This window comes from Mesocricetus auratus, unplaced genomic scaffold, assembly GCF_017639785.1.
Source record: "Mesocricetus auratus isolate SY011 unplaced genomic scaffold, BCM_Maur_2.0 Super-Scaffold_100031, whole genome shotgun sequence".
NCBI classification, from domain to species: Eukaryota; Metazoa; Chordata; class Mammalia; order Rodentia; family Cricetidae; genus Mesocricetus; species Mesocricetus auratus.
The window spans coordinates 4,561,847-5,489,997 of record NW_024429212.1 but is presented as its reverse complement, the minus strand read 5'-3'; the positions used below and the strand labels follow the sequence as shown (position 1 = coordinate 5,489,997).

The window sequence follows — 928,151 nt, the reverse complement described above, 5'->3', positions numbered from 1 at the left end:
ATACTCAGGAAATTCATCTGGTATGGGGATATCAAGTGTCCCAGAGTGAGCTTTGAGAAAACAGAGCACTAATCTGGTCACATTCATAAGTTTATATGAATCCAAACTTGTTTTACTTGTTTTCTGTTTTTCAGCCTTCAAGATGACTGATATATGTGATTTTTTTTAAATGTAAACTCAGATCTAAGAAGGATCTTGTTAGGACAAGACAACATCACAAATGCTCTGCTCTGCTCCCTATCCTCAAGTGTGTCAGACCTAAATGAGAAATGCTGGTGGGGGAATTTCAGGTTTTCTGTAGAAATGCCATTCCACAAAACCTATTTTTTCTAGACAATGGGATGCTATGTGTGTATTAGAAATTGCTATTGCAGAATATCACATTCTGATTCCATTGCTGTGGAAATGAGACAAGTAAGCAGAACAGAGGTTAGGAAGAGGTGGCCTTTCTTCTTCCCAGTGATGTCTGTAGCGGGTCATGAGGTAGACAGGCCCTTCAACCACTACCTGACCTTTGACAATAGCCCTGTGCAGCTGGACCAAGTCTGTCTATCAGAGGTTTCATGCTAGGAGAGTTAAGCCCTGGCTAGCAGAAGTGTTCAGAGCCACTACAGTGCCCTTTTAGCCACAGCAGGCAAAGTATTTGTAGCTAGTACTTGTTGGCATCCAACTGATGGTGAAGTTTAAGGCTACACAGGCAAATCACTGTTGTTGACGAAGGGACAGGACAAGCTCAGGTTTTTAAGGTCCTGGATAGGATATTGGGAACATCCATGATTATTCACCAGGAGCATCTGAGCTCCCATCCAAAGAGAATACCGGGGCTGTAGCTATTGCTTGGGTGGTTTATCATGCCATATCTTCATCTGCATCCTTATTTCTTAATCTTTTTGTTTTTTTTTTTTGACAGGGTTTCTCTGTATTGTTTTGGAGGCTGTCCTGGAACTCACTCTGTAGACCAGGCTGGCCTCGAACTCAGAGATCTGCCTGCCACTGCCTCCCGAGTGCTGGGATTAAAGGCGTGAACCACCAACACCTGGCTTATTTCTTAATTATTTTTACTGTGATAAAATTCATTCCTTTGTCCATTCATGGCTGCTATAACAAAATACTATAGACTTGGGAGCTATTGACATTTTACTTTTCACAGTCCTGGACACATAAGTGCAATGTCAAGGGACCAGGTGTTCTATGGCTGGTGTGATCTAATTGTTGTTCCCTAGACAACATTTTATTAATGTTTTCTCACATGGGGGAAGGTCTTTACTCCTTCATAAAGGCAGTAAGCTAATCATAAGGTTACAACCCTCTTACTTCCAAATCACCCCAAAGAACCTGTCCCCCCAGTCTTACTTGAGGGTAAGAGGTCAACATAAGAATACTTATGAATAGACACAATTAGGCTGCAACAATACAGATAACATACAATTGGCCAATTGTAGGATACACACACACACACACACACACACACACACGACAGGTTGTGTTTTGTCCATGGTTTCTGACTCCTAACCCCTACAGCTCTGGTTATTTGCTAAATGACTAGAACAATCCGTGCATCTTTGTTAAAGCATTTGCCTTTTGCCCTTGGTTTCTGAAGCAGCTCTGGAAGGCTTAAGCAATCAAGGTCAAAGTGTTTTGTGATCATGCTTGGATTGTTGCAGTCCCAGAAAGCAAAGTTCTCCCTTAACATCTTTTTTCTCCCAATTCTGCTCTCTTTTGAGAGCAGTTATACACTCCTGTTTTATCCCACCTTCTGTCTTGGGACTAGCCATAAAGAAATTCTCTGACCTACTTGGAATATAGCATATCACAAGACCCTATTTCATAGGCTCCTGCCTCAAACATAGGAGGCAGAAATGCTGGGCAGAGGTCAAGAATCTGAACAGACAGGACTTTCTGGGTCTTTCCACTCAGTTGGTTTAAAGCAACACCCTTTTGCACAATAACTGTTCTACACATCTATCCATGAAGAGTCTGTAACCTCAATGGAATATCTATGAAGATCTGGGCATTGAACACATGGAGGCTCTCAGGAGGCGAGCAAGAACTTATTCATGCATCAGGAGGGTTATGATATCCTGGGTGATAGAAGTGCCTGTGCTCAGGACTCTTCTAGATGGGTACCCATGTGTCTCTTCAGCTGTTTGATTTGTATCTTTCACAGTGCCTTTCATAATAAATGAGGAAGCATGTTTCTTTGAGTTCTATGACCAGGTCTAGCAAATTAATCTGACCTGAAGAGGAGTTGTGGAAAGCCTAACTGATAGTTGGTAAATCAGAAGTTCTGGAGGCCTGGCTTTGCAATTGGTCCTGAGCCAGAGGCCATCTGGAGGCCCGAACCATGCTGTGGTATCTGACTGCCTCCTGGAAGCATCAAACTAGGACTGACTTGGAGGCTGCCTTGCTGGCCTTTGCCAAGAACTGGTTACCCACTGATTTGTAGGGAAACACACACACACACACACACACACACACACACACACACACACACACACACACACACACGTTGTTCCTTAGAAGGAACTGAGCTTGTGAGCATGTCTTACTGTATGTCCTCAGACTGCCTACCTGTTGACGTGCAAGTTCGTGGCATTGTAAACAGTCATGTAGCTGTGAAGTTGTCCCTATCATCCATCACCATCATTGCCAGGACTTTCTCACTGCCCAAAGCACAGAGTCCCTACTCTTCTCTCCTAGGCTCTGGCATTCCTGTTCTATTTTCCGTCTCCGTGAGTTCAGTACATGAAAATCCAGAGGCTTCACACCTTCGAATACCTTTCTTTGGGTGTGACAAGACCTTGTTGATTCAAGCCTTCTGGTAAACTTGGCTCTGATGGATTTTGCTTGTTTTCCAGATGCTTCTGTGGAGCCGGTGGTTGAGGTGACGACTCTTCCATATCGCTGCCCGGCTTCCGAAGCATGCAGATTCATTTGTCCTCGTAGACGTTCCTTTTTTTTTTTTTTCCTCTCTCAGTTTTTTAAAAATTTAAATTAGAAACAAGGATGTTTTACATGTCAATTCCAGTTCCCTATCCCTTCCCTCCTCCTCTGACCCCCACCAACCCCCTATCCCATCCCCTTTCTGCTCCCCATAGAGGGTGAGGCCTTCCATGGGGGATCTTCAAAGTCTGTCATATCATCTGGAGCAGGGCCTAGGATCTCTCCCATGTGTCTAAGCTGAGAGAGTATCCCTTCATGTGGGACGGGCTCCTAAAGTCCATTGGTATCCTAGGGACAATACTGATCCACTGCCAGAGGTCCCATAGATTGCCTAGGCTTCCTATCTGACACCCACGATCGGGGTCTGGGTTGGGCCTGTGTTGGTTTCCCAGCTATCAGTCTGGAGTCCATGAGTTCTCTTTTGTTCAGGTCAGCTGTTTCTGTGGGTTTCTCTAGCCTGGTCTTGATCCCTTTGCTCATCACTCCTCCCTCTCTGCAACTGGATTCCAGGAGTTCAACTCAGTGTTTAGCTGTGTGTGTTTGCTTCTGCTTCCTTAAGCTACTGGATGAAGACTCTAGGGTGACATATAAGGTAGTCATCAATCTCATTATCAGGGAAGGGCATTTAAGGTGGCCTCTCCACTATTGCTTAGATTGTTAGTTGGGGTCATCCTTGTAGATCTCTGGACATTTCCCTAGTGCCTGATTTCTCTTTAAACATACAATGGCTCCCTCTGTTATGGTATCTCTTTTCTTGCTCTCCTGTATTCTTCTCCAGACTCAACCTTCCTGCTCCCTCATGTCCTTCTCTCTCCTCCTCTTCTCTTTCTTCTAGCTCCCTTTCCCCTCCCCCCATGCTTCCAATTTGCTCAGGAGATCTTGTCTCTTTCCCCTTGTCCAGGGGACCATGCATGTCTCTCTTAGGGTCCTCCTTATTTCCTAGCTTCTCTGGTGGTGTGGATTGCAGGCTGGTAATCCTTTGCTCTATGTCTAAAATCCATATATGAGTGAGTACCTACCATGTTTGTCCTTTTGTGACTGGGTTGCCTTGCTCAGAATGGTTTCTTCTAGTTCCATTCATTTGCCTACCAATTTCAACATTCCATTGTTCTCTGGTGTGGACCATGGAGGCCAGGATGCTGAAAACTCATACAATGGTTGCACCACACTGAGCCATGCTTACCGCCACCACACCGACTCGGGTTTCCCTGACTGCACATTACTGGCGCAAGCCAGTATGTTTCACTGCCACAGGGACAGCAGTTCTCAATTCCCCATATTAAGCACTTAAGACATATTTTTCCCTCTTTAATGAAGCCATACCACTTCTTTCTGGGAGGAACAAGTGCACAGCTCCAAGGAATGCCAGCGTCTGTCCGGATGGGCAAGATGAGATATGTTTGCAACAGAAACAGGGAGGGAAGCTTGAAGGTCGGATGTCCTTGAAGTTGTAGACGCAGCAGGCCCAAGGCCACTGGGAGGCAGGCAAGATTAGTGCTGAGTGCATTCCGGGGAAGTGACTGGAAAAGGCTGGCATCCCTTTGATGAGGCAGAGGGTGGGAGAGAAACATGGGGCAGGGCGTGCCAACATGAAGCGGAGCAAAGGTGACCGATTCAGGAAGTAGCTGTGCAAGGAAAGAAACCAGGATGCTACTGTGAGGACCTCACGAGGGAGGGGCACTGGACAGAACACCCTCTTTCCGGAGAAAGGACTGGGAGAGTGCGAGGCGGAGGCAGAGTCTCAGGGACCACTTCTTTTCAGGTTCATTCAGGGACAGATGCCCTGCAGTCCTCCAGGTAGTAAGGGGAGACGGGTGTGGAAAGAAAGCGGGATTATAAATCGAAGGTGACCCTGATATAGAAGGGCAGAAGGGAGAGGGGACACTGGTGAGGGGACTCTAGGATAGGAGCCATGGCTCAGAAGGGGTAGAGGGAGAGGCCTGAGGAACAGCAGGAAGGCTGGTGCTGAGTCAAGCAGGGACACTGATGGAGAAGCCCGGCTCAGTTCCAGGCTTTTCCTGCCGTCCTGCATCTGTGCAGCTCAGCTCAGTAAGTCCGCATGATGTGTCCTGTGTAAATGTGGAGACAAAAGCCCTTAGCAGGCAGAGAGAGGCTTCCTGGCATGAGGTGCTGTCCATGAGGCTGCAGAACTCCCAGGGACTGAGTATCAAACCAGGACAGTGCCCTTGTATTGGTGGAGGCTGGGGAAGCTCTGCCAAGCTGCAGGCTACCTCCAGGCTTGTCAGTGCAGTGGAATCGGGCTTTCTCTGAGCTGTGAAGACTCTATATTGTGTGACTGAAACTCCCCCAATCTACTACCAAGAGATGTACAAAATAAACCATTTTTCTAAAGTAGAGATTCATTCCTTCTTAAAAATCTCCTCTCTCTCTCTCTCTCTCTCTCTCTCTCTCTCTCTCTCTCTCTCTCTCTCTCTCTCTCTCTCTCTCTCTCTCTCTCCCTCCCCCCTCTCTCCCTCTCTTTCTTTCAACTTAGTTGGTTTTGATCTGGAGAGAGAGGAGGGCTGGGACTGAAGGATGTGCTAGGGGAGGTATAAACTTTATGCTCATGACACATTTGGAATAAAATCACAAACACAACAGGTTCCAATACTTGCTCTTAGGATGGCAGGGTGAGTACCTCAGGAAAATGGGTCTCGGCTATGGACCAACTGTTTGACAAGATAACCAGTGTCACCCCATGGTTTTATTTACCCCTTTACTCAGGCCTGCTTCCACAAATGGAAGAAATCTTTGCAAATTGCTGTGTTTTAGTATTCACTTACCTGAGCTAAATGAGTTATTTCCATCTGATTTCCAGTTTGTGATTAAAATGAGATGGCGATGAATGAAGTCTGAAATCAGTTAACTATGATAACCGAGACATAGCTAGGACACTATTTAGAAAATGAATTGGAGCCTCATTATATACCCAAAGTGTGTTTGAAGTTCAAAATATTCCCAAAATGAAAGAACATTTTTCACTAGGCATAGTAACAAAATGAGGTAGATGTCAAATATGTTGGTCTTCTTATGTCGGAAAATTTATGCATGACAAGTTAAGTTTCATATGTGTAGACAGAAGTTTTAAAATTAGGGTGTTAATATCCCTGAGACACAATGCATTTAAAGGGAATTAGTATGCAAAGTTGTATGTGTCTTAAAATTATAGTCAGAACTGATGAGTGAAAGGATACAGAACACACCTACTGGAAATCGCTGTAAAGTCCTCCTCTGTCTGAGTTTCTCTGTACCTTCCTTATTTCTTAGTTTCCTTGTCTATAGGGATACCACAGCTGGGTCAGGCTTAAAAGGCATGTTGAGTTGGCTTTTTTTTTTATTCTTTTGCTCTTGCTTTCTGGACAGGGGATTTAGATACAGCAAGGGCTACAGTGGCCTTGTTCTTGCTGTGTATCTCAAGCCAGCTAGAAGCTCAAGGTCCCTCTCCCTCAGCCCAGAGAACTGGGGGTGTGCCACCATACCTGGCTTTGCTCTTTTGGCAATGCTTATCAGTTCCAACAGTGAAACACGTGTTAATTGTGAGACACTTCTACTATTTTATTTTCCCTGCAGCCAAATCCACCCACTCAGTGTTCTTTGGCAGGGAATTACAGACTCCATCAAGGATTTATTTCATACCAGTGATGAACACAGTACACTAAGGATCTTGTACCAGGGGATTAATATTTCAACTTTCCCAAAGTTCACAAAAATTCAGGTCCCTTGCACGGTTACTCTGACTCAGAGAAGACCAGGCATAGAGAGGCTGTTGTCTTACATTTGAGTGTGTCATAAATGGGTATCTGTAGGAAACAGGAATTACTCAAGAGTGCTGGGGAACTTCCTAAGTCAAGATGTTGGAGGCTTCAGCCTCAATGCTTTTTCCAGGGTGTGGGGTTTCAGTCAGTCCGTGGATCCTGGGTATTTCTAGTGTTAGCCTGACTCAGCCGTGTGTAGATCTTACAGAGGGAGGACAGTAGTTATGGGAGGGGCACTGATGGGGGATGTCCTTCTGTATATATGTTTCTCTTATTGGTTGATGATTTGCAAGTGGCCAGGCAAGAAGTATAGGCAGGGCTACCAGAGGAGGAGAATGCCGGGGAAAGGATGCAGGGAGAGGCCACCAGGAGACGCCATGTACAGGCAGAAGGAGTAACATGCTGGGCCATCACCGGGCAAGCTAAGAGCATGTGGGAATACTCAGATGAACAGAACTGGGGCTACAGTGCACCTCTGGAGTGAACAAAGTGAACATTGTGAACAGTCTCCCCAAATAGAGGTTCTAGAATTGCTACACAATTGACATTGACCAAGGCCTTCCAAGGCAGTTCCGTCAATATCTGAAGAGTGGTGTGTTTTGGTGCCTGGGCAGGCTGGCAATGACACACTGTATACCCTTGAAAACCCATGGGACAACCTAATGTATGTGTGTCATCTACCCCCAGTCCTGCTAGCACAGCAGGGCTCCTGTGAGCATCTTGCAACCCTCCTGGGGGATGGAGCTTGAGGAGCAACCCTGGGGAGCAACTCATTTATTTCCTAGGAGCATGGGACCAGTCCTTTCAGAAGAGAATGCCAAGCCTTTTCTCACTGAGTCAACGCCAGGGGTACAGATCCATGGTTATGCAGGCTTTTGGTTTCTCAGTTCCAAAGCTGGGTTAACATTTGCACTATGGCATTCTCTTCATGCCTGCTTTTGCATATGTCTACACCTGACATTTTGTCAGGTTTGTCAGGTTATCAGGAGGACAATGTCAAAACTGCCAGTAGATAGTGTTGTTGTTGTTTTTTTGTTTTGTTTTGTTTCGAGACAGGGTTTCTCTGTGACTTTGGAGTCTCTCCTGGAACTAGCGCTTGTAGACCAGGCTAGTCTCGAACCCACAGAGATCTGTCTGCCTCTGCCTCCCAAGTGATGGGATTAAAGGCGTGCGCCCCCAACAGCAGGCTAGTAGATAGTGTTTGTGTCCCTTCCACGGATCAGTTCAGTGCGGATGAAAACCCTGATTTGTCATCTCATGTTTTCCCAGAAGATTAATCAGAACATAGGGAAGGGTGGCCACTTGAAAGTCACACACTCATTTCTGCTCTGAGCTTGAAAGCACGGTAGACTGAGGTCAATTAATCTACGATGATGGTCCTTTATCATAGGTAAAAGTCAGATCATAGCCAGCCCACCCAGCCAAGCATGGTCTGTAAAGGGAGGACTCATGGGACGACTGAAGCTTAGCCCGGAATGGGTGACAGCCATGATCTCAGGGGTAGCGGAAATCTTAGCTCTGATTTGCCTCACAGGACAACTGCATCAGAGTCTTGGGTTTCAGAGTTATTAGCTAACAATGCAGCTCAACTCAACACCACCTAGATCCTACGGTGCCCCTCCACCCTTTATCCCCTCCTCCACCCTTTATCCCTCCATCGTGTCCTCGGTTCTCCCTCCTCAGTTGCATCTGACCAGCCGTGATCATTCTTTTGACTCAGTGCTCTCTGATAGATGCCAACTCCTGGGTGGCAGAGATTCCCAAGGTTATCCCGCTGGTCCACATGCTGGCCATGTAATGAGGATCAGATGCCTGTATGGACGCCAGTTCCAAAGGCTTGTTCTTGAAAGGTTGAGCAAGTGTCCTGAGTGGCCAGGAGTGACACACTTATCCCATTGCTTGGTGAGAATTCAGTGGAATGGCAGAGAAGGCACTGGTGGGCACCTGTGTTTAGTAGAGAACTGCATTTCAGCCTTGGTTGGAACAATTCATTACAGATTCTCAAGTCCTGTTTTCTGTCAGTCTTTAAGAAACTCGCTGCAGCCTTATGCAATAGAGAAGATAAGTGTATCGTCTTCATTAATTGCTGATATTTTAGAGGACCTGACTGCTACTTTGTTTTTTAAAATATCATTATTTTATTTTTTCATAGGTGTGCATGTCTGATGTGCATATATGCACAAGAATCCAGGTGTCTGAGGAGACCAGAGGCCTTAAAGCCCCTGGAACTGCAATTTTAGATGGCTGTGAGCTGCCTGATGTGGATGCTGAGGACTGAACTCAGGTCCTCTGGAAGAGCAGCCAGTGCTCTTAACCACTGAACCATCTCTCCACTCTTGACTGTTGTTAGAAGTTGCAGGGGATAAACACTGGTTCCACTGCTAGAGAGGTCCCACAGACTGCCCTGGCCTCCCAACTGACACCCACGTTCAGGGGGTCAGGTTCGGCCTTATGCTGGTTTCCCAGCTGTCAAACTGGGGTCCGTGTGCTCCCACTTGCTCAGGTCTGCTGTTTCTATGGTGGGAAGGGGGTGGGATGGGGGGCTGGTGGGGGGCATGTGAGGACAGGAGGGAGAGGGAACTAGGATTGGTATGGAAAATAAGATTGTTTTTAACTTAAATAAAGACAAATAAAAAAGAAGCTGCTGGGGAAGACTCTTTCTCATTTTTAATGTAGTGCCATGCTTTTCAATGCTTGGCTTCACACATACCCAGAAGTGTGTACTAGGACACAATTATAAATCCCATTGTTTTTCTGGTAATCTTTCCATATGGGCAACTTAGATTATATTGGATATTAAACTCAAGGTAAAATTAAGAAAATTGGTGACCTGGAAAGTATAGTCATACTGATCCCCATGGTTTCACTGTATCTACATGCTGGCCTAGCATGAACCTTTCTAATGTTTAGTTTTCATATTTGTTTGGCAGTATGAACCTGAGGTAGAAGAGACGGCGTTAACTATGAAACCAATCCCTTGTGTTACTCCAAGAGTTCTCTTACAGCTGCTGCTGTTGGATCTGGGGTTGGGCAAAAACTCAAGACTGTTTCAGTCAAAACATTCTTGCTACTACTTTGGACAACTCTACAGAGCACTAATCTAGAGCTGGAAAGAGTTCAAGGGCAGAGTTTAAGTCGGGAGGAAAGAAGGGAAGCAGGGAGGGGAAGACAGAAACCACGAGAGCAGGCAAGTGTGCAAACACTCAGATGGAGGAACAAAGATTAAGGACTGATCCAGTCGCCTCAGCTCAAAAGTTGCCAATCCTCCATCCCAGTCCTCCGATTTTACAGAAAAGTGAGACTCGCAAGTGACATGGACTTTGCATGGGGGATAGCTGTCTCCACATGGGTTATGGGTTTTTGCCTCTCCTGTCCCACGGTACCGTAACTGAACTATCATAGGGTCACACTTGGCGGGACCACTTGAGTGTGTCACAAATGGGTATCTGTAGGAAACAGGAAGTACTCAAGAGTGCCGGGGAACTTCCTAAGCCAAGACGTTCCCTGGGTGCCAGAAATGTGGGACACTATCAAGACACAACTGGTGACCCAAGTGTAGTGGGGTAACCTAAAGAGAGAGGAGAGAAAGAGCAAGGACAGGTGTGATGAAAAGATTAGTCCACAGTACAAAGAAGCTCAGCAAATCCAACCCCAACGAAAGCAAAAAGACACAGGTAAAACGCAGAAAGCAAAGAAGAAAATCCCGGGCACCATTGTGAGAAACAGGCATTCACAGGCAGAGGAGTGGGAGGCCCCAGCATCCGGCAAGCATCTCACACCCACCACAGTCACCTGTCCAGTAACGACCCTCAGACAAACACAGACAGAGAATGTGCAGTCGGCTGGTTCACTCACATGGGGAGAAGGGTGTGCCTCATGCCGGAAACATGTGGTTCCAGGGCACAACTTAAACTTGGGGTACAAGCACAGGGAGCAGGAGAAGACAGCCTTATTGCACTGAGCAAAGGAGCTAGACCAGTGGTTCTCAACTTGGGGGTCGTGACCCCTTGGAGGGTTAGACAACCCTCTCACGGGGGTGGCACATCAGATATCCTGCATATCAGCTATTTACACTATGATTCATAACAATAGCAAAATTACAGTTATTCAGGAGCAATGGAGTAATTTTATGGTTGGGGGTCACCATAATATGAAGAACTGTATTAAAGGGTCTCAGCACTAGGAAGGTTGAGAACCATTGGTCTAGTTCATGTCCTGAAGCTATGGGAATGAAAAGAATCAGAAACCCTCAGTGACAACAATGGCATGACAAATTTCATAAAGATACACCTGCCTGGCTTTTGAATTTCATCATCTTTCAAAAACATAAGATTATACAAAGCTATAATTACAACAAAAATAGATATACCAAACTCCTTAATATTTAGACTTCCATTGCAAATAGTACCATTAGCAAACTAAGAAAGCAACCTACAGGGTAGGATAAACTATGAATGGCAACCAAGTCCTGTAAACAGTCGGCAGCGCTTTCAGGGCTCTATTTCACTAATCATTAAAGACGTACAGTCAAAATCACAGTAAGGTTCCACTTCAAGTTACTGGCTGGCTGCAATGCAAAAGAGAGAATATTAAGTGTTGGCAGGGATGTGGAGAAACTGAACTTCTGAGATGAAGAACTGGTAAGAATGATAAATACCACTGATGAGGGAGTTCTGGATACAGTCTAATTACATCCAGGAAGTAAGCATGGAGTGGTTGTGTGCTCATCCAACACTCCTTGGTAGAGATTCTAGAAGTGTAAATGTTCATAGCAGCATGGTCGCTAAATTATAAAAAACAAAGGCAACCCAGATGCTTATTCCCCAAAGAAGGACAACTAAAACACATTATGGTCACAACCAAAATATTACGTAGTCATAGAGGGCACTGATTTACTTACCCAAAGAAACCTTGAAGCCTTCTCCTGAATGACAGGAACTAGGTATGCCAAGTCACATGCGTATCTGACCCTAATTATACGACATGCCCAGAGAAGATGAATCTATGAAGAAATTGGAAAAGGGTGGATGGGTTTGGGCAGCTGGCGATGCTTAAGCTGCACTGAATTTCTTCTGCACAATAGACAAGGTCCATCATTCACTGTGGTCATAGTTGCATGGCTCTGTAAATGTGCTAAATGACCTTGAACTTGACAATCTGAGTGGACTTTATGGTGAGCTAGACATACCTCGATACAGGCGTATGAATAACAATCGAAGTGGGGCTCAGGCAGCTTTAGACAGGATCTTAGTTTCACAACATCAAATATATCTGGACCTGCTTCAAATGGTGCCAGATGTTAATCCCGTTTCTAAAGGTCTCAGGACTCCTTGGCCTGTTCTGTCAGCCTGGTGGGAATAAGTGTCCTGCTGATATACTTCCTGTAACAAAGTGTACCTTTTACCTTGGGCTAAGAACACATTCCCTGCCTCCAATGGCTTGTGTCAGAAATACCATTTAAAAAAATGCTCTGCAGCCTTGTCTACAAGAGCTAGTTCCAGAACAGCCTCAAAAGCCACAAGAGAAACTGTCTCGAAAAACCAAAAAAAAAAAAAGCTCTGTATTTTTGTGTCTCAGAAAGTAACATATTGTTTATTGTTTCCACACAGTGTATAGTCTGCCTAGAAGAGAGTTTTCCCTCAGCTTTTAGTCGTATACAGTAGCAAATGTGCTCCGTGTGCCACTGCCTCCTTCTCTCTGTATAAATCCTCCAAGTGGGAGAGCCGTTTCTAGAGGCTTGTTCAGCTTGTCTCAAAGAACGCGTATGCATTCGCCACACAGGTGCGTTTAGTGTTTAGTATGTGAACCGCCTGTAACTCTGAACTTGCGGAGGGAAGCCTGTCTCCTGAGCTTGCTCAGGGTGTACCAGAGTACCCCGACAGCTTTGTCAGTCCTGCTAACTCCGTGAGTCTTCCCACCAAGTGGGCAAAGGCGGTGAGAGAAGCCACGCAGGGTGCTGCTTGGGTTTCTGGTGAATGTGTGTCTGAGGCATTTTGAGATTGGCTACAGTTGGCTAAAAAAAAAAAAAGCCCCCTGCATGCACGAAGGATTGCAGAGTGCTGTGGGCAGTGTGGTTCACTGCTGGAACTTCATGCGTGCGTCCCTGTCCAGAGGACTGAAGACGGTGTGGTGATAGCGGCTCATAGGATTTCACCATCTCAGACACTGCAGTCGTCCTCACCGGTAAGTCTGGGAGCTGAAGACTCCCCTTCTGTTCTCCGTGTTTGTCAGCTGTATCACGTGGCAGTGGCTGGGAGTATGGAGAGGCAGGTCTGTTGTGGAATATTACCTTAAGGGTGTGCTACATTTGTCTATGCTGTGGAATATTTGTTTTAACGATGCAGAGATGTGTTGCATTCCTTTACGTTGCTTTTGTTTAACTCTGTGAAGCTGTGAGCACCAGAGTGACAGGTAGGGTGGTGTAGCAGTGTGGTACGAGCCCTAACAGCCAAAGCTGCATATGTGTATCTCCTGGCTTCTGATGGTTTTCTCTATGAATTGCAATGTACGTCTCCAGTTTATAGGTGGAGAGAAACAGAAATTTCTCTCCCTAGTTCTAGTCAAGACTATGCATAAACTAGATCTTTTTATAAATTCCCCTCTCATGGCTTTTTTGGTAAAGTGACAAGCACTGGACCTGGGATTCCAGTTGCAGGAATGTTATTGGATAGTTGGTGCCATGGTTCTCAGGAATCGAGTACAACGGCCGAAGTCAGCATTTAGTCACTAAGTCCTGTGGAGCCGTAGCCTACTGGGTCTCTTACTCAACTGTAAAAAACAGGACTGGCCCTCTGGGATTGATGGATACAGACCCGGTGCAGAGCATGCTTGTCAACAGTGTCCTCATCAGAGGTATGGCTCTGCCTATGTGCCCATGTCCTGCATGAGGGCTGGCCTCTGTTCAGGTGACGTCTTTATATATCCCTGGCATCACAGAAAGGAGACAGCAAGTAGCTTTAGCTGTTAGAAAAGTTATCAGAGCTGTGGGATGATGTGTTTACAGAGAGAGGGTCTTCCTCTGGGGGCTCCTCTGGCTTCAGCTCATTCTTCTCCAGTGTGGAATTTTCTAGAGAAAGTTTGTTTCGTTTTGTAATTTAGGACTCCTATCACACCACTACACCGCCATACCTGTCCCTCTGTTGCTCATAGCACAGAAATCCGGCCCACCATGTAGGTAGAAGTTGTGCAAGGCCCATGCCGTGTATCATCAGGTGTTTTAGACAGGCAGAGAATCACAGTTTCACTGCCTGGCCATGGGGCCAGGGCATGGGAACCTGAAGCCACATGGCCAGAGGATGCACATGGAGAACAAGCAGAATCAAGCTCTTCATCGTCACGTCACCATTTAGTGGGGTGCGAGCAATGTCCAGGGCGGGACGAACGGACATCCGGAGCAAGCCGGTGCTCAGCAGAGCTTTGCCCTGCCTCCTTCGCCACATACCTCCTGGCCCAAGTTCAAGAACCCGATGTCCTACTGTCATGGGTTGAGTTGTGTCCTTTCTACAAGGGACATGTGGGAATTCTAGCCCACACTCTCCCAGAATGTGACCCAGATATCTCTACAGAGCTCATCAATGTAAAATGAAGATGTTATTGTGGGCCCTGATCCAAAGGGATTGGTATCCTTGTGTCTTTCTAGAAGGAGGAGGAAGAAGAGGAGGAAGATGGGGAGGGGGAGGGGATGGCGGTAGTGGAGAAGGAGAATGGCAGGGATGTGCCACAGAAATGCCACAGGAGGGGGCAAAAGGAAAGCCAGAAAGGGTGACTTTAGGAGGAAAGCAGCCCCACCTATATCCTCAGCTTCCTGTTCCAGGACACGGGAAGACAGATTTTTCTTGTAGAATCTATCTACTTCGTGGTATTTTTCTACAGCTTCCCTGGCACACCACAGAATGCAGGAATGCTAAGTTCTTCGGAGCATGGAGGATGGCACTAGTAGCTGAGTGATGTGTTTGCTCTGTGCCTTGTGTAGCAGCAAGGCTTTTCTGACATCCCAGTACAAGGCTCTTACAAGGCAGCTCTGTAATAACTCTACCTCCTGTGACTTCTTCAGCGTACAAAGGCATCCGGAGCAATTACGTTCTCCGATGAGCAAATAAGGTGGCTGATCCAGCCAGAGGCAGCTCCCCTGCCAAAGTTAGGCATCGTGTGAGAACACCACATAGAAAGGGAGGGTGCGTGGAACAAGGGAGGGGCGTTCTCCACAGTACCCAGTACACAAGCCAAGGTTCCTACGCGTCACCTTCTGATCGTTACCCCAGTTAAGATCATAGCTCTACCTTACACCACCTGACTTCAGGTCAGCTTGCAGCATGGTGATGGACCGGGGTCAGAAGGCCACCTGGGGTGCCAATAAAACTTGGAGATGGACTCTAACTGTATGCCCAGGAAGCTGAGAAATAGCGCATTCTGCCTTCAACTAGGATTTGGTCACCGCATACCTATCTCTTGTCCCAGTGCAAGAGAGGCAATCCAGTGTTTTCCCTAACACCGAATTTAGCTAAAGATTTAGGACATTTGCACAGTATTCAGCACCTTGATCAGGGCCACGGTATTTCTTCCAGATAAGCACACAGTAAATTGAGCACAAACCACTGTTTGCTCTCAGCCCAATCATAGAGTGGTTAAACAGGAAAAACATTTTCTTTTCGGTAACATAAATTCCCAGTCCAAACAGAGGGGCATGAGCCATGGTGGTAACGCAGTACTGGATGGGAACACGAAGTCCTTGTAGTGGGGTGGAGTCTGCCGTGGTCCCTAGGCCAGCCAGGTCCCTAGGTCAGCCACAGGTCCCTAGGTCAGCCACAGGTCCCTAGGTCAGCCACAGGTCCCTAGGTCACAGGTCCCTAGGTCAGCCACAGGTCCCTAGGTCAGCCAGGTCCCTAGGTCAGCCAGGTCCCTAGGTCACAGGTCCCTAGGTCAGCCACAGGACCCTAGGTCACAGGTCCCTAGGTCACAGGTCCCTAGGTCACAGGTCCCTAGGTCACAGGTCCCTAGGTCAGCCACAGGTCCCTAGGTCAGCCACAGGACCCTAGGTCACAGGTCCCTAGGTCACAGGACCCTAGGTCAGCCAGGACCCTTCTGCTAGTGACCTTTTGGCTGTGCTTTCTTTCCAGTGTCCAACCTGACTTTTGGAAAGCCCTCCTGGGAAACACTCTGAGAGCAGTCACAACCACTGTAATCCATAGTCGGCTACAGTCAGAATCCAACACCACGCTGAGCTTTAAGGAAGCTCCTGGGGTGACTCGAGCTGGGTTGGTTTTTTTTTTTTTTTTATCCTTCTTGGGTACTTCCTTCTTTGCCCTGTTTCAGACCTGTTTCCCTCTTTTTTTTTTTTTTTTTTTTTTTTTTTTGGTTTTTGAGACAGGGTTTCTCTGTGGCTTTGAAGCCTGTCCTGGAACTAGCTCTTGTAGACCAGGCTGGCCTCGAACTCACAGAGATCCGCCTGCCTCTGCCTCCCGAGTGCTGGGATTAAAGGCGTGCCCCACCAACGCCCGGCTCCCTTTTATCAATAAACTTATCATTAGCTAAAACAATTAGGCTTGGGCGGGTGGGGCACAGGGCATATCCACAGGCTTTTCTTTCAATTTATAACCTTTATTTTTTTTAATTATCAAATTAAGAAAAAAAGCATTATGCTAACCAGACCCAAAATCTATACCACTCCATCTTAACTTGATTTTTACCCTGGAATACTGTTTCCCTGCGCTGTGAACCCTGGAAGTCCACATCAGTAAAGGCCTTTCAAGTCTTGCTCCGCTAAGGGATTCTGTTTTTAGACAGGGGAGTCCTGGAAGCCTGTAGATGTGGTTCCCCATTTTTGTTGAGTAACCTGTTACCATGACAATGGGCTGCACCCTGGGCCTCACCAAATCTTGGCCGAGCCCTGGTCTTGTAGGCCCCTCTATTGCCTTCCCAGTGAGTCAGCTGTGGGTTCACCAGGTATTTTGCCACTGACTGAGCTAACCAGTCTTCTTATACCCAGCTGCCCAAAGCTGTCAGTAGTCTGCGTTCCAGGTTTTCTGGAGTAGCTTGCCACTTCCGAATACTAATTCCTTGGGTCCGGCTACATGGTCTGTCAGATCCCAACTTGCATCTTAGCTGCAGTTTCGGGGGATGACAGGAGCACCTGGAGGGAGGGGTCCTGCTTCTAGACTCATTCACGTTGTCTGTCATTGGACTGACTATGGCCAGCATTTTCTAAACCCCAGAACACAGTGCAGGGAAGCTTGTATGTGTGTGTTTTTAATTAATTTTTCGAGACTGGGTTTCTCTGTGGAGCTTTGGAGCCTGTCCTGGAACTCACTCTGTAGATCAGGTTGGCCTGGAACTCATAGAGATCCGCCTGCCTCTGCTTCCCGAGAGCTGGGATTAAAGGTGTGTGAGTCTTGATGGGCAGCGTCTTTCCCTCTTACTGGTTACGGCTTTATCACATGGTCTTAACACACTGCAAGGAAACTGGGAACATTCTGGTTGTGTTGTGTGCCATGGAGACAGGGAGAATTTGGTGAGTAGCTGGCCGTTTCTGCCGCTGGTGAGCATGTGGGGTATCCAGGACTCAAATTTAGTCCTCAGGTGTGAGGACATATAGCCAGGGTATTCCTTGTCACAAAGACAAGGTTTGCTGTGGACATCTGGGTGTTGGGTAACACTCAGGTGCATCGTATTGCTGAAGGCAGTGACTCAGCAAGCGTGTGGAGAATTTGCATTCCTAACCTGCTTCGAAATTCTCACCAGTAGGTTTTCTGGAAGGGTTGGGTCTGAAGAGAAGCTGGTGGACTGAAGCAATGAATTGACGCAATGAGCTATCTGACGTTGTTCTCCAGCAATGAACTGTTTGCACACAGATACATGGTAGTTGTCAGGCTGTGTGGACACGACTTGGGGGCAGCAGTTGCCTCCTGTTTAAGGAGCGGCAGAGGTCACTGCAGCTGAATATTTAAGCAGTACTCTGTTTCAAGAACCCAAAATCGCTGGGTGTGGTTGCCCACGCTTTTAATTGCAGCACTCCAGAAGCAGAGGCAGGCAGATCTCTGAGATGGAGGCCAGCCTGGTCTACAGAGAAAGTTCTAGGCCAACCAGAGCTACATAGTGAGACCCTGTCTCAACAAACAAACGGACAAGAAACACAATGAAGCAGACGCCTCAAACATGCTCTCGCATTTTGAAATGCGTTCTCTTTGATTGTTCTCCAGGGTCACTGGCCTGCAAGCTCCTTCAGCCTCAGCACTGATCCCTGGGTCAGGTCTCTGCTCTCGCCTGGCCCTCACATGCACATCACAAAAGCTAAAGCGCTCCCAGAGGCTCCTTCTCCGGTCAATATGCCTTGCTCTGGGTCTAACTCATTTTCTTCAGAGTCTGGCACACTCTGGAATGTACATGTGGGGGCCGATTCATGTTTATAGGATTTCCCTACTCCTGCTCTTATGAAAACACCAAAGCCAAGGAATAGGCATCAGCAAGATGCTGCTCTGACAGAGATGGAGACCCCTTGGGAAAGGGACTCACATCTGTATGTATTGATTCAACAGTAGCGCTGAGTTCTAACTCACCTCATGTGTGCAGACCCACCTGCTCCTTCCAAACCCTTCAAACGTTATCTCTGGTTGGGAGTTTCTCATGCATCCTCATTCCCTTTGTGGATAATTAAGACATGGAAGGATAAGGGGCTAGTCACATACTGCTGGGTAGAGAGGTCTCAATTCTCCTACCCTTATGCCTGGATGCGCCCAGTCGCTCAAGCCCTAAGATAGGCTGATATAACACAGACAACACTGTTCACATCTAAGAGGCTCACATTACCTGGAGACAGAACTGGACTTTTCTTTTTCTTTTTTTTTTTTTTTTGGTTTTATGAAACAGGGTTTCTCTGTATTGTTTTGGAGGCTGTCGGACCAGCCTGGCCTCGAACTCACAGATATCCACCTGCCTCTGCCTCCCGAGTGCTGGGATTAAAGGCATGCGCCACCATCGCCCAGCCAGAACTGGATTTTTTTTTCAGTCTGTATACAATGTGGATGGGGATGGGTTATAGAGTTGTTCCAATTAGATTCTGACATCATCCAGTAAACTCTTGAGATAGTTGACATTTTTTTAAAATTGAGTTTTGTTTCAACGAAACTTCAAAGCCTGTTCCTTTAGGGAGAATGAGTATTTGGAGGAATGTTTGAAACTCAGCAAAGTGCTCCAGTTCACCTCCTCAGCCTAGTGGGGGTTTGTGTGGGCTCTGCCCTTGAAGAACATCCCAAACACACGAGACTTCTCAGTCACCAGGCAGCGGACATAGAGGACAAAGCGTTTACTCCACTTACTAATGCACATTCCCCCTACTGTAAAATGACGGGGAATCTTTCTGAGCCAACTATGCTTGCTTTTCAAAATTTCTCCAACTAATTATTTCAAAGGCAAAGTCCTCAGCTTGGTTTGGGCCTTCCTTGGTTGGCTGCCTCAATGAACAAGATGCACAACCTCGAATGATGTTCCCTGCCTGGATGGGTGCCCCTCCGTGGCTAACTATAAGCTGCGTTGCCAGAGTCTCGTTTTCAAGCTTAAAAATAAAACCAAAGTATTACTTAGGAAACTGAAAGGAAGCAGAATCACACTTCTGACTCTGGAAGGCTTTCATTGGCTTGGTGACGGTTAATAGCATGTACTCTGATGTGTGCTTCCTAGGATGCTGCACTCATTCGGGTCTACAAATCCTTCTTCAAAGGTTATCCCAATTGTGGTCAGTGACAGTCTCTACTGCACAAGGAAAACTGTGTTATGTCTGAATTTGTTTAACTCCTATGCATAAAGGCAGCTCTCCCATGCCTTGTTGGCGCTGGCTCCATCACCTTCTGGAATCTTCTCCATCTACTGACACTCTGTTTTCTCCATGTTTCCCCCAACACATCATCTCTGAGAAGCCTACAGAAGTCCAGCAGATGAAGCGCCTCTGCTCAACAGCCTCTCTTGTAATATCTCCTCCTCTTTACCTCAGAGGATTATCCCTTTCTCCATCATCCACTAGGACAGGCCCGGGAGCTGTTGCCTTGAGACACTCCTGATTCGGGGTTGGGAATACTCCTGGGAACCGGGAACCCAAGGTCAGCTCTCATCCTTGGCACCATGGGTGTTTTGTGGTCTGACTCTTGTGTTCTTGCTTCCTGACTCCGGAGTAGGCTGACATCAGGTGAGAGAAACAAAAGGAAAGGCCAGAGAGAAAGTTGCAGAGCTGGTAAGACCCGAGTATCTCCAGCTTCCAGCTGAGACCGTTACCCTGGTTTTACACCATATTATCAATGTCAAGCTAGGTTTGTGTTGGAGTCTTCTGTCTGTGAGATGTAACTTTGCAATACTTTGAATTATCATGTTGTTCAGGTGGATACCACTCTCAGGGTCTGCGCATGGGTGAGATGTGTTGACCCAACTTTCTTGGCTCTGGGCTGTTTTTGAATTTCCTCCATCTCCTGTATTCAGTGACTGTACTGTGAAGTCCAGTGGAGACATGGAGATACTTCAATTCTTCTTCCGAGTGTTTGGCATTATCGGTCTGAAACAACAGCTATTATCAAAAATCATCATAACCCATTTACTTTTTCGCAGGTGCTTAATTAAAATCTCCCTAAACTATTATGAGATTCAGCTAGGTGAAGTCCATGCTGACTCAAACTAGTTTTAGCATATTACAAGCCAGAATGATTTGAGCAGAACTTACAGAGCATTTCAAATGCTCTAATTAAAAAGGAGGAAAAAAAATAAAATTCTTTTCTTATGTTTTTAGGGCAATTCTCCACAAACTGGAAGGAAGAAAATCTTATCTAAAATAACTAGAAGAGACCTAGAAAAGCTTCCTGGCTCTCTCAAGGACTAAGGTTTTTCTAAATTGACATTTAACAAAATACAGACCTGAAACCAGCTTCAGGTAGAGCTTTTCACACCATGATAAGAACAGCATGTGAGGGCTGTGGGTCCGCTGCTACCAGTACTGCAGGCAAAACCTGAAGTCACTGAATTACCTCTCAAGAATGACTTTCCAGAAGTTCCAAGAGCAGAGCCTGGCTCCAAACACTCTGCCTTGCTGAGAAAACACCATGGTCCTCTGTCAACGCTTAACCAGGATGGAAGGCAGCAGAGTCTCAGATTGCCTACCCCCAACCGAGCCTCCATGATCCCCAGAGTTGCCCATCTGAGCCTCTCCATTGTGACGGCTTGAATGAGAATGGCCCTATAGACTCACATATTTGAATACTTGGTACCCATTTAGGGGAACTGTTTGGGAAGGACCAGGAGGGTGTGGCCTTGTGGGAAGAGGTGTGTCACTAGGGGTAGACCTAGAGTTTTCAAAAGGCTTGTGCCATCCCTAGTTTCTCTCTGTCTTTTACTTGTGGGTCAAGATGTGAGCTGTGTTACTGCTCCAATTCCCTGCCTTCCCCTGCCTTCCCTTGCCTGCCTGCCTCTGCCTTCCTGCCTGCCTGCCTGCCCCTGCCTGCCTGCCGCCATGCTCCCTGTCATGATGATCATAGATTCTAACCCTTTGAAACTAAACCAATTCTTTTTCTTTTATAAGCTGCCTTGGACATGGACTTTTATCATAGTGGTAGAAAAGTAGCTAAGACAGACACGTTAGGCTGTTACTCTCCTCACATTTAGGGCGGAAACCAAAGCTCAGGTCTGAAGAGATGGGCTGGTTACAGCAGGCCTAGTGTGCACACGGGATGGAGGCTTACATGCTACACACCCTCTGAAGGAGTTGTGCATTTATCGTTGTTCTTGATGGGTAGGATGCTTTCCAATTCCCAAGGCACCTTAGCTCTAAGGAAGTTGTCACAACCACTAGTTATGACCACTTTTCATAATGAAGATGTGTGGTTACAAGTAAACACTAATCCATACCCATTCTAAACTCAATAACACACTTGGGGGGGGAGGGGCTGTCAAGTCAGGAGCCTAAATTCCTTTGAAAAGGAGGTCACATGAGCTTGAGACCTGCATGGAGACTAAGGATTGAGATGCTACCCACACCTGCATCCACAGATGCCTCAGTGAGCATGCCCCTTCTCCAAGGATTGCTATTAACTAACAAGCTGCTATACCTCAACATTAGCTCATTTTCCCAGTCACCAGAAAACTAAGAAAGTTACTACCGAATCAGTTTGCTCAAAATTACTTTTGTACTGGAGAAATGGTTCAGCTGTTGAAAGCCATGGTTAACCACCAAAATGTCAAAAATTCCTCTTTCTCCATCGATGGGAAACCTAGACTGTTATTTTCCTCCTGGAATGACATGAGCAGGACTAACTCCAGTGTTTGTTTCATCTTACGTTATTTTGAGTATTGTCAATCACTCATACTGACCTTCAGTGTGACATTTTAACACATGAATATTCACTGATGAAATCCAGACACTTCCTACCCACTCGTAAGCCCCCTCCTGTGTTAGCCGCATTTTTCATTGCTGGCACAAAGTGCCTAACGGACACACCTTGGGGATATTTCGGCTCATGGTTTTGAAGGGTTCTGTCCATCATGGAGGAGCCACGGTGGCAAGAGTTAGAGGCAGTTGTCCAAATTGCATTTGCGTATCCCCTGCATCTGTACCAGTCTGTCTCATTTAACATCACCACCGTCCCCACGTAATTATCTCTGGAGGGGTGTAATAGGAATGGAAATTATTTGACTTTCCTCGACAAGGATGAAGCCATGTTTTAGGCTTAGGATAAGAAGCTAAGTGTCTTGTCCTGCCTCAAAGGAGACATGAGGGCTAAATGGGATTGCTGTGAAAAAGGCGAAAGCTGTTAGCATCAGGACCTGGGCTCTGTCAGAAACCAGCAGAGAATGTTCTGCACAGGCCATTTTCCCCCAGCTGCTATGCTGGCCAGTGGCCTCTGGACTAGGAGGCCCTCCTCGCTCACTGGGTGAGCTTGTTCAGCATCAGAGATAACATGGTTGCACCATGGGGCACATGATCAAGTGACCATCATGTAGTAGGGGCCTCAGGTAAAATACTCTCCGACTAGATGTCACGTCAAGGCGGGCCTGGGAAATTAATTACAGCACAGCTCAGGGCAACCTCAGCTTACCAGAGCAATAGACCAGCTAGAGGCCTCTGAGGGGACTGGGTCTTGAAGGCACCAAGGAACAAAGTCCAGTGAGAAAGCAGTGACGTCATTCAGGGACCAGGTAAGAGAGGGAAAGAGCCAGGAAGAGGGGAAAAGGCGCCAAGAGCAGTGCGTCCACTCCAAACAGGGGGCAGTTTTAGCTTGTGCTGCCAAGAGGTAAACATACCTGGAGGTGGCAATGTGAGCCTAGGGAGAGAGAGGCCTGGAGATTCGGGCCACTAAACACACAGAGTCCTGATTCCTTCCCACCTGATGCTTTTTTCTCAGCCTCTTCCAGAGCTTTGGACTGAACTCTCTCCCCAAAGCATCGTGGCTGGGACTCTGAGCCTCAAGAGGCCGACAGAGGATGTATATGAGAGCCAAACAGGACACAGGACTTCAGTCCTACAATCACAGGCGTGGATGGAAGCAGCCACGCTCTGTCTTGTTAGTCTTCTTAGGACCCTCAAGCAGAGTACCTAGTCTAGCTGTGGCCAGACCTGACCTGCAGACACTGTGCGGTACAAAGCAGTGCTGTCTCGAGCGGTGTTTTTGGTTGTTTGTTAGCGGAAGAGGAGTTGCAGCTCTACTCTGCTAACAGGCTCTGGGAGGTGAGCTGTAAAGCCCCCTTGAAACTGCAAAGGACTGACTCTGTGTGGCTGAAGTTTGCATGCGTGTGCTCCAGGCAAACTTGGAGCAGGAGAAATGCATTTGTCAGGGTTTCAGGATACAGTGCTCTGGAAGCATACTCAGGGTTAGGTGGAGGACGACTCAGAACGGATCAGGTGGTAATAGTGTGTGGGGAGCTCAGCACAGCTCATCTGTGCAACCAGCAGCGCTGGGCACCAGCACAGTTAGGGAGGCGTCTCCACCAGCTGTCACTGCTCCAGTTTGTAGCAAATGACACCAAAAGCAATCAGCTTAGGAAACACTCCCGCCCCTTTTGTAGGATAACCATCATTAGCAATCTCTCAAGACTTCCCTATATTCTTAAGAGCTCGCTTTTCTTTGTCTTCGCAAAGGTTTGCGGAGATTAAGAGGGCTGTAGGCACAGTTTGCAACACCGTGGGAGAGAAACTGATCTCATTACTATTGACTTCAATCATAGCAGGATAAACAGATTAGCCGTGGTTATCGGAATGTAGTACAGGCGAGCTCTGCTTCTACATATCTTTCCGTTTGAAATACATTTCTATGCGAAGTTATGAGTTACGATCATCGCACCTGTCCCCACCCCATTTCACTCTCCCCTGCTCCAAACGGATGTGTGACCCTACATAGGTGCCTGAAGAAACAACTGGCGGGCGCCAGGAAAGAAGTCATCAAAGCTGCCTCATCTTGAATTGGAGATGCTCCCTAGGCATTACCAAGGATAAATGCTGCTTAGACTAAAACTGAGAATCAAGCGTGTGAAGTCACAAGCAAGATGGGCATTATGCACAGAAGAGACGGAGGCTAGAATGAACCCACGGCTAAAGACTAGACCCAAGTGTACTGACTCCAGCTCTCCATTCTTTCCTGTCATTCCAAGTTTGTTCTAAAAGGTAGCACAAAGTGTGGGGAATAACAGAGTCATATGACGTTTACATACGTGTATATCCTGTACCTTGGTCTTCCTCGGGACCTGTGTGTTTAAGTGACTAACCCTTTAGAGTTCACCATTTAAACACTGGTGGCTATTCCCTTGACATAAAGAAAGACAAAACGCCGGGCGGTGGTGGTGCACACCTCTAATCCCAGCCCTCGGGAGGCAGAGGCAGGCGGATCTCTGTGAGTTCGAGGCCGGGCTGGGCTGACAGCCTCAAAAACAATACAGAGAAACCCTGTCTCGTAAAACCAAAAAAAAAAAAAAAAAAAAAAAAAAAAGAAAGACAAAACAAGAAAGGCAGATTCTTTATACTACTTCTAACGTAGATAAGAGGTAAGAGAGTAAGTTCAGCAAGAACCGAACTATTTAAACTTCTTGGTACCCATGTAGAACTTGTATTGTTTTGTGTGTGTGTGCATGTGCATGTATTGTGAGTGTGGGTACATATACACCACACTGGACAGGGAATAACTCCCAGCGGGCTCTTGCCTTCCTCTTTGTTGAGGCAGGGTAGGGTCTCTGTGTCTCCGAGGCTGCACTGCACTGCAGACTTCCGGCCAGCTGGCTGGGGAACCTGCAGGAAATCCTCCCATCTCCACCTCCATCTTGCTATAGGCATGCTGGGATTACAGGTATGTGCCACGTGAGTCCACAGCAACAGCCCTGGGTCTTAGGGATTGAACTCCAGGCATCACTTGCACAGCTAGCGTTCTTACACACCGAGTTACCGCCCTCGGCATTAAGATTTTATAACAAATAGGATAACTTCAAACTACACTGTTTATCTAATAAAATGTCCATTTTTAATTTGACAGGCATTAGAAAAAATCAGGTTTTATGTAGTAATTAAATATATCTGTGATGGTAAGCAAGTGAAAGCACTTCTATTTTACCCCGATTTCTCCCTTATTACCTTACCTACAATACACAAACACAGAAATAAATAATAAGGTAGAAATGTCTTCAATGTCTCCAGTTTGAGTCACAAAGTAAATAAATCTTTATGTACAAGAATGAAGTCTCAGTTCGTGTCATATTTGTATTTCACATCTTCTTGTTAAGCAGTAGATAGCTCTTCTTAAAGACACAATGCTTTATTCGCTGTTTTGTTTTTCAGGAAGAATATGTGTGATCCAATAATTAAAAAAAGCTGAGATTACTCTGGCATGGTCTGTAAGGAAAAACAAAAACAGAACAAACAAAGAAAAAAATGAAATCATAAATAATAGTAACTATTTTATAGGTTTTAGCCCTTGGGCCCAGAGAATACCCTGAAGCAATCTAATAAAATGCCATCTTGGTTTAAAAATAAGTTGACAGTGATACAATGCAAATGAAAATAAAAAGGAAAATAGAAGTTCGTGTCAAGGAAAGAAATAGAATCCTAAGTGGTGTGTACCAGGAGTTGCACAGCCTTTGGCTTTCATGATGGCAATGCTGTGTCAGGACACCAGAACTCAGCCAAGGGGACAAAGTAAATTTCCAACATCACCTCCACCCTCCAGTCCCTTCCTAAGGGGACTGCAGCCCGAGACAGTACATCTCCATCTCCAACATCACCTGCCAGCCTACAGTCTCTTCCTAGGGAGTCAAGACTTTTCTCCAACATCAGGTTTTACAGCCACACTGCGCTGCATGTGAGTCACATCTGGAGTTTGGTTTAGGATGGTTGTACTTCTCAAGTTCACAGCTACAGAGAATACAAGATAACCCTAAGCCTGGAGGTAGAGGGTGGGGGCAGAGGGGACCCCTCCCCAGGTCTGGCAAACTCCAGGGCTGCCGTTGATGTGGCCCGTCTGATGCTTTATTTCTTAGCCATGTAGCATACAGTATCCAGGAGCCCGTGATGAGGTGGGGTGTCCAAGTTCCCCTTTATTTCTTAGCCATGTAGCATACAGTATCCAGGAGCCCGTACTGAGGTGGGGTGTCCAAGTTCCCCTTTATTTCTTAGCCATGTAGCATACAGTATCCAGGAGCCCGTGCTGAGGTGGGGTGTCCAAGTTCCCCTTTATTTCACACAGCCCTCTGAGATTCTCCTAATGCTTTATTATTATTATTATTGCCCAGGGACAAGGTGTTTGACCTCTCGGTCTCTGTTTTCTCTGTTGGGATAATGCAAGGAAGCTCCACACAGGGAACACAGGGGAGTTCAGTGCAGACATCCCTATCTCGTCGTAAGTGTCTGAGTGTGACAGAGGTCAGCTCAGCAAATGGCAGCCAGACTCATAAAGGGGTCTGTGACAACAACGGAACAAGGGAGTGTGAGTCTGAGCTTTCCTTAGCACCCATGTGGTCCCCACACCCTGAGGGCAGTGAGTCAGTGAAAGGTGTCTGAGCTCCTTTTCAGCGGGGGCCGCTGTGAGCTCGAAGAGAGAAGATAACGCGGGCAGGACACATGTGCCTGCTTTTACGTTCAGAGCCCTGGGCTGACGGACACAGCTACTAGACTCCACAAACTCACTTATGAAGAATAAAACCCAATCCCAAAGAGTGGCAGAGGCCACCTCTCCTTAGGTAACCCTGGTATTTAAGAATTTCACGTTTCATGGTTTGTGAAACTGTTCCACAAAATAGCTTGACACAGAAACCATTTTAAGTGCATCTCCTACCGTGTGCTTTGAGGAAACCCGTGTTACAGAAACAGGCTCATGTATAAGATTCAGCTCTATCAACTGCTTGTGGCAAATGTGTCTGAAATCTAATCTGTTCAATAACCTTAAGGCAGAACCAGTGGCCCCCCACAATTCAGAGTCTCCCCTTGTGTACACCCCAGATGTGTCTCAGGATATATACCTGAAGGTCTTATGTGCCACAACAGGACAATCTCATAAGAAGTTCCCATTAGTCTAACGGAATAAAACTAGTTTTACACAGTTTGTTTTTAAAAACAGTTTTGGAGTGTATGCGTGTGTGTATGGTGTGGTGTGGTTATGTGGTGTAGTATGTGTGATTATGTGGCATGTGGTGTGGTGTGGTGTGTGTGATTATGTGGTATGGTGTGCAGTTATGTGGTGTGATATGTGTGGTATGTGGTGTGGTATGTGTGGTGTGTTATGTGTGGTGTGTTGTGTGGTTGTGTGGTGTGGTGTGTGTGGTGTGGTGTGTTATGTGTGGTATGTATTGTGTGGTGTGGTGTGTGGTTGTGTGGTGTGGTGTGTGTGGCATGTGGTGTGTTATGTGTGGTATGTATGGTGTGGCGTAGTATGTGTGGTCCTGTGCATGCAGAAGCTAAAGGAAGATTTCAGGCATCTTCTATGGTTTCCCATCTTATTAAGATAACCCTCTTACTGAAATGGAAGCTCACCATTGGATAGGCCTGCTGGCCAGTGATCTGGGACCTACGTGTCTCTGCACTGTGCTGCTGGAGACACAGGCACATGTGTTCATTCCTTTTCTGAGTGGGGACAGGGATTCACATTTGGGCCCCCATGCATATATAGTGAGTGCTCATATCCTCTGAGCCATTTTCTTAACTTTGATTAAAAAAATAAAACCCTTGCAGTTTGGCATAAGACCTTAATGGGTGTTTAAATTTGTCAAATACTTAATACGGTAGGCATGATAAGGGCAACTAGGTGCGAGCCTGTTAGGTGGCGGTCCTTGCTTTCAGGAGAGCATCTGAGTTTTCTTTTTCCACGATGCACACCCGTGCTTCCCACGAGCTTCTTTGGCCCCACTGCCTTCTTCGGTTTCTTTCCCCATGTGTCCTCTGGCCTGGCTTGTTGCAGGTCGTCTTTGCTCAAGTCTCTCATGATTCCTTATTCATCGTCATAAAGAAGCCTCTGTCCTCTACCTTCCCTCAGCTCTATCCAGGCGACCACTGACCCTCAGACTCCTCCAGAGTCCATCCAGGCGACCACTGACCCTCATCCTTCTCCGTCTCTTCTGGACAAACCCTGGGCCCCTAACAGGACCACACACCACGCTTGATATACACATACTACAGTTTGCATGCAGTAGGGAACCAAAAATGATTGGAGAAGTGAAAAAGGAAAGACCACTATAGTAACCCAATACTCTTTCTAACTGTTCCCACAGTGAGATTTTAATAAGGCACCAAGATCTTTGGAAGACAGAAAACTTTACCCTCTACCAAATCAGCAGAGAAAGGAGGAAAAAAGAATTATTTCACGTCCAATTAAACATAGAGGCCTTTTAACTCAAAGACCAAAAATAGGACGACGAGCATTTTTGCATATATTACGAGGCATCTTTTTATGCCAACCAGAAGCATGCAGAGCCCCTTTCTCTGAGGGTTCTATTCCTCTGGGTCTTTTGAATATCTTTTTATGCTCAGGTCTGGGGGACATCCTTGAGCAGACATTGTGGTACTTACCAGGGGGCATTGCACAGTGCTCTGGGAACACCTCCAGAGCGCTCCGCAGTCTTTCGGAGTCCTGCAGAAGCAGCAGAGTTTTCATGTGGTCCAGAATGAGCACATCGGAGGCAGGCATGCGCCGAGACTCAAGGAGGTGAAGCAGCTCTTCAGCTGTTTCTATACACACAGCCGGATCGAAGCCTTTGGAAGTATCTGAAACAAGTCCCACAGAATCTGAGTTTCAAGATGAACTTTCACTTCTTTAAGAGTCCTCAGATACACATTCCTCTGGTGATGAGGGATATGGAATATAACAAGCTCCCAGGAGATACCTGGAATAGAACTATGGAAAGACAATAATATGCCACCATTGGAACGACACGGGAAAGTTGGCTTGTGTGTGTCTGATCTTCTAACACCTTCCAAGCATAACACAGTGCTTGGAGTCAGACACAACATCAGGAAGACACAGACAAGGAAACAAAACTAAAAGGCATGCTATAGGTCTTTAAAAACATCAGCAACAGAGCAAGAGTTCTGGCTGTTTAGCACAAATCAAGAAAGCCCACCCAAGAGGCCAGCTTTGCTCCCCGAAAGGTTCACTGGTCTAGGTGCCTGTCTTGGAAAGATAGTAAGGTCTTTTTTCTTTGGCTCTTTTAAAGATCCTTTAAGCTTTCCATTTATTTACTTATTACTTTTAGTTAGCATACAAAGTATTGGATTTCACTTCATTTCCACATGTATACCTGGATCTTATGTGCCTCCCCACTGCCTTTGCCGGCTGCCATCACCACTCTTTCTGGTCCTTAACTGGTCCCTCCTTCTGCTTCTCTGTCACATGCTTTCATACCCTCTGTTGTCCCTCCCTCCCCACTATCTTTGCATCTCTTCCTCCATCTCATGGCCCTAATTCCATGTCCTGGACACACATACACACACACACACACACACACACACACACACACACACACGCACGCACGCACGCACGCACGCACGCACGCACGCACGCACGAGCACACACACAAATTAAAATTTAGATTTCCTGTATATCCAAGTCTGTCTTGTTTCGCTGAACATCATGATGATCTCAGCTCCAGTTTCCTGCAAGGGTCACAGCTTCAATCTTTTTGCATCTGGATACAATTCCACTGCAGTGTGTACCACATTTTCTTTGTCACCAGCCTTTTGTGGTTGATGCTATGCTTACATGTGATGTGGTCTGTGTTAGTCCTTGTGGAAGTTTGAATAAGAATGGCCAACACCGGCTCAGAGAGTTGAATGCTTAGCCACCAGGCTATTAGGAGACCTGACTTTGCTGTAATAGGTGGGCTTTGAGGTTTCAGAAACTTAAGCCAGGTCAAGCGTCTCTCTCTTCCTGCTGCCTGCAGATCAAACTATAGAACTCTCAGCTCCTCCAGCACTATGTCTGGCCATGTTTCAGCATGCTCTCTCCTCCATGACAATACTGGACTAAACCTCTGAAGCTGTAAGCCAGCCCCAATGACATGTTTCCTTTCTAAGAGTTGTTGTGGTCATGATGTCTCTTCACAGCAATAGAAACCCTAACAAGACAGAGCTGCTGGCGTATGTATGTCCTTCATGCTGAAAAGTTCAGCTATCATCTCCAGAAACAGCTCCTGTAGTGTCTACCCTCTTCCTGAACTATGGTCGTCTGAGTGTTAGACCTCCTGCTGTGTCGGTGCATTTCACACACAAATCTGGAATGTTTTTACATTAGTGTAAACAGTTACTTCTCACATGACTATATACTTCTCAGTTGTACTCTTAAGAACATTTAATATCAGGCTGAAATCTGCATCTACCCAATTTGATTCCCCAGTGATGCCATCCAAATGGGGGAGCAAACTCTCAGAGCATCTCTTTCTGAATGTGATCATGGGGATCCTGACTGGCACTCGCTCCTTCTGGTCCTTAGGCCAATTACTAATGAAATAGTATGAAAATGAACGATTGTCAACCATGAGAATAAATTTTTTCACATCCTATATAAGCATATATACAGTTACTCAAAAATGCTTGCAGAAAACTCAAGCCAGCAAGTTGTCTCTGAGAAATAAAAGTGAACCTCCAGGAAAAAGCCGCGGCTCTTCTATTTCTCTGGTAGTTAATAAAAACAAGCTGCCGGTCAAAGCTGCCAGCTGGAATGGTCTTCATTTGGAAACACAGCCTTGAACACCAACATACCCCAAAGCCTGACTTTGGGAAGCACCTACTTGAAGAGGGAGCACCCACTTCATGGCGGGAGCCCCAACTTCATGGCGGGAGCCCGACTTTACTGAGGGCGCACTGACTTCACGGCACTGGCTGCTGTTTCCCACAAGGTGCACAGGAGAGATAACATGTAGGCGCCATGGGCTAATGCAGTTTCATGTTAGAAAGAATTGAAATAGTCTGGGTTTTGGCTCGAAACTTACTGTTAACTTGGAACACTGTGATGGCCAGTCCCAATTGTCAACTAGAATCAGCTGTGAGACTGTGCACAGTGGATTATACCAGATAGGGCTAGTTAAAATGGGAAGCTCCACCGCTGTGGGTGGGCACTGTTTCAGACTGGGATCCCGGAATGTACAAACGGGAAAAAGAGATAGGAGGACAAACGGCACTGCTCCCTTCTTCCTGATTGCGGATGCCAAAGGACCAGCAGCCTAAAGCTTCCCAGCCCCGATTTCCCCACCATGATGAACTTACGCTATTTTAAACATAGGAATACCAACAGTCCCTCTTCTTCCCTAAGTTACTCTCTTGTCAGATATGACTTACACTTTAAAGTGTTTTATACAGTAACAGGAAGTATTTTACTACACTTTGTTATTCTTCCTAATACTAAGTAGACATTACTATCCAAAGGAAAACATGGGTAGGGACACCTACCATCATAAAAATAAATTTCTTGTGTTGACTTGAGAAAACTCAGGACGCTGTCTGCCTTGCTGTTGGCAAGTTCAGTGTCTTCCTGGGTGGTGCCTGTGGCGGAGCCCATCTGGTCACCTTTGGCCTCTCCTCCTGTGACATCGTCCGCATCTGCCTCGCTGCTGCTCTCAGGCTGGTACATGAAACTGACCCCAAACGTCTTCGTCACTAAGCCGGCCGCTTTCTTCCTCCTTAGCTGCAGCTTCTTTTTGAGCTTCCTTCTTTTGTTTTTGCTCATCGTGGGGGCATCTGCATGCATCTTCTCCTGTAAAGGACCTGGCTGTGCCTCTAATTCTGCTTGCTTTATCACAACATCATTGAGGTTTTTAATATTTTTCTTGGATTTGTGCCTTCTACTTCGTCTCCTTTTTGGTTGATCATGAAGATCTGGCTCTGCTAAAAAATTCAAATGTAGTAATTTTTAGTATGATAGAACCATAACAACCATATTTAACTTACATACATCTTCTACCAGGATTTTTATAGTTTCAGTACAAAAGGAATTTAAATAACTTACTTCAGTGAGTTTTAACCTTACCTTAAGTGATCATACCACTTAAACCTTAGTATAAACCTGAATTCAAATAAATATCCTTATTCCTTGCAAAAAATATACACACTCACAGATACTAGAATTGTAACATCTAGTTTGTGTTTTTAGGGATATAACTGTTGTTTTATTAGTGCAAAATGTAACCTCCCATGGCCTGGAATAAAAGCACATGAACTAGTCTTATTTGCTTACTTATTTTGCTTGAGACAGGGGCTTTCTAGATAGCTGGGACTAGGCTGGTTTTAAATATGAGATTGTTTTGTCTCAGTCTCTGGATGTCTGCCTTCAGAATGTGAGTGCTCAGGTAGGGAGTAGACATTTACGGTTGACTGCAGGAGCTAGTATGAGCAACCCACCAATGAGACATGCAGAACGATCTTAGGACAGTACAGCTCTACACAGATCAACAGGGGAAGAAATACTACACATGGGGTCAGGTGGGAGACTCTTGAGACTGTATATGAAGACTGTGAAAAATATGATGAAAAATTCTGCATTCCATCACACATATATCCAACAGGTTTGAAGGTCACTAAGCACACAGGCCCCTCATGTGGCATTCTTCTCATCCCAGGTAACTATGGGTCCTGACTGAACAGATGTACAACTGCAAAGTGTGCCTGTGTCTTGTGCTTTGGTTTTCAGACTGTTTGAGATTTCTGAGCTATTGCCTCTTGAGAAATCAAGTTGAACCAAAGTGCAGCTACCGACCTCACAGGAAACTGCCCAGCAGGACCCTTTCTGTTTGCACACTGAGTCCTCATGTGCAGCCAACTCCCATGGTGATGTGTGAGCAGTCCCAGCATCCCAGCACTTTATCCACCGTGGAAATACACCAGATTTGTCTTTTAGTGAGCGTGAACCCTCCTCTCTTTCACCTGGCACAGGTCATCCCAGCTCTGTGCCCTTGACGGATCAGATGCTGTGTTGTGGGAATGGTGAGCAATCCCATTGCTATTTTTGAATGAAAGTTCTCAGTTTTCTCCTGACACACTTAGCAACGGTATCTATGAATCCTACTGCTACCTCAAACTTGACACGAGGCCAAAACTGTGCCTCATGAAATCATGGTATTAGATTATGGTCTAGCTCATAAATTACTTTCCTTAATCGCTGGTAGATTTTTGAATAGAGTATTTTGTCATTTTACTCCCAAGTATGAATTGATATCAGAGGCCTGCTAAGTGTGGCTGACAGATCAATGCTGATTTCAAGTATCTTTGACTTCCTGATCATGAAATGGCCTATTAAATATTCATGGCCCCAAAGTGACTACTGTTTGTGGAACTGTTTTTCTCGAGTTCATTTCACAATAGAAAAAGATATTCTTACTGGCATCTTTAGAAATAGTTAATGTTAGTAATTTGGAGAACAGAATCTACAGAGATTTTATCATCTCAAAGGAAGGGCGCATCTGGAAGGCAGTGTGACAAGTCGCTGATGTGTAAGTCCTGATTGCTCACCAAGGAGGGTGGGCAGAGGCTATTTGTGAACACCTCCCTCCCTGCTGGAAGACACTTCCAGGACTACATCTAGTTGCCAACTTTGTTCTTTGTGGTTCACTCCATTTTCAAGTGGTCATACCATAATATGAACAGCTGTCACATTGAGAATGATTACAGTACTGTTCTGCTAATTAAGACTATAAAGTAGTCGTTTTAAAAGGTGGCAGTAGCCAAACAGCTCTCAAATGATGTATTTACCATACTTTTTTCAAATAAATATATTTGTGCTAATGAAAAGGAAAACTTAAAAAAAAAGTGACTGTTAACCCAGACCTGAAGTCCACTATGGTCACTTTGGAAGAGAAGAGTGCAGACTGCTTTTATCCTGCTGTAATTATCTGATGTCTATGTTCACAATATTGAACATGTAGTGCCTTATAATGAGGAAAACTTATTTTAAACTTGAAATTATGACATCTCAAAGTATACAGGCTACCACTAAGTCCTTCTTTGATGTATACATTAATCATGACAAGAGGAAAGAAAACCAAGAGTAAGCCTTTGTCTTAAGTAGGCAGAGGTCTAGGGATACAAATCTGTGGACAGGATTATAGCTCAGTGGCTAAGTATGTGTTTAATATAAAGGAGGCTCTGGGCTATCACCAGCCCTGAAAAGCAAAATGAACAACAAATATATATATTGTGTATGTTTACACATATACACACACGTATGTATGTATATGGCTGTCTCTCCACTGGTATGAATCCCTGCAACCCTTTAGTCTATTTCTTAATCTATTTACCTCCTTGAACACAGGACTAAGCTCCAGTCCACTTCCTGGTGCTCCTTTCATCCTCAGCCTCTCCTTTTCATTATAAATCTTTGTAAGCATGGACACCAGTAGCCACACACCAGAGTCTATACTTTGCTGTTGGGAGATTTCCTCTGCCAATGGAATTTGTCCAAATCTCTTCACTTTAGCCTCAGGCAGACTTACAAGGGCAAAAGAGCAGTCACATGCCTCATCAAAATATCACAAGACAGTTTCTAGGCCACATATTAGCATTCTTGTCCTCTGAAACCCTTTGAGGCAGCCTCCATGGTTCAAATCTTCCATGCTCCTACTATTACGGCTCATTAAGCAGTCCTTAAAGCATTCAGCTGCTTTTCTAATCCATGGTCCCAAGGTCCACATTCCTTCAACCAAAAACATGGTCAGGTCTCTCATGGCAACACCTCAGTTCCTGGCACAACTTCTGTCTTAGTTAGGGTTTCTAGTGCTGTAAAGAGACACCATGACCACAGCAACTTTTTTTTGAAGATTTTATTTATTATGTATTATGTTCTGTCTGCATGTATGCCTACATGCCAGAAGAGGGCACCAGATCTCAGTATAGATGGTTGTGAGCCACCATGTGGCTGCTGGGAATTGGAACTCAGGACCTCTGGAGAGCAGTCAATGCTCTTAACCTCTGAGCCATCTCTCCAGGCCCACAGCAGCTCTCATAAAGGAAAACATTCAACTGTGCTGGCTTATAGTTTAAAGGGTAATCCATTAGCATCATGGTGTGAAACAAGGCAGCATGCAGGCAGACATGGTGCTACAGAAGGAGCTGAGAGTTCTACATCTTGATCCACAGGCAACAGGAAGTAAACTGTCACACTGGTGTAGCTTTAGCATAGGAGACCTCAAAGCCTACCCTCCTCTAACAAGGCCACACCTACTTCAACAAAGACAAACCTCCTAATAGTGCCACTCCCTTTGGGGGATATTTTCCTTCAAACCACCACAGCTCTACTGGAAGTACTAGGACCAGGATTAAAAGACAGAAGGCTGAGTTGGGCCTTCTCCAGTTGGCAGAATCAAGGTTCGGGTCTTCACAGGGTGTGAGAGGACTTGTGAGGGATAGTTTATTTAGACCTTTGACGGTGACTTTAGGAGTGACACATTGTACCTTGGCTTCTGCATGGTCCTCTGGTCTCACAGGATTGCAGCACACATTTCATGTGTCAGTATATACTAAGAGAAGCTGAGGAAGTGGATGAGCTCTCGAGGGGAGCCCAATGATGTGGTGCCATCTTTTACAGTTGCTGTGGCTATGCACACCTAGGCTGTAGAGCTTCCCAGGTTTGAAGAGCACAACACACTGTATAAAATATATTACATGTACATTCATACAGGATAACTGTAGCCTCTATCTTATGTAAAACACGTGCCTATGGCAGTATGGCTTACACATATATTTGGCAACTGAGAAAATAAGATGTGTTGTGCATAATTTTCATATATTAGCTAAAGGGGACACATTTCCTTGGGATTTGGGAATCTCAGAAAGTCTTTTTTTTTTTTTTTTTTTTTTTTTTGGTTTTTACGAGACAGGGTCTCTGTATTGTTTTGGGGGCTGTTGGTTGAGCCCGGCCTCAAACTCACAGAGATCCGCCTGCCTCTGCCTCCCGAATGCTGGGATTAAAGGTGTGCGCCACCACCGTCCGGCTCTCAGAAAGTCTTTAAGGGTAAAAAAATATATATAAGCATGATGGCAAAGATGTCTTTGACAACAGTCAGTGTCATGAGAAACACAGTTCACTCATCCTGAAGGTACTGACCTTCAGTCTATTTGTACAAGCCTATTATCTTAGCACCATGATTTTTCATTTTCCATGGTGACCTTGAAGACACTCCTTAAACAGAAGTCATGTTTTCACCATGGTGGAAAAGCCCTTTGGCAAAGATTCTGTGCTTGGCAGATTCCAGGCAGTCTCTTGACCCTCCTCCAGAGCCCGCCTGCAAATGTTTACCTAAAATCCAGTCCAAGCAAGGCCTCTGCTAGGCTGGATTGGCGATAACTCATACCTGCTCACCTTGTTATCTGCTTTCTACAACTCCAAGGTGATGTCTGCTCACTTGCCTTCCTTCAGCAAGAAGCCTGGTAGGTTAGTTTGACCACAGTCCCCAGCTATGCTGGACAGGTTGATGGGTAAAACCACATGCAGCGGTGTTCTGGGACAGTAGCTAGAGTTTTGAGTAGAGACCAAAAGTAAGCGTTGGAAAAAGAATTGTGTCACCCATGAAGGATTAACTTTCACTAAAGCACGTGAGAAGCCAAGTGCATTGCTTACTTCTGTGTCCCTGTAACACTGCCACCGACGCCACCAACAGCTTAGAGCAGAGACGTGGGCTCCTGCGGAGCATCGTGGTGTGGAGCGTGTGGCGGAAGCTGCTCTTCACTTCTTGGCAGGCAGTATGCAAAGGAAGGCTGGCGGCACTGGAAGGTGTCACGGTAAGACACTATCCCAAGGGTGCCCCCCCATAGCAAGGCCACACCTCCCACCTGTCTCCAGCTCCCAATAATACCATCATAAGAACCAGTCAAAGGATTAATCAATGGGTTAGCTCAGAGTCCTTCGGCCCTGTGTCTGGAAACCCCTTCACAGACACACCCAGAGGTTTGACTAACACCCTAGGCATTTCTTAATCCAGCTAGGATGATAATACAAATAAGCCATCACACAATATAAATCTCAGTGAATTCACAAACTGAAATGTGAATTTCCAACCCCTCCGTCCCAGCACTGGGGCAAGGAAAACAACCAATGCACACAGAACCCTGGACAGGAAGCCTGGGACAGTGGTCACCAGGACTCTGACCACAGAGGAGACGGAATTATAGCCCACCTCACTTAACTACAGGCCTTTTAAGGCAAAGTTGATGGCATACTTCTTTTTTTAAAGTAATGATAGATTGGGATTCCTTGATAGTTGGGACATTTTGACCTTGAGTTTCTGAATGGGGTTGGGTTCTTTCCCACCAGACTTTTCATGATGTGGGTAGAAAAGGTGTGTGTGTGGGGGGGGAAGGAGGTTAGTTTCTGGTTAAACCAAAGATGGCCCCGTCTGAGACAAGATAGAGGAAACTTTGCTCTGTCACATCTCCCAGTCACTGTGGGTAGGCAGGGGACTAACTTTCACAGTGGCCAGCTGGCATACAAGGCTGTCCTTACTTGATGTATGCAGGGATGCAGAGGCCCCAGGGTCACTCCCCACCCTAGGTCTATGGCGCCCATGCTTGTGCCTCCCCCTTCCTCCTATTAAATCTCCAGTTGTCTGAACAGAAATCAAGAATCTCAACTATTTCCTCTACTCTGAGCACCTAATGCTTCCAGTGCTTTAACTAAAACTGGCGTGCTTATAGGCCCCCGGTGGCCAAACTCCTAGGTCCCAACGGAATCTCGCCATTCAGATGGAAGTACACATGAAGAGACGAACACCAGCTGCTCACACCAGCAGAGCAAGTGCCCAGACAGCTGAGGCTCAGTGTCCCGGTGTCTGCAAGCCAGTGTTCACCTTGAGTGCAACGCACATCTGGATTTCTGTGGCAAGCCATCTTTTCTGAAGGTTTTTTTTTTTGAAATGGTCATTTGGCTTATTGTTTATACATCACAGGTAAAAGCTATAAAATCAATTGTGTGTCTAACTGGGATATAGAGATTTGCTTGTTAGTGCCAGCATAGAAAATGATTAGAAAATATTTATTATCATGAAAAAAGGGCCATTTCATAGAATTTGCAAACTTCTACGTGGTGTTTCCTCTCAGTCTGAATGTAAAAATAGGTTCTAGAATTTTTTTTGGAAGTCCTAATCAAAACTGTTAAATATCTGAGTGTCCCCCACCTCATGGCAAGTTGCACACATCTCTTTTAAAAAGACCATCTGAGAAATGCTCAGCTTTGAGGATGGGGAGCTGGGCCAGTAGACTTATGATGGGGACCAAATAGTGGCTCTGCTGCAGTTCACAGGCTAACATCAGATGACTCTATTCTGGGCTAACAAATTGCATTTCTTTATCTACAATGACAAAGTGATAAAAACATTCATTTAGTATTGAGCACGATCATGCAGATGACACAGAAAAGAAACAACATTAATCAAATACATGGAGACTGTTTAAAAAACAGAGCAGCAGAGAGGATAAAATAAACAGAAATAAAAGACCTCATTTTATAAATTACATCACTGAATTCAATTTTCATCCTTAAACACTTGCCTCGGTGACTAATGTTGCTGAGTTCCTGATGAAAAAGTAGTGACTTGGAGGTCTCAAACACAGCCCAGAAAGGCACAGTGCCCCACCATGTCACAGGATGAGTACGCAGGTCTGCACAGACAGTGACAGTGATCCACTATACTCTCTCTTTGTTATGGTTTGAATGTCAAATTTCCCCTCAACAGGCTCATACTTAAACATTTTTTCCCATATTTGGTGGCACTGTGTTGTGAGGTCGCTGGCCTTTTGTGCAAGGGCTATGACCGGTGGAGGTAGTCCCTGATGGCAGGACTTGAAGAGCTGTAGCCCATCTGGCTTCTGGGCAGAGCTTTCTGTCCCCTGGTTGGTGCCATTTGAGAAGCAGCCACTGCAAGCTTGAGCAGACTATGTGACCCACCCCTGCTGCTATGCTTTTCCACACGATGGACTGCACCCTCTCAACTGTAAGCCAAAAGAACTCCGTCTTCCTTTAAGTTGCATCTTTCAGGTCTCTGGTCATGGTGACAAGAAAAGCAGCTAATATACTATCCCTGACCAGGACTACAGGGGCATCTGGGAGTTATTCTCCTTGGAGCTTACAGAATTCCCGGGATATGCACTTGACTGTGGCCAAGGGTCTAGCACCAGTTCTGGATGGAGGAGGAAAAGCATGTTGTCAGGGTCCTGGAAACCGGTGTCTGAACGCTCCTTTATCATGCTCTGGTGTGTGTGTGTGTGTGTGTGTGTGTGTGTCTATGTGTGTGTGTGTGTGTCTGTATATGTGTGTCTGTGTGTGTGTCTGTGTGTGTATGTGTGTGTGTGTGTCTGTGTGTGTGTGTCTGTGTGTGTGTGTGTCTGTGTGTGTGTGTCTGTGTGTCTGTGTATGTGTGTCTGTGTGTGTGTGTCTGTGTATGTATGTGTGTGTATGTGTGTGTGTCTGTGTATATATGTGTGTGTGTATGTGTGTGTATGTATGTGTGTGTGTCTGTGTGTGTGTATATGTGTGTGTATGTGTATGTGTGTGTGTGTGTGCGTGTGTGTGTGTGTGTGTGTGTGTGTGTGTGTGTGTGTGTGTGTGTGTATTTTTTGGTACCGTTGCCCATACACTCCTTACCTCATCTCCATTTTGCTCATCCTGCTTCCTCTGCATCCAGCTGATGACTCCCTCTTTCTTTTTCCCAGACCTATCTCTGTCTTGAAGGCCACAATAGGGCACTAGATGTAGACAGCAAAAAACATTGCGGAGGGTAAAACTATCACTACTGGATTTAATGCATACTGACTTTTGAAACCCTAAATGTAAATAGGCAAACACAATGTTAGCTAGGACCTGGTGTGACACTCAGTGGAGGGCTGCTTTTCTTGCCTTGTGAAGTCCTGGGCTTGCTCTTTAGTTCCTCAAAACAAAACAATCCCCAGTGTTTATTTATACAAGTTCCCCTCCCCCATTTTGAGACCTTGTGTACTATGATGCTCCATCTGGCCTTGAACTTGAGATCCCCTCCTATTTTGTCTTCAGGATGCTGTTGGGTTAGTTCGCGTGTATTAGTGCAAAACTTAAAATTACCGTAACACTCTCTATTTTATGTATGGCCTTCTTAAATATAGTATTATTTAAAAAATCATATGTACATCATCTATGAATTTTTCTAGTAAAACTTTAAACCAAAACTTAGAAAAAAAGTAATAGGATAATAAATAAAATAAACTCCAAATGATGTGAATGTATCCCCAAGGTTTCTGTATTGGAAACTTAACCCCCAGCACAACAATATAGAGGCTGGGCCTTTGGGAAGAGGTCAGGCCATGAGAATCTCACCTTTGTGAGTAGGTTTGGCCTTTATGGATGGAGCAGCTCCTACTGAAAGGAGTCTAGTCTTTTCCTCCTCCTGGCCATCTTGCCTTGCATTCCACCACAACACAGATGCCTTTATCAGGTGTGGTCTCTTGATCCTAAGAGTTCCCAGGCTGGCTGCCCTTCCACAGGTCCTCAGGTCAATTCCCAGCAACCACAGGGTTGCTCACAACCATCTATAATGAGATAGGATGCCCTCTTCTGGTGTGTAGGCATACATGGAGCATATAATCGGTAAATCTTAAAAAAAAGAAAAGAGTTCCCTAGGCTCCAGAAACATGAGGCAAACACAGAGCTGTTCATTATAAACTACACAGCCTCTGGCATTCCTTATGGCAGAAAAAAAACCAAAGCCCATTTGATAAAATATATTATGGAAATAGAAAAATCATTGTATTTGATTGCTAAAATGGAGGGATGAATCCATGGTAACCATCTCAAGGGCTCTATGAAATAGGCCTGGGCTTCTGAACTTCTGCTTTTCCACCAAGAGAACACTCACAGGAGTTCTCAAGCTAACGCCATACAAGTGAAGACCCAGATGTAGACACACTTGCTAGAAGGTTCTCAGAGCTCCTGGGAGTTATGGACCGCCTCTCAAGGACAGGGTGGGCAGAGGCAGGTGAGCACACTGCACGCAGAAGACCTCACGAGACTAGGAAGCTGGTTACGCTGTGCGTCTGAATCCACAGGGGCAGTCAGTACACACCAATGCTAAGGCCAAGCCATTTCTGGCTCTGGTCCTATTACTCTCTGCAACCCACTCCTATTGCCAAGATGGGATGGTATGCTTTCTCACCATGGAAATAGCTGTTCTCACCAACTGTATGATAAACAAACCCCCAGAAGTCAGGCACATCATTCACCAGAGGTCACAGAGGGCTGGACAAGTCACACTTTCTGTCTGCACACAGAGGTGGACAAGATGACCTGTGCTATGAGTCGGCTCTTCCTGTTGTCTTTATGACAAGTGCTCAGAGGCGGTGACTACAGAAAGTCAGCTGGGCCTTGGCTGCACAGGATCCCCACTGGAGCCTTTTCCATAAAAGCAGAGTAGAAAGCCATGCCTTACTCTAGTGCTGAGTCTCAGGTGCGGGCTGTGTTGTAAACGTATCAGTTGGGTCAGGCACCCCACAATTAGTTTCTCTCTGCATTTTGACCAGGAGTGGCTTTCTGTAATGGTCTCCATTAAGACAGACATTCTTGATCCCTACTGCAGCTGCCTAAGCTTTGCCAATGCAGTCAAGCTGACATGAATGAAGGAAAATCATCCAAGACTCCATTTTCCAGATGCCAGGAAGGTCAAAGCAGAGAGCAAGGAGAATCAAGGTGATAAAAACTAACAGTTACATAAGCAACTTAGGAAACTCTACCAGTACTTCTTTTCTCCTGTCTAAGAGATGCAGGCCCTTGGGCTGTGCCAAGTAGCCTTTATGGCTTGCCTTCTTAGGAGATTTTTACCTACACGTCCACTCAAAGTTCCAAAGGTCCATGATCCGACCCTCTGCACACGAGACAAATAAAAGCTGTAAAAAAATATGCATGAGAGGGAACCAGAGAGGCTTGGCTATTTATAACTTCTGAAGCATGAAGTTTGAAACGATGCAATCCCCAAGACATGCCTCTCAAGACCTTATAATTAAAAAAATAATAATCTGAATTTGCTGAAATTCTCTTAGCTGCTGTTTGGCACCTACATTCTGGATACACTGCTGCAGTGGAACTAGGTACTAAAAATAACCATCGCTTTCTGATGAATTCTCACAGCTTACTTTAAAACGGCCTTGAGTTACGGGACATGGTTCAATCTGAATGACAATGAAAGAATACATGAGATACAGAAAGGGAGAGGGACCTTCTTATGATTTTAAATGCTAATGCCTGATAATTATTAGACACTGTTCTGGTTAATTATCTTTGCTGTTGACTTGACTCTGCTGGGAAGGAGGAGCCTGAGTTGGAGAACTGTCCATCAGATGGCTTGTGGGTGTATCTATGGGGCATTTTCTCAGTTGCTCATTGATGCAGAAAGGCCCAGCCCACCGTGGGCGGTGTCAGCCCCAGGCATGTGAGCCTGGGCTGCATAAGGAAGGCAGCTGAGACAGCCAGGGGAAAGGAGCAAGTGAGTGGCACTCCTCCAGGCTTTCTGCCTCAGCTCCTGGGACCAGATCCCTCTGCTCACTTCCCTCTCTGGCTTCCCTTGACGGGGAACTGTAACCTGTAAGCAAACAAACCCCTTCCTCTCCAACTTGGTTTTATCACAGCAGTAAGAAACCTAACTATGACAGATGCCATCTAAGGAAACACCCACTTTAGCTCTTAATAAAGAAGAAAGACACTTTCATTGTTAAACTACATGCTTACTTCATCAACACTTGATAAGCATGAGGACAAACATGTACTATTTAACTACTTTTAATAATATTAATTCATGCATTCCTTCCTGAAAAAACTATGGTACACTGAGGTAAGGTCCAGTTTTTCTAGGTTAATATTTATATAAACATCTTAATTCTCTGTGTGTGAAGTTTATACCAGACGAATCCCATGACAGAGAAGGACAAATGGGTACCAAGTCCCATTCCTAACCAAGAAGCTATTTACAACCAGGAGCTCCTGGGAGGATGAAAACCAGTTTTCTTCAATGGTCAAAACCTTCAAAAGGTTAAGAGGTCAAAAATACACACAAGGGCTTCAGCAACTGGTGCCGGGAGTGGCACTGGACAAACCAACCAGGACAGAGCACATGCGCAGGGACATTCGGCCAACACAAACCAGACTGTGTCTGTTGCTTTCCATTTGTTTTGGAGTTTCCTTTTCTTTCTTCTTTTTTTAAGAGAAAGAATATGAAGATAGGTAGATGAGGAGAGGATCTGGAAGGGGTTGGGGAGGGGAAAGAAAAACTGAAAACAATAAAAAAGAAGAGAAGGCTGTATGGTGGCTGTTCAAGAAGCACTTATCAAATGCCCAAATAAAAGCGTGTGTGTGGAGCCAGGTGGTGGTGGCGCACGCCTTTAATCCCAGCAGTCAGGAGGCAGAGGCAGGCGGATCTCTGTGAGTTCAAGGCCAGCCTGGTCTACAGAGCGAGTTCCAGGACAGCCTCCAAGACAATACAGAGCAACCCTGTCTCGAAAAACCAAAACAAAAAAACCAAAACAAAAAAACCAAAAAACAAAAAACAAAAAAAGTGTGTGTGTGTGTGTGTGTGTTTTCTGTGGTGCCCATATTTGTTACTGTGAGTGTGTATGCGTGAGTGTGAGGTAGGTACAGAAGCCAGAGGTTGATAATAGATGCCGTTCCTCAATTGCTCTTTATCTGTTTCTGTGCCCTTGAGTCAGGGTCTCTCATGGAACCTAACATTCATTGAAAACGGCCAGACCAAAATGAACCTAACCACGGAGGGGAAAGATCTCTACAAAGAAAACTTCAAACCTCTGAAGACAGAGAAGGAGAAGAACACTAAAAATGGAATGACCTCTCACACTCAGGGATTGGTAGGCTCACTATTGTAAACTGGTACAAAAGTAGTTTACAGAATCAATGCAATTCCAACCAAAATACTGACAGCATTCTTCACAGAAGGAAAAAAAATCCCTAAATTCACATGGGACCAGAAAAGACCCCAATACTGAGTAACAGACTCAGTCCTGAGGAAAATGGTTACCACCAGAGGGATTGCCATTGTAGACTCCAGCTGGGTCCTGAGAACCAGAAGGCGGTATGATGAAGAAAGGACAGACACACAGATAAATATCTGAACAGAAAACCTGGCATTGGGTGACTACGTGCTCTGATGGAGAGGCACTAACGCCTGGAAACTCAGCACACTCATTCAGGACTTCATCCACTCCCTACAATAGACCCATCATGAAATAAAAATGTGGTACTGTTACAAAAACAGATATGTAGAAAGCAGAATAAAAAAGAAGACCCAAATATTAGTATACACCACTACAACCACTTGATGTTCAAGAAAGAGGTCAAAAATACACACAACAGCTTTAGCGACAGGTTCCGGGAGAACTGGATGTCTCCATGCTGGAGAATTTAGGTTCATATCTATCTCCCTACATAAAAACTAGCTCAACTGGGTCAAAGCCCTCCCTCAGAAACCTGCTGGAAGGAAACACAGGCCGTATCCGATAAAATGGAGGTATAGGAAAGGACCTTCCGAGCAGGGTCGCAAGAGGCAGGAATGAAGACCAACAATGGAAAAGTGGGAGCCTCATAAAAGCAAAAGGATTCTGCACAGCTAAGGAAACAATCAATCACCCGGAGAAGGAACAAAACGAGAAAGAATCTTCTGTCAGTATAAAGCTGTCAGAGGATTAACATCCTGAATGCACAAAAGAAACAGAGTCAAGGGAACAAACGATCCAATTAAAAAGGAGCAGGGGATCTAAACAACACTCTCAATAGAAGAAATAAAAACCGCTAAGCAACACCTTCAAAAGCATTCATCACCCTCAGCAATTAGGCAAATGCAAATTGAGATCTCATCTCATCACAGTCAAAATGGATAAGATGAACAAAACAGCTGGTAGTAAACCCTGACCGGGGAATGGGGAAGAGGAAGCCCTCGTTCAGTGCTGGTGGGAACACACTTGTCCAGTCACCTGGGAAGTCGGTAGGGAGAGCCCTCAAAAGACTAAAATAAACCTAACCTTACGACCCACCTATTCCATGTTCAATATGCACAATAGCCAGGGAAAGGACACAACCCAAATGCCCTTCAACAGAAGAATGGATGACGAAAATGTGGTACATATACCCATTCAGCTGTGAAGAAAAAGGAACTCAGGAAATTTGCAGTTAAGTGCATGGACCTAGAAAAGGTTATACTGAGTGAAGTAACCTAGACCCAGAAAGACAAACACTGCATGCTCTCTCTCATCTGTGGTTTCTGGTTCCAAGTCTTCAGATGTGAGCTTATAACCTGGAGTAAGTGCAGAAACCAGGAAAGCAAAGGGCAGACAGGGGTGGGGGGAGGCAACAGAGAGAGGACGGATGGATACAAGTGACATAAAGTGGGAATGGAAAAATGGGAAGGGGGCTCCAAATCGGGATGGGGGAGGGAGGTCACAGAAGAATGAGGAAGGAATAGGGACAGATAACACCAGTGGCAGTGGTTTTAACTGGGCGTTTGTGGCGCACGCCTTTAATCCCAGCACTCGGAAGCAGAGGCTGGTGGATCTCTGTGAGTTTGGGGCCAGCCTGGTCTACAGAGCGAATGATCTCCATGTTAGAATACTTGGTCCCTAGTTAGTGGGAATGTTTGGGAGGGGCTAGGAAGTGTGGCATTGTGGGAGGAGGTGTGTCACAGGGGAGGGGGTAAGGGGGGACATGACGACAGGTTTTGAGGCTTCAGATGGTGTGTGTCATTCTGCCTCCTGTCTGTGGTTTGAGATGTAAGGGGTCAGCGGGCCCTGCCACCACGCCTTTCTTCCACTGCTGTGGACTCTGGGACCGTAAGCCACGACTCTCATCTCTGGAGTATGAGGCTGTGCAGCTGCCATGCTGGAACCCTGCCTATTGCTGCTGCGCTGGAGGTGGAAACGCCCATACCCCAGAACAGCGGAGGTGATGTCCGCACCCTAGGACACACTGCAGCTGCTCAGGCACCTCTTCTCAACCCCAGAGACAACTTCAAGATTCTCCCACCGTACCCATTTTTCTGGGAGGATGTGACTACCACCTTTAGCTGCTCATCAATTGCGGGCTTAAAGTATACTTCAGCTATTCAATTGCCAAGCTGCACTTCCCCCTCTTCCTGGGAGCAAACAGAACCAACTAATTTATCAGAAATAACATCTAGTCCTCAAGGCCCTTCCGGATTTTGTGCTGTTCCTGACTCTCATACTCCATCTTTTTAGTGTGGAGGTCTGACACTAATTACTGTAGGAAAAACCAAGTGTCCTAGACGTACGCCTGTGTCCACCCTTCTCACAAAGTGCTATCTTTTTGCCAGGTGCTCAGAAATTATTTCTCTAGAGAGAAATTTTTAATAATTGCTTCCTAAGTTTAACATTTTGGTGCTATTTACTCTGAAGAGCTCCTCATTAATTTAGACATGTGGTTTATGGCTCTTCAGTACACAGTCTTTTATGTTTACATATGACACGTACCCCATGTCAAGACCCATTTATCATCTTCTTTGGTGTTGAATATTACATTGTCAAGCAAAACTCATATTACACACATAAGCATTATTTTTTAAATAATAGTTTACAAATTCTTTTAAATTTATTTTTTTTAAAATATGGTTTTGGACTGAGTCATATGTACCATGACCTCTTCTTGACAAAGGAAGATAATTTACAGGCTTGGAGACATGCCAAGCTTGACACTTCTGAACAGTTTTCACTCCAAACGAGGCATCACTCACAACTATTTGCTTACTACCTAAACCCAAACCATTCCTCTCACTTACTCACCAATTTCTTACCTGCGCAGCTGGAGCTTAAAACTTAAGTCCTTCATACAACCTGTCTGGACTCCCCAACGCTGACCTCTTGTTGCTTGTCTGTATTAGTGATAAAGTGTGTTGTTTTTCCTGAGTACTGACTACGAGCTCTCTACTAGGAAGGATCTGGTCATAGGTGTTTCCAACATCTGCATGGGAGGGTCTCAGTTTTAATTTTAGATGAGGCAGAAAAAAAAAAAAAGAGCACATGGGAGAATCCCTGAAAGTCAAATACAGGATAGACTTGTTTATCCTCATAAACACCAGCCAATGACTTCTGGAGCCCAAATTAGTAAGCTGGGTGTCAGTGTTACTCCTTGGTGTCTGTCACCAAAAAGAGTCTCTAACTCAGGCTTTCTCCCTTTCCCAATCAGGAAGATTAGGGTGAGTTTAAATCGGAACCCTGGTTCTTCTTGATTTTAACTAAGGTTCCCTGAGCTGTCAGTTAATCCATATCAACACAGCCAGTGGCTTGTACAACCCAAGAGGACAGGTGAGTCCCAAGATTCCTTGGCTGAACAGTTCATTGGGTACAGGCATGACAACCACACAACCAGGCAGGACATTTGTGTAGAAAGTTCTGAAACAGAAATCTTGCAAAAAAAAAAAAAAATACTTTCATGACTCAAGCCCTGTGACTTCTGAATTGGAAACCAAGGAGTTAAGTCCCAGGCGCCATGGTCAAAGGAGGGCAAGAGAGACACCTGGTGGAGGTGGACTGTAAGGCCCCTTGCACAGTCGTCTGGGCAAACTCAAGGCCAGCGGCTGGTTCACAGCCACAGGGTTTTAAAGAACAGCAGTGTTCCTGGCTCAGCTGAAAGTAAGACAGGCGGGGCCCATGGAGACAGTGGAGCCATCATACTCCAAGTTCATACACCATCATTTTGATCCCCTCTTTTACAGGTCTTCGGAATCTTAAGCTACGCTCACACTGTGGCCCTGCTTCCGCACTGTGTCTATGTTGATAAGGACCAAATATATACACTTTCCCTCCATATTTCATGGAAAATGTTTAGTAATAATGCATAGTGCAGGCAAGATGGCCCGATGCATAAAGATGCTCGCCGTTAAGCTAGACTGCCCGAGTTTGAGCCTCAGAAGCCAGAGGCGGGGAGAACCAACTCTACAGAGTTGTCCTCTCACCTCTGTACACCACGGTAGGTGGTGACAGGAGGGCTGGAAATGGTGAGCATCTTTTAAAACCTCAAAGTGACACACCTCCTCTAATAAGGCCATACCTTCTAATCCTTCTCAAATAGTTCTACTAACTAGAGACCAAGTATTAAAACATATGAGCCTATGGGAGCCATCCATTCAAACCACCACATGATTTCATTGGGGATGTCTCCATCTGTAGCCTCATGCATGGCCATCTCACCTCATTTGAGGGAGAAGCCAGGCATGAATAGAGTTACATGTTTTGTCTTGTGTCCACACACAATACAAATGAACCATTCTCATACCCTGGGCATGTACAGTGTCTAGGAATGTGACCCCTGTCCAATCCAGGGCTTTGCTGGGCCTGGCTGGGCCTGGGCAAACTGACCTTTCTACCGACCTGTTGAATGGTCACACAATACCCAGAGGCCTGGCTCAGACTCTCCTCAGCAAAGACAAGAAGTGGAGCAGAGGCCAGAGAACCAGTAATACGATTTGAAACCTGTCAGTCTTGAAACGAAGGCTGATTCTGTCTAAACATATCTAAAAGATGGATGGCTGCCTCTCAAAGAATACACACAGGGAATGTGCATTGTTCCTGCTTCCAGCTAGGCAGCCAACAACCTACCTTACCTGGCAATTGCTTCTGGAATAAGAACCACAGGAACCAACTGTTAGAGCATACGGAAAAGACTCCTTCCAAAGACTTGTCTGTCAGTCACAAAGACCGAGGTTTTCACATCTACAGTGTCAACACAGGCTTTCTATGTAATGTTGATGTGTTAGGGCTTGGTCTGGTTCTGCCACCAGGCGGGGCTGTGTCCTCATTAGACCACTCAGAAGCCACAGCCATGGTGGTGGGTCAGGAGCCTTGCTCTAGAACCACAAGAGCTTCCCACCCTCACAAACACTTGTCAGTTTACTCTGTTTCAAGTGACACATCCTTGCTAATGAGAGGAGAACATCTGAAAGCAGAAAAGGGATATGAGAGAGCTAATGGAAATACTTTATCTGGGGAAATGGAGATTGAATTGGAGAATGTGGTGGTTGACAGGTGTGTTTGCAACCAGGTGAATCCACTCCAGACATCACCCAGTGGTATTTTCAGTAACGCACATGCAAGACAGCAGGCTCCTTGGATGCCTGGGGCTCACTGTAGAGCTGGGACTGAGATTGAGAGCATAGTGACAATACTGTTTCTACGGAGACGGGGCAAGGCATCAGGCTTGTTGCTATCTGCTGCGAAGCTGCATCCTTGGCTCAGCTATTTGAGTGGTTAGCAAATGCAGGGCATGAGAATCAGAAACTGAGCCATCAGTATTCAACAGTGAAAGGTGGATTTCTCAAAAACACTAATGCGACACAAGGTCAACATGTTCTTACTGGGACGAGTAGTTAGGCAACATGGATCAACACGGATCAATGCCAGAGAACACAAGAAATCTACAAAAGAGACATGAAGAGATATTTCAATTTTGAACAAAATACATTTTACCAGTGTTGTTCTGTCTTCAAGAAAACTGTGATTTGGCCCACAGTGACAGTTTAATTGGCACGCTGCATTCTGTCTTATAAGAACTTCAAGATTGGCTTTGGACTTGAACATGCTCACCTAGCTCCTTGAATACTCCAGTACATGCCTATTCTGACTGATGAGTAGACATCTATATGGAAGTTACCGTGTCATGCTGATGCTATACTGAGTGTGAGCAGCTCAAGGCTGACATTTGGTGTGTGGGGGGGGAGGAGTGGCAAACACCACATGACTGACACCCCAAAACGGGAGGGAAAGGAACAGGTTTTCAAACACTGTGAGGGATCTCAGAGGAAGGAGCCAAAGGCTAGCGTCAGGTCAGGAGATCAACCCCCACAACAGATACAATGTCACCACATGAAATATGAATGTCTTACCCGTCAGGTCAGGAGACCAACCCCCACAACAGATACAACGTCACCACATGAAATATGAATGTCTTACCTGTCAGGGTTGGTCTCATAATCCTTGGGATATGTTAGATGTTCTGGCTCCAGATAATTTACAAGGCTTTCAATACTCCCTACCCTAACTGTTGAAAGTCTTCTGGCTGTCACTGTGTCAGACACCCTATCGTTTTGAATACCTTTAAATGCTCATTTTATGGAATTTATGATGAAAGTATACTTAAAAGTTGATAGAAAAAAATCCAAACATTGGGGTATAAGTTATAAGCTGAGATACCAACTTCCTGGCTGAATCAGATCCATGAGTTGTTTCAAGACATCCTGAGAAACTGGAGTGGTGTTTTTAATTCATGTTGACTCATGATAGACAAACAGGCCCTCTAGCAAGCAGCAGCGGTCTCGTCCCTGGAAGATCCTCTGCAGGCGGGGCTGGGTGTCAGGGCAGAGGGGGCATTGGGTTAGAGAAATGGAGGCCCCATGTGAGAACTGGGAGGGGGCTGGGCATGGTAGTAGACCCCTATAATCCCAGCTCCTAGATAGTCTGAGGAGACAGGTTGTGAGCTTGACGCTAGCTTGGATGAAAAAGCAAGACTCTCCCCTCAAAAAACAAGTGAACAACATCAACAGCAAATTAGCTGGGGACTCAGAGGGTCCTGGCCTGCTCTAAACACCCATGTTCCTGGCCTACTTGCTCCAGGGTAGGTGTGATTTTTCACCCACATTTTTGTCTATAAAGAAGGTGACTATATTTACCTCACAGAAGACAGGAAGCAGAGAAGAAAATGAGTAGCAGAAACACTTTGACTAACAATTAACTAAAAATGTAACTTGTAAGAGCTATTTAAAGCTACAGTAACACCGTCGACTGTGTCTAATTGCCATTGTAGTTTCAGTGGAACGAATCCTAATGCAGATTTCAGAACTCACTGAACTTTGTTTTCACCAGGCTACAAGAGTTTCCAGCATCCTGCCTGTAGAAGATAGCAATAGCTGTAGGCCACAGGAAGAGGGTAACTATTTAAGGACCCAGGGACACTAATCATACAGAAAAACCTTTGTAAAAAGACGTATTTGTCAACCTGGCACCAACGTGTTTCTGAAGTGAGGCTTTCTTAATTAACACAGTTCCTTGCATTAGGCCACCCTCAGGAATATCAGCATTGGAGCCAATTGAATACACCGAGACCAAACAACTTCGTACAACGGCAGTGTGTGAGTGCACTGATTATGTAACAACAGCATGTGAGAACCAAATGTGTATAAAAACACATGAGAGATAACTGTACTCAACATCACAAAAAATGACAGCAAACTTTATACAGAGACATGTGAGAGCTGAATGTATGCAGGGGTTAGTGAGAGCTAACTCCATACAATGATACGTGAATGCGAACTGGATGTACGTGATGCCAACAGCAGGTGAATGAGAGCCAGCTCGATGCGATGGTGTCTGAGTGAGAGTCACCCGGGTAGCAAAGAAGCTCAGGAGAGCCACGGTAAGCAGCAGCACCTGAATCAACCACACAGAATGAAATAGCTGCACATGAAGGCATGCCAGTGAATGAACTGTATACAGGGATGCATAAATTAGAGCAGGCTGCATGCAGCAGCTTATGAATGAACCCAACACACTTTCTCATGAAACACATTAAGTTCACAATGACATATATTCAACAAAACAATTCATCTCCATAAGCACACAGTTAAATTTCCTAAGTAAATTATTTATCCGATAATTAATCTTTCAAAGATTTTTCAACAGGGCTTGAAACAATGACTATATGACTCTGAGTTATTCCAATTCTAGTTTTACAGTTTCTGATTTTTTAAATTAGGAAACCAGAAAGATCAATGTGTTAGAAAAAACACAATTTCTTGGTAGTCAAACTAACTAAGATTTAGAGTACAGACTTTCTATATACTTGCTAGGAATCATCTCGGGGTGGGTGGTGAGTGGGGGATCTTTATTCAAAACTATAAGTTCCTGTTTTAAAAGTTTTCAAACTGAATATTCAAAAGGAAAACCAATCATTTTCAGCATTAAAATAAAAACATTTGGAAATACTAGTACTTCTATATTAAATGAACTGTGTAAGTATTAGAATACTCTCTTTCAATAAGACATTCAACAATAAATGCAATTTTAATAGGCTAATATTTTCCTTAAAGAGACACAGAACATGTTAATTCCTTGATTTTATAATTTTTAGAAAATTTGGAAAGCGTAGAAAATCACGCAGAGGAGTGCCTGCAGATCGCCTGGGAACTGCACAGAGCTCCCAATCCCGGCGGGAGCCAAGCACCCCAGACTCCAGATCTTCTCTCCCACCATCGAGACCAGGAAACGAGAGGAGCCTGGGAGCCCAGGGAAGTAGCTATCCCCCTGGCAGCATCAGGTAAACAGGCCGGCTTCCCGGCCTGTGTTCCAGTGCCTGCAGATCGCCTGGGAACTGCACAGAGCTCCCAATCCCGGCGGGAGCCAAGCAGCCCAGACTCCAGATCTTCTCTCCCACCAACGAGACCAGGAAACCAGAGGAGCCAGTGAGACCAGGGGAGTAGCTGTTCCGGATCAGGTACAACAGGACCCAGCATAGGATCCAGGGGACCAAGTAGGAGGCTAAGTGCCCCAGATTCCTGTTCTTCTTCTCCACCCACGGTCCAGCATTTGGACAAGGAATAGAAGAACCACCAGATTATTGGACTTGCTAGCACCCACCAAAAGGGAACTCTGGTCCCCAGACCAGTAAGGGGCTCTTTCTGCACCCACTAGAAGAAGAGATGGGAAAGAGACAATACAAAAACACAGTCAGCAACAGAAAAACAAATATGACACCGCCAGATTCTAGAGACTCCACACCAGCAAGACCCCAACACTCCAATGCGAACGAAGCAGAAGAGAACGACCTTAAAAGCACTTTCATGAAAATGATAGAGGCCCTAAAAGAGGATATTGGAAAATCCCTCAAAGAAATGGAAGAAAAAACAAAGCAAAAAATGCAAGAAATGGAAGAAAAAACAAACCAAAAAATGCAAGAATTGGATGAAAAAACAAACCAAAAAAGGCAGGAAATGGAAGAAGAAATGAAGCAAAAAATGCAAGAAATGGAAGAAAAAAAACAAAGCAAAAAATGCAAGAATTGGAAGAAGAAATATACCAAAAAAGGAAGGAAATGGAAGAAGAAACAAAGCAAAAAATGCAAGAAATGGTAGAAAAAACAAAGCAAAAAAAAAAAAGGAAAAAAATGGAAGAAGAAACAAACCAAAAAAGGCAGGAAATGGAAGAAGAAACAAAGCACAAAATGCGACACATGGAACAAAAAGCAAACCAAAAAATGCAAGAAATGGAAGAAAGAACAAACCAAAAAATTTATAAAAGGCAACAAACGGACGAACAAACAAACAGAAAATTGCAAGAAGCAATGCAAACACTGCAAGGGTTGAAAACTGAAATAGAGACATTAAAAAAAAACAATCTGAAGAAAGGCAGAAAATAGAAAAGCTGGACAAACAGTCAGGCACTACCAATACAAGCATTACCAACAGAATAGAAGAGATGGAAGAAAGAATCTCAAGTGTTGAAGATACACTAGGAGAAATGGATTTATCAACCAAAGAAAACCTTAAATCCAACAAATCCTTAACACAAAACATCCAGGAAATATGGGACACCATGAAAAGACCAAACCTAAGAATAATAGGTATAGAAGAAGGAGAAGAAATCCACCTCAAAGGGGCAGAAGGCATATTCAACAAAATCATAGAAGAAAACTTTCCCAACCTTAAGAAAGACATGCCAATGAAGGTACAAGAAGCCTACAGAACACCAAATAGAGTGGACCACAAAAAAATCCCTCGCCACATAATAATCAAGACCCCAAACATACAGAATAAAGAAAGAATATTAAGAGCAGCTAAGGAAAAAGGTCAAGTAACATATAAAGGCAGACCTATCAGAATTACACCTGATTTCTCCATGGAAACTCTGAAAGCCAGAAGGTCCTGGATAGATATTCTACCTACACTAAGAGACCATGGATGCAAGCCCAGACTACTATACCCGGCAAAGCTCTCAATCACTATAGACGGAGAAAACAAGATATTCCATGACAAAACTAGATTCAAGCAATATGTGTCCACTAACCCAGCCCTACAGAAAATTTTGGAAGGAAAACTCCAACCCAAGGAAGCTAACTACAACCAGAAAAACATAACCATTAGAGAATCCCTCTCTACCAACAGCCAAAAGAACAAAGGGGTGAAATTCCACATATAATTCCACCAACAACAACCATCGCAAATCGAAGAAGGATGAGCAATCAATGGTCATTAATATCCCTCAATATTAAAGGCCTTAACTCACCCATAAAAAGACACAGACTAGCAGAATGGATTCGAAGACAGAACCCTTCCTTCTGCTGCATACAAGAAACACACCTCACCCTCAAAGACAGACATTACCTGAGAGTTAAAGGTTGGGAAAAAATTTTTCAATCAAATGGACCCAAGAAACAAGCAGGGGTAGCAATCCTAATATCTAACAAACTAGACTTTAAAATAAAATCAATCAAAAGAGATGAAGGAGGTCATTACATACTCATCACAGGTGAAACCCACCAAGATGAAGTGTCTATCCTGAACATTTATGCCCCCAATACAAAGGCATCCACATTCGTTAAAGAAACATTATTAGAACTTAAATCTCATCTAAAGCCCCACACAGTTATAGTGGGAGATTTCAACACACCACTCTCACCACTAGACAGGAATACCAGACAGAAACTCAACAAAGAAGCAAAGGGTCTAATAGAAGTAATGACCCAACTGGGATTAACAGATATCTATAGAACATTTCATCCACATAAAAAAGAATATACCTTCTTCTCACCACCACATGGAACCTTCTCAAAAATCGACCACATACTTGGCAACATATCAAACCTCAGCAGCTACAAAAAAATTGGAATAACTCCATGCATCTTATCAGACCACCATGCCTTAAAATTAGAATTCAACAACAACACAAATTGCAGAAAACCTACAAACTCATGGAAATTGAATAATGCTCAACTGCACCATCCCTGGGTCAAAGAGGAAATAAAAAAAGAAATTAAAGACTTCCTCGAATTCAATGAAAATGAAGACACAACATACCCAAACCTATGGGACACTTTGAAAGCAGTGCTACGGGGGAAGTTCATAGCACTAAGTGCTCACATGAAGAAACAGGAGAACAGTTATACCAGAGAATTAACATCACAGCTAAAAGCTCTAGAACACAAAGAAGCAAACTCCCCAGGAGGAGTAGACGCCAGGAAATAATCAAATTGAGGGCTGAAATCAATAAAGTAGAAACCAGGAAAACAATACAAAGAATCAATGCAATGAAGAGTTGGTTCTTTGAGAAAATCAACAAGATAGACAAACCTTTGTCCAAACTTACCAAACAGCAGAGAGTGAACACGCAAATTAACAAAATCAGAAATGAAAAGGGGGACATAACAACAGACTCTGAGGAAATCCAGAGAATCATTAGGTCATACTTTGAAAACCTGTACTCCACAAAATTCGAAAATTTAAAGGAAATGGATGACTTCCTGGACAGCTATCATTTGCCAAAACTAAATCAAGAACAGATAAGCAATTTAAATAGACCTATAACCCCTATGGAAATAGAAGCTGTCATCAAAAGTCTCCCAACCAAAAAAAGTCCAGGTCCAGATGGCAGAATTCTACCAGAAATTCAAAGAACAGCTTATATCAATTCTTCTCAAAGTATTCCACACAATAGAAGCAGAAGGGTCTTTGCCAAACTCTTTCTATGAGGCTTCAATAACCTTGATCCCCAAGCCACACAAAGATACAACTAAGAAAGAGAACTTCAGACCAATATCCCTCATGAACATTGATGCAAAAATACTCAATAAAATACTGGCAAATCGCATCCAAGAACACATCAAAACAATCATTCACCACGATCAAGTAGGTTTCATCCCAGGGATGCAGGGATGGTTCAACATATGAAAATCCATCAAGGTGATCCACCATATAAACAAGCTGAAAAACAAAAATCACATGATCATCTCACTAGATGCTGAAAAAGCCTTTGACAAAATCCAACACCCCTTCATGATAAAGGTCTTGGAGAGACCTGGGATAACAGGGACATACTTAAACATAATAAAAGCTATATACAGTAAACCAACAGCCAACATCAAACTAAATGGACAGAAACTCAACGCGATTCCTCTAAAATCAGGAACAAAACAAGGCTGTCCACTCTCTCCATACCTTTTCAACATGGTACTTGAAGTTCTAGCTATTGCCATACGACAACAAAGGGGGATCAAGGGGATACAAATTGGGAAGGAAGAGGTCAAACTTTCACTGTTTGCAGACGATATGATAGTTTACATCAATGACCCAAAGAACTCTACCAGGGAACTCTTACAGCTGATTAACACCTTCAGCAAAGTGGCAGGCTACAAGATCAACTCAAGAAAATCAGTAGTCCTACTATATACAGATGATAAAAGGGCTGAAAGAGAAATCAGAGAAACATCACCCTTTACAATTGCCACAAACAACATAAAATACCTTGGGGTAACGCTAACCAAACAAGTGAAAGACCTGTATCGTAAGAACTTTGAATCTTTAAAGAAAGAAATTAAAGAAGCCCTCAGAAAATGGAAAGATCTCCCATGCTCTTGGATAGGTAGGATCAATGTAGTAAAAATGGCAATCCTGCCAAAAGCAATCTACAGATTCAATGCAATCCCTATTAAAATCCCAGCACAATTCTTCACAGACCTTGAAAGAACAATAATCAATTTTGTATGGAAAAACAAAAGACCCAGGATAGCCAAAACAACCCTGTTCAACAAGGCAACGTCTGGAGGCATCACCATCCCTGACCTCAAGCTCTATTACAGAGCTATAGTCCTGCAAACAGCTTGGTATTGGCACAAAAATAGACAGGTAGACCAATGGAATCGAATTGAAAATCTGGGTATTAACCCACACACGTACGAACATCTGATCTTTGACAAAGAAGCTAAAAATATACAATGGAATAAAGAAAGCATCTTCAACAAATGGTGCTGGCATAATTGGAGACTGGCATGTAGAAGAATGCGGATCGATCCATGTTTATCGCCATGCACAAAACTTAAGTCCAAATGGATCAAAGACCTCAACATAAATCCAGCCACACTGAACCTCTTAGAAGAGAAAGTAGGTGGTACCCTTGAACAAATTGGTACAGGAGACAGCTTCCTGAACATAACACCAGTAGCACACACAGTGAGATCAACAATTAATAAATGGGACCTACTGAAACTGAGAAGCTTCTGTAAGGCAAAGGACACAGTCAGCAAGACAAAAAGGCAGCCCACAGAATGGGAAAAATATTCATTAATCCCACATCTGACAGAGGGTTGATCTCCAAAATTTACAAAGAACTCAAGAAGCAAGTCTCCAAAACAGCAAAGGACCCAATTAAAAAGTGGGCTGCAGAACTAAATAGAGAGTTTTCAATAGAGGAGTCTAAAATGGCTGAGAGGCACTTGAGAAAGTGCTCAACATCCTTAGCCATCCGGGAAATGCAAATCAAAACAACTCTGAGATACCATCTCACTCCTGTCAGAATGGCTAAAATCAAAAACACCAATGACAATTTATGCTGGAGAGGATGTGGTGAAAGGGGAACACTCCTCCATTGCTGGTGGGAGTGCCAACTGGTTCAACCACTTTGGAAATCAGTATGGAGATTCCTCAGAAAAATGGGAATAAACCTACCACAAGACCCAGCAACTCCACTCTTAGGCATATATCCAAAAGATGCCCATTCATACAACAAAGATGTCTGTTCCACTATGTTCATAGCAGCTTTATTTGTAATAGCCAGAACTTGGAAGCAACCTAGATGTCCCTCACCCGAAGAGTGGATAGAGAAAATGTGGTACATCTACACTATGGAGTACTATTCAGCAGAAAAAATAATGGAATCATGAGATTCGCAGGCAAATGGATGACACTAGAAGAAACCATCCTGAGTGAGGTAACCCAGTCACAAAAAGAGAACCATGGCATGTACTCTCTCATATATGGATTTTAGACATAGATCTGGGGAGTGCCAGCCTACAATCCTATGGCCAGAGAGTCTGGGAAACAGAAACGTCATTTAGTGGCTGGTTAAGTACTGAGCTGAACTCAAGAAAGCCAGTAACAGAGAGGGAGGACTGATGATCAAAGGGATTAAGACTGGGCTGGTTTAACCCCCAGAAACAGCTGACCAGACAAAGGTTAACTCTTGAATCCCAGGCATCAGCCTGGGAATCCAGCATGGGACTGATCAATACCCCCCTGAATTTGGGTGTCAGTGAGGAGGCCTAGGGAACCTATTGAGCCTTGGGCAGCAGATCAGTACCCATCCCAAGTATACACACGGACTTTGGACTCCCATAGAACAATGTGAGGTGCACTCTCACCCTGAACTCTTGGGGAAGGGTCTAGGCCCTGCCCTATATGAAATGACAGACTATGGACACCCCCATGGAGGGCCTCACCCTCCCTGGAATGAGGGGATAACGGGGGGGGGGGTTGGGGGAAGGGCACAGAGGAGGGGAGGGAATGGGAGAGGGACCTGGAACTGACTTGTGAAGCAACCTCGTTTCTTATCTAAATTTAAACTGGAAAAAAAAGTAAGTTATTTGAAAAAAAAAAGATTCTCATAAAAAAAAAAGAAAATCACGCAGAGTTGTATTAAACCAAGCATCAGCATTGTAATGCACTTGGTTCCAGATTGCTCAGGCAGTACCCAGTATGTTCATAAGCTTTCCAGACTTTAACTCCGCATCCCAAGTTCTCTTCTGTTATTACAAGTTTCTAATTTTTTTAAATGGCTGCAAAATATCTATCAGCTTTCTATATGGTTGATTATGCAATAATATGCTTACCCATGTCCATCAAATTATAAGTTTAGAAGCTAACTTACGAGACTGAAAAATGATGTAATACAAGAAAATAATGCTAGAAACAATACTCAATTTTCCCTGCCCAGACTTTTTACCTTCTGTGTCGCCACCACTGGAAGCATTTTCAGAATTCACACAGCTGGTAGATTCTGGAAAACTAGGAACATACCCTGGAGGAGGCAAACTCACAGTGTAGAGTCGACGCTCAGGCTGGGTCTTAATGTCACCATCTGCAGAGAAAAGGGGTACGGCATGCACTAGTAAATACTACATAATAGAAGCAGACAGTTATTGGCCCTGATTACATTAGCGCTGTTTCTCCAATAAAATTCAGCAAAGACAAGAAAATCAAGTAATTCAATAACACCAAATCACTGTCATAAACACTGAATTTAAAAAGCCAAGTATTTTTTTTCAGTAAAGCAAGTCAGCTATATGACCAGTCATGACAAGTGAAATATCTACAATTACTTAAATTCACATTAAGTTAGTCAAAATGTAAACTCGTGAGTTTTTGTAAGATGATATGAAATATAAATCAGGAATGTGAGACAGAAAATGTAAACAGTGCAAACAACATACTCCTTATTATCATATCATGAATTTTCCAACATTTCTGTACCAAGCTCCCCCTGTTTTCTCTGTAACATGTACACAGAATGTGGTTATATTTTCCTCAGATTTAGAACACACACCCACAAATCTACAGACACACACATGCATGCACAGACATAACCATGTATAGAAACAGACATGGACATCCCTTTCAGATCAACATGTGCACACACAGCTTGTATTTCTACTTCACAAGTACATGCAGATATGCAGACATGCAGAATTCAGGACAGTGATTACAAGATCAATTATACATGTAATATCCTTTTGACATTACACAATACACAATTCATATGGAGTATATTTATTACATGAGCATTTAAAATTGAGTATAATATCATAAAATAACAGCACATTATATAGGATTTTAACCAACAAACGCTTTCAATATAGTACAAAATAGTCTATGCTATGGACAAATTATAATTTATCTTTTAATCAGTGTCCTGAATTCTGTGTGTGTGGGGTGGCTGGTTTTGAATGGCCACTGTTATGAACAGTGGCTACGGCCATCTGCATCAGTCACTTTCTTCACTCCTGTAAATGAGTACCTGACAAGTATCTTAAGCAAAGAAGTGTTTATTTTGGCTCACAGCTAAAAGCGTTAGTCCATAATGGCTGGAAACATGGAGGAGTAGCTTCATGTCTGTAGAAGGACAGTAAGGCTACCCACACACATCTCCAAGAGCAAGAAGCAGAAACAGGACAGAGAGAAACAAGGCTACAGACTTCAAGGTCTATCACCCAGAAATCTACTGCCTCCAGCCAGCCCAGCCTCTCAAAGCTTCTACAGGGTCCCTACAGTGCCATTAGGTGACGGCCAGGAAAACACATGAACCTGTATTAGACAACCGAATGATAATTCCACCCTGCTCCTTATTCCTTTGTGTGCTCGGCCATTTCATTTCTTCTGATAAATTCTTGGAAATGGAATTGCTGATTTGAAAAGTCTGAACCTTTCGCTGTGTTTTTATATTTACAAACCAGATAAGGGATTTTCTCTCCCACACACTCTAATATTTCCTATCAATCCTCTTAAGTTTTGTATTTCCATTGATAACACGTTAAAGTGATTCTCATATACATGGCAAACACAAACGGATTTCCCCGCTGGTCTTTCACAGAATAACTAACATTTTACTTTAAACCAATAACTAGCAATTTATTTTAAACTAATGATCGAGACGGAATAAAATAACACAGTGAAGACGTGCTTTTTAAGACATTTAAATGCAAAAACCATGAAACCTTTTCAAATTCCTCTGCCATCAATATATTTCACTCTCTGAAGACTAAGTATTCAGAACGTTGCCAGAATTCTGGTTGTTCTGTTAATTTGATTCACTCGGTTGATTAATTACTACACCATTCCCTGCTAGAATCAAGGGCAGATGGAGATATGCTTCTATGTATACTAATCCTATCGTGCAACATCAACACTTGATCATTTTTCACAGGGTACTTTTGGAAGCCTTTAACCACTAAATCTTTCTTAATAAGAAAGTTAAACAGAACTTAGAAATGTCACTGTTCACTTAAATTATTGAAATGGATAAAGGAAGCATCATGGAAGTTGAAGGATGGAATGAGTCAAACAATGAAAATAATGCCATGTCTAAGAGCAGATTTGGACATGCCAGGAGACAGTCTTCCTCTGGTTGGAAGGCTCCTGTCTTATACACCTCTCTAGTGCTGGGATTAAAGGTGTGCACTACCACTGCCTGGCCTCTATGGCTGAGGCTAGCTTTGCATTCTGATCTTCAGGCAAGCTTTATTAGATCATGAAAAATATATGCTGTGGTGAATATGCAAACAGAAGGACACACTACCCCCGTCTTATTCTCTGTAGTGGATCTGATGGTAAACTCATTGTCTCTTACCTTTCCACCTGATAACACATATTCACTTTCATTCTAGTGTGGTGCACTAGAATGACTTTTGAAGAGAGCACAACCTCCCAGGAAACAAATGTGCCACAAATCATTTAATCAACTATCCACCCTCGTTCCTACCCCAGGGATGGTGAGAAAACTTAGCAGGTAAAAGTGCTTTTGCCAAACCTGACAACTTGCGTTCAATCACAGAACACACAGTGGGCAGAGCTGACAGCTCTTTCTCTCTCTCCCCCCCCCCGCAAAAATACATGAATAAATGTCAAAAGGTTTGAACTGGCCTCCAGTGTGAAAATTCAGACTTCTAATCTCTCTTTGCTCTGAACAATGCCATAGTTAATAACTTGGAGCAGTTCACAGGGAGACGGGCTAGATTAGAACTTCTGGACCCAGGTGGGTGTATTTGGAGCTGACTACAACCTCTTTCTGCCTTTAGTCATGACAGCCAGGCTTGCACGCCTGACAAAGGACATGCATTGATGACTCCAGGACAATAGGATAGATGAAAAAGGGCTCACAATTCACTTTTATGTTTCTGTCATTAGTAGAAGAGGATGCCCTGTCTTTCTTTGGTGCTGAGAGCGTTGCATGTTTGCTTTGTGAAATGCCAATGTCCCTGTTTTGTCTACTTGCCCCTGATGTATTTATCCTTTTCTTTTCTTTTTTTTTTTTTAAAACTAACACATGAGCTTTTTATATATTAAATAAATGAATTCTCTGTCCATGTTATCAGTTGCCATTGTTTTCTTAGTTCATTGTTTGTTTTCTGACTTCACATGTAGCAATTCTGGCAATGTGTACTTTTGAGTCTTATAAAGTACAACCAACATTTTTTTATGATCCTGGGCCATATGTATAATTTTATAGAAAAAGAATTTTCCTATGTTGTCTATATTTTCACGTTCAGTTTTAAATTCTGCATGCTTCTGGAATTTAGTGAGTTCATCTTTTCCTTAGCTATGCAGGTGGTCTCAATAAAATATAAAAAATCACAACCCACTAACTCATCAGGCCCACTGTGCTCTGTGGTTTAGAGGAGAACATGTTGCTCTGAGAAACATGCCTACATCTGAGTGTTCATTGCCTCACTTGCCATTCCAGGTGGCCGGGGAATGCTGGACACACAGCTAGCACAACAGAAAAGAGAATCTTTAATTTAAACTAAATACAGTTTCAACATAAAACATTTGAATACAGACAAAGGCTGGTGTCAGTAATTAACCAGCCGAACAAAGGAAAGACTAGAGCACGTTGCCTCACTGGGTGAGGGTCTGTCTCACTGTCCCTGGCCTCAGTGGTCTGTCTTGCTTATACATTCATCCTGGGTGTCTACACTGCCCCTCCTCCTTCTTTATACGTCACACCATGTTCTTCATAACCGTAATGACTGCACAGAGGTCCTGCAGTTGAGAACGGTCCTCACAGTATCCCCTCACTGTAGAGTCTGCTCCTGGACCTCAGTGCCTACTACATTTAAGATGCACCTCTGTGGCTGTCTGCTGTGTTATGATCTCTTCAATTTCCTCTTTGCAGGAACTATGGAAATATTTGTAGCCAACCATACTCTGGGCACAGTTTTATTGCAAATTTTCATATTTTCTATTATTTATTCACAGGTTTGATCATGTCCCTCAGTAAAGTGTGAGCTTAAGCTTGGCAGAATGTGTCTGTTTTGCTATTCTACAATTTACAATCATCATAAATATGATGATGAGAGAGATTGTTGCCTGATTGCTAATTCCTAATGTTGCTTCTGTAACACAGTGATGGATTTCAGGCTCTCTGATTCTGGAGCTCTACAGCTCTACCAGAGCTGCTCAGGATTTATGAATCTAGGAACTATAGCACCCTTTTTAGGGCAGCAAAAACATTTGTTGGGCCCGGTATGATTTTAAGCACTAACATCATAGCTTGGTTAGGATAGGGCTCATCGTAACTAGCCATGTAGTCTGAGCCCCAGTTTTCCCATTTGTGGAGTAAGTGTCTCCTTGAAAAGACCATTGGAAAACTGCATCATGTGCACACCAGTGGCTCAGCAGCAAAGAGAGCTCTTTAGACAGAGGCCAGGACCAAGGACAGCACCACAGGATGGGGCAGCACCTAGGACAGCACCCGGAATCCCGTAGGCTGGAGTCAGCACCAAGGACAGCATCCTCATGCTGGTGGTAGAGCCGAGGACTGAATTAACTCACTACAAACAACACAAAGAAGGCCTTCAGGAGGACATTAGTAATGACATCTGAGTATGTGAAGACTCAGGGGAGCTGTCACTCTCTGTTGCTGCTGCTGCAAGCTCACACTGGGTGTCCCTTTGTTCTATAGATGCTTGTATTTCCCCAGACAAATTCACGTGCCAGTTACTGAATACACTAATGAAGCAATCAATACCTCCTTTGCCAGGGGTCTAGGGAAGACCATAAGGATCAGGACAGTCAAGAGTTCCACAACACAGACTCCAATTCCTCAATAATGAGCGTGTACACTGACCTATAGAGCAAGGTGACCTGATCCAATGTAGCAACAGAAGGCTGTGGGACTCTCTGTGAGGTGTTAATGCTGACGTAGGTATGACTTAGTGTAGTTTCAGGGAGGATTCCTAAACCCCAAGTGATAAGTGATGCATGTGTCTACAGGACAATGAAACTCTTACATGTATCCTGCAGTTACTTTTCCAATGGAGTATCCTTAATGGACACTTGAAGGGATTTGGTGATTTGAAGACCTTACAACATTCGTCTAAATGAACATACATTTAATTTCTTTACTTCCTATTCATGACAATGGTAAGAAGACTTAGCAAGGATTATTCAAGACAATTTTAAAAGCAGTTTTGGAATCCAACACCCCTTCATAATAAAGGTCTTGGAGAGATCAGGTAACAGGAACATACCTAAAAATCATAAAAGCTATATACAACAAACCAACACCCAACATCAAACTAAATGGACAGAAACTCAACGTGATTCCTCTAAAATCAGGAACAAAACAAGGCTGTCCACTCTCTCCATGCCTCTTCAGTATTGTACTTGAAGTTCTAGCTAGAGCAATAAGACAACAAAAAGAGATCAAGGGGATACAAATTGGAAAGGAAGAGGTCAAACTTTCACTATTTGCAGATGATATGATAGTTTACATGAGTGACCCAAAAAAACTCTACCAGGGAACTCCTACAGCTGATAAATACTTTCAGCAAAGTGGCAGGATACAAGATCAACTCAAGAAAATCAGTAGCCCTACTATATACAGATGATAAAAGGGCTGAGAAAGAAATCAGGAAAAACAACACCCTTTACAATTGCCACAAACAACATAAAATACTTTGGGGTAACGCTAACCAAACAAGTGAAAGACCTGTATTGCAAGAACTTTGAGTCTTTAAAGAAAGAAATTAAAGAGGACACCAGAAAATGGAAAGATCTCCTATGCTCTTGGATAGGTAGGATCAACGTGGTAAAAATGGCAATCCTGCCAAAAGCAATCTACAGATTCAATGCAATCTCCATTAAAATCCCAGCACAATTCTTCACAGACCTTGAAAGAACAACAATAATAAACTTTATATGGAAAAACAAAAGACCCAGGATAGCCAAAACAACCCAGTACAAAAAAGGAACTTCCAGAGGCATTACCATCCCTGATTTCAAACTCTATTATAGAGCTATAGTCCTGAAAACAGCTTGGTATTGGCACAAAAATAGACAGGTAGATTAATGGAATTGAATTGAATTGAACATCTGATCTTCTGGCATAACTGGATGCTGGCATGCAGAAGAATGGGGATAGACCCATGGCTATCACCATGCACAAAACTTAAGTCCAAATGGATCAAAGATCTTAACATAAATCCAGCCACACTGAACTCTTTAGAAGACAAAGTGGGAGGTACCTTTGAATGAATTGGTACAGGAGACTGCTTCCTGAATATAACACCAGTAGTACAGATACTCTGGTCAATAATCAATACATGGGACCTCCCGAAACTGAGAAGCTTCTGTAAGGCAAAGGACACAGTCAACAAGACAAAACAGCAGCCCACAGAATGGGAAAAGATATTCACTAATCACACATCTGACAGAGGGCTGATCTCTAAAGTTTACAAGGAACTCAAGAAGCAAGTCTCCAAAACACCAAAGGATCCAATTAAAAAGTGGCCTACAGAACTAAATAGAGAATTCTCAATAGAGGAGTTTAAAATGGATGAGAGGTACTTAAAAAAGTGCTCAATATCCCTAGCCATCAGGGAAATACAAATCAAAACAACTCTGAGATACCATCTTACTCCTGTCAGAATGGCTAAAATCAAAAACGCCAATGACAATTTATGCTGGAGGGGATGTGGAGAAAGGGGAACACTCTTCCACTGCTGGTGGGAGTGCCAACTCGTACAGCCACTTTGGAAATCAGTATGGAGATTCCTCAGGAAAATGGGAATCAGTCTACCACAAGATCCAGCAATTCCACTTTCAGGCATATATCCAAAAGATACAACAACAAGGACATCTATCTGTTCCACTATGTTCATAGCAGCATTATTTGTAATAGCCAGAACCTGGAAGCAACCTAGATGCCCCTCAACTGAAGAGTGGATAGAGACAATGTGGTACATTTACACAATGGAGTACTATTCAGTGGGGAAAAACAATGGAATCTTGAAATTTGCAGGCAAATGGATAGTACTAGAAGAAATCATCCTGAGTGAGGTATTCCAGTCACAAAAAGACAAGCATGGTATGTACTCACTCATATATGGATTTTAGACATGGATCAGGGGAGTGTCAGCCTACAATCCCACTGCCAGAGAGTCTGGGAAACAGAACCTCCAACCAATTACTGATGGAAGCAGAAGCAGACACCCACAGCTAAGCACTGAGAAGAACTCAAGGAACCCAGTGACAGAGAGGGAGGACTGATGAGCATAGGGGTCAAGACTGGGCTTATTTAACCCACAGAAACAGCTGACCTGAACAAGGGGGAGCTCTTGAACTCCAGCTTGGGAATCCAGCATGGGACTGATCCAGACACCCTGAATGTGAGTGTCAGTAAGGAGGCCTAGGAAATCTATGGGACCTTGGGTAGTAGATCAGTATTTATCCCTGGCATACAAATGGACTTTGGGTGCCCATCCCACAATGAGAGATGCTCTCTCAGCCTGGACTCTTGGGGGAGGGTCTAGGCCCTCTCCTGGATGAAATGACTATGGGTACCCTCCCTGGAGTGGGTATTGGGGGAGAGAAGACAGGAATGGACCTGGGATTGACATGTCAAGCAACCTTGTTTCTAATTTAAATTTAAAAATCAATTCCTAAAAAAAAGCAGTTTTGGGTTTTTCCTCATAGTTATATTTTTAGATTCCTAAAACAGTTTCAGTTAGCACACATACTTTCATATATATAGATCATTGTACCCTGCCCCTAATTCACTCCTGCTGTCTTCCCCATACCTTCTCCCCTTGATAGAGCCCTTCCTCCCACTTTGCTCCCATACCACATATTATACACACATGTGCAATTACATGTACCTTTGCATACGATAAAATGTGCAACATCATGTCTCTCTCCCCCAACATTACCCTCTTTTGTATTTCTCTAGTGGCTGAGGACCAGGCTTTTGTACCTTAAGAAACAATAATAACAATGAAAATTCTAGATGTTACAGCAAGCATGGCCATTAGTCAAGGAAAAGAGTTAACAATTTTCATAGTTCCATCAATAAAACAGCCACTGTTAAAACTCAATAGAATATTTAAAATCAGAATTTGTTTACATGGCTGGAATGCATTTCTCTCCTATCAAGTAATACCACTTAATAGCCTGACTTTAATGCATGAAAACATTTCCTCCTATGAATATACCACAGAGAACCAATTTCAGATGTTGAGTACTCAGATTTATAACTTGAAGCTCAAATGAGAATAGCCTGATACAGGTTTTTCCCCCTCCCACATCTTAGAGAATGAGGAAAAGTTGGCTCAGGCTCCCAACTGCAAGATCCATGACAGTCAAAAGCCCACCTACAAGATGCAAAACACCCCCAGGCAACACTTTCTCATCAACTGCCCCGTCCCTGGCTACAGGAGCTGTTCCTCATTTGTACTTTGTCAGTCCAGATGCCAATCGCCACTTGGAAGAGTGGAGTGATTTTAATGGGAAGCTGTGGAGTAGGTGTCAGATCATATCCTACTCAGTCTTTGCATTTATGGTTTCCCAGTCCGTTCCTCCTGCATCTTGTTAAATTGTCCAAACATTTAAAATAATGTGCTCCTACCAAGATTCACACCCTCAGCCACTCCAACAAGTATACCACTTAAGGGGAAAACCAGTTCCAGTTCAGAGTTTCCCATGACAAGAGGCCGGAATGAGGTACGCAGACAGTGGTACCCGTGGTTTGTGATGGAATGTGAAACGTGACTGATAGTCTGGGCATGAGCAATGGATCCAAAAGATGTATGATGACCAACACAGACTACAGTACCAGCTACCAACCATAGTTATAGGAGAAAGGAAAACTTTCCCTGACACAAACAACCTTAAGAAGTTACATCCTACAGGCCAAACCTAAAGAAAATACAGGATGCAGTATGTTGGGCTGAAGAGAGAAATGACTATAGCTAAGAAGATGTAGAAAGAAAAAAAAAACTATAATTACTAACACACAAAGTACCACTGAGAACACAAACAACACTGCATTAGCTGTGCCCATGAGTATGTGTAATTTATCTAGTGTTTGACAAAGATGCCCATAGCATGCACGGAGAAGACAGCATCTTCAGCTAATGGTGTGGGAGAAATTAGACAAGGTTTTATCATCTTGCACAAAAACTAACTCCAGATAGAGCAAAACCTAATGTGAAACCTGGAACATCGAAACCTGTAGAAGTAAAGATAGTGCATCACAGGATGATAGGACATAGGAAAGGGTTTTCTGAATAGGGCCCCATTTACCTAGGAATTAAGCCAAAAACTGACAAGTGGGGCTTCATAAAACTGAAAAGCTTCTGTACAGTTAAAGAAATAATTGAATGAAGAAGCTCACAAAACAGTAATCTTTCCCAGCTGTCTATCTGACAGAGGATTAATATCCAGAATGCACAAAGAGCTCAAACAATAAAGAGCAACAGAGACAAATGGCCCCACCAAGAAAAAAAGGGGGGGCTTTGGAGCTAAAGAGAGAGAGCTCAATAGAAGAAATAAAAATGGCTTAGAAATAGCTCAGAAAATGTTCATCATCCCTAACAATCAGAAGAATGCAAATCAAAACCATCTTACTCCAGTCAGAGTGGCAAAGATCAACAAAACAACAGACGAGGAATGCTGAAAAGGATAGAGAGGAAAGGGAGCCTTGACTCACTGTTGGTGGGGAATGGAAACTGGAGTAGGCACTCTGGAAACTGGAGTATGGAGAACCCTCAAAAAAAGCCAGAGATAAATCTACCACAGTACCCAGATGTACCACTCCTTGGCATATGTCCAAAGGACTTGACATAGCGATCTATGTTCATTACTTCTCCATTCAAAATAGCTAGGTAATGAAATTTCAACAGAAGGATGGATAATGAAAAGGTGGTATATGTATATACACAATGAATTAATATTTAGCTATAAGGAAAAATGATACCATGAAATTTGCAGTTAAATACCTAGAACTGGAAACGATTACATTGAGTGAAGTAACTCAGACTCAGAAAGACAAATGCTGAGTGCCCTCTCTCATCTGTGGCTCCTGACTCCAAGTCTTCAACTGTGAGCACATAACCTGGAGTAACTTCAAAACCCAGGACAGCAGACGGGGAGCAGTAGAGCTGGGAAAGCAAAGTACCAGTGATTTTAAGGGGGAAATAGGAGAAGGGGAAACTTGAGGGGGGGGCTTTAATGATAGAGAGGAGGGAAATTAATACAGATGGTGACAGTGTAGTAAAATAACTGTAAGGATGTCTGAAAAAGTATAAGGAATCATATCTACTTAACTAAAATTACATGTATTACATGTAAGTCTGTACACACACACACACACATATATATGTATATATATTTATATTTATATAGTTCAAATGAAACCTCATCTGGGCTGATAATGCTCCGCCAAGATCCAAGGACTATCTATCAAAACCCACAACACCAGGTATGAGAAGCCCTCTTCTGAATTGTTGACTGGGGTTGCCCAAGAGACTCCTAAAACATTATAGGCCACCGCTACAACCCTTGATTGCCTCCTTGAAGTGGTAGGTTAAGTCTCAATTGCTGAAGACACCATACACTTTGGGACATAGAACCCAAAAGACCTGAGCTGGAACTGACCAGAAAGCCTCCTCCCTGAAGACCAGCTTTCATGGTACCAGAAGGATTGATGCAAGCTTCCAAGGGAGGAAGGCAACCAATAGTCTGGCCCAGCTATGACACCTATGAACCACATCAACCACCATGGCACTATAATCGTAAGGGTGCACTAACAGCACACACGCCTTGGTGGTAACGAACAGCCCTCTAATTGGTCTTAAGACCCACTCAATAAAAGGGAGACCTACCCAACTCTCTGGTGCAAGAGAAGTCATGGATCTTGGAGAATAACCTACAACTACCACTTTACTAAATCAGCATAATCCCTAGCCATATTCTAAATATTTATCCTTATACTCATAGATAAGTGCAATTCACACATTTGATCAAGGAAACTTCTGTTTGTAATAGATGGAAACCATTACAGAAAACCATAACTGGTCAAAATGCAGAGGCTAAGAGATCAAGATATTGTGTGGTACCCAGTCTCAGCTGAAACATCTATAACAATTCTTGCACCTAAGGCTCAGGAATCATCGCACAAGAGGAGTCAGAAACAGTGTAATAGCTATAGAAACAGGATGTGTGTTAAGACTATATCTCCTAGAAATGTCAAAGAAGATACACCCATGAAATCTCATCAACATGTTGCCTAAAGAAGGCCTGAACAATGACGACATGCTAACATGCCAGGAGGAAAGCTTACAAGGCCTTGACCCTAGACAAAGAACTACAGACAACTAAGGGATGATGGAGTGGAAGAAATAGTCTTCTTCAAGGGAGAGCATCCTCCCCTGCCTCCAATTGGTTAACCAATGCCAAATGGTCAGCCCTGAAATCACACACACACACACACACACACACACACACACACACGTAACAGCATATGGACTAAACACACACATACACACACACTTATAGACACACACATACACACACATTTATACAGAGGTAACACACACACACACACACACCAACCCCACATGGAAGAACACTGAAAGAAAAGAGATCATGAATTTGAGAGCAAGAAGTGGTGTACATGGGAGGGGTTGGAGGAAGGAAAGAGAGGGGAAGAAATGGTTTAATTATAATTTCAAAAAATTAAAATTATATAAAAATTGACGAAGTGATATTAAAAAATTCCTAAGTCCAACATTAGTGAGGGACACAGGAGTTTCACCCTCTGGGCCTGTACATCGTGTGGTCCAGGCACACGACTTTTGATGAAATGTCCCCTAGGGTGACACACTAAAGTGCTTGGGAACTGGAATCGTTGGGGCTCTCACAACAGGCTTCCCTGCTGCCCACTTCTCCAGGATAAATATTTGCCAAAGAGTAATGCACAAGGAGCATCAGCCGCTCTTCCTGGATGAACAGAAGCCAAACTGGTACCAAAGAGGCTGTCAGGAATCAACGTGTTGACCGTGGGTAAGTGACAGTGGCAGAGGCTACTGTCCTCACTGTAGCTGAGCCCAGACCACTCACACGTCCAGTCACCCCCGTAAGAGCACAACATGAAATGAACCCAACAAAACCACAGGGCGGCCTCCGCGGCTGGGAATGTCCTCCATCAAGTCAGCTGACTCACACTGTACGTGTAGAGAATGAGGCAGTCCTGCCAGTTACCACTTGAAGTGTGTTCTGCACAGAAGGCCCAGTCTAAGGGGACACACACCCGGCATTAAGTGTCGAGGAACACTGACACCTGCAACCCGTCCTTACCTGCCAGCCTGTGACCATGCGTGTGCTCGACTGCCTCCGGGGTCACATTCTTGGGCGGTGTCTCCAAAGCAGTGGTCTGAGGCGTCCCCTTATCGTGTCCACTCGAAACATTAGGGAAAAGTCTCTTCAGCACTTTTTCAGTAAACACTACAAAGGCAACAGATTAACAATAGGGATGATTTACATTTACTTAAATTACATATGACTTTCATTCAAAGCAAAGGTGTACTTACTACCCAAAAGCCAAGCGGCAGGTTCTAATGCTGGTCAAACTAGTCCTCCAAGAGACGCCCGAGGTGCATGCTCTCAGGCCACTATGCTGACACTGTTGGCAGATGACCTCCCAGAGACCGCTCTTCAAATGGACTCCCATGACCTCTGCCCCTCAAATGACTCCACACAGGCCCCACCGCTTAGAGCATGATCCACTTTGTGTTTTCTGGCCTTCTCAAGGCACACACTTGCAGGTAGCGGAGATCATCAGCCTGCCAGGGATGAAGAGCGCTCAGGGCGTCACCTGTTACTGCACCTGCAGGAGGCATCTGTGCTACATGACCCTGCATTTCCCTGATGGAGGTCCATCTTACATTGCAGTTTTTCCTACACTGAGAGTCAATGAGTCACCACACAGTGGAATTGGCACTAGGTTCCAGAAACCAGCTAGACTGGACAGTCCATGCGTAGGTTGTATGTCTCCTATAGCCTGAGGTGTGGCAGGTTAGCTATGAGGAGAGCAGCATGGCATGGAAGGGCAATACATTCTGTCTAGGTGGAAGCTAGATGACCATCTCCGCTCTCACTCCAGACCTCGCCCCTCCAAAAGCCACCAAAGGTCAGCTCCTCCCCCAGAGATGCTCAAGACCATGCCTGCAGGGTATTTAAACAGCCTCTTAAGGAAAGGCCATGTAGTTTCCCTTCTTTCCCAAGACCACCAGGGGATGCTTTGCTCAGATTAAAACCTGGACTTTAACACGGTGTGATTTGGCCTGATCTGATATATTACATAGGTGTAGTTGCCCTACAGCTTTGAATGTGGAAATTCTTCACTTTATTTTCTAGCTTCATTCTCATGATGCCTAAGGATCCTAGAACCTTTAGGGAGACAGTGGAAGATGTAGAATCAAGACACCTGAAGACAGTGATTTCCAGTATCAGAACTAAGAGAAAGGACATTGAGTGGCTGTAGATGAAGCAGATGAGATTTCCTTGGTCATTCACAGAAACACTCTAGCTATAAAAGGATCACACTCTCAGATAATGTGTGCTGGGTAACCCCTTTTAATGTGCGTTTCAGTGGTAGCAAATACATTTTTTTTGTACTTGATAGTCTTTCTTCTACAAGTTTCTGTTTCAGGCCTAACATTGAGATCTTTAATCAGTCTGGAATTCCACATTTCATTCTTTCACATGTAAATGTCCAGGCTTCCCCACACAGAGAAAGATGCTGTCTTTCCTTCCAATGTGTATTCTTGGCGTCCTTATCAAAAATCAGGTGGCTGCACTTAGACTTGGGTCCTTAGTTCATTCCCTTGATCAAGGAGTCTGCTTCTGTGCAGGCATCATGCCATCCTACTACTAAGACTCTGTGGTTTTAAAATCTGGGATGGGTATCTCCAGCAGTGTTCTTAATGCTCGACATGGTTTTGGCTATCTGGGGTCTCTCATGTCTCCATGTGAATTTAAGATTTTTTTCCAATTTCTGTTTAGAATTGTGTTACAAATTTGATAAATTGCACTGAATTTGCACACTGTTTTTGATAGGAAGCCATTTTCACAATATTAATCCTACCAATCAATGCATGCGCATGGGGGTCTCTCCATCCACTGGGGTCTTCTTCAACTGTGTCTTCAGTGTTTTAAAGTTTTCATTGTATAAATCTTCTACTTTCTTGGTTTGTTTTATACCCCTCTCTCCCTTCCCCTTTGTGTGTGTGTGTGTGTGTGTGTGTGTGTGTATTTTGTTTGTTTTAGTGAATAGAACTGAGGTGGGATAATGCTCTTGTACACTGTAAAGATGTGTCACTTGTATAATTTTATATGCTGTCACTTTATCATGTGAGACCATGGGGCTGTGAGGTCCTGGCAATAAGAGATTTTCTACATATTATTATTACATAGCATTTTGGACCCTGACAAAGTGTGGGTCTCATATAATCTGTTGATGATGAGCAGAACCAAGACGCTTGTATAGAAGGACCATGTGTGGGACAACCCATGTGGAATACACCTTAGTATCCACACAAGCTGCAAATGACATCTTGGGCTATGGGGAAGAGCCAGATAGCCTGTGAAACATTTCTAACAATATACTATAACGTATTTAAAAAGAAAGCTTAAATTTTCACATAAAACCAAATTGTCATGGGTATTTTTTCCAAATGGTAATGGAGCAAATATCTTATTCCAAATGAATATGGTGGGTATTCCTAGGAGAAACAAAAGACAGATATACATTTACAAATGGTCTATGAACAAGTATTTTCATGAACTATAACAAATTCTAGTACAAAGTTGTAACTAAAGACTCTGTTTTATGAAGAAGGACAGAGAAGTTCCAAGTTTAAAAGACTTGTGGAGAAAAAGCAATACCACCACGGAGCTGAGACCACCTCCAAGCCACAGCCTCTGGTACGTGTGCATGTGTGTCTGCTCAGGCATGGAAAGATGAAAATACTGGGAAGAAATGCCACATAATAGTCAGGGCCAAGCAATGCAATGGAAGCCGGTGGCTAAGCGGCTACCCAAAGCAAAAGGATGCCAAAAAGAAAGAAAAAACAATCCCAAAGGTGAACACCCGCATAGAAGAAATCAGGCCATCTCTGGGACACACTGAACTTCACCCCAGAGTCTTATTAAACAAGAAAGCTGATGTTTAAATACATGCACATGTGTGAGCGTATGTACACACACACACACCACCCACCCACACACCCCCATACACACCCACCCACCACCCTACCACACACACACACACACCACCCACCACACACACACACACACACACCACCACCACCTACCCACTACCCACACACACACACACACACACACACACACACACACAAAACCAGGTACAGACTGAAGTATGAGAGCTCCAGATCAATGTCTGCCAAGGTTTTCCAATAGAGATTTCCAGGTAAACACAAGCAACACAGTAAGAATGTACCGAAGAACAAAGATTAGGAAGTATTTTCCACAGAATTTAATTAATGGCAGTTTTGTGACAAAACTATTAAATGCTCCAAGTGAAAATAATTAATACAGATGTACCAACCTCATGGGAACTTTAAAGTAAGGTAAAAGGAAGGGGCCAGTCCATGATTGGCAGTGGGCATTTCTTTGAAAAGCAGGCTACGGCTCGGCCTCCTCAGCACAGAAGAGAGAGGGGGACGAACAGCAAGCAATCTGCAACCGTGCCCTGCAGGACTCAAAGTCAAGGATGAATCTGTTATCACAGTCAGCCAAGACCGGAGAATTGTAAGGCCTCCCGGATTCTCCACCCACTTTATTTCTCACTCTTACCCGCGGGACTTCTGCAGGTGGCTGCACCTTTTCTAGGGGTTTAGAAAGATGGTTCTTATCTCAGGAAAAACTTCCAGGCAGGTAGGGGGTGGTCTGCGCCATCCATGAGACCCTGGAAGAGCTCCCAAGTGCCAAGAGTCTCCTCATTACTCCGTCACTCTTGGTCTGTCTGTCTGTCTGACTGCCCTCCCCCATCATAAGTGGGAGGATGCTCTTGGATCTGCCAGTGTTCCTTCCTCCTTTCTATATGTTCCGCCTGCCTGATTCCTCACATGGCCTGACCATCTCCTCAAAGGGTGAAGCTGTCTCTAGCTTGTCTATTTCTAGACCTGTTTCTAACAGCCTGCTGAATAACCACACCTCTCAGCCTCCTTTCTCTCTGGTACTTTAACAACCAAGCCTCAACTTACCTTCCCTTCTTCAAACCTTGTGCCTTCCTACGCTAGTTTCTCTTTGGCTAAGACACTGCTGGATCCCCGTGGTCTGGAGACCTCAGCCCGCACTGTCCCCCATGTCTTTAACAGGAACCCTGGCCAATGCAGCCACCATGCTGTCTGTTCAGGTCTTCACTAACCAGTCATTCCATCTGACCATAAAGAAATCTTCAAGAGCTGATTTGCTTTCCACTTTCCAGTACAAAACCATGGACAACAGAGAAGCCATGCGTACCCTTCAGAGTCCCCTGAGATTAACTTCTTACGTGACATGGAGCAACTGTCACCACTGGCCGGTGCTGGTACAGGCTCAGCAGCATCTTACCAATGGCACAATCAGTTCTAACACCTCTCCTAGCCCCCATTTCTTCCCACATCCTATAAACCAGTGTTCACTTCTCCCGTTTGCCTCGCTGTTTATGTTCTTGATGCATTTTGAAGATCAGTGTCAGATATTGTTTAGACTAGTCCTAATTTTGGTCTGTCTGATATCAGACTCAGGTTCTTTTAATTGGACAGCACCGTTATTTATGGGGAGATGTTTTCAACACATCAACTTGGTTGAGAGTGTTAGCCTGTCTCCTTTCTGCTGACATGAGCCTCCACCACGCCTGGGTAAGTTTGCTGGTTAGGATTTCTTCCTGCAAAGTTACTGTGTTTCCTTCCCAGTATATCTCAGGAGAGAGATTTTGGGACTTCACGCCTCTTCTCCACTAAGTCAGTTAAATCAACTATGAGTCCTGCTTATGGCACAAATGGTCGAGGGACTCAATGTTGGCTTCGATTCTCTCATTCCTTCTAGATTTATTCTATGGGATCCTTCTTTAAGGAAGCTATTTACATTTTCACAGTTTATGGATTATTACTTTTTATTACTCATTCATTTATGCATTAATAGATATCCATTTATTCTGAGGGTTATAGCTCTGTACTATATTCATGTGTTTTCTGGCTCAGATTGCTCTGTTGGTAGCAGTTTGCTCCTTCAGGGTGAGCCAGTCCTGTCTGGTCTGTTCCACTGCAGTGAACACAGTCACTAGCATGCTCCACAGGCTACAGTCTGGATCTGTAGTCAGCACCTTCTCTGCCACCAGGATCAGGGGATATAATTGCTCAATGCTCATTTAGTAATACAAGTCTATTTCTGTTTATCCTTTGCTTAACAACAGCTGACTGCTTTGCAGGAATAAGCAGTTACAGGTCACAGAAAGCCATGTCTAGTCTCTGAAGCAAACTAGGACAGTGAGATGGCTCAGAGGGTAGAGGGGCTTGCTGCCAAGCCTGACCTCCTTAGTGAGATCACCGGAATACAGTAGGAGGAGACAGGGCTCCCATAAGTGTTGCTGGTGGTGTTGTTATGTGGGTGCATCTAAGTTTGTGCACACATAATAAACAATTGAACGAATGCAAAAGAAAAGAGTCTTTGGATAGTAAACTGAGGCAGCACAGACATAACTAACAGCAAAAATGCTAATGCTTTAAAAAAGGCACTTCTATGTCATACGTATCTTCATCATTAGACATGTAAGATGGCAGAACGAGTATCAACAGTAATGGCTTGGACTATCAAGAAGACCATAGAAGGACTTATGAATGCAGGAAAATGGGTTTGCATTTTCAAAATAAATATACACAATTTAAGTATGAAAATCCTTAAAGTTTATATCTCAACTTTTTATATAGAAGACAGGAATGGTAAAAAATGTCATAAAACTTCAAGTATGCAAGAGTCAAGATATCTTCTAAACATAAATTAACCAAACAGGACTGAGGGGCAATCTTCCTTTATGAATCGAAAGTGAACAGTGTTCAAACAAAACAAGATAAAAATAAAAGAGGAAACCTTCCATTATCCCAAACTATTCCAGCAAGTGCTTTGTAAACCCACATGGCCACTCACAAGCTTATCTTTGGTTTCCAGTCACTTCTCTGCACGAGGACATGGTCTGTAAGTGACAAGCATTCTGGAAATCCATCTCCGCCACCACCCTGCTGTGAACAGTGTGGCAGAATGAACATTTAACACAGGAGTTAGGCACGATGCTCATACTAAATATTGGTAGATGGTGGCGTTGAGTCCTACTGTCTGTAATGGTCAACTCTCATGTTCAACATGACTAAATTCAGAATCACCTAGGACACACATGTCTGCCATGTCCATGGAGGGTTAAGTGAGGGGGGGAGGATCCACCCTCAATGTCTGGGTACCATCCATCTGTGGGATGGATCACAAACTAAATAACAAGGGGGGAAAAATGAGACAACAAACGGAACATCAGTGTTCACTTCTCCCTGATCCCTGAAGAATTGAATTTGACCAGCTGCCTCATCCTGCAGCTGTAACTCCCACACAGTGATGAACGGCACTCTCAAACTAGGAAACAAAATAAACCCTTCCTTTTAAAGTTGCTTTTAGCAAGCATTTTCTCACAGAAATGAAGAAAGTTACTAATGCAAAAAACTGGTATCAGAAGTGGGGCTTCTGCTGTGACAAACCTGATTATGTGGTTCATAGGCCTGAGGAACAGGTTTGTGGGGAGGGTGTCGGGGTTTGGTGCTCTGGGTTAGAGAAGTCTGAAGGTGCTATAAGTAGAGCTTAAATGGCCATTCCTGTAGTTCAAGAAAACAGAATGCTAAGAGAAATGCAGATACTGGAGGTCCAGGCCATGAGGGTTCAGAGGGGAACAAGGTCTCTTTTGTAACAAGGCTAGATCCCACTGTGTTATATTCTGATGAAGAATCTGGCTGCTTTCTGCCCATGTCCTGTTAATCGAGCGATGCTACATTAAAAGTTAATAGACTAAGTTGGTTAATAGGTGAAATTTCAAAACAGCATAACATCCATGTTATAGCATGGTTACTGCTTACTACTCTTAGTTAGATCTTGAGTGAGAGAACACACAAACACACACACACACACACACACACACACACACACGCACACACACACGTGCGCGCAGTTTGGTAAGGAAGAGAGAGAGAGCATGGACGACTTTAAAGGTGCAAATAGGGCAGGTGAAGAAAGCAGACATTAAACAGAAATCTAGATACTATGCACTGAGCAAACAAGATAATGGATCCTGAGGAAAGACCTCACTCATTAAGGGATCCAACTTCTAAATGAATGTTTATTTCAAGGAGCCTGAAATGAAAATATGGATGAAGGGATTAACTGCAAAAACAAACAAACAAACTGCCTGGGGGCAGTCCCAGGGTCATATACAGAGGCCATTACAGCTATGACAGGAGGCCAGATTACAACTAAAATGACAGAACTTGACAGGATTTTCCACATGGTGCCAGTTTTGCAAGCATGCAAAATGCAAGAGTTATGGGCTTATGCAGGCTTGTACCAGGGTTCTGGAAAGCAGCTGAGGACAAACCATGTGGGTAGGGTTGAGTTTCCTACAAGGAAAGCCTCAGAGGTCACTGAATACTAAGAAACTAAAGTCTAAGATGCAATGGCAACTCCAGGATGTCAGAAATGCCAAGATCATAGAAGTCTAACATGGAAAGGTACAGATACATTCTAGAAATCCAAAGACAGGTGGCAAAACTGGAGGGGCAGCGATGCCCAAGGCTGTTAGAGGCCAGATGATGCCCCTGCAGGTCTCAGATGCTAGATATGGAGCTATAATAGCATTTGGCATTTGTCCTCTTGGGTTTGTGTTTTTGCTTGGGTCCTGTCTTCCCTTGATATTTTCCCATTATTCCCGTTTAGAATAGAGATGCTGAGTTTATGCCACTACATTGGAAATATGCAATGCTATCCCCTTGAGATTGTCTTGAGTCAGAAGAGAGTTTGTACTTTTGAGCAATGTTGAGACTTACAGATATAGGGACTTGGAGAGTGGAGAGATGGCTCAGAGGTCATGAGCACTGGCTGCTCTTGCAGAGGACCCAGGTTTGATTCTCAACACCCACATGGCAGCTCACAACCATCTGTAACTCCAGTTTCAGGAGAGCCAATGCCTTCTTCTGGCCTCTGCATGCATCAGGCATGCATATGGTACACAAACATACAAGCAGGCAAAACATTCATATGCAGAAAATAAAAATAAATCAATTAAAGAATATGGGGACTTTTGAAGTTGGAATGAATATATGTTACAAAATAGCCATAAGCCTATAGGGCCAGAAGGGCAATGGTATCATTTCAAGCTTATGTGTAGGGCTGGAGAGATGGTTCAGCAGTTCAGAGCACTGGCTGCTCTTGCAGAGGACCTGGATTCAATTCCCAGCATCCACATGGCAGCTTGCAACTGTCTGTAATTCCAGTTCCAGGTGATCTAACACCCATGGCAAAACACCAATGCCACCTAAAATAAAAATAAGTAAATGGAAGCTGACGTGTTTGGGCATCAAACTGACAAGGAGTGAACATGTGGTTATCGACGTTCATTGTCAGAAGTACCTAGGAGGCTCACACGTGTGGTTTGTCTGTGAGAGGATTATCTGAGTGGGAGGAAGGACAGACCCTGGTTGTGGACAGTACTTGCCATCCCATGGGCTGGGATCTCGGAACGAATGAAAAGAAGCAAGAGAATGTGAACTATGCAACAGCAGCCATTTATTTCTCCACGCTTCCTAAACCCAGCTGCATCCTGACCAACCATCCCTACTCAAGCTGCACCCGGCCTCTTCTCATGCTGTGCCTTCCTTGTCAGACTCAAACTGCGACCCAAGACACCCTCCCTCATGCAGGTTTTTCTGCTACTTATTTTGTCATAGTGAGGGGAGAAGCAGCTAACACACCATTTTTCATGTATTATTTATGAAGTAAATCTGTGAATAAGTACAGATGCAGATGTCTCAAAGGGATGTCAAAAGGGTTTATCACTACTAAATGGGATGTTTTTGTCTTTAACATTAAGTTTAACTAATACATATTAATCCAATTTAATCCCAATATCTTGACATCTAAAATAACTTTGCCAGCAAGTGCCTAAATATTTCCAACTGCCGCAATATAAAGCATAAAGTATCTTCTGATAATAGTGTGATCTTAATTTGCAAATCACTTGCAAAAGAGCAAAGCTTATAGAGCAAAATTAAAATATCATTAATTACTTTCTGCCAAACTCTTGCTGGAGGGTTTACTCGTGGGCTTTACTTTAATCCTTGAATTTGAGATCACAGGGTGGATGCTCAAACTGCGGATACTGAACCTGCTACCTAAAAACCTGTCCTCTAAAACAGAACACTGTACACCCCTGTTGGTTTCCTCTCTCCCTACAGTGCTTAAGAAAACAGTAAACAGAATCCCTAAAGATTTATAAGGGGAGGGACGCAGCTACAATGCATCAGGCTGGCACGCACAGTCTACAAATGTGAGCGAAAAGAATAGCTTTCCTGTCACTAACAGCATTTGGGCCCCTAACTTAAGACAGCATCATTAGCTATTTTAGATCATCAATTTGTATTGACACTTTAGTGCTCACTGCTAACACTGAGCCTCCAGGTTAAAACAAAACTTGTAAACTGCTTGACCATTTCCTATAAACAATGTATGTTTTCTAATTGATCAACTTACTTTTTTGATTAATATTAAAAACAGACATGAATGGATGCTATTCTTTTTTTGAAGGCTGGTCCACGGTGTACATATAATAAAGTATTAGACAGGGCAGGTTGCCTACCTAGCACACCCAAAGCTCTCAATTTAACTCCCAGCACTACTTAAAACCAGGCACAATGGTGCATACCTATAACCCTGGCACTTAGGAAATGGAGGCAACATTATCAGAAATTCAAGGTCATCCTTGACTATAAATCGACTTCAAGGCTAGCCTGTAATATATGAGACTCTGTCTCAAAAAAAAAACGTATTTATTATTAAACTTCTTGAAATACTTCTTTTTGACTGGGCATGTTTGTTGGGTATATGTGTGTATATGTATATGTGTGTACGTGTGTATTTATGTGTTTACATACTGTAAATATGGGCCTACAAATTAAGTCAATGTTAAGAATCTCTCTCAATTCTAATGTGCATTTAAAAGGTTAAAGTCCCCCACAAAGGTGGAGCTGGATGACCTACCTAGTCCCTGGGAGGCAGGCTCCTTCCTGCCCCAGGACCCAGGAGGCTCAAAGCTCTGAGAAGTCAGGTGAGCGAAACAAAATTGCTTCCTGGCTGTGGTAGATGCTTCTAAGCCTCTGCTAGGAACCAGAGGCCAGCCTGCCTTGTCTCCTGCTCACACCTCATCAACTTGCTCCTTTTCTAGAAATGGGAACAAGTTTTAACTTGAACCTCTAGAGTCTGTCAAAAAGCAATCACAAGGAAATGAAGGGCAGGGGATGGGTGTTTAATACCAACTTGAAAAAAAAACCAACAACAAAAAAAACCAGCCTGCAGGGAGGAAAAAAACCCAAAAAACCCCACAATTACCAAGCTGACCGGGCAATCAGAAGCGGGAAATGATAGATACAGAAAAAGGCCAATGTGAAAGAAAACATCCCAGTCAAAATTAATATGTTCCAGCGCCAAGCACAGAAATTAAGTCTCCTTCCCACAGGGGAATTGAGTTATTTCGATATAATTTTCAGAAAGAACTAAAGGCTCTCTATGTTTCTATTTCAACTTAAAGGCAGAAACCAAATGAAAATAAACCTCCCTAGCTGAATGTTCTTAGGAAATTAGAAACTTAGGAGAGCTGTTAAGTACATGTATTTCAGCTAGAGGAATAGGAACCCTGATTGCTGTGACAAACCTATGGAAATAAGCTCTCGCTCAATGTAGTTACTTGGTTTAAAGCACTAATGGCTGCCATAAAAACCAAACATCTCCCCCATTGTTAACTAAGGTGTTAATGGCAGCATTCAAGGAATTTGTTTTTTCTAGTTACCTGAGGTGCTAGTACAGACATCAAATGTCTAACAGCAGTTCTCAACCTGTGGGTCGTGACTCCTTTGGGGGGGGGGAATGAATGACCCTTTCAAAGGGGTCGCATGTTAGATATCCTGCACATCAGATATTTACACTACAATTCACAACCGCAGCAAAACTACAGTCACGAAGCAGCGAAGAAAAGAATGTTATGCCGGGCGTTGGTGGCGCAGGCCTTTAATCCCAGCACTCGGGAGTCAGAGGCAGGCGGATCTCTGTGAGTTCGAGGCCAGGCTGGACCAATAGCCTCCGAAACAATACAGAGAAACCCTGTCTCATAAAAACCAAAAAAAAAAAAAAAAAAAAAAAAAGAAAAGAAAAGAATTTTATGTTGGGGGGGTCTCCGAGACACGAGTAACTGTATTAAAGGGTCACAGATTAGGAAGGTTGAGAGCCCCCTGATCTAACAAGTTCCCCCAGGAAAGAAGAGTCAATACCAATTGTCACACTGCTCTGTGATGTTTCACAGCCCAGTACACATTTTTATTAAAATTAAAAACAGAATATGATTGCAGAACGTCCCTCTCATTTTATTTATCCTTTTACCTTACACATAATGGCTGCATGTCTATGGGGAACACTGCAACACTTCAATGCATATAAATAGATAATAGTCAAATCACAGTAAATATCTTCATGTTACTACTCCTTTGTGTTTGGGGTCTTTGAGTGAACCCCTTGTTCTTCATGAAGGACATAATATGTTATAAAATTTACAATGCAAAGAAAACCACAGCTATCCTGCTGTGTCAGAAAATAGATTTTATTCTTCCTGAGGCTGGAGGGTTGGCTCGGTAGTTGAGTATGTACTGCCCTTGCAAAGGACCCAAGTTCAGAACTGCCTATAACTCGCAGGGACATGGCTTCCACATCCATCTGACATGGCTTCCGCACATACGGGACATGGCTTCCACATACACGGGGCATGGCTTCCACATGCACTGCAATCACATGCTCACACCTACACTCAGACACACACTCACATACACACTTGAAAATAAAGTAACCCTAAAAGTGATCTCTTCTTCCTCCCGGTTGCATTTTGATACCTACTGTGTAACCTGGACACCTTCCGGTCTCTTCCTCTCTTCCATCCCTGGTCACAAATGACCACTATTCGACTCTCCTGTGAAGGATTTAAACTTTTATTTTTTGAGACAGGGTTTCTCTGTGTAGCTCTGGAGCCTATCCTCCCACTCGCTCTGTAGACCAGGCTGGCCTAGAACTCCCAGAGATCCACCTGCCTCTGCCTCCCGAGTGCTGGGATTAAAGGAGTGCGCCACCAACTCCCAGCCTTAACAGTCCCACTTTTACGACTGAATTTAGGTGTCAGTTCTCTGAGAGGGGCAAACAGGTGTCTCTCCCAACAAAGGGCCATTTATCAACCAATTACATTCAGGGACCAGTGAGTGAGAGAGCATGAACAAGGCCTGAGCTAGCCCCACAGTGTCTCAAGGACAGTTCCTGCAATCCCCTGAAGAGTTACCTTAGGGAGAGATCTTAGGTACCTGCACCGCTGACCACGAGGGGGAAGGAGGCGGGAAGGAGGCGTGTGTTCTCTTGGGGCTGCGATCATGGTCAGAGATCAGAGGGCGCTGACCCCGGTTCTCGGCTTCTCATGTAAGTGACCTCTCTCTCTCTCTCTCTCTCTCTCTCTCTCTCTCTCTCTCTCTCTCTCTCTCTCTCTCTCTCTCTCTCTAAGTATCGTACAACCCCCCCCCCTTCCCGGCATCTTTGATGTGGCTCGTTTTCCATCTACACTTACCCAAGTATGTCCAAAGATAAAACCTCAGCCAATTAAAAGGATACTAATACAACTACTGCTTGCTTGACCAATTATGTTTGAGATGAACTAACCATCCCTGAAATTCCCCTAGCTGTGCTTAGAAGGAACCTGCACACTTCCCTCGGGGTTGTTGTCATTTTGTACAGGTGTTGACCTCTGCATGCTGGAATGGTAATCAGTGCTCTCTGTTCTTGTATACTATGTAGGTATGGGGGTTTCCTTCAGCATTTTCTTAGTCCCTTACATTAACTTTTTCAGATGTCACAAGTGAGTGAAAACACATGCATATGTGTCTGTGCTTGGCTTATTGTACTTAGGACAATGTACTCCACTTCCAAACATGATGCTTCCAGTGGCAGGATTTCACTGATCATAAGAATGTATGTACTTCTAATTTGAAAAGCTCTTATGTAAAAACAAAACAAATATATAAATAAAAATTTTTCTTTTATACTATTGTTTTCTGCAAAAGGAAAAATGAAAGCTATGACAGAAAAATGGATTCTGCAATCTTCAAGACAACCAAATCTTACCCTATATATTCAATGAATTTTTCAAAAAAATATTTTGGTCAGAAAAATATTCATTTGCCCCTTATTATCTGTGTGTATAATATGCCTTAATTAAAATTAGAATGCATAAATTTCAATTTATTGACCACATACCATACATCTGGAAAGTAGAAGTGATGGAAGGCTTTATTAGTTAGGGTTTCTGCTGCAATGAGACACCATGACCATGGCAACTCTTATAATGGAAAACATTTAACTGAGGTGACAGCTTACAGTTCAGAGCTTCAGTCCATTATCATCATGGCAGGGAGCATGGTGGCGTGCAGGCAGACATGGTGCTGGCCACATCTTAATCAGAAGACAACGGTGGCAACTGAGGCATTGGACATGGCTTGGGCATATACAGTGACCTCAGGGCTCACTCCCACAGTTCAGCAAGAGTTATTTCAAAATGGAATGTTCATGGAAAGCTGCAACACTGACAGAGTCATACCCTCCCAGAAATTACACTGGAGTGAACGAGACTGACAGCAACAACCAGCCTTTAAAATGTAACTTCTTGGTCTTGCATCTGCAGGGAAAACCACACAGAACGAATGGGTTTATGACAGGACCTTTGCACTTAATATAGATCTGTGACGGGGAACAGGGGCCGTCGGGCTTTTAACCATCAGAACTGACCAGAAGTAGAATCTTCCACTGCAGTCTGACAGCGACCCCTTCTCACCTCACTCTGTTGTATGAAGAAAAGGCTCTCCAAATATTACTACTCAAACTATGATGTAAAAACAAATGACCAGTTTAAGCTCTGAAAAGTTCCTACACTTTAGGAAACATCAGCTTTCGTTATTCTCTTTTTCTTTGTAATATATGTACGTACACACACACACACACACACGAGCTGTAATATACGTATGCACACATACACATGCACACACACACCCAACTCTTCATTTTATTGGACACATTAATTTTTCCATGTCTGTTGTAGTTTATGGAAATCTGATACTTTGAATTTTCTTTTCAGTAAAAAACTGGTTTAAATGTGCTGACTGAATGTATGCCAGCTCTACACAGAGTTCTTGAAAATGATAGTTTTTCCCCCATTTTATTCCTATGAAAAGCCAAAATATTTAACCTTTGCCTATAATCTAGAAAAAAGAGAATAAACTAATTGCATTGTCACTTTACAAGTTCACTGCAGTATATTAATTTAATAAATGATAGAATTAGAAGTAGAAAAAATGATTAGCTGAGATTTAAGCAAGAGTTGGCAAGCTTTGTGGAATATTAATTAAAAGTAAACAGTATTCCAAATAAGATTCAAATGGAACATGGTTAGAATCTCTAAGTAGCAGAAATACACCAGAGAGCCAGGCATTGTGGCACATGCTTGCAACTTGGTAATCCAAGGCTGAGATCGAAGATTGTGGGTTTTAAGACTCTAATCATGTTCAAGGCCAGTCTGGACGATGCAACAAAACCCTGCCTCAGAAACAAACAAATACCAAAAATCCATTTACAAAAACTTTAGTCCTGAAGAAAATGTTTTAGGCACACTTCGTTCAAAGTCTTTGCCCTTAGAGGGTTTTAACAGCACTTGTCACACAATTAACTCCCTATAAACAGGTTAAGTCCCAGGTAAGGATGCAAATGTTTGCATTAACACTGGTAAGTAAGCTGTAGCAGGGAGATTGCAAAGGGAACTTCCAGGAGGATGGGCTGCTTCTGTCACAACACCATCCTGGGACCTTTACCAACAGCTCAGCTCACAGTGCTCACCGCCATCTTACTGAAACAGACGGAGTAATGCCAGTTGCTACTCTGAGGGCAAGTCAGTAAGCTATGTTTATTAGAAACCGAAGAAATGAGACAAATTACAATTACATTATAATTTTATACCAATAATTCTAGTTTTTATTAGACATATTTTCAGTTCCACATAAGGAAGCAGCAACTGGAAAAGATCTAGACCAGTGCTTCTCAACCTATGGATCGCAACTCCTTGGGGTCCAGTGACCCTTTCGAAGGAATCACTTAAGACCACTGTAAAATTACAGTTATGAAAATAATTTTGTAGTGGGGGGGGTCACCACAACACAAGGGACGACTGTGTTAAAGCGTGGTAGCGTTAGGAAGGTTGAGAACCACTTATTTTCACACGGGGGTCCTGTCGGCTCAGCAGGTGGGAAGGCTATCAGCGGGAGGGGAGGCTGCTGGTAGTGTCACTTTCCAACATCTACATTGTCCCGTAGACTTGGACTTCCTAGGCTGTGACTTTAGGGCAGGACTTTAGAGTATTTTTCTGGCACTCTGTAGTAGTCTTGTCCCTCAAACCCATAGTCGTCTCCCGCATTTTACACCAGGTAGCACAGAAGGCTCGCACACTTGGTGTCTTTTGTCACCAGCTCTGTACTGCTCTTTAGAGGAGCCTGCTGCTCCTTCTGCATCCTGAGAAATGCACTGTGTACTAACCTGCTATAGACCCCCACATCACGCAGGTTACCAGACTGGTCCTCATCATGTACAAGGGGCAGGGGGTGGATTTCATGCAATACCCCTAATGCCCGAGGCAGCTTACATTAGCACTGGATGCTCTACGAACACTAGCTGAATGGATGCTGGCTCAGCGCTCTGACGTATCCTGCTTCTATGTACATAGAACAGTCCAGCATCTTTGCCCACCACCTCAGCACTTGGGGGACCGAGGCAGAAGGATCCCTGTGAGTTCAAGACCAGCCTGGGCCACAGAATAAGATGCTATCTTTAAAGGTAAAAACACCTATTGCCTCTCCTCATCACTGAGATCCACTGTCCTTGAGGAACAGCTGGACCTGAACTATGAGTGACACCAGTGACAACATCTCCACCTGCCAGGCCTAAACACAAGGTGGGGGGGGGGCAGGGCCAGCAAATGATAGGCTGGAGACAGATCAGCTCTGGTTCCACGCTTCTGCTTTAACAAATTGCAAGTGCTTAGCATTTTTTTATTCCAACTCAAGTCTCCAATATTCCTCAGAGCTTGTTTCCCAGCTTCAGGACTCCTTAGGTGGTCGTTTTTAGAAAAGAAGTTAAACTTTTGACTTCTATTACATTATAAATATACACACACATATAAAATATATATGTAAATATATGTATGTTTATATATTACATGTATGGGTGTTTTACCTGTATGTATATCTGTGTAATATGTGTGTCTGGTGCACGTGGATGCCAGATTTGCAGATCCCCTGTAACTGGGGTTACAGAAAGTTGGGAGTCACCATGTGGGTATTGGAGACGCAACAAGGGTCCTCTGGGAGAGCAGCCACTGCTCTTAACCACTGGTTCACGTCTCCAGCCTCTCCTACCTACACTTTGTACTTTTAAGATTTTTCAATCTATCCTCATCTCCCCAAACACAATATTCTTAAACTGCTTACATTTTACCTGGTAATTTTGTCCTATATTCTTTCCAATAGAAACAGAGACTATTTCCATGGGGTAGTTTAGTGACTGATGAAAACAACAAAAAACTTCCCTTCATTTTATTTGAATTTAGTGAGGTCATAAAGGTTTGTAAAGTTGGCCGGATGCTCTGCTTTGCTCAGGAAAAGGCATTTAACGCCAGGTTTAGGCGCATCTTAGACACAGGAGGGAATGCAAGGAGAGGAAGCATGGGGTGTGGTACCAACCCAGAACGCAGGAGACAGCTGAGCATAGACAAACCAATAGTGTTTGGACTCTTCCACTGCAAGACTGCTTATAACAAGGTTTTGCTACACGATAAAGAACGTTTATGTTCATTTTGGAATCCCACAACTGATTGACTGGAAATGGCTATGTCTTTTCTAATACCTGAGATGGTCTTACTTGGGGTGTTGGGGGGAGCAGGGAATTAGGTGAAAGTGGAAACTCACTGGGGCCGAAGTGGGAGGCCACTAGTGCAGTTTTCTACACAGAAACAAAACGACACAGAATGGGGATTATTATTATTTTTTTTACTACCTCCTTCATGGTTCTCTTGCTCACTGAGAAATTAGCTTCCTACTTTTTAAGCATATACTTACTAACGATATGTGGTTGACATGGGCTCCCCCTCCCTTTTCATTTCATAAGGGAGAAGCGTGATTTAGACACAGAAAAGTATGATAATGTTTACTCCCATCACAAGACCTGCATTTCCGGGACCCCCAGACGCTAACCCACACATGAGGGCCATAGGAAGGGCCGGCTGGCCTGGCTGCCCTGGGTGGGCGCCAGCTCCGCCCCAGTGCTATCCCAGGGACAGGAGGACTCTGCTCCACCAGTGCGGTGGCAGGGACAACGAAGACCCCTGAGAGGCTGCGACAGCCGCTCGACCCGGCCAGCAGCAGGAGGCACTCACCACACGAAACGGGGGTCGCCAAGGAGCGTCACAACGCTCGGGCCCCGCAAACTCCACGTCCCCACAGACCCCGGGTACCCTCAGGGCCCATCATGCCCCGCCCTGCCCTAGACACTTAAGGCTCCAGAAATCCCACGACCCCCCATCAGTCTACCACGCCCACTGGTCACAACATGAGGACACCCTCCACCCCTGGGGTTCTCAGACCCGGTTTCCGCTCACATTCCGCGCTTCCTGCTTACCGTGCTTCCGATGAGCAGACATCCCCGACCCCAGCCGGGATCCTGGGCCCCAGGCGCCGCCAGATGCGCGGCGCTTCCGGATTCCTCTCTCTTAGGCCCGCCCACAACATTAGGAGTGTCTAATCCGGACCCGAATTCCCCGCCGCCGGGTGCCAATCACCTCTATCCGGCGGTTTATTGGTTCGCATGGGGCCCGGGGGTGTGGCTTAAGCTCGGCCTCTAGGAGCCTGGCTGTGGAGTCTGCGCGGAAGGCGAGTGGCCCGGTAGCGCCGCTCCTCCGTTTGCCGGTCTGATGGTTTTGGGCCAAGACACAACTAGGGTCTATACCGGCTCTGCACACTCGCGGAACTTGGGGTGCAAGCTGGAGAAAGGTTGGTGAGGAGAGAAGGAAGATCTGGAAGCTTGAGGCAAGACCAGGCCCCTCTCGGCGCAGACACCGGCATCCGTTCCGCGCGCCCCCTCTTTACTTCAGCGGGCAGGACTGGTGCGCTCGCACACCAGCGGGGCCCACCGACAGCGCCTCCCCTCTGCTTCGCGTCTACCGGTCCCTCTTTTCGTTTTGTCTTTCACCCGAGCCACGTTGTTTTCAGCCCGGCCCTGGGACCCTTGTGCCCTGTTGATACTGACTTTTCGTCCTTGAACCGTTTCTTCAGAGACATGACTGCCGAGTGTCTGCACGACCTGCAAGTTGGAAACCACGTTCATGAAAGGTCGGACAAGAGAGGTGCATGGCGAAGAAGACTGTGAGGACCATATACCAAAGAGAGGAGCTCTTTGAAGAGAAGTAACGCAGGGAGCAGGGTTCTAAGCAGAGAGCTTAAAACCAAGGACACAAAGTAGATGCCTTTGGTTACTGGAGGTTAACAAGCACGGACTTGCGGAGACGGAAGAGGAAGGCCTGATGTTATGAAGACAATACTCAAAAAAGAAAAGAAGACAAACGGTTCGAGTAAAGTGCCTGTGTCTGCAGAGCTAAGGCGGGTTGGGATCAGGGAGGAGGGAAGGCTTGGCCTCGGGCGGTTCGAGACTCTTTGGAATCTGTCAGAGTGGTAGAGTAGAGGTGTTACTGATGGCCTCAAGCCAGGATACTTCCTGGAAGGCCTCGGTTGGGATCCAGTTTGTATTAGCATTTTATAACCTTGCCCACAAGGTGGGGTGGACAAGCAATCGAAATTTTACAGAAGCCTAAGTGGCAGTCTGCAGGTTGTTAAGGGCAGCATGACCCAATGTTTCCACTGTTTTCCCTGGTCATGGTCATTCTGTCCCAGGTAGCAAGTGAAGACAGGCTTGGCAAATATGTAGAACAAGCGGTGCTTTCAGCAAATCATGAAAAAAAAATCAGTAAGTCAGCACCTAATAATTGGTCTTTGCTGCCTTATTCTACTTCACCGGTGACAATCATGGAAGAAGCAACATCGAACTTTCCACGGAGATGTGGAAAACTGATCCGTTTTGGGTCTAGAAGTGAAACGATCCGATGTAAATGTTAGAGGTGGCTCCAGCTTCTCTATTGAGAGTAAGCTGCATTGGGGTGAAGCAAGAGACCACTGAGTTCCAGTTGCAATAAGGACAATGTTGGTAGTTAGCAACGTTGAGCTATAACATTGAAGAACGGTAGGAAGAAATGGTCAAGGTGTGGATTCATTTGAAGGCAAAGTAAAAGAGATGCTCTGACTCGTCAGATTCGTCTGTGATAGAATAGGGGAAGTCTAGAATGGGTTCAGAACCTGAAAAGTTGGGGTATAAGGCTGATACGGGGATCCTCTGGGAAGCCCTTCACTATGTAGTGTTGAACAGCTTTTGACACATGGACACAGGTGACGGTGGAGGGAATGAATGTGTGGCCAGAGAAGTGGCTAAGAAAGGGCTGAGCCACACAGCTTCTAACCTTTGTAAAATTGAGAGATGAGGAGGCTCCAACTCTGACCCAAGAGGAAGAGTGACCAGAGAGGACAAGGAATGACAACCGTCCCGCAGCCAAGTCAAAGGAGAGTTTACTTGTTGGAATGCACAGTTGAATTTGTCAAGGGCTGGTCTTTAGGCTCTTTGGTCATCGTTAATTTCATTGGAACACAAGATACAAACATGTGATGGTTCAAGAAAACAGAAGGTCCTGTGTAGGTGTCTGGTCTGTGAACCTGTAAAGTGGCCACACCCCTTTAGGTGTGGCTTCAGGTGGACAGAAGAGGAAGGAGGGCAGCTTGAGGTGTGCTTTCTGTTTGCACACTCTTTCTGGTGGGTCAGCCGATCTGGTAGGAAGGGCAGAGAAGCGCTCCCTTGGTTCTTTGTATTTTTCTGTGTAAGTGTTCCCCAATAAACATCCATTTATCATTTGTCTTGGGTCTAGTGAAGTCCTTACATCCTCACCTTCAGTCCTGGATGCAGACCTGTGCCGGCTTCTGCTACACTCCCCAAGGCCTCCAGCAAACAGGGGCACCCCTGTATCTTTTTCTGTGGGCCACAAGCACCATCCCCTCTGCTGCCAGGCTACTCTTGGGAAACAGTTTCTTCTCTCTTCCTTTCCCACAGACCTGTCCAGAAAGATCACATCTAATTCGTGTCCTGTCTCTCATGGGGATTCCATTTGAAAGTTGACCTCTCCCCAACTCCTACTGCTGTTTCCCAACTCTTAGCCCAATACCATGCCACCTCTTCTGTCCATAGCAACAAAAAAAAAACTTTTTAAAAATCTGAAATAATCACTCTGGGGCCAGAGAGATGGCTCAGTGGTTAAGAACTCTCACTGTTTTTTGCACGGAACCCGGGTTCAGTTTCCTGCACTCACATGGTGGTTCACAACCATCCAGAACTGCAGTTCCAGGAGATCTAACACCTCTGCCTGCCGTCTGAGAGCACCAGGCACACACACTATTGCACATACATACATTCAGGAAAAATACTCATGCACATAAAATAAAAGACATTTTAAAAACTCACTGTAGCCCATCTCAGGACCATAATAAAGAGAACAAAAACAAAAATAGAGAAAGCATTTGACCAAATCTAACACTTGTTCATGATTTATAAAAACAACAAACAAAAACCTCTCAGTCAACACTAAATAAAAGGTCATTTATTCAACTTGATAAAGAACGTTTACAAAAAATTTTTGCAAATATCATTATCAAGGGAAAAAAATTAGAAGCTGTCCTACAAAGATCAGGAACAAGACAAAGATATTCCCTCTAACCATTGATTTTCAAAATCATACTAGAAATCCTAGCTAATGTAATGAGACAAGAAAAGGAAATAAGAAGACCATATATTGGGAAGAAAGAAATAAACTTGTCTTTGTCTGCAAGTGACATGAAGAAAATCCTAATGTCCTGGTTAAAATCCCACATAAGAGTACACTGTGTATAAGACATAATTCCAAGTCCTTTAAACGTGTTACAAAACCTCCCAACACATAGTCTGTCAGTTCACATTCATGATGGTCTCTCAGTTCCTAATCTAACTAGTCATTTAGAAGAAAAGGCAAGTCTCTCATTGTCTCTGAGTCTTCAGGCCTGTTTTTCCTACTGTCAGAACTTCCCCCAACCTCACTGCCTCACCCCTACCCCCAAGCCCTGTTCCTCTTGGGATGTTTGGTAGAAGCCAACCTCTGACTTCGCCTCATCCATATCACCCTCTGAAGATGGCTTCCTTTGACATTATCAAAGATGCTCAGTAGGGGAAGTAGAGGGGAGGGGAGGATGGAAGTAGGTACCTCATACTGTTCCTCAAGGAATCTTCAATGGGATAGCCCCAGTTGCCTGAAGGAAAGATCACCCCGATGACACGCCCTTTACTAACTTTCCTTCCCTTTCCTGCCTTCCTATTCTTGTTTAGTTCCCAGAGACAAGGGGTACAAATAAATTACATAATTCAAGCGCGGTCTTGGGACCTACTGTGGGGCAAACCCAGAGGAGGATTTAATGTAACGACACCCTTATAATATTTCCTCAGTATCACAAACTATCTGCTGTCCTTTTCATTTTCCAGTAACACAGTATATTTCCCTTGTAGAAGCAAGTGTAATCCAGGGTTATACTCCCTGTAACTTTAGTGTGACTCCATCCCAAGACTGGATGTGTGCCCGGTGACAATCTTTTCTTCTGTTTTGTTCACACGTCCACAACACAGAAGAACTCACTGTAAGTGCCACTTGGGTTTCTGTCACTCCTGCCATTGCGTGAGATAGCAAATAAATGAATGGAAGATGGGATACACGTGGGGAAGAAAAGAGAAAATGGATATTAGAATTTTTAAACTTGATATGCAATCTAGATTTTGGTTTGAGGTTTGAAACGTCATATTTCAAATCAGTGAAACACAACTTTCCACCGAAACCAATTGGAATATGCTGAAAACACTAAGAGGAAGGTCGGTCAGATTCTTTGATTCATTAATATATCTCTCACACAATTTGTATTTTGCTTTCAAAGTACTCTACGGTTGTTGATTATCTGAAAAACATTTTATGGAGATTGTTTTTGTGTAAAGATCTTGGAATTTGGAAAATGTTGGGTTGTTCGCATGCCTCCTTTCTGTTCTATAACTATTCATCTTTCTGTAAACATTCACCTCGCTGATTAAGTTTTGGTCCCATTTAAACTTCTTAACAAAGGAGACAAAAGCCCCCTTGTGCATTCACATTTAAATGGAGCCTGGTGACATGCCCAATGATAGAGCCCCAGAGCCCAGTGTCAAACTGTCTTTAGTAGCCAGGGCATTTGACTCTAGGCCACAGTAATTTTTCTTCCTGGCTGGCAGACAGATCTGAGGAGGACAATTCCCATGAATCTAACTAGGCTCCCGTCACAACGTGGTAAATTAGCTAAATTTGCCAGACTGTTCTCAGTTGTCTTCCAGACTTCCCTGAGATAAAAGGATAAATTATTATTATTGTTATTATTATTATTACTATTATTATCTTCCACTTCCACACTTCATGCGTCTACATGCTGCTGCAGCAGAAATATGTCTGACACCATCTCAATGCTGGACCAGGTTTATTAATGAAGACTGCTGTTCGAGGTGAGCTCGGTGAGGGGTGTGGGGTGCCCCCGGGGGATCCTCGATTCCTCTGAGCACAGCTCCCAGCAGTTTACTGGGGGAGGTAACAGGTGGCAACAGAAAGGTTGTATTTCACAGCGCCCAGAGAAGCCGTGGTGTGCACTCTCTCAGCGGCCATGGGGAGCCTTGTTTTCTAATGCTCCCTCTCTCTGACCTGAGAACCCAATAGATGTGGAGGACTTCACCCCGCAGAGTTCTGTGTCCCACCGCCGTCTCTAGACCTCACATCTCCGTTCAGATTGAGCTAGACCTTTCCAGGCGCATTGGCTTGTGTGTGGTTCCCACGCTGACCTACAAACACGCCGAGCACTTGCGGGGTGGGACCTCTCCGTTCCCCCGCCCGCCCGGTACCTTCACTGTCCTCGAGTGACCCAATGCTCTGCGCGCAACAGTTGGGACCTGCTGTGCGCGGGCTCCCGGGCCATGCGCGCCATACGATCTCCGGGCCAGGCTTGCCATTGGCAGTCGCACAGGGGCCTGAGCGCTCCCCCCTAGGCGCGCGGCTCTGGGTCCTTCCTCAGATGGAGCCACGCACCGGCCGCCCCCCCAGTGCGCCGGTGCCTCCCCGGGCGCCGAGTGCGCAGGCGCCGGCCGTGAGGACCGACCGTGCGCCGGGCTCGAACGGGGTTGGAGCGCGCGGCGGCGGCAGCAGCGGCGGTGGCGGCGGCGGCGGTGGTGGACAGACAGACTGCGGATCGACGCACGGACCCAAGGATTCTTGATCCTGGGAGCTGGCGGCAGTGCCGTGCGCGCCGCCTGGCCTGACGAGTGGCCACCTTGCCATGTCGCTCAGCATCTTCTGAACTAGGAAAGCCCAAGGATGTCCGCTCTGAGGAAGGTGCGAGACGCGCGGGGCCGCGGGGACTGCGATGCGGGGACCTGGGCGCTAAGTGGCTAGAGCCGTCGGGGCAGGGAGGGGGCGGTGCTGCGAGACCGACCCGCGTAGGCCCTGCCTAGGTGGCTGCTTTGGGGGGTAGGAGGCTACTAGGAACACGCTCCGGGAGTGGGAGATAACCTTAGGGGGGGCCCGTGCTCCGGGGTCCGCCGCTGGGGTCCTTCTGGGCTGCAGAGCCCCGTGGCTGGCACACGGGCTCCCGGACTACAGGAGCGAGGCGGAGGTGTGAAATTCCCCGCTCCGCGAGGCCGGGAAAGGGGGTGCAGTCTGGGGCGCTGGCCAGAGAGGGGCTGGTGGGGCAGTGGGCAGCGACCTGTGTTCCCCCTCCCCCAAGCGCAGGTGGCCACGGGGACTCAGATTGGGAATGAATAGAAGACGCTTGGAGCCGGTGCTCCAGAGCGCTGGGGTCGCGGAGGCGGGGAGGGGCCACTTGTGCCCTTTGCTGCAGCCGTCGCGACGAGCAGGGCCTGGGCCTAGGGGTTGGGAGGGGGTAGCCGCTGCTGGGCTCTCCAAGTGCGAGCCAGGGAGCACAGGGGCTTTTTTAGGGGTGGTTGCTAAGCGAAGCGCTACCCAGCGCAGCGTTTTGTAACTAAGCCTCCCCCGGCAGCTGCTGTTGCTGTTCTCGGGCTCTTTCCTTAACGATCGCAGAAGAAATAATGAGGATGTAATTATTACAGCCCTGCGCGGCGAAGGAGTGGGGGGACGGCAGGCACCGGCTCCTCTGCTCGGCACCGGCCAGGTGGGGCCGGGCGGGGCAGGGATTCCTCTCCCATCCACCCGTAGCGACTGGGTGGCTTGAGGTGCTCCGCTGGGACCCGAGACCCGGGCTGGGCATCTATACCGAGTTGGAAGAGGTGGGTGGGCAAGGGCAGCAGGCGGCGTCTAGGCGGGTGCAGAGTGTCGCAGGTGGAGGGGAACCCGGAGCGCCAGGGCTGTTTAGCGATTCGCACCCGAAACTCACAACACCCGGTGTGGTGCTCCTCCACTTCGGGAATGTGGTGCCAGCCGCCCGCGGGTCGCTTTTCTTTCAAATGGATGTCGATTCCGGCCCGGGTCGAAATCCAGATGCGTGACTGACTTATTCAGCATCAGCTGTGTTGTATCGATGAGAAAATAAAGCCACCGGCAGCGAATTCGCCTTGGGTGTTGATGAACTCTACCAGACCAGGCTGTGGGCGGTTCAGAGCTGGAGATTAAAGCCCAGCAGTTCTTCCTGGCGTCTCAGACTTGGCGGCGGGAGGGAGCTATCTGGACTCGGAGCCTTCGGATTGCTGTTAGTGGCCAGTGTGGGTACATCAGCCTCCAACCTTGAGAGCTGACCGTTACCTTGGATCCCAGTCACCTGTGTTTTTGTAGAAGCATCTTATTGTACAGTCCACGAACTAATTGCGTTTGTAATGAGAAAACAACCTGTAATGAGTCTCAACGTGGTCCAAAGTAGTCCACAACCGGCTCAAGGCAGTGTACAAGTCCGAAGCTGCCTTACTGAATGCAACCTCCTTAACAATATATCGACTTAAAGTGCATTATAACATGATTTTCATTTTCACATTCTCTGCTGGAGGTGCTACATAGCCACCCCCCCAAACCCAACAGAAAACTGGTGATATGATGAAAAAAATAATTTTTGGCAGGTCAGGTTGTTACTCTGTTGTTTTAAGAATGCCATTAATCAGGGTTTTCCAGTCGCCAAATCGTCTTGTGCAGGCTGTTGGGTGACTCACACAGATTTGGCTTCCATGGTAATTGTAGAGTGTGCGCGCATACCACTTCCTTTTAGACGATGTGACTTTTTCATTACTTAGAAGAGAACAAATCAGAATATTTTATGCCCCGCATCTGGCTGCATGACTGGCAGGCCGCAGGGAGTCCTCTGCTCAAACACATCTGGGAGAAACACAAACCTATTGGAAGAAGATGCAGGGCAGTCCCCTCCAGTCACTCCATAGACGTGAGCTAGTAAATGTGGGGTTTGTTTTCTGAGATGACCTGTTATGAGCTGGCTGTGGTACGCCTGTTCTACTCCCTTCTGAAACCATCTCTTCAGTGAAGTCGGTAGGCCATCTGTCTGTTCCTGCTCTGCCCCGTAAATACCTTGTATTTTAGGTCAAAGGGCAATATACCAAATGGTGAGTGCTATGCCAAATAACACAAAAGGAGTATAATTAAAATTGCCCTCTCCTGGAACTTTCGTTTTTTTCCCTAGAGAACCCTCCCAGGCTGAGCAGTGAGGAGCTTTGTTTCCTCTGCTGCCTTCAACCTTCTGCAGTCACAGTGAAGTTAGCCTGAGCAGTGCCCCTGGAGGAGGCAGGGGACTCAGATGCAGACATCTGATGCGCTGTGCCCGAGGGCACCTGTGATTCAGGCAGTTCAATAGCAGTGTTGCTACTTCTCCAGAGTGATGTAAGCATGCTCCTCTATGGCAATCTGTTGCTTCTCATGTTTTTGTCCACTTCATTTTTGACAGTGATAGAAATTCCGGATTTAATTAGAAGCAAAAAAAATTCCGCTTCTTAGAATTTAATTCATGTATCAAGAACATGATCAATTGCAAAACTAAAAAGTTCTAGTATTTTATTAAGTGTTACAGGATTTTTAATGCTATAATATTCTTTTATAATTATATTTGAGGGGGGAACCCCCATCTCAGTTGCCCAAGGAGTAGAATGATATATATTTCGATTATGGAATTTATGAGGAAGTTAATTAAATATTATTTATTGACCCTTGGAATGGGTATGCCATGATCATGCATTGGCTACAATAAAAATAGCTGTGATTCATCATTTTGGCCAGATGGGAGTCATATTTAGAGCATTGCAGTATGTTGGCTATAAAAGAATTAGAGCTTTACCACACAGGAAGTTCGTGGGCAAAACATTCTATGCAGTTAAAACTGCTCTTAATCAACCGTAGTTTTAACTAGCCTTTGTTCTCCATCTTGTAAGCACTTGCATTTTATTAGCGTCTACTGAAATATGTTCAGTTGTCGGTGCTTGTGTGTGGAAATCTGGAGCATGGCAATTTGCTTGTATTGGTAACAAGCATTCAGGGTTTTCAGGGGGCCAAGTGTCTGGGCTTGATCCTGATGAGGTGTGGGATTGCAGGTTTCCATGCTGGTGTAAATCCTGCAGCTGCCCTTGGTCAGCTCTGCCTTCCAGGGCTTCGGAGCAGTGGCAGACAATATATATTGTTCTTAATTAATCTCTTTGGCAAAGGCAATGGGAATTAACCAGCTGATTTTCCTTGATCCTGCCATTTTCTCTGAAAATGAGAAGTCCTCTCCATTAGTAGCTCAGGGTTTCTTTCTTTTAAAAAAATAAATTTGTTTGTTCATTTTACATCTCATTTGCAGTTTCCCCTCCCTCCTCTCCTCCAAGTCCCACCCCCATCCTTCCTCTGTTCTCACCAGCCAGTCCCTTTTTTCACTTCTGTTTAGTAAAGGGCAGGTCTCCCATGAGTATCAACAAACCATGACATAACAAGTTGCAGTAAGCACCTCCCCTTGTGTTAAGGTTGGGCGAGGTGACCCAGTATGAGGAGTAGGGTCCCAAAAGCCAGTAAAGAGTCAGAGACAGCCCCTGTTCCCGCTGTTAGGAGTACCATAAGGGAGCCAAGCTACACAACTGTAACATATACACAGGGTGCCTAGGTCAGTCCCATGCAGGCTCCCTGGTTGTCAGTTCAGTCTCTGTGAGCCCCTATGAGCCCAGGTTAGTTGATTCTGTGAGTGTCCTTGACTCCTCTCGCTCCTACAATCCTTTCTCTCCCTCTTCTGCAGGATTCCTCACACTCAGGCCTGATGTTTGGCTGTGGTTCTGCATCTGTTTCTATCAGTTGCTGGATGACACCTGTCTGATGACAATTGGGCTAGGCACCAATCTAGACACAGCAGATGGCCAGTTCAGGCTACCAATCTGCTATTGCTAGGAGTCTAAGCTGGGGTCATCCTTGTAGATTCCTGGGAGATTCCCTTGCTCCAGGTTTTTGCCTGGCTCCCCAAAGGCCCCCATTTCCAGTAGTCTCTTTCAGTAGTCTCTTTCAGTACTCCCCCCAAGAGGAGAGAGAGGGGGCAGAGACCAGTTACTGGGAGCAAGAGTGGTGGAAGAGAGAGAGAGAGAGAGAGAGAGAGAAGGGAGGAAGGGAGGGAAGGAAGGAGGGAGAGAGAAGGTGGGCAGGGACCTTTTAAAAGGGGTCATAGTGAATGTGCACAGGTGGTGCTCTTAGTGTCTGCAGCTGAGGGCGTATCCTGTCAAAACCCCAAGGGCAGGCTAGTGCAGATGCCAGAATACTAATCACCACTTGCCCTCAGTCCATTCATGAAATCTCTTCTATTTCCCCTTCCTAGGGAGATTTGGGTTACCTAGTTACCTCCTTGTTACCTTGTCTTTCTGAGTCTGTGGATTGTAGCATAGTTATCCTTTATTTTACAGCTAATATTCTCTTATGAATGAGTATATACCATGTTTCTCTTTATTGATCTGAGTTACCTCACTCAGGATGTTTATTTCTAGTTCTGTCCTTTTGCCTTCAAATTTCCTGGTGTTTTTGTTTTTAACAGTTGAGTAATACTCTCTTGTGTAACTGTACCACATTTTCTTTATCCTCTCCTTGGTTGAGGATATCAAAGAACACATCAAGAAGATCATTCACTATGACCAAGTAGGCTTCCTCCCAGAGATGCAGGGATGGTTCAACACTGTCAATGTCAATGTAACCCATCATATAATAAACTGAAAGAAAAAAAGATCATCTCCATAGATGGTAAAAAAGCCTTTGACAAAATCCAACACCCCTTCACAAGAACTTCAAGTCTTTGAAAAAAGAAATTGAAGAGGATACCGGAAGACAAAAAGATCTCCCATGCTCATGGATTGGCAGGGTTGACAGAGTAAAAATGGCCATTTTACCAAAAGCAATCTACAGGTTTTTTTCTATAGTGTCACTTTTGATAGGCTCGGGAGAACAGCTGCTGCTTGTCTTTCCAGGGGCACTGGAAAGATGGGACCCTGTAAGAGCTTTTGCATCTGGTGTTGCTGGGGGAGGTTTTCCTGCTTGTGTGATAAAAGTCAGCACTTTAACATACAGCCTTTTTTGAATGACCTTTCAAGAATTAGTGACCTTATTGAGTGCCAGTATATCAGACATGCAGTGTGAATTTATTCCCTTATGCTTTGGTGATTATTCTCATGTTCAGGGTGTAGCTGTGGTGGGCCACCTCTGTCCAGCTCTGGGACAAATGAATGGCTGGGCCTGTCACAGGTTATAGGACTTTGTCAGGTTGTTGGACCATTAAAGAACACGGAACTCTACTCAAAACTAAAATTTTATGTGACTCTTAAGGAAAGAGACAATTTAGGAAGTAAGAATGGAAAGATAGAAGACTTGAAGTTGCTGTCACCAACCTACAACTTCTCTAAAAACTTAGCCTGTGTCCCTCAGCCCCTATCTGAGGAGGAGAGGGGGGCAAGGTTATTTGAGAGAACCATTTAACCTATTGCTTCCGATATGTAAATGTGAAAATTCTCCTTCTAAATTGTGCCTTCTTTCCCTGAAAATCAAGATGTATAGGTAGGTCTTTAGTTTATTTGGAGACTGACAAGTAAAAACTTTTATCCTGGAGCAAGATTTGTTCATTATTAGGTGATGGTTTTTGTCTGGTATACTTCTTGTATGTTTCTGCTAGAACAAAAAGAAAAAAATTAACCATTTATTTCTTAAAAGTAATAGACAATTGGAAACACTCCATCAATAAAACTATAGCCAAAAAAATAGAGTAACTTTGTATATATAATTAGTCATTGGTTTAAAAATGATACCCCACGCTGTGCATATGGAGAGAGGCTGAATTAACAGGCACCAAAATCCAGCTGGAAAATAAAAGAATGGAAGTATCCCTTAGAGCCAATTGAGTAGTCAGGCAATATGGAAATGTAGGCTGCTGTGCTTAATGGACATTCGCTGTGCTGTTTCTGCCCAAGGTGACAAATGGCATTTCATCTTGTTAGTGTAAAGGGTGACTGAGTGAAGGCCTGTCTATGCAACTGAGTGGCATTTAGCAATCTGGTCGGCCTTGCTGTGTTTTAGCTACCCTCTACCAAAAGGGAGATAATGTACTATTAACTTGGTGGGATGACCACATGGATTAAATGAATTGATGGTGGTAGCATTGTATCAGGAGTGGTATAGAAGGTTCAGTATGTCTTGACTCTTTCAACTGCATAGAAACAAAGCCAGTATCAGCTCAGTTTGAGCCACCAGTGCTGGAAGTTGTCAAATTACCCCAAGGGTACTGTATTGCTTGTGTGTGTGTGTGTGTGTGTGTGTGTGTGTGTGTATGTGTGTGTATGTGAATCCTTTAAGAAACAAATCTGAGTGAACTTAACTAACAAAAGCATGGAAGAAATGTTAATAAAATAGAGAGGGCCAACAAGGTGACAACCAGTAGTAGGAGAAGTTTTTGAATGTTACATTTGACTAGGAGTTCTCTAGGAGTCATATCAAGAAAACCTAAAATTCATAAACCCTTCCCTGGTTATCTTGTTGAGTGGACATCACAAATACACCAAAAAGTTTTCCCTAGTGATAAATCATGAAGGCTCTTTATCAAGCAGATAATATACAGAAGAGTTGGGGGTGTAATAAAGTAACTATTTTTTTCCAAGACAGGGTTTCTTCTGTATTGCTTTGAAACCTGTCCTAGCACTCACTCTGTAGACCAGGCTTGCCTTGAACTTACAGAGATTCACCTGCCTCTGCCTTTCAAGTGCTGGGATTAAAGGCATGTGCCACCAACACCCAGCTCCTGATTGTGTCTTATGACACACTAAGATGGAAACCAAAGACAAAAAACCCACAAGTCCACCCTAGAAGAGGGCATGTGTGTTTATGCATTAATCATACATTATCTCAATGACAAGATGGTAAAACAAGGCCGGGTCTTCACGCTTTCGCATCATTCACAAATATATTATAGCTAATGTTAAAGATACATGTGAACCAATACTATGGAGAACTCAAGTTATTGAGTTTTATGTATCTATGTATTTCCTAAAGTCCTGGTACATTGTGTTTTATTGTAAGATAAATGGCCATAACATGTTGACAGTAACAGCATGCAGAAAGAGTCCTTATGCTTAACAAGTGCTGCTAAAATTAAGACGAGCCCACCACCTGCACACTCTTCATTAACTGAAGGTACCAGAAAGCCAGACATACATTTAATACATCTAGCAAATGTGATAGATTAGCCTTGCCTGATTTAAATGTGCTCAAAACACTGACATTAGCCTATAGATGGGCAAAATTATCTAACAAAAAGCCTATTTTTACAGTTGGGTGTATCATAGCTCATCCAGTAGCTGTACTGGAAGCAAAAAATGGAAGGGTTGCATGGGTGCCCTTCTGTATCTTCGAGAATTTGAAAACTTGTAAGCCCAGCCAGCGTCGATTAGAGACCAGCTTTGTCATCACCGACTCATCTCTGGCTTGTTGGCACTTCTCCTTGCTCTCCCGTCTCACCCGTCAAAACTTAGGAGGTGTTCGTCTCAAAAAATCTCCCCTGGGCCAGCATGTATCCCCTGGCATGCCTTACACTGTGGTCTTTTCCAAAGATGCTAAAATAGTAGCTTTGTGAGCAAGAGTCTTTTGTCTTAATCACTCACTGCTAGTGGCCAAGAAAGGTCTGTTGAATCCATGAGTAAGCCCAGGAGTTGCATTCTACTCAGAACAGGGCCAGGATTTTCCTAGCTCAGACTTGGAAATTGTTTTTGTTCTTCTGTTACCATTCTATATTTTGTGGTAGTTAAAGTTCCCCCACCCTGGACCATTCCATCTTGTAACTCTGTGTTGTTCTTTGTCCCTGATTTGGCCATAGGTATTTTTTTTTTTACCATACTTAATAATGTTTTCTTTTAAAAAATATTTTTGTATGTGTTTTACCTGTATGTATGTGTATGCCATGTGCATGTCTGGTGCCTTTGGAGCCAGAAGAGGAAAATCAGATCCTTGGGAACAATTGGAGTTGAAGACAGTTGTGGCAGCCACATGGGTCCCCTGGGAGAAGAGGAAGTGTTCTTAACCATTGAGCAATCTCCTCAGCCCCTAATAATGTTTTAGTTTCCATCTTTCATACTTGCTATTCCAGACCTAGTTGAACACGGCTTCCTTATGGCATATTTCCCAGGCCTGATGCCAGATGAAGTCATCCTCATAGTCCTTGCTTTGTACTCTAGGAGGGCACAGACCATGGAAAACACACACAGCGGGATGCCTGGGACATTCGCTGTCCTTGGTGCTGGAGAGACAGCAATGAAAGGGTCAGAACTGCCAGTCCTCAATATCTGCCATCGTGCTGTGGACCTTGTTGCTCAATAAACATCGGAATGATAAGTAAATCCATAGCCATTGACCTAACTATATAGCCACCATGGGGCCTTCATTCAGGCCATCGGTTGCTTCTCTGAGTTGTGTGCATATAAGTGAGATACGAAACTTTATTATCACATCAGTGGGTTTGTGTGTACCTGTTTACTTGCTTTTAATGTGAAGCTTTTGACTCTTTAAAATAACATATTTTATGATACTATGTCATTTTGACAGTTTCTGGACAAATGTCTTTTACTATTTCCTGATAAAAGCTTAGTGTATAATCTATATTATTGACAATGTAGAGATTTTCATAAGTAGTTGAAAGTTTCAAGATTATATTGGGGCCATTTTAGTGTATTACATTTCTGAATCTAAAACAAAATGTTCTGGTTTATCACTATAATTAGAATTAAAGTTTTATTTTCGTTGTGAAAGATGAGTTTATACAGTTTTTTTTCAGGCATCCAAACAGTAGAAGTACTTAGGAAATTTCTTCAATTTCCCCTTTTTCTTGTTTCTATAATGGTACTTCTTAAACATCAACAACACTCAATCAAAAGGAAACTTTCTTCGCACATAGTTAGTTTTGGGATGTTCACTTCTGGGAGCTTATCTTAAGGAAATAACCAGCAAGACTAGTTAATCAGTCACTCACTGCAGCTTTGTTTCCTGGAATAATACTGGAACAAAGGAAAACAAGAGCGAGATAGGGTAAATATGTGACAGCGCAGCCACAGTATAAAAATGTACAGCCATAAAAAGATGGAACGTAAATATTTAATGGTACAATATGATCTCCCTATGCTGGGAAGGAAAGGAAATAGAGGGTAAGAGGGCTCGCTCCACACCTTCACATCTCAGAGCTCCTGTCCTTGGACCTGAAAGGGAGAGTGGAGAGTGTTCTGCAACCTAAGCAAGGATTCATCTCCCTGAGGCCCATCCCCCGACAGTTCATCAGGGGTCTACACCGCCAACAGCCATTATCACTGTTGCCCTTAGCACTTCCCTCTGCCACCGCAGCCTCCCTGCTAGTCAGCACCCATGGCTACATCCATAGACAGGGGCTTCACACCAACAGCCGGCCACACTCCCAGATCATCCTCAGTCGGGAGCTTAACACCAAAGGTGTGCCACATGCAGTGACCTCCCTCTGCCCCGTGTCTCCTTCCCTCCTACACTTGCGCCTCTTAGCAAGGTCAAGTGAAAGCCAAAGCTTTGGGTCCTTCTTCCTTGCTGCTTTCTTTTATGCCGTGTAACTTATTTATTTCTAACATTTGCCTAATCGTGGGCAAGTACTCTAAATGCTACAAGTTACCAGTATTAATTTTTGCAGAGTACTGTGAAGTCAGTGGTGATGCCATCTGCATGCTGCTGAATAAGAAGCTGAGGAAGAAAGAATGTATTATATTTTTGTGGGTCATTGACATAGTCTGGCATACCATGGCGTGGTGGGCTGGCTCCACAGCATCTTGTTGGGACAAATGCCCTAACAGGGCAGAGGTTTCATTTAGCTTGGCCACTGCTGAAGCCCAAACACCGAACACATTCTGGGGTATGAGTCAGTGTTTGTTGAATGAGTGAAGTGATGAATGAATAGATTCAGATAGAAATTTTTGCCATGCATTTACAAATGCTGGACTGATAGCAATTCATATTTTTTTGGTCTGTATCAAAAATACAGTTGGCTTCATGTATAGAAAAATCACACAAAAATAACTTGCGTAAGAGTACTTGTTAGCTTTTGATAGGTAGGGCTGTTGCAAAGTATCATCAAGGATGGTCTGACCTGTGGTGTCTTCCATGGCCTTGGTGTCGTCCCCACTGAAAAGCGTGACAACAGCCAGCAGCAGCGTTTGACCCATGGGGTTTTCAAGTGTTGTAACCAACCTGAGCTGATGCCAACACGATGCAGCCTCTGGTTCTGTTAAACTTTCATAGGGCTCCCCAGGCCTGTCTCTGTGGGGGTGTCTTTTCCCAGAGTGCACATTCTGTACTCCATCATTTGTGGCTTGTGGCTCTGGCATGGTCAGGAGAGGTCTCCACAGGCATCTAGCATACCCTCAGCAGGGGAAGAGAGCAGCAGAGAGTGGTGCGGGGAGAAAGAATGCTCAGACTTCTCATTTCTGCCAGCCTCTGACTTCCTCACACTGAGGAGCATGTGTGGAGACCTGAGCAGACCCAGAAAGGTCAGAAGAGTTTGGCCATGCCACTGGAAAGTCTCCTTGTCTGGCCTTTGCAGGGAAGAAAGCTTGATAATAATCTCTAAAGTCTTTGTTTCACATTCCACACCCATACCTGGTATTGCCAAGAGCAGGAGCCACTGTTTGGGGGCTTTGATTAATCTTGATCTGCTTCCAGGTTCAGCTGTCCCTCAGTCCCCTATTACTTTGTTGAGGACAGATCCCTGGGGAAAACTGGGCTCCCTTAGCATCAGCAAGACCAGGGAGTGGTCCCAACTAGCAGCCCCTGATGCACTTCTGAATGAACCTCCCACCTATGGCAAGTGATGGGTCTGTAATTTAAAGAGGTCTTACATGGCTTTGTGTATGCAATTTTTAAAGGAGAATTTCTTTTATTTTCTTAATTTAAATTAGAAACAAGATTGTTTTACATGTCAGTCCCAGTTCCCTCTCCCTCCCCTCCTCCCCTGCCCAGCACTGACACCCCCATCCCATCCTCTTTCTGCTCCCAGGAAGGGTGAGGCCTTCCATGGGGGATCTTCAAAGCCTGTCATATCATTTGGAGCAGGGCCTAGGCCCTCCCCATGTGTCTAGGCTGAGAAAGCATCCCTCTAGGTGGAGTGGGCTCCCAAAGTTCATCTGTGTACTACTGATAAATACTGATCCACCACCAGAGGCACAATAGATTTCCCAGACCTCCTAACTGACACCTACGATCAGGTGGTCTGGATCAGTCTCATGCTGGCCTCTCAGCCATCAGTCTGGGGTCCATGAGCTCCCCCTTGTTCAGGTCAGCTGTTTTTATGGGTTTCTCCAGCCTGGTCTTGACCCCTTTGCTCATCACTCCTCCCTCTCTGCAACTGGATTCCAGGAGTTCAGCTCAGTGTTTAGCTGTGGGTGTCTGCTTCTGCTTCCATCAGCTACTGAATGAAGGCTCTAGGGTGACATATAAGGTAGTCATCAATCTCATTATTGGAGAAGGGCATTTAAGGTAGCCTCTCCACTATTGCTTAGATTGTTAGTTGATGTCATCCTTGTAGATCTCGGGACATTTCCCTAGTGCTAGATTTCTCTTCAAATGTATAACGACTCCCTCTATTATGGTATCTATTATTTTGCTCTCTATTCTTCCCTGACTCAATCTCCCTGCTCCCTCATGCCCTCCTCTCCCCTCCTCTTCTCCCCTTTTCTTTCTCCTAACTCGCTCTCCCCTCCCCATGCTTCAAATTTGCTCAGGAGATCTTGACCCTTTCCTCTTCTCCAAGGTCCTCTTTATTTCCTAGCTTCTTTAGCAGTTTGGATTGTAGGCTGGTAATCCTTTGCTCTATGTCTAAAATCAGCATATGAGTGAGTACATACCATGTTCGTCTTTTTGTGGCTCGGTTACCTCACTCAGGATAGTTTCTTCTAGTTCTATTTATTTGCCTGTGAATTTCAAGATTCCTTTGTTTTTTCCCCCTCTGAGTAGTAATCCATTGTGTAAATGTACCGCATTTTCTTTATCCATTCTTCTTCAGTTGAGGGGCATCTAGGTTGCTTCTAGGTTCTGGCTATTACAAATAATGCTGCTATGAACATAGTTGAACATATGTCCTTGTTGTATGAATGTGCATCTTTTGGGTATAGGCCTAAGGAATTGCTGTGTCTTGTGGTAGATTGATTCCCATGTTCCTGAGGATCTCCATACTGATTTCCATAGTGGCTGTACAAGTTGTCACTCCCACCAGCAGTGAAGGAGTGTTCCCCACTCTCCACATCCTCTCCAGCATTAACTGTCATTGGTGTTTTTGATTTTAGCCATTCTGACAGGAGTAAGATGGTATCTCAGAATTGTTTTTGATTTGTATTTCCCTGATGACTAAGGATGTTGCGCACTTTCTTATGTGTCTTTCATATACTTTAGATTCCTCTATTGAGAATTCTCTATTTAGTTCCTAAATAGAGAATTCTCTATTTAGTACGCCACTTAAAAAAAGATTTATTTATTATGTATACAATATTCTGCCTGTATGTATCCCTGCTGGCCAGAAGAGGGCACCAAACTTCAATACAGATGGTTGTGAGGCAACATGTGGTTGCTGGGAATTGAACTCAGGACATCTGGAAGAACAGGCAGTGCTCTTAATTCCTGAGCTGTCTCTCTAGCCCTGTACCCCACCTTTTAATTGGATTATTTGATGTTTCGGTGACTAGCTTCTTGAGTTCTTTGTATATTTTGGAAATCAGCCCTCTGTCAGATGCGGGGTTGGTGAATATCTTTTCCCATTCTGTGGGCTGTCATTTTGTCTTGCTGACTGTGTCCTTGCCTTACAGAAGCTTCTCAGTTTCAGGAGGTCCCATTTATCATGTCGATCTCAGTGTCTGTGCTACTGGTGTTATGTTCAGGAAGCAGTCTCTTGTACTAATTTGTTCGAGGGTATGTCCTACTTTCTCTTCTAAGAGGTTCAGTGTGGCTGGATTTATGTTGAGGTCTTTGATTCATTTAGACTCAAGTTTTATGCACAACAATAGATATGGATCTATCTGCAGTCTTCTACACGCCAGCATCCAGTTATGCCAGCACCATTTGTTGAAGATTATTTCTTTTTTTTCTATTGTATATTTTTAGCTTCTTTGTATTCCCAAGTGTGTGGGTCCATATCAGGGTTTTCAATTCAATTCTGTTGGTCTATCTGTCTATTTTTGTGCCAATATCAAGCTGTTTTTAAGACTATAGCTTTACAATAGAGCTTGAAGTCAGGGATGGTGATGCCTCCGGAAGTTCCTTTATTGCACAGGGTTGTTTTGGCTATCATGGGTCTTTTGTTTTTCCACATAAAGTTGACTATTGTTCTTTCAAAGTCTGTGAAGAATTTTGCTGGGATTTTGCTGGTCATTGCATTGAGTCTGTGTAGAGTGTAGTTTTTTCCTTGCCAGTCTCCTGGGCCCGCCGTGCTGTCTGAACCCCCAAATAACACACAGGGATGCTATATTAATTACAAGCTGTTGGCTGTTTGCTTCTTTCTTACTGGCTTGGAGCATAGATGTTCATAATTGAGACTTCATCTTGATGGATTTCTCCTGTGATAAATATGAAATGACCTCCTTCATCTCTTTTGACGGTTTTTAGTTTAAAGTCTATTTGTTAGATATTAGGATTGCTATACCTGCTTGTTTCTTGGGCCCATTTGATTGGAAAATCTTTTCCCAATCCTTAACTCTGAGGTACCATCTATGTTTGAATCTGAGGTGTGTTTCTTGTATGCAGCAGAAGGATGGATTCTGTCTTCGTATTCATTCTGTTACCCTGTGTCTTTTTATAGGCTAGTTAAGACAATTCATATTGGGGGATATTAATGACTATTTATTGTTTATTCTTGTTTGTTTTGTATCTGTTGTTGTTGGTGGTATTGTGTGTGGATTTCCACTCCTTTTTTCTTTTGGCTGTCGGTAAAGTGGGATCATCTATTGCCTATGTTTTTGTGGGTGTAGTTAACTTCCTTGGGTTAGGGTTTTCCTTCCAGAACTCTCTGTAGGGCTGGATTAGTGGATATGTTTCTGTCATGGATTATCTTGTTTGCACCATCTACAGTGATTGAAATCTTTGCTGGGCATAGTAGTCTGTGCTGGCATCCATGGTCTCTTAGTGTTGGTAGAATATCTATCCAGGACCTTCTGGCTTTCAGAGTTTCCATGGAGACGTCAGGTGTAATTCGGATAAGTTTGCCTTTATATGCTCTTGGCCATTTTCCTTTGCTGCTCTTAATATCATTTCTTTATTCTGTATGTTTGGGGTTTTGATTATTATGTGGCAAGGGGCCTTTTTTGTGGTCCACTATATTTGGTGTTCTGTAAGCTGGTCTGGTCTCAGTCTTTTCAACTTTTATTGCTTTCAGTGGTGAGGAGTGGCCTAGTGAATCTGCTTAGTTTCAGGGACTTCCTGTAGCTCTTTTGAGTTGTTCACCTTCAGGCTTCCTTGCTGGATGGACTGTTGCAATATCAGAGAAAACTGTTAACACAATAGCCACATATTGTATTCTGTTTTTAAGGAGTGCAGGAAATCCTGGGTTGAGGGAAGAGAACCATTTACACAGGAAGGAGGGAGGGAGGGAGGGAGGAAGGGAGGGGAGGATAAGGGCGGGGAGAGCTGTTACTTCTCTTCCTTTGCAGAGCACTGGAGTCCAGACAACAAAAGAGGCAAGAAATGCTTATTGAGTGTTTGTGTGTTTTATGTGCATGTACATGCTTGCGTGTGTACATGTAGATTCATTTCCTTTTATGTGCATATGTGTGTGGATGTCAGAGGTTAATGTTGGGTGTCTTCCTCAGTACCCATCTGTTCTGTGGAGAAAGGGTTTCTCACTGAGCCCGAAGCTCACTCACTGATTAGACCAGTAGGCCCGCCAACTTTAGGGGTCTGCCTGTCTCAGCCCTCACCGGGGCTCGACTCACGGATGTGTCGCCTACTACCCTCAACTTTTTACATAGGTGATGAGGATCCAACCTCGGGTCCCCTAATGTTCATGGCAGGCATTTCACTGATTGAACCATTTCACCAGCCCCGAGATCCTTGCCTTGCATTATCTTGAAACAGTGAAGTTTAAAAGGAAATGCTTAAGTGTGCCCTGGGTAAAGTCCAGATTCTTGGTGATATGAGCTTGCTAATAGCATCGCCAATGGACATCTAAGGTATTAATCACCTGCTGTGTGTGTTTCCCTCAGTTCTGCCTAGGAATGCTTGCTCCGTTTCTTTAAATCTTTCTTCTGCAATACATTTAGGCTCCTCTTTGAAATGCATTTGTATGTTTCAAGGGAGCAAGAATAGGGAGAACCCAGAGGTCAGTATTTTATTATACAACTTGGTAATGCATTTCCTTAGCTGCCAGATCTTTATTCCTTGTTAGATTTTTGTCATGCTGTCTTTTCAGGGTCCTCTGTCCTCTGAAGTATTTTGTTCTTACCCTTCTCTGGAGATGGGATCATTTGGGCTATTTCCATGCATTTTATTTTTTTTCGTTCCCTAATCTGTTAAATATTTATAGAAGCATAAATTAATGTGTTAATAGTCACTATTAATTCTGTGGCCTAGAAATAAGTATAATCAGTTTCTTGGTATACTTCTTTACAATTATCTCCTTGATTTTTAAATAAAAGTTGATAACTATGTTTTTTTAAAATACTTTTTTTTGCTAAGTACTTGACCTAAAATATTGTTGACAGTTTGGTTTAAGCCTATGATTAATATTCTAGTATGTAAGATAGCCCAACTCTTTCTTTTTTTTTGTTCAAATTTAAGTTACTTTACCAAAACTGGCTTTTGCTTTGCTATTCTTTTGATTACTTTCTGAAACTCTAGATAATCTTCCTCTAGTAAATCAGTTAGGAGTGTATTTAGCTCATGAGGCTGCTATAATAAATTGCCAGCAAATTGGTGGCTTATAATGACATAAACATGTTGTCTCACAGTTCTGGCTGCATGGAGTCTATCCAGACGTTTGAAAGCTGTGGTCTGTCCAGTCTCTTATGTCTGGTGGCTTCAGCTATTCTGTGGCTTGTGGCCACATCAATCTAACCTCCCAAGTCTCTGTCTCATGTGACTTTTCCTCTTGGATCTATAGATCTCTGTGCCACAGGGTGCTTCAAGTCTGCCTAGGGCCCTCACATTTAACCCAGGACTGACTACATATCAGAAAGTCCTCGATGTATATATCCATGGAGACTTTTTTTCCAAATAAAGCATTTGGGGGTTCCAGGAATTTGATATGAACTCACTGGGGACAATTTTGGTCCTCTCCTAAGAATCTTAAAAGCATTGCCTAACCGTGTCTTAGGCCAGCAATTCCCACAGCTGAATGCTCATTTTGTTACAGTCTCTGCAGTCACAGAGATAACAGAGGCCAATATGAGTATAGGCAAGGAACCTCATAAGCGTCATAGGCAGCCCAAGCTCTAAACAACAAAGGCTCAGGAGAGGTGATAGGATATTTAGAACGTCTTTGTGCTGGACCAGACAAGGTCATAATGTGTGTGATCCCTGAAGCACCACCCTTACCCTTAGAAGGAGAACTGGGCTTTATATATCAATAAAGGATCAAAGATTTTAAATCGACAGGTAGGGAAAGAGCTGGTGAGCATTTGGGAAAGGTCTGAGCCAGAAAGGAATGGCAGCAGAGGCAGGTTAAAGAGCTACTTTGTCTCAACTATCAAATGAGTTGTCTTTTAAAATCATGGCCACGTGTTTTTATTAATGTTTGGTTTTCGAGGTGACTAGGGCTGGAGTCCCTTGGTTAATTTGCCTGGAGCCTTCCCTTCTCTCCGGATCCACGAGTGTCTGCCAACTGTGTGCACCTTGCGGCGTCTCCTCCTGTGCCTCCAGCTGATCAGAGAACGCTGTGTTCTGTTTTGTAATGGAATGCAGACTTCCTCTATGAAAGGACTTAATGGGATACATTTTAAAAAATAATTCAAGCTGGCTAAATTTAGTTTCTGAACAGTGTCCAGTCTGGAAATAAACCTATTTTGAAATCTTCATTCCAGGGCCCAGTCTTCCACCTGGGAAGGTGCCCTGGCCAGATGGTTGGTAGCTCTTAGTTTCTTCCCTTTCTCCTCTGCCAGCAACAGGTAGACCCAGCCCCCAGACAGCTCCTGCTACTTATAAATGGCCTGAATCCTGCTCTACCCTCTGAGTGTTTGCAACGGTGGTCCTCTTTCCCTCCTGGCTAAGTCCTGCTCTACCCTCTGAGTGTTTGCAACGGTGGTCCTCTTTCCCTCCTGGCTAAACCCTGCTCTACCCTCTGAGTGTTTGCAACGGTGGTCCTCTTTCCCTCCTGGCTACCTTCTGACTCTCTCACCACTTTTTGGCATCCTTTGCTTGAGGACATCACAAGGTGTTGCTAGAAGGCTGTGAGGGATCAACCTTTTCAGTGCTGGGCTTTGTCTTCCCACTGACCTTTAAGTTTCTGTTACATCCATCCAGGACTTCTTTTCCCTCAGGCTCATTTTTTTCTCTCATGAAGAATTAGTCACTTACTGTCGGTATATCAGAGGGATACCATCTATATCTCTATACGTAGCACCGGAGTGAGTCCTAGGCTCTGGATTAAATGTTTTTTATCTTCCTGCCACTTCAGGTGGGGCACGTGGTGTGTCCTATACTCTCCCACAGTATTGCATCCTTGGCGGTCCATGTGTCTCCTTGACAACTTGTGTTACTGTGGGCAGGCTGTTTCCGGTTGCTCTGCTGTAGAATCAAGAGCTGAGCCTTGGCTCACCTTCGACTTCCTGTTGCAACCAGTGGGCTGATGAACAGTGAACCCTGTTGCTTTGGGCTTGTCCCTTGTACCCCTTGGATGCGGAGGTACCTAGAGGGTTCACATGCCAGCGATTAGAAAACCAATCAGGCTCAATCCCTGGCCCGAACATTCCATGGTCAGGTGAGAAGTATAGGTATGAAGTACAGTGCGTGGCCAGCAGAGAGGTGGGGCCTGCAGGCTTGATTGGGAGCAGAGCCAAGAGAACCAGCCTGGCGCTGTTGCTGTACAAGCTCAGTATGGGCATCAATGCTTCTGCGTGGGAGGCAGCACTGAGGAGCCCTGTCCTCCTGGCTGCAAACTTCTGACCGTGTGTTCTGTGCTGAGTGTAGTGAGTTCTGTCAAGGAGGTGCAGGTCTTGGATTCTCCTTTGAAATTTACAAATGAGGATCTGGAAATGGTAGCCAGGAGTATTGGAGTAAGGTGATCTGGGAGCTTAGGCCTATGCCCATTGAGACCCTTCATAGACAGCATGGCTGGACAGACAGCAATCACCCGCTGTATCCTCTGCACCCTGCCACTTCTTAAATGAGGATGCTAGTCTTGTATCCCAAGATACCATGTCCCTCAAGTGTTTTACTGATTTTATGTCATTTCCTAAATGGTGCTCATCAAGTATTTCATTGACTGAGCCATCTCCCTAACCTAAGATGTGCTTCTCATAGGGGTTTTCATGCTGACAATCATGGTACAGCAGATGCGTGAGGAACAAGTGGGTGGGGGCACTGAATTTGACTGGCACCTTGTAATTGTAATTGAGGCAGGAGAGGGTGACGGGTAAATATGAGAATATACTCATATTAATCCCTATTCCCAGTTGTTAAGATTGTTTCTTCTATGCTTTTATTGCCTTAAAAGAGCAAGCAGTATGGACACCCCCAGGGAGGGCCTCACCCTCCCTGGGGAAATGAGGGGATATTGGGGGGGTTGGTGGGAGGGCACGGGAGGAGGGGAGGGAAACGGAGAGGGACCTGGAATTGACATGTGAAGCAACCTTGTTTCTAATTTAAATTTAAAAATAATATATATTATAAAATAATAATAAAAGAGCAAGCAGTTACAAACTAAGGGAGACTTTGAACTTGGTGGACTTAAGTCAGGGATGGCCGTCTCTCTTTTGCAGATAAGAACACAGATGCATTGAAAATGCAGTCCTTATGTTGGGACATGAACCTGAAAATTCATACCTGGTGTAACAATATGGCATAGATCTTATTACTTCCCTACAGAGAATGGATGAGGCTTGTTTCCCTGCAGAGTTGCTGCTATGTACCTGGGAAGAATAACTTAAAAATGCTTCAGAAAATCATCTCATTTAGGGGAAGCTGGTTTGTTTCCTTCTCTGTATTTTGGTTAATACAGTCATGATTTATTTACACCAAGGTCCTGTGGATGGGGAGATCAGGGAATTCAGTCAATAGGAAGAACAGAAACTATTGAAATCACAGTTATGCTCAGTTTAAATGTTTACTTAGGGAAAGAATTGAGAGAATTACCATAAGGTAAGGGGGCCCAGAAGGTGTTGAGCCTGGGGCAGGCAATGAGGGTGAGATACCGAGGAAGTGGGAATCCCGGGGGCATTGGGCGGAGGCACAGAAGGGACCAGCTTAGGAGCCGCTATGAATTCTTCAGTGTTCATCAGCTCAGACATCATGGTGTGTCAGTTCACTAGGCTAGTCATGGACTACTGATGTTTGGATGTCTCACACTGCTGTTATTTTGGAACTTTCACCAGAAGACTGTAGTTCTGAATTTTTAAGCTGACGATGGTCTGAGCAGCACATCCAGGCTTACGCTGTGTGCATGTCACAAATCATGTTAGGAGCTGGTAGGTACCATGGTGTTAGATAGTCAGGGTGTGTGGGGTTCAGATTAACACACACAGGTTTCACCTATGCTTGGAGTTTGCATCAGGGCTCAGGGAAATTGAGGGTCATCACTGAATTTTAATCATTACTGAGGGGTTAGGCTGATTCTGGGCTCGGGAGAGCCAGTGAGTTAGTGCTTCTTGTGTGTGTGGTGTATGTGTGTGTACATGCTTATGTGTGTGTGGTGTATATGTGTGTGTGCATGCTTATGTGTGTGTGTGATGTATGTATGTGTGATGTATGTGTGTGTACATGCTTATGTGTATGTGTGATGTATATGTGTGTACATGCTTATGTGTGTGTGATGTATGTGTGTGTACATGCTTATGTGTGTGTGATGTATGTGTGTGTACATGCTTATGTGTGTGTGTGATGTATGTGTGTGTACATGCTTATGTGTGCGGTCAGGTGCATGCACATACAGAGCCAGAAGTCAATGTTGGATATCTTCCTCAGTCACTCCCAAATTATTTATTCGTTTGTTTCTATTTATTTAATTATTTTTACTTTATGTGCATTGTCGTTTTGCCTGCATGCATGTCTGTGTGAAGGTGTCAGATCTTGGAGTTATAGACAGTTGTGAGCTGCCATGTGGTGCTGGGAATTGAACCCTGGAAAAGCAGCCAGTGTCTTTAACTGCTGAGCCGTCTCTCCATCCATCCATCCATCCATCCATCCATCCATACATACATACATACATACATACAGTGTGTGTGTGTGTGTGTACATGGGCCAGGGTATATGTGTGGATTGGAACGACTTGTAGGAATTAGTCCTCTCTTACAATGTGGGCCCTGAGGGTCACATTCAGCTCATCAGACTTAGCAGCAAGAGCCTTTACCTGCTGATCCACCTTGCCTGCCCAGTTTTGATTTTTGAAGCAGGCTAGGCTCGCTGGTCATTGAGCTCCATGGCTCTGCCTGTGTCTGCATGCCCAGCATCAGTACTACAGGCATATGCTGCCTTGATTGGTTTTTTTGTGGGTGCTGGGGACATGAGCTCAGGTTCTCAGGCTTTCCCATCAAGTACTTCACCAAGCCTCTCCTTAACCCAAGATGTGCTTCTTGTGGGGTTTTCATGCTGATGATCATGAGGAGTTCTCGCTGGTACAGCTGGACTTCCATGTTAGTGGGTGTGTGAGGAACAAGTGGGTGGGGGCACTGAGGTCTAGGAGATGAGTGGCACCTTTGTGGGTGACGCTTGTGAATGAGGTGGGAGAGGGTGATGGATGAGCACCCTGTAGGAAATGACGTGGTTGCTCTAAGATGGGGAGGAGGCACAGGGTGGCGATCACTCCAGAGCTTTCTGGTCTCTGCCTGTAAGAGGAGGGTGGGCAGTCATCACCTCCTCCTTGAGAATGTTCTCTACTGTTTTTATTTGGTGTGGTGCGATCTTGTATATTTGAGATTTTAAGATGTAATAAAAAATGCATGAACTTTAGTTTGCCAAAGCAGGCCTTGATGTTAAGGTGTGAAATTGAGACTTTGTTTCTTCTCCCTGATCTGATTGATATTCATGCTCAGCTCATCAGGAGATTTTCCTGAGATTTCCTGAGCCCTTGCTGGGCCGGGCCTCACATTTTACAGGCAGGGAAACTGAGGCCGGATCCCAGAATTCCTTGCTCTGCCACCCAGGCTCTGTGCCCGACCACGCCTCCCCACACTGTGCTTGAATTAGGAGAGCATTTCTTTCAGCAGATCTCCCCGCCTCCAGTCTCTCTCGGCTTGAAACCATCCTACACACAGCTGCTGGGATAATCTTTCTAAAGCCATTTTTATCATGTCACTTCTCGGCACGATGTTTTCTGTTGCCTTTTGTCACATCCAGATTTCTTCTCTCTGGCTCTCAGGGCTTTCTGCAAAATGTCCTCTTTCCTGGGGTTCACTATGAGCCTTCATGGGAAGCTGTCCCATACCGCGGCTCTGTGTGATTCCCTGCGACTCTTGATGTTTCCCACTGCTGGGCCATTGTGTGAGTGAGCCTTGTTCCCTCCTGAAATGTTCTGTAACAGCCTGTCTTGTGTGACTTTTCTTCACCCTTCCATGTCCTTCCCTGCCTCTGAGCCTCTTCCTTCCTTGAATTCAATGTTACAGATTTCCCCTCACTCTAGCGGTTCCTTTACCTTGTGGCCCTCTTTAGCGATTTGTTGCTCTGCTTATAGAATCTTATATAAAATATAATAACCCAGAAAACCTGTGGTCGTATGACTACTGACATTGAAACAGACAAACAACAAAAACCACACTCGCTCAACAGAACACCACTGTGCAGTTGCTTTGGAAAGTGGTTTCCGACGTGTGCTGGTAATTGTGTAGTCACACCATGGCCGTTTGTCTCACCAGTGCTTTAAGGAAGGGTGCCTTGCGGTTAAGCTGCACCCACGCCTCACCGGCTGGTAGCATATTCCTGAGATTCCCAGGAATGACATCTCACCACGGCAAATCCTTCCTCTGGGTCAATGGACGCTCCCATCAACATCACACACCGGTCCCAGCAGCCAGTTCATGGTGCTGAGTCACCGCGAGTGGTCCACAGGCAGAAAGGAGTTTGGAGTCACACCGTTCTGCATCTGAGCTCAGATGGCTCTGCTGTAAAGGCCATGTGTCTTTCATTTTCTTCTTTTGGATTCATGACTTTAGCAAAAATCTGCGTGGTGGTGAGGTTGGGTTTGCGTTGCCCAGATCTCTGCATCAGAGTCACTGAGATGAGACCCAGTCTGTCTGCCGTTTGTTTAGTAAGTAAGTACTAGGAGCCTGTGGACCAGGTGTCCTCAAGTGTCTTACTTGTTTGTGAGTTCGCGGGTATGACTGCATGGTGTGATGCGGATTCTGGCTGTGCTGTTTAATGTGTCGGGGCTACAGTTATTTTATCTGTAAAGTGGGCACCAGGATTGTCTTGCTTTCTGCACACATGGTTGTTACAAGGATTAATGTCAAGCTGAAGTTACTGAGGCCTGTGGAGGTTGGAGGAAGCTAGAGGGATTTGAGGTTTCCTTGCTGTGGGGGCTGTTCTTAGCAGTGTCCACTCTGCACTTCAGTGCATAGTGTATTTATGATTCTTGTTTTCAGGTGCCCGATGACAGAGCTTTGCAAGCCACGAGGAGCTGCATTTAGAAGGCAGTCATGGAAATCTTTCATTCATAGAGAAGGAAGTTTCTTTTCTTTTTCTTTTTTTGCTTTCCAGTTGCTCTTTGTGTAAATCTAGCCACCTCTGTGAGTGACATGCTCTTTTATGGTTTTGAGTCTTTGTATTTTGCTACTAAAATCAGGACTAGGGCTGGGAGGCAGCTCAGGAAGTCAAGACTTCACTTTGATTCTTAGAACCTAATGTAAAGGGGGGGGTGGAGACCAGGCATGGTGGCGTGTGCTTGTAATCCCAGTACTGGGGAGGCAGGAACGGGAGAACCCCTGGGCTTGCCAGCAGGTTTGCCTTGTTTACTTGAGTTCTAGGTCAGTGAGAGACCTTGTCCAAAAATAAAAACTAAGGTCAATGACACCCGAAGAAGTGGCGGCTGAGATGCAGTCTGGCCCTCACATGTATTGTACATACATGTATACTCACACTGAATGGATACACACACACACACACACACACACACACACACACACTGCAAACATATGCATGTAAAACATAAATGGTGAAGGAACTATCAGCCAGTGCATCTGAAGTATGAACACAAGGTGGAGAAATCTCAGCCAGCGTATCTGAAGTGTTACCAGGGGGTGGATACACCTTTCCAAAATGTGCCTGTGCCAGAGGGGTTTTGAAGTTCGGTTTTGTTTTTTTCAGATTTGGGGATATTTACATAAGTATAAAGAGGTACTGCGAAGTGAGACCTATGTTTAAGTTTACGTACAGGATGCATTTATGGCCTCATTATGCGTAACCTGAAGTAATGATTTTGTCACATTTTTAATACAGGTGAATTTTGATTCTGTGTTGTCATGTGAGGTCAGGTGTGGATTCCAGAATGTTGGGTTGGGAACACTCAATCTATACATGGGTTTCCCAGAGGTTTTCAAAACACATGCACTCTCAGTTATCTCTTAAATCTGGATCGCTAAGTGCTATGCTTATGGCTGGCTAATAACCTCTCCATCTAGATCTGGGGAGACAGTGAGCAGACCAGGGTCCCCTCTGCTTCTGCACCTGAGTCTGATGAGTGTTCCAGTTTGGTGTCTGTCTCAGCCAGGGTGTCTATCGCTGTGAAGAGACACCTCGGCCATGGTGAAACTTATAAAGGAGAACATTTAATTGGGGCTGGCTTACAGTTGAGAGGGGCAGTCTGACATGGCGGCACACAGGCAGACATGGTGCTGGAGAAGGAGCTAGAAGCTCTTCATCTCGATCCACAGGCAGCTTGAGCTTAGGAGCCCTCAGAGCCTGCCCCCACAGTGACACACTTCCTCCCACAGGGCCACAGCTTCTGATAGCGCCACTCCCTATGGGCCTACAGGGGCCATTTCTTTCAAACCACCATGGTGTCTATTAGTTCCAGTGTCTCTCTTTCCCAACTGTACCCCAGACAAGGGTGGCCCAGGATGTGTCCTATTGTACTTCACATCACTGAGACCCTTTAGTGTTCATGCTGTTTCTCTTCCCATGTGCGTGATAACCTGCATTTCCTGAGGACAGGTTGTTTTACCAAGTCACGCCCATCAGCATGTGGGTGACTGAGACAGTAGACACATTAGCATTCTCACTTCCTTTTAGGATGGCCTCTCCCCCGAAGAGCCATAGTTATCCTCAAGTCAGCCTCACCTTGGGGTACTTGTTTCCTGTGCAGAAGCAGAAAGAACTGGATTAGCTGAGGCCTGCGGTTACTCTCAGTTCTAAACACCAGTTTCTCTCATACATTCTGGGATTTAATTGTTCAGTGAAACTGTCTCTGGTTTGCTTTTCCTGTGATGAAGTTGCTTTCAGATGCCATACATTTAACAAGTGAGCGCACAGGCCTGCTGCTCGAGGCTATAGATATGGCATCTCCCCGTTTCCCAGCTCTTTTTGAAGTAGTTCATCAGCCTGGGTCACAGAAGGGGCCGCCAAAGCCCCAGGGCAGTGACTACTGGGTTCTGAGCTGGTTAGTGGACCAGGTGATCTGCCCCACTGGAGGGGTCATTAAGCATCCTGCTGTCAGGAAGCATCTGAATGCTGTAGGCCTTATTATTACTTCCTTGCTAAAAACTCAGCAGAGCGTCTTTAGTGCCTCCTGTACAAACTCCAAAACAATAGTAGACGCGGGAGATAAAAAAAAAAAACTTAGCTCTTATTTTCCTACTGTTTAATTTTAGGTGTGTTGAACGCAGGAGTTTAAAGACAACATGATATACATAATTGTGTGTTTTGCGAGAGTTTTAGCTATTTGAAAAAGTGCAATAGTGCACAAGGAATTACAGTGGAAAGGGCGAATGCCTTGCTCTGCTTCTCTGCCATCCCCAGGTGGATGGGTACCATTTTTTTTCAAGTAAAAACTTTTAGGACAGTTCTCATTTCACAGCATAACAGAGTGGACTCCCCCACCTCCACAGTGGACAACCCCTCCTGCATTGTCTCTACCCCCTTCCCCCCAGAGTCTTCCAGTGACAGCTTCACCAGCCGGAACCCAAGGCTTATGTAGTGTGCTGGCTAGTTCTGTGTCACCTTGACACAGACTAGAGTCAGCTGAGAGGAGGTTAGGCTCTGGGCAAGCCTATAGGACATTTTCTTCTTTAGTGATTGATGGGGGAGGGCCCAGCCCATTGTGGGTGGAGCCACTTCTGGGCTGGTGGTCCTGGGTTCTATAGGAAAGCAAGCCAGGAAAAGCAAGCCAGTAAGCAGCACCCTCCATGGCCCCTGCATCAGCTCCCGCCTCTGGACCCCTGCTTAAGTTCCTGTCCTGACTTTCCTGACTTCCCTTGATGGTGAGCAGTGATGGGGAAGTGTAAGCCAGATTAACCCCTTCCTCCCCAAATCGCTTTTCTTCATGGTGTTTCATCACAGCAAGAATAGCCCTAACTGGGAGGACTATTTACTGTTGCTGCGTTACTTGTTTTATGGGCTTGGACAGATATCCAGTGGTGTGTGCCCATACTCCGGGGTCAGCCGGGTATGCGCCCTGCCTGGCTTTCTGGTGACTGAGTGAGCTGGTGTCAGCGGCTTGTCGTGTAATTGGACTGTTGTTTTTAGTTCTGCCCTTTGCTAACTCATTAGCCCTGGCAGTGAGTTGTACTTTTATTTCTCATCCTGTCAACTCTAGGTAGTATCACCTGACACCCAGCCAGTGTGTAAAGAGACGCCAGCCCCTCTGAGCTCACTTCCTGTGTCTCTTCGCGGTGCCGTCATTCACCGCGGCCAGTGATACGAGTGTTATGTTTAGCGGGCGTGGTTCATTTTGGTGCTTTCGCTATAGGCTGAATATCAGAAATAAGTAGATACGTTTACCTGGTAACTCATTGTACCTGGCGGCACCACCCAGTTGGTAAGGGCTGTTTTCTCTTTCAGATGGATCCCCGGAGTCCCCGAAGGTGTTTCCTTCTTCTCTTCCTCCACCATCTCCCCATCCATCCCTTCTCACTGTGAGTCCCCAGGTTGGTCCTGAACTCATGGTCCTCCTGCTTCAGCCTCCTCACCACTGAGGTTACACGTGTGTCGCTCTGCTCAGCCTCTTGCATTTCTTGCCCGTAAAAGTTATCCCGGAGGCTCAGGGGATAATTTATACGCCTCACATACGACTTCCTCACGTTTCTGCCCTTCCTGAATGACAAATCACGGAGTTTTGGAGGCCTGAGCTTTTTTAGTACCTCATGTCTTTTCTGGTCATATCTTCTGAAACGTTATTTAAAATTTTATTTTTCATTTTACATACCAATCTCAGTTTCCACTCCCTCCCCTTCTCCCTCCCCCATATCCCCCCTGCTTTGCCCCATCTAGTCCTCAGAGGGGGTAAGGCCTTCCTTGGGAAGTCAAACAGAGTCTAGCATACCAAGTTGGGCGGGACCAAGCCCTTCCCCATTGAATACAGGCTGAGCAAGGTATCCCACCCATAGGGAATGAACTGGAAAAAGCCAGTCCATGCCCCTAGGATAGGTTCTGGTGCCACTGCCTGCCCCCCTCCAACAAATCAAGTCAGTTAACTGTCACCCACGTTCAGAGGGTCTAGGTCAGTGCCATGCAACTTCCCCAGCTGTCAGTCCACAGTCCATGAGCTGGGGTCAGCGGTCTGTGTGGTTTTCCCCATCAGGGGCTTGTCTGGTCATAGCTTTTAACTTCTTGAGTTCGCCTTTCTCTGTCTTCATTTCCCTCCTCACTTTGCGGGTGTGAATCAGCAATGTCGTCCAACAGTGAGAGTAGAAGGCGCCATTTCTGATCTTGCCAGTAGGAAGCTCTACTCTCTATGCTAGAAAGTCTAATTGAGTTATCAAACTCTGAGATCACTCTCCCTTTGTCTCAGTGTCCCCTCTGGAGAGTCTGTGACAGTCCTTTGATGGAACTTCCAGCCTCTCTTCTTCATGTCAGGCATGCTCACCGTCCTGAGTGTGGCATGTGAGCTTCCTGATGTGTCATGTGCCACGGAGACATTTCCACTGTGCCTTTCCCTATTTCCCGACAGATTTTGTTGACATTATCTTCCAACACTCCAATTAAAATTTCAATCTCAACTATTTTATTTACATTTCCAACATGCCTCCCCATGTCTTTTTAAGGCGACACAATATCTTCTCAGCACCAATGAGTTTTTTCACTTGTATGTTTATTTGCTTTTATTCTAATCAAAACTCTTAAGGCTATCTACATCTTTACACCAAAGATATAGATGTTGTGTTCACTCCGGCTCTAGCTGTGTGTTGTCCTGTGGACTAGTTTGTAAGGTTTTTGGGCAAACAGCAGACCATGTTGCTATAGAGCCTAAACCTCAAACTCGTCTTTGTTTAGAGTGAATTGCCATTGTTTTAGAAGGGAAGGAGAGTCTAGCCCTATGGGAGGTGGGAGGGGCCTGGCAATGGGTGTTTTGGGTGAGCGTTGGTAGGTATTCTGTGAATGCTTGTGAGCGAGGTTCTGTTCCCACCTGTGTGTTATTTCCCCCACTCAGGCTCTCCACCTGCTGGTCACGCTCTCGAGTGACCAGGGCTGGCATCCACGCATCTGCACGGTTACTTCAGGGCTGGCATCCATGCATCTGCACAGTTACTTCAGGGCTGGCATCCACGCATCTGCACGGTTACTTCAGGGCTGGCATCCACGCATCTGCACGGTTACTTCAGGGCTGGCATCCACGCATCTGCACGGTTACTTCAGGGCTGGCATCCACGCATCTGCGCGGTTACTTCAGGGCTGGCATCCACGCATCTGCGCGGTTACTTCAGGGCTGGCATCCACGCATCTGCGCGGTTACTTCAGGGCTGGCATCCACGCATCTGCGCGGTTACTTCAGGGCTGGCATCCACGCATCTGCACGGTTACTTCTCCCCCCCCTCTGTCTTGTTCCTTCATCACCTCACAGATCTCCTCAATTTTAACCTGCCGCTTGACATTCCCTGCAGATTAGTTGAATTTACCGATGCTGTATGTCCTGCCCATTCCTGTTCGTTCATCCCCATGGTTTGTTTTCTTTTTAAACTCCTTTACTGTCACTTAATTTGCTCTCAGAAGGAAGAGAAGGTAAATTTATATGGCCACTCTGCCACCTCCAATGAGAAACAGAGTAGACTTTTATTTTATCATGGCTTTGGGGGTTTAAATGTAATCTAGTTTTGTGACATTATTCAAATGATAATAGCCAGACAGTGTGTTAGATTATGGGCTTTTCTATCTCCACCTGGCGCTGAAAGTAGGCTGTGGGTTTTATCATTGCATAAATGAACACGGACCGCCGAGAAGTCGGTGTGCGATGGCCCTGACTGGGATGAGCAGCAGGCGTTTGTACACACGCTTCCCTCTGTGGGCATTGTCTGATAGTGGAAAAGAAACACATCTGAAGGCGCAGTGTAGAATTATTTCTGTGTGTATAAGACAGGCCACAGTGAAGCCTATGACAAAACGCCCATTTTCTCTCCTCCCTGAGACTAGCGCTTGAGAAAGTGCCCGAGGCGAGCCTCCTCCCCTTTCCTCCCTCGGTCTGTCTGCTTGCTTTGCTCACAGGAACCTGGAAGAACCTCACAAGGTGCTGGGGGAGCTTTGGGACTTCTTTAGAAGGTCAGGTGATTCTAGGTTCTTGGTTCGTAGGACACCAAAGGCAGGTCTAAATAAGGCTGTCAGTGGAGGACCGTTAATAATTACGAGCATGAGCTCAGTGAGTTTTACCTTGTAATTTCAGGGAGCCAGAGGTCTGAGAGGCATTTCTATAACAAAGCTACATCTGGCACCATTTATGTGAAAAGGACCTCCCATGCTTATATCTGGAAAAACACAATAAATGCCCCATGCCTGTAATGCCAGCTCAGGCAGAAGAATCAAGAGTTTGAGGCCAGCCTGGGCTACAGACTTGATGTCAAAACAAACAAACAAACACAGTCTAGAAGCAATGCTGAGACCTGCTCAGTCTGACAAGGAGTAGCGTTCACCAAGGATTCATGGGGGACAGGGTGCTTTTCATCTGTTGGGTGATAATATTTCTGTTCTGTGATTCAGTTACTAATGTGGTGTTGAGTACTATTACAGCTGTGCATTTGGAAGGCACCTGCTGGAGTTTCCAGGCTCTTAGGCCTCTGTACAGTGAACTGCCCAGCGATACATGGATAGTTACGGGGAGGGAGATAGTTTATTGAGGGAGAACTCTAAATCAGCTCTGAGGTGTACCAGATATGTTCTGTGGCCTGGCCTAGGCAACAGAGAGCAAAGGACAGGCATTGGGGTAGGGTGGGCATGTGTGAGGGATATTTGCAAATTAGTATGGCTCATTTACTTCATAGGCATCTCTTCCCAGCTCGTATAGTGAAGGCTATTTCTGAGCATGCTCCCTCGGTTGAAGGAAGCCCAGGTGAGCTAGGGCTGTCCCAGTCTCCCATTGCTGTCACTGTTCATATGCTAACCTCTGGAATGTTCTTCTCCATCCTATTCATTACTGTCTCTTTCAGTAGCTGTGTAAAATACCTTGAGCCCATGATGTAGGTATTAAATCATGGCTTCTTAATCCACATGTGTGCGTGTGTTGCAGAAAAGTATAAGATGATGACCCAGAAATCTTAGGCATGTAAAGCTTCATCTGAGGATGCCTTTCTTCAGAGGAAATGAGTGGAGTTAAGGACTGAAGCAGAGGTGCTGGAGAGATACCTCAGGGGTTAAGAGCATTGACTGCTCTTTCGGGAGACCCTGGTTCAATTCCCAGCACCGACACAGTGGCTCCAGTTCTGGGGTACCTGGCACCCTCACATAGACATACATGCAGGCAAAGCACCAATGCACATTTTAAAAAAAGAGCTGAAGTAGAGTAAAAGAAAGAAGTGTAAAATTTATAACCAAAGACTTGCATTCATAGCTGCTGCCCTGAGGATCCCTAGAGCTCAGCATCCCCTTGCAGGACAGAATAACCGTGGGACTAGTTCCAAGGATGGGGCCATCAGTGGAGGGCCCTTTACAGGGTATTGGGAGAAATTAAGTGAGCAAAGCAGTAGTTTTATTTAAAATGTCAGTAATTGCAAGATACTAGTATGCAATTCACTTGCCAGGTTTTACCGGTTCCCCACAATTCTTCTGAGGGTGGTGACTTAGCAGTGTGAAGTAGACAGAGTGGGAACCAGTCTGATGGCTTACAGCATGAGGGATTCAGAGACCTGGGAACTTTGAAAGCCTGGGGAAAACAGTGCAAAGGACACTGGAAACCCCAAGCCAGCTGTTGCGCATCAGAAGGAATGTGAGGCTCAAAACAGGGCCGACAAAGAGTGGTGTGGCTGGCTTTGCAGGAGGCTTGCGCTGACCCTGCGTTTATCTCTGCATGCTGCTTAGGAAGTTCATTTTAAAGGAGTCAGTTGTACGTCAGCAAAGGGCAGTGCTGCTGTTTCCTAGCGACAGTGTCAGGATGGCTAATCCTCTGCTCAGACAGGGGATGCGAATGCTATAGTCCCCTGGGACCTCGGTGGACACCCGAGAGCATACCTGTCCAAGGGGGGGTGTAGATAAGAGGGTGTGTGAGCGTGTCCGACATGCAGTTTGTTCGTTATATAACTCCCTTTCCAGAAACCATACCTGGTTCAATTTGCTGGAAGGTTTTCTTCAGAATAGGAGATATGGAGTTATAAATTGTAATTATAGAAATACCCGATGAATGACAGGAGCAATTGGAGCAGAGGGACAGATGGAGCAATGGGACGTATGTGGATCTTGCTTAGAGAAGTACAGAGGGCTTGGCACGCCTCTCCTCTCGAGGCCCACCAGATTCTCACAGGGAAATGCCCTGGATTTCAATATTCATGCAGTGGACCACAGTGTCAGGCATACAAGCTGGGCACAGGAGGGTGGTGCATGCTTGCTGAGTCAGAAGCCCAAAGGACTCTGGGAAACCACGAAATGGAAAGTGCTAACTCCAGCTTAAGCCTCATCTGATGCTTTCTTACTTTAAGGCATGTTTAGAATTACACAAAGCCAGTGTCTGGAGGTGGCCCAGGGGCAGCAGAGTGCCAGGTGCTTTGCATCTCTGGTTATGCTTCCAGGATTTCAATTGGAGAGCCTCATTTGGGGACGGTAGTTTGTTCCCATGGGGTGTTTATGTCTCATGGGCGCCTAGTCTATAACCAGATTTAGTTTTTATGGTTTAACTGTGTCGGTGAGGTGCTGAGTCACGGTTTCTTCCTCCAGAAGGCGTGACTCTCTGCCCAAGTGCGGGATCCAGGGTGTGCCCTGCTGTGCGGGTTGCTGCCACCACTGTTGGTTCATTTTGACAAAGAGCAGGCATGGGTGTGGGCTCAGCTCGCACAGTTGCTAAGGCTTTCTCGCCTCACAAAGAGGAGGAACATGTGGAGCAACATTTTTATTTTTGTTCCAATTTAGAGGAATTGCTTCCATCACCAATCTTTTTTATTTAATTTTTAAAATTAAAATATAATTACAGCATTTCCCCCTTCCCTTTATTCCCTCCAAACCCTCCCACATACCCCTTGACATGATCTCTCTCAAATTCATGGCATCTTTTTCTTTAATGTTGATATATATCTATGTCTATATCTAGATCTATCTATATATATATCCTGCTTAGTTCACATACAGTTGATTGTTTGTGTATGATTTCAGATGGATAATCAATTGGAGTGTTCTTCCCTGAGGAAAACTGTTTCTTGAGTTGTTGTGTTTGTTTGTCTGAGGTGGAGGCCCCACGAGATTTCCCTCTTTTATGTTACATACCTGTTGGTGCCATCATTCAGGTTTTGTTTAGGCAGCCATGGCTGTTGAGACTTCATGGGTATAACTCCCTGGTATTTCTTGGAGACACAACCGCACAGCTGTTTTCTCTGCATCTTACAATCTTTCTGCTCTCTCTTGTGCAGTGTTCCCTGAGCTGTAGGAGCATGAGTTATGTTGTAAATGCGTCCTCTGGGGCTGGGTACCACACAATCGGTTGCTCTCCGCATCTTGATCAGTTGTGATTTTCTGTAATGGTCTTTATCTTTTGCATAGGGAAATTTCCTTGATGAGAGGTGAGGACTACACTTACCTGTAAGCACAGGGATAAAGCTTTACAGTGTTCTTAGAACTTATGCTGGTTGAGGAAAGCAGCACCTCCAGCTTCTCCTCAAAGATCCATGGCCTCATTAGCCCATGCCCGGGACTAGGCTGGTTTCCCTTCCATTAGTGGCCTTTAAGTCCACTTAGAGATGTGACTGTTGGTGACCACTAGGATATTTATGCCACTATTGCACCCTTAGGGTGATCATGCCATGCTCACCAATGCTATAGTTCATATATGTTGTAGCTGGGTAGAATTATTGGTTGCTTCCCTTCTTTGGAAGCTTGCATGGGGTCTTATGGTATCAGGAAAGCTAGGACTCAGGAGGTAGTTTTCAGGTCAGATCCAGCTCAGATTTTCTGGATGGTGCTCACCACCATATTTTCAAAGCCTCTGCTCAGCTATTGTCTTACTTCCTATGAATGGTTCCATCTATCTGGGAGAAGAAAGGAGATCAAACTTGCAAACACGCATACATTGCTTATTCAGTACGTTTGTCATGTCATTACAGAAGAGCACCCAGTTTCTTCTAAAACCTTCTGGTGTGTCTTTGGAAAGAACAACACTAGTGGTTGTCATTGCAGAGTCCTTGTGCCGCTGTCACCGTCGTCTTCGGTCACCCAGGATTCATATTGCTGACATTGTGTTAAGTGGTGAGAGGTCCCACACATTGCTAGGTGATTAGTTTTGCAGTTCTAGACACACCCAAGACCTGTCTGTAAGAACCGTGGCACGGGGCTGTGCTGCAGTGATGAAGTGTGAGCTGCCTTCAGAATGACCCCCACGGATGGAAGCCGACCCTGGACAAAGAGCAGTAGTGTTCTCCCAAATACTAGCCATGAGACTTACGACACAAAACTATCAAAATTTACCCGGGAGTCCAGATACATAACCCACCTGAAGCCAAGTAAAAGTCTAGAGATAGTTACCTCAGTGACCAGAATAGAGTCAGTAGAGCGTGGACTCTCACGAATGTGATCTGACAGTATAGCTAGTACTAGCAGTGGTACTCACACTTCATGAGAAAGCGTAGCCAGCAAGGCAGAGGGTTTCAAAGAGAGCTTGAACATCTTACAGGAGCTCGGAGATTTAGGAAGCCCAGACGAGTCGGGACCAATCCTCTCCTGACTTCTGGACTCCAGTTGTGGCTTCTCAGCTTTCTCCTGCCCTTCACACAGGTGCTTTATACACAAGTGCATTTGCAATATAAACTCGTTGCAAAAACATGGTAACATGAACTGTGTGATTTCCAAAGACTCATGCTGGGTTTTATAGTGGCTTGGTAATCTCTATACATTTTCCTAAAAAAATTTAATAAGTTACATTAATTTGTGTATATGATTACATGTACACACATATGTCACACCACGGCACATGTGTGGAGGTCAAAGGACAGCTGTGGGAGTTGGTTTTCTCCTTCCATCCCGTGGGTCTCTGGGGTGGAACTCAGGTCATCAGGCTGAGTGGCAAGCTCCTTTACCCACCAAGCCACCCCAACAGCCCGGTTTATGCAGTTTGGGTTCTCTGCCCAGGAGAGCTTTGGTTTTCCTTTGTGTCTGTGTGTGCTGAGAACATCCTTAGGCCTGTCATGCTGTGAATGGAAAATTTTACAACAGGAATTCTCCACTAAGTGATTCCTGCAGTGTGGGTGCCACATGCTGGCAGAGGCAATTTCTGTCCGTTTGTTATATCGGGAACAAAGCAGGTACTTGCCAAGGATGTGGCATTTGACTTTACTCACTTAAATGACATTAATACACGGCAGTTTTTAAGGTATGCAAGAATGAGTCTGTAGTGTATTCTATGCAGCATACCCCAGAGAAGGGCAGAAATAACAGCAACTTAATTAAGGGAGAGACTGTTTCTGTAATATAAACAAGTACCCAAGCTAGGCCTAGGGCTGTGTGGTACTCCTCACCACTGGGGGTTTGGACTTCATCTTGTTGCTAGCCTATCTTTAACTTTGGTGATCCATATTGTTGGCCAAAAAGGATGCAATGGCTTCAATCATCTCAGCTGTTTCCTAGCTGTCTGGAGGGAGGATAGAGAACAGTGCTCTCCCCATTGCTACACATATGTGTTAGGAGTCACATGTCCCATTGCTACTAACCTTCGGCCATCCAGAATTCAGGAAAACGGTTACTCCGAGTCTCAAAGAGAACGGGAAGATGTCTTTATCGTAGAGCTGGTGTATGCCGGCTTTTCTGCAGAGGGCCAGATAAGAGGTATTCTAGGTATGGGTCCCACAATCTTTGGTATGGTGGTTCTGCTCTGCCACAGCGGTGGGAGAGCAGCCACTGACAGTACAGTCTCCCCATGGTCACTGAAGTTTGACCTGAGTTCCATATAATTTCCACAAATCATATAGTATTGGTTTTTTTTGTGACCCAACAGTGAAAATCCATTTAGTTTGTGGGCCATATAAAAATGGGTAGCGGCATTTGAATGATCTGTTTGAATTTGCCAACCCCTACTCCAGTGCTCCTAGAAAGTTTGCCTAAGCTTGAGGGTTCCAGAAAAGACCTTATATAGTAACACAAAAGTCTAACCCATCCAGATGATACAGTAACCCCAGACATGTAGGCTTCTCTAACAGAGCTGAGAAGTATATGAAAAAAGATCGGACAGAATTGGGGGGAGAAATAAAGAATTGCACAGTAACCATTGGGATTTTAATCACCTATTTTCAGTAGCAGAACAACCAGATAGAAAATCAATAAGGGGACAGAGGACTTCAACCAGGCAGACCCAAGAGATACAGAATGACCCACCTAGTGAGGCAGCCACACGATTGTCTTAAGGGCATGCATCCTTTCGGACTATGCCATCATAAGACTAAAGTTTAACAAATTTTTAAACACTTAAAAGATATGATGTGTCCTTTCTGAGGACAGTGGAATGAAAATAGAAATTATTTTAGCAGAAGAAAAAAATGGTAAGACCACAAATATATAGAAATCGAATAGTGTGTGTGTGTGTGTGTGTGTGTGTGTGTAGCTAGGGTTAGAAGCTTTGACCTTTATTCATGCTACGCAGGTGCTCTCTCTTCCCACATCAACGGTCTACTTGTAAATAACCAACAGATCAAAATAGAAACTGTGAAGGAAATGCCATGACCAGCAGACAATAAGGCTTAGGGATGCAGCTCGAGGAGAAAACTCCTAGCTGTGCACCCCTGCATCGAAACAAGAAAGGTCTCAAACCAGTATACTCTAGAAGTAGGAAGGAGCGTGCGAGCTCAGCTTAAGTCAGAAGAAGGAAGGGAGGTAAAGATTAGAGGTAAGGAAATAGTGTTGAAGGGGTGGCTTAGCAGATAAGGGCACTCGTCACCAAACATGATGACCTGAGTTGATCCCTGGGCTCCGTGTGGTGGAAGGAGAGACGGCCCTCTGACCTCCACAGACATGCTGCCCTGACAGGTGTGAACCCACCCATTCAGCTACATATACACACAACACACACAACATAACATAATAATAAACTTATTTAAATTTATAATGGGAAATATAATGATACATTTTTAAAAATTAAGCAGAAAACGATAGACAAAAGTGAACAAACCCAAAGGTGTTTTTTTATTTTTAGAAAAAATTAACTTATTGGACAGATTGCTATCGAGTGCAATTGAGAAAAAAAAGTTTATTTAAATTACTTCAGTAAAATATGACAGTATTACCTATTGGTGATAGAAGCAGATAGGGCTGTAAGACAATGTTGTGAATAGTGGCCTGTCACCAAACTGGAAAACCTGAAATGCCTAGAGATACATCAACATTGAATGTGAAAAGGATGTTTACATCTGAAGAGCCTAGTAGTCATTAAGAAGATTAAGTAGTAATCAAAAACTTCTACCCAAAGGGCCTAGGATCCCATGGTAACTCTGGATAAACTCCACACATGTAATGGAATTGATTTGCCTTCCCCAAACTGCTAGCACTGAGGAGGAGGCCAGTGCACGTGTGTATTGACAGGTACCCACCATAAAAGTAGGGAATTTATTTTTATTTTCTACCTTTATGTCCTATAAGCACGCATGCACACACACACACACACACACACATACACACACACACACACACACACGAGGTAAAACATGGGCTATCTGCCTTATTAGTTTATACCCGTGATACTACTTCTGAATGTGTGCCTGAAAGACTCCAAGCCAGCACATCACAGAGACTCTGAAATGTCATGGTTATTGCTGTCCCGTTTGTAATAACCAAGATAAGCAACCAGCCTTGGCGCTCAGCAACAGATGAATGGATAAAGGAAGTGGTACTCGCACACAATGGGATTTTATTCAGCTGCAAAGAATGAATCATGACTCAGAAAGGAAACTCTCGAGAAGAAAGGGTGCCGAGAAGACTGTGCAGCACATGGGAGGAAGCATCTAGGAACTGCATGTGATATAGATTTAATGCGCCGAATGTAGAAATGACCCTCACAGCTCAACAGCAAAGGGGCAGACAGCTCGACTGAAATGAGCAAAGGACATGAATAGACATTTCCTCCAAAGCGAGGTCCAAATGGCACTGTGCTCGTGGCCACCTGCCCAGGGCCATCGGTCATCAGGTAAATGAAAACAAAATGACAACAGGTGCCGTTCCACACCTACTCCAGCAGCTGCTGAGATGGCAGAAGCTGCAAGTCCTGACTGGGAGGCCAACTACTGAGCAGCGCCCCCACGGGATTTGGTCCTAGCGATGCAGCGGGTGTTTTCACGGCAGTGTCACAGCTGCTTTAGTCACAGATCCAGAAGACAGAATCCACTCAAGTGCCCATCAGTGGATGAGACCTCAAGCCGTAGGCATAGTGTAGTAAATGCAGGTCAAGGAATACTATTCAGCCAGAAAAAGAATGCCATTCTGGCACATGTTGTAGCACACATAAACCTTGAAGGTATTATGCAGATGAAGGGAGCCAGACACAAAAGGACAAATATTAAATAGATAGATAAGTTTTTTCAAAAGAGAGTGTAATGGAGATTACCAGAAACCGGGAATGGAGGCATGAGGAATTCCTGTTGCCTGGGAATTTATAAATTCCTATTTCTGAAGGAACTTTGTAAGTAGATGCCGTGACTGTACAACGTCACAAGCCACGCTAATGATATTAAGATGACAGAATCACTCTTGGTGTTCTTGTTTGCTTTGAGAGTCTCAGAAAGCTGAGGCTGGCCCTGAACTCCCATTCTCCTGCTTCCACTTCCTAATGCTGGGATTACCTGTGGACCCTAAGTCGTGTGACTCTGCCCTTTTTACTTGCCACCACCACAAAAAGAAGGGAGAGGATGTCAGGGGGAACCTTCAAAGTCTTGGGGTTTCTGAAGTCTGCAGCTTGCTGGTAAGGTCGGCCCTGTGTGTATTCGTTTGGACTAACGTGTGTAATGTGAACTCTGAAAACAACCTGTTATTCCCGTGTTAAAGACTTTAGATGTTGAGTAACGACAGATAGTCTATTCTTTGGTTACTTGTCAGAGAACCTAAATGTCTCATTACTTTCCCAACTGCCTGCCCCCCTCCTCCCTCCTTCCCTTTCTTCCTTCTCTCTATTTCTTCCTTTTTCTTCCCTTCCTCCTCATCTTCCTCATTCTCTTCCTTTTCTCCTTCTGTTTTTTAAGGTTCTAGTGATGGCAGGTGTCCCAGAGGCTCCTAGCAGGGCTGCAGGTGGTCACCTCTGGCCTTTGTGGTGTTGCTAGACTCTTTCCCTCCTTTTTTTGAAAGAGAAAGCGTGTTCACATATAAACCGTGTGGGTCCAAGTGTGGTGTGAACACAGTGTCCAATGTGAATATTGTTACATTGATGGCATGCGTGTGAACGGGCACCCAGACCTCCTAAGGAGACAGTGGATAGAAATCTAACCATCTCTAAGGGGGTGGCATGAATGCAGATGGATGCCCATCTCTCTAAGGGGACAGCGTGCGTGTGGATGGGCACCCAGCCCTGTCTCTCTAAGGGGACAGCATGTGTGTAGATGGAAACACAGCCTCTCTAAGGGAACCATGAAGGAACCAGGCACAGGAAATGTAGTCTGGGCAACACCAAGTGAATCTGGTTACCCACCTTCAAGAACATAAACCATTTGCCGGCACAGTTGATGTATCCTGGGCTTCTGTTCTCAGCGTAAACTTCTTGAGTTCAGATTATAGCATTCACCTCTTCGTCACGGAGATACAATCTGAGGAGGTTCCATGTGTGTAACCCTGGAGTTACAAACACTGGGCAGTACAAGACATTGTAGAATGTAGGTTGCTCTTGGTGAGTGAACTTGGGGTACCTGTCTTTGCGGAATGTAGGTTGCTCTTGGTGAATGAGTGATTAACTGTTGTGAGATGTGACTGCGTTACTGTGGAATTTATAAGCACTTGACACATAGCTATGCTCTATGTGTAAAGCACGAATTTAAAAATAAATTAGCCTTAGATTTCTGTAATTGTAAGTATCTTAAATAAATTATTTGTGATAAAACAGCCTTAATTATAAACACATTGTTTACAGTTGTCCAATGTTTTTTCTTCATCTCCTTATCCTACAAGGAAGTTTTTTTTAATTATTTTTGTGTTTACTTCTTTAGCCTTTTCTTAATAACTAAGACATACACACTTCCACCAATCTGGGTTACATAAGTCAGGGTCACCAGTGTCCCTGGGTCCCACCTCTGTGTCCTGTCCTGTAGGGGGGCCTTCAGACAGCAACATGCAGGACATGTTTACCTCCTGTTGACAACACTGGGTTATGAGTTTCCTGTGGGACATGCCCAGGTTCCTCTTGAAGCTGGACCAACTGTTCTTTCCAGAAATATGCCACTTTCTGCTTGCTTCATTTTTGTTTCTGAATGGATTGGTTGGCCGCAGACAGTGCACCAGAAGTGTTCCTCTCTGTACTGAGATCTTTCGCTTGTTGGGTTCGTGTTTCTAATTTACAAGGAACTTTTTGAGAACTGTAAAAACTGCTAAACTTATGGATTGGGGGGATCTCCTTTTTCTTTTCCTGTACTTCCCCCCCACCTCTCTTTCATCTGTACATTCCTGTTGCAGCCCCATTGTTACCTTCTTGAACCAGTCACATATATGATACATTACTGACAGAAGCAGCCTGTTCAGTGCTCAATTGTATGCTACAATGCTGTTGATATCACTATATAAAGGTGCCATCTTTAATGTATACCATTAAAATATATCACACTTCTAGACATGTATTAAGCATTTTGGAAAATGCCTAGTTGATTATTCCTACTAAATGATAACTTATTTTCTGAATTATTTTTGGAACATGCTTGTTTTATTTCTGTGTTTGTTTAGTGGATCAAACCCAGGGCCTCAGAACCTGGGTTCCACCTCTGAGGTACACCCTTGCCATTTAACGAATACTTACCATATCAAGATCATATGGTCAGCTTATAGGGTCAGGTGATTTTTCAGACCTTACATTCTGTCTCCTCTAGTCTGAGGAAGCCCAGCTCCTACATCAAGATGGTTTCATTTTAGGGATCCTCAAAAACTCTTTGCCTGTTGTGTTAGTTAGGGTGACTATTGCTTTGCTGAAGTACCAGGACCCAGCAACTTGTGGAGGAAAGGGTTCATTTCAACCACATCTTTATATAACAGTTAATCATCAAAAGCAGTCAGGACAGGAACTCATACTGGACAGGAACCTGGAGGCAGGAGCTGATGCAGAGGCCATGGAGGGGTGCTACTTACTGGCTTGTGCCCCTTGGCTTGCTCAGCCTGCTGTCTATAGAATCCAGGACCACTAGCCCAGGGATAGCACCACCCACCATGGGGTTGGCCCTCCCTCATCAATAGCTAATTAAGAAAATGCTCTACAGACTTGCGTACAGCCCAATCTTGCAGAAGCATTTTCTCAACTGAGGTTCTCTTCTCTCTGGTGACTGGTTTGTGCCAAGTTGACATAAAACTAGCCAGTAAACTTGTCTTGTTTTCTACGGTCTACACTGATGACTCGTCCTTGGCAGGAGCGAATCATGAGTTAACTGCATAGAGATGGCGTCTGTGCGCGTTTGTGCCAGGGATGGCTTGACCGTGAATGATGTTGGCATGTGACTTTGGGACCCAAAACTCAAGGGGAGGGAGAGGGGAACTGGGGTTGACATGTGGAGCAAGCTATTTAAAATTAAATTAATAAAAAGACAAAACTCAAGTGTCATATGTGAAGTCTCTGCGCGTCTAGCCATTGATAACTAAAGCCGTTTTTGAGAAGCAGAGGAAGCTCACGACAAAGCCATATGGAAAGTGATACGGTGCTAAGCAAAATGAGACCGCCACAAAAAAGACCACGTGGCTGTGTTCACATGAGTTCTCTGAAGTAGGCGTGCACACTCATGGAAGTAGGGTGGTGTGGTGGCTGCCAGGGGCGTGGGATGAACTTTCATCAGTAAGTAATCTGCCGCTTAGCGCTGTGCCTGGGGAGGCTCTGTGCAAATCCAGGAGGGCGGGTCTCAGGCTGTGTTCCTACAGAAGTGGCATTCGTACATACTGCACTTGGGTGAATCTGCCTTTCCATGACCGGTTTTGTCTTTTTCCGCTTTTAACGTGCTATCAGTTGTTACCAGTCAGCTCTTTCTAAGTTGACACATAGTTGCTTGTACTTTGTAGTGATCTTGGCTAGATGGGTGAAGGGGGGCAGATTTTCATTGCCCAGCGCTGCCTTCCTACTATGTATGGGCTGTTCTGGGGAGGCTGCCTTCCTACTATGTATGGGCTGTTCTGGGGAGGCTTGTGCAGGGGCATTGCACAGTTAAGGGCGGCTGCAGTGTGGCAAGTGTGCTGTTGGCGCCCTCTGCTGCCTGAAAGCATCTTTCCACTTACCACCAGGGTAGGGGGGTTGTGGGTTGGGGTGCGGACTTCCAACTGCTCTTGGCAACTGGTTTCCACCTATCACCACATAAGCATGCTGTTCTTAATGTTTCAAGTATCTCTGGCTTTTGTTGGTCCAAAGACAGAAGTTTGTTTTCAAATGACTTTTGGCTTTGGCTATCAATTTGGGCACATTTAATTAAAAATTAATAATAGAGAAAATGAGGACAAAACTGATTTTTTAAATTAAAATTTTACTTTGAATTAAAAAGTTTACTTTCTCTTCATTGCTTTTTTTTTTTTTTTTTTTTTTTTTGTGACCGCACTGGGAGCTGAACCGAGGACATCGGTTACTCTAGGCAATTACTTTCACACTGAGTTACAGCCCCAATTCTATTTATTATTATTATTTTTGTTCTTAGTACCCAATCAATGGAACCAGACAGACTTGTCATGAAGGCTATGCCATGTAAAGGAAATCTAATTATTTTTCTTTTTACACTAGACATTTGTTACTTGTAGCCTGGGGAACTACATGCCTGACATTAAGGTGTGGCGGGGCCAGCAACTGTTCCCCTTGTGGTCCCAGTTAATCCCCGTTATGTCTTTAAAGGCTTTATCTCAAATGTGGTGACTCGGCAGAGAGAGATTCTGGGAGACCTAGTGGAGTCCACACACTGGTGAACAGACACGAGGTTTCCACAGATGAAAAGGTTTCTGTGCTCATTTGTGGAGAAGAACCAGGTGTGTTCACCATCACTGTGGATTCTGGGCAGAACCAGGTGTGAGGTGTGTTTGCCATCGCTGTGGATTTCTGTGCTTTAGTGGAGTTGTTCACAAGGCAAGGGTACATGCGCTGGAGTTAAAACAGGTCATGGCTTCATTTTGTTTTTTTAAAGTTTCTTTTATTGGGATTTTATTGTCTTTATAACAAGATCAGCTTAGAACTGGATCACTTGGCCCTTTGTTTTCTTGTCGCCTCCCAGTTCAAAATGCTTGCATCTCTTCCTAGCCAGCATCCTCTTAGATCTGCAGTTGGACTCAACACACTCAAGTCTCAGCACACTCTTCTTTGTAGTTTTAGTCTTTTTTCCAAAAGCAGGCTTCGTCTGCCCACAGTAGCCACTCTGTTCCCTGTCACAGCGCTGTTTCCCTGGGCACACACAGAGTCCTTGCCCTTCTCATACCGTGTCACTTCATGGGGCTTGCCATATTTCTTGCAGAATGTCGGCGGGTCTTAGGAATGTTCACCGTGTTGGCGGGAGTGATATCCGCACAGAAAGTGGTAAGGCCAGCGATGGAAGTCGTTTCTTAACATTTTTTTTTGTCTAGAGAAATCAGTCGAGTTGTTTTGAGCCTCATGCCAGTGGCTGCAAAGCTATAGGGGAGTTGCTAGAAATAGTTCATGTCTACATGAACATGTCTCTGGGCCTAAACTGAGCCTCTTTTCCTGGACACGGAGCCTGAATTTGGGTGTGAGACTATGTAATGGAGTATGTTCTCTTGTAACCTATTTCCTAAGAAGGGTCATTTCCTTTCTTCTTTCTCTCTAGGTGTTTTTTCTTGTCCAATATCATGTACTGTGGTATTTTTATTTGTGCATTGGTCTGTTTTAAAACGTGAAAGTATAAGATCCCATTGAAGCATAAAGTTAGTAGTAGAAATACTGAGACCAGGGTGACTCCTTGTCACCTGTGATGTTTCTCTCTCCTTGTGGTGGCTCTTCATGTGTCTTAGTGCTAGGTACCAAAGAGGCCCTGAAGGGCTCCTGATGGGAGGGAAGGTTGTCACAACCACTGGTTTCCAAGGAGACTAGCTACAGTCACGTCATTGGTTCTTGATGCTTCTCAGCTCATAGACTGTGACTCAAGGGCACAGTCTACGGAAAGGCTGGATACATGGTTCTACACAAAGAACACAAAACACCATCATTGGAAGATGCGTTTGTTTATTCTGTCTCTAATAAGAAGGGACCTGTGAATTCACAGGCAATCAACCTCTCAAAACCATCAGATTCTCGGTAATCTCATGTTGAAAGTTGACTAGTCAATTTTCAAGCCGTCCTTATGTCCTCAGTGTGTGGTGTCTTCAGCAATGTGCCTACCTCCTACCTCTGAGTGGAAAGCGAGGGCTACACTGATAGTCTATGCTGTTTTGGGAGTCACTGAGCTACCCTGGCCAGTGAAAGGAAGTTTCTTCTTCCTGGTTCTTGTAGGGAACATTGTCAGTCCAAGTGGTTTAACTTCCTTTAACACCACACACACACACACACACACACACACACACACACACACACAGTCACTCACTATTGTATACAATATAGAGATCAGCAGATTGTGAAGAGGAGCACAGCTCCAACAGATAATGTCTGCGTTGCCCCTAAATCTATAGTCCTGAAAAGGAGCAAAGAGATTGTAAGAGCCAGTATACCAGGAAGTCTGCAGTGAAACAGTCTGCCCTGGAAATGACTGCATGGACAAGATTGGAAAAATGGCTATATCAATGGATATATTAACATGGGAGGGGACAATTTTCAGGGGTCCCACCCCAGACAAAGAACTGCTGGTAAAGGAGAATAATCCTCTTCCAGAGTCGAACCCTGACACTGATTGTCCAATGCTGAGTGGCCATCCCTGAAGCCAGTTTCATTCAAACAACAGAAAGCAGACTCAGCAGGTTATATTTATATGTTTATGCACACACACACATGCATATATGTAGCAATAATAAAGAAAAAGAGGCTATAAACTTGACAGTGTGTAAGGGTACAAGGGCGGGTTTGGAGGGAGCTGGGAGAGGTAGAGCGAGGAAAGTTATGTAATTCTATTTTGATTAAAAACAATTAAAAATTGAATAGCAAATTATAAATTCTGTAGATTCACATGTGTGTGTCTCTAGCAGTAGGACTGTGACGGTTTGCAGAGGGTCCTGGGGGTCCCTCATTCCTTCCACTTGCTTCCGTCTCTAAGTCCTGTTGTGGAAATGGGCCATGCTATCCCTTCTCTGAGACACTGCTAGTTTTTTTTTACAGCTTATTCTCACTGTTGTCTGGCTTTACCTGGTGTCTGATTTGACAGACTTTTTGCTAGCTGTCTGTCAATGGTTGGAGGTATGACTTTGTATTTCATTGGGTCTAATTCTGGGTTTCCCACTTTTTCCATCGGTGGGAATATGTTCCTCTTTCTCTGGATCATTCAGTAATAACCCACCATCTTTCAGGGATGTCTAAAGAGGTAGACTGGCCGTCACACTCATCTTCATGACCAGATTATGGTGTGCAGTATTTTTTTAAAGAGCCCAGTATGCAGGTTGTGATCATTTGGAGGGATAGCAAGGACTCCTTGACAGAGGCCTGACCTAGGGACATAGTTGGGGAAAGAATCACAGAGCTAGGAACAGCTAACCCAGGATCCAGGCTAATTATGGAATGTGAAGGAGGTTCTTGTGACTTCTTTAGGAGGTCTCTGGAGAAATACGAATTTGAGGTTCATTAAAACTAGCAGCTGGAACCCTAAGAGAGAATCAAGAAGACCCATTATCGTCTATTCAGTGTGGGATTCCAGGGAGCAAATGCCAGGAGTGATCCCTCAGGGGGCAGGGGTTTATCCTTGCACCAGGCAGAGCCTAATGCTGCCTCCCCTCAGAGCCCAGAGCATCTGGCTCTACTCCCTGCTGTGGGAAACTCTGGGGACTTGGGGCACTACAGCAAGCAGGCATCGGGCTTGTGAGAACATTTGGAATTGAGAAAGTCCCAAGAACACCCAGGGCAGCATTGTTTTTGGACCTCTGTCAGAGAGAACTATGACAAAGGTCTCTTTGTAGAATTCAGAAGTCATCCTGCTCTACGGAAAGAGAGTAGGAAAGCCGAGATATGGAATAGTAAGGTGACTTTCATCCTTTGCCACATGGAATATGGCAGGGAAGTGGGGGCTGTCTCATTTTGGTCCTAAAAGGCTGGGCTTCCTGGTTTCACAAGGACAGAGGACAGGCGAAGATGTGTCCCTTCCAAATGGTGCCCGGATGGTGAGTGTGAGGTGCTGTGGTGGGGGAGGGGATTTCGAAGCCTGTCTGTTCAGGTGGAGCCCCGAGTCAGGCTGATCATTAGTTGTTTGAGTCTGGTACCATCCCCACCCCTAAATAGCCTTCTCTGAGATGAGAGGAGTTACAGGGTGTGTGACACTACCTGCCTTAGGTGGAGCCAGAGGAAGGACAGAGTACATTTCTGCAGGAAAAGCCACCCCCCCCACTGCAGTTCCAACCTAGTGCAACGTTAAGAGGTGCTTGGAGCTTGTGTTGGACTGTCTGCAATCACCTCTTGAGCGGTGTGACCCATGCCAGGGCCTGGTTCATAGAGAGCCGGCGCCCTTGTGTGTGTCTTCTTGTGGCTCTTGCCTCTCCTCAGCCAGCAGAAAGCCACACCCTGAACGTGATTGTGGCACTTGTGCGGCGAGTTTGTGACTTAAGGTTGACTTACGTCTGGAATGGCTTTCCCTACAGAATGAATGAATGGATAGATGGATGGGTGGATGGATGGATGAATGAATTGAGATATTCCCTCATGGCTGGTGACTCACTGAATTGAATAGGAAAGGCTAATTGGTGAACTCTAGGAAGCTGCCTGTCCTCACGTCCCTGGTGCTGAGATGACAAACCATTACTGCTACCATGTCTAGTTTTATTTATTTTTTAAATGTGGGCTGCAGGGATTGGGTTACATCTTCATGTTGCATGGCCAGAACCATGCCCCAAATTGTGTTTGAGACTGAAGGTGTGCGTTGTTGCTCATCGCAGAGAGCCGTGTGCTCTGTGGTACCACGGGGCTAGCGGTGTTTCCCGTTGGCTCGGAGCCTCATCTGAATGTGAGTGTTTCACCCTCTTGGTGCTGGTCTCCTGTTGACAGTGAGGAGTTCTTTGCTAATTTGGCTGTGTGGGAACATAGACTATGTGACAGATTCAAGGGCTTGTGTGCTTTGTAAGCTGAATTGGAGATGGGCTGGGCTCAAGCACACAGGGCAGGATGGTTTTTAATCCCTCTTCTGGGATCAGACATGACATTCCTAAGTCCAACTTAGAAACAACAGGCTCTGCAAAGTGGAAGGGCTCTCTCACCAGATGGAGCACTTTGCTTTTCTAGAATTGTCTTGTCCTGGCTCCCTGGCCAAAATAGAGGCTCTTGAATGCTGTCCTCAGTGGTGCTTCATCTTGGGAAGCTTTGTACGAAGACATTAAAAGTGTTATCAGAGGAGTATCAATGACACAATGTAGCAGTGCTGTTGGGCGATGTGGGCCATGGGCATTCTCTCTGCTCCTGCTCCTCTTGTGTAGCAATTGGGATTCAGCAGAAACGGCAAAATCAATTTATATTGGCAATTGTATAAGTCTCCACAAACTCTAAACTTTACATCATGTTTATTTCGACTTTGCTGGCCAAAATCACCTGCAATCGCTGCAGGGGATTTTTGAAAATGCTCAAAACCCAAAGGTCAAGTTCTTAATTCCAGCTGTAAAATGCTTTTCTTTTTTCATGACTCCGAGGACCTGGCTGACAACCAAATTAACATACATTCTGTAGATCTCTCTCCGAGTGGATGGAAATGCCCCTGGAAGCCCTTACAGACTCATTAACAGGTCTGGGCCATCCCTAGTTATCCAAAAGCCCACAGCCTACAGTAGCAGCATTTAAACCAGGCCTACAAGCTTTGCTCAGACTCCAATTTATCAACTACAGGGATAACATTGGTCCAAGATAAAAGCCTGCCAGTGCTGGTTAACTGTGTGGTTCAGACACTTGACAGTGACATGCTTCTCTCTGCTGCCCGCCCGGTGTGACACAGTGATGGTCTCTGCGGGATCTGTCCCAGCGTTGACTGAAACAGAATCACCTTCAGAAGTTCCCTCTATTAAAAGCTGCTAGGTTTAACCATGATGAGAGAGGGGCTGGGGTGTAGCCCAGTGAATTTATTTATTAAAAATAGGGTTCTGGTTTCCATCTCTAGCATGCAAAAATACTTATGAAAGCAATTAATATTCAGCATAAAAGTTAACAAAAGCACATGAAACCACAGACCAAAGCATGAGAAAATCTTCTGAGAGAGCACTGCTGTTAACAGCCCGCTGAGTGCCTCTAGTCCTGACACCATCAGAAACACAGTTTCAGGCACTTATCAATTTTAAGATTGCTGATTTCCAAAGTTAAGATAAGCAGTTTAAGTCACATATTTTATTCAGGCCAATATATTTAAAATGTCATCTGTGTCACTATAAAAATACTAATAAAGTTTATTCCATTTTTCTGTACTAACTTCATTTTGCATATTCTTATTTTTACTTTTTGTTTTTAGTTAAAAATTTTTAATAGCATTTCATACAAGAATGCAGTATTGTCATTTTGGGGCCCCTCCCCTTTCAATGCCCTTACTCTCTCTGTAATTGAAGACCTCTCCTCTTCCTCTTTAGTTATTATTGGTACACCCCCCCACACCCTATTGAATTCATTTAGTGTCGCTCATGTGCTCATGTGTTTTGGGCTGATCATCTGACCACTTGGGACTGGATAACCCATCAGGGAACTCATGCTTGGAGAAAACCGATTCTCCTCCTCACAGCTATCGATTGTCTGTAGATCATCATCAAGGGGTGTGGCCTGATGGAATTTTCCACATCCGGGTTGGCAGGCCAACTGGTGCTGTCATCATACAGGTCTTGTTCAGGCAACCACATGGTGATTGTGCAGGTTCAGCTTTCCCGTCGTGTCTAGGTGTAGGCGTCCCCGATCCTTTGGCTCTTACAATCATCCTATTCCCTCTTCCCCCGTTTTCCCTTAGGTTTAGCGTTGCATTGTAGATGTATATCAGTCACATCAGAGCCCCCCTGAAGCCACTTCTTCTCTGCATGTGGACCAGCTGTGGGTCTCTGTAACAGCCCCCATCTGCTACAAAGAGAAGTGTCTTTGGTGAGAGGTGAGAGTCACACTTACCTGTGGGCATGAGGGTTAGAATTTAGAATGCAGTTAGAAATTATATTGGCTTAGGAAAATGGCAGTTGTAGCATCTCCTCCAGGACCCATGACCCCCCCCCCCAGCCATGCGTAGTTGCCTAGGTTTCCAGTAGTAGACACAGAGATTCTCATGTTGCAGGCACTGAGTCCAATTAGATAGCTGCTGTTTAACGCCCAAATAAAAGTACCATATCAGTCTTTCCTCCCAACTCTGCACACTGTACCACACTTCTGTCTCTCGGCCTAGTTCCAATCCAGGCTTCACTTTCCACAGCTTCATGTAATGGTCTCTCTGGCCGCCCGTCCAGGGACTCCCCTGCCACACAGACCTGGCCTGGATGGATCTCAGATCACTGTGTCTAAGGTATTTAGGCAGGGTGGCAAGCTGCCTTGTAAGAAAGGGATTAAACAACTTAGTATTTGGGAGGCAGGTCCCAGGAGGGGAGCGGGAGCAGGAACAAGGGAAAGGAAGGGGTTGGGTTCGTGTGACCCCATGGCTGTGAGACGTGGATGCGCCACCGTGAAAACCACAGTGCTTAGCATGTGAACTATTGGATGTGGTGAGCTTGAGCCTGGTGGGGTTGCAGTGCATTCTGGGAAGGAATCACTGATGCACAGTGTCAGGGTGGTACCCGGAAGTACAGGAGATGGAATCAGATCTCTTAATGTCCTCTTGGCTTAGTAACTTGAGATACTTCAATCTGCTTGTGTTTGATTTTAATTTTCCTAAAACATTTGTTATCAGTTATCAGTTTATTGCTCGGAGTAGTACCACAGCACCACATTTATAAAGTGTTATATTAACTAGATATTAAGTTTTTTGTTGTTCAGAGTTTTTGCTTCTGTCTTCTCCATTGGTTATTGTGACCTTTTTGTTATTATTAATTGAAGTTGTCAACAAGAAGTCTTGGGATTGAATAAGAAGTTATTGAGTTGCCAATAAGAGTTACTTCCTAATAATATTGATGGAAGGGAAAGAACCTTAAAGAAAATAAGTACTGTTTTCTCATGGTTAAGAAATATTGACAGGTAGCACACACCTTTAATCCCAGTACTCAAGAGGAACAGACAGGTGAATCTCTGAGTTCAAGAGCAGCCTGGTCTACAGAGTGAGTTCCAGGACAGTCAAAGCTACACAGAGAAACCCTGTCTGGAAAGCAACAGAAAAATTAATTGATTAAAAATGCAAACGGTGTATGAAAACACTAAAGCACTTGGACACATAGTACAACCTCAAGTGCTGGAACCAGATCTGGTATTTGGAGCCCTGTTAGTGAAGTGCTATTAATGGGCCTGTCAGGGCTGAGTGGCTGAAGATGAAGGGATTTGGAGCTTGAACACTGTCAGCAGAAAAGAGAAGATATCCGTGTGATATGGCTGTGCTGGACACTCAGTAGTATGCAGAGGAATTCATCTCAGAGCCACACAGACTCTCACACGGAATCCATCTAATGGCCCTGAGATAGTTGCTATGGGAACCATGGCTTCATTTCTTGACATAAGTTTGTCAGAATTTTCTGCAACAACAATTATTTAACCCAAGGTTTGTGTTATATTATTTTTTGTTTCTTTTTCTAAAGAAATAAGAAGTTGGATGCATTTAGGAGATAATATTGCTATTGTTCCGGTGATGGGAAGGCGCCAGTTCTACTTGCTGAACGCCACGGTTCCAAAGATCCAGAAGCAGCTGACAGGATTGCTCCCTGAATGTTTCCTGTAAGCCATGCATGATTGCCGGCTGCCTGGAACTCATGACAGATGATATTAATAAATATCCTATACCACTAGACTGTCAGTTATTTATGAATAAATACGATACTAAGATACTGTATCATTTAATGAGTCAATGTTTAAGGTCAGTTGTCCTCAATTATCTTCCAGTCTCTATGCATCAATTAATTTTGAATATTTGCTAAAATATTTTATGATTTCTTGATAGAATAATGAGAGTTGAGAGACAATTTGGGTTAAATTATTGCTGTGGGCAATTCAAATCCGCATATGTGAAGAGAAATGGAGCCAGAGACTATATATGGGGATGAGGGCCAGCCCTTCCTCATCATGGTCAACATGTAGCAACAAGGTAATGAGGGCCTCAAACAGCCCATCCTTCAGCCCATTTTATTGGCTATCATCTGATGGATGGCATCTGCCCGATGTGCTGTTCATAATGTGCACCCAAGAATCCCTCATCTCTCAATCCTATTCCTGCCTCACAACATTTTCACACACAGAGATCTTACACGGTCACCATCTCTATCTAGGTCCCCTTCAGTGTCTGCCCTGAGGTCAGTTGATAAGCCATGTTGCACATCATCACAGCGCCATGTTGGAGCTCAGAAACAGTGTTTGTTTTCACTGCATAAAAGGAGAGGAGAATGAAGAGGGCCTTGGGTCCGAAGCTCCTGAGGGAGTCTGTCCTTGCACCTGGAAACTACATACAGTTCTCCAAAGTTCCAGGAGAGAAGCCACCTCTTGGAAACCATTCCACGGTGACAGAATCATCCAGCTGGTGCAGGTTTTCACCAGTTACATATTCCCTGTGACCCCCTGACCTCTTGAGAGAAGTCCAGTGTTCACAGAAGCTGAGAGTTTGATCAAACCTACACTTGTTCAGACACAATACAGAAGGTGATTTGCCTGCACTTCTGTTCCCTTGGAAACTTGTTTTAAAGAGAGCAAGGCTAAGGGCATCAAAATATACGCCAACATTTCTTTCATTCATCTTAGCTTAGTGTTGTTTTAGGATGTTAGAAGGAATCTGGCAATGTTATAGATGTTGTGAAATGTTTCATACGACTCCTTACTGAGCCTTAACCACTGTGTGCAAAAGACAAATGCAGTTTTCCAGGTGCCATGTGCGAAGGACATTATTACTTGTTGTAACAGCTGTCTTTGGACTGTGGTGCTCCTGTGTCAGTGGAAAGTCGGGGTCTTTGTGAAGTCCATGCACTTCTTCCTAGAGGGCTGATTGGGGAAATGACTGAGCTGAGCTCCAGCATCTTCTCCTTGCTGAGAGGAAGGAATGAGGCTGTCACCTCACCTGGACCTCACCAGGGTGGCCTGGGTGCAGATGTGTCAAGGAAAGGGCAGCTCGAAGTGTGGTTTTGCTGTTCACGGGTTCAAGGTCGAGGAACATTAAGAACTTATTGTTGGCCTCCAATTTCATGCTTTCAACGTACATAAAGTGATCAGCTTATCATAAATATATATATATATTTATTTATTTCTCAGGGAGTTTCAAAAACAAATTCTGTCACTGCAGAGCTGAAAAGCCTGGATGTGGTACTCGGTGGTGTCTACTGGTCATTCTTAACTCTCACCTGGACACACCTAGAACGACCCGGTGTCTTAGTGAGTTCTCTAGATCAGGTTGGCCTGTGTGCATGCCTGTGGTGGACTGTCTTATGAGGTAGAACAACCCACCCTTGATGTAGCTGGTGTCACTTCATGGGCTGGGCCTTGAACTAATAGTAAAGAAAACTTGTGGGCCCCAAGCAACAAGTAAACAAAGAAACCAGCAGGCAGTGAGGACACACAGCGTCTCTCTGCTCTTGACTGTGGATGTGGTGTGAGCAGCTGTCTTGAGCCCCAGCGAAGACAGACCTTGACTTGGAGTTGTAAACCAGATTAGTCCTTTCCTTCCTGTGTTGCTTCTGGTCAGGGCATTTTATCACAGTGACAGGAATGGAAGCAGGACAGTTTCCTTCCATTCAACGTTTGCCCATGAAAATATTAATGATCTGGGTTGAGTCTCCATTTCATTATGAGATATTTCTCTAACTCAACTTTTGTAGTTATACTTGATGCTTATTATTCAGGATGTATAACATTATATTAAAGGATCATCTTTAAGAGTAAGTTAGAGATTATTTCTTTTTGTATTGTACACCACCTTTGTCCTAGAAAGTTAAAAAATGCGTTCTTGCTGTTATTTCCTCTCTCTCTGTGTATAACACACACACACACACACACATACATACACACACACACACAGAATATGGACATGAACAAAAATAAGACTGGAGATTAAACCCCAAAGCTCAAGAATATGTTGGGTGGAAAACATCTCTGTGGGGTTAAGAGATATAAGGAGAAAGAAAAAGTTTAGGGAGAGAACTGAACACTGTAATGTTCAGGGCCATATATAAGAGTCCTATTTATGTTTTTAAAATGGAGACAGCATTTGATACAGTGTTTAGATCCCAGAGGATACTTTTTAAAGGATTATATAACAGTTGCATCTGAAAATGTCAAGTGAATTTTATACAAGTTTTCATATCTTTTAAAGTTATGAAAAATAATTTAACTTTTACCCCAAACTGGGTTAGAAACGAATACAATTTTTCTCCTAGATCCTGAATAAAGCATGTGTTGGGTAAATGTCTGGGAAAGCCAGTGCCACCTGTATTCCTAAACACACACACACACACACACACACACACACACACACACACACACCACTCTCTCTCACACACACACTCATGCACACACACTTTCACACATACACACACACAGAGATAGAGACAGAGAGAGAGAGAGAGAGAGTCAGAGAGATAGAGAGAAATACCTAGGTGGGGAGGAATAGCAACACGTAGGATCATAGTGTTTGTTTTAATTTGGAAACTTGATTTAAGGGGTTGGTGGGAAATTGAAGACCTTTCCTTCCACTCCTGCTGTAGCCTTCTCAGCCTCCTTTGCTCTCCCTGGTGGGCCTGCCCTCTAGGCCTCCTTGAGTGGTCAGTAGATGTGTGTGCAGGATGCTTGGGCTTTCTAGCCAATGGTGGCATTCGGTGTTTGTGGAGTTTCAGTTCCACTGTGATATTGACACTCTAAATGCTGAGGGAACCATTGTTCTAATTAGTTGTCATAATGTACCCACTCATAAGTTTGGCTCTGTGAGGAAGGCTTCTTAAAGATATTTCTTGCCAGCCACGGAGGCACATGTCTGTCTTAAAAACAGACAGACAGACTGGCAGACAGAAACATACCAACAGTACTCTCCTTTGGTGATCCCCCTTTTCACTGTTCTAGCCAAGGAAGGTGGGTTCTGCCTGGTCAAAGATTTCTCCGTCTTCCTGATGCCTGCACAGGCTTCACTTGCCATCTACATCATGTCTTTGAAGAAAGTGATTTAAAACTTTTGCCCATTTTTGAAGGTCAGGCTGTCTGTCGGCTTCATGTTCTTTGTCTGCATGATGCCCCTGGACTTTCCTTTGCTGCCACTCCCCAGACCCGGGAACTTGGCTTTCATTTTCTTAACTGACTTTTGTGAAGACGCATGTGCAGGTTGTGGTCACATGAACGTTTAGTTAGAAAATGCCCACTCCTTCACAGGAGAAGCGCGAGTACACAATCTGTTTACGTCCTTCACAGGAAACACGCGAGCACGGACTCTGTTTACGTCCTTCACAGGAAACACGTGAGCACGCACTCTGTTTATGCCAAGCAGAAGGTGCTACTGCTTCCAGTGTGTTTGGAGCCTTCGGAAGTCATCCATTACATATAGAGTAGAACCAGACCCAGCCTGCTGTGGTACAGGGCAACGCCCCGTGCTTGACAGAACACTGCTCGCTGGCTCCTCCAAAGTTGTGGTTGTAAGAGCTGGACACATGAAGTCAGTTCGCACCTTAGCTGCCCCGCAGAACCACATTCTTACTTCTGAGATCTTTTTATTTCTCTGCAGGGAGTAAGAAGTTTCTTGCCTCACTTGGACTGTTGTGAAGGTCATTGAATTGGCAGGATGGGTTAGTGTGGCATGTGTGATATGAATTTTATCTCTCTTCTTCTTCTCCTTCCTAGAGCCGGCCCAGAAATTACTTGAGGAGTGAAAGGGAGGACCTTAGGGGAGTGTGGACTCTCTGGGGGCCTTGGAGAAGATGAGGCGAGGCAGCCTCAGAGGCTAGAACCATCAGGAGTACTTCAAGACAAGAATGGGGAGGTCTCTCTGGGAGGGGGAGGCGGAGTGTGTGACCAGCGACAGTAATGGCCAAGGGTGTGTCCAGAATGAAGTGGTTTTAATATCCCAAACTTAGTTCCAGTTCTTTGGCACTTGGGCGCTGTGGTCTGCGTGTGCGATGACCGCCATAGGTCAGGCGTTCTCGACATCTGGACTCAGGTGGTGCTGTTTTGGAAGACTTTGGGACCGTTAGGTGGGGACTCACAGGAGGAAGCAGGTCACTGGAGACAGATCTTGGGTTTCACAGCCTGCTCTGCTTCCTCCCTGCTGTGTCCCCTGTCTCGAGACTCAGTGTGTGACCAGCCTCACTCCCACTTGTGCCTCCCTTCCGGTGGCTGCCACATCCTGCTACGAGGGACTTGGTCTGTCTTCCTCACACTGCTTTTCGTAAGGTAATTTGGCCACAGCAATGGGAAGAGCAACAAATACAATTGTGCAGCAGCGTATTTTTGGATGCTCCTTTGTCGTTTTCATTTATGGAGAGTATTTCATTAAAAAGTCGAAACATAAATAACATCCGGGCGCACTGAACCCTGTGTCAGAGACAGAAAGACAGAAATCGGTGGCCCACATGTCACCTTATTTTCATTTCCCGTGTGAAATTGGGACAGATAAGTGACACTTGATTGCTGAGGAGAACTCCGTATCTGGTCACCTGATCTTATTCCTTCTTCCCGGGGGTTAACAAAACCTGCCTGTCCGTTTTTACCCTCACCTTCTTTTGACACTTCCATTTTCCAGGGTTGGGCATCAAACACAGGGTCTCGTGCTGCTTAGTTGATGTGGTTTTTATTTATTTATTTAAATCAGAAACAAGCTTGCTTCACATGTCAACCTCAGCTCTCTCTCCCTCCAATCCCTCCCTCACCAGGCCCCCAGCCCCCCCTCCCAACCCCCACTCCAATCCCCAGGGAGGGTGAGGCCCTCCATGGGGGAATCTCCAGGGTCTGTCATTTCACCCAGGGCATTGATGTGATTTTGAATTAACCTTTGTTGTTCTTTTTTTAAAAATTAATTTATTTTACATGCTGGTCAAAGTTTCCCCCTCCCACCTCTCCTCCCAGTCCCTCCCCCTCATCCTCCTCTGATCCTACCCCCAACCTTTACTGCTCTTAACATTAGAGTTTTTGCTAATTTGTACTTTATCTTCTACCTCATTTTCAAAGGAATGTACACACATTATGGAAAGTTTAGAAAGTGTTGGAAAGAAAGGGAAAATCGGGATAGACAGTGTTGATGTTTCTGGGTTACAGTCTTCAACTAAACTTTGTTACACTCCTAATTTTTTGTCTTATTTTATAAGTTAGAGCATACAGCCTTGTGCTGCATACTAAAATTAACCACGAATGCCCATTTGCTTATGGTGGTAATAAAAAATGATTTCCATCCTTCTTCACAGGGTGATTAATGCAGTGATAAGGTGAATGGTTTTCCATCGCATTAAATACATTTCCCTTTAATATCTGTTTACAAATTATTCAGAAGATGATGCTGGGCTCCTCAGGCGCTTATTCAGTAACCCCTCTAAATGTGCTTTCTTTTCTGTGTATTTAAATAAAATGATGGCTAATGTCAACTGAGTGCTCTTATTTTATAGCCATGACATGTCACTTTAATTCACCACCAGACTGTTTGCTAGTGTTTTATTGACAGGTTTTGCATCTTGTGATGACGGAGAGTGTGTTGTAAGCTCAGCAGCTCTTCATTCTACTTTTCCTGTCTGTGTCCTGCCTTGACGACACTCTTCCCTGCCCTGTGTGGGAACATGAGCTGCTTGCAGGGTATGTGGCTGGCCTGTGCCGCTCTCAGTGACTTGGAGTTAGTTATATCTTACTGTCCCTCCCTTCATCTTCCCAACACTGGCTCATCTCCCGTGTCTTCCTGGTTAAGTTTAGTTTTTCTCTTCATTTCTCTGATGTCTGTCTTCCAGAGTTTCTTTGTTAACATCTGTGGGTGGGTAAGCATTCAGAATCCTTGGATGTCTAAAAATATGTGATTCTCACATGAAATCTAATTTTACTGAGTGCTGGAATCTCAGTTCACAGCCATTTCCCTCAAAGCTGCGGGCCCCCAGCGAGGGGAAGCTTCCTCCTAGCCACCCTGTCCTTCCCTGTGGGTAGCCCATCCGCTCCCATCCTTCAGCCTGGTTAAGGCCCTTGTGCGTCTTTGCCTGTCTACCCGTGTGGTCCTCTGTGGACGCCTCCCTTACACTCGTCTCTCTTTAGTTTTGGGAATTTTCTCCTTTGACACTGACTTTTCCCTGAAACTGTGTGATGGGCCTTGACACGCTGGTATTTCCTTTTGCATTTGTGACACATTTCTCTTTCATGGGATTTATTTGGTCAAAAGCTTGTGTCAGACCTGCACTCTCTCCGTGTTCTTGTGTGGCTTGTTGCCCTGTTCCACTTTCTAGTCTTAACTGTTACCCCTGCACGGCTCCCTTCACAGAGTCCAAAGTAGCAGCAGCGTAGAGCTCTCCTCAGGCGTGCGTGTGTGTCATGTTTGTGGTCTGTAGAACATAGAGTTCCTCTCAGGCGTGCGTGTGTGTCATGTTTGAGGTCTGTAGAGCAGAGCTCCCCTCAGGTGTGCGTGTGTGTTGTGTTTGTGGTCTGTAGAGCAGAGTTCCTCTCAGGTGTGTGCGTCTGTTGTGTTTGTGGTCTGTAGCTATGCTTCCTTCACAGAGGTGCTTTCCTCAATGGTTGGATGGTTGTGTTGCTTCATTCTGATGACCTCCCGTTGTCCTGATGGCAGATGATGTTTACAGGGTTTTAGTGACCTGTCCTGAGGTGTGGCCTTCCACATCTCTAAGGGAAAGGAGGGGTCAGCTGATGTTCATCATTGCTGCTCTATCTTCAATGCCTTTCTTGGCCTGGAAAGAAACTGGCATATTGTGACTTCTAGCCTGTGTATCCTAGGGGGAATCCAATAATTTAATGGTTGATGCTCTTTTTCTACTTTCTCTGGTAACCTGACTAACAGTGTAGTGTTTCCATGATTAGAATCATATGCCAAATTAGTATGTGAATTCTGAAGTGCAGAATACTGAACTTTACTTACTTGGCAAAGACAGGATCGGGTTCCTCAGAGTCCGTATCATCTCTGCTAAATAGTCAATATATAGGATTATTTTTGCTTAAGATACTTGGCCTCATAGCTCTTTTTACAGTACTAGTTTTGTTAGCTTCAGATGAGGTTTGGCACACCAGGGCTGGTATAGACCATTACAGATACCTGGTCTAACATTATCTGTAGTTGATTTGCTAGCTTTGAACTTGGAGCCAGAGCACCACTGTTCCCGCAGAGTGAAGCGTCCCCATCACAACTTTCTGTCTATGTGGCTATGGCACCGCTGCACTTGGGGACATTAGACACACCTAGGCACCACACTTGGCCATCTGAAACAGTACCACCGCCAGCAGGAAGCACAGAGGGCAGTGGTGTGGCCCTGAGTGGAGCAGAAGGGACACTGCTTTCTAGCACCAGAGTTAAAACAGGGAGGTGAGTGTCACCTTGTTCAGCCTTGGCTGGGAGATGCTTGTCAGGGACCACAAGTTTCCATCATGTCTCTGTGCATGTGTGTCTAGTGGGAGAGTTGAGTTAGGTTATAAGTAACTTTGCTGAGGAAGTAAGTTAGAAGAGAACCCACAGATGACAAGGCTAGAGCATGTCAGAATGTTCTAGCACTTCGTCCTTCCTGTTCTAAGCATGCCTGTCTTTCTGAACGCCTGCTCCTGGGAAGTGGTTTGATCCAGGGCCTGCCATCTGCCCTGTTTGTGCCAGCTTCACAGGAATCACTTGAGACTCCTGTATGTTTGACTGCCGTCCTCTTCCCATCATCCTTTACTGTTCCCTCCATCCCTTCTCTTTGTGCTGTTCTTTAAAAAGTGCTCTATAATGTCTGGAGATTTGGGGCTAGAGAAGAGGCCAAGGCCTCTCGCATCAGCGCTCCATCATCCCTGCAGCATTATTTGTAATAGCTAGATTCTGGAAGCAACCTAGATGCCCCTCAACTGAAGAGTGGATAGAGAAAATGTGGTACATTTACAAAGATGCACCCTGCAGAGACAGATACTCACAGCTAAACACTGAACTGACCCCCTGGAACCCAGTGACAGAGATGGAGGACTGATGAGGAAAGGGGTCAAGACCGTGCTGGTGAAACCCACAAAGACAGGTGACAAGGCAAAGGGGAGCTCTTGAACCCCAGACTGATGGCTAAGAGGCCAATAGGGGACTGATCCAGACTCCATGTCAGTGAGGAGGCCTCAGAAACCTCTGGGGCCTTGGGTAGTAGATCAGTGTTCACCATGGCATACAAATGAACTCTGGGAGCCCATTCCACATGGAGGGATGCTCTCTCAGCCTGGACACATGGGGAAGGGCCTAGGTCCTGCCCTGGATGAAATGACAGATCTGGAGATACTCCCAAGGAGGGCCTTACCCTCCCTGGGGAGTGATGTGGGGATTGGGCTGGGGGTGGGGGGATGGGGGTGGGGCTGGTGGAGGGACAAGGTGGGGGAGCTGGGATTGACATTTGAAGCATGCATGTTTCTAATTTAAATAAAAAAAGATGCACCCAGAGCCAGGCAGACAACACATGTACGTTTGGCAACTCCAGACACAAATTGCATTGGGCACTGTCAAGCATTCTTGCCTATTTCTTGAAAAAAAATGGTTTCTTACACTAAGTATGTTTGCCAGTTTTCTTAAATCCAGTGCAATATTTTGAAGTTTATTGATACTCTCGGCATATATCAGTTGTTGCTTTTATTTTACTGCTGATTAATACCCGGTGAGTGAGCTCAGGATAAAATAGTTTGTGGGGTTTTCTTCTGGTTGATGGGTTCCTGGCAGCACGAAATTTTGGCTTCTGTGAGTAACAAACACTGTGGGAATGCTTGTTCAGGTCTTTTGTGGACATGTAATGGTTTTTGGGTAAATACAGAGGAGTGGGATTTCTGTGCCATGGATGTGTGTGTGCAAAGTCATACCTTTTAAAGAAACGGGAAGCTGTCCACTACAGTGGTTGTCTTTCCTTATGTTCCTGTTACTGATGCAGGGGACTGTCTGGAGCTCCAGTTCTCACTACCATTCAGAAGCTTGCGTCTATTTATTTTATCTACTTGAGAAGACCCGAGAAGTCATGTTTCGAGCAATCATGTTCCAATGAAGTTGTTTGCATGTAGTTTTTCTTTTTTTTTAATTTAAATTAGAAACAAGCTTACTTCACATGTCAATCCCAGTTCCTTCTCCCTCCCCTCCTCCTCCACTCATCATCAGCTCCTCACCCTCATGTCTCATCCCCCCCTCCGCTCCCCAGGGAGGGTGAGGCCTTCCATGGGGGATCTTCAAAGTCTGTCACATCATCCCCAGCAGGGCCTAGGCTGAGAGAACATCCCTCCATGAGGAATGGGTTCCTAAAATCCATTTGTATGCCAGGGATAAATACTGATCTACTAACTGAGACCCCATAGATTGCTGAGGCCTCTTCACTGACACCCACTTTCAGAGGTTCTGGATCAGTCCCAGGCTGGCCTCTCAGTCACCAATCTGGGGTCCATGAGCTCCCCCTTGTTCAGGTCAGCTGCTTCTGTGGATTTAACTAGTCAGGTCTTGATTCCTTTGCTCATCATTCCTCCCTCTTTGCAACTGGATTCCAGGAGTTCAATTCAGTGTTTAGCTGTGGGTGTCTGCTTCCTTCAGCCACTGGATGAAGGCTCTAGGATGGCATATAAGGTGGTCATCAATCTCATTATCAGGGAAGGGAATTTAAGGTAGCCTCAATGCCACTTGGTGTCATCCTTGTAGATCTCTGAAAATCTCACTGGTGCCAGATCTCTCCTCAAACCTATAATGGCTCCCTCTATTATGGTAACTCTCATCCTGCTCTCCTCTATTCTTTCTCCAACTCAACCTTCCTGCTCCTCCATGTCCTCTCTTTCTCCCAGCTTCCTCTCCCCTCCCTTCCACCCATGCACCCAATCTGCTCTGAGATCCTGTCCCTTTCTCCTTCTCCAGGATACCATGCATGTCTCTCTTAGGGTCCTCCCTGTTTCCCAGACTCTCTGGCAGTGGGATTGTATGCTGGCAATCCCCTACTCAAAGTCTAAAATCCATATATGAGTGAGTACATACCATGCTTGTCTTTTTGTGACTGGGTTACCTCACTCAGGATGGTTTCTTCTAGTGCCATCCATTTGCCTGTGAATTTCAAGATTCCTTTGTTTTTTTCCCCTAAGTAGTACTCCATTGTGTAAATGTACCATATTTTCTCTATCCACTCTTCAGTTCAGGGGAATCTAGGTTGCTCCCAGGTTCTGAGTATTACAAATAGTACTGCTATGAACATAGTGAACAGATGTCCTTGTTGTATGAATGTGCATCCTTTGGGTGTATGTCTAAGAGTGGAATTGCTGGATCTTGTGGTAGACTGATTCCTGAGGAACCACCATACTGATTTCCAAAGTTGGCACTCCCGCCAGCAGTGGAGGAATGTTCCCCTTTCTACACATTCTCTCCAACATAAATTGTCATTGGTGTTTTTGATTTTAGTCATTCTGACAGGAACAAGATGGTATCTCAGAGTTGTTTTGATTGACATTTCCATGTTGGCTAAGGATGTTGAGCACTTTCTTATGTGTCTTTCAGCCATTTTAGATTCCTCTAATGAGAATTCTCTATTTTGTTTTGTAGATCACTTTTTTAATTGGACTACTTGGTGTTTTGGTGACTAGCTTCTTGAGTTCTTTGTAAATTTTGGACATCAGCCCTCTGTCAGATGTGGGGTTGGTGAATATCTTTTCCCATTCTTTGTGCTGCTGTTTTGTCTTGCTGACTGTGTCCTTTGCCTTACAGAAGCTTTTCAATTTCAGGAGGTCTCATTTATTAATTGTCGATCTCAGTGTCTGTGCTACTAGTGTTAAGTTCAGGAAGCAGTCTCCTGTACCAATTTGTTCAAGGGTATTTCCCACTTTCTCTTCTAACAGGTTCAGTGTGGCTGGATTTATGTTGAGGTCTTTGATCCATTTGAACTTAAATTTTGTGCATGGTGATAGATATCGATCTATCTACAATCTTCTACATTCCATCATCCAGTTATGCCAGCACCATTTGTTGAAGATGCTTTCTTTTTTCCATTGTATATTTTTAGCTTCTTTGTCAAAGATCAGGTGCTCATAGGTGTGGGTTAATATCAGGGTCTTCAATTCAATTCCATTGGTCAACCTGCCTATTTTTGTGCTAATACTAAGGTGGTTTCAGGACTACAGCTCTATAATAGAGCTTGAAGTCAGGGATGATGATGCCTCCTGAAGTTCCTTTATTGTACAGGGTTGTTTTCGATATCCTGGGTTTTTTGTTTTTCCATATAAAGTTGAGAATTGGCCTTTCAAGGTCTGTGAAGAACTGTGCTGGGATTTTGATTGGGATTGCATTGAATCTGTAGATTTGGTAAGATTGGCATTTTTACTTTGTTGATCCTACCTATCCAAGAGCTTGGAAGATCTTTCCATTTTCTGGTATCTTCTTTAATTTCTTTCTTTAAAGACTCAAAGTTCTTGTCATACAGGTCTTTCACCTGTTTGGTTAGAGTTACCCCAAGATATTTTATGCTTTTTGTGGATATTGTATAGGGTGATGCTTCTCTGATTTCTTTCTTAGTCCCTTTATTGTCTATATATATAGTAGAGCCACTGATTTTTTTTTAAGTTAATCTTGTATCCTGCCACTTTGGTGAAGGTGTTTATCAGCTGTAGGAGTTCCCTTCTTCGGGTCATTTACATAGACTATCATATCATCTGCAAATAGTGAAAGTTTTACGTCTTCCTTTCCAATTTGTATTCACTTGATCTCCTTTTGTTGTCTTATTGCTCTAGCAAGAACTTTAAGTACAATTTGAAGAGATATGGAGAGAGTGGACAGCCTTGTCTTGTTCCTGATTTTAGAGGAATCATTTTGAGTTTCTCTCCATTTAGTTTGATGTTGGATGTTGGTTTGCTGTATATTGCCTTTATTATGTTTAGGTATGTTCCTGCTATTCCTGATCTCTCCAAGACCTTCCTCATGAAGGGGTATTGGATTTTGTCAAAGGCTTTTTCAGTATCTAGTGAGATGATCATGTGGTTTTCTTTTTCAGTTTGGTTATATGGTAGATTACATTGATGGATTTTTGTATGTTGAATTGTTCCTGCATCCTTGGGATGAAGCATACTTGATCATGATGTATGATTTTTCTGATGTGTTCTTGGATTTGATTTCCCAGTATTTTATTGAGTATTTTTGAATCAATGTTCATGAGTGAGATTGGTTTGTAGTTCCCTATCTTAGTTGTATCTTTGTGTGGTTTGGGTACTAAGGTAGCCTAGTATAAAGAGTTTGGTATTGATCCTTCTGCTTCTATTGTGTGGAACAATTTGAAGAGCATTGGTATTAGCTCTTCTTTGAATTTCTGGTAGAATTCTGCACTGAAATCATCTGACCCTGGACTTTTTTTGGTTGGAAGAATTTTGATGGCTGCTTCTATTTCTTTAGGTGTTATAGGTCTATTTAAATTGTTTTTCTGTTCCTGATTTAATTTTGGTAAGTGATAATCTATACAGAAAATCATCCATTTCCTTTACATTTTCCAATTTTGTGGAGTATAGGTTTTCAAAGTATGACCTGATAATTCTCTGGATTTCCTCAGTGTCTATTGTTATGTCTCCCTTTTCATTTCTGATTTTGTTAATTAACATGTTCTCTCACTGCTTTTTGGCTAGGTTGGATAATGGTTTGTCTATCTTGTTGACTTTCTCAAAGAACCAGCTCTTTGATTCATTGATTCTTTGTATTGTTTTCTTTGTTTCTACTTTATTGATTTCAGCTCTCAATTTGATTATTTCCTGGAATCTAATCCTCTTGGGTGAGTTTGCTTCTTTTTTTTCTAGAAGCTTTCAGGTGTTCTGCTAATTCTCTAGCGTGGCTATTCGCTAGTTTTTTTTTATGTGGGTACTTAGTGCTATGAACTTTCCTCTTAGAACTGCTTTCAGAGTGTCCCATAGGTTTGGGTATGTTGTGCCTTCATTTTTATTGAATTCTAGGAAGTCTTTGATTTCTTTCTTAATTTCTTCCTTTACCCAGGAGTGGTGCAATTGAACATTGTTCAATTTCCATGAGCTTGTGGGGTTTCTGCAATTTGTGTTGTTGAATTCTAATTTGAAGCCATGGTGGTCTGTCAAGATACAGGGGGTTATTCCAATTTTTTTGTATCTGTTAAGGTTTGCTTTATTGTCAAGTATGTGGTCGATTTTAGAGAAAGTTCCATGTGGTGCTGAGAAGGTATATTCTTTTGTGTTTGGATGGAATATTCTATAGATGTCTGTTAAAACTAATTGGGTCATAACTTCTGTTAGTTCCTTTGTTTCTTTGTTAAGTTTCTGTCTCGTGGTCCTGTCTAGTGGTGAGAGTGGGGTGTTGAAGTTTTCCACTATAAGTGTGTGGGGTTTAATGTGTCATTTGAGTTTTAGTAATGTTTGTTTTACAAATGTGGGTACCTTTGTGTTTGGAGCATAGATGTTCAGAACTGAGACTTCATCCTGATGGATTTTTCCTGTGATGAATATGAAATGCCCTTCTTCATTTCTTTTGATTAATTTTAGTTTGAAGTCTAATTTGTTAGATATTAGCATAGCTACATCTGCTTTCTTCTTAGGTCCATTTGATTGAAAAATCTTTTCCCATCCCTTAACTCTGAGGTGCCATCTGTCTTTGAAGTTGAGGTGTGTTTCTTGTTTGTGGCAGAAGGATGGATTCTATCTTCCTATCCATTCTGTTAGCCTGTGTCTTTTTATAGGTGAATTAAGACCATTGATATTGATAGATATTAATGACCATTGATTGTTAATTCTTGTTTGTTTTGGATTCGTTTTTGGCGGTGGTATTGTATGTGAGTTTTCCCCCTATTTCTGGCTTTTAGTAAAGTGAGATTATTTATTTCCTCTGTTATTGTGAGTGTAGTTAACTTCCTTGGGTTGGAGTTTTCCTTCTAGAACTTTCTGTAGGGCTTGGTTTGTGGATATGTATTGTGTAAATCTGGTTTTGTAAGGGAATATCTTGTTTTCTCCATCTATAGTGATTGAGAGTTTTGTTGGGTATAGTAGTCTGGGCTGGAATCTGTGGTCTCTTAGTGTTTGTAGAACATCTATCCAGGACCTTCTGGCTTTCAGAATTTCCATGGAAAAATCAGGTGTAATTCCAATAGGTCTGCCTTTATATATTACTTGGTCTTTTTCCTTTGCTGTTCTTAATATTCTTTTTTTTATTTTGTAGTTTTGGTGTTTTGAGTATTATGTGGCAAAGTAACTGTTTTTTTTTGGTCCAGTCTACTTGATGTTTGGTAAGCTTCTTGTACTTTCATAGGCATGTTCTTCTTCAGGGTGGGAAAGTTTTCTTCTATGGTTTTGTTGGATATGTTTTCTGCACCTTTGAGCTGGGCTTCTTCACCTTCTTCTATACCTATTATTCTTAGGTTTGGTCTTTACACAGTGTCCCATATTTCCTGGATATTTTGTGTTAAGGATTTATTGGACTTAAGATTTCCTTTGGTCGATGAATCTATTTCCTCTAGTTTATCTTCAGTGCCTGAGATTCTGTCTTCCATCTCTTGGATTCTGTTGGTTATCCTTGCATCTGTAGTTCCTGATCATTTACTCAGCTTTTCTATTTCCAGCATTCCCTCAGGTTGTGTTTTCTTTGTTGTCTCCATTTCAGTTTTCAGATCTTGAACTGTTGAATTGTTTCCTTCATCTGTTTGATAGTTTTTTTCTTGACTTTCCTTGCTTTTTTAAGAGATTTGTTGATTTCTTGCACTTTTTTCTTTGTTTTTCTTCCATTTCTTTAAGGGATTTTCCCATATCCTCTTTGCGGGCCCCAATCATTTTCATGAGGTTGTTTTTAAGGCCATTCTCTTCTGTTTCAGCTGCTTTGGGATGTTCAGGTCTTGCTGGTGTAGAGTTCCTAGATTCTGGTGGTGTCCTATAAGTCTGTTGTTGGATGTGTTCTTAAACTGGTGTCTTCCCATCTCTTCTTCCAGTGGGTATAGGCGGAGTCTCTCCCTTTCCTTTCTACCAGCAGATAGAGGAGCAAGCCGGAATGGTGGCTGATGATGCTCGCTGCTTTTTTTCTGTCTCCAGGTCCCTTTTCGGGGTTCCGTGGCAGGAAGGGTCTGGCAGTCGCGGGTCAGGGAATTTGAAGAAGGGGAGGTAGTCTAGAAGAGGCCCTGGGATTCACCTCTCTACTGGCGGATAGAAGGGCAAGCCCAGAATCTGCATGTAGTTTTTCATCGTCAGCCCCCAGACTACCTAAACAGGGACAGTTCTGTTTTTCCTTGACTTTAGCACCATTGTGCTGAACACCTGGCCACACATATCTGATGCTGAGCATGTGATAGGTGCTGTTTTCTGTGGCCCCAAAGTGTTTATTGCTAATCTTTCCTCTGGGTGCTGTTCTTAGGACCTGACTCTCGGCTTTGGACCCAAATGACTGGAGTAGGTGGCTATGCATTGGGTTAAAGAGGTCTCCCACTGCCTGTCACCCCTTGCATGTTCAGCAATGACTTGTTCTGAGTTAGCTGGTTTCCTCTCTGAGGTGTATGAGTCCTTGGGGAGCTGGACTCAGAAAAACAACCTCAGACCCTTTCCCTGCATATTCAGAAAGTGCCATATGAAGTATGGCTGCGGTTACCTTGTGTCCTCTGCCAAGGGAGGAGGAGGGGGGGAGGAGGCGGCAGCAGTGGTGGCGACAGAGGTGGTGTTGGAGGCACAGTGGCATATTGTTGAGTGAGTCCAAATAGTTGTTGAGCACAAAGAAGATCCCTTGGGACCTGAGGCTGTGCAGCCAGCCTGGCTCCAGTCTAGCGTAGGACTGGCTGTGCATGCCTGTGTGCAAGCACAGCAACGAGGCATCTTCTGCAAAAGAGCACTTTGCCAGTGATACGTATCAAGTGATCGATACTGACTGTGAGCTCACTTGAATTATTAAAGGGAGTTAAATATTTCAAATGACTGCTGTAATTATGACGATTGGAGGAGCTCTCCCACATGCCTTAATTAAAGCTATTGCGATCTCAGACAGAGAGGGCCGCGAAAACTTTGGGATGTTATTAACAACCTGCATGGTGGGCCCCTTTCCTAGAGGAAATCACCTCCTGCTGCTGTTTGTGTCCTTTGCAGGATCCTATCCACACAGGTGCCGAGCAGGTCTGGAGGTGCAGAGGTGGCGTTTGGGTTGGAGCCTCTTCAGCACCTCCGCACCCAGAGGATTTTGCACATGCAATATTTTAAAAAGCGTCTGAGTTGTTTAGCTATGTGTTAAAGATGCCCAGGACGGTGTTTTCCAAAGGCACGAAGGCCTGTGCGTAGAGGCTCATTGAAGAAGCTCTGTGACATTTGCCCACGATTGCCTGGCTTGGGAGAGCTGGGCTGCAGCTGTACTGTGCTTTTAGTCAACTGGAAAGCAAGAACACATGGTTGTGACTAGGGGACACAGGCATTGGCTTTTAGCTCTTGCAGTGGCATGGCCTTCATCCTCAATGGAAATTGTCAACCCTGGCTGGGTAGGGCCCAAGTCCTCCTGCTTTGGAAACCGAATAGGAAACCTTGTCCGTGAATGAAAACTTTGTGTTGGGGGAGGGGGGCAGGGTCTTTGTGTACCTGTGTTCACATATGCATATGTACTTGTATGTTTGTGTGTCTGATTACATGTGTGTTCTATTTGGGAGTGGCATATTTTGGAAGGAGGGTGGAATCCACAGTCCTACCTCTTCTGTGTGATGCTCTCCTCAGCCTGGCCTTGCCACTGACCTTGCTTCCCCTGGAGTGCTGCCTACTCTTCCTGCCTGGTGGCCTCCTGAATGCCTGTCACCTGCCTGCCGCTGGGTGTCTTTTGAAGGTGCCATCTCTCTAGGCTTACTGCTCTCACGAGTCCCTTTGACAATGGTCTTCTCTGTTTGTATGCACAGATACCAAGCAAGAGGCAGCATCTGGTACCTCCTCTCTGGGCTCTTTCTTCTCATGACACAAAATTCTAGACATGTATTATTTACCACTCTACAGTCAGCAGAACCTGGGAGAATGGAGCCTAAACATGAGGCAGACTGAAGTCTCATGCCACAGCCAGCGTTATTCAGAGCCTCAGTCAGTTTAAGCTCCGAGGGTTAAGAAGAGTCACATGGGTAGCGTTCTATGAGTTCAAGCTGTGTATAGTCACAAGGACAAGCTGCACATGACAAAAAAAAAACACGTTTTTCCATAGAGCCATATAAACAAGTAACAACACCCAGTTGTGATGAATAATCTGAAATAAACTCATTGCTATCCACTATACCTAGGAGGGGCATGGAAAACACATTCCAAGAATAGTTCTGCGTTTTTCAAGAAACTGAGGTCACAGGACTCTTGTCTTGTTTTCTTGGAGTTTCTCACAAGCATACAGAATTCCTCTTGCAGAACTTCATCCCTTGGACCATGTTCTGACAATGTGTGATCCTCCTGCCTCAGCTTCCTGAATGCTGAAGTTATAGACACGTGGTATCATGTCTGGTACCTCATAAGCCCCAAAGCAGTAATTATTATTAGTGTTTACCAGTAAACTTTATTTACACATCTGGAGTTTACAGTACAATATCACGATCTCAAGGAAAGGTTACTGTAAGCAGTACATTAGCATAGCCACCATTTCATGGAGAGAAGCTACAATCTACCTATGAACAGTCTGGCAAGGTACAGAATTACTGGCTGAAGATGAGACAGTCTCCAAGGCTACCACTTGCTTGGCTGCTCCTATGGGGGATGCATTGGTTCTGAGAACCTGGGTCCCCTTAGCTGCTGAAACTCCAGCCAATGCGGTGTTGCCAGGGGGTGCCCTCTGGAAAGACTTTGCAATATCCACAGCCAGAGAATTGTTTTCCTTGCTGTCAGTGGCCAATTTCTTCTTTCCTAAAGCGCGATCCTGCAAAATTCATTTTATATCAATTTTCTCGGGACTTCAGCCTTGCCCAGAAATATAAACGCTCGGGTCAAAGGGACTACATTCTCAATTAGCCAGAGAAATATACCATCCCTTGGACTTTGCCATCCTGCTGAAATTATGAGCATAATGAATGAGCGCATTAAGTTTGTGCTGTATTATTGATTAAAAATTAACAGTTTTTTTTTTTGCTAGCACCAGGAAGGAAATGCAATTCAAGAACTTTGGGATTTCATGAGAAATTTGACATTAGATTGCGGATCTTAAAAAAGACAGGCCTGCTAAATACATTCCACCTGCAGCAGCCTCTGTGAGAAGGAGCTGCACTTCGGTTGCTAGGGTAGAAAGAGGCACGTGCTGCGAATTTAAACCGCAGCAAGTGGGATATTGGCTGCTGTGGAGAGCAGCATCCTGACCACATGGCTGTGATGGTCAGGCGTGCTCACAGAGGGCTGTGGGAAGGCCTCCCATGTGTTTGCTATTACTGCCTCGCTCCGGGGGCCCGAGTTCCTGAAGGTCTGCTTTAGCTGGACAGTGGTTTTGACTTTGAGAGAAGCCGTCTTCTTTGCCTCCTTGCTGCTCAGGTGTTAATCTCCTTACCTTATCTGAGGGAGAAGCTAATCTGGGTGGGCACCGCGCGGCTCTAAAGAATCACACGTTTGTTAGCCTTTTTGCCTGTCAGCTTTGCGTGTGATCTGGAGAGCTGAGCCGGCTCTGTGGGCCAAGGCTGACCTCTGCTTCTCCCCCTCCCGCCCCAGTCTTGTCAGTGACGGGAGACATGGCTGACGTTTTGCAGTTTGTTCTGTAATTTCCACTTTGTGCTCATTTGAGGAATTCAGGGCTGGCTTCAGCAGCCTGCTCTTTGACCAGGGAAATGTTAACATATGAACACGAGAGGAAATAAATTTAATTATTTCTTCTCCCTTCCCCAAGAATGTTCGGAAATTTCTTAAGCCATTTTTTTTTTAAATTCAGCTCTAATATCCAGAACGAGTCCTGGCTGTTCTCTACAGATTTTTTTTTCAAGTCGTTTTCCTTTCTGGAGAAGTCCAGCTTCTGGCCTGGGAAGTTTTGGATCATGGTGATTCGCCCCCAGCAAATGACGACCGCCTAACAGAAGGTTGGTTTTTTTTTTTTTCTCCCTGTCCAGAATAATGAAGAGTAGGTGTGTCCGTGGTAGAGACTTGAGAAGGCTACTCCAGCTCCCCACGTGCTCCTCCCCACACCCCTCCTATGTGCTCCAATTTCTTCCAGGGGGTCTCTTCCTCAGAAACCATCCTCACAGGCGCTGGTACAGCTGTCGCCGTCTGTGCTGAGCGCTGTCTCTGGGGCTCGGGTTCTCTGACGCAGCTTCTAAGCCTCTGACCCACTCTTAGATGCTCCCTTACTGTTCTCTCAGCCCTTCTCCAAACTGCAGCCCACACCCCTTATGGCTTCCTGCTCACATCGGAGTCGTTGTTTCAGAATGTCCTTCAGTGTACCTGGTTTTGAATTCCCACAAGAAATCTCTGTACCCGTTTATGACCATCATTGCCAAATGTGCTGTGGACATCCTGTTGTAACCTTGTTTGCTTGTGATCTGGCCTGGGCACATAACCTACACTTACAATCATGTTTCTACGGGAAATAAAACTACACTAAAGATTTCGGCGTGGTCTGTTACTTTCTGTTGTGTTTACCATGCTAGCTTTTCCCTCGTAAGGAAGAAAATGGTAGAATGCAGTGGCCTGCTGATTTGTTTATCATGAGACACTAGCCAAGACCATTTGGAAACCCCATGGAAAGCTGGGTATGGTAATACCTTACAGTCAAGGAAGGCACAGGGCAATGTTGATTGGGCTATAACAAGCATGTCCAGGCAGCTAGGATTAATTTGGGTGGATATGATGGAGACCCAGATCACTTTGGCTTGTGAGAGCTTGTTTGGAGGGTTCAGCAGGGGAGCACAGCTACTCCTTCCTATGCCCCTAACTGAGGACCCATCCTCCTCTATTCCAGGAAGGTGGCCCTCTTTGATCTAGCATGCGTCTTTGGGAGGGACACCCATGGAGCAGTTGTGGAGGAAGGGGACACCCTCCTAGCCAGCCAGATCGGCAGAGTCAATCCTGGTGATCAATGAGGTGACAGATGTCGCAGCCTCACGTCCTCAGTTTGGCTTATAAATGCAGACGGTGTTTGCAGGTGCAGGGCCTGAAGGCTCAAGCGATGTGGTACGGGGGTGGTTCTCCTACTCCTCCCGGTACCGTGCTCCGTCAGGGCCTGCGACTTTCACCCAAGTGACCGTCACACGGGAGCCTGTGGCAGCTGATGCTTCCAATATCTTCACAGTTTTCCCAGTAGAAACCACACTGTTGGCTGTCCTTAAGTCACCATGTGATGTGTACAGCTTAGAAAAGTCCCTGTGGATGAAGGATAGGCCACACCAAATGTCTGGTTCTGGATCATATGAACATGGCAAATCCCCCAGAGGTGGAGTAGGGGTTTCAAGGATGCCTGAGTGACGGAGGCTCAGGAGGAGGGTTTGATTCTGCAGGGGGTGGCTGTTGGTGGGGTGACACCCATGCCAGCAATCTCTACTGCTGTGTAGTTATTTAATGAGGTCTTTGCGCTAAGTTTTGGAGTGTGGGTTGGCATGTCAGAGCTCAGTGTTATTCCTCTGGTGTATTTTTTTAAAGTTCCATGCAGGGAAAGCATGATTGATGGGGCAGTTTCACTCCAGGACCGTGATTAAGTGAAACTGTAGACTTTCCTACTTTTCTATGTAATTCTCAATGCAACATCAATCTTCTTGCTTAAGAGGTTATAGATATTAGAGAATAATACCCGAAAGAACAGATACTAAGTTATCATCTGGATGTGTAAGCACAAGATTGACAGCAGTGGAAAAAAATGACACTTAACCTGCATCATCAAGGTTGGGATTGTAGCATCGTGCTCTCTGCAGAGGGTGCCCTGAGTGTGGTCTCCTCCTGTCATCAGTGAGAAACTTCAAGTCATTCTCTTTTCTTTCACTAGTTTTGTGTGTGTTTGAGAGAGAGAGAGGAGGTAGAAGGGGGAGGGAGGGATGGAGAAAGGGGAGGGAGGGGGGAAAGGGAGAGGGGAACAGGGAGGGGGAGAGGGAGGGGAAAGGGAAGGGGAGGGGGAGGCTGACATGACTGACCAGGCACATGTGGGGGTCAGAGGACAACTTTAAGGAGTCAGCTCTCTATTTCCACCATGGATTCTGGGGTTGAACTCAGAGTGCTTTTATGCTCTGTGCCTTCTCTCTGGTCCCCAAACAGTTCTGGGTGAAAAGATGATTGCTGTGTGAAGCCTTTTGCTGTCTCCTCTCTGTTCAGCTTCGAAGGAAGACAGATGAAATCCTTGTCATCCTCATCTCCCCTCTCCCTCTCATTTGTCTTAGGTTTGTCAGAGGCATACACTCTGAGGTTTCTAGGCCACTTGACTTCGTTTTTCTACATCTTTTGTGCTGAGGTTTCTTTTGAAATGGACCAGTTTCATATCACAAGGAGGAAAGAGAGAGGCCAGTGAGTACTCTCTTGAAGCAGGAGGACCAAAGGCTTGATGGGTTTGTGATCACATGGGGGAGAGGAAGCTCAGTCACTGAACAACGGAGGCTCTTCACGGAGCCAAGTAGCCAGCCAGAGGTGGCGCTCTGGTTTGGAATCCTGCTAATTAGTGTCATTTTATGTAAGTCAGTCCCATGCTCACCTGACCATGGCAGATGCGGTGCCTTTCCCTTAGGCTTGTTGTAACCCTGGGAGAAGATGCTGTACTTTTCTTAGTTACAACGAGGCACAAAGGTTGCCACATCTGATTCCTCTTGGGCTGTTACACACGGGTGACATGACTGTGGTTTCAGCAGGGGTGGGTTTGAGAGAGTAGAGATGAGTCTGTGTACAGGTTTGCAGGGGGATGCTCTGGACCCTGCTAGATGTGTGGAAAAAAGGAGGAGGTGGAGGGGGTGAGAAGAACAACCCCCCAGACTGTGGCGTACAGTTATTCTACGTCTTTTTGTTGTTGATGGTCAGCATGACTCTGTGCCTGCTGAGGTTTTAAAAAAGCCTACCTCTTTGTGGGAGAATTCAGGACCCAGAAAGATATGTCACCAAGGGACCTCTGGGGAGAGGGCAGCCACAAGAGACCAGAAGAGCTACAAATGAGAGTCTGCGCCTTCCAGGAGGATGAGGTGGCCTGTGATCTATACTAGACGAGTCCTGTTGGGTAAATGGTGCAGCAGGGCTTCTGCCCATACAGATATAACACAGGGTTCCATGTACACGGCATGCAGCTGTGTCTAAGGTGGCCTAGAGCCATCACTCACTGGCACACTTGCAGTAGTCTTGTGCTCCATGCTGGAGACCTGACCAGGGGTTGTGGCAACAACTCTTTCAGAGAAACACCACAGGCATTCAGCAATGATGTTTGTATTTTGGCAGTTTATCTAGCTGGTAAAGTCCAGCTTTATCCCCTTGTGGTCAGATAGAGCAAGATGTTATTTCAATTTCCCTATATTTTAAAAGGCTTGCTTTGTATCTTAAAATGAGGCCTGTTTTGGAGAATATTTCATGTGCTGTTGGTTTTAGAAGAATGCATATTTTCAGGGTTTGGTGGGATGCTCTATAGATATATGTTAGGTTTGTTTAATTTATGACATCATTTAACTTCATCGTTTCTGTTTAGTTTTTATCCCAATGACCTGTTTATTGTTAATAATGGAGTACTGAAGTCACCCACCATCCCTGTGTTAAATTTACTGGTGTTTGATTCATGAAAGGAGCTATGCCTATGTTTGGGGTATATATACTGAAGACATCCGCTTGGTGGATTTTGGCCTTGAGTGTGAAATTTTGTCAGATATCAGAAAGAATATCTGTGCCTGCTTGTTTCCTAGCTCTATTTGATTGGAATACCTTGTCTTCTCTTGGTGCCGACTGTTCCGGTAGGTGAGCCTGGAGGGGAGGGGACCTTTCTCACTCGAGTCACCAATGCATTCCCTGGTCTCTCCTGACTCATGGCCATATCATGGTGGAAAAGAATGCATTTACTTTAACTTTGAAAGTCTCTGTAGACTTTACCAGTCAAAATCGTTTGAAAGTCAGAAGGCAAAAGTATCTTCTGAGACTCAAAGCAATCCTCCAACTGTGATTTCCCTTGGAAATTACAACCAAAACAAGCCAAATTACAACCGACATACAATGGCACATAATATATATTCCCATTTTGACAGGGATAAATCGGGTAGTGAGGGAATCCTGGATCAAAGCAAGACTGAAGCCCAGCAGACAAATACCAAATCCTGTTGGCCTATGTTCGATGGCTGAGTTTAGATGACCCACTCAGCTGCCAATGACCTCTCTCTCTCTCTCTCTCTCTCTCTCTCTCTCTCTCTCTCTCTCTCTCTCTCTCTCTTAAGCTGGTTCTACTTCCTGTATGCAGTTCTCCTTGACAGATATTTCATGGCTCTGGCATCTACAACATCTTGGGGTTTCCAGTGAAACCCAGACTTTATTTTAAGAGCCTTATGCCTTGGCTTCTTGTGGCCTGCTGTTCTCCCAGTGGGGTCTCTCTGGGGACCCCCCACATTCACATTGGGCACAGTGTTTTGCTTAAACTGCACCTTCATATCATTTTCATGTTTCCAAAGCCAGTATCAGGGCCCGTGTCACATGTATGGACAGCAGTGTCAAGTTCAGCCGCCAGCTTGGAATGGACCCTTGTTCCATTTGGCCACACTAGCAGCAACTTTCTGAGGTTGAAGCCTTTGATTTCCAGGAGCTAACAACTCCTGAGGCTCTTTAGTTTCACTTGTGGGAAGCTTGTTCGGGTGGAGCTTTCCCTCGGGTCACCCTTCCCATCAATCAGGAAAGTTCTTAAAGTTACCTTTAGGGACAACCTCTCTTTCAGCACAGGCCTCGGCTGTAACGTTAAGCCTCACAGTGTTCTTCTCTTCTTCAACACTGCATTTTGTGTTTCTTTTTGCCCTGCTTGACCATCTTTTTAAAAATGTGGACCTGCATAAAAAAGTTATCAGTGATAACTACGCCAAATCTTCAGTGTTATGTCGTATTGAAATATCCTCTAACAAAAATGTTAGTCCATTGCCTTTTAAATCTGACCCTTAGATCAGTACTTTTATCTAGCCTCGGGGGTTGTCAGGACACAAGGAGAAGGTTTCCAGGCTTCTTTGCAAAGTATCTCAAGTGGCCTCTAGCCTAATTGCTGTTAGAGTCCTTGATTCCCTGTGACACTGCATGAGCTAGCCTCTACCATCTTCATTTCTCTCAGTATCTCTGTCTGCCAGGTTCTTCCTAGAACCACCCACTAAACTCTGCTCACAGCATCCATCTGCTTGCTAGTTCAGAGTTCCAGAGTCTTCCACAGTCTTCCAAACAAACACAACAACAACAATAGCGAAAAGATGGATCTTGGTTTTTTTTTTTTACCCAATCGGTTAGTCTTTTTTTTTAAACTGTATCTTTGAGACATTTAATATTAGGGTTATTACTGAAGGATGTGAGCCAGGCAGTGGTGGCCAACACCTTTAATGCCAGCATTTGGGAGGTAGAGGCAGGTGAATTTCAGTGAGCTCAAGGCCAGCCTGGTCTACAGAGCCAGTTCTGGGACAGGTAGGACTACACAAAGAAGAAACCCTGTTTCTCTCTGTGTGTTTATTAATTCTTGCTGTTCTGATCATTTTTGTAGCATTTTTCTGGGACATCTTTTGATTAACTGCCCTCATACTGTTTACTCCCCCTGTGGCTTCTGTGGGTGTGTTTATCCCTTTGTTAACTCTGCAACATTTCTTTCAGTATGTCCTGTAGAGCTGTCTTAGATTCCTTTAGTCTGTTTTTATCATGGATGGTTTTCTTCTCTCATAAAGGATAGATTTGCTGGGTATAACATTCTAGGTTGTTAATTGTGGCCTTTATATGTGACTTTGGCCTTCTTCCCTGTAGCTGTAAGCATTGTGCATTTTTAGTGCTTTTAACTATATAACTATAGTGTTAACTGCAGTGCTAACTATAACAGCATTTCTTTGGTAGTCCTGTCTTTTCACGGTTCTGAGGTCTCTTGTGCCTATATGTTTTCTCAAATTTGGGAAGTTTTTTTTTTCAGGATCTTATTGAAAATATTTTCTGCACCTCCTCTTTTTATGTCATAATTCTTCATTTCTTCCTGGTCTTTTCACGGTGTTCCAAAGACCACAAGTGTTCTGTTTGTGTATTTTAAAAAGAAATAATTACCATTTTCTCTGACTGACTCATCCAAATCCTCTACCTTGTGTTCCAAGCCCCGATGCTCTATTTCCCCATAATGCATTCTGTTGGTGAGACTTTTCAGTGATCTTTTTATTTAACAAATTAAACAGTTCATGTCCATCTTCATTTCAGCTTGTGTTTTCCTCAGCATTTCTCTTTATTGAATTCTATTTTACTATTATGAATTGCCCTCCTAACTTCATTTAGCTGTTGGTGTTTCCTCGGGATTTAATCAGTTTATTCTTGCCTCTCTCAGCTCATTTGGATGCTCCTTTGTGTCTTCTTTGAATTCTCTGAACATATTTATAATTATTCCTTTGAATTCCATATCTTGAATTTTATCTAAATTGTCATTGAGGACCATTATTAGTATGGGATTAGTTTCTTTTTCTTCTTTTTTTGGGGGGGGTATTGTTTTAGTTTTTCATATTGCTTTTGTTTTTCTAATGAGACCTGACCATCTGGAGTTGGGTTTTGGTTGAGTCTTTTGCTATGTGTTTGCAGCCCACCATGCCAGAGACTGGAGGTGAGCATTGGATTGGGTGGGTAGGGGAGGAAAAGGAGGTGCAGAGATGATTTTGGATGAGGGGCTTGCTAGAGGGTAAAGAGGGCTCTTGAAGGGGGGGTGGAGGAACTCAGGGTAGAGGGGCTGTCTTACAGGTCATCGGTCCATGAGCCAAGTTGAGTGAGGATTTCCAGGGCTGGAAGGGTTGTAGGCTGGCAGTGTTAGAGAGACTGCCTGTCTTGGTCCAAAGCAGTTTGGCTGGAGTGGGCATCCAGGATTTCTGTATTTGAAATTTTAATCAGTCTGCTGACCTTTGCTTAGAACATTTATTTTCATGTTAGTTTTATTGCTAAGGAACTGTCACTAGTAACTTTCTGGAGGCTTGTAACCCCCATTTCTCTGCTTCTCTTTGTCATTTGTGTATCTCTTCCTCCCTGTTTCCCTTTGTGTCCCTCTTTCTGCTTCTCTTCATACCTTCCCCTCTCTGTCCCTCACTGTTTTTGGCAGCTATTTCATGTAGCCCTAGTCTTTGGGACTCTTGGCTGGCACTGGTTTGGCGTGATCCTGTCTAGATCATGGTGGCTCCTTGATGATGCCACACTGGGTGTGGGGGAAATGAAATATCTTCTCTTTATTCTAAGAATCTGTTTCCAGTGTGGCCCTATCTCCTCAGGAAGAAACAGGCTCTTCCCATTCCCCAAGGAGAGGGAGAGCCCACGGTTCTGTATTTCCTTGTCTGCCTCGTTCTCTGTAGTGTGATTCATCCAGGAAGCAATGCCAGGTGTCTGTCTGACTTGCTCCAGAGCCCTCAGGGCTGGCATGCCTGGCTCATGAAGTCTTGAAGTCCTGAGTCTAGGACTGACTCACAGCTGACCCAGCGTGTGTGTGGGAACACTTGTTCTCCCAGGCATCAGTGTATCCAGAGAGGGGGCTGGGGCCCGACCTTCTCTCACACCCCTTTTATCAAGCTGTTCAGGATCTGTAGCACTTACAATGTTGGATCTGCCTTATTTTCTCTGTGAAGTGCGTGGTCTTCCCACCAGGAACCCATCTTCACCTTCGTTTCCACAGCTCAAACCTTGTCTTCTAAATTCCTCTAGTTCTATTTCACGTTGTCATTTGATTTTGTTCAAATTCACATTATACCGAAATGCTGTTTGTTATGTTTTCCAGTCATTAGTTAAAGTATTTGGCAAAACATAGTGCAGCCAATCTGGTATGAACCATTGCATGTCTATGCTAATGGCAGTGTGGCACTTACGGAACAGTTGGAGGTATGAAGTGATAGGCAACCAGTCTCTTACAAGTGGATTTCACACAAGTCTCTTTGCCACCTCTTGGTTTTGAAGCATGTTCTATGAATGAAAACCTCACTGCGCCCTGAATTGTTTTTCTATATCCTTATTTATGGCACATGACATCCTGTAATTTTTCCTAACCTTTGTCTGCTAAGTTTCATTGGTATTTTCAATAGGCCAATCAACGGCAAAGGGGGCATAATTGAGTTTTCTCATACAATTTGTTTATCAATGGCTTTTAAAACTGTGGACAGAGGAGGAAGAAAAATGGCTCCTAGCAACTTGTGAATCAATTTTCTCATGTCACTGTTTGTGTGGGTCTTCTTACTGTGCCAACAGGTGCCTGAACTCAATTCTCATATATGGGGAGGTAGTTGTATTAAGTAGGGACACATGTTTACATGTCAATGATGAGGTAATCTTCATCCTTTTTAACATCTAGGGGTATTGTATTTGTGAGGTCTGTCTATGGCTGTTTGACCTGTCAAAGCATGTACTTGTGAAGCTAGTAGGAGACCCTGTGCCATCCTCCAGACATTCGTCTGCTGGCTGTCCTTATTACTGTTGGATTGCCCACAGCTGTCTGTACTCTTGTCTCCATGTTGCCAGGCACTTTGGAGAAAACTGGCTGCACCATTGGCCATGGGGTACATACTAAGTACAAAGCCTTTGACATGGGATAGACAAGGTCTCTTCTTATCCCCAAGGCAATTTATGATCATGCAAATTTCATGATGACACTCTTTGGAAAACAGCAAACAAAGCCAGACAAAAACCCAAAACATTGCAATTTGGGGTCAGTCCTCCTGCCACCTTGGGGCATGACTAGCACCCAGCTGAGGACAGTCTGTGGGAAGAGGTGAGGAGAACCCAACAGCATCACTAAGTGACTGAATCAGACTGCCCTGGGCTGTAGACTTGGGCAGTTACAGAGTCAGTTAATCAATTTAACAGTCATCAAGAGCTTGAGTTAATTTTTCTGTCACTTATAGTTCATCTTAAGGATCTGGAAGGACCACAGGGAGTGGTTTCTCCAGATGTCTGCCATTGTCTTTGTCAGCCAAGGTTCCCCAAAGGACTGAGCTGAATAAGATGTACATCTGTTTCTATATCTGCTGAGAGAACAGAGGCAAAAGAGAGACTCATCACGAGGAGGCGACTCTTGGTGTCACATGCCGGAGTCTAAAATCTGCATGGAGGAGCTCCAGGAGACCAGCGAGTTGTGGATGCTGCAGTTTGATGCACTGGCTGACTTCCCCATGACCTTGTGTGGTCCATCCCATGTGAGGACATGAGAGGCCTGAACTTACTGTCAGTTGCCACAGAAGCCTCTGCCTTCCAGTGTCCTCAGAGGACATCCTCTGTCCCAGTCTCCCAGCTACTTGGAAGTAATTATTCCCATAGGAAACAGGGTTTTCAGCAGCGGAGGAAAAAGGTGTTTCAGTGCAGGCAGAGAAGTCTCTTGTCATTAAAGACATGGGGTCATTGGAGAGTGATGCTATTGTACATAATTAGCACATTTCCAGTGAGATCTATGGCTAAAAGAATAGCATGCCACAAACTAATCAGCCAGCAAACAGAATTAAGTTGGTTAGAGAGCTTTGCACTGGTTCTATGGTAAAGTTGGATTAACAGGTTAGCAATCAGCAGCCATGAAGAAATGAATCGCAAAGTCGGACCCATGTTGTGATGGCCGACTTTGGGTGATGACTACTGAACTCAAGACAAAATATTGATCATGCTAATAAACCTTTAGTAAAATTGCTATTTAAACCATATTGGTTCAGTTTAATGATGATTTTGAATACATGTATATGTTTGCAAAGTCATTAGGGATTTTCTTACCCTCAAAACATGGGAGCATCACACAAAATTAGGAGTTCTAAGGTGATGCCTGGGGAAACTGTGTTATTAAAGAAATAACTTCTTGTCACCCATGGCTTCAGAAAATCCTCAGACTGGATAAGACCAAAAGAACAAAACTGATAGGAATTTTACCAGGGCCTTGAGATAATTTGTAGGGATTATTTGGCAGGAAATTTCAAAGTCAGGGTGAAATGGTTGGCTTCTTACTGACTGAAAGTGATGAGCACCAGCTAACATTAATGGGCCAGAGATGCAGGTTATCATAGGTTTGCTTATAAAGTCGCCATCTCGTGATTCATATATTCTACATGAGATTTCATCAATTGATAATTTTATGTTATTTAAACTTTCCTCATTGTCTTTTAGTTATTTCAAAACTGGGTAAATGTAGCAGAAGAAGGGTCATCTCACTTAAGAGTGTGGATACTATTTTAAGAATACGAGCTAATTCAATCCATCTAGATGTGAAATACGAGTGAGTAGGTTTTGCTCTATAAATATTGCTCCAGTAGTGAGATCTTGGTTATCATAATGCATGAAGTGAGCATATTACAGAAAAAACATAATTATATCAAGGTGATGGAAGACATTGGTACAGTATAATAGCCATTTCAAATGAATATAAGTGACATGAATGGATGTAGTATCTGGTGGGTGTAGAAAATGCCCCTGACACGAACAGGAGTGTAGTTCAGTAGGGAGTTTAGCAGTGCTGTGGAGTGCCCGAGGAAATTTAGGACTACTTCTGTAAACCCATAGGATTCCAGGACATGCGTCGGTTTGGAAAAATACATGAGGCTAGGTTACTACTAATCAAGTGGAAGGTAGAAGTCTATATAAGATCTATTTGATGATAGGATCTTTGGTAAATGCAGCATCACTAGATAAAAATCACCAATGGCATTGCACATGGTAAAGAAACGGGAAACTGGGACCCGTGCCAGAAACCATAGCCTCACAAAATGCCTTGGGATGAAAAAGGAGTAACTGGGAGACTTGGAAGGGCCATAAACTATGACCGATACTTGGTACAGAGAGGTGTTTAAATGGCAAATTTATTGTGAACTCATGTTACTTCTGAGGGTTGTTTATTGTATGAAGTTTTACTCCTTTTACTCTTTGGCCTTTTTGGTCTTTTTGAGGGGCCCGCCATCCAGCTCACAAATAAACCACACATGGAGGCTTAGTCTTAGTTATGAATGCCTGGCCTTAGCTTGGTTAGTTTCTGGTCAGCTTATCTTATTTCATCTACCTTTTGCCTCTGGGCTTTTATCTTTATTTCTGTATACCTTACTTTACTTCTTACTCCGTGACTGGCTGGGTGGCTGGGTGGCTGGGCTGGCCCCTAAGGTTCTCCTTTCATTGTTCTCTTGCTGTCCCCTGTTTTCTTTGTTTGTCCTTGTATTTATCCTCTCCCCCTGCCAGCCCTGTCAGCCTTGGCTCCTGCCTTGCTATTGGCCCTTCAACTCTCTATTAGCCCATCAGGTGTTTTAGACGGGCACAGTAACACAGCTTCACTGAATTAAACAGATGCATCATAAACAACCGTCACACACCTTAAAATAATATTCTACCACAGGTGTTTGTCTGTCTGCACGTGTGCAGGCTCGTGTGCATGTATATGAGTTAGTTCACAGCAGCTTAGTTTCCCGTTTGGAGCGACAGTGAAAGTGCGTAAGGTAAGAGGTGACTTGATTTAGGGGACCTAAACTAACTCATGAGAATACTTTGTAAGATTGTTTAGCAAAGAGTTTAAAAAATATGAATTGTAGGTTCAGTTCTAGGAGAAACATGAATGCTACAGGGAATGAATACATCTGTGAATTTTTTTATATGAATGGTACTTTCAAATTAAGAAAATATAGATGTTTCTTCAGTAAAATTTCTCAGATAGTTGGTTGTCTACTGGAGAGAAAATATAACTAATTTCCAATTCACAACTTAAAAATTTAAGCACATTACACATAATGATCATTAAAATAGTTATAGAAGTTTTATTTTTTTGCTTAAAATTTACTGTTTTAATTTTAAATCGTTATGTTTGTAGTTAGTTGAAACCCTGGTAAATGGATCTGTAGGAAGCAAAGTCAAGGACAAGGAATGGCCAGTGTGAATAAGGAAGAGTGTGTAAAATATGTGCTCGAGACAGAGTACGTCTTAGCAACTGTGACTCATGCTGAGATCCTTCGGGTGAATGCCGTCCCCTCCCCCCTCCCTTTGATGATCGTGTCTTTTCCTGTCATTTGTGCTGCATATGTAGACATTCATAAGATTTAGTTGTGCCTCTCCTTGAAGCCTGGCTTGCTTTGCCCAACCTTTTGTTTGTCGGAGTCACCCACATTGCGGTTTGAAGCTTTCAATGAGTCAAAATATTACTATATCATTCATTTCAATGATTTAACACACAGTAGAATGTTTTTTTTCTGCCATAGTTGAGATAAATATGTTCTCCTAGTTTCTCTTTTTTTTTTAGATAGTTGTTGGATTTTAAGAGAGGGGGAGAAGAGGAAGAGAGAGTAGGTCATGGGGGAACAGGAAAATTCAGTGGGGGGTAGAATAGGGGGAAGAGGGAATCACAGGTTAGAAGACAGATCAGGCACCAGTGAGACCTCTAGTGATCTAAAGGGATGACACCAACTGGCAAGCTAAGCAATAGTGGAGAGACCACCTCGAATGCCCATTCCTGATAATGAACTTGATGTCTATAACCATCCTGGAACCTTCATCCAGTGACTGATGGAAGCAGAGGCAAACACCCACAGTTAAACACTGAACTGAACCCAAGGAACCCAGTGACAGAGAGAGGAGTGATGAGCAAATTGGCAAAGAATGGGCTGGCAAAACCAGCAGAGACAGCTGATCTGAACAGGGGAGAGCTCTTGGACCCCAGACGGACAGCGGGGAGTCCAGCATGGGACTGATCTGGATCCCCTGAATGTGAGAGTCAGTGAGGAGGCCTGGGCTACCTATGGGGTCCTGAGCAGTGGATCAGTGTTTATCCCTGGCATACAAACGGACTTCGTGTGTCCATAACACAAAGAGGGATGCACTCTCAGCCTGGACTCTTAGGGGAGTGCATGGCCCCTGCCCTGAGTGAAATGACAGACTCTAGATATCCCCTATTAGGAAGGAAGATAGGGTGGGAGGCTGGGGGGAGGGATGGTAGGGGGGTGAGGGAGGAGGGGAGGGAGAGGGAACTGGGATTGACATATGAAGCAAGCTATTTAAAATTAAAATAATAAAATAAAAAAGAATAAAAAACACTGCCACAGTATACTATCAAACTAAAATAGTTATAGAAGTTTTAAAAGAAAATTTAAGGGCTGGATATATAGCTCAGCAGTGAAGAGCTGAGTTCAGTTCCCAGCACTGATGTCTGGTGGCTCATAACCACCACCAAGTCCTGCTCCAGGGGATCTGATAGACTTAGACACTCAAGTAAGTATTATGTTTTCAGTTGTTGAAAAATTACCATTAAGGAACCCAGTAGGTTGAGGGCAAATTTAAAGAAAACATTTGCCTGAGAACTTTGGCTCCATATCATACTAGAAAATATGATGTTCTTTGTCTCACATTGAACTGAAGAGATAGCTCAGTGGATACAATGTTTCCTATACAAGCACAATGACTAGAATTTGGATCTGCAAACACTAATGCAAATGCTGGTGGGCATGGCAACCTGCCTGTAACCCCATTGTAATCCTAGCACAGAAATCCCAGCACCTAGCAGAGATGGGGGATCTCCAGAGCAAGCTGGCTTGCTAGACTACCTGAGTTCTGGATTTAAGTGAGAGGCCCTCCATAGAGGAGGACAGGCATCAGTCTCAGTCTTCCATAGGCACAGGCATGCATACACACACACACACACACACACGTTTGTGGGGTACACATGTGTGCCACTATATATGAATACACACACATGTTTGTGGGGTACACATATGTGCCACTATATATGAATGCACACACACGTTTGTGGGGTACACATGTGTGCCACTATATATGAATACACACACACACATGTTTGTGGGGTACACATGTGTGCCACTATATATGAACGCACAAACACCACACACACACACTAAAAGGTAGACATTTACTATTGATAGTAATGGTCTGACATATATAAAGATATCCTACACAGTAGTTAAAACTCTACACCCTGAAAGAAAACCAAAGGAACACAGTTTGCACAAGAAGACACTTGCTTAATAACCAATTAAATGACTTCCAGACTCCATGGAAATAGCAAGAAACTTTCTGTTTCCACCAGAGGTAAAAAACCCCAAAGGTTTATAATATGTGACTGTGTAAATTGAGACTCACATTGGTAGAATGCTATGCGAAATTTGTACGTATCTCTTTACTCCGCAGTGGTATTTCTAGAGATCTGTTCTGGGCAAACAAAACTGAAAAACATACAAAAATTTCTGCACAGTTCTTAGCAATTGGGATAACTGGACACAGCACAGTAACTAAGAATTTTGGACTTACAGGGTCAGTTATGATGTGCACTCTCTCTCCCCTCTCTGGGCATACATGGGTGTGTATGTTCACATCAGTGTAAGCATGCATGGAGAATGAATGAATATCAGACACAGCCTCATGTGTTGGTCCTTCTGCTTTGTTTGAGATGGAGGTCTCTTGTTTGTCATTGAATATGCCAGACTACCTGGTCCATGACCCTCCAGGGATATTCCTGTCTCTGTTTCCCATCTCTCTGTAGGAGTGTTATAATTAGAGACACATCATGACATGTCCAGCTCTGTGTAGGTTCTGGGAAATCCTAGCTCAGGTCCTCACACTGGTACAGTAAGTGTTTGTCCCACTGAACCATCTTCCCAGCCCAACTGTGACCCTTCAGTACCAGAAAAAGACCCAAATTGCTCTTTACTCACAAATGTGGAGAGAGGTGGATAGGACAAGTAAATGTCCTATTCTAACAAGGTTCTGATGGTTGATGTCTAGACGAGAATTTGCGTGGATAGGCAACCGTGGAAGGTTTGTGTAAACTGGTAAGGAGAAATGAGTAAAACTGACTCTGAGTTTGTATATTATGTAATGAATATGTTCCAAATGTACTTGTTAAGAGATTCATATCCTCGGCTTCTTAGCATTGTACATTTACAAGTATTTACTTGGCACTTAGTGACCCGTCATCAAACTGGTGTTTGTCCAAGATATAGGTGACAAAATAGTTTTCAGAAGACACTGTCACACTACACAGCATTCATAAATTTCAGGAGAATAATGTGCCATGGTTGTGACTTTGAAGGGTCACATACAGTGCATATAGGAGAGCGTTTTGTGATTCTGCCAGTTCAATGTGAGACAAAGAACATCATATTTTCTAGTATGATATGGAGCCAAGGTTCTCGGTCATCTGGTTCCTACTTGGTCAAATGGTGATTTCATGTGTTAGTATTTAAGGGATGAAAAAAGTAACGCGTTTTGAAGTCTGTCAGACACATGGATTAACACTTAAAGTCAGCATGACCTTCAGTGCTGTCCGGGGTTATAGTCCTTTCATATGTCTAACACTTGGTATCACTTCCGTCTCCCAGTGTGCCTGGCTTGTGTTTTACACCAAGTTACAGAAGGAGTTACAGATCTTGATTTAAGGCATAGTTTTTCTCTTTCTCTCTGTTTGGTATTTGAAGGCGGTTAAACACATTTATCATTTCAAACCCTGCTTTAAAACTGAGGTATTTTTCACAACTATGCATGCTGCGTGCACCTAGTGTGGCACTCTCTATTGCTGTTCTTAATCTACTTAATCTTTACCGGTTGTTTATTTTTAATGTATACTCCATGTTTTTCCCCCCCGGGGGAGGTTATTTACCCTTTTTTATCATCTTTCCCCATTTCTATCCATTCCTCATCTTAGGGTTCCCCACCATCTGAGGCCCGGCCATAGTACTGCGTGATTGCACAGCAGCTCGCGAACCCCAGCCTGCACCCTGCCAGCCATAATGGGGACGGCTCAGGTACCGTGCCATCTCTCTGTTCCTTCTGTCCTTCCTGTGTTTGTTCACTCTCAACTATTTTCTCACCGCCCTCTGTGATAGGGCCTCTGTCCCAGGAGGGGGGAAAAGGGTGATGGAGCAGAGTCCAGCGGCTAAAGGACCCTAGGAAACTGGTGAGGAGTCGGTGAGCCAAGGATGTCTGTAATGATAGTGTACCATGCCCTAAACCCTCCAGGTGCTTCAGGGCAGTGTTTCTCTAGTCCAGTTGAGGTGTATTAATAACATTCTCAGAAACTTGGTGTGTGTGTGTGTGTGTGTGTGTGTGTGTGTATGTATGTGTGTGTGTGTGTGTGTGTGTGTGTGTGTGAACGTGTGCACACATGTGTAAGGTGAGTGGAGTTCTGCATCTGTGGTCCAGCAGGAAAACAGCTCTCACATGATAGCATCCTTCCTGCTGCTGCTGACCTTAGTGACCCATTGTGGGTCAACCCAAGGAACCTCTAGGAACATGACCTGTGGAATGTCATCTAGGGTGGAGTTGTAACTTTCTTGGCTTCCTTTTCAAAGCGAAGTGAGGATTATGCATAATGTAATTTTATTTCTTTATTCCAGATGAAAAATGTCCCGCATTTGGATGGGTCCTAGTTGCCACTACTATTCTGACTGATGGTCTCTTTCCTTTTCTCTGGTGGCAGACATTCATGACTCATGGGTTCAAGTGATTTCCTTACTGATTTCATAGTCTCAGAGGAAGCTGGGGTGGACATAGGCCAGTCTCCACAGCTAAAACACTCTGCTCGGTGCCGCTGCTGGGGTCTTGGCAGGTTTGCACAGAGGCTTGGTTGTGTGTCTGCTTCCCTCCCTCCCTCCCTCCCTCCCTCCCTCCCTCCCTCCCTCCCTCCCTCCCTCCCTCCCTCCCTCCCTCCCTCCCTCCTTCCCTCCCTCCTTCCCTCCCTCTATGCTGCCAAAACCAACAATAGCTCTTCAGTAAGGCTTCCCAATACTAAACAAAATTCGTCAGCTGGTTTAGCCAGAAAAGGAACTCATTAAAAGGAAACCGGCATTCTGTGCATCACCCACAACAGCAGATAAAATAGCTCAGCATGGAGCTTAGTCTTAGGCTTGCTTACCTGTGGGAAAGGCACATGGGAGATAGGATAGTCGATGCCTGCCTCCAGCTTCCAGAAAGGCTGGAAAAACCTTTCTGTTGTCCACATTTATTTTTTATCATACCCTGTGAGGGGTTTACAGGCAGTATGGGGGAAGCCCTCAGTGGTATAGAGATGAATAAAACAAATAAAAAAGAAAAAGAGGCTTAGGGGTGGCTTAGAAGAGCAGGCAGCCACTAGGCACATGACCTTGAGATCACTGAAGGCTGTGTGTCTCCCGACGCCCTCTGTCTTCCTCAGGCTTTCAAGTAGCTTCCATTGTCTTCACGTGGGCTTCCCAAGTGGTACTGATTCTAGTCCTGGTAAACGGCTGGGGGGTGGGGTGGACAGGATCATCTTTCTTCTCCTGAAAGTGTTGTCACTGATGCCATTGGGAAACAGGGCACACATCAGCTTAGTTTTCATGAATGAATGTAGGTGTGACACAGCATACAGATGGCCCAGAGAGCTAGAGTTGCTGAGGTCTCTTCTGGTGCTGTGATACCCTTGGTCTGTTTTTTTTTTTTGGGGGGGGTGGTGGTGGTGGTGAACTTTAATGGTAAACCATTTTGTTGTTGTTTGTGTTTAGTTTTTGGGACCCTCGTGTCCTGTGGGTCCTGCAGCTGGACCTCAGCTCCAGGCCAGCTGGAAGCAGTGGGGTTCCAGAATATTTTCCTCCTTGGAAATTCAGAATTGAAACGGGGTGGGGCAGGGGGGACAGCAATCTGAAGATTCTGTCTGTCTTTTGGTTCCCAGGTCCCTTCTTCCTGCTGTCTGAGAAATAGCTCCGTTCTATAGGCTTCTAAGAACGGTTGTTAGCACTTGATAGACATCTGACTTGGCAAGGAACTGCTAGGGTTGCCCCTCTTCTGAGGGCCATGGAATGGCCTGGTAGGTCCCACCGTGGCTGTAGCAGATTGGGATGGCCCATGGTAGGATTCTCAGCCTATCGTTGACCTGCTTCCTGGCCTCATGTAGGATCAAGATGTCCTGTTAGAGCCAGCAAGTGATCATTAAGATGAAGGGTCAGTATCCTTTCTACACATGTGGATCAGGGTTATGGGACTTTTCTGACAGCAGACTATCCCCCTAGGGTCAGTATCTGGTCTACATATGTGGATCAGGTTTATGGGACTTTTCTGACAGCAGACTATCCCCCTGGCATCCCTGTTCTCTCACAAGTCTGGCTTCTGTTGGGCTGGGAAGACCGGGGTGGGAAGACATTGCCAGGCCTCTGATTCGCTGGGAAACATCATCGTCAGTGAGAAGTTGCCTATGATTTTCCCTGGTTCTGCCCTTACTGCCTGTGGCATCTATGATGACATTACTCTCCAATTCTGTGTGCTGGTGATGTGGATCTCCCCTCCCTGTCCTTCATTCTGGGGATTAATGAATCTTTGTCTTCCCAATGAACCAGCTCTCATTCCATTGATTTTCACTGTTGATTTTATATTCTCTGCTCAACTGACGCTGGCCTTTATTCATTCCAGTCTTCTACTTAACTTTAGTTTTAATTCATCCTTCACTTAAAAGGATTTTGAAGGTTAAGAATTCAGTAATTGATTTGGATCTTCTTTTCCAAAGAGGCCCCAAGTTCTGTAGACTTATCTTTGGTTTTCTACTTTGTTGGGTGCTAGATATTTTTGTATTTCCATAAATACTTTGGAGAGGTGGCAAAGCTGCTTGGAAACAGTCTCTTCTCTTTGCATTTTGTGGGGTAGGATCTGCTGGAACCCTTCTGGTTCCCTGCGATGCTGCTGGCCCTCACCCCCTCAGCATCCATCCAGGCTCTAGGATGTAGGCTTCACTTAGTTACTGTGACTCCATCTGTTTTCTGATGGAGGTGACCCTACTTCTTATTGGATATTCTCATTTTCCATCCATGTTTGGGGCCTATCCTTATTTTAAAGCCTCACCCCTTTGCACAGTTTTGAGGAGAGCAAGCTGAGACAATTGTCCTATTGTCCTGTGTCCAGCCTGCCTTTCTCATCAAATGCTTTCCTAGAAAGACCTGGCTCTTTCTCGTTAGAGGGGATATCTTTCAGAACCGGTGACACGATTGCTCCAGGTGTTCATTTTTTTTTCTTATTGTAGTGATTCTCAAATAGAAGTAGTTTTTTTCCCCCTCCAGGTAGCACTGGTATGTGTTTAGAGACATTTGTGGTTGGTGCTCTGGAGAGAGTTCACTACTGGTGTCCTGTAGGTAGAGGTCAGGGATGCCAAGGACAGCCTGTGGCATGCAGGATGGCCCTAGAGCAGAGAGTTACCAGGACCAAAATGTCAAAGACACATTGCTTTGTACCTATGACTGAACCTCCGATTTTCAGGTGTTCCCCGGGCCTAGCTAAGGACAACAAGGAAATAATGTAATCCTGGCAGAGAATTGTTTATCTTCAGTGTTGGCATTCTCTTCCCCCCTGATAATGACAGTGTAGCAATTTTGCATGCAGGGTCATTTAAATTGATCATAATTAAAATGCACATTTGAATCATCCACCGAGACTGGTTAATACGTTTGTGGGCTCACACTGCAGACCCCCACCAGTGATGACATAGTCACATCCTTATGGGGGGGGGGTGGGTTGGGGTGTAAACTCTGCTGTGCTTACACAATTGGGTTTTCATCTCATTTAGAGTAAGATATTACAGACAGGGTCCCCAACATTGGCCACAGGCCGAATCACAAAGAGCCCTGAGTAGATTTTGTAAATGTTGTATCTCGTCTTCAAGGTAAATCTGAATAGAGTTGTGCTGATCAGAGATGGCCTAGGAAGAGAAGCCAAACAGGACTCGTTTATTATCCCAAATGTGCAGTTGCACTAGATCCAAGTTCAAGAAAGCCATGTCCAGGACATAGCTTTGTTTGTTTCCATTGGGTGAAAAAAAATCATTGGTTTTGTTGCTGTAGTTATTGTTAGGGTTTAGAGAAAACTCCTCATTTTAACTCTGGCGAACTTGGTTGTTTTCTTTGTTGATCTCTTATCCAGTTTGGCAGCCCTGGTCAAACAGGGGAAACTGGCAGTACCTTACCTGTGCATCTCCTAATGGAAACCTGGCAGGCTCAGCTGTAGCTGGTGCACTGGCAAGGGGCTTCTGGCAGCTCAGTGGGGTGCGGGGGATGTAGACCTGACCAGTGCTTGATCAGCATGTGGAGACCCAGGATCGAAGATAGGTCCCTCGGCATCTCCGTTTGATGATGGCAAAACTTGCACCATCATGTTCTCGCATGTCTGCGTGTTGCGAGGAGACCTGACCTTGGCTTCCACTCTTTTCTGCCCTCAGATTTATATTGTCTCATTACAAGTCTCTCTGGGCTACAGGACAATAACACCATTGCTTTCACAGTCAAACAGTCCCAACGCTACCCTGCAGCCAGTCAGGAAGTACATGTCCATCTAGAAAAGAAAATATACAACTCACCTACAAGAGTGCCTTCTGATTCAGGCTTTCCTTGTAGAGTTGTAAAACTCACTAGGAACCTGCACGTTGCTTGCTCACTGTTGAGCGTGGTCTGGAGAGATGGCTCAGTGGTTAAGAGGACAAAACTCTTCCAGAGAACCTGAGTTTAGTTCCTGGTACCTATGTCAGGTTACTCGTTGTCACTTGTAACTTCAACTCTAGGGAATCTCACACCCTTTTTTGGCCTCAGAGGGGACCCACATGCACGTGGCCGACACAAGGGCACACAAGTGAGAATGAATTAAACCTTTAAACAAAAACAAACACACCCGAAACAACAACAAAAAAATCTCATATGCCTCACTGTAGAAAAGTTACCCAACAAGAAAAGCACAGAGGTGGTATTTATGACATTTTGGCTATTTTTCATCTGTTATTTCCTAGTTTATATTGGTAAAACTGCACATGTTGTTACAATAACATGTTTGACAAGTTAATAACGTGTATTATATAACTTTAAAAAGTATTTTGGCTGAGTTGAAGACAGTGCAAGTACATGTTCAAGTGGGTGTGTGCACATGCGTGTACCTGAGGGGGCAGAGATTGGCACTGGATATTTTCCTAAATTGCTCTCCACCTTATTTTTTGATATAGGATCTCTCATTGAACCTGGAGTTCACCAGCTGTCTAGCTGGCCAGGGAGCTCCAGTGATATGCCTGTTTCTATCCCTACGCCCTAGCACAGGCTTTAGACATGTACTGTCACACGTGAGTTTTACATGGGTGCTGGAGATCCAAAACCAGGTCTTCATGCTTGCACGGCACACATTACTGATGGAACCATCTCCCTAGCCCCCTTTGTCCATTTCTTTGATTTTTGAGACAGGCTCTACTGTAGCCCAGGCTGCCTTCAAAATCACTATGTAGCAGAGGATATCCTTAAACTTGTCATCTTCCTGCCTCAACCTCCCTGGGGCCAAGATTGCAGGCAAGCAGCACTATGTGTGGTTTATGTGGAGATAAAACCTAGGATCTTGTGCCTGTTAGGCAAGTAGCATCTCCAGCCCCTGAGTAACTCTTCTTGACAACAAAATCAAAATGTCTTCAAGCTGTCAAGTGCGCTGTTGTGTGAACCTACTCCAGCCGTGTGCCATGTCTGAGTCTGGGGTAAAGGATCCTTCACAAGTTCCCGCCCTTTGGCTATGTAAGTATTTTAGAAAGTATGACAATTTAAAGGATTTTTCAGTGTATTTTTCCTTACAGTTTCCAGCAAAATGTGCCTCATTGCCATTGTCCTCCAACTGAGACTGATGTGTAGCCTTTCTCCTGGGTTCTGTTTGTGACTTGTAGTCCATCTGTGACTTGTGAGGGTCCATCATCCATTCTCCTGAGACGCAAGAGGGTACTTCCTGCTTTTCCTCGTCTTCAGTGTGTGAGTTGTATAGCATGGTCTTCTAGCTCATCTCAACATTGTTAGGATGTTTTTTTCTTTTCCGATTGTGATTGGATTTCCACTTTGTCATTTCTATACATAATGAATAAGTCTTTTAAGTCATGTCTAGAGATCTGTTTGCAACTTCTGATGTTGATGCTATGCTTCAGAACCCTTTCTTTGAAAACCAAACGCAAGACCTACACATTCAGCTTTCACATCTTTGTTAGTTTTTGGTGTCTGCAGACTTCCTGTGCTCGTACATAGATAGAAAGGAGGGCTTCTGCTGATCCTCCCACCAACTCTGTTGGCCGTCTATCATCACATCATCGATTAGGGGTGGTGCTGTGACATTTTATAGTTTGCTAATTGAGCCCATGTTTTCCTTCATCCTGTTTCCTTCCATTGACTTTTTTGGGTAAACATTTTTTTGAAAGCACTAGTAGAGGTAGCACCAGCCATTATATTAATCTAGACTTAAAAATTTACATAGCTACAAGGACATCTGGTCAGCTCCTTGAGAAAACACCTTGTCTTTCTAGCCACGGGCATGGGGTGACATGCCTACTTGCACATGTATGGTGATGGGTGCTTCAGTGGTTCCTGTGTGATGTGTGCAGGTATCTGTTGAGAGGCCAGGGAGGCTTGGACACCGCCACACCCTGGGAGGGCCCCCTTGGGGAGGGGTAGCAGCTAAGTGAACTCTTCACTCAGGCCTTGTTGTGATGTTCCCACGAGTCCCTGGTGACCATTAATTCACTATGCCGTTGTCTCTGTTCTGCAGCTCGGGCCAGTTTGGGGCATGTGGGATGAAATCAAGGTGTCTACAGGGCTGCTTCCTCCTGGAAGGCTTTGCTTTGTGCATTTACCTCATCTGGGACATTTTGCCTGCAAACCTCAGAGACTTTCTGTCACATGTTCCCTTGTGTTCCCTTAGGGACACTCTAGGTTGAGTCACCTCTATCTCCTGATCCTTTACCACACCTTCAAAGTCTTTATCATGTCTCTTTATCACAGGTCTCCAGGCTCCAGGAACTTAGATAATAAAGGATAAATGTAATGGATAATAATGACACTTTGGTGTCATTATTCTGCTCCCACAGTCCCTCCCTGCCTTCTAAAACCACATTTAGCTTTCATCTTTGGGTATTTTGTTTTTACTGTAGATTTGAACAAAATTTTTATATTTCTTGGGTGAATATTTACTTTTGATCTTTCTCCATATTTTAGAAGAGATAGGTAGGGTTAGCTCTTTTGGACTTTCAAAGCAATGAAAAGATAGGGGTTATTCATAGACACCAGTGAGATGTTCCTGGATCTGCATGTTTGCTGTCGGTACAATGAACACACCATCTTACTGGACACATACGGACATAATGAGAATGCCTCCTGCTTCAGTCAGTAGCCATTGAATAGAATCCAGGAAGGCAGACACAGAAGCCCAGTGGGGCCACATACTCAGCAGCTTGGGATGAACAGGCAGGTGTGACTGCCCAAATGAAGGTATGATTACATTCAATCATCTTGCAGCTCCACCTCGGAAGGAAGCCGTCTGGAGTGAAGCCCGGACAGGGCAGTTCACTGAGGGACACAGTGTTTCCCCGGGGTCCGTGTACTTACCACCCACACCGGAGTGCAGCAGCTTCAGTGTGAGCCGTGAGTGTGAAAAGTGGACTGGCTGGGAGTCAGCCAGCAGTCCTGGGAAGGTTGTGGTGGTGTGGGTGGAGCTAGCGTGGGCTGAGGTGGCCATTCTCCCATCCCAGGAGCACATGATTCTATACATGTCTTAGTGAATAGAATGAACAATTTTTAGTTTAAAAAATTGTAAATTTCAATTCATTGCCATGCTCTACTTACTGACCTTTTAACCCATGCCTCTTTAGTATACTCACATCTTTCTACCTTAAAAACAGCTATGAATAAGAAATTAAAAGTATTTTTTTATTCACAACATTCCTTTTACATTGAAGGTGAAAAAGAAAGATTTTTTATACTAAAGGTGAAAAAAGCCTTTACCGATCGTTGTGAGGAAACAGCCTGAGTTGCAGGGCTTGGATATGATCCCCTTTGGCTGGATTCTCCTAAGGGTGTGGCTTGGAATGTTCTCTTCTGCCCATTTATTTGTTGATTCTCCCTGTAATGCAGGATGGCTTTCTGTACCTGTTTCCAGCTGCTGTAAAAAGAAGCCTCTTTGATAAATGGTGAGAACCATATATGTGAATATAAGGCTATGTATTGTAATTGTTTTAGGAAAGAGACAGTAGGTAGTATGTTCTCCTCCAAGATCCATGACCTCACGTATATACAGTGTATCTCGATCAAATTGGCCCATTGTCCCCCTTGGGCTTCCCTAAGCCCCTCATCACATTTATTTTTAAACAGCTGAATCTAAAATTGAAGAACAAGCATGAGTTCATCACCCATGCCATGTGTCTGCACACAGGCATGTCTGTCTGTCTGTGTCTGAATGTGTTTGCATGTGTGTGGTCCTGTGATACTTTCTCATTGGATGGCATTTATCTCCACTCAGATCATGGGTTCAGCTGGATTCAAACAGAAATAAGGAATGGATCATAGTCTGAACTATTATCTGCCATTTGAAACATTTGCATTTACATATTCAAATGTATCTTCCAGTACTTAGACTATTACCTGCTTTTCTTCAGCAAGTTCTTTATCTTAAACCTCCAAAGTCAACCCCTGACATTTGAAACACTTTCTTTGGAGACCTACAGAAACAGACCTAGAAAGCATGCTGCCATGGGTCAGGCACTGATTCCATAATCCGCCTGCTGGTGTCACACATCTCCCCAGCTTGCTCATTTCTTACCCTTCCTCCGTCAAGCAAGTGACTAGTTCTTAAAGCCTTAGTGTTTTGTAGCAGTTTTGCAGCTTAGAGGCCAGGTGTTTTCTGGCCACCCAGGGTAAGAGCCTAGAGACTCCCATCTTGCAGTCATCATGTACTTGATGAAGAGCTGCACAGAGCAAGTTCCTTCAGTGAACTTCAGGCCTTTTGTGTTTTTAAGAGTCGGGCTCATACTGTGTCTAATGCTCCCACCGAGTCCCCTGAGTTGTGGATGGCAGGTGTGTACAGTCCTGTGCACACCAAGGTTTGCTGGTCAACCTGGAATTGCTATGCATTCTTCCATGCAGGGTCAACTCCTCAGGCTTTTGAATACTTAGAAAATGTTACTGTCATTAGCTTGTGCTTCTGATTGTGGTGATATCTTCTAATTATTTCACAACTCACATCACCACCCCTTTATATGTCTTTGGGCCAGTTGGCCTCAGGTACCATGGCACCTCCATAGTTTTTTCAGTCTCCTCTTGGCCCCTGCCCCAGCAGTCTTTATTGCTTGAGTTTATCAAAAATGGGCATTTTCTAGTATCCCGAGGCATGTGCTTGTGTATGAGGATTTCGTTTGCTGAGGCCTTTGTCTCTACGGGCTGAGTAGACCTTACACTGCAAAACCAGCAGCCAGTTTGGAACCCATGTGCATCTGTAGAGCACAGCAGTAGCATGGCAGCCATGTTGTCCAGAAGGCTCTTCCTCTGGGCCTGGTTCAGATATGGAAAGTAGATGGCCTGGGATGCAGCATTGCTTCCAGGACTCTCTGGATCTGAGAGGGGCACAGGGACTGTGTCTGCAGGGACCTTCCTTCTTGTGAAACTGTTGTGTCTGCTGTGCGGCCTGTGTCCGGAGGGTGTCGGGGATTGACAACACAGAGACTCGTTCAACGATGTAAAGAAAACTTTAAGCAGGCTCCAAAAAGGTTCAAGAAAACTTCCCAAGAAAAGCTCCCACCAGAGAAGCTTCTGCTCTCTCCTCTACCCTGGCTGGTTCTGCTCTGACCCCAGAAACTGATCTGGGCGTGGCAGAAGAGGTGGTTAGTCTTTGGACAAGGTCGAGGTCAGGGTGGTTTCTGTGGGCAGGCCTTTTCCAGGAACTTAATGCCCCCAGGCATTGTATTGTTTTTAGTAAACATTGTCTTACAGCTGCCTACTCCCAGGCAGAAGGGGAAGTGGGTCTCGAAGGTCTGGTGTTCCCACAATTCACCCCTTTTTATTTTTAAATGAGGCACTCCTGGCTTAGGTCAAGTAGGGTCACCCTCCCTTTCCCGTCCTTGGGGGACCTTGAACCCCTGTCTTAGGCGGGAGGGGTCTTCCCCACAAGTTGCCCGTCGTCGGAGACACCCCAACTTTAAATCATCTGTAACCAACCTTCATGGCTATCGGGATTGCCATGGGCTAAGCTAAGCAATACTTGGTTACGGATTTCTTGCTTCTGGAACAAGGCACGTTTGTGCTCGGCATAAAGCCAGAATGCCTGCCGCCACTGCCACCATTTCCAGGACCCCCATTGACATAGCGCCTCTCCATCACCGTACCCATCACCAGATCTGGGCCATAACATTCTACCAGCCTTCGTCTGTTACAAGGGTAACCCACACGTGATTTACATTCTGTTACAAGGGTAACCCGCATGTGATTTACATTTACAATTTGATAAAGTTTACAATTGTTCCAAGATCTGCTCAGGAAAGCATTTAGAAAGTGCACTTGCACAGATACATAAGGTACAATCATTGATGTTACACATGTAGCATTATGAAAAATATGAACAATAGGCTTGTTGCACTATCCACAGAGCACCAATTTGTTCCTGTGGTGATGCAGTTTGTTGATTTAACGTCAGCTGATTATGCGACTTGAGTCAAAGTCTCCTTTTTGTCACATTAGGACAAGTTGCATTTCTCCAGAAAAATACACTGGCCTAGGCACGATTCCAGAAACAGGAACCACCAAGTCGGATATTTCAAGTGACCATGTCCTGTTCAATTACTGAAAAGAGGCTTTTGCCCCTCATCACAGTCCATACCAATGTCCAAATGTTTTAAATAGGTCCTTTTTTCTCTATTGGCTTCAAGATGAAAACTCATGGGTCCGGAAGGTTGATGCAGCAGGTCTGTTGAGAAACTGGAAATCTCGAACTGACTGTTTTCTTTCTTTCTTGGGCTCTAGATTCGATGACAGCAAGGGTCAGGAACACTGATTTAGGAGATCTCACTCAAACTGGCTTAGGTAGGCTCCCATGGTCTCAGGTCCAGTTTTTCTCTGCTCCATGCCGAAGCTTTTATTCTTTTCCTACAAGAAAACACAAACATGCCCTCGACCCCAAATTAGGGTCTTCTCCACTGTTTAGTGCATGGATGTCTCCATTTGACCTGAGCAATGGTTGCTCAAGTTCCATCATGCCAGAATCTGTCTGAAGCTCACTGGCATTCACATTATAAAATTTTTAAATGAGGAGTGTATTATTTGATGAGTCATATGGGGACTGGGGACATTATTCCCCCTTTTTTATTTTCTAAAAAAATGTTTTTTGAACTGTTGAAGCTGGACCATAATAGTAGAAGGATTTGTCTACCCTCCTTGGTTGACTATCTAGGTAAATTGGGATTACTACTTAGATTATTTGTAGATGCCCATTAAAAAGGACATATCCATTAAATATTTCCCAAAAACTTCTGAAAATCACTCAAAGATTGCAAACTATACTGTGTCTAAATAACTTTTGAAAATTATTTGAAGTCTGTGAGCAGTCTTTCCAAATCTAACCTGTAGAGCTCTCACTAGCTGACAAGGCCTCGTTTGCATCTTAAATTTTTCTGTTAAAACATTAACAGACTGGCTGGATGTTCCTTTTGTCTATATTTAAAGCAATCTAGGTAGCTTCTTAACTATTTTTGAAGGGATTTAAGTATCCTTTTAATCATATAAGCAGTTCACACTCACGCATTCACAATCACATTTCATACAAACCGGTGTGGCCACACCATACATTCAGAACATACATGCATCTTTCAGTCATCCTTTTTCCCTAGGTCATGATTAGTCTGTTGCAATGAAGCTTCCTTAATTGAAATCTATGTAAAAGAACAACTCCAGCCAATCTTTGAACTAAAAGGGTTAAAAAGTCCTGTATGTTCTTTATCATTCCTCCATTTGAGCTACAGTCATGGGGTACAGCCGTACCTACTCCTTGTAACTGTAGATGCAAGGTGGAGAGGCCAAGCTTTTGGCCAAAAGTTTTTAGAGATGACTCACAAAATAGAATTTAAATGTAAACAACAATTTTTCATTCCATATACCTTTTTCTTTTTCTTTTTCTTTACTTAATACCAGTACCTCTTTACTGTTACAAAATTTTTTTCCCATTTTTTTTTAAGTCAGGGTTTCTTTGTATTGTTTGAGGCTGTCAGTCCAGCCTGGCCTCGAACTCACAGAGATACGCCTGCCTCTGCCTCCCCAAGTGCTGGGATTAAAGGCGTGTGCCACCACCGCCCAGCTTGTTACCAATTTTTTTTTCCTCTGTATTATTTGGAGGCTGTCTTGGAACTTGCTCTGTAAACCAGGCTGGCCTTGAACTCAAGAGATCTGCCCGCCTGTGTCTCCCGAGTACTGGGATTAAAGGCGTGTGCTGCCAACGCCCGGCTATTCACCCATTTTCAATCCAACTTTCAACTCAGGATATTCCCTCATGCAAAAAGCCTTAAGATTTACAACAATCCACCCTCCAATTGAGGGCCATCTCTCAGGGTCCCCTTACTTTCCTGACCTTTGTCAGGCGAAGGCCTGGAGATTTAATCCGGTACCCCTAGCTTGGTACCCCTTTTTAACACATCCACATAGCCTTACTGGCTAGCCTTTTAGAACCCTCAGTTCCCCTTTACTTTCCTGACCTCAGTGGATCAGGCGAAAGACTGGAGATTTTTTATTTTATTTCTTATTTTACCCTTTTTTTTTTCTTTTTTGAGACTGGGTTTCTCTCTATCCTTTTGGAGGCTGTCCTGGAACTTGCTCTATAGACTAGGATGGGCCTCATTCCTTCCTATCTCTGCCTCCCGAGTGTTGGAATTAAAGGCGTATGCCACCAACACCCGGCTCTCTGAATATCATAGCAAACATCCTCCCAATCTGGGACATTTAAGCCTTCCCCAGTAATGAACCATGGACTTGCACATTCAATCCATTTTAGAAAGCCTTCCATGGTTGTAGTCCCCTGTTCTTCAAGTAACTTTTTTACGTGATACTGTAATTTAAACTTCCAGGGACTATTTCCTATCGTTTCTTTTCCTATTTTCCTCCATCTGTCCCTGGCTGGCAAAAAGGACCACCCCGTCCACTTACCTCGCTTTCACGATCTCGGTAGGACCTCCAATTGTCGCGTCTGCTGCGCGGCCTGTGTCCGGAGGGTGTCGGGGATTGACAACACAGAGACTCGTTCAACGATGTAAAGAAAACTTTAAGCAGGCTCCAAAAAGGTTCAAGAAAACTTCCCAAGAAAAGCCCCCACCAGAGAAGCTTCTGCTCTCTCCTCTACCCTGGCTGGTTCTGCTCTGACCCCAGAAACTGATCTGGGCGTGGCAGAAGAGGTGGTTAGTCTTTGGACAAGGTCGAGGTCAGGGTGGTTTCTGTGGGCAGGCCTTTTCCAGGAACTTAATGCCCCCAGGCATTGTATTGTTTTTAGTAAACATTGTCTTACAGCTGCCTACTCCCAGGCAGAAGGGGAAGTGGGTCTCTGCTCAAGGTCTGGTGTTCCCACAGAAACAAATAATATGCCATTACTTGTTGTTGTGACCCTTTATCAGGAGCCACCAATGCATTTTAAGGTCACCTTGACACTCACACAACTGGAATTACAATGGTGTAAGATTCTGTTTGTCACAGTGTGTGAGGTTTAGCCAGCTGTGGAGCATGGACCTGTCAGATCACATGCTGGGTTGGGAGAATCGGTAGTTGGTCATCGTTGCCAAAGAGAGATCGAGTAGGAAATGGAGGAATTTCGGAGAACAAGGTTAGCTTGCATATTTTGTGTGAACAAGAACATCTCTACCTAGTGCCTACACAAGTCAGTTTCTTTTTGAGCAATGAACACTTGTCCTTAGTGGTGCTCAAAGACTTCTTTAACGCTGATGAGAAGTCATGAAGGAACAGGAAGCCTGTCTAACCAAAGGGTGGACCTACTCAGGTGGGATTCTGTGAAAATAGTTCCCTGTTGTGTTCATCTTCTGGGGTCCCAGAAAGAAATCATAGCTGTTTGGCTGGGTTGGTAGCTCCCATCTGTAATCCTAACACTCAGGAGGGCGAGGTAAGAGAATTGCTGTGAGGTCTGAGCCTTAGCGACAGAATAGTTTCAAACAACAAACAAACTGCACAACTTGGTGACTTATGAAGAAACACTGTCTTCAGGCTGCAAGGCTGAAAGGCCAGCAGTGAGGTATGGCAGGGCTTCTTCTTTGAGCCACACCCTTGGCCTGCCTGTACCCCACATCCTCTGGGTACCCACAGAATTCTTCTGAGGGCTCACACCCAGATCTTGAAGTCTACCCAATGTGGAGCTCTGAGTTTGACACTCACAGAGGCAGCCTATGGATGTCCTTTCTGGAGAAGGACCTATGGACAGGTTCTAGATTAGGAGGGTTTGTGAGACGCCATGGAATGGGAAAGCTTGCAGGTGATGACAGAAGACAGTGTTTTAGGGGGGCCCTGGAAAGCAAAAGGCCCAGAGATGGGCAAACTGGGCAGATCTAGCTACTTCCTCTACTTCAGAATCAAGGTCCAGGCTGCCCCGCCACTCAAGGGAGGCAGGTGCCACTATGATGAGCAAATGTGTGGTGGAGTGGTGGGAAGGACAGAACAATATAGCGTTATGTGTGATGTGGAGAGAGACAGTAGACATGACCATGGTGGCAGGCCTGAGGGAGAGCCGAGGTCGTCAGGGGGGGCATGTCATTGCCCAAGGGGGTCAGGCCTGTAGTGTGCAGCAGCCTGGAGCCTATGCAATACAGACTAAGTCCCCCAAACATGAGCCCCCCAAACATGATACCAGGCTGCTGGATCGCCCTGGCTGGGCAACAGCAGAGGCTTGAAATGATTCACTTTCTGGGTTGGCCCTTTTGAAAGAGCCACTGTGGTCCATGACATTGTCAGAGGCCATGCAGGTGTCTGTGGTCCAAGCTGCTACCCCAGGCCATGATGGAGTCTGAGATCCATGTTGATGTCCACAGGCTGTGCTGCCTCAGATGGCCATACCCTACCACTTGATGGAGGTGATGTCTGGGTCCATGCTGTCCCTGAGGGCCACATCTGAGGCCATGGTTTTATTACAACCAGGGTCTGTGCACAAGTCTGTGGTCTGTATTGCCACCTAAGGCCATGCAGATGTCTGTGGTTTGTGGTGCAGCATGAAGCCATGTTGGTGTCCATGGGCCATGCTGCCACCGGGGGTCATATTGATGTAAGTGGCCTGCCCTACCACCTGAGGTCATAGTGATCTCCATGGTCCTACTGTAGCCTAAAGCAGTGTTTGTGATCTGCGATGTCCCCAGAAACCATGTGTAAACCCATGATTTGTGCTCCCACTCACTGTAAAGAGCAAGGAAGCTACTTTGCAGTGGTGTCAGTGACTGCAGATGCATAGGTGAGAAGGAGGGACACGGAGGGCTTCTATGACAACCTCTACTCCCATCTAAAACCCCTTCCCATGCCTCAAATAATAAAAAAGCAGCAGCCTAAACAGGAAGCCATGGAAGAAAATTCTTAAAAAAAAATAAAAACAAAACCAAGGTCCAACGGCTCTGTTTCCTTGTTGCCATGGCATCCAGCTGTTCTGGAGACAACTGAGAGGGGCAGAGTCCCTCAAAGCCTGAGATACACAGTTTGGTTTTTAGAAAAAGCACACTGTTCCCTGTCTAGAAGGCTTATGGATAAATTGTACTGGAGGAAATACTGCCTCTCAATAATGCCATTCATGGAGGCCTTGGTCTTCTGTTGATTGATTCCTCCATAGTGTCCTGATGATGCTTCAGGGAGTGGCTCCTGGTATAGCCATGTTGGACAGGTCATATCCAACCCCAGGTCCTGTGTGCTGGCCTTACCATAGGGTAAGGATATGGGGCGTGTTCAGGGTTGACACAGGAAAGCATCTGCAATCTAGGCTGCTCTTTCGTGTTTCTGGGGCAAATTCAAGCTCAGCTTCTTTACTTGGGCCGTGGTCATAGAGAAGGGGGGGATTTTGAGAGCTTTTACCCCATTTGTTTGACTAAATAGTGCTGAGTTAGAAACACAGATCTGATGAGTTTTTCCTAGGCTTGCATCTCTCCACAAGGTAATTTCTTCATCCCAGTCTCTGCTGTGTAAATTTCCTCTTGAGATTGAAACCTTTTATCCTGCAGGGAAGCTTCTTAAGCAGGAAGGTAAACAACTAATAACAGTTTCAGGAAGCCCCTGAAACTGACCAGATGTACTAGACCCCTCCCTGACAGAGTAAGCAATAAAAGCTGAGTGTTCCTCTCAGACAAGTCAAGCTGCAAAGAAAGTTCTAAGGTCCAACCAGCTGCTTGGAAGAAGCAAAAACCTGCCTAGTTGCCTGGAAGAGGGTTAGACGTATAGAGTCACCTAGAAAGGACACTCTTCAAGCCTGTTGAGCTGGAAGAGGGTTAGACGTATAGAGTCACCTAGAAAGGACACTCTTCAAGCCTGTTGAGCTGGAAGAGGGTTAGACGTATAGAGTCACCTAGAAAGGACACTCTTCAAGCCTGTTGAGCTGGAAGAGGGTTAGACGTATAGAGTCACCTAGAAAGGACACTCTTCAAGCCTGTTGAGCTGGAAGAGGGTTAGACGTATAGAGTCACCTAGAAAGGACACTCTTCAAGCCTGTTGAGCTGGAAGAGGGTTAGACGTATAGAGTCACCTAGAAAGGACACTCTTCAAGCCTGTTGAGCTGCTTGCCCACTGTGCAGTCTGCTCCAGGGTTCCAGCTTTGTGACCTGTCACCCGTGCTGGGGTGGGCCTTAGTGATGCAACCCATATCCCTGCAAATAACTCATGGTTCATTGGGTTTGACTTTGACGACATCTGTGCTCTGGTCTGTCATGGGCTCACTATCTTGGCTGAGTAGACATGTGACTAAGCTCTCCCCAGGAAAAGTTTTGTCATACGGCAGCCTCTATGCGGTGGAAGTGGTTTTATCTACATTGCAGAGAATCAGATAGGTTAACATGATCAAGTCAATCTGTCATGTGCCAGGTGTATTACTCCCCTTGTAGCCTGTGGTGAGGGAGCCGCTGCTGCTTCCTGCAAGTTGAGTGTGGTACTTTAAGGCTAGGGATGGACTTGGCTCATCTTTTTACTTTTGGCATCGTCCTTGTGATGATATGTCAATAATTCTGTGCACTGACTTCGTTAAGTTTTTGACCAGTACCCTAGACTCAAACTCAGTGATGGAATGTTAGTTAATGCAATTTTCTTTCTTAATTTCTGAGGATTCTCCTGTTCAAAATTGGGAACAGCCACATTCCCTATCACCACTTCCTCAGTCAACCACAGTGTGTGATTTGATTTCATTTGGCTACTGGACTTGAACGTGATGTTTACTTTGTGAGACCCGGAAGGCCAGGCTCCCTGCCTGTCTTCTGATTGGTAGTCAGAATCATCACAATGCTGATGTGTGCAAATCCAGTGAGTATTTACTGAACGAGTGTTGACTGGGTACCTCTGATGTATGTACTACGTTGTAGGAAATGACAGAAACTGAAGTAAATGCCTGTGTCCTCATGAATGCATTGTAAATATATTTTAAAAACCCAGTCATATTCGTGTTCTTCATTTGTATTTTTCTCTTCCTCGCTTTCTGGCTTCTCTTTCCTTCTTCCTGCCCTATCTTCCTTCCTTCTTCCTTTTCCTGTTGTTCTCCTCTAACTGAAGTATAGTCCTTAAAATGAAAGTTTTCTGTTGGTTATAGTTACTTGTTGACTTGTTAAAAAATGAGACGTGATCTGAATCTTCCACCTTCAGTGTGGATGAATGGTCCTTAGCCCCTATGCTGTGTAGGAATCCTGGGGTGGGGAGGGAGGGCTGTTGTTCTATTTGTCAAAGTTTAAAAACCAGAAAAAAGGCGAAGGGCGCGAGATGGAACCGGGACCGGCATGATGGAGCCCGAGCCACAGGGAGCGCGAGCCATAGTTTATTACAGTGGTGGGAGAGCCAGAGGGGGAGAGATGAGAGAGAGAGGGAGAGACGAGAGAGAGAGAGGGAGAGGGAGAGAGGGAGAGAGGAACAGCATGGAGAGAGAAGAGTGAAGAGAGGTAATACTGAAGAGAGAGTGTAAGTGGGCGGGGTCTTTCTTTTGAAGGGGTCTTATACCCCTGCGTGCAAGCTGTACTCATGGAACCCTGGGCTGACCAGAGTGCTGCCTGAGTGCCTTCTGCCAGGTAACAGGGCAGGCTAGTACAATGCCTGAACCTTTCAGGGGAGGGGGGAGGGGAGGGAGAAATAAAGGTAATTTCCAATGTTCCATCTGCACAAAGGTGATCTGCTTGTCCTGGGGTTTTCATCCAGCATCATTTTTCATTTTGAAAAACACTTCCTTAAGTATCATAGGGCATGGGCAGGCCTGTGAGCCAGCACTGTGTGTTAACAGGAATGTGTACATTACAGGGCATGGCCAGGTCTGTGAGTCATCATTGTGTGTTAACAGTAATGTGTATGTTTTTGGGATTCAATCTATAGGATGTGTGCTTGATTATCAGTCTCGGACTGCTTGGCCCATGCTCTCTGAGGCCAGGAAAAGAAGCGAGGCTTTGCTTACCCCTTGGCTTTCTCTGAAATATTGTCTTGTCAATGCAGTGGGACTGTGACCTCAGCCTGGTTCTTTGAGGCTGAGAAGAGCTGGCATGAAAGACTTTCCTTGCTGGGAGGAAAAGGCTTCTCGTCTGTGCCTTTCTTGGGGGGGGAAGCAGATGGATGTGAGTGGGGCAGTGACAGCCTCTGCCCCAGCATCAAGAGAGAAGAGTGATGCTGCTAATGCTGGTGTCTTCAGGGTGAGGATCAGCTCCCAGCCCACTGTGAGTACAGGGTGAGGATCAGCTCCCAGCCCACTATGAGTACAGGGTGAGGATCAGCTCCCAGCCCACTATGAGTACAGGGTGAGGATCAGCTCCCAGCCCACTGTGAGTACAGGGTGAGGATCAGCTCCCAGCCCACTATGAGTACAGGGTGAGGATCAGCTCCCAGCCCACTATGAGTACAGGGTGAGGATCAGCTCCCAGCCCACTGTGAGTACAGGGTGAGGATCAGCTCCCAGCCCACTATGAGTACAGGGTGAGGATCAGCTCCCAGCCCACTATGAGTACAGGGTGAGGATCAGCTCCCAGCCCACTATGAGTACAGGGTGAGGATCAGCTCCCAGCCCACTATGAGTACAGGGTGAGGATCAGCTCCCAGCCCACTATGAGTACAGGGTCCCTTAGTAAGTAGATGCTCCGAGCATTTACTGGTGAGCTCACTCAGTATTTTGCTAAATCAAAAAGTTTTAATTCAATTATGGAGTCGCCCACCCATCGAAAAGGCTGTTGTTAAAGCTCAGAGGTCGGTGAGGAGGTGTAGGAATGGGGCCTGGAAGCGCTCCTGGTGGGGTGTAGCTTGGCACAGCTATCATAGAAATGCCATGGGTCTCCCTACAAAGCAAAACTAAAGTGGAAATCGGAATATCCAAAGACGACAGGGTCAGTGCATGGAAGAGACATCTGTGCTTCCATGGGTATTCATTTGTAGCAACATCCGCACCAACTATGATATGGAATCGACCTGTGGTCCTCAGCTACAGATGAGTGAATGCGGGATGTATCACACAGTGTCCTCTGCCCATCATCCAGTCATAAAGAGCCAAATGGTTGCTCTCTTGGTGAGATCTATCCACGTTGGTCCCACAGAAGCATAGGGAGGGGCTTGAGTTTCCAGGTTGGAGAAGGGAGATGTTGGTCAACGGACACAAAGTTTTAGGTGTGAGACGGAATGAGTTCTGAGAGCCAAGGTGCAACACAAGGTGACAGCTGAGAGGAAACCCTGGCAGCTCACACCCTGTTCATGGACCACACTACAGCTTGCTTCTCTGTGGTTATGTGATCATCAACGGGAGTAGTTTTATGATAGTAAAACTGAAATACACAGGTGACATCAACCCTAAGTACTGAGAGTGACAGATTTAAAGATACAAATTGAAAGGTAGAGGAGATAAATGTGTATTAAGGAGAATACTTTTTGAACATTTATGTGTGTATGTGTGTGTCTCTGTGTCTGACGTAATAAGTGTGGGTGCCTTCGGAGATAAGGGTGTTGGATTCCTCAGAGCTAGGATTATTGTTCTTTACTCATGGCTGCTAGGAACTGAACTCACATCCTCCTGGAGAGCAGCAAGTGCTCCTAATTCCTACGTTAACTCTCTAGCCCCTAGGAAGTACTTTTGTGATTGTACTTGACCCAGAGATGGGGCATCGATATGATGCTTCATACCAACCAGAGGACATCACCTAACTCTGCCCAGAAAGTTGTTGCCTCGTATGTCACACTGATGTTTCATGTCTCTCCATAGTTTCTTCACCCTACTGTGCAGCTCCAGGGTCTGACACATGAATATTTCCTTCCACTGAAGCATTTTTAAGCACATGACAGCATCCCCCTGTCTAGCTCTTCTCCCCCTGGCCTTTGGCCTGCACACTTACAGTCTTGTATCTGTTGTTTCTGCCTTTACACGACTCCACTTTGCTTCTCTGTCTTTGTGTCCTGTGTGTTGTCAGCTGTGTTGAGAGACACACATTGGTTACCACACATCCTATTGGACAGGTCTGAGTGGTGGGAGGCATTTCCCTTGCTGTGATGAGGTGTTGTTGGTCAATGTGCTTACACCCACTAGTTCCCTGGGGTAAAGGTATAATTGATTTTTGTCTGTGCTTTATAACTTGAAAGTTAAGATTGTATGAGATGTGCCTTCACCTAGTTCATCATCAGGTGGAAACCCTTCACACAGGAAAGCCAGTGTTCTTCCCTTATATTAACATGTGTCGAATAATTCCTAACCACCTCCCAAAAGATTAGCAGTACATTAAAAATATTCTAGCTGGCCATGATGGCACATGCCTACAGTACCAGCGCTCAGGCTGAGATGGGGAGTTTGTGATGAAGGCTAACCTCAGCTGTGGAACTGAGACCTGGTCTCCTAGGAGACTGTTAGACACTCATGGTTCAATGAAGCAGCTGTTTTTGAACCACACTGTTGTTTTTAACCACGTAGAGCTTCAGAGGGTTCTTTGTCATCAACCAGTGTGACCTCTTCTCTTTGCCCTTGAATCCTTCTCACTTCTGAATTTGTAACAAGCTGTTCCAGACCTGCTGACTTCCAGGGAGGGAAGCAAAGTGACTATCTAATCCTGCTTCTTTCTGTCCCTTATCCCTAGCGGGAGCTGGAGGCAAGGAGAGAACAAGGAGAGAAACTTCCTAAGAACAGCTTCCATGGAGGAGCAGATGAGACTTCCTATTTGGCTTGCTTTTGTTAAGATCGTTTAATCCATTTTCTTTCAATGTGTTAGCTTCTAATTTAAATTGCTTTTATTTTGTTGGGATTTACTCCTAAATTTAATCCAGATACATGGAGTGAAATGTGCAGTGGTACTTTGTAGACTGTGAGATCATTTTTGTACAGTTGAATTTTAAGATAAATACCTATAGTTTTATATATAAATAAGGAAATAAATATATTTCAGTTGGGATTTTTAAAGAGGCACTTTAAATCTTGTGGTAGAATTTGTCATTGAAAGCACTATGTAAAGGTATAGAATTTATAGGTGCAGGACTATAGAATTCCCAGATTTCTTGTTTATTCTCAAGATACATCAGGAAAAAATTGATTATCTAAACCCCTATCTTGGTTTTCAAAGTTATGGGTAGATCACTGTGCTTCTTAGAGTGTTGAGGCAAGCTGACGTTCATATCATTTTAAATTGCTTTCCATTTTATTACTATTGCTTTGCAGTAAAACCTTCTAGGTTTTAATTGAAATTAAGTAACCTTATAGCAACAGATTAATGGGGTAATATTTCCATGACTCCCTTTCTGCCTGTGTAAGGCTGGCCAGAATTTCACCATCAGTTTACATGTTGGTTCCTCTCTACCATGTATGTTTTTTATTTAATTTGTTTTTTATCTTCATTACACCTTCCCTTACTTGCTTTATGATGGTCAATGATTATTTTTCTAGATTTTTAGGTTGCATGCTTAATTTTGCTTGTTTATTCACTATCTTGTTATTTTAACTGGATGGGAGTATGACCTAATGTGTGTTGTTACTTGGATGGTCTCTGCCATTCAGATATAGTGTCTGTGTTTTCTGTGAGTTTGGACTTGTTCTTCAGAGCTCAGTGCTTTGTATTTTTCCCTGCATGCTCACACACACACACACACACACACACACTTACACTCCCATAGATTCACACACAGACTTACAGTCACAACTCTCACATGTGAATTCATACAGAGCCACACCCATAGACTCACAGATTTATATTACCACTCACATAGCCTCATTAATATGCACACACACATACTTACATACACAGCCACAGACACTCACAGACATACATTTTTACACATTCCCACAGTTTAAATCTAGATTCTATATATTAAGTATCAAGTATTTCAATTAAAACAATGATGTCCAACTCCAACCTTTTCCCCCTCTGTAAATATCTTAAGTTCATTTTCTTTATTGTTGGATAAAACTCCATTGAGTATATATGTCACGTTTTTTGATCCATTTTCTGTTGATGGATATCTAGTCTGGTTCCATTTCTGAACTATCAAGAACAATTTGACAGTAAACATGGCTGCGAAAGTTTCTCTATGATATGCTGACTTAGGGTATTTTGGGTGTGTACCCAGGAGTTGATAAAGCTGGTCGTTCGGTAGCTGTCATTCCATTTTTTGGAGGAACTTCCTTACTGAGTTCCCCAGTGTCTGCTCCAGTTTTTGTTCTCACCAATAGCGACTAAGGGTTCCTTCTCCCCTGCATTTCTTACCAGTGTTTGCACTAGATTTTTGCTGCTTTACTGTCTTGGACTCGATGGATTCCTTATTACTTCTCCTTCGATTTCCTAGTATTTTCATGAAGTTTGTTATTTCCTGTGCTCTTGTGATGGAGACTACTTTTGTTTCTCTTCCATATTTTTTATTCCTTGGAGTATTTCTGCAGTGCTGGCTTGAGTGTCACAAATTGCCTTAGTTTGTATGTGCCGCATAATGTTCTGAAAGGTAACTTTTAGGGTTCGGCAGTAGTGGTTGGCAGCTGTTTACTTTCGGGGTTGACATATGTCATGCCACGCTCTCTTGACTTTAGAACTGCTAGTGAGACATCTGATACCATTCAGATATATTTGCCTTTGTAGTTAAGTGGATATTTTTTCCTTACAGCTTTTTTTTTAAAATTGAAAATAGATTCTTCTCTCGTACAATACATCTCAACCAATTTCTCCTCCTTCTACTCCTTCCAGCTCCTTCCATCTTATCTCTCTTCCAGATCTACTATCCATCCATTTCTTCAGAAAACAGCAGGCCTCTTCAGTAAGATGAAGCAAAAGCCCTTGTATTGAGACTGGGCAATCCAATAGAAGGAAAAGAGTCCCAAGAGCAGGCAAAAGAGTCAGAAATATGCCTGTTCCCACTGTTAGGAGACCCACAAAACACCAAGTTAACTGCCATAACATATATGCAGAGGACCTGCTGCAGATCCCAGCAGGCCCTGTGCTTCAGTCTCTTGAGTCCCTGAGAGTCCTGCTTAGCTGACTTAGTGGGCCATGTTTTCCTGGTGTCTGCCATCCTCTCGGATTCCTGCAATCTTTCTGCTCCCTGTTCCCTGGGATTCCCCCAATCTCTGGGAGAGGGACCCAATGGAGACCTCCAATTTAGATTCTCTCTCCGCATATCTGGATGTGGGTCTCTGTACCCACTCCCATCTGCTGCTGAAGGAAGCCTTTCTGATGATGACTGGACAAGGCACAACTTTTTTCCCCACTGTAGATTCTTAAGTTTAATCTCTTAAACAGGTTTCACAGTTCTTAGGATTCTTGGTCATGTTTGGTCACGTTCATTTTTCTTTTTCATTATATTCATCTGAATGTGTTACTTCAGTCATGTTCTTCATATTCTTTCTACTGATGATCTTATTTGTTTCTTTAATTAAAGCAATATTTTTTAAAAATGGTTTTATTAACTCTTTGTGAATTTTGTATAATGGACTTTGATCATATTCATCCCCTCCCCCAACTCCTCCCAGATGCACCCCTTTTTCCCTACCCACTCAACTTTCTGTTCTCTTTGCTTTTATTTATTTCTTATTTATTTTTAACACCCATTGAGTCCAACTTGTTCTGTCCTTATTCTTGGTTGTGTGGTCTTCTGCTGTAGAGTGGTTGACTTACCATGGCCTACACTCTTGAAGAAAACTGATTCTCCCTCTGCCAGCAGCTGTGAATTCCTACAGACTCCTTACATAGGAGTGTGACTCTGTTCCCACTTCCCCTCTTTGTGCTGGAATGTTTTCTGGCGTGGGCATGCACTCTGAGTTCTGTATGCATTTACTCTTTGTGCATGGAGTGTATTGTTCCTTACAGTCATCCACTCCCTCTGCTCTCTTTCTTTTCTTTTGATTTTTTTTTGAGACAGAGTTTTTCTGTGTAATAGCCTTAGTTGTCTTGGAACTAGATCTCTTTGTCTTTCCGTCTCTGCCTCTGTCTCTGTCTCTCTTTCTGTGTGTGTGTGTGTGTGCATATGCACACACGTGCGCACGTACATGCCACACGTGTGTTTACATTAGGCAGCTTCTACAGTAATAGGTTTCCATGACTTTAAAAAATGTGTTTAGTGTTATTTATTTCTTCCCATATTCCCTCCCCTCCCCTACCTTAAATTCACCACCCCAATTTAATCTTTTCTTCCTGTTCCATTATTCCCCTTTAAGTCTTTATACCACTGCATTCTAACTCTCCTCCCTTGAGAACTCAGTCCCTTACTGATTTCCTGGCCTCTGTGTGTATGCCAAGTGGTACACAAATATCTGAAGACCCAAAGCTAGCATCCACAAATGAGTGAAAACATGCAATATTTGTCTTTCAGAGTCTGGTTACCTCACTCCAGATTGCTTCCTGCTCCATCCATTCATCTGTGAATTTCAGGATTTTGTTTTTCTTGATGTAATATTTCCATTACATAAATGTGCCATATTTTCAATATCCATTCACTAGTTGATGGACATCTAGGTTGTTTCCATTTCCTGGCTATAGAATTAAATATTTAAAGGGTAGAGCCAGAGGAGATGGAGGACACCAAGGACATGGGGCCCTCTAAATCAACAAGATTGAAGCAACATCTGAGCTCTCAGAGATGGAGGCAGCAGGCACAGGGCCTACCAGGGTCTGCACACATGCAGTCCTAGAGCTGAAAGAAGTGGAAATAGGCCCCCACCCATAACCCAGAAGCTATTTCCAATTTATGTCCACTTGCAAATGAAAATTTAGTATTTCTCCAAGGCTGTCTCACTGGGGAAACCAGCTATTCTTAAGGGTAGACAGCATGCCCAACAATAGATGCCAACAGAAAATAAACTCAGTAGCATCTTTGGAGGTTCCTTGTCTCAAAATGTCATATCACAGTTTTTCCTTTCTTTTAAAAATTATCTTATTATCTTTAAATATATATTAAAATATATGTCATCTGTCTGTCTATCTGCTTTCTTTTTACCCTACAGGTCCTTTGCATGTACATCTTGGGTTCCAGTTTAGTGTTTTTATGGGATTTCTGAGTGTGGGAATGAGCGGGTCTCTGTTTCTGGTGCCTTCTCTTGGGCTCTTTTCCTTCTGTTTGTTTTTTCCACTTCTGATGTGTTAGGCTTTATTGAAATTTTATCCCTTAGAAGCCTGTTTGTTTTCTAATGAGAGACAAAGAGGGGATGGGGGAACTGGGAGGAGGAGAGAGGGGACAAACCATAATCAGGATATAAATGTGAGAAAAAGTCCATTTCAATAAAAAGAAAAATGAAATGAAAACTTTTAAGACATTGACAAAAGAGACTGAAGAAGATGGAAAGACCCCTCATGGATCAACAGACTTAATAATGTGAAAATAGCCATTATGCAGGCAGTCTACAGATTCTATGCAATCTCCATCAAAATCCCACTGCAATTCTTCGCAGAAACTGAAAAAAAAACTGTTAAGTTTCAGCTAGAAACACAAAAGACCTAGGAGAGACAAAGAATCTTATTATTTACTGGTGGGCTCCCCACTGCCCTTTTGTCTGATTGATTGATCCATTGCCAATATTCCCTTCTTGTTCTTTTTTCAGAATTCCAGGTTCCTTGCTTTTCTTTAAGTAAGAATTTTTAAATTAATTATTTCCTTTAAAAACTTTTATCTTCCATTTGCTTGCCTTTTAATTGATTTTTTAAAAACTTTCTTATCTAGGTCTTGTATTGATTTTCTTACTTTACTCATCTGCTTGTTGGGAGTCTTCTGTGTGGTCATTGATCCAGTTAGTAAGACACAAACATTTTGTTAGCTTTTCAGCTCTCCTCTTTGGTTTCCAGTATTGGGTAGTTGTGAGTTTCTGGAAGTATCATAGTTGCTTATTGTGTCATGGTATTTGTTTGTGGGCCTCTCTCCCTCTCTCTCTCTCTCTCTCTCTCTCTCTCTCTCTCTCTCTCTGTCTCTCTCTCTGTCTCTCTCTCTGTCTCTCTCTGTCTCTCTCTGTCTTGCATATCTGTTAGGATGGATGTGTCCCCTGTTTTTATTTTACTCTCTTTTCCTACTCCTTTTGTTTGTTTGTTTGTTTTCCTTTTGTTTGTTTTATGTGACACATTTCTGATTGATTATCTTCGCTTGAGTACATGTTCTGCTTTACTACCCTGGGTGAGTGACTGCAGTGATGTATACAATTTGAGATCGGACCCAGAGTTTCTTTGCACTGTGGGATAGTTGTGTATCTCACTTGTGTTCCAATAGGCCTTGGAAGACAAGAGCACTAGGGCACTGCTTGGGGAAACGTAGCTCATAGATTTTTAGACCGGAGGGTATCAATAAGGAGAAACACAAATAGGAAGAAATAGGGAAAGGAAAACAGAGGGGAGGTAATGAGGGGCAGGTGAGTGACTTAAGAGTCCTGCAATTGACAGAGAAAGTACAGAATGGGGTAAAATGAAAGAGTTACAAAGCCTATTTAGAGAAGTTGTGAGCTAAAATAAAACAAGTAAACAACTGAAATACAAGAGCACAAACAAACAAGAAGCAGGAAATAAACCATCCAGTACTCTGACAGGAATGGACACACGTGCCTCCTCCTGGCGCCACCTGTTCCTCAGCAACGAGTTCTGAAGTTGAAGGGAAGGCAAGTCTTAGTGACTCAAGCAGGTCTAAGTGGGAATGTCCTCCCAGTTGAGAGGCATTTCCATGTGGGCCCCAGCCTTCCATCTGAGGCCCTGCCTGCCAGCCTTCTCTCTGGGATGCTGGGAACTGGACTTGCAGTGTGAAGCTTCCTGCTCCTGGAGGCTGTGAGCAGTGGGAGTGGAAGGCTGGGGCCTGGCTGTCCTTACCAGTACCACACAGGGATCTGGCGGCTTTCACCTCAGCCTCTCAGCTCTTGCCTGAGAGTAGTGCTTGTGTCTGTCTGTGAGAGAGACTGCCATGTTCAGCACTTTCCCCAGGTTCTCATGCTGTCACAGTTGGGACGGTGGCTTCCAGATATTCTTCAGACTAGTCGCTTAGGGACTCCCTGGGAGAGTCTTGGCTTCTGGCTCCTAGGATCCCTGACTTATGTATAATACATGGATCCAGTAGCCTCGCAGTCACCCAGACTCTAAGGTGTGTGGTTTGCTATATGCTAGGGTCCATTCCTGGTGCTGTACATTCATTTTATGGGTTTGGGCAAATGTCAAGGTATTTCTGACATGTTTTCACAATGACAAATGTAACGTCAGGGAATACTCCATGCAGTGTTTATGTGGCCCAGAGTTGTCACCGCCTTTAGTAAGAGAATGTTGAGTCTTGTAACTGCTAGACTGTGTCTTAGGTCCTTTTCAGCATTTGCTGCTGGCACCGTCTGGGTGGTTGGACATGTTTTTTTATAGATTCAATAGAGATTTAATTGATATTTCCCTGTTGACATAGGATATGGTATAACTTCTCCCATGCTTATATACCATCTGCATTTAAAAATATTTTTTGGTGATGTGTTTGAAAGGGCCTTGATGTTTTTTTTTTTTTTTTGATCAGGTTGTTTGTTTTCACACTGTTAAATGTTAGCATTTTCTTGTAAATTTTGAGAACCTGTCCTCTCCCAGATGTGCCTTTCCCCCCTCATTCTACTTTTCATTCTTTTGATATTTATGTATTGGAAATTATCCAGGTACTTTCTGATCTTGTAGAGACTCTGCTTCTTCCTGACATATTAGTATGTTCAAACAATCTAAAAGTTGCCCTCTCCTTAATGTTTGTCTGTAATAGAAGGTTCAATCAGCGTGTCTCGCCTGCTATACTGCTCGAAGAGAATGTTCATTAATTATTCATGGATTCTTTCATTTGTAGGAGATTTGTCTGAGATGAGGACTGATTACTCAGTTTTTATTTAATTTAATACTCAGTTTTTAATACGCTTATTAAATAATTGATTTTTATTTTATCATTAACCGGTCAACCTTTGCCATGCATTTTATGCATGGTTAATAAAAGGATTATGCATTTCATGGAGAAAACATTTGCAAACATTTAACTGCCAATTAAAGCACTCAGCAATTTGTTAACACTTAATTCGTAGTTCTCATGGAAGAGATTCTCTTAGCACTGTATTCTGAATTTACAAATATAGGCAAAAATGATATAGCGCCTTTCGTGCTGGCGGAGATCATAAAGGAGGGAATTGCATTATCTACTGCTTTCTTAGTTCTGTCCCTATGGGCCTGGGACTCAATCCGGCACTAGCAGAACAATGGAAGACAACTTCACGTGGGTTTCTAACTCAAAGCAGCAGCTGGAGCTTCAGGACCCAGATTCCTAAATAGAGGGGCTCAGGGTAGATAGAGGGCCCTGTTGGAAGAAACAGGGAGGCGGCAATGTTCGTGTCTGCACATGCCTATGTGGTGTTTCTGTGTCCTCTGTATTCCCGAGCTACCCCGGAGAGGTTCCTGTGCTGACCCTTTCCACATCTGTCCTGAGGTCGTCTCCACGGGATGTTTATAGCTTTGTCAGAAGTTTTATCACTTACAGAGGAGAAGTTCCACATCAGGTTTCTTTCTGCCATGGTATGTGTAAGCTGTGTCCAGCTTCGGAAACCTTCTTACCAGCAGCTCTGGGTTTCAGAGCATCTCTGTGAACAAAGATGTGGGATGCCACACCATTGGTCAGACAACAGCTCTCTCTCTCTCTGTCTCTCTCTCTGTCTCTCTCTCTGTCTCTCTCTCTGTCTCTCTCTCTGTCTCTCTCTCTTTCTCTGTCTATCTCTGTGTCTCTGTCACTGTCTCTCTCTGTCTCTTGTCTCTCTCTTTCTCTGTCTCTGTCTCTCTCTTTCTGTCTCTGTCTCTGTCTCTGTGTCTGTGTCTCTGTCTGCCTGTATCTCTCTGTCTCTGTCTCTCTGTCTCTCTGTCTGTCTCTGTCTCTCTGTCTCTGTCTCTGTCTCTCTGTCTCTGTCTCTCTGTCTCTCTGTCTGTCTCTGTCTCTGTCTCTCTGTCTCTCTCTCTCTGTCTCTCTCTCTGTCTCTGTCTCTCTGTCTCTCTGTCTGTCTCTGTCTCTCTGTCTCTGTCTCTCTGTCTCTCTGTCTGTCTCTGTCTCTGTCTCTCTGTCTCTGTCTCTCTGTCTCTCTCTCTGTCTCTGTCTCTCTGTCTCTCTCTCTGTCTCTGTCTCTCTGTCTCTCTGTCTGTCTCTGTCTCTGTCTCTCTGTCTCTCTGTCTCTCTCTTTCTCTCTCTCTGTCTCTGTCTCTCTGTCTCTCTCTCTGTCTCTGTCTCTGTCTCTCTGTCTCTCTCTCTCTCTCTTTCTCTTTCTCTGTCTCTCTCTCTTTCTTGAGTACTCCCCTTTTACAGCCTGTCAGGACTTTGGAGGTGGGGCACTTGTGCTTTGGTCACAATGCTGGAGACTTAAGCTTGCTCAGGAACTATGCTGTCTCCAAAGGACTTACTTGCAGGGTGGGTGGTGACCAGTTTATAGGTGAAGGACCTCCTGTGTTGGATTAATTCATATGTGTAGCCAACCTGGTGTTCACTATGTGAGAGTTTCGTCTTCCTGATAGTAGATGCTTGGATTTTTTTGTTTTTGATTTTGTTTTCTGTAGGGGGTTGGTGGTACTGGTGGTGGTTATTTGCATGTCCTGTGTTTACTACAAAGTTTTGATGTGGTCTGCTAACATGACCTGCTAACATGACCAGAACAGTTTTTTTTAACACTATTGGGGTTAGACAGATGTCTCAGTGGTTAAGAGGAACTGGCTGCTCTTCTAGAGGACCTGGGGTTCCATTTCCAGCACCTCTAGATTGCCTCACAATTGTGTGAAACTCTGGTTCCAGGGAATGTGATGCCCTCTTCTGGCCTCTGCAGGCACTGCATGCATAGTACCCAGACATAACTGTAGGCAAGTACTCATACACATAAAACAATAATAAAACTTAAGAGCTGTGTTGCAGCAGGGTATCTTTCTGGAAGTTTATCTCCCAAGAATTAGGGATAGAGTTAGTGTGGTTAGCTTCCCTCTATTAACCAGTTATTCTCTGTCCCATCTACCAGCTCCCACATAACCACACGGAGACTTCTTACTAATTATGAAAGTTTGGTCTTAGCTTAGGCTTGCTTCTAACCAGTTCTTAGAGCTTAAATTAGCCCATATCTTTCAATCTACATTCTTACACCTGCTTGTCTCTTCATCCCCACTATGACCATCCTGGCTATTCCACATGTGGCTCCACCCTTTTCCTCCCCAGAGCAGTCTCTGTGCAGAGGTCCCGCCTATACCTCCTGCCTAACTATTGGCCGTTTAGCTCTTTATTAAGCTAATCACAGTGGCACGTATTCACACAGCGTAAAGGAACATTCCACAACAAACCTCTTCTATAATTTTGTTCCGGTGTGTCGATTTAGAGGGTGCCTCCTTCTGTGACAGCTGGTGACTGTCGCCTTACTGTCACTCATTATTAACACTGACTGGTGTTTTAATTATGCACAGCTATGGGGTACATTGCGATAGTTTAGTACACATGTACGGGATGCGGTGCTGGGCTGGCCCTCCATCTGGTCAGATGTGTGACACCTGGAGCTGCTGATGCTCTCTGTGCTAGCGTGCCTCCCCCTTTTTCAAAATGCCTCTCAAAACTTTACTCCCAGTTTCTGCTTTACCAAGATAGAAATAAGAAAGTAATTTTAATTTCTGTGCAACCTAATGTTACCAGAAGAATTGCCCCATAATATTATATATGGGGTAATTCAATGTGTGTGCGTGTGTGTATGTGTATGTGTGTGTGTGTGTGTGTGTGTGTGTGTGTGTGTGTGTGAATAAGTGGACATTTGGTCCCGTTTGTCCTCAGGATTTCAGTTGTGTGTTTCTTAAAGCACCCTCCTGTTCTTCTCACTGGGATGCCGTGAGGAACTCAAGCTATTGTAAAGAACTGACCCCTTCCTGGCTGGCCTCACGTTGCTGCCCTCTGTCTTCAATGTATTACCTGCCCTCCACAGCATCCCCTCCCAACCAACCCTCCGGAGCTACCTCGTTCTCCATGCTGCCTGACCTTGCAGCAGGTTCTGGCCTTTGGTAACAGCTGGATGTTTTGTGTCTGTTTCTGTTTCTTCTTCCCCAATTTAACACCCCAATAAGGGAGGGAAGGCTGGTGCAGTGGTAGGGACATGATCCATCGTGGCCGAACGGACTGTGTGCAGAGAGGTAGAAGGTGGCTGGGAAGACATGGACCATCGGGCGTTTGCTGTTGCCTGCTTGTGCTTTGATATTCTTCTGGTGTGTAAAGCCTTCCTCCTGCAGTTTCTACAGTAACTTGTTTAATACCTTGTGTGTCAAAACTTTGGGGATCTGACTCTGCAGCAGGGAGACGTATAGCCTGGAGTTGGTGTAGTGGTTACAGTGTCAGGTGGTTCAACATCCCCTAAATGTTGTGTCTAGGATCTGGGTGGATTGGTGGCGGGGGATAAGATGGCAAATTTGTTAACCTGCTATGTCTGATACTAAGAGAAGGAATAAGTTCTTCAAGATTATTGTTGTTGCGTGTGTGTTATGTGCCTGTGGGTATGTGTGCTTAATGCCACACACGGAGTGCATGTGGAGGTTGGTTCTCTTCTCCTCCTGTCTTCACACGGATTCTGAGGACCAAAGCCGGCTCTGTCAGGCATGTGTGGTAAGTGCTTTTACCCTCTGAGCCATCTTTCTGGCCCCTGGAAAATTCATTCTTAAGTTATGCTATTTTCTTTTCATTAACCCACCACACTTTGCTGTTTCACAGAAATTGTTATGCATTTCATATGAAGATGTTGGCATGTATTTTAACAGTTCAGGTTGGTTTCTGCCTGTGTGTACACACGCCGTTGATGTGTGTGGGGAGTGGGGCTATGGCTTGCATAACCCAGTTGGATATACCATGCTGTGTTTTATCTGTGTGACAGAATCGGGCCAGAAGAAACAACACACACATTGTTGGCCGTTGTGTGCTCTGTAATTGTTTTACAGTAGTGTGGAAATTTAATTCAAATTATTTTACAATTATTTGTGTGTGTGTGTGTGTGTATGAGAGAGAGAGAGAGAGAGAGAGAGAGAGAGAGAGACAGAAACAGAGACAGAGAGAAAGAGAGAGAGGGGAGAGAGAGACAATGCTTGAGAATGTGTTTGTGCTCTGGTGAGCAGGCAGAGGTCAGAAGACGACTGAGCCTGCTCTGGGAATTGAACTCAGGTTTGTCCGGCTTGGCAGCAAGTGTCTTTACCCATTAAGCCATCTCACTGGCCCAATAATGTAAAATCAATCTGACTACTTTTAGCCTCCCTCTGAAAATATGCCATGTGTTTAATTTGCTGTAATTTTTCTCAGTGACACTAGAGACCAAGTTAAGAGTGATTTTTTTTCCTGCCTGAACAGCCCAGAGAAAAGCTAATGAAACCAAGCCACAATTTTCCTCATATAATACCCCTTGCCCTATGTTTTCATCCGTGTGGTAGCTAAGAGTCATGAATGCCTTGCAGAAGCGCTGCGGGGCTGTGCCCTCAGTCCTGAGGGGCAGGCAGATGGAGAAGGTTTACCTCCACTCTCCCGGGTCCCTCGCCTCAGTGTCACACTCTGTCCTTTGTTAACCTTTGCTTCCTTCTCCGCAGATGCTTCCCTCCCAGAGCTGACCACCGGGGAAGCTCTGAAAATGTTTCTTTTATTGTGTTAAAGCCCAGAGGTTTTCTTTGCATTATATATTTCCAGTCTTATTTTAATTTTATTAATTCTTATCTTCCACCTTAATAAAGGAAATGTCAGTGGATGAGACGTTGTCACGCAGTTGTGGCTTCCAGCTATGAGACACTTGTAAATACCTTAATTAAAAATAATCCCCGTGATCAAAGTTGGCTGGTATCCATAGAGATACCTGCACACCTCCGTTCATTGCACGCTTCACAAAAAAGTCAAGCTATGCAGTCAGCCTGAGTGCCCATCAAGTACTATTGGTTTATGTACGCAATGGAAGCTTACTCAGCAGCCTTTGAAGAGATAAAAATAATTTTTTACATGACACATCCATGTGGAAGATCTGAATAATCTATTGGCAAACTAGATTAAGTGCCACATTGGCTGGGCACTGAATCAGCAGACTTCTACATGGTATGTATGGCCAGAGAGTTTTTATATCCCATTCACAACATGGGATGGAGCCAAGACATGTTGTTAAGTGCAAACCCAGCAAAATCTGCACAAAGACTAGTAGAGAACTCAACAGAACATCATCTAGATGTTGAGGACACACAGGCTTGTGGAGACGTACACAGTACTGGTACCATGGAAACTGAGTGCCAAGTCACCTGTCTTCACTGATGGAGCTCTCCATCCAAGGGCAGCAGACTCAAAACTCCTGATGTGTTTTGGGGCCTGGAACCAGGTACAGAAACTTGCAGATGGACCAGAATTCAACAGTGTTTGTTAAGCAAAGCACAGAAGTGTCCTGAGTCCCCGGTCTGACTTAGGTCTCAGTTTTGTGAGTCTTATTTTCACTGGGCGCTGAGGCTGCCTTATCTTGAGAACCACTGCGCTGGGGACTTGGGAACCATTGCACTGGGGACTTGCATGGTGGTCTCCAGAGACACACAAGAAAATTCATTCCAGTGCAGCTCATAACCAGGAGCTTTGTAAACAAAGGAAGGAGTGGGCTGCATCACACAGCTGTGTATCTGTTAGACATTTAAAATAAATGCGCCCTTATGACCGTGCACATCTAATGTGCATGCTCGAAGCCTCCACAGTCTCCATAGAAGCAGAAGTAGCCACCTGTCTGCAGAAACATGCATGGGAATGTCTAGAAGCTAACACTTATTCCAGGTCAGTTCCATGGTAGGAATTAGGTAACAGGGTTGAGAAGACAGAAGATCTGCATGTCTACAAAATACCTTGTGTCTTGGGGAAACAAACTTCATTTAGACTTACTGTAAGAAGTCAGTTTAGACAAGCCCAGTCTTGACCCCTATGCTCATCAGTCCTCCCTCTCTGTCTCTGGGTTCCTTGAGTTCAGCTCAGTGTTTAGCTGTGGCTGTCAAGACTGGGCTTGTTTAACCCACAGAAACAGCTGACCTGACAAGGGTTAGCTCTTGAACCCCAGACTGATGGCTGGGAATCCAGCATGGGACTGATCAAGGCCCCCTGAACGTAGGTGTCAGTGAGGAGGCCTAGGCAATCTATGGGGCCTTGGGTAGTAGATCAGTATTTATCCCTGGCATACAAACGGACTTTGGATGCCCATCCCACAATGAGAGATGCTCTCTCATACTGAACTCTTGGGGGAGGGCCTAGGCTCTGCCCTGGATGAAATGACAGACTATGGACACCCCCCATGGAGGGTCTCACTCTCTCTGGGGAAAGGAGTGGGGGTTGGGGGAGGGGATGGGGGGCTGATGGGAGGAGGGGAGGGAGCTGGGATTAACATGTGAAGCAACCTTGTTTCTAATTTAAATAAAAAAAGGAGCCAGTTTAGGGTCATTTTTCTTCTCGAGTGTGTACTTGGAATATTTTAAAGCAAAGAGAGGAAAACAGTACGGCATGCTGTGTAAGAGTTAAGTACACACTAGCAAGTGGGTCTTTTACAGGAGCATTTTGTCACGTGAGCTTGAGTCAGGACACTGATGCCCTTTATCGTTTGTGCGGCTGCTAACCTCAGTCTTTGACCCCACATAGGCACAGCTGGGTCAGGTGTAGAACAGCCACTAGCTAAGCAGGTTTGAATCCTCAGAACTTAGAGGAGTTAATGATAGGGGGAAAGGGGGTGGGTGCATAGCCTGGGTGCAACCCACTGAAGCTCCTTGTGGAAAACGATGGCAAGGTGGGAAGGAGGTCTGTGGGTCAGGTGACCAGGTGTGGACACAGCGGTGAGCATCACAGGAGACACCCCCCACCCAGAGTCAGTCAGGTGAGGGAATCCCTGCCTTCCAGGTGTGACTGTCCTCCACCTTCTACACTGAGGCTGCTCTGTGGGGCGCTTCTCTGTGGCCGTGTCTATTTAACTTTCCACACACTCATCAGAATGGTAAAGGGATAGGGGGAGGTCAGGCAGTGTGCTCCTGGCAGAGAGCTGCCAAGGCAAGAAGGAAACTTATCTCTCCAGCAGTACCCAGGAAGGGCTGTTCTGTGTGGCCCCAGCCTCCCCACCCCCTCAGCCGCAGCAGCTGCTCTTCAGTCTGCACACCAGCTCCCCTCTGGGTGGCATGCTCTCTTGCTGCGGCGGAGTTTCCGGAGCTCATCCTAGGACCATTGAGGTCTCTTGTCAGATGCGTTCTGCATCGCTAAGATGAGGCTCCAGTCTCCCACCCTCCTAATCCTCCTTCCCTCAGCTACATTACAGTTTGTGCGACACCATTTTGCCATCTGTCCGCTGAGCCCTGGCCGGTCTCAGCAGCTGTGCTGTGCACGGCGGGCAGGCAGCCTTACCTCCTTGCTCCCATCATCGGCCATCACGCGTGAGGATGCGGTGATAAACGAGGATGGGACAGATGAGTGTACAAAAGAAGACATATGTACTGTCTTTATAGTTCTGCCAGGAAGCAAAAGGAGGAAAACGACTTAAATACAATGCCACAGGTCTGAGATTGGAGGAGAGTAACGTGGTGGTCGGTGAGAGCTTGCCTTCATCTCCCATGAGCAGAACACAGGGCTGGAACCGTGTGAGGAAGCCAGTCCCTCCTGTTCTCCACACCCTTGCGAAGTCACCTGGTGCATGACAAAACATGCACACTATCCGCATGGCAAAGGAGGTGCAGGGCCATGACAAAACATGCACACTATCCGCATGGCAAAGGAGATGGAGGGCCGGTGACCTCTGGAAAGGTCTTTGGAGAACAAGGCTGTTTCAGAGTGACAGCAAACAGACAGGTGGCGCAGTTTGATTACATCAGCCGCCAGTAATGACCAGTTATTGGTAATCAGTGATTTCTGTAAAAACCAGAAGCTGTCCCCAGATGCCACTCTCACCAGTACACTTGGGAAATTACACAACAAAGATCATACTTGAAATGCTGTGGTAGTGTCGTCACAGAAACTGGTGAAATCTTGTAGGACAAAAAGACCAGAAACGTGGAAAGACTTGCCCTTCCTTGTTTCCTCATTGTGGAAGCAACCGTCCTCCTCCTTCAGAGAGCTGGGAGAACTCCCACGCCCTCTGACAAGCAGCCAGTCGGGAGTGTGCCCCGCCCCTGCCTCTGTCACATTTTTCTCATGCTGACCCTCCCGGAGCAAGCTGCACCCTGTGTCTCCCCAGGAGAATTTCCAGTGCTCAGGGCTGACTGGATCCCACCAAGGGAAAAGGGGCAGAGATGCCAAAGTAGTGACAGACAGCTTTACTCTATCTTAATTGAAGAGCCCTATCCACTGTGTGGCAGCATCTGTGCTGTAGCTGTCTACCTGTTGCAGAGGAAGGATGACACAATGGTAAAGGGAAAGTAGTCGAATTCCATGCTAAGGAAGGGAAGCCATAGTTTTGAGTCTCCCAAGACCACACTGAGACTCGTTGGTATTTGGTGCATTTTGTAGCCTTTATGACAATGATTAAGTAGCCAAGGTGCTCACATGGCGTTAGGTAAAATAATCAGTGCAGAGACTGTTTGCTGAGAGCATAATACTCTGTGTTCAATTTCCATTACAGCTTCCAAGGCTGAAGGGTGTCAATTTGCTTATTCACTGCAAGCAGACAGTTGATTAAGCTGGCGGGAGAAAGATGGGAATGCTTTTCTGGAGTTTGAGTAGAATCAAGCTGGTAATTCATTAAAATTTACAGCCGAGAACTCTGCCAGACACTTAAAGAACAACTAATAGCGGCGTTCCTCAGATTGCTCCATAAAATAGTTTCTGTGAAGCCAGTATTAGTGAAACCCGATGAAGTCGCAATGACAAAAACTAAAGATAAATAACTTTGGTGAAGGGGGTAGATGCAAAATTTCTCAATAAAATACTTGCAAATTGATTCAACAACAGTTAAAAAATCATACACTGGAATCAAGTTGTTTCATTTCATGATCCAAGGATAGTTCAAAAATATGCAAATCCATAAGCATTATGCAACGTTTACATAGAATAAATTTCAAAACTCATGATCATCTTGATATGTGCAGAAAAAGCCTTTGATAGAATTCACCACTCCATTCATGATAAAAACTCTGAGCAAACTGGACAGAGAGGGAACATATGTCAACATAATAAATACTATATAAACAAACCCATACCAGCACTGTGCGGAAACCTACGCTGTTGGTAGGCATGTGAATTAGCATGGCCACCACGGGGATGAGAGTGAAAGTACCTAACAAACAAACAAACATAAAGCTACTATGTGATCCAGCTGTCCTACTCATGGGTAGTCATTTGTCCTGTGATAAAACATGGACAAGGCAGCTTATAATAGAAAATGATTAATCTGGCTTACAGTTTCAAAGAATTACAGCCCGTGATGACAGAGTGAAGTAATGTCAGATTGATTACACCTTGAACCACAGCCACAAGGGGCAGGGAAAGAGAAAGATAGAGACAGAGAGACAGAGACAGAGACAACTGCGAATCTAGTGAGTCTCTGGAAATCTCAGAGCCCACCCCTAGGGATACACCTCCTTCAACAAGGCCTCACCTGGTAGTCTTTCCCAAATGTTTCCATGAACTGGGGACCAAGTTTTCCCATATGTGAGCTGATGGGGCCGGTTTTCCATCAGAACACCAAAGTGTCTAAGGAAGGGAAGTCAGCCCGACAGTGACATCAGAACACCAAAGTGTCTGAGGAAGTGAAGTCAGCGTCTGACAGTGACATCAGAACACCAAAGTGTCTAAGGAAGTGAAGTCAGCCCAACAGTGACATCAGAACACCAAAGGGTCTAAGGAAGTGAAGTCAGCGTCCGACAGTGACATCAGAACACCAAAGGGTCTAAGGAAGTGAAGTCCGTGTCTGACAGTGACATCTGCGTAGCCACGTTTATCATTGTACTATTCACAATGGCAGTTGGGAGTCAGCCTAGATGCCCATCAATGGATAATTTTGTACATACATTATATATAATCATTATACATTATATGGCTACACAGTGCACACAATGGAGTTTCATTCCGACAAAAAGAGTAGAATTATGTTTTTTTCTTTAGGAAATTGAGTGGAAATGGAAATATTAGGCAAAATAAGCCCAGACTTGGAAGGAGAAATACACATAGCATCTCACAAATGTGAATGGTAGAATTAGAAAATGGACTGAAAGTAGAGAGGGAGGGGACAACTGGAGCAGAGAGAGATGGCAAGGGAGATGGTAAAATGGTGAGACAGGATGTGTGGCAGTGTCATGGTGAACCCGTCAGTATGGACAGACAGCATGTATGAGTGATTGTAATGATCTGTAGCAATAGAAGTATTGCTCAACAGACATGAAAATGACTACTACTGATTTAGATATTATCTCACTATCCTTTTTAAGAGCAGTATTTAGGAGTATGATCCTTATGAATAAAAGTTTATCATGAAAAAAGCTTTACACACTCACACACACACACACCTCACACACCTCACACAATGATCAACTTACCTGGCTTTCCAGAATACTAAGAAATGAGTATAAGGAGCTGACCTCTGACAATTCCAGGCAGCTTCCTTTGGAGCCCAGATAGAGGAAGTCAGGGACTGAGTCCAATGAAACACACTGAAGTGGGCAGGAGGAACACCTGCCCCTCTTTGTGCCAGGCAAACATCTTGCCTGTTTTATATTTACTTTATTCATTTATTTAGGAGAGCTGGTTTGTTAAGTATATTGCAAGAGGGTAGCCAGCCAATCGGTGACTACAGTGGTGCATTCTCACGTGTTCATTTTAGACACTGAGCTGGCTGGGGTTGTGCATTGCCAACTTGAGCAGATAGCACCCTGGGAACTGTCCTCGGGTGCCGAGATTCACAAGGAAATTGATTCTACATGCTTTGCAGACCTGAAAGCCAATCATACATGAAGTGAGCGTAGTGTGACAGCCCCTGTGAGCACCTTGACAGTATGCCACTGGTCTCCTCGGTTATCTATCTTGAATTTCATGTTGTTAGAAATGAATTGAAGTCCTAGGATGGTGAGTGATTTGAATAACACAAATTACTAGGCAGAGGATGAAGGTCAGGGACTTGATTCATGAAATCCTAATGAAATCCAACGCACCCAAAATCACAAAGCTGTGAGCTCAGGTTTCTAGGGAAATTTATATTGATGCTAGAAAAAATATTGGTTATGGGTTTCACTAAATGAATAATTCTGACTCAATGACATGTATTTCCTAAGAATCTATGGACAGTCAAAGCTGTTGGAAACAATGTTAAAAACATGGTGGTACAACCTTTTTTTTTAGTGTGTGCTTAATAGTTCACTGATGAACCTGATTAGCAACACTATCTACTCCTGTAAATGTTGCTACAGATAAAATGTTCCCACTGTTTTGGAAACAGCCTGTATTACTTGGTCTACAGAGAACTTAAAAAACAAAAGAAATGAACTAACCATCCAGCCAGCCTACCAACCAACCCTCTGTCTCTTTAGGGTACCACATCACTGGTTGGGAGGGATGGAACTGATTCAGCTTCTGTAAATACTTTGGAATAATTGTCTGTGTAAGACAGCTCTTATAACCACCCATGCTGTATAAAAAACCGCAAGGAATTCAGGTTGTCACTGAAAGCAGAAAAAGGTCATTGGAATAGTGTTATAACACTGGAATTGTCACTGGCTTTGTAATGACAAGCTTTAGCCCAAACACCAGGATTTTGTTTTTCATTGACACATTGTAACCATGCAAAATACATTTAATTGTGAGACATTATTAAATGCCTAACATCATTTGATCATTTTTGTCATTGACTCTCTTGTTACTATTCTCTGTCCCCAGGTTTTTCCCTTTTCCTGGTTTTCTATGTCTTTCCCCCTAGATTTCACATATGAGAGAACACATGCAGTATCTGTGGTTTTGATGATCTCTAGTTGCATCCATTTTCCTGCAAACAACATGTTTTCTTCATGGGTGACTGAAACCTCATTGCATTACACTTTCTTTATACATCTGTTGAAGGTCAAGGCTCCTCCCACACCCAGGCTGTTGTGGAGAGTGCACATATTTCTGTAATGTGCTGGCTTAGATTCCATGTTTGCAGTTGTGTACTTGTAATGTTGGCTAGTTTCCTTTCTTATTCTTGGTACACACATGCTGAGAGGAGATGTTGGCCCTGCTCTGATATCTATGCACACAGATTATATTAGAGCCATGAGATCAGGACTTGTATGGGTGCAGGCAGAATTTGCAAACAAAGCAATCTTTGCATCCAAAATCAACTTACAACAGAAATGTAAAACAAGATAAGAATTTGAAAACTAGAGTTTGATTCATCTGTTGCATGGCTTGGAGTTTCTGTGATTCTCATTTGGTGGCTGTGTGTCTAGTACTTGGATAAGGAGCCTAGAGCTTTAAAGAACATGTTTGGGATCTGTAGCATCTCTCATTGCCCTTTGTAGGTATTTTTGGCACTGTCATAGATATTGCTGTTAACACTGCTATGGGTATGGTAGATATTTGTGATGGTATTATAAGTATTGCTTTAGATAATTTTGTACACACTGATGAAGTCATTGTAAGCCTTACTATAGATATTTCTGTAGACATTAGAGAAGGTATTGCAGGCATTACTATATATATTACTTTAGACACTGCTGAAGGCATTATAGGTATTATAGATACTGCTGTAAGTTTTCCCAAAGGTATAGACACCACTATAGATATTGTAGGCATCACCGTAGACATTATTGTAAGCATTGTTGTAGGCCTTGTTGAGTAAGAGAATAAATATATTTATGACAAACAATTCAAGGTGAATATATAAAGTTGATATAGAAAGATGAAATTCAAGCTAAACAGGTATAATACTAATGATATTCTATTATAGATTCATTTTAGTTAAGTGCTTTTTATTATAATCAGTAACTTTTCAACTTTATTACTTTTAGTAGAAAACCAATCTAGAACTTTAAGGCAGGTGAGGACATATTCAGAAAATAGCAGAACATGCGCTTGACAGCTCTAGTCATGTCTGTTGTTTGCAGAAGTACTGGAATATGCACACTGACTCCAACAGATGAAGAGGTGTTGTCATGACTGTCATTGTATAAGTAGGGCACATCTGGCTTCTAGAAGACTACTGCTGGACACTTTGCTGTCTATGTGTCTGCTGGTGGTTCACATGGTGTTTTATTCTCCAGGTAGTTATATGTGCCTCAGTGTAAATAAACTAAATTGCCTTCTTTGAAATCATTAGGACATTATTGGAAAAAGAAGCTCTGTGTAAATTCTCATCCCACTCCAGCCTTCTGCACCAGTGTATTCAATATAGTGTTCCATAGTTCTTCTGAGATGTATGTATAAATAATAATTACATTTTTGAAGATTTTATTGTGATTGTAGCTCTGCTCTGCCAGTAGGTCCAAATATAATTGAATTTGAAATAAATTAAAATATTTAAAAGTACTATTTGAGCTGTGGAACTGTATGACATAGTAATAATAGAACTCTTCAGAAATTGGCCAGCGTATGTCTGTCTGCAGCAGGAATGTGGAGGCCTTGAACTCTGGGCAGCAGAGACCTCTGAGCCTACATAGAAGAGGGAGTAAATCCTATGCTAAGTTGTCCACTGAGGCAGAGGCTGTGTTTGTCACCGACTGCCCACTTGTAGGTTATCTAGGAGTAAATACAGAGAGATTGATGACATTAAAGTCAAGGTTTACTCTAGAAGTAGCTGTTAAGTCTGAGAAATTCACAGGTTCTATGTTAGCCTCAGTTTCTGTACCTGGTGAACCGGAGAATCAGAACAGGCCATGCCCATTGTCTCTGTGACAATGTGTTTTTGAGGTACACATGTAAATGATGCTATCTGAAGCCCCAGCTTTAAAACATCATTTTGATTGGCTCATAGTCATTGTATATATTTTTGGAGGACAGTGTGACACTTCAAGGAATGTGGACAGTGGGTAATAGGGGGGCAATAATTGTCATCTCAGATATTTGCCATGTCCTTTATTGAGAGTACTTAAGCATCTGCTTAACAAGTTCGTTGAGCTATTCGACTGTTTGTGGTGATATTAGTTACCCCTCAGTGCTATAAAAACGAGAAGTCATTCCCTTGTCTGGCTGCCTTCCTGTCTATAACTGTTCTCTCTGTACCCCTGATGTCTACACCATGTCTCTGGGAACCGCAGCTCTACTCTCCCCTGTTCTGAAGTCTCTGGATTGTAAATGGTGTCTCTGGAGGTGAACTCGGAGACTCAGAAAGTCAAACACCCCACGTGCTCGTGTACAGCAATGTAAATAAAGTAGCAGTAAAGGCTGAAGGCCCGTATGTGGTCTGGACTCTGGAGTCTTCCATTTTCTAAGTTCATTTGCTTATGTGTGCACCATCCTCCCTGGGTGCGTAGACCATATGGAGTTTACTTAACACACATTATTCTTGCTCACAGCTACTCAGTTGTGAAGTCGGCGAGCGCTAGGATCTTATCCTCCTTTACCTGTACCAAAGGTGCTTTTGACGCCAGTGGCATCGTTCTCCGGCTACAGTGACCCAGAGCTTTAACAAGCCCTGGCATTGATGGAGTGGCTGATGGTCCTCCACACAAATAGCAATTAAGTCTCTGGTATTTCAGGGTTGATGTCCTTGGCCTGGGATATAGATGACTGTGCAGTCTTCTTTCAATGTAGACCGACACAGAGTCTGTTCTTTGTTTATTTATTTTGGTAGTTGGTGGGGTCCTAAATCTTTATGAATTAAAATTCTGGGTTTCTAGAGTATCTTTGGGGCAGCAAAACTTCTGAGATCGAACTAACCATTGCAGAGGAGGCTTGGCAGTTTATCTAGAAATTTCTGTGGCAGTGGTTTCCAACCTTCCTAATGCTGCAACCTTTTCATACAGTTCCTCGTGCTTTGGTGACCCCACCCCCACAACCATGAAATAATTTCATTGCTACTTCATAACTGTAATTTTGCTAGTGTTATGGATTGTAATGTAAATTTCTGATATGCGGGATATCTAGTTTGCTACCTCTGTGAAAGGGTCATCCGACCCCACCCTCCCCAAGGTTGAGAGCCGCTGCTCTATGGTATGTTAAATTTTAACTTATTTTCCTCTGAATGAAGATACCTTCACTCATTGGAAATTAGAAATATAAGTAATAACTATCAAAACATAGTCACAAAGTACTTCCTGGATATTGTCATACATTTGACCCGTTGGTAGGAAGTCTGCTGTCAGGCTCTACCATTCATTAACATCAGTAGTATGTTTTTCCTCCAAGGGATTATTTAAAATGCTAAAGCATTGTAAAGTGACAATTAGTATTTATACCAGTCAGTATTGTCATTATTGGGGAAGTTGGATAACTTTTTTTTTAGACCTCTTCTCTCTCTTCTCTTTCTTGTTTATAGGACAGTTGGACAGTGGGTTGATTCCCTGACACTTTAAAATTGAATGCAGTCTCTCCATCCTCACAGGTTTTTCAGTGTTCAGGGACCAGATAAGCCCTCATGTACACCCAACCAAGATACGCCTGCCCAGTAGCTTTGACCTTCATGGATGTACCTCACCCATCAGCATGGTCCTGGCATGGAAATTTCCTCCAGTGGCTCTCCTGCTTGTCTCTCTTGGAGCCCAGCTAATGCAGAGCGCCTCAGAGCAGAGTTATTGCTGCCCTGAAAATGCTGGTCCCGTGCTGTGAGCTAATGCTTTTATATTGGCTCCTGGAGGCGGTGATTGATTCTAAGATTGCACTTTAGCACGGGACGTTGGGGGCTTACCTTGATTTACAGAGCTGGTCCACCCTTCAAGTCCCTCTTAAGCTTTGTGCTGGTCTCTGCCCTGATGTGATTCTGTAACATGCCCGGAGCCAGGTTTACCGTGGATGTGGTGGTGTGCTCGCCATGATCAATAACTCTCCATCTGCCTTTTCGACCCGCCCCTCCCATGCTCTGCTTCTACTGCACACGAGTATTCATGCCGTTTTACTTGTTAGAAAGAAGTACCGGCCGATTGTAGCTTGAAGATAGTGGTAGCATCTGACACCAACAATTGCTCCTCTTTTCGTAAAATTACCTCTGACCTGCTTGGGTATCTGGTCTTGAGTCCTTTCCTTTCTAGTGGGGCTGAGATTTCCTAGACATTATCACACATCTGGTAGGTCTGCCTAGATTGCTGCCTTCCAGGCTTATTTCTTCAAAGACACAGTAAGTCAGGCTATCTAACGGGCTTACTTAAAATAAGAACATTGGTTTCCTTCTGACCCCCCCCCCCCCCCCGTGAATCTATGCTAAAAGTAGGCTAAGTGGGATGCTTAATGGGCACAGTAGTTCGTTCGTTTTTCATTTCTGCAATGAATTACGGGAGGTAGATTAAGTTGATGAGCAGAAAGGTTTACTTAGCCCAGAGGCTCCAGGCCATCATTGTTAGTGTCAGCTCTGCTTTGGCGAGGGGCTCCTGGCAATGGCAGTGTGAGCGTGAGAATGTGAGAATGTGAGAGTGTGGGTAAGCCTTGTGACACGGCACTCCCAGGGTTTTCTCCTAAATTTGTACAGAACAAAAGAAACGTGTTCTTAGAATAGCATGTGCTTTTAGGGTTCATCGCATTTGACTGTTTTAGGACAGGACAGTGATGGGCCCTCAGCTTCCTGTACTCTGTAGCATTCTGGCTTATAGCTCCTGACGCCTCTCCAAATAGTGTGGTTTTTCTTTCGTCTTGGGGAGATTGCAAACCTGCTACCTCTTGCACAGTGTCCCAGGCTTAGCAGGAGCTTTGCAGACAGGTCTGTTTTCTCTTCTGGGAGCCTCTGTGGCCGCCTGCTGTGTGAAAGGTGAGGACAGATGTGGCTTTATAGGCTTAGGATTGTCTGTGAGAAGGCAGGGCAGTTTGTTCAAAGGTATGCTTCTCATACATCAGTTTAAATCCCAGTTGCCTGGGCTTTTATTGTTCCCTTCACCTTGGGAAGAACTGGCTCTCAAAGGCCTTGTTTACTGGTTTATTTGGAAACAGTAATATGAGGAACAGGATCATAGCACCGAGAGTGTTGTACTTGATACAGCACAGGGCTTGATTGTGCTGGTCCAACCTGTCTAAGAGGACAAGTGCCACCCAGTTGTGACATTCCTCAGCTGAGCTGGTGGCAGCTTCTGGTGGACATGTTCAACTGTTTCCAAGCATTCTATGCAGACTTTCATTAATGGCGAACATCAGAGAGTTGAGGTCATCCATTCCTAAAAGCAACCTGTTCATCCCTTCATTCTCTGTTCCTTCTCCTGCTGGGTGTGACTGTTCCTGCATGGTGTGACTGTTCCTGCTGGGTGTGACTGTTCCTGCTGGGTGTGACTGTTCCTGCTCTGTGGGATGGTTGTTCCTCCATGTGCTGAGTACAGGCTCAGGGACATCACAGGTGCCTGTAGGATTCAGATTTGGGCTCTCATGACTGTGATCAGCCACACTGACATTAGCTGTGACTTAGCAACATACTTACTGAAAGGTGTCTGTATGAGTCAGGGTTCTCTGTGGCAACCTTTCTAAATGCTGTGACCCTTCTAATATAGTTCCTCACATTGTCGCAACCCCAACCATAAAATTATTTCACTACTACTTCATAACTGTAATTTTGCTGCTGTTATGAATTATAATGTAAATATCTGATATGCAGGATAGCTGATATTCAATCCCCGTGAAAGAATCCTTTGATCCCTCAAAGGGATCACAACTCACAGGTTGAGAACCACCACTCTAGAAGAATATATCCAATAGGATAGAAATATATTATCAAGGGAATTTACTGCACTGACTCATATGATAGGGGACAGTGAGTTCAGCGATGACCAGCTGCACATTGGAGAGGCTGAGAACTCGGTAGCTTCTCAGTAGTTGAGGCTGGAGCCCTCAGCAGTCCAAGTCTGGTGCTATGGCCTGGAAGATCCCCAAAGAGCCCCTGGTCTTCAGTACAGATGGGAAGCTGAAATCTTATGTCAGTGGAGGACAGTCATGGCTACAAAGTAGACTCAGTAGCAAGGTAAGTCAAACAGCTGTGCCTTTCCCTCTTTGTAGCTGGGCTCCTGGTAGAAGGTCCTGCGCATCCTCAGGGAAGGCTTTGCTTCATCTGATGACCCCTGCAGATGCCCTCGTAGTCCTGTCCAGAGGCACGCCTCTCAGTGGCACAGTCAAGATCCCTTATCTCGGCATCACTGTTAACTGAGCCTCTATACCTCACATTGTGGTAACTATTCCCGGTTTTCTGAACACAGGTCTCAGTTCTGCAGGTTGATGGGTAAAGGAAGAGCAGGGTGGGTCCTGGGAGTAAAACTGTGGGTAAAACTCAGTGTTCTGAGATACGAGGCCAGTGTTGTTCACACGGTGCCTTGGCTATACTCAAGTGTTTACGGCGAACGTACCTCATCAGCTTTTTTGTGGTAATTGTACTAATTCTGGAAAGCTTTGTTTACATCTTAGATGGTGCCTTTTGAAAATGCACAGTATTTCCCAACAGGTTGGCTGCTTCGGATGTAAATACGTGGGAACTATTTATACATGCCAGTGTTGGAAGTGATCGTATGCCTTGTTTTTATGCACTTAAGATGGTTTTGCATTCTGCCCCTTAATTACGTTTATGGAGTATGATCAACCTGTGGGCACAGTGAGGAAAGTACAGAGCAGAGGAAGAGGGTTGCTTTTGCTTATCCTTAGATGCTTGGTTATGCATGTGCATCCTTACAAGGCCCCACACCAGCCAGTGACATGTGGTGTCTTGCAGTAAGGACAGCTGTAGGCCTGGCTCACTGTAAGGAGATCCATATTGTGATTGCTGTTGAATTGTCACATGCTATGCTCATATGACCAGGTACTCTTGTCATTAAGTCACTTATGACTCAGAACACACTCTGTGAGTCCAGAAGAAGTTGGTCTGTAGCGACGCCTGGTATGCCCTAGGCACAAGGCCCACGGGGGAGTGTCTCCCTGTGCCAGGGTTACTCATTAGTGTATTGGCATGCATTCCCATAGTTATGGGAGTGGGGGCTTCCATCATGAGAGTGGCACCCTCCCTTCAAATCCTTTGTCTCATAAGATCCATGTCTAGTCCTTTTTCTCTGACCAAGAGATTGGTGGGATTTTTTGTTTGTTTGTTTTTGTAAAGAAACTTTGGTTTATATTTGTATTCTGAGAGCTTGAAAGTAATTAAAATAGATGTTTCTTAATTTCCCTCTCTGGGAATGCTGGTCAGTCACAGTTAATTGTGAGGAGCAGTAGTCTCAGTCAGGAAAAGACTTCTTAATTGCCCAAGCAACAACAACCACCACCATCGCCACCACCACTACCCTCCCTCCCCACCCCGGGCTCTCTGCATTAGGGATGAATGTGCACAGCTTTTGGCTCCTGTCGGGGGCATTCTGGAGACTTTCAGAAGTTTCCTTCCTGAATCCACTTTGCTGTATCTGGCTATGTGGCTATGTGTGATGTGTGGTGAGGTGAGGTGAACTCTGACGGGCCCCCAGCAGCCTCCACATCTGGATTACATGGACTCTGATCCCCAAAGGGGAAGAATCCGGGACTTTGGAACAAGGGGCACCTCGGAGGTAGAAGGTCGAGTGTAACCTGAAAAAGGTGTCATGACTAATTTACAGGTGATCGGATGCTGATTTCAGGTTTTCATTTCATATCCATGGAGCTAGCTACTTTTTAGTGTTGTCCCCCATCCTTCCGTAATACATTTTGCCCCTTCCGTGGATGCTGCCTTTCTTGCTCTCCAACGTGTGGATATTTTCAGAGTACCTATATCTTTGGATATTTCAGAATATACAAACCTGTGCCTCTGGACATTGGCTTGCTGGATCCTCGCACTTTCACAGTCTGTGCTGTAACGTGTGTTTCTGGGCTGGGCTCCCTGGATCCTGGCGCTTCCACAGTCTGAGACATCCCATCTTTACGGATGATGGGCATCTGCTTCTGACCCAACATCTATGACAATGCCAGCCTTTCCCAGGGACCTCTGAAGCGCCTCCCATTTAGTTTACCTGACCCAACATCTATGACAATGCCAGCCTTTCCCAGGGACCCATTTAGTGTACCTGCCATCGCTTTCTGATGCCATCAGCCACCTCCTTGTGCTGATTGAACTGCTTCTTGGTCCCTAAAATTGCTATGGATTTCCTGTATCCCCTGCTCCTGTCTCCATCATCTCCGGCTGCCCAGATCCTCCACAGGAGCCTCACATTTTTAGCCTGTCATCACTGTGTCCCATGCATCATCTTTTTGGTCTCTGCTTCTTGGTGTGAGGTTCTAGAACCATCTCCACATCCCAGCACTACTGCTGACTTGCAAGTTCTGAGGTGGAATGCCACAAGCTCTTTCCTGGTGCTGTGGTGTCAGAATAGGAAGGGAAAGGAAGAAGTTGAAGGAAGGCCTGGGGTTTATATCCTACTTGGAATTTAGAGATATCTGAGAATGGTTTCATGGTTACCAGTGGGGCCCCAACAGTCACCCTACAGTCATTTCTGCGGTTCTGTGACAGGAGCAGACATGCTGGGCATCCAAGCCTAGTATTATTTTCCCCTTGATTCTCAGGGTGAATGATTTGCTCTATGCTGCTAGACAGTGGCAAAATACTTGGATAACTAAAGACATCTCATGGCTCCAGCATCAGGATGTGACAATGTAGGCTTGCATGTTGGCATCTATGGCACGGTCCCTTCTTTCTTCACTGAAGTAAGGGAAGTTACACCCCTGGGGAAACCACAAGGATCCACTATATATTTCTTCTTTAATTGGTGCTCCTGTTGTCTCCCACCTGAGTTAGAATTCACTGATTAGACTGTTTTCTGTCCAAACTGTGAGCTTTAGAAGGAACCTTAGCAGAAAGTCCAATTCCATTTTGGGTTTTCCTTATTTCTGCATTTCCTTTTCCTCTCATTTCTAAAGCAGCACCATGCCCTTTTAAGAACGAGCTTTATATTTACAGAATAATCCTCCATATTAATCTATCTCTCCTCATTTCCTTATATGTTTATTCATCAACATAAAGTTCAGAGTCAACATATTATGCTGGGAACCTGGTTGCGTTGTGCTGTTTTTAGTTGGAAAGACCTGGTCATACAAATTTTGCATGGGAGTGACTTGGTCTCACTGTGCCTTCACATGTCTGTCGGGGCATTGTAGTCTTCCTTCGTGCCTGAGGGAATGCTGTCTGCTTGCTGCCACACATCTGGGAGCTGAGTGGTGCAACCCACCTCTCTGTGCTCTGTGTCGCCTTCCTACGTCTTCCACAGGTCTTGCCTCAGCCATTTCAGCACACCTAGATTAATGGTCAATCTATTGGCGTTTGCTATTTACCAATTATGAAATTTCTTTCCCTTGTTTGACAATTTTACTCAGAAATCTAGGCTCTTCAAGATAATACCACAACTCTGTCTGGGACTGTTTATTTTGGAAACATTAAAGTTGGATCTTAGTTTTTGGCACACCGTATCTTTTCCTTCTGAGTGATTTCGTCCTATTTAATGTCTGATTATAGTTATATATCCTGAGTTGTTTCTTATCAAATTTGTGCCATTGTCTTTGTGGCTTGAAAACTTTTAAAAAATTTATGTATGTACTGAGTGTATTTTTTTTTCATATCACGCTTCAGGAATTTGGAAAACAGCTTTTCTAATATATAAACTTTATTTTGAGTAAAATAAGTAAACGTATCTTTGATGAATTTCAAACTTAGAAGGAATAGTACACAAATGTTTTAACCACAAACTCATTTCCATTGAGGAAGGTTAGAATGGGGTGCACGCACTTTATAAAGGCAATAAAAAGCACAGTCCCCGGCCCCCAGTATGTTCCAGTGTTTAGCCACCCCCACAGACAGCTTGAAATCTTTATTTCCTAAGAGCGAGCCAGGGTCCTTTGGCTGAGTTCCTATCTTCGTATTCTCTGTGGCCCTCTGTGTCTGTCAGCGGCATGCCTCTGTGTCGTGGTTTCTCCTCTTATGCTTGGAGTGTGAATGAAGTCCTGTGACCTGTGATCTTGGTGTTGGGGAGCACAAGTATATTTCTGATTGCCGTATACCTCTTTTGGGTTGACTGACGTGGCCGTCTTTGTTTCTAGCTGCATTTCTTGGTTCAGAGTGTATTCTGGCTGTTGTCAGTATAGTCATCCACTTTTCTTCTGTTTATTCTTTTCATGTGACCATACTGTCTTCCATTTTACTTTAAATCCATGTTTCTTTTCTGTAGTACTCTTCTGGGTACTATGGAAATCTGGCCTTTGGATTTTTTTTTTCAAATCTAGTCTGGCAGTCTCTTCCTTTTGGCTGCATTATTAATCCATTTATATTCAATGTGTCGGTCCAGCAGAGATGTATTGAACCTGCTTTTAACACATCCTAGGGGCTTATATCTTTTTCACTCTTTTGTTCTCCCTATTTTTTTGTACTAGGTTAAAGGCAATTACTGTTGAGTATTTTTGTGTTTAGCTAGGATTCACTATGTATATCTTAACCTGTTAGCAATTACTTTAGGCTTGTGCTAGCTTAATTTTAGTCATATTTAGAAACACTACTCCTACATATCTCTGTGTTTTTACCTTTTGTAGTATTTTTATATGCCTATTTACATATCTTTATGTTATAAACCCAGTGGTACCTTGTTAAAATTTCACTTTGCCATCTGTTCTCATTTCCGCAGTAAATCAGCATTGCCTGTATTCATGCCCTTTGTGCTGATATCGGCAAAATGTCACACATTCATCTCTTTGTGTTACAGGCTTAGCAATATTTACACAATATTTGATACAATTTTATTTTATATCCATTATGAGATGAGAAGAGACACAAATACTCCTATTCTCTTTGTAATTAACTAACTACCAGCTCTCTTCTCTGTCCACATGGACTTAAATTACCTACAGGGTCCTTTTGCTTCTGCGTGAAGAATTTCCTTCAGAGAGTCCTGGGAGACACATCAGCTAACATGCATTGCGTGTTTGCTTTCTCAGGAGTTGCTTTATTTTGTCTTCAGTTTTGAAGGAAAGCTTTTCCTTGGGACTCTCAGTCGGTAGCTTTAGTTTTGTTGCTCTGGGCACTTTGAACACTCCTGTCACCTGTTTTTGTTGTTACTATCTCCTCCGTTGGTTCTTCTGAGAAGCCAGACATTAGCTTGATTAGGTTTCCCTTGACAGCAGCAAGACATTTTTCTCATGCAGCTTTCATGATTGTCTCCTATTCTTACTTCTGTGGTATCACATATTTGTAGACCTCTTTGCCTGTATTTTCCTTGGAAAAATCTGAAGTTTCTGAGTCAGCATACTGTGACATGTTCACCAAGTTGGGAATATGCACAAAGGAGCTACAGTAATATAAGAGCAGGCATCAGAGACTATGACAAGGGATAATAGCTGAAGATCTAAACTTATGGAACATAAAACCACACAGAGGCACCCAGAACACACAGAATTAGGGAATTGTGGGTGAGTTACACACAAGTGCCCTGAATTTATGAAGCCAAGGATCATGGAAGATTACACGCAGGTGCTCTGAATCTAAGAGTGGATAGGTTACATATAGGCACCCTGAACATGAGGTTCACAACTGAGGGGGTGCTGAGAGGTACATTTCCAGGAAGGTTTTGGGGTTAATGCTTCTGAGGCATGCCTCAGTCCTCCCAAGTGATACATGGAGTCCTAGGGTTAGGGTGGTCTTATTCCTACATTGCTTTTGATCAGCGCTGACTCAGGCGTGTGAAAAGCTCCACTATCCTTTTATGTTCAGTCCTTGTGCTAATGGAATGTCTAGAACTTTACCAGGGACTAGAAGCTATTGGGTTGACCAGTTTATTCCCAAAGTGACAACCAAAGTGATTCCCAGTTAGATCGGGCAGAGGAGGACTCTGTTCATCCAGTGATTCCGAAGCCCCATCAGTCCACTGTGAGTTTGGAGAAAATACTTGTTGCTCTTAGACGTTGACTCTGGTGGTATGCTGTGCTGGAAGAACATTGGGTACTTGAGGGTAGAGACCTGATACACTAAGGCAGATGCTATGGGTGGGTAAGTACTCCATCTATAGATCTCCCAGAGTGGAGCTCAGCTGGGCCATGCCTCCTGTCTCTTGCTACATAAGACACCTGTCCCCCTGAATTTGCCACTGGAAGGACATTTTACCATGGAACCTGGGTCTTCTCTTGCTTTTGTTTCTAAGAGTTATAGCTTGCAAACAGATCTGCAACTGGAGCACCTTTGTGTGCTCATCCATAGAAACAAGTGTGAATGAACATGGATTCTTAGCCCCTTCTCACCCTCACATCTCTCCTTTGTTCCCAGCAGTAAACTGTGAACTGTGACAGAGAAGACATTACCCACCACTGCCTGGTATGGTTCAGTTGATTCATTTGGAAATCTGGATGCCTCCACATGTAGACTTGTCACTGAGTCACGTGCAGCTTTCCAAAGGGGGAATGAGAACCTACTGGCTTGTGCCCTGTCTGTCTTTCCAGTACCTAAGGATGCTGAGAATGAACTGTGAGAGCCACAGAAAACAAAGATCACCTCAGCGTGTAGCAGATTTGCAGCTCATCTCCACCGTCACCTGCCACCTCTCCGTGGACTTGTTTCCCCAGATCTTATTCTCTGCCTGGGACCTTGTTCCTTATGGCTGCTACTCTGGGCGTTCCGTTGTGGCAATGCTTCTGGTGCAGTCTCTGCTCATTCAGCGCATGGGTAACTGCTCAGATTATCCTAGGGTACTCCATGCTTGGGGATACCACTGCTGCTGCTCCCTCCTCCATGCAGGTGCCTTGACTGGTAACCTTGTCTTCCTGGGTCTCAGTGTTCTCTGCCTTTGGATCAGTCACCTGTCTGAGCAGGGCTTGCTGGGTTCCTAGCATAGGTTCTGTCCTGTTTCTCCTTATGGAAGAATAGCTGTCAATCATGGTTTGAGCAGCTGTCTCCCATCTTGGTGACTGTGATTCCTTACCACCCGTGGGGGTCATTGTTCTATAGGGTCATACTATCTTGCTTGGGTTCTATGCCTGCGCTGAAGTCTAGAGTAAGGTCCCTGTGCACTTAGGCTCTGATATAAGCCATTAGGAAAAGCCGTCCAGGCTTACGTACACATAGCTTGATGTTTGTACAGGATTGTTCAGTCTGATGTGTGGGTGGATGGCCATCACACTGCAGCAGTCAGTGCTCTAGTGTACTGTTCATTCTTTTCCGCCATCTGCCTGGGACCCACCGCTGTCTCTGCACCCAAATAACACACGGGACACTACAATAATTATAAAGTTGTTGGACATTTGCTATGGTTTCTTAATGGCTAGCTCTGACTTAATTATTAACCCATAATTACTAATATATATTTTTATAAGGTCTTATCTTACCGAGGATGCCAGACTTGCACCCTCTCCTCCCGGGATCACATGGCGACTCTCTACTCTTGACTACATTTCCCGGAATCTTCCTTGACTCCTAGTCCCACCTATCTTGCTTCCCTATTGGCCAACAGTGCTTTATCTATCAACCAATAGGACAGCACATATGAGGAAGGACTTCCCATCACTCTAACTTCTCTGAGCCCTTCACTGTTGCTTTTCCGGGAATCCCAGGCACACTCTTCTCTCCCTTCTCCCCAGCAGTGCGTCATCGCGTCTTACGCCAGTCTCCAGGGAGTCCCCCCAGCGTCGCTCTCGCTTCTCTACCCCCAACCCCTGTGATTCTTAGACAGATCAGCTTCTGCTGTTCCACCATGAATTCCTTCACAGCTTCTCCAAATGAGACGTCAACAGTGTCTTCTCCCACAACCCCCAGACTCTGCCACCACAGTCTTTCTCCTATAAAGATATCCTTGGTAGATGAACTAGAATTGTTGATGGTTCAAGGTGACCCTGAGGGTCCTTACTCCTTCCCGAGGCCCTGAACAGTATGCTCCATGGGGCGTTTCTTCCTCTTCCTCCCGACAGTCTGTCTGTTATTGGGTTTGCAGGCTGCTACACTAGTACTCCCCACTCTAGCTCCCTACTATGGGCTGGAGGGATCACGTGACTTTGAGTCTCCACATTCTAATGAACTACTTCCCCCCATGCTTTTGAAGTGTAAGCTACTCCTGTCCAGAGCTGACATGTGATTGAGACACAATTCCTGTGCCCAGGCCGGCTGTTTGTTAGGGACACAGTTCACAGCCAGCTGTGGGTGATAACATTTGACAGTTGAGGGTGTTGAGGACCATGGGGCAGGAGAGGTGAGGGAGGGCTCCTTGTTTCTCCTAATTTTGTACAGTGCTCAAGAGTTCTATGAAAAGTGGGGCAAAGGTCCTGTGTGGGACTAAAACGACAAGCAGCTAGTGGCCACTGGCATGTAAGCAGAGTACAATGCAGCCATTAATCAGATGAGTGTGTGGCAGGAAGACAAAGGGGTTCCCTGTTGTCTGGAAGTGTTATTGGTGTTCCTCAGCTGGTGCCTATCACGGCTTCCTTTCTCCACTTGTGAGCTGGGGTATGATATGGGGCTGGGCCCGGGGTGGGGGGAGGTATGGGCGGTGAAGCGGAATGTCTGTGGGGAGTCAAGGCTGGCCTGTGTCCCAGCAGTCTAGAAGGCTGGTGTGGACAGCTGAGGGACCTCAGAGGTGTCCAGTTGGGAGCAGGAAAATTATAAGGACTGTGTCTACAGTAGTAATAAAAAAGAATTCGTATAATACAGGGGCCATGCTACAATGAGAATTCTAAACTATATCCTGGAACAGATAGTATCTTGATGTTCGTTGGCCAGCTTAGGAATGCAGAGGCCTGGGAGCGTCCTGAAGGCTCTAAGATGGGCGACGGGAGGGCCTGGCCCGACAGCATGTCATGTCATGACAAAAGATGTGCTTTCCTGTGAGCATGTAAGTGTGCACTTGAGAGGGCTGACAGATATCATTTCATACCTCATGGGAGAACTGCCCCCTCCTAAATGAAACAAAACAAAAACCACACAGCAAGTTGGGGATGGGCCTCAGTGGGGTAAGCCAGTCACACAAGGGTAAGTGTTGCCCGGGTTCTTAGAATCATTAGACTTGTAGCTACGTAGAGTGGAATGATGGGTATCAGGGAAAAACAGGGGGACGGGGGGGGCACAGGGGAATGTAAAGCAGTAAATCTAGAAATGACATTTGCTTACAGAGAGAGGAATTGCCAACCTGTCACCCAGGACAGCTAGCTGCCTGAATTCCCTCAAAACCCAGCTTGCTTCTCTAGTGCAGAAGGAACATGACTGTCCTGTCAAGGACCTGAGCACAGGTCACAGGCTGTGCACACGTGGGGTTGCAGTTTTAACCGTGTTTGTGGTGGAGTAGGTAGTTGCTTCCCAGAGCCTCCAGGCTGCACAACGGTGAAGTGTGTGACAGTTCTGTGTACCTGTGGTTGGTCAGTGTTTAGTCTTTGACAAGCCTCCCATACTTTTGCCTCTTACAATGACCTGAGGCAAGATGTCTTTGGATGGCAGGAGCAGAGCCCTGCGCATTGCCGTATCTGAGGCCTACCACACTTTACAGCTGAACACGTGGTCTCGGGTCGCACGGCGCCTTGGCCATTTTCCTGTGAGTGCGATGATGGTGCTCCATAAATCCTTACTCTAGGCTCTCCATTTCTTGTCCCCCCCCGCCCCCGCCCCCACTCAGGAGGAAGGAGACTACCAGTAGTCACCAGCCTGGAGACTCTTGCCAAGATGATCGATTTCACTCAGGACGCACTTGTGATTTATCCTGGGCATTTATTCTTTGTGCATCGGGTTTTCTTGCTGCCAATAAATTTAATTAGATTTAATTAAATAGATGGAGCAAATGTGCTCTGCTTTTTCTACTGCAGAAAAGCAGGACGTGTCAGTGGAGGGGAAGGCACAGGGAAGGCCATGTGCTCCGAGGGCAAAAGGCATCTGCCCTTCTGCTACCTTGAGTCTTTCTAGTAGGGGAACCTCCTAGGGGTGGGGCGTGGCACTGTGGGTTCATGGCAGGGCACAGAGCCTGCTCTGTGTCTGTTCTCTGTTCTTTTGAGTAGCATTTGTAGAGCATAGACTCTGTTCTGCTCTCCCAGACTCTAAGAGGTGGTGGTGGTGGGTGGGGGTGAGGGGGGGGCTGGTGGTCCTGGGTTCTGTAAGAGAACAGGCTGAGTAATTCATGAGGAGTAAGCCAGCAAGCGGCATCCCTCCATGACCTTGGCATCAGCTCTTGCCTCCATGTTCCTACCCTGTTTGAGTTCCTGTCCTGAATTTCTTTATTGATGACCAGGGATGTGGCAGTATAAGACAAATAAACCCTTTACTTCCCAACTCGCTTTTGGGCATGATGTGTTTCATCGCAGCAATAGAAGCCCTAACTAGGACAAAGGCTGTGATGATGTGGTACCCAGATGTCCTAGAGTGTGGGGTTCCCATGGAAACTGACAAGCCAAGGGAGATGCAGGCATCTACTGTGGAGGCTAGGCATCTCCTTATTAGAGAGTCAGCTTTTGAAGCACAGACCCACAGTGTATTTGCTCCAGAGGCTGTAGGTGCCCTCTGTGGCTCCCCATTCTCTTCCGATGCAGCCTGTAGGGTGGCTCTTCTTTCTCATGACTTGGAATATCATGTCCTTGTATATGAGTCTTAGGTGCTACCACGTGGTCTGAGACTCCTTTGAGCCTTCCCTCTCCTTTGGAGATCCAGGCTAGGACACTGTGGTTCATCCCCACCTGGGCTGAGGATGGCAACTTGCAATGAGATGACACAGAGCTCCATCTCCCAGGCTGGGGCACTGACTGCTGCTGCAGTGTGCTGAGACCCTTCCAGGGTTAACAGTCCTGGGTCTGTGGAAGAGCATTTAATGGGCCACAGGAACACAAACAAAAACAAGGGAGTGGGGGAGATGACTCAGTTGGTCAGGTGTCTGCCATGCAAACACGAGGATCTCAGTTTGGATCTCCTGAGCCCATGGAGCAGCCAGGAACTGTGGCATGAGTCTGCAATCCTGGTGTTAAAGGAACAGAAACAGGGAGATCCCAGGCACTTACCAGCCAGCCGGCCTAGCGTATTAGGGAGCTCCAGGGTTCAGCAAGCAGCCCTGACTTAAAAGATAAGGTGAAGGGGCCTGAGAGATGGCTCAGTGGTTAAGAATACTCACTTCTCTTCCAGAGATTTGGGTTCAGCTCCCAGACAAGGCCCTGGCTTCACAGAGCTCCCATTTATGCAGGGGGAGATAGAAAAAACAAGAATGTCAAGGACAGACCAAGTTAATAAGAGGGGGGAGTCTCTGAAGTGCCCTGTGTGAGCTGAGGTGTCCTGTGGAGTCTTCCCAGATGAAGAATGTCTTCTTCAAAGAACACGAGGTCATACATGTGATATGTGCAAGGTCATACATGTGATATGTGCAAGGTCTTACATGTGATATGTGCAAAGAACAGTGGAGAACTGGTGCAACAGAACTTGAGCAGGGCCATATGTGATTGGCAGCCCTGACTATATCATGTCTGGCCTTTTGGCTCTTTAAGGACTAAATGCTCTGGGGAGTTGTTAGGGGGCTTTGGACAAAAGACCAGTAGAACATGACTTCCGGATGGAGAGACTGTTCTAGTTCTGTTCGTATCACCACAATCAAAAGCAATGTATGAGAGAGAAGAGTGTGTCTGGCTTACAGTTCCAGATTACAGTTCATCTTTGCTGGGAAGTCAAGTCATGAACTTATTGAATCAAACGCAACATTAAGAGCAGAGAGAATAAACACGTGGGTCTGCGCTTGCTTGGAGCTTCTGCTCAACTGGCTTTCTTCACTTACACAGTCCACGGCCCAGCTCAGTGAACTAGCACTGCTGGTATTCATCATGAACGTGTAGATCTCTCCTGTCAATTAACTACCACAACAGCACCCGCCCCCGCCCCTGCCCCATGTCTCTGAACCAATCTGGTCTATGTCATTCTTCAGCGGGGGCTCTGCTCTCAGGTGACTCTAAGGTGTGGTAAGTTGATGATTCAAACTCCTCATAAGATGCTAACTTGGGCACCTCTCTGAAGACTAGATGGCAAGAGCTGTGGAGGCTCTTCAAGGTGCGGGAGGAAAGGAAGTTGGCTGGGTAGCAGAGGTGGATGCATAATACTTATTTGGTTTGAGGATTTGCTGCTGGGCTCTGTGGGCTGAGGGCTGGCATGGGGAGGAGACAGGTAGGATTGAGGAACCGGACACAGAGGCTGGGATGAGGCAGCATAGTAAGACATATAATTTGGGAGTCAGTTACATGGGACATGTTCTGAAAACATCCGAAGTCCCCTAAGAGATCCAAATTTGCTTTCTGAAGGGCGTCTTCACCCATGACTCACTGTGGGGACTTGTCTGCTTCATGTTTTAGTGCTGTCTGGTTCATACATGTGCATACTGTAAGCATCGATTGTCCTCAGAGCCTGGCAGTACACTCTCTGTCTGTTCAGGAATTGCTTCCACACACTCTTCAACCCGGCCTCACCTTGTGTTCTGGATGATCCAGTGTTTAAAGGTCTCCCCCATTCTCTTCCAGGCTGCCTTTGTCCTGAATGACTTTCCAATCACTCTTGTCTCTTCAGCCTAGGCTTTCCTTCTCTCTTTTCCCTGTATGATGGGGCAGGGTGCTCTCCACGTGCCTCCTGATAGCAGAGACGAGGCGTTGTGCGAAGCCCTGGCTCTCACTTGATGCGTCCAATGCTGTCTTCTGCTGTGGAGAGCCTGCATGGGAGATGCTGCTTCTTGCTTTGCAAAGCACTGCTCCTCCACTCTTTGCTTCCTGGCTTCCCGTTCTTCGCTGTGGTTGTGTTTGGAGCCTCCCTTCTAGCCAGCTTTGTCACCGCAGTGTACTGGGTCAGTTACTGAGCTGTGGCTGGGCATTCTGTGGCCTTCTAGAGTCTGTTCCTGTGTGTCTGTGGGTTCAGGCTAGCTTTCTTGGCTCATCTGCCATTGTCTTCATGGGTCTCTTGCATAGCTCTCCTATTGTGAGGTAGAAAGCTCCAGAACTAAGTTTCTGGTTTTTTTTCCCTCTCTGTCAATCCTTAGTATGTTTTGCTTTTTATGTTCTGAGATATAATGTTTTGAATCTATTTTTTTTAGCATTTAATTGAAATGCTCGTTGACCCTGACTTCCAAAGGGTCTCCCTCTTGGGTTCTGCTTCTGTGAGTGTGGCATCTTACCTTCTAGTCAGACATAAATATCTAGTGTTGCTAGGCATGGAGCCTTGCTTCTGTTCTAATCCCAGCATTTGGGAATTGGAGGCAGGAGGGTCATGAGTTCAAGGTTAGCTTGGGCTACACAATGAGGCCCTGTCTCAACATCATCATCCATGCCATCTCTATAATTCTGAAATGTTGATAGTCATTGATTTTAAATGTCCTATTTCTTACAGAAATTCTTTTTTAATTAAATTAAATTTTATTTTTAATTTAAATTAGAAACAAGCTTGCTTCCCATGTCAATCCCAGCTCCCTCTCCCTCTCCTTCTCCCCCACCCCCTCCAACCCTCTCCCAACCACCCACCCAACCCTCACTCCACTCTCCAAGGAGGGTGAGGCCTTTCATTGGGGATCTCCAAAGTGTGCCATATCATCTGGGGCAGGGCCTAGGCCCTCCCCCATGTGTCCAGGCTGAGACAGCACCCCTCCACATGGAATGGGCTCCCAAAGTCCATCTGGATGCTAGAGATAAATGCTGATCTATTGCCAGAGGCCCCAAAGAATGCTGAGGCCTCCTCACTGACACCCACATTCAGGGGATCTGGATGAGTCCCATGCTGGCCTCTCAGCCATCAATATGGGGCCCATGAGCTCCACCTTGTTCAGGTCAGCTGTTTCTGTGGGTTTCACCTGCCAAGTCTTAACCCCTTTGCTCATCGCTCCTCCCTCTCTGCAGCTGGGTTCCAGGAGTTCAGTGTTTAGCTGTGGGTGTCTGCCTCTGCTTCTTTCAGCCACTGAATGAATGCTCTAGGATGGCGTACAAGGAAGTCGTCAATCATGTTATCAGGGAAGAGCATGTAAGGTAGTCTCTCCACTATTGCTTAGATTGCCAGTTGGTGTCATCCTTGTAGATCTCTGGAAATCTCATTAGTGCCAGATCTCTCTTGAAACCTATAATGGCTCCTTCTACTATGGTATCTCTCTCATCCTGCTCTCCTCTATTCTTCCCCCAACTTTACTTTCCTGCTCCCCCATGTCCTCCTCTCCTCTCGTCTTCACTCCCTTTCTTTCTCTCAGCTTCCTCTCCTATCAGTGCAGAAATTCTTTTTTTGTTGTAATTTTGGTCTTTCTCACAGTGGAAGCTTTTTGTTAATATTTAGTGATCCTTGAATGCCCTCACTAACTGTGAGGCTCTGAAAGGCTCATGGGAGTCACCTGTCAGTAATTGGGGCTTGCTGACAGCAGAGGGGGGGTTTTAGCTGGAAAACTGGTGTTTGTAGGAGGTGTTTTGTTTAAAGTGGTTTGAGAGAAGGGCATTTCATATCTCTTGTTTTTGATGGGAGAAGGATGAGGCAGGTGAATGCCGGTGGTTGCTCATTCTAGGAATGCTGGCTTTGGTGGAGGGTGGCCCTGCCGAGTGTGCGACCTGATGATATCCATGTGTGTTTGCATCCTTGGGTTCTATTATGTTCATGTGTGTGTGCATCCTTGGGCTCTATGATGCTCATGTGTGTTTGCATCCTTGGGCTCTATGGTGCTCATGTGTGTTTGCATCCTTCGGTTCTATGGTGCTCATGTGTGTTTGCATCCTTGGGATCTATGGTGCTCATGTGTGTTTGCATCCTTGGGCTCTATGGTGCTCATATGCTTGAGTCTTTGAGTTCTATGCCCAAACCTGTATGTGTTGTGTTGGTTCCTCCCATTAGTATCCTGGATATTTTTAGGACTGCTTTTCTTTATAGCACGCATATGCAAGAACCAGAGATGATGAGAACCTAACAGGACCATATCAGCATAGCCAGCCTAGGTCTTGAGGAGTCAGATTAGGCTTTCCATATGTAGAGGGGTTGGTACTGATGCTAGTGAGGGTCCTGGCAGGTGACCTAGGCCTAGATGTAGATTTTTAATTGTCTGCATCACTCCTGCCCTCTGAGATACCATGTGCTCCTAAGCTAAGGGTCGTCAGTGCAGTCTTCTCTGGAAATACTCCAGGTCCATGTTTCCAGCTCCCCTGAGTAGCCCTCCATCTTCATGTTCTTCATGTTGTGAAAGCACATGGAGATTGATTTCTCTGCACAGTTCTGCTGTCCATCCTCCGTCAGCCCCCCTGTCAGCTTGACACGATGTTTCTATTGCATGAACACTAATGGGACAGTTGATGGATGAGAAGTGGATGGATGGGTGTTGCTTGTGGTTCTCAAACTGTCTCCTGGATCATTGCTGCGGCATCTCCAGGGTACATGAAATTCAGTTCCGCGCCCCACTCACCAGGATGCCATGTGAGTGATCCCTGTGTGTGTAAGTAGCACTGGTATAGGCTGAGGCTTGAGTCTGTCATGGTGGGTTGCATTCACTACTGACTCATGGAGCATAATTCCCTTAAGTTTCTGATGTGGCCGCATTTTCACAGATGACACAGATGAGGATTTTGGTGACAGCTTGTCCAGTGTCAGGTCCTAATCTGTGGTCTAGACTCTGGCTTTGATTGTCATGACACCCTGCATGAGAACCACGAAATAGGTGACGTCCAGTGCTGACTCTGGCACTGGACCCCAGCTGTCATTTTTGTTCCACTCCTCTTTTCCCTTAGTCTGCTTCGAAGGAGTGTTTTCACCCTGAGCTGGGCGCTGAGGCTGAGCATAAAGCAGGCAGGTGGAAATGCACAGGGAAATCCTGAGGTGTGCACCTGTCCTTCCTGTCCGTGACTGGCCTTTGGTGTGTATACTCACTATTGTCAACACCACAAGGAGAAGGCAGGAGTAGAGGAGGCCCAGCTCATATGAAGCTCAGCATCTCCAGATACTGTGGAAGTCAGGTGCTGCTGAGTGTCCTCTCTTGAGAGGCATGGGATACCACATTTTCTAGAAGAAATCTAAGGCCGTTTCTTCACGTTTCAATTGGTTGGGAAAAGTTAATTGAATACTTACTAATGTTCTTGACACTCTAAAAAATGTGTGTATGTCTCTGGGGCCTGTGTCCTCTAAGAAGCGTGTCAGACTGTGTAATGTCACTTCAAATTTTTAAATGCCACAGTGCTGATCTCTTGTACAAACTGCAAAAACTCAGATTGGCAGGAATGCCCAAGTATTGTAGCTTATTGGGCCCAGCATCTTGCTGCCCAAGAAGTAAGGGCATCAAGGCTGAGAGAGAGAAGGGGAGGGGGAAGAATGATTTGTAAGACCTTATACTTGCAAATAGGTTAAAAAGCAGGACAAAATGCCATATACACTAGACCTCTCAAAGGCCCCAAGGCCACATCCTTTTACCTCTGAGGTTAACTCTGTAATTTAGAGAGCTGGTAATCTTTGATGGCTGTTTTTGCCCTCCCTTGTGGCTATAGTAGTCTTGAGGAGAGGCTGCATTGGTACCTGTCTCTCCATCATTCACTTACTCCAGACTGGGAATGTGTGATGTTGGTTTGACCCCTGTATTAACAGTTTTGGGTATCAGATGATAACACATAGACCTTGATATTAAGCAAGCTGGGTGGCCATGGAGCATCAGCTTCTATAGCCATAATGTCACCAAGAATAGAAACTGTGCCAAAAGTATGGGAACCATCAGGGGCACAGGGGAGTGAAGAGCCAGAGCCAAGTGACATAAAGGAAAATCTCCAAGAAATAACAGTGAATGGACAGACCTGAGATGCTCACTAGAGGGTTGGAACATAAAGCAGAGAGAATTTTATGAACATGTACCAAAAAGGCAGAGGAACAGAGTGGAAACGGTGACTAGACCCGCTCATCCCTGCTCCTAAATAATGGGATTTCCAGGAAGAGGAAACAGAAAAGAAATACCAAAGTTCCTGAGAATTGGAGGGTACGAGTCTCCATCGTCACTCAGGTAGACCCAGAGTGTGGGTCCATCAGGCACACAGGTTTACATTACAGGGTAAATCCCTCACCTGGTGCATGCTAGCTATACTTCAGAGTGAGTGCCTCATCTTCTCTATGAATAGGAAGTAGACTGTTTCTTTGCTGAGGAATAGAGTGAGTGTCATTGTTCGGAAGACAATAGACCCTGGTGTGTGGGAGAACGGGGCAATGGTCTCAGGGAGGGGATGAATCAGGTCATCATTGATCACCAGGATTAGATTCAGCTTAGAGAGCTACTCTACAAGGTTTGGGAGAGAACACAGAGACATTATGGAGCAGACGTTTAGGTTTTTGGAATGGGGTCTAATGAGCATATGGAGGACCCCAATCCTTTTTATTTTTGAGACTGATCACCCTCACATAGTGCTGTCTTTTGACATAGGGACATCTGACTCAGGTCAGGGTGGTCACAAGCGTCACACATGCACCATGCCCTCAGTGCTCCAGTGCCTTGTTCCCAGTTCACAAAGGGGAACAGAATCCTGCTGGTGTTTTGCTGAGCCCCACGGCCCAATTTGGAGCTAGTCTAGAGACTCCTTGAGAGTCTCCAGGAGTAGTGAGAGCTTGGCAGGAGGAAGCCTGACCAGAGGAATGATGTAAGGAGGCAGGGAGCCCCTTATCTCCATTGGAGACTTTCTTGTGATGGTCATCTGAAGAAACTCTAACACCCTGTGGTTATTTAGATGGCGAATGAGGGTTCAGGGGAAAGTGGATGGTCAGGAATGTCCTGGTTCCAGCATGCGGCCAAGATGCTATGCCTGACCAACTGTTGCCAGAACCATTGTCTTCTCTCAGGCTCTACTCAGCACATACCCAATGCATGTGACTTCCGAGTCCCCAGAACACACCCTACACCCGCTCATGGAGTTTTCTGTTCAATGTGGGGGCTCAGCATGGTTGGGACAGCTTGAAGGTAAATATAAGCTCAAACCAGCAGTTGTAGGTAGAATGGCCCAGAAGCTGGGGAAAGGGACAGATCTAGGAACATGAGACTTTGTTGCAGGGGGACACAGGGAAAGGATGTCAAGCCTAGGCTATGCTCAGTTCCAGAATGAGTGAGCTGCCACCCCAAAGGTCATTGTGAAGGGAAAACATGGAGATTGGGAAGAGAGAACAAGGAGCTTGTTAGAGAGTAATGTGATGGCGAGAACACAAAGACTCCTGGTAGCCAGGGGAGTCCAAGCTACATTTTGAAGAAGCTCTGGGCTTATTATCTCGTGGCAAATTCAAGGCCAGAGAACTCCAAGACTGGAACTCCCTACCTGCAGTGTCTTTCCATATTATGGGTTGAATTCTGTTTCCCCTATATACCTCAGAATATGCCCCAATTTGGATACAGCGTCCTAGAAGTCTTTACCAAGGTAGATGAGGCAAGGGCGGGCTCTAATTGAATTGGACTCTCCATTTGCAAAAAGGACACATGGGCACATGCTGGAGAGGAAAAGATGGTGTAGTTGGGCATGTATGTGAAGGTAAGACCCAATAGGTGTTAACACACATGTATGGAGAAAAGACCGTGCGGGTGTGGACACACATGTGTGGAAGACCATGTGAGGGTGAACACACATGTGTGGCGAGAAGGCCATGGGGATGTGGGCACACATGTATGGAAGGAAGACCGTGTGGGTGCCTGTGAATGGAGGGAGGATCACGGGCAAGTGTGAATAGTGGGTCACACTAGTGTTTACATGCAGAGAGAAGATTTGCTGACATACTTGTGGAGGGAAGCCCATGTAGAGAGATAGGGAAAAGGCCGCGTGGACACGGTGGAGACTGGTGGGATGTGGTGATAAGCCAGGGTGCCAGGAGCCACAGGAGTAGAGAGTCATGAGCAGCCATTCTTGGAGTATACATCGGTTTTGGACTTCAGGCCTGCAGACTTTGTGGCAAAATGATTAAAATGAGAATTTTCCCAGATCACATGGACTTCAAACAGATGAACTGTTATGTTCCCCACTTCAGAGGTGAGAGGTGATGGGAGGGTCAAAGATCAGAGGACCACAGAGTCCCTAAGGATGTCAGTGGGGGTGCAGAGGAAAGTGTATTTTCTGGGTATCTAGGGACAGGCAGCGGCTACTGTCACCTGGGACCTGAGGAGGATGAGATGAGACTAGCCAGAGGTAGTGTGTGGATGACCAGAGCCCTGAGTCTTCCCTGGGTGTAGGAGGAGACTTTAGGACTTATGGATGTGCTGTAGCCACGCCCAAAGTGGGTGTGGTTAGCGGTGGGGTTCACCGCCCTTTCTTTACCACATCAGTTTGCGCCTCTAGTGCACCACATGGCTAGCAGGCTAGCAGTGCTAAAGTCTCCTCCTACACCTGGGCCTTCGCGTCACCTCCCCATAGAAAAGATGAGTTCGGTGTCCACACTGTTAAGCATCAGGTCTTGGCTAGTGTAGCCTGGATCATGTGAAATACACCAGAGCTGCCAGATACATGAATCCTAAACTGTCTTCAGCTAATACTGTAGCAGCGTCGGTTTCCCTGGTATGTTTTCAACTTTGATCTAAGAAGGTGGTACCTCGAGAGCAAGGAGGATTCAGACAACTGAGTCGTTGGAGTTCTTGTTTAGGAAGAGGATCTCCAGTTGAAAGAATCTGACCCTACAATCATAGTTACCAATAGGGGTCTTCTCAGAACGATGGACATCCCCAGACCTTGGGTGGTACTGATGGAGTCTCTGGGGGTCTTTGAATTTGTGGGTCCCTCTCTCCTGACTCTGAAGAAGAGCAGAGCACAGTGTCTCCAATTACCTTCAGCAGTTAAATGCTCTCAAAGAATAGGCAGGTTTGAACTTTTTAAAGTGCCTTTGGGCAGGCGAGATAATTTCATTCTCCCTTTTGCTGCCTTCTGTAAATCCTTCAGAGAGAAGGAAATAAACCCATTACGGTCCCACCTGGTTGTTCCCTTAAGCTGGCTGCGAGGAGGTGATGTGTGCCTGGCATTTGAGAGGCTGTGGCTGTATTCAAGATTTAGTGCACGTGTCTTCCCCGGGACCACGGCTGGGAGGAGACTGTCAGGATTAGATATGGGCGTTGTTTTTGAACACAAATCGTCTGTCGTTGGGAAAGTCAAGGTGAATTCTACCATGGACTGTTTACGACTTCTTATGGCTCCTTATATTTTCCTGTTTGGGACCAGATGAAAGCTACCTGGCATGTTCAAAAAAAAAAAAAAAAAGAAAAGAAAAGAAAAAAGATTTGCGGTTGTGGCAGGGAGGGAGTGCCGCTTCAGAGGGTTCATAAGTGAGATACCTGGATTGTCGAGTGGATTTTGTGGGTAGCAGCAGCTTGGGGAAACTCTGAGGAGAAGAAGGAAGCTTGAGTATGAAGTCACCAGTGTTCCAGAACCGCGTGTCTACCTGGCTGGATCCGGAGAGCTTGACTCAGAGTGGCTGCCCTTGGAAGGGTTGATCAGTCTTTAAGGTCACATGCCACACAGACTGACATTCTGTTCCTCAACCTAGTAGTCCACAGGTTAGACCTTCCCATGGACACCATGACCTTCAGGATCTGGCTTCAGCTTCCCAATGGGAGGGCCATGGTCCATGAGAAATTGCCCCTTGTAACTCTATGTTCCTGCATCCTGAGCATTGAATGTTCAGGTCTGTTGTTGGGAGGAGTCAGAAACAAACAGGGGTGGTCCTGGTTGATGGAGACCATGAACACCAAATACTCTAGATCAGAGGCCAGAGTTGGCACTGTGGTTTTTGTCATGCTCTTGAAGATGAATTTAATGAGGTTTTCACAAACTGTGGTTTGTGTCCCAATGCAGTAGTCAAAAATCAGAATATGTTTTTTTGAGTTCTCATTCCATATTTCCCATAGCATTTGCGAGATATCGATTTGCTTATTGATTTATTTTATTTGATTCTTGTTGTTAACAGATTTTACCAGAGTAAAAAAAAACTCTCCATGCTGTTATGTGTAGCCAATTATATTTAGGATAAACAAAAATGTTCTTTGTCGTACACAAGGTAGTCTGGAAAAGTGCAGGAAGTAAGATCGGCTGAAACGGGGAGTGATTCATCTGAGTCCACAAGGGTGGGTGTAAGGTTCCTGGTATTTCCTGGGATACCTCTGTCCCCTGTACGGAGCTTGCTGCTCTGAAGTAACAGAGCCTTCCTGGCTGGCAGCTCTGGACAGCTGCCACTGCTGACTGAGGGCCCACCGTGCCTGGTCTTGTGGAGCAGGTAGAGATTGGCTTTGCTCTGAGCAGCTTAGGAAGCAGCAGCGTAAGTTTCCTGTCGAGAATCCCCACTGCAGATTTTTTCTGTGCTCTGCAGAAGCTTTTCATTGTAGAATTTCCTTGACAAAACCAGATTCTGTTATTTCCACCCTCAAATCCAATGAGGCGCTTCCTTCACCTTTTGCTACCAAGGTTAGATTCTAAACACAGCTTTTTGTTTTACATTTTTCTCCCAAATCCTTTGGATGAGGTATGAGAGAGCAGCTGAGCTTAGCTCCCCAGTGAAGACCCAGCATAATGTCCCAGCAAGGCTCCATTGTCAGGCTCTAAATGCACCTAATATTTTAAAAGCCACCAGGAAAATTGGTGTGCCCATTTCCCTACACACAGCAGTCCCTCCAGAGTCGTGTTCCAGATCTCTTAGGGACCATCAGGGTGTGCATTACCCAGTGACAGCCACATCCCAGGAGAGCCATATACAATCAACACACTTACTTGATTAACCTTTTTGATGAAAACTGTATGTCATCAGCATTTTCTGTACGGGTTGATTATTGAGACCATCTTGGCCGCAATGACTTTGTACAACATTGAATGATCGTATTAGAGAAGTCCTTCACCGCAGTTAATGAGATGCCTCACCTCTGCTTGAATAACAACCGAGTGCTTTTTATTTATTTGTTTTGAAACAGGTTCTGCCCGGCATCCTGCAGAAACATTGCTGCATCTTACCAGACAGGAACACAGGTAAGATCTACCTTCTCCTGGTCTGAGGCCACAGGTTGTGTGTCAGTGACACAAAGAAACTTGACGGTAGATGTTGTGGAGGCTTTTTGCAGGTGTGTGTGAGTGATTATTTGATAACTGAAAGAAGTTCTGTGTTGAGTTGCAAGCCGAGTTAAAATTTCTGTTTTTACTGACCAAAGAAATGGATTCGGATGCTTATAATCTTGGATTTTTATGGGAAATTGCCTGTTTTTCTTGAATCAGGTTGAATATATCATCTCCAAAGCTGTTTTTTTGGTTGTTATACTTATTTACTAAAAAGAGTACTGTTTTTTTCTGGCTGGTTTGGGGTATACATTGGCAACATAGGGTGGGAGTTAGCCATATGCATGTTCTTCAGGCTTTGGGCGAGTCAAGAAGACTAGGGATATTGCAGTGGGCACTTGTGTTGTCCTGCAGCTTTGTATCCTGGATGGATGGTGTGGGCAGAGCATAAGTGCTCTGCGTTGCTTCTAAGGAAATGCGATGGGGAGAAAGAGGTCTAAAAGCCACTTTGGAACTTGGTTGCTTTAAACATTAACGATGAGATATAAGGTGTGCTATCTTGCGGATCTGTGCTTTGATTATTCCATGAAGATAGCCTCTCACTGAAGTTGTTTTCATTAAAATGACAATCTCAGAATCCGAGGAGCCGACAGTGGATGTGGTGATGTCTACGAAGGGTTTTGTAGAGCTTGCACATCCCTAAAACCTATAGTGTCTCCACAGACACAAGTGCATGCTCCTGGATATATTTGTTTGGTTTTTGAGATAGGGTTTCTCTGTATAACAGCCTTGCCTGTTCTGGAAGTCACTCTGTAGTGCAGGCTGGCCTTGCACTCAGGTATCTGCCTGCCTCTGCCTCTCAAGTGCTGGGATTAAAGGTTTGCACCACCACTCCTGGCTCGTTCCAGGATATTTTGCTTTGGGTATGAAACAGAGGTTTCCAGATAGTTTGTTTGCCTTTATGAGGATACACAGGGGCCTGCTCTGGTGAGATTTTCACTGCCACACTATGCATATAAATAGGCATCATCACTGAGGGGTGAAGAGTCATGTTTATGTTGCATATTCTGTGTAAATACAAAGATTTGGGGGGCATGCATTTTCAGTTTTTAATTAAGAAATGTGAATATATTATGTTACTGATGTCATCCTTTTTCAAAGTGTTTCTTGCCACTGAGACATATTTGTATCTTATTTACTATATTTATAGAGAAACATAATTATAACACAGTTGGATAGTTTTTAAGCCTGCATTTTCTGGCAGGCATGGTCAGTGGTGGAAACGCAGGACACGTACTGTGAAGAAGCACAGTAATGAGGTGTGAGAAGGACCATGGGCCAAGGCACTTCTGCTGTCCTATAAGCATCATCAAGGCAATGAAAACAAGCTGAGCATGATGTCAGTGGACTGTGAGGACTGAAATGAGTTTTGGGTATTTTGAGACTCTTTGCTGTATGCAAAGCTTCAAGTGAGTTCGGAAGATGTTGTCATCTCAAGAATTTTTCTTTTTTTCATTTCCTGAGAATGTTGCTTGTTGGCTCCTAGACCCAGGAAGACTGCCTACACTGAGCTCGGTGTTTCTGAATTAAACATGACTTGTTTTGAAATAATGTATATCATTGGTTTGCCCTAACCTCTTTGCTTGTGTTAATTTTGGTGAATGAGGTAAAAAGATAGATGAGTTCATTAACCACTTTTCTCTTTGCTACCTCGTTTTGGAGTTTGTTTACAAAAGAACTGAAGCACCAGTTGAGCAATCTTTTCTGGCCTTTGATGTTTTGTGATGGGAAACCATGGGTGTGAGGCTTTTTGAAGCACAAAGGTAAATGCAACATATCTTTTCCAGAACACAGCTGAGGTGTGGCATGGTGGTAGAGTTTTCAGTATGTTTGCAGCCCTGAGTTTAATTCAGTTTTTCACTTTGAGACACTTTTTGCTTTTATCCACTTTCAGTGATTTTAGTAATGAGACCTTTATTTTGCCTCTAGATTAAGATCTGTGTACCTTGTAAACCCAGCCAAACAGCTGTGTGCACTGGACCATGGCAGCTACCCCAGGTGGTCAGAGCCCAACAGCTGTGTGCAGTGGACCATGGCAGCTGCCCCAGGTGGTCAGAGCCCAACATCTGTGTGCCCTGGACCATGGCAGCTGCCCCAGGTGGTTAGAGCCCAACATCTGTGTGCCCTGGACCATGGCAGCTACCCCAGGTGGTCAGAGCCCAACAGCTGTGTGCACTGGACCATGGCAGCTTCCCCAGGTGGTCAGAGCCCAACATCTGTATGCACTGGACCATGGCAGCTGCCCTAGGTGGACAGAGCCCAACAGCTGTGTGCACTGGACCATGGCAGCTACCCAGGTGGTCAGAGCCCAACAGTTGTGTCCACTGGACCATGGCAGCTACCCCAGGTGGTTAGAGCCCAACAGCTGTGTGCACTGGACCACGGTAGCTTCCCAGGTGGTCAGAGCCCAACAGCTGTATGCACTGGACCATGGCAGCTGCCCTAGGTGGTCAGAGCCCAACAGTTGTGTGCAGTGGACCATGGCAGCTGCCCTAGGTGGACAGAGCCCAACATCTGTGTGCACTGGACCATGGCAGCTACCCTAGGTGGTCAGAGCCCAACAGCTGTGTGCCCTGGACCATGGTAGCTGCCCATGTGGTCAGGGGCATCTCTGTTGATACCTATGATTCCAGTTGCTGCCTCTGGCTCAAATATAGCCACCTTTTGTTCTAATTTGCTGCCAAAATAGTACAGTTGGGTCTCTCCTACCTGAAACCCATTTTTGGTAAAAGGATTACTAACTAGAGATGCCACAACTTCTGGGGTACCACCTTTGTTTCACTCAGGGTTGGTGGGTTATAGATGGATGGAGAACTGCAGAGCAAGCTGACTCCTGGGTGAATTTAGAAACTTTTCTAAACATCAGCTTCTGCACATACATCATTTGATGATAGCCAATGATTTTCACGATAAAAGCTAACCTGTCTTTGCAGTTTTACAGGCAGTCCGGTCTTACCACTCTAAGCCATGGTTATCTCTTGTATTGCTTCAACATTTTATGCCCTTAACTTTGGTGATACGGGAACTTCTGTTCCTGATATAAAATGTAGCGCACAGTAAAAACTATTTAGTCTTCCTCTGCTCTTCTTTGTAAGATGTGTGCATGGATTGCATATAGGGAAGACTAGGGAAGCTATCAGTGGCAACCAACGGGGCGTGTTTCGCTCTCAGTGGCGAGACGCAGACAGTGCAGGTGTTGGCAGCTGTTTGGATCTCATGGCTGGGTTCTCGTCGTGTTTGTGAGCCATTTGTCTCAGTGCGGTCACATGCTTTAGAGAAGTCTAGGGTGCTGTCAGCTGGGCTGTCACTTGACTCTGGCGTGGCTGCCTCAGGGTGCTTGTCTGTGTCCATCAGGAGACAGCCTGTTCCGCCACCAAGAATGAAGACATTTTGGGAACAGATTCATCTTGTAAAAGGGAACATCATTCATTCTCCACAGGCCTTGACAACAGCAAAGTGACAGGCCCTACGCAGACTACACTCACAGGGAGATCCAGCTTTGGGCTGTATTTCATGCCAAAGTCACAGAAAGGTGACTGTGAAACGTGTTCCTATTGAAGCTGAAGAGGGAGACTTTTATGATCTTCATGTGTGTGACCGCGATTCTTTGCCGGTTCACAGCGGCATTCCTGGAACACCCGAGCATTCCAGTCTCTGAGGTTGCCTGGCTGCCGGGGTTAGTCAACCGGCTTTCCTCACTGGGGTGACACTGGTGAGATGGGAACCCAAGGCTTCTAGGGTTTACCAGGTTCTGTGTTGCAAATTCTCCTTCCAGCTCTGCTATAAAGGTCCTGAGAAGAGCTGGGAGATGCCCTGCTCTGATCAGTCCCCAGGCAGGTGGAGGGAGGCTCTCATCTTTGGTGCAACCTTCCCAGGGTACTGTGTTTGAACACTGTCTCTATGTGGTGCAAATTGCTTATTGCATTTGGGCTGAATGGAATCCTGGATTAAAAATCTAATGTCTGAAATTGGATCTCTAATTTTACAGTATCCACATGGGTTGAACAGATAGTTCTAAACATGCAGATATATAGTATATATGCATTATTCCATAGGACTTTAGAGGCCTACAGGGCAGTCAACTTAAATTATGCATCATCAAGCCATCCAAGGAACAGGAGGGCTGTTGAAATTAGATTCACTGCTAGTGAACTTGCATATTTAGTTCAGAAGACAGAGGGGATGGGCATCTTTGTTCAGATGGCAGGAAAGGGTGGTAATTTTTTCATCTTCTGGGTTCCTCCTGAGCCGGAGGTTTTCAACAGCGCGTAATTTTACCGTGAAGAAATAAGGGGAAACCAATGAGTCAGCTTCTTCTTTTCCCACAGCCTGTCTGCAGGGACATGGCTTGAAGTGACTGGCAGCAGGGCCAGTGCACCTGGCTCACCCAGATGTGGCAGTAATGCTGTTCCCTGGTGTTGTGGTGGATACCCTGCATGGTGGTCTTGCAGTCCTCTGCTTTAGAGTTTTCACTTTAGCTTTGACAAGGACATAGACCCCAGTTCCTGGCCTTCTCCTCTGCATAACTTCTGAACATTTTGTGACAGCTTACACAGCATCTCACTCTGTGCTGCTCTGTGATGCTACAGGGACCTCGGGAAATCCTTACTACCCGCGCGCTGCTTTCTGATCAAGTGCAGGACAAAATGATGTGGATGAGGGATGATGTTGCCAGTGTGCGACAAGAGGGTCTGAGGGTGACAGGTGAAACTCTTAGGATGAGTGCAGCAAGGACTGTGCACGGAAGTGTCCTGGAAGGACGCACAATGTACAGGGTGGACACACATACACAGAGAGCCAAGTAATGGCGTTTTATTTATTTATTTTTCAAGACAGGGTTTCTCTGTGTAACAGTCCTGGCTGTCCTGGGACTCACTTTGTAGACCAGGCTTGGCCTCGATCTCATTAAGGTCTACCTGTCTCTGCCTCCCAAGTACCAGGACTAAAGGCATGCACCACCATGTTATCTGTTGAAGGTTTATTCTTTGAAAGGCCAACTGCTTCAAGTGACCTCTTTTTTTTTTTTACCCAGTTACTGCAATTATTTATACTACCTTTTCCTTTTCAAAAAGGAATTGAGGTTGTACAAATAGAATGCCATATGATATGATTCATAAACTAAGAATAACGAGCACTGAACTAAATGGAGAAAGTAAATGCTGTAAGCTGTGGAGATTTGCCTTCTCTTCTCCCATGACACTCTGTGCCGTCGCTGAGTGAGCAGAGCATCCGTTTTCCTGCTTTCCTTCTGTTTGTCTGATAGCCAAAGACAGAGGAAAGCCCTCCAGTGCATCCAAGGGCTTAATTTCATAAACTGAAAATGACTTTATTAGAAAATTGCCTGTGCTACAAAATTACTGCCAGAATATACGGCTATAGGTCAATAGTTTTAGAAGCAAAATTGCTTTATGTAACGTGGCCTTGCTTCACCTGTAGGGTCTCATTGTGTATTAGATGACAGTTTTTCATTGAAGTGGAGAACTGTGTATCCCAACAGAAATGCAGCCCAGAGTGAACTGTGTTCACCTCCATCCCCGCAATGGTCTCCTGTATGGAGCCTGGGATGTTGATCCCACGGATCTGCACACTCTTCCCTTAGGTACCTTGGTATAGAGGTGAGAAGCCATGAGGCAAGAGGTTTGTCGGGGCAGTCCTTGTAGTTGGATGCTCTAAAGTCCACTCTGGGGCTGACAGATTTCCTCCAGGACACTCAGCCCTGTTCCCTCTGTGCTCTGTTTAGAGCTCCTAATACCTCTGCTGTCTTAGGAAGATCTCTGCTCCAGCGAGAGCTGGGAGTGGCTCAGGTCAGCGCTGCACAGCCCACCCACCCCCCACCCCACTGGCATCTGGTGCCAGTGTGGCCGACACACAAGTCACTTCTGGGTAAACGGTAAACATGCGCTCCACATGCCTTGTCTGTAGTTTCTCTGCGTCTGCCGGGATCTGCGTCACCCGCTGCTGTCCCTCTCTGTCCATGGAACTTTAACCATCTCTTGTCTCACGAAACAACACTTAGTCTTCTTCCTTGCTGCACCATATTTCTCCCACCCGCTCATTCATAAGCTACCTCAAACCACGCTGGTGTAAGTCAAGACCATGCACATGCGTACCTACTCAAAACTGATGACAGAAGGGAAGGGTGACACCCGTGTTGTGGCAGACCACTGAGCTTAGCCAACCTCTAAGTCACCAAAGATGAGGGGCAGCCTTAGGCTAAGTGCCCCCTACTGTTTTTTTTAATTTAAATCAGAAACAAGCTTGTTTTACATGATAATTCCAGTTCCTTCTCCTTTCCCTCCTCTCCTGCCCTCTACAGACCAATCCCTTATCCCATCCCCTTTCTGCTCCCCAGGGAGGGTGAGGCCTTCCATGTGGGATTTTCAAAGTCTATCATATCATTTAGAGCAGGGTCTAGGCTGAGAGAGTATCCCTCTATGTGGAATGGGCTCCCAAAGTCCATTTGTGTACTAGGGATGAATACTGATCCTTTACCCGAGGCTCCATAGATTGCCTAGGCCTCCTAACTGACACCCATGTTCAGGGGTTCTGGGTCTGTGCTATGTTGGTTTCCCAGCTATCAGTCTGGGGTCCATGAGCTCCCCCTTGTTCAGGTCAGCTGTTTCTGTGGGTCTCTCCAGCCTGGTCTTGACTCCTTTGCTCATTACTCCTCCCACTTAGGAACTGGATTCCAGGAGTTCAGCTTAGTGTTTAGCTGTGGGTGTCTGCTTCTGCTTCCATCAGCTACTGGATAAAGGCTCTAAGATGGCATATAAGGTAGTCATCAATCTCATTACATGGGATGCATGTTTAAGGTAGCCTCTCCACTATTGCTTAGATTGTTAGTTGGGTTCATCCTTGTAGATCTCTGGACATTTCCCTAGTGCCAGATTTCTCTTTAAACCTATAATGGCTTCCTCTATCATGGTATCTCTTTTCTTGCTCTCCTCTATTCTTCCCCTGACTCAATCTTCCTGCTCCCTCATGTCCTCCTCTCCCCTCCTCTTCTGCCCTTCTCTTTCTCTTAATGTCCTCTACCCTCCCACCATGCTCGCTATTAGCTCAGGAGATCTTGTCACTTTCCCCTTCTCCAGGGGGATCATGTTTGTCTTTTTCGGTCCTCCTTGTTTCCTAGCTTCTCTGGTGTATGGATTGTAGGCTGGTAATCCTTTGCTCTATGTCTAAAATCAGTATATGAGTGAGTACATACCATGTTCATCTTTTTGTGGCTTGGTTACCTCACTCAGGATGGTTTCTTCTAGTTCTATCCATTTGCCTGTGAATTTCAAGATTCCTTTGTCCCCCCGCCCCTAGTAGTACTCCATTGTGTAAATGTACAACATTTTCTCTATCCACTTTTAAGTTGAGGGGCATCTAGGTTGCTTCCAGATTCTGGCTATTATAAATAATGCTGCTGTGAACATAGTTGAACATATCTCCTTGTTGTATGAATGTGCATCTTTTGGGTATAGGCATAAGAGTGGAATTGCTGGGTCTTGTGATAGACTGATTGCCATTTTCCTGAGGAACTGCCATACTGATTTCCAAAGTGGGTGTACGAGTTGGCATTCCCACCAGCAGTGGAGGAGTGTTTCCCTCTCTCCACATCCTCTCCAGCATAAATTGTCATTGGTGTTTTTTATTTTAGCCATTCTGACAGGAGTAAGATGGCATCTCAGAGTTGTTTTGAGCTATAGTCCTGAAAACAGCTTGGTATTGGTACAAAAATAGACAGGTAGACCAATGGAATCAAATTGAAAACCCTGATTTTAACCTACACACCTACGAACACTTGATTTTTGACACAGAAGCTAAAATTATACAATGGAAAAAAGAAAGCATCTTCAACAAATGGTGCTGGCATAACTGGATATTGACATGCAGAAGACTGCAGATAGATCCATGTCTATTGCCTTGCACAAAACTTAAGTCCAAATGTATCAAAGACCTCAACATAAATCCAGCCACACTGAATCTGTTAGAAGAGAAAGTGGGAGATACTCTTCAACGAATTGGTACAGGAGACTGCTTCTTGAACATAACACCAGTAGCACAGATACTGAGATTGACAATTAATAAATGGTCCTCCTGAAACTAAGAAGCTTCTGTAAGGCAAAGGGCACAGTCAACAAGACAAAAAGGCAATCCACAGAATGGGAAAAGATCTTCACTAACCACATATCTGACAGAGGGCTGATCTCCAAAAATTTACAAAGAACTCAAGAAGCGAGTCTCCAAAACACCAAAGGATGCAATTAAAAAGTGGGGTACAGAACTATATAGAGAATTCTCAATAGAGGAGTCTAAAATGGCTGAGAGACACTTGAGAAAATGCTCAACATCCTTAGCCATAAGGGAAATGCAAATCAAAACATATCAGCGTTTTCAATTTGATTCCATTGGTCTGTCTATTTTTTGTGCCAATACCAAGTTGTTTTCAGGACTATAGCTTTACAATAGAGCTTGAAATCAGGGATGGTGATGCCTCCAGAAGTTCCTTTATTGTACAGGGTTGTTTTGGCTATCTTGGGCCTTTTGTTTTTCCATACAAAGTTGACTATTGTTCTTTCAAGGTCTGTGAAGAATTGTGTTGGGATTTTGATAGGGATTACATTGAATCTGTAGATTGCTTTTGGTAAGATTACCATTTTTACTATGTTGACCCTACCTATCCAAGCACATGGGAGATCTTTCCATTTTCTTGTATGTTATTTAATTTCTTTCTTTAAAGACTCAAAGTTCTTGTTATACAGGTCTTTCACTTGTTTGGTTACCATTACCCCAAGATATTTTATGTTGTTTGTGGCTATTGTAAAGGGTGATGTTTCTCTGATTTCTTTCTCAGGGAGTTTATCATCTGTATATAGTAGGGCTACTGATTTTTTTTTAGTTAATCTTGTATCCTGCCACTTTGCTGAAGGTGTTTATCAGCTGTAGGAGCTCCCTGGTAGAATTTTTTGGGTCACTTATATAAACTATCATATCATCTGCAAATAGTGAAAGTTTGACTTCTTTTCCAATTTGTGTCCCCTTGATCTCCTTTTGCTGTCTTCTTGCTCTCGCTAGAACTTCAAGTACAGTATTGAAGAGATATGGAGTGAGTCGAAAGTCTTGCCTTGTTTCTGATTTTAGAGGAATCGTGTTGAGTTTCTCTCATTCCCCAGACCTGCCCCTCATTGTTATAAGAGAAATGTTGGTCTTCCAATGAGTGGATATGAAATGAAAACCTAGCAGATCTCTCCTCTCTCTCACCTCTTAATTGGGTTTGGCCAAGCTCCCAGAGAGCTGGATTAGTCAGCTTATACACATGTGACTCAAGTGGCCCATCCTAGGATTTAGTCACATTCCTTATCAGGACAAGGAGGGGCCATGCTTTATGATGTGGCTACTGTGGCAGAGAAGGGCTGAGAGGAGTTGTGGGGGTCTTCATGGGCTTTCAGAATTTCTAGATGCTCCTAGCTTGTCCCTGAAGTAAGAGTCAGAAGCATGCGTCCCCATATGTTTGGATGTGGAACACAGAAGTTAGAAAATGGCGTCAAATTACTGCTAAGAATTTGGGGGTTTGTATGTGGGTATGATTTCCAGAGTTGCTCCTGAGGATAGGGAGTAGGCATGAAGCAGAAGAGAAGTGTGTGGACCCAGGATGGGTTAAGATGTCTCTGACTTTTGTGATGCTGTCTGTAGCTATGGCATGGCTTCCATACCCTGGACTGAGCCTCTTCATGCTCAGATAAATCAATGTTCCTTCTATTGGTTAATGTAATAATGAAATGCTAGAGGTTGCTCAGTCTTGGTTCCAAGTCTCTCCAGATATAGAGTCCCCTTAAAGCTAAGGGGGGCCTTCCTCATAGGACACACATACTTAGAAGCTTTGAGCTATTACAGCTCTTCCCATGGATAGATAGGGTCTTTTTCCCTTGGGATTTGCTTCAGTATGTTGAACAGGGCAGCAATATCCTACCCTAGTGGAGCAAAGCTCGCAAATGTGGTACTTGAAGGTATCTAGATTGGCCTTGTAGGCATAAAATTATATAGAGAGGGGGTATGTGTGGTAAAATGTGAATGACATAATCATGAACCTCACAGAGTCCCCATGAATGTACCATGCAGAAGACAGCAACATAGAACCCTGCCTGCTAACTATGTAAGATGTTTGAGAAACCATCCTGTGATGTAGGATTAGGTGGCTATGGATGTGTGAAGATGCCTCAGTCGGCATTTGCCTAAGTCTCTGTTTCTTTGTGTTGGTACTTATGGCTCTCACACCCTCTTACTGGGTCCTCAGCTTCCAAGCCAGTTCCTGTACCCCTCAAAATGTGTTCTCCTAGGAAACTTTATTTCTCACCCGGATTCTCTCTCTAAACTGTTCTTACAGGACAGCCCCCGGGAGTGCAAGGCCTTTGTGAACAAGCACAGTCTAATTAGCATTGTGTGTGCTCTGTCTTTGTGACACATTGAATCTTGACTTTGTGAAGAGTCCAGTACTGAGATTGTATGTCTCTGACTATAGATGAGATGTTGAGGTATTTTGTTCTGCCGTTTATATGGTCTATATTGAAACATTTTTGAAATGATTGTGTCTATTGCTTTCCCAAATCTGGAATAACAATCTTTCCTGAGTGCTGAGAACATTTTTATTGTCATTGTCAATTGTGCATAAGTGTGCATTCGTGTGCACTTGCTGAAAATTCAAAGATTTTAGATACAGGCTCCTGCTTTCAAATGTTCCTGTTATTTGTTGAAGTCAGTTAAAATCCCCCTAAAATGATGAGTTGTGGTGATAGCTAAGCCTGTAATAGCAACATGGTCGACCATTTGTCTTAACAATCTGGCTCAATTCACAGGCATTTGAACAGTACACATAGAGTTCTAACACTTCCTGCCTGTGCTGCTGGTTAGAGCACAGATCTTTCCAAGAGACTTCAAGTCTACCTCACACCTAACTTGATCTCCAAAGGGTAACCTGGCTGTTGGCCTTGCTCTCCTGCAAACAAAAACTGGGAGATGCCCATGAATAGTGTGGTAGTTGCTGAGGTTTACTTTAGAGGGTGATGGTATTCAGTTCCTACTAGTTCTTACCTAAGGAAGGACTGGCCCATTCTTTGATTATTTTTTATAGCTTTTAGATATAACATATTTGTGTTGAGGTAAATTATTTGAATGGATGATAAACTGTTCCAGTATGAGTTATTGAAAATTTTGAACAATGTTATTTTAAAATTTTTATTGTAATCAGTACATAAGCTGGACTTCAGAAGCCACTTACTGAGAGTAAAGGGTCTTGGCATATAAGAATGAATTATTTGGGATGGAACTTGAAGAAACAGTGCTGAATGAGGTAACACAGCCACAAAAAGATGAACATGGTATGTACTCACTCATGTATGGATTTTAAATATAGAGCAAAGGATTACCAACCTACAATCCATACCACCGGAGGACCCTAAGAGAGACATACATGGTCCCCTGGAGAAGGGGAAAGGGACAAGATCTCCTGAGCTAATAGGGAGCATGGGGGCAGGGTTGAGGGAGTTAGGAGAAACAGAAGGGAAGAAGAGGAGGGTAGAGGAGGACATGAGGGAGCAGGAAGATTGAGTCAGGAGAATAATAGGGGAAATCAAGAAAGAGATGTCATAATAGAGGGAGTCATTATAGGTTTAAAGAGAAATCTGGCACTAGGGAAATGTCCAGAGATCTACGAGGATGAACCCAACTAACAATCCAAGTAATAGTGGAAAGGCTACCTTAAATGCCCTTCTCCAATAATGAGATTGATGGCTACCTTATATGCCATCCTAGAGCCTTTATCCAGTAGCTGATGGAAGCAGAAGCAGACACCCACAGCTAAATACTGAGCTGAACTCCTGGAATCCATTTGCAGAGAGGGAGGAGTAATGAGCAAAGGAGTCAAGACCAGGCTGGAGAGACCCACAGAAACAGTTGACTTGAACAAGTGGGAGCTCATGGACCCCAGAATGATAGCTGGGAAACCAGCATAGACAGACCCAGACCCCCTGATCGTGGGTGTCAATTAGGAGGCCTGGGCAATCTATGGGCCTCTAGTAGTGGATCAGTATTCATCCCTAGTACACAAATGGACTTTGGGAGCCCATTCCACATAAAGGGATACTCTCTCAGTCTAGAAACATGGGAGAGGCTCTAGGCCCTGCTCCAAATGTTATGACAGATTTTGAAGATCCCCCATGGAAGGCCTCACCCTCCCTGGGGAGCAGAATGGAGATGGGATAGGAGGTTGGTGGGTTGCAGGGGAGAAGAGGACGGAGAGGGAACAGGGATTGACATGCAAAACAAGCTTGTTTCTAATTTCAATAAAAAGTATGAATTATTTGGTATGAAATTGACAGCCAAAGATACAGGGTTGAAACAGTGTGTGTGGGGAGTAATCTAGATAATAGGGTAGAGGAGGTGGTAATATCAAGGACTCTGCCCCAAATGGTTTTAGCTCCTTGATTGTGGAGTTCTGGGATGGGAAGTACACTCTAGATCCTTTGGTACATGTTGAGTGCTACCTGAAAAGAGGGAAGGAAGCAAGAAGGGGCTCAGCTGAGCCTGCCCTGCCCAGGGAATCAAAGACATCGATGTCCTGCACATGGATGTGCACATCCTCTGCCAACACGTGCCAGGTTACAGTTGTGCCCATCTTGGGACAGAAACATCGTATTGGTATGGCCCTTGTCACTGGGGGAAATGTAGAGGAAGTGTCAGACATATCTAGGGTCCTGCACAGAGTCACACACCTGACTTCTTCTGATGGGCACAGGCTCCTGGAGTGTGATCCACCTGGACCACCAGCTTCCCTTCTTGCCATGGAGAGCATCCCCTGTGCTAAGGGCTGACTTAATAGGGGATTGTCCCTTAACACTTGCAGATGAGCTCGGTGGAGGTCTGCCTGTTCACACACACAGTGTTTTTGCTGTTTGTTCAGGTCCTGTCATGTACCATGAGACAGCTGTTGATAACAGTTTCCCCCAAGACTGAGGCATTTCATTCTGCAGGGTGGCTCTTAAGTAGGACGATAAACATTTCAAAACAGCTTCAGAAAGTTCCTGAAGCTGACCATATTTATTAGACCTCTCCTTTCCAGGGTAAGAAGTAAAATCTGAGAGCTCCTCTCAGCCTAGCAAAACTGAGCTTCGCAGGAGACTCTTGGACAAACTGCGCACTGAAGAAGAAGATTCTGAGACCAGACCAGCTGCCTGCAGGGAGCAGAAACCAGCTGAGCTGCTGGGAAGAATTTTAGAGCAATGAATTCACCTAAAGGATACTCTTCCACCTGTTGAGCTGCCTGCTGGCTGCTGTGTGAACTGTCACCCATGCTAGGGAGGACCTTGGTGATACAGCTATGTAATTCTTACTTCTACCCCTGTAAATAATTCCAGTAAAACTCACGCATCACCAAATTGGATTTGGTGGTGGCACTTTGGTCTGCTGTGGGCTCCCTCTCTGGGGTGAGTAGGTATGTCTCCCCAGGAAACTTTCTTTGTCACACAATACCACCACACTATCTAGTTTTCTATAGCACAGCTTTCCCCTTTGTACCTTCTCTCCATGCCTTGGCTCAGGTTTATGAAGCCCCCCGTTCTCTTGTGTCCCTCTGTTCTTTCTTCAGGCACCTCTCCTGGGTCTGCAGTGTTGGGTCACAGCCAGCGTTCTTCACGTTTCCCGCAGATTCGGGAGGTCTCTGGGGTTCGTTGTCAGAAGCAGGGGATGCACATTGCACAGGCTGTCAGTTCCGGTGTTGCCCAGGACTGAATGTGGCCACTGTGTGCACATTTGTCCATAGTGTATGCAGGCCCGTGTCGCATGTAGCCTTTCATGGGACATTTATGGGTTTCCTGGCGCTCCACTAGTGTTTTCTGTTGTTCATAAGACAGAACATGTGTGATGTCTGTGTTTCTGGTCACCTGTGTGACAGTGGGACCTGCTCCTGTACCTGCTTCACTGTCCCCAGTTATTGTTTGTCAAGGGCCTGGGCCTGGCTGGTGTCTCTGCATGATGCTTGGTTGTTTTGGTAGGGAGATGGAGTAGGTGTTCTTATCTCTCTTGCTAGGGTGCAGGACACTCTGAGCTGTTGAAGCACAGTTCTTCCTACTTCTCCTGGGCTCTTCTGGAGTGAGCTTGTCACTCTCCCTCTCTCTTCCTGAGAATGTCATCCTCCCTGCCCCCACAGTGGACACCGAGGACTTTTTCTGGGAGAACTTGAGGGGATGTTACCTCGTAACCACGTGTTCTTGGTGGAAGCAGGTCTGGGGTTGTGCCAGTGGAGGTTGAGAGAAGGGTAGCAGAGCGACCTGTGAGACACTGTATGTCGGGAACACTGTGGTGCAGGTTTTTTGGAGATGACCAGGTTATTGTAGCATGAAACCATCTGTCTTTGTGGTGGTGCTGTTTTTTATTAGCCGAAGTGAGAGCCATGCCTCCTGGAATTGAGCACAGCCGCCTTCCCCACCCTTGAGCGGCCTTCATGGGCAGGTCCCTCCCACTCGTGTTCTGTCAAGAGCGCGTTAGTGTCATGGAGGACTCTTTCCGAAGTTCTGACAATCTGAAGGGAGTCGTCACGTGAAAGCCACTGAATTCCTTCTTTTGAGATTGGGAAGTTCGAATATTGTCAAAGAACCCCAACCCAAACATTTTATAATGCCAGGGAAGCATTTTATGCTAAAAACACTGTACTAAATGAAAAGTTTTAAAAAGTATAACTTGGTTTGATTTTTGGTGAAACCAAGTATTGATTAGGATTTTAAAAATATTTTTATTATTTTTTAAAATTATGTGTGTGCACATGTGTCTGTGTATGGATGTATACATGTGAGTACAGGTGCCTACAGAAGACAGAGGCAGTGGGTCCCCTGCAGCCAGCCACAGGTGCTCTATGTGAGGTGCTAGGAATCTAACTTGGGTCCTCTGTGAGCCCAGTAAGTGTTCTTAGCCGCTTAACCATCACTCTAGTCCCCTTGACTGAGCTTATAGATAAGTTTAAGATGCCCCTAGGTACCACCTGGTGTAGGTACCCTGGTGGCCACTGTGTAGATGCCTTGGTTGGTAAAACCTTGCTTCCCATACTATGACCACACCCAGCTTGGCCTGCTGAGCTTCCCTCCCACACAGCTGAGCGGCAGTTTCATGGAAAGACAGTGATGGATTTCCCACTGGGGTTGGCTTATTTAATAGCACAGTCTCATTGCTCAACAGTTTTCATGCAGCGTATAAATCATGCTCAAACCACTTGATTTATAGCAGCCATTTCCTCAGGTAGGAGTTGGGGTTAATTTGCAGAGATATTAAGGACTGATGCACAAATAATGAAATTGAGAAAGGAAAATGTTTCTCATGGCAACGTGAAGCTGAGAATTTTGAAGTTAAAAGACAATGGGCCTGGTTTGGGCACTAGAAGCCTGGGGTCTAGTACATGTGGTAACTGTGTGGCATATTGCCACAAATCTTCTATGTGACAAATACAATATTGTGGCACAGACTGGAAGAAATTGTAAGCCCTCTCTCATGTGTCCTATAGACTGGGTTTTGTCTGTATCTGTATTGGCAGACAGCCTTTTCTGGAGCTGTTGCAACAGTTGGATGTCTCTGGAGAGTTTAGAAAGGGACCTGGAGGAGAATATTCACTCCAGGCACAGGATGGTTCACTGATGTCAGGAACTTCCCGTTTCATCACTTGGTACCTTTCACCCAGGATGTGGCAGTGCCCAAGGGCTTTTCCTTACTCAGAATGAAGTCTCTACCTGAAGTCCCAGGTTCTGATGGCGGTTATGTGGCTGTGTGGGATGTTTTCTAGGAGGAGACAGCTGGTGGCACTCAAGTGTGTCTCGGAAAAGTCTCAAGCAGGGTTTCCACAGTTGGGAGGCATCTTACTAATGTGTATGGCCTCGGGAGGTGTGCGTGTTAGGAGGTGTTAAAGCGTTTTAAAGGAGCCACGTAGAACAGGTGCTTGTGACAGAGGCCTAGGGCTTGATGCTAGAGTAGCGTGTGGGAGAAAAGTGAACTAATTATGGGAAAGCACTGTAGAGAGGGCCTTGGAGATAACAAAAGCAGTCCGGGATGGCCAGGGTCAGGAGCCTGTTAGATGCTGCGGAGTGAAGTGGTGGCTGTCGGGTTGGCCCTATATTTCAGATCAGATCAGAAAAAAATGTTCTCTTCTAAAGAGAGCGGGGTTACCTCGTGTTCTCAGATGGAATGAGCGGCACCAGTGATGCTGCTTGGGATCTGCAGCTGCCATAGTGTGTCACCGCCGAGCATCAGTTGCAGTTAGTGCCTCAGATGTGGGAACTGACGAGAATGTGCCCCAGGGAGGGAGCAGGGCTCAGAGTAAGATCTCTTGGCCTTGCTTCCTTCAGGAATACACTCCTGGTTGGATTAGCTGTGTCATGTAGTAATTCTAGCTTTAGGCTTTTGAGGAACCTCCAGACTGATTTCCACGGTGTGTCCAACAGTTTGCATCCCCACCAGTAGCAAGTAAAGACTACTCTTTGCCTGCTGGCCAGAATTTGCTCCTCGTTTTCTTGATCACGCCATCCCGATTGCTTGCGATGGCATCTTGCTTCCCTGATGGCTGAAGGCATGGAACACTATTTCCGTGTATACCTTGGCCACCTGTACTTCTGAACTAGAAAAGTGTTCAGTTCATTTACCCATCTAATAATTGGACTACCTGTTCTTTTGTTATTACATGGTTCTTAGTTCTTTTTATATCTAGCTATTAGTCCTCTGTTGGGTGAATGGCTGGCAATAATTTTTTTTCCTGTTCCATCAATGTCTCTTTGTTCTGCTGATTCTTTTGTTGTAAGGAAGGATTTCAATTTGGTGAAAAATCATTTGTCAGCCCTTGCTATGGTTTTGTGAGCTATCAGAGTCCTATTCATTCGGCAAGTCACCATTCCCGTTGTATATTGAAGTGTCTCAGTAGAGACACCTGCATACTGATGTTTATGGCTTCACTGTTCACAATAGCCACGGTCGTGGAATCCAGTCTTAGGTGTCTGTCAGTGGGAGAATGAATGAAAAACACGGTATATATACACAATAGACCATTACTTGGCCATAAAGAGGAACTAAATCATGTCATTTACAGGAAAATGGATGTGACTGGGGACAATCATGTTAAGTGAAATCACAAAGACTCAGAAAGAGAAGTACCACATGTTTTTCCATAATCTCTGCATAGAGAACGAAAGATGAGGTAGGAACACTTTCCTAGTTCAGAAGTACAGATGGCCAAGGTATACACGGGTGAGAAGATCAGTGGGAGGTGGCCGGGAAAACGGGTATCCCAGGGATGGGAACGAGCAAGTGCATACAAAGGCACCAGCGAAACCTTAGCACCGTCAGGGTGTAGTCACTGGCAAGAAGAAAGAGCCTCTCTGTGTCATATACGGGGGACGGCCCCTGGGGGCCATGCTAGCCCTGGCGTGGTGAACTGTCTGATGGTGGATGCTCTGCAGAGTTAACCCCAGATGTGGGACCCCGTGAGACTCCATCCTGGCGGTTGTATGCCATAGTGAGACCTTTGTACCAGTGCCTGTGACTATGGGTGCTGTCCCGAGATGTGACCGAGAGCCCTGCATGCAGACATGCGTGGAGGAAGTCAGGGTGCACTTGTAGGGTCTGGGTTGTCGTCAGAGTTAAGGATGAACAACAGCCAAGTGTGATGGAGCCAACTGGGAACACTTGCCAAGGTGTTCATCAGTGAACCCACTAGGTGTATCTTGTAGGCCCCAGGAAGGTCTCTGTTCGTTACATTTGGGCTCCTGTGAGCTGTTTTTGCTTCTTTATGGTGATGGAGTGGCAGGGGCATGCTGGCCTTGGCAGCATGCAGCAGTGTAGGTGGCTGTGCCTTTTATATTTACGTGTCAGTGGGCAGCGATCTGGCATGAGGCGCACCGGCTGAGGCAGGGAGCTGTCATGTGGGATGCTGGGAGAGATGTCACTAGGGAGACCAGGGGCTCTGCACAGCCCTGTGGATCCGGTAGGCAGAGCCCCATGAGGAGCCCGGGATGTCCACATGGTAGGGAGGGTTACCCTGTGACTTTCTTCGGAAGTGTGTTGGTCAGAATTCTTGAGAAAAGTAGAGCAGCCAAGGTTGTGTGTGAGCACACGTTTCACACGTGTAGTGGAAGCACATGGGGTGTGTGTGCCTATGTAGGTCTGTGTGTGACATGCCTGTGTGCACAGCCTGGAGGGAGCAAGGGGTTGGCCTCTGGCACCGTTGCAGCCACAGTGCACGCCCAGCTCAGCAGAGGGTACTTTGAACTTGCGTCTTGAGATACTAGGCAGTGAAGAACACCTTGTAACATGCCTTTAATCTTCTGTTTCTAATGCTTTTAGGCCCAGAGCCTTGCTGATTCTGGGGTGGCCTCATCCTGGGCCAGCCAGTTCCCAGAGATTCCCAATGGACTGTCTGCAGTGTTGTCTTTCATAGCAACACCCCTAGCCAGGACACTCACCTCTTCCCTGTGGGGTACCCTGGGGTTTACTGACTAATTGTCCCATGGTGCTCATCCTGCCCTCCCTCTAGGTCCTGTACTTCTCTGTCCGGGTCCCTCATATCTCTTTGAGACTATTAGACTATCTAGTCCTTCCTGCCTGCCAGCCTTGCTGTACCACTCCTTCCCGGGCAGCCAGGGCCAAGGCTCTTACTGGCATTTCCCTTCTCTTTGTGATCTCCCAGGACAGGAAAACTTGTCAGGAGTTTCGCTGTGCACAAACAGGAAGTCATGGTGGGCTATCTGGCCAGTGACCAGGAGCCTGGATCAGAGCTGAGCAGTGGGCAGGATGAGGCAGACTAGCCATGTGGTGGTGGAGTCAGTGAGCCTGTCGGGAAGACCATTCACCCATGGTGCTGGCATGTGGGGCAAGTGTGGTAACGAGGCTTGGCATCAAAGGAAAGAAGATACCGTCCTCCTCAGCCAGGCTGGCTATAGGCTGCATAACAGCCCAGGAAGCTCCACACACATGGTGAGGAACCTGCATGATGTAGGGGGTCCAGCACTTTCCCTAGAAGGGCTGAATGAGAAACGGGAAGTGGTGTTTACTACAGCAAAAGCTGTTCTGTGTAAGCTGAGTGAAGAACCCAGTATCAAGGGTTCCTAGACTAGGAAAGAACAGCCAGGGATGATGGAAATCCTCGGGGGCAGGATGGCAGAGGAAGGCGGACGCTCTGCGTGAGTGTCCTCTTGGAGGTTAGCACATTGCTTTCAGAAGGAACCCACTGTAGGGAATTCTTACAGACTGAAAACGCCAGTGAAATGGTGATATTATTCAGCTCAGTAGGTTCTGTTGCTGCAGCAAATCTTTTGTTACCTGTGTTAATTGGATGGCTGGAAGTAGCTCAGACTGCTAAGGATCAGGCCCTCAGGTTCTTGAGTCTGCTTGCATTCAGGAAAAGTGATGTTCAGGACGACACAGGGTAGCTGGCTCAGTCTCTGAGTAGCAGGGGGCTGACTCGAATGCTCCCCCCGGGGCGGGGGACAACAGATCCTTGCATGAGGTTTTAACCTCTGCAGCTGAGGTTTCCTTCTAAGTGAATGTAATAGCAAGGAGTTGTTGTTATTGTTGTGGTCATCATCATCATCTCCTCTTCCTCTTCCTCCTCCTCCTCCTCTTCCTCCTCCTCCTCTTTCTCCTCCTCTTTCTCCTCCTCCTCCTCCTTTTTCTTCTTCCTTTTCCTCCTCCTTCTATTCTTCTCTTATACATCATATCCCAACTACTGCCTCCCCTCCCTCCATTCCTCCCAACCTGCCTTCACCTCCCCTCTCCCCCAGATCTGCCCCTCCTCTGTTTCCCTTCAAAAAAGGAGCAGGCCTCCTAAAAGTATCAACCAAACATGGCATGCCATATTATAATAAGTCTAGACACAAACCCTCATACAAAAGCTGAGCAAGGCAACCCAGTAGGAAGAAAAGTATCCCAAAAGCAGGAAGAAGAGTCATAAAGAAACACCCCCATCCCCACTGTTAGGAGTCCTACTTGAACACCAAGCCACACAACCATAACGGATATGCCAAGGCCTAGGTCAGACCCATACCGGCTCCCTGATTGTCACGCCAGTCTCTCTGAGCCCTATGAGCCCTACTTGGTTGATGCTGTGAGCAGTGTTCTCATGATGCCCTGACCCCTCTGGCTCCTACAATCCTTCCTGCATTTCTTCCTTGGGGTTCCCTGAGCTCCACCTAGTGTTTGGCTGTGGGTCTCTGTGTCTGCTCCCATCAGTTGCTGGATGAAGCCGCTCTGCCCTGATGGGGTCTGTAGACGGCCATATTGTGTGCTTCTAGATGTGTGGCAAGTGTAGGAGGTGTTCTTGGGACGGTAGTCCTGTGATCAGGACTTCGAGGGGACTGATCTTGGAGAACCAGGGTCATGAGCGCTGCAGTGGCTGGCTTCCATACAAGCCCCAGGGAAGGCCTGTCCTGGCAGAAGTTTCTAAATGTGAAAAGATGAAGCCTGTAGACACCAGGCAAGGTGTGGGTCTGTTAGATGTTGGCCTGCTGAGCGAGGGTCCTTTGCAACACTCCCTGGGATGCTTTTTCTGAAGGATTTGAGTGAGGGATTTGATGTCACTTGTCATATGCATTCACAGGCAGGCCTTCCTTCAAGGGAAAACCCCATCTCACTTTGGGGGGTTCTCACTGCAAAGGTCTCATTGTGTAGCTCTGGGAGGCCTTGAACTTGCTGCCCAAGCCTCCCAAGGGCTAGGGTTACAGGCTTCAGTGGGCACTCCTGCTTGGTCTGTTTGGATTTTTTTTCTTTAATTTCTGAGATATTTAAACAATGGGGACGGTGTGGGTTGTGGGGGTGGATGTCTGGATGAGTGTCTGCTGATCCCTGAGAATGAAGGGAAAGACATTTTGTCAGGTTTTTTATAGATTAAAACCAAGTTGAAGTGTTGACCACAGGGGAAAGTGTTTCCTGTGGTGTGCCAGGGAGGGCTTCAGTCAGCCACTTTAACCCTCCTGGACAGTCTGCCAGCCTCTCCCCTGTGCAGGGGTGGAGCATGGTCGATACTGCCCTTTCTAAATGCCTGCCCATTTACATTTTCTGCAGGACTCTGCAAGAGTGTGGTTTCTCCCGCGTGCAGAGTGCATTTATTATTGCCTTTGAAAGGTGTGCTCATAGATCCCAGCAAGGATGTCACAGGAGGCCCGACTTGGTCTGTGTAGGGCCCCTCCTAACTCTGTTCTTGAGTCCAGCACAGTCCACTTGAGGTGGGTGCTGATGCCTGGTTATTCTGGGAAAACACTGCCACTGAGGAAGGCCCCTGACTCGTGGGAAGAGTCGCATGTTCACATACAGATGGGGATGCATTTAAGGTGCCTCTCCCACACCATTCTTCATTGCCTTGTAGCACTTAGACAGCTCTGCGCTGTGGTGAAGCTTGGCTTGAGACAGGAAATTAGCATGGGATTGGAATTGCTTTGTTCTGTCCCAGGATCTGGGAGTAATACATGGTCCTGCTTCAAAGAGCTCCGGGCCTCTGGGGACAAACAGTGGCAGCTCCTACTGTGATGAGCACATGGGAGAGGCAGATTGTGTGACACGTAGTGCCCTGTGCCGTTTCTACTTGGACAGGAACTTCCCATGGATCAACCAGGCTTCGAGAGTGAATGCAAGTTTTCTGGAGAAACAAAGGGAGAGCAACTCCAATCTGGAGAGCACAAGGGCGTTAAGCTTCAGGTGGGTTCTCAGCTTATGGGGAAAGGACACCCTGAGGCTAGAGGTGAGGCCTTGAGTATGGCCCTGGGTCCTTATAGCTCTCCTTCAATGACCATGGGCCCAAGTGAGTAGGCATGTAGGGTAAACCCAAGCCCCACACCTGCCTCTCATCTTCTGCAAGGAGCCAGGGAAGGGATTTGGGAGATGTTAAGGAAAACACACTGGAGACCCATTGACCTTTATGTAGAATCTAAGGGCAGTGTGAAGACACGATCAAGGTGTAACACAATGCAAGTCTGTTCTGGGTGTAGCAATATTCATGTTTGGTAGCTTCTGCAGTATATCTTTGCTACTGTCAGGGGCGCCCTAGGTTAAGGATGCCCTGTGCAGAGGAAGGGACTCAGGTACTCCCAGTCTGGGTTGTGGTCCTGATGTGGAAGGGCATCTGTGGGTGCTGACACGTGTTCATCTGTGCTCATCAGCGCACAGCCCCAGGCCGAAAGGGATACAGAAATCGCAGAGTACAAGGGAGTCAGGCTCATCTTTATGACCAAAATGCTGTTGGCAGCTCCTTAGCAACTGAGGTTCATGGAATGTAAATGAAGGCTGCAGAAGCTTAGAGACCCTGGGACTCTGGGCCGGGGAGACGTGGCTCAGTGTGTGAAGTCTGCTACTTGTATGACATTTTCTTGCACTCTCCTGAGTTTTCATTTTGCCTTTAGAGTTGGGTTAATAATGGCAGGGTCAGGAGATGACTGAGCATCATCAAAGGGAGGAGTGCATAGAGCAGTTCTCACACTGGAAGGCAGCCTGGGTGGCTGGGAGGAGGCTCAGGGAGCTGGGAGCAGAAGCAGAATGTGTGGGGGCATCTTGTGAGTCAGTAGTGAGTCAGACCCAGCTGCACCCTGTGGTGTTACCCTGGGTAGCATTTACCTCATGGAGCTCAGATGCCTTCATCGTCAGCATGGGATCTTTGCCACTTGATCTTTGAGAGTCCCACTGACTCTAGAGTTTCATCAACCATATCAACACATGGTCTATACTGTGCAGGTACATAGGTAGTAGTTACACAGTGTCTGGAAAGGGGGTCACATGGGATAACATTAGGGAGGCCAGGAGAGGTGCCATAGTCCACTTTCTGATGTTCTCACCATAATCCAGGATCACACACGTGAGGGACCTAGGGCATCACACATTCTGCCTAGAGTACTGGGCTCTCAGAAAGGAAGTGTCGCCGGGCGTTGGTGGTGCACGCCTTTAATCCCAGTACTCGGGAGGCAGAGGCAGGCAGATCTCTGTGAGTTCGAGGCCAGGCTGGACCGATAGCCTCTGAAACAATACAGAGAAACCCTGTCTCTTAAAAACCAAAAACAAAACAAAAAAAAAAAAAGAAAGGCAGTGTCAATCCTGCCCCACGTCCTTAGCATTTAGTTCTAGTGAGTGGCGGGTGTAAAACTTGATGTTAGTATAGGAAGCCTTTTGCCAAATCCCCACCTGCTACTTGCTTCCCCAGCCCATTGCATCAAGTCCTCTCCGACCAGGCTGGGGAAACGAGCCTGCTAGCCACCGAGCTTTGCTTTACAAGTCCCAGAGTCCTTCTCCCAAGTTGTAGTTATTATTTAACTTCAGATAGAGGCTCTGTTGCTCAGTCTGGCCTTGAACTCCTGGCAGTCCTCCTGCCTCAGCCTCCTGAATGCTAGGATTATGGGCATTTCCCCATCATTCCTGGCTATAAATTGTTAGGGAAATTTTCACTTTTTTATCCCTGGCTCCAGGCATTGATTTAGGCAAGGCCTGGCTCCTAGGACCACAATGCTTTGTTGTGGCATCCAGGAGACATGCTGAGGGACTCCACCCGGGGGAGTCTAGAAGCAGTCTCTGGTGCTGGTTACTCTCAGCCCAGCAGGGTCTCCCACTGAGGTCCTCCTTTGGGTGCCTTGGCCGGTGGTCATCGATGAGTTCAGACCCTGGTTTGAGAAGGCAGCCTGCGGGAGACAGACTTGTCCATCCACTGCACGTGTTGATGTCTGCTGATGCTGTGTGGGCAGAAAGGAACAGCCACATCTCCTTCTGTGGTCAGGTATGACCAGTGTGGTGATATTTTGTTTATGATCTAATAAAACTTGCCTGAAGATCAGAATGCAAAGCTAGCCATACCAGGCAGTGGTGGTGCACGCCTTTAATCCCAGCCCTAGAGAGGAATATAAGACAGGAGCTCAGCGCAGTCTCAGAGAGCAATCTGAGGTTTTTGGTGGAGAGCACTGCAGACTCCGTGAGGCTGAGCAGCAGTGCAGCTGGGGGCAGTCTGAGGACAGGATCGACCCTTCGGTCTGAGCATTGGTAAGAGGTGAGACCTCTCTGGTGGCTGGCTGCTTTGCTTTTTTGATCTCAGGCAAGCTTTATTAGATCATAATAAAAGTTATCACCACAGACCATAGGTTCCATGACTACTGGAAAGTTGGTAGGGAGTGACAGCCTCGTGAGCAACTGGAAAGCAGAGTCCTCCCTCCCCATGACCCAGAGTCCTCCCTGCCCTTGATCCTCCCCCTGATTTTCATATGCCAGCCCTTCATTACCAGAAAAGTTTTCCCCATTCTATTGTCCTAACTCTAGATGTTTTCTGCCCCATTTTCAGGCCTTTCATCAGAAAAGATTATGTGCAAAGCAGGGAAAGAAAGCACCATTAGGAGATTGGATTTTCATGTGACCTAGCCACACACAGATACATATGATGCTTAGGAGTGGAGCAGAATAGCTGGATGCTGTTTGTGCACACCTTTAATCCCAACACCGGGGAGGCAGAGGCAGGTAGATCTCTGTGAGTTCAAGGCCAGCCTGGTATATAGAGTAAGTTCCAGGACAGCCAGAGTGATTACACAGAGAAACCCTGTCTTCAAAAAACCAAGACAGATATGCATGGTATCCTGGAGAAGGAGAATTGGACGGGATCTCCTGAGCAGATTGGGAGCATGGATGGAAGGGAGGGGAGAGGAAGCTGGGAGAAAGAGAGGGAGAGAAGATGAGGGGAGAGGATATGAGCTACCAGGAAGGTTGAGTCAGGGGAAGTATAGAGGAGAGCAGGATGAGAGATACCTTAATAGAAGGAACCATTATAGGTTTGCGGAGAGATCTGGCACTAGTGAGATTACCAGAGAACTACAAGGAAGAGACCAACTGGCAAACTAAGCAATAGTGGAGAGGCTACCTTAAATGCCCTCCCCTGATAATGAGATTGATGACTACCTTATATGCCATCCCAGAGCCTTCATCCAGTGGCTGTTGGAAGCAGAGGAAGACACCCACAGCTAAACACTAAACTGAACTCCTGGAATCCAGTTACAGAGAGGGAGGAGGGATGAGCAAAGGAGTCAAGACCAGGCTGGTGAAACCCACAGAAACAGCTGACCTGAACAAGGGGGAGCTCATGAACCCCAGAATGATGTTCAGCATGGGACTGATCCAGACCCCCTAAATTTGGATGTCAGTGAGGAGGCCTTGGCAATCTATGGGACATCGGATAGTAGATCAGTATTTATTCCTGGTATGCAAATGTTCTTTGGGAGCCCATTCCACATGGAGGGATGCTGTCTCATCCTGGGCACATGGGGGAGGACCTAGCCCCTGTGTGGGATGATATGACAGACTTTGGAGATCCCCCATGGAGGGCCCCTCTTTCCATGGGTAGCAGAAGGGGCGTGGGGTGAAGGGTTGGGAGTGTTGGTGGAGGCCAGGGGAGGAGGGGAGGGAGAGGGAGCTGGGATTGACAGGTGAAGAAAGCTTGTTTCTAATTTAAATTAAAAAGTAGGAAAAAAAAGGAAAAAGTGGAAGAACTAGACCAGCATGAGCCTTGACTCTTCACAAATAGTCAAAATGCCGTTTTTCATGCCTCTCAGCTCATCTTTGAACTGATCATTTAGCCAGTGAACAGTCAGAAAAGACCTGAAGGGACCACAACAGATCAGAGCTTTCCTGGTTGCTATGGGTGAACTGAATACACCCAACGGTGGCAGCAGAAGGTCAGTGGGCAGTGTTCCTGCAGCAGTGGGCAGTGTTCCTGCAGCAGCGGGCAGTGGTCCTGGAGCAGTGGGCAGTGATCCTGCAGCAGTGGGCAGTGATCCTGGAGCAGTGGGCAGTGTTTCTGCAGCAGCGGGCAGTGTTCCTGCAGCAGCAGGCAGTGTTCCTGCAGCAGCGGGCAGTGTTCCTGCAGCAGTGGGCAGTGTTCCTGCAGCAGCGGGCAGTGGTCCTGCAGCAGCAGGCAGTGTTCCTGCAGCAGCGGGCAGTGTTCCTGCAGCAGTGGGCAGTGGTCCTGTAGCAGTGGATAGACCAAGTCTGGTCTGCAGGGTTGGTTAGTAGAATGACAGAAGTCCTGTCAGGAAGCTGGCTAACCCTGAGGGTGAGTGTGGCCACGATGAGCCAGTCTCCATGCTCTTACTGGGCACCCTCTGAGGCACTGCTTAGCTCTCCGCTAACTTGCCTGCTTCAAGCTGGATGCTGGATGTATGGAGTGGAGCTTTTTTTTTTTAGCTTGGCAAAGCCAGTGTTGAGACTGGAACTGCTCATGGCAGACACTACCAGGTGTTAGCAGAGTGAGGTCTGGGTGTTTTGGATCTGTGGGTCCAAGGGACTTTGGGAAATGCATGGCACTTTTCTTGGAACACAGCTGAGGCTGGCTGCAGCAGCACTGGACAGTGTGTCCTGAGCTGAGGTCACAGCAAAGGCTTCCTTGAGAGCCTTCCATTTGTCAGTCTGATGCTCTACACTGCGCAATTGAAAATAAGCACACCGGGCCAGAAAAGCACGGGCTTCTAGGAACTGGAGATCTGATTTCACCAGAGCTCATTAGCAGCTGAAAGCTGCACTTGACAACTCCAAAGACAGTGGTCTCCATCTGGAGACTACAGTTTTGCAGACTCAACAGGGAAAAATAGCCGGTATAGCAGCTCTGGGGATTTGTCCTCCTTCCAGTTCTCAAGGAGCTTAAATCTTAGTATGCCGCCAGTGACAGGCACAAGATATGGAGTCTGCCATTGCTTTCTTTTTGCAGACTTTCCTTGGTTTGGATGAGTCCTCCAGCACTCGTAGAGTTGGAAGCACATGGCATTTATATTGGTTTCATCTTACATTTTGATTAAATAGCCACAAAACAAAATTTTCAAATTTCCCTCATTTTCCCTCCCCTTGTTGTCCTTTTATCCAAACGTGTGGTATTGACTTTAGGTTTTACAAGGTCAGTTTGACTGCTCTGAGTAAGTGGCTGGAACTTCAAACATCAACTGCAGGGTTTTTCTTCCTCTTGTGTCTGTCTGTCTATCATCTATCTGTCTACCATCTGTGTGTGTGTGTATGTATGTATGTATGTATGTATGTATGTATGTATCTATCTATCTATCTATCTAAATTGAGGGGCTTGTTCCAGACCATGTGACCCAGCTTAACCTTTAGTCTTCTTACTAGAAAGATATGGTCACACACATCTTCAGTAGTTTTGGTAGACCCCAAACTCAGTTGAGGAATGTTTAGGTTCCTTCTCCAATGACTTGAAGGAGAAACTACCAAAGGTACCACATACTATCTGGGATGGTCAAGTCTAGGTACTCACAGGACCCACTCCCCTGGTTTGGATCTGTCATTTTCAAGCATCAGAAATGGCTTTGCTGCTTTTAGTAGGTGGCAGCTCAGCTCTTGTTTCATACCATGAATGATATCTATTGTTTACATTCATACCCATCATCCTTTTTACCAAATGTTACTCCCACAGCTCAGCAACTCAGCGTCCCATCAAACTGAGATCAGTCATAGCTCAGGTGATTACTAGAAGAGCTTGTGAGGCCATGTGTGGACAGGAAAGCCAGCCTGGGAATAGGTGCATGAACCAAGTCCGGAGAAGCCAGGAGGCTCTCCTCGAAGTGGTCCATGGGCAGTTCCAGAGCCTCAGCAAGGAGTTGTCACTGCACAAGTCTTAAGGAGGTCAGTTGAACCTGAGCCTTGGAACGTGGGATACTGTTAGAATTGCCATGTGTGTACATTTGAATTACCAGGAAGAAAGTCAGTGTCCCCCATTCACCATGTTTAAAGAATGTCTTATGTCCTCTCTTACGATGGGGAACTATTCATTTATTAGTCAAGTCCTTGTCCTCTAGCAGAGCTGAATTTTTCAAGTGGCCTTTGTTTCACAGAGGTTCTTATGCTGTTTCTTGTTTGTTGGCTTTTTTAGCATTTGAGATGGTGTCTCTCCATTTGCCCAACCCAAATGTACCCCTGATTAGTATCAAACTCAAAATCCTCCTTCCCCCAGTCTCCCAAGTGCCAGACTGAAGGTGTGTGCTGCCATGCCCACTGTAAGTGTTGTTTTTTCCCCTATGACTTGTGATCAAGAGAGAAATGGAAGATAATACTTGGCAGGTGTTTTTATCATTGCTCATCTTTGGAATTCTATGTGTGTCTTCATTATGCAATATCACAGCTTGGAGAAGCCACATGTCAAGTGTGCTACCGTGGCTGCATGTGGACTGTAAAGTACAGCTGTAGGGTGAGTGTTTCCCAACAGAAAACACTTCCATGTGAGCTTCGAGGACCACTTTGTGAGAGTATGCGAAAGAACTAAAAATGCACAGTTAACAAAAAAAGTCTAGTGAGAAATTATAGATTAGGTTGGCAATGGTTGGAAGTCGATGGGAATGTTTGAACCGAGTGTCTAAATTTAGCATGTTGAACTCCAGGAAGTCACCCCTAGTCTCGAAGAGTGGGCTCAGAATCTACACTGATGGCAGCAGAGAAAGCAGCAAAAGCTTCCCAGTGCAACTAAGCAGATGATTCACTCTGAGCTTACAAATATAAACAAGGCTTTGTTTGTCTACACCTGCGACCTGTTTGGACGTCGATTCCATTTGGCGTCTAACTATACAGAGTCAGTTCTCCCCATCTCAGAGTGATGCGTGGAATTACTCTGCCCATCAGAAAGCACTTTTCTTCTCGTTTGTGGGTGGTGAGGACCCTCATGGCAGCATGCTGGGGTGGCCGATCCTTCCTCGGTGTTTGTCTGACACACCTGTGTGCACGGATCCAGCAAAGTCGAGAGCAATCTGTTCTGTCCTTCAAGCTTTCTTTGTGGTAGTTTCTTCAGGGGAGCTGCTGTGATAGGTGCTCACGCCAGAGACAGTGAGGAAGGGTGCTCAGAAATTCCCATTTCTGGTTTTAATTTTTCCCCTGACTGGTTGATGAAAGGCATGACTAGTATTGTAGAACCATGACATCAGCCACTGTTTGTTGCTGTTTGGTTCCTGTTCCCAACTTCCTGTAGCTAGACAAGCTTCCTCCTTCTGGTGCCTGAACCTGCAGGCCTTTCTGTGGCCTACTGTGGGCCATCTCTCCTCTTGAGTCATGGGTTTGGGGAGGGTGTCTCTCTTTTCTGTGTGCTTTAGCTGATCCTGATCACACACATATGCTTTAACCAACCCTGACCACACACTTGCTTTATGCCTATGCACACATATATGTGTATACATCCATATTCCTAAAGACATAATTTAAGCAAGGCACTGATGGTGAGGGTGAGGGCAGACATACACAGCTCAGTATTTCCCGTGGCTGTCTGAAGGACTGTGGATCTTGGCAATGCTTACCTGCCCCGAGATTTTCTCTTGGGCCCTGGGATGCTTTGTAACTACAGCTGAGGTCCTTGGAGCTAGATAGAAGGTTGGACAAAGCCTGCTTCAGCTCTGGGCTTCCAGACTCATCCTGGCTGATGTTAATTTGTGATCACAGTACAATTCCTGATAACAGATTTCCCAAAAGATCCAAGGAAGTGGAGTGCAGCCTTTTATTTGCTGAGTATGGTGTACTCAGCAGGAACACAGGAGCATGTGACCCACAGATGTGTACGTGAAGGGCAGATCTCAGATCTCAGAGTGGAGACTGGATAGCAGATACAGCACAGGCTCCAATTAAACCCAAAAGCTCAAGGGGAATGCACCAGCTATGGTTTCTCATGTGACAAAGCTATAAAGGAATTCTAGGGGAGCAGTTGGACAAAATGCATGAGTCTGGAAGGCGGGCTGGGGAAGGAAAGGTGGATGACTAGGGAATTGCAGCAGGGCCAATCCAGGAAACCACTGGGTGGTACCTTATTTCCAGTTGCTTAGACACGCAGATATGGGTTCATTTTTGTCTGAGGCTTAACTAGGTAAAGGATAAGATCTAAACATTCTCAACTTTTCAGAGGGTCTTCCTTTCTCGCCAAGGGCTTAACAGGGTGAAGGCTTTTAAAGAGAGGCAAGTAAAAGCACTCCAAAAGTCTCCTTTTCAAGGCTTAGCAGCTAGAGCCTCTTGTACCCAGGAGCGCTTGATCAGTATGGGTGTGAAAGAGTATAAGGAGTTTTAACGTTGCTCCCCAGCAGGTCTCTGGGTGATGAGAGCTCAGTAGCCTGTGGCATGTATGAGCTTGCCCCATGAGGCTGCCCCGAGAGCCTCTGAGACGACCTTCTGAGTCACTGGCTTCCTTGGGTAATCCTTTCCAGTTCAGTGCACAGACATTTCGTTTTTGTGTTGCTCAACATGAGATGAGTCTTTTCACTATCTCTCTCTGGCTCAGAGCCCTCCTCTGGGTCATAAGTAGTAAGCCATTGCTTTTTCATTCATCAGGTTTCATTGAGTTTGTATCTGGCACACCATGACCTCCCCTCCTCCTCCAAACCGACTTATCCTCAAGTCATTGAAAATAAGACTCTTCCCGCATCTTCTTTATGCCGGGTTCTTTACCACCCAGACCAGCTTATGAGGGGGGCATCTCTCCTGAGGCCACTACACACTTGTGTGCGACGCATTTGTAATGCATTCTGTGGTTTGGCTTGATACTTCTCCCTCTTTCTTTCTGCTCAGAAAAAAACAGAGGCTTTCCTCACCTACTCATCCTTCCAGATTAAATTGTGAACGACCATCCCAACTTCCTTAGAGGCTCCTGTTTGGATTTTTACCTGGTATTGCATTGATTTTACAGTCTCAGGGAGAGTTGTCATCAACTATACCTGACCTCATCACTCACGGGCTCTAGGCTTTGTGCATATGGCTAGCTCCCTGTCTGGTATGTATCTATCCAGAAAGTCTGTGGAAATGGAAACTAGCAGCACACACAGCCATGGGTGAAGACATGGGTGACCAATATAGACCTGCTTTAAGCTTCTGGGTTTCTTGGCCCTCGTTTCCCACTGTCTTCCTCATCTCCCTGGCCCACAAAATGGGGTCAGTGGTAGAAGTAAACACATGGACAGGAAACTCTTTGCAGGGTTGTTTTGAGGATGCTGTAGATGCAGGTTGTATTTTTGTGTCAGTATGGACTGGGTGCACAGGGCCTGTGACGTGTGCAGGACCAGTGGTCTGGTCAGCCTGCTCTAACAAGCTTCGGTCCCTATGCTGTGCAGCTGTGCATCTGTGCAGCTGTGCAGCTGTGATGCTACAGCCTCGTGCAGTGTTCATGTGACCGTAAGGGATACACAGCATGCTGGCTTCTCCTCCCCTTCTCAAAGTCCTAGCTGCTGTCGTACAGATCCAGGCTGAGGCCACAGAGGTGGTGATCCCAGGACAGATAGCAGTAATTGGCAAGTGAATGGTATTGACAGCAGGCTCATGATGAGTGTTGGAGGGGAGAGACTTGGACATTTTGGACAAAGGTAGCCAGGGATGGCTAAATGAACCTTATCCTTTCTACTCTAAGGAGTGATTTGTCCTCCTGCTTGTCTCTAACATGGATAGAGACCATGGGCACATAGAGTGTACACAGGAGCCATAAGACCATGACACTGTCCCTTACAGCTGATGTTGTAGACTCCTATGTTTGATTTATATAAACACAAACACTGCATATACAAATTTAATTCATGATTTTGCAAACAAAATTCAAACATTGCAAAAATCATAGTGTCTATGACAGGAGGGGTTCTTTCCTATCTCTCCTGAGATAAAATCATTACTGAAGTTTATGTTTTTTTAAAGTATATATCTGTGCACATACATTGTTATCTAAGCACTATTTCAGGGAAAGTAGGTTATCATATGAAAGGTGGCCTATAACTTGCTTTTGCCACTTAGACATTTCTATGAGTAAATGAACTTTGATTTTTGTAAATTAGTACATATTGATTATGCATAGCATTGGGGTTCCATTGTTGTTTTTAATCTTTTACACATGGTTGTATTTGAATCTTTTTGTATTTCCTTCCTGTTCTCTGAAGTCTGTTGCTCTCCATTGTTCAGGCCGATGTGAGCAGAGCATCACTACTGCCAGACATCTGACTGTGATTCCAAGCGAGCTCAGATGGTTTGTTGTGGGGTCCCCTCTTTCCTCACATCCTATTGGCCACCAGTCTGTGAAGACAACGGGGCAGAATCAGTGATAGAGAGTCTTGTGCAGCTTGTGAACATGGCAGAAATAGCCTTCCAGGAGACAGTTTCAGTGAGACAGCTCAACTTCATTCCAGAGTAAGGGGAGTATAAAGGATGTGGACAGAGACTGGGCATCACCTAATTTTCATTAAACCACACATTCCTATTACAAAGCTCCTAGCACAAGTCCAATTACCATATGGGCAGCAGGGGGGGGGGGGGGAAGTATAGGGGCCTTTGTCAAGGGTCACACTTGAGATCAGCCAGGCATCTGGGCCCAGAGACATTCTCCAGGTAAGGTCAGGTAGACAGCAGGAAGCCCTCACTGGTGAGAAGGAGTCTTCTGGGTTGCCAATCTTGGAGAGGGCTGTCAGGCCATGATAGACTGCAACCACTGACCAGAAGTGGGGGGGGGCATGGGGAGAAGAATCAGAGTCTCTGGGAAGAGGAGGGAGTGAGTCTCTGTCCAGCTCTGGGAAGGGACTTTGGGGCCTGACTCTTGTCAGCAAAAAGGCCAAGGTTTCTGGTGGGAGCTGGATATGATTACTTGGATGGTGGAGCCTCTGTAGGCCATGGAGAGAGCCTTGGCCCAGGTCTGAGTGGAAGAAGCCAGAGTTGTCATTTCAAATCTAGGGATGACACTGTAGGGTGAGTGGAGGTTTCTATAGGATTCAGAAATCCTTGGACAGGAGCTGGGGAAACATGGGGTCTCCCACTGACCCCGTGGATTTAGGGGCTAACACTTGTCATTCCATAGATTTATAGATTATTCAGAGATGCTGTGGTCTAGAAACTGGGACTAAAAGGCATTTCATCTGCAGCCCATCTCTGTAACCAGAATGATCTCACATCCAGAGGTGCCAGCCACAATATCCTGTTGTGGAATCTGGTTACCGTTGATGAGTATTTGGGTTGTTTCCACTTTGTGACATTACAAACAGTACATCAGTGAGCATCTCCGTGCATTTCTTTGGGATAAATTCCATAGCGTTTAAATACTGAAATGGCGACAAGAGCAGTTTTTAACACGATTGTTATCAGTAACTCAATCCTCTCTAACTTTCGTATTCAGACACACTTGCCATTCAGGAAGTCTTCTCTTTCTTCCCGGCAGAAGAGAAGCATTTTAAAGAAGATGTAGGCTGATAATTACACGCATCTAACTAGCCTTATTAGCAGAGGAGATTATGTGCATGAATATACTTATTATTTTCAAAATGATTTTATGGTGGAGAAATACATAGAACCCAACATTTGCCATCCTACCTGCTTTAGAGTAAACAATTCAGCGACCTTACATGTTTTCCCAGGGTGGCATAAGATCACTCCTGTTTATTCCTTAACTTTCTATTGTCCCTAGCAGAAAATTCACATCAAACAGTTACTCATAGTTCCTTCCTGTGGCTCTGATAAGCTCTGTTTCTGCTTTGTTCTTCAATGGATCTTCCGGCTCTTTTTACTTCATATAAGCGGAATCATCATAACACCTGTGTTTTTGTCCAGCTTATTTGATGTGGTATTTCCAAGGGCCTTCTGTGCAGGGAGGAGCTTCCCTCAGGGTTGTGTTTTTTCATTTATTATCTGTTCATCTGCTGATGGGTATTTAGGTTGCTTTCGTCATTGTTTTCTTTTTTTTTTTGTGCACAGCACAGCAATGGCCTTCGGCATGCCAGCGTGCCTTTGAGCTTTTGTTGTTGCTTCTTTTGAATGCATAGCAAGGAGTGGGCTACTCATTCATGGTACAGTCCCGGCTCAGGGTCTGTGTGCACCAGGGGAACCTGCTGCAGTGTACTCTGGTGTTTTTTCTCGGATTGTAGGCTTTTAGTTATTAAAATAATCATAATGTGATTAATTATGAGAGCAAAACTTCAGACATCTTCCCAGAGATATTACCAGTAAGAGAGATATAAGAAAAACAAAGCCGCGTATGTGTAGGCTTGTCTGTATATCTGACATGTGCCAAATCTAAGTGGAGTGTCAGGAGTGTAGTTGAGCTAGGACCTTGTAGAATCTGGAACATGGACGGGATGAGTGGGAGAGGAAGGGCAGCACAGCATAATGCTGCTGGTAGTGGGGATTTTGCTGAGCATGGGAGACTTGGTACTGTCGCAGATCTCCCTATTCCAGCGATGAACCAATATTGGTAAGCTATGCAGTAAAAGTACACAGTAGCTCCGCATGGCTTTGTTTCTTATCAAATAAAGTTTGAAAGTAGATACTTTGGTGGAAAGCTTTTGACATATCGATGGTGCAGCTGGCATATCAACAAGAACATGGTTCTGTGTGCACATCATAAATTCAGTCAAGACCGGGGTAGGGGTAATATCTTCGCACATTCGAATCCCAGCTTTCCAGGGGGATGCTTGCATATGACCCCATACTAATAAGGAGTATGCAAAATGGTTACCGTTATTGGCAGGATAGTTAGATAGAAACACTATTTCTTGCATACATTTTCTGAGCTGTCTTCAGAGGGACAGATGGACAGGAAACCCTTTTCAGAGGAAAGGGCAGCAGTCGGTGGCATGATTCCTGGCCATGTTCAGATTTTCCTGTTACTTTCTGCTGAGATACCCATGGAGCCCTGTGCTGGCATGGAGGAATGTTCAATGTCTGGTCAAAATTGCCCCTCACCTGTTTGTTACTGGCAGCCTTATATTTGGGGGTGCCTCGATGAGCTTACTCTTTGTTAGAAAACAATGTTTAAGAGCCTGAAGGCCCTTTTCTAAAATTATGCTGAGGAAGCAACCTAGAAGAACCAGGGCCATTGAGTCTTTTGTTATGAGTCTGGCTTCCTTGTAGGAAACTTGGCCATCATGCCAGAATGAGTTCCTTGAACTCAAGTGCTTTTGATCAGGGAAGGCTCTATGATGAGCCATCATGTGATATTACAGGTATTACTTGGATTGCAGGGGATGAAATATATGTGATTTGACTGGATTAAGGGCAAGTAATTCATCCATGCAGTACTTATTTTTATTTTAGAATAATTACTATATTACTACATAAAACATCATTCTCAAGTTGTTAAAAGATTGACTTCCATATCTGTATATGATATATTTTTAAAAACTCATTTCCAGGCAAATAGTTGAGTAAACAGTTCTCTCAGGATGGACTTAAGCAGTACAGAGAGGGTTTTGCAATGGGATGGTGTAGAACTAGTACATTTTCTCTAGTGTCATAAGTGGTCATTTGGGGATTACTTCCCACTCTAGGTTCAAGAAAATGAAGCCATTGATTCTAAGTGTTTGCTAGGTAGACTGTGACTTGACAGGCTGAAGGCATCAGGACCATACATGGATCAAAATCACGTCCCTGAAGATGTCTCACCTCCCTGTGTTGGGACACTGGATACCATCTTCAAGTAGTTCTAGAAGGTCATGCATCATATTTCATTGACTTCTATGTGCTATGTAATCTTCAAGTGTGTCTTTGTGACCACTGTCTCTAACAATTATTCATGATGAAAAAAAGCTGTCCTCACTGTGAGAGCAGACCATGACCAGTGTTGAGTAAGCATGTCTACCTGACAGGGACAGACATTGGGTAGTTTGGATTCATCCATGATCCCCAAGAGTGATGCTACAGTCACTGCTCCTTTGCCATACCACTGATGTTCTGATTTGGGGAAGGAGCTCTGAGCAAAAACCATTCTGATTTCGGCTCAGTGGGGACACTCTGCTTCATTTGTGAACTTTGGCCTTACTGTCCCACGAGTCCAGGTAGGTTTACTTTGAGTGTTTCTGCAGATACCTGGAGAGGGGACAGTTAGTATCCATTTGCCTCTTGGTATAGGCATCACCCAGTCAGGCAGAATTTGGGTTGATGACATCCTAGACTTTGTATTAGGCTAATTGGTGATTCCAGAGTGAGTGCTCAGGAGAATAAAGTCTGTGAGCCCATTTTTGTTATGAAATTTGACTCCAATTTGTCCTGCTACAGTGGGTTTTCTTTCTCAGGTTTCTAGATCCTAGAGCTAGTTTACAACAGAGAGACATTGTTTTTGTGTTCTTTAGGCTTCAACTTAATCCCAGTGGTGGTACTGTTTCTGGGGGCTTCTGAGACTCACTTCTGATGTGATAGGTGGTCCCCACTGTCAGTTATTAAATGAGATTTTTGTTTACTTGCTTATACTGAACATTCCTATTTATTAAGGCATTAGATGAGAGTTGGGGCTATAGTTCATTTGGCAGAGGGCCCACCTTGCCTGGATGCGTCTGTGGATTTGATTCTCAGAATCACCAAAAAGGGAAAGAAACATTAACATGAACACAACTTCTAGGTAACAATTAAGCATCTCAAGATTAGCGGAATAGAAGAAAGAAGAATTTTATGCTGACAGTCTGATATTGCTACGGCTACATATTTTACTTGTTCAACATGTTATTGATTCCCAATAGAGAAAAGGCTAGACCCTCCTTGATGCTACAAAAATCATGACAGCCTGCAGGCTCAGAGAGGGCCCTGGTAAATGGTGCCAGCCGAGCTGGTCAACACCTGTGGACTTTCTTCTGGAATCATCACAAACTGGCTTGCTGCTCCTCACAAAAAAGATTTGATTGTTAGAGATAAACAGTAGTTAGGATGAGTGCAATTTAGACATGCATGTTAATGAGATTTCTAAGTTTAATACTTGCAAAAAGCATTTCTTTTGAATTCTCATTGTAATAGCCATCATATTTGTGTCCCCTGAAAGTTCATTATCTTGTCATTTACAGCAGTTTCTCTTGGGATATTTTTACTGAATTCTAAGGGATTAGGTGGAACAAAGTGACAGAGAAGCAGTTTCATGTCATTATGTGAAATTAGAAGTGGGCAGAAGAGCTTGAGAAGTAGACAGGGAAATGAGGTAAAGGCTTCCTTCTGGACCCAGACAAGTGGAATGTTACTGGAGTAGTCTGTCTCGTCTTCATCACTGACTGTTGGAAATAATCCCAGACCATCAGTTGCCTTTTGGAAGACATCTGTCTCTGAAGTTGAAGCATCCATGAACTCTAATCCCGTCCTTGGGTCTTAGAGTACATATGCTGTGCGAGCCCCTAACGGGGTGTCTTGGTTAGAGTTTCAGTTGCTGGGAAGAGACACTGCGACTGTGGCAACTCTTATAAAGGAAACCATTCAACTGGGGCTGGTTTACAGTGTAGAGCTTTAGTCAGTTATCATCATGGTGAGGAGCATGGTGGCATGCAGGCAGAGATGGTGCTGGAGAGGGAGACAAGAGTTCTGTGTCTGGATCCGCAGGCAGCAGGAAGGGACAGTGACACTGGGCCTGGCTTGAGCATCTGAAACCTCAAAGCCCACCCCCAGTGACATACTTCCTCCAACAAGGCCACACCTCACAATAGTGCCACTGTCTATGAGTCTATGGGGGCCAATTTCATTCAAACCACTACATGAGGTTCACTTTGGAGTGCCCCCTGGTTCTATAGAGTGGTCACAGTTATTCCAGTAGGACAGCCGTAGCTCCTGTGGTGGGAATGTTCAACCTTCCCCATGTGCAACAAAGAACATTTGACCATGGTTGTGAGCCATTCAGAGTCTTGCAAACCTGAGACAAAGGTTTCTAGGTCCATGTGCCAACAGTTTTCCTACAAGTCCTGGCAAATATCTCTGGAGGCACACAGGGCCATTGCATAGAGGAACTATCCCTGCTCACATGGCTGGGATTCAGGGTTGCTTTACTGTACAGTTACCTTGGAATGGAGGGCCACTGAGAGGAAGACTCTAAAAGAGCGCCATAATTGTGTATCCCTTCTTCAATAAGCAACTGGGCAGACTCTGTGGCTAGTTGCCATCCATAGGGAGGCAGTGGGCAATGCTCACAGGGTGCCTGGGGAATGGCATAATGCCAAACACAAGGTTTGATCCTGGGAGAAAGGGACCATCAGGGACTATGGAGGGATGGTCACAAGTGTAGGCAGAAGCTTCTGGATATCAGGGATGCTACAGGCTTACTTTTTTCCAGCTTAGTTCAGACACAATGTACCTGAAAATGAGTGTTTTAAAACACTCCATCAGTACAAGAAAAAGTGGCCCTTACAAAGGCTTGCAAGGCAATGCCTAGGCTTCTGCAGGAAGTCTCCCTGATGCCTGAACAGCACCTCCTCCTGGCCTTCTGAAGCAACAACTCTCCTTTTGTACATGTGCACAAATAGGCACTTATGTGTGCTTTTTGTTTATCAATTTTATTATACCCCCTTTCTTCCATCCCTGTTCCCTCCCTCCCTCCCTCCCTCCCTTCCTCCCTCCCTCCCTTTCTTTTTTTGAGATCAGATATTACGTAGTCCAGCTCTTGAACTTGCTCTGTAGCTGAGAGGAACCTTGAGCTCCTGCTTCTCCGGCTTTCACCTCCCAAGTGCTAGGGTTGCAGCCATGTGCTACTACACCAAGTATATCACAGCTTTTATGTGTTTTTTCTTGTACATTTAAAAACCATTCACATAGTTAGGTGACAATATTATTTAACGTAAGCTTTAAAAATGTAATTGCTCTTAACATATTGTAGGCAAGGATAATCACATTCATTTTGTCATCTTAATTGGAACTATACACAGAGAAAATTTAAGCAGTAAAAATTGTGGTTGGCAATCTAGTACCTTTCTCTGTCTCTCTCTTTCACACTGTGAATTTTAATTCACTTAAAATAGTTTAAGGTAACCAAAGATTTCACATTCATTAACTTGGTGATCCTTCAAGATTGCTTCAAGATTTAATATCACTGATGGACCCTAGGACTTCTATGTTAATGAGAGAGCAGCACCACCAGTACAAGCTTTGGAAGTGTGACACAGCAATGGCAATTTAGTCATTGCACAATCATGGTGAGTATAAAATCCAGCCCAGATGCTCGGAAACATTGTGTTGTGCTCAAAGGAACCTTTCTTTCTTTCTCTATCTAAAGATTGTTCACTTAATTCAATTTAGTGTTTATCTTATAACCTCATTTTAACCAAGCTATGCAGAAAAGTTCAGAGGTTCATGGGTCTATTAGAAACCCAAGTCAAGCTTTGTCAAGCATTGTCAAGCCTTGTATAAAATAAAACATGGGCTTGGGTCTTATTCTACTTAAGAAGACACAACTGTTCTTAAACTCCAAATTTTCAAGCCAGCCTTATGTGTTTAGGGCTTGCATTAATTTGAGGTGTGTGGTTTATGTCTGGATACATGCAACCTTGAAGATGAACCAGGGCATTGGGGGTGGTAGTGGTTCTGATTCAGACATGCTCAGGACACCCTTCATCTCTCCTTAGTTCTCCAAGTGTACTGTCCTGACTTCAGAGCACCAAAAGAGATGCTTTTCTCCACATTCCCTGCCTGGAAACTCTTCCCACACCCTACACAGAGTCCATCTTTATCAGGGTTTTTAATGCAACACTTACCATGTGTCAAAGACATCACTTCCTAGCGTGCTTGACAGGATCTCAAAGTTTAGATGTTCATTGGAAATGCCAATTCAAGCATTCAAAAATTATTCTGAAGTATTTACCCTTCCCTATGGACAAGAAATGCAAGGTCATGGGAGGTTCTCTTGTTCGTTGAGTTTTCGCCTCTGGCTGAGTCTTGTCATAGCTTTCACATGCTGCCTCTCTGCCTCCCACCCTTCTCTGGTACTTTTTTCCCTCCACACTCACTGTCCTCCACTTCCCTCTCACCACCCAGAGTCATATATTGTCCTCTTGCTCTATGCCTCTGGCCTTACTTTGAGCTAGAAGTTCAGATACAGGACCCATGTGTCTTCAGGGTGATGCTTGGCCCTGCCTGTGGATGAGACATATACTGGTGTGCTCTCCTCTAACCATTCTGACAGCTCTGATGCTCATACCCAGAGAAGTCAAGGTCACAGCTCCAGGCGGCACTGGATTCTTTTCCTCTTTTACCCACACTCAAGTGTGGAGAGCGAGCTGGTGGGTTTTCAGCTCCACTGCCCTCTCCTTGTATGTGAAGGTCCTTTGCTACTTGATATCATGGAGAAAGAGCATTTCTTCGTGCCTCCTGGCTGTCAGAAGCCAGAAGAAAAGCATTTCCATGGGGGAAATCTTGTCTGCCAGTCTCTTGATGTTACCATTTTCACAAAAGAAGTAATTTAATCACATACTTGGAAGCAGAGTCAGGCATCTTCTGTGGGTCCGTGGCAGCAAGGGGCAGCATACATAGATGCCTATGGACCTTGTGGTGTCTGGACTCCACAAAGAGGCTGGCAGTAGAGTAATGCTCATTGTTTAGGGGCTGACCGTGGGCAGTGCAGTGGGGTGATGTAGTGAGACTCAGACCATCTGGGAGAGCAGGTGCTGTGCGGGGCACACCTCACTATGACAAATGCTTCTAACATTTATCATTGAGGAAGCTGGACCCTCACCCCAGCATCCGAGGTAAGTTCAGGAGCTAATCAGACATCCTTTCTTGTACTTAACAATCCTAAAGAAATCTGTTTGGTCTGTGAAGATGACTTCAGTGGTTTTAGTTAAGTATTTTTAAACGATTTAATTACTCTAATTACACAGAAAATTGCATGCTTGTTGTAGATAATTCATTCAGGAAATAGTGATCGCCACATGGAAGATAATGAGGCTCTACAGAAGATAACACTATCAGGATTTAGCTTATGGTCTAACAAATGTAAGAAACAGAAATGGGCAAGAAAGTATTTTTGATGAGGCTGAACAATATATGCTTCATCATAGCATTTTCCCTACTAAGACTATATAGCAGGTGTCTGTTTTTTATTCCTTTGCCTATATTCTTATGACTGGTAAGGGTCTGTTTGTGTGTGGTTCTGGGGATTTGAACCTAGGACTTCATGTAGACAAGTGATCTACCACTGAACTACATCCTTATACCATACTTTTCCTTTATTTGAGTCAAGGTCTTTAGTAATGGCTTAGACTAGCCTCAAACTTTCTCTGTACTTAGGCAGACCTTCATTCTTATGAGTAGTTGGGATTAAAGGACAACACCATGAGTCCCATCTTTAAGCTCTGATGTTTTTTGAGACCATGTATAAATAAACCATTTGGGAGAGTCATGATTCAGCTAAAACAAAAACAAAAAAGCCCACAGCATTCACAAGTTAATGAAACCAGGCTTTTACTTCTACAGTTACATCGGCTGTTAACTTAATGAAACACCTACCGAGGTTCCTGTCTGACCTGCACTCATTGTTGGAACTTTGCTGAGTCAGCAGCTAGCCAGCCTCCTTACTCAGAGACACTGTTTACACTGCCACAGCAAGATACTATGCAGAGAGAGAGACAGAGACAGAGACAGAGACAGAGAGAGATGGAGACAGAGAGAGAGAGACAGAGAGAGTTTAATTGGAGGTCTCCATTGGGTCCCTCCCCTTGGAACTTGGGGAATCCCATGGAAGAGGGGACAGAAAGATTTTAGGAATTACAGGGTGTGGAGAACTTGGCCCACTGAATCAACTAAGCACACTCATATGGATTCACAGAGACTGAAGCAGCATGCACAGGGGCCTGCAGGGGTCTTTGCCAGGTCCTCTGCATATGTTGTGGCTGTTAGCTTGATGCTTTTGTGGAACTCGGAACTGTGCGAGCAGGTGTGTCTTTGACCTCGTTTGCCTGCTCATGGGACTCTCTTCCTCCTGTCGGGTTGCCTTGCCTAGCCTTGATGTGAGGGCTTTTGCCTTTTCCTCTTGTATTTTGTTTTGTCATGTTTGGTTGTTGTCTCTTAGATGCCTGCTCATTTTGGAAGGCAGGCAGAGGGGAAGTGGATAAGTGTGTGTGGGGGGGGGAGCTGGGAGGAGTAGAGAGAGGAGAAACTGTGCTAGGGATATATTGTATTAGAAGAAAAATCTTTGCAATTAAATAAAAAAGAAATGATAGTGACAGTGTGCAAGAAACATTCATCACACTGATGCTGTAGATACATTATATATTGAATAAAGAACAAAGTGACACATTTCTGTGCTGTGAGTTCTTTGCAACATGAATGCTCACTGTGAAGACCCATAAGCACCCTCATCCAAATGCACATGTCAACATGTCAGCACACCAGTGCTCAGAACATGAGCCATGACTTAGCAACACATCTGAAATGTGTACTGAACTGCCCATCTGTCAGACCAAAAAAGGATAGCAGGGCTTTGTTAGCAACTGTCTCTTTGCTAACAGTACAGAATTTAAATGCTTATACAATCCCTTTAGAATCCAAGTGGTAGAAGTATAAACATAACTGAAAATGCACAGCTGCTCCTACATCCAGCAGAGAAGCAAAGCTCGGAGAAAAATTGTTGTCCTGACCTGTGATGGAACGAACCCTGGGGCCAGAGCTTGGGAAGAGCAAGCACAGCTGGGAACATCTGGATCTAAGGGATTATGGCCGGTAAAGCACACGGCTGGAACATGGACTGGCCACAAAGGGGAGACTCTAGCAACCTTCTCCACCTGGGCCCATCTCACATACAGGAGCCCATGGAGGCTTAGGAGGACATGCTCAGCTGCAAATATCCAGCGATTTCTGTTGTTCTGAATAAACATGGCCTGCTGTCATGTCCACATGGTCCATCCTGTGTGTTTACAAAAGATAAGTGGAATGGAGGGAAAGACTTTCCCCTATGAGGAAAGAAGCACATCACTCATGTGAACAGCACAACCCAGAGCATAGGCTCACTGAAGGACTTGAGATACCGCTATAGCATTATTGGATAGTTAGCTTTCCCCATACCTTACAGATACACCCCAGTGTTCCTATCTGGATACTGGAAATTAGAGCTGAAGGGGTTACTGCTAATTTAAACTTGGTTTGTGGAAGAGTCTTTAAGTGATAAAAAAGATAATGGGAGAGACAGAATGACCCCAGAGGAGGTTTTAGCTTCTTAACCTAACATTACAGCAAACATTAAACACAGCTTGATTTCTGCACATCTAAATGTAGAACCACACACAAAAGGACTGTTTAACTCAGTGCTCATTATATCCAGTGTACAACAAAACAATGCAAGACTCACTGAGAGGAAACAGACCTCCAAAACCAAAACTCAAATATTGGAATAGGCTGGGAGATGGCAGAATCTTTGGAACTGTCAGAAGAGAAACGCTAAGGTAAGGATGCTGGTGGAAAGGGGGCGTGGCTGTTAGGACAGGCAGGAGATGGACATTCCAAGAGTATGCAGGGGGAGGTGTGCTGCAAAGCCCCCCACAATGGAAATGAGAAGAGGCCCCGATACCTCATCAGCATAGCAGACACAGTCAAGGAGAGAACCAGGGGCTTGAGGAGTGCCTGTAGACACTTCCAAACCAGAGAGCAGAGAAAATGAGATTGGAAGAAGTAGGACAGATAATCAAAGAGCAGTGAGGGAATTACAGAGTGTGTAGCATAGGTAACAGGGATAGCAGGTGGAGAAGAGAGAAAGAAAGGCATAACAGAAGTGTTTGCTATGAAAGTGGTGTACGCTAACCCATGGACCAGGAAGCCAGGTGGGGGTGCATCAGAGTCCAACTGTGGAAAATCAGATACAACCATGGAAGAGGCACAGTGATGAGGCAGCAGCAGAAGGCTGACCATCGCAGAAGTCTAGTCTCCAAAAGCCACGCCAGTGGGAAAGAGCAGAATGAAAGTAATTTAAAGTGTTAGAAGAAAACTGTCAGTGTAGAATTTGTATAGAGATGGCTCTGTCTAACTGCAGAATCTGTTCCCCTATACTCACAGGGGCTGCTCATCAAGACAGACCGCACATGTCTCAACAAGATAAAAAAAAAGTGTGGCTACATGGTATCTGCTCTAAGACCACAACAGAATTGAACCAACCAGAAATCAATAACAGAAAGACAGAAACTCCCAAATGTGTGGATACTAAATCAAATACTTCTAAATAACATGTCAAATGGAGGTTGGAATCTCAATATAAGCTTTAAAAATCTTTTGAGCTAGATTAAAAAAAAACAGAGAACCAATCAAAATTTGTGAGATGCCCAGAAAGCACTGACAGGAGAAGAATTATATAACATCCAACACATATATAAGATTTGAAGAAAGGGAGGGGAAACTGGTCAGGATGGAAAATAAATAAAAAATTAATTAAAAAAAGTATCGAAAGATCCAAACCTTGGCCTCAGGAAGTTAGGGAAAATATCAAATTAGATTCAGAATAAACATAAGAAAATAAATAATGCAAGTTAAGAAAAATCAAACCCAAATCAAGAAGTCAACAAAGGAAAAAAGTGAAGCCAAGAGCTTGCTTTTTGAAAAGAGGGAAAGTTTTCATAAACCTCTAGCTATAGTAAGAAGAAAAGAGAGAAGGTGAGAATTACTAATGTCAGAGATGAAAGAAAGCTGCCCTCAATCTCACAAACATTAAAAACATGTTAGCAGGTGTTACGAATAACCCTGAGCCCAGATACGTAATGAGAGAAATGAAATGGGTGAATTCCTTGAAAGACAATTCTACTAAACTCAGGCAAGGAAAAAAAGATAATCAGAATAGGCATATACCTATTAAAGAGATCAAATTAATAATTAATAACCTTTCAGAATAGTCTGTACCAAGCCAAGATGGGTTCACTGTTGAATTCTATCAAATATTTGAAGAAGGAAATTATTGCAGTATTGTGCCATCTATTTGAGAAGACAGAGCAGAAGGAAGTCTCCTTCCTACATCCTGTGAGGTCAGCATTACCCTAACCCCAAGCCTTGACAAAGATGTTACATGGCAGGAGGAATATGAGCAATTCTTACCTCTCATGAGCACAGAGATGAGCACTTCAACATATCATAAGTAAATCAATTCTAGGAATTCCTACATCATGACCAAATTGATTTATCCTAGATATTTGGGGCTGGCTCCCCATCTGCAAGTCATTTGATGTAATTACATAAACAAATCGAAGTATTAAAGATATACCAATACATTCATAAAATCATTAAACAAAAATTCAATACTCATCCATCATTAGTAGTCTGCAAAGGAGGAGTAGAGGAACTTGTTCACATTGACAAACTTTTTCAAATACCTACAAATTCCCTACATCTGGGACTGGAGTGATGGTTAAGAGTGTTGGCTGCTCTTCCAGAGGACCCAGTTTTGATCCACAAACACTTCTTCAGCAACTTTAGACTTTATGCTAAGAAATGAAGAGATTTCCTGTAATATCAGAAACTAATCATTCCTATTTACTATTACATTGTAAATGCTATATAGTACAATGAAACAAGGTAAGGCATGGACAGTATACATCTTTTTTCATAGTTAATGTGATTGTTCATGTATATTTCTCAAAAAAATATAAAAGCATTATCCCATACTTACTATGCAGTAATAGCAAAGTAATAGCAGTAATAGCAAGGCAAGATGCAAATCAGTTGCTGTTGTGAACAACAGCAGTGGAATATTAGACTTTGAAATTAAAGACACAAGATCAACATCAAAACTTAAATGAACTATTTAAGAATAAACCTAAGGTAATAATCCAAGTTCCTTAAGAGTAAAACTATACAACTCATGTGAAAGGAATCAAGGCTCCAAATAAATGGATCAATATTCTATGTTGGAGTCAATGTTTGTAATATGGCACTTTTTATGTAGATTTATGTAGATTAAAAGGAATTTCAGTCAAAATTCAGTAAGTTATTTTGTGGATATTGAGAAACTGGTTTAAAATTTAAAAGAATGGGAAAAGATAATAGCCCAGTAATAAGTAGCAAAAATTGAAAAGCTATACTATGACAAGTCTTAGACTGCTTTAAAGCTACAGTAACCAAGCATAGTAGTATGGGTGATGTAGACAAGAGGTCAACGAAGTACAATGGAGAGCTGGAAATAGACCCGAAAAAGGAGCAATGCAGGGGAGACAGATGGTCTTCAAACAGTGCTGAAATAGCTGGACTTCTGCAGGCAAAAGTGAATCTAGATATAGACCTTCAACCTTTTTGTATCTGTTGAGGTTTGCTATGTGGTCGAGTATGTGGTCATTTTTAGAGAAGCTTCCATGCAATGAGAAGAAGGTATATTCTTTTATGTTTGGATGGAATGTTCTATAGATGTCTGTTAATCCCAATTGGGTCATAACTTCTGTTAGTTCCTTTGTTTCTTTGCTAAGTTTCTGTCTGGTGGTCCTGTCTAGTAGTGAGAATGGGTGTTGAAGTCTCCTGCTATTAGTGTGTGAGGTTTTATGTGTGATTTGAACTTTAGTAATGTTTCTTTTACAAATGTGGGTACCTTCATGTTTAGTACATAGAGCCTCAGAACTGAGACTTCATCTTGATGGACTTTTTCTGTGATGAATATGAAATGCCCTTCTTCATCTCTTTTGATTGATTTTAGTTTGAAGTCTAATTTGTTAGATACTAGGATTGCTACAACAGCTTGTTTCTTGGGTCAATTTCATTGGAAAATCTTTTCCCAAACCTTTACTCTGAGGTAACGTCTGTCTTTGATGTTGAGATGTGTTTCTTGTGTGCAGCAGAAGGATGGATTCTGTCTTCATATTCATTCTGTTAGCCTGTATTTTTTTTATAGGCATGTTAAGACCATTGACATTCAGGGATATTAATGACCATTGATTGTTGATTCTTGTTTGTTTTGGATTTGTTGGTGGTGGTGTCATGTGTAAATTTCGCCCCTTTTTTTCTTTTGGTGTTTGGTAAAGTGAGATTATCTATTGCCTATGTTTTTGTGAGTGTAGTTATCTTCACAGGAGTTTTCCTTCCAGTACTTTCTGTAGGGCTGGATTTGTGGATATGTATTGTTTAAATCTGGTTTTGTCATGGAATATCTTGTTTCCTCCATCTACAGTGATTGAAAGATTTTCTGGGTACTGTAGTCTGGGCTGGCATCCATGTTCCCTTAGTGTTTGTAGAACATCTATCCAGGACCTTTTGGCTTTCATAGTTTTCATTGAGAAGTCGGGTGTAATTTGGATAGGTCTGCCTTTATATGTTACTTGGTCTTTTTCTTTTGCTGCTCTTGGGACAGACATTCATGGCGAATAGTGAAGGTTTTAACTCAAGCTCAAGAAAGTAAGAAATTGTTTTTTATGAAATATTCTGATTAAAAAGTACTGGGAGAGCCTGTTGAATCTTGGGAAGTGGAGACCTCTTTGGGACAGAATGGGGGACTAGAGTATTTGTCTTGCTTATAACCCAGTCATTGTCCTTACCACAGGCTTTCAAAGGTAGAATTTTTGCCTGGTGGTGGTGGTGCACTTCTTTAATCCCAGTACTCGGGAGGCAGAGGCAGGTGGATCTCTGTGAGTTCGAGGTCAGCCTGGTCTACAGATTGAGATCCAGTACAGCTAAGGCTACACAGAGAAACCCTGTTTCTCTAAAAACCAAAACAATAAATAAATAAATTAAATAAAGGTGGAACTTTTCTCCTTTAATGAAAAAGCCTTTGGAAACAGATCAACTTTTGGTGTACTTGACAAAATGAGCTTTCTTTGCACTTTTTAAGATAAAAATGCCACTGATTCCAGATGCTGGTAGCCAAAAGTGTGCAAAATACCTTTTAACAAAAATAACTGTACCCCTCCCACTCTCATGATGACTGTGCCTCTCATTCACCAGTGTGAATCGCCTTACAGAAATACCCCCCAAGGTTCTGTTTAGGGAGCTGAGTCACACTCTAGATAGAGCACCCCTGTTGTTTGAACTCTGAAAGGAGTCTGTGGATGCCACCCCTGGTTATTAGTAGAATTTTTCCATCTGGGGTGATAGCTACTCTTAAATCCAGATGAATTCAGCATTATTGCCATCCTTCAAAAGCAGTCAAAATCACTCCTCAGAGAATTGTAATGACAGCGAGAATCACTTCTAATGGGATTATAATGGCAAAATAATAAAAATGTTAGCAAGTGCAAATTACAGCATTAAATATGCTGATATCCAGATAGTTGGAAAATGCAAGAATACCACTGAATATCCTTCTACCACATGTATAAATGTGTGAATGATTGGGCCTGGTAGAGGAGCAATGATAAATGGTTTGTAATTTTTTTCTTTTTCAGAAAATGTGCCTTGTATAAGGTTATAGCTGACACATTCCTCTTTATGCACATGAGCATGGGGATGGAGAAAGACACATAATTTAGTGATAGAGTTGTGTTTGAAAAAAAACATGCTGATTGTTGCTATGTGGTTAATTTTTCTCATCAGAAAACACACAACTCTACATTGAAAGGTGCAACCCCTAGCTCCAGGAAGGACTGGGGTTCTTGGACATATTTCTGTGGTGTGAGTCTCATTATCTACACCAGAGGTTAACATCTTTTCTACAACCTTCTAATAGGTCCCTCATGCTGTGATGACCTCCAACCATAAAATTATTTTCGTTGCTACTTCATAACTGTAATTTTGCTGTTGTTATGAATTGTAAATATCTGCTATGCAGCTGCTGTGAAAGGGTTGTTTGACCATAAAGGGGTTGTGACCAACAGGTTGAGAACCACTGATCTGCACACAAGGACTCACTATCTTCAGGCTGGTGTGCAGCCTTGCTCAGATGCATTCCTAATGAAGGGAGCACTATGGGATTCGAGATGTGATACCTGGCACATGGCGACCCAAGCAGTGCTTACTGCCTGGGACTAGAGCACTTTGCAAGGAGTCAACAGTATCATCACTCTGGCTGCTCTTGTGTGTTTCATATTATTGCTCTGGAGAATGGGCAGACCTTGATCCCACAGGCTACCTATTCCAGCAGCTGGATATACAGGCTGTCTGGAGAGTGGCTGGGAGGAAGAGATGCAGGAGAGTAGAGATCCTGAGGACTGTGTTGATGTTTGTCTGAGGGACACTACATCTGATCTCAAGCAGGTGTGGTGACATTGTGGCCTTAGCAATTGGGAAAGGACAATACCCTGCGTGGGATACCATCATCACTGAAGCTGAAGCTGAAGCTCTGAAAGAAGAGCAACTAGCAGACCTCAGCCCAGATGGGGCCCAGGATCCACAGGTGGCCATTGACTGTGACTCTGCAGCATGGCTGGAAGGGGAGATGGGCGGCCTGTCCTCAGGAGAGGGAGAGTCGGCTGCATCTTGGGACATTGATGCATTCTGATTCATGACCCTGAAAACAGTGCATTAGAGTATGGAGGACAGAGGAACCAGACTAAAACAATGCCACCCTAAGTAGTGAAGGTGTTTTTAAAACACAGAAGTGATTGTGGAGATTGATTCCCATCAGTATACCCAAGTGAACCAGATTATTCACTTGGCAACAATTTTTAGTTCATTGAAAAGGTATAATCAGCCTTGTGCGGATCATGCCTTGTTTTAAACAGCAGTTTCCTGGTTATTTGTTGACACTTGGGTCTCATTTATATATTAGAAGGATTTGTGGCCCACCACATGAGGTGGGATAAAAGAATCAGCCCTCTGATTGGAAAGGCTCCCTGCTTTCACTGCAGTCAAAGTCATTAGACTTGCATCTGTTAAAGCCCAACACCATTGTGATTCCACAAACTCTACACCCAGGCCATTCCACTCACCAACCTTTCCCCTAGGAGATGTACAACAACATTGGTAGATACACACATATCCAGAAATTCTGGGTAAAAACCCCACTGGTCATTGAACTCAGATTCTCAGATCCAGGGTTGAAACAGAATTCAGACCTACAGGAGCTGGGCAGCAAAATTAGAGTTGTAAAGCAGAAAGCTAAAGAAAATAAGATTTAAATGGATCATCTGTAGTACCTAAGGAAGAAGCAATGTCAAGAAAATTGATTTGAATCTAGTAATGGCAGAGTTTTTTTAAATGGTCTTTTATTGTCTAATCAACAAATGTAGATAATCCCCAGTTGGGAATAACTGGAAGGGCAGAAGTCAAATCCCACCACTGGGACTTGCCCTCACTCTGCTTCTCTTTGCTGTGGGTGTCTGCACAGGACAACTATTGTTATTCAGGGAAAAATAGTGAAGGTTTGACTACTCCAAGAAGCACCCAAAGCAGAAAAGAGATGCCTCTGGAAAATAGATAAGTTGGCAGAATTTCATTAGTGTTTTTTGATGACAGCACTGACCTTGTTGCCAGCTATGCCTAAATCCTCCACTAATGTAATTTCCATTCTTGTCATGCAAAAGTAGGAAAATATCCAAGAAAATGAGAGTATTTTGCATGAAGGAAAACCTCACCTTTGAAGCTCCCTTGGAAGGGTGAACTCAGGAGATCTCACATGTCATAGGGACGGTTTTTATAAACATCACGATTATTCTGTGAGGTACATATCAGTAGGCAACCTACAGTATTTTCTCTCACTGTTCAAATTGAAAAGAAATGATCTCAAGAGGGGCTATAAAGGTGTTCAGTGACTAAAAGAGCCTACAGTTCTATCAGATGCCCTTAGTTGGATTCCCAGCATCCATGTCTGGAAGCTCATAACTGCTTATAATTCCAGACCTAGGGGATCTAACATTGTCTTCTGCATTCCATGGGCATCTGCACTGATATGCACGTACCCACACACAGACACTTACATACACATGTAACAAAAATAAAGTATTTCTCCAAAGAATTAATTTCAAGAGATTTAAGAATTCGGTGAAAATTCACAATGATCCAATATTTTCCTTGTTTTTTTCCTTCAGAAAAATTTCATTGTTTATGCCTTTTTGCTTTTATAATAAAACAGTTTCCCCTAGAGATGGATGCTTACAGTAATCATCCACTTTTATTACATTAAGTCTGCATGGCATGTCAAATATCACGAATAATGTATATGAATGAGCATTAGCATTGTACGCCATCAGGCTGGCAGGATGCATGACTTTAATGCATGTGTAGATGGAAAGAAGCAAGAGATACTCAGTGCTAACCCTGAAAGCTAATTATTGTGTAATTTCATACTACTCCCGTCTGTTCTCTGAAATCCAAGTTAACCATGTCTTCTGCTCTTGCTCACATACTCTGATTAGTACTGTGCAGGGCCCTGCTTGTCAACAGTCCCCCATGCATGTTTGCAACATTTATGTAACAGTACCACCTCATGCTGTCTATAAATGTTCATTAGAGAATTAATTATGTCAATACTTAGGAAAAATGCCTTAAGGAAAGGAAGAGGCATTGGTCTTGTCTTGACTGACAGGAAGTTGGTTGATGTCTGTATATTTTTGTTAGTGAAGGCAGCACACCTCTTATCCGAAGTGATGGACTCTCTGCAGGCCACCAAAGCCAGAATCTGAGAGATGTGTGGCTGAAGATATGATCTCTCAGCTTCCCGCTCTGGTGGCCTGCAGAGAGTCTAACGCTGTGGACTCTCCTATCAGAGCTGTAAGCTCCCAAGTAAATTTTTTCCTTAAATGTTTCTTGGTAAACATCCTTTGTTCATAGTGTTTTACTAGAGCAACAGAGAAGTAACTAAGGAAACCAAGTCTTTCCGTCATGTCATCCCCACAAACAGAAGCCCTGTACCTGTCCAAGTGATCCCTGTGCTTCGTACCCTGAGATGCACTGTGAATAATCCCATGACTCCTGCTGGTGTGGGTCTCTACTGTGAGGGAACTTTACAGCATTTGTAAATTGGCACAGTTTCCAAGGAACTCTCCCGAAGGTTGAGTAGCGTTTGATTGCATGTGTGCGCTCTGTTTATCCCCCCACCTCTAAGTGATGGTTGCCACTGGCTGTTGTGAGTCTACAGCTATGAACACCAGGCTTTCAGCCTCCTTCTAGGCTTGGGTTCAGCTGGTCCAGCAGTGACTCTGTATGTATTTAACTTTTGGAGCATCGGCCACTGTTTTCTGTGGTGGATGACGTGGTCATGTTGCGCTCTATTCCGAGTAAGTGAGGCCTCTTATCCTCCACATCCTCACCAACTCTTTTAGCTTCCATCTTTTTTATTTTTATTTTTTTGTCCCCACAACAGGCATTGCAAGAGTGTGTGTCTTGGCTGTGCATTTCCCTAATGGCTGGTGATGCTGTAGTGGTTTGTGGGCTCATTGAACACCTGTGTGTGTCTGGAGAAACGTGTGCTCAAGTGCTTTGTCTATTTTTGAATCGAGTGGTCTGTCATTTGCTCCCGGGTGCTCTTTGTATATTGTGAGTAGCAATCTCGGGTCTGTGCTTTGAGAACATTTCCTTCCCCTTTGTGGGTTGCCTTTTCATGAGATGTGTTAAGCATTGACCTTAAGTCTGAATCCAGGAGTCTTGAAACCTGTTTCTGCTCTACTTGTCTTTTCAGGCAGACTAAACGCAGTGTTCCTTGTTTCTTCCACCACGCCGTGGCAGCGTTTGGCTGTGTGCACAGTAGGGGGTTGGCCTCGTGTACAGCAGGTGCACACTCCCCAGCTTATGCCATGGTTCCTTTAGTGCTTAGCTTAATCTGTGGTCAGCATGCTGGCATAGGCCCTCTAGAGTGAGAAACTCTATCTTAGTTTCCACAGTCAGATTGGGGGGTGGTACCCTACCTGCTCATAGCGTGATTGTTCCAGTTAATGATCTAGTGCAGATAAATCCCTCAGCCTCAGACTTGCCGTTCAGGAAGCACTCAGGACCTGCTGCTACTTTTACTATTTTTGTTTCCTGCTGGGCTGAAGAGTGCTCGGTATTTCATGGCTTCTTTTATCCGATTCCCTTTTCTGCGACTACAAGGAACTGCTCCTAAGTCAAGCAGGGCTTCAAATGATGGCTCAGTGCCTCGCAACACACTGTGAATTTTCCGGAGAGAGCCTGTAAAGACTTTTTATGAAGTGAGAGAAACTGTTTCTTTGTAAGGAAAAAAATACAGCCTAATAAAGAAAACCGATTGTACTTCTGACGGATGTGGAAGTGGGTAAGTTTGGGAAAGTGCGGGTTCTCTGCTGTGACATAAAAACTCCCCCAACAGAATTCACCGAGTTGAATAGTTCTGGGTCTGATACCCCCGTGAATGTACACGGCCCACTGGCTGGCTACTTCAAAGGCTCAGTGTGCACACAGGAGGCCTCCTCCAAGCCCCATGATGGCTGCTGGCCACAGCTGGTTGCAATTGTGCTGAGCTCAGTGTGTTAGTGATCCCTCCACTTTGATTGGCATTCAGATGCAGTGAGACTTTAAAAAGGAGGAATTGTTTTCTTTTGCATTCAGATTCCTCCCTGAGTTCCTACACAGACTCATTGCCTTTACAATGCCTCCCCCCCAAATGAATGCAGTGTTTTTCTATTTCTGACCTCTTTTTAGATAGTAAGTCCTTTGGAAAATCAAAGAATAAAAATCATTGTTCATTTCTAACGGGACCCAGCGTCCCTGTGTGGGGGCTTAAGCGTCTGACTGGTTAGTCACACAGTTAAGGGTTGACATTCAGATTTTATTCACTTTAAAAGTCAGACACTGAGGTTGGGGAGGTGGCTCTGTTGACAAAGTACTTACTGAATAGGTTCGAGGGCCGAGGCTTGACCCTGTACTCACTCACGTTAAAACTTGGGTGGCGGGATGCATATGTAATCCCAGCCCCGGGCAGGAAGAAGCAGGCAATCCCTGGTACTCGGGACTCACTCAGTGAGTTCCAGGTCAGTGAGAGAGCCTGCCTTAAAAACACAAGTCCATACATGTGTATGCATGCTTACACGTATGTGAACACAAATAAAAATAAGACATGGATGACTCCATGAATTTATGTATGGAGGTCCTCTTGTTCCCTGATTCCTGTATCATACACATCTAGAATATGAGTGCCAAGGTCCAGACATCTCAGGGGCTCACACCCTTGCATGGTGGGAAAGTATAGCTAGCAGTAGGTGGCACTTGTAATCCCTGGAGCGGTGCCTGCCATACGAAGGCATTTTCCCTCCTGGTGTCTTTGCCTAATAGAGTCTCTGCAGAAGATGTCAGATGTATAGAACCTATATCAGTGGTCCTTTGGATGGCTTTGTGCAGTGTCTGACATACAGAAATTATGTATTTGTTCCCATTACATCAGGAAGCCATCCACAGGGTTTCCAAAGGTGTGCCATTGAGAAATCCTAGCAGAATGGCCCTTAGAGATGTGGGCATACTGGCTTGTAGCCTAGTTTTGTCACTGTCCAACCTTGAACTGATGGCAACTTTGTTCCCCCATGTTCTCGGAATTAAGTGAGTTGACTGGGCAGGATGGTTGGAAACTCTCATGCATGTGTCCCTGAGTCCCAGGCTGCACCTGCTTTCTGGTCACTTTCTGAGCATTGTTTAGCAAATGCTTTCAACCCTGCAACTTAAGAGCACTTAGAGTGCCTGCTGCAGTTCAGCCTGGCTAGTGCTGGGGGGTTTCATTCCCAGGGAGCCTCTGGCCGCTCATCCCACGGCACTTGTTCAAGTATACAGGCCAAAACCACTGGCATTGGACCGACATCTTGCTTTTGAAGATCCACTGAGGAAGGACCAAAAGTGTTAGTGAAGATGACTCCAAAAAGTCTGTCATTGCCCAGGAGCAAAAGCAGGAGGTGCACAGCATCCCACTCAGAGTGCGGACCCCACAAAGCACGGCCTGATGATGTGCGTTGAAATACATAGCTACCATCACCATGCCATGCCCGTGTTTATAACCGTGTAGTTCCTTCTGTGTCTTCCTTGTAAGCCATCAGTGAGAGTAACAAATGGAAGTAGTGTCCACAGCGCACTTGACTCTTCTCTCGTCACAGAACAGGGATGGCCCATGTCTTTTTACACACGCCTTGGCCTCTGTTTGCTCATCTTAATAGGACGGGCCGAGATAATGGAGAATTCCTCGGAATAATTGCTTCCTGTGCACCCCCATCTGAGTGGAAAGCTCAGCTGAAGCAGAGGCTGTGCGGATGAGACCTGCTTTCAAATAAATCACAACAGGGAAGTCAAAGCAAATATTTGCGAAGGGTTTCACAGTCTGTACTGTGTTTCCACATATTTGTGTCTTGATGGTTTCTATGCAGACTCGGGCCCAACGACTCCTTTGCCCTTGGCTCCTAGCACCATCACCACGAAGGCCACTAGGAAGAAAAACATATCTGTGGGTGCGACTCAAGGTTAGGAACCTAGTGTGACTGTCACTTCTGCAATCTGCAGCTGACAGCCTCTGGAGCTCACCTCTACCTGACTCATGAACTCAATATCAGAAATGTGCTAGGATCGGAGATAACGGGCAGGGTGGTGTCAGCATCTCCTCAGAACTTTGTTCCCACAGCTATGAGATGGGCAGGAATCCTGAACCCATAGCATTGTTGGGATTAAGTAAAAATGACCCTTACTTACAAGTAGTCTGGAAGACACATCTTTCCCAGTTCTTCAAAGTCTATGTGATTAGTAGAGAGATACTTGAAGCAGAGAAGACTGATCTAATTAATACAGGATTTTCACAATACTGTAAATAAAATCCTTTAAAATTCAATCAATATCTAAGAAAAGGGCATCCTTTGTAATATAACCCCCAATGGTCCTTGGTCAATAGAAAATATTTTAAGACAACTGATGTCTGCCCTTTGGAGTCTCCTGCTTCCCCAAATTTGTAGACGTGGTATGGGGTTAGACAAGTACCCTTGGCTCATCCTTGGATATCCTGATGCCGGTTCCCAAGCCCTATGTGCCTTGGTAAACCCTGTCTCCTTGGGGTGCCCTGTAGGGTACAGAGTATTTCTAAGAAGATACTCTTCTAGGGGCAACATCTGACTGATAGAGCTTGGGAGCTTAGCCCCAGAGGCTCCAGGCCAGCACAATGTAGCAGACTGGCCTCTGCGTCCCTGGCTGTGTGCGCGGTCCTACTGTGCAAATGAGAGCCACATTAACCATGGCCCTGGAGACGTCAGTGTCTTGTTGGATGGTTCCTGGTTGTTATCTAGTCTTGACTGCTGAATACATTATCATTTCTGACTTAAGGGGAAGAAAACACTATGAAAACAAACTCTGATGCCCAGAAGAAGCAGGGGCTTCAGTTAGAAGTCTGAACAGCAGACAGCGTGGCTGAGGTGGCTTGAAGGAAGAGCTGTGTGCCCACTACCTGCCGAGCGCCACATTGGGCATGTAATGATGCATGCTATGCAGTGGACACCACAATCCACCAGGAGGCAGTTTGTCATTATGTAGCAACTGTGGAAATCACGTTCGAATTCTGATTTTGTTCTGAATCAAGGCAGGCTTTTTTACATCACTTCTTTGGACTTCCCCTGTTGTTCCACAATTCTTTGCTAGTTTTTTATCTACTCAGTTGCTGCCGCTGAAAGTTGGGTTGTGATGGTGCCAGACAGCTCCCTGGCTACATGAAAGCCACTGACGTTGCTAATGGTCAGTGCCCAAAGGGACCACAGGGACCTGGAAGGCCCCTGAGCAGCAATGGTTGCTATTACTCAAGCTCTTGGAGGCCCATCATTCAGTTGCTTTCTGTGGGCCTATGGGTGGGAGTAGAATTATAGAGTCCTGCTCTAAGGCTGGCTTTTATACCCACAGAAATCTTGCTGAAGGACTATGGTTGCCTCTTCTGTCACCCCTCCTGTGGGTGGCTCAGGTCACTTCTGACTGTGTGATAACAAGATGATCCTAGATGGTTCTGCCAGGTGTTTGGTCACCCTCAGGGTTCTTGCTCTATACCGGGTCCTATAGGTGCTAGCGAGAGTTACATTTTCCTCCATGGTCTCCCCAGTCTCATTTTTTCACTGACTGGCCCTCTTTTGAGTTCACTACAGGAAGCAGGTCCCAATCTGTGCCCCCTCCAGATGCAAAACGGGTTTTTAAGGTGTGTATGTTGAAGGAGCATATTGATTTTCGTTCGGGACTCCTAGAACTAGGAAGTTCCAATAACTGCAAACCTGAGGCTGGTGAGACCCTTGGAAGAGTGTGGCTTTTCATTCTACTCTCTGACGCTTTGGATAAACTTTAAATTCGTGAGAGTTTCTTTTTCCTTTTTCCTCCTCTTAAATCGTTTTATTACCTGCCTAACTTCATTTCCTTGGCTATTCATTTTACAGAAAGGACAAGAAATGTGATTTCTTTCTTTGTGGAACATGTCTCTGGTGGCAGCAGGTGGCCTTCCCACACCTTTCTGTAGGCTTTGATCTAAGTGGCTCTGTAGGGCTGGCCTTCCCCCAGCCCTCCCCCTCGCCCTGCCCCCATGCCCCTGGTTCTGCTGAGCCCAACACCTGGCCAGGAGAGCTCTGCTTGGTTCTCCCATCTCTCCACCCTGCTGCTGTAGAATTTTTACAACAAGCTCTGACCCTATTGCACCATCTTCTCCCTTCCTGGTCTCTCACTAGATCCAAGGTTTAATTCTAACTGAGTCAAAAGTTTTAACATTCAGGAGCCATCACTTGTTTAGACTTCCTCATCATCCAGAGCAGAATCCTGTTGGAAAAAACAAGGAGATCCTGTGGGGTAAATTTTAAAAAAAAGTTATCCATTATTTTCCTCATCTTTTCATACCTGAATTTTGATTCACATGCAATGACATGGCCTTTGAGTGCATGCGGATGGATAATGAGGAAAGTGCTTTTGGCCCCCTGCCATCCTCTCCTCTTCCTGGTTTCCTGCAGATAGTGTTCTGGTTCTGTCTGCATGGAGGAGCAATGTTCACTGTAGTGCTACATGCGTGGACCAGCCTCCATGACCCATCTTCTCTTAGGTGACAATTTGGTCGTAAACTGACTGCTTATTACTTGTGTTGGTATTATTTCTTTATTGTTGGAGTATGCCTTGCTTTTGCAGCCTGGGTGCCCACATCATCCAGCCTTGGAAAGCAACCTTTGATAGCTTTTGCATAAATTCACTCAGGCCCCATGCTTAGACTGATGTGGCTGTCCCAAGCTTGGCTTCCTACTGCTGGAGGGTCTCATGCCTCAAGCTCATCTCTGCTCATATTTCATGCCCTCATTGCTATTGCAAATCCCTTTATTAAGCTCTCTTTCAGGGAGCTTCTGAAGCTCTTCCCATGGGGAGAAACACACGTCTGACAAAGCCACGGGCAAAGCATACACTACACTACATAATATCTCAGACCTCAGCAAGCTGGATTTTGTTTTACTCTGGCTGAGGACAGTCTAGTTCCTTAGATGACCTGTCCCTGGCCAGAATTTTCTTTCAATTTCTCAGAGCTGGCTCCAAGCAGCAGGTTGAGTCTGGGGTGACACTTCGGTGTGACTTGTAGAGGAGACTTGGTAGAAAGACAGAACATGACAGAGCTGCCTGTCATATCCACTCTCTTGTAGCATGATAGATAATCCTTAGAAGACTGGACTGGTCCATACTCCCATGGCTTTAGAGTATTATTGGGGCTGGTTGTAATTCACTGCAGCACACAGAGTCATTAGGATCATTAATGGGGAGTGATGGGGTGTCAGTAGACACTCACTGCCTTGACCTAGGCTTTCCTCTGGTGACTAGCTATCTCAGAGAATCTTCCTAGGTTCCACAGCCTTAGAGGACTATGGTCCTGTCACACTATTCCTTGTCTTGGGTATTTTCACATCTGGCTAGAACTCTGTCCCATAGGAGTTGTACTTCTGGCTGGATTCTGTCCTGTGGCTGCACATGGGCTGGAATGTTACACCTGGCTGGATTCTGCCCTGTGTGCCTAGGTGGAGCTGCTCTGTCCCATAGGCACTGTGCACCTGGAGATGTGCCACCCGGACAGGACAAAACTGTATGCTTAGTTGGGTTCTGCCCTGTAGCTATATTCATATCGAGAGATTTATGCCCAGCTGACATGGGCTATGACCCACTGCCATTGCATAGGGCGTCATCTGGAACATTGGAGTTGCAGGGAGCCGGGATACTTTTAGCTCAGGCCAGTCACTTCATGGGTGGAGAAACAAATCCCAAAAGTGTGATTCAAGTTATATATACCCGCAGACTAGGAAGCCATTCTATTTTAATCCATAGACACCAGTTCATCCTGTATTTGAGTGCATTTTGCCTAATGACTTAGGAAATAGAGTGTGTACGCTGTACCAGACAGCAGGATCGAAGCTGGTTCACACAGTCATATCACGTGGGTAGTCCCTGAAATAGATGTGTAGGGCTTACCTATCAGAGGCCTGAAATAGATCCAATGCTTCTCTGCTCAGTGCAGGAATCTCTTAAGTCCACGAGCCTGTCTGTGAGTGGATTCAGAAAATGAGCAAGGACACATAAAATTAAAGCCATGTGTCTTTATTGTTGTAGGTGTCATTTTATTTGGGCAATTGGAACAATTCAGATTTACTGTATAAAACAATTTAGGAATAAGCAGCTGACACACAGCATGGAGTCATCTCTTCTTCATGCATTTTTAATGATATTGAGAAGTTAAAATGAAGCTGTATTTGATAAAACATTTCCTATTGGATATCAGTTAAACTTTATAGAAACCCACACTTAAATAACTTACTTATTGGGAGAATTTTCTAATTAACAACATGTGCATTCTTTGCAATTAGATGCCCATATTTCATTCTGATTTAGTGCATGCTTTTTTCTTTTGGTTACCATTGATACTTTGCATTATTTCTACCATGTATATGCATAGTTGTGACCTTACACCTCTATTTAAGACTTGAAGTGAGTATCGAGCACATATATAGAAACAGGATTGCCTGGCTGCTTGCCAATACTCACTGTTTTAGAAAGGAGCATGCCACCATGACTGAGACCCCTACAATGAGCTCAGCTAATGGTCATAAAATGGGGTTCCCCCTGGTTTAGAGATAATGCAACGAGAATAATGTGAGCCCTTTGTTTTTCAGAGCAGGGAGATACAGCTGCTCTGGCAAGCAGCAAGAGACAGACAGGTGTCCCACATGGTTGGGGGACCTTTCTATGGGCTCTAGGATGGAGCGACACCAGGGAGGGGTGGGGTGTTTATTTTCTCTGCTATGCCAAGGGCTCCACTGGCCTTCGACTCTGTTGTTCCAAGGTAGGTGGAGGTAGGTGGGTGGTCCACAGACAGTTAACTATCATTGGCAAGTGCCTTACGCCTGTTATGTGAGTTCTTCAGGCCCAGGGGGTCACCTCATCCTAATCTTCATTTCCCTGGGGCCAGAACCCTCAGGAAACAGGAACATCAGGATGGGACACAGGCTTTGGTGCCAGTAACTTAGCTCTTTCTCCTTTGACTGGGGAAATGGCAAATGTGTGCTCCTCACCACAGACCACCTAGGGGTGCTTTGGGGGCTCATTCATGTTGCTTTGGAGTTCATATTTCTTCCAGCAGTGAAGCCTCACCCATAGAGAGAGAAGAAACTCTCCGATGTGGTACAGAATGGCTTTGGTAGAATATGCTTTCACGAGAGTGCTTAAGGCTGTTTGTCTTGGTTGTCAGCTCCATGCTGGAAGAATGCCGTTAGGATAGAGTGTCCAAAAGTGTGGTGTACGGTAAGATGCGGAGGTGACATGTCGGTGCACTGTCTTCTCTGTGAGAGTGTTCTGCGTTTCCTGATGAAACGCAAGCTTTGTTATAAGCCCTGCAAGATTCCAAAGTGGTTAGAAGAAGAGTTGTTCCCATGGTCTCCCGACAGTAAACTTACCTTTAACACATCCTACTGATGAGACTGTACATGGGGTGGGCGTAACATGCTGCCCCTTTCACTTCTGAAGTGTGTGCTGGTTATTAGCATAGACCACAGCTATGTGAAGGAAGCGCTGTCTATAGGGTGTGTGTACTCGGCAATCTATCCGAGCATGAATGCTGCTGGTTTGTTGTCAAAAAAACATCCCAGGATATGCACAGGTAGATAATTGCTGTCACCTCTCCATGACTCATGTTTCACACCATACTTTTTCCAATACCTGTCAACCATGCCTCCTCCCTGAAAGTCCATCTGTAGCCCTCTACAGGACTGGATTAGGTGGGCTGCTTTTTGCATGCTCGGGTGGTATTCGTCCTTAGCACTTGTAAGGTTATCATGGTTCTGCAGACATAGCATAGGCTAACCGCACCCTCTTACCTTCTGTCTCCATGGTTTTTTCTTTTTAGAAGATACACACTTGAGGCTTAAATGCGTAAGTCAGGATATCTTTTGATATTGGTTCAGTTTATTTGAATTACAGTGTGTCATTTCTAGCTGTGGTTTTGCTATCTTCTCTTTGGCAGAGCTGCTCCCTCCTGTGAGTCTTTGGAGTATCCCATCTTTGGACTGTCTTTTATTTTGATATCACGTGTGGCATTTTCTTCTGTAGACTCCTCAGCTATCCTTCTTCCATCCATCGTTTCTGACTAACCTCCCCTCTGAGTTTGGCGTGATTGCCTTGCATGATCTTCGTGGATCTGCGTCCACCCGTGCCTGTCTGACAGCGGCTCTGACCCTCCTCTTGCTGGCCTGGTGGTGTCTTGGCTCTTGTCTTAGCTCCTTCCTCCGAAGGTCCCTTTCCACCTACATTATCACCTTAGCTTTAAGCTCTTGCTCTCTGGGGTGCATGCGCTTGCCAAGGCTTCTCTCTGAGGAAGGCCAAGGTGGTGACTGCTGTGTCCTACTCCGGCATCGAGGTGTATTTCTGCATATGTGTCTGATGTCCTCATTAGAACGTTGTGTTTTTATTTCGGGGCTCTCCTGCTTTACTTGGGCTTACGCCTTTCAGTCTCTCTGTGTGCTGGGACACGGCTCCGTTCTGCCCTGAGTTCTGCTGCGGTATGCTGTTCTCCATGTTAGTCTTCTTCCTGGAAGACATGGTAGCTGGAGGAATGGGGAAGGAACAGTGGACCTGAGCAGACCTCCCGTGCTTCCTGTTTCCTAGAGACACATGCTGGTAGTTTGGAGGGTAAGGAAAGTGAAGGAAGGGGTGAGAAAAAGACTCGAGGCTCCTGCTTTGCTCTTCAGTGTGCAACTCACGGTGCTAATCCTATAGACTCATGTTTTCCAGCAGCCCCGGTTGCTCCTTGGCCCCAGTGTTCTCTATCTTTTTAAACTAGACTATGGTGCTGAGAATTGCAATATGCTGGACACAGTCATTTCCTTTTCTGAGGACGGGGCAGAATTGGCACCAGTACAGATTCCCCACCCTTCCTTCCGATAGCAGCCTTTCCCAGAAGCGGGTGTTTCCTTTGATGCTTGCTAATTTGTATCTCTTTGGGGGATTAGATTCCACTCTGTGGTACCCACTTTATGATGGAATACCTGTGCACTCTATAGGGATGTCCTGTGTGTAGTTTGTCTCCACAATACCCAGAAGCCTGGGCAATTGGCAGATTTTTTTTTATAGAAGCCTGACAGGCACTTTCTGCACACAGACATGTTTTCATGTTTATTTCCATCTTTTTTTCTTCTAATGTTTACTCTTTTTAGGCTAGCCTTTTGATACAGTTTAACCAGAATCTATAATTCGCCAAACTTTTCACCTAGAAAAGTCACTGTGATGTGAAATTACTACACTGTTCAAGCACTTACGAAGTTAAGTTCTGTAACATCAGTAAATATCCCGAGTCCCCGCGAGGAACCATCTGCAGGATGCTGTGGAGACTTGAGAGGAGGGAGGGGGTTGCTCCCTGGTACAACCTGGAGGTAGGGTTTTCAAATTAAAACTGAAGCCTTCTTTTAGCTTAAGCATTCTGTAATGTTATCGTAGCTCCAAATTACTAAGGATTAGGAGTTTGTCAGCTGTGATTTATCTTTTCCAGCAATGCTCTAGAGTGTTTGCAAACTCAAGCCCCTCCCAAGACTCTGGTTACAAGTTGAAGATGAAGACCCAGGAAGAGATTCTGTAATTGACAACTTTATAGGTATCAAGTAGAGAGCTGGGAACTCTTTTGCAGATGTTCCAAGGCCCAAAACATGTTTCGTTCAGAGAGCAGATGCCATAAACAGCTTTGTGAACTTGAAAAGCAGGGATGTAAACAGGTGGGTTATCTGAAAGAGTCTAACTTTCCTGTGCAACTCAGCCAGGCCACTGTCTTCTAGGACTTAACGATGGCCACACTTAGATCTTAATTTCCACCCATCAGAGCCTCCTGCTGTCCTTGTCTCATTTTTCAGATGGAGAACCTAGGTGCTTGGGGTAAAGCCCAATGGTGGTTCCACATCTGGAGCAGGGTGGCTGGGAGGCAGGGGCCTGCTCTCTGGTGTCCACAGCAGGGGCTCTATTGTTTCCCATCCTGTTTGAGCAAAGATAGTGCTTTATGGACAGGATTTTCTTGAGCTGTTTTTCAAAGGAGCTTTTCATCATGGTCCTTTGACCTCATCTATAATTAAAGGGCAAGAGAGCTAATTGAGATCACCACGTTTAACTTGCTTAACTAACTGCACGCTGAGAAAAGGGTAAGAAATGGACAGTTTGTTACTTAAAAAGAGGCAAGCTTAAAGAGAAGGCTAGGTTTTAATGAGAAGATTAGTCAGTGAAATGTCCTTTGGTGATTACCGCAGAGCCTCTCATATGTGGAGCCTAGTGAGCCTAGCAATACCTGGAGCGACTGCAGGCTTTCCATTTGTGTACATGCCTTCCTTCCCTTCTGGGTGGATGAGGTATTAGAGGCATCGAGAACGGAGGCTGATCTGAGACTTAAAGACAACGATACGTAACGTGGAGCCTGGGTCCGGTATCCAACACAGGTCTAAGAAGCCATGAGTGACTCATGGGCAGGAAGGGCCAGTGCACTGGGGAAAACCCCTTCCTCACACCTGGGCCATTGTCAGATGTGACTATGCCCCGTTGCGTGGGAATAGCTGGGCTGTGGAGAAGTCATGTCTGCACTCAATTAGAAGGTCTTCCTGATAGTCTTAGAATGTGACCTTGTATCACTGTCTCCTGTGTTCCATGGAGAAGATCCAGTGTGGATTTGGGGGTTCAAAGACCCCTGAACCACCAGCAAGGACTCTCCCTGTCTATCTAGCTTTACCTCTTCCTACCTGTAGAGACAGCTACTTCACAGGTTCATACTTACTCCTTCCTCCCTTGCCCCTAGGCAGGGTGTATGGGGACACGGCTTGATGGACTTACCAATGGTAGACCTCTGGGCTGCCTCTACTATCCCTGGTATTGTAGTGGCCACAGACTATTTTCAGAGCATGTGTTGGCCTCATAGGAGGTATGCCGCCTCCTGACATGTTCATAAAGCTGTCCCCATTGTGATGTTATCATTGGGCATCTATCTATGACTTCTAGCTTTGATGGGTAGTCTAGAAGAGTCTACAGGAGTCTCTCTGTCATCCCTCTGTCAGAGTGAGGCCCAGGGAACCTGGACTCTGTTGTCCATGTCCCTGTTTGAAGAATGGTGATGGACAGATTTGTAGGTAGATGTACTTCTTTTTCTTCTTCTAGTGTTTTCCTAATAATCTGTCCACTTGGCTATCTACCCCTACTCCTGGGTGCAAACTACATTATACTTTTGGCTTAGAATGGTCACCCCTGCCCATCATTTCTCATGGCAGAGGGCTAACTGGGGTCTGGTGATATCAGGTGATCACGTGTGGGGCTGGGAGATGCCTCACTGTGGCTCAGAGCTACTCTGGGGCTCCTGACTGGCTCCCTTATTCTCTCTCATATGGCTTCTTCAACCAGCCTGCATTAGTGTGTAGACTGGTTGGAAACAGGAGTGACTGAGTTCAAGGTCACACAGCTTCTATGAAAATATCATATCGAGGGGAATGGTGACTTCTCACTTCTTATCACTACAGTTTATCATATTTTGATTTTAAAAGCCCTTTCTGCTAGAATGACACTTATTTCAACTCTAATGAACCATTTTTCCCTTTTCCCAGCGTGGTGCCTGGCATAGAATGAGTATCTGCTATTAGGACAGAATCGACAGCTAAGATGTCTTCATTTTGTAACTTTAAAATATTGAAGCAAGATTTAATTTCTGAAAGCTTTTCCTGCATTAGTTAATGTTCCCCTGGAATTGTTCCCAGAGGGGAACTGCAGCTCAGGTGTGCAGATGGATTACACTCCAGACTCACTCACTGGGCTACCCGGAGCTCATGCAGATTCACGTTGGCATTGGCAAACACAGTGACCTAATCTGCATTTGGATATTTCAATTTTGTCTTTTATTGTCACAATTTTGATAGTCTAAAATGACATTTCATTATGCCTTAATATGGATTCTGAGATTATTGTCACTGGCCGTAGGAGGTAGGTAAGCGCTGGGCTTACGAAATGCATAAGCAGTTTGTATTTTTATTAGAAATGTTGAGTTGAGTGTATTTTGGATTGGACAAGACATAAGAGCATTCCCAAGTCCCCTGATAATTACCTTCTGACTATCTGTACGTGTAGTTGTAGATTAGTGTTGCTCCCAGCCTTAGATACATTTCTGTATCTAATACAGAGACCAGTAACTAGTCAGAGTGCTAGAGTAAGTGACTGTTGGGTGTTAATAGGAAAACTATACCTCTGCTCCATGCATAGGGGTCAGGAAACAGAAGAATATGCGAGCTTGAGAATGGGAAGGAGTGCTGAGACACTGTCATTGCGCATGACATGACTGTTGCACTCCTGAACTCACAGCCGTGGTTACTGACACAGACTGGGTCCATCAATATTCTGTTGTGAATGGGCATAGAGGTCATGAGGCCCACGCTTCCCTGAGGAGCTGTTGACAGATAATTGCTGTGGAGGCAGCCTCTCCCCTCCCCATCTCCAGTGACCACACCCATCTTCTCCTCCTAAGTTTCCCTCATTCATTGTTTTACTCCCTCCCTCAACTCCAACAGGCATCTCCTGGGAGGGCCAGGCCGCTCCAGCCATGAAGGTAGGCTAACTGGAGGTCTTCACCTCTCCCTCTGTCCCTCTCAGTCCAATTCCCGAATCTCATGCATGAGCTCCAGCAGACTACTCATCACGACCTGTGTGGATTCTCAGTCAAGGAAAATGTTAAAATGAAGAAAATAAGTAAATACTGGGAGGGGCACTAAGGTCAACAATTAATAAGTGAGACCTCACGACACTGAAAAGCTTCTGCATGGCAAAAGACACTGTCATTACAACAAAGCAGCAGCCTACATAATGGGAAAGATTTTTTACCTACTACACATCTGATAGAGAGCTAATATCAAAAATATATAAAGAACTCAGAAACCTAGATATGAAAAACCAAATAACCCAATTTAAAAATGGGGTACAGATCTAAACAGAGAATTCGCAATAGAGGAAATGCAAGTGGCTGAGGAACACTGAAATAAATATTCAATATCCTTTGTCATCAGGGAAATGCAAATCAAAGCTACTTTGAGATTTCATCTTGCACCCATCAGAATGGCTAAGGTCAATAAAACAAGTGACAGCTCATGCTGGCAAAGACATAGTAGAGTAAGAGGGACACTCATCCATTGCTGTTGGGAGTGCAAGCTTGTACAGTTACTATAGAAATCAGATCTGCCTCAAAACTCGTCTACACAACCCTTGAACATATATTCAAAGGATATCTCATCTGACCTCAAGGATACTTGTTCAACCATGTTCATTGCTGCTGAATTTATAAAAGCCACGAATTAGAAATAACCTAGATATTCTTCAACAGGAGAAAGGATAAAGAAAATGTGGTATATTTACACAGTGGAGAATTACACAGTCATTAAAAAGTGAAATCATGAAATTTGCAGGTAAATGGATGGACCTAGAAAAAAAAATCATCCTGAGTGAAGTGATATTAAGTGAATGATAATGAAGCTAAGATCCACAGAACCGCTGGGCGTTGGTGGCCCACGCCTTTAATCCCAGCACTCGGGAGGCAGAGGCAGGCGGATCTCTGAGTTTGAGGCCAGCCTGGTCTACAAAGTGAGTTCCAGGACAGCCTCCAAAGCCACAGAGAAACCCTGTCTCGAAAAACAAAAAACAAAAAAAAAATCCACAGAACCTCAGAGGTTACACATAGAGTAAGAGAATAGAGGAGACAGATAAACCTTCCTCAGAAAGGAAAATGGGATAGATAATTATATCTGCATATGGGGGACTGGAATAGGAGGATCAAGTATGCAGAGGGAGGGGAGAGGGGATGCGGGAGGGAATACAAGTGGAGACAGTTTTTAAAAGGTAGTATGGAAACCTAATGCAGTAAAAGCCTCCTAAAATATAAACATACATGAAGTTGAAATTGCCAGATAATGAGGGAGACAGTGTCCCAACTGGCCATCTCTTGTCACCAAATGAAACTTCCTATATTGGGATTGGGTTACATCTAATTGAGTTTTTGGATAGATGGGTCCCATGGAAGTCCCCAAACAATTCAGACTCTTGCCAAGACTATAGATTAATCTCTACAAACTGGGAGCAAGGCCCCATTGCTGAAGACAACACCTACACAACTCCCTGAATATGGAGATGACAGATGATGAGCTGGTGTCTACTAGAGCCTTCACTCCTATGTTCTGGCATCTTTGATATAGGAAGGTACTCTCCCCATTACCAAAAAAGAAATGAAAACACCAAGCTAGCTAGAAACCCTTTATCTACAATGGTGTACCACTTGCAAGGTATGTTAGGGCAATGGTGGCGCAAAGCTTTTAGGAGTAACCAACTAATATCTGATTTGACTTAAGACCCACTCCAGGAGATAAAACCCATACCTGACACTGCTTGGGTGACAAGAACCCGAGACTAGATAGACCAGGGACCCAGGGAAAACCAAATACCACCATTTCAGAAAAATAAAATCATAGTAATAAAATGACTCCTAATGATATTCTGCTATACTCATAGCTCAGCCCTCTCTCTACTATCATCAGAGGCTTCTTGCAGCAGATGGGAACTAATAGAGACCCACAGGCAGACAATGTGGAGAGGGTGAGAGATCTTGGAATACTCAGCCATAAATGGGATGTCTCCATCATATCCTTCCTCTAAGTGATTAGGGAACCCTTCAGAAGAGGAGGCAGAAAGGGTGTGAGAGCCAGAGGGATGGAGGACACCAAGGAAACAAGGCCATCGAAACACAGCAGGACGTAGGCACATATGAACGCTCAGTGACTATGGCAGCATGCACCAGGTTGGGTCCTAGAGCTAAGAGAAATGGACACATGTCCCCATTCCTAACCTAGAAGCTATCTTCAATTAATAACTACTTGCAAATAAAAACATAGTTTTCTTTGAAAGAATCCCACTGGGGAGACAAACTACTTTCAAGGTAGGTCCCATGCCCAGTGCTAGATGGCCAACACAAAATGAATTCAACTGTATCCTTAGAAGTTCTTTGTCTCATAATGTTGTGGTCAGGGCTTTAAAAAACCAACTTGAAGGATATATACATATCCTTCATGTATATATATATTTATTTCTTCCTGATTTTGTATTTTAATGAGATTCCTGTTTGTACAAATGTGTATGTCTTCTGTTTGCTTTGTCCTATTCTGACTTGTTTTGTTTTATTTTATTATTATTCATTAGATGCCTGTTTTCTAATGAGACAGAAAGGGTGTGGATCAGGATGGGAGGGGAAGAAGAAGAGAAAGAATTGTGGGAGGGGGAACTGTAATCAGACTATATTGTATAAAAAACACTTTCAATGCATGAACAATGGTAAAGAGCATCTACAGTGGGGAGAGATGTGCCCATTCCGTGGAGAGGCGCTGGCATGTATGTGAGGGGCACCCGCCACATGTTCCACGATGTGTTCCTCACTGTGACAAGCTGGAGGCCAGAAGACCTGGACTCCACAGGCTAGAAAAAGATTTCAAGCATTTTCTATCTTTTCATCAAAAGTAATTAACAAGGCAAGATCCTGATACATCTTGCCATTTGGACATAATCTATTTTTGAAATTAGGATGTATTTTAAAGATTATGATTTTGATTAAAATAATAAATGTCAGTCGTTATTACTTAGAACAATTGCTGAAACAAAAAAGGTCATTTGAAAATTGGATTCTCATAGATGTTATTAAGAAGTTAAATATTTCTGACTCTCATGTGTTCATTTCTGTTATAGTTCATGTTCAAGGCATCTGTGTGAGCTGGTTGTGAGTAGTGAAAATGCTACAGTTCTGTGATGACTTTGAACATAATTGTGGCTGTATTCCAGGACTACGCAACTCCATTAGAGAAAAATTTATTTTCTTTGAAAGGGAATGATATAAATATGTGTGTATGAAGTCACATTTTCCTCTTGTGCAGTACACTTTCACAAGTCAGTCTACACAGGGGAGAGCAGTCTACACAGGGGGTAGCATATATAAAATATGATTCAAAGACCTCAGATGCAAAGACCTGTTTGTGGATTCCTGGGTCCCTTTGGTTGTTTTCAATTGACCATTCACTAGTTCATGGAAAATAAGCCCTGTTAAAGGAGTGTGTGTGTGTGTGTGTGTGTGTGTGTGTGTCTGTGTGCACACACATGCGTGCACCTGCACAGAATCCAACCTACAGCCATTTTGCCCCGCTTCATTGTCCCACAAGAGTGAGACCTTGGGTGTGGGGGACAGTGTCATGGATTCCTCTTCCTTGAGGACTTCCTCTCACATTTTCCTGGCAGGATGAGTTGTACTGCTGTGGACCAGCCAGTGTGAGACTCATAGCCCTAGCCTCAGCTTCTGCCTACTGTGCAGATGGTGTAACTAACTACAGTTGACCTGCAGTCACGTGTCTGACTCGTTAACTCCTAACTCAAGGTGCCTACTCCATAGTTGCTTCCTCACAGGACTCTCTTTTCCTTCTCCAGTGTGTTGGATTTGCTCCTGTCACCATGTGAGCTGGGCAGCACTCTGCGCACTCCTTAGGAACTTTAATGGATGGTGTCGGGCTGCTTGTGAATCAACACCAGATCCTTGCACGGTGGCCCCTGTGGCCTGGGGAACAAGTTACACATTTTGAAGGAGTTCCGAATATTAGGAAATTAGATTGTGATTCAAGGTTCATGCCCTGGAACAGACCTTAATGATGTCTACTGTGGACAGAGGGGTAGAAGCTCCAGGCTCCTGTGAAAGCATTAGCCTCACATCTTTCATGTTGGATGCACTCTTTCAGCTATAACAGCATATTATGGAAGTGGATGGAGGGAAATAATTATATCCCATGTCAGTGGGAGACAAATCTGTGAGCTAGACTTCCATTCAAGGTTAGCAGTTGCTCTTCTAGGAATTTGCATTGTAAATGACGGCAGATTTATCCCCTTCATTTCAACTTGTCTGTGTGCAAAGTGACGTACCTCCCACCAGCCTTAAAAATGCTTCTCCTTGTACACATTGCCCTGGTGCTTGCAAAGAAAACAGGAAGTCATTTTGTTTTAAATTGTTATCTAAGTTATGGGAATCGCCAGATTCCCTTTAATATACCTGCCTGGACAACTGTGTTTGAAGTTGGTTTTCCCTGAGCTGGTTTAAGTGTTTGTTTTTGCTAACTTTGCTCTGTGCAGCTGAGGAGAGGATGCACAGTTGCATATCTGTGGGCTCCCAGGCATGGTGTTGTGTCAAAAGGGACAGGAATGCATCACCGCTTTTGTGTCATGGTTACTGTCAGTGAGCAGAATGCTTGCTCATTTCATCAAACTTCCAAAAATACTCCTTAATTGGCTAATCGCAGACTATTTAAAACATGTATGCATGCAGACACGCACAGGTTACAGACAGCAGTGGGAGAGCTGGTGACCCTCAGCTGCGCTCTGCTAATGAAGTTGGCAATGGTTTAGATTGTATTTATTAATCTGTGACTGGGAAGGCTCCATATTATTCATTGAGATTAGAGGTTTTATGTGCACATGGTACAGTTGGGAGGCTGTGAACCTTTGGGAGATGGGCCTGGCAGAATGTCCTTAGGCTGTTACGAACACAGCCTGGAAGAGGTCGGTGGGTCAGTCCTTTGCCTCTGCTTCCTGGCTTGGACTTAAGCACCCCCTCCATCTTGAGCATTACCGATACAGTCAGTCTGCCATTGGCTTTTTTGCTTTTTGTCTTTTGGAGGTAGAGTATGTTTATTATTTAAAAATAAAGCTCCATAGGGATTATTAACGAGGAAAGGAATATTTTGTGGGGAGGAAACATGCTATGATACAAATTCACAAATATTTTCACTTCAGACCAGACCTGCTCCCACTTACTCCACGATCCAAGTAGAAGGAGACAGTCAAAACAGACAGGAGATTCCTTAAAGTTGGACTTAGATTTGATTAAAATCTAAACTTGCTTTGATTTTAAATAGTTATATCAAAAGGCCTACTTAGTGACACACTAGTCCCAATTGACTTCAAACCTCTAAAACCATGGGCTTCAGGACTTGACTGGTTTTGAGTCAGCTGTTTTAGCTATTTCTCAGTGACACAGGGCTAGTTGACACATGTCAAATGCAGGTTGCTGGGACTAGTGGTGTCTGCCGAGTGGGTGTGGCATGGGTCCTCGACAATCCCCTCATAGCAGGACGTGAAGGCCCAGCAGAGGAACTGCTGCTGTTTTCCTGCGCTTCACTTCCGCTTTCTCCTTTAGTAATTAATTCCAGGTGGTCTCTGAAGGCCTGTTGATCTCAAGAGTTACTAGTTGTATAAGTGCTGAGATATGGGGTCCTTGATTGGTGGCATAGGAGACCAGACTCCAGCCATGCTGTATGGTGTACAAGGTCCTTCCTTTTGCCTGCTGTGTTCACACACAGGAGCATCCAGAACTCAGGTAGCTCCTGCCAGGCTTAGGTGCAGACCTGCTTGGAAATAAAGGGTCTTTGAACTATCTATCTGGGCTCTTCAGGCAGAGGCCAGCATATGAGGAACAGCGCATACCTTCTCTTTCATGTGACTTTGGTCTATGATGTCCTGGGCATTTTTTTAACCAGTGTTTTTTCCTTTATGGTCATCCTTGCTCTGCTGACACTCAAGTTCCCTGCTTGCTGTCTGCCCCTCACTAACGTAAAGCCGTCTTGCCTTCTTATAGACCCATCCATTGCAGGAATTTCCAACAACGATGAAAATGCTCCCGGAAACCTGTAGCACATAGGTGCCTCTGTGACACAGAGCACACAGCACAAGACCTCCTCTGACACCAAGGTGGGGCTCCAGGGAGGAAGTCACCAGTCTGTCAGTTGTTGTGTCTGCAGGGACTGTATTCTGTGGCTGGTTCCACCCACCCCATGTGGCAGATCTCTTGGCCGCCTCTCAATGCTACATGCTCCAGGAGAACCACAGTGACTTAGTGTGCTCATTATGAGCCTGAATTTCTAGCAGGCAAATGCTCACTCAATCTCATTATCACAGAGGATGTCCCTGCATCCTCATCCTGGTTCTGTGAAGGAGAAAGTCTAACCGCCGGGCTAGCCAGGCATTTTCCACCTTCTGTGTGTAATAAATGTAGGGCTCCAGTGTCCTTCCTAATTTTCAATGGTGTTTTTTTCCTGGTTCTACAGTTATGCCTTGAGAAGACCATGCTACCATCTGTTATCATGAGGCTGAGTAGTGAGAAGCTATCTATAAAATGATACCACCCCAGTATCTGGGGTTTTGTTTTCTTGGTTTTAGTTTCCTATGGTCAACTACTCTGTAAATGTTAGATGAGGAAAATTCCAGAAATAAACAGTTCATACATTTTAGCCTGAATAGTAGAATAGTCATCACCTCTGCACCCTGCCTAGAGTATCTGTCCACCATGCACAGATCACTGGCTGTTCCAGGGTTAGTCCAGTTACTGGGAACTATGGTGGATCAGGATGCTTGAGTTCAAGCATCCTTTAGTTTATTTAATGGCCCCAAAGCATAAGAATAGCTATGAAATCATCACAGCATTATAGCATATTGTTTTAACTGTCCTATTTTCATAAGTTCTCATTAATCTTTTGGTGCCTCATTTATAAGTTAAAATTTCTTGTGAATGTTTATATGTAGGAAAATCCATATGCACAGGGTCTATACCATCTGTAGGGTTGTGGGTTATATCACCAGAGACTAAGGGGTTGCTGTAAATTTGACCTTTTGAGCTAAATTGTTGATATGAGAGAGTCAAGGACCTTTAATTAGACACTGGGATGTCCTGGTGTCTGTGCAGGTTTCATAAGCACACGGAGCCCCGAGTCATGGGAGCTGGTGGGAAGAAGCCACATAAACAGGAGGGGCGGGAGAAAGGAGAGCGGCTCGCACTGGCTTGTTGTGACTGTGGTTCTGCGGTCTGCACCGAGAGACCCAAACACTGGATCTTAAAGGAGGTGTGTGGATCATGCTGCCAGGTGAGGAGTGAGGAGTGGGCTTTCTAGGTGGGGTGGGGACACAGTATGAAGCAGTACCCAAGGCCATGCGGTGGCAACCCTGTTCTTCAATGCAGATGCCCCTGGACCCTGGATAAGTGCCTCTCTGGTCTTATCTCACTAGCTCTGGAAAGTCAAGACATGGTCTCATGTTTCCAAATAGTCAGGACTTGTCTTTTCCTAGAGCTGACCTAGGTTTGTTCATTGTGTGAGTACACTTGGTTATGAGGAAGAAATGTGAATAATTAACTTGACCCCAGCGTGTCATGGGGTAAGGAAAGCCCCTAGCCTCCAGCTCTCCTGTGAACACATCCACTGTCAATCAGCCATCGCTGATGATGGCTGTGGTCCCGTCACTTGTCCCTGCCTGACATCCTTGTGTCAAGGATGAAACATCGGGAGTGAGTCCTATTACTGCAGTTGGTCCCTGGCTTTTCTGGAGCTGGTTTTGACAGGGACACTGAGCTGTTTTAGAGGACAGTTGTTAACTGCCTACAACTCAGAGGCTGTGAGCATGCGCCTCACTGGCCAACACACAAACCTCTGTCCTTCAACTGATGCTTGCTGACTTCTGCTCCGAGTAAAGGTTCCTGCCTAGGAGCCTGCAGAATGTTTCTAACACATCGCCTCACTCAGCTCTACAGTTGGATAATGTACATGAGATAACTGACTCAGTGTTGGCTTATTTGGCGTGATGGGGGACACTATTAGTGTCTTTGGGACAGCTGGCATTAGCTGACCATTCTGGCCACGCTGGGGAAACGTGATCCTCTGGTCTGAGGAACCTCTAAGTTTTTAGGAACAAAACCCAGACAAACTGTTGTGCAAGGCACAGAGGTGGTCATCTGGGTAACAGGAGAGTCTTGTAGAATGGAGGAACTAGGGTGCAGGAGTTTGGCCAGCCAGTTCTGGAGCCAGGGCATCTGAGGACAAGTTTCCAGAGGCCAAGGAATGTCTGGACACCTAGGGTTCCTGAGGGAGTCCAGTTGGCTCAGTTAGGCCAGACTAGCCTCTCCTCCCTCATCTGCATGGTTCTCATTCAGGTCTTTGAGAGCAGGTGTCTTAGTCACTGTTCTATTTCTGTGAAGAGACATCACGGCAACTCCTATAAAGGGAAACATTTAATTGAGGCTTGCTTGCAGTTTCAGAGGTTTAGAACATTATCATCATGGTGGGAAGCATGCTGGCATGCAGGCAGACATGGTGCTGGGGGAGGAGCTCAGAGTTCTACATCAGGCCTGGCAGGCAGCAGGAAGTGACTTCCTTCAACAAGGCCACACTCCCCGTGGGCCCATGGGGGCCATTTTTTATTCAGACTAATCACAGCAGGCGAAGTGAGTAGTCTGTGGTGGTGGGGGGTAGCATGGTGTGCGTGTTTCAAAGAAGAGGAAGCAAAAGGAAGATATCCATAATGGCAGCTGAGGTCTCACTTTTTTTGTTGTTGTTGTTTTTGGTTTTACGAGACAGGGTTTCTCTGTATTGTTTTGAAGGCTATCGGTCCAGCCCAGCCTCGAACTCACAGAGATCCGCCTGCCTCTGCCTCCCGAGTGCTGGGATTAAAGGCGTGCGCCACCACCGCCCGGCACTGAGGTCTCACTTTTAAGAACGGGGTGGAAACCCAAGTTCTGTGCAGCCTGGATCTAGTCACAAAGAGTACATACTAACAGATGGCAGCCCCATCGTGGGGATATGACTTAACTACCTAAGACTTACCTTGCCATTAGCACAGGGTGGATCCCAGTGCACGGATTTCTCCGTTTTTTAGGATGTAGTAATTATAAACTGTTATCCAAAATATGATATATTTGGGGTGATGTTCAGAGAAGCAGTGCTGGGCCCACTTGCTTTGTTCCCCAATGACAGTGTGTGTGAGGAACTAGAAACTATCAAGGTGGACTATGCCTTGTTCCTGTTTGACTTCAAGTAGAAAGGTCATTTCCAGGAGGGCAGTTAGCCACATTGGTCTCAGCTGATGCTTTTGGACTAGCTGATGGAGGCATTTCCCATCCCACGGACCAGCCAATTACAGACAGGGAGGACTAGAGAGGGGAAGGTAGTGTTTGTTTTCTGTGGTAGGTTGGGGTCTGCCAAGTACTTGCTTCAGGGGGAAGAGAGATGGCTAACTCCTCTTCTGTCCCTAAAGGCTGCTTTGGGCATGTCTTCCCCAAGTCCTGGGAGGATTTCCTGCTTGAGTTTAGTACTGAGATCATCATGGTTCATACAGGTTTCATCGTAAGCAAAGCAATGGTCAGATAGAAGGGAAGACTTGTACAAGTTATAGTCACAATAGACTGGATGCCACAGCAAGGAGGGCAGGGGACAAAGTCAGACAACCCAAGAAGCCTTCTCAGGATAGTCACCCCAGACTGGGAATGGAGAGTCATGTTTGTTACTGTGGGAACCCTTATCTTCAGCATCCACACTGACCTGAGGATGCTCCCTGTGTCCAAAGTGGTAAATTATAGTGAGAAACAGCATGCTAAGTAACTGTCAATCTCAGAGGCTACAGTGTAAGCCTGGAGCCCTGTGTGGGTGGGTTCATCCTGTAGCAGCCTAGTCGGGGAGGTCTTTCAAAAAGTCCATTGAGGTTGAGGGTCCACAATCCTTCCCTTCCCCCAACATTAGAATGGAGTTGATTTTCTAACAGATACAATGTTGCTTATGGAAATACTTTTCTTGTCCACTGCCCAGGCAGAGGAGATAGAAACCCTGATTGGTTATTGCCACAGAGTCTGGGATGGACAGCTTTCTCAGAGAGTCATCACTCAGGAATGATGGCTCTACAAATGTCAGATAAAGTCCTTGTAAAGACTCAGAAATTCTCTCTCTGGTCTTGTCTGTTATAGGGGGATCGTTGTATGCTCTAATGTGGGAGTCAGAGCCTGGGTTATGGCATCAGCTCACACTTCTTTTAGTGAGGGTAGCCTGAAAACAGCTCAATGTGGAGTCTAAAATGAGAGTTTTCTCCTGTGTGCACATGTTTGTGTGCTCATGTTTCTGAGGTTTGAGATCATATTCCTTGGCTTTGTTAGGGTTTCTATTGCTGTGAAGAGACACCATGACCATGGCAACTCTTACAAAGGAAAGCATTTAATTGGGGTGGCTTACAGTTTAGAGGTTCAGTCCATTATCATCACGGCAGGACATGGTGGCATGCAGGCACACATGGTGCTGGAGAGGCAGCTGAGAGTTCTGTATCTTGATCCGCAGGCTGCAGAAGGAGACTCTGAACCACACTGGGCATAGCTTGAGCATATGAGACCTCAAAGCCCTCCCTCACAGTGACATACACTTCCTCCAAGAAGGCCACTCCTCCTAATAGTGCTACTCCCTATGGGACAAACATTCAAAGGCATGAGTCTATGGGTGACATACCCACTCAAACCACACACCCTCTCTTTTCTTCTGTGTGAGGGCCTAGAGATGGCTTCCAGTCACACATGGCTCCAAATCAGCTTGCTGTCCTCAGTCCATGTTAGCGGCTTGGTTGAAGGCTAGCCAGTCTTGGTGCCCTTGTGTGTAGGCCTGGCTCCTGTCATCTTCACTGTGCTGTGGCAGACCCAACTCAGTCCTACCTTAGCTGCTCTGTCTAGATGGTGTTGACTCTTCCATCACGAAGTGTCCAAACTTGAGACGTAGTTTTTGTGAGTAATCTCTCCACCACTTTGAATCTGGCTGCCTGGTTTATCAGAAGGAGGTTTGCTTATGATCATCTCCTGCCCTGGTTCTTACCTTGTCTTTCTACCTTTGGTGTCTCTGGGCAGCTCTCTGTTACGGTACCATGTGCTGTGGCCAAGTGTATGTGCTTGAAGCTCTACCCATAGTAAGTACCACTGGCTTATGATCCCAGTGACCCCGGGAGGGCCTTGGAAGCTCTAGTATTATGGATATACGATACTGTTTCGTTTGTGCCTTCTATGGTATGGGTGCCTCATAGGATTCCCCATTGCTGTTGTCGAACCTTGGGGCCCATACAGAGGAAAGAAGCCAGCAGACCCTCTTGAGTCCTGAAGCCTTGAGCCCAGGAGGTATGCATGCAGACTTGTTTCCTTTGCTCATGAAGAACCACAGACATGCTACTTGAGAGGCTGAGGTAAGATTGCTTGGGCCCAGGAGACTGAGGCTAGAGCTTGTGCCTTGCACATTGAGACCCCAGCTGCAGGCACTCTGTCAGGTGAAGTGACAGCCCTGTGCCTGAGGTGGCTCTCATCTTGGTTTTGTGTCTGCTCACAAATCACTGTGATCTTGCAACACAGCAGTCTCTGAGAGAACAGACTAGTGTGTGTCCACTCCCGGGGAATGTACTGTGTGCTTAGAAAGGGACATGAAGAAAATAATCTCAGTGTGGAGGAAACAAATGCTATGAAAGAACCGTAAGAAGAATTTCCTGACGGCTGCATAGCAAATGCTCTTTCTTTATTTAAGTGACTGATGTGCCAGGAAAAGGCCAAGAGTGAATGTGCAGAATTCTAGCCTTGTAGACAAATGCCTTGTCTTCCCTGAGCTCCCACTGGTCATGTGGTAAGGTCCTAATCTCCTAATTTAGCCTCGCCCCAGCCTCAGTGTTAGCAGGGAGTAGCTGAGTATTCAGAGGGAGCAACTGCAGAGCTTGTACAGGACAAGGGCATGGCATGCTGCTCTTCATGGATGAGGCCTCTGGGAACAAGGACTAGGGAATGCCTTGGTAAGTTGGGCAGTGACAGTGACATTCCTGCAGAAAACACAGGCAGGTCAGGCAACTCTGGATCATCTGAGGCCATATCTGTTTAATCATGGCCATATCGAGGGAGCTGGAACTGCTTTGGGCCAGTGAGATCAGCCAGGGCACTGTGGGCATGTGTGTCGGGTCAGCATCGGCTCACTTAGGGCCACTTGGTGTCATTCGTGCCGCCAGAGGCCATTTGGCATCCTTATGCGTTGTGCATCTCACCTTTATCTCACACAAGCTGTGAGGAAGCCAGCCAGCCGTGCACTGGGGGTGGCGGCCACAGACCCTGGATCAGTGTGTGGGTTCCTTTGCATTTCTTATGTATTGTGCATCTCATCTTTGCCTCCCACAAGCTGGTGTGGAAAAGCCAGGCGGCTGTGAGCTGGTCCTGGTGGCCATAGGTCATGTAGATCAATCAGGGTGTGGGTTTCAGGGCCTCACAAGGATGACGGCTGTCTGCTGTCACACCTCCAGCACCTGCCACTAAGCCCCAAGGTGTGGCTGATGCCCTCCCATGGCTCTGCTGCTTCTCCTCTAGCACCAAGGTGACCTCAAGCAGCAGGATAGCAAAGCATAGGGTCGTGGTTGACACTGTTCTGTTTGCATTTGAGGCTCCATGCATACAGAGATACATACAGTTTGGCAGACAGCGTGTGCCCTCCTGGAACATTTCTAAGGATTTTTTTTTCTGTCAGAGGACATCTTACATTGAAAAGACTTATTTTCTCTATATTTATCTCATGTCTAGAAACCAACTTCATTCACAATAGCTGAAAAAAAAACAATAGTTACTTTTTAGATATTTTTGAATGGAAGACGTGGAAGACTGAAGTGAACATAAAACATATTGGGCATGACCTATATTTTACTTCAGTAAAATAAGGCTAATTTATGCTATGGCTTATATAAAAACTTTTTTTTAAAAGTACCCACAAAGTTAATGGCAAGTTTTAAAATGATCCTGTAATTGACCCCCGATGGATACATTCAGATGTCCTCTTTTCTTATATATGCTAATCCTGCAAATTGTTAAGCCACTTTGCATTGTGTGCTTAAATTGTAACCAAATAAGGATCACGCTCTAGCAGCTAGAAGTAATTACCCTGTTCTCCCATGACATCTGCGGTGTCCACGTCTGAGTCCAGAATCTAGTTAAGCTTTCCCAATTTCACAGTTACTAACTTAGCGTGTTGTGTGCTCAGCTTTAATTAATCAGTTAGTGCTCACCCAGAATCTGTTTATAGCAGGATGCTAGGGATGCAGTGTTTGTGAGGTCGCCCTGGGCTTCAGAAACTGAAGTGTATGTAGCGACTGAGGAACTTGAAGTCAATGTGGGTGATGTCTTTCTCCCCTGTTGGCCACCGGGAGTTCTAGAGTACGGAAGGGCCTTGAGCGACCAAGGGTGTTAAATCTAAAGTTCACATGTCTTACTGCAGCGCCTCTGCCCAGAGAGGGACCACCCTCTGTGTCGGTCCATTCCTGAATGAATGGCCTAAGCCACCATGTAGCACCACCACAAAATGCCACAAGGCTAAGTGGGAACTGACAGCGTGGTAAGGCCTGTGTGTGTGTGTGTGTGTGTGTGTGTGTGTGTGTGTGTGTGTGTGCCTGCATGTGCATGTGTTTCTATTTCCTATTATGGTCTATTATATGCTGGAAGTGTTTAATCTGTCCTAAAACTAAGATGTTGGCTGTGGCCAAGAAGGAAAGTTCAAGAATACTCTCATGTTATTCTTCACCTTAAGCGCATGGTCTTGATGGTACACTTAACTTACTGCTAGGGTAGGGTAAGATCTTGGTCTTTGGGCATATGTGACATGTTTTGACATGTGTGTCTGCAGTGCTCCTTATCGAAAGAGTGTCACAGAGCTAAGGAGGCGTAGGGTTAAGATCTAGTGCTCCAATGTAGAGGAAAGCCTTGTTCACAGAGCTGTGTTAGCAGGGCAGTTCTCGTGACATTTAAAGCATTACTGTGCCTTCATCTGTCACCATGTGCTCTGCTCAGCAGCTGTGTGCTGGTGTCCTGTGCACATGGTGACTTTGGATAGCTAGTATGTGACCCATTTGTGGTACTATGAGCATGGGAGCTAGCACAGCTCTGATGCAGTGAGGTGTAGAGGATTTGGAGCATCTGTCTGTCTATCTATCATTTATCTATCATCTGTCTATCTATCATCATTTATCTCTTATCTATCATCTACCTACCCATGTATATCTCTGTGTGTGATTCTATGTTCATCTCATGTGTCTTTTTGTGCATCTCTTTTCTTTGTATGTCTGTGTCTTTCTCTATAAACACTCTGTATCTGCATCTTTGTATTTACTCTTTCTGTCTCAGTCTTTCTCTCTGTGTCTGTCTATGACTCTGGCTCTGTTTGTATCTTTGTGTTTCTGTCTTCCTCTGTATGTCTCTGTGTTCAGAAAAATACCTGGTGTGGCTGACCACATGCCAGGGTTTCTGTTGCTGTGATGAAACACCATGACCAAAAGGCAACTCATGAAGGAAATGGTCTATTTGGCTTATACTTCTACATCATCGTCTATCATTGAAGGGAGTCAGGGCAGGAACTCAAGGCAGGACTCTAGAAGCCATGGAGGAACATTGCTCACTGACTTGTTCCTCTTGGCTTGCTCAGCCTGCTTTCTTATACACTTCAAGACCACATTCCCAGGGATGGAACCACCCTCCTTGTAGGTTGGTCCTACCCGCATCAATCATTAAACAACAACAACAAAACATCCCCAGATTTGCCCATGGGCAATCTGATGAAGACATTTTTTCTATTGAGTTTCCTCTTCCCAGCTTTCTATCTGGTTGACAAAAAACCGACTGGCACACACGGCATGAATGACCATTGTGTAGACTGAGGTTTGTGCTATGGAGTAGAGCTGTCCATCATAGAATGACCATGGGCATTAGCAGGAGGTTGGGGAAGCTCCTCAACCCTTGTTTCTCTTAGCAGCCACAGGTTGGCATCTTAATTCATTTTAGGGAGGAAGAAAAGGAGGCTAATTCAGACTCAGGGAAGGTTGCACTTAGCCAAACTCAGGCTGGGTGGCTTTGGTTCCAAGTGGCCTGAGTCAAGGATAGCTCAAAAGAGTGGATAGCTCTGTTTTGAGAATGAAGACAGCTCACTGAGAAGCATGGCAGAAAGAAATGTTTGGGTTGGTGACTCACTAGTAACCCCAAGATGGGCCCTTGTGGGCACGATGGAGATATGAACACCTGGATGTTAATCGCTGAAAGTGTGACCAGGGACAAAGTCAGTCTGTGCCAGAGTAGATGTGCCCTGTGTTCCTGGAGAGGGTAGTATGTGAGCCTGCATTTGGAAATGTGGCTCTAGGCACAGGGGGAGGTTGGAATGAAAGAGGATGCCAAAAGCTGGGCAACCAGCACGGCAGTGGCATGCTCAGAATTCCCAGTGCCCCAACACAGCAGGAAGCCATGACTTGTCTCAGTTTCCTCCTGAGAAATAAGCTGCCTTTCTGGTCATGGGTGCACGCAGTCACCTTCTGCTGGTCCTGGCTGGGAGTCAGAGATCATCTCCCTCTAAGGAAGCTAGCAACTGCTGAGGTCTCCAGAAATCCAACAACAGCCTAAGTTTTCTCGTGTGTCCTGATTGAATCAAGCAGGGAAAGTGCTCTCATGATGGTAAGCTTGCCAGGTGCCTGGCAATATTCCAGCTTCGCTATAGTAGAGGCAGAGAGAGGCATGCTGTACCCCAGCCCCTGCATCCCATAGCTGGGGGTGTGGGTGTGGCTTTGGCTCAGATGCTTCCTATGAGCCCAACCCTTTATGCCCTCCTTCCTTGTGTGTGGTTCACTGTTTGTTTATACACATCTATCATCCTATGCTCAAGCCTTGGCCTAACCCCAAAGGATCCTTCCGTTTCAGTCCTTCCTACACCCTCAGTGGATCTAGCTGTCCTTTCCCTGGTCCTAGTTTCCCTAAGTGATAGCTGACTATCAGCTTATTGAAGCCTTTCCTATATTTCTGGAGCAGAGCCCAGCAGAATTTGGCCGTGTGTACATAAGAGAACAGAGTACCTCATGTCTAAGATGGAACCAGGATAATAGCATCAGCTCTGGGCCCCCAGATCACATGCACACTAACCTCAAAGGGATTGTGTGCGAGTGCTTCTCATCTCTACACAGCAAGACTTTATTTTCCACCTGCAGTTGTCAGAAGGGTGAGGGTTGCTTGTGAGCCGCCTTTCCCAATCTGGGTACTTTACCAGATAGAAAGGTTCATCTGTGTTTCTACTGTGCTCACTTTTTCTTTTTCTTTTTCTTTTTTCTTTTTTCTTTTTTCTTTTTTCTTTTTTTTTTTTTTTTTGGTTTTTACGAGACAGGGTTTCTCTGTATTGTTTTGGAGGCTATAGGTCCAGCCCGGCCTCGATCTCACAGAGATCCGCCTGCCTCTGCCTCCCGAGTGCTGGGATTAAAGGCATGCGCCACCACTGCCCGGCTGTGCTCACTTCTAAGGTCACTGTGAACTCAGCCAAATGGTGTCCTCTCAGGGTTGTTTTCAGATTTACCAGGTCCAGGCAGGAGTTTGAGAACCAAGGATCTGAGCAACAGCTTTGTGGACAGGAAAGAGGGTAGGCTGCCCATGTGTAGTGAGAGATGTTCATTCAGAGTCCAGGAAAGCCCAGAAAGATGCTCGAACCACTGGAAGCTGTTCCCCATGAGCGTGCACATTCCAGTATATCAGGTGTGCTGTATATCCTGTGAGCATGTTCCCAACCATGTTAGGGACCTGAAGAAGAGCTCAGATGTGTCGCCCAGGCATCTGTGTTACTGTAAGAACCCCAAAGACCTCAGGCAGGCCCTCTGATCCTGTGGTTTTTATTCCCTGTGCATACTGTTGGACTCAGTGGATAGTTCAGTCCAAGGTTGATTGCGGGACCTGAGTGCGAGTCACTCAGACACCAGAGGAGGCTGCTCCCAAAGCTGAGGGGTAGAAATGTGTGGTGCTGGCACCCAACAGAGCCTGCCAGACATGAAAGTGGGGACCTAGTGCAGGAGGAGGAACTCTTGAATGACATTTTAGGGACCATGGTTAAATGGCAAATGTTAGTGGCGGCACTTAAGAAATAGCCCCATTCTGAATCTGTAAATTGAGATCAGCTGTAAAAGCCCTTTTGAGTTTATCGTTTAATTTCTGTTTTCTTCCCTGTGGTTTGTATTTCTGAAAAAGAGATGTGTAAAACTTGGACTCAAGGCATAGAAGGACTCAAACGAAACGTGACATGGTTGAGGTGGTAAGGGGTCTGTGAATGTGGTAGGCTCCTACATACGTGGTTCAGGGGCTTCGCCACAATGAAACCAAACTGCTGAGAACCGCATATGACCCTGCACTGTGCAGCTTGAGATTTTGGCAGTTTTCCCAGAGTGTCTGTGCATTCAAGTCAGGGTGTGTATGTTCTCTGGGTTACGTTCAGCTTCAGTGACATCACCTGTACAAGGCCCTAGCATGCAGCCATCTTCTGTGATTTTTTTTACATCACAAATTCAGCTCCAAGCACCTTCCCTCTACTGCTGCCTGGAAGTGAGACTCATGTGAAGAAATCCTCAAGGAAGGTTTTGTTGCTTCCATGACCAATTCCAAGATGAGGGCCCCCTTATGTGGGAAGAAATTTCTCCTGGTGACCTGCTCTGACATAGCTTATGCTTGATAGCTCATGTGCTCTTGTTTTGATGAGTACAGCATGGTCCCATGAGTCAGTCTATGGGACACTCCCAGACTTCTGCTGTAGGCACACTTGAGTCCCACTGCAAGGGTCCAATAGTCACTACTGAATCCAGAGATGCTGTGGAATTTTCTTCTCTTTCCTGAGGGGCAACATGTATCCTGGCCCTGGATAGGATGGGTTTAAATATAATTTAAAGCTGAAATAGATGTGTGAGTTAACTTAAGTTGTCCCAAGTGAGAAAGGGCTAAGTGCCTCACTCACCTGATATTTCGAGGAAGGAAAACCTTCTTACTCATGTCTCCAAGTTCAGCAAGTCAGAATCCTCTTATTTCCGCTGTTGTTATTCCGGGAGGCATAGAAGGCTAGGAGTTTTGTCTTGTTATCGTGTGAGCCAAAGTCCAGAGCCAAGTATCTGACCAGAGAGGTGGTGCCGTTCTCACACCCCATCCTACACCCTGCCCCACCAGTAGGGCATAGCTACAAGGGCTTGGCGTGTGCAACACACAGATAGGAAACTCAGAGCCTACAATCTACACAGGAAGTAGATATCCCTTCCTTCGTTCCCCAGGGAAGTCATTCACAGTTTCTTGTTTAAATGACACTGGGCCACAGATACATAATTTGTTTGTTTATGTAGATGTGTATGTCCACATGTGTAGAGGCAAAGTTCAGCTGTCAGTCTTCAGATACTATGTAGACAGGTCTCTTACTCGTTTAAAGTTTGCTAATTAGTCAAGGCTTTCTGGCCAAGGAGCCCCAGAGATCTGCCTATTTCTACTCCACCCTCAGTGTTAGGATTAAAGTCATGGACCACCCTACCAGGGTGTTTTTTTTAACCTGGGAATGGAATTGAACTCAGGTACTCAAGCTTGTATGGTAAGCACTTTACCAATTGAGCTACTACAACCCAGATCACACAAAACTTGAGGTGGGTCCTTCAGTTACTTCTAGGGGCTGATGTCTGACCTTGAGAGCTCCACTATGTGGCCTTGTGTGTCTGCTCTCAAATCTGACTCCCCACTCCCATTTTCACATTATAGTTTGCTGTCCATGCGCCAAGTTTCCTGGCCACTTTTTATGTTCCAATGAATTTAAAACCAGCTTGACAAAGAGCATCTTGTGAATATATGAGTAAATCTTGATTGAAACTAATCAGAATTATGGATAGAGAGATGGGAACCTACATTCCCATCTACTTCTGGGGCTTTCTTCTTGAGTCAGGAGCCATGGTCTGGATTATGTGTGCATCTCCGTGTCCATAAGCCTGAGACACTTGTAAGGGAGTGAAAGACCTCTGAAAGTTATTGTATTAGTCACTTTACTGCTGCAGCAAGGAACCATGACTGAGGCAATTCATTAAAAAGTTTTTAATTGGGCTTAGGGTTCCTGTAGGTCAGAATATCCGATAGTGGAGTAAAGGCATGGCAGCAGGAGCAACTGAGAGCTCACATCTTTTGACAAAACCGTGAGGCAGAGAGGTAGCCATGGGAGATGAAATCAGGCTTTGGAAAGTGCAAAACCCATGCTCAGTAACACACTTCCTTCAACAAGGCAACACCTCCTAGTCCTTCTCAAACAGTTCCACCAGCTGGGGACTGAGCATTAAAACAGCTGAGCGCATGGGGACCACTCTCATTCAAGTCACCACAGCTGCGTTGCCGGAGGTGATGATGTAGATACTGCCTCTCTGTGACCGTGGAGCTGTGTTCTGCCGTGTTCTCTTCTGCTGTCCCCAGTGGGAGCTCTCCAAGGTCTCAGCTGGATTCTGCTAGGAGGAGGATGACAGATGATTTCTGTAATCTGTTCTCTGAGGCTCTAGGTAACCCTAGGCCTTTCCGAGTGTTAGCTGTTGGAGTGGCTTTGTCCCCTAGATGGAGCCATGCGCCCACATTGCAAGGCAGAGACAGCAGAGGTTCTGCACACACTGGGGCAAGAGAACAAGAATGTAATCCGTTTTGGCTTGGTGTGGGAAATCCTTCACTATCTGCACAGTTGCAGTGAGTTGGTACCAACTTTCTCGTGGGAACTGTTTCCTTCTCAGGTGCACAGGGACAGAGAGAAAGGAGCTGTCCTTGCCTCAAAGCAGAGGCAGCACCAGTCTAGAGCGTGATGTGTCTCAAGATCATGGCTCCCATGGTAGAAAATCCGTACCGTGGCTCCTGCAGATCTGAGAACAACTCTTAGAGGTGTCAGGAAAGACATACAATGGCCCAGAGCTTTCATAGAGTTCAATTTTTGGCACTTTAATTTCTGGCAAAAAAATCACTTATTATCTTGTAAACATGAGCTCTCGAAGGACGGCCTCAGGCTTGTCCCAGTTTCCTCAAGGGGCTTGTGGCTGGTGGTGGGAGCAAAGGCGTGGGGCCGAGCTCAGGGGAGTAAGGTTGCATCTGTGCAAGTATTTGCTGCGGCAGTACCAGTTGGGGTCCCCGGGAGATGGAGGCTGGGAGTATGTGGGCTCTCATCAAGGCGGGGGCTGGATACAGTAGCAAACCTGCATCCTCATCACAGCACTTGACAGTACACATTAAGACATGAAATTCAGAAAGAAGGGAAGACATGGGGATGCTGTCTGAGAGGAGTGACGACAGTTTGGTAAAGGATTGTCTCTCCGGGATCTTGAAGGATCTGCAGCCACTTCCTGGACTGACAAAGCAGGGGCAAGGGGACCAGCAAATAGCTGTGCATCATATGTCCCAGAAGAAGCTGGTATCTGGGCATCTGTTGGTGCTGAAGGTCACGGTGGCACCATTGTGACAGCTTACCTGCTGATGGGGACCGGTGAGGAAGAAGCTAGTGGAGTGACTTTGCTGGTGGCTCCTGTGGAAAGTCAGTGCTTGTGGGTGAAACTGATCTCCAGGAATTGATTAATGCTGGAGAGAAGTGGAGGCCGGCAGGAAGACCACAGGAAACAAAGGAATGGAGAGGACAGGTAAGACCCTTGGATGACTGTGGCCGGCTGAAGTGGGTATAGATCAGGTGTGAGAGGAGGGACATCTAGGTACGTTGGGTTGCAAATAGTGAGGTGAGCAAACCTTCCTGAGGCATAGATCGCCAGTGATTTGGGTTCCAAGAGGAAGAAAAACGCCTCTTGGTCTCTTTTTGGAAAGCTACAGTATAGAACAGGACACTTAGAAACGGGGCTGTGCTTACGGGCTGCTTCTGTGACAGCCAAAAGCTGCAAGTGCAGAGAAAGAATGCTTAGGTTCAGCAAGCATAGGAGCTGCTTGCAGTGTCACTGCTGGTATTAGGTCTCATAGTTTCTGTGCAGTCCAAGGAGGCTTCCTGGAGGAAGGAGTCAGTCCATGAACATCTTCCCGCACAGAGGCCCATTGCTCCTTGGGTGACCAGAGTGCAGGCTCTGTCCTCTGGTGTTCAGCTCCAGAAGAAAAGACTTGGCACTCCATTCCTTCATTCTGCTTCCTCACACATCCCTGTGTCGGGACGAGGTTCTTTCTCTGTGAGAAGAGCGACAGTCCTAAATGGTCTCCTTGCCGTGGTGAACCTGTCACTCATACAAATGAAGGACACGTGCAAGACTACAAAGGACGGGAAGACAGACAAGGTCTCCACTGGGCTCTGCTTGCAATATTCATGTGGCAAACCAGCCCTCACTCAGCCTGTACCTCGACCGCTCTACACTTGGGTATTTGCCCCTGGAGGATGGCGCACAACTCATAGCGAGCGGACAAGACAGTTCACGGTGAAGGGAGGGATCATAGCTCACAATAAGGTCACAGGACATAGTCCGCGGATGGGGACACAGGACAGCTCACAGTGAAGCCCAGAACAGAGTCCACAGTGAGGGGATGGAACGCAGGTCATTGTGAACAGACAGGACAGGCCAGCCCACGGTGACAGATGGACAACTCAAAGTGGAGTCTCCACGTGTGCACAGGAGGAGCTCACACCAGGTAGAGTGCGTCATGCATGTGTGTGAAAACCTCCAGAGTTCCTCAGCGAGTAGACAGAGGGCCTTGTGGCATAGAAACATTCAGAGGCAGCAACTCTTTGGGTGTCTGAACTTGTATGTTCCACCTCAGTATTTTTAATGTGCATATCTATTATTTTATGGATTTCACTAAGAATGGTGTTTCATGCAATATAAACTCGTTGCACAGTTGACAACCAAGGTGATGTATGGCAGTAGGCTTCAGAACTGTGTCTCTGTGCATGTGGTTTGTCTGTGCTGGCTATTACACTTGTGTGCAGATTATCTGAGTGTTTGACTTGCCAGTGTACAGTTGACTCAAGTCTACGTTGTCACGCCAAGTAGCCTAGGCAATGCTCTGCTATGGTTTACTGTCTCATAAGTGTCCTAATTTTAACTGTAAGGAAGTGCTATTTAACTCACTGTTAAACTGCCTCATGAGTTTTTCTGTGACTTTGACACTCAGGGCTTACTCCTTGCAGATTGTGATCTTTCTTTCGGGATTTCAGAATGCAGGATTTTGTTTGCCAGGACCATTGCCCTTGATTCCAGAACCATCAGGCAGGCTAGTGTCCCTTTCCTGTCCTGGATCCAGGTCTCAGCACTGAGTCTCAAACTCAAATGGAATCTGATCGTCATGTCATGCTACTGAAAACCAACAACAGTCAGGGGGGAGTGTCCACAGCACTGCACTCTGTGTCTCCCTCTCTGCCCGTGTCACAGCTGGCCCCTGTCCATCACCATGCAGTTACTGCCCAGTCCTCACCTGCATGCTTCCTTCAGCTCCCTTGTGGATGACGTTTCCCTGGCCTGCATTGTAACTCAGCAATGAGCTTTCCCTTATCTTTATAACCCTCTCGCTGTGCCTCCTCTGCCCCCCTCCTATTCTCCCCCCCTACTCTTTCATTTCTGCAGTCCTGTGTCTGTGGCCGTCTGTTCCATGATCCTGTCCTCTGGGGTCACCAGTGGCCTTCTGTGCGAAACCAGAGTGGGCCCTGGGATGGATCACTGCCTGGCTGTGTGACACTCCTTGACCTCCAGACTCTCCTGTGCTCCACTCCTTTCTGGTCGTTTCTTGCCACTCAGCTGCCAGCTCCCCAGGGTCTTGATCTCCGTGTTTATACAGTCTCTCTCCACTTAGCTGCCATCCCTGGTGAGATGAGTCCCCACGTCAGGGCTTTAAATGTAACTTTTCACCTCTGCCCAGCCCTTGCTCCAAGCTCCTCTTTCTACATGTTCCTCTCTAATTCCTGGGAGGCTGGCCACATTCAACTGGCCCAAGCTGGAACCTGCTTTGGGTCCCCTTGTGTTCTCCTTCAGGATCTGGGTATCATAGAGTCCATGCCTTCCCTACCCACAAATCCTGCTGGGTCTAGTTTAAAACACATTCTAGGCCAGATCCCGCCTGCCTACTGTGGCAGCATGTGGCTTCAGTATGAGCCATGTGTGAGCCACTGGGATTTCCCGGTTTCCTCCTGTGGGTCATACTCTCCTATTCAGTCCTTCCTTTTCTCAACCAGCAACAGCTCCAAGTAACCTTTGAAGACGTGACATGTGTCATGTCACTTCTAAGAGCCAAACAAAGCAGTGACCTCTTTTCCCCCTCAGGAAAGACAGAACCATCTAGTACGGTGCCTGCTGAGCTTCCAGATAACTGTCTTCCCTGGCTCTGTGCTCAGCAGCTGAGGCACCAGCTGAACCAAGTGTCAGTGCAGCTCAACCACCGGGCTTCTTCCGAGCTTAACACCTTTCTCAGCACAGCCCTGGGCGTCTGCTGTACCACAGCCCAATACTATTCCAGCTCCTGTGTGTTAGTTAGCCCTGACGTTTTTTCCCACGCTGCTTTTTCTCATTTTCCTAGCTAGAACGTTGTCTCCGTGGGTCAGGGGTTTTGTTTTGTTTTTACTCTGATGCAATGTTCACCTATTAATTGGGCAACATCAGTAGTACTTAGTAATACTTTTGTGTCTTCCACTGTCACTAAAAATTTTAGTTATAATAATTTCAATAAGCCATTTAGCTTTCATAGTTGTAAGTAAATCTGGCTTTATTACATAGCTCACATAATGCAGTGTAAACTCTGCATAGATGAATCAGTCACAAGAGAGTCATGATATATTTTATATATCATGATATATATATATTATATTCATAAAATACGGAGTATGGATGGATCTACCCTCATATGGTCTTACTTACCCTTCCCGGAGAAGCACAGTAGGATCAGCCAAGCCCAGCTCATTCTCTGAGTTTTCCAAGCCAGTATACTACCCTCAATCTTTTCTTCTGCACACTGGCGTCTCTGTTTCTAAGGTGACAGGAGTTGTCTCGATGTGGAGGTCAGCTGCTTGAGTCCGTTTTTCACAGAGCTTAGCTTCTTGTGAGCTTGTATCATTTCTAAATCTATTTAGAAATCTAGTTGTCAAATCCAAATTGCAGATTATTTATGTTATTCAGCGTATTTTGAAAGATGGGCGCACTGTGAAATGTCTGTATTGAAATTATCAACATGCGTTGCTTATGTATTTGCTGTTTTTGTGTGATGAGAACATCAGATTAATTCTCAGTGACTTTTCAACATACGGCAATCACTGTGAACCAAGGCGTGCTGCATATCGAAGCTAATCTCTTGAGAATATTCCTCCTAATGGGAGCCTTATGCCCCTTAATAGACATCAGCCCGGCCCCCACCCACTGCTGACAATGCCTGCTGCATCCTCCCGAGAGCCCCTGTTTCAGATAGTCCTCTCTAACGGGATGTGTGCGTGTTGTTGTTCATGTTTGAGTGTGAGTGACCAGAAGAGTGACCTCCACATAGAAAGTCCTCAGTAGGACCAGGGAGATGGTTCAGTGGGTAAATGGACTTCCCGCCAAACCAGACAGCCTGTGATCAATCCCCGGGATACAGACTGTGGAAGGAGAGAACTGACTCCTACACAGGGATGTCTGACCTCTTCAGCGTGTACCACACACAGAGATACACACCCTAAGTGAATAAACATCAACTATTAACAAAGAAAGCTCAGTAAGCACCCACCACAAGGATCAAGTGAGATGCCCCAGTACTCTGCCGGCAGACCCCAGTGGCTAGGATTTCTGCAGGTCTGAGTGTCAAACCCAGACTTCATAGGGCTTGGGGCAGTTATTTCAAACTGAAGAGAAGTGAGGATCATTATATTTTTGGTTCATAATAGTTAAGGAGAGGTGGATGGGGAATGCTAGGAATGTGCTATTTGATTTTATTGAAGATTTTTCTATTAAAAAACTCCTGAAAAGCGGGCTAGCAGAGAAGCGCTGTCCATTCAGCACTCATTAGTGGCAAATAGAATAAAGTCGGACTGTTATTAAAAGAACATTATTTTTGAAGCATAATGTGAGTTTAATTACCTCTATTTTCCAACTGCTGTCATTTTGTTCACTGTAAATGCAGTCTCTAATTCAGCATGATGGAATCCATACATTTCCTTTGGGACTTTTTCTGTGAAGAGGATACGTTACCAAGGTGCACATTTTACATGCGTTCAGTTTGTTCTTCTGACTTGAGTTTATGTCTTAAACCCTCCTACCAAACCCCAGACACATGCGTTATTTTGCAGATAGAGATGTATAGTAGAGAATGGGTGGTTCAGGTCTCTTCCTGCTGGAGGAGAGAGAGACAGAGACAGAGAGACACACGCCCGTGCGCACACACGCACACACACACACACACAGAGCAAACTAATGAGGGCCCAAGCAATGGCAGACATAGGGTTTTGAAACCTTCTTACATGGTATATGTGTGAGTTCTTGGTGCCGATAGCCTGAAAAGGCTGCCAAGATATGTGAGTGCCCGTGGGTGTACAAATAGTAACCCAGTTCTGTCTACCATCACTGCTTGCTTGGGTAGCCTAAAGCCATCTGGCAAATGGCAATACTGTAATCTCCATCCAGCTTTCTATTAACAGAGTTGCTTATAGAATGAGAAATCTGGTCTGTTAAACTCGCTGCTGAAGGTGGGGTTCATCTCATACTCCTGTTTGTTTCTGCCCAGCCCTCCTCCCCAGATATGGCTTTGTTCACAGTAAGTGCTGATAAATGTGCAGAGGGCTTCAGAGGCCTGGTGTGCACCTGATTTCTGTCTCTATTATGTGATGGCATGAGTTGGTTTTGAAAATACATTTTTGAGATTAATTCACATAATACAAAATTGTTTTAAATATCAAACTCGGTGCTTTTCTAAAAGTGTATTTACAATGTTGGGCAACCATCTGCACTAACAAATGACAGATTTGATCACTATTTTTGTTAGCTTCAAAAGAAATCTGGGGCCCGTTAGCAGTCAGTCACTGCTGCTCTCTCTGCCCAGCAACTCTGGCAGGCAAATATACTTCCTGTATCTACAGAGGAACACATTTTGGATACTCTGTGTTGGATGAGTCCTATAATAAACGGTCTTTGGTTGTGGCTTCTTTCACTCAGAAGATAATTGTGCAGTAACTAATGCCTTAAGATACAATCATAGTTGCTTATTTTCAGGTACTAATGCACCATGCTTATTTACTCATTCATCAGCCAGTGGATATTTTTTGTTTCTTTTCCCCCACCCCAGTTTTCCACAGTGCTTGTCTAAGCATCCTATACACGCTTTAATTTTTCGTAGATATATAACCAGGAGAGGGATCTTTGGAGTTATGATGCAATTCTGCTTTGCTCGTCAGTTTCCAGGTTGCTTTCCATTGCTGCTGCACCAGTTTTGTTCATATTGGTCATAGATGGAGTTGCATTTCTTTATGCCCTAATAGCACAGGTTAGTGTGTGTCTTTTGTATTAGAGGCGCCCTAGACAGAGTAAGGTACTTTGCTGCTGTTTTAGCTTGCCTCTCTCTAATGTCTCTTTATGTTGACTGTCTTCCCTCTTTTTTATTGAAATTAGAAACAAGCTTGCTTCACATGTCAATCCCAGCTCCCTCTCCCTCCCCTCCTCCCCCACCCCCCCACTAATCCCCCCAATGCCCCACCCAATCCTTTCTCCACTCTCCAGGGAGGGTGAGGTCCTCTCATAAACTTATTGGAGATTGGTTTATCATCTCTGGAGATATGACTTCAATCTTTTACTCCATTTGAAAATGATTGCCTTTTTTATTGAGTTGTAAACACTTAAATATTCTGGATATAAGTCCTTTATTCTTTATAGGATTTTCAAATATTTTCTCCCCTGTTGTGGGTTTTCCTTTTGTTTTCTTGATGGCGTTTTTGCAGCATGAGAATTTTGAATTTGCTGAAGCCTAGTTCCCTTATGCTTGCTTTTAGTTCTCAGTGCTTGGAGTGCCATGTGTGAGAGCTCCCTGTCTAACCTCTGTCCACAAGGGGCAGCCCTTGTGCTGTGTTCTGAACCCTGCAGCTCTTACACCTAAAGCTAAGTTCTTTTTTTTTAAACAATAAGTTATAATGTGAGGTTGGGATGCAGCCTTCTTGTCCTCCTATGCTTCTCTAGTTGACCCATAAGGGCTTGTTGGAAAGAACGGTCTCTTCCCATTGGATTGTTTTGACATCTGTCTTAGTTCACTCTGCTTGCTGTGATGGAATTCCAGACTGCCTGGCTGTAGGAAAAGCACGTACATGCTTTTCACAGTTCTGGAGGCTGGGAGTCCTAGATCAGGGCACAAAAAGGTCCAGTGTCTAGAGAGGCCTGCTTCCTGGTTCATAACAATGTCTTCTTGCCTTCTTCATGAGGTGGAAGGGATGAGGAAACATTCTCCCCATCCTCAAGGCTCTCCCCTCAGCCCCATCACCTTTTCTCAATCACTTTGGGGATTAAGTTCTGCTGTTTAACTCTGGGAAGTATAGGTGTTCAACACATGTCAGCTTTGATGACTTACTATTTATTTATTTATTTATTTATTTATTCATTCATTCATTCATTCATTCATTCATTCATATATTTTGCCTCTGGGTTTTATCCCACAAATCTCTATGATCTGTGTAAGGGGAAGCAATTTTGTTTTTCTTCTGTGCTTAAAAATCGTAGGCCAACACCCGGTGGTGGTGGTGCATGCCTTTAATCCCAGCACTTGGGAGGCAAACACAAGTGGATCTCTAAGTTTGAGACTATCCTGGTCTATAAGAACTAGTTCCAGGACAGACTCCAAAACTACACAGAGAAACCCTGTCTCAAAAAACCAAAAATCATAGACCATATGGGCAGATTGTGACACTCTGACTTGATGGTGGTGCAGAGGCCAGTCTGCAGGGATGTGAGTTCACTTAGAAACTGACTTTGAGCAAGTTGTTCAGCTTCTGTGGCCTGGTGTCCTTCCTCTGAAGAGTCAGACATCTTTTAACTCAAAGGGGGGAGTGTAACTATACCATGGATGCCAAAGCTCATGGAAATTGTTCAGTGGTCTTAGCTGCAGCAAGAGAATAAAGGAGGTAGGGTTAGAATCTGTTTCTACTTACAAAGCCTGTCTTCTTCTTCTTCTTCTTCTTCTTCTTCTTCTTCTTCTTCTTCTTCTTCTTCTTCTTCTTCTTCTTCTTCTTCTTCTTCTTCTTCTTCTTCTCCTCCTCCTCCTCCTCCTCCTCCTTCTCCTCCTCCTCCTTCTCCTCCTCCTCCTCCTCCTCCTTCTCCTCCTCCTCCTTCTTCTTCTTCTCCTCCTCCTCCTTCTTCTTCCTCTTCTTCCTCCTCCTCCTCTTCCTTCTTCTCCTCCTCCTCATTTTCCTTATTTTTAAGACAGGGTGTCTCTGTGTTGCTTCGGAGCCTGTCCTGGAACTAGCTCTTATAGACCAGCTTGTCTCAAACTCACAGAGAACCGCCTGCCTCTGCCTCCCAAGTGCTGGGATTGAAGGCATGCACCACCACCACCTGGCTATCCTTGGTGCTTCTTGTCCTGGTGATGGTACCTATGTTTTTGCTTCTTACCACCGTGTCAGGAACATTGACCGAGTCTCTTGTGAAGTCTCCAAAGTTTTCCCTCTTCCCCTCGGAAGCTCCTATGTTCTCTGGCAGCATCCTGAGCATCCTGCCTCTTTCAGTGATTCCAGCTAATGGAATGTAGTAGTTAATCCATTCTGACTTACCTGGCTGAACAGCTTAGATATAGCAAGTGCGAAGCAATGAGGTGCTGCTGCCTAACAGGGAGAGATCACATGACTCCGGGCCTGGATGGGACACCAGCTATTTCTGCCAGGTCTACAGTTATGCATCCATGATGGGAGATCTGGGAATGAATTATTTCGCCTCATGCGTCTCTCTTTTTCTCTATAAAATAAGGAACTTGTTAGATGTTCTCTGGAGGACTCTGTGACTTTAAAATTCAATATGCCTATAAATATGACTAAGTGATTTTTCACAACTATATTTAAAACTACAAGAGCAGACTAAAGGGTAGGAAAACAGCTATAATTCTACTGTTGGAGTCATAATTGAAGCTGAGTTTCAAGAAGCGTGGTGGGTTGCAGAATATCCAGATATCATTGATAAGAGACTGATAAAGTTGAATGTTACTGACAAATTCCTTCTCACTGTTGGATGAATTCCCAAAATATATACCAAAAGGTATACCATAAACTGATTAAAGGGTGAAGATTAGGAGACTACGTGATACACCCCATTGGGTACAGACTAGGTATATTCCTGTTTCTACTACATGGGTCTTTATAGTTTTCATCTGTTAAATCACCTAGGCAAAGCAGTTTCTTTCTTTTTATTCATTTTACATACCAACTACAGTTCTCCCTCCCTCTCCTCCTCCAGCTCCCTCTTCCTTTCCCCAAACCCATTCCCATCCTCTCCTCAGAAAGGGTACAGTCTCCCTTGGGGTATCAGCAAAGCCTGGCACATTCAGTTGAGGCAGGACCAAGTCCCTCCCCCCACTCCAGCATCAAGATAGAGCAAGGCATCCCACCATATGGAATGGGCTTCAAACAGCCAGCTCATGCATCAGGGAATAGATCTTGGTCCCACTGCCAGTGGTCTTTCAAACAGACCATATGCAGAAGGTCTAGTTCAGTCCTATGCAGGCTCCCCAGCTGTCAGTTTAGAGTCCATGAGCCCCACAAGATCTGGTCAGCTATCTCTGGGTTTCCCCATCATGATCTTGACCTCCCCTTACTCATATAATCCCTCCTCCCTCTCTTTGACTGAACTCCTGAAGGTCTCCTGTAGCTCAGCCTGGTACTTGGATGTGGATGAGATCTCCTGGGTAAACCAGGGTCAGGGGGGGCAGTAAAGGGGAGGGGATGGTGTATGACAACGTGAGGGAAACTGGATGGTTCTCGTTGGGAGAGGGATGGAGTAGGAGAGCAATGAAAGAGATATCTCAATAGAGGGAGCCATTAAGGGGCTAGGGAGAAACCCGATGCTAGGGAAATTCCCAGGAATCCACAAGGATGACCTCAGCTAAGACCCCTAGCATTAGGGGAGAGGGTGGCTGAATTGGCCTTCCTCTGCAATCAGATTGGTGACTACCATAACTGTCATCATAGAACCTCCATCAAGTAACTGACAGAAGCAGAGCAGTTTGTAATGAATTGTGAGAAGTATTAAAAATGTAAGTGTGGAAATGGAAGCATTTCTCCTGCTTTAATGTCTTCAGAGGTATAGCCCTCTCTTCTGGGCATTTTCTCCTGGGACTTGCTCGATAGGGTTCCCTCAGCTGAGGCATCCTGATATACTCCAGTGTGTGATCGCAAAACAGCTTGAATGTCTCTTTCGAAGCACTCTCCATAGCTCACCATGGATATAAAACAGTCTTCCTTCCCTCATTTGTAAAAACCAAATTTGTTTTTTCTAGTTATGTAAATATTCTTTCGTTTATAAGGATCAGATATGCAGAAAAAGAAAATACTTGTATATATTCTACCATGGCAAAATAGCCTCGAGAGGCAGTTTGCTAGATTTAATTTCAGAATTAAAAAGAAAACAGGCACACACATGAGTGCAGATATATGTGCACACAGACACATGAACATGAACACACAAACACATGAATATGGGCATGTACTAAGATGCATATGCATAAACTTTATGCAAGACACATGAATGCAGATATATGTATACAGAGACAAATACATGAACGTAAATGTGTAAGTAAAGTCATATGATCACAGAGACATTTGCATAAGCATGAGTACAAGAACAGACAAATGCAGAAGTGTGTAAACACAGAAGCATACATGAGCATTAACATGTATACATGACTACATACATATACACAGATCCATATATGCATGAACATTGACATAACTTGTGTGAATGCAGGTACTTGCAAGAATATAGACACAGGCACATAAATGCAAACATAAATGGACATAGACACAGGGAGTATGAATAAGTACATGAATGTAGATATAGGCACATGCCTACTCAAACACTGGGATAGGCCACATGAATGTAGACATGTGTATGAATATAGTTACAGACACATGAATACACATGTGTGCATATAGATACATATACAATGAACACTGAACATGCCCATATGCATGTAGACCAATCATAGGCACATACATGCACAAATACTAATATATGGCACATGAATGTAGACATATTTGCACAAATAAGGTCATATGTGTGACACAAATGCACACATGATGACCCATGTGCACATAGACACATGACCATGAGCACACAAATGCAGACATGAATACAAACACTCTTATATGCATAAATACAGACATGTGCACACATGAATGCAGACCTGTGCATATACACATAAATGCAGATGCACACACACACACACACACACACAAATATTGGTGCACAAACCCACATGCATGTTTATTTCAGAGAACAAAGAAGCTAATGGTTTGTGTACAGTTTTGGGTAAGTTTTAAAAATTACCCTTAATTTTTACATATACAAATGCAATTTTTCTCATGCTTCCTCTACATGAAGTTAGTGGTTATGTAGTACTCATTGTACATGGTATAATTTTTAGAACCAGACTTCTTGGTATTCAGGTCATTTCCATCTTAACCCTCTTAAGTCATCCTAGGGATTTTTGTGTTGAACCAGCTCACTGTCAGGCCTTTCACTGAATATCTGTGGTGATATGGCATGAGTTTGTGTTTTCTCTTGTTTCTTAGTGGTGTATGTTGTGGGAAGCCTGTGAAGAGAGGTGAGATCTGGCAACAGAGGGTCACTGTGCATGTTCAGTGCTCCAAGCACTCTGAAGCTCTGTAGGGGTACTTCACCCAGGTGAGGGTTTTGCTCTGATCGAATGTGTGCTTATGCTTCTGGGCTAGTCATAGTGCCATTCTTGCTTTCAGCATGCCAGAGGAAGGAGGTCTCCATCAGTCCACCCCAAGCCTGTCTTGTTTTTGGTTGGTGTCTGCAATCAGGTACCCTCAGTTACACTACCATCACAGAACGTTTCCCCTGTCCCTTTACTTAGCATACTCAAATGTTTCTTTTTTTATTTCCCCCAAAGCTAAGCACTTACTTTTTGTAAGGAATAAATAACATTGAGTGCCATCAATATTCATGGCTAAATGTCCTGCAACCTACACCCTAGAACATAGTGAGAGAGAAATAACATAGGTAATTTTAATGCAAGGCAGGCAGCACTGTAAATGGGTGGTGTTTTCCCAGAGATTTAGGAAAAGAAATGGGGAAAGAAAGGACAGTGGTATTTTCAATAAATTTTACATTGTAGGCATTGTGTGGAAGAGGTCATTGTAATGAACAGTCACAGGACCAAGGCAGAGAAGACATTCTAACTTGGACTTGGAGGATGAATGCATGAAAGAAGATGGCATGGGTATTTCCTGACCTTTTGTGACTGATCTGGTAATTTGAGTAATTTACCTAGGTAATTACAGGGAGGCCTCTCAGGACTTGTTATGTATAGTAGGCTTGTTTATAAATGTGATAAGGCTTGTTCCAGGGTGTGTAAGAGTTATGAAAGAGCCTAAAACACACTGAACAATAGTAGAGCCTGTCAGGAAGCAGTGACTAGTTATAATTAATTCATAGTTGTAATGTTTGGAATCATTTTCTTTCCCCAAGTGCCTGTCTATTCAGAAGCCTAGCAATGAGCAGGTTAAACAAATGTGTGAATCAACATGATCAATTTAAGTATAGTCCTAATTAACCTATTTCCTAACATTTTGTATCATTGTAAAGGTAATTGATGTTCACACCTACACTTCAATTAATATGTATATATATATTTACAAACAAGAAAATATGTAATTTATCTATATTAAAGTGATAGTATAGTATGTGCTTTCTGATTTAAGGTTGCTTGAAAGAATCATGATGGGAATGGATACTATGGAGCCTGATGGGCTGGTTGTACCTGGAACTGTGTCTTGTTGCAGACTGGCTGACCGATTTGCAAAAATTGCTACTCAGTATTTGATTCCTTTGGGTTTCTAATATGTGAATACCTTCTCTGTAAAATTGCTGTGAACTGAAGTTTGAGTAACAGGCTGTAAAGTATCTCCTATATGCGCAAAGTAAGGGAGTCATGAACTTAGAAGAAAGCATTGTGGGAAGAGTCAAGGTCCCCAAAGGAAGAATCTGCAAGGAGGGGTTCCTTAAATCTTGTTCTGGTCTCAGGCAGCTGGGAATCTTTGAGGGCAGTCATTGTAAAATACAGGAAATGGAAGGAAAGTCTTTGTGTAATTCACAGAGAAAAGGACTCAATATTGATGGTTTGTTTGGTCTTGGAAAATCTCTAAACAGAGACATGATAGCCATAGAAATTTGGTGACTGTGTATGATACCAAGAAACCATATAGTTCCTGTATGTAATTGTCAGGAACCACAGTCTCACAGCCTCAGATGCTAGATACTCACAGTGTGTTGCTATAGCAACAAAACATGTAGCTGTAGCAGGATAGTAAGCAGCATAGGAAATTATTATAATATTTAAGAACTCAAACTTGAATGTTTCATTTCTGTTTCACTTTTACTTTTAGGACCAATGCTGTTGGGTTTATGTTTTTCAAAAGAAGGATTTTTTGTAATTTTACTTTTGGGGACCTTTTTGTGGAATAAACTGTGTGGTAAGTTCATCAGCAAAGTTGGCTTGGCTCTTGCTCCTCCTCTTGGTCACTTGATATTAATGACTGCTTAGAGCTGTCCACCATCGAAGTACTGAAAGTGTAGCTCAAGATGAGCACTGCTGTTTCTGGGAAAACTCCCTTACTGGTGCACATTTTGTGTTACGGGCAGGAGCAGATACAAATTAAGAGTCAAGATCACACACTCAAATATATGCATCAATGTTTTAGTCACGTGTTCAAACCCAGTAGTTGTTAGAAAGTTTTATCTCTTTAAAATCTGTATTAAATGAGTTGCCTTAGACTTATAGGTAGAAGAATAGGTTACAGTTCTTTCATATATTCATTCCATGAATTTCTTTCTCGGTATGTAATTAAATAGATAGCACACAGCATTCATTATTCCCTTCTCCCTCTTTTGCTCTGAAATGATTAGATAATGGTTAAATGCTCAATTTAAGTGTATTTTTAGAAAACGCACTATTGTCAGCAGAAATGAAATTATTATGAATATTTGGGTTTTCTGACATTTATAGTGCTATTCTGCTGATGTATTGGTCAAGTTTAATAACTTCTCTGGGTACCAAGAGTGAGCTGCTTCCAAATGACCAAGTTACAGAGAAGCATCATTTACCTAGACTTTTTATTATCAAGTTAATGCTTTTATTTGCTTTAGAAAAAGTATCGGGACAAAATAATAACATCCTTCTTAGCCAATAACACATGAAAATAGTTTTCTCTTCACTAAACAATAATTGTACTTACAAAATTAAATATAGTTTGGCTCCTATAGCAACAAATGTTGAGGTCACATGCTCAGAAAATATTACTGATGAACATTTCATATGTTTACAATTTTTGATCTCCCCAAACATTTTGTGCTAAGAATGAACCCCATGAAATAGATATTTTAGCAAAATCAGACCATCCCAGCATGTGTTACTTGATCACAATATGCATTTTACAGCATACAACAGAGACAAATTCATTAAAAATTTTATCTTCATCTGGGTGGTGGTGGCACATGCTTTTAATCCCAGCACTCAGGAAGCAGGTGATTCTCTGTGAGTTCAAAGCCAACCTGATCTACAAATCAAGTTCCAGGACAGCCAGGGTTCTTACACAGAGAAACTCTGACTTGAAAACAAAGAAGAAGAAAACTAATTTTGTTTTTAACATGTTGAAACAGCAAACTGGCTTATGTTTCCACCTTAGCTCAGCACAGTAATATGGAACCCCCCAGTGCCTTTCTGATGTAGGGAGTAACAATTTGTCTATGTAAAAGGGATGTGTGGTCATGTTGGCAGGCTCTGGGGTGGGTGGAGTCGTAATTGGTGTACCTGAGGAATCCCACTTCCTTAGTCTGTGCCTTCTGGCCAGGTCAGGCTGGGTATTAAGTTTGTCCTTGCTGGACAATAGCTCCACAAGTGTCATATTTCCCCACACAGCTCTGATTTTCTCCTTGTAGAAGAGTACTGTCTACCCATATTTCCTTTTGAAGAAACTGAAGAGAGATAGTATTTAGTAATCCTAAGAACTTGTAGACTCACACTCAGGTTGACAAACCCTACCCTAAGTTACTCATTTTACTGTAGGAAAATACCTTGGAGCTATGCAGCCATCATTGTGAAGCTGTATGCTTAGAACCTTTGAAGGTCCTTAATATGAGAATAATCTTGATACTAGGATACTCATATTCCTCATTATATATGCATGAAGTTAAGATAAATTGAACTAGCCATTAGCCATTGCTATTAACGTAAGAGATTATGAAATACAAATAAAAAATTAAAAAGTACTCTAATAATCACAGGTAAAGTTGACTTATATATGCAGCTTATGTTAACCAAATATTTAAATGCTGTATGTATTTTCAAGATCACTGTATTATTATTTATTACCCATTTAATTGTATGTAAATAAGGGGATAAATCTTAATTGGTTAATTATTCTCTCCCTGTATAGATCTAAATGGTGTTGCCCTGAGAACCATGTAGTTGATTTATTGTTTGTAATTTGCTGCTTGTGCTGTCTCTTGATTTCTCATATCTGTTTCTGAAAAAAGCTGAGGAATCTCAACTCTGAGCATCAGTGCTGGCTTCCTGTCTATGCAAACAGGGATCAGGAAAACCAGACCCTCTGGGGCCATTTGCTCCCAGTGAGATTTATTTGTAAGCAGCTTGTGGCCTTTCATCTTTGAAAATTGTGACTATATATTGATACCAACAGGAGAGGGTAAAATGTGTTGCCAGAAAAACAAAAAAGCAGCTAATCTTTAATTTAATGTAGCAAAACAAAGCACTTGTTGAGACTTGGTTGCTTAGGGCTACAGAAATGAGAAAGGTGTTGATATTCCAACTCTCTTGTTTACCAGTTTGTAAATCCTTCATTCTGGATTAGAAACCAGACACCAGCGGTTGCATAAAACATGAGCACACACTCTCCTTTCCTTGTGGTTCTGTGTGAATCTCGGAATGTGAAAAGTCTACTGATAGCAAGCTTCAAGGAACTCACTGGTTCTTAAGGCTGGATGTTTCGTGCCCTTGTTCAGTATCCAAGGAGGATTGGTTGGTTGGTTTGTGACCTAATTTACCAGCAGCGGGTGTTGGCTTTTCATTTTGCCTTTCCTCCTGGGAATAAGAAATTAACATGGGTGCTTCACAAGGAGGTTGTCACTTGGGCTGAGCTGAAAGAAGTGGCTGAATTCTTGATGAAACTTCCCCTGCCCCCATGTCACAGCAGTCCACATTAGGGTCGACTTCGTCACCTAACACCCTGCTCCAGAGCTCACTGTGAGCAGTGAAACCCATGCATGGAATACTGAGAGTAGCTTTGTGCAGCCCTTAACAGTGATTTCCAAACCAGTCTTGGGTGAAGTTTCAACAATCTGGAGAGTTAGGTCAGCAAAGGGCAGAAAAGGGAATTTACTTGGGTGGTCATACTGGCTTCTTAAAGTTAGCTAACAATTTCAGTCATCAAGCGAACTGGCTGTTTAACTGGTCATTGATGAGCTTGCCCATACTAGAGTTGTTGTGAGTCACATCCAAGAGAGACAGGCTAAAACCCTAGCTATTCCTTGGTGATACTTAAGCACATACCTGCAGTGGCTTTGGGCAGATTTCCAAACAGCTTTGTCAGTTTCCCTGACAGAAATGTGCACTTGTGTCTGCCTCAAAAGAGGCAGCGAAACACTGCCATCCAAAAGCATGGAAGATATCTGGCAAATCTTTGTTGAGTGTCTCGTAGTTATAGCTGGACTAGATTGCTAGTGAGAAAGGGAGTGTCTGTCTGAGAAGTTGTGGGCAGAGCTCCTAGTAGAGGGACAAGCCAAGGAGGTCTCAGAACTCCCCACCATGTCCCCATTAGCAAGTTTATATACACCTGACTTGGTCTTCTAGGAGCCCAACTTAAGCAATGCATAATTCTTCTCAGTTGTGCCTGATTGGTCCTGCATATGCCAGGTACCCCAAGACACCCTCGTTACAACAATTTCCTAATCTGCCTCTCTAGAAGAATCTGGTTGTTTACCAGGCCTAGTGTGCTGCTGATCACCCTGGTCTGTTTTCTGTATGAGACGGTGTATTGGACAGGAGCATATTAGTTCTAGGGCCACTTCTGATCCAGGTGGCTCAAGTGCCTTGGTTTCTTCTGCTGCGGCACTATCCTCTAGGCTATCGGGAGGCAAATGAGCAAACCTCACAGTCCAGGGGACCCCTTAGTACAAGGTGCGTGTTCCTCTTCCTCCTGGATAGACGTTCCCCTTCCTTAGAACATTTGCTCTCATCTCTTCCCCACCACCTGATAGGTAGACAGCCTGCTGAGTATTAAGGCAGCGATGCTACATCCTGTTTCCTGACCCACATCTTATCCTACAGTGTCATCCTTGCCCTGTATGCCTTCCAATGTCATTCTTATCCCAGGCCTCCCCTTCCTGTGCCAGCTTTACACAAGGTGGTACCCTTCCCATCCCATCACTACCTCAGACCCCACCTTCCTATTCATGTGTCACACCAGGGCCCACTCTCTACTGTCATCCTTAACCAAGACCTCAAGCCTCACCCTCTGTTTCATTGTAACCTGGGATCCCATTCCCTTCTCCTCATTATCTGAGACTCTACCCTGCGGTTTCAGTATTATCTGGAATCCCTTCCACTCATGGAAAAACTGATGAATGGACCCATTACCTGCAGATTCTGGGCAATGGTGAGTGCCAGGAGAAAGTGAGTCCACAAAGCTGACAAATGCTCCACCAGTCAGCAGGGCATGGAGAACCATGGGGTCAGAGCACTGCCACTTTCTTTGGACCTTGAGTCAGTTGTTTAATGACTGGAGACTAATCTTGTGGTCTTCAGTGAACCAGGAGGCATCTAAACAACAAGGAGCCACTGACAAGACATTGTAGGGAATGAAGAGCTGGCTCTTGGATCTGAGTCTTGAATACTTTCTCTGGGATGTCATCATAGCGTGCCCCAGAGCCAGGGGCAGACTGCTGAGTGCTCCGGAGGGAACAGCACCATAGCTGTGATCAAGACAGCGGGTGCTAATTCTCCCTTGACTCTAGAGGTCAGGCTCTGAGGTGTAGGCTGAGGGACTGGCTTATTCTGCCAGTTCTTGGGGTCCATCCCATGCCTCTTTTCAGAACCCGGCGGTGACTGGAAATCTTGACGACCTTTGGCTGTAGACCCATCAGTCTAGTGGTCAGTTTGCCTGTCTTCACATTTATGTCACTGTTCTGGGATGCCTGTCATTGGTCTTTGCTAATTAGAGAGTGAGCTCATCTCACGATCCAAAAGTATTTCTACAAAGACCTATTTCCAATATCACTTTCGGGGGATCCAAATATACATAGATTTGCAGGGTGGGGGTGGGGGAAGGCATTTAACCCACTCCAGTGGTTGAGGCAACATCCTTGCTGAGGGACATCCGCACACCCTCTGGCAGGCAGTCTGCTTTCCCAAAAGAGGTCTTCAGTGTCCTCTGAGAGGAAGTACATATACTTATCCCTTCCAATAACCTGGTCTGATGGTGAGACAAACTGAAGGCATCTGGATTGCTTTACTGTTTTTATTTGAATATTAAAGTGGGGTTTTGTGAGCTGTAAGCAGACTTCTCGGCCCCAAGTAACCACAACACATCTTCCTAATGGGCCCCAAAGCAAATTCACTCAGACCAGTGGCAGCACACTACAACTTTGCAGCTTAAGTCATTGGACCTAAAAGTACCTTGCAGGAGCAGGCGAGTCTAAGTGCGTGTAAACACGGTGTGTCTTGTACAATGCCAGCCTTATGAACAGTGAGTTGTTTGGTAGGATCCCTTCCTTTTCCACATGAGCTGCCTGGGCGCTGGAGTAGTTCCTGGAGGTTATGCGGGGGTGGGGGGTAGGACTAGGACAGTGCTTGTGAATGCCTCCAGCAGTATTTGCACAGCGGCCAGGCTTAACAGCTGCTCTCTGATACTTGGTCTTCACCAGCCGCTGTCTCTGTAGACCTGGTAGTGCAGGAATCCAAAACTATAATAACCAAACTCTTTGGTTATTCTGCAGGTGGTTCTAAGAGAAGGCTACTTTGCTAAAAGTGAGGTTTTAGGCATAGTAATTTGGCTATCCATGAAACACATAAGACTCTCATCACCTTTACCAGATCAACGCCCCCCCCCACCCCATCTTCATTTTAGGAGTCTTGTGTATAGTGTTTGCCTCCTGGGGTTGAGTTTCTATACCACAGAGAACAGCAATAACTAAAGGGCCAGACCTTTGTTCCTGATAAAAACCATTATTTTCTACCAGGATGCCTTCAATCAAGGCAGGTATGGGGATGTATAGATGCCAGGGGGCTCTGACCTGACCTCATATTTCCTCCCCTTGCCCAGAGTTGGCTCTTGTCTCTGTCAGCATACTGAAAGACTAGAATGGAAGGCTTTCCTCTTTCCCTGCAACTTTTCAGATGTCAGGGAGCGCAGAGTCTTCCCATGAGCTGCTCATGTGGATGGGCCTCTCCGAACACTCTGCCCACTCACTTTTATGAAGACCTGTGTCGTCAGCTCCGTGACGCTCCGTAGGAAGTTGCCCATTTATGGCTCCTAGAGCAAATGATATCATCACAATAGGTGGCTCCTGTCTAAATAGGGATCGTTTGTGAAATGAGATTATAGGCATTTATCTGAAAGAGCAGGAGACAGAGCACCTGCTCTTGGTAATTGATGTCCCGGGGGACAACACTGCACTCTAATCAAGGCGTCCATCTCCATGGCTAATTTTGTTAGGAGCAGAGAGCTTGCTTTTTCCGTTCGGTGCCAGGCAGCCCCCATATCCACATGGAATCCACTCCAGATCCATGTTTTCTATTACGCTTGAATATATAGGACATGCACAGCGATCCCATGCCTGCCACCGTGCTGCAGTGTGCCTGTTTTGCAGAGTGCTGTGGCAGCCTAGTCCAAGCTGAGGCTGCCTGGAGCAGTGACCACTCACTTGGTCACCCTGGCCTCCTCCTTCCTTTGCAGAGAGGTTGAAGTGCCTCTGCATACACAGCTCCCCATCTGCTGAGGGGCTGCCGGCGCTTCACATTTGGACGCTGCAAACCGTGCAGCAGGAGTCTTGCTTCGGTAAGTCAAGGATGACTCATTTCTTACTTTTTGTGTCTTGGATGTATACTTTACTAGTGCCGTGGCCTCTGGGAAATGATACTTAACTGATCAGCACTCGACCAGCTAACCCAATAGCTGCTTTCCTCTCTGTACTTTGCAGCATGTTTTTTTTTCTTTCTTTCTTTCATTGCCCTGTTTCATAGACATAGGTTGCCTTGCTTTCATAAGTAAAATACTCATGTCTTGGTAGACAGTAGTGGCAGCCAGGAGACTAGCATCACTGCAATCCAAGGAGCATCTTTCCTGCCCTGGGGGACTTGGGGGAGGTGGTCTTGCAGAGATATCCAGGACTACAGTACTGTCATTACAGAAAGACAAGTTCTGTCTTCTTTCCAATTAATGGTCATTCCGATAATCATCAAATACGGGATCAGTCTGTAATGCAAGCACTGATTTGGCTGTCTCTCCTTTTCATTTCGGCAAAGATGTGGCAACCGGGCTGTGGGTTCTGTGATCCCCTGGGAATGAGTAAATCCCGGGACCAGAGGTTATTAACCCTGTGTTTAATAGGCTAGCCAGAGAGAGAAGCCTGCCTGCGGAGAGGGCTTCCTTTGTGTGTTGCTGAGTGCACTGAGGGGTTCTGAGCTGCATTGAATAGGATGAAAGGGAAGAGAGAGGTGCCGGGATGGTGCCTGCTGGGAAGTGCTGTCTGTGCCTGGCTCTAGAGCCAAAGCCCCTGCCAAAGCACTAATTTAGTGGTTACAACAAGTAACCCTCCTCTGCTTTGTGGGAGGAGACGGTGTGCAGGTGTCATGGAATTGCTGAGGCTTTGGACCAAGCATGCTTTGGAGTGCACGGTGTGAACAAGGAGCCCCGAGGACCCACCATCCAGGAAGGATTCTTTTCCCAGTGAGGAACTGGGTAACTGGCACAGCTGATGTGGCTGGTCACCAGCCGTGGGTGAGTGAGCCACGGGGATGGAGGCGAGGTATTCCTGGCGTAGTCTTTCCCTCCCCACACGCTCCGTTCTCACTATGCTCCGTTGACGTGTTTCGTTTTGTTTTTGGCTCTTCCTTGGGAAAAGACACACGCCTCTCTAAATAGAACTGCCGCATCTGGCCCCCTTCCACTAAAGAGACGTGTTGTTGCCTCCGCATCTGGGTAATCACTGGCTGTACAAATTTCTGTTATAAATGGCCGAGTTGTCACAGGGAGGGCTTACACTCTGCGGAGGGACTGAGCATGTCCGGAGAGAGGCTGCCATTGGCTTCTCCGTTTCCAGGTGGATATTGACCGCTTCATTCATAATTTCTTCCCCGGAGCTCAGGTCTGTCATCCTGCAGGAGCTTAATGTCCAAAGGCGATTTTGTAGCCTTAAGTCTATTCACCTACTAGGACCAGTCCCTTGGACTCTGCCCAGCCTTGTGAATCAGGCTTTATCGAGCAACAAGTATTTCATTACCCATAATCACCCGTCACCCTTGCCCTTCATCCAAGGGGGCTTAGGATAGAATGTGCATCCCAGAACCGCATGGATGTCCCAGCCTTTGGTTGGATTTGTAGCTTAAGTTAGAGAGTGCTGCTGGAGTGAGCATGGAGCGATGTTTAAATGACAGCACACACACTTAGACCTCTGCCCCAGAGGCAGGCCACAGTCTCTCTCACTAACTTTAAACCCTGCCTTTACGTGCGGTGGTTATTCCACACGAAGTGTCTGTATCTAACGAGTACTGTTTTACCCCAAAGCACTTCAATATGTTTAAATCAAGAGGTGGGAGGGTGGAAAGGGAGTGCTGCATTGTAACAGTGCTCATTGGCAAACACAGCCACCAGATGTGCACGGAGGTCTCTCATGTGACTGCTGGCCGGGGTTTCACAGCCGAGGTCATTGCATATTCTGTGGACGAACTTTAGTTCACTCTCAGTCTATCATATGTGACTTCAGATATCACGTGTGTTTTTTTTTCTGGAATAGTGTCACTTTAAATAAAATGCAGTTTTTGTTTTTATTTTTAATTTTTGGAATTTATTTAGCAGTGTGTTTGTGTGGAGTTGTGTGTGTGTGTGTGTGTGTGTGTGTGTGTGTGTGTGTGTGTGTGTGTGTGTGTAGGTCAGAGGGTGACTTTGGGGAATGGGTTTTTGCCTTTTGCCTCATTAAGTCAAGGTCTGTCCTGTGTCTGTCAGGGCATGGGGTGCTCCAGACTAGCTAGCCTATGACCTTCTGACTGATTTTCCCATCTCCACATTCTGTCTCCCTGCAGGAGTGCTGGCATTACATATGCATGCTCATCCAGCTTTTTTTTAGAGGTTCCAGGTATTGAACTCAGGGTCATTAGGCTTGTGTGGCAAGCGCTTTTTTCTCCTGAGCCTTCTTTCTTGCCCTAGTTTTATTTTTTATTTCTACTTCAGCGAGTGGGTCTGTGTATCAGTGAAATACACTGTATTTGGTGAAGGATTCAATCAGTGCCGGCCACTGGACTCCTAATACCCTTGACTGTAGGTGGGGGTGGAGGGAGAGACAGAACTCTGCAGTCCTCTATACTGGGCTAGAAATATGGTCTCTCTAGCATCATTTTTCTTATCTCCCTTCAAACTGCCAGAAGCATGCCCCGCACGCCTCACCATACACATACCTGGTCCCCAACGTCCCACGGAGACAGTCTGTGACAAGAGCCAGGAAGGCTTGTGAGGAAAGCTACAGATGTCAAAGGAGGGGAAGAGACAGTCAAGAGAGGATGCTGGCAGTACCGTCGGTATTGAGCCTTGAGATTAAACCAGACACCTACACACTGTGTGTTTCCAGCCAGTGTACAGTGTGTGGGATATTTCTGAATCAATCACACCTCCACATGCTAATGGTGCACCTCCTTTATGTACCCAACAGCTGAAAACAGTCGTCTGCCCCAGGCTGCGTGCTCACTGTACTCATTCACTTCATCCTGCGCTTCCAATCAGGAAGTTGCTTATGGAATGCAGCTGTTACCTGAAATTGGCTTATTAGATCATTATTTTATTCGTGACTGGTAGTAAAAATTAGCATTTTTCATATGACTAGCATGGAGGGTAAAAGTCATAACGTTTCTTTGTGAAGAATGGCTATTGTGAAATTGCTTTCTTGTCTTCCTATGTTGGTTAAGAGTAAACTGGTAAGGCGTGAATGAGAATAAAACAGTTCTGCAGGAGCTTTCTCTTTTGTGGAGAAGCACTGTGCATCTTGTTTTGTGTCTTTGGAATTTGACTTGGCTTGGACATTGGCCTCTGAGTTGCAATTGTGTGCCTTGAGGCTGTGCCTTGGTATTGATCACAAAACTGCAGAGATGTGCACGCGCAGATCATAGGCGCCAATAGGAGGGAGCATTTGCTCATGTCTTCCTTCTAATTCAGTATCTCACAGGCATGCACAACCTTCCCAGATTATCAACGGCTGTGGACCGCCATTCCCCTCATTCATTCAAATTCTCCTCCAGTAACAGAGATGGAGAAACCTGATTGCTAGGGCCCACAGGCTAGGGCTGGTGCTAAGACTATGGATAAAGGCACTGAGTTTGATACTTGGGACCCAGAAGGTATAAGGAAAGAACTAACTCTTGAAAATTGTCACCTGACCTCCACCTGACCTCTACCTGTGAGCTGTGGCGCACAGACAGACACACACACACACACACACACTAAATATAGTAGTATACACTAGTATATCTGAAAAACTTGAACTCTAGGAATTCAAAGGTATCTTTGTAAGCCATTTGTGATTTTTGTCTAAGAGGTAACACTGGATAGAGCTCTAGTGAGCATGCAGAGGCCTCCTTGGACCTTTCCTGAGTCCCTTGGCCCAGTACTACACCAAAGGGTGTGACTTCACACATAGATGATATTCCTGAAGTACAGTCTCTTAGACCTGGGTGACTCACTGGTCAATGTGCATGGTGAATTAATAAGGGTGACTCCCTCCACCTGCTATGCTCTTGGCGATTGGTCTCTGCTTCTGAGCTGAGAAGAGAGTTAATCATCAGGAAGAAGGCAATAAGGTGTTCCCAGAGTGAATACTAGTGGGATGTGTTTCAGCAAGGCCTGTCTTAGGGTTTCTGTTGCCACGATAATCCCCATGACCAAAAGCAACTGGAGGAGGTCAGGGTGTATTGTAGGTCATTCCATTACTGAAGGAATTGAGGGCAGGAACTCAAGCTGTAGGGACTTACAGGCAGGAACTGAAACAAAGGCCGTGGAGGGATGCTGCTTACTGGCTTACTCCTCATGACTTTCTTAGCCTGCTTTCTTATACAAGCAAGGACCATCTTCCCAGAGATGATATATCCCACAATGGGTTGGGTTCTTCTACATCAATAATTAATCAAGAAAATGCCCCACAAGTCAATCAGGTGGGGGCACTTTCTCAGTTGAGGTTCACTCTTCCAAAATGACTCTAGCTTGTGTCAAGTTGACAAAAACTGGACAGCACTGGGCCTCAGTCACACCCCCAAATAATCACCAACACACACATTTCTTTTCTCTGTCCTCCCTGGCTTCTTGACCACTAATGTAGTGTCCTAGAACCCTTGGAGTCTTGGTCTGGATCCTTCCTGCTCTAGAGTCTGTATAGATGACCAGTTCTGCTTTGCTGTGCTAGATTTTTGTGGGTGAAGGGTACATATCTTGATCTTGATTCCTTTCTTTGTATTCACAGGGTAGAAGGCACCAGAGCTGGGCTTCTTCCTTCATTCTGAGGGCTGGGCATTGTGTGGCCACCTGTTGGCCACATGTGCTACCTGGCGCATGTACTTCTGGCTTGAGTCAAACCCTTATTAACTTCCCAGGACACTAGCTCATTTCTTTCTAGTGCTGAGCAATACTCTACTTGCTATATGGATGTCACTCTGTCATCCATCCACTAAAGGATGGTCATTTATGAGTGAAGCCCAGCCATAACATCTTGTGTTCTGGGCATGTTCAGTTTTGTAAGGATCTTCCAAATTGTCCCTCAGAGCGACCACAGCCGTCTGCATCCTCCCGAGCTAAGAATAGAGTTCCTGCTTCCACGCATACTCCCTAGCGTCTAGCAGCTCCACATCCTCAGATTGGACCCATCTCGTGGTTGTGTGGTCACAGACAGCAGTGTTTCCATGTTCTTTTCTTGGGCAGTGTTTTCCTCACACTAGAGGGGAAATTGTAGTGCAAGGAAATGCGGGAAGGAAGCCAGAGGAGGAGATGAAAAAAGGGGAAGGGGAGAGACCCAGTGAAGTGGCTGCAGCACCCCCATCCGTGTCCCCACCCTGGGATCTTACCCCTGGGCACAGTGACTGCCACTGCTCCTCCTGACAGCATACCTCCCTAGTGTTCAATGGCAGCACTCCAGGACTGGCGCTTTTGAAGTGTGTCTAAAGCAACGGGACCACACAGCTCACAGTGCCAGGGCTCCACATGGGTTGGAGCCTGCTACAGGTTTTTCAACTCTTGGCTGGGTCCAGTCCTTGAAAGACTCACAGAATATGCCTAATGGGAATAAAGTTCTGCTAACAGAAACAAACCCTAGCAACGCCCCACTAGAGTATGACGGATAGCACTGCTCTGCACTGCAGACACACACATTTGTTGCAGCTGACACGGTGACAACATTTTTAGTTGCTGGAAGACCGATGCAGCCCAGACGGATATTTCTGGAGGAGCGACTGGTCCCCAAATCACATTTGCTAGGGCAGTCTTCTTGAAAGGACTGGCTGGAGGGCAGGTGAGGGTCAGCAGAGCAGAGATAGACACATGTTGGGAAAGAGGAAGCTGCTGAATTCCACATCTGGACCCCATGAGGAGAAAAACAAACTCATATACTAGGTCCTACCACCCTGCCCGTGAACCGGCAGTTCTCAACCAGTGGGTCACAATCCCTTTCACTGGAGTCACATATCACATATCCTGCATATCAGATACTTATATTACGATTAAAATAGCAAAATTATCGTTATGGAGTAGCAACAGAAATAATTTTATGGTTGAGGGGCCATCACAACGTGAGGAACTGTAAAGGATCGCAGCGTTAGGAAGTTTGGAGAACCATTGCATTAAACTGCAACAATGGTACCTTGATGTAAAAAACAAGGCAAAGGAAACCAAAGGCATAACTATTATCGTTTTGTTTTGTTTTGTTTTTTTCTGTGCTTTCTGGGAAGAATGGTGGAGAGAGACTTAGTCATACATTTTTCTTGTCACCTTCCCCATTGTTTACAATCTCCTACACTTCTAAAGTCAACAATGGAGGGGAAGACATCATTTGACCCCTTTTCCTAGCTTGCGAAATGAGTGGCTATGTGAATGAAGCTGCCCTTCTGTGCACACGGACCGCACCGCTGTTCTGTGAGGGACACCACTGCTCTGTGAGGGACACCACTGCTCTGGCTGTGCCCATGCACCACCACTCCACAGTGAGCCCCATGACAGTCCCAGAGCACCAGAATGGACCCAGGTGCAGGGTGATCGATCCTTCTTTGGGCACAGCTCTTGATTATGTTGAGAGGACACCTTTGACAACCATTTAGGGACAGTCTGGGGAAGGTAGACCTCACCATCAGCAGTCTGTCCTGTGGGCTGAGGCCCCATGCTTAAGAAGCAGGTCACAGTTCCAAAGGGACTACTCCTGCTGGGTATACTGTGCTGATTTCTTATTGATTGCACCCTGATGTAGTTTAGGGGACAGAAGGAGAGAATCTAGGTGCTCTTCTCTGGTTCTCACTTTTGCTTGATAATAGAAATGCCCCCTTGTAGATGTCCCCAGAACCAAACTAAAGCCACCACTGCATGTCCTCGTGGGTCACAGCCTGCTCCCAGCTCACAAGATGCCCAAAGAAATCTAGCAGGAATGCCCACCTGGGGTCCCTTCTGCTGGTGACTTTCAAGGTGGCTTCTTGGGTGTCAGCAAGATTACTCCACAGTCACTTGTATCCAGGTGCAGCTGTAAGTGGTGGTGCAGGCGGCTCTCTTCATCTCTGGCTTAGGGAGTGTTCGGTCAGTGCACTCTGATGTCCTTCCAAATCACGCACACAGGACTCCGTGCTTCCTCTATGCTCGCACTTGCTTGCACTAATTTCCCCCTTCCCGTTAGCCTGGCTTACTCAGGAATTCCAATCCTTAGAGGTGAACTGTGAGCATATGCGAACATTTCTCTTTTCCCTCAGTCTGCACTGTGCTGTCCATGGTGTGCAGTTTAATGTTTGTAGTAAGTGTACGTCAGTGTGTGGGTGTAATTGTCAATGAAATGAGTATAAATATGTTTGAATTTTATGTAGCCTGTTTGATTCTCAGTGAAATAAAGATCTTTGATCACCTAGGCTTTTTTGGTCAGGGAAGGATCTTTTCAGAACAGGAGTATGCTTTTCTAACATGACCCCAAAAGATAAGCAGGGTCACCTGGTACAGACTTCCAGGACCCCACTGTGAGCTTGTTTGGGAAGAATACTGGTAGACTTTTTGGTGTGTGTGTGTGATGTCCTACCAGCCTGCTGTCTTTTGGTCAGTTATGCTGTCTGGGTGTTGGGGGCAGAATATGTGCTGGATGTCCCACAGATCTGGAATCAGATCTTTCTGGAGACAGTGTCTCATTCTAGTTCAGACACACTCAGAGTTAGTCCTTACACCCAGCACCTAGAAGCACGTGCGAAAGGAAGACGTGGTAGACTGAAGTAAGCTTCTGATGTGAGAAACCATCATTGCAGAGACTGTGAGGTAGTCCCCACACCTCTTGCCTTGATGGTGTTCTGAACCTGAAACACAGCACGTGTTCTTCTCACGTCTCCACTTCTGTGAGGACTGTTGGAGAGGAGTGGAAACTTCCATTCACTCATTCTTCATCTATACCATTCATGAATTTTCACCTGTTACCTATGGGATTAGCCCATGGAAACTCAACAAGATGTTTATTGAACTGTTCCTTTGGTGTCCTTGGATGTGAGAAAGATCTTTGAAACATAGAAGCTGAATCCTCATTAAGATATTCCAGAAACTTGAACCCCTGTAAACTTCTCTCCATGTCTACTATAGAGCCCAATTCTGTTTCCCTGGGCATTCGGTGCTTGTCAGATAGATGGATCCATAGTGAAGTTTGACCTTGCTCTTTTAGTAACATGAAACCAGGCAAATCTTTTAGCTATCACACTCTCTTGGCAGAAGATATGGCTCCTATTAAGCACATTGTCATTATATATGCCTTTGTCTCCAGTGGGCTTTATGTAGGACAGAGAATTGCAATTTCTGATGTTACACCAGGGGCTTCTGATACAGCCATACTGCGTCAGAAAACTCAAGTAGAGCTGGGTCTCATATTGTGGACTTCGTGTTCCCAAGGTTTCCATGTGGATTGCAGTTGAGATTATTTCCCAGGGAATGCTGCTATCGTCTGGGCTCGAGGAATTTCTTGGTGGTGTGTCAGAGGGTTTGCCCTCAGCCCCTGACTTTTCTATCACATGTCAACCTATGGTGGGAAAAGCCGTGGATAGCAAGCCACAGCATTATTTTGAATTGAGGTAATTTCTAAACCGAGGTGCATATTCAACCTTCTAGAGCAACCAATGCATTGGAAGCCATCCTCACTACCTTCATTTATATTTCCTTTTACAATTTAAACACTAGAATTTTAAAGTTGGATATGATATGGTAAACTCATTTGCTTTATTAAACCAAATTGTGCTATAAAGCTTCATAGATAACATGATTAATAAATGGTCATTCTGTGTTTCTTTTTCCCCTGACAGTCACTTAAGTGCTAAGGCCTTTGTTGTAAAGATTGTGTTAACAGTATCTTTATGAGTGTTACAGTGTTGGCGCGGGCACAGAACTCATAACAACACTGATATTAGCTCATGATCTGAGAATGGACAAAAAGTGATGTAAATGAAATAGAACGTGTACCCTTCTCAAAGAACACTTGTGTAGAGGTCAGAGGATAACTCCCTGTAGTTGTTCTCTCTTTTGACATATGGATCCTGGGGATTAAATTCAATTGTGAGCAGGAAATATTTATTACCCATCACAACATGTCACTAGCCTCAAACCACTAATGTCTAATTATCTCTGTAGCTTTGCTTTACCCAGAATGTCACCTGTCAGAATCAAATTGTGAGTGGCCTTTTTATGTTGACATCTTTTACTTAGCAGTATGTATTGAAGGTTCCTTTGTGTCCTTTCTTAGATCTGTGGCTTGTTCCATTCTCTCCATGGCTAGTGTTTTGTTTATAATTGTATTAGTTATTTTTTCTTTTTACTGTCACCAAATGCCCGTCAAACAAAACTTAAGTGGGGTAGATTTATTTTGAGGCTACAGCACCTCATGGTGGGAAGGCTGGTGGCAGGTGTCCCCATGGTAGTGTAAGTATGGAATTGCTTGCTCACATCTCAGCTTGCTCACATCTCTGGTGCGCAGGTGTCTTTCTCTCTCTTTCCTTTAGTTCAGGACCCAGGACAGGGCATGCTGCTGTGTGTGCTAAGGTAGTGGTCTTCTCTTCACAGTTAATAACCTTTGGAAATGCTCTAACGTCAAGTTGACTGTATATGGAGGATTCTGTCCTGCCCTGTCCTGCAGCCCAAATAAACACACATAGGCTAATAATACTTACAAGCTGCATGGCCAATGGCTCAGGATTCTTATTGGCTAGTTCACTCTTAATTATTAATCCATTTCTATTCATCTTTGTAACTCCATGTGGTGTTGGCTTACTGGTGATGCCCGTACCTCTTTCTTCCTCAGCCGCTACATGACGTCTCTCTCCTGACTTACTCTCCATATTCCTCTTCCCAGAATTCTCCTAGTCTGGTAGCCCTGCCTATACTTCCTGCCTGGCTATATCCTGCCTATCCATTGGCCGAAACAGCCTTATTCAGCAACCAATAAGAGAAACACATATTCACAGCATACAGAAGGACACCCCCCATCAACTGACAGTGCAGATTAACCACCACACCTATATACCCATGTAAAGTAGATTACAAATTTGAACAATTATAGATAAAGCAAATTTAAACATCAGTTCATAGGCTTTTCTGTAGACTACCATGGTCAACCTGTTTGGGTCAAATGTTTTCAGTTACCTTGAGTAAATGTCAAGGAACATGACTGCTGGATAATATGGCAAGAGTATGCTTAATTTTTTAAGAGCTATTTATTTTATTTTATATGGGTGCTTTTCTTGCATGCATGTCTGTGTACTGTATGTTACTGGAGCCAGTCAGAGCCAGAAGAAGATGTAAGACTCCCTGTGACTGGAGTTATATATGGCTACAAACTACCATATGAGTACTGGGACTCAAATGCAGGTCTTCAGCAAAAGCAGCCAGTACTCTTAACTTCTGAGCCACCTCTCTGGTCCTGTAGGTGGAATCTTGATACCAGTGTGAGAGACATCTCACTGCAATCATGGCATTGTGGAGGAACACCTACTGTTATAATTTTTAAGAAGCAGTGTGAGAGAGAAAGACACCATGCGACATGGTTCAAGCAGAGGAGTTTTTACTAGGGAAAGGGGTCATAAAAAAGGGAAAGGGGAAGGGGGAGACTGGCCTCTGGGGACACAAGCAGCAGAGCAGAGGAAAGGGGGCAGAGAGAGAAAGACAGATAGACAGAGGGAGAGAAAGACAAAGGAGTATGGGAGATGAGCAAGGCCCTTTTAAAAGGGAACACAGTGAATGTACACAGGTGATGCTGTTAGAGGCTGCAGATCAGGCTTATCCTGTCAGAACTCCAAGGGCAGGGCAGTACAAATGCCTAACTACTAAACCTAGCCATTCTTTCTCATAGTTCTGAGCTCTTCCTCTTTTGATTCTGCAGATGAATGTGTGGATTTCTGAGATGGAATGTGTGGCCTCTGGCAGGAAGGATGGACTGAAGTGCATGCTAAGAGCCCAAGGCAGGAAGTGTTGTTATGATCGGCACATGAGGTTCTTATGCTGAGCTAGGACAAAAGCACCCTTGAAAGGTGAAGGCTTTTTGATGAGAACTCTTTGGGTCTTCACGTTCCATGTGTCCAGCTTGCAGTCCGGCAGACAGTGGTCCCAGGTCGTCTGTCATTCTGAGCATTGCTGTGTGCCGATTTCTCCATGACACTCTTCTCTCTCAAGTGTCCCGACAAGGCTCCCACAGCCACTTACCTTTAGGACTCTTGTGAAGGATGTGCTTCAGGGAGGGACTAGAGCCGATTAGGAAAAATGCCAGCCGCTCTGGGGCTTTGTGCTGAGTCTGAAGTAGAGCTGGCTTTCTGAGACGAGAGAAACAGGATGAGGAGGGAACTCTGTCCCCTGTGCTGAACACACAGTGGTTCCTGCTGAAGGGGGTGGTGACCGACACTCTCAATGGGCTCCATACACCTACCTTTGACTAGCTCCCTCCTGACAAGTATGAATCATGCATGTTATTTCTTCTTCTTTCTTTTCAAAATTCTTCAAGAGGCAAATTTATGCAGGGCAAAACTGGGACAAATTCACGGAGATAGTATTCTGAAGAGTTATCCAGTTTGATTGTTTGGGTTCTTTTGTTCTGAAATTCTACTGCATTAAATTTTGCTTTAAAGGAATAATAAATTGCCTATGGTTCTTAGACCCTAAATATGAAGATGGAGAAGGCATCACTTTCCAGATAGGTATACAATATAAAGTGACACACACATTATTTCATCAACATGCAAGTGTTATGCTTGGTATTAATTCATTTAAATTTAAAATAAATGCTGGGCATGAGCCCGTGTTTCTCGATACTCAAGAAGCTGATGCAGTAGAATCAAAAATTCAAGGCCAACTGTGTAGTGTATATAGTGTGGTGCTATCTCAAGAAAGATCATTAAAATGTGAGATGGTAGCTCTGTAGCACTGAGCACTTGCCTAACATGTACAGGGTTGCACAATCCACCCAAGTACCACAATGACTAGATAGATAAGTCAATCAATAAGATATGATTCATTTAGTGATCACACACTAAATTTTCAGTAAGAGAGTGTTGTTGATTGAGGTCAATGCAATATGGTATCCCACTTCTGACACCAGCTGTTGATTGAGGTCAATGCAATATGAAATATATTTATTTACCAAAATAAGAACTTACACACAAAAGGCTGGGGAGTCAGAAGTGTGGCAGTCTTCCAGAGGAAGAGAGGAGAAGAGGGATTCATTTCTCTTTCACGTCCTTTTATCTTCACCTGTCCCAAATTTCCTTATCCCTGCCCTTAGGGCAGATAGCTTTGTGGGGCTCACCCCTACAGAATGTTTCATTTTTTTTTTTACAATTTATGTAATTTCATCCAAACTTGCCACATTTCTGAATATGTGATAGTTTCTGAAATAATGATGATGCTATTAATGAGAATACTATATTGTGGACAGGGTTGAATATGTGAGATTTGCAGAGATTCGTATATATGGCACAGCTGCATAAATATGCATCCTTAATCATTGTTCTTACTTAAAATCTTAAGTTTTTGCTTCATAGTACTTTGAGTTTTAAAAGAGAAATGCGCCGGGTGGTGGTGGCGCACGCCTTTAATCCCAGCACTTGGGAGGCAGAGGCAGGTGGATCTCTGTGAGTTCGAGGCCAGGCTGGACCGATAGCCTCCAAAACAATATAGAGAAACCCTGTCTCGTAAAAACCAAAAAAAAAAAAAAAAAAAAAGAAAATGCCTACAGTTTCCTACTCTTTTGGGTCAGTCATTCCACTTATTCATTGTTTACTGAATCTTTCCTTTATGGAGGGTGTTCATTGTACCAGAACTTTGTAATGTTAGGAACATTCTCTAAGCCTAATGTCATCCATAGTGTCAACGAGACAATGCCCAGCAAGCATGCTGTGGCCTCTGTGGAGTGAATGGACATTAAGGCTGTTTCTGTATCTTGTTTCTAGTCATACAACCCTCCTCAAGTATGGGAGGAGAATAACCACTGCCCAGTGACTAAGTGAGAATACCACTTCCCTGTCAGTGAGGAGAACACCCACCGCCCTGTTAAGTTACATCAGAAGAGGAAGCCAGAGACAGAGATGGTGGGTGACCACATAATTACCACTGCGATCTGTGTAGCTCCTTTGCCCTCTTCTGTGGACAGTGCATGCGGTTTAGACAAACATCCTCTTGTCCTTGATCAAAACAAACAAACATGTTCTTAGGAACTATCTCTGAAATGGTAGATTGGAAACCCCATGTGAAGTGTGTTGGTGTGAAAACAGTATCCTTGTTTTTAAACAAAAACAGGAAAAGTGTTTTTCAAACATGTTGTTTCTCTGCCTTCTTTTGCTTCAGCTCATACATTAGAAAAATCCTTATTTCAGGCCTACGTGTGCTTGTGAGGCAGAAACAGGAAGTGTGCAACTTGGAGATCATCCTGAGTCTCATAGAAAGACCATATCTCTGTAAACCAAAAGTAAAACTAGGTCTAGGGGTTAATCATTTCATTCTAGCTGAGGAATGGTGACTCTGGGACACCCATGGAGAAAAGCTTATGTCTACTATGAGGAAGCTGTGGAGGGAGATGTAACAACACTCTCACAGGCAATTAAATCCCAAAGAAGATGCACCTGTCCTGAAAGACTGCTTGCCAAGGAGCCAGCTTTTGGCACGAGAACCTGAGAACCTGAGCACAGCATAGCCCCAAGTGGTGTCGGGCTGTCTTGCCTGGCATTCCATCTCTAGGTTCATATCTATGGGGTGCTGTGAGGCCAAGTACTGGGGACAGAGGTAGGACTGGTGATTTCTCTCTTCCAAATTGTTGTCTAGCTGCAAAAGCCGGGTAGGACAAACACATCTCTTCAGTGGAGCTCATCAATGTAGCTGATTTGATCTGGAAGAAAGTGAAATTAAGACAGACTGTTGCTGAAGCCATTGAGTTGGGTATGGTGAGACTGAGGTATTTTTCCTAGTTTTCTTCACTTATACAAAGTGGGGCTTGAAGGATGTTGAAACAGGAAGATAAGTCAGTGTTCACTAGAAAGGAAGAACTCTTGAGTTCCAACTGTCAGTCAAGCCCCCAAGAGAAAATACCTTTCTTTCAAAAAGAGCCACTTTAGACAGGAGCATGCTCATTTTAAAAGGAATTTTCCTCCTAAGACCCAACTCAGGATACTGGGAGACACACATCATTCTATAGCAAGGACTGAACCATCTGCTTCTACTGACCAAGGCTGGAGTGCAATGATCTGAGGTGATTCTTTGTAGAGTCTAAATGCAAATGTCACTCTTCAAGTCTAATTGGTTTATGAAATAGCAGATATCATGGGAGACATGGAAGTCATTATTTTTATGACGCCTGAGTTGATATCATCATTTTAACCATAATTTTTCTAATCTGAATGTTTTGATTAAGCTCATTCATTCCATGAAGTGCATTTTTTGCAAACATGTAAGGTTTGAGTTCAGTGATGACTTTTCCCTCTTAATTGTACTGAAATCATAAATAGGGAAAATTGGGATGAATGGTGAGTTGAGCTGGAGCAGTTTATAGTGTAGTGTTATGAAGTAGTCACCAATAAAGTTTGAAGAGTTAATTTCCTATGCAAAGCACCAGCACATGACTCCACAGTTACACAGTGTTAAAATAGTTAGACACCAAAGCCATGAATTTGCCTCCATAAGAAAAGGAAGTTTTGTTTTTCACACAGTGGGTTATTTTCTTAGTATAAAAGGTAACTCACGTGCCTAAGGGGCTGATAAATGTCTCTCCTCCAAGTCTGTCCAAGCATGGTTCCAGCACATGATGGAAGTGTCTATTTTTAATGACAAAATAAAACAATCTTTCTATATCATGGAAATTCATTGGAATTACCAAGGACAGAAAAACCCATTAAACACTGGGAGCTTTCAACATGTTATAGGCAGGAATTTCCACCTGTGTTAGTTATTTTTCCATTGCTGTGATTAAACACCACGACCAAGGAAGGGTTTACTTGAGATTATCATTCCAGAGGGACAAGACTCTGTCATGTCAGGGAAGCAGTGAGCATGGTGGCTGGAGTAGCAAGCGGAGGGCTCACATCGTGAGTGGGAACAGGAAGCAGAGAGAAAACTGGGAGGAGCATGAAACCTTAAGTTCCCAAAGCCTCCAGTGGCATGCTTTCTCCAGCAAGGCCAGACCTCCTAAACCTATGCAGAGAGTGCCACCAAGTAGAGATTGACTATTCAAGATGTTTGCAACTGTGCAGGACAGTTACCTCTTAAACTACCACATGACCCACCGTAGCATGAAATCATTCAGTGTGTAGACATATCTTTCCCAGACAGTGCTCAGGTCTGGCAGTCTTCTATGTCAACATTCTCATCTGCCATTGGGGGCTTCATAAGTCACCCCATCTTTGCAATCTCAACCTCTGCTCTGCTTGCCTCCTGCCTCTTGCTGAGTACATGACTATTCTCAAAACCTGCCCTGAAGTCCATCCATTCTGATCCTTTCTTCTCTCGGCCTTGTTGTCCAAGCAACCCCCATTTCTTCCATTCTTTTGACCCCATATGAGGTAAGCCGCCCACTGTCTCTTCTGTTCCCAGCCTTTGTTTTTAGGGGCACGGCTTCATCTCATGTGATTTCTGTCAGATACTTGTTTAGTTATTCAATCAGCCACATGTATCACTTCTCTTCATCTTTTTTATTCCCAAATGAACACTTTCCAATGTCCTCTTGTTGTCTTTGTCTTTTGTGTTTTCTTTCATCTGATCTCATTTCTCCAGCTGTCACCTCAATGACTTTCATTCCCCAAAGCAGGACACTAACCTCAACGTGTCTGCGTACTGTCAGCTTCCTTCCAGCGTCTGTGGAAGTTTTCACCTTTACTATCCATCATCACATGAACACATTGCTCTAGGCAGCGCCCACAGCCTCCTTCTTCAGCCCTCCACAGTCTGTCCTCTTCTCTTGGGTACCACCTGCAGATGCTCAGGCTGGGAGCCCTGGGTCCTTCTTGCCCGCCCTCTGTCCTCCAACATTCCAGCCTATCACTGTGGTCTGTCCTTCAGGCTCCTGCTGATGGGCTGCCTGTGTCCTGTCACCCCCTTCTGTTGCTGTTCCTGTCTCACAGGTCTGGTTGTTTCTGTTAGATCGCTGCCTTCACATTGCTCCCACAAACCAGCTCTCTGCAGTAAGCTTTTTCTAGCAGCCTGGTTCCAACATCACTAGAAGCACTACCCTTCTTACCTCCCAGGAGGCCTTGTGACTCTTGCACCCTCCACGCGGTCTCTAGAAAATGCCTTGTCCTCTAAACTCTGTGGTCCCGACAGCTTTCATATCTGCCATGAAGAGGTAACCTATATTGTCTGTCTATAAGGATTGGGAGTAGTCACAGGGCTAGAAGATTGTATGAAACTTCATAAGCCAGATTAGACAGTGTTTTCCTCTCTCTGTACGGTTGACTTCTGCCACCATCTTTGGGAGTTAAGTTATGAAGCTGTCAGAAGCAAGGTAACCGCTGGTTGCTGAGTCTGTGTGTCTGTTTCTGTGCTTGTGAAAGAGTCTAGGCAGTGAGATTGATGTGGGTGTCCACACAGACTGAAAGAACTCGAGATGCAGCCTTTTGGGACTCTCTTGGGACAAATAAGCTGGAGCCTGTGCCTTCCTCCCCATCTTTCCCAACAGTTTCTACAGTTGCTGCAGTCAAACTGGTCAGCGCTAAACCAAAAGTCACACCCCTAGGTCTTACCTACTTTAAGACTGCTTTTCGTTTCACAGGCATGTCAGCTTGCCAAGAAATGACTTCTTTCCCTAACCGGCAGCCGCCTGCTGGTTCTCCCTGAGGAGTGGATGATGGAAGCCAGATGAAGGATCCCTTCCTCCAGTCAGGAGTGTACCTGGGCCTTGAGCCTGGTGTATCTCTGTTTGGTGGTCTTTGCACCTCACCTCAAGTCTCTGCGGTCTGGCCGCACTTCCCCTTGGCTGAGTATTTGGCAGTGCTAAGGCCTTAGTTCAAAACAAGCTAAACTTATTTTACTTAGTTGGAAATACATATTTTGCAAATGCTCTGAAAACCCAAAGGTATTTACAGATTTTCGGACAAATTAATGTCACTCTTATTGACACTGATAGCAATTCAGTGAGGCAGATTGAGAAGTATAGAAAAAAAGGGGACAAAGCTCCATTTAAGATTTTATCATTTACCACAATAAGTCAAAGGGTATTATTTTAAAAGGAATAAGGGGAGAATTTTGGAGAACGCCTCTCAAACACTAGTTCCATTCGTTTATAATGGGTGGTCCATCACCTGCTTGTTGACCTTGACTATTTGAGCATAAAGATGATGTTTTCATCCAGAGACAGTCATAGTCACTGCACTGTATGCCTGTGTGGCAGACATGCTAGGGTGACCAAGGGAAGCAGGGTGAGTGCGGGAGGTGACCCTTTCCCTGGGATGTGAATGTGACCACTGTTCTGTGACCTCCAGGCTTCCGTTCTTTCCTGGGGTCTGCTGCTGTTTTGCAATCCAGGTTGCTCTGACCGAGCAATCAATGCAGGGGGATCATGCATGTTCCCAGGCCACTTAGGAAATTCAGGGTTGTAGAGCTAGGCTTGGACATGGCTGGTACAGTAGGGAGATGGTCGCTCAGCTTCCTGCTAATTAAGCATTTCCTGTGCCCCAGGGAAGACACTGCTCACTCCAGGCCTTGAGTTCCAAGGTCCAGTTTCTGCTGGGCTAGGCTGTTTCTAGTTTGTTCCATGACATAAGGTTTTGTCTTGTGCTTCTGTAAAAATGCAAAAAGGAATAGTAATGCAATGTAATTGTCCCTTCTTTGAAGGCTCCTGTTAGCAGAGAGTCTGTGTGAAAGTGTGTTCACTCATATTGAAATCATCTTCATAATTTATATGATTTTTAAAAAGATGTTTGCCTGTGTCAGGGCTCCCATCTGAGCTGGTCACCATAGCAAACTGGCTTTCTTCTTCAATCCAGAGTCCCTCACTGAGGTGTCAACTGACATTCAAAGACCTGATATTTAGCAATCTCCATAATCTCAGTGTCAGCCTTGGGTGTTTGCCTCTGAGACGTTCAGAATCTTCAGTCTCTGAAGAGACAGAGGAGACAAAGGTCTTCTGCATGGCTCTCTTTGAGCCTTGTAGTTTGTTTCTGGTCCTGTCAACATCACTTTCTGAAATGCCAACAACCCACCCCAATCCCAACCCCACCCCAATCCCACCCAGTCCCTGCTCAGCCCACCCAATCTCACCAACCCCACCCCAACCCTACACCAACCCCATCCCTATTCAACCCCACACCAGCCCTACCAAACCCCACTTCAATCCCACCCCAACCCCACCCCTATCCCACTCTACCCCACTCCAATTTCACCTCAATCCCACCCCAATCCCACTGAGGGCAGTGGAACTCCTACAGCTAGAGAAGGAAAAAGCCTGTGACCCTGACATGCCATTTACAGCCAGCCAGAAACCCAGCGTGTCTGCCAACCTGGAGTTGGCATATCTTTTATGAGCCATGGATTATTTCTTTTATTGATTTGGTAACAAGATAATCATTTCAAACTATGACTAACAGAGACATGCACAAAGAAATAAAAACTTGCCTGACACTACACACTCAGGGTTAGACAGTGTGCACAGGTGGATACGCACATTTCACTTTTACGCAGAGCATTTCCTAAGAGCCAGAGGGGATGGAGGACACCAAGGACACAAGGCCTCCTAAATCAACAATCAACAGGGTTGACGTACATATGAACTCACAGCATCTGAGGTGGTGTGCACAGGGCCTGAACAGGTCTGCGCCAGATGGGGTCCTAGAGCTGTAGGGAGACCCAAGCCCCCATCCCTAACTCAGGAGCTGTCTCCAGTGGTTAATCACTTGCAAAGTTTTCTTCAAGGAGTCTCACTGGGGAAACATACCATTCTCAAGGGTAGACTGTGTGCCTGACAGTAGATGAACAACACAAAATGAAATCCATGGCGATTCCTTGTGTTTCTGTTTTGTTTTCTTTCCTAGGTTTTCTTGTTTTATTTTGTCTATATTTTCTCTCTTTATCCTATAGTTTCTTTGCATATATATTATGGTTTTAAGGTTTTTAAATTTTTTCCTTTTTTAAAATGTTTTTGTGGGATTCCTGAGAGTGTGGGTGAGTGGGTCTCTGCTTCTATATCTGTTTCTTATGCCTTTTGAAGGTTTCCCCCCATTCTTTGGTTTGTCCTATTATTATGTGTTAATTTTTATTTTATTAACATTTAGAAATCTGTTTGTTTTCTAATGAGAGACAGAAATTTGGTGTATCTGGATGGGGGGGAATGAAAAGGACTAGGAGGAGGAGAGGGGAGGGGAACCATAATTGAGAGATATTATGTGAGGGAAAAGTCTATTTTAAATAAAATGGGGGGGGACAGTTGGGAGAGCTTTAGTTCTTATTTTTTACCAACTTTTATAGTAATTTTAGAAAAGTTTGAAGAATTTTAAATAAATACTTCAGAATCAGAGAGAGAGAGGCACCAAAGCTTTTTTTTTTTTTTTTTTTTTTTTTTACGAGACAGGGTTTCTCTGTATTGTTTTGGAGGCTATCGGTCCAGCCCGGCCTCGAACTCACAGAAATCTGCCTGCCTCTGCCTCCCAAGTGCTGGGATTAAAGGTGTCACTACCACCCGGCTTCAGAGCTTATTTTCTTAACCTAGCATCATCTTTCCACAATGAATGGAGATCCATATTGTAATGATTCAGACCACGGAGAAATCAGTGGATATTCAGTCCGCTCTGTGGATGGGGGTTCAGGTTATTCAAGCTGCCCTTTCTGTGGCCCTGCTACCTGGCCGGACTGTGGTTTGCGTCTTTCCTATGGTGCTGCTGTAACAGCTGTGCTTCCTCCACAGATTGGCAGTCCCCTCTCCTTCCCTCTCCTCTCCTGCTCACTCTGGTATTTTCCCTTCTTTGAACAAGGGTGAGCTCTACCCTTGACCCCCGAGCATCTCTGGATGGCCCTAAAGCCACTGTCCAGCAGGAAGTGCCTTGCTCATCCTGCCTGACCACACAAGCCCTGTGTCTGGTCAGAGTGTAACTTTCCAGGCCTCCTGAGGTTTGTCAGAGCTTTTGACACGGATGACCTGGAAGCTGTCTGAACTCAGGATGAAACAACGCTTTCCTCTTCCTGCCAGGTCTTCCTCACAAAGGGTTTAAAATGTACCTCAAGGCTGAGGCTCTCTGCAGTAGAACCCTGAAAAGGGAAGGGGCGTTGGTGTGGTCACTGTAGGTAGCTCTTCCGGTGTCTCCAGGTGGGCCTGGCTTTTAAACAGCCTTGTGCTCCTCCACGGATTTCTGTAGCCACAGCTGTATCATGAATGGCAGCCGTGTGGTACCACAGGAGGCTTCAGATACAATGGCTCTGAGAAGATGGGACCTGGGTTCTTGTGGGGCTGGAGCCCAACTGGCTGTGAGGTAGAAAGGTCTCTACTGCTGAGGGCAGGTCCCGGCCACCATGAGGAGTCACACAGGACATGGTGGACCTGGGGACCTTGTAGGGCAGAGGGCAGAGCCTGTAGGATATGGGTAGATTGATTTTAAGGAATTCATCTACACAGTGGTGGGGACTGTAGGTGATGTAGTCCATGAGGGTGGATGAAAGCCAGGATCTCCAGAGATCTGACTCAAGGCTCCGGTTTTAACACAGTGGGAGGCAGACTCCTCTGGGCACCCGAGTCTTCATCTCTTGTGTCTTTCAACTGACTGGATGAGGCCCGCCTGCCTGCACTGTGGAGGGCCTCTTGTTTTCTTCGGAATCTGAGGACACAAATGTTAATCCCATCGGAAAGGCACACAGCAACATCCAGATGCTTGTCTAAGTGTCCAGGTCATGGAGCATAGCCAAGAGGGCACGACATTAACCATCACAGGAAGATGCTTGCTTCTCCCAGCCCTTGGCCCCTGCTTCTGAAGAGAGGGATGTGACCTAAGGGCACCAACCACAGGTACCATCAGAGACAGAGAGAGAAAGGAGGGCTGAGGTCCAAGTGTCGTGACACATATCTTGGATGTGACTGCCATGATACTATTGAGGCTTTGTGGCCCTGTCCTGCTGGCTCCTTAAGAGAGATGGCCTTGGGTCTACTTTATTAGTCTGGGACTCCCAGATGCTAAATCCAGTAAGAACTGTGTGTAGGGGCATTTCCAATGTGAACTAAAGCTTTTGCTCGCCGGAGGTCCACTAAGCTCAGGCATTTTAACTTTATGCTTTGAAAAACGAGTTTCCCCCAATCTACTGTAGGAGTGTACACATTTGTAAGGTGGCTGGTGATTAATTGCCACCGCTGGGAAACAAATGCTTGTAGTGAAACCAAGACAGAGAATGAATTACTCATTTTGTTTTTCTGGATAAAAGGAAAACCACCACTAACTACTTTCCCCCATTTTCTGCCCAGGCTTCACGTTTTGGTCCCCTGACAACGTGTCACAGCATCCAGTATGTCTCCTTCCTATGGCAGTAGCAAGCAAACTGCCACTTGAGTTCATCAGTTCATGACAGCACACAGCTATAGCATGAGAGACATGCTCATGATTCCAGGACTCAGGAGGCTGAGGCAGGAGAATCATGGAATTGGGGCTAGCCTGAGCTACAAAATGAGATCTGCTTTCAACCCACCTACTTATCCTCTGAGCAAACAACATAGGGCTCTCTCCAGGATTGATCCATAGCCTTCACAAAGTGCTTCGCGTTGGTGTCTATTGAGTGCTCTTATTAGTGCCTGATGGGCCCCGCCTAGTTTTCTCGAGGCCCAGTTGCAGGGTTCTCCTTAGTGCGGGCGTGACTTCAGATGCAGTGTGTGGACTTCTCCTTAGTGTGGGCGTGGCTTCAGATGCAGTGTGTGGACTTCTCCTTAGTGTGGGCGTGGCTTCAGATGCAGTGTGTGGACTTCTCCTTAGTGTGGGCGTGGCTTCAGATGATGTGTGTGGACTTTGAGACAGCAGGAACTGATAAGCACTGCCTCAGCTTATCTAGTGTGCTGTGAGTCTGGGTGCTCGGCCTTCATCTTTAGGGGTTTGTTGTAGATGTGAGTAGGAACAGTAGAGTCTCTGCAGATGTGGCTCTTTATATGGTAGCAGGTGAGAGCGGTTTTCAACTCTTCTTCTATGGTGGCTGTGGGTACCTTCTGTCACCTCATGGGGAAATGAGGGTCCCACCATCCTCATTTTCTTGGTATTCTTTAAACAATGAACTCATGACTGTACCACACTCCTTGCTTAGCAGGATCTGGGCAGGGCACCTTTGAGGCTCTAGGTTCTTGGGATCTGGGTGGGATCATCATCATTCTTTTTGGGACTCTATTCCCTGAGGTCTGTGTGGGATCGTCCTTCGCTCTAGGGTCTCACTCATGGAGGTCAGGACTCAGTCAGGTCCCTGGGTTTGTCCACTCTGCCTGCCTCTACCTTCTGTCACTGTTCACAGGGCTTGGTAAGGCTTTGATATGGTCCTTAGTTTTCTGGTTGTCACTGAGTCTTGCTTGCTGTCACCCAGCAATGGGAGCGTGGAGCCCATCATCTAGGACATCCATGGAGGTCAGGAAGTCACCGATGGTGCTAGTCATAGTCAATGCAGAGCGATAACTGCTCCTTGTGCTAAGACCAGTGTCATTGTTCTCAGGATAGAGTAATCATGAGCTGAAGAAAATTCTAATGATGCAATTCCCTTTTCCCCTTTACTATTAAAAGGCCTTGGGACTCTAGAATATAAAGTAAAAGGGCAATAAAGTACTTAAGACATTAATAAGAGCTAATTAATTTCTCAGTATGAGTCTTAGGGACTTGAGGTCTAAGAAATGGTTGCTGAATGAAGGCTATTTCCCTTTCCCTTGAGGGTGTGCCCCAGCTGACATTAGGAATATCAAACAGTTTTAGAAAACCTCGCATACTTTGAAAATAAAATCAACATACATTTTTGCAATAATTATCTTCTTGATAAGTGAAGAGACTATTCGATGGAAACAGTTTGAGACATTGGTTTGTTTAGAAATGATATTTCCCTAGGTAGTTTTCCAGACACTATGTTCTTGGTGTGTGGCATAATACTGGGCCTGCTTTCTTGCTGTGCAAGGGCCCACTCTCGTTGGTTGGGCAGACAGCTCAACTCTGCTGATAATTCTCAAACTCTTGAGGAACACCCAGGCCTCTTAGTGAACTCAAAGTTTGTCTGTTTAGTTGAAACCCCCTCTGTGGAAAGTTGATCAACAGGCTTGTGTTGGGCCGAGAATCACTGTGTGAGAAAGTCTGGGTCAGGGCTTGGGAGCATGTGTTAGGACACAGACTAGGGAAGGAGCATGGCTCCTCCCACTCTTGCTGTGGACTGAACAGGCGCCTGACTGGCATCTCTGTGGTTCATGGTTGTGCCTGGTTTTACTCTGGCTCTCAATTATCTTTTGGGCATGGCTGCTGCTGTCTCTTTTCTGACCATTTTGATAGCTTGATGAGAACAGGCGCCATAGGGGGCTGTGTTCACTTGGAATGTCAGCCTGGCTCCTCGATGCTCAGGTACCTGACAGGCAGAAGCAAGCTCTCTTCACTATCTCGGAAACTCCTACTGTCCTGCATCAGAACGCTCAGGCTACTTGGATGTGGCAGTCCCTCAGGTTTTCTTCCCCAAAGGCATGCGCTTAGGGCAGGAGTGTTCTTTTACAGCTGTGGAAAATACTAGGGTGTTTTTCAGTGTTGACAGTGGGCATGCAAACAGGAGGGTGTGTAGGCAGGTCTTCACTGGGTTTGAATTGCTGATGGCCTGGCTGGGTCAGCATACTGCAGTGGTCACAGACACAATCTGCCACCAGGTCCTTTCTCTGTGGTCTGAACATTAAACAGCTCATAGAAATAATTCTTACCAGCCGTGCTGCAAGGTGGAGTTTTCAGGACGTGTGTACCCTATCTACCCACCATTCATGTGGAAAGGGGTGTGTTTCAGGACTGACTCCTATGGAGCTAGCATGACTTTTAGAAAATAATATTATTATGCCATTTGAAAGAGATTCTTTGAAGGCAGAAACATCAAACAGAATAACCCGCGTCCTCCCATTCTTGGCTTCAAGCTTGGTTTAAAGCTCTTCCGTGCTGTGACTTCACTGGGTTGGCGGTTTGTCAGAACTCCTTGCAGCTGCTATGAATTCCTGTGGAGGGCTTCTGGGAATTAATATTCCCGTTAGCAGTTTGAAAACCTTCACAACGATGAAAAGAAAACAAGGAGTAGTTTCTTCGTTGTATAGAGATCCTAAGGTGAAGAGTTGAGTATTTGATCATCAGCCACCATGAAGCAGTCTGTTTGTGAGTCTTGTTCATTCGGCAACCATGGAGGCCTGAGAGAGCCCTGGTTGCTAGCGCACCACACTGGGCCTCCTGCAGGCTGCTGTTCTCACCAGAGTTTGTTCACTAGGCTCTGCTTCCTTAAGGAATGCCTGTGTGTCCCCTCACAGAAGGACCAGAAGGTTAAGAAAGATCTCATGATTGGCACAGTTGCTTGTAGAATGCTGAAGCCTATTTACACATAATTCAGATTTTTAAAATGTCTACCCAGCTTTCAATATCTTCAAGATGATTTTCTTAATTTTTAACAATTTCTTCTATACATGCCTAGATATGCATTAAAAACTTTCATGATTTCCATGAAAAGATTGCTTATACTGTTTTGTAAATTAACACCAGAAAAATCTCAGATGTAGAAGTTAACTTAAGAGAAATTTTCAGACCTCATTATGGACAGTCACCGTAAACTTGTGCAAGGGTATTGGGGTGTGTCATTCCATGACCTCTCTGGTGACCTCTCCGCATGTGATCAGTTGAGTGCCAAGCACAGAGCCAGGCAAGAAAGAGGTACAATTGAAAAGTGACATGCTATATAAAGGTAGTCTAACTTTGCAAGAAAATGGATTAAAATTTCTTATAGGAGATAATAACACTTAAAATGTGTTTTGTAAGGCCATAACCAGTTGCGGCCTTAATGATGAATAGCATCGGATGTTTGGTTTCAGCTGAGGTAACAGTTTCCTTTCCTGTTTCTGCACATGGGGTCGGTGAACACCAGCCTGCTTTTCCTGCCAGCATGGCATCTCACTCTGAGGGCTCAGAATGATTCCTCCCTAGTGGGCGTGGCCAGTACAGAAGTGACGTCTGTATGTGAATGAGTCCTGTGCTACCATGAGGGTGACCCTTAAAGGACTATATTAGGAGCCTCTCACAGTGCAGTCGAGTCCTGCTGTAGGCACGGTGGCATACCGTGGGGGTATTTGAGGGGCTTACATTTATGGTACAGAATTGTGTTCTTTAGCAAGCATCTTTAATGATCTAGAAAGTCTCTGAAAATGATCTGTGATTTGATTTGACCTGAAGACTCTTGAGTATTTTGTAGTGAGCAAATGATTTTTGGGTCATATGTCTCAGGCGGATATTAAAAACTAAACTTAGATACAACTCAGCCTTCTAAGAGATGGAGACACCCCCAAACACGTTTCTTGGGGTGGACCCTACGTAAGGGCAGTGTGTTGAGTGAAAGAACTAGCTGCAAAGCTGTAAATCCCACATGGTTCCCATCACAGGTGGCTCTAACGTGGTCACACCCATGGAGACGGGGACAGGACAGTGATGTCAGAGGCTCAGGGCAGTTAGTGCTTAATGTGGCAGAATTTCAGTTGAGGAAGCAGATGTTCTAGAGATGGATGGTGGCGATGGCTTCATGTGTAAGTACAGTAATCTCCACCAAACTGTACAACTAAAATGTTAATGGAGAAATTTTAATGTTTTGAACACCTTACTGCAAAAAGAAAATGTTCAACAAGCTATAAAATATCTACATATATAAAAAATCCTGATAGCCAAAGAAAACTGATTTTACAAAGGGCTGTATGTCTAAGGAGACCAATAGTTCTCAAAGGAAAATGTAGAGATGCCCAACAGTTGTGTAAAACCTGTTCCGCACCACCAGTCACCAAGGAAAGGTAATCAGAGCCAGGTGAACCGTCGTCCCAGCAAAAATGGCAGTTACTAAAAGGAGAAGAGGTGTTGGGGAGCGGAGGAGACAAGTCCTTAGACATCTTCAGTGTGGCTGAGAAGCAGAGCCTTGTGGACACAAGGTGGTGACCTCCCAACAATTAAACCAGCTCTTCTGTGTGACCTGGCACTTCTGCTAACATGTACACACTCAAAGGGAATGAATTCAGCAAGTGAACGCAGCACCTGCAGTCGGTGTTCACTGAGTCTCAATGGCCAAGAGTCATCTGGCGAATGGCTTGCGGCTAGCTTGGCCCAAATAAGGAGACCCTAAACAAAATCACGTAACTTCCCACAGAAATGAACAGCTTTTATGTTTTGTGTCTAAAATGTTTAATTAAAGTTAGTCCAGTTGAGCATGTGCCTACTTAGAGCCTTCACTCTCATGGACTAATAATGTCGGTAGTACTGGAAGATACTCTTCATACTACCAGAGAAAAAAGGTAAACACCAACTCAGCTCCAAATCCTTGATCTGTAGTTGTGGCATGTCTGCAAGATACGCTGGTGCAATATTGGCACAATTTTGGGAGTAACCAACCAAGAGCGAAGATATGACCCATGCCTGACACTGATTGGGTAGCTGAGAACCTGAGACTAGATAGGCCAGGGACCGAGGGGAAAACAAATGCCACTGTCCTGCTAAAGGAATGCAGCAAAAATGACTCCTAATGACATCCTGCTATACTCATTGATGACAGAGTTTCTTCCCAGCGCCTTAGTTCCAAAGAAACACACAGAGACTTATATTAATTATAAACTGCTTGGCAGAGGGCTCAGGCTTCTTATTTGACTAGCTCGTTCTTAATTATTAACTCATTTCTATTTCTCTGCATATCTCCATTTTGTCCTGGCTTACCAGTGATTCCCAGTCCTCTTGCTCCCTTGGCAGCTACATGGTGTCTCCCTGGCATCTCCTCTCTGCCTTCTTCTTGCCAGAATTCTCCTAGTGTGGTAGCCCTGCCTATACTTCCTTCCTGGGTACTGGCCAATCAGCATTTATCCATCAACCAATAAGAGAAACACATATTCACAACATACAGAAGGACTTCTTATCAACTCATAGATCAATGCCTTGCTCAGCCGTCGCCAGAGAAGTTTCCTTCTGCAGTAGATGGGAACACATGCAGACACACACAGCTGGAAAATGTGCAGAGAGAGAGACCTTGGAACACCCAGTCCTAAATGGGATGTCTCCATCAAGTCCTTGCCCTCAGGACTCAGGGAACTCTGTGGAAGATGAGGCAAATAGGACGTAAGAACACAACCAATGTACATAGTCTCTGAGAGCACTATGAATTCCCAGAGACTAGGCAGCATGCTCAGGGCCTGCACTGGTCTGCCTTAGATCGGGTCCTAGAACTGAGAGGAGAAGTGGACACATGTCTCCAACCCTAACTCAGATGCTATCTCCAGTTGATAGCCACTTGCAAATGAGAAATTGGGAGTCTCACTGGGGAAACACATTACTTTCCAGGGTAGGCCCCATGCTCAACACAAAATGAATTCAGTGACATCTTTAGAGGCTCTTTGTCTCAGAACATTGTGTTAGAACCATTTTTTTTGCCTTATAGACTTTGATATACCGTATGGCTTCCAATTTTGTATTTTTATAGGATTACTGTATTGTGAACATGTGAGTCTCTGCATCTGTGTGTGTTTCTCATGGTTTTCCTTTGGCTCGTTTTCTTCTGTTTGTTTTGTCCCATTCCAATTTGTTTATTATTATTATTATTATTATTATTATTTGGATGCCTGTTTATTTTTTAACAAGAAACAGAAAGGGTATAGATCAGAATGGGAGGAGATCATGGAAGAAACTGGAAAGTGTTGTAGGTGTTAGTATTCAGGCATCTGTGCTGGCCTGCCCTTGGGGTTCTGACAGGATACATCCTCAGTTGCAGCCACTAAGAGCACCACCTGTGCACATTCACTACGTTCCCTTTTAAAAAAGAGCCCTGACCACCTCCCCCCTTCTCTCTCTCTCTCTGCCTGTCTTTCATACCCCATCTGGCCCCTCTTCTCTTCCACTGCCCCTGTCCCCAGAAGCTGATCTCCCTCCTCCCCTCCCTCCTCTTCCCCTAATAAAAAACCCTCCATGTGAGCTCTTTCACATGGTGTTTTTCTCACTCATTCTACTTTTTAAATTACAGCAGGGGGAGGGAAAACCATAATCCGAATATAGTATATGAAAAAACTGTCTTTATTAAAAGAAAAACTTAACATAATCATACTATAAGACGATATGTGTACTTGAAATAGCTGTGTGTGTGATTTATACTAAAATACAGTGAATAAGGATTTGATGTCATATATAGTCTATGTATAATATTTTCTGTGCACAGCAGCACTGAATCACACAGAGCAGCTGAAGTATCATCACAGGGTCAGGGGAGAGATATACCTGGGGAAGCTCGAGCTGTTAGCAATATTTCAGGGAACATTGTATATTTATACAAGTTTATAGACATGTTCTTTTGAATACTTTTTCTTTTTTGGTTTTCTTTCTATAGGATTCTGAAGGCATTATCAAGAAATGCAGGGCCAGGGGCTCTGTTTGATTTCATGTCACTAAATTTCACTTTGTGAAGTCTCAAGCTGAGAATGAAGTTTAAATTTGGTTTGTGAAATTGTTCAATACCAGAGAATTGCTCCTACCATTCATTCAAAGTGAGGCCCACGGGGCCTGGGAGTGCCACGCAGCCCTCAGCCAACTTCTTGTTTTTTTTTTCTCCCCTATCTGCAATCCCCTACCTGGGAATACCTGTTCTGAAGGGTAGAGAAAGGTGTGGGCCTTGGGTTTATTGCAATAGAAAGCCACAGTCTCAAGAAAGTACAGGTCTCAGTGCCAGGTCTGCTGTGTCCTGACTGGCTGTGGCAAATGGGACCAACCATTGGTTGCATGGCCTTGTAAGTGGAAGGAGATCTCAGCATGCTCTGTCTGCAGCTGGAGGGGTGGGGTGGGCCATCACAAACCCAGGGTTAGCTTCGCAGGTAATTCTTTGCAGAATTACCCACGTGTCCAAAGCTAGAGATGGAGGAACAGTGGGAAGAAACACGCCCTTGCCCGGACACTGAGTAGGTCTTCATGGAATTCTAGACCTGCCTCTCAGGGATGCGCAGGAAGAGAGGAGATGGCTCAGGAGAGGACTGGAGCCTCTGGGACAATGCCCACATCCTTGCCACACAGAGCTGGCTTCAGTTGTGTTTGGTGGTGTTGAGAGCTACCAGAGGGACATCTCTTTCTCAGTCCATTCTGTCCTACAACTCTAACTTCCAGGATTTATGAGTATGTCCACTGCCAAAACTTTCAGCCAGTCTTAAATGCAGAGCCTTGTTAATGGTTACTACTGCAAGGTGCATGCTTGATGTCAGGGCCTGCAGATATTGCATAGCTTTGAGGGGGAGGGTCACAGTGTATACCTGGGCACCATGGCCCACTGTCCAGTGGGGCTTGGATGAGGAAGAAACTGTGGTGGTTTGAAAGAAAATGGCCCCCAAAGAGAGTGTCACTGCTAGGAGGTATGACTTTGTTAGGGTTGAAGTGGTTTTGTTGAAGGAACTTTGTCACTGTGGGGTAGGCTTTGGGGTCTCATATACGGTCAAGCCACACCCAGTGTCTCAGTCCACTCCCTGTTACCTTCGGATCAAGATGAGGCCAGCACCATGTCTGCCTACACCGTACCCCCTGCCATGATGATAATGGACCAACCTCTTAACTGTAGGCTATCACCTCAGTTAAATGTTTTCCTTTCTAAGAGTTAGAATGGCCATGGTGTCTCTTCACAGCAATAGAAACCCTAACTAAGACAGAAGCTAAACTAAGGTGGCACATGTGAGACCTCTGAGTGTCCATCATCCACTGCAGACCCATTTTCTGGGCTGTCATCAGAGTGAAGGCACTTGAGTTAGAGAGCACAGTCTGTCCCCGCTGACCTGCTCATCCTCTCATGAGTGATCACAGAACATGTGTGTGGATCTGTCTTTGTGCTGCAGGCTGAGCCATAAACAGGGTACCAAGTTCTGTGAATGGGGGGGCGGCCACTGGCGACAGAGGAGCAGAAAATGGACATCTGTATCTTTATCCATCATGGAGTCTCAGGAAGTAGCTAGAGAACTGGGTGAGAATATTGCACAAAAGATAAGAAGCTATTCATAAAATGATAGAAAGCAAGTCTATGTAGTGAACCAGCAAGGCCAAGTCACTGAAAAGTTTTCGCTTGTGGAAAGTCATGGCAAGTGTAGGTTGGGCAGATGGCTAAAGGGTTGAGTGAATAAAACAGCCAACTTATTCTGGGGGACTGAAGCCCATTAGTTAATGGGCTTTGAGAGTGGTTGCCAGCATATCTCATATACCCTTCCCCCTACTTGAGTTGCTTGCAGACCTCTGTTTTCCTCAAGGCTGCTCATCTGCTTTACAGACAAAGACGTGTTTAGGTCCCTGCAGCAATAGGTTCATCGAGGCCGTTGAGGTCCTGATGACACTTGACCACAACATCCCAATTGTCTACTCCCTTGCTGGTGGGCTGCCCAGTGCTTGCTGACAAGGAGGCCTGAGGGAGCTCCCACATCTGCGGCTACCTTGATCCCCTTAGCTGGGCTTCAGCCTGTACCCAAGAGGAATGGAGAGTCGACAGTCCTCCAGTTGCAGATGCCCAGTGGCTGGAAACACTCTGAGCAGATTGCTCTCACTGCTCAACTGGTATAGGGGTAGAGGAGCTGTAGTTGCTGTGGCCTCCAGATGCCTGACAGGTAGCACCACTCTGCCTTGGGGGTCCAAAGATGAGGATTAGAAGAGTAGATGCTATGAAATCTGGACTCTGTGGGCTTGGGACATGCAGAGCCTCTGGACTGGGATCCACCACCATGCAATACTGGGATTTGAGAGCATGGCTCTGCCATCGACTTACCCCTTAACTCTTCCTTTTCATAAGTGATTCAGTTTATACTGCATGACTTCTCCTCTGTAGACATAAACCTTCTGCTTCTTCACCCAGTGATCTGCTGATGGACTCTAGCTGATTCCTGTCTTAGTTAATAGGAGGGACAATGGCGTAACCCTGGGAGAACGTTTCTCCTTAATATTTCGTTGCCAGTTCTTTGGAATATATCCCCAGAGTGGGAGTGCTGGCATGGAAGACCGTTCTATTTTTAACTGTTTGAAGCCGTTCCCTCCTGTTTTGCCTTGCACTACATCCTTTAGCAACAGTGTGCAGGGCTCCAGGATCCCCTCCCTCCACAACACCTGCATGTTATCTCCTAAAATAGTTACCCCACTGTGGTTGGAATCTTTGTTTACCTGTTCCCCGATGGCCAGTGATGGTGAGCACGCATGAGCGCGTGTGTGTGTGTGTGTGTGTGTGTGTGTGTGTGTGAGCACATGCACGTGTACACATGTGTGTATGCATTACAGGTGTGAATGCTCATGTATATAGAAGCCAAAAGTAGGCTTTAGGTGTTGTGCCTCAGGCACTGTATATATATATATATATATATTTTTTTTTTTGGAGACAATCTCTCACTGGCTCAGAATTCATTGATTAGACTAGGTTGGCTGGCCAGTGAGGTCTAGAATCCCCCTATCTCAGCCTTTCCCATGTTAAGATTACCAGTGAATGCTACCATGGTGTTTTTAACGAGGCTTTGGGATCGTCTGCTTATAAGGCAAACACTTGCCTGAGCCCACCTGCCCAACCTCTTCATTTTCCTCTTTGAGCAAAGAAAGAGGGGCACACACAAGGATGCATGGGATGAGTGTTTTCTACAAGTGACATTTCTGGTGAAGGATGACTCCGGTAGGGGAGATTGTAATCGCTTTTGATGGCCTTTTGACCAGGTATGTTCAAGGGAGATTTTGGGATGAGACCATCTGCCCTCTTCAGCACCGAGAGTCTTTAGGCGAGAGAGGCTGTCTGCACAAAACTCAGGGACACGTGTCTGTCCTCCTGGAAGAGTCAGTCAGTGAGTGAGGACAGACCGTCCACCGAGTGCATCCGGTCACTGCACCTAGACTCACCATCTGCTCAGTGTTCTACCAGAGGGGATTTCTCACCCTGGTGAAAAGGGAAACATCTGTGAGTTGCTAATGTCAGTCAAACATCACATCACAATGCACAAGAAAAACAGAAACCAAGGAGGTGTGTATAGCACGGCGGTAGAGACAACAGGGCCTGTGCACCTCGGTGAACTTACTACTTTGACCTGGGACTGAGACTCACATTCTCTTGCCTCTGAGACGGGCATGGTAAGGGGGGCAAGGATGCCTCAGTGTTGCTCCTTCCTCAGCCACGAGAAACTGGGTATGGAGTGAGCTCCTTGCCTCTCTGAGATCCCTGTCACCCTTCGCTCAGGTGTGGTCGTCCCAGGGCCAATTGATGGATGCATCGTTGTACTTGGCGATCCTCATCATACGTGTGGATCACTAACCAGTGTTTAGAAAAGGCAGCGCTTCCCGGATGGGAGGGAAGGCCGGGGCGTCTGGGGCAGGTAAAGCGCAGGGTTTGTTACTTTAATGCAGCAGAACGTGAAGTCTAGCAACGTGAGGGGAGACGGTATTGGGGTTGGGAGGAAGGGAGGCATTTTCTGTGCAGCAAGGCGTCTGTGGGGCTCCTGGACCTTTCCTCCCACTCCTCTTGTCCCCTCCCCCCAGGAGAACTGCTTTTTTAATAACATGCCCCCACACACACCTTTGCCTTAATTGTGCCAGAGGCACCATCTCACCCCCTCCCACTTGTCAATCATGGCACTCTGGGAGGACAAGTCACTCCCTGCCTTCTAAGCCTGTCCTGCATGAGGAGGGAGTGTGGCTCACAGACATATCCCTTGTCCCATGTGTCCATCATGCCTTCTTGGATTTCCGAAGAGAATCATAAATCCAGCAACATTTCTGTCCTCTCTTTGCTTGCTGGTGGTTGCTGAACTGGTCCTAACAACAGGGTCTCTCAGCTACGTTAAGGATGGGCAGTTTCATTGTGTGTAGAGTCAATATCTTGGCCCAGAAGTCAAGGTTCACTAAGCATTTCTAAGCATCTGCTTTGTCCTCAGTCTCCCCATCTGTAAAATAGGGTCAACATACCCTCACAGTGAGAATGCAGCAGGCTAGGGAACATCCTACACAGCATCTCAGATATAGAAATGACCAAAAAATAGCTGCCCGTGAGCAGAACTTGGAGGATGTGAGCACAGAACCCAAAGCCAGGGCTTCCGGTACCTTCAGATCCTGGCTGAACATGTTGGGGAATCCCAACATTTCTTTTGCCAAGAGAAAGCTGGAAGACAATCTTGGTGTGTAGTCCTCAGATAAACCCAGTACTTCTTTGCAGAGCCCAGAAAGCAATGAGTTTGAATGTTCCCCACCACAGCCATCTGGCCACCCTGGCATCCAAGATTAGGAAAGCAGTTGGGGAAGATATTTCCTACTGTCTAACCTGGGTTTACTATGCAGGCCTGTGACACAGCACGGGTCTTAAGAATGCTTATAGACAGCAAGTGTCAATGACATAGGTACGGAAGGCATTTGAAGTAAAGGTTCATGGGTTCATGTACCTTCACAGATAGAACACAACCGGTGAAGCCATAAAGCACCTTCCCTATGTTGGTACCCTGAAGTTGTTGGATTCACTCAGCTCTCCATGATCGACTTCTGTGGGCCAAGGAGGGGAGTTCAACTGCAATTCAAAAGGGCATCCCCACTTTGTCCAGAAGTCAGGGCTCACATTTCTCACACATCCTAGTATCCTAGAGTTCTGCTTCTGAAAAAGACTCCCTTTAGGATCATTAAGAAACCAAGCGAGGTTCTACAGACTGGGGAGGTCACAACCATGGCTTTGTCAACAACCAGGATGTAGGCCCTGCCATGGGTCTGAGCACAGGCAGACTGTATGGATGCTGTCTTTCACCTGGACCCATGCAGTTATTGGCTTAAACTGTCCGCTGGCTGTCAGTAAAAACCCAAGCCTTCTTTAGGGCTCAAATCCTGCCATAGGTCAGTGGCTCCATGCTATCTCACAGTAGAATTGGCACAGGAAGCTGAGCTTGACTTTGAAGCTGTGGCCTGGACTATCTGATCAGTAGAAAAGCAACTCTGAATCCTGAAGATGTGCACCAGCAGCCTAGAAGGCCACTGTGCTAAATGTCATCCATTGTCATGTAAAGCATCCTTCAAAATCACTACACTGGACTTGGAAACTGAAGGAATTTGTAGATAAATATGTGAGCTCTACAAAGTGACACACTTTTTGAATCTAAATTAAGTCAAAGGGCAGAAATGTAATCCTTGTAAGAGCTTAGGTTGGGTGCTACCTAGCTGGCAATGTCCTTCAGGTAGTTTTCTTTCCTTTAAATGACACCAATGTCTACAGCGAGTTCATGCGTGTGAGAATCCTTATTTCATATAACCCTTCTGTGACTAGGAGAATATGATGGTGCTTCTTTAGACCCCTCGACTACTTTGTAATGTATCCATTGATCACCTCCTAGTCCAATGGGACCCACAGAGTCACTGATACTCTCCCAGTCCTTCCAGAGTCTTGAACACCCTGACTGTGTAACTGAATATTCAGAGTCAAGTTCCCAGGTGACATGCCCTCCTGGGTAGAGTGCTACTGTTGTATGGAGTCAACAGTCTGTGGAACTCAGGTGGTGTTGAGCCAGTCACGGAGTATCCTTGCTTGTGGCTTTGACCGTACATCAGGGATGCACCTGCCTGTTGGTATCCTCAACCTCTACAGAGAAGTTCAAATTCTTGGGGAGAAGAATAAAATGTAATATGATTATATGGACTATCTCTTCCCTTTTGCTGTGGACTATTAGGTCATCTCAAATGCATCTTTTAATGTCAAATTTTGGTGAAGGCCAAAGGACCTTTGCATTAGCGTGGTATGTCAGAGTTTTAGTTTTCATGGGGGCAGATTGAGTTTCTCCAATGGGCTGAGAAGGAGAATGCCAACTTGGAGATCAGATCACATTCCTTCTGTTGAATAGCAATTGAGAACAGTCTTGCTTTCCAGCCTTGCTGTCCTTACCATTTTTATCCTGGTAAACATGTTTGTCTTTGGTAAATATATTTATGTATATTTTTCCTACTTAGTATGTATATAGCTCATTTCTCAAAAAATGCATATGACCGTTTTTCACATCAAGTCAAATCTGGCAGTGTTCTCGGAGAGTTTGTTTTAGTAGTTAGAATTTCATGATGCCTTCCCTACATCTTTCTCACTCCTTCCTGTTTTCTCCCTCCCCCTCCCCCTGTTCCTCCTCCTGCTACCTTCCCCTCCTCTTCTGAGGAGATCTCTTTTCAGGTTTCATTCAGTCTTCAAAACACCATTTCTCTTATTTTCCCTAACCGGCAGTTTCTTTCAGATTTGATGGTAAAGATTTGTCAGGTTCTAAATTGAATTGGATGAGCCCAGGGATGCCTACATTGCTAGCTATTGAGAACAGGGCCCTGCAGGGAGTTTTTTTCTGAGGTTGGCAAGACAGATAGAGACCCACAGATTCAGTTAACATAATCACGTACCTTGAAATCATTATACAGGCTGGCTTGAGGGTCACTGAATCTTCTAATATATTTAAATAACGGCACAAACTTTTCTCTCTGAGCTGTTATAGAGCTCAGAAAAAGGCATTGGCTCTGAAGGATCATCAGACCCCCAGTGTGAACGGCAGACCCAAAGGTGCCTCCATTGAGCTTTGTCTACAGCAATTTAAACTGAACATGACTTTTGTGTTCCCAAGTGTAAAGAAAAAACACCAGACAATGAGTCACATTCACCTAAAACTTACACGGTAGCTCATTGTTTCATTTGTGGATGCTTACTGGGTGACTTGAATTTTCTGGACCACAGCCTGTGTTATTCCTAGAGCCCTCTTGCCATAGGAGCAGGCAGGACACAGAAGCACCAAACGTATCTAGGAACAGTGAATACTACATCTATATCCCATGGGAGATGACTTTTATCATTGAAGATTCTGGAAGAAAAGCATTAATGAGTATCAGTCATACAAAAGCATGGGAAGGTGGAATGCATGACCTTCAAGCTTTCCAGAGTAGCTAAGAGATTATTATCCTTAAAGGAAACAGTGACAGAAATATCTCATGTGTGCCCGTGGGCCTGCAGTGTCTGTGACCTCTCCATGTCCCCTCTACGTGCGTCTGGAACTCACCTGGAGTAATGTATCCCTTTGCCCTGAACACTCATTAACATCCACTAACATGACTTCCAGGGCCAACATCATCCTCTTAGCATCCGGCTCTGTGCTTTTGCCTGAATATCATGTCTTATAAGAAGAAATTTCTTCCCTCTAAACACATTTGAGTAAGGAGTGTTCCCAAGTAGATGCTCAACAAGACAGTGTTACTTTTCTTGCCCTTTCTAGAGACAGGACCATGGCACATTATGACAACACATTCTATTCCTGGATTTCCTATGGAAGACTAGAGGTGGGCACATACATCTAGGATGGATCTCCCATGAAATACCTGTGGTGCAAGCCCTGTGAATATCAATTCAGTCCACATACAATATAGCAGAAGCAGCTGTTTCTATTCTGAGCCTAAACTGAAGATAATGACAGGAGGAGCCAGTGGTTGGTTGGTCATGGTGTCATCTTAGGATGAGAAGAGAATCAATGGTGAGTGTTCAAGACTAGTAGACCGGATAGAGTTGGCTTGAATTTGAACAAGAGTGTCCGAGTGAGCCACCTCCAGTGTGGATGACTGTGGCAGGGCACAGCCTTCATCACTTTATACCTCCATTCTAAGTAAACAAAATAATTTTAATAATAGTAATATCCTTTCCCACAAGTAAAAATGCATTTAGTTGGAGGCAGGGAAAGGTAGACAAGCAAGAGACCACATTTCATGCCATCTGGGTGCACAGGTGAATGCATTTCCCTGAAAGGAGGGGGAGGGGAGGAAGTTAGATTCCCAGTGCTTAGATACCGCTCCGAGCATCATCACTCTCTGGACAGGGGATGATGTAAGGAAAGAGAAGCACCCTGGTCATAGCTGTCAGAATCCCTTTTGAGAAAACAACTGGGGGCTCTGAGCAATGATAGTGGGCATTCCAGAAAGCAGGAGGGATGCATTTTCAGGGGAGCTTGAGGAGGAGGCATGGCTGGAGTCCTGGACTCCTGCCTATCATGAAGGCATTTTCCACTGACCAGTACTGAGCTCCTAAAACTCACCTAGAGGATACAGCTGACCCTAGGCAGGTTAGATGAGCAAGGGTCACAGACCTCTTCCTACTCATCTGACCTCAAGGGACACAGCTATATTCTAGAACCTTCCTTCATTGGCCCAATGAAAGAAGAATAGCACCATATATATATATATATATATATATATATATATATATATATATATGCCAATATTGTGAAATGCATGCGTTGAATTACTCTCTTTCAAATGTTCATACTCACACTATCCACTTACCGCATCACAGCATCAGAGCTAGTTATTTTCAAAGAGCTGGCAGTGTAGTCTTTATCTGTTTTGGATCAATCAATGCTGGAAGTAAACCATGAAGATACAATGTATGTTACTATGTTAAAAACATGAGGAAAATGATGGCAAGCTGGCCTGTGCATGTGCTCAGGGAATGGTGGCCACTGGAAATGCTTGCACTTTGAAAATTCTGTTAACACTCAGAGCAGTGTGTCTCAGTAACCGCAGATCAAAGTCAACTCAGAATTCTATTTCATGGGCCTGTGTGACATTATAGTTAGAATTTTGACTTAAATTTTCCTTTAAAAAATAAAACCTGATTAAACCTTAAAGGCAATTTTTTTGCTCTTCTGGAACCTGGGAAAGTACTGCTATTAACATTTGAAGCTTTAATGCTAAGGAAATGTCAAAAATCCCAAGGGGACACAATGGTGGTACCACTATCAGGGACACCTTCCAGAGGTCCTGCCTCATGGACATCTTGTGAGTCCAACTGAATTTTACATTTCTTAAAAGCTGACTAAGCCATCCTGTTTGTGATTTGTGGACACAGTTGGGTTTGGTGTGGACACGTTTCCCCACAGTGCACAGTCACGTGTGCTTTCTTATGTGTTGGTAGTAGTGAGAAGGAGCATACCCACCACCAACAGGCACACCAAATCAGGAGCAGCCAAGAACCATGGACAGGAGTATGGAATCCCCTAAGACACTGACCACTAACCTTCATTTGAGAAGTAAAGTAATAACAGAGCTGGCCATAGTGTGCTGTTGACAGTCGCAACCCACCTTCATCCCTGTGCACCATGTGGAACTCTTTGCACTGGCTACATGAATGAATAAGGAAAAAATAAGGTTGGCATAGCATAAACTTTTAATCAACTGACAACCATAAACTCATAGCTTTGATTTATAAAGGACTACTTGGAAAAGTGGGGTTTTGGGTGGTGTGAATATTAATGTTGTATTTGTGATTGTATATATTCACTTATTTTTGATCATTCCTATTCAAAAACAAAATCCTAGGCACGCTAGCATTTATTCGGAAGACCACATCCAAGAAGACACAAACCAAGAGTAGTGGGACCATCAGTAAAGGCCAGGCTGCCTGGCACAAGCCAAGCCTTGAGGCTTGGCTCCTAGCCAGAGTAGGGGTGTCAGGGTTCCAGTCTGTGATTCGTAGTAGCCTCGAGATAGCTTTGGATACTGTACTTTCTGTGACTCAGGTACATTTAGTCTCAGGACAAGAAGGGAATGCATCCCCGAGTTTCCGTGAAAGACTAAAGTACACAGCAGCATGACTGGTGGGCATGGCAGCCAATTGCCCCCCATCCCTCAGAGTAACCATCTCTGGGTTAAGGACAAGAACTGAGTATGTAGGTAGATTCTACAAAAGGGAGATTGGAGATGAGGAAAGGGACTAGTTGAGCACCACAGGCTGCCTTCCTGAGCAAGTTCCCAGGAACAGGTCCTGATGAGGTCCTAGCTTGCTTGACTGCCCTCTCCAGGTTTTTTGGTGTCTCATCCCTTTTCTATTGCTGTGGTAAAATACTGTGGCAAAAGCAATGTAAGGAGGAAAAGGTTTGCTTTCACTTCCACGTCTGTGTTACGGTCTATCACAACATCAGGACCCGGGGGAGCAGGTTACATCCAATTCTTAATGGGGAGCAGAGAGCAATGAGTGTTCGCTCTCCTCATCTTCTCTACTTTATAGTCTAGGATCTCCTGTCTGGGGAACACTTCTGCCCACAATTAAAATAGGTCTTCCCACATCAATTAATATGAAGCATGATAATCTTGTACAAGTGTACCCAGAAGCCTCCTCTCCAATGATCCTAGATTTTGTCAGGTTGACGACGAACGGCAACCATCACACTTGTCATCTTGAGGCATCCTTGTGTTTACTTTAATGGCTTAAGAAACATGAGATGTGCTCATATCAGAAAAGAATGAAAAGCAGCAATGCAAACCGCACAAAGAGGCTTAGACTTTTCACTTGTGCCCTGATGTCCAAGAAGCCCTGTTGGTAATGTCTGCTGAGATCCTTGAGTGTGTCTTAGATACAGGAAGAAGCTGAGTCAGCTTGAGGCACTGAGACAAGATACTCAGAGTCCAGAGGTTGGAACCCTAATAGATTTGGCGCCTGGGAAGGACTGTGTTCTGCCTGCTTTGGTGCCACCATCACTCAATGTTCCTTCATGGAAAAGAGTAGGCTGTGGGTCTCAGGGCACTGATCTCACCTCGGAGCCTAAATTCAATCCCTTGTATTATACTGTCACTCCCCTGAGCTCTCGTCTATACACAACTGACCCTGAGGTTGGGGCTTTAGCATATGAACTTGGGGGCACAAACATTTCTTCCACAAAAGTGATGCCTCTCTCAGTAGACTGGTATCAGTTGGAGGCAGCAGCAAGGGTCCCTTATTCAAGCTTTTCCTTTGATCTCTAGCCTTTTCTTTATCGAGGATGTGCTCTGAATTCCACGCGTTTTCAAGAACACCTTTGGGGGGGGCATGCACTGGGGCTCACATGCACATAAATGAGGCTGGAGCGCGGTCTTGGTTGTCGTTCCTCAGGCAGCCTCCACACTGTTCTTTGAAACAGGTTCTCACGTCCTGCAGAAGCTCACCGGTAGAGCCACACTGCTGGCTGGTGAACCTCATTGGTCTGTCTATCTCTGCCTCCCCACCGCACTGATCATTTCTTTATGTGAGTCCTGGAGGCCAAACTCAGGCACCAAGATTACAAGGCCAACCTTTGCCAGTTGAGCCATTTCCCCAACCAAGAACAACTCCTTTCTTCCTTAAGCTGTATTTTGTTTCAGGGCCTCTCTTTGTGGTCTTGCCTGCCGTAGAACTTATCTAGACTAGGCTGGCTTTGAACTTGCAGTTCCTCCTCTCTCTGTGTCCTGAATGCTGGGATTAAAGACATGTGCTGCCATGCCTGGCAAGGAGAACTCTTATAAGACATCCCCCTCATTTGTTAATCAGACAGAAGCATCCTTTTTTTGTTGTTGTTGTTTAATTATAAGTCACCCTGTGTCTGGAGTGGACTTGGTAGGTTCTTTAACAACCCATTTTAAGCCTGGCGAATACTGTGTTTGGAAATTTTGTGTCACAGTGAGATTGTTGTCAACTTAGGAGTGTCCATGACAGCTATAGAGAGTACTGGCCTTATTTCATTTGAATAATCTAGTAAAAGATGCCTCTGTCACCACCAGTGGAGGGGTAGGGACAGGGCTTTCCTTAAGGGGCAGTGGCTTCCACATCACATGATCATGGCTAAACAGCCCGTATTGGTGTGGAAAGCTCCTACGGAAACTTAACAGAGGTGAATTACAAACTTAGGATGTTTTTCACAACTAAGTGTTAAACTCTGTAGATAACCGTTCCTTTTTTTTTTTTCAAACTTCCATTTTCTTGTTGGTGGTTTACAAGTTCAGTGTCTCACTTTCTTTGTACTAACAACAACAACAACAAAAAAACCCTCAGCCTCCTAAACCACTGCCTTGAGCTCATGATGGATGAACAGGGGAAGGAATCGTTGACTCAAGGATGCTCACCTGCCTTGTGGAAAAAGGAGGCAGGGGAAGTGCTAGTTACCAGAACTAACTGCTGTATCTCCTTGGTGATATGTGCTTGAGTAGCAGGGCATCTTTCTTAAGACAGGAAATCTGGAGCCGGGCTGTGGTGGCACACGCCTTTAATTCCAGTTCTTGGGAGGCAGAGGCAGGCGGATCTCTGTGAGTTCGAGACCAGCCTGGTCTACAAGAGCAAGTTCCAGGACAGGTACCAAAACAATACAGAGAAACCCTGTCTCAAAAAAGCAAAACAAAACAAAACTGGGAATCTGTACTCAGGTGTTTATTAAATCATGCTGAACATTTATAGGAGAAACCATCAAGAGAAATGCATTAACCAAAAGCATTTAGTATTGCGCCTAATAGAGTATTATATTCTGAGATAAATAAAGTCCAACTTTATGTAGAACAGATTGTTTTACCTAAATATGAGCTTAAGTAGGGATTAGAAAAGGGCTAGATCCCAAAATTTTAGCCAACGAGTCATATAATTAGGAGTCAAATTTTATCTCAGCATCAATTTCTAGTTCAGCCAGCATCACAAATATTAGAGATTAATGTCAACTGTACTAATGTACATAAAGCAATTTAGAGCAATCTGGAAATAGGATTAGAAGAGGTAGGAGTTTGATTAACCTCTAATGTGATTTTTAGGCTCAGATAATCTTCTGATGACATGATTATTCTCAGTCACTGGAAGTCCCCTCCTCTGACTGATGACTTAAGCACTCTCATCTGTTGGGACATTCGAAAGTTTCCTGTACAGTTCTGTTGCTAGCACCGTCCATGAAAATTTACAAGCACAGGTGCTGCTTCCGGAGATAGCAGTGGAGTACTTGATGCGGTTTTGTACGAAGTGAGGTCAGGCTGTGTTTTCTAGGGCACATAAGCAAAACATTCTGCCCAAAACCAGTTTAAAACATTAATGAGCAGCTCCAGGAGCATACACCCGAAGACAGAAGTGAGGACAGCTAACCCACAGCTGTCCAGGCTGATCTGGCTGGGAGAGCTAGAAGTGATTTTATAAGCTGGGTAGACATAATGCACCCACATGCTCCTACCTTTAGCTTTGGGGAACCTGTTTTATTTCGCTGGTTTTCTAATAATGGACTATAAAAGGAGCATCAAGATGCTGCAGAAAATGAAAATCACACGTCTTGGTCTGAGACATCCTGCTGTCATTGCTCTCTTCCCACACTGCTGGGGTTCCCGTGTAAGCATGGCGGGTGCCATTTTGAGGATGTGGTTTGAGGAAGGCACCTCTCTCCATAGCATAGGCTTATCTCCACAGGAGCGGCCCCTTCAGAGACACTATTAGCCAGCCATATCCCTGCTAGAAAGGCTCACACAGAGATGGATGCTCACAAAGATGAAACAGTTAGAGAGAAAACCCTGCCAAGCGCTCTGGGAGCCAGCGAGAGGCATGGTGGGAAAGACTGTCAGTCATGTAATCTGAAGCAGTCACTCTTCAGAATTAAGAGACAAGATGAGGCTTGCCCTGTGGTTTGCCTGTTGCCACAGACAAAGGCTCAATGAGCCGTGTCCTTCCAGAGTCACATCCTGCTAGAGAATGTCATCCACTTCCTGTGCTTGAGGGATTTTCCCAAATTGCCGCCAGCCCAGGAATCAGCCCTTCTCTTGGCTGCAGGAAGGCATCCAGTTTAAAAGCAACAGATGTGTACTGAGGAGAACGGGGTAGCCTTATGTCCTGGCTGTTCACACTGTCTCCATTGCGCTGGGTCTCATGAGTCTGCATACAGGTTCTGGCCATCCTCTTTACAAGCTACATAGACCGCGCCAGCCAGACTAATGTCTGGTTCTGCCATGTATGCCCAGTTCTTTGACATTCTCATCTACAGAATATAACAAGCTTAATTGCTGTGCAACAAAGAAAAAAGAAAAAGCACCCCCCAAAATACTTTATAATATTTTAAGTAGGTTTACAATTTTATGTTAGGCGACATTCATAGACATCCTCGTGTGACCTCATGCAGCCCATGGAGCACAGGTTGGACACACCTGCAAGTCTAGGCAGTATGTACAGTACCCAGGAACCGTGCCTGACATCACCCGGCACCATATCTGGTTCTAGATAGTGTACATAGCACCCAGCACAGTATCTGCCTCTAGATCAGTGGTTCTTAACCTCTGGGTTGAGAGCAGGTTGATGTGCAGGATATCTGGTATTAGATATTTACATTACAATTCATAACAGCAACAAAATTACAGTTATGAAGTACCAATGAAATAATGTTATGGTTGGGGTCATCACGCCATGAGGAACTGTATTAAAGGGTTGGAACATTAGGAAGGTTGAGAACCACTGTTCTTGATGGTGTGGTTGCTACCCAGTTTGGTGCTGACTCTTGACAGTATGGATAGCCCCCGGCATGGTGTCTGGTGCACAGTAGGCCCTTGACTCTGAACAAACTTAAACCTACTATATCTCAAGTCATCTTATCTATTTCAGCAAGCCAAATACAATTCCCTCATGCTCTGTCCCACAGGGTATTCAGAAATTCTTCCCCGCTAGTTGGTCAGGGACCCTGAGTGTCCTTTAACACATGAATCAAGCTGGTGGCTGCTTAGGTATGATTCAACAACACCCACCCCACCCAACACATTCCTCCTCCAGAGGGATGGTCCCCATGGAGCCTGAATTCTAAACTTGTTCCCTGTCCTTCTAATGCATCTTCCATGGGGGAAGTCAGAGCCGTCCTGACTCAGTGAAGGCCATAGAGGAGACACTGTGAGCAGGGGGGCGGTGGATAGGACCAGGCTCGCCTGGCAAGGAAAGGATACTGGCAGCTGTGGTGGCCGCACCGTTGACACCCTGTTGTAATTAGTGAGCGGAAACTCTCCCACTGCTGCTGGACCAGCATTGCTTTATGGAGAAGCAGATTCCTGGGATGAACAAACCCTGCCTTTCATCAGACTACCCCACGTATGTCCCTAAAGGCCCAGAGGCCAATAGAGTGTTCCTTAGGTAAAAAGAAAAGAGGCCAGGAGATTATAGAAAATGTCAAAATTCATTCGATGCATAAAAGGAGACACTGGGATATTTAACTGTAAAAGAGACAGCTAAATAAAATTCCTAATGAATTCTGTCTTCAAGTGGAATCCCATTTTCTCTGTTTCCCAGTCTGGGAAGAAATCTGTTAATTTTTTCCTGCCTTTCTTGGCCTGCAGCAAAGGGTTAGGCTACAGTGGAGCCATGCCTGGTTGACTTGTTTGATCTCCGCTCTTCCTCGCTAGTCACAGTGTCCTGTGTGAGTAAACTTTCAGAGCGATCATTTCAAAAGTCACAGGCATTACCGGCAGCCTCCCGACTCACCACTCACTGACCTCCTGCAGCCTTTTGGTGCAACACTCACTGTGCATTAGGACTCGAGTTCCCTTCTGAGATCCTGGGTGCACAGGGCAAGGGAGTACATGCGCCGGGCTGATGCTGACTCCCTAGCTCTCTCTCCAGTTAGAGAAACCAGACATCATAATCACCACCTGGTCCATTCATGCTGTCATGACAACCAGCCGCTTACAAACAACTGGCATTTATCCCTCGTACTTCTGGAGGCTGATGTCCACAGTCAAGGTGTGGCTCTCAGTGCCCATTAAAGGAGGTCCCTGGATGGTGCCTTCTGCTTGGAGTCTCTTTTGGAAGGTCACTAATCCCATCATGAGTCTCTACCCTCATGACTTTATCATTGACCAAAGGTCAAGCTCCTAACGCTATTGCTTGGGGGGGATAAATATTTCTACACATGAATTTTAGGAACATAAAAAGTCAGTTCATAGATAACATGGAGATCTTAGTTTATAATTAAGTCTATTGCAGGGAGATGATTTTTCAAGGGGGTGATAACAATACCCAGATGTGTCTCATCCTGAAATTCTATTACCTTTTCTAACCCTCCCTGAAGAATGTCAAGATGGCATTAAGTGCTGGAGGGGCCAGACATGAATCTAAATACCTTAAACTTGTGACACAGGTACCTTCAATGTCCCTACATTATAAGGAAACATGACAGATATGATGGAAGAGTCCCTGGAGGCTGTAGAGGTAGCACACGCTGAATCTAGCCAGCTCTGTAACTCTGAAGAACTGGGGTTGGAACGTGTGAATCGCGGCAATGCTGCCATCGGCCCAGTAGGAAATGGATTTTTCTTATTTCTGCATAAGGAAACCAAGATTCATTCAGGTATGCTGCATGGTCAGCTCAAGACTAGGAGCCTGGTCCCTGTCAGTGCTCCCTCACAGATGTGCTCGGCTTGTATGCACTGGTTGGAACACAGCCCTGCTGACCCCTGCCAGACCTTGGCTCTTAGCCAATGGACCACGTATCCATGTCCTCCTGTGGGCTTCCCCTCCATCTAGAGCATGAATACCCTGCACCTGTCCTCTCTCGGACTCTTGCTGTTGCGCCGAGGACATTTCTTCCCTCACCATGGAGCCAGGTCTGAGGTCCTTTGTTCCATTCTTCCTTGCTTTTCCAAGATCTTCCTAAGCCAGATCCCTTGCTTCCCTAGTCAGGGTGCAGACTTCACAGTCACCTTTGGTCACCTGGCTGCATTCAGTATGCGGTGGGCGTAGAAGGCATGACTCTTGGATGTCCCGGTAGCCAGAAGTCTCGGGATGTTCCTGTTGAATCTATTTTTGGATTAAGGTTGGATGTGGGTTGGTGTCACTGTGAAAGTCCAGGCTGTGCAATGTGCTCTGGGCAAAAGGGTAGAGGCATACAACTCCCTCTTGAGGAGTCGGGAGCATGGAAGGGTGACGCTTTCTAAAGAGTGACAAGGAGAGGTAGTGGTAGGGAAAGACATGTCCTTTAAGTGAGCCTTGACAGGTGAATGCATTTTAAATGAAACTTTAAAAACTTCACAACTCAAGTTCTGAGAAAAATGGGGTTTGGAAGTCCAGAAGACTGATTTGCTCTGAATATTCGAAGAACTTGGCACGGACGGATGGTCATACTCCTAAGTTCGGTGTCTAGAAGAAAGGCAATGCTGCTGGCCAGTGATGGTGACTCGAAGGGCAAGGGGGTCAGTGGGACCTTCATCTACCGACACCACCAGGAACCCAAGCCATGCAGATCAGGCATAATTTAGGATGTTTTCCTGTGATTTAACCAGACTCAGGGAACAACCTTGGCTGTTCCAGATTAGACAAATGGTAACTGAACAGTGCCAGAGCTTGGCATCCCCAAATCACATTTGGGGCTATATTCTATAGCAGTAATTTAATACTAAATGTAGAAGGATCTTGGGTTTAACAAGTGTCTATATAGATAGACACTTGCTCAACTCTGAATATAAATACTAATGATATAAAACTGATGTTCATGTTTCAACCTTTTATGATTTTTGTTCTTTATAATTTTCAAGATGATCTCAGAATTTTCTAAAATGAACTCATATAAAGCTTTCATTTAATAAGAGAGCTATAAAAGTTACATGTGGAAAAATTAAAAATAAGTAGCTTAGTCTCATTTTAAAATAATTTATAAATAATATATCTTGAAGTATGTTGCTATTCCCTAGAGGACTGAGAAAATTACATATTCTGTCTACATATGTTCTTTTGTCATGACCTTGCAATTTAGACTGTAGCTTTAACAAGTAATCTTTTCAGAGGTTTTGAATAGAAACCTTATTTTTTTTAAATTCAAGGATCTGAAGATCTTTGAAGTTCCGAGAGATGGTCATATAGATTTCATGTCTACCAAGTGAGTAATAAATTAAGTGTTGAGTGGTGGGTTACCAGTAAATTGATGGGTTACACCGATTTTTACATCAAGTTTTCTTTCTTTGCTGAAGAAAAATGTCAAATAAATTATTAAACCTTGAGTTCTGAGCCTTACATATCTCATAATTTTAAATCTAATAAGAAATGAGTCTGTAGACTTAGTCAGCAAATCCCCTGGATATAGAGATTGGCAGAAAGCAACTAGAGGAAGTACCCGCACAGAGAGATGAAAAGGGCTCTGATAGGTGATATTGGTGAATTCCTTGGACCTGGAGTAGAATGTCTTTTGTAAAATTGCCGTAAGTAGATAAGATGTGACATTTCTGCCCATCAGAATGAAAAGGGCAAATACTGGACTGTGCTTTTCTTCAAATCCCTATGGGAAATGTTTGGGTGACATGCTGCTACTCAAGGCTAGGTGTGCAGTAGCTGCCCTGTGAGCCGTTGAAATCTGTCACCTGCACAAAAAGAGAGGGTAGCTAACATTTCCGTCTGCAGTGCTGAAGATGGGAGATGCTTAGTTCAGGGGGAAGCATGGGAAGGGGGTGTGGAGGCAGGAGATTGTGAGGCATGGGTTGCTCAGTGGCACTGGGAGAAGGAGGGGACGTGGGGGGAAGTAGACGAATTCAGTGGACAGGATGGGTCACACTTCCTATGAAGGTGTATCACCACTTCCGTTTCCTCCAGGGTGCATCTCATTAGACTCCTAGCTATAACCGATGTGACACAGACCCCTTTCCTGTGCGGAGGTTCACACATAGCTCATGATGCCCCACTGTGCCTGCAAGGACGAGGCCGGGGCACAGGGGTAGGAAGGAAGGGGACCCTGGATGTTCAAATCCTCTTTTCATCAGCATTTCCTCTTTCTCCTGGGAATCAGGGCGAATGGCTCCTGTAGTTCCTTATTTTTTATCTTTGGGTCTTTACTCTTTTGGGAGCTTGCCTCCCACCTCCTCAATAAATACACAGAGTATTATTACTACTTACGAACTTCCAGCCTTGGCTTGGCTTATTTCTGCGTCTGGATGTGTGGCTGGGTGACTGGCCTCTTTATGTGCTCCTTCCTATCTTCCCAGATGTCTCCTTCTAGTCTCTTGGCCTGCCAGCCCCGCCTATCCTTTCTCCTGCCTCGGTATTAGCCATTCAGTTCTTTCTTAGACCATCAGGTATGATAGACAGGCAAAGAATCACAGCTTCACCAAGTTAAACAAATGCAACGTAAAGGAACACGGCGCATCTTTGCATCATTAAACAAATGTTCCACAGCATAAGCGAATGTAACACATCTTAAAATAATATTCTGCAACAAGCGTCACCCGCCTCTGTTATGGTTCTTTATTACAAAGATGCTATAAAGATGAGATGAAAGGTAGTTTGAAGGGACAGAAAGATTCCAAGTTCTGAAGTGTGATGTGCATCAACACGGGGCCATCCTCCGCAGCTGGAGCTGAGGATGCAAAGGTGTGTGTGGCTTTTGTTTATGCCGCATTTGTTCAGCGCTGTGAAGCTGTGATTCCTTGCCTGTCTAAAACATTGGATGCTCTAATAAAGAGCTGAACGGCCAATAGCAAGGCAGGAGAGAGCTAGGAGGAGAAATCTGGGAGAGGGAGGAAGAGGCAAGAGAAATCAAGGAACACGAAAAGAAGGGGTCAACCACCCCGCCATCCAGCCACCCAGCCAGCCACGGAGTAAGAGTGAAAAGATAACAGAAGTAAGAAAAGGGAAAAAGCCCAGAGGCAAAAGGGAGATGGGATGATTTATTTATTTATATTAAAAATTTTTATTTTTCACTTTCCATGTCAACCACAGTTCCCTCTCCCTTCCCTTCACCCACATCCTGCTTGCCCCCTCCTTACCTGCCCCACCCACTCCTCAGAGGGGGTAAGGCCTTCCAGGAGTGTGCACTCACTCTGGGGGTACTTCTGAGGATGTGAACATGAAATCACACAATGTAGAAAGATAAAAACACAATGCAGCAGAGTGAATGATCAGGAAAAAAAAATAAACAGGCGATAAAATGGCTGTTTGTGGAACCAGAGAGGTGATCAGCCATCCAGTAAAACTTGTAGGATTGTCTTTGAGCCGGAACATTGCAGAACTCCAGAGATGGTTAAGGACTTGGAGACTGAAGAGTACAGATGTGCAGTCCTGGTATTCCAAAGCTGCTCTGCATCTCGCACTTTCCTCGGTCCCAGGCATCATGCTGGTTCTGGTTAGCCAGTAAACGAAGGTTCTTCTTTACCTTCCTAACAATCCTGCCCAACTCTGGTTGTTCCAGAAAACAGGGAATTCCTATTTTCACCCCCTTCCCGCAAACACTGAAAACTTAATTCTCATTTACTCAGTGTATTGTCTCTCCTTGAGCTCAATATAATGGTTGACTCCTATGTGGGCAGATAAAGTCAACATTGACAGCTCTAGCCTGAGGCGCCACATGGTCAGCGGAGGTGGGCATGAACCACTCAGCTCTGAGGGTCCCATGTGGTCAGGCGTGTTAGACATGGCCCACTCAGATGTGAGAGCCCCAAATGATCAGAGGAGGTGGACATGGAGAGGCCACGCCTGAGCAATCGGGGCAGAAGGCTATGGCGCACTCAGGTCTGAGGGTCCTCTGTGGTCAGGATAAGTGTGTGTGGCCCACTCGGGTCTGAGGGTACCATGTGGACAGCAGAGGTGGGCATGGATTGCTCAGGTGTTAGGATCCCATGTGGTCAGGGCAGGATGATATGGCCCGCTCAGGTCTTCGAGTCCTAAGAAGTGTGCATCTAATGGCTCCTGGGGACACTGTGACAACACAGCTTTCCTGTTTCCCTTGAGTCTCATTTAAACTTTTCTCTGAATCCCATTAAGTAGCAGGGAACTCAGATAGGGAAGCAGGCTTTGCCTCGTTCTCAGATTCCCACCTCAAACAGCTGTTTCCCTTCTCCTGTGGATGGATGGTGTGCAGCTTGCTGGAGGGTGGGTATGGGGTCCCTTGTGTTTGCTGTGTGCCTGTGCTGTTAGGATGTTTCTGTTGCCTTGAATTGTACAGTTGCCCCATGGACATCCCCCCTTCCTTCCCCTCCCTCCCTCCCTCCCTCCCTCCGTCTCTCTCCCCCTCCCTCCCTCCCCATCCCTTCCTCCCTCCTTCCCTCACTCATTCCCTCCTTCCCTCCCTCCCTCTCTCCCTCACTCATTCCCTCCTTCCCTCCCTCTCTTCCTCCCTCTCTCTCTTTCCCTCCCTCCCTCCCTCTGTCTCTCTCCCCCTCCCTCCCTCTCTCCCTCCCTCCCTCCCCATCCCTTCCTCCCCTTCCCTCCCTCCTTCCCTCCCTCCCTCCTTCCCTCCCTCTCTCTCTTTCCCTCCCTCCCTCCCTCTGTCTCTCTCCCCCTCCCTCCCTCTCTCCCTCCCTCCCCATCCCTTCCTCCCCATCTCTTCCTCCCCTTCCCTCCCTCCTTCCCTCCCTCCCTCCTTCCCTCCCTCTCTCTCTTTCCCTCCCTCCCTCCCTCTGTCTCTCTCTGTCTCTGTCTCTGTCTCTGTCTCTCTCTCTCTCTCTCTGAGAATGCCACAAATAATACTACTGTGAATCCTTCGTGAGTCTGCTGTGTGCAGCAGCATGAGGGGGTTTCCAGACTCAGGTATGCATACTCTGGCCTTGGTGCCATCCCTGCACATGCCCAGTGACAGGCTCAGGAGCTCAAGTGTCTCTGTGAACACCCTTGTGTGAGCCGCTTTGGATGGTGTGTGGTGCTGTCTGTCACACGTGGTCCTCAGTGCATCTGCGTGAGACCAGCTTCTCCCGTCTTTATGTCCCTTTGAGAGGAGACGTCCGATCGTGCCTGGCTAGGCTGTATGCAGACGTTCCTATCATGTTAGTTGTTTTTAATGTGTTCCCAATGGGGGGGGGGGTTAAATGCAGTTTGTGCCGCTGTCCTCACTCTCAGGTTGCCTTTGTATCCTTCCAATGGCGTCTTTGGTGACAGATTCAAAATGCCATTCGGCAGAGTTCCTCTATATTGTCCTTTACAGTTGGATCTTTTGAGGCTTTAGGATCCGTGTTCTTTGCCCTTAGATTCACACCTGTGATATCTCTGGACTTCTGTGTTTGAAATATGTGAGTATATATGTATTAGTATGTGTAGTGAGAAAGTGTATGTGTTGAGTGTGCATGTGTGTGTGTGATGGTCATGGGATAAAGTGTGTGTGCTGAATGTATGGCGTGTGGGGGGTGGTCTATGTGATGAGTGTATGTGTCTGTGTGTGGAAAATATGTGTGTGCATTGTGAGATTTTGTGTGTGTGTGTGTGTGTGTGTGTGTGTGTGTGTGTGTGTCCGGTGCCTTAGGCAGGCCAGGTAAAACAACACATCCTTACATAATTAAACAAATGAAACACCTCTTTGCACAGTTAAACAAATGCAGCACACATTGTTTGCATAGTTAAAGAAATATTCCACAACAGACTGGTTCTGTTAGTATGTCCATCTTGGTTGTAGTGGACAGGACACCAGCATTGGGCTAAGTAGAGATCACTATGCTGGATGTCAAGTTGTGGTCCTGAGTTCAGGTAGGACTCCTCCCAGATCTTCTGTAAGAAGGATTTCTATCCCACAGTTGTGTGTATGTATATTTTCAGATAAGAACACATCTCTCTGCTTGGAGCCTACTAAAGGTTTTAATTGTTAGTCAATTTTTATCTAATGACACTTATTTAATTTTTATTCTTAGTTCTTTAATACAGTATTATATTGATTGATCTTTGAGTGGCAAACCAGCTCGCACGCCCGAAGCACCGCACAGTGTTTTGCTATTCTCTCTTTACCACACTGTGCAGAGTCTGATGGCACTTTAGGATTCCATGTGGTCACATGTGTGCTCTGTGCAGACAGTTTTCTAAGTCTCTCTGCTTGCTTTGGAGCTAAGACGGACCTGGCCTCAGAATGACCCCGGGAAGCAACCCTTACCCCTCTGCTTTGAAGTACTTGCAACACCCATGGTTTATTCCCCAAGTGTTGGGATTGTTCTGGGAGGGCGTCACCTCCACCCGTATTCCTTCGGGTGAGGTTTTATTGCTTCCACAGTCAGTTTTCTCTAAGTTGTGTTTTCCAAAGGGTTTTTGTTTTTTTGTCAGATTTGTAAATTGGGATAGACTTTTTTTTTTTTTTTTTTTTTTTTTTTTGGTTTTACGAGACAAGGTTTCTCTGTATTGTTTTGGAGGCTGTCAGTCCAGCCCGGCCTCGAACTCACAGAGATCCGCCTGCCTCTGCCTCCCAGTGCTGGGATTAAAGGTGTGCACCACCCTGGCTTGTGGTAGACTTTTTTCACATTTTTTTTCTGTTCTTGGTCTCTGGCAAGGTCTCTCTGTGTGTACCTAGAAACAGAGTTCTCTCTTGTTCTCCACTTCGTGGTTCAACAGTATTCATCTTTATGTTTTAACTGAAATTTGCTAACTAGCAAATTTATATTGCTTCTTTTTTCCAGGATTTTTCAAGTGTTAATCTTATATGTCAAAATCATGTAATGGGTTGCATCAATTATATCTGGGCACATTTCCCCCTTTGTTGTTGTAAAATAACCTTCATTATGCAGTAATATGGGCCTTAAAACCTACTTCAATAGTAAGCCTACCAGGTTTCTATGAGTTGATATTACATGGTGTTTCTTCTTTTGTCATTTTATTTCCAAGTGTCTCTTTTCAAATATTTAAGGCATCGTGTGAGTACTTCTTTTTTCATTATCACGAACAAAATATCTGACAGAAATAATTTCAGGTAATAATATTTCCTGGGCTCGGGGTTTGAGGCAACGCAGTCCATCCTGGTAAGAAGGCAGAGTGGCTGTACCAGGAGTCTGAGGTAACTGACACATGGAGTCTGCAGTCAGGAAACAGAGACTGATGGATGCTGGTGACCAGCTGTCTTTCTCCTTGTTTTCTTGTTCAGCCTGGCCCTCCAGTCCACAGGGAGAGCCCTCCCTCTTCAGCTAAACTTTAATTTCACACTTTCATGGACGACACACCCAGAGTTACATCCAGCCACGTTGACAGTGAAGATCAACCATCACATATGGATATGGTTGTCTTGGTTTGAAACGGTCCCAATTGTGGCTATGAATTGCAGTGTCGACACCTCGTTGTTTAGACTTACTGTGTCACTTCTCGTATTTTATTTCCTGCTTTTAATGTATTCTCTTTTTGCATGACATTGTGATAAGTAGGAGTCATCTTTACTCTGTCCTCTCTTGGATGATTTGTGGACTTTGGTGCTTCTCTTTAGGCATGTCTCTGAGGATTCCTGTTGCCGTTCTTGGTGGTTAGATACTAGTCCAGGTGCAGATTCCTCTCAATTTGCAGACAAGCTAAGTAGGACCTAGAAATGCTATCCTCTCCTTCCTGCACAGATCTGCTTTTTGTTTAGTTGTAGGTACTAATTGTGCTTGTTACTAATCTTGGAAGACAGAGCTCTTAGTGTTTTACAAGTTGCTGTTAACTTGGATGCTCTTACCCTATCCTACTCTTCTCCCCTCTCCATTTATCCCTTCCCAGTGTTGAGGGGTCATCACTTAACCTTTCTTGAAAGACTCCCCTAAACTTTGCTTAGTGTGGCTCTCCGACAGCACATGATCTCACTTTCTCTTTGCCTACAGACATCTCCCTGCCTTTGATGGGATTTTCCTTGGGCCACAGCGGTGCAGTGACCTTGAAGATGTGACTCCTCTGTGCTTTGTGTCCTCACTCAGTTGCTGCAGCCCCTGGCTTAAGTTGCTGCCGGGGACGTCTCTGTTTGGGGGGAGTTTTGCCACTCTTCCAGGCTTGGTTGTATGTCCATACTGTGAGAAACCAGAGGACAGGGGGCCAGGGATCATCTGCTCTCATGAACTCAGGGCTATGCAGGATGTGTCTGCTATACTCGGAATCCCCCAGGATGCCAGGATAGGGTTGGGGCTGGCTTCCTTGTCTTCTTGAAGACCAGGAGGGCAGCCTGGGTAGGGATATGCTCCATGTAGACACCAGAGCTGAGGGAGGAGGACATAACTGGTGAGCACTCCGCTTTCATGGAGTAGGAAGTGACTTTGAAAGCTAGAAACAAAGAGCTCCATGCAAACCTGAAAACTTTTGGTCATCATTTAGAATTTATTGCTCATATATCACTTTCCCATTCAGATAACTCCCGACACAATACAGGAAGGAACAGCATGTAATATTGCTCCCGAGATAATCATTCTCATAAAGTTCTGTCATAATACATTTGTATGCATGTATGTAAAATGCACAGACATGCATGTGCAACTGACATGTTACATCATGCTTAGAATGCAACTTTCTTTACTCAATCCTGTGTGTACATTTATATGTCGCATGAAAATCTTCAAGTCATCACAGGCAGTGACTGGCTCACATCATGTTGTGAGGAGGTTTTGTGTTTCGTTATGCCATTGCAAAAGACAACAACAAAAGAAACTTTTCTTATCCTCTGTTTTACAGGTGCAGCCTACAAATGACAGTGGCAAAAGATAGGTTAATAATAAGAAAAAGTCATGTGAGTTTGATATCCATACTTTCATATAGTTGCAGGCTTCACAGTGATGTTGTGGCAAACCTAAGCAGTGGTTTCCCCATGAGGCTTCTGTGATGATCTCACAAGGTGTGATGAATTGGAAAATGATTAGACAAGAGAGAGGAAGTGGGTAGGTTCTCATAGGATCAGTCTGGGGAGGTCACTGTGGGGAGAATCCTCTGAGGGGTGCCTGGTATTACAGCAAGGTTCCTTTGCATTTGAGTTGTCCTTGGTGTAGGAGCTGGTGGCACCCTACAGAGGAGGACTTGTCCAGCTCTGGGATATAAAGGGGGGAGGTGCTAGCTACTGTGTGGGCTCTTCAGCTCGGCATCGGCCTGTTTCGGCAGTCTGAGTGTGAGCTCTTCAGTTCAGCATCAGCCTGTGTCGGAACAGGCTGGTGGGTGGTATGCATGGGCCTTCACCCCCCAGCAGCACTTGGGGTGGTTCTGTAGCAGTTGACCCTCCCCCTACAATCTCTCTCCACACAAATCTTTGGCTTTGCCCCTAATTATTTCACTAGAATAACTATGGGAGACACAACCCTAGATCATGTTGTAAGCATTTTAGTGATCTTGTTACCTAAAGGCTAGTATTTTCCATATATTTGAATAAATTTATATTTCCATGAGAAAATTGTGGTGTTACCTCACCATAACCCACCTTAACATTAAATTATAGTCCACTTTTAATGGTTTTCAAAATAAAAGGCAATATTTATATCTTGTTTAATTTGTATTTCCTATGTCTCCAAGATGCAGTGTCTGCTGCAGTCATTTCTGTCTCTTTCTGTCCTCTTGGAATTAGCAGTGGTAGACGGCCATCCACTCTGCTTGGGGGGTCTGCCATTTTCTCATTGTATTCTAAGAATTTCCACACATTGTTGATGCTAGCATTTTATGTTATCCTTAGAAATGTGTTTCCACTTAGCTGGACTTTTGCCTTTTCATTATGTAAATACTGTTTTTGACATATTGGGATTGTGATATATTTTTAACTCTCCCTCTGGAAGATACCATTCACTTGCTAAGTGCTTAGAATGTAAACTGAATGGAACGTTTTACCTCAGTGAAGTGCCACTGAATGTTCAAATGGAATAAAATACCGTCAGAAGCTGCGTGTGGCGATTTTTATTACAGTGTATTATCTGGTTCTAGGAGAATGGGAAAATCTGTATTCATTTTCTCGCTGTGAATTATTTTATGATGACTAAAAAAATACCAAGTTGGGGGTCCAGGAGGAGGTTGGTACAGCAGTCTGCTGAGGGCTCTGGGGAAGAGGGTCATGTGATTGGCCGCAATAGAGCTTTCCAGGAGTCTATACAGACCTCTCAGGTGGAGGGCAAGGGAAACAGGTTTTCCGTCTGTTTATGCCTTTGCTATCTTACGTATACTAGCTTGTAAACCTGCTTCCCCCTCCTAGCTGGTGTCATTCATGGACCCTTCCAAACCCACGTGATATGCTGTGCTGTGTCTGTTCACACCTTTGTCCAGAAGTTTCCATTGTGTTCTTCCACGGGTCAGCACTGACTCTGCACTTGGCCCTTGCAAGTAGACCTTCAGAAATGAATTATTGAGGTCTTTTAAACTGTAGAGGCCCGCCCACACCGATGCAGTAGGCTTCACTGCGACCCTGGTCCTTAGAAGTGCGAGCCGTTTTAGAGAATGCGAAGGAAAAATTTCCAGCCGTACTGCTTCAGTGCCTGTAGGGGCCCGGATCTCAAGATCACAGCACAGACATGCTTCATCTCTCCCTTTCCCCCTCTACCCAGTGGACGGTGATGCCAGGCAGGACAGCGAATCATTGTGGTCCAGAAACGTCACTGTTAATCAACAAAGGCAGGTTGTTGGGGTTGACTCTGCTTAGCTCAAACCCATGACATCTCAAGAGCCAACAACACAGCTCCGTTGACTTTGGAGCTACACAGTTTGTTTTTGTATTACCGCACAGATATAACCAGGGCAGGCATTTTATGTTGTACTTGGAGTACATGAGTAGAAAGCCCCTGTGATTTGTCTCTGGATAGAACTGTCCCTAATTCTAGGACTTAGCTGGGATGCCCTGAGGAACCTGCATTAGTTCACCATCCTTTCCTCTTTAGATTCTGCTTCAGTGTGTGTGTGTGTGTGTGTGTGTGTGTGTGTGTGTGTGTGTGTGTGTGTGTGTGTGTGTGTGCCTAAGATCAGCACTGAATGCCTTTACTAGATTGCTTTCCATCTTTGAGTCAGGCTCCCTAACTGAACCTGGGGCTCCTTGTTTCAGTTGGACCAGCTTACCCAGCTCTAGGAACCCACTGTCTCTGTCCCCTCCAGGAGTCTGGGATGACAAACACTTGTGATACTGTACCGAAAATTTTGTGTAGGTTCTGGGGATCCGAACATGGGTCCTCCTGCTTTTGTGGTAGGATCTTTGCCGGCTGAGATGTCTCTCCAACCCATGTTCCAACTTTTCGCAGGTGTGTGGAGGAGTGACTCCAGGACAGTTGGTTTGTGTGGTGTCCTTACTGTGAGGCTGTGTCACCGCAGGCACTTAGAGCAATCATTGTTAGGTCATTGGGGTAATGTTTCAACGTGATGGACTCGCACCTGTGAAGGTTTTGGTGAATATATCTGGGGCTCTCCTTGGCACGTTAGTGAAAGAGGAATACTTCTGAATGACACTGGGCCCTGTGTAAATTTCCCTCATCTCCCTCCTTTCCAGGCAGTTACATATTCTCAGTGATTGCATTTGCAGACAGTTTCGCTTTTTTGTGTGTCTTATTCAAAACAAATTTTATTTTCTTAAAAGCATTTGAAAGGGAAAGGAGGAAATAAACGAGCAGAAAAGGGAAATAAGGGAAAATGTGCATTCCACAGACTACAACAATAGCAAACGATGGCTCAGTTAAGATAGTTTAAAGATTGGGTGCGTCAGAGAAATGCGAAAGGGTGATTTTAAATGACTGTGAAAGTCATTCAAGCAAAACAAAAACAAAAACTCACAACAAGACAAACGATGTTGATATTAGGTTGAAAGAGACAATTTGCCCAAGGGGGAGTGTGTTTATCAACTCCCCACACAATACAGCAATAGAGGCCAACAGGGGAGGAGGGGCACAGGGGCGACAACTGGCATTTGTCCCCAAACAAGATCATGATTCTATCTGGGTGATGTATTCATTCTAACCAGTCAGCTACAGGTGTCACCCATCATGGTATGGATTATCTGCATAAAAAGCACCTCCCCTGTTCACAGCAAGGCAAAGAAAAGTGACCAGAGCCACACTTATGCTCAGGCAGCCTTTGTCCTATTCCCTTTTCTGCTTGCTTACCCTTTCCCCGTCTTTCATCACAGTCACAGGCACAGACAGAAATAGACTCACCAGCTATGAACATCCCAGTGCCACCTCTGCTTGTGCAAGCTCAGAGAGGTGTGGAAATTGCTCCCAGGGCTGGGTTTTCCTTTAAATGTATGATGGCAAATCAGTGATTGCCAAATTTGGGGAATCTACAGTAATTTAATTCTACCCATTGCTTCTGTCACTCAAAGATATCCTCTCTAAAAAGAAATTGTACCTTGTATCATAAGATTCGTCTTTGTTGTTTGATGTTTGAGTTAATCTAGGGAGTTAATCTAGGGAGAATTTGGCACATTGCCTACAACTACTCTGAGGCCCTGACCAGCTCCTACTCCCTCCTTCCTTGGGAGACACAGGGCCAATGGCAGGAGTGACTTCTACACCAAGGCTTGTAGTCAGATGCCGCGAGGCAACAAGCACCATGTGCTCCAGGATTCCTATCTTGCTTCTTGAGATGAGGATACGTATGACAATGGCAAGTTATCCACTGAGAACCAGAATCTCAACTGACAGTATATTCCTTCACATCTGCTTCCTTTAGTATTTATTCTGTCATCTGGTCCCCAAGGACCCTAGGTAGACAGCATGATACTGGCTCCTGCTGGTCCCCAGCTGTTACGGTGGTGCATAATGATTGGTCCTTCCTCTCCTTAATCTTCCTCTTGATTGCCAGTATCCTCCAGTCTTTCCCACATTGTACTCCCCAAGAACACAGGAGCCACCCCCAAGTGCTGGGAGTGTCCTTCAGAGGCAGAGATATCAGCATAGGGACCTCTGTCCTCATCCTTGCCTCCAGTGCTTGGAACAGGGTGCTAAAAGATTTGGTGGGCATCAGGTGTAGCCTAGAAAGTTGAGTGAGAAAGGGTGACGGTGCTCGGGAGCTTTGGCAACCTGGTGCTGATAATAAAGCCTTGCTTAGGATGGAGGAAGATAAAAAGGTAAATGAGACAAGATAGTCTTCAACGCCCTCACACAGGCTGCATCTCCCTGCCTTAGGAGCAAGAGTGATCTTAGATGTGCCTCTCTCCAGTCTGTGGGCACACACAGGTCCAAAGCCTAGAGAAGCAGGGCCACTATCAGCTGTTCTCACAGCCATGCGGGAGCTGCCTCCGTTCCGTCTTTCCCTCCGCTTGTATGGAGAGTTCGAAGCTAGGTGTGACGTTGCACAGTTTTGCTAGGCTGAGCAACTCGGCTACCTGTCAGTGGGATGACAGGGACACAGTTTTCCCACTGTAATGACACACTCAAGTGTGCCCCTGTTCTGGGGTGAGGGTTGGCTGACATTAGCTTCCCAGAGGTCCACCCTTGTTAGAATGTGGAAAAGTGAGCATGGTAAGATTGACGAGTGATGATGTCGTCACTGTGGTCCGTGCTAGATGTCTCCTGTTCACCTCCACAAGAGAAGGACCTTACCTTTCCTTGGGATGCTTTTCTTGCCTACAGTGCATCTTGAAAATGCTAAGGTCTCTCAGAAGAGCTCTAGAAATTAGGAGTCTGAATTGTCTCTCTTTTTCTGACACAGGAAGGGGCATGTATAGCTAAGGATGTTTAAGCTTCCCATGTCTTCACAAGGACACTCATGCATGGTCTCCCTTGCTATCTAGTTTTGATTTTGAGCTCATTCCTGTCTCCCCTGATGCTACCCCACACAGGTATCCTTTACAGATTGAGCATCCTCGCAACTGGATTCAGTCTATGTCTTGGAAGAATGGGTCTCACCTCACTAGATTTGAGGTCAGACCTGGTGAGTTTCATGTTCTAGAGCGTTTTTTTATCAAATCCAAGGGCTCGAGTCAATGGATTGGTCAGAGGTGACATTTGTTCCTTACTTCTGAGTACTGTGTACCTGCTGGCCCCAAATCATGGCCCGTCATTCTGATACAGGTGCTAAATGAAGCCTGTTAGGAGTGTAGACATAGGGGATCTGTGCTTCCCCTCTCCCTCCTGTTCTCTGGGATGTCAGTATAGACAGCTAAGCCACGCACTAGCCTCTGAAGCCCACATGCTCCTGGCCATGTTGAATTAACTCACATAGCCATGCTCTCTGTGTGAGAGAAACTTTCTGTTCATGTGTATTGAATCATCGCCGTACTTGAGTGCACACAGACCAGGTCACAATGGAAACAGAACAGTGGCATTGTGGACCGTGGTAACAACTTTCCAGGGCCCCGAGAGTCACATGGATTCTGTCTGTAATTTCTGTCTTCAGTTGTCCCCTGAGCTTTCTTCCTATACTCTGTTCTTCTGCCCCTGCTTCTTCTAGACTCAGGCACCTCTGCAAGAGAGAGCAGGAAGAATTCTCATCGCCTGCTAGGTTAGAGCCAGTGTCAATCTCCTTCAGACTCAGGAAGCTGCCCCCTTGCTCTACATCTGCATCTGTAGGGGAGGAGGGAGATGGGAAAAGGGTATTTCCTGAGGCTTGAGAGATGCATCAGTAGTTAGGAGAACTGTCTGCTCTTGGCAGAGGACCTTGCTTAGACGGAAGCTCACAGCTGTCTGTAACTCCAGTTCTAAGAGATCCAGTGCCCTTTCTGGCCTCCATGGATATTGTGTGTGCATCATGTACATAACACATGCAGGCAAAACAACCGTACATAACATTAAAATAATTAATAACATATTGTCATTGCATTCTGGGACATTCTCTAATTTACCAAAACAATCTAAATGCAATTTAAAAATGACCCCACATCCTTCATCCATACAGTGTTCCCTGGACTGAATCTCTTGATGTGAGCGTTCACCTCACCCTCCTTATCCTGTCAGAGCTACCACCAACATAGGCTCCTGAGCAATTTCTGTGTTTGATACCATTTTTCTAAGCAGGGCTGGCCACATCCTTGACACACCAAGGACCTCCCAGCAGTAATCAGTGCATCCTGGTTTCTGGAAACAACACTGAGCTAAGCACATGGGTGCCTGAATTGGAGCCTTCTGTCATACTTTAACATGCCCCTCCAAAGCACTTTGGTCTGTGTCTGTCTGTGTGTATGTGCCTCTCTCTCTCTCTCTCTCTCTCTCTCTCTCTGTCTCTCTCTGTGTGTGTGTGTGTGTGTGTTTGTGTTTGTAAGTCTGGTACACATGTGTCTGTGTGTGTGTCTTTGTGTGTGTGCACGTGTGCTTATGTGTGAGTGTGTCTGTGTATGTGTGTATCTGTAGGAAAGCCTTGTGCAGCTGTGCAGCTCCCCAGTATCTGGGGGAGCTTCTATGGGGTGGAGGGTCCTGGGCAGCTCCCCCACATCTAGGGGTGCTGCTATGGAGTGGAGGGCCCTGGGCTGCTCCCCCACATCTAGGGGTTCTGCTACAGGATGGAGGGTCCTTGGCTGCTCCCCCACACCTAGGGGTGCTGCTATGGAGTGGAGGGTTCTGGGCTGCTCCCCCACACCTAGGGGTGCTGCTATGGAGTGGAGGGTCCTGGGCAGCTCCCCAGCATCTGTGCTCACTTCACTTGGCAACCTTAGACTTCATTCTAAAAATGTTCAGCGGAACTTTCCAAAAAAGCCTCTGTGGCAGCCGGATATTTAAGGTAGCAGATTTGTGATGCAGTGTGGGCAGGTTGCTAGGCAACTGTGACTCCTCCAGGTCCAGCCCTTGTATCTCTAGGCAGTGAGCAGGGAGGGGCATAGCCTGACAGTCACTCCCTGGGCAAGGCAGAAAGCTCTGTTTGGGGCACACACAGAACCTGGTGTGACAGAGCGTGTCTCAGCATGTGGACAGAGGATCATCCTGAGGCCTTGCTTTTCAAGGTTGTAAGAACTACGTTGTGGGCTATTTTTACAGTGAGAAACTTGGCTGGCTCCTCTGAGCTCCCTGATGTTCAAAGTGCCACACAAAGGCCTCCGATCCTTGAGGAACCCTGTGTACTGGGAATAGCTGGCTCCAGGAAGGGAATGCCAACCTACAGGACTTACCAGGTCCCTAGAGGAAATGCCCCCTCCATGGCTGGCACCAAGCAAGGCTCCCAGTGTCACTAGCTGCGGAGTGAGGAGATGATAGGTGGATGTCGCTATTGCTGTCCATGACTTGGGATGGCACAGAGGTGACCCGACTGAGAGCACAGGCAGGGGAAACAAAACAGGCCGGTTGCAAGTCTGGTGCTTTGCTGATTGTGTCTGCTTTTCATATAATTGCTCTCATTGTAACTCTGCAAAATCCAATTGTTAGTCATGTCTCTGCCTGACACTCAGCTGCTCGACTTCATGGGCACTCAGCTATGTCATTCTGGGACAATGTGCACTGACCGTACTTAAAAGACGTTGTTAGTCACTGGTGGGAGAGAAACCCTTCCCTTCCTCTGAGAAGGAGGACACCGTATACGCACATGCATATAACAGAGGCCACCCACATCAGCCTCTCTGGGCCTCGGGCTGCTGTGACTCTGTGGCATCGTCTAGTCCCCGTTACCCCCACGGTATGAATGTGGGCAGCAAAGAGACCTGGGATTGGAGAGGAAGTACCATGAGCCGCACCTCCATGAGAACACACAGCAGAAGAGATGTTGAAAGATGAGGCTGGGAGCCCAGAACAGTGGAGCACCTCCAAACTTCTCATTCTCGCCACCACCTGGAGTTAGCATCCACCTCAGACGGTCCCTCGTGTCATGTGACTTGGGGCTGCCTCCTCTTTGGTCCTCTGCAGTACTGTAGACTGGACATCTACGTGTTTATGGCTGTTTTCTGTCCTCTGAACCTCAGTGGGCTTCTGACACCGTAAGTTAGTGCTTCTGTCTCTACCTGAGGGTATCAGTGGCCCCTGCTTTCTACATCCCCTATATCCTTCTGGCTGACAGACACACATGAGAACAAGCTTCTGGAATCTTGCTGTGCCTTCCCGCTGCTGGCACGGTGGTATAGGGTTTTGGTCCCAGGGTAAAGCAGACTTTGGGTTTGAAAGACATCTCAACTTTGCACCAGAAGACCTCCTCCTGCATTCCCTAACCTCTCATCCCACAAGCCAAAATAGTCCGGGTCTACTGCCCCCCGAGCTTCCTTGACAAGGGTTCTCCCCCATCCTTGTGCAGTTGAGTGCTGCTGCCCTTTCCTACTGTCACTCGCAGCCTCTCACTTCAGGCTGGGGGTCTGGTTACATCTCTCTGGCCCCATGCACTCTGCTGTGCACATGTTATACATGTTGAACACACGGGGGTACACAGCACTCCTCTCTTCTTCAGGCCAGTGCAAGCCTGATTTTCTCTAGAACAATTAGTGATCTAGAAGACAAAGGTGATCGAAAATCAAAGGAGTTTGTTACTGAGGTTTCCAAATTTACAAAACATCGGGGGAAGAATCTGTCCTTACTTCTTAAAAACCATTCTCTCTCTCCCCCCATCTCATTATAGCAGGTTTTCTTAGACCACCATCCCCCAATTATGACATGGAGACATTATTAGTTAAGAATGCTTAGCCTTAGCTTAGGTTTGTTTCTAGCCACCTTTTATTTTAAGTGAAATCAACCCAATTCTATTAATCTGTGTGCTATCCAGAGGCTCATTTATCTCATCTACATACTGTCCATCCTGCTTTCCTGCTTCCTCTGTGTCTGTCTATCTGTCTGGTCCCTGGCTGGCTGGCTCCCCTTTTCTCTCTGTCCACTAACCCTGCCTATCCCACCTCTGCATAGCCATTGGCAGTTGAGCTTTTATTAGACCAATCAGGTGCCTTAGGCAGGCAAGGTGAAACAGCAACACATCTTCTACCACTCTTGTCCCCAGGGACCAGTCTCTGCCCCCTGGTCCCTTTTTATGCCCCTTCTCTCTCCTCTTCCAATAAACCTCCTATGTGAGTCCTGTTGTGTGGCATGACTTCTCTTTGCAATATTTTTTAAGCTACAACACCTTCCTTTAAAATTGTTTCCCAGCCGGGCGGTGGTGGTGCATGCCTTTAATCCTAGCACTCAGGAGGCAGAGGCAGGCGGATCTCTGTGAGTTCAAGGTTGGTCTGGACCGACAGCCTCCAAAACAATACAGAGAAACCCTGTCTAGTAAAAATTTTAAAAAAAATTTGTTTCCCACTCTACTGAGAATGTTGCTCCCCAACAGAGACAGAGCCTCACATCATACAGATTTGAGATGGAATAGTGGGAGCTGAAGGTCACAGGGCAAGTGAACTTCAGAAGTGAAGGCCTTGGGGACCCTCTAGAAGATAGGAGGTAGGCAGGGCCCTTTTCAAAGGGAACGTAGTAAATGTGCATAGGTGGTACTCTTAGTGGCTGCAGCTGAGGATGTATCCTGTTAGAACCCCAAGGTCAGGCCAGTACAGATGCCAGAAGGCAGCTCTCTCTCTCTCTCTCTCTCTCTCTCTCTCTCTCTCTCTCTCTATCTATCTATCTATCTATCTATCTCTGTGTGTGTGTGTGTGTGCATGTTCATGTGTGTACATGTGTCTACACATACAAATGTAAAGCGCTGTCTCACAGAACAGCATTCAAGGTATTCAGAAATAGTCTTAATCTTGGCTGATTATTCATTGGCTCCTCCCTCCCTTTGTACCACACAGGTTTCTCAAAGTCTCTGCAAGAGCAGGTTTTTACATCTATCTGTCTCACACATACACATGCACATATAACATACATACATGCCAAAGTGTGTGTGTAGGTCAGAGAGCAACTTGTGAGGATTGGTTCTCTCTTTCTATTATATGGGACCTGGGAGTTGAACTCAGGCCTGTCTGGATTACCAAGAAGCATTTTGCCAGCTTAACCATCTCACAAGTCCAGGGACAATTTTAATGGGTTAATGATCTTTTCCTCCTCTTAGGATGTTGTCTGAAGTCTTAGCATACAAAGCCAAGAGCACTTAGTAAGCAATGAAGAAGGTAGGGTGTCCCCTTCAGATACTGTTCTGCGTAAGGCACTGAGTGACTAAACTCTCGTGACTCCTATTTCCTTCCCTGTATTGTACCAGGGACTGAGTTCTGTGTTCACACCTTGGTCCCAGGTTTAGCCTCATAATGCCTGCATGGTGAACACAGAAAACTGTTTTCTTCTTATGACTGATAAAGCCAAAGTTCAGTGTGGTGCCTTGCCTACGGCAGGGCCACAACAGATAAGACTCCTGAACGCCAAAGTGCTTTTTCTAAACTGCGCTGCGTAAGAGAGCTTTAATACAAGTCTTCGTTAAAAAGGCTGACCCATGCCCTGCATCTCTGGGTCTGCATCTTCCAGTTCGGTGGTCTTAATGAATACTGATGCGCACTCCTTTCGTACGAGCTGTTCTCTAGCATCTCATTGCATTTGCCCTCGTAGGAGCCCCATGGTGTGGGTAGAAGTATCTTTCTATCAGTCATGGAGACAATGAGGTTGACTCCAGGTACAGCAAACCATTTACACAAAAATCTAAGTTTGCTTCTGCTTCATCATCTTCTCTTAAGTCTTATCTTTTCATCTCCCCAAATTCCAAAGTGGAATGTAGGTCTTTACCTCCATGTCACTCTGGTGTGTTAAATGGTTTCTGGGGGACTTGGTGTTGAGTGATTGTTGGGTACATTTTGACATGTGTTGCTATGTGCTCTGGTCTGTCTAAGCTCTGGAGCATCACTGGCCACCAAGACAAGTCTGTTTGTCTTGGAGCTGCTCTCACTGCGGTTTCTCTTTGGCTGGAGATGAACAATGAAAAGTATTTGAATAATAATGATAGTTCCTTCGTAGTACAATCAACACGAGACAACATAGAGAACATGTCAGTGATGCCCATGTAAGCACATCACGGACCTCATGGCTCCAGATTGTGTCCACACTGGCCAAAGGATGGATGAGGAGTTCACCATAGGGAGCCTAGGGTGTTGACCCTGGAACCATGCAAGAGAGGAGCCCCAATGTTGTAGAAGAGCATACTGAGTGCCAAAGAACTCAGACTGCCACTAATTTGTGAGCTATGACTGCTATGCAGAGCTGAGCTGTCATCAATTTATACCTATTCCTGTAACACTTCTATTACCAAAGCTAAATTTGCTCAGTCTAAAGTATGTAGTTAACCAAGTTATGCAATTACTTTGTGTCCAACATGTAACTTTTTGAAATTTCTTTTTAAAAGAAGGCAATGTTAAAACAAATTGACTATCATGCTGCAGTACATGGAGACAAGAAGCAGATGCCTCCTCACATATATATATATATGTATACACATGTATATATGTATGTGTATATATATGCATCACAGTATACACACATCCTGTGTGAATATATGCATACATGTATGTGTCTGCATACATATATGAGTTGTTATTTCTCTCAAAGTACCATGCATGCCAAGTAAGACACTTCGTTTACCTTATATTTGAGAATGCCAGATTTTGCTTTATAACTAACTTAACAAATCGTGCTACTGTAGTTTGAATGATTTTTAGTTTTTATTTAAGCACATAACTGCACATTTGCAGGGGTATGTATGAGTGACTTTCTAAAAATCTTTTCTTGTATAGAGATTGCTCTTTTTTTGGTGACTGTTGGACAATAACAACAAAACAATTGGCTTTGTTGTAAGTTGATCTGTTTTGCGAGGTTCTTTAAAGGCGCAGGTTCCTTTAAACCTGTTAAATATGGATGAAGTCAGCTCTGCCCCTTGTGAGCAGTGCAGAGCTATGTTGTTGCCACTGGTCCAGAATCATACAGACCCCTCTTGAGATCCCACACCTTGGCACCTGTACAGTTCATTTTCTTGTGTGTTGATCACTTTAGGGATCACTGTAGTGGGATCCTAACTTCCCATTTCCCAAAGGACATGTGTAGAAGGTCTGGCCTGCCCCATGGAGCTGAGGCTGACTAAGCTCAAAGGCAACTTTCACGGATTGACTCTGTTCAAAGGTATGGAACTTTCTGTGAGTGTCTTTCCCTTTGTCTGTTTTGTATGAAGCAGCGGCCACACACGGTAACACTGATGCCCCGGCCTGATTCTAACAGACTAGACCATTCCGTCCCAGATGAGGGAGGGAGCAGCCTTGCTACTTGAGGCCTCTAAGAATTGTGTAGGACTTTTAAAAAGGATGAAAATATACAGGAAAAAAATGAGGGTTCTCAATTTAGATAAAACTAGTATCTATTTGAGGGTTTAAAAAATTATTATTATCATTCTTGTTCCTTCTGTAGAATCAAATTAACCACTTTGTGTGTCTGAGGAGACTCATGTTCTTTTGATCCATTAAGAAAACGGTTGCAGTTAATCAATGTGTAGAAGGTGTCAGGAAAGAGGCGAGTTCTGTGAAGCTGTTTTCTTTGAGAGGTGGTTTCCCCTGTGAGATCAAAAGCGCAGCTCAGGCTGGATTCCGGAGACACACCGCTTACCCCACACCCGCCAGCACAGCCCCACTGTGCTTTAGTTATCTGAGGTTCTAGTACAACATGTAGCAGTAGTTAGCCCACAAACCAGCACATTTGCGTGAGAAGAAGGGGAATACCAGTTTCCATCCAAACTGCCTCAAAACTGGCATAGTGGACACTTGAGCAAATCCAGCCGTGTGCCCATCTGTACCTAGTCAGTAGTCAGGGGATGTGGTTATTTCACGTAACAGGCTAAAAGGTTCCAGTGTGTTCCAGGGACTACTTCGGAACTCCGAGCAAATGTCACAGGCCGAGCCCTTCAGCAGACCACTCTACAGGTAGCCCCATAGATGACCAGGTCCCCCTGGTCAAGGCAGCCTAGAATACCATTTGCTATCTTCAGAAGTTATAAAGTGGACATCACTTCAGAGCATTCAGAATACAGACACGCCATGTACACGTGGGAGTGTGATGTTTGTCACATTACTTTTGATAGAGGTGCTTACATAGTGTAAGTCTCACCAAATAAACACACACAACAAAACAAAAGCAAGACCACCACCACCAACACCAACAAAAACCAGTGATCTTCAAGGCCCTGAGCTCACATAGCTGGTCCCAGAGTTCTGCATAAACACTAAGATGCAAGCTTTTGCTTGAAAGTTGACATTGCATGAGGAGAGAGCTCCCTTCCCTCCTGACCAGAGCTGCTGCTCATACACAACTGGCTTTCCCCTACCCTCTGGCTACTTGACTTGCAATTTGCAGCTTCTGAGGCATCCAGAGAATAACATGACACCTGGGGCAGAAAGGTGTTTGCTCTACCGCCAGGCTTCCTATCCTGGGCGTGCCTGTGAACCCTTCTCTGACCTTGGAGTTTTCTTATCCAGTGAGGTGAAGCTTTGGCGGTCATGGCTGAGCCGTGCCCTGAAGATGATGGAAGGAATAATGATGGTGGCATGCTGCTGCCTCTGCCTGGTACCCATCCTTTTGCAGCTTTGTAGTGACAGCTTAGCTCTCATGCAGACCCTGGGAGGGACGGCTGTTCTCCAACTGGCACCACTAGCTTTTACTTAAATTTGTGTGCTTAATAAGGCTTGCTCTACAACAAGGAAGATCATAAGGCTACCATGCTACAAATGAAAAGCTCAGAGACACATAGAGACCCTTCCAAGTCTTTCCAGGCAAAGCTTATGTGGCAGGCGTGGCAGGTGCAAAGTCTTTTGTCTTGAAGTCTGGTGTGTGACTTGGTTTCAGTTTAATTTTAATTGTGTCTGTTGTTTAAACCTAATCTTAGCAATAAGGTAAATGCAGATCTGTATAATATTATCGCTTTCACTTAATGAATTATTGCTTTATTCCCCAGAGCCACAGCAAAAATAGCCAGCAAAGCCCCTTGGTTGATATTCTCTATAATTGTGTAGCATTTCATTGCATTTTTATATATATCTAATTTGTCCCTAAGGTACTTAGAGGAGTAGGATGTGATGGTTGGCATGTTATGGTAGGTTTGGGTTACTGCGGCTAAATTACCATGCATTTATTATCAGTTTTTAATGGTTTTGCCCCTCAATCTACAAAGAACTCATGGAAAAAGAACATTATCTATTTTATAAGAATAAAAATTGACCATCAGTTACAATAACCCACAGTGAGACCCTAACAGGCGTTTGTTGAGAGCGGTGGGAAACTGTGGTGGTTAGCATCAGTTGTCAACGTTACAGAGTCTAGCTTCACCTGGTAGATGAACCTCTGGAAATGCCTGTGGGGATGTGTTAGTTGAGGCAGGAAGACTTTGGGTTGTACCATTCCTTGCCTGGATTTTGGAAGCAGAGAAAGCAGAGTGAGGAATAACGCATAGTCATCACTGTCTCCCTTCTAAGTGCCAATGCAACGTGACCAGCTGCTTCAAGCTCCCTCTCCCTCGACTTCCTTCTCAAGATGAACTGTCCCCTTGGGCTGTGGGCCGGAATAAATCCTGTGTCCATTCAGTCGCATTCACTGGAATATTTTATCATAGCAGTGGAAAAAGTAACTAAGACGGAGTAAATGGTAGAGGAGGTTAGTTTTTCTTAGGCCAGGGGAACAACCTTACTAGGCTTCCCAACTTATTGCTCATAGGTTGTATCAGGAACAGAGATCAGAAAGCCTACAGGCCTGCAATTCTGGGGAGATTTTGACAGAGGCCTGAAGTCACTGGTGGCAGGAGGAAGTGTTTTCCTGAGAGTTCCATGCGGTGGCCTTTGGCTGCCTGGCCTAGATATACCTGCTACTTTCTAAGAAGATGACGTATGTGTTGGTCCTGTTATAGCCTAGTGAGCAGGCAGACTCTAAAGCTGAGCAGAAACCTATCCTGTGGGCCACGACCAGCATCCGTGTGACTGCCTTAGAGCCTACACAGTCTACCCAGATACAAGTGCCCGCATAGATGGAACCCTCTCCCAGCTTGTTCCCTGGATCCTGAAGGAGGCCATGTGGGGTAGAAGTGGCTTTAGTTTCTTTGCTTGTAAGCAAGCCCTCTGGTGAATACATCAAGGGTAGGACGGTATGTTAGTGTTTCATCTCTCAGAGCTGGCGCCTTAGCAAAAACTTAGGTCAAGTCATCCGTGACTTAACGCAAGCAGTGAGTCTGATCTTCGCTGTCCAGTCTCTACGTCTTCCTCAGCACACGGCATCCTGCCATCCTGGAGGGAAGTCTGGGAACCTGCATTTGCAGTGCACCCTGCGGCTGGGTCTTTCATCCATTATGCACACACCAGCCTGTAGGACTTCAGCAGGAGCAGGGGAACTGGGGAAGGTTTCTGGAGGAAGATGGGAAGCTGAAGAGAAGCAATCCGCCTGCAACAAATGAGCATGCTACCCTCTTAACTGACATAGCAAATATTTGTGCAGTGTTTGCTGTGTCTTGGTGTCGGCGTGGGTGAATCTAAATTCATCAAACACATATTTCTAGTAGTTCTAATTTGAGCAGTGGCTGAGATGCAGCTGACACCAATGATGGTAACATCTTAGATGCAGGCAAAGAACTGGTTTACTGTAAAGAAAAGAAGTTATCGTACTTATGTCTACTAAAGTATACAGGTCATTTATTTGTATCATTGGGAATAAAGATCAAAGGTACAAGAACAAATGAAATGGGTTTTAAATTCAGAGTGTGCACCATTGTTGACACTAAATTTAGAGGATGTCCCATTGATGACATTTAGTATAAGCAATGTGAGATGTGAACAGATACATTGAGATCCTATACTAAGACTTAAGGAGTTGACAGAGATTTTTGTTGTGTCCTTTATTTTATGGTTTGTATCTGTCATTGAGCATCTAGTAGCTGTGGGTAGAGCTAGCAGTAGTCTGTACCTGTTAATACTGCATCATGGGATCTTTGTCAGACGGACTCCTTAATATGGATTCGGCTTTTATGCAATAGCCACCATCCCACCATCCCTTCAAGGACACTCAGAGAAGAGGCCCAAGGAGTTGTGGGGAACAGAGTTCAGGATGATGGGCCTTTTTACACTGCAGCACAAGGGAAATCAGACTTAGGCTGAAGGCTTGGGTATCGCTCACATGATCCTACTCCAGGGAGTTTGAGATACCAAATCTTTCAGATGGGATCCTGGTAAGTTCTTTAGAATCTGTCAAATGCTGTTGCTTTCCTTGGATGCTATGTTTCTCTCAGCCCCACAGATCCAGTTCTGAAGTTTGGAGCAGGTTTGGCCACCTTGGTACAATGAAGTCATGGAGTACGTGCCAGGGTTGGGGCCCAGCATGCTAATCAGACTTAGTGTCTCTCTGGGGCTGCAAACTGAGGAGGCCTGGGGTGAAGTTGGTTAGCTCACAAGAGTTGAGCACTCCATGCCAGTAAAGGATGCCATCACACAGTAGAGCAAAGTTCAGATAGTACACGGCCCGGTTAGGAGGTGGACAGCATGTTGTAGGGACAGGATGGCACTGGGCTATCGGAGACGAAGAACATCTTTCTATTTGTAGGTGACTATGACAAGGCCTCCTAAGGGTAAGAGCCATCTCTTCCTGATTTCAAGTGAACACCAAGTAGAGACATTTGAATGTGAACTCTGAGCCACTAGGCACTGAACCTCTGATCTTCCCGTAAGTCCCCTGACCAGCTCACCCAACACTCCCAAAGCCCATGCTGATGTAAGGGGGACACAGGACCCCCGTGGTTTGCATAATTTGATTGTATTCTTTATCAGGCTGGGAGGTCATAGTCAAATCAATCCCCTACAAGGGGCTTGGTGGCAGGTCTGGGGTGCCTTCTCCATATCATTGTGAGCCCACAGATGATGCCTGGACATTTCAGGGTTAGCTATTTGTGGGTTAAATGTGAGAATGACAAGTGCATGAAGAGGAAAATGCACTTGGCCCAGAAGCTCCCACTTGGATAGGGGAGTCACATCTACAGGCTTCCAGCTTGCTGACTCAAGAGGCCAAGAGAAGGAAAGACGTTTAGAAACCTTTAGATTAATTTGTCAGAAGCAGGCGGTCATTCTCCAGGGAGCTCTGACTCTGCGGGTGGGAAATGCGCTAATTGGGAGAGGTGTGATCCTGCCACTGTGCAGTGGTGTCAGGGCAGCTCCGTTCCCTGTGACCTCCTCCTGGGCCCTGTGAGAAACACATGTGACTGTGGGAAATGATGACATGCTCAAGGCTGAAACAGAGAGTATTTATTCTTCCTGGTAGCTTTTCTAATGAAACCGAGCCACAGGGGCCACCTTCGCAGAAGGATGAAATGTGGTGGCCTCCCAGGCTAGGCCAGGCCAGGCCCTGACACCTTTCCATTCCAATGTAGTGACAACACTCCTGTTGTTCTTATCCTGACCGCCTCACTCTGCTACCAGGTGACAAAAAGGCGTCATTCCTCAGGCCCAGGACTGCCTAGCCCTAAGTCTAGAGCACCCTCATCTGTTTGAGCTCTTGGGACAGAGGCTGAGAACAAAGCCTTGTTTTCACAGTGTGTGGTTACATGTGCTGGTGAATATGAACTGTATTCATCCATTCATCTGCTTATGAACTGCGACTTTGGGTGTTTTCTGTTGCCATTATAGTAGAATGTGGTATAGCAGAAGGTGTTCCCTGACCTCATGGGGTTGGTCAGCTGATGGGTAGAGCTGTTAAATAATCCTCATCTTTTTCCTCCATTGCTTAAAAGTATGGTTTTAGCCAAACGATTTTCCAAGTAGATCTTATGAAAACAAGATTATTAATGTATTTTTAAACAATTTTAGCTCTTGTTACTTTGAACTCTCTTTTGTGGCTATTATTTCTCCAAAGCCTAGTTTTCTCCACATTAAAATTTAGAGAAAAAGATCAATCATCTTTATCAAGAAGGTTAAAACTTCTGACACTTAAAAAATAACATTAGGTTCATCATGAATTACACCATTTATTTTCTTTCTTTCTTGAATTACTACTGATGAGAAACCCCAAAATTTCAACCCATAAGTTGGGGGTTCTTTTCTCATGGCAGATTGGCCCAGTATGGTATTGTTTTTATAACAAGTAAAAGAGTCATGAGATTTCACTGTCTCTTGATTTTTCTTGACTGCAATTATTTTATGCTTGATAACATTGAACCTCCAGTCAATACTGTGTAACAACTTAAATCTCTCAGTTTAAAAAAAAAAGCCTCATTTGATCATTCTATATTGCTAAGATATCACACTATACTAACCTGTAGTTATTATTTATCGATAAAAAGCTGTCAAAATAAGTAAAATGCACACACAAGAAGAAATGGTTCCCAGTGAGGGTGGTCATAGCTCTGTGGTCTTCCATGAGTGGACACGGATAATGGCGTTTAAATGAACAGTGAATTTTAAAAGGGAAAAAATAATGAGTATTTCTCAAAGTACCAAACCTCTCTGACTTCTGTGACCAAAATAAAAAAATAAAGCTTGGTGGAGGGCAATCAGATACATAAAACTCACAAGACTAAGTTCTACAAAGTGTTGGTTCCATGAGCATTGTCACAAAACTGCTGGGCCACAGCCATATCAGAAAAGTGTAGGAATGATGACTCACTTGGTCATACATACTATTAATTTTTTATCTAAAATATCTTCCCATACAGTATCTTTTGATCATATCCTTTTTCTCCCCCAGCTTCTCATAAAGCTGTCCACCCCCTACCCAGCCAACTTCATGCTCTCATTCTCTCTCTCTCTCTCTCTCTCTCTCTCTCTCTCTCTCTCTCTCTCTCTCTCTCTCTCTCTCTCTCTCTCTCTCTCTCTGACCCATCTACACTCCCACACTCCCACACTTTCCCATTCTCTCTCTTGATCTCTCAACAACAAGAAATGAAAAACAAAACAAACACAAAGTAATCAAAGTAAAATGAAACAAAAAGTGGACAAAGATGACAACTTAGAGCCTGTTTGTGTTATCCAAACACTCCTGGATCTGGGCCTGCCCTGGGATGTTTGATATGCCTAGTGACACCCCACTGGAGAAAAGTCATTTTCCTTCTCCCAGCAGGTGTCAACTACAGGCAGCTTCTCCACTCGGGGTGAGACTGTGTCCACATCCCCTTCTCAGAGCTGGGACTTTTGTCTGGTGTGAAAGTGTGTTGTTGGTGCTGGGACTTTTGTCTGGTGTGAAAACATATTGGTCTTGTGCATGTTGCTTAGTCCCTGTGAGTTCCTATGTGCGTCAGTCCTGTTCTGTCTGGAAGAGGCCATTGCCTTGAATTTAATCACCATGTTTACATCTTATATTTCCTCCTTCTCCACATACAGCCATGAGCTTTATGTGTAGGATTCTGATGAAATACTCCTGTAGGACTGAGTTCTCCAAAGTCTCCTCCTCTCTTCACATTGTCCAAGTGTGGGTCTTTCATACACCCTCTTTAGCAGACTAAGGCACTGTCCATAGGGAGTTTCCTGAAAGAACTAGGTGAGGGGCCTTACGTTGGGGAGACCACATGTCACAGCTGCTCAGTGAGCAGGATTTTATCATTGTTAACCATGGTGGGTAACTATGAATGAATTAAAGTATGTTGTGGCCCCAAGGGACCCTAATCATGAATTAGAAGCTTATTTCTAACAACTGGAGAAGCACAAACAGCCCCAACTGAGTTAGTAGTTGAACTACGCTGACCAGATCCTGAGCTTGTTTTAATGAGCATGACAGTAAACTTCTTTAGGGCATGACTTCTTAAACTTGGTTCACCCACAACCTTTCATATGAGAAATTTCTCCACCATCCCATGTATATAGGAATATAAGATAAATTGAAACACCAACCACTGATCATAAAGCTATTTATTTTAAAGTATTTGATTACACAGAATCTTCCCATTTCTCCTATGTGAGGTGGGCACAAGGCTAGCATCTTTTCAAGGAACACCCCCACCAAGCAGTGCTTTATACTTCTCATGGGAACAGAAGGAAGCAAGAACCAAGTATGTCCCAAACCAAACTGGACCTATGTTTCCAAACCCAAGTAACCAAGTATCTCACGTGGAGAGAGCTCAGAACATGAAGCAGATGTAAGTCAGGTGCCTTTCAAAGCCAGAAAAACAAAACACCAAGTGTTCATCACCCCTGTTCATGTTACAATTATTGTTACTTAATTTGCATTTCTGTGTCATGACATGACTGTATAATTAATATAGCCTCATCTATCATGCATGCAGTTGGGTTGTAGGTGTGAGCACCACTCCCTAGGTGCAGAACTGCGATGGATGTCTTCAGAGTTTTTCTCAAAAACACAGCTATTTGGTTTGTCTTCACTTTCATATTTGTATTTACTTTCAAATTCTTTGCCAAAGTCATACATTTATGCTTTCCCCATATGTTCCAGAGAGTTCTTTGCCCATGGGAGGTATTACATCATATGCCTAGCTGTTTTATCAAGTTTACAGACTAAAGAGCATTCAGTCCCCAGCCTGGGATTCTCTGTTGACTACAAAGCCTCTTGCATATCTCATCTTTCATGAACACTGAAGCCAAGGAAGGCTACCCTCTTCTGAACCCATAGTGTCACTGTCAATCCTGAGTATTGGTTTGTCAATGTATTGTTTTGTGTGCCTGTATCTTTACCCTTAGAAAATAAGACAGCCAGCCTTAGTCTATCTGGTCTACTATGACAACATAGCTTCAACTGGGTAATTTATAAATCACTGCAGTGTATTGCTCAATTGATTCTGCAGGTTGGGGTGATTCAGACCAAGAATCAGCGTGTTCTGTGTCTTGGAGAAGGCTTCCTTCTGGTTCTTAGGTGGTGAATTCTCACTGCCTCCATACATGGAGGAGCATTGAACTCTCTGAGGCCTCTTTTCTAGGGGTCTAATCCCATTTATGAGGGTTCTAACTGACCTGTGATCATATCACTTCCCAATGGCCTCACTTAGGTTTCAGCACGTGAAGTTTGGCTTCATAGCAATCGTCAGACCACAGAAAGCTGCATGTGTCTGCTAGTGCTCATGAATTAGAGCTTGTCTAAAAATGTCTGTGAGTAAAGGGCTGTGGTTTTGACCCGTCTGGTGGCTGCCTCATCATTCACAGGACACAGTGCATTTGGCCCTGATCTAAAGGGCATCCGAGTGTCATTATGATGGTGAACAAGGTCTTCCAGAGAATCATTGGCAGCCGGAGGCTGACCTGTAGACAGTGAGAGGTAGACTTCAAGAAGGTATGTTTTGCTCAAAGATGAGCCCTCAGCCTATTTCTCAGCGGTGATTTCTCAGTCTCTAGCTTTTCAGGGTAGTGAGGCCAGCAGGCTCTGAATTGTTTCTCATCAGGCCAAGAAGAGACATCCACAGAGCATGTGGTGGCCAGCAACAAGTTCCCCTGAGCTTGCTTTTAGCAAACACAGAGCAGAACCCACTGTCCTTACTCGGTTTATGGAGGCATTCACTCACCCGAAAAATGGATGACCTCAGTCATTCACAGCTCAGCGTAAAACCAATCACCTATGAACAGAGCAGGGATTGGAGAAATGCAGATTTTAGGGACCACAGGGTGTTCCTTCATTGTTCTTCAGGCTTAAACAACAGAACTGGAACAATAGCAAAAAGAATTTCACATTCTATGTGCCAGGAACAGATTGGAAAATATTCAACATGTGTATCACCTCAGGTGACAAGTCTTGAAACTTAGCGACCAGCAGGCAGAAAAGGAAAGCGTTTCCTGGGATATAAAGATACAGTTGCTTGAATAAATACAATAAAAAATTTAAACATTTGGATGTTTATACTAGAGAATCGAAGTGAAAACATCATATAATTTATTTCTATTTCAATGGAGAAACACTTGCAAAGGGCTGAGTCTTCATACTGTATCCCTTTCAATTCTATAAAGTTAAAAAAATGAATCAAAACAGACACGCCTCTGCAGGAACACGAGCCCTGCCCCCCTTCCAAACTAATTAGGATCTAAATTATAATTTTTCTCACAGTCAGACTTGATTTATAATTAACTTATAAATTGCATACAGTACAGTAGCCAGGTATCTGGTATTGATGTCCCTATCTCACTCACGCCGGTCGGGTTCAGACGTTTGTACACTCCAGAAAATCCCCTGTGGCCCTTCCTGGTTAAGCCCTGAGTCAGGAGCAGTTATCCGAGTTCCGTCTCCATAGATTTCCTAGTTGTGTGTCAGATGTGTACGATGAGAAGCAAGATGTCTGTGATGTCCCTTGTGGTCTGTGGGGAAATACATGTAGAAATTGGTCACATTGTTTGACTCTTAGCAGTGGAAATGGTCCAAATATGTGATATTGAACACGAAAGGCCGTGGCTCTCTGAGATGATCACACATGATGGGAAAGGCTGCAGTAGAAGGTGAGTGGGCGTCTGTGAAGGAAGACATAAATAGCATGGGGCTTCCCTGTTTCTAGGGATGCTCCATAGGAAATACCTTCCACCTCTCCCCTGTAACCTGACACAGGAACACCAGACAATGTTAATGCTATAGTGATGGACGCTTGAGAGGACAGTAGTGTGGACCACCTTAGGCAGTAAAGGGCCGTGAAGGAGTTGAGGGCCTCCTTCAAGAAGCCTGCAGAGAGGGGGGGCTGGGAAGGGAGGGCTCCAGCGTCATTGTAACTAACAGAATAAGTATAGCGGGAAGATGGTAGGTTTGTCATCCATACACAATGTATTTCTAGATGTCCGATTTGTCAGTGCTTTGTGCTTTTGAGAGTTCAGATACTGCTATCTGATGCCCTTAGCAGCTGCGGTGCTTATCTGCCATGAAGGCTCCTGTATGAGTGTGTGAAGGCTCGTTATTCAGTCATCATTGCAGCGTCTGGACGGGTGCAGCAGTGTCCTCATCCTCCAGGGCAGGGTTGGGGCACAGGGGGCTGAGCCGTTCTGGGGGACAATGATGATGTATAGGGGTGGGAGGTTTGTAAGTGTGGTGATCAGGTGCCACTGTACCCCCAGGTGTTCCTTGCTGTATCCTAATACATTTTCTGGAATTCTTGTATGGATGTACAGGGGAGAAATGGAAGAAATTGGCCATGGCACATCCCTGGAGACAATTAAGCCCTGTGTTATTTATGACTTTCTTCATGGATACCCACCCATCTTCTATTGTAACCCCCAACTCAGTAAGAAAAACGAATCCCACTGAAGTCATCCTCCCCATGAATGCAAGTTCCTCTTCATGGCCTCTTCGTGAATGGTGCTGGCTCTTTTCAAACTCTAAGTTGTATATCATGGTATACCATGTGTTCTGTAAGCTATCAGGCACAAGGGCATGCCTGTATCATCCATGGAGTGCACCATATTCCTCAGGGTATTTAATCACACATCTTTGAGTCAATATAATAAGAACAATGGCTTCTCTTATTTAATGGTCACTAAAAGATCATATGTTTGGAAAATGGTGTTTGGCAGATAGAAAATTCCTGCACCTTTCACTATTGTTGACAAAAGCATCACCTCACATGTTGGTGTTGGGTTATGGGATGCCTCAGAAAGCTGATGTTTGGTTTTGTTTGAACCCTTGGGTATCCTGGAATTACTCAGTCATTTCTATATGATAGTGTCCACCGTTTACCATTCTAAACTATTCTGCAGATTACAGTTTAGAATATTTAAGCAAGGTGTGCTTCAGATAGCCCATAGTGTATCATTATTTCAGGATACAAGCAGTGGGGAGAATTTTGGAAAATACAGATCAGTGCACTGGTGTTGGTGCTGCAAACAGAGCTTGGGACTCACCAGAGAGGCTGATGTGCCGCACACAGTTGTCTCTGTTCTAGAGATGACATGGTGCCACCAGAATAGCTTGGGCTGTGCTGGCTGTAATGTAAAAATAGTTATAATAACAAGGCTGGGATGTGCGTGGAGCTTTCTCCTCATGAGATTTTAGAGCAGCTCCCAGTAGGCATGGTGACTCACTGACAAGCCGTCTGGAGGGAATTCAGTGTACACTGCTTCCCCTTTGAGTGAGTAGTGGGGCCATAATCGTCAGCCCCATGTCTGAGATGCCTACATCTGGAGAGACACCCCTGTTATACATAGGAGAAATGCTGTACAGAACCCACCTCCTACATCCCCAGGATGTGCCTTTCTTAGGAGCCACTGATTTGTCACTCCACACTATTTTAAAAACAACTCCAAATATAGATGGCAGTGCACACTCTTAGTCATCCACCTCGACTCACTCTTCTAAAACAGCTCTAACCGTGTGGGTAAGTCCTGCCTAGGCTGGGCTCGGGTCCACTGGAATTTCCTTTATCTGTGCTGAAAACAAGGACAACACTTACATATCTGGATGAAGTGCAGAGTTACAGCCCACTTCAGATTTCCAATGAGAGTAATAACTAAAGCCCCTCCATGTAAGAAACTCTACCCATTGAGGGCCTGCAGTCCTGCAGTGCGTGGACTCTGCTGATTAGGGGATCCTTCCATCAGCAACCTCTGTCTTTGCCCACTGTTATTTTGATCCTCATTCCCCAAAAGTGTGGGTGATACTCTGAAGTTCCCTGAAGTCAAGCACAAGCTCAGCCCCTGTATGCAAATATTTCTTTCCAGGCTCAAGGACAGTGACCTTGGATAGCAAGTTTCCAGTCTGTTGTAGACAGCCAGAGCCCCTCATGCTGCCACCACTGTGAGTGTCACAAACAGTGCTTATGGATGGTCTTAGTGGCATGGGTGGTCTTTCCCCACCATCGTGGTGATCTTACTCTTGTTGGCTAACACAAAGTCTCTGGAATGCATGGTTCAAAGCTTCACACATCCACTTTGTGCTCCACTGTGAACAGGGGTCTCCTTCATCTCCTGTGCTTCTACAGTATTTCTGCCATTGGTGGAAAACTTGGGCCATGCCCATTCATGTTTAATAGTCTGTAGCTTCCAGTGCCCACAAATGGCATGCAGTAGGACCCTATGTAAAATTACACTTGCTGGCAGTGCAGGTTCCCCACAGCCCTAGTGGCAGAGGCAAGTGGACCTACCTTTGTTGAGCTGCCTGATCTCCTAAGGCTTGTATGCAGAGTGAGGTGCAAGATGATCACCTGTCAGAAGGATGGAGGAGGTGGCCGGTTAATCTGTACATAGAATCCCTAAGCTCCCATCAGTGATGAGTGGAAAATCTGCTCTGTATACAAAGTGATGGCCTTTGACCAGAAGGGCATCATGCCATGTGTGAATATGAAAGAAGTTGGAGGGCACTATTGTTGCTGAAGTTTTCTTGTCCACCTGGTCCCAAATAAACACAAGGATGCTATATTAATTATAAAACTGTTGGCTGATGACTAGGGCTTCTTATTGGCTAGCTCTCTCTTAATTATTAACCCATTTCTATTAATCTAAGTATTTACACATGGTCTTATCTTAACTGGTGAAGGCTCTGGACCTGTTACTCCTTCCTCAGCTACATGGTTGGTGTCTCCTCATGGACTCTTTCTGCCAAGCTTTCCCAGAATTCTCTTCATCTCTTAGTCCCGCATGTCTTCCTGCTTCTATTGGCCAAACAGTGTTTTATTCATCAACCAATAAGAGAAGCATATATACAGAAGGACATCCCCATCACACTATGCTAATTTAAAGATGTCAGGTAGAAAGATTTCATTCATATGTAGAGCCTAAAATGTCTAGCTAGGAGAAGTAAAGAGCAGAAGGTGAGAAAGGGTAAGTTTCCCCCAGAGAACACACAGGGCTTAGTTACCTAGGGAATAACTTCTGGGGACCTGCCAAGCAGCAGAGTTGTGATGGTTAGTTAATAACTGCATTCTCAGAAATTTCTGAGAGTGGATTTTTTTTTTCAGCTCACCAAAATGGAAATGGGCTAATAAGGCTGTGTGTATGTTAATCAGCTCAATTCATCCACTATGCAGTGTGTACATACTTCAGACTATCATTCTGCACACTGTGAATACGTAGGCTTCTTGACAATTAAAAAGCTGATTCATAATTACCACTGTAGTTCCTACAAGCTCCTCACGTTTAATGTTAAAAATAAGTTTATGTATTTTTGTTGTATCAGAATGAAAATGCATACACTACTGATGCGAGTGTACTTAAACCCAATAATTTACTGTTCAAAAAAGAGGAGTGATGGATTAAAATTAATGCTTGATGAAGAAGCCCAGATTATTGCCTGTCCATCAACACTGTTTGATGCATGTATGACTGAAGGTCACAGTAGCACCCAACCCAGCTCCTATGGTCATCAAGTCCCAAAGGAAAGAGAAAAGCATCTCATAGCACAGGGACCTCAGTCACCTGAGAGCTCTCTCCAGAGCACTGGAGGTTAATAGCCATTTGCTCGCTGGAACCTGGAGTTTGGGCCCATGCTGATACTGGGACTATAGTTTTAAAGTTCTCATACACCATGCCTGGGAAGAAGCAGTGACCTTCATTGAGGTGTGGGGTGAGTTTAGGGTTTCGACGGGTGCAGAACCAAGGTGTTGTGTTGCATTGATTTGTGGTGCAGATCAATATTGCCATTTTAAAGATCTGTTATATAAAAGACAATGGCCATTGTAAAAAAAAAAACAAAAAACCCCTGAATTTTGAGGGGATGGTGCCCTAGAATAAGGAAAATGGATGGCAGTGCATATGGACGGTTCAATGACCAGAAGAATGAGGAGTTAACTGGATAACGTTCGGGGACCTTTATGATTTGTTTTAAAGGCTGTATCCATTGCTGGAGCACAGTAGGGCACCAGGCACAGAGCTGTCACATCTTGTATTAGATTCATTCTTCACATGAACTCTTGACATAGGGGTCACCCTCTCTGGAACATATGGGAGAGAGTTGGAAATGAACTCACAGCCTCAAATCATGTATCCTAAATGAGATCAGGGAGACCTGGTCTGGTCCAGCCTCAGCAGCTGATTCTGTTTACAGACTCTGTGTCTGCTCAGATGTTTGTTTGTTTGTTTAATTTGTCTCAAATTCTTTTGTAACTCGGCTTTTATTATAAATTTGACATTTATTTTACATGCCCCCCCCACACACACATACACATGGTGGGGGTGGAGTCTGTAGCTCTCCAGATGGCCTCCTCACCGAGCCCCCACGTGTGTTCTTAATCCCCACATCATGTGCCCTGAGCCTCTTGTTTACTCTAGGGTGGATTTGGGCTCCTGTCTGGTGCCTGAAGACAAGGCGGGTGATGTCCCTTTAGGCATATCCACTTAAATACAGTGTCAGAGTCATATAAATTGAGTTCCACCCTGAAGATCAGCAGCTTCTGACGCATCAAGTCCTGTGTTCTGGACCAGACAGGACCTGCATCCTTGCATCTGGCCACAAGGCGACAGCTCGGTGCAAGAACTTTGATTGTCATCGGCTGAGTCTGGCGACAAATCGGAGTTTTCAAATACAGGAAAACAAGGACATTATGTCCGGTGACCTGAGTCTCTTGGTGTCTCACCAGGACAATGACACATCTAAGGGAGGATGTGCCAGCTGTGGAGCCTGCGGGGCACCAGAGTCTTGAGTCTGGCTCTAGACACTGAAACCAGGATTGCACAAACTCATCGTTTTAATGAGTAAAATATCTACTGAAAAAAAAAAGAACATGAGTGTAACTGGGGATATGGCTCAGTTAGTAAAGTGTCTGTTATATAAGCACGAGGGACCCAAGTTTGACTCCCAGAACCCATGGAAATAAAAGCAAGGCATGATGGTATGAGCTTGTGAGCCCAGGGCCAAGGAGGCAGAGACAGGTGGCTCCCTGGGGCTCACTCACTAGCCAGTCTAACCTAATTGTTAAAATTCCAGGTCATGAAGTGACCCTGTATCAAAATTCAAGGTGGACTATACCTGAAAAACAGTATCCAAGATTGATCTATGTCCTACACATGTAGACAGATACATGCGCATGGCTATGTACATGTGTGTACAATACACACACACATTCACATGCTCAGTGGGAGAAGAGAACATAGAATGTGGTGAAGAGGAGGGGCAGAGACCAATCAAGAAGGATTTGGGGACAGGAGAGATATGGAAGGCTGTAAAGGGAAGCCTTTTCCTTGAGAGAAGCCTTCCCGCCAGCCTGGTTCTAGAGCCGCATCAGTCCCAAATAAACACACAGGAGGCTATATTAATTATGAAGCTGTTGGCCTTGCTTGTTTCTTGCTGGCTAGCTCTGACTTAAGTAATTACCCCATAATTGTTAATCTAAGTATTTCTCTTACCGGAGAACTTTCCGGGCTTCCTACCCCATGGCGTTACAGCTTGACTTTCTGTGTTTCTCCTTCCCAGAGTCCTCCTGGACTCCTAGTCCCACCTATCTTGGTTCCCTATTGGCCCAATAGTGCTTTATTGACATATACATAGGACTTCCCCCATCAGAAGGCTTATACTCCATGGTCCCTCTGTGCTTACTCAGGATGGACATAAGAATATACTACATTGCACTCGAGACCATTCTATACAATGCTATAGGCTAGAGATGAGAGTCTAGGGGCAGGAAGGCTGGCATCTTCTGACATTGCTCCTATGCTTATAGATGGCTGTCTTTTCCTTGTATCTTCATGTGGTCCTTTCTCTCCCTCCCTCCCTCTCTCTCTCTCTCTCTCTCTCTCTCTCTCTCTCTCTCTCTCTCTCTCTCTCTCTCCCTCTCTCCCTCTCCCTCTCCCTCCTTCCCTCCCTCCATCCCTCCCTCCAAGAATCAATGGGGCTGGAGCCATCTTTCAAAGCCAGCTAAGCAGGCAGTATTATTCCATATGGCACAGCAGTGTAGCTTTCGCTACATAGTTTATTTAAAAACAAAGAAGATGACCCTAGGTTTGTGTCATCTCCTCAACAGAATAACGAAGAGGCTGCCAGGCAGTGTGCGTCCTGCCCGGGCTTCAGGTAGAGTGAGGAATTTGAATCACTGATAGTTAAGATGTGGGAACTCATAGCAAACAGTCCATCTGGCTACATGGCAGCTCTCAGAGCCCTGGTCCCTTTACAGCTCCGCCTGGGGAGTTGGCTTCCAGGGAGAGGCAGAAGTAACAGTGTACACTTGGTCTCTAAAACTCACTGGGGCGTGAGGGAAAACATCCGCTCGGATCTCTGCTGGCCCATTTGCAGTTCTGCCACTTCCTTATGCTCCTCGCTGAAAGTCAGAGCACACCTCAGCATCTGGCCTGTGCTCGCCACTCTACAGCATTTCCTTACAATTCCTTGTTGTCCTGAGCCAGAGTCTTCTCTCCTCTGCGCCCTCATACTGGCTTCTGGTGGCACTATGGGGAAAGCAGGCTCTCTGCAGGAACTGGGAGGCCATGATGGATGAGACTCCGTCTAGAATGGCCACAGATCCTTCTGGCCTCCGTCATACTTGCCGTCCTTCTGCCATCTGGACTCTAGTGATGATGGGCTGTGACCAGGAAAACACAGACAGGAAGCTGGGTGTCTCACTGGAGCCCCTGTGACTAGCTGCCAAAGCGCAGAGCTTTCCATAGAGAGTGACAAGTGCATGCTTGGCCTAGGAGGGTACACAGGTGCTAATAGTCTGGATGGTCTCTCCTCTACTGAGGGTGACTGACGGGGATCTTCTGAACTGTGCATGGAGGAGGAAGGACGGCGCACCCTGAAGTGTGAGGTGGAGAATCTCACCACCTTTTATATCCACCTGTGTGTCACGCCAAGATTTTGACTCTTGGTATTGTCTTGTAGCTTCCTTGAGTACCACTTCCAAGTATCGCTCCAAGGACCGAGTACCGGTGCTCTGAGTGGCATCTTCGAGCCACCCCGAAGAGAAATGTTTGCACATGTGGGAAGCCCAGCCCCCTCCCTCACTATTGAATTTTGCAAAAATAATTCCAGTTGGAGGCCTGCCTTTTCCATCTGGACGAGTCAATCAATTAATGTCAACAAATCAATTAAAGTTTACACGGAAATTACCCTGGTGGCCATGGAGGGCTTGCCTGGGAGTTTTGATACAGCTGGCTGTTAACAGCACCATCAGCCGAGTTAAGAAAAGTACACGAGCAGGGATGACTGCCTGATCCCCACATGAGCACTTGAGGCTGTCCACACATTCATGCCACCCAGTATGGCGTCTGTTGATGATGATGTCTTCATTCCATTTTGTGCTGTTTTCCGTGAACTCTCCTTGAGCGTAGTCATCGCTCTCCCATGGAGAGTTTGATACGAGTAGCAGGACTGCCACCTGGGCTGGTGACAAGCCCCGAGAGCCCCTCGCTGTAGGACCCACCACCTCTGCTCTCTACCCAGGTGGCATACTTATCCATGTGGGGGTCTGTGGTAAGAGGAGCAACAGAGTGAAGTTCAGCCAGCTCAGTTCACATGGGCGGCCTGGTTTATGTACATCTCAGCTTTGCCCTGACAGCACGCTGGGCTGGCTGTAAGTGGCTGGCCCCAGAGAAGGGGCGAACCTTATTCGTTCACCTTTCTCTGAAAATGAAAGTGGGCAAAGAGGCTCAGTGATGAAGAGCACTTAGGCTTCATCGGCATAGACGTTGACAGATGGCTCTTGACTTACAAGGTTTCACTTAATGAGTTTTCAGCTTTCCCATGGTGTGAAAACAACATGAACTCAGAGGAATTCTGAGTTTTGATTGTTTTCATAGCTGCTGATATCTAGTGTGATCGTCTGTCTATAGCTCTTAACAGTGGCAGAGACCTGCAACTCTCCCTCTGCCACGTAAGTCTCCAGGAGAACTTGGGTGCTCTGTAGTGTGTTCTGACATAAACCTTGGGGGTCAACAGGCTGGGCGAGATGCATTTTCAACTTGTGGTATTTTCTGTCATGGATAGAAAAGTATCTGCCCCTGCTTTCACAGTGACAGAACATACCCCTACCATGCACCAGTCCTCAATCTGAGTCTCAAGTTTTCTGCTTAAAATTTGTCTTACCTCAATCCATGAGTAGTGGTTCATGTAGCCTTAGTGCTCAGGAATCAGAGGCAGGAGCATGGCAAGCTAAAGGGAAGCAGAGACAGACAATGTATCAAAACCAACCAAACAGTAAGCAAAACCTTTTTCAAAAAGATCACTCGATGGGACGAAGATGCTGCTTACATTTCTGGTTGCTGGTTCACTGGAACACTAAAACTTTCCCCTGAAATAGTTCTAATGCACACATGCATGCATGTACACACACACACACACACACACACACGAAGGCATGCACATGCATGACCATGCGCACACATGCGCACACACACCCACCATAAACAGAATTACCAAGAATAATTTTGACATACAAAGCTTTATAGAAATGAAATTGCATTGCCTTCAGCTTAAGTAGGAGTAATTGGAAGTTTGGCTGAACAGATATTGTTCAGGAATTCACTTCAATAAATAAAAAAACACATTGTAAGATTGGAGCTTGTTAAGCCTTTCCCTTGCAATACAGTTTGGCTCTAGATTTGTATAACCATCTCTCTTTTAATGTTTTGTAGAAAATGGGTTCTAGGCTGTGGAGATGAGCATGGGTTATATGTTATCAGTCATTGACACTGGACAGAATGGGCAAAGGGATACAGCAGAGACACACCCTGTCAGGGTCACGAGCAAGGTCAAGGAGAAAGCACAGAGCTCTCAGGTGGGCCAGTGTCACTAGCTGGGTCAGAAGGCACAAGGATTGACCTCCTTACAGAGGAACTGAGACCTTCAAACAGTGATCCCCGGGGTCCTTGCACTGAGAGACCAGTGGCAAGTCACTGTCTGGTAGAGGATTGTAGTAGTTTGAATGTAATTGGCCCCCATAAGCTCATAAAGAGAGCTACTTTTTTGAAGTGTGGCCTTGAAGTAGGTGTGGCTTTGTTGAAGGAAGTGTGTCACTGTGGGGGCGGGCTTTGAGATCTCTTTTGCTTAAGCTTTGCTGAGTGTCACAGTCCACTTCCTGTTGCCTTCTGATCAAGATGTAGCTTGTCTGCCTGTGACCACCGTGCTCCCCACCATGATGATAATGAACTGAACCTCTGAACTGTAAGCTGCCACATCACTTAAAGGATGCTGTGGTTATGGAGTCTCTTCACAGCACTAGAAACCCTAACTAAGACTAGGAAGCCAAGGTGGAGGGATGCCTGCCCTCTCATACACAAAGGGTTTATGTCTGGACGGTTTGGGTTCCAGAACTTTCCATGGAATACAAACTTGTGGGATAGAGTACAAACTGTTGTGATAAGCACATGGTAAAGAGTTTTGAAGACAAGAAGATAAGACAGTGGGCACCAGCAGACCAGAGTGTTGGCCCTTTGTGACATGTGATTTCATATCCCCCCTCAAAAAAAAATCCCATCCTGGTGGAGGTTCTATGTAATGAGATTGAAGTTGTGCATTTCTGGCAAGATTCCACTTTATTGTAAAAAGTGGGGAAGTTAGAAATGACCCCTAAAGAAGAATACAATCTTGTAGGGAAATTAGACCTGGTAAGACAATGCGGGACGAGGGATTGACTTTGCCAATCCATCTCTAGCAAGCTGAGTGGAGATTGCATTCAACTGACCCTAGACCTAGACCTCTGTGCTCAGTGATGGAGGCTTGTTTTAATTTCCACTGTGTATTTTGGCATCTTTCCTGTGTATGCCTCAGTTTCCAGCAAGGATTTATTCCCTTTCTCCATCCCCTTCACTTCAGAATGCTGTTCTCTGTCATTTAATGTGGCTCTTGTCCTCTAGCTCCTAATTTGTCCCTGGTGCTTATAAAAACTGTTCACTTTACCTCCTCAAGGGCAGTGTCTAGCAGTTTGTTCTGAAATGATTCATGGTGCCTCCACTCAGACCACACTGCTTATTCATCATAAAGCCATCTATCTCGATTCCTGCTCCCTGGGGGACAGTGTCCCTGAGACTATGGGCTGGTCTCTTGCCAAGTGCCACACACCGCTGACCCTAGGAAAAGCTATCCCGCCCACACTGCACCTGCCCCCCTCCCTCAACGACGTCACTTCATTTGGACCATCAACAGCAAGTGCAAGATGAGCCTGCCTCCAAAGTGTGTGATGCCGAGGTGCAAAATGCAAACCCTTCCTAAAGACCAGATGAAATCAGACAGCTGGCCTTGAGCACACACACCTCCCTGCCTATTTATAACCTATTGCTGATTTTGCTGAACAGAGCACAGGGAGGCCTCAGAGTCAGTGTGACTGTACTTCTTTGTTCGTTGAGTTTGAGTGACAGCCACTGCTGAATCTGGAGTCACAATCCCATTGCCTTCCACACTACCTCTCAGTTGGTATGTTTGGAGCTCTCTGGGGGCTTTTTCCCTTTATGGAAAAAGTGGGCAAAGAAATGGAGCCTTAAGAAGGAGCACTTAGAGGGAGATGGTGAGAGCAGAAGACAAGGGTGACTGTGAGACTAGAGCCCAGTGTAATGGGCAACCCTTCCGTCCCTGCCAATGAGAGTCAAGGGAAGCATGATCCTCCAAGGAGAGACCCTTGTATTAGTCAGGACTCTACCACGAGTAGAGCCAAGGAAGTCCTGTATGCATGTATGTACATGGGTTTCTGGGTACTTATGTACTAAGGAATTGGCAGTTCACAGAATTGTGGAGGGTTAGTATGTCCAACCCCACAATGCTGTCATCTTCTCAACTCTGAAGCCACCCAGTATCTCAACCATAGGCTCTTCAGTTCAAGTGACTGGATGTGACCCAACTTCAGACTCTCTATTTATCGTGTCTCCTGATTGAAGTGTGAATCTTGTCCATAAGTTATCTCACTTCCACATGCTAATAATGTTTGACCAATTCTCTGGGCCACTTGGGTCTGATCAAATTGACATATGAGATTCACCCTCAGTGTCATTCTACCGATGCCTGCCTATCCCAACAAAGCACGGAGAGATGTAGGCATGGGCAGGGGCAGGCACCTTCGGCTGGTTCTGCTCCCAGATTGCATTGCTGCACACAGTGCCTGATGTTCCAACCCAGTTGAATGCTGACCCAGGATCAGGAGAAAGGAGAGAGTAAAGGTATAGAACAGAAGGGAGGAAGAACCCTCAGGTGTTGAGGATCTATGAGCATGAGATAGATAGTCACAGAGGAACAGATCTCATTAGCTCAGCGGCTATGTTCTGTAAGGTTCTCATAGGTATTCATTCAGGAAGACTCAGAACATGTCCTCCAGCCTCTGGCCACAATATTCTTTTTATCAGTGGATCAATAGGTGGCCATATTTAATATGTTTATATTTAAATATGCCTTATTTAATATTTTCTGTTGATTAATTAGAGTTGAATTCCCCACCAGCAGCACTGACAAAGCTTCTCTCTCACATATGCTTTCTCTATGAAGCATTCTTCTTAGGTACCATGTTTGGGGGCTATTTGAACAGTACAGATGAGAACAAAATGTATCAATATGGCACTTAATCACCAGGAAATGAAACGCTTTACCCTGTGGGAATAGAGTAAAGGGAGAGCATCTTGTTGACCCTGATGGCAGTACTTTCATGGTGCTCTGGCATAGAGGTGGGGGCATCATCTTGCTGGTCCTGTTGGCAGTGTTTGCACATACTGCTCTGTCATGGATGTGGGACACCACCTTATTGGTCCTGCTGGTGGTGTTTACACACTGCTCTTTGGGATGTTTCCGCTTCCATTGGGCCCATGAGAACCATCATGGGACTGTGAGTATGGGCAATTAATATTAATGAGTGGTGAGTTTGTCAATACAGAATCTGCAAGCTGTGCCTGTAGAATGTGGTGAGCAGCACAGGCTGCAGATTGGGAGCCCAGGACTCATTGGCCATGATAGAGGAATGAAAAGAGTAAAGCCAGTACCTCATAAGGATGACACACATTTTACCATCATTCACCTTCTATCACATGTACACACCTACTGGATATTCAACTCCCTCATGGCCAGAGGCCTCTGAACAAATGAGAGCTACAAATGGGGAAACCTTTGTCTATATATCAGAGTGTGGAAGCCTTCATTGCCTGTGTAGCTGAGTCATCTGGCTGCAAAACCATCTTGTAGGGGCATAGATGGAGCCTTGGATACAGGCCCTGAAATGGGCAGGATGGTGAAAAGGGGCTGAGTTTATCACTTGTCAGCATGCTGTGGTCACCAAATGATAGACATTTCTTAGTCGCTATTCTTTACTTTGGCCAATGCTTATGACCTCTGTCATGCCTGTGGGGGTCTTCTCTGGAAGGGGAGGAAGCTTCTAACCCTTTGGGCCTCCCCTTCTGAGCCCAGTGACTCCTTGTTCTCTGACAGAAAGGTCCCTGTCTATACAGCATGTAAGAGTGTGGTGTCTGACTTTGTGGACCCTCTGTAATGGCTTGGGGTGAGGAAGGCTGTTTCTTTGGAAGCTGCCAAATGTGTCATGTTGTCATAGCTAAAAGTGCTGGTAGTGTTTTTGTGATTGTGTCTTGAACATGCACTGACTGATAGGTTGAAAAAAAAAAGAGTGTGGTGTCTGCCCAGGCTTGGGTTCTTCCCCGACTCTGGGTACTTCTACTTAGGTCTCAGAGTCCCTAAGCCAGGGGGATAAGGCCTAGTCATGTTCTTAAAGTTGAGGGCAGGGGGCAAAGGGAAAGTGAGGGCTAGATGACAGCCCCCACCCAAGGTCATTGTGATTGTTGTATGCCCGGCTTCACCATGTGTTAGGCAGAACTATGATCCCCTATGTCATCTACATCCTAGCCCGGAGCCCAAGAGTATACTATCTGGTGGTTCCTTGGGTAACCAGAAGGCAGGGTGACCCTCTGAATCTCTGTCATCACAAGGTCATATAGGAGGAAGCTTGAGTGCAATTGAGAGGACTAGACTAGAGGAACAGGAGGGAGCAGCTTGAAAGATGAGAAGTCCCTTGAGCCACTGTGGGAAGACAGCCTGAAGATGACAGGTTCTACTCTAGAGACCCATTTAGAATGTTAGGGCTTGGGATGGAAACCAGCTGCTTGTTGATTTGTTCCACTTAGGAGAGGAGAAGAGAGAACTTCAGAATGCAGAGGAGTTTATCCCAGTTGAGCACTCTGTCCGAGTCTATAGTGTACAGGCCAGGTAGTTAGTGTGACAGTGGCTTGAAGTGACAATAGTTTATGTTTCTCAAGTCTCCCCTTCAGCATCAAGGGATGCTCACAGGACAGTGGGTGCACGTATGGATGCTATGTGTGCATGGGTGCGACTGTATGTGTATGCATGCACACGTGTATGCATGTGCCTGCATCATAAGTCAAGGCCATATGAGGAAGTTTCTGTCAGTGGGTCCCCAACATGGTCCCAGCACTGAACACTCTTCCATGAAGGGAAACCTTAGCTTTTTCAGATAAGCTGAGAGTAAGACTGTTTCCTGCTGTGGGGTGGTAACCAGGACATAAGTCATTCAGTTACCACTTAGAGCCTTTGGATGGTCTCCACGTGTTTTTCACATGTCCTTAAGCCCATGGAATTTCTTTTTTCAAGAAAGGTCATTGGGTCAGGCACACAGACATACCTCCACACAGATGTCCACAGAGGAGACCTCAGGACTTATAATATCACTGGGCACTAACAGGTAAGATGCCTTAGTACTTAGAGCATAGGTGGCTTATATCCTATTTGACTATTTTGTGGGGCCTCAAGACAAGGCACCCACCATAGCCTTCATTCATCAAGACAAAGGGTTGGATGGGACAACTTAGATACTTGTTTCAGGCCCAAGAGGTGGATGGATTTCTTATTATAATAATTGCTGTGGAGAAACCAATAGAGAGACAGCAGTTCAGTTGCCCAGTGTATGGGAACTTGATTAGTTGATGTTGGTGTGTCCTCATAGACCCTTCTAGACCTCACAGACCTTCTGGTCCTTTATAACCTGTGATGGGTGAGCTTACAGACCCATAAGCAAGAGAAGGAACTACTTATCACACATTTATGGTCTTTGCTGCTCTTCAGCTGACTTGGGCACCAGGTCCTCTCACTCTTGATATCTTACCACTTTTCTGTCTGCCTCATTGGCTCCTGGCTTTTAGAAGACCAACCATTTCAAAACCTGTACAAAGTATGGAGATGTCTGACCTGGGGTAATACATAGAGACAGCTCAACCCTGAGTGGAGGAAGCAATGACCAGCAGTATTGCATGACTCCCCAGTGGACAGGGAGCCTAGTCCAGCCACACAGGCTAAGACTGACTTTGGAACAGATGCGAAGGGAGGCCCTTCTCTCTATCAGTGAAGCACTGGGTACAGGATGGATGAGGCAAAATGTAGGCTGAAATACATGGATCTGGTTTTTTTGATAAGCGGAATCAATGTATTGCAAAGCACAGAGATGGCAGAAAGACAACGGATGCTGGAGAAACATCTCTTCTGTGCCTATTATTTAACTGAACGTGCAAGACTCCCCAGTTGGTAGACACGTGGAAAAATCGGGATGGGGGTGCTGTCATGGCTCTGGAGCATAGGGTGCACATGAGTTCTGTAGCACAGAGCTGTATCATAGGACCTTGTAAGCAAAGATTCTCCCCTATCCTCTGCTCCCAAGAGCCTGTGTGAGGCCCACATGGCCCCGTCACTGACCTCACATCTACTCTGATAACAGTTACCAAGTCACGGAGCATGTGGAATCAGGATGCTAAGATGAAGGTCACTGTGCTGGGCTTAGGCTTCAGCTATTGTCTGCTGAGCCCTTACCGCCCTTCACAAGACATCTGTTTCCTCTGGTGGCAGCTCACCTCACAGCACACATGGGCTCTCCCTGCCCCAGTGGTTTAGTTCCTGCCCTTCTGCATCTCCTCGCCCTCAGCCCCACTCTCTGCTGTAACTTCATCAGCTCTCCCAAATGGGCCTCATCATTTCTCTTAGGGATTTTTTTTTAGGTCTGTTACTCTGTCAGTAGTCATTAATTATCTACAAGAAAAAGCCTCAGTTGCTTCTGTCCCTGGCCTTATGGCCCCAAGCAGATGCTAGCAGAGGCAGATATAATTTTTCTCTAAGAAGGATACCAACCAGGTCCTACATCCACCTGGTCATCCAGGTCAAGGAGGGGCTAGGGCTCACTTTCAAAAGCTCCCAAGCTTAGTGTGTGTGTGGGGGGGGGATGGGAGATTGGCCTTCTCAGTCCATCAGAGAGGCTAAGGACTCTCTTTGGGTGTCCTTATTCTGTCCTGGGTCTCCACAGATATGTAAATGAAGCTACTAGGTAGGATCCTAAGATCTGAGTGCCCAGAGGCTGTTTTCCAAGTCTGGGTAGGAGCTGTGAAGCAGCAGGAGGCACAGCCATACCCCAGGAATTCCCTGGCTATACAGGAGAGGAGACCTACTTGAGTTTCCAAAATGCTTGAGTCACTGTTGTCCAGGAAGTTTCCTTGCTAGTGAAGGACTCACTGCATTGTCATGTAACTTCCTGCACCACCATGCAACCTCCAACACAGAGGGATGCTTGTGTATCATGGTGGCAGAGTTATCAACAGCTCTCTAGGGCTCCTACTCATGCAGCTGGCAACCCAATGTTGGATGCTGTGGCTAAGAGGAACACTGGGCCAGCAGGCGAAGACTGCTTAGCCCTGCCCACCTATGTAATCTTCCACCTTGAAATTACAGACATGCATGCCTCACAGGAATGCAAGCAGTATCAACTTCAGGGTTTATAATCCTGAGGCTCCAGGCTTTGAAAGCACATGTCCTCTCAGAAGGGCCTTCCTGTCTGCCTTGTATGTCCCCAGCAGGCAAGAGGTTTGTAATGATCCTGCAGAGCTGGGTTTAAACTCGCTCTTTCATCGAGTGACTTCTCCCCTTTCTTTAGCTTTCATATCTTCGTTTGAAAGCACACCCTGCACATAGAAAGATCTGTATTTATATCAAAGAAGAAATGGTAATAGAGTCAACAGTTAGGAATATATATATATATATATATATATATATATATATATATATATATATAAAATCTCTTATTCTTGGCCCTGTTCCCAACCACATCTACAAATTATTTCTTTGTTCTGATGTCCCAGTAATAAAATACCAGTTATTCTCAGAAGCAACATCACCTAAAAATTATATTCTCAGCTGAGGACCTCTACCACAGGCAAATGAGGTCATTCAACTGGGGTGCAGTGGAGAATATCATACCAACTTCAAATGTGCCCACAGGTTTGGACATTTTAAATGTCCAGGAACAAGCCAAATCCAAAAAGGCTTTCCTAAATCTTCACTTCCCAAGATTTTGCACAGTATGAGATGCTCAGGGAGCTGGTTGAAATGCGGATTCTGGACCACTGGGTCTGGGTATGGCCTGAGCTTCCATGACTCCGAAAAAGACCCAGTTGGTGGCAGTGCCACGCCCAGACAGTAGCCTAGACAGCAAGGGGCTGGCTCTGTCTGCTATAGAACACTAAATTGATCTCTGCTTCCAGAAGCTTTCAGTGGGTGTCCAGACTTTGCCAAGTACAGTAAAACATTAAAAATAAATATCTCAGAGATCTGAAGTTGCTAGGAGAGAGTAGCAACAGAACCACAGAGTAGAAGGAGGCAGGCGTGTGGGGATTTGAAAAGGGATCGCAATGTTGGGAACTGTGGAGTTGGAGATCAATGATTGTATATTGTGGTAGACCTGTATTCAAGTCTTCTTAGACTTAGTTAATGGTTGTGTGTCACAGGAAGAATATTTTCAAACTAGGAAAATAATATATATATATATATATATATATATAGAGAGAGAGAGAGAGAGAGAGAGAGAGAGAGTGTGTGTGTGTGTGTACATAAGCATGCATGAATACAGTTGATATATATAGTTTTGAGGATGGGGAATGGGGATGGGGTGGAATTGTGTATTAGCCCTGGCATGAGATCCTTGACATGTGTTTGAAAACAGGGCATGTGATAGATGCCATGTGGGGAGACAGCAATGCAGAGCAGAAGAGAGAGAAGTCGCTCATAAGGGAAGTAGAGTGGAAAGACAGATAAGTTTAGATTTATGAGGCTGAGCTGGATTACGAATGGTCTTGAAAACTAGCCCTCTGTGGAAGTTGGATTTGGTCCCAGGGCCAACAAGGCTGTGTTCACCCAGAACAGGGAGAAATGGATGACAACAGTCCTCCAAGATTAATCCAGCAAGGCTGACAGTTCCATTGTCATGTGTGGTCATTTATTTGTAAAATGAAGCCATAATTGCAGTCGTTAGGGTCTGTGAATACAGTGTAGTATCAGACTGAGCAGCACTGTGTGTGTCCCTGGTCCATGGATGGTGGGAGCCAAATTGGTGTTCCCACTGGCAGGCATCTCAGTCCTGGAAAAAGGCCTCGTGTCTGTGCACAGTTGATTCTCCAAGAGGAGCACATTTTATTCTCCTTTAGGATTTAATGATGGCCAGACAGTGTCCTGCCACAGTTGAGCCCAGCTTTCATCTGGATCTGGAATCCATGCCATGTGTGACTTGTGTGTACTGCATGGATTCTGTGGGGAAAGGACCATTGAGACCTGGAGTGTGTCCTAGAGAGGCTCTGAGCACTCTTCTGTGAGGTTAGATTTGAGCAGAGCATCCAGGGCTGAAAGGGGAGAGCTGAGGCCCCACTGACACCCAGAGACAGGCAGGCTCCACTTTTGAAATCTTGGCGCCCATCCCTGCAGCACTGCCTTGTGGAACCGAATTGGAGCCTGCATAGGACTCTTTTCCATGTCCCTAGGAAGATGGGGGTATAGAGGTATGTGACCATAGCCGAGCTTGGAGGCATCATCAGTGTCTCTGTTTCTGTGTGGCACTCTCCTGCCTGTATGGAAGATGGATTCCTAGGACTTCCTTCACTCACAGCCTGAATGAGAGCAAACACAAACTTAGGTGGATTTCTTTTCTTTTTATCTTAAGAAGGAAGGGAGATATTGAGGATTTTATCTGCAAAGTAAGCAAACAGTTCAGTTGGCCTTTTAAATTAGGGTGCCTGTCAGTTTTTAAAATTCTATAAACCACTGTATGCACATGCACACACATACACACACACACACACACACACACACACTTACACTTTATTTGAGCATCTTGGTGACTTACAGGAGCATTGGGAAGGAGGACACCATGCTGCGGATGACTGTCATGTGGATGACCATAGCTTCATGTGAGGCACTCCACCCTCTCTGTATGACCTTCAGTGAGGGATGCTGGGTCAGAAGAGTCATTCATCTGTAATCCACACCTTGGACCGTCACTCTTACCTCACCTCCAACTGCTTCTTCTCTCTACACCTCTGGCATGGTCTGGGCTTTGGCTCCTTGGAATCTGCTGCCACACTCCCACCTGTGCTTACGAGGGTTGTCTTCTTGGTTGTCTGTCCTTCACCATTGATGGCCTTTTTGGACTGACTGTTTCCTTCCCTAAATTTGGAACTCTAAAGATACAAGTGAGCCTACTGATCGTTCTGGTCAAGGCAGCGCCAGCTTCCTTCATGGAGCAGGTAAAACAGACATTGCATAATTGCTTGGTGAATGATTTTGGTCATTTTGACTCATGAACACACTTTTATACTAGATCAACCCCTCCGCTGATGCCCTGGCTCCAGTTAATGGCATTGGGAAGTAGGGCCTTCAGAAGATGACTAGTTAGATGGGGTTGTTGGGGCAGCCCAGTATTAGAAGAGAAGGTCAGAGTTTTATCTCCTTCTACCAACCAGGTTAGGATACAGCAAGAAGCCCATTTTCTCTACAGCAAGAACAGATCTTTCAGTGGAACCAAGCCAGTGGGACCTGGAGCCCCCAAGTGCATATTTCTCAAATATAAGCCAGTCAGTCTGTGGAACTTCATATGGCAGCTGAGTTGACTGGCATACACAGACATACATCACAAAGCCATGTTATAAGGTGAATATAAAGGAATCTGTAGGCAGGGCAAGGACTCAAGTCTTTTAGTGTCCAGAGAGCCACTCAGGCTCTCTGACCTATAGTGTCTATTCTTTGAAACCACACCCACCCAGCCAGAGCCATACTACTTAACTTGTGTTCTAATGTACTTCGTTCTTCCAAGATAACTTCCATATGTTGTGTCAGGAAGTCTAGTGGTATTTAATGATTTTATGGGACTTACATTCACTCCTCACAACTGTGTTTTGAAGCTTACTCATTTTTCATGATACTATATTTCCTGTGTTTATTATTTTTGTTGACATTATCTTTGTTGGCAGTGGCGGAACTTGCTTAATTAGAACAATCTACTTTTTTCTTGAGACTGAGTCTAATGTAACCCAGGCTGGCATTGAACTCACTGTATGGCTGAGGATGTCCTTGAACTTTTGACCTTGCTTCTCATTGCCCCATGATAGGATTATATGTATTTACCTCCACAACACCCTATTTATGAAGTACTGGGAATTGTACTCCAGGTCAAGAGAATACTCTAACAATTGGCTGCTTTAAATATTAAAACCAATCTTTGACTTCGAGATTCTTTTGCTTTGTATCATAGTTTTCTATTTCACTCACTACCGATGCTGTGTCTCTGTGCTAGTGATGGTGGCCTGACACACTGTCCTGGCCTCATCTCCCTTCTACCCCTGGCTTTCTGTGCTCTAGTCTGTTTCAGAACTGTCATGTTATGACCTGTCTCTAACATTGTCCTCCAGGCCCTAGGTACTCAGTAGAATACAGTGTGAGAAAGCATATCAACTGCGCAAGAAATCCAGGATACCCACTTGGATAATTTAAAAACTTGAAGATAATTTACTTTTTAATTGTTCTCTTCCCTACCTGTGATTAACACAATGGTCTTATGACACTTATAATTTTTCCTCCTGGCCAAAGAGCTAGGCTCAATTTTTGTTTCCCCCATCCATCAACCTGACATGGCTATTATTTTATGCTAACTTGTGATCCACTTTCATCTACTTGGCTTCTAGCTTTATTGGTCAATCTTTTTCTTTATTTTCGGTTTGTCCTTTAGGGCATCCTCCTTCCTGAAATCCAGTCTTTGTAACTTGCCCCAGAAAAGTCTCTTAGAAACAGAAAGTCTGTTGTGTTTATACAAATAAATTCATTTCATCTTTGTTTCTGGACCACACTTTGTCTAGATGTAGAACTTGGAGTTGATGTTCATTTTTCCTTCCGGGAATCGTGTCTGGGTTTTCTTGACTGCTATCAAGAGTTTTAAGTGAGCCTCACTTTTGTCTGTCTTAAATGATTTCCCTTTTTTCAGGCTTCTTTCTCAATGTCATCATCACTCACATCTCAATCTGGAGCAATTTGTACACATTTGGCACAAGCTGTGCTTCTTCAGATCCAGGCCTCAGTGTTTTCCAAAGGTTCTAGAAAATCCTGAGGTGTTATTTTCATGAATTCTTTCACCATCCAGTACCATATGTAGTATCCCTTCTAGGGCTTAGATTAGATACATGCTTTCCTTCTAAAAAGCATTGGTATTAATATGTCTTTCATTCATCAGGCATTTCTGGGCTGCATTTTGTTTAATGTGAAGCATGTCTTCTATGTCTTTAATTCTTTCTCTGGCTATTTCTAGCTTGACATTCTCATCCCTACTGAATATCTTATTCCAACTCATAAAATCTTCAAGACCAAACCATCTTCTTTCCAAATATTTTTGGTGAAGTTTTGGAAGTATCTATTTCTTATTTATCCTTGAGTCTGTTCTTATAGCCTGGTATGTTTCTGTTTTCATTAGCAGATGTTTTTGGTTTTTCTTTATTAACTTTCTGAGAATTTTATACAAGAGTACTGTTTTTATTTACACTGGCTCCACCCCTCCCCTGTTCCCTTCAATTTCATCAGTGCCCCCACTCCCTCTCAAACAGATGGCCTTTTCTTTAATTATTGTGTGTGCGTGTGTGCGTGCGTGTGCGTGTGTGTGTGTCTATAAATACAACCTCATGAGTACATTTAGTGTTCATGTGTACATGCGTTTAGGCCTACCACTGCAGACTGGTTAACCTCTCAGGGGTCTTGTCTCTGGAAAAGACTGTTTCTCCATCTCTCAGAAGTCATTCATTGTCTATAGCTCTTCCTCTTGGGTGGGCTCTAGTGAGATTTCTTTCATTCACACTGGCTTGTCAACTGGTGTTGCCATGTGCAGGCCTTGTTTAAGTGACCATATTGTTGAGATTTTGTGGGTATAGCTTCCTTCTCATATATAGAAGATACTATCTTAACAGTAGACACACTGGCTCTTACAATCTTTCCACTCACTCTTTCATGATGTTCCCTGAGCCTTAAGTGTACATGGTATGGTACAGATTTATCAATTGAGGTTAGGGCATCCCATTGTAAGTTTTCTGCATTTTGACCATTTATAGATCTCTGTATTGATCTCCATTAGTTGTGAAAAGAAGCGGCAAGAGCTACATACATCTTTGGGTATAATGATAAATATTTAGAATATAGTTAAAAATTATACTTGTTTAGGAAAGTGGCAGTAATAGGTTCTTCTCTAGGGCCCTTGACCTCACCAGCCATGAGTAGATAGCTAGGTTTACAATACCAGGCATGAATTCTCTCCTAACGAGCTAGCCTTAAGTTCAATTAGACACCTGTTGGTTACTCACGAGATATGAGTACCACTATTGCACCACTGGGGATACCTTGCCTTGCTAGCCATTGTTGTGGTTTGTAGGTTTACAGCTGGGTAGAACTATTGATGGTTTTTTCGCCTTGCCAGATCTTTTGGAAACTATGAAAGAAAGTACTCAGGGAGAAGGCTTCCAGGTCAGTTGCAGCTCAATTCTTCCAAGTTCTGTGTCCAAACTTCATGGTGTCTTAAGTCATAGTGTATTACCTTCAAGTCATGGGAGGCAACCAAGGACAATCAAATAGCTTACATTATTCTGGAAGACTCTTAGACTCCCCTGATCAACAATTTGAAGTGGGACCTCCAATGCCTGGAACTGGAGTTCTTCTTGTATAAGTGGTAAAACTTTACTATGTGTGTATATATAAATATGATTGTGTTTATATTGTATTATGTGTGCATATCTAGTGAAACATGGAATAGCATATTTCCCTATAAAGTTTTCAGACATCGTTAGTATTATTTATTTCCCACTTTGTATTACCCTCCCAGTCCCTTCCCAGTTAAATCTCCCACTTCCTCACCTTCCCCTTCATTGCATTGTATCTGTCCCTCGTCATCCATATTTACCATCTGATTGTTCCAAGAAGCTAAATTAGGTGCTTTAGGATCAAAATAACATTCACTTCTATCAGGACTGTTTCTGCTTATATTTTTAATTTTTAAATGCCATCAATTATTTTTTTATAGTTTTAACTCATGAGAATTCAGAGATACTGGGTTCAGGTCTCAGATCTCTTCCTGTGGGTAGAGCTGGTGACAGTGACAAAGTCTCTACTGAAAACCCCAGCTTAGTGTGCTAGTGGGCCACCTCACTAACCCCCACATCCACGCTGTATTCCCCTCCACATCACCTTGCGTGTTCTGCCAAGGTAATTCAAACGCCCATGTTTTCTTAAATCTGATTAGGTTCTAATAGAATCCTGGTGAGGAATCCATTCCATCGTACTGTGAAGAGTTTCACTTGGGACACAATTTGAAGAGTTGAAACCAAGCCTCTGAGTCTCTTAATTTCATTCTTTCTCCTCTACAGAGACAGCTCTCCTACGAGTCAGACAGTGATTTAAAGGTAGCAATATCAGTGCTCAGAGGTGACTTTCTATAGGAGTAAATAAATAAATAAATCCAACTATAGGGTCAGCTTCTCCCAAACTTTACCTTCTACCTCAAGGTTACAAAGAGAAAAGAACTATTGAAGTGATAAGGATATAACTCATATAACTAAGTAGCCTCGTGAGAAGAGGGCTTTCTCCAGCCAGGTATCAACAGTTCTGTGATGACTTTGCTTCAGGAGATGTGGAAGGAATATGATTGACAGGAAGTCAGGGTTATCCGGAAGTGACCAGCCCCTGGCAGAGGATGCTGATGACATGTGGTAGCATCAGAAAAGGAGAGCAGTGATGCTGGTTTCTTTGGCTTCGAGATGAAACCACTATTTATGATTTATTTTTGGATTGATTGATGGTTGTTGCAAATCTTTTTTGTGATGAAAGTTATAAATAACCATTGGAATGATAGAGGGAACTGGGCTAGGATTGACTGGGGAGAGAGTTACTACTTGGGGATATATGATGACATAGAGTCTCTGCCAAGAAGTATTTATACAGCCATGTTCTTGCATGCATACATACCGCATACACATAGAGATGCATGTGCATGCAAACCCGCACACATCATTGCATGTGCTCTCATACAAATGCATCCATGAGATGTATAGGCTTGTAATGCACATATGTGCTTACACATATGCTCATACCCCCACACATGCATTTACATAACTCTCACACATGCCAAAACCTGCTGGCTCTTATACATGCTCACATATACAGATGCATGTACACCACATACACATTCTTAAAATCCACAAATGTTGTTACACACACCCATCCTCACATTCACATACACAAATGCATACATATCAGCTGTCTATGTGAATGTAGATATTTACATATATGCAAGTACACACACAGAGAACTAATTCCCTGCACAGTATGTTGTATTACACACATACTCGTTTTATTCCTATTATAGGCCAGCTCAGTGTTTACAGTTTACTGGCTTAGGACCAGGACCAGAAAGTCCTTAGATTCATTTTATCCTTCTCCACTCAGCTTGAGACATGGCTCAAGGAGTCCATAATCCCCTGCCGTGTAAAGCTGAGCATGACTCCTGGCAATGCTATCATGATGGCCTGTCCTCCGTGGTGGTTACGGATGCCAGCTCATGCATGGAGTGGTACAAGAAAGATTTCTGGAAAAGTACTAGATGTGTTTTTAACTTTTTTCCAAAACACTTAGTGTTTCACTTAAGATAAGTTAAGAGTATAGTGCCTGGCTTTTGAAAGAAAAAAGAAAGCTTTCGTCTGAAATGTTATACCCCTTTAACTATATTTACATGCTCCTGTTGTCTTCTGGGAAGAAGGATGTGGCCAATCAGTAAAACAGAGGATCACATCTGTAGTTGCCAGTGCTTTAAATTGTTGTTCCTCTTTCTCATTATCGTTGTGTTCTGTTTCATCTTCCAAAACGCAAATGCCGGCTCCATCCTCTGTACTGTTTCAGTGTTGGGTGATAGTAAAAGGCTTTCATAAGTTACAAAAGATCCTGGGGTGTGCCAGACTTGACCCATGTTCCCTGTGTACAGCCAGTGTGGCAAAAACTTCATGAACACAAGTCCTCTAGGTCTGTGAGTATCCAGGGCCTGACAGTGTCCTAATGCAGCCTCCAGGGACCTGCCAGGTCTAGGGATGCTGGCTCTCTTTGCAAAGCCTCTGAATGTGAGCTTCCTTTCCTGCTTGAGGGAGGCAGGACAGGCAGGGGTGGGGAGGCAGCTTGAGAGGCTCTAGTAAAATCAGGAAACGGTTGTCATGTCCTGACTCACAGGAAGCTGCGCTGGATGCTTAGGGTTCTCTGAATCACATCTTTTCCCCCTATTTTTCCTGTGGTCTTGGGTTCTGATCTCATGCATGTTAGAAGAGAAATGTCTAAATCTGACTGCTGTTTGCAGCACCAGCCCCATCACGAAGGCTTCATAGTCTAAATAGCTGAAGTATGTAGGAATTGCTCTTCTGTGACTTGGTAAACATGACAAGGCAACATGTCCTTCCAAGAATGATGTCTGAGACCCAGAGGAGCTGACTTAAGGCTGTTCTCCTGGGATGCTCAGGGTCGTGGTGACCTCTAGAACTTCCTGTCCTGAGCCCAGAGCTAGAGTGAGCATCACCTCACTTCTGTGGTCTTCATCCTCCAGGGAAATGTGGCTGATTTTCTAGAAAACTAAGGGAAGCAGCTCCTAAATACCATAGACTCAGCCTCAGGCAGGGGGGTGAGCTGCCAGACAGTGTGTGGGGGGAGCAACCACACAGATATGGGGGGCTGCCACACAGCTGGGGGAGTGGGAGCCACACAATGGGGAACTGCCACACAGCCACAGGGGTGGCACTGCCACACAGCCACAGGGGTGGCACTGCCACACAGCCACAGGGGTGGTACTGCCACACAGCCTGGGGGTTGGGGTGGCTTTCACATAATCAGGCCTCTGTCTTCCACTCTCACTGTATCCCAGCTCAGCACCATTGGTCCAGAAGGGTAGACACAGTATCTAGATGTTCTATGTTGAAAAGTAAAACACTGATTATTTAAACTCTGACAGATATGTGGTTCGGTCATCGTGCTGTATCGTTGCCAGGAACCTCTTGCAGACATGAGGTATAGGTTCTCAAAGGTTAGCGCTCAAACTGATATCACATTTGTGAGGCCTCCCCCTCCCCCAAGTTTCCTGCTTATGAAGTGGGTGCCAGATGTGATTCTCTCCCCAGAGGACTGTAAGGAAGAGCGGACTCTTCCTTTGATGGCATGTGGCCAACCATTCTCCAGGTGTCCATCCACACTCTTGCTGGCAGAGATGCCCAGGAACATTCCATTTTCGATTTCCTCGTTATCAGACACACAGAGCAAACTCTACCCAATGCTGGAGAAGATAGAGATCCACGGTGATACCGGGTTTTAAGCTCAGAGCTGGTAGGTGCCAAACCATGCCAGGCGTTTCCAGAGCTGAATGCAAACTCCCCCTGAGGAGTCTCTCCAAGCAAACATGTAAAAAGCCCTGGTCTTGTTTTGACAACAAGGTTTTGGAGATGACTTGGATGAACAATTTCCAAACTCATCTACTTGTCTGCTTTATTCTGCTCAAGCAAAAGCAACCTCCAAAACAGTGGTGTTTGTGTTATCCGTGTGAGTACAAGGCTGTGTGGAATTCTGAAAAAGAGTTAATTTACACTCCACTTTTTTATTCCACTACCATAGTTATAGCAGTATTCTGAATTAATTCTAAATTAAATAGGAAAAGTAATGAGTAGTGACACCCATGACTATAATTCATCAGACTCTTGCTCATTTACATTGCTTGTATGAGCGCCCATACCTCTTACAGCTTAGTCATCTCAGATCTGGGTACCACATAGGCCTTACAGTTTGGATGTCACAGATCTGAGCTTTGTAGAGCTCTTGCAGTTTGGCTATCATGGATTTGGGGGCCGGAGTAACTGTCAACAGTTTTCAGAACTCTGTAGCTCAGATCTGGGCACTCCATCATTCTTACACTGTTTGGCTCACAGATCTGTGTATTTCATAGTTCTTACAGTTTGGCGCTGTAGCTGTGAACATGGCTGAGCACTTCTGTTCTCCTTATCATGGTTTTATATCCTGTCAGTCCTACATAAATGTCCCTGTGTCTCCAGGTTTGTTTCAGTTTCTGAATCAAGGCGTAACTTCTATTCTGTCTTCTAACTAGCGCTCACCGTTTGCTGTTTGAGTAGCACTCACCATCTTGGAGAGGACTCAGTGCTTCTGCCTGCAGCCTTGTCCCCTTAAGACACAGGTGTGCTAGGAGGCCACAGCCTTGTGCACAAGCACCCTTTCCCACTTTGCTCTGCTGCTCCTGAGAAAGGACCAGAGCAGGACGGGAGTGTAAGTCTGTCTTAGGTGCAATTGGCAACAAACAGACACTTCCTTCTCATTAAAGCAGATACCTGCGGAAATACTTTGAGTGCTTGGTTCTCAGACTTGGATGGATAAATGAAAATTGCGTTGAGGGAATAATGCTAACCTTGGGATCTGGTCAGGGGTAAAGGTGATCAGTGATTCTCTTCCATGGGGAGATCTTAGGCAAATGGCTGGTCCTCTTTAAACTTCACTTTCCTGCCAATGGAGCCTGGGCTGGCAAATCCTGCTTCATAAAAGTGGAACAAAGTGTGTAGAACCCTTTTGTAGTGCTTCTTGGAGCTGAACCATTACAAATATTAATTTTACTGTACATCACATGGAAGCATTTTGAAATCATTAAAGCTTGTGAAAAGATGAAGGTTGTAACTGAGAATCTTTTACCCTGAGTTTGATGGGGTACATGCTGGGTTCCAGAGTCTGGAAAACCTAGGTGTAGGTCAATGGGGATGCACCTAGAACCGGGTGCCTGTGTTTCTAATGGGAACCCTAGCATGTAGACACGGATAGTTGCATGACTTGAACCCATCTCCAGTTCCTTCTTCCTGTCAGTCTCTCCAGTTCAAAGTCTCAACCCTCCCATCTAGTCACAACCCTGTTCTCACTGTTAACCAGTCCCATCCTGAAACATCTGGGAGTCACCGTGGGTCGACTCATAGCAGACAATTCACAAACTTCCAAGCATGCTAGTCGGCTAGGCTATGCCAGTATACAATGCCCTACATTGTTCAATACACAGGCATCTGTCTCCTTGCCATCCTGGGGCTGGAAGCCTGAGCCTGAGATATGAAAGCTGGTTTCTGCTCAGGTCTCCCTCCTTGGCTGGTGACAGCAAGGTCTGCTGTATCCTCATACGCCCTTTCCCCTCACTGTGCAGCCCAGCAGTGTTTTCTGTTCCTGTGAGGACTTCAGTCAGGCTGGACTGAAGCTACATTTGTGACCTCATTTGGCTTTGGTGAACTTCTCAAGGTCCTGTCTCCAGACAGTATGGTGGGGATCAGGGCTGTGACATCCATTTAAGGGTCATTCTTCCGTCTGTTACATAGAGGCTTTAGACGTTGTCTAACAGGAATCTGGGACAGAGAATAAGTGGATCCTCTCTCGTGCATTCATATCTTTGCTAGATTGCTTCTCTCCCACAATCACTCTCCCTGAGGGGTGGAATGACAGGTGTGTGCCCCCGTGCCTAGCCTTCCTCACACCTAACACACTCACACTGGTTCCCCTGCTTGACCCTGGTTCCAGACTCCTTGATGAGAATGTAGCCCTGGCTGCTGACCTTCTATACACCCCTTGGCTTTACTCCTGTGTTCTCTCATTTTCAGCTTCCAGGAGGTCATACCTCTGCCAGCCCCCGAGCCAGGGTCTGGTGGTAATTTTCCCGTAGAGGAGTTTGGTTGCACTGGCCATGGTGTTTGGTACATGCTTACTATGGATGATAGTAGGAAAGGACATGGGTGCGTGAGGAGATGTCAGGTAAGAGGGAAGACTGCCATGAAGATGTGTGGCTTGTTCTACAATGGCACAGGTGTAGACGGAGTTTCTTTCCTGCCTGATACCACTGCTGCTTAGCCCCAAATAAACAAGGGTCTTATATTAATTAAAACTGTTTGGCCAATGGCTTAGGCTTCTTACTGGCTAGCTCTCTCTTAATTATTAACCCGTTTCTATTAAGCTATGCATTGCCACGAGACTCTGGCTTACCTGTAATCCAGCATGTTACTCTTTTGGCAGCTACATGGCATCTCTCCGGCGATTTATCTCCACCTTCCTCAACCCAGAATTCTCCTTGTCTGGTAGCCCCGTCTATACTTCCTGCCTGTCTACTGGCCAATCAGTGTTTTTTTCATCAACCAATATGAGAAGCACATAAACAGAAGGACATTCCTCCATCACACTTGCTGGGCACTGAGCTATCAGGCCCCTGTGGCTCATCCCGGCATCCCTTTGATTCACTCTTTGAAGTCACCAACTCCAGAGACCACCTCCAGCTTAGATTATTCAAATGAATTCCTAGCAAAAATGGTCAGTAGTTGTTTTCTATTCTGGCTCACTGTTGATACAGCTTATTGTCCATTTTTCTTGAGTGCACTACAGAGAGGCATCTACTGGGGCAACCCTGGTCCAACATTGACTCCAGTAGGATGAAGTGTCTCCACTATAGAGCTGGACACTGGATCGAGTCATATCTAATGGACAGTGCAGGGCTCGGACACATCACACTGGATGTGTTCTCAAAGGGGACAGACAACACCCCCCCACACACACTCAGCAAAAATGCATCAGAATCACTCCTGCCGCGTGAGTACCAGTTATGCATTAAATAAAATGAAAGCATTCACACAATAAAAACCCACTGGGACAGTACCTTTGTGCTAGTCAGCCTTCAGTTTAAGGAAATCCCTGAGACATGTGAGCTTTTCCCATTAAAAGTTTGGGAGGCTCATGTTTCAAACAGCATGACGCTGACTCAGATGACAGTCCTATTCCTGACTGTGTCACTAATGACTGTGGCAGTGAGAAGAGAGTCTGGGAAGGAGGGAGGAAGGTTGGGAGGGAGGGAAGACCATCCCAGCAAGCCTGAGAGATGCTCAGGGGTCAGGCTGTGGTTAACAGTTCACTCTACAATGTCTAGCACCAAGGGACCAAGCACTCCCTGCAAGGGTCCTAGGGACCTTTGAGAGTCTCAGCTCTTCCCAACATCCAACCCTGGGGCCTTTGGAGGAGACAATTAAACTCTGTCCTGGCTGTAATAGCCTAAATACTAAGGAGGAGATAAGGCCAGACATTCTATATTTAGGGAAAGTTTCCAGTGAGTCTGTTCTAGAGAAGGGGGTAGATGCAAATCCACATGAGTCTTACTCGAGATGAATATAAGAATCTTTGAAAGTGGCATAAGGGCCAAATGAGAAACACAAACGTCGCATATTACATTGAAAACTTTGTGCAGTTCACCCCAGTCTCGCTGGATCCTAAGGTTGGTGAATTCTGGAAGTGTGTGTGCTCTGCCCCAGGTCACCAGGGCTTGATGAGCAGTGTGAGCACAGTCACCTACGCCTCAGGCTGCCTGTAGATGGCTGGCAACAGATTGGATGGTGTGAGCTCTAGGAGATTTCCCTGCCACTAAGCCGCAGGAACGCCGTGTGCTTGTGAATGGTGCAGAGCTTGGCTGCCCTTCGCGTGACCTCAGTGAGGAGTTCTCTTCCACTATGTCTGTCCCCAGCTTTGCCATAGGTGTGCGTAAGGGACAGATACCAGACGAATGGGGTCCTTCTCACCTCCAGGCCTCTCTCGGGCGTGGGGCTGGGCCAGCCAATCATGAGCAGGCAGGTGGGCTCACCGCGCCAACCGGGTGATTTCTGTGCTTTATCCTAGTGAAGGGGAAGATGGGAGGAGAGTGGCTTCTTTCGACCTTTGTGTAACTGAAACATCAGGTCTCACCCTGAGACTCCCGAGTGAAGGCTGCAGGCAGCCAGCTCTGCCCCTGTAACTCTGCTTTCCCATCACAGTGCTGTGGCCCCCAGGTCATAGGCCTTCCTGCATATAGGCTCAGCTGGGCTGCCATCAGCCCCTGCCTGCCGTTGGGGATGGGGTAGGGTGGGGTATGAGGGCCGATTCTAGACATAGCCACTCAGGTTGAAGATGTTGCGATTAAATGGGCGACTTTAATGATCAAAGAGAAACATTTCAAAGTACTCTCCAGGAAGTAGCTGTTAAAGGGGTGTTATTTTGTGTGACATTGGCTGTCTGTTCCCTCGGCTGCATCAGGAGTTGTTGCACTCCACTGAATGATATTAGCACTGTATGTGGAGAGTGGTTTATTGCCATGCACACACGCAGAACCCACACAGTACAAGGCCAGGCCTGTCATCAGCCACCTGCAGTAATTGCAGGTGAACAGCTCTGATGGCTTTGGGATATTTTCTGGAGTCATCTCCACCATTGAAGGGTGACACTACTTCTCTGATCTCAGCAGCTACAACCTCCTCATGAGGTTCAGTAATACGCTTGAACCATAATCTCCTTTTCTATGTTTAAAGTCTATGAAGTATCTTCATCCTACAGGAAGCAGGTGCTAGTCAAACCCAACTTAATGACACCTTCCCTAGCTAAGTTACATGGAACTGCCAAATTGGGGGAATATATTCCCATGGTCCTCACAGCCCAGGGTTGAGAGTCTGTTTAGCCAAAGGTCCTTGGGGCTCAGGGTCTATGTGTACCTGGAATCCTCACAGCCATGCTCTGTGTACCCCAGGCTCCTCACAGCCATGGGCTGTGTACTGGGAGTCCTCACAGACCAAACTCCTCGAAGCTCAGTGTTCTTGCAGCCCAGAGTCCTTGGAGCCCAGGATCAATTTAACAGAGACTATGTAAGTATGGTGTAAGATCTTCATGACATTTAGCTATGACCGGAGATGATGCTGAGATGTTCCCAGTTCCTCATCTCTCTGCAGGCCTGAGATGAACCTAAGGGTGGTCCCCACCTACCAGTGTCCAGTTTTCTGTTCATCTGGCAAACAGTTTAGTTATCATGCATTACATGCTCGGGGTCTCAGAGCCCTGGCTGCACATCGTATATCTGTACCAGCGTCCATAAGCACCCTTGTGCTCTCTTCTGTACAAACAAGAAACTGAGGCCGCAAGAGAGGTCAGACTCCAAACTGTCAAGCCCTGTTCTAGAAGCTCTAGCTGCTCTTTCGAGTGTTTGCTCCCTGTTTGCTCTGCAGCCTTTTCAGTTAATTAACAGTGCCTGTGTCTCCTTTTGTCCGTGGCAGATGAGCTCAGTTCTATGTAACATGAAGCATCGCTCATTAACACTGTTCTTGGCTCCTGGCCCGTGTGCAGAGGCGATCGAGACACCGCCTAAGTGAAGGCCCTGTAAGAATCTGCTTCTCCCCACCACTGTTGCCCCAGAGTTACGCATGATATTCTCTAATGAATTAAAAAGCCATATGTTGCTGCTGATGTTTCCCACATATGGCCACAACCCAATCTTAGTGGGGCATATGCACACCTCCTCCCACGAGAACATATGCTTCAAGTGCAGAGCCATCCTATTTCAAGATAGAAGCCCACTCCTGGATCTCCCCCCCCACTTCCTTCTCGGTGTCTCCTGGAAACAGAGAAGTAACAAAAATAAAGGGGGGGGGGAGAGAAGGGGGCAGTATGGATCCATATAGGAAGCAGCAAAAGCATCGTGAAGGGGGATGTTTTTAATAAAAATCGATGCAAAAACGAGTGGAAATAGAGGTAGAAAAATGAAGTGCCCAAATCTATCTGGGGAACTAGGTACAGTCCTGCTGAGTAGGAGGGACTCAAGCTTCAGCAGTGTGTGCCTCGGATGCCTTCATGGCAAGCCTGTGCCTGTCATGGATGACCAGAGGTCCCTGGTGTAGAAATCGGTCTGTCTGTGTCCCCTGCTCTGGAGATGGATGCTGAGGATGGAGTCTGGAAGCTGACCGAGCGGTGTGTGTGTGGCCGTAGTCAGTCCTAAGCTCTAATCATTGAGTTCCTGAATCTGTAACTTTTATTGTTTTTAAGAGTGTTTCTGGATGGAATGTGTGTTCCCAATACACATTTTGCTGAGTTTTCTGAGCAACCTCATGTTTGAGTGTCAGGGGAAAAATCTACCTCACCTTGGGGCTTAGCAGTGATGTTTGTCTTTTCCTCAGGTAGGAGAGGTTGTGACTTTCTATATGGTGTGTCATGAAATCTCCCTGCTTCAGCCTCCTAGGTTCCTGAATTGGTTTTTAACTGATACATACATTTAAGTATTTATCCATCTATCTATATATCTGTCTATCTTTCATCTATCTATATATCTATTTACTCACCTGCCTATCTCTCGAGAAATATATATATATATGCATAAATTTTCTCCCTAAGCTGTGCTATATAGATTCTATTACTAAGTGATTGTGATTCTCATCTCTGGATGTTTGCACATCTCTTCCCACCAAAAAAAATACTGTTTTCCTGAGCTATAAGTAAAAAGTAGTGACTTAATTACAGAATAAATTCTATTTCTGCCTTAGTTGGGGGAAAACAGTCAAAGAATCAAGGTAAACAAAAGAAAGACCTGATCCCACAGGGGCAGGCTAGCCATATTACTTTGCGCTCTGTAACCCCAACCAGAGGCTGCTGCTTAGGGTGGAGACAGAAAGAATTGCTGTGAACCAATTAGTGGGAGGATGACATTTCTCTTTCCTCCTCACTATGACTAAAAGTTTAAAATATTAAGGAAAAAATCCTGTTACATAAGGACTGGCGAGGAAAACAGCTTCACAGGTGTTGACCTTTGCTTCCTCTCTCCTTTTAAAATATGACTTATTAAGAGCTGTATGCAGCTCACATGCTAGTGAACATGATCACGAGGGGCTGGTCCACTTGACTTCCCCCAGTAATTTTCAAAAGGAAGTGTGAATGTTGTTTTGCATGGATCCCTATGGGTGTGTGTCCTCCTACCTTCATCGTGAAGGGGTTTTTATGAGAGCACTCAGTTCTGCCAAAATGCAGTGGGGGTAATTAATCTGCTGGATACAATCTGATAGAAGTCAGTGGTCCAGAGGACACTGGCTTGCTGCACAGTATTTGTTTAACTATGCAAAGATGTGTTGCATTTAACTATGTAAACATGTGTTGTTGTTTTCCCTTGTCTGCCTAAAGCACCGAATTGGTTTAATAAAAAGCTGAATGGTCAGCAGTGATGGAAGAGGTGTAGGCTGGACTTCTGGGCAGGAAGAGTAAATAGGAGAAGGAATTTAGGTTCAAAAATGAAGAAAGAAAAAGATGCCAGGGAGATACCGGGAGACAGACAGACAGACACAGAGGAAGCAGAAAAGGAGGACACAGCAAATGAAAGACAGGTAAAAAGCCCCAAGTCAAAACATAGATGAATAGAAACAGATGAAATTAATTTAAGAGAGCTAGTGGGACAAGCCTAAGCTAAGGCCAAGCATTCATAACTAATAATAAATCTCCATGTCTTGGGAGGGCCCAGGCCCTGCCCGGGATGATATGACAGACTTTGAAGATCCCCCATGGAAGGCCTCACCCTCCCTGGGGACTGGAGGGGTTATGGGGTGGGGTACTGGGAGGTTTGGAGGCAGGCAGGGGAGAAGGGAAGGGAGAGGGAGCTGGGATTGACATGTGAAGCAAGCTTGTTTCTAATTTACAATTTAAAAAGTTTAACAATAATAATAAAAGAACAAATAAGTCTCCATGTCTTTATTTGGGAGCTGGTTGGTGGCCCACAGAAAATACCAAATGCACTGGCACTTACCCAGCATCTCTATACCTGTTTATATCTGTAGACAGACTTGCTTACAAGTCCTGGGGGAGGCAACTTTGACAAAAAGCACCAGGGATGCTCTCCCAGGTCTGCTACTTTCATGCCTGTTCCTGTGTCCTTTTGATGTCACAATATGAAAGCAGGTTCAAGGGAGGCTGTGGACTAAGGACAGGGTTGGCATGCAATGCATTGAGGTTTCCTGGCTGCCAAAATTTAAGCTGCATCATTCCTTAAGAGGCTTTTTGCTTCCAGAGAGCCTGTTGTCTAGAAAGAATAGGCAGAGCATCAGCACATGGCAAAAATACCCCCTACCACTTAACAGTTGTCTGGTACCCAGGTCCTTACTGTAGTCAGCATGGTGAACCATAACGGTGAGTTGAGCAGGGATTTCCTATGGCAAACACAAGCGAGAGAGCTCATTTGTCAGTGCCACAGCCTGGAACACATTTTCATACACTAGCCTAAGAACTCAGAACTTGCAGAAGGTATCTACTTCATTGTAAGGGCCCTTTTAGTCTTCTAGATTTTATTTTGCATTTATAGCTAACTTGCGTAAGTATGGAGCAGAAATTAATGAAGCAAATTACAGATAACAGTGAAGGCAAAATGTGGCTCTTCAAAAGGATAACCTAAACTCTCAAACCTTAGTTAGCTGACGAAGATAATAAGAACAACTCAAACAACTAAAATCCAGAATTAAAAAAAGACATATTAGCAACCTTATAGAACCAAAACGAAGTGTTAAGTAGTAGCCAAACTCATTGAAGAATGCCTATAATCCCACAATTTAAAAATAGAAGGTGACTTGGGCAAACATTGCCTCTAAAGAAAATAAATACAGCGATGCAAGTTGGCCAAAATCATTAGTCATAAAAGAAGTGCATCTCAAAACCACAGAGGGAGATGACATCACATGCTATGAAATAGGGATGTGTGTCAACACTAAACAAGTTGCAGCCTGGGTGCCCTTCTGGGAACTGGGTGAGTGCTTAAACTCTATGGAAAACAATTTAAGTTTGGGCTGCCCATGAAACCAGAAACCTAGAGTTACTGAATGCTCCAATAAGCCCACACTCATTTATCTGGACAAACACTGGATCAAGGGACCTATAGAAGTCATGTAACACATTTCTAGTCACACCTTGGCCAGTGGCTACGAGCTGACCGCAACTAAACAACATACGGAATATGGATGGGATGAAATATTATACAGCCAGGAAATAAAAATCAGTCTTGCCATATGCTACAGTAGGGGGTCCTCAAAAACATTATACCATGTGAAAGAAACAAGAGATGAAATGTCTCAGGTTGCATAACAGAGTAGATAATGGATACTTTATAAAGCTACAAAGTATTATTGAAGGGAAGTAAAAAAGAATACATTAAGTCATTGAAAAATGATTATGGATCAGATGAGAAAATAGATCATTGTTCAAATCTATCTGTAGATTTAAAATTCTTGTCAAGAGACCTGCATTTCAGAAATGGACAAAAGGAGGGCTGGAGAGATGACTCAGTATTTAAGAGTACTGACTGTTCTTCCAGAGGACATGAAAACATGGGTTCAATTCTCAGCACCCAAGTAGTGGTTCACAGCCATCTGTAAACTCCAGTCTTAGGGAGTCAAACATCCCCCTTCTGACCTTCAAGGACACCAGACAATTTCTTGGTGCACAGACGTGTATTCAAATAAATTACCCATACAAGTAAATGAAAAATTTAAAGAAATAGGCAGATAAATTCTCAAATTGTGGGAAAATCATAGACTCAAGAAACAAACAGGTATAAAGTGGAGCTCAGAATGTTTTGCAGTTGCAGAACTTACACCACAAACATGGAACTGAGGCGGTGGCACTGGTATCAGGGTGTCATTTAATACAAGGAAAGATAATGGAGAGCTGATAGCAGTGTCCTCTCTTGTGTCCACTAGAGTCAGAAGTGGTGCCAGCATGATTCAAAGACTGGAATTTCCAACCACAGTGTCCATGGCAACTGAGATGGGAAACACAACCAAGTGTTAGGCACCTGGAATTTGATGAAACCTTTAAAATGGGGGTTCCAAACGTGGGCTTGAGTGAGTCTTTCCTTTCCTTTTAAAATTAATGCAGCAAACAAAAGCAAGACAGAAAAAGTTGAAAGAGAATTCATCATATTTTCAAAAACTTTTGCATCAAATTATAACATTAAGAAAGGAAAAGGACAGTCCAAAGTGTTAGAGAAGATATTTTCAAATCATATATCTTATAACGGACTGGAACTTAAAGTACTCTTACCATTAGATAATAAAAATATAAAAGAAGCCAGTCAGAATAGACAAAAGACCTAGATAGACATTTCCCACAAGAAGATAGAAGGATCTAGAAAGTTCATGAAAAGCTGTCTAACATATGAACCCTGAGGAAAACACAAATCAAAACAACTTTGAGGTATCACTTCACAGTCATCAGCATGGCTATAACTAAAAAAGCCAGATATTAGTAAATTTATTGGGGGTACAGAGAAATCAGACCCTCAGAACCTGTTGATGGAAACATAAAGGGGTATAGCCGCTGCTGAACATTCTTCCAGTTTCTCAAATAGTTAAGCACCACAGAGTCCACCAACCCCACTCCTGCACATAAATTCAAAAGGCATGCAGGCATATATTTGTACTAAAACTCACCAACGCCCACAACTGAGGTGTTTATCATAACCACAAAGTATATTTACTTAGAAATGAATCAACACACTGTGGGACAAACACAAACAATGTTTTGTTCAATATTGTGACATGGAAAAGTCTTGAAAACACAGTGACCAGTAAGCAAGCCAGCCACTAAAACTGTATTCTGTATGCAGAGTTTTATGGGAGACATCCACGTAGGTGAGTTTGCAAGGTTAGGACATGGACTGCTGGTGGGTCAGGCTGGGAGGAAGTAGGTGGGGGCCGTACGTGAAGAGTTTTGTATGCTGCACTGTGGTGAAGGTTGTGCATCTGTGAGTATTTTGAAAGCACTGATTGCATGCATTTGCTGTGTAATGATTAGAAATATGAGTTAAGCCTCTGCTTCGTGAGATGTGGGTACCACTGCCTTCATTTTAGCAGCAAGGTCATGCACCATAGCTTAGTTCGCCTGATGTATGCCTATTGGCAGCCAAGGACCGAAGGCCGGTCTTCCATACAAGTCTCGTTTCCCTTCTAATATGAGCTATAACTTATAAAAGAATTGCTTTGGAGAGCTGAAAGGACTACGGAAATAGTGAGCTGGTCATTTTGAATTCCTTTTACCTTAATTTGAGAATTAATCCAACATTGTAGGGGTGAGCCCCACAAAGCTATCCTCCCAAAAGGGGCGGAGATAGGGAAATTTAGCACAGGTGAGGATAAAAGGAAGTGAAAGAGAAAAAGAAGCTCTCTTCTCCTTTGGAAGCTGCCACACTTTCCATCCTCTCAGCTTGTATGTAAATAAATATATTATATGCCATTTTATTGCATTGGCTTCCCTTGTCACAACTGTTTATGCCCAATACCATTACTTTATGGCAGGTTGGTAGCTGGTCACCTCATTAAGTATTCATTCTTCCTACCTCTCACTGGAAGGTGGTCCAGCTGCAAGCCCAGGAAAGCAAAAGGAAACTGTATTGAGCGGTGTATTCTTTAGCAGTGACTTTGTAGAGTAAATATGAGCTGGGCTGTCTTCTTAGCTTCCTGAGTCAGAATCTCCTCTGTGGGATGTGTGAGAGCTCTTTCTGGACTCCCCCATTTCATGATTTTCCAAGCTCTGCCCCTCCATTGCAGTGGCCAGCATCATGACCTGTGGGCAGTCTTCTGCCCGCTTCCCTGTTCTCCATCAACCCTGAGGTCTCTAAGCAGCATCTTATGGCTGGATTGTGGCTACCAGTGTGAGGCTATCAGAGCTAGGTGTCATGTAACTCAGGAGATACCCTGTCAGGCACAAGTTGGACATAACTGTTTAGACTGCGGGTCCATGGGGTTCAGATGAGATAAAGCACAACAGTGAATGATGGATGTCAAGTGCCGGGTGCTGGACCGCAGTGGACTTCCATAGACATCCTGTTCCTGATGCATCCTTATCTGTAGATCCCCCTTTTCTCCCTTGACAGAAGTCTGTACATATATTCATTCCATCATGCTTCTGGGGATTGTCATGCATTCTCTGATTTCACTAATGCCTTTAAAAGTTCATATTGAGATTAAAAATACTTAGTTTGCCTATTTAAAGTGTTACAGTTGATGGGTTTTTAAAAAGCATATTTAGAGTTGGGCAACCATAGTCACCAATTTCTATGGGTCTACTTCACCCAAAGAAGTCCTGTGCCCTCCCAACCCCAGGAGCTCTCCTGTTCTTTCCCACGAGCCTGCTGTCCTCAATGTCCGTGTGTTTGTACAGTGTTAGTGCCCAGGGTCAGTGATTCTCACTTTCATAGTGCTCTTCAAGGTCACCCATGTGGTAAAATGTGTCAGTACTCTCTGTGCTTTGCAAAGACATTTTATGGAAAAGTGATCCATGGAACTGTCTTTGAGGTGTGCTCTGTTTTATTCTACTGCTTACTTGTCGTCCATTTGGGTTGTTGCTTCCTACTGACTATCATGAGCGATACACATGTGTACTTCCATATGTACATGTATAGTTCCATTTGCAAATATGTGCAGTTCAAGGCACATGCTATTGTCATTCCATGCACATGTGTGGTTCCATGCATGTATATGTTGCTCTAGATACATATCAGTATCATTCTGTATGTATAAGGATGTGCTTCCACATGCCTGCATATGTGGTGTCACATGCATGTCAGTGTGGTTCTAGGTACACTAATGTTTTATGTGTTTACATGTATGTGGTAATGTGTGCATGTCTATATATTTCTAGGTGCAGATTAATGCCATTCCATATGTACACATGTGGAGTTCCATGTACATATGTGATCATGCTTGTGGTTATATGTGCATGTGTGTGGCCACATGTGCACAAGTGTGGTTCTAGATATACTTTTGTAGCTTCATATGTGGTTTCATGTGCAAATATGCATAGTTCTATGTACACATGTGAATCTACATACACATATGTGACTAGATTCCCACTTATATCTTTCTATGTACATAGGCACATGTGTGTGGTTCCATGTGCACATTCATGTAGTTTTAGGTACAGATTGGTATAGTTCCATGTGTACTTGTGATTATATGTACACACTGACTTCATGTGCATACATGCATGTGGTACCATGTGCACACATGTGGTTCTGTGTATACTTCATTCACAGACATTTATAAAGGAGATTCAGTCCCACCCGTGCTGCTTTAATGGTATAAAAAGCTGAGCTTCAGGAGGACAGAGACCACTTGTACTTGTGATTGTGGTCACATCAGGCCCGATGTAGTACAGGGGAGGGGATACAGCTGGATGCAGAGCATTCAGGAGGAGAGTGTGGGTATAAGTGTCGAGTGTGTGGTGTAACCAACACTGAAGGTTTGGGGAACTATTTAAAAGACCCTGGAACCATCCAGGTATCCAAGCATAACACATTAGGACCCACTGAACTCTAGGCCTGGCAGTTAAATGTCAGTTATTGACCTTGGTCAACCAGAGTTAATTGAGTACCTGTCTGTCAACTTTTTGACTACCACAAGAATAATTATCAGGTCCCCATAAGCTCATTCTGTTCTTGAAACACAAAGTGACCTAACCCTGTAAGTGACGGGGATGCTTTAGTCTGCACTCTGCACCACTGTCCTTTACACAGGGTGGCAACTGTGAGTGTGTGTGCATGGCTGCGTTTCAAACAAGACTGATGGTATAAATGGCATGTTGTACAAACAGGTCGTGGTTGTGACCAGCAGGGTCTCCTTTAGGAAGATTCACAACTGCTAACCTGTTGGCAAAAATTCTACCATTGATCATATAAGCATCGTCATATACAAACAGGTCATGATCATGGCCAGCGGGAGCTCCCTGGGAAAGATTCAGGATTACTGACCTATTGGTGAGTGATGACCTTGCTACTGAATCTTAAGTAAGTACTTGACTTATGGGAAACATTGAAATCCAAGAGAATTCTTGTTGTTAGTGCCCTTCATTGGAGAGCTGCCCTCCTCGGAGGTGGCCAAAACTGTGGTGAAGATCACATCAACAGTGTAGGGAGAACAAGTGTGTGTTCTGTCTCCTCTCTGTGTCTGTACCTAAAGGTTCCCCTTTATAAGCACACATGTCATGGTCGTTCAGAGTCACCAGTAAAGTGCGCCTGGCCTTGTCTGAGCCATGCATGTTGGCAGTGACCTGATTCCCTAGACAGACTGTGACCTAAGGACTGGACTTGGGACTCTGCGCTTGAGCTCAGCCCATAGCAGCTGTTTCAGCTTTAAAATAGGAAGATGTTAGGGAATGACCTGAAAAGTCTACTTATGATTTGATCTCTGTGACACTTGACAGGGGCTTCGAGAGCTGTCATCAGTTCCCTCACAGAGCTCACACAAGAAGGATAGGGTTAGGCCGGGCGGTGGTGGCGCATGCCTTTTATCCCAGCACTTGGGGGACAGAGGCAGGTGGATCTCTGTGAGTTCCAGACCAGCCTGGTCTACAAGAGCTAGTTCCAGGACAGCCTCCAAAGCCGCAGAGAAACCTTGTCTCTAAAAATCGAAGAAGAAGGAGGAGGAGGAGGAGGAGGAGGAAGAAGAAGAAGAAGAAGAAGAAGAGGGTTTGCATTATTTTAATTTTCAAGATTTATTTTTTTACTTTATGTGTATGAGTGTTTTGCCTTCATCTATGCTTGTACACTGTCTTCATGCATGGTATCCATGGAGGTCAGTGGAAGATACCAAGAGTCCCTGGAACTGAAGTTACAGAAGTTGTGAGATACCTTGTGGGTGCTGGGAATTGAGCCTAGGTCCTCTGGAAGAACAGTCAGTGCTCTTAACCACCAAGCCATTTCTCCAGTTTCATGTTTGTGTTCTTAATGCTGTAATGCCAAACCCCTGAGACTCAATTCTGTTTTGTTTCTTCCTTGAAGCTCTACCCATTCACCCAGTGAACATATAACTAAATAAACTATGGCTCACTTTGAGGAGGTTTCCATTGCCCTCTCCTTGATAACCCACCTACTGTGGATACTCTTCACCCTGCCCTGGGCTAGTCCTCTGTTATATAATCTTGTTAATCAATAGGAATGACTTCTCACTGTTGTTGTTCATTGCTTGAGCAGGGTTGTGATTTTAACTTAGGTTAGTAAAACCTGTCTAAGTTGTGACAGTGCAGTTATGGAAGCATCGTACTGGCCCTGTTTACTTTGTGTGTGTGTGTGTGTGTGTGTGTGTGTGTGTGTGTGAGCGCGCGCGCGCATGTGTGCACGCACGTACCTATGTGTATAGCTGCACATATGTGGACATCTGTGTGCAGAAGTGGACAACCTCAGCTGTTTTTCCTCAGAAACTAAGACAAGGTCTTTCACTGCTACGGGACTCACCAAATAGAGGTGGCAAGCTGGCAAGTCCAGAGATCTTGTCTCCACCTCCCTAGTGCTGGGATTGCAAGTGTTTGTTGGCATCTCAAGCTTTTTTGTGTTTGTGCTGTGGCCTGAACTCAGCCTCACTTGCAAGGTAAATATTGTACCAAGTGAGTCATTCCATGCCCTTGTCTGGTGAGTCCATGTACGCAACTGAGAAATAGACACAGATACACTTTTTACACTGTTAAAATGACTTGCTAAAAATTGTTTTGGTGTCCTAATGTACAGGACCCTCAGTACCAACACTTTCTTATTTTTAAGAGTTCTTCATGGTAGGAGACCATCTCTAAGGGCACTGCGGCAAAACCATTGTAGAATGATTGACATTCTACATTAATTTGATGTAATGGGGTGTAATTTGTTTGTCGATAAACTTACCTAAGGAGATCATCAGGAGGACAGAAATCTCATAGCTTACATAAGCAACAGAAAATTAATTAGCAAGGAAGTTCTAATTAGTTTATCCAATTTGTGGACTGGTGAGAGACTTGGGAGATGGGAGACATCAAAACTGGAGATCAGACACTAGAGCCTGGGATAGAAATGGGAGGGGTGTGAACCTGGCCTGCTGGGCTAGAGTCTCGCCTTGCCCCGTGTGTCTTCCCTTATCCGCCCCTCAGTGTATGCTCTGTGGAGTTTCCTATAGAGGCCTTCCTACAGATCTGATTCTACTGTGTCTTCCCGAACATTCTATCTCTGATGTGTTGTCCTACACCCACCCTACATCTTTAACTGTCCCGACTTCAGGATTAGGTTTTCTCTTAAATGATCTCCCTTGTAGTACTTGTCTCAGTTGACATGGTGTAGTTAATTCTTATGATTAATAGTTGTCTCATCCGATGGTATACTCCAAGAGGAGGATGGATGGATGGATGGATGGATGGATGGATGGATGGATGGATGGATGGATAGATAGATGGATGAATGAAAATGAATGGATAAGTATTTCTCCTGATGCTTCAAGCATAGTCTTAAACAACTGCATCTGTAGAGGGATATTTTTGATGTCCTGGACAAAGTTGGGTCCTTCTTCCCCCCATTTTCCTACACTGTTTAATCTAATTTTGTTTCACTCATTTTTATTTTGTGGAAAGAGGCTCTGGTTGTTTCTTGGGAGGCAAGGAAATGAGTGTTCATGAATGAATGCTGAGGGCAATAAGGATCAGGGGCTCAGGTTGTTGCAAATGTCTACTCAGCTATTTTGTTTCTCAGGATGAAAAGCCATCGCCAACAGGACAGGGTATCTGTGCATGTGATGAGCATCTTGGTGCATCTGCACACACTCAGGGACTCACACTCTTGCATTGTGCTCATAATCTGCATTCAGTTGTCCTGAATCTCCACCTGGTGGAGATACTAGCTTAGGGGTAGGGGATATGGTTTCCCACTTGGTAAGAGTGTCCCACTTGCTAGCCATATGGCTATGGGAAACCACTTTGGCTTTTTCTGCTAGAGGAGGAATAACAAATAACATTCAAGTGATCCACAGGTGACCTGGGCCTGGGAAGACAGGGCTCAGTTCCATGGCTCATCTTCAGAGTCTTCCAAGGGATTCACTTCATTGGTGTGTCCTGTTCTGCTTTCATTTTATTAGGACAGGTGGGGCCACAGGTGTGTGTCCCTTCTCTGGTGGGGCTCATGCTTTACTTGGTGCTCCTTTGTTTTGAAGAGATGTGCTGACAAGGAGATTATGTCATGTCTCTGTGTCCCTTGGTTTCCTGCAGCTTTATCTTGCCCACTGCAATTGTCCCAGCATTATTTAATTACTGCTTCTTCCTCTCTTGATAAACTGTAAAGTATTTTTTTCTATTTTCCTCCCATTATATGAAAAGCAAAGTCACTGAAGAGTTTTTTTTTTTTGGCTTTTCTCCATATGGTCTTCTCCATTTCTCTAAATCAGATTTTAAAATCAATTCACACATTCCCCATTTTTCACTGCCAATTGTACAGAGACTATCCATTCCCACAGCCATGGCCTTGGTCATACTCCTCATCACCCAGGGTTCCTTGTCATAAATCCTCTCACCTCTTCTGTCCCCCTTCAGACCATCATGCACTGCTACCAGAGAAATCTTCCAATAACCCAAGTTTATTATGTAACTCCCACATAGCCTTCCTGGCTTGCTTGATTAAGGAAAATTTCCTATCATTTCTTCTTTGTGGAAATAAACTGGTCACATACCTCCAGTGGTACCCGCCCTTCTAATGTCTAGTTTTCTGGATACAGCGTAAGTTTTTAAATAAGCCTACTAATTGTAGGGCTTTCTAGTGTAGGGCTCTCTCTCCCCCTCTCTCTCTGTTTCTGTCTCTCTCTCTGTCTCTATCTGTCTCTGTCTGTCTCTGTCTCTGTCTCTCTGTCTCTCTGTCTCTGTCTCTCTGTCTCTGTCTCTGTCTCTCTCTCTCTCTCTCTCTCTCTCTCTCTCTCTCTCTCTCTCTCTGTCCCTTCCAAACATTGTATGGTCAGAATCTTGTACTTAGTACAATATGTGTCATGCCTGGTAAGTAACAGATGAATGAATGGTGCATTACAGATCATATCATTTAAAACTACTTTGCTGACTGAACTTAGTTGACTTGAAGCCAGCAGACCAATCTCCTGAGGAATAAAGACAAAACAGATATGATACAATGAGATTAAAGCGTTGTAAAAAGATGCTGTTAGAGCTGCTTTTCTCAAAGTAACAATGTTCAAAACAATCTTAAACAATGGCTAGCCTTTAACAAATGACACATATAGAAGCATGAATTTCAACTCCTACCTCATGACATAAAATGAGCTCAGATGCACCAAAGTGTAAGAACTAATATTATGAAATGGCATAGACACATTTTGTGACCTTAGATGAAATTATTGATTACATCAAAACCATTAATAACAAAATATCAGTCAACTGGAATGGCCAAGGCATGCGTGCCAAAGTGTCTGTGTTCCCCATCAATAGAGTGGCATAAAAAGACCACAGAAAGGGGAATATTTTGCAAATCATGTATCTAAAAAGTCTCTTATCTAGAAATTACAAAGTGTGCTCATAATGCCCAATTGCAAAAAGACAAGCCAATCAAGTAACAAGCGAAGGACTTGAATAGACATTTCTCCAAGATGAACAAACATCTACTGCATTGAGACCCATGGCAGGCAACTAGGAAAATACAAATCAACCCAATTAATTCCACTTTACATCCATTGAAATGGCTGTGGTGTAAGAGACACAGTAAGTGTTAACAGCACAATGGAGAAGTTGGAAGCCTAATCTGCCACTGGGGGTGGGGCTGGGAGTGGGGAATAGTGTGTCCACTTGGGAAAACCATCACATTTTTGAAACATTAAGTATTAGGTTAGCCTATGACTTGGAATTCCATTTATTGCTGTACATCCAATGCCTAAGATAAAATAAATGTATGTCGCCAGGCTGGACCGATAGCCTCCAAAACAATACAGAGAAACCCTGTCTCGTAAAAACCAAAAAAATAAATAAATAAATAAATGTGTGTCCACTCAAGAATGTATGTATGAATGTTTATAGACACGTTATTCAAATAATGGAGCCTATCAGATAACTGAGGCATGGATGAACACTAGTTAATCCAAACAATGATGTGTTATCTGACAATTAAAAAGAATGAAACATCAATGCATACTACAACATGGATGAACCTGGAAAGCATTTCAGTGAGTAAGCAAAGCCAGCAAGAAAAACCATGTGTAGGATTCCGTGTAAATGAAGTGCTCAGAGTAGGCAAATCATATAGAAATCAGTGGTTTGGGGGGGCTTCATGTAGAGGCTGGAAGTGGTTAAAGGATATGGATTTGGAACTAGTGAGTAAAGGGATTTGCTGCCAAGTCTGAGGGTCTGAGTTTGATCCCTGGCAGCCACATAATAGAAGAAGATCAACCCATGAGGGCCATCTGCTGGCCTACACATGTGTGCTGTGACACTTGTGACATGTGCACACACGCTAATAAATAAATGTAAAAAATAATAGAGTATGGATTTCTTTTTAGGGTAGTTAGACATGCTCTAAAATTTATCATATAATAAATGAATGATACTTTTAAAAAGTGGATGATGCAGAGCCAGGGAGGAAGACATATATGTTCTCAACATTACTGGCACAGACAGAGGTGGTGGCAGCCAGGTGTGATCTAAACATGACATAGGTGATCTAGGATCTACTCCAGGGAGGAGGGCACAGGTGTCTCTGTCCTTGGTGAGAAGTGACAGCTTGGCCTCAGGAAGTAGCTCTCTCAATAGGAACAAGGTGAAGTAAGTAATGGCAGCACTTTTCACTTCTGCATGGAACCTTCTTGTGGGAGCTCTTCCTGCTGTTTTATAGTTAGTAACCCTCAACTTCAGTTAGCACAGATGTCTGGCTAAGCATTGGATTTGAGTAGAATTCCTGCAGGCATGTTCTGTATACTTTGTAACCACCTTATGGCATTTGATCTGACTAGGATATGGGGAGTTTACCGAATAAAATTATAGTTCATAAGAGACCCTCTCAACCAACCAACTGTGAAGTTGTAGTCATTTTCTTTCAAGTCTGAAAATGGGATAGTTATTTCCCTATTATTTTTAGGAAACACATTAGCCATTCATCAAATCCTACCCCTCACACGTCCCCCATCTTTGTCCTAGATAATGGCTGTCCAAGTCCACAGTCTTCTGGCCTCCTTGGGTTTTCTTACCCCTGTCCCTTGGAGACAGCAATGTTCCTGTCGAGAGAGTCACTTCATGAACTCATTCACGCTCTTCTCTCAAGTTGTCATATTGAATAGGGCTTTAGGAGCCGTATTTAAAGCTACTATCAGCTTCTCAGAACTGAAGACCTTTCACAATGTAGCTATAATTCCGACTCCAATTTAAAATATTTTGTAGAGTTAAAAGTCATTTCAATGATTTACTTCAAAAAATGTATTCAGCATAGATTAAAACATGTCCCAAACACTGCCTACTTTTTCAAGAATGTTTAATTGCCTTTCCATTTTATGACAGAAATGGGCAAACTTCCTTGAATTCTTGGTGAGAGAAATGGGGAAAAATTGGTTATGATGGGTCAGAAAATACACCTGGAGCTGATCCTGTTACATGGGAGGCTGGGGCAGGAGGATGAAAAGTTCACGATATATCTGGGCTAGAATAAGTTCAAGACCATCCAGGGCAACCTTGTAAGATCTGACACAAAAATGAAAGTAAGAAGAGAGGGGTGAGAGGGTGTCCAAATGGCAGAGCACTTCCCTAGCACGTGAGCGATCCTAAATTCAGTCATGAGTGCTTCAGATAAGCTCTTAAATAAAAAAGGGAGGAGAAGAAAATACGAACTACAACTTCAAGTGAAGTTGAAGTGTGACAGCCACTGCCAAGTCTTGTTGTGACTCCCCCACAGAGTCCTCCCCTGAAGCCAGCAGAGTAAGGGACTCAGGCCTGACAGATAAATAACAACCTCCACACAGAGCACTAAATCATGCGTGCTGTTGAGTCCTGTGAGTCTTGCTGTAATAAATGAGTACCTTCGACGAACAAAGAAAAAGCCTGAAAAATAAGTGATATTTTGCTGACACTTTTGGAACAAACTAAGGACACGACGGGCGATGACAGGGAACGGTTTTGATGTAGAGGTCCATGCAAGAAGAGTTATGGCATAAGGAACTCAAAGTGACCTTGGTGCAGCCTAGGGCTCATTTTTACCCTGGGGCTGCCTGAGTTTGGGGGACACACCCTAAGCCATCACATGTCACAGACCTCGGAAACTATTGGCAGCTTTTACATACACAGTTCCTTTATTTTGAGAATGATGAAAAAATTGAGTCAAGTCTCCTGAGATCGGTATTTATTTTCTGTGTTTAGTAACCAGAAAATAGAAGGAATGTAGCTGAATACATGTTTTAAAAAGCATTCATATAATTCAGAAGCAGCCAGTGGGTGACTGTCGCCTTGTAACTTAGAAACATGTTCACAGCACACATATATCTTTGTGTATATGTCCTTCTCTATATGTGTGACATCTACATATATTTAGAAGACAAGTCTAGCTCTGTATCAGCCAAGGAGCAGGCCCTGGTAACATGAGGCTTTGCCTTCTCTGGAAGACCAGGTCCTATTTGTTCTCTGAGCCAGAGGCAGAATTCAGGGTTGGAGGACCACTACTATGAGATGCCCACTGTCACATTACCTCTGAGGACAACAGAAAGGGAACACAACTTTCAGGGGAGCTTTGGCATCACTACAATATCTGGTGTCAGCTTGACCAAGGTACTGTCATGAAGACATGGGAATGGTTGGATTTTTTGGTAGATTTTTGAGTTATAGTTTGGGAGGCTTCCTGGCTATTTGCTGGACATAGGGGCTGTCCGCGAGAAAGCTTGGCCTCATTCCTGATTCATCCCTGATTCACTGTATAGACGGTGCTGTTTCCATGGAAGTTTGGGACACTCACTTCCTAAAATGCCAAATACGGTGCAAAACAGCACAGCTGCCTTCGCGTGACGATGACTGAGCTGAGATCATTCAGATCTGAACAAAGCCCAGAGCAGTGGTTCTCAACCTGTGGTTCACAACTCCTTTGGGGGTCCTAACATAAGGTCATGTGTCAGATGTCCTGTATATTAGATATTTACATTATATGTCATAACTGCAGCAAAATTAAGTTATGAGGTAGCAATGAAATAATCTTATGGGTTAGGGTGGCTACAACATGAGGAAGTGAATTAAAGGGTCACAGTACTAGAAAGGTTGAGAGCCACTGACCTGGAGTTTTGGTTTGATCAGCGGGAGGGCGGGAGAGTATAGTAGCTCCAAGTAGGGAAGGTCCCACTGTCCCAAAGTACAATGCAACCCTTGCATGAACTTGATGGTTTACTTTAATGGTGAACAGAAAACGGGGCTCTCGCCAGCAGCTCTGGTCTGGGCAGACAGGACACTAGGATCCTGGCACTGAATTTAAACAATGACAGCTGTAGATCCTTGCAAGAGAGGAGGAAGAGGAGGGGCTGCTGGGTCCATCATGGAGCCAAGTGTATAAATCCGTCATTATTGGCTGTCTTCTCCAGCCATCATCTGGATTAGGAAGGTGAACTTTGGGCACCTTTGACCTCAGAGGATGGCAGCCAGAGCTGGGGAACCAAGTGAGCGAGCATAGGATAGGGAGCATGGCTTCAGGGGAGGTTCCTCATGCTGACTCGTGTCTTAGTTAGGGTGACTATTGCTGTGATGAAACACCATGCCAAAGCAACCTGGGGAGGAAAGTGTTCATTGCAGCTTAAGACCCTAAGGTCACCTCCATCACCGAAGGGAGTCAGGGCAGGAACTCAGAGCAGGAACCTGAGGAGCGTATGCAAAGGCCATAGAGGAGTGCTGCTTACTGGCCTGCTCAGCCTGCTCTGTTGTAGAGCCCAGGCCCGCTAACCCAGGGATAGCACTACCCACAGTGGGCTGGTCCCTCCCCCATCGATTACTAATTAAGACCATGCCTCACAGCTGCATCTTCTGGAGGCATTTCCTCAGGCGAGGTTCCCTCCTTTCAGATGACTCTAGCTCGTGTCCAGTTGACATAAGACTAGCCAGCACAGCCTGTGGTAGCCAGAGGTAGAAGCGGAAACCAGAAAACAAGGACAGCGGCTGCTTCCTGGGTGTGTTTCTCAAGTATGATTTGGTGTCCTCATGGCTTGTGGGTAGGGATGGGAAAGGCAGGGACATTACCACCATCGAGGAGCTTTAGGTCTTAGGACTATTTCCTAGAGTAGCCTGGGCCCTAGGAGATACTGTCACCTCCTCCTGTGGGCCAACAGGGAGGCAATTGTGTTAGCTGCCCAGGAGGGGCCACAGGGACCCTGAGTGGAATTCCGGGCTAAATAGCTTTTGATGGCCCCTTTGTGCTCATGAATTATCTGGGAGGCCGGAATGCAGTTTCAGTTTGACTGCTCCTGTGTACTTTTGAGGTGTCTGTCAAAGGCTGGGGAGGGGCGAGAGTGCTTTGCCGGATGACATATTTTGAAACTTGTCAGAAGCTGGCGTTTCCTCCAGGACTCTGCGGCTGGTGCTGGGCAAGTCGCTAATCCTCTCCTTCACTGAAGGGGGAAATAAGAGTGCTGGTTGCTCACACAGGAGCATGGAGGGGTGGGTACAGCCGAGTGATGAACACCGTCCTGTTCTGTAGAGAGCTTGGTGCGAAAGTAAAGAAGCATCGATTTTCCTTGGGAAGCCACTAGTTTTGCTGATCTTTAATCCCAGGTGTGCTCTGCAGGAGGAAGCACGTATTTGGATTGAATAATAACCCGATGCTGTTTCCCCTGGAGAGTCTAATAATTATTTAACATTCTTAAGCCAGTCTTACTCTGAGTCAGGTGACTCTGTCCCCAGAATCATTCCTGTCAACTGAGGCATTTCAGAATCAGTGGCTGGAATGCAGGGGGTGGGGGGGAGGCTGTGAAGTCATTCACTGGGAACCCAGAGGGCTCTGCAATGACCACACTGCTTCCCTGCTCCGGCCCACCCAGGCACAGGGTTGCTGTTTGGAGAAGGCAGCCTAGCCCTCTCCACCAGCCACCAGGACTTGGTACAGTTGGGTTCTACAGCTGCCACTTTACTAAAGCCATTGGCTGGGTTTGCCTTCATGGTGTTTTATTTCATTTAGAAGGCCAAATTAGAATTTTATTTGCATGCAATCATTCACTGTGTTTATCGTAGGCAATGGGGCTCTTCCCTGTCTGGAGCTCCCAAGGGGGTTCCCTTCTGACATGGACTGTTTCTGTGTTTGAGTCCTAAACTCAGCTTCCCACATTTTGGTGTTCTTTCTGTCTTGGATAATGTCCATAAAGATGACCTGCTGGTCCCCGAGGCTCAGGTTCTTCCTGGGAAAGGCCACGCCTACCATACACTTTTCTGGTTAGTTGATTCTACCTGCCCCTCAAGGAACCCCGTGGCCGGTGCCACTGGAGGACTTGAGGGCCCTGAGAGCATGCCTTGGCTTTCAGAATCCTCACTCTTTCTACATTGTGGTTGATTGGTTTCTCCCATCAGCACCTCCCCAAGTGACCCAAATCGTGTCTTTGTAAACCAGTGAGTTCTGTCTTTAAATTGCTAAAACTTGCACGTAATCAGAACATACTACGTTTGGACAGGAGATCATCTCACCTACTTTTAGGATGGCTCAATGAGTAAAACCCATTACATACAGAAATGTGTAAAGGACACAGTTGCTGTTAAAGTGAACTACTAAGGACACTGAAAGCGTCACTCACTTGTGGTTTCCCTTTCTGTGCGGTCCCCCAGTACTCTTGGCACACACAACTCCTCCCTAGAGCTACGTTCTGAGAACCTCCTGCTTACCACGCCAGGCTCTTCCTTGCACATCCACTAAGTGGACATCAGTTGCGTACTTAGTCACAAACACTTGGTCACCAGCACACCCGCCTCCCAGCACATCTATCCCATAGTGGGTGTTATGGAAATGTTACTGAATGAATGAATGCTAACGCACATTTGGGAGCTGGGAATGAGGCTCAGTCGGTAGAGTGCTCTTGCCTGGCATGCACAATATATTGGGCTTAGTCTCCAACACTGTGTCAACTGGACATGGAGACATGCCTGTAATCTCAGCACTCAGGAGGTGGAAGGAAGAAGATCAGGCATTCACGGCAAGCCTAGATGATGTACGTTTGAAGTTAGCCTGAGCTATATATGACTCTGTCTCCAAACATAAAGTTGGGCAATGGTGTAGAGGATAAAGGTGCTTGCTGTCAATCCTGACACTCTGACTTCAGTTTCTGGCACCCATACGGTAGAAAGAAAGGACACCTGAAATCTGATCTCCAATCTCCAAATTTGCACTGTGCCTGGACCCACACATCTTCATTCATCCTCACAGAAACACATACACACTCAAATAATACAGTATAAAAAATCAAAAGGAAACACATTCAAAGTGAAACTGAAAACAAAATTCAATGTTGTGCCCTTTCTCCTTGTGTTTTTGTGTTTGAAATGTTCTACACGAGCCAAAAGGCCCTATTGTAAAAACCAATTATGATTCACAAGACTGTCCTCATTGATTTATAGTTAGGTTCCTGACTTGTTAGGCCAAGTTCTCTTGTTTTGCAGTCACATGGTTACATGATCATACTGTGTTGTTAGAAGGTTGCGTGTGATATTGCCATTTTGCCCTGTGGTTACGTGGCATGTGCTATGTGACTGTCTTACTGAGTTCTTGGGAGACTGATACCTGGCTCCAGGTCTTAGCAAAGACTTTTCTGGTTTGAGGCTCTCTGACAGAACCACAGTTGGGGTCTGCAGCAGTTTCTCACTCCTGATCTTCATGTCCAGGGGCAGTCAGTCTGAGACATTGCCTGGCTTAGACAGGACAAAGGAGGGCATCAGTCGTGTTCAGGATGCCCACGTATGTATGGTCATCACATCTCAGGATGGAGGGAAGGCGAGACAGCACACAAAAGCTGGTTAGAATCATTGCCAAGCACCCAACATCTGACCCCGTACACACGCTTCCCACAGCCTCCGTGCTCCATGCCTCCTCCTGCCATCCTTTCTCTGCCTCTCCCACTGCTGGGGGTCACCTGGAAGCATCCTTCTCAGAGCACTGTCCCCTCTGTGGCATGAAGACTGGAACATGGATCTGAAGAAGCCTCAGGGATGCGATGGCTCCTGTCAATGAACTCCTGGTTGGCCTGGCCAGAAATTCTGGATCTGGGCATTGCCTCTGAGTCAGCAGCCACACACGGGGGCTTCAGTGCACAGGGGGGCTCTTTCCTCTTTGGGCTTGGGGTAGGGGAGAGCTGCTTTATCTCTTGTATCCTTATGCTATCACCTCCTACACTCTCACCGCTGAGCTGGCTCTGCAGTTAGGAGAGAGTGGATGCGTAGGGGCTCTCACCGTGGCAAAGCATGGAGAGGGCATGCGTATTGCTTCCCATACAGCGTTGGAAAGGGCCTCTGTTAAAATACGTGGGTGCATTTAAAGTCTTCACCATTCAGAGGGGTGGCTCCTCCTTTCCTGTGGGATTAAAATAAGGTACTTACCATATGTCAGAGAGCAGTGGGTTTGGCTCTGGCTGTTGGCAGCTCTGAGAATAACCAGATTCTCAAGGGGCCACATCTGGTGCAGGTGTGTAGGACACACATGAAATCACAGGCAGGTTTCTCAGGCGGTATTAATTGACATAACCTTGTAGAGTTGTTTCCTTATTTTAAATGAGTCCAGTAATGGTGACAGACTCACAGCGTGTCCAGAGCAATTATCACCATATCCTGCATGTTTTAAATATGTGCTCTTTAGGAAGAATGACCACAGACCAAACCCTGTCATGCTGGATTCCATGGCGATACTGTTCATCATTATAGACTCCCATGGGAGTCAACCTTTGGGGCTTGAGGAAATCAAAGGCCAGGGCTGGAGGACCAGGGAAGGATAGGAGACAAGAGCTGGCATACCCTTTCTCGGTGGCTCTAGTTGGTAGGACACAAGCCACCGTTTAGTAAGCTAAGGTCCTGTGTTGGCCTCCATGCACCATGTCGTATGAGTCTCATTTAAGTGCATCCTCAACAGCTCATCCCAACATGCACTGCGTTGCATACGGCAGCTCATCCATCCTTCCTCATCAGGAGAAGAGGAGTGGTCAAGGTTCTGATAGGTCAGCGTCCCTACTAAGCCAGGGTCTCTGGTCCACTGGCAGGCCGGATGCTAGACCCTCCGAGTGGCCATTTTCTCTCCGCTCTGCTAGCCAGTCAGTGTCACCCCCTCGTGTAAAATGGCCACTTTTCCTAGTGAGGCATGCTTAAAGGACAGCGCCATCAGCTTCTCAGTGTCTCCACTGGGGCCTTAGAGACAGAGGACAGAGTTAAAGCAAACAAAGCAGCCACCGCGCTGGTTTCCCTCTGCATAGGCCATGCCTGGTAGGTTCAGCTTCACTGGAAACCACCTTCTTGTGCTGTCAACTGGGATGAGATGGAATCTCAGGGGAAAGTTCTTAACCATGGTTAGTGCTGGCATGGATTCTGGGCATTGTGATCCATGGTATAGAGCCAGGACTGAGGTTCAGTTCATACACTAAGAAAGCACAGGCCCAGAGAGCGTGGAATGGCTTGGTTACTGCTGAAGGTGGGACCGGGAATTGCTCTTCCATGCAGAAGGACCTAGTTCCTCCTGGTGGGTGTCCTATGGGGCATGCTGCTGCCTTGTGTTCTGTCACTATTCCCCTGAGGCCTGGGCCCCAACATGACTCTCAGTTTTGTGCGCACAGCATTGTGTTCCTAGGCACCATGCAAAGTTCTTGTAGCTTAGTTCAGAAACTGCATGCTCAAGTTGAGAGAGCTCCTTTCCTGGGGCGGCAGGCAGGGGGGAGAGGGCAATCTTGGCTCCAGTCTGAGCATTGAAAAAAAACCCCACTGGCAGCATAGGCTGTGTGTGTGTGTGTGTGTGTGTGTATGTGTGTGTGTGTGTGTGTCTGTGTGTACACATGAGTGTTAGTATAGAGAGAAGCATACATGGCGATCAGGGAACAGTGCCTAGTGTCGGTCCCCACCTTCCTCTGTGTTTGAGACAGGTTCCTATAGCTCACTGCTGTGTGTCAGTCTAGCTGGCCCTTATGATTCCTATCTCCACTCCCCATATTTCTGTGGGGGGTATACTGGGATTAAAGATAAATGGGCTACTGCTTCCAGCTTTTATGTGGGTTGTGGAGATTTGGACTCAGGCTGTAGAGCTTGTACAGGACACACACTATCCCTCTGTGGAGCTAGCCTAGCACAGGCTTTTACAGCTGTGCCTTCTGCATGAGGTCAGTGAGATGGCCATAGCCTGAGATGGCTCCTAACTCCTGGATTCTGAGCTAGACGCTGAGGCTGAAATAGGTGATGTTTTACTCTTGGCTTTTCATGTGGGAGTTTCTGTGGCCCCTACAGAGAGCATCGTGCATATGTGTGGACTGCTCCCATGCAAGCTTTAGCTTCTGTTTCCAGTGGTGCTTACAGTACTCCTGTCAGATCTGCAGTTCCTCCCAAAAATGTATGCACAGTAGGCATTTCGCACACTGGCCTGCTTTTCTATCACATGGGCTACATGGGGATACCACTGGGCATTCTGCACCCCACTGTATGTCTGCCTGCCCAGAGATCATCATGTCATTCTACTTCTGGGTTTGTGTCTGGATACATGCTGAGGTCACCATATCCATGCACCCCAAGTGTATGGGGGAGCACAGAGGTCACCATGCCTGTATACACCAACACTTGTGTCTAGGTGGACACAGAAGTCACCATATCTTTGGTGCCCCTTTATATGTGTCTGGGTGCACACAAAGGTTACCATGACTGGGTATCTCAATGCATAGGTTTGAGTGATACAGAAGTTACCTTGCCTGTGCATTCCAAGCTCCGGGTTCATACCCATTTCACCATGTGCACCTGGGGCAACTGGATGCCATTATGCTTTGTGTACCCTGTAGTTAGCCAGAGAGACAAACTTTGAAATATCTCCCTACTCCCCAGGGATGTCTTTGGCTTTCTTGTGTCCTAGAGTTCTGGAAATGGATATTGTGTGTGTTTATGGCTAACTCTGGACTATAAGCAGTAATCACTCTTCCTACGCTTATATCTATACTATAGGTGTGTGACTTCCCATTGTGTCATATACTGCAGATACCATGGTTCTACGCGTCTCTGTCCATTCTAGAGAACCAATTTAGGACTTACGGAGAACTCAATCAGTGTCAGTAGATTTTAGTGTCTTTGATGAGATACGATACACTTTGAATATCTAAAGGTCATCAGAGCTGTAACCCAAATAGATCAGTAGTCAAATGTTTAGCTATTGAAAATGGTAACATCACCATTCCAATTCATCTAAGTTGTTTGAAAGTGTTGAGCACTGCACAGTTATGAAAACATATTAGATGTGCACTTACGCGTATGATGAAGAGGTTGTTATCTTAATAAAGTCAGTGCTCAAAGCATTTGCAGGTCCGGCTTTTAGATAAAACTTGCTGAACTGCTAGGTCAGCAAAGCTCTGTGCTAGGTTCTTGGGGACTCTGGGCAGTGGAGCCCCAGTTGTGTGAGGCTGTTCTGGCTGCCTGCATTCACGAGCAGTCTGCAGACACAATCATGGCTAACCCTTCTCTCTCTCTTCTCTCCACAGAGTCTCAGTGTACCCTTTGTGGAGAGCCAGAAGGTGAGTACCGCACTTCTGCTTTAGTGGGAAGAGTACCACACTGTCTCGTGTGTAGGATTGAGGGTGACGAGCTGCTTCAATGGATGTGTTCGGCAGTTTTGAGGTTGAATGCATATTGGTTGTGGTTGTTGATGGGAAATGTGAGTGACAAAGAACGGAACACATGAATGTTAGGAGAGAGTTTCTCTGATAAGAAATCAACATGGTGGCCTGTTGGTAATGTTTTCTTTTCTGCATTGTACGTAGAAATCGTAGCCGGTTTTCTCCAGATACTAGATGTCAATATGCATTTGCTAGCTTTAAAAATACTACCCAAAGCTTCTGATGAAGTTCACATTAAATGAGGCTTTGTGAAATTATTCCTAATTGCTAGTGACTGAACCCTAGGGGATGTGCCAGTGAGAATAAGCTGTCTGTCCTAACAGAAATTTCAGCCAAGTCCTATAGTGGAGACATTTGAGAACAGAGCTCCTGGGCTAATGCACTGTTAAAACTCCATTTCAAAATAGTGAAAGCACACTCTTATAGTCTTTCGGTGGTTTGATGAAAAAGAAAGAAAATGCATTAGCTGTCTTAACCCTATTCATGGGGACTCCCGATGCTGGGTTTGATTTTGTGTTTTAAAAAGGTATACTAGCTACAAGAGTAGCCACCTTGATGCTCTGGGGAGACACAGTAGCTCAGGAGGTACCTTGGGGTCAGGGTACAGCTCCTGTCTCCTCTCCCAGATTCCCAGTATTGGATCCAGGAACCTTGGGTGTCAAAAGACTTCAAAGCCTTGTAGATCAACTGAACAGAAAACAGCAAATGCAAAGCTAATCTGAAAGTACTAACTGGTAGGTGGTTTCTTCAGTCTGGTAGCAAAGGGATATTGTGACAGAGTTTTCCAAATTCTTTCTGTGTCACCAACTGCACAGCACAGATTGACCTGTGGTGAGGTCTGATAGTTTACTTAGATCTCTGTCCCTGGTATTTCTGGGATTATAAGAAGTGTGTCCTTCAAAGGGATGATCCTCTGTCTTATGGATGCTGTGAAGATCTCCAATTGCTTTGATCCTTGAAGCACTGGGAGTTTTATCATTTCTTATCATTATAGCTTTTCTGTGTTACTCCCATCCTGGGAGCAACCACTGGGCTCTGGCTTTAAGTCCAGTGTCTTTGTCCCCTTCCCACTTCCTGTTGAAAGTTCCAGCATGCTGTGAGAACTAGAGAAGACATGAAGTAAACCTCCTGTGTCTCTGCTTGAGCAAATTCAAATGACTTTCATCTGCCTTTTCTAATAACAGAGGTGTCCTGTCTGCTGAGGATAGTTCACTGTGTGCAGTGTGCTGTTCCCAAGGGCATCTTCCAATTCCAGTAAAGCATGCTTTTGAGGTTGGATGTGGGCTGGCCATGGCTGGAACATTGCAGGAAGAGTGGTTGCCAAGAAGGGCTATGGATTCCTTTTTAGACTTCCCAGGACGATGGTATCATGTCTAGGAAGGACCAAGTCTCTACTATAAGAGTTGGTGTTCCTACTCCCAACAGCGTTGTGTGGTAGGGCCTCGTCTCATCCTAGACACTCTCGGGTACCACCCCATGCTCATTCTTGTTTAACTTCCCCATCACAAACTTTGTCAGCACACACCACAGTGTGTATTGCTCTAGGATGAATCAACTTGCAAATATTTAAGAGGACCCAGGCTGGACCTCATGTAAGAGTAGTGGAGGGACCTGGAGGGTTAGGAGGGTCCTCCAGCTGAAGTTGAGGTCCTGGTCTACATCTCAGTGAAACTGGCTGCTCTGACCTTCCTGACCAGACTTTTGTGAGGCCCTGCTAGGGGTTGATTTAGTTGTGCAAGTGGAACTGCTCCAAACAAGAGAAAAGGGAGGTGGGGCTGCCTGGGCTCAGCTGTTCTTTGTTTTCCAGAAGCACCAGCATATGAATATTCATTGGTTTTTAAATCATTTAAGTAATTAGTCTAAGTGAGAGCTGGCCGGGTGCAGTGAGTAGAATCTAGACTCAGCTTTTTTCTTCAGTGGTGTCTATGCGTTAACTTATAAATGCCACCACACAGAAGGGGTCAGAGCCAGAGGACTCTCTGCAGTATGAGACTCAACGCTGGGCATGCCTCCATGAAAGGGCCAGGTTGAAGCATGGCTGAGATAGCTTCCCCTCCAGACAGAGAGCTGTTAAAGTCCTTCCTGGCTAACCAGTGAAGTGGGAAACACCTATTTGCATTTTAATGGCTAGTTCTTTTGGAGAGAGCTGTTTCTTCCTAGGAACGGAATAATTAGTATCATCTCACAAGATAGTATCTGTCAAACAAATGAGAAGGGAGCAAAGTTGACAGAGAGGTCTCGGAATCCTCCCTGTGAGTCCCTATAATGGCTAAGCCAGATTTTTCAGAGAACCCAAGATTTTAATCATATGCAGAATGTAGATCAAGGCTTCAATGTGCAAATTGCCTGCAGGGCCTGAATTATGAAATTCTGAGTCTTGGAGGCTGTGTATTTAATGAGGTAGGTACGTATGGATTTACTATTTGTCCACCTCTTCCTAGTAAGGACAGAGAGGTGGCTCTGCTGTGAACCCTGGAAGTGTAGGGTAAGCTAAGTGCAGAGCAGCTTGGCGATGGCTGGGTTTACCAGCACTGTCAAGGAGGTGGAGACTACACTGTGTTCCCATAGAGATCTACCCCAAAGGAGTAAGCATACCAGGGACAGTCTCCGTGGGTATAATGACTGGCCAACCGAAGGCTCAAGCTGTCTCAATTGACTTTTCAACTGCTTGTTAGCCCACCTTGACATTTCAAAATCTATGTGTGACCCAATCTTTCATTTTAACATGGAAAAATAAGAGTATATCACCTTTCTCAGACTTTATTGATGGATGTGTGTTAACATTTGCTTTTTAACAAGAGCACAGTAAAAACAATATGGGTGCTGGAAGGTGCTGCAAATACACAGGTTCATGGATTTGTCTGTTTACAGTTTATGGTTTGACATGAGAAAATGCATCATGTTGTGCTGCAAGCGCTCCTCAGATCCACTGTGATGTGCTAGAGATTTCTTAACTTCACACCATGTAACCTGATTAAAAAGGAAAACCAACCTATTAGGAAGTAATTTTCATGTAGGAATGTTCTAAAAAGTACCAGCATGCATTTTAGCACAAAGCATTCTCCAACAAGAGCCCTTGAGTGTTTAGCTTAAGATGCATTGGCCATTGGTGGCCGTGCAAGTCTACACTTTGGTAATGTTCTTTGTGGAAATTCCAGCCCAAAGGAAAAATTCTAGTTTTAAAGCAATCTCTAAAACCATATGGTAAAACATTTTCTGACTTTATTATTATTTATGATGATGGTGGTACAAACACACCAAGTACATATTGCTCTGAGAATTTTGTTCAGACATGTAGAATCTTTTATTTCTGCCTTCCTCCCCTCATAAAGCATGACTAAGAAGTAATGTACTTGGGAGCAGTGTGCTCTTGAGTTTTAGTACAAGAAATTCAAGATTTTCCCCATAAGTGATTCCGAACAATGGAAAGTCCCCCCACTGCTCTTCACCCTCAATAAATGGGTGTCATCCATCCTGGGGTTCCAAGACTTCTAAACAATGGGGGTAATGAGTCAGGTGCTCTCTGAAAAATGGACCCGGAAGCATGCCTGTCCCACCCCCAGCCCATTATGCCTCATTAGAGTGAGAGGAAATGATTGCTGTGTGTGTGCTGTCTTTAAGGGTGTACCTTTTAATTCCATGCTTTGGATAACAGTGGCCTTTCTTGACTGCTGTTCTTGGATAGCGAATAGAAGATAACCAGCTTTTATTAAGTTCTTGACATGAGCCAGGCACTCCAAAAGAATTAGCGTTGCCTAGGAACTGAGGCCTCTGCCAGGCAGCCAGTCTTCCAGGAACATGGGATGGTTTGTGGTTTGGTGCAAACCTAAAGAACCTGCCGGGGTTGCAGGGGAAGTGGACGTAAAAGTTTGCACCAGAGATCAGGACTTAGGAAACATAGGCTGATGAGGAAGGTCTCTTTCCCCATCAAATCCCAGAAAGGTGACACAGAGTTCATAGCAGAAATCCTATCAATACAGCAGAGGGGCGAGGGAGGGAAAGACAGAGAGAAAGACAGACAGACATGCACACCCATGGTAGGGAGCTGAGACTGAGCAGTGAAAAGCCCAGGTGAGGGTGTAATTCTGACCACCTGAGAAGATATAATGTATGGCCGGTGCCTTATAACCCTGGGTGGTAGAGACATGCAAATGTGCCCCCTCAAAGTAAACCTAGACCTTCAGAAATATCCCCACCAATGAGGTAAGAACCATGAAAACACTGACCAAGGACAGATTGACAGTGTGCATTCCATGCCTGAGGCTGTTGGTAGAAAATGCTATTCACTGTAAATGGATGCCCGAAGCAAGGTCACAGCCCTGATTTCTCCCACCCATTTGAGGAAGAGAAATGGAATGATCTTCATGTGAGAGCTGTTTCAACTCAGTCAGGACCCAAGTGCTCTGGATCAAAACCACAGCCCCTCCTTCTCTACAGACAAACCACGCCCACTTTTAATAAGGAAGGAGAGCTTTATAAACCATGTGAGCACACTTCGAGTGAAGAGACAACAGTAGAGCAACCAGCCAAAGCATTAGAAACAGATTCGCATAGGTGCTGGGTGTGTTTGAACCCGTTAAATAGGTTTTCGAAAGAAAAGCAGCCCGGTGTAAGAAGTGGCTGGTGTGAAATGATTAGAAGACGAAACAGTGAGAAATGAGAAGGAAGTGACTACTTGGGGGAGTTGTGAGGAGGAGTAGGTGGAGCTGAAGGAAGAATTAGTGAACTAGAAAACAGGTGTGAGCATATTGCCTCGGGTTCTGCAGAGAAATGTAAAAAGGGCAGTGTAAAAATGCATGAAGATGACTACGGAAATACTGTAATGTGACCTGTGGCCGAGAGGCTGAGAATGGGGGCGGGGCTCGCGGAATGGAGACAATTAGTCACAGTAGCCAAGGCTAAGATTTTATTCTCAGAAATAAAGACGTGTATTGCCACCTTGATCTGAAAGATCCTGAAATTGAAACCACATGAATAAAACAGGCTCAGCCATCCATCCAAGTGATGTTGAGGGATGTGGTACCAAGAGATACTCTTGAATAGAGCCAAGAGAATGCACAGACAACTGTTGCCAGCACCCTTTCCATCCACTGGTACCCTTTCCCTTCAAGTTGAACCAGATTTACTAACACTTCCAGAGACAGTCCAGTGTGCAGAAAATGGCACAATTCCATGTGAAGCCAAATAAAAAGGGGAAAGATGGATAGAAACGGAAAAACAGCAATACTAAATGCTCAAGTCACTTAAGCTTGATTTGTTGATAAGAGGATAATGCTCCAAAGAGAGGCACCAATTTTAAATGTTATAATTGACTCAAAATACATGATAGAGAAAAGAGGATTACATGGATTACAAGGCAAATCAAAAATTATGAGAGGAGGTGGCCTTGTAAGGACCCAGGGTGTTTCTGTAGGAAGCTTGTCATCGCAGTGAAATAATATAAGCAGCCCAGGGGAACCCTGTCACCTGTCCATAGTGTGTCCTTTAAGTACTCACCTGGCTCCTTGCTCTCACTTTTATAAACTGACAGCTTGTGTGACATTTAGCAGACACTCATCTAAGCATGAATGCTTTTGTTGGGAAACCTTGCACAAATTTAAGCCTTTCTCAGTTTTCAGGCGAACTTGGATGGCATGACAGAATCCCACAATTCCCCTGTCAAGGTAGGGCTTGGTATTTCTTGACTCACTTTCCTAAGGCCTTCTAGCTCAGAAAGGCATCTCTAAGGGCAACTATAAGTCAGTTTCAGAAGTATAGGTCAGATCAAATAAATCCTCCAGTTTTATCCAGGCTCCTCATTGCCCACCAGGCAATGTCATCATTTGAACTGGCCTGTCATTCTAACCTACCTAGCTACTTGTTAATCACTGCAGGTTCTCTGGTTGCCACATTAACCCACAGCTACCAGATGCAGTAGGTATGCCAAAGGCATTTTATGGTGAATTTCAAAATAAAAGAACCAAGGAAGGAGAGAGAGAGAGAGAGAGAGAGAGAGAGAGAGAGAGAGAGAGAGAGAGAGAGAGAGAGAGAGAGAGAGAGAGAGAAGAGCCTCAGAAACCTCTGCATGCACTATTTTGGCAGAAGTTAGTGTTTGCACACACAGTAGAGAACAATGGTCTAGGAAAAGATATGCTGGTTGGCACAGTCTCCGTGCTCCAGGTGGATTTTTCTGGATACACTCCATGATGGATACACCCCACTGCATGGATTCATCCCACATCTCTGTGTGGTACATCTACTACCCATTGCTTCCAGTAGTACCTATGGGACTATAATGTGTGCCACACACTGAGCTCAGCACAGGGTTTTCAACATGTCTCTCTTTTTGTTTTCTAAACTGTATACCTCCACAGTGCCTGGCCCAGTCCTTCCTGTTCATAACTGTGTGTTTCTGGGAAAATGGGTATAGTTAGGATACCTGATCCTACTAACAACCAAGGCAATTCTGTAAATGCTACATTTAGAATTAGTTGAAGCCACAGATTAAATGTGATAAGATAAAGCAAAAAGTGAGGATGAATTGCACCCACCATCTGGTGTCTGAGACTGGGACAATTATGCATTTATGCTGAATGATATGAATGCACAAATGAGCCCTGATTTTTCATTTTCTTTCTTTTTATAAATAATACCCTGTATCTGAGATGTAGACAGTCAGCTGGCATGATGACTGTTTCCTCCCATCCATTTGCTCAGGAACATTACGGCCACTGGGTAATTTAAGTATCAGTTCTCAGGATGGGTATGGTTGCAGTGTTGTCCATCCTCTTATTGATAGCCCTATGTCTGATGGTTGCATTCAGAGTCATACTTGGGAAATACATTCAGAATAGATGATGCCATTGGATAATAAAGAAAAAGTATCCTAGAAACTCCTAGTGATTCATAGCAAGTTCTTCCACAATGCCCAAAGCAGTGGCCCTGGCAAAAATTTCAGGGCAGGATAGCAGGTGACCTCTGTCTTCTCTATCAGAGGTTGCCACTTTGGAATGAAACACATTGGCTCTGGACATCCCAGGGTGTGCATAAAGCACTCCAAACCCAACATCACCTTCCTGATCAGCCCAGCTAGCATCCTCAGCATCGCCTTACTCATCAGCCCAGCCAGCATCCTCAGCATCGCCTTGCTGATCAGCCCAGCCAGCATACTCAGCATCACCTTGCTGATCAGCCCAGCTAGCATCCTCAGCATCGCCTTGCTGATCAGCCCAGCTAGCATCCTCAGCATCGCCTTGCTGATCAGCCCAGCTAGCATCCTCAGCATCGCCTTGCTGATCAGCCCAGCCAGCATACTCAGCATCACCTTGCTGATCGGCCCAGCTGGCATTCTTGGGAGGAATGATCTTCAGATCTCAGAAACATCAAGAAGGTGGGTGCACCTGACATCAGTAGAAGTTCAGTGCCTTGACTTATAACTCATTTCCCTTTCATTCCCACTGGAATACTTGATGTGTCCTGTTGGCAAATACTGTAGTAGGTGTCAGAACTCTCTGAATATCAAGGAAGCATTTATGTTATAGGTAACCCTAGCAGCTTCTCACAGTCCTGTTGAGGGCTCCAGCCTTATCTCTCAGGTGTCTGCAGAGAAACTTGTGTTGGTCGCTGGTCTGAGACCTTCTTGGAGGAGATGTGAGTCTAGAGGAACAACCCCTGTTTAAACAGTAGAGCTTAGGACCCTGAGTAAACTAGAATTCTAAGATACCTCCTGCCCTGTCCCTCTGTATCATCTTGGGCCCCTGTCCTTCTCTTCTGCTAGAGTGTGGATCCCCCCTGCCCCTCTTGAATTTTGCGTTCTCTTGGCTGCATCTCATGGTTTTATACAAATCATTAGAAATTTCAGTGGAAAGAGAAGATGGCTGGTATTGTCACCTTAAGGAGACCACAGCCTGTAGGAAATGCCACAGCGTACATAGAATGTGCTAGAAAGCCATTCCACGTGGAACAGAGCAGCTGTAACAACAGCACTTGGAAGGGCAGGCAATGCAAGCCCGTTTCTATCTATCTCCTATTTGCTCTCCTCGATGCTGTTTGTGTCTATAAATTTGGGATTTGTATCTAGTTTCTCTTTTCATGTGATGACAGACAGGAGGGTCCCTCCTCCCCGGGGTCCCGTGTTGCTGTGGAAGTATATTCATTGTGTTCTTCCTCTCTGATTGTTCCATCTCCTTCGCAGCGATGTGAGCATCGAATGATTGAGGCTTCCCGATCTCTCTGTGTGGGATGGCCTTGGAATGAAAATAGTCCATCTCAGAATCACCCCATGCCCAAGCTAATCTTGTGATCTAACGACCCAGAACTCAGGCTCTGAGTCTAGAAGTAAGTGAACCGCTAACACAGACTGGCAAATGATGACACTGCGTCAGGTTCCGGAGAACCCTTGAGTGTTGTCTGTGAGTTGTGTTTTCAGAGCTCCAATGGCAAACTACATAGACGGCGGGTTTTCTAAAATTTGAACTAAATATTTCTTCCCTCTTCATTGGTGCAGAGAAATAGATACAACCACACATTTACTGCCTGCACCAAGCAGGGAGCATGTTCAGAGTGTGGTGTTTAACTGTGTCAGAATGGTGCAGCTTCCAGCATATGGGGAAAATGGCATGATTCAAGGAGGACGAGCCCTGAATCTTCTGTAAACATGTTCACTGAAGGATTTCTAGAAATAAAAAGGAAAGTAGATTGTAAAATATTAGGAAGAGAAAGCCACCAAGTGAGCATTGATTGCTCAACTGTAATCAACTTGGTGATGCACACACAGGCTTTGCTTTAAAATCTCTTCTGTTGTCTGTGTTCTCTGTCCAGGCTCCTGCCTCATGTCAGAGACTGTCACCTCCCCTGAAACAATCACAAGTTCCACATGGAGTGCAAAGAGTCACACTAGCAGCTGGGAGCCAGGAATCTAACTTTGCCTTATCTAAAAACAAGTCAAAGAACATAGCCTCTCTGGCTTCGTGTTCTTATTTAAACATTTCTGAGCATTAATGTTTGGTATTTGCGGGTGTCTACAGATGGAAGCCTTTATTTTGAAGTTTGTTTTTTTTGTTACTGTGTGTGTGTGTTTAAAATAATATTTTCATTCTTTGATAATGTCATGCAATGTATATTGACCATATTCACCACTATTTCCTGCCCCCTAAACTCCTGCCAGAACACAGTGTTTTCTCTAGCCCTCCCTGATGTCTGGCTGTCTCCATCTCTACTCCCTACTTCTAAACACCTTGTCCTCTCCCCCACTTCCTTTTCCCCCACCATAACCCATCAATTTTAATTTGTGCTGCTCATAAGAGACAATCTACCAGAGTGTAGTTCATCTACCAGGAGTCTTACCCTTAAAGAAAACTGACTCTTCCTCCCCCAAAGCAGTCAGTTGTCCATAGAGCCTCAGTTAAGAAGCACCTCCTCCCTCTATGTTAGAATGGTAGCTGTTATAATCTTCTGTGGGCAAACATAGCAGCTGATTTGAACAGGCTTTTTTAAAATCCAGCCTTCTCCCTTCATTACCTAAAGACCCAGGAACCCCAAATCCTAAGACCTGCTCCACAAGATGGGGCATAGGTCCTCCACGTCAAGGCAGTTGACAGTTTTAGCGATCAGAACAAAGACTGAGAAATGGCAGAGCTCAGTGTTTCCCGGATTTGATTTTGTTATATAATCTCCATTACTGATCAGCCAGCTTCAGCTCTTTGTTCCAAGTCTGTTTGTTGGGCATCATTTTAGGGATGGGGGATATCACATGTGAACAGGGCAGGTCCTTAGTCTAAGGCAGCTGGAAGAGTGCTGTAGGTAAACTGGCTGTGGTGAATATTGTCTGCTTTGTTTTAGAAACCTGCGCCGCAAATCATGATGTTTGATGTCCAGGTAGATTCCATGGATTCTAGATGAGTTAGCTTTGAATCATACATATGGAAGCTTCGGTTGTAGAAGGAGAAAGATGGATGGATTCTTTTCATTTCCTTTAACATTTGTTATTTCTTTAAGGTTTGGCATAAAAATGTTTTACCTCTGTTTCTCAGAACAATTTTTCTCCTAGGGAGAGAATCCCCCCTCCCGTGTGTGTGTGTGTGTGTGTGTGTGTGTGTGTGTGTATGTTTGTGTGTATGTCTTCCTCCTCTATTATACACACACACACAGAGAGAGAGAGAGAGAGAGAGAGAGAGAGAGAGAGAGAGAGAGAGAGAGAGAGAGAGAGAGAGAGAGAGAGAGAGAGAGAGAAGGGAGGGGAGGAGTGCTATCCAGCACATCTAAGATGAAATTCTGTCACAATATCTTGGATGGAATCTGGGACAGTTTGTTCAGTTAAACAAGTCAGGCATGGAAAAGAAATATCATGTATTCTTGAATTGGATTTACATGGCTGTGATAGAACACCTGAGATTGACTTAAAATAAATTTGGGCCCATAGATTCAGAGGTTGAATTGTCACGTGTTTCTGTAGTGAGGTATAGCATCACAGCAGGAGTGAATGGCACTTTGAAAGCTGCTCACCTCATGGCAGTCATGGAACAATGAGAGAGGAAGGGGCCCGTCTAGGCTAAGGTGGGCCCTTCAGTGACATGCCCTGCCCCTGGCGACTTAGTTCATCCTAGAGTTTCCATGACTCTCCAGTAGCCTGTTGAACCATGAGTGTATCCATGAGGTCAGAACCCCCATCAGTCATTTCAAAGGCCTCACTAGGGCGCAAGCTTTCAACACGTGAGCTTGGAGGATAGTCCAGATCTAAGCCTTCACGATGTGAAAGGTGAAAGAGTCGATGTTAAAAAGTTGAGCATGGAATGGTGGCCATCAGGGCTGAGTTGGAGGGATGGGGGATGCTTGCTGGCTTGAGGGTATAACCTATAGCTATGTCTGTTCTTGGGGTCTAATACTTGTTGTTGTGGAGGTTAAACCTTTAGTATTTTCATAATACACAGGCACAGGCAGGTCCCAGGTGAGGTGACAGATATGCTGATTATCTTAGTTGTGGCTGTGGTCCCACACAATAGACATGGGTGAAACAGAGTCCCACCACGCACCTTGAACGTGTTCCAGTCCTGACAATTACTCCTCCATAGAACCACGAAACTCAAAAGGAACCACACACAGAAGACACATTGCTGCATCTGTATCATGTGTGGAGAGCCGCCACAGCAGGAGCACAGCGGCTGTTTGCCAACCCACTGCGGATTTCTTCCCCGCAACTCTACTCCCACGGAGTCCTGTAGAGTAGATGCTGTCCAAACCCGTGTCTGGACATCATCATAGGCTGGAATGCAAAGGTGGAGCATCTCCCTGTACAGGGAGCCCAGAGAGGGGAGGTGCTGGCCCCAGACCAGCCCCCACCTCCACTGCGGCAGGCCGTACAGGTAGCATAAGAGAGAGCAGACAAAAGGTATGAGCTGTTCTGAACAAGTGCCCAGAGACCCCTGAGCAGAGTGTGATTTCTGCCTGGATCTTTCTGAGAATGCCCAGTTAGGGGCTCTGGAATAGAACTTCAGGTGAACCCTTAGAAGCAACCACATCTACATCGAGAATCTTCAGTACAGTTTTGATGCAGATTAAAAATTGCTGCTGAGTGCTCTAACTGGAATATACATATGGAAAGCTGGCCTCATATTACTCTTTAAAATAGCTGTGCTGATTTTGCGTTTGAATAATAAAATGAGAGTGAATTCATTATTCCCCATTTTGTCAAATCCTGGATAGTGTCTAAGGTATTGTGAGACCAAAAAAAAAAAGGGGGGGCAGTTACAGACACATTTAAGAAGCTGTTGTAGCATCCTCATTTTAGGGAGTTGGCAGCTTCAGTTAGCACATCTGTTGAGTTCTTTTTTTTTTTTTATTGTGACTATTGAAGAATGACTTAGCTCATGTGGCCTGTGTATACAGAGCACCTGTGACACTTGGAACCCTGTGCTAGCAGCCAAGGGCTTTGTAAAGCAAGAGAGCTAGCAGGAAAAGTCATAGTCATATAGTATGTTCTGTGACTTTCTGTGTGTTGTGATAGAGCCAGGATGTAGCAAGTTACTGACTGTGAGCAGAGTCACTGCAAACCTTGGCTGCAGGAAGGCATTGCAATACAGGGTACCGGGGTATAGGAGACTGCATAGGGGGCCATAGCTGAGAGCTAGACTCTGGGAACTCAGCTTGTTGGTGGCTCTTCAGATGCTGTGGATGCTCTGTCCCACTCTGCAAAGGGGGCCCAGAACCCCAAGACCTGTTAGCACCAAAAGCTGCTTTTAGGTGTCATCCGGTCATCTATATGAGCTTTAGGGAAAGAGGCTGTGGTCTCGTCAGCTTCTAAGAAACCAGCTACTCCCTATCGATTAAGGAATTCTGAGAAGACATATTGCGTATTAATGTGTCAGAGCTGTCAGGACACCTCTGATGAAATATATTTGACCTTGGATACTGATCATGGCACCTTTGCAATTATCTAAGGCTTATCCCTATAGTTAGACAAATAAATTGAGAAACACCTCCATGGAACTGTAGAGAGCTTTCTCTGGAGGCTGTTCTGATGTCATTTTTGAGGCAGATCCTGAGCGCAGAATCATAGCCCCAGTGTCCAGGAATTGGCCTGTGTTGGTGAGGAGATCTGGGAAGTAGGGGCCTAAGGTTTGTAAGCCCAGGGGAGTCATACAGGGCAGGGAACAGGCCTAACCAGTAGCTCCTGGGGTCGGGCACCTGGACTAAGTCCATACTCAGCTGGATGGTTAAGGTATCCCGATGCCACCCCCCTATTGCAGGCGTGCCCAGTAACAGGATGCTGTAGCATCCTTGCCTGGATATTGCACAGAGGCTTTTGCATAAGCAGGCCACAAGTTTTTCAGGAGGCCTCCTGGCTCTTCTCAGGCCCTTGAAGTCTACTGCATACACATGCTGGTCTGAATTTGAATTTAATCCAAACCCTCTAGCCAGTGTGGGCGCTCCAGATTGGAGCTAGCTGCCTTTAATGAAGGGATATGCACAGCATGTTAAACTGAGATAATTCACCTAGGCTATCCAGGGCTGGGAGGTGGAATTCTGTTCAGCAGGAGGTAGTGTCATCAGAGTGAGTCCCGGATCAGGCCTTTGGATGAGATTCTCTGATGCCAACACCTTTGAATATAGCCTTGGCCTGTTCTTTATGACTTTGAATTCAATTCAAAACCTGAGTCACTCAAAATCCATTTTTCTTTTATGAAAGTCTTGTCAATTTAAGTAACAGCTTTGTGGTAAAATCACTTATGGTAATAGTTCACTCAATTCAATAGTGTTATCACCAGTCAATCCATAGTCGCAAGACATCTCTAATGTTATGAATACTATATTCTTAAATTGTGTTTGAAATTAAATTTTCATCCAAATTAATATTTAATGTAATTTTATGTATGCACCTTGAATCTTAAATTTACTTAAATATAAAGGCACTGGAGCAATTTTATACATCATGCATACAGACACACCTATGTATGTATGCATATGTGTGCATGTGCATGTGTGCGTGCGTGCGTGTGTGTGTGTAGGAATGTCAGAGTAAGTCTATGCAGAGTAGGAGGCAGATTGTAAGAACCCATGATGGGTGATTACAAGGAAACAGCCTCTTCCGGACACAGCAGGACTTATGCACACACAACTCGCAGAGACTGGGACACAAGCAAAAGATGTGGAAGTGGACACCCGTAATCAAGAAACTATCTGCAATTAGTGCCTGCTGGGAAAGGGAGAATCAATTTTCTCCAATGGGTGTCACTGGGTATAGCAGCCACTCCAGAGCAGGCTCCATACATACCCAGAGTAATTGACCAACACAAAATGGGGACCTTTTTGTGACTATTTTTATTTGCTTCTTTTTGTAATTTTTTATTACTATATTTTTGTTTATTTTACTGTTCATGCTTTGTTTTGGCTTCTCTTGGAGAGTGAAACAGAAAGAGAGAGTGAAACACAAATTTGGGCGGGCAGGGGATAGAGAAGATCTGGGAGGCATTAGAAAAGAGGAAATACATTATCAAATACATATCAATATATTTGATATTTTATCTATTTTTAATATATAAATATAAAAAAGCATGCAAAATATATTGTGTAAAGCTTTCTTTTTTAGTTTGACCAAGAGTGAGCTCAAATTTGAAACCTCAGTTTCTCTCTGTGTTTTCCAGCTGTCTGTGGTCTGTGGTTACTTGTGGGTCTGTAATCTGTCTGTGGGTATGTATAATCTGTCCATCTCTGTTGCCTGTGAGTTGTGTCTGTGCATCTGTTGTGCTTCTGAGTCTGTGCCTCTGTGTGTCTGTGTTTCTGTCTGTTTCTCCTTACCAAAGCCTTAGCTATAGTATTTTTCAAACAACACAAAAAAACACATAGTTTTGGGAAAGCATAACGGATTGATATTTCTTTCATTTTTAAGGATATACTAGATCATAACATTTCTCCCTTCCCTTTCTTCTCTCCAAATCCTTCTATATGCCTCTCCCTACTCTCCTTCAAATTTGTGGCCAATTGTTACTGTATGCACATATGCAAAATATATATTCCTAAATATAACCTGCACAGTCCAGTGAATGTTACTCATATGTGTACTTGCAAGTCTGGTCCTTTGCCCTGGACAGCCAGTTGATGTGTTCGTCCCTGGGGAGGTGCACCTCTCCCACTCCCAGCATTCCTTAGTTGTCTGTAGTTCTTTGTGTAGGGTTGACACCTCATGGACTTTTTCCTGTCTACTTTGGCATGCCCATTGGGATCATCCTTGTTCAGCTCATATTTGGGCAGTCATGTTGGTGAGGCTTTATGGGTGTAAATTCTGACATTCCTAGAAGACACAATCTCACAGCAAAGTCCCTGATACCCTGGCTCTTATAGTCTTTCTACCTGTTCCTCCTTGGTGTTCTTTGAGCCTGAGATGCAGGATGGTTTTTTGGATGTATCTACTGGGACTGGGCTCCATAACTCTGCACTTTGACTGGTTGTGGTTTTCTGTAGTGGTTTTCTGTTGCTGAGAGGCTTCCTTAATAGGAGTATACTCACATGCACACATACAACACAAACACATGTACACACATGTACACATAAACCCACCAACACATGCACCCACATGTACACAAACCTCTGTCAGGCAGAAGAACCCTCGCCCAGTTCCCTTCAAATCCACTCGTGTTTTGTCTTTCTCCCTCCTCACAGCAATGCCATGGGTAACAGAAGTTAGGGAGGAGCAAGCTTGCTCATGACCTAGAGAGGAGATGTCCACAGTCTTGTATCAGCTGGTAGCATGGGGGAGAAGAGAGCTTTAGCCAGATGCGGTTGGGGGCTAGACTGTGCCATTGAGTTTTATAGAGCCCATGTGTATCTCAGCAAGGGATGGAAGCAGCAGCAGCAGTATCCACCTCCTTACCAGGATTTTGAGACTCAGGTGTTGTCTACAGACTAACTTACTTTAAAGTCCTGTTAATCCACTTACCCAGATGGTTCTTGAAATGTTACATCTCTTTAAAAAAAAAACTTGTGAAGTTTTACACTCAAAACACTGCACGACATTACCGTTTCAGACCAGCAGAAGGTTTCACTGGGAACAGCTAGCTTTATTGAGACATAATCACATGGACCATGTGAGTACTGGCCCTCTACTGAGCAGAGTTGCTTTATTGGGCTGGGGACTGTCTCATGGCAGGGGTCTCTCATTGGTTCTTCCTGGTACCTTATGAGTACAAAGGTGTATGCCTTAGTTAGGGTTTCTATTGCTGTAAAGAAACACCATGACCACAGCAGCTCTTATAAAGGGTAACACTTGATTTTGGTGGCTTGCTTACAGTTCAGAGGTTCAGTCTGTTATCATCGCGGTGGGACATGTAGGTAGACATGGTACTAGAAAAGTAGCTGAGAGTTCCACATCTTGCAGACAACAGGAAGTAGCCTATTAGGAGACCTCAAAGCCTGCTTCCTTGGTGACATACTTCCTCCACCAAGACCTCATCGACTCCAAAAGGCCACACCTCCCATTAGTGCCACTGTCTTTGGGGGCCGTTTTCTTTCAAATCACCACAGCGTGCTTGTAATTTATTTTGCCCTGAAGTACAACTCTTGCTGTGATTTTAAGTGCAGGTTGAGTATGCGAGGACGTGGCACTCCAAACCTTGTGGCCATAGCTCCTTGTTTGATTTTCCATCTTTGATTTCCATATTTTAAAGCAGTGGTTCTCAACCAGTGGGTTACAACCCCTTTGGGGGTTGAATGACTCTTTCACAGGTGTTATATCTCCAGTATCCTGCATATCAGGTGTCTATCTACATTACGATTAATTACGGTAGCAAAGTTACAGTTATGAAGTAGCAACAATAATAACTTTGTTGTTGGGGTCATCAACCATATTACATGAGGAACCATATTAAAGGGTCACTGTATTTGGGAGATTGAAAACCACCTTTTTAAAGCATGATATCACACCCTGCCAATTCCCTCCTGATGCCTAACTCGGCCCTCTCCCATTCTGTTTGCCGGGTTTTTTGTTCTTTAAATGTAGTGTTTATTACAAACATACCCTTGTTTGTTACTTAACTCATGGTTTTCCATTGTTGAACATTATCTTTGTATCTTGAATTACGAGGAGTCATTATCATTTCCCCATTAAAATGGATATGATTCGGTTTTCATTAAATAGTGTCTGGCATCATGGTGTCTTTAGGACTGTCTTGACAAGGGATGGATGTGTTTTCTACTAAGTCCCATCACACATCATCCCTTGTGATCTATGCTGTCCACTTGCCAGTGAATTGTGAGCTATCCCGCAGCGTTAAAGATGCTTCTGAAAATGATTTCTGGTGGATGTGTATTGCCACAATTGTGTGAGTCTACTGTGATCTATTGAATTAATCCCCTTCTAATGGCCACATAAGCTGGTTCTAATTTTTTTACTAATATACATTTTACCTTTATGAATATATTCATAGCTTTATCATTGTGCTCATTCATGATTGTTTCCTCTGGCTAAATCATTGAGATTTAGAAATACAGTTAATTCAAAACATGGTTGATTTTCCCATAAGTATCTGCTGCTTAGGAATCGTGCTCTATGCTTTTCCTGGAGAGAACAACATAGCTGCATACATGGGACCTTTACAAAGTATTTTGGAGATCTTTATTGTTATTATTTCAAAATTGACTGGACAACTTTTTTTTTTATGGAATCTGCATTAGCATAGCAAAAATTTAAAAACCACCTTAGGAGTCAGGCAGTGGTAGTACACTCCTTTAATCCCAGCACTCAGGAGGCAGAGGCAGGTGAATCTCTATGAGTTCAAGGCCAGCCTGGTCTACAAAGCTACACAGAGAAACCCTGTCTCAAAAAAATGCATCAGGAATATAGGAATTAAGAAAGTGAAATATGTATGAAGGCATTAATGCACACAATAAAAGGGCTGGAGAGATTGCTCAGTGGTTAAGAGCACTGGCTGCTCTTCCAGAGGACATGGGTTCTATCCCAGCAACCACATGACAGCTCACATTGGCTGTAGCTCTAGCGGATCTGTCTTTGTCTTTTGGCCACCACAGGTATGAAGCACATCATGGCACACAGACATATGTGCAGAGAAAATACCCATACACATAAACAAATCATTTAAAACTTATACACGAACTATGTGGTTTGAGCATTTGATGGCTTTGCAGAGTTAAAAGGAGATAATAATGTGACCAGAAGTCAGAAAGATTACAGAAATATTTATAATCCTTAGCTGAGTCTTGGCTTCCTGTGATAGCCAGTCTGATAAATTTTGTGTGTACAAACAGGGCCAGGTCTGTGGTATAGCTCAAGCCAATTAGCAGCAGACTCATCACTTCTACAAGTGGTAGCACAAATGTTATATGAGGGAAGTTTAGGAGATATGTCTAGAGAAGGAGGAAACGTCCTGGGAAAAGGCTCTCAAAGCTCAGTTAACTAAGCCTGATTTGTGGTTGAGTATAAGGAGGGAGTGGGCAGCTTAAAGAAACTCAACAAAATCCCCGAAGAACAAAGGGTTTGCTTTGTCTCCTCTAGTTGATAACACCTTGCCATTTTCTCCAGGTCTGACATGCAAAAGGTGTGGTCTTGGCTTTTCCCACCCACCCCAAGCAGACATCTCACCCAGACCTCACAGATCTAGACCCATAGTGTAATGGATTCTCAGGCCCCACACAGTCAGTGGAAGTCAGCAGTCAGGGAGTCATGTTCTTGCTTTACAGCTGCAGAGTTGGAGAACCGTGGATAGGTTCCTTTGGGCTCAATTCATTTACATGTAGAAGTAAGAGGGGAAATCTATATACTGTCTGTGGTCCCTTCAGCGATTCAATGAACCAAATTACAGCATGACCTTTGTCTCTGGGGAGAGCACAGTCTTCAGGGCTTGACTCATGTCATTTGCATAATTGTGAGCATGATCAATACTCAATTACTTTTCTTATTGGAAGCTGAAGGAATGATTGCCAGAAAGAATAAATGAATTCCAATACTATTAGGTCCTCATACTAACAACGAGCAAACACCCTCATACCATTTTATTTGCTTCCTGATGTGCAGATGACTTGGTTCTTTAAAAGTCATGCTTAGTATAATTCTGGTTTTAGTATAGGTGGTATATGTCCCTAGTCTAACCAAGGATTTACTGAAGAAAAGAGATGGTATGTGTAGCTGGTTGTATTTACAGAGACAGCCTCATCCATGCTCTGTGGTTTAGCCCTCAGCGTTTTTGTTTTGAACACATGCCTGCAGCATTGGACAGACAGCTCTAAGAAGATTCTCTAGACAACAAAAACCCACACAGACGCCCTTGTGTCATCTGAGGGCCCGTTCATGGGAGAAGAAGGCTGGCTAGCTGTTTGACCAGTCTGGTATTTGGACAAGGACTATGTACCTATGTCCTTCATAGTGGCAACCCCTGAGCTGGGTTTATCCATAGGAAATCTCTTCTAGTTCAGACCAGAACATGTCCTGAGGGACACAAACTTTATCTACCCTAGAAATAATTTTAACTGTGAAAATTTGCAAAATAAGAACAACACAGTCTTTTTCTAACAGAAACAGGAAAAATTGCAGATAATTGAGATATCTCCCTGTGGGCTGCAGTCATTGTTTAGCCGTTTTAAACTGGGGCATTCCCAACCTCAAAAGCCTTCTGTAAGACAGATGTATGCTGCTTTGATAGTTTTGATCTTAGTATTTGTCTGCTTATTGACTCTGTTCCAGAATGTTCTCCAACTCCAGTTCTTCCACCTATTTAGCAATTGCTCAATGTGAATAAAGCTATTTTATACTTTATGTTAATATGAGGACATCAATACTGGCCATCATAATTGGTTATATCAGGAACTAAGCATGTTAGATATGTCTAAAACTATGCTGCAAGAGAGAAATAATCATCTTAATTAGTATACAAAGAACAAGTCACAGAGGGAAATGAGACTTCTAGCTGTATTGGTTTTCTGCCGCTGCGTGATAACTCACCACAAACACAGTGGCGTAAGACAACACGTAGTTGCTGTCCTGGGGCTTCTGAAAGTTGGGGGACTAGACTGGCTGAACCCTACCTGTGGCAAGGCTGCATCCTTATCTCTAGGCTCAGGAGCTTTGCCTATGATTGATTTTTTTCTCTAAGCAACTAGATTCATAGCCCCTTTCTTCATTAGCCTAGAGCAGATATTTAGAGTAAATCCACTGGCAGAAGAGAGTGTCTTCCTCATAGCAGCACCATCACAGGGGCCACCCGACACCTCAACACCCTCTCATAGTCACAAGCAAAACCCTGGTTCTGTTCACACTCACACAGGCTGACACACCACACGACACAATGCGTGCAACCATCTAGCCCATGCATGGCACGTATGAAAAGATAAGAACAGTAGCCCAACTGTGGGGAGTGCAGAGCATGGTGATGAGAGATGGACCGATGCCTTTCACGTAGTCTCTGGACTTCTGCGTGCTCCTGCTCCAAGAGTCCTCAGTGACCTCACTCTGGTACCCACATGTGGCTGCAAGGGACCCACAATTCCTCCCATTTAGCTGCCTGCTCTGGAGCTGGCTTAGAGGCCAGGCTAGATGCATCTTGGCTTCTCCTTTCTCTAATTTTCATGATTATATCACAATGAGTCCTGTGACTAGCAATTCAGACTGGTTATGTATTTGTTCTACAATCCGGCTGCACCCCAAGCATCTTCCTATGTATTTCCTTGAGATTAAGGATGGCCCATGAATATTTTACTGCATGGGGAACAAAACCTGATTGTATCATGATGTCTATCTATTTGTCTCCACTTGGTAAATGAACAGCAGTTGGTTTTCTCTGTGTCACGAAAGTGTATACCGATTTAGGTGGTTAATCGGGCACGTATGTCCCAAGAGGAATTGGGAGTAGTTTTAAGAAGACAGGATTTGGAAACTCAAAATTACAAAAGGACCTTGTTAGGAGTGGTGCTCGATGTGTCTAGTGATGACAGGGTTTGTCCCATGGAAGACGGCAGTGAACGATCAAGTTGTGGATGTGGACAAAGGTGAGGTAACTCGATACAGTCCTGCAACTGCTAAGGCAGGAGGCGATGGGCTGAATCTTAGCTCAGGGTCCAATTGAGAGCTATTCACTGGGCAGTGATTCTTAAGTGGGACTGTGAGGGTCCCTAGGGCGCAGGGCACCTTCCTGTCTGTCCCTACAGTCACAGTCAGCTTGTTTCTAGGATTGCGGTTTTCTGGGGGAAGTGTTCTGGGTTTGTATCAGAAGCTGTGGGGGAAGTGGGGTTTGGAATCAGATGGTCACAAACTAGAATCTTTGGGCATGAAATGAACTTGCTAGTCTTCCAGAATAGGAAGTCTTCAGCACTGAGGTGTCCTAGGCTTAAAAGAAGTTACAGGTGTCCAGTTCTCACATGATAAGTATTTAGTGTGATTTAGTGTGTGTGTGTGTGTGTGTGTGTGTGCGCATGATGGATTTTGCTCAGTTGGTACCTCAGGTACAATATCCCTATAGGCATATAGCTATGGTTTATTAGCCATGTGCCCATTTGTTCTGAGAAGGATAAAGATGTTATGTAGAAATCTCTGTCCCCTCTTTTCAGGCAAAGGTTTTTATTGCTACCATGATATTGGTAATTTCCCCCTTGCTCTTTAGGCTTCCTAGTAGCCTAAAATTAATGATCTATACATATTTAAGTGTCGAGATTCCAAGCCATTCTATCCTAGGCACAGTCTGCCTTAGGCCTGCTTCAGATAGAGACATTTACTGAAGCAGGGTTCTCTGAACTGACAAACGAGCTTAGCATCATTTGGCAGGTGTTAAAAGCAAGCTAGCACACAAACTGTTCACAGGATAGACTATGGTAGGTATTCACAAGAGTGAAACTTGCTATACACACAAAGCGATGTCAGGCATAGAAGGGCCCGTCCCCCAGAGACACTCCTCCAGGACTCTAGCTTGTCTTTAATCTGCCCCAGGAGGAGCTTTAGAACCATATGAAGGCATCATGTGCTGACACATCACTCCTGCTTAATGCATGCATGGACTTGCAACACCATGGTGAACACATGTGGTACCCACTCAATATCTGGGGTTTGCACTCTCCTATCTCCTCCAACCGCTTTCCAGACCTCCTGTGTTTATAATAGAAAAGGTGCGTGTCTTTGGACATTGTTTTTATGTATTTAATTCTAGTTGTTTTATAATAGAGACGTGTCCCCCTCGCTTGGCCCCCTGAAAAGCTAATGCTTCTACTGTGGAAACACTCACTATGGCTATGCTGATCCACTTACTCAGTTATGCTTTCTCCTTGTTTCAGTTTTTAAAGTTTTAGTTCTTGTGTATGTGACATGTGTGTGTGCTACTTACTCTTGTTAGCATAGTTGTATACGCATTCATGTGTGCACATGGATACATGATTGCCTGTGGAGGTCAGAGGTCAACACTGTGCCTCCGTTGATTTCCCCCACCTTTATTTTGAGACTGTGCTTCTCACTGAATGCGAAACTCACCAATTTCGCCAGGCTGGCTGGTGAGTGAGAGCCGGGGATCACAGTCTTCGTGTTCCTTCCCTGCCCCTATCACTGAGGGAACAGGCATGTGCTCTCACACCTAGCGATTCTGCATTTTCATTGGTTGGTTTGATGTGGCTGCTGGGGATCAGGCCTCTATGCTTGCACCTTCGCTGCTGAGCCTCCTAGGGCTTCATGCATACAAGGCAGGCAAGCACTCTGCCACCTAGCTAAGGGCCCTGCCATCTGTTTTGCATTTAAAAATGAAACCCCCCGTCGATCACTCAGTATTCCTTCAGAAAAGACTGTTGCTTAGTGTGAACCTTGAAAATGTTCACAACACTGTGCCTACATGACTAAACGGGTACTCAGGAAACCTTGAGTGCCAGTATGTTTACCATGGCGCTGCTTATCAAAACCGATGGCCATAGCCATCCCAGGAGCTGGTAGAGAGGAAATATCTGATAAGTAATGATCACTGTGTGCTAAAATCATGCATGGCCTTTAAATGCTATGTTTCCTAACATTTCTGAAAGGTTCGTGAAATGCCACAGTGCACATCCATTTTTAAGTAGTGTGGAACCCTTGTCCATACAGCACAGCGATATCGAAAGCGGTCGTCTCTTAAAAATACAGCTCTAGGCTTCATAAATTTTAAATTTACTGTGACGAGTGTGTGGCTTTTCTGATAATGGGAGAAGACCGTCTGACTATCATGAGGGGATGCGCTGGAGCCTTTTGAATTCACAGCTCTCATCCTTGAGACTTAATGAAGGGACTTGCCGTTGCTATCAGTTGTTCTTCAAATGCATTGTAGGCCTGTGACTCCTCTAGAGACTTCGTAAATTGCTTCAGAGAAATCCATTAAAATGCTATCATCTGAGGATGTGATAGGACACACCTGTCATCCCTTCCCTGGAGAGGCCAGAGTGGGCTATGTGGAGAGACCCTGTCTCACACAAAGAAAAAAAAATGATGCTATCAGTATAATCAGGGATCACTATGAAAAGAAGACAAGACATGTGTGCTCAACAACCACACTGCCAGCTCGAAAATCAGCACGTGCAAACAAGAATTTCTCCACGAAAACAGGAGCCCTGTGCACCCCATGCAATCAAACACTGCTCAATTCATCAATCTCCTAGTGTCCGCCATTCCCCCACCCTATTCATTGCTGGAACATTAAATACCCTTCTCTTCTGAGCTCCTTTATTCATGACCCTCCCCCTGGTGGTGGTGGTCGCCTTCTTCTTCTTCTTCTTCTTCTTCTTCTTCTTCTTCTTCTTCTTCTTCTTCTTCTTCTTCTTCTTCTTCTTCTTCTTCTTCTTCTTCTTCTTCTTCCTCTTCCTCTTCCTCTTCCTCTTCCTCTCACTCTCTTTCTCCTTCTCATTCTCCTTCTTCTCCTCCTCCTCTTCCTATTTTCCTTTCTCTTCCTCCTTCCTCCTCCTCCTTCTTCTTATTTTCTTTTTTATTTTGGCTAACCAGGTTCTCTAGGCTTAGAATCTTGTGCATAACCAGGCCTCTGTTCAATGAATTCTTGTTCTATTTCCCTGATTTGTGGTCCTTTGCCACTATGGAGTTTGCTTGGACTCTCTAACAGGCTATGTATAGTGTCAGTTCTAACAGATTTTCTGTATAATTCAATCAAGGTCTAATGTAATGACTGGGATTGACATTAGCATCCTGTTGTGCCCAGAGACGTTGTGGCTTTCATTCTCAGTGGGTTCAGCATCTGATGAACTTACATAAGTGATAGACACTGTAAAACACGCCCCAGGTGTGAGCCACCATAATTCAGTTACAAAAGCAGCCGGGGCATTTCTTTTTAAATGGCTTGTGATTCTTTTACTCCCAAATAATTCAGGCAATACTTCAGCAAGGACTAAGGAGTGAAGGCAGTGTCATGCACATGGGTCAATCTTGGAAGCCACCTAAAAGGAGCATGCCTAAAAATAGAAACTGACATAAAGCTCAGTGCCGTGTGGTGGCGTTGGGAGAGTCCTCTGTCCCCCAATGAGAGATAAAGTTCACCTGACAGGAGATTCTTCTGGCCCACTCAACCATATACACTCTACCTCAGAGCTCTTTAAACAATATTGGACGCCATCTCCATTTGCCAACTATCCATCTTGAATCTATAAGAAAGTCAGATACTCTGCCCTGGGACAGGGACAGGGGGCTCTGTTTGAATTTACCAACAGAGGTTTGAGGCCAGCAGTCAACCCTAGAATATTACTTTTAGAAGGAACAAGACATGGAGGATGGGGATACGGCAAAGTGATGTGTTTGTCATGTAGCATAAAGACCCTAATTTTGACCCCAGGATTCATGCAAAAAACTGGACTGCAGCTTGCACTGTATAGACTGTATAATCCCAGCACCAAGGAAGTGAAGATGGGGAGATGCCAGGGCCTTGCTGGCCAGCCATTCTAGCCAAATAGGCAAGCTCTAGGTTCAGGTAGAGACAGTCTCAAAAGATAATGAGAAGAATGGCTGAGAAATATATGTGACATGAACCCCTGGTCCACTCATGCACACACATTCAAGCCTCCCCAAACAAATACACACATATGTACACACACATACAGAAAAATGCAGTGTAAATCACCTTGGTTATGTTTTGATCTGTTTGTGTGTGTGCATATGTGTGTGCATGTGTGTGTATGTGCATGTGTGTGTGTTTGTGCATCTACACATGCACTTTGTCACACGTGTGAGGCTCTATTGTGGGAGAAGCAATATGATAAGATGTTCACTGCTCCTTAATCTACAAATCAGTCATGTTGTCTATTATTTTCCTTTGTAGAAACCTGTGTGAAGTTTTCTAACATGAAGCAAGGGACTTGGGAGATTCTCATCATCTCTTCATTAGAGTTGCTGAGTTTAAGACAAGGTTCCCTTGAGTCTTTGCTTTCCAGCATTGATGCAGGGGCTGTCTGGTTTCAGGTGCATTGTACAGGCACTGGACCAGGCACTGACTCCTCTCCACCTGCAGGAAAGGAGTCTCAAGGCTTAGGTGTGCTTAGACCTTAGCACCCATCATTAGGTAAAGCATCTGAGGACTGGGGGGCATGGGTAGCAGTGAGTTTTTATACAGTTACTAGTCATGGAAATAATCTTTTATATGACCCGCAAATCAGGGGAAATAGAAATCATGTATGTAATTTTACAAGTATACCATAAGCTACACTTCATGGATCATGACTTTTAGTCTGAAGCTCAGCATTTGCACGTTGGTTCTGAGATCAGCAGCTGTGGGGCTGGTACTCTTAGGCCTTTTAGTATGACAAAGGCACCCTGTTCATTTCTAGGCTTCTGTGTGAAGTGTATTGGAGCAGTGAGGCTTCACAGTTGTGGGTGTAAGAGTCCTTCCACATGACTTTGCCTATGCCTGGGGCCACCTGCTTACACAGACTGTGCCGACTCTGCTTGCACACCGCCCTGCTGCCTTTGAAATGGGCTTCTAAAACTCCACTATGCAGCATCCGTATAGAAGAATCTCTGAGGTACCAGGTCCTACCACCCAGTGGAGTGGAGCCTCTTGATAAAATTGGGATGCCATGGAGCCACCAGAGGAGAAACATGTTCAGACAGTCTCTAGTAAACCAGGACCATGTGGAAATGCATAGATTAATAGAAATAGGTTAATAATTAGGACAGAGCTAGACAATGGGAAACCCTATATTAGCCAACAGATTAATAATTAATATAGTGTCCCTGTGTGTTTGTTTGGGGCCGATGGTGGCGGGACCAAGCTGGAAAGAACCTCCAGCAACAACAGCTTTAACTCCGTATTCTCCCTAGCAGAACTGTGCTCCCAACCTCAGATAGTCAACCACTGTTATGTAACTTAATAGTTTTTTTATTGCTACCAGGGCACAGGGTTGTAACCACACAGGCAATCCAAAGGGCTCAGAGTTTGGTCTTTATGGAAAGAGAGGTCACTAGATGGTGGCTGTCACATGGAAGAGAGGAGACAGGTAAAGGTTGGCAGTGGGGACAGGGCTCTAACATGGCATATGTCTTTGTGCTTTCTGTGGTGATTTTAGATATTGTGACCATTTTGTATTCAAGAAACTATGTGGTTTGAATCCTTGGCACTGTGCATCAAAGTTTGCATTCAAGCTCGGTGTGCGTGGAGCTAGTGATACACAGGATTCTGGGAGGAAAGGTCTGCAAAAATGGCGTTGTTTTTCCATTAAGGAAAATGTCTACATTGCATAAAATTTACTGTCCCGGCCATGCTGTGCTGTGCAGTGGCATTGTGTTTACAGCGTGTGCCTATCACTCTACCCTCACAGTACCTCCCCCAGGGAACCCTTTTTCTTTAAAGGCTTGCACATATGAGAAATAGTCCCAGAAGCTGGCCATGGGACAGTCTGGCTGTGAGAAGGCAGAAAGACACACACACAGCCTCCATGGCTGCCACTGGGAACAAGGGTGCATCTTGACAAGGAGGTGGCCTTGTCCTATGGAGTGACCTTTAGAGGTTGCTGTCTTTGATGGCATGCTGCTTTGTCCTTAAGGCTGGGAGACTGGTAGGCTCTGGGATCTCTAACTAGAGAGTCGGGTTTTAAGACCTCAGATTTTGCAAGTGGATATTGACGTTGAACCCCTTCTCCTGAATGTGACAGTGTGCTCCAGACCCTGTGGTATTTCCAAACAGAGCAAACAGAGCTGTGGGTCTGTCTGCTCACACAGGGTGACTGCCTCACCACAGTCCACCAGTGCCTTGTGTATCTTTTGTTTATATACCCCAGGCCTTCCTTTTCATACTTGTTAGCAATGCTGCATGCAAGTCCATAGTATAATTTTATTTCAAGTCCCTCATATATTTGACAGTGGGTCAGGCAAATGTCAGAATGGCCTGTTTTCCAGTGTGCAGATGGCCAGAGTCTGAGATTCTACAGATTAGGAATGAAGAGAAGTTGTCCTCTGCTCCTGATTGATGGGATGATCTGGGGCTGGTAACATCTGAGTGGCTGAAATGATTCTGTGTTTCCTCAGATGGTGTCCATTTTTTTTATGGGAAGCTTTCTGTATTATCCTTGTAGCACTGAGCTGTCTTAGGTTCTCCCTAGACCCTCAATTAGAGCCCTATAAATAAACTGCATGAGCATTGGTGAGATTTTTCACACTGCCTTTAATCACAAATAGAATTGTAATTGCTTATTCTTTGTAACTTCCCAAAGTAACATTTGTAGTAAGAGTCAAAACTGACCGGTAGTTCTCAGCTCCATCCAGATACATCATCAGGAAGAAGAGAAGCAGAATTGCCTCTGTTGATCTGCGATAGCCTGTCTGGTGAATGGATTTCTGGGAAATTTCTCTTGAGATTCTGCATAGATACACATTTTCTTGGAGCAGCATAAAAACTAGTTTTATAATGTATATGATGTCTTCTGAATTTTGAATCTTGATAGACCCCATGAAGAAAAAATGGAGTTGTTCTTCTTGGCCTTAAAGGAAAACTAGAAAAGGAATAGGCCCCGGCTCCCTTCCCAGGATGCAATCAGGTGCATGTATCCAGTTCAGCCCTACAGAGGGCCAGTGTGCTGAGTGGGAGCAGTTCCTGTGCTACAGGGATGGGTCACATGAACCCATGAGTGTGTGACCAGTGTTGTCATGGCTTTTCGTGAATCATGTCTGGTGTAGTATAGGATCCTGCATAAAGACAGAGCATAGAAATCATTGGGATTGTTGAAGGATGCATTTGAAAGGTTTGAGAAGGGTCACACCCTTCCCTGTCCTCTGTATGATGGATGGCTTCATGACTGTATAATGGATTAGTATATGATGGGCCTCACTCCTCTATGGGTAACTTCATGACTATATGATGGGTACCACTCTTTTATAGGTGACTTCCTGAACTTGATGAAAGATGGGTACTTCGATAAGGGTGTTAAAAGGGGAAAAGTCTAAAAATTAGATTGGCACATGTTAAAACAATCAGGTACTGACTGCAAATGTCTATGGAAAGATATTGGTTTATATCCACAGTCAAGTTTTAATACTTAGACAGACATTAGGGAAACACACCTCTCCCTCTTGCGTTTATGATGAAGATGCTCTGGCTTGTTGACTAGCCTTCTAAAAGTAAAGCTTTATTGAAAACCTTAAATCACACACATCATATAGTGAGAATTTGGCAAGCATCAAGGCTATGAGGGCAAAGAGTCATTGCTAATGAGGGTCCTTGGGGACAATTTTATGTCAACTCTTTTGTAAATGATGAAGCAGAAGCAATTCTAAAGCCTTGAAGTCCGTATGCCAGAATTGCTTGCTCATTCACCTTTTCTGTGGCTCATGGCTTCCCTTGTAAATGCCCTCATGTACTCAGTTTTTTCCTCACTCGTCCATCCTTCCATTCTCCGCCCAGCTGCATTCCCTAACAGGCAGGAGTTCCACATCGCACAGTGTCTTGAGCTGCAATGGAGACACAGGGAAACCTTGCCCAAAGAAGGCATAAAAGACCCAAGGAGTTGAGCCTCATGTGACCCTGTAGCCTCCTCATGCCAGACAGGATGGTGTGCTCATGGACTATGAGAAGATACATACAGAGGAACGAAGAGGATGGTTAGGTGTTGGCCCCGATTGCAAATCACTCCATAATCACTTCAGAAGTACAATATCCAAGATGATTTGGATTACGTCAGAACACTGTCTAGGGGACTAAAGATTTTAAAATGATGTGCTCTCTTTCCACCCCTAGGAAGTCTAGGATGGTAGTATAATCCTGACTGTGGAAGCTCATAGATGAGAGATAGCCCTTGAAGGAGTGGTAGAGGCTATATCATGAGCATACAGTGACAGGAATGAACAGGAAGAGTTGGGGTGGGGGTCCATGGGGCTGCTGGTTAGGGTCCAACTCTGGGCATGGTTAACTCCAGGGAAGCCAGAGAAGTAGAATGTGTCAAAGGATATCTCTTTCTGTCAGCTTTGCTGTTCATGGAGAAAGGACACACATTCATAGATAGATTTCCATTTTCTGGTAGTTACATATAGAAATGGTTCAAAGAACTAGACAGAATTAATTTCAATTTCCCTATCCACACCCCCAGATCTTGAAGAGGCTACCAGTGTTCACCGTATTGGATGATATTGGTCTAGCTTCTTTGATGGCTTCTGTGACTTGCAAACCATACTCCCTACATTCTGGGACACTGCTGTCTCAGGAACTCATAGGTATAAGGGACTCTCCATGTAGCCTCTTGTGACCTGGTACAGGCAATGTCAGAGCCAAGGTGGGCTCATTTCTCTTTTTCATTGGGCTTTTATCCAGACTTCTGTGAAATTACAACGGTGTTTTAAAAAAAAACCCTCATGATAATCTTTGAGGCCTGAAAGCTGTGGAGTGGAGCCTAAAAGCATGTGGTCAGACATGCCATCCTAGGCCCTATATTGTAGAAAACATCTAAACCTCAGGTTTGGTGACTAACACATGAGCTCACACCAGGGTATTTGGTTTAAGAGCCTGTGTTCTGATGATAGTTACAAATCAGGAGTAATCAGGCCAAAATGGCTTAGTGATGGTTCCCATCTGTGCCCCCACTGGACCATGTGCTAAATTAGGTCAGAAGCTGATCCCCAGCAACTTTGCTGTCGTGAGTCAAATTCAAAGGCAGCTCATGCAGCCTCCTTATTCTGCTGGGACTCTTGTCACAAGCAGCCCTGACTGGGTGACTATGGCAACATAGCCACAGTTCTCATAGGTCTGGAGAGAAGGCAGAAGGGACAGAAAGGCGATTTCATTCTGACAAGGCCTGGTTCCTGGCCACCTACTAGCTGTGAACACAGTAGCGAAAAGGGTGGGGTGTGGGGTGGGGCTCTTTCCCTCAAGGACACTGTTCTTATCTATCAGTGGTCACACTTAATCTAAGTCTGCATCATACCAACTGCAATCACATTGGGGACTTTGGGAGGGACTTTTAAAATCATCCCTTCCTGAACCATAAGTGAGCTGAGTCCCGGGTGGATATTTTGGGGGTGCTTCCAATTGCAAGTATGAAAAGGGCCTAGGTTGAACTTTCAGGGCTTCAAGCTTCCACCTCGTGTCAGCTATGGGCATCTGTGAGATGCAAGATACATACCTTTAAACCCAGCCTGCCACTGCTGAGTGTGAAGTAAACACAGAGCCATGCTTCAAAGTCCTGCATTTCCGACAGCTGGATAGGGCACTTGTCTCCTTTGGTGTTGAGTGACAGAATGCAGTAGATTCTGCCTGGTGTGCTGTCAAGATGCCACAGAAACCAGAGATCCCCAGACAAGGAACAAACTTTTTGCAAGAAGACAGAATCCAACTTTGAAATGCCTTGCTAGCCCATGCAGTGTTTAACTTCTTGGGGACTGTGGCGTGTAGGTTACTGGGATTTAGGACAAATGTTAGCTGGTACTTTCTGGGTAGTCTCTGTGTCAGGACTGCACCATGAGCAAGAGAGGCCCTTAGAATTGGGGGGAAACAGTAAGCAGTTCACACTGGCCCAGCACTCCAGCTTGTAAAATAACAGCCCCAGATCTGCACTCTAGTACAGATTTTGCTGATCTCTTCACAAACTTTATCTCAAACTACTGTCAAGCAAAGCAGCCCTTGAGCTTGGAATATGATCTGAACTGGGACCCTTGAGTCAATGCAACAACCTCAGCAGCTTGCCTAGCCCACTCCTTCTCTGAGCTGTCTGGAGGTGAGGATTACTACCCTTGAGTGGAAAGTAGTTTTGTGTGCACTCGAGTGTTCTCTAAAATTGAGCAACCAATAGTGGTATTCTGTCCCTTTGAATTATGAAAATGCTAGTGAGGCTGTCTCCACTCTTAACCAAGCCCTCCTGGATCCTCTCCAAGGCTACAGATCCTCTAAGCCAAGGGTGTGTTTCCCAAAGGTATGTACCACTGCAGAGACTGGAACCTCTACCACAGGACTCTGTGTCCCCTGGCAGCATGTCCAGTCTCTTCCATGGAAGTGGGTCTCAATTCCTTACCCACCTAGTGAGAAGTTCCGACAGTCATTTCCATAGACGATTCCTGCCTTATGCTTTCACAGCCAGGACATGCCCCAAATGGTGCTGTCCTCTCCAGTTCTTGCTATTGACATAGACAAGTTATCCTTGGAAGGTAGAAACACAGCTCCTCCTGGGACTCAGTGTTTACCTTGGGGGGATGGGTGGTCTTATCAGTGTGAGCTATGTAAGTTCTACATCTGGTTTCATTGGCTTTCCATGATGACCTTCTGAGGGGTGGCATAGATGATGGGGAGATTCCATCCAGTAGTGTGTCAAACCATGCTGTCCCTCCCACTGGAACTTCCTGCCCTGCTTGTAAGATGCAGTTCTCATCACAGTAAATGAGGCTGTTATGCTTCTTTGAGGGGAGACAATGAGCAGACTTCACCCCCTGGCTAGGGAAAGGAATGCAGGGCACAGCTCAGCTATTCAACCTCCCACCGACTGACTGGGTTGGCAGCAGAGTCCTAAGAGCTTTTTGGTTCTTTGCTGGGTTCTCTAGTGTAGAGGCCATTTCAATATTCATGAGCTCCAGCGTAAGCCATGGGAAAGTGACAATACTAGCTGGCCCTGCACCATGGAAAGGGAACTAAAATACTCAGAGAGGTCCATCTGAAGGGAGAGCGAAAACTGCGTGTGGTAACCTTCCTGAAGCCACTTAGCAGGGAACCAGGCGCTTGTGGCCCAAGGACGTGTGGAATGGTGGTGAGAGCCTGATGAAGAAGAGGACCTTTGCAGGGGGAAACAGGACTCACTGGCTTCCAATCGGGGCTCAGGTAGTAAGTGGAGCTTCTTCGAGAACAGCAGTCCACATGCCTCCAAAGCAGAGCAGAGCTCTCCAGGAGGCAGAGTATTTTTGAGAAATGCCCCATTCAACAACACAGAGACTTCAACAATTCTTATTTTAAAAGAAAAAAATAAAACAGGACTAGAAAAGAGATAAGCATTCTCTTCTGAATCCACAAAGTAAATTAAATTTACACAGCTATCTTTCAGATATAAATAAAAGTTTAAAATACCTTGAGGGGAGCTTCAGGGATAGATGAACGAAATCTCTTAGTAAAGGACTGATCCGGGTACGTGCTTGCAAGATGCACACCCCAGGCAACAGGCCCACTGGTCAGTGCCTTGAAGATCATGACCATGGTTAACCACATCCCAGGGCTCAGCTTAAGACCTAATTCCTGCTTCCAGCATCACATTGGCATTGTCACCCGTCATCCACTCAGTCATATATCACCAGAAACTGATGATACTGCACACACCCAGTGGAAAGGTGATGGGTCTAGGCATCCATCTCAGCGCATTTGTACAGATGTTCATCTCTGCCCAGTTATGCAGGGGGTCTATCACAGCACAGCCGTGCAGGGTGTACATCCCAGCAGTGGGCAGATGCCTACATCTGACTCATCCAAGCTTATGGAGACTTTGAAGTTGTCCAGACTTGCATACAGGTCTGCCATTCCTTCCTACCCATGGCCCTCAAATATATCTCAACCCCTCTGAGTTTTGGACAATGAAGATGGCCAACATGCCTAGGGAGATGTGGAAGTCAAAACATCACAGTAAAATATCCTGGCACTTTATAGGTCTCAACATATAGTAGCCATTGGGGGTCTCAATACATAGTAGCCATGGGGGTCTCAATACATAGTAGCCATGGGGAACTCAATACATTGTATCCATGGGGGACTTAATACATAGTAGCCATGGGGGTCTCAATACATAGTAGTTGTGGGATTGACTGAGCTGAGGTCTTAATATTTAATATAAATAGATCACATTTGTTCTTCATTTTGCTTAGGAAAAATTATTCTTTACCAATTCGTAGAACAGAAGCATAATATTAAATTACATAATTTGTTTAAAATAGTAATTTGGGGCTTAAGAAGAATGGGTTATACTTCTGTCATTGTCTTGGACAAGTTCTTTTGACACCCAAGACTCAGTTTCTCCTTAATAAAGTGGGCAGCCATGCAGATGAGTGTGGAAAGACATCCAGTGACTTCCAGTATGTGGCAGTGCCGTGACTGACAGTGTGTCATAGGATCATCACATCTTGTTGGTAATAACATGTTTGTTCCTTTAAGAAAAATGTATCCTTTGTGTTCCATATTCGTCAAAGCTCCTGGCAAAGTAACACAGATAATCAGTGTTCAAAGCTGGTTGGTTAATGTATCTTTAAATGCTTGAGTCATTTACTGGATTATTATCAACCAGTTATCACATTGCATATGAATTTAGTCTTCTATCCTGGCTCGAGGATTACTTTATGTGTTGTTAGTTTGTTTTTACAGCCAACAGCTGCTACTGCACTGGAGACAGACATTAAATCAAAGTGTCTATTTGAGCCTTGTAAATGTGATCGTTTCACCCATAGTTTGCTCTATGCTTTCTGGGGAAAATTGTGATGTTAAAATTCCCACTCAACTGACGGAGAGTCTTAATGACATGCTTCCAAGACCACACCACAATGAGGGCCTGAAGATATCAGTTCACAATGGCCACACAACAGCAGCTCTGGTTCCCCAATAGTTGTCACCTGGATTTAGTGACTCGGGGCTTGCATCTAAGCCAAATGGCAGGGTTATTACAACTGGCACAGACTTGGACTACCTTTTCAAATCTCCAGAGAAAGATGTCACCGTGTAAGGAGAAATAGAAGGAAGTGCAGGGCAGTAGTAATTCCAAATTTCTCACACATTCTGCTCCCAAAACCTGGCCATCCGTGAAGGCCGGTCACTATGTTTCTGCCTTCAGAACCTTTCCAGATCCACAGAAATCCAGTCTGCATCTTGACTGATGTGGCTTCTCTGGAAGGGAGCCGAAAGGGGTATCCTAGAGTGGTGCCTTGGACACATCTGATTCCTAACCTTTCACAATCTCTTTACCTTCCTATTTGAGATACTATGAGGAGTAGCTGAAACTTTGGGCCAGCATATAGTTCATTCTTACAGATTGGCTTCTTCTAGACAGATGCCTGAGTGGCGTGCCATGAAAAGATGCTCAACTTCTTAGTAACCAAACAAAAAGTAGAAAGCTCTTAAAAACTAAACTTGGCAAACACTTAAATATTTCTTAGCATACTACATTTATGGATGTAAACTGTAGACACACTGACACATAACTCATGTGGCTTCTCCGAAGGGAAACCTACAGTGGTGTCCTCACACACCGGTGTCCAAGGTACCATAGACACCTGTGATCCCATCTTCTAATGAAACACTAGAAAATAAGCAGAGAATGTCAGGAAGAATTGTATCAGAACTATGAAAAGTAACCAAAAGTTTGCATCATCCAAGAAAATACTTTAAAAATAAAGGAAGGTGTCATGGAAGGAAGGATTGGCATCTTCCACCAACTCTGTACCTAAGAGGTGGCCTGAAAGAGAGGAAGCTTGTTCCCAGTGGGCTAGCACTGCTGTGCAAAAGGAAAGATCACTTTGCTCAGAAGGCTGAATGGTCTTCCCTTATGTCATTGCACAGCAGGGGACTGTAACAAGGTCCTGCTCTCTGTTTCCACCCAGAGACCCTGAAAATACTGAATACAGCAACCTGTCCAGACCTAAGAGAGAAAAAAAAAAAAAAACAGATGGTAGCATACACTGCACCACCCAAGGCCTGCAGCAGCAGCTGGGACATTTAGAAATTAGGACCATGAGAAACATCTGTGTGCACACAGCTGCCATTGCCCCAACAGTGAGACACTCAAGTATTCCTGTGGTATCAGGAGCAGAGCCAGGATGCCTACTCAGACCATGTCTCCGCAATACAACAGTGAAGCTCTAGCCATAGGTATTAGACAGGAAAAAAAAACATTTCAAGCATCCACACTGGAAGTAGTAAAAATATTTGTTTGTAGATGATAAAATCTAATAGAAAACACTGAGAAGCACAACTCCAAGCCTCTTACAAATTTTCTGAGCAGAATTTTAAAGAAGAACACACACACACACACACACACACACACACGCCCCCAGTGGTTTCCATAGATTGAGAATGAACAATCCAAAAAATAAATGGACTTTAAAATTTCATTTATAATAGCATCAGAAAGAATAAAATATAAGTTGGAGATGTAGCTCAGTGGTGTGGTAGACGGCTTACCTAGCATGTGTAAAAAACCCTGGCTTCAGTCCTTATCATTTCAGATAAAGAAAAGAAAAGAGAAAATGTTTGAAAATAAGTGTAGTGAAGGAGAAAATCTCAAGGCTTTTCTGCTTACTGAAAGTTAACAGGCACTATTATGAGAAATCAAAGGGACCAGCAGTAAACAGGAAGGAGTCTGTGTTCACAGTTTGGGAGATAATCTCATTAAGATGTCCACACAACCACAACAATGTTCAGCTGCAGTATAAGTCCTGTCAAATCCAATGACATTTTCATTTAAAAATAGGAAAAGCCATCTTAAAACTCACATGAACCCTGAATAGACAAAAAACCACCTTGCAAAAGAACAAAACAGAATGGACAATCTAATTTCAGGATGTACCCTAGAGTTGTGGTGAATGGGACAGTGTGAGGCTTTATTTGTGTGAGGGGAGACTTCTGTGTAGACCAATGGGAGGGATCAGAGGGCTAGAACATTTCTCACACAGGGACACTTGGCTCTCCTCAGGGATACAACAGAGAAGGATGGTCTGACCATTAGACAGTGTGGAGAAATGGTACACCCATGTGCAGAGCTGCGGAGCTTAGCTCTCCTCTTTCATAAACCAACCCTGTACAAGATGTATTAGAACCCTAAACACAGCATTGAAAGCTACTCAACACAGAAGAAAATAGGAGGGAAATATTCATTACGTCAGATTTACCAATCATTTCCTAAATAGGACCCCAAAAGCACAAGCAGCAACAGAGAAAAGATAAATCAGAATTTAAAGTTTTAACCTTTTATGTTGGGTGGGCAGGAGGTGGGGAGGACCTGGAAAAATTTGAGGAGAAAAATACCTTCAAAATATATTGTTCATTGTAATATTTACATAAAAAATATGAACCGCTCATGCCAGAGAGGTCATTATATCAGAGGAAAAGGTCATGGGGTGGAGAGGATATCTGCATAATGAATCTGCCTGGAATGGGTAAATAGATTATACAACAAACCCAACAACAAAAGAAAGCTGGACTTAATGGTGAACATCTGTTGGGACATGGAGGCATGAGGATTAGATGATCAAGGTCATCCTCGGCTACATAATGAGTTCGAGTCTAGGAGAACAAAGCCGAAAGAAACAGTGTCTCAAAGCACTAAAAAGAGTTTTTACAGGACCAAAGAATGAAAAAAATTTCTCCAAGAAGACTTAAACATTGCTCATAATTGTATGAAAATCCTGAGGGGGGTGTAAAGGAAATTACAATAAGATACCAGTTCACATATTAGAATGGTTTCCTAGAAATAAGCACCACCAATATACATGTGAACAACCCTACACCAATACACCACAAAACTACGCAGGTACAGTGTAGGCACAAACATGGAGAAACTGGATACTTGGTCATCTGAGGGGAGTGTCCATTATGGAATTCAATTCCTAAAAACTTGTCAGAAATGATCTCTCTGTGGTCTAACACTACCACATCTGGGCGTATTCTCGAAGGAGGTAAAAACTGAGTTTCCAGTAGATCATTGTATTCTCACAGCAAGGAGGATAAACATAAATATAAAATGATCTCCAGAAGGGCACACCTACAGAACTACAGACACAACAAACCACAGAAAGTCAGAGGAGAGCTCTAACTCGGGAGGAGACTGGTCCGTGTAAGGGCTTTAGATGGTTACCTCTTGAATTCTTATCCTAAGCAATGGATACCAGAAGAAGATGGGAAAAATGCTTAAGTCGTAAAGGGAATTTTCGAAAAAGTCAACCAAGAATCCTACATCTGCTCAGTGTCTGCTTCAGAATAAAGGAGAAATTAGGATGTTTTAGATAATAAACACCGAGAGCTACTCTACAAGGAATGCCACAAGAATACAAGAGCACCCAGTTTAAATAAAAGAATGCTGTACAGTATGCAGCAAGAATGAGCCTCGCTGGGGTGAAGGTAAGGAGACAAGCTAGCTTTGCTGTGGTTGCAGTTCATGACTAACTGGAAGGATTGCAGGAATTAAAAAACAAATGCACAAAGATTGTTGTAACCCCGTTGTTGAGCATACAGAGTACAAAGAAGACTTCTGACGGTAAAACATGAGAAATTGAACTATAGGAGCTGAAGTTTTTATACTATTGAAGTTAAGTCTCATGAAATATAAATGACACCAACATAGTTTACTACCAGAACAAAGGGCATTTATGTAGTGGTGACAGGATCCAAGCCCCCTGTCCCAGATGTGCAATTTTAAATGTATATGCACAAAATGAAGAATTAGATCCACACATGTATAAAGCAAATGTTGACAGAACCGAAGAAAATGCACAGCTGAAGGTAAGGGCTGGAGACTTGAATATGTGTAATCTAAACAGATGAGGCACACAGAGATTGGTAAATAACAGAGGGCTGGAAGTACCCTGAGCTCTGTGGGGAGGACGGGCTCTCCACAGCCCTAAGTGCAGTGGTCCTAGAACATTATTTTCCTGGGCCAGAGACAGACAAGTAAGAGCTGATGATTAAATCCATGGACACTATTTTTTTGAATCACAATAAAATGCTGCTAGGTAGATTATCAAAGAAAAATGGAAGCCCACAATAAATGGAATTCAGCTAAACAATGGCAGGGGAGCACTGCATGAGAGGATAAGTCACGTTTACTTTCAAAAAGCATTTGGTTAGCATACAAAGTAATGATGGTATGTCCCCATAACCCTGCCATTATACTCTGTTCTTATTTACACACTCACGTTCTGATATCCCTTATCACCCCCCACCCCTTACAGGAGAAACCAGAAAATACTTAGAAAGGAATATGGGCAAAAACTTCACCATGCATCCAACATTTACAGGCTCTTACAAAGGTTGTTCTCAAGGAGAAACTAGTAGCCTACATTTCAAAAGAAGAAAAAGATCACAAAGAAGATAACTTCATATCAGGTGGAAATAAAGACACCCACAGAGTTTACTACCAAAACATCATCCAAACACCAAAATGATGCTTTGAAAAAAGCCAAAGCTAGTAGAAGGAAGGAAATGGTAAAATCCAAATCAGAGACAGTTTTAGTACATAGAAAAATAGTGTAGCACCAACAAGAATTCAGGACAAGTTCCTGAGAAGAACCTCACCAGAGGAAAACATTAGCAAATCTTAGCAGAGTAGTAAGGAGAAAGAGAATTGTGTAAACAGAGCAAATGAAGGGGGTGTGTCGCTATATAGTACACAGAAGTGACAAAGGTGGCCATGTCACTCCTCAGCATACAGCAGCAGCAAAGGTGGTAACATCACTATATGCCACATACAAGTAAGGATGGGAAGACTGTGTTACGAACAGTTACATAAATCTGGGTGAAATGGGGAAAAAATCCCTTCAGAAATGAGTATTGCTGACATGATTTTTAAAAGTCAGAAAATGCTGGGCGGTGGTGGCACACACCTTTAATCCCAGCACTCAGCAGGACGCAGAGGCAGGTGAATCTCTGTGAGTTTGAGGCCAGCCTGGTCTACAGAGCGAGTTCCAGCACAACTTCCAAAGCTACAGAGAAATCCTGTCTTGAAAAACCCCCCAAAAGTCAGAAAATGTTAATAGACATATTACAAGTTGATATTGAATCTCATTTCAAAATCTCCCAAGATTCGATGTTGAATTACATCAAATCTATAAAGAACAAAAAACAGTCCCCCTCAACTATTCCAGAAATAAGAATAAGAAGGAGCACTTTTCCTTACATCCCTGGAGGTCAGCATCACACTGAAATCAAAGTCAATAAAAAAGATTACAGGAAGGAAAACAGTCCTTGTGTACATACATGCCAAAATCCTCTCCAAAACACTATCAAACCTATTGATTGGCTGAAATATGTGGCCCAGTGGGACCATTCCCAGGAATGTGAAGGATATCTCACAGAAGAAAATAAGTCCATCAATCAGCATCACATTAGGAGGGAAAACGTCTACCTGGACATCTCAACTACAAAGGCAGTGCAGCGGAGAAAACTCACACACTGTCTTGGAAAGCTGGAGTAGAAAGCATCTTCACCACGAGAAAGCATGTTTATGTAACCCTACAGCTCATACAGCCAGTCTCTGGTTCAGCACAACACAAAGACAAGAGAGTCATGAAAATGCCACGATGCCCCTGTGTCTGCAGCCAAGAGTGTGGTACTGAAATGCAGGGAGCAAAGGCTGCAGGAGGCGCGGGAGATGGATGTCATGGCTGGGAGAGTGCCACCTGTACAGCCAGGAACTGGCAGCTAGAAGAACAGGAATTCAGGGAGGGTGCCACCAGTCATCAGAGCTGGGGGGCATGTGATGGCAGCTTCATATACATACCAGGATAGACTATATCCCTGGCCAAGAACCTAGACCGAGAGCCAAAAATTAACTCCAAGTAGGTCATATACATAAACATAAAACACACAAGTCTACAACTGTGTGTTAGAAGTGGCCACAGGGAGCATGCAGGGACCTCAGGTCTGGTGACTGTTTTTCAGTTGTAATCCAAAACAATTAAGGAAAGAAAAGACTGTTTTACTACCACTAAAATTAGCATCTCTACCCTGTGGAAGACACTGATACTGTGAAAGGACAAACTGACACTTTGATGTCTGTGGAAATCCCATGTCCTACAATGACCTGTACCTAAAATGTACAGAGAACTCAAAACTGGGTGCTGGTAAATTAACCACGTAGGTCCCTTGCTTCTGGGGGGAAAGTCTGTTGCGTTGTAAGGTACACAGGCCCCCTTGGGGTGCTACAGGGAGCGCGAACTCTGACAGTGCTGACAACCCTGTGATCTGTTTAACACTGGACATGGGCGAACTGGCAAATTTTGTTTTGCTACACTGAAAAATGTTTTACCAAGTAAAAGAAAACGCTCATGCCCTCTGACCAGGCTTATGAACTTGGAATTGTCAAACACGCGTATATTCACAATCACAGAGTACAGCTATTTCTTTCATCCTGGTATGTAGGGATAAAGGACAGAAGATGAGTTGGGTGTGACACAGAGGAAATTGTTAGTTTGCTGTGCATCTGTGTCTGCTCCCGGGATATCTGAGGTTCTGGTAGAATGAGGGGGAGCGTAGTATCATAATGCATGGATGGATTTCACGGACCCTGTTTCCTGCAGCTTGACGCCTTACGTGTGCTCCCTTAGGAATCAAGGGGACAGAGGCTAGACTGAGCATGTGCATACTGGTCTCTCCGTGGTACCACCTATTCCTGTGTGGGGAAAGGTCAGAGACAAATGCTGACACCATGTCTTAAGGAAATGTCTGTATCTGGGTACTTCATTGATTCAGGATTTCTTTAAAAAAAGGAAAAGAAAAGCCAGAAGCCTGACACAAAAGTGGCCTGTGGCCAGGATCCTGAAGACACCATTCCCAGTAGCCAGATTATTGTTTATGTCTCCTCTTTTACAACGTGCATGCACTGTTAGCATTCAATATTGATTTAACAAATAAAACAAAACGCTGTCACTTTAGAATAAGGCATGGTTGGTTCTCAGGACTCCACCCCTCAATAAACACAGCCTTCTCTGCAGGTGACTGTCAGCATAGCCCTGTTTGTGTTCTCTGGGAATTGCTCAACATTAATAATGTCCCTTACAAAAAAAAATCAGGAATGATCACTCAATAGTGAGGATAGATTAGTCATGATTTTGTTTTCCATTTTCATCCAGGGGACACGATACACTTTAACTTCAGTGAGGAAAATGAGATGGGGGATTTTTACAGTATGTCATGCCTACTGTATGTTTGTCCTGGAATTTAGTTCCTTAGTCTCATATACATAGATGGGGGATTGTTTCCGTCAAAGAAAATGTTTATTTTTTTTAAAGATAAAAGGGTATAAATCCCGAGTTACATGGTGAGGAGAGAAGGAAGCAGACCCAGAGCTACCCAGAGCAGAGGCTGAGCCTCTGTAGCTATTTCCCTCAAGCCAATAGTTAAAGACTAGAGGTTCACAACTCACCTCGCTTCCAAAAACTGCTAAGTAGCTCTCTTTAGGAGATAGATAGATGATGCAGCCACACATATTAATGCTAGGACTCATAACAATTCAGGCTTTTGGTTGCCGCCTATCTTAACTCAGCCACTGCTAAGTTAGTTAAGCATGTGGCTTACTTTGGTGAACGACACTCTGAAAATGGAGATTTCTTCCCAAATTGAAGCCACATTCATGGCACGGCCAACAGAAGCATCTGTGATATACAGGTTCACCTTAAAAGCACATTATGTTCTTTGCCAGTAAAGAAATCAAAGGCACATGATATTTCCAGAATCCATTAATATAATTACACTGAGACCCATCAGTTTTGCGATGGAAACATTTGTGGGGTTTTCTCTCTGAAGTGCCTTCCTTTGGGCTCAGTGACCCATCACAAGCACCCTGCTGGTTTGGTTCCGACCCATCATACCTCCCATGGGGCTCCGTGTCAGCAGGTCACAGAGAGTGGCGACAGAGCTTGGCTCAGCCCATGTACACCGGGGCCTCTTCTCTCGCTGGCTTCTATGATGTGTCTGCCCTGCCTGACACTTACCCCTAGCCTGACACTTACCCCTAGCCACCTCTCCACCTGGGGACAGTTAGTGATACTCTGTCCATCTCCCTCTTTCTGGGCTCCTGAGGAGTACCCACTGATTTTGTATAGAAGAAACACAAGCCATCTCCGTCACATTTCTCCTGGAAGCCCTAAATATTTTTGAAGATGATTCCTTTTTTATTATTCAGCTGCAAACGGAGTTACTTTTAACTGTTATTAATAAGGACTCTGGAGTGTCACTTTCTTGTAATGTTTCTTAAACAATACCTTGAAAAAATGACAGTGTGGGACTATGCTTGCTTAAAAGTCACATCTTGAGTAGAAGGAAGTTTCTAGAAGCCCAAAAATGACTTGAAACAATTCCCAGCACTAGGTAAATGGACGATTCTTAACTTCAGGACCAGGGTGTAGACAGAGCACCTTCTACAGCTGCATAGAAGTGGTTTCTGTGGTTACAAATTTGTAAATCTCCAGTGGCCCCATTCCAATCTTTGATTTCTCAAAACTTGATCTGCAGGCTGCTGGTCAGCACCTGGTTGTTGCCCGCATGCTGCTTTGTGTCTGTTTTTCAAAGCCGGTAGATGGTGCGTCCCCTCACAGAGCTGCTCTCTGTAAGTGCTCACCACATCCAGTGGCCACTGGCTTCTCTTCTTCGTATCCACGAGTGCCATTCAAGGGATTGGCAGCAGAACAGAGCTCTCCTGGAGAAGGTCATTTCTGACTATGAACGTGGAGCCTGTGCTGACCAGTGTCCACAGCCAGCACTCACTGTGAGTTCATAGGCGCTCACTGGTGCGGAAAGTGGGTCTCTTGTATCACCAACACTAAGCACTGCTGAGCATTACCCCACTTTAATTCTTTGGAGATGAAGGTTGAGTGGTTACACGGACACTCTCTGGCATCTTACTGCACTCTGCAGACAGTGTGTGAAGGAGACACAGGAGCAGTAAAAGCTACACGAGCTCACTGCTTGCTCATGTGGGCTTAGAGCGCAGCAGATTAAGCTTTCTGGTTAAACTTCCCTCCAGCGACATGAGATTTGAACCAAAGCACGGAGAAGCTGCAGTGAGGTGGGGAGGCATCTGTGTGGTACTTGGACTGGCTTGTGCTATGTGAATAGATGGCTTATTCACTGATATTAAAACAGGAGCAGCTAGCTATTTCCAGAGTGACAAAAAAACAGATAAACATAGTGGAGTTTCTCTGAAACTCGGTTTTCCTGTCTCTGGTACCCCAAACTTAATCACTTCTCTGATGCTGGGTGGGAGGTTGTGGTAAGTAGTGTTTGGTGGTTCCTTAGGTTTGGGTTAGGTAGTAGGTCTTTTATGTTGATTCTTGGAATTAACTTCCTCAGCTGTTCATTAGTTTCTAAAGCAGCTAGGCAAACATGATAAATACGGGCATTCGATTTCTTTCCCGGCATAAGGTCTAGCATAAACCCTGAGCTGTGCTGCAATTCTGTGGATTAGGATTTATAGTTTCCCACAGCTCTGACAGTGAATCAGGCCCACCGTTAACTAATGATAAAAAGGGATTTGTGATACTGGATGAACACAGAGTCCGAGTCTATTAGAGAGTGAGTGTGAATCCACACTACCCCTTGAGTGTGAACCCGTAACAGTGTTAATACAATGCTGACAGAATGTCTTGGAACAACCCAGACTCACCAGAGATAACCGGGGCACTGCCTGCTCAGGAGGCTGGGATGTCTTGGTGACTGAAGACAGTCTTCCCTGTGGTCCTCCGAAGGGAGTTCCATGTGACATTTTGCTCCACTGCCTGCCCTGCTGGTAGTGCTCTGACCCTGTTTTGTTTGCACAGGTCTTGTTTTACACTATCTGTTTATGGTTGATCTTCTGTGACCTGATGTTTTACGGGATCGGTGGAGTTTCAGTAGATGAAGATGCTGGTGTGTTTTATCCTGGATGGATTGGGTTTCTTTTGACAACTGGAGCATACAACTGAGATGAGTCCCATAGGAGAAGTCAGGACTGCGTCTCAGCATGAGGGTCCTTAATTGAGTTAAGAGGCCGGAACGGGGTGAAGTGGACTGCTGCTCCATCATCTGTGTGTCTTAGAGGCGGGAACTGGGTGAGGCAGACGGCTGCGCCATCTCTCTGTCTTAGAGACTGATGCTCTATCTCTGTCTTAGAGACTGACAGCTGCTCCTTCACTCTGTCTTAGAGACTGATGCTCCATCTCTGTCTTAGAGACTGACAGCTGCTCCATCTCTGTCTTAGAGACTGACGACTGCACCATCACTCTGTCTTAGAGACTGACGGCTGCTCTATCTCTGTCTTAGAGACTGACGGCTGCTCCATCTCTGTCTTAGAGACTGACAGCTGCTCCATCTCTGTCTTAGAGACTGATGCTCTATCTCTGTCTTAGAGACTGACAGCTGCTCCATCTCTGTCTTAGAGACTGATGGCTGCTCCATCTCTGTCTTAGAGACTGACGACTGCACCATCTCTCTGTCTTAGAGACTGACGGCTGCTCCTTCACTCTGTCTTAGAGACTGACTGTTGCTCCATCTCTGTCTTAGAGACTGACGGCTGCCCCATCTCTCTGTCTTAGAGACTGATGCTCCTTCTCTGTCTTAGAGACTGACGGCTGCTCCTTCACTCTGTCTTAGAGACTGACAGCTGCTCTATCTCTGTCTTAGAGACTGACGGCTGCTCCTTCACTCTGTCTTAGAGACTGATGCTCCATCTCTGTCTTAGAGACTGACAGCTGCTCCATCTCTGTCTTAGAGACTGACGGCTGCTCCATCTCTGTCTTAGAGACTGATGACTGCACCATCACTCTGTCTTAGAGACTGACGGCTGCTCCATCTCTGTCTTAGAGACTGATGACTGCACCATCACTCTGTCTTAGAGACTGATGCTCCATCTCTGTCTTAGAGACTGATGACTGCACCATCACTCTGTCTTAGAGACTGACGGCTGCTCCATCTCTGTCTTAGAGACTGACGGCTGCTCCATCTCTGTCTTAGAGACTGACGGCTGCTCCATCTCTGTCTTAGAGACTGACTGTTGCTCCATTTCTGTCTTAGAGACTGACGACTGTTCGATCTCTCTATCTTAGAGACTGCTACTTCATCTCTCTGTCTTTGACAGATGTTGCTTGCTGTCTGCATTTCTAAGCATTACTTAACCTTTACTAAATTAGGATAAACCCTCATTGTGCCCAATAACAACAGATCAATGCCTGTGACTCATAAACAAGACCACTGCACATATCCTCATGTCCCCAGGGGAGTCTGTCTGTGCTTGCTCTCCTGTCTCCTTCTGGCAGCGCCTCCATTCCCTGAGCACTCAACCGCCAGACGACTGGACTGATAGAACCATTGCCCTTTTATAACAGAATATGATTTTATGCCTACGTGGCTGTCTCAGTTATTCCATAGCATCCATTCAGCATGTTCTGGCACATATGGCAGGGCTGTTTTTCTCATAGTAACTTTGTCTGTGAGCAAGTGCATATGTGCATGGACTTATGTTTGCATGTATGTAAAGGCCATAGGCCAAACTTCAGTGTTCTTCCTCAGGTTCTGTCCAACTTAGACATGGTCCCTGTTGACCTATGGTTCACTGAGTAAGTAGGCTACTGGTTAGCCAGGAGCCCCGGGGATCCACCTCTCTCTGTCTCTCCCAGCTGGGATCATAGGAATCACCATCGTGTCTTGCCTCCCCCACCCCATTTGTGGGTGCTGACCACAAAAGCGGGTCTCTGTACTTCAAGACAAGCAATTTCCCACTGAATTATCCCTGTAGACTTTCCCATCACCGTCTTAATCATTATATTAGTAGTTTATTATTGTATCTGTTTGCATCTCCCCCCAATTTTATGCTATGGGGAGCAAAAAGACTTAGAAAAGAAATGCCATTTGATCAGGGTTTATTCCTGCTTTGCCCTCATCCAATTCTCAATCCTTTACTTATTGGGGGCTTACAGCGCACACGATGCTGAGGAGGCTCGGTTCCCATGATCTTATCCTTGCTTCTGAAGTAGCAGAAAAGGAGGGAGCCCTTGTTAGCAGCTGGGAGAAGTATCTGAGAAGCCAGGTGGAGATGCTCTGGCCAAGGGTGTAGTGACATTGTGTTTGTAATCTAACAAAGCTTACCAGAAGATCAGAGTGCAGAGCCAAGGCACTAGTTAGTCACACACCTAGTTAAGAGCTAAGTCACTAGTTAGTCATACACACAGTAAGCCACTAGTTAGCCACAGACCTAAGTCACTAGTTAACCACAGACCTAAGCCACTAGTTAGCCATAGAAGACAGACAGTGGTGACCACACATTTAATCCCAGCACTCACAGAGACAGAGGCAGATGGATCTCTGTGAGTTCAAGGCCACTCTGGGCTACATGAAAGTGAATCAGTCTAAAAGAGAAACATAGCTATACCTTTGATCCCAACACTTGGGATCACACGTTTTTAATCCTAGCACTAGAGAGGAATATAAGGTAGGAGCCCAGTAGAGTCTGAGGGCAGTCTGAGGTTTGATGGAGAACATTGCAGTCAGGTTTCATAGAGACGGATGCAGTCTAGGCAGGCAGTCTGAGGACAGGATCACTCCTTTGGTCTGAGCATTGGTAGAGGTGAGAACTCTCTAGTAGTTGGCTGCTTTGCTTCTCTGATCTTTCAGCATTAATCCCTATATCTGACTCTGGGTTTTTATTATTAAGATCAGCTAGAATTTGTGCTACACAAGGGCTTACCCATGAGTGTATTAATTGTCTCTGGACAGGTGACACAATCTGAACTTTGTTCCCCACTGCCAAAAAGCTTATGTTGCATTTGAGGCTGTTTTTTTTTATGAGACAGAGTTTCTCTGTATTGTTTTGGAGGCTGTCGGTCCAGCCCTGCCTTGAACTCACAGAGATCCGCCTGCCTCTGCCTCCTGAGTGCTGGGATTAAAGGCGTGCACCACCACCGCCCAGCTTGAGGCTGGTTTCTTAAGAAGACAAACTATTGAACTTCTGATTCGGGCAGGTGGAATTTTTCTCCCCAGGCGTGTCCTAAGGTTTCTGAGGTTAATTTAATCTGAGTCTTAGGTTTTTATCTAGGCATGGGTGTGGTTCTTTCTCACACTTCCATTGCTGGGGGCCAGGAGAATATCAATTTAGATCCGGGATCACTATCTGCTTAGTACACTGGGAAAGATGCTGTGGAAGGGATTAATACAAAGCTTTCCCTTTCTGCTGTGGTCTCTCTCTCTTTCTTGTTTTGTCTGTTTTGAGATTACAATATTTAATATTAGAATGATGAACTGTCATCTCAATTATTAGAAAACTGTAGACAAATGTATATTTATTAATATAAATTATAAACCTAATATCAGCAAAGACAACAGGAATACATTGTTGTCTTTTTCTAATTTTCTTTTTTTATTATTTTTCATTAAATTAGAAACAGTCTTACTGTACATATCAATCCCAGTTCCCTCTCCCTCCCATTCTCCCATGCCCTCCACCGACCCTGCATCCCATCCCTTTTCTACTCCCTAGGGATGGTGAGGCATTCCACGGGGGATCATCAAAGTCTGTCACATCATCTGGGGCAGGGCCTACGCCCTCCCCATGTGTCTAGGCTGAGACAGTATCCCTCTATAGGGAAAGGGATGCCAAAGTCCATTCGTGTACTAGGGATAAATACTGATCAACTGCCAGAGGTCCCATAGACTGTACAGGTCTCTTAACTGACATCCATGTTCAGGGGGTCTGGGTCGGTCCTATGCTGGTTTCCCAGCTGTCAGGGGGTCTATGAGCTCCCCCCTTGCTCAGGTCAGCTGTTTCTGTGGGTTTCCCCAGCCTGGTCTTGACCCGTTTGCTCATCACTCCTCCCTCTCTGCAACTGGATTCCAAGAGTTCAGCTCAGTGCTTCTGCTGTAGTCTCTTGACTTTGTTAGCTTTGAGTTTGGTTTTGCCTTTGGGTATCCATCCTCCCTCCTTCTCTCCCTTCCTGCCTTCCATATTCCTTTCCTTCCTTTACTCATTAATATCATTCTAAATAAATAAGATATAAATGCTTAAACTGTTATCATAATGTTAGCATTTGCCTTCACATTGGCCAATGTAAATATAAGGAGACCATTTAACTTGTATCCAGTCGCTGAACCGTGGCCATTTGTGACGCCTCACTGGGCTGCACTTGTACAGGTTTTGTACCAAATGAAGTTTACCTCATTCTTTTCAATTCTTGAGATGCTATCTTCTTGCAGCATGCCATGAATGAGCTGAAGGAAAGGCAGGGTGGAAGGAAAAAGAACCGTTTATTTCTTAGGCTACCGTTACTTTCACTAAGCATTTGAAGGAAGGCTAAGTAGAAAGCATGATACCCTGGAGCTTGTAGCATCCTCCAGACCGTCAACACCAGGATGAATTCCCTGTCTGCTCACCAGGAATCTTGCTGTATTCCTACAGGTTGTAGGTCTGTGTTCACAGACTTTGGGGAAGAGAATGTTGGTTGATACATACTCTACTGCTGGGGGAGGCCCCTCGACAGTGGCACTTTCTGAGCTGCAGAAAGAATGCTGCTGGCATGCCTGCATTATCTGCATGATTGTTCCATGGGGCTTCATTTGTAAAATACAAGATTGAAGATTAATTATTAGGTACTCCAAGGTGTGACTGTAGAGCCTCAAATCAGCATAAGGCCCACATCCCAGGAACTGGCTTAAGGTAGAGTCTGTGGAACAATGGTTCTCAACCTGTGGGTTGCAACCCCTCTAGCAAACTTCTGTCTCCAAAAAATTTACATTGTGATTCATAACAGTAGCAAAAATTGCAATGATGGAGTAGCAGCAAAAATGATTTTATGATTGGGGAATCATCACCATATGAGTAACTGTATTAAAAGGTAGAAGCCATGGGACGGTTGAGAACCCTGTTGGGGAGGGGCTCACACACCCAGCACAGGTGCTTGTGCTGGCTTCCATGTTGCCAGACTGTTGTACCTGGAATGCTAGCTCAATACATGTTCAGGGAGTGAAAGAACTTTCCTGTATGGAAATTAAAGGCTTTAAAAGAAGTAGATACATGAAACTCAAGCAAGACACAAACTATTTTCTCCCAGAATTCAGCAACTCTTCTGTGTCTGCTCCAATGGCAGAGCTGTATCTTTTTCCACTTCAAGCAAAACCATCATACTCTCCCTCACTCCCAATAAGTTGTTTTTCTGCATAATTCAAGTGGACTATATGATTAATAGTAAAATCACGTATAAATACTCTCACCCAGATTCACTGTATTTTTTCTCTTTATTTCTGCTTTCTAATGATTATCTGCTTTGCCTAAAGCTGTCATGTAGGAATCATCCAATTTCACTGTATATTTGGCTTCCTTTATAGTTACTGGGATTGAAACATCTATTCCTTGCATTTCTTAGGGTTGAGAGGTGATGAGTTTCTCTCCAGCATCAATAGAATGTAATTGCCTAGTAGCTACATGTTATCCTGGTGAGCTTCAATACTCCATAAACAACACTTGAGTAAAGAAACAAATGTGGTCAAGGAAACTGTCAGCATCAGTGAACAGACTTCTGAACATACTCGGAGGGTCCAGCACTCACACAGATGGCAGCAGAGTGCCACCCCAGACTCCCTTATATTCAGTAGTGATTAACCTACAGAAGGCCACCTGCCTCAGAGGCTTGCCTAAGTGTTGTGAGTGTGGGAGGCTCTCCAGGCTCTGGTAATTCCTTCTGCTAAAGTTTCTCCTTATAACTAGCCCCATGCTTTTGTTTTTCCCACGCAATTTCTCTTGCTGGACCTGATGACCTGCTTGTTGTCATTATGGAACTTTTGTCCGAATGTCTGCATCTCATGCCTCATTGAGTTCTGGAAAATCAGCCAGTCCGGGTCACAGAGGTCATTCCATGCATGGAGAATCTTTGCATTTCCAGAAGAATAGGCCTATATTCATGCATAAAATGCTCATAAAAATCCACACTTGTAAATAAATCCACCCCATGTAGCTCCTACAGCCACCAGTAGTTATAAGTGGGTCTTTCTTAGAGTCTCCAAGGCTAAGGAAATGCTGACCTTAACCCAAGATTCACTAACAATCATCCAGACAGAAAAGAACGGACATTCCAGGAACTCTCTGCCTTCATTCTCTCAAGCTTATCTCTCATGATGCTGACATTACAGATGTAGGGAGGGGACCCTATCAACTACAGGTTCTGCCACCCTAAGGGTGTGATGTTGGGGTAAGAATACCCTGTATGAAGGATGAGGGATGCCTGTCCCAGCAGACTCCTCATAGGTGCTGAGTGAGCTTGATGGATCAGCCTTCACCATTTGGAAGCTCAGATGCTTTACCTTGATGACACAGGGAAACTTTGAGTGAGGTGGAAATTGGCAGCCTGCTGGCCTCAAACCTGAGTGGTTTAAACCGAGAAATCATTCAGTCAGAAGCCCAGCCAGGACTATGCCTCCAGCTGGGTAAAACCTAGTTTCTCATCTGCATTCCCCGTTCCTCTGCTCATCTACTTGCTCAGAAGCAACACAAACCCATCTACACCCGCAGGATGGCAATTTGAGAAGTGAAAAAACTTTCCTGAAATGCTTGGGACAGCATGCCCTGGATTTTTAATTTTTACCTTATTGTTCCACTAAATCTTTAAAATCCACTGGTACGGTTCAGTTCAGGAAGCAGCTCCCCAAGGAGGAATCTGTAGAGCAGATGCATATGAGGCAGAAGTTTCCCTACCTTTCTTCATGCTCGGTACAAAGGCGCACAGGCTGAGGACCATATGGCAGATCTAATTGAATAACCCATGCAATGTGAAATCCTGTCCAAGATAAAGGTTGCCCCAGCAACAATGCAGCTTGCCTTTTGCAGTAGTTTCTCCTGTTATCCTGGAGCAGAAAGGAGCTGTGATGTAGAATGTTGGATGTGTTGATGAGGCATAGAAAGAGGGCCTCCTGAGCAATCATGCTGGCTGGTCCTGTTCCTCTCTGCCTGTTCTTTCTCCATCCTGCTTGCCCGACAGTACTGCCTCGTTCTTTGCTGCAGGGACTTTTCTGGTACTCATAGGCCTGAGTGTCCAAGGCCTGTAGGTGTATGACTACAGCTCCTCACTCACTCTAAGCCTCTATCCCTGCTTATCCAGTGAAGGGATAGACTCCATGATCTACCAGCAAAGCAATAGACCCAGATTCTTAGTTCCGCATCATTCTGGGTGCATCATTTACTGCAGGTAAACATGTCGTCTTCCTTACATTTCCATGAGAGAATATGCGGTGTTCTTTTATTGCAGCGATTCGTCACTCAGGTGAAAATAAAATGCTTTTCACTAGGAAAAAAATGTCCTTGGATTTTCTAAACCCATGTTATTTCATTCTAAAGTAGAGATATTACTGATCAGATAAGACTGATAAGAGACAGCAAGGACATACAGCGTGTCCCAAGCTTCTAGAACAGTCATTGGTAGTTGGTACATAGTGATTGGAAAATACTATGCAGATGTGATGAAGAAAAAGAAGAGAGGGAATACTGAGAAAGATGGAAGAGGCCAGAGGAAAAGGGGGGCTGTCATGAGGAAAGTCATGGTGCTGATGGGGGCGTGTATAGGCGGTGATGGTGAGGATGATGATGATGATAATTGTGATAGTAGTGATGGCAAGGATGATGGCGATTGTGATTGTGGCAATGGTGATGATGACGATTGTGATTGTGGCAATGGTGATGATGACGATTATGATTGTGATTGTGGTGATGGTGAGGATGATGATGATAATTGTGACTGTCATGTTGGTGAAGATGATCCTGATGATTGTGATTGTGGTGATGGTGAAGATGATGATGATGATTGTGGTTGTGGCAATGGTGATGATGATGATGATGATTGTGGTTGTGGCAATGGTGATGATGATGATGATTGTGGTTGTGGCAATGGTGATGATGATTGTGGTTGTGGCAATGGTGATGATGATTATGATTGTGGCAATGATGATGGCGATTATGATTGTGGCAATGGTGATGATGATGATTGTGATTGTGGGAATGGTGATGATAATGATTGTGATTGTGGTGATGGTGAAGATAATGATGGTTATAGGTGGCAGTGGTGCCATATTTGTTTCTTTTTGTGTTGCTGTGACCAAATACCTGAAATCAGCAATTTGAGGGAAGAAGGATGTGTTTCATTTTACGGATCGAGTACTTCATAGTAGTGTAGGCATGGCAAGGGGAAACGTAACAGCAACAGGAACTCACAGTAGTGAGCAGTGTAAGCTTTCTTGTATTCAGCAGCTGAGAGAGATGAATCCTTGCTCACAGCTGGCTTCCTCGATTCTGCCCATTTTATTCAGTCTGAGACCCCAGGCAAGAGTATGGTGCTGCCCACATTCATTCACTGTGTAATCTCCCTTCTCTGTTAAACCTTCTGGAAATACTCTCACAGACATGGTTGGGTGTTTGCGCCTATGGATTCTAAATCTGGTCAAGCTAACCATGTAGACTGACCATCACCAGTGGCTATCACATTCCCTGGACCCTTGTGTCAGGACTGATTAAGTGTGGTGGCATAGGGAATGGGATGCGACTTGATATTCACATCTTTACTCTCCACTATGTAGGATATTATTTTTTCTGTAAGAGATTCCTAGACAAAAAAGTGAATATTAAATGGCTGCACTCAGGCTGGAGAGAACGGGGAGACGCAGGAGGTGGAAAAGCCAGAGAGGGCTGAGTGAAGCAGGCTCACCGCCCACAGCTCAGCCTTCTGATCCATGCTTGTGGAGACCCAAGAGCATTCTTCCTGTCCCCAGACCCACTGTGGGACCACTAGTGTTCTTCCATACTTCCTTCAGGGGAAGAGGTGACTTTCAAGTTGCACTGAGCTCCTTTCCTTTATTTTACATAGACGATCTTTGAGGCAATGGGGGAAATGTTGGAGTCTTTCCTGTGTGAGAATAGGTAAAGCCTGTCTTTTGTTCCCTCTGTTAAAAACGTATGTTTGCATCCTTGAGAATGGTGCTCTGCATAGCTTCTGCGTCTCCCCTTTGTGTCTCGTGTCACTTAGGAGACGCACTGCCAGTCTTTGTTACCAAAGCACAGTGGAGGTGGGAGACCATCTCCTTTCATCAGTGGGAAAGCAGGGCAGGGTGGGGTGCATCTTGGAGTTCCTCAACTATTCACTCATTCATGCAAAAGTCAACTTAACTGATCAGTTTTGTGCCGTTAGGCACTAAGAACACAGGAGGTAATAGCTTAGGTCCACGCATCGGTGGCAGACCAGGGCTGCACTGCAGGATTCTGAATTCATTGTCATTCCCCCCTTCATGCTGGCATCTTCAGTGATTCCCCACTTCATGCTGGCATCTCTGGTCCACTGCTAAGATTAGTGTCAGAGATGTGCTGGGGGCAGCATGGATCTAAGTGGTGAAGGAAGCTGCCTTGGCAGAGCCTGGAGCACACAAGAGGGCAGGAGAGGACACAGCCTCTTAATGGACCAAAGCTCTAGGGGTGTTGCCCTCGCACTCCAGGGAGGCAGGCCCAAAAGGGGCATCCTGCACTTGTAGGTAATTTTTCACCTCATTCTCCCTCCATTTGCTGCTTTAGACACTCAGGGGTGCTGGACTCGGGAGATGCTGCTCAAAGGGACATTCCCTCTAGAGTGGAGTCCGGTATGTGCTCCTTTCTGCCACAAAGGAAGAAATGCTTTTTACTTCTTTAGTCGTAGGAGGAAAAAAAAAACCAGAAGGACCAGAGATGGGCAGGTGCCTTCACCTTCTAAGCCAGTATGAATACTTGCTAAGAGATACTCTTCAAGGTTCTACTGCGCTCCACTTCCAGATGTTTAGAGCGATGGCTTATGATAACCAAGTGAACACTATATGAATCTCTGCAAATGTCTTTCCAGCACCCTTCCTTTAACTGCACCTCCTCACAGATGCTCCAATCCTAAAGGCCCTCCCTAGCATAGGCTAACATTGCAGGCCCTTCAAGAAGCAGGCGGTGTGCTCTGACACTTAGGACCAGCATGCAAAGCAGCAGTCGGTACCAACCCCTAGAGTCATCAACCTGCAGGCAGAGACGACGTGGGTGGTTCCCGTAGGGGAGGAGGCTGTCACTCCATTCCCCAGGTGGAACACTGGGATTCTGTGTCAGTGGTGACGTCAGGTCTTTTTTTCGTGCTGAACTGTGCAGCAGGAAGGAACTTGAGACTTAACATCTCAGTGCTGGTGAGAGTCTCCTGGGTACACAGCACGAGGTTTTCAGAGGCTCTCCTCAACTAAGGACCTAAAGAGTTTGAAATCAGGTAGGGAGAGGAGACAAAAGGTGACTTATGTGAAGCCAGAGGTGCCAGGGTACTCCAGCCTCTGGGGAACTAGAGGACATTTCAGGTTCTCAGCACTCAGAACTCTGAGGAGGCCCGGACTGAATGAGGGCTGTCTTATGTCAAATGTCATTTTCTTAAATATGGATGGATTCACAGGAAATATATATGAGTAAATTATGGACATATATACATATATATATATATATATATATGTTCTGTAGTAAACTCTCAAAAGCTAAATTTAAATGACACTAGTGTTACAGTGCGAATCTAGACTGTCCCCCCACAGACTTCTATGCTTGAACAGTTGGTAGCAGTTCTTGAGGGGGCTGTAGAATCTTATGTGTGTGAGGTCTACCTGGCAGACATGGGTCTATACAGGTCTCTAAGTCTGTAGCCCTGTCCTGGATCTTGCTTAGCTTTCTCTGCTTCCTGACAGTGGAGCTAGCCATGCCACACGCCCACTGCAATGGACGGGGTCCACCGTTAAGCTTTGTTTGCCCAGATGAGTCAAGTAAACCCACACCCGCTTGCCTCTGTTGGGTATTTTGTCACAGTTATAAGAACAATAACACAAAACAAACTAATAGCTGCAGACGCTGCACTTCCTCGTGGCCTTATGTCTGAATATATTTCCAACAGATACGAATCAGAAGCCTCAACGTGCTTGCTTCTCATGAAGTGATTAGGCGTAAAAGGCAAAAGATGGGGCATATTTTATGCAAACAAACATTGACTGAGAATAAATGCAGGATATAGACAGAAGAGAGGAAGCACCATCCTAGGAAGGACACACAGGCGGGAGTCCTTGTGACCTTAAACCAGCGAGGGCTGCTTGGATGTCAGACCAACCATACAGGAACACAGGAAAGGAAGCCTGACAGGTTGTAGTTCATCATCTGCAAGGGACACAAGGCACTGTGGTGGAAAAATGCACAGAATGGGAAATGTTTAGAGATCACGTAAGTGTCCAGTGTCCCAAATAGATGGACTCCTACAGCTTGTAGAAAAGCACATATGAAAGTAAAAGTGGACACATTATTTGAAAAGAAACACATGTGTTTGCAAAAACCCTACAGACAGCAGGGTAGATACATAGAAACATGTTCCCCACTGGTAGTTAGTAGAGAAATGCAAATCCCAATCCAACATATCCAACCAGTCCAGCTAAGAAAACTATGGTTAACAGCAGCTGCAGGAGAAGAGATGGTGAAATTGGAACCATGCAGGTAGGGAGGCAAAATGGTACAGCCACTCTGGAAAATAACCAGGCACTCTCTACAAACACTAACATAGACATACAACATGACTGACTCGGAGATTCCTCTGTGTTGCTTTGATAAAAACACTCTGACCAAAAATAGCTTTAGGGAGAGAAGGATTATTTCATACTGCGTGTCACAGCCTATTGCTGAGGGATGTCAAGGCAGGAACTTGAGGGTAAAAGGCTGCTCCCTATTCCATAGTGTGTTATCTCTGGCCAAAGGACTCACTCACAGCCAAGAAAGTACAGCGGCAACTATGGAGGATGCTTCCTTCCAACTGACTCGCAGGCTGGTTTATATTCAGCTAGCTTTCCTACATAATTCAGGAGTACCTGCCTAGGGGCGGTACTGCTCACAACAGGCTTGGCTACCAACATCAGTTAGCAGATGCCCATGGGTCAGCCTGATCTGGGCACTCTTCCTCGGGTGATTCTAGGCTGTGTTAATGTTAAAGCTACCTAGAGCGATGGGCGAGCAATTTCACGTCTAAATCTATAACCAAGAAAAATGAAAACATTTAGCCAATACAAAAAAAAAAATCAGTTGACAATAATCATAGCAGTCCTGCTTCTAACAGCTAGGAAGTGGAAACTGTCCAGATGCCACCAACACTGGATGGATAAACACACCATGGTACAGTCACCAAGTAGAATATACTTTGAAAACAGTAAACTTAGTGAATGAAGCCAGATGTAGAAGTCCACCTACTGTGTGGTTTTAGTTAATGTGAAATGTGCAGAACAGCAGGTTGCCACAGATCGATGGTACCCAGACAATGGAGAATCACTGCCCACCAACACAGTACTCCTCAAGGTTGGCGCAAATAATACAGCCATGCTGGCAATTATCACACAACTCTGTAAGTATAATAAAACCACTGTGTGGACCATAAAGAAGAGAAAGGTCTAAGTTTTAAAATAAAAAAAAATTCAGACAAAAAGATTAAGTCTATGCAATATGCAGAATACAGTCTCATAAGGAGGGAAGGGGGCCAGGAGATGCCACAAATAGGCTACTTTATGTAGCAAACTCTACACAGAAGAGCTAGCCCAGTCAAATAGTGAGGCAAGGACATTGTGCGACTTGGATGAGAGCGTAGCTACTGAGATTTCCCACGCTGTTGGGTTTTAGTGAGGACAACGCAAGAGCAGATGAGCAACTTGCCTGCCTTCTTTTCCTCGGTGGTACAGACATGAGTGACGTGTGGAAGAGCTTCAGCTCTGTGGGGGGAAATTAAGTAGGAGTTCTGATGACAGGCAAAGGCACGACAAGTCTCACCTCAGGTACCCAAGATGCATGTGTTTACAGGTAGCTGCCCATTATTATCACAAGACGGTGTTTACTCTGGATGGAGGAGTGCAGCCAAATATTCCAAAGATACACAGATGAATTTTCAAATATCTTCCTTGTGTTTAAAAATTAAATGCATTTTGCACACACCATTATTTTCTAGTAGAGCCTGTATTCTGTTTTCGGTGGACCCTCTCTTTACAGGACATTTAATTTATCCTGATAACTGGTGTCAGGAAATATTTTATGGCCCCATTGTTATTGAGCATCTCTGTCCTCTTCATTGGTTGCCCTTCTCTAGAGCACGGGCAGGTGTATTTGACAAGGCTCTTTGCCCAGCATTTCTACACAGGCTTTAGGTTTGACTTGTTACTAGAGGCCATGCCTCAGAGAGCTCAGTCAGGAAGGAAAGAGTGTTCAGTCAGAAGTCAGTCCTGTCAGCTTTTCCCCAGAGTTCTTACAGTTGACCGTGAACTTGGGCCATCCTCCAGTCAGACAAGAGCCAGGAGCTCCTGGGGGAGGGGATGCAAGCCTGTGGTGACCCTTTTTGCTACCTCCCTGGGGTAAATGACCAAGGTGTACCAGCAGAACCACTCACTCATCAGACACCACCGAGTACCCCCCCATAAGTGCCCAGTTATTGCAGATGCTGTGGATGGTTATTGCGTGGGGTCTACATTAACTATGGGAAAGTTTGCATCTGTGAACACACTGGGATTCTCACTGGAGATGAGTTCTCACAAGGTCAACTGACTTGCTTCACATAAATCCAAATTTGCCAGAATTCAAACTTCCCAACCTTGAATACTCCCAGAAAGTCAATGGACCACTGTGCACCACACATGATGACTTTAGTCTGTGATTAAGATCCCCAGATTTTAATTTAAAATATCTGAATAGCATACATGATAGCAGAACCCCTCCATTGCTACGAAGTGTTATTGAGTACATCCCAGCAAACTTTTTCTGTAAAAGGGCATGAAGTGGATATTTCAGTCTGTCACATTTACTCAACTCCACTATCCACAGTTTATATAATTTACAAGTGAACAAGCATGGCCAGGTAATAACAAAAATTTACTTAGAAATAACAAGCAGTGGGCCCCCGGGATGATGCACTTTGCCACCCTCTCATAGGAGGATTTATGATACAGAGCTGCTCGATTTTGTTCCATTGTAAATATACTGTGATGTGTTGTGCATTAGGGCTAACAGTGTATCCTGTCTTTAAAATTTCCCACTCAGTGAGAGTAAATGAGTGTGCCCTTGAATAAATAGCTTCGGCATTTAGTTTTAATGTGGTTACTAAGAAAAACTACAAAAGGAACTTTTAGCTTAAGGTCAAATGTGTGTAATGGTTGAATGAGTAGTAATCTTGTTCTCATAATGGTCGCATTTCCTTAATTTCTACCTCAACGTCTCATAAAACGCTCTCCACCTCTCTGTTACAAGGACCCACTTACCCATCAGGTAACTTCCTGCAATAGTGACTGTCTATCAGTTCTTATGTGAGATTAGGGCACATTGGCTGGGGATGCTACATAAGCCAGAGTTCTCAGCACAGAAACCAGAGAATTATAGGGAAGCATATGCCCCTCCTGGCAGGATGCAGAAATAAATCAAACCTTCCTTTGGCTGTTCAGATCCCTGAGTAACCTGTATGTGTTACCAAGGACCCAGAGTAGCCTATCAAAGGAGAGCCATAGAAATTATGTTTCAGGAAGAGATACAAACAGCACATGTGGGAATAGATACAGATACACCAGTCTGAAAAACAGTAAGAAAGGAAAGGGATGTCCAGGAGTGAGGCAAGATCAGGGTGTGATGGGAGGAGCTGCCAGCTCTTGACATCATCACTTTCACTTTTGGGAGGCCAGCTGAGTATGTTTGGATAACGTCATGGTTATCAGAGGCCACTTCAGCTGGGTAGTGCCCAGACATGAGGCTCAGCAAGTGCACAGTGAGAGCTGCTGGAGACGGGGGGGGGGGGTTGGTATTTGTACGGGGAACTGTGTAAGTCTCTCTGTGGTTATAAGCTACATCCCTTTGCAAGCATTTCTTCCAGACAAGAATGCAATTCTGTTTTGAAAGTTCTTTAATCTTTTTTTTTGTGTGTGTTGAAGTTCAAGTTCTGTTTAATCCTACCCAGTATCTTTGCTTAAATGACAAAAGAAAATTAAGTAGAAAACTCAGTTGTGGCAGGTGATGCTGCACTTCCTCTGTTCCTCTGTCCTGTGCAACCACAAGTGGTGTCCCCCCCCCCATTAGAGGACAGATGCTGGGGAAGAAACAGAGGGATGTGGATGTGAATATGTGGCTCTGCAGATAGGTAGATAACAGATTGAGTATAGGGATGGATGGATGGATGGATGGATGGATGTTGGGTGGGTGATGGAGTGGGTGGGTAGTAATAGATGGAGATAGATATAGATGTCAGATGATTGATAAATAGATAATATAAAAATGATAAGTAGATAGACAATGAATAACAGATAGATTATGGATAGGCAGATGATAGATAACTACAGACCAATGTGTCTATCTGTCTGTCTGTCTCTGACAGACAGATGACAGATATAGATGGTGCTGAGTAAGGAAGGAACCTTGAGGAAAAGCATTCATGCCTTAAGCAAGGTCTCCATTAATGAGCTGGAAGATCCTAGAGGAGAGTTGGAAACTCTATAGCACTCAGTTATTCTGCCCTGGCACCCCAAGTTCCCTTCCAGAAAGAGGCTCCTTTTCACACTTCATCCGTTGCTAGGGAGGGAGGGGCTCACGAGCCTATTGACTGAGTTGTCTCACTGGAAGTCAGAGCAGAGATTGCATAATTAGTACGATGTTTCTAAGCAATTACATATAAATAGACAGAATATCTGCAAACTTTTAAAATTATGCTTGCCCTGAAAGTTTAGAGTCTTGATAATACCTACTTTTTAATCCATTTACCTAAACTCTCAAAGTGGGACACCCTTCAAGAAAGTCTAGGTAGGATGATGCTGAGGGGAGAGAAAGATGAGACTTGTCATCCAAGCAAGGCTGGAAAAAGAGATTGGGAAGAGGGGAGGGTAGACCCAGGCCCTGGCTGGCTTAGGCATCTGACCTTAAAGGGCAGTAAAGGGGACCCAGGGCTTACATCAGATGGTGGGCCGGTTAATGACAGTGGGGAGAGCCTTTTGTCACCCCAAGCTAATGTGCCTTCTCAACTCTGCATGCAGGTTTTCATCCCTGTCTTTACCTCTTAAAGGATTCAGGAAAGCAAGCTCAGCAGTAGGGAGGCGCTGATGTTCAAGTCTGCCTCTAATGCCCAGAGAACCCAGCTATAACTACTGGAGAGTTTGGAGTTTGCCCTGCTAGGGCTCAGCACCTCTGTGGGTTCAACTCTTTAGCTTGTATGTGGTTAGTGAGCACAGTCATTTCTGGACACACAACATCAGCACTGCAACTGCAGGACCTGGAGGTCATTTGTGACTCTGTTGACCTGAGTCACCTGTGCTTTCCACGGTGACTTCAAGTACACACTGAGTTCCTACCCGAAGCCTCCAGTGTAAAAGAAAATAGCATCGAGCTATGTTGTGAAAGGGTGTGGATGAGCTCCATATATCAAGATCATCAGACCCAATACCACACCTCCATTAAAATCAAGGCTTTAATACTTATCCTACAAAATTCTCATCAGCTAATCAGTGTGAGCCTTCTAAAATGCAAGTATAATTCATCATAGGCTTTCTAAGGAATAAAGGAGAAAGGCAAAAGAGCCAACATGGTCTTTACTAGGTGTAAGGATTCACCTGGCCTGCCCCTGCCACCTGGAAGAATTCACTCAGGCAGTACGCTGGTCAGCCCAGGTGCAAAGGACCTCTTTAAAAAAAGACCTCTGCCTACTTATACTCTCTTTCTGACTTCTCTCTCTTTCCCACTGTTTCTCTGGGGCAGACAGGATTTTTTCTATCTCCTATCTCCCTCTTGTCTTCTATCCTCTCTCTGTACCTCTTTACCTCTTTTTCTCTCCCCCCTCCTGCTCCCTTTCTAATAAAACTTCTCACTAAGCTGTGTCTGCCTAGGTCATCCTCACCTGTCATAGAATTTGCCAAGGTCCCCCTCAAGATTTATCATAATACCAGGCACCTTTATACTCTGGGTATGAGGCTTGTCTTCCAGGAGGGTTCTGCAAAGGGTGGGCTGCTGTGGTTTCTGAGGCTTTCTGCAGAGTTCTTTCTGCTATCTCCCAGGAGATGTGTGTTTAACTCCTCCTCGTCCTGACATCATGCTCTACAGAGAAGAACTATGTACCCTTTCTCAGAGAGCTAAGGCTCATGGGATCCACTTGCCCCCTGGACCCAGTAAGGTGGTGAGGACATACCTGTGGGCTTCTCAGAGCCTGAGAACTAAAGGATGAGTACTAGGTGAGTCAAAGGGGCAGCGGACAGATGACGCAGGAGACAGAGCCAGGTTTTGAGAGCTCTGTTTAATAGCAGCAAAGAATGGAGTGCATTTGTAAAGAGAAGCCTTGGGGAACCAGGTATAAGATGAAGGCAAGTGTGGAGGCCAGAACTGGGAGTGCAAGCATGGTTACAGATGAGGAATTAAGCAGGGTGATTGGTGCTTCTCTCTCTCTCTCTCTCTCTCTCTCTCTCTCTCTCTCTCTCTCTCTCTCTCTCTCTCTCTCTCCCTCCCTCCCTCCCTCTCTCCCTCTCCCTAGCCCTCCCCCCTTGTCTCTCTCTTCATTTGTATGCCCCTATGGTCTATACAGCACATACACTCAGTAGTTGCATAAAATAAAATTCTGTGGTGGGGAACAGATGCAGAGAAGGCAAGCCTCCATAGGACTCTTCCGTCTTGCTTAAAATTTGGTCATCCTGGCACCCATGCATTATTTACTGAGACTGTGAGGGTTTGGGGTTTTATTTGCTTATTTTCCATATTCTTGGCATGCTTGGGGCATCAGTATTCACTTTCAATTCCTTACACGTCCAAGTAGAGAAAGATGGATTTATGGCTGTGGTAGAATTTCTGTAAGAGCTTCTTAACTTATGAATGCTGAATTTTCTGATAAGATTTCTCATTTCTAGCTTTATCCCTCCCTCTTAACATTAATTGAAAGTGACTAAACAGAACTTCAAAATGAAAATTAATGAGCTTGTAAAATATGGCGTATTTGTCAAAATGCCAGATGGAGTCGTTCACCGCATGTTTGGCATTTCTTCTCCATCGATTAAGCTAACACAGTATCTCTAAATGCAGCGCTACAGGTCTTTCCTTTACCTTCTGCACCCAGAACAAACTGCTTTCTGCCTTGCTAGACATGAAAGTGAAATAGCAGAACAGGGCCGTGGGTCTGGCTGTTTGTTCTTCTTCGAGATACTAAGCTCTGACAAGTACCTGCATATGGCGTGTGCTGCTCAGAAACTCCAGTTTTTAAGGACTTTGTTCTTGCCACATCCCCGCATTGGCTTTCTGCTCCTGCTTCCATTAACGAGCACACAGTGTGCCAGCATCCATGCAAGACAAGTGGTTGCTCATACTCTCCAATCCAGCTGTAACTCAGAAAAACTGTTTGTTACAGCCAAGATGTCTATTAAAATCAGAAGAGGCTGGAGGTAGTAGGCAGGCCCCAGGGAGTCCAGAGGCCTCCCTTGTGGAGAAATCAATAATACAATTCACTCTACAGAAATATAGACAAGACACCGAGTGCTGACCCCATGGGGGCTCATCCAACTTGTGGCCAGAACTTTTATTTGGCTGCCCTTTGTACCTGCTGAGCCTAGATACCTAAGACTGAGCCTAGATGCCTGCTTCTTAGGTCCTCAGAGCAGAATCAATACCACATCGTCCACATCACTGAAACAAGCCTGGGTGTCCAAGGCTCTATTACCACAAGATGCTAGATGCCAGAAGCCAGAAACTGCAGGTGGGAATCCTTGTTTGAATGTGTGGAGTGTGAACACCAACCAGGCTGCTATGTTTACCCATTACTGAATTCCACATGTACTAACAATGTTTTCTTTCTATGACAGACTCCTAGAAAACCACTTTGGAGGGCATGGGTTTATTTTTGGCACAGCGTTTTAGAGATTCTGGTGTGTGCCACTTGGGTCTTTGGCTTCTCTGCCCATTCACAGACATTTGGGATATCATGGTTGGTATAGGGACAGCGATATGTCTTATATCCATAGACGAGAGGAAAGGAGGGAGGAGAAACGTGAGAGGAAGGAGGGAATAGACCTTTTTAAGGCATGTTCTCAGTGACTCCCTTTTCCCAACCAGTCCCCACTTACGAGTAGTCTATTCTGCTATGAGATTCCTCAGTTGACCATCCATCATGAAGCTGGCATCTTCACAATCTGATTGGCTCTCAGTAGCCCCACCCACTGAGGCAACTATCCTTTTGGAGGGGACACTGAACTGTAACAGCATGCCAGGGAGGGCAGTGCTTTCACTCTGTGAAGATGGGTATGTGATGTGTGAGTGGTTTACTTACAGAGGGATTTGCATGGAAGATTGTTGCTATGCAGGTGAGCAAGAGAGCAAAGAGCAAAGAGATGTCCTGTGGGTAGACTCACCGCCTTGTGTGTGCACACGGTTGCATCCTAGTCTCCAGCCAGCCAAGTCAAGAAGGATGCAGCCAGCTCATGAGAGGTGGTGTTGCTATTCTCCCTTGTGTCGCAGGCACCGTCTTCCTGAGAGTGGAGCATGCTAGGACAGGGGAAATAAGTGCATAAATGCTCCCAAGCATTTCAGAGCTCGCTCTAGTAGTAAAACGGGCTTTCTTCTTGCACTCACAGTGCTTCTTGTAGTTTTCCCATGGCCAAGCATGAGAAGTGCCAGGAATTGCATCAGAGATGCTTTTCCCTAGTGGTGCTGACCCTGGAAAGAAACACACAGCATCACCGAGACTGTGTGCCATGATTGCACACATGTTTATTCCATCTGAGGTATTTGCATGAGTCTTCCAGGATCACCACAGCAGAATGCCACACCCTTGTGTGTCCTTTCCTACTAAGGAGGCCAGAGGTGAAAGATCACAGTACGGTGGTACAGCTTCTACAGAGGACTGCATCCCAGTCTTGCTTAAGGGAGGGCTCCCCATGTGCTATCATGGCCACATCCCTGTGTGTTCATGGCTCCTCCAGGACACAGTCATGCAGGGCTGATACCCTGCAATAAAGACTTCATGTCAGTTTCGTGATGCCTACAGATCCTGTTTCCCCCCCAAAACTCTTTTTCTGAGGAACAGATATTAGAGGGTCCAGATGTGACTCCTGAAAGATCACATATCAATCAACAGAAATAATCTGTTTGTGGGGTCTGCACTCTGAGACCCAGGACACAAGATCTTCACTCCTGTTCCTAAAAGAAAAGAGGTGGCATGGTGAGGGGGTGAACTGAGTGCACCAAGAATCCCCTTTATTCTGAGAGTGCGGCCCCTTCAGTGGCTTCCTGTGACGGACGCTGTCACAGTGCAAATGGGCAGTACTTTGTGTTCGTGTCTTTCCTAATGAGGAAAGCTGTGGAATTCTACATTAGACTCGGTTCTTGCAGAGAATCTTTGCTCACAGAGCTCCACTGTGCAGTATCTCCTGTATGTTCCCTATTGGAGAGTGCACAGGTCTTGAGCAGAGTGGGCCTCCAGGCTTAGCCTTTAGATGCCAGCCCCCACATCCCTTTTGTGCTGTTAACATCCTGCTGCCTGACCACACGTCTTCCAGAGGGCTTTAGAAAGCCCACCTTTAGTCTGGCGTGGATGTAGTTGGAAGTCCACCTTGCAGGGATCCCACAACTGGCTGGTTTTGAGGGAGGTACTAACACTCCCAGTGCCTCAGTTTCCTCATCTATAGTGTGTGGTTATGTCCTACTTTCTCTATTGGATGTCACGAAGCTGCATCAGTGTGATTTGTGAGGTCTCTGAGACAAGTGTTCATTGCTCAGTTCTCAGTGGCTCTTTTGATCATGGTGGCTCAGACTCACACAGTGTCCGGCATAGAGGAGCTTGCCCTTCTAGTATTCACTTTCATCTGATCTGGAATTTGATAGAGGATTTGATTGATATTTCTGAGGAAGAAGTAGAAGCTAGGCATTATGATCTGGTCCTATGCAAAGTTAGGGATCAGTCAGTCTGACCACATGGTCCAGAGGTGTGACTGAGTTTTAATGTTCTCTCATGACAGGGAAGTTCAGTTGGTGCTCCTTAAGGTTTTCTACAGCTTTAGGTACCCACAGCCAACCCCGTCATTGAGATTAATATTTACTGTATTTCCAAAAAGAAACAGCCATAGAGTTGTTAGCATAGCACTTCGCTGTATTGTTCTGTATTGTCACGTTATTATTGTTGATCTCTTACTGTGGCTAGATTATAATCAGAATTTCGTGTGTGTGTGTGTGTGTGTGTGTGTGTGTGTGTGTGTGTGTGTACGTGCACATGGGGGACTTTGTGGTTTCAGGCAACTCCTAGGATCTTAGACAGTATCCTTGGTGGAGCATGGGGATAACTTGTGTTATATGACACAGTTGGAAGGTTGCAGCTGTATCTTAGGTTGGGAGGTACAGGGTCAAGCCCTCCCAGAGTAGAAGGTGATGTCTTCTGTGTCCCTCTACAGATATATTTATGGATTTTTTCCATCCACTACAGAGAGTTTATTATTCCCTCATTTGCCCTGCTGCTGCAATCTAAAGAGATGAGATCAAAATATAAACCATTTCTCATCAGTTGAAGATTAAAGTATCTCTCCATCCTTGATAATAGCTTTTGATGTTTCTTTGGGTGATATTTTTTCTGTTTTAAACATTTTAAAATGATAAGCCATCTCAATAAATAGATCATGCATTACAAAACTAGTTTTAAAATGGATGTTTCTTGTTAGCAATAAAATTGCAGCTGAAACACATCATATTGCATAAATACACTGTTTCCATTGCATTTATGGTTTTTCGCACACCTTCTTTGGTCTGTATGAAGTGCTGTCAGAGGCAGGAAGCATGGGCAATAGCTTCTATATACATAGAGCCATGGACAGTATGGTGGTTAGGAGCTAAGACTTTGGAATCAGACTGGTGCTATTTCATATGCAAGTTATTTAATTTTCCTAAAGTTTAAAAAAATAATGACCATTATAGCAATGATCTTAGTCCTCCCTCAGAGGTTTTGTAAATTAAATGAACACATGCCTCGTCATCAACCTCAATGGTGTCAATAGTGGTCCAACAGAAAGGAAGTAGAAATTAGAGAGAAGCAATGACTCCAGGAGGAAAATCATAGAATTGCTTCAAGCATCAAGAGTACAGGCATGGAGACCAGCTTTGCACTCCACAGAGCTGCCATGGCTGGGATTCTGTAAATGGCCCCACTTGGAGAATGGCTCGTTGATGCAATGGCCTGTGGAGACAGCTCTATACATGTGACTGGAGCACCTGGGTGGCTGTGTCCAGCTTGTGGCACCTGTCAATATCCACTACACTCTTGTGCCTGGAGGTTCCTGTGGTGTCTCCTTACGGACGTTCTAGATATGCCTTTTAATTATCTCCTAAAACATTGCCAAGGTCACCTTGATTGAAGATAATTTAAATATCAAACACCACCAGTGTTCACCCACACTCTCTAGATGTCACAGTGGGATATCTTGCTGGAGAGTGCTTACTCACTGTATGCACCTTAGCATCCATCACTGTTTAGAGAAGGAAATGGAGAAGCGGCCCCTGGGACATGGCTTTGAATCAAGAGCCATTCGCATGCTCATTTTCCCGACTCCAAAGGCATATACAAAAGCTCAGTTTTGTTGTGAGGGGGCATGTTTTAGGATCCTTTGCCTCTTTTAATAAGACCTTGTGTAGCTGTAGAAAGTAGATCTCCCTTCTTCCTTGGAAGAAGGAATGGTATTCTGAACAATATGACTTTGAAACCTAGAGGAGGGGGTTTTCCCAACAAACCCCTTAAAGAACCAAATAGGCAACCATGCAGAACCATGAGAGATGGGGGCAAGGAGCTCAGTGGCTGAGCAACGAGGTCTCATAGACACCAGTTCTGTCATAGACACCACTGGTTCTGCTCGTCTCTGCTCCAGCCAAGAGCTGACCCAAGATTACCTCTTCCCTCTGGTCTTTTCTATGACACGCCTTGAAGCTCCCACAGGAATAGAAACCTAGAGGACTGAGCCAGATGCAGGTGATGCTAAGACCTCTTAGGAGTTCCTCAGTGACATCCCAACAAATGTGTCAGACGGTAGAAGCCAGCGGATGTCCCTGTTCCTGGTCCTTGTGATAAGGAAGTAAGCAGCCTGTCTTTAGGGGTGACTTTCTGTCCCAGTCTCCCCCAGTCTGCACTCCTTATTCAGCAAACTTGCTGAGCAACTGCTTGGCATAGGGAGAGGGAGTGCAGCTAACAGCTGGAGCATGCAAGGCAGGGAATACAGATCTTAGGATCCAATGAAAGATGCAAAAATACCCTTCAATCACTGCCATTCTGTCTCTGGACTCTGGTCCAGTGACATTAACAAAAATGAGCCGTGTTAAAATGAACACAAAGTACCCTCAGAGGAAGCTGATGCAGCTGCTCACTGAGGACCTCAGGGTAAGTCACCGCCAGGTCAGGCTTGATCCTGGTGTGGGCACCAGACTTCTCAGGCATGTATTCGGTCCTCAGAGGGGTAGTGCTCATCAGTGGGTGGCTCTTCTGGAACCAGATGTCATAGCCACGCTAGTCTACGTCAAGTCTACTGGGCACACATGCCATCGTTCACCCACACCTCCAGACTCAGTGTTTCCTGGAGGGTGTTCCTTAGCTTATTATTAGACCGATTTCTGTGAGCGTGGTGAGCCTGTACAACATGGTTACCATCACTACTCCTGTTATTGGTAGTAATGAGGCCGCCAGGGAAGTGACAGTAAGTATCCCTGCCTCCAGGTGCCCTGCCATTACATCTCCATGGAAAGCAGTCTTTATGGGCTCTCGCACATTTTCTAAAATAGCTAAAAGAAAAATTCTACCCCGTTGACTGAATGCAACTTTCACAGCACAAGACATCAGCCTTTCTGAGGACTCTCAAAGCAATTCCAGAGGTGACAGGATGTCCCCACATGCCCAGAGCCTGTCCTTCTGGGGTTTCAGTCATACACTCACCCATCTACTCCCAAATGTTGAAGTGTATCTCAGTACTGATACTGCAAAAGTCATCTAATAATCACAACAGATGAGCACAGGCCTCTAAAAGCTGCTTGGACAAATGCCAAGCACTGAAGAAGTGTGCCAGGGTTCAGATTATGTGTTGGAAGAATAAAAGCACGCAGACCCTCTCTGTTGGGTTGCTTTGCTTTAGTTGACTTGAGTGGAACTGAATTCATATCTCAGTGGCTATGTGGAGCCCCAGGGAGTCTCTGCTCCTGGCTTTGTTTAAAATGTGTTTTAATTCCTTTATATCATCCATTCATTGCGCAGAGAATAGTATTCATTATGACTTTTTTTAACACAACTGTATGATGTACTTTGACAAATTCACCCGACAGCCCTCTTCCAAGTGCTTTCCAGTGAAATATTTTGTGATCCTTTGCTCTCTTGTACCTTGTGGTGACTGTGTAGCTCTAGAATGCAGCCCTGCCCTTCTCCCTGGTGGCCCCAGGGCCCCTCCTCTCTTTTCATCAAGCAAATTGATGGCAGCATTGCTACCTGTACTTGGCACCAGACTTTCAGTGTTCAGTCTCTACTGCACCTTAGACACAAGGTGACTCCCAAGGACAGCATGGCCCTAGTCTCTCAGCTGACATTTCATGGGTCAGCTGCTCCCCACGCTGGACTTCAGAGTTCTAAGATGACCCAAATTCATCCAATGTTTCTACTGCAGGGCATGTTCATAGGATGTGTGTTTATCATCCCTGGTGGTTTATTTAAAAATGAAAAAAATGGAAATGTATGCATTGCCTTTTAAAATTACTTTATCTCGATTTTTCCTCTTATCTTCAGAATTAATTTGAACACCCAGCCCGGTAGCCTGTTGTTGCAAGATACATAAACTCTTCAACTTCTGCTGGGCCATAATCATTTCAGGCGAATGGCATCAAGTGAATTACGTTATTATTATTTGGCTGCCTATATTCTCGGCTCACTCCGTAGTCTTAAGTAGAAACAGCAATCCATCCGGAAGCTGCCAGCAGCTGCTCGCTCACTCCAGCTCGGTATCCCACTCCTCACGCTGGAGCAGCTGAGCTACTGGGGAAGTGTCATCCAGCAGCAGCATTCGCACACAAAACTGGTACAAGCCCTGATACTCTCAAGACCCTGGTTCATAGGTAATAATCCTAAAATATTAAGACAACCAGCACATGACTCTTAAGTCGGAATTTCTGTCGTGACATGTGGGCCAGAGCCAGGCACCTCATTCCTTGGTCACAGATATCTCTTCTCTACATAGTGGCCCCTGTGTGTTCCCTCTCATTAAGCCACATGAGAAGCAGAAAGACAGTGGGTCTTGAGATGGCATTGTCAAATATCCCGGGAGAATGAGGTCTAGATGAAATGAGCAGGCAGGGATTTGAGGAAGTATCACCTACAACCGGGTATACAGTAAGACCTCTCTGAGGAGTATACAGTGGCACCTACATTGACAGGCACAGGAGATGAGAAGGAGCTGCACACAGATGTTCCTTTCTCCCTTCAGTTGGCACAGCTTTGGACCAGGACAGACAGACGGATTAAGTGTGCATCCTAATGGCACCGGCAAGGTTTGCCTCCAGTCTACCTGCCATCACTGCCTAACCTTGAGGCAGTCACACCACTTCTCTGCTTAACTGCAGAGGACAGTCATGATCTTGTGGTGATGAAGGATAGGGGTGAGAGGAGCCTGCAGCAGCCTATCCATGCAGGAGCTTGGACGGGAGTGGGAGAAGCCTGCAGCAGCCTATCCATGCAGGAGCTTGGATGGGGTAGGAGGAGCCTGCGGTATCCTATCCATGCAAGAGATTGGACAGGAGTGGGAGGAGCCTGCGGCATCCTATCCATGCAGGAGGTTTCTAGTTTCCTATCTCACTGTCCCCCGAAGCTGTTGGCACCTTTGCCTCCCTCATATTCCCACCAAGAAAACTCCCACCTGGAGGTGCAACCTCTCTCTCTCTCTCTCTCTCTCTCTCTCTCTCTCTCTCTCTCTCTCTCTCTCTCTCTCTCTCTCTCTCTCTCTCTCTCTCACTCCCTCCTTTCCTCCCTTCCTCCATCCTTCCTTCTCTCTCTCCTTTCCTCCCTTCCTCCATCCTTCCTTCCTTCTCTCTCTCTCTCTCTCTCTCTCTCTCTCTCTCTCTCTCTCTCTCTCTCTCTCTCTCTCTCTCTGTCTCTCTCCTTCCCTCCCTCCCTCCTTCCCTGGCTTTCATCTCTCTCCCCCGCCTCCACCCCAGAACACTGATGTCACTTTCTTGGAAAGTACTTCACAGGGGGCCCTGCTGAGCACTGAAGTATCCACATTGATTTTCCACAGATTTATGTTTTAATTAGGGAAGCTAAGACTTTAGCTTTGAGCACCAGCATGCATGTCTTCCAGATATTTATTTTAGCTTAAGATGCATGGCCTCACAAATTCCTGAGCTTTTCTTAGTTTAGTGCAATTTCAAAGTATGTAACTGGTTTATCTTGCTGTGCCTCCTTTCCCTTGATTTTCAAATATGAGTTTGCTTTTCTGGCATTCTCCTAAGAGGTGGTGGGCAGGACACAAACACACTATGCTCCAGACCCGCAGGGCTCAGATGCAATGCTGCCAGATCCCTCAAGCTTAAAAGGAAGCTAGTAATCGAGTTTCTGTTTGAATGTGAATTTTTCTCATTTTCAATGTTGGCAAGTAATTAAAATACAAAAGTGGGCCAAACACGACCCATCTGCAGGTAGAAGTGGCTGCCAGGCAGCCCGTCTCCATCCTTGCTGCAGCAGGGGAAATGGTGCTCCAAGGGAAGACCTGCAAGCAGCCCTCAAATGCTTCTCCCTAGAGTCATGCTATAGGCTGGGAGGGCCAGGCGTCTTGCTTGTTCTGCACCCAGAAGCACTTCCTTCTGCCCCTCAGTGCTACCCCAGGACAGAGGGCTGTCCCATAGAGCCCCCAGCTTGCTTCCACCTGCATCATCAGCTGCAGAATGCCAGCACTGTCAGAGATGCCCTGCTGAGTCCCATACAGATAAAAAGTCAACTGGTGGTGGCATCAGCTTCCCATTCACTGTGGGCTGCAGCTCTGCAGGCTGCAACCCCTCCCCCGCCCGGTGCTTTTTGGCCTTCTGTACTTCCTGGGTGGGGGAAGCTTATTCATAGGTGGGGAGAAGCTGGGAGGGAATGAAAGCAAAGCTGCTGAGGTGGGTCTGAGCTGACCTCTCTTCTGGAGCGACATCCAGGACCAGGCTTTGGACTGGCAAGCCTAGCTGTACTGTTTCCTGCAGCATCTAGAGGCCTCCATCACCACCACCCGTACATCCGGCCCCATCTGCCAATGCTTCCGTTTCCCAACTCCTCACTGTCTGTCATGCTCCTGCCTGAGCCCTGAGAAAACCTGTTCACTCTTTCTTGAGGCTCAGACCCTTGTCTTGGCTCAGGCATGGTTAGGGTACAGAGCGGAGCACTACACGGCCCCTCAGGAACCATACTTCCTCCTCCTGCTGTCCAGTCTGCCTCTTCAGTAGGACTGTTCTCACAAGACCATGGAAGAAACTTGTTCCCATATCTGAGTGGAACAAGTCTAGCCACTATGAAAAGAATTAAATGAGATGGAACACTACGGTGATTGTGAGACAGGGAATGCACCATGGGAACCCAGGTATTGGGAAACAGCAGGGCACATGGGAAATTCTCGGTTAGTTGAGGTAAACATTGACACCCTGTGTTGCGGAAGGGCTCTGGTCACTTAGTGGGAGCCACAAGGGGCTGTGGAACTCATTTGCATGCACCTGCTTCCTCCTCAAGACAGCCACTCCTACAGTTGAGTAGCCATCCTAAGAGAGGCTCAGCCACTGCTTTGGGCTATGAGTGAGTTTAGCTTCTAGAAGTTTGCTCACCCATATAAAATAATTCTCGCTAAACTAAAAGCTGCTGCCTGAATGTCCTCCAGCTATTAACGGCATTGACCTGTCTCCAAACTCAAGTATCCAGGCGTGCCAAGCCGAGCAAAATCAATCTCAGGTCCCAGCAGAGAAAGCCATGCAGCCAGCGCTGCTGAATCACCCCTGGAGCTGAAGGCGGGTGAGGGAGGAACCCGTAAAGAAGCACAGGAGGATGGAGCCGTTCCACATCGTTGAGCCGCGAGCCCAGAGGAGCACAGCGGCTCAGATATGAATGCCCGCGTCACTCTTCTCTCTCAATGCCCTGAACAAATGTTTGCCCAGCAGGAAAAATAAGAGGTGGCAGGGCACAAAGCCACTGCTGAGGCTCCTACATTAGAGCTTGGCCAACTCTGTTCTTGTCGCACGCAGCCTGACCCACTGTCCAACACAGCTTCTGCAGCCCCAGTGCAGAATCTTATGCTAAGGCCTTCTCTAGCAGTCTGATGGCTACCATTGTGTGTCTGGACCATCAGACTCTGCTCTCCAAACCCATAGAGGCCACAGAGCTTTAGCATTTCCTATTTTCTTTTTTGACATGAATTCCAATATCACTATTTTCTGAATTATCAGCATGTGTGCGTTGATCACTACACAAAACAGACATTGGTCACAAGCTAGTATCAGATCCAGAGCCAAGGGTTGAGAATATGGTAGAATAAGGCTTATTTCATGTCTATAGGAAATTCCTGGGCTAGCCGTACTGGTGCCTCGTGTACAAGTACTTGTATTGTCTTTTAATTGGAATGTCATATTTTGATCGGAAATGACAAACTGCTTACTTAGCCTGTGTCCAGATGTGAGTCACATACAAACTGGCAAGGGAGAAACAGGAATCGGCAGTGACAGAGGCATGGCGGGCCAAGAGTGGGAAGTGTCTACAGTGCATATCTGTCGCATCCATAGAGCACAGCCTGGCCCTTGAAGACCAGGGTAGGGCCCACGACAGTGGGTGGGAGGTTGTTGTTCTTTGAATTTAACTTCCCTTTTTCATTTAATATATGGAGTCCATCCCGGCATCAGCCTCTGTGGGTCTTGTAAGCAATGATTTTATTCATTTGTTTATTAAAATTTTATGGGTTCTGGCTTGTTGAGCTCGGTAGACTGCCTGGGAATCTTGTACAAGTTCCTGGGCTCCCCACTCATCCTGTGGAATCCTTGTGGAAGCAAATATGGAGAGAACCCCCCAGTCAACATTTATGGGGGATCTCAATTCAGGCCTCTTTTATGAAGAGTGAACCTATCTGGGGAGGCTATTGATTGAAAATAATTAAATGTCTACCTCTTGGGACACCTAACGTAGTTATGAACTTACTCAGCTTTCTGATGTCTAGTGGCATGCCATGGAGCTGTCTCATCCATCTCAAGGTACTGCAACCAAGTACCTTTAGCTTGGTTGTACCTTAGGCCAGAAAACCGTCTCCTTACCAAGTGTGGTCCAGCCTGCTGTAGAAGTCTCTGGGGAGATGAACACAGGCATAGGCATCTCATTCTCCCTCATACATCTTCACTTTGCTCACTAGACGTTCTTCCTGACACAGGTCCCAGTGTTTCCCCTAATGTATCTCCCAGTGCTCTCAGTCTTGTCCCTCAGAGTGACAGACTATTAGACGCACTTCCCAGACAATGGAGAATGCAGGTAACTGATCACAGGCGCTGGTCATACCGGGCAGATCCTTAAAGACTGATACTGAAATACCAAGTCAAGTGTCCCTGTCTTCTGGAGGAGTGGGGCTTTTCCAGCTCTCCATCTGTCTGTCCCAGAGGACCTCCTGCCATCTGTCATTCATGATATGTTAGCATGCCTGGGATGGGAAATTAAAAGAGGAACAAGGAGTCTTTTCTCCCTTGCCCGTATTAGCTGTATCTTAAGTGTGAAGCCACAGATTTTTTACTGCTTCTTCGGCTTTAAGTAAAACAGGAAGGAAAAGATTTACAAGGGAGAAGAGCTATCATCCGCTGCTTCCTTTGCTGCATGTTAACAAACCAGGGGCTGGAAGGGGCATCTGCTCTAGGACTGTCCCATGAATAGTCCCTCCTTCTCCCCCTCCACCTCCCCTAGTTTCTCCTTCACTAGTGTGAGGGCACTCTTCTGACCTGGCACCTGGCCTCAGCTAGGTACCACGACCCTGTGTTGTTCAGTTTCCGTCTTTGATATGAGCATAAATGAATGACGAAGGCCACAGTGCAGGATTGCCATGGGAACCACATTTCTCTCTCTCTCTCTCTCTCTCTCTCTCTCTCTCTCTCTCTCTCTCTCTCTCTCTCTCTCTCTCTCTGTGTGTGTGTGTGTGTGTGTGTGTGTGTGTGTGTGTGTGTGTGTGTACACATGCCTAGTACTCAGTACCAAGTACTTAGTCCTTTGCACAGTCAGCAGGCACTGTGAGGTAGGCAGCAATTTCAATGACGCTCACCAGAGGTCTGACCAACTTCTCTTTGGTTCCCTCACTGCTTCCTATATTTGTCTTGTCTCCATGATGGGCATGAGCTCCTTGAAGGAGAAATGGAACACACTTTCTTTCTAGTCTCTATTTTCAGTCCGGAGTCTCAGAATGACCCAGCATCTAGCGGTCTGTCCTGAGAGAAGTTGACAGGAACTGAAATAGTGGCTCTCCCGCACTTTGGGATCACAATAGTCATGAGTATACACTTCCTTATGTAGACTTGATGCTGGCTGGGTCATATACACTAGAGAGCTCAGAGGCTGACACTAGGCAAGATACAAAGGAGATACAAAATCACACTGGTCCTGTGAGCTCACAACCTGGCCACCCAGGGCTAGCATCCTTATTAGATCTTGGCGTCTCTAATTGTAGTCTTTTCAGGGGAGTTCTGTTTTCTCTCTTCTGTGACTAATTGGAAAGGGAGGGATTTAAAGATCTTTTGCATGTTCTCAAGTTTAATGGTAATGACATCGAATGCCAATGTTAGACAAATAAACCATGGAAAGCAGTATATCCAGGGATTTGGGCTGAAGGATACGATTGGGTAAGAGCATTTAGATCCTGTTGCTGCTGAGGAACAGGGTGTGAATATTCATATGTCTTCCTTGTTCTGAGGATCTTGCAAGACTGTTTTACTCTCTGGAGAAGGGAGTTCACGTCCTGTTTCGGGTTAGGATGTGGATCTTTGGAATTGCTATCTCATGGCCAAGCATGTGCCTGAGTGTATGTTCCTTTTTAAATACCTCTTGGCTCTGAAAACTGGAGGCAGCAAGCAAACAAAAGATTTCTTGCAAAAATAGGCAACATTTTACTCTCAGAAGTGCAGCCTCATTGCTTTGCAGGAGACCTGGCCCACAGGTAGACAGCACAGAGGTGACCTGCTGACATGGACCTCTAATTGGCTGTGTCCATATAATCAATCATTTTGACAATTTAAAATATCATAATGGGTATCTGATGAGGCTCTTTTGTTGCAGCTTTACGAAATACTTTCTGTGGGTACCAATTGTATAACTTTTGCTCAAAGCTTGTTATGAACAGCTAAATGGAAACAATTAAATGTGATGTTTTTGAAAATCTTCTTGATATTCATGGTATACCAGAAGTCCCACTTCTCGGTGGTAGAAGGCAGACACTGAGTAGGCACACTTGGCAGAAGAGCATCTAGCCTCACTTTGCCAGCATGTTCTTAACACCTATGTGCATCACGCATGTCATGGAATGCCTCAGAGCAAACATGGCTGTGAAGGTGGAGAACTTAGCCCACTTCCTAGTTACATGGCTAATGATGACCACTAAGTGAGGAGCCCCAGAACTCTTAAGCCTAAAACTCTTCCGGAATAAGATGAATGGTGTAGGTGAGAGAGAGCTGGAGGAGTGCAGATGCGGACCTCTAACACATCTCTTACTTTCATTGCTTAGCTCTTATCTTTTTTTTTATCTTACGTGTTACAGTACAGTCAGTGCCTTCTCACAAGTGGGCATGGGAAATCCAACCACACTGGAATTCACGCCTGCAAGAATTCCTCAGCCTGTGTCTAGTTCTTTAATGTGAACGGTAGTTTGATTTAATCATATATAAAAGATGCCCTACATGTGTTAGTGTTGCAGAGAAAGAACCGTAGGGCCATTTCTTAACGCAAATGTATACGGTGTGTGCAAAGAGACGGTAAAGCTCATGTTTCAGGTGTCCTTTGAGACCTATCTCCTGCAGATAAGGACTGAATCTAGGAGTAGTTCCCACGTCCCTGTTCACATTAAGATGGCTGTGTTGGGATATACTTGAAGAAGTATGCTGTCATGGCTCTGTGAATGTCTGGGTCTGCTGTTCAGCTGGGTGATTGTGTGCCCTGAGTTAGCCCATCGGGAGCAGAAGCCTTAGCTTAGGGATTCACTGTACAGAAGGAGTATGATCCAAGGCTCCCACAGAGGGGATGGGGCCAGGAGCATAGAAAGATATGAAGCTCATTTGCCTCTCACATTTGAAGGACATCACATGTGCCTGCCCAGTGCCCACTGGAGAGTAACAGTGTAAGTGGAGCATGGGGTCTTGCCACACAGCATATGTGAGCAACAGTATCTGAGGCCAAGCGTGTAGCTTGTTTGCCATGTCTGGGATTAGGTACGAGTTGCCTGTGAACATACCTTCCCATCAAGATATAGTGGAAGATAGTTCCCTTGGCCAAAATGTAATCTTTTTTGTCAACAGTTGGGTGTTATTTAACCAACAGAAAGAATATACTTTCCCCCTTCTTCACCCAAATTTGTCTTCTGGTCGTAGTCCCTATCTCAGTGGGACAGCGTTTCTGCGTGCACTAGCTGTCTGCTAGCCAGGGGTTTAGGTTGGTCCAGCTCTGTGCCTTCTGTTCTTCATTGCTGTGTCCCGCTATGCAGCAGGCAGGGCACCCGAGAGGAAGGTGCATTCCCACATGGGGCTCTCCTCACTCCTCACCCGGGTAGCACAGCAGAGGAGGTTTGACTGTATGGTGAAGCGGGGCCATGTGTAGGGCAAGTACTTCTGCAGTCTGCAGGAGAAGTCATTCTAAGCAGAAGGGCAGCCGAGTCTGCACTGCAAACCGGGGCATCACCAGGCGACACCTAGATGTGAGATGGGATGGGGACACTTGTGCATGGCTTCCTCTCCATGGACGACCTGAAACCCTTTTTGACCAGGAAACAGCCTCCAAACTCCCCAAAGCACATGCTCGCTGTGGCTGGTGTCCTTGTCTGATGGGTATGCTCAGTGTCTGGGACATCGCGGCAGCTTCCTCTTGAAGCCTGAGTCTTTCATGGAGCAATGTTGATTCTCCCCTTTCTCCCGGTGGCCATGGAATCACTCACGCAGCAGAGGGGTCTCTCACTCCCTCTGCTCAGTTCTACATTCAGATCCAGGGTCATTGAGAAGGCACTTCTGTTGTATTACTTGATATAGCTTATGGTTAAAACTGGTTGCTCCTGTCTGTGACTGTACATACAGCTCATAAATGTGCCCCGGTCCAGGAGCCAGGGATTTGTGCTCCTGGTTGACCTCTAAGGGTTTTACCTTCTTGCATAACTCATCTTCTCTAACTCCATTAATTTCATCTTATATTAAGGAAACACTAATATGAAGGTTATACTAGATAGTTGCAATCACCAGAAAATAATTAGGTAATTAAGTGACTAGTTTGCCTTAGTTTGGGGGAATCAGATGGCTCTGTTCTGTACTCTGGTGATAGGTTCATGAATGTTCATATGTTTGTGAGTGGAACCTCAGCCCACTAGGACGGTCCCAAGTAATAGTCATTTCTAGAACACCCTTTGTCCTTGGAAACAACCTCAAGCCCCTCTCCAGGATACCAAAATTGAGCCCAGATATTCTAACCAAAGGCCACTTCTTGCTCCCAGAGGTTCTGGACACTGGTAATCCCTACAGCAGAGAAGGTATCACACTGGCTTGGTGACAGATCCAGACCTGTCTATCTATGGTCCCAGGAAAGCTGCCTCCTGGGTAGAGAGACCCGGTCAAGGTACTTGTTTTTACCTCTTGGCCTGTCCTTTTGAGCTGCAGATCCATGAAAGAAGCTGCATGGGCTGTAGAGGGAGCCTTTCCAAGCAGCCTATGTAGCACGCACACACAGAGAGCTTCTCATCTGCTGCAGGGCTGGCCCTGAGCTCAGAGCTGGGACCCCTGCTGTGTACAAGCTCAAAGCTGTGGAGAGATTGAGGTGCTCTGTGGGATCCACCAAAGTACTCCTGCCCTTTGGCTGACACTGGGCTTCCTTTTTGAGTTAAAAATGAAGAAAAAAAATCAATTTCTTTCCCTAAAAGGTCTAGTTAGTTTCTATGACTATAGAACCGTGAAATGTGGAGTGTAAATTAGCAGAAATGTTCCTGTCATTACCTATGCCAGGTGCTGCCCCTGCTGGATGACTTACCTGCTCCCACCCAAGGCACTGGCTTCCACCTGGGAGCCTTCACCCCAGTGTTGCTGGTATTCACAGGTCACAGGCTCTGCACTGGGAGTCCCTGGAGCCTCCTTTTCACTGCCTCCTCTTTTGGCATGTCCGTTCTGTGCATCAGTCATCTCTGTCACCCTCATTTGAAGGACGGAGAGAGGCAGAGGGGTGAGCTACTTGGAAAAGTCTCCAGTAGGCCTTTCCTCTGCAGAGGCGTCTGCCTACTGGGCTCCTCGGTGTCTTCAGTTCCCTCATTCATTCAGCCATCCAGTGCTCCCAGGCTGCTTTTCCTGGCTCTCCTTAGTCATGGTGGCCACTTGACCAAATACGACCTTTTCAGACTCTTGCACTGCAAAGATGGGAACATTTAGTGTGGGCCTTGGGTAAGTTTACGTTCTGGTGAAGGAGGGTACCACAAACGTACACACAGGGTCCCATCATTCTGAAGAAGCTTGAACATAGTAACCGTGCCATGCCTCCTGACTTCCCGGGTATGTTGACTTTGCCAGGCCCCAGCATTCTTATCCAGACTACAAGGAACTCTCAACTACCTGCCTAGAATCCTTGGGGCAAGAGCTATCGCCAGTTCTTTGTGTCATTCTTCCTTGTGTCCCTGACCTTGCCAAGCAGATGGTCCCCAGGAATAGATCAATAAATGTTTTCAAGTAAAATTGTGCAGCGTATTTAAAAAGAGCCCTGGAGGGCATGCAGGAGTGAGGGGGAATTGGTGACAATCTCCACCACAGAGCATTACAAAGACAAGACACACGCATGCATGCTTGGTGCAGCTTCAGAGCTTGGATTCAGTCTTACCTCACCACAAATGAACTATGCCTGACAAGTGGTTACCAGTGGCGGCAGCCATTGTGACCTGTATTTGAAAAGTTCTCTCAGAAATATCCTGTCTCCTTTCTGGGTCAAATTAAGCTGCTACTTTTGGAAAGCCATAACTTAGTGAGAAAAACAAAAACAAAGAAAACCCAACTCACCGTGTGACTACATGAGATGATCTGTTCAGAAGATATGCTGTCAACAATGCTTTTCTACTCCAGGGTGGAGACCAGACCTTTTGACTGTCGCCCCAAGTGTCAATACAAAGTGTCAAAAATCAAGGAGCTGGTCCAGGGATCGGCACTCCCGTGTTCTGAGTCACATCTTGAAATAAAAGGCACCCACACACTTGAATGTAGTGAGGCCTCCAGGTAGCACTCAGCTGCTTGAGAAAGCTTTGTTATTATTCACCCGTGTCACCGTGAAAAGTAACTGAAAATGGCAGTGTGAGGAGGAGGGCTGTGTTTGGGCCCATGCCGTCATGGAGCTGTGTTCTAGGGGTCTGTGGTGAGGCTGGTTAGAGCAGTGGAACCGTGTGGAGAGGAGGCTGCTCACTTCATCAAAGCCAGGAAGCAGAGAGGCAGACAGAGCCAGAGGCAAGCTATGTCCTTCGAAAATACCCCGAGTGGCCTACTTCTCCCAACCAGGATACACCCTCTAATGCTTCATTCAACTGTGAGCTCATTGAAAGATTAATCTATTGATGGAATCCAAACTCTAATATAAAACTAGCTGGGGTCTAAGCCTTTGGCACATGTGTCTGGGGGTTGGGTTACCTTGTATCCAAAGCACAGTGCTAACTATTAGCTGTTAAATGTAACAAGGGCATAGCTCTTGGGAAGGAGACATTGGGTTACTGATCTCAAGTCAAGTTGTAGGAGCTGTAAACCAACATTAAGAAAGACACTGTGAGCCTGCTTGTATCTTGAGTACATTAGGATGTCTTGAGTTTGGTCCCAAAGACAATGATAAAAACTACTATATTGACCCTATATTGACCCAGTAAAATAGTGCTAAATAGTTGTTGCATTAAAAGTAAAAAGGTAGATTGCAAGTAGAGGCGTTGCTAGTGACATTTTAGAAAAGAATTGATCCTGCACACCTGCTGAAGAACTCCAGCAGAAAATGCCCGAAGACCGACAAAGGGCAAGAACAGGCAGTTGATGAGAAGCCATGGAATATTAGTGCCTACAGTCAGTGCACTCCGGAAGATACTAGACACCACTTCTAATTGCCACTGTGCTTTAAAATGAGATTCTGTTGTTTGCCTGTCAGACTGACGAACCGTCTTAACAGCCAGTGTTAGCAGAGTGCATGAGATGAGCTGCCTCATGTTGAAGGTTTGTCCATTAAATATGTCTGTGGGTCAGCTTGGCCATTGAAAGTGAGCGTCACTGATTTTAGAAGTGTAAAGTGGGATCACTTGACAGACGTGTGCCTTGTGTGGTTCTGACACGATGTGTAAGAATGTGCTGCCATTGTCTCTATAAGCAGTTGATAGGATGGATGGAGATTTTGTGGCCAGAATTCCTGAGAACAGTCCCTGCTGTTCCAGCCTCACAGAACACCTGGAGAGGTGACAGAGACAGCTGTGGGCAGCCTGAGAAGATCCTGGCTTTCCTGATTTTGAGGACTTGTTTGGGAAGCCCAAGTGCTACACGGCCTGCAACCAGATCTGGATATATTAGCCCAAGTGTTTCCTTTCTGGACATTCAGGGTCACCCAAACATGGCCCATGTTTGCAGTGCAGAGCTCTATTAGCTCTACAGGGACAGGGGACATGGAGTACATTTCCAGTCAGAGGACCACCAGCAGCTGCAAGCAAACATCCTCTAGCAGAGTGAACTAACAAACTTATTGATCGTTCACAGGGCACAGGACTGTAGCTGCAAATGCTTTTGACAGCAGATTCTGCTGGGTAGAAGGTCATTTTGCCTCCCACTGTCCTCTTGGGGGTGCAGTATATTCAGAAGGAAGATTCCATAAACGTGCTTGTAACTTAGTGACTACCTCTGGGCTCATGTGAAATAAATCTGTGAGCATGAAAGGGGTTTTCATTACTTGTGGCTCATTCAGATGATAGGGAAGAATATACTCTTCTTTGAGCATCAATTAAGAATAAAAATAAGATAAACAAGGAACTCGAGAGGAGAGTTCATTGCATCACACTCCTTGTCTATGTGACAGTGCACATTACCACTGTGACCAAAGGAGCTGTCACTGTTAAGAGCTAGCCTCAGATGGGACTTTCTAAGGCTGGCCATCCTTTTAATGGGAAGGGGCTTTGTGAATTATGTCTGTGTCAAGAGCAGATCTCTGTCATTGTAACCCTGTTGTCTACCCAGGTATGCGCCAGCACCTAACTATGTAAATACCAACTCCTCTGAGCCAATGATATGCCATCAAAGGAATCAGTCACCCTCACATTGCTTTCTAATGTTTAGAAACTCAACCAGGTCAAGACCAGGTTGGAGAAATCCACAGAAACAGCTGACCTGAACGAAGGCGAGCTCATGGACCCCAGACTGATAGCTGGGAAACCAGCATAGGACTGTTCCAGACCCCAGAACGTGGATGTCAGTTTGGAGGTCTGAGCTATCTAATGGGTCTCTTGTAGTGGATCAGTATTTATCCCTAGTACACAAATGGGCTTTGGGAGCCCACTCCACATAGAGGGATACTCTCTAGACACAGGGGGAGGGTCTAGGCCCTGCTCCAAATGATATGACAAACTTTGAGGATCCCCCATGGAAGGCCTCACCCTCCCTGGGGAGAAGAAAGGGAATGGGATTGGGACTCAGTGCTGTTCCCTGTGCGGTGTGGTGTGGGACAGGGGAGGAGGGGAGGGAGAGGGAACTGGGATTGACATGTAAAACAAGCTTGTTCCTAATTTAATTTTTTTTAAAGTTTGTTAAAATAAAAAAGAAAATCAACCAGTTTGCAGGCAAGTACTCCTGGAAATTAAAGATATGGTTCCAGAAATTTTGCAAGAGAGAGTTGGAAGACAGTGGGAGAAAAGCAAAGATAAAAGAAAGTAAAAGTAGAAATAACTTTCCATAAACCCCAGCTCACGACTTGGAAGATTCTGTAAAGGGTATGAGGGAGTGGTCCAGAGAATCCTCTTTACATTCCAGAAGAACCACTAGACCTGACCAGCTGTGCCTTTCCCATTCCAGAGCATGGGTGGGGGGCAGTAGAGGAGCACTGGGAGGAAAAAGATGCACAGCCTTGGGGCTTCACCTTGGAGGTGTGGGGTGTAACCTTGCTGAGTCCATTAACCTTGCAGTGCCACTGGATTTGTGTGATGCGCACATATGCCAAGTAGTCTAAAGATGAACATTTCAGTTTAAAATGAGAGAGAAATAAATTTTAAGGGGGTGAGGGCTGCTGAATATAGGTAGTGGCTGTGGGATTAAGTGAAGGGGAGAATTTGAATGACTTGTATGTTGTCCATTAGAAAATTGCTGGCATGCCTCAGCTATGAGAACAGAGTTCCAATCTGTACATAGATAGTGCTGATAGCTTCACACTAGGGTAAATGTCCTTGTACTACTGAAGACTTTGTGCTTAGAGATGGATAAAATGGCAAGCGTTGCATTCTGTGAGTGTGTGTATGTGTGTGTTTGTGAATGTGGGTGTTAGGTTTTGAAATTATAGTTACATCATTTCCCCTTTCCCTTCCTCCAACCTTTCCATGCACCCCCTGATCTTTCTTAAATTCAAAGCCTTTTCCCTTTAATTGTTAGTATGTGCATATATATTTATTTGTTTATATATTCATTCTATCATTCCTAAATATACAAATACAGCATTCTTAGTTCATATGATGTTACCCGTATGTATATGCTCTTAGGACTGACCACTTGGTATCGTATAAGTAACTGGGGGTGTCTTCCCTGGGGATGACCATTTCTCCCACTCTCAGCATCCCCAGTTGCCTACAGTTCTTTGTCTAGGGTTGAAGCTCTGTGAGCTTTCCCCTTCCATGTTTGCATGTCCGTTGGTGTTGTTACACAAAATATGAGAAAATGAGGAATAAACAGAACTGAGTCTTGGCCCCATGATAGTGCCTCATGGTGAAGGATCCAGGGTGGGAAGTCTAATGAGAGGTGGTACCGCACGTCACTGGACAGCTATGTAGAGCACAGGAAGGTGACAGGAGCAGAGCAGTGAGGGAAGCATTTGATGTCCTTGTCAGTGACATCCCATGAGATTCAGTAACTAACCAAAGCCTCCTTGATGCTGTGATGTACTCACAAGGTGAGTCTGGAGCCCATCAGGGTAGGATTATAGATGACAGGGGAACCCACACAGACCATGCATGGAACTCAGAGTGCATTAGTGTGTTTGCGTGCCAAGAGAACTCTCTCTCTCTCTCTCTCTCTCTCTCTCTCTCTCTCTCTCTCTCTCTCTCTCCATGCAGTGAGGGTAGGGACAGAAGTGGGGATAGGGGTGGAGACAGTGTTGAGCTAAAGAGAAGCAGGGGGGTAGGTATAAGTCCTCATGTAATGCAAGATACTGTGGTGCAGGAGAAAGGCATGTGAATATAGCCGGTGTCCTCATGACCCAGGTACTTGAGCATACAGGGACAAGAAAAGAAATAGGAGGGCATACTCAACAGGAGGAGGATTCAGAGGAAGGTGGCTTTCTCCTTGCTGTAAAGGGACAAAGAACAGGAACAGTGATTTTCAGTGCAAAATCTTTGGAACTCAGGAGGATCTAAAGTAATGATCAAAGAAAAGGTAAAGATCAAGAAGGGACCACTTAGCAGGAACACCCTGGGTGGGAGAGCTGTTGAGAACAGCCACAACACTGATCTAGATGGCACCAGCCTGCACAGCTTGTGAATTCCATCTCCTTGGCTCAGCATCCTGAGTAGGAAGCACTGAATGGCTTGTGTTTCCTGACCTCAGAGTTTGCAGAATGAAAGGAATAGAAAGACAAGAACTGCTTATCCATCAAATATTCTTTATCTTTGTCCTTCCTTTAGTGACATTTGAGCAATATGTGGGCCTATGGTCAAAGCAAGAGCTCTCTGGGAGCATGGGCACAGAGACATCTATAGCAGACTCCTGTTACATAATTTCTAAGAGATCAGCTTCCCATGTTCCCCAGAGATGGGGCAGAAACACAGGGACCTGGGTCCAGGTGCCCCTGGAAAGGAAGCATGGGCAACTCTTACTGTAGAGCTCTAGCTTGCACCATGGAGGAGTCGAGATGGTTTTTGTCTGTAAGTTCCAGGGCAGGAGTCAGCAGGCAGATACTTCAACTCATGAATAGAGCTCCCAAACCTCTGGTGGAGTGTCTGGTTTACAGGAGAAGTCATTCCAAAATCGATAAGTGAATTGACCTGCTGTGTGGGCTATCAAGGTGAAAACCAATTTAATCTGGAATGATCTTGGCCTAAAGTAGCAATGTTAGTAGGAGCATTTTACCTCCCAGGACTTCTGTAGTGGACATAGGAAACATTTATATGACCTACAGTTTGTGGCCTAGTGTTTCCCTCTGGAACTCTTCTATGAGTTTTTAAAAATCAATTTATTAGAACAGCACAATTTCCCCCTGCCTTCTATCCCCTTTTCCTAGAGTTAATGAATCTGTTTTCCTGGAGGCTCAAGGTGTCACAGATGGCCAAGAACTCTTGAGAGGCAGGGTTGGGCTCAGGTGCCCCCCTCTTACCCCTTCCTTCTCTTTCCCAATCCTCTGCATCCTGCACTGCAGTGGAGTTAGAGAGGCAGCTTGTGTGAGCTGTATGCTCAGGAGGTCAAGGACTGCTGCTCGCCCAGTGTGAGTACTTGGCTTGTGTAAGGACTGGTCCTCAGCCATGTGGTTTCAGCCCCTCCTTCTATCTCATCACCCTGTTACGTCTGAAATGCTTGAGGATTACAATGGGCAGGGGCATATTCTTCTTTTGCTGAGGCTTCTGCCTTGAAAGACCATCAGTAGACTTAAGGAAAACCCTCCTTTGCAAAAATTATGTTATAATTCTGTTAGTCAAAAGACAAAGGCCATAATGAACAATGAGTGTGAGAAATTGTATCGCAATAGTTAGCTCTCATGAAATGAATAGGTATGTGACCCAGGGACCAGATGGAAATATCCATGGGAAGTGGGGGAGGGAGGTCGAAGGTCAGGCAATGGGTGACTTAAGGGGACACAGATGGAGTAGTTACTGCAAGATGGGATTGTTTGAGGCAGGTACCTCAAGAAATGAGATGCATTAAGTCATCAAAAGAAAGAGAATACCTAATGAGTAGGATTCACTTGTGAGGCAGGGGAATCTAGGTACAGCAGGCATTGAGTGTTTGGAGTGTGTATGGTGGGGACCTGGAAATAGTCAATCAGAAGTAGGTATGGACACCAAGCTGCTATCACTTTGTCTCAGAGATTAATATTGTGAAGCTCAGGGTTGGACATCAGGATGTGGGAAAGATCTTTGAGCAGGAAAGAAGCAATCAAGGCTGCTGGGAACACTGGGTGGCGCATGGATAGTGAGATGATGGGATGTTACATACAGAGAAACATGGAGACAAATGGGAAAAATAGGCATATACTGTTTATGGGTTTTTATTATTATTATTATTTTATATGTTTGCTTTGAATTTTAATTGTGACCTTACATTCTGCAGAAAGTAGAATATAGACCTGTGAGAGCAGAGAGTTGGTACCAAGAATGGTACCACACAGCCCACTCTGAACACGCCACTAAGTAGTTTCAGCTACTGCACAGTGGTCCTGGCCAAAGGAAAACATGGATTCATGGCTGGCTCTGGGGTTGTGTTTTCTGTTCTTGATATTACTCTGGTGTCTTTAAAATAAATTTTATTCTGTATATTAGAGGGCGGTGGGGTATAGCTACGCATTTAAAAGGCTACCACAGATAAGTCAGCTAGCTTGTCATCATCTCACAGATACTTTTTGTGATAAAAGTGGCTGCGATCCATGTACGGCAACAATCCCTCTCACGTGGTGCTGGTCTTTCCTGTGGTTCTCATGCTGTACACAGGCTCCCCACTTGCCCAACCCCCATGGCTCTGCTTTGACCCCTTGGAAGAGTGGGTTCAAATGCAGTGGGTTCATAGAGGGTTCACACACCCAATGTGAAGTCACGGTGTTAATTCTCAGTGCTTTGGAATCCTCCTATCCCTTTAATTCTCATGTACTGGTCAGCTCACATCGGCGTTGTCTCTCTGTACCTGGCTGCTTCCACTTGGTCCATCTGTATGGTAACAAGCGGCAGAACTCCCCCCTTCCTGAAGATCGTGTGACATCCCTCTGCATATGCACGCCTCTCTGTGTAGGCAGCTTCCATATCCTGGTTAAAAAGCTGTATCGGTAATGAACGTGGGTGAATGGAGGACTTCAGAGGTGGAGACATCATACCCCTTGGATCCACACTCAGAAGTGGGGCTGTGGTCATGTGATTGTGCATTTTATTTCCACAAGGGTCTACACAACGACTCCACATTGGCTATACTATTTTATGTCAGTACCGACCGGTCACAGGGTTCCTTTCTGCTTACATACTCTTACCAACACTCATCAGCACTGAGTACTGAAATATCCCAGTATCCAGAGGGTCCTTCACCTCCATGGGAGACTAATCCGTTACTTAGATTAGAGGGCATTCCATTTTCTTAAGCCAGAGGGGCTGGAGAGCATCCCTGACTCCAAGCTTGGACTCCTCCTCTCTACTCTGTGGTGGTGAATGAGTGGCGACTCCCGTCAATGGGGTTGGGTCTCAAGAGCACAGTGAATATCCTTTGCTTGGTTCCTTTCTCCTGGAAGTTCTCAGCACTCAAGTGACCCCAGGATCCAGTCAGCCTCCTGTCACCACAGAGTCTGAGCCACCACGTACCATCTCTGGTGTCTCGGGACCCTGGCACCCTTTCCTTGCTGAGCCACCTTTGCTGATGCAGATGTTGAGTGAAAGCAAACATACTTTGTCTGTCATTGTTTCCAAAAGACTGGTAATCTTCATATTAGCTTTGAATTTTAATTGTGACCTTACATGCTGTGGAAACCAACTGGGCATCACACTGTCCTGCTAATGAACCGGAGTTGTCCTCTGTCTCAAGAGATTTGCAAGCCCTTGGTCAGCACTTCTCTGCTTTAGCAAATGCACAGACTAAGTTAGATAATTGTGCAGTACGAGCTGCTCCTTCTGTGGGTAATTGCAGTTGGGTGCTACTGGGCATCTGCGGTGTGACTTTTCCAAACTGCATATCTGTCTGTGTGTGCACTTGTCATATGTGTGTTTGTTAGTTGTGTTTCCATTTTTTTTCTCCCAACTATTCTCCCCAAATGCAGAAAGACTGGTTCGTTTTAAGCATAAAGCAAAGGCTTCTGGAAGGGGCTCGGGCTTGTTGGAATTTCATATGGCATCACTGTCCTAGAAAATCACATATTGAGCCATTGCTGAGAACTGACTGATTTAGCTCAGGGTCTCTCAGCACCGCGCTGCTACCATCAATAGGTAACAGCAGATAACCATTTGTGAAGGACTGCCTGCATGTCATAGGGTACTCAGCTCCATTGCTAGACCCCATCTACTAGCTACCTACTGTGTGCCAATTAAATCTGTCTCCAGAGATTGCAAGCATCCCCCAGCATCTAACCATTCCCTGTAGAGCAACCCATGTGTGCTTGGATGTAGCCAGTTTTCAGGTCACCTTTTTCCCCAGGACTAATTTCCAGGAGTCCAGGAGCTCGTGTGCTCGTATCCCATGATCCATGTGTCATTTTCATACCTTCTCTGACTCCAGCTACCCTGGACATTTTCCTCTTTTGAGGACTTAATGAGCTCCATTCTCTACAAACACATTTCATGTCCTCGGAGGCTGATCTGCTGTCCCGCTCATCTCCAGGAATACCGGTTTCCCTTAGGTTCCTTGGACACCTGGAGCTCTAGTACAATGCACACATGGGTAGTACCAACAGAAGATCACAGAGGCTGAAGGTTTCTGGGGACGATGGCAGATCAGAATGTTTGGCCTCTCCAGATCTCTGAGATGCTATTTTCCTGGAGTCCAAGGCTACTGGCATATACGCATTCTGTTTTGACCATCAGGCCTTGGCAATATGAATGCTGAGTCAACACTATGTTACCGGGGACTTTGAAAATGCACCTCAGATATCTGATGGCCCTCTACTGAGTTAGTATTGAACATCTTCGCAGACATGCTAGGGCTTTTCATGTGAGATCAAGGCCAGGGAGCACAGCTGGACTGGGTTGATGCCACCTTCTTCTGGCAGTCATGTGGATCAAAAGATTTGTAATATTAAGGTTGAGATTTTAGAGGCACAGAGGGCAGAATGCCCACGGCAGCAGCTCACCTGTTTGATAACCTGTTGGCCCATGGTCCCCACTGCTGGACTGAAGGAAATAGGTGTGTTATGATCATTGCTTGCTGAAGCACTAGCCCTCCCTGAGACATGAACCCTTCAAGGAAAATGGAGCCATATTTACTGAGGTTCCAAAATCCAGTGGCCTGCGGAGCCGTTCTCACTATGGCAAAGTTGGTAAGCACTGTCCTGAGAACAGAGTGGATGGTAAATTGTGATCTGGGGGATGGGACAGGGAACCTCAGTCAACACCAGTTGCAGAAATTCCACAGACAACTTCAAGAAGAGAAGACAAAGAGGATAGTGAAAGAACTCGAACCTCCCCCCTCCACCCAATCTGATGTTACTATATGAGGGTGGGCGTCTTGCATCATTTTGGTGAACATAGAGCACTGATAACAGAGGGAAAACCATGATTTTCAGATGTATCTGGATTTCCAGAAAAGACAAGGCTTGACTGTTAGGTAGACAGGATGGGGCTCTCACCAATGTGGTGGGATTGGCATCATGGTATGATGGAAGAACACATCCATGCCTGAATTTAGCTGGGCATTCACCTTCTGCTCTCAGGACCAGAGTAACTCAGCACTCCTTCAGGACCCAAATCATGCTAGTGCCTTCATAGATTCTCTAGCTGCCAGGTAGAAGCTAGTGGGGCCTCTCCACTTCTGCACCTGCCTGAGCTGGTTCCAACACCACCCCTCCTTTTCCTGAATCAGTATTTATGTGTGTGTCTCTCTCTCGGTGACCTTCCAGTGCTTGCCTTTTACTGTGACCTCAAGCTTCAGTCAGCACCCAGTCATTCAGGAGTGGCCAGAACCCTCCTGGCTTTAAACAGTATCTTGTAACCTTTTGAGAGAGACCAGCGAGCATGTTAGAAGCAGCAGTATGGAGACAACACTATGTAATTATGGCCTCTCGAGGAAGGAGCTCACAGCAAAGCAAATAGTGCAAGCTCTCAGTGTTGCCCAGCTTCTGCACACCAGAAATAATGATTTAGGTGCCTCCTTTGTCCCCATGTCCTCTTCTTTCTAATGCTTCTACCTAGGGCTCATCTGCAGGGTACTTCTTCAGGCATGAACAGGCATGGGAAAATCAAGAAGTGGGATGCCCTTCTGTGCACTGCAAATATTTAATTTTTGCCAAATACAATTGGACTAAATATTGTAACTATAATTCTTGCTTGATAACTGTTTTGTTATAATGTAACCTTACTATGTTAAAGTTAAAACCTTGCTTTTTATTTAGACAGAAAAGGGGAGATGGTGTGGGATGTCCTTCTGTGTGCTGCAAATATGCGTTGCTTTTATTGGTTGATGAATAAAGCTGTTTCAGCCAATGGACAAGCAGAATTTAGCTAGGTGGGAAATCCAAACAAAGAGACAAGAAGAAGGAAGATAGAGATGCCATGTGGCCACCAGGGAAGCAAAATGAATCACCAGTAAGCTACCACCATGTGGTGATACTCAAATTAATAGAAATGGGTTAATTTATGAGAGAGAGCTAGCCAGTAAGAATCATAAGCCATTGGCCAAACAATTGTAACTGATATTAAGCCTCAGAGTGATTATTGCATAAGTGGCTGTGGGGACCTGGCTGGATGGAGAAAATTCTCCCATCTACATTTCTCTTCCTGGAATGAGATGTATCCAAGTCACTGTTAATGGTTCTGGGAGTGTTGCTGAGTGGCAGAGCATATTCCTGGTGTGTGAGTTTTACCTGTCTTGATCCTCAGCATGCAAAAACAAACAACAGATAAAAACCCACTACAGCCTCTACGTGAAAGGGGCTGGTGGTGCTCATTTGTGCTTCACACAACACCAACACCCCTGCGACTTGTGTCTGCTATTAATCTCCTGGAATTCTTTTGTGTTTTGCTTAGTTTTGTTCAGTGAATTTCCTCAAATTGCTGTCCTTCACTGAACTGTCTTGTATTACTCTATAGCAGTTAATTTTTATTGCCCTGTCCTAAATTGTCTGCCCTGAAAATATATTTTTGGTTTTAGTGGGATGTAAAAATAGGTATTCAAGATATCTTAATAGGCTTTTTTTTTTGCAACTTCATAGTTTTATACGGTCCTTCGATAAACTATTATTTCTCTGGCCTTTCTTTACTGAGTGTGTAAGAGGCTCTTTGGGAAGTGAAGAGGGCTCAGTCAGTAACGTGTTTACCACACGAGCACAAGGACCTGAGTTCCATCCCCAGCTCCCACGTGAAAGAACTAGATTTAGTGTTGAACATTTGAAATCCCAGATCTGCGGAAACAGATGAATCCCTGGGATTCACTGACCAACCAACCTAATAGTGAGCTCCAGGTCCCAGTGAGAGATCTTATTTCAAAAAAGCAAGGTGAGCCAAGCAATAGTGGCACAAATCTTTAATCTCAGTATTCAGGAGGCAGCGGCAGGAGGATCCCTGAGTTCGCGGCCACTGGTCTACAGAGTGAGTTCCAGGACAGCCTGTCTCTAAAACAAAAACAAAAGACAAATGGGCTCCTTAGGAATGACACCTGCTGTTGACTTCTGACACACATTCTCTCTCCCCCCCCTCTCTCTGTGTCTCTCTCTCTGTCTCTTTCTCTCTCTCTCTCTCTCTCTCTCTCACACACACACACACACACACACACACGTTTACATATCACTTAGAGACTCTGAGGCATGGACAGAGCATGGGAGGAGCGAGCACTCCCCAGGAACCCCGCAGGCTCACCCATACATTGAACTCAGGTCCAACCCTGAAACCCAAGCTTCTCCTTAATAGTTATTCTTGGATGGTAACTATTCTGCTCAACAAAAAAGTAACCCTAACCCCTCGTTCCAGTCTGATTTGAAAAGCAGTGCTTAGATTTGTCTGACCTTATTTATTTTAATATGCACAGCAAATATCTAGGTTAGATATCATTGTGGCTTGAAGAAATCAGAGTTTGGTCTAATCAAAGCACCAAAAGAAATTTTTTACAGTGTTTTGAAGAAAAGGAGGTTTTAATGATGTTAATGAATAACTTTACATTTAAGAAAAAAGTGGAAGAGGGCATGAAACACTTGACCCATGGTTTTACTCTAGTAAATGGCTCCTGTCTGAAGCCTTAGTGTGGTGCCTTCCGGATAGAAAGATGTTTGTGACATTGGAGTTGGCAGATGAAACAAGGACATTCTGGGTAAGACAGTGCAAGGTGCAGATATGGCCCTGGTTTCCCTTGCCAAAGTTATCTGCTGCTTTCCCTTTTGCTTAGAGCCATCTGCTGAACTTCAAAGAATGCCCGGAATGCACTTGGTGTAGGCCCACTGATTTAGGTGTGCCTCATCTAGGCACCTTATAAAGTTTTATCCATGAATTTCTTCAGCTCAGATGTGTGGGAAGGCAAACATTATGACTCTCTGCCTAATGACGATTTATTTTTCCTGTGATATATTCTCTTCTACCTGGGTCCCAGCTCCACTTGTGAGCACTCAGAATTGCAGTGTGCGGCACCTGGTCACATGCTCCTAAAGCCTAAGGGCAGCAGCAGGGCTCCAGGAAGACTTGGAGGGTGAGTGCATCTGAAGTGTCCACTACACTCAGGTTTCCCCCGATCAGCTCCATTCTAATGGGTCCACTCCCCTGTGAAGTTCCCCCAGTCAGTGCCCAGCTTCGTTCTGGCCAACACATCCCTTCCAGACAGAGCTGAACAGACATCTACTCTTTTACTTGTCCTTATAACAACCCCTAATCTGCTGTGGGCTGGCTTCCATTGCCCTCTGATGAGTGTTGAGTCATTGGGATCTTGGGGTTTGTGGGGCATGGCTGTCCTGCCTTCTTGCTATGCACATTGAATTCCAACTCAAGCCTGTCCTCCATACTGCACCTTCCATTCTGCACAGATGTCATTCTCCCTCTTAGCCTTCTCTTGTTGGTCCTTCCTCTTTCCTCTTTCCAAAGGTAGAGGGTCCAGAAGGTTCTGGAAATCTTTCTTGCTTCCATGATTCTCTACCTGCCTCCCACTGAGTCATTTGTCAAAACACCAAGCACTTATAACTGGTCACATAGATTCCTTTGGCCCACAGGAAAGAAGGAGAAATCCCTTCGGTTCATATACAAATCCTTTACACCCTTGACCCTAATGCCTGTGTCCCCTTTATCCTCTCTGGCTTCATGCCCTGATCTGTTCCTTAGGGCCCTTTGTGGAGACAGAGGGAGTAGGCGCAGGCAGAGGATTTGTCTCAGGCCTGCCCTTGGACACACAGACAGAGCTCAATAGGTACCAAGCAGTCCCTGACTGGCACCTCCTTTCTGCCCTAGTGTTTGTTTCCCTACTTGGAGCACCGTCTCTGCACCCTGAGATTCCCCCTTTCTTTCTAGACAAGGTTTCTCTGTGTAGCCCTGACTGTTCTAAAACTCACTTTAGACCAGGCTGGTCTCGAGCACAGAGGTCTCTCTGTCTCTCTGTCTCAGCCTCCCAAGAGTTGGAATTAAAGGTATGTGCCATCATTGCCTGGCCACCCTGAGATTTCACATGCCCAGGACTGTTTCCTAAGTCTGCAGCACCTTAACAGATGCTGTTGCCTTTTCTGGACTCTTCTCAAAACAGGGATACATCCTTCTTCTCCCAGCTTGAGCGTTTCTTCCCTTGGAAAGTTCCTGTCCTTTAGGAACAGCAGCCTTTGAGCTCTCCCTGCAGGGGGCACTGTCCCAAGATTCACAGAATGACACCCCATTTCCTGTGGGCTTTCATTATATATTTTCATTAATTCGCTGTGTGGTCTTCCTCTCCACTCCAACCCCTGAGCCTAGTTCAGATCCCTCCCCATCCACTCCTTCTTAGTGCACATTTTAATGGATAAAGTAAGTAAAAGACAAAACAAATGAATGGAAGAATAGAGAGATGGATAAGCATAAGAACAGATGAAGAAATGAATGACTTTCGTGGTAAGTGAATCTTACCAGAGAAAGGGAAATATAGCTGAGATGCTGAAAAGCCATAAAGAACTAGATTTTCCCAGATGACTCAAATGAAAGGCAAGCACAAAAAAATAGATTGCCTTCAAACCAGGAAAGACAAAGTATTTGGGGTCATTTCTTGTGAATAAGCCAAAAGCTCTGTGATTCATCACTGGACTGAGAAATGCTGTTGAGTCAGAAGGGCACCATGGAGTCCCAAATCTGCAGTTGCCCTGAATACTGTGGCGGGATGCTGTGGAGAGACTGGGACAGCTACAGGAAGTGGGCAGATGTGTGACGGTCCTCAGAAGGGACACAGTATGAGAAACACTTGTAGACAAACAGTGTAACCATCAAGAAGCAAGCATATGTGTTTAGCACAAGGGAGAGTGTTTCTAGAGACACTGACTTCACTGTGCCCCTGTGCACAGCACTAGGTTGACGATATACCAGCCAAATGGTCCTCAGGACATCCTGCCAGTTATTTGGAGCTGTTACCCCACATTCTACAGAGTTCTTCCGGGCCTTCACGAAGCCTCTTATTAGCACATGGCAATGGGTAGGCCCTCCATAGAGGCTGTAGGTCAAGGACTTCGTCCGGATGAGTGTAGCAGCCCAATCTCTATCATCCAAAGACATACCACTGATGTTGTCCGCCATTACTGAGGCTCTCCCTGCTTCTTCCTTGAAGACAGGCTTTGCGAATGTCTGGAAAGAAAAGCAGTGATGCTCAAGACCGCCACACGTACCACAAGACACCTCACAGGGCCCACTGAGAATAAGTAGCATAGGGAAGTCTCTTGGGGAATGCTAAGAAAACAAAGCTCACTCCCAGTTTTGTCGATTCATGTCGCTGTACATGTTCATTTCATGAAGGCAAAGACTGAACCAAAGGCTTGTAAGGGGAGTGGGCTGTGGCTCTAATTGACAGTACACTTGGAGAGACACTGAGATCATTCTGCCACCTCCACCAGCAGTGGAGTGTGTCCTCACTGCCCAGCGTATCTGGACACAGCCTACCCACTAAGCACCCAAGGAACACAGGAAAGCTGAGGAGTGACCAGTAGGGCTGCAGAGGGGCATGGTGTCTCATCACGGGGAAAGCTTAGACTGGGCATGCTGGTCCCCACTGAGGTCTCCAACTACTGAGGGCTGGAGATACTGAGGCTGGAGTCCTGTTTAAGTTCAGCGACTAAGTGGTTAGAGCCAACAGCTTGAATGGTGTAGGGCCTGGGCAATACTGCGTGCATTTGAGGCAGTACTGAGAAAACAATGAATGTGATGGCCTCCTGCTGCCTGGGGTGTACAGAGGAGAAGTGGTAATGGGGCTTCTCCATCTGCCAACGTTAACAGCTTTCCAGGTGATAGGCAAAGGTGGTCAGGCTGCATGTGGTCTCCACGGTTGTAATGATGATTGTGGGGGATTTTAAGGGTGTGAGAAGCAAGCTCACCAGGGTACCGGATTCCAGAAGAAACTCCACTGTGGAATTTGCAGTCCTACCAGAACTCAAGCTTAGCTACTAGTGGCTCTAGGCTTGGGGTTCCATGAGGGCCCTAGGTGTTTGGTGAGGACATTTATAGTCCGCAGAATCAAAACTCTTTGGGGAAGACAGACCCACAGTGGAAGAGAAGAGAGTACCATACTCCCAGTCTCAGGAATCTGTGATATCATGGGAAGGACCCAGGAGAGGACTGAGAAAGCCCCTCTATAGAGATGTGACTCCAAACTTTTACATGGAATGACACATTCAGGAAAGTTCAAGGAGCTCCTCTGTGCCTCGCTCAAAGTCGACAGTGGCACGTACTGCATCTTGTGAAGAGTACCAGGAAATACCAGATGGCATACAGTACGTAATTTCTAAAATCTTCTGCTTGATTCTCCTAGGAGCATGGGTAAGAGATGATCCCTCCAAGTCATAAATAATCTGTGGGGTGATGGTCCAGAATCCTCCCCTTAGTGAGATCTCACGGATGCCCCTGAATCAGATCCTGTCTGCATGCAGTCCTGGGCTTCCAGGAGCCAAGGAAGCCCTTGCTTTCTCTGCAGTCCTCTCCAGTCCCTGGGGGCTTTAGCTATTGCATTCTTTCTGCAGAGCCCCGAGTTTCCTAATTGAAACACTTCTTTTAGCTTCCTTAGTCTCCATCAAGAAAAAATAAGTCCTGTTTGTTTTCTATTACTCTTTGTGTGAATATTACCATGGACCTGGATATTTCAACTTCTGAATCTGTTTGTTCCTTGATTTAAAGTATTTTTTCCACACAGTAAAGTCCATTTTTGAGCACCCTCTCCTCCTCTAGGCAATGGTGTCTAGAGATTTATTCCCAGGTAGAGGCTAAGAAGTTGAAAGAATCAGAGGTATATCGGCCGCTCACCACAGTAATCAGTTTCTCATTACCCTCGGGGAGGAAAAGGCAAGAAGGGACAGTTCCTGGGCCCCATAAGTACCCAGAACAGGACAAAGACCTTCCTACCCACTCCATCTCTCACCTGCTCCTCCCACCACCCAACATGCCACACCCTACATTTAGTGAGGGGTTACCTGAAAACATACACATTCAGAACTTGGCAATACACTTGTTTTTAATAATCAAGGTAAAGATATTTGGATGACCCCCCACAATGAAGACAAGGAACAGTCTTTTATGGAATCTATTTTAAAATAATGAATGGGTAACTAAATCGCAGTGGTGGTTTTATCTATGTGTTGGAGTTTGGCTGGGAGAAGTTTGTGTATTTTTTTGTTATCATAAATGAAAGTGAGCAGGGCTTGTAAGCACAGATTAGCCTCTGCCCTTACCATTCCATGTTGTTAGTCTTCCTCAGTTACTGGAGACGATTTGTCTGAATAAGGGAGTCCTGGGAACTTCCATAGATCTGGCCACTCTCCCTAAGCCCCACCCCATTTCTGACCCAGGATGGGCCAAGGAATCTCTGTCTTCCACCATGTCTGGCTTGCTGATATCTGGCCTGAGGCGGCCCTGCTGTCTTTATGTCAGCCACTTCTTGTACCACTACCCCAGCTAGGTAAAGTCCAATGCTCTCCAGGCTGGTTCTGTCGTGTTGTATCCTGGAAGTGCTGACCCTGAGATGTGCAGAAAACTCAGCGCTAAGCAAGACTGCTCATGACTCTGGGTAGCTGAGATTAGCAAGTCCTGCTCTCCCCTTGTTGATTGCTCAGAGCAATTAAGTTCATAGTAGCTGTGAATACTGCCAACAAGCATTTAGGAAATGTGTGGAGGGAGGGGGAGCAGTAGGTAGAAAGGTTGGAGTGGTACAAGCAGCAGGAGCCGCTAGCCCATGTCATTGAAGAAATCATGCAGACTAATCTTTCTCGAGGTGACTCCTGTGTCACTACATTCTGTCCATGTCTCTCCTCAGAGGAGGGATGTTCACAAAGCACAAATACAGTGTGTCAAAAAGAACTCAAATGACCGAGGAGCACAGAAACATTCCCATGACCAACTCAAATTGAATGAATTTAGCAGAAATAGCAGTCGAGTGATCCAAAACTCTTCCCCAAGAGGCCAGTTGGACAGAAGATTCGGAAAACACTGACAGATGTAATATGATATGTGTGTACCATCAAATACAGAGAGTAAACGTTCTTTAAGGTAGTCACATGAAAGCATATTTACAGAAGTAAGAAGTGTCTTGTCAGAGTTGAGTTTGTGATTTCTCTTTGATGTGGCTGCAGTGAGAGCCATGTTTGAGAAAGCCTCTAGGAAGCAGTTACTTGGAAGTTTCTGGTTTGTAGAAACCTGAGGGTTGGTCACGTGGACACTTCAGGTTAGCAGAGCCCTGATCATTGGCTAATTGGAGGTTTCTGATTGGTAGAGATGCAGTCTTTGATTTGTTACTTGGAGGTTTCTGTCTGGTAGATCCCTGGTCATTTGTTACTTGTGGGTTTCTGGTTGGTAGAACCTAACATTGATTATGTTTCTGGTTGGTAGAGCTCCAGTAATTGGTTAGGTTTCTGGTTGATAGAGGTTCAGTCATTGTTTAGGGTTCTGGTTGGTAGAGACCTAGTCATTGTTTAGGGTTCTGGTTGGTAGAGATCTAGTCATTGGTTACATTCTGGTTGGCAGAGCCCCAGTCATTGGTTAGGTTCTGGTTGGTAGAGTTCTGGTCAGGACCCAGCTGACAGTTTGTGATGGGGAAGCCTCTAGTTTCCATTCACTATATCTACTCAGTTCGTTTGCCTAACTTCAGTTAGGATCATCCCAATCTAATTAGCCCCCAGTTACATTTTCTGTAAGACAGTGGTCTCTTTCACCTGCTGGGAGCTCATGATCTCAAGGCTGTCTTATTTGTGACTGTGGTTCAGGGCCAGACTCAGTCCTAGAAAGCCAGGAGGCAAGAGGTGAAGATCCTAGGAAGATATTTCAGATTAATTTCTTGATATGTGAACTGAAATTATACCCTGGGGTGGAATGCTAGTCTTTCAAAGAAATAAAAACTTACTGAAGACTCATTCCTAAGGGTGAGTGCCTGCAACCAAGAAGATGAAGATAGAAAATATGACTTCTTAATGTGACAGGGAGCCAAGTGTGTTCATGAATATACCTGTGCTATATATAGTATAGAGGGAAGGTGGCAGGTGTCCCCTGTCCCCTCTCCTCCCATAAACTCTTCTTCCAGGGTGGGGTGCCTCTGTCTACACTGGGTCGTGTTCAGTGCTTGCTATTTCACACCCTCCCACCAAGGTAGAGGAGCCCTCTGTGTTCATTTAGAAATGATTCTTGCTTTGTGTGCCTGATCTGCCTGGGGTAGTATGGCCAATGACTGTGGGATGAGGAAGTATGATGAGACTACTTTAGAATGGTTGTTCTTGGCATTCTTCTGAATTTGGAGATGTTCGGCAGAAACCCTTGTACCATAGAGTGAAAACAGACAAGGAAGATTCAGTGGATACACAGAAGTGTAATTCATTTTTAATGAGAACAGTTATGTTACGGTAGGTAAAATAAACCACGAAGTGGAATTTTGCCCTTTGGGTAATGTTACAGCTCATTAATGGGCTTCAGCGTTCACTTTCAAAATGACATTCTTGGCAAAAGGATTTTAATCCCTATATGTTATCAGTGATCTGTGGTTCCTTTGGTTGGATTTTAATTTAGATTCTAAATAAGCTTTGAAATCATCCTTGCTGAAAATAAGAAGGAAATAATAATGCTGACTAAATGTTAAGAGGCTCATTACTTTCCATGGCAGAGCCACCTATACACATTAATGTCATGTGCTTTCTCACATGCCAAGAGAGCAGCATTTTCCCACCAAGGTCACTTAGGCAGCAACCTGGGACTGAGGACTGCAATCTGATTGGTGGAGCCTAGATTTAGATGTTCAAAAAACCTGGATCCACATACCCCTTGGCAACCACACCTACAGAAAGCCCATTTCCTCTGGACATATATACTAGAGGATCCACAAACAATAGCAGCAACAATAGTGGTTAGTAATAGCCTCTTTGTGGGTGATCGGAATGGACCATGTGGATAATCTCTCCCCAGCCTGGAAGAGCAGACATGAGAAGTAACAAGTGAACTGTCAGAGTCCAGTTTTCCAGTCCTCTTTCCACTGTTTCTGACCTTTGGGACTTTGTCAAGGGCGTCATTGTTTCTGCTGTCTGGGGACATTCATTTGGAAAGAGGCCAGCACAGCTCACTTACACGAAGACAAAGGAAGTCTTTAGACCTAGGTATAGCTGGAGCTGTGAGGTGTTGCGCCAAGTAGCCACCATCATTACCTTATTACAGTTTCCAGTGCTTGGGAAGGAGAATAACAGTTATTCACTCGGTATAAGTCACAGAACTGAAATGTCATTTGTGCAAGCTTTCAGCCTTTTGCAACAATTAGATCTCATGCCTGACATATCACTATAATCATTGTGTTCAAGCATTGATTCAGTTTTAAACCTTTTCAGGGACTTAGACTCACTAAATTTGTTTAGTAGTAGAGTATGGGTTGGTTTCTCCTGATTCCCCAGGATCGTTGACGGTGTGGCTGACAGAAACAGCTCTCAGCATCCAGCTGTGTGGGCCTCATATTTTCTCTGTTCAAGCTGTCTCCAAGGGCAGAGATGGGGAACCTTCATCCTCTGAGTTGTTGGTGACCTACTGTCTATTGGTGGTCACCTGAATCACTGGCATGTTTGAGATGAGGACTTGGTGTCTCGTGTGTGTGTGTGTGTGTGTGTGTGTGTGTGTGTGTGTGTGTGTGTGTGTATGTATGTATGTATTATGAGATGCATACAGCTCAGACGGCCAGACAAGCATCTGTGTCCCTCCATACTGTACTTTATATAATGTTTGTCACCTTCCCCAGTTGTTCCTTATACATGTGGTGTGTCCATCTACAAAATCTGGCTGCCCCGACACCCATCTCATGGGCTCTTCGATGCTTGTCAGCAACCCTGATCTCACAACCTTCAGACAGATTGGTCACTGCACAGAGGTCAGAAGGACTTGAATCTGGTATTCTGAACATGCGGTATGGTTTCCACACACATCCCCATTACAGACACAGATGTCTGTCCGCCACTCATTCACCCTTGGCGTAGACATTTGTGAAGACCAGCTGGGAAATGAAGACTGTAGCATTTAACATTCTTCATGGATTTGTTTTGCTTTCTCCACAAAAGCAGCTGCCAAATTTAGTCTGAGAAATGGCCTCTGCATTCAAGAGCTGCTCCAAGCTTCAGATAAACACACAGACAGGCTGCACGCACTAAATTCAAGGGGTTAGAGTCCAAGGATTAGCCCTGCTGAGGAGATGGGTCTTGTCTAAACATTTGTTTTTAATTGCCCTGTAGAGATGTGTGGGGCATATTCTTTTAAAATTGCTGTCTGAGGGACAAAAGAGATGGGAGGGGAGTGAAAGATGTTGAAGTTATTAAACTGTATCGTCTTTTTATATTTCTAAATCCGGACTGTTTATTAATGGTAAAAAGGAAAGACACATTTGAAAGCGTCATACTGAGAGCCCTTGTACCGTGATGCTCCTTTGTGTGTGGCATGTTGGCGATGTTATGATTTGGGGGAACAAAAAAAAAGGAGCAGCCATGGCCCACCCACTGCCTGTTGCCTGTAGATGTTTGGAAATCCCTCTGTGAGCCAAGATCTGGTTCAGGAGAAGTGGAATAGCCTAACCCCGTGCTGGGACCTGGGTGTCTGGATCATGGAATGTAATTGACTGTGCCCCGGACATGAAACATCGCCCAGATTCCTACATCTGGAGTGTTTGTCCTTCTGTATAGACGGCACTCTGTGATCCCATTGAGTTTCACTCCACAGACCCCCAACAACAGCTGTTGGGATTGTCGGAGCAGGCAGAGGGGGGCTGCGCATTAAGTTCCAATTCCCCACTCTCTCATTCATGAGACCTGGTGGATTTAGGTCCTAAACTCTCAATGAAGCTTGCTTGGAAAATAAGCCCCCAGCCACACTGCCTGTGTTTAAATCTCTTGAGAGGGTTCTTGTACAGTTTTGGCTGTGATGCATGGTCAACCTCAGGTTGCACATGACTCTGGTGGAGAGTAGACAATGTATGCTTGCTTCCTGGGGTCTCACTGCACACACAGCTGGCCAGGGCTTGGAGCTTCCACACCACATTTCAGAGTGTATTTTGCAGATGGATTCTAGCCAACTCATAAATCTGCCTTAGAAAGAAGCTGTTGATGCTGTCAGCCAGTCCCACCTGATGACCTATAAACCTACCTTGGGTGTCACCCAGGTAGCCTACACACTTCCAGTAGAGTTGTAATCAGCAGGACAGAGCTCCTGACCCCTGACAATGCAAGCAGAGACTGGGAAATTGGAAACTCTTCCTGTGTCTTCAAACACACATCCAGCAAACCCCCACGCATGGTGAGAGGCCTAGAATTATACTGGATACTGAACTAAAGGAGAGCCCAAACTGGATTCTTGGGCTGGGAGATGAAGTCACTTTGGCAGCGGGTAGAGCAAGCCTGTCTGTTCATTATGTTTCTCATCAGGAGAGTGTAGTTAGCTAGGGCTGCCTCCGGGCTCCCAGAAACCCTAGTGCTATCAGAAACAGAGGGAATGATGCCTCTCTGAAAACAAGCTCGAATCCTGTAGGCAAATATTACCAGAGAGAAGAAGAGAAGTGAGAACCTCGCCAAGCCTCTCCGATTTTTCCAAACCATTTCTTACAGTGCCCAGTTGGGTCTATGCCCAAGGCATTGGGACCAGCTTGGGGGAGTTACATGTGCTGTTTGCTTGGAAAAAACTGTGCATAGCTCAGCTGTGTCTCCTTCTTAGCCAGGCTGGCTCTTGTTAAACATGGAGCATGTGGACTGACTCCAGGAAACTCTACTTGGTTCCCCAGCAGCCATCTCCACAGACAGGGGAGGCACTTGCATTAGGGCCGGGCGATGGGGACGTGAGAGAAACACCCGAAGTAGAGCCGTGGGAAAACACCCACACAGTCAGCTGTGAGCCCCCCATCTGCTGAGCTGTCTGTCTTCTGTGCTTGGGGTTTTAACCCTTCTCCATACCAGCCATGGGCCGTGAAGAGCTATGCATGAGTGTTACGCATCTGAACAGACCAAAGGTACTCTCTAGACATGGTGTGTTACATGTCTGGACAGACAAAGGCATTCTGTAGATACGGTGTATGCTCTGCACTCTTCCCTTCCCCTGAGTCTTCTTTTTTCTCCTCCCTTCTGCCTTGTCAGTCTAAGCTGGTAGATCCTGGTAGCATATACTCATACCCCAAGGGTGTTGACTCCCTGTATGTCTCATCTTCATATATGTACAAAATACCCTTGTTCCCTAAGACTGCAGCTTTGTCAACCTCAAAGCAGGCAGCCTAATCTGTGACCACTATGGGATGCTTGTGTATGTTGCATATGGAGCCCTGTACCCTGTAACCCTGAGCTGGGCTTCTCATACCAATTACAGAGGCACTGCTGGGTCAGGGTATTTAGGTTTAAACCTTAGGGTTTTCCACAGTAGCTTTGTGGCTTAAGCAAGTGCTATGCACTATAATGAAACCGGGATGAGTTTCCTTCCATGACAAACGTGGCTTAGGCAAAGCAGCCAGGAACCAAGTGGTTGATAACCTCTGAAGCCATTGTCATTAACACCAGTCATTTCTAATCATGATAAGCAGGACCCACACCGCCCCAGAGCATTCGATTCTACATGAAACCATGTGTCTAGAGTTCAGATGAAATAGATTTATGGGAGCTCATCTCCTCTGGTCTCAGAGTCTGACAGAGCAGAGCATGGGGACCCTACCTCACGGTGCTCACCTCTCTCATCAAAGCTCCTGACAGTATGAGGAAATATTATGTCACCCATCAACTCAATCCTACCAATTAACACCTAGTTTGTGCACTAAAAATGAGCGTTGTTGCCAAAATTAGGGAAAGAGATCTAAGTTAAACATTTGGTTTAGAGGATCTGTTAAATCCTGGGCTTTTTCCTCGTTAGCTCTCTGCTCTTTTGAAGGGGTTGCTGAGGAGTTTGCTAAAGAACAAAATTATTCATCTAACTTAATGACAGCAAGACACATAAAGCCACGGCTTACTGAGAGAGCCCTTGGTCCATATGCATGTGGTGACTCACTTAGCTTTTGACTGGGAAATGTTTCTTTTTAAAAATAATTAGTTGTATCTAAAATGTTTTTATGAAACTAATAATGAAGAAGGAAATGGCAAGTATATTTTTCCAGGGTGGTATTTGAACCCTCACAATAAGAGCTTCTTCAGAAAATTACTTCTGCTTTTGGGATTCTGATGACGATAGAATTCCTAGGATGGGGACCACAGCCTTCTTGTAACACACAGTGCTGGTTGCCATGGGAACCATGTTCACAGGCAAACTCTAGTCAAATCTGAATGGTATCTAATACCAATATCCTAATATTAATAGCCTCCGTGGTACTTTTTATTAGAAATAACATCATTTCCACAATTGTTAAGCCTCAACATGAAAATAGGAACATTCTGTCAAAATATGGCTGTCCATTTAAAAATAGCTTTTGGTTATAAAGAAATACCCTCTTCAGTTTAGACTTAATAAGTACAAAAAGGAGACATGGGAAATTGCAGGCCAAGCTAGTCTTAAACGTTAGTGACTCCATCTTCTGTACTGATTTGCTAAACCTCAGCGGGACATTTTTAGCTATTAGAAACTTAAACAAATAGATGAAAAAGTGAAATCCACGCAGCCCGGGGGTCAGGGGATGTGGAGGGGGTTGGAACCTCACCTCTCCATATGAAGAAGCGATATGTGTATGTCCGTGTAGAATGATGGAGGAGTCAGGCGTGTGCCAGGGATTCAGGAGGGAGAAGCTGAGAGGACTTTCCAAGCTATCTGAGCTGACTGAGGTGACTTCCTTTTCCTGTGAACAGCCCCTGTGCCTGTGCCAACCCTGCCTGTGCCCTCCAGTCTCCTCCCACTCCCTCACCTGAGCTGGCTGTCACATTAGTCACACTCCCAAAGTCACATAGCTGTCATGTCACTGTGCTGACTCAAACATACATGTCCATCCCAGTTCAATATCAGCTCCTTTTCTGTCCCACCTCAGAACGGTTGGCCTCCTGAACAGAAACGCAGTGCATAGTGGCCAGCCTAAAGTGGGCTGTCTGTGTTGTTCCATGTGGCCAGCAGGCTCGTGGTCATGGCTGTGTGTCCCTTAGCTTCTTTCACTACAGCAAACACCTGTGGTAATAGCTACTATGGTTGCTAGTTCTCACTGTCAATTTTGATAGAATCTAGAATCATTTAGGAGCAAGAACGACTAATTGTCTAGATTAGATTTGCCTGCGGGCACGTCTGGTTTTTCTTAATTGGTTTAATTGGGGTGCAAGACTGCCCCTGAATGTAGGCAGCACCATTGCATTGGCTGGGCCCTGAACTGAGTGTAAAGGAGACCATGACCTGATTGAGGGACTGCATACGTTAGTTCGCCGTTCTCTGATCGTGTCATGACCGGCTGCTTCCAGTTCCTGCACCTGTGCTTCACTGTGACAGACTGTGAGCTGAGGGAAAACCCTTCCCACTCTAATTTTATCAGAGCAATGGGAAATGAAGACATTTACAAAGACAAAAGGGTTACCTTAACATGGATTAGTCCTGGTGGTCCACAGGATTGGATCAGGAAGCTTCTAGATTAGTGAAGCTGGTCTGTCTGTGATGGTGTCTCCTCATGAGGTTCCGACCTTATCAATGGTCCAACCTGTTGATGGATTCGTACATTGAACCAGCTATGGGAAGGTGGTGGGATGCTAGAGGGGAGGTGTAGATGAAGGAAGTATGCAGGAGGGCGTGTCCTCAGTCCTTAGTGGCTGTACCTGCCATGGCCCTTGCTATTACACTTATTACACTTCTGTCCCCTGGTCATAAGATGGGAAGCCCTGTTCCCCTCCACCTTCTCTGCCGTGAGACATGAAGCCTCTGAAACCCTGGGCTTGAGTAAATTTTTCCTCTAATGGTGTCTGTTAGGCATTTAGTCGCAGTGACAAGAGGGGGAACAAATGCGTAATGACTGCAGATATGGAGGTTCAGCCTGTACGCGGCTGGGGCCGTTGTGTGTGGCCTGTGGGGAAGCAGGGCACTGATTGTAGTGGGAGTGTACCCCCTCATAACCATGAGCAAGATGTAAAACTTCTTCAGGGGCTCAACCACTGGCCCTGAGATCGCCCAGTAGGCCCTACACCTTCCAGGTCCCACCATCCCCCAATATCTATCAACGAGTCGGGAACCAAGCCTACAATGCATGGGCCATTGGAAGACATTCCAGACCCACATGTTTCAGGCTCATGGTGACTGTTCCCATATGTTCACACAGCAGTGACTGACAGTGAGAACAAAGGTGCTGTGGCAGATGAGTCAGCATCTGTAGATAAGATGTAGGAACTGGTCAGTTTATATCACTCTTTTATCTTCTTGAAGCTGAGTTCATTAGAATTCCTATTACAGTTTTACAGCATAGATCTTTGATAGCCATTCTTGTAATTACTTGTTTTAAACTGCTGCTTCTGTGCCCAGTTTGGAAGGCAACCTTCTGTGATAGCTTTTATGAAAATGAATATAGCGCAAAAGTACCCGAGACCACACTAAACCCACCCAGCACTGTGATTTTTCCAGATGGGTGGCTAAGACTTACTCAAAAAGATCAAGTCACTTCAGGGGTTAGAGTCTTAGAATGCAGAAACCTCTGCAAGGAAAAATGTGCATTAGGGATGTAATCCTGGAATAACCATGAGCTCAGGGAAGAACAGCTTTGAGGAAGGGATGTCTGAATGAAGAGCTACATTAGTAAAATTGATGTGCCGTGTTTATTCTGTGTTAATCTCCTCATTAAGATGCATTTTTGCTTTTCATAAATTCTAGAAGAATTAATTATGTATGCACTATTTATCATTGTGTTTAAAATTTGCATAAAATTACATTAGTTAAGTAGACACTTATTAAATAATAGAAATGTCTTTAAGCTTCCACTTTTGTTAAATGTTCACTAGTTCAAAGAGTTGTTAATATAAGGCCACAGAGGGGAGTCTTATTCAGGGGCTACTCTTCGGGTTCCCAAGTTTGTAACATGAGCAACAGTGGGACCCGTTTCTATGGAGGCTACCATGTGTTTGCTTATCATATGAGCTCTTAAACTTCGGTGCCATAGAGCAGACAAGTACTTGGTCCAACCAAAGGAAAGATCTAACAGTATGTACATCGTCCTTCCCTGGGCTGTAATTATCCCAGGCTCACTGAATGCATCTGGTAGACGTACCCACGTCCTCTCCTGGAAGTGAGGGTTTTAAAACTGGTTTGCTTATTTGTTTGTGGTGCCTCTAATTATGATTTAAAGTTGACTTTATCACTCACTTAATGCATTTTAATTTTCAAGACAACCACTAATTATCATTTTAATGCTGCATATATATGAGCAACTCCAGTGTGTAGTTTAAAAAATAACTTAAGATGTTTCCCTATTACAGTTATTCCTAAATGTCACAGAAGAGCTTAGAAAACATGGATAAACATGAAATGACACTTAAATAGAACAAGGCCTGGTCTAGCATCCCAACCCTATTTATCGCTCATTATTTCCATTATCGTCACTTAATATGACCGCCTTTTCATCTTCCTACAACATGTGTACAGCATGTCTAAAATGTTCAGGATCAGGTTATTTGGAAGTGGCACGAATAAAAAGCAAAAAACTTGATTTGATTTTTTTAAGACTTCATTTTTGGTCTTGAAAAAAGCAAATAGAGCTGTAACTCAGGCTTTGCTGCAGCGTGTTCCTGGAGTTTCTGCAACTTTCCCCATAGTTTATGAATGTCCCTCATTCATAATTAGTTAATGGATGGAGAAAACAGCCCCTATGCCTTCATCTTCTCTGGTCTCCAGTGTGACTTAAAGGACCTATTGTCTCTGTTAGCAAGGCTGGCATGCACTAACATTTTAACTATTAACAATGCTACAAATGATCACATTGTTGGATAAAAGGAAATTTTTAGATTTCCCTTCTGGAAATCAACATTATAAATATTTCTGTATTTGATGCTTTCTTTTCTTTGGTGTATTTCATCTGGTACTATTTATGTGGTGATTCATTGGAAAGGGAGAAGATAGAGGAGGGGAGGGGAGAGGGAAAGTAAAGAAGGAGAGAGGGGAGAGGAGAAGAGAGGGAAGAGAGGGGAGAGAAGGAAAGGAAAGAGAGGGGAGAGAAGGAGAAAGGAGAGGAGAGGGGAGGGAGAAAAGGGAAGGAAAGAAGAGAGTAGAGGTGAAGAGAGGGGAGGGGAGAGGAGTGGAGGAAAGGGGAACACCCTGGAAACACTCCAGTCTTTCCCCATTACCTCTCTTTAGTGTACCCCTCATTTTCTAGGCTATGTAATACTGGAGACAACATCGTCGTTGTTAATCAGTGTCTTCCAGATTGCCTCTGTGTTCCCGTCGTCATATGGTAACCGTGTAGGCAGCCTTGGTCTTCTCTGCCTATATTCTTTTCCACTTGGAAACTAGGCTGGCTGTGTCTGTGTCTCCAAACCCTTGCACAGTGGGCTGGAGTCTGATGTGGTCACTGAGGGACAGCAGGGCAACAAGGCCAGATCTGAACCAACCGTCTTGTGGTAGATATATCCAGTGTTCTCTAAAAACACATGCAAAGTACTGTAGGGAACCAGTCTGGTTCCTCAGTAGTCCTTTCCTGAGAACAATAGAAAATAGGAAATGTCTCAGCATAAACGTGCTAATAATTCAGCCTGGCTTTCCAGGACAGATTGGTGGGCCCACTGTCCACATCAGAATTCTTGGTGCTCTTTTCCTCTCAATGTATCCTTGAGAAAATAACTAGTCACCTGACCATGCTTATAATCCTCAGGAGAGGACTAGACTGAGAGTCGCCTGACAGCCTATATTCATGCAAAGATTCTGGTGTAGCTGCCCTGACAGGGTTAGGAAGTGATGGGCTGAAGGCAGCCGATGGGGGCAAGGGTTGCTTAAGCTCAGAGAGACCTTTGGAGACAGGACTGCGAGCCGCAGCACTGGTTAGTTTTTAACTGTCATCTCAACACAACCCAAAGTGTCTGAGAAGAAAGTCTTAATGAGGAATTTTCCACATCAGGCTTCCCTCTGGGAAAGTCTGTGGGAGATGGTCTTGATTGTTCATTGCAGTGGGACGACCCAGCCTTTTGTGGGTAGCACCACCCCTAGTCAGGGGGTCCTGAACTGTATATGATAGAACAAGGAAAGATGAAAACAACTGCAAGCAAGGATCCAGTCATTTCTCCTTGCTCTTGACTGTGATATGACTAGCTGCTCGAGTCTCTACCTTGATTGCCACTAAATGATGGACTGTAATCTGAAATTATGAACCAAACAGCAGACTCCTTTTAGGTTGCTTTTCATCAGGGTGTTTGTCCTGACAACAGAAATGAAATTAGTCAAGCTTCATTGCTTGCAGGGTGACCTGAGGTAGATGAAGCTGTACGAGCCTTTGGCTCGTAAGACAGACAGTAGAGGGAGGCATGGGAGCACATAATCACAGAGCCTAGTGGTCAGTGCTCTCACAACTCTCAGGAGACTCCCCCGGGCTTGCCGCGGGTTCTGGGGGCTGGGGGAGCTCATTTGGTTGTCTCTGGAGTACCTCTGATAGGGGTAGCAGTGGACATCCAGAGAGCCACCGTCGGTCAGGCACGAGCCTCCAAGGCTGTACAGATGGTGGTGACAAGCATGGAAGACACAAAGAGTGAGCTGGGAAGGACTGCCCTGGATGCAGCTGTCAGAGCAGGTGTGGGGCTGCAAAGACAGCCAAGACCACGGTGGCCTGCTTCTCTTCACATCAGCCAAGGCCACCCAGGGACTGCGTCACTCATGCCCGCCTTCATGAGGCTGCCTGGAAACTTCCTTTTGTCCATCTTCCCCGCAGTGCTTGCTCTCCTCCCAACCTTGCCCTGCGGTCATGGGCCCTGCCCTGTAATTTTCAGGCACTGTAGTTCTGAATAATAGACGTGCCTGGTATTGTAGGATGAGGGGATGCTAGCAAGTGGGACCGTGCGGGGATGTCAGTTATCATGGCACTGAGTGGCGAAGGATGCTTTGTGTGATGCTTATCTTTTGCTCGGAAGCATGGGAGACAGGAAAGTGCTGCTTAGGCAGAAGCCTCAGAGAGAGAGCCAGAGAGATCAGAAGGCTCAAAGGGTAACGTTTACTTTAAAAGAGACACTGGGGGAAGTTTTTCCCAGTGCAACGTTTTGTGTGTGTGTGTGTGTGTGTGTGTGTGTGTGTGTGTGTGTGTGTGTGTGTGTATGTGTGTGTGTTTTCTTAAGTTAGTGCATTGGCTAATATATGATGTCTGTTCCCCACCCCCCTGTGGAATTTTACTTTGAAGTTATAAAATTAAAGGTCTAGTTTTTTTGTAGACTCCAGAGCCTTTAGTGAACTCACTCATAGGAGGTTTCTGAGTGGCAAAACATGGTAATACAAATCAGAGAATTCCACAGAGCCGCCCACCCCAGATGACCACCTGAGCCTTGTATGAGATAACAGTGTCTCCACTTTGTGGGACTGGTCAGTGGCAATTTCCCTTTGCAGAAGACCTCTTTGCATCCTGCAGGAGGGCCAGCCCACAGTGGACATGTCTACCTGGTGCTGTTCGTGCATTGTCACACTCAGTGATTCCAGTCTCCAGGACAGGAGGGACAGTGGTAGCATACATTTCATCTTCAAAGGGCTCAGAGCATAGCAGTTCCAAGTTCTTTCTCAGGAAACCCTGCATCTGACCCTGCAGCGATGCCCTTAGCCATTACGCCCTCCAGCCTCTCCTCCCCATGCTTGGCTGAGCCCCAGCACACAATCTAAGAGAGGGCATAGACCATCTCCATTCTGGCATTGGGAACAGTGGGGTTTCCTGTGTGGTCTTCTGAGGGTTTCTCGATCGAATAAAAAATGACCCAAGTCAGGTGCCTAGTGTTCCAACCCTTGCCACTGCTTCATCAGCAACCTCCTCTTCCCCTGCTGCCCTCCTCTGCCCTCTCGCGGTCAGTGTGAGCACCATCCTGCCTGGCATGCTCCATACCCAACTCTTATTCCATGCAGACAGACCAACTCAATGTGTCCACATTTGCTCCGACTCCGCCTGCTCTCAGTGCCCATGCTCAGACATGGGCAGGCTCACACTGAGCTATCTGAGAGAGGACTAGGGCTTTTCCTTGGACAGCTTGAGAGGATGGATCGCTTCAGAAGGTGGAGCACTCTTCATTTACACAGAGGGATTGTAAGTGAGGGACTTACTGTGGCACTAATTACGTTAAGAGTGTTGTTTATTCAGACACAGATAAACAAAGCTATTAGATGTCCTCTTAGTGGCACATTAAGTGCTGTTAAAGTCTTTTTGCTTTTTGATCCGTCACATACAAATAAAAAGGGCTTGGAGTCTATAGATGGGAGGACCCAAGAGGCAGCGGCTTGCCTTCTGGTGAAGTCTGACCTCAGACTTAGAAGAGAGAGGCCAGGAACTCACTGACACAGCCACCAGAGCCATAACTAAGACTGCTGAACAGCTCTTGCCTAGGCCTTCCCCCACACTGTCTGGGGATAGCATGTGGTTCCAAGCCCCCTCTTAAGCACACTGCCCTTGGCCTTTAGAGCAGCTTCCACCATGCTGCAGCTGCATCACTTACCCTGGATGAACTGATGGCCACCCCATAATCTGTAGTCCTCTCACCTCCGAACGCAGGGGAGAGGCATGAATAAGAATACCTGCTAAGTTGCTAGAACTTGGAGGAGCTAATGAGACAAGATCCTTGCATTAGCATAATCAACACGAGCAGGAGGAGTTGGCCGAGCAGCAGTGTGGTCTTCATGTCAGGATTATTGCTGCGTGCAGTGAAGACATCCAGATACGGTTATATATAAATGCTAGGCTCTGTAGATTTTTCTCTGGATTAATAACACCCCAGATCCATTAAATCCTACATGGAGAAAACACTTATTTCAGCATTGACTTAAAACTTTCCCTTTCATATCAGTATGACCTAAACCAGGGCAAATTACCAGAGACACCAAGACTCAGTGTCTCTTCAGGGCCCTATGATAGAACCAGGCCTCCTCACTTCAGCTGTTCCAGCCTTCTTGGTGTGTGTACCCACTGCCATCTGGCCCACATACTGAAGTCTTCTCCATGTTCACAGGGTTATGAAGGCCCTAACTAACCTATCTTGGGACCCGGTCTTATTTTCCTTTGGTGAACTGTATAGAGGACAGACCACCACCATCCACCACTGGACTGAGGAGATGCTTGTAAAAAAGAAACAGGCTCTTCACTTGACAGATCTAGCTACATCTGTGTCTCCTCATCTCCTGTGCCCATTTCCTTCCTGTGAGACACCCCAGGGTGCCCCTGGAGTGGTCCATGCCAGCTCAGCCCAATACAGCCTTGTGCAGCAGAGCTTTGTGGAGCACAGGTAGGTAGAGGCTGACTTAATGTGCTTCAACAAACTCTGCCTCCTACAGTAAACTCAGATCTCCACAGTGCCATAGTTTCTTATCTGTCAGAAGAACTGTTGTACCACTGAGGCAGGGAAGGTGGCCAGCTGGGTGTGTGGTTCAGGACTGGCTCCCCATGCCATTCTATCGTGACTCATTCTGGCCATGTGGAGAATGTGGAGTTAATCCTGCTCTCTGGAGAGGATTAGGCACACTCATGTGCTCTGATACTCATGCCTGCCCAGCATTTGCTCATAAATGGTCATTGTGTCTGACCAGGCTTAGAGTCTCTTACCCTCTCATCTGGGAACGTATACTGTGTGGACTGTAATTCTCTGGTAATGGGGGCAGGTTATATGTTTCATCAAAGGCCCTTATATGTTTCATCAAAGGCCAATGCCCCACCCTCGTGGGGACCTTGTTACCTCCATTATTTCCTCCACCACAAAGAACACAAGTGCCTACCACCCAACCCAGTCATACTCTTCAGCTCCCCCATCTACTCTTAAGAAAGTCTGGTTCCAAAAAATCGAACTGCAATTTCCAGCCTTTGTTTTGTTTCCATGCAAAACCCCACATATGGCATGATCCCTGAACTGTAGCTGACTAGCCATAGCTAACAGGCCAGCCTCATTCTCGATGCTCTGGTTGGCTTCTGCTCTTGCAAGCACCGTGAGCACAACTCAACTGCAGCTGGTGTGCTTACCCTTTTTGACCAATCTTTGAGTTATTAGACTCGGGAGCCCAGCACAAGTGCAGAATGGTCAGGTATAGAGACCTGGCACCTGGACAGTGGCCAGTGGATTCACTTCCAGCTCTCCCGCAGTCTGTCATGCCTCACCGTGATTCTTATGTACCAGGTGTGGACAACACAATTACCTCTAGAGTATTTGAGGAATGAATGATGGAATAAATGCCCAGGGACTCAGGGCCTTTCTCAGAACATTGCAACAATCAACCCCTCCTATGGCTACTCTAAACCTGTGGCCCAAAGTATAGAATAATAATCTGCCATTGATTTAACTCTGACCCTCTAAACTGTGTCTCAGTAGTGCCCCACAGGCTCCCTCACACTCACCATATTGACCTTCCTTCTTTAAAGGCCACTACCTCCATGGCCTATCCTTCTGGGATAGGCCACTTCCTGTTTAGTCCTTATAAACTGCTTACATCTCAAGACGTGATCCACCTTCCACCTCCCCAGGACATACCCCCCAGGTTGTCCACTCTCACTCCAGTGTCCCCACACATGCCCTTTGTGGCAGTGTTCCTTGTTGGACGGTGGCCCTTCCTCTGTCATAAGACCTTCAATGGTTGAGGAAATCAAGGTATGTTAAGATCCAATGAAAGGGTGGACCAAAGCAGTAGTGAGAAAAAAACCAAGAGGAGCTGGCCCTCCTTTTGGTATCAGCTGAGTAGCTGCCTCCAGTGGTGACACTGGGGTTCACAGGAACAGAGCAGTGACTGGAGCTTCCTTCCAAGGTGAGATGTAAGAGGAACTCTATTTTCTCCTTTCTTCATTCTCTATGAATATGTAGAGACAACCTAACACATCAGCGCTTATTGCATCATCTACAGTGTACTTCACAGAGCTCTCTACACTTTTGAAACCCAGCCTTTGATTTAATCTCACAATGAGTTTTGAATTCTGTGCTGTTGCTGTCGTTTCACAGATAGGGAACATGGGGGTTAGTGGGCTAAGGAATGTACTCAGTATGTAAATAACCTTGTTCATGATATGAATGACTTTGTGCGTAGCTCTGAAGACTTTGAGTATCTACTGTGCTCCAAGCTATACTCATTCAGCCACCTTACAGTGGCATCCTCTGTTTAAGATAGTCCGTTTGGCCTTCTAACACAGCCCCTCAGCTGGGCTGTCCTCAAAGTAGGGTCTTTAGACTGACTCTGCTACCCCATGAATTCCTTAGATGGACAACAATCCCCTAATTAGAAACCAGGGTGGTAACTAATGACCAGAAACCACTATCTTAGTGAGGGGGGGGTAGACATGTCACTGGGAGCATGGACCTACACCTGTGCTGTGAAACTTGATAAATCTTCATTTATCAGGACTATGCTAAAATTTGGGTACTACCATGAAATACTACAAGAAATACACAGAGTTTCAGAAAGTGAGGTACTGTGTGTGTTGTGTGAGGTATTCTAAGAATATTCATGGTACCAGAGCCCATGTGATAGGAAGAAAAAAAGTTGTCTATGAGAGGTACCATGTGTCATTGCTGAGGACTGGTAGTATTCACAGGGAGTTGTAGGGAGGACATTCTGGGTAAACATCTGGAGACAGCTAGTGACCTCGGGGATGAATGTGGTTTTCAGTCATGTGAGGTCTTCTGACACCAGATATCGAGGCTATATATGGAAAACAATATATTTATTTATCAGAGAGAGAGAGAGAGAGAGTTGCACTGACCAGGAGTCAGAAGCGTGGCTGGCTTCCAGCAGAAAAAAAAGGGAAGCCCCTTTTCCTTTCACTTCCTTTTATCTCTACCTTGACCCCGCCCTTTTGGGCGGATAGCTTTGTGGGGTTCACTCCTACATCAGTGCAGGGCTATTCTAAGCAATCAGGGTACAGAGACAGACTAGAAGCAAGGTCATAGGAACCTCAGCCATAAGGAGAACACTTCTTCCTCAGAGTGTGAGGGGCAAGGGGCAATCCTCCGTGTGTCCCCAAAGATAGCTTGAGAGCAGTGCAAACCATAATGGAATTTACTTTTCTAACTGGGTTATCGGTAGGGTCAATCCAATTCCTCTACACACAAGTGACAAAATTGAGCGTGTGCCAGTGTGTTCATGGGTTGCTTTGAAAATCGTTATGAATTCTAAATGAAGCACCCAGGAATTAAGTGGATTACTCTTGACTGAAGTCATTTGCAAACTGAATTTGGTGACAACTTAACAAAATGTCTCTCGGGTCCCTTCAAAGAGGTGAGTGTAATTCAGTCTGTGCCAGAGTCAGTATCCACCCAGACTGGTACTCCATCCAGGCTGAGAGAAGGCCTCTTCAGAGTTGCAGAAGTTCTGAAAATACTGTCTTTCCATGTAATCAGAGAATTTGTGAGGGTCCCAGGGGGCACAGCCGTGAAAATGAGCTGTCATCAGCTATTCTCATTAGAATATGCAATTGCATATTAGCAAAATGTGTTTGGAATAATAACCAGCAGGCATTTCAACATGCTCCAAAACTGTAAGGCATCAGGCAAGAATTATGTCTTTTAAAAAAAATGGGAGAAAACCTCTCATTAGATAGTTCACTTTGATTTCAGTCTCCATAGTAACTGGATATTCAGATATATGCAGATATTTTTGTCTTTGGAATTTTTGCATGTCTTGGAATTTGGACATGTGCACAGACAAAAAGCCAGATGTGATGCACGGCCCTTGAGGTGGCAATTAGAGAAGCCAGTGCCAGGCAATGAGGCTCTCGCTGTTGAGCGGCAGCTTCAGAGCCTGACTTGGGATGCAAACCCTGTAGACCTCATGAGAGAAGACGGCAGGCCTTCACACCGAGCAGTAGTGCCTGCACATGTATGTGCCTTGTGTCCGTGTGACAAGGACATCTGAGACTGAGTCCTTGGCAAGGCCCCAGTTGTGCCTACCTCTGATTTCAGCGAGCTTTGATTTCTTCCACAAAGTTGTGGTTTTTCTTCTTTGACCCTGCTTAGACCTGCTGCCCTTGTGTAAGTTTGCAGAGCCGAAGTTTGCTTTGCCATCAGAAATAATCCCTTCATCCAGATGATGTGAGGCTGCACAGAGAAAAGGTCCTCAAAGCCAGGGCAGGACGTGGACCAGAAATCCCAATGATACAATGAACAGCCTTGGAGTGCATACTGGGTGGTTTTGTGTGCCAGTTTGACACAAGCTAGAGTCATCAGTTGAGGAAATGCCTCCATGAGATCCAATTACAAGGCATTTTCCCATTGAGTGATCAGTGGGGGAGGGCCCAGCCCATGGTGGTGGTACCTTCCCTGGACTTGTGCCCCTGGACTCTATAAGAAGGTGGGCTGAGCAAGCTGTGGAAGCAAGCCAGTACTCTGCCGCCTCACCTCTGAAGACCATGTCTTTTAATGAAAGAAGTGACAGGGTGTGAGGTATGTTCCATGAGTTACTTCTCTGAGCCACCGTGTGGCCAGCTGCACCACACCGTGATAAGAATAAGAATGTTTGAAGCCCCGCCAGGGTCACAGATGGAGATAGCCCTTTGTCTCCTGTATCAACGTGCCCTCGGAAGCCTCAGAGCTGCTCAGTATCCACCATGGTGTCTCTTCTGTTTCTGGCAAGGAGAGGACTCTGGAGGTGGTAGTTTCAGAAGTACCCAATTGAATAGTAGAAACTATTCCTTTAGAAGTTGCCAGCATTGCTAGCCATGATGGTCTATCCCTGTAGTCCCAGCACTTAGGAGGCTGGAACAGGAGAGATGTAAGTTTGAGGCCAACCTAGGCTATATTTTTTTAATGGAAAAAGGGTGACAAATTATTAAAAAAAATCTTCACTGTTTTTCAGTAAATTGAGTGTTTTAAGTAATAGAAAAAGTGTCCCTAGAGTAAGAAAGATAGCTCGGTGAGGCCTTGCTGCACATACCTAATAACCTGAGTTCAATTACTAGAACCTGTTGTGAAGGTGGAAGGAGCAAACTTACTCTGCAAAGTTGTTCTCTGGTCTCCACATAGATCCTATTTCATGCAAATCATACATACATACATATGCACACATACATGCACATACACAAAAAACAGCAATCATAATAAAAAGTTTTTAAAGAAAAATACATCTAAAGAATACAAATTGTTTTCATTGAGAAATGAAAATGACTGGGTGATGGAAGTGTACATGTTTAATCCCAGCACTTGGGAGGCAGAGGCAGGCAGATCTCTGAGTTCAAGGCCATCCTGGTCTACAAAGTGAGTTCCAGGATAGCCAGAGCTATTTACAGAGAAACCCTGTCTCGAATAACAAAAACAAAAACAAAAAAGAAAGATGAAAATGGGCGACTAGAGAGATGGCTCAGCAGTTAAGAACAGTGGCTGCTCTTCCAGAGGACCCAGGATCAGTTCCCAACACTTGCATGGCATCTCACAAACACATGTAACTCCAGTTTCACGGGATCAAGTGCCCTCTCCCAGTCTCACTACTCACATTTTTGTGGTGCACATTCATACATACATATACACAGCACAGACATTCACACTCATAAGATGAATTGCCTAGAAATGCTTAGTAAATGCCAAATTCTGCATGACTCTGTGATGGAGTTGTAGTGATCTGTGCATTAGTGAGGTCACTGTAAGGAGTCTGCATATAATGATGGACTCAGGAGTCCCGAGTTTCACAACTGCAGTGGATAGGTGAATGCTGGCTAGCAGGCTGCAGTGCACCCCTCCTGAGCTCAGTGGCCCCTGCCACACCAGGCCTATAGATTGGGAGCTCTATTCAAAATACCCTCTTTACTGCCTCTGCACCCCTGGTTGATCCTACATGCAAGGATACTATTCCACCGGTATCATGAGTCTCCCCACCTGTCTGTCTGTCTGTCTGTCTGTCTGTCTGTCTGTCTCTCTCTCTCTCTCTCTCTCTCTCTCTCTCCCTCCCTCTCTTTGTCCCTCCCTCTCTCTCTCCTTCTCTCTCTGTCTTGTGTGTGTGTGTGTTGTATTCACACATTTAAAATAACTAGTCTTTGAGAATTTTATACAATATGTTTTGACCATATTCAACATCCTCCCCCAACTCTTCCCAGATCTACTCCCCCTTCCTCATCCACCAAACTTTATGTCCTCTTTGCTTTTAAACCCATCAAGTGAAATTCTGGCGCCTGTATACTCTTGGCTGAGTGATCATCAGTTGGAGCAGTTTGATATACAAGGGGCTACGCCCTTAAAGAAAAATGACTCTCCTACAAACTATCAATTTCCAGTAGCTCCCCAGCTATGGGTGGGAGTTCATTCTCATCTCACCTCTCCATGCTTCAATTTGTCTGATTTTAGCTTGCACAGATCATGTAAAGGATGTCACAACTTCTATGAGCTCATAAGTGCAACTTCCTTGTTGTATCTGAATGACGCCCTCTCATTGTGCTCATCCACAGCCTCTGGCTCTTCGACGCTTTCTGTCTCCTCTTCCTCAATGATCTAAGTCTTAGGAGAAGTCTATGATACTGATGGGGATATCCTTCTGCATTCTGTGAATGTGTTTCTCTTATTGGTTGATGAATAAAGCTGTTTTGGCCAATAGACAGGCAGGATATAGCCAGGCAGAAAGTATAGGCAGGGCCACCAGACTAAGAGAATGTTGGGAGATCGGAGAGGAGAAGGAACAAGCCACCTTTTACCTCCTTATCTTCTCAGCAGACAAGAGAGCAAGTTCCTGTTTCCTCTCTCTGCCCAGTCATCTCACTTCCTGTCTGTCTGTACAGACCTCCAGACCTCTGTGGTTAGCTAGTGGCAAGTTCCATTCTCTGACCTTCAGACTGGCTTTATTTGTACAAGCAAGGTATCACCACAGAGATCTTGTTTATGTCTAAGCATCCCACAATATCTTATTCTCTGTACCTTGACCAGTTGTGGGTCTCTATGTAAATCACCATCTGAAAAAAAAAGAAGAAGCTTCTCTGATAAGGCTTGAGATTTGCGCTAAACTGTGGGTATAATAGTTAATTATTAGTAGAGTCAGTTTACGTTATGCCCATTTAGCAGAGTAATAAAAGTAGGTTCTCCACTAGAGCCTATGATATGTCTATCCATAGGTTCTTAGCTCTGATAATGTCACCAGGTATGGGTTTCATGTTGTGGAGCAAGCCTTAAATCCAACCAGAAAGTGTTTTATTACTCTCATGACATCCATGTCATTATTGCACCAGTGGGCATGTCTTGCTGTGCTGGCCATTGTTATAACCCCTGGCGTTTCCAGGTCAGTACCAGCTTAGTATCTCTAGGTTCTGTGACTCATGTACATGTTATCTTCAGCAACAGGGACTTTATTAAGTTCTGGAGGGTAACCAACAACACTATCAATAGCCTGCAATATTTGGGGACCTATGAGACCACAGTGGCTAACAGTTGCAAAATAAGTAACCAATCCCTGGGCACTTGGCATTTTGTTTATTGGTCCGTGGTATCTGGTTAGGGCATTATTGAAGCATTGTAGGTGGTGCCATTTAAAATATTTTATATACATGTGTGTATGTATATATTTGGGAAGCTGCTCAAGTAGTAGGTTTGCATACACTTTTCCAAAATGTCTTTAGTATTAGCTGTCCCTCTCTTATTTCCTACTCTGCCCTGCCCTCCTATCTCTATTCGTTTAACCCTTCCTGTTCCATTACTTTCCTTTTCCCCTTTATGCCATTGCTGTTCATCTCCATCCCTTAAATTTCTGCCACCCCTTACTAATTTCCTGACCTCAAACACATTATATGGATGCAATTGAACACTTCTGTGATTTTTTCTATCCCATCTTAATTGTATTAGATATTTACTCTTAATATCTGAGTGAGAAGAATTGTTCTTTTTATTTTATTTTAATTTAGATTAAAAACAAGGTTGCTTCACAAGTCAGTCCCAGCTCCCTCTCCCTCCCCCCACCTTGAATTGTTCTTTTTTATTACTTTTTTGAGACAGAGTTTCTCTTTGTAGCTTTGTAGATCAGGCTAGCCTCAAACTCACAGAGATCCACCAGCCTCTGCCTCCTGAGTGCTGGGATTAAAGGGGTATGCCACCACCGCCTGGAAGAGATTGTTCTTAAGTGATAATCATAACCCACAATTAGTTCCTTAGTTGGCATGCATGAGAGTCATTGCAGAAAGAGGACCTAGAATCCAGGTAGGTTTTTTTTTTTGTCTCTGTGAAATAGCCCTTTGGTCTCTGTGGAGTTAGTGTGTGGATGAGGCAGGCTTTAATGAGAGATATGCTGCAGCTATGAGTCCGTACTATCTCTAGAAACACGGGTTTGTGTCCTAATTAGCATCTCTAAGAGTCTTAATACAAATAGGACAAGCTGATGGCACTGCATTCGAACTTCAGTTCTGATGAGACATGTCGTCCTTGCAAATGTGTTTTGAACCCACTTCACTTTGAATAAAAAGCTGCTAGTTGATATTTACTTTAAAAAAAAACCCCTTCTTTCAAGCAACTTCTCTTCCTTTATGCCTCCTGCCATGTTTGTCTTCTCTCTAATGCAATGTGTAACTTTATCAACTAGAGCCAAACAGCTCCCCCTATGCCTGTCCTTTCATGCTTTTCGTGGTGCTCCCTGTCTTCGCAGCGTGTGTTCGCAGCAGCAGCAGGGCTGGTGTCTGGAAACTCACTAGCTCTGCTATTTGCCACTTTCTGCATTAATCCTGTTTTCAAAGGCGTGTGTGTTTCAATAGCTCATAAAGCTACCTTGCACCGTGGTGCAGGGAAACTGTAAAATATTCCTGCACACTCTATTCACTGTCAGTCCCTCAGATGGCCTTCTATGCTGTCTTCCCACCGGTGTGTTTGTGTGTCAGGGACCTCCGGCCATCAACCAGGTACGGCTGCCTCACGTACTCATAAGAAAAGACCCTCATAGAGAGTACGTGACTCGGGACCACCCTGCTACCTGCCAAATTCCAAAAGTAGACCTGCAGCTCATCTAGGGCATAGGCTTAAACAATAGAAGGTGGATTGTGAAAGATAAAATTAGAGTCTGCAGTCATGTTACCAGAGGACACAGGATGCCCTACCCATCCCACTGACCTTCCGCTCCGCCAGGTTCATCGCAGCTACAGCACACACACACACCCCATTCCTTCCCCTCCTCCCTTCCTCTATATAAATCCCTTTGGGAGAATAAAGTTGTCGCCTTGATCAGACTCTTGTCTTGGCATCCATCCTTGTATCCCCTGCCCCCCATCTTTTTCCTAGGTGTCCACCAGACCCACGTTGAGTGTCCTGCTGGTCGGGACATTTGTGAACAGGTCATTTCTGAGTTTTTAGTAACTTGGTCAGTTAGGTTTATTGCTCTGAATATATGTGTATTTCTGCACAGTAAGGGACCAAACCTTTGCTACATTTTGTGGTTCCTGCCAGTATTGTGCCTTCTCTTTCATTGTGTTTGACAAGCTGTGATGACTGATAATTCATTGTTCTTGACTTTCAAAATTGGCAGCTTCCTATAGCTCAACCTAACACGTTTATGCAATGGCTATTACGGCTATTCAGGATAATGGCCAGGGCTCGGGAAGTTAAAATTCCTGCAAACTGGTATCTAACATGCATGCCATTGTATCTGTCTCAGAGGCCCTCTGCTTTTTAGCAGATTAGGCCTAACTGTTGTGCAGGCTTTAGTCAGAGCCCAGGGTTGCAGTGTGTTCCCACGGGAGGCAGCATTCTCATTTAGCCTTGGGGATGTGGCTGTGATGTCTTGAGCTAGCAGGAGGACATAGATCATGTGTTTAGAGAATAACAAAAGATTCAACCAGGGAGAAAGAAGAGAGCCCTGGGTGGCCCAGGACAGCATGAAAGGCCAGTGTCCCCTGTAATGACCATGCACCTTGTAGGCTCTACATAGCCCTTGGGGCCTGGTGACCCGCCCACCACTTCCAGGAGGAAGATGGTGCAGCTGTCCTAGGGAGATCCTAAAATACAGAAGCTATGTCCGGGGCAGCAACTTCCTGAGCATCATGAAGTCTAAACACCAAGGTGTGCAGTGACCAGGCATATCCCAATCTGTCTTGAAGTCCTGACATTGAGGCTCCAATGAATACTGCAATGGAGAAATGTTTGAAAACCCACTATTCTGCATGCATTTGTTTGTCACTGTCAGGAAAACCTTAACTGGGCTTGAAGTCATCGCTTCCTCAAATTAACTGCAATACCAAGCATGCGTCACTTGCAAAATTGATTAATTGCATGCACATGTAAAGTAGGAACAGAGGCGGCACTTGGAAAACCATGTAGGTTTCACACAGGGGTCCCTCTTTGGGAATTTTATAATTATATTGCTTTCCTAATAGGAAGCAAAGTGAGCGGACAGAGGTGTGTCCCTTAAGGCCTCTTTGTAAGTGGAGACATCAGAGAATGCCTCTGCTCTGCAGAGTAGGTGGGGCGCCTTGGTGCACGGGGACCCTGAGGTTAAACAATGACACAGCAAGGGCAGCTTACACACACTGCCAAAGACAACCCCTCAGCGCTGGTCTCATTCATGTTACCTTTGAGCAGAAAGTGCTGTCAGCGTAATGAAGGAAGCTATCAGTTGTCATATTCAGGATCAGCCGCTCCGTTGTATTACGACGATCTCACCCACATCCCGGAGGCTCTCTCTTCAGTGTGGGGATTGTTACTCTGTCCTGAGTAGCTGTGAAGAATCACACTATCATCTCCAAGACTTGCATTATATTTACAGAGCACATGTATAGTCAAACACTTGCCAGGCCTTCTAGTGCCTCATTGTGCATAGAGCTCCAAGTGGCCCCTTGCAGAGCCTGCTGCTATAGTTCACTGGCAAAGCCAGTGGAGACCGGAAGCGGAGAGAGACAGACGCATGCCCTGCTTTGGGCTGCAGAGATAAGTGCGGGATGGACTGAGTCCCTCTCTGTCCCACCTGACCACAACTGCCCTTTGCCAGCAACACTGGTTACCGCCACTGTCCTATGTGACACCTGCTTATGGTCTTAGTGGCAGCGCTTTAATTTCTTGGAGTGTCACATTTGGTCCTTTGAGTAAACTGACGTTGTGGACAACTTTGTCCGTCATAGTGTTAGACCAAGGCAGCATTTCCACAACCTTAGAGTGCAGAGATCTTGTAGCTTGTGTACCCACTCTTTGGTGAATTGGGGTTCGAGGTGATTTTGACTCGGCAAGTCACATCATCCCCTCAGCTGTGCAGCCTATGTGGCTGCATTTGCTGTCTCCTCGTGGAGTGCTTGGGGCCCTCAGTCAACCCATACATCGAGAAATTCAAATGTGGGGAAACCGCAGCTGGGTTTTCTGTCTCACAGACCCGAGGAGGCCATGTACGTGCTGATGGTGAGTAGTAGCTGGCGATGCTGCCTGGGATGAGGGATGCTGGAGGAGCTCATGAAGGAGAAGCGCTGGTCAGCTCTAGTTAAAAAGGTGCTGTTTTCCTAGGTCCAGCACCACAGAGGCAGATGTGCGGGTAATCCAATTCATTTCTCCTGCCCTCCTCACACAGCCTGCAGGCTCAGCTCCACAGCACACGTTGCTTGGCAACAGGTGCTCACAGGGTGAAGAAACAGGCACGGAACCACATGCAGCACAGTTCGCTGGCCACTTCCTGGAGAAACAGTATCTCTGTAGAACACACCAGACTCCCTGCCTTGGTACCTACTGGCTACTGTAGATGCCGGGCACAGGACCATTGCATCTGTGAAGAAAATTCTCGTTCTCTCTAGTGACTCATACAGTCATTGCTCCTCATCCCATTGCGGGAAGCCTGAGGCAGCAGAGAGCTGAGCATCTAGCTAGGCTCTGGGAGGAGGAGGATCCAACGAGTGGGTATTTATTGATAGTAACACACATCATGGAACTGTTGTGCTATGTGCGTTCTATCCCATGCACACCAGCAACCGAGAGAGGCTGAGCCATGAGAAAGTACTGGAATAATCCACGGTTGAGCCTGCTCCTGGAAGCACCTAGACATGATGGGAACAAAAGCAGGTGGGAACAGTTTTAGTGCATGACTTCCCATGGTTCCCATATATTTCTGCTCCAGAGACCAAGAGATGTCTCAGACTTCACGGAGGGTCCGGGTTATAGAGTGAAATGGTCAGACAAGGCAGTTAGATCAAGTAAAGAGAACCAATATCACCATACCACGAATCACCCACTAAGTGCTTCTAGAGCCCTGTATAGGCTGGTACGAGCAGCACTGCTTATACAGTGAGCTGTTGGTAAGCAGGATGTTGTTCCGATGTTGTTCAGGAGGGTTCTCTGCAGCATGAACCTCGGAATGTGTGACAGAGTGAAGGAAGGCCCAGTGAGCAGTGGTTCTCATAGCACTGTTTGAACAGTTCTCATGCCTTGTGAGTTTCTTTCCATTTTGTTGCCTAAACACTGTAAGAAGCTGCCAAGCCCCTCAGAGACATGAAGGTTCTATGAACTAGCTGAAGTCCAGGAGAGAGACACAAAAGAATAAGTCAATATGATGTGTTGGTGCCGACAAGCCCCCATTTGTGGGGCAGCGGTAAATCTGCAGCTGCAGAGGGCCTGCTTCATTGCCAGAGATTATGGGAGAGAACGGAGCACTGAGTACAGGGCAGGCCTGGGGCGGATCCAGAAAGAAAGAACATTCTTATAGCTCCTGCGTCCTCACTGTGAACATCTCCATGCCTTACCCCCTGTCTTTCCCTGCTAACATGAGAGATGCAGAACTTAGAAAGAGAAATATGGAGCAACAGGAAAAGGCTAGCTACAGATCAAGAGCTGGCCTCTTTGAACAAGCATCCCTGAAGAAAGTGAACCACTCTTCAAAAACAATGAATGCCCTTCTGCTTGTTGGTAAAATCAATTAGCCATGTGTACATTAGTGCACAGCTTTTACCCAGCATGCATCCTGTGAGCCGTATGGAAAAACAGTCAGAGGGTCAAAGCAGATAGTGAAAGAATGTGTTGCAATGTTTACTAATTTGTAGGAAGCACTTTGCTTCCCCCCCAAAAAAGGTTGCGCCATGCTGCCTTGAATAGTTTAAATGACAGCTTGGCACCAGCCGTGCCAGCCACTCAAGCAGTAACAGTGTGCACTTGACCTTGGCCTCCATGTTCTGACAGCCAAGAATACACTTTTCTTCTGCACTGGAAGCCCGCCCATCAGGGCTGAGCATGACAGGACAGTGTGAAGGTACAGCAGCTACAAAGGCGTCTACCTGGCATAATAATTGTAAACCTAGATACACACTTCAGAACCCTCAAAAGTTAGTGTGTGTGTGTGTGTGTGTGTGTGTGTGTGCACCCAGGATCTACCTAAATCTTAATTCTACCTCTTCCTAGAAGATGTCAGTGTGTGATGGCTTGAACAAGAATGACACCCCCCCCACCCAAGTAGGCTCACAGATTTGAATGCCTGGTCATCAGAGAGTGGCACTACTTGAGAAGGATTAGGAGGTGTGGCCTTGTTGAATTGGGTGTGGCCTTGTTGGAGGAAATGTGTCACTGGGGGTGGGATCTGAGATTCAAAAGCCCAAGCCAGACACCTCTCTCTCTCTCTCTCTCTCTCTCTCTCTCTCTCTCTCTCTCTCTCTCTCTCTCTCTCTCTCTCTCTCTCTCTCTCTCTCCCTGCTACATACAAATCCAGATATAGAATAATCATCTACTTCTCCAGTACCATATCAGCTTGCCTGCTGCCATGTTCCCCATGATGATGATAAGGAACTAAATCTCTTAATGTGTAAGCAAGCCCAAATTAAATGCTTTCTTTTAGAGTTGTCATCGTCATGGCATTGCTTCACAGCAACTGAACAGTGACCAAGAGAGAATGAGAGGTCGTTAACTAAAATTCAGAGTGACAGAATTTTAAAGACCAGAGCTAATGTTGGGGCAGGAGAATTTGTTTGACACATTGAATTTTTTTCTTAAACCAGTCTAAACCTGTCTTTTAAAAATGATCTTAATCTAGAGCTAATTAGGGAATTCTCTCTCAGACTTCTCTAAAAACATGGCTGAATGGCTAAACATACTGAATTTTCAGAAGGCTGGGAAACAGACCAGAGGAAATCTTGCTTAGATCTGAACATAACAATCAAAGGGAAACAGAAGAGTTCAGAGGCCATGTGAGGGGCCAGTGTGATGACATGGAGAGGACTCACAGTCATGTGTCTGACTCTGCACCTTAGTCTTCTTATCATGCCCAGTCCTCTGTAAGGAGCCCCAAGACCCATGTCACATGCCGAGTCTTTTCTTGCTGTGCTTTTCAAGTCTGCCATCGAAAATGGCCATAGATTGTGTGGTTTATATAGCAGAAATATAATCCTTCAGACATAAAGAAACAAAGTAGCCAAAAATCTATGCATTGGCAGGTGACATCTGAAAGAACTGAGATCTGTTCCCTTCCCAACTCTCTGGGCCTCCAGCAGCCTCCTCGAGTGTCCCTCGGCTGTGGACATGTCCCTCACCTCTGCCACAGCCTTCTCATTGATGCTCTGTGGGTCCCTCCTTGTAATAACACCGGTCAGTTAACCAGGGTCACCCCTGGCCTATGTGTCCTGTCTGGATACCACAAAAAATAAAACAAGGTAATATCATGGGTGCTGGACATGAAGGCTACAATACATCTTTTTGAGCAGAGTTGAACACAAGGCATGTGCTACCACTCACCCTTTGAAAGAGGCATACTAGACAGGGACAGCTAGGGGGTGAAGCCTATACAGCACTCAACCCCCATGGTGGATGCTCAGGATTGGAGTGAAGAACTTGTCTCAGCTCCTTCCCAGGGAACTGGAGTAGTTGGTGTCACTGAGAGCAGCTGGATTTCCCTGAAGCATTGAATGGCCGTGTACTCTGCATGTACAATGTATAAAGACAATCCTGGACAATAATACAGAATGGTTTTTATTATTTTAGTTACTACTAGAAGGATTTTAGGCCCCTTGCACATTATTAGGAGTCACACTTGATCCACCCCAGTAGGTTTTTTTTTTTTGGAGGATAATTTGGATAAAAGGTGTTCTTTTTTTTCTTATTTATTTTTTAAGAGGGTAATGGAAATTAGCTGGACATTGATGACTACTATTGAGGTTGTCATCTGCTTTTATATTACTTTTTGCTGCAAGTTCTCCAGCCGTGTGTACACATCATGCAGTATAGTCATATCCTGATTTTACCCCAAGATTGTTTCCAAGGCTACAAGTATCTGCTCTTCATTGCCTAGTAATTCTGCCTAATTGGTCACTGGGTTCCCTGAAGGAAACCCCAACAACAGATGTTATGGAAGTTTCCAGAACTAAAAAGGAACTAGCTTTGAAAACTCCACTTTGGACCTCCTTAATAACATATGGCCCAGGAATATTTCTCCAAGAACTATATAAATAATGAACCCTGGAATATTCAACCCTGACTAGTCAAGCTAATCATGTCTGTGTAACGAATGTATGATTCCCACCATAGTGCTGTGGGGTTTTTGTTTTTATTTGTTTGTTTGTTAGTTTGTTTTTATGTGATCTCCATCAAACGAGGTTCTCAGCAGTGGATGGTCTATTGAGTGCTGCCCTTCGTTTCCAGTGTCAGCCTCCAGCTCCATGATGAAAGATGGCCTCATCCAGTCCTGTGACCAATGTCCCCTCCAGGGAGAGCTGGAATTCGATCTACCAGGTTGCCACTGTGACATAATGGTTGATAAATATTTTTAATATCGCCTCTTCCAAATGTAGCATTTTGTCACAACATCCCTTCCTAATGCTTCCATAGGTGAGCTCCAGTGACTAGACCAGGGAACTTGTAACAGCAAAAGCTCATATGAATCTAAATATTCAACGTTGAACCAACTCTCCAAGTCACTGGGTAATATTAGCTTAAACGAGTCTGAGCAGAAGTGGCTGGTGGGACAGCACATGACAGTAACTTTGTAAGTCTTCCCTTCTGGGCTGCAGTTTCTAACAAAGGCACTACCTCCCATCTATTCCTTCCTTTTCATTGTCTCCACCATCCCATCATAGCCATTTGTCCCCACCATAATGTCACCAGATCATTGTCAAGGCCTCATGTCCACTTCCAGATTGGACCTTCTTATGCCTACCTTGTTCCTCTCCTTTGAAGTATCTAATTCTCCTCTCTCTCACAGCATGTGTTTCTATCAGGTGAACACTATACCTACCTGTCCAGTTGGTCCATCCCTTAAATGGCACCAGCCTCCTGCAAGCAATGGCACTTTAGCACCAAGAAGAACTCTGTCCATATGAGTAAGATATAATGGGAGGCACAATGTCTTGGAAGGACAGTGTGTCAGTTATAGTAGTACATTTCCTATTCCTGAGTTCAAAGTCTACCTCTGGGACCCTATGCTCTGTTGACTCAAATATACTTTCAAACTTATCATTTCTTTCTACACCTTCTAAGCCATTGTGATGGTAATATCAGCTCTATACATCCTACCAACTGTGAATGACAGTCTCTTCCACTTCTATATCCAATAAACAGTCATTTATTTACTTAGTAAATGGTATTCATCAGCCCACTCCATGCCAGGTACTATGTATGGTCCAGTAGTGATGATGAGTCCCTGACCTTGTAACTCCATATGACTAGGTAAGCTTCTCAAATGTCCTCCGTGGCTCTGTGTCTTAGTCACTTTTCTATTGCTGTGATGAGATGCCATGACCAACACAACATAGAAAATGTTTATTGGCACTCACAATTCCGTAATCACCATGGTGGGGAGTGTGGAGGCAGGTAGGCATAGTGCTGGAGCTTACATACCGACCCACATGCACAAGACACAGAGAGAAGCAGAGGGCTAACTAGGAATGGCATGGGATTTGAAACATCAAAACTCATCACTCCCTACCCCCATGATATATTTCCTCCAACAAGGCCATGCTTCCCAATCCTTCTCAAACAGTTCCACCAACTTGGAATCGAGTATTCAAATATATGAGGCTCTGGAAAGTCATTCTCATTCAAACTCACACCTGAATGTGCAAAGAAGGGTAGGCAGGTACAGACAGTTGTCAGCCAGTGGCTGGTCATTTGATTAGAAGGTACCATCGAAGTAAGGTCTGTGGAAGATGACACTAGCATGTAGAGATCATAGCTAGAGTAGCGCAAGCAGAATGACCTCAGCAGAGACACAAGGAAGAGGAGAAGGAACAAAGAGAAACCAGCTTTAGGTCTCCCTGAATGCTGGGTGCCAACATTGGACATTGTTTTACCTTTTTAGAATATAGTTGTTTTATTTTAACATTAAAGCCATAGTATTGTTTATACTTTATCAGATTCACATGTTGTTTATTTTAGAATTAAAGAAACAAAGTTGAGGGAGGATTGGGGAGACTTGTTATCAGGCAGCAAATAGCAGTGTCCTGAGCCCAGAGCACACACAGAAGAGCTCCGAGTGAGGAAGCCACACTGAGTAAAGGAAAACATATAATCAATTGTTCAATTTCCCAAGACTTCAGAAGAATTTAGGTTCCACACACAGTTTCTCCAAATTAAACAAAGTGACACAGTCAGTGACCAGCCATGAGCATGAGGCAGAAAACAGAACTTGTTAAACTAACATTAGAAGAGCTGTTGCTGAGGGATTGCCAGGGATGGAAGCCAGTAAGGACTACTATGGACAAAAGGTTCTGTCCTGCCCAGTTCCACTGCCCTTTAGTCCCAAATAAACACACAGAGGCTTATATTAATTCTAAACTGTTCAGCCAATGGCTCAGGCTTCTTATTGGCTAGCTCTCTCCTAATGATTAACCCATTTCTATGAAACTATGTATTACCACAAGGTCATGGCTTACCCATAATGCTCTGGCATATTACTCCTTTGGCAACTACATGCCATCTCCCTGTGATTCTCTGTGTTTCTCTTCCCATCTTTCTCCTAGTCTGGTAGCCCCGCCTATATTTCCTGTCTGGCTACACGCTGCCTGTCCATTGGTCACAACAGCTTTATTCATCAACCAATAGAAGGAACATATATTCACAGCATACAGAAGTACATTCCCCCATCAGTCCACAGGAAGAAGAGTGGAACCATGGCTAAAGATGCCCTAATGTGTGTAGGCAAGTAATTCCTTCCCCAGATACTTAACCAAAACTAAATGAAGGCATGTCCATACAAAATCCTTTATGTGACTGCGTACAATAACTGCATCCCTAAGCACCACTGAAAACCACCCACTGCCCTTTGGTAGATGAAAGGGTAAGCAAATATGCTGCTTCTATCCAGTGCAATAAGAGGAGCAAGCTACTGATAAATGCAGCATGGACACACACACTCTATAGGAGGCTGGAAAGCCCACAGAGGTGGGTGCTTTCAAGGAACAGGAAGGCTATGGATTATGTGCTTCCAGCCTACATTCTTGAAAAAGCAATAAACCCATATCGATGGTTTCCATGGACTAGAAATCAACTAACAAAAATATGTAAGGGGATTTCCGGGATGTGCTGGATTTCGACAATGGTGTGGTTACCCAGTTGATTGCACTGGCCAAAATCCAGAGCTCCATGCCTCTGCAAAAGTACACTCTTCATATTTCAGGAATATGAAAATAGGAAAGCCTTCCTCTAATATATCCTATAGTCCTTTCACTGTTTCTTCCCATAGGAGGAGATGCAGAACCAGACTTACTATGAGGCAAGAGACATGGGGAGTGATACCCTCTGAGCTAGCTGCAGAGAAAGACAAAAAAGAAAGGCTTGGTGATAGAGATTTTCTCTATACTTTTTCTCACACTGTCCCCCAGGTCCAAGCTCCTCTGCCCTTGCTAGATTGCAATTTCCTCATTTCAAATGTGGGGTCATGTTGACATCTGAGAGTTATTATGGGCTCATGGTATAATGGACTTGATTCATAGAAGTCTTTCAACAAATGATAGCTGCTTCCATTTCAGAAATGAAACTTGGCAATATCATCTTTCTCAAGGGAATGTCATGCTCCAGCCCCATGAACACCTGGGCTGGATCTGGAAGGTGAAACAGCAAGTGTCCTTGGGTCTCTGTGTGCATTCTGGATACAGATATGTGCCTTCTTGGTCTTGTGTGCTTAATCTATGACCTGGAACCAAGGACAACCTGTGTGCTAGCGTGATTATGTGAGTCTCATGCAAAGATCATATGAAGCTCCGAGTTTGTCACATCAAACAAGAAAATGCTTAGTTGGTGTTGGGTGTCATAGTCCTCATTGTAGCAGGCCCATTCATCACCCTATGTTTAACTCGGTGGTACATTAGATTCTTTTATACTCAGTGACAAACGTGCCTCACGGGAACAAATTAGGAGAAGAAGACTTATTTTAGCTCATAGTTTCAGAGGATTTCATTCCATTATCTCTGGGCACCATGCATCTGGGAAAGACATCATGGCATCAGGAGTATGTGGAAGGAGACAGCTATTTACATCACTTAAACAGGAGGCCTGGTTTCTACTAGCTTCCCTCTTTTTCCCTTTTATTCTGTCAAGGACCTCCATACAGGATTTGTCTTTCTCTGTTAATATTCTCTGGAAACTCCTAACAGGCATACCCAGATATTTGCTTCACTGTCTCTTAGCTTATTTTAAATTCAATGAAGTCGACAGTGGAAATTAGACATTGTAAGTCCTTGTCAACTTGACCTCCACAAAAGGCTTATGCCTGTCTCTAATGCAGGAATGGATTCAGCATGTCTCTTTGAGTCCACAGTCTTACCAGTTCCATTGTTATTCAGAAAACATAACGTCAAAGACTATTCTGAGACTCAACACAACTCTTAGCTGAGGGCTGCTAAAATACTATAGAAACACAAAACCAAGTTACACAATGCCAATATACAATGGGCCAGAGTAAGTAAATATCCCCAATCCAAAAGGGAAGTTGGGTCATCAAAAGGGACCAAAAGAAGGCCAAAATCCAGCAGAGGCAGCCCTAAATCCTATAACTCCATATCCATAATTGAGAACACATGGTAGCATCATCGAAGCTCTAGCATACTTGAGTGTCCTTCCTTTTATAGCCTTACCATTCTCAACCCATGTATCCTTTCTTTTAAACTGACTTCACTCAGTACCCTCCACTCTCTCCAGAAGACACTCTGTATCCTTGGGTCTCCACCGCAGCTTGAGTCTCACCCCCATAGCTTCCTACACTGTCCTCTCAGGAGCTCTACACAAATAATTTAACCTGATACACTTTGCTTAACCTCACTGACGTTTGTCTAGAGTAACAGTTGATATCTCCATCAATTGGTCACTCTTGCATTCTTTGTGTCTTCAAGACAAGCACTAAGTGGATAACACTAAGTTCTGTTGTCCACTCAAGCAATAGTCAGGAACCCTTGGGCCACAGCTTCAGCAGCCTCTGATAGCTGAGACCTTGAAAATACTCCTCTATGCTCCCCCTTTTCCAGCAGTGTCTGACAGGTATTGTGTGTCAAAGAAAAGTTACTGAGTTTGCAGGTTTACACTCTGGAGCCATTACAGGTAAGGGTCTCTCCACTTCCTAAAATTCTCTTGTCACCGTTTCTGTTATGACAGTGTAAAATATTTGACTTGTCACTAATGTTAGTCATATTTTTTAACAGCTCCGGGCTCTTAACTGCAGCTTTAGATGAGTTCCCTCTCTGACTTAAGTACTTTTGTTACCTCGTTCTGCTCCATGTTTGTGACCAGTCCTCACTGTAAACTCACCTAGAAGAATCCAGTAATATCTTCAACAGTATCAATGCTGTGTGTTCTTGGATTTTCCCTTTCTCTTTTTGAATTCAGCCTTAATCTAATTTTAAAGATGTGGGAAACTTACCTGTCAGAATGGAGCATGAATGGGCTCTGGTCCCCAGAAAAGGGACTCATGAGCACAGATCTTACTGGCTGCATTTGAATCAGAGTTCTAATCTGCTGACCTCCTACCACGGTGGCTTACTAAGCCCTGCCTCCTATATTGTAAGGCTTACTTAGCCGAAACTCTTTGAACAGATCAATCCACAATGCCTAAGAATCCTGTGATTATGTTCAGTTACAGGAGTGGTATCCCTACTCTGGCACCAGTTTCTTGTATTAGTTATTTTTGGTTTTCTATGGCCAAAACACCTCACAGAAACATGTTAAAATAAGAAAGGTTTATTTGGGCTCCTGGTTTCAGATCCCATTTCATAGTTGTTGGACTTGGGCAGGATGTCTCACTGCAGCATAAGTGTGTGATAGGGTCCAATAGTTTGCATCATACAGACCAAGGGTCCAATAGTTTGCATCACACAGACGAGGAAGAATAGAAAGGGATAGGCCACTTATCCACTAGTTTTCAGCTCTCTAATTCTATCGTGGTTCCCCAAGCCATGGTATGGTAGCATCCACACTCAAGTGGGTCTTCCCTTCAGTTAATCCTTGCTGCAAATGCTCACATAGATGCAGCCTGATGTGTCTCAGCATTCCCTAGATGATTCTAAGTGCTGTCAAGTTGATAATGGAGATTAGCCATCACACTTGGTATCCTTGCAATTCTCTGAAGCACAATTTCTGGGGTTAATTTATACATATGCTACATAGCAAGTGTTACAGCACTGAAGGAAAAGATATCCTGGCAGTAAGAAGTCAAGGAATACCTACAGCTCAGAAGGGAAAGGTATCCCAACAGAAGTGCTACAGCTCTGTTCTGGTGGGGGATGGATTCCCCAGCAAAATGTTATATTCCTTGCTCTGGGAAAGGTTTCCCTAATGCAAATGTAACAACTCTGCTCCAGCAGGGGAGACTTTCCTCAGCAAAGCCTTTCTAGCTCTGCTCTGTTCCAGAAAAGTATAACAACTCTCCTCAGCTTCCCTGGAGTGTAACAAGTTGGCTTCAACAAAGGGAAAGTTTCCCCAGCCAAAGTGTTACAGTTCTTCTCTGCTCCATTCAAGCAAGAGCTGTTACAGCTCTGTTCTGTTCCTGTGAAAGTTGTTACAGCTCTGCTCCTCTCCAGACAAAGAAAGTCATTACAACAAACCTCACTCTAGAGATTAATTGGGGGGGAAGAATCCAGGAGTGGTTGCCTCTGCAAGGGCAGAAAAGGCACCCCAAACTGAAAAGGTAAAGGATTTATATAGAATTTCTTAGGGGCAGAGCTTCTGAAGTTAGAGATTTTCAGGGAAGAGATTGGTATGATCTCAATTCTGAGCTGAGATTTCATGCTCAGGGAATTTTTGGATCTTGTGCTTTGTCATTGGTTGGTTTTCATGCTCAGAGATTGGTTGGATTTCAGTTCCTGAGTTGGTTAGGGGCAGGGTATGTTTCTTTGGCTCTGGTCTCAGGGCTAGGGTGTTCTTTCTTTGGCCCTTTTACCCTACAGGTTTCACAAAGCAATTTCTTTCATGTGTATCATGTTTCCACTATATTTTCCCTCCATTACCCTCCACCTCTTCTCCTACCCATTGCCACTTCCCACTGGTCTCCTCACTTAACACAGTCTCTCTGATGCTTTCATGCCATATGTATGGTTTCCTGAGTCCACAAGAAAACTAGATGAATGTTTCACTTAATATGATGATCTGCTGGCTTTTGTTTTTCTAGTAGATATTATTTCTTCATTCTTCTTCATAACCCACTTGAATAAAACCCCATTGTGTATATATATATCACATTTCCTTTACCCATTCATCTGTTGATGGACACTTAAGCTAATTCTGTAGTTTGACCATTATAACTAGTGTTGCAGTAAACATAGATGTGTCAGTATCTGTGTTGTATGCTGACTTAGAGCCCTTCATGTGTATTCCCTCAAGTGGCATATTCTTAAGTTATTTCCTTTTTTATTTTATGGCACAATTAATTCTGATTTCCATGGTGTCTGGGCCAATTTAATTCCACCACCATTATATAAGGATTCCACTTTCTCCTTATCGTAATTAGCATTTACTGTTACTTTTAATTTTGAATAACAGTTATTCTGAAGAGTAAGGAGGCTATTTCTACTTTTATTGAAAACTGTCTGCTCATTTCATTGACCCATTCATTGACTGGCTTGTTTGCTTGGTTTTGTTTTGTTTTGAATTGTTCTCTTTCTCTTTAAATACTCTACATATTAATCCCATTCTACAGGCTATGTCTAAATCTTTTGATTTTTCAGAAGCTTTTAATCGTATTCAATTCCATTCATCAATTCTCAAGGTCTGTTATAATCATTCATTTAATTCTTTGTCTGGGATTTCATCTAAATCCCTCTCATTAGAATCTCATGGGAATTTATGGAACTTGTCAGTTTGGAAGTTAGTAAGTCTCACTCCAGACTCACACAGTATCCCTCTGGCCAGATTTCTACCCCCTGGAACATGGTATGGTTCACACTTGGTTTTCTCCAACCTGTTAGAGAGATTCTTCATACCAAGAAGATAGTAATCCCCAGACACTTGCCCCAAGGTCCCAGAGAGGACCATGTGGGAAAGGACTTTTGCCTGTTGGGCCATCTAGCTGTTGATTCATCAGTGGTCCCTTTAATTGCTTCTTGCTACTACTCTACCCAGCTGTTGAGAAGAAAAGATCCTCCCAGCATCTAATATGGTGTGTTAGCCCAAAGATTTATCTCTGGTTGGAATGCAAGTGTGGTAGTTTTAATGTAATTGGCCTTCATAAGCTCATAGGGAGTGGCACTGTTAGGAGGTGTGGTTTTATTGGAGTGGGCATGGCCTTGGAGGAAGTGTGTCCTTGTGGCGGCAGACTTTAAGGTTTCCTATGCCCAGTGTCTCGACTTCCTGTGGCCTGCATATCAAGATATAGCCAGCATCACGTCTGCCTGTAAGAGAGTTCCCTTAATTAAATGTTTTCCTTTATAAGTTGCCATGGTCATGGTGTTTCTTCATAGAAATAAAAACCCTAACTAAAACAGCATGTTTTCTTAGCTCAGTATGTGTTTTCTGAATCTTTGGATTTTTTGTGTTACTTCTCTGGTCTCTGATCCTCTCCCATCATGCTCCTGCTTGAGTTCCAGAATGAACTCTGCACACTCTTCCTCCATTCTGCTTTCTGAAGTTTCCGTCCTTTCTTAGCTTCTGAAGCTAGTGTTAAATCTGCCATCACTAGCTTCATAGACAACTATGCTCCAATTATTCTTGGTTTATTCCCATGTATGGGCGTTATCACCATTTTCTCCATCTTAACTCAGGTCAATCACCACCATAGGATTTTCTAGCTCCTGTTGAAAGGGCGGGGAGGGTAGCACTCACCTCGAGAGCCCAAGCCAGGCAGCCACCGGCCACAGAGGCATGGGCTTCCAATCCCACTTCTGACACCAGATAATGATGATAGCCGATGCTATAGGGGATACAATATATTTATTTACCAGAGAGAGGGAGAATCACACAAGCTAGGAGTTAGAAGCATGGCTGGCTTCCAAAAGATGAGGTCCTTTTTCCTTTTGCTTCCTTTTATCTCTACCTGTGCTAATTTACTTGTTCCCGCCCTCATGGGCAGATAGCTTTGTGGTGTTCACTCCTACGGTTTTGTTCATCAACAATATCATACATTTAGTGTAATGTTTAGTTTATAAGAAAAGGTAGCTCAATGATATAGGTGGATAACTTCAAGCAGAAGTAACCTTGGTACTATGGTTCAAATGGCTTCTCTCTGAAAATCCTACAGAGCAGCCAGCCATCTTTATTCTCAGTAAGTACCCTGTGTATGAACAAGTATACTCCATGGTGAATGTGAGTCAGGTAGGAAAAAGAAATTTAACTTGACTCATTACTTTGTTGCTGGGTCAATCATAAGGATCAATGGAGGTCCAGAGCTAATTGCTTCCCATGCTGACCCAATTCATCAACAAAGCTGCAGCGTCATTGGTCCACATACAACCTGAACTACAAGGGGAGTCCATACCAGAGGTGAATCTGCACGGTCTCTGCATATTAGGAGGGACTTTGAGACAGCTACTGAGTGCATGCCAAGTGCATGCTTGCAGCAGATCTGACACCCTTTTCTGGCCTCCACAGACAGCAGGCATCTCTGTAGTACACAGCCATGCATGCAGGCAAAGCACTCTTGTATATAACATAAATAAATCTACATGTTTTAAGTAATGAAAAAATGTTTTAAATTACACTTCCTAAGTTTGATCTTGTAATATACAGAACTGATCATTTTCCTTTTGTATAAGACAAGAGTCCCAAGTGCATGTATATCCTTTAAAGGGGACAAACAAACCCCTGGTTTTTGACATTGGTGGGAAGTTTTTGATGAAGCCAGAAGAGTCTCAATAGTGACAATTTCCTGGAGGTCTCTTGGCACTCAGCTTACCTTCCCTGCCTCTTAGTTATTGCTCAGTTCTAATGGCCCTTTGAAGAGATACTGGTAGACATACTGCGCACGTCCTATCTACATCTGCGAGAGGAAAGTCTTGTCATCTTCACAGCAACTCTTTAAGTGCATGCCCATACACATAAAAAATAAAGTTCCTCCAGCCACACTAATGACCTCTTCTTTCTTGCTCTTAGAGATGTCATGGTCTGTTCCCCTATGTTCCCACTAATTTTAATAGTTCAGCTGAGCACAGCATGTGTATTTTGAGCTGAGTCAAGCTAATTTCCGCTGAGACCAGCCTGGGTATTTTCATCACGCACTTCCTTTTGGTTCCTCCTCCATTGCAAAATTTAGTAACTTTAGTATTATTCTCACAGCGTGATGCTCCTCAGGAGTCAGTGTCACCCCTCAGTGACTTCCCTACAGAAGGGCCAATGTGATGGCTGACAGTTCTCATCTGATTTACTAGCTGTGGTGCTGAGTGAAACACTGCTCCAAACTCTACTTGCTTCCTGCCATACTCCAGGGATCCAGATATAAGTTAAAGAAAGATGGATTTTTAGATAACTCATGCAGAATAGACCATCTGCTGTGCTCAGAATCGATCATTATCTCTACACAGAGGCTTTTGCCAAGGAAGGTTTGATTCATCCCACTGGAAGCCTGATAGGTTGGGAGTAGGATAAAGTGAGGTGAACTGTTGTGAGAAGGGTAGGTAGCCACACCTAGCCAAGCTCTGAACCCCGTGCTCATTTCCAAGTTCGAGTCTCCGGGTGAGGCCATAGTCTTTGGTTGAGGACTGGAAGGCGCACAGCATCACTTGAATGTCAAAACAGACACAATAGATATAGTCTAGAGGTATATAGCTTTTATACCAGGCTTCTTGAGTGTCTCTCTCTCTCTCTCTCTCTCTCTCTCTCTCTCTCTCTCACTCTGTGTGTGTGTGTGTGTGAGAGAGAGAGAGTGATGTGTGTGTGTGTGCACTCACACATGCTCTTGTGCATGTGGGTGTATGCACATTCGTTTGTATGTATTTATGTGTATACAGAGGGCAAGAGATAAACTCAGTATCACTTCTCAGGTACATTAAACCTTTTTAAGATAGTTTCCTCACTGTCTTGAAATTCTGAGGACCCCAAGGACTCTACCCCCCCCCCAAGTGATGGGATTAGAAGCCGGGAACCAGCATGCCTGACATTTTACATGGGCTCTTGGGATTGAACTGGAATCCTCATTCCTGAAAGGCAAGCACTTTCCTGGCCTAGCTGTCTCTCCAGCTTTGTGCTTTTGCCTTTTTCTTTTCTTTTGCTCTTTTGAGACAAGGTCTTGCTAAGTAGCTGGTCAAGAACTCAGCATGTAGATCAGGCTAGTCTTGAGTCCATAGAGATCTGCCTATCTCTATAATCCATGCCTTTGCCTTGTAAACCAAGATTTCCTTCCATCTCATCAACCTCTGTCCTATACCCCCACCCCATCTTGTGGCTCTACTCAAGAGAACTTCCTCTTGCCATTGCTACCTTTGAGGAATCTGACTCTTTCATGGAAATTCTGCCCCAGAAACATTTCTTCAATATGTACCAGACACTGATGACACTATTGCTCTTGGAGCATCTTTACAGAGTGGCATCTGAGTGTTCCCAAGCCACCTGTCTATGGTAGGAACAAACAACATTCTCCTACCATCTGCTCAGGGGGCTGCAGATCAGAAGCAGCTAACTGAAATCTAGTTCCTCGTGGTGAAGCTAGTGTGGGTTCACGGGTTCAAGTCCACATGAAATTAGATGAAATGGCTGCAAAGATTTTAAAGATGGGAAAGGATCGATACTGCCAGATGAAAATCTTACCCTGGGTCATGTCAAGATTGTTGATGTACCCAGTCAGTCCTCACTAGCTGGGCAGGCTGGGCAGACAAGCATGTTGACTCCAAGAGTCACTACTGCCTTTGGTTCTGGGTGCTACTCTAGGCCAGTGTGTTCTTTCTAATCTTTCAGGTAAACTTTAGGCCCCACTCATGTTATTTGCCTTAAGCTCATCTTAACTATAATCAACATGGTTTAACCCATCAGTTAAAGTCACAGTGTCCATTTGATTGTGTTCTGAGTGGATAGTAACTACGCTAGAATAGTAATGGTATGTGGAAGTCAGGAACTGTCAGGTTGACAGTGTCTCTGGCCCAGTTCTAAGCGAAATCCCCTGTGTTGTTCCGCAGAATGGTACACACTTGTAGTTGTGGCCCACGGCGCTTTTGGTAAGAAGTTTTGCTCACTGGGCCCGAAATGCTGTTCACTGCATCCCCTCTCTGCCCTGAACCCCACACTTCAGATTTGCATTTGTGTCCTGAGAGTTATTCTGCCCTCTCTTCTTAGGGAGTGGCATTTTCAGGCCGAGACTCTGGGTGTTGTCTGCACATCCCTGTCCTTCCTCTCTGAGGACTGTCACCCGGGCGGAAATCAGTGGGCATCAAGGGATGCAAGGGTTGCCAAATTCACATGCCGTGTGGCATGGAGGAATGGCATAGCCGCGTGGCTCCAGAAGATTCCCGTCAGCTTCCCCAGCTCAGGAATCTATTACTCTAAGCCCTGGCTCCTTTCACTTGTCCTCAGCAATCACCGCTCTTGTTCCTCGGGGCCACTGTCACTGTGTTTATCTCTCCATGATGTATATCGTAGCTGAGTCAGCCTTCATGGACAAAGCTTGTGTCACTTTGTCTGATAATTCAAGAGGACTTCATCAAGGCAGGGATGATATCTTTGCTTAATCTTTCGTGACAGTTGTTCAGTGTGTGGTGAGTGTAAGGAGGGTGCAGGTCATGGTACAGCTATAACAGGGGACAGGTTGTAGTTCAGTAGACGGAGGGGCATGTATGGTCCCAACACAGCATGTGCATTTTGAATCATATGTAAGTCATAGAATATAATCTCTGGGAAAAAATGTTATTGCATTAGATTGTCTAATGGGACCAGAGTAGCTAAACCAGACAGGCTCTGCAGGACTCAAAAGGCCAAATGGTAGCACAAAGGAGCTGAATTGAAGAAAATGAACAGTGTTCAGACCACAGACCCCAAAGGATCCAGGAGGATTTTCTCAGTGCCCTCTAAAGGGAAGAGGCTAAAGGTCTCAGAGCCTATCCAATTCAAGACAAAATCCATTCCAAAACCAAAGGGGCTTCCTAAACTGATTTCAGCCCCTGCTCATGCAGAGAAGGACAGAAATGGCAGCATGTGGGTGGCTTCTGCCCAGGATTGACTTCTCCTTAGTGGTGAACATGACTGCTATGTGTTTATATGTGAGGAAGCTTTGTCCTGAAAAGCCAACAGGGTTGACTTCCAAGGTGCTAAAAGTGGCTGTTAATGAGAGGAAAGTTGGGCACATCCCTAAAGGCAGAGTTCCTGCTTGATAGTGGAATTAACTCACCAAGAGAAGAAGGGTATGTGCTGCCTTTTAGTTTGTGTTTGTGAAACACTTGGCACTGGAATTCTCTGATTCATCTTGATACATCGCCAGATTCTGTCTCCCATGTCATTGCTGTTGTTCAGCCTTGGTTAGCCGAGTGCCAGAGAAAACACTTGATTTCAAGACAGTCAACCTTCTCCCTGGATCTCATCAATGGCTTCCTGCAGTTCATACTGACTGTTAATTTTTTGGTGTCTGCACTTTGCAATAAAGAAATATGAATAGCAAACAGAATTTAGTGAGGAACCCTTTCTTCGGATAGAAGTTTTGAACGCTATAATTATTTATCCCAGTAAGATTTATTGTAAAGTATCTCGGTTGCTAATCTAAATTGAGCTATGCTAGCGTGACTTTAATTTCCTTGAGAGCCTTGTTCCTGCTCTAACTGTTTTACATATATTAATGTTCACAAGCACTCTGCAAGATAGGTACAGTGATCCCACCAGGATATGATGAGAGTGTGAAGGACAGATTCCATCAGTTGACTGCAGGGACTGCATTCCTAACCATGTGTCCCCTTTGACAACACAGAGGCTGTATGGAGCTTCCCCCTTCATCTCTTCCTAACCATGTGTCCCCTTGACTACACAGAGGCTGTATGGAGCTTCCCCCTTCATCTCTTCAAAAATGAATTTGCCCCTGTTTCCTTGGAAGTTGGAGAGAATGGAGGCCTGGGGCATCTGGAGACTGACATGATTCATCTTTGTTGCACAGGGGTCATGTTTTTTACATAGCAGCAGCTGTGCAAAGAATATCAGGGTGTGTGTGCACACATTTTGCATCAAAACAACTTAAAGCAAGCAAGGAAACAGTTTTCAAGCAAATACGTTTTTAAAAAGTTCATTTTACCTATCCATTAAATCATTTGTAAGTGATTTGTCAGGTGGAGTTCACATTAACAAGGTAGCAGGATGACGGTAACGTGTAAGGGAAAAGATGCATTTCAAAGACGCCAGAGTGAGTGTTACAATCTGCTTGCATGTTGGTATGCAGTAACATTGAGCAGACAAGACTGGTCCATGACCAGTGCTGCATTCTTGTGCTCAAAGGGGAAAGATGCTTCTGCTCTGACCCAGTCAAAAGGGTTCTTCTGGAGAAGTGTTAGAGGGGAAAGTAAGCAACAGATGTTATTTTGGAAGGTGCTTAATTTTCAGATGATGCTTGAAGCAATGTCTGACTCACTGGGCCCTGGGAACAACACTACTGCCGGAGTCCACAGGGCTGGCCTTGTCTGTGACTCATGTGGATCACAGACACCTGGAGGTGGAGGGGTTCCACTCAGTCCCCAGGATCACCATTTTCACCGAGTGTCTCCCAACTCAAACACTTAATGAGTCTGTCCCTGTCCTCATATACCCCCCCCCCCAGTGCAGTCTTTCACCCAATACCCCTAATCAGTGTGGCTCATCTGGCTCCAGATAGAACACCAATGACAGACCAAAGAAATGATTCCACCTATCTTAGTAAATTACTGAGTTTACTGGGGTCACTTACTCAAAGGCATCTGAATCACCCAAATTGTGGGTTCTAGATCGCAAAGGTCTCATGTCTGGAATTCCTTGCACAAGTTACTAGCAGATTAGACAATTAGAGTAGTCACTCCTCGTCCACTGTAGCTATTTATATAACTCTGGGGAAGGACCTGATAAATCCTGTAAATTTCAGGATATTCCTGTGCCTTGTAAGATGTGTTTACTCCATGGGCCTCTCATCTTTTTTTGAGCATCCCTCCCTTCCTTTAGGAAGAAATGTTTCAGTTATAAGGAAATATACACTACCTCTCCTATGTGTCTTGTCACACTCTGTGACCTGCCAGGATAGTAGCAAGGTCTTCAACAAACATGGCTGTTTTATGGGAATCCTTAAAGGAAATGTTTTCTGATAGTCTAATGTCCCCTGTGCAGCTAAAGGAGTCTGGGCTATATGGATATTCTGGACATTTCGAGGGGGCCATCAGGCCAGAGCTTAAGAAATATTTTTCTAGAGCTTTTGTGGGCACCAGGAAGAGGAACAGCAGCAACCAAGATCCCAGGGAGGACATATGCTCTCCCAGATGGGGAGCTTCCAGCTGCCAGGCAGAAATGAATGTGCCTGATATTGTGTTCTGCTTGCCCTACAGGCTGAAGCACTGGAAGGAAGCTCAGAGGACAGAGACCCCAGGGTTTGGGTTTGGGGTTGGGGTTTAGGAATCCTTGAAAAAAAGGGTTCTGTATGCTGGCCTATAGGTGAGTGCAGCATAGAAATTCCAGATCTTCCTGTAAAGGGACCCAGGGCTGAAGGGAACAACAGATACGAAAAGAGTGAACTATGTCATAACTGGAGCTAGAGGAGAAGAAGGTGAGGAGGGCTGAGGGCGCTGTGCCAAGCGTGTGAGAGACCAGGAACATGTGAACGACAGTGAACATCTCATCCCCAGGGATGACCTGGCTCTTTTGCAGTATTACCCCTGTGTGAATGCCTGAGCCTCACGGAATAGCCTTCACGAATGCAGGGCTCAGCAGTTATAGCTTTAAAAAGAAACTTGTCAAAGCTTATTCCAAGACAAACATTAAAAGTGGGGTCTATGGGTCCTCCTTGTGGAAGACGCTTTGTAAGGAAAGTGGAAACCTAGGGGATGGTGCTGCCAGATAACCACGATGTTCTTCTGTGGAGCTGTAATCCAGGGGTCATGAAGGGAGCATCTATCAATAGGGATGCAGAACATCCATCCAGAACTCAGAGGGGTGCCCTAGGGTCTGGAACCACCAGGGTGAGCCTGGTTGAGATTACCCAACAGGAAACACCCATGCTTATAAACTGTTGTGGAAGGTCTATAAATAATTCAGCCAACCTCACTCTCTTGGAACATTCATGGAGATGGTCAGTCTTCTCATGGCTTCTGTGTGTTCATCTCTGAGTCCTTGGTCGTGTCCACGTCTTTCCTGGAGGGGATCAGATCTATTCTGTCAGCTCTCTGCACGCCCCTCTCAACTTGATAGTTGCCTTCTCTGCTGCCCTGCTGGAACAACATTCGGCTACTGTGGCTATAGCATCAGATGTAACCTGACATCTTCATGAGAGTAGAAATACTGAGGGTGAAAACTCAAGTGTTAACGCCCGGCATCTGCATGGCTTGTTTCACAGAGCTGTGGAGAATCATGTGGACATTTAGGGAGCTTGCCTTGACAGGAAGGCTCCGAAATGCGCTAGGATTCGGAGATGTCCTTAATGCTCTGCCCTGCCATTTTACTGTGAAATTTTCTCTGCATTCTTTCTCCTCATCTTGCCAGATAATTATAAGCTTTTAGTATAATTTAGACGAGGTTGATTAGCCAGGCCTGCTCTTGCTATAAACGAAGTTAATGAATTGCAGATTTTTTTTATAGTTTTTCCACCTTAGAGGCAGGGTAGGACTTAGCATTACTGAAATGCAGAAAATGTTTTTTAAGAACAGTCATGCATATTCAGTGTTCATGGAAAACCGCTTTAGAGATGTAGCTGTGAATGCCATGTACGAACTGCACGTGGTTATGCAATTTATTTAACAACATACACTCTCATGCCGGGGATAGTTAGTAAATATGGAGTCGTCTGTAACCTCACATCTGCACCCTAAGACGGCACAGTGTGGCAGCCACACACAGATATCTGACAGAGGGCCGTGGCCTGGAACACAGAATTGCTTCATAGATGGAGGGCAGGGGGACGTCCTCTGAGGACACCAGCACCACAGAAAGTCCATCAAGGAGCAATGAGCATCCTCCTCATCTGCAGGCCACCTACATGCACATCCTCCCTGGCTTCCCAAAGCCAAGGACACTCTGTCTTTGTGAGCTTTCACTTTCGAAGGGACTTCATAAGTGATCGGCACCTTGCACACACTGCTTGGAGTCATGTCTACTCAAGGCCATTTGCTCTGCCAAGGTCCCTTGCGTGTTTCCCTCAGCCCAAAACCTCTGACAGGAGTAACGTTGTTGGGCTTTACCGGTAAGGGGCAGCTGAAGTGGAAGTCACTTGGAAACTGCTTCAGCCTGGGTTTGAGCCAGCCAAGCTGCCCAGTGTGGCAGGCAGATGGGAGCCGTGTCAGTCATGCAAAGACTCCGTGAAGACACAGAAGTCATGGGGTCAGCAAGTGTCCGGAGAAAGGGCAGGGCCACAGCTCCTGAAGCGGCAGGGTCTCTGTTACTTAGCACTGTTGGTGCCCCTGCTGGTTTTAAAGTGTGTCGCTTTCAGATAGTTCCAGAAGGCAGCTGCGTGAAAGAGGAGAGACTTGCTACCTGCTCTGCACATTCCAGGCAGTGGTGGTGGGCACCTGATTTCCTAGAGGACAATCTAGGGTCATCTGGGGTGCTGTGTGACCCCTGAGTCATAGGGGAGCAGAGATGGGAACGGAGCTGAACTTTCTGTCTGTCTGTCTCTCTCTATCTCTCTCTGTCTCTCTCTCTCTCTGTCTCTCTCTCTCTCTCTCTCTCTCTCTCTCTCTCTCTCTCTCTCTCTCTCTCTCTCTCTCTCTCTCTCTCTCTCTCTCGGCTCTGAGTAACATCTGAGAGGCTTGTGCCAGGTAGACTGAACCTGCCAGGGCTTGTCACGAGATGCTGAAAGAGCAGAGATTGTCAGGGAAGCTGACCATGTAGACACCACTGTGAGTGTCACAAGGTGACATTAAAATATGTGCGTGTCTGCGGCTGCCAAGCTGCGGCGTCTGCTGTGCAGCTGGTTTCTGCTTCTATGTGGTCTCTACCGTCCCTTGCCTTGATGTAGCCTTCAAGCATAGCCAGCAAGGAGGAGGCGGAAACAAACTGGGAACCAGCAAACCACAGCAACATGGAGCAGTTAGTTTGGGGGGGTTGCATTTAGGTCAAGAACTATAAAATGTGTTAAACCAAATCGATCCAGAAACCAAGGACGTTCAAAAATGAATTACAATCTTGTTGCTGCTCTACGGCCTCATATTTATTTGGCTTCCTGCACTAAACCCAGTGTGTGATGTATTTAGAAAGAGAAGAATGATGGCTTGGGCATGATTTGTCAATGAGTAATAGGTGACCAGTTTTGTCTGTCACCTTTTAGCAAATGTTATTTGTTTTATTAATATCCAAAGTGAAATAGGTGAATAACGGAGAGGCCCGGGGATATAGATCAAAATTCAGGTTTTCAGCTCAGTAGTACTGAAGTGACCATTTACAAAGATTCGGGGATATAGATCAAAATTCAGGTTTTCAGCTCAGTAGTACTGAAGTGACCATTTACAAAGATTCGGGGCATGGAACAACCACAAATCATGTTTCTGAAGTTGGTTTCTTTTAGAAAACGAGAGTGAACCAACAGTGTTTTAGCTAGGAGATATTTTAATCTAGAGATTTAATATAATGAATCCTGTATGCAATTGAGTGAGTTTCTTCAGTTCTGTGTAATGAGTGAATATAGGTTTTAACTCATGTTGCTAAAGATGACAGCTTATATTTAAAACTGCAATCACCATGTGACGTCATCCCCTATGCTAGTGACCTGAATGAAGGTCTGCTTGGGACGAATCACCCGTGTGCATGCTATTGCATAGGGTCAGAACCCTCAAACCAGTGCCCTCCTCATAAGCTACTGTGTGCCTACACACACGGCAGCCCAGCTCACGTGTTTAGTGGATACCAGCAGTTGAGCGAGCCCTGTGAACCAGCTGTCCATGGAGGTGGCTATAGCTGTGCTGGGGCCCCATCAAATGGGTCCTCTCCACTTCCATCTCTAGGACACACTAGAGTCTGGAAAACAAGAAGCTTGGGACCATTACTGTTTCTGTTATGTGATAGCTTCAAATGGCAATCTTGGGGATAGAGGGATGGCTTAGCAACCAAAAGAACTTTGCTGTTCTTTCAGAAGACCAAACCCTGTTCCCAACACCCACAACATCAGGCATTCACCTCTGACAACAACTCCAGCTCCAAGAGGTCCATGCCCCAATGGGTACCTGCAAATACATGGTGGCATTCACACATACATACATACATACATACATACATACATACATACATACACACACACACACACACACTACATGGAATTGTACTATCTACTAAGAGAACTTCATGTGAGGTTGGGGACTCAGTTCCAACAATGACTCCACCCCATGCCCCTGATAGTCTCAGGACTTATTTCAACAAATCCACTGACAGGGAACCCCAGAGGAAGCACCAGTACACCACGCAGCGCATGCAGCCTCACCTCACAGAGCATCGAGAAGGGCTACAACACAGAGTCAGCTCGAAACTCCTATCTATGAGGGCTTAGTGGGACCCACTTTGCCCACGGGTATCATCAGTGAGTTTAGCATCTTAGAGGCATGTTAGTGATGGGGGAAAGAATGATTTAAAGAATAAAGAGATAATGACTTCGGGTACCCGAGTACTCTGGCATGCTAGAAAGGCGGTGGCACACCTCTGTCATTCTGATCACAACCAGTGTGACCCAGGGCAGCTGCACCAGTGAGGGCAGCCAGGAGAGCAGCTCACACCTATGTGAAATGGGGGAGAGACGCTGACTTGGACCTCGGGTCCTCCCCTCACATATGCAGAGCTGTCTGCCATAGGAGTGTGGGTTAATTACGTATCACCTCTCATCTGCAATTGGTTTTCATAGCATTTTATTTTAATAGTCAGATGGGAACCCTTTTCTCTGATATCCTGCAGCAGCTAGGACACGAGGGTGACAGGTCAACTCTTGTACCGGGACAGCTAGAACAAGAAGAGAGCATGGAAGGCCTTGGGTTTAAGGAGGGGTTACTGAGCATGTTATCCCACTGCTAACATGATGTGTTCCTCCACACACCCTTGCCGAGACAAGAGGGAGAACCTTCCAGACAGAGACAGGCACCTGCATGTGGTAACCTTTGTTTTGCTGAGCCCAAGAACCCCTGTCACTTACAGCACCTATGTCTTTCTCATGTGCTATTGGCAATGAGTGTTTGGAAGGTGTCTTTCTGAGCTGCATGCATATATGTTGCCTAAGTCAGAGGCCACAGAAAAGCAGGGTGTCACTGTACCAGAGCAGAAACCTGATCCTGTCTTGGGTGATTACTGTGGTGTTGCTGTAATGTCAGCTCTTCAGTAGCATCGGGAGCCTGGTGATGAACGAGTAAGACGCGTTGGCTTTGTGAGCTTCCTGCTCTATCTTAATTCCACTGCTGCATTCCCGAGGGAAGAAGGCAACAGTATTGATCTTCATTAGAGGAGAAGGACCACGCACATCTTCACCTCCAGCCGTTTTCACGCCAGGCCATCAAACCCCAATAACAAAGATTTCAAGTATTTTCACAGTATTCCCTGTACTTATAAAAAAAGGTATATAGGCTTGTGAAGGAAGTACAAAGAGTTACAAGGAGAAAGTAAAATGTGGCCATAGCTCCCCCAATCAGAGAGAATCACTGTCAGCATCATGAATTGCCTCTGATCTTCTTTACACAGTGAGGCCAGGTCATAAAGAACAGTTTCTACACAGCTGTCCTCACTAACACTGTGCTGGGAGTTTCTACGTCCCTTGGCATTCTGGGCTATAATCATGCTGTCATCTGTTTAACCATTCTGCCTTACACGGACCTTTGAAAATCAAGACTTGCCAGTTTTTGGAAAAACAAATAAAAATAAAAATGAGGCATCTTAAGTTACCCTAAAGTCTTGCCCAAAACCCAGAGAGAGAGAGAGAGACATAACTTGGTAGACCTACACTTTCCATACAATGACACCCACATAGGGCTGATGTCACCCACGCCTGCGGAAGAGGCAATGCTAGAGTATCCAGGCATCCTCAAGCAGGAAATTAAGACAGTATGTCAAGGGTACCTTGAAGCTCAGCTAGTGAGTTTCTGCATAGCATACATGAATCCCTGTATTCAGTTCTCAGCACCATATTAGCCAGGCATGGTGAGACATGATGACCATCGAATTTCAAAGTTACGCTCAGTTACATAGTGGGTTTGAAGTGTGCCTTGACTACATAAGATCTTTTTAGGAAAGAAAGAAGAACATTATCTGTAGTATTTCAAATGAAGAATTTAAGAATTCAAGCATGTTCAGATGTTAATGTTGCTGGTTTTCCTGTCAAAAGCTTGAAGTTTTCTTTTCAGAAAGCATGTCATGGATTGGAGAGCTAGCTCGGCCAATACTTAAAGAAATCATGTTGCCCAATTGTCTCAGTCAGGATTTCTATTGCTGTGAAGAGACACGATGATCATGATTCATATAAAGGAAAACATTTCATCGGGGCTGGCTTACAGTTTCAGGTGTTTAGTCCATTATCATCATGTCAGGACATGGTCGCATGCAGGCAGACATGGTGCTGGAGAAGGAGCTGAGAGTTCTACATCTTGATCTGAAGACAGTAGGAATGGTGAACATAGTCAACACTGAACCAAGCAAGACTGGAAACCAGCCAGGCAAACTCCAAACTCTGCATCTCCATGTCTGATGTCAAAATGCTCTTCGGATCTCCAACTCTTTTCATCTTTGTTGACTGCAACACATTTCTTTCTCTTAGACTGGTTCCATTCCCTGTTAGCAGCTCTCCTCAGCAGGTATCCCATGGCTCTGGCATCTCTAACATCTTCAGGTCTCCAAGGCAATATAGGCTCCACTTTCACAGCTTCATGCAATGGGCTCTCTGAGCTTCCATTCAGGGACACCTCTGACACATGCTTGGCATCAGTGACTTTCCTTACTTGTGTAGGAAGGTTGCTTCTATCCTTGACTCTAAACCCTATACCATATTGTCGAAACTGTCAAGTTCTACTCCTTGCTGGGGCTGGAACATACCCTCCTCCCATTCAATTACATCTTCCCCTTCCCCAGCTTTCTGTTTCTGATGGCTTCCTTCACTGCCTAAGCTTGGCTGTCCTAAAACTCACTATGTAGACCAGGCTGGCCTCAAACTCAGAGATCTACCAGCCTCTACCCTTCCAGTGCTGGGATTAAAGATGTGTACCACCATACCTGGCTCTAGATGTTCTTTAATTACTTTTCACAAGTTGGAAGTTTAGCTGGGTGGGATTTGTCCTGAGGTCACCACTCCCTTTATTCCATTTCTTAATCTGTTTATCTTTCTCCTTGAATACAGGGTTTAGCTCTATTCCCCTTACTGGTGCCCTTTTGTCCTCGGTCTTTACATTTTGTAACTGCTCAGCTTCTCCTTTTCATTATGAATCTTTAAAAGCGTGAATACTAGTAACCACATGACAGAGTCTGTACTTAGTTGTTTGGAGATGTCCTCTGCCGATGGAATTAATCCAAATGTCTTCCTGAGGCTAAAGTGAAGAGTTCTTCAAGCAAGGGCAACATTCTTCACTAAAACATCACAAGAATGATATTCTAGGCAACATGCTAAAATTCTTCCCCTCTGAAACCTCTTGAGCCAGGCCCCACAGTTCACATCACACTCAGCACCACTGTCTTCCATGCTCCTACAAGTTCCACTTACAGCATTCAACTGCTTTTCTAATCAGAACTCCCATAGTCCAAATTCCTCCAAACAAAAGCATGGTCAGGCCTATCACAGCAATATCCCAGTCCCTGGTACAGACTTCTGTCTTAGTCACTGCTCTATTGATGTGAAGAGACACCATTACCCCGGCAACTCTTATAAAGGAAAACATTTAATTGGGCTGGTTTTCAGTTTCAGATGTTTAGTCCGTTACCGTCATGGTAGGGAGCATGGCAGCCTGCAGACAGACTTGGTGCTGGAGAAGGAGCTGAGAGTTCTACATCTTGATCTGCAGGTGGCAGCAGGAGTCTGTGTGTCACACTGAGCATAGCTTGAGTACAGTAGACCTCAAAGCCCACCCCCACAATGACATACTTCCTCCAACAAGCTCACATCTATTCCAACAAAGCCACACCCTCCTAATAGTGCCACTCCCTATGGGGGATGTTTTCTTTCAAACCACCACAGTAATAAAATAAGCATGCGGTGGCTTTTCTGCATAAGGCCAGTATTACAGAGAGGATCTGGAATGGACTAGAGACCTCAGGGCCTCCAGCCAGCTTGAGGTTATTGCTACAATATGCTCAAAGCAGGGGTGGTCTAGAGAAAGTGAAGCCTTTCTGGATGGCTAGTGACTCTTATCCCTGAACATATCTCAGGTTCTCCCTTGTAGCCATTAAAGGAATTTTCCCTGGCCCTCCTTCATGCAAGCAGGAATAGGAGACAAGATTCATCCAATGGCGATAGCATTCAACTGACACTGAGTGGGTTATCCATACTTGTTCTGATGCTCTTCCACCATCCCCTGAGATGGCATGTTACCTGAGGCCTTGTACATTGTCGAGTAGTCTTCCAAGGACCTTATACTGGCTAGAGTCATGTCTCCTTGACACAAGTTAGAGTTATTTTGGAAGAGAGAACCTTAATGGAGAAAATGTTCCCACCAGGTTGACCTGTGAGCAGACCTAAGGCACATTTTCTTGATGAATGGTGGATAGGGGAGTGTCTAGGTCACTTTGGGTGGCACTACCCCTGGGCTAACCTTCCTGGGTTCTCTAAGAAAGCAGGCTGAGCAAGCCATGAGGAGCAAGCCAGTAAGCAGTGAGACTTCAGTTCCTGCCTCCAGGTTCCTGCTCTGCTCGATTTCTTGCCCTGACTTCTCTTCATGGTGCACTGTGATCAAGACACATGAGGTGAAATGAACCCTTTCCTCCTCAAGTTGCGTTTAGTCCTGGTGTTTTATCACAAAAATAGAAACCCCAACTGAGGCAGACCTGCTAATGGGAATGGTGTTAGGTCCACTCCTAACTCAGACAAAGAGCAAGGTCCGTTTCGGTAGCCCTCACTCTGGTCCCTGATACTGTCGTATGGCATGATTCGGAGTAGCAGTGACTCCATTTGCTCAGCCACACTTCCTGAGTTTGTGAAATGACCTTTGCCCTGGCTGTGATCAGGTACTTTCTACACAAACATGATAGGCATGTCTTCAAAGCATTTTGATATAAAACCCTATTAAATAATGAGGTAGTACAAAGGACTTAACACTTCATGTACCTGGAACTTTGATTTAAAGCATGTTATATAAAACATAATTAATGTCATTCTTCAAGTGAATACTGTTCAAGTTTAACTGAAGACACATAATCTCTTCTTCAAGCTTTCAGACATTTAAATAACAAAGTCTGCCTTTTTAACTTCAGCATTTCCACCTTCTCTCCCTCCCTCTCTCTTTTTTCTGTCCAGAGAAATTCAAAATTAAGTATGTGTTGATTTTAGTTAGAGCTTTTCTAGAGGCCTGTTTGAAGGCACAGTCCGGTCATGGCTGCCTGCATTAGACCCATGTACCCTCAAAGCTGGGAAGCAAGACCAGAGGCAACCCTAACATGTGTGGGTTGGAATTCAGACACTCCTCTGTCAGGGATGGATGCCACCTGCTGTGAGAGAGTGCCTCTTCTTGTCATCTTCAGCCAAGTGGAGTGGCCTCATCAGGGCCTTTGAGTTTTCCTCTTAGCCTGATTCAAGTGACATTGAACTAGTGGTAAAGATTCTGCAGACTTCAGGGCAGCTTCTGCTGAGACTTAATCTTCAGTCCAAAATAGAATGATGAGCCCTCCGTGTTGTCAACAAAAGTTAAAATGAAATGAAAAGCCCCGGTTCTCATCGAGGCAGAGGCTGGCTGCAGACTGGTGGCGCAGCTGTGGCTGGAATGCAAGAGGAAGCCAGCATTAAGACTCATCAGTGTCATTGTCCTAGCTGAGCAGAAATGAAGCCTTCATTAAGGCGGCCTCCAGATGCTATCATTAGCAAATTGGCCAAAATGTAGGCTTGGGTGTGCTGTCTTCAGAGGAAACTTTTGAGAAAACACAGAGGATCTTGGAAGTCTGTGGAATGAGCTGGAAGAGTTAGCAAACTGAGCTTGAATGTCTCCACGCAAGCTCTGTAATGACCGTGGCCCATGTGGCTCACCCAGAGCATGATGCCACTACTGGCAGGGACTTAATGTCCCTGTCCCCAGGACCACACAGTACACCCAGACAAGAGCTTCATGAACACAGCAAGAATACAAGCAGACATGCCAGGATGCATACAAGTTACTGCCCCCCAACCTGGAAGGTCACTTTCTCTTGTGGAGAACCCCCTTTATAGCTCAAAAGAGGCCCAAAATGGAACATGTATGGGAGTTAACCAAGGATAGTGACATGGGAATGGCTCAGAGACGCATGTCACATTTGTTTGCATGGGAAGAATTCTGACCTCAACCCGACCCTTCTCTCCCATCTCCATCTTATAAGGAAAAAGGAGGTGAGGTTCCTCTGCAGACCCGGAACAGACTCCTTGAACATGGGAAGATGAAGAGGCTGGGGCAAGGAGACTTGCAGTCACCCAGATTCAGAATGCCCCAGAGTCTGGCTCATGGCACCGTTGCTGCTCTGCCCAGCCACAGCTTGTTTCTTAGGTTATACAGCTCCCCTTTTGTATTCAAGTTGGAGTGAAGTGATTTTTCTCTAGTAAGTGAAAAGACGCAGAGAGAGGCAAAGAAAGAGAGACAGAGAGAAAGAGAAAGGGGGAGGTGCTGATCAGTCAGTGTTCATGGGATCTCTAAGAAATAAAACTTGGCCTGAAAACCTAAAGGCTGTTTGGACATGGAAGGGCCATCACATCTACACCAAGGTAAACTTTGTCAGCCGTGAGGTGACACCAAGCACAAAGACTCACATGCTCACCTTCTACCCATGGCCTGCGCCTGCGTTGAACCATATGCCAAGACTTCCTGTTAGCATAATCTGAACACAAGGGCCAAGGTAAATTACGCAGTCCCTCCTGTGTCTAAAATTCAGGGCTGACCATAAAACTCACCTACCCACCCTCCTTGGAGCACTGTTCTCAGAGTAAACAGTAGCTTTCCTCAATCCACGCTGTAAGCTGTGACACCAGCATGATGGTGTGATCATCATGCAGCCTGGTTCTCCTTTCTGTACAATCTCTCTGTCCGTTTCTTGGCCTTCAACGTGACATTAGCTCACATTCAAATCTCTTCTCTTAAAATTCTTACTTTGCATATATATGTGTGTTTGAAATGAGGGAATGTGTCAGATCTGAGTCTCCGGGTCTGTGGCAGAGTTCCTTCTGGCTTTGGTATTACACTCTGAAGCAGTTGTCTCCAAGGAGACTGTACTTGGTTAGAACTGGCTATGGTGCAGGGTCTGGGTTCCTACTCCTTAGTGTGGTCCCCAAACCTACCATATCCCTAGTAGGCATTCCTATCTGCTAGTAGGAAAACACAGAAGAGTGGGTTGAAAGCACCGTTGGCCAGGCAGAAAGGCTCCACAGATGGATGCTATGAAGCTGCAACAAAGCCTTTTAATGAAACACGGAACCTGAATCCAGTGAGTGATGATTGTGTACCTGTATTTTCTCAGTGTCAGGAGGGCCCACACAGTGAACCTTGACTTTATCCCTGTGAGGACACTCTAGCTCGGTCCTCAGCATCTTCCCATGACCCACCTCTTTCTTCCCCACACTTCCTATGGAGTACCAGGTGGTGATGAGCTGGCTGGGGTGGTGATAGTGAAGTGTGTAGACCCAATCATGACTTCACACTATAACATGGCCGGTGGTGTTCAATGCCAGAGGAGGTGTGCATTGAGATTTAGAGCCTTCCCACCAATGTGGGGAGCCCCCCCCCATGAATGCACAAATACTGTAATCTACAAATGTGATTACGCCGGAATGGTGACATGTTGGTGGATGCTTCTGTGTGTAGTGATGGATGGCATAATTTTGATATGCACCCCATGTGTGTAGAGACAGTCACCTGTGTGCAATGTGGTACAGAAGATCCTCTGTCTGGGCTGCATCTTCATGTTCAGATGAGCATGGCACATTGCTGATCACATATCAGTTCAGGACAGCCAGGCACTGAACTCAGCACATATGGGCTTGCGGCAGCTTCTGAAAACACACCCTGGGGTTCTGTGAGACACGAAGGTGGGGTCCAGACACCCAGCCCGGCTCCTTGTGGACGGATTGGATAAGAACACAGATCCTATTCACCTTCCCATCCAGTATCCCCATATCTGCAGGACAGAGTTGACGTGACACTGGTGTCATGATCGGTGGTAATCCTTCCTAGTGCAGCAGTGTCTCTGCTGCACCAGCTAGAGAAGGCAACCAAAAGTAAGTGGAGGGGGCTGGGCCAGCAAAACCCACCCAGAATGAACTTACAGGAAACATTAGAGCAGCCACTGCAGGATCTGAGCATGGAAGAATGCCATGCATATAACTGCAATCACTAGATTAGGGGGTTCTCTTTGTAGATGACTCAGACTCCTTAGGATTTGACTGGTTCAAGGAAACCAGGTCAAAAATGGTCTGGAAATTTCAATAGCCTGTACCAATACTAACAAGATCAAATACACCCAAAGTTATACAGGGAAACTAAGGTGTGTTTGTAAAAGCTGTCTGTGCAGGGACCTCAAAGAGGAATTGGGCACATGTGGGAACTTGAGGCTATTGCAGAAAGTGACAATTGCTCTGAAATTGTCAGTACAAAACACTCAGTTCTGAGTAGTAATATTGGAAGTGTCTCTGTGTGTGAACCACGCTGACTGTCAAGGGTCTCCAGCATGGGGAATGACTGCACCTTCAGCAGAAAAATAGTAAGCATGTCTTTGCTTGTGTCTTGCAGAGGAAGAAGGAGGAGACTTGGCCCAGCCGGGCCTCAGCTTCCCGGGACCAGCAGAAGAAGACATAGGTAAAGTAAAGCTGCTGGCAGGGGTGACAAAGACCTCTCAGAGTCCCATTCACCTTGTCATACCCCATCACGGGGAAACTCAGCTAAACTTGTTAAGCACGTCTGGCCTGGGAGATGGTACCCGTGAGAAGCAAGAAGCCATGCTGATGCTTTTGCAATAGTAAACAACTTGTGAATCCCTCATGAGGAAAGGACCCTTGTGTTGTTAAGAATGCAGAGGCCACGTGCAGAACTTCCCACACACGCTGACCCTAGGCTGGAACCTGCCCTCCTTTGCTCTGAGGAAGCCAGCTGTTCCACTCTTCACTGGAAGGAGTTGATGCCCTTGGGCCAGCACAGCATAGTCTAGGGCAGATGCTGACTCAGCAGGTCCTTTCTCTCTTGGAGAACAAGAGTAACTCTTTCTCCCTCCTGCCTGAGTGCTCAGGTCAGACTCATGTGGGAATATCATTTGATGTCACTCCAGGCACAATGGGCTGGCGCCACTTTGGATGGTTGGCCAATTGACAGGGAGTTCTCCTTTCACTCATCAGGGCACCACTGTCAGAGATGGGGAAAGTTGAGTAAATCCAACATCAAACTTGAAAAAAACCCCATGTGGCTCTGGGCTCTCTGTCCTATTTCATGCTCTGCTTGCAGACTTGCAGGCTCACGTGTTCCCTGAATGACTCCAGACTGTGACACTACCCAGATATATCATGGAGGCAGTCCCAACTTGTCTGTTTGAAACAGGATTTATACTATGGTCCAGGCTGGCCTCCAGCTTGTAGCATTCCTACCACTAGCTCCAGAGTGCTGGGATTTACAGATTTGAGACATCATACCCAATCTTGGCTAATACTTCAATAGGAATTTTTCTTAGTTTTCTTCAGACCACCACATATAAGGACTGTGTTGCTTGTCTGGTTGACATAAGTGATACCGGATACTCAGGGAGCCCACTCTTCATGAACTGTGATAGAATGGGTGTCGAAGTCTGCAACGGCATGGGAACTCACAATGGGAGGGGTCTCTAGAACCTGCCAGAAGAGCATCAGATACAGAGCTTTTCTCACTGAGACCAGAAGTGGCAATTGTGGCAGCAATTCCCCCTTTTCCCTGTGACAACTAAAATAGATGGGGATTTTCCCCCATGGGCCAGCTTTCCAGGCAGCAGGAGCTTGTGGCTTGGTGCATTGGCCTCCAGGGACAGGTATGGATACAGAACATCAAGAAACCAAGGTTCAAACAGGAAGTGGATCTCAGGGACGCCAGGAGCCAGTTCTTGTCTTGGCTGAAGAGGGTTAACTTACCCCACAATCACAGAGAGCAATGCTGAGGGCTGAAGCTGGAGTTGTCGTCACACAGAGAGTGTTGCACAGGTTGGGCTGCCTGTTTAGGAAATACTTTGTGATGCCAGAGATGGAAGAGGTTCACTATTCCCATTAATTCCCGTTGTTGTTGTAGAGTTTAGGGCATGGTACACTCTCAGTATGCAACTACTACCTATGTGTCCAGAGCTTACCACTTGTCCCAAACTGAAACTATGTTCCCATTCAGCAGCCCCATGACCCACCATCCTATTTTCTGTTTCTATGAATTTGTCTACACTTGGGAACTTTGATGTGTGGAATCGTACTGTTTGTCTTTAAGCAACTGGCTTGTTTCACTCAGCATAATGTCTTCAAGATTGTGCTGTGTTGTAACACGTGGCAGGATTTCACATTTAGAGCTGAGTAATATCCCACAGTGTCTGGGCTATTTTGTGCTCCTCAGCTCATACATCAAGGGCCACTTCATTGTCTCGATAGTTGAGCTGCCGAGCACAGAACGACATGAGCACAGTGTGCCAATGTCTCCTCCCCTCTGTTTCCATCTTTCTAGTCATAACCACGTGTTTGCACACATGGTAAACCTAAGTTCACTGTTCTGACGCCCTACCCTGCTGTTCAGGGATAGAATCCCACTGGTCATTATGAGTATGAGAGGCAGCAGACAGTGCTGGAAGCTTTGGGAACAAAGAAGTGGTGTGCATGTGGCGGGGGGGGGCGTGTAATGATTGCTTATTTTCAGCTTCTCGAAAGGTTCCTGCTCAAAGTGGGGTAATGGGTAGAGGTCACAGGTTTAGGAACATGTGGGCTTCCTGGGGGTCTGGAGGAAGGGGAGTAAGCCTGTGCCTGTGCAGCACTGTTAACCTCTGAAGAGAAGCAGATGTTCAGGGAGCCCCACCAACAGCCAACAATTTTATACTTAATATAGCGTCCATGTGTTTATTTGGGGCAAAGGGGCTGTGAGACAAGGTGGGACAGAAAGCTCTGTCTTCAGGTTTTTGTTGACTTGACAGAAGGTAAGAGTTATTTGGAAGAAGAACCTCGGTTGGAGAGATGCCCCCCCCCAGATGGTCTCTGGGCAAGTCTGTAGGACAACTTGATTAGTGATTGATGTGGAAGGGCCCAGCTCACTGTAGGAAGTGTCACCCTTGGGTTGGTGGCCCTGGATTATAGATGATAGCAGTGTGGGGAAGCCAGTCTCATCAAGTCAGTAAACAAAATTCAGTTCTCACCGCTGGGTTCCTGCTTTAGTTCCTGTCCTGACAACCTACTGTGGTAGACTGTGTTGTGGAAGTAGAAGCCAAATAAACTCTTTCGTCCCCAGGTTGCTTCTGGTCATGGCATTTTATCACATTAATAGAAACCTAGCTGTGGCAGAAATTGGTACTACATTTGTGGGATATTGCTGTGAGAGATCTGACCATGTGTTTAGAAGGACTTGTAGAAGGATTTTGGTATTTTGGGCTAGAAAAGACATTGAGTGTTCAAAGCTTGTCTTAGTTTGGGTTTTTGTTGCTGTGAAGAGACACCATGACCATGGCAATTCTCATAAAGAGAACACTTAATTGGTGTGGCTCTCTTATAGTTTCAGAAGTTCAGTCAATTATCATCATGGTGGGGAGCATTGCCGTGTACAGGCAGATGTGGTGCTGTAACTGAGACTACTACATCCTGCAGGCAACAGGAAATCAACTGACTGTTCACACTGAGAGAAGCTTGAGAAAAAGAGAACTCAAAGCCTGTCCTCCCAGTGACACACTTCTCCCAAAAAGGCCACACCTCCTAACAGTGCCACTCCCTTTGGGTTCCGTGGGTTACTGTGGGAACAATGCAGATGCTGTGCAGACAATTGGGGACTGATTTCCGAAGTTTCACAGGGAAGTGTGAGAGGCCCTTCAACACTCTACTGGGGCTGCTAAAATAGTTTGGGTTAATCATCTATGGTTCTAGTCAACTGGCGGCTGCAGAATTTGCTGTGATTAACAAGAGTCCACAATCATTAAAGTGAAACCTCTGGTTTCCTGGGACAGTTACTTGCTACTGGCGAGAGGGAGCTAAGCTGTGATTAAGGAGTCTAGGAGACAGACTGTGTGTGCTGTGGATGCAGAGCCAGAGAAGCAGGGCTGCCCAGGCCCTTTAGGCCCAGAGGATCCTGAGTGGATTCCAGATGTGGAACGCTGAGCTTCTTACCCCGTGGGCCTTGCTTTTGCTGGGCTTTGGTTGGCCTCTGCTGCCATCCCTTCCTCTAGGAGGAAGCACTTGTCTAACTTGTTTCTGATTTCACAGGCACCAAGGTTGAGAGACTCTTTTTTTTTTTTTTAATTGTTTGAATTTTTGGAGACTGTGGGGTTTTCAAGAGCTGTTATGTGTTTTGGGTTGTGATATTGTTATGAAATATTAGGGATAAATCAGGAAGGAAAGGTTGTGGTTTAATGAGTGATGAGTTTGTATGTCAAGTTGACAAGGAGTCACTTGTGCTGCTAAGTTGGCTTTTTGTTTTGTTTTTCTGTCAACTTGACACAAGATAGGGTTACGTGAGAAGCATCATACCCAGCTCACAATTCCATTTTAAAATTTTGTTTGCATACAAACAAATTAAAATAGAACTTAAAGCTGGCATGTCGGATGCTTAGGGACATCGGGAGAATGGCATCTTCATTGACGGGCACTCTGCTGTCACATGTCAGTTTCCAGCTGCGCTGAGCCCAGACACTGTCCAGTGTGATGTTTCCGACTCCCACTCAGGACTTTGTGGGTTCCTTCCCTCATGCCTCAGCTACACAGTAGGTAAAACAGTGTAGAGGACAAAGACCAGTGGGATAGAGGACCCCTAAGGAAGGCTAGTGCAGAGACAAGCCTGGGAAAGGAAAAGGTGTCAGCCACCAAGTTAGAACTGAGGGCCAGGAAGGTATACAGGAAAGCAATGAAGACAGTTGCAGAGATGAGTGCCTTTCTGGGAGTCGTGGTGTCCCCCGAAGTCACTAGACCTGTACAGGTAGATAGGCAGTCAGAGCTGAGTCTGGGGTGGAAGGGGTCTCCTGAGGGCAATGGTGTGATTCAGGAATGGATGCATGAGCTCTCTATAGTCACAGTAGGTAAGTCACCTCAGGGTTCCATCTGGAAATGTTAAAGACTGAGTCCAGGACCAAACAACATTGGGTATGACATGGTGCTGGCTGCTGGCTTAACCTTCTGAAGCAGAGCTCAAGAGAGACCACACAGGGCTCTGCTAGAGGTCATGTTATGACCAGGGTTGGAGCAGGTGGCTTGTATACTCAACAGGACCTGGAGACTGTTGACAGAAAGGATAAGCCAAGAGGGAGTGATATCAGGATTCCCTGAGAGCATCAGCCAGATGCTATTTTCAACCTCGGACTCTTGCACAGTAGAGAAAAACAAACTTCATATGATTCCCCTGGAAAGGAGAGAGACCAATGCAAGCTATGTGTCCTTGGTGGATGGTGCTCAGTCAGCAAGGTCCCAGGTGTTTACAGATCCACAATTTGTAAGCTATACCTGTCTTGTCAGTTAAGAGACAAGGTTAACACCAGAGGGTGCATGTCCTGGGGACCTGCCCCTCACAGAGCAGCCGGCCAGATTAGGGACAAGAGCATGCTGCCTGACAGTGACTTCTACATTCTCATGCATCTCTGAGACCCACTTGCCTGTTATTCTCAGATATAAACATCAGAGGCAGGTACCTCTGTGTGCATTTCTGAGTGCTGGATATACCACCTGAGCTGTAGGAATAGAAGAGGTATGTCTACTGCATCTCATGGGGTATGTCTACTACATCTCACTGTGTTCCCAAGGAAAGGCATATCATTCAAATGAAGCAAGAATTGCACACTAACTCCTACAACTCATCCCTTGACCACCATGGTACATCAGATAGATAGGTAGATAGATAGATAGATAGATAGATAGATAGATAGATAGATAGATAGATAGATAGATGATACATAGATAGATAGATAGATAGATGATACATAGATAGATAGATACATAGATACATAGATACATAGATACATAGATAGATATGTACGTACGTGCATACATACATACATAGGCAGGCAGATAGATATAGATACATAGATACACACATAGATACATGATTGATAGAGATAGGTACATAGGTAGGTAGATAGATATCTATATAGATAGATAAGTAGATAGATGATAGATAAATACATAGACAGACACACAGATACATAGATACATGATAGATGATAGAGAGAGATAGAATGATAGATAAGTGGGTAGGTAGATGATATATAGAGGGAGATAAGTAGATAGGTAGAATCATAGATACATAGATAAAAGATAGATGATAGATATAGAAAGATAGATGATAGGTAAGTAGGTGGGTGTGGTCAGCACTATGGGTATGCAGACCTCTCCCTACAGTGTCCAACTTATAAATAACATTCAGTGTATTTGATACATGGTATTGAATCAGGTGTTATCTGATTAACAAAAAATGTGTTTGGAACAAACATACATGTAATGTATGTTTTCTTGCTAAATTAATTTGGCATGCATATGTGAGTTGACTAAATTCTCAGTATAAATCACTCAATGTTTCATCTGAGGCCATTAGTTAATTCAGCTTAAGACCTTTTTCATAATGGAAACACCAGCTTTTTCACTGCAAGTATGAAACCAAAAAATAAATTTCCTTAGTAAGAAACCAGTTTCCTTGGAAATGAGAACTTGCGATTTATAATAACTTATATGCTATGTGAACAAATGTAAACCCCAAAACCAAAAATCTGGTTAGTAGCTGAAAGGAGAAGTAATATCCCCCAAGTTTTATTAAAGTGTACCAAAAAAGTGTACCAAAAGCCATGAATATGTGACAGTTAACCAGCTATACTTAGCACTAATAGGACATTTAACTCACCATCTTTTAGAAGCCCCCTGTGATCAGAGTTGTTTGACCCAGAGGAAGAGTAGAGACCTGAAGTTTCCTTAGCCCACTCATCCCTGTCCCCAGGAGAAATAATGGAGGAGATACCTGGGTCTGAGGTCACCTGCTCACACTGCAGAAATCCCACACAGAGATCAACACAAACTCTTCAAATAAAGCAATGAAAACTTTACAAATAAGTCATGAATTTTATAACCTACCATGACAACATGGCTCAAGTCACTTCTTTTGCACAATTTCCTAAGAGGCGATTCTCCAGTTAAATAGCCGGGTTCATCACAGCAGAGGAGTGAGACAGCTAAGCACCGGGGATGGTGGAATAGTAGGCATGCTTCGGCAGTGAACACATGACCCTTCCGTCCGACCTTCTGAAGTTTCTCCCATCTAAAGCCCTGCAGAAAGCAATGAACTGCAGCCTCCAAAGCCAGGAGTTGTTTTGTCAATCCTATGCCTTCACAAAGCAACTTGAACCAACAAGAATAACCCTTGGGTTAATAAAACCAGGTAACATAGAAACTGGACTAGCCAAGAAGTTGTTTTGATGGTGATTCTGAAATGTCTGAATTAATGCAAATTACTGAATACCCTGTGTGCATGAAGAGACCTCATCAAGCTCTAGTACGTTCTGAAGATTCATTGGACCAGTGCATGGCTGGTTTTAACATTTTTTTTTGTTAAAGACTCAAAATTCAAGTTCCTAGCATGGCTTCTCAGGGGGCTAAATATAGAGAGGGGTACCTGGAATTCAAGCACTGCTATCCTGCACCTTCCGGAAGGATATGCCTTGGCAACTCAGTGCCCCACCCAGTGGTGGTCACTGAGTTGACCCAAGAACACAGGCTCAGCCACGGGGAGATCTGTATATTCCAGCAACATCAGATGGAAACAGGTGAAAACACACATCTATCCTCTGAGTACCACTGTTGCCTCTGTCTTTTCCTAACATAATACAAGCCAGAGGCGGATATTGCTAGAAAATAACTAGGTAAAATTTGTGAACCTAAAAATTACTGTAACCAAAGCATAAAATCTCATATAAAGGCAAACTCATCAGATCAACAACAGATTTCTCAACAGAAATTCTAAAAGCCAGGAGGGCATGGGATGATTTTCTTCAAGACCTAAAATATATAACTGCCAACCTAGATTACTATATCCAGTAAAGCTATTTTTCAAATAAAAGGAAGAATAGAGACATTCTATAATGAACACAAGCTAAAGAAATCCATGACCACTATGCTAGCATTGCAGAAACTATTTAAAGGAATGCCAGAAGAAAACAAACAGCGTGAGACCATGGAAAGAATAATGCTTTCCAGAAACTGGAGCAGCAAATGGGCATTAAGAAACACACATCACAAAGTGATAGGGTGTGTGTGTGTGTGAGTGTGTGTGTGTGTGTGTAGAAGCTATATTAGCACCAGGGGGCTGGGCTACCTGTCTTCTTCTACACTCCCCATCTTTTAGGAGACAGGACCTCTCCCTCAACCTGTGATCCACCTGTCTCAGACCCTAACACCTTTGCCATGGTTACAAGTATGTAACACCATGCCTAGTTGTTAGGTAAGAACTGGGGATCCAAACTCAGCACCTATTGCTTGCATGACAAGCTCTTTACCCACTAAGCCATCTTCCCAGCCTGGAACATGGCTTTGATATTAATGATCTCACTTCTGATGAAGCGATAAAGACTAGCAGCCTGTTTGAAAGATCAAAGAAGTGAAGCACCTCCAAACCCATTCTGTGAAACCATGATTAGGTCAACTTCAAAACTACATACAGACATAAACAAAAAGAAGTGTCCTTGTGAACATAGATGCTCCGGGCGGTGGTGGCACACGCCTTTAATCCCAGCACTCGGGAGGCAGAGGAAGGCAGATCTCTGTGGGTTCGAGACCAGGCTGGACCGACAGCCTCCAAAACAATACAGAGAAACCCTGTCTCGTAAAACAACAACAACAACAACAAAAAAAGAACATAGATGCAAAATTTCAATGAAACACTAGCATTTGAGTTCAAGAACATCTTTAAGGTTTTTGATATTTATATTTTTTAATTGAAAATAGATCATTTAAACATATGTTGTGATCAAATTGGATTTGTTCCAGGAACGCAAGGGTAGTACTCCATATGAACATCAGTAAACACAGTATTAAACAGAATGAAAGACAAAAATCACACAATCATCCCCACAGATTCCAAAAAAAAACTTTGACAAAATTCAACACCCAGACCCTGAAATCTCAGAATAGAATGATGTCGATTAAATATTTCAAAAGACTACATTTAATAAACCTTCAAAGTAGCTGAGTGGAAGGAATGAGAAACATTTCCTCTAAAACCTGAAGTGGAGGAAGTTTATACAATGTCTTCACTCTTACCCACTACAGTACTTGAAATACTAGCCATACTTATGAGGCAAGAAAATAAATAAAATAGTAATGGAAGGAGTCAAAGTATACCTTTGCAAATGAGATGACTGTGCACATAAAGGCTCTTCCAGAAGACCTTAACATCTAATGCTGAAACCTTCAGCAAAGTAAACTGAGAAACACAAAATACTCCTCCAGTACACCAACAGCAACAAATCTGATGAGAAAGACACCGGGAAAATAATCCCATTTATAAAGATCCCTCATAGCCTCCCCCAAAATACTCTAGGTATGCACACCTAAAGACAAGAAGATGTCTATGAAGAAAATACATAAAGCAGTGAAGGAATAAATTGAAACTCACTCATGTTCATGGATAAGCGTAACTAATATGAAAAATGGCTTGTTACTGAAAACTGTCTATGGATTTCATACACTCCCCATTAAAATTGAACTAAAATTCTTAATAAAATAATTAATCCTAATGTTCCTATGGAAGCACAAAAGACTGAAGAGACCAAACAGTCTTAAGGAGAAAGAGCCATGCTGGAGATAACACAGTTCCCAACTACAAATTTTATTACAGAAACGAAGACAAAAGCCCTGCACACAATTATACATAAACCAGTAAAATAGAATCAGGGATCCATAAAGAAATCCGTATGTGTGTATACATGTGTGCACGCGCACCCACACACACACACACACACACACACACACACACACACACACACAGAGAGAGAGAGAGAGAGAGAGAGAGAGTGAGTCATCTGGCTTTTTGACAAAAGATACTAAGAACAAGTGGTGCTGGGAAAACTTGGACTACAGCCCTGCCTTTTATCCTGTCATAAATCAATGCAAGGGGCATCGGGGACCTTAATATAAGACCAGAAAATTTGAAGGTTTTAGGAGGAAATACTTCAAAAGATAGACAAACACTTTTCTGAATTGAACTTAAGATAAAATAACAAAACAAGGACATGTAGAATCACATCAAACAAGAAAAAAAAGGTTTTGACAACATAGGAAACAGAGTGAGACACAACCTGGACATTGGAAACAATCTCTGTCGATTACTCAACTACAACATATCTACAACATATAAAGAACTCAAAAAGTTGAATGAAAAAAATCCAGTCATTATTAAAAGAAGAAATATAAATGGTCAATAAATATAGGAAAACACCACTTCAACACCTTTAGCTTTCAAGGAATTGCAGGTGAAAATGGAATTAAAATTACGTCTTACCTGTTAGAATGGTTTTATCAAGAAAGCAAAATTTCCTGAGCAGGTCAGGGTATTTCTTGTATACTGATGGTAGGAATAAAAATGAGTGAAGACATTTTAGAAATCAATATAAATATCCATGAAAACTAAAGCTAGCACTGCAGTATGATCCTGCTAAACCAGTTCTGGTTATGCACCCCCAAGGAATCAAAGACAGGCAGTACAGACCCACGGACACTCCATTGACTACAGCACTGCTCATCATGCCCACAGCGCCTGCAGACACACAGCCAGCAAGTGCAGCGATGTGGTAACCCGCAGGGCATCAAGGAGAGGCATTTGGGTTGTAGGGTCCGTAATGGCACAAAATGATGGGTAGAGTACGGTGAGACCTCTGTGACATTATCTAAGGTCAAACGTGTGGGGAGGCGTGATGAGAATGCAGACATTGTCTGGAAGGTGGTGAATGACCTCACAGGAGGAGCAAGGAGGCGGGCGTGGCATTCCTCCATGCTGAGCAACTGAACCATGGCAGGGAGTGAGTGACCAAGGTATCTTCCGTTTACTTTGTGGAAGCAAAATGATGCAAGAGTAACTACTGAAACTGAGACACCCTGGGCAGAATGAGGAAGTGAGACACTGCAGTCAACACAAGCGTGCACACATGTGCATATTAGAACATGCGCACAGGCACAGACATGCAGGCACACACATGAACACATACATACAAATGTATCTATCTGTGAACATGCATGTGTGCACACAGTCACTAACATACACAAACACTTGAATGTATGCTTGTTCATTCACACATGTATGTACATCATACATGCATGAACAAAGCGCACATATTCACTCACACATGTGCACATCACACATACATGCAACAGGGCACATGTATCCACACATGTTTACACAGAGGCACACATGTATGCACACCACACATGCATGCACAGGGGCATGCCAACATACACCCTAACGTCTTGGTCACTAGTCTTATTCCCATTCTTACCTACCCACTGCTATAATGGGCTCCTGCGCTGACCCATTTCTAACATTGGACAAAGGCCTGGACTGGTTAAAAGGTTCAGTTTGAAGAAGACACAAAGACATGGAACCGGCATGTGTCAGGTTCCATCCTGTTGTCTACCTGATCCTCACACTAATGGGACTCAGATGATTAAAAAGAAAAACTTCGAAATGTGATCAGACGTCTCCCGAACCTGTGCCTACCCCACCTTCAGCAAGGAGCCATGTGACCTGGACAGAGCAGTGACAGATCTTAGCATAATAGAGGCAACTGGGGCAGAGCCAGTGTGGCCACAGGACATCTGCAGAGTGGCCTACATGACAAGAGCCAGGCCAGGAGTGTCTATTAGGACTCATGGTAATACGAGGCTCACGGTGGCTGCCGCAATCAAGAACCTTCAATTTCTGAAAGGCAGAAAGAGAGTGCAAACATTTCACTGAGGGAAGAGGTTGCGGCCATTCTTCCACCTTCTGCTCTCTGAGAGAAGCTTCTCTGCTTGGTGCCGGGCACTGACGCCCACCAGACTCCTGCCTTTGTTGTGTAAAATGTTCTTTGTGTGTCTGAAGCCTACAGTCACTAGCTGATGAATGATGCATTAACTCTTGATTCAAAATATAAGCCAGCACGGGATAGAGAGGTGCTCTCTACTCTCTCACAAAGCCCGCCAAACGCGCTGTGCTTGGAAGCAATGCTGTGTGCACTTCTGAGGCGGCATACTGTGAAGGAGAGCCACACCTGTGTAGTCATTCTCCTACCAAGGCGACATCCGCTGCTGTGGTGCTGTTTGCTGCTGTGGACCCACAGCTGGCTCTGACCTCGGGCCAGCCGTACGCACCCTCCACCCAGTTAACAGTGAGTGGGTCACTCCTGGTGCACAGTTCCAAAGACAGGGTGAGGTACTTGTTGGCCCCAGAGAAAGGCCAGGGCCTCTCTGGTCTGTGGAATTTGGTAGCCTCTCGGCACTGCCACACAGGACCTTGTCTTAGTTTGCGTTTCTATTGCCACAATGAAACACTGTGACCAAAAAGCAACTTGAGGAGGAAAGAGTTCATTTGGCTTATGCTTCCATATCACTGTTCATCATTGAAGGGAGTCAGGGCAGGAACTCAAGCAGGGCAGGAACGTGGAGGCAGGGCCATGGAGGGGTGCTACTTACTGGCTTGTTCCTCATGACTTGCTCAAAGTGCTCTATTATAGACCCCAGGACCACTAACTCAGGGATGGCACCACCCACAATGGGCTGGACCATCCTCCATCAATCACTAATTATGAATATGCCTTACAATTGGATCTTATGGGGGCATCTTCTCAGTTGAGGTTCCCTCCTTTCAGAGACACGCCCTGATCTGTGTTTCATGTGTATACATTGTGCTCCAAAGTGATTCACTCTACTACCTGCCGCCCTGGGGGACAGTAATTCCTACTGTGGCTTCACATGTGTGGTCTCAAACTATAGCACTGGTAGCAGTGCCTCCTTTCATGGTTTTTCCAGTGTGGCCTCAAAGAGTAAGAAAAACCTCATAGCAACTTTTCTATAATCAGATGCCTGTCCCATCCAATAGCAAGGGAACTCTTCCAGAGCATACAGGAACATTCCCAGAGTGTCCCGTGTTGTGAAACACAGAAGCCATGCACACATGGTTGTCTCTACTTCTGCAGAAGGGCTTGGACAAGACTTGTAGCTATGGTATGCTTAGAAAGGATGTCAGAAGAGGTTGACATCCTGTTGCTTATTGGATTAGGAGTTTGTTTTGAAAATAAGACCCAGCATTTGCAATGTGCCTTTGGAGATTAAGGAAGTACAGATAGGGGTTGGGGGTCACTCAGTGACTGTGCCAGGCATCCGAAAGGAACATCTTGAGTAACAACACAGTAACTGGATTTCAGTCAAGGCAGCTTCATAGACTATTCTTGAAATGACGTCTATAGAGAAAGTCATTAAAGCTGGCAGTCTGGCTGATGTTGGAGTCTGGTGTATCTCAGGCAGCCCCAGTTGAGACCAGCTGAGGGATATGTCAGCATTATGCAGCATGACTTCCCTGCATTAGGCAGCTTGCCCGTACTATTTAGTCTTCCAATCAGGCACAAAATCGAGTTTGCTGATGTGTAGCTCTCACTGGAACGCCTGCCATTCCCAAATTGCATTCTGGTCAGAAAGGTCTGTGAATTTCACCTTCCTTAGCCAGGGCACGGTGTGTTAGTTCTGGGCTTTCCTGTGTTTTGTATCTTCACTGTCTATTCTCTGGCCATGGTGGACCATGTATGATTGTGTTGTATGAAGGGGAAAAGCAAGTATGTGTTTAGAAAGTGTCTGTGTGATGTGCAGAGAGCAGGGCTGGAATTTGTATCACAGCAACTGGTGGAATTGGCGGGCTCTTGAACCTCAAAGGTCATGTGACTCCTCACACCCATCAGCTGATAAAGAGAACAAGCTATGGTTTGGACCCAGGCCTCCTGGCTCCATTGGTGTTTTCAGTGAACTGAACTCAGATTATATAAACTCTGATTCTCCCTGCCATCTGCTCCAGTTATTATGTTATTGAATCTTTGATACTTGTTTTTGTTAGTTTCTGAAAATTGTCACAATGATACATAAACTTATAGTTGTTATGACAATCAAATCAGATCAACCCTAGGGATTTCTATTTTAATTATCTTGAGCTACTAGAAATAATTGTAATTAATTAGTGTTTTAGTCATATATTGTAGCGTGACATTTTCTGGGGTGATATGAGCAAATGGTTTTTCACCCCACATAGGGCACTAAGAGACAAAAATAAACAATTCCACAAAGGTTCAAGCTGGTGAACCAGTGAATTTATTGAGTTACTTACATGAGCATATATTCATCAAAGTTGCTACATGACCTAAAAGTTCACTTCAACCTGTGTAATTAATCATAAAAGCTTCATTCTGGCAGCTCTCTTCATGATATACTGACAACTTAAAGTCAGATAGTATCCTTTCCCCAGCAGTACTTAACTATTTATATACCCTTGAGGAGGGAGCAGCCTTGTGAATCTGGTATGTTTCAGGAACTTCCTGAGACTTGTGAATTGTATATATCCTAAGTCTTACTTATAACATTTTTATTCACTCTTCAAATTTTTATACATGCATACAATGTATTTTAATCATACTCACTTTCCACTGCTCCCCCTAATTCCTACAGAAACCACTCCCACTTCAACTTCATTCCTCTTGGTCAAGTTTGTGCCACCCATTACAAATGGATGTTGGGGTCCTCTACTGGAATGTGGTTGACCTACTATAGGCTACAGCCCTATACAATTTGACTATCCCCTCATTGTTATCCCCCTCTTAAGCAGTCATCAATTGCCAATAAATAGCTCCTTAGCTAGAGGTTAGAACTACAAGCCTCTCCTCCCTCCATGCTGGAATGTTTACTGACTTGACATTGTATAGGTCTTGTGCAGGCAATCATAGTTGGTGTGAGTTCACAAGAACATCAGTCCTGTGGTGTCCAAAAGATCCTGTTTTTTCCCTGGTCCTCCAAACCTTTGACTCTTATAGTCTTTCTGCCTTCTCTTTGGTGATGCTCCCTGAGCCTTGGTGGGGAAGTAAATGTGACATAGATGTCCCCTTTATGGCCGAGCATTTCACTAACACTTACTCTCTTCCCCTTGACCAGTTGTGAGCTTCTGAGTTACCCACAATCCTCTGCACAAAGAAGATTCTCTGAGGTCTGAGAGCAGCACTAATCTGTGGGTATAGAGATAGTATTTAAAGGACATTTTGATACTGTGTCCGTTTAGCAAATTAATAGTATTGGGTTTGTATCTGAGGCCTATGAGCTCCCCAGCCATGGGTTTCTTGGTCAAGTTTACAGTACCAAGCATATGTATTTTACATGTGTGGCAGACCATACATCCAATCAAAGAACAGCTGGTCACTTACCCCAAAATACATTTGTGTCACTATTGCACCCATGAGTATATCTTGTCGTGGTGTTCATTGCAGCTTGCAAGATTCAGAACTGAGTAAGACTTTCATGACCTTTCTCCTCCAGTACCCTACACAGAATAGAACATTCTGGTACTTTATGAAAGCTAGGCAGAGGGAGGAGACTCCCCGCTGCCAGAAACCTTTTGATTTATCCGTGTCTTGTGACTACAGCATGCGGTATCTTCAGCAATATGTACTTACCATAAAGTTCTGGTGGTCAACCAATAGCACTGGCAATAGCCTTCATTGTCCTAGGGGGTCTCCGGAATAAACCAACAATTTGAATGTAAGTATCCCATACGTGGAAGTGAGCTTTTTATTCTCCAGACTATGGCTTCTAGGAGCAGAAAGTATTATCCTCTGGCTAGGGTGACTCCAATTAAACTTTTTTATGTATGTATGTGTGCTTATAGCAGGTTTCCATATGGTTTTGAAGCACTCTTAATGTTAACCCTTCTCCCCCCTACCCCACCCCCACCATACCCTCACATCCTCCTCCTTTAAAGATGGAATGTTTCAGTTCAGACAACACTGTGCCGTAGCAGTATGTTTGCATCCATGTTTCTGGATGTACATCTGAAAACCAAAAAGGTCATAGTGAGCAGGTATAGAAATCTTCTCAAAGTATCAGTGTAGGAACTCTCTACAGTTCCTTACAGTAGCTTGAGTTTTTCTCTCCACCTGAATTTCAGGATTTTGAAAAATAAAAATAAATAGTTGACCTGATTTCCAGAACAGCCTCGCAGGGCCTGAGACAGGGATTCTGGAGCCACAGCTGGAACCCGTGAGGAGACATGTGGAAGAGTCTTTTCTACTCAGCATCTGCTCTCTCCTCCAATGAGAACTGCTGCTTGGGAAGCCACAGGTGCAAGTCCTTGGTACCAAGGACTGTAGGACACTCAGCTGTGTCATCACCCTGGACCACCATTTCTTCACTTTTCCATGCTTCACTCTTCCTCCTCCAAGTACATAGTCAGTGTCCTAGACCAAAAACTCAAAGTCGGTGGACTCAGTATGGACCAGTCTTCCACGCAGAGCTGACTGCCTGAAAGAATCCAGAACACTCATCCAGCATGGGTACAAGAGCCCTGACATCCTGGCATCTCCCTGACTCCAGGTTGGGTGTAAATTTTGACACAGTTGGGAATGGTACTGGAAGGCTCAGCCTCTTCCTCGGAAATGGGTGTGAGGGGATCCCAGACCCCAGAGCAGATCCCAGAGTCTAAGATATGACTGTGGTGTCAGCATCCTATACCATTTCAGCCTGTGAAAGACAGTGTCTCAGTTGCCCACAGAGAAACTGCCAGGCTAGGCATGATGAATAGGCCTATGATGGCCTCCCCCTGACCCTGCAGTGAGGACAACCTCCCTGGGTTTGCTGGAGTCAGGTGCATACTGTGTTTGGTCATCATAATTGATGAATGTATCTCATAATCATAAGGAAATTCTGCAGCCAGATCTATGCATCTGTGACTTGACTAGTCACCATGAAAGAAATCATTTATTTTCTATGGCCAGGCAGAAAGAGCAAACAGTAGGGTTAGGGTGGCCTCCATGATGGTGATGGTGCTCCCAGAAGTGACTTTTGAAGCATGAAGGGGAGGATGACAGTATGAGAACATTTTGACAGATAAAGGACTACCCCAGATGTTTGTCCTAGTCTCTCCAACCTGCAAATGTATCAGGCAACAGTAAACCAGATCACTGATGTGTTGATTGTACAGTGACTATTCAAGTGGGTCTATGTCATCAGCAGCCATTTGGGCAGCCAAGAAGGTCAGAGGGGTCTATAGCCTGGGCTCAGGAAAAGTGTGATGCTTCTTGGAGAACCAGTGATTTATGGGGCTTACTAACAGGTGTATGGGTAATTCCGGCATTTGCAAAATGCAAAACCCCACCCCAACATGGGTGATGATTCATGAAAACTGCATCTCTGGGACACTCAAACCCAGTCAACCCCTCACCTCCTGGGATACTTTACAATCTCCGAGGACCACATGCAACTGGAACCTCGGGTGCAGGTCCAATGCCACACCCCCACTTCTGTGACTGAATGTAATAGGCTTGCTCTTGTGAGTATCTATGTAAGTAGACAGTTCCTCTTACGGAAAGATGAACAGTCAATGTAGCATCCAGAGGACAAGTGTCTACAACAGGAGAGAGAAAGCAAAGCTGTTTCCCATCCCGCCACTGCTCTTACCAGCTTCCAGATCCTGTCACCATTCCTGCATAATTACAGGAAGAGCCCTGCTTTCATTTCTGTGACTGAGTGAGGTCACTGGGTGAAAACGAGCAGCTGCCTCCCACGTCACTGTTTCCGTGGTCCTTCCACATAGCATGGGGCTGTGCAGCCTGCCTGTCACGGGATCCAACCATCTGCAGCTCTGACGGTCTCTGAGCTTCTGAACATCTTTGCAGCCCTGAAGGGACACTGATATTATGTGCTTTTGCGAACATTCCGTGCTCTTTGCCTACTTTCCTAATTCGTTCATTGAGCTTTTTCTTCCTCCCATTTCTCATCAGCTTTCAGGAGAGTTGGCATTTTGTGGGTGACATAAGTGGCGAACTACCCCATTTGTTTGTCACTTGGCTTCCACTTTGACCCCACGTCCCCCAGAACATTGTTTGTAATGTAGTCAGATATATTAGTCTTTACAGGTCTTAGATTCTGCATCGCGGATAGCTCCCCGCCCGTCCCCATCAGTGCTTAGGGGGTTCACTGATTGCTTCTAGAACTGTGAAACTTCCTTTTTATACAGTACCTTTGGAAGTCTTAAGAACAAACCTATCTTAGGACAGGAGTCAAGGATTCAAGTCTGTGACACAGTATAGGCAGACTTTTCTTTCCCACCCTCCAATTCCCAAATAACCAACACAGAGACTCGATATTAATTATAAATGTTTGGCTGAGCTGGGCGGTGGTGGTGCACGCCTTTAATTCCAGGACTCGGGAGGCAGAGGCAGGCAGATCTCTGTGAGTTCGAGGCCGGGCTGGACCGACAGCCTCCAAAACAATACAGAGAAACCCTGTCTCATAAAAACCAAAAAAAAAATGTTTGGCTGATAACTCAGGCTTACTACTAACTAGCTCTTACAACTTAGGCTAACCCATTTATATTGATAGACACTCTGCCATGTGGTATTACCTCTCTTTCATCTTGCACCTCCTGTTTCCTCTCTGTCTCTGCTGACTCCTCTGACTCTGACCTTCTTCCCAGTACCCTTAGTCTGGTTTTCCCACCTAACCTTATCCTTTCCAGATGATTGGCCAGTCAGCTTCTTTATTAAGCCAATTACAGCATAATTTACACAGTGTACAGAAGGATTATTCCACTGCAGTAAGTGAATTGCTTTCTATTTTTTTCCATAACGGGGTGGATTGTTGAGCTATATTTCCATTATAGGTGATAGAATAGCAAGAATGTTTTCCACAATTTTCTTTCAAAAATGACAGTTACCTTCTGACACTGGTCATCATTCATCACTGCTGTTCACTCTAAGCAAAGACTGCAATGTACTGGGGTGACACAGGCCACCATGCTCACACAGGGGAAGGGCCTGCTGCTACCTCTGTGAGGGAAGCATAATGTGATCAGTTGCCATTGTCAACTTGACATGATATTTAATCGCCTGGGAAGAGAGTGTCAGTGGGGATCATCTGGATCAGATCAGCCTGTGCATGTATCTATGCGGGCTGTCTTGAGTGCATTAATTAATGTGAGAAGACCCGCTGTGAGTGGCGCCATTCCCTAGGCAAGGGGTCCTGGACTGTAAAGTGAAGAGTGTTACCCACAAATAAGAATGCATGCATTCATCATTCTCGTGGATGTGATGTGACTGTGTTGACTTCCTGCCTTGACTTCCATGCTACAGCGAACTGTCACCTAGAATTATGAGCTAAAATAGACCACGTATCCCAACACATGGTTTTGGCAGGATGTTTTATAACAGCAGCAGAAATGAAACTGGACTTTGTGGGCTCTCCCAAGACTTCAGAAATTCCCAAACACAACCAAAAACATGTAATAGAAATAGCATGCATCTTAAAAAACGTACTCCAAGGGTCATGCTGGATGTATTTCTAGATTCAGTCATTATTTGAATAACTTGTCAAAGCCTCATCAATGAAACAAAACGTCCCAAGCTATCTGACATCAGGCCACTGACCTCTTTGCATGTCCTCCTTTTCTTCTGTAACACAGGGTTATGCTGGTTGAACAGGTTCAGCTATTAGTTGGCTTAGTTTTTTTCTATTAGTGACCCATTTCTTCTGTTTCACCAGTTACTTGATTACTACCAACAAAGGGTAACCCAGTATCACTGACACTTGCTTGTTGGTCCCTAGGAAATTTCGGTGCCCAGCCTAGGGTGGAAAGTGTGTGAAGTGGCCTGAATGTAGAGAAAGACAGACAGCTATCAATGAGCCTTAAGTCTGAGCCTATGGAAACTCCCAGGGACCCACAAGGATAACCCCAGCTAAGACTCCCAGCAATAGTGGAAAGGGTGCCTAAACTGGCCTTCCCCTGTAATCAGATTGGTGACTATCCTAACTGTCATGATAGAATCTTCACCCAGTACCTGATGGATGCAGATGCAGAGCTCCACAGCCAAGCACCAGCCGAGCTCCAGGAGTCCAGTAGAAGAGAGGAAGGAGAGACTGTATGAGCAAGAGGGGTCAAGATCATGATAGGGAAACCCACAGAGACAGCTGACCTGAGCTTTTTGGAGCTCATGGACTCAGGACAGCTGCATGGGATCAAGCTAGGTCCTCTGCATGTGGGTGACAGATGTGTAGCTTGGTCTCTTTGTGGGGTCCCTGGCAGTGGGACCAGGATCTCTCCCTGGTGCATGATCTGGCTTTTTGGAGCCCATTCCCTATGGAGAGATGCCTTGCTCAGCCTTGATATATAGGGGAGGGACTTGTTCCTGCCTCCACTGAATGTGCCAGACTCTGTTGACTCCCCCTGGGAGGCCTTTACATTCCTGAGAAATGGATGAGGGATGAGTTGAGGGGTGGGAGGAGGTGGGTTATGTAATTAGTATATAAAATGAATTAAAAAAATCTGAGCCTATGATTTTAAATATTTTCAGAAGCATTTGGCAGACTGCATGTGGTAAACATGAACTTCCTGGGCATTTTCTAAATAATGCTGTTGTGTTAAAGGTGAAAAGCATGACCTCTCAACAGGAGGGACTCAGAGAGGACATGACTACATGCCTACTCCCTTCTCCCATGCGTGTGACCACTCATGCTCTCTGCTGCCCTGAGGAGCTGCTGCTTCCTTCGTATGGCTCCTCATCTGCAGGGCACATTCCCCAGACACCTGCTAGGTTTCCACCCAGAGTCCTCTTGCCACATCTTGGCCACATGTAAGGGTATCCAGACAGGAAACTGAGCCCAGAGCAGTGTTAGCTCACAGCCTGGGCCTACAGTGTGGGGGTCAGGAAACAGTTCCCATGAGAGTCCAGCCCACTACATGGACTACGGAGGAGGTCAAAGAAAGGTGATTGCTCCAACACTCTTCAGTACGGTGTTCTCTCTCCAGCAAAGCTGACAGCAGCCAGCTTCCTTAGGAAGAGAGGAGCAGCCCGGGACATCCAGGTGACACTGTGCTGTGCCAGCACGGCTACCATCTCAGTGCTCAGCTGGCAGCTTTGCCACTTAGTGTGCGGTGCCCTTAGACCACGTGCACAGCAAACGTTTTGTTATCAGACTCATTGTAATGGGCATGTATTAACTGCGCTCTTCCCTGAGGCCTTGGGATGACAAAAAGTTGAGATTGGTCCACCACGGGGCTCTTAAAATGGGGTGGTTGGTTTGTGCCTGAAAACTGCTAGGCATTGGTCTTCTGTAGCAAGGCCACATTCTCCAGGTAGGGCCCAAAGGGCTAAGATGGCACCAGCTTTTGTGTTGTGAGCATTGCAAAGCAGCAGATGCTTAGCTTGCACAATGTGAAATATTGGGCTCCTGGTGCAAACACTGTAAGGGCCAACGTAAAACCGTGGCCATCACAGGACAACACTAACCAGCCATCCAGGAACTGGCATATACTGTGTCTATCTTTGTGGTTTTATTTAGCCTGGTAAAATATTTCACAGATGATAATGCTGGAATGACAGCCTACTCCTTTCTCTGTTCTGGTGTGTCCCTGGGACAAATAAAATGGATCTATTCTGAAAAATACCCTTTATTCCTATAGTTTTATAGTCTATTGGAGAAGTTGAAACCTATTCACATATTTGTAATTTATCTTGTCTATGAGATACCCTTCATTTTGTTTACTTTCTTTACTCCAGTGAATGCTTGTTTGTGCATGTGTGCACGCTGTATGTGTGTGAACGTGTTTGTGTGAATATGTGTACATGTGGATTGCATGAATATGTATTTGCATGCATAAGCACATGTGTGCATGTGAAAGCCAGAGACCAATGCCAGACATCTTCCTGGCTCACTCCCCGTGTTATTTTTGAGACAAGGTCTCTCACTGGACATGGAGCTCGCAGTTAGCTAGACTTGCTGGCCATTGAGCACTAGGGGTCTGCCTGTCTCTACCGTGCCAACACTGGGGTGACAGACGTTTGATTTACTGTTGTAACATGGGTGCTGGGGATCTGAATCCGCATCCTTGACCCCTAAGCCAACTCCCCAGCCCTTATTTCCATCCGCACTTTAAACAGAAACAACAGTGTGAGAATCTTTCCTTCCCTATAGTGTCGCATTCTCTGAGGGCCATCTTTGATCTTGCAGCTGTGTTTTTTTCTGACCAATCTCTGTGATTAGAGTGATTTTGTGTTTCTCTGCTCCCACTGGCTACAGAAGAGAAAGGGTGAAAGCTGCCTGCAAGTCCTGCCTGGGTTCTGGAGCACAGCCCCTCTTTCTCATTATAAAAGCACTTCAACGTTTTAGCTTGCTTTCCCGTTAACATTTGCAACATCAGGTTAAATTCTCTGGCAATGGCAGCAGTGTGTAAACAAGTAGGCAACATGAAATTGGTTCCCCATACTGTAGAAACACTCTGGGCAAAGTGATTCATTTAGGAGTGGTTTCTTTCTTTCTTTTTAAACATAGAGAGTAACTGTAATTGCCGAAGGGTAGGAACACTTTACAACTTCTCCGATTTTTGCTTCATTTATTTCCTAGGTCACACTCATTTATAAACGCCCTTAGGTAATAAGAGAGCCGGGCTTTGCCACACCGTGACCTCAGAGCACACTTTATTTTTTTTACTCTTTTTTCTTTTATTATTTTAATTTTAAATAGCTTGCTTCACATGTCAATCCCAGTTCCCTCTCCCTCCCCTCCTCCCACACTCCTCCACTATCCCCCCAGCCTCCCACCCTATCGCCACTTCCTTCCACATAGGGGATATCTAGAGTCTGTCATTTCACTCAGGGCAGGGTCCAGGCACTCCCCTAGGAGTCCAGGCACACTTTAATTTTTAATGTGTCTGTTTGACTCTGAGAAAGATTTGAACCTCAATTTACAGCAGATCTTTTTAAATGGGTGAACCGGGAAGGATGTCCAGCGGCAGCACCTCTCTGACATCCACATTCAAATCCTCTGGAGAATCTTCGAGGCTTCTAACTCCCAAATTGGCTCTTTCTAGAATGAAAATATAAGTTGCACTCAAACACTGAGGATGGCCTTGTGTGTGTGCTGGGCTGAGTTATTTCCCACCGCCCCTCAGCAGGAGGCAACACCTACGATCCTGGGGTGTGACGAATGTGTGCCTCTTAACCTTTCATCCACCCAAGTTATTCTCAGATGAGTTGTTGGCATTCACAGGCCTGGGCTGTGCCTTTCCAGATGACACGCCCTCTCCCTACTAGTTTCTCCTGCTAAAACACTTGGGGTCTAGCAAGGTGGCTCAGTGGGTGGAGGTAGAGAACCAGATTCTGCAAGTTGTCCTCTGCCCTCTGCCCTCCATACACATACTGTGGCATGCGTGTACAGTGTGTGTGTGTGTGTGTGTGTGTGTGTGTGTGTGTGTGTGTGTGTGTGTGCTGCCTGCAGAGGGCAGTCGGATCCCATAGAGGTGCTGGTAATAGAACCCAGTGCTCTTAATCACTGAACCATCTCTCTAGTCACACTGAGGCACATGTGCACCTGCACACACACACACACACACACACACACACACACACACACACACGCACACACGCACGCACGCACACACACACTCATAATGGTAATTAATAATAACAGAATGAAAAAAGTTAAAGGTCACAAATAAGAAAAGATCAGAGCACGCATGTATACTAATGCCCCCTAGTTATCGCTCAGTTTAGTGAGAGAGTGTGTGGCTCCTAAAATGTAACTGTGTAGGTCTCAACAGAGAGTCACAACCATGCAACTGCTTCCAGGTTGGATAACACTGATGTCCAGTCACACTGTTTATACCAAAGACTACAGTGTACGCCCGTCATAGTAAAGCTTATCATTGGTTTGGCTTTCTTAAATTTTAAAAAGTAGGAAGTCGGTCACCGCTTTGTGAATTGTGTTCCCACATCTACTTGCTGGTCTTAGAAGAAGCCCTCTTCTGCTGCTGGCTTCTGGAGCATGCATGCTAGGGTCTACCCATCGCTGAGACGTAACATAGTCCCCCGACCAAGTAAAAGCCAAGAAAGAAGACTTGTGGGTTGGTTAAAGTGGTGAAACCTCTGGTCTGCATTTAAAGGAATCAAGATAGGAGAAATGGTTTACAAAACAATCATCATTACGTTTGTAACACTGCCTTTTCCATTTCTGAGCAGATTTCCCTAGCACAAAAAGCTAATCCTGGTCTTTGGGCCTGAAGAAGAATAGGACCAGGTTTTACAGCAAACAGTAATTCTCCTGTGTGTTTTGGAAGCCATTGCTTTTTTTTTAAAGCTACAATGAGGAGTTGTTTAAAATCTGTTTATTAAGCCCATAAATAAGATGTCATTTGGTAATTAAGTGCAGTTATGTTGCAAAGGCACTCACTATTCCACTCAGTAGAAAACAACAATGCAATTAGGAAAACAAGCTAGAAGGTTGGACACCTGAGCTCAGAATCACTACTCCCAGTCCTCGTGCTCTGCTACCAGGAGACGTCAGGGTACAGGTTTTCTGTTTGTATTGTGGCTTTGATGCATGAATCAGCTGGGACTTTTATTTCCAAAGATACTGGTATATCTTACAAAACATTGATGCTACTGTTGAAGCTGCTGGTGAGAGAACTAAAAAGCACCTCCCTCCCTCCCTCCGTGTCTCTCTCTCTCTCTCTCTCTCTCTCTCCCTCTCTCCCCTGCCCCCTGTGTGTGTGTATATGTAGTCCAGGGGTCAACACTGGGTATCTTTATCAACTGCTCTCCATGTTGGGTTTCGAAACAGAGTTTTTCACTCAACCTGGTGGTCACTGCCTGGACAGTGGGCTCAGAGCAACTGCCTGTCTCTACACTCCCCTCCCCCCACCCCGAGCAATGGGGTTACAGACGAGTACAGTCATACCTAGCTTTTTGAGTGGGTGCAGGGGATTTGAACTCAGGTCCTCGTGCTTGAACAGAAAGCACCTCACCCACCCCATGTCCCCAGTCCCTAGGGCTGAAGACAGGCTTCTTTGGGATGTGTGGTGACTTGTCTCCATGCCAGCACATCAAAAGAGCGCATGAATCACACGGCTGCATCCTTCTGTGCTCTTGGGTCTGCACTGTATCTTGTCCCTGTGTCTCCAGGGAGACAGGCTGGTCCTGAGGAGTTAGGGGACAGTTTAACTGAGCAGGTGCTCCACGGGAGACTAAGGAAGGATGATGACGTTAGTGGAAGGGGAAAGTGGCAGCGAAGGGGTTGGTAGACCAATGCTACCTCACAATCTTCAATGCCAGGTGACATTTCTGAGAAACATCGGTAAGTTTATGAGTCTGTGGAAGACCTTCATGTCTTTAGCCTTTTATTGTCTCAGTTTGTGGCAGGGTCAGCGCCATGCCCTAGAGGAGGTCAGGTAGATGTTCCCCTGGCATAACCCGGGGCAGAAAAGCTAGTGACGTTCGTAAAACTGCCAACACACTCATAGAACATATGAATCCGTGCTCTCATGAGTCCTGCTGTAAAAGATTCACTTCTGTTCCATTTTCAATGTACAGAGACACGAGTGTGTGCTTGAATGGCACCTCTAATTGCTGTTTTCTCCAAATAGCAAAATGCTGCTATCAATAGCTAGAGATTAAGCAACTAAGATGATTTGTACACCCTATGCTTGTTACCTCATCCTCACAAAAGGAAACGCACAGCTCCTAAGACTTTATTATCCATTATGTAGACTCATAAAGACCTAGCGCGTGTGTCCTTACTATGCTCTTCAGAGTCGCTGTCATCTGCAGCCTGGCACTGTCTCACTTGTTGTTATTGTGAGGCTTATGAGAGGTGATGGGGGACCCCACGCCTACACCAGGAAATCCATACAGTGAAAATGAGGCTGCGCTGCAGACATGTTACATAATCAAATTTAATTATTCCAGCTAAATTTTTCATCTCTCGCACTGTTCTTTGATGTGGCCACATTCCTAGCTTAGCCATGGGGCTGAATATTGGGCTGAAATAAGACACGTGAGCGGAGCAGTAATGGGCTTGCTTTTAACATGAAAAGAGATTGGAGCTTTATTAAATTACATGATAATGGAAAATATAAAGCAAAGGATAAAAGGGCAACAACTTTGTGGCATGCTTAAGTGTGGATTGCAAAGCACAGTCTTGCATCTTATCTGCTAACTGTTTGTTTCCTTTGAAACCTTGCTCTTAATTATATTAAGTGTGATGTTCCTTAATGGCTCCTACCTGAGACATCAGTGCTATGGTTGGACCCTGGAATGGCACTTACAGGCACTGCACTCCAGCCATTCCAGTACCAAGGGAACACCTCACGCCCAGGACGCCCTCTTTGAAGCTCAATTACTCCTGGGTTGGCAACCACTTGTCATGCAAAGGAGATGGTCCCTTGGTACCCCCAAGGGGCTGTACCCTTCCCCAGCTCTGCAGCTGTAGAAGAAAACTGGTGTCTATTCTGATGGTAACTCTTCATGTCCCAGTGCCTTAGCCCTGACACTCAGGCCCCTCCCAGTCGCTCATTTCTGTGTCTGAGCTGGTCTGGACAGTTACACTCTGAAGCTGACATAGGGTGTTCTGTGCCTATACTTTAGATTGGCTACTTGGTAAAAATCTTCCAGACACATTTTCCTCACAGTCATGAGAGGAACAGTTGGGATGGACCAAGGGATTACCGCTTCTGCCTTCTGCCTGTGGTTAGATGAACTCTAGGTGGAAATGACCAAGCTAGGATTACCAACTCCATCACTGTTGTGGTAGGAGAGGAGTCAGTGGAGCGACAAGGGGACAACCATGGACACAAAAGGCCAGGAAGGGTCAGAGTGGCAGATGATAAAACTGATGCCCAGTTAGAGACAGGCCTTGAGAGTCAAAGACCCCCTCCTGTTGAAAGCCATTTCCCCTTCCAGCCTGAGTATCAGCTTGTGGGGACATCCAGCAAAATGGAGTTGATTTCAGCCACCATGCAGAGTCATTTCAGAGAGGTTCCAGCCTGGGGAACAGAATGTGGGAAGACCTCACAACGATGGTCTAGGAGTAGTGGGCAGTCCAAAATTATCACAGCACGTGCTTCTCAGGCTCCCAAGTTCAAGTCAGAAAGAGCTTGGGACAAAGGTCGGTGAGGAAAACTGGCGGGAAGGAAGCTTTCCACAGTGTTCTGGAAGACGGTCTAGTAGATGGATTGTGGAGGTGCCCAATGGTCCCCAGCTGTGTCACTCATGGAGCAGAATCTAGGGGAAGAATCAGGCATGGTGATCTCCCAGTTGGGCCTCTCTGTCCATGACCCTAAACTGTAGAGCTGGAGATGATAAAGCTGCCTCCATGGTTTACCTTTCCGGTAGCATGTAACATTAAACAGTGATTTCATGATTAATTCATTGGTTCTAATACATTACTTCACCAGGCAATGTTACTAATTAAACATCAGATGTTAGTTTTCAAATGTTTTAAGCAAAACTAAAATGCTCCAATTACTTGATCTACAGCTATATTTTTCATCCATGTGTGTTTGTGTGTGTGTGTGTGTGTGAGAGAGAGAGAGAGAGAGAGAGAGAGAGAGAGAGAGAGAGAGAGAGAGAGGTGTTGTATGGGTGCTTATGGATGAGTGGATATGAGTACACACGTATATGAGGAAATGTACACATGTATGTACATGTATGTAGTTGCCAAATGACAGTGACAGTATTAGGTGTGGCTCCTTCCACCATTTTTTGAGAAGTGTCCCTCAATGGAACTGCTTGGCTCTACCTTCCCAAAGTTGGGGTTACAAGCACATGGCACTGTGCTCCACTTTTGATGTGGGTGTTGGGTTTGAACATGGGTTCTTACACTTGCCAGCAGTTTACTGACTGAGATATCTTTTCAGCCCATGGTTTTTGTAAGATCTCATAGTCTGCCTGTTGAGGGCCTCGGTGCATCTGCCTGTTAGGTACCTATTTCTGTGGATGCTCATGTAGGAAACCAAAGTTTCTGCTTCTTAGCATTCCCACATTCTGAGGAGCCGCCATAATCTAAATATGTAACTGTTCACTCAATTCAGGGGCTGGCTACTAGGAAAATGACTCCTGTATCTCTGTCACACCCCAGTGCTCTAAAACCAATTTCTGTTTTGTTGACAGACCAACAGTACTCATGGTCTCCAACGCAGCACTTCAATGAGGAGAGGTACTCACCCGCACCCAGGAACATGAAAGGTTTAACTGGAAGCCGGAACCAGCCTCAGCTATGTGGGGGTCATACCTGTGGCCTGTCACCCCCGGATGACTGCGAGCACCCCCACGATCACATGCACCATGGGCCAGATGTGCGGCAACCTTATCTTCTCAGCCCGGCTGAGAGCTGCCCAATGGACCACCACCGTTGCTCGCCCAGGAGCTCCGTCCACTCAGAGTGCATGATGATGCCTGTGATGTTGGGCGACCATGTGTCCAGTAGCACCTTCCCCAGAATGCACTACAGTTCACACTACGACACGAGGGATGATTGCGCCATGTCCCACACAAACACAAAGGTAAATCGCATCCCCGCTAACCTCTTGGACCAGTTTGAAAAACAACTACCCCTGCACCGGGATGGTTTCCATACGCTGCAGTACCAGAGGGCCTCAGCTGCCACAGAACAGAGAAATGAGAGTCCAGGCAGAATCCGGCATCTGGTTCACTCTGTCCAGAAACTTTTTACCAAGTCTCATTCTTTGGAGGGATCATCCAAGAGCAACATCAATGGGACCAAGAGCGACAGTCGGGTGGATGACCACCACCACAGCCACCATTCCAAACACAGCAAAAGGAGTAAAAGCAAGGAGCGAAAGCCAGAGAGCAAGCACAAGTCTGGTATGAGCAGCTGGTGGAGCTCGGACGATAACCTGGACAGTGACAGCACATACCGGACACCCAGTGTGGCCAACCGCCACCACATGGACCACATCTCTCACTGCTACCCTGAGGCGTTGCAGAGCCCCTTTGGGGACCTCTCTCTAAAGACTTCCAAAAGCAACAGTGACGTTAAGTGCTCAGCCTGTGAAGGCTTGGCCCTGACGCCGGACACCAGGTACATGAAACGTAGCTCTTGGTCCACCCTCACGGTGAGCCAGGCCAAGGAGGCCTACCGCAAGAGCTCCCTGAACTTGGACAAGCCCCTGGTCCACCCAGAGATCAAGCCTTCCCTGCGGCCATGCCACTACCTCCAGGTAAGGCTCAGGTGACTGTGTCTTTATGCAGAAGGTTTTAGCCGTTGCTGCCATTCGGAGTTGACAAAAGGGTATTGTATCGATGCGTAGTGTGCCAAGTGAGGTCTAAAGGACTGTGTGCCTCTTAGGATTCCAAAGCAAGCCAATGTGCTTGGTTTATATGCTTCTGTGCTGTAGCTAGAACTCTCCAAGTCCACATGAACCCCGGAGACAGAAGGCAGAAGTGATTGTCCCTTTGAGAATTCTTCTGAGACATAACATGATCACACCTTATATGTGCAGTGCAGCTGCTGATACACGGGCTGCAAGCCTGGTGGTCCTCAGTGTCTGTCACTTTTATGGGAGCTGTACAGCTTTTTTTACCCCTAGTTCTTTGGAATTAGAAGTTATTGTAACCAATAATTACCCTGCTAAATTTTTTGGTTGTTTTTACAGAATGAATCTCACATTGTAACACAGGCTGGCCTTTAACGCAGTATGTAAACTTTTGTCAGCCTTTGAACTCTCAGCAATCCTCCTGCCTCAGTCTGGTTGGGATTATAAGTGTGTTCCACCATGTCTGGCTGAACCCACCGTAACTTTGAAAGTTTATATTAGCATATATTAATTATACATAATGGTGTGTCTTGTGACCTTTTCCTACATGTGCATAATATTTTGATCATGTTCGCTCCCCTGCTCTCCTTGATTGTCTTGTAATTCCTAAGTATATACTGCAAGGCCAGCTGTAGTCATCATGCTGTACAGTAGATCTCTTGGATGAACTCTTCTGATATAACTGAAATCAAACACTCTTGTATGAATACTCCCAGCCCCCGACCCAGCCCCGATACCCACCCTTTACACTCTGCTTCTATGCTCCCCACTCTTAAGGGAGGCTGTGTGGATTTGTCCTTCTGAGTCTAGTTTGTTTCACTAAGTGGAATGTGTTTCAGGTGTGCCCCTGTTGTGAATGACAGGGGCTTCTCTCTCCCTGGTGGCCGAACAGCATCTCGTGTTGTGTGCATCCCTTCCCCTGGCCACTCCCTCACTGAGGCACATCGGGCTGACTCCTCACGTTGACTTGTGTGGACAGAGCCACAGTGTCATTGGCAGGAAGTGGTTGTGGGTGACCTTGGGGTGACCGGTGAAACACCACTCCTGTGTGACAACCCATCCCCTGGTGCCAGGGACTTAGCCAAGCAACACAAATATCCTGAACACATAGATGCTTGTGCTCATAGGTCGGCCATTTGCATGAGATCCCTCGTCCCATGTGGCAGTGGCATTCCCAAGCCGCTGTGGTGCATGTGGTGTGTGTGGCATGTGGTGCTGACAGGAAGTTTGTCTGTGATGAGGGTGCCAGTCCTCAACGGTGAGGGTGAGATGGATTCACCAAAGGCAAACACATACTACAGACAGCTCTGGCAGCATCCAGAGCTCTGTGCGGTTCTGCATTTTATGTAATTGCCCTCTCTATCTCCAGATGGCTCTCTCATCAAAATGAGAGGGGAGGCATTAGCCTCCGAAGACACCGCCACTCCTGAGGAAGCCTCTGCAGCCCCTGCCAGCCAGTGGCACCATTAGCACAAGTTCAGTACTTCAGGTCTCCTCAAAGATGTACAGTATGAATCCAATTCACAAATCTCAAATCCCTATCCTATAAGAGCCAAAGCTTGGCCTGGCCACAAGACAGCCTCCTAGATACTGAGTAATGGTGCTAAACACTGGCTGAGTCATCAAGTGGCCAATTAACAAAACAGATGAACAACTGTGAATCTTTCAGGGAGTCAGGTGGCAGAGGCTTCCAGCAGCGCCAATTCCTCGCGGTACATCGTCCAAGGCTCACTGGTTCTGTTTTGAAAGGAGATGCTAACCGAATTGCTTGTATAGACAGATTTATTCAAAGAGACAAATTGGTAGTTAGATAAAGTATTATTTTTATAGCAGTAGAAAAAGGCTTAAATTTTGCTTGTAGTTGGCAAACCTTAATGATATCTAAATGTAAAATGTTCCCTCTGCTTATCTAAAGGAACACAGTGAGTAAAATCGGGGCTCACTCTGGTTCTGTCGCTCTTGTACAAGCAAAAATCTGGTCTTTTTTTTTTTCTCTTTGTGCTTTGGAAATCTCTACTGCAGTGTTCCCTGAACACAAAGCAGTGCTGTAACTGGCATTTCACCCCACTCCAGTCCTGAGCTCTCTGCCCTGCAGGTCACCCTCACCGGCTCATCAACCCCCACAGCCCTGTCCCTGCTATTACACATGCTTGACTCTGCCGTCCAGTCCCCACAGCGTACCCCTTCCCTCCCCACAGACTGTATCACTGCAGCTGTGATGATTCCACGGTCTGTCTCTGAACAGTCCAGGCGACAGGGCTGGGAGGACTGTGAAGCACATGCCACTGAAATCTGAGGGCCAGCGTTCAGATCCCCAGCACCCACGTAATGCCAAGTGAGCCTGGTGGACTGCTAGTAACCCCAGCATCTAGACAACAGAGACCAGGGATCCCCAAAGTCAGCAGGCTAGCCAGACTAGTCAAAAAGAACAAGTTCTGGGTTCAGTGGGTAACTTCTCCCCGATATATAACGTGGAGAGTAATTGAAGAAGACACCTGACACCAGATTCTGACATCTTCCTGCACGTGCACACACATGCGAGTACACACATATATGAAAGCACTCACAGTCGTGTATGCACACATTAAAAAAAAAGATGCACACTGAAAGATACAGGCTCCTGCTTAGGTAAAGCATCTACACCGTGGGCAGGCACTGAAAGGCAGGAACCCTGCTGTGCTGTCAGACACCAAGTGGTTCCTCAGGTCCTACCAAGGGCTGACTTCTCTCCAGTGGTTCCTGAGTTGGGAGCCACACGGCAGACCTCTGACCTCTGCCAGTTCCATTGTCGGCACCTTATAATCTGCAAGCACCCTCTGCCTCTCTCTTCTCTCCTTCACTCTTGGACTTCTTTTTAAATCCTGTGGTTCTGGAACCAGTCTTTGTCCTGCTGGGCCTTGCAATCTGCAGATGCTTCTCTGGCCTAGAGCTTCCACAGACCTGGAGTTAGACACCAGCGTTTGGACTTCGCTGCCCCAATGGCTTCTCTCTGTGTACACGTGTTGATCACTCACTATTGTGATCCATCATTTCTCAGTCAGCCTCTCCAAGCCTCGAGGGCAAAGGCCAAATCCACCCCTCCCCCTTCTCCCCTGGGTCTCCTTACTCCTTTGGCCTGTAGCTAGGTGCCAATTGGGAGAGCTAGTCAAGCAAGCAGTGGCAGGTACGGCTGTTGTCTTACCAAAACATAGTTGGCAAATGTCGACACTTTGTGTCCCTTCACGGTAGCATGCAAAAACCAAATAGCCTGGCACGGTGCAGTGAAGAGATGAGATTCAGTGGAAGGCAGCCTTTAAGTTCCCCTGGTGCTACAGGACACAGCTGTAAAAGAGAGGACAACTGTCATAGAACCCTACTTACACCAGGCAGTGGTGGCGCACACCTTTAATCCCAGCACTCAGGAGGCAGAGACTGGCTGATGTATGTGAATTCCATCCCAGCCTGGTCTACAGAGCTAGTTTCAGGTCAGCTAGCGCTGTTACAACAACAAAGAACCCCAGCTACAAAGCCCCAAGGGTCTTATGTCCTCCGTCAACTTCCTTCCTTCCCTCAGTGGCTAGTGGTGGCCTTGGCTGGGTCTTGTTAAGCATGGTGCCTGCAGGGAACAAAGATCTATCTCCTCCCACTGTCCATATGGACGGCCATGGTCTAAATAGTAAGGCTGTAGGGTGGGGAGGTTTGAGGACCCTGGAAGGAAATTATGGCTTTCACCAGGACTCCCGGACCCCACCCCCAAATACCTAATCCACACACGCCGTTCTCCATCCATTTTTACCTCTGAACAATGTCCTTCTTCCCTTCCCCGTCGTCCTCTAACTGTCTCGCCATATCACTTGTGGGAAGACTTATGAAATACACACATCTCCTCAGGCGGCATTTGTCCCTGGACCTAACCGAATTGATATCTGGATGCATTCAAAGGTGTCCTCACAGGGCTGTCCCTCATGCTGGGGGCACTAAACTTTCTAGGCTCTGGGCCTCACAAACCCAGACTTCATTTCACAACCAGCATTGGGAATTAAAGAAAAATTAAAGGAAATGTGTCCACAGCGCTTTGTAAGGACATGGTCTGAAAGAACCAGCAGTTCATGCCCAGGGGCAGCATTTTTTTTCTTCTTGTTTCTTTCCTTGCTTTTTTTTTTTTTTCACCCAAAACTAGAGATTTGCGGGTGAATAAAAGGACAACTTTCCATGCCCATCTTTGGCTTGTTCAGAATGTGTAGCTAAGATTCACAGATTGTTTCCTCAGCTCAGGTAAGCCTTCCTAAAAACGCCCGCATGGGTCGGCCCACAGATGTGTCTCTTGGTTGATCCCAGATTTCATCAAGTCGAACGTCAATATTAACCCTCACAGATGGAGAGCCTACCGATAGTGAGTGGGTTGCTTTTCCACTCTGTTGATTGCTTCCTTTGTTGTTCTGAAACTTCTTAGTTTCACATAATCTTATTTGCAGTTATTGCTCTTATTTCCAGTGTCGGTGAGTCATATAAAAGCCATCTCTCACTCTGACACCTGAAGTTATCCTTGTGTTTTCTTCTAGTTTAAGAAGAGCTTCTTCTAGACTCAGAGTTTCAAACCTCACACTTAGGTCTCTGATCCATTTTGAGTTTATTTTATACAGGGTGAAAGACTAAGGTCTAGCTTCATTCTTCTATTAGGGCTATCCAGTTTCCCTGGTACCCACCGGTTGTTGACTTTGTCATTTCTCTGGCATATGCTATTTGCCCCTGTGTCAAAAATCAGTAGGCTACCAGTCTGTATTTTTCATTTTTCTATTCTCTCCCATTGATTTATATATAATTTTATGAGCTTGCTATACTGATTTGATTACTGTAGTTCTGTAGGAGATATGTATTTCTAGCATCCTCATTCACACAATGACTACCTTTATTATCCAGTAACTTCTGTAATTTAGTAATTTTTTCTATTTTAATGACTAATATATGAGTATTCTGTGGATGGCTACATTAAATCTATCAGTTGTGTATTTTGGGGTCATATATATGTGTTAATAATATCAACCGTTCTAACCCATTAACATGGGAAGTCATTCCACTTGTGTGTAAGTCTATACTTATACGTTGGCAGGGAGAGAAGGAGAGTGAAATCTTCAAATTCCTCCACTGACTTTTTACAATTTTCATTACATAAGATACTCATTGCCTTCATTAAATTTATCTCTACATATTTTCTTGTAAATGCTATGAATGCAATCATGTTCTTGGCTTTATATCGATTTATAACAGTACTAGTGATTTTTGCATGCTGGCTCTGTATTCTGCAGTTTTACTGAATTAATTTATCAGTTTTCATGGGATTTTGGTGAAGTCTTGAGCTTTTTCTACATGGAGACAGGGACAACTTTACTTTTCCTAGTTTATTTTACACCTTTCATGCCTTTCTCTGATATAATTGTCCTGAGACCTTCAGTACTATATACTATACCAAATAATAACACTTGCAATAGATTCCCTTCCTTTATTGTAGACCTCAAAGAAACATTTTCAACATTTCCCCCACCCATGTGATGTCAGCTATGTCTTTGTCATATATAGTCTTGACTACATTCCAGCATGTTCCTTCTTTTTTATTTTTGTTTAAACTTCATTTTACATTCCATCGCTTCCCCCATCCTATCCCCCATCTTCCATCTTCTCCCATGGGAAGTCAATAAAGCCTGGCACATTAAGTTGAAACAGGACCAAGCCCCTCCCCACTGCATTAAGACTGAGCCTGGTATCCCATTACAGGGAATGGGCTCCAACAAGCTAGCTCATGCACCAGGAATAGATCTTGGTCTTACTGCCAGGGGCTCCTCAGATAGACCAAGCTACACAACTATCTCGCACATGCAGAGGGCCTAGTTCAGTTCCATACAGGTTCCCCAGATGTCAGTCTATAATTCACGACTTCCCACGATCTTGATTCAGCTGTTTCTGTAGATTTCCCCTTAACGATCTTGACCTCCCTTGCTCATTCCCTCTTCCTTCTCTTAGCCCAGATTCCCAGCGCTTGTCCTGTTGCTTGGTTGTGGATCTCTGCATCTGGTTCCATCAAACACTGATGAAGGCTCTATAATCACAGTTGGGGTATTCGACTGTGGTTATAGGGGAAGGCCAGTTTAGGCACCCTCTCCACTAGAAGAATAGGAACAAAACAAAGCTGTCCACTCTCTCCATATCTATTCAATATAGTACTCGAAGTTCTATCTATAGCAATAGGACAACAAAAAGAGAACAAGGGGATGGAAAGGAAGAAGTCAAACTGTCACTATGTACAGATTATATGACATATACATAAGTGACCCCAAAAATTCTACCCAGGAACTCCTACAACTGATAAACACTTTGGGTAATGGGGAAGGATGCAAGACTAACTAAAAACAAAAAACAAAAACAGTAGCCCTCCTATATACAAATGATAAATGGGACAAGAAAGAACTTAGTCAAATTGCTTTAAGTTTCTCTCCATTTAATTTGATGTTGGCAGTTGGCCTACTGTAAATTGCTTTTATTATGTTTAGGCATCTTCCTTGTATCATGATCTCTCCAAGACTATCATCATGAAGGGGTGGTGGATTTTGTGTAAGGTTTTCTCAGCATCTAATGAGATGATCATGTGGATTTTTTTTCTTTCAGTTTGCTTATATGATGGATTAATTGACAGATTTCCATATGTTGAACCAACCCTGCATCTTAGGGATGAAGCCTTCTTGGTCATATAGGATGATTTTTTATGTGTTCTTGTATTCAGTTTGTCAGTATTTTACTGGTCATTAGCCTGCTTTCTTTGTTGCATCTTTGTATGGTTTGGGTATCAGGGTTACTGCAGCCTCATAAATGGAGCTTGACAATGTTCTTTCTGTTTCTATTGGGCACAACAATTTGAGGAGTGTTGTTATTAAGCTCTTCTTTGAAATTCTGATAGAATTCTATGCTGAAGCCATCTGATCTGGGTTTTGTTGTTGTTGTTGTTGGGAGACTTTTAATGACTGTTTCTATTTCCTTAGGAGTTATAAGTCTATTTAAATTGTTTATCTTGTCTTAGTTTAATTTTGGTATGTTGTACCTATCCAGAAAATTGTCCATTTTTTTTAGATTTCCAAATTTTGTGGAGTGCAGGCTTTTGAAGTATGACCCGATGATTCTCTGAATTTCCTCAGTGTCTATTGTTATGTCTGCCTTTTCATTTTTGATTTGGTTAATTTGGATATTCTCTTTTTGCCTTTGGTTAGTTTTGACAAGAGTTTATCTATCTTGTTGATTTTCTCAAAGAACTAACTTTTTGTTTCATTGATTCTTTGTATTGTTCTCTTTATTTTAATTTTATTGATTTCAGCCCTGAGTTTGATTATTTCCAGCTGCCTACTCCTCCTGGGTGAATTTCCTTCTGTTTTTTCTAGAACATAAGGTGTGCTGTTAAGTCACTTGTGTGAGATTTCTCCAAATTTTTATGTAGGTACTTAGTGTTATGAACTTTCCTCTTAGCATTGCATTCATTGTGTCTGTTAAGTTTGGGTATGTTATGGATTCTTTTTCATTGAATTCTAGGAAGTCTTTCATTTTTTTCTTTAGTTCTTCCTTGACACAGAGGTGGTTCAGTTGAGAGTTGTTCAGTTTCCAGGAGTTTGTAGGCTGTCTGTAGTTTATGTTGTTGTTGAACTCTAACTTAAGGCCATGGTGTTCCAATAAGATACAGTAGTTTATTCCAGTTTTTTGTATCTGTTGAAATTTCCTTTTTGGCCAAGTATGTGGTCAATTTTAGAGACAGTTCCATGAGGTGCAGAAAAGAAGGTATATTCTTTTGTCTTTGAGAGGAATAGTCTATACATATCAGTTAAGCCTATTTGAGTCATAATATCTATTAGTTTCCTTATTTCTCTGTTAATTTTCCATCTGGCAGACCTGTTCATTTGTGATAGTGGGGTGTTGGAGTCTCCTACTATTGATGTTTCAGGTTTGATGTGTGATTTACACTGTAGTAATGTTTCTTTTACAAATGTGGGTGCCCTTGTATTTGGGGCATAAATGTTCAGAATTGAGATTTCATCTTGATGGATTTTTCCTGTGATGAACATGAAATGTCTTTCTTCATCTCTTTTGATTACCTTTAGTTTAAAGTATAATTGTTAAATATTAGGACAGCTACACCAGCTTGCTTCATTTCCCAAACCCTGACTCTGAGGTAATACCTGTGTTTGAAGTTGAGGTGGGCTTCTTGTATGCAGCAGAAGGAGGGATCCTGTTTTTTTTTTAATCCATTCTGTTAGACTGTGTCTTTTTATAGGCAAATTAAGTCCATTGATATTAAGCGATAATAATGACCAGTAATTGTTAATTCCTGTTAGTTTTAGTAGCAGTGTGTGTTTGTTTCCCTTCTTTAGGATTTACTGGTGTGGGATTATATATTGCCTGTGTTTTCATGGGTGCAGCTATTCCTTGGGTTGGAGTTTTCCTTCTAGTGCTTTTTGTAGGACTGGATTTGTGGCTAGGCATTGTTTAAATCTGGTTTTGTCATGGAATATCTTGTTTTCTCCATCTATGGTGATTGAAAGTTTTGCTGGGTATAGTAGTCTGGATTGGCCTCTGTGGTCTCTTAGTGTCTGCATAATATCTGTCCAGGACCTTCTGACTTTCAGAGTCTCCATTGAGAAGTAGGGTGTGATTCTGATTGTTCTGTCTTTATATATTACTTCGTCTTTTTCCTTTGCAACTCTTAATATTCTTTCTTTATTTTTATATTCTGTGTTTTGGTTATTGTGTGGAGAGGGAACTTTTTGAGGGGCCAATATATTTGGAGTCCTATAAGTTTCTTGTACTTTCATAGACATGTCCTTCTTTAGGTTAGGAAAGTTTTCTTCCATGATTTCGTTAAATATATTTTCTGTGCCTTTGAGTTGTATTCCTCTCCTTCTATTCCTATTATTCTTATGTTTGGTCTTTTCTTGGTGTCCTAGATTTCCTGGACAGTTTATGTTATGACTTCATTGACTTTAATGTTTTCTTCGACCAATGAATCTATGTCCTCTATTGTATCTTCAACACCAGGGATTCTCTCTTCCATCTCTTGCACTCTGTTGGTTATGCTTGCATCTGTAGTTCCTATTCGTTTACCCAGATTTCCAGATTTTCCATTTACAGAATTCCCTCAGTTTGTGTTTTCTTTTCTTTCTTTTTTTTGTTTTTTGTTTTGTTTTGTTTTGTTTTTTGTTTTTTTGTTTTTCAAGACAAGGTTTCTCTGTATTGTTTTGGAGGCTGTCCTGGAACTAGCTCTGTAGACCAGGCTGGCCTCAAACTCACAGAGATCCGCCTGCTTCTGCCTCATGAGTGCTGGGATTAAACATGTGGGCCACCAACACCCAGAAGTTTGTGTTTTCTTTATTGCCTCTATTTCAGCTCTCAAGTTTTGAATTGTTTCCTTCACCTGTTCGATCACTTTTTCTTGATTTCTTTGGCTTTCTTTACAGGATTTATTGATGTCTTCCAATTTTTTGTTTGTCTTTCCCTTGATTTCTTTAAGGGAATTTTTCATTTCCCTTTTACATGTCTGTATAATCTTCATAAAGTTAGTTTTATGGTTGTTTTCATCTGCTTCTTCTGCGTTGGGATGTTCAGGTCTTGCTATTGTAGAACCACTAGGTTCTAGTGGTGCCATATTGCTCTTTAGGTTGTTGAGTGTATTCTCTCACTGGCCTCTAGCCATCTCTTCCTCCAGTCTGTGCAGGCAGTGTCTGTGCCTCATGAACCAATAGGTATGGTCGCTGTCTGTGTCTCAGCGAGGCAATGAGGCCATGGTGGAGTTGGGGGGCAGGCACACAGTGGGACTTGTAGATTACAGAGTTTGATGGGGGGGTTGTCGAAGCAGCCTGCCTGCAAGAGTCTTGCCTGTTGACCCCAAACATGTTCCTTCTATATTTAATTTGTTGATGTTCATCATCATGAAGAGACCTAGAAGCTAACGTTTATTGGGATGGTCAGTCACCTGGTTTTCTTCCTGCCTTCTGTTGATGTAGTGGCTTGTTGGCTTGCGTATGTTAAACCATTCTTATATTCTTGAGATAAATGTTTCTTGATTGTGCTATATGAGCTATTGAGGTGCATTTGGATCTGACTTGCTATTATGTTGAGAGTGTTTAGGTGTTTATATGTGTTTTTATCAGGGATATTGACCTTCGTTGTTAGTTTGTGCTGTCTAATTTGGCTTGACGAGATGAGTGAAGTTTCCTCTCTCTCCATTTTGTGATTACTCTAAGAAGAACTTATGTTTGTTCTTTACAAGTTTGGTATGATTCAGCACTGAATCTATCTGGTCCTGGGTTGAGGTTTTTTCCTAATGCTTTGTTTGGATGGTTAGTTTCATTTTTCTTTGTCTGGGGATGTTTTACTGCTTGTTTGGTCTTTTTTTCTTGTTTTTGGTTATTAAAGTTTCCTGTGTGCTTGTGGTTCAATGTTGCTAGATCATATGTATTAAGAAATTCATCCCTGTCCTATAAGCTTTGCAATTTGTCAGCAACACAGTTTGTTATTTTTTTATAATATGCCTTTGTGTTTCTGGGATGTCAGTTATAATGTGTTCTTTTTCATCTTTGATTTTATTTTCATTTCCTCTCTTTTTATTCCTTTTTTTCTCTATTCCCAGAATTTATTATTTTTAGGTAAACTTTTCTAGGAGATAAAGTACCAGATGTGAAAACATGAAAAATGTTAAATACATTTTGTGCACCTTTTTAAGAACACAAAACTGAATGAATATATTATGTGTTTAAGCATATTGAGAGGAGATAATAAATGCATAGGAAACAAAACAAGCTAAAAAGACCATTAATGACCTCAAGGAAAACAATGTCTTTTTATTCTTAATAAGCTTAACTAAAAATAACATTAAACTATGAGGATAGCTTATTCATCACAGACCCCAAAAGATGGGGATTGACTCACCATAGGCACCACACAGATACCAGTCAGGGCAAGTGGGAGTGCCCACATAGGCCTTGTGATCTCCATGGGAAGGAGTGGCAAGGCAAGGTCAACTGAGGACAGGACAGTGTAGTTTGAATGCTGAGCTCTGTCCCTGAGCGTCTGTAGCAGAGGGGCAGTGATCTCAGTGTGGGACCCACAGAAGAGACTGACGTGAACACTCTGGTTTTATGAAGTTGCTGTGAAAGATGAGCTTGAAGGTCGCCTACTCTACCTTAGAGTTGACAAGCCCTGAATAAGGCAACATTTCCATGGATATTGGGACCCCAGAAGTCAACACTTCAGAAACACAGAAAGCAAAATAGTCTGACACACAGGGCATAGAGGCGTTCCTAGAGAGGAAGTCAGATGACAGGCAAAGGAAGCAGTGAAACCCCAAGGTGATGCATTACCTTGAGCAAAGTGTCCCCACATGGCCTAGTAAGAAAAAGCTAGGGCGTGAGTGCCATTGTCTTAACCTTGACTCGGAGATACAAGGCTCCTATCAAAGGTTCTTCCTGAACATTCTCCGTAGAGTCCTAGGAACCATGTCCCCTCCATAGCTTAAGTAAAAGGGTTATGAGCACTGCCCCCAACTTACCCTTAACTCAGAGATATGGAACCTATGTCATTGGTCTTCCTGCCTCTTCTCCAGAGAGCCACCTGGGTACCTACTCCAAGCCACCTAAGGCCCACTTTTTTCCTAAAGAACAGATGTGAGATCTCAGCTTATGTCTCCCATCATCTCTGACCTCTTGCCACAAGAGAATGTTTGCCTACAATTTTCCCACAAGCTCTTATCCCTTGTCCTCCTGACCCCAGGTACCACAGTAGCTGCTTTGAGTCCTCCAGCAGTAAGTGAGAGTTGATTGAAGTTGAGCGCTCTAAGCCTCTCAGCATTGGCCTGCTGTGGAGTTGCATTTACTGTCACAAGAATGCTTTCAACCCACACAGGCTCCAGTGGGACTCATTTCATGTGTATTGATGCCCAAAGAATGACTCTCCAAAACAGCACTGGGAGAGAGACAGATGCAAACCGAGGTGGAAAGAGAGATGGGCCCACAGACCAGACATACAGACAGACAGAAACACAGAGCTCCAAGGGAAAGGAAGGAACATTTAGCCAAGAGCTAATGACTCAAGATGACTTTGAGCGCGAAGCTGATACCCAGATCCTAGAGGGATGAATTCTGCACGTACTTAAGCTCCAGCGTATCTATGGAGATGAGAATTGTTTGTTCTCACCATGGTGTAGAAAGAAACACAGGCATGGATTTGAGGCTGGCCTTCATAGCTAATCTTTCAATGCATGGTTTATTAGTGTCTGCGGGTACTCCTTCCCAGCCCTAGATGCCCTACATCCTGCCATTTATATCCAAAGACCTCTTATAGCTCTCTCCTCACATCCGGTAAGCTCTCAGCAGCAGCTAAAACTCACCAGCACAAACCAGGTCTCCACTTCCCAGATTGGATAGGAAAATCTTGGTCTTGGAAGTCTTTCCACAAGCAGGGGCTCTGCACAGAGATCGTGCTGTGTGCTCCCCAGTTTCCTGGCCCTTGTGATGCATCCATGCATCTTGTTCTAGCTTCCTTCATGCTGCCATAAAGCACTCTGATAAAAAGTAATATAAGGCAGGGCTACTCGCTATTCTATGCAATATTCTCTCCAACCAAGGAACTCACTCACAGCCAAGGAAGTGCTGAAGAAACCATGGAGGAATGTTGCCTGCTTGGTTGCTTGCTTTAGTTTGTGCTTAGCTACCTTCCTTATACAGCCTAGAACTACCTGCCCAAGCAATGGTATTACCCACAGTAGGCTAAACGTTTCTACATTAATTAGCAATTCTTCATAAGCACGCCCACATGACAACCCAATTAAAACAATTGCTCAAGACCGCCCTTTTGGGTGATGCTAGACTGTGTCAAGTTGACAGCCAATACCAGCTACACACACTTTACTCTCCTACTCTGCATATAATTCTTCATAAACTTACCAGGCATTCAAACATCTGAGTATTCCAAAATGAAACTCGGGTAACCTGTTTAGATATACATTGTTGAGTGGAGGGGGCGCCTAGATAGGGCAAGGAAGGAGAGAGAGAATATGTGTGCATGGCCAGCTCTCCAATGTACAAAGACATAGAAGTAAAGTAACTTTTAAGTGGAAGTATTTTAACATAAGAATGTTGGGGCATAGCGAATTTGTGCAGAGTGAAGTGTTCCCATGTTTGTTTCTGAGTGAAGGGTCGCAGTAATTGGAGAGCTACAAATTAGACCAACAGAGGAGTATTGTAATGACAACTCAGGCTCCAGCAAGGCTCTGCCAGCCCTAGGGGATTTGGAAATGGTAAACAATTCCTGGTAAATTGCCAACCGAGCAAACGTTCTCCCTCTCCCTGATTTACACGGTGGTTATGTTCTAGAAAAATAAAATCCATCGCTCATTAAAATCGCCGGCTAGAACAAAAAGCCTGATTTTCACACACAGCCTAGTTCTCTCAAAGGAGAGCTGACTCGGGTTTGTGCAGGATATAGGCAGTCGCTCCTTGGGTAGGCTGTCCATGGCCCCCCTTATAACAAGCATCGTTGGACCCCAGGGTACATGAAAGAACTCCCCGCGTGAGTTGAATTTCCCCAGATGGGTCTCCACAGCGACTGGTAACTCCGTGGGATGCTTTACTTAGGTCCCTTGTCATCCATCTGTCCCCTGCTCACAGCATGCAGGACCCAGCTGTCTTGCTCTGTCACTCTCCCCGGTGGCTCGTGTACTTGATGCCTGTTTAAAACACACACACACACACACACACACACACACGTTGCTGACGGAATGAGGAAGATGTGTCCTGAGGGAGAACACAGCTTTGGATGGCATTTCTCTTTAGTTCACCTAAAAAGAACCCTATTATAAAATCCTGTGCCTCGCCACTTGAAAGACAGAAATGATGTTTTCGTGTGTGGCGTTAAGACATGCTTTGAATACAGCATCACAACACACGCAGATGCCAATCTCAGGAGAATGCCCCCTTGATATCTAGGATAAATGCTTTCACCACTGCATGCTGGTGACCATTAGGGTAGCTGATCGCCTTGGCGTAGCGAAGGCTTGGCTCTGCAGAGGTTGGGTTGCCTCAAGCTGGTTTCCCCGAGGCAGTGAAGCTGCCACATGCAAGGGCCAGGTGCACACTTGGCCAGTCCTCTGTGTTCTGCTGCAGGTTTTCAACGTTTCCGCCATAAGGGGAAGGTCTATTTACTGAGACTTGGTGGCTTTTCATAGCCCAGGCATATGCTCTGGAAATCGACTGTGTTACACCCCTTCTGTATTGAATTTTTTCTGTCAGAGGCTGTGAAATTGGCTTCTTAAATCAGAAACAGAAACATGCAAGCTGGCCTCATTTGTTAGTTAATTTGTAGGCTGCTGAAAAGAAAAGAAAAAACAATCTTTACCTTGCTCTTTATGAAAACAGGATTTTTGGTTCAAAACAAAACAAAACAAAAACAAAAACCAACTCTCCATAAACCTGACAGTGTGAGCCTGTCTGTTGGTAGCAGCTGACCTCTTCCCCCATCCATCCTGGATGCTCACTGGTTGATGAAGGATGCAAGCTTCCCTGGTCCAGCCCGGGGACTGGCCACCAGTCTCTATTTATGCTGCTTCTTCTGCCTACACCATTCCTCTGGCCAAATTCAGACAGAGTGTCCCCACTTTAGTGGCCACCAGTCCCCAGCTTTCCTGGAACTGTCACCCTAACCTCCTTGTGGCCTCATCACACTGTAATTTATCACCCTCAAAGTACATCACCCTCTCTGTAATGTTGTGGCATTGAGGACTCAGAGGAAACTGACATGCAGCTTTAGAAAAGCTTGGCACACTTAGAAAATGTGAATAGATGGGGAGGTCACTGAGAAGTCCCGATCCCCCTTTACTATTGTTGACACCTGCCATGCTCCTGACCACCAGGCAAGGCTGTCAGCTTCCTGTGCGTTTCCCCTGCCGTGGTTTGAATATAACCCTGAGAGTTCATGTGTTGGAAAGTGAGTCCTCAAATTCTCATGCTGATGGTATTGAGAGGTACCCCTTGGGGGCGATGAGTTGTCCTGGGTGTGGCCATGGTGATAGGACACGCATGATGTAATTAGTGTCTAGAGTGGGTGCAGAAGCTTGCCTGCCCTGTCTCACAAAAGGCGCTCACCAGAGACTGAACAGATATCAGCATCGTGTTTTTGAACTTCTAAGCCTCCAGAACTACAAATTAAATCAACTTCCTTGTAATCTACTGTATCTGTGACACTCGGGGATAGTCCATGAAACAGACCGTGACACCTTCATAACCGTCTTCCACAGGTCAGGGCAGATTCTTCCAAAATTCAAATAGAGTTTATGTGTACCATTCCTGAGGACAGACTCCATCCTGGCTCCTTTTTTTTTTTTCCTGGTGACTGACTCACAACGTTTACACAGAGTCTGAATGGGCTGGCAGAGAAACAGGGGCACTGGTCCTGGTGTGAACATCCTGGGACACTGGTCCTGGTATGAACATCCTGGGGCACTGGCCATGGTATGAGCATCCTGTTCTTCTGGTTAGTGTCACGGAGATGGCATTCCTCTGCCTGGATTTCCAGTGTGCAGTTACTGAAGAGGCTTCGAGTAAGTACCAGAGCAGAGCTTTCAGGTGCCCCAGTAATCAACTCTTCATCCGATGTCATTTTCCCAGTGTTCAAGCATAGTCACTGTCAAGACATAATATCTCCCTATAAACTGAGATTCTCCATGGGTGGGTCGATATCTATTACATGCTGAACAAAAACCCTCTGTGTCACTGGCTTCCATGTCAGTCTGCCTAAAACTTCAGCTGCTCTAACGTGTAATCCGTGTGGCTTGTGCTTTGACGTGGCCATTAAAATTTCACCAAGCCCTCTTAGGATGCTCTGCATTCTTCCTCAGACCTGTGCAGAGAACCAAGTCATTAAAATGTTAAAGATCTCAACCTATTAGCAGCAGCACCTACCCCAGCTCAGGGGTGTAGGGAGCCCATAACCTTCTGTCTGTTAAACCCTCTCCTTGATCCAAGATCTACACCTAACACTGTCGAGTCTGGCTTCAGAGTGTGCCCATGTCTAATCAGGGAGAGTCAACCGAATCATTCTGTCTTAGACCTTGTGAGTGTCATGATACACCTTACCACGCAGAATTAGTGGTGAATATAAGATCTGCCTGACCAGCCTGAGGTGCAGAATGGGAGAATGCAGAGGAGCTCCTGACTACAACAGGGGAGATATCATGGCCCCCCCTTAGGTCTGGACCCCGTACAGACCTGTAGCCTACATCAACGTTCCCCGAGATGTAGCATCTGTGGGCAAGCACATGGACGGCAGCCTCCTTCCTTCATGACTCTGGGTGTGGGAACTAGCTGTAGGAACAGTCTTCACAGTGATCAGATCTACAGGCACAACACCATGCTATTCAGGGAGCAACTCTGGTGCCTTTTGCTGAAGAGCCTGCCCTCCCATCAGCCATATGGGTCCCTGTTAGGAGGGCCAGAGTGCTTGGCGTCACGCGCTGTTGGGGCTGGAAGGAAAACAGGCTCCTTCTCAGGCCAATTCAGAACATTACTGAAAATCTAAACATTTCACAGTGAAAGCACCACTTTGAAGACATGTTAAGTGTGGAGTTTTATCATTTGCCTCCATCACTAGGATCTGAGACCCTTTTCTCCAGCCAGGGTTGCCCTTTACTAGTCTTTGGAGCTACTGGCAGAATTGTCCAGACTGGACCACATGCCTTGCCAAGGAGCTGCACGGAGTTGAGGAGGTAGGCTGCTGTTCTGAGAAACATCATGTTCATTCCTATGAGATTTAGCTTACTGGACAAAGGCAACTGTTGAGTTGCGGGTGTGGAACCAGAATGCTGATCAGTTTTATCATCTAATGACCAGGTCTTCCTTTAGGCCAGGGACACAACACAAAGGTTTTAAGTTAGCATTCTTTTTTTTTTTTCGAGACAGGGTTTCTCTGAATTGTTTTGGAGGCTGTCCTGGAACTCCCTCTGTAGACCAGGCTGGCCTCGAACTCACAGAGATCCGCCTGTCTCTGCCTCCCGAGTTCTGGGATTAAAGGCGTGCGCCACCAACGCCAGGCTTTAAGTTAGCATCCTTAGAGTTGTTGGAATTCACAGTGTGCAGGGACATGACACTCTGCATACATTAGCTCCATGGATGTCTTTCTTCATCTGCCAGTACATGTGTTCTGTGTATGTGATGTACATAAGATCCATGGATGTCTTTCTTCATTGGACAGTACATGTGTTCTGTGTATGTGATGTAATCGGGCTTTGGGGGTTAATTCTTCTTTATTAAATACTTACCACTGCAATAATGTAGATATCACCATCATATCCTCTTCCGTTTCTCCTTTTCCTTTTTCCTACATTCCTAGTACCTTCTCACTTTCTCCACAGTGTTTATCTTTTACTTTTACAATGGGAAGAAAATCAATGATTGTATATTAAGACCCTTTGGAAGACTGTGAGAAAGCAGATCTTCACGTGTGCGTGACTTAAGATGATAAATAGCCAAAGGGCTACATCTTCAAGAAACTGTAGGACACACTTCTCAGGCGATCGTTGACATGTGTTGTCTCTGCTCTCTCCCAGGTGCCTCAGGATGACTGGGGTGCGTACCCCACAGGTGGCAAAGAGGAAGAGATACCCTGCCGTAGGATGAGAAGTGGCAGCTACATCAAAGCCATGGGTGATGAGGAGAGTGGAGAGTCAGACTCCAGCCCCAAAACATCTCCAAAGGTGACCCTCCGGCCAGAGCCCCTGCTGAAGTCCATTGTACAAAGACCACTTGGAGACCACCAAACGTAAGAAAGATGTCTTCTCTCTCCTGACCTTTTCTTTCCCTCCCCACAGCTAGTTAGCCTTGGGTGAGCTATCTCCCCTTTCAATTTAAGTTGACAGCGTTAGACCCTATGGGTTCCATTTCCTCATTCTTTTTGTCACATTGCTATTTTACTGGGCAGTATTACAATGTAATTATATCCTGTTCTCCTTTTCTCTCTCCAGACCCTCCCATACACTCCTCTCCTTACTGTCTATGGAATTTGTGTCCTCTTTTTTCGCTGTTTCATAAGTACAACCTGCTCAGCCCATAGAACGTTGTCTGTATGTGTATGTGTCTTAAGTGCTGATCATTTGGTATTGGGTAACCAGTTGGATGACCAATCCGACTTTAGCTGTTTATTTCATAATTGTGAAAATATGCTTGGGCAAGCTCTGTGTGTGCTTAGGTTTTAGTTTGGTTTTTGAGGGGATGGGGTGATTGAGGTAGGATCTCATGTGGCCCAGGTTGTCCTGAAACTCTCTATGTCTGAAGGATGACCCTGTGTCTGATTTGAAGCCTCCAGTGTGCGTCAGGACCATGCACATCACTCCAACATTTGCATTAAGAGGTACATGCTTCCACTCAAATGGCAGTGTGACTGTGTGAATGTCTGTGAGGAAATATCTCAACAGGGGCTTTTTGGTGGACTCTTAACTTCATAGTAGATTTTTGTAAAGGTGAAGGACATGGCTTGTTTTCACAGACATAAGATCAATAGACTTTGTGTATTTGTTCAAAGGCAAACCATTGATAAGCTTAACTTCTGAAATATAAACAGCTAAAACTCACTTGGGAAATTAGCTATTGAACTATGCAAAAGGCAGTTGCTCTCAGCAGTCTCCCTGATGGCATGTCCAATATGTCAGGGAGTCTGGTTGTAAAAAGCTAAGAACCACCTGGTGCCTCCTCGCTTCCCGTTTGGAGATGCCTGTCCTGTGTAAGTGGACAGCAGCAGGTGACAAGCCGCTCAGTGCTCTGTGCATTCTTACAGTTCCTCCCTGTGATGTATATGCAGTAAAACACCAATCTCTAATCAGAGGAGTCGCCCAGTGGATCCTCCACTAACCTGGTACTCACTATAACAAGGCAGCACTACCGTAATTTCTCCCATTAAACCCAATAACTCATGAGCATTAGCTTACAGAATGAAAATTCAAAAATTGAATTGCCGCAGAATCTTATTGGGCGAGCCATGGGCAGCCCGTGTGAGCAAACATCTTTTTTGAAGAACAGAGAGGTGCGTAGTGCAATTTTTTTATTTAAAAATTTTATTTTTCATTTTGCATACTGACCTCAGTTCCCCTCCCCTCCTTCCGCCTCCTCACCTCCCTGCTTCCCACCCCCTATCCACTCCTCAGAGGCAGTAAGGCCTTCCTTGGAGAGTCAACAGAGTCTGACATACCAAATTGAGGCGGGACCAACGCCCTTCCCCTGAGCAAGGTATCCCACCATAGGGAGTGGGCTCTAAAACCCAGTTCATGTACCTGGGGTAGGTCCTAGTGCTACTGCCAGCCCCTCCCCCCCAACAGATCAAGCCACATAACTGTCACCCACATTCAGAGGTTTTAGTTCGGTCCCATGCAGGTTCCCCACTGACAGAGTAGTGTAATTTGAACTAACCCCATTCCTCATGTTACCTGCAGGTCCAACAGGGCTGGGGGCAGAAGCCACTGGCATGAAGAAGAGTTCTCTGGGCTGCACTGAGACCAGCCGTGGAAACCACTTAAGTTAACCAAAGCTTTCATTTTCTAATAAGCTGCATAAATAGACCATCTTTATTCTAGAGTTTATTTAGATTTGGAGACCGTTTCAAATGAAATTGATTATTCTAAAAATGCATTCAAAGTATAATTGTAAATAACTGGCTCTGACAGGCCCCTTATTATTGATTGTTTCCTTTTCACGCCGTAGAATTTCCCAGCAGGAGTGACTGACAGACACTTCCTAGATACAGAGTGATTCAGAGGCTGAAAACGGACACGCGAATTCGCTCATCTCTGTGAGCGTCTGTTTTCCTCTATGCACAAACAATTTGCTTACCTTTGGCAGTGTTTCGGGAAGCAAATGTGGCTAGGGAATGTGCGTGGAACCAAACTAGGCCCTCTGAATGTGGGTGACAGTTGTGTGACTTGATCTGCTGGTGGGGGGGCGGGCGGGGAGGGGGTTCTGGCAGTAGTCCCAGTGTATGAACTGGCTTTTTGGTGCCCATTCCCTATGGTGGGATGCCCTGCTCAGCCCTCATACAGCGGGGAAGAGCTTGGTCCTGCCTCAACCTTATATGCCAGACTTTGTTGACTCCCCAAGGGGGGCCTTACCTCTCTGAGGGGTAGATGGGGATGGGATGGAAGGAAGGTGGGGTTCAGAAGAAGAGGAAGGAGAAGGAACTGGGGTTGGTACGTAAAATGAAAAAAAAAAATATTTCGATTTAAAAAGACAGAAAGCAGATGTGGTGGTGAGAGATGAACTTGGCAGTGAGCTGGGGAAGGGCCTTAAGTCTTGTCATCATTTTAACCTGCTGCACTCCTGGGCACTTTAGGCACTCCCTGCATCACTGTGCAATCCCATAAACTAGAATGCATCAGCAGGCTGTTAAGGCTGCCTAGCCCGGTGGAGGGGGGAGTAGAGGCAGACTGTGCCTCTAGTTGTCAGTTATCAGTTCTTCTTTTGAGAAAATCCCCTCCAAGAAAGCTGCAGATACCCTGCTTTTGAAACCGTGCTTCTTGAAACTCCAGAATCACGCTGTGGGAAAGCTGTCTTGTAAAAGAGTCGGTCCCCCTCATTACTGTTACAATGTATCCATATTGTCCACACAGGCCCTTTCAGTTCCCGAGATGCGTCTCTAGGACAGAGCATGATCCTAGAAAGTCTTTCGTCGATAGCGACCACTGGAGTCCTTGTCACAGCTGTCTTCATGCTATGCTTCTCGGCTGCTGGGTTCAGGGATCAGGATGTCCTCTGGGGCCAGGTGGAGGCCTGCCCATCTGAGCTCCAGCCCCTGCTGTGTGCCGAGCAGCAAGCAGGGTTCTTACCAGTTCATTTAAATATGATTTCCAAGCTGCTACTGAATCCAATTTACTGCACTTTTTAATTAGCTTACGTATCAGCGTTAAGATACTTGAATTACCAATTCAAGTCTGTTATTATGAAAAGTAGAGCTAATAATTTAATTTGAGCCTTTTGCTTTGTTTTGCTTAGTTGAATTAAAAATCAAAAGTCTAATAATGTTGAACCTGCCTGCGCCATTCAGCGCTGAAGGTGGCACTTTAGGCTTGTAGAGAACAGAAGACTTACTCAAGAGTCTACTCACACTCATCAGAAGATGAGCCCTTGCAGGGGCATGGATGTCTTCATGAATGCATCTGTGTATTCTTGGAGACACATGAGTCCCGGAAGGCACAGTCTTGATGGTCAACTGGACTAACTGAGACATGCCCAGGATTAGTGAGGGTCACCACGTGGGGCAGTGACTGGGAGGGTAACCACCCCACTCCCAAGGTGGGTGGAAACTTCTAGTAAACAACTCAGAAGAAAACAAAGGCTGAGAGAGAGCATAGGAGCTACCTTTCTTTTCTGAGCAAGAATGTCTGTGACAGCAAAAGTCCTTTCACACACCAGACTCCAGCTTCTCCAGCCTTCCATTGTGGACTCAACACCATGACTCTTCTGTGTGCATCCAGGCTTTCAACATTGTTAAACCCGAAGTCCAGAACCCGATTTCTAGGGTCTGGGAAAATTTGTTTTACATGCCCCAAATCTAGGGGCCAAGTGTGTTCTTTTGGCACTAGTTTTAGAGTTAGGGTGTTTTTCCCTGACTCTAGGTTCAGAGATAAAGCGTCCCTTTCACTAGCTTGGGTCCCAAATCCAGGGTGTGTTTCTTTCACTGGTTTGGGGCTTAGAGCTGAGCCATCCAGGCTGTGTAGGGGCTGGAATCAGGGGTTTTCTGGGGCCAGGGTCTCTCAAACATGTCCTGAGCATCCTGGTTTGAGAGCTTGGTTCTCTGTCTTTAGCATCAAGACAGCCATTGTTGATCCGTCCAACCCCATGTGGAAGCCAAGTCAGTAAAATGCATATATATATGTGTGTGTGTGTATATATATACATATATATATATATAATTTTCTTTTGATTTTGACCTTTAAGGACCCTTCCTAATGTACACACACACATACACACACACACACACACACACACACACACACACGAACATTCTATAGCCTTGGAATAGAGAAAAATGTTTAAACATCTTATATAAGGAAAAGCTGTAAGATACTAACCAATTTTAATTAACTTTAATTCAATTAAAAACTTATTCATGGTCAAAACAAATGCATCAGCAAACCAAAAGTTGCTGTCACTGGGCTAATTGACAACAAAAACATGATTTTTTTTTTACGAGACAGGGTTTCTCTGTATTGTTTTGGAGGCTATCGGTCCAGCCCCGCCTCAAACTCACAGAGATCCACCTGCCTCTGCCTCCCAAGTGCTGGGATTAAAGGCGTGCGCCACCACCGCCCAGCTCAACAAAAACATCGAAGGAAATTTTCAGTGTGAGAACACATGTTCATACTCTTAATATACAAAGACATCTTAGAAATCAAAAAAGAAAAGTTAATATAAAAAACAATTACAAATAATTAAATCTTTCTGGAACTGAAAAACCTAAAATTTGTTTTCATTATTTTTTTTTCTTAAGACACAGTTTCTCTATGTAGCTCTGGCTGTCCTGGAACTTGCTCTGTAGACCAGGCTGGCCTGGAACTCAGAGATCCTCCTGCCTCTGCCTCTCAAGTGCTGTATTGAAGGAGTGTACCACCATTGCCTGGCCTAAAATTTATTCTGAAATTTTTTCTGTAGATTGTAGAGACATGAAAGAAATAGCAGTGCCCCCTACTTGACGGTGTGTCCCCTGAATGCCTGTCCTGAGGAGGGAGGATGAGCTGCCGGAGACAACCCTCAGCAGGGAAATGGGCAGCCTGGCTCCTGTTCCCCCAGGAACGGCACACTGTCCCAGCTCAGTTCCTGGCCAGATTCTCCTATCAATAAGTACCAAGCACCTGGCAGAGTGGGGGCATCTCCACCTCCGAGCATGAATACCATTTGCCTCCGCTTGTGCTGTTCCACAAATGACAGCCACAACCTTCCACCTAAACTAAGGGAGACAAGGTGCTGGGAGATGGCCCAGTCGGCAAAACTGCCAGGAGCACAAGCATGAAGACCTGAGCTGGGATACCTAGAAAATCATCCAAGCAGGAGTTGGACCAGGCGTCTGGCTGGTTCACAGCCATCTGACGCCCTCTTCTGGCCTCCATGTGCAATTGCTCTCAGGCGCACATACTTATCCATCTGTAATTTTAACACAGACAGCCGTGAAAGGACAACATCCACATAGCTCATTGAACTTACAGAGGTGGAGCTGGTGCCCGCATGGAGCCCTCACCTCTGTGTTCGAGTCTCTTTGGTGTGGGAAGGTGCTCCACAGGCTACGGAAAGAATAACCTGAAGACCAACCCAGCCACAAAAGCCTCCACCTGTCTGCCTGCATGATGTGCTGGGACAATGGTGGCCCAGAATTGTGAGAGTGGCCAACCTATGTCTGGGTTAACTTGAGGCCCGCACCACAAGAGGGAGCCAATGCCCTACACTGCCTGCATGGCCAGGAGCCAGAGACTGGATAGCCTGGAGACCTAGAATAGAACCAAACACAACTCGCCAAAAAAAAAAAAAATCAATGAAACAATTTTTTTTTTAAGATGGCAAATGGTCTTTAATATATAAAAAGTGAAACAGAATAAGGGAAATTCCAGAAAATCTAGAACTACACATTTTACAACTGCAAGACTGGCAAAATTAAAAAGCTTTGGAGAGCTTTCTGTGACGAATTTAAAAAAGTCATAAAGATGTCTATTATAGCGTCACTTACGACAAAATATTAAGCTACCATTATGGATTTTTAATTGATCATCTTTCTTACAATAATGTAGCATGTCACAACTCTTACTTGAAAATATATTCTGGAAATCTAACCATTTTACAGAAATATTCTCACCTGTATGGACAAACAGTGATTTATTCTGCCAATCCGCTATGCTTACTTGAATCATAGATTATTCTAATATTATATTATAAATGGCACTATAGTAGGTAACTTTATAAATATAAATATTTGCTTCACGTAATGAAATAATTCTGAATGATAGTCTACTATACTCACCCATTGGCACCTCATCCAGTCATCGTCACAGAGTCTGTCCCCAGGAGCAGACAGGAGCAGGTGCAGAGACGTTATGTGGAAAGGGAGTCTAAATTGGAGGTCTCCATTGGGTCCCTCCCCTCAGAACTCAGGAAATCCCACAGAAGAAAGGAGGAAAGATTGTCGGATCACGGAGGATGGAGGACACCGGGAGAGCATGGCCCGCTGAACCGACTAAGCGGGGCTCACAAAGATAGCAGTGGCAAATACGGGGCCTGCGTGGTCCGCACCAGGTCTGTGTGTGTGGGGGTTATGGCTGTTGGTTTGGTGTTTGTGTGAGACTCAACAGTGGGAGCGGTGTGTCTCTGACTCTTTTGCCTGCCCTTGGAACTCTGTTGTACCCTTTGGGTTGCCTCTTGGAACTCTGTTGTACCCTTTGGATTGCCTCTTGGAACTCTGTTGTGCCCTTTGGGTTGCCTCTTGGAACTCTGTTGTACCCTTTGGGTTGCCTCTTGGAACTCTGTTGTACCCTTTGGGTGTCCTTGACGAGCCTTGATATGAGGACTTCTGCCTTGTCTTAGTGTGCACTGCTTTGTCGTGTTTGGCTGTTGTCTTCTCAAGGCTCTTTTCTGAAGAGGAAACAGAGGCTGGGGGTGGACCTGGGGGAGAGCTAAGGTTGGGAGAGCCGGGAGGAGTGGAGGAAGAGGAAACTGATCAGGATATATTGCATGAAAGGAGAATCTGTTTTCAATAAATAAATGCTTGTCCTTCAGAAATGTGGGCAAGTTAGAGGATTGGCTTTATATTAACATGTTCTTCTTGAAAGACTATAAGGAAAAGAAAGATGTAGGAGCCTGTGGTTTTGGTAGAATAAAATCATAATTCGCATGATTTAAAAATACATAAATAAAATTAAAATGGGCTCTGATAACAAACAATAGAAAGACATCACCCAACAAGCTTAAAGAGAAAAACTGCTGTCGTGTACAGGTTGTTCAGCATATTACTGAATGAATAAAAATAATAATTTAGGAGTCACATGCAGGGACCATTGCTAGTAAACCTAACAAATAAACTATTGCTGGAGACACCTGTGAGTTAATTGTCCTCAAAAGGTGACCACAACAACCATCAGGACAGGACAAGCCTGTAGAGCCAAGACACACTTGGTGCTTACCTCTGTGTTATTAGTCAAGGGAGCCGAAGCCTCCCAGATATCACACGCCTTAACCCGGCAGTGTTTAAATTAGCAGGAAGCCATGTGCTCCCTGGTGCAAGGTTCCTTTCCCACGGTTTCCATGGAGATCTGATAGCTTCCAGATCCATAATTTCAGTTGGAGACCAGGGTGAATTTCAGTGCCAGGCTGTGTGATGCTCTTGCCAGCTCTGTGCCTGTGTTTGCATCTCTGAGGCCAGCTTTGCGGTGCCAGGAAGCTCATGATGACCCCAGCAGGGACATGGCTTCTGCTAGGTGGCTGAGCACTTGGCATATGTCTTCCAGGTCCCTGCCATCGGGAAGCAATGACTTAGCACACTTGGCAGTCTGTGACACCAGGGCTGCACCTTGGGATGTGCCCCTGTGCTGCCAAGGGTCTTGTCCCCCGGTTGTTACAGGGCCTCCCTGCTGCATAGCTTTGACCTTTATCCAGTTATTCTACACATCTGTCACATTTTCTACCTGTTTAAAGTCCCTTTTTAGTATCTTTTTCTTGAGAGTTTGACATTCTTAACATCTAATTTAAAAACTACGCACATGTCTGTACATACACAAATAACACTCAATCTTTCATATGCACACACACGCAAGTTTTAAACAATAAAGCAGTCACGGGCTGGAGATGACATGCAGTTCAGTAGTACAGCATGCCTTGATCATGTGTGAGACCCTGCATTTGATTCCCCCATACAGAAAGAAAGAAAGACGGGAGGGAGGGAGGGGGAAGGGGGGGAAGGGAGGGAAGGAAGGAAGGAAGGAAGGAAGGAAGGAAGGAAGGAAGGAAGGAAGGAAGGAAGGGAAAAAGGAGAGAGAGAGGGCTGACAAGATGACTTCTCGTGTAAAAGCAACTGCCACCCCAAGCCTGACAACCCAAGTTCAACCTTTGGAACCCTAGTTATAGAAGTAGAGAACAGACTCCTGTAAGTTGTCCTCTGACATCTATGCCCATGACATATGAGCACCCACATATGGATTTACATACATACATGCATGCATATATACATACCTGCATACACATATATGTTTTCATTCAATGGTTTAAAACTATTTTACTAGTTGTTTGAGAATTGTATACACTGTATACATCTCCACACAGACCTCCTACTCCTTTCATACCCACTAACTTTGTGTCCTTATTTTCCTAAGACCAGTGAATCCGTTTGTGCTGTACGGACACTCTTAGGTGTATGGCCATCCACCTGAATGTGGTTGGCCACCAGGGGTCACGCCGTTAAAGAAAGCAAATTGTCCCCCTCCCAGTAGCTATCAGTTACCACTGGCTACCTCCCCACTCTGTACTGGGAGTTTGTTTGGCATGAGCTTACACAGGTCCTGTTCATGCTGTTACAACTCTGTGAGTTGTGTGTGAAACTGCCCGTCTGTATCCAGAGAACACTGCTTCACTCTGGTCATCCTTTTCCTCTAGTTTTTAGCATCTTCTGCTCCCTCTTATGCAATGATTTACATGACTTGGGATGAGGGATATAACATCGATAGCCCATTTAGGGCTAAACACTCCAGAGTCTCATTCTGTACGTCTTGATCAGCAGTGTGTCTCTGTGTTGACTGCCATTTACTTTACCAAAGTCTTTCTGATGAGGTTTGAGAGGTGAGTTAATCTTAGACTATAACAACAAGATATTAGAAGTTGATTAACACTATGGCAATTTGCTATAATAAGAGTAGGTTCTCCTCTGGTGCCTATGACTTGTCTAGACACAAGTTTCTTGTACTGATAGTGGTACACATTTCGTCTTGTGAAGCATGTCTTAAATCTGATCAGAAAGTAATTGGTTGCTTTTATGATATTCATGCCAGTAATGTACCAGTGGTCATGTATTGCCAGCCACCATTGTCACAGCTCACAGGGATCACAGCTGGGTAAGATTGGTGTCTCCTTTTCTCCTCTGGCAGTGTGACAGTCCTTGCAGCACTTTGAAAGTGAGACAATGGTTTTGAAGCTACAGGGTGGGGGCCAGCATCATTTCCTCATGTTCTGCGACTCAAGTCAGTGGTGTCTTCAGCAGTGTAAGTCTCGCCATCAAGTTCTAGAGGGCAACCAAGAACAATAGCACTGTTCTGTAATGTGTAGGGGTCTACAGAACCTCACTTGGCTAAAACCTGAAAAGAGGTAACCCGTGCCTGATGCTGGGCCTTTTATTTGTTAGCCTGTGGTATCTAGCAGGGCACTGTTGCAGGGTGACTCTGCTTTATCTCTTTTGTATATAGATGCATGCGTGTGTACATATGTATATGGAAGCTTCTGTAATATTGCTTTTAGTATGATTACGTCTAGAGTCTTTAATGTTAATTGCCCCTCCCTGTACTACCTCCTCCACCCTGCCGTCTCACCACACCCTCTTTAACCCTTCCAGTCCCATTAATTTCCTTTCCATCTTCATACCACTGTGTTCTGTCTTCTCTCCCTGGAAAGCCGCCACATGGCACCTTGCTAGTTTCCTGGTCTCTATGAGTATTTCGACTGAAACACACACATACATCTGAAGATTCAAATATAGCTTCTTAAAAATGAGAAAAAGCATTCAACATTTAGCCCTTTGAGGTCTGGGTTCCCCACTCAAAATGATTGTTTCCAGCTCCATCTTTTCACCTGAAAATTTTGTACGTTTGTTTTTTAGCAGCTAAACAAGTTTTGTTGTGCAAATGCACAGAATTTTCATTACCCATTCGACTACTGATGCACACACACATAAAAATAAACAAATGCAGTTTAAATATTTTTAAAAGAAAAGAGCCACAGCACTGATTTTAGCAGATGTAGTCACTTACTATCAACCCAAGTGTGTAATGCATATGTCAAACCCATAGCCTATCAAGACATGTCATATTTGACACACTGTGTGATGTAGCGGCAAACCAAAAGAACAGCCTAAAAAGTTTGTCACAGTGAGAAATTATCCCAAAGGGATGTCTGTGGGAAGCCCAAGGCCATGAGAGTTCTTCCACACAGTGTGAGTCCTCCATGCCGTATCAGGGCCAGCTTCAGAACACATCAGCTAGTGAATTAAATGAACTATTAAATCAATTGTTTAAATTGTAAAATTAATTACACTTGCGGCAAAAGCCTAGCACAAACATTATTGCATGAAGTAGAAGTGTGCCCATGTCGTTGACATTCCATGGATCCCACTGCCTAGATACTCTTGTGTGCATGCAAGCACGTACATGCAGGTATATATTATGAAACTGAGATGAGATCATAAGTGTGCTATGCACTGTTTTCCTCTCGGTTATTTTATTAGCTTCAGCTACAACTAAGACACACTACCAAGTTAGCAACTTAACACAAAATGAACTTACTGTCGGAAGATGTTGGGTCTTGTGTCTGGCATGGCTCTCACTGGGCTGTATCCTCAGTGCTGTGGGTGGGCTTCACTCTTTACTAGAGTGTCTGGTAGGAAGCTGGTTTTCCCTCAGGGCAAGATGTTGCAGTGTAAGGTAGAGACCTCAAGTCCCTGTTGACCGTCACCCAGGGATAGCTCCCCACTTGTAGAAGCAGGTGCTGGACCCGGGTGTTGGTGGCACATGCCTTTAATCCTAGCACATGGGAGGCAGAGGCAGGAGGATCTCTGTGAGTTCGAGGCCAGCCTGATCTACAGAGTGAGTTCCAGGACAGCCTCCAAAACAATACAGAGAAACCCTGTCTCAGAAAAGCCAAAAGAAGAAGAAGGAGGAGGAGGAGGAGGAGGAGGAGGCTCTGACTGGTGGTCCCAGCTTCAAACTCAGCCAGCTAGAGAAGGAATAACCATGTCACTCTCCAGACTGCCCCTTCATCATCTCCATGTTGCTCCTCCTGCCTTCCTCTTCCAATTCTGGGGTATCTAAGAGAGCAATGGTCCCACCTTGGATGGTCTGGGTTATTCCTCTACCTCAAAGTCTGCAGTTTAGGACCTTGATAACACCTAGCCATCTTCCCTCTGGTCATGTAATTATGACACATTTGTAGATGGAATCAGAGAGAGTTGAAGTTCATGAGTTCAGAACCCCCCTAGACAGTAGCCATGAGCAACCTTCTCTCACAGTCCTATAAATCTAGCTCACCTTGATCTGGGTTCAGAGGGTAACTAAGCTGTAATTTAAGTTCATACTTCATTGCTGGGGAACTGCCTCTAAGTTTTCAAGATTGCCAACAGAGTTGCAAATGATGCTGACCTGCTTACTACCCACACAGTTCTCTTTGGCAACACAACAAAGGAATTCTCCTGGGGTGTGTCTACCTCCAAATCTTTCATCTTTGTCAGAATAAGGAATAAGGCTCTGGATAGCTTGGAAGCAATTCCGCATTGTTTAATGCATCCATGGTTTAGTACCTTGTATCTGTGAAGTCCAGAGGGAAAGGGACAGGGATACATCTCAGGCTGGTGGACTGCCTATCTCCCTGAAAACACTAACAAGATGCTTTCTTAGAGGCGCATGTCCTGAAGAGCGTCTTGGGAATCTCTTAATTTTTAGACCATTTAGCTTCAGACACAACACCGGTCCTTCTGCAGAAATCCATTGCCGATTCATCTGTCCATAGAAATCATTTGGTCTTAAGAACAGTGCCTAAAGCGTACCTCTGCACTTGCTTCTGAGGAGACATAACACTGGCGACAATGATCTGTCAACCTCAGAAGTTATCCTGAGAGGAAAAGTGGCCTTCTAGGAAGAGGCTGGAAGCAGTAGTCCTAAGACCGCATCACATAGCTAGCTCAGATTGGATTTCCAATTTTCCCTTGTTTTCCTGTTCCCTAATCTACCCATTTCTTCTGCTGTCGTTGGGTTTTCCCTGTGAATTCCTTATATCTCTTTTGTTCTTCCCCGAGATGCGAGTGCTTAGGAATTAATTTGTTATACATAGCTAAAGACTAGGACCCGTCCTGGAGTTGCTTCTTTAGCAGATCTCAGATATGCTGGCACACAATGAGTGAAGGTGAGCTAGGAGTACTGGGGAAACAGTTACTATTAATTCTTCTTTTTGGTTATCTTTACCAGTAGAAATGTAATGGTGTTTAATACTTGCCTCTTTTTCTTTGTAACCCTCTCAGGGGGAAATCTGTTTAGATATATTACATAAAATTTCCTTTCTTCTAATTTCTGATCCAACTCAGTGTCCTAATTTTTTTCATTCATGTGACATTCACATCTACAAAATGCATTTTCTGCACCATCAATTATGCAGTGAGCATGTTTTGGTTCATCTGCTAGTAACTTGTGTATTCCTCCAGGGGACCCAGCCCTGTGGAGGTTCATCCCAAGATGACTGGCAGGTAGCTACATACATATAGTCAAATAACAGTGAATTGTTCCAAGTGACCATTCCTGACCTGGGAAATACTCTATTTTCACAGACCCTCACAATGTCTGCCAGAGCCATGCACTTAGGATTTCTGTTAATGACCCATAACCTGATGGCTATTGAAAGCATGACCCTCAAGACTCCAGCAGAGACATTAAGAAAGGATTTTCATCGAACTATAAGATTAGGGCACAGTCAGAGTGACAAGCCTACTCCTGGAAGCAGTGGTGAGAAAGGACTAAGTCATACTATGTGAAATTCACTTAAACGGTCAAGACAATGGAATGTTTAGTTCACTGTCTCCTTTGGGGTATCATACCTAATAATACCAACTCCTGTATTTATTCATCCAAAAAAATGAGAATGCATTAAAGACTGACTTGGTAAATCAAGTGAATAAAGCAATAGAGAAATGTGAAGGGAGAGGGGACACTAGCGGGGCACCTACACCAAGATAGTCAATTAGCAATGACAAAAGCCATCTTCACAGTTTTAAACTTTTAATAATCGCATCTCTCTGTGAAGTAAGTGTTTTGACTCCAGTTAAAACTGCTTTCAAAATGTCTTTCAATGAGTAGTCCGGCAACCGATATCTTAAAATACACACCTTAGTCTCCTCTCTCTCTCTCTCTCTCTCTCTCTCTCTCTCTCTCTCTCTCTCTCTCTCTCTCTCTCTCTCTCTCTCTCTCTCTCTCTCTCTCTCTCTCTCTCTCCCTCCCTCCCCCTAAGGATGCAGGTATACTGTAGTGAATAAGCAACCGTGGAAGTCTCTCTAGCTATTATTTATGATATAGAATTAGAAGCACTGGGCCTCATTCGAGTAGGAAATGATGACTCATTCACTTGTTATCAGTCTCCAAAGGTCACCAAAATATTTTCATAATGAAGAAAATTGTGGCACGGTTATACTGAAGATATCATCATCACTTTGTCCTGAGGGCTGATCTCCTTGGATATCCATAGCAGAACTATGAAGGCTATGTGGAAAGCTTGGGTGGGGAACCTGAGGGCATTCAGTGAGGGTGGAGGTGGCATTGAGGTCAAAAATAACTCCTTCAGTTACAATACACCATAGGACAAATGAGCTGTGTCCTGGGAACCCAGGCCTGTCATGGCAGCAGGAGAGGAGGTAGACAATCATGCAGGAGAAGAAAAGGCCCCACTGTTGCTGCCTCCAAGAAGGGTGCCTAAGTCAGAGAGATCTGAGGCTCCTGGGTCTCAAAGTACCTGGTAACACAGAAAGGCAAATTATTTCCCCATCCCTGTGGGCCTGAGGGGACCCAATCTTGTACAGAGAAAGATTGCAATACTGAGCTACTACACAGAGCAGCTCAGACTGCAGAGCCTAGAGCCTGCCACTCTCGGTGGTATGACTGTCACAGAGAGACAGAACCACACAGAGCTGGTGAGTGTGCATCCAGAGAATCTACCCAGGAACTTGTGCAGGTCAAAGGCTGAAGTCCAAATTCATGGGGCAGGTGTAGGCTGGCCATTCTAGGAACACATGATGTTTCAGTTTGAGTCTGAAGGCCTGTGGATGTCTGGAGCCTGAATTCCCTCCTGCTTGGGCAACCCAGTCTTTTTTTTTTCTTAAATACTCTACTGATTAGATGAGTCCCCCAGCCCATTCCAAAGGGTCATGTGCTTTACAGAAAATTGAGCCATTTAGACATTGATCATCTAAAAACCTTCATATGTGTAGTTGGACCGCATCTTGCTATACAAAAAAGGCAATCATATTTGATTCTAGAAAATCAACTTTAATGGGTACAAAAATTCTAATCATGGATGTCTTTGGATGGTGAGTTAGCCAGGAGGATTTACTTCTTTTTCATTGTTTTCCTTTTTTAAAATTTACCAAAAACATGTGTCATGTTAATATAAGACAAGACACTAAGAAGGAGATTATAGTCTTCTGGGACATTGGTAACCTGTAAATATGTTTCCCAGACAGTTACATTTTAAAAGCTATGAATGGAGTTGTAATTTGAAGCATGTGTGTTGAAACTACAAAAGTGAGATTTATTTCCAAGGATACTGCCTCATTTTATGTCCCAGAGATCACTGTGAAAGTACTAAAGACAGATATGTAGCCCAGGAAACAGTGAGTTTATGACCTCCCTTGTGAGAGAGACAAACCCTAGAATGGGGCTGATCCAGAAGCATCCATGGCCATCACTCCCTTGGGGAGGCAGGTCATCCTGGCTTCTGGGGACTGCTCAGCAGAGTACCTGTGCTGGGCAGACTCCACACGTCTGGGGCCCTGAAGCCCCAGGTCTGGTGTGGTTGTGTCATGCTCCTCTACAGGCTCCAGGAATTATCCTTCTTGGTGCTTGTAGCAGCAGGGTCTTGTGGCCATAGCACACTAGTCTTGGCCTCTTACCTCCCAAGACCTGCTTGTGTCTGTCTCTTGTCTTTTGCTCACATGGGTACCTGAGCACTCCTTACTCTTCATACTCTAACATGAAAGGTGTTCTTTCGTTCCTGATCCTTACCTCTCTCCTGACTGCTCCCTTCAATGCTTCCTTCCATAGCATTATTGAGTCCTACACTTCCATCTTCCTGCCAGGGCAAGCATGATGGGACAGTGGTTCAAATCCAGCCACCCTTCTGTGTCTTTGTGACCTCTGTAGAATGCATACAGGGCTACTATACCCTGAAGGACATAGACACGTTTGTGGGTACCTATGATCTGTAGAGGAAGGTGTCCATCCCACTAAGTCCCACCACCCTACAGCCACAAATAAACACACATAGACCTATTAATTATTAAACTGTTGGCTGATGACTCAGGCTTCTTATGGGCTAGCTCTGTCTTAATTATTAACCCATTTCTACTAGTCTATATATTTCCAGGAGGCTGTAGCATACCTATAATCTTGCATGTTACTCCTTGTGCAGCATGGCATCTCCTTGCATCTTCTCTCTGCCTCCCTCTCCCCTGCCTTCTTCTCCTCTTGAAGCCCAGCCTATGCTTCTTGTCTGGCTATTGGCCAATCAGTGTTTTATCTATCAGCCAATAAGAGAAACATATACAGAAGGACATTCCCCCATCAATGGTCCTCTTGCTCCCTGCTTATCCCTACCTGTCTTGCAGGATCCTGAATTATCTTCAAGATCTTATCTATATACTTCACCAAAATAAGGGAATCATATATTCACTTTGTAAATATACACTGGCAATTGTGAGCTTTATATCACTGCATCTATATACCTAATTCTGATGTAGATGATAAAGTGTTGATTGGAGGTAACAATGCTCTGAAAAGTGTCACCACCAAGAACCTCTGAGTCTCACAGACAAGCAGAGACCTCTTTATGCCCACGTGAGAAAATGGAATCAGGGGATGGATGGGTGAAGATGGGCATCAAATGGGCCTTCTTGACATGAACTCTCTTCCCCCACTTCATCCTGTCCGGTACCTAATAGTACTGTGGATCATTGTACTGTGGATCTTCACACATCGTCTTCCTCCCAGCCATATACTTCCTCTTGCTCCTGATGTCTTCTGTATCCAGCTTTGGTGGTCACTTGGCCACAGATTTTCAGCACACACCAAGCTGATTTCACAAACAGCTGTGGGCCTTGTGGTCGCAGCTCTCTTATTGCTCCATCTACTGGTTGTATTTGTCACAACTCTTCACAGAATACTCTCTTACCTTTTCTTACTACCCTAAGGTCAACTGCGGTTCAGCAAATCCTTGAATCATAAAATCTTTACACAGTGCTTTCCAATCTCTGTCTTTGTGTGTCTCTCTGTGTCTGTGTCTGTCTGTCTGTCTGTCTGTCTGTCTCTCCTGTCTCTCTCTCTCTCTCTCTCTCTCTCTCTCTCTCTCTCTCTCTCTCTCTCTCTCTCTCTCTCTCTCTCTCTCTCTCTCTCTCTCTCTCTCTCTCTCTCTCTCTCCCAATACCGGTGATTGAACCTAGGGCATTCAACAAGCTAGACAATGTACGAAGATCCATTTCATTTGATGCCAATCTTCCCCCAGCCCTCTCTTGGCTCCATCACCATGACAGAATTAGACCACAGCCCCAGTTTCTCCAGTCTTTATGGCATTAAAAGTGTCCCAGCATCCGCTCTCCTTTCTCCTCCAAACATCATCTCATCTGATTTTACTCAACAAAGACATACCTGAGACTGAAGTGATCACACATCACAGGGTCTCTCACTTCTCACCCTGGCATCTCAGAATCCTATCTAGGCATGGCTTCAAGGATAGTGACAACTTCTGTCCTCAGCTGGGACTTCTCACAAGGACTTTTTTCCAGGGCCTTGTTTCACATGCAAGATTTCCAAACAAGAGGTATCTCCATTGTGAGAATTTTCATTTGTCATTTCCTATTGTTCCATTTAGTGTAGTTGTAGGGTTTTAGTTGTAGCAGTTTTCCTTCTATCTTCCTTTTTCCTTTCTTGAAGCAGGGTCTCACTCCTAGTCCAGAACTTTCCATCCTCCTCCCTTAGCTTCCAAGAGATTATGGCTGTGCACCACCAGGCCTGGCTCATTAGCTCTCCTCTCTACTTTCTGATGAAATTAATACTTCATTGGATGTAAAGTCAGTGTGCACTCATTTCTTTCTCTGTCCCACACTCACTGTCAGGCTGTCAGGCTGGAGGACATTGCTAAGTGACTATAGCAGCATAGTTACCTCACTACAGTGATGCAATGGCATTTTGCCTGAATGTGTGCAGACTGAGGGAATACTTGGTCATCTGGCATAATGATGGCATGGGTAGAAGTTCCTTCTGTTGACACTTATTTGTGGTATGGATTATGCATTTTTACTAAATTCAGCATCTATTATTAAATAATGCTCTACTAAATACAATCTTGGAGTGGTATCAACAAGAGGGTGGAGAAGAAAGCCTGAACACTTCTTTCCCCCCACAAAAAGTCCAACTCAGCAACAGCTCATGGATAATTGCCCTCAATGAGAAACCCAGAAACGAACATAAAGTTGTCTGAACATCTCAGGTAAACATTTTTTTTTTTGGTTTTTCGAGACAGGGTTTCTCGAAACCTTTGGAGGCTGTCCTGGAACTCACTTTGTAGACCAGGCTGGCCTCGAACTCACAGACTCAGGTAAACATTTTAAAACCAAACTGAGAAGGTGGTAGAAAGGGTTTCACTAGAATCCCTGTCCTTGGCATAGTACTAAAAGGTCAGAAGACATTCCCTACCTCTTGTCTCAGGAAAGAAAGGGGGTAGCTGGCATGGACACCACCCTAACTTCTCCAGCTGACTCCCTAGAGGTCTGGCTTCTGACTTGCAAAACTTGGAGATCTGCATGATGTACATAGTCCATCTGCCTGGAGAAGATGGAATTTGACTCTCTCTCTCTCTCTCTCTCTCTCTCTCCCTCCCTCCCTCCCTCCCTCCCTCCCTCCCCTTCATCAGTTTCCTCTGGGGAGAATTAGTGCATGCCCACAACAACCCTACTTTGCTAAGGCTAATATCTCTCTTCAACACTTGGAATTGTGGTAGGTCCAACAACTTCTAGTTATCTTGGAAAAGAGTGGATGACTTGGACTGGTGGATGTTATGGCTCCTTTCTCCTGCTCAGCAGAAAACAAGCAGGGCTGAAGGAACTTGCTTCTCACTGGAAAGGGCAGGTTGGCAAATGTGCTCAGAATCTTGGATCAAAAACACCACTGGAGTTCTTTTCACATGACTCAAGGTTAGACGTGCCCACCCTGCCCACCCCAAAGTGTGGATGACAATTATAAAGCCAAGGAAGGCCAAAAGCAAAGGTAACAATGGAACTGGAAACAACACCAGTGAAAAGGAGTTACATGATTTATGTGACCGAAGATTCAAAATAATTGTCATGAAAGTGCCTATCACCACAGTTAAGAAAGCAGAGAATGAATGTGACTTTCAACAAAGCAAACACATAGAAGGAGGAGGAGGAGGAGGAGGCACCAAACTGCATCATGAAAACTATAACTGAATTGAAAATGTTTAAGGATTCCACAGTAGACTAGGTCAAGCGAAAATGAATCAGTAAATCCAAAAACATGGTCATTATAAATAACTAGGTCAGAGGAGCAGAAAGAATTTTTAAAAAGAGTAAAAAAACTTATAGACTGTCCATAGGAAGCTCACCTCGGTTTGAAAACATACAGGCTAAGGAGTGAGGAATGATACTCCATGTTAAGGGAACATGGAGAAGGTAAATGTGACTCTTGGCTGTTTATCATAAAGTGTTCAGTGTTTTTGTTTTGTTCCATCCCTCCCTCCCTCTCTCCCTCCCTCTCTCCCCCCTCTCTCCCTCTCTCCCTCTCTCCCTCCCTCCCTCCTCCCTCCCTCCCTCCCTCTCTCTCTCCCTCCCTCCCTCTCTCCCGCCTCCCTTCCTCTGGCTTGCTTGCTTATCCTTCTTTGCTAGTTTTTTTGATTGTTGATTTTCCTTCTGTTATCTGTCCCCACTCCAGACCTCATTAGTCATATCTGTTGCTTAGCCTGATGAACCTGGAGCCAGGTAGACTACACTGAGGTGCTTAGTAAGGGCTCATACAATAAGCACGTGTATGAAAAGAAAAAAATGAATGTGTTTTTTAGTCCCAACATGTTCAAAACATAAGGCCAATGCTCAAAAAAATTTGTTGATGGTAGTAATATGGCATAAAGAGTAGATTATTGTCTTATTATAGAGAAATTGATACTTGTTCTTAAAGGTAAGCTGTGGCAAGTAGATGTCATGGAAAACGGGTTTTAAAATAATCCATTTCTAGACAGGTTGTACATTATCAAGACTCTTTACTCTGAAAGTGAAAGTCCCAAGCAAAGTAAAAACATGCAAACTCCTACAACCTACTGTCCAAGGCCAAATTCAGCTGGACATGTGAATACCTCATTCAGACAAGGCTGCCTGACCCTAGCTCTGCTTGCCTATGTTTCTGCCTCATCAGACCTGCCTAGGCCATGCCAGGGTGCCACTAACTATCTCAGGTGTCTTAGTTAGGGTTTTGTTACTGTGAAGAGACACTGTGACCATGGCAACCCTTATAAGGGAAACCATTTCAATGGGGCTGGCTTACAGTTTCATATGTTTATCCCATTATCGTCATGGCAAGAAGCATGGCTGCAGGCAGGCAGACTTGGTGCTGGAGAAGGAGCTAAGAGTTCTATGTCTTTATCCATGGGCAGGAGAAGGAGACTCTGTGGCACGCAGGGCGTAACTTGAGCTTATAAGACCTCAAGCCCACTCCCGGTGACACACTTCCTCCAACGAGGAACCTTCTCTACCAAGTCACACCTCCTAATAGTGCCATTCCCTATGGGTCAAACAACCAAAACCATGAGTCCGTGGGGGCCATCCTTAGTGAAACTACCACACCAGGCTAGAAGCTCAGAGACTTTGATGCAAGCAGAGCAAATCTTCCCTGATAAAGAGGAGCAGCTGCAGGTTTCCACTCAGTTTCTGTGTGTCACAGTGTTCTGACTACTGGAAATCCCTGTTTATCACACAAAGTCTAGGGTGCTCTGAACATGTCATGAACAGAGACAAATCTCAGCCATCAAAGTCACTGACTCTAACAAAGGCCACAGGCCCTGAACTTAAGAACAATCCATATAGAGTACAGAGAATCCTGAAGCCAAAGGGCATGGGGAAAGCTCCCGGAGTGGTAGGACCAAGCGAGCTCATGTGAGTGTATATGATGGGAGGCAGAAGGCTCAGATAGTGTGTGTAGTCTTGATGGAACTCACTACAAAGGTGACAGTTGAGCACAGGAATCTGGGCCTGTGGGTATTTCCAGGGAGAAGACAGAGACCTGAGATAGGGGTGTGTCTCATCATTCATGGAAGATGGAGTCAGGCAAGGCCAGTGACCCAAGGTGGAAACCTACCTCACCTTCCATATGAGTCAGAGTTTAATGTGGCCAGTGACCTAAGGTGAGAATGTGCCTCACTACTCTAGACTCAGAGTCCATGGTGACCACTGATCCAAGTTGGGAATCTCTCTCTCCAGTCAAGGGAGGAAAAGTCCAGCATGGTAGGGGACTGTAGTTGACACTGGTTATGAACACAGCAGGTGGGAGGGCAAGAGAGAATATGTTGGTCGTGATATTGCACAGCTACAGCCATCTTCACTGGAGGTTGAAAAAGGAGCCAACAATTGGAGAAGATTGGTATACGCACCTCATTCCAGTTGCAATGAGAACTCTTACTTCCGGTGTAAATGTTAGGGGAAAAGAAAACATAAAGGCAGAAGTGGGAAGGACAGCTCTAGGGTCCCTAGTAACACAGACCCACTTACTCACACAGACAAGGGTCTCAACCATGCAGAGGACCGTGGGGAGGAATGGACCTTGGTTTTGCAGAGAACAATGGGGTAAGCTTGTGTCTCAGCCTCTACAGAGAACAGTGTCAGTCATGAAGAGGAGACAGTGGGGTGGGCATAGTCTTCTCATCCTTGCAGAAGACAACAGAGTACTCCTGAGTCTCAAGCATGCAGAGGACAGTGAGGTAGAGGGTGGTCAGGACTTCGTCTCTGACTCAAGTACTGGTTGGGACCAAGTACACAACTTTCAATGCCACTCACTATAGATGAAATCAAAAGTAATCAAACTACATGGAGAGAGTGGGTACCCCAAGTCACTAGCCAGTTATGTGGATCAGGGAACAAGTGTGTTGTGGGTTCATGCCCCTGTCCTCTGTGGTCCAAAACTGCTTATGTCATCAGACTTCTGGCTTGAAGTACATACTGAGTGCTTTCTGTAGCTGCCTTCAGTGATGAGTGTGGTTTTAAGGGAGGGGCGGGGTCACAGATAGCCTCCATCCCTCAGCCTTTCTGAGCTCTAGAGCCATTTCTCACTGTGTGTCTAATCTTTGAGACCTGCCTTGAGACTGACAACCTTCAGATGAGACACTGATGTCATTGCTAATCCATCACCATGTCCACACACTAGCCTGGAAGCAGAGGCTGCCCAGCTCCCTGGGGTTCCACACACAGATGGACTGGATCACAGCTCCTACATCTGAGCCATACAGATTCCCCAGCTCCATGATATTTGCCCAAGTAGCAGGCCTGGGGAAGGGTAGGAAGCTTCTGTATCGAGAGTTTCTTGACAGGAAACTGTGGTTCAATATTTGATCGTTTAATATTTGATGAGATTCCGTGAGAGTTATTAAACTCTAGTCACCTCTGTGTTCGGTGTCTTCTGAGTCTTGTCTTGCCAGCCCAGGAGACTCCTGTCTCTTCATCTGTATCCTAATGCCCACCTTCCCTGCAGGTGCCAAAGACAGAGCTGGATCAGATAGAGTACCCACTGAGGCATAGAACAGCAAGGAGAGGAAACAGTAGTCATCTCCTCTCTTCATGTGCTGCGGCTGTGCTCTGAACCCCTCCAGATCAGATCTGCATAGTCTCTGGGAAATGTGGCTCCACTATCAGGGGAACCATCTTAAATGAAGTATTATTTCCTGTAAATGCAGAAAACAAATTCACCTCCCAACACCAGAAAAATAGACTCCACACATTTGTTCTGATTTGTAGATGAAATGATTTTTTAAAAAATCTAGATCTCTGAACAGTCCCTAAGAGGCTCCCTCACCCTCTGTCCAAATAGAGTGTGTTCCTCAGGTGGTCTGGTTTGTAACCACCTGCAGGGTCTCTTTAAGAAAAACTTTGGGGGCATGCCGTGCCCTTCCATGTCCCCTTTCTGGAAGTGGGCAGCATCTGGAATGACCACAGAACTCCCTGAGCACAGTGCTGCTTCATGGAGGTGTGGCTTGGCTGTTCCTTCTTGGTACTTGTGACAAAATGGTACGGTGCCATCACTTCTGTCTGCAAAAGGCATAGTCCCAGAGACAGCCAGAGACAGCTCATCACCCTACAATGCAGGAGTTCAATAGCCTCCTCTGTTGAAAAAGGGTCCCCTTTACTTCAGTCTCCTGGCCCCGAACTTGGGAATCTGGAGATGTGTCCATGTTCTCTGACCTCACCCAGGGGTCCCTTTCCTTGCCCTTTTGAAGGAAAGGTAGTAAGAGCATTCTGTACTTGGTTGTCACATCCCAACAGACCTCGGTGTGGTCCTTCAAATGATCTTCATAGACCCCGGGAACCAGGCAGTTTCTGTCCTCCCTCAGGGTCCTCTCACGGCTTAGACAATGGCTGAAGAGAGCTCTCAGTCTTCTAGTCTGGCAGCCTGAGGAGACAGCACACACCAGATGCTCTGCTGTGGGCACAGGCTGCAGCCTGATTTGCCCTAGGGTATCCTTCAGGATGAACTGTTCAGTTAGCAACTCAAGATTTTTGTACACCAGTTATTTCAAGGCTACCCCATCTACAAACCCATGACCCAGGACATGACATTTCCACTTAAGGGGAAAATGAAGCATGCTGCCACAGAGACGGGAGCAGCAGTGAGCCAAGGCCAGTAGCACTCAGCTCTGGGAACAGCCTTCGGGCTTATCTCTGTCCATTAAGTGATTAGTTCACCATGTAGCCATGACCACCCACTGCAGGTGTGTAAAAACATAACTTGAAATTACACAGTCATTAAGCCAAAATGCCAGCTCCATTCCGTGCCTGGGGACTCACCATGTGGTCACCTCTCGATGAAGCCATTGTTTTCTACAGAGCCAGGCTGGATATTGCTCCCACTGAGGTCACATCCAGTCCCAATGGAGGAGAAAGTGTGCAGTTTAATAATAACACACTTCTCAACTTCATGCCTTCCTGGAAAAACAGATTATAAGGAGAGTTGTTCACGGGTTGAATGTTTACAACATGTCCGAGAAATAATGACTGTCACAAGAATAAAATTCTGCCTTCTACTCAGTTAGCCTCAGCAGGCATTAGCAGTGAGACCAGTTTTTGTGAGGCATGACTCTAAAGGTCTTGGAGTCGGAGTGTTTTCAGTGGAAATGGACCTAAGCAAGGCTTTTAGCCAAGCCAAGCGGCCTCAGAAGACAAGACAATGCTCCCTGTTACCTGCTTCCTCGAGTGCTTGTTGTCTAGGAAACCAGCTGGTCACCACACATGTCCTCCAGGAGCACATGTGGGCTCTGCCAGGATGCTAAGCAGAAAGAAAACAGACTGAGCACGCAGGACAGCACCCTGGGGTGGACTTGGAGTATGCTCAAGAACCTCCATAGACATCCCTGCTGGAAGGCTTTGAACGTAGGATGTCGGTCAGCTTGGAGTTGGTCTAGTGTACACAGCTTGCCAGTGTGGTGTGTGTTCTCACAGAAAATGTTGCTGCCTCAACCACACAGGGACACAGAGGCAAGAGCTGGTAGCATAGCCACTCAAAGCCTGGGTACAAACACTCCTTGCAGGAACACTTGCACATATTCTAACTTTACCACAAGGAGAAGGAATCATTTAGTATCTCGGCCCATGGTAGGAATCAGCACAGACTTTCCTAAAATCAGGACACAACAGCCATTAATGGACATGAAGCTACCCAAAGCCAACATGGCCTTAAAAGATTGGAGTTGAACTAACCTGACTACAGAAGACAAACCCTGGGGGGAGAGAGAGAGAGAGAGAGACAGAGAGAGAGAGAGAGAGAGAGAGAGAGAGAGAGAGAGAGAGAGAGAGAGAGACAGAGACAGAGACAGAGACAGAGAGAGAGAGAGAGAGAGAGAGAGAGAGAGAGAGAGAGAGGCAGCATGGCAGCATGTTTTGGAAGAAAGATGCACTACCCTCTCATTGCTCTGTAGTCATAAGACCCTCATGTTTTCTCTCTCAGGAGGTTTAAGTAGCAAGGACACCAGCAGACGCCACCATCTTGTTGGACTAGTATATTAAAGAATGGTATTTAGGCTGCCGTGGTGACAAGATGGAACCATGCAGGAGAAGACCAAAGACATAGGTTAAAAAGGTGTATCCCTAAGGCAAGTTTAAGGCTCACTCAGTTGAAGCCCACAGAAAATAAAAATGTGGCGAGCGTCTGCTGGACAACACTTGGAGCTATCCACAGACATATCCACATAACACAAGCCCAGATAGCACAGGACACCAGACAGAGTAAATAAACAGCATTCATAAGAATAAAGTAACAAAATGTAGATCCTCTACCAACCATATCTATTATGAAGAAAGAAGAGGGAGAGAGAGACAGAGACAGAGAGGGGGGGAGGGAGGGAGGGAGGGAGGGAAGGAGGGAGGGAGAGAGAGAGAGAGGAGAGAGAGAGAGAGAGAGAGAGAGAGAGAGAGAGAGAGAGAGAGAGAGAGAGAGAGAGAGAGAAGCAAAGACCCAATCAAAACAAATCTGAGAAAAACTAAAAAGAACTCTAAGGCAGGTGCTATAATCTCCTGCATGATATAAAACAGCCACTATATAGTTGAAGCTCTCAACGGCTAAGGTTGTCTAATTGCTTTGTTTTGGTTAACACGCTATCAGCTGTCTAACTTACTAGGGCTTACTGTAGCATTTCAGCATATATGCACACATACACCGATCCCACCAACTTCCTTTACCACTTTGCTCTTGAATATCCTTCCTACTCTAGCGTTCACCATCCCAGTGCCAAGTCAACTCGTTTTTAATCTTCTGTGAATGTTAGAGAACATGTGGCATTTGTCTCTCTACATCTGCCTGATTCCACTAAATATAACGTCCTCCAGTGCCATCCATTCCGATGGAAATTGGAGGGTGTAATTCTTTGCTGTGACTAATAATGCTCCATCATTGGTAGATATACAGTTGCCTGGCTGGTGACCAACAGAGACACACATAGCCAATTGGACCAGTTCTATAGCCTGACAATTGTGAATAGGGTAACAGTTAGCATGAGTGTGATACAGATCCTTGAGGCAGGGCCTTTTTGAGCCTAGGTGCTTGTGCCTCAGGGCCCTAGGTGCTGGGTCATCAAGGGTCATCAAAAGTCAAGCAGAAACAGAGCTCATTGACCCAGTTTTTCCGGTGGTTAATTACGCAGGCACACAGAAGCAAGCACAGTGAAAGCAGGGCTTAACATCTTAAAAATCTTCAGTGTCTATAATTGGTTAAAAAGTATTCTTGGAACAGAGTGGGCATGCTCCACAGCGTCCAGCTTCAGCCCTGCTTCTCTCCCTGCGATGAGCCTTAGGAAAATTCTAGAAGATAGCACTATGGGCTCGGTTTCCCCATTGTAGTGTCCTGTCTGACGTGACTTTAGCTTTGGTCCCATGGTGTCTCTTGGGTCTCCATCTCATCTTCTTACTCATTCTCACTCACCTCCAGGAGCAGCACAGGATTTCCCCCACACTCTTGCTTACCCATTGGCTGTGGGAGAACATGTGGATTTTCATTTCTTTTTCCACAAATTTCAAACTCCATAGGGGGATCACCCCCACCCACTCACTTCCAATCTTCGCTCCCATGATGTTCTTCTGGCTCTTCTGACCTCTAGTCTTCTAATACCCATCCGCTCTGGGCCAGTGTACACTGGACTTCCATCAGCTGTTGCTCCCCTTTGAGTCCTCACACAGTGTCGACTCCCCAAGGAGAGAGATCATGTTCCCTTCCTAGCTCTTCCAGGTTGACAGAGCCACCAGATGCCTGTGTGATTTCAAGTTTCAGAAAAACAACGAATTTTTGTCCTCTCACTACGTCCCATGTGGGGCGTCTTTGAAACAACATTTGAGATGCCACCTAGACTTTAAAATGATCCATCTCGCATCTGAAATCCAAATATAACTGGAGTCCTGTGCGTTATCTGGTAGCTCCGTGGTTTCAGCTGTCTTTAGCACCCTGCACTGTGCCTGACACATGGCTCAGGCTACAGAATTCCCTTTGCAGGGCAGATGACACTGCAGACTGCAACAGAATGTACAGGAGATAAGGGGGAGGGGTGACAGCATGCCATACGCAGGACAGGACAACCAGGTGATGCGATGAGGCACCAGAGAGGTATAGCAAAGAGAGATGGGGTTAGATTCAGGGTTAGGTTAAGGTTTTATTTGGGTTTACAGTTAGACGAAGGCTTAAGCATAGGTCAGGCTGAGGATTAAGGTCATTGGTAGGGAGGATGGTACTAGAGGCGTGTGCCACCACCACCTGTGGCAGGGAAGACGGTAAGGCTAAGCATAGGGATGCTGCTTCTCATCCCTCACAAGGCTATCTGTTGCTGTATGGCTGACACTTTCCAGGGTGAGGTGCTTCTTCCAACATCCGCCTAGGCTCCACCTAAGATAAAGGAACCTTAGTTCCAAGCTCTGCCTTTGAAGTTTCTACAGATATCTCTGCAGAGGGTCTGTACCCCGTAGCCACTGCTGGCTCTGCACAGAGGCTTCCTGTCACAGTGTCCTTGGTCAGAGCTGGAGCCCCCAGGCCCAGGACACTCTTATTGCAGCCTTGTTCAATGTCACAGCAGTGGGTGTGGAGCACATAGCCTGTGTTCTCCATGCGGGGGAGGTACACACACACACACACACACACACACACACACACACACGCACGCACGCACCATGGCCAACAGGTCTGCACTCCAGATTCACAGGCTGGCCCCTCTCCCTGTGCCACAGCCCCGATTTTCAAATAACACCCATCACCAGAGTGGTGGGGAGGGATCCCTTTCAGGAAAGAGGAAGAAGTCATCTGTGAACTCTACACCGCAAGCTCCACTAGGGTAAAAAGCAATGGAACAATTCCCTGAGCCCCATGGTAGGAGAGTCCACCTGAGGTCCCCAGCAGAGTGGCAGCAGGCAGGTTGTTCTCACAGGGACCCTGAGCTAGGACAGAGAGTCGCATGTGCTGCACGCACCTGGGTGACATGGAAAGATTTCACGGCCTGAGGATGGGAACTGACTAGGGTTTCTCTAAGAGGCAGAGGAATCTCCACTCTCTGGGAGGAAGCACGCTCACACCTAATGTCATTTACCATGTTCCGTTTAAGGCAGCGGAGGAAGCGCAGCTGTTTGTAAGTGGGTACTATTCCTGTCCTGTTCCATTTATAAATGCGAAAAGGTGTTCTCTGCATCTGGAATGGATACACTGAGCACGGAGAGCTTATTTTCTTATGTTTCTCCTTAGCAGTCTCCCTGACTGCTTTCTAAGGTGACTGGAAGACAATGTTTTCTTCTGTCTTTATTTCAAGTATATTTACAGGGGTCCGCATAACCATATTCAAAGGCCTGCACGGGAAGATATTTTGTTCTGTAAATTTGTTTTTATAAAGATCTAGAGTTACAGCTGAGGTGTATGATCCTACAATCCAGTAAATAAACCGGGAACACTTTGCTAATGGGGACAAAAAAGAAAGTGAAATGCTACAAAGCCCATTACATTCCTTCAGATGATAACTTGAAGTTTTCCAAAATGGGGATCCTGTCTCACTTACGCAGAGATGATGATCTAATATGGGCAACATTTGAAAGGCAAAAACTAGAACAAAAATATCACACATTATTCCAGAAAATGGTCTCCTTCTGCGGTTTCCAGAGCTACCACCCATCTATGTAGGAAGTTGTTTTTCAAGACTCTGTCAATTGAGATGACAAAGTAGAAATTACCACTTTGAGTAAGCCAAGGGGGGAAAAGCCCACTTCAGAATGATGGAGGGCTCCAGGACAGGACCTCAGGGAAGAGCAATGGCAAGGCCTTGCGAGGGGTAGCATGAGACTTGTCACCCCCACGATGTGTGAGGGACCGACACCTGTGCCTTCCTGTGCCTCACGCCATCGGCTCTTGGTCTTCGGTCCCCAGATATGTGGTTTTTGTCTGCTTGTTTGTTTGGGGTCTTGTTAGTTGTTTTATAAAATAGGCTCTTGCCCACCTGACCCCAAACTTATAATCACCCTCTGGCCTCAGCCTCCACATTGCTGAGGGACAGGCCGTACGGCACCATACCCCAGCTGCCAGATTGTAGCATCTGAGGCACAGTTATTATACAAAGGTAAACCATTATAATACTTTCAAAATCACTGTTAATCTTAGTGAGATTAAATGGGGTATCACTTTTCAAAAAATATAGTCAGCCTGGCAGTGGTGCTGCACCCCTTTAATCCCAGAACCCAGGAGGCAGAGGCAGGTGGATTTCCATTAGTTCAAGGCCAGCCTGTTCTACAAAGTGAGTTCCAGGAAAAACAACACTGAGATGTATGTGTGTATGTATGTATGTATGTATGTATGTATGCATGTATGCATGTATATGCATTTTATATCTTGGTTCCAATCTAACCAACCACAGATAGAAAAAATTAAAAGTTCCAGACAGTTACAAAAGCAAATTGAAAGTGAGCTTGAGGGAGGTGCTATGCTGAAACTGGGAGAGTGAAGTGACCAGCAGACACTTCCTGCTATGGCCCCTTGACACTCCAGCATGAGTGGTCACCCGTGTCACTGCCTCTGTATGGAACAAACACTTTCCTCCACATTGCTAAGTGATGCCTAACAGCTACCTAGCGTTTATGTTATGCTAGGTGTGTTAGTCATCTGACGATGATTAAAGTGTATAGGAAAATGTAAGAGAGGGCAGAAGGAAATGTGTTGAGTATCCTTGGATTTCAGTATCCTGGGGTCCTGGGACCATCTCCTTGCTGATGATGAGGAAGGGCTAGATATGGTAACCCAAGCACTCTGGCTCTACTTCGGCTGCTTTGATATTGGAGTTCAATTGCATCCAGCCTAAACAAGCTCAGAATCTAGTATTGTCATTTACAGTCTTCTGCAATGTGGTCTCTAGACCTACATTAAGCAGCTTAATGCCTGTGGGGACTCTGCTGTGATGGTTGTTAGCAAATGGTAGCTGTTGTGAGTTTATTGCGTGTTTTGCTGTGGCTACTTTCATTTAGGTGCTCACTCAACTTTGGAAAAAGTTTGAATTTTCATTTGAAGCACAGAATTGTGGCATCCTGAATGCTGAACTGTATTCTTAGGTACTAGCACAGGCCACCAGCAGGGTCTGGCTGTGATGTGAGGCTGACACGTACTTGGGGTGCCGAAACTGGCTAGGAGCAGCAGAGCAGCAGGTACGAAGGACAAAGCTCTGCTTCTGGGTGTCATTCTCAGAAACAACTTGAGTATGGTTGGATGGCATGGATGGTGCTGCTAATCAGTAGGGAAATCTAATGAAAAAGACACCAGGAGCATTTGGTAGACATACACATAAGAAATGAGGAGTTCTGAAGAAACACAGGAAGAAAGAGACATGAAGAAGGTGGGCATTGGACCTGGGGTGTGTAATGTACCTTCCTTGAAAGTAAAAATTACTTTTAACAGAATTATTTTGTCTGCGATTAGTAAACATTGCCAAGTTGATTTTACAAAGCCATGTGTTTTCACTGGTGTCCCATTTTCAAATCATATTTATTTGTGGGAGAGGACACATGGTACATGTGGGGATCAGAGGACAATTGTAGGAACTGTTTCTCCTTCTACCCACATGGGTCTGGAAGTCAAACTCAGATTCTTAGGCTGAGCAGCCCCTTCGGGCTGAGCCTTCTCACTTGCACCTGGTGCCCCACTTATAAAGAAATAAATAATAAAACAAGTTATAGAAAGGGTCACTATAAGAAGAAAGTATTTGCTTTAATGCCCAGGTCAGAGTCTGTTCAGTACTAATGATTATTTCAACATATGAGCGGCACCAATGCACCCTTATGCTCGAAATCAGGGGGCAAGTGATTGATAATGCCTTCCTACACTACTCCATGAATTTTTATGGCACAGTGGAAAAATCGGATAGTAGCATTTGAAGGGAAACGTACCAGATTTCCCAGAAACTTAAGCTAAGAAGACCTAGCTGCTGAACCTCCTCGGCGCTTTCCCACACTTTAATGTTTGACAAAACAGCAAGTTGGAAACTGGTAAATGCTTCTTTTAAAGAAGCTTAGAAAATGGTTATGGAGAGAACACATTGGTCCAAACTCCCTTCTGTATCTCTGTGCTAGCATTGTATAATCTGCTCCCTTCAGAACTAAGGGAGGGGCTGGAGAGATGGCTCAGCAGTCAAGAGCACTATTGCTCTTGCAGAGTTCAGATCCCAGAAACATCACCTGGAACTACAGCTCCAGGGAATTCGATACTCTCTCCTGGCCTCCGTGGCTCATATTCCCACACAGGTACACGTGCACACACAGAAACAAAAGTAAAGACATACCTTTAAACACGCTGAAGTGGTGCCTTTATTTTTTCCAAGTCTGTAAAGTTGCAATGCACTAGCAAGCTCTTTATGGGGCTCTGGAGGGGTCTGGCTTAAAACTAAACGTTGAGTTGGCCCTTCTGCTGTCTGAGTTATGAGGGCTTCCGTTTTTGTTTTGCTGCTGTTTTGTTTCCTCTTTAACGGATGGTGATCTTAACCTCACTGCCTAAGCCATAAAAAAAAAGCAGGTCTCAAGGCAATTTGCTAAATTATCTGGCCCTGGAACTTTTGATGGGATTCACATTTGTAGATGCAAAGCCCATAAAATGGGCATAAAGAAAAGTCATCCATTCAAGGATGTTCAGCCGGAAATGACACCAGCCACAGTATGGAATTGAGGTGTCTACTGGCAACCATCTCCTCCCATCTTCCCCAGATGCTCACAGACCACATTGTCCTTTTCTCTGTCTTTGTAGCCAGAGCTACCTGCAAGCTGCCAGTGAGGTGCCTGTTGGTCACAGCCTGGACCCATCAATCAACTACAACTCCCCGAAGTTCCGGTCCAGAAACCAGAGCTACATGCGGGCCGTGAGCACCCTGAGCCAGGCCAGCTGTGTGAGCCAGGTGGGCCTCTTCTGTGCTTTTCTATGTAGCGTGCAGTCTCTGGAGCTGTTAGAGGATCCCATGGGGCAGTCAGTGCCCAGACACCCATGGACAGTACTCTCCTGCAGGGAATGTGTAATAGTGTCTCTTGGTTTATCATGGGCTTTCTTCCTCTTCTAAAAGTAAATAGCCTCCTTGGCTTATGCTACATCTTCCCAACAGAGCCACCCAGGCCTAGTTGCAGTGGGACAATGCAGAGGGCACCTGCCTGGTACAGGCTGTTAGTTTTCTAACAGCCAGGCACTGCGGAGAAAAGAATGAGTACCACTCACTCCTAGGGCAGGTCTTATTTCTCAGTGGACATCTAGTCTCAAAGCAGGATCCAGGGTCCCCACAGAGTGGTAGGGGCTGGACCCAGCATTGGGAGAAGTGCTAGGTTTCTCACTTGGGTAAATGGACCAGACAGTATATACCAACAACCAGCGGGAACTACTGGTGCCATGTGTCCTGCGATGTGCAGCAAATAACTGAATTTCCAAGCTTTAATTGAATACCTGCTTACTTATTAGAAAGAGAACTTAAATGTCTATAATTCCAGTGCACAAGAAGCTGGGGCAGGAGGAGCAGGGATTCCAGCCCACCAGCAAGGCCTCATCTCAAAAACTAATAATTTAAAAAATTATGTAATTTATGCTTACCCTTAGCTTTACCCATGATATTCTTGCCAGTGAAGAGCCTGGTCTCGGGATCCCGCTTCTTTGCAATTGGCATAACAAGGAAGTCAGTGGACTTGGGGATTGTTGAGGACAGAGTCCTGTATACAACGAGCACTCAATAACCACAATGTTTGTTGTTGCTATGACAATGCTAAATAGTAGTGGCATGTAACCCAGGCACTCAGACATCCTCCTGGCTATGGAAAGTGCTGACTAGACAGTAACGACTCTTTTCCTACAACTCCTTCTCTTCAGAAAGCTGCACTCAAGTGGCTTTCCTCTATCAGCAGTGTGGGTGTGGGTGTGGGTATGGGGAGGGTCTTGTCCTTGCCCTTAATTTGAGGATTTTAATGCCTGCCTTAGTGATGGTTTCCTCTTGTAAATTAGGTCAAGTTGCCATGGGAAAGGGACTTTTAGGAACTAAAATGGGAAGAACTACCCCTACTATACAACTCAGGACTATGGGGGCTTAGCTCTCAAAATCCCATGCTTGATGTGTCCACAGTCACAGACCACCTGGAGGGGGACTCCAACATCCCCTTCTTAACACTCCTACAGTACTATTAGAACACGCTCAGCTCCTAAGAATTGGGCTACTGTGGAGGTCTGATTCGCCAACAAAACTCCCCATTTCCATACAGAAGAATTGAAGTTGAGTTGGAAGGTACCCAAAGTCAGTGTAACAGCTCCCATCCCAGGATGAGGATTGCTGAGGTAGATTCCCATCCTTTAAAGTTGACACAGTCCCTTTCAGTTAATTCAGTTCATTTTCCAAGTACAATTTTATTGGTGCTTGCCTATATGTATATCTGTGTGAGGGTGTTGGATCCTGGAATTACAGACAGTTGTGAGCTGCCATGTGGGTGCTGGGAATCGATCCTGGTTCCTCTGAAAGAGCAGTCAGTGCTCTTAACCACTGAGCCATCTCTCCAGCCCCTCCAAATGAAAAATTGTAAAGTGCTATGAAGCTGGGCATGGTGGCACTCAGGGTAGAGGCAGAAGCATCATGAATATTTAATCTGCCTCCTTTAAAATTCTACAGTAATAAGAAATACACTCATTCAGTCTCACCCAGTCCTCATTTCTCCATGAAATTCATTTTTCAGATTTGTAAGGCAAGGACCTAGATCCACTGACTACTGGGTTATGCCCACCTGAGATGAGAATATCTCCTCCACACTTAAGGGTACCCCCCTTTAATTCATCCAAAGTCCAATTTGGAGAACAAATTATTTAATCTGAGTTACTTTCCAGAATATAGATAGCTAAAAGACAACTCTATCCCTAAAATAATTGCCCCAGCATGGGTAACAATCCAGGAACACTGCCTCCCTGGAAACCCCTGCACAATTTGCAGTCAGCTTTATAGATTGAAAAGTCTCTTCTCCCCAGAAGTCTTACCACTTAGATAATCTTGCTGAGTAGTCTTGTAAATCTTTTAAGCTTCAGGAACTTGCTGAGACTTGTTAGTTGTTTGTTGCTTGAGTCTTAAGAGCTTCCCCATGCCCTCCAGGAGGGAATGTTGTTACATAACAGAACCATATAACTTGAAATGTCTCATTTCAACCATGCTGCAGTGCACACAGTCAGCCTATCACCATCTTTCAGTCCCAGGATGCTCTCATCACCCCAAACTGAAACCCAATCTGCTTTCCCCAGCCCATGGCCACCCCTATTATACTTTTTGTATTATTTTAAATACCTGGTGTTAGTGTAACTATCCAGCAGGGATCCTTCTTGGACTAGCTTGTTTTACTAAAGCACGTTGTCCCTCTGGATTTATCCATGTTGCAGCCATGTGTTCTGGGCATTGACCTGCTGGGACCTGAAGCTTTTGCAATGTCATGCCGTAGCTCATCTTCTCTGAGGTGTCTGTAATCTAACTGATGTCACAAACCTTCATGGCCGCACACCTTCATGATCCACTCCATCCTTCCTATGAATCACTCCAACCTTCCCCTGATTCTTTGGCAGACAGACTTTTAAACTAATATCTTCCTTTGTTCTGTCTGCCAGCATGATCTGGGTACTGAGAAGCCATGGTGGACCAGCTACAGTGAACCAGAAAGAACAAGAAAGGAAAAAATGTCTTAGTTCTTAGCTGTCAATGTGTGTTTGTAAAGGGAGTGACAGTGGAAGATAGGAAGAAAGGGAAGGGGTAGAGAAGACAGGATGAAATCTGATTTGTGCATGGCATTGAAGAGAAGGAGCCAGAGTTTCCTGGCCTTGGGAGCAAAGATGTCACTTTTGTGTGGGGAAAGCATGGGAAACCTGACCCAGTGGACCTGGAGTAGGTGAAGTGATGTCCCAGCAAGTTCTACAATGGTCTAGTGAGGAATTTGAAGTCGGGGTGGTCACGACAGGGAGGGGAAACTTGTTCAAACCCCAAACTAAGGAGAGAGGAGAAGTTGAGAGAATATTTTCAAGACCTTTGCCTGTGACCCAGTTAAAGAGTAGACTAGGAAGTCTGCATGGCAGGGAAAAGGGTGTTTCTTGATCATGGAAAGCCCCACTTAAGAATCTGCCCTAAGCCTGTCACCATAGCTGTAGGCAGTTGTGTGCAGTGACATGATTCTCAGTACGTCACTCAGACAGACTCTTGTCACGGGCAACTAGAAAGATGTGGAGGAGGAGGAGAGGGCCGAGGTGGAGAATGGCAGTCTAATATTCAGGATGGACAAATGGTCTACCTGTGTCCACCATCAGGTACTGAGGACAGACACCAGATCTCAGATAGTAGATCATCACTAAGTTCACGGTGTCAGAGATAGGACAAAAAGAGGAACTGGAGAGGTAGGGGAACAGACAGCAAGCATAGGTGCTGTTCTGTGTCCCAAACTCTGACTGGCCGCATCCCGAGATCCCCATCATGCCACTGACCCGTGTACATATGTGCCAATATAGAAAGACACACCTGAGAAACAGAGCCCCGTAGTGTGTGGGTATGTCTGAGTTTCTTCTCCTGTTGCCGTGATGACACACACGGACAGCAACTTGAAGGGGAAAGAGTTTGCTCTGGATCACGGATTCTGGTGCAGCCCAACACTGTAGAGGAGTCAAGGCACCGGGGCTTTCAGCATCTGGTCACATCTGGTCACATCTGGTCACATGGTGTCCACGAGCAGGGAAGGAGGGCTGTGGACGCTGGCTGTAGCTAGCATCTGTCTCCATTTATGCAGTCTGGGATCCAAACAGGGGAACGGTGCCACCCACAGTGGGCAGGTCCTCCCACCTCAGTTGTCACAGTCAGGAGAGTCCCCCACGAGCCTGCCCAGGAGCCCATTTTCCAGGGGATTTCAGATTCTGTCTACCATCTCAGAAGTCGTTTACCAACACAGAGTCAGTGAGTGGGGAGGACCCCCGGGATGAGCTGGGGAGGACCCCCGGGATGAGCACAGACTGAGCCCTCGGACTCTTGTCTCCAGCACTGGATATAGACCTGAGTTCACTAACCCCATTTAAACTTCTTATGCTTGAAATCCTCCATGCTTCTCCCACTAACCCTTCAACCTGGTTTTCAGCCCTGTAACCCCCTTGACTGAATTTCCAGTTTAAAATCTTTGGTTTCACCCATGAACAGTATATGCTGTGTGGATTTGAGCATCATCATGCATCAGGACAAACATGTCCCCTTGGGCCGTCCACCCTGAGCAGAGCCCCTGTGGCTGAGCTGATGGTCCAGCGCATGCCCGTGATCTCACCAGGGCTGACAGGCCCAACACAGTGCTTCCTCAAGAGTATTTGGGAAAGTTCAGTTCCCAGAGTGAACCGATACACACAACCTAAGACACAAACTGAAAACTTACTACCTTTATCGGCACTGTACTTACAAATCTCGATCTATTAGGGGAGAACACACCCGAGATTTAAGTCCATGTACCATGTCTCATGTACACAGATCTCATAGGCAGCCATGTCTTCCCCACCCCGACTCTGCTCATGATGCTGTAATGGTGATGAGGGCAGGAGTGCCTCTGCCAAATTTGGGATTCGTTTCCATGACAATGAGCAGCAGCTGACTCTCACGTCCTGAAAATGAACTAAAAGTAGCTGATGCACTTGAACGTGTGTGCTTACTTCTACAGCCTCCAACCCAGAGTCAGCCCGAGCGGTAGGTAGCTGGGGAAACGAAGGGCTCACTGGGGAAGGAGGATGGCCCTGATGGTGTGGACGTTGGCAGTGTACCAGGTGTTTCGGGAGGCTTTTGCCTGCCCTGTCTCCTGGACTTTGTGATGGCTGTCAGTCTGGTGAGTCCACAGAACTTCCGTCATCTGTAGCTAGTTATGTACCTTCCAGTTTTATAAGAAATAACCTAAGAAGTCATCCTCCAAGCTTAACGGATTCCCAGTGTGGATTTCAAACTAGCTGTGCTGAAAATATAAGGAGCTGTCACCGAGTCCCGCGAGTGCATTTTGTCCTTGGTTCTCGTGTGACGTGATTGCGATCACCCTGATGGATCCTGGCGTCACGTGTGCTGTTGCTCTTCTAGATGAGTGAAGCAGAAGTCAATGGGCAGTTCGAGTCAGTGTGCGAATCTGTCTTCAGTGAAGTTGAATCTCAGGCCATGGATGCCCTTGACCTTCCTGGATGTTTCCGGACAAGGAGTCACAGTTACCTTCGAGCCATCCAAGCTGGTTACTCCCAAGACGATGAATGTATTCCCGTGATGACACCCTCCAACATGACCTCAACCATCAGGTCAACAGCAGGTAAATAGAATATCCTTTTTCACCTACCTAACAGAAAACCTACAGGTGTGCTTAAATATTTTTCCTAGAAGGGAGCTGGCATACACCTTCGCCACAGGTCAAATTTACTCGCTGAAATTATCATGCACCACATAATGACATTCGCAATAGCATTCTGAAGCACTTCTTTCAAAGATAACATTGCCTCTTTCTCAGGTGAACTCTATAAATTATCAAGGTCCTTTGAAAGAATCAGGAATAATAACTTGCATTAAGGTTTCTAAGGCATACAAGAGTGTAAGTACTGACATCTGGGCAGTACTTGGGTCTTAACGCCAATATTCAAGAGGTTGGAGTGACATCTGGGTGGACTACGCAATGTCCCCTGCAGTGGATCTGCATTGCAGAGCCCAGCCTCAGTCACTGCCACTCAATATCAAATCCATAAATGTGATTCATCACTACAAAGCCAGTCAGTGGTTAGTGTAAATCCTTTCATTGACTTAAGCTTGGAGGATTCAGTGTCACATTTTCTTGCAGTTCTTACGAAAAGCCATATCCATCCTTTGAAGATTTACCACTTCGACCAAACACCACTGCCCACTAGCTTACTGCACACTTATTATTTATATAACACAATGAATATACATGGCCCAGAGAAACCCATAAAACACGGTGAGCAGTAAAAGTTTGCCACACTCCAGGTGAAGGCTGGGGAGAGAAGCTGTAAAACATTCCAGTGTCAAAAAACGAGGTATCTCGGATAGCCTAAGATTCAAACTTCTGTGGCCACATCAAAGGAATTTAAAATACAATCCTAAGAAGAAACAGAACATACTGTGTCAATATTAAATGATGTCAGGAGCCAAAAGTCAGGTAGGACATGTAGCAAGAAGGAACAAGACCTCAGAAAGCAGGGGTCAGAGTGCTCACAACAGGCTTCTTTGTTCAGTGCTAATGTGAGCTAGGACTCACGTCCCACACACTGCCAAATGACAAACTGAAGAATTTCTGTCATAGGGTACATTCTGCACTGTTGTTTGCACTACAGGAAGAATTACTTCATGCTGGTGTCTATAGAGGAATAAACTATTTCAAGTTTCTTTCCATTGCTTACCTTGGTGAAGCCTTAGGCTTGTCCATTTCTCCAAGTCTGTTGTTGAGGTCTTCGGAGAAGTAGTAACAATGAATAAGGTATTCCAGAGAACACGTTGAGTGCTCTTCTACAGAAGCAGTGGAAACTCACTTGTTGGGGGGTATTTGTACACTGTGTGAGGATGTATTTGCTGTGATTGGTGTAATAAGAAGCTGAGCAACCAATAGCTAGACACCGGGTATAGGCAGGATTTCCGGGGAGAGAAAGGAAGAGGAGAAAGAATCCAGGCTTGCAGGAGAGGTCAGGGGACACGGAGAGGAAACAGGAGGTGCAAGATAGAAGAGAGGTAATACCATGTGACAGAATGTAGATTAACACAAATGAGTTCATTTAAGTTATAAGATCCAGGAAGGAAAAAGCCTAAGCTATAGTCTGAGCTTTCATAATCAATAAGAAGGTTCCGACAGAAAAGGACTTGTTATACTCACTGTCTTCTCCTGTGGCCTGGTGGCCCCAACAGAGGCTTCTGTGATGCATTAAACCGTAAGTTATGGGCCTTGATGAGAGATGTCCAGTGGAACATGGGGCTCTGTCCTCATCACTGCTTAGTGGAAAACCAAGGGCACAGCCCAAGTCTGTGACTTGAAGTAGACAGAGCTGTACGTGTCAACTGGATAGCACAGTCATGGAGACTGGCAGTTACAATCTTTGGTTGTTCTCTCAGGTGTCCTGTGTCACATGCTCCTCTGCCTCAGTGATGTCACAGGCTGCTGTCCATCGTCTACCTACATGTGAGAATAGAGCTAATTGAAAACATAGGGAAGGAATGAGATTCACAACCACTACATTAAAAAGCAACCTTAGGAAGCTAGGCCTGAGCATTGGGGCCCCATCACCCCAGCAACCAAGAAGCTGAGGCAGGAGGATTGAGAGTTTGAGGCCAACCTGAGCTACATAATGAATCCCACACTATCCTGAACTCCTTGGTAAGACCCTGTCTCAAAAAAAAACATAATGAAATCAAAAGGCAACCCCTTTGAAGAGAATCACTCAAGATCACTGGTGTTTGTTGAATGCTCCCTACAAGCAAATGAACAATTAAGCATTTTCATGGTCTTCAGAAAAGCTTTGAAACAATAATTATGTGGTAGAAAATGGCTTTGCTGTTTTTAGAGCTGTCGTTATGGAGAATAGAAATAGAACAGATTTCACAGAGATAATGTAAGAAACAGTACCAAAACTCAGTCTAAAGTTCTGATTTATATACACAGTAAATCGTTTTTCCCAGGCACACTGCACATTCCAAAAAATCCCCATACGAAATAAATTTTTAAATGTGTCTATTCAAAGTTTCCAGTGGGTCTCGTCCTAGTTACTGAGTCAAACTCTCTTCTAGACTACGGGGTAAATATCAGCATCATGGAAAAAAACGGTGGGTCAAATAAGCACAAAGGTGGGCTGCTGGAAGATGTCATAGGGTAGCATGGGTACCATCATAGGGTAGCATGGGTAGCATGGGTACCGTCGTGTGAAGCCGAAGCTCGGGTCCCCACTGGACCCACCACGGCTACTCTGAGCACATCCTACACAATGCTAAGGATTTTTCTTCAGATGCTTGATGACACTCGACATGGCCTGGTTAATAAGATTAGGAACAATGCCAAAGTTTTTTTTTAATCTAGAAAAGCAGTGTAGAGGGAAAGTCCCCAAGTCACAGAATTCAAATTTAATATTGTGTTATAGACTCCCTAGCTCTGTCTCTCTAGACATCGGGTCACACAGCCTTAGTAGTCTTTTTCTGGAGAACTAGGGAGCAATAAGAGCTGCGGCCTTACGTTCTCCATCCTTCTCGCAGCTGTGCAAAAGTGCAAGACAACTTGAATTATACTCTGCTCTTTAATGCATGAAAATTTGGAGATGTCCTTGAGAGCCTTTCTCAACTCTTAGGTGGGCTTTTATCACACAGAATTTGGAGCAAGTTGGTAGCATTCAGGTTCTAGCCTTTCAGTTTTGAAGAATGAAGTTCATAGAAGGTGAGTTTTAGGAAGCATTTTATTGTTGTGAAGTTAAGAAAGATGACAGGTGAGATCCCCAGAGAGTGGGATACTATTGAAGGTCACTCCTACTGTGGAGTCATTGAGACTTTACTTGATGGAGGCATGGGAGGGGCGGTGAGCCGGTTAGTCTAGTTCCCTGTTCAACTGTCCAGTGTGGTCTATCAGTATTCTGCCACACCCTTCCATGTGGATTCCAGGAAAGATGTTCACTTAGGGGAAAAGATATAAAAACCCAGGCCATTCTGGCATCCCAGCCCTCTAGCCAAGGCAGAACCAAAGACATTGTCTTAAATACTTCTGGTATCTCCTGCCTGAAGCAAAAGTAGGGGTATCAATAGGGCTAAGGGCATTCATAGATTTTAGTCAAAGACAAACTGCACATTCACGATCCTTTTCCCCTAAACCACCTAACCGTTTCTTTTCCCTGTTCTCATCACCTTCCTGCCTTCTGACTCACATGCAGAACTTACCCGCACCCCCAACCCCTGGAAACTCATAAGATGGAGAGAAACTCCCTGTGTCACAGAACTGAAGGGAAATGACAGGTCTGAGTCTCCTGCCTCTCCCTTCATGGCCCCATTATGGCTGCCTATGGCCATCGTACTGCAACTCTCCCCATATTCTGAGACTGAAGTATGTCTTCCTTCGGTATCTCCCTTATGCTACTCACAAAGGGTATCACCTATCAAGCTGCTCTTTGGGTCTGAAGGTTCAGGGCTGCATGTGGCTGCTTGTGGATTTGATATTGTCACTCTCCTAATACAGTTCACATGATGGACAAACCATATCAGCATCCTTCTAGGACCGTGCCTTCTGTTGTCAGTTACATCACTATGCATGCTGATGGTGAGAGCTGAACCCCAACTTTGATCAGAACTGTCTGTCCATGAGGCAAGCGGATTTAAGTAACTTTGGTCTCAAGTACTTCCTGGTTTTGTAACCTGTTACACTAGCATTTGATGGCCACCTTCATTCACAATGGAGATTATTTTGACGAATTAACACTCTTCTATCGTCCTGGGGCACTTGGAGTGCAGCTCAGCAGTAGGATGTTTATCTGGAGTACAGGAGGCTCTGGGATTTGTCTCCAGGACTGAAAGGGATTTTTTAAAAAATGCTTTCCTTTCATGGCTCAAAAAAAATCTACTTTCAAAAACATCTCGGAGTGATTGTTTTGAAGTACAAGAGGCATTTAAACATGTTCTTTACAGAGGCTTGAAAAATGAAAGCAGGCAGTATTAGATTTTCTCACCTTATAAACATGTAAATCTAGAAGCCCTGTGCTCATGCAATAAATCAAGTGTCAAGTGTACAGATGAGTGAATTACTATAGATTTTTAAGAACATAGTGAACAGACTTGACTTAGACCCTTGGCAGGTGTGTGCTATTAGCCAATGTGCCTATCAGGTCGCCCCTCCTCACCTGCAATGTGGGGTGCAGGGAGTCCAACCCACCAAGCTTCACTCATCAGTCTCTGTGATCCCCAGCAAACATGGAACACAGCACTGGGCAGGATGACCCCCATCCATCATGCCTTTCATTATGAAAAGCGGTGGGTGTTGATTATAAACCCCTCCTTAAATGAAGTGGTCCTGAAAACATCTAACTTCCATTTCACACTTGGCTTCTCTCTCATCTATGAAATGATGTATCAGGTAGATCTGCTTGTCTAAATGCTCATTTCACCCGATTTTTCGAGGGAAAGAATAACATTGGTACTGTGAGGGGACGCAGTATAAAATTAGATGATAATGGTTTTTCTCTGGGTCAGAAATTGTCTCCACACATGTCACAACTAATTCTAGAAGTCATCAGAACCAAGGGAAAGCCACACAGGGATGACAGAGGGAACAGCACAGACCTACTTTATCTTATTATTCATATTTCAACAGTGACTTCTCTCTCCAGGGTGTATAATAACTCTGTTTCCAAGACAAATCTTCCCTAACATACCAGAGGAAAAGCTATCCTTATATTTTTGTCTTGAATATTAGACAGAGGGAAAACGGTTCTCAATAACATGAATTTTTTCTGTACTTCTTTGCAAAGTTCTCTGTTGTGTGAATATTAGGTCTTTACAGATGGGTATGCCAAGTTTCTGGCCTGAGCATTGCTTGGGGCTTTGTGACCCTAGTCCCCAGCTTCTTCAAATCCAGGCACTTCCTCACAAGGTAAAGAAGAATCATAAATACTTTGATAAACAGATGAACAGAGAAAACATTGAGGAAAGACCACACAGGGCCACTTTCCATTTCAAGATACGAAAGTCCAAAATAAAGAAAAGCCACCTTCCACATCACAGAAAACATTGTGCTGTGTTTAGACCATGAGAATTTAGGAGGTGTGTGCTGTGTTCAGGGTGCGGACAACTTGCTTGGAATATAGAATCATCGTGGGTCTGAGCTTCAGCCTCAGATGTAAAGCCTGGGCACAGCTGCAAGCGACGAACCAGTCATCTGCATATACCGGCTGCATGTCAAGAAGACATGGAAAGCGATGGAAGCCAGAGGGAGGCTTGAGACACCATGGCAATACCCAGAATCCCCCAGTTGCAGTGAGACTGAGCAGTGTGACCAGTATAGGAAGGCATGCAAGCCTGCAGTCAGGAAGACCCTTGATGTCACGGATCTAGAAGCACTGAGCAGGAAGGAAGGAGAAACCACTATGGCGAGAAAAGGCTCAGGGCTATAGAGCAGGCACTGTGCACTGTGGACCGGTGCCAGCACAGCTCAGGGACCACTGAGTGACCCCCGGCACAAGAGAGTTGCAGGATGAGTCAAGTCTATTGAATCCCTAACCTTCAAGCCCTCAGCTTGTGACTTCTTAAGAGATGGGCCTCTACTGAAATGGTTAAGCTAAAGTGAGGTCACCTGGGAGTCCCCTTATCCAGTAGGACTTGGTACTTATGGGATGAAGAGATTGGGACACAGACACACAGAGGAATGGTCATGGGGACACAGGGAGAAAAAGTCATCTGCAAGCCAAGACAAGAGGACTAAGGAGGAGCTAACCACAGTGTGTTAACTTCTTGCTGTGTGCAAGCCAAGACAAGAGGACTAAGGAGGAGCTAACCTCGGAGTGTTAACTTCTTGCTGTGAGAAGAAATGACCCAAAGCTATAGTTTCTTGTGCAGCTGAAGCTAATGGGCACAAAAGAGTTGAAAAGTCTGCCCTTGCCCTGCTATAGAAAGTTCTAGAGATGACTGCCAAACCTAATCATACGTGTAAAAGGGACAAGAGTTAGGCAGCACTGAGCAGCTGGAACAGCCTGCAGATGATGCTCCTGTATCATTGGTCAGGTCCAGAACTAGCCTCCAGCTAGTTCCCATGAGACTCTGAAAGGCTGCTGTCCAGGTGGCACAGATGATGTCATCAAGGAAGACGAATCACCTGCTTGTCAGATATAGTTGCAGTAACTACAGCCCCAAATGGAGACAGACCAGACTCTAAGGAAACGGGAGAGGAATTAAATCCAGGGACTGGCCCTGCTGGTCCACTGCTGCCCTCTTAAGCTTGAAGTCACCCTACAGGAATGCAAGTGCCAGGGTGCAGAAACAGGATGGGACACAAAGAACAGCTCCATCCCGAGAAGAGACTTTCTTCAGGGTGTGCCAAGGATTCGGGAACAGCTTGGGAGCCGAGTGCAGCTGGTACCCTCACCAAACAGAGCCAGTGGGAGCCCAGAGAGACAGAGAGAGTGGTGTGAATCTGTGCAAGTTAAGGCACCTCTGTTATATGACTTCATCCCACACAGAGCACCGATGACAGACCAAAGCCTCGCTTGGTGCACCAGTGAATTTGTTGGGGTTCCTTATGAGGAGTATCTCTAAGGTGATAACTCACAATATCATGGATGAGGACTCAAAGGCAGGTGCATGACAGAGAAGCTTACCCCAGCGTGGGTGACAGCTTACAAAAGCTGTGTCCCTGGAACTCCCTGCATGACTCACAGCTCAGCTAGTAGGAGAGGCGACGTCTCCATCAGTCCTCACTGCTTATATAGCCCAGTGGGAGAGGGGGTCTCACAAATCTTGTGTTTCTGGGCCTTCCTAAGCCTTGAGCCTCTAGTTTGCTTTTCTGGGTATTAAGAACATCCCTCCAGCTGGGCAGTGGTGATGCACACCTTTAATCCCAGCACTCGGGAGGCAGAGGCAGAGGATCTCTGTGAGTTCAAGACCAAGCCTGGTCTACCGAGCAAGTTCCAGGACAGGCTCCAAAACAATACAGAGAAACCCTGTCTCGAAAAAACAGCAAAAAAAGAACATCCCTCCAGAATTGAACATTTAAATTCATAGAAAACACTATGCAGAAGCCTCTAATGGCACATCAAGGTTTACCTAATGTTCAGTGACAATTATGGAAATCTAGACTGGAGAGAGCTTCAGCTTCTAGGCATTGAAAAGGAGACTGCTGAAGGAAATCTACAAGACAGGGGAACCACAGACATTGGGGTATGGGCTACCAGAAGGATCACTGGGCCCCCATCACAACCCAGGGTGCAAAGTTGCCACTGGATTCTGACAAATGTGGTAAGGTGGAAAGATTGCTGGAAGGCCCCGGACAGCATAGGCCTGCTGTAGAATGGTGTACATCTTTACAGAGATGAAGGTAGTCCGGGATCATCCTGTACATCTTGGACAGCTGCATAACCTAGAACACCAAAATGGCCCTGGGATTGGTGAAGCCTTTATAAGCAAGTATGCTCAGTCCAAGCTCACTGTTGTAGCACATGGCCACAGCTCTGTGTCCTAGAGCCACAGAGACCTGCTCCGTGACCACTGCAGTGATCCCATAGCTAACTTGGGTCTCAAGGTGGTAGCCAGACACTGTTTCTCTAGGATCCAAATGATAATCTAAGAAGCCCTCTTTGCCGTTTCACCCAGTGGAATCTCCTGCCTTCTGCAGCACCAGCCGCACGGCCCTAAACTGTTTCTGTTGTCACCACTGCTTTTGCTGACTCTGGTCTTCCTATTCCTACAAGTAGCACCCCAGTAGTGATATTGTTCCACTAGATAAGCCAGCACCATGTCCCATCTCAAGACCCTGTGCTTCGTCACATCTGTCCCATTCCCCCTGTGCACAGTTCCAGGTCCCAGGTTCCAGACATGGCAGGTCATGGGTGGTGGTATCTAAGTACGTTTCAGGAAATATTAGGTGAGTGTGTGTATGCATGAGGTCTTCTATAAGTTTGGAAAAGTGTGAATGTTGCTGTCTCTCTCACACTGGACTTTAAGGACATGTTTTTCTTTTGGGAAAATATAATCAGGACTGAACTCTAAAATCCTGTGAGGTCAGAGCCCACGCTGTAAAACTCACATGTTTCCCTCCTGCCCAGACCACACCTCCTGCCCTCACCTACAGCTTAAGTCCAAAGTGATGACCCCATGCAGAGGTCAATCCAAAGTGTCCCCGTGGATGTCTGAGGTGTCTCTGCAGTTGCTGTGGTCTACCCCTCAGCTTCTCAGAAGCCACCAACACCAATTACTTTTGGGAATCCTCAGAAGCCTCCAGATCTTTGAAATCTCTTCCCTATATTTGAAGTTTAGAGAAATATACTTAAGACCAAGGACCTGGCCTCCTTCTTGTGTCCAAGCTCAGGTCCAAGGCCCTGTTCTCAGGGCTACAGGTTAGCATGGCCTTCAGAAAATTAATAAGAAACAAAACGTGACAGGGTGAGTTGGGAAAGTCTATATCCATCACCTGAGAAGGATGCGAGAGGCTGCAGCTCAGGGGCTCAGAGAGAGTCAGCCCCTGAGGAGGGTCAGCACCCATGGCCACAGGGCTTCAGGCGGTGGCTCATGTGACACGGCCACAGCTCAGAGGTCATGGCAATGAAAGTATGAACGTGCAGGGACTGCTTCCCTCGCCAAGAAGGTCCCTGACTATGTTCCAGTGCTGTGAGAAAGCCAACTTAAGGAAGAAAGGGTTTGTTTTCTGTCAGCATTTTAGAATTCAGCCAGTAGTTTTGGCCTAGTGACATAGTCCAACATCTTGGCAGAGGGTGCAGGGTGGAGCAGAGCATCGTGGTGGATAGGAGGCAGAGAGGTAGAGAGAAGATGAATCTGAGGACAAGATATAGCATTCAAAGGCACCCCTCACATGACCCATCTCCTCCAACCAGACCCCACCTTCAAAGACACCATTCAATACACACCTTCAATGGGTCACACAGTGGTCAGAGCCTTCCTTTGTGGCCTAACGGCCTCAACAGTATATGAGCCAAACTTTGAACACATGTACCATTTGGAGGACACTTCATATGCAGTCCATGACACTGGCAGTGCCAGCTGGGCTAGGCAGAGTACCCCCATGCTCACAGCAGTTCATGGTTCCAGAGCTGATCCCTGACCCCTGTCTATAGACCCCATAGGGGACTCCCAAAGACTCTCCACACCCAAGCTTAGCTAAGGAAGAGTGCATATCTCATTTGCTGACTGTGAGCTTCAGCCTTGCTTCCTCCAGCTATGGTACCTCATCGGCAGTGAACCCAGGAGGCAATAGCCAGATGATATCCACGTACTTCCGGCGCAGCAGTTACCACGTCATTGCCGGGTCTCTGTCTGCTTTACTGCTCACAAGATGCTCTCCACTCTGGACCTCCTCCCTCTGCACCTTCTCCTCCCTCTGTGACCCCTCTTTCTACACCTCTCCCCTCTGCTCCGCTCCCCTCTCAGTGATCTTGCATTCTCCCCGAAGATCAGATGATCTACACCAGGACAAACATTCTCCTGGAATTATCTTTCCCTGTAATCAGCAGGTGGACGAGGAGCCCCTGATCCCACTTGACCAGGGAAGGCTTGTGAGGGAAATGTGTCCAACTCCACAGAGATGTAGAAAAGGTCGAAGGCAGGGCTTTTCCCAGAACAGCAGGGCCCACTCTGACTCCTGCCTCAGAGTTGAGTTTTGAGGCAGGTTTCATAGTGGCCTCCTAACTGCAATATCATTACCTCAGACCCTTCAAAATGCCATGTTTGTCTCTGGAAAGGTACTAATTAAGTAGAGGCCTGAACTTAATTTGACTGAACTGCTTTTCTTTAAAACAAAAGATACTTGTGTAAGAGTTAGGCAAATGCTTCAAGCTAGATGTGGTGGCACATGCCATCTCATGGGAGGCTGAAGAAGGTTGGTGATTCCACTGAAAGCATATCTGAGTAAAAACATTAATATAACAAAAGCCCATAATAGCTTCCTCTCACTTTCAACATCCACCAGGAATGCTCAGCCCTGACACTCTGGGAGTGTCGGCTGTTACTGATGGCAGTCGGGATATTGAGCTAAGACAGATTCTCTCAAGCCAACTTAGTGTTTCCAAGATTGATGCAAGAGTTGAATGAGACTGATTGCTCTGAAATTAGTCTGAGTCCTTTGAAACGCCAGATGCCTAGAACGCTGAGCAACACATGGTGGCTTGGTGAATGGTTTTAGGGACTCGAGTTGTAAAATCTGTGCCACTGTTGATATTTACAGATGACAAAGAAGGTGGCAGTAAGGCAAAGCGAGGAAAGAGTTGTGTAGAGAGGAGTGTCTGTGGGCACATGGGAAGCAGCCCTTGTTGGAGCGAGCGGTGCCATCCGATTTATTCCATCTTTATTGACCTCGTCACATCAGAGTAGCACACTGTGTCTTTTTAACACATGTCCTAGGGAAGCTTTGAAAAACGCCAGGGAATCATCACTAAGAACATTCATACCTCTGTTTATCCATCTATTTATGGACTTATTTTTGTGCCAAATAAGAAGAGCAATAAGGAAAACTAAACCGATCGATCATATTAGTGTTGACATAACCATGATTAAGAGCATCTAGTCCTGGCTGATGCAGGTACCCACAAGGGGTGCTAAGATCCAGGAGGAAAGCCTCAACCCATAAAAGTGAGCAAGCTCACTCATCTGCTTCTATAAATGCCAGTGTGTGCTTTCCTTGCTTTCCCTAGCCAAAGCTGACATTTTCTTTTTCATTGTGTTGATTTATAGCAGGTCATTACTTCACTACCATTCTAATCAATCATACAGTTGATTGAATCAAAGTCACAAATATTTACTTAGTACCTAATGTCCATAAGATACTGCAAGGATGTTCTGTGGAATGAAAGGAAACCAAATGAGATTGGAGACAGATCTGGAAGCTGTAGACATGAACAAATAAATTAATAATCATTACCTTCAGAAACATCTATATGAATGCTGGCCGGCTGACATTTAATCTTTTCCTCTAATTAATGTCAATTGTTACAAATTGTTCTAGGACTCGCAACCTGGGTCAAAATCCCTTTTGCTCATGCAAGCTTTTAGGTTGAGCTGAGATCTTGGATCTTGTAACTGTAAGAACACACGTGCTACCTCCCAGGCCCTTTCTGTAGATGTCCTGACAGGTTTTGTGTCAGCTTGACACAGACTAGAGTCATTTGGGAAAAAGGAACCTCAATTGAGAAAATGTCCCCACTGTGTTGACCTGTGAGCAAGGCTATGGTGCATTTTTTTATTGCTTATTGATGTGGGAAGGCCCAGATCACTGTGGACAGTGCCGTTCCTGAGCTGGTGGTCCTGAGGTATAGAAGGAAGCAGACTACGAAAGCTTTGGGGAGGAGTCATCGGTACTCCCCCATGGTATGTATATCTGTTCTGCCCTGACTTTCTTGGATAATGAACTACAAGGCTGTAATATGAAAAAGCCCTTCCTCCCCTGGTTGCTTTTGGTCCTGGTGTCTTATCATAGCAGTAACTACATCTATGAGGATCCTCACAGGCTTGCTTCCTTTGCTGTTGGGATTTAGTAGGCCTGGTTGGGTCATTAGGAGTGCAACTCTGGATGCTGTTGGAAAGATGCCCAGGGCAGGAGTGAGGCTGTAAGACCTATTACTGGTGCTATTAATCATGCATACCTGAGAAAATTCCCCTCCCAAACTCTCAGGATTAGACACTCTTGGAACATTTTGAGGACATGCCAGTGTTGAAGAAGCCAGAATTGTCGAGGACAAAATAATGTGACTGAAAGTCATGATCCGGTTAATTCTTTTTATTTTCCTCAATATATGTTTTTATTTAAATTAGAAACATGAATGTTTCACGTGTCAATCCCAGCTCCCTCTCCCACCTCTCTTCCCTTGTCCAGCACTCCCAACCCCTACCAAATCCCCACACCATTCCCCAGGGAGGGTGAGATCCTCCTTGGAGGGATCTCCAAAGTCTGTCATTTCATCCAGGGAAGGACCTAGGCCCTTCCCCATGTGACCAGGCTGAGAGAGCATCCCTCTATTTGGAATGGGCTCCCAAAGATCATTCATACACCATGGGAAACACTGATCTACTACCCAAGGCCCCAGTGATTTCTGTGGCCTCCTCATTGGCATTACATTCATAGAGTCTGGATCAGTACCCTGTTGGCCTCTTAGCCATCAGTCTGGGATTCAAGGGCTCCTCCTTATCTGGCCAGCTGTCTTTGGGGGTTTCACCATCATGGTCTTGACCCCTTTGCTCATCACTCCTCCATCTCTGTCACTAGGTTCCAGTAGTTCAGTTCAGTGTTTAGCTGTGGGTATCTGTCTCTGCTTCCATCAGGTTCAATGTGGCTGGATTTACATTGAGGTCTTTGATCCATTTAGACTTAAGTTTTGTGCATGGCGGTAGACATGGATCTATCTGCAGTCTACTACATGTGAATATCCAGTTATGACAGCACCATTTGTTGAAGATCTTTTTTCCATTGCATGATTTTAGCTTCTTTGTCGAAAACCAGCTGTACATAGGTTTGTGGATTAATCTCAGGATTTTCAATTTGATTCCATTGGTCTACCTGTCTATTTTTGTGCCAATACCAAGCTGTTTTCAGGACTATAGCTCTGAAATAGAGCTTGAAGTCAGGGATGGTGATGCCTCCAGACATTGCTTTGTTGAGCAGGGTTGTCTTGGCTATCCTGGGTTTTTTGTTTTTCCATATAAAGTTGAGAATTGTTCTTTCAAGGTCTGTGAAGAATTGTGCTGGGATTTTGATGGGGATTGCATTGAGTCTGTACATTGCTTTTGGCAGGATTGCCATTTTTACTACATTGATCCTACCTATCCAAGAGCATAGGAGATCTTTCCATTTCCTGGTGTCTTCTTTAATTTCTCTCCTTAAAGACTCAAAGTTCTTGCAATACAGGTCTTTCACTTGTTTGGTTAGCATTACCCCCAAGGTATTTTATGTTGTTTGTGGCAATTGTGAAGGGTGATGTTTCTCTGATTTCTTTCTCAGCCCTTTTATCGTCTGTATATAGTAGGGCTACTGATTTTCTTGAGTTGATCTTGTATCCTGCCACATTGCTGAAGGTATTTATCAGCTGCAAGAGTTCCCTGGTAGAGTTTTTGGGTCACTTATGTAAACTATCATAGTATCTGCAAATAGTGAAAGTTTGACCTCTTCCTTTCCAATTTGTATCCCCTTGATCTCCTTTTGTTGTCTTATTGCTCTAGCTAGAACTTCCAGTACAATATTGAAGAGATATGAGGAGAGGGGACAGACTTGCCTTGTTCCTGATCTTAGAGGAATTGCCTTGAGTTTCTCTCCATTCAGTTTGATGTTGGCTGTTGGTTTACTGTATATAGCTTTTATGATGTTTAGGTATGTACCTGTTATCCCGGATCTCTCCGAGACCTTTATTATAAAGGGGTGTTGGATTTTGTCAAAGGCTTTTTCAGCATCTAGTGAGATGATCATGTGATTTTTGTTTCTCTGTTTGTTTATATGGTGGATTACATTGATGGCTTTTCGTATGTTGAACCATCCCTGCATCCCTGGAATGAAGCCTACTTGATCGTGGTGGATGAGATCTGGTTAATTCTTATAGCCCATCTTCCCATGTGCACCTCACATCCCCTTTGGCTATATTCTCACGGGCGTCCAGAACTCACAGAGCATTCAGAGACCCAGAATTTTCTGCAAATCAGGACTTGATAGCATCTCTGGCTTTCCTAGATGCATCCAGGACAGAGCCCATCCCAGATACATCTGTTGAATACAGATAGGAAGTCCATCACACTGTGTCCCTGATTGTAGACACAGCAGGAGCAGACATGTGGTTCCCAGGGCAAACAGCTCTTTGGGAAAATGTCCTGCCACAGCCTTTGTAGCCACTGTCTGGCCACCAGCAGCTTAGACATGTGTCTTGTCTTCTCTACCCATGCATAGAACTCCTAAAAATGAAGTCTCTGCAATGTCAAATAGCAAGGGATGACACCTGCTTTGCAAGACAAATCCCAGCTGCAGAAAGGGTCTGCTATCCTCCCCTGACTGGATTGGTGATCATCAGAAGTAAGCCCGTTTTGTGAGAAAGCAAAAAGATAAGATGCTTTCCAGTGTGTGGCAACCTCAGAAAAAGCTACTACCACCTCTGGCCAGATGTTTATAAGTCCCTGATCTCCATGTGGAACCTAACTCTTCATGAAGCCATGGCATAAAGCCAACAGGCCTACCCAGTTGAAAAGCCATCTGCTCAATAATTGATGCCTTTTTTGCCTTAAGAACTAAGTGGCTTCCTTCATCACATCTCCACTGGCAAGCCCAACTTTGGAACTGGGAAAACCATGTGTCTTTCTTTCTTTAATAATTCTATTAATCTAGGACTGCTGGGCAGTAAGTCAGACCCTCACTTAGCAGGGAAGACAGCAAGGCCCCACATGCCCAGAGCCTGCCAAGGGTTTGGTGCAGTAGTATCCGGACTCTCCAGTGTGTCCTTCATCCTACGATAGACAGCTCCCTAAACTACTTTATTACCATCTCTCTCCTCCCCTAGAATATGAGCACAGTGAAGCAGGGATGCTTTTTGCAGCTGAATTCACAGTGCCTGGAATAGTGTGGCATATTATAGAGATATGCTAAATTTTTGTGATTTAATGAAATAGTGAATAAATAAATGTATAATTAAATGAATGATTTCTCTGTCTCTGTAGACTTGCATAAAACCATGGACATTATGGGTTTTATGAATGAGTTTTCTGGATGAAGAGGATGGGATATGAGGAGAAGAAAGAGAAGGGGAGAATGGAGAGAAGACATAGTGTTTTATGCTGTCTGTAGCACCCAGCATGCAGTAGGCTGTCCTTCTATGTTGTGATTTGTACACTGATTAGCTATGGATAGGCTACTCCTGTGTGTGGGCTTCTGTAGAAATCCTTTATAGTTAATTATGAAACTTGCATCTTTGTTTCTATATACCCCGGAGTTAGAAGCAGATTTTCTTAAATAAAGAATAGCATTTGTGACATAACGAGAACCAGCTGGCAAACAGCACTGAGAGCCCCTCTGATTGCACAGCAAATTGCCACTTTGGCCCATACATCATGCTTCGGGGCTCCATACCCAAGCAGCACTGTGATGAGTCACTGTCTCCAGGACTCCCTCTTCTGCCCAGGCATCCTTTTCTGGGCCAGGGAGGGACTAGACTTTATAGAACTGACAGTGTGGTGAACTTGCCTATCCTGCAAAAAGCTCTGTGGATTTTTCATGGTGCCATAGTGAGCAGAGAATTTTAAGCATATGAACTTCTGTTGCCAAGAAGCAGCTGGAATGTACAGAACATATCCATTGTGAGAACACTCCAGATCTGCACGGAGTTTAACACTTAATGTGGGATGCAGCAAGAGAGTCATGACCTTTTGCCTTTCACGGTGAGGTGCCTGCAGCCGTGATGCCTGTGATGTCTAAAGTCAGCCACCCCTCCAGCACCCACACCCTCATTCTCTTAACAGCTATGGACCTCCAGCCCACTGGATGGCCATGCTTGGCCAGCTCATAGTGATGGCATTTATTGATTCACCTAGGCCTTGAGGATTCTCAGAGGACTGCACTCCAAGGACACTGATTTGTTGTCACAGCTGACGTCGGCTGTCTGCCCAGACAGTCTCAATGAGGCAGAAGGCAAATCCACACTTGCCTGTGTTGTAGGGGGAATCAATACCTTTATCCTCCTTTTCATTCTCTTCACCTTGAAATTATGGCAATGTAGCCCACGGTGTTTGCCTGGGGCCTCCAAGCAGACATCATTTAGCATATGTTAATTTTACTCTGCAGCATCTTAGTAAGGGAGGTATGCTCTGGGTCTGCCCCAGCAAGAAGCATTTGCTTTTTATTGTTCATGAATTCTTTATAGTCATCTCTTCCTTAATTAAGAGATATTGATATCTAGATACTTTTACTTCCATAGGTCAGTAGCACCTGTAACCTTAAACCAGCAAAGAACCACATAGAATTAGCCTTCCCTCAAAACCCCAATGAGTAAATAGGATTCCAGAATCACTCCAGCAGAGACTCCAGTCATATTAAGAGTCAGGAGAAACTAATTGTTGTGCATGTGTGCATGCACAGATACACACCATAAGGCAAATGGCAGGGCTAGCCACCACCCAGTTCAAAATTTGTCACCAACAAAAATCCATGCACCCCCTCCCCAGTCACCAGCCGATGTGTCAGTTACTGAGCTATGAGTTTCAACTGAACTCATTCTTTTACACGTTCCCATATACGTTTAAGGTCTTTATGTGCACTGAGGGTCAACCCCAGGGCCATCCACATGATCACCACTGTGTGACATCCTAGGTCCTTAAAGGCAGTCTCACTGTGTGTCCCAGTCAAGTCTCTACTTGTGACCTTCATCCCGCTGCTTCCTGCACATTGAGATTACAGTATGTGTCATCGTGCCTGAACCTAAACCCTCCCCGTTCCTTAGAAACCAGACCGAAGTTACATCTGAAAACAGTAGATCTGAAAGGGAAAAGACATACATGGCTTGTTCGTTTTAGCTTCTATTTTGCAACAGTGTCATTACAAAGTTGCCAACTGTTGGCCAACTATGGTGATAGAGTCCTTTCTGGGTTACTTGGCCCTTAGTAGATTTTATACATTAAAAAAAATCATTCTGTTCTTCACATCACTGAAAGTTTGCTCAACTCCCAGACACGCTCTTGCTGTGTCGTGTGATTGGTTTGCAGAGAGTTAAAAGGAAAACAGGAAGCGTCTCCACAGTGAAGCACTGTCATCGCTTCATTTCCCTGTCTGGAAGATGTTCAGCACTGGTTACACTATAATTTCTTGCTAATTAGCACATTCTAAACAGGCATCTTAGCTGCTAACCCTCAGTGTGGCCCCCAAACTTGTGTGGCCACATAATTGTTTTAAAACTTTAGGGAGACCATTGTGTAACTGCCTGTGGGAAGTGATTTCAGTCTTTCGGTTGATTTATACTTATGTTTTGAGACTAACATTAATTAAAGTGTCAGAATGTCTATAATCTTTTTATGTCAGTTTTTTTCCTTCAAAGTTTGGTTTCTCCGGTTCCTCTTCTCATCTAGGCAGTCTTGGGCTTGATTACTGTAATTCTTTTTATGCTGCTGTACTTAAAGGTCTAATTAAGAGAACGTGTAACTCAAAGGGTGGTATGCACATCCAGATAGAATGGCGGTGCCTGCCATTCAGACTGTGTTCTGCATTGATTATATATTAGTGCTTAGCACCACAGAACACCAGGTTTTAAATGTCCTTAGTGGCTTGCAAATGACGTTCTTGGTTTGAATTCAGAAACTACCTCCTTGAGTCTGGGTGTAGACTGACGGTTGAATATACTTGGAAAGCTAGAACATGTCACTGTCCTAAGGGAAGGAGAATGGGGCAATTTGTTCCATTTCATTCAGATTAACGTCCTTCCAGTAAAAAGAGGTTGATTCAACCGCCCTCTCAGACCTTGGCTAATCCAATATAAAGCAAGCATATGTCCCACGTGGAGTGTCACAGTATGCATGTTACGTCATATTATGCATGCTGGTGTCCCTAATAGATCTATACTGCGTGTGTGTGAGCATCCCAAGTGGAGCCAAGTGTGGGGTTATCCCCAGGGGGGCATGCTGTGTGGACAGGGTTTCTTCTGGAGTGCTGTGTGTGTGTGTGTGTGTGTGTGTGTGTGTGTGTGTGTGTGTGTGTAGGTGTCCCATTAGTAGCATGGATAGAATTTTCTTTCTTGTGATTGAATCTCATAAATACATATGTAGTATTTGGTAGCCATCTCTGTAGAAGTAAAGGATTTGGACCAAGCTCCAGGTTGCCATGGTATCTATTCTCCCTGCTCACTAAGGATAGGGATCATGAGAGGCATTAGGTGACCATGGTATAAGGACCACTCTTCTGAGTGCTTAGCAGTAACACACAAGCACAGGCATGGAAGGGGTTAATTTCCCCAAGGCCACAAGACCACATCATCTCATGTCTGTAGAAAGGGTGATGTAATTGTTCCTTATAGCACCCACCAGCAGGGAAGTGCATGAGGTTTGCCTTGCTGAAAATGGTGTGTGAATTCAGCATGCTTGAGGGATAACTCAGCTTTGGTCTAACAAGTCATGACTTGTTTTTTTATCCCAATTCTACCATTGTGACTACATAGACATGGATTTCACATATTGGACAGTGTGTGTCATTTTCAAAAGGCTGAACAATTACAATAATTAATTTAAGACATCAGAATTATAAACATACTAAACAGTATCAGAGCAAAAGTCCAAAGCACTACCAGGGTCATGAGCCCTACAAACATGTTTCCTGAAACCAATAGTCAACAGCATGATTCCTACATGTGATGTCTGTAGCTTTTATTTCTGGGCCTGCTGCATAAACCTGAAAGATTTCAGGTGTCTCCAGACCCTTCATCTGGATCTGAGGACATCAGGTGGGTTAAAAAATACTCAGGCATGAATTAACTGTGAAAATTGGTAATTACATGGTTTTACCGCAGTGCAGGTGACTTCCTAGCAATTAAAAATACATACATTTGGATTGACTTTCAAAAAGGTTTAACAGGAAAATATGGTAGCTGAAGGAATTTGTGTTTTATTTCTGCAGCAAGAAAGGTCTCTCTTCAAATGATCTGACTGTAACCAGTCAAGGCAATCCCCGACACTGCATTACTGGCCCCAGGTAGATGTTACTTCTGTCCCCTCCACATAGGCATCACAGCCCAGCTGGAGTCGGTGACACACAGCCTTGCATTACACAGACACCGCTCTGAAAGCTGCTAAGCTATTTTTTTTTTCTTGTCACTCAAGAAAGGTCAAGGCTCCTGCCTCCCTGCTACAACATAGTAAGCCCTTCTCTGAGTTTGGCAGGGAGAGGTACCTGCTAATTCATGAGCACTATATACTTTGTAGCTCCTATCCTACAAAGACCAGGTTCAAGATTCCTACCTTTACCCTATAGCAAATGTGTCACCAGTGAGAAGGCATGCGTTTGGTTTCTCTGAGGTCAGTCCTAAGAGTCCCTATAATTATGCTGCCGATTTGCTAAAGGACTGTGAAGCCACAGAGTCTGGGTTGCTATATTTTTCTATGTTGTTTTTTACTTACACACACTCAGTGGGTTCTGCATTGTGAACTGGGAGGTTATAGGATGCTTTCTTGGACAGGTATGAAGGTGAATTTGAGTGTTTTCTCAAATTTCCTGGAAAGGCCAACTGCAAACAACTTTCACTTTCTAGGAGTTCACCTGATAGGAGGCTTGAAATTCTCCAGCGTGGTGTGAAGATAAGTAGAACTGCAATAGGACAGACACAACGGTTTAACCATGTTGATACGTACTCTGTGTGTGTGTGTGCGTGCGTGCATGCATGAGTGTGTGTGCGCACGCGCACGCACATTTGGAACCATGTGGAAACCAGAGGGCAAATGCCTTCCTCAACCCACTGTACTTTTAGAGACAGGATCTCTGACCAAATCTGGAGCTCATTGACTTGACTAAACCCCAAAGTTCCTAGCTACACCTCCCAGGTTCTAGGATTTTAAGGCACGCTCCCCTGTACCTGGGTTTTTCTTGATGTAGGTATTAGGCGATTTGAACCAGGTCCTCCTGCTTGTTTGGCAGGTGGTTTACTCACTGAGACATCTCCCCAGCCCTCTGTGCAAATATCTGATGCTTCCTGAGTCTATGTTCCTTACAATCAGCATCCGCAGGACCATGAAACTTCCCAGAAATCAGTATCCCTGCTCAGAGACATGGAGCTGCATGGACTCTGTATGTCACCTAGAGCACAGCCCACAGTCAGGTTCCATGTTTTCCACATGACTCTGCGGCTTTCAGTCAAGCAAGACGAGGATGCATCCAGAAAGGATAAACCCTCCCTTAACACAAACCACATCAAAGTAGCAACGTGAGTGTGGCTACCCAGCTAGTTTCCAGGGCTCTTATGTAGAGACTCTTAGATCAGTGGTTCTCAACCTAGGGGTCACGATCCCTTTGACAAACTTCTGTCTCCAAAATTCCAAAAATTATTCACATTATGATTCAAAACAGTATCAAATTGCAGGTATGAAATAGCAAGATAAATAATTTTATGCTAGGGGAGGGGTCACCACAACATGAGGAACTGTATGAAAGGGTCACAGCTCTGGGAAGGTTGAGAACCACTACTCTAAATACTCTTCTTAGGTGGGCCTACCATTTCTCCTGTGAGTGTGCGCATGCGGCGTTTGTGTCCTGGGTAAATAAACTACAAAGCTATTAAGGACGTAATGAAGGGAAGACTCTAAATGGACTGTGACCTCCATGGATGAATGAATGTTCTCTAATCCAGTCATCTCAAACTTGGCAAGACCCATGCTGACCAAGGTAACCAAAGCCGAGGGCCAGGAGGCAGTGTGATTTGCCTGTACACGTGTGTCCCTATGTTTGACCTCAGAGCACAAGAGTCATATGGAAAGACAGAGTGATTGGCTCCTCTGAGGCCACCAGCCTCATCACTGTTGACCTTGGAATGAAGAAGTCCCCATGGTAGGGTGGATCTAAACACCCCAGGTATTTGGAAGCATCAGTAGGCCCCATCTGGGGGATGCCAGAGCCCCCCATCTCTACCCTCAGAAACATCACCAGACACTTCCAAGGTCACCTGATGGAAAGGAATGGCATGCTCACTACAGCTATAAACAACTGTTCTTCCAACACAGAAGGATGGGAAACCAACCCAGAAAGCTTCTGTTTGCCTGTAACTTGCCCAGGTACTACTTTGGAGCCTTCTCTGACCCACTCAAAGTGAGCTGGGCACTGAGTGACCCTTCCCTGAGATACATATGCTATACCCAAATCCCACTTCAGTTCACAAATGAGACATGCAGAAAAATTAGAAACTGTGGTACCTGACAGGTGTGTTCTGTGCCCTGTGAAAGGTAGATCCTGGTTTGGTACCCAAGTGTCCTCCTGGTTGGATCTGCCCCTCTCAGACTGGTCACTACATGTATGATACTGCCTCCTTCTAACCTAGCTTAAATCTAACCAGAAACCAGAACCCACACAACATACACCATTGCCAGCCACTCTATGGAGATGTTGTCCTGGGAACTGGGATTTCTGTAGCTCTGAATCTCTGGTATAGATTCAGATCATCCACGTCTGCCAAAAGAAAAAAAAATCTGTGCAGCCCATTGGAACAAGTGATTATAGACCCTGATGTCTAAGCCTTCTGAACAGGGCTCTCAGAGTCCAGCACCTGGTCCCTGCTTGTTTCGGCCCAACCCCTGACAAATGCTGGAGCCCTACTCCCAAAAGCTGCCAGTGCCCATGCTCAATGAATCCTCGTGGGAGAGCCTGGTTTACCCAAGGCTCTTCTTACATGTGCTTGAGTGGGTGACCTCCTTTTCACACTGACCTCTGAAGCTGAACCCCATTACAGAGGTCTCACTATTGCCCTTTCTACACCTCCTCTGCTCTCCCAGACCACACACATTACCCCGTGGAGATTCAGAGAGGCCAAAGGCAGTGCCCACCAGCAGTTTCCAGCCACCGCCAACCTCTCTGGCCTGATCAGTTTCCTAGCTACACCTTGCCTTGTCCAGCAATCACACATGGGAACTTGCAGTGTTTATTCCTTGCCCCCCAAACATGTTCTGAATTAGCTTTGACGTGTTTAGGTTGTTGCCTTTTACCTTCATTATCTGAGAAGCACAATCACCAATTCTCAAAAATTTTATAGACAAAGAAAAATAATCACCTTTCAAGGCATGTGGCTTTTCTCTGTCTGTGTCCCATGCTGAGCGCATAGCATTCCTATTTTAAAATTAAGCTCCGGGATCCCTATAGTCTTCTGTTTGGTGACTTTGACTGCACTGTGGGTCTTCAGCAAATATGGGATGAAATTATCTTCCATCCATGGGACAGAGGGTAAACCAAGATCAGTGTTCCCCAGACTATAAAGAATCCAGACCCCAACAAACGGTCATCAGTAAAGAGGGTGAAGGGGGCTGCCGGTCGTTGGTGGAGGGGTTCAGGAAAGATCTGGAGAGGCGGCACCATCAGAGGCAGAGTGGAGACAGGAAGGAGCAGAGTGGGAAGACAGCAGAGGTGGGGCAGAGAGGTAGGGCAGGGAGCTCCCAGGGAGGGTGAGATAGGACGTGGGACAGAATAGTGACTCAAGAGCCTGAACGTCCCACCCAGCACAGGAACCTTAGTCACACAGACCTCAGACGGCTCTGGGACCAGAGAAATGAGGGACAAAGGAGATACCACACAGACGTCTCACCAGCCATACTTCAGAACCAATGAGGCGAGGGAGAGTTGGAATTCCAAGAGACACCCAGACATCTCCGAAGGGGATGCCATTCCACGGGGTGAATCACATACCAAAGAAAACAGTACTGCAGACAATAACATGGGCTTTCCAAGTTTGGGAACCCTGGGCCTAAGGAGTGGAGGGAGGGTGAGGAGTGTGAGTCTTGGGTATTTGTGAAAAGTAACAGTGGATGATGTCAGCATAGTGCAGCAAGAATCCTTCCATGTATGTATGTATCTGAATCTGAAAATGGTATGGAGAATGATTTCAGTGCTTAAGTGATGGGTCCATGTTAGCGAAAGCTCTTCAGAGAAAAGAAAAAGAAAGGAGAATTCAGGTGTTTTCTCTGGGGCAGACAAAGCTCAATCTGATTTATGGTACCCATCTCTCTACCAGTTTCTATCCTGACTCTTCCCACCACGCTCTTTGGAAAACATTGCTACTCGTCAACTTGAATACGCTACCATGATAAGGTTGCTTTGTTTCATTTGTCAGTGTTAAATAAGAGCTACTCATTATGAAGATTTTGTTTTAGAAGATACAGTCAGAAGAGAGAAACTGCACATATTGTCACTCAACATTAAGTCTGACTGACACTGGTTTCTCATGCCAGTGATTCCCTGTGTGTGCATTGCATTCTTGTCTCTGAATCAAGGCCCTGCCTGCTTTCCTCACCTAGTGTGGTAAAAGGGGATTTTAGCACAACACCATGACCTCTGTGAAGTCAGTGGTGTAGAGTGATCTGCCCTGCACACACATAGACACACACACAGATACATGCACACACACATGCACACACACAGATACATGCACACACACACACACACACGTGCGTGCACACACGCGCGCCTGCTTCTAACTTGCATTCCTGGGTACTTTAGGTCCTTTTATAATTTTTTCTATTGATATATATATATATATATATATATATATATATATATATCCACACAGATATCTTTAAGCACAACAGTATCTTTCCCATTTTGCCTGATTTTCTAAGGCCAGATGTCCAGAAACAGACTAACGGGGCTGTGAGAAGTGTGCATGTCAGAGCTGTAGACCAGCTCCACAGAGGAACTTAACTGACTGAGCCACCTTCTCTTATAGCTGTCTCCTACACAAATTACAAGAAGACGCCTCCTCCGGTGCCTCCACGGACCACCTCCAAGCCTCTGATTTCCGTGACGGCCCAGAGCAGCACGGAATCTACACAGGACGCCTACCAGGACAGCCGTGCCCAGAGGATGTCCCCGTGGCCCCAAGAGAGCCGTGGGCTTTACAACTCCATGGACAGTCTGGACAGCAACAAGGCCATGAATTTGGCCCTGGAAACAGCTGCAGCTCAGCGCCATGCCGCTGACACTCAGGCTGGCTCCGCGAGGACCGGTGACAAGGCCATCCTGGTGTCCAAGGCCGAAGAGCTCCTCAAAAGCCGCTGCTCCTCCATCGGGGTTCAGGTAATCTCCCCTGACCACCCTCTCTGAACTGGCGGCACAGGTTGAGTCAAAGCTCAAGTCCCAGCCCCAAGTCGTTGGCCCCTTAACAGAAGCAGGACAGTAAAGGCTGAGGGGCCACACCGGCCCTGCTACAGCATGAGGGACCCCAGAGCAGAGCCTACTTCACAGACTCGTGCACTGTCCTGATACCTAGGGAACCCCCAGAGGGGTGGTCCTCGGGGCTGAGGGAGGTAGATGATTTGGATAAGGTTCTTCAGATGCCTCTGAGGTGGGGTGAGGGGATGCTGTCACAGTGGCTTGTGGAAAACCTTGCAGTCCTCAAGGAGTGTTGGGAACAAAAGGGCAAACAGATCCAAGAGCTGTGGTGTGAGCTATGGGTGCGTCCAGCCGGGGCTGTGTGCGGCTAGGCCCTTTCTCACACAGCCCTCTGTCCCAGAGATCTCTACCTACCTTGATATCTGAAACCTTGCAAGGGTGCTCCACCATCCCAGCCTGGCTGGCCCTGCCACTCCCCACCTGACTCAGGGAGCCTGACTCCGGTGTGGGGAAACACACTCAACACAGGATAGGGGGCCTGTCTTCAAGTGGTCTCAAGTGACCTCCTCCAAGCCCTAGTGGACACGGTTGTGCAGGCCAAGCTTCGCTGACGTAGCTTGCCTTCTTGCTCTTTGTACCTCCGCTCAGCCCATGTCTGGCAGGTTTTGAAATCGTGATGACTAATTTTCCACACGTGTGTGTGCGTGTGTGCGCGCGCGCGCGCGCGCGCGCACACACACACACACACACACACACACGGAGGAGGTACACTGAGCTGAAAGTGACAGCCCCGTACAGACTGGGGGGACAGACGGAAACCGGGGGGGTGTCAGCCCACTGGCCAGGCCTCCACACTGTGGCTTCATTGTTTTGTTTAGGACTCTGAATTCCCTGATCATCAACCCTACCCAAGGTCAGATGTAAGTATCCAACATCTCCAAAAGTTCGCATGAAGTTTTCTTTCTCTCTTCTTTGGATTCTTCATATGACTGCTCTTGTCACCTCTCTGTCCTGGCTCTATGTGCCAGGCACTCTGCTGGGTGTTTCACACTGCTGCCCAGAACCCTCGCTGACCCTTCGGAATAACTCAGCCCCAAGCCCGGGGAAAGACAAATTTGGGAGCCTGTGGGGTCCTAGAAACTAGGGAAGTGTGAGACATCTGCTGTGTCTCTGTCCGTCTCTAGGCACATCTGTTGTAAAGAGCCAGAATTCTCCAAACACACCAGAACACATTCACTACCAGATCTTCAAACACTCCCTGGTATTCTTTCCACCATTGTCCATTGATGGCCCACCCAAGGACTGAGGAGAAAGTCTCTCCTCTGTGTAGCTAAAAGGGGTGGGTGTGGTTTCAGGAGCTCATAAAAGTGGATCATCATGGGACTGGAGAGGTGGCTCAGAGGTTAAGAGCACTGCCCACTCTTCCAGAGGACCTGAGTTCAGTTTCCAGCAACCACATGGTAGCTCACAACCATCCATAATGAGATATGGTGCCCTCTTCTGGCCGGCATGCCTATATGCAGGCAGAACAGTGTGTACATAACAATTCTCAAAAAAAAAAAAAAAAAAAAAAAAAAGATTGCCCATTTTGCTCCAAAGGGGCACAACACTTCCCGGTTCTCCTCATAGCTGGGCCTGCTCCTGAACTCACACACGCTGTCTCCTCCTCGCAGCTGAACCCCACATACCTCTGGCCAGGTCTCCTCCTCTGAATGTTTCTAGGCAGTCTCCTCCCTCACTGTGTTCTCTGGAGGCTGGGTCCATGCCTCCTGCCTCTTGGTACCTCAGCACCTAGCACAGTGCCTGGCACATAGCGAACCTTCAGTTCATGTTGGGTATGGAGTGGATGGCTGTATTGGTGGTGAATGCTTGGTGGAGATACATGTGAGCACCATGACACCAATTGGTAACTTCCTCTTTCAGTGGAGAAAGGGAAACAAAATTACAGGAACCTGGAGTTTCCCAGGTGTCTCAATTAAAATCAATTGGAAAGCTGAACTCCAAATGTAGTGGAAGAAACGTTAAGTGTCAGGGTAAACAGGGAGGTGTGGCCAGGTCCCAACTCCACCAGTAAGAATGAAGACCCAGAGGAGTGACCTTTTAAAACAAGTGAAAGGCCTTCCATACACATCCAGAGACAAGCCGATGCTTGGGAGACAGGAAGCAGCAGGCATAAACAAGTAAATAATCTGGTGCTAACTCTCTGTAAACAAGTAAATAAGCTCGTGCTATGCCCCTGCCCCTAACTCTCTGACATGGTCTTACTTAATCCTCACTACTGACCCTGTAGACCATGTGTCATTATTCTGAAGCAATGGAGAGAAGCAGTTGACCAGGGAGGGTAAGTGCCTTGCCTAAGAGTGCATGGCTGTGAGTGCCACCACAACGGATGAAGCCCAGTCGTGACCTCCCACAGCCCTGACAGAGCTATGCTGCCCAGAGCAATTCTGTATCAGAGGAGCCTGCCTTAGCAATCCCCGTGTGCCCTGCTGGGATTATCCAACCTGCCTGACCCAGGAACGGCCTTACTCCGATCCTTGGCTCGTAGAGAAAGGCCATCAACATGGTGTCTAGCTCTGGAGGGCACTGCTTCCTGCCTGGCCCAGTTACCCAGGGTCATAGCTAGGGTTTTATTGCTGTGAAGAGACGCCATGACCGTGCAGTTCTTATACAGAAAATATTTCATTGTGATGGCTGGCTTACAGTGTCAGAGGTTCAGTCTGTTATCATCACAGCAGGGAGCAGGGCCGTGTGCAGGCAGATATGGTGCTGGAGCTGAGAGTGCTCCATCTTGACTCAGAGGCAACAGGAAGTCGACTGACTGCCTCACTGAGTGAAGCTTGAGAAGAGAGTCCTCAAAGCCCACCCCCACAGTGACACACTTCCTCCAACAAGGAAACGTCTCCTGATAGTGCCACTCCCTTTGGGGGCCATTTTCTTTAAACCACCACACCCAGAGACTTCCTTCTCTGGGGAAACTTGAGCAGAGAGCTTATCCCTGATGAACATTATGGCCCATTGGCTCCTGGAGTAACTGCTCCTAGTCTGCAGGTATCATGTGACCCTGTGCACTCAAAACTAGGATCCAGGGGCCAGGAGAGACGGCAGAGGATAGGAACAACTCGAACAGTCTAGAGCAGTTCCAAGAGACCCAAGGCCTCTGACCTCCGCAGGCACTGCACTCCCGTGCACACAGGCACAAACATACACATAATTAAAAATAAAGGAACACCGCTTAACAACTAGACTCCGGGATCTAAATGGAGCCTGCTGGGCTCTGCACAGTGTGGTTCCTCTAGTGCTCTTTACATGACCACCCCTGTGATCCTGTCCTCCCTTTCTGCTGAGCCTGGAGTAAACACGTACTCCACACCCCTGTTCCTTAGATGGTTGGACCCTACACAGTGAATTCAACCTTAGGAACGCGTGGTTGGTTCTTCAGAGCTCTGGACTTTAAACCAGATCTGGAGCTGACACTTCCAGTCCCGGGGTGAGAAGAGGAGGCTGCATCCTTAGTGCCGTCACAGGTCATGAGGCCTGGAGCTACCTGTCTTCTGGCTCTAGCGCTCTTCACCATGATGGGCCTGTTGAATCCTCTCCTGTTTGTTTTGGCTTAGTGTGGTATGTAGTTTTATCTGTTTATGGAGTGTCTGTTGTGGAAAGGTCTTCTTTTTGTGTGGATGTGTATGCTTGTGCAGCTGTCTGGGTAGAAGGCAGAAGTCTTCATTCCCATGGGAACAATCACAAGGTGCTTCCCAAGCTGCCACAATGAGCACCACCTCAGGAAGCCTTTGTGACAATTCCTGCGGAGGACCCTACTGAAATGACTATCCCTATTCTGCACTTGGCAAGTGGCACAAGCATGTATGCACACACACACACACATGCATGCACACATACATGCATGCACACACACGTAGGCACGCATACATGCACATACACACATGCATGCACATACACAAGCACATGCACACACATGCACACATGAATGCACACACACGTAGGCACGCATACATGCACATACACACATGCATGCACATACACAAACACATGCACATGCACACATGCATGCTCACACATACTGCTGTTAAGTTGGAACCCCCAGGTCCTCAGTAAGACATCCTGTTTAGATGCAGGACTTAGAATGGGCCCCTGAAGGAAACAATGAGTTTAATCTCAAAAGCAATACATCTGCCTTGCTCTGGGGAAGGCTTACAAGACAGAGCCAACGGAGCTTGTCTGTTTGGAGAGCAAAGATTCCATATGGAAGCTTAGGTGTACTCCTGGGCAATCTCACTGCTCCCAGCTTCCACCCCAGGCTCCAGCTGCTTTGCTGCAGTTTGGTGCCAAACCTGATCTGGTGTGAGAGAAAACGTGGGTCCAGGAAAGAATGCTTCAGGCATCTGCCTGTCACTTTCCCTCTTGAGCATGCAGACAACCACACAGTGCATACATACATGCACATGCTCAGAGACACATGTAGACCATCTCCATCAAATTCCCTATTTCTCAAGCAGACCGTATCCACAGAGGCCACACCCACCCTATCTCATGGTTCCCGTTCACTACTTCCCTCGGTATGTAGCCTGGCAAGAAAAGGGGGTAGCCATCCCTGGGAGTGTAAAGGCCCCTCTCAGTCACCTCAGAATTACTTGTTTATATGTTGTTCTTCACTGTTTATTGGGGAGCTCCCACCACCGATACAGCTTCTGCCTCCAGAGTCACTCAGGACTTTACTGATTCATCTTTCTCTGGATGAGTTCTCCATCCTAGATGGATCTTGTAGACATGGGTGTATGCAGACATTATGCACAGTGTTTTGAATGTATCCACCCTGGTGAGCAGGTTTGCTCATATGACAACTTCTATAAAATTGGCAAAGCTCATCCAGTGTGCATGCCTTTGACCTAGCCTGCATGCAGCTCTCCTGAGGGCCTTCGTCGGCACTGTGACTCTCTTCTGGGGGTCCTTCGTTGCACTGAAAAGTTGTAGAGTTTGTTTCAGACCACTCTCCCTGACTGGTCTGTGTCCTGGGAAGTAATGGATATTCCACATTTTTAAACAAAGAGGCAAAAATTCAACAGTACTCAAAAGAGTTTCCTAATGGACCACTAGCTTAGAGCAGAACTGAGGGGTCTAAAAGCGTGCCTTTCTAGAGTCACCGCAAAATTGGCTTGCATTAGAAGCAAAAATTGGGGGCTTGGGACCTCTCATTCTTTGTTTTTCAAGACAGGGTTTCCCTCTGTAGCTCTGGCTGTCCTGGAACTCACTCTGTAGACCAGGCTGGTCTTCAGCTCGTAGATACACTTCTGTCTCCCAAGTGTTGGGATTAAAGGTGTGTGTCACCACCACACCCACTGTCATCCTTTAGTCACTGTGTAGGATGTGTCTCTCTGTGTGTGCTTGTGTGTGTGTGCCTGTGTGTGTCTCTGTGCGTGACTGTATATGTGTCTGTGTGTGTGTATGTGTCTGTACCTGTGTATGTGTCAGTGTGTATGTGTCTATGTGTGTGTGTGTGTGTGTGTGTGTGTGTGTGTGTGTACACGTAACATATATGGATGTCTCCTAACACTGTGGCCAATGATGCTTGCCAATTCATGCACTTTAGTCTAATTCCACCAAAACCATTTTTTTATATCTTTAACTTTACAGCCATCATTTCAATAATTGCAGGGTATCCATCATTGTGACTAAATAATGATTTACTGAACAGTCCTTTCACAGCCTCTGTTTTCCCACATTTCCCCTTACGAATAATACTATGATGAAGACCTCGCATGGGTCAAAATGCATTACCGGCTCTTTCAGCAGCATTCCCAGGAGTGAAGTAAATTAGACAACTGTTTTCAATATTTTTATGACAAGAATATATACTGTTTCCGCTTCAAAACCTCTCAGAGATACATGTTGATTTACTTCACTCACATTATTCATCTTCCAATTTTAGTGATATAAATCCAAACGTGGAGGTGTGTGCCTATAACCCAAACCTTGCAAGAGAATAAGAAGTTTGAGACCAGGTTGGGTAACATAGTAAGATCATGCCTCAAAACAGTAAGTGGTAAAAATTTAGAAGCTGTAAAAATGACTAAACAGCCGTGGATCATATGAAGGTGTTCCCAGAGGTTTGCTCAAGTACATTTATAAGAAACATCACGAACAATGGCGGAGAGCTAGATCTAACCAAACTATCCCTCCAGTGAAGACTAAATAAGTAAATTGAGTTTCCTTCATGGCATAGAATTGTACATAGTTAAAACACAAGGCAGTGCCAGGATGGAATTCAGTAGTAGAGTTTTGGCCTAGTGTATGTAGAGCCCCTGATTCTACCCCTGGCGAAAGACACGAATGGATGTAGGAATGAATAAATGGTAGCTCCCTGTGCCCTGACATAGAATTTTAAATATATTAATTCATAGTGAGGTCTTTTGCGTGACCAGCAAGGCACATAGGATTGAATGGGGCCATGACCACATAGAAATAGGAGACAGAATGGTGACCCCTAACAGGAAGGTCAGGTTGTCATTCCAGAATGTTCTTCCTGCACTCGATCCTTCCCTCCTTCCAGCTGTCGGAACTTGGCAGCACTGATCTCCCATCCAGCATCTACCCTCTTGTAAAATGCTGTTTCATGGGGACAGGAAGTCTCCAGCCCCCACCCTGTGATTAGCAATGTAGGTACTCTGAGACTCCCCTGGCTATGAGGGGTGCAGAACAGAGCTCCGAGGTCATGGGAACCTGGGCTAGAATCCTGGCACTGCTTGCAATAAACTGAGTGCCCTTGGACAGGTTACTTACTTTTCCTGGTTCTCTAGGAACATCACTGGGGTCTTTGTGTAGATTGTAAGCAACAAAGCTTAGGACACCGAGCCTTATCAGGCTCCTAGTCAAGCAAATAACACACAAACACGACTACCATGTCCCCTGGTCTCATGGGGCCTGGAGGAGCAGCCACAGACCACAGTCAGGCCTGGGCCAGTGGTTTCTCCTCCTAAACACACAGGGTACAGTGGCAAGGTGTTGACTGCTTTGTACTTCCTGGTAGTGACTTAAAATTTTAGGACAATGTGTTTTTATATTACGACATTTGGATTTGGGCTCAACAGTCCTGTAGATGCCTCAGATGGTGCTTTGGGTGCCTGGAAGGATCTCCACAGCTTCACCAGCTTTGGCCTCACGAAATTTCCTGCGCAGGGGTCCCTTGTGTAACAGCTTCCCATAGCTGACAATCATACAAACACCTGGTGGGTTCGCGGGAACTTCTTAGCAAATGGGGCCATGGTGAGGATGTCTGTCTCTGTTGTCACCTTGAGCGACCTGCTGGCCACCCCAGCAGCCACAAGCCTTCCTCCTGTCCCCTAAGGTGCTCTCGTCCCTCCCCGTGTCGTTCCGTGTGTGGCTGCAGCCATCAGTACACTCCTCTTAAATTGCTTACTTGTCATCGTTAGCTGTGTTTGCCTTCTTCACTGCAGAGTGTGACAAGAGTTTTCACGTCCTGTGACAATGCAGTCAGCAAAGACTTTTTTTTTTTTTTGGCCTGAGCTGAACTAAGCAATTTTATCTGCATATGTCTAAAAGACTCAAGTGCAGCCTTGAGTTCAAGTAGTTATGTAAAAATTCAATGAAACCCCTGTAGCCACATAATTGTACAAAAATGAATGTCTCTCTCCCTCTCTGTTTCTACTGGATGAAGTGCATTTATGCATTGATTTAAACAAAGACAAAATTACAGCAAACGCACGTGAAGAAAATAGCAGCTGACCAGATCCCCTGCCTTAGATCTAAAGTGAGATGTTCTGTGTTGACTTAGGTAGAAACAGCCACGGATTCCGACACGGAGAGCAGAGGCCTTCGGGAGTACCACTCTGTTGGTGTGCAAGTAGAAGACGAAAAGCGGTAACTCCCCCGCCCCCGCGGAGTGGCTGTGTCCCCCAAGCCAGCCGCTTGCTAAACACTGGGCTGCAGGAGTCCAGGTCTGGCTGCCCTGGCTGGCAGTAATTCATGCTGCCCGCAGAGACAGGCCATTCATTTATTCTTCCCATTTAGGTTGCTCAAGTATGAATGAACATGGGTCCTGTCTTTTTTTTTTTTTAAGACGGAAAGGAATAATTCTTTTCAAAGTAATTTGCCACCTATTAAAATAGCATCATAGCTCACAGCCCTGGAAGGTCAAAGTCCTTTATCCAGAATCCATTTTCAAAAGGAGAGTAGGCTGAAGGGCAGGGCAAATGTGTTTCTCATCTCTAATGCTGGGCCTAAAAAGGGAGAAAGAGGAGAAACACAGGCAGGCAGAAAGAGGGGAAGGAGAAAGAGGGCAAGCCGGATGTCAGCTATGCCCCGCAATTGTCTCATTGCAGAAGTCTTACCTAAGGTTATAGAACACAAATGTGCATCTGCGACGCTATTATTTTTGTGTGTATGTGTGTATGGTTTTTTTCAAGACAGGGTTTCTCTGTGTAACCCTGGCTGTCCTGGAACTCACTTTAGAGACCAAGCTGGCCTTGAACTCGCAGAGATCCTCCTGCCTCTGGGATTTCAAGTGCTGTGGTTAAAGACATGTGCTACCACACCTGGCTAGGTGACGTTATTTTGAAATAGTGCAGAAAAAAATTTATTTTCCTGGTATTAAGGAATATATTTGCCAACTACACAGCAGCAGCAAAAAGTACCAGGGTCTATGTTGAAAGCTGCAGGTAACCCTCCCCTAGAAACTGAACTGGGGACGGTCCTCCCTGAAGGGCCTCAGGATCCAACAGGAAACATCTGGGCAGCAAGGAAACTCAGATTCTAATCTAAAGATTTAGGCCACAGTTCATAAACGTAGCATGTCTCTAGATGAGTGGTTCTCCACCTTGGGTCGTGACCCATTTGGGGGTCACACATCAGATATCCTGCATATCAGATATTTACATTATGATTCGTAACAGTAGCAAAATTACAGTTATGAAGTATCAAAGAAATAATTGAATGGTTGGGGGTCACTACAACATGAGGAACTGTATTGAAGGGTCACATCATTAGGAACGTTGAGAACCATGCTCTAGATAGAAGGTAGACAGAGCTCTCCCTCTCCCTTACTCAATCTACATGAAAAGTAAATGGGTGTTGCCTAGAAAGTGAGTTAGGTAGCTATTGAAGTTCAACTACAGCACGGGGAGTTGAACTTGTCAGTGGGTGTTAGCGCTGAAGCTCGGAGTGTCCCGTGAAGGGTCTGGGATCGAGGCTGCATCTCCTCTCTCTCCTGCCCTCCTTTCCCAGGCATGGTCGTTTCAAGCGCTCAAACAGTGTCACAGCAGCTGTACAGGCTGACCTGGAGCTGGAGGGCTTCCCTGGACACATCACCATGGAGGACAAGGGCCTGCAGTTCGGATCCTCCTTCCAGCGGCATTCGGAGCCCAGTACCCCGACCCAGTATGGGGCGCTGAGGACTGTGCGGACGCAGGGCCTCTTCAGTTACAGGGAGGACTACAGGACACAGGTGGACACTGCCACTCTGCCTCCACCCGACCCCTGGCTGGAGCCGTCACTGGACACAGTGGAGACCGGGAGGATGTCTCCATGCCGGAGGGATGGCTCGTGGTTCCTGAAACTGCTGCACACAGAGACGAAGAGGATGGAAGGCTGGTGTAAGGAGATGGAGAGAGAAGCGGAGGAGAACGACCTCTCTGAAGAAAGTAAGAGTTTGCCTCCCCACCCCCCACCCCCGCAGTGGGTTGGACGGTAGCCTCTCAGTGAGAAAAATGGACGCACATGAAAGCAAAGTGTTCTCTGATGTCCCCCCACCCCCACTCAATCCCGTGAAGCAACATAAAACGTGGAAAGGAAAGCAGCTCTCGTGCTCCGCGGGGCAAGCCCTCCCTTCTGGTTGTGCGTCGCCTCATTCTGTGGGGTGAGAATGAAATTAGCTTGCGAACTCTTTCCCAGAGACGTGCTATGCCTTTTACCCCACTCACCAGCTCTCTGATCACTTGATCCGGGACATTCTTACAGTGTGTCCTGTTTTTATAATCCCCGGCATTATGCTAAAGGAACGCTGAAGCTAAGCAAGAATCCCCCGCTACAGGTGTAGTAGAATTCTACCCACAAGGCCCTCAACTGAGCATGCCCAGTGCAGACCACCCAAACCCTCAGGCTCTCGGGTCCCTGGCTCCTCCACACAGACGGGCAAAGGAGGGGGGGCGGTGGAAAAGGATGAGATGGGGAGGGAGAAAAGCATGGGGGAAAGGAGGAAGGGCTAGAGGAAGGGGAGAGGAGAGAGGGGGAGAGGAGAGGAAACAAGGGGAGAGAAGGAGAAGAGGGGCAGACAGAGTAGGATTCAGAAATCGCATTTATCTATATTTTATTCTGACATTGTTATGAGGCAGTCCTATTAATAAACCCAGTTCTTAAATTAGTAAGCATGTTGATCAAGGAAAAGAGACTCAGTTACCTTGGCCAAATCAAGAAGAGGGAGCTCCTGGCTTTCCTCAGCTTTTTCTGTAGCAGAGTCACTCTTGTGGGAAAGATGAAACAAAAAGCAGAAGCTGTAAGTGTGCCTATGCAAGGTGTCAGGACCATGTGTGACGTCCTGCTGAGCTGTCTCTGCAGTCTTCCCTTCCACCACTGTGGATCCCTGAGGATTGTTTTTAATTCTTTGGAGACCATTAATCTGACAACCAAAAGGAGGGGCATAAATGTCTCTGGAACATCTCCTCACCTGCCCGGACCTTTTAACTTGTGCCATTCTAGTGCATTCAAAAGGTTACAATCTGCTTTTGAGTATGCAGATGTGGATACTGTGCTTGCTCTGTTTGTGAAATAACAGATACCACCTTATTTTATTTCCCAGGTTCAGTCTACACTTTGCTTTGCCCAAGGATTATACGTTCTTTAAAGGCAGAGTTTATTGGCCATGCACTGTTTGCCAAGGTCTACTCTAGGCATGTCACATATGTGTCTTAGTGTTCATTATTAAGATAGAAAGTGACACAGCAAAGCATGGAAGGTTCCAGGAGTTCCCTACCACCTACCGCCGAGCCCCATGCTGGGTGTCTGCATTGCATGCTTACAGTTCTGTACCTGACCGTTCTGTTTCTGGAGACATCCTCGCTGTGTCTACTTTTCTTCTGCTGTTTCAGGAGATATGGGACCCCCCACCCCCAACACAGTATATCTTTTTGATTCACCACTGCCGTGAGACACCATTTGTGGTCCATGGAGAATGCCTAGGCCGATAGGTCCTTGCGACAGGGCTGTGGAAACACAGAGATAGGAGGTCAATTCTTTCTTAAATGAAGAATGAAGGCCTCAGAATGAAAGTGTCTGGGCTGAAACATGGTCACACGTTGTAATATTCTTCTCTCTGGGGGAATCCAAGAAAACTACAAATTTCCTGTTGTGTCACAAAAGTACTTGTGTGCAACTGAAGTGGCTGTAGAATCCATCATCACAGCTGTGCTGTGTGTGAGATGTGTGCCTGACAGCCATTGGCTCTGGGAAAGCACTCCCCTCTAGGCCAGCTATAGATCAGAGCAAACTACCCCCCCACCTCCTGGTTATAGAGTATCTATTTTTCTATCTATCATCTATTTCTCTTTTGCTATAGTCCCTTAAATGTGCTATTTAATGTTTAGAGGCTTTGAGTGTCATCTTCCAGATGCTTTATCGGTGATGCTTATGGTCAGCGGGTGTTTATTAAGTACTCACATGGGCTAGCCATTCTTGGTTGGCCAAAATGATACAATAATGAGTAGGCTTCAGCAAAGGTACGGGTGATGGGGGAAGGACCAGGATAATCAGAGTATGGATAAAATGCTTTAAAAACTAGAAGATCCGAGAGGTGTTTTCTGTGTGGGAACTCCTAGGTGACTTTGTGGACAAGGTGGACTTGTGCTATACTCTGATGGCACAGAAAGCAGATGGGGTCTCTCTCTCTCTCTCTCTCTCTCTCTCTCTCTCTCTCTCTCTCATACACACACACACACACACACAAAGACTCTGACACAAAAGAGACACAGAGCTTAGAAGCAGGAACCTGGAACCTGTGGTCTGGCTTCTGAGAAGACCACGACATAAACATTGCCCTTTACACCTGCCCGGCAGAGGTGTCATTCTGTACCATGGTGGGATTGATATTTCCCAAGAGTTGCCTTTGCACTGTCCTGGAGATTTCTGGGTCTTTGAAGCTGAGATCACAGTTGGTATGTTTTATGCATCAGTCGTACCTTACACAAAGACCTCCGCCAACAAGAATGGGGAAGAAAGAGAAGGTGGGGAGGTGGGCAACCTTCCTGAACAACAGCAGTCACAGCCTGTTGGCGTCTAACTCCTAGCTAGTGTGACTCTCTCTCTCTCTGGTAAATAAATATATTGTTTTCCTTATAGCATTGAATATCCTCTTTAACACCCCTCATCTTCTGTAAGCTCTTCCAGGATCCCAGGGCATTTGCTGTGTCCTCAGGTATGGGATGTGATCACCACATCGCCCAAACCCTGAGAGCAGCCAGATGGTCTTGACTTCCCATTCTTTTCCCTGCTGAACATGACTTCAACACTGTAAGCCTTGAGCATGGGGGACAGGGAGCAGAGCCTCTGACACATCCCTGATCTCCTGGACACGTGTGCCTCCTTGTGAGCAGAGGTGACAGGATGCTAGCTGCATCTCTCACCCATGTGACTCGCACACACATCTATCCCAGAATTCATCAAGTTCACATTTCTCTCACAATGGTTAAAAGCATGGTAACGCCTAGTCTGGTTCCTGTTTTAGCAGCTGTCATTGGTCTCCACGCTTTTAAAGTTAAGATTAAATTAAATGGCTGATTAAAGCCAAAGCCCTGAGCTCTGAATATTGAAATTTCCATTGCATGAAATAATTTTTGCCCAAACTGTAATTTTGTAATCACAGTTCACTGAACTGATTGAATGGATCCAGTTTTACTCAGCACTGTGTGGCTAATAAAGGCTAACCCGAGCCAAACACAAACTGGTTCAGGTTCAGTCCTACCCATGCAGGCCTCACACTTCCCATGCAAAAATGGAAATATTTATGAGATGCTGAAAAGTGCTATAAAACCAGAGCTTGAAGGTTTTCATATTAATTAAACCAAACGGGTAAGGATATAAAATGAAACCAAAACTTACCAAGTCTTTTGAAACAAATAGAAACATCCTGAATGCCTTGTCTCAATGACTGTGGGGAGGTTCTCTCAAGACCCCCATACAGGAGCACATGTACAGTTGGGTCTTATGACTGGTGTTGGGGCTTCTTGTCTAAATGACTGCCCTCAAACCTCTGCCCACTTGAACATTCCCCAGTTGGATGCCGGGAGCTCCAGACAATGAGAGAGACCCTTGAAATCAGTCATCCCAGATCCCTTTTCACAGTCAGGACAAACGATGACCATCACTAATCACATAATCCCAGAGTGCGGTCAGACGCCTGTCACAGGGTCTCCCAGGCTATGGTCCATCAGGGGTACAAATGTCTGTGGATGGGGATGTCCAGCCACAGGGCACCTTCACACAGGACCAAACTGGTGACAAGGAAAATGGGAGATGAACAAAACACGATAAGGAACACAACGCTGAAGAGAAGCTGTACCTGTCTATATTTGGCCAGGATATCGGAAGCAGATGTAGGAGAAAACAGACTGAGGAGTAGGAGGAGCGATGGCCTCTGTACAAACCAGGTTCCAGGGACAGACAGTGGCATCACGTATGGGGAGGGTGTGGTTACATGCGTGTCCCTGAGTAAGCTGATGCGATACCCATTGTTCATAGGCTTCTGGCAGGAGCTAGGACAGAGAGTATGTCCGGTTTGGGGACCAGGCTGGCAATGCCATCAGTTGGCCAGCATCTTACACTAAGGGTGTAAGGAAACCCTGTGGGGATCCAGACAACTAAGTTATATACTCATGATCTGAAAGAGAACCAGCCTGGGGCCTGAAGGAAAAATTTTGGGAGCAGTGCCCACCTCCGACGAGGCAAAACTAATCACCAGGGAATCCCAAGAGAGGCTGTCAACACCAGACAATCCTGTTAATGTCTGCAAATTCTATAAAAGTCCACTTGGAATTTTAGAATGGTGCTGGCATTTCCTAGCAAATTTTCATAGAATTAGAAATTAAATGAGACATGTGAAAAAATAAATTCAAAGAGACAAGTTGGCTAATCAAAAAAGAAATTTTTTTTGTATACCAAAGGCGTAGGTCACTTCAGGTCCTTTGAAAAGTTGCATTCTGATGAGTGAGTACCAGTCCTTCTCTGCAGCTCTTAAGAGGACACTGTTGAAACTCTGACGGAATTAGGCGAGTATAGCGGTAAAGAATAGATTGAATTTTCACTTCAAACTCCCTGCAATTACAGGAAGCTATCTACGGTACAGGCCTCAGATGGGATCACTCCCGTTCTCTAAGCTGCCAAGTTACCTGCCGTTAGCAGCTGCTCAGTAACCCCCTTCCACCATGCTTTATCTTCCCCGGCACTGTTTAATTTATACCGGTGGCAGTCACTGCACCACACTAATCCATACCAAGAATTACCATATATTCACATTGTGCTGAAGATTATAAATTGCAGTCTTTTATAGATACTTCAGCAGAATTCTGTTGCAAGGGGAACACAAAGACTAGGTATTCAAGCTTCAAACTTCGTAGGACGAATCGGCTTTTTGTTTACAATTTAAAGAAATGAAGTCAGTAAAAAACAAATACATTCATCCGTGGCTTCTTTAATTTTATAGCTCAAGTTTGATTAAAATGAGCCCTTTTAAATATCATCAATCACTTGTGTTTCCGGGTAGAATGAAATAGAAATTCCACCTTCCAGAAGCTAAATATTCATCTTCTGGACACCGAGACTGTTAAATCATTTTCCTGCATGGTATCAGGTGTGAATGAGGGATGATGCGTATTCTGTCCCTCTTTGTGATTCCGCTCAAAGTCCCGCCCACATGCACCTCCCTCCCTACTCCCTATCCCAACATCCTTCCCCCACTCCCTCCCCACCCCCACTACAGGCCTGAACCCAAATCGAAAAATCTAAGGTTCAAAATGCCTTGAGCCTCGGCATGATTCGACAGGTGGGAAACTCTGCACCTGACCTCATGGGACAGGCCACAGGCAAAGCGGGGGTGAGGGGAAGCTAATGTGGTGTAGGAAGCAGCCGCTGGCCATGCGTAGAAGGTCTATGATGCTTAAGTAAATCTGGTGGTTAAACTTGGGTCCCATCCCTCAATGCCTCATTACATAGAAGCAAATCTCCCCAAATCCAAAAGAATCTGCAGTTCCCCCACCCTCCTTCCCCATCATTTCTAGAAAGGGATGTTGGACCTGAACCACCTCCAGGGCCTCCACATCCCAGGCCTTCTCCCCCTCCTGTCTTCCATTACAGCCTGAGGGACACCCACATATCAAGACCAGCAACCTCCCACTCTTGAGGCTGAAGGGAAACCAGTATGGTTTCATTTGCCTGCTTATTAAATGTTCCCAGGTTTACCTTTCTTAACATCCTAGAAGCAATCTAGAAGTAGACAGTATCAGGCGATTAATACGTGCTCAGAAATGAGTGTGTGTGTGGTTCAACAGGGCAAGATTGAAGTGTGGGCTAAGACACGCTTTCAGGTGACTCAAGAGTCGGTCACAGCCTCAGCTATTTTCTGCAAGAGATTCAGACTAGATTCCCTCTCATCTTCCACAAATGTGGAATCATGATCAACTTTGTAGAGAATAAGAATCCACAAGGAGGAGGGAGGGACGAAGGGAAAGAAGGAAAGAAGGGAGGGAGGGAAGCAGGGAGCGGGGGGGAGGGGAAGGGAAGGCCCTACAATTGGCCTCTCAGTCACCTAGTCTCAAACTCCCCCTCATCAACCCACTACTTCTGCAGAGTTATCCTCAGCAGTGTCCTAGTGCTTGTCTCTTCATCCTCAAGTCTGACTGAGGAAAGTACGGAAGCAGCTGCAGCTAACCAATCAGGTCAAAAATTTTGATGCCAGAATTTGGCGTATGTAGACTGTTTCTTTTTGTCTCTGCATTCTTGGTGGTCCAACCCATTCCTCACTTAATGTTAACACAGTAGAATTTTCCACTGAGTGCATCCTCAACCCTCAAATAATTGGCCCTGAGACTGGTTGTTGCCATCACTGGTCATTGGAGAGCTAGTCTATGAGGAGTAAAGCTTGGGGAACTGAGTCCGTGTCTCTGAACCTCAATGTCATTCCTTGGGGCTGGTGTCTGGGCTGTGGTAGTAGAAAACACCTTTGACTACCATAGGTCCTTCTTGTTAGTCCTATGCTGCCCTGAAAGGTCTTTTGGCATTACTCAATAAAACTTCCAGAGTATGAACATCCAGTTAAAACCCACAGTTCTCCAGGGCGTAGCATTGGGTCCCTTGCCTCTGCTTTCCTGAGGGACAGAACCCCAGGAAATCTGTCCCCCTCACCCTTGGCTACTTTCCCCAGACAGGATACACAGCAGACAGATGCTAATCAACTCTCTTCCAGAAAAGCCTGGGAGACCAGATCCAACCCACAACAATGTGTTTCAAGTACTTGGAATGGAGTGGATGCCTGTGCTCCACAAGGAAGCTTGGAGGAGAAACTCACTGGTGGCAACTAAGCCTGACAGTTGAGTAGTGACAGAGACAGAGGTCCAGAGCACCGCACTGTATGAGTTCTGGGGGGAGGGGGCATATGAACGGGAGCAGGCGAGGGAAACTGCAGAGACAAAACGGTCCAGCAGGAAGAAAGAAAAGTTCCCACTGACTCCCGGACGGTTCTGGGGGGGGGGGGGGACTCACTCACAAAGCAGCTATTTTCAGGATGGGCGGACAGTGGGGGGACGATGAGGAAGTTCAAGGGCAAGAGTCGGAACTTTCCCCCTATGTTTTCTTAAAGAGTTTTCCATTTTCCTGGTCTAAATCTAGAAGCCATCACAATGTGTTAAGTCCTTCGCATGGATGAAAATGCATCCTTTACTATTTCTAAAGTTTAATATTTGACTTACCACATCATGCCACTGCGGATCAGGAATCCTGTCTGTGTAGCCCAAAGCTGAGTGCTGTTGGAGGCGCGGTTAGTCAGGTAGCTTTCACCTCCCAAAGGGTCTGATAAGCCAGTGGGCTCGACCTGCTGTGTGGCTCATGACCCTCTGCTGATTCTGAGGCATGGTGTGACCTTCCTGTAGCTCCTCTGCAGGAAGCACAGCTCACGTCATTGCCACGAGATCGCTACCCTCGGTTCACTGGACTGAGTTCACTTATTGAATTCCATAGGATGGCAGATGCCAACGTGCTTTTGCCAAAGTTGAGGAGTGACCATCTTCGTACTATTCACTGGGTCTTCTGGAGCCCATGGCTGCTCAGCAAAGGCTCATCAGAGCTCAACAAACCACAGGACCCAAAATAAGGTCCTGTAGTGCCCACCACCTTAGTGAGCTAAACCATCCCCGGTATCTAGCGATAACACCTCGCAGCTGGCATCTGGTTGACTTTGTGTATTCCCGTGAGCTGGGAAGGAATGGAAACTCCCGCTGATGGCTGCGCTCATCAGATTCTACACTAAAGCTCCAACCCCAGAAAAAAGGCACGGATGACAGTGCTGGTCCCGACTGGCTAGACACAGCACGCTCTGGCTTTTGTTGTCACAGACTGGGTCCTGATCTGTCCTGTGTCTCACAGTTCTAGGAAAGATCAGGAGTGCCGTAGGAAGTGCTCAGCTGCTCATGTCCCAGAAGTTCCAGCAGTTCTACTGGCTTTGTCAGCAGAATATGGTGAGTAGCATGGCAGTCCCATCCCACCAGGGCTGAGATATGTCTAGCGTGCCTTCTCATAGACTCCGTGTTCCTTTTCCGTGGCTGTGACCAAGCACCCTGACCAAGGCAATGTATGGAAGAAAGTTTATTAGGGGCTCACAGTTTTCGGGGGCGGTGGTGTTCTTGTGGTGGGGGGGCGTGGCAGGCAGGCTGGCATGGTGCTAGGGCAGGAACTGAGAACATGCATCCTTCTCCTCAAGCTAGAGGCAGAGAGGGCTAACTGGGGATGGCCTGAGCTTTTGAAATCCACCTCCACTGGCATACCTCCTAATCCTCCCCCCAAACAGTTCAACCAAGTGTGGACCAAGTATTCAGACATATGGCCCCAGAGGGTGTTTTCATTCAGACCACCACACTCCTCGCTGGTTGAAGTGTCCCTAAGCAAGAAGACAGGGGAGAGAGAACATAGCCCAGCCTAAGACCCACTTTCTAACTCTGGAGACACACAAATAACCCCTCAGCCTTAGGGATCCCCACCCCACCTTGGGGGACTTATACCCTGGCCCTGAAGACATACCTAAGGCTCAGAAACCCACACATCTTACCCTGGAGACCCATGCACATATCTCCAAGGACCAACATCCCATCCCCAGGGACCTGCACCCCATCTGGGACTCACACACCTACCCCTAGTTATCTACGTTCAGACCCCAGCCGCCCACACCTTAGTTCCAGGTTCCAGCTGGAGGCTGGGGCTTGAAAGCTGGGATTGGGCCTGGGGCTGAGTAGGGCATGCAGATGAGAGGGAGAGACTGATTGAAACTCCTCTCCTGGCTCGTATCCCAGAAAATCTCAGAAGAGAAGGTAGCAAATTAATTGCTGTGATGGCCAAGGTCACAAGAACATCATCTGGGGGGTGTTGAGCAAAGACACACATTCATGTGAAGAGATGAAGAAGAGGTCTTAGAAATCATTTGGTCTTTGCATGTCTTATTGTCAGGGCAGACATTGTGTCTTGAGCTAGATTTGTGAATGTATTTGGCATAGATCCTGGGTCTTCCTAGAAAAGAGAAACCCACCCGTGTGTGTGTGTGTGTGTGTGTGTGTGTGTGTGTGTGTGTGTTTATATACCTGCATGTATGTTTATACATACTAATCTTCATATATCAACAAATGCATGCACACACACATTGTTTTGGTTTTGTCTGACTAAATTACTCGTGTAATTCCATGAGAAACAGCTGAATTGTATCCACAGTTCTTTATAGGCAATTTTAGAATCCAGCTACTTAATTCCAAACATTTTCCAAAACACCTCTGTGGGGGTTGTCACGGTAAAGGCAGTGGATGTTCTGAAGGTGCTCTACTTGTCCGCTTGAACAGAGACAGTGAGCTTACAGCCTGTTCCACTGCAGGTGCAGGTGCAGCTCCTCAGAGCTGCAGATCCAGGTCTTTCTTTGGGGTCATTAAGGATAATGTCTTCTCTAACATTTTCCAGCTAGCTCATTAAGGTTCATCATGAGGTTGAGAGTTACAACATGGCGCCTTTGGCATGAAGCTTTGTCGACATTTAAAGGGCGATCTGGAAGGTTTGCAACCTTGAAAGATGAAGCTGGATAAACGTTTGGCTATTAGGTGTAGCACTGCCTTCCTCTGCATACTATCTTTGCAACACTGGTTTGATCATATGGGGCGCTACGTGCCGTGCAGTTATAGTTAGGGTGGCCAGACAACCTCTGGCTTCTAGGTACAGACCTTACTGCATCAGAACAGAGCTTACCCTTCAGCTTACGAAATGCACACCTCTTCTGTACCCGATGCTGCTGATTTAGGCCTGACATCTTTGGTGCCTTTCAAGCTCAAAACCATCTGTCTCTTTTCTTTTGGCTTCTCTTGTGGATCTCTAAGACCCTTTTTGGGGAATGGTGTCAGAAGACACAGGTAAAAGACAGAGTATCTTCCTTGCCCTCAAAGCTGTGATCCGTGGTTGCTGGGGACACTGTTAGTAGTAGACATTTTAGGTAGTTTGCCAAGCATTCAATCTAAGAAATAACCCTAGGGAAAGCCAGGTGTTTTGAAGGTGTGCAGGTATGAGCAGTTTGTGATGTAGCTACAATGTAGTTATCCTTCTTGCATCCACACACACAAGCAGAAAAAGATAGAAAGCCCTGTATCTTAGAAGGAATCTTATATGGCCTGATACCGCTTCAGTGTGGACAGAAGTCGCCCTCTAGTGGCTCAGTGTAAGAACAGGCTCACACAACAGAAAAAGACACTGAGTTCACCTATTTCCACCCCGACCCCAACCCTGTGACCCTCCCTGGTGCCATAGGCTGTTATTTGGGTGCCTGTGAAAATGCAATGGTGCCTAACAGGTATAGTTTCTGTATGAGCATCAACTCGGGCTAAAGAAACTGTTAACCAAACAATGTTCAACTCGAACTACTGATGAAAGTTGAGCAATCAAATGTCTGATTGTGTGAGGCCACGGTGTGAGTCAACCTCACACTGAATCAAGGGAGCCACACAGAGAACTGGCACTTGGTTGTCAGGGTAAGAACCAATTGGGCCATACATTGTGCAGAAATAAAGTGTGCATCGTGGACTCAGCCAGGCCAGGAACTGTCTGTGGATGACTGAGTGACACCCCTTCGGCAGGCTAAGTTGGGAAAGGGTCTTCTTGAATCCTGTTTTCCTTCAAGAGATTGACTTGGCTTTACATGGGAAGAAACTAAACTCACATTACCTTTTGACATCATACCTGATCCTCAGAGCAAGAGCTAGGATCCATCAAAACAAGACCAGTGGCCTTGCACTAGACACATGTAGTAGACCCGTCCCTTCTAAGTCACAGGCCTCTACTGCATCCCATGAGCTGCAAACCATCTGAAGAAAGTCTGAGCACACTTGGCAAGTACTCTACCACTGAGTTACCTCCTAGCCCCCAGGACCCTCAGGCTGAAACATGGAAGGGCTGTGCTGTGTGATTTTAGGCTGCTGGCACATACCTGGTTAACATACGGTTAACTTTTATGGAGTCATGGAGCATCTCCTGCCTTGCTTCAAATCAATGAAGCTCCCCCTCATCTGGTTCCTTGAGTGACATAGTAAGAAAGAACAGTCCTTGTCACATCCCTGTGCATCCACAGGATCCCTGTAACATCCCTGTGTGTCCACAGGACCCCAGCGCCATGCCAAGGCCAACATCGCAGGATCTGGCTGGCTATTGGGATATGCTGCAGCTGTCTGTGGAAGATGTCAGCATGAAGTTTGATGAACTGCACCAGCTGAAGCTCACTGACTGGAAGATAATAGAATCCCCCGAAAGAAAGGTAATGAAGTCACGTGGTGTGCTGGGGCCTGGGCACTGTGCTTGTGGGCTTTGGGTACCTGTTGTAGTGCCCGATGGTAGCCAGTTTCTCCCCCTTTATTGATACAGGATCACTGTGTGTGTGTGTGTGTGTGTGTGCGTGTGTGTGCATTGCAAGCATATACACAGACAGAATAGGGGTCCTGGGTGTGTGAGTAGCAGTGGTGGCTTGCCATACCTCCAGTACACAGACATCTCAGAGACACCACTGAAGATCGCTACATTCTATAATCTAGCTTTCTCCGGGGATAAATCCTGGCTCATTTTCATCCGACTTCTGCTTGGATTGTATTTAGACGATCTCCCATAGGTAAGCTCTTAGGTCGTGCTGAGATGAGATCCTTGCATTCAAATACTCCTCCCCGGTGCGTGCAGGGAGGGAAGTCTAAGTCTTTCCAAACAATCTGAGGGTGTGGTCTGCCCACAGGGCTCCATCCTTAAATAAGCTGAAAATTGGCATTCGATCTGAATGGTTGGCTCTCTGCTTCATGATGACGTCATCTCAGGAGAGCACAGGAAGAAGTCTAAGTCAGCTCTATGGGCACCTACTCTCAAGCTACCCAGAGAAGTAATCATGGTCTGAATTTTCTAGACAGATACCATCCATTGGATTGAGTCACAGCTAGCGGGGCCAGTGAGGTGGCCGGGCGGGCAAAGGTGTTTGCCACTAACCCTAAAGTTCACCCAGTGGGAAGAGAGAACTAACTCCTAGATGGTGTCCTCCGGTCTCCACAAGTGCACTGTGGCATGTCTACACCCACACATATGCATGCATGCATATACGCGCTAAATACGTGTTTCTTTTATTAAGTTACACTTAGATGTGGAGGTATATGCCTCAGTTCCCAAAACTGAAAAGCTGGAGCAGGAGGATTACAGGGTTGAGGCCAGCCTGAAGGAAAGCGGATTAACAATGGTATGGGGAAGTACTGTCCAATGTGTGGGCGAGAATGGGTAGCTCATTGGTTAAAATGAAAGCCAGTGAGGGCGCTTACCGTTTGGGGTTTAAAGCCACCAGCCATAGATGTCCCTGAGGAGGGGTGTGCGAAGACAGATGCAAGTCCACACTACCCGTGACTCTGCAGAGAAGATGGCACCAGGGTGGAATGATAAAAGCAGTGCTCCCCAGCTCAGCCGCCACGCAGGCAGCTGCCCCTATGGTGGGCGATCAGGGACCCACACGGGGCAAGTCTCCTGTGAAATGTGTTCTAGCTCAGGACACTCACCCCACTGCGGAGTGGCAGATCCATACCTTAAAGGAAAGCCTGCCCCTCCTAGGTACCCCTGTAGACAGAGTTTCAGGCCTTGCAAGGTCCCTGCCTCCCCCGCCCCTCTGCTAGAGCCTGTAGGCTCTGCAGCCCCTTGCCAAAGTTCACAGGAAATGTTCGCTTCTCACGGACACACGGTGCAGAGCTACTGAGAGAGGAGGAGAGACACCAGTAACTGTGTGTCTCACCTGAGAGTTGGGTTTCTAAGTCGCTTACAAGGCACACCAGGAAGTCGGAGGAACAAATTTCAGACACCCAAGAATTTCCCAACATCAGAGGCCACTGTGGGCTTAGGCACACACTACCCTGCTTTCTGTACCAAACACAGCTCAAGCGTGGAGACCCAGGGGAGAGCTCTCTGCTTAGGCAGGAGGTCTCACGATATGCAGGGTAGGCCCAGGTTTGCCTTCAGGAACACCGTCCCAGAGGGCCAGTCCTTCACTGAACAGCTGCAACCCTTCTGCATTGTGTTTCCAACCTGTTCAAGTTGTCTCTCTGCAGATGCATGTATTTTGGGATGTGAATTGTTTGAGACTCTAAGCTAACGGAAATATGTGCATAGACTTGTTATTATATATGTGCTTGCAGTAAAGTCTGTGGGTTTAGGCTCATGATGGAGAATGTATCTGGGGGATCCCTGGGGCTCCTGTCCACATAAGATGGCTTGCACCCACACGCATCCTGTCACACAAGCATCAGGCGGCCACTTCCACACTCCCTCAAAACGTTTGCTACCACTTAAGTAGGACAGTGCTTTGGAAAATATAGGGATGAGGGAGAAGTCCAGTTTGCCAGAGCTAGGAGGGGTGTCTGAGATATGATGAAGCTTATTTACATTATTATTATTATTATTATTACCATTATTATTATTATTATTATTAGAAACAGGGTTTCTCTGTGTAGCTTTGTAAACCATGCTGGCCTTGAACCCACAGAGATCCGCCTGCCTCTGCCTCCCCAGTGCTGGGATTAAAGGCAGGTGCCACCTCCACCCAGCTGCAGCTTATTTTCTTATCCATAGACACAGTCCCAAACTCCGCAGTCTCCACTAAAAAAATCAGAAGTTTAGAAAGGTGACTCTCCCCTCCCAAAAAAGTGAATGCTGTAAGCTGAAGCTGCCTCCCTGGGCATCAGCGGGGGGTGAACTGACAGTGCCTGCAGGCACAGGGAATCGGATGGAACCTGAATGAACCAGAGCTCCAGGACTCAGCACTTCCAGTCTGCCCCGATCTCCCTGTGACTTTCCTTAGTCCTCCCCACCTCCCTCTGACCTCTCCTCCCAACTCTCCATGACCCCCTGACCTTGCCATGACCTCTCTCCCGATATTCCCCTTGAGCTCCCTCCCCTCTGCCCTTCCCCAGACTTCCTCCGCTACTCTTCAGATTTCCTAAACTTGCCTCTGTGTCCTCTCCATGACCTTCCCTGACCTCTGACCTCATCTGACTCGTGATGTTTTTCAGGAAGAAAGGAAGATCCCCCCTCCAATACCAAAGAAGCCCCCCAAGGGGAAATTCCCCATCACAAGGGAAAAGTCCCTGGACCTGCCAGACCGACAGCGGCAAGAAGCTCGGCGCAGGCTCATGGCAGCCAAGAGAGCCGCCTCCTTCCGCCAGAACTCTGCCACCGAGAGGGCAGACAGCATTGAGATCTACATCCCCGAGGCCCAGACGCGGCTCTGAGGACCAGAGGCGGCCACACGCGCCCGGTTTTGTTCTTTTACACAAAATGCTTGTACAGTTTATTGCCTACCTGGTAGCTTCTGTCTCACCCTCCACCGGATTCACCCTTGCCATGTTCTCTGCACCGTGGACGGGGGACACTCTGACTCCTGGTTTGCTGAGCTCATGGCAAGACTGACTCTGAAGGACGTTGGCTCCGAGGAACAGGCTTGGTGAGGCCTGACTTACCTCCCTGTTTGCAGGGGGCCGCCAAGTGGCCTCTTGAGATGGAACCTAGCTTTCACTTTGTTATTTATATTTTTATAAATTGTGCGATAACTAGAGGTCACTACAAACGGGTGCATCCCCCCACTCTCGGGAGGCATTAGACGTCCAAGTGGAAGGTGCTGCAATTGGAAGAGCAGGAAGGCAGACAGACCTGTTCCCTCTCATCAGAGTGTCTCCCCGCAGCCGAGCTGCCTGAAGCCCCTGCTGCCCCTCAAGGGTCCTGCCGCCTCAGAAAGCACTTGGTTCCCTGGTTGACAACTGTGACCACAGAGAAGTGTCTCTCCGAGGTCCCCACCATGTAGTTCTCCAAAAGGAAATGACAAGGCTGAAACCCCCAAAATAATATCTAACATAGAATCTTTATATTCAAAAACTAAGCTGAATGTTCCTCTGAGAGAGGGAGCCATGGAAAGGGCTGGCAGGAACCCGGAGATTACAACGAGGAAATAACTAAGAAATAAGTCATGGTATTTTTATCCCTTTGTAACTTAAACCATTACCACACAGCATTTTCTTAAACTTCACCGCTTAGGCTACATGTACTTCTTATGTATGTTACATGTGTTCTTGAACTGCTATTACTTGACTTTCCAGGGTACCCTTAAAGGAGTTTGCTTGTTTATGATGACAGTTGTGATGTAAACCATATAAGAAACATGAATGTGAGTGGTAAGTATAGAAGTGAAAATGGTAAAGAGGAAAAAATAGTTTATTACTTGTATTTTTCCAGAATTCTTTTGGTCCTATGCAGTACTGCTGAAGTTGAGAATATATTTCTTGCCTGTGTTAGACATGAAAAGGGGGAGGGAGAAAGGGTCATGCGTGGTGATTTCCAGCTGTGGAACTTAAGAAAGGTTACTATGAGTCATGACTCTGAGGGTGCCGGGAGAGGAAAGGCCGGCTCTGATTAGCAGGCTTTGTGCAGATTGTATTTACACGCTCCGAGTCATTGTAACCAGCCTTCTGCACGGAAGTTCAGATGACACACAGAGCCAACAGATTGCCCGTGGCCCTGATCTCAGAGTTCTTTGTCATTCATGTGCAGGCAGGGTTCCTTCCACACTCCTTCCCAGGCAGGTCTTCCCTCTTAACGCCAGAGGAGCGCCATGCACTTAGCCTTAGGAGCAAAGCTTTTGACACCCCGTCGCACTTTGTGTTCTCCCAGTGACTCGCACTTTAAACTGTCCCCAGGGCCCCCTCTGCAGCCTGACCTCATCGCTGGTCACTGCATGGGTACCCAGCGAGGCAGCCTTTGCCGCTGGGATGTTGCTAAGACAACACCGGCCTCTTCCTCATCCTCTACATTCCACTACGCATGGGGGGGCAACGGTTGATGTTACAGCATGTCAAGCCTCAAAGTTTTACTTTTTTTTAAGCTGAGTAGTTAAGAATTCCCTGTAATAGCAAAACTCTATAAATTGAGCCTTGTATCTGGTATATATTTTACCAAACAGCCTTAAAATATATTTGGAAGCAAAAATCATACGAATGTATATCCTTTTAAAAAATGCAAAAAAGTCCCCAAAATATTCTTCTATCACTGAACCCCTATTTCCCCAGAGTGTTCAAAGCATTTTCTACCTAAATAAATATGTAAATCCTAAATAGTGTACAATAGTTATGCTTCCTCCTGTATTCATGCCACTGTGTTTAAAAATATATGTGTGTGTTGTAAGCACTGGTACTTCAGACTTTGAAAGTGATGTATCCTAGAGGAGCTCTCTGTAAGCAATCAGAGGTTAGCAGGTCTGATGTACATCCCCCACCCCCAGCTAAAGGAAATGGAGAATGCAAACATCCCTGCTGCCCTCACCCATGAGTCTGTCTGGCAGCTGGCAGCCTTTCCTCTCATTTCATCAAATGTACACAACATACACAGAAACAAATTGTAACATTAGACAATCATTATTGTCTTAAACTCCAAATTCTATGGACCCAACTTAAACAAAGTATCCATTAGATTTTGGTTAATTATGTTGCCTATATTAGTTTTTTTCATGAAGTTACCCAAAGTCTTAGCCTAAGCTTCCCCCAGCTGAGCAAATCTTCCTTCCCTGAGTTGCATGGTGGCCCCTCTTTGAAGTGGAAAAAAAAAAGCACCCCTGTCTGGTTCACTAGGTTCCAAAGATTGTTATTTAATGACCGAACAAACACGTGCTGCTAGTTCTGATGGAGTGTTAGCTGTTCGAGTCCCCTCGTTAAGTGCAATACCTTCGGTTCTCATGCGGGTGACACTCTGCTACGGACCAAGAAGATAAGCCATGTTTACACTGCATCGTCCAAGCAAAGGCAAACAGCATTGGTCATGTAGGCACGCTGTTCCCTCCAGCACCTTTATTTCAGTTGCTTTCAGGAGGGTCATGGTGTGGAGTTCTCCTGTGGCCCTCTCCTCTGGTCCAAAACATGACATTAATGAAAACCTGCCACAAGGACATGGCTATAACCCGGTGCCATCCTTGTTATCTCTAACAGCACACCTGTGTTCCTAGAGATGCCATCAACAACTGGAGAGACTTGTGTGTCTTCCTCTCAGAATCCCTTCCTCACACCATCAGGTTGTGGGCTGGGCTGGGCTGAGCCATGGAGAGCAATGGGAAAGAACTCACAGCGAGAGAGCAGAACCAGGAGAAAGAATGCTCCTGAGGAAGTCTCCTTGGCGTGCGTCTCCATTTGTTCCTGTTGCAATTGTTTCCATGTTTTTATTCCCACCCCACCACCCCCTCCAGAATGATGTAGAAAGCATCCAACTTGTTTTCAACCCAGAAATCACCTCACTGAAAAGTAAATGCCCACACTTTCAACTTCAAACCGCATCTGAAGACTTCAAGCATTTAAACAGGAAGTAGTTCCTTAGAAAAAAAATTCAAATTGCTTCTGACTGCCTCAGAAAAGAACACAAAACCACAAGCTGCAAAGAGGCCCTCTTCCAACCAGCCTTTACGGAAATGTCCAAGTTGTGATCAGAATAACACAAAACGTACACAATGCATATGATGGATCCTGTTTCTTGGGGTGTTCACCCCATGTTGATTTCTGCCTTTTGTTAGCATATTGAGCACTGTTTTTAACCACCCTAACCCTATGTGTTCACTACACCACCCCAGCCCCAGGGCCCCAGGATGAGATTTCTGTGGAAATATGGTGGCATTGTGGACACGTGGCCCACGTCCCTGTAGCAACTGTAGCTCCCTGCCTTAGAAACAGCTGTCTGGTTTGGGCCAAACCTTTTGTTTTGTTTTTTTTGTTTTGTTTTAAGACATAGTCCCACCATGTATAGTACAGGCTAGCCTCAAATTTTCAAGTGTTCCATCTCTTTCTTCTGGGTACTGGGATTATAGACATGTACCATCACACCCAGCCATGATCCAGAACTTTGGGCGCAGAGATGGGATGACATGAAAGAGACTTAGCAGTTGTCTCTGAGATAATCTGATTTGAGCCAGCCTTTTCTGTGTCTCTGAAGAGCTGGAAGCCAGTCACCCTACAAAGGGCACACAGGCCAGGTTTCAGCTGCTTTCTCCCGATGTGTCAGTCACCTTGCTCAGGATTCCCTGACCACAGCTCTAGGATGTCCCCATGGACAGAAGCTGACAAGTGGTGGCTCAGATAGACTCAGGCTGATAAGTCAGCAGACCACACCCATTGGTAGCAGAGGATTCCCTCAAGTGTTGGAGCGGGAGCAGCAGGCCCCTGGGGGCCTGTATCTGGCTTGAAGGAAGCTGGCTGTCTGGAGCATACTGGATGTGAGAGGACACAGAGGCCCCATTCTCACCCCACCAGCTGCAGACTTGAAGACATACCTTCCTAAGTCACCTCCTCACCCAACCACTTTCTCCTCCAATCTTCATAGGTCCCAATCATTCTTATAGTTTTCAAACTGTGTTCGCTGAAGTTTTGAGGAGTTCCCGATTTCTACCCACTCACCGTTTATACTTCTAAGTAGGTTTGGATCGAAACTGGGGTTCTAGAACCAGTAAACCGCAGGTTTAAGAGATCAAGAATGTAACTGCCTCTGATTAGCAGTAGCCTCAGCTACATCGATGAGCAATGAACTTTGCACTAACCCGCCCTGTTACTGCCCGTCCTGAACACACCGCATCAGCTGAAGTCATCCCTGACTCTTGGGTTGCATGTGCCTCCCGTGTTGAGGGGAAAGGTGCAGCACACTGAAGCCAGTGAACCTCCCCGGTCAGGCTAGATGCAGAAGTGGCTGCAGAGGTTTGAGATGTCAATGAGACGGTGCCAGCAGCCCTGAGGCCCAGCCAAGCTGCCAGAACTTATGCATGCAATGACTAGTAACCTGTCTTCGCTCAGGTCCCCATTTTCTCTTCCATGTGGCATTAGTGTTACTGTCCCTACCTCCCTCGCAGACAGACACAATGTAAGGATCTGGTGACATACGGCCTCTGGTATCCTGGAGCTTAGAGGTTTATGGTGAATGTCTATTGTTTGGGATTTGTGCTCTGGCTCTACTATGTGTACCATGGCCCAATCTGTACAGGAAGCTGGCAGAGCCAGCCAGGGCACAAAGGCAGGGACATTTGCTTTAGGGTCCTGCCCTGCCTAAGCAGGAGATCAAACAAGACTGCAGAGGGACACAGAAACAGAACAGAATCACCAGGGACTTCTTTTCCTGTGGGCTGTGACTGAATTTCTATACTCATCCATAACAAGAACCCATACCACCCACCAAGAACTGGGTGATTTTCTCACCATCATATAAGCTCAGCTCCCTCCTAGATGAAGTCAACAGATGTTATCTCTACAGGAAAGCAATGAAGGAGCAATTCTACCTGGAGAATGGAAGAGTGAGAATGTGAAGAGCACCAGAGTGGACTTGGCCCTGCAGCACAGTCGCTGCAGAGGTATAGACGCTACCCCAAGTCCCCCCCATTGCCATCGTTCCCCTGCCCGCTGCAGAGACGAGTACACAGACACTCTAAGAAGAAGCCTTCCCATCCTCACCACGCTGAAAAACACCACCACGTAGGAGTTGCTGTCCTAATTCTGGTGTTTTGATCCAATGTTAAAAAAAAATGACCCTGTTTCCATCTTGACAGCTGACAGCTGACTCTGTTACAGAGGACGTATTAGTTACCTACAAAACTACTACTTTTTAAAAGATTTTGTATACACACAAACCAAGGTAACAGTGGTTTACCTCCCAATTTTCTTAGATTTTAGGAGACTCTTAATTCATTGGTGCTTATTCTGAATTTGAAAGACTCGGGCTCCAAGACGTCCCATGTGCGGAGCAAGACAAGATGGTCACAGAGAAAGTTATGGCAGGATTCATGAGCCCGTGTTTATCTTCTGAGCATCGGTCTCCATGGGGGGACTTGGATGGAAGCCAAGGCTGCTGGTGGGACCTTAGGAGGCCACGTGTCCATAACCCCTACTTCTCCACTACCACCAACTCCAGCCATCTCAGAAACTTGGTCACTTTCAAAGGGCTCCACAAGAATTGTCACCCTCCCTCCATTTTCAGTTGGTTTGCTGCATTCAGGAAGGTTCCCCCTATTGACCATCAAGAACTGGGCTACTTATTCCCAGTGATACTCCAGTCACCTCTGGCCAGGTACCCTTCTGTAGAGACACAGCCCTCTTACCCACCCTCTGTACTATGTGCCAAAATACCCAGGTGTGGCCTAAGGACTGAGTTTAATGCCTCCTATAGGGATTCAAGGAATGCTAGAGCAGGAGACTAGCAATTTAGTTCAAGGTTAAAAGTATATAAATATATATATAAATATATATACATATAAAATAATACCCACGATGAGGATCGACAGAGTGCCAAATATTCAAACCTGTACAGACTTACATTCGCCAGAACTAAACTATTTTATGTAATTCTCGTACTCATGGTTTTTGGGTTCTTTTGATAAAGTCTACTTCCCAGCATGCAGTATCCTATCTGATGTATTTCTCATTGCCAACACAGTTTCGTCCTTCTCATTAATAATTTGTTAGAATGTTGGTCATTATTTTAAGTCATTTTAAGAGATTGCTTGTTTTGTTTTCATTTTCTTTCTTCTGTGACTTTTTCTTTTTACTCTTAGGTGACTATGGAAACATTGTTGTCTGGAACTCTCCAATGGTAGCACCTCTTTTGTTTGATGTCTGTATTGCCAATGTTCACCTCTTATAAATAGTTCTGCAATTAAATTTTTTGAGAAAAGTAATATTTATTTTTATTGGACTAAATTCTTTGTGTTGTTTTGAATTCAGAGACTATAGATCAAAGGGTTTTATACAAGAAAAATTCCACTCTTCCTCCATTAGTGATTCTTTTTAATATCCTTGATATAACTATTAAGATGGAATAGGGGCTAGAGCGATGTCTCAGAAGCCAAGTAGGGCTCTAGGATCTGACCTCAGATTCCCCGGCACCCATGTGATCACCAAGTACTTAGAAGACAGAGGTGGATGTCCCCAGGGTAGGCTACCTAATAGACCACCCAAGTCTGTGAACTCTGGGTTTAAGTGAGAGACTCTGCCTTCAACATATAAGGTGGAAACTGACCAAGAAAAGAATTTGTATCAAACTCTGGGTTCTGCATGCAGACACACATGCACACGTACCCCCACACACACACACACATACCCATGCATAAAAAGAACTAGACATTCCTCAATGCTATGCATTTCATGTGTCTGCAAACGGCACGCATTAACATGATCCTGCAGTTAACATTGCAGTATTTAGTTCATGGGTTATACACAACATCGAGTTACAGGGGAAACAGACTTGGGTCACACAACAGCAAAGACCCATACGTTCTGGCTGCAGTGAGGCAGGGCTGGGAGCTGGTGGCACAGTGCCCAGGCCTTTGTGTACCAAGACAAAAGGCTCCACTACCAGAGGACCCAAGTTGCCCAGATACAGTTTAAGTCCTTCCTAAGGGGTAAAAATGGAGTTCATATTTCCTGCCAAGTGCTGACTCTATGCCTTCCAGCTGTGTGGTCCTCCATGTCTCCCTGTTGCCAGCTGTCAGCCCAATGGAGATTCTGACAGCAGACTCCTACCCTTTCTATCCATTGCTAGTTATCGAAGTCACCGAGACTTGAGCATGACTCTCCAGCCCCCAAGGTACCTTGACCCAGCAACTCTGGAGAAAGACCACACCCACTCCAAAGTCCTCCCACAGGAATTATACACTTCCTGTTGCTCATCCCTGCTCCTGGCCTCTTCCAGACTCCACCAAGTTTGAGGGTAAGATGACAGAGGGGTGGACACATCTACCCTCCCAGCGAGATTTGTGCAATTGGCTAATAGTTTCTAGCAAGAGGTGGATGAAAGGTATGCACTCTGTGACTGTAAGGGAAATGACCAATTCAGCAAATTCTTTCTTCTCCTTTTACTCCATGATAAACATGATTTTGAAAGTTTTCAGGCAGGAAATGGAGTTGAGGAACTGGTAGTGCACACCCATAAGCCCCACAAGTGAGAGGCAGGAGGATCAGGAATTCAAAGCCACCCTTGGCTATGTGGCAAGCTTGGGGCCAGCCTAGGTTACATGAGACCCTGCTTCAAGGAAAGAGGAGAGGGAAAGGAGAGAGAGGGAAAGGAGGGAGAGGGGAAAGATCTGAGGACAGATCTAATAAGTTGAGAACAGGCATGGCATTTCTTTCCAGAGCTCTGATATAACCAGGGTGGGGAAGAGGGTCTCCAAGAACAATTGTCTGTGTCAGGTTGGCTCTTGGCATGCCTGTGGCATGTTTTCCTTACCTGTCACTGATGTGGGGAGGAGCGCAGCCACTGTGGGCAGTGCCAGTCTCGGTTTGACTCCTGAACTATGTGATGAGAGTAGATGACTCAAGCTGGGTGCTGGACGTACACGCACCGATTTATCTCTTGACTGTGGGTGTGATGTGACTAGCTTCTTCAAGCCCTGCCACTGTGATTTCTTCTCAGTGTGAGCTAGAGTGAACCTTTCATGCCCTGGGCTGCCTTTTGGTGTGATGTTTTGTCACAGCAATAAAAATGAAGCTAGAACAAGAGAGAAGGGTCAACAGAAACCCCTTGACCTTTCTGCGAAGTTTGTTTTCTGTAGCATGAACCTAGTGAAAGGTAATCTGATATGTGTGCATGTATGTATACATACATGTACACACACACACGATATTGGGCTCCTATTCCTCCTACGTGCAAGGATTACACGTGTAAACCACCACACCAGGTAATGATCTATTGCATAAAAGCAGCAATACAACAGGCGATGTTTGGAAAATGTCACCTGCAACAATTTCAAGGTTTTCAGCTCATTTCTGATATTTGACATTTTGAATGGGCTTCCTAGTGAAGCAAGGACTCTAGGGATTCCTGGGCCTTATTTTTACTAGTTTTTTTTTTCTTGTGAGCGCTCTAGTTACTGTCACTTAATGCGCTCTGAGGATGGTTACTTGTTCCTTAATTAAGTGGCAAGTGCTTCACTGATGCTCTGCGGGAAAGAGGAAAAGATTTCAGAGCACACTTACTGGCTTAAGCTCTGCAGCCCAGCACCACAGCGGCGTGTTCTTGGAAGTGTTCCTTACAGCCTTCATTGGAGTTTTGAATCGATGGCATAGATTTTTGCCTGAACAATTAGAGCCCAAGACAGATGGAAACCCATTTCCAAATGATTTCACAACACTGGAAAGGTCTCCAAGAATGTAGAGTGAGAGAAATTCAATCTTATATCAACACATTTAGCACAGCTAGGGTTAAGTAAAGATGCAGACCACATTTAAAACTCCCGTTACTACACAGCCCGCACCTCAAGGTCCCTCCAGCCATCCTCTGTCTGGCTGGGCCTTGGCCTCTGTTTCCTAGTCTCTGCATACAGAAACATTCTAGTGAGGAAAAGTGCCAAAGCAGGCACTTTGACATCTCCTGCCTCTTCCTCTGGGTCTCTGAGAGTCTGTCCTACTGGTTTCACACCCCTTCACCTACCTTCTTCCTCCTCAACACAGGACCCATCTTGAAGCCTCAAGCCTCGGGGAGCTGAGACTCTGTTGGAGTAAGCACAGACAGCTGGTGGTCACAGTCACCCTGGGTCTCTGCCCTTACTCAGACTCACAAAAACAGCAGCTCCCAGCTGGCCTCATCCCTACCAAAGCCGATTTGCTGGGCCTGAGATCTGAAACATTGTAGTGGTACCTCCTGGAGTCCACAAATTTGAGTTTGCCTCTCCTCTTCCTGGACCTATTACACCCCCACACCCTAGCTGTGACGTGTCACCAGAGTGTTTTGTCCATCAGTCTCATGAACCTCCCCCGACTCCAAGAGACTTCGTCCTCACTCCTTTAGTTATAGGGACTCAGCGCATGCCCTCAGTGGCTTCTTCTTATATCTCCACCTGCCACAGGTGAGTTTCTCACTTCCTTCCTCCTTCTGCAAGGTGACACTCAACCTGATAACTGCCAAGGTGCATCCCACTACCCAGGAAGCTTTTGCTGACTGGCTTGTGTCCCACTGTGAGCATCCATTGAATAAGCAATCGTGGAATTCCCATTTATATCCCTCTTACCTCTCTGCCTTAATTAAGGTATGTCTGGAGATCCTGGAGGCACATGAAGGGTCCTGCAGACCTCAGCAGAGACTAACAAGGAAGGATCTATAGCTCTGATTGCCCTGGGGATCTGGGGCTGAGTCAGTCAGTAAATATTTTAAAACAACTTTTATACTATGAGCACTTTGCTAAAAATCCTGTAGCTTCAAAACATCATGAATCCTGCATGGGCATGCTGACTGTGGTCAGGTAGCTGGTTGGGCCAGATGTTTCCAGGTTCTTGGCACTTTATCCAAGAAGGAAATGAAACCCCACACTGATTGAAAAGTAGCACAGAAACGGTGTTCAAATGAAAGCAATAGAAAAGATCAGAATGTAATGTAATACAGCAGTGTCCACAAGAGTAAAAATACTCAAGGCCCCAGATTGTTCCTTCCTGAGATAAAGTTTCATATGGCACAGGCTGGCTTTGAAATACTGATCTTTCAAGGAGACAAGCATGGCAGTGCACGCTTTTGATCCCAGCACTCAGGAAGCAGAGGCAGATGAGTCTCTGAGTTTGAGGCCAACCTAAGTCTACAGAGTGAGTTCCGGGACAGTCAGGGCTGTTACACAGAGAATCCTGTCTCGAAAAACCAAAACTAATTTAAAAATAAACCACACACACACACACACAAGAAAGGTATCAGGAAGAGCTATGAGTGGCCAGCAACTTCAGAAATAAGCATTTTATCATAGATGCCTAAGACTGTTTTTGGCCTCTGGCCAATGAAATTACTTAGACCAGAAGCTCTCAACCTGTGGGTCCCAACCACTGGAAAACAGGTATTCTGGTAGTCTTACAGACTGAGACACCACTCAGTAGCAAAATTACAGTTATGAAGTAGCAATGAAAATAATATTATGCCTGGGGGTCACCACAACATGAAGAACTGTATTAAAGGATCATAGCATTGGGAAGGCTGAGCAGCACTGATATAAGACCATGCAAATTAGATGCAAGTAAAAACAAAAAACCCTGCTACATTGAAGACATCTTCTCACTAGAGGGCACTGTGCCAACATCAGGCTATGGATTTTCTTAGACCTCGGCTTCTGCTTCAATCAGCAGCTGGAACTGCGATGATTCAGTTACATAAGCCGATTTTATCTTTATTTTTGGGTTCTGCTCAAAGCTCCTGAATAAACAGGGATTAATGAAACAACATTGTGTTCCTAAATATGAGTGGTTTTCATATAAGCTGTCAGTCGCAGCCGCCTGCTGAGCATGAAATATTTATTAGCTCCAATAACTAGCAATTCTTGTCTGGAGGAATGGGCATTGACATAGAAATTCGGTTTCATGAAAGAATAATAAAGTAAATATGGTACGTGAGAGTAAGGCATGGCTGAGGTCTCTTCATTTTAATTCTTACTCAACAACGAACCAGTAATCCGACTATGGTGGCTGAAGCCTCTAATTCCAGCCTTGGGAAGTGGAGGCAGAAGGAACAAGAGTTCAAGTGTACCCTTGGCTATACACGAAGTTCAAGGTCGACCTAGGCTACATGAGAACCTATCTCAGGGGGGCTGGGGAGAGCTTAATCAGCAAAGTGCCTACTACGCAACAAGGAGGACCTGAGTTCAGCTCTCCAGCACCTGTGGTGTGTGCATGTGACTCTAGAGCTGGGTGACAGGGAACAGAGACAGGTAAAGCTCTGGAGCTTGCTGGCTAACCAATCTAATCAGTGAGCTCTGGGCTCAGTGAGGCACCCTGTCTAACCAAGGAGTAATGAAGGAAGGTACCCAAAGTTGACCTCTAGTCTTTATACAAACTTCCACAAGAAGCCCAAACCACACACAACACATACCCAATTTAAAACAAAAAACTAATCAACCTCTGCCAAACTAATCCATTTCTGCCTCTTCTCTGATATTGCATGTGTGCAAAATCCTCACCGGTTGGTACTGGACCAGGGAGATGTTACTCTGGCAGGGGTGTGTGTTGGATGTGCACATATGATGCTGTGTGCCTCCTGGAGACCCCACATAGACTCCTGTGCTCTCATTTTGAGTCATTAACCATTTTACTGAGTCTATTAGCATGTGGCCAACCATTTTCGCCATTCCATACACCAGTGAGATAAAGGATTAGGGAAAAATAGACAAAGAGAGGCAGAGACAGAGGAAGTAGTGGAGAGACAAAGCTACCAGATGCCTATGTACAGAGGGAAACATCTAAAGCTCTCATTTCCCACTTAATCCTCATTTGTGTTTGGTCTCAAACGAGGAGGTTAGCAAGAACCATTTATACTTTTGTTTGGATTGTTAAAGGCAAGGTGGGAAGGAAACACCAACAACAACAGAAACACTTTAAGACACATAACAGGGCTGGTAAAACCTGCAGGGAGCCCAGAATGACCATTTCTCTTAGAAGCCCTCAGTCCTGTCAAAACCAGCTCATCGGAAGCAGCCCACTGAGTGCCCCTGCACTCTGATGCCCTTCATAATGGGTGTGAAATCTTATTCATCAACTTGTTTGACATTTAAAATTGGTGCCCAGTACCCTTTGGGGGTCACAGAAGGGTCGCCTAAGACCATCAGAAAACAGACATTTGCACTATGATTCAGAACAGTAGAAAAAGTACAGTTATGAAGTAGCAGCAAAAACAAAATAATAATTTCAGGGTGGGGGAGGTCACCACAACATGAGCTGTATTAAAGGAAGGTTGAGAACCACTGGTTTATATCTACTTGTCACAAGCTAGAGTCGCCAAATAGAAGAGGGAACGTTAACTGAGGAATTGCCTCTAACAAATTGGCCCGTAGGCATGACTGTGGGTCGTTTTCTCGATTAATGATAGATGTGAGAGGACCCAGCCATTGTGAGCAGTACTACCCTGCTCCTAAGTAGGTTGTCTGAGTTGTGAGGTGTATAAGAAACCAGGCTGAGCAAACCACAAGGAGCAAACCAATAGGCAACATTTTTTTTCATCATCTCTGCTTCAATCTCTGCCTAAGGTCCCTGCTTGAGTTCCTGTCCTGGCTCCCCTCAGTGATGCAATGTAACCAGGAGTTGTGAGTTGAAATAAACCCTTTCCCCCAAGTTTTTTTGGGGGTCAATGTTTTATCACAGCAACAGAAAGCAAACTAGGATAGGAATTGGTAACAGAGCATGGGATATTGCTCTAACAAACCTGATCGTGATCGTTATGGGAAGGGTGGAGGAAGCATTTGGAGCTTTGGGTTGGGAAAGCCATAGAGTGCTGAGGACTTAATGAGCCATTGTGGGAATTTGGAAGATAGTTCTAAAGGAATTATGATGGTGATAGAGGCCTGGCTTATATGTTTCAGAAGGAAGCAAATACTATGTCATGGTTGTTCGTGTGGTAATTTGGATTGAAGTCAATGAAAGCAAAACCCTTGCTTTACCCTACTGACAGTCCCAACAGTCTTCTGGGGTTGGAGAATCAGCCATGATTAAGAAGAGACTAGCAAAAACTAGCGGATCCAGGGAGACCAGGGGACCAGCTGTTCCGGCGGGACCAGGTAAAACAGACCCTGCATCTGGGCCTGTGTTCCAGTGCCTGGGGACCACCTGGGAACTGCACAGAGCTTCCAATCCTGGCTGGAGCCAAACACCCCAGACTTTAGGTCTTCTCTCCCACCAACGAGACCAGGAAACCAGTAGATCCAGCAAAAGGACCAGGGGGCCAGGTGGGAGGCTAAGCACCCCAGATTCCTGGTCTTCTTCTCCACCCATGGGACCAGAACGAGGACAAGGAATAGAAGAACTACCAGATTATTGGAATTGCTAGCACCCACCAAAAGGGAACTCTGGTCCCCTAACCCCAGATCAGTAAGGGGTCTTTCTGCACCCACTAGAAGAAGAAATGGGAAAGAGACAATACAAAAACACACTCAGCAGGGCGTTGGTGGCGCACACCTTTAATCCCAGCACTTGGGAGGCAGAGGCAGGCGGATCTCTGTGAGTTTGAGGCCAGCCTGGTCTACAGAGCGAGTTCCAGGACAGCCTCCAAAGCCACAGAGAAACAGTGTCTCGAAAAATCAAAAAAAAAAAAAAAACACACTCAGCAACAGAAAAACAAATATGACACCACCAGATTCCAGAGACTCCACACCAGCAAGACTCCAACATTCCAATGCAAATGAAGCAGAAGAGAATGACCTTAAAACCACTTTCATGAAAATGATAGAGGCCCTAAAAGAGGATATAGGACAATCCCTCAAAGTAATGGATGAAAAAACAAACCAAAAAATGCAAGAAATGGAAGAAAAAACAAAGCAAGAAATGAATGAAATTGAAGAAACATACCAAAAAAGGAAGGAAATGGAGGAAAAAACAAACCAAAAAATACAAGAACTGGATGAAAAATCAAACCAAAAAATGCAAGAAATGGAAGAAAAAGCAAAGCAAGAAATGGAAGAAAGAACAAACCAAAAAATTCATAAAAGGCAACAAATGGACGAAAAGATAAACCGAAAATTACAAGAAACAATGCAAACAGTGCAAGGCTTGAAAACTGAAATAGAGACAATAAAAAAACACAATCTGAAGAAAGGCAGGAAATAGAAAAGCTGGGCAAATGGTCAGGTACTACCGATACAAGAATTACTAACAGAATACAAGAGATGGAAGAGAGAATCTCAGGTGTTGAAGACACACTAGGAAAAATGGATTCATCAACCAAAGAAAATCTTAAGTCCAACAAATTCTTAACACAAAACATGCAGAAAATATGGGATACCATGAAAAGACCAAACTTAAGAATAATAGGTATAGAAGGAGAAGAAAACCACCTCAAAGGGGCAGAAAACATATTTAACAAAATCATAGAAGAAAACTTTCCCAACCTTAAGAAAGACATGCCAATGAAGGTACAAGAAGCTTACAGAACACCAAATAGAGTGGATCACAAAAAAGTCCCCTCGCCACATAATAATCAAGACCCCAAATATACAGAAGAAAGAATATTAAGAGCAGCTAAGGAAAAATGCCAAGTAACATATAAAGGCAGACCTATCAGAATTACACCTGACTTCTCCATGGAAACTCTGAAAGCCAGAAGGTCCTGGATAGATACTCTACCAACACTAAGAGACCATGGATGCCAGCCCAGACTACTATACCCGGCAAAGCTCTCAATCGCTATAGATGGAGAAAACAAGATATTCCATGACAAAACTAGATTCAAGCAATACGTATCCACTAACCCAGCCCTACAGAAAGTTTTGGAAGGAAAAATCCAACCCAAGGAAGTTAACTACAACCAGAAAAACATAGGCATTAGAGAATCCCTCTCTACCAACAGCCAAAAGAACAAAGGGGTGAAATTCCACACATAATTCCACCAACAACAACCATTCCAAATCAAAGAAGAATGACCAATAAATGGTCATTAATATCCCTCAACATTAATGGCCTTAACTCACCCATAAAAAGACACAGGCTAGCAGAATGGATTCAAAGACAGAACCCATCCTTCTGTTGCATACAAGAAACACAACTCACCCTCAAAGACAGACATTACCTGAGAGTTAAAGGTTGGGAAAAATTTTTCCAAGCAAATGGACCCAAGAAACAAGCAGTGGTAGCAATCCTAATATCTAACAAATTAGACTTCAAAATAAAATCAATCAAAAGAGATGAAGGAGGTCATTACATACTCATCATAGGCGAAATCCACCAAGATGAAGTGTCTATCCTGAACATCTATGCCCCAAATACAAAGGCATCCACATTCATAAAAGAAACATTATTAAAACTTAAATCACATATAAAGCCCCACACACTTATAGTGGGAGATTTCAACACACCACTCTCACCACTAGACAGGAATACCAGACAGAAACAAAGATGCAAAGAGTCTAATAGAAGTAATGACCCAACTGGGATTAACAGACATCTATAGAACATTTCATACACATAAAAAAGAATATATCTTCTTCTCACCACCACATGGAACCTTCTCAAAAATTAACCATATACTTGGCAACATATCCAACCTCAGCAGCTTCAAAAAAAATTGGAATAACTCCATGCATCTTATCAGACCGCCATGCTTTAAAATTAGAATTCAACAACAACACAAATTGCAGAAAACCTACAAACTCATGGAAATTGAATAATGCACAACTGCACCATTCCTGGGTCAAATAAGAAATAAAAAAAGAAATTAAAGACTTCCTAGAATTCAATGAGAATGAAGACACAACATACCCAAACCTTTGGGACACATTGAAAGCAGTACTACGGGGGAAGTTCATAGCACTAAGTGCCCACATAAAGAAACTGGAAAACAGTTATACTAGAGAATTAACAGCACAGCTGAAAGCTCTAGAACACAAAGAAGCAAACTCCCCCAGAAGGAGTAGATGCCAGGAAAGAATCAAATTGAGGGCTGAAATCAATAAAGTAGAAACTAGGAAAACAATACAAAGAATCAATGCAATGAAGAGTTGGTTCTTTGAGAAAATCAACAAGATAGACAAACCTTTGTCCAAACTTACCAAACAGCAGAGAGTGAACATGCAAATTAACAAAATCAGAAATGAAAAGGGGACATAACAATGGACTCTGAAGAAATTCAGAGAATCATCAGGTCATCCTTTGAAAACCTGTACTCCACAAAATTCGAAAATTTAAAGGAAATGGACGACTTCCTGGATAGCTATCACTTGCCAAAATTAACACATAAGCAATTTAAATAGACCTATAACCCCTATGGAAATAGAAGAATTCATCAAAACTCTCCCAACCAAAAAAAGCCCAGGTCCAGATGGCCTCAGTGCAGAATTCTACCAGAAATTCAAAGAACAGCTTATACAAATTCTTCTCAAAGTATTCCATGCAATAGAAGCAGAGGGTCTTTGCTAAACTCTTTCTACAAGGCTTCAATAACCTTGATCCCCAAGCCACACAAAGATACAACTAAGAAAGAAAACTTCAGACCAATATCCCTCATGAAAATTGATGCAAAAATACTCCATAAAATACTGGCAAATCAGATCCAAGAATACATCAAAACAGTCATTCACCACGATCAAGTAGGTTTCATCCCAGGGATGCAGGGATGGTTCAACATACGAAAATCCATCAACATAATCCACCATATAAACAAGCTGAAAAACAAAAATCACATGATCATCTCACTAGATGCTGAAAAAGCCTTTGACAAAATTCAACACTCCAACACTAAATGGACAGAAACTCAACACAATTCCTCTAAAATCAGGAACAAGACAAGGCTGTCCACTCTCTACATACCTTTTCAACATTGTACTTGAAGTTCTAGCCATTGCCATATGACAACAAAAGGGGATCAAGGGGATACAAATTGGGAAGGAAGAGGTCAAACTTTCACTGTTTGCAGATGATATGATAGTTTACATCAATGACCCAAAGAACTCTACCAGGGAACTCTTACAGCTGATTAACACCTTCAGCAAAGTGGCAAGCTACAAGATCAGCTCAAGAAAATCAGTAGCCCTACTATATACAGATGATAAAAGGGCTGAGAAAGAAATCAGAGAAACATCACCCTTTACAATTGCCACAAACAACATAAAATACCTTGGGGTAACGCTAACCAAATAAGTGAAAGACCTGTATTGCAAGAACTTTGAATCTTTAAAGAAGAAATTAAAGAAGCCCTCAGAAAATGGAAAGATCTCCCATGCTGTTGGATAGGTAGGATCAATGCAGTAAAAATGGCAACCTGCCAAAAGCAATCTACAGATTCAATGCAATCCCCATTAAAATCCCAGCACAATTCTTCACAGACCTTGAAAGAACAATAATCAATTTTGTATGGAAAAACAAAAGACCCAGGATAGCCAAAACAACCCTGTTCAACAAGGCAGCGTCCAGAGGCATCACTATCCCTGACTTCAAGCTCTATTATAGAGCTATAGTCCTGAAAACAGCTTGATATTGGCACAAAAACAGACAGGTAGACCAATGGAATCGAATTGAAAACCCGGATATTAACCCACACACATATGAACATCTGATCTTTGACCAAGAAGCTAAAAATATACAATGGAATAAAGAAAGCATCTTCAACAAATGGTGCTGGCATAACTGGAGGCTGGCATGTAGAAGAATGCAGATCAATCCATGTTTATCACCATGCACAAAACTTAAGTCCAAATGGATCAAAGACCTCAACATAAATCCAGCCACAGTGAACCTCTTAGAAGAAAAAGTGGGTGGTACCCTTGAATGAGTTGGTACAGGAGACAGCTTCCTGAACATAACACCAGTAGCACAGACAGTGAGATCAACAATTAATAAATGGGACCTTCTGAAACTGAGAAGCTTCTGTAAGGCAAAGGAAACAGTCAGCAAGACAAAAAGGCAGCCCACAGAATGGGAAAAATATTCACTAACCCCACATCTGACAGAGGGTTGATCTCCAAAATTTACAAAGAACTCAAGAAGCAAGTCTCCAAAACACCAAAAGATCCAATTAAAAAGTGGGCTGCAGAACTAAATAGAGAGTTTTCAATAGAGGAGTCTAAAATGGCTGAGAGGCACTTGAGAAAGTGCTCAACATCCTTAGCCATCCGGGAAATGCAAATCAAAAAAACTCTAAGATACCATCTCACTACTGTCAGAATGGCTAAAATCAAAAACACCAACAACAATTTATGCTGGAGAGGATGTGGTGAAAGGGGAACACTCCTCCATTGCTGGTGGGAGTACCAACTTGTTCAGCCACTTTGGAAATCAGTATGGAGATTCCTCAGAAAAATTTGGAGAAACCTATTACAAGACCCAGCAACTCCACTCTTAGGCATATATCCAAAAGATAGATGCCCCTTCATACAACAAGGATGTCTGTTCCACTATGTTCATAGCTGCGTTATTTGTAATAGCCAGAACTTGGAAGCAACCTAGATGCCCCTCAACCGAAGAGTGGATAGAGAAAATGTGGTACATTTACACAATGGAGTACTATTCAGCAGAAAAAAACAATGGAATCCTGAGATTTGTAGGCAAATGGATGACACTAGAAGAAATCATCCTGAGTGAGGTAACCCAGTCACAAAAAGAGAAACATGGCATGTACTCTCTCATATATGGATTTTAGACATAGATCTGGGGAGTGCCAGCCTACAATCCCATGGCCAGAGAGTCTGGGAAACAGAACCTTCATTCAGTGGCTGATGGAAGAGGCAGACTCCCATGGCTAAGCACTGAGCTGAACTCAAGAAAGCCAGTAACAGAGAGGGAGGACTGATGACCAAAGGGATTAAGACTGGGCTGGTTTAACTCCCAGAAACAGCTGACCTGACAAGGGTTAACTCTTGAATCCCAGCATGGGACTGATCAAGACCCCCTGAATGTGGGTGTCAGTGAGGAGGCCTAGGTAATCAATTGAGCCTTGGGCAGTAGATCAGTATTTATCCCTGGTATACAAATGGACTTTGGACTCCCATCCAACAATGAGAGATGCACTCTCACCCTGAACTCTTGGAGGAGGGTCTAGGCCCTGCCATGGATGAAATGACAGACTGTGGACACCCCCATGGAGGGCCTCACCCTCCCTGGGGAAATGAGGGGATATTGGGGGGGTTGGGAGGAGGGGAGGGAAACGGAGAGGGACCTGGAACTGACTTGTGAAGCAACCTTGTTTCTAATCTAAATTTAAACTTAAAAATAAATAAGAAAAAAGAAAAAAAAAGAAGAGACTAGCATCATCAAGTTGAAATGTGGGATGTATATTATCAGAGTCATCACACAGAAGCTGTGGTCCAGGGGTGACTGTTGCTCGATCTCAAACTGACAGTCAAACTTGGTAACATGTAAGAGTCTTCCGTGGTACTAGTGCTGGTTTTCATGGCATGAAAACTGAAGTTTCAGGGGCCATGGTAAGAGGTGGGCCTTGACACTGTGAGTGGTCAGGAGGTCATCAGTTAAGGAGCAACTTCAGTTGCAGCAGAGACCCAGGCATACTAAAGATACCAAGATGATGGGGCAATCACCGAGGTTAGCAGTATTAGTAGTCAGGCATCTGTACTGGCCTGCCCTTGGGGCTCTGACAGGATATGCCCTCAGCTGCAGCCACTAAGAGCATCACCTGTGCACATTCACTAAATTCCCTTTTAAAAGGACCCCTCCCATCTCCTCCCTCCCTCCCTCTCTCTCTCTCTCTCTCTCTCTCTCTCTCTCTCTCTCTCTCTCTCTCTCTCTCTCTCTCTCTCTCTCTCTGCTTGTCTCTCTGTCTCTCCTTGTCTGCTGCTCCTGTCCCCAGAGGCCTCTCTCTCTTCTCCCTTCCCCCCCTTCCCATTTGCTTTCCCCCATTAAAAAAAAAAAAACCTCTACCCAAGCTCTGTTGCATGGTGTCTTTGTCTCATGTGCCACTTTTTAAAACTACAACAGAAACAAACTTCAATTGAGAAAATGTCTCCATCAAACTGGCCTGTAGGCAAGTCCATGGAGGCATTTTCTTGATTGATAATTGGTGTTGGAGGGCCCAGTCCATTGTGGACAGTGCCACCCATGAGCAGGTGGTCTGGGTTGTATTAACAAACAAAACAGCAAACCGAGTAAGCCGTGGTGAGCAACCCAGAAAGCAGTGTTCTTCATGGCCTCTGCTTCAGTTCCTGCCTCCATGCTCCTTCTTGAGTAGGAACTTCCCTCAATTGCGGACTGTGATTGGGAGGTATAAGCCAAATAAACCAACTCCCCCCGCTACTAAGTTGGTTTTGGTCAGTGTTTTATCAATAGAAAGCAAACCAGAAAAAAAAAAACACAACACCTTCTGCCCTGACCTGCTGGAATCCATGTCTCACCTATTAATTTAGTGACTCCATAGGACAGTCAGCTATGAGGCCTTGGAAGCCTGGCAGGACAACAATGGCTATTTTCAGTACTGTGCCCAGCTTGTGAGCCTGTAAGTCACTGATGCTGGCTTCCTGGGAATCTGAGTTTGGAGAACTCTGATGGGCAACATTAGCAACAAAGGCAGCATCAACATAGGCTCCAAAGCACATGCATAGACATCAGTATACATTTACAGAAGGTTAGCATTCCAAGGAAGTAGGCAGTGGTTAAAGATCCTGACAGCATAGTGGGAAATCAGAACTCAGGATTGCACATCAGAAGTTTTGCTGAGTTTACACAATTGTGAGTAACCATCATCACAGATAAGATTCTGGGCCCTTGTGCATCCCTGGAACAATGCACCAAGAGGTGAGTGTGGATTCAGAAAGTCACTGGGTTTGGATGAAGTCTTTGTTATGGTTCAGTTATGTCCACCCTGAAAGAGCTATGTTTAAGACCTAGCCACTGGACCTTGTTTGGATAGGGTCCAGTTGAAATAAGGCCACTGGTAGTGGGGGATACCTAATTACACACAGTGTTCTCACCAGGGGTTTCTGGACACACACCATGAGTTGGTAAGGTGTTGATTTCCCTAGAACTCCTGGTATTCCCAGGACTTAGCAACCAAGCTGTACTGGAAAGATGGGTAAGAACTTGGGAGTCTTTATTCTCAGAACCCAAGTTGCCATATCTCACAGTGGGGGGATGAGAGCTTCATGGCCCTGACCTGCCCTCCCTGAGTGTTGGGTATCAGTCCTTCCAGTTACAGAAGAGTGGACACTCAATCTTTGTGTGTTTTATGTTAAAAGGGTAGACAGAAGGTTAATGTGGAAGTAATTAAGCTCTTAACTGAAGTGCATAGTTAAAAGATAATTGAATAGACAAGGTCTCCAGCCGCCCAGAGTCTCGGAAACGTTAGTCAGTTACTAGACAGCCGGTCTTGAAATTCCTACGTGTAAGGACTTAGAGAGTAGAGGAACCAGGACAGGGAACTGCCTAGAAGCAGTCACCATCAATTCCCAACCAGGGCTTCTTATTTGACACCTTAATGGTGGTTTCAGGAAGATGCATTAGTTCACCATGGGCAGTGTATAGAAAATGTGCAGATCTTTTCACTGGGAACCCAGGCAGGTCTGGGGGAAAACGTGTGCTGTGAATGATGGACAAAGGACAGACAGCGGAAGTTACTCGAGTGAGACAGAGAGGAAAATTGACAGTGAGGCCAGACTTCCTTTGGGAGGTTCATCAGTTTGACCTCAGTGACATGGGGCGAGTGCAGACTCAAACACTGTTGTGTAAATTCTGTGGGTGAGAGTCCAAGGACCAGCAGACTTGCAGACAGGAAGGGGACAACCAAAAGGCACCTGCGTTAGGTGTTTGCCACCACAGTGCTGAGGAGGTGAGCTGGGGGGGGGGCTTCATCTGTGAGGCCCTGAAACTCCTTAGGGCATGTGTGACCAGCACTCACTACACAAATGCAGTGCTCAGTGCTTGCTTGAAAACAAAGAATCTGGTGTCAGTCTAGGAGGAGGAAGAGGAGGCTTCCCTTCTGGGTTACTACATGTGGACATACCAGTTATGTGTATGTATCTGTGTTCACATTGTCTATATCTGTAATTAAATCTGTATTGAGTCTATCATTTGTATAAATTATATAGATATATATATATATAATCATCTATGCTTAGGTCTATGATCGCAGATATATGTATGTCGCGTCTGCCGCGCAGCCTGTGTCTGAGAACGTGTGGAGGGTGTCGGGGATTGACAACACAGAGACTTGTTCAACGATGTAAAGAAAACTTTAAGCAGGCCCCAAAAAGGTTCAAGAAAACTTCCTAAGAAAGGCTCCCACCAGAGAAGCTTCTGCTCTCTCCTCTCCCCTGGCTGGTTCTCTCTCTCACACCAAAAACTGATCTGGGCGTGTCAGAAGAGGCGGTTAGTCTTTGGACAAGGTCGAGGTCAGGGCGGTTTCTGTGGGCAGGCCTTTTCCAGGAACGTATTGCCCCGGGCATTGTATTGTTTTTAGTAAACATGTTTTTAGTAAACATTGTCTTACAGCTGCCTACTCCCAGGCAGAAGGGGAAGTGGGTCTCTGCTCAAGGTCTGGTGTTCCCACATATGTATGCATATAATTCTTTTTGAGACAGGAAGAGAACGTCTAAGTATGCTGTCTGTGCTGGACTCAAATTCCAAGACTCAACTTCTCACTCAGCCTTCTGTGTAAAGGAGCTGTGACACCAGACATGTGCCACCATGCATGTTATATATGTATAAACACAAATATATAAAAACATACATATAAACAAATACAGTAAGTACATACATGATGAGAGTTGTCTTTCTGCACATATGTTTCTCTTATTGGTTGATGAATAAAACACTGATTGGCCAGACAGGAAGCTAGGCGGGGCTAGTAGAGTGGAGAATTCTGGGAAAGGTAGGCAGGAGAGCCTGCCAGAGTCAGTCACCATGTAGCAGGCAAAGGAGTTGCAGGTCCAGCATTCTCAGGTAAGCCAAGACTATGTGGAAATACATAGATTGGTAGTTATGGGTTAATAATTAAGACTGAGCTAGCCAATAAGAAGCCCTAGTCATTGGCCAACAGGTTAATAACTAATATAGCGTCTGTGTGTTTATTTGGGGCAAAACGGCTGTGGAAACCTACTGTAACACACACATAAATAGAAACACATGCATATGTGTAACACATATATACATATATGCATATGGTTTTATTTTTTATATTTCTTTATATTCATATTTTTATATGCATACGGCTTTATTTATTTGGTAGTGGCTGAGACTGAATCACAGACTCCTACACAGCAGGTAAGCAAACATTCTACCACTGAGCCACATCCCAGACATACATTTTGTTTGTTGAGACAAGGTCTCGTGTATTACAGGCTTGTCATGAACTTGCTACTTGGCAAGGATGACTTTAAACTCCTGATCCTCCTGACTCAGTCTCCCACATGCTGGGCTTATAGATCTGCACCACCACACTCAACTCCACACCTGTCACATGAGGAAGCAGAGAAACCACAGGGCTTCACTGTGCTCAAGTCAGAAGTGGAAGGAAGACCTGGGCTGCGTGCCACCCATGCAAGAGTTCTGTGTAATCCTCTCTTCAGGGAGACTGATTGCTAATAAAGTGAACACACTGGGTGGCTTGAGACAGTAACATTCTCTTCCAGTGCTGGAGGCCAGAATTCTGGGGCCAAATCATGGGCTGGGTCTTGTTGTCCTTGGATGCTCAGGGGAAGGATCATCTGTGCCTCACTCCTGCCCACTGTTCTGTGGCAGGTGACACAGCAGGATTGTCATCTTCACGGGACACACCCTCTTATCCTCAGATGTTCAGCCACCAGATACCCACTGTGTACTGAGCCCAGACTCCCAGTCTGGGAGTCATCAACGGGCATCAGCTGCATTTTAAAGGAACAGTGTGTTCCTCTGTAGCCGGAAACATAACCCCACAGAATGGATACATTTTCATGAAAAGAAGTTCATTTGGGGTCACAGTTCTGGTGAGATCATCAGAGAACAGCTTCCAAGGTGGCAATGTGCCCAGGCAGCTCAAGGGACCACTTGGAAGAAGCAGGGGGTCTTCCCTGGTCCTTCTCCTGTTCTCCCAAAGGGCAGCAGGAATCAGTCGGGAGCCTCCTTTCACTGCCATCTAAGCCTCGCCACTCCCTGAAAGCCCCATCTCTATGATCCAGAATATAAGCTTAAGTTTAGATTTCTACCCTCTTAGCACCACCTGATGGAGAGTGAAATAAAGCGTGGGACTCCCTGGGGACACCCAAACCACATCCAAATCACAGCAAAAGGAAGTGAGAACCAGAAACACGCAGCGTTCCCATAGAGACCTCTGGACTGGGTGCCAGGGTACAGAGCCTGTCGCCTCACACATGGTCATACTCTGTCATTCATACACCTTCACACCCCCTCACCCTCCCACGCCCCCACACCCCCTTACCCTCCCACACCCTCAAATGCACACACGTATTCTCACATCCTGGCATCAGTACATACTCATTCACACACTTAAAAACATCTTCAAACACAAGCTCAAAATCTCAGATGGACCTTTCTGACTGCAAAACTTCCTAAAGACTTCTCAGTACCTCACCTGTGGGCAAGGGTTTCGTGACCTTGAGATTGCAGCCTGTACTCCTAACATCTAATGGTTAAGAAGCACCTAGAGTCTAATAAAGATGACTGGACTGGTATTCATCGATGATGCCCCTGCCCTCCGCTGAGACCTTAGTCATGTGAATGGCTTTGGCATGTTGATCCTTTAAAGGGGGGGGGAGGGCTGGAGAGATGGCACAATGGTTAAGAGCACTGATTGCTCTTCCAGAGGACCCAGGTGTGATTCCCAGCACCCACACAGCAACTCACAACTGTCTGTAACTGCAGTTCCAGGGGATCTTATATTTGCTTATGGCATCTGAGGGCACCAGGCATGCAGATGTTACACAGATGTAGATGCATATGAAACGCATAAACTTAAAAAAGAATTTCAAAATGAATGGTTCAACAGTCTCAGCAAGCCGTGTGAGACACCCTTCCTACTCCAGTTGCCTAGGTACACACACTAGCTATGTGGGTGAAGTGCTCCTGGGAGACTGCAGCCTCACAGAACCCTGAGTTAATATATTCAGGAGAATGCAGATACACATGCAGAATCCAGAGTGCGCCATAGCTGATGGATAGCATGGTGTCTACTGTGTGTGGTACGGCTGACTGGGACAGGTGTGTGGCAGCCACTCCATGCCCCTCTACCCAATATCTAATTAGACAAGACAACAGAGGAAACCTGTACCGGCATGGCTCAGTCCAGAACTCCAGAGTTCCATCCCCAGCCATCAGAGCACAGGCTGCTCTCCTGTGCAGATCACAGAGGGGTCTTCTTGCCCACAGAACCTAGTGTCCACCCACCACTACTCAGGTCTGGTGACCAAGGATCATCCACCTAGACACTGGGGAATCTAAACTGCTACAGTCTAGCAGACCATTTAAAAACGTACCCAGAGTTTGCTTTTAGCACATTTGGCAAGGCAAGGGCACGGAGGACTATTGTGGTGAAAAGGAGTCCATTCACACAGAACTAGAAACAGGAGGGACACCACACCAAACAGGTCACAAGCTATACTCAGCCAGCCTAGATGCTAAAAAAAGTTGGCAAAGAATAGGAGCCTAAGAAGGCAGAAGGGGGTGGAGCTAGAGAGCTGGGGCAGGAGGCGGAGCTTGAGTCTCCCTGGTGGTAGAGCCTGATAGACAGGGCAGGTCTGGGTTAGTCCTGTGCCTACAGAAAGCCCCAAGTTATCTTCCCCTATCTGTGACCTGGGTGTGTAACCAGACTCCAAGATGTCTGAAGTCACACACACAACACAGCACGTTAAAGCTGCAACAAATGTACAAATGACACATGAACATAAATGGAAAATACTTCCTGGAGTTGTCAATGCTGTTTTCTTTTTTTTTTTTTACAAAGTAGTCACTGTTTCTTGGTGGCTATTAAGACAAACCATTTGTTAATTTCTGGAGAGGGGGGAAAAAAAAGCTAAAATATGTATTGACAAGAACTCTGTTGCCATGTGCTTAGAAATCAGCTAGTTGTGTGTATTGCTGGGGTGTATGGCTCTCCCTCTACACAGGAGTCTGGGTGCTCCCTTACCAACTGGGTCACATCTGCTTGGAAAGGCTGCTTGTCCACACAGGTCTGACAGGATGCTGGATCACTCGAGATCATGTCATAGTCTCTGCTTTGACCAGCTCCCACAACAGGTCTGACAACTGTGCTCCGGCTAAACCAATGCTATGAGGGCCAGCTGCGGGCAGGGCAGGTGATTGCATCCCTTGGTAACAACCTGCTTCCTATTAGACACCCTGTGATGCCCATTCATGTATGGTGACTTAGGCTTCATTCCTGATGAAGCCCTGCCTACAAAGCCATTATTAAAATTACCTTGCCTGTCTTGCTCTGTCAGCCTCCTCAGAGGCAGGAACTGCCCTGGTTCCCGGCAGCTGGGAGGATTTCTGGAGCCTTGTCCCTTCACCTCCAATGGGATTGTCCAACATTTTGTTTCTTGGTTTGTCGGTGGCTTTGGTTCAGCTTGATTCCTCTGTTACAAATCTGAAGGCAAGGAAGGCGCCTGTGATAGAAAGGCGGAAAGAAAACCTTTAGGTAAGTTTTCCGTTTGGAAATTAACAGGAAGAAAGTGTGTGTTAGTGCTGCATGACTTTAGGCTGCTCCCTGCTCACTCCCTCTAGAAAAACCAAGAGATACTTTGGTGGAGGGGAGTTCATTCAAGTCCAATCTTGACATGAGGTTGGGTTTTCTGTCTCAAATCCCATGTAGGTGGACAGTCGGGAGGTTAGCTAGGTATTGAGTGCTTTTATTGAAATGTGGGTGGGAAACTGAGCCCGTTCTATGAAGCCTTTATCCTGTCTTTTTCTTTGACTATCAAGTTGACCCACACCTCTTGAGTTGGTGCTTCTATTTTTCCATTTAGACTCATTATCTTTTTCTAAGTCGAGCTTTTCAGATGGATCAGGTGTTATATATTTATAGACACTGCTTTCTTTAGAATATAGACTACCACGTGAAAATGGACAAATGGATGGGCTGCTAAAAGTTTGGGGAAGCCTAAGGGAAAACAGTCCTGAGATAAGAGGTCAGCTGTTTGATCTGAAGATCACTTGAGAATCTAAGCCAACTTCACCCGCCAAGCACTATTCATTTGAGTTCTGATTTTACCAGTAGCCATTAAACAGTAGGTAAGCATCTTAGCTACTTTATTTCAATCTAAGTTGTTGTAGTATTTCCTGTAGGATTCCTAATTTCCAGGGCCTCTCTTACTGTTTCTTGTAACAGGGGAGTCATATTGCAATTTACTAAATGTTTTTATATGCCCTTATATTTGATTCATGTCACATCACATTTTGTGTTGGCCAGAAGGGGAGGCTAGCTCTGAGTCTGTTAAGTTGTTCCTAAAATAGTAACTGGAATAAAAAAGCTAATCAAAGTGGTTATACAAAGGTGTTAACATGAAGTTGTCCCAAGTCTGATAAGATGGAATGCTCCTGTAGTTTCAGCAACAGGCACAAGAATTTATGGAGCTCAGGAGTTTGAAACCAGCCTGGACAACATAGTGAAACCCTGTCTTTGGAAAAAGAAAATAACGTTATTTTCCTGTGGCTGGAAATGTGGTTGAAAGTGTTTGCCTAGCTTCAAGAAAACTTGGGTAAATCTCTCAGCATCATGGAAGGAGGGACAGAGAAAGGAGGAGGAAAGAGAAAACAAAGATAAGGAAACAGTTGGTGAAGAAAAGAGGAGGAGAGAGAAAAATCAAAGAAAGAAGAAAAATTTTGCCTAAACCCCTGTAAGTCTGGCTGAGGAGTTGGCTCAGTCAGTAAAGAGCCTTCGTTACAAATGTGTGGATGGAGTCTGGGTCCTAGCACCCATGTTAAAACCAGCTGTGGTGGCACATACCCCATAATCTCAGCAATAATGGCATGGGAAGATGAGCCACTCACTGGGCAGCTAGCCTGGTCTATGTAGCAAACTTCCAGGGCAAGGAGAATCAGTTTCAAATGCAAGGTGGAAAGCTATGAATCCCACTGGTCAAGAATAAGACTGCTACCACAGTTTCAAGCCACACTTAAAGCAAGCCATAATTAAATACTGGCCAGGTGGATGGACTGTGGCTGGGTCCGTGTCTGGATTTCCAGAAAATGACCCCAAGTCACAATTTACAGCCATTTAAGAATTTCCCATCAGGTCCAATCAGGGGCAAGCATACATCCTGACACATTTCCTGTCTGTGAATCTCCCTCCCACATGTGATCAAGCACATCCACATGTGGTACAGATGGGTCAAACAAGCTTGTTTAGGGGAATGAGAAACACGTGGCCTGTTATGCCTTCAGCATTTCAGAAACTATCTCTCCTTGGGCAAGGGGCTTGCAGATCAGAGGCATTATTGTTTCGTGGATCTCTATAGCATAGTAATTACTTCAAATATAACTCTGGTTCTCACAAGGCATCTTAGGATCAATGACACTCTCAATGTTGTCCTCTGGCCCCCATATCTACACTTTGTATAAGAAGGCAAGCATCCCCTCCCACACACACGGGGAGGGGATATCAAAACCAAAAAGCAACATCAACAAAACCTGTGTCACCTGACTCCCAGTCCTGGTTGGCATCCTCCTAGGAAGTGTAGCACAGACTATTGTGGGATGGTGAAAAGCCCACTGGGAACAGGGCACCTTTCCCCATAGTTCTTTCCTAGATCGTTACATACCCCTAATGGCTCCCCCTGAAGCATGGTTCCCACTGGAATTCCCACTGGAGCACAGTGTCTTCCACTAAAGGTTCCCTCTGGAGCTGTCACCCCTGACCCCACGATTCCTACTATAACGGCAAGGTCCACTCAAGGTTGTTATGGAATTGTAGTATTGAGCTTCTTTCCTGGATGTGGCTTTTTACCCTCCATGATGGCAACATTCAATACAGATAACTTCTGTGGGAATTGACTTCCTAACATAGGGCCTCTGGGCCTTCTCCCCTCCTGGGGCCAGAACCACCCTACCTCCAAAGTTGTAAAAATCAGAAAGAGAAAAATAAAAGTCCCTAGATATGGACACATGTATAATATAAGTTTTTTCTCTCTTGGGGAACCCACTACCCAGCTCCCAAATGAATCACACATGAAGGCTTATTCCCAGGTATGAACGACCAGCCTTACCTTGACTTGTTTCCAGCCAGCTTTTCTTAACTTAAACCATCCCATCTACTTTTTGCCTCTGGTGTTTTTCTATTCTCTGCATGTCTTTCTCCTTGGATTACTGTGTAGCTGGGTGGCTGACCCCTGACGGCCTCCTCTCCTTGTTCTTGCTCTTTCTCTCTCCCTGGTTTCTCCTTCTGTTTATCCTCTCTGCCCGCCAGCCCTGCCCATGCTTGCTCCCGCTTTGCTATTGGCCGTTCAGCTCTTCATGAGGACCACCAGGTGTTTTAGACAAGCAAAGAACCACAGCTTCACCAAGTTAAACAAATGAGGCATAAACAAAAGTCACACCCCTTAAAATAATTTTTTTTTTTTTTGGTTTTACGAGACAAGGTTTCTCTGTATTGTTTTGGAGGCTATCGGTCCAGCCCGGCCTCGAACTCACAGAGATCCGCCTGCCTCTGCCTCCCGAGTGCTGGGATTAAAGGCGTGCGCCACCACCGCCTGGCTCTAAAATAATATTCTACAGTATACATGTCCCCATAGGAGTAAGTCACCCAGATTAAAGCTCTGCATGTGCTCATGTCACTGTCACGATACCTTTATGACCATTAACTTCCTACTTCCTGTCCTGCTCTCACTGTCGAGACCCGCAAGCCCGTAATCACAGGGTTGGCTCAGGAAGGCACTGGTGCTACAAGATCGCTTCACCAGTAACTCCTTGCCTAAAGATCCATTCCTGAGTGCAGGCATTCTGCCTTGTGGCTCAGAACTCAGCAGGTTTCCAGAAGGTAATGATTTTAGGTACAGAAACAGTGCATGTTCATATCAGCTGGAAGGCTCTGGAAAGCTACGCTTCCCTATGATGGTTTTTGTTGTTTTGTCTTGTGTTTTGAAAGGAGCTTTAATTTTGCAATTGTCAGCCAGGCAATGGTGGTGCATAACTTTAATCCCAGCACTGGGGAGGTAGAGGCTGGAGGATTTCTGAGAGTGTAGTAAAATTGACCCAAGGTCAGCCTGATCTACAAAGTCAGTCTAGGAAAGCCAGAGTTACTCGAAGAAACATTGTGTCAAAAAACCAAAATGAAGTTCAAAATTTTCAATGGTCAAAGAAAAAATTAGGAATAACCAGCCAGGTTTTCCCCAGAGGCCCGTTATAAAAAAAAATAGTGGTGTAAGCCTTTATTCCCAACATGTGGGAGGCAGAGGCAGATGATCTCTGTGAGTTCGAGGACAGCTAGGACTGGTACACAGAGAAACCCTGTCTAGGAAAAGAAAAGAAAAATGCTGTCACATAGGTTTAAGCTTGGGTGTACTTACTAAAAAGACAGCACATAGCCAAGACCAATAGCTTTTCCCTTAGTAAATGAAGTCATACTATAGTTTTGGGGAACAATGAACAGGACTGCTGCCTGACAAAGTGAGAACACAGGTCACAAGGGAGGAAGAAGTATTTACTAGGACATAGGGAGTTAGGACATTTGCTTGACTGTGGGCAAAGTTCAAAGTCTTGTCTGTGAAATGCTGGAAAATCTCTAGATTTACGACTGGGAGAGGAGCTATGTTAAATTCAAAGATCACTCATGTTTATGCCTTAAGTACGGCTTGTTGCTAGTTTAACATTCTTGTTTGCAATAGTTCTACTAAAAAAGAATATTGTCATCGTGTGTTTCACTCTTTTTTAGCAGCCTACCACCCAGCTCCCAAATAATCACACACAGAGGCTTATTTTTAGTTATGAACGCCCAGCCTTAGCTTGGCTCATATCTTGCCAACTTTTCTTAATTTAAATTATCCTGTCTACTTTGATCTCAGGGTTTTTTTTTTACCTTTCTCTGTTCCTGTACACCTTTTCTTTCCTTCTTACTCTGTGCCTGGCAGGGTGATTGAGTGGTTAGCTCCCGAAGTCCTCCTTCCCCTCTCGTTCCCAGATCCTAGATCTTCTCTCTCCCACACTTCTCATATTTATCCTTTCTGCCTGACAGTCCCTCTGTTTCTCTCTTCTGCCTTGCTATTGGCTGTCCAGCTCTTTATTAGGACCATCAGGTGTTTTAGAAGTAGCACAGCTTCACTGAGTTAAACAAATGCAACATAAGCAAAAGTCACACACTTTAAAATAATATTACCCAATATATTGTGCCAGGTGTGTGGCTCACGCCCTTAATCCCAGCACTCGGGAGGCAGAGGCAAGAGGATCTGTGAGTTCAAGACCAGCCTAGCTTACAATGCAAGCTCCAGGACAGCCAGGACTGTGAAACCCGGTCTTGAAAAAACAAAACAAACAAATAAAATAAAAAGGAATATTGCACAGGAATTTTGCAGGCAGTCTTCACAGTGAATTCACTCAGACTCTGGGTGAGGGACTCCTTTCCCTTCCCATAGCTTCTTGATTTTCCCTGCTTTTCTATTCTGCCTCGATTATCCATTTTTAAGGGCATTCTTCCTTGTAAAGATGCAAGTTCACAGCCGGTTTGTCCCTACAGACAGCATGCATTATCCTGCACTAAAAGACAAGGAACAAGCACATTGCATATGTGGAGGACAAGGAGAGGCCCTTGCAGATAACAGGCCCTATGGGTTAGATTTTTGTCTCTTGTTCTTGTCACTGCTATTGCCTCTGGGAAATGACTCCATGGTTCCAAGCCTAGGAATTTCTCTTCCTCTCTCACCCAGAGACACAGCCCTTTGAGAACTCTATTGTGTTTGAGCCCAGAAGCAAGAATTAGATAGAAGATTTTATTCTTTGAGATTATAATATAATTACAGCATTGTTCTCTTCTTCCCTTTCCTCCCCATAGGCTCCTCCTTTCTCTCCTTCAAATTCTTGGCAAGAGACTTATTACCCACCTATTAATGCATTGTAAGGGAAGTCTTTTCCTTTTTATTATTTTATTTGGGCATATTCCTGAGCATGGCATACCAGACGTGGACACCTAGGACTCACGTGGTAGCAGGAAATCTTGAAACAATGAAACGCTGCATGAGTGCATTCTGCTTCCACCTCAGAAACTGCGTGTTAAACTGTCCCTCACCACCGCCTCCTTTAACCATTCCAATTTGCCTTCTTCAAATGGCCCATGGCACAACATCTGAGGGCGGCAGCCGGGAGAGTCAGTCAAGGAGCACCAGGTTTCTTCCTATGGAATGTTTGTCATGGTGCCCGGGGCAGGCAACTGTAACATCTGAACGGCTGAGGGAGCAGCCTGGCACTTGACCCACAGGAAGCCTAATGAGTGTTTGGAGGAAGCATCCATCCTGGCCAGATGAAAGGAGTGGCTGGGATGTAACCCTGCAGGTGAGGACAGCAGGGACAGCAGTCACACACGGATTGTTTTGTTTGAAAACTCGGTGACCCAGGCTGCCCTTAAATTCAATACATGGCTAAGGATGAGCTTAGCTCCTGACCTTCCCATCTCCACCCCCCAAAGGGCCAGGATTACAAAAATAATGCCGACACACCCAGCTTGCTTTTTGTTGTTGTTTTGTAATGTAGCTCAGTGCTGTTTTACAACAGTAAAGTGGGGAGACACAGACAGCTCAGGGGTGCCATCAATATTAATAAAACATGGGGGCACAGAATATGAAAATTGAATGTCAATGTAAATCTTCCTCCGAAACAGACGATTCAATGGCACTTCCAAAGGAACCTTTATGTACAAGTCACAGGGACATAGGACTCAAGGCACAGTTCATTGGCCATTTTATCCATCTTGCATGTGATGTTTCCCAAAGTTTCTTTTGCAGGTGGCCTATTTTTTTTGTGTTTTTTTGTTTGTTTGTTTTGTTTTTTACGAGACAGAGTTTCTCTGTATTGTTTTGGAGGCTGTCAGTCCAGCCCGGCCTCGAACTCACAGAGATCCGCCTGCCTCTGCCTCCCGAGGGCTGGGATTAAAGGCGTGTGCCACCACCACCCGGCTGCAGGTGGCTTATTTACTGTGTTGGAATTCCTGGGTGTTCAGAGACAAAATCAGAACCAGGAGGGTGGGGTATTACAGGAGTTCACTCCTTTTAGAGTATTTTCTAACTAGCTATCCTGCCTTGAGATAAGGTGTGATACAATCTAGGGTAGTGCGAGCTAAGTGTCCCCTCTGGATAAGAGATAGGAATTTGAAAACACCTGACTAACTGACATTGCACAAGCCAGTTGTGGCACTCGAGAGCCTCCTGCTATGCTAGGGGACTTCAAATTCTCCAAGCGCTGGCCATCTGCTCAGAGAGAGGGGACCAATTCTGCTCCACCCACTGCTATCTTTCGTGCCCCAACAACAGGTCATTGGTAGGTGCATGGCATGGGTAAACTGGGTCAGGGGGTCTTTGACCTTCCCGTAATGCTGGCTCTAGGGATCCAGGGTCAACTAGCTTCGGCTCTTGGCAGGAACACCTGGCAGCTCCTCACCGTCCTTAACTTTGGGGCAGAAACCACTGTTGAGGAAGGAGCCTGGTGCCACCGTCTGGGAACAGTGATGTTGTAGCAAGGGACGCGGTCTGGTTCATTTAACCCTCCCAAGCACAATATGCTGGCTCCAACCAGTCGCCCCGAGCTCCAAGTGCTGGCCCACAACTGAGCGACACCAAAGGGAGACATAGGCTTGCCTTCCACCTCTGTGCTGGGACTTCAGGCCCAAGGGACACCGGGTGATGGGTGGGGTATACGTGGGGATTGTCTTGGGGACAGGTCCACGCAGAAAAATGGGGGGTCGTGTAGGGTCTCAGTTGAGTGTTCTTGAAAAATTCCCCCCACGGATTCCTCCCTACCCTTCTTCAGGGTTCCAGCTCCAGCTTGAGTCACACCAAATCCAGCATAGCTGGCTGCACAAAGCTAGGCCGGCTCCAGCCGCCCCCGCGGCGCTGGGTGGTACGGCTCGCACCCCTGCGCCTGCCTTGGTAGTGTCCCCCGGGGGCGGGGCCTGGGCTTGTTGTCCGCAGTGGCCCGCGGTGCGCGTGCGCCGCGCTCAGTGTTTGCTCAGCTCGCGACAGTGTCGTGGGTGATTCTCCGGCGGTAAGGGCGGGACGGACCGAAAGCTCGGCGCCAGCTGAGGCGGGGACACAGGTGGGCGTGGGGTCCTGGTGTCCAGTGCCACCCACCGGCCGGTGTCCTGTCTGGCTCGTGTCACTGGGCGTGTCCACGGCGCGGCTGCTCCTGGGACGCCGAGTTTGAGCAGCTGATGGGCTAAGAGGCGGCGCCCACCCACCCCCATTCTGCTCACCTGGATGCAGGTGAGTGAGGCGTGGAGGGCGCCCTGTGTACGCCCGCTTGCAGTGGGGCTGCCATTGCCTAGCCGCTCGAGGAAGAGGCATTGCTTTGGGCTTGGCTCCCAGGTCATGAGGCCAGCGGGGCGCCAGTGGACGGGCCAGACTGGGGCACAAGACAACACGGTACGATGAGGAGCATCAATGGGACGGACCAGTCTCCGGTGAAGCAGGACAGGACACGGGGCTAGGTCAGCATGATGCTAGGGGACAGGGGCTTCGGCAGGAATCATCATGGGGCCAGAGGAGGAAAGGTTGGTGTCAGCCTGTAGGGAAGGGGGTGGAGGACTAGAACACCTAGCTGGAGTCAGCACACGAGGGAGATAACAGGTCCTGGGGCTGGGGTGCCGTTTCAGATAAGGACTGGGTGGAACTCTGCACGGTTGTGGGCGCCTGGGGCCTTTTAGAAGGCTCTAAGAGCCTGTCGGAATGACTGGAAGCTGGTGGCAGTTGCTAAGTACTGTTTGGATCTGTCGCTGTTCATTTGTCTTACCTTGTTTATATATGCAATCTGTAGCTCTACACTGGATTTGTTTCCGTGTTTTTTTTTTTTTCTTAGACTTTTCAGTGAGCATTTGGAAAAGGTTAAGGAAACCTCAGATACTGTGAAAATATGAGATGCCTCCACACCCACTGGGCCTTCCATCGGCTCTAGTAGACCTGCCCTAGCCTTCCTGCTCTAGTTGTACTGGAAACAACACTTACAGTAAATCCAGGCCTCCCTTCCAGGCTGCAAGAAAGTTCGCCCAGGACAGTTACCCTGACATACTCTGCACAGAATGTCTTGGATAAAGGCAAACTGGAGAACCCTGTTAGGACAAGGCATACCTAAATGAACACACGTCCTAGTTATGTGTCCCCTAGGCAACTGAGAATCACACGGAAGAGGATTAGTGAGGGGGATTTAGCTGATGGTGTTGCTGAAGGCAAAGGAACGGTAAACAGCTTACATGCATTTATCCTTTTTATTTTAATAAAAAGGAAATGTTTTTATCTGGGGAAAGACTGACTCAGCATGTGCCAGAGGCTCGTGGTGTTGCTTAGAGCTTGCTTGAAGGATAACGAGGTTTCGTTTCCCCGTTTTCAGGCTTCTGATTTTCAATTTTGTGTAAGCGTGTATTGCTTTTGATGTTGGGAAAGTATTTTGACCAAACACCTGTGTGTGATTCTGAACTGTGTTAGCCTGTGGGCATGTCCTATTGATCGTGTCAAGAGGAGAGTGACAGCCAGTGTGGAAAGGAAAGCGCAAAGGGAAGGCTTCTGCAGCGAGTGACCCCAAGTGCTGCGTGAGCTAAGACGTGTGCGTTAGACACAGAACTGTCGAGTGTTCTGGGGTGCAGTGAAACCGTAGCCTTTCGGGCCGTGGCCGATCCTCTTCCCCCACCGTGGGAAGAGAAATCAAGGAAGCTTACAGAGGCGACATCTGGCTGGAGATTATGAAGCAACCAGATTCGCTCTGTTAGTGGTAAATGGTGTGGATCTGATGGTTGAGTGAAAACCAGAAATGCAAGGACAACAGGACTGCTCCTAGGTATGGAGGAGGAGGAGGAGGAGGGTTATTGTAGATACCAGGGAGAGCAGAGGCACCTGGGAGAGTCCGGAGCGAATGCGATGCTCAGCCCAGACCGTGTGAGGGGAGGGGAGAGAGGAGAGCCGGACACCAGTAGACCAAGAGACCAAAAAGGCAAAAAGAGCGGTGTAACCAAAATGGCTGGGTTATACAGGGAAGAGCAGCCCAGCCTCTGGGCTGGAGAAGTTTAGGATGGTGGGGGGGTGAGGTATGCCAGCCAGGAGGACCCCCATAACATGTAGGGGGCTGAAGGATGCTGGGAGAAGCTAGCAGCAAGTGTGAGCTTTGATACCTTAATAGGTCCCCTTGTCCCAGGGTTTGAGACCTAACCATGGTATACTTTCTGGGTGGTGTTCTAACGAAAACACGCAACCACTAATCCCTCTGTGGAAGTTTCAAGTTTGGGGTTCTTTATCCTAACTAAACACAAAAATTCCGGTATTCCTAGCAGTCTGGAGGAACTCAGGGATGCCAACCAAAAGGCTGGAGGATTCCACGGATGCCGAATCTAAGGTCCTGGTGATGTGGCCCTCTGGTCACATTGCAGCATGGAGCTGACACTCGTTTATTTATATACGCTTGAGATTTCGTGTTTAAAAGGCACAGTTCAGTGCACATAGAGCTCAGACCACTGACCGTAGTAGAGTGAGATGGGCTTTGGGGGCCCCCACCCCCAGGGAGCACAGAATTGGTGAGTTGCAGTGGGCTGCGGACTGAGGCTAGTGGTAGCCCTTGCTAGTTCCTTCTGCCTTCCTTTGGCTCCTCCTCCGTGGAGATTGAGGGCTGACTGTTAACTGTGCAGTTTAGGCTGCAAGAAGTCCTCACGCTGCGCTTGTGTGAAGCAAGCATGCAGAAGGGGAATGGTTGTGACCTTAGTGTCCCTTTTTTGCCTTTCTAATGCGAGAGGGATGTGGTCAGTTCGAGGAGCAGAAATAGATGCAAAAGGAGAACTGAGTTGATCCCATGCGCATCTGAGCTGCCTACTAGGCGCAGCTGTGACCCTGTAGAGGGACCAGAAGGGCTCTCTAGGTCTCCTGGAGGGTTGACCAGCTGGATCCCAACACCAGACAGGCGAACCTGGCCTGATACTCTCATAGCTGAGGGCTTGAAGTTTTCCTTGCTGCTGTCTCTCCCCAGATGAAGGGTGCCGATTGGCCCTGTTAGTTGCTAAGACAACACAGGCTTCCCTGAGCTTTGTGCAAGGTGCTTTATGGAAACATGCATCGCAGGGGGTCCGAGCACAGGACCAGCCTGGGGAAGTGGTGATGGGGGTTGAAGTGTGGTGTGTGTTCTGGTGTGTAAGTCATCGTTTCTGTAACTGCCCGGCAACTGTTCTGGAATGGCCAGGAAGTCTCCACCTCCTCTGTGTCAGTGACTGATGTGGAGTGCTTTCTCTAGATGCCTTGGCTCCCAAAGGTGCCTTGGAGAAAGAGACTAACTAGGTGGATGCTCCCGACACAGGGGGTGCCGCACACTCTGCTGGCCTGTATTTCCAGGTCAGCCACCATGCTCTGCTGGAGCCAAGAGAACCCACTCAGCCCGGCCATCTGATCTTTGGCCCCGCTGATCTTGATGCTCTGGGGTTCCTCCTGCTCTGACTAAACCAGTATTCGTGTCCCTTGATTCAGGAAGTGGTCCTAGTAGAGATTTCCAGAGTTGGGAGTCCACCCGGGTCAGGCCCCATAGAAGCCGGCATCTTGGCCACTGGTATGGTGATGCAATCCCAGCAAAATGGGAACTTGCGTCCAGTCTCATGACTTGGGGACAAGTGCGAGGTGGGGGCCCTTTTTACTCCAGACCCAGGAAGAAACATCTGCCTTCCTTCCCAGCTCTGTACTAGACTTTAATGTGCCTGGATTAGAAGGTGTAAGGTACTCAGGAAGTACTCAGGTGTGCGTGTGCATGCATGCACGCACGCGCAAGTGTGCGCCAGTGCAGCAGTGGGGATCACGGGTTCAAAGCCAGCTTCGTTCTCCGAAAAAAAAAAAGAACAACAACAACAAAAAAATGCAGAGCCATACCAAGGCCAGGAGCCCCAGCCCTGTGGGGGCCATGTTAAGTTTCATTTGAGGAAGAGTAACTTTTGGAGTTCTTGGAAATGTGAAATAAGCTAGTGTTGCTGCATGCTGAGACATGAGCCACAGGTGTAGGCCGTGCACAGAACAGCCCCTGGGTTGTCATCTCCAGAGACTGTTTCCATGGGACAGGAAACACATCAGGGGACAGTGACACAGGCTCCTGGAATTTTGGGGAATACATGGGTATGCGAGTCGTGGCCACACAGCTGCGTCCTGTGTTATATAAAGCTAGGGGAAAACCAGCGCTTGGGGGTGTTGTCCTTGGTTATAGCGCCACTGCCAAGTGGCTACAGGTTCCTTTGTCCTTTGGGGTAGGTCCTGGCACTCAAGCTCACGAGCCGCGTGCCCTGCTTCCTGTGGCTGCGGAGTGAGTGAATTAGTGTAGGAAGCATAGTACTCTGCCACTCCGCCCTGCCATGTTCTGCCTCCGTTTCCCAAAGTGTGTCTCTGGGGGAGCACTCTGCTCCCGAGGAAGTAGGGTCAGAGTTTGTCCCGCGCACTGTGGGACTGGTCTTCTGTGACTGCTAAGCTGCTTCTGGAAGTAAAAGGCCCATCAGGATTTCCTCCAGGCGTGTGACACTCTCACTTTTCCAGTGTCACAAAGTAGATCCAGTGTAGGCACCTGTTACCATTCACACACAGTTTAGAATCCCATGCGTTCAGCAAGTGTCTCATGTGTGCCGGCCGCTGTACCAGGCAGCAGGGTTCTAAAGATGGACAGGTTGGGCTTCTACCTCCCTGCTGGTGCGATGCAGGCTGGGGCCGAATACCAGACTGTAGCTCAGGCTTGGTTCCGGAGGGCATGCGAGTTTGTGGGAAGGGCATTTGGCCCAGTGTGTGGTGCTTCTCCGCAGACTAGAAAGCATCTGAAGCAAATGGATCTAAGCTGGCTGGTCGGGGTCGGGGCCAGGGCAGGGCATCTGCAGAGAAGTCAGAACCCAGAGCTTGAGCTCTAAGGCATGGAGCAAGGTGTGGGAGAGTTTGAGGTTGGGGCCCAGGAAGGGAAGCAGTCATACCCAAACACTGCAAGATTTGGGCAGTGGTTCAGACTTCTCCTGGAAGCTCTGCTGGAGACTTCACGGAGGAACTGCAGCCATGAAGAACACCGTATTACAGGGCAGGCTCTTCGTGTGAGTTGTAAAAGTAACAGCTCATTTCGGGAAGTGAACTCTTAGGATGTTCCAGATTAGGGAACCTCAACCTGTACCACACACCAGACCTTACTTCAGGCCCGTAGCAACCGCTAGTCCCCAGGGCTCATAGTCTGCGTGTCTCTTGGGGAAACCGAGTCCCAGAAATGACAGGAGTAGGTAGGACCCAGTAGGTGTTCCTAGCCCCATGTCCATGGATTTGGCAGAGATTGACACATGGTGTTTTGATGAACAGCTTTTCCAAGCAAGGAACATGAAGGAAACATTCTTACCTCAGAATCTAGAGGTAAAAGACCTCAACAGAGTGTATCCCAGTGTTAGCTACTGTTTGGCCTCCGGATTATGTAGTTCATGACCAGATTGCTATAAAAAAAAAAAAAAAAGACTGAGACTAGAGTTCTGTGGGAAGAGCATAGCCCGAGTCAGAACGCGTCTGCCTCCCTCTGTGGCTGAGCATCTCAGAGCCATCTTATTTCCTTCTCCTGTGTTGTCTGTTGGTCTCTTGCAGAGTTTATGTATCTTTGAAAACATAAGAGTGAGGTAGAGAGTTTCAGACATGGTGGGGGGTGGGTAGACTGTTTGGGGGAGGGAGGCGGTAGTGTTTCTTGCTTTCCCGCTTCTTCTGAGTCAGCTCAAGATGAATTCTTTCTTCAGATTGAGGATGGATGCCCGAAGATCCTCGAGACAGCTTCACTGAAAGTGAGGAGCGGTGTCAGGCCCAGCTGTCCGGTGTTGGCCCCCGGGGGACACCCCTGACCATCCAGATTAGGATCATGACTCCTGTGAGCAACCATGGCATGGCAGAGAGCATTTTTGACTTGGACTATGCTTCCTGGAAGATTCGCTCGACCCTGGCGGTGGCTGGCTTTGTCTTCTACCTGGGCGTCTTTGTGGTCTGCCACCAGCTGTCATCCTCCCTGAATGCCACCTACCGCTCTCTGCTGGCCAAAGAGAAGGTCTTCTGGAACCTGGCAGCTACCCGTGCAGTCTTCGGTGTCCAGAGCACAGCTGCCGGCCTGTGGGCCCTGCTGGGGGACCCCGTGCTCCACGCCGACAAAGCTCTCGGGCAGCAGAACTGGTGCTGGTTTCACGTCACCACCGCCACCGGGTTCTTCTTCTTCGAGAACGTGGCCGTGCACCTGTCCAACCTGTTCTTCCGGACGTTCGACCTGTTCCTGGTTGCCCACCACCTCTTTGCCTTTCTGGGGTTTCTGGGTTCAGCCGTTAATCTCCGAGCTGGCCACTATCTGGCCATGACCACCTTGCTCTTGGAGATGAGCACACCCTTCACCTGCGTTTCCTGGATGCTCCTGAAGGTGGGTAGGGAGATGTGGGCAGGGCTGTGGCTGCCTGCAGAGCAGGGTGCCTTGCACGGTACCATGCTGGCCAGAGTGTTACCGGGACCTGCCGGGAGGCAGCTGTGCAGCCAGACATCACCTGGCTGAATTCCAGCTTCTCAAATTTAAGTCTCAGAGTTAAAAGAAAGACCAGTGACTCTTTAGATTCAGTCACTAGTGGTATGTGGCGTAGGAAGCATTATTGTTTCACTTCGATACTTAACGATACTTAAAATCTTCTGGAGAAGGCTGGGCGTTGATGGTGCACGCCTGTAATTCCAGCTCTTGGGAGGTAGAGGCAGGTGGATCTCTGAGTTCGAGGCCAGCCTGGTTTACAGAGCTAGTTCCAGGACAGGCTCCAAAGCAATATAGAGAAACCCTGTCTCCAAAACAAAACAAAACAAAAAATTGTTCTGGAGAGATCAATTTGTGATCCACTCATAAGGCCATCCCTTAAAAGTTTCCTTTAGCCTTTGGGGCGTGCCAGCATATGCGTGCATTTTTATAGCGTGTGAGAGCAACTCTCTTTCCTTTGTTGGGTTGCTGGATTCAGAAATTAGTTCCTGGTCCATTTGAAGGTGACATAACACAGCCTCGTAGTGAGCCTTGACTCAGGCGCCCATGGTCCTGCCTCAGAACAGTGGCCCACACCTTAGCTTCCTGGTTTCCAAATTCTGTACATGCAGGGTCGTGTCTCATCCTGGGAGGGGACATCTGGGATTGGTAGCCTGAGCAGACCCGAAGGATGCTGCCAGGAAGCAGCTGGGCTATGTGGGGTAGCCGGGCTGGGGTTTAAGTCCTTGGTAAGGCATCGAGGGCTGCTCAGCTTGGGCCACAACTGCAGAAACTCACTCTGTGCTCCTCGCACGTCCGTTTGAGCCTTCATCCAAGGCCCTCTGAGGGGAGGGCATTCTCTCCAAACTGTTGCAGGGCGTGTGCCCGTTGCTGCCAGATAATCAGGGCTGTTTGCTTTTATGATATGAGCTCATTCAAGATAGAAAGATTTGAGTGTTGCCTTAGGGAGTAGGAAGTGAGCAGAGCAGGCCGTACCGATGAGGTGCTGGCCCAGGCTCTTATCTGCCTTCAAAATTAAAGCCGGGAGAGCGGACGCTGACAAGAAGCCCTTTGCTTTGCACTGAGTTCGTGGTGGTGCTGAAGGGTCACATTCACCCTTTCACACACACGGCGTATTTACACCGTCTCTGTTCTGTCCGCAGGCCGGCTGGTCAGACTCGCTGTTCTGGAAGGTCAACCAGTGGCTCATGATCCACATGTTCCACTGCCGGATGATCCTCACCTACCACATGTGGTGGGTGTGTTTCCAGCACTGGGGCGCCCTGGTCGACAGCCTCTACCTGCCTCACTTTGCACTGTTCCTGTGCGGGCTGGCCCTGCTCACACTCGTCATTAACCCCTACTGGACACACAAAAAGACCCAGCAGCTTCTAAATCCCGTGGACTGGAACTTCGCCCGGTCCGAAACCAAGGGCAGCGGGCAAGAAAGGACCAATGGCCAAGTGCCTCAGAAAAAGAGGCTCTAGTGCCCGAGGACCAGGCAGCTCCACAGACTGTGACTCTTACAGAGGTCGTGAATGAGTTTAGATCTCGGTGAATACTAACTTGTTCTTTAGTATTAATTCTATAATAGCCACAGAGTATTGCAGGGACCTTGATTTGCCCGTAGGAGGTCTTTGCCATCATGGTCTTCTGATTCCCCTGGTGTGGCCTCAACCAAGCTGTGTCTGCCCGGCCAGGGTCAGGGAAGGAGCCATGGTGGCCAGGTTATGCAAGCTGCTAAGAATGCCAGCCTGGATACTTACTTGAAAGGACTGCATTAGGAAGGACCCCGTGTGGGTGTAGACGAATCAGCACACTCACAGCCTGCGTGCCTTATTTGGAAGTCATGTTCCTTTTCATTACAAAGAGTTGGCCTAAGAAAATAGGATTTGCTGATACTTGTGAAATGTCCCAGTATATGGAATTTTAAGCCTGTGGCACAGCAGCACCCTCTTGTGGCAAGTGACGGAAGGACATGGTTCTGGTAAAGGGTTTTTCTCAATTCCTGAGTGATCCTAAGAGTTTATCCACCCCTCCTGCATGGTATCTGGATCTTGGAGCTATTTCTGATTGACCAAAGAGGCTAGCCTCGCCCCAGTTCTGCTCTGTCAATTCCAAGGCAGGGCAGTGACTTTTCCGCTCTGGGTGTGACTGGGGTCCTGTACCCAGAGATGCTCTCCCTGAGTTGCCAGCGCCCAGAACAAACAGGCAGCTTGTCTGATGTGACTGTAGGCAACGGTTCCTACTGCACTGTTTGTGGGTGGGACGTCCGGACACCGGCTTTCAATGTTACTGACAGACACAGAAACTGTCCCCAAAAGTATACAATTAAAGTGCAGTTTATTTTTATCACAACTACCTTTGAAGTGGTGGTTGCTCTTGAAAATCATGTGTGACTTACGCCTGCCGTGGATCATGGGCCTCAGCGTGTTTTGAATACTAGTGCTTTTACTTTATCGGGATGTATGACACCTATTTATTTCATCCTACAAAAGTCTTTATTTTGTGTTCCTAAGAATTGTCAACTGAGAACCCCGTAGCTCCGATATCTGTTTTGCACAGGCACCCGCCTGGCAGATTTTAACCGGGCAGAAGTTTAATAAAGTTATAGCTGTTTACAGAACCCATACACGTGCCAGCTCTTGTGTGCTAATGTGAGCTCAAACTCACTGTTGGGGTGTCTGGGACACTCTGTGTCCAGACATTTTTGGCGAGTCTTCATGTGACCAGAATACGGTGGGACACTCCAGCCGACCTTCCCTGGCCTACACTAGGAGAGTGACCTCACACTGCATCCTCTGTCTTTATGCGTGTCAGCGGGGCGCCGTCCCGCAGCTCAGGTGGCCTCTGGTTGCTCCACACATCTTTCTGACCAGGACTTCTCCTTGGGCCTTTGGAGACAGAGTGTCTGATGAGAAGGCTGTGGAGGCCATGTGACCAGTAGCTCCTGCCTTTATTGCCTAGACAGTGGCCACGCTTTCTAGCTATGGCGCCTTTGTGGTCTCCAGTGTCTTGTCAGACAGATCTCTGAGAGGGGTGTGGTACGGAGGACACTGAGGAGCCACAGCTCACTCATGTGAGCCTGGGCTTGGTCTGCTGCCTGTGCCGGCCGACATTCAACTGCATGTGTGCCCCCTCACGACTCCTGTATCATCTCTCAGGAATTAGGACAGGGTGTGGTGTTGCTGAATGGCAGAGTCCTGACGTAGCATGTGCGAGGCCCTGCCTGCCTTCTTTTGCTACTACTAAAAGGACGCAGGCTCTCCCACTTGACTGGTATGCAAAAAAAAAAGCACCGCCCTTCTCTCGGGGTAGAGGAATACTTCTGTATACCTGCGTTGTTTGCTTTCAAGTTTAGAGAATCGGTAGGTCAGGGATACTGAGTGGCAGGAGATAGCCCAGCGTCTTCCCCATCTCTTACTGAGGGCTTGCCCCTGCCCCTTTAATTTAGCACTAGCTCTTACTTCTCTCAACATGCCACAGGCTCCCCCAAGTGGTCCAGGGCTTAGGACACACACCTAGTGATTGGCTGTTCGCTGTTGTCTTCTTTGAGGCATTGGGAAACCATGGCTGTCTTTACACAGACTGCTCCACATTAGGCATTGTTGCTCCCACAGTATATACCTGGGGAAGCTAAGGTCCAGAGAGGTGGTGACTGTCCCCAGTGACTCTGCTAGCAAGAGACCATATCTCTACCTGAGCTCTGGAGCGCCTGTTCACACAGCCTGTGGTGGGCGACCCTTCTGATGGGAGTTCTGAATTGCCTCTCCTGTGTGCTGTACTGACAGTGCCTGAGCCTGTCCCACAGGAAGAACAGAGAGACTAAGCACATCTAGTGTTGCAGGCTTGGGAGTCCAAGGTCAGGTGCTGGTGGCTTCAGTCAGGAAGAGGCCCGATCATTCCATCCCCAGGTGGAAGAGATGCCTAGCTTAGTTTCCTGGAGGTCTTTATAAGGCTCTGATCATGACTGGACACATGCTGGCTTATGTGCGTCCTCTGGCTGGAGCTGTTGGTGCTTGTGGACACTGGGAGCTGGAAGGAGGTCCCTTTTACCCCTGCCCCCCCCTCCCCGTGGATGTAGTGTGTCAATATAACTTTGGAGGGGCACATTCAAATGTGCTGGCACGCCCGGCGTCCGTAAGGTTTCATGAGCTCCACATAGGGCTGGTGTCTCTAGTTCCCTGACCTATTCCAGACGTTGACAAGTGAGTGGATGAGCCAACAAACAAATGGCGGGTGCGTGCGTGCGTGCGTGCGTGTGTGTGTGTGTGTGTGTGTGTGTGTGTGTGTGTGTGTGACCCAGAAGGGGGGCAGAATGTTTACTGAGGGCATATTCAGCAAGGTAAGGCAGGATGGGAGGCTAGGAAGTCATCTCCACCCCACGCAGCAAGGAGGGCCCTGGGAGGAGACCTGGACAGGCAGGTGGCCCATGTGGGAACTAGGATGCTTGCCTTTTCTTTCACGGTGAGGGAATGCCTCTGGAGCCCTGGGTTCTGGAGGCCTCTCAGACACAGTGCTCTAGCTTCTCATTTGGAACCCACAGTGAGAACCTCTTCGCCCTGTACTTTGTCATGGTGCTGGTTTGTATCTGGTGATTTCATTGTTATGCATCAGTCTGTTGGAGGCTTTTCATTTCCTGGTAGTTCACTATATTAAAGGCAAATAGCCTCAAACTCGGCAATGTATTTCAAAAAAACCATGAACCCAAAGCCGAAATCCTTAGTTATTGCTAAAAGTTACAGATACAGCCAAGCTTGACAGGCCATGCTTTTCTGAGTCCCAGGGGAGGCCTGCACCCTTTCTGAGCCCCTGGAGAGGAGGGATGGATGGGGAGGGGCGCAGAGTGGAGGAAGGGGAGGAAAAAAAAGAATCCCTGCCAATTTTAAAAGAAAACTGGTTGCAGTCCCTGTAACTTTCACAACATTAGCTGTGTTTTCAAAACTGCTGTGCGAGCCACAGAAGCCCAGAATCACAGCACATCTCAGCCTCTGTTCTCCTGTCGGAGGAACTAACTTCTCTGCATACTAGGTCCGCCTGGAAACATTGTTTCCACACAAAACAAATAAGGAGGGAGAGCTTGTTGCTGAGCCAGAGATGGGCTGCAGGCTCCTCCCATGTGTGCTTTCCTTAGCTCCTGATTGGCTCGACTGCACAGCACCGTGAATCTCAGGAAAAAACTCGTTTACCAAGCGCTGCTTTCCTTTCTTACTCTGGGGCTCCTGTTTGGCCCAGTCACACTGAACTCGCGGCCAGTCGGCCCTCTGTAGTGGTCCCCCGGCTCCCTGGCCGTCCTTGTGTTCACATATTGTGGGACTGACTAGCAGGCATGGCAGGCCTCCCGGATGGTGTGTTTTTCTTCCCAAAGGAAGGTAAGCCTCGAAAGCAGAGAGCTCCCCGCTTCCTGTACCTTTCTGTAGTCATATCTGCAGGGCCATCTGCTCTTGTCACTGCAAGGACCTGCCAGAGGTACAGGCAGGAACAAAGGATGCAAGATTGGACATCTATCCTACCAAGAGCAACACAAGGCTCCCCTTCACCTCTGCCCCGCCCCCAGATGGGAATGTGCTGATCAGCCTTACCAGCCCCTTATACTATGAACAGTTACTCCGTGGAACTTCCAGGATGGGTTTGCTGACCTTTTGGAATTCTCTTTGTCATTTCAGGTGCTAGGTTCTGAGTCTAAAGCAAGTTACTCCGTTTCAATTTTCGTTTATTTCTGACACTTTTGTTTGCTGAGTAGAAAAGCTGGGAAAATGAAAACAGAAACCAAAATACCTTTCTTTTACTAATTTTCCCTTCCGGATTCGTCAGTTGCTAACATTCCATCACACATCACACGTTAAAGCAGTGCTTCCCAGCCGGTCTGTCTCCTGAATCTCTCTGCCTCCCACTTTCTCCTTGTCATTAGCTTTTAAAAAGTCCCGTTGCCCCCCCCACTTCTTTGGAGATGGGCCTCTCTGTACTGCCCAGGCAGGCCTGGAAATGGGCTGTCTCGGCCCTCTTGCCTGCTGAGACTATAGGAGACTCATCATATGGACAAAAACATTTTCAGGTGTAAACACACTTAACTCCGCCGGAGGCCAGGCTTTGTATCTAATTATATCCTGACACTTCCTTCCTGCATGTCCTCCTACTCCAGGACTGTTGAGTCATGGCTCCAGTGTCAGTCAACCTGCTGTGGTTCCTCAGTCTCAGCACAGGCTGGTGATGTTAACTCAGTCCCTCTTCCGGTTGCTATGATGTTCGTCAGGCTGGGTTCAAGGCACACATCTGCCTAGACTACTATGCAAACCTGATCTTCCATGGAGTGTCAGTCAGGTCGGAGGTCTTGATCTGTTGCCCCTTGGTGATTATATTAATTTTGATAACCTGATTAAGACAAGCAACTGGAATAATTTGGATATAGGTTGTGCAGAATTCCCTAACCAGAGTGGAACAGTCTAGTCTTCCCTTGCTCTGGGAAATTCCCAGAAAGGGAGTGAGATCATGAGTTGGCATTGCAGATAAAGCCCAGGGGAGGGAAGTTGTTCCGATGCCCACAGTCCTGGCACTGGCAAAATGAGGATCGGAGCTTCTCTAGAAAATTCAGTTTGGGGGATGACGAGGATTGGTGGCATCAGTGGGGTCCCCCGTGAGTGAGACTCTGATAATTGAGGTTTACGGCTAAATCTACACATGCGTGTAGCTCCACCTCTATACACTGCGGAGTATGAGATGGAGAGAGTGGGAACTGTCCTCTCCCCTCTGGGCCAAAAGAGATAAACCCATTTCCTTCCCCCTGTGTCTGTCTCCTGGGTTTCCTCAGAGCAGTGAACAAGGAGCCTGAGATTCCAGATAAGGTCTAGTTGCCTGCTGTTGGCTTTGCAGGTGATACGGTTCATGATTTTTTTTCCCTTTGTGTATGTGAAATATGAAGTGATTTCAACAACTGTCTATGGTTGTAGACAATACAGTGTAACAGCCTCTAAGAAGCTATGGGCTTTTATTGTTGTCTGAGGTGGGCCTGGAAAAGCACCATCCTCCTGCCTCAGTTTCCCTGTGCTAGGATTACAGTTACACACCACACAGCCAGCTAATAGTTCTTTTTAATTGATGAATTGTTATGTGTATGACTGTTTTGACTACATGTATGTTGTCTTAGCGTTTTATTGGTGTGAAAAGACACCATGACCATGGCAACTCTTATAAAGGAAAGCATTTAACTGGGGCTGGCTCACAGCTCAGAGGTTTTGTCCATCATTGCCATGTCGAGAAGCGTGGTGGTGTGCAGGCACACATGGTGCTGGAGAAGGAGCTGTGAGTTCTGTATCTTGATCCGCAGGCTGCAGAAGGAGACCGTGCCACACTGGGCATAGCTTGAACATATAAGGCCTCAAGACCACACAGTGACACACTTCCTCCAACAAGACCATACCTTCTAATAGTGCCACTCCCTATGGGCCAAACATTTAAACATGTAAGCCTATGGGGGCCATTCCTAGTCAAACCACCACATAATCCTATGAACCACGTAGGTATCTGGTGCCAAAGGAGGCCAGAGAGGACAGTGGAGCCCCTGGAACTGGAGTTACAGATGGTTTTAAATGGCCATCTGGGTGCTGGAAATCAAACCCAACTCCCCTGGAGGAACATTCAGTGTTTTTAAGCACTGAGCCATCTTTCCAGTTCCAGCTAGTAATACTTGAAGTAAGTCAGTGAAAATTATTTATCTGTTGTGTCTGTTTCAGAATATCTTAAAAACACAAATACTGAATCCGGTGCTGAATGGATGTGTTCAAGTAGGGTCACCGTGTCTGCCCTGATAGAAACGCAGAGCAGACCAAGGCTTGTGCTAGGGTGGAGGCAGGGGCACGTGTGAACGCAGAGGATTAGCTTTCACTGACCTTGCCTTCTGGAGGTCAGTGAGCTCCTGAGGGGAATGGTAAGGTTCTGGTGTGGTTGTTTGTAAGATAGTGATGTAATTCCAGGCTGGACTCTGTATGATATGGAGAAGGCTGTTGTGACCTGGGCTGGATATACAGTTTGCCCCCTCTTCTCCAAAGCATAACTAGGGAGGCCACACCTCAGCCGCCATTTCCTGAGGTAAAATAGAGGTTGGCACCTTGTGCTGTGGGCCTTTTTAAGCTCTGCTTTTTTGGTTTGTTTTGTTTTGTTTTTCAAGACAGGGTTTCTCTGTATTGTCTTGGAGGCTGTCCTGGAGCTTGGCCTCGAACTCTCAGAGATCCGTCTGCCTCTGCCTCCCGAGTGCTGGGATTAAAGGTGTGCACCACCAACGCCTGGCCTCTGCTTTTTTTTTTTTTTCTTTTTAGCTTTCAGCACTCTGACACACATTTCCATTTCCGGAACTCCCAGAGCCCTTCTCTGAGCTTTCCTACAACCCAAGGGACCCTCCCACCCTGTTAGAAGTTGCTCACTTATCTTTGGGCCTTTCCCTAAAAGGTCCTGAACAGCTGATGTGACTCTGGTCACTTCTGAGTCATTAGTTGTGTAAGTGGGACCCCAGCATAGACGAAAAACAGCTCTTACTTCTTACTTCAAAGTGACTAAGAAGCAGGAAAACAGACTCAAGTTTGCAGGAAAAGACTACAGTAACTTTATTTTTGTCACAGAACAAAAGAAGTAATGAATCAGTGATGCATTTGCCGAATGTGTAGACAGGGATACCAGATAGCTGGGCTGCAGAAGAGCAGGAAGTTCTACTTTGGGTTTCAGGTGCCGTCAGATGACTTTAGCTGTAGGACTGGTGGAAGCCAGTGATCTCATTCTAACCTCTCTTATAAGTATTTCCTCCTCACTGAAGTGTTTCCTCTGGTGGGAAGGGATGGGGGAGGGGCGGGGAGGGGATCATAGGGCTCCAGCAGCTAAGGAAGCTTAGCAAGGTGAGGAAAGTCAGAAATCTCTCCCCAGCGCTATAAAGATAGAGGAGACTCTTCTGCCTGCCAGTCGTGCAGGGTCTCCAAGGATGCAGCTTTTGTGGGCCACCCTTCACCCGTGCTCTGGTGGAGTCCGCAGTGCAGCTGCCTCTGGGCTACCCACGGGCCTACAAGCAACCCCAGTACACTCAGTGCTCCCTCATCGGGATAGGCTTGGCTGAGACCCTCCGCCTTTACTACCCTTTCTGGTGAATGGACGCTTGTTCCTGTCTCCCCAGGAAAAATTCACCAAGAGTCAGATGCAGAGGTTAGAAGTGAGTGGCTATTAAGGGAACTAAAGATAGTGCAAGATAATTTTGGCTCTCCCTCTGTGACATTCGGATTCTCCACAACCGTGCAGTCAGCCGATCTGTCCGCCAGATCTTCAACACAGATGTGGCCCAGAGATGGCCATCTCTCACCAGAAAGTGTGCCTGCGATAGAGTCCGGGCTGACTGCCTCACTGTGAACCTCGGAGAATCCATGGTGATGGGGTAGGAAAACGCCACACACTGCCCGTCCTTGGCGTGCCTCTAATCATGGCTGCCGGGTTATTTGGTTTTCTTGCTAGCTTTGTTGGTACACAGGACTCTGCTGGTTCTGACAGGGATGTTGTGGAGTCTCTTTTCTTTTCCTCATCCCCCACTACTGCCCCCTCCAGCTGCCCAGTCCTTGTTCTGTGCTGCCAGAGTCCGGCTGGGCAGAGGAGATGGCCCAGGGGGCACTCTGAGGGGCAAGAGGACGGAGGCTATTGCAGTCCCTCAAAGCCCCTAGGCCCACAAGGAGTCAGAGGTGGAAAGCACTAAGTGTCTGTCCGCCACGACCACCCCAATCCTGGGCAGGGGCTCTTTTGTTTCTCGGAGGAGTCACTTTCTCCTCTTGGGCGTCTTGGCTCTTCGCCTCTCCCTCCAGTTGGAGTTAGCAAAGTAAGAAAATAGGCAGTTGTTGGAGAAGCTCTGGGAACAAAAGGTCACTGTTGCCACAGAAACAATGAGGCCTTCTCCCTCAGTGTTGTGCGGATCCCCTGAGAGAGCCCCAGTGAGAGCCAGCCTTATCTACGTGGTCCCTAAGTCATCTCTGTTCAGATTTGCAACATCCCTCCCTTTTTCCTTCGGTCTCCATCTATCACAGGAAGCCCAGCTTGGGGCGGGGGCAGAAAGAGATCTGTAGGGCTAGAAAGCCCGCGTGGCCTGCCAGGTTGCGACCTGGGACACGGGGAAGAACTCATTCTTCAGCTTACCAATGTGTGTCAGTTAGCAGACCAGAACTCAGGCTGGTGACACACCCAGAGACCCTGGGTACATGAGACGAGGTCTGTAGAAAGCTCAGAGCTTTGTGGAAGGCAGGGCTAGTCACTTGAGCGGTGTGGCTTCATCCCTGAACAGCATGACCCCTTAGGAGGATACCCAAGGAGCGTGCTCAGTCTTGGCAGTCTGAGCATGCCTGGAGTGCCCACTTCCCACTGCTCGAAGCTACTTCCCTTGCAACATCTCTACTGAAGTGTCTCCAGCCTGTTCTGAGGGAAGATGAAGAGTAGCTGGGTCATAGGCAGCGTCCATGAGCTAGGAGGAGGGAGAGGGCTTGGAAGTGTGTGGTCTTCAGCGAAGGCAATCAGGCAGGGACATTTGGTCCAGGGATTCTGGCCTTGACCTGGGAAGCTAGCAGATACTGGTGTGCCAGGCATCACCTACTGGGAGAGGTGCCAGTTGCTATCTGGCCCCTAGAACGTGATTTCATTTTACCCCTAGCATACCAGCTTCGTTCCCCATGGATGGGAATGGGGTTCAGTACAGAGCATCTCCAGCCTCAGCTGAGGGTGGCTCGCCAAAGGCTTTTCAGACAAAAACGGCATCCCACCAGGCGGTTCAGCTCAGCATCCTCATGGCTTTGACGAGGTGTGAGAGAAAATGGACCACACACCATTGCGGGGTGCATCTTAGTGAGTTTAGAGGTCCGTGTGTGTAGCTTATGAAGTCTCCATCACAGTCAGGAGAGCAAGCACTGCTTCCTGCCCAAACCCACTTTTCTCCTGAATAATCACATCCCCATGCTGTCTCTAGGACCACCTGTCCACTCAAAACTTGATCCTCTGTAGTAAGCCCCTCCCTGTACTATCTCCCTAGGATAGCTCCTGTCCACCCAGGAGCTGATGGCCACCGATGCTTGGCAGTGATTCTGTCATTGTAGTTGTTAATGTTTAGGATCTCTGTAAGGGCGGGTGCTGAACTAGGTAGACACTAAGAGAGGGCTATGTGTTGTGCAGTATGGTAGTATCTTTTGATGGGGGATGTCATTCTGTATATATGTTGCTCTTATTGGTTGAGGAATAAAACACTGCTTGGCTAATAGTCAGTCAGAGCATAGGCAGGGCTACCAGATGAGGAGAATTCTGGGAAAGGTAGACAGGGAGAGGTCACGGAGAGTCGCCGTGTAGCCAGCAAAGAAGTAACAGGTTCGGGCATTCTCGGGTAAGCCAAGACCATATGGAAATACATAGATTTATAGATATGGGTTAATAGTTAAAACAGACCTAGCCAATAAGAAGCCCTAGATATCGGCCAACAGTTTAATAATTAATGTAGCACCTGTGTGTTTATTTGGGGCTGAAGCGGCAGCAGGACTTGGCAGGACAAGAGAACCACCACCAACAATCTTTTACTGTCTGCTCTCGGTTAGTGGGCTGTCATTTCTACGTGAGGTCCTGCCCGGATAATCCATCATGGTCCCATGGCTATGTAGACAGGAGTCAAGACGCCCACAGGAAGGACCCAGGCTGGGTGCCTGTAACCAGGCACAGGCTTTCAGTCAAGAAGTTGTGTATCTTCAGGACTGCCAGAAAAGTGCCATGCCACCTGTGGAGGCTAGGAGGCCAGATTGCACCTCAGGGCAGAGGCGAGGATTGGGTGTGCAGCAGTGAGAACAGGATTTCTTCAGCATCCAGCCCTCTGAACTCTGGGGCATGCGGAGGCCTAGACAGCAAGGCCTGAGGAGCCACCAGCGGCTCTGTGTGGAAATTTCCTGAGGATCCCATGCTCAGACTCATATGGGGACCTCCAAGGGTAATTCAGAAGGACACTGAGTAAGCACACCCTTTGGGTGTGTCGGAAGCCTATGCGCCCTGTACAAACAGGGCACTGTCTAGGCGCAGTTCTGGAGGGAGGTATGTCGACTTCAGTCTTTACCAGGACTCGCGGGTAAGAGGTATTTGCTGACTGTTCCCCGATGCCTTCACCTTGTGGCCATGACTCCAGCATGTCCCTGTGTTGCTTGCTATGGGCAGAGGCCCAGCCAGTCACATCTTGTCTGGATTCTAGTCTACACCAGGGCTGTAGTAACCCTGCTTTATACAAAAGACAGTAAAGGCTAGCAAAGATAGTGGCTTTCTGGCATCTGGTTCCAAAGCTTGCCTTGCCCTCCGGATGCCTACCCAGTAACATATGAACTTTGGGGGATCCAGTCAGACCATACATGTACTTTGCTTTGTTAGTAGTTTACAAACTAGATACCTCTATGTGTCTGCAGCTCAAGTCTCCTTCACCGCTTCCCCAAACTCTTCTAAGTTCTTCCCAGGCAATTCTCCTTGGAGCCCCTGCTCTGACTCCCATTGCCATCGATGGCTTTAGTTACATTTTGAGTTCAGCTTCAGGAATATACACTGTGGGCTGACTTTCTCATGCAGCCTGTCTGTGCTCCTCCCTTCGATTGTATGGGTAAAACACGCTATTAGCCTTCCCCCTGGCAACGGAATAAGGGGATGGCCAGTTTCAAACTACTGAATTCCTTTGTATAGTGCGAATTGTTTCAAATGACAAATTCTTGTAAAAAGCCCTCTTGGTAGCTTATGTTTTCCTTATTTGTTTTTTCAAGATAATGTCTTGCTATGTAGGCCAGGCTTACCTGGGAATCCTTCTGCTTCAGCTTCTGAATGTTGAGATTACATGTCAAGCTTCTTTCCTTTGTCTTCAGTAAATGCCTGGTCTTGGGATCACGGAGGAATCACCTCACAGTGATCTGTCTGCAAGACTGTGCCAGTGCCCACCCCCATCATACATGCAGAGTCCAAGGACTTCAGTACTTCACCTGTATTGGCTGCTTCTGTCCATTCTTCATCTTCCAATTGATATATTGGCAGCTTGTAACAGTTTTAATTAGAATTTTCTTGAATAAGATGACATGAAACACCATTTCCTGTTATTGACCATCAGTAAATCTTTTGTGAGGTACTTATGTCTTTTTTATTTATAGGTGCTATAGCCTGAATGCTTCCCCCAAGGCTTTTGTGTTGGAAACTTAATCCCTAATGCAGAAATATTGGGAATCAGTCCCACCTCAGGTGTTGGGAACATGAGGCACACCTTCATGAATGGAATCTCACCACAGGCTTATCATGAACGGACCCCTTGCATGCTATCTCATTTTCTCTTCTAACCCTGGATGATGCACCAAGAAGGTCCATTCCTTGTGTGATGGTTAATTTTTTGTCAACTGGATGCAAGCTAGAGTCATCTGGGAAGAGGGAACCTCAGTTGAGACAGCACCTCCATGAGACTGGCCTATTGGGCATTTTCTTGATTGATGTTTGGAGTGGAAGGGCCTAAACTACTGCTGGTGGTATCACCTGGAGGAAGGTGTTCCTGTATGGTTTAAGAAAAGGCAAGCAAGCTGGGCACTTGGGAGACAGAGGCAGGCAGATCTCTGTGAGTTTGAGGCCAGCCTGCTCTACAGAGTGAGTTCCAGGACAGCCAGGGCTACACACACAGAAAAACCCTGTTTCGAAAGAAGAAAGGAAGGAAGGAACAAAAAGGAAGGAAGGAAGAAATAAAAAAGGAAGGAAGGAAGGGATAAGAAAGAAGGGAGGGAGGGAGAAAGAAGGAAAGAAGGAATAAGAAGGAAGGAAAGTAGGAAAGAAAGGGTGAGCAAGCCATGGGAAAGAAGCCAGGAAACAGTGTCACTCCATGGTGTCTGCTTCAGGTACTGCCTCCAGATTCCTGCCCCCACTTCCCTCAGTGATGGGTTGTGACCTGGTAATTGTAAGCTGAAATAACCCTTTCTTCTCCAGGTTGCTTTTGGGCACCATCTTTATCACAGAAATAGAAAACAAACTAGAACGTGAGAGCCCTTGGTCTGAAAGTAAGGTACAAACTGTAAGAAACCAGTTCCTTGTCATTATAAATTACCCATTTTCAGACATTGTTTTAGCAACATGAAATGGATGAAGGCAACAATTTCAGTGTGTGTGTGGGGGTAAAATATGGTGTATGTATCAGTTACTTTTACTTTTTTATCACTGTTACCAAATAGTAACCCAACAAGATGGTGCTTAAAGGAGGAGGGTTTGCTTTGGCTCATGGTTTGAAGAGGCACAGTCTGTCATGGCACATGGTGATGGGTGGCTCGTTGGTGGTAGGGACATGTGGTCGATGCTTATTGTATGGTATCAAGCAAGAAATAGAGCTGACAGAAAGGGGGACCGGGATATATACCCCAAGACCCACCCTCCCAGCAACCCTCTTCCTCCAGCTAGACCCCATACCCTAAAGATTCACAATCTCCCCAAACAGTGCCCTTAGCTTGGGACCAAGTGCTGAAATATATGAATCTGTGGAGGCACATTTCATAAGAAACCCCGATAGTGTACTAACAATATCTCCTCAAGCTGAGACTTGTCTTTTCATTTTGTCCATGCCCTGAGATAAATGGGAATTTTAAATCTTGATTAAGGCTATTTAGTGCTTTTTGAGTGTTTAGTGTATTGTGTGTCCTATCTGGAGACCAGTAAGAGTTTTTTCTAGAACCTTTACAATCATTACAATTTAGTCTGTGATCCATTTCAAACTTGATTCTAAGATTAAGCTTCAACAGACATATTTTTCTGTGACTAGCACCTCCCTCCTTACACTATTTGGCTTACCTGGTAACACTGTTTAACCACCTAGGGCAACACTGAACGGGTAGGGACAGCTCAAGTCCGTAATACACCATTCTCAGTATCTGACACACAGAGAGAAACAATTGGTAATGGACATGACCTAATTGACCTCATCAAAACATTACATCAGCGAACGGAGAGTGTGAGTTTGACTACATAACAGATGCAGGGCAATGCTCAGAGAACATCTGCCTGAACACAGTGCTAACCAACCAGCGTCTTCACAAGGTTTAAAAATTAGAATCATATAAAGATTAAAATTATATGCTGCTGGGCCCAGTAGAATTACGCTTTACTTATGTAACTAAATATATTTATGAATTTATAAACACACACAATAATAAAAGAAAAAATCCCTAAATGTTTAATAATTAAGCCTGACTTTTCTCGGTATACCATGGGTCAAACAGGACTTAAGATGGCAAGTCCCACATTCCCACCCATGGGCTTACAAACATGGCGATGTGTGAAACTACAATAGATTTGGGCAGGACTTGAGCCAGCCCAACTCCTTTCTGACCAGCTTCCTGCCCCAGCCTGGTATGACACTTCTCAGTGGCATTGCCAGCCCTGAACTTAGGGGCTCATTCACAGCCTTGGGGGAATGCTGTATGCTCTTTACTGGGGCAGAAAATGCCATAGTACAGACCTGTTTCCTCCCCGAAAGTTGCTTAGAAAATGCCCTTCACATTTCTACCTCGGGAGTTCTTTCAGTACCTTACCCACAGATCTTCCGCCGAGACAAAGAGGAGTGCCTTCTTTGTGTTCAGACAAGTCTGGGAGAACGCATTTGGAAACAACACCACACTCCGTTCCTGTAACTTTAGCCAACAAATACAAAGTGTCAGCGTCCCTAGGCTCTAATCTGACTTATCCACTCACCGTTGTCTGCTTGGTTTTTTACTACAGAGAAGTACTTAACTACGGAGCACATCCATCGACTTTGTGGACACTTGATGCGGAACAAATACCTCTTTGAACTCATTCTGTATTTAGTCGCGTGGGCTTAGAGTCTCTAAGAAGCCTGACCTTTCCACAGCTCACATTGCTTCTGTGAACCGCGTTGGCGGGAAAGGTCACAGTCCGGCATGGGAAAAAGCGTTTGCTACAGGCACTAAACCAGGCACTAGGTAACACTTTGATGGTTGCTGTCTTCCTTTAGCAGTTGTGTGATGATTTGCCTCCCTTTACAATCACAAAATAAAGGTTTATGCTGAGCAAGTTCAACTGCCCAGAAGGGCCCTTCCAGACTATGCAGACACATCGGACCTTTTCATATCACCATGACCCACGGTATGAAGCTCCCGGTCTCCACAGCGCCACCCTTCCAGGATCAGGCACCTGGAAGAGGCTAGCTAGGTTCTCTCCAGCATTGTTTCCTGCTTTATGGAGTTGTGCAAGAACTCAGGTTCTGAAAACAAGAGCCTCCAGGCGACAGGCAAGCTGTGAAACGGCCTGGAGAGGTGGTGAGCTGTGGTCACTGCTGGGTCTGGATTTCTAGCTCCTGTCTTGGAAGGACCGGGAGCAGCTTGGACGGCCTAGGCAGGCAGGGCGGCTCAGGGAGGGTGGGCACTTCAGGTCGGAAGGGTTGTCCTCCTAGTGTCCCCTGCCTACCGGAGAGGAGGTCTGCTAGGAGCAGTGGATGCTGGGGTCATGATGGGGTGATCTGCGCTCCCTGCCCATGGGGCCCTAGATGAGAGAGGTGTGGTATCCGCTATGTGCCCCCTGCCTAGTGGACCCAAGAAGGGAGAGTTGGGAGAGAAGGGTCAAAGGTGGGTGAGTTCGGCGCCCCCTGCCCACAGGAGCCCAGACCCGGGATCTGGAGGGAGCAGCAGATGCTGGGGTCACGATGGGTGGAGTGCTTGTCTTGTGTTCCCCGCCTGCGCCAGCGCAGCTCCCAGTGTCCCATAGAGGGCGGATGCTAGGGAGGCGCATTCTGGCCCCGCGCCACTCGCCCAAGTGACCAGGCCTCTGAGGGGAAAAGCGCCCACTCTGGGGCACTGCGAGCCGGTGTCCTTCTCGTGCCTTTTCTACCCGGGAGTGCCCGGCAGGCAGCATCTCTCCCACGCGCCCAGCGGCGCGGGGCGTTGGGCTGGGGGCGGGGCGGGGGGGGGGGTCGGGTGGCCACGTGGCCTCGCAGGAATGCGCGGGCGCGAGGGCCGGGCGCATCCCAGGAACGGGCAGGAACGCTGGCCAGTGGGCACCAGACACGGCCCGCTCTGGCCAATCATAGAGAGGTGGGCGGGGCTTCCCCCGGCGGGCGGGGTGGGAGCGCATCGCGGGCGGGGCGCGCGGGGGGCGCCGGACAACTGGCGGACGCAGTCGGCGGATGGCGCCCGGCCCCTCGGTGAGTGAGCACCGCGACCCCCCTCCCCCTCCCCAGGCCGCTTGCACGAGCTGCTTCTTTGCTTTAAAAGTTGCACTTTTACCCAGCTCCCCAAAGTATCTAAACCCCACCCAGGGACTCGCGCGCACAGTGACACAGATGGCAGCAGATAGCCACCCCCCACCCCAACACAAGCAGAGTCCCTGTCACAGGACAGCAAGGAACTCCCAACTTCAGTTTTAGTTGCTCCCAAGTCGGTTCGTATTCCCTTTTAGGCTCATCAGTTCCCTTCCCCCCTCCCCCAGACTTAGCGGTGTCTCTGGACACAGGGCAGTAAGAAGTACAGGTGACCCCTAGACACAGACAGAAGCAGCTGGTGTGTCAACGTTAAGGTGTCCCCAGGCATAGGTGAGGCATCGTGCAGCCCTCTTTCAGTGGGTATCCCTAGGTACAAGGCAATGAGAAGCCCCGCAGCGTCAATGGGTGTCCTTAGACACAGAGCAATGAGCAGCCTCCTAACTTCAGTGATTGTCTACCCCAGGTACGGAGAGCAGACAGTAGCCTCCAGCATCATGGATGTCCCGTAGCCTGAGGAGAAAGCCCTAGGGCATGTGCAGTAGTGACTTGCAGTCTCTGGCCTGGAGATTTGGGCTAAATTCACGGGATGCTGAAATTGCTTGGGAAAAGTCAGATTGGGGCGTTTGAATGGAGATGCTTAGGATCCTAAGGCCTCTTTAAAGGGGAAGGTGACTGCTGGTTTACTTTTTTGGTCACCCACTATTGCTCAATAATCAAGATCTTGGTCTGATGTGCAGAAAATAAAAGCAGGTGGCTGGGCGGGGAACACTCTGTGGGATCCTATTTGAATGCAGAAGAATGTTTGAGCTTTTAATAAGTTTGTCAGTTCCCAGAGGGCAGTGGTTTGGACTAAAGCAGGGTGCCTCTCCTTACAGCTTTTGTTGGAGGAAGAGACCCTTGTGAACTCAAATGGCATCAATCTTTCATTCTTTCCTTTGGCTGGGCCACACAGTGAGCTGTGTTGCTGTGTTTAGAATCTGGGCATTTCCCCTGCTAGATGACTTGTTTATTTATTTACTTTTTCTTCATTTTTTCTTTCTTGATCGAATCTAGCTCCTTGCACATGCTATGTAGGTGCTGGTCACTATTGCTGAGTACCTTTTTTAGGCAAATGCTCTACTGTTGAACCGCTCCTGCAACCCCACTTACTAGTAATAATCTATTTTGGCACTTGAAGGCCTGAGTTAGGAGGATCTTGAGTCTGAGGCCAACCTGGGCTACAATAGTGTTCAAATAACAAGGAGGCGGGGCTGGGGTGTGGCTCAGAGGCAGAACACTTTGCCTGGCAGGCAGCAGGCTGGGTTTGATCCCCAGCAGGTGCCAAATAAAAGAATGCAGAGATGAAGTTGTGATGACTGAAATGAGAATGCCTCCCACCTGCTCAGAATGCTTGGTTCCTAGTTGGTGGTGGTGCAGTTCGGGTGGGTTTAGGAAGTATGGTCTTGAAGGAGGAAGCGTGTCCCTTGAGGTTTCAAAGCCATGCCCCATTCCGAGTATATCCTCCTTGCTTCATGCTCGTGGGTCCAGGTGTGAGCTCTGAGCTTCCCACTCTAGCCACCACGAATGCTGCCATGCCCCGCCTCGGTGATGATGATGATGGTGGACTTTCATCCCTCAGGAACCGTATGCCCAAATGAACCTTTTCTTCTATAGTCTGCCTTGGTCATGGTGGTTTAGCACAGCAGTCATAAAGTAACTAATGACATACATGTCTCAAATACCTGTGTACCAAAAGGTAACTTTTATTAGAAAAGATTCATGAGGCTTATACTCAGTATCTTTAAGCATAAGCCACATTCCCAGCTCTCACAGTTTTCTCTTGTTTCATTGGCTTCAACCTCAAACATGAGTTACCTTGTGTGAAGTCACTGTCCAGCGGTAGACAGTAGTTCATGATTTCTAAGAGGGAAGAGTTGCCCTATTTGCCCTATTTGGCAACACCCATCTTTTTATTAGAGTCACCATACAAGCCAGTTGCTGATGAGGGAGTTTTAGCTACTGAGGGATGAGGTAAAGTTAGTTATTGGAGGTAACTTTTGAGGTGCTTGAATTGGAACCATGTTGCCATGCTTCTGCTGAGCTACACCCCCAACCCTCTTTATCTTCTAGCTTTTTGCTCCTCTAGATTTGTCATTTTGATATGCTGCTCCTTCTGATGCAAGCGTTGGCAGTTCTAAATGGAGAAGTTCTGGACGGAGAGGGCTGTGTGCCTGGGCCCTGGGTTACCTGGGAGTCACTGCTCCTATCTCGTCTTGGCTTGGTACTGCTCATGTGTGAAGTCCCTGGGAAGCAATGTGTATTAAATTCTCTATGCCAGAAAGTGTCCTGCGTTTACCAGAGACAAGTGAAAAGGTGGCAGCTGTGGCTGTTGTCATCCATAGATAATAGTGTAAGCTGTTTCCATAATTGGAAGAAACCCCTGATGTGTAATACATCATTCTTTAATTGCACGACTCATAATCGTAAGTACACAATGGAAGGCTGTGTTTGGAGATAGAGCATACTGATGTCCATTCCTGAGTACAGTTTCCTTGGGTAGAGTGGTAAATAAGCAAGCCTGTGTTAGACAGTGGGATACCATGTTAATTATTGTTGGGGCAGAGCTACAGCTCTTGTTAGCTATGTTCTCTGGAGATGTGATTTGGGGACAATACATTGGGGTGGATGTTCTAGAACAGGCAGCCTGGTTTTCTTGTTTGCTTGTGTGTTTGGTTGTGTTGGTTTTTGAGACAAGGTTACTCTGTGTAGCCTTGACTGTTCTGGAACTCACTTTGTAGACCAGGCTGACCTCAAACTCACAGAGATCCTCCTGTCTCTGCCTTCCAAGTGCTGGAATTAAAGGTGGGTGCCACCGCCCGGCTGACAGGCAGTTTGGGAGGGTATGAAATGAATTGAGAATTGGTGGCAGGTGGTCCAAGAGTATATCTGTGGACAGATATCAAGGTGGTGACCTTGACTCTGAACAGGACCTGGGCTGCAGCCTCTGGAGAGAGGTAACATCTGTAGGAACATGTGGGGTACAGTGTACCTTAAGAAGGTCCCACCATCAGCCCCTACCTGAGAACACTGTCTTCAGGGTCTTCTGCCCTACCCGACTGACATGCCCCCCACCGTGGCGGGGCCTGGGCGCTGACTTGTGCCTCTTTCTGTATGTGAATTTCCAAATCTAGATTATGAAACAGCAGTAATCTTCCATAGTGCTGTTGTCAGTCTCTTTCCACCTTTATGGTTCCTGTTTTTCCTTGTGTCACATTAATGTACACCTCCTAGTAGAAAGTGGTGTCGGTGGGTTGTTGTATTTTTACAAGACAATGGGGAAGAGGAAAAATGTTCTTCAACAGCTATTAGGTTCAATGATTGCGCCTTCCGTATGTCACATTCTGATACGGGAAGTGATTTAGGCTGTAAAACATAACACAAAAAGCTGTGCAAACCCAGGTCCAGGGGCACATACTCATAGTCACAGTCCTGGGGGTGGGGGGGCTGAGGCAGGAGAAGGTGGAGTTTGAGACTCGCTTTGACTGCATACCAAGGGTTCATCTTTAATCCAATGAGCAACTGTGGCAGTCATATGGAGGACCTTGTAGGGGAGCTGTGGACAATCATGCCTAGTGGGGTAGAGTGTGGTGGCCTGGCTGAGTCAATGTCCTGCAGAGCAATGAGGCGCTGATTGGCCCAGGCTAGGCTACGGCTGTCAGGAAGGCAGACAGGTGGGCCTGAGCTGTGAAGACAGGAGCAGGAGTGACTAAGCCCTGGACCTCGCCATGCCTTGCTGCAGAGAACAGGCTCTCATCACTGGGCGCTGTCCTGAAGGCGTGGACTGCTGACCCCGCAACACTTTTCGCCATGCTGGAGATTGCACCCAGGTCCTTGCGCATGCTGGATGAATGTCCTACCACCGAGCCACAGCTCCATCCTGATGTCATTTCTCTTTCGAGGAAAGCGTTGTGGACATTTGCCTTGAGACACAGCACTGAAGCGAAGACTCTCGAGTCGTGTGTACAGATGATGTTTGAGCTGGCGTCCTGACGCGTCGGTGTGGATCACTAAGACTGTATAGGAAGTCAGGGGTAGTGGCTCACATGGAATGCAAGCGTCTGTGAGTCGAGCCAGAAGGATCACTTCATATTTGAGGCCAGCCTGGACGGTTAGTGACTTCTCGGTCAGTGTGAAACCCTCTCAAAACAAACAAAACAGAATAATAGAAGAAGAAAAGACATGACAGAAGCCAAGGAAACACATGTTTATGTTTGGGTTTTTTTGGGTTTTTTGTTTGTTTCAGGGTTAGGGTTTGTGCCTGCTGCCCAGGTCTTATGGCTACTTATTGTTTCATTCTACATTTTTGTTCTATTTTTTAAAAAGGTAAATGGACTCATCAGGATTGCAGTTTCGTTTCTGGTTTTCTTTAAAGAGTATGAGAATAATGAATTGAAGCGGTCCGTGGTGCTTATCTAGTTAGTTGAAAGCTCAGTTGGAGGCCCAGTCTTTGGAGAGGATAAATGATCTGGTGTCAGCATGGTGAGGCAGTGGACTGACCTGTAAGGCCAGGTCTTGTGTCATACAGGGCTGTTTCCACTTGGATCCTTACGGTGATGACCATGGTGAGGATCAAGTGTGGACATATTCAGGGGACTTTACAGCTGAGTGACTCTATCTCCCAAGGCCTGGGTTTGTGAATGAGAACCCGAGGAGTGTGTCACCTCAGTGTGTGGGCCCAAGTCCTGCTAGGTTGGGGGGTTGCATGGGTGGAGAGCTGTTGAGGCCCTGCACACACAGCCTTTCTGTATGGGCTTGACCGGTTTGCTTCTCGGCACTGGCTTCAGGAGAGATAAGAACATAGGTTGATACTTTGCTGTGAAACTCTTGACTCAACTGGGGTGGAAGCAGCCCCCCGTAAGCAGAGTGGGCGAGCTCCGGTGAGAGAGCTCCGGCGGGCACCGCCAGCTCCATCGGAGAAGCGGAGTGGGCACTGCTCTGTGGAGCATTGTGGGAGAGGCCGTCTCTGAAGGCGTGGTCCTGTGCTGTGTGGAGCAGGCCACTTTTCAGTCAGAGCCGAAAACTGACCTCTCACATTTGGTTCTGAGAATGTCAGAGGGACACAGTTCTCCATTGACAGCCCAGAACCCAGGGTCTGAAGTGGAAGATTGCAGCGAAGCCTGGGGCACAGGCCTGGATGGGGCAGATCCTCTGCTTTTAGAATAGAGTCTAGACATGCAGGGCTTTGGATGATTTCATAGGAAGGAATGAAAGGTGCAGTGTTTTCCAAGCAACGAAAGCACTTGGGAAAAATAACCACAGGTACTTGAATCGAGGAAGAGAGATTTATGTTTTCCAGGATGTGTGGCCTCCTCAATGATTCTCTGTGGAGGTGGGAGGGCTGCTTCTGCAAAGAGTCTCTCCCGCCCTCCATTGTGTCTAGACGGAAGGTCAGCAGAGGGTGGGACTCTGAACGAGACCACAGGGGAGGCGAGGAACCTGTCTGAATTTACCTGTCACCTTAGACAAATTTCAGTCCCATAGCAAGTGCATTTCGCAGACAGCTCATCTTCATTGTCCTTCCTGAGCACCCCGTTTTTATTATTTTTTTCCATACAGTATATTTTGACCATGCTTTCCCCTCTCCCAGCTCCTCTCAGATCCTCCCCACCACCATCCCCACCCCACTTCATGCTCTCTCTCTCAAAAAAGGAAAAGAAATGTTAAAAAGTGAAACATAGCTAAGGCGAACAAACAGACAGACCGTAGAGTCTGGTTTGTATCTGCCAACTGCTGGGCACTGGGCCAACCCCCGGGGTGCAGTTGATACACCCAGTGACACTCCACTGGGAAGAACTGATTTGTTTCCCCTGTGTCAGTAGATACAGTTGCAGATAGCAGCTTGGTTAGGCGTGGAACCCTGTGTCTGCTTACCCCTCCCAGTACTGGGGACCCCTGTCTGGCTTGAACCTGCGCCGGCCTCCGTGAATTCACATGTGCTTCAGTGTTGTGTCTGGTTGATGCCATTTCCTTGGAGACAGATGACTCTCGTGGGGGGGTCGGAGAAGTAAGTGTAGGGTAAGAGTAACTGAAAGGCAGGATGGGCATCAAGCAGATCTGTCCGTATTTTAACAGGAGAGCATCACCCTGTGGGGGGAGGTGGATGAGGAAGGCCCACTCTGAGTTAGTCATAGTCATTCATCAGGTGTAGGTGATGCTGGCCATTGGTCAGCCAGCTTTGGGAAGATGAGAAATTGTAACTATCAGCTTTGTTCAGGGACCTGGACCTGGGCCTAAGTGAAAGAGGAGAGTTGGGGACGACCCCCAGGGTTCTGTTTATCGAGAGAGGAAGAAGCCAGTAGAAGGGCCAGTTGCCCAGGTTTTAGGTTTGTCTGTTGGGTGCCTCCCTGAGACATGAACTGGGCGGCTCCCTTCGGTGTCATTGTACTGCGCGGTCTTAGGCGTATAGACCACTGAAGCTGCAGGTTTGTAGAATCACTCCGGGCTTCAGAGAGTTAGAATGGGGTGCAGAGCGTGGCACCCAGAGACCTACCCAAGAGAAGTGTGCAGGAAGGGGTGCACGGAGCCTGTTGATACGTAGCGGCAGCCTCTGGTGGCCAGGCTGGGGTCAGGTTGCTGATGGCTGCAGAGACAGTGTCTGAATGTTGGTAGTTGTGGAAAGAGGAGTGTGGAGAAGGTCCCTTCTCCCAAGGGTCCTATGTGAGAGTCCACACAGCCTGTTTCCTCCATGTGGGAGCAGAGGAGGGGTACCCCGAGCCCCTTTACAGTGACACCTGCTTATGGAAGTGTTTCAGATCCATAAGAGTACCACTAGAGAGGACACACTCCTTGAGGTGCAGGGATGGGTGTCTTCCTACAAACCCGTGTGGTATGTCCTAACTTTCTCCACAGTCTGGAGGGGTGGGGCAGGAACAGGATGGTCTTAACCCATAGGTGGGATCCCTAGACCCCTGCTAAAGGCCACCCGATGGGCAGCGTTCCTCAGGCTGCACCTAAGTCAGAGTCTACACAGACAATGGAGGAGCGTGGATATTGCTACAAGGCCGCAGGAGGGTCACCCATGGCCTCACAGAGTCCAGCTAGGGTCCGAAGGTCAGCTTCGGCCTCCATCATGCGCTGGTTCTCCTGTCCAATCATAAGCCACACAGACTTCCTGGGGATGCTGCTGTCCTGTGGCCAGCCTCCACCCCTACCCCATGCAGACCTCACCCCTGTACCATACATGGATCCCTTTGTTCCAAAAGGTCCACCGTGTCCTGAACTGGAACTCCAGGCTGTCCACTCCTGAGTCACAGCAGCCACCCCCCTCCATCTTCGGCCCTCTCAGTCTGGCTGGTTCCTTCCCGCAGTGCTGAGAGGCTCACTTCTAGGGAGCTGTCTCAGCTTCCTGGCTTGGTCAGCACTTGCCCACCTGCCCTTGCTGTCTCTCCTCCAGTTAAAGAAGTCTTACCTGGACCCGGCGGGCCAGGTCTTCAAGCATGTGACAACCAGGACACCCCCTCTTCCATGCTGGCTCCCCAACGCATAAGTGCGGAGACAGACCACAGCCCTGGACATTCTCAAAAGCTTGAAGAATTGTATGTGTGAGTTTGCTGGGCAATCCCAAGGTCAGCAGCAACTTGGCAGAGCTGTCTTTGTCTCTCCTGTGCCTCTTCCTGTCCTCATTCTACTGGTTTGGGATGGTTTACTGTGAATTCCGGCTGGGTTCCTGGTCAGGTCATGAACTTCCCATTTCTGTTCTGTACCTTCCTGGGCTAGGCCTGCCAGGGGTGTTACAGGCCATGGATAATCCAGGACTGATAAAGAGCCTCACAAGGATGCCAGAGAAAGGCTTGTCCACAAAGGCTGCCTAAGCAGCCTCCGTGGGCCCAGACTGTGAGTTCAGATGGTCAGAGCTCATCTGGTGACTGTTAACCTTCTGTGAGAGACGTTCTGCTCTGTTATTTTGAATGTAACGTCCACAGCATTTGCAAAGGCATTACCGAGTCAACACGAAATTAGGACTGCGCAGACATTGAGATAACAGCATCCAGTTTGGGTTTTGTTTAGATGACATGCATCTTTGAGACATTATTGGTTTGTGTCAACTGTGGTCACAATCTGGGCATGCATCAGGGTGCCCAGGCTCCACGGGAAGGTACTGTTTGATGGTAAAGCACCGTCCTGGTATGTTGATCTTCAAGTTCCATGAGACCTAGCCTGGATGCCTTCACCGTTTTGACTTCCATCTCTGTTGGGAGCCTCTGGGGACCGTGTGCAGTGTACATTGCTGGATTCCGCGAAGGAGACAATGTGGGCCAGCCAGCAGCACGACTCAGGTGCATGGTGGGGGCTATGCTTACAGCCTCTTGTCCTCTGCCCTCTGGGATATGGGCTCTTGTGAGGGCAGCAGGGATCCGGAGGTGGACAGAATGGGTCTCTCGCTGACCTGGGCTGTTTGGAGTCTGAATGATACATACGGTAGCATGGCTGGCTGGGTTCTGAAAGATATCCGAGAGTTGTCCCTGGGAGCTAGGCCAGGGCATCCTGGGAGCTCAGTGGATTCAGGAGCCTGAGGAAGCCCTGGGGGCCTTTGCGTAGGCTGCAGCAGTCGAGACACAGGCTGGCAGGGAGCCTTCCTGGTGCAGTGGTCAGTGGCTTTCCCCTGTGTGCTGAGGCAGTCTCCTCAGGCTTTCACCAGACCAGGCTCACCGGCTGTGCCCTTCCAGCCAAGACCCAACCTTCACCCCTTCTCCATGGGAGCCTCCACAAATGTCCGCTTCACCTGGACCACGTCCAGAGCCGTGTCTCATCAACCTGTGAATAGGGCCTTGTTCTTGGGAATTACTTAACACCATGTTTCATGTCAACAAGCCCAGGTGAGTTCCTTCCTGAGAATGCAAAGCCATGGACTCAGGCCGGAAGCAGAGAAGGGCAGAGAGGGAGGGAGCGTGGAGACTGAGACAGCGAAAGCATACCCAGGAAGGCAGTGCAGTTTGCAAGACAAGAAAGGATCGTGTGGAAAGCACCGGGCTGTGCTGACAAGCTGCAGCAGCAGCAGTGCTGCTGGAGGGTCGGCGGGCAGTGCCAGCCGTGTGAGCGGGGTCACTGGCTGGGTCGGCGGGCAGTGCTGGTGGTGGGGTCACTGGCTGGGTCGGCGGGCAGTGCTGGCTGCAGGAGTTGTCGACTGCTTTTCTCTACCTGAGCAGTGGCAGGTGGTTTGATTTGGCCAGTAGCTGGCTGTTGGGACGAGAGCTTTTTGACAGCTGGGGACTGGCTGTTCCCAGCAGGGCAGGTCATACCAGCAGGGAGACGGGAGTGAGCTGGACACTGTTTACGTGTGTTCTGAGTATTCTAAAGCCCATGCAGTGAGATCTAGAAGATGTCTGCAGGTGAACAGCCCTGCACACAGTGTGCCTGTCTCAAACAAATCCCCAACAGCTGAGTAACAACTTTATTGCTTTCAGGAAGGGAGTTTGTCCCCGGCTGCTGGTGACCACACAGGCCAGCAGAGTGAGCGCAGAGAACCATTGCAGGGTGGCTTTGCTCTTCTCTAGAGCCCCAGGTACTGCTCCCTAGCCTGGTTTCTAGCTGGTCTCTGTTTCTTACTGGCGCTAAGTGATGACATCAGCCTGGGGTCATCTCATGACACTTTCAGCTCGCTCCTTCGGTCCCAGTCTTTCTGGACCATAGAGTTCAGAAGTACTTCCTGACTGCTCTCGTCTGTTCCACAAGGTCAGAGGCCCGTGAAAGGGGCTGGGTCTGTGTTCACAGAACACAGCTCATATGTGTTCATTCTTTCACGAGACCAACTAAGTCCTCAGCAGCCTGAGTCCCCCGTAACTTAGACCTGTTTTGGCTGCTAAATAAAGGTGAGGATGAGGTCACGTGAGCTCTGGGAGTTGGGGCGGTGCTCATTCCAGCAGCCACGTGTTCCTCCTGGGAAGGTGGCATGGAAGTGGACGGCGTTCCCCTCCCAGTCAGTGTCACACAGCCATGTCCTTTGCTTCCCGTGGCTTCTCACCACTTACCAGGAAGAAGGCCTCCCACAGATCCCTTTGTCGCTTCTGTTGAAACCCTTGGGTGTCCAGCGAGCTTCAGGCAGGGTGATAGGTGGAGGCGGGTCAGCCCTGGATCACAGCATCAGTCACAGACGCTGCCTAGCAAGGCAGCAGTGTTCATGTGGTGTCCTAAAAAGGCGCCTCACACTGAGATGTGTAGTTAAGAAAACACCAGTGTTGTCCCTGATGAGGAACAGGCTTCACAAAACTTGCCACCTGCGTGGGGAGTCTCGTCTACAGCCCCTCCGTCGCCTCTCATGGGCTCCAGGTGAGCAGCTGTTGCACAAGGGTCTCAGTAATTGCCCAGGTCTTGTTGTCAGGCAGAGGGCTTTGGCCTCTACCCTAGGCTCTGGACTTAACGGGCTGTCCCCCAAGCCCTCACCCTCATTGTCGCCCTGGTGAGTCTTGCAAGTTCTCAAGCTGTAGTGTCTTCCTCTGAAATAATAGGGTCTGCTCTCAGAGCTGTGGTGCAGTTATACTATCATTGGTAAGACAGTCAAGCCTGGCTGTGGCCCACCACGTGTGTGACAGACAGAGTCAACACCGGAAGTGCTGTGAGGTGGTGGAATGGTATGGGCTCCAGAGCTGAGACAACAGGTACCCAGTGAAGAGGCCTAGCCACTCAGATGGGCATCTCTGCTGTGTATGTGCCCATGAGGGCAGGATGGAGCCTCTTGGCCAACGTTGCATGGGGGCAATATAAGAGGCTTGTATCAGAGAGCACATGCAAGGTTGGCAGGCAGGACTCTGTATCCTGGCAGATGATGGGCTTGGCATGGGCAGCCAACTCGTCTTCATGGAAACACGGTTTGGCTTACTGAAAGTGCCAAAACCAACACCAAGCCTGCTAATTAGGGTGAAAGAATTCACGGGGCTGGCTTGGCGCCTTAGATGTTGTGAGGTGCAAAGCTCTGCCTACTGTCTCCTTGTCATGGAGCAGCAACTATGTGGAGAGCCTGTGGCTGAAGAGGCAGGGGTGCCACGCGCTGGGCATTGCATCCACACGCCCGACACTGAGACAGAAGCATGTGGAGGAGGTCTCAAAGCAGTTTGCTTGTCTTCCTGCTGTTCTGGTAGAATCTAGGGAGGGTATTGAGTGGTCCCAGGCAGAATCCAGGGCTGGTGTTGGGTGGTCCCAGGTGGGATCCAGGGCTGGTGTTGAGCTATCCCAGGTGGGATCCAGGGCTGGTGTTGGGTGTTCCCAGGTGGGATCCAGGGCTGGTGTTGGATGACCCCTGGATGAAGCTAGGATGGATGTTGAATGGTTCAGCGTGGGTCAGACTGCCCTTCTCACAACACACCATCGCGCAGATTCAGTTTTTCTAATGCATGTAGAAAATGAAACACAGAATCACACAGGGCAGAAAAGCAGCCTGTGGAGCCTGGCCCTGCTGACCCGGAGGTAGTTAAGAAAACGCCAGTGTTGTCCCTGATGAGGAACAGGCTTCACAAAACTGCAGCTCCCACCTCAGAGGGGATGAGAGGTTATTCTGGAGGCAAATGTGAGTGTTTGTGGCCGGGAGCAAATTCGCGTCTCTGGAGTAGCAGTTTCCAGACGTGTTTTATAGCAGCGACAAAGGAAGTTATGAATGAAGGCACTTGGTTACCTCAGGTAGGTGAGTTCCAGCATAGTAGAGAAACCTGCTGTAGGCCTCTGGTGTTGTCTGATGACATTCTTAATCTTTGGGGTCTGTCTTAGTCAGTGTTCTGTTGCTGTGAAGAGACCCCCTGTCTGTGGCAACCCTCATAAAGGAAAACATTTGATTGGGGCTGGCTTACACTTTTAGCGGTTCAGTCCATTTTCACCATGGTGGGAATCGTGGCACTCAGGCAGACACGGTGCTGGAGAAATAGCCGAGAGTTCTGCATCTGCATCTGCAGGCGGCAGGAGGAGACAGTGACACTGGGCCTGGTTTGAGCTTCTGAAGCTTCCAAGTCCAGCCCCCATGCCACCCTTCCTTCAACAAAGCCACGCCTACTCCAGCAAGGCCACACCTTTGATAAAGCCACTCCCTGTGAGTCTATGGAAGACATTTTCATTCAGGCCACTACAGAGTCTGTTCTGTATTTACCTAGCAGTCACAAGGATGGGGAGACACACATGGGGTGGGCATGGGGCAGCAAATGGCTTTTTAAGGGCTAAAATAACCCAAGACAATTGGTTTCTAGACTTGGGAGTATCCCAGCTCTCCACAGTCGTTGATATTATTTACAGTCAGTAATCAGCCTTGCAAAGTGTTGCTTGTCATTGCTGTTTCCGCCCAGGGAACGTCTGCTTAACGCTGCTAAGGTTTTGTCTGAATGAAGAGGTGACACTGTTTGGTGTGTGTGTTGACTTCTTCCCTTAGGACATGGTATGAAATCTAGCGAAGACCTGCTGTGGTGTCAGTTGAGAAGGTTCTGACCAGGGCCTTGGGTTCCAAAGCAGATTCCTGGCTGTGGTTCAAGGTGAAGTCCAGCGCACTGAGAACCCTTTGTTTACTTCACACGGGGTTGTCCCTCCTAGGGAGATTTGCAACTAATAGATGGCTAAGTTCTGTCATCACAGCTGGGAGTGACAGTGATCTCTCTCCTTGTTGCAGGTTGTTTTTAGAAAGCCCCGACTGGTGTCTCCTGGGATAGTTTTTTATGCCAACTTGACGGACAGTGTTTCTGCTTGCAGGGGCTCCTGTCCCCTGATGCCAGCCAAGCGTGGAGAAAGGAGGTGAGGCCGAGCATGGACCAAGAAGAGCCTTCACCTCCTCCTGCACCTGCAGGTAGGGATCTGCCTCCTTGGAGGTGTTGTTGTATCCAGTAAGGGTTCTGATGGAGGACTCCAGCTTCCAGAATCACTAAATCGCTACTGCTTGGCATGGGGCAAGAAAGAGAAGGTTCAGACTGAGGTTATTTGGGGCCTGAGCTTTGAGCTCTGCCCCTGTGGTTTGGTGGTGTTTGAGCTTTGCCCTGTGGTAAGGCAGTGTACCTGGGTGCCGGTGAGCTAGCTATGTCTCAGCATGTGATCTGTCTTCAGCATCTCGGATTCCATGAGGTTTCTTTGGCTTGATCCAGTGCAGGTCACACCTGAGGTGATGAGTAGCCCACTTTTGGGAATAAGCTATGCCTTCTAATCATGTTCCCTCAGGAACTGGCAACCTCTTGAGCAGTGGACTAGGGCAGTGCTGTTCCTGCTTCCTTCCCCTGGGCAGCCCAGGGCTAAGCTGGGCATCCTCTTCTATCTGCTCAGCTGATGGAGACACAAGAAGGGGACGTTGATTGGATTCTTTTGAAGATTGTCTGACAGGGACGCTGGTACCCACCGTGCAGATGGAGAAGGGGCAAGGTGTGACGGTTAGAATGAGCTGTGGCCATGGGACAGCTTCGCCACATGAGGCTGGCCATTCCTCTGTGTGTCCAGTACCCCGCAGGTGTGGGTGCCTTTCCACACTCGGCTCTGGCCCTCCTGTCCCACTCTTTCGGCTGCATGCGAGCCCTGGGCCTATGTGGTGATGCCTGGGAGTCACAAAGAGCATGCGTACAACCGCTTCCAAGAAGCATCCAAGACCTGGAGACACCATGAAGGACCAAGGGAGTGAACTGGGTAGATAGAAGATTCCAGTGCAAAGGCAGTGACAACTGCCACCACAAGGGGACCCCCATGTGGATGAAGGTTCAGGCTAGAAGCTAGCTCGCCTGCTGGCGTTTTTCTCTATGAAGACAAATTCCAGCCCATCTCTCCATGAGGGTTTATAGGCACTAACAATTGCTAGGGGGGGGGGATGTTCTTCAGTGGTATACAACTTAATGAAGCTCACTGGATCACACAGACACACACACGCATACACACACACACATATACACACACAGACACACATATACACACACAGGGACAGAGAGACACAGAGACACAGAGAGCGAGAGACACAGAGAGAGACACAGAGAGAGAGAAGAAAGGAAAGTACAGAGAGGAGGATCCATCAGTCATGGAGAGTGAGAAGGAGACGAGAGACCATGAGGGGAGGGATGGGTATTATTACGTGAAATGGCCTTGACCAGGAACAGCGTCACTCTGTTCAGACCATCGGGTTTCAACATGGCAGTGCGTATGTGAGTTAGACATCTCTTACCTGGGGGTGGGTGGGACCTCTGAAGGGTCTTTTCAAGTCGGTGACAGATGGTCTGGGACTGCGAAGGTGGAACTGAAAATGGAACCTCAGTAAGGTCTAGTGTAGCACGTGACCGCATCACTCAGCTCCGTTGCTTTACGTGGAGAGCGATGTGGAGTACGGTGTGGAGGGAGCGCATGGCCTCTTCCAGACCTCTGTAATCAGATCCAGCCATGCAGGCTCCTCATCCTGGAGCTCTGTTGCTGCCCTGGGGGTCACTGAGGATGCCCCCACTATTGATGGTCTTGGTTAGCTCAGTTTTGCCCAGCTGTGCCCGCCGTTGGACTGGGCTCCCTGGTTCTGGTGGGCTGCAGGCCAGCGTTGGCGTACTTGCCTTTCCGTCAGCCACGCATGGCGGCTGAAAGGGCCCTAGGTCGGATGAGCAATCTCCACCCCTGGTCCACTGCCTTGTAGGGGAGAAATGCACACCACATACTTTGGTAGCGGGGGATAACACTCCACCCCTAGGTCCAGCTGTACTGTTTGTTTTGCCGTTTATCAGACTGCTGTTGACGCTCGCAGGCCTTCCAGAAGCTCACTAGCACAGCCTTCTGCTCCCTGGCAGCTCCGGCTTTGCACAATCATGCACATTTGCCTTGGGATGACCTGGACAGACCCACTTGTCTGCGTGTTCCTCCTTCCTTTCTTCTGTGCTTTTCGAACCTGATTCACATGCCAGTCTGCATCATTCGGACCTGCTGGAGCCCCGCCGACCCCAGGGTGAGGTTCTGCAAGGCCTCACACTAAAGCCTTAACTAGTCCCACGGCCCGTGCTGAGTCAGCCTCTCCCAATTCTCCTGAGAACACGGTCCTGTTAGCTCCAACGCTGCCACTCTTGTGTCTGGTTGCTCCAGTCTCACTTAACCCTTCTTTGTTGTCTCCCAGTCCCCGATAGGAGCGGGGATCTCAGCTAGCAATGACCAAGTGTGCCTAGTGGCCCATGGGCCAGCCCACCAAGGACCGATTTCCCTCATATCGCTTCAGGACACACAGCTTTTGTTTCGAGGGGTGAGTGGTCCTGTCCTAGTTTTCACACTCACCTAGATCCCATCCACCCCCGTCTGCCACAGCATCGCAAGCCGTGCGCTCAAAGGGCCCTCGCTCGAAAGCCTTTGCCAATTCAAGCTGCTCAGATGCCGAGTATTGCCCAGTTTTCATGGTTTCCTGTCTGTGTTGTTATTAGGCTCCCATTATCAAAGATTTTCCCCTTCTTTTATATTGAAAGTCAGATCAGAGACTATTAGCGCTTCTTTTTTTTTGGGGGGGTCTTTCGAGGCAGGGTTTCTCTGTGGTTATGGAGGCTGTCCTGGAACTCGCTCTTGTAGACCAGGCTGGCCTCGAACTCCCCGAGATCCGCCTGCCTCTGCCTCCCGAGTGCTGGGATTAAAGGCGTGTGTCACCAACGCCCGGCGGCTATTAGCATTTCTGTCTCACTCTGTCCTTTGCTGTCTGATTCTACCTGTGGGCTCCCAAGACTTTGCACCCCAGGGAGAGCTCTTCAGAAAAAGATGCCACGTAGACGTCCCTTCATCCCGCCGTCTGCAAAAGCCGACACCTCCATCTCTCTCTCCCTTTTCCTGCTTCTCCTGGAAATCAGAGGCCAAGGCACAGGATGGCATCATCCACATACCTTCCCCCTTCTGAATTCTTTCACTGCATGGCACGTTCTCTCTGGCTTACAGCTCAGCCTCAGTCACATGTCTCACTGCCTCTGCCAAGGCCTGCCTGGGATTCTCTTCCATACACGCTACCTTTATGGGTTACAATATATTCTCCAGTCTACCAGCTGGTTTGTTGGGTGTCCCTATAGTCCCATGGCAATTGCGTTTCATCGAGGAGATGTGCTACCGCATACCTCAGAGAGGATACAGTGCTGGGGTAGAATCCAGAGCAGTTCTTATGCTAGGCAAGGTCTCCGCTGCTAAACTGCACCCCACCCTGAGAAACCCTGTGATGTAAGGTGTGTTTATCTCAGCAGTGCTTTCTTTCCTCACCCCCGCCAAGAGAGCAGTCTGGAACCACTCTAATTGTGGGGTAAAAGTCACGTGGCCCCTGATTCTGCTGGGGGATGATGTGAGGTGTGTCATTGTGAAGATCAAGACAGCAGGCTTGTCCAGCGGACGAAGCTCCGTCAGTAAATCGAGACCGCCTCTCCTTACGTTGTCTTAGTGTGGCAAGGGGAGCAGATTTCCCTGCGTCGCAGCACATTCTTCAGATGCTAGTGATGCTGGTTTTCCTCTCCTCCTCTCCCTCTGCGTTTTCCTTTTTTCTCTTTTTCCACCTTGCGGTGAAGTGCCTGCCAAGGGACATCAGAGCTATGGTCCAAAGTCCTGCAGCCGTCTCTAGTGAAGCTGCCAGCTGCTTCCCCGGGACCGGCTTCAGGCTCTCCGCCTCTCCTGCTGCTTCTCCCGAATTTGTCCTGCCTGGGGAGGTTCAAATGTCGTCCCGGAAGCAAATGTCAGCATTGTGATTTATGTTATTTTTAAACTTCAGAAAATGAGGTGAAATTTGACGCCAATAACAATGAAGACGAAGAGGGAGAATTATTTGACTTTGATAGTGGAGATGAGGTCCCTGAAGCAGATCGGCAAGCCCCATCGGCCCATGGGACCAGAGGTGCTGACGCCGGTGTTGCAGGCGAGACCACCTCCCCTGCAGGTCAGTCACACAGCCACACGGCTCTGGGTCCTTCAGGAGGCACCTCCACCTCTCCCTGCTTACAGAGGTCTGGTAGTTTCCATCCCTGTAACAAAATCCCCGAGGTATGAATATGAGGTTTGTGTGGGCTCGCACACACAGAGGGTCTGGGCCCGTGGTGTAGGAGAGGAAAGCAGAACTCCTCCCATGACGCCACTCCGGGAGCAGAGCAAGACTCAGAGAGGAAAGCTGAGGAGGCAAGATAGCTCCTTCAAAGGCATACATGTACAACTCCAGTGAGCCCCTCCCTCTGGCCGGGTTCCATCTTTTGGTGTCCTTATTCAGATAGGCGCTCATCCAAGAGTTACCAAGATCCATTCACGCCCCTCATAGCTCCACCTGCTGGGGACCAAGCCTTCAGTTTATAATCCTTGGGGTGTGGCTGGCTTCATAGGCCTGGGCCACACAGCCTCCTGTGGTGGTCTGAGAATGAGTTCTGACAACTGTGACCACACACATCCTTTACACCTTGTTTGCTGACTTGTCTCCCTCTGTCATCCAGGAAATGGAACTGGAGCTGAGCCTGCCCCTGAGGCCGAGCCTGCCCCTGAGGCCGAGCCTGCCCCTGAGGCCGAGCCTGCCCCTGAGGCTGAGCCTGCCCCTGAGGCCGAACCTGCCCCTGAGGCCGAGCCTGCGAAACTTGTGGTCCCAACTAGAGTGAACCCATATTCTGTCATTGACATCACACCGTTCCAGGAGGACCAGCCACCATCTCCAGATGCAAACACAGAGGAGGAAGGGGTGGGCTTGCGGGTGCCTAGTGGCTACTCCGTGCCTGTGCCCTGTGGCTATGCTGTCCCATCTAACCTGCCGTTGCTGCTGCCTGCCTACTCTAGTCCGGTCATCATCCGAGCCGAGTCTGTAGAAGAGGAAGGTACGTGACCCAAAGCTTCACACAGCGACAGGGCACTTTCCCATCCTAAGTTATGTGTAGTCTTGGAAAATGAGCCCAAGCTAATCCTTCCTGTAATGGTTCAGGGGCAGTAAAGGGACAACTCGGAGGCAACTGTGTATTCCGGAACCTCTGGCCTCCGCACACCTGGGAGAGCTTATGTGGCCTTTACCCTAGGGCTGATCCCAGTCCTGCACTCTCTGTAATTTACCGTCCCTATTCTAAAGCACATACATGTCCTGTCATCTCCTAATCTGTGCACCTCAGAACAGGGCTTCTAATCCTCCTTGTGGAAGAGGGTCAGGAAACAGACATGCTCGCCTAGTCCTTAAGTTCTGGGACCTAGTGCTTATGCAAAGCAAAACAAATAAATCCATAAATGCATAAGTACAACAGATTGTTAAAATCATGCTGAATTATTTTTGAAATAAAACACTTTAAGTGGTACTGAGTTATCCATCATTTAAAATGATAGATTTTTCCTTTCCCCTCAGCCCTGAGTTTGAACCCGGAACCTGTGCATGCCAGGCAAGCAGTCTGCCAGTGAGCCACACCCACAGCCCTTTTTGACTTCTCGTTTTGAGACCAGGTCTCGCTAAGCTGCCCATGTTGGCCTTGAATTCACTACATAGCCTCGGTAGTCAAGAACTCATGATGCCCCTGCCTCAGCTGATCTCTAAGTAGCTATATCACACGCCGGGTGTATGGACACGTTTTCCTTGACTGCAAAGACCATCAGTTTTAGACAGCTGCCGCTCTGTTAGATCCGATGGAGGCACTGCAGGCCGTGGCCTAGCTTTAGCGTTTATGGTTGACTTCGGCAGGATGCATTTCTCTTTAGAATCTTCTGTTGTTTCCAGTATTCAAAGTTGGAAGGGGCTGCTGTGTCCCACAAAGCTTTCCCCGGACCCATATCCTCGAGTTCCCCCACCCCACCCAGAGCTGCCGTCCCAGCTGGAGCTCAAGCCTGGCCACCTGGGGAGAGCCAGTCCTGGAGAAGAGCCCTGATCACCGCAGGCCCTCTGCTGGCCAGAGAACCTAGGGGTCCCACTTCCTGCACGTGGTCTCTTGCCTGTGTCTTGGAGGGCCCACTTTTCACCTTACTTCCCAGAAACAGGTTCTTTCTTGCACAGAACAGTGCAACAATGGGCATGGAAAAGCGCCAACAGTGTCCTGTCAGGTTCTGGGAGAATGTATGTCTGTGTGAGTCGGAAATGGGAGGAAACTGCCCGTCCGACCTGAGTGCCTGGACAGCGCTCATGTGAGGAGGAAGTTGGGTTTATCACATGTCGCTGCTCCTCTGCCCACTGTCATTCGGGTTCGCCAGGTACCCGTGTTGTAATCAAGTAGTGACATCATCAAAACTCAGGACTGCGAGTGCTGCATTAGCTTTAGAGAGGAGCAAGGTGGGCTCCTGGCTCTCCAAGGTTCACCCTGTGGTCACGGACTGCATGCTGCGGGGCAGAACATCAGAGTGGTGGAAGAGCATAATTGGAACAAAGCTGCTTCTGTCATGGTGGCCAGGAAGCCTCGAGAGACAGAGGCCTTGAGAAGATGCCCCTCAAGGGCGTTGCTGCCCTGTGACCTGCTTAGGCTAGGCTCCACCTCCGAAGGCCGTCATCACTTTCCAGTGATGCCATCAAATTATGACCCCATTGGGGGTTAATGTTTGGTGTCTGTGCCTTCATGGTATCAGTCGTCCCTCATGACCAGATAGCTTTAATCTGGGAGCCGTCACTTCAGTAGGAGCCCCCCCGGGGCACACCATATCCAAGCCTGACATGGCTTGTGCTCCCTCCCCCCAGGGTAATGTATCATGTGTGTTTGCATTTAGTCTGTATCACAGACTCGGCACCCGACATTCTGTCATGATCCCGTCATGAGCACATTTTATCTAAGAGCTGAACATTTTCTAATCTGTGGTGGTAGCACAAGTCTGTTGTGGGCAAGAAAGAAACATGAAGTCACTTAAGGATTAAAAGACCACTGTGGAAACATTTTGTCGGGTGTGAGCCACTGTCCATCTTTTCTCTTGGCAGAAGCAGCAGAAGTTTCGGGAGATGGGCAGTGCAATTCCCTAAGCTCTGAGGACCTTCCGCACAGGTACCTCTGCTCACCCTAGGTCTTCTGTGTCTGCGCCCTCACCTTAGTGCTGGACTCACACCGCTGGACTCTCCGGCCATCTAAGCTGCAGGAGGACACTGCCTTGACCCTTAGGGCGCTACTGTCATGGGTCTTACCTGCACCTAGGCCCTCCCAGGAGCCACCGCCTCAAAGTACCCCCTGTCTCTGCAGCATCAATGCCAGTCATGCCATGGTGACCAGCTGTGTCCCCTCTCATTCATCAGGCCATGTCACCCCTGCATGGCTGCCGCTGGTCTTAACACACTGTGCCTCCCCTTTAGTCGTTAAGGACTAAAGCATCCGGAACTTGAAATCCCAGAAATCACTGGAATTTCACGTGGAGAGGACGCTCTATCTAGTGGGCGTGGCACAAAGCAGGCCCACAGAGACAGTTTTTTTTTCAGAAATGACCGTTCTGTATGTGATAATTAGTAGTTAGTCCCACCACGGAAACCAAGACAGAACAATGGTGAGTTCTAGACCAGGATGCATAGTGAGATACTGTTTCCCAAAACCAAAGCCAGGGCTGAGGAGATGGCATAGTCAGAGAAGTACTTGCCACACAAGTGTGAGGACAAGAGTTCAGCTCCCAATACCAGCATAAAAACCAGGTGCAGGGCACAAACCTGTAACCCTAGCCATGGGGAGGCGGAGACAGGAGAATCCCCTGGGGCTTGCTGGCCAGCCAGTCTGACTGAATCAGTGAGTGCCAGGTAAGACATCTATCACATGAAATACAGTAGTCTGTGATAGAAGAGACAGCCAGTATCAGTGTGTGGTCTCCACACGTAGCATGCATCTGCACCCAAACACAAATGTGCATGTGTGTACACATACCACCACCACCAAAAACAGGAGGAAAAGGGTCCCCCAAACATGCAGAAGAGTCAGAGACAGCCCTCGCTCCCAGTGTTGGGGATTCCACAAGAACCCCAAGCTACACAACTGTAACTTGTGTGCAGAGAACTTAGGTGAGACCATGCAGGCTCCTTGATCTCCGTGGGCCCACTTAAGTCCTGGTCAATTGATTCTGTGGGCTGTATTCTTCTGGTGTTCTTGTCCCCTCGGGCTCCTCCAAGCCTTGCTCCCTCTCCTCCATAGGACTCCCTAAGCTCCTCCAAATACTTGGCTGTGGGAATTTTTGTATGCTCCCATCAGTTAACTGGGTGAAGTCTCTCTGGTCTCTCTAATGATGGTTATGCTAGGCTCTGGTCCAAGAGCTCTGCCATTCTTAAGGGACAGGAGTCACTCCTCCATTCAGCATGGGCACTTGGTATGGCCTCAGTAGGAGACAGTGGTTCCTACAGGGCATGATGCTGTCTGGTCTGAGCTGTCTGTGGAGTGTGTCACTCCCAGAGAAGGGCGTGTCAGTGAAGACCTTCACCAACCTTCACCCTCATCCCTCTCTTGGGATCCTTAGAACTTCTAACAACAGAGGGAGGGTGCGGGTAGGGGCCTCAGCTGTATGTCCCTGCCCTGACAGGCTGGGTTGTTTCTTCAGTGACTAGAAACTAACCCTTCTCTTTGCTGCTTGGGTTGTCTCTTTGGAGCCCTCTGTGTATTTCTGCATAGTCACCCTGTTTCTTGACTCTTCATTCTCCCGAATTCTTCTGTACTTCTGGGCGGTTGCCTTTGTAACTGTCCCAGCAGGAGGTGGGTGTCTTGGGGCCTGTCACCCTTTTTTTCAACATGTTGAGACCTCACAGTGACAATTCATGTGGTCAGTGAATCCCTTCCTGTCATTCTCTGTAGGAAGTGTCACAGTAGCTTCATATTGTGTAAGACAGAATTCCAAGTCCCTGTCAGCCTGTAACTATCCCCCTGTGGGTGTAAATAGTTCTGTGGTCCTGGAATCTTCCTCCTACCAGCCTATTCTGGAGAAAGAGAAGGCTGAGGCCTTGCACAGTCAGGTGGCATCATGTATGACCTTCAGGGTTGTACAGAAAACATGATACTTCTGACACTGCTGTGTATGTGATCGCTGATAGAGTCATGCCTGTAAACTTGAACTTGGAATTCTCGCAGTTGTGTCTGGGATGATCTACAACAAACATAATAGTGTGTACACATATGAATACTATTATAGGTCACCCTGCCCCATCATGACTGGTAAGCTTCTCTGTGATCTCATTTCATGATGTCTTTACTTCCAGTGGTGATCAAGGCAGCCAAGAAGGCAATGCCCTGACCCGGTGGGCAGCTGACCCTGCCAACACAGCTTGGATGGAAAGTAAGTTCCACTGACCCCGGGCCTGGATCCCTGCCCCTGAGTGCCTGAGTCTTGATAGAAGATGGTGGTGAATGTCCTTTCCTGGATGAGACCAGATTGGAAGCTTTAAAATGCTCTTATTTACTTGAGTACTAACAAAAGCTTATGTAGAGCTGTCCCTCAGACTCTGAAGTGACCTTTTGCCCTGTGTCGAGGCAGTCACAGCTCTGCACAGAGCACCCCCTGCCTCCATTTCTTCCTGGTACAGCCTGACTTCACTGTATGATGGGGAGGGAGCTAACGCTCTGACCCAATGCCCATTATCAGCTCTTCTCCACTGAGACACCATTGGCGCTTCTTGGATCACCTCCAGACTGTCTTTGTCGGTGGCAGTGCTTACAGTGGCATACAGGTCTTAGGTTTCAAGGTTGTTTTAAGAAGCTGAGATGTTTTTAAGTCAGTCATTTGTTTCTTTGATTTTCTTCTTTTTTTGCGGGGGGGGGGGGGGTTCGAGACAGAGATTCTCTGTGTAGCTTTGGAGCCTATCCTGGCACTTGCTCTGTAGCCCAAGCTGGCCTCGAACTCACAGAGATCCGCCTGCCTCTGCCTCCCGAGTGCTGGGATTAAAGATGTGCACCACCAACGCTGGGCTGTTTCTTTGATTTTTAAGGAAGTAAAGAATATGTCTTTTATTACCTGGTAGCTCCTAATTTCTGTGTAGCTGTTGTATGACTGACTTAAAGGTCAGACCACCATAGCTGCCTCAGCTGTTCAAGTGTCTTTTGGGAAGTTTGGTTTGGTTTTAACTGTGACTCTGATACAGGTTCCAAGGTGATTGTGATGGCCCTCTGGGGGCTGCTGACTTAGAACCATCATAAGAACCCATAAACATCTTGTTACATACATGGTGTCCAAGTTTCTTCTGCCCCCCCCCTCAAACCTGAACAATTAACTGCTTAAAAACAACTTTAGGGCTTACACTACCCAGCCCTGTCTTGGTCGGAGAAATCTATACTGTGGCCACAGTTGCTTAGGTGACAGTAGTGTGCCAGCTGCCACCACAGCTCCAGAATTACAGTTTCTGAACTCGCTCCTTATGGCGATGAGTAACCATGCTACACGTGGGGGACAGTTCATTTATACTCTGTCTCCCATGGTTTTCAGTATGGTAATACACTGTGGTTGGGTGTCCTTCCTCAGAAATGATAACACAGATACTTCGGGGAAATTAACTTCAAACGCCTGTATGTGAAGCATATATGAAGCATATATCCACGTAAGGCACTTTGATATTCAAACCAGTTTCAGTGTCATTGGTGATCCAATGTGACCATCTTATATAGTGTATTGCATTTTTACAACACCCCCCCCCGCGAGCGCGCGCGCGCGCGCACACACACACACACACACACACACACACACACACTTGTTAAGGAAACTTATTCACAGAACACTCATGTCCCCCTAACACTGGATGGGAAACAGCTCTGTGCATTTGACATGTTACTGGTTCGGGTGACTTCTCCCCTCCAGGGTGAAAATACTACGGAGCCATCAGTGTAGTTCGTGGGTTCCCCACTGATGTGGCAACAATGGAAACCCCTTTTATTCCTGAGACTTGTGGAACTCCTTTGTGTTCTAAACCCCACAAGCTTAAACCTGTTCCAGAGAGCCATGCAGAGACACATTGTGGAACGGGCACAAGTGGGCATAGAAACAGCGAGCTCCCTGTTGGTCGTATTTTACATCTTTTGTGTTTTGAGAGGAAGCTCTCATTCAGAGTGGTTCTCCTTGCTGAGATGCACTTGGCCATCCCTCCACGCTAACCACTGGGATGTTTGTGGCATCACACTCATTGGTTCTGGTCAGTTTTTAGCATGACCTTCCCTTCTATTGCAGATCCAGAGGAAGCAATTTATGATGACGTTCCAAGGGAGAACTCAGACTCTGAACCAGGTTTGATCTATCTGGACCGGAGTTTTAGGTCCAGTTTAGCAGTCTTTTGTTTTGGGTGCGAAAGTAGCCTGTGGGTGGGCAGCGCCCTGGGTCCAGCGTGCCTGTTTTCCGTCTTCGTGCTTTCGGCGCTTACCTTGTGCGGTGTGTGTGAGGGCTGGCATGCCCGCTCACAGCACTTGATGCACAAAGAGCCAAAGATGGGAAAAATAGGGGCAAAGGTTGGAAACAGCGAGGCCAGGATGTTCTAGTACGCATCTCAGAAGTGATAGGAACGGGGAAGCACTGAGGCGGGTTACAGCTTTCTAGATCTAAAGGAAAACACACAAGTCTAAAGCAGGAACGTTGATCTATAACTTGGCAGATACAAATCGAGGTCGCAGAGCATCCGATCGCTCTGAAAATCTCAAAGCAGCAAGAGAAACAGATGAGCCTCTGCTGTGGAGAAGGATGGCGGCCACAGGGTGGTTAGGAGAGGGGGCGCTGCTGCGGCCTCCACGTCCACACAAACACAGTCTTTCAGCATGCAGTGTCACTCCAGGGAGACGACACAGAAGCAGAAGGAAGCAGCAGGCAGAAGAGAGCCGTGAGCATGGCCGCAGGCAGACCTGTGGTGAACCACAGGCACAGTCGAGGCGGCTGACGGCGCTGATGGGTTTACAGGTGGCTGGCCCTCAAGGTTGTGGTCACTGTAATGGGAGCTGGCTCCCTCTGCACCAGCTGGTTTTCTTGTTGTTGTTTTGTGGTTTGTGGGTTTGCTTGGCTGTGAAAGGTTGATGAGCAGCACCTGAGAGCATAGCAATGTGTCATTCAACTCGTAAACCGATCGGGTTCTTATAAATTAAGAAGAAAGCTTGCAGAGTGAGTCCAAATGTTGACACGTATAGTTAATGTAGATCGGATGCAGCTGCCTGTAAGGACACGGACAGTGCGGAAGCAAACATGTGGAAAGGAAGTATGATGGAAACCAAAGTGGATCCAGGCTAACGAGCAACCTATTAGGTGCACACTAGCCAGCGTTATTAGCCATTGTGACTAGTACACATTAGGTGTCCTGTTTCGTGGTGTTATTAGAGGTACAGTGTGGCCTCGCCGGGCAGGCTCCTTATGCACACAGAAAGTGACATCTGAGGTGTGGCCAGAAACAGGCTCCCTGTGTAACCGGAGTGGGAGATGTTAACAAAGCCCTCCCCACTGTTGGTGGGTGCAGGCTGCAGAGTCAATGACTACAGAATGCATGTATGACTGCCTTAAAGACAGCTTCGAAGATACAGCTCCCAAGTGTTTTATCAAGTCCACGTAATACTTTCAAATTATGCACTATGCTTCCATGAAAGCATTAACAAATACCAAAAAGGTGTTATGCAAATATCTTTTGATAAACAGTCTGTCTTAGTTAGGGTTTCTGGTGCTGTGATAAAATTCCATGACCCAACTTTGGGAGAAAAGGGTTTATTTCAGGTTATAACTCTCAGGTCATTTTCTGTCACTGTGGACAGACAGGGAAGAATGCTAAGATGTGTCAGGAGAAACCAAAACTATTGTCTGACAAGTGGCAGACACAGACTCTGGTGACAGATTCGAGAGAGAAGCAGAGCCAGGGAAGGAATGATTTCTTCGGTGGAGGAGACTGCAGCACCTGTTTGTAAAACTCATAGCTTGAGATAGTTAAGATTACAATTCTGACCATTCAGGTTCCTAAATTGGGTGTTTCGCTCAAATGCGGAGGCCCCGCCCCAGTATGCTCGCCAGGCTGCTCAGCGTCCGGGGGGAGAAGGCCCTCCACTGTGCACACTTGCAGGGAGAAGTGGGCCTCACTCGTGTCCAAGCTTACATAGCTAGTCTGTCTGCAGAGAGCTGCTATCACGCTGAGGTCCCCCACCCATCAGGTGTCAGCTCCACGCCTCTGCCTGCCTTTCTCCCTGCTTACCGCCTGTCTGCCCGATCCTTGCATGTCCCATATACAAAGGAAGCTCCCCCTTTGGGGAAAGTTCGTGGTAGCTAGCACATTATTTAGTTATTTCCTGTAGCTGGGCAGGGTCCCCAGGATGCCAGTGCTACAGTGACATGCCAGAAGCACCCACAGAGCATCTTCAGGTTCCAATCACTGCCCACACGTGTGGAGGAGGTTCCAGAGTTAGTGCCCTTAGCTCCGTCTGCAGTGTTCCTGAACAGCGCCGGCCAGTGGGCTGTGGGTAACTCAGCTAGCTCACGAGCTCGAATTTCATCTAATTTCACCTTGGTCTGTGCACGTAGATGAAATGATTTATGACGATGTGGAGAATGGAGACGAAGGTGGGAACAGCTCCCTGGAGTACGGGTGGAGTTCCAGTGAATTCGAAAGCTATGAGGAGCAGAGTGACTCAGAGTGCAAGAACGGAATCCCCAGGTCCTTCCTGCGCAGCAGCCACAAAAAGCAAGTATGTGCTTAGACAGTGTGATGGACACTGTCCCGCTTTCTTGGGAACGGAACTGGGAAACGCGTTTTGAGTCACACACTTATGTGGTTATTTCTCAGACATCGATGTGCAGTTTGAGGAGCGTAGGGTACTATCGAAGTAGTCTCTTAGCTCGAGGCACAGAAGGACCCCGTTGTTACCCCCTTGCAAAGTCACTTCTGACATCCTAAACAGGCTCACCGTCTGGACCCTAAGAAAGCCGTAAAAGCCATGTGTTGGCACAAGTGTAATCCCAGCCCTGGGGAGGTTCCAGTGGGAGGAATGCTGGGAGTTCAAGACCAGGACAACCGCAGCTGCAGAGAAGGACCCTTTCTCGGAAAGACACGGTTAAAAGAGAAGAGACATGCCAGTGGGCATTAAATTGTGGGCAGTTGCAGGCCTTGTGCACAGTGAGTTGGCCGGGTCCCTTTGGACAGGACAGGCACAGCTCTGCTCCCACACTGCCTGCCAGGGAGCAACTGCACGTGAACTGGATGACGAGAAGACAAAGGGCTGAGAAGCAACCGTGAACCGTGAAGCTCCAGCCACCCCGGACCAGTTTTCCCTAGAGAGAACCTTTATTTTTTGGTGTAAAACTTCTGAGGTTACAGTCCAGGGAAGAACATGGAAGCATGTAAGAGTGAATATTAGGCTGAGGACGGCGCTGGCCCTGGCCACCGCTTGTCGAGGCGAACTCTGTATTGGGGTCCTCTGTGGCTGGCAGGGTCACATACTCTTGTTGGTGGGGTCTCCTATGGCCAGGTGTAGAAGGGTTTGTTGGTCCTGTGTGTAATCCCTGTTGGTGGTTGTTTCCAAGGTGTAAGAGTCCGTTGACTGTGAACAGTCACAGTGGTGTCTGAACACTTCCTGTGTGAAGTTGACAGGCAGTCCACATGAGGTCCTCATCTGAGACCTGCGTTTGTAACAGTTAGCCATAGACTCCCTTATCTGCCTGGCTTCCCCCAGTGACTCCAGCAGCCAGAGACTGTGATTGTGCCTAAATTTCTGTGTCAGTGTACTTTTGCAAGTTGTCACCAGAGAACTGTCATTTCCTCTGACTTATTTCAGCCCCATGGACAATAGTGCTGGCTTGGCCCCAGGCTTTCTTCAGGAACGCAGGTCTTTTTTTCTGCCATCAGGAGTGCAGCTGGCATCTGTCCAGGGATGGATCTGCAATTCCACCCAGGGGAGCTAATGACAAGGTGACAGTTGTCTGCATAGAGCAGTTATTAGACGTTTCCGACCTAATCCAAGGTCCTTAAAAAGTAACCCAGTAGGGGGAGCATCCAGGGTGCCTACGAACAAGCACTCAGGCCTGTCCTCTCGATTGACTTGAGAGGATGGCATCTACTCTGGCAGTGCCCATGGGGCTGTTCTTCTTGCACTCAAGGTGGACCCATACTTACTGTCAAGCCTCCAGAAATGCCAGCTCGCCTCAGCAGCCTTTTCTTGATACGGGAAGCACTAGAGATAGCAGTGGTAGATGGCCTGTGAGTGTGAACACAGAGTCCACATCTCCTGCTAGGAGGGTGGGGGCTACGGGCAGGGGTCCTCAGGGGGTAAGCTTGTCTCACACAAGAGCAGGGAGAATTGGCTTTCTAGATTTAAGGAGTCATGCTTTAAAAACTACCAGAGTATAAAACCGAGTAGTTGAAGTAGTATCTAATTTCTATTAAACATTATTTAAAATGTCCTTGCCCTGGTTGACATGAGACATTACCCCCAGGGGAGAAGCAGCTGGCTGTGTGTGTTCTAGATGGCGGTGACCATAGGATGCATGGTTCAGCACACCCCAGGCAACCCACCAGTCAGGGTGTTAGCACGGAGACTGTCTTCCCCAAAGCTGACACTGTTGCACTCCAGCATGCCCCTGGATACCAGGTTCCTCCCCGTGTATGCTGTGTGAAGCCTCGCCTCCTTGAGATGTACCCGGGTGATCTTAGATAGACCTCTGTAATTCATTGACTTTGCTGCTCCCCCGGGGTCTCTGCAGCCCCCTGGTGGAAGGAGCACGAATCATCCTTCCTGCTTGTCTCACAGCTCACGCCCTGGCCTGCAGCCAGAAGGTGCTGAGTCCTCCCTGCAGGATAGCCTCTGGGGACGCACAGAGCCCGTTCTGAAAAGCCTGTCTCTTTGTGCCACAGCTCTCTCATGACCTAACCCGCTTTAAGGCGCACTGTGAGGAAAAGATGAGAGGCTTGGTGGCCAGTACGGTGGGAGCCATGGAGGTGCATCAGGAAAAGCCCAGGCAGGAGCTGAAGGTAGTGTGGCTCCTTCTTACCTCTGAGGTGTGCTGGCAGACCGTGCTGTGCTGTCCACGCCGCAGCCGCAGGCAGGCAGGCGCCGCATGCGCATGCGCGCCTCTCAGCTAGGAGGGTGGTTCTCAAAGTAATGGCCCAGGACTCCCTGGTCACTCGGGCACTTCCAGGGCTGTCCTTAACGACCTCTGAACTTGTTCTGTCACAAGTGAAGGGAGGCAGCTTCCGGGGGCTCGCCATGTGCGACATCACACCCATGGGAATGTGGAGTCCTCAGTGGCTGGGGGGTTCCCCAACGTGCAAAAATGAGAGACCAATTTTGTTTTGGAAAAGAGAATCATTTCTCACAATTATGTTATTGAAAGTAAAATGCAATTAGATTTATTATCTTTCAGGAAAACATCAATCTAACTTTTAAAATTATCAACCAGTTTTAGCTTTACTATGGTTGCTATAGATTAACAAGATATAAATGAAAACTGTTAGGGCATTCAGTGGTCTTTAAGAGCCGAGTGAAGTCAAGCAAGTGTCTAACAAGCCCAAGGCCCTGATCCCTATTTCTGGCACTGCTCAAAAACGCAGATGTGATTGTGAAGTTTAAGGGGCTCCTAGGCTGGAAGTTTGAGAACTACTGGGTTTGCATGTCTTACTTAGTCCTTTGAGATGTGTTTTTTAAAAGGGCACTGTCAAGTAACCTTCACTGACTCGCCATCCCTTTGGTCCTGTGAGATTTATTCAATGCGTTAGACGGATTTCCCTAAAACTAGATGTCCTCGGAGCCAGCTCAGGGCAATGGTGGCCCCACTCCTCAGCACTCTGAAGCGGAGTTGCCTCCCCAGGAATCATGTCACTGTTTGGCCAGCATCCGTGGTTCCCTGCAGGGCCATGAGAGGACTGAGGCAGATCCCTGAGCTAGCGCTAACTCCAGGGTTTTCCTGGGAGCCACGGGCTCTCTGCAAGTTGGGGTAGCATGCTGCATGAGTTCAGCTCAGTCCGGCTTAGAAATGGATGGGTGTTGTTGAGTGACAGGTTGTGAGCAAGTGCTAGGAACATGGACAGTGAGAGCCCTGGCTTCAGGTTGAGCCTGGGGCGAGTCTCCTTGCTTCCCGGCATTTAATCTACCTAACATGGAGGTGTGCTTTGGGGTCCAAAGGGCCCCTTCTGCCCCCAGTCCACATTCCTCTGATTAGTCAGCTGTGGTCAGTAAGGCTGAGGTGCAGCTGCCCATAGTTGGGGCGTGGTGGAGCAGGGCTTAGAAAAGTACCTGCAGTGAGCTAAAAGACTAGCCATTGACATACCAGCAGGCTATGGTCATGTATGCGGCTGAGGGGCGCAGGAATTAGGAAGGGGGACAAGAGTCACTTTACAGTTTTTACTGTTAGAGGAAAGAAGGGGGACAAAAGGATGGAAGTCGGAGTTGGGGTGCTGGGTTGGAAGTATAAATCGGGGTCAATTAGAGCTATGTTGACTTGTCACTGAATAGAAAGCAGCAGCTCCAGCATTGGGAAAGAGGGGACTTTAGTGTGGACTCCCCCAAAGACTGCCAGTAAGGACTCTTGTCCCCTGGGTGGAGTGATCAAGGGTAGGTAGCAGGGTACAAGCTGCAGGCTTGGTTGCCATGGCAACCTGCTGAGCCTTCAAGCAGGCTTGCTAAGAGGTCACCGTGAGGGATGCTGGCTTGTTTCTTCACCAGCCTCTTGGGTTTTCTCTGAAAGGACACTCAGTGTCTGCTGCCAATGCCTTCAATACCAGCTGTGTAAAAGAGTAAGAAACGAGATGCCAACATGTGCCAAGGTCACTCTTGGGCACCTGTGGCTTAGATTTGAATGTTAAATCACAGCCCTGGCTGGAGGAAACCAGGCCCAGTGAACTCAACCCACATGGGTTGCTGTCTTTCTGACTTCTGTCCCTGCAGAGGGATTAGCTGTCTTCTTTCCACCTGGGACAGTCTCAGCTCACTCTCTATCCCTGACCCTTGGTTGCCCTCAGAACAACTGTGTGTCCACCTGGGATGTGACAGGAAGGACTCCTGTAGAGAATATTCAAAACCTTAACTGAAGTGAGCAGGCTGTTAACTCTTCTGACCTTGGGTTAGGGGCACACGACTCCCTGGCACTCTACAAAGTTCCCTGTGTTTGGAAGATATTGCAATTTCTTTTTAAAAAAAGTTGGATATAGCAGGAAGGTTTTTGATCCATCTCAAGGAAGGGCTCTTCTTTTAACAACCACAAAAACCAGAAAGAAAAAAAATTCAGAAGTATTTCGGAACCACAAACACATACACACTGACTATAACCAAGGAGCCTCTCCCCAATTGAAAAGCTCATTCCAGGTACTGTTTCGACCCACACTACTTGACAGTATTCTTTTAAAGTAATAGCAGGTGGCATCTTGTGGAAGCATCACAGCCCCTTCCTCATTGGCTTCTGTTTTCCAGATGCAAAAGCTCATGAAGGCAGCCAAGGAGGGCACCAAGGACGGGCTGGAGAAGACCAAAGCCGCCGTGAAGAGAGGCCGGTCCTTCATCAGGACCAAGTCTTTCGTCTCTCAAGGTCTTGAACCCTGGCCCAGCTTTCCTTTCTCTTATGGCACTGGCTCATGTGGGGTGGAGGCCGTGTGGAAAGTTCCTGCACTTCCCCACCGCATAGAGACTTTTGCTCCACCCAGCGGACCTAGGCCCGCCCCTCCCAAATGAACAAGAGGGTTTTCTGTTACAGATCCCCATATAGCTGCCGGGTTTTGAGACTCATTGGCAAAATACATAAAGGGATGCACACAGTAAAATCAGAAAGTCAAAAGAGTCTTTGTAAACAGCTGCCTCTCCGGCTGACTCCTCTCACAAGAGGGCGGTTAGTGCCCCAACTGCCCCCCTGTTCCCCTTCCCTATTGACCTCTGGGGCAGCGACCCTGTCTGTGGATTCCTAGTCACTCCTCCCATCATAAATCAGACTGGGACATGACAATACTGACTCATTCTGCAGGGACTAGGGTGGTATGTCAGAAGGTAGGTGTCTACACAGGCGTCATGTCATGAGGTAGCCATCTACACGGGCGCTATAGAAGCCTTTCTGCTGGTGAGGGAAGACCCGCTGGTATCACAATGCTCAAGTTTTCCTAAATCTCACCAAAGGGCCATGACCCGTGTAGCCTTTGTGTGTGTCTAGGGACACTGAAGACTGTCACTAAGCTGTAAGCATGAGATCCCTTCAGTCAGAGGAAGTGCCTAGAGTTGAGATACCAGCTAAGACCTGAAGGCTGGGATAGGTGCAGCTATGAGAGGTGATGGCTGATCTCTGACTCAGGGTGGGATGGTTCGCTTGGGGGGCAGGTAGGGGTAGCAGAGAGGTGTGGTAACTCAAAAGTGTCCCTAAACACGCCGTCTGTCTCCACTTCCCAAGCTGCCATATCAGCAGCTTGGCCTGAGCAAGAGTGGTCCTGGATGTCTGAGTTACCTGGGAAGCCAGTTAAAAGCATCACTTGCTCTGGTCCCTAGACGTCCAGTCTGTCTCTCTGGCTTCTCTTACCTGGGAGCTCCTGTGCCCTCTGATTCTGGCTTCTCTTATCTGGGAGCTCCTGTGCCCTCTGATTCTGGACACAGAGCACATCCCAGCGTACTTACCTCTGTCTGGTTTGTAGAAGTGGGTTTAGTTTTGGTTTAAACTTTTCTTCCCAGGGCTGGGGATGAAACCCAGGGCCTTGCACATGTTGGCAAGCTCTCTGTCCCTGGGCAACATGCCCAGATTTGGTTTAAAGTTTTGGAGTTTGGTAAAACTGTGCCTTTTCGGGTCCCAGTGTGGGAAAGTTAATAAGTAGGCCCCACCTGAGTCCTCCATGCATTGGTGTTGTATTTGCATTGCTATGTAATGTTAGAAACTAAAATACTGATACTTTATTCCTTTTGTGGAAGGATTTTTTATTGGATTTGTTAAATTTTCAATAGTGTGTATTTTATTTGAAATGCTTACACAGAAGGATTATTTTATTTTAGAACACAGCTTATTTTACTGTGCTAAGATGTCATAAACACAATTTTTTCTGTTTCTTTTTGTTTTCCTTTTTAGAACACAGGTATTATTTTGAAGAAGAGCAGAGTTTGTTCATCGACGTTGACTGCAAACACCCGGAGGCTGTCCTGACCCCGATGCCCGAGGGCTTGTCTCAGCAGCAGGTGAGGGAGTCTCTGGTGCTGATACTAAAGGACCTGCTGCTGTCTCTGATAACCCACTATGCACTGGGGCTTCCATGGTTGGCTCCGAAACCAGCCATGAAAAGCGCTGGTCCTAGCTCTGTTCTCAGCACAGTTCCTTAAATACCATAGATATCACCTCCAAGTATAAGTGTGAGACATGTGTGGAACTTAATTCTTTGTCACACGTTATTTATTCTTGTTCATAGTGATATGATACTTTTATAGAGAGACAATAAGACATAGTGGAACATGCCTGTAATTCTAGCAATGGGAAAGTTGAGGCAGGAGGATTGCTGCCAATTTGAGGCCAACCTGGGGTGTATAGCCAGACCCTATCTCAATAAAACCCTTAAAGAGACAGTGCACAGGTGTGTGTAAAAGATGTGTCCATAGGTGCCTAAAATTGAGACTTAATTTATTTTATGAACGTGAGTGTTTTGCCTACATGTATGTAAGTGCACTGTGTGCATGCCTGGTGCCACAGGCAGTCAGAAGAGGGCATTGAATCTCCTGGAATTGGTGTTATAGATGGCCGTGAGCCACCATGTAGGCGCTGGGAACTGAACTTGGGTCTTCTGCAAAAGCAGTCAGTAAAAGCAGTCAGTTCTCTTAACCACTGAACCATCGCTCCATCCCCCAAATGATAGACTTCTAGTAACTAGTGAAATTATCTGGATACAATTCATTTCTTAACATCTGACAGTAAGTACAGGGGGAAAAAGCCAGTGGTTTCAATTTGATTTTCCTTGGTGAAAGGAAAACACAAGAAACAGACCATTTGGTTTCCGAGACATAATTCAGATGAATAAATGAAGATTAATAACAAGTTAGAGATGAGTCGGTGGATAGGTTGACAGGATGATGATAGATAGAGATGCATAGGTCATGTATAGGTAGAGATGCATAGGTCATGTATAGGTAAACAGACAGACCTTGGACACATGAAAGGGGAATAACACGCTAGCTTGCAAGGTTAGTGATGAAAAACATAAAGAGGATATCTAGGGGCTGTTAACATTGGTCAGGCCCAGTCAGCAAGCTTCCTTCTCTTAAAATTGAAAGTGAAACCAAGGCAGAAGTGGCAAAGAGTAAAGAGATGTGTGTTGCTGGTATTTTCTTGTCCCACTAGCTCCCACTGCCGTGTTGCCCCCAAATAAACACACAGGATGTTACATTAATTATTAAACTGTTGGCCGATGGCGAGGGCTTCTTATTGGCTACCTCTGTCTTAATTATCAACTCATTTCTATAAATCTATGTATTTCTACGTAGTCTTGGCTTACTGGACAATGCCCAGACCTGTTACTCCTTTTGGCGGCTACATGGCGTCGTCTCTCACAGTCTCTCTCTCTGCCTACCTTTCCCAGAACTCTCCTCATCTCCTAGCTCGCCTGTCTTCCTGCCCCTGTTGGCCAGTGTTTCATTCATCAACCAATAAGAGAAACATAGATACAGCAGGACGTCCCCCATCAGATGTGGTCCGTCAGCAGGGTTACACATACACAGCAAGGAGGTGTGGAGAGCCTGGAAGCTCCGGGTTATTAATCACCAGTCATCAGGGCTGAGGCTGGACACTCTTTAGCGCCTGTGGTCCTCCAAAGCCCCCTCTGTTTGAGTGCGTTTTTACAAAGAGAAAGCCGGTCACGGAGGAGGTGACTGATCTGACACAGCAGAAAAGTCGGATTCTGTGTTTCCGCCTCGTCGCTGTTCTAAACCCCTCTTGTGCCCAGCTGGGGGAGTGACCCGAGCTGCTGGCCAGAAAAGGGTTGTGGACAGATTGTCACAGGCACAAAGACCCTCGTGTTTCCTCTTTCACTGCCTGGCTCGCCCACCTCGTTTGAGCATGAGTTATAACAAGGGAAAGGCTTCCTGCCACCCTTCTTGACGTGCTCTGACGTGACTGTTTCCCGCCTTTGACCATATGCAGGATCCCAGTTAGGTACCGGGGACTAAAGATGTGGATGATACTGGATCCTGTTCTCTGTCAGCATTCCTGTGCCAGACAGGAAGCCCAGGGGAACTGCTGTCCCTTATAGGACCAGGGGCAGCTCCGCAGGGGAGGCTCTGTTATTGTTATCTGTTTTCAAAGGGACTTTCCGTGCAAGGGTTATTTTCCCTTGAATTTCTCTGTACATTTTGAGCATCTCTTCTTCTCCCTGGATTGCTCTGAAACTCATCAGTATGAACGGGAGTTGCATGTCCACAACTCGAGTTCCACATACCCTTACATTAAAGCAGAAAAATTATTCCAAACAAAACTCATTCCAGAGACACTTGTTGTAGACAGTTCCCTTTTAGGAAACCAAAAATAATAATAATAATTTTGTTTGTAGACTTAAGACTTAAAACTCAGTTACATAGTGGATATCAATCACTGATGTTGCCCATTTGAAAGAGAAGAGATTACATTTTACCTTGGCTAAAAGAGACACTTAAAGAGCAGGAAAAGTTTCCCTCTCTGATCACAGCCAAGGAAACAAGGTATCAAGTCCCCATAACTTTACTTGGCTTTTACTTAATGTTTTTCTGTCTTTTAGTTCCATGCAGTGGCGATTTCACTCAGAGGAGAGGGACAATTCTGTCACCAGGCTACCCTGAGCCCTATGGCAACAACTTTTCACATGATAATTGAAGGTTAGCGGTGGAATCTGAGTGTTATCTCTGCACTCTCAACTCTGTCCAGGGGTCCTGGAGTTCTCTGTTCTTTGCTTAACTTGCTTCCCTACAGTTGTGATTCATGTCTGTTATTTTGCTCCTGGCAACAGAGTTCTCCTTGAGAGTTCTGTCTTTAAAGGTTAAACTGGGGGTGTTGATGCTTTTGGATTCTTTTTTTCCCCCTTCCTCTTGAAATAGAAAGAAGCTAGTGTGAGTAACCAGAAGGGCTCTGGGTGTTGAATATTCTTTTCATTCCCTATTTAGGAAGGGGTAGGGCAGCTCTTATTTGAGATTGTTACTGAAAATTCTTTGCATCTTGAGGACACCGAATCTTTGTTTGTTTTTGTTTTGTTTTGTTTTGGTTTTGAGACAGGGTTTCTCTGGAGCTTTAGATCCTGTCCAGAACTCAATCTTGTAGACCAGGCTGGTCTTGAATTTAGAGATCTGACTGCCTATGCCTCCCAAGTGCTGGGATGAAACATGTGTGTCACCACTACCCAAAGGGCACCGAATCTTATCACTCACCCTATAGCAGCCCATATAAGGATAAGAATGGCCACAGAATGGTCTGGAAGCTCTCCAGGCTCAGACCCCAGTGATGATTGCTCATTCAGCTCCAGCGTCCCCAGCAGACCTGCCCATCACCTGGAGGACCATGCTACCTCCCTGCTTTGTTCCTTTGGATCTTGAGTGCCCTTCCGTGATCTCGATCTCTGCAACTTTGGATTTGTAGTTCCTATGTTGATGTTACATCACTGGACGCTCTTTCGTGCCACTCCTCTCTGGACATGCCATTTGATATGTCAGTTATAAGTGCCCAAAAAGGCTGACACCACCTGCAGTAGCCAGGACATCTAGATGATGGGGTAGGTTTGTGTGCTGACCACCTTTTACCAATTTCTGGTCCACTGACCTAAGGTGTTATCTCAGGGTCTAAGATGTAGCTGTCTGAATCCGTAGGTTAACCCTTGGGCAGTGTTACTTGAGAGCCCCAGGCAGGATTTCTGAATTTTGGCAGACACAGTGAAGAAGCAGGGTTCAGGCCTTTACCGAGCCTGAGTTAAGGTAGTGGGAATGGCCTCATGGCCACCCAAAGTGGTTCTAATCCCTACTTCATCTGTATTTTTCTTTTTGAGACAGGTTCTGGATTTGTAGGCAAGACTGTCAGGAACTCACTAGATAGCCCAAATCCATTGTCAGTTCTCCCGCCTCAGCCTCCTAACTCCTGGGATTACAGGCACAAGCCACCAAGACCTGTCAAACATTGGGCAGTGGGTAAGGTGCATCCCGGGGCTGGGGAAGCAGGCCAGACAGAACCCTATGGCTCACTGACGAGCAAGCCTACCAAACCAGTGAGTCACAGACCAGCAAAAAAATCTCATCTCAAAAAAAATTAAAGTACATGGGGATGACACATGAGATTGTCTACTCACTGTTTCTATCTCTCTGTCTCTTTTACACACACACACACACACACACACACCACCCCCACCCCCACACACAGTTTCTTTAGATATCCTCAGAAGGTTGTTGTCTTCGTTTTGTGGGTTGAATATGTATTCGTTTTTTGTAAGAGAGCAACGACTGTCTCATGAATCATGATTAAAATCTGAACCCCTCGAGTTTTCTGGGCGGAAATGATTTCTTGGGCCACTAGGTGGCATTGCAGTATTTTCACACAATGCCATTTAGCAAGTTTTTGCCTAGAAGAGTCCTGGAGTGTACTGGTGTGAATGTGATGTGTGTGCGTGTGCCCACATCATGTGTGGTGGTGATGTGTGTACAAATGCATATGTTGAGCATGCCTATGTTTGTGAGTGTTGATTTAAAGCTACTCTACTGTGGCGTTATGCCTTATTTTCCTTTTACTGGCAGTTGATACTTGCTGGGCTATACTTGGGGTAATAACAGTACCAAATGTTGTTGCTGGCATTTTGCAAACACATCACAGCCACACGCTACTGCTTTATATTAGCAATGAAAAAATCAGAAAATGATGTGTTTTAAATGCAAGCGTGTCACAATCTCTCATGAGAAGTCTGCATATCTCATGACAGGAGAGAGTAACAGGCTGCCCAGGTGAGTGTTAGTGCAGCAGAATCTGGTCTTCCATCTCCTGTGGGCACTCTGCTTATCTGTAACTTGAGAACAATGATCTTTAGGTTGCTATTGCTGGTAACATTGTTTGATTGAGACTGGAGCTCTTGCCCTCAGACACAAGACATCACATCACTGAGCATCGAGAACTTGAAACTTGATTGGTTAATTCAGACATGGATGTTGCATAAGCAAGCGTGTCTTTCTTGCTATTACTGTATTTGTTCTGCCTTTGCTACAGTTTGTAATTTGAGGTTTAAAAGATGACAGTTGTATCAACAGGGAGGTATGTTTTATACCCACTGTGCTATTTAGTTAACACACCACCTAAAACATTTCCTTAGAATCTCCTTAATCCTATTTTAAAAATACCTTACAGTTTTTTGAGACGTGGTCTCATTGTGTGGCCTGGGCTGGCCTGAAACTCGCTGCATAAACAGCCTTGTCTGTCCATGAACTGACAAAGACCCACCTCCTCTGTCTCTCTAGTGCTAAGATGAACACCACCACGTCTTGCAAAAATAATTTTTAATTAATAAGCTTTAACCTAAAAGTAAAGTCTTATCTGTGTGTATTCTGGAGCAATTTTCTACCATCCTGTTCTCACATTTCTGACAGGTTGTAAGGAGATACATCCTGGGTTCCATTGTTGAAAGTGAGAAGAACTACGTAGATGCTCTACGAAGGATTTTGGAGGTACCTAAGCACAATGCTTCACACTTCACACACCTTTTCTTACCCACTTGTTCAGTTTCGTCGTGTGTGTTTTATATGCATATAATTTATGACCAAGAGTAGACAAGTTTGCGAAATTCTCTGAAACGTGTAAATGTTGTGACTGTGCGCTGACATTGCAAAATCACGTGATTTGTTTGGAAGTGAGAATGACTCTCTCTTTCCACCTGGGGTGACTGATCTGCCCACACTTGTTTCTGCTTCAGCAATATGAGAAGCCGCTGTCTGAGATGGAGCCCCGGCTCCTGAGTGACAGGAAGCTTAAGATGGTGTTTTATCGCGTCAAGGAGATCCTGCAGTGTCACTCCATGTTCCAGATCGCCCTTGCCAGCCGTGTGTCTGAGTGGGATGCTGTGGAGACAATCGGCGATGTTTTTGTGGCCTCGGTAATTCCGCAGACCCCATCCCCCACCCCCACCTGGAGCTCTGTGGGTTCTTTCCCCGATGGCATTACTTTCCAGAACCCAAGAGCCCATAAGGATGCTCGCTGATAAGTTAGTGGCCAGACCCAGTTTGTACCTTCAGGGAAGGAGCAGGGAGGGGCCAGGGGACAAAGGGACCGCGCAGAGGTTTGGGACAAAAGACAGGTACACACTTGTTCACAGTTTGGTTGCACGGTCATTAACTGAGTCATACTTTTGTTCATGAGCGAGTGTTCTGCCTGTGTAGTGTAAGTGTCACTGGGCCCCTTCCTGATATAGATCGCACTTCCTCTGCACAATACTCTTTATGCCTGGTGACTGTATAAAATGAGACAGGAAAACATCTGGATGTTTTCCTCAAACCTTTATTCTTTGACCTGGATGTTTTGTTATATAGAGCTAGGATTTGGTTCTCCATGGTGATACAGGAATATAATGCTGGGACAGCTTGCAGATGACATTTCCTGGCAATAGAAGTGGCAGTCCAGAAGCCTAGGGCAGGGCATTTCTATGTCATCAATCTGAGTCGTTTTATCCTTCCTCTTCATGGTGTGTGTTGTTTACCTTTCAGTCTAGATGTAGAGGCTGTGTATGCATGAAGCAGATTAGCACTGTGGTTATGTAAAGTCGCTGTCAAAATACAGAATCTTGAAGGTTTGTGTACTTAAATGATGCTGCATAGTAATGTAGCAAACGTTTGATAGCTATTTTTATTTGTTTCTTTCTAAATGGCATTTTATTTATCTATTGTGTGTGTTGGGGGCACTCATGTGGAGGTCAGAGGACAACTTTTCTTTTCTTTTTTTTTTGGTTTTTACAAGACAGGGTTTCTCTGTATTGTTTTGGGGAGGCTATCGGTCCAGTCCGGCCTCGAACTCACAGAGATCCGCCTGCCTCTGCCTCCCGAGTGCTGGGATTAAAGGCCTGCGCCACCACCGCCCGGCCCAGAGGACAACTTTTCGTAGTCAGCTCTCTTCTCCCATTCTGTGGGTCCTGGGGGATTGAACTCAGGTTGTTGGCTTGTGGGCAAGCACCTCTACATTCTGAGTCATCGCCTGGCCCTGTTAGATTGTTTGAGACATAATCTCGCTTTGTATTCCAGACTGGCCTTGAACTCTAGGTGTCCTGCCTCAGCTTCCTAAGCATGAGTGCCGGCGGAGCTCTCTTCTCCTTACAGTTTGTACAAACACTTGATGAAGTGGACACAAAACATCCCATGAGTTTCAGTGTCAGTACACAGGACACACACACACACACACACACACACACACACACACACACACACACACACAGAGAGAGAGAAACAGAGAGACAGAGACAGAGACAGAGAAACAGAAAGAGACAGAGAGAGAGAGAGACAGAGAGAGAGGTTTACTGGAAAGCATGCTCATGTTAGTCACCTGTCTGTCCTTGATGACACATGGTGCCTTTGTGAAAGACAGAAATATTGATCTCTGAAATCTGATACCAGTCCTGCCTCATGCTGCATCTTGAAAGCCTTTGAGTTTACAGGGAAATGGGGGATGTTAGCATATAGGTGTCATATCTCAACCTGTGGAAAGGGCCAGCCTTACCCTGTGTTTTCAGAGGTAGCTTATGTCCCACGGGAGGGTGTTGGGACCACTATGAATGGCCCTTGTTCTCTTGAAAGCTGCCTGCCAAGGAAACTTAGAGCTGGCTGACTGTGCTCCTCAGAAGCCAGGAACGTTTGCCTCCTAAACTCAAAGTTCAGGAACAGTGGGGTCCGCCCTGTGATTTTCAATCAGGTAGACACCGAGTGCCCTGTGAACAGGCAGAGAGGAAGAACGGTATGCGGGCACCACAGTTGGTCGTGCGAAGGCATTGTGAAGGGCGTCTCCCAAGCTCTGTCTTTCCCAATCTCCGTTCTCTAGTTCTCCAAGTCCATGGTTCTGGATGCTTACAGTGAGTATGTGAACAACTTCAGCACGGCTGTGGCCGTCCTCAAGAAGACGTGTGCCACGAAGCCCGCCTTCCTTGAGTTCTTAAAGGTAAGCATGCTTCTTTGCTATGAATTTGAACCATGCCCCATAACAAATCCCATGTCAAAGTGTCTTGGAATGAAGCTGGACTAAGCCCAGCCTTTAACGTGTGGTGCTGTTTACTGTGGAGCGTCAATATCATCAGATCCCCGGGGATCTGGAGGTTTGGGGATTTTAGCTGTATGATAGTGTTTTGAAGGAACTTTTGTTTGCTCACCTTAAAGTGTGCTTATAGGGATATAGATATAAAGGAAGTTCCATCAGAACCCACGGGTGACTGGGCCTTCCATGGTGTTGGGAGTGAAGTGATCCCCATCCCTGAGACAGAGCAGAAAGACAAGATCTGGGAAGGTTGTAGATGTGGGGTTTCTGCCTCCTATCATCAGGACTGAGAGCACCTTAGCCCATGCTGCCTTCTTCCATTCCACGATGGAGGGCAGGTCCCTGGTGGGTGCTGGTCTGCAGGCAGGGTTCAGAGGCCTAGAGGCGAAGGCCTAGCTGCGGTTGCTGCACAGTGAACTAGATGGAAGTCCCCTTCCAGGACGTTGGGCATCCCTTCCCAGTCTCATTTGAATGATAAAGCCTCGGAGAACAGTGTGTTCTTGGTCCTTGGTCTATGTTCCTGGAAATGTCTGCTCCCTGGGGTGAGCAGACCCAGGACAGGTGTTCTTGCCAGCACTAATGACATATTGGCAGTGGCTGCTCCCCCCTTTCCCTTCTACTGAACACAGCTAAGGTCCCCACTGCACCATGGTCAGCCCAAGGAGGGCCGTCCAGAGATTAAATTCTTCCGGCTTTGGAGAAGCTGAGCTCCGTGTCATTGAGCTGTGGTATCATTTCTACTGAACACAGCTAAGGTCCTCACTGCACCATGGTCAGCCCAAGGAGGGCCGTCCAGAGATTAAATTCCTCCGGCTTTGGAGAAGCTGAGCTCCGTGTCATTGAGCTGTGGTATTATTTCTTTTCCTAGAGGGAACAGAGACATTACCAAGTTAAAAATTGATTTCCTCTGAGGGTTTTGTCGGGAACTTGATGACGATATAAATTGTGGCATTGCAGTGTCCTTCCTGGTCTCCTCCCCAGGGCCAGGTGACCTTGAGTCTAGGCGTAGCTGAGCCTTGCTGTTTACTGTGCAGTGACCTTCACTGTGTGGGATTATTAGAGGATGTCCCAGGTGTAGCTCCAGGGTCAGGGCCACCCATGGCCTTGTGTGGTTCAGTACAGACATCTCTCTGGATGTTCAGGGATGCTGGTAAGGTGACTGATAAGTGTTGGGAGGAACTTTCTCTCTGAAGCAGCATAAGGGGCCATAACCTCTCCTGGAGCAGAGTGGTCCCCACGGAACCCTAAGAATACTGGGAAATATATCAGGGCCTGAGATAGCCGGGTATGGGCCCTCCTCAGGGCCAGCATCAGCAGTGAGTCCTCCTAAGGGTTGGGATAGAAAGTGTTCTTCACATGTCCTTGGAAGTTTCTTATTGAGTGGCCTATGCATCACCCTCAATCTACATGTGACAGGGACACAGCTTGGCTGGCCCACTGCTTGCACTGAGCCTGTCCTTCCTCCCTGTAGCTGAGCCAGGATTCCAGTCCAGACCGCGTCACCCTCCACAGCCTTATGATGCGACCCATCCAGAGGTTCCCACAGTTCATCCTCCTGCTGCAGGTATGCCCGGGCCATGGAGAGCACACGCTTGTCACTCTGGTGAAAGACCAGGGGCAGGAGGGCCTGGGCCATGGAGGCTCCCCTCAACAACCGCAGACCTCCTTTGCAGCTACAAGTAGATGGGCTGCACCTGGAGTTGGTCACTAATCTATTGCTGTCACAGAGGAGAGCAGGGCACAGTCACTGACAGCCGCATAGATAGTGGCTGTGGAGGCCAAAAGAGGGCACTGGAACTGGACTGAAGGAACGTGTGGGCTGCCATGTGGGTTCTGGGAACCCTCTGCAAAAATAGCCAGTGCTCTTAACCCCTGAGCCATCCCTATATCTGTGAATTGTTCAGTTTTTTTGTTGTTGTTTTGTTTTGTTTTTGTTTTTAGAGACAGGGTTTCTCTGTTTTGTTTTGGAGGCTGTCCTAGAACTCGCTCTGTAGACCAGGCTGGCCTCGAACTCACAAAGATCTGCCTGCCTCTGCCTCTCAAGTGCTGGGATTAAAGGCGCCACCGACACCCAGCTCCGGTTTTGGTTTTTTGCTTGTTTTGTTTTTGTGGTTGACAGAGTGTCATGTGATTTCTATGCAGAGTAGGGACATATTGGTCATGAAAACTGGAGCCCTTGGGCTGTTTGTGCTGAGATCTTTCCCTGTTAAAAAGACAAGGCGTTTAGAGAGAAGTTGGTCGTCAGAGATACAGATGATGTCCATGTCTTCCTAACAGCAGCACTGGTGAAAGTGGGAGAATTAATGGACCAGAATAGTAGATACAGAGCATTAAGGAATCATGAGCAACCACTATGAACAACTGATTAAAGGGCCGTCTAGACGCCGTGTGAAATGTTGTAGGAGCGTTCCCTCAGGAAAAGCTACATGCGTTAGCATGCAGTACTTACACAGCATGATTTTTGTGGTACCTTATAAAAAGGCAGGTGCTACTTGAGAGAGAGCCGTGCTCAGTTCTGAGTGGGGGTGTTTGTGACGCCTCTTAGCCCCTTCAGGAAACGACCCGAGCCCTGTTTGTAGCAGCGGGACAGCGTCAGCCCTGTGTGAAGTCCAGGCAGTCCCTGCTCCTCTTTATGGCCGTGTGATCTGTTGCACAGAGCTTTGGCTACCTCCTTTGGTTGGAGCCAGCCTGGTCGAGTGCCGCCACCTCCTGACTGCTTTGTGTAAGTCCTTGTCACCATTTTGCAGTGCGCACAGCGCTTAGTAGAGCTTCCTCCTCAGGAAGCCAGCTTCTCTGGCCCTCTGTAAGGTTTCAGTGATTGAGGCCATCCTTCAGGCTCCTCCTCCCTCCCACTCTAGCGTCTCCCCCTCACGTGATCTCTGAATTCTGTGCTTTGTCAAGCATTGCGACTGTTTTCAGAGAAGTCCTTTCCTCTGTGTGGCTGTTCTCAGTGGTGACTTAGAGCACAGAACAAGAGACACTGTACGCTGGGCTGTCGCAGGCCTTGTTGCCCATTTGTAGAGCACAGGCAGAGCAGACTCGGCGAGATGAGATGGTCCAGGGCCTTGGCTTGGCCGAGTGACCCTCATCTTCAGCCTCAGCTCCCTCCATGTCCGCTTTGCTCTCCAACAGTCATCGTGCCCCCTGTGGCTCTGAGGCAGGTGCTGGCTGCTCCTCTCTAGTGGGGTGAATCTGAGGTGGTGTCTTCTATTGGAAGGAGGCTGGCCTTCGCTGGAAGGTCATTGGTTACTCTTCCCCGTCCAGCGGTTACCTGAGCTGGCTCGTGTGGTGCACATGATGTATATATATATATACTCCGTCAGCACTGCCGCGTTTCCTTCCCATCCCGTCACAGGGATGTTCTTACACCTCTTGGCCAGCCTCTGCCAACTCCAGGCCTGCCTCGTCCACCACCAGAAGCTCTCTCCACCTCCACGAGAGGGAAGAAAGTTAGGATCTCTTGACTTAGCAGGATGGGGGAAATGCCGTATCTGGCTAGTTTGATTTTCTTCCCATACCAGCATCAGGACCGTTTCCCTTTCTCATCACCGGTGTTGTTACTAAGGAGAACGTTTAACTTCCCTCAAGAGGCTGAGAGATCGCACTAGCTATGTAGCAGGCGAGACAGCATTCAGGCTGCTTGAACTCACTATTCATCTCAGCCTTGAACTCTTCATCAAATCTGTCTAAGCCTCCGGCCTGCTCAGATGGCCTGTGTCACCACAACTGGCCCCATTTCTAGCTTTTGCTTTAGAGTGGGAAGTGTGGGACTCTCCAGAGGTCACTGTAGGATTATTGAATGACCTACTTCAGTACTATTGTGTCCCCGGAGTTAGGAGGCCCAAGGAGAAAAAGAAGGTTCAGGGAGTGGCCTGTCAGCAGCTCAGTGGAAAACACATATCTATAGATTCAGCCCATAGTCTGTGCGTGGTGTGGCTTGCGGTACTCCAGAACAATTGCAACAGAGGTATCAAGCTCTCCATAACATGGGTAATAATGAAAAACCCTAAATATTGTGAGAATTACCAGGTGGGGAAATGGAGACTCAGCATTAACTACGTGCTGTTGGAAAACCTCCCTGTGAGTGAGGTGGAGACAGTGTTGTGGCTTCAGCCTGTAGTAGACGTGGGGTCTGAGGAGCACAGTGGAGTGCCAGGCATGCCTGCGTGAGTGAGCCTTCTTCCTCAAGGTCAGGGCCTTGGTGGGGAGTGGGGAGACAGGTGAGTTGACCTTGTGGGTATAGTAGATGCGACAGCAGCACATTAACACTGGGGAACTTCGGTGAGTAGGCACACTGTCTGACTCCAGCAGGAAAATGCAGCCTGCCTGGCCTGGCCTGGCCTGGCCTGGCCTGGCCTATCCTATCCTGTCCTGGCCTGGGCACTGTTGGCTTTCTGAATTGGTGGTATACTCCCAAGTCACGGGCCCACACTATATATTGTTTTCATCAGCAGTTTCAGCTTTACACAAAGAGCTGATTGGATGATCAGCCAAGTGTTGAAACGATCTTATCCCTCTCCAAGCCCTGACTCTCCTCCGTAAGTGACTGGCAGCCCACGTCACTCTAGCTGCCGGACCGAGTGGTCCTGCTAACTGCTGGGGTTGGAAGAGTCTTCGCTGACCATCCATGCCCTGCCTCCTGCTCACAGGACATGCTGAAGAACACAGCCAAAGGACACCCTGACAGGCTGCCCCTTCAGATGGCGCTGACGGAGCTCGAGACCCTGGCGGAGAAGCTAAACGAGAGAAAAAGAGAGGCTGACCAGCGCTGTGAAGTCAAACAGATAGCAAAAGCCATAAACGAAAGATACCTGAACAAGGTCGAGAGGGGGAGGGGGCTTCCTCTGCCCTTTGCGGAAGTGGTTTTTGCTTCATGCTAACAAGCCAGGGTGACAGTTTATTAATCCCTAGGGCAACTCCCTCTGCTCAGCTAACTGTGGTGGGTGGGGCCGGGAATGTCTGGGATTGCATGTAAAACCCTGACCTCCGCCCACTTGTTTTCTCAGGAAAGGGGTCCATAGGTTTGGTAGCTCCTCATTTGGATCCAAGGACTCCCCAAAAGGTTAAGAACAACTCTTAGCTTTAGTTTCAGAATTCCGTATTTCATTTTAAATGGCTGCTTGTCTGTATCCACCTGTGTTAACCTGTGTTTCCCCCAGAAATGTGCTTGAGAACAAAGAGCCCTCGTTGGCTGGGCTGCTTGACTTCCTCTTTCCAGTGGCAGACCTTCATAGGCTTTCCCGTTTGCTCGAGGTCCCATTTGTGGGGAGGAGTCCTTCTACCTGTAGGAGCCATGCTAACGTTGTGTGGTGTTGTTCACTGCTGCTAATGCCACATTCATTTTCTTCACGGTGGGGGAGAAGTCCTACTGGATGAGGCTACCCAATGGCTTCCTCCTGGTGATTTTATGGCTGCACAGTTTGACAAGCATTTCTCTGGCCCTCTCCATGACTGCAGGTTTTCAAATAGGGAGTTACAGTCAGCTGAACTCTTGATATGATTTCTGTCATTCCCAGTTGTGCATCTCCATGGTGCTGGGTGTGAGAGGTCACTGGGAAGGGAGGGCACACTGACTGCACCCTGGAAGCACCGGACCTTGACCCTGAGCACAGGCCGTGAAAGGCCCAGCTCTGCTGGCTTCTAGCCAGTTTCCGAGAGCCCAGCTGTCAGGGTAGTCCTAGGCTAGGCTCAGAGGCAGTAGCAATCATCTGGGCCAAAGGTGCTGTGTTTTCCTGTTACGAGCATCATGTGACATCCCACGGTACCGATCAGTGTAGCGCGTCCTTCCAGGGACTGATGTCTCCTTGGTTCAGTGACACAGAGAGTGGCAGACAGTAAGACCAGATACAGCCCCTGGGGGATGCAGCTCAGTGGTAGAACACTTGACGGGTTGCGTGAAGTCGGGTGTTCAATCACTGATAGTGGCAAAACAGTAACAGTAAGTCAAGTCTAGATACAGACTTACATTTGCCTTAAAGTCAGTTGCTAAGCGACTTTTCTCCCGCAGTGCTGACGTCCATAAGATACATAGTTTAAAGTCACACACTGAGCCCGGTAGCATCTGTGTGTGGAGTGAGCAGACAGTGTATCTCGGGGCTGCCCCTTCCCTTCTACTTTGCATGAACCCAGATGTACTGACCGTGTTGGTGTCTTTTGAACACTCAGCTCCTCAGCAGCGGCAATCGGTACCTCATTCGATCCGACGATGTCATCGAAACGGTTTACAATGACAGGGGAGAAATCATCAAGACCAAGGAGCGCCGACTCTTCATGTTGAACGATGTGCTAATGTGTGCCACTGCCAGCTCACGGTAAGAGCAAGCCCACATCCCATGTTGTCGGCCTTACAGTGGCATGCTCTGTACATCAGAGAACGAAGGAGAGGCTGTGTGCGATCTCTCACCGGAACTGCACTGGGCTGTGGCCAAACTCAGCACCTTAGTTAAAGGAAAACTGGTGTGGTTTTTTTGTATTATCATCATCATCGTCATTAGTAGAAGTAGTCGTGTTAGTATGAATTTCATTGTTATTCCCAGAGTGCTACACACAGGCTAACTCTGGGTCTGAGTTGTTGAGGGCCGGTGGGTCTGCTGGCGGAAATCAGGTGCATACAGGTGAGCTCAGGCAGACTGGTGCTGGAGCTAGCCTGAATTGTGTCCTCTCATCTCCCTTGTCACCTGTGGCTCTTGCTGTCACTTAGCTGATCCTCTAAATACCTTTTGATAGGTGTTTTCCAGCGTGCTTACACCGAGGTCGACCCCCACTCAGTCCCCATTAGTTCTGTCACTCAGTCTGACATCAGAACAGTTCCCCAGCACATCGCTACTGTGGAAAGCTCGGGGAATCTGGGAGGGTGGGGTCCTCACGGGTTGATGCCAGCTCCAGTAGCTGGCGAGAGGCTTCTGCTGGCCTGGCAGGAGCAGTTGGTAACGCGTGGTAGCTAGCAGGAGAGCCTACATGGTGGAAGGGGCATGGTGTGGCATCTGGGTTGTCCCTCCTGGAGAGCAGGCTGGGAATTGTGCAGCTGCATACTACTATCACGTGACACTTCATCACCCACCGTCGCCCCCCTCCTCCTACAACCACAGAGCTTGGGCAGAGGGCATGTGGGTGACACAGAGAGCCACCCCTTTGACTCCTTGTCAGCAAGTGAAGGGCATTGACCAAGAAGGTCAGCCTGGCCATGCAGATGCTGTCTGGCGTACCCGCGGCAACATGACTGTCACTGTGGGTGTGCATACATAACTGCATGAGCTGTGGCTTCTGCTGCTTTGGTCATGGGTGTTTGTGTTTCATGTTGTGCTGAGAGAGAGAGAGAGAGAGAGAGAGAGAGAGAGAGAGAGAGAGAGAGAGAGAGAGAGAGAGAGAGAGAGAGAGAGAGAACATAGGTCTTTGTTTCATGTCTGTGTACCCAGCAAATGCTTCAGTCATGGAGCGTGGGGTGTGACTTAATTTTACTAATGTGACTATAATGTTGCCATATAAGAATAAAGGGGAAAGCTAGAGTCAACCCAAATGAAGCTGTCAGAGAACATCTCTGTACTTGGGACATTTTCTTCAGACTCCTCAGACATGGTTTCTGTGAGTTCTCGGGTTCTGAGTGAGATTGTGGAGAGGAGTTTGCTTGCCCATCCTGCTGGTGGCCTTGGCCAGTGATCACTGTTTGCAGGAGGATGCCGAGTGCCTTGGCAGTTAGACTACTGCTCAGGGATGCGTGAAGGATGGGGGGGGGTGCGTCAGAACTTGGCCCCATGGTCAGCCGTAAAGTAACAGCCTTCTGATTGTTCTAGGGCCTCTCACGAAAGCCATGCTGTGATGAGTCAGAGGTACCTGCTCAAGTGGAGTGTCCCTCTTGGACATGTGGATGTGATCGAGTACGGCAGTAATTGTGGCTCCGGGGACCACAGTAGGCACCATGTTGCACACTCGCCTGAAAGCCTGGCCGTGGTGGCCAATGTGAAGCCACGTAAGTGACAGTCCTATCCACTTTCCTGGGAGCTGTGGGCAGCATGAGCTCTGAGCCTGGCTTTCATGTCCATCCGTCCCCCCCGGAGCTGGAGTGGTACATCTGATGGGACAGCCCAGTCTGCTGCTTTGGTGGGTCTGTCTGTCTGTCTCTGCGCTGCATTGGCTACAAGGTGGCAGTAAATTGATGGGTAGTGATGTCAGAAGACCAAGAGTGACCTGGAGCACCAGATGGATTGCAGACAGATGGGCAGTGTGAAGAGAGAAGGGAAGAACGGATGAAGGGAATGCAGGAAGAAAATGATTTTCCAAATTGTCACAGTTCGTTGAAATTTCATCCAAGGGGAAATTGAATTTATCTCTCAGTGGCCTTTAGGATTCCCTTTACATTATTCAGGAGTGTTGGTTACAGGGTGTGTTGTTTCTCTGAACAAAGATGAGTATGTTTTATTTTGCTGTCACTCTTACAGTGTGTTTGTAGCTAAGCTTGCTCCTCTGTGTTCAGACGGATATCAGTGGTTCTGATTGCAGGGTAAATTCAGAGTGGACACACAGACTCACATTTTCTTTTCTTTACTTTTCTTTTTTTTCTTTTTTTGGTTTTTTTCGAGACAGGGTTTCTCTGTATTGTTTTGGAGGCTGTCCTGGAACTCGCTCCGTAGACCAGGCTGGCCTCGAACTCACAGAGATCCGCCTATCTCTGCCTCTCGAGTGCTGGGATTAAAGGCATGCGCCACCAACGCCCGGCCCAGGTTTACATTTTCTTATCATCTTTCTATTGATGACTTGTACTAAGTAAATGTAGAAAGGGGTTAGAATTAGGAAGGAACATTACCAATAAGTATAAAGCAGGATGGCCTGACGAGCTCCTGTGGAAGGAAAAGGACTCGTTTTATTGAAGCCCTGTGTGTTTCGGTGATCACCTTTCTATACCAACTACCGTGCAAAGCTGATCATCCCCGAATATCCTGAGTCATTCCCAAGCACCCAGCATCTCTCTCCCCCTTCACTATGAAGGCTATAACTGGAGCTAACCACGGGAAACTGAAGGAAAGAGGAGCCAGCCAACGCAGATCTGAGCTTGCCCACTGTCTGAGGATGAGGTGTGGCGTAGGATGCTGAGTGTGGAGCAGCTAAGGGGAGCTACTTCACAGGAGAGGGGAGCTGCCCTCCCCCTGCGCTCGGAGCATGGCTGTCCTGTCTTGTTAAGAGGGATTTGGGAAGTCCTTGGAGACATGCAGATTGCCCTTTGCAGGCAGGTGTTGGTTCTGTGTCGTTCAGAAAGAGATAACCTTGGCAAAAGCAGTTTCTTGGGGCATCTTGTAACACGCTCTCCAACAGTGGGACAGTTGTTCTGGCTTCTAGAAATTTGCTCTGCTGCTCTCTGCCGATGAGCCCACGTCTTGGCACAGCGTGTCTCATCGTCCCCGTTGCTGATACTGATGTAGAATGCCATGCCCTTTGAAGTGGTGACTTAGTGGGCGTGTGACTTCATCTGTTCATTTCTCCCTTGACTTGCCATTCCTCATCCCCCAGCTTTACAGTGTGCAATATAGAAGGCATCTGTAGGACGGATTATTGAGCACTGCAGTTTCCAGTGGGCGCTGCAGTTTAACCAAGTTGGTATTGCCCTTCGTGTTAATTTATTAGAAGCCTGTGATGAACCGAGCGCTAAGTCCTGTAAGCCACAAGGGAACCTGGCACCAGCTAGGCTATCCTGGCACACAGATGCTGCACCGTGTGGCACATCTCATTATAGAAGCAGGAATAAAAGCTTTGGCAGATAAAATGGAGACGGTATTCTCAGATGCAGTATCTTTAAAACCAGCTGCTGGGAAGACTTGGGGTTCTGTAGATGGAGGTGAGCACCCTCCCTCATCCTTGCATGTGCACACACTCAGCTGGTGACCCCTGCTTGCAGCTGGACCAACCTGGGTACTCCTGAGGGAGCCATGGTCTGGGCCAGCCGTGGAAGTCCAGCCAGCCCTGGGGTCCACGGGAGACCACCCCCGAGATGCTGCTCCACTCTTCGGAGCATAGAACTGGAAAAGCCTAAGTTGCCTATCCTCTTGCTGCTTGAGGCCCAGTGAGTCTTTGTCCGAGCGGTACCCATAGCAGTGACGACTGAATCTTGAAGGGCTATCTATGAGTGGTGTGCCTCCCAGACTATACTTGCCCACTTGCTGAGGTTTAATGCAAGCCAACTATGTCTAACATGCGATGCTTTGATGTGTATGTGTCAAGTGAAATGCGCCGTGCAGCCAAGTTGGTTAGCCAGTCTTCACCACAAGTCGGTACCCTTTTACCTCTCTTCCTTTTGGCGGCCAGGCACTTAAGATGTTCTTACTGGTCAGACGGCTCGGCAGGCACATGCCACCAAGCCTGACTGACCTGAGTCTGATCTCTGCCGCTTACACGGTGGAAGAGAGAATCCACTCCTTCGAGTTGTCTTGTGTGCATGCAGGCCTCAGTGAGGGGCTGGTTTCCTGCATCTGAGAGGTTTGCTGGCAGGCAGCGGTGGCACATGCCTCTGATCCCAGCATTGCGGAGGCAGGTGGGTCTCTGAGTTGAGGCCAGCCTGGTCTACAGAGCAAGTCCCACGACAGCCAGAGCTACACAGAGGAAACAAAACCAAAAAACCAAAAAGCCAGAGGGGAGGGGAGAAGAGGGTTTGCACTTGCCATTGCTGTGGCAGACATCATGCTTGCTGGCCTATCTAACACTGGACACTGGAAAGGGCTGGGCTGGGTTTGTCCAAATTTACCTCATAGCGGGGTCAGCTGCCCTTAGGATCAAATGAGCCACTCTCCCAGCTGCCACTCAACCACACCAGCACCAGGCTGAGCTGGTTAGTGAGTGGTCAGCTCAGTCACATGGAGACGTCCCTGAGTCTTGTTCCTGTTTCCTTGAGAGTCTGGTCTCTGTGTTCTTTCCCTTCCCTTGGGTGTATTATCATGGGGCATTTTGAGAAGCTAGGTAGAAGTTCTTGTTCTCGTTGAAATCATATGACTTTTGTGCTGTTTGAATGGCTGTAACATTCAGTTTTGGAACCTGGGTCTGTTGTTTTGTGTTGGAGGCAGAGTGTGGGTGTCACTGCCTAGCAACTGGTGCTGGGAAAGGGTGAGGCTGTGCCAGCAGAAGCAGCAAGGAGCTGCCCCTGCAGGGCTCCAAGCACCCAGAAAGCAGGCTCCCGTGGGGGGCGGGGTATGCGCATTAATCTCCATGAGAAACTTTGCACATAGAGAGAGGCTTGGGAACCAGTGAACCGGGCTCCTCCAGGGACCCATGGGTTGGGTTAAGTGTTGAGAGCCCCTGAAATTACTTTGCAAAGTGTGCTCTTTTCTGGGACAGTCTAAAAGGTTTCACTGACTTTTCAGGCTGTGGCTTCTGACTGGTAAACAGATTATAAACCATCTGTTGGGATTCTGCATTCTAGCCCGCCCTCTGCACACTGGTAATACAGAAGCAGGTCCCCACTTTCTGTGCCGGGTGGTTATTCTCTATTGGTTTATCTAGCATACGATCCCTAGGTAACCCGGGGGCTCAGTATATCTATGACCTCACTTGACTCTGGTCTTCATCATCCAAATAAGAACACATCCCCTGGTGCTGCTTACTATGAATTATTAATATACTTAGCATGCTTATGTCAGATAATATGATAATTTGCCATCTGAATTCATAATATGATGATTGAACAAGAGCCTTAGTATTCCCATCTCCTGGAAAGTTGTCTTTCAACTTTTGGTTAACACATAATCATTATAAATGTTTGTGGGTCACAGTGTGACATTTCAGTACTGACATATACTACGTCCTGACCAGTCTGGGTGCTTAATGCTACCATCTCCTTGTTGTCGCCTAGTGTTTGGGGCTTCGTGTCATCTCTCTCCCAGTTATCCATAGGCTGTTGTAAACTAGAGTCACATCATACTGCTTAGAACTGAGTGTGTCTGTCTGCAGTGTTCCTGTCCTCTCCCCACCCCTAGCCTCTGGATGGCTGTTCTGTGTTTGGAGCCTCTTCTTGCCTTCCTCACATGGTGCTTATCTTTCTGTGTCCAACTTAGTTCATTTAGCACAGTGTATTCCAGTTCCATTCATTTTGTTGCAAATGATGGGGCTCACTACTCTGTGTCAGGGAATATAGTTTTCCATTGTGTGTGTACCATTCTCATTGTCTGCTCTGTCTGCTGAGGGGCACCAAGGCTGCTCCTGTGTCTTGGCGCTTGTGAGACCAGCACAGGTCTGCCTGACACGTTGACTTGATTGCCTTTGGATGTATACTCAGAGGAGGATAGTTACATCATATGGTGGTCTGTTTGCCGCTTTCTGAGGAGCCTCCATGCTGTTCTCTGTGCTGGCTATACCAAAATTCTACACTCCCATCAGCGCCAGTCGGTAATTCCCTTTTCTCCATCTTCTCATCTGTACTTGTTATTAATTTTTTTAAATATACTCTTTTTATTTTATCTATCTATTTATGTTTTTGTGCACATTGTCTGTGTGAGGGTATCAGATAACCTGGAACTGGGGTTATAGACAGTTTCAAGCTGCCATGTGGGTGCTGGTAACTGCACCCGGGTCCTCTGGAAGAGCAGCCAGTGCTCTTAGCTACCAAGCTGTCTCTCTAGCCTGCTATTTTTTGATGACAGCCATTCTTACTGTTGTGAGGCAATGTGTAATTTGATTTGCCTTTCCACAGTGATTAGTGATGTGGAATTTTTCTTTGTGAACTCTTTGGCTACTTGTATATTTTATTTTTAAGAATGCCTGTTCAGATACAAGCAGATGCAGAAATCCACAACTAACCAATGGCCCAGCTCCTGGAGTACAATCGAAGTGAGGGCAGAGTGAAAATATAAACAAAGGAATCAAGACCATGATGGGGAAACCCACAGAATCAGCTGACCCGAGCTAGTGAGACATCACTGACTCAGGACAGACAAATGGGGAACCTGCATAAGACTGAACTAGACTCCCCTAAAATATAGGTGACAATGGTGTGACTGGGACAATATATGAGGCCACTGGCAGTGGGTCCAAGTTCTAACTCTAATGCACAGACTGACTTAGTGGAACCCATTCCATATGGAGAGATGCCTTGCCCAGCCTAGACACAGGGTTGTGGGGGTTGGGGAGGTGCCTTGGTCCTGCCTCAATGAGATGATGAAACAGACTTAGTAGACTTCCTAGGAGAGGCCTTACCCTTTCAGAGGAGCAAATGGGAGGTGGGAGGAGCCGGAGGAGAAGAGGGAAGGGGAAGTTGGATTGGCATGTAAAAATTAATGAAAAAAATTAAAGATAAAAAGAAACATTGTTAAAACTTTAAAAAAGAATGCCTGTTCAGATTATTTGCCCACTTTTAATTGTAGTAATTGGATTTTTGTTACAAATGGTCTAGATGTAATCCTCTGTCACATGATTAACTTGCAATCATCTTTATGTCTTCTAAGATATATCAGTTGATTGTTCTTTTTGCTGTGTGGAAACTTGTCGGTTTAATGTAATGCCTAGCCTTCTGTATTTGTTTTTGTTGTATGTGTTTGGGGGGGTTCTTGTTTAAAAGCTCTTTGCCAAATGGTTCTGGAAAACAAAGTATCCACATGCAGGAGGTGGACTTGACCCCCTCTCACCAGTGACACACAGGTTTTTGCTCTCAGGGAGCAGTTAGGTATCAGGAGCCTGGATCCAGGAAAGTGGCCCTGTGGGGGCGAGGACAGGGACACAGACTGGACCTGGTTGACATGCCAGAAGATAGCAATTCCTTCCCATTCCTGCTGATTCTCTGGAGGCTTGGGAAAATCAGATGGGATTCTGGGGTTTGGGGGGGAAGTGTTTGCCCAGAGATGAGATTGGTGGCAGCTCCGGGGGGGCAGGTGGGGGGCCCACATGGGAGCCTGTGGTGACTCATGGCTGACTGCTTCCAGTCACACCTGCTCCCTGCGTCCTCTACTTCACGTCCCACCCCTGCTGGAACAGCCTTGCTGGGCCTGGGAAACCCTCTGCCGCCTCCCCAACCCCATCCCTCAGCCAGCATCAGAGATGGTTCAGCTTCCAGACTCGGTGAGGGCCGTGTCTGAGTCCACACGCCCACCCAGGTTATTGTCGATGTCCTCGCTGTTGACTTAGCCACACAGTCCCGTCCTTGTTTGTCACATAAGATTCCATTCAGCTTACACCCTGGATTTTCTAACTAGTTCTAGGGATTTCCATAGAAACAGGGAGGGAGGGAGGGTAGCGCCCATGAGAAAGTTGGGGGAAAGACATGGAACAACGTGTGCCAGCCTCCATAGAGAACCAACCCACCAGATCTAAAATGCCAAGCATTTGTCTCCAGGTAGCTGGAAACACGCTCTAACAAATTTTCTGATTGTGTGTTTTCACTTGATGGGGTTTGGATAGAAAACAGGAAGTTCTTTCCTGCAGGGAAGTAGCATTTGAGCCCCGCTGCGCTCTGCAGGCTGTCAGTGTACTGTTCTTCCAAGAGCTGAGATTCTCTGGCCTGCTGCCTGGCACCGAGGTCTGCGGCTTCCTGTTCTTCCTCTGCGTCCCCCGTGTCTGCTGCTCATGCTCAGGTGGCACTTGGTACATTTTGTTGTGCTGGGCAGAGGCGGACACACCCCTTGGGAGTCTCAATACAAAGGTCTTTTATTCACTGAGAAGAAAGTAGCCTCCCTTCCTGCCCCGGATTCACACCAGAGGCAGCGCCTTTAGACAGCTGTGCACACACACATCATTTTTTAAAAGTTTTTTGTTTGTTTGTTTGTTTTTTGAGCTGAGGAGATGACTCGGTAGGTGAAGTGCCTGCTGTGTAAGGTGTGGCCATGGTGCAGACCTGTTGTCTCTTTCCTGAGTAGTCTGGGTACAGTTGGCTGTTGGCGGTGTCCCCGTGTTTCTTCCCTTCGGAAGAAGGTCTCCAGGTGTCTGTGAGGTGACACGAACAGCCTAACCTTGGATCCGTCCTGTTTCTTGTCACTTTCTCCCCTCCTCCAGAGATCTCTCTGCTCAGGACTCTGCCTTGACCACCCATCAAGGTGTTTTCCTTGAAGGGAATAGAGACTCTGAGGGAGAGCCTAGAGATGGCTTCGGGAATCTAAGAAAGGCTGGTTTAAGTAGAAAAGTTTAAACATGTGGCTCACTCACAAGGTGAGTGAGAGGGAGAGATATTTTCTTTCCAAATTCAAGCACAAATGGTGTATTCTCGACACGCTCCGTTTAGAAACACTCGTCAGAAAGTTGGTGTCCCTTGTAGATCTTCACCTTGTTCTCAGAGATGGGAAGTAAGGACGCTGGAGCAGAGTCCCTTGACAACCTCGTACAGACCTGTTTCTTGGTGCAGACTTTTCTGCTCTGTGACTGTGGCCACCGTGGACACTTGTCCTCCAAACCAGGGAGTTTCTCCTAAAACTGAAGGCTCATCAACTGAGCACAGTATAAATAAAACTATATTACTTAGGGGGGCTAAAACTAGATATGGGTTATGGTAAGACAAAGCTATAGTGGTAGAGAACAGAGACAAGGAGATGCTGTGACTCTGGGGGATGAGATGGGGTTTCACGGGTGAAGGGAGCTGTTTTGTGAGCCCTGGAGCCAGTTCTTCCTGGCCTGTGAGCTAACTGAAGAGAGTTGCAGGAATCTAAAAATGTGTCCTGAAATTCTTAAGAGCTGCTTTCCAAAAGTAAAAGCCAACATTTATTAATGATTGTAAAGCTAATGAAAAGTAGATGCTGTTCTAGAAAGTTAATTAGCATATAAAGTGTCACTACCAGTTTGACTCGTGGTTTATTCTCTAACGTTTATACAGTGAGAGCAATGGGTGAGTTGCCAGATAAAATTGTTTTCATTTGTAAGTATAGCGTAAAGAAAAATATAGTCATTGTGTGCATCGTAGTTGTATGTGTGTGCATAGATGCAGCTAGCACATTCACTGCAGCGACTGAATGCATTAGTGATAGATTCGGAGTCACTAGAGTTCACACAGATGCAGCTAGCACATTCACTGCAGCGACTGAATGCATTAGTGATAGATTCGGAGTCACTAGAGTTCACACAGATGCAGCTAGCACATTCACTGCAGCGACTGAATGCATTAGTGATAGATTCGGAGTCACTAGAGTTCACACAGATGCAGCTAGCACATTCACTGCAGCGACTGAATGCATTAGTGATAGATTCGGAGTCACTAGAGTTCACACAGATGCAGCTAGCACATTCACTGCAGCGACTGAATGCATTAGTGATAGATTCGGAGTCACTAGAGTTCACACAGATGCAGCTAGCACATTCACTGCAGCGACTGAATGCATTAGTGATAGATTCGGAGTCACTAGAGTTCACACAGATGCAGCTAGCACATTCAGTGCAGTGACTGAATGCATTAGTGATAGATTTGGAGTCACTAGAGTTCACACAGACGCACCTAGCATATCGACTGCATCGACTGAGTGCATTAGTAATGGATTCAGTGTCACTAGAATTCATCAATGTTTCACAAAGGAAGGAAATCAAAGCCCTTGCCCCTGGAGTAGGTTAATCAAGTTTGACTTTTCTGTTTTTCTCCATGTCTTCTGTCTCTCTGTAGCTACCAGTCTCTGGTCTGTCTATAATTTGTCTGTTGTATGAGTCTGAGTCTGTGCCTGCCTGAATGCTGTCTTGTCTGTCCCTGTCCCTGTCCCTGTCCCTGTATCCCTCACAGAGGGCCTTTGCTCTGTTTTCTTTTTATTGAACAGCACATAAATCATCATGGGAAAGGAATGAAGGGCACTTTCCAGACATCTTTAACAGTGTTTTACAAGGGATGAAACTTTGCCTAGTACATATGAACCCTTCTGACCTAGATAACAAACAAACAGATGCTATTAGATAATTACCTGTGTGCTGCTTCCAGCATTTGTGGTGGAGTTTATTGCGTAAGGCTGCTTTCTACTTATTTGCTGTTTCCAGAATTTATTACCATAGCATATGTACACACACACACATTGCCCTCTGGGTCAGGGATATGGAAGAATGCATATCTTAAGATTAAAGCTAAGTATTAGCCTGGGTTGTAGAAGTTGATTGCATGGGAAATACAAGGCTGATTGTTACATTGTTCTCTTAAAGCTGGTTAAACAAACAGGCTGAGTACACAGAATACATAGGTCATGAGTCTTAAGTACCCTTAAGATGTATCATTAACTAAGCTGTGAGGTCCGGTTCCGGTCTCCTAGAATGCAGGAGATGCTATCATAATAATGATTGCCACAGTTTACTCCTTGTGTGGTGAAACTTCAAGATTCTGGAGAGGCATCTAACTCAAGAATGCATGAAGGGTGATAAAATCAGGTCTGTATTCCAAGTAACCCCTCGTATGGTGGTGCCTTTGATACAGATAGAATTCTCTGTCCTGAGTGAGACTGTGCGTATTTTAAGGTATGCATATTTATGAAGCCTTTATCATGGGAGAATACAGCTGTGTCTCAGCTTTGACACAGTGACATACTGTTCAGAATGAAGGATGGGGGCAAGCTGTGTGATTCTCAGGACAGGGTGCAGACTGAACTCGCAGACTTCAGTGATCAGAATCCTAAGAAGCTGGAGAGGTTGGCAGCGGAGCCTGGAACCCAAGTGGGCACTGCTCAGCCTGGGACCCTTGAGACAGGCTGTGGCCAGGCGGCCATCCTACTGAGACCCAGACACCAAGGTTCCCAGGCTCTGTTCAGTCCCAGTAAATATGGCCCTGAATTCCGGCTCTTTCCCTGGCTGGCCCTGTGATGATAACTTATATGACGTGGAAGGTGGACAAAGGACAGGTGGGTTTGCAGCATGGGTTTTGAGTGTAGTTCTAAGTGCGAATCCATCTTGCCTCTGCGTGACCTTGGGTGGTTTCCAAGGAGATTGAGGGTCTGTTCTCAGCACTCACGTAGCTGTGGGATTTAGAGATAAGTATTTGCAAATCATCGCCCCCACCCCTCCCTGCAAGCCATCCATAAGTGATGGAGCTGGCCTGGTTAGTGGGGCTGGCTGGTAGGAACTGACTGTGGACACACACAGAAGTGTGCTCATCATCTCCTGACCCAAGCTTATGGAGAGAGCCATCTCCAGTCCTTTCTAAGGGTTTTAACTTGGGGGAACACCCTTAGGGAACTCTGTGGTGTTGGATACCTCAAGTATTAGAAATCTGATTGATTAAATTTCATGTGTGGGCATTTCTTGCTAATAATGATTACATTTAAAATTAGGGGACTTGGGGTGCAGCTCTATTGATGGAGTTGCTTTCCTAGCACACTCAAGAAGCCCTGAGTTTGATCCCCAGAACCACAGAACACAGCACATTGGTACATGTTCCAATCTTAGCAGTAGAGGCAAGAGGGCCCAGAGTTTAAGGTCATCCTCGGCTACCTAGGAGTTTGAGGAAAACCTAAAATTTCCCTGTCCGTCTGTGCCCCCATTAGTCCGTCCATCAGTTCATCTATCCATCTTTCTTTCTCTCTCTCCTACAAAGTGTTGGCCAAATTGTGAGATATTCTATAAGATATTCAGCAGTGTCCTTCAAAAGAGTCAAAATTCATCAAAGACAGATTGGGAGGTCTGTGGGCAGATGAAGGCCTGGACACTCAAGGAGGTCAGGACCTGGACTGGACCAGGATGAGAACGATGAGCAGAAACTGATGTGACAGGGCCGTGAGTTCTGTGTCATCCTGAGCACCACAATATACAGTCCTATGAGACAAGACACAAACCTCTCAGAAGGCAGGTGAAAGGCTTCATTCTATACACATAAAATTATTTCAAAATAGCAACTAGCAAAGGGATAACTCCCAAATGCTTGAAGCTATTTTTTTCTTTTAATTCCAGCTCCCCTTCAACTTACAATAAAAAGGCAAACCTAAAATTTATTTTGGTGCCTCCCCAAGCAGGAAGTAAGTGACTCTTGTTTTTCGTTTGCACTTTCAGACAAAGTTTACATGGGTCCAGGGCAGCTGTACCAGGATCTGCAGAACCTACTGCATGACCTGAATGTTGTTGGCCAGATCTCGCAGCTGATAGGAAACCTCCGAGGGAGCTATCAGGTAACGGGGCCTCTGGGATGGGATGCTGCTGTGGCTTCCAGATCTGTGAGCATGGGTTTGTCTCCAAGTTCTCCTGAATTGAGTGCTTGGATGTCTCTAAGGACTAGGCCCAGTGCAGCTTTTCTGTTGTTCAGGGTAGCCTAGCTCTCCTCCCTGCTGCAGTACGTCAGCCTCAGTTATATCTCTACGTGATCAACCCCAAGGGATTCGCTTTTGTAATCGGACATGAATATGATTGAGTCTCCCAGGGGTGTGCAAGAGAGAGCTTTGCCTTTTCTCCTCTCCTAAAAGTGTGTGCAAGCGAAGCATGCTGGCTCGTGCTTGTAATCACCCCCACCTTGGCAGGATGAGGCAGGAGGATTGCCATGACTTTAATACCAGCCTGGGCCACATAGTGAGTTCGACTAGAGTGAGACCTCATCCCAAAACAAAGCAAAATGCACTAAAACCTAACGAACACATTATGCATCTCCTCTGTAGAATTTAAACCAGTCAGTAGCCCACGATTGGACGTCAGGCTTACAGCGACTGATCCTGAAAAAAGAAGAGGAAATCAGAGCCGCCGACCGCTGCAGAATTCAGTTACAGCTCCCCGGAAAGCAGGACAAGTCAGTAACTTCAAAACAAATCCCAAACCGTAGCATTTCTTCGTCATTGTGTTTTCTGGCTTGATGGCTGCATCACACGGCAGACTGTGCAGAGGGATTGTGTGCTCTGAGGTGCGGTCTATAACGAGGGATTGTGTGCTCTGGGGTGCGGTCTATAAAGGGAATATTTCTCTCCTCTGGCAGGTCAGGGCGGCCCACTTTCTTCACTGCTGTGTTCAATACGTTTACACCCGCTATCAAGGAATCCTGGGTCAGCAGCCTGCAGATGGCCAAGCTGGCACTTGGTAAGACGCCGGATGTAAGCTAACTGGGGCACGCTCCATTAAGAAGTAGATGTTTCAGTCAGCAGGATGGATGATGACGCTTACCCCTGGGCGGATAAAACCAGGTGTAGAGAGAACCTCCTGTGGCTTGGAGGCATAGCTTTAAATGGAAGAATTAAGTTACACAAGAACATGCCAGTTGCTTCCTTCCATTGGGATAAGACATTCCTGGATATTATGACAGTTGAGCACAGGGGTGGGCCCCTGAGGCTATAGCCCTGGTCCAGACCTGAAACCCTGGTGTGGGCCCATTTTCAAAGAGCAGGACCCACACATCATCTCAGCCTCTGCGCTCCTGTGACTGGGAGTGCAGCCTATCCATCCCTTGTCACTCAGGGCCGCCAGCTCTAGAAATCAGTCCCATGGTTTCCCTGTGGCTAGATGTGGCCTTATAATTGAGTTCTGGTTCTGCTATCTTTTTCACCTATGTCAATGGGTAGGTAGATCGATACACGGATGACAATGATAATCAAGCAAATCGACAGATAATGGGGAACAGGGTAGGTAAAGAGAGGGAGGCGGATAGGTAGATGACACACGGTAGGGAGGTAGATTGATAGACGGTGGGTAACTAGGTAGGCAGGTGAGAGGTTGATGGTAGGTAGGTGGGTAACTAGGTAGGCAGGTGAGAGGTTGATGGTAGGTAGGTGGGTAACTAGGTAGGCAGGTGAGAGGTTGATGGTAGGTAGGTGGGTAACTAGGTAGGCAGGTGAGAGGTTGATGGTAGGTAGGTGGGTAACTAGGTAGGCAGGTGAGAGGTTGATGGTAGGTAGGTGGGTAACTAGGTAGGCAGGTGAGAGGTTGATGGTAGGTAGGTGGGTAGCTAGACGGAACGATGAGAGAGAGGGAGGGGGCAGATCCAGCTGTGTGTGGTTTGTATAGAATTTATATACACACATTTCTTACTCAGTTTGCACTGGGGTGTCCCGTGCATACGTATATGTAGCATGTGAGTGAGTGCTGGCGTGTGTATAGGTATGGATGTGGATGTGGGTAGGATCTCTGAAGTCCTCTTTTAAGTGCAGACGGTCTGAACTGTCCCCTAAGACTGAAACATAAGTAGGTTGTTGCTGGTTCCCTCGAAAGCAATAGTCAGTGAAAAGAGAAAGACTTTTATTGTGAAAGGGACACCCCCTGGCCTGACTGAGGCAGGGACATAGCTCTTTGTCTTCTCCTGGGTGACTCACTGGGTTGTGCTCCACAAACAAGGGGCTGACCCCTTGTGAAATAACATGGCGGTGAGCTCCCTTCTGGTTTTTTCTCAAAGCGAAGATGGCCACTGTCTCTAGGAGCGAATTTTGTCTTCATGTTTAGGTGTTTTTCACTGAGCCTGTCCAGCTCGACTGCTTGAAGGACCCAGTCCTGTCGGGTGGACCCAGCCTGTGGTGCTGGCGCACTCAGTTCAGGGTGGATGGGGAGTGTGGGGCCCATGACACGCTGCACATCAGGCTGCAGCAGTGAGAGTTTACCTCCCCCCACCCTCCGGCTAGGGACAGGCAGCGTTGTTTCTCAAGATAAAATCCTTTTTGCTCACGAGCCAGGGAGTGTTGGGTACAGCTGTTGGGACACGAGGAGGCACTAAGGCTCACCCCAGCAGCTCAGCTCTGCTCTCTCTGAATGTGCCACAGAGGAGGAGAACCACATGGGATGGTTCTGCGTGGATGATGATGGTAACCTAGCCAAGAAGGAGACGCACCCTCTCCTGGTGGGACACATGCCTGTGATGGTGGCCAAGCAGCCAGAGTTCAAGGTGAGGGTCCTGGGCGGTGCCTGCTTTTGCAGAGGGTTTACCTGGGGAATACTGGCGTAAGATCTACTACAGCTTGAGAGGAAACGTATTACCAGTATTGGAGATGCCATTTCTGGGAGTCCACCAATGAGGCTTAGCCCCTGCCTGCTGCTGTGAGACCTGCTGCTGGCTGAGGTTGTTGTAGGCCACGTGCCCACTGTGCTCCAGCACCTGCCTCTTCTGCGGTGCTCCCGCTTGATGGACAGTCCCCTTCTGCAGAGGGTCAGGACTCCAAAGCCTTTGTCTGCTTGATGTGTGTCAGTAGTGCATTGTGGACAATGTCCTCATCCTACACACTAAAGCCCAACGCCATTGGCAAGGCCCTATGCCTGTCTTTAAGAAAAGACACTGTTATCTCTCTCATATTCCTGGCCTCGGACCCACTTCACGGGGACTGCTTTGTCCCCAGCTCAAGTGAGGCACACTTTCAGAAGCCTGCCCTGCAAACTAACACAGCACATGTGTCAGGAAGGCCCCGGCACACCATCCGTGTCCTGCTCCTGCATGATTTGGCGTGCCCAGCTGGCTTTCAGCATGGTTGAGGGGTTCTAAAGGCCAAACCTCCTTGGGAATTCATGTCTGCAAAATAAACACGTGAGACTTCCACAACTGGCTGTTTGTTTGCATGGGCTCTGGCCCATGCTTCAACCAGCAAAGGGTGGAAAACAGTTTGAATCCACAGTGTTGTGTTCCATTGTAGATTGAATGCGCAGCTTATAACCCCGAGCCTTACCTAAGCAACGAGAGCCAACCAGCTTCACCCTCTGCAGCGCGCGGCTTCCTGTGGGTAAGGCTCCTTGCTTGTCTTTAGGCCGTTGACAAAGAACTGTCAGGGGAGTTCACTGGAGAATGCCAGGCTAGCTTTCCAGACAGAACCCTTCCCCCGAGGTGTGGGCTTAGGAATTAAAGTGTTGCCTTTCATTCTTTTTCATCTAAGACTTTTTAACAGTTGAGGAAAGATGCAAGACAAGGAACTTAAACGCTGTGAGGATAACTTTGGCATGCCCTCTACTCTGCTGTTCCACCACATTGGCTTTCCTCCTCTTCCAAAACATTGCTGGCTTTGTACAGGGCTGCCTTGGTTAAGATGAGTTTGTTCCACACGATGCCTAGACTCTCAGCAGTGCTCCAGCAGCCCTGTCTGGTTCTTGCACAGCAGAGGAACTTCCCTGGGCCTGGGCCCATGCCTCCTGCCTCTCCCCTTGCCTCTTTCAGGATTCATCACTCCAGGTCGACAACTCTGTTGCAGTACTGCTCCTAGTGTGCTTAGGATGGAACAGTGTGGCTAGCTGGTGTTCCAGCATGCCCACCTAGGGCTCAACAGAGACGCTTAACTCCTTCTGGATTGTAGTTTGCTGCTGAGCAGATTTGTAGCTGCTGATGCATGATTTGCACACACACACACACACACACACACACACACACCACTGACCAGGGACTTGATGACTTGGCCTCCTTCCAACAGGGTCAGATGGAGTTGCTTACTTGTAACATGGAGCACATGCTGGAGAGCCAGGGAGGTGTGGCAGCCTGCCCCAGGTGGGAGGGAAAAGATTGGAGAGTACTAAGTACCAGGACCCCCCTGCTGTCTGTCAGCAGGGGTCAGGGGTCAGGCTCCCTCCAGACTATTGAGTGAGGGGAGGATTGTAGACATTCGTGAGGCTCAGGCTCCTTGCAGAAATCCAGATCTGGTTGGCAGCACACAACATTCCCCCTGGGGTGACCCGCTGTGGGCTGGGTGCTTTCAGTTTTCACCCCTTGAAGGACTTGTCTCCACTAAGGCTGAGCGCTGTGACACCTTCTTGTCAGCTTACTTCACGCCGCCACTAATGTGCTCTTTATAAAATGAGTGTGTGAACAGACCCTTGCAGCCGTGTAAGGGACGAGTGTCTGGTCTTTCACGTGTGCACTTCTCACTTTGAAAATAAGGTTGTATTCATGCTGGCGAGAGTTTTAATCGCTGAAAGGAGAAATGGACTCCGTTAGGCATCCTTTTACTTCGCCTGCTCTCTCTGTGTGATTCACACTTGAAAATCGCTACCTTCATAGGCCAGGCTCTGCATGTGCAGGGTCATGCCTGATACGAAAATGGAGCAGTTCCAGACCTGTGCCTCCTGAGTTCACACCTGTTCTCTCCCTCACCATCTCCCTCAGATCGGAAGCTGCAGCCATCAGATGGGTCAGGTCGCCATCGTCTCCTTTCAAAGTTCCAGCCCCAAAGTCATCGAGTGCTTCAATGTGGAGTCTCGGATCCTGTGCATGGTGTACATTCCCGCCGAGGAGTTGAAGCCCCAAGAGTCCAGTGATGCCACAGATCCAGAGGCCACAGCCTCGAGAGCAACCCACGTGCCCACCATCTGCCTGGGCACAGAAGAAGGGAGGTAGAGATCGTCACTGCTGTAGGGATTGCCTTCAGTGCAAGATGAGTCACGTCACCTCCCGCGTGGGGCAGCATGAGCCTAATATAAGATGCAAGGGGAAGGAGTCAAGGTCACTGCCCCCAAAGTGGCCAGCCAGCCACACCCATGGCAGTTATTACGAAAAGACATAAAGGGGAAAGCTCCCCACTGCTTACCCCTAGAATGATTTGGTTTTGTTAATTCTTCTTGAAAATACACCACTTCTCCAGTTTTGGAATGAAGCATCAATATTTGATGTTATAACCACGTGGAACATTGACACTGTTTAATGGCAAATTAAACTACCATTCCAGAGTCTATAGGAAGAAAGTAAACTATGACCCAGAATGTCTCTCTAAGCTGTAAGAATGAAATCAGAGTAGCTGCAGGTGTTTTAATGTAGCTAAGTGTGTGTTAAGAGCGGGGAGGGCAGGCCACAGGAAGGCCACGCACCATTTGCCAATGCTGACTGGTGCCAGGTCTTGGAGGAGGGGGCCCAGGCACTTCCCACATGGGCCTGCTAACGCGTGTCTTTTCTCTTGCAGCATCTCCATCTACAAAAGCAGTCAGGGCTGCAAGAAAGTGAGGCTCCAGCACTTCTACACCCCCGACAAATCCACGGTCATGAGCCTGGCCTGTTCCTCACAGGGCCTGTATGCAGGCCTGGTCAATGGGTCAGTCGCCAGCTACACCAAGGCTGCAGGTAACTACACACACTCAGTCCTGAACCTGGGCCAGCCGTCAGTCTCACCTTCCGTGGTGCTGCTTGTCCAAACCTGTGTGACTTGCTCCTTCCCCAAAACGCACTGATGGACACGTGATGCATTTCTAAAGCTGGTTTCGAGGGCCTTCCTCCTGCTCGGATTAGTGCAGATCAGCCTTGAAGGCCCACCCCAGTGCTCTCCTGGGCCTTCCTCCATCACTCAAGCCCGCTTTCATGGGGGGTTGGGAGACAACAGCCATCCAGGGTTGGCTTCTCCCTCTATGATCCTTCCATATGGCACTGTTGTGACTGGCCGCATCTGCCCTCGCAGGGTCACGAACTCTGAGCCCAGTCCTTGCCATCTCAGAAGCACTCATTCCCTGTGTGTGCCCCTCAGCCTCCAGTCCTGCATCACGGCAGCATGTTGACTAGCCATCCTGATGGGCTATGCTGAAGAAGGAAAGAGGACTGTGCAGGCTCGCATGCTCTTCTCGGTAGATCCATCCCCCTGCCTCTGTGGTTCTCCCGGCAGAGGGCATGGCAGCCCCACTCTGTTCCTCAGACGTGGGGGACTTGCCGTGTTGTGGGCGCTCTGCCGTCGCTTTCATTAGCTTTGCTCGTGAGTTGGAGCTGTTGCCTTGTGGGAATGCTTTTCCAGGGTCTGTCCTTGCTGCTGCACAGCTAGTAGCCAGGCTTCCTTGCTAGTCCCTCATGCAGACACAGATACGCTAAGCTGAAGCCGAGAGCCTGAGCCTCTCCTGCCAGCCATGCTCAGCAAATGCCCCTATAGCCTTGCACACTTGGCCTCACAGCTCCCTGAGAGCTGGCTCAGGCCCTGTGCATACACATCCAGAGCGACCCTCTGCCTTACCTAAGGGGTCTCAGAGCCACCCTCTCCAAAGTAGGGTGTGAGATTTCATGCCCCAACGCTGCCCTCTATGCCTGCCGGTGCTTTCTGAATATTTGTTACTGAGCGTTCTTTGAAAGTGGCTGGTGAGTTCCTTACTGGCCTGCGGAGCCCCGTCAAGGTGGAGCTCTATCTGGGGAGCGCTGGACCTCCGTCCACTGTTGCTGCCCACGACTGTCCCTCTCTGGGCCTTGTGTTCCCCACACCTCTCTTTGGTGGGGACCACGCTGCATGGGAATATTGACTTTTTTGAAATTTGGAAGGAGGTGATTTCAGGGGGATGCAACGCGTCTTCAAAGTTGATTGCAGAAGTTGGTGTCGATTTTCCATGTGTGTATGCGAAGCTTTGAATAACTCTGGTGCAGTTCGTCTAAGTTAGAATGACACAGTGACTTAGACCATGCTTCCACTTCACCTGGTCTTACTTCATTATCGTTAACGTATTAGAGACCAAACTGAGCCTTGTGCTTGCTCGTAGAGCAAAATCTTGGCCCCTGAGCCTTGTCCCCAGCCCTCTGTTCCAGTAAAAAGCTAATAATTCCTTTTCTAGCCTGTCTGTTTTTAGAGGTATTTTGGTCTCACTCCCGCTGTTTTCTTTGCTTACCCTTCTTAGAGAAGGCATGTGCACAGGGATTTTTGTATAGCCTTCGTTTTTCTGTTGTTGAATTTTCTGATTGCCGTTAGATTGTTTTATGCTTCCCTATCCATGATGCCCTTTCTTTCCGGATTCCAGGTAGTTTTCTTTGATCCTTTCCCTTGGCCATCTGTTTTTTTTTTTTCATTGCTGTGCATCCCTGGGCTTGGCCAACCTAGCTGTGTGCTGTATTATACAGTATGCATCGTGTCACTCAGTGACTTCCTAATCCCACTGTCTCTGCAGCCTCCCTGCCGTGTTTTGTACTGCCTGCACATCGCGGGCAGGCCTGGGTGGCGGAGAGTAAGGTGGCCGAGCATCCACCCTTCCCCTGTTGTCCTTCCATCCTTGGTGGTGAACGATGTGATTGGTTGGAGACTGTGGCCTTCCCAGACGAGGGTCAGATGCTTTGGAGTGGGGTTTGGAAGCCTGGGACTTTATGGGAATGCTTCAGGTTGCGAAGACTTGGGTTTATCAGTATTGTTAGCTCGTGTATGAAGTCTGGCTGTAGTGCAGGTGACCTACCAGGAAGAAGTTGTCCCAAGAGTTGGCCCAGGTTCACACACTTTCAGCAGGGAGGTTGTGCGTGGCCCTCCCAGGGAGACAAGACTACAGTGTGTGAGGAATAGAGAGCTTTCTCAGGCGGCCAGAAAACAGAGGCCGATTGTTGGAAGTCGAAACCTTAACCAAAGTAAAATATCTAAAGTGGGTCACCCCACCTTTGATCTTGGAGTTCCTGTTTCAAAGGAACCACACGGTCAGTCAGCAATACCACACTCCTCTGGCAGCCTGAGGTAGAGCTCTGTCTCGCTTCAGAGGTCTGCATTCTCATCCCATACCATGCCATGCCATGCCCTTAGGAGTCTGTGAGCGTCAGAGGACACTGTATCTACTCTGAACACACACGAGTTCCAGCACAGGTACAGGCTGCAGTGCTGTGAAGGCCTGTGAGTACCACCTGGGGTGGCTGCTTGTACGAATGTTAGGGCAGGTGAGGGAACCGTGAAGATATGTGCATGTGTGTGTGTTTGCACGTGGCTGTGTACACACCTGCATTTTTGTGTGCATGCATGCATGAATGCACGCGTGTGTGCACACATGCATCTAATGGTATGCGAACCCAGGACACTTATTGCATGAAAAGCAGACCAAGACACCAATTCAAAGCTTACCTGGCAACATTGTGCAGCCTGAGCAGAACTCCTGAGAAAAGTGCACCATGGTAGCTGTAGCTTGCCCAGTGGCCTCTAACAGCCCAGCTCGGCTCACTTTGTTCATAGGCTTTGTACTCAAAGGTTCAGGGCTTCCGGTCAGGACAGAGAAAACGCAGAGACCTTGTTTTTTTCTGAGCTAAGAGAACCCACATGACAGGGAAGTCACACTGATGATGTAATTACCCTGAGAATCCTGGGACTTGATGAATGAAGAGTTACACACTTACAAGATAGTCGCGTCAGCCGCTTTAAAATTCACATTAAATCTTGCTTTCAATCTTTACCATCGCCATGCTATTGATTTATACTTCATTTTAAGTTATGGCAGAACTCATCCCAGATCTCTGGAGTACGTCTTTGGGAGACATTAGAAGAGCAGGGCCTTTGGCTTGGTTTTGGTCTTTTCACCATCAGTGAAGACAGGTTCTCCTCATGATGCTACAGGCATCACAGGATGTTTTGAACATGATGTGGTCTCTCTGACAACCCATCACTTCACTCATTACCGCTGTACTGTAGCAGGATCTGCGGAACCACGTGACAGGTCCTGCAGTGGGCGTTTGGTTATAAATCTCATTGTTAGTTCTTGAAAATGACAGTACTGTCCCCATCTTACAGATGAAGAAACGATACTTAACTTACAGAAAGCAGGGACCATGTCTAGGGACATGCCATAGGAAGGCGGGGCCCAACCTGCCTGTGTCTTCTATGCCTTCCGTATGCTGCGGACTCTGTGAGCCAGGGCTGGTTCCTGGGCCCCTGAACACTCTATGTTAAGACAAGCATCATATCGTGGTCATAGCTGGTACTTGGTTTGTGTTTTTGCAGTGAAGTGTGGTCATGTTTCTCTGTCCCCATGCTCAAGAGGAACTAAAAGTCTTTTCTTTTAAGATGGATCCTGGAACCCTGAACCCCAGCAAGTGATCAAATTGGGCGTCCTGCCTGTCAGAAGTCTTCTCCTGGTGGAAGGCGCACTGTGGGCAGCCTCGGGAGGGCAGGTGTTCATGGCCAGCTTGGAGACGCACACGATAGAGGTGAGTCCTGAAGACCACATCCAGCTGTGGCCAGCTGTGACAGGGTGTGTTCCAGCAGCAGCCAGACGTCATGCAGTGAGTGGCAGTAGTGGTTGGCGCATTCTGGTGCATTGCTTAGAAAGATACGGTTAACTAGAAAATTCAACTATTTCCTAACCTTTTCTCTGGGACGTAATTGCTATGTGTTTGCCTGCTAAGTAGTGGAAAGATTGCTTTAAAAATACATTCAGTATAAACAGCCCTCGGGGACACAGGAAAATCAGCACTTGACTGGAGTATCATTTCTCATCAGTGGGTTGGGGCATCTTTCCTGGGATGCAGGAAGGACTAGCAGGACATTCGGAAAACCAATCCAGGCTTCATAACCCCAAAACATCCTCTGCATGGGAATTTTAACAAAAGGAGAAACCGTAAACTCCCAGGACAAAAAGCAGGATCAGTGAGGAGATCGCTGTGCTCTGAGGGTGCCTCTCCCAAGGCATGAGACTCCAGAAGTCGCCACACTGGGGAACCTTTCACACCTAATATTTAGTACGCATGCCCCAATATATTCATTTTGAAAATTGGGGAAATATTTCCTGTACTCATGATCAACAATGAACATACTTGGTATACAACAAGGCCTTCCTAGACATGAAGAGAGAGACAGCCAATCTGACAGAGTGTTGAGAGGGCCTTAGAGGCAACTGACAAGAGGGGAAATGGGCAGTCACACACCCCGAAGCCTCAGCGATGTCAGCATGGCTGTATGCAAGGTTAGCGATGTCAGCATGGCTGTATGCAAGGTTAGCGATGCCAGCATGGCTGTATACAAGGTTAGCGATGTCAGCATGGCTGTATGCAAGGTTAGAGATGTCAGCATGGGTGTATGCAAGGTTAGAGATGTCAGCATGGGTGTATGCAAGGTTAGAGATGTCAGCATGGGTGTATGCAAGGTTAGAGATGTCAGCATGGCTGTATGCAAGGTTAGAGATGTCAGCATGGCTGTATGCAAGGTTAGAGATGTCAGCATGGCTGTATGCAAGGTTAGAGATGTCAGCATGGCTGTATGCAAGGTTAGAGATGTCAGCATGACTGTATGCAAGGTTAGAGATGTCAGCATGACTGTATGCAAGGTTAGAGATGTCAGCATGACTGTATGCAAGGTTAGAGATGTCAGCATGGGTGTATGCAAGGTTAGAGATGTCAGCATGGCTGTATGCAAGGTTAGAGATGTCAGCATGGCTGTATGCAAGGTTAGAGATGTCAGCATGACTGTATGCAAGGTTAGAGATGGCAGCATGGCTGTATGCAAGGTTAGAGATGACAGCATGGGTGTATGCAAGGTTAGAGATGGCAGCATGGCTGTATGCAAGGTTAGAGATGTCAGCATGACTGTATGCAAGGTCAGTGATGTCAGCATGACTGTATGCAAGGTTAGAGATGTCAGCATGACTGTATGCAAGGTCAGTGATGTCAGCATGGCTGTATGCAAGGTTAGAGATGTCAGCATGACTGTATGCAAGGTTAGAGATGGCAGCATGACTGTATGCAAGGTTAGAGATGGCAGCATGGCTGTATGCAAGGTTAGAGATGTCAGCATGGCTGTATGCAAGGTTAGAGATGACAGCATGGCTGTATGCAAGGTCAGGATGGCTGTATGCAAGGTCAGCATGACTGTATGCAAGGTTCTATTCTGTGCATAAACCTTATCTTTGGAGCTGCTTTAGACTCTTGGCAAAACTGAGCAGAAAATTCAGACCGCAGTATGGCTCTGCTCTCTCAGCCCTCCCCTCTTTCATGCCACCAGCACCCAGACACGTGCCGTGCTTGTTTCCATCAGCAGGCCTGAACTGACATGTCACCGCTGTCATTTGGTGCAGTGACACATGTCTGTTGTAGCGCCATGTACAGCCATTCCGTGTCTAAAACCCTCTGTCCTTTACTGCTTTCTTCTTCTCCCCCTCTATGAGTAACCTCTGATCTTTTGGACTCTACTGTTCAGAATGCCAAAGGGAAGGTAGTCGGGAAAAACTCAAAACAAGCCTCCGCAGGGGGAGCTGGTTAAGCCCAGGTGTGCTATGCTGCAGGGGAGGCGGTGAGTGCAGGCGTGAGGACGTGTCATTCACTGGAGAATGGTGGGTCCTGAGCACACCTTTATCTCAGTGCTGCGTGGGCTGCCTGTGGTCACGCCTGCTGCCCAAGTCCCCGTATGTGTGGTTGCAGCTCACAGATACATGACCTGTGTAGTCTTCATCATGCCTTGGCGTTTTCTAGCCATGTCTTATACTGCTTACTGTACAGATTGCTAATGCCCGGTTAGCCCACATGTAGTCCACTGTCTCTCACCCAGCTCTTCCCCCTGGAAGCTCAGGTCACATGGGTATTGTCTTTTTGAGCCATTAAAAATGAATCATTCTGCTGGGTGGTGGTGGCACACTCCTTTAATCCCAGCACTCAGGAGGCAGAAGCAGGTGGATCTCTGTGAGTATGAGGACAGCCTGGTCTATAGAGTGAGTTCCAAGACAGCCAGGGCTGTTATGCAGAGACACCCTGACTCAAAAATCAAAACAACAACAACAAAACCCAAACCAATCATATCACAAAATTTCCTTTACATGTCATACTAGAGGTCATAGGCTTTCTTGCTTGGGACGTGGCTTATTTAATCTGACATGTTGGAATGACTGTTATTGCCATCATCATTAGCTTCAGAAAACGTTTGCAGGTCCTCGCCGGGGGTGTTTGCCAGCTCGCCAGAGCAGGGCTTCAAGCCATTTGCTAAGAGTTCACATGTCACAGTTTTAGATATCATTCAGGCGTCTGTTTCAGGACATATATTGGTGGCATGTTGTCACCTCAGGGAGAGAGTGGAAACATCCAGGTGCAGAGAACTCAGGGTGTTTTTGGTTCTGGGAATGGAATCCAGGGCCTCACAAGCATTCAGCACTCCCATGACCTAAGTGTGCTCCCATCTCAAGAGCTGTAAACTGTAGTGTGCCCTGACTGCCATTGAGCTCATCAGTGCAGATGCTGTCTCAGGCCTGTAGACTCCCGAGGGCAGTTCAAGGGTCCGGAGGTGAGGCTCCATTACAGCACCTGGGACAGAGGTGCACACAGCACTACATTTCCCCAGTAGACCCAGGCTCAAATCTTTCTCCCCGAGACTACAACAGGGTAGCTTCCCATCCTCCCAGGCTGACCCTTAACTGGATGAAGATCCTACTCTCAGCCCGAGTACAGGATGACTGGAGTATGCCACTACTCTAGTGTCTGATTCTTTTAAGAGGGGGTTCACAAGACCTGGCCTGCCAGCTGGCCACAGGAGAGGCAGAAGGAAACATGGACAAGCGTTTCCCCCACAGCTCATGGTAACTTTGGTCACTTTTATACCCACCTGTGAGTCACTGTTGTGGCAAGAACCTTCCCTTCAAGCACAGAGCCCTCCCTACCAAGGCACAGGGGCCACAGCAGCTTCCTGGGATTTTGTTGCAGCCTTTGTGGGTACCAGTGACATCATCTTGTAAATAACGTTCCTAGAGAGTTCCAGACCCTATGCCGCCATGCTCCACAGGGCAGTCTTGATAACTAGCTATGTCATCTTGCAGATGCTGTATCTGAAATAGCACAGGGCCCGCCCATGACCCAGCTGCGTGTCACGGGACGCTCTCCTGGGCCCCTAAGTTGGGACTGCCTGGTTGGTGAAGGGAAATGTCTGCATCCAGCACACTAGAGCTGAAGTCTCCATTTTTCAACAGGAAGAAGTCTTGCTAAAAGAAACATACATGAGCCAGCGTAATGTTTTGTTAGTCAGCTGTTGTTTTTATACTGAGACATAATGACACTATTTTAAGATCTTTTTTCCCCAAATGGCATGATCATCATCTTCATTATCATCCTCATCACTTGTAAACTAAAAATGCCCAGGGGTGCTCTGCAGCCTTCCCCAGAAGGCTTCTGCGATAAGGCAGCATTCACTTTCTGGTTTCTGGTGCCTCATGTTCCAGAGTGAGGCTCAGCACAGTGTCTCCAAGGCTCAAAGAGCAGAGCATCTGCATCCAAGTACTGATCCCCCCTAGGCAGCTTTTAGCCTAAAAATAACTGAACACATTTATAGAGAGAAGCAAAACCTGCTTTTCTGGGAAAATGAGATTCATGCTGTTCCTGTTTTGTGGGCAGCCACAGCTGAGATGTGGGTGCAGCCCAGGACCTCAACGTGCATTCATGCAGCTCGGGTGGGGGTGCTACTCCTGGAGGGATCTGCCTTTCTGCATGTGGTAGAGAGCACAGGAGCCATTAAGAAGGAGATTCTGAAGCTGAGGCATTTTCTTCAGAGCTACCCTGGGGCTGAGTGGGAGTGCTCATAGGCCAGTGTCTGTAACCTGGCAGCCCTGGGCAGAACACCTCCCAGATGTCCCCCTGCCTCCCACAAAGCATAAGGGGGGCTCCTCGTACTGATTGTTATGGAGTGGAAGATGTGTAGTCTCCACCTTTTATTTCTGCATCTCTGTACACATGTGTATGTGTGCACATGAGTGACAGTGCTCACAGAGCCCAGAAGAGGGCGGTAGATCCCCTGGAGTTGGAGGTATGGGTAGTTGTGAGCAGCTGGGAGACAAACTTGGGTCCTCTGCAAGAGTGGTATATGTTCTTAATCCCTGAGCCTCTCTCCAGCCCTCGTCATCTTTTCTCTTCCCCAGCTCCGTGTATCTTTCCTTCTTGTCTTTTATCCCTGAGGGGTGTGTGTGTGTGTGTGTGTGTGTGTGTGTGTGTCTGTCTGTCTGTCTGTCTGTCTGTCTGTCTGTCTGTCTTTAAAACTTGAGCCTCGAAGCTAATACAGGCCTATCATTTAGGAATAGGCTGACTAGGCTGACTTCCCTGGGGCACAGTTATAGCTTGATGACTGGAGCTGTGTGACTCTGAAGACTGCTCCTCGGTCCTGAGTTCCCACCATATGTAGTGTTCTTTACTGAACTTGGGTAGATGGGAGGAAAAGCCCCCACTAACAGGAGCCTGGACCGGTCACCAGGGGCTCTGAGGAGGCCTGGGCTGCACCCCAGCTTCCAGGTCTGTAGGCAGAGATGGAGTAGCACTTTTGACCTCACGCCCTAAAGCAGACCTGCACGTTTCCCCATTGATGTCACCCTTGCCCTGTGACATCGAGCACCGAGGGACCTCAAATACAGAACAGATGTTAGGAAATGTATCTTCTCTTCTGAGATGGTGCTGCCAGCCCTTCAAGTGCTGTGGACCGCGGGCTACAAAGCCAAACTGAGAAAGTCCTGGGAATTGTGGACTCTGGAGCTGAGGCCACACGTGCCCCCAGGGAAGGAGGAGCCTTCCTTGTTATTTAGTCATCCAGTGCCATGGTTTCTCGTTCTGCTTTTTCAAGCCTCCTTGAAGTCCTGTTACTGAGCTACCACAGGTTTCCAGGGGCAATTACTGCCCTGCCTTGAACTCACACGAGGGGCAGTAGTGATCAAGACTTGGGCCCGCTCATCTTTCCCTGCAGACAGTTCTGCACCCTACACTGGGCAATGAGCAGGAAGGGAAGGCTCCTTCAGCCCTTGCAGAAACAAGCTAACACAAGGCAAAATGTCCTGCCTGGTCCTCCAGCTGACTCTTGGCAGTATGACTGCTATGAGGAAGTCGGTGCGAGTTTCCAGAGACCAGGGAGGCTGGGCAGGTGTAACCTTTAGCTGACCCATGAGAACAGTACACAGAGCAGTCTGAACCTTCCCTGGCCCCATGTCCTTTGCGTGTCCTTACTCAAAGCCACCCCTTTCTCTAGTCCCTGCTTGGCAGTGGACCACGCCCAGGGCACTCCCGGCTGTCTCAAGTGCAGAGCAGTGGCAGGATCCTGGGCTGGTGACATTGATTCCTCATATCTGCATCACAAACTCCACAGGGGAAGGGCCCTGTTTCTCTGTGATCTGAGTTAAATCACAGTGATCTACAGGCGTGTGTTATGGCCAGGCATGCAAGATGTAGAGGTAGCAGTTGATTCAGGCTTTTTCCTCCAATTATTCCTGACTGTACAGTGTGTGTGTGTGTGTGTGTGTGTGTCTGTCTGTCTGTCTGTCTGTCTGTATCTGTGTCTCTGTGTGTGGCCATCTCAGAACCTTAACGACCACACCAGTACTGAGCCTTCAGGGCATAGGCCTGGGCATCAGCATCCCAGGAAGTATCTCAGTACGCAGTCTGAGCTCTGAGGTAAAACAGACAGCCCCTGTGGGGTTGGCAACACCAGCCACATGTTCTATTCTGTGTGAAGGCATTAAAGAAGAACTGTCCCCAGTGCCATCCAGTGAACATCACACACACATACACAAACACACACACACACACACGCACGCACGCACGCACACGCACACACCAGTGCCATCCAGTGAACATCACACATACACACACACACACGCACGCATGCACGCACACGCACACACCAGTGCCATCCAGTGAACATCACACATACACACACACACACGCACACGCACACACCAGTGCCATCCAGTGAACATCACACACACACACACACACGCACATGCACACACCAGTGCCATCCAGTGAACATCACACACACACACACACACACACACACACACACACACACGCATACACGCACACACCAGGGCCATCCAGTGAACATCACACACACACACACGCACACACACACACGCACGCACGCACGCACACGCACACACCAGTGCCATCCAGTGAACATCTCACACACACACACACACACACACACACACACACGCATACACGCACACACCAGGGCCATCCAGTGAACATCACACACACACACACACACACACACACACACACACGCACGCACGCACGCACACGCACACACCAGGGCCATCCAGTGAACATCTCACACACACACACACACTGTGCTCAGCATGAGCCCACAGAGAAGTCTAAGGACTAGAACCAATACTAGTGTCTCAGGACAAGGAGAGGAAGGTGGTTGTCAGAATAGCAGCTATGTAAATGAGATCATGAGGCGTACACAGAGGCCCTCCTCTTCCTCTGCCCACACAGAGTTGACTGTTACTATCAGAGATGCTGTGGGTGGACTGGGTGAGTGTTGGGTTGAAGAGAAGACATGACTTTGCCAAGAGATAGTCTCCAGTACAGAATCCCAAAGAAATCCAACACTAGCAGGTAAAAAAAAAAAAAAAAAAAAAAAACCAAAGCAACATTCAAGCTCACAGGGTACAAGATCAATATTCAAAACTCCATCTAGTCTGTGTGTGCCAGCAGCAAGCAGCCTGAAAACCAGGCCAAGGAGACAAGGTCAGGCGGCATCCCCGTACAGCTCCTAACCTGGGCCCTGCCCGCCATGCACAAGCAGAGCCGCTCCTGCCCTGGAATCTTCCAATGAAATGACAAACAGTTAATGCAGGCTGTAGCTCAACCCAGCCCTTCTGGGAGCATCTGGGAGGTGTGGAGTACCATGACCTTGGCAGTCTGTGACAGGGGTCATGTGCTCTTCCCCTTGCTCTTTTAGGACACAGATCTATGTCCCCCGCTGGGGTGACTTTAAGTTGTTCAAATTAAGAGAGCCATGTCAGATTGATATTTAGTGTGAATTTCCTGACCTCGGGTGTTGCTACACTGTACCCTGACGCGGCTTTGGCCACCACACCTCCTCTGGTCTCGAGATGACCCCATGGTTTTTGCTAGCTGGCGTTCTGCAGTGTGGCTTTGTTAGGGTGCTGGTGGGGAAATGGGATCCCACAGGACTGCCTGCTTCAGGCAGGCCTCGGGAGAGGCAGTGCTATGACTGTGTTGTGTCTGCCTGGACTGTAGGACAAGGACCAGTCTCCTCCTCAGTACAGCTGTGCTTCTCTCCCCCCTCTTACCAGGCTGCTCAGTGGGCTGTGGGGGACCGGGATCAGCAGCCATCCTTTCTCAGCACCTTTGATGATGTGTTGAGGTCGTTTTCTCAGCTTATAGAGCTAAGCATTGCATCCCCGGGTGCTGTTCTGTGACTGTGAGTAGGAGATCAATGCTGTTACAGTCATGGGTTTGCGCTCCAGCTGGACCCCACGGTAGTCAGGAGTGACTCGGACTAACCTCATTGTGTGGCGCCTTTGCCCTGGCTGAACCCTTAATGCCCTGTGTAACCCCATTTCCTGTGTGTCCCCAGAACCAGCTGGAGGCCCACCAGGATGAAGGGATGGTCATCTCCCACATGGCCGTGGCCGGCGTTGGCATTTGGATTGCCTTCACCTCGGGGTCCACACTTCGCCTCTTCCACACAGAGACCTTGAAGCACCTGCAGGATGTCAACATTGATGCCCCCGTGCATAGCATGTTGCCAGGTACTCTCCACGGAAGGGAGGGTTCTAGTGTCACTCTCCCTTGTACAACTGCAGCCAGGTGCCTCAGAAGGAAGGGAAGAAGGCAGCAGAGGCTCAAGGGACAGCAGGGACAGCAGCTGCAAGTGCACATGTAGCCAGCGTGGTCCGTGGACCCTGGGTATTCACATGTGCCCACATGTGTAAATGCACAGCCACTGTGTGTGGCACCTGGCATGAGTTAGTGTGTGGGCAGTGCACATAAACATGTAGCTTGTATGCACAATTATGCAGCCTCTCTATGAATATGATGAAAGCTGCATGAATGGACCAGCTGGGGATGCCAGAGGCAAGACAAGGTAGCTTCACAGTCCTGACTGGACCTGCTGCCAGCAGGAAATCAAGAAGACTGAACAGGGCACAGGGGAGATGACGCCAGGGTGGATTTGGGGAGGGTCCTGCAGGGCGAGGCTTGAGGGGGTCTTGCCCGCCCTTTGTCTACAGGGTCCTGCCCAGCAGGCTGCAGGGAGAGTGTGACAGAAAGTGGGAATGGAGAACACAGGCATGGGCTGGAGTTAGAAAGTAGGCACTGGGTAGGGAGCTGAGCTGGTCTCATGTGAATCACAGGTGAGCCAGGCAGTATAGACCGACGCTGCTGGACAGTGCTCACATCCTGTGCATCAGTAGCTGGAGGAGAACTCTGGGGGTCCGTGCGGTGCTTTTTCAGGCAGCAGTGAGTTATGTGACTGGTATTGTTTGTATGTCACACTCAGACCAGATTCCCCGTGTGTGTGTGTGTGTGTGTGTATGTGTGTGTGTGTGTGTGTGTGTGTGTGTGTGTGAGAGAGAGAGAGAGAGAGAGAGAGAGAGAGAGAGAGAGAGAGATTGATTGATTCTGCAGTCGTTTAGAGATGGCTGAGGCCACAGTGGTATGGATGGGGGAGTCGGGATGGATTTGTCTATTTGTATGATGAATTTTGATGGGGAAGGTGTCTGTGGAAAGGCTGTTGGCCTCTGTCGTGGCTACAGGCTGAGGCCTCTGACAGCATCACCCATTCCCCTAACAAGGGAGCTAGAAGTTCAAGATCAAGGTTCGGGGTTCCTTGTAGGCTCTACTTTCTTGCTCGTGTACAGCATCAAGCCGTGTTCACCCAGGACAGAGAGAGCATCACGTGTTCACCCAGGACAGAGAGAGCATCCCTTGTTCACACACAGCACCTTCACGCCGTGTTCACACAGGACAGAGAGAGCATCCCTTGTTCACACACAGCACCTTCACGCCGTGTTCACCCAGGACAGAGAGAGCATCCCTTGGTCACACACAGCACCCTCATGCCGTGTTCACACAGGACAGAGAGAGCATCACTTGGTCACACACAGCACCTTCACGCCGTGTTCACACAGGACAGAGGTAACACCAGCTCTGGTCCATGCTGTAAGGGTGCTGACTCCATCATGAGTCCCAACCCTCATGCTATCTTGTGTCCTCTAATCCTGTCCCCTCCCTCGGGTACCAACTGCTAATTTCATCACCTACAACATGACAATTTATGGGAATACTGACACATACAGTCCATCACAATTAGCACTTTTGATTCCTTGGAAAGCACAATAATTTAGGGGTCACAATGCAGAGAGGACCCACCTGCCCTGTGGCATGAGGAATAATGAGGAGATAGAGGCAAGAAAGATGGCAGTGGAAAACATTCACCAAGACCTGCAGGACACAGGCATCTAGGGATGGTGACAGGTGTCTTTTTCTATGGATTTGGCTGCCAACCTTTTTTTTTTTAGATATTAATGGACTGTTTTACTTAGTTAGGAAAATGGAGGTTTTTGTAATGCTTATATTATTTTTAGAGAACAAAAATGATTTAGCATCAGGATGGTCTCCAAAGCATGCTGATGGGGACCTGACCTTTTTTTCAGTTATTAGCCACCTGGACAGGTATTTACTATTGGAATCTATTGACCCTTAGACAGAAACCAAGTCAAATTCTCCAACTGCCAACACATGCCTGCATCTGCCCAGAGAATGCCCTGCACTCTCTATTGACATGGAAAGGGACAGGAGTTAGATTGTTCCACGATAAAGGCTTCTGGGGCCCAGATCCTGACCCGGTACCCTGTGGCCTCTAGGAAAGCAGCCTTGGTTGCCATGGTTCCTGGAATCCTGAGAACCAACCCCAGGAATGTTGTCTGGCCTCAGTGTCTGTCACGGGGGCCCTGCTCTGCCTGGGAAAGGAGGGGCCGGTCAGCGAGTGGGGCGTGTGTGTTGAGACTTGATGAGAATAAGCCTTGTGACTTATTCCCATAAAGTGAATACTCATACAGTGGAACCAAACCACAAGAACTCCAAGTGAACGGAGAGACGGCTCCAGGGCGCTCCCTCGCCGACCCTCCATGCCCACCTGATTTTACAAATGGACTGTGTTCTCGTCCGTCCCCTCAGCCTCCTCCTGCTGTAGAGAAAGTGGGATGTGCCTGGCTTCTGAGCAGATCCACGGGCAAGACCTGCCACAGACTCAGGCAAGCAGCCGCATGTGAGCATGCGAGTACACATGTGTCCGCTTCCTCTGCTATGCTAGCCGGTGGGGGGTCCCTCCCTCCCTCCTGGCCAGGCAGCCGGTTCCTGTTAGGAAACACCAGTAGGCCACTCAGCATCGGTGTGCAGTGTCCACACAGCACCGTCCAGTGAGTTTCTTTCTGTTCTCCTTGTAGCGGTGCTGCAGCTCTTCAGCCTTCTGCGCTGTTTCCAGTTGGCTGGGCGCTGGGTCGCCCCAACCTTCCCTGCAAAGCCTGATCCCTCAGCACCTCCAGATTCATGGGATTGTGGGGTATCAGCCATCTTTCCAGAGGCCTGCCCACCCTACCACCTCTCTTCCTCAGGCCAGAGGGTCTGTCAGAGTCTCTCCACAGTGTTGCAGGTTGAGTCTAGCAGTGCCTCTTGACAGATCATGAGTTAAAGGCTGTTTAAGGGATAGTTCATGAGGCTCTGGCCTAATCCAGTGATGGAGTCATACTTTCATGGTGTTGATAGGTGATGGAAACTAGGAAATGTGGTCTAGTTAAAGGAGGTGTGTTCCTGGGGGATGCCTGGGACAGATACCCCCACCCCATACACACACCCTTCCCAGCCACCACGAGATGAGCAACTTTCCTCGCCACACCCCGTTATATCTCTGGCTTGCCAACGGCATACAAGCAGTGGAGCTGTGATTGGACTGAAGCTGTGATCCAAAGCCAATCAGACTTTTAAGTTGCTAATGTCAGATATTTGGTCAGAGCTGCGCAAGCCACCTTGGACACAGCCCGTGAGACCCTCTGTCACTGGTCTCGATCTAGTGCCTGCTTCTTTTTCATGCATGGGTGGAGCAGACAGGGGCGTCAGACCGGTGTGGACCGGAGAAGCTGCCGTTGGGCTGCACTCTTCAGCATAGCCTGGGCTGTATGTTAAGTAGCTTGCGCTCCGTCTTTGGGAGGTCTTATCATGCGTGCCCCCCCCCAGCATCCCTCCAGTAGCGATGTGGCACTGTCCCACAGCCTGGCCACGGTGGAAGGGTAACTCGGAGCAGAGCTGTGCCACAGTAAGAGCCGGGTTCTGTCTCTTGTGTTCAGGAGTTCCTGACATCCCAGCAGGGTGCTCTGTGGGCCGTTCTGACCCCAGTGCATGCTGGGTTTAGAGAGAGTAAAGCTGGGCTTCCTAGCAGCACCTGTCTTGTGTTGCAGCCTGCGTGTCTGAGCTGCGGCTGTGGTGTGTGTGGAAGCAGCATGGGCGAGCGCCCTTCCCTTTCATGCCATTGTTAAGAGTTATGAAGTCCAGGTAGGTCCTGCGGATAGAGACACACTGAGTCAAACACAGAACACAGTTTGGAAAAGAAATGATAGTGGAGCCATCAGAACCTGATCAGATCTAAGACTACCCCGTGGGACACCTGAATTAGTTCCTAGCAGTTCAGCTTCCCCCTCCATGTGGATCTCAGTCCGAGCCCATTTAACAGAGGCTCCCAGCATAAGCCGAGCACACGGCCTCCCAACAGTAGACCTTAGATGGTGTCTGGGGCTCATCTCTCAGAGCGGAGGCACAGACGGTGTGGCTACAGCAGGGGAAGGCCCCTTAGCAACCTCGGTGTCACCACACAGATGCTTCCTGTGTTGTCCTCAATACTCAAGGCAGGCAGAGCGGGGTGACGGAGGTGCTGGGGCACATTGACCCTCTGTGTCCCGCTGAGCGGATACACCTTCCAGAAGTGATGTGGCCACATAAAAGCGCCAAGTTTTTTATTTAAAAGTTCAGCGTGAGTCTTAACGTGCCATGGACGTAGTCATAAGGGGGTTGGCGAGTTAAACTGCACTTCTGGTTATAAGTGTGAATGGGGAACTCCATTCAGACACACATACAGTAGGTTCTTGTCTCCTGCAGACTGGGACCAACCTGGACAGCAGGGGAGGTGAGCATTGGAAAAAAAAACAAACAGCCAGTTCCTGGGACAAGGTTTTACCTAGTTCCCAAATGAAAATAAAAAACAGGAAATAGTAGGATCTGGGACTTACCGGCTTTCTTTTTGTTACTGTTATTATTATTAAGGCCATTTCTTTTTGTAATTCCCATCTGATTGTCTTGACTTCGGGTCAGTCTGGGCTCGGGGATACCTGTGCAAGGCTCTGCTGCTGCACATCTAAGACCTGTAGCTCAGCGTCCCTGCAGGGCTTCTGTCCAGGACGCTGTCATCTGAGCCTGATGTGCTGTTCTGTGCACTCTCCTTGGGGAAACACTTCTGAGGGAAGGGTTTCTTTGAAAAGGCAGTGGAACACTTCCCAGATTCTTACTATACTTAATATAATGTAGGTGTGAAAGTGAAATTTCTCTGAAAAAAAATATACACTCTTTTTATGGAGGAGATTCAAACAGAGAATGAAGAATGCAAGATGTATTTCTGGATGAATGAAAATATCTAGTGACTCTTCCATACTTCATGTTTTGATGGTAAACTGTTTTTTGGAACCACTGAGTGAAAGGGCATTATACATGAGACGCCCAATTTGCCCCATAATTGTCTTTGAAGTGACATTATTTATATATAGTATTAGTATTTCGCAGGCTTCTTTAAAAGCTTGGTTCAGATCAACACTCTTAAAATTTATGAATTCAAAATTTCTGCTTTGTGGAAAAAAATAAAGGGAAGCCAGTTTCCCAATGCAAAACGGTTTTGGATGTCCGATCAGAGCGATCCGTCACACAGCATCCTTTGTGGAGGGTCACCTGCTCACAGCTGCTGACTGGCACCCGGGTGCATGGCTGCTCCTTGGGCTGATGCTCTGAGCAGAGCTGAGGCTTCGGGTGAGGCTTCAGGGTGAAAGTGGGCAGCTCTTCTTGGAGCTGTGGGTCTCATTGCTTCCCTTACCTCTGTGTTTTAAAAAGGAAGTCCCTCAGACTCCCTGGAACTTTCCATTCTCCCATCTGCCTTCCTGTTTTACGGTGGGGGGACCCATGGGAGGACAGGTGGAGGAAGTGGCCCTGTGTGGCGGGATGACCCTGCAGCCTGCCCTGGCATGGTAACACAGCAGTCAGCAGTAATGGCTGTGAATGATGGCGGGTATTGCCTTTGGAATGCCTCAGCGTTTCCCAACAGCCTTTGAGAGCACCCGCTCGAGGACATGGCCACTGCAGGGTTGTGATGCATCCCCCCCCAAGGTTCACATCATTCCAAATAGACCAATCTGGAATCTCAGAGGTTAAATACTGTTTTAGCTTTTAAGAAATTGCACAGACCACTATTAAGTTAAAAAAATGCCTTTTATTTTTAAAATATCTGTTTTGAAGTCTAAACATTTCATAAAGACGAACTCTGAAGACACGCAGGCCACTTTGGCCCTACTGTTTGCTTGTCCTCGGCACGAGCTTTGTATCAGACGCAGACATAGCAAAAATAACCTTTGTTCTACAGAAGACAAGAGTCAGCGGGTGCTGCATGAGTCTCCTCGGTCCCTCTGCTGCTCAGCCTTGGGACTGAATGCCAGGACCAATCTTAAGACTCCTTTCAACCCAGTGTCACTTTCTGTGGAAGCAGAGTCCCTTGCAGGCCCCCTGCTTCTCTGCAGTCTGCAAGAAGATCCCTGTAGCAATGTCACTCACTCCTCCCAAGCCCTTCTCCTGGCCTGGTCAGTTCCTACTGGCTACAGAGAAGGCTCAGCATGACAGGCCAGACACCCTGGAGGCTTCTCTGACCCCACCGTGCTATCACCATCTCTGTTACTTCTGTCACTTGCACCCGTGGGATACATTTGCACAGAAACTCTGGAACCCTCAAAGGCAGTGTGTACCTACAGTGTGCTGCCAGTGTGTGTGTGTGTGTGTGTGTGTGTGTGTGTGAGAGAGAGAGAGAGAGAGAGAGAGAGAGAGAGAGAGAGAGAGAAGGGGGAGGGAGGGCAAGAGGGAGGGAAGGAAAAGTCGTTCTGTGACTTCACACATGCACTATGACACTGGGCACAATTGCACAGGCACACACACACAGGAACATGCAGCCACACAAACATGCATGCGTGGTATATCTTCCTGATGACATTGTGAGCATCTATAAAGAGGGAGAGAGACACACACACAGAGAAACAGGCACTGTGTAACTATGATGATTTAAATAGCTCTGGGTTGCTTCACCTCCGGCAAGGCTGGTCTGAGGACAGCCTGGAGACCCACTGCTTGCTGCTGTTCAGTTGAGATGCCTTGATGGGACAACCACACAACATCGTCTTTCTCTTCTGATGAGGAAGGCACAGGTGTGAGCATCCATATAGCTTGTCCTGCCACAAGACTTAGTGGTGTCTTGGGAAGCTGGCCTTGATGTCTGGACCATTTCCAGGCTGCAAGCCCACCCCCTGCTGTGAGCCAGCTACAGGGCATGGGGCTGCTTCTCTTTCTTATCCAGGGCACCAACGTCTGTCTGTGACCAGCCTGCTCGTCTGTCATGGATTGCTCATGGTTGGTACCAGCCTGGGTGTCGTCGTGGCTCTGCCAGTTCCTCGTCTTCAGGGTATCCCCAAAGTGACAGGTAAGTGGACCCAGCTCCATGCCTGCCTGTCTTCAAAGTGGCCCGCCATGTTGCTGTTCCATGGGGTCCTTAGGGCACTGTAGATGCTTAGCAGAGATGCCGATTTGTTCAGTTTTCACGTTCTCTTTGTACTTGGGTTTTTCTCACTCTCATGCTGGTAGTTCCAGGAGAATCCATCCTGAAAACTCATTTCATGGTGCCTCTATTTCCCATTAGTTCCCATCACAACACAGTGTTTTGCTCAGTGGAAATGGACCCCTTCTTACTGCTCGTAGAGAAGCTGGGTATACACCTCTCCTCTTAGTTTTGCCTCTGGCTGCAGTTCATACCAGAAAGCAGTTCAGCATCATGGTCTTGGGGTTTCTACCCCAGGACCCTACTCAGGCAAGCCCCAGCCAGCAACAAAGCATGACGGGAAGATTTCAGTGGTACAGAAAAGAGGGTGCCTGACTGTTCAATTGAGAGGTAGGGAAATGTTTCAGAAAAGTTGCCTGGTCCTTCATTGACGAGAACCTGGCCGAGAGCGGCTGCGCCCCCCCCCCCAGAGTGCTGACACTGAAACAAAGATCCTGTGTGTGTGCTGGTCACACCATCTGTCGGGGAACACAACAAGCAGAGGGCTTGACGGAAGTCGGCAGCAGCGTGTTAGCAAGGGCTGGGTGTCATGGTTCCTTCATGTGGTGTGAGCAGCATGTTAGCAAGGGCTGGGTGTCATGGTTCCTTCATGTGGTGTGAGCAGGCTAGTAAGTTTCTGTGTTTCCTAGCTGGTAGGGTTAAGGAATCCCAGTTCATTCACTCCCTCCCTCTCTCTCCTCCTTCCCTCCCTCCTCCCCTCTCTCCCTCCTTCCCTCCCTCCTCCCCTCTCTCCTCCACTCCCTCCCTCCCTCCCTCCCTCCCTCCCTTTCTCTTTGCAGTGCTAAGGAGTAAATCCAGGCCTCACACATAATAGCCATTCACACTTGCCACCCAAATACTGTCCCAGGTCACATTCCCTCAGTTTTCAATGTTTGTTTTTGTTAGGAGCTATACACATCAGATACCTCAGGTTTTAATTGCCAGTATTTTCTGTTTAAGTGGTAATGGGATAGCATGGCGGCCACACGTCTGCTACCTGGTGGAGGAGCTGGGGCCTGGTTTCTGGGTCTGAGTCCGCAGCCAGCCACCTTTCTGAGCTCGCCTCTTCCCCGTCCACACACCCCTTCCGTTTTATTCACCAAGTTGTTCCTCACACTGTTTTCCTAATTTTGCGCTGTCTGCCGTAGTCTGTGTGTGTGTCTTCCTGGTGTTTCTATTTTCTCCTCTGTTTCTGTTACTTCCTGCCATGTTTCCAGTATCTGGGTATCTGTCATTAGCGCCTGTGAAGCATCCATAGGGAGGCAGTATTCCTGCCGGTGGCCGGAGCTGTTTCAGACGGCTAGGATGGTGACCTGGAGACAGAAAGTCCTGATTTTAGTAAACAAGTATGGAATTGCTTTCCTCAAGCCCCAGAAACTTTTTGCAATGGAAATTGCCAGAGGCTTCTGGTAGTATAGGCACTGTGTTCCTGATACTGAGGACTTGAGTCTTTGATTTCTTAAGGCTTAGGGAAATCAGGTCCTTTTGCATAGAGTGAATGAGGAAATGTTCCAGGTCCGAAGCTAAAGACATTTTATTGTATTACTTCAGGGGTGCATGCATGCATATGTGCGTGTGTGTGTGTGTGTGTGTGTGTGTGTGTGTGTGTGTGTGTGTGTAGGACAATGTGAGCCTGATCATTGGATAATCACTTTTTAAAATATTTATGCACATGTGCACATGTGTGTGTGTGCGTGTGTGTGTGTGTGTGTGTGTGTGTGCGTGTGTGTGTGTGTGTGTAGGACAATGTGAGCCTGATCATTGGATAATCACTTTTTAAAATATTTATGCACATGTGCACATGTGTGTGTGCGTGTGTGTGTGTGTGTGTGTGTGTGTGTGTGTGTAGGACAATGTGAGCCTGATCATTGGATAATCACTTTTTAAAATATTTATGCACATGTGCACATGTGTGTGCGTGTGTGCGTGTGTGTGTGTAGGACAATGTGAGCCTGATCATTGGATAATCACTTTGTAAAATATTTATGCACATGTGCACATGTGTGTGCGTGTGTGCGTGTGTGTGTGTGTGTGTGTGTGTGTGTGTAGGACAATGTGAGCCTGATCATTGGATAATCACTTTGTAAAATATTTATGCACATGTGTACATATGTGTGCATGCTTGCACCCCTTCGTGTATCCATTGTTGCAAGGGAGAGCAGTGTCCACAGAGTCCAGGTGAAAGCATCCGATTCCCTGTAGCTACAGGCAGTTGTGAGCCACCCAGTGTGGGTCCTGGGTCCCTCACCCCCATCCTCTTTGAGAGCACTAAACTTTCTTTCCAAAAGCCATCGATTTTAAGGCTTCAGGTGACTGGGAGTCCACAGGGATGTGATCTGGGGATTCCTGCTTTCACTATCCCCTGTGTTAGTTGCCAAGCTGCTGCCTGGGTAGGGGCGCAGGGTCAGATCCTGCACTTTAACACCCTATGCAGTGTGTGTGTCACTAAAGACCTTTATTGGATTGTCCTCTCAGGGCGAGGCATGGTCTCCTACCATGCACACAACGGGCCTGTTAAGTTCATTGTCACGGCCACAGCATTGCAGAAGAACAAGGACAGAGCCAGAGACAGCCCACCCTCCGGCCCTGAGCCTCAGGATGAAGACCCCAAGGATTTGCCCTGCGGCCAGGAGGGCCCTTCTTGCCCGGGCCGGACTGACGCCAACACAGCCGTTTGGTTGGGAGACTCCCCGGGACTGACAGCTCAGAAGAGTGACCTGTCTTCATCCTCGGGCTCCCTGAGCTTGTCCCATGGCTCCAGCTCCCTAGAGCACAGATCCGTGGACAACAGCCTGTGTGACCTCCTGAAGGACCCCAGCGCCTCCCCGAGGAGCAGGGCACAGCGCTCTAGGAGAGCCAAAGCCAGTTCAGCGCTGGTGGTATGCGGGGGCCAAGGCCACCGGCGAGTGCACAGGAAGGCTAGGCAGCCTTCTCAGGAGGACCTGGTGTCTTCAGTGATGGTGTGGCAGATCCCACTGATGAGCATGTAGGTCAGAGGACAGCTCTCGGCTGGGTGCAGGCCAAGTGGCGGAGACTACGTCCATACCACTGGGACCAACTGGAAGCAGAGTTGGGAAAGGAATCTGCAGTGGTCACACAGCTTCTCTGCCATCTCCCATGGCACAACCTAGTCAGACCTGTGAGGGAGGCAGGGGAGCATGGTGGCCTTTGAGCCACTGAGCAGAGTTCCAGGATAGGGCCACAGTCTGATCCGTCAGTCATTCACCTGAGATGCGGCATGTGCTAAGGGCGACAGTTCCGGACACATCTCAGAGAGCTGGCGGGGAACTGTAGTGTCCAGTAGCATAGGAGGTCATTAACAATTCTTAAAATCATTCTACTTGACTTAGGCTCACTACTGTTATTTATATCTTATATATTTTTTAAATCTCAGAATAAAAAAATGTAACAATTTAAAACAGGTGACACATTCCAGTCCAGTCAGATGGGTTTGTCTGGGAGTGACTGAGGCTTTCCAAAGTCAACTGATGTGTGTACTACACCCTTTAACAAACAGTGTTTTTATATTGCGTTTTCTATTAAAAATTAACCGTTAGCATTTCAGTCAGTATACTATCTGTAGTGTTTTGCACATAGTCCTTGCTTTAAGCCAAAATGTTTAATAGTGTCAACATTTGGACTCCAGCTTCCATGCCAAATCCTACTTGCATTCTCACACGGAAGGAAGTTAGTATGAACGTGGGACACGTGCAGGTTCTGTCACGCAGGGACGGTGCTGAAGAGCGCGGGTCTTCAGTGCACTCGCTGTCAGAGAGCCACCCACATCTGGACACTCATTCTGAGTGGTCCATGGTGCTGACCCTCAGCCGCTGCCGCTACTGCCAGCCATGTCAGTGTCCCCCTCGAAAGAACAGACAGGACCATATGGGGCAGCCACGCATGTCAAGGGATACGAGTAACCTGTATACTCTTTTGCTCCACCTGTATTTGTACATCAGTGTTTCACTTACTGGATGGCTAAAAATCTGTTTTCTTAAGCCTAATCCAGATGCTCACCAGAAACACACTCCTCAGCACTTTACAAATGACTAAAAATTCTAACTTTTAACTTAGCCAAATATTCTCTAAATCACACATATACCCAAGCCTTCTTAAACTGTAAGCTGCTATCTTATTTGATAAAAATAAAAGACTTTTTATTTTAGAATTGGTATTGCAAGTTGCCTTTCTTCCCCCTCCTCCTCCCCCCCCCCCCCCGAAAATCTAAGAGGGTGATTACATCCGGGAGGGGAGGAAGCAGTCCTCTTGTGTCTGTCCGGGCATTGTAATAGCCAGCTGCAGAGTCTGGGATATGTGTGGGAAAACAGCTCACAGGTGGACTGGGACCCCTGCACCTTGCCGGTTCTCATGGTGTATGGCATCACGAGTTCATAGAACTAGCCTGTCTTTCTGATACTTTGCAAGACCAGGGTGAACTCTTCGAGGAGAGACAGCAGAGATGCACAGAGCAAGCTCATGGTCCTGGAAGGCAGGGACCACAAGCATCTCCACACCGCAGATACAAGATGTGCACGGAGCAAGCTTCACCGCAGCTCATTCCCCGGGAGAAGCAGGCTGGGAGGAGAGCATCTGGCAGAGCAGAGGCGGGAGCTCAGAGGATGGCAAGCCCCCCGCCATGGCCTATGTGAGTGAGTCCTGGATTGAGAGTCACTCAAGTGTGTCAGCTCCCGCTGAGCAAAGCAGCATATAAAGGCCAGAGAGCTTAATGAGCAGCTGGCTCGTAAACCCGTTATGTGTCTCTTAGGCCTGGGAATGAAATACGGACCCCATCTTGCTGGTACCTTTCTCCAGGACCTGCAGCCTCCGTTTAAGCCCTCAGTCTGGAGAGATGTTTCAGGTGCTACGTTGGGTCAGCTCCTGGGGTCATGAACTTGGAGTCTCTTCGATGAGCAGCATCCAACTGTTCCTGTTCAGAGGAACACTTCCCACAGCCTTCAAAGCTGGCTTCTCACTGTCTTCCGGGGAAGGAGAGAGAATATGAAACGCAGTGTTTCCTCTTACAAAAGCCCCTAGCACTGTCTCGAGATTCTCCATCCTGTGTCCCAGCTTCCAGGACTCCGCCCTCCAGACACACAGGTTTCTGAAAAATGGTAAGGTTTTGACAAAATTTCAGAAGATGAGCACACACAGTTTAACACTGCCTACTCCCTTCATTCAAGTGCTTGGATCGGGCGTGTGGGAGAGGTGCATGAAGCAGAACCAAGGAATCAGAGTGTGATGTAAGAACAGGTACTCACGCCGGGCGGTGGTGGCGCACGCCTTTAATCCCAGCACTCGGGAGGCAGAGGCAGGTGGATCTCTGTGAGTTCGAGGCTGGGCTGGACCGACAGCCTCCAAAACAATACAGAGAAACCCTGTCTCGTAAAAACCAAAAAAAAAAAAAAAAAAAAAAAGAACAGGTATTCATGCCAGGCATTGCTGGTGCACACCTTTAATCCCAGCACTCGGGATGTAGAGACAGGTGGATCTCTGAGTTTGAGGCCAGCCAACCTTGACCACAGAGTGAGTTCCAGGACAGCCAGGGCTACACAGAGAAACCCTGTCTCAAAAACCAAACCAAACAAACTGAGACACAGGTAGTCTGATGACGCCTGCTACGTCATCACCTGGACCTCAGCATACAAGGAGGCCCCATCACCAGCCGGTGCTCAGCAAGGCAATGGTGAAGTGGGCTGGGGTTATAGGGCTTAGTGTTCACCCATCAGCACAAGGAATCCCTGAGGGCACCCTCACGTAGAGGTATCTTCTCCCCCAGAGTGCCGTAAATGCACTCAGAAATCTGCTCCTTGGAAGCGAGGTGTCCTGGGTCTGTGCTGACACCAGCCTGACAGCTCCACCTACCCCAGTGCAAGCCAGAGGCCACCAGGGGACAGAATGACCCATTTGCTGGCTGCTGGCCAGAGGGGACCTCAGCTGTGGTATTGAGCACTGGGGATATGTACAGCCCTCAGTCCCAGCTTGACAGATGCCACCATTGAGGGTGGCCTCGTTGAGGCAGGCTTGAGTGCCTTGCCATTATTTCAGGGAGATGAGCCAATTTCTGTGTAGCCGTTACTGCTGGAGCCTTGAAAGCATCATTGTAATTATAAGTATGGGTGTGGGTTCTCTTCCGTCCTTCAGTTGAGGACTGTCATTCAAAGTGCTTTGTACCCGGCATTATCTCCAGCCATGATGTCTAACTTGTGGATGACAGTGGTCAGGGCTGGTGACAACAGGATTTATTGGTTCCCTGCCCCCCAGCAGGTGACCCACTAGCGCCATAGTCCGGGGGGAGCCCTGACAGTGGCTCTGTCTGCCAGGACATGCTGCCACCTATCTCTGCTTGTCAACCCCAGCGTGGGTATATGCCTGGGGACTGGGGATGGGGGCCGCATGGTGCCACTTCTTCAACGTGGAGCTTTTCACCTCTACAGCTATTGACCCTGCTGGGCTGCAGGCCCTGCTTCCAGAACAGAGAATTCACACGAGGCTAGAGAAAGTTTCACTAAAGGAAAACATCAGCTCTGATCCAGGGCTCTGATAGTTCTCATCCTTCCAATGAGAGTTCCCCCCTTTCTAGTCCCCTCACCCTTATAAGCACACACATATTTACACACACACACACACACACACACACACGGTGCATATGCATACATACACACAGGTCTGTATCTGTGTGCGTATGCACCCATGTATACACATGTGCACAAAGGTCTATGCCCACATGCTTACATGCACATAGGCATTTACACGTAGTTATACACAGGTGCACACAGCTCTACATCTCTGTGCAAACACACGTATTTACACACACCTGCACACAGGTCTGCATTTGCACCCGTGTGTGCACACATACTTACTCTTCTCTAACAATTGCTGCTTTCCTTGAAGGACAGGTTAGGCAATGTTTACTGGAGTGGAAATAGCAGGGGCAGCTGCTGGTCACCCTGGGCTTGAGGCCAGTGCTCCCTGTGACTCTGGGAAAGAATTAACCTTTTCTTGGCAAGCATCAGAGAGCTTCTGTCGATATGGGTCACGTGTGTTTCTTAGGTACCAACAGAACTCTACTTCCCTGTGAATGTCTATGCTCCGGAAGGGCTCACTGGGATTCTGATGTAGTGCCGTGTAAAAGACAAGTTGTTGCAGGTGGAGATCTACGGCTTGAGGAGTTTGGAATATATGCCCCTGCTCTGGTAGACCCAGGCTGGCTCAGCCATGTGGCCACTGTCTGACAGGGTGGTCAGGAGCCTGAGCTGATCTTCAATGGGACAGGAGTAGACGCCCTTTTACCAACCCTTACCTGGTCAAGGCAGGGTCAGCATTGAGCTAGGCTTCTGCTGCTCCTTTCGTGTGTGGACAGGGCACAGAGCCCAGCAAACCCACCCATACAGTCGGCATTCAACTCCCTCGGCCATGGTCATGAGGCTGTGGACTGATGCCTGGAAACATGTCATTTAATCCTGATTGCCCTATGTAAAACCTGGCCACTCTGGAGGCCTGGTTCAAATGGAGCTTCCGAGGCCACACAGTGGAGCCCGGCCATGGCCCTAGAGCCCAAGAAGGACAGTGTCCTAGAATCCCATAATCCATCAAAAGAGACAGAGCGCAATGCTAGTGATGCCTACAGCTGCCAGCCAGGTGGAGGAGCTGTCCATGCTGGCTTGGCTCCAACCTGTCCATCTAGAACAAGCCTCTCGGCCACAGGCAGAGCACTGGGGAGACCCAGGGAAGGAAGAACGGGGCCCTCGGAGATGTTAGAGCCAGCTCTTTCAGCAGTGACAGGCTAAGGAAAGTACAGATATCTGGCATGCATTCAAGAAAGGAAGCAGGCGGAAAACGTGTACTCAGCTGCTCACAAAGAAGCAACTGCTTTCTTCAGTGTGCAGGGCCCACGCTCCCAGCTGGAAGGCGGGCCCACTGCAGGGGATGATCGTTTCCCCTGGAGGAGGTGTCTACATTCACTCTGCTGTCAGAGGTGGCGAAGGGAAGCTTGTCCACATCTATCCCATGAGCTGTAAAGACTGTATTTGCATTCTGGAACTTTCACTGAGTTTTCCAGAAACCCAGCTTGGGAGCCCCGATGGGGAAAGATGGTCGAGGTGGGGCTGAAGGGGAGGCAGAGCAATCAATCCAAAAGGGAGGGGGAGAAGTTTTCATCTGGGTTAGGGTGAGGCAGGGTTCACCGACTACCCAAGGCAGCTGTGCAGAGGCCGCCATCATCCTTGCATCCCTGGGCCCAGCAGGGAGTTTTGGAAGGGCTGGGGCAAGTGGAGGGCTGCTGGCGTGGGCATTTTCCAGGGACCAGCAGGTGCAGCCTGGTGGCTCATTTCAGGCAGGAGCTAGACAAGGTTTTCTGACTCTCCCACCCAGGGACAGGAGGAGGCAAGGGCTCCTCAGGGTAATGGGTGACTGCTTATTGGGTCCTCCTAGCCAGTCCCTGCTGCTTTTCTCATTTCCTGCTCCTCTCACTGGAGAACAAATAGCTTCTGGGTACAGAGAGAGGCCGTGGGGAAGGAAGTGGGGGAGGGCATGCTCTCCTGGCACAGCAAAGCGACTGGCCTGGCCTGCCCAGGCTGACCCACTTCCCAGGATGTTGGGAGCAGAGGCGGGAGCCAGAAAAAAAAAGATGCAAAAGCTCTGTCTGGCGTGGTACCAGCATGAGCACACTGCCATAACTTCCTCAAGTTCGGAGAGATCAGGGTATTCATGAGCGGTCAGCCTAGGTGGTGCTATATTTTGAAAGTGCCATTGTGGGCCCTGCAAACCATCACCCTTTAATCCCAGACAGCAGGGAAGGAGGCCAGCCTGTCTGCTCTGAACACATGGGTAATGTTTGCCAAGTGGTCAGGTTTCCGCCAAGGTTTATGGAAATAGTCTAGGCCCACTTTGAACCCCTGGTGCCCACCCCACCCCAGCTAACTTCTCACACATATTACACCTGCTGTTGCCCAAGTAAGATTTGGGTAAGACAGAGTGAAAGGTATTCCAGTTTCCATCTACTTCTGCAAGCTGAGGTCTTTGGAAAGGCATGGGGAAAACATGATTGGGTCATCCCAGAGGATCCCTCCTGGTGGCGTAGGTCACCCCACCAGACTCCGGGGCAGGACCCAAGTGTTCAGGGTTGGAAGCAGCTTGCACCATGCCGGCTGGGGCCTCTTGCCTGTTTAATCTAGCCCTGCACTAACTGCTCTTCTTTTAGTCTCTTTGTTTTTGCCTTTTACTTTTGTTTGTTTGTTTGCATTTAGTCTGTGTGTTCCTGCTTTTTTACTTTTGTTCCTTTATTTCTTCCCAGTGTTGTGAATGGAATCCAGGGCCTGCACATGCTTGACACACATGCTCTTCCACCGAGCTGCACCCGACCCTCATATGTTCTTTATTAAATGCTACGTTAATTGTGAACTATAAAAGAGGCCATAGTGGATTGGAAAGGTAAAAAACGGCTAAGGTCACCTGCTTCATGCCCAGGCCGATTGAAAACAACAAAAACCCTCTATTTCTACAGCTAGGATGCAAAACTTCGGTCTCGGTGCCGTGGGATTGTAGCCACAAAATACCAAAGCTGGGAGCCATAAACCACAGTTCTGGGGGCACAAGCCTGTGGCCAAGGTTTTGGCAGGCTCTGCTCTCTGTGTGGGCTCTTAGAAGGAGTTCTTTTGTGTCTGCCAGCTTTTGGTGTCCTATAGATGGACACTTACCGTGGGACATCCAGTTGTCCTATAGATGGACACCCATCACGGGACATCCAGTTGACCTACACCCACCACGGGACATCCAGTTGACCTACACCCACCACGGGACATCCAGTTGACCTACACCCACCACGGGACATCCAGTTGACCTACACCCACCACGGGACATCCAGTTGACCTACACCCACCACGGGACATCCAGTTGACCTACACCCACCACGGGACATCCAGTTGACCTACACCCACCACGGGACATCCAGTTGACCTACACCCACCACGGGACATCCAGTTGACCTACACCCACCACGGGACATCCGGTTTCTGAACCTCTCTTCTTGTCGTCATGACTTTGTTCTGTGTCACCTGTTTGTCTCTCCTCTGTCTTTGGGACATTGGTCATGCTGGTTTGGGACTTGCCCTAATGACCTCTGTGTCCTGACAGTGACCTCTGTGATGGCCAGATTTCTCAATATAGTTACATTCTGAGGGAATAGGGATAGGAGACCACGATTTTTTTTAATTATAGTACACAATTTAATCCCAAGGCACACTATCCAAGCGGATTATTTCATTTACACTCCTGAGAATTTAGTACTTCGGGCTATATTAGTTAAAGATGACCAGAAAATTTATTTTTATAGTGATCTGAGGATCAAGGGTGAGATGGATGTCTTATTTTTATTTGGATTCTTGTTGTGTTAAACTTATGTGGCACCAAAGCTGTTGTTCGTGGTCTAAATTGCATTCGCCAACAGAGAACAGATTTGTGTGACAACATGTACCTTGGCTGCCAGGGCTGGCACAGGACCGAAGCCTGTGCGTTCTGGCTTCTGGGGCTGTGCCTTCTACAGTACAGAGTGTTCCCCCTCTTCCAGGATGTCCATCTGGAGCTGCCTGGCCACGGACCACATGCACAAGGATCCTGTCATTTGAAATGATTCAAACCACTCTAAGAGGTTTAGCTCATGGGTATATTTAAACTCTACTGGACATGGTGGCTCATGCCTGAAGGCATAGCACTTAAGAATTTGAGGCAGGAGGATTGCTGTGAGTTCAAGTCTGTCTGGGCCACAGCATCATTTAACACTGTCAGAACACCAAAGACAAATTGTTGTAGATATTTTCTTTTTTTTTTTTTAAGTTTTTCAAGACAGGTTTCTTGTGTAGCCTTGGCTGTCCTGGAACTAGCTCTGTAGACTAGGCTGGTCTTGAACTAACAAAGATCCTCCTGCCTCTCCTTCCTCAGTGCTGGGATTAAAGGCCTGCACCTCCACTACCTGGCTTACAGAATATTTGTTAACTGTACAAAGATGTGTTGCATTTGTTTTTGTTGCAGAATGTTTGTTTATGTAAATATGTGTTGCATTTGTTTTGTTGCAGAATGTTTGTTTATGTAAATATGTGTTGCATTTGTTTTTGTTGCAGAATGTTTGTTTATATAAAGATGTGTTGCTGTTTCACCTTGCCTTCCTAAGGTACCTGACTAATCTAATAAAAGCTGAACTGCCAATAGTGAGGGAGGAGGTATAGGTGGAACTTCTGGACAGGAAGGGTAAGTAGGAAGAGGAATTTAGGCTTGAAGAAGAAAGAAAAGAAGATAACAGGAAGAAGCCAGGGCCAGACAGAGGAAGTAGAAAGTAGGACATATGGAATGAAAGAAAGGTAAAAAGCCCCAAGACAAAATGCAGATGACTAGAAACAGGTTAAATTAAGTTCAGAAGAGCTAATGGGACAAGCATAAGCTAAGGCCAAGCATTCTTTATTAATAATAAGTCTCCATGTGTTTATTTGGGAGCTGATTGGCAGCCCCCAAAATGCCAATTACACCAAACTAACAATATTTAACTACCTGTATAAAATGTGTGACCATTCCATAAAAAATGGGTTTCCTTCACTGTGACAAAGGAACTGTGTCAACTTTCTGGTAGACTGTAGAACTGAAAATCCCAGCTTCTTAACCCCATATGGGCCACACAACTGAAGGTGGGGTCACAAAAAATTAGACAACAGTAGGATGTACAAAAGCCAAAAATCTATTTGAAACCAAACATGTAATGCATTCAGGGTGTTTCTTGTGGCACTCACCGGTAACACAAATAAGTAGGTGACCAGGTGACTGATATTGTGTTTCAAATCTCAAGCTGAATATCAGAAAAGCAAAGCGTCAGTCACTAGCTCTCACCTCTAGCTCAGTCTGAAAGGTCGATCCACACACGAGCTCTTCACCAAGTCTCAGACTGCTGCCTCTCCTTAGAGTGTTTGGATAACAAATGTCTCTCTGAGACCTTGCTAACATCTTATATACTTCCCTAATGTTGGGGTTAAAGGTGTGAGCTATAATTCTCCTTTAGACTGATTCACTCTTGTGTAGATCTGGGTGGCCTTAGACTCACAGAGATCCATCTGTCTCTTAATCCTGAGTCCTAGGATTAAAGGTGTGTACCACCACCTCCTAGCTTCTGACTGCTGGGATTAAAGGTGTGTGCCTGGCTTCTAAGGCTTG

The 928,151-nt window shown here is 45.8% G+C and overlaps 4 protein-coding genes, 3 long non-coding RNA genes and 1 pseudogene across 26 annotated transcripts; 3 read left to right on the top strand and 5 right to left on the bottom strand.

Moving 5' to 3' along the window:
* Positions 1-25,148: 25,148 nt before the first annotated feature.
* Positions 25,149-89,398, bottom strand: Erich1 (glutamate rich 1). 2 transcript variants are annotated; one of them, XM_040733476.1, is made up of 6 exons: positions 89,280-89,398; positions 71,532-71,678; positions 59,125-59,259; positions 31,579-32,010; positions 28,705-28,899; positions 25,149-25,539 (listed from the first exon to the last, which is right to left on the bottom strand). In XM_040733476.1, exons 1-6 carry the CDS (start codon positions 89,299-89,301, stop codon positions 25,463-25,465), a joined length of 1,008 nt encoding a protein of 335 aa, XP_040589410.1. In that variant the 5' UTR covers positions 89,302-89,398; the 3' UTR covers positions 25,149-25,462. The 2 variants fall into 2 exon arrangements, with proteins under 2 accessions (XP_040589410.1, XP_012977890.1); XM_013122436.3 differs by having other exon boundaries at positions 31,579-32,013; positions 89,280-89,397.
* Positions 89,399-94,963: 5,565 nt separating this feature from the next.
* On the top strand, positions 94,964-779,362 carry Dlgap2 (DLG associated protein 2). 4 transcript variants are annotated; one of them, XM_021234406.2, is made up of 16 exons: positions 94,964-95,175; positions 180,162-180,261; positions 248,736-248,790; positions 487,369-487,401; positions 641,353-641,418; positions 668,936-670,005; positions 687,707-687,918; positions 719,135-719,282; positions 724,467-724,686; positions 748,478-748,827; positions 749,742-749,783; positions 756,674-756,759; positions 758,122-758,537; positions 766,519-766,610; positions 769,772-769,924; positions 772,692-779,362. In XM_021234406.2, the coding sequence occupies exons 2-16, from the start codon at positions 180,247-180,249 to the stop codon at positions 772,908-772,910; spliced, it is 3,177 nt and encodes a 1,058-aa protein (XP_021090065.1). In that variant the 5' UTR covers positions 94,964-95,175; positions 180,162-180,246; the 3' UTR covers positions 772,911-779,362. The 4 variants fall into 4 exon arrangements, with proteins under 4 accessions (XP_021090065.1, XP_040589485.1, XP_040589487.1 ...); XM_040733552.1 differs by lacking the exon at positions 94,964-95,175 and adding an exon at positions 164,079-164,466; XM_040733551.1 differs by lacking the exon at positions 180,162-180,261.
* LOC106022191 lies at positions 137,184-139,550 on the bottom strand (annotated as a pseudogene).
* Positions 386,424-401,048, bottom strand: LOC121135158. 6 transcript variants are annotated; one of them, XR_005872361.1, is made up of 6 exons: positions 399,036-401,048; positions 392,847-392,949; positions 392,114-392,188; positions 390,463-390,648; positions 387,491-387,732; positions 386,424-386,732 (listed from the first exon to the last, which is right to left on the bottom strand). It is a non-coding gene; the product is annotated as an uncharacterized LOC121135158 (long non-coding RNA). The 6 variants fall into 6 exon arrangements; XR_005872360.1 differs by having other exon boundaries at positions 399,047-401,048; XR_005872362.1 differs by having other exon boundaries at positions 390,497-390,648; positions 399,047-401,048.
* Positions 707,754-711,498, bottom strand: LOC121135159. The gene is made up of 3 exons (XR_005872366.1): positions 711,187-711,498; positions 710,667-710,791; positions 707,754-709,870 (listed from the first exon to the last, which is right to left on the bottom strand). It is a non-coding gene; the product is annotated as an uncharacterized LOC121135159 (long non-coding RNA).
* On the bottom strand, positions 758,484-760,360 carry LOC121135160. Its single transcript, XR_005872367.1, has 3 exons — positions 759,922-760,360; positions 759,293-759,355; positions 758,484-758,745 (listed from the first exon to the last, which is right to left on the bottom strand). It is a non-coding gene; the product is annotated as an uncharacterized LOC121135160 (long non-coding RNA).
* Positions 779,363-799,503: 20,141 nt separating the features above from the next.
* Cln8 (CLN8 transmembrane ER and ERGIC protein) lies at positions 799,504-816,316 on the top strand. Of its 4 annotated transcripts, none has more exons than XM_040733477.1 (3): positions 799,504-799,701; positions 812,950-813,611; positions 814,850-816,316. In XM_040733477.1, the coding sequence occupies exons 2-3, from the start codon at positions 812,961-812,963 to the stop codon at positions 815,171-815,173; spliced, it is 975 nt and encodes a 324-aa protein (XP_040589411.1). In that variant the 5' UTR covers positions 799,504-799,701; positions 812,950-812,960; the 3' UTR covers positions 815,174-816,316. The 4 variants fall into 4 exon arrangements, with proteins under 4 accessions (XP_040589411.1, XP_005082665.1, XP_012977888.1 ...); XM_005082608.4 differs by lacking the exon at positions 799,504-799,701 and adding an exon at positions 807,184-807,463; XM_013122434.3 differs by lacking the exon at positions 799,504-799,701 and adding an exon at positions 807,489-807,622.
* A 2,603-nt stretch (positions 816,317-818,919) lies between these two features.
* On the top strand, positions 818,920-920,124 carry Arhgef10 (Rho guanine nucleotide exchange factor 10). Of its 8 annotated transcripts, XM_040733410.1 has the most exons (30): positions 830,838-830,877; positions 838,367-838,514; positions 843,634-843,727; positions 847,607-847,771; positions 848,313-848,684; positions 850,742-850,805; positions 852,980-853,056; positions 854,935-854,991; positions 857,245-857,408; positions 859,571-859,687; positions 862,122-862,236; positions 863,746-863,852; positions 869,244-869,321; positions 869,567-869,746; positions 871,675-871,791; positions 873,356-873,448; positions 876,534-876,704; positions 878,050-878,195; positions 879,675-879,850; positions 890,785-890,900; positions 891,381-891,508; positions 891,692-891,792; positions 893,460-893,581; positions 894,321-894,407; positions 895,775-896,001; positions 896,565-896,722; positions 900,369-900,511; positions 908,646-908,820; positions 915,723-915,845; positions 918,435-920,124. In XM_040733410.1, exons 3-30 carry the CDS (start codon positions 843,688-843,690, stop codon positions 918,947-918,949), a joined length of 4,134 nt encoding a protein of 1,377 aa, XP_040589344.1. In that variant the 5' UTR covers positions 830,838-830,877; positions 838,367-838,514; positions 843,634-843,687; the 3' UTR covers positions 918,950-920,124. The 8 variants fall into 8 exon arrangements, with proteins under 8 accessions (XP_040589345.1, XP_040589340.1, XP_040589346.1 ...); XM_040733406.1 differs by lacking the exons at positions 830,838-830,877; positions 838,367-838,514 and adding an exon at positions 818,921-819,058; XM_040733409.1 differs by lacking the exons at positions 830,838-830,877; positions 838,367-838,514 and adding an exon at positions 829,978-829,996.
* The last annotated feature ends 8,027 nt before the right edge of the window (positions 920,125-928,151 follow it).

What these genes read in the sequence shown, in the direction of transcription:
- Arhgef10 (XM_040733406.1), top strand. Translation starts at nt 819,032, where the DNA reads ATGGTGTGTTTTTCTTCCCAAAGGAAG. An exon ending in GCAGCAGCCACAAAAAGCAA is followed by an intron (nt 857,409 to 859,570) that starts GTATGTGCTTAG and finishes TTTGTGCCACAG; the next exon opens with CTCTCTCATGACCTAACCCG. An exon ending in CAGCGCGCGGCTTCCTGTGG is followed by an intron (nt 894,408 to 895,774) that starts GTAAGGCTCCTT and finishes CATCTCCCTCAG; the next exon opens with ATCGGAAGCTGCAGCCATCA.
- Dlgap2 (XM_040733551.1), top strand. An exon ending in GCTCCTCCATCGGGGTTCAG is followed by an intron (nt 748,828 to 749,741) that starts GTAATCTCCCCT and finishes TGTTTTGTTTAG; the next exon opens with GACTCTGAATTCCCTGATCA. An exon ending in GAACGACCTCTCTGAAGAAA is followed by an intron (nt 758,538 to 766,518) that starts GTAAGAGTTTGC and finishes TGTGTCTCACAG; the next exon opens with TTCTAGGAAAGATCAGGAGT.
- Cln8 (XM_040733477.1), top strand. Translation starts at nt 812,961, where the DNA reads ATGCCCGAAGATCCTCGAGACAGCTTCACTGAAAGTGAGGAGCGGTGT. An exon ending in TTTCCTGGATGCTCCTGAAG is followed by an intron (nt 813,612 to 814,849) that starts GTGGGTAGGGAG and finishes TTCTGTCCGCAG; the next exon opens with GCCGGCTGGTCAGACTCGCT.
- Erich1 (XM_013122436.3), bottom strand. Translation starts at nt 89,301, where the DNA reads ATGTCTGCTCATCGGAAGCACG. An exon ending in CAGTGGTGGCGACACAGAAG is followed by an intron (nt 32,014 to 59,124) that starts GTAAAAAGTCTG and finishes TGAATTTTTTAG; the next exon opens with CAGAGCCAGATCTTCATGAT. An exon ending in GCACTGTGCAATGCCCCCTG is followed by an intron (nt 25,540 to 28,704) that starts GTAAGTACCACA and finishes TTTTCCTTACAG; the next exon opens with ACCATGCCAGAGTAATCTCA.